Source organism: Oryx dammah, unplaced genomic scaffold (assembly GCF_014754425.2).
Source record: "Oryx dammah isolate SB20612 unplaced genomic scaffold, SCBI_Odam_1.1 HiC_scaffold_10, whole genome shotgun sequence".
In the NCBI taxonomy this organism is placed as follows: Eukaryota; Metazoa; Chordata; class Mammalia; order Artiodactyla; family Bovidae; genus Oryx; species Oryx dammah.
The window spans coordinates 80,941,335-81,941,112 of NW_024070194.1; the positions used below are offsets into that span (position 1 = coordinate 80,941,335).

Below are 999,778 nucleotides of genomic sequence, written 5' to 3' on the forward strand. Positions count from 1 at the left end.
AGCAAAAAAAAAAGAAAGCAAAAAAAAAAAAAAAAGGAATGATTGTAAAAATTGTGATGATATATCTGGCCCTTCTCTGATGTTGTGGGCCGTGTTGGTCACTTCCAAGGCATTTCCCTCTGTTTAACATCTGTTTGCTGGTCTCTTCAGGGTCTGAATTCCATCCTGACACATGGGGGCGGTGGTGGACACTTTTTTTTTTTTTTTAGGCTCACTAGTTCAGTCGCGCTGTGGGGAGGGGGGGATGCTGCAAACAAATAGCACTGTCGTGGGCACACAGCATCTCAACCCCGCTGGACCTGTCTCCCCCCACGACGCACAAACCGCTTCGGCTCCACGGAGCTCAGCCAGGAACCATCCGAGGCCGGCCCCAGGCTTCGCGCACCTCCCCGGTCCAAGCCGCTCGGTTTTGGCGCCCAGGTAACCCTCAGAGGCACAAACTTGTTTGGGACTGCGCTCTGCGCCCCTCCCGGGTCTGAGCAGCTTGGGAGCTTGGCGAGCGCAGTCGCCAGGACTTTTCCCCTTCTCTGTCTCTACAGCTCAGTTTTCTGGGTGTACTGCTGGTGCTCCTTGTGAGGCGGATGGTGACTGTCCTGCATCCCCTGAAGTCTCAGCAAAGAAGTCTGCCTGCCGCTTTTTAGGTAGTCTCTCCGGGGCTGCGATTGCCCCTTTCCAGCCCTTACAGCTCTGGCTGCCTGTCCCCGGCGGGGGATGGTCTGCCGCCGGCTGTTTCCGTTCCGTCCTTTGTTCTGTGCGCGGTCCTGGCGGGGTCTTCTGTTCCAGCTTTTCGCGTGGTAGCTATCCCCCAGTCTGGTTTGCTCGCCCAAGTTTGATCGCTCTGGTTACGCGTGGGGCGTTTCTGCCCGCTTCTTACCGAGCACGGCAGCCCGCGGCTCCTGCGCTTCCCTGCCCTGCCCCCAATTGCTAGCGGCAGCGGCAGGCGTCTGCGCGGCTTTTCCGCTGGGGGAGTTACTGTTGGGCTCGTAATCTGTTGGTTTTAATTATTTATTCATTTTTCCTTCCTGTTATGTTGCCCTCTGTGTTTCCAAGGCTCGCCTTAGACTCGGCAGGTAGAGTGTTTCCTTGTGTTTGGAAACCTCTCTTCTTAGAATTCCCTTCCCGGGACGGGCTTCCCTTCCCGGGACGGAGCTCCCTCCCCACCTCCTTTGTCTCTTTTCTCGTCTTTTATATTTTTTCCTACCTGTTTTTGAAGACAATGATCTGCTTTTCTGGTTGCCTGATGTCCTCTCCCTGCATTCAGAGGTTGTTTTGTGGAGTTTGCTCCACGTTGAAATGATCTTTTGAGGAATTTGTGAGGGAGAAAGTGGTCTTCCCTTCCTATTCCTCCGCCATCTTAGGACCGCCCCCCCAGACTTTCTTTTTTTGGGCTCCAAAATCACTGCAGATGGTGACTGCAGCCATGAAATTAAAAGACGCTTACTCCTTGGAAGGAAAGTTATGACCAACCTAGATAGTATATTCAAAAGCAGAGACATTACTTTGCCGACTAAGGTCCGTCTAGTCAAGGCTATGGTTTTTCCTGTGGTCATGTATGGATGTGAGAGTTGGACTGTGTAGAAGGCTGAGCGCCCAAGAATTGATGCTTTTGAACAGTGGTGTTGGAGAAGACTCTTGAGAGTCCCTTGGACTACAAGGAGATCCAACCAATCCATTCTGAAGGAGATCAGCCCTGGGATTTCTTTGGAAGGAATGATGCTAAAGCTGAAACTCCAGTACTTTGGCCACCTCATGCGAAGAGTTGACTCATTGGAAAACACTCTGATTCTGGAGGGATTGGGGGCAGGAGGAGAAGGGGACAACAGAGAATGAGATGGCTGGATGGCATCACCAACTCGATGGACGTGAGTTTGAGTGAACTCCGGGAGTTGGTGATGGACAAGGAGGCCTGGTCTGCTGCGATTAATGGGTTTGCAAAGAGTTGGACACGACTGAGCGACTGAACTGAACTGAAAGTCTTGATTAACAAGAATGCTTATTTTAATAGATTTTTGTTTAACTTTTACTTTGAGAACAGAATGGCAACATCAAAAGAAAACAAAATTCACAGACAGCTTCCAATAAGGATTTGTTCTAAAAATACTCTTTCTGTGGTGAGAGTGGCTTAGAATAAGACCACATTCAGCTCAGGTTTCTACAATTTCCAACTTGATGCATAAGCGGATTCCTTGGAGGTGATTTAACTCACTATTTAAAAAAAAACAACTTAAAAAAAGTTGTTTTTAAAAAACAACTTTTCTACTATTTTAAAAAAACAACTTTTCTCACTATTTTCTTGCTATTTAGGCAAAATGTAGAGTAAAACATTTTGGGAGATTCCAGACAATAGAACTTAGATTCCAGAACATTAGAACTTAAAGAAACCACAAATCTGAGACTTAGAAAGGGTGAAGTGTTTTACAAGATTAGCAAGCTATGACAGAGACTGAACTGAAACTGAAGACTTCTTATTCTCAGTGTGGTATCCTCTCCTCTAAAACACCTCAGGAAGGTTTGTAACAAAGATTTTGTATCAGTTAGTTACTGCTGTGTAACAAACCACCTAAAATTTTAGCAGCTGAAAACAAATCAAGTATGCAGGTTAGATGAGTGATTCTGCTGCATTGGGCTCTCTCTGCCTCTTTAACTGGGCTAACTAGAGGTCCATGTTCAGTGGTTGGTTGGCTTGGTGGCTTAGCCAGTCTTGGTTGGGCTCTATCACACATTATCTGATATAATGTCACATCTGATGCTTTAGCTGGGAAAATGAGGCCACTTCTGTATTCATGAGGTTCTATTCTCCTGCAGGCTAGACATACCTTTTCTCATGATGATCTCAGGGTTCCAAAAGGTAGAATCTAGTCTGTGAAATGGATTATTGGAATCATCCTTCTCCATTATCCAAAGCTCATCTTAAAGCCTACCCAGATTCATGGTTGAAGATGAGACATCACCCCCTTGAGGGCAGAATCTACTAAGTCACAATACCAAAACATAGAGAAGCTGTAAAAAATTAGTGCCATTTTTTTTTCAATCAATTTGTGTGTGTGTGTTTATCACTCAGTCATGTCAGACTCTTTGAGACCCATGAACTGTAGCCCACTAGGCTCCTCTGTCCATGGAATTCTCCAGGCAATAGTACTGGAGTGGGTTGCATTCGCTTCTCCAGGGGATCTTCCCCACCCAGGGACTGAACCTATGTCTCTTGCACTGCAGGCAGATTCTTTACCATCTGAGCCTCCTGAGAAGCCCTTTAATCAATCTACCGTAACTTAATTAATTCATTCAAATTTTATTGTCTTCTGTCACACTTTATTGATTGTGTCTGGCCTAGTGCTACAATAAGCATTAGGGATATAATAAAGAATAAAGTCAATCTTCTACTTATTTCTTAGTAAAAAATATCATATAACCAAATCATTTGTGGGTTGGTTTTTTTTTTTTAGGTAATTTGGTAACTCAGGATAAGTTGTTTTGTTGTTTTTTTTTTTTTTAATCACTGTCCTGAAAGTCTTTAGTCCTTAAATTTGATATTACACCTTCTATTAAAAGTCATGCAAAAAATTCAAGAGTAAAATAGTGTGCATAAATTAAAATCGACTTTAGTGAGACTAATTGACTTCTCAGAGGTGCAACCAACAGGGAACTGTCAGGCTAGATGAGTTTTTATACATCTCAGGAGAAATTGGAGCCCTAAATGCTAAATTTAGCTTCCAGGGATATCATAGGTACATTTAACAATCTGAAGGTCTTTAGATTATATGGAGAGTTTTTGCCATTTCTATTTGATATTTCACTATGTAGTTGCTATTTCAGGTGAGATGTATGAGGGAGACTGTAGAACAACAAATGAGCCACTTAACTTTTAGACTCCAATTGACAAATAAGGCTATGGTTTTTCCTGTGGTCATGTATGGGTGTGAGAGTTGGACTGTGAAGAAGGCTGAGCGCCAAAGAATTGATGCTTTTGAACTGTGGTGTTGGAGAAGACTCTTGAGAGTCCCTTGGACTGCAAGGAGATCCAACCAGTCCATTCTTAATGAGATCAGCTCTGGGATTTCTTTGGAAGGAATGATGCTAAAGCTGAAACTCCAGTACTTTGGCCACCTCATGCAAAGAGTTGAGTCATTGGAAAAGACTCTGATGCTGGGAGGGATTGGGAGCAGGAGGAGAAGGGGATGACAGAGGATGAGATGGCTGGATGGCATCACTGACTCGATGGACGTGAGTCTGAGTGAACTCCCAGAGTTGGTGATGGACAGGGAGGCCTGATGTGCTGTGATTCATGGGGTTGCAAAGAGTCAGACACGACTGAGCGACTGAACTGAACTGAACTGAACTGGTTATTGGTAACAATATTTTCATGTTATCCAGATGTAGGACCTGGTCTAGGCAGGACTGAGGATGTTCTTTAGGCAAATAGCTTAAGATTTTCAAAATATACCCAATAGAAACTGAGTAACTCTCCTGCAGAGAACAACTAAAATGTTAGATAAAGTAGAAACCAAAATATTTACTTACAGGTAATGAGGAGATTGGTAAATGAAGAAATTTGGAAAGGAGTATGTCAAGGCTGTATATTGTCATCCTGCTTATTTAGCTTATATGCAGAATACATCATGAGAAATGCCAGGCTGGATGAATCACAATCTGGAATCAAGATTGCCAGGAAAAATACAAATAACCTCACATACACAGATGACACCACTCTTATGGCAGAAAGTGAAGAAGAACTAAAGAGCCTCTTGATGAAAGTGAAAGAGGAGAGTGAAAAAGTTGGCTTAAAACTCAACATTCAGAAAACGAAGATCATGGCATCCGGTCCCATCACTTCATGGCAAATGGATGGGTAAACAGTGACAGACTTTACGTTTGGGCTTCAAAATAACTGCAGATGGTGACTGCAGCCATGAAATCAAGACACTTGCTTCTTGGAAGAAAAGCTATGATCAACCTAGACAGCATATTAAAAAGCAGAGACATTACTTTGTGACAAAATCCATCTAGTCAAAGCTATGGTTTTCCAGTAGTCATGTACAGATGTGAGAGTTGGACTATAAAGAAAGCTGAGTGCTGAAGAATTGATGCTTTAAAACTGTGGTGTTGGAGAAGACTCTTAAGAATCCCTTGGATTGTGAGGAGATCAAGCCAGTCAATTCTAAAGGAAATCAGTCCTGAATATTCATTGGATGTGCTGATGCTGAAGCTGAGGCTCCAGTACTTTGGCCACCTGATGGGAAGAACTAACTCATTGGAAAAAACCCTGATGCTGGGAAAGATTGAAGGCAGGAGAAGGGGACGACAGAGGGCGAGATGGTTGGATGGCATTACCGACTTGATGGACATGAGTTTGAGTAAGCTCCAGGAGTTGATGATGTACAGGGAAGCCTGGTTTGCTGCAGTCCATGGGGTTGCAAAGAGTCGGACATGACTGAGCAAATGAACTGAACTGAACTGAACTATGTGGAGCCAAGGGAGGTAACAAGACAAATAGCAAAAAGCATAACCTTATAACCTCAGAATTAGAATCTAGCACATAATAAGAATAATTCAATATACTGAATTTCTTATGAAAAGAATATACTCTTTTATTTCTGTTCACACCTGTTGTCTTAACTTTCAGTAATAAAATTCAATAAATTTGATTCCTTAATCAGAACAAATTGCTTTACACAGTATTTACATTTTGCCAAAGTCTACAGCTATTGGAATAGAAAAGGTAAAGTATAGTATCAAGCATATTCAAAAGAAAATTCAGGTGTGCCCAGGTCTGGGTCTGCCCTTTGCTATAGGTAACTGGGGAACCACTTAGGGAAGCAACTCTTGGAGGATCAAAAGGCATTAAATGCCATTTGATGCTGAAGACCCTCTGTCCCAGTTTGGGTGAGTGTGAGTGCATATGCATATGTGAGGCACTCTCTCAATAAAAGGGAAGTAAACCTTCCCTTTTTATCTGTATTGGGGTACAGCCATACAATATGATTCATTTTTAGGAGATAACCTTAAAGATATACTTTTCTGGGAACGATTATAATCAAGAAAAAAGCTGAACTTCCAATCCAATTGAGTCTGGGGCAGAACTGGTTGCTGGGAACATAGCAGGTGTTTATTAAACTGTGTTAACTGAATGTATGAAAAATGTTGCTACTGAAGTATTTAAAGCCTCTCCCAGTATAAGAATAATTCTATTTTTGCCCACTTCACTTATGAGTCTTTTTGGGGCTGAATTAAGCAAGACTGGAGCATTCAAGAAGGACAGGATGATTTACATTGGAAAGGTTAAAGGATTACTCAGAAGGTTAAAGAAAATAGGATAAATCCAGAGATGAAGGTATGGGGGAAAGAAGGCTTGAAATTTGGAGCGAAATGCTTTTTGTTTTTCAGTTTGAATTTATGTACATATATTTGTATGCATGTAGTTATTAATTTTTAAGCAGTGCCATTTGCCTGCAGGATTTTAGTTCCCTAACCAGAGTTTGAACTCTGGCCATAGCAGTGAAAACACTGAGTCCTAACCACTAGACAATGAAGGAACTTCCAAAAACAGTTTTAAGAGACTTTGTAGCATGTTATGAACCAGATCCTATTTTGGTACGTTTTATAGATGTTTCAGAACAAATTTATTTCCTTTGCAGCTATTTTTTGGATCTTGGACTGTTGCTGCTTTGAATGCAGTTCTCTCAGGAGATCGAGCTTTCTAGCAATTTTAAATAAATGAAATGTACAACTGTAGGTTCTTGTGAAGTAGAAATTTCTTTGGAATAAAGTGAAAGAAAGAAATTATGATATCTTATTGATTCTAGAACACACTTTTACTTTTTAAAAATTGCTAACATTTTTAATTGAAGTCTCATTGATTTACAGTATTATACTGATTTCAGGTATGCAGCACAGTGATCCAGTATTTTTATAGATTGCTGCTGCTGCTAAGTCGCTTCAGTCGTGTCCGAATCTGTGTGACCCCATAGACGGCAGCCCACCAGGCTCCCCCGTCCCTGGGATTCTCCAGGCAAGAACACTGGAGTGGGTTGCCATTTCCTTCTCCAATGCATGAAAGTGAAAAGCGCAAGTGAAGTCTCTCAGTCATGTCGACTCTTAGAGACCCCATGGACTGCAGCCTACCAGGCTCCTCCATCCATGGGATTTTCCAGGCAAGAGTACTGGAGTAGGGTGCCACTGCCTTCAAAAGTTATTACAGAGAACAAGATGGTGGAGGAGTAGGTGGACGTGGAGTACATCTCTCTCCACGGATGCATCAAGAATACACCTTTAGACACAGAAGTGCATGCAGAATAGCAGCTGAGAGTGGACAGGAGTACTTGACTAGCAGAAAAGAATATATAGAACCATGGAAAACTTGGTAGGATGAAGGAACTAGGGGGAAAAACAGAAGGACTGGACCTGCCCTCAGTGGGCGAGTGGGCGGGGAACTGAAGCAAAGGTCCGATCCCCGCATCAAGGCAGTTGTCTAAGTTAGAGGAGAAGTCATTTAAGGCTGAGAGTGAAACAGCTGATTTGTGGCAGCCTAAATGGAATGAGAATCAGACAGTCCTTGCCGCAGCCGTATATACCCCAGACAGGGATGCAGGTCCTGTGCAAAGCACAGCAGCTGGGAGCTGGAACTTGGGGATTGTGGAGCGATCTTAGGGAAATGGCTGCTGTTGACTGTGGAGAGACGGATCAAGGGGATGTGAGGGAGGAGACTGTGGTGGGAAAGGCCTGTGTAGGAAAGCCAGGCAGTCATGGAAGCAAGGGGATACTGCTGAGTCACATGTAGGGGGTGGAGCCATCACCATAGCCTCTCTCTCCCCACACACCAGCATCAAGAGCTGAACAATAGAGAGGCTGGCCCTTCAAACGCCTTATGCACTGAACCACAGAGCAGGACCCCACCCAGGGTGCCCCTTTAAGTGACTGATGCATCGATCTGAAGGGTAGGACCCCACCCAGGGTGCAGGCCTCTATGTTCCTGATGGACTGAACAACAGAGAAGGACCCCAGGCAAGGGAGCCCTCTAAGTCCCCAGACTGGCAGAGCTATGGAGAAAGACTGGCCGAAGAGGCGTTCTGATCCCCAGCTACAAGAGGCTTGGAAAAAGCCTCGGATGGGGCTGTGACTCCTGTGGTGGAGGCAGTCCGTGTCCCTGCGCACTTGGCACGGCCAGGGTCCCTGCAAGCCAGGCAGCTGCACCACCTCCAGACCCAAATCTCACTGGGGCAGAGCGGTCACAGGGAAAAAAAAAAAAAAGTCTGTGTCTATGTGCATAGGGTCGCTTCAGACGTGTCCAGCTCTTTGGGACCCTGTAAACTGTGGCCTGCCTGGCTTCTCTGTCGGGGGACTTCTCCAGGCAAGAGTACTGGAACGTATTGGCCAACACTGGCTGTCATCCTTCTCAATTCAGTTCAGTTCAGTGGCTCAGTTGTGTCCAACTATTTGCGACCCCATGAATTGCAGCACACCAGGCGTCCCTGTCCATCACCAACTCCCAGATTTCACTCAGACTCACGTCCATCGAGTCAGTGATGCCATCCAACCATCTCATCCTCTGTCGTCCCCTTCTCCTCCTGCCCCCAATCCCTCCACGCATGTCTTTTCCAATGAATCAACCCTTCTCATGAGGTGGCCAAAGTACTGGAGTTTCAGCTTTAGCATCATTCCTTTCAAAGAACACCCAGGACTGATCTCTTTTAGGATGGACTGGTTGGATCTCCTTGCAATCCAAGGGACTCTCAGGAGTCTTCTCCAACACCACTGTTCAAAAACATCAATTCTTCAGTACTCAGCTTTCTTCACAGTCCAACTCTCACATCCATACATTACCACTGGAAAAACCATAGCCTTGACTAGATGGACCTTTCTTGGCAATGTCCCTGATTTTTAATACGCTATCTAGGTTCGTCATAACTTTCCTTCCAAGGAGTAAGCATCTTTTAATTTTATGGCTGCAGTCACCATCTGCAGTGATTTTGGAGCCCAAAAAAAGCAAGTCTGACACTGTTTCCACTGTTTCCCCATCTATTTCCCATGAAGTGATGGGACCAGATGCCATGATCTTCGTTTTCTGAATGTTGAGCTTTAAGCTAAATATTTCACTCTCCTCTTTCACTTTCATCAAGAGACTTTTTAGCTCCTCTTCACTATCTGCCATAAGGGTGGTGTCACCTGCATATCTGAGGTTATTGATATTTCTCCCAGCAATCTTGATTCCAGCTTGTGCTTCTTCCAGTCCAGCGTTTCTCATAATGTATTCTGCATAGAAGTTAAATAAGCAGGGTGACGATATACAGCCTTGACATACTCCTTTTCCTATTTGGAACCAGTCTGTTGTTCCATGTCCAGTTCTAACTGTTGCTTCCTGACCTGGATACAGATTTCTCAAGAGGCTGGTCAGGTGGTCTGGTATTCCCATCTCTTTCAGAATTTTCCACAGTTTATTGTGATCCACACAGTCAAAGGCTTTGGCATAGTCAATAAAGCAGAAATAGATGTTTTTCTGGAACTCTCTTGCTTTTTTGATCATCCAGCGGATGTTGGCAAGTTGATCTCTGGTTCCTCTGCCTTTTCTAAAACCAGCTTGATCATCTGGAAGTTCACGGTTCACGTATTGCTGAAGCTTGGTTTGGAGAATTTTGAACATTACTTTACTAGCATGTGAGATGAGTGCAATTGTGCGGTAGTTTGAGCATTCTTTGGCATTGCCTTTCTTTGGGATTGAAATGAAAACTGACCTTTTCCAGTCCTGTGGCGACTGCTGAGTTTTCCAAATGTGCTGGCATATTGAGTGCAGCACTTTCACAGCATCATCTTTCAGGATTTGAAAGAGCTCCACTGGAATTTCATCACCTCCACTAGCTTTGTTCATAGTGATGCTTTCTAAGGCCCACTTGACTTCACATTCCAGGATGTCTGGCTTTAGGTGAGTGATCACACCATCGTGATTATCTGGGTTGTGAAGCTCTTTTTTGTACAGTTCTTCTGTGTATTCCTGCCACCTCTTCTTAATATCTTCTGCTTCTGTTAGGTCCATACCATTTCTGTCCTTTATTGAGCCCATCTTTGCATGAAATGTTCCTTTGGTATCTCTAATTTTCTTGAAGAGATCTCTAGTCTTTCTCATTCCGTTCTTTTCCTCTTTCATTGCACTGATCACTGAGGAAGGCTTTCTTATCTTTTCTTGCTCTTCTTTGGACCTCTGCATTCAGATGCTTATATCTTTCCTTTTCTCCTTTGCTTTTTGCTTCTCTTCTTTTCACAGCTATTTGTAAGGCCTCCCCAGACAGCCATTTTGCTTTTTTGCATTTCTTTTCCATGGGGATGGTCTTGATCCCTGTCTCCTGTACAATGTCACAAACCTCCATCCATAGTTCATCAGGCACTCTATCTATCAGATCTAGTCCCTTAAATCTATTTCTCACTTCCACTGTATAATCATAAGGGATTTGATTTAGGTCATACCTGAATGGGCTAGTGGTTTTCCCTACTTTCTTCAATTTAAGTCTGAATTTGGCAATAAGGAGTTCATGATCTGAGCCACAGTCAGCTCCTAGTCTTGGTTTGCTGACTGTATAGTGCTTCTCCATCTTTGGGTGCAGCAAATATGATCAATCTGATTTTGGTGTTGACCATCTGGTGATGTCCATGTGTAGAATCTTCTCTTGTGTTGTTGGAAGAGGGTGTTTGCTATGACCCATTTTCTTGGCAAAACTCTATTAGCCTTTGCTCTGCTTCATTCCATATTCCAAGGCCAAATTTGCCTGTTACTCCATATGTTTCTTGACTTCCTACTTTTGCATTCCAGTCCCCTAGAATGAAAAGGACATCTTTTTTGGGTGTTAGTTCTAAAAGGTCTTGTAGGTCTTCATAGAACTGTTCAACTTCAGCTTCTTCAGCAATACTTGTTGGGGCATAGACTTGGATTACTGTGATATTGAATGGTTTGCCTTGGAAACGAACAGAGATCATTATGACATTTTTGAGATTGCATCCAAGTACTGCATTTCAGACTCTTTTGTTGACCATGATGGCTACTCCATTTCTTTTGAGGGATTCCTGCCCGCAGTAGTAGATATAATGGTCATCTGAGTTAAATTCACCCATTCCAGTCCACTTTAGTTCGCTCATTCCTAGAATGTTGACATTCACTCTTGCCATCTCCTGTTTGACCACTTCCAATTTGCCTTGATTCATGGACCTGACATTCCAGGTTCCTATGCAATATTGTTCTTTAGAGCATCAGACATTGCTTCTCTCACCAGTCACATCCACAACTGGGTATTGTTTTTGCTTTGGCTCCATCCCTCATTCTTTCTGGAGTTAATTCTCCACTGATCTCCAGTAGCATATTGGGCACCTACCGACCTGTGGAGTTCCTCTTTCAGTATCCTATCATTTTGTCTTGTTATACTGTTCATGGGGTTCTCAAGGCAAGAATACTGAAGTGGTTTGCCATTCCCTTCTCCAGCCGACCACATTGTGTTAGACCTCTCCACCATGACCTGCCCATCTTGGGTTGCCCTGCGGGCATGGCTTAGTTTCATTGAGTTAGACCAGTCTGTGGTCGTGTGATTAGATTGACTAATTTTCTGTGATTATGGTTTCAGTGTGTCTGCCCTCTGATGCCCTCTTGCAACACTTACTGTCTTACTTGGTTTTCTCTTAACTTGGACGTGGGGTGTCCCTTCACGGCTGCTCCAGCAAAGCACAGCTGCTGCTCCTTACCTTGGATGAAGAGTATCTCCTCACTGCCGCCCCTCCTGACCTTGAACGTGGAGTGGCCACTCTCGGGCCTCCTGCACCCACGCAGCCACCACTCCGTAGACGTGGGGTTGCTCCTCTGGGACACCGTCCCTGACCTTGGGCGTGGGGTAGCTCCTCTGGGCCACCACCCCTGACCATGGACATGGGGTACCTCCTCTTGGCCACGCTTCTTTCTGCTAGGTCCGTTGCAGCCACCGCACTTCATATCCTTCTAGAGCACTATATTTCCTGCTGCCCTAGCCGCCAACTCTCTTTAGTACCTGGTGCTGCCAGAACCCCTGTGACCCAAGCAGCTGTACCACCTCCACATCTGGACCTCAGAGGGGCAAACCCAAGTCCTCCAGGGCATCTTCAGGAGCAAACCCCATTGGATGACCCACATGCAGAAGTGGAAATAAAACCACAATTGAAACCCAAGGGCAGTGTGGCTAAGGAAGAAGACCCCAAACCTTCCCACCAGCTATACAGACTGCAGATTAAAACCACATGATCAACTAGGCAGACTCTGTGTCTATGGATTATATAAAAGGGCATTGAAACAAAAGAAAAGTTCAGACAAAAGAAAACACACTAATTCTGATAGCTGTGGACATTGCAGGCCAGAACACACAGGAGTGGGACCAGATTAGAATCTGAGCTGACCCCACAGCAGGTCCAGAGATCAGCACAGTGTTGCAGGGCATCCTATGGAGGTGAACTGGACTGTGACTCCCAGAGAGGGACTCTGACAGCAGTGACTCAAGAAAAACATTTATTATTCTGATGTTTTGACTTGTTCCGTAGATTGTTTTGGATTTTTTTCTTCTCCCCCCTTCCCCGACTCCCCACATTGTAGTTGTTGATTTTATTAGCAGTATGAAATCTAATTAAGCTTTTGAGCTTTTTTCCCCCCAGTCACATTTTTTTAATTGTTGCTATAAACCTTTGCCTCTTTGTTGGGCTTTTGCAGTTCTGTGGAGTTTTCTCTTTTTTTAATCTTAATTTTTTAAATCTATAATTTTTTCCTGCATTTATTCCTTTGTTTGCTTTTACTGCTGTTCTTTTCCCCTTGCAGTTAATCTTTAATATATATAAATCTTCTTTATCTACCTCTATATAACTTTTAATATCTATTCTTTCTTTCTTTCCTTTTCTCTCAACATATATGTTAATTTTATTTTCATTGCTTTATTCCCCACTTGGCACCTTGCTCTAGTTTCTTTTTCCATTTTGTGCTTTAGTGAGTTTTATTTGTAACTGGTAAATATAATTTTTTATTTCCTTTGTTCACTGGGTCAATCTACTGTACTTTATTTTTGTTGGGCTGTTTTAACTTTGCTTATGAGTATATATGTATATGTGTATATTCCATTATTTTAATTATTATTTGCCTGATTTTGTAACTGCAATTTGTCTGGGGTTCATCTTTGGTTTCTCATTTTTGGGTATTTGTTTTAATCTCACTTAATGCCATAACAAACCACCTGTGGAATCTTTGTTCCTGACCAGAGATCAAACCATGAGCCTTTGGAGTGGGAGCACTGACTCCAAGACCCTAGACAGCCAGAGTAGTAAACTTAGGGAGTATTTAATAGTGAGAATTCACACAGAGACAAGACCCAGCATCACCCAATGACAAGTAGTACCCTGTGCAGGACACCTCATCTAAAGAACAAACAAAACAGAAATACAAACCAAATCATCAGGAGACAGCATTACCACCTCACTCAGCCTTGCCCATCAGAGGAAAAACAAACAAACAAATGAACAAATAAAAACTCAGCACAAATCTCACCCTATACAAAGCTTACACAAACCACTGGACCAATCTTAGAAGGGTGGAAATCAAAAGGAAGAAAGAATTCAACCTTGAAGCCTGGGAAAAGGAGACCTCAAATACAATAAGTTAAAGAACAATGAAAAGGCAGAGAAATACTACATAAATGAAGGAACAAACTAGAAACACAGAAGTCCAAACAAATGAAGGGGAAATAGGCAAACTAACTGAAAAAGAATTCAGAATAATCATAGTAAAGATTATCAAAACTCTTGAAAACAGAATGGAGAAAATACAAGAATTAATTAACAAAGACCTAGAAGAATGAAAGAATAAACATACAAGCAACAGAATTACTGAAATTAAAAATACTCTAGAAGGAATCAATAGCAGAATATCTGAAGCAGAAGAATGAATCAGTGAGCTGCAAGATAAAATGAAAATAACTTCTGAAGAGCAGAATAGAGTAAAAAGAATGAGAAGGACTGAGGATAGTCTCAGAGACCTCTGGGACAATATAAAATGCAGCAACATTCAAATTATAGGGGTCCCAGGAAAAGAAGAGAAAAAGAAAGAGTATGAGAAAATTTTTGAAGAGATTATAGTTTAAAATTTCCCTAACATGGAAAAGGAAAGAGTCATTCAAGTCCAAGAGGCACAAAGAGTCCAATACAGGATAAACCCAAGAAGAAACATGCCAAGACACATACTAATCAAACTGACAAAGACTAAACACAAAGAAAGAACATTAAAAGCAGAAAGGTAGAAGCAACAAGTAACATATAAGGGAAACCCCATATGTTTAACAGCTGTTCTTTCAGCAGAAACTGCTGGCCAGAAGGGAATGGCAGGATGTATTTAAAGTACTGATAGGGAAAAATCTACAGCCAAGATTACCTTACTCAGCAAGGATATCATTCAAAATTGATGAAGAAATAGAAAGTTTTCAGACAAGCAAAAGTTAAGAGAATTCAGTACCACCAAACCAGCTTTACAAGAAATGTTAAAGGGACTTATGCAGATAAGAAATACAAGAGAAGAAAAAAGATCTACAAAATCAATCCCAAACAATTAAGAAAATGGCAATAGGAACATGTTTATGAATAATTACTTTAAATGTAAGTGGATTAAATGCTTCAACCAAAAGACACAGACTGGCTGAATGGGTACAAAAACAAGACCCATATATATGCTGTCTACAAGAAACTCACTTTAGACCTAAAGACACATATAGATTGAAAGTGAGAGGATGGAAATATATATTCCATGCAAATGGAAGCAAAAGAAAGCTGGAGTAGCAATCCTTGTATCAATTAAAATAGACCTTAAAATAAAGAATATTAAAAGAGATAAGGAAGGACACTACATAATGATCAAGGGATCAATCCAAGAGGAAGACATAACAATTGTAAATATCTATGCACCCAACATAGGAGCAACTCAATACATAAGAAACACTAACAGACATAAAAGGAGAAACTGACAGTAACACAATAATAGTAGGAGACTATCACCCCACTCACACCAATGGACAGATAATCAAAACAGAAAATTAATAAGGAAACACAAGTCTTAAATGATACATTAGATGGGATGGAAGTAATATCTTCAGGACATTCCATCCTAATGCAGAAGAACACACTTTCTTCTCGCACATGGAACATTCTCCAGGATAGACCACATCTTGGGTCACAAATCAAACTTCAGTAAATTTAAGAAAACTGAAATCATATCAAGCATCTTCTCCAACCACAACACTATGAACTAGATGTCAATTACAAGGCAAAAAACTGTAAGAAACACAAACACATGGAGATTAAACAATACATTTCTAAATAACCAAAAGGTTACTGCAGAAATCAAAAGGGAAATAAAATATTTTCTAGAAACAAACAACAATGAAAACATGACAACTCAAAGCCTATGGGATGCAGCAAAAGCAGTCCTAAGAGGGAAATTTATAGCAAATCAATCTTAACTGAAGAAACAATAAAAACATTTAATAGACAACCTAACTTTACACCTAAAACAACTGGAAAAAGAAGAACAAAAAAGCCCCCAAAATTAGTAGAAGGAAATAAATCAGAGCACAAATAAATGAAAAAGAAATGAAAGAAACAGTAGTAAAGATTAATAAAACTAAAGGCTGGTTCTTTGAAAAGATAAATAAAATTGACAAACTTTAGCCAGACTCATCAAGGAAAAAAGAGAGAAGAGTCAAATCAACAAAATTATAAATGAAAAAGAAGAGGTTACAACAGACAATGCAGAAATATAAAGAATTTTAAGAGACTATTATGAACAACTATATGGCAGTAAAATGTATAACCTGGAAGAGATAGCCAGATTCTTAGAAAAGCTCAATCTTCCAAGACTGAACCAGGAAGAAATAGAAATTATGAACAACCCAATTACAAACACTGAAACTGAAGCTGTGATTTTAAAAATCTCCCAAAAAACAAAAGCCCAGGACAAGATGACCTCACAGGAGAATTCTACCAAACATTTAGAGAAGAGCTAATGTCTATCATTCTAAAACTCTTTCAAAAAAAATTGTAGAGGATGGAACACTTCCAAACTCATTCTACAAGGCCATCATCACCCTTATACCAAAACCAAAGACAACACAAAAAAAGAAAACTACTGGCCAATATCACTGATGAACATAGATTCAAAAATCTTCAACAAAATTTAGCAAACAGAATTCAACAGCACATTAAAACTCTCATACTCCATTATCAAATTGGGTTTATTCCAGAGATGCAAGAATTCTTCAATATACAAAAATCAATCAATGTGATACACCACATTAGCAAATTGAAAGATAAAAACTATATGATAACCTCAAAAGATGCGGAAAAAGCCTTTGACAAAATTCAGCACCCATTTATGATTAAAACTCTTCAAAAAATGGGCATAAAAGGAACCTACCTCAACATCAGTTCAGTTCAGTTCAGTCGCTCAGTCATGTCCGACTCTTTGCGACCCCATGAATCGCAGCATTCCAGGCCGCCCTGTCCATCACCAACGCTCGGAGTTCACTCAGACTCACGTCCATTGAGTCAGTGATGCCATCCAGCCATCTCATCCTCTGTCGTCCCCTTCTCCTCCTGCCCCCAATCCCTCTCAGCATCAACATAGTAAAGGCCATATATGATAAGCCTACACAAACATTATTCTCAGTGGTGAAAAAGTGAAAGCATTCCCTAAGATCAGGAACTAGACAAGGGTGTCCACTTTTACTACTATTATTCAACATAGTTCTGGAAGTCTTAGTTACAGCAATCAGAGAAGAAAAAGAAATAAAAGGAATCCACATCAAAAAAGAAGTAAAGCTCTTATTGTTTGCAGATGACATTATACTGTACATAGAAAACCCTAAAGATAATATCAGAAAATTATTAGATCTAATCATTGAATTTAGCAAAGTTGTAGGATACAAAATCAATACACAGAAATCACTTGCATTTCTATATACTAACAATGAAAAATCAGAAAGAGAAATTAAGGAACCAATCCCATTCATCATTTCAACAAAAAGAATTAAATATCTAGGAATAAACTTACCGAAGGAAGCAAATTGTACACAGAAAATTGTAAGACATTAATGAAAGAAATCAAAGATGACATAAACAGATGGAGAGATGTTCCATGTTCCTTAATAGGAAGAATCAATATTGTGAAAATGACTATACTACCAAATGCAATCTACAGATTCAATGCAATCCCTATCAAATGGCCAATGACATTTTTCACAGAACTAGAACAAAAAATGTCACAATTCATATCGATTCACAAAAGACCCCAAATAGCCAAAGCAATCTTAAGAAGAATGGAGCTAGAGGAAACAACCTTTCTGACTTCAGACTATACTATAAAGCTACAGTTATCAAGACAGTATGGTACTGGCACAAAATCAGAAATATAGACCAATGGAACAAGATAGAAAGCCCAGAAATAAATCCATGCACCCATGGGTACCTTATTTTTGACAAAGGAGGCAAGAATATACAATGGGGCAGACTGCCTCTTTGATAAATGGTGCTGGGAAAACTGGACAACTACATGTAAAAGAATGAAATTAGAACTCTTCCTAACACCATACACAGAGATAAACTCAAAATGGATTAAAGATCTAAATTTAAGACCAAAAACTATAAAATTCTTAGAGGAAAACACAGGCAGAACAGTTGATGACATAAATCAAAACAAGATGCTCTATGACCCACCTCCTAGAGGAACAGAAATAAAAACAAAAGTAAGCAAGTGGGGCCTAATTAAACTTAAAAGCTTTTGCACAGCAAAGGAAACTATTAGCAAGGTGAAAAGACAACCCTCAGAATGGGAGAAAATAATAGCAAATGAAACAACTGACAAAGGATTAATTTCCAAACTATACAGTCAGCTCATACAACTCAATACCAGAAAAACAACCCAATCAAAAAGTGCGGAAAAGACCTAAAAAAACATTTCTCTAAAGAAGAAATACAGATGGCTAACAAACCCATGAAAAGATGTTCAACGCTGCTCATTATTAGAGAAATGCAAATAAAAACTACAGTGAAATATCACCTCACACTGGTCAGAATGGCCATCATCAAAATGTCTACAGACAATAAATGCTGGAGAGGGTGTGGAGAAAAGGGAATGCTCTTGACTGTTGGTGGGAATGTGAATTGATACAGCCACTATAGAAGACAGTATGGAGATCCCTTAAAACACTAGGAATAAAACCACCATATGACATGACAATCCCACTCCTAGGTATAGACCCTGAAGAAACGAAAACTGAAAAAGACATCCGATTGTTCACTGCAGCACTATTTACAATAGCTAAAACATGGAAGCAACCTAGATGTCCATTGACAGATGAATGGATAAAGAAGTTGTATACATAATGGAATATTACTCAGCCATAAAAGGAACACATTTGAGTCAGTTCTAATGAGGTGGATGAACCTAGAATCTATTATACAGAGTGAATTAAGTCAGAAAGAGAAAGATAAATATCATATTCTAACACATATATACGCAATCTAGAAAAATGGTTCTTAAGAATTTATTCACAGGGCAGCAATGGAGAAACAGACATAGAGAATAGACTTATGGGCATGGGGAGAGGGGAGGAGAGGGTGAGATGTATGGAGAGAGTAACATGGACACTTACATTACCATATGTAAAATAGATAGCCAAGGGGAATTCGCTGTATGGCTCAGGAAACTCAAACAGGGGCTCTGAATCAACCTAGAGGGGTGGGATGGGAGGGAGATGGGAGGAAGGTTCAAAAGGGAGGGTTCATATGTATACCTATGACTGATTCATGCTGAGGTTTGACAGAAAATAACAAAATTCTGTAAAGCAACTATCTTTCAATAAAAAATAAATTCTTAAAAAGTTATTACAAAGTAATAGAGATAATTCTCTGTACTGTACAATATAGCCTTGTTGGTTACCTATCTCTATACATGGTATAGAGATATACATACCTCCTTGTCCCATGGCCCTATCTAGCCCCTCCTCCCTTTCCTCTCCCCACTGGTAACCACTAGTTTGGTTTCAATATCTTTGAGTCTGTTTCTTTTATGCTATATGCATTTGTTTGTTTTATTTTTAGATTCTAAGAATAAGTGATATCATAGAATATTTGCCTTCCTCTGTCTGACTTACTTCACTAGGCATAATATTCTCTAGGTCCATCCACACTGTTGCAAACAGGAGAATTTCATTTTTTCTATGATTGAATAATATGCCACATCTTCTTTTCCCATTCATCTGTTGAGAGGACTTAGGTTGCTTCTGTATCTTGGCTATTGTAAATAAGGATGTTATGAACATTGGAGAACATGCATTTTTTTTGAATTAGTGTTTTTTGTTTTGTTCTGGTTATATACCCAGGAGTAAAAGTGCTTGAGCATATGGTAGATCATATGATAGAGATCATATCATAGATCATAAAGTGGAAAAGCTCTATACATTAGCCAAAAACAAGATCTGGAGCTGCCTGTGGCTTAGATCATCAATGCCTTATCTCAAAATTCAGGCTTAAATTGAATAAAGTATGGAAAACCACTAGGCCATTCAGGTGTGATTTAAATCCCTTATATTCATAGGGGATTACACATTATACACTGGAGGTGATGAATAGATTTAAGGGATTAGATCTGGTAGACAGAGTGTTTGAAGAACTTTGGATGGAAGTTTGTAGCATTGTAGAGGAGACAGTAACCAAAACCCTCCAAAAGGAAAAAAAAATCAAGAAGACAAAGTGGTTGTCTAAGGAGGCCTTACAAATAGATGAGAAAAGAAGTGAAGTGACAGGCAAAGGAGAAAGGGAAAGATACACCCAACAGAAAGCAGAGTTCCAGAGACTAGCAAGGAGAGATAAGAAAGCCTTCTTAAGTGAATGATGCAAAGAAATAGAGGAAAACAATAGAATGGGAAAGACTAGAGATTTCAAGAAAACTGGAGATACTGAGGGAAAATTTCATGCAAAGATGGGCACAGTAAAGGACAGAAGTGAAAGCCACTCAGTCGTGTCTGACTCTTGGTGGCCCCATGGACTGTAATTCTCTCGGCCAGAATACTGGAGTGGGTAGCCTTTCCCTTTTCCAGGGGATCTTCCCAACCCAGGGGTCAAACCCAAGTCTTCCACATTGGAGAAGACTCTTGAGAGCCCCTTTCACTGCAAGGAGATCAAACCAGTCCATCCTAAAGGACATCAGTCCTGAATATTCATTGGAAGGACTGATACTGAAGTTGAAACTCCAATATTTTGGCCACCTGATGCGAAGAACTGACTCATTGGAAAAGACCCTGATGCTGGGAAAGATTGAAGGCATGAGGAGAAGGGGACGACAGAGGATGAGATGGTTGGATGGTATCATCGAGTTGATGGACATGAGTTTGCTCTGGGAGTTGGAGATGGACAGGGAAGCCAGGCATGCTGCCACCCATGGGGTCACAAAGAGTTAGACATGACTGAACGACTGAACTGAAAGGGCAGAAATGGCAAGGACCTAATAGAAGCAGAAAAGATTAAGAAGAAGTGTCAAGAATACATAGAAGAACTGTACAAAAAAGGTCTTAATGACCCAGAGAACCATGATGGTGTAGTCACTCACCTAGAGCCAGACAGCCTGGAGTGTGAAATCAAGTGGGCCTTAGGAAGCATGACTGTGAACAAAGCTAGTGGAGGTGATAGAATTCCAGTTGAGCTATATAAAATCTTAAAAGATGATGTTAAAATGCTGCAATATGATAGCAAATTTGGAAACTTTAGCAATGGCCACTGGACTGGAAAAGGTCAGTGTTCATTCTAAACCCAAAGAAAGGCAATGCCAAAATGTTCAAAATGTTTGAACTACTGTACAATTGTGCTCATCTCACATGCTAGCACGGTAATGCTCAAAATCCTTCAAGTCAGGCTTCTGCAGTATGTGAACTGAGAAATTCCAGACGTACAAGCTGGATTTAGAAAAGGCAGAGAAGCCAGAGATCAAATTGCCAACATCCACTGGATCATAGAAAAATCAAGGGGATTCCAGAAAAACATCTACTTCTGCTTCATTGACTACACTAAAGCCTTTGACTGTGTGGATCACAACGAACTGTGGAAAATTTCTTAAAGAGATTTGAATACTAGAAAACCTTACCTGCCTCCTGAGAACCTGTATGTGGCTCAAGAAGCAACAATTACAACCAATGCTCAGTGGGTAAAGAATCTGCCTACAATGCAGGAGACACAGAGATGCAGGTTTGTACCCTGGGTTGGGAAGATTCCCTGGAGGAGGAAATGGCAACCAACTCCAGTATTCTTGCCTGGAAAATCCCATGGACAAAGGAGTCTGGCAAGTTATAGTCCACGTGGTCACAAAAATTGGACATGATGAAACAAAACAATGGAATAATGGACTCGTTCAAAACTGAAAAAGGAGTACATCAAGCCTGTATATTGTCACCCTGCTTATTTAACTTCTATGTAGAGGACGTCGTGTGAAATGCTGGGCTGGATGACTCCCAAGCTGGAATCAAGATTGCCAGAGGAAATAACAACCTCAGAAATGCAGATATGAAAGAGCCTCTTGATGTGGGTGAAAGAAGACAGTGAGAAAGAAGGCTTAAAACTCAACATTCAAAAAACTAAGATGATGATATCTTGTCATCAAGATGTCATGATGGCATCTTGCCATACTTCATGGCAAATAAAAGGGGGAAAAGTGGAAAGAGTGACTGGTTTTATTTTCTTAGGCTCCAAATCACCGCAGATGGTGACTCTGGCCCTGAAATTAAAAGACACTTGCTCTTTGGAAAGAAAGTGAAAGTCGCTCAGTCTTGTCCGATTCTTTGCAGCCCCATGGACTGTATAGTCCATAGAATTCTCCAGGCCAGAGTACCGGAGCCTTTCCCTTCTCCAGGGGATCTTCCCAGCCCAGGGATCAAGCCCAGGTCCCCCACATTGCAGGAAGAGTCTTTACCAGCTGAGCCACAAGGGAAGCCCAAGAATACTGTAGTGGGTAGCCTAGCCCTTCTCTAGCAGATCTTCCTGACCCAGGAATTGAACTGGGGTCTCCTCCATTGCAGGTGGATTCTTTACCAGCTGAGCTATGAGGGAAGCCCAGAAAGCTATGACCAATTTTGCTTGCTGTCGTTCAGTGGCTCAGTTGTGTCTGACTCTGTAACTCCAAGGACTGCAGCCTGCCAGGTTTCCCTGTCCTTCACCGTCTCCCAGAGTTTGCTCAAACTCATGTCCACTGAGTCAGTGATACCATCAACCATCTCATTCTGTCATTCCTTTTTCTTCCTGCTTTCAATCTTTCCCAGAATCAGGGTCTTTTCCAGTAAGTCAGCTCTTCTCAACAGGTGGCCAAAGTATTGAAGCTTCAGCTTCACATCAGTCCTTTCAGTGAATATTCAAGGTTGATTTCCTTTAGGATTGACTGGTTTGATCTCCTTGAAGTCCAAGGAACTCTCAAAAGTCTTATCCAACACCACAGTTGAAAAGCATTAGTTCTTTGGCACACAGCCTTCTTTATGGTCCAACTCTCATATCCATACATGACTACTGGAAAGATCATAGCTTTGACTATATGGACCTTTGTTGCAAAGTACCGTCTCTGCTTTTTAATATGCTGTTAAGGTATGTCACAGCTTTTCTTCCAAGGAGCAGGGTCTTTTAATTTCATAGTTGCAGTCACCATCCACAGTGATTTTGGAGCCCAAGAAAATAAAGTCTGTCACTGTTTCCATTGTTTCCCCATCTTTTGCCATAAAGTGATGGGACCGGATGCCATGATCTTCATTTTTTGAATGTTGAGTTTTAAGCCAGTTTTTTCATCCTCCTCTTTCACTTTCATCAAGAGGCTTTTTTGTTCTCTTCAGTTATACCTCTACTTTCTTATAAATTTCATTTGCTTGAAATATTTTTCCATCTCCTCAGTTTAATTCTGTGTGTGTCTTTAGCTCTGAAATTAGTCTCCTATAGCCAGCATATAGATGGTTTTTTTCATTTAAACCAATAAGCCACCCTTTGTCTTTTAATTGGGATGTTTATTTCATTGACACTTAAAGGACTGATAAATATGCACTTTTGGCATTTTATTGTTTTCTCTTTGTTTTTATAGTTCTCTGTTCATTTCTTCTTCTTTTTATTTTTCCTCTATGGTTTGATGATTTTCTTTAGCAGTATGCTGGGATACACTTTTACTTTTAACTTTGGGGTGTGTTGGGGTGTGCCTATATGTTTGATGAAAAGTCAGTTTTATTGGCAAGATTTTTCTAGATTATTGATATATTTCTTATTGACACATTGAGTTTTTTGATAGCATAAATTTGATAACATAAATTGTTAGCTTCAATTCTCAAAGGTTATGTGGTAAATATTTCCTTAGCAATAGTCAAACTTTCACTTGTCCTTAATAAATTTCCTTCCATAAAAAATTCACTAAATCCCAGTGAATTCAACCCATATTTATGGGACTTAATTTTTAGTTTGTTCTGGAAAGGCAGAGTCAAATCTTGGAAAATAAACAAATACATGAGATTTAGTGAAAAAAAAATAAGCAGACCAATTACTTTTTGGCTTCACATAGAAAATAACCAGGAGCATATTCCAAATTAACTCCAGGTATTCAGTAACCAAGGAAGGAATGATAATTGAGAGAGGCTTCTTAGACAAAACTGGAATAGATAAGCACATGAGGGATTGGAGGACAAAAATCAAGAAAGGGGACCCAGATTTTAAAATATTTACCCAATTAAGAATTCACAAAGGTTTTGAATAGACATTTCTTCAGAAAAGATATGGATATGGTCAAGACACACAACATCATTAGTCATCAGGAAAATGCAAATCAAAACTGCAATGAAATACTTTTCACAAATACTAGAATGGTGATAATCAACATGAGAGAGAACAACATGCATTGGCAAGGATGAGGAGAGGCTGGAATCTTCATACGTTGCTGGGTTCTCAAATGGTGCAGCCACTTTGGAAAACTATCTGGCTGTCCCTCAAAAAGTTAAATGGAGTAAATATACAAATGAGCAATTCTACTTCTAGGTATATACCCAAGAGAACTGAAAACATTTCCATGCAAAAACTTGTACATGACTGTTTATTTCTAACAGTCATTATTTATAATAGTCAAAAGTAGAAATAATTAAAATGTCCATCAAGTGATGAATGAAGGAATGAAATGTCTATAAAATGGTGTATTATTCAACTATTAGGAGGTCAGAACTACTGATTCATGTTGTAAACTGAACATTAACATTTTTGTGTTAAATGGAAAAATCCAGATCCAAAAGCCACAAATTATATAAATCTGATCATTTAAAATGTCCTGAGTAGATAAATCCACAGAGATAGAAGATAGCCTAATGATTTATGGGGGTTAAAGAGAGGAGGCAGGGAAAAGGAAGAGTGGAAAGTGACTGCTGATGAAGATGGCGTTTCCTTTTGGGGAGATGAAAATGTTCTGAAATTAGAGTGGTGATTGATGAATAACTTTTGACTATACTAAAAGCTATTGAAAGGTATACTTTCAAAAGATGAACTTTGTGTATGTGAATAAACTACTAAATAAAACTGTAATTAAAAATATATGCAGAATGCCCAAAGAAACACCTGAACTGTACGTGAATTCCTGGAGACGAAGAATGGCTCCTGAGTTCACAGTTGTGGGCAAAATGGGGCTGTTGGTATATGCACTGGAATGCAAAGTGAGACTAGCTTTCTCCATCTGTGTTCCAGAATCTACTATTTGGTGACATGTACTTTCATCTCTCTCTTGCAGTGTTGTGTTTGGGGTTGGTGCTGCAGGTTCTGTGTGGTCTAGTCCTGTTATCAGAGAGCTGTGAATAAATAATACTGTAGCTCTGAGTTAGTAACTCTTGGACTTCCCTGGTGGCTCAGATGGTAAAGCGTCTGTCTACAATGCAGGAGACCCGGGTTCGATCTCTGGGTCGGGAAGATCCCCTGGAGAAGGAAATGGCAATCCACTCCAGTACTATTGCGAAAATCCCACAGACAGAGGAGCCTGGTAGGCTACAGTCCATGGGGTCGCAAAGAGTCGGACACGACTGAACGACTTCACTTCACTTCATTCTTCATATATAAATTGTTATTTTTTCTACATTAGCACTAATAACTGGATAAGTAAACAAATTTATTCACAATAAATGCAATATTTACTGAGGGATTTAATTATGGTGTGTTTGGGGATGAGATGTGACTTCTGATATCAAAGGTTGTCAATGGAGGATGGGCCAGTACATTGCAGTTAGTACATAGTCTATATGTGAAAGAAATTACATGGTTTTGATGGATTTTTTTGTGTCAGTGGCCATGCTGTGTCCACATCATTTTCTCTATAGCACCATGATATCCTTTTAATCTTAAACAGGACTGGTCTTGTGGCTTATGTTCACCAACAGAATGTGTTGGGAGTAACGGTGTGCTAGTTCTGAGTTTAGACTTCAAGAAGCCTTGAAGGCTTTTGAAAGGCTTTTGCTTGTTCTCTGGTTGCTGTCTTGGACACGTGAAAAACCCATTGCCAGCCTGCTGAAGGGTGAAAAAAATCACATAAAGAAGAGCCAAATCAGTCTAGTTGTTCCAGCCAACATTCCAGACATGTAAAATAGCCCAGCCAGGGTTAACCACCAGGAACTCATAGTTAACTGCAGGTTAACAGATGAGCCCAGATGAGATCAGTCGAGCCCAGGTGAGCAGAACCAGGCACTTATCGGTAGACTCACGATCATTGGAACATTTTTTTTTTAAATATAACACTGAATGTTGGAGGTGTTTGTAATCCAGCAAGAGATAACTGATAAAGCACAGATGAGGGGGGAGCTTGGGCAGATCAACAAAAGCTTCCTAGAAGAAGTGACATTTATTTTATAAATCTGAAGTTCATTTAGAGTTAGGAAAAATAGAGAACTTGAGTGTGTGTATAAGTGTGTTTTTCAGGGGATTCAAGGAAAAGAGAAACAGAAAGTACGAATATAAGTAGTTGAGGGAATACTATTTAAAAAGCCCAGAAGGTGATTGTCCATAAGGCAGGAGTGGAGAGTTACGTACAAACAAAATCATGTAAGATCTTAAACATTTATTATGGGATTTAGACTTTATCCTGAAGACAGCTGGGGTTCTTTAAAGGCTGTTAATCTCAGTTTTGTTTTTGTATAATCAGTCTGGCTCCAACATGTAGAAATGGTTACATGCTTTAGAACTAGAGGCTGCAAACCATTTAGAACCTTGGCAGGTGGGAGGAGATGGAGGCTGAAACTAGCATTAGCAGAGGGGATAGAAAGAGAATGGATCTGCAGGCTATTCCACAGGGTCAGAACTGACCCAGGTTGGAGGATTATTGGAAAGGGGATGAGGGAGAGGGGACTGTCAGGGATGATGTCCACCTTTTGTCTTGGGCAACTGAATTGATAATGATTTTATTCTTTGACGTAGAAAACAAAGGCTATAGAGCAGGTGTAAGTGTAAAGAAATTCGGTTTGGTGCATACAGTATGTGGCATGTTGAATTTTCCACAGATGGCCGTGCATATATTTTCATGTACTTCAATGTGAGTGACATTGCTCCCAAAGTGAAATGGATGTGTGTGTGTGTGCATGCTTGCGCATAGGTGCCCAGTCTTTTTGTGGCCCCTGGACTGTTGTCCACCAGGCTCCTCTGTCCATGGAATTTTCCAGGCAAAATACTGGAGCAAGTTGACCTTTCCTCCTCTAGGGGATCTTTCCAACCCAGGGATTGAATTCATATCTCTTGTGTCTCCTGCACTGGCAGGCAGATTCTTTACCACTGAGCCACCGGGGAAGCATTAGGAGGTCTATGAGACATTCTCATAACTCATATGTATATTCTTTTTCAAAAATCAATGTGGCAGACTCTTTTTTATCTTTTGTATAAGAAAACTTATGTCAAATACCCTGTCAGTGCTTGTCACATCCTTTATTTTTCAAAAATCCTTTGGCAGTTTCGCCTTCCTTACCTTTGGTCGAGGAAGGAAGGGAATAAGGGAGAGTCCTGAGTATAGGAGCAATCAGCAAGTTCAGTGCCTCTCCGGATGGAGGGGATGGACTGACGGAGTACTGACAACTGGGCCCTTGAGTACAGGCATTGCAGCCTCTGGATTTCCTGCACGGGCACTAAGGCGCCCCATGAGGGTGGGTATTATGGCCCTAAAAACGCATCAGAGCTGCTCCCACCTTCCTGCCCATCAAAAGAAGCTTGCTCCCCACACCACCAAATAATAGCTGGGTTGTGTTAAGAAATTTTTATTGTTTCCTTTGGATTTGTGATGAAAGCACATAAAATTACAAGTGGAAGAAACATCATGCCACAAAATTGCATAGAATTATTACAAAAATGTGAATTATGCATTTTAAATAATTTGAGATAGAAGAACCAAAATATGTACATTTTAAGAGCTTCAAATATTTTGTCCTATCTTTTTTTTTTCTTCTGAAAAGGCAAAAGTCACAATGTCCAATCCATCACAAACAATATTTATACAGTGCACAAGCGGAACATTAAATTTAAAGTAATGCAAGCAATGGCCCTTTCTTTTGGAATTATTTAATGACTGCTTATCTATCACAGGAGTATTAATTAATGTATGGTGATACTGAAATGTTATAATGAACTGTTAAAAACCAAAACCACATGGCATGTCATTAGAACTTTGAAAATTGGTTTACACTGCCAAAACCACGCTATTCTCAGTAGTGTAAAGGATCAGAGGGGCACAGTCTAATTTAATACACAGTTCTACTCTCTATTATAGGAAAACCACAGTACAGAATTTCACACATTCAACAAGGAACAAGGCAAATACAGAAAGGCACAAACTGCACACCATATAGACCCTTTTTCTTTATCTTACTCTATTTCAAGTAATATTAATATTATTAAATGATAGTATCACTGTAGTAGTTTCAATGATGCAAGATGGACAGTGCTACACACTACCCCCACAACTGCAAAAAGTGTTACTGTACAGATTTAAAAATGTGATTACAGGAAATGGCCAAATACAAACGTATTGCAAAATGATTACAGTCACTAAGATAATGAAATCCAACTACTAAAACAGTTTTGTGTAAATCAAGATTATTCAACTTCAGTCTATCTCTGGACTAAAATGTGATACGATGTTCTGTAATAATCACCATTGTGTGTTTTGGTTATTAATGCTCTTGTTAGTTCATTCTTCTGCAATTTTATACAGTCTGTAATTTTGTTTATAAAAATGCAGCATTCTATTTTGACCATTCTTGCTTCCTTATGATTATGCCTTTCTTTCAAAGTGCAAAAGTTGAATGATTTACAAAAGTGTTCTCATTCAGTAGAAGTGAAGCTTTATTAAGTGTCTAATTAACACCCCAAATCCTTTAGATCAAAATATAATCATCTCCAAAGGGGATGGGATTTTTTTCCCCTTGTGTCTCCCTAGATGTGTTTTTTTAATCAAATACTCTTTCCTAATGTTTGAACTAAGCCTTCATTTTGATTAAAACTTAATTGTGATCCCTAGTTATTGCTTAAAGTTAAATAGAATAATTTTCATAAAAATATGAAATTCTTAAAACACAATTTTCAGGACACAACTAGCTTTTGTGTTTTAAAATGTTTTGCTAAGCTACAATCAGGCAGGTTTTTTTTTTTTTTTTTTAAAGTAAAATAAAACCGAGCATCTTGCTTCAGGGCTTTAACTTCAATGTTACTTGTGTTACTCTCTTAATTATATTTTCCTCTATATAATTATTCTCTCTTACTTAAGACTTTTCAATAATGTTTTTGATCCATTTTATTATAATATGTTTCTCTTACACCACTTAACATAGGAACTTAATTAAAAAACAGTTAAGTGAATTAAATGTACATACAAAATATATAATGAAAGATTTTTTAATGTGAGAAATAAATTGAAATCTGTCAGACATAAAAGCTATGGAAAATACTAATACATTTCCATATTGCTGTCCTATATATTTTTGTATATTTTTACCATTAAAACAAGCTTAAAATACTTAAAATCCAGTTTTTGATCTTACAAAATACACATCAAAATCTTAAGTTTTCAATCTACCTCAACTTGCCTCAAAATCTCCGTCAACTGTTGCTTAGAATTTTGATATAATTTAATACCATATAATCTATATGTTTGACCATTTTCTTCTCTATGTTGAATTTGGTTTTAAGTCTTGTGGAAGAGATTTGGGTCATTGCCAATTAAGAAACTCATATCCAAACTCATATGAATATGTGTGTGTGTTGTGCATGTGTGTGCACTTATATGGCTGAGTGCATATATATATACATGGAGATTAACTTGTAACATTTATATGTAGGTCTGTGTAGTCTCTAGATAAATATTCAATCTTTATCTCTGTATTAAAATAAAGGAACCATAAAGAAATCAGACAGCAAAATAACTGCTGGAACCTGTTCACTCTGATTGAATCTCTGCTCAACAGACATTGGTTCAATGGGTTTTATTCAATTGAACAGATCTTTGCAGTTTTTTAAATGATTTTAGGCCAAGGACCAATGAATACTCTGAGTGCAGACTCTGTGTGCAATAGTTGACTCAGATAGCACACTGCCTGGAAGTGTGCGGCCACCTTGCTCATGCAGCCAAATGTACAAGCCATGTTGTCAAGTCTGGAGATGGCTTCACTGACCATCAAGGCAGAAAGCCAGCTTATTAAGTCACTGTGGTATCCAATAAAGCCATGTCAACAACAAGTACACTGATGTCTCTATGATAAATAAATCAGCAAACAGCAAGCCACCAGTGCTTGCAAAGCAAAGGATGAAAGAATTTAATATGCATGTTAACCCAAAGATATGGTAGTTGAGGGGCAGTTAGGGAAAAAAAAGCGCTAAGTTGGCTGTGCAATAGTGTTAAATAATGCTATGCATTTCTCAACTATTTCTATTACTTTGACATACTTTACAACAGAGCTTCAAATAAAAACATGAGCTTGCTTTTCTTCAAAGAAGACACTATCCTTCATTACATGTTCCATGGAGCCTGGAAGTTACCTGCTTTGAATGGACTATTAGAAAGAAAACCAGAAGCCCACATACATGCACTCTTTACTAGCAGATCTGCAGTAGTTTCCACATGACACATGGAGCTTGGGCACAGGAAGCTGCATGGATCCTTCTGGAACTCTCCCTCCAGGTGGATTTTATCTAAGAGATGCCTCTCAGGAAGATGCTCCTGGGCAGTGATCTTTGTAAGAAGAGAGAGTTTGATGGAGCTGGAGCGACAATGCGTGTTCTGAAGGCCTGGCAGGAATGATCACAGAGGGGTATCAAACTCTTTTCCTGGGTTTTCTCCTTCCAATTCTTCACTGGAAGGAGGCTTCTGGTTTAGTTTTCCAGAGTCTGAGGTCAGCAGGGGAGGGGCAGAGCTGTGATTGCTGTCTTCACTAATCTTCCCTTTCATGGCTTCCTGCACGAATTCCAAAATCTCCAAGGGCAGCCTTTTGAACTTGTCTTGGTACTCTTGCTCCAGTTCCACCTGTAGCTGGGAGACAGCAAGAGAGAGAGGGTGATTTTATGTCATTTGGGGTCGCACAGAGTGGGACACGACTGAAGTGACTTAGCAGCAGCAGCAGCAGCAGCTTTCTGTGAACACCCATGGAGGAGCTCTTTGAGAGATGGACAAAGGCTGGAGAGGAATCAATTAATTTTAATGTCATCCATTGGTTCCCTACAATGGAAAATTCTTCAAGAGATGGAAATACTGGACCACCTTACCTGTCTCCTGAGAAACCTGTATGCAGGTCAAGAAGCGACAGTTAGAACCAGACATGGAACAATGGTCTGGTTCAAAATTGGGAAAGGAGTATGTCATGGCTTTGTATTGTCACCCCACTTGTCTATTTTCTATGCAGAGTACAGCATGTGAAATGCTGGACTGGATGAATCACAAGCTGGAATCAAGATTTCCAGGGAGAAATAGCAACAACCTCAGATATGTAGATGAAACCACTCTAATGGAAGAAAGTGAAGAGGAACTAAAGAGCTTCTTGATGAGGGCGCAAGGAGAGGGTGAAAAAGCTGGCTTAAAACTCAACATTCAAAAAATGAAGATCATGGCAACCAGTCGCATCACTTCATGGCAGATAGAAGAGGAAAAAGTGAGAAGAGTAACAGATTTTATTTTCTTGGGCTCCAAAATCACTGCAGATGGTGACTGCAGCCATGAAATTAAAAGACGCTTGTTCTTGCAAGAAAAGCTATGACAAACCTAGATAGTGTATTAAAAAGCAGATACATCACATTGCTGACAAAGGTCTATCTAGTCAAAGCTATGGTTTATCCAGTAGTCATATATGGATGTGAAAGGTGGACCATAAAGAAAGCTGAGCGATGAAGAACTGATGCTTTCAAACTGTGGTGTTGGAGAAGACTCTTGAGAGTCCCTTGGACTGCAAGATCAGACCAGTTAATCCTAAAGGACATCATTCCTGAATATTCACTGGAAGGACTGATGCTGAAGCTGAAGCTCCAATACTTAGGCCACTTGATGTGAAGGCTCAACTCATTGGAAAATACCCTGATGCTGGGAAAGACTGATGGCAGGAGAAGTGGGTGACAGAGGGTGAGATAGTTGGATGGCATCACTGACTCAATGGACATGAGTTTGAGCAAACTCTGGGAGATAGTGAAGGACAGGGAAGCCTGGCTTGCTGCAGTCCAGGGGGTTGCAAAGAGTTGGCCATGACTTAGCAATTGAACAACAACAATAACAACTGGTTACCTACAGAGAAGATGTAAAACCGAGGTGAGTTGGACATGTCATTTGTCCTTACCTAAAAGTCAAGTCTGAGTTGCGTGGCAAAATAAAGGTAAAGGCCATTTATTTAATATAAATACATACATGCAGAGATGGATCTGTTGAAAAAGTTTGCAGAAGTAATCTGCCATGATGTGAAGTTCTTAAATTTAGAGACTGGCAACTACTGATAGCTGGGGTTGCAAAGTCAGCCAGAAGTCAGGCTGTGAGAGCCAAGGAGTCAGTTGGAGTCGACAGATGGTCAAGGAGTGGGCTTTATGACATGCAGCCTCACCCAGAGGCTGGGGAGCCAACACTTCTAAATAGGAGCTCAGTGTGTTTCACAAACCTGGCATAGTTAGGCAACCAACTTGAACTTCTATAGTGACTTCTTTTATCATCTCTTTATTCTGATTCCTTTTTTAATTCTAATTTTTATTTGCCCTGTAAACTGTTTCTGTTGCATTTTAAACTGCCTTCAGATTTATCTGTTTAATGTTCTGGAGAACTTTCAGAATTTCCAAATTATAGAACCTTTCTTCAAATGCAGATGTACGGTGGCCTCAGCCATAAAACAGGTAAAAGCCTGGAGTCTGGCTGAAGTGGGGTGAGGGGAGACGGGTGCTGCCTGCTGGGAAGCTCTGCTGAGCAGAGTTCAATTGAAACCCAGAATCTTGAATAAAATTCTCTTTGTTTCTTGAATGGTAAGCAGGGGGCTTAATCTTGGAAGCCGCGTGTGAGACCAAATGCTTTTTCTAAATGCCCCAAATCTTGCATTTCTCAGCAACTCACGGGTAATTGCCATGTGGATGTGACTGATTGATCCCTGATTCAGACACCCTGATGACCTTCCTGTCTTGGTTCTGCTCTGAGCTCCCAGTTTTGCTCTGGTCTTGACTTGGCTGTATGTCTTGCATCTGCCACTTCAGGGCAGTCTGAACCCTGGAACGCCAAGGGTACAGCCAGTCCTCAGGGCACCCACCCCACCATGTCCTGACTCCCTTTTCTCACTCATATTCTGGACAGCGCCAGCAGCTTGAAAAGATCCCCTTTAGCTCACTTGCTTTTTGTTCTTGCTTCTATGCCAGGGAAGTATGGCCAAACTTTGTTATTTAATACTGATCAGTAATCCCTTATCTGCAATTCTAAAATCTCCAAGGTTCTGAAATTAAGAAACTTAAAAATTTGTCACAAAATGGTCTCTGTGACACTAACTGATATATAAGGCTATTTATCAGTTCAGTTCAGTTGCTCAGGCATGTCTGACTCTTTGCAACTCCATGGACTACAGCACACCAGGCTTCCCCGTCCATCACTAACACCCAGAGCTCGCTTAAACTCATGGTCATCAACTTGGTGAGGCTATCCAACCATCTCATCCTCTGTCATTCCCTTCTTCTCCTGCCTTCAATTTTTCCCACCATCAGAGTCTTTTCCAATGAGCTGGCTCTTTGCATCAGGTGGTCAAAGTATTGGAGCTTCAGCTTCAGCATCAGTCCTTCCAAAGAATACTCAGGACTGATTTCCTTTTTATTGAATAGCTTCATCTCCTTGATATCCAAAGGACTCTCAGATAGTCTTCTCCAACTCCACAGTTCAAAAGCATCAGTTCTTCAGTGCACAGTTTTCTTTAAGGTCCACTTCTCACAGCCTTACATTCAGTTGAGTTCAGTTGCTCAGTCATGTCCGACTCACGTGATTCCCCAAAACTGCAACACACCTACACATCCATACATGACCACTGGAAAAACCATAGCCTTGACTAGATGGTCCTTTGTTGGCAAAGTAATGTCTTTGCTTTTTAATATGCTGTCTAGGTTGGTCATAACTTTCCTTCCAAGGAGTAAGCTCCTTTTAATTTCATGGCTGCAGTCACCATCTGCAGGGATTTTGGAGCCCAGGGAAATAAAGTCTGTCACTGTTTCCATTGTTTTGCCATCTATTTGCCATGAAGTGATGGGACCAGATGCCATGATCCTCATTTTTTGAATGTTGAGTTTTAAGCCAGCTTTTTCACTTTTGTCTTTCACTTTCATCAAGAGGCTCTTCAGTTCCTCTTTGCTTTCTGCCATAAGGGTGGTGTCATCTGCATATCTGAGGTTACTGATATTTCTCCTGGCAATTTTGATTCCAGCTTATGCTTTATCCAGCCCAGCATTTTGCATGATGTACTCTGCATATAAGTTAAATAAGCAGGGTGACAGTATACAGCCTTGTTGTACTCCTTTCCCAATTTGGAACCAGTCTGTTGTTCCATGTCCAGTTCTAATTGTTGCTTCTTGGTCTGCATACAGATTTCTCAGGAGGTAGGTAAAGTAGTCTGATATTCACATCTCTTTTAGAATTTTCCATAGTTTTTCCACACAGTCAAAGGCTTTGGCATAGTCAATAAGCAAAAGTAGATATTTTTCTGGAATTCTCTTGCTTTTTTGATGATCCGACGGATGTTGGCAGTTTGATCTCTGCTTCCTCTGCCTTTTCTAAATCCAGCTTGAACATCTGGAAGTTCATGGTTCATGTACTGTTGAAGCCTGGCTTGGAGAATTTTGAGCATTACTTTACCAACGTGTGAAGTATGTGTTAGTCGCTCAGTTGTGTCTGACTCTTTGCGACCCCTAGCTTGTGAGATGAGTGCAACTGTGTTAGTTTGAACACTCTTTGGCATTACCTTTTTTGGGACTGAAATGAAGACTCACCTCTCAAGTCCTATGGCCACTGCTGAGGTTTTCAAATCTGTTGCAATGTTGAGTGCATTCAGGTATGGCCTAAATCAAATCCTTTATGATTTTACAGTGGAAGTGACAAATAGATTCAAGGCATTAGATCTGATAGAGAGAATGCCCGAAGAACTGGTGGAGTTCATGACATTGTACAGGAGGCAGTGAACAAGACCATCCCCAAGAAAAGAAATGCAAAAAAGACAAAATGGCTGTCTGAGGAGGCCTTACAAATAGCTGAGAAGAGAAGAGGAGCTAAAGGCAAAGGAGAAAAGGAAAGATATATCCGTCTGAATTCAGAGTTCCAAAGAATAGCAAGGAGAGATCAGAAAGCCTTCCTCGGTGATAACATAAAAGAAATAAAGGAAAACAATAGAATGGGAAAGACTAGAGATCTCTTCAAGAAAATTAGAGATACCAAGGGAACATTTCATGCAAACATGGGCTCAATAAAGGACAGAACCAGTATGGACCTAACAGAAGCAAAACATATTAAGAAGAGGTGGCAAGCATACACTTGAATTGTACAAAAAAGATCTTCATGACCAGATAATTACGATGGTGTGATCACTCACCTAGAGCCAGAGTTCCTGGAGTCTGAGGTCAAGTGGGCCTTAGGAAGCATCACTATGAACAAAGCTAGTGGGGGTGAAGGAATTCCACTTGAGCTATTTCAAGTCCTAAAAGCTGATACTGTGAAAGTGCTGCACTCAATATGCCAGCAAGTTTAGAAAACTCCGCAGTGGCCACAGGACTGGAAAAGGTCAATTTCATTCCAATCCCATAGAAAGCCAGTGCCAAAGAATGTTCAAACTACTGCACAAATGCACTCATCTCACATGCTAGCAAAATAATGCTCAAAATTCTCCAAGTGTGGCTTCAACAGTACATGAACCAAGAACTTCCAGATGTTCAAGCTGGATTTAGAAAAGGTAGAGGAACCAGAGATCAAATTGCCAACATCCGTTGTATCATAGAAAAAAGCAAGAGAATTCCAGAAAAACATCTACTTCTGCTTTATTGACTATGCCAAAGCCATTGACTGTGTGGATCACAACAAACTACGGAAAATTCTAAAAGAGATGGGACTACCAGACCACCTGACCTGCCTCTTGAGAAATCTGTATGCAGGTCAGGAAGCAACAGTTAGAACCGGACATGGAACAACAGACTGGTTCCAAATCGGGAAAGGAGTACAACAAGGCTGTATATTGTCACCCTGCTTATTTAACTTATATGCAGAGTACATCATGGGAAATGGTGGGCTGGAGGTAGCACAAGCTGGAATCAAGATTGCCAGGAGAAATATCAATAACCTCAGATATGCAGATGATACCACCCTTATGGCAGAAAGTGAAGAGGAACTAAAAAGCCTCTTGATGAAAGTGAAAGAGGAGAGCGAAAAAGCTGGCTTAAAACTCAACATTCAGAAAACTAAGATCATGGCATCTGGTCCCATCACTTCATGGCAAATAGATGGCAAAACAATGGAAACAGTATCAGACTTTATTTTGGGAGGCTCCAAAAGCACTATAGATGGTAACTGCAGCCATGAAATTAAAAGATTCTTGCTGCTTGCAAGAAAAGCTGTGACCAACCTAGATAGCCTATTAAAAAGCAGAGACATTACTTTGCCAACAAAGGTCTATCTAGTTAAAGCTATAGTTTTTCCAGTAATTAGGTATGGATGTGAGAGTTGGACTGTAAATAAAGATGATTGCCAAAGAATTGATGCTTTAACTGTAGTTTTGGAGAAGACTTTTGAGAGTCCCTTGGACTGCAAGGAGATCAAACGAGTCAATCCTAAAGGAAATCAGTCCTGAATATTCATTGAGAAGACTGATGCTGAAGCTGAAGCTCCAATGGTTTGGCCACCTGATGCAAAGAACTGACTCACTGGATAAGATCCTGATGCTGGGAAAGATTGAAGGAAGGAGGAGAAGGGGACAACAGAGGATAAGGTGGTAGGATGGCATCACCAATTCGATGGACATGAGTTTGAGTAATCTCCAGGGATTGGTGATGGACAAGGAAGCCTGGCATGCTGCAGTCCAAGAGGCCACAAAAAGTCAGACACTACTGAGCAACTCAACTGAACTGAACTGAGTGCAGCACTTTCACAGCATCACCTTTTAGGATTTGAAATAGCTCAACCGGAATTCTATCACCTCCAGTATTTTTGTTTGTAGTGATTTTTCCTAAGGCCCACTGACTTCGAACTCCAAGATGTCTGGCTCTACGTAAGTGATCACACCATCATGGTTATCTGGGCCATTAAGATCTTTTTTGGTATAGTTCTTCTGCCACCTCTTCTTAATATCTTCTGCTTCTTTTATGTCCATCCATTTCTGTCCATTATTGTGCCCATCTTTGTATGAAATGTTCTCTTGGTATCTCTAATTTTCTTGAAGAGATCTCTAGTCTTTCCCATTCTATTGTTTCCCTCTATTTCTTTGCACTGATCACTTAGGAAGGCTTTCTTATCTCTCCTTGCTATTCTTTGGAACTCTGCATTCAGATGGATATATCTTTCCTTTTTTCCTTAGCCTTTTGCTTCTCTTCTTTTCTCAGCTATTTGTAAGGCTTCCTCAGACAACCATTTTGCCTTTTTGCATTTCTTTTCTTGGGGATGGTTTTGATTACTGCCTCCTGTTCGATGTCACAAAACACCATCCATAGTTCTTCAGGCACTTTGTCTATCAGATCTAATCCCTTGATTCTATTGGTCACTTCTACTTTATAATCATAAGGGTATTCATAATCATAAGGCTATTTGTAATCATTGTTTAACCCACTTCATGTGAATATCCATACATGGTACTGTAGCTATATTAATTTGCTTGATTATGAGGGTGACCCAGGCCCCCTTGGGGTATATCATGCTTATGATATATGCATCATATTCTCTTTCTAAAATCAGCAAATTTATGAATTTTGAAAAACAAGAGGACCCAAGAGTCTTGAATTGTGGATATGTTTAAATGACTTTTTTTTCTTTTCATATCAAAAAGTGCCTAATAAAGTTGCATGGCCTGAGTATTGAAAGTTCTCTATTCTCCTCAAATATCAAATGTTGGGCATTTATGAATATGTTTTGCTGGCATATGAATTCCAATAAGCCAGGAAGGAAACGTGCTATGACAGTGATACCCACGGGGCCTTGAGAATCACACTGCCATGATGGGTCAAGTCACCTTCACACACAGCTCCACCCTCAGGGTCAGGGGACAAACCGTGGGAGGATCAGACGCAAGAAGACCTTGGCCAGTTCCTCCCCAGGTTGGGGTTTTTACACTGTCACACTCAGGCATAAGTGAAATCTCAGTGTGGAGTCTGATGTTTTCCATTTACCTCCGTCCTGACTTCATCATGGATTTGCCTCAGTTTTAGTTCAGCAACATGGACAATTAAAGTTTTGCTTCCAAGGAATGTAGGGAAAGGGAGAAAAAGCATGGAGCCCTGCATTTAAGAAATAGTAGATTTCATTTAGGTTAGTTTGGGCAGCCTTCAGCTATAAATATATCGTACCTGACCTAGCAACCAATTTCTCTTAGATGACTGGTAGACAAGACCCCATGGTGCCTGGTAGGCTGTTACTTTTTTTAACTTATGAAAAAAAAATGAAATGTGAGAAAATGCCAAATAAACACTTAAACTAACATTTTCTAATAATATTTTAATAATATAATTTTAATAATTATGATTTTCCACCCAGTTCAGATATGTGGTTATTTTTTCCCACACCACCAAGCAGTTCTCTGTGACCAGCTGGGTGTCCTACAATTAAACTCAATTCTGACCTGATTTACCTGGAGATAGCATCAGATTACACAGTTTAGGAGCTCAGTCTGCAAGACTGTGACCTGCCCTCACCCCCACCCAGCTTCAATGCCCATCTTAAGTCCAGGTTGCCACCTGTACTTCTGCCTGACCTGCTCTAGTTTGGAGGCTCCCAGAAGCCCCTCACTGGGATCTGTTTCTTTGAGAACTTAGCGAAACATTTTACTTCCTAGATCATAGGTTTATTATAAAATGATATAACTCAGGAACAGCCAGATGTATAGAACAATGTATGGGAAAAAGCCACAGAACTTGCATGACCTTTCCAGGTGGGCGCCTCTGCCCCGTCTCCACCTGTTCACCAACCTGAAGAGCTCTGAACCCAGTCCTTTGGGTTTGCGGAGGTTTCCTATGTAGTCATGACTGATGTCACTCCCTGCCTTTGGTGATTGAACTCCATCTCCAGACCCTCTTCTCTCTCCACAGGTTGGGAGGAAGTACCTGAAAGTATCAACCCTCCAATCACTAGAATGGTTCCCTTGATAACTAGTCCTATCCTTAGGTGTTTCCCCTAAATTGCTTCACTAACATAACAGAAGGAGAAGGCAATGGCAACCCACTCCAGTGTTCTTGCTTGGAGAATCCCAGGGACGGGGGAGCCTGGTGGGCTGCCGTCTATGGGGTCACACAGAGTCGGACGCGATTGAAGTGACTTAGCAGCAGCAGCAACAGCATAACAGAAGACACATTTATTGCTCTTAATACTTAGGAATTCCAAGGATTTCAGGAGTTCTGTGCCAGGAACTGGGATGAAGACCAAATGCATATTCCTTATTATAAATCACAATATCATGTTAATAATAATAATCTAATTGTAATAATTTTTTAAATTTAAAAATTGATCCAATTGTGGCTAAACTATAATTTTGGTAGATTCCTCCTTTTATCATGGGTTAGTAGTAGATTTTATTATGCTCTAAACTATTGTAATAAGTTAAAATGATTAATTTATAAACTAAATTAAATGTACATTAAATGCCATATATTTCACTTTTTAAAAAGTCTTTTTATTTATTAGTGAATTACAAAAGTGCATTTATTATTGAATTTCAACTTAGAGCATTTCTTTTTTTATTTTTCTTGTAAATGGAACACTTATTCATTGTAAGAAAACATGAAAACTATGCAGTGCAGGATCCGGCTCTGTTTCCTAAAAGCCCCACTGATTAGGAATCTAGAGCTATTCTGGTCCAAGGGTTGCAAAGTCAGGTGTTCAGGGGGAAAAGGCAAGTCAGGAAAATAAGAGAAGTGGGCTGTGTGCAAGGAAGTGGGCATTGGGGAGGACACGCCAGTCTAAAAGGTCTAACAGGGGTGCCAGGCCCTCAGCTCAGACAGAAGCTTGCCAGATTCTAATTTTCAAGAGAAGTCAGCCATGCAAATTTTCATGTAAGATCTCCTGAGTTTTTATTATTGGCAATCAATTCAGTTCACACTCATGAGTCCTATTGTGGAGAGTTTCTAACTTCTCTCCTCAGAGACTTAAATGTGACTGAGATCAGAGGGCCTGAGAGTTTGGGTCCCAGTGCAGAATTTCAGTTTGGATCTCTCTTCATTTTTTCTCCCTACAATCATGAGCTCCACTGATCACCACCATTCGCTCTTGATTACTCCCTGCTCGTGTCCAGGGGGATGTCTCCCATCTAATTGCCACCTCACGGTTCATGTACTCAAATATGCTGAGCTTCAATTCTGTGCAACTCAAGTTTTGTGTTCTGCGTAGATGGACTGTACAAATGAGCAGCAATTCTTCAGCCCTCCTTGTAGTCATAACCTTTGCAGCTCTTCCCACCAAAAGTGGGACATATTTTTCATTTTCCTGAGTCTGGGGAGGCTTTGTGATTTGCTTTGTCCAGTAGAATAAGTCAGAGACACAGTATGCAGTTCTGAGCCTAGACCTCAAAGAGCTTTGTGTGCTTCCACTCTCACTGTTGGAAGCTTATTCAGGTGTTGTGTGAAGAAGCATAAGCTTCCCTGCTGGAGGAGGAGACACATGGCCCAGTTATACTCTTTTCCATCACTTCAAACACCAGACATAAAAATGGAGCTATTATAAACCAACCAGCCCTTAACTGACCCCTCAGCCAAACAAAGACTAGAGCCAGGCTACTGGGATCAGCTGGCCCAGATTAGAACTGCCGTGCCAGTTCACAGACTCATGAGCTCAGGAAGTGCTTGCTTTATACCACTTAAAGTTTCATGGTTATTTGTTAGATCAACAGTATTATGACGATAACATATAGTGGGGGGAATCCATGAATCACACACAATTTTATTCAGTTGGTGCCATCTTTTTATTGCTATGATCTCTAAACACATTGTTGAGGGAAAAATCACCACAGAACAGATTGTCATGAGAAGGTTGATTTTGCAGGATATACCTTGGAGCTTGTCTATATTAGTAAACATGAGCTCCCTTGACCTTAGGTTTGTAAGATCTATTTTTAGAAAATGGGAAAAAAGAGGGAAGAACAGGTCAGATTTAACCTCCAATTTTAAGGCAAATTGTTACCTTATACTCAGATATTAATACATAAAGGCATAGTCAGAGTTTGTTCTATAGACTGAGTTCTCCAATTTGACTAGCTAGACTCAATTTCTAAATTTCTTAGTTAACTTGATTTTTCAAAAGATGTTGCTCACTCATTGCTTCTGTGAACTCTGGAAAGTTAAGCAGGAAAAGGCAACACAGTCAAATTCAAATGTGTTCGGTGCTCCCTGATCATATTGTCCAACATTTTTAAACTCAGAGCTCTTCTGTCTCTGGTATTTTTTTCAGCCGCCTTAAGAAATAGAGATCTGATCTAGTTAAGCAAGGTTTTTAGATACATAAATATAAGTGAAAACCAAGGAGAAAGCAAAGTTACTCTTAAAGATTCGTTTACAAATGAATTCAAACACTCAGTATAGCATAAATGTGTTATAAATAAAAAATAAGCCAGATGACTGAGTTATTAAAGTGATATAATCAAAACCAATTTTTAAGGAAACAAATCAAAATCAGAGAATAATGAGCTACAGTGGGATAATGAAGATAGAAGAACTACTGAAGCTTAAAAAAAATGCTACAAACAACTCACAGATATTAAGAAGATGGTCACAATTTGACCTCATGTCCAATTCAAGTCATTTTACCCAATGAAGTATATCAAAGACCTTAACATAAAACATAAAGCAGTAAGAATTTGCAGAGAAGACTTAGGGAAATAATTGTATAACCATGGGGCTTCAGAGGTGGCTCAGTAGTAAAGAATCTGCCTGCAAATGGGGAGCCACAGGAGATATGGGTTCAGTATCTGGGTCAGGAAAATCCCCTGGAGGAGGGCATGAAAACCCACTCAGTTTCTTGCCTGGAGAATCCCATGGACAGAGGAGCCTGGCAGGCTACAGTCCATAGCGCTGCAAAGAGTCAGACACGACTGAAGCGACTTGGCACTCATGCACACACAGAGACAGTTTAAGCAAGAGAGAAAAATCATAAGCAGCAAGCATTATAGGTATATTTATCTAAATGAAAATAGCCTTTTCTGGAAAATGGGCAAAACCCAAGCGTTCGTAGGAGAAGAAAAGCAAATATTCAATATGTATATGAGAAGATGTTCACTCTCACTAGCAATCAGGGATGTGCAATAGCCCAATGTCTTTTTAAAGGGAACTATACTGGTAAAGTTTTTTTTTTGAGAGAAGCAATAACATCTAGCGGGTAACTGACACTTTCAAACATTAGACAATAATCTGATTATATTTATAAAAAGGAAAAGATACATAGCTCTCGACTCAGCACTCCACGTTTGGGAATCTGGCCCAGAGAAATAAAAATACTAACTCGTAAGGATGGAAACACTAGCATACTTACTGCAGCTGCTGCTGCTGCTGCTAAGTCACTTCAGTCATGTCTGACTCTTTGCAACCCCATAGACAGCAGCCCACCAGGCTCCCCCGTCCCTGGGATTCTCCAGGCAAGAACACTGGAGTGGGTTGCCATTTCCTTCTCCAATGCATGAAGGTGAAAAGAGAAAGTGAAGTCACTCAGTCGTGTCTGACTCTTAGTGACTCCATGGACCGCAGCCTACCAGGCTCCTCTTTCCATGGGATTTTCCAGGCAAGAGTACTGGAGTGGGGTGCCATTGCCTTCTCCTACTTACTGCAGCACTGTAGAGCCAAAAACTGAAAAAGAAAATAACACCTAAAATAACAGCAATGAACACCTAGAAAAAAAACCTCAATTTACTTTACTCTTTTGCCACCTGTGTATTGCCATTGTTTATCATTATATTTTGGAGTGAATCATTCGAAAATAAATTTCAGACATCAAGGCACTTTACCGTTAAAAATAAGGACAATTTTCCTACCTAGTGGCAATATCTTAATCATTTAAAGAAATTAATCATTCGTTAATATTAGCTAACACCTATCCACTTTCAATTTTCCCCATTATTACTCTTCCTAGTTTTTTCTAGTTTTTTTTTTTTTACTAAAATTCAAAGTTCATTTTGCATTTGATTGTTATGTCTTTCTCATTCTTAACGCTTGAATTATTTATTGTTTTACATTTTTTATGACTTTAGATTTCTTTGAAGAACCCTATTCAACTTCCTTGTGGAATTCCCACATTCTGAATTTGTCTGATTATTTCCTTATGGTGTCATTTAAGTTGATCCTAGAAACCCTAAATTCTCTGTAAACTGGAAGTTAAGAATCTAGGCTTGGTTAGACAGAGATTAAACATTTGTTTGGGCAAAAATGGTCAGTAGGAACTCTTTTGGGGGTTGGCCAAAAAGTTCATTCAGGCAGAAAAGCCTAAAAGAACTTATTAAAAAAAATTTTTCTTAACTGGAGGGTAATTGCTTCGCAAATGTGTTGTCCTCTGGGCTAAAACAAAGCAAATCGGTTGTAGCTTCATGGAGCCTCCCTCTTGAGCCCTTCCACTAACCCCCTCCGCGTCCTACCCTGCCAGGTCATCACAGAGGGCCAGGCCAGGCTCCCTGGGTTATACAGCAGGCTCCACTAACTACCTGTTTTATATACAGCTGGGTGAGCTTTTTGGCCAGCCCAACATATCTCGCATTGCCTCAGGGCACCGAGTGCCAGGTGGTTGCATTATCTGGTTCTAAGACTGATCACTTGGCTAAAAGTAGTAACTAACAGACCTCAATTGTGTCTAATGTTTTTTCTTCTGAAATCAACAGTTATTCTGGGGGGGGGAGTAAAATTCTATCCATCTAAAATTTCATTAGAACCCTTTCATGAATGTGATGAGTCTTGCTTATCTCTTTGGAGGTAAACTCTTCCTTATTTAGCTAGCATTTTTCTGTAAGGAAGATATGGAGATGAACTAGAACTCCTCCTCAAAAGGCAGGACAATTTTTTAATGATTTTTCTTTAATTACATATATTGTGGTTAAGGAGTTGGAACAATAATTATTTCAAAAGATGGCAATTGAGTTTCCTTTTTCTTTTCTTCCTTTGAAAATAACAGGAGATGATATTTTAATTTTTAATTTCTGTTGTCCAAGTCAGTTGCAGCCATCACTCTTTCTGAAGCTCAAATTCTGAAACATGTGATCAGGGGGCTCCTTTCAGGCTGCCTCCTGGGTGCTTTTGCCATGCACCCTCCCCTCTTAGTTTTTGAGCACTTGCTTGATTTTTGAGGTTTAACAAGGTAACTCGGACATCGTGTGTATTTTTCCTTGCCTCAGACCTGATATCAGGCCCTTTTTGAAGGAGCCTGTGCAGACAGTAAGCCAAGCTCTGGGTGCTAAAACGTTGACTGCGACTGGATTGTCACTGTGTTTAGGCCATCTCAGGGGACAGAATGTGTATTTTGAAAAAATCATCATTAGTACATATTTCAAATTTAAATGTTACATAATAGAGTTTTTCAACTTTGATTTTTTATTTGTGGTTTTAAAATTTTGTACTTTATTTGTATATTTGGCTTTCTGATAACATTAAGCTATTTACTTATTTGATTTGCATGCAATACACTGAAATAGTTAGAAAATTATGATCTATCAACAAAATGACCATCTTTGCATGAAATGTTTCCTTGGTATCTCAAATTATTTTGAAGAGATCTCTAGTCTTTCCCATTCTGTTGTTTTCCTCTATTTCTTTGCATGGATCACTGAGGAAGGCTTTCTTATCTCTCCTTGCTAATCTTTGGAACTCTCCATTCAGATGCTTATATCTTTCCTTTTCTCCTTTGCTTTTTGCTTCTCTTCTTTCCACAGCTATTTGTAAGGCCTCCCCAGACAGCCATTTTGTTTTTTTGCATTTCTTTTCCATGGGGATGGTCTTGATCCCTGTCTCCTGTACAATGTCACGAACCTCATTCCATAGTTCATCAGGCACTCTATCTATCAGATCTAGTCCCTTAAATCTATTTCTCACTTCCACTGTATAATCATAAGGGATTTGATTTAGGTCATACCTGAATGGGCTAGTGGTTTTCCCTACTTTCTTCAATTTAAGTCTGAATTTGGCAATAAGGAGTTCATGATCTGAGCCACAGTCAGCTCCCAGTCTTGTTTTTGCTGACTGTATAGAGCTTCTCCATCTTTGGCTGCAAAGAATATAATCAATCTGATTTCGGTGCTGACCATCTGCTGATGTCCATGTGTAGAGTCTTCTCTTGTGTTGTTGGAAGAGGGTGTTTCCTATGACCAGTGCGTTTTCTTGGCAAAACTCTATTAGCCTTTGCTCTGCTTCATTTCGTACTCCAAGGCCAAATTTGCCTGTTACTCCAGGTATTTCTTGACTTCCTACTTTTGCATTCCAGTCCCTAGAATGAAAAGGACATCTTTTTGGGGGGGTGTTAGTTCTAAAAGGTCTTGTAGAACCATTCAACGTCAGCTTCTTCAGTGTTACTGGTTGGGGGATAGGCTTGATATTGATATTGAATATTGAATATTGAAACCATGATATTGAATGGTTTGCCTTGGAAACGAACAGAGATCATTCTGTCATTTTTGAATTGCATCCAAGTACTGCATTTTGGACTCTTTTGTTGACCATGATGGCTACTCCATTTCTCCTAAGGGATTCCTGCCCACAGTAGTAGATATAATCATCTGAGTTAAATTCACTCATTCCAGTCCATTTTAGTTCACTGATTCCTAGAATGTCAACGTTCACTCTTGCCATCTCCTGTTTGACCACTTCCAATTTGCCTTGATTCATGGACCTAACTTTCCAGATTCCTATGCAATATTGTTCTTAAGAGCATTGGACCTTGCTTCTCTCACCAGTCACATCCACAACTGGGTATTGTTTTTGCTTTGGCTCCATCCCTTCATTCTTTCTGGAGTTATTTCTCCACTGATCTCCAGTAGCATATTGGGCACTTACTGACCTGGGGAGTTCCTCTTTCAGTGTCCTATCATTTTGCCTTTTCATACTGTTCATGGGGTTCTCAAGGCAAGAAGCCTGAAGTGGTTTGCCATTCCCTTCTCCAGTGGACCACATTCTGTCAGATGGGCTCGATAAAGGACAAAATGATATAGACCTAACAGAAGCAGAAGACATTAAGAAGAGGTGGCAAGAATATACAGAAAAACTATACAAAAAAGATCTTCATGACCAAGATAATCACGATGGTGTGATCACTCACCTAAGAGCCAGACATCCTGGAATGTGAAGTCAAGTGGGCCTTAGAAAGCATCACTACGAACAAAACTAGTGGAGGTGATGGCATTCCAGTTGAGCTCTTTCAAATCCTGAAAGATGATGCTGTGAAAGTGCTGCACTCAATATGCCAGCACATTTGGAAAACTCAGCAGTGGCCACAGGACTGGAAAAGGTCAGTTTTCATTCCAATCCCAAAGAAAGGCAATGCCAAAGAATGCTCAAATTACTGCACAATTACACTCATCTCACACGCTAGTAAATGCTCAAAATTCTGCAAGCCAGGCTTCAGCAATACGTGAACCATGAACTCCCTGATGTTCAAGCTGGTTTTAGAAAAGGCAGAGGAACCAGAGATCAAACAGCCAACATCCTCTGGATCATCAAAAAAGCAAGAGAGTTCCAGAAAAACATCTTTCTGCTTTATTGACTATGCCAAAGCCTTTGACTGTGTGGATCACAATGAACTGTGGAAAATTCTGAAAGAGATGGGAATACCCGACCACCTGACCGGCCTCTTGAGAAACCTGTATGCAGGTCAGGAAGCAACAGTTAGAACTGGACATGGAACAACAGACTGGTTCCAAATAGGAAAAGGAGTATGTCAAGGCTGTATATTGTCACCTGCTTATTTAACTTCTATACAGAGTACATCATGAGAAATGCTGGGCTGGAAGAAGCACAAGCTGGAATCAAGATTGCCGGGAGAAATATCAATCACCTCAGATATGTAGATGACACCACCCTTATGGCAGAAAGTGAAGAAGAACTAAAGAGCCTCTTGATGAAAGTGAAAGAGGAGAGTGAAAAAGTTGGCCTAAAGCTCAACATTCAGAAAATGAAGATCATGGCATCTGGTCCCATCACTTCATGGGAAATAGATGGGGAACAGTAGAAACAGTGTCAGACTTTATCTTGGGGGGCTCCAAAATCACTGCAGATGGTGATTGCAGCCATGAAATTAAAAGACGCTTACTACTTGGTAGAAAAGTTATGACCAACCTAGATAGCATATTAAAAAGCAGAGACATACAGAATTGTAAAGTAAAATAAAAAATAAATAAATTTAAATTAAATATTAAAAAAAAATAAATAAAAAGCAGAGACATTACTTTGCCAACAAAGGTCCACCTAGTCATGGCTATGGTTTTTCCTGTGGTCATTATGGATATGAGAGTTGGATGGTGAAGAAAGCTGAGCACCAAAGAATTGATGCTTCTGAACTGTGGTGTTGCAGAAGACTCTTGAGAGTCCCTTGGACTGCAAGGAAATCCAACCAGTCCATCCTAAAGGAGATCAGCCCTGGGTGTTCATTGGAAGGAATGATGCTAAAGCTGAAACTCCAATTCTTTGGCCACCTCATGTGAAGAGTGACTCATTGGAAAAGACTCTGATGCTGTGGAGGGATTGGGGGCAGGAGGAGAAGGGGATGACAGAGAATGAGATGGCTTGATGGCATCACCGACTCGATGGACATGAGTTTGGGTGAACTCCTGGCATGCTGAGATTCCTGGGGTTGCAAAGGGTTGGACACGACTGAGTGACTGAACTGACTGAATAAAATGACCAAATGAAACTTGTGATTTTTTTGAAGGCTTCCCCCTCTACCCCCACCACAGAATACATTCCATTAAGAATGTAATTACATTACTCCTAAATTCACTTGAAACAATTATATTCTTTGCACAGTTATGTTGCTTTCATACATAGATAAGGTCATTGTTTCAGTTTGTTTTCCATTAGACATTTTAGATTACTTCACTTGTTTCTTTCTTTGAGAGCACCTGCTATATTTTAAACATTATAAGTGCTCAAAGCCTTTTTACCTTTTTAAAATGTCTCTGGCCTTTAGGAAATAGATACAGTAATATGGTACTATAATTATCTTGCTCAGTGTATTTTGAAATATAATGCTAAAAATCAGGAAAATGATAAAACAAGTAAACAAGCAAATAAAAATCAATGAAGCTTAGAATCTGTGTAAAATACAACAGAAGGCTCCCACGTAAAGAAATGTAATTTATCCAATAAATGTAACCAATAAATTTTCCTGAAAAAAAAGGATATATAATTATGTTACTGTGATAAATGAAGAAAGCTGACATACAGGACTATATGTACTGTGGTTATGAGCATATATTCAAAGAATATAGAATGATTTTGAAAAGAAATCCTGATATATAAATTATGGTGGGATTATGAATATTTTTATTTCTTACTTCTCATTTTATGATAATGAGATTATTTATTTTTAGTACAAAAATAACATTATAAAAGAAAAACAAAATTTAATATATACTTAAAAATACAAAATAGAAAAAAACACAAAATGCTGAGTGTGGATGAGTGATCAGGAAAACCTGATGAAAAATTATTACAGAGACTATGATATTTTAACCTTAACATCATCAATTAATTAGCGAAGAGGCTATCAAAAACAAAAGCATAAAAAAGTACATACTCAGAGTGGATGGTTTCAAAATCAGTCTGAACAACCTTGCAAAGTTTTGTCTTATTTTTAGAAAAATCTCATGAATTTATACTTTGACCAAGAATAGAAATAACAGAATCACATCAAAATTGCAGAGTGAGGTCAGTCAGGTTATCAGAGGATAGTCAGAAAATGGGATACGGGCAAATGGGACTACATTATATATCCCAGTCATTCTTGGTTGGGTTTATTTGTTTTCCTCTAAATTTCTGTAGAATAAATTACAATGGGACTTTGAGTAAAAATGGCTGAGCAATCTCTTTTTCTGCTCCAAACACAGGGAAATTCTAAATGAAACAGAGTATATTCATTTATTTAAATTTGTAAATGATTTCTCATATGAGAAAAGGAAACCCCAAAGTCATGGGGATACAGAGGAACTCAAAGCCAAAAGGCCCATGGATTGCAAAGTAGGTTGGCTATTTTGGGTGGTTTCATGTTCTAAAGCAATGGGGAGAAGGCCTAAGAACTTGGGATGTTGAAGTGCTGAAACTGAAGTCCCTGCAGAAAGCTTGGAGTCTCCACACTTGAAATGGAGACTCAGAAAACACAATCTGTAATCTTGGTGGCAAGTTAAAGAAGCTAATGACTCATGGGGCTCAATGGAGGAAAAATATCAGCAACAAGGAATCAATAACACAGACCAGCACAATAGTGAGAGAAATTTCCAAATTCACATTACCCCTGTGCAAGGGTACTCAGTGCCAATACAACAAAGAAATAACTGTTCAAAAGTTGAGATGCCTCTGGGGGTCCATTGGCGAAGACCCTGCGCTCCCAATGCAGGGGGCCTAGATTCCATTCCTGGTCAGGGAACCAGATCTTGCATGTTGCAACTAAGACCCAACACAGCCAAATAAATAAATAAAATATTTTTAAAAAACTATTCAAAAATCAATAAAACCCAAGAGTCTCAGAGCAGAGGCACAGCAAGTTCAGACTATTTGGATTCTCTACAACCCAAGATAGGAATAACCCCTGTAGATAAAGAATTCCCACTGAACTTGAACTCAAAGTTCAAAATTACAAACCACTCAGGTAAAATGCAGCATTTGTTCAACCTTGTGAATCCAGGTTGCTATCAGCAACGGAAATGTAAAGAAAATGAGTAAATGGTGATCCATTTATTTCTAGGCCAAAATGGAAAGTACTCCAGACCAACACAGAAATAAATGGAATAGTTCACGCTAATGTCAAAGAATGCAATTAATTCATAATGGGTGTATATTCCTGATGATTTTAATCAAGTGCTGGACTGTGGTGCATGCTTATATTTTTGGCAGATTTTTTCCTAAATAATTACATCTTCTTGAAAATGATGTTAAAATGAATTTTCATCTTTTGAACAAACACCAACAAACAATAGAGCCTGTTGCAAAGGGCAAGGAAAGCAACAACAAATTAAACTGATGCCATAGATCTACACAAGTGGATTCTTCACTGATGGATAGATAAGATCCTCCGGCCACATTGGGTGGTAGCATTTTACTATTGACCTTGGGCAATTTATTTAATCTCTTGGAATTTAAATAGTCTCATATATAAAATGGGAATAATAATATCAGTTTCCATAGACAAGGCTGTTATGGAAAGTTTAAATAAGATAATGCATGTTAAATAACTAGTGTATTGTGCTTGCTTGTTAATTGATTTTGAGTAACTTTATCTCTGAAGAGAGAGAAAAGAACTCACAGATGAAAACATCTGGTACCCTGTTTACTAAGTGGTCTTTGATGTTTCCATTTATATCATTCGAGTCATTATTTGGTCAATGCAAGATAATTAGGGTACTTGTTAAATCTCTCTTTTTGGACTCTGTTCTGGTTGCTGATGATTTTTGAAGCATCTATCAACAAATAATATTTTTGAGCACCCTGATTGGTGCAAGGTCCTGTGTTTCATGCTGTGAAGAATGAAAACCTTAGAATCTTTCCAGAGAGATAAGCTATGTGGATGGACACATAAGTCAGGCTGAATGGCTGCCATGGTAAGATGTGCTGCTGCTGCTGCTGCTGCTAAGTCACCTCAGTCGTGTCCGACCCTGTGCGACCCCATAGACAGCAGCCCACCCGGCTCCCCCGTCCCTGGGATTCTCTAGGCCAGAATACTAGAGTGGGTTGCCATTTCCTTCTCTAATGCATGAAAGTGAAAAGTCAAAGTGAAGTCGCTCAGTCGTGTCTGACTCTTAGTGACCTCATGGATTGCAGCCTGCCAGGCTCCTCCATCCATGGGATTTTCCAGGCAAGAGTACTGGAGTGGGGTGCCATTGCCTTCTCCATAAGATGTGTTATGGGTGTTAAACATGAAAAGTGGATCAGAGCCTTGAAGTGACACGAGAAATACTTTATGAAGGAAGTGAAAGTCGCTTAGTCGTGTCCGACTCTTTGTGACCCCATAGGCTATACAGTCCATGGAATTCTCCAGGCCAGAATACTGGAGTGAGTAGCCTTTCCCTTCTCCAGGGGATCTTTCCAACTCAGGGATCGAACCCAGGTCTCCTGCATTGCAGGAAGACTCTTTACCAACTGAGCCACAAGGGAAGTGGGGCTTAAATTGTTGGGCTTTGTGGGAGTCTGCTAATATACTTGGTATTATCACTATCCTGGGGCAGAAGCTTTTAAACTTCTCCCCCATGGGAAATTTCCAGGGTAGGGTGCTGGAGCTCTCTAGCTATAACTTCTCTTGTATAAGTACAAGTTTATCTATATATGGATACATCTGTAAGTAGATATAGATCTCTCTCTATATATATATCTATACCTTTGAGTCTGCTCTAATATATAAATTAAATTTTAACCAAATTTCTTTACTGTATGTAATTAGCCACAGATTACAATGGAGGAGCCTCATGGTCTGTGGTTGAGAACACTTTTTAAAAATATGGCTGCCTGTTAGAAGCGACATGATAAGCAAGTTTCAGGTCAGTGCCTCTCAGAAGTTAATGTACATACAAAGCACCTGATGATTTTGTTGAAATGCAGATTCTGATTCAGTAGATCTGGTGTGGAGGTGTTGAGATTCTGCATTTCTAACAAGTTCTGGGGTGGTGCTGATGTTTCTGGTCTAAGGACCATTGTTTGAATAGCACCACTTTAGACAAAGGATGTCCAACAAGTCCTCTTTTTGGGTTTCCCTCCTCAAATATTATTTCAAGATCTGGATTTATATTTTAAAAAACCTCTCTTTGTAAATTTCATACCTCTGAATCTCTGAAGTTGGCTAGTGTTCAGATTTGGATTCAAAATATTTGTTGGTGGCTATTGAGTAAAGGCAGAACGAGGATTTTCCACTGGATAGAAAGGAAAGATGGAGGGATCAAGGACAAAGTAGGCAACAGATCCAAGTGCTGAATCAGGGGCTTCCCTGGTTCACTGAAGGTCCAGTGGTTAAGACTTTGTGCTTCCACTGCCAGAGGCATGGGTTTGATCCCTGGTGAGAGAACCCAGATCTCCCATGCTATGTGGCATGGCCAACCACCTCCCTGCTCCCCCCCCCCCCAAAAAAAAAAACCCACCAACAACAAAACTGAATCAATAAAAGAGGAAAGACAGGAGCTAGAGATCTTGTGGTTTACTAAACATAGTTCTAAACATGTATTTGCATTTGAAATTCTATTTCAAACCAAAAGCCAAATGCATAGCTTTTATGTGTTGCTGTTGTTCAGTCACTGAGTCATGTCCAACAGGGTTCCTTGTCCTTCACTGTCTCCTGGAGTTTGCTCAAACTCGTGTCCATTGAGTTGGTGAAGCTTTTTTGTATAAACTCCTCTATACATACATATACTCCATGAAACTGCCCATTGAGAAAACTGGCTCTTCATACATCAAAGAAAATCAGATACCTTTGACTTTTTTCCTAGCTCCAACCTCATTTCTTCTTCACTGTCCTTTCTGAAATAAATGTCTCTTGAAATGCTACAATTTCCCAACTTAATCTGTAATTTATACCTTTTTTGATTCTTAAAATGTATTTCATAATTTCTTTTGTAAGCAATTTACAGGTGTCTAGAGATTATTGTAGAAACCTTTGAAAGGGACATTAGCAATTATATAGTCAGCTCTTCTAAGATGAGGCAGTATTGGAAAGGAATTTTAGAAATTATATAGTCAAACCTTTTTTCCCCTTAGTACAAACCTGTGACTGAAAGAAGTTAAGTGTTTTCTCAATGACTTAGTTTGCTGATAGCGAAAGCAGGACCAGAACCTAGTTGATTCTCCTCTACAATAGACTGACTGGATTAATGGCCTAATAGTTACCCCCCGCCCCCCATTTCCACCCACAGTCGTTGCCTTATAACTCTAAGTTTCTCTTAGGAAGGAAAGGTCTACCTCTCCACCACTGGAATATGAGGTGATCAAACATCGTTTTTGGCCAATAGAATGTTAGCAGAAACCACCCAAGCAGACACTTGGAAAAGTTTTCTCTCCTGTTATTCTGCCATGGGCATGGGAGCATGCCTGGACTAGTCTAGGAGAGGATGAGGCCTATGGAATAGAGCTTAGTCACCCCAATCATCCCAGTCACACAGCCCAAAGATCAAAGAGCAGCTGACTGGTACCCGGAGATGTGAACAAGTCTGGCTGAGATTAGTAGAGTCACCTACATGACCTACTTAATTAATCATAGATGTTGAACATGCCAAACTAAGATCAGCTATGTTCAGCCCAGATCAGTTGAACTCTGCAAAGTCATGAATTAAATAAATATTGCATGTCAGTGAAGATCTGTGGTTTGTTATGCAGTGGTTATTGTAGCATTTCCCCACGACCCTCATAATTTCTCTCAAAAGTGTTCATGAAACTCTCTGGTGAAGGATACCAAAATCTGAGGATGTTTAAGTTCCTTATATAAAATGGTGCATATAACATATGAGCACTCTCCCATATCCTTTATAGCACCTCTAGATTACTTTGAACACTTAATACAATGTCAATTCTGTGTAAATGCTGTAAACTCAATGTAAATGCTATGTAAATTCTAATAGTTGCTGGCATACAGCAAATTCAAGTGTTGCTCTTTGGAAATTTCTGGAATTTTTTCCCAAAGATTTTCAATTTGAAGTTGATTGACTCCACAGATATGGAATGCATGGATATAGAGGGTTGACTATACAAAAATGTAAGGCAATAATTATGCCATGTCGTAAGCCACTCCATCCCAGCTAACCTGTGTGTTCTAGACCTTGAAATTTTTGTGTTAGAATTGGAGTTGTTTTTGTTGTTCAGTCTCTAAGTCATGTCTGACTCTTATCCACCCCATGGACTGTAGCACACCAGGCTCCTCTGTCCTCCAGCATCTGGAGTTTGCTCAAACTCATGTTCATTGAGTCAGTGATGCTATATAACCATCTCGTCCTCTGTCCCCGACAGCTCGTCCTGCCTTCAGTCTTTCCAAGAATCAGCGTCTTTTCCAATGAAATGGCTCTTCACATCAGGTGGCCAAAGTATTGGAGCTTCAGCTTCAGCATCAGTCCTTCCAATTAATATTCACGGTTGATTTCCTTTAGGATCGGCCAGTTTGGTCTCCTTGCAGTCTAAGGGATTCTCAAGAGTCTTCTCCAGCACCAGCTTGAAAATATCAATTATTCAGTGCTCAGCCTTTTTTATGGTTGAACTCTCATGTCTGTACATGACAACTGGAAAAACCACAGCTTTGATTAGATAGACCTTTGTCAGCCAAGTGATGTCTCTGCTTTTTAATATGCTGTTTAAGTTCATAATAGATTTCCTTCCAAGGAGCAAGCGTCTTTTAATTTCATAGTTGTCACTGTCCACAATGATTTTGGAGCCCAAGAAAATAAACTCTATCACTGCCTCCACTTTTCCCCTGTCTATTTGCCATGAAGTGATGGGACCAGCTGCCATGATCTTAATTTTTTTAATGCTGAGTTTTAAGCCAGCCCATTTACTCTCCTCTTTCACTTTAATCAAAAGGCTCTTTAGTTTCATGTTGCTTTCTGCCATTAGAGTGGTATCATCTGCATATCTGAGGCTGTTGACATTTCTCCCAGCAATCTTGATTCCAGTTTGTGATTCATCCTGCCCAGCATTTCACATGAGATATTCTGCATATAAGTACAACAGGACTCCTTTCCCAATTTTGGACCAGGCCATTGTTCCATGTCCGGTTCTAACTGTCACTTATGGATTGGCATACAGGTTTCTCAGGAGACAAGTATGGTGGTCTGGTACTCCCATCTCTTTTAGAATTTTCCACAGTTTGCTGTGATCCACAGAGTCCAGTGGTTTAGCATAATCAATGATGCAGAAGTAGATGTTTTTCTGGAATTCTGTTTTGCTTTCTCCATGATGTGACAAATGTTGGCGGTTTGATCTCTGGTTCCTCTGCCTCTTTGAAACCCGGCTTGTACATCTGGAAGTTCTTGGTTCATGTACTGCTGAAGCCTAGTTTGAAGGATTTGAACATAACCTTGCTAGCATGTGAAACAACCGCAAGTGTACAGTAGTTTGAACGTTCTTTGGTACTCTTGCCTTATGGAATGCCTGCTGTTAAAGCCTAGTGAAGTTGACTCTTCCTAAACAGAGTTCCCCTGCTGAGTTTATGATTAATATCTCTATTCCAAACTTTATTCCACTTCTTGTCCACCCTGGTTCCCTTTAAGACTGGGGAGTACCAAAGAAAAGGGGAGATTGAAACTGAGCAGGACCCTGCTGGGCTCTCCTGGATATAAAAGCCCCTCTTGGTCCCCTGTTTCTTGTTTGCAGAAAAAGCGATTAGTTTCCTATATCTTCCTGAGTTCTAAAGAGCAGGCACAAGGAGTTACTAATTAGAGAAGTAAAGGAATGCAGAAATGAAGGAAACATTTAAATAAGAAAAGAAATGATCATTTAAACAATAGTCAGTGACAAAACAGAGTCCTAGTTTCTGCTCAAGAGATATACACATGATTTGACACATACCTGTGAGTTGTTCTGTAAAAAAGTAAGATACCCACCCAAGAGGAGGATGGTAATTATATGCTGATCACAAGCACAGAGACTCCGGACTGATTGGAACTAGAAGGCTCATGGTTAAGATTCTTATTAAGATCCCTGTTACCTCACTTAACCTGAAGCCCTCACCTCAAATACTGTCTTAAAAAACCCTTCCTTGAAAGCCATTGGGAAGTTTGGGCCTTTTGAGTTTGAGCTGCACACTCTCCTTGCTTGGTGCCTTGCAAATAAATGCTGTACTTTCCTTCAGTACAACCCAGTGTTAATAGATTGGCTTTGCGGTGCAGCAAGCAAGTGGATCACAGTGTGCTTGGTAACACTAGGAATTTTCTTTTTTCAGTTTGCTGCTTTCTGTAGGAAGACTCAACTGGGGCCTATCACAGCTGGGAATAAAAATGACTGTGAAAGAGAAAAACGATTTTGATTTTAACAAAATGATTAATCATGGTCCAGAGACACTCTGTCAAACTGAAAGATGCTGTTGTACTTAAAATACCAAAAGATGGTCTAAATCTTTGAAGACCTGTGCTCCAGGCTATGGAAGCTTCTGTACATTAAACCAATATTTTTTAAATAAGGAAACTGAAGCCTACCTTCCAAGTGGTCTAGGGCAGATTCAAGGTCTAAACATCAAATTCTTGCCTTCTAACCTAGGCTCCACCCCTACCATTCCAGGCCAACCTCCTCCCTCTGTAAAAACATGGTTTGTGAAGATTTTAGTATTCTGCATGTTGAGAGAAGTATAACAAATAACTTCAGCATATTTTCCTTATGTGCCTAGGATTTTAAAGTTGCTGTCACAAATAACTGGGCAGTGTCTTTTACAGAAAAGTGACGCTGAGGAGGGGTTTCATAGTATAGGGTCTAACTGACATGCTCTTTTAATAATAGAGTACACTGGGGAGAATGGATACTGGTACATGTATGTCTGAGTCCCTTCACCGTTAACCTCAAACTACCGCAACCTTGTTAATTGGCTATACTCCAATAGAAAATAAAAAGTTAAAAAAATAACAGAGTAGGGGCATACTTTGGAGATACTGTGGTTTCAGTCTCTGACCACCACAATAAAGTAAATATTGCAGTAAAGCAGATGGCATGAACTTTTTGTTTCCTAGTATATATAAAAGTTACATTCATGCAGTACTATGGTCTACTAAGTATACAAAAGTACTGTATCTAAACAACAATGTGCATACCCTAATTAAAAATACTTTATTGCTAAAAATGCTAGCAATCATCTGAACCTTCCATGAAGCAGAATCTTTTTGCTGGTGACCTGTTTGAAATATTATGAGAATTACCAAAATGTGACACAAAAACACAAAGTGAGCAAATGCTGTTATAAAAATGGTACTGATAGACTTGCTTGAAACAGGGCTGCCACAAACTCTCAATTTGTAAAAAAAAAAAAAAAAAAAAAAAGAATTAAAAATCGCTATCTGCAAAGAGTGATAAGGTGATGTGCAATAAAACAAGGTATGCCTGTATGGGTTCATGGAAAATAATAACGGCTCCAATCTGGCTGCAATTAGCCTGATTTATTTCTAAACCTTCACTGGGCTTTTCTGTTTGTGTCTGTCATGCTTGGAAGACACTGGCTGTTCACTCCCCCTATGCAATTTTTCAGTTTAGGATCTGTTTATTTGGTCAGCTGGCTATTTTCCTGTTTGCCATTAAGTGCAGTCTAATTTAATCAGACTATTTCTGTAAAGAGTCAGCTACTCCAAGAAAGGATAAACAAATGGAAAATTGGAATAATTAAAAATTCTAGTTTAAAAGAGAAAATAAAGATCTCTTGGGATAGAACCTGTCCAGTATATATAGCTAGTAAATTGCAATGAAATAGGGAACCACAAAAATAATGATGGTAACACAGTGAAAGTAGTAATTGCAATTTTATTGTGTGTTTACTGTTTGTCATGCACAGTTCTTAGGACTTTTCATGTATGAATTGATTTAATACAAGAACGTTAATTTCAAAATCTCTAAATTCAGAAACAACATAATAATAAATAATAACATAATAAATAATAAATAACAAATAAATAAATAAACAAATAATAAATAAATAATAAATAAATAACAACATAAAGCCACATAAAGCAGTTTGGTATATAGCATAAAGCAGTTTGGTATATGGCAATAGAGAAATACCAACACCTGTGGCCAAATGGAATTGTATTTCCTGTGTAAAATACTGAAATTAAAAAATGGCAACATGTACCAAACACCCAATAGAAGGCTCAATTTAGTCTGCAGTTTGTGGCTCCTGACTTAGCTGCTCTATAAAGAACAAGGGCATGACAACAAAGGGTGTTTTCTGTCTACTGGAGGGATGCTAAGACGACAGCACCAGAAGAATCTCATTCTTTCAACCACAGAAACCCTGAAAGAATCAATAAAAAGCCTCTGGTCAATGGAAATATAAGGCCATTCAAGGGCTAATTATTTTTAGATGAAGTGTGTACATTTTCTCCATCAAGTGGAACACCACCAGCAGGGAAGAATTGAACTTGCGTTATGATTTCAATTCCTATGCTGAGTCATACTAGAAAAAAATGTCTATAGTACAGATGGTGCTGTAATCATTTCAGATAAGTGGAAGTCCCAGGGACTTGTCCTCCTGGCAAAGTCTTGGGATAGGAGCCCTTAAAATCTGCCAGAGTGGCCTCCCAAGGCTTTTTCTCAAGGAGGTCCTGCCCTGATGGGCCTCTCTTCGGATCAGTGTCCTCACCTGTACACACTTCTGTCTTAACTTCTTTTAATTCATAATTAGCCCCACTTATCTCCAGCTAAAAATGCTCTCTCTTGACTTAAAGCCTGTGCATTTAAAAAGCAAGAGACAGACTGTGTCGAGCGTCCTTGAATGAACTCAGCCACATCCCTGGAGAATGCTCTTCTCCTGATCACCTAAAATTAGTTTTGGGTTTTTTTTTTTTAATAAATGTGTATTTCACAAGTGGTTAGCTGTACTTGGGTTTTATCAGGATAATTGATTTTGATGTTTAGGGAGTGAGTATTTTCTTGAAAGTCACGCCTTCTAAACATGATGTTTATGTCTTCTGCCTAAAAAGGCTGTGGTTTTAGGTTGACCATTTATAACTCGATCGGAGAAGAAACTAGATGTTTGATCTCTTGCCCTCAGAGGGGTTTGGAGAAGTCTGGTTGTCACTCTTGAATTCTCTACCCAAGGTCAAGTTGGAAACTATGATGAGTTTTCTTAGAGACAGCAAACTGAAACGAGGCCGAGAAGAAAGGTAAATGAGAGGCTGGGGCCAGGCTACGATCACAGACAGTGGTCCTCAGGTCCTTGGTTACAAACAGGAGCTGCCCAATCTTTCCAACTAGACTGCTCCATGTTTACTCAAAGTTGGCACATCTGATTTTTCAAAGAAAGCTAGCAGTCTGGATCGACCTGTTAAATCTTCTGGTTTGTCAGTGTTAGCATCTATGTTAGAAATTTAAAAAAACACCTTGCAGGTCAATTGGCAACTTCTAGACTATCTGGGTAATATATTCTGTGGGTATGTCTTTGGACTTGATAGGTAACTACCCAGAAGTCTACCAAGGCCTCTCCACTCAGGAACTGGCTACCACCCTCTTTGCTGCATGAATGGAGACATAACCATATTATGCTGGTGTCCTGAATCTGTGGCAGGATGCTCATCATTGGGAAAAAGAAGATCCTTATATATGAGATAAGCTTTTGACCCTATTCTAGGCAGCTCCTCCAGAAGGAACTTGTTAAATAATTCGATGTCTATTTTCCTATTTCCTTCTTTATCAAAAGCTGGTGATCTGACTACTAAACCCATGGGGTCTGGAATATGGAATCTGATAAAACTAATTGCAAGGTGTTTTTATAGAAATGCTCTTTTTAAAGTCTTTAAGGCCAGATTCTTTCTCTGATGGATCTCTTTCTTTCTTTCTTTCTTTGTTCATGAAGTCTACAGAGGTGATTTGGAACACAAAGTGTTTACTCTGCTGACTTTACCTTTGGGGTCTTACATGAAAAGCAAAACCTGAAAGTGAGAGTCACTCAGTCATGTCTGGCTCTTTGCGACCCCATGGACTGTATATAGCCAACCAGGCTCCTCTGTCCATGGAACTCTTCAGACAAGAATATGGGAGAAGGTAGCCATTTCCTTCTCCACAGGATCTTCCTGACCCAGGGATTGAATATGCGTCTCCCTTATTACAGGCAAATTCTTTACCGCCTGAGCCACCAGGGAAGCGCTTACATGAGTGGCAGTTAATTCAGAGTGGAGCTTGGTCTACATCACAGAAAATGACCAGCCGTCCCCTGAATTTATAGTCACCCTCCAAAGTGTCTGCTGTGCCTGGATGGCAGCTGCCTCGACAGGGACAGTGCTTACAGGCCCTCTTCACCATCTTCGCCCCTGGGAAGGGGGGAGGCATTTGACCTGCTCTTGCAAATGAAATATCAGGACTGGCTTCTTCCAGGCACATAGGAGCATCTCTACTGTCTCTTTCCCTTTTCCAGCAGAGTCCTAGACAATAACAGATCTACATAATGAAAAGAATATGGTTATCTAAATTACCATATGGAATCATGCTGTCTACTATTGTTGAGAATCATTGATATATTTAATGATTAAGTCTTGCTAGAAAGTAGCATGAGATTTGGAAACTATTTTGTAAACCTAAACACATTTGACTGTTGTCAGGGTACAATGTCAGATATAAAGTACCAGATACAATACCATTGGACACTGGATTATGGAGGCTGCAGCATTATAATCTTCCTTTGGAGTAGATTGCCCCTGACTCTCGGTCGAGTCCAAGCCACCGCTCCTTAGTCCAGTCTAGGGTGGGGGCTAAACTGGCCGGGGCCCCACCTCATCCCCAGTTCTGAGTTCTGCATGACATATTTGGGATTAGGATGGCTCGCTGGCTGGCAAGGTCAACTGAAAACTAGAACTGGATTGGTAGAGCCAAGTAGCTTTCCCTAAATAGCCACTTATTCCTGTGTAAATAAAGATGCCCATGACCCATCAGAAGGGCTTTTAATCCCCTCGACTGGGTGATTTGAAGAAATCACTCAGGTTTTTGAAAGTAGCCTCAGGGTTATACACACCAGGAGATGGTTACCTCATGGGAAGATGAAAACAGAAAGTAAGATTTGGTAAATTAGCTCTGCTTGTTTTCCAATCAGATAAAAAAGGAATAATGTTTTAACATTGGTTTGCAATAATAATACTTAATTGGGAAGTCACTCAGTTCTGTCCTTACAAGCAGAGCTTCATGATAGCCATAGACTCTATGTTCTGTATACATTTTAATACAGTGATAACAATGGAAGAAAATAGAGACTTTTTCACCCCCATAATTTTCTTGTAGAATAGAAATAAAGATTGATGGAAAGTGATAATGCCTTTGGGATTCATAACATCAGCTCTTTCTTTTAGCTGTTAAAGTAGGTAAATAAAGCACTCAAGATTTATTATTAGGATTATCCTCTAATTTTACTTTAAATGCAGAATAACCAAATATTTCCTAAGCAACTTTAAGAGGCTAGCTTTACAGTATAAAATTGCCTAATAAATATGAATCATAAATAGGAGAAACATTTGTCAAATCTACACATATTCCCTTAACTTTAACATAAATCATGCAACACAAATTATGTATGTGAGAATGTATTCGTTAGCATAACACTGGCTGCTGTAACAAACTGCACCAAAATATGGTAGAATTCTATTTCTTTGTCATGTAACAATTCAGTGTGAGTGTTTCTGGTTGGTAGACAGCATGCTTCCGCATGGAAACTTAGAGAACCATATCCTTTCCATTACGCAGTTCCATCGTTGTCTAGGATGTCTAACTTGCTAACAAACACACACCCTATACTGCTACTTTCCTTTCCCTACCTCCCTTCCCTACATTCCACCAGTTTCCTGGAATCACTTCTCAGAATCACTGCATGTACTTAAGTCCATGTCCCAGGGTTTGCCTCTGCGGGGACCCAAACTAAGACATTAGCTTAGCTTTTGAATTATTAGCTGGCATATATTAGGTGGGCTTTCTTGGTGGCTTGGAGGTAAAGAATATGCCTGTCAATGCAGGAGATAAGAGTTAGATCCCTGGATCAGGAAGATCCCCTGGAGAAGGAAATGGCAACTCACTCCAGTTTTGTTGCCTGGGAAATCCCATGGACAGAAGAACCTGATGGGCTACAGTCCATGGGGTTGCAAAGAGTCGGACATGATTCAGTGACTAAACAGCAACAACATATAAAAATTGCAGGGGGCTTATTATAATTTTGAGATTGATGTGTCCCAATGTCTAATGCACATTGATATTATTTGACTTGCTTGTAAACGACTTGAGCTGAAGATCTACCATAAATCATCCAGTGCCTAGATTTAGCCTGAAAAACAGCCATTCCTTTCTGAAACTACAAAGATCTAACTGGTCTTGAAGTACGTTATATTCAAGCAGATGCTTTCCCTGCTTTTTCCACTTGTGTCCCTGTTGAGGTGTATGAATTTTTCCAGTCAATCATTGGATTGCTTTAATGAATATTTATTGAGCACCTACTAATGTAAATGGTTGGCTCGGAGGTAGCTGGCTTGAGGAATCCTGAATAGTGTTTCACAGTTGTCTCTTAAGGGTTAGAAACTTAAAATATAATTGGTGAGCCAAGTCAAAGGTACAAAATAACATGAGCTATTCATACAAGATGAAGTGCCCGTTCAGTATGCTTTACTGATTTGGGAACTGTGAATCACTGTGGGGAGACCTGCCTCTGAGCTAATCCATGAAATTAAAGCTTCTAGTTACCATGAGAATGAACTAATCACCAGTGTCTTAAAAACAGAGAAGATTCCTTCCACTAGGCCTTTAGTGATTTTCCTGTAATATTGTCAAATAAAAGTGACTTACTATGAATATTTATGCAGCTTTTATTATATGCTGGGTACTGGTTAAATGACTAACATGAATTATCTGCATCTATTACTTCTTTGAATTCTTACATTACTCTATGAGGTAAATACTACAATCAATTAGTGGCTATGTCACACAGCTGGTAAATAATGAAGTCAGAATTCAAACTCTGTTATTATTACACTACAGTTTCTCTTATAATAACCGTCTCTTCTATTAAGCATGAGCAAGAAGCCAGTACTTTGGCCACCTCATGTGAAGAGTTGACTCATTGGAAAAGACTCTGATGATGGGAGGGATTGGAGGCAGGAGAAGAAGGGGACGACAGAGGATGAGATGGCTGGATGGCATCACTGACTCAATGGACGTGAGTCTGAATGAACTCCAGGAGTTGGTGATGGACAGGGAGGACTGCTATGCTGCGATTCTTGGGGTCACAAAGAGTCGGACATGACTGAGCAACTGAACTGAACTGAACTGAACTGAAGAAGCCATATATGTGTATTTCCTCAATGATTCACTAAAGCAGAAAGTTGGTAGGAGCTTTTTTATAGAATGGAGGAAGAACAAAGGCAAAATTGATATATGCTATAGCAAGAGAGTTCCAGAAAAACATCTATTTCTGCTTTATTGACTATGCCAAAGCCTTTGACTGTATGGATCTCAATAAACTGTAGAAAATTCTGAAAGAGATGGGAATACCAGACCACCTGACCAGCCTCTTGAGAAATCTGTATACAGGTGAGGAAGCAGCAGTTAGAACTGGACATGGAACAACAGACTGGTTCCAAATAGGAAAAGGAGTACGTCAAGGCTGTATATTGTCACCCTGCTTATTTAACTTATATGTAGAGTACATTATGAGAAACGCTGGGCTGGAAGAAACACAAGCTGGAATCAAGATTGCCGGGAGAAATATCAATAACCTCAGATATGCAGATGACACCACCCTTATGGCAGAAAGTGAAGAGGAGCTAAAAAGCCTCTTGATGAAAGTGAAAGTCGAGAGTGAAAAAGTTGGCTTAAAGCTCAACATTCAGAAAACGAAGATCATGGCATCTGGTCCCATCACTTCATAGGGAATAGATGGGGAAACAGTGGAAACAGTGCCAGACTTTATTTTGGGGGGCTCCAAAATCACTGCAGATGGTGATTGCAGCCATGAAATTAAAAGACGCTTACTCCTTGGAAGAAAAGTTATGATCAACCTAGATAGTATATTCAAAAGCAGAGACATTACTTTGCCGACTAAGGTCTGTCTAGTCAAGGCTATGGTTTTTCCTATGGTCCTCTATGGATGTGAGATTTGGACTGTGAAGAAGGCTGAAGAATTGATGCTTTTGAACTGTGGTGTTGGAGAAGACTCTTGAGAGTTCCTTGGACTGCAAGGAGATCCAACCAGTCCATTCTGAAGGAGATCAACCCTGGGATTTTTTTGGAAGGACAGATGCTAAAGCTGAAGCTCCAGTACTTTGGCCACCTCATGCGAAGAGTTGACTCATTGGAAAACACTCTGATGCTGGGAGGGATTGGGGGCAGGAGGAAAAGGGGACGACAGAGGATGAGATGGCTGGATGGCATCACAGACTCGATGGACGTGAGTCTGAGTGACCTCCGGGAGTTGGTGATGGACAGGGAGGCCTGGCGTGCCGCAATTCATGGGGTTGCAAAGAGTCAGACATGACTGAGCAACTGAAATGAACTGGACTGAACTGATCATGGTAGGTGGGATGGAGACAGGACATTATGTTCTTTTTTCTTCCCTCTCCTGTTCCCACTGTGTTATCCAGGTCTTACCACATTCAAGTAGATATTTATTCTGCTGAACAGTCCATAATCTTTGAAAATATTTTACATGGTCTAATAGACTTCAACTTGGAGTCTACACTGGAAAAAAGACTTCAGTAAGAAATATCTGACCAAGACCTCAGAATTAGAGATTCTGCAAATAACCAGACAGATAAAGAAAAAAAAAGCAGGTTCTTGAATTAATATAGGTCTGAGGTAAAAAATTCAAGAGGTTTCCCAAAGATAGCCAGAATGTCATCTCTAGAAGGAAAAGTTCTCCAACTCAGCTATGTGGGATAAAATCACCTTATAAAGCATTGCTACTCAAAGTACCTTTTTGCTTGTACTCAAAGTACATTGCTACTCAAAGTATCTTAGCAAGCTTACCCCAGACCAAGAGAATAAGAATTTTCATTCTGAACAAGATCTCTAGGTAATTCATATGTACACAAAGGTTTGAGAAACATGGATTTAAATATATGTTATTATTTTAAAAATATGAATATGAAGGGTTAAACTCAAAAAAATGTTTAAGTTGTGCTGTTTTGAAATATTTTCTATTTTTCAACAGATGTTATTTATAAGAAAGTTATAAATACAGGGCTTTTTTGAGATAAATTCAAGGTATTGAGCCAGTTAAGGATGAATCCTTTCTTCTTAAGTGCTGGCCTTAGAAGTAGATGAACCAACTATAAATAGGAAGGGGTATTTTACCAGACACACGGGTGTTATGGAGTTATCGTAACCAAGAGGTTATTGCAGACACACGAATAGACACGTTAACCAATGGAATGGGACAGGTAGCTAAGAAACTGGCCCAGGTATGTACGCAGCTTTGATATATGAACACGGTGACAAGACAGATCATTGGGAAAAAGAGGAACTGATACATAAATACATCTTTTGGAAGACAATATAAATATATATAATTCAGACACTGGGGGTAGTTAAGGATTGCTTAAACAAGCCTCAATAGCTAACACTAAGCATTAAAACAAAAATTTTAACACTTAAAATTAAGAAATCTGTTAATCAAATGACACTGTCAACAAAGTAAGAAACAAGTTATAAATTTGGCAAAGATGTTCACAATAGACACCTGACAAAGATGCAGTACTGAGAATAGATAAAAATTTCTATAAAGCAATAAGATAAGAAAATATAATCAGTTTTTAAAATGAGTATAAGAAAGGCATTTTACTTAAGAAACACATCTAGCCAAAACCAGAGTTACAGCAAAGAGACAGAAATTAGAATACGCTCATTCTCTTTACTCATTAGAGTAAGGCAAACACCTCCAAGAGATGTCACTGTATTCCCATCTTAATGGGAACCCAAGAAATCTGACTTGAATATTGAGTGTTAGCAAGTGTCTGGATCAGGGTTCCTTATATACTGCTTAGGGAAGTGTAAAATGGTAGAGTTAGTTTGGAAGACATTTGGCTTTTTCTTGTAAAACTGAAGGTTGGTATTCCTTATGACATAGCAATTTCACTGTTTGGTATACAATCAAGAAAAACTCTTGGGACTTCCCTGGTGACCCCGGGATTAAGAGTCTGCCTTGCAGTGCAGGGGATGTGGGTTCAATCCCTGTTCCAGGAACTATAATCCCCCATGCTATGGAGCAGCATAGCCCAAGCCCACATGTGGCAGCTAGAGTCTGAGATTTGCAATGATGGATCCCACATACTGCAACTACGATCTGACATGCTCAAATAAATATATATACAAAAAGAAAAACTTACATTAGGGTACATGTGCAGGAACGTTCATAGCAGATCTGTGTATCACAGTAATAAATGAAAAATCCCCAAAGTGCCCCTCAGTAGGAGAGTGGATAAACTGTAATATACTCATGGAGTAAAATGTTAGACTGCAAAACAAACTAGAGCCACGTTCAACAGTATAAACAGACATATGCAGATCTAATTAATTTAATTTAAAATTCTTCTTATTATGTATAGTTGTGGTTCAGTTGCTCAGTTGTGTCCAACTCTTTGTGACCCATGGACTGCAGCACCCCAGGCTTCCCTGTCCTTCTCCATCTCCCAGAATTTTCTCAAACTCATGTCCATTGAGCCAGTGATGGCATAGTGTGCACAGAGAAAAGTGCATATATCCTAAGTGTGATAGATGGATACTTTAAAAGGCCACACTTCTTCCTTCTTCACCTGTGCCTTTTATTTTTTGTCAATAGAAGGTGACAGGAGTGACACTGTAGTAGTTGTATTTCTCAAAAGGCCCCCCGTGCTTCCATTCTTGCTCTTGGAACACCGTCACCAGCATACGAGTAAGCTTGGGCCTGCCTGTTGTCAGACGAGAGGCTAGGTGGGGAGACCCTAAGCTCCCTGAGGCCAACCTAGACCAGCCTAGAGCCAGTTGACTCCCAATCCTAAAAGAGTGTCCAGCCAAGCTCAGCGGAGTTCAGCTGACACACGAGTGACATCGAGAAAGACCAGAAGAGTCCCAACTCCAAAACTTGTGACTAATGCTAAATGCTTATTGCTTAGGCACTGAGTTTTTGACTGGTATTTGTTATGCAACCACAGATAAGTCAATAAGTCAATGGATTTGTGCTTTTTCTTTCATAAAGTAAGCACACTCATTTAACCAGTGCCCAGATCAGGAGAACAAGAACAGCATTTGAGAAGTTTCCCTTTTACCACCTTTCAATTGCTAGTCACCCTGTCCCCCACCGAAAGTAACTATCCTTTTAACTTCATCTAAATGTAATAATATTGTGTATGCTTTTGTATCTGGCTCCTGTCACATAATATATCACTTGTAAAAAGCATTCATTATGTTGTGTGCCAGTGTAGACTATCCGGTCTCATGGCTGTGCAGTAGTCAATGGCGTGACTATATTACACTCTATTTATCCATATAACACTTGATGGACATCAGGCTGATTCCAACTTGGGACAAACAGTACAACTATAAACATTCTTGTATTAGTCTTCTCGTGACTATATGTGCACATTTCTGCATATATTATATTATATTGTATTATATTATAAACAGACCAATGGGGCTTTCCTGGTTGCTCAGTGGTAAAGAATCTGTTTGGCAATGCAGGAGATGTGGTTTGATCCCTGGGTCGAGAAGACCCCCTGGAGAAGGCAACGGCAGCCCACCCCAGTATTCTTGCCTTGGAAATCCCAGGACAGAGGAGCTTGTTGGGCTGCATCTCTATGTGGTCGCAAAAGAGTTGGACATGACTTGGCAACTAAAAACTAAAACAACAAATAGACCAGTATGGTCTTGTATGAGCCACCGAGAAGGGTATGTTGTGAACTAAGGATTATTATCAGGTGTACACAATTCTGTACACCTGATGTAGTATCAGTTTAAAAATGTGTAGAGGTACCTAAATGAAGGATACAGTTTGATCGGAAGGGCTCCCAAAAAGTCACCAATCTATGTGGCAATTTTATATTTGAAAAGATTGAAGACCATGAAGTTTAAATGACTTGGCCAAAGTCATTCAAATATTTTTCATGCCATGAATCCATTGTGAAAAAACATTGTAAAGACAGTTTGGTTTTCTTCCTCTATGGTTTATGCATGGCATGAATTCTGTTTCCTTGCAAATGCCAAGTTCTGATGTTGAAAGTGTTGCCAACATAATCTAGCATCGGGGGTCTCAATTGTTTCTTAAAATAAAATATTCCTGCTTTCTTCCATTTGAAGTGTATTCTTTCTTCAGATAAATTTTCTGAACTTTCTTATCGAACTTGCTGGAATGCAGAATGAGGAAATTATAAAAGTGGGCTTTTTGTTCTGTTTTGCCAGTAATGTCATTAATTGCATCACATTTCTTACATTTCTTAGAAGTTGGAGGCAATCCTGCCTGGGGAAGCACCAATGATTTGGGGTAAGTTCTGTTGCAGCTGGACAAACTTGGCCTTTATAGACTTCCCTCTTCAAGTTTAAATCAAGAGGAAGATTTGACCACAGAGTTTCAATGGAAAACTGGCATCGTTTTCCATTACTTATTGCTTACCTAAGAGCACAATTCAAAGTATACTCTGGCCTTCATTCTCTTATCAGACAATCCCCGAGAATTTGTGGGGGTGGATTTCAGGGAGGACCAGGCCTCTCTTCCCCCCTTTTATGAAATGTCTGAATCTTTCTGTCTTCTAATCACAAGCTCAAGAATGTCAATAGACAAAGATTTCCAGATCAATTTTACACTTCGGTCACATTCCCTTCTTAATCTGATGTTTTTGCTACTTCCAAAGCAGAGAGAAATTCTAAATTTCACCACGCACACATCATTTAAAATCCCCCCTCCCTGTTAGGTTATTTAAACTTTTCCTACATATCAATTAGTTTGAAATAATAAGTCTTTAGGCTATCCACTAATTGCTGCACTGTAGACACGATCTGTATTTAAAATTATGCCAGGAAAATTAAGCTGCAGCACAAAGGAGTCTTGGCTAACAGAGAAGGCGTCTTAGCCCTTCGGAGGAGCAGAGAGAGCTAACGGGGACAGGGAATACACAGGGGACTCCTTTCCCAGTTTGTCATTCACCAGGGTGAAATGTGAAAACAGACTGCTCCAGCTGTAGGCTCCTCTTCCTTGCTTTACCGTTCGCATTTTGAATTCTTACTGTATTTGGTCATGCGAAGGCAGAAGAAAACGGTTGTCAGCCAAATGTCCTTTTCTAGTAGAAATTTATTATAAATAGTCTCAAGGCAACTCGCCTTCATAATGAATTTCCCAACCTCTCCTCCCACTGCTAAAACAATGCATCTTGGGCTGTGATCTTGATTAACTTTGCAGGAGGTAAAGAGGATGGAGAGAGGAGAGGTGTGACAGCCGGCAGCCTTACCCATCAGTGCCTCGATTTTAGTAAACACGGTGGCTATATTGGAAGAAATATCACTTACAAAGAAGAAGAGGTGGCAGGATTTCCTATAGCTGGCTGAAACCCCTGGCGCTTTGGAAGTTTCATAAACTTCCCTCTAACCCTCATCAGGGCTCTAAGTTGAGCTGAAAAATGCCCGCTGAGATCTGTCCGACTCAGTCCCACCCTACTGAGCTGTAGTTTCAACAACTGAGAATCGTGGCATCGAGTTTTAAAAAGGAGGATGGAAGGAAAGACGGAAAGTTAGAAGATGACTCACAGGTGAATTTTTTCATACCCACCCCCCCTCCAAAAAAGTTTCAGTTTATGGGTGTGTATTTTGCCTTCAAGTATTCTTGCCTGGAGACTCCCAGGGACGGGGGAGCCTGGTGGGCTGCCGTCTATGGGGTCGCACAGAGTCGGACACGACTGAAGCGACTTAGCAGCAGCAGCTCTCCTCTTTCCTCTCTGACTTCTTGTTTTCGCCTTGTTTTGCAATAAATCATTTTGACTTCAGGTCTGGCAAAGGGAAGTGCTGCGGAGCTGTTCTCGCCCTCTAGTGGTGAAAGGCTACCGTAGAGTGCAGGTCTCCTGGTTATCCTCAAAGGAGAGCGATCCTATGAGATTTTTGTAAGCAGAAACAGCATACAGCGAAGGAAGAAGCAGTTACTTTAGGACACATCTTGCTAACTGAGGCACAAAATAAACCGAGATAGAGTACAGACATTCACAGACACAGTTCACACCTCTGGCGTTTAGATGCTGTGTAGTTCCGTGAAGTGGCTTGGTGGTACCCCTCTCCTGAGTTGGGTTCTGCTGCAAAACAGATGCTGCTGGACACTATTCTCCCCTTTTTTCAAAGTGAAAATCCTCTTTGGATTTCTTTAGGTTAGCCAAACAGGTCCTAATGTAAGTCTTTCATAAAAGTGTAGTTGCATAAAGTGAACTTTGGAAAAGCGGGGGATCCTGTACTAGAAACAGTTTATGACAAGTAATGTTAGCATTTTCTTTGCAGAAGAATGCTTTGGCTGGACCCACCCAATCATACTATGTCTCAGCACAGCAGATTGCTGAAGGGGCAGAAAACATCCCATTCTGGCTGTCATTGTTTAGCAGATTCACACCAAAGTAAGAGAATTTTTCCAGGGAAATTTCACACCCTTGCTTGTATTGAATTTATAACTTGAGGCAGTTATCCTTAAGTCTTCACATTTTTCCCTGCCGTAAAGTGTTCAGGGCAGCACTACTCATAATAGTCCATCAAGAGTGAAATGGGTAAATAAATTGTGATGTATTCAAACACACCCAACTGTGGCTACATACAACAAATAAATGATGCCAGATGCAAAAGACTACAAACTTCATGGACCTCCCTGGTGGCTCAGATGGTAAGGAATATAACTGCAGTGCAGGAGATCCAGGTTCTATCTCTGGGTCAGGAAGATTCTCTGGAGAAGAGAATGGCTACCTACTCCAGTATTCTTGCCTAGAGAATTCCATGCACAGAGGAGCCTCATGGGCTACAGTCCACGGGGTCATGAAAGAGTCAAACACAACTGAGCGACTATCACTTTCATAGACTGCATGAGTCTACTAATGTAGAGTTTCAAAACTGTAAAAAAAAAATCGCTAAGTTGACTGAAGTTGGAATGGTTACTTCACTATGGAGGTAGTATTGATTGGAGCTGAGAATAAAGGAGACTTCTAGGGCACTGATAATATTCTGATATATATTATAATATCAGAATTATATATTATACCAATATTATATTATTAGATATTATTTATTAATATAATTATATACAATATATTATTACATTATATTATTAATATATGCTGTATATATTATATATCATATATGATATTATATATTATAATATCAATATAATATCTTATATTGGTATAAGTGGCAATTTCATTACTTTTTAAAAAATTTGTCAAGCTGTTCACTTATGGCCTGGACATTTAATGTTTCTTCCCATGTTTATTTCCTATGGAAATAGGTGAAGATGGAAATAATCTATTTTACTTTTAATATGTCCATCATTTATTTGAAATGCTTTTTCCTAGATGAGCTACTTTTCAGAAACTTCAAAGTGCTTACATCTTTTTGTGCCATCTTGAAATGCGTCTGGTTGGTGGGGGTGCTTATGAGGGCTCCTTCCCACTCACCTGCTGAGGGAAGCTCATGTCTCCTCCCTGGCCCTTATCTCCCCACTGGCCTATGGACTGTTGCGCTGTAAACGACTCTGTGACCTCTGGCCCCCACCCAGGGGCCATGCTAAAACCAGAGCGCACTGCCCGGACACTGGGGTGATCCAGGGGCTGCTTGGATGTAGTGCTTGCATATTAAGCATCCTCTGTCTGGGATATCTAGCACTGGGGAGGTAGAAATGACAGGCAAAGAGTATAAGAAAACAACAAACATTACCCAGAGAGGAAAGAGTGGAGGAAATCAGAAAGAAAACAATGCTTCTGCAGGTTCATGAGGACTTCTGGCCCTTTCCCTTCTTAGGCTCTAAAAGTGACCCTTTTCACACTTCCCAGAACAGGGAATGTCTCTTAACTTGGGGTTCGTTATCTGTCTAGGACCGACCCCTTGATGATGTGCTTTCTGAGAGCAAGGGAAAGGTGAGGACCCACAGGCCCACCCTGAGGACGCTGAGATTCAGCCAGCTGCGCCTGCGTGGGTGAGGGTCCCCGCTTCTCGGCCTGATGAGTCTCCAGAGGAAGGGGAAAAGGGCGATAGAACAAGCGGACAGGAGAGCTGGCGTCACTTCGGGGGAGCAGCCCAGGCCGGCCGCAGCAGACTCTTCCCAGGTAGAGGGGGGAGGGTTTCCAGGTTCTGGCCTGAGGATGGCTCTGCTGCCGATGAAGAGGTACAGCCCATGATGGGGCAGTTTGCTCAAGTTCTTCAATTAGCAGTTAGAAAAATAATCAGCCTTTCTTTTGGGAGACCTAACGAGAAGATGCCAACGTCAGTAGTTACTATTTAGAAATGACACTTGGTAATCGCAGGTGTGGCTGAAGTGACAGAATAACTGGGAGGCAGGGAAGAAGCACACAATCAAGAAAAAGTGCAAAGAGCTGATGGCTCTGATAGCACAGCTGTGGTGATCATGGCAGACATTACTAATCAACTGTGGCCGTCTTTCTGGGTGAGTCTGCAGAGCCATGGAATCCTCATCAACATAAAGTGCCAGACGTCTACCGCGATATGTCAGAGGTGGCAAGGAAGAAGAAACATGTCATCAGGATAAGACACTTGGGGACTAAAGGTTGGATGGGCACTTGGGGTTATTTGCCACCCAGTATAGCAGTGGCCAAGCAATGACTATCTTTCAGGCTAGTGTGACCTGTTGAAGCAAGGTTCATATATAAGGAAATACTCATATCATAAATGACAAGGGATCTTGAACAACAGGAAACTTGCAGTTATTAACTATAAATATCTATAGAAGCAGAAGATGTAAAGTCTGGAGTATAAAGCAGTGGTGATGGTGATGGTGGTATGTGTCTGTAAGGCAACAATGAAAGATGGTGATTTGGGCTACAGAGAGTGCATATGTTCATCTAAAGTGGGAGCCCACTGCTCTGGTCCAGCCAATCACTGCCAACTGTTGACGCTGACTCAATGCAGCTGTGACCTCCATTATTTCAAAAGAAGTCAGAAAACATTTTAAAATAAGAAATCTCTTGATTTTTAGAAGTTAGAAACCAGTTCAAAGAGAAAATTACAGTAAAGAAAAAGTACTCTGACAACAGTGAGTCAGCTAAATTGTTTCTGCTGTTTATTTCAGCCTGGTTGTCTGTCTGCAATATCTGGCTCATGGATTTTGCTTGGAATAGGATTTTCAGAGACAAACTTTGACAGCAGGCTGGGTAATTTCTTCAGATACTTAGGATGAGACTCACCAGTCAATTGCCCTGGGGAGTTTAGCCTTTTATCTCTTCCTAACCAAGTAAAGGGAGCCTAGCCTTGTTTCTAAGGAACATTTGCCTCATCCATGATTCATGAGGGCTATTGGTACAAGTATAGCCTCTTAAATGCCAAGCACATTTCGTGGCTCTATAAGCTCAGGGAGAAAATGTGTCTTGTGGGTATTTTTGAGCAACTTGGTCCACCCTGAAGCTACAGGGTCTGCTCTTGCTGTGACAAACATTAACATTCACAGTGTCACTTCCTTTGGTCTCAAGGAACAGAAACTCTGCTGGGAGTCACACAGCTCCCAGTTGAAACTGGCAGCAGATTTACTGCACATGTGAGTTCTAGGAGGTCGCGGAGGGGAATGGTTTGGAGAAGGACTTCCAGGTTCCAGGTGTCTTGATGCACGTCTCACCTCTGCCAGTGAGGAGCTGTAGGAGCTTGGGCCCTGGCCAGTCTCTGAGCCTCAGTCTCAGTTTCCATGCATAACATGAAGATGCTGAATCAGCCCCACAGACAGAGTGGAAGGTCACAGGAGAAGTCGCAGTGCTTAAGCCCCTAGAAAGAACTCATTCAAATAAGCCCTCTTTATTCAAAATCCTGAAGCCAAGGTGGGCTTTACTTTCCAGGGGAACATCCAGATGAAGGCAGTGCCCAGCTGGCTGTTTGGCTTCTCCTGTATTTCTAAGTCACATGTGATAACAGCATTCTAGCAGAAAGAGCTCCCATAAGCTGAGGATGCAGCCAGCCTAAATCTCTAATTTTCTCAAAGCCTGTGGCCACTCTCCTCAAATAAATAGTTTGGAAACTCTAGCTCTTTGGCTACCAAGCCCCCAAAACATGATGCATCTGCAAAAAGCATGATGAATTCCTGGTTTGACATTCCAAGTGTGGCCTCCTCAGGGTTGGGACACTCAGGTGGTGTGTTGGAAGAAATATAGTGGGTCTTTGGTTCTCACACAGTGCTCTTAAAACCCTTGGAATTTCCTAAGTGATTGGAGTGTCTTTATATCTAAGTTAATACTGATGAGGTGACTTAGAGTAGGGCCCCTGGGTAATCTCAGAATGAGACTAATCAAAAGAAGGACCAAGTGATGACAGGGTTGGAAACTTCAGGCCCTAGTACCAACCACCAGGGAAGGAAGGAGTTAGCTTGAGAATGGTTTACAAACATTTTCAAACAACAGTGTTCAGAAAGTTTCTGCACTGGAGAAACCTTGCTAGGAGGAGGGTATACCCTAGCTCCTGGGGACAGAAGGTTCTGCAGTCTGGATGCTTCCAGACCTTGCTCTGTGTGCCTCTTTATCCATTGTTCATCTGTACCCTTTTAAACAAACTGGTTAACGAAAGTGACGTGCCTTCCTGAATTCTATAAGCCATTCTAGCAAATTGTCAAACCTGAAGAGGAAACTCCCAATTTATAGCTCATTGGTCAGAAGTATGGGGAGCTCAAGACTGGTGATGAGCATCTCAAGTTGGAGCAGACTTGCGGACAGAAACCTTAAGCTGTGGAGTCTGTGCTAACTTGGAGAAGTTAGGGTCAGAACTGAATGGGAGGACCCCAGCTGCTCTCAGAAAATTGGCTGGTATCATGACACACATCACTGGGAAACCAGGCATTCCTTCCCAAGTGGCCCTGGGTGCCCTTTCCAGGCCCACACAATCTTCTTCCCTTAGTCAGTCCTCCTGAGGGCAGACCTTGCTGCCATTTTGCATATACCTAAGTCTGGGCTATCACCAAGGGAGGATGCTTGATGGGAGTAAGGATGGATCTTGGACACATGTGCTGGGGTGTCCCCTCTTGTGGACAGAAGATCCTCTGGGATACAAGAAAATGAGTTGAGTGGGTAGTGAGGCATTGGAAGGGAAGGGAGAAGGCCATGGGTTGAGAGTCTCCTTTGGTCTTGGGTCCTGCCAATATTATGAAATGGGTGGTCTTGACCTTCTGAATCACAATCTAAGGATGGTGGCTGAGAACCCTGTTGGAGTGGTTGCTAAATTGATTTAAACAGAAGTACTTAACCTTGGCTGCACATTAGAATCTCCTGGAAGCTTTCAAAATGACCAGGCCTTATCCCACACCAATGACAGGAGGCTCTTAGCGGGTGGGGCCCAGGCATCAGCCCTTCTCAAAGCTCACCTGTGATTGCAGTATTTAGCCAAGTAACTTATATGCAGAGTACCTCATGAGAAACGCTGGACTGGAAGAAACACAAGCTGGAATCAAGATTGCCGGGAGAAATATCAATAACCTCAGATATGCAGATGACACCACCCTTATGGCAGAAAGTGAAGAGGAACTAAAAAGCCTCTTGATGAAAGTGAAAGTCGAGAGTGAAAAAGTTGGCTTAAAGCTCAACATTCAGAAAACGAAGATCATGGCATCTGGTCCCATCACTTCATGGGAAATAGATGGGGAAACAGTGGAAACAGTGTCAGACTATATTTTTGGGGGCTCCAAAATCACTGCAGATGGTGATTGCAGCCATGAAATTAAAAGACGCTTACTCCTTGGAAGAAAAGTTATGACCAACCTAGATAGCATATTCAAAAGCAGAGACATTACTTTGCTAAGGTCCGTCTAGTCAAGGCTATGGTTTTTCCTGTGGTCATGTATGGATGTGAGAGTTGGACTGTGAAGAAGGCTGAGAGCCAAAGAATTGATGCTTTTGAAGTGTGGTGTTGGAGAAGACTCTTGACAGTCCCTTGGACTGCAAGGAGATCCAACCAGTCCATTCTGAAGGAGATCAACCCTGGGATTTCTTTGGAAGGAATGATGCTAAAGCTGAAGCTCCAGTACTTTGGCCACCTCATGTGAAGAGTTGACTCATTGGAAAAGACTCTGATGCTGGGAGGGATTGGGGCAGGAAGAGAAGGGGACGACAGAGGATGAGATGGCTGGATGGCATCGCAGACTCGATGGACGTGAGTCTGGGTGAACTCCGGGAGATGGTGATGGACAGGGAGGCCTGGCGTGCTGCAACTGATGGGGCCGCAAAGTGTCGGACATGACTGAGCGACTGAACTGAACTGAACTGAACTGAACTGAGAGCCCTTGAGGTTAGTAAGATTAGATGGATCGTGGGCTGAGGCTCAGTGTGACAGAGATAGGGATTATTTTAGAGGGTAAATCATAGCATCCCTAAAGTGGCAGCCTCCACCTGGCTCCAGCTGACTGAGGCCAAGCAGGAAGAAGGCTTGCTCTGGCCAGCTCGTCCCAATTTTCAAGGGAAGCTCCAAGTGCTTACATGCGATTTCATACCTTGGATATGTTAGTAGCTAATTCTACACAGCAGTAGTGAAACAGCTACTGTCATGATTTGGTGTTTGGGCATCTGAGTTAGAGTCGTCTTGCTCACAGTGTGGTCCAAACAGTAGCGTCGGTTTCACCTGGGAGCTTGTTATAAAGTCAGACTATAAAGGTAGACTTGTTATAAAGTCTACACAGACTTTGGAGAAGAAAATGGCAACCCACTCCAGCACTCTTGCCTAGAGAATCCCGTGGACAGAGGGGCCTGGTGGGCTGCCGTCTATGGGGTGGCACAGAGTTGGACACGACTGAAGCAACTTAGCATGCATGCATGCCTTGGAGAAGGCAATGGCAGCCCACTCCAGCACTCTTGCCTGGAAAATCCCATGGATGGAGAAGCCTGGTGGGCTGCAGTCCCTGGGGTCGCTAAGAGATGGACCTGACCGAATGACTTCCCTTTCACTTTTCACTTTCATGCGTTGGAGAAGGAAATGGCAACCCACTCCAGTGTTCTTGCCTGGAGAATCCCAGGGACGGGGGAGCCTGGTGGGCTGCCATCTGTGGGGTCACACAGACTCAGACACGACTGCAGCGACTGAGCAGCAGCAGCAGCTACACAGACCTACTAAATGAGAGCCTGCGTTTTAATAGGATTGCCCAGGTGATTGGAATGCACCCTAAAGTTTGAGAAACACTGATTCGCAGCTTAAACAGTATGGTGACAGCAAAGACCAAACCGTAGGAGTGCTTCGTTTATGTGCCACCAGTTTGCCTGAGTCTCCTGGTTGTAGAATCGTCCACCTCCTGCTGCGTTACTTCAGCAACCAGCGCCTGCCCTGGGAGGAGACTGGGCATCAGACGGCACCTACGGCTCTGCTCTGTCTCCGCTGTTAACACCAGTATTCGTGGTCTGGTGCTCGTGTTGCTCTCCTACTTTTCTGAAAGGTGAAATGTAAGAGAAGCTCTTTTTCATCTTTCAAACATTCACATTTAGTTGCGCTTCCTTCCCTGAACTGTCCACTGAGGCCCCTAGGAGGCTTTGTTTTAAATGTCCCGCTCCCTGCGCGCAGCACGTTCACAGTTCACGCTCACTTTCTTTCCCGAGCATTCTTCCTGCTCTCAGCACCTTTGCTATCTGGATCATGCTCTTATCTTATGATTCAACTTAACTGATGAAAAACAGGCTTTCAGAAGCCTGGCATAATGGAAAGAAAATTGACTTGGATGAAAGTTTAGCCAACTACAATTTCAAAGTAAACTTCTTGGTATCTGGGCAACAAATGCAATTAAGTTCATTAGAGAGTTATCAGTGTTGGAGTGGTGTGTTTATCAATTTTATTAAGCATGTTAGAATAATGAACCAACCCTTTAGCTTTGTGGACTTTCTTGACTATTGCTTATTTTCTATTTTGTTGATTCCTAGTTTCATTTTTTGTATTTCCTTCCTTTTACTTTCTCTGGGTTTAAAGTGCTCTTTCCTTTTTACTTTCTTGAGATGGACGCTTAGAGTATTAAGTTTCTTTTTTTCAAATACATATATATGTATGTATATGTATACATATATATATATATACACACACACCTACATGATGGAATATTACTCAGCCATGAGGAAGCTGGTCCTGGTCATTTTATTTAGGCTTTGAGGATGTTGTAAAGTATGGTATTTGCAGTGGTCAAATTTCATTCTATTTTTACACAGATGTCATCATTTCCTTGTTTTGTCCTGATTTTATTGGTGCTTAAAACTACTGACAAAGGGTATTCATTCCAGCTATGAGAAAGGTTGGACAATGCTAATGTCTTATTTACATCTACCCCCTTGTTACTCTAAAACAGAGACCACATCAAATAACTAGCTTTTGGCACCAAGCAAAAGAATCCAGTCAAAGCTGCTCCAAACAAGTTCAACATCCCTATAACATGACTCCAAGATGTTACAACAAGCATGAATCATACATTAAAGGGCATAAGCTCAGTCAGTGGAGAACTTGAATTTGAAACTACAGAACCTGAGAGCCTTTCACATATATATATATATATATATATATACACACACACACCACCAACAGATATCATGACCTGCATAGTTCAGATTTATTTCCTTTAGTGACATTTATCCTGGAATCCTGGTCTTAATATATACTGGCACAGGTGTTAAGAATGGAAATTACAAACCAGGAGTTGCCTGCACACGTTTACCCAGGTACTTGCTGAAAAGCCCTTGCCAACAAAAGAATTTGTCTTATGGAAAAACAGAATTATGAAGGCAGAAAACACTCGGGATCCACCTGAACACAGAATCAACAGAACTGCTGATCCCAGTTACTATGATTGCTCTGATTTTTTAAAAATCAAGATTGGTTTTAGAAGGAAAAAGGTGAGAACATTAGCCTCATGATTCCCACAAGAGGAGAAATAACTTGTCTGTATTTATAACAGTCATGAGAAGAGGTTCCTTTCTTTAAAATACAGCCATAGCTTAAGGTAATTAAGATAACATGATGGAATGTATTGTTTGAGAAATCACTCCATATAGTGACTTAATTGCCATTACTCACTTATTTTAAGGAAACTGCCTCATGAGTTAACAACAGGCTACTTCTGCATATAGACTGCTATCCTAGCAATGCTGATAGAAAGGTTTTTATTAGTTGCTTTCTTTTTTTTTTTCTTTTTTACTTATAATTGTGGATGCTATACCTGCATATAAAATAAAAACTGATTTCCATTTTAAAAAGAAGGGGAAGTCATTCAGTACAATGGGTGGCTCAAGTCACATTATTCTTGATAAGATTCATTCTGAAGAGGTCTCTTACTAAATTAAAAAAGAAAATGAAATCAACTGAGGATTTCATGTTCAATTTGCTCTTACAGCATTTGTAAATTTATTGCCTCCAAAAAAAAAAAAAAGCATACTCACCAAAGTTATTGGGAAGTTTTGAAAGCCTGGAAGTTTTAAAGGCAGAGTCCATGCTTTGCTCTGAGATAATTCACTCAACTTCTTTGAAGACTTCGCACCTTCCCTAGAAGTTTGCAATATCCTCCACCCAGCTTGCAATGCCCTTTCTCCTGTGCAGCATCCATAGACTAATCACTCTTTCTTTTGCTGTTATTAAATTTTTGTCTACCTAAGGTCAGAGTCACACAGCCTTATCTATTCTCATCATTTCACTTTGTTATATCACCATAATGAGATTACCAGCCAACTGAAAGCAGGGACCAGGTCCTTCATCTTTAGATGCTCACACTAGTTTTGGATTGGCTGATTGAGGTGCAGGGCTGTGCATGGGCTCAGACAGGAGAAGGCCTATTAATACTGCTTCAGAATAGTCTGTGAGATACTTTTGCACCCTATGACAGCACCGCAAATGCTGAAGAATTCTCAGCAGTGAAATGAGAACAAAACACGTGGCAAAGTATATAAGAAAAACAACACACACATCAGCCTTGAATGTTTTGGAATTCACAGCTCTAGCAGTTTTTTTTAGAAGTACTTAAAAAAACCCCAAAAACTAATAATGAAAAGATAGTAGGCTTTGGAGCCTGCTATAATCATGTCTGATATCTTGTCCTACTACCTGTGTGTTGTAAGATCAGTCACTTAGCTGGTTTGAGCTCTTTGTTTCTTCATGGTGTGTGTGTGTGTGTGTGTAGTTGTGATAATATCTATTTCCCGGGTTTACTGGGACATGACACGTTAAATCCAGACCCCGCTGGATCATCCATTGAAGGCTGACCCTCCTCCAAGTAAGACAGAATTCTCCTGTCGAATGGTCTTTAAACTGAAGTATCTTCCTGGTTCTACAGCAACTTCTGGCTTTTGAATTTGAACTAGGACACCTACTCTGCAGATTTTGGACTTGCCAGCTTCCATCAGCATGTGAACCAATTCCTTCTAAGAAATTCTCCTATTGGTTCAGTTTCTCTGGAGAGCCACCTCCACCAGGTCACCCTCTTGGTTATGCCTTCCCCAACCATCCTTGTAGTCAGGCTTCCCAGGTGGATCAGCAGTAAAGAATCTGCCTGCCGCTGTAGGAGACACAGGTTCAATCCTTGTTCCAGGAAGATCCCCTGGAGAAGGAAATGGCAGCACACTCCAGTATTCTTGCCTGAAAAACCCCATGGACAGAGGAGCCTGGCAGGCTACAGTCCATGGGGTTGCAGAGCTGGACACAACTTAGAGAATAACAACAACAATAAACCATCCTAGTAAGAACGGAGAACTTCCACTCCCCATCCCGTCTCTCCCTTTAATTTTCTCTGTAGTTTTTGTTTCCACCCTTATTATATATTTTGCTTCATTGTTTTACTTATTACTTGCTTATGAACACTTCAAGGAAACAGACATTTTTGTCCATTTTCTTCCCTGCTGTATCCCCACCACTTAGAACTATGCCTGGCACACAGTAGATGCTCAATAAATGTCTGTTGACTGAATGAGCTTGAGAAAAAAGTGCAAGAGTTGCTTCTTGCCAAATACTGTTTTTTGAGCTCTAGAGATTTCACACATACAATTTATAAGAAATGAGGTTGTATTGGTTTAGACTACTGCCACAGAGAATGTTCCAGATAAGGATGTGCAAGTGCAGGAAGGGAGAAAGACCTTCAAGATATCTCTCCCAGAAAAGCAGACATTAGGAGAGGCTAACTCCTATAGGGCAGAGCGTAGCGTACACTGATAGCATATTAGTTTCTTGTGGGGACTGTAACAAATTATCATACATTAAGTGGGTTATTCTCTTACAGTTCTGGAGGCCAGAAGTCTGAAATCAAGATGTTGTTGGGAAGACCACACCCCTTCCAAAGGCTCTTGTGGAGAACTGGCTCCTTGACTCTTCTGATTTCTTGTGGCTGCCAGCTTTCTTTGACTTGGGCATTCAACACTCCAGTCTCAGCCTCTGTAGTCTCATTGCCTTCTCCTCTTTTCTATGTGTCAAACCTGTCCTTGCCTCACTCTTATAAGGACACGTACTATTGGGTTTAGGTCCCACTTGGGAAATCTAGGATGACCTCTTCATCACAAAATTCTTCACTTAATTACATTTTCCAAGGGTCCTTTTCCCAAATAAGGTGATATTCATAGATCCAGGGAATTAGAATGTGGACATATCTTTTAGAAGACCACCCTTCAGTCCACCATAGTTTTGAAAAGAATTGGAGTTTGCTATGATTACACAACAATTCTTTATTGTTTCCAGCTGCCAATATGGGGTGCTTTCTGAGGGATGTGAGTCTTCGTCCACATCTGCTTGGATTTCCCTAAGGACTCAGATTAATTCATACGGTTAAATGTTAAACAACTACTTACTGAAGATCTTTGCTCAGGAAGCCATGTGTTGAAAGCATTATCAAATGTTTTCCTTAAAACAAGGAGTCAAGTGTGGGTCAGGCTTTCAGTCTGGATTCTTTCCACTCATTTTCCATAATCTTATGATAGGGATTCTTATAATCTGGCTCAAGAGCTATCATGTGCTTCAGTCCATGGAAAAGGAATACACTGCACTTTCCACTCAAGTTTACAAAGTGTCAGTAGTCGTCAAGATCATCTTTCAAGCCATGATACCGTACAAGGACATGCAAAGAAATCCAAGTTCAGAATTTCTGGCTGTATTTCCTGGTGCTAGCCTTTATATCTCCTGACTGCATTTTCACCTTCCCCTGACATTCAGGAGCCCTGAAACTTTTAAATAAAATTTAATTTGTTTAAAATATTATAATGGACACTTTTTAGGAGCAAGTGTTCCACAATTTATTTAAGTATCGTGTATAACTAACTCTCCATTTCTCTGATTAAGTATAAACAACTGTTCTATTTAAATTTTAAGACCACTAAATTTTATTGCAGCCAATAAGAGTTTTTATTTTGCTGTTATAAATGGAACCACCTAAGTCTTAGCCCTCATCATCCCTAGGTCAATAACATGTTTATTACAAGGTCATATGCAAATGGCAAGTAATAGCTACCAAGTGAATTCATTAGTCTGAACTTTGAAAATTACATTTTAACTGGAAGAATGGGGAAGTATTTGTGAAATTTACTTCACAAAATTCATTTATCAAAAAATAAATTCCCACTTAAACTCTTTTATTTCAGGGCTTAGCTTTTCAGAAAAAGAGGCACATTATAATAAAAGGAACTTGTGAGATTTATTCAACATCCCAATATCTAAGATATGTCCTGAGGTCATTAGTGATGGACCCCACTCTTTTATAAGGACCTGACCTTCATACTGATAACCCAAAGGCACTGAAAGCCAAGGTCAAACCATGTAGTGATTTAGATAAACAGCAGGGAGAGTCTAAATAAGTCTTGAGAAGAGGAAAGGTCACCGGTTAGCCTGTGGTCGACATCCGGATGAAACCTGATGGGATGGCTTATCACGTGGCAGACAGGTGTGTGAGCCAGTGACAAAGCCGGGCCGCCCTCTCCCTGCGCAGGCTATCCTGAACTTGAGCAGATGTCATAAACTCTGAGCGCGGAGTGCCCCACCTGCGGAGAACAGCATTGCTTCTAAAGGTTGCATCTGATCTCAGGGTCATCCCTGTGGAATCTGGGCTAGAATATACTGATGCAAGCCTTTGGATACATTTGATTGCAATAACACACGGAGATTCACCTTTAAGAGGTAACCATAAGACTTAAAGATTTTTAAAAAGCAATTATACAGTTTTGTTTCATTTAGAAAGGATGGTTGTTTTGTTACATAAAGGAATATAGAAGTAATGAGTTAGCAGTCCCCTAATGTGTTCTTTGTCTTTCTTCATCATTGGTTGTGGAATAGTCTTATTCTACAAAAGATACATTGGGTGACCCTTACTTCTGCTTTCTTCTCAAGGGCACAGACACGAATAGCCTTCTAACTAGTCTCCTGATTCTCTTTTCTACTAAAATGGAAATTGGACCATGTGTCTTCAATGGTTGCTATTGTCCTCTGAGTAAAGGTCCAAAGCCCTTCTGGCTTCTTACAATGATCTGCCTGTTCTGGCTCCATGTTCCTGCTCAGGCTCATCGCTATCCTAATGGATTTCTTTCATTTCTACCAGCGGTCCCCTCACTTCTGGGCAGCCATACCTGCTCTCCCTCTACCTGAACCTCTCCTCACAACTTCTAGAGTCCTCACTCTTACTCACACCTGTTAGTGCCTCAGCATTCACATCCTCTAGAAATGACACATGGTGAAGCTAAGACTCTCTTTTGTTATTAATATTAACAGGTTATTTCTTGATACAACAGTTATATGTCAAAGACCACTGGTCCAATAAGCATTTAAAAAGAGACTTAGGGTTATAAACATAGACAATTTGAAATAATTATGAAAGACAGTTTGGCTTCATGATATTTTCTGACAAAGCCATCCATCTATCTGGTCTCAGGTACTGTACGTGGTGAAGAAACACCTAGTCCTTCCAAAACTGCCACTCTGTGCTCCAGTTCAGTTCAGTTCAGTTCAGTTGTTCAGTCGTGTCCGACTCTTTGTGATGCTATGGACTGCAGCACGCCAGGATTCCCTGTCCATCACCATCTCCCGGAGCTTGCTCAAACTCATCATGGAGTTTGATGGACACATCAAGTCAGTGATGCCATCCAACCATCTCATCCTCTGTTGTCTCCTTCTCCTCCTGTCCTCAATCTTTCCCAGCATCAGGGTCTTTTCCAATGAGTCACTTCTTTGCATCAGGTGGCCAAAGTATCGGAGTTTTAGCTTCAACATCAGTTCTTCCAATGAATATTCAGGACTAATTTCCTTTAGGATTGACTGGTTGGATCTCCTTGAAGTCCAAGGGACTCTCAAGAGTCTTCTCCAACAGCACAGTTCAAAAGCATCAATTCTTCAGCACTCAGCTTTCTTTATGGTTCAACTCTCACATCCATACATGACTACTGGAAAAACCATAGCTTTGACTAGACAGACCTTTGTTGGCAAAGTAATGTCTCTGCTTTTTAATATGCTGTCTAAGTTGGTCATAATTTTTCTTCCAAGGAGCAAGCATCTTTTAATTTCATGGCTGCAGTCACCATCTGCAGTGATTTTGGAGGCCCCCACCTCCCAAAATAAAGTCTCTCACTGTTTTCATTGTTTCCCCATCTATTTGCCATGAAGTGATGGGACCAAATGCCATGATCTTCGTTTTTCAAATGTTGAGTTTTAAGCCAAGTTTTTTTTAAATATGAAAACAGGTATTTATTATAGAACAATGTCTAAAAAGTAATTAAAGGCTTAAACAACAATGAAAAACATAATTCCACACATTGACAGTGACTTTGTGGCATGAAAATCCTTAGCCTGAAGAGGCAAGTTTGTTCTTGATGAATTAACATATCATAAATTCTCATGACAGGATTCCAAAATATATATATGAACTGACTTGACATGTTTATAAACATAAGGGCAATTTAAACACAGGTATTAGTTTTCATGAGTTCAATTTAAGGTCAGTGACTGGAGAGTTATATTAAAAAAAAAATCTGAGATAAAATATTCTTTAGGAAGGTACCACATACCTATGTACATTTGAAGATCAAGGGTTAAAAGTCCACTCTTGATGAACACCGTTAAGCAAAGGATGTATAACATCCATCACACGTCTGTTCCAAAAGCAGGATGTTTCCAAAAGTATACATTCCTTTACAAATAAACATTATGACATTAATAACTATAGAGGAACCTACAGAGTTGAGTTCCAAAATATGCTGTCATCCCTGAACCATATCTTAAGGCCTCCACTTTAATCTTGGGGCTTTAAGAACATCTTCTTTACTTTAAATGGTTTTATGTCTCCATTTTCATCTTCTTCGTAAATGGCATGGTCTCTTTTCTTGGCAAACTTTTCCCCAATTATCCCCACCAAGGTCTCATATCTTCTAGCCATTTCTTCATCTGACACATCGAGCTCCACTGTTTGCTCTTCAGCTTCTTCTGCTTTGTTCTTGGCGTTCATCTGAAGCATTAATTTCTCAACCTTAGTATTAAATCCTCTGAATGACATTCTTTCATAGAGAAGTTCTTCACACAACAAGAAACTCTGCTCTTCTATAATGAAACTCTCTTTCTCTTTCAGCTCAGGCAAATCCAAGTACCAGTGCTCTTCACTAATGATTTTCTTTTCTTCCTCTTCTAGTTGTTTCTTGGTTTCCAAGTCCCATCCCCTTTGCATGAACTTCATGCGCAGCAGGTTCTTGGACAACTTAGTTTTGTGCTCGGCCACCATACTGACTCCCACTGGCCGCCACTGTCTGCAACTCTTAAGCCAAGTTTTTCACTTTCTTTTTTCATTTTCATCAAGAGTCTCTTTAATTCTTCTTCACTTTCTGCCATAAGGGTGATGTCATCTGCGTATCTGAGGTTATTGGTATTTTTCCCGGCAATCTTGATTCCAGCTTGTGCTTCTCCAGCCCAGCATTTTGCATGAAGTACTCTGCATATAAGTTAAATAAGCAGGGTGATAATATACAGCCTTGATGTACTCCTTTGCCCATCTGGAACCACTCTGTTGTTCCATGTCCAGTTGTAACTGTTGCTTCTTGACCTGCATACAGATTTCTCAGGAGGCAGGTCAGGTGGTCTGGTATTCCCATCTCTTTAAGAATTTTCCACAGTTTATTGTGATCCACACAGTCAAAGGCTTTGGCATAGTCAATAAAGCAGAAGTAGATGTTTTTCTGGAACTCTCTTGCTTTTTTGATGATCCAGCAATGTTGACAATTTGATCTCTGATTCCTCTGCCTTTTCTAAATCTACTTTGAACATCTGGAAGTTCATGGTTCATGTACTGTTGAAGCCTGCCTTGGAAAATTTTGAGCATTATTTTGCTAGTGTGTGAGATGAGTGCAATTGTGTGGTAGTTTGAGGATTCTTTGGCATTGCCTTTCTTTGGGATTGGAATGAAAACTGACCTTTTCCAGTCCTGTAGCCACTGCTGAGTTTTCCAAACTTGCTGGCATATTGAGTGCAGCACTTTGATTTGAAATAGCTTAATTGGAATTCCATCACCACCACTAGCCTTGTTCGTAGTGATGCTTTCTAAAGCCCACTTGACTTCACATTCCAGGATGTCTGGCCATAGGTGAGTGATCACACCATCCTGGTTATCTGGGTCATGAAGATCTTTTTTGTATAGTTCTTCTGTGTATTCTTGCCAGCTCTTCTTAATATCTTCTGCTTCTGTTAGGTCCTGTTATGTCCATACTCTGTGCTCCAGGGATCTCAATAATAATTCCAAAATGCTTTCAGTAATAAAAAGTTTTATGCTAAGGTTTTTGTTTTGTTTTCATTTAAAAATCAAATGGCTAAAATAAAGCCAAATAGCTTATACATATCTAGTTTCTTCTACTCTCCCCATTCTTTAATATTAAATCAAACAAATTAGATGCGTGTCAGTGGGAAATTTAAATGTCAAAATGGATGATATTTACAATTTCCCTTTTACTATGGAAATGTTGGATCAATGATTCCTTCCGAGAGTGCTCCTCTAACATTTTAATGAATCAGGGACACTGGCTATATCTGTTGGCTGGAGGATATAAAGAACGTACAAACTAAGGTAGGTATACAGGAATCAGGCTCTGAAATCTTAGAGACTGAAGTATAAGTGTTCATGTTCTTAGCCTGAATTTCCTCCAGCAGCCAAGGACAGGTTGAGGTCAACTGACATGAGAGGTCAGTGGGCACACATTTCTAAGGGGAGACTTGTACGCATGCCTGAACTTGAGTCATGCCCGGGAAAACCTAGACAGCAATCTTTGGGGTCATGGACTTTTCTTAATGATTTATTCCTGTGAAGTCAGTTAGGCTTAAAGCTAATGCTAAAGAATTAGAGGCTTAAACAAGATATACATTTGCTGAGGACTTCCCCTGCCCCTCAGATACAACCTTGTCCAGCAACATATAAAATGCATAGGCTGGGCTCCCTAGGGTGCTTTGTAACAGACCAGTCAACTCACAGGTATAGAAGACACAATCCTACTCCTACAGAAATTCTTGATAGCCTTGTGGCATTTCTAACAGAGAATGACTTCATTAAGTTCTTGCACGGATTTAAGCCTGGCCTAATAAGAGACTACAAGTTCGTCGTAGTGAACGTATTCTCAAGAGGTGGGAAGAGAGGATAGACTAAGAGCTGAAGGATGCCGAGTTGGCTCAGGTCCCACTGCAAACTCATTTTTCGTTGTCTCAGCCATTAGCCTAAGAGAAGGTTAAAAAGATAATTGGCATTGCTGTCAAGAGGGTAAGTGAATTTCCTTGTTTCATATTGTCAAGCCTTTGAGAGAATATAATTTGCTTTTTGACAATGAGGAGGATAGTGGACCATGGAGAGAAGTGACCTTTAGACAGTATTTTTTTTTTTAATTACAAAAAGACACTGAGAAAGCTGAGGGTTTCATGAAGCCCTTAGGATTCATGTTAAAGGTGACCTCCCAGTATTTCTGGAGGCTTAACACTCCAGTCAAATCCTAAAAGGCAGGGTGGTGTCCTACAGCAATCAAGTCAAGACATGGGTTCTGCACACATGTTCTCTTCCTCTGATGTCCTTTTTCAAACCATACAGGTCAGTCTCTAGTAAAGTGGGTTGTGACACTGTTACGGGGAAGAACAAAATCTGACTACATGTTGGATCTGTTTCTTTTACTTTAACCTTTTCTACTCATTGCCTCTGTTCACTGCAAGGACACTGTCTATACATAATGGCCTGTCTCAGGGAACCCTGCTCTTCTGCCTGAATGTTAAACCAAAATGCCTTTTGTTCAGGGTAACATTCTGACCCCTACTCCTGTGAACGCACACAGGAAGTAAGAAATTAACATGTTTCTTCCCTGAGGCTGGCCATTCCAGGAGAAGTTTGCAAGACTTGTGACCTTTCTACTTTACTGTCCCACTTCCTCCCCCGCTGGGTTCTATAAAAGAACCTGGCATCCAGACCCCAATAAAATGGTGATTTTGAGATGATTAGTCTACCATCTTTTCAGTCAGCCTACTTTCCAAATAAAGTCATTATTCCTTGCCTCAATACCTCCTCTCCAGTGAACTGGCCTGTCATGTGGTGAGCAAAGTGAGTTTGGACTTGGTAACAACACAATTACCCTCCCTCCTTTAACTCAAACGTGAGCAAACTTTTCTGAAGAGCCAGAGTGAATATTTTAGATTTTGTAGGCTTTAAGGTCTCTATCATGGCTACTCAATGGGGCTGCTGCCAGGGCAAAAGTCATAAAGAGAATGAAAAGGACAGGGTTCAGCTGTGTTCAACAAACTTTATTTAATGACACTCAACTTTGAATTTTGAATGACTTTCCCTGTGGTCTAGTGGTTAAGACTCTCTGCTCCCATTGCAGGGGCCCTGGGCTTGATCCCTGGTCAGGGAACTAGATTCCACGTGCCACTACTAACCATTCCCACACCACAACTAAAGATCCCGCCTGCATGCCACACAATGAAGATCAAAGATCCCTGCTGCAACTAAGTGCAACCACAGTAAATAAATATATATTTAAAAAATTAAAACTATCTTCCTTTGATTATTTTTCAATCATTTCAAAATGTAAAATCATTGTTAGTTTGTGGGTTCTGCAAAAACTGGCAGCAGCCTGGATCCCTGGTTCAGAGCTATTTCATAAAACTTTCTGTGATGGTGGAAAAGTTGAATATTGGCACTGTCCAATACTGTAGACACTATTGAATTGTGGCCAGTATGATGGAATAACTTAATTTTTAATTTTAATTAATTTAAAATTAAGTCACTATTTGTGGATTAGTAGCTTCCATGTTGGACATGCAGTTCCATTATATTCTTTTCTACTATCTTGAAAAAATATTATTTCTTCTTACTTATATTAAAATGAACAGCAAAAGAAAAGGAATCCTACCTGCTGCTTAAGTTATACAGTTAGTGCTCTTCTGGGGATATCACAGGTTGGTGTTTTGGTTTTAATTACATAGTAAACATGGGCAAACACACAGAGAACATGTGAATATCCATAGTGCACACATGTACACATGAACACAATGCAGCTTTCTTGGCAGGACATTACTATCATGTTCAGTGAATAATCGTGGAAAGAAAACCATGTTTATCAATAAGGATCTTTCCATCTCATGCACTGCCTACTATGTGAAAACAATATTGGACACTGAAAACCATTGTATAGCATGAACTTAAGCTTTTCTGTTGGTTTCTTCAATTATCTGTCACAAAATTCTATACTTTCTTTAGCTATACTTTGCAATAATGAACTTGCAAAACTGACTGAATGGGTGTCCTCTTCTAAAATATGCAAAATAATGACAGTGAAAACTCCAGGTCATCTCAAATAAAATCTCAGAGTATCTCTGGGCAGCACCTCATGCAGATGTCACAGATAGATCAAGGAGAGAGCAATTGACCCTTAAAAGACAAAAGCATAAAGTCACTAACATTTAAATGGGTTTGATAACAAGCATCACTTAGCAGGCATATAAAGTCCTATTCATGAAACTCTAACCCAATTACAAAATATCCTTTATTTTGATGAAACCCATTTATGGTGAAGCTTCTATCATCCCTGGAAGAGGCAATTCATGGTTAACTAAGGAAATTCTAGAGTGAGAGATAGATGATAGTTGTCTATCCTTGGTAAAACAACACAACACAAAACAAAATAATAGGAAAGAAGTGTAAGTTAGTTTTGGGAAAAAAAGAAAAAGACTTGCCCCTGCAATCTTGTGTTGTTTTTAGAATAACCCCAACCCAAGGAGCATCTTAAAATCTCTTCAAGGCTCCATCTGTGGTCTCTTCTCTCTTTTGATAGTCTTTCTCTTGGAAACTTCGTTTCATGCTCAGGCATTCTTCCATCTTTATATTATATATGATTTTCAAATATTTTTTTTTCTCCAGAAGACTTCTCTCAATTCCAAATGGATATATCTCGCCGTTTCCTTAACTTCTCTACTTAGATTCCAATCATACCATGTCCAGTATTGCCCTCTCCTCATCTCCAGTTTTGCTGTATCCTGCCATTCTCTAGGCCAGTGTTAGATGACAATACTCTCCCAGTTGCACACACTATTAACCCACATCACTCCTTACTTCTTCCTTGTGCTACACTGTATCATCAACCCAGCACTAAGTTCTACCTCTCACATTCTTATACTTCTCTCCATCTCCAAATCCATACTGTGAATGTCTCTTGCTGCATTGAGTCCTAACCAATCTCTTGCATCCTGTTTGATCTTTCCACCCTTCTATTTGTTCTCCACTTCAATCAATAGAAACCATTTCAAAACCTAAATCTGATCATATCACTACCTCTACCCAGGGTTAAGGCTTATTAGAATAAAAACCAACCTTGCTAAGGCAGCAACCAAGGTTGTATGGGTTTCACTTCGGTCAACATTTCTTTTCCCATCATATACCCTCCTCGTTCTCTGTGCCCTACTGGTTCAGTTTCTTGAACACACTATGGTCCCTACAGCTACAATGTCTTTGCATGTACTATTTCTTATTTCTAGAAGGGCTTCCCTTCCTTTTCTTGGGCTCCAAAATCTCTGCAGCTATGAAATCTAAATTAAATTAGATGGTGACTGTAGCCATGGAGAAGGAAATGGCAACCTACTCCAGTGTTCTTGCCTGGAGAATCCCAGGGACGGCGGAGCCTGGTAGGCTGCCATCTATGGGGTCGCACAGAGTCGGACACGACTGAAGTGACTTAGCAGCAGCAGCAGTAGCCATGAAATTAAAAAATGCTTGCTCCTTGGAAGAAAAGCTATGACCAATCTAGAAAGCATATTAAAAAGCAGAGACATTACTTTGCCAACAAAGGTCTGTCTAGGCAATCCTATGGTTTTTCCAGTAGTCATGTATGGATGTGAGAGTTGAACCATAAAGAAATCCGAGCGCTAAAGAAATAACGCTTCTGAATTGTAGTTTTGGAGAAGACTCTTGAGAGTCCATTGGACTGCAAGGAGATCCAACCAGTCAATCCTAAAGGAAATTAATCCTGAATATTCACTGGAAGGACTGATGCTGAAGCCAAAGCTCCCATACTTGATGTGAAGAGCTGACTCATTGGAAAAGACTGTGATGCTGGGAAAGGTTGAAGGCAGGAGGAGCAGGGGACAACAGAGGATGAAATGGGTGGATGGCATCACCGACTCAATGGACATGAGTTTGAGCAAGCTCTGGGAGATGGTGATGGACAGGGAAGCCTGGTGTGCTGCAGTCCATGGGGTCAAAGTGTCGACACGACTGAGTGACTGAAAAACACAACAGCAGCAAGGGCCTCCCTCCATCAATACATGCCCCCTCTCTCCATGGATCCTACAACATTTACTCAGTTATGTTCTACTGAGTGAGCTTCAGCTCTCAGTTTAAACATTATTTGCTTCAAGAAATTCCCCCTAATCTTTCTTTCTATTAGATCATTCTGTATTTTTCTTCTTAGAACCATGTTTCTTTCCTACAGAGGTGTCTCATTCATTTATGTGATTATTTTGTCTCATACATTTTTGTGATTATCTGCTTTTTGTCTATCTCTGTCACTTCTCTGAAGCTCCACTAGGGCAGGGATCATGTCTACTTTTACAAACCATGGTTTTCCAAGAACCTGACATGGTGTTGGCACGTCAATACATTTACAAAATGTTTGAGTGGGTTGAGTGAGTGCAGCAATGAAGACCTGGAGGTAGAGTGATTGAGTACATGGAGGGCTCTGGATATGGGACAGTGTATAATATCAACCTTCTTTGCAAGCCCAAAGTACTTCAAGGGGTTTTCTCCTCTATAGCTAGTTTTGACCTGTGGACTCTGTGGCCCAACACCAATTAATATACAGGTTATTATGGTGTGTGCTTTTGTGTACAGTTTACAAACTCAATCCTGCTTGCCTCTAAATTACCTTTCTTATTTTCCCTTGATCTTATTTCTCTCATTTATTTTCTATTGATTTTTATCTTTCTATTCTGAACACACTATTTTAATCTGTATTCCATCTTATTGGAACCTTTTTATAAAATAACATTTATAATTATACTTATTAATCTCAGTCCTTACTGTACCAGTAAAGCTCTGGAGTTCAAATTGGGAACCAGTTCTGATGGTCAAAGGAAAACCCAGTAGCCAGTTGGATACACAAGCCTCTCTGTCTTAGTATTATTATTATTTTTGTCCTTGACGCTAGTTGTAATTTTTATCACACACTCTTTCTCATCTGCTCCCTGCTGTCCTTGAATGTCCCTGAATTTCTAGGCATGCAACAAAATTAAGGTAAATGTAGCAGAGATAGGACTTACTCAGACTCATAGCATCCAATGAAAGTAATAGTGAAATCATACAGCCAGTATTTAAACCTGTGCCGTGATCTTTGGATTTACCTTCAATGCATTCTTCTGGGAGTGGGTAAATGTCCTAGGGTCTATGCTTGGTATATCAGCACTCTTTCCCAAGGTTCCCTCTCAGAGATATATTTGCATCCATCTGACATTGAGGACAGAGCTGGATCACTTAACACAATGTGTGACCTACTTAGAAGTTGAACAATCTGTGATTTAATGTTAAATAAAAGAATTGAGCTTTTGAGTTAAAAATGCAGATTGGTTTGTTGGTTATCTTATACTCAGCATGAATAGTCTGAATGCTGAATGCATCGGTTTCAATAAGCAAGGAGATAAGATGTAAAACTAATTCCCCAAGGATGGGTGATGGGATGTGTTGGTAGGTGTCATTACCAATCTAGTGTGGTGGTAACAAAAATCAATGAGAACCAAGAGTGCACATTTCAGCACCTAAGGAGCAAAAGGTCACTAGCAGATAACTGTGATAACCTTATGGCATGGTCAGTAGTGTCCTAGAGTAGTTAGAAGGCAAAAATTCCTCAAGGAATTTCTGAACTATCTCACAGAGATTGTACAGGGTAACTGCACCCTTTATATAGAGAGCCCTCTTGCTTTGAGCATGTTCTCTGTTGGAAAGGGTATAAAAAAAAAAAAAAAGAATGGAATCAGAGAATTCCATAAAAACAAAGATACAGTTGGGGCAAGTGTCCCTATATCAACCAGTTATGTTCAAAAATGGCTTTGTTCAAAACTGGACACAAATATGTCTAATCAAATAGTAATATTTTAGCATGATATAAAACTGGGTAGAGTGTATTGACTAGGAAGCTAATATAGCATTGTGTCAGGGATATTGCAGCAACTCCTCTGTTCTCCCTGGGTCATTTCTCATCTTTCTTGCAACAGACCAAAAGTAGAAGCATGATTTCACTAATCAGTCTTGGAATTCAGAAGGGTTTTCTCAGCTGGGTTTTTCAATGACATTTATGAGGAAACGTTTAGAGAGATGTAGGACCATTATTCAGAAACTGATGCAATGACTCATGTTTTGTTGCCTCTTGTTTTTTGCTTTCTGGTGGAAGCTCTGGCATTTGGTGCTATGATGGCCTTTCTATCCTCAAGCTTTCATTACCTCTGATATTCTCATCCTTTAATCTTCATGATGTCTTGAGGTGTCACTATGGAAATACCCCCAAATACACTTAAACAGAAATACCCAGAATCTTGTCCTTAGTTCTTCAGTATCTTGGCCTCTAAATTACTCTGTTCTTGATTTTACACTGACCTCCACAAGCCTTTGCACCTAACAGCTGGAGCCCTGTCCATCCCCAGCATGAGGTTCCTGGTACTACCTGACTGTTCGACCTACATCCTGGCATCTAGTATAATGTCTAACACATTAAAGATGACAAATACTTGTTGAATGAATGAAGGAAGGAAATGGCTCTTTGAAATTTAATGTTTCCCAAATTAAAAAAAAATTATCCAGGGACAGATGAATATCATATGTTATTCGTTATACATAGAATCTGAAAACATGGTACAAATGACCTTATTTACAAGACAGAAACAGAGTCACAGATGTAGAGAAAAAACTTACAGTTACCAAAAGAGGGAAGAAGGGGCCAGGTTAAATTGGGAGATAGGTATTCATATATACACACTGCTATACATAAAACAGATATCTATAAAAACCTACTGTATAGCACAGGAAACTCTACTCAATACTCTATAATGACCTATACGGGAAAAGAATCTAAGAAAGACTGGTATATGTATAACTTAGCTATACAGCAGAAACTAACACAATATTGTAAATCAATATACTCCAATAAAAATAAAAAGTGCTAAGTTTTTTGCCCAAAATATTTAGCGGAAATATTTATTAATGCCATTATTTTTTTGAAGTATTTATTTATCTGGCTGTGCTCTGTCTTAGTCGTGACACTTGGGAATCTTTAGTTGGAGCATGTGGGATCCAGTTCCCTGACCAGGGATCGAATCCAGGTCCCCTGCATTGGGAGCATGGAGTCTTAGCCACTGGACCACCAGGGAAGTCCCCATTATTTTTAATTGACAATCTATATGCCAACCTTAGTGAAAGGGAAAGTTGCTCCGTGGAGTCCGACTCTTTGCAACCCCAGGGACTGCCAGGCTCCTCTGTCCATGGAATTCTCCAAGCAAGAATACTGCCATGCCCTTGTCTGCGGATCTTCCTGACCCAAGTCTCCCGCATTGAATGTAGACTCTTTACCTTTTGAGGTACTCGGGAATCTGCCAAGTACTTAGGGCAAGACTAAAAGAGATGTGGCCCCTGTGCGGAAGTAAGGCCACTAACAAACACGTAACCACATGAACGTGATAGGGGATAGTGCCGCAAATAAAAGGAAACAGACAGAGGCAATAAGAGTCTGAGAAGTTCTCTGCATGAAGTTGCTATTTGCATTGAGGCGTGAAGGAAAAGGAAGCAGCCACAGGGAAGTCTGGAGCTGTGGTGGCTGGCAGCAGAAGGCACAGAGGGGACTGGCGCGCTGGGCCGAGCGCCACAGCAGGAGGGAGGGGGCAGACTGCAGACGGAGTGAGGCCGCGGAGAAGGCCGTGGAGGAGGCGGGCTTCATTCAATACTTTCCGACACGCCCACAGGGCGGTTAGCAAAGGAGCGACTTGATCTGGGTGAGTTTATTTTCCACTTTCTACATGGAATCATGGCAAATCATTTCAATCCCAGGGAAAACACTAAAGATGGCAGCATATGAAGAATCTCACCTGTCAAATTGAATTTAGTGCGCCAAAACATCATGACTACTCTGTTTCTTCCTTTTTATTTAAAACCGGTGTTTCTTAAATATTAAATAAATATAAAAGTGGGTAAAATACTCATAAGATATCAAGAACAGTTTATTACTAATAAATACCCACTGACCAGTTTATAAAACATTGGGCTTCAAGTTCTTATTGCGCCTCTCCACGATCTCATCTCCTGTCTGACGACTCAAAAGGAAAAGCAGTCTAGGGTTTTGTTGTTTGTTTGCTTATCATTCCCACACTTAAAAAGTATTTTACCAAGTTTGCATTCCTAAGCAACATACTAATCTGCTCTGCAGGTTTTTAAACTCATAAAAGTGGAAGCATGTTCTCTGGCCACTTGCTTTCCACTAAATACTGTGGTCCAGGCTGCTGTCTGTGGCTCGAAGTCAAATTCATTTGGTGGTGGTGGTTCAGTTGCTCAGTCCAACTGTTGCTACCCCATGGACTGTATCCCCCCAGGCTCCTGTGTCCATGGGATTTCGCAGGCAAGAACGTTGGAATGAGCTGCCATTTCCTTCTCCAGGGGAATTCCTGACCCAGGGATTGAACCCGTGTCTCTTGCATTGCAGCTGGTCTGCTGCACTGCCAGCTGATTCTTTACTAACTGAGCCATCAGGGGAGTCCTTCATATTTATTTTGTTGCCATGTAATATTCTTGTGTACATACTATTAAAATTTCTTCATTCTCTTCTTGAAGTATAGTTATTTCCAGTGTTTTGTTGGTATAAAGAGTATTATTATGAATTCTTGCCCAGTTCTCCCAATGCATATAAGTGGGAACTTCTCTAGGGAGTTTCTACCTTGGCGAGGAATTTCTGGTCCTGGGGATGTATTATCTTCATTCATTGTGTCAAGTTGTTCCCCTGTGTTTTGGGACCAGTTTTCATTGCTAGTGAGAGCAATCTAGAACTGTCCTAGGTGCACCATTTTCTTGAAAATCACCTGAGATCAGCAGACATAAAACTTTTACCAGTCTGACAGTATACAGTAATATAATGTTATGGCTTAAATTTGCATTTCCTTAAGTACCAAGCAGGGTTTCCCTGGTGGCTCAGATGGTAAAGAATCCACCTGCAATGTGGGAGACCTCGGTGTGATCCTGGGTTGGGAGGATCCCCTAGAGGAGGGCGTGGCAACCCACTCCAGTGTTCTTGCCTGGAGAATCCCATGGACAGAAGAGCCTGGTGGGCTGCAGTCCATGGGGTCACAGAGAGTCAGACACGGCTGAGAGACAGCACAGCACAGTTACCAGTGAAGTTCAGCCTACTTATGTTATTGGCCATTTGTGGCTCTCAACAGAAGCATGGACGTTCTTGCACATTTTCCAATTGTTTGTCTTTTTCGTTTTTTAATAGAAATTAAGTTTATATTTTTATTTTTAAATTTTGAAGTATTACATAATTGTCATGTTTTTCTCAATAGTAATTATAGTTTAATTTTATAATTTATTTCTTTTTGAAGTCTAATTGACGTACTTTTTTTTAACCTATAGAAATCTTATAAATCTTATGGACATTAATTTTTGATGTTATGTGTTGCTGTTACATTTTTCCACTTTCTTTAAAGAGTTTTATATATATATATATATATGTATACATACACATATCCATGATTTTACTTGTTTATTTTTGGCTTTGTTGGGTCTTGGTTGCTGCGTGGGCTTTTCTCTCACTGCAGACAGTCGGGGCTGCTCCCTAGCTGTGGTGCGCGGGCTCCTCACTGCAGAGTCTTCTCTTATGGAGAATGGACTCTAGGCTCCGGGGCTTCAGGAGCTGTGCTGCTGGGCTCAGGATCTGCGGTTCCTGGGCTCTGGAGCACAGGCTCAATAGTTGTGGTGCACAGGCTTGGTTTTGCTCTGTGGCGTGTGAGATCATCACAGACCAGGGATAGCGCCCATGTCTCCTATAATGGCAGGTGGATTTTTCACCAAGTCACCAGGGAAGCCCTCCAGAGTATTTTGATGAACAAATATCTTTTAATTTAGACCAAATTATCAATATTTCCTTTTCTGTCTTGTTCTTTTTTCTTGATATTGTTAGAAAAAGCCTTCCCTTTCCCCAGTTCATAAACATACTCTCTCCATTACCTTCTAAAGATTCATAGTTTTATATTTCATATTTAAGTCTTAAATGCATTTGGACTTGATTTTTGTGTATGATGTGAGGTAAGGATCCAATTTTTTTTTGCATATCAATAACCAATAGCCCTGACAGCATTTCTCAAAAAGCCTTAATTTCTTAGATAAAATTTTGAGTGCCAATTATAGCATAAGTCAAATTTTCACATCTCAGTACATTTGTTTATAGACCACCTATTTGTGTCAATGTTTAACTTGCCAAATTCCACCAATATCTTAATTACTATATTTTCATGATGACTGTGTATGATAAGTCTTTATACTCTGTTCCTTTTAGGAGACTCAGCAACTTCTGGGCTTTTGCTTCTCCATGTAAATTTTGGAATCAGTTTGTCCAATTCTACAAATATTAAGGGACTTTTTTTTTGGCATTGTGTTTAATCTATAGATCAATTTGGAAGAACCCATTATTTATGCTATTGACTCTTCTAATTCATTAGCATATTATAATAGGTCTTCTTTGATGTTTTTCAATAGAGTGTTATATATTTTTTCATAATCTTTATTTAATACATGTTGCTAAAGTTATTATTGGGTACTGTATATCTGCTACAGTATTAGAAATTTTAAAATTATGCTAGCTGCCTATTGCTAACTTACAGATATGCAACTAATTTTTGTATATTGATTTTATACTCAGTAAATTTGCTAAACTCTTATTGACTAAAATAATTTATATGGAAATCATTTTTAATAGAGAGTCATGCTGCTGCTGCTAAGTCGCTTCAGTCGTGTCCAACTCTGTGCGACCCCATAGATGGCAGCCCACCAGGCTCCCCCGTCCCTGGGCTTCTCCAGGCAAGAACACTGGAGTGGGTTGCCATTTCCTTCTCCAATGTATGAAAGTGAAAAGTGAAAGTGAAGTCGCTCGATCGTGTTCGACTCTTAGCGACCCCATGGACTGCAGCCTACCAGCCTCCTCTGCCCATGGGATTTTCCAGGCAAGAGTACTGGAGTGGGGTGCCATTGCCTTCTCTTATAGAGAGTCATAGCAATTGCAAATTATATTTTTTCTTCACATAATGTCTAATTGCTATACTACTTTTTTTTTCTTTTTCTTTGAGGGAATAACAGTGGACATCTTTATCTAAGAGGAATATTTTAAGTATGAAATTTCCCTTGGATTTGAGTTTTGTCTTGTACATGCACATAAAAACATGATTAAAGTTTCCAACTGTGTTGTTTTATCTGAATTTTTATACTTTAATGATATTTTTGGAGGGGCCTGCTTGAAATATTGATTGCTAAAAGGAATATGAATATTTTCTACTAGCGAGGTAGATTCAATATTGCCAATATTTTTGCTTTATCCATTATAAGAGTGCACATTCTTTTGTGCACAGAAGTTTAAAATTGTTATAGTCTGTTAGAGAACTGAAAATTTTACCATGACATAACAGCCCCCTTTCTTTCTGCCTTAAAATTCATTTTATTTGATACAAACATAGCCCAAGCAGGTTGCTTTAGATTAGCCTTTTCCTGGTATATTTTTTCTTTTCCTTTCCTAGCCCTCATTCTTCAGCTATGTTCTTATTAAACAAAATAACTAACTAAAAATAACAACAACAGTAACATAACAAAAAAGCTGAACTGAAAATCTTTTATGTTTATAAATGGAAAAATTTAGCAGACACACTTATTTAATTCCTCTAACTAGGATATAGATTTATGATTTCCTTTAGTGAAGCTACTCTTGTGGCAAACACTCAGCCCTTCCTGCCACACTCTCACCTAAACATCTACAGTCAGCTTGAGTTGGGTTGAAGGTGCGTTTCTTGCTTTCACTCTAAGTGATATTTTTCCTAGATATAAATTGCTAGATTAGCAAATATTTTCCTTCACCACATTGATGATATCATCCCACTGGGTTTTTTTTTTTTTTAATTTCTGCCAAGAAATCAATTGTCTAATTTTCATTTCTGTTTAGTTGTTTTTAAGATATGTCCTTTAAGATTTTAAACTTTTTCCTTTCCCTGCTGAAATATCAATGTGATGTATTTAGATATAGAAATGTTTAAAATGCCTCTTGATTAGGATTCTGAATCTATGAATTTGGGTCTTTCATCAATTCTGTCCACAACATATTTTGAATATTTTACTATCCTCATTTTTGCTCACCTCTTCTTCTCACTCTATTTTTCATGCCTCTTAATCTCTCTATTTTATTTTCTCTTTGACATTCTTCTATATTCCTGAGTAATATTATAGACCTCTTTTTAAATTTTCTACTTTTCTCTTTGTTGCTGGAATGATGCATTAAATTTTAAATGTAATTATCTATTCAATTATAGAAATCCAATTTGTTTTCAAACATACATCATTGTTTTTAGTCGACTGATCTTCACTCATATTGTCAGTCTTAAAAGTACTTGTTTAACATCCTGTTCTCATAATACCAAAATACTAAGTTTTTGTAGGGCTCATTCTACAGTCTTCTGTTTCTGCTGTGGTTCTCACTCATGAACTTTCTCTATATTCACTGTAATTGCTTTGATGGGTTGACATTTCTTGGAACTTTAAAGGTAGTAATAGCTTAAAGCCTGATTTGAAAACAGCCTCTTTTATAGACAAACTGATTAGTTATACCAGGAGACCAGAGGATTTCCAACATGAGACAGTTTACACTAAATTCTGAATTTGTCAGGTGGTGTGAATTGAATTCAGGCTTCAAGTTCACATGAGGGAGAGCTTTTAATCACAAATTCTCAGGAAGGATTTTTTTCTACCTCTGTTTAAAAACCTAGTTGTGCAAGTAACAATTTTCTTGCAGTTCTTTGAGATGATGGCTTTTTTTTTTTTAATTTTTTTAAAAATATAAATTTATTTATTTTAATTGGGGGTTAATTACTTTACAATATTGTACTGGTTTTGCCACACATCAACATGAATCCGCCACAGGTATACACGTGTTCCCCATTCTGAACCTCCCTCCCTCCCCCCTCCCCATACCATGCCTCTGGGTCCTCCCAGTGCACCAGCCCCAAGCATCCAGTATCATGAGATGACTTCTTTATTCCTGCCTTCCCTGAGATTATGTGGCTTCTTGCTGTCCCAGGTTTACGTGGTGAGTCTATTACTAGACTTCTCACTTTGGCTTCATTTCCTGTTTTCCCATTCCTCTTGCATCATGAAAAATCTGAGCTCAGTAACTGGCAGATAACTTCAAGATGAAAGAAAGCTTTACTGCTCTGTGTACCTCTCTGGGTACCTGCTTTCACTAGGAGCTTGTTCTGTGAGCATTCCTTGATTTCTTTTCCATTCACTGACTTATTTAAACATATTTTAAAAGTTATACAGAATCTTTGTTTTCATTGGAAACTCAGGACTCTCCAACTTGCTTTGTGATGTTTTTACATTTTAGATCCTATCAACAGCAGATGTAGGTTTTTATATGGCAGAGGAAAACAGGTGGCTTCAGGATTGCTTCAGAATCACTGTAATTCTACTAAAAACGAATCAAGTTTGAAGGGCTAATTATCAGAAATACAGTGATATCCAGAAACCATAATGGCTCCTTTTAGCCTAAACTGGCTTTTTTAAAGCTAGAAAATGAGACAAAGAGGGCACTACAAAGAAGTGGATCCAGATGAACACTTACAGAAAAGCTTAAAATTTCAAACAGTCTCCTATTTAGAACTAACTTTTACCAGTAATGGAGTCTTTTACAATAAAATTCAAAATGTTTTTGATTACCCACATAATATATAGAGATAGATTATTTTAAGAAATGCATGCAAATACATAATATAGAGAGCATATAGCACCCTGACCACCCTCTCCAATCTCAGCCCCTTCTTCAAGTTAACCACAGTTTAAAAGTTTGCTATGTCAGAAAGTGTTTTGCCTATGTTCTCCTCTAAGAGTTTTATAGTTTCTGGTCTTACATTTAGATCTTTAATCCATTTTGAGTTTATTTTTGTGTATAAATCACAGCAGGATCCTCTATGACCCACCTCCCAGAATATTGGAAATAAAAGGAAAAATAAACAAATGGGACCTAATTAAAATTAAAAGCTTCTGCACAACAAAGGAAACTATAAGCAAGGTGAAAAGACAGCCTTCGGAATGGGAGAAAATAATAGCAAATGAAGCAACTGAAAAATAACTAATCTCAAAAATATACAAGCAACTCCTGCAGCTCAATTCCAGAAAAATAAACGACCCAATCAAAAAATGGGCCAAATAACTAAATAGACATTTCTCCAAAGAAGACATACGGATGGCTAACAAACACATGAAAAGATGTACAACACCACTCATTATCAGAGAAATGCAAATCAAGACCACAATGAGATACCATTTCACACCAGTCAGAATGGCTGTGATCCAAAAGTCTACAAGCAATAAATGCTGAAGAGGGTGTGGAGAAAAGGGAACCCTCTTACACTGTTGGTGGGAATGCGAACTAGTACAGCCATTATGGAGAACACAGTGGAGATTCCTTCAAAAACTGGAAATAGAACTGCCATACAACCCAGCAATCCCACTGCTGGGCGTACACACCGAGGAAACCAGAATTGAAAGAGACATGTGTACCACAGTGTTCATCGCAGCACTGTTTATAATAGCCAGGACATGGAAACAACCTAGATGTCCATCAGCAGATGAATGGATAAGAAAGCTGTGGTACATATACACAATGGAGTATTACTCAGCCATTAAAAAGAACACATTTGAATCAGTTCTAATGAGGTGGATGAAACTGGAGCCGATTATACAGAGTGATGTAAGTCAGAAAGAAAAACACCAATATAGTTAGTATACTAACGCATATATATGGAATTTAGAAAGATGGTAACGATAACCCTGTATGCAAGACAGCAAAAGAGACACAGATATATAGAACAGTCTTTTGGACTCTGGGAGAGGGAGAGAGTGGGATGATTTGGGGGAATGGCATGGAAACATGTATAATACCATATAAGAAGCGAATCGCCAGTCCAGGTTCCATACAGGATCCTTGGGGCTGGTGCACTGGGATGACCCGGAGGGATGGTACGGGGAGAGAGGTGGGAGGGGGTTCAGGATGGGGAACATGTGCATGCCCATGGCGGACTCATGTTGATCTGTGGCAGAACCAATACAATATTGTAAAGTAATTAGCCTCCAATTAAAATAAATAAATTTAAATTAAAAAAAATTTGCTGTGTAAATGTCCAGAACTTCTATATCTATTCTTCATAGTCATATCTATACATATACACAGAAAGAAATACAGAGTTTGTTCTGCTTTTAAAAAATATATAGGTGGTATCTGAACATATTTTAAAATTCTACTCTCTTGCTTAATAGTCCAGATATATAATTCTGCATTAAATCACTTAATGGAGATTTTGCTTTACTCCCTCCAAACTTCCACATTTTCTTAGAAAAGCCTGATCCCATTCTGACCTTCAACTTGTGACCTATAGTTTTCTTTCTGGAAACAGAAATTTCTGTTATTGGTGCCCCAAAACTTCCCAGCTTTGGAACTTACTGTCGACTTTTCCTTTTGTATTGCTGAACCCTTCAATCTGGTAACTAATGTCCTTCAGTTGTGAAAAGTTTTCCTATCGTATTTCTTTGATAATTTGCTTCCCTTGGTTTTCTTCTTGGTTTCCATCTTACAAGGGGGTCCTATGCTCTGGGTGCTTAGTTTTCTCCCTCTTTTTTCCCGCAAAATCAGTCACTTTCCTTCTATTTTCCTTCTACCTTCCAATTGTATATTGATCTTCTAACCACCATTATCTACTCCTTTGTATTCTTCATTTTTTTTTCACTATCATTTTATGAGAAATCACTTAAAACATCATGTCTAGGAATCTGTCCCACAGAAACATACAAGCCTCCTTAAGAATATCTACACATAGTTTACATAAATATGTGTGTAAAACCATATCTTATGGCTGCTGCTGTCTTATATTTTACATGATTATTATATGTATGTGCATATGTGTATGTGATTATTGCTACTACAGAAGAAAGTTGTTGACTTTTAATAATTAAATTGCATCCAGTGCCTGTCTGGATGCAAAAAATAATATTTTTTGTTACATAAGTTTTCAGCTGTCCTCTGATCAACAGATAATTTAATATTCAAAATGTATGGTCTCACTATAACTCACTAAGATGCAACGTGATTGGGAGAAGAAAGGAGTGGGCTCAGGAAGACAAAGTAAGGAAGCAGGAGACTGATTTCTGGCCTGGTCCCTTCACTACCTGTCAGTGGACCCTCTGGGCCTCTTTTTACATCTGCTAAATGAAGGTGTCAGCTCAGCTTATTTCAAAACCCCTTGCACTTCTTGCTGTCTATGTAATTTTCTAAAATTTTCTACCTTAGGATCACCGGAGTTAGCAATAGCTCTGTTATCCCACCTTTGAATGATTATAAATTCAATTTGTCCACAGTCCATCAACACATGTTTCATGAATAATGAGAAGAGCAGAGCATGACACCAGAGTGTGAACACAAGATGTTGTCAGCTTGGTAGAAAACTCCTCTGTTAAGTCAGGGCAGATTAATCAATCAGGGAAAATGCTGCTCCTGGACACTGCAAGCAAGCCTTCAAGGTTATGTAATCAATTTTTCAATTAATATGCTTCTCTGTCCTTTTAATTGTGTATAAATTAATAGCAGCTGAGAATGAATACAGAAAAGAACACAGAAGGAAGAAGAATGGAACAAACAACAAAATAGAGCAGAAATCACAATATCTGACATCTGCGCAACAGAGAAGGGAAACGTGATCTGAAATCAAAGGAAGCTGGATTTCTCAAGTAGTGGGCATTGTACCTGGGTATAATCAGGGTAGATACAGCTGTGTAGCTGTATCATTTTAGAACATGTTTGCTGATGTCATAGTAGAAATATGTGTATAATAACATTTACACATGTTTTAAAAAAGTCAATGGATTAACCAATTTAAGAGACAGGTAATACACATGGTAGAAAACTCAAATTGAGTAAGAGGTTATTTAGGGGCACTCATACCCTCATCGTATTATAATACAATTTCACTGATAATAGGTTACTAAGTTCCAACGCAGGCTTCTTTAGATTAGAGATATGTACCCAAACAATGAGTTAGTCTGCTTCTGCTTATATATATTAATACATGCAATATATGTAGAGAAAATATTTTAAATATATATAACATATTTACATAAATAAATAATTATATGTATAAGTATGCTTCATGGATGGATGGACAAATGGACTGCTTTCAAATCCACTGCCCTCCAGTTTCAAGAGATAAAAAAATATTAAAAAGAAAACCCATTTTCTATTTTACTCCTTGACATATGAGATTAGAAATCTATACGATAAAACAGTTCTCAATAAACAATTCCTAGGTTTTGCAACTAAATTAGCTCTAATCCTTAGAGAGAATGTTCCTGAAAGCCAGAATCTTGGTAATGCAATGATAGAAAGGCGTTGAGGAACCATCCCAAGTGTCTTTATTCTTCATCTTGGGCTCTTATAAAATCTCACATAATAGCTTTTACCCATGTTAGTTTGCCAATAGTATTTAAATATGCAGGAATTGTAAGTATGTAAATGATCATGATAAAACTCTGGCCAACACACTTTGTATATTTAGGTACAAAGCTTAAAAAAAAAAGAAGTGTTTATTTCTGAAAGTTGCAGTTGAGCCACAGTTCTGGGGATTATGTCAGCATGGAGAGGAGACTGACAGGCCAGACCGAAAGCTTTGCTGGCTTTGTGCCCTTGCTGGGATGCACCTTCACCTATGGATGCACCTATAGGATTAACCCCTTGAAATAACAGCAGAGAAGTGGCTGTCAAGAGCCAATCTTATTAATCTATTAGGAATATCTAATTTTAGAGCTGCTCTTAACAGAAGGATATTCTGAGGTCTTACATATGAAATGGGTATTAAAAATAAATTTCTGCAGAATTAAATTCAGCAGAATTGAGCATAATTTTCAGCCCCGAAACAGTAAACATTTCTTCTTCTAAAAATAAGCATTTAAAAGGTTTTGACTAAAAATCTTGCTGAAGCATTTGGTAGAGAAGTTGATGGGCGAGAACAGGGAGAGGCTTGCGCCCCCCAGGCAAGGGTGCCTTTTGTTCCTGTGTGACCTAACCTTCATGAAACTGTCTGTCATTCACCTCACTACAGACATCTCTGTGTCACAGCAAGTGCGCAGTCAGGAGAGGACATGGTGTCCAGGAAACCGGCAAACAGGTTAGAAAACTCCCAGGTGACCCATTCTTTTTCAAATGCCTCTGAGCAGCTGGCACGGCACAGCACAGTACCTGAGCCCCCTGCCTGTGAAGTGGCTGTCATTTAAGTCACAGTGGAGGCACTTCCCCAAACCACTCTCCCTGGAGGTATAGGAGCTGTTCTTCCAATGACGCTGAGCAGAACTGTGCCAGCCTTTCTATTAAAGGAAATGTCAGTTTCCTTAGAGTTGCTTCAAAAATCCAGTTCCCTATAGGGTTAGTCTTGTGTTTCTTGCATGTATCACTCTCTTTAGCTAAAGTGCAGTCTTTCAAGATGTTCTTCCTATTTTCAATTCTGCAAGATGGTGGCTGAATCTCTATAGATCATGGGTCTTCAAAGTAGGGGAAGAGTAGGTGGTGGCTGAGACCCACTAGGCTTCCCTTACATCCCACAGGTCTCTGCTATGAAGGGGCTGCTCTAGGTTTTTCCATGGACTAATGGCTACTGCCCATTTGGGATGACTGATTGGTGGCTGCTGCTTTAGTCCATGGTCTGGACCAGTTGACCTGGGGGAGCCACTTTGTCTTGTTCTTAAGCTTCTACTGGCCACTCCCACCACCACCATTTCCCATCGCTGGGGCATTCAGAGACATCCCAGTCCTTCCAAGGCACACATGATATGGGAGCCAAAGGCTTTGCCCAGAATCTTCCAGGTGCTGGCCCAGAGAGAGGAAATCAGAGAGGTACATACACATCTCACCTCCTGCTCTATCCTCACTGCCCTTTCCTTCTCCACAATTCCTAGGGTTGGAAAAGGCAGGCCCTCCTCTCCCTGTGTCATATCCTGAGTCCTGGGGTGGGTGGTTAGTAAGGCTCTAGCCCTTCAGGCCTGGAGTTAAAAGAAACTAAAGGAATTTGGAGAAATTCCTTTCTGTCTTGAAATCTCTCTTTTCCAAGATTTCTGCCCTGTTAATTAGGGTCTTCTTCCTTGCTGGCATCTGGTCCCATCATTTCATGGCAAATGGATGGGGAAATAATGGAAAGTGAGAGACTTTACTTTGGGGGGCTCCAAAATCACTGCAGATGGTGACTGCAGCCATGAAATTAAAAGACACTTGCTCCTTGGGAGAAAAGCTATGACCAATCTAGACAGCATGTTAAAAAGCAGAGACATTACTTTGCTGACAGAGGTCCGTCTAGTCAAAGCTCTGGTTTTCCAGTAGTCATGTATGGATGTGAGAGTTGAACTATAAAGAAAGCTGAGTGCAGAAGAATTGATACTTTTGAACTGCGGTGTTGGAGAAGACTCTTGAGAGTCCCTTAGACTGCAAGGAGATCCAGCCAGTTCATCCTAAAGGAGATCAGTCCTGAATATTCATCAGAAGGACTGATGTTGAAGATGAAACTCCAATACTTCGGCCACCTGATGCGAAGAACTGACTCAATAGAAAAGACCCTGATGCTGGGAAAGATTGAAGGTGGGAGGAGAAGGGGATGACAGAGGATGGGATGGGATGGCTGGATGGCATCACCAACTTGATGGACATGAGTTTGAGTAAACTCCGGGAGTTGGTGATGGACAGGGAAGCCTGGCCTGCTGCAGTCTATGGGGTCTCAAAGAGTCAGACACGACTGAGTGACTGAACAGAACTGAACTGAATTGATGCTGCACATCATTAAGATATCCTTCTTCTGCTGAATATTGATTCATCAGATGAATACATAACCCTGCCAACCACTTCTCTGGCGGTCATTTATTTCGTAATCTCATGATAAACTAGCCTGGATCATAGGTTACATGTGCTCACTCATCTCTTCTCAAGTGTCTCTTCCCTTGATTCCTGACATCCCTTGTTACTATTCCAGATTTCTGGCTACCTTCAAGTCTGGGCTTTGAGAAGAGGGTTAGACAAGCTGTCTACTGTTCCTTGCCTCTGGTTCATTCCACTCTTGTTTCACTTTGCTTCCACCTTTCCTGTGATCCCTACCTCAAACCCAGGGCACCAATAACCTTCTGGTCACTAAACTCAAGTGACACCTGGTTATTGAAGTAGCATCTACTCAGTTCCGTAAACACTTTGGGTGACTCCCTTCATAGGGAAGCCTTTTATTTCTCTTGGTTTCCTTCCCAAACCACAGGCTGTACCTTTTCTGTCCCTTTCAGGCTTTTTCTCCTCTACCAAATTTCTTAAAATGAAGAGTTGTAAGTCCTAGGATATTTTCTGTTTTCCCTCTCTATGCCAAAGATCTTATCCATCCTATTCTTCAGTTCAACCTAGATTCACAATTCTCAAACATTTGCACATGTAGGTTATCTGGAGAAAGGGTGAAAACTTCAAGTCACTTAATCTTTTCTGCTTGAATGCCTTCTTCTCTCACCACCCTCATGACAGCCTCATACATTATGCTGATGATAAAATAAATTGTAAATGAACAGGGTTGTAGTGAGAAAACAAGATGTACTGGGGTGTCAATTTGGAGTGAAAGACGTGGGAGGAAACGAGTACTGTTCCTCCGTGACTTGGACAAACCACTTTTACCTCCTGGGCTGCAGAATTCAGAGGCCATGGGTGTGACTTATTTTTAGTTTTAATAAAAGATTGAATGAGAACTGTGCCAAGTGACATTTCATTTTCAAAGTCTGAGCTACTTCTTACTGGCTTGGAAGAAGAGGATAACATTGGAGTGAAATGTTTACTACAAAAAATAAAACTTCATCTGAAAGCTGTTATTTACCCCAGTAGTTTTCTATTTTATTTCATTTATTGTTACTTAAAACTGTGAGTAGAGATAAAAATGGCCTCTTTAAAATAAACGAGGCCAGTGTTGGCTTAGTATTCACTATGGCGCAGTATTAGCAGTGGGGGAGATATTATGTTATAGCTGAGGCAGTTTTCCAGTGGAAGACGTTGCTAACTGGGTTAGAAAAATGTTGTCAATGCTTGGCTTAGTTTTGAGCGGACTTTTCTGTCACTCTGCAAATTTTTTATATGTGCAGAGCCTGAGAGTTCACAGGTCAGAAAGCAGCATTAACTCTCGTGAAGGAAATATAGAAAAAAAGGTTTTAAAAGGTAATATATCAATATATATATAGAAGGCTGAGTGGTTTCAAACTGTGGTGTGGAGAAGACGCTTCAGAGTCCTTTAGAGAGCAAGGAGACCAAACTGGTAAATGCTAAAGGAAATCAACCCTGAATATTCATCAGAAGGACTGATGCTAAAGCTGAAGCTCCAATACTTTGGCTACCTGATGTGAAGAGCTGACTCATTAGAAAAGACCCTGATGCGGGGAAAGATTGAGGGCAGGAGGAGAAGGGGACGACAGAGGATGAGATGGTTGGATGGCATCATCAACTCAATGGATATGAGTTTGAGCAAACCTGAAGATGGTGAAGGACAGGGAAACCTAGTGTGCTGCAGTTGAGTTGCAAAGAGTTGGACATGACTGAATAACTGAACAGCAACAATATTAACATTACATTTTAGTAGAAAGTTTAGTTTACAAAAGATGAGTAAGAATGTTTGCAAAAGGAACTCTGCATAACTCTGACAAAAACTTATGCCATAAACAGTTAAGATTTGTGTCAGTGGTATGCTGGTCAATATGAATAGGCCATTCTCCTGGGGGGAAAATAGCCTGATTTGTAGCATTTGTTGGTTTCTGTGGTGTAAGTATACTCCCTGTAGCCTATTTCAAGTTTCCAACGTGATGCTCCTGAACTGAGAGTTAGGAAAAGGTGTGTGGTAGGAATCCTTTGTAGTGATGCTACAGCCACGATAGATGTCACTTATCTCCAGGGCACAAACGACAATGAAATGTCTTACCTAATTAGCAATGGTGACCTTGGGATATTTATTTCTTTTGTTTTTTATCCTTTTCCTTTTTTTCTTTTTTATAAATTGAAGTACAACATTGTGTTAGTTTACAATATTATGTTAGGTGTACAGCAAAGTGATTTATATATATGTATATGTATATTCTTTTTCAGAATCTTTTCCCTTATAGATCCCTTTGTTTTTAGTATGATTTAACTGTAAATTTATATAATTTACTTTTTCCCTGGTGGGTCAGAGGATAAAGCGTCTGCCTGCAAAGTGGGAACCCTGGGTTTGATCCCTGGGTCGGGAAGATCCCCTGGAGAAGGAAATGGCAATCCACTTCAGTATTCTTGCCTGGAGAACCCCACGGATGGAGAAGCCTGGTAGGCTACAGTCCACGGGGTCACAAAGAGTCAGACATGACTAAACGACTTCACTTTCACTTTCTTTTCACTTTTTCATAGTGTTTGCGTTTAACAACCAGCTCATAGAATCCCTGGAAAAATTTCAAATGAGTTCCTGTGAGCTAGTATAACCAACTCTAGCTCACCAATGGTTTTTCCTCAGAGAAAAAGGAAAATTAATGTTAATATTTGCTTAAGCAATATTGCCTAAGCAGTCCATCTTAAAGGAGATCAGTCCTGAGTGTTCATTGCAAAGACTGATGTTGAAACTGAAACTCCAGTACTTTGGCCACCTGATGTGACTAGCTGACTCATTTGAAAAGACCCTGATGCTGGGAAAGACTGAGGGCAGGAGGAGAAGAGGACGACAGAGAATGAGATGTTTGGATGACATCACCGACTCAATGGACATGGGTTTGGGTGGATTCTGAGAATTGGTGATGGACAGGGAGGCTTGGTATGCTGCAGTTCATGGGGTTGCAAAAAGTTGGACATGACTGACAGACTGAACTGAACTGAAGCAATATTTAATTGCATTCAAGTTATGAGAGGTGGACACTTTGCTTTAGATGTTTTTTTCTAGCTTGTTAATTTTCCAGGACCCTATATTATGTTAATAGACCAATAAAATACAGGAATTAAAATCATGGGTTGCTAGATCAGTAGGTGATAGTTTTCTGCATACATGTATTAACTGAGTGTGAGGTATATGTCTCCTCTCAGGGGGAAAAAAAACAGAAAAAAGATATTTGTTTTTTGAATGATGTGTTTTATGAACTGAACTGTGTCCTCTCAAAATTCATATATTGAAGCCTCTAACATTCTGACTGTATTTAGAAATAGAGCCATTGAGGAAGTAAAGTGAAGTGAAGTTGCTCAGTCGAGTCCGATTCTTTGTGACCCAGTGGACTGTAGCCCACCAGGCTCCTCAGTCCATGGAATTTTCAGGTGAGAATACTGGAGTGGGTTACCATTTCCTGCGCCAGGGGATCTTCCCGACCCAGGAATCGAACCTGGGTCTCTCCTGCATTGCAGGCAGACGCTTTACCGTCTGAACCAGAGGGGAACCAGAAAGGTTAAATGGAGTCATAAGGATAGGGCCCTAACCTGACGGAACTGGTGTTCTTATAAAAAGAGGAAGATGTATAGAGTTTCTCTCTCTCTCGAGTGCAGGTCAAAGGCTGGGTAAGGACACAGCAAGAAGCCACCGCCTACAAGGAGACGAGAGGCCAAGAGGCCTCACAGGAGCCATCCCTACTGGTACCTTGATCTTGGACTTCAGACTGCAGAACGGTGAGAAAATTATTTTCTCTTGTTTAGGCCACCCTGTCGGAAATATTTTGTGATGGCAGCTTAAGCTAACTAATACAACATTAAATTATGAAATTATGTGCAACTCCAAAGCAGTTGCACGATCCTTGCACTACAGGCTTTTTCATAATGTTATGATTTCTTTCCCATCTGCTCCTCTGCTGGATAAACTCTGACTTCATCCTGTAGGTCAGGGATTACCAGCTCTGGGAAACTTTCCTAGGTTTCCCCAGGAAGAGTCAGCCCTTCCTCCACTATAAACAGCTCTATTATAATGATGATAATAAGAGTTTGGTCCCAACACAAATCCTTTGTAGAAAAGTAGATTATACATTAGAATCCGGATTCAGCATGTCACCTTTCTGGGCTGTCCATATGTTAGCCACTAGCAGCATGCAGCTGTTTATGATTCAATTTAAATAAAATTAAACATTCAATTCCATAGTTACACAAATCACATTTTAAACATTAATTAACACCTGTGGCTACTGTCCTGAACTCTGGGACATGGAACATTTCCATCACTGCAGACAGATCTATTGGATAGGGTTGCACTAGACTGTAAGCAATTTGTGGTGGGGCCAGTGAGGGTGTGTGTGGTAAGGCTTCAATCTTATTACATCATTTTATTTTCCCAGCATGTAGCCTGGTGCCTGCTATGCAGTAGCGTTCAATAAATAACTGAATTGAAAGAAAAAAATTGATGCTATTTTCATCGTTGTAGCTCCTTAAGTATTCATGGTTCCTAGAGACCAGAGAAATGAACACACATATAAACATTTATTTTTATTACTGACAAGTAAATGAAAACTAAGCAATTTCATTTTCCCTGGGATGAGAACATCCATATACAGCATTAAGATATAATTATAGAATTTCTCTCTCAGGTATTCATATAGCAATCTATAGCTGTTAACTCAGAAGCCCAGTATTGATTCTAATTTCTTTTTTCTAGGTCATCTATGCTCCATTGTTCTATAACTGACCCTATGGACTCATTAAATCTTTCAGCACGATATTTATGCAAACCTATTTAATGAGTCCTCCAACACCTTGAATTACCTATTATTTTAGTGGCGAACTTCTGAGTTTAATTAACTGTATTCTTCATGGACTAAAGGAGACCATAAAAAGTCACACAGTTGCTACACAACTTTCAGACAATCTCTTTGCTGCCACATTTGAAGATCTCCAAAAAGACACGGAATAACCCTTGGGAATCTCTTTGGGCATTTAGATATTCTACCTCTCAGAAACTTTTCTTTCTTGCTTAAATCTTTCATAATTTAGCCCAAAGCAGTTCTCCTCACTCTAACTCCAGGGCAAAAGGAAAACAGAGCCCCCTGTCCTACGCTCTGGAGAAACCCCTTTCTGTGCTTTAACTCAGACATAAACATTGGTCTGATCAAAAAGTTCATTTGGGAACTTTCTGGCCAACCCAAACAATCCGAAAGGAGATATTGCCCTTCCAAGATGTTGCTTTGGATTTCTTAGTAATCTCAGGGTAAATAGTAGGACTGAGTAGAAATATTTGAATAAAAAACTGAAAGCCATAAAAATAATTCTTTAACAAATACAAATAGACCACAGAGCAGAGCCGTGTGTGGACCCCAACTCCTTTCTCTTAATCCAGGATACGACTTTCCAAGTGGGAGAAGTAGATAAGTTAACAAGGACGCTCTTCTGGAGCTGGGCAAAGAGAAGGATTTAAGAGGAGAGAGTGTGAAGAGATGAGAAGAAAGGTATTGTCAAGGGAAGCAAGCCCCCTCAGTCTCTGGTTGGTCTCAGCATCGACACACACAAGCTGGGTGACTGTGAGTGGAGATACGGGGAGGAGGAGGAAAGACAAGATTGGGAGGAGGTAAGGATGCCTGACCTCAGTCCCAGTGCTTTCAGGAGCGAGGTGGAGGGTGCTCAGCAAGCATGGGTCCTTTGAACGCACTCATGCAGGGCCCACCATGTCTGATTCCCTCCCATAAACCCCCGCTACCATTCCCACTGGAGGCATCAGACTCAGAAAACAGCTACCCATACCTCAAGGACAGGTTTCCTGGAGATGAGGCCTGCTTTCACTGGGCTGGAAGTTTTCTAACGTCTAATCCTGGGAGAGGTTCTTCTCCAAGACATTTGTTAATAACAAGTGATTTCGAGAAACTTAATGTCCTGCCAATTCCTCTTGCTGTGACCAGTTTGGGGACTAAACCCCTGGCAACATTTGGTGGTTATTTGTAGAGGCTGGGGTGTGCCACCAGCAAACAAAATAGGCTTTGTTCCATGTAACTGGCGTCTGGCCCTTCTAAACACCGAGAGACATGCTTCTTGCAGCAGAGAGGCTGGGAGTCTCTCCATTTTACAGATGTGTATACTGAGGCACAGATCGTGTGCCCTTATTGCTTGCCTGTCCATGAGATGTTAGAAAGTGATAGCATACCCCGATATCTAGATCACAAAATCATAGTTTCTGATATTCATTGGGGAGGCTGAAAGATTCAAAACATGGAGTCTCCAAGGCTTGACACTTCTTGTATGACTTTAATAAAGTAATTAAACTTTCCAAACTTTACTCAGCTGTATAATGGCAAGAATAAGATGACACGTGATACACTTTGAAGGGGCTGGCAACATCGTAAGTACAGTAAATGCTGGTTGTTCTTGTTTTTATTACTTAAGTGTCAGGAAAAAATGTTAATGTGCTTCTACGGCCTTGAATTGCTCTTTTTTTTTTTTTTTTTTAAGAGTGTGTAAGAACTGTGGTTTTTGTGTTCCCTATTAAAATAGGCATAAGTGAAAGAAAGTGAAGTTGCTCAGTCATGTCCGACTCTTTGCAACCCCATGGACTGTAGCCTACCAGGCTCCTCTGTCCATGGGATTTTCCAGGCAATAGTACTGGAGTGGATTGCCATTTCCTTCTCCAGGGGATCTTCCCGACCCAGGGATCCAACCCGGGTCTCCTGCATTGTAGACAGACGCTTTACTGTCTGAGCCACCGGGGAAGTCCAAAATAGGCATAAAGCAGACACTTAATGCAAATTTATGGTTTTCCAAAGCTTTACTATTGTCATTTTTAGAAATTCATTTTATTTACTTATTTATTTTTGTTTTCATTATTATTATTATTTAAATTGATCATTTTATAACTCTACCTAAAGGTTAATGCATACATACAATGAGAAAACATCCTTTTTTGTTTTTAATCTTGCCCTATTTAGTGATTTATATTCATTAAAAAAATAGTTAACAGGGTTAAAAAAATGATTAACCTGATCAGCTTCAGCTATTAGTCTTTAGCTGATAACAAGAAATATATTTTTTATCCCTGAAGGTTTGCGTTCACAAATTAAAAGATGTGAAATTTCAAGTGTTTATATGATGAATATTCTTGGGATCAATTTCATAGCAAAAAAACTCATTCCTTTCCAGCAAATGTGTGATAGTTTTAGGTACTATTACTTTTCGTTATTCATTTTGTTTTTAACTTTAGTCTATCAATGGAGATACATTTAAGGTGAAGACGGAACATTTAGGGAAATATTAAACTTGGTCCTGAGAGACTTAGGTAGGTTGATAAGAAGTCCAAGGAAAAAGGGGTCTGGGGCTCTCAAGGAAGAGAAAAGGACAAACTTTTTTTCTACATTCACTCACCTTAGTCACATAGACATTTCTTTCTGTTTTTTTTTTTTTCTTCTTCTTTAAGCCAAGAGCTAATGATTACACAACAAAACAACTCATCTTGCTCGAGGGTATGTTTTTCCTTAAACTCTGTACCAATGATTATATAACAATAATATATTCTGCTTGAGGACATGCTTCTCCTTCTTAAGAAAGTGAAGTCGCTCAGTAGTGTCCTACTCTTTGAGACCACAGGGACTGTATGTAGCCTACCAGGCTCCTCTGTCCACGGGATTTTCCAGGCAAGAGTATTGGAATGGGTTGCCATTTTCTTCTCCAGGGGATCTTCCCAACCCAGGGATTGAACCCTGGTCTCCCACCTGGTAGGCTTGTACCATCTGAGCTGCCAGGGAAGTCCTTCTTAAGAACCTTCCGACTAATCCTGTCATCTTAAAATGTAAATTGTAGAAGTAGGTTTAGTAAGACCTTTACAAACTTAAGACATTCTTTTGATTTATTGTTAATAACTAATAGAAAAAAACATAGAACTCCCTTGCTAAGACTAGAGACAGGGCACTCTCTGTCCCCCTCTGATATCTGTGTTGGAAGCTTCCTCTGTCCTCTTTCACTAACAAAACTTCTGCCACACAAAAGCTCTGAGAGGTCAAGCCTGGTCCTTGATCCTGAAGTTAAATCTTCTTCGGAGACCATGAATCTGATATTCTTCACAGTAAGCTATCAGTACAAAATAGACTTTCCATATACTGCTATAAAAGAAGAAAATTTTGCTCTTTTCCAAACAGAAAAAGTGTGGTTGTTTTAAATTTTAGCAATGAGATCTATTTTTCCACAGAAAGTATGAAATTGGCTTATTTTTATGTGGGAAGCTAAAGGTGTCAAACTATGTGATTAGATAATTTTTTAATGTCCAAGTATTGTGGGAATCTCTCTCTCTTTTAAAAATAATTATTGTGGCTAAGCAGGAAGCTCACATTCTGAAGGGAAATCAAATTGTGAACCAGCCGTTACAAGTCTGATGGAGCACAGTGACAAAACTGTAACCTTTAAGTCTCTATTGCATTTGTTTTGAAAGACAAAACCCAAGTCATGTGTCTGTGATTTACTGTCACTCTGAGAGAATTCAATACTCTACCTGGGGTATTAAATGTTTCACAATAACTCAAAAATACCAGGACCAGCAAGTGCAACAAAAAAGCAATCCAATGCTTATAATAAATGACTTTAAAGGCAGCCTAAACATTGAAAACCCAATGAGGAAGACATCTTCAAGGTCTCCCAGACACCTTCCTGGGGAAATCTATTCACCCCTCCTACAGCCCATCTTCCAATGTGACCTTTATCACAAGGTCACTACAGGGACAAAATCATCACTGCTGGGAGGACATGGACAGAATTCATAGCCACGCTATGGTTTGACTCTCAAATAACATTCTCTGCCTCTCTAGTATCACAGTCAATCAGTTCAGTAGCTCAGTCCTGTCTGACTCTTTGCAACCCCATGGACTGCAGCCTGCCAGGCTTCCCTGTCCATCACCAACTCCCAGAGTTTCCTCAAACTCATGTCCATTGAGTCGATGATGCCATCCAATCATCTCATCCCCAGTCATCCCCTTCCCCTCCTGCCTTCAATCTTTCCCAGCATCAGGATCTTTTCAAATGAGTCAGCTCTTCTCATCAGGTGGCCGAAATATTGGAGTTTCAGCTTCAACATCAGTCCTTCAAATGAATATTCAGGACTGATTTCCTTTAGGATGAACTGGTTGGATCTCCTTACAGTCCAACGGACTCTCAAGAATCTTCTCCAACACCACAGTTCAAAAGCATCAATTCTTTGGCGCTCAGCTTTCTTTATAGTCCAACTCTCACACCCATACATGACCACTGGAAAAACCATAGCTTTGACTAGATGGACCTTTGTTGGCAAAGTAATGTCTCTGATTTTTAATATGCTGTCTAGGTTGGTCATAGCTTTTCTTCCAAGGAGCAAGCGTCTTTTAATTTCATGGCTGCAGTCATCATCTGCAGTGATTTTGGAGCCCCCCAAAATAAAGTCTGCCACTGTTTCTCCATCTATTTCCCATGAAGTGATGGGACCAGATGCCATGATCTTCATTTTCTGAATGTTGAGCTTTAAGCCAAGTTTTTCACTCTCCTCTTTCACTTGCATCAAGAGGCCTTTTAGTTCTTCTTCACCTTCTGCCATAAGAGTGGTGTCATCTGCATGTCTGAGGTTATTGATATTTACACAGTCACAGTCAATAGTACAAAATAAAAAGATATCAAAGGGTCAGACTCTTGATTCTGCCAAAAAATTAAAACACAATAAAACATCATGAAGGCAGCTTAAAGCTTTTCCTTCCGGGTGCTTCAGCCAGCAGCATTAGATCCCTGCTATTCAAATGTGGTCCCTGGAGATGCAGCAGCCAGGATACCAATGGGAGTGAGTCAGAAATACAGATCTCAGATCCCATCCAGACCTCTTGAATCAGAACCTGCATTTTTTTTTTTTAGGACCTCCAGGTAATTCATGATGCTCTGAGCTACAGCATCACTGTATGTGGCAATTGATGTAGAGGATGACAAAAACTTATACCTCTTTCTCAGTAAAATAGCTGTTTCTCACTAATTCCTCAACATGTTTCTAAACTGCACTGCTTCACAGATCAACAAGTACTTTAAGACAAAACTATTATAAATCTCACTACAAATATATTTTTAACGCATCAGAATAGAAGTTTGCTTTCTCTGTAACCATAAAAAAGCCTCTTTCATCCCTGAAATGCACACCCATTGCAATGGTATAGTTCATTTTCTTATTAGCAAATAGATATCATTATGTATTTCCTCTAGCAAGTTAAAGTCCTCTTTAATTTTCAAGCTTCAATTTGTTCCAACTAGAAGTTCCTGGCCCAAGCTCCCTATTGGTGAGATAGTTACAAGAGTTCTTGATTCTAAGGAATCAGTAAATCCTGAGATATCCCCTTAAGTCAAAGTACCATGCAGGAATACAACTTTTACTGGAGTTTTAAAAGGAGAGGTGTGATGAATTGAGTGGAGTGAGTCAAGAAGATTTCCTCAGAGTTAATTTAACCCCATTGGATTTTAAGGTCATAAGATTGGAAACCAGTGCTTTGAGAAGGAGGAATTTAAAACATGTTTCAAAAGTGGAAATAATAGTGTGAGCATAGGAAAGATCAAAGGGGGAGTCAGTATTGCAAAGAGAAAAACAAAAAGATGACAGAAGACAGCAATATGGAAGAAGGGAATTTACGACAGAAGAAGAGAGAACAGTGAGGAAGCAGTAAACACCCAAGGAAGACAGGCGAAGATGAGAGACACATCACCCACCCAACCACGCAGGAAAACGGTGAGAGTGTAGAGAGTGCAGAGCAGAGGGCAGGGCCACGCCCAGTGCCTGTAACCCGGACGGCCACACGCCATCCTTCTCTGAAAAGTGCCCCCTCCCGTCGTGTCCTACCTGGCCGGAAGGACACCGGTCTCACTGGTCATCACTTGAGAGCTTGAGGGTTGGGGGGAGTAAAGTTGGGGGAAACAGAGGGATCCTCATGGCAAGTTTCCGACAAGAATGAGGAGGAACCGTCCCCCTGTGTGGAAAAAAAGCGAGGCTGTCATTTTTGTGACACTGAAACTGATTTCTGAGTCATCTGCTGTTTCAAATTCTCTGTCTGGGAGCTCTGTTGGAGTGCCTTCTAGAATGGAGATTTAAAACCTCCAGTGCCTTTATGCTTCAACACTTCTGTCTCAGATGCAATGGAATTGGCAATGGAATTTTCTTTGGTTCTTCCCTCCCTTTGTAGGAATTAGATATTAAATATGATCAAAACTACTGTTTTGGGGAAATTCTCCACGAAAGTCCACTACTGGCAAGAAACCTGAGAAAAGACTGCACTGAGTCACAGAGAGTAGTTGAACAATACAGTCCAGTGGGTCTTCGCTTAACAGCTATACATTTAGGGACTATACTTTCCTCTGGAAAAGACAGAACTAGTTTTTAACATACGAAATTAGTTTCGTTATCCATCAGCATAAGTTGACTTAAAAAATTATGTATTGAGCACCAGCTGTGAGCCAGGCATTGTTCCTGGATGCCTAGAACTCAAGAGCATCAGTGAGTCAAAGCCCTGCCATCATGGAGCTTACTTTCGAATGGAGAGAAACCCATACTGAGTAACAAACTTAAGAAAGAAGTCGGTGACCTAAAGAGAGGTAATAAATGCTATAAAAACCAGAAAGCACAGCAGAATATAGGAGAGAGGTGATGCCAGGGATGAGAGAGTGGACAGGGAGTGTAAACTTAAAGTGGTCACGGAAGGCCTCTTTGAAAAGACAGATTTGAGCCAAGACTTGAAAGACAGGAGACAGTTACCCAAGTAGACATGTGAGAAACGAATATTCTTGGCAGAAAGAACCTGTGCGGTAGTCCAAGGTGGAATTGGCCTGGCTTGTTGGGGCCCAGCAAGGAGCCCAGGATGGCCTGAGCAGAGAGGAGGTCAGTGAGGAGAAGCAGGGCTGCAGCTAAGTGGGGTCAGATCATGTCACACCTTGTTGACTCTGATTCTGAGATATAAAGGGAGCCGTGCAAGGATCCTGAAGACTGGTCTGTTTTATGTTCCCAGAGGGTGACTCTGGCTGCTGTGCTGGGAACTGACTGTGACTGGGCACACAAGGAAGCAGGAAGACCCCTTAGGAGGTTATTAAGAAATCCTGGTGAGAGATGGCAGTGACTTTGCACTGGATGATTGAGCTGCAGTTGGTAGCTTAATGATTATAAACATGTCCTGACTGATTTTATAATATTTTGCAAGTTCTAGGGTTATTTTCATTCCATCAAAAACAGAGACTCCATAAAAATTTAAGACTTGAAGCAGCTTATTATGTATTTCCCCAAACCTAGTGAAATCATTTTCAACCAAAGCTAGAAGACAACATATTTATTTTTTATTTGTCACCAAATATATTACATGCTGTGACTACTATCTTAGATATGATTTTTCCATATATTAGCATGATTAACTAGGTCAAAATCTGTTTTGATGCCCTAATGATTAGGCACACTAAGCTTCTCCTTAAGTGCATCAAGTTGTATATGTGTGTGAGAAATGGCCATAAAAAGTACATAGCGGAAAATCCATCCAAACTATCAGAAACGTGATAAACTATTTAACTATTCTATTGTAGAGTCAGAAAAAGTTAAAACCAATTCTACTGATAAAACTCTTTGAAATATAAAATATTATTCGTCTCAGTTTCAATTACAAAATCAAAGATCTTGTCAAATTCAAAGATTATTCTCAGCAAATGATTATAATAAATGCAGGAGCTTGTTTCAATTGATTTGTGTTGACAGGAAATGTATAAGCAGGACTCTAAGTGGTAGGTAGATTTGTTACATTAATTTGGCCTTAATACGTGGAAAATAGAGTTCTAGTTTCTTGTTCTGAGAAATTGCTTTCCTATGTGAACAGAAACTTTCTTCAGTGTGTGCCCTTTTGCACCAGCCTTTTCTCTAGTTCCACATACCACTTCATCAAAAATTTCAAAGCACTAACACATTTCCTTTTGGAACTTCTACAAGTAAATATTTCTCTTGGATTGAGTTTGGCCATTCTCACCCTGAAAATGTTGAAGGTCATAGAAAGATCAGATATTGGTGTCCTGAGCTCAATTAAATTTTACGTTTAATAGTCTATTTGATTATTTTTTGCTATGCTAGTTATATCAGAGCAGGGCTTTACAAACAAACTAGAGCTAAATTAGGAACAAAACATCTAATGACTGTTGGCAAAATTCAGATAAATCATGCACAGTGATAGGCACACAGTGTAGAAATAAAAGTAAATCCAAAAGGTTCTGTGGGCCATCCACGGTTTTGGACTTCTGGTTTACGGCAGGTGGTAGAAGAAAGCCAGTGGGGTTGAAGTCCATGTCATCCTGTTCCTGACGCTAAACTCAGTGCTGTTGGGAAGACTCAACCCCACCAATATAAATGTTATCTGTTCTAGCAGATGTGGAGTGTTGTCTTTGGACCCACTTTCCCCTGTCCATTATACCCATCACCACACTCCCACACATTTTCTCATCCTTAGGAAAGGAAAATAAGGACAAAGGAAGGGAAAAGAAAGTTAATACGGTGGAGGAAAAGGGGAGTACTCAATGGTGCCCAGGAGAATCTCAGTTTCAAATCTGTTTAAATCTCAAACTCAGTTGTTTTGTAGGGGCCAACAGATAACAGAGATGCATGCAGCAGCCTGGGGAATGCCCTGCAGGTCTGAGGAGAGGCTTCCTTTCAGTTCTAGAAATGTGTTTCCATGTTGGATCCCTGTAATCATATAATACAATCTTTAAAGAAAGAAAAATTGAATAAGAAAAGTGCTGATTTAAAAATAATAGTGAGATGGTTTCATCCTGGCTCCAACCTGGCCAGGCTGGACGTATGCCAGGGTTTCCTTTCTGCATGTTTCCAGTTAGAGTGGGCTGGAGGGCTGATTAGAAGAGCAACGGCCACTTAACACTACACATGCCTTGTTGCTGATCTGTTGACTTGTCCTGGGGTGAAGCAGCAATGGGGCCTGTAACCACTTTCTCTCCTGCTTGGGAAAGTGGTTAGTTAGTTGTTCTGACTCCTAGGCCAGCTAGGGGTGTGTGCATGTGTGTATTCAACCCTGTGACAGAATTTCAGCTTCTGCAGGTTATTCTGGTGGCCAAGCCCCGCCGTGGTCTTCTCTTCCAGACTTCCTGCCAGCCAGGGTCTAACATTAGATTGAGAGATGGCCTTGTGGAGACTGCACAGCCAGCCCCCACAATTCCATGAACCAATCCCCTGTAACACTTACACATAACCTCCTACTGGCTCTGCTTCTCTAGTTAAACCCCAACTGATACAGATGCTCATATGATGTCCAAACTGATACTAAATCTGATGCATTTTAGAAACACTATATGGAAAATTTCTATTTCTGGTAATGGTTAGGTTATTTGGACCATTATTCTCATTGAAAAACAACTAGAAAAGCTGAATTTGATATTAACACTATCTTCTTTATATATTAACACTATATTCTTTAAAGAAACTAAGAATCACAAAAATTTAAGGAAGGCCTAAATTCCAAGGGATGTCAAAACCTATACAGGTAATTAGCAGGGAAGTTGCTTTTTTCCTAAGGGGCTTTTGCTAATGTTGGAAATTTTGAATTCATCTTTTGACAGCCTTCTAGGATAAGGACAAAATTCAAAGAAAGCCTGTGGCTTGCAGGAATGAGGAATCTCACAGGAAACCTTTCCTACAATAAGCCAGACACACAAATCATGATTTGAAAATAAACCAAATAGAATTTCTAGAATTAAATGAAATACAAAAGCTATAATTAATGGAGTGGATGAGTGAAATAGCAGTATAAACAAAGAATTAGGGAATTAGAAAAAGGACCAGAGATAAAATTGTCCACAGCACAAAGGATGGAAAATACTAGAAAGAGTTAAAAAAAAGGAGACAGACTAAGAAGGTCCATTCTATCTCATATGTAAATAATGTGATGGAAGGAATTTTTTAGAATATGTATCAGAAATCATTTTACTGACATGATAGCTGAGCTTTTACAGGACTAGTGAAAGCTATCCACCCAGTCACCTCAAATGCTTATATAAACACATTAAAGGAATGTGCATAAAACAAAGAAAATTACATAAAACATAAAAAAAAATCTAAATGTATGCAAAGGAGGAAAAATAGGCAGGTTATCACCAAAAGAATTACCCTAAGATTTATAGTTAACTTCTCAGTAAGAGGAGCAACTGGAGGAATCTTATTTTCAATGTGCTAAAAGAAAATACATGGAAGAACTGTACAAAAAAGATCTTCACGACCCAGATAATCATGATGATGTATGTGATCACTAATCTAGAGCCAAACATCTTGGAATGTGAAGTCAAGTGGGCCTTAGAAAGCATCACTATGAACAAAGCTAGTGGAGGTGATGGAATTCCAGTTGAGCTGTTTCAAATCCTGAAAGATGATGCTGTGAAAGTGCTGCACTCAATATGCCAGCAAATTTGGAAAACTCAGCAGTGGCCACAGGACTGGAAAAGGTCAGTTTTCATTCCAATCCCAAAGAAAGGCAATGCCAAAGAATGCTCAAACTACCACACAATTGCACTCATCTCACATGCTAGTAAAGTAATGCTCAAAATTCTCCAAGCCAGGCTTCAGCAATACATGAACCGTGAACTCCCTGATGTTCAAGCTGGTTTTAGAAAAGGCAGAGGAACCAGAGATCAAATTGCCAACATCTGCTGGATCATGGAAAAAGCAAGAGAGTTCCAGAAAAAAATCTATTTTTTTATTGACTATGCCAAAGCCTTTGACTGTGTGGATCACAATAAACTGTGGAAAATTCTGAAAGACATGGGAATACCAGACCACCTAACCTGCCTCTTGAGAAATCTGTATGCAGGTCAGGAAGCAACAGTTAGAACTGGACATGGAACAACAGACTGGTTCCAAACAGGAAAAGGAGTATGTCAAGGCTGTATATTATCACCCTGCTTATTTAACTTATACGCAGAGTACATCATGAGAAATGCTGGACTGGAAGAAATACAAGCTGGAATAAAGATTGCCGGGAGAAATATCAATAACCTCAGATATGCAGATGACACCACCCTTATGGCAGAAAGTGAAGAGGAACTAAAAAACCTCTTGATGAAAGTGAAAGAGGAGAGTGAAAAAGTTGGCTTAAAGCTCAACATTCAAAAAACGAAGATCATGGCATCTGGTCCCATCACTTCATGGGAAATAGATGAGGAAACAGTGGAAACAGTGTCAGACTTTATTTTTTTGGGCTCCAAAACCACTGCATATGTTGACGGCAGCCATGAAATTAAAAGACGCTTACTCCTTGGAAGAAAAGTTATGACCAACCTAGATAGTATATTCAAAAGCAGAGACATTACTTTGCCGACTAAGGTCCGTTTAGTCAAGGCTATGGTTTTTCCTGTGGTCATGTATGGATGTGAGAGTTGGACTGTGAAAAAGGCTGAGCACTGAAGAATTGATGCTTTTGAACTGTGGTGTTGGAGAAGACTCTTGAGAGTCCCTTGGGCTGCAAGGAGATCCAACCAGTCCATTCTGAAGGAGATCAATCCTGGGATTTCTTTGGAAGGAATGATGCTAAAGCTGAAGCTCCAGTACTTTGGCCACCTCATGCGAAGAGTTGACTCATTGGAAAAGACTCTGATGCTGGGAGGGATTGGGGGCAGGAGGAGAAAGGGACGACCGAGGATGAGATGGCTGGATGGCATCACGGACTCGATGGATGTGAGTCTGAGTGACCTCCGGGAGATGGTGATGGACAGGGAGGCCTGGTGTGCTGCAATTCATGGGGTCGCAGAAAGTCGGACATGACTGAGCGATTGAACTGAACTGAAAAGAAAATAACTGCCAACCTAAAATTTTATACCCAGTGAAAATTTTATATCCAGTGAAAGCTGAAGAATGAAGGTAAAATAAAGACACTAACACAAAGAAATGAAAACAAACAAACAACAACAACAACAACAAAAAACCAAGGAGTTTACCATGAGTAGACTCTATGAAAGGAACTTCTAAAGGATGTAGAAGATAATGATCCCAAATGGATGATCTGAGACACACGTATCCAGCTAAGAAGTTTGTGAATATAAAGATAAACCTAAATGAATGCTGCCTATACAACACAAAATAATAATGTCTTGTGGGTGTAGAAATCAGTATAATTAAATTTCAAAAATAAATCAAGAGGAGACAAATGGAGTTTAAAAAACTGGTTTAATGTTTGAATATTGCCCAAAGGAAGTAAAGCATGATTAAGCTTTACTTTAAAGAAAATAATGAATAGCTGTATATATTTTTAAAAGTCAATTCTTCACACTGATAAAAATGAAAAGGAAATTTCTTCCAACTAGAAAAATAAAAAACCAAAGCAATGGTTGGATCATCCAGTACTTGACAAAAAGGAAAACTGATAAGCAGCCAGTTTGCACTCTTTGGTCTGGCTTTTATGAGAGGGCCCAATGAATGCTGGCAGAGAGAATGCACATTTCTCCAGAGGATCAGAGAAGGCACAAATGAATCATGTAATATAGGAGCATCTACTTTAAATCCCTAAATTCGTCTCTCTCTGAACACTGGGAAGGCAGACTGAAATAACTGCGTGTAGGGTTCTACCTCAGGGCCCAGTGGTGGGTCTGACAAGACTAACTTCACCCAGAGGGATGAGTCACTTACCCTGTTACAAAGATGTCAGAGGAGAAATGAGGAAAATCAGTCTATATTCCCCTGGTGAAGGGGTGTGTGTCGGGGGTGGGGGTAGGGGTGGGGAAACAACAGTAGCTACATGATGAAATGTTCTTTGGGTAGAAATTAAAATGCCCTAAAGCTTCCTGGAATTCTCTCTTGCTGATGAGCTAAATTAAAACAGAAAACCTGTGTTCTAAGAAGCATCAAAGACAAATTAAGTGTCAGAGAAAAAGTTAATTACACATTTATCGACTTTTATGAGGTTATGGAGATGGTTCATTAAAAAGTCCCCTGAAAAGATGATTTTTCTCATAATGATAGCCCATAGCTGCAAAATGATCAATAGACATTGGAAGAATCACAGCAGATTCAGGGCAACTCCTGATTAATAATGCTTCAACAAGTTAAACTAAATTTCTTTGAAGTGTTCAAGAAAAAGGCAGATATCTTTTTCAGAATGAATCAATTCTGAGTCACACACAACCACAAAAGGTGTTATTTCTTTGCACTGGCAGTTGGGTCCTTGAGTTGTTTCTAACACTGTTTGTACACATAAGCCCTTTCCTGCTGACTTTGGCAAACCCAAGTATGGAAATCCCAAGGAAACCAGTTATGTCACTGAGTTCAAAGACTGGTTAGGGTTTATTGCATTCATCTTAAGAATTCTGAAAGTATAGATTTCAAAAAGAGAACACTTTGAACAAATCTGAAAACAGCAGACATTCAAAGACTGAATCAAATACCTGGCTGCAAATAAACATGCAGTTGAGCATTTCTCCAGCTTCCCTGGTGACTCAGAGGTTAAAGCGTCTGCCTGCAATGTGGGAGACCTGGGTTCGATCCCTGGGTAGGGAAGATCGCCTGTAGAAGGAAATGGCAACCCACTCCAGTATTCTTGCCTGGAGAATCCCATGGACGGAGGAGCCTGGTGGGCTACAGTCCATGGGGTCGCAAAAAGTCAGACATGACTGAGAGACTTCACTTTGAGCATTTCTCCAGAATTTAGAACTCTATTGACAAGGAGCTGAGTATTCTCTCTTAAGAACTTAAATTTCCATGGGATTTACATACAGGAATGTACAATATAATGTTATGCCCAACTGAGGGCCAAAATATTTATCTATTGTATAAGTTGCCTCTAGGGATCATTTACTTCCAGTTTCCTCAACTCTCAAAAATTACACACAAAAGAAACAGACTTATTGAATCTCCTTTCAAATGTGAAAAAATGGATTCTACACATAAGCTTTCACACTGGGCGGGGGCAGAGGAAGCTTGCTAAATTTGGTCCCCTACCAAATACATATCTGCAGGATGAAAGTTCTTGCCCATGAATGGAAATGAAATGGATTTTTAACCATTAACCTGGTTTTGACTGAGCCACCTTATTCTGTTCTGTTGTGCAATGGTAAAAATGTTTGGAACTTGAGTTGATCCTTCAAGATCATAAATACATGGTTGAATAAAAGGCTATATTATCAATTAATCTACATCTGTTAACTAGCTCTAACTCTAGCCAGAATTCCTTGCCTCTGAAGAATGGTTGTCTTTGAGCAACTGGATTTTCAAATTTCTTGGGTTAAAAAAAAAAAATTATACTTGTTAGTTCACTTTTAAAGGAACTATTTGGTTACCAAACACTTGGAAAATCACACAGATCGTGACTGTGGTTCAGGAAAACTGCCAATAGTGGCACTAGGAGAAAAATAAGAATGGAAACAGAGCATCTTCCTTGTTTAAGTGGAGGTTAAGAACAGAAAGTACACAATCACAATCATTAGAATAAGTGGATGAAGAGGAAGAAAATGATTATAATCAACAGTACGGCAAAAGACACTAATGAATGGGAAGAAATATGATGCCATGTAGTGTATGATTTGCTCTAAGTGAAAGATTAGCCTTTCCTGGTTTCTAATTAAAAATTGCTTATCCCACCTGAAAAAAACACTTGAAGGAGGAACTTTATTCTCTTCGGCAACTTCTGGCAAAGTTTGTCATCTTTCCTCTTCATAAAATTCAGTTCAGTTCAGTTCAGTCACTCAGTCGTGTCTGACTCTTTGAGACCCCACGGACTGCAGCAAGCCAGACTTCCCTGGCCATCACCAACTCCTGGAGCTTGCTCAAACTCATGTCCATCGAATTGGATTCATAAAATTGCAGCTATCTTACTATTACCTACTACATTGTCAACTCAATTTCCTTGTCCAGCATTGAGTGATGAAACAGTTTATAAATTTCTACATGTCATAAAATCACCCTGTCTTCTCATCTTTCTGACTGAATGGAACTCACTCAATTAACCTCTCTCTTAGACACTGTTGGTCACTTTCATTTCCTTGAGTTGCCCCTCTTTCTATTTCGTTTCTACTTTTGTTAGTGCCCCTCATATCTATGTCAGGTTTTAAAGGCCACTCCAATACCGGATGTGAAGAGGGATTATTTCAAAGCCAGTGCCATTCTATTTTTGGTCCACATCCAGCAGTTGCATGAGCAAGGAGGACTGCTCTTCTGGCCTGGCCTTTCAGCTGCTCAGTTTGCCATCCTGTGTTTTGGTCCTCCATTTGACAGGCACTTGACCTTATTGCTTTATTCCACTGTTTATTAGTGCTCCTGGTCATGGTCATCTCCCTTTATTAGTCACTGTGTCCTACAATATTAAAATCATGGTTTCTTATTACAGTATGGTTCCAAAGAACATATCATGCTTTCAAAGCACAAAATTTTTAGGCCCTGAAGAACAGTTCTCAATAAACGCCTTAGTTTGCCATAGAACCAATGATCTTCAAGGGCAACCTTCAAATCCAGACACAATAGGATGGTCATTAAGAGCAACCTCATGAGTGAAAAGCAAAGAGAAACCATTATGGTACCTATTTGCAATAAAAAATAAAGACAACAGAATGACTAAAAATTCATAAACACTTCAGATCTCTTTCTCAGGGGCCAATAAAGAAATGGAAGCTTGCTGTACGTGTGGTAGGGCACTCACAGTTAATTACCTACCCAACTGGTGTCTCTCCTCTTAACAAGAAAACATCAGTTTTGTTCAGGAGCCTGGTGAGTGTGGAACTGAGGAGAAAGTGAATTTCCTCTCCCCTTCCGGGTAAGTTCTAATTACTTTAAGCCTATCGTGAAAATTACACTCTCCTGCTTGTAATTAGTTTAGGAATGGGCATATGACACAATTTTAGCCAATGAGGGGAGGCCTATTGAGGAGATTTAGGAAGTTTTTCTCAAACCTATAATCAGTTACAAGATGAAGACTATTTGCCTTTGAATAGTTTTATGTAAGGTTGTAATGCATGGAGCTATGGCAGCTATCTTGTAACTGTGGGTTTGCAGCCTGGGGATGAAAGGCAACAATATAAGATAACACAGTGAAAATTCTGAAAATACTCTGATTCTTGATGAGGTTATTCAACCACTAATTAACTATTCCTGAACTTTCACCACCTTTGAACTTCCAGTAATGTGATTTACTAAACATTATTGCTTAATCCAGTTTTAATTGGGTTTTTTGTAAAGTTGCTGCTGTATGCACACTGACTGATATATTATCCAACAGTTATTTGGTCTAATGTTTGGTTATATTAATGAAGACATTTACTACTGAAGTTGATTTTAATCATGGTGAACCAGAGCAATAACATAAAACCTTTGTAGGGTTATTTATACTGAGATTTATGTAACTTAAACACATTTGTGATTGCATTTTATTTATGAATAAAGTGGGCTTCAGTGGTAAAGAATTTGCCTGCCAATGCAGGAGGCACAAGAGACATGGATTTGATCCCTGGGTCAGAAAGATCCCCTGGAGTATGAAATGGCAACCCACTCCAGTATTCTTGCCTGCAAAATTCCATAGGCAGAGGTATGCAAAGAGTTGGACATGACTGAGCACGCGCGCGCGCACACACACACACACACACACAAGTAGAGTAGTTGACATTTTTGGACAAAAATGAGAGTGAAGCAAAACTATGTGGGAATAACAATGTTTTCCAAGGGAGATTTTTTAGAAATATAAAAATTGGCTAGTGAAATATCAATCTTAAGCTAAGTATATCATACCAGGGTACAAAGCAATGACAAACTGAAATTCAGACAACATGGATTGAAAATGTATACATTTGAATATATCACTGGGGACTCATTATTGTTAAGGCATTTCTGAAATTTCAGTTGAACTTTGATCTCTTGTTCCAAATACTTGCAGTTCATGGGGTTGCAAGGAGTTGAACACACCTTAGCAGCTGAACAAAAACATAAATATTTTTAAATGTAAATTTTTTAACATAAATTTTAAACATAAAACATAAATATTCATAAACCTAAGAATATTAAATATTCTTAGCCATTCTCTCAAGTTGATTATGCATTAGTAAGGTGGAATACATTTTAACATAATTTTAGACATTGCAATGCTCTCTATTTAGGATTGATTTTATTTTTTAAATGCTCAAATGTTTGGAGTAAGAGATCAAGGTTTGACTGAAATTTCAGAAAAACCTGAACAATAATGATTCACAGATATCTATTCAAAGACATACATTTTCAATCCTTGTTGTCTGAAACAGTATTAAATTGTATATTTATATAAAAATATAAAAATTAACAGATGCCTCAAATTATTAATTCTTGGATTTTCCTCACAGTTAGAGAATCTATATTCCCAAGTCAAAAAACTTTGAATTAGCAACATTAAATAAAAGTTCTGTCCAACAAGTATGAAAGGATAAGATCAGAAACAATGACAAAAATGTATTAATATTTTAAATTAGCCACAAGAAACCTTTAAGAAGTAGATATACAACAAAACAAAGTGACACTTGATCTTTGCAGGTACTTAGCAGAGCCTGTTAAAGAAGGTATTTTAAATTGTAGATGGAAGAACAGGAAAACTGAAAAGCACACTTTTCACAAACAGAACAATAGTCAATGACAAATCAAAATTAATAGAATGATCTAAAACTGAGGTTTTGGTAACCTGAGAGTATTTGATTTATACATATTTAGTTCATTTAAAGTTAATATTCATGAAAAAATTGATTTTTACCAAATAAACATAAGGTTATTTTAAAGTGGAGCCCCAATAAACTATTATGGGGAAAAAATTATTTTCTTTCTTTTTCTTTTGTTTTAGTTTAAGAGAATATTTTGTTAGATTAAATACCAGGGTGATTTTGGTACAAGACATCCTCTGCTGGACACAGCCTGACATTACAATATTACATCATCTGTTTAGAGCTAAAGAGGCTTAGCTAACTTCTCTTTTCTTTCCTGGAAGGGAGGTAGGGGGTGAGGGGGTGGAGGGGGAAGGTGTGCTTTAAAAATATCTATGCCTGAGCTACACCCAAGACTAACTGGATCAAACTGTAGGATCTGAGTTTCATGTATTTGCAGTTTTTAAAGCTGACCAGTATTGGGGAAGGAAATGGAAATCCACTCCAGTGTTCTTGCCTGGTGAATCCCAGGGATAGAGGAGCCTAGTGGGCTTCCGTCTATGGGGTTGCACAGAGTCAGACCTGACTGAAGCGACTTAGCAGCAGCAGCAGCAGTGATGATAAATGCTTACTGAGTATTGCTGTCAAGATTTTTTTCCATAATTGAGAAAGTTACATGACTTTCACGTGCAAGAACTGGTCTGAGACTGTGTGAGAGGGATATGAACTAGGGAGGTTTTATTCTAATTAAATGGAAAGAAAATGAAGTTACTGTGTATGATTATTTGGTTCAGTTTACCTTGGGCTTTTCATCCAGGATCTGCTGGCGGATTTCTTTGTGTTTCTCTACGAGTTTTTCTTGCCGTTTACTTTGTGCCTCTTCTAACTGTAAGACATTTACAGAAAAAGTCATTTTCATCTAAACATTCAAGTGAATGTTCTCAGAAAAAAAAAAAAAAAACACAAAACCTTTTCAGATTTATGGTATGCGTTTAACTATTTCACATCCTGGTCAAGAACTGTCCTTATAAGTATAGGAGACATGTAAGTGTTGAAGCTGGGTGAAGGGCACACAGGCGTGGGAGTGATATGACCACTGGATATACCATTCTCACAGCTTTGTTAATGTCTGAAAATGTCCATAATACCAATTAAAATTAATTAAAAACCTTTAGAAGTTGTCATCTGCCATTGGTGACAACTCGAGTTTCTTTGGGGCTTCCCTGCTGGTTCAGTGGTAAAGAATCTGCCTGCCAATGCAGGAGATGCGGGGCTGATCCCTGATAGGGGAAGATGCTCTGGAGAAGGAAACGGCAACCTGTTCCAGTATCTTTGCCTGGGAAATCCCATGGACAGAGGAGCCTGGCAGACTAGCTCATGGGGTCGCAAAAGAGTCAGACGCGACTTAGCAACTTAACGACAGCAGTAACAAAAGGTTCTTTTCAGGGAGGTCCCCTTGACATCATGTTGCTAGGTTCCTGACTCTAGAAAAGATTCTTAACATCTATCTTTAGATGAACCTTTTTATACAGAGGTTTGCAATTAAACTTGCAGAAACACTGATTACACACTGGCTGCTCTGGGCAGTTGCTCGGCTAGGGGCTGGAGATAAAGAATTACCATGAAGTGTGGCATTTCCCTCCAGAGACTCATACAGTACTCATCAAACAGGGTTTGCAAAAGAGAGAGGGATTCATGAGCGTGACATACCCTCTTGATGTACTGCACCACCTCCTGGATGTATGACCGGATCATCTCCGTCTTTTCCCTGAAAATGAATGACACAGAAATCATTACACGAACTCATCCATCTTCGACAAACATGGGAACTGCAGGTTTCCAGATGAAAGTTTATAGAACTCTCAACTTTCTTCTTACTGCTGCAGCAAGGAAGATACAACTTGTCAGCTCTGACAGAGGTCAGGTTCTACCCAAGGCACAAGCTCTATTTTCACTAAATGGCAGGAAGGCTGTCTGACAATATCAGAAGAGAAGATAGAGCTTTTTCCTTAGGGCCTGTGGGCACCTCGTGCTTCACTGAAAACCCTTACAAAGTGGGTCTTTGGCAGGTTAATTTGAGGAGAAATTTCACGGACAGGTCTTTGTACGGTTGAGCCGCTGTTATTCTGTATAATCCCCGGGTAAAGTGTGGGAGAAAAGAGTTTTTTCTACTTACTCCTCCATCTGGCTTTTGTCTTTGGATTTAGCTTCTGTTATCTTCTCCTGCCTCTTCTTATCCATTTTCTTCTTTAATTCCTTCTTCTCTCTGAAGGCAAAATGGAAGCAAAAGGGAAAAATGATCAATCCAATAGCAAGCTGGACTTAATACATTTACATGTACAAATCCATTGTAAGAAAATGGAGGCTTACTTCTCACAGATTTCTTTGAGCTTCTTTAACTGATTATTCTGACATTCTTCAGCAACATCAGTCAATTTTTGAATAAGCTGGGGGGGAAAAAAACAACAAAATGCCAGGTGGCTATTTTACATGATCACAAGCAAAGCACCCTTTTCCTCCCCCGTGCCGCATCAAACAGTATCTGAGGTTAGAAAAATCTGTGATTGATATTTCTGTGCTGTGTATGCTAAGTCGCTTCAGTTGTTTCTGACTCTTTGAGACCCTGTGGACAGTAGCTCACTAAGCTCTTCTGTTGATGGGGTTCTCCAGGCAAGAATATGAGCGGGTTGCCATTTCCTTCTCCAGGTTAGCAAGAGTAAAATCGTCAGACATTTTACAACACATAGGTAATAAGGAAATAATTTTAGACTATACATTATCTAGGTTTTAATATGTAATTCTTACTATCTCTTTCTAATTAAACAGGATTTCTTAGATTATTGGGCTTGCTTTTGCCAAGTGCAATGATAGCTAACAGTGTGGACCCAGGTACCAATTCCCACTCTGTGACTTACTAAAACTATGATTTTGGTCATAGAGCCTACATTTCCTGAACCTACATTTTCTTGGTTATAAATGAGATAATCAATGCCTTTCTATCTTGGAGGTACTATGAAGTTTAAAATAAAAATGAGTGTGATACAAATGTAAGTTATAATCAACTGTGACTTATAATTCTTGGTTTCCAGTTATTATTCATTGCTTAATCACTTCAAGGATGACATGAGTTACCCATATTGGAAACTGATGTTTTGTATCCTGTGTGGGTAACTTCCAAAGAGCACTGGAAATTCTCTTCTATGCTACCGTTTTGAATTTTGGATACATTGCTATGATAGCAAGTATTTTGTCTTGCATTTATTTGCTTACCAGACTAAGTGTCAAGAGGGCAGTGACTATATTTTCAAATCCCCAGCTCTCCACAACTTCTAGCTTTCAGTAGGTGCTCAATAAATGCTTGTCAATTATGGGAGAGTAACTGTGCCTTCCAAGCACTTCTCTTTCTTTATTCTATATGAAGAACCTATGGAACCTTCTGCCATTGCTTAGGCAGCAGTAGCAACTGGACTTAAGCCTTCTTATTGGTGCACCAAATAGATGGTGTGGACTTCCTATTGAACCTTCGCCCTGTTCCCCAGAGATGGAGATTCTCATATACAGCTGCTACTTAGATATATGTGGTAGCTACAACAGTACCAAGGCAATATAATCATAACACTAGCAAACTTTCATTGATAATTTACACATGCCAGGCACAGTTTGATAAGTTTAAATGTACTAACTTATAATATTTAACTTATTCAGTCCTAAGAGTTGTCCTATGAGGTCATATTGACACATGAGAGAAGTACCCAGCAGAACTGGGTATGTGTGTGCATGCATGCTAAGTTGCTTCGGTTGTGTCCAGCTCTTTGAGACCTCATGGACTGTAGCCCATCAGGCTCCTCTGTCCATGGGATTCTCCAGGCAAGAATACTGGAGTGGGTTGCTAGGCCTTCCTTTGGGGAATATTCCAGACCCAGGGATCAAACCTGTGTCTCATTATTTCTCCTAGCAGGTAGGTCCTTTACCACCAGAACAACCACCTGGGAAGACCAGAACTTTGTACAAACCCAGATAAATTAGGCTCCCCACCTTGTGGTTGTTACCACTTTCCCAAGCTGCCTTTTTGTTATGATTTTAGAAATTGTTTTTAATAACCTCTTCTTATCTGAGAGAATAAAAGGAGCTGAGGGAGAAAGTCTTTTACAGAATTGCGATAAAGAATCCACATTAACTTGACATTAACATGAAATACAATGCACTCATCTGTGAGGCAGATTAAATCTGAACAAATATTAACTGGAGCTTGGGGCAGCAGAAAACCTATTTGATCATTCAAAAGACAGTACCTGATCATGACTGTCACAATTAAAGAAATCAAGAAATATTATATCCTGCTAATGCTATTTATCAAATGAGTTAGATGTAAAATTCCACTGTGCAGACTCTTGCCATTTCCTTGAGGATTCTCACAGCACCTCTATTCTAATTGAGAGGTACCCACAGGGCTTTCCCCTCCACAGGTGACCTTCCTCCTCCCCAGTTCAGCTCAAGGAATTACAGAGGGTAATCCAGGGATCCCCAACCTTGGTGGCAACATCAGAATCTCTTGTGAGCAACTGCTTGAAAACACAGATTCCAGGGCCTGTTCCTAGGCCTATGGCCTCTACATGTTTAGGGACAGGGCTGGGGAATCAGTGTTTTCAAAGTCTCCTCCGTTGATTCTGGATTCTTTGCCAGATATAGGGGGTCTCGGTGGTCTCTCATTTTATAGCCCCTGCTAAGTCTCTCAGCAGTGCTTCTGAATTCAGTGATATCCATGCTTCGGTTTCCATGTTCTCATCTCCAACGGTCAGCCTCGTCCAGGATCATTTCTCGATTTTGCCAGCTCCTGCTCACATTTACAGCTCCCTCCCACCCTCTTTCTCAGCAACATCAACATCCAGGCAGTGAAGCCACTGAGCCTGAGATCGCTCACCCTTCAGCTCACTCAGTTCTGAGGTTGACTTCCCCGTGTGTTCAGCACCCCGACAGCTGCCAGCACCAACCTCCCTCACGGTTCCGCAGAAGTTTCCCGTGCGCTGCACACCCTGGCCTTCCTCCTTGCCCCTCCCTTGGGCCATCTGCACTTGCTGCTTATTCTTCTCAGAGCTAGTTCCCACCTCCTGTGCTCCCAGAACACACACACTCATCTAAACTATTCAGATCAGCCACAATTCAGCAAATATTTGTCAAATGCTTACTTAATACCTGGCATTATTCTAGAAACTCTGAGCTATGCGTTGGCTTTATAGATCCTGCTACTTGGAGTGTGGGACAGGATTCATCAGCATTGGCATTGCCAGAGAATGCAACACAAAATACAAGTTCTCAGCCCCTGCCACTTTGGATTAAATAAAGATTTGCATTTTAATAATATTCCCAGGAGAACGATGTGCACGTTATTGAAGAAGATGGAAACAGTGTAGAAACTGTTATGGACTGAATGTTGGGTCCCTCCCAAATATCAATAAATATATTGAAATCCTGACCCTCAATGTAAGAGGTGGGAACTCTGGGTGATTAGGAGCCTTCATGGATGGATTAGTGCCCATAATTAGAAAGCACCCCAAGAGCTCCCATACCCCTTCCACCACATAAGGACACAGAATAAAGCTCTCTATGAACCAGGAACTGGGCTCTCTCCAAACACTAAATCTACTGGCATCTTGATGTTGTACTTCTCAGCCTTCAGAACTGTGAAAAATAAATGTGCGTTGTTTAAGCCACCCAGGCTCTAAGGCACCCTTTCAGAGTCCCTCTTCTCTGTCTCAAAAGAGCTGTGAAACTTTATCTTCATTGTCTTCATTACCCCAAACTCAGCTTCCTCGCCTCTGAGGCAGGGATAATGCTTTCTTCCTTGGGTGGTCGTGAAAGCTGGAGACGGATACGCGATTCCACATGCGCCACATCACAGGTTCTTGGCCTGGTTTCCTTACCCCGCCTACCCTGAAAAAGGGGCTCCCCTCACGTTGCTTCCCTCGCGTTGCTTCCCATCTTCCCCCTCCTGCAGGAGGACCACCATTTCACTTTCTTCTCTCAAACTTTCTTCATATTGGACACATTCTTTCCTTATGCCTAAAAACACATCTCTATTTTCTTATCCTTCAGAGCACTGAATTTTTGTTCCATCTTTGACTTTCCTTTTCCTTCTGTGCCTAAAATGGAAGACCGGTGGCTGCTTCCATAACTGTAATGCCCCACCCTACTCCTTTCAACCCCACCATCTCGCTTCCACTCCAACCACTGGCATTTACCTGATTTCACTTTAAGATTACAAAAACTCTTTTGTTACTGAACTCATTGGCCAAGTCTCAGTAGTGAACTTTTTATTATTCTAGAGATCCACAAGTTTTTTTAGTTCACAGTACCCTTAAGATCTCAATAATTTTTTCATGGCACCCCTAAGCCAAAAGAAAGAAGGAACAGTTCCATTTATCAAAAGATTAGGTTCAAATAACTTAATAGAAGTGCTTTGAACAGATTCCAATAGATGCTGCTTTGTTTCTTTTGAAAATGCAAAACATCTCACAATGCCCTTGTGAGTTCAACACAGTATCTCATGGTGCCACAGCACATGGTTTGGGAATCACAACTTTATCTTCTTGATAGTATGTCAGCTGCCAACCACTCTCATAAGAAACTCTCTTCTCTTCATTTACAGGATCTTCAACATTCCCCACATCAGTCTTCTCTGACTCTTTTAACTGCTTCAGTACATTTTTATGTACAGCCTTTAAGCGTCTCTAGCTGAGGATGGCTCCCCAGCATCTCAACATCTCTCGTAGAAGACGAGTCTTTGTATTTTCCCATTAGGTAGCATCACTCAGTTTAAAAGTGTACATCACATTTGACTGACCCCTTGAGTGATTTCCCCATCTAGTGAGTCATGGGAATTTGTTCATTTATCTCATCATCATGTATCTCTGAGCTTTGTGTCCACAATACTCTGTGCAGATTCTCATTAATTCTATCTGGACTTGGCAAGCATTTCCTCCTTGCCTTCAGTCTCTTCTGAATTTTTCTTCTCCATACCAAATTGCATTTTTCATATGACCCAGAGTCTTAACTGGCTATTTATCCTCAAATATGTTATCTGTTGTTGTTCTTCAGTTGCTTAGTAGCACCTGACTATTTGTGATCCCATGGACTGCAGCAGGCCAGCCTTCCCTGTACTTTACCATCTCCCAGAGCTTGCTCAAACTCATATCCATTTTTTGATGGATGCCATTGAACCACCTCATCCTCTGTAATCCCCTTCTCCTCCTGCTTCAATCTTTCCCACCATCAGGGTCTTTTTAAGGACTCAGCTCTTTGCATCAGGTGGCAGGAGTATTGGAGCTTCAGCTTCAGGATCAGTCTTTCCAATGAATATTCAGGATTGATTTTTTTAGGATTTACAAGTTTCATCTCTTTGCAGTCGAAGGGACTCTCAAGAGTCCTCTCCAATACCACAGTTGAAAGCAACAATTTTTCGGTGTTCAGCTTTATGGTCCAACTCTCACATCCACACATGACTACTGGAAAAACCCTAGCTTTACTAGACCAACCTTTGTCAGCAAAGTAATGTCTCTGCTTTTTAATATGTGGTCCAGGTTTGTCATAGTTTTTCTTCCAAGGAACAAACATTTTTTAATTTTGTGGCTGTAGTCATGTCTGCATTGATTTTGGAGCCCCCCCCGCAAAATTCTATCACTGTTTCCATTGTTTCCACAAGTATTTGTCATGAAGTGATGGGACTGGATGCTGTGATCTGTTTTTTGAATGTTGGGTTTTAAGCCAGCTGTTTCACTCTCCTCTTTCACCTTCATAAGAGGCTCTTTAGTTCCTCTTTGCTTTCTGCCATAAGGGTGGTGTCATCTGTATATCTGGAGTTATTGATATTTCTCCCAGCAATCTTGATTCCATTTTGTGTTTCATATAGCTCGGCATTTCACATGATGTACTCTGCATAGGAAGCATCACTACAAACAAAGGTAGTGGAGGTGATGAGATTCCAGCTGAGCTATTTCAAATCCTAAAAGATGATGCTGTGAAAGTGCTGCACTCAATATTCCAGCAAATTTGGAAAACTCAGCAGTGGCCACAAGACTGGGAAAGGTCAGTTTTCATTCCAATCCCCAAAAAGGGCCATGCCAAAGAATGTTCAAACTACCACACAATTGCACTCATCTCACATGTTGTAAAGTAATGCTCAAAATTCTCCAAGCTAGGCTTCAGCAATACGTGAACTGTGAAGTTCCAGATGTTCAAGCTAGTTTTGGAAAAGGCAGAGGGACCAGAGATCAAATTGCCAACATACGCTGGATTATCAAAAAAGCACGAGAGTTCCAGGAAAACCTCTATTTCTGCTTTATTGACCATGCCAAAGCCTTTGACTGTGTGGATCACAATAAACTGTGGAAAATTCTGAAGGAGATGGGAATACCAGACCACCTGACCTGCCTCTTGAGAAACCTGTATGCAGGTCAGGAAGCAACAGTTAGAACTGGACATGGAACAACAGACTGGTTCCAAACAGGAAAAGGAGTATGTCAAGGCTGTATATTGTCACCATGGTTATTTAATTTATATGCAGAGTACATCATGAGAAATGATGGGCTGGAGGAAACACAAACTGGAATCAAGATTGCCAGGAGAAATATCAAGAACCTCAGATATGCAGATGACACCACCCTTATGGCAGAAAGTGAAGAGGAACTAAAGAGCCTCTTGATGAAAGTGAAAGAAGAGAGTGAAAAAGTTGGCTTAAAGCTCAACATTCAGAAAACGAAGATCATGGTATCCAGTCCCGTCACTTCATGGCAAATAGATGGGGAAACAGTGGCTGACTTTATTTTTTTGAGCTCCAAAATCACTGCAGATGGTGACTGCAGCCATGAAAAGAAAAGACACTAACTCCTTAGAAGGAAACTTATGACCAACATAAACAGCATATTCAAAGGCAGAGACATTATTTTGTCAACAAAGGTCCGTCTAGTCAAAGTTATGGTTTTTCCAGTAGTCATGTATGGATGTGAGAGTTGGATTATAAAGAAAGCTGAGTGCCAAAGAATTGATGCCTTTGAACTGTGGTGTTGGGAGAAGGCTCTTGAGAGTCCCCTGGACTGCAAGGAGACCCAACCAGTCCATCCTAAAGGAGATCGGTCCTGGGTGTTCAGTGGAAGGACTGATGTTGAAGCTGAAACTCCAATACTTTGGCCACCTTATGAGAAGAGCTGACTCATTTGAAAAGATCCTGATGCTGGGAAAGAGGGCAAGAGGAGAAGGAGATGACAGAGGATGAGATGATTGGATGGCATCACCAACTCAATGAACATGGCTTTTGGTTGACTCCGGCAGTTGGTGATGGACAGGGAGGCCTGGCGTGCTGTGGTTCATGGGGTTGCAAAGAGTCGGACACGACTGAGTGACTGAACGGAACTGAACTGAACTGTTCCTAGGGTTCTCAAGGCAAGAATACTGAAGTGGTTTGCCATTCCCTTCTCCAGTGGACCACATTTTGTCAGAACTCTCCACCCTGAGCCATCCATCTTGGGTGGTTCTACATAGCATGGCTCATTGAGTTTTATTGAGTTAGACAAGGCTGTGGTGCATGTGATCAGATTGGTTAGTTTTCTGTGATTGTGGTTTTCAGTCTGTCTTTCACAAAGAAAGGCAATGCCAAAGATTATTCAAACTACTGCACAACTGCACTCATCTCACACACTAGAAAATTAATGCTCAAAATTCTCCAAGCCAGGCTTCAAAAGTATATGAACTTTGAACTTCCAGATGTTCAAGCTGAATTTAGAAAAGGCAGAGGAACCAGAGATCAAATTGCCAACAACCGTTGGATCATTGAAAAAGCAAGTGAGTCCAGAAAAAAACATTTATTTCTGCTTTATTGACTATGCCAAAGATTTTGACTGTGTGGATCACAACAAACTGTGAAAAACTCTTAAAAAGATGGGAACATCAGAACATCTGACCTGCCTGTTGAGAAATCTGTATGTAGGTCAGGAAGCAACAGTTAGAACTGGACATGGAACAACAGACTGGTTCCAAATAGGAAAAGGAGTATGTCAAGGCTGTATATTGTCACTCTGCTTATTTAACTTATATGCAGAATACATCATGAGAAACGCTGGGCTGGATGAAGCACAAGCTGGAATCAAGATTGCTGGGAGAAATATCAATAACCTCAGATATGCTGATGACATCACCCTTATGGCAGAATGTGAAGAAGAACTAAAGAGCATCTTGATGAAAGTCAAAGAGGAGAATGAAAAAGTTGGCCTAAAACTCAACATTCAGAAAATGAAGATCATGGCACCTGGTCCCATCACTTCATGACAAATAGATGGGGAAACAGTGGAAACAATGACAGACTTTATTTTTGAGCTCCAAAATCATCTGAAGATGGTGACTGCAGCCATGAAATTAAAAGATGCTTGGTCCTTGGAAGAAAACTTAGGACCAATCTAGACAGCATAGTAAAAAGCAGAGACATTACTTTGCTAACAAAGCTCTGTCTAGTCAAAGCTATGGTTTTTCCAGTAGTCATGTATAGATGTAAGAGTTGGACTACAAAGAAAGCACTGAAGAACTGATGCTTTTGAACTGTGGTGTTGGAGAAGACTCTTGAGAGTTCCTTGGACTGCAAGAAGATCCAACCAGTCAATACTAGAGGAAATCAGTCCTGCATATTCATTGGAAGGACTGATGCTGAAGCTGAAACTCTAATACTTTGGCCACCTGATGCAAAGAACTGACTCATTTGAAAAGACCCTGATGCTGGGCAAGATTTTAGGCAGGAGGAAAAGGGGATGACAGGGAATGAAATGGTTGGATGGCATCACTGACTCTATGGACATGAGTTTAAGTAAATTCTGGGAGTTGGTAATGGACAGGGAGGCCTGGCATGTTGCAGTCCATGGGATCTCAAAGAGTTGGGCATGACTGAGTGACTGAACTGAACTGGACTGACCCTGACCTTGGTGATAGTTCTGGTGCATCATGTCCAAGCCATGGTCTGTCTTATTGAAAATGCTTTTAAAACTACATAATTTTGATATTTAACAAGCTAAGCTTTGTTCCTTTAGGAACAAATGCCTTATTGTAAAATCTAGGCATGTGGGTTTTTTTTTTAATGTGGCTTTTGTATGCAACTAATGAAAACAGTATTTCCCTAGCATCCCAAAAATGTTTTAAAAAGGATAATATCTGTGTTTAATATGACAAATGTCCTTTCACTCTGCTCAGTTCCCCTGTGTCTCTCCAACACTCCCATACTACAGACCCTTCCCTGTAACATTCTGCCTTTTCCAGCTATTTTTAAAAACTCTTACTATAATTCTGCCCTTATAGCATTTACTGTTTTCATTTAAACTTCTTCTACTTAAATTCCAGGAGGCAGAGTGATTAATATTATAAATTGTTAATAATACTGGTTTTCCAGTAGTCATGTATGGATGTAAGAGTTGGACTATAAAGAAAGCTGAGCACTGAAGAAATGATACTTTTGAACTGTTGTCTTGGAGAAGACTCTTGAGAGTCCCTTGGACTGCAAGGAGAGCAAACCAGTCAGTCCTAAAGGAAATACAACCTGAATATTCATTGGAAGGACTGATGCTCAAGCTGAAACTCCAATACTTTGGTCACCTGATGCAAAGAGCTGACTCATAAGAAAAGGCCCTGATGCTGGGAAAGACTGAAGGTGGGAGGAGAAGGGGACGACAGAGGATGAGATGGGTGGATGGCATCACTGACTCAATGGCCATGAGTTTAAGCAAGCTCCAGGAGTTGGTGAAAGACAGGGAAGCCTGGCGTGCTGCATTCCATGGGGTCACAAAGGTTTAGACATGACTGAGCGACTCAACAAACACAACATTGTCGGACTGACATTCAACTCGCAATGAGATTACATCTATGCATATATTTTCTGGTAAGGGGAAGCCTGTGTGCTTCTTTGGAAAGGAATAATACTAATGTACATGTTTTCCTGGTGGCTCAGCAGTAAAGAATCCACCCATAATGCAGGAGAGACAAGTTAGTTCCCTGGGTCAGGAGGACCCTCTAGAGAGGGCATGGCAACCCACTCCAGTATTCTTGTAGGGAAATCCCATGAAGAGAGGAGCCTGGCAGGCTACAGTCCATGGGGATCACAAAAAACTGGACTCAACTGAGTGACTAAAAACCGCAACAATAATACTAATATACCGAGAAAATCGGGAGAGAGAGAGGTAGATAGGCAGACAGATATAGAAAGAGCTGTGAGTGCTTTCTGGCAAGTGTCTATCCACTCCTTCCCTTCTCCCTTGTGAATGGTCAGTCCTTTCTCGCGTGATCTACTTTGTGTAATTTTATAGTATATACTCATCTTGTCCAAGTCCAATATAGGTTTCCGACACTTGCAACCGAGAGAATCTTGACAAAAATAAATAAATACATAAAAATTTCACCTCTTAAACCCTAAATAAGATGAAGGAATCTCTGAGTATTAGGCCTAGGATTTCTATTGCACGAGGCATGAAAACTGAACCCAGAAGGATTTTTCACACAATAATTGAAGTGCTTTTTAACTAACCTAAGGGTACCCTCATTTCAATGTATTTTTAAGCAGACAGGCTCTACTCAAAGAGCCGTTACATCATATATTAGTCACAAACTCACCAAAGATAGAAAAGAACAAAAGATTAGTTTAGAATTCCTAGGGGAGAAAAATCAGGAGAGTACACAGTAAACTGAAATGCAGTAAATAACATTTAATTTTAACTTTTAATATGATTTTTTTTCTGACCCAAAGGAATAGACACATTTAAATTATTTTGCTTATTTATTTACCACTCATGACAACTCTCCTAGCTAAATATTCCAAACCTTCTAAGGAATGAAAAGGAAAAGCCCTGGGGAATATAATGTCATGCTTATTCTCAGCTCCATGCTGAATTTCATTTGGTTTAGTCATTTGAGAGTGAAAGAATGGTTTCCAAGGAGAATAATAATTCCTTAACTCTAACTTGAAAGGGATTAAAAGAAAAAAGTATGTGGACAGAAATTGCCCTGTTTGGAAACTCTTCTAAGAAGGATAATTTGGGGAAGTGGGCAAAGAGCCAACTATAGAATGTTCATGATTGCGTTCAGTTTTGTCCAACTCTTTGTGGCCCATAGACTGCAGCCCACCAGGTTCCTCTGCCCATGGAATTTAATGCAAGAATACTTGAGCAGCTTTCCTATTCCAGGGGTTTTTTTCCAACTTAGGGATCAAACCCACATCTCTCGTGTCTCTTGCATCACAGGTGGATTCTTTACCACTGAACCATCTGGAAAGCCCAATAGAATGTTCATCCTCAGGCAAACTCATTTCCCTTCTCCTTCCACTCACAGCTGGAAGAGAGAGCACCTACTCTTGCTTTTTTAGAAACTTTTAAATTTTATATTGCGGTATAGCTGACTAACAATGTTGTGATAGCTTCAGGCCATGGCAGACTGACCCAGCCATACATACACACACATGTTATCTATTCTCCCCCAAACTCCCTTCCTGACGAGGCTGCCACATAAGGCTGAGCAGTCCTCCCTGTAGAGCACATTCTTTTGTGTTAGTCAAAGCATCCATTCTGAGCTCTCACCATAATTTTTTTTTCTATGAAGAATTAATTTATGTTGCTTCTAAACTAAATAACAATATATGTATTAAACACGTTATTGATAATTTAAAAACAAGGGGAATGTTTATACTGGGATGTAAACTGGCTTTTCAAATTGAGAAATATTCATTTATTCATTCCACTTGTATTTTCTGAGCACCTCTGATGTGCTGGATACTGTGTGATGCCCCAACTAGGAGCTGGCAGACAAGTCCTGTCCAGGTGGAGCTCATTTCACCCACCAGCTCTCTTCTCTTCTCAAAAGGAGGAGAAAGTCTTGGACTAAATGAACAACCATCTTGATCATTTCTGAGGCAGTCTGTCATACCTATGAAATTACATTTTACATTTCTATAGCTAAACAGAGTTTGGAGCTGCTTATTTGAACCTAAAGATTTAAAGAGTCCTTGAAATTTTCTTTTTTACTTGCTGGTAAAGCAAAAAGTGAAAATGCAAATCTGACTGCAACTCCTAATCAATGTCAATAAGTTGGCCTAATGAATCTATAACATTAAAAATTTTTTTCACTTTTGAAATATACCAAAGTAAATGTCAGTTTCTTAGCTTTCTGGGAAATGTAAATGGGTCAATGTAGCATATTCCCTTGAATGATATTTCTGGTATTCTTTTATAAGGCTATCAGCTGGAAATGTTTCGATGCATGAGACAGGGTGCTCAGGGCTGGTGCACTGGGATGACCCAGAGCGATGGGATGGGGAGTGAGGTGGGAGGGGGGTTCAGGGTGGGGAACACATGTACACACATGGCTGATTCATATCAATGTATGGCAAAAACCACTACAATATTGTAAAGTAATTAGCCTCCAACTAAAATAAATAATTAAAAAAATAAAAGAAAAAGAAAGAAAAAAATCAAGAAATTTGGTAAACAAAACTCTGAACGAAGTTGAGATGTTTTATCACCATAGATGATGCTTACGTTTTGCTATCTTAACTCTTGAGCCTTGTTTCCTCATCAGTAAAATATGGCATCTAAATGATCTCTAAGATTCCTTTCATAAATTATAAAATTATGTTATTCTATCATTATAAATATTTTTTTAGATTTCAATGATGATTTTAAAATGTCCTAAAATAATAAAAGTAGATATTTATGGCCATAAAATATTTATTTTAATGATAAAGGGAATTTATTTTATGATTAAAAGTTTCATTAAAAATAATTCATATATAGTCACTCGGTTGTGTCTGACTCTGTGACTCCATGGACTGTAGCCTGCCAGGCTCCTCTGTCTGTGGAATTTTCCAAGCAAGAATACTGGAGCGGGTTGCCATTTCCTACTCCAGGGCTTCTTCCCGATCCAGGGGTTGAACCCACTTCTCTGGCGTCTTCTGCATTATCAGGAGAATTCTTTAACACTGCACTGCCTGAGAAGCCCTTAATATTTCAGTAGTCCATTTGAAAGCTAGACCCAGAAGATCTGCCCATGAAGATAAACAGCACAGCATGTCAGCTCCTTTTTTCCTTAATGCAAAATACATCATTTCAAACATCTCTCACTTACCAGATGGAGTGCAATGAGTCTTGTAATTCCAGAGGGCACAAACTAAATTATCAGACTTGGGGATTCTATTTTGGAATTATCCTTTCAGCAAAATTTCTTCTGTTCTCTAAGCTCCTTTAAGTTGGTACAAGACAAGGCTATTATTTTCTTTGCCTTGGGGATGGGTTCTGTTTACTGACTCTTTTCCCTTCATCTTACCTAAATAGTTATCAATTAACACAAAAAATACACTAAGACATACTGTGCACACACACACACACAACAACATTTGCTTATTGCTTTAAACTGAAATCCCTAATCATCATTTTAATAGATATGAGAGTTGAATTATCTCTGTAGTCTATAGAAGTCATAGGGAAACTTAACCAGTATTCTTATACAAACTTTTTCTTTTAGAAATAAGGATACAGATACATGAAATGGTGAAATTATTTAGCTCAAGCTGCATAACTGAAAAGGGAAGCCATGTCTTCTCACTGTAAATCTTGCGCAAACTGTCCTTTGATAAAGAATGGTGACTATGTTCTAGGCACAGTGTTAAGTTTTCCGTGGATTATTTTATTGACACTCACATCCAAACTATGAGGGCTATGTGTTGATTTTTGCAAAGAAAAATGGCCCTAATTCTCCACCATTCCCTGCATTCACTCTTTGCAATGACTTGCAGGTCCCGTAAAAGAGATACAGTCTACTTCCCTACCCCTTGTATCTGGGTGAAACTTCTGACTTGCTTGGAGGAAGACATTATAAGACCTGTCAAAAACTTGCCCCCTTCTGCTGCTCTCAATTAGAATCCTTTCCAACTTCCATGCAGACAAGCCCAGGTTAGCCTTGCTGGATGATGAGAGCTGTGTGTCAGTCACCTGCCTAGACCAGCTGACAGTCAGCCAAACTTCAGCAGCAGAGTCTCTAGGTAACTGGCAACTGAATCACAGACATATGGATGAGCTCAGCCAAGAGGAGAAGCTCCTTCCAGAAAAGTCAAGCTCAAATTGCTACACAAAGAAACATGGGCTAAATAAATAGTTGTTGTTTTAAGTTTTGAGGTGTTTATTATGCAACAAAGCTAAAGAATATGGATAGGCATACTACTAGAAGGTTTGTCTGTCTTCACAACTGTGTTCTTAACCATGGTGAGCCCCTGAGGGTAGGGACTACATTTAGGCTGGGGCCTCGGGAATCCCCCCACCAGTATAAGAGCTCTGGTAGGCCTTCAGTAACTATAGCTTATATGATTACATAAGCATACACTCTCTAATTTGCCCAACTTCCCAAAAGAATCAATTAAAAGACATAGCATAGACTCTGTAGGTCAAACGAATAAGACAGTCCAGCAGAAAACTAGGCAATGGATATAAATTGTTTGTAGAAAACAGAAATACAAATGGGCAATACACACATGGAAAGATGTTCATTTTTTTCATAATTAAATCAATAGAAATGACAATAAATATAATGTCTATATATTTATGCATAGCTATCTACCTATCTGAGCTTCGCAGGTGGCACTAGAGTTAAAGAACCTGCTTGCCAATGCAGGAGACTCAGAGACTCAGGTTCAATCCCTGAGTTGGGAAGATCCCTTGGAGGAGGGCACGGCAACACACTCCAGTGTTCTTAGCACACACTCACTCACTCAATCTATCTGTCTAACCTAGAACAACGTCAGTTCAATGAGTTATTCAATGATGATCAAGAAGACTGACAAATAAGAACACATTTTGACAATTATTTCATTCTTTATTTCACTACTAAAGCCTTTTATTTATTTGTCATTTCTTTTTTGGTAGAGAAAGTAAAGTTTTCAGGAAAGCTAGATCATCTATTCCCCCAGAAAAATGACCTACATTAAAGTCAGAATATTGGAAGAAGACAGATCACACCACCACAACCACAGTAGATTAGTTACTTCCTGACACTGAAGTTACTCCTGGCACACAGAGAACCAGAGACAGCAGAAAATTCAAGATTGGCTTCCAGAAAGGCTGCAGCAGCAAATAATGCTGATAGAAATCATCAGAAAAGAAGACGCTGAGCTCCCTCAGTCTCTAACAGGACATCAATATTCTTATCTTCACTGGACAGATGAGAAAACAGAAGCCCTCGGTGGGGGACTGGTGGCCAGAAATGATGACATTTGACCCCACACCCTCACTCATCATCGCTTACATCTTGATGGGCCGTTCCCTTAGCAGCTGGTCAGTATCCACCCAGGGCTTTCACTGTGAAACATAACCCTCATTCCCCAGAGTTGACAGGGAACTGGGGCACTCAGTGAACACTCAGCAGGTGCTACTGTGGGTTTAAGGCCCAAGACTGCTTGCCGATGGGACGGACGGGAGGGTATATGAGAATAATCCCCACCATAAGATCCACGTGAAGGAAGGAGAAATGAACGGCTTGGAACACATGGGACACAGAGTATGAGGAAAGTGCACTAAGCCTCTACAGAGGGTAAAGAGAAGGGTGCTGTGAGAGGGGATGCCCCTGAATGGGAGAAAGAGGATGGAGACAGAACAGTGGACCTAACCTGGTGGCAACTGAGAAGCGACCCCGTGGATGTCACCGTAAAACCTCTTCTCCTTGAGCTGTGTGTACTGTGCCTTGAATGTGATGCTGGGGCTGATTCTGAGAGTAATCAAGAAGCCTCAAAGGGACCCCCTAAGAATTTCTCTTACCAAACTCACATTTAAAGTTAAGACCTTTTCCTAATGGTATCAGGGTCAGCCTATGGCAGCTGATGAAAAACAGGTAGGTTAGAGCAGATTCCCCAAACATAAGAGTTCTTTCCTGAACACAGAGCCTTCACTGGGCTCCACAAACTCCCAAGATAGTCATGAAAATTTTTCAGGGAGTGCAAACACTTGCATGGGGTCAGGGAACTGACACCTTTATTTTCACTTACGCCCAACTGAAAGTGCTTCTATCATGAACACAGGCAGGAAATCACAGAGGGGATTTCCGTAGGACCTGTCCCTTTTATGACTAAGAGATAACCATTCAGCTTGATGGTCAAGGTGTGAGGAGTAGAGACATATTTTCTATCTCAGCCAAGAACGTTATGCTTATTCAAAAACACATTTTGAGCAAAGGCTCTAAAACTTGTTTCTGTAACTTTAATGTATAGCAAGTCATCTGGGCTTCTTATCAAAATGCAAATTGTGATTTAGCAGGCCTGGGGTGGGACCTGAGACTCTGCATGTCTAACAGGCTGGCCTCAGGTGATTTCGGGATCGCATTGTGAGTAATTAGGCAACAGAGCTGTTTGCACATAGGATTTTAAGGCTAATGATTCTTATCTGGACAGTAGAATAAGTCCTTTGAAGCTACAGAGTGTATCAAGCTTGGTGTGCCTCCTATGAAAACACGAACAGTCATCTCAGAATATTCTTTTGGTTTTTATCAATTTTTATGGTTAGGCAAACTGTTCTCACACCTGTGTCTCTGTATCAGTTTGCTGATATCTCTGTGGTTTCATTTCTCACGTGGTGTCATGACTGGAGCACACGTTCCCTGCGTGTGTGCTGATCACGCCTTTCTCATCTGTATCTCCAGTGTCTATCAGAGGGTTTGGCAGATATTAAGTTGTAATGAATATCTAGCAGGGAGTTTATAGATGTGGTTTCTTTCTCAATCCTTGAACTGTGGGCTTCCATTTTCATTTAATTCCCAAAGCAATTTTAGGAGATAAAATATCTTCTGCTTAATTTTCCTCATCACCCAAATACTCCTTTTTACCTGCGGCCTACTTGCTGTTTAATTACACTTCCATTTGTCTCATTTAGCCTAAAAGGACATTTTTAATTCAGAACCATAACCAAAGATAGAATTGACACTTCCAGGTGTCTTTCAATCAAAATACTTCCTGGTAGAACAATTTCTAGTTATTACAAGTGGGGTTAATAGAAAGTTCTAATCCACATGTCAGCTAAAGACTTGTCATATACATTGAGGATGCTCTGAAATGGCTTTAAAATAAATTCTGTGTTGCTCTAAATCCTAGATGTTTGGATCTTAGCCTTCTTAATAAGGGCCCACACAAGTGTGTTCAAAGGCACTGGGGCATTCTCTAACCCCAGATCTACAATCACAGTGGTGAAATAGGCAGCATTTCAAGTAGGTTCCATACATTTGGCCTGAAAGGTCAGACTGGCTTGGACATATGCATTTGCTTTTCTGAAAACCCTTGAAAGCTTTCACTGTGGACTCACTCATTCCTTCCCGGGGAGAAGGAGGCAGAAGCACGTGTTCTGGGATTGTCACCTACACTGGGAGTTTCACCAGCTCTGCTGCTCCAATGGGCCTTCCAGTGGGTTTTCCCACCTACAAGTTCAGCTTGGTCTTCTATAGCTCCTGCCAACCTTCTCCTTCAGGGGAAAGTCTGTCCAGCAGGTCTTTATGCCCCATCTGGTGGTATCTGATGTGGTGTCAACACTCACGTAAAATTACCCCTGGGACTTTGAGCTTGTGTAGCTGTTTCTTGGGATTTCTGCACCTCATTTCTGAAACTCAAGTCTCCTTATCCCCAGAAGGCCTTTCTGGAATGTTTGGGTTTCTGTTTTTACTCACATTCCTAATTTTTATTTTAGGAATCTGCTATGAATCCTGGGATTCCCTCTTATTCCATCATATTTCTTCTGAATAGCCATGTTTCTTTTCTTGGGAAAAGGATCCTGCTGTGGACTGGTGCTCTGAGGAAACTCCAAATGATTACGCCTGCATTGCTTAGTCTTTGTGGTTCAAAAACTAACTACTTTAGTTCATCACAGAAACTTGGGAAAGTCACTACATTTCTCTTAAGTTTTTAAACTGCAAAATGGGCTGACAATAGTACCAACTTGTAGTGTTCTGAAGATTACATTGGATACTTTCTGTAAATGATTTAGCACAGCGTATGGTCCCATGGGGAGTGTTCAATACACAGTTGCTACTTTAATTTTTATGATTGTTATTATTTCTGGAGTCCTAGATATAGGGGACTGAGAGGACCAATGATAGTAGACTGTAGCTCCCAAAGCCATTCTCTCCTGTTAAAATTCACTTGTACTTTCTCAGGTCCAGCAAGGCAATCTCTAGCTTATAGGAAACCTGACCTCTACCCAACTGTCATTTCACTGCTTGATCTTATTTCAATAGTTCAAAAATAAGGCAGCCCCTCAACAGCATGTGGAGCTTTTAAAAATAAATCCTTGAGCCCAATGTTTAGATTTAGAGCGGTGGGTCTCAAAAGGGGGACCTGGGACCAGAAGCGTCAGAATTGCCAGCCCTATACTAGGCTTGCTGAATTTACAGTTCAGCGTAGGGTCCAACAGTCTGTGAGTTAGCCACCTTCCAGGTGACTCTGATGCCTGCTCAGGTTGACACTAACTGACCAAGTGGAATCTGATTTTTGACAAGCTCCTCTTGTGATCTTGACCTGCTCTTTCACATACTATCATTGCAAGCTAGACTAGTAATAGAAAAAGAGCATTACCTTGAATCATCTAAGACACAGTCATGACTAAACCATTCACTGTTTACCACCTACCAGCAGAGAAAGCTTCAGAATTCTTACATGGAGAGGCCTCCAGCAATGAAATGAACAAAACATATAAACACTTCTTAGAATCCACTTACCCTGGTACACTAATTTCCATTACGCTTACTCATTTGTTTTGTTTTTGGCATGAATTTATTTTCAAGGCTACTTTATTGCTTGATTCATTTAATTTATCTGTCACCAAACATTTATCATGTCCCCATTATGTGTCAAGCCATCAACAACAATGAAATGCAAGCTGGTGCAGTCACTATGGAAAACTGTCTGGCGGTCGCTCAAAAAAGTAAAAGGAGACTTGCCATGTGATCCAGCAATACCACTCCTGGGCATATATCTGGACAAAGTCATAATTCAAAAAAATACATGCACCCATGTGTTCACAGCAATAGCTACTGGCTACTGGGCCTTCTCAGATGGCATGGTGGTAAAGAATCTGCCTGCCAATGCAGGAGACACAAGAGACGTGGGTTCAATCCCTGAGTCAGGAAGACCCCATGAAGTAGGAAATCCAATATTCTTGCCTGGAAAATTCCATGGGCAGAGGAGTCTGATGGGCTATACTCCAGGGGGTGGCAAAGGGTTGGACATGACTGAGCACAGCACAGCAGCAGCACATTGGCTACTGACAACAGCCAAGACAGGGAAGCAACCTAAATGCCCACCTGCAGATGAATGGATAAAGAAGATGTGGTACAGATACACAACGAAATGTTACTCAGCCATAACGGAGTGCATTAATGCCATTTGCAGCAAAAGGGATCGACTTAGAGATTATCATACTAAATGAAGCTAAGTCAGAGAGAGACGAATACCATATGATATCACTTATATATGGAATCTAGAATGACACAAATGCACCTATCTAGGAAACAGACTCACAGACACAGAGAACAGACTTGTGTTTGCCAAGAAGAGGTGGGAGAGGGGCAGATTGTGAGTTTAGGATTAGTAGATGCAAAGTATTATGTAGAGGATGGATAAGCAACAAAGTACTACTGTATAGCACAGGAAACTATATTTCTCCAAAGAAGACATACAGATGGCTAACAAACACATGAAAAGATGCTCAACATCACTCATTATCAGAGAAATGCAAATCAAGACCACAGTGAGGTACCATTTCACACCAGTCAGAATGGCTGCTATCAAAAAGTCTACAAGCAATAAATGCTGGAGAGGGTGTGGAGAAAAGGGAACTCTCTTACACTGTTGGTGGGAATGCAAACTAGTACAGCCACTATGGAGAACAGTGTGGAGATTCCTTAAAAAACTGGAAATAGAACTGCCTTATGACCCAGCAATCCCACAGCTGGGCATAGATACCAAGGAAACCAGAACTGAAAGAGACACATGTACCCCAACGTTCATCGCAGCACTGTTTATAATAGCCAGGACATGGAAGCCACCTAGATGTCCATCAGCAGATGAATGGATAAGAAAGCTGTGGTACATATACACAATGGAGTATCACTCAGCCATTAAAATGAATACATTTGAATCAGTTCTAATGAGGTGGATGAAACTGGAGCCGATTATACAGAGTGAAGTAAGCAACAAAGAAAAGCACCAATACAGTATACTAACACATATATATATGGACTTTAGAAAGATGGTAATGATAACCCTGTAGGCAAGACAGCAAAAGAGACACAGATGTATAGAACAGTCTTTTGGACTCTGTGGGAGAGGGAGAGGGTGGGATGATTTGGGAGAATGGCATTGAAACATGTATAATATCTTATAAGAAACAAATCGCCAGTCTAGGTTTGATGCAGGATACAGGATGCTTGGGGCTGGTGCACTGGGATGACCCAGAGAGATGGTATGGGGAGGGAGGTGGGAGGGGGGTTCAGGATTGGGAACATGTGTACACCCGTGGCGGATTCATGTTGATGTATGGCAAAACCAATACAGTATTATAAGGTAAAATAAAGTAAAATTTAAAAAAGATTCACACAAAAAAATAAATAAACCCTCCAATATAGGTAATTATAATAAAAACAAATGTACTAAATACCAAACAAAAAAAAATCCGGTGATAGGCCATAATGGAAAAGAATTTTTAAAACATGTATGTATATATATAATTGATGTTTTTGAACTGTGGTGTTGGAGAAGACTCATGAGAGTCCCTTGGACTGCAAAGAGATCAAACCATTCAATTCTAAAGGAAGTCAGTCCTGAATATTCATTGGAAGGACTGATGCTAAAGCTCCAATACTTCTGCCACCTGATGTGCAGAACTGACTCATTTGAAAAGACCCTGATGCTGGGAAAGATTGGAGGTAGGAGGAGAAGGAGATGACAGAGGATGAGGTGGTTGGATGGCATCACTGACTTGATGGACATGAGTTTGAGCAAGCTCTGGGAGTTGGTGATGGAGAGGGAAGCCTGGCATGCTGCAGTCCATGGGGTCGCAAAGAGTCAAACATGACTGAGCAACTGGAGTGAACTGAACTGATATATAATGGAATCACTTTGCTGTACAGCAGAAATTAACACAACATTGTAAATCAACTATATTTCAATAAAGGGCTTCCCTGGTGGCTCAGATGGTAAAGAATCTGTCCACAACACTGGAGACCCAGGTTCCGTCCCTGGGTTGAGAAGATCCCCTGGAGAAGGGAATGGCAACCCACTCTACTGTTCTTGTCCATTATTCCGTGGACACAGGAGCCCAGCAGGCTACAGTCCTCGGGGTTGCAGAGTCAGACATGACCGAGCAACTAACACTTTCACTTTCATTAAAAAAAAAGAAAAAAATGGAGTGTCACAATTACTGAGAAAATGTTTTGGAGGCCAAAACTGATCATTCACGGAAATGATGGCATTTCCTTTCACAGGGAGCCTCAGAAACTGAGTGGACAACATTCCATACTGGCCACTTAAATATTGTGTTTTAGATTCTAAATCTAGGCAAGTGGATTGTATAAACTTTTCTGCTCTTTTTATACCACTACAAAACTACACTACTGCATAAAAAGTGAACCTTTATTTGCAGTATGTTCTTAATTTTCTTAAATATAAGTGTTTTCCAATTCCTTATAAGATTTTCAAAATATCCCCCGAAATGATTATAGCCAAAAAATGAATTAGTGAAAATAAAAATAAAGCATAGCCTCATTGGAGAATAGAGAGGAGTTCAGAAAAGATGTTAGAATAATGGAATTTACAAAATATTAGTATAGTAGATGCTATTTGCCTCATGTAATTTCCATTTCTAAGAAATGATGACTTTGTTGCTTTTTAAAATCCAGCTCCTAAGTTTTGATTATGCTTTCATGTCAAGCATGTGTTAAATCACATGTCACAATACGGATCTGAGAAATGCAACTTACCTCTCTCCATAACCTGGTAACAAAATAAGATTATTCAATAAGGAAGCAAAATGAAAGTGCCAGCCAAACTTGCTGCTGCCTCCTGTTAACATTATCCAAGAGAATCAAACATGTATTCCTATGGCCAATCCACGTATGGCGAAAACCATCACAATATTGTAAAGTAATTATCCCTTCAATTAAATAAATTAATTTTAACAATATTCTTTATAGAAAAAAAGTTTTGGGTATAGACACATAAATCACATTTTTCAGGCTTACCAGTTTAATGTGTTCTCGCTTCTGGTATTTTTCGCTATAATACTGCTCTTGTCGAAGATTAAGCAGCTGCTGCTGCTGTTTGTCCTTCAGATCTACTAACTTTTGGGTCATTTCGGCATCCAGGGCAGCAAGGTCTTGTTCAATTGTTGATGAGACGTGGTCAGGGCTACTGGGTTCTGATCTGCAGAGACAAAGAGATCTGCTCACAAAATGTACAGTTCAGAGCAAGGTAGCGAGAGGGCTGCTCAGCAAAGTCCTTCCTAGAGAGAGGAATGTGGGAAATAAATAGTCAATAAACCACTTGAGACAGAGGCTGATACCCCAAGGACAAGCTTAGCAAGAGAGGGTCTCCAAACACGGAAAGTAGATGAAATCTGTGTTGTTCTACAAAGAGGTAGGGGCCGAAAAGGAAAGCCAGGTAGCTAGGTTTCCTCATGGTGGTGCCAAAGAGGATAAACCTCTTTGGGAAAAACAATGTCTAATAAGGACTTTTTGAGGCTTTTGTTTTTTTAACATAGAATGTATAACGCAATTCCCAGCTACGTCTCTTCTATGCATTTCCTATACGTTTCTCCCATACAGCATTGATAATGCTGTCGGGGAAGTTAAAAAGGTGCTGAATTTTGCTTTCGAATGATGCAGACTGACAACAGAGAGCATATGCAGACGGCACAGCAACACTCCCACCTGACATGTTCTGTTTCTTGACATCTTTTAACAGCAAAGATTTGTCATTAACACAGTTTTCTCTGGGAGCTGAACCAACTTCATTGATATCTCCACCCAAATGTCACTTTGGTTCCAAGAGAAAGGAGGATGAATTGAGTTCATTATAATATATTTGTCAAGAGCTCACACTCTGTGCAAGGGGAGTTCCTTTGAGTTATTCATAGAGAATTACACAGATATTTAGAAGTTTAGGACTAATGTTGAAACAAAACAAAGCAATTCTCACTAACATATTATTGTGCTAAAGTATATAGTGTGGTTCCTTCCAATTTTGTGCTCTTACTTCTTTAGGTCAAATAGAAAGAGAGGCAGTGTTGGAAACAGTACTAAGAGCAGGTCTGTTCTTTTAATTTACATAGAAACCTCTGCAGGAAAAACCACCCAGAACATCAGATTCTGTCTCTGTGCTTTCACTTGTGACCAAGTGGAAGAGGTTTCTTGGATCAGCTGGTACTGATTCCTCTTGCTTTCTCTTTGAATTAGGCCAACACAATAGTGCCATATGGAGAAGCAGTTGGTAGAAGCTAGTGTTAAGATCCTAATTTGTCAAATAAAGCATTCAGAATTCCCTCAAAGATCTAAACATTGGCTTCGCATGGCAGCACTGAAGTGGCCCTCTATTCTGCACGAATATAAGTCTATTTATCAGCATCAGAGTGTTGGTGGGGTGGCCTCTGTCCTGGCACAAACATGAGATGCATTTGTCATCTTCTGTAGCAGGAAATTGGTGCAGCCAGAACAGAAAGGTGATGCTTGAATGAGTGACAGCCACCACAGCAGAGGCACCAGGGTAACATTTTGTGACCACTCAGCAGGTAACAGAGATGCTCTGCTTGGCTTCTGGTTTTCACAATAAGCCAACTAGAAGGCACAACCTCCTCCAGTTTGCATCTGAGGAAACAGGTTCAGTGAGGCAGTTTTTCTGAGGACACAGTATGAGGGAGCGGCAGTGATCCTTGCCATAGGACAGCCATCTAGAAACTGCAGTCTATGCTCTGGGAACAACACAGTGCCCGATGGAAACTGTCTTTGATGATCTGCTCTTTGCATTAGGTGAAAGCTCAGTTGAGATGACGGGTATTTGAATAAGAAACTAATCTAATATAATATTGTACACATGAAACTTATAAACCAATGTTACCTCAATAAAAAATACATCTGAAATGTATTATTAATTCATTTGAAAAGAATAAGCCCATTACATATTCAGTTCAGTTCAGTTCAGTTCAGTTCAGTCACTCAGTTGTGTTTGACTCTTTGTGACCCCCATGAATTGCAGCACGCCAGGCCTCCCTGTCCATCACCATCTCCCGGAGTTGACTCAAACTCATGTCCATCGAGTCAGTGATGCCATCCAGCCATCTCATCCTCTGTCGTCCCCTTCTCCTCCTGCCCCCAATCCCTCCCAGCATCAGAGTCTTTTCCAATGAGTCAACTCTTTGCATGAGGTGGCCAAAGTATTGGAGTTTCAGCTTTAGCATCATTCCTTCCAAAGAAATCCCAGGGTTGATCTCCTTCAGAATGGACTGGTTGGATCTCCTTGCAGTCCAAGGGACTCTCAAGAGTCTTCTCCAACACCACAGTTTAAAAGCATCAATTCTTCAGCGTTCAGCCTTCTTCACAGTCCAACTGTCACATCCATACCTGACCACTGGAAAAACCATAGCCTTGACTAAATGGACCTTTGTTGGCAAAGTATTGTCTCTGCTTTTCAATATGCTATCTAGGTTGCTCATAACTTTTCTTCCAAGGAGTAAGCGTCTTTTAATTTCATGGCTGCAGTCACCATCTGCAGTGATTTTGGAGCCCAAAAAGATAAAGTCTGACACTGTTTCCACTGTTTCCGCATCTATTTCCCATGAGGTGATAGGACCGGATGCCATGATCTTCGTTTTCTGAATATTGAGCTTTAAGCCAACTTTTTCACTCTCCTCTTTCACTTTTATCAAGAGGCTTTTTAGTTCTTCTTTACTTTCTGCCATAAGGGTGGTGTCATCTGCATATCTGAGGTTATTGATATTTCTCCCAGCAATCTTGATTCCAGCTTGTGCTTCTTCCAGTCCAGCGTTTCTCATGATGTTCTCTGCGTAGAAGTTAAATAAGCAGGGTGACAATATACAGCCTTGACGTACTCCTTTTCCTATTTGCAACCAGTCTGTTGTTCCATGTCCAGTTCTAACTGTTGCTTCCTGACCTGCATACAGATTTCTCAAGAAGCAGGTCAGGTGGTCTGGTATTCCCATCTCTTTCAGAATTTTCCACAGTTTATTGTGATCCACACAGTCAAAGGCTTTGGCATAGTCGATAAAGCAGAAATAGATTTTTTTCTGGAACTCTCTTGCTTTTTCAGTGATCCAATGGATGTTGGCAATTTGATCTCTGGTTCCTCTGCCTTTTTGAAAACCAGCTTGCACATCTGGAAGTTCACGGTTCATGTATTGCTGAAGCCTGGCTTGGAGAATTTTGAACATTACTTTATTGGCATGTGAGATGAGAGCAATTGTACAGTAGTTTGAGCAGCCTTTGGCATTGCCTTTCTTTGGGACTGGAATGAAAACTGACCTTTTCCAGTCCTGTGGCCACTGCTGAGTTTTCCAAATTTGCTGGCATATTGAGCGCAGCACTTTCACAGCATCATCTTTCAGATTTTAAAATAGCTCAACTGGAATGCCATCACCTCCACTAGCTTTGTTCATAGTGATGGTTTCTAAGCCCCACTTGACTTCACATTCCAGAATGTCTGGCTCTAGGTGAACGATCATAATACCACTGTGATTATCTTTGTCGTGAAGATCTTTTTTGTACAGTTCTTCTGTGTATTCTTGCCACCTCTTCTTAATATCTTCTGCTTCTGTGAAGTCCATACCATTTCTGTCCTTTATCGAGCCCATGTTTGCATGAAATGTTCCCTTGGTATCTCTAATTTTCTTGAAGAGATCTCTAGTCTTTCCCATTCTGTTGTTTTCCTCTATTTCTTTCTATTGATCGCTGAGGAAGGCTTTCTTATCTCTTCTTGCTATTCTTTGGAACTCTGCATTCAGATGCTTATATCTTTCCCTGAGCTTCCCTGATGGCTCAGATGGTAAAGAGTTGCCTGCACTGTGGGAGACCTGGGTTCAACCCCTAGGTTGCAGAGATGCCCTGGAGGAGGGCATAGCAACCAACTCCAGTGTTTTTGCCTGGAGAGTCCCCATGGACAGAGGAGCCTGGTGGGATCACAAAGAGTCGGACACGACTGAGTGACTAAGCACAGCACACACACACATTAATATATTTTTTGAAAATAACTATACTTTCTAAACACAAAGGAAGTTAGTGGGATTTTATGGACATTATGTCCATTTATTACTCTGAGGTATTCTCACGATTATTACATGTATCATAGGGAGATGGACAAACATAATCAGATCTCAGTGGCTTTGCCTCTTGGAAAAAGTTTCTTCTGATGTATTTTCTGATGCTAGATGCTTAAGAATTTTTGTTCGTTTGTTGAAAGAAAGTATAGAAAAATAACCAAGGGATGATGTTTCTGCATCATCCTCAAAAACAAGGTTGAAGACATTATTCCCTGTTGCCTAATGTTGCCTGCATATGATCCAAGAGATGCATTGAATCTTTTTCTTTGTAATTTATTAGTGATACAAGGAAAATGTTTCTTCCTCTTAGAAAAGAAAACAAGTTTCCTTTAACCAGATAAGGAGAATTATCTAACCCATATTTCCTTTTCTCAGAAGCTAAGAGCTAACTTCAGGGTTCAAGGACAGAAGTTACATTAAAAGGTTAGTGCTGTCCAGTTGAAATATAATATGGGCCATGTATTTGATTTTTTTGACATAGCTATCTTAAGAAGAAAAAAGAAATGCGTAAAATAAATTTTAATAATGTATTTTGCATAGCTTGATCACTTCAGAATAGAATTAAAGGAAAATCAATATATGTTAATTTAAAAACATGAGTTTTTTAGTGAAGTCTTTGAATTCTGGTGTGTATCTTGTACTTGAAAAACACTTTAATTACAGTGTGTCACTGTTTGTGGCTAGTGACTCACGCGCTAGGCAGCAGGTCTGGCAACTGGTCGACAGGCTGTGTGCATGTGTATGTGTGTACTTTTTGGGTTTTTTTCCTACTTTTATAGGATTTTTTTTTATGTCTTCTATGATAAGTTACTTCAGTATTCTATTGGAAGTTTGCATGATATGACTTATAAGTAAATAAATATAGGAATAAACAAATGACTAAATATATAGCACTAAAATAGAAATTCAGGAGACGTTTTAGGCCAAGCTTTGCCTGAACTGTTTGTAACTGTGGGTAAATGTTAAGCCTTTAGTTTTCAGATTCCTCCTTGAAGAATTGACAGCAGTTCACCTAGATGGCTTCTAAGGCTGCTCCAGGCCTAAAAAAATGATGATTTTGCAGATTTTAAAAGCCCATGTACTAGATCTTGATTGTTTTAAAGTTAACCACGTGTTAAAACATATGTCACAAGATGAATCTGGAAAAGGCCTCTTACCTCTCTCTAACTTGGCATCAGTAAGGAAGTAAAAGGAAGGAATGGTACAGTCTGCCTGACTCAGTTTTTATGCTCTCATATTTTCCCACATTACCATCTTAGGCACACTGGGTATGGAAAACTGAATAGGTCATGTTCATTGCTATGCCCCCATTGGTTGAGTGAATATGTGAGAGATGCTTCTCCCCAGAACTATCTGAGTACCTGGAACTGTGGGGTTTAGGCCCTGAAAAGGCATTATCTGGACAGAGGTTTGTGGGTTTCAGATAGGGCAGCAAAGGGTAGTAGAGATTCTCTTTTCAATAAGACCAGTTGCCTCTTCAGTGAGGTTCTAGTCCACAGCAAAATGCCATATCCCCCAGGTTGCAAGTTGCATGCTCACTTGTTTCAGTCATGTTCAAATCTTAGCAAACCCATGGACCATATGTAACCCATCAGGTTCCTCTGTCCATGGGATTTTCCCAGCAAGAATACTGAAATGGGTTGTCATGCTCTCCTCCAGGGGGTCTTGCCGACCCAGGGATCAAATTTGTGTCTCCTGCATTGTATATCAGCTGCAATATGGCTAGTCAACCAGCTGGTCTTGGGCCTACAGGCTAGAACTCAAGGGTAGAATTCCTGTGTATCTAGTCTCAAAATCTGGTCAAATAAAGAAATTCACAAGCAAAAGTAAACTGAGGGGACAGCAGAGCTGTAGAGAGAGGGAGGGGGTTGGGTGGCTTTCCTTCTTGCAGTGGTATAGATCCAAAACATGGTACAAAACAGTGAAAATCATCAACTATATTTCAATTAAAAAAAAAAAACAAGTAAAGACCACAATATGACAATTTGCAAAGGAAGAAATATAAATCGACAATAAATATGCCAAAAATTCAACTTAACAAAGAAGTGCAGATTAAGATACTAAAAGCATCAACTTTTCCTCGATCAGTTTGCACTTTCATATCTTGCTGATAGCTACAGACTGAAACAGAAAAGTCTTTAAATTGATCTAGGGATCTCATTTCTAGAATTGTAAGAAAATAATTAAGAATATGTGAAAGATTTATCCATACATATTTATCACTACATTTCTTGCAATAGCAAATAATAAAAAACAACCCTTATGTTCAACAATAGAAAATCATTTAGATAAATTGTAGTTTGTCCATTAAAAAAAAACATTGAAAATCCACGCAAATGACTTTCTTCTTTTATACTATAAAACACAGAAAAAATACCCATTCAACTTACTTTTTCTTATTGTCCTTTTTGGCTGTCTTTTCCAGAGCTGCTCTCCTTCTCAAGTAGTCGTTCTGGATTTCATTGTATTTTGTAGTGTGCTCTTTGATGAGGTCGGTGGTTTTCTTGTGGTGTCTCTTAACCAGGTCCTTCATTTCCTTGTAGTGCTTCTTTTGAAGTTTCACAAACGACTTCTGCTGCTTTAGCTCTTCAATCGTCTGCGCTTCTACTTCTGCAACAAATGGGTATGAGACCTGAGAGGGTGGGAGGGCTGGGTGGGCAGAGCCGCGGCTGCTGAGCAGTTATCTGTCTGACCCTGGCCCACCGGCTGGAGGGCAGGGCTTGACGGTGCTCCCGGGTGCTGGCTATTGCTTGCTAACTTTGTGACTATGTTACCAAATTTCTCAGACTCAGCTTCTTTACTGGTAAGTTTTTTAAACGTTAGAGTTCCCCAGAAACAGAGCCCAAGGCTCTGTGTGATCTACCGCGGGGCCCTCAGGAGGGGAGTGAGGGCAGCAGGTACAGAAACAGCAGCAGCTGATGCGGTCTAGGCCGGGGTCTGCTTCTGCCTGACCCCAGGGGGCGCTCTGCAGCTGTGAACTGTACTACAGGGTCAGTTTCACCTTGAAGCAACCTGCTTGGCAATGTCAGTGGGAGAGGCATAAGCTCCCTGGAGAGGGGGCTTCCATTCAGCTGGGGAAAATTTTCTTTTAATGAAAGACCTCCTACACAATCTTCATCTCCCATGTGGTTTGCTGCTGCTGCTGCTGCTAAGTTGCTTCAGTCTTGTCTAACTCTGTGCGACCCCAGAGGCGGCAGCCCATCAGGCTCCCTCGTCCCTGGGATTCTCCAGGTAAGAACACTGGAGTGGGTTGCCATTTCCTTCTTCAATGCATGAAAGTGAAAAGTGAAAGTGAAGTCACTCAGTTGTGTCTGACTCCTAGCGACGCCATGGACTGCAGCCTTCCAGGCTCCTCCATCCATGGGATTTGCCAGGCAAGAGTACTGGAGTGGGTTGCCATTGCCTTCTCCGTGTGGTTTGCTAATGTTTGCAAATAGCACTACACCTGCTTTGATACAAATCTTTGATGCCTAGAACATCAAATGCATCAGGGCATTGTCAGAGACACAACTGTGTAACAAGTAGCTCAAAGAGATATAATGAGACACGCTGCATGGTCCAGTACCCGACCCAACAGCTAGATATTTGTCAGATGAGAAATCCCTCTTCCCAATCAGTGTGCCTTCCATGAAGACAGTTTTCAAAAGCAGAGGAAGTTCTGAGCTTTTAGCAACCATCGTTCACTACAGCTGGGAACTGAGTGCACCAGACCGTAGAAGCAACTTGGGTGGGCCCCAAAAGGATTCACTTTAAGGATCACACAATGTCTATTTCTTAAGGTTGTTATGGTGATGATGAAATGAAAGAATTAATGCAGTTTTTTTAACAGTTTCTGGCTTAACAAATGTTTGCACAGGTTCTTGAACACCATTTCTCAGGGGCACTATTCACAGGATGGACATGGTAGGTTTATGTTTCTCGCAACATTGCTCCAGTATAAATCAGTAAGATGAAGGAAGGTCCTTACTGTGATTTGCCCAAAAGCACCATGAGGTTAGTGGTACATGACTACTAGATAGTGTTTTATTTAATGGTAAGAAAACACTTAGTGTGACAGAGCTCGATCTTAAAACAGTCTGCTTTTTATTGATTTATTTAATCAATTTAGAATATGCACTTAAAAATATGTGAATACTTCTAAAACTAAGATGCATCATTTAGTCAATGGATAGTCACAAATGGTTGGTGCTTTTCCTTTTTGGCACTCCATGAGTAACGGGATACCTGAAAATGGATGGTGCCTTAAATTCAATGAGTTATCATTTATTTAGACCTAGATTAAGTCATAGTTCACATGTTTCCAATCCTTTCATGTGAACTTTCCACTTCCGAGAACAAAAATAAGTTATTATAAATATTTAGCAATGTCAAGAGATTCAGATATAATATATGCCATGAATAACAACAGACCTAAATAGAAAATGGAATGTCTAGTGGATAAACACTGATATCAGAGTAATAATTTATGTTCTTAAATGCTAAGGTCTTTAAGGAATTGAAATATGCTTCTCTGTTAATAATGCATCTATTCTCCTGACATTCAATTCCTTTTGAGAAGGAGGCCAGGGAGAGAAACAGGTCCATTTGTTTAACGGTTTCCCTCAGGCCCGAGTGGACTCATTATGGTTGCATAATGACTTATTATGTTAAAATTTATAATCCTAAGGAATCACTGCTGTTTTGGTGACATATTCAACCCCACTTCTTTAAAAAATGATGTGCAATGTGTCAGCTATGGCAAGTTTAGGAACAAGGTTCCAGGTGTTCTAACTTATGATTAAAAACAATCCCACTGAAATACTATTTTTTAAAAAATCTGTGGATAAAAGGCTACTTTTTGAATATGTCCTTGAACATAAAGAAAATGTCCATTTATATAAGGAAATACATAGCACTCATAAGCAAACCACCCAGATATAATCACTGCTAATATATCAATACAAATACCCACTTTTCATCTATGCATTTGTGTATTTTTAAATAATATTGCAATCATGCTCTGATTTATTTTTTTCTCTTGTTTTATGTGCAAACATTTTATTGTTTCTCATGGAATGAAGTCTATAAACACATGTTTTCTTTTCATACATCCCTAAAATAATTTTTGATGCATATTTTATGTGTTATTTTGGTGAAATCATAAATACACATTCCTTTCAATTTTCACAAAGTGAACAGGCTTCTATAGCCACCACTAGACCCAAATCAGGATATTATCAGACTCCAGAGGCCTCTTTGTGACTCTTGCCCTTGCACCCACCCTCCATGTAGAATCCAAACCCTTGTTTCTAAGGACACAAGTCACTTTTGCCTGTTTTTGAACTTTATGTAGCTGGGATCATAAAGAATGTGCCCTTTTGTGCCTGTCCTCCCTTCTCCAACATTATGCTTATAAATTTTATCCATGTAGTTCTGTGTAATTGTAGTTTACAGCTACAGATGAATCCTATTTTGTTCTGTCACTAAACCACTCTCTTGGTTATGGATATTTGGGTTGTTTACGGTTTGGGCTTCTGACCCGTAATTCTGCTTTTGGAGTACATTTCTGTTGTATATCGGGCCAACATGCTACATACTGCTACACACTGCTCACTTTATTAAAGAAAGCTCATACCAATTTTAGTCCTACTAGTTTAAGAAACTTCCTGACTATAAAGTAGTTCCAAACTGTATCATCATTCTTAAACACTGTGCATTCTATGGTCAAAAATAGTCCATATTCTGCATTTATAAAACATGCTTTACTGTGTGGGTACTTCAGGAAGACTGCATTCCTGTTCACTGGGTCACATTTCCAACATGAAACTATTCCTTGATTCCAAAATACATGAAAGTATGTTATTTTTTATATCAATAAGGTCCTATCTGCCAAGTATGGTTACGTCTCTGTGATTACATTATGTAACATGAGTTGAACCAGGATATATCTGTAGATGGTTTTAGAAAAGAAATACCAATCATGTTATATTTCAAAGATAAAATTTCCTCCCCTCTAAATACTTACACTGTGTAATATTCAGGTGCCTAAATCCATAGAGGGGAAGATGGTATTTACCTGTTAAAACACTCTGAATAAGATCTTCTGTTTTGGCAGGTGCCTTTACAGAACCTAAAATAAAAAGACAAAATAAATAGCCTCCTATAACTTTTAAAATTATCTTCTTCCTGTAAAACAACGTTTGGCTCTGGTCTCTAAGTTTCTTTATTCCAGATTACAAATTCCTGAAGAAAATTATCCTGAAAACATTCTAAGAAATGTCATTTTGTAATTTTGGGTCAAACAAATTAAATGTGAACCTATATGCTCCATTTATAAAGAGAAAGGACATCTCTCCACTTTGAATCAAAACTCTGTCAACAAATTCGGTTTTGACAATGCTACTGCCACCTTCTGGCAAAATCAGGAGTGACAAGTGGTCTTTTACAAAGACCACTGGTAGGTCAGCGGGCAGGGAAAAAGTTGCAGGCAAGATCAATTGGGTGCCAAAGTCACTGGTCAAAAGTTTAAGGAGAAACAGGATAGTCTCATGGTCTTGAAGTCTCTCCCCCAAGATATTTATTAACTATAAAGGGGAAAAGTACAACTCTAAGTGGAGAAATCAGGCAGGTGGCACCTTAATCAAGTGACCCAACATAAGGTACAGCAACATCAGGCGTTCCTGACATGATGCTCTGAGAACAGCATCGCTTCTGTGACGTTCCTGTCACAAACGCACACCTCCAGTCTAACTATGAGAAAACAGCAGGCCAATCCAAATTGAGAGGCCATCTACAAAATAACGGACCAGTACTCTAAAAGTGCACGGGCCATGGAAAAATGAACAGACTGAGGGACTGTTGCAGATTCAAAGAGGCTAAGGACACATGGCAATTAATTTAGTGTGGGATCCTGAGTTGGAACCTGGAAAAATAAAGACAGTAGTGAAAGGCAGGTGAAGTTCAAAGTCTATGGTTTAATTCAAGGCATTATGCCAATGCTAATTTCCTGGTCTGACTCTGACCGATGTTAACACCAGAGAAGAGGGATCCATTTTTGTAATGGATTCTGTGTTATTTTAAAAATGATTCTGTAAGTCAAATGATTCTAAAACACCCAGTTAAAAAAATCAAATGCTAAAATGCTAAGTTTTCTCTTACTCTCAAAAGCACAAGATTATTCGCTATTTAAATGACTTATTCATATTCTAGAAACACACAGAGTGTTTGTATTTGGTACATAAAATCTTCATTTGGAAATATCACATCTTGTTTATACTTAAGTCACTCCTTAATATTATTAATCTCAACAATCTCCTTTCTTAAGTGGCCTCAGTAGGAGCAGAGGAGCTAAAGGGAAGAATTTTAGGATCATGGAGAATGGTGTCAGTTTTGCCTTCACTCTACATTAGCAACGTGGCCTTCAAGAAGTAACTTATTTCTGCAATTTAAAACTGCAGTTTATTCATCTGTACTGTGGGGACGATGGTGGAATCAGCCCTCAGAGGCCTGGTCTGAGTGTAAAATGAGATAATCCATGTGAACGGCTGAGCGTGCTCAGCACGTGGTTGGCACTTAAAATTAGTGAAAAGTGAGTTGGAGAAAGATGGGAAGGAATTCTTGGTAGAGACTTAATTTAGTGAAGCAGAACTAAGAATGTACTTCTAAAGCAGGAAGTATGAGGTGTTTGAAGAACCCCTCACACACCCTGCCAGCAGATGGACCAACACCCATCACTAAATAAAGACATGAGGAATCTGGGTGATATTTTGTTTTGGTTTCACAAGTTACCAGCAGCGCTAGATGAGCACTTACGAGTCTCATAGAAAGGACTTACGAGTCCTTCTTTCTTTCCTCCCTCCCTTCTTTCCTTCTGTTATTCATCCCTCAGCAAACATTTCTGGACTGCCTCCTAAGCCCATGTGTCTCCCTCGCCTGACGATGCTAACTCAGTCATGCTGCCCGCTTTTAGTGTGGACAAACTAGAGGCTGCTGGTTACGTAGTGCAGCTCTTTTCTTGGAATGTTTACCTGGAGCTGGTTGGCTGTGCAGAGCCTGGGAAGGTGGTTTGGGTGTCAGGGACGTCGTGTGATTCACCCCGTTTTCTGCTGGAGTTGGCCTGGCTTCACTTGGAGCTTCTGATGGTGCTTCCCCAGGATCAGCCTAACATAATAGACATATTTTCATTTTCCACACTTCTTACTGTTCTTTTGTTACCTTCTGAAACCCACAAAGTTACATTTGATGCCATTTCCACAACTCATTTGGACTCTGAAATATCACATTTGAAACTGGAAAGCAGGGTAAAAACAGCATGGTATTGAACCATGATTGTGGTAGGTTAATTGTATTAAAGGCCCAATACCTATGCCTTCCTGTGTTCTGGCCCTTGAGTGTGTCCTCCCACACGATAGTGGAATTGAGCATGTGATCTGCTTTGGTCAGATGAAAGAGTAGCAAACTTAATGTAAGCAATGGATTGAAAAGCCATGTGCAAATATTTCTTCTCTTTCTCAGACTCCTGCTATAGCCATGGAGCATGAGAATCCACGTGGAGGTGAGCTGAGTCACATAGGCAAGGACATCCTGGACCAGGCAGCCCCAAGCTGACCATAGAAACTTAAGTGAGTCCAGCTCAGATAAGCTGAGACTAGTCCAGATCAACAGAACTGCGCAGCTAACCAAATGACTCATGAACAATAATAAGCAGTTGATGTTGTAAGTCACTAAATTGGAGGACTATTTGTTATGCAGCAGTAACCAATAAGCATTGATTTTAGAGTCAGACTTATCTGGGCTATAAGGCCCTGCCACTTATTAATGGTGTGATATTGAGCAAGTCACTTAACAGTCTGCCACTCATTTTTCCCATGTTTATTGATGAGGATATGTATTGGACTGGCCAAAAAGTTCATTTGCATTTTTTGAAACACCTTACAAAAAAACTCAAACTTTTTGGCCAACTCAATATGTCCTGGGGATCATAATATTATCTACATTGTAATGTTGTTTAGAGAATCAAATAAGTTACTATTTATAAAGTGCTTAGAATAATTCCTGGCACAGAGTATATATGTGCATGTTAAAGAGACAAAACATTTAAGCTTGTATAACACTACCAATGAATAATAGTAACAAATACATTAACACCTATGAAATCTCGAGACTCCCCTGGTGGCTCAGTCTGTCTAAAATGTAGGAGACCTGGGTTCGATCCCTGGGTGGGGAAGATCTCCTGGAGAAGGCAGTGGCAACTCACTCCAGTACTCTTGCCTGGAAAATCCCATGGACGGAGGAGCCTGGTAGGCTACAGTCCACAGGGTCACAGAGAGTCAGACACAACTGAGCGACTTCACTTTCACTTTCTATGAAATCTCTACTGCATTCCCTGTAGCAGCTAGTCTGCTATGCACTGTGCAGAGCAAACATTTAATGTTTGATGAATAAATGTTGATCTTAATAAAACAGTTGCCTCCATAATTATATACCATCTCAGTGGTGCTTTCTGGGGTTCTACAATTCTTTTCTCAGAATTACCTTCTGAGTTCAGGGCAGATTTTCCTGACAATGAGGCTACCCCAATACTCTACTTTATAGTACCATTAAAAATATAATTAGGAAATGGCCAGAAGTCATTTGGAGTCCAATGTTATGACATTTTGTCATGTAATTACAGAAAGCAGGTTGTCTTACAATAGCATTTTTAGAAAATGTAAGATGAGAATGAAAATAATTACTCTCATTGTAACAAGTGGCTTTTTTGAAATTTATTTTAATTGGAGGCTAATTACTTTACAATATTGTAATGGGTTTTGCCATACAAGTGGCTTTTAATCTGTCCCCCAAAGCATCTTTAAAACATGTTCCAACACTGCTTTTGGTGATGGATGGCGAACTTATTTTAATTCAACGAACAATCCCTGTTTACCTACCAGAGCCTGCTCTGCTCAGAGCTGTGACGCTGAGATGCAAGAGATGAGCTGGGGTCAGTGGTGACAATGGGGCAGGGAGGCAAGAACCTAGGCCTGTGGAACTCATGATACAGAACGCTGGCTTCTGAAAGACAGCTGCTCCGAATGGGGAAGTTCTGGTGTGTTTGTGTTATTCAGTTACATCCATCAGGAAAATTCTCATTAGAATCATGATGCCCAGGAGAGGATTGCATATTTTTTGTTCAGCAAGAGACTGCAACCTGAAGGATTATGGTTCCACTGGAGTGCATAGAAATGCTCACTAAGTGTTGCCAGATTTTAAAATGAAGGAGATTTTACCTTAATAAAATGGATTTCCTACTTCACGTGAAAAATCATATAAGGCATCACTGGACCTGCAATCTCAATCTGGGTGAGAACAGAGGGGTTTCTGCTCCTTTAGCACAACTCCATCTTACTCATTTACCTGCCTTGGTCCTGTAGTCACTGGGTTTGCAGGAGACACTTGAGAAGAATGAACTATCAGAGATGTATGACCACAAAATTCCCAGAGAAAGTGTATTTACATTGCACAGAAGAGGGCTGAAGTAAAGGGAGTGCTGGAAAGAGGACTGGGTCATCAGCAAAGTTACCCCCAGCTTTGTCCTCTGGCTTGAATACTGTGAGGGAAACTCTTCCGCCTCCCAGTTGTAGGGAGTCTCCACAGTCATCAAACTCAGCCACCTGGGAAGTAGGGACAGAAGGTGCTCTGTTCCACGGGCAATCTGGAACTCATTTATATCCGGGCAGGTTTCTGGAACCATGTGGGGAATAAACTAGATTTTTTCCGGTATGACAGCTGGCTGATACCAGCCGTCTGGAGGAAGACAGGGAAGAGGACAGTTTTGATGGAGCAAAGAATGGAGGTGGTGGAAAGTCAGTTTCCATGAAGGCAATCATGTGTGGCTGCTTTTTGGCAATTAGGAGGAATGTCAGGGGCACTCAGGCTGGAGGCATATTCAAAATGAACGCAGAAGGCTATTTCACCTACATCCAGTTTGCAGGTATTCCATGGAGATGTGTGCCCTTGGGAAATCAAGTTCAATCATTAACTCTAGTTGAGATGCAGGAAATTGAAACCTCTGCTTATCAAGGGTGTGTCCAAAGGCCTTACATTCCAGAAATTGAAATAATGTATGAATTCAAAGACATTTTGTAAAAAGCAGATACATGTTGGCTTTCCCTTAAGAATCCACCTTGCAATGGAAGGGACACTGGTTGGATCCCTGATCTAGGAAGATTTCATATTCCTTGGAGCAACTAAGCCTGTGCACCGCAATGACTGAGCTCACGCGCCCAGGAGCCGGTGCTCTGGAGAAGCCACCAAAGTGGGTCCCAGACACAGGACAACGAAACGAAGCCCCCACCCCTTGCAACTAGAGAAAGCCCGTGTGCAACAAGGAAGACCCAGCACAGCTGAAAAATAAACAGATTTTTTTTAAAAAAGCAGATTAACGTTGAGGAAATATAACTGACAAAAATTTTGTAGTTACAACTGAGGATCAAGAGATCGTCAAAGCCTGGAGCTGGATTTGGGGCAAGCTCTGGATAAATGCTTGGTCCGGGAGTCCTGCTCCGGGCAGGTCAGGATGCATCGCATACATAATCCCAGGGTCACGTGGGGCCCCTCGCATGTAACAAGCAGTTGATAGAAATGATGGAAACGAGCAAAGCAGACGAGATGGAATGCCACAGGCCGAAGCGAGGCTGTGCCCAGACCTAGAGAAGGAGCCGCTTAGAGCAGCGACTGCTTTCAGCCCGGGCTTCCAGGAAAGTTGGAAAACTGCATTTTTGTCAGGTGTCTCGCATTTTAAAACCACCGAGAAGCCAAACAAAGCTCATCTTCAGAGTGCCTTTGAATGAGAAGCTGCGCACCTGGGCCCTGCGCTCGGAGGAGAGAGCTCGCCCAGATTTCAGTCGGTCGGAGTCAGCTGTGGGCCCACACGACGGCTGGAAACCGAGTGGGCGGGGCCACCTGCCTGCGGTCCCCGCCCACTTTCCTCATGGGGCCAGCAAAGGGCAGAACACTGAACGCTAAGGACTCGGGGCCCCTTGTGTAGACTTACTCTGGTCAGAGACCTCTTAGGGTTTCCTGGAAACGGATTATAAGCTTAGTGAGAATTTATAGTGGCATAAGCATCAGGCTGATGCGTAAAATATGTTGCGAACGAAGGGCAGTATATACAGATTTGAATTGGCATCTCCCTGACGAAGACTGACCGTAGAAGCGACTGTAGATCAGCGTGTGCCAGACACTGTCACACATGCCAGCTTCATCTCAGCCAGCAGGGAAGGCAGTCACTCAGCTCCATCAGACGGCAGAGATTAGTTGTTCATTCGCTCAGTCATGTCCGACTCTTTGTGATTCCGTGAATCACAGCACGCCAGGCCTCCCTGTCCATCACCATCTCCCAGAGTTCACTCAAACTCACGGCCATCGAGTCGGTGATGCCATCCAGTCATCTCATCCTCTGTCGTCCCCTCTTCCTCCTGCCCCTAATCCCTCCCAACATCAGAGTCTTTTCCAATGAGTCAACTCTTTGCATGAGGTGGCCAAAGTATTGGAGTTTCAGCTTCAGCATCATTCCTTCCAAAGAACACCCAGGACTGATCTCCTATAGAATGGGCTGGTTGGATCTCCTTGCAGTCCAAGGGACTCTCAAGAGTCTTCTCCAACACCACAGTTCAAAAGCCTCAATTCTTTGGCGCTCAGCTTTCTTCACAGTCCAACTCTCGCATCCATACATGACCACTGGGAAAACCATAGCCTTGACTAGATGGACCTTTGTTGGCAAAGTAATGTCTCTGCTTTTGAATATGCTATCTAGGTTGGTCATAGTAAGTGTCTTTATTAAGACTTTGTTAAAAGTCATTAGTAACTTGCTGGAAGCCACACTGTTAACAGGGGCATTAATGTCTGAATATATGTTTCAGTCTAAAGTCTAGGTTTTTCTACTGCATTAGTTCACCCTCTATTCTGATAAGAGCACCTTAAGCAACCATAATAGTAACTTACTCTATTGATGAGATACAGAGATGTATAAATGTAAACGTTATTCTCAAAGAGCTTACTCTGTTGCACTAAAAAATCGTGTGTATTAAAAATGAGTTAAATAAAGCAGCTAAACACAAGAATTGGGGGGGACCCCAATACAATACTATAATTTCTAATATCATTGAAAGGTTTAATAATTCACATGAGATGTAATGCAAAAACCAGATCTCTTGCTCCACTCACAAGCATAAGTGGAAGGCAATACTTGTGGCTTTATTTCTCCCCAGTCCAAATATTCTTTTTCATGAGTTAGAATGAAATAAACCTGCAATCCTTTCTCATTGCACTGGAAATTACAATAGAAACAAAAGAACTAGAAATATTTTCTCAATTTAATGGTAAGACTCTTGGGATCCAATTAAATTTTCGAGGAAAGAAGTTTCAGAAGTTTATTTCAGTTGCATTAAATTTTGCTTAGGTGAGTAGAGAAAAATGAGTTACAGCTCCAGTGGCCAAGTGGAAGCATTACACTATTTTCCTTTCAAAACATGAAATAGTAGATATTTTTAAAGCCAAGATTTTATAAAAAATATTTTTATCCTTCCTATTTCCAATATGAACAGAAAAACCTTAAAATATAACATAAGTGGATCAGGAAAAAATATAACTAGAAAGACCATTTTCACAAGTTTTAGAGAAGGAGGAAAGGCTACGTGGAATGTTAGCTAAAAAGACTTCAGTCCCAGGCATTAAAAATTGGATCTGACGATGAAGCAATAGAGAACTAGGATTTAGGGAATTTAGTGAGGAGGTTCTTATGCTAAAGTAAAAGGTTTTCCAAATACCAGATGTGTGACTGGGCTATTGGTGGTGTTGGGGTTCTGCCTGAGTCATCTAAAAATACAAAATTAATTAGCCTCCAATTAAAATAAATCAATTAATTAAAAAAATTAAAAAAAACACAGTGCCTTCCATGTCATTGTTAGGATAATACTATCTTCATTCGGATGCCAGATGGGTAACGGCAAGGGCAAAGTCATTAGTGTCTCCAGAATATTTAGGTCAAGGCTCATAATTTCACCATGTAGAGATCTAGTCCACTCAGGATTAATTCAGGCAGTGGAAGTGGCTACATCAAAACCAGCCTTTCTCTTAACAAAGAGCTTTCTTAAATACCTGTACAATTGGTATCTTAAGTTTAGAGTACCTGAGTGAAATTAGATTATGTATCTGCCCTACATTTCTAAAACCTGTACCCTAATGTATGTGTTCTAAAGCACTGAGGGATGATGTATGTTAATATTTGCAGCCTACTGTTAAATGCATCAAAAGTCAGATGGAATAGTGAAAGAATAGAGGGGTTATATATGTGATCTATATATCCACATATAGATGGATATATATGTGATAAAGAAAATGCATCAAAATTGGAATTGTGGAATCCAGGTGATTGATATATGGACGCTCTTTGTATAATTCTGTCAATATTAGTGCATGTTTGAAATATCTTTATAATATGTTATGACAAAGACCCTATCTTTTTAAGAGTCCACCAGAGTGAGTCAGAAGCAAAAGACAGCTTTAAGGAGCTGAGTAAATTCATTTGTTGACTTCAGTTTTTGTCATCATATGTGTCATCATCATACAAAGAAATTATCAGCATTCATGAGGTATCTCTTTGTTGAAGCCTTAGTGACAGCTGCAAGTTACATGCATATGTGTGAATTTTAATTAAAGTCAGTTTCTTTCTCCAGACTGTAAGGACTATAAAAGCATCTGATTTTTCTAATAATTATATCTCTATATTGCCCAGTATGGAAACTGACACACGGTGTTAAAAAAAAAACAACTTTTATTAAAATGAATGCATGAAGAAATCCAGTTTGTTTCCTTCTCGTGTATAATCAATAAATGGAGTATTAGTGACAGAGTCCTGAAATTAAAGAACCACTTAAATGTTATGATAAAAAGATATTTTTTGAAAGAATAAATCAATAGGTGAAAAATATGAAGATGCTGCTGTTCCTGTTGTCTGTAGTTAGAGAATCTGCATTTAATTCATAGTTGCAATAATTTATTTAAGAGATTAAATGGTGACAGGACATAGCTCTGCTAAGTATTTTGTGTTGCATATGTTACTATTTTTACCAAATTTAATTTATTAGAAATATTTTGATATAGTCTCCAAAGAAATCAGCAGAAACAAACTCTTCAAGTCAGGCAGAAATCATGGATTTCTCCTTTAAAGAAGTCGTGGACCAACCACCCTTCACATTCATTTTTTTGTGTCTTTCATATTAATTAAGTGAAATCATTTGGCAATGACTATGGCCTATCACTCACAGAACATATTCGGCTCTGTGATGACATAGAGGGTGGGATGGGGTGTGTGGAAGGGAGACATGCGTACGCTTGTGGCTGATTCACATTGTTGTATGGCAGCAGCCAACACAGCATTGTGAAACAAGTATCCTCCAATTACAAAAAAAGAACAGATTCTGGACAATTCCCCAAGAAGAGTTTTTCCTGTCACCCTTCCCAGTTTCCAGACGACACTTGAGAATGCATAGAATTCTTGACTTTGTAATTTCATTTTGATTCCATGTGGGGAGAGCCATGTGCTTGAGAGACAGACGTAGGGCTCCAAGCCAGTGGTTCTCAACATGTGGCCCCTGGACCGGCAGTGTTAGCATCGCTGCAAACTTGTCAGAATGCCAGTTCTTGGTCAATCCCAGATCTGCTGAACCAGAAACTCTGGGGGCAGGCCCAGTAATCTGTGTTTCTAGGAGCCATCCAGGTGATCCTGATTCACAATAACACTAAAGTCTGAGAGCTCTACTACTCAAAGTATGGTCCACAGCGGCACCGGCAAACCTGGAAGCTTCTCAGAACTCAGACCTATTAAATCTGAATTTGCATGATAGCAAGATCTGTATGCAGATTAAAATTTGAGAAGTTTTGCTCTAAGGCAGAATGAAAAACTGTCATTTAAAAAAAAAAAAAATTAGTGCCAAATTCTTAACTAGTGGATAAAGTGTCAAGCTTCCATCTTGGAAAACTTAAATGACATCCAATGCCTTATTGAGTTTAAACATTCTAACTTTTTGAGAGCACCACCTTGGACTTTTTGCTGTTGGATTATTTTACTGCCGAAATTCACACCAGACCATAGGATATTTTTCGTCTTGAATAATTAAACCCATTGAAGATGCCCACTGTGCCACACACAGAACTAAGAACTAAATGGTTTTAGATAAATTTCAGCTCACTTATAAGAGCGTGGGTGAGAAAACTAAAAAAGTAGGCCTCTTGGAATAACTGAAATTTGAGTATTAGCAAATAGCTTTCTCTTTCAACATTAAAAGGACGTGAAGACCACTCACACACTTCACCTGTATCATGCACATACACACGATGGCGGCTAGCAGGCAGTGTACAAATTAACCTAACAGATCGCACATATATAAACCTAACTCTTTGAAGAGTTAAGTGCTAATAATATCCAGTGATTTAAAGGAAGAAATCTTAACATTTGATTCAATAGGAAACTGAATTCAAAGCATTACTATTTAAGGTAAATGTCTTATATTCTGTGCTCAGTCTTCCAGGTGACCTGCTAAAGGGTCCAGAAAGATGAATAAAGGCTAGTCCTTATTAAAGGTTAGTAGAAAACTACAGTTTTGTTATTGAGGTAGTGCGATGTGGTGTAGTGTTGACCTTTGCTACTCAAGGTGTGAGCCATGCAACGATGCTATCCCATCAGCTGGGGCTTGTCAGAGATGCCAAGGCTCACGTCCTAGCCCAGACACACTAAATCAGGGTCAGCATGTTGTCATGATGTCCTGGCCTGCACATAAACTTCCAGCAGTGTTGATGTAGAACATGAGTTCTGGAGCCAGATTGCTTGGATTTCAATCTCAGTTCTGCTCCCTAGTATTTGTGTGGCACTGGGCAAGGAATAGAATTAGTCAGTGCCTCAGTTTCTTCATCTGTTAAATAGGAATAATAATAGTCATTAAGAAATATGAACATTTTAGGAGTTAATGTGTGTTAACAGATGAAAAGGCTCAGAATGGTGCCAAGTTCATGTTCAATAGTGCATTTGGAATATCACATACTATTTTGCAGTCAAGGCACTGGATACTTACTTTATTCTCTTTATTCTATTATTTTGAAAAATAGAAAATAAAGTGCTTATGATATCTCATTAGTGATGTTCCTCAGTCATGTCTGACTCTTTGTGACCCCATGGACTGTAGCCTACCACACTCCTCTGTCCATGGGATTTTCCAGGCAAGAGTACTAGAGTGGGTTGCCATTTCCTTTTCCAGAGGATCTTACCGACCCAGGGATTGAACCCAGGTCTTCTGCATTGTAGGCAGACACTTTACCATCTGAGCTCATTAGTCATCTCTAATAACCACATTAAACTGGTAGAGCTGTGGACAATATATCTTTAATTTAGAACTTTTGTAAAGGAATACTATACATTCATAGAAAACGTGCTAGAATGATGACCACCAAAAATGTTAACCTGATCTGCAAGATTACTGAGAGGCCTTTTTGTTTCTTTATTATGTTTTAAAATTTTTATACACTCATTTTATTTAGAGAAGTAACTAAAAATATTATAAAGCCTTAGTAATGACTCAGATTAGGTAACTTTCTATGACTTTAGTCACCCACGATCCTGATTTATGACTTTAAAAGAGACAAAATAAATTCAGTAACTCAAATCTATTATTCCTTAATTTCCAATTATATACTGGAATTATATATATATGTAACTATATATATATTTTTCACATGATCTGAAACAAATGTCCATTGTTCAAAGCAATGGGGGAATTTTAAAATTTCCTACTTTTTTGGTTTGCCAATTACTTATGAAGATAATTTACTAGACTATTACAATTCTGGGAATATTTTACAGTTCAATAATGTCTTTCATTTTCAAATAGAAATGACCTTTATAACTACCAAGTTAAAAGGATTATACTAAAAAAGTCTTTGCTGCTAAAATAGTGTCTCCAGTGTCTGCCATGTCCTAGATAGAATCTTCTTTTGAGAAAACCATAGTTACTTCTTTTCAGTGGCCTCGTTCAAACAAACTTACATTATTACAAGACAAGATAAAGGGCATGCTGGTGTTCAAAGGTGTGAAATGCCATTTTTCTCCCAGCATTATATGGTAAGGGCAAATAATTTTTCTTCTTGAGCTTTAGAAATGAGGTCAGTTAAGGGTTTAGACATTTCAAAGGAAAAAATAAATGTATTTTCTACAGGACCATGTAAAATTTATGCAATTCAATGTTAAATTTATGTGATTCAATGTTTCTAAAATTATTTCTAAAACTGAAAATGTTCAACTATTATTTGCGTGTAACCAACAGTATACATTTACTGAAAATCCTTATGACCATCATTTTAGACGAGAAACAAAAGTGATGTTGACCTAAAATTCTACTTCTGTATTTTTGTATCCATTACTGTTACATTCTCCACAAATAGCTTTTATTTTTTCAAAAAATCAAAGTATAGTTGATTTGCAATGTTGTGTTAGTTTCAGGTTTACAGTAAAGCATTCAATTATATACATATATATATATATATATATATATATATATATCTAAGATTCTTTTCCACTATAGGCTGTTACAGTTCTGTTTGCTATGTGAGTTGTTTATCTATTTTACATATAGTCATGTGTATCTGTTAATCCTAAACTCCTAATCTGTCCCTCCTCCCTTTCCCTTTGGTAACCATAAGTTTGTTTTCTAAGTCTGTGGGTCTATTTCTGTTTTGTGAATAAGTTCATTTGTATCACTTTTTAGTTAAGTAAGACAGAAAAAAAAATCACATGATATCACATATACATGGAATCCAAATAGCTTTTTTATATGCTTTGAAAGGACAGTGACGTAAAAGATCTGCAGTCTCAAAGGCCTTGGGTCTCCTACTCTGCAAAGTGACATTTTTCTCATTAGAGAAATGGTCTCTAACTGTTTCATTACAAGCTTTTACCTCTATTGCTATATTATGTAAGCTGAAATTGGTGGTGTCTTGAAATCTCTTCAAGTCAGAGCTTACTCCTTGGAGAAGATGGCCAATATCTAGGTACAAGTCGATGGTATAGAAAGTATTGTTTTGAAATAGTAGCAAAACATAATTTTATCTGAAAATGCTTTCTTTAAATACCTATTTTTTTTAGAAAATAAATTGCATCCAGCTGATTAAAGAGATTCCTGTTTTCTAATTAGACAAGGCTTAATAGTAATCTAATTATATCTCCATAAATTATCTTTACTGTGAATTATATTTTATGAAATATGTTATTAAGTGAAAGTCAGTAGAAGAGAAAAGAGTTTCAGAGCTTGGAAACCCATTGATATCTAAGGAGAGCCTTTAATTTCATATTGGGGTTTATATGAGCAAAACAAGAAATTCACTGAAATCTCTAGTCTTAATCTTTTCAAAGGCCATTACAAAGGAAAAAAAAAACACTATTATCTTTGAAGAAACACTGAAATTAAAGATGTAACTATTGTCAAACATTTGAATTCTAGTTCCCCGCCCAAAAAAAATCAGAAAGCATATTCAATCTTTAATTCTAAAACAGCAGCTATTTAGCATTGTGGGATTCCTTATTAGCAGAATTGTACTTGGGATTCTTGTCTGTGTGATAAATTGAGAGGATGTTCTCAGGCGAGAACTGCAGGGAAGTGAGGAAAACAGGCTGAGACAGGGAAACAAGATAAACCCAGAGTGGTTTCAGCTGGCGTCTAGCCTCAGCCCGATCCTATAGCATGTGGGGTGGGGTAGGGCATGGGAGCTTGAACTGCAGCATCGAAGGTGCCCATCCAGTAGCGAGAGACCTGGGCTGTTATTCTGTATCCGACAGTCACAGGACACAGTCACCTCCTTGAAAGAAGAATCTGCTAGACATCCCCAAGCAAGGCAGTTCCTATCAGCCTAGGCTAGGCTTCTGGAGAAATGTGTGGCTGTGAGCTGTTTTTAGCCCACCCTGCAGCAGCCCTGCAAAGGAACTCTGGGCTGGTACCAGCAAAATCTGCTTAGAGCATGGATGACATGCTTGCTCTCTCTGTGCTCTCTGGACCAGCCAAGCAGTGAGTGCTCAGACTAACTGCTCAAATTCAAGCAGTAGGCCTAACTGGTGGTGTCTTTTTTTTTTTTAAGTGGTGTTTTTTTATTCAGTTTTTTTTTTAAATTTATATATTTATTTAATTGCAGGAGAATTACTTTACAATATTGTGATGTTTTTTGCCATACATCAACATGAATTGGGCTTCCCTGGTAGCTCAGCTGGTAAAGAATGTGCCTGCAAAGCAAGAGACCCTGGTTCGATTCCTGGATCATGAAGATCCCTGGAGAAGGGATAGGCAACCCACTCCAGTATTCTTGGGCTTCCCTGGTGGCTCAGACAGTAAAGAATCCATCTGCAATCTGGGAGACCTGGATTTGATCCCTGGGTTGGGAAGATGCCCTGGAGGAGGGCCTAACAAACTACTCCAGTATTCTTGCCTGGGGAATCCCCATGCACAGAGGAGCTTGGCAGGCTACAGTCCATGGGGTTGCAAAAAGTTGGACACAACTGAGCTACTAAGCACAGCACAGCAACAACATGAATTGGCCACAGGTATACAAGGAAAAGCTTTACAGACAAGTAAAAGCTAAGTGGCTTTTAACATGTGAAAAAGAAACATATGCTAAGCATAGGTGTCAAATACACAATGTTGGAAGTAATTCATGTCTACTGTTAGATGTAGTTTTCCAGAAGTGTAAAATTTCCCTATAACTCCATTTTCTGCATACAAAGAAAAATATTATTTATGAAACTTTCCAGGCTAACTTTAAATTTCATCAAACAGGACAATATATTTACTGGTTCTATAGAATATGATGCTTGCAGTGTAAATAAGAGCCTGAAAAATTTTTATTTTGACATTAGATATTTTTCTTTTTTAAAGAATATTTATTTATTTGACATGCAGGATCTTCATTGTGACATGCGAGATCTTTCACTGCAGTGCATGGACTCTCTAGTTGTGGCACACAGGCTTAATTGCTCCTCAGATATGTGGGATCTTAGTTTTCTGACCAGAGATAAAGCCTGTGTCCCCTGCATTGCAAGGCAGATTCTCAACCACTGGACTACCAGGGAAAACCATATTTTTCTTTTTTTCCTTTCATTTTCTCTCATGTTCAATTAACTCAACATCTTAGATCACAAATTTCTAAAATTCTGTACAAAATAAACAAAGAAATAATCATAAATATGCTAAAAAAACATACTTATATGATGTTTACTAAAGATCTATTTAAAATATTAAAGTATTCAAAATATCCAATAATAGAGATTAGAAAGATAATGTGCAGCTATGTAATGGAAGATTACAAAGTTATTAAAAGTCATGTCACAGAATATTTTATGACATGGAACTGTTTGCATTAAGTGAAAATAAAAGGTTAAAACACAGATTGTGAATATTATCCCATTATATGAAAAAGTACTAATTGTGCATATAAAGACTAGCTGCATGTATACCCTATATGTACAGTGTTGGGTGTCCCAGGTGCCACTAGTGGTAAAGAACCCACCTGCCAATGCAAGAGACATACGAGACGTGGGTTCAATCCCTGGGTCGGGAAGATCCCTAAGAGGAGGAAATGGCTACCCACTCCAGTAATCTTGTCTGGAGAATCGCATGGACAGAGGAACAGAGCTACAGTCCATAGGGCTGCAAAGAGTCAGACACGACTGCAGTGATTGAGCACACATGCATGCACGCATGTACAGTGTTGTCTCTGTGTGGCTCGGGTGTTTGGATTAAAGGTGATGTATTTGGGATTTTCATTTCTCATTTCCATTTAAAAATTTTTCTGTGACAAGCCTAGGTTTCTTTATTCTTTTGGAATAAGAAAAAGCTGATTTAGTAATATCAACTTGAGCGGACTTGCTATTAAAGTCACCCGAACAATTTTCAAGGTTTTTTCCTATACTGATAATTCTCCAATTTTCTCATCTGTTTCCCTGAATCTATCCTCTGAATATTCAAATGAAGTATGAAAATAGCTAGTTTTTAATCACTATTTGTAATGTTTATGTCATCCCCAATAATCATGAAATTCTATTTCAGTCGACATGGAAACTTCATATTTTTTTAAAAAAATAAACATGTCAAAAATTTTATTCAACTTGTTGATTAACGACTAAATCAATCAGATGACAAGGCAAATTCACCAGGATTTTGAGGAAGCTTCATATTTTTAAACGTCACTTCTAATATTTCTAGGCCCTTTCTTACTTATTCTTTGCATTGTGACATCTGATTTAGATTAACACACCAATTATTTTGGGGATATGTATTATAATACAGAAATATACAGTAATAATAGTTGCCACTTTGTGGCCTATACTACACAACAGGTACTGTGTTAAGTAACTTTTGTGCTGTAAGAAATCACAAAAGCACTTTGAAAACCCTGTACTTTACAGACAAAAGAAAACAACAAATAACTTGATGATCATATTCTTTTCTACATGTTTTATTCACCTTTAAGCAACATGAAATGATCTAGAAAATTCCCCCTGAAACAGCAAGACGTCTACTGTTTAATGTGGTCACAAAAGACAATGCTGGTGGTGGCCACAGAATGCCAAAAGAGAATGAAATATGAAAAATTCAGGGTATCTTTTAGATGTTTTGGGAGATGAGGCTGAACTCCACCAAAGTGGTTTTCCAGTGTTCTCTTTTCCTTTCCTGAGGGTGAAGTTATGTAGGAAAAGCTAGCAACAAGATTCGGAAATCATGCTTCACGCCATGCAGAAGACTAGAACAACCCTCTCACCTCTTTCTTCACTTCTTCTTCATCTTCCAGTGTCAAAGCAGCCAGTTGTTTAGCCCTCTGCTCCATCAGATTCACATATCGAATTGGATTTGACAAAGCTTCAATCACGTCTAAATAGGAAAGAGACATTTTAGACTGATGGTCCTGGAGATACTGATTATCCACCATGAATCAATCTATCCATCCATCCCTCCATCCATCCATCCAATCACCCATCCATCCATGTATTTGTTCATCATCTCTCTACTTGTCCATCCATTTACTGATTCACCATCCATCTTCCATCTTTCCATCTACCCATATAGCTATCTACTTATCCAGCCAACACTTTGAAAATGGACAAGAGTCCACTGGCTGAACCTCAGGAAGAGAGAACTCAAAGGTCATCTCTGAGTCAAACAGGACAAGCTCCAACTCAGGATGTGTCAGTGCTCCAAATTTTTAAGTTTTATTTGAGCATTTCATCCAGTTCAGAAATGGCCCACAAATTTTTCCTTTTTCCCACACTGGTGATTCACAGGGGAGACATTTCTCATAAAAAGGCTGCTTTACAGACTGTTGAAACAACCCAATGATTTGGCAATATGGGTATCATTTGAACATGATGCTGTCTAGCTGGAATGAGTTATGGCTGTTGTCTTCAGATTGGACACCCGCTCCAAGACTGCCATAGTCTCCACCACTTCCCAGGATCTTCCACTCAGGTACCTTGGCACCACAAGAATTTAAATGTATGATTCCAGGCTGACATCATCATAAGTTAATTTCTATAGTTTACGATTTCACTCATAGAGAGGGTCAGGATTCTAAAACTGGCTGAAGACAAATTCACTGCACAGACCTAGATAGACTGTGAAGTATTAGGTAGCATCGGTTAGAAAGTACTGAACTCATGAGAATAATATTACCAATGGGTAAAAATGCTCAATAATTTATTGAGCAATGGCACCCCACTCCAGTACTCTTGCCTGGAAAATCCCATGGATGGAGGAGCCTGGAAGGCTGCAGTCCATGGGGTCGCTGAGGGTCGGGCATGACTGAGCGACTTCACTTTCACTTTTCATTTTCATGCATTGGAGAAGGAAATGGCAGCCCACTCCAGTGTTCTTGCCTGGAGAATCCCAGGGACGGAGCCTAGTAGGCTGCTGTCTATGGGGTCGCACAGAGTCGGAGATGACTGAAGTGACTTAGCAGCAAACTAAAATTTATTCACAAAGATTTGATGAATTACTTCTAAACATGCATACAAACAGAGGTGATTCTGAGGTCACACTCTCTTGCCTTTGTTTAGTCCAGTTTGCTTTCCACTGAGTCACAAAAATATGGATGACCCCAGATGGAGATAGCTTTCCAGGTTAGGTGGTTTACCTGCATATGTGTCTGGGACATAGTCCTTCACCTCTATGTAGACAAAGAGGGCTGGCAGCATCAGAGGCTGGTTCCTCTCATTCCTCAGACAGATGTAGTGATAGCCTGAGGGGTGATATGATACCGTGCATCACAGTTTCTTATAATGAGAAACATCTACTCGATCGGAGTACTTATTTCAGGTGACTCTGGATGGCCAACAGCTTACTTCTACCTCATCTTAATCATATGCTCTTGAGTAATAGGGTATTATTTTTCTCATCAAACAGGAAAATAATGTTGACTCTGATTTTTTTTCTCCCTTGCCAACCATGTTTTTCCCCACAAGAGAGAATTTGAAACCATGTGTCACAGATTGAATTATCAGTCCAAATTTGTACCCCATATATAATCTCTTGATTTGGGGGTTAGCCTGTTTGGACAATGGGATGTTAGTGATGTGTACAAGCAGAGGCTTCACATGCACAAGCGTGCATCCCACTGGGCTGCCGTGTGATGCCTGGGAGTGCAACTGCTTCTTCACCTGGAGCCCCTGAGTGAGCAGGTGTGGGAAGCCCACAGCCTCAAGCACAGTTGCACAGCCAAGCCTCACCAAGCCCTACTACTCCACAGATCTGTGAGCACGAAGATGAAACACCTTTTATAAGCCTTTTAATTTTCAGGTAGTTTGTTACACATAACATCTGGTAAGAGTTGACTGGCCTAGTAGTCATAGCGTATCACAAAAACATAATATTGCCAGGTTTAAATATATAATCCTATAATCCTTTTTACAGAGTGAAACACTAAAACAACAAATAGCTTCCTACATCGTTCTTTAATAATCTTATAAGGCAGTGATGATTTTCTTTACAACTTTGATAAAAAGTTTCCCACAATGCTATCCATACCTGGCCGAATTGCTTGTACTGGCAAGATTCGGTGACCAATAAATTTACCTCCTTCTTCATAAACTGCTATCCTCAGACAGGCTAGCGAAGGAAGAACCACCTATAGGACATTAAGAATACATGTGGTTACAAGAAGGAGTGACTCTCAGAAAGAATTAGAAAGGTAATATTCAAACAGGCCCTACTTTTCCAAATCCAAGTAGAAGTTTCTGCTGAGCAAATTGATAAAATGTTAAGTTACTGCTCTATAATTTGGATTTTCAAAAAGAGAAGTATTTCCAGAGATATGGCTTCATCTGTGTTTTATCACCTTTCCAAAATGAGGACTCTGTTCAACAAACAGACCATTTTCTTTTGATATGAACATTCTCAAGGCAGAAATGACAAAAGTTCTATGTTTAAATACTGTGAGTTAATGGTTTAATCACAGTTTGAGCATTCACTATTATATTTTCAAAGCAAACTACCTTTGTACTTCAGAGCAAATGCAAAAGTTATAAAGTAGCTTTCAAGGATAGCTTTCAAAAATGAGATTACTTTATTTATTTGTAAATTCCCAAATTAGCCATAAGTAGTACTCTTGCCTACTAGGCTATAGTCCATGTGGTCGCAAAGAGTGGGACAAGACTGAGCAACTTAAAAAAAAAAATGCTTATTTTTTTTCTCTCAGTGTAAAACATCTGGAGTACATATGCAGCTATACTATATCAACATGTCAAGACCATGAGGCCAATTATACCTTAAATATGTATTTCTTTGGAACATAAGAAAACTAACGTTTATTGACTACTTTCAATGGGTTAGATATTTTCTAAATGTTTTCAGTATATTAGAAAATACTTATACAAGAATGCTTATAAGACAATATTACTAAATCCAATTAACATAAGAAAAAAAAGTTGGAGTACAGAGATCTTTACCACAGATAGGATACCCTCTTTGCAGAAGACTGCCTTTGTAGATATTTTGGCCAGATAAAAGCAAAGTGATAAGAGTGTACTCTAATTTCTACTGCACTTAATGTCTTCCTTTTTGTTTAAAAAGGAAGTGAAAAAGATCTGTATTTTTGTGAAAGCAGAGGGAAAGACAAGTCGAATGTAAAAGGTATTAACTATCAGATAGAATCCAGACAACTTACAAAGACCAACGGCGGTGGTTGGAGATTCCAGGGAGTTTAATTGCTATGCTTTTTAAAGGAAGCATGGACTTCCTTTTTCTTGGCTACCATATTACTCCCTATTTACCACTCTACTTCATTCGAATTATAGTGAAGACATATCATTTATCACTTGTATTATGAGAGGCTATGGGTTAAAATTACATATTATTCTGGTTTTCCAAATGAGGTATCCTAGAATTAATTGATTCACAACTATGAAACATCCAAACAAGCATTCACAGAAATTTTGAAGTTTTCAAGACAGTTTTGAAAATGCTATTATATTACTAATGTGTAAATTCCCAAATGAAACAATAAGTAATTCCTCATTTCATATTTTTTCCAGTATAAAGCACCTGAAAGTGACTCTTTGCGACTCCATGGACTGTAGCCTATCAGGCTCCTCTGTCCATGGGATTCTCCAGGCAAGAATACTGGAGTGGGTTGTCATTTCCTTCTCCAGGAGATCTTCCCGACCCAGGGATTGAACCCAGGTCTCCCACACTGTAGGCAGACACTTTACCGTCTGAGTTACCAGGGAAGCCATAAAACACCTAGAAGATGCATTAACATCTGACGTGAAGAACACAAGACCAACCTTTTTGAATACAATGGGTTCTTCTTCCCAGATGGGATTTACAGCGTTTCCTTGGGATGTTTTCGTCTTCAATGCCTTCCTCCTTGTGTCCACAGGCAAACCAAACATATCCACTTCCACGTAAGTCCCGACTTTCTTATCAGAGAGAAACTGACCTGAAATAATCTAGAAAGTTAAAAAAAAAAACTCTTAAAAATGAATAACAATTATACAAGAGAAAACTTCAGGGAGGGACAAATGCTAATGATGAATATTGAGCCATAATCCAAGTAAAACAGAAACAACAGTACAAATATTATTTCCTTTCTGGTTAAAGAATTGTTAGAAGAATAATGATAATGCCAGGGTTAAGGGTTAATTAATAAGACAAAGTTGTATAGGGTGAAATACATGAACAAGCATGAAAGCTTGAGATTATGGCTTTTATATTTGAGAGATACTATCTATTAAAAGTTAAAGGTTGATTTTTACAGCCAACTGAATATAAGGATTTTTCTAATACTTAATAACTTTATAAGAGAAAAAAATTCTCATTTTAGTATGATTGTTCAGTTCAGTTCAGTCATTCAGTCGTGTCTGACTCTTTGTGACCCCATGGACTGCAGTACGCCAGGCCTGCCTGTCCATCAAGAACTCCCAGAGTTTACTCAAACTCATGTCCATTGAGTCGGTGGTGCCATTCAACCATCTCATCCTCTGTCGTCCCCTTCTCCTCCCGCCTTCAATCTTTGCCAGCATCAGGGTCTTTTCAAATGAGTCAGCTCTTCGCATCAGGTGGCCAAAGTTTTGGAGTTTCAGCTTCAACCTCAGTCCTTCAACATCAGACCAGACCACCTAACCTGCCTCTTGAGAAATCTGTATGCAGGTCAGGAAGCAACTGTTAGAACTGGACATGGAACAACAGACTGGTTCCAAATAGGAAAAGGAGTACGTCAAGGCTCTATATTGTCACCCTGCTTATTTAACTTCTATGCAGAGTACATCAAGAGAAATGCTGGGCTGGATGAAGCACAAGCTGGAATCAAGATTGCCGGGAGAAATATCAGTAACCTCAGATATGCAGATGACACCACCCTTATGGCAGAAAGTGAAGAACTAAAAAGCCTCTTGATAAAAGTGAAAGAGGAGAGTGAAAAAGTTGGCTTAAAATTCAGCATTCAGAAAACGAAGATCATGGCATCTGGTCCCATCACTTCATGGCAACTAGATGGGGAACAGTGGAAACAGTGGCTGACTTTATTTTGGGGGGCTCCAAAATGAAAATGAAAATGAAATGAAATTAAAAGATGCTTACTAATTGGAAGGAAAGTTATGACCAACCTAGACAGCATATTAAAAAGCAGAGACATTACTTTGCCAACAAAGGTCCATCTAGTCAAGGCTATGGTTTTTCTAGTGGTCATGTATGGATGTGAGAGTTGGACTATAAAGAAAGCTGAGCACCGAAGAATTGATGCTTTTGAAATATGGTGTTGGAGAAGACCCTTGAGAGTCCCTTGGACTGCAAGGAGATCCAACCAGTCCACCCTAAAAGAAATAAGTCCTGAATATTCATTGGGAGGACTGATGTTGAACCATGGTTGTAGATGAAATTAAAAGGTTGCTTAAGAGTACAAATTTACCACATAGCATAGTAGAAAGTCTAGCATTTAAAAAAAATCTTCTTGTTCATAAAATTCAACTTGACAGAATAGTTATAATACCATGCTACTCCAATTCTCAAAGTTGTTATACTTTAATAAAAAGCCACAATAATGATAAAAGTAAAAACAAATACCAATTTTAAACTATTAAACTCAGTTTATCATCACTCCTGACTGCACTGGTTAACCATCCACATGATTGTGGTATCCTTTGCCTAGATATAAAGCTAATGAATATTATGGAATTAAATGAGATTTTAAAACTACACATTCATAATTTTCAGAATCTGAGGGGTTCGCGAATGTTATAAAAGTTAATGGAGACAGACACAATGTCCTTCTGCTTTAACAACAGAGAGGGAAATGTGGAAATCAGGTATTGGTGGAACAGACTCAGTGATCTGTGTTATCTGATTGACAAAGCTTCACTTTCTGAGCTCCAGTCAGTGAAAGGAGACAGAATCACCAAGATGATGGTGGGCTGGAAACAGACACAATGGCGGCCTGGGGATGGCCAAAGGCAGCTGCATGCTGATGTGGGTAGAGATGCCACACAAGTTAGAAAGTAATGAGGAGGAGGCTGTCCGCATATACCCTGGGAAAATGCGTTTCTCCTGAACGTTCTCTGTGCCTGAGTACATGAGACCCACAAGGAACAATCTCTGTGTTTCCTTTGAGGTTCTACATGAGAACAAGTGAGCAGACATTTTATAGCAGGTTTGAAACTTCCAAGTTAAATGAGTCATGCTGGGAATTCAGATGCATCAAAGATAGTGTGTGCCTAAGATTTTTTTAAAATGAGTTTAAATTTTTTCTTTTCCTTGTTTTTATCTTTATCTGCCCAGCATGTGGATCTTAGTTCCCCCCCCCCCGGTGATTGGACCCGCGCCCCCTGCATTGGCAGTGTGGAATCTTAACCACTGACCCCCCAGGGAAGTGACAATATGCTTAAGATTTTGATTAAAAGAGACTTCTTAACTAAATTAATAATACTGAGCCTCAATGTTCTCATCAGTAAAATAGGATCATGGAACACCCCCAGAGCTCAGAGGTCTACTCTGGCATTACAAAGTCTATGTCAGGGGGTCGAAACAAAGGCAATACTGGGTGGATGTGAGCTGCATTTTGGCTCCAGCCGTCATGGTGAAGGCAGGGTTCTGCTGCAGGGTCTCTGAGGCATTATGGCCTGTCCTTTCAGAGGACACTGACATCTCCAGAACAGTGTCTCCACTCCGGACTTGGGCAGCAGTGTACGCCTGTCTGGGACTCAACTGTTTTCCCCAGTTTCTCTATGTGATTGTTTATAATCACTTACACTGTCATGGTAGAATTTTCCAGAAAGAATAAACAGCAAAGCAAACATATAAAATGAGATGAATCGGCAAACAAGGACAAAAAATTATTTTGATAAAATATTACTATCAGTTTGACCTGACTATAACTATAGTTAACAAAAATTCTAAAACAGCATTTTATCTGTGAGTGATGTTTGAGTTTATCTTAATCAAACTTGACAGGAATTAAACATCCTTTGCTGAAAACAATTTCCTAAACTAAATATAATCTTGAAGCTCTAATTCTGCCAACTCCACTTGGCAGATATATGGGGTGAAATAATTTCAAATGATATCATTGAGAGACACTCCAGTGCAACTTTATTTTTAATCTCTGGTGTAACATAAATTTTAAAGTAAAAAAGGGTTCAACAAGCTTAGAATAGAAAATTAGTGAAACTGTTATTGTTATTGTTCAGTCACTCCCCTCATATCTCTTTGTGACCTCGTGGACTATATAGAGTACTTTTTTAACACAGTTTTTTATATGCTTTTGGTTTAGGGTCAATTGGAAAATTGCATTTATGCTTTATTAAAAAGGTTTCTTAGTGCTGCAATTATCCAGTTGAACAGAAAAGAAATGGAACTTTTAAAAAGTAAATGAAACTTAGCTACAACAACCAATGGCTTATAGGATTCATGTAAAAAGTTTTTTATAAAAATGATTTCCCATTTATAGTATTAAAAATATTTTCTCACAGCTAAAAAAATACCTTGTATCGCCTGTACAATCAATTGCAAAGACTGCAGAAATCATTTGCAATTAATATTTTGAGGGTCAGATGTATGTTTAATGATGTGATTCTTGTATTTAAGCCATGACGGAAGCCCTTAATATCGTTACTCATTATGTGTTATAAATTCCTGAATACTCTGATAGATTTTCAAAAGCCATGCTATGGTAACTGAAGAACTTTTATTCAATATTTAATAATTTATTTAGAGAATACCTTTATTTTTCCTAATTTTTCTCAGTGTGGCTATTTTTCTAAAACTAACAGTGGGAGGGAAGACCAGATTTCTCCAATATGAGTCACTAATTTTTGTGTTTTTGGCCTTCCTGGTGGCTCAGACAGTAAAAAATCCACCTGTAATGCAGGAGATCTGGGTTTGATCCCTGGGTCAGGAAGACCCCCTGGAGAAGGGAATACCCTCTCCATATTCTTCCCTGGAGAAACCCATAGACAGAGGAGTCTGGCAGCTTACAGTCCATGAGTTTGCAAAGAGGTGGACACAACTGAGTAAGTGTGCACGTGTGTGCGTGTGTGCACGCGCGCACACACACACACACACACACACACACACACACTGTTTTCGTGGTACATTTCTCTGTAGGATCTTTGCACCTAAAGAAAGGACTAGCCATGGTGAATCTCAGCAACTTGCTTCACTGATTTTGGATCTACTTTTTAGCCCATTAAAAGTGGGGCATCTTGTGCATATAGCTTTTGAAAACTTTTAATATGAATTCAGTCTTCAAATTAAAAAAAATACAAAGGAAGTAAAGACTTTACTGGGAAGTAAACACTTAATGACTAAACTGCTTTACACAAAATAGGTGTTGTTGAAGACTTTTGCTGGGTACAGTTGTGTGATGGGGTGAATATACCTTAACAGATAAAGTGTTGGCCACTATGCCATCCACGATGCCTTCTGTGAATGGATCAAAGTGCTTGTCAGGTCTCCTCATGAACTCCGGCTTCAGCCTGTAGCCACTCTTCCCATTGTATTCATACATCCCCATGTTTATCTGCATAGCCAGGTCTGTGAATAAAAGACACAAACCTTACTGGGACTGTATTTACATTTGGAGCAAGAACGTAAGATTGTATTACAGTACACTTCTGCTCCCTCTTTAAGAAGAAAGACTTATCATTATAGAAACTTAGGAAACAGATAAGAAAAAAAAAAAACAAGCTGTCATCTCCAAATTCAGAGGTAAACCACTGCAAACAGGTTGGTGTATATTCTGTTTTTCTATTTAAAACATATTCATATATTTGAATATATAAATTATATGCAGTACGTCCATTTCATTAAATATTCATCTGCTTTAATTTTAACAATTGTATAAAATACTTTTGGATAAATATACCCAAATACACAGATTATACCAGGCCCTACTCTGGACATACTTATGTCTCTTCCAAATTTTTATCATTACATATAATGGTTTTTTTTTTTTGAGAATAAAGGTAATATTCTTTTATATACTTATTTTTACTGAAGTACAGTTGATTCACAATTTAGTTTCAGGTTTACAGCATAATGTTTTGATTTTACCACATTGTCGTGGTGAAATCTTTGAAGATATCATTAATGATGCTCTTACGAGTGAATTTTCTAGGTCAGAAAATGTTTATTGGAAAAGCCTTTTGATAATTCTTACTAAGATACCCTTCAGAAAGTTTAAATCTCCAATCCTTGTTTTTGAGGATGGGCTTCTTCATACTTAACCAACAGTAGACACTGTAATCTTTTTTTAATTTATAGGAAAAAGATTTTCTTTTAAATTTTTTTATTTGTTGATTACTTACTACCAATATCTAATCACTCATTGACTTGTTTCTAATGGACAAAGATTCCTGGTCAAAGTTTGCTAAGACTTGATCAATGTAGGAAATAAATGTCTACATTATTTGCAATTGCTAGAGCTAAACAAACAAGCTCTAAAGTCCTAATGAATTTGAGAAGCTATCAATTTGTTCCAGATTGTCTGAGTTACAACTCATGTCTATTTAGATGGACAATAAAGAAGTGACATTAGAACTATTTCAAAGTTTCACATAACAAATCATTTTTAGAGCAGGGAAAAATAAGTGAATTTTTATTTATCATTTTATAAGTTATTATGACTGTGATATCAAAATTGGATAAACTACCAAAATTATGCTTGAAAAAATTAACTTCAAAAGCCTAAAAATTAATTGCCAAGTCATATTTTCTAAAAAACAATACATAAGCAAGTAGAATTTTTCTCAGGAACAAAAGGATACTTACATATTAGGAGATATATTAACAAAATTTATCACATTTCTCACAAAGAAGAAATGAACATATGATCATCCTGATAGATGCCAAAGAGACATTTAATAATATTCAACATAAATTCCTAAAACCAGTGTTGTCATTTAGGCCAAGTATAGATTCCTTTAGTGTGTAAAAGACTGTCTCAAAGTCACAGCCAGCATCTACTCATTGGCATCATGATGTGAAATTCTCATTAGTGTCAAGATGACTCTTAATACTATTAGTTAATATTATTTTAGAACAGTCAGTCCAAGGCAAAGAAACACTGAATGGTAATAGAAAAGGAGAATTTCCTTTTCCACATATTAAACCATATTATTAAACATTATAATAATAACAAGGTTATTGGCTCCAGGAAGGTGAAAAATTTATTAATGGAGAAGACTTTAAATTGAAAAAATGAACCCAAATTAACAATGAAAAAGGCAACCTCTAGTATAAATGACTGATCTCTTACCAAGATTATACATGAAAATTAAATCTGTGTAGATGAAAGGGTTAAATTACATGTGAAAAAGAAACTATGAAAGAAATGGGAGTAAGCATGGATTGATTTTCAGATGTGGAGCTTGTAATTGTGAGAGTAAACTAAGATTTCATAAAATAAAACAGTAATCAATCTGATCTCATCTGTCTCACAAAATAAGACAACATGACTTTTATATTAAAAGTACTGTTATAAATGAAAGAAAAATTGACAGCAGTCCTGAATAAAAGCAGAAATGCAAAAATAAAAATCATATCATTCCATCATAGGGGATTGCAGTGCAGAAGTAGGAAGTCAAGAGATACCTGGAGGCAAGTTTGGCTTTGGAGTACAAAAGGAAAAGGGCAAAGGCTAAAAGAGTTTTGCCAAGAGAATACACTGGTCATAGCAAACACCCTCTTCCAACAACACAAGAGGATTCTACACATGGATGTCACCAGATGGTCAATACAGAAATCAGATTGATGGTATACTTTGCAGCCAAAGATGGAGAAGCTCTAGACAGTCAGCAAAAACAAGACCTGGAACTGACTGTGGCTCAGATCATCAGTTCCTTATTGCAAAATTCAGACTTAAATTGAAAAGTGTAGGGAAAACCATGAGGGCATTCAGGTATGACATAAATCAAATCCCTTATGGTTATACAGTGGAGGGGATGAATAGATTCAAGGGATTAGATCTGGTAGACAGAGTGCTTGAAGAACTAAGGACAGTAGTTCATAACACTATTCAGGAGGCAGTGACTAAAACCATCCCAAAGAAAAAGAAATGCAAGAAGGCAAAGTGGTTGTCTAGCAGGCTTTATAAACAGCTGAGGAAAGAAGAAGCAAAAGACAAAAGAGAAAGGGGAAGGTATACCCAATGAAAGGAGAGTTCCAGACAATGGCAAGGAGAGATAAGAAGGCCTTCTTAAATGAAGTATGCAAAGAAACAGAGGAAAACAACAGAATGGGAAAGACTAGAGATCTCTTCAATAAAACTGGAAATATCAAGGGAATATTTCATGCAAGGATGGGCACAATAAAGGACAGAAATAGTAAGGACCTAAGAGAAGCAGAAGAGATTAAGAAGAGGTAGCAAGAATACACAGAACTGTAGAAAACAGGTCTTAATGACCTGGAAAACCACGATGGTGTGATCACTCACCTAGAGCCAGACATCCTGGAATGCGAAGTGAAGTGGGCCTTAGGAAGCATTACTATGAACAAAGCTAGTGGTCATAATGGCATCCCAGGTAAGCTATTTCAAATCCTAAAAGAGGATGCTGTTTAAGTGCTGCACTCAATATGTCAACAAATATGGAAAACTAAGCAGTGGCCAGAGGACTAGAAAAGGTCAGTTTTCATTGCAATCTCAAAGAAGGGCAATGCCAAAGAATGTTCAAACTACTGTACTACTGTGCTCGTTTCACATGCTAGTCCGTTTATGCTCAAAATCCTTCAAGCTAGGCTTTGGCAGTGTGTGAACTGAGAACTTTCAGATGTACCAGCTGGGTTTAGAAAAGGCAGAGGAACCAGAGATCAAAGTGTCAACATTCATTGGATCATAGAGAAAACAAGAGAATTCCAGAAAAACACCTACGTCTGCTTCAATGACTATGCTGAAGCCTTAGACTGTGTGGATCACAGCAAACTGGAAAATTCTTAAAAAGATGGCAATACCAGACTATCTTATCTCTTGAGAAACCTGTATGTAGGTCAAGAAGCAACAGTTAGAATCAGTCATGGAAACTCACTGGTTCAAATTTGGGAAAGAAGTACGACAAAGCTGTATATTGTCATCCTGCTTATTTAAAGTATATGCAGAGTACATCACGTGGAATGTCAGGCTGGATGAATCACAAGCTGGAGTCAGAATTGCTGGGAGAAATATCAACAGCCTCAGATACGCAAACGATACCACTCTACTGGCAAAGAGTGAAGAGGAGCTAAAGAGCTTCTTTATGAAAGTGAAAGAGAAGACTGAAAAGGCTGGCTTGAAGCTCAACATTCAAAAACTAAGATCATGGCATCCAGTCCCATCACTTCATGGCAAATAGAAGGGGAAAAAGTGGAAGCAGTGACATATTTGCTTTTCTTGGGCTCCAAAATCACTACAGATGGTGACTGCAGCCATGAAATTAAAATATGCTTGCTCCTTGGAAGGAAAACTATGACAAACCTAGACAGCATATTAAAAAGCAGAGACAGTACTTTGCTGACAAATGTCCTATAGTCAAAGCTATGGTTTTTCCAGTAGTCATGTATGGATGTGAGAGTTGGACCATAAAGAAGGCTGAGGGCCAAAGAACTGAGAGTCCTTTGGACTGCAAGGACACCAACCCAGTCAATCCTAAAGGAAATCAGTCCTGAATATTCATTGGAAAGGCTGATGCTGAAGCTAAAGCTCCAATACTTTGGCCACCTAATGGAAGAGCTGACTTATTGCAAAAGACCCTGATGCTGGGGAAGATTGAAGGCAAAAGGAGAAGGGGAGCAGAGGAGGAGACGGTTAGGTAGCATCACTGACTATGATGAATTTGAAATTGAGCAAACTCCAGGACATAGTGTCGGACAAACAGAAATTTGAGCAAATTCCAGGAGATAATGGAGGACAGTGGACAGCGAGGAGAGTGGAGGACAGCCTAGGGTTCTGCAGTCCATGGGGCTGCAAAGAGTTGCAGACTTAGTGACTTAACAACAAAAATAAAAACACAAACTTACAATGTTCAACTTCAATACTCAAAGAAATGAAATGAAAAAGAACAAGGAGATATTTGTCTGAATTATTACTATTATTTAATAATAACACTTAACCAAGAACACAAATGTGAGGGAAATTGAGAAGAAATCTCGTGCCACAGTTTTGATGTACAATTTGACATTGTACAAAGGCTCTTAAAACTTTCACTTAATTCTATTTTAGGAACTTTTCCAAAAGAACATTAGGAGATAAACTTGACAATTTATATTTCAGCCTGTTCTCAGGGCATTATTTATAGCAGAAAAAAAAATGTCCTAAAGTTCAGTGATAGGAAGTGTGCTTTAGTTAATTCTGAGATGTACTTAATATACAGCTATTAAAATTCATGTTCCCATATAATAAATATATATGAAGATATATATGTTAACAAGGTATTAAGTGAAAAAGCATGTATATGCATAGCCAAAACACTTACAGATCAATCTCTGAGTGGTAACATTCCTGGAAGTTTTATTATTTTCTTTATACTTATTTTGAATGTATAATATTTTTTAGAATAAATGTGTATTACTTTTAATGTTTGAAAATAAGTAAAACAAATCTAAATAAAGATATCTATAAACTATCAGAGATAATTCCTCAATATTCAAAATTTGCCTTTTCTGTAATGATAGTTCCTTTATGAAAATGTATTTTTGTTTGTTTCTTCAGTCCAGTCTGGCAGTTTTTCTCCTCCTTGGGATGATTTTCAGGCACTTGGAGATGTGGCTTTTATAGGATGGAAATGAATACTAACTGTGCGACTTACCCACTGTTTGGAAATTAAGGGCAACCATTTGGCAGCCTGCATTCCAGAAGAGCTGAGGCATATAGTTAGATGAATCCACACGTGTTCCCTTTGGATATATCCTGCTAAGCTGCATTTTGTTATATCTGGGCCATCATGTTAAGTAGTGAATACAATTACAAAAAGAATTAGCCAATAATACTAACTGAGAAGCTGCTTCCCATCTTTCTCTGAGGGGGAATGAATTAAAGATGGATGATCTCATTGAACTAGTGAATGAAATATGTAAAAAGCTTTCTGAACAAACAGAATAAATGTGCTTTTATAATACAAATGGAGCATCATCTTTGCAGAGCCTTGTGGGTAAAAACTAATGAAGCAGCAAAAATGGTTGAGTCAATGCAATTTTTTGGAGATTATTAAGGACTGGCTTAGTGATTAAGGACATAAAAGGAAATCCGAATGGAGCAAATCATGGGACAGGATGATATTGTGCTTGGCAGAAGCAGATAACATGAACTGTACAGCTATTTTTGAAATGCTCTCTGCTCATTTTCTTAACCTTCTCAAGGACTGCTCTTTGCCAAAACCATGGTACTCTTTATGATTGATAACAAGGTTAATATAGCACAGAAGATTTTTACTCATATTTTGATTCCTACCATCATCAGTTTTCCATCCTGAGAACCTTTGAACTATTGAATGATGCTATGTTCTTAAAACACAATTAACTATTGCTATTACCAAGCTTTAAAGACTCCTCCTGCCAATGCAGGAAATGCAAGAAACACAAGTTAGGTCCTGGGTTGGGGAGAGCAACCTGGAAATGCAACCTGCTCCAGTGTTCTTGCCTGGAAAAGCCCATGGACAGAGGAGTCTGACAGGCTACAGTCCATGGGATTGCAAAGAGTCAGACACAACTGAGCAACTGAGCATGCACACACACACACACACACACACACACACACACAATTACCAAGTTTGGCAGAGGTTAGCTCAGGTTCTGGGCTTGACAGGGGACTTAGGCCAAAGAGGGTCTGAAATTTAATTCTGAAACTTGTTAGCTGTATGATTCAGGACAAGTTATTTCCCTTTTCTGTGCCTCAGTGTCTTCATCTATAAAAGATATAGGATTCCTACATCATAGGGCTGTTGTGAGGATTACATTAAGACATAACAAAGGGCTATCACGTAGTTAGTACTTATTGATTGCTAATGAGTATGTCTATCGGCACTTTGTTTATGGAGTTTACCTCTGTTTCCTTTCCTATTGTTAATGAACTTTAAAGATGATATTTTTTCTTTTATATAACTAGGACATTTAATATTAATTTTATGAAAAAATTCTAATGTTTATGCCATTTTATTTTAATTCAGGAATAAAATAAAAAATTGTTGTCAGGAGTCTCAACAAAGCCATTATATATTTATTATATATATTATATATTATTAGTAATATGTATTATCATCATCCCAACTATTTTCCAATTGGATGTCTATTACATGTAAGCATGTGAGACACCAGAAAGGTGTCTCTATTATCTATATAATATATACTTTACACACATCATATTTTATGTATGTATAAAGTACACACACACATTTTGTACACACACACATTTTACATATGTGATCCCTAGCCCAAACAGCAAGCAACAAAGCTGGTATCATCATTTTTGTTTACAGGTGAGAAAACGGAATTGCCAAGGGATAAAGAGCGTGATATTGTGAAGGTAACCTTGAAATCGTCCTTTACTCCAAGGCCAGCTCTCTTCCACGGGCCAGACTATCCCTTTCACCACTGCATATGAAACCTGAAACTATTTATCACTCCCAATGACTTTAGCCATTTCATGCACCTTTTCCTTATTAAAGACAAAAATTAAACCAATAGCATAAGACTTCATTAATGTCAATTCAGCACACGTCCGTCAAATCAAGGATACTCTACAAATTCCACCGGAGACTTTGTAAGTTGCTCAAGACCTTTGGTTTCCACAAAGGAAGACATCTCGAAGCTTCTATTTCTTTCTGTGTTAACGACAGCAAAAAAAGTGAGAAATAAAATTCAGTGTTATAAATAATAGCATATAAGAGGTAGGCAAATGTCCCATGAAACTGAGGGCAAAGACCCGCAAATAACTTTTATATTTAATTTTGCTTTAATTTTAATTTTCAGTCTTATTTGTGTCTTCTAATATTTGCTACCTGGTTAGGTGTTGTACAAGTTATGGACACGGTGGCCTCAGTGTTAGAAGATGAATTTTAGATGTGGAGAGTGTGGCTAGGCAAGCTGATCTGTCAAAAGAGGAAGGACCTTTTGTTCTAAATCCATTTAGATTGGTTTCTTGAAGCCATCACTGATAATTAACAATACAGACCACGACCACATGGACATTCCTGCCAGATGTTGATTATCTCCACTTGACTATACCCACATTGTCATCACCTCAAGCTTGTAGGTACCCTTCTGGTTGAAAGAACTAACGTGACCTTAGAATTTTGTTATTTTAAAGCAGAAGTATCCTTGAATATTTTCCAGTTGGATGGCCTCATTTTCAGATTACATGTCAGGGGCCACAGAGGTGAATATCCTAGAAGGTCTCAATATTCTTGGACACGGAGCAACATCTTGAAACCAGAAGTCAAGCTTCCAATTAGAGTGAGAGAAACCAAAAGAAGTTATCTTAGTTTAGAAAGGCAAAGAGCCAAACAGCTTCTCTGACCTCTTTCCAACTAGAAATCACAATGCTACATATAAAGACATGTCACTTGGAGCTCAATGATTTAAACCGAGTTACCGTCAGGCATTGTTCCCTCTTTGATGCCCATTTTCCAGAATTAAAGCCTCATTTTTCTTCCTAGTCATTCCCACATTCCTCCTTTCTCTGCCTCTTCACCTTCCCCAATTTAGTCAGCTCTAAAGGAAACGCTTGCTTCTCTTATTTTGGTCCATCAAAATTCTACTTTCACATGACTATTTTAAGCACAGCTGTTAATTAAAATTAAGTCACTTTAATAGGTTCTTTGTAAACTATGTGCAGTATTCTTTTGAAAAAAGTGAGAAAATGGTGTAAAATACAAGGAGAAAGTACTTGTTTGTAAATCTTTGGCTGCTGCTGTTGTTATGAGGTTCTTAAGGGCCTAAATGTACCAGCTCCTTCCCAGTTTGGCTACTTGTCTGGGAGCTTTTGAATCATGAATTAAGCAAACATTTAACAGCCAAAGACAGTCATAGTAATATAAAAATAACTACTTTATGGGATGTTTCATGGCTTGTGGTAAGAAGACTAGTAATTATAACATCAAACAAACTGTTGAAATTTTTATGTCTAAAACTTATTGAAAGTTAGGCTTCCCTGGTAAGTCAGACAGTAAAGAATCTGCCTGCAATGCAAGAGACCCCAGTTCGATCCCTGGAGAAGGGAATGGCTACCCACTTCACTATTCTTGCCTGGAGAACTCACTGAACAGAGGAGCCCGGTGGACTACAGTCCATGGGGTCGCAAAAAGAGTCAGATATGACTGAGCACTTTGATAAAAGGGCTCCTTTCTCTTGCATCCAATATGGATGGGTTGTCAGATGAAGTAAAACATCAAGTGATGTTAATTATATATTCCCCTAAGTATATAAAACATAGGCTGAACAAATGAAATGTGGGTCAATTGATTTGGTTCCATTTCTATTTCTCAGGATCGATCAAGTCTCTGCTTCCTTTTAAAGGATGGCTAAGTAGTTTATTTCAACACTGTCATTTATATAATTGCCCTGTGTGGTCACGAATGAAAAACAATGTAAAATCCTCAATTAACTGTACTCTGATCAGGTGTCTTTTAGATAATCATGTACAGCCTGTAGGTCTATTAAGAATTTGGGGAAAATATGGAGTATGTTCTCATATGGTTATATAGATATATATAATACATATACTTATGTATATCTGGGGCTTCCCAGGGGGCCCTAGTGGTAAAGAACCTGCCTGCCAATGCAGGAGACTTAAGAGACTCTGGTTTGATCCCTGGGTCAGAAAGATCGCCTGGAGAAGGGCACGGCAACCCATTCCAGTATTCTTGCCTGGAGAATCTCATGGACAAAAGAGCCTGGTGGGCTATAGTCCATAGGGTCTCAAAAAGTTGGACATGATGAAGCTACTTACCATGTATGTTTATTTAGATATATAAAAATCAGATAGTAAAGATACACATATATTAAAAGCTTCATAGAATAGTTCTAATAAGGGTGATTTTTTTTGGTCTAATTATCCTGTGGGTATAATATACTCATTATATACTACACCAGGGGTTTTTCTCCAGGGCAAACTTACTTTTTGAAATTTCAAACGACTCGAACTTGACTGGCTGGATATAGTTCACCAGATTAGACATCTCTTCTGTGGCCATGGCCTCGCTCCCTGCGGTCCCCTGGAAGCAGGAGTAAAAGCAATGTGCCCAGAGTCAGTATTATGTTAGTGAGGGTTGTTTTCCCAGGGCAATGATCAAATGACCCATGAGGGCAGAAAAGGATCACTCCTTTTCTGAAAACAGTTATTGTCCACAGAAAATGGATCAGAGGAGGAAGGAAAAGAAGCACCTCACATTACACGGTGAGGGGTGGGAGGAGGAAGGTCTCTGGGTGGCTCCCCGAGCACCCAGTGCCAGCAGCATCAGGACCACCCGAAAGCTCGCAGGAGAGCAGCCGCCCAACCCTCCTGAACCAGGATCTGTAATGTACTAAGGTGACCCAAACGCACAGCAAAGTCGAAGAAGCCTCGAGCTGTGTCCCATCTGTCAAAGCAGGGAGTCTGCAGGTGATGTCTGAAGTTAGTATATCGAGAATTCATTGGACAAGACATGCCGGGTTGGGGGGGGGTCACTGTGCCCGCGCCCCGCAACTACTGAAGCCTGCTCACTCTGGAGCTCCTGGATTGCAACTAGAAAGTCTGTGTGCTGCCAGGGAACAGTCCCTCTGACACAACCAAGATCCTGCGGGCCACAGCTAAGACCTGACACAGGCAGGTAAATCAGTAAAATAGTTAAAAAAGAAGTCATCATACAACACGAAAATGAGCACGTAGGTGACCACTGGATGAATGGAAAACTGTTATTGAAAAGGGTCGCCAGTGAAAGTGGGTTGGGGTGGACAAACAAATATTGCTTTTCTTTAGAACCTTTCTGCTCGGCCTCCCTTCCTAGCTCCTGGGCGCCGATTAAGCAAGCAGCACAATGCATCTTTCCCGCTGGCTCAGTGGTAAAGAATCCGGCTGCAGTGTGGGAGAAGACAGGTTCGATCCCTGGGTTGGGAAGATCCCTTGGAGAAGGAAATGGCAACCCATTCCAGTATTCTTGCCTGGGAAATCCCATGGACAGAAGAGCCTGGTGGGGCCACAAAGAGTCAGACACGACTTAGAGACTAGACAACAATACATAGAAGGTCAGGAGCTCAGGTTCTAGAGCCAGTCTGGGGCAAGTTACCTAACTGCTCTGTGCCTCAGTTTGCTCACCTATAAAATCAGGAAAAAACGAGTCTCAATAACAAATAGAGTTCTTGTGGTTATTAAGTGTGTTAACTTAAGTGAAAGAGCTCAGAACAGTACCTGGCATATTAAAGCCTCATGTTACTTTAGCTAATATTAGCTATTATATAAATACCACTTTGATGAAGCTTTTTATAAAGAAGAAAGCCTACATGCAGTATGAGATGGGCAGACCTCTGTGGGCTGATTTAACATTTTCTCCCACTTTTAGAAGGCAGAATACAAGGGAGACAAGGTTTCTTTTGAAAACTTCTGTAGCAAGATTAAGATTAAATGTTAATTAGGAAATATCCATTGTAAATGGTTATACAATTAGTAAGATAGTTTTAAAATGATCAAAAGTTACTGATAAAAAGTTTACACAATTGAAATAATCCTCAGGAAAAGCTACTTTGTAATAGTTTTTCTTCTGGGTATTAAGTTGAAATTTAGTGGGGAAAATATAATTAAGAATTTAGACTACATTAAAAGAAATAATTATAAGAGGAAGAACTCCATGTCAGAACAGCTTATTATTTGTTATTTATCTTTATTAATTAAATTGTAAAGATACAATTACTGAGACATACTTTTCAATATATCTGAAAGCAGATTCGGTATACATTTTTTGAACAGGACTCCTGCTAAATGTTTTAAAATGTCAATTGACCTATCCTTGATTTTCTTCTAGAGTCTGTGCAATTAATGTTTCTGAGTTATTTGGGGAATCTTGAACTTCCAAATATTAAATATATATAAATATTCAGTAGAAATCTCTGGTGGTTCAAAAATTATAAGAATGGGGAATTTCATGAAGGTCCAGGGGTTAGACCCCAGGCTTCTCCTGTTGGGGCTTGGATTCAATCCTTGGTCAGGAAACTAAGATCCTACAAGCCAGGCAGCCAAACAAAGGTCAAAATCATCACGAGGAAATTAATGTCAAGTTTACAAACATTTTTCCAAACCTCATGTCTTCTCTGGACTTTGGACCAAGACATCCATTTAACTGCCTCAAAAACTGAAGTGGGAAGATGGAGATCACAAATTTTGAATTCATCCTCAAGATACTACATTTGATGAAAGGCAGCCTCAGCAAAACTGTTCCTTAGAGAGAACTGTGCTTAACACAATACTTGGTTTAGTGATCAATTTTGTATTTTCAGGTTTAAACTATTTTTACCACTAGATGGCAGACGGTGACCGGAACCACATGCAGAGTGAGCAGACTGGAAAGGCAAGTTGGAGAAACATCTCTGACCAGAAGTCGAGCCCTAGAAACCTACCTCATCCATCGAAGACTTTTTACAGTCATCGTCGTCGTCATCGTCGTCACTCTCTGTATCAGCTTCTCCTGTCAAATTTTAATAACAAGTCATGACGTAAACAAGCAATTACAGGTTTGAAGCACATGTGACATGTATATCTACCAAACATTTCCTTGCAAGTTGGCCTTTCACTAAAATTATCCTTTTGCATATTTAAATTTTACTAATTACAAAGCATTATACTGGGTTTGAATTTTTCTTTTCTAAATTTGATGTGTGAAATTTCCAAACTCTATAAAAGATGCTTGTCTTAGCATTTTTATCTATGTTTTGCAAAGCACATGGCATCTTTTACAGTTAGCTCTCTCTAGTACACATATCCTATCCTGATGTATACATCCTCTTTCAGGGTCTCTATGACCTAAAACAGATAAACAATCACTTTTCCATCTTTCCCTTTTCTTCTCAGCCCTAACTCTTCATGTGGTTCCTGGCCAGTGCTCAGTGACCTTGGCCAGAGAGGACCTCCTGGAAGTGGAAGTAGAGGTCAAGAGCTGGGACAGGAACAGGGGCTATAGCAGCAACCTGATTCTCCAGGACTGTAAGGTACTGACTGTATCCTGTGATTTGCCTGCAGGCTTATTTGATGGAGGCACTGTTGTCTAAGGGCTTCCCAGGTGGCATTAGTTGTAAAGAACCTGCCTGCCAATGCAGGAGACGTGAGATGCAGGCTTGATTCCCTCGGGTGGGAAGATCCCTGGAGGAGGGCATGGCAACCGAGTCTAGTATTCTTGCCTGGAGGATCCCGCGGCCAGAGGAACCTGGCGGGCTACAGTCCATGGGGTTGCAAGAAGTCGACATGACAGAATCAACTTAGCAGGCACACAGGCATGAACTGTCGGCTAAACAGTGGATGTACCTTTACAAATGGCATATTCTATTTAAAAGGGCGGACTAAAATGGGTGAATCTTAAATAATTATGCATGGGAATCTCCCTCAATCAGATCTCATGCAGTTTCATATTTAGCCAATATGCTGGCATTTCACTAGACTGTTTTTCTCTCCAAAGTTTAGGTGGATGTTTACATCCTTAATCATGATGACATACTTAAAGAGTCATACTGGGATGCAGCGGTTTGTTCTTCACAGCTCTGGCATTCAGTTAGACCCAGTGATATCAGTTACATAACAAGATTTTCAAGTAAAAAGTAACGAAAAGCATACTTCTAAATTGTTTGATTTGACTTTCAGTGTCCAGACGGTGCAATAGCATAATAAACCCAGTAGATGGCAATCTTGGCTCAACAACGAGGCAGCTTACATGGGCCAGTACCTCCCCTTCCTGCCATCTATAAATTAACTCCCCTGCTCGGGCTCTGTAAACGGCACTGCCACTGCCTCCAAGAAGCTTATTAATGTTTTCATTTGGCTGACAACGAGAGCAGTGGGCAAAATATTCATGAAATAATCTTTAGAGGAAAATGTTGTCTGGGACCAACATGGTTTATTATTTATGGCTTGTTTGTTAAAGAAAGCCACATATAACTGTTTTATGAAGCTAATATTGTGTTAGTTAATAAGGGTGAATCAATTCCACTTTGAATAGAAAACACTGCTTATTCTATAGAGATACATTCTTTTAAGAGGTTGATGCAAAATTTCTTACAGTCAAATAATTGTCTCAAGTTTTGGTAACCACTTTTTTTTTTTTTTAAATTAAAGAGGAGGTTCTTTTTATTGAGTAATTTAAGTGTGCTTCATGGTACAACACACCAGAATTTCAAATAATCATGCCACTCTCTGATTTATGTGGGAAAGAAAGAATTTGTCATCCTTTACTCTATGAGCAGGGACCTGGTTTCTCCCTTAGATTTTGGAGGGAACTTGAAGAACTCCTGTTGCATAATAATAATAAATTATTCTAGTTCTTTAAACAAGTGTACAGGCAAAGGGCTGGATCTCTTGGGGGAAGATCTCACCAATAGGTACTAAGAAAACTAGATTAGCTTTGGCATAAGAAATATTCCATTTTTCAAGTTACTTGATTTCCCAATACTGAGCACATCGACAAGCCAAATGGCAAATTAGTAGCAGTCTTTATTCAGGGGCCTACTTACATATATAAATGTCAAAAAATTTCCATCACGATAAATAAATATTGCACAACAGAGAATGGGGCTAGTTTAGGAAATCCACTGAATTACTAACAGATTGGGGCTCTTTCTCTGAATTAAGCAATAATGTTCATCACCTATAAAAATTGTCATTTTTCTTATGCATCCAGTTAATAAGAGGGAGAGAACTGGCGAAGGCAGATGGTAAAACAACAAGCTCCCACACACAAGGGAAGACTTGGTTTACTTGGTTTACTCAAAGGATAGAATTGTGCTGGGAAATCGGTGGCCTGTCAGTGACTTGCTTTCCAAAACTTCAAAAAGAACATTCTCACTGAGAATAGAAGTTATTTTGAAAAAAGAATCAGAATTGTGCAGTTATGTTTTAAACACACTTTTAAAAACTACCAAAAAAAATCTTTCTAGGAATTACATATCTGTGGACAAGGATTTTAATGTAAACAATAAAAGTAATTGGTAACTATGATGGAAAAATAGAAGAAAAGATAAATCAGGCTCTTGATGAATCTTTTTTTTTCTGATTTACTTAGAGTTTATATTTTAATTTTTAATTTTATTTTTAAATCTTTTAATTGACATATGATAGATATACAGAGAAGTATGCATACCACTTGTGTACAGCAATGGTACCCAGATCAGCAAACAAAATATAACCAGTTTTCAGAAGCCTCCTTGGGTTCCTTCCAGTCACCTCTTCACCAGGAGTAACTCTCTCTTGACCTCTAAAAGTCCTGGTTAGTTCTGGCATTTTTGTACTTAATATAAATGGGATCAGACCGTGGATACTTACTTTTGCATTTGACTTCTTTTCCTCAACATTATATTTCTAAATGAGAGTCATCTATGTTGTTGCGTGCACTGAAGACTGCTACACATTATTCCATGAGGTGAATATTGCACAATGTATTTATCTGTTGATGTGCTATTCTGAATAGTGTTGCTTTAAGCAGTTCTTGCCCATACTTCTTGGTGAACATCTACATGCAATTCTGTTGGCTATATACCTAGGAATAGAATTCTCTGGGGTACAGGGGCTTCATATGCATCTGTTCGGTTTAGCTTCTGTAGATGCTGCCAAATACTTTTCCAAAGCCACTGTCCCAATGTTAGCTAATTTTTTATTGAACTTTCTAGATTCAAGCTTAAAGTTTGCTTCACATATTCAGCCTCCAATCAGGAGATCTTCATAAAGCCATCACTTCAGATCTTTTCAGACTGCCAAGATACTGACTAGAACTGGAAAAGAACTTAGACTAAATGACAAATAATTCAAAGGAAATGGGTGACCGCTTTGAATTCTTTTTTCATCAATCACAAAAGTCTATTTCAACTTAAATCTAATATGAAAATAAATGATACTAAACATCATTTCGGACGCGGGGTAGCTCCTCCCAGCCGCTGACCCTCAGGCATGGGGTCCTCCTGGCTTCTGCCCCTGGCCTCGGATGTGGGGTAGCTCCTCTCAGGCAAGCTAGGTGCGCCGTCCCAGCCACCCACACCCCTCATGTCTGAGGTGGCGGGCGCGGCCGGGAGGAGCTACCCCACGGCTGAGGTCAGGGGCAGCGGTCGAGAGTGCCAGGCTGCGAGAGTGCAGGAGCAGCGGAGAGGAGCTACCCTATGTCCGAGGCCAGGGGCGGTGGCCAGAAGGAGCTACCCGACCCTGAGGCCAGGGGCCGCGGCCAGGAGGAGCAACCCCACATCCAAGAAGCGGTGGCTGCGCAGGCGCAGGAGGGCCCAGGAGCTATTCCACGTTCAACGTCAGAAGGGGCGTCGGTGAGGAGATACCCCTTGTCCAAGGTAAGGAGCTGCGGCTGCGCTTTGCTAGAGCAGCCGTGAAGAGATACCCCACGTCCAAGGTAAGAAAAACCCAAGTAAGACGGTAGGTGTTGCAAGAGGGCATCAGACGGCAGACACACTGAAACCATAATCACAGAAAACTAGTCAATCTAATCACACTAGGACCACAGCCTGGTCTAACTCAAACTAAGCCATGCCTGTGGGGCCACTCAAGATGGGCGGGTCCTGGTGGAGAGGTCTGACACAATGTGGTCCACTGGAGAAGGGAATGGCAAACCACTTCAGTATTCTTGCCTTGAGAACCCCATGAACAGTATGAAAAGGCAAAATGATAGGATACTGAAAGAGGAACTCCCCAGGTCAGTAGGTGCCCAATATGCTACTGGAGATCAGTGAAGAAATAACTCCAGAAAGAATGAAGGGATGGAGCCAAAGCAAAAACAATACCAAGTTGTGGATGTGACTGGTGATAGATGCAAGGTCCAATGGTGTAAAGAGCAATATTGCATAAGAACCTGGAAAGTTATGTCCATGAATCAAGGCAAATTGGAAGTGGTCAAACAGGAGATGGCAAGAGTAAACATCAACATTCTAGGAATCAGTGAACTAAAATGGATTGGAATGGGTGAATTTAACTCAGATGACCATTATATCTACTACTGTGGGCAGGATTCCCTTAGAAGAAATGGAGTAGCCATCATGGTCAACAAAAGAGTCTGAAATGCAGTACTTGGATGCAATCTCAAAAACGACAGAATGATCTCTGTTCGTTTCCAAGGCAAACCATTCAATATCACAGTAATCCAAGTCTATGCCCCAACCAGTAACGCTGAAGAAGCTGAAGTTGAATGGTTCTATGAAGACCTACAAGACCTTTTAGAACTAACACCCAAAAAAGATGTCCTTTTGCATTCCAGGAGACTGGAACAATGCAAAAGTAGGAAGTCAAGAAACACCTGGAGTAACAGGCAAATGTGGCCTTGGAGTACAGAATGAAGCAGGGCAAAGACTAATAGAGTTTTGCCAAGAAAATGCACTGGTGATAGCAAACACCCTCTTACAACAACACAAGAAAAGATTCTACACATGGACATCACCAAATGGTCAACACTGAAATCAGATTGATTATATTCTTTGCAGCCAAAGATGGAGAAGCTCTATACAGTCAACAAAAACAAGACTGATAGCTGACTGTGGCTCAGATCATAGCTCCTTATTGCCAAATTCAGATTCAAATTGAAGAAAGTAGGGAAAACCACTAGACCATTCAGGTATGACCTAAATCAAATCCCTTATGATTATACAGTGGAAGTGAGAAATAGATTTAAGGGACTAGAGCTGTTAGATAGAGTGCCTGATGAACTATGGAATGAGGTTCATGACATTGTACAGGAGACAGGGATCAACACCATCCCCATGGGAAAGAAATGCAAAAAAGCAAAATGGCTGTCTGGGGAGGCCTTACAAATAGCTGTGAAAAGAAGAGAAGCAAAAAGCAAAGGAGAAAAGGAAGGAAAGATATAAGCATCTGAATGCAGAGTTCCAGAGAATAGCAAGAAGAGATAAGAAAGCCTTCCTCAGCGATCAATGCAAAGAAATAGAGGAAAACAACAGGATGGGAAAGACTAGAGATCTCTTCAAGAAAATTAGAGATACAAAGGGAACATTTCATGCAAAGATGGGCACAATAAAGGACAGAAATGGTATGGACCTAACAGAAGCAGAAGATATTAAGAAGAGGTGGCAGGAATACACAGAAGAACTGTACAAAAAAGATCTTCATGACCAAGATAATTATGATAGTGTGATCACTCACCTAGAGCCGGACATTCTGGAATGTGAAGTCAAGTGGCCCTTAGAAAGCATCACTACGAACAAAGCTAGTGGAGGTGATGGCATTCCAGTTGAGCTCTTTCAAATCCTGAAAGATGATGCTGTGAAAGTGCTGCACTCAATATGCCAGCAAATTTGGAAAACTCAGCAGTGGCCACAGGACTGGAAAAGGTCAGTTTTCATTCCAATCCCAAACAAAGGCAATGTCAAAGAATGCTCAAACTATAGCATAATTGCACTCATCTCACATGCTAGTAAAGTAATGCTCAAAATTCTCCAAGCCAGGCTTCAGCAATACGTGAACTATGAACTTCCAGATGTTCAAGCTGGTTTTAGAAAAGGCAGAGGAACCAGAGATCAAATTGCCAACATCTGCTGGATCATTGAAAAAGTTAGAGAGTTCCCGTACAACATCTATTTCTGCTTTATTGAGTATGCCAAAGCCTTTGATTGTGTGGATCACAATAAAATGTGGAAAATTCTGAAAGAGATGGGAATACCAGATCACCTGACCTGCCTCTTGAGAAACCTGGATGCAGGTCAGGAAGCAACAGTTAGAACTGGACATGAAACAACAGACTGGTTCCAAATAGGAAAAGGAGTATGTCAAGGCTGTATATTGTTACCCTGCTTATTTAACTTAGATGCAGAGTACATCATGAGAAACACTGGGATAGAAGACGCACCAGCTAGAATCAAGATTGCCGGGAAAAATATCAATAACCTCAGATATGCAGATGACACCACCCTTATGGCAGAAAGTGAAGAGGAAGGAACTAAAAAGCCTCTTGATGAAAGTGAAAGTGAAGAGTGAAAAAGTTGGCCTAAAGCTCAACATTCAGAAAACGAAGATCACAGCATCTGATCCCATCACTTCATGGGGAATAGATGGGGAAACAGTGGAAACAGTGTCAGACTTTCTTTTTTGGGCTGCAGATGGTGACTGAAGCCATGAAATTAAAAGACGCTTACTCCTTGGAAGAAAATTATGACCAACCTAGATAGCATATTCAAAGGCAGAGACATTACTTTGCCGACTAAGGTCTGTCTAGACAAGGCTATGGTTTTTCTAGTGGTCATGTATGGATGTGAGAGTTGGACTGTGAAGAAGGCTGAGCGCCCAAGAATTGATGCTTTTGAACTGTGGTGTTGGAGAAGACTCTTGAGGGTCCCTTGGACTGCAAGGAGATCCAACCAGTCCATTCTGAAGGAGATCAGCCCTGGGATTTCTCTGGAAGGAATGATGCTAAAGCTGAAACTCCAGTACTTTTGCCACCTCATGCAAAGTGTTGCCTCATTGGAAAAGACTCTGATGCTGGGAGGGATTGGGGGCAGGAAGAGAAGGAAACGACGGAGGATGAGATGGCTGGATGGCATCACTGACTCAATGAACGTGAGTCTAAGTGAACTCCGGGAGTTGGTGATGGACAGGGAGGCCTGGCGTGCTGCGATTCATGGGGTCACAAAGAGTCGGACATGACTGAGTGACTGAACTGAACTGAAACATCCTCTAATAGCTCTGGTAGATAATTCAAGTAACTTACCATTTACATTTTAAAAGAGTTCTGGACAATACGGATGAACTTAATGACTCAGAACTCTTCAACAATGAGAATGCATTTGGTGAACATCTTGGGTCCAGATCTGCTGTTAATGTCAAGGGATCACTGTCCTGAGAAGCTTAAAATCACCTGGCTCCTCCAGAGATTATTTGGCTTCTATGGCGACCTCCCCAAAATGTCCACGTCCTGTGAACATCTCCAGTGTCCTGTGAATACATGGCACAGGAGACTTTGCAGATGAGATTAAGTTAAGGACCTTGAAGTGGGAGAGATTTTTCTGGATTATCTGGATAGGTCCAACGTAATGGTGTGAGTTCTTAAAAGCAGAGGACCTTTTCCAACTGTTGTTGGTGACAGAAGAAGTGAAATGGGACCTTGCTGGCTTTGAACTTGGAGGAAGGGGGCCATGACCCAATGGATGTGGGTTGCCTCTAGGAGCTGAAAGGGCAAGGAATGATTCCCTCAAGCTCCAGAAAGAGAAGCAGCCCTGCGAATGCCTGGAATTTAGCCTGGTGAGGTCACATGGGCCTCTGCCTTGCAGAACTGGGGGCTCATATTTGTGCAGTTTTAAACCACCAGCTTTAAAACAGAAATAGAAAACCAACACAGTTTACTGTGCCCAGGTGGAAATGTTAAAAGTCCTTCTAAGTTCCTTCCAGAGCAGCTGTTCTTAAACCCACACATAACAGAGTAATGAGAGTCTACCATCCCCTCACCGGCTCCTGGGGAAGAGGGCTCAAACACACTGGAGGAGTCACTGTACGTGTTGGAAGCTTGTTCGGAGAGCTTCTTCTTGCCACTTCCTTCTGACGACTTGTGTGATTTCTTCTTATTTTTCACCAAAATTTTGTACATTAAATCCATAGGACTTGGAAGGGGAACTCCAGATTCCAACTAACAGAAAGAAAAACACATTCTTTAAAAACACTGACCTTTCCTTTCAGATTCTATCCCCAAACCCAAGGACTGCATTAGATACCACAAGCTTCTAGACTGTTCTTTACTACCTTCAACACAGCTCATTCAAGTATCTTATGTAGGGGCTGGTTCATAGCTCTTCCTTTTTTCACATGAAAGGTATATTTTAAATACTGTACCCTTTATTTTTCCACCAGAAGTATACATGAATACAGCCATAGACATGTATTGGGTGATTTGGCCTGCTAACCTAAAGTTTCATGAGTTTTTTGTTGGGCCCTATGAATCCAACCATCTTGATTTAGAACAGATTGGAAGGCCTTGGCTTGGATTATCAAAGGATAGAAACCTGTCACAGTGTGATTCCTGCCAGGAAGATGGCAAAGACAGGCAGGAGCTTCTGGGAAAGTCCTCAGAATCGACTTTTCAGATGATGCAATTTAAAAGCAGCAAAGTCCCCATCGTGCCATGAGACTGTAAAGTGGCACATCTTCTTGGCCTCAGCAGAAGTGGACTGGGTGCCCTCAGATTTACCCACTGCCCGGAGATTCAAGCTGTTTGCATGCCTTCTTTCTAGTGTATTCAGCTTGTATGCTGCTGCTGCTGCTAAGTCGCTTCAGTCGTGTCCGACTCTGTGCGACCCCAGAGACGGCAGCCCACCAGGCTCCCCTGTCCCTGGGATTCTCCAGGCAAGAACACTGGAGTGGGTTGCCATTTCCTTCTCCAAATTCAGCTTGTATATCTAATGGGAAAACTCAATTTCCCACGAGAAGGATAGTATATATTATATCAGAGAGCATGTGTGCAAGTCTCAAGACAGGTTATTTTTAGAAAGTCTATGGGCTCCTGTAAGCGAGTCCTCAATTCTTCATTTGCAACCAGTCTGAGGAGTGGTGTGAAAACAGGAGAGACGGGTGGAGACTGGGGCAGGGGCTGAGGAGGGAAGAGGCTGTGAGACCATCTTTCTGCTGCTTTCCTTCCCGAAGCAGGGAGCGACAGCTACAGGGCAGCCTGGATTGTGCTGGGCATACGCAGCAAAGAGAAGCGTGGCCAGCAGGGGCAGGCTGGAATGTTCCCGCACCGCCTTCAACGTCCTGTCTTCCTGGCCCGGGTCTTTCAGAGGTGAGGTTCCTGGACGCGCTCAGAGCCTGTGCCCCGGGGCTCCCTCTGTGGGCGTTTGCTGTGGTGGGGATTTTGCAGCCCCGGCCGGCTCTCGAGGGGCAGGGAGCGGAGGAGGGTGAGGGCAGAGGAGGAATCAGACGGGGATTTACCCCCTCAGGGGCTCCCCGCCAGCCGCCCGAGGGCTCACGGTCAACTGCGTGACTCACACCAAGAGACAGACACACGGAGGGGCTAAGGGAGCCCCGCTAACCCGGTCAAAGGGGAGGCGTGCGCCCCTGCGGGATGGGCTCAGAACACTTACCGGGTACTTGTCCAGCGGCTCCATGAGGAGGGCGTCGCCGAAGATGAGTCTGCAGTACTCTGCCATCTTGGCCTGCTGCTTCGGCCTGAGGGGAGAGATGCGGAAGGGGGCGGGTGATGCAAGAGAGTCTCAGCAGGGCTGCACCGAACCGAACCGGTCACAGACAGACGGCGTTCCTCCCCTCTCGTCTTTCTAAATTCCTGCTTGCAATTCCCACTTGTGTGGATGTGAATGACACAGGCAGGTGGAGAGAGGACACATGGAGGGGACAGCAGGTCCCCTGCCTGTCCCTGGATGCTTGAATGTCCCAGGGTTAGAGGCTCAGTCCCTTTTGGTTAATTTCCCAATTCTAAGTCAAATGCTAGATACTTGGGGGTAGAACTCATTCATGACGCTATGTGAATTTCTGGGTGAGATTTGTCTAACAGAGCTGCACTGCAAAGACCTATTTACAAGGAGGTGAAGAAACAGGAGAGGGAAGAAGGTGGACAGAGAGAAAGAGAGAATCTAAAAATGCAGAAGCGAAAAGGCTGACAGGCAGAAGTGTGTCCACTTGGGAAAAGGCGCTGAAGGAAAGACAAGTGAAGCAGGCATCGTGGGGAAGGGTGTCTGCAGCCCTTTTGTGCACAAGAGGGGTGCAAAGGTGGGGTCAGCCTAATCAGAGGCCAGGGGAACTCGGTCTGATGGGAAAAGGCTGGAGCTGTTGAGTTGGTTGAGCTGAGTTCCAGGCTCTCAACTTCTCAGGATCTATAAAAAGTAGAGGAAAATAATTGTTCTTGGAAAGGGGCAGAGGATGCTGAGGAGATGAAGTGAAGTAATAGATGCAAACATCTTTGAAGTGGAAGATAATCCTAGTGCTGCAAGGAAGCCTCTGCCAGCTAGACAGGAGGAATGAGAGCCTGCTCATGTATAAACAGAGTTGATACGAGGGAACAGCCATAATCTTTCAAAACTGCTTCCCTTGACCTTTTAAAAAGCCATTCTCATTCTGTAGGATGTTAAATATCATTATAAAGGTATCCAATTCCATCAGGTTTTATGGACTGTGATTTTGATCTATAGGCTGTTGGACTCGATTTCCAGTAGTTGTCTCTACGTGCTGCAATGTTAATACATTTTAGCAGAACTGGGGCTGTAGTAAGAATAAGTAAGTGATGAAACTTCTTTACTATAGTTCAAATTGATTAACAAATGTAATTCTAATTTTCATTCCTTTTGCCATGACTATTATACCTGGATCATGGACCATGCTTTTTCCAGAAGGGGGATGTTTTGGAGGTTCAAATCATATTGCAATGGATCCATAGGGAAAGCACTCTTCATATCCCCTTTCTAAAAAACATATACTTAGAGGAGGTGTCAAATGAGTTCTCTGGGCTTCACATTCAAGCCCAAGTTCACTACCTTCTTGAACTGCAAGGGGAGGCAAAGCAGAGCTTCACAGAGCTTGCAAAACTCTACACGACAACTCCCAAATTCTCATGACACCCGTTTCGACCAGTTGGATTTATCCTGTGTGACCCACGCAGGCTTTGGAATATCCTGCAGTTCTCCCAGCAGTATCACTGATGGAGGAAACCCTGCCAACTGAAGAACTGATCCTAAAAGCACTGAGAGTGGTTGTTAAAGGATAACATGTTATAGTTGAGGGACAAGCAGAAGTGGCTGATTTGGCAGAGCGTCCCTGGGCATTCACAGTTCAGACACCTTTGCCCAAAAGACAGCTGGTCCCAGGGTTCCACCAAGCCAGTGGGCTCTGCAGCTGTAGATTAGAAAAGCCCATTGAGCCTGGGCCTACAAGTTCCATTCTGCCCCAGGGTTCTCCAGGCGAGTGGAGTGGGTTGCCATCCTCTCCTTCAGTGAACCAGTTTCTTAGAACTTTTCACTATGACTCGTCCATCTTGGGTGGCCCTTCACTGCGTGGCTCCTAGCTTCACTGAGTTACACAAGCCCCTTCACCATGGCAAGGCTGTGGCCCATGAACAACAACAGCAATGTGAGTAACAACAACAACTACTTTCCAGGTTGCACAAAACAAACTGTCCAACCCTTCCACTTCACTTTCATGGAATGATGCTATTAAATGGAGTTTTTCTGTTCCAAGTGTGGTCCACAGATTAGCAGCATCAACAGGGCTTGGAGCTGGTTAGAAAAGCAGGTTCAAGGCCTCCTGGGAAGACAGACAAGTTCCATGTTGGAATCTCAGGTTCTGAGTCAGAAAGGATGGAAAGAAGGGTGCAGGGCCCAGGGGTCTCAAGAAGCCCCCTCTGGAGGATTCTCATATACACTCAAGTTGGGGAACCACTGTGATGGGTGAACTAACTCACCAGGTTCCTCAAGGATGTTACTTTCCTTGAGGATTCGAACTTGAGAGCCCCAAGTTCCTTTGCTCAGAAGCCTGGAGTGAAAAGGAAGGATTTATTCCCTAACACCCTGCTTTTGGAATTTCTAGTGGAGCTATATTCTCACTCTTAGAGGAACTTCAGGGTGATGTTCCAGGTATCCCTAAACAGGTGGCAGGTAGACTCTGTTCTCTGTCATGCGGTCCCCAAATCAGACCCTGGGGAGGATTTTGCTAAACCAAAATCTTACTCGATTCCACTAAAGAATCACCTGGGCTTTTAATGCTGCAGGTGCCAGAGCTCTGTCCCCAGGCCCCTGATTCACTGAGCTGGTAGTGGAGCCTTGGAACTTGCATTTGTAACAAGCCTGCAGGTAATAAACAGCTGGTTAATGAACCTCAGTGTTTAGCGCAGTGCTCTAACACTTCACCAAATCACCTGGGGTCTTAAGAAAATGAAGATTCCAAGGCAAAGACTGGGGTGGGGCCTGAGAATCTACATTTCTAACAAGCTCCCTGATCATGTAGATGCTGCTGGTCCATGGATCAACCACACTTTGGAGAGCAAGGATCTGTGTCTGACCTAAATTCTAAAACCTGCTTCACCATGAGCCAAGATGGGGAGAACAAGAGGCAGTGTCCATGGATACAGCAAAATGTGTTTGAAGATCAAACACACATGCATATCTAGAGGGGACCTAACTAGAACAGAAAGCAAGCTGAACAGAAGAAGTCAGAGGAGAACAAAGCAACTTTAATTGTGGGTCATAATTGCAGAAACAAGACATTACATTTGCCATGAGAGAGCAAAAAAAAAAAAAAAAAAATCCTAAAGCATTTAGAACATCAGCCCTGGCTACCAAGGAGATACAATGAGAGGAAAATATTCACAAATACATTTTGAGCTTCAGGCCACACCAGACCCATATGGACATGTTAAAACATTGGCAAGGTGATCAGTTTTTTGACCAAGGAGCAAGCCCACATCATCCAAGGTGAACTAAACCAACCTCCTTCTCTATATATGAAATATGTAGGAAGGATTTACAGCTGCTGGCAATTAAGGACTTCATCCAAAATCTCACATTCTCTGTGGCTGAACCAGATGTGGTGGTTTCTTCACTTGAGTGTAGTGGAGAATTCTTTTAGTGAAATGCTAGTTTACAAATTACAAAGTAGGTGGCTCATCAGTTAACTGGGACTTATAAAAAAATATGATTCAAAGTCTCACTATACAAATTCAAATACAGGTACGAAGGTGAAGCTCAGGAATTCTACATTTTATGGGGCTGTGAGGATTAGAAAAGTTGTCAGCTGCTCACTGCAGATTTCTCCTTGTCACTCATTGATAGGTAGTTTCAAATATTAGGAGAGAAAATGAAAAAATTCAGAGGTTTCCTTTTTTTCCAATGTGGGTTTGTTTTCAAGGCATGGCTCAAGTGGGCTGGGACTAGTGTTCTGATTCTGGCATTTTGTATACACAGCATGAAGGAGAAAAAAATAACTGTTGCTAGAGATGGCATATAGGTTTCAGATGTTTGGGGTGTGTGTGTCCTATGTTGAGTAAGATTCTGTATCTAGTGTATCTAGTTTATCGGAGAAGAGTGCTATAACTGATGAATGGTATCCACCACTGGTTTGTTCAGCAATGAGGTGGGATGGCCCATGAGTCAAGCATAATGTTTTACCGGCAAAGGGGAAGCTTGTCAATTTTCTTTGGGTGTGTGACAGTCCTCCCAGGAAAGAACTGTAGTTGAATGATGTTGATATGTGTGTGAGGCTCAAGGACAATGGAAATAGGAAGCAAAAAACTTCCTCCCACAAAGGAATTCAGCATCTCAGGATTTCACTGCCATTCTATCGTCTCAGTGGTTTGGGATCAATATCATAGCATCCTAGGAAGGCCGTTTTCCTGATTTCTTTTGTTATTTATACTTTATTAATGAACTTTTAGCAGCTCAAGTTCTCATTTTTTTTTTCACCCTGAAAGGGCTGTATTAGGGGACAACCTTTTTTATTTTATGTCCACTGTAGATTTAGTTTTCATGCTCAGTTTGGCTCTCTGTATGACTGGGGTTGAAGACTAAAAAAATATGCTGTGGTTAAGGTCATGAGCCACAAAAACATGACCACTTGCAGGCTGTTGCCTTGTGGGATGCTCTGCTTGACTTTATCCATGTTTGGAATGCTCATGATTCTTTGGTTTAGGCTTGGGGGTGGTATTGCTTAAACAGATGAATTTTGAAGCCACATTAGCCAAATTTAAATCCCCACTCTCATGTTTTAGCTACATGACCTTGGGCAAGGTACTCACCCTCTTTGGGATTCAGTTTCATCACTTGTAAAATATGGATAATGATAAAAATATTATTTCTAGGAGCACCTGGGTTTGTGGTGAGGTTACATGAACGAAGGCTTGGAACCTTGCTTGGCACATAATATATAGTCAATGAACATTAGCTGTTGTTTAGTTTGTGGTGCTGGTGGTTGTTGATGCCTCTCTGGCTACATGGTAAAGTCCAATGACACCCGAGGGTGGACACTCAAGGTTATGGCACTCAAGGATGATACTGGAATTTTTCATTTTGTCTAATTTATATAGAAACGTTTCTTGAAGAAAATGAGTGCACTAGAATTGGAGATATTTCTGCCAAAAGAAATGACAGGTCAATCTTTCCAGGAAGTACGGTTCTTGAAAAAAAGGTGCTAAGGCATTGTTAGAGCCCAATTACAAACAGATGAGCCGAGATGAGGAAAGTCACATGCACATCAGAGTTGTCACAGCAAGTGAAGTACTAAATACAGCAACTAAAGAGGTTCTCCTTTCATTAGAAAAGAAATTGCAATAAAACAGAATAAGTGCTTTTTCTCTTCAGTTGCCCCTCAGGAGTGCAGGAGTGCTAGAAAAACTATGTGCCAAATGATTACATTATTCACTGGATGGTTGTTTCCTAATGAAATAGAGTCATGAGCTGGTAAATGTAGTATGGATTTCCCGAGGGCAAACTAGAAATACAAATAATTATAATTTGGTTACTTCTAAATAAGGTCTCTCTCCACGTATATATAAACAAATGATTTAACTATTTTGAAATTGCTCAAGCTGAAATTTGGTCACTACCTAACTGGTTCTTTAAGGTTTAGTGAATTCTTTAAGAATTAGTGAATTGAAGCCTGTGTTGCAAATTAGTTGGACAAAGGGAATCAGTGGCCTGGAAAAGATTTTCTACTGAAAGGAGGGTAGAAAGGGATCTAAGAAATCTGTGGGCCAACTTGGGACAGGTGTTGTTGGCTTTCAGTGGAGAAAACTGGCTTAGGTGGTAGCTTAGATGTTTGAATGAAACAGAGAGCTTCCCGAATGCTCTTGTGAGCAGTGATGGTCAGTACTAGTGACCATAGTGTCTGACTAGTCTTCAGACATTAATGCCAGAGACTAGAATTTTAGTTTCTTGAATTTTGACTCAATGTAGATGAGAATCTTTCATGTTGAAGCTCTTTAGATTGAGTAACTGTATGATAAATTAATATGTACGTATCTGATGTAAATGTGCGTAACTCTGATCCTTTGCCTTAAAATGAATGAAAGAGGTAAGTAAAACTTACCTATTTTTTATGTGGCTCAGCAAACAACTGACGTTGTTTTGAAATGAAATACAAACATTAACAAATGGGAAACCAACAAAAATAGGAAGGAGGAAGAATTTGTGGTCTGAGTTCTGTGTAAGTATAAAGTGGCAAAATATAATTAATATTTTAAACTCACCCTCCATCAGCTCTAGTGTGTACAGAACCGGCCATTTTAGGGTGGCAAAATTGACTATAAATTTGCACACAGTACCACTCCAGTACTCTTGCCTGGAAAATCCCATGGATGGAGGAGCCTGGTAGGCTGTGGTCCATGGGGTCTCGAAGAGTCAGACACGACTGAGCGACTTCCCTTTCACTTTTCACTTTCATGCATTGGAGAAGGAAATGGCAACCCACTCCAGTGTTCTTTCCTGGAGAATCCCAGGGACGGGGGAGCCTGGTGGGCTGCCGTCTATGGGGTCACACAGAGTCGGACACGACTGAAGCAACTTAGCAGCAGCAGCAGCAGCAGAAAGAGCTAATGAAGAAGGGTTATAAGAGCAGCCACTGAAATAGAGACGTGTATTATATAAGGAAATGGGCTTCATTTCACTGTAAAAAGAGGAGTCCTTAAATTAAAACCCTATCATGGCAAGAAAATAGATTCCACAAGTCCAATGGATCATTCTAATATTAATGAAATTTAAACCAATGAATCCCATCATATACAGATGAACATATGCCACTTAATATACAGCTTAATTGAGGAACAGCATAAATAATGTCAAATATCTTAAATCTGATGAACAATGATTAAACATGCTCTATCTGGAGAAAAGACTCCCTACTGAATCTGCTGAATACTTACGAGTCCACATGGTTCTCAAATGAAAGTAGAATTGGAAAAGGTGAAGTCTTAAATGCACATTCAGCAATGGCTTCGATCACTTCCTAAAAATGAGAACATATATATTCAATAAGCCAGAAGTTTAATGTGTCTATTTTTTTTTTGAGTTAACCCCTTTAATAGCATTGTCTTTTTCATTCACAGAATTGTATCAAAGGGCCTAAAATAGCTAGAGGGGGTTTGCAGGCTGCTGGATTGTAAATTTTATTACTCCTATCTTAGCAAGATAAAAGAAAGAAAACTGGATTTGGGTGGAGGGGAGTCATAATTGTGAAGGGGAATGGTTCTCCTCTTTGGTAATTACATTTTTTTAAAAAATAATGAAAGAATTCTAATCTCATTGTAAGAATTTTGGACAAAGAGAAGGCAAAATTTTTCATCCATAAATTCACCTGTTTAATTAAACCACCGCAGACATTTTGTTATATTTATTTCTACGTTTCTCGTGTATTTGCATAACTTGGTAAATATTTTATTTGTATTTTTAATATTGTGTATATTGTTTATTGTTATGTTTATTGTTTATATTGTTTAATATTGTTATGTATTGTTAGTATTTAAATCCAAAGTATACAGCTGAAAAATTTTAATATTCACACTTTGTAATCATCTCCCCAATCTAAGTTAAAACATTTTAATCACCCCCCACAAAGCTATGTCCCCATTAGCAGTCACTCTACATTTTCCCAACCCCATCCCACACACTCAGACATAGGCAACCACTAATCCATGTTCTGTCTCCATAGATTCACCTACTCCTAACATTTCAAATAAATGAATCATACAACATGTGGCCTTTGATGTCTGGCATCTTTCATTGAGCCTACTTTCAGGGTTCATCCATTCTGTAATATGTGTCAGTACTTCATTTTCCAATCTTTTTTTTTTTTTTAATATATAGGTCACAGCTTTAATATCTGTATACAATTTTAGGGAGTGGCAGTATCATAATTTATTTAACCACTATCCAATTATTGGATAGACATATTTTAAGAGCTATCATTCAAATAATTCTCCAAAGAAACTCTTCATTTTCTCCCTTAAATTTTGAATTATTTTTAAAGAATGAATTCTCAGAAGGAGAATTATCAAATTAAAAATAAAAATATTTTTCTAGTCTCCTGTGTTTCTCCAAATTACTTTTCATCTTAGACTGCCTAGAATAATAGAGCAGCTTTCAATGCATATTCACCAACTTTGGACATTAGTTTTTCAAAATGTTTTCCTTATTGAGCTGGTATTAAAGGATGGATCTCATTTATTTTTAATTATATCACTGTCAATACTCTTGTGGCTTCACAGCCTTTTTTTTTTTTTAATTTTGTTTGGATTTATTCTTTACATCTTCTCCTTCCAAGTAAGAATTTTTACTCTGATTCCTTATGCCTGAGGCCTTTCCATTATCTTCTCTACCTTCCTTGAAGAATACATAGCTTGCTTTCTATCCATGCCAGAAAGCTATTTCTCTGGCCGCAGAGTATAAATAAGGCTTTCTAATTCTAGACTGCATTTGCATATACCCTCTAAGAAGGAATTGACTGCATGGAGCAAAAGAATCACTCACTGTTTCTTAACAGTGAATTCACAGATTGCCTTTCATACATTATTTTAGTTGATACCATCAAAAATAAGTGTGCTATAAATAGCAAGAATTGGTCAGATTTTAAACTCTTTATTTGATTTATTTGACTGTGGGCTTTGGATTCAAACAGGCTTGTATTTGAATCCTTCTTCTTAGCCTTACAAGCTGTGTGACCTTGAGAAAAATCACTTAATACCTCTGTACATTTAGCTTGCTGGCCTGCAAAGTGGGAGTAATAAGCCTCATTCCACAAGCTTGTGAGGATGCAGAGAGAGGAGGTAAAGGATGCAGCTTGTGATGGGCAGATGGTCTCAAGGGAACCAAGGTTACTTACCTTGCTGATGCCTCCCTCTCCATTCACCCTAAACCCAACTAATACAAACATAGCTGCCATTAGATGAACATTTACATTCCAGACAAAGATCTTATCTCATGCCATAAACATTCCCTAAGGGAAATACTATATGTCATCTTACAGATTATAAAATGAAGACTCAAGAGATATTAACCAATATGCCCAAGATCACAGAGAAGAGAGTCCAAGAAACCCCAGGAAAGTCTATCTGACTCTAGAGTTTGTGCGCCTAACTATTTTGCTAACTTCCATGCAGCTAATTGGAGAGGGCAATGGCACCCCACTCCAGTACTCTTGCTTGGAAAATCCCATGGATGGAGGAGCCTGGTAGGCTGCAGTCCATGGGGTCACTAAGAGTTGGACATGACTGAGCAACTTCCCTTTCACTTTTTACTTTCATGCATTGGAGAAGGAAATGGAAACCCACTCCAATGTTCTTGTGTGGAGAATCCCAGGGATGGGGGAGCCTGGTGGGCTTCTGTCTATGGAGTTGCAAAGAGTTGTACGACTGAAGGGACTTAGCAGCAGCAGCTTGCAGCTAATGACCTTAGCCACCTAAGATCAAAGGCCTCGAAAGAATCACACAGCAGTAGTCATAGCACCCAAGACATGGAAAAAACCTAAATGTCTGTTGACAGATGAATGGATAAAGAGGATGTGGTATATATATACAATAGAATATTACTCAGCCACAAAAAGAACAAAATAATGCCTTCTGCAGCAACATGGATGCAACTGGAGGTTATTATACTAAGCAAATCAGAAAAAGACAAATACCATATGATATCTCTTATATATGGAGTCTAAAATATGGCACAAATGAACCTATATATGAAACAGAAACAGACTCACTGACATAGAGATGAAACTTGTGGTTGCCAAAGGGGAGAAGAGAGAGAGAAGGGTGGATTGAGAATTTGGGGTTGGTAGGTGCAAACTCGGAGAAGGCAATGGCACCCCACTCCAGTACTCTTGCCTGGGAAATCCCATGGGTGGAGGAGCCTGGTAGGCTGCAGTCCATGGGGTCGTGAAGAGTTGGACACGACTGAGCGACTTCCCTTTCACTTTTCACTTTCATGCATTGGAGAAGGAAATGGCAACCCACTCCAGTGTTCTTGCCTGGAGAATCCCAGGGATGGGGGAGCCTGGTGGGCTACCATCTATGGGGTCGCACAGAGTCGGACATTACTGAAGTGACTTAGCAGCAGCAGGTGCAAACTATTGCTTATAGAATGGATAAACAACAAGATCCTACTGTGTAGCATAGGAACTATATCTAATCTCCTGGGATATGCTATAATGGAAAAGAATATAAAAAAAGAATGTATATATGTATATTACTGAGTCAAATTGTATGGCAGAGTTTGGTAAAATATTGTAAATCAACTATACTTCAATTAAAAAAAAAGAATTGCAAATAGATATCATAAGGGAAGTGAGTAGCATATATGGGGTGAAAGGCGGCTAGATTTTGTTTGTTTTCTAAATTTGGCACTGTTTTATTGGCTACAGGCAAAGCACATGAGAGCCACTCTTGATTCCTCTTTATATCACATCTTTTAATTCACATGTAATCCTGTCCAAATATATATTTGGAATATAACCAAATATTAGCACCTCCACCTCTATCATCCTGGTCAAAAATCCTTGCTAACTGCTGGGATAGATTTTGTCATCATCCCCACATATTCACTCCCCTTCCTGTGATATCTGTTGACAGTGGGCATGGCCTTATGTTTTGTTTTGGTTGCTGAAATGCATGTGAAAATGGCACAGGGTTTTGTTGAACATGGTCTTAAAGAGCCATCTTGGTTTTTGCCATTTTTCTTTTCTGATTGCAATGAGCCTGGTGATATCTCAGATTGGCGCTGCTTTTTCTGTATGGATTACAGATAATATAGCAAGAAGAGATAAGACAGCCTTCCTCAGTGATCAATGCAAAGAAATAGAGGAAAACAACAGAATGGGAAAGACTAGGGAGCTCTTCAAGAAAATTAGAGATACCAAGGGAACATTTCCTGCAAAGATGGGCACAATAAAGGACAGACATGGTATGGACCTAACAGAAGCAGAAGATATTAAGAAGAGGTGGCAAGAATACACAGAACTATACAAAAAAGATTTTCATGGCCCAGATAACCACGATAGTGTGATCACTCACCTAGATCCAGACATCCTGGAGTGCAAAGTCAGGTGGGCCTTAGGAAGCATCACAATGAACAAAGCTAGTGGAGGTGATGGAATTACAGTTGAGCTATTTCAAATCCTAAAAGATGATGCTGTGAAAGTGCTGCACTCAATATGCCAGCAAATTTGGAAAACTCAGCAGTGGCCACAGGACTGGAAAAGGTCAGTTTTCATTCCAATACCAAAGAAAGAGAATGCCAAAGAATGTTCAAACTACTGCACAATTGCACTTATCTCACACACTAGCAAAGTAATGCTCAAAATTCTCTAAGCCATGCTTCAACAGCACATGAACTGTGAACTTCCAGATGTTCAAGGTGGATTTATAAAAGGTAGAGGAACCAGCGATCAAATTGCCAACATCTGTTGGATCATCAAAAAAGCAAGAGAGTTCTAGAAAAACATCTACTTCTGCTTTATTGACTATACCAAAGCCTTTGTGTGGATCACAACAAAGTGTGGAAAATTCTTAAAGAGATGGGAATACCAGACCATCTGACCTGCTGCCTGAGAAATCTGTATGGAGGTCAAGAAGCAACTGTTAGAACTGGACATGGGACAACAGACTGGTTCCAAATCAGGAAAGGGATATGTCAAGGCTGTATATCATCACCTTGCTTATTTAACTTATATTCAGAGTACATCATGAGACATGCTGGGCTGGATGAAGCACAAGCTTTAATCAAGATTGCCGGGAGAAATGTCAATAACCTCAGATGTGCAGATGACACCACCTTTATGGCAGAAAGTGAAGAACTGAAGAAGAACCTCCTGATGAAAGTGAAAGAGGAGAGTGAAAAAGTTGGCTTAAAACTCAGCATTCAGAAAACTAAGATCATGGCATCTGGTCCCATCACTTCATGGCAAATAGATGGGGAAACAATGGAAACAGTGAGAGGCTTTATTTTTTTGGGCTCCAAAATCACTGTAGATGGTGACTGCCAGAATGAAATGAAAGGACGCTTGCTCCTTGGAAGAAAAGCTATGATCAACCTAGATAGCATGTGAAAAAGCAGAGACATTATTACTTTGCCAACAAAGTTCCATCTAGCCAAAGCTGTGGTTTTTCCAGTAGTCATGTATTGATGTGAGAGTTGGATTATAAAGAAATCTGAGCACCAAAGAATTGATGCTTTTGAACTGTGGTGCTGGAGAAGACTCTTGAGAGTCCCTTGGACTGCAACGAGATACAACCCGTCCATCCTATAGGAAATCAGTCCTGAATATTCATTGGAAGGACTGATGCTGAAGCTGAAACTCCAATACTTTGGCCACCTGATGTGAAGAACTGACTCACTAGAAAAGATCCTGATGCTGGGAAAGATTGAAGGTGGGAGGAAAAGGGGACGACAGAGGATTAAATAGTTGGATGGCATCACTGACTCGATGTACATGAGTTTGAGCAAGTTCTGGGAGTTGGTGATGGACAGGAAGCCCTGGTGTGTTGCAGTCCATGAAGTCTCATAGTCAGACACGACTGAGCAACTGAACTGAACTGATTTCCAGACCTGTGTATCACCATTTAGGCCAATGAGAGGCCTGAAGGTGAGTGAAAACCCAAGGGCCTATCTCTCTTTGTTTGACCAATGACATGCCCATGTCTTTTTCTGGGCCTGCTCTCACACACATTTGTAGAGTCCATGTCTCCACCTGTCTTTCTTGTTCTCTGGGTGGTGTTCTCTCTATTCCCACAGTAGAGGTTCTGGTGTGCCCTGAAATGCTGCTGAATTCTAGGTTTCCTAGACCTTCTTGACTCATTTATCCTGAGAAAGTGAAAGTGTTAGTCACTCAGTTGTGTCCAACTCTTCACGACCCCATGACCCATAGCCCACCAGGCTCCTCTGTCCATGGAATTCTCCATGTAGAAATACTGGAATGGGTAGCCATTCCCTTCTCCAAGCGATCTTCCCCATACAGGGATCAAACCCTGCCTTGGGGGTGGATTCTTTACCAACTGATCCGCCAGGGAAGCCCTTTGTGTATCCTGCCTGCCCCTTTCCTGCCCCTGATACTGTACACATTTGGTCTTTGCACTTGACTGAGGGCCCCATGTTCACACTGAAGCCTCCAAACTCACCAGTCACACCCTTCTCAGCTCCCACTGGGCCTCTTACCAAGACTGGGCTGTGTTGCATTTGCCACGTGGTGTGGCCTTCTGGCCTCTTCCTAGAGGTGAAGTGGAGGCCAAACGTTGTGTCTGGGCACTCCTCACATCCTCTATCATGACAGCTTTACAAATGACTTCATTCAACCCCCCACCTTCACCCTGACTTAATAACGCCTTGCATATTTAATACTGCTACTATTTAAAAGTGTGGCTTTAAAAGTTTCAATTATAATCTCAGTAGCTAACATTTATAGAGTACTCACTATGTACCATGTATCATTCTAAGCCATGCTGTATATTAAGTAGGGTCACTGAACTCTTCCCTGATGGCTCAGTAAAGAATCCCCTGGCAGTGTGGGAGACCTGGGTTCAATCCCTGGGTTAGGAAGATACCCTGGAGGAGGGCATGGCAACCCACTCCAGTATTCTGGCCTGGAGAATCCCATGGACAGAGGAGCCTGGCGGGCTACAGTCTATGGTGTCGCAAAGAGTCAGACATGACTGAACGACTAAGCACAGCACTGAACGCTCAGCACACCTCTAGGAGGTAAGCACTGTTATCACCCCCATATTCTCCTGAGAAAGAGGCTGGATCTCTAAGGGAGCTTCCCCTGGTCGTGCAGGCAGTCAGTGCCAGAACCCCGGCCGGCAGCTCCAGAACTGCACTCTGAACCTCAACAATCTCCTTGCTCTCTTCCTCCCAGCCTCGCCCTCCTCCCTCTCCCCATCTCCACCGTAACTCTAGTCTTGGAAACCTTTCTGAACCTTTAAACATTGACCGGATTTCATCTTACAATTTTACTAGTTATTTTTCAGTCATTAACTCATGTCTGACTCCTTGTAACCCCATGGAGTGTAGCCTGACAGGCTCCTCTGTCCATGGGATTTTCCTTCTGGGAGTGGGTTGCTATTTCCTTCTCTAGGGGATCTTCTTGACCCAGGGATCGAACCCGTGTTTCTTGCATGTTAGAAGGATTCTTTATACCTGAGTCAGCTGGGAAACCCTAACAATTTTACTTGAGAGAACTTAAAAGAAAAGTTCCCTTAGAGGGCTTTTGGTTTTTCATACCTTTGGAATACTTTGCATGGAGCACCTGAGGATGAGGATTCTGCTGAGGATGAGACCAGTCATAATTTTTAAGTTTGGTTCTTTCACATAAGCTGTCCTTAGTGGACTATGGGCCTGAAAGTACCTTACTGCTTGATTGCCCCTTATTAAGCCAAAATCATTTTTTTTCATAGATTTCTAAAACTGGATCCAATAATCTATACACTATATGTCTCACTTACTAGCTTCCAGTGGGAAAAACTGCCCTTGAAATCCCTTATCCTTGACAGACAATAGCAGAGTGTATTTGGATATCCATTTTATGTGAGCATTTATGTAGCAGTTAAATTGCATCCTAAATTATTATTACTTCTCTCAGATAATGATGCTTTATTTCCAGAAATGCTCCATTTAACCACATACTCATATTTAATATATTTTTATTATATACTTTATCACTTGACTCTGTTTTCCATCTTATATAATTGCTGGTAGTTACAAAGGAGCTGCCTGGGCGGGGGGAGGGAGGCAGGAGCAGCTTGGGGGTAGAGGAGGCAGGTGGGCGTACAGTGTGGGAGGAAGGAGACTGCATGGGAGCAGAGAGAATGCAGACCAAACGGTGAGTTACTATGTCGTGACCATTGGAGAGACTAAGGCAGTGAGGCAAAGACACCAGCAGGCAGATACATGGGGTGTGTACTAAATAAATCTAGAATGTAAAATAAAAAGTCCTCCATAAAGAGGCTGAATTACAGCATGTCCACTTTCCCAGAACACACCTTTTTATTCTGGCCCAACAATAAATAGGTGGTAAATGCCAATAGGAACTTTTGCTGTGGGTATATATCATAGACCTCACAAAGCTTTCCAGATCACATAGACTTAGAGCAGATAAACTGTGTGACATAAAAATGATGGACTTTTGCACTTGGTTTATTTTGCTGCTGCAATACACACTGTGGCAATAGAATATAGTCTAATTACACCATGCAGATCAGGTCCAAACATACAGGATAGCCCAGATAGGCAAACATTGAGAGAATTTGTTCACCACCTATCAACATATGGAATTTTACAGCAAAAACAGAGAAAGACAAAGTTCATGTACCTGATGAACAGAGACAAGAAAGACTAAAAATGAAGTCTCCACTATAATTTGTCCATTTGCTTGGGGATAGAAATAAAGTAAGAAAGTTTTAGTTGTTCAGTTGTGTCTGATTCTTTGAGACCTCATAGACTGTAGCCCACCAAGCTCCTCAGTCCATGGGATTCTCTAGGCCAGAATACTGGAGTGGGTAGCCTTTCCCTTCTCCAGGGGATCTTTCCAAACCAGGGATCGAACCAGGTCTCCCACATTGAAAGCAGATTCCTTATAGTCTGAGCTACCAGGGATGGAAAAAGTGGCAAAATTCTGTAAAGCAATTATCTTTCAATAAAAATAAATAAATTAAAAAATTTCATTGTTGTTCAATTGCTCAGTAATGTCCAACTCTTTGTGACCCCACCACAGCATGCCAGGCTTCCCTTCACCGGTACCTATTATATGCCAGTTCTTTTTAAAGATTTTTTTTATGGGCCACTTTTAAAGTCTTTATTGAATTTATTACAATATTGCTTCTATTCATGTTTTGGTGTTTTGGCCATGAGCATGTGGTCTCTTAGCTCCCCAGCCAGGGATCAAATCCACACCCCCTGTATTGGATGGTGAAGTCTCAGCCACTGTACTGCCTGGGAAGGCACTTTGCCAGACTCTTTTTAAAGTGCTTGGGAAAGATTAGGAAACAAAACAAATATCCCTATTTTTATAGTGTTCAATGCTATTAGAAGGACACAGCTAATGGCGTTAATGGTAAAAAATCTGCCTGCCCATGCAGGTGATATAAGAGACACAGGTTCAATCCCTGAGTTGGGAAGATCCCCTGGTGAAGGAAATGGCAACATACTCCAATAATCTGGCCTGGAAAATTCCAAGGACAGAGGAGCCTGGTGGGCTACAGTCCATGGGTCACAAAGAGTTGGACATGACTGAGTGAACACACACACACACACACACAGCCAATAAAGAAGGAACTCAATAAATGATTGAGTAAATTAAGCAGAGTGTTAGAAGGTGCCACTTGGTAAATGGAAGAAATAAAGTGATGGGGAGCAGACCAGGAAGGTGGGAGTGGGTGTGATGGCTGGTCACAGTATTAAATAGGTCCCAGGAGGCCTCCTTGAGAAGGTGGCTTTTGAGAAAGACTTCAAGGAGTTCCCTGGGCTCAGATGGTAAAGAATCTGTTTGTAATGCAAGAAACCCAGGTTTGATCCCTGGGCCAGGAAAATCCCCTGGAGGAGGGAATGGCAACCCACTCTAGTATTCTTGCCTGGAGGATTCCAAGGACAGAGGAGCCTGGCAAAGAGTCGGACATGACCGAGCGACTAACACTTTCAAGGAGTTAAGCAGTGAGCCATGCAGATAACTGGGGGAAGACTGTCTCAGGCAGAGGCACAAACTGGCAAAGGCTGTGAGGTATCCCTGCCTAGCTTTGTCAGGAAATGGCACAGAGGCCCGTGGAGCTGCATCCCAGGGAATCACGGGTAGGGGTACTGAGGGTGAGAGAGCACAGGGCCATGGCCCCGTTTCTCTTCTTACCCTTTATGAAAAAGTCACTGTACCCAGTCGGTTCTGGAAAACCAGGCTGCATGCTGACAATCAGGCAGAGCGGGGCTGGGACTTGGGTGAGGCAGATGAGGTGCCTAAGTGCAAAATTTAAAGAGATGCTCAATCTCAGGTGCCACCTCTGCATTCACACACCAGTGGGAATAGACAGCTCTATAAGTTTTGCATGTAAGGCATTTCACTCACCTCCCTCTAGTCCTAATCCTGATGCAGAGAATTCCGCTCTGTTTCTACAAAACAGGCTGGCATTTCTATTGCTCACACTCATCCCCACCCAGCACCACCATCACACACTCACTCACATCTCTGACAGAATTATCTATCCTGCAAACACAATAGCAGGAAGCAGAGCTGTGCCAATCAACCGCCAGGATGACGAGTTTCCTGCTCTTTTTTGGCCGCACCTCACCCTCAACTGCAGTAGGCAGAAAGAGGAAGCAGAATTCTGAGCTAGATTTAGTTTTTTTAGTCTCTAAATCTGTCAACAAGTGTGTGCGTGTGGTTGAATAATTGTGCTTCTGGAGCCCAGGAATAGATGCTCACCAGCCCGTGACTCTGGGGTCACAAATATGATTGAAGGACCACTTGTAAGGTCGAGTGAACAGGGAGAGTCATTCCAAGCTGACTTGATGGCTGAGGCAAGAAGCAAAAGCTTCATATAAAATAAATATGCCTTAGAATGTGCTTGGTGTTTATATTCCCCCTGTAGCCCCCCTTACCCCTAAAGGAACTCAAACAACCTTGAGGATTATAAATGTTTAAGAAAATATAATTGCTCTTCACATGGACTCATGAGGGGGTGGTGGGCAGGGCTGTGAGTGGCCCTCCTGGAGTGGGTATGTGCACAAGTCCATTGGTCCCCTAGCTCGCAGGGGTTCCATCTGGATATGTTGTCTCCCATTGCATGATCCTCTTCATCATTAACATATGGATGAACCCAAATTGCATCCACTCCACACAATGGTTGTGTGTCCCCCAATATTTAAAAAGAGCCCAACAGTTAAGGCTGGTATCTCAGCTGTCAAGGGACCATGGCAGGAGATGGGAAGGTGGGGGACTACAGAAATGGAACCAAAATACATGGATCTTCCATTAAAGAAAAAACCAAAAGACATTGAGTGCTCACCCCATGAATGACCTAGTGAAGGTAATATTGTATCAATTTTACAGATGAAAAGTTAACTTACAGAACAATTAATATAATTTGTCTAAGGACATCCAACTGATAAAAGCAAAGACAAGATTCAAACTTAGCTCTGTTGATGCCCAAATTCATAGCTCCACAGTGAGATAGAATTGAATAGTTTTCTATTGCTTTCCTTTGATTACCAGCTCATTAAAGTATGAGCAGTGAAATACCAAAAAAAAAAAAAAAAAAAGAAAGAAAGAAAAAGAAAAAGAGTGCTCAACTTCAGGAGCAGATAAAACTTCTAAAGATTTTCATCACAATTAAGGTCAACCCCATATTAAACATTGTTGTAAAATTCTGTGAAAGTGAAAGTTGCTCAGTCATGTCTGACTCTTTGCAACCCCATGGAATTCTGCAGGCCAGAATGCTGGAATGGGTAATTACTATATAGTAACCCTGCTTATTTAACTTATATGCAGAGTACATCATGAGAAATGCTGGGCTGGAAGAAGCACAAGCTGGAATCAAGATTGCTGGGAGAAAGATCAATAACCTCAGATATGCAGATGCATTTTATCACATCCCAAGTGTTCCAGGGCTAAAAGCTGGGAATTGGAAACTTTTTGCTCCCAATGCTCCCAATGTGGAGAAGGCAACCCACTTCAATATTCTTGCCTAGAGAATCCCATGGACAGAGAAGCCTGGTGGGCTACAGTCCATGGAGTTGCAAAGAGTCAGATATGGCTGAAGCAACTTAGCACAACACATTCTTTATATATGTTGTATTTCACAATGACAAAATACAATTTAAAAAAGAGAATATGCTAAATAGGCAAATAAATAGATATTTCCTTTTATAAGACAGTTTCCTTAGATTTTGGTGATCAGTTCATCTGATGCAAATCACTCATGTAAAAACTGCTAAATTTTAGCCTCAGAAATTGCAAATATGATTAATAGCCTATGGACTTAACTGTGACCCTTATACTGCGAAACCTGCTGAAGCAGATTTTACCCAAAAAGGGGGTCAGGTCTCTCTAGCTTCTTCTCTTAGTAATATTCATTCTACCTTGAAGGATATTTCTGTGGTCATGGTGAACCCATGGGTGATGACTGGCTCCTCTTCTGCAGTTCGTCCCTTCCAGCAGTCCAGCTCCACACAGCGACAACCAGACAGGAGCACTTGGCGATACATCTCAACTGAGGAGTTTCCAGCCAGCTGGCCAGCTGTAAAATGTCAATAAAATGAATGTCAGACTCATACAAAGCAAGGAACACACTGATGGTTTCCTAGAAGAGATCTTCAACAATGGGAAAACAAAGAGTTCAAGACCTTGAGTATTTCCCAGCCTTTCTTCTGTCTCAACATGCCAGAAGGTAGTAACATAATCCCAAATGGAACTGTGGCCCCCTAGCAGTGGTTTGGAGAAGAGAGACTAGAAGGATATGTAACAATAACAGCAACTCATGTTTATTAACTGCTAACCATGTGCCAGTTATAATTCTTTGAACTTTATATATATCACTACATTCAATCTTCACAAAAATCTGCCCAATATAACTATCTTTATTATTAAATGCTTATTTTCAGATAATAAAAATGGCATAGAACATTTTATTTGTCCAAGTTCCCAAAGCTGGTAAGTGGAAGATCAGGATTATAACTTTAAAACTCAGTCTTGTCATTCTGACCCTCCTTATGAATAAGTATTATTGACAGGCTATTGTAAGTCAAACCTTCTGTCATTTTTGTCCAAGGCACAAATACTTAGCATAACTAAACATTATCTTTGCAAAATGGAAATAACTTTATAGAAATAAATTTAAATTTGACAAATGAAGTGTAAAATTTGTAGTCTATAAGACACTGTTTAACAAAATTAAACAAGACCTAAGTTAATGTGGCAGCCCACTCCAGTGTTCCTGCCTGGAGAATCCCAGGGACGGAAGAGCCTGGTGGGCTGCCGTCTATGGGGTTGCACATGGGGTTACACAGAGTCGGACACGACTGAAGTGACTTAGCAGCAGCAGCAGGTAAATGGAAAGACATCCCGTGTTCATGGAGCAGAAGACTTAAAATTGTTAAGGTGGCACTACGTCTCAAGTTGATTTACAAATTCAATTCCCATAAAAAGCATATCTGTCTTTTTTGTACAAATTGATCCCAAAATTCATATGGAAATTTAAAGAACCCAGAATAGCAAAAATGATTGCAAAAATAAGGACAAAGTTGGAAGACTTCCCAGCTTCAAACTTAACTACAAACTCCAGTGATCAAGGCAGAGTGGTACTGGCATAAAATTAGACACATAGGTCAATGGAATAAAATTGAGACTCCAGAGATAAGCCCTCACAATTATGTTAAACTGACGGACAACTAGGGTTCTAAAACAATTCACTGCAGAAAATCATCTTTTTTAAGAAATGGTGCCAGGACAGCTGGATTGCCATATGGAAAATAGTGAAGTTGGATTCCTATTACATCATACACAGAACACACACACACACACACACACACACACACACACACAACCAATGAAGCTCCTAACTGTATGGACTAAAATTATAAAACTCTAAACAGAGAATGTAGAGGTAAATTTTTGTGACTTAGGTTAGGCAATTGTTTCATAGATATGACACCAAAAGTACAAATAGCAAAGAAAGAAAATAGACAAAATTTACCAAAATTAAAAACCCTTGGAAGCAGAACTGAAATTCTCTAGTAAAGTGATATGAATTGTAGTCAACAAGCACTTGAGAAATCTGTGGGCAAGAGTAGAAGCCCAGCTATTTCTGTTTCACTTAAGAAGTCAATGGAAGGTTGTCATTTCTTGATAAATTATTTATTTATTTATGATTGCACCTTGTAGATTGCAGAATCTTGGTTCCCTGACCAGGTCTTGAACTCGGTTCATGGCAGTTACAGCTCCAGGTCCTAGCCATTGGATTACCAGGAAACTTCTTTGATAAAATTTTTTTAAAGATTAATAATAAATAAGTTTTGAGCAAGCCCACTACCATCAACACACAAATGGAAGTTTTTGGCTTTCCACATTAAAGATTTCCTGTGAGTTATCCTCTATATGCCTCCATTTTTTCAGCAGTAATTTAAAACTGATATATCAATGAAAACTGTCAAAATGATTTTGAAATGGACAAGATCTGCTCAGTGGAGACACACAGGACAGAGAAAATGGGATTAAACCTATTGGCTTAATTTTAGTTTTATATGCATCTCACAACATCCAGTATCAGCATAGCAATAGGGTGACATTTTTCAGTTCTATAGCGCCCTTATGCATGGAAAGGCTGATTAAGTAGGTTTGCAAAATCACTTTTCTTTACTGGAAAAAATAAGGCATTTTAAATACACAAATATTTGCAAAAGCAGAAATGCTGACAAAATAACCTAGAAAGTTTCTGATGCTAGATAATTAATTTGCTATTTATAATAGCTTCAAAGTTTGTTGTAATAAAGGTCTTTCTGCATAAACAAAAAAGGGAGAGTGGGAGTGAAGGAGAACTGATGTTCATTTACATGTTAAACTTAAGGGAGGGCTACTTTAGCTAAAGAAGTGAAGAATTCAAATAATTAATCAGGTTGACTCATTAAAAATGCTAGCTCCTGCAGACAATTGCACAGCTATTCAACAGTAGAGCAGATTTTCTTGTGTACTACCTAGGATATTCTTTAAGTATATTACTGACTATATCCAATACTGTTACATAATGTGCAATTTCATTAATATTTTGTTAAGTGTTACTAACTTCGGTAAGGAAGTTGTTGGTGGGAAACAACCTTTAGAAGAGTGACATAACCCAAGGACATGACATAAACTGATTAGAACCAGTTCATGTCCAAAATGGTAGACAAGTCCACGTCCACTACACCCCAAACCTCAGAATACACTCACTGTAACACATCAGCAAGTTAAATGACACACCCACAGGCACCATGACAGCTCCAAGCAGATGTTCAGTCACTCAGTCATGTCTGACTATTTGTGACCCCATGGACTGCAGCACACCAGGTTTCTCTGTCCTACACCATCTCCTGGAATTTGCTCAAACTCAGGTCCTTTGAGCTGGTGATGCCACCCAACCATCTTGTCCTCTGTGGTCACCTTCTCATCCTGTCTTCAATCTTTCCCAGCATCAGGGTCTTTTCCAATGAGTCAGCTCCTTATATCAGGTGGCCAAAGTATTGGAATTTCAGCATCAGTCCTTCCAGTGAATATCCAAGATTGATTTTCTTTAGGATCTCCTTGCAGTCCAAGGGACTCTCAAGAGTCTTCTCCAACACCATAGTTTGAAAGCATCATTCTTCGGTATTCAGCCTTCTTTATGGTCCAACTCTTACATCCTTACATGACTACTAGAAAAACCATAGCTTGAACTATACAGACCTTTGTCAGCAAAGTTATGTCTCTGCTTTTTTTAAAAAAAATTATTTATTTTTGGCTGCATGGGTCTTTCGTGCTGTGTGTTGTCATTCTTTAGTTGTGGGGTGTGTGTCGGCGGGGGGGGGGGCCTACTCTCTAGTTGTGGCGCACAGCCTTCTCATTGGTTGTCTTGTTGCAGAGCACAGGCTCTAGAGAATGAGTTCAGTGGTTGGGGCTTAGTTGCTCCATAGCATGTGGGATCCTCCTGGACCAAGGATCGAACCCATTTCCCCTGCATTGGCAGGCCAATTCTTAACCATTGGACCACCAGGGAAGTCCATGTCTCTAGGTTTGCCATAGCTTTTCTTCCAAGGAGCAAGTGTCTTTTCATTTCATGGCTGCAGTAACCATCCACAGTAATTTGGAGCCAAAGAAAATAAAGTTTCTCACTATTTCCATTGTTCCCCCATCTATTTGCCATGAAGTTATGGGACCAGATCCATGATCTTCTTTTCTTGAATGTTGATTTTTAAGCCAGCTTTTTCACTATCTTCTTTCACTTTCATTAAGAGGCTCTTTAATTCCTTTTCCCTTTCTGCCATAGGCATGTTGTCATCTGCATATTTGAGGTTGTTGATATTTCTCTCCACAATCTTGATTCCATCTTGTGTTTCATCCAGCCTGGCATTTTGCATGATATAATCCAAGGTTGACCATCAAAAAGCTGGGCAGTGGCTCAATTTCTGGAAATCTCTGCCCTTTCTCCCAAATAATTGGAATAATCTTACCACTCATTAGCCCATGAAATTACCCAGCCCACAAAAATTAACCACACTATATTTTAGGGCTTCTCTTGCCTTCTGAGATGGTCTACACTCTGTCTGTGGAGTGTAATTCTCTCTAAATAAGTCCACTTCTTACCTATCACTTTGACTCTCACTGAATTCTTTCTACAATGAGACATCAAGAACCAGAACTTCATTAAGTCTTGAGACCAAGTGTGTGATCTCAGTTAAAAGACTGTGGGCTCAAATTCCAACCTGAGTTGCATGGTTTCACACTGAAGGTATCTTACTTAACCGACAGCAGAGTGTTTGTCATAAAAGATTCAAAATGTTTCCAAAACAGTTTTTTTTTTTAATTTGCTTGCTGCATATATTTTTTTAAATGGATATTAAACATTTTAATTACCTGAGTTATTATCTCCTTAACAAGAACACTATACTCATTAGATTTTCAATTATTACTTGTGCCTTATCAAGTGCAGTTCATTGATAATTTGAAAAAGTTACCATATCTTAGACATATTCTCTCTCTCTCTTCTTTTTTAGTTTACAATATAGTATTGCTTTGCCATACATCAACATGAATCCGCCACGAGTGTACACGTGTTCCCAATCCTGAACCTCCCTCCCACCTCCCTCCCCATACCACCCCTCTGGGTCATCCCAGTGCACCAGCCCCAAGCATCCTGTATCCTGCATCAAACCTAGACTAGTGATTCGTTTCTTATATGATATTATACATGTTTCAATGCCATTCTCCCAAATCATCTCACCCTCTCCCACAGAGTCCAAAAGACTGTTCTATACATCTGTGTCTCTTTTGCTATCTCGCATACAGGGTTATCATTACCATCTTTTAAAATTCCATATATATGCATTAGTACACTGTATTGGTGTTTTCTTTCTGGCTTACTTCACTCTGTATAATAGGCTCCAGTTTCATCCACCTCATTAGAATGGATTCAAATGTATTCTTTTTAATGTCTGAGGAATACTCCATTGTGTATATGTACCACAGCTTTCTTATTCATTCATCTGCTGATGGACATCTAGGTTGCTTCCATGTCCTGGCTATTATAAACAGTGCTGCGATGAACATTGGGGTACACGTGTCTCTTTCAATTCTGGTTTCCTCAGTGTGTATGCCCAGCAGTGGGATTGCTGGGTCATAAGGCAGTTCTATTTCCAGTTTTTAAAGGAATCTCCACACTGTTCTCCATAGTGGCTGTACTAGTTTGCATTCCCACCAACAGTGTAAGAGGGTTCCCTTTTCTCCACACCCTCTCCAGCATTGATTGCTTGTAGACTTTTTGATAGCAGCCATTCTGACTGGAGTGAGATGGTACCTCATTGTGGTTTTGATTTGCACTTCTCTGATAATGAGTGATGTTGAGCATCTTTTCATGTGTTTGTTAGCCATCTGTATGTCTTCTTTGGAGAAATGTCTGTTTAGCTCTTTGGCCCATTTTTTTGATTGGGTCGTTTATTTTTCTGGAATTGAGCTGCAGGAGTTGCTTGTATATTTTTGAGATTAGTTGTTTGTCAGTTGCTTCATTTGCTATTATTTTCTCCCATTCCGAAGGCTGTCTTTTCACCTTGCTTATAGTTTCTTTTGTTGTGCAGAGCTTTTAATTTTAATTAGGTCTCATTTGTTTATTTTTCCTTTTATTTCCAATATTCTGGGAGGTGGGTCATAGAGGATCCTGCTGTGATTTATGTTGGAGAGTCTTTTGCCTATGTTCTCCTCTAGGAGTTTTATAGTTTCAGGTCTTATGTTTAGATCTTTAATCCATTTTGAGTTTATTTTTATGTATGGTCTTATAAAGTGATCTAGTTTCATTCTTTTACAAGTGGTTGACCAGTTTTCCCAGCACCACTTGTTAAAGAGATTGTCTTTTCTCCATTGTATATTCTTGCCTCCTTTGTCAAAGATAAGGTGTCCATAGGTGCGTGGGTTTATCTCTGGGCTTTCTATTTTGTTCCATTGATTTATATTTCTGTCTTTGTGCCAGTACCATACTGTCTTGATGACTGTGGCTTTGTAGTAGAGCCTGAAGTCAGGCAGGTTGTTTCCTCCAGTTCCATTCTTCTTTCTCAAGATTGCTTTGGCTATTCGAGGTTTTTTGGATTTCCATACAAACTGTGAAATTATATGTTCTAGTTCTCTGAAAAATACCGTTGGTAGCTTCATAGGGATTGGATTGAATCTATAGATTGCTTTGGGTAGTATACTCATTTTCACTATATTGATTCTTCTGATCCCTGAACATGGTATATTTCTCCATCTATTAGTGTCCTCTTTGATTTCTTTCACCAGTGTTTTATAGTTTTCTATATATAGGTCTTTAGTTTCTTTAGGTAGATATATTCCTAAGTATTTTATTCTTTTCATTCAAATGGTGAATGGGATTGTTTCCTTAATTTCTCTTTCTATTTTCTCATTATTAGTGTATAGGAATGCAGGGGATTTCTGTGTGTTGATTTTATATCCTGAAACTTTACTATATTCATTGATTAGCTCTAGTAATTTTCTGGTGGCGTCTTTGGGGTTTTCTATGTAGAGGATCATGTCATCTGCAAACAGTGAGAGTTTTACTTCTTTTCCAATTTGGATTCCTTTTATTTCTTTTTCTGCTCTGATTGCTGTGGCCCAAACTTCCAAAACTATGTTGAATAGTAGTGGTGAAAGTGGGCACCCTTGTCTTGTTCCTGACTTTAGGGGAAATGCTTTCAATTTTTCACCATTGAGGATAATGTTTGCTGTGGGTTTGTCATATATAGTTTTTATTATGTTGAGGTATGTTCCTTCTATTCCTGCTTTCTGGAGAGTTTTTATCATAAATGGATTTTGAATTTTGTCAAAGGCTTTCTCTGCATTTATTGAGATAATCATATGTCTTTTATTGTCAATGTTGTGTATTACATTGATTGATTTGCAGATATTGAATAATCCTTGCATCCCTGGGATAAAGCCCACTTGGTCATGGTGTATGATGTTTTTAATGTGTTGTTGGATTCTGATTGGAGAAGGAAATGGCAACCCACTCCAGTATTCTTGCCTGGAGAATCCTATGGACTGAGGAGCTTGGTGGGCTACTGTCCACGGGTCGCAAAGAGTCAGACACGACTGAGTGACTTCACTGATTGTTAGAATTTTGTTAAGGATTTTTGCATCTATGTTCATCAGTGATATTGGCCTGTAGATTTCTTTTCTTTTTTTTGTGGCATTTTTGTCAGGTTTTGGTATTAGGGTGATGGTGGCCTCATAGAATGAGTTTGGATGTTTACCTTCCTCTGCGATTTTCTGGAAGAGTTTGAGTAGGATAGGTGTTAGCTCTTCTCTAAATTTTTGGTAGAATTCAGCTGTGAAGCCATCTGCACCTGGGCTTTTGTTTGCTGGAAGATTTCTGGTTACAGTTTCAATTTCTGTGTTTGTGATGGGTCTGTTAAGATTTTCTATTTCTTCCTGGTTCAGTTTTGGAAAGTTGTACTTTTCTAAGAATTTGTCCATTTCTTCCACGTTGTCTATTTCATTCGCATATAATTGCTGATAGTAGTCTCTTATGATCCTTTGTATTTCTGTGTTGTCTGTTGTGATCTCTCCATTTTCATGTCTAATTTTATTGATTTGATTTTTCTCCCTTTGTTTCTTGATGAATCTGGCTAATGGTTTGTCAATTTTATTTATCCTTTCAAAGAACCAGCTTTTGGCTTTGTTGATTTTTGCTATGGTCTCTTTTGTTTCTTTTGCATTTATTTCTGCCCTATTTTTTAAGATTTCTTTCCTTCTGCTAACCCTGGGGTTCTTCATTTCTTCCTTTTCTAGTTGCTTTAGGTGTAGAGTTAGGTTATTTATTTGACTTTTTTCCTGTTTCTTGAGGTATGCCTGTATTGCTATGAACTTTCCCCTTAGCACCACTTTTACAGTGTCCCACAGGTTTTAGGTTGTTGTGTTTCCATTTTCACTCATTTCTATGCATATTTTGATTTCTTTTTTGATTTCTTCTGTGATTTGTTGGTTATTCAGCAGCGTGTTGTTCAGCCTCCATAGGTTGGAATTTTTAATAGTTTTTCTCCTGTAATTGAGATCTAATCTTACTGCATTATGGTCAGAAAAGATGCTTGGAATGATTTCAATTTTTTTGAATTTACCAAGGCTAGATTTATGGCCCAGGATGTGATCTATCCTAGAGAAGGTTCCATGTGCACTTGAGCAAAAGGTGAAATTCATTGTTTTGGGGTGAAATGTCCTATATATTTTTTTATCATTCAAATAGAAGGGATTTGATATACTTTTTGAATGTTGATCAGCTAATATTTTGAAAGACATGGTAAGGCATGGAGTTGAGCTTGTGAGACAGAAAGATTCTGAAAAGTAAAACAAATCAAAAGAAAGAAAGGGAAGGGGGAGAGTGTATATGTGTTTGTTTGTGTGTGAGTGTGTGTCTGTGTGGTGTTTACTATTCAATATCTAAGACTCCCAAAATTTCTCTAAGGTAATTTGGTTCATTCTCAAAATGAACAATTTGTATTTGTAATGGAAACCTCTCAAAGGAAGCATTAAAAACCATACATTTATCCATAGTTGTTTTATTGCTTGGAATGCATATTTGGTTCTTCATGTTTTCCTTCATTTATGGAGCTTTTTTCCAAATATATGAATCATTACTGATATTCTCCCCTACTCCATTTCTGCTTAAAGCCTCAAAGCTGGTTTATTGTTCTTCTCTAAAATTTGTAACTCCTCATTATTATATTCCATCCACTCATTATATTTTCATTTGATTAGATCCAATAAATTGACCTTCTGGGGCCAGGGGATGCTGTGGGTTAGGATTAATGATATGTCATGAGTCACTCAACCTTTGTTGTTTCTGAAACTAGTATCTGACATCATCTCTGCCTGGCTGTGAACATATTTTGGAGTACATTCCAAGCCCATGATTGAACTTTGGAGCTGAAACTCTCTCTTAGATTAATTCATAATACCACCCGGAGACATAGCTCTGCAACTTCTCACTTGACTGCATTAATTTTGGGCAGCTGGTTCCATTCACTTGAGCTTTCTCTCAGATTATCCAAGGCATCCATAGATGGAAGAGACCAAAAATTGAAAATAACAATTCCTCCATTAACAGTCTTCTGAGAAATTTCTCATCTTGTGGACTTTGATGATTGATTGCCTGTATTTATATTTACTATTATTTATTGTCTTCTCTTCAACCTCAGGGAAAGAAGGTTATAGAATGTGATGCATTTGTTAATTCATTGGCTTTCTTCAATAAACACTGTCTCCTTCAAAAAATGGAGATGGGACCATTTCTCCTTGCTTTAAATTCTGTGAAACCAACAGCTACACTTGAGGAAAATATTCAAAATACAGAGGAAGTGTTGTTCATCCTGACCATCTCTAGGACTATTTGTTTGATGTGATCTCTCTCTTCCATATTATCTATCTGCCAACTTATACTTAAATTGAAGTATAGTTGATTTATCATGCCATGTTAATGGTACAGCAAAGTGATTCAGTTATACACACACACACATACACACACACACACACACACACACAATGTGTATGTACATACTTTATTACATTATTTTCCATTATGGTTTATCACCATGAAGCTCTTTTGAAATAGATCCAATTGCCATGGGATGGCTTAGGCAAGTGGGAAAACAACTTTAAGCATATTCCTTATTGATTATAGGAGCCTCACCACTAGGGTCTATGCATATTCTCAAACATTCTCCATGGGAGGCAAATACTGGTGGCTTAGGATACAAAAATGACACAGGACATATTCCTTACCCTTACCATTTAGGTAAGGGTAGGTAAGTAAGGGAGGTAAGTATTGTATAAAGAAAGGAGAACATTCTTATGTGTCAGAGAATTTAAACGCTCACCCCACTATCACACTTCTGGTTGCCATTTCTTTCTCTCTTTCCTTGGCATCAGAATAATCTGTTTAGGTTCTGATAAGATTTAGGGTTTCCTTCCTAAGTCTGGGGTAAATCTTAATTCTTCTCAGCCAATCATAGCCATTCTGTGGCCCCTGATAATGCTATTTGTATGTCATTGCTATATGGTGTAACTCTGCTCTACATCCAGTAGGGAATAAAGGACAGTCTACTGGGTGGGGTGTGGGGAACCTCACTCACACAAAAGGCCACAAGACAGAGATGTCTCTGGGCCACACATGGAGCTTATTTCTTAGGAGGTGATGCCCCAGGTGCACAACCGTCTTGAAACTGTAAGAGGAACGAAAAGATGGAAAGCATCTGGGTCTCTTACAACACCAACAATTGCTGATTTAATCAACCCTTAATCACTCTGCTTCTGGATTTCTTGTTGTATGAGGTAATAAATTCCTTAATGTTTAAACCACTGAGTAATAGATTCCTTTTATGTAGTCAGGTGGCACCAGTGGTAAAGAACCCACCCCCCAATGTAGGAGACATCAGAAGCATGGGTTCCATCCCTGGATTAGGAAGATCCCCTGGAGGAGGGCATGGCAACCCACTCCAGTAATGTTGGTTGGAGAATCCCATGGGATGGACAGGTGAGCCTTGGTCCATCAGGTCATGAAGAGTCAGATGTGACTGAAGCGACTTGGCACACATGTACATACTTATCGCCCAAAACATAATGGCTGTTTCAACTTCCTTTCATTTTCTAAATGAAGAAGTTAAAGTTTAGAACAGTTCATTTACTTAAACACAAAATTAAACTTGGTCTGTTTATTTGCTAAGCTCAACTCTTTACATTCTATCATCCAACTTTCATTGGTCTGTGTTCTAACTAAAAATTGGCACTTGCCATCTGCCTCTATTAAGAATTAGGTCACTAGTCACTGTAGACCTTCAATACACACTGAAAGGAGTTCAGGGTGGAGACAACTCTATGCTTTGGGAAAAAACTGGCAGAACTGGTCTTCAGATAGTTAGATATCTTCAGGAGAAGATCTTATGAGCCCAACTGTTGCATCTTCTCATCCCTAGAAAACCATTAAAATGTCTAACAGTGACATGAGCTCCTTGTGACTAGCAGCAAGCCTCTGTCAAAGCCTCCATAAGCCTCTGACCACACATACATCTTCAATAAAGTCATAAATAATACTATCTTCCCTCTCTCTTTGGAGCAATTTCTCAGAGCTGTCTGAAATGTTGTTTCCCAGGCTATTGTCCTGATTTTGCCCCCAATAAAACTTAATTCACAACTTCCATCTTGTGCATTTTTTCAATTGACATATGTGCTCTTTAAAGAAAAAATAAATTATGAAAGGTTGTATATCCAAGGACTAAATGAGTAGAAGAGATAAAGAGAGAGAGTGACAGTAAGCCAGGGTTGATAGTGACTAACAACCAACCGAGGTTGGAATGACTGATTCTGACAAGACTGAAACTACTTTAAAGGGTATACGTATATTTTTAGAGCTTTTCTGCAGTCAAGAACATACATCTCAGGAGTCGAATAATCAGATAGTTTAATTCATTAGACTGATAGCTAAAACCTCCAATGTAATGCTTTATTTCCTAAGTGGAATAAAAAAATGTTAATTATTCAGAGATAACATCACTTTGCTTTTCCTGAGTATATGGAGCCATTTTCTCCCACAAGCTGGAATCAAGATTACTGGGAGAAATATCAATAACCTCAGATGTGCAGAGGATACCACTCTAATGGTAGAAAGTGAAGAGGAATTAAAGAGCCTCTTGATGAGGGTGAAAGAGGACAGTGAAAAAGCTGGCTTGAAATTCAACATTCCAAAAATTAAGATCATGGCATCTGGCCCCATCACGTTATGGCAAATAGATAGGGGTAAAGTGGAAACAGTGACAGATTTTATTTTCTTGGGCTTCAAAATCACTGTGGACAGTGACTGCAGCCATGAAATGAAAAGATGTTTGCTCCTTGGAAGTAAAATTATGATAAATATAGACAGTGTATTAAAAAGCAGAGACATCATGTTGCCGACAAAGGTCCATATAGTCAAAGCTATGGTTCTTCCAGTAGTCCTGTACAGATGTGAGAGCTGGGCCATAAAGAAAGTTGAGCACCAAAAAACTGATGCTATTGAATTGCGGTGCTGGTGAAGACTCAAGGGTCCCTTGGACAGCAAGGAGATCCAACCAGTCAATCCTAAAGGAAATAAACCCTGAATATTAATTGAAAGTACTGATGCTGAAGCTGAAGCTCCAGTACTTTGGACAATTGAGCAAAGAGCTGACTCACTGAAAAGGACTCTGATGCTGGGAAAGATTGAGAGCAGGAGGAGAAGGGGGGTGACAGGATGAGGTGGTTGGATGGCATCACCGATTCAATGGAGATGAGTTTGAGCAAACTCAGGGTGATAGTGAAAGACAAGGAAGTCTTGGGTGCTGCAGCCCATGGGATCTCAAAAAGTCAGATATTACTTAGCAATTGAACAACAACATCTCCCAAACTGTTTGGAGTATGGAAAGATTTACTTAAAGCTGAAAAATTTTAGGTTGAAATGAATGGACACTGTTCAGTCCTGCTGCTGCTGCTGCTAAGTCGCTTCAGTTGTGTCCGACTCTGCGCAACCCAATAGATGGCAGCCCACCAGGCTCCCCCGTCCCCGGGATTCTCCAGGCAAGAACAGTGAAGTGGGTTGCCATTTCCTTCTCCAGTGCATGAAAGTTAAAAGTGAAAGTGAAGTCACTCCATGTCCGTCTCTTAGTGACCCCATGGACTGCAGCCTACCAGGCTCTTCTGTCCATGGGATTTTCCAGGCTAGAGTACTGCAGTAGGTTGCCATTGCCTTCTCCAGTTCAGTCCTGAAACAATCTTGTTTTGAGTCATAAGGGTAGATTCCTCAAGGAAAAATAATAATTTAAACCATAGTCACTACTTGATGTCCTGCCAAGTCTATCCAAAACCCTAGAAAATGACCATTGTAATTAAAAATCTACTTATTTTGTGTGCGTATTTCTCTCAGTGATCCAATTTTATTTTTCCTTCTGGGTGTCTTGATAGTCAACAAAGGGGCAATAATGAGCAGGGAAATAGACATAATAATTAATAATGCACTGCTAAATAGATTGGTTTTTATACTGTATATTTAATTTTTATACTTCCTTTGAATGCTCAAAATAAAATATTTGAAATATTGAAATTCTCCTTTGAATTTAGACTGGCATTTTTCAGGAAATACTCCAAGGAAATAATTTCTTAAAATGTTCCAAGGAAGTAAGTAGTGTGGTCATGACTGGGGGTGGGGGTGGGGGGATTGATCTTAACCTTAGTGAGAGTGTCTCTGTAAGTCTTTTTTCCTATATTTGAAACATACTGCAGTAGGTGCCAACCTTTCTTTGTGCCTAGCATTTTAAAGGCTCATGTGAATAGAAAAGCTTTTCTTTTTCCACCAAATACACCTTGTATGAAATAATGTTTCTATAAAAAATATTTCTACTTGTTCTGGAACTGCTTGTAAAGTATAAAATCTAACTCATTTTCTAGATACTGATTTTAACATTTAGCTGGATTCTATGATGTTATTAAAATTTTATAATATTCATGATTGGCTTTTGGAAGTTTGAATTTCTATATTACAGATGTTCATATTCACCCAAAGATCTCTGAAAGATGAGTTCTACATGAGGTTTATCTATATTTAGAACAAGGACACTAATAATATCATATGAATATCATACAAAGTAAAACCAAGTTTTACCTCAAAAGAGGATTTCAGTCAAAATATCAAGATCCTATATTAGAATTTATATGTTGTTTTTAAAATTAATAATATGGAATTCTCCTTAATTCTGCAGAAGGAAAATAAGAAATTTTGACTGGTAGTGGGACAAAATAATGTTTTAAGCATGGAAATTTACATAATGTAAACTTTAGTTTGACAATATATGGCTCTGAAAAGTGAAGAAGTTTAAAAACAACCTTAAAGATCAGAACACAATCTAACATAGGTTACAGTTTTAAAAATTGAATATTTAAAAATATGTGAATTCTAATACTACTAGAAATTTAAAAATTGGGGAGAGTTGGTATACTTGGTCAGAAATCATGTATATCAGATGGTGGTGATATGAAATCATTGTTCAGAAATTTGGAGATAGCTATTGGAGTTCTTTCTTCAATGAAAAATAGAGTGGACCCTTCAGTTTTTTAGTAGCTGAAAGACCCACTTTCTCAAAACTATTGGCCATTAATATGCTAACATCCCAAACCCAACTGAAACAAAGAAGCCAGGTTCTTTACCTTATATGGCTTAAACAAGTTAATCAGAGGGAGGGCAAATGAAGAAATTAATTGGATTAAAAATACTTAGTAAAAAGCAGTTAAAAAAGCAGAGGTGCTGAGAAAAAGCTAACCGTATTTTGTAGTTTTATTGTTTGCATTGATATCAAACAATTTTCTTACAGTTATTATTGTGTTACCAGTAAAGCAAATGAGTGATTATGCATAATTTGCAAGGAATCAAGACTAATAAAGGAAGCACAGCTATAGAATCAAGAATTTAAATTGGAAGGAATAGAAATGGTTAAGTGAACTCTTGTGCCTTCACAAGAAAACAAAAAGTATCTTTTCTTGCTTTGTTCACTGAAACGGTCCAGAAACAACATTTGAACAACAGCGTTCAAACTGCTGTTGCTGCTGCTGCTGCTGCTAAGTTGCTTCAGTCGTGTCCGAGTCTATGGACCCCATAGACGGCAGCCCACCAGGCTCCCCTGTCCCTGGGATTCTCCAGGCAAGAACACTGGAGTGGGTTGCCATTTCCTTCTCCAATGTGTGAAAGTGAAAAGTGAAAGTGAAAAGTGAAAGTGAAGTCGCTCAGTCATGTCTGACTCTTAGCGACCTCATGTACTGTAGCCCACCAGGCTCCTCCGTCCATGGGATTTTCCAGGCAAGAGTACTGGAGTGGGGAGCCATTACCCATACACATATTTTTCACACTAAAAGCAACAAGGGCTTATTGAGAGAAAAGTCTGATTCCATGCACGGTGCAGGAAGGAACAAGGTGAGTCTGCAAGACCTCTATGTGCCAGAAAACAAGGACATCTTCAAAGACCAATGGGTCATATTAAGAAGAGAGAGCAGCCAACCTAAAAAATGTTCCCACTGACCACAGCTGAGACAATCTGACATTAAAAGGAGAATAGAAGCTATGGTTGAGTGAATCTACATAAACTCTGAAAACTTTAAGTCCATAATGAGATATATATATATATACACACACACACACCACCAGTCAATATTGTAACTCAAATTGTTTTGGTACCATTGCCTCTTTTATTATATGGCAAATAATATAGATACTAATGGACATAAATATATTCAATTTTGGACTTAAAAGGGGCTATTTGTAAAATTACTGCATATTGTGACTTCTAGATGAAACAATGTCTAGAATTCACCTGAACATACATTTTTATGAGTTTTGTGGTCCTAACTAAGTACATGAGGAATGCAAGATTCAATCATGTGTCAAAGTCTTCACAGCTACATTTCTTTGTATCCTATTAAGTCAAAGATCTAGACTCTTAACTTGAGCTTCCATGAAAGTGAAAGTCGGTCAGTCCTGTCTGATTCTTTGTGACCCCATGGACTGTAGAGTCCATGGAATGCTCTAGGCCAGAATACTGGAGTGGGTAGATCCTTTCCCTTCTCCAGGGGATCTTCCCAACCCAGGGATTGAACCAAGGTCTCCCACATTGCAGGCAGATTCTTTACCATCTGAGCCACCAGGGAAGCCCAAGAATACTGAAGTGGGTAGCCTATCCCTTCTTCAGTGGCTCTTCCCAGCCCAGGAATTAACCCGGGGTCTCCTGCATTGCAGGCCAATTCTTGAGCTTCTATAGACCTCCTCAATCTTAGATGAGAAAAATGATTATATCTTCAATGCAAACCACCATGCATAGTTTAACATTCTCTTCAGTTATGACTGTAGGTCACAAATCACTGTAGTATTAGTGGTACTGTGACTTTGTAACTACTAGAAATCACAGACATTTTCATATCATATTTCAACTGTTACAAATATCACATGCATTGTGTATGATTCTTAAAAATTGTGTTAATAAAATACATGTGATTTAATTGTGTTAATAAAATGTACACAACTGTATCACAAATATGTTTTTTAATATTTGATAAAAATATTTCAATGGAATTTATTTCCTCTTTAATTTTACGTACATTATTTTATGCATTTAACATCCTTAGGAGGGTTCATAGGCTTCACCAGAGTGCCATATACATCAATGACACCAAATAAGATTAAGGATCTCTGAGAGGGAAAAAAATCCTTTACAAAGTGTTAACAATTTGAGTGGGAGCTGCAAAACTTTTGTAATAAGCTTAGGAAACTGAATCCAAGAAAGTAGGCTAAGTGGAGACTCTTCTTGAAGCTATGAAACCTGTAGTAATTTTAAAAGAAGACAAAATATTCTAACATTCCTCCCATTGAGGGCTGTGGTCTATGTCCCCTACCTTGAAACTGGGTAGGGTTGTGACTTTTTTGACAAATAAAGCAGTGACAGTATGGAACTTCAGAGGCTAAGGGCACAAAGACAATTAAGTTTCCTCCGTGTTCTTTGGGACACTTGCTTTGGCAGCTATAAGCTGCCATGTAAGATGCCCACCTAACCTGAGGAAGTCCAAGCCACACAGGGAGGCCTTACAGGCAATTAGGTCAGCAGTCCTAACTGAGCCCAGCTATTGTGCTTGTGGAGAAGCTTCCAGATGATTCCCACAACCAAGGTGGGAATCGCCCCAGGCATTGGCTTCCCAGCTGGAGCCCAAGATGACAGAGAACAGAAACAAACCACCTGCTCTGTGCCTTGTCTGAGTTCTTGACCTATAGAATATGGACCAAAATTAAATGGTGGCTCTTTTATGCCCATGAGTTTTTACGTGATTGGTTATACAAGAAGAGATGACCAGAATGGGTTTATGATGAGCCAAACATGAATCTAATTAGTTTTATACCATGAATCTCTCAGTAGGCAATGTGGGTGAAACAAAACAGGCCACACAAATAGTCTGAGAGCCATCCAATTTTCAAGAAAATCATGCCATTGCAGTTCAGTTGATGGCAGAACTCAGTGTATGATTCCAACTAGATGGTCTAGGATCATATGGAACCATCCTGAGAGTACCCATTCCAGCTTTCCAGCAGCCAAATATCTGTCTAAGAGGCATTTTTACTCTAAGCTATTTTCACCAAGTATGGGCTACCAGGCCAATGCTGGATTTGATTCCAGCACAACATACATTTGTGTCTAGAGGAATGAATTCCTTTAAGGAATTTAGAAGAAAGAACTGCTTATTTCTCAGATGCCTGAACCCTGTGAAAACCCCGCACATATTTAGTGCCTGGATCTCACTGCCATTATGTGCATGGCATTGCCGGTCTGTCTTGTTACACAAACCACATGTCCCCAGACAATAAGCCATAAATGCACCAGAACCACCTCTAAGGCATGGCGAGCAGCTACTACTTTACAGATACCAAATGAGACCCCAGACTTTACTTTGTTTGCATTATGGGTCTTAAGGTCTGACTATCTTATATTCATTTGGATAATGGATTGTGTGAAGCAAAAGCATGTAAGGATTTTAAAAGGTTTTTTTTTTTTTTTTTAACTAGTAGGTCTTTTTTTAAAGTCTTTCCAAAGCTAGTAATCAGAGAGTATTCTGCAAGAAATATATTTTGATCATAAAAACATTTTTAGCTTATAGAAATTGGTATTTATTAAACTTTTAATTCTAAACTATGTAGGGGTAATATATATATGTTTTAATATTTTTTCTATTTAACAATCTACTAAAAACTAGACTGTCAATCTACTCAATTGACAATCCTCAATTTAGGGCCAAGTTAGGAAACATAGAGTTGCTTTTTTCCTCCTTTATTATAATATTTACAACAAAGTATAAGTTGTTGCTCACAAGAATTTTGTTTATGTCTAAAACCCTGTACCTTCCCTGGTGGCTCAGTGGTAAAGAATCTGCCTGCCAAGCAGAAGATGCAGGTTTGATCCTGGGTTGGGAAGATCCCCTGGAGAAGGAAATGATAACCCACTAACCCACTCCAGTATTCCTACCTGAGAAATTCCGTGGACAGAAGGCCCTGTTGTGATACAGTCTATGGGGTTAGAAAAGTCAGACACAACTTAGCAGCTAAACAACAGCAATAATAAAGCCCTGTCCACTTTGAGCAAAATTATTAATTTACCTTAAAGCCGAAGTTATTTAGGGTTTTGGAACTTTTCTGTAGATGAAAACAGTCCAGAGAACTAGACAGGATAATAAATGGATTGAAGTCCATTGAAGATGAATTCAGTTACATAAAAATTCCATTGGTCTGAAGATATCAGACATGGATACATCTCAGATGAGTTTAAAACATGGGAAGTGTTACAGTATTAGTTGCTCAGTCGTGTCTAACTCTGCGACCCCATGGACTGTAGCCTGCCAAGCTCCTCTGTCCATGGTGATCTCCAGGCAAGAAGGACATGTGAATAAATAATATTGCTACTTTTGGGAAGAGCCTCTAGTCATGGAGCCCCCAGGTCTCCTTCTGAACAACAGAAAGCAGAGGTTGGTGACATTCGGTGAGACTGGCTACAATAACTGTCAAAGAACTATAACTCATACCTGTGAGGTAGGTGTTGTGTGAGGAATTAATGAAATAGTGAGAAAGGGGCTGAGACATATCTTCATTCAAATCCAGTTTCTCAGGTGAAACGACTCCATTTTCTTCTCCACTCAGATAGCGCATAAATCCATCCACTGATATCTGTCCTAGAGGAAATGAAGAGTTAAGAGGAATGTGAATGTATTATTTTTATGGGTTTCTGATGTCATATTATTATTATTATTTTGCAGAAACCTCTGGTAGCATCCAAGATGGAAAACATTAGCCACAATTGCAATTTGATAGGGATAAACAGTAGTCTAGGGTCATGCTGCTTTACTATATTTATCCCCAAATGCCAGAATAGTCTCACAGACTTTGAGAGAATTTAAATACCTAAACATGGATCAACTGCTTTTAAAATATAAGAATGGTTACAATCCTATGCATGGATACCAAAATGTTTTTAGTGCTTATCTCTGGGTAGTAAAGTTAAGGGTACATTTCCCAATGTTCTCTCATAAAAACATGTTACTTATATGATCAAAAGACTTATTCACACATGGTTTTATTATTTAAAATAAAGTGAAGATGTTTTCAAATAATAATCTTTTTCCTCTGAAAAGGAAAATAAATATGACCATAACTGAGGAATAAAAATCTGAATGTTCATAAAAATGAAGGTCCTTAATGTTTCTTATTTAGAATGACTTTACTTCAAATGAAAGAAATAAGACTCACACTTTAGTTTACTCAGATTCTATTTATAATTTTTCTTTTGTTGTAACATTTCTGAGGTGACTAATACAGAATATTGAGATAATTCTTTATTGTTATTAAAGTAGTTTTTATATAATACATGGAGAGAGCCATCTTCCCAATTGTGGTTCATCATCATAGCTTGTTTCTTCAATATTAACAATCAAAGCCTCAAAACCCAACCAACCAACCAAAGAAACAAAACAAACACAACCACCAGTGCATTTGTGAATAGTGAAGATCTTTCTGGTAAATGTTCAGTTCAGTTCAGTTCAGTCACTCAGTCATATCCGGCTCTTTGCGACCCCATGAATCGCAGCACGCCAGGCCTCCCTGTCCATCACCAATTCCCGGAGTTCACTCAGACTCACGTCCATCGAGTCAGTGATGCCATCCAGCCATCTCATCCTCTGTCGTCCCCTTTTCCTCCTGCCCCCAATCCCTCTCAGCATCAGAGTCTTTTCCAATGAGTCACCTCTTCTCATGAGGTAGCCAAAGTACTGGAGTTTCAGCTTTAGCATCAGTCCTTCCAAAGAAATCCCAGAGTTGATCTCCTTCAGAATGGACTGGTTGGATCTCCTTGCAGTCCAAGGGACTCTCAAGAGTCTTCTCCAACACCACAGTTCAAAAGTATCAATTCTTCAGCTCTCAGCTTTCTTCACAGTCCAACTCTCACATCCGTACATGACCACTGGAAAAACCATAGCCTTGACTAGATGGACCTTTGTTGGCAAAGTAATGTCTCTGCTTTTGAATATGCTATCTAGGTTGGTCATAACTTTTCTTCCAAGGAGTAAGCGTCTTTTAATTTTATGGCTGCAGTCATCATCTGCAGTGATTTTGGAGCCCAGAAAAATAAAGTCTGACACTGTTTCCACTGTTTCCCCATCTATTTCCCATGAAGTGATGGGACCAGATGCCATGATATTCATTTTCTGAATATTGAGCTTTAAGCCAACTTTTTCACTCTCCTCTTTCACTTTCATCAAGAAGCTTTTTAGTTCTTCTTCACGTTCTGCCATAAGGGTGGTGTCATCTGCATATCTGAGGATAGTATTTGTTTTTCCTTGTTGAAAAAGTTTTGTATTAATATAAAAGTAGTATATGTTTATGGAAGAAAAATTAGGAAATGAGATGAGCAGAGAGGGAAGAAAACTGAAACTTTTCTGAACATGCCTAACTCTTCATTCAGAGAGAATTACTATTAAAATCTTAGTATATATACTTCCAGAGGAAAAAATGTGTGTATGCATGTGTATGTATAGTTGTTTTATCAAGATGCAATCATATATATATATACACTGAAAAGTATATTTGAATATCATCATATAATATTAATATTTTGAAAGTGAAGTTGCTTAGTCATGTCCAACTCTTTGAGACCCTGTGGACTGTAGGCCACCAGGCTCCTCCATCCATGGGATTTCCCAAGCAAGAATACTGGAGTGGGTTGCCATTTCCTTCTCCAGGGGATCTTCCCAACCCAGGAATCGAACCTGGGTCTCCCTCATTGTAGGCAGAGGCTTAAATCTCTGTATTATAAAATATATAGAGCTATAACATGACTAACTAATATTCCATTATCTTTGGAGTTCTCATTTTTCACTAGTATAAATAATATTGTATTCAATACTCTGGTAGCTGAATCTTTGTATAAACTTTTTCCTCAGAATGAGTCCTCTGCAATAGAATTGCTGGTTCAAAGACTGCATATTTTTCAGACTTTTAATATACATAATCAATTTGTTTTCTGTTAAAAGTTCTAGCAATTTACTCTTTCACCAATGGTTTGTCTTCTCTTCATCCAGATGTCAAACTCAGAGGTAAAAACATGATAGCAGGGGGGCGGTCCTAAGGTGGCAGAGGAGTAGGACGGGGAGACCACTTTCTCCCCCAGAAGTTCATCAAAAGATCATTTGAATGCTGAGAAACTTCCACAAAACAACTTCTGAATGCTGGCGGAGAACACCAGGCATGCAGAAAGGCAGCTCATTCTCTTTGAAAGGAGGTAGGACAAAATACAAAAGATAAAAAGAGAGACAAAAGAGTTAGGGATGGAGACCTGTCCTGGGGAGGGAAACCTGAAGGAGAAGTTTCCAAACACCAGGAAACCCTCTCACTGGCAGGTCTGTGGGGAGTTTTGGAATCTCAGAGGGCATCATAACTGGGAGGGGAAAGAAAAAAAAAACAAAACCCAGATTTCGTGTCTGACCACAACTCCCAGCAGAGAAGTAGCCCAGACACTTGCGTTCACCACCAGTGAGCAAAGGCTGAACAGGGAGGCACAGTCTGCATGGTTAGGGTAGGGACTGGGCATGAATGCCCTGAGGACAATCTGAGGGAGCTAATGTGAGATAGCAACCCAAACTGTGGGATAGCCAGAGAGAGAGAGAGAGGAAAAAAAAAACAGAGAGAGAGAGAGAGAAGGAGAGAGAGAAAAAAAAAAAAGAGAGAGAGAAAGAGAGAGAGAATTTTCCCGTGAAAAGCTCAAATCTAAGGCACAGCCTGGCCCACTGATAGAACAAAGGACTGAGTGATCACTAGAGGAGAGCCAGCCAACTACAGACCGGCCCACCCCATGCCAGAGGCAGAGAGGCAGGTGGGCAACAGCCAGAGGCAGAAGGCAAGGGGCAATCTTGGCCCCAGAGATGGCATCCTCCACCAAACTGCGAGCAGGCTCCCAGTTGCTAACCACGTCTTCCTGGGATTTTGGATGGTTGACATCCACCAGGAGGGTCGCAGAGATCAGCTTCCCAGAGGAGACACATGGCATACCTGAGACGGTGCTCTCACGGTGCACCCAGGAAACCAAGAGGCTGGAACAGGGGAGGTGTTAAAACGCCCTACCCAGCTGGGAAGACTGTGCTCACCAAGCACCTGGTCGCCTGAGCTGCTAGGACCTGGGAAGGGGACAAATTGCAGGCCCAACCGAGTCTGTGCCTTTGTGGAGTACCCAAAAATCTGAACCTGAGCAGCTTAGACCCGGGAAGTGCACGCAACCCAGGGCCCACTTTAGACAGTTCCCTGCAGAGCAACCTGGAGCCTGAGCAGCGTAGACTGGGAAAGCACATATGCCATGAGCAGGGGAAACCCAGTGTGGCCCAGGCACTGTGAACACTCCCGACACACTCTAGTATATTTGTTTGCAGTGCTCCTCCTTCCCTACAGCACAACTGAACAAGTGAGCCTAAATAAGTGACCACCGTTGCCCCTTGTATCAGGGTGGAAATTAGACACTGAAGAGACTTGCAAACAGAGGAAGCCAAAATAAACAAAGAAGAGGGAACTGCTCTGGAAGTGACAAGTACAACAGATTAAAACCCTGTAGTTAGCATTGACTACATTGGAAGGGGCCTATAGACCTTGAGATGTATAAGCTGGAACAAGGAACTATCTGAAACTGAACTGAACCCACACTGCCCTCAATAGATCCAGAGAAACTCCTAGATATATTTTTAATATTATCATTTTTTAATTTTTAAGTTCTTTATTACTCCTTTAATTTTCATTTTTATAACCTACTATTACCTTGTTAAAAAAAGCCCCATTTTTAAAGCAGATTCATATATATATATTTCTAATTTTTGCAATTTTCTTTTGTTTTTTTATTATTGTATTTTTGAGAGTCTAACCTCTACTCTAGATTTTTAATCTTTGCTTTTTTGCATTTGCTATCAATTATGTACCTTTAAGAATCTAATCTTCAGTACTCATTTTTACTTAGGGGTATGATTACTTGCTTGATTGCTCTCTCCCCTTCTGACTCTCCCTTTTCTCCCCAGGTCACCTATATCTCCTTCCCTCCCCCTTCTCTTTTCTACTTAACTCTGTGAATCTCTCTGGGTGTTCCAGTCTATGTAGAACACTTAGGGAATTTATTACTGGCTAGATCTCTCTCTCTCCTTTTGACCCTCCCTCCTCTCCTCCTGGTCACCTCTATCTCCTTCCTCCCTCTTCTCTTCTCTATGTAACTCCATGAACCTCTCTGAGTGTTCCAGACTGTGGAGAGCAAATAGGGAATTCATCACTGGCTAGATTGCTCTCTCCCCTTTTGATTTACCCTCTTCTCCTCTTGGCCACCTCTATCTCCCTCCTGCCTCTCCTCTTCTCCATGTAACTCTGTGAACATCTCTGGGTGTCCCTCGTTGTGGAGAATCCTTTCTCCATTAACCTAAATATTTTAACATCTGTGATGTATGGATGGAGAAGTCTTGAGGATACTGTAAGAATAAGACTGAGAACCAGAGGCAGTAGGCTTAAATCCCAAACTTGAGAACACCAGAAAACTCCTGACTCCAGGGAACATTAAGCAACAAGAGCTCATCCAAAAGCCTCCATACCTACACTGAAACCAAGCTACACCCAAGAGCCAACAAGTTCCAGAGCAAGACATACCACACTAATTCTCCAGCAGGAACATAGCCCTGAGCATTAAAATACAGGCTGTCCAAAGTCACACCAAACCCATGGACAATTCAAAACTCACTACTGGACACTTCATTACACTCTAGAGAGAAAAGATCTAGCGCCACCCACCAGAACACCAATGCAGGCTTCCCTAACCAGGAAACCTTGACAAGCCACTAGTCCAACCCTGCCCACAGGGAGCAAACTCCACAATAAAGAGGAATCACAAACTTCCAGCATACAGAAACACCACCCCATATAGAAGCAACCTAAACAAAATGAAAAGGCAGAGAAATATTCAGCAGGTAAAGAAACATGATAAATGCCCATCAAACCAAACAAAAGAGGAGGAGATAGGGAGTCTACCTGAAAAAGAATTCAGAATAATGATAGTAAAGATGATTCAAAATCTTGAAAACAAAATGGAATTACAGATAAATAGACTAGAGACAAGGATTGAGAAGATGCAAAAACTGTTTAACAAGGACTTAAAAGAAATAAAAAAGCATTAATCAATAATGAATAATGCAATAACTGAGACCAAAATCACTCTGGAGGGAACCAACAGTAGAATAACTGAGGCAGAAGATAGGATAAGTGAGGTAGAAGATAGAATGGTGGAAATAAATGAAGCAGAGAATAAAAAAATAAAAAAAAAGGATTAAAAGAAATGAGGACAACCTCAGAGACCTCTGGGATAATGTTAAATGCACCAACATTTGAATCATAAGAGTCCCAGAAGAAGAAGACAAAATGAAAGGCCATGAGAAAATACTCGAGGAGATAATAGTGAAAACTTCCCTAAAATGGGGAAGGAAATAGCCACCCAAATTCGAGAAACCCAGAGGGTCCCAAACAGGATAAACCCAAGGCAAAACACCCCAAGACACATATTAATCAAATTAATGAAGATCAAACACAAAGAGCAAATATTAAAAGCAGCAAGGGAAAAGCAACAAATAACACACACGGGGATCTCCATAAGGATAACAGCTGATCTTTCAAAAGAAACTCTTCAGGCCAGAAGGGAACGGCAGGACATACTTAAAGTGATGAAAGAGAAAAACCTACAGCCCAGCAAGGAGCTCATTCAAATATGAAGGAGAAATCAAAAGCTTTACAGACAAGCAAAAGCTGAGAGAATTCAGAACCTGGTCAGGAAAAAACAGCTGTTCAACAAATGCCAAAGGATCTTCTCTAGATAGGAAACACAGAAAAAGGTTTATAAACTCGAGCCAAAAACAACAAAGTAAATGGCAATGGGATCACACTTATCAATAATTACGTTAAATGTAAATGGGTTGAATGCCCCAACCAAAAGACAAAGACTGGCTGAATGGATACAAAAATAAGACCCCTATATATGCTGTCTGCAAGAGACCCACCTCAAAACAAGGGACACATACAGACTGAAAGTAAAGGACTGGAAAAAAATATTTCATGCAAATGGAGATCAAAAGAAAGTAGGAGTGGCAATACTCATATCAGATAATATAGACTTTGAAATAAAGGGCGTGAAAAGAGACAAAGAAGGACAGTACATAGTGATCAAAGGATCAATCCAAGAAGAAGATAAAACCATTACAGATATATATGCAACCAACATAGGAGCACACTGCAAATATGTAAGGCAAATGCTAAGAAGTATGAAAGGGGAAATTCACAGTAACACAATAATAGTGGGAGATTTTAATACCCCACTCACACCTATGGATAAACCAGCTTCCCTGGTGGCTCAGATGGTAAAGCATCTGCCTGCAATGTAGGAGACCTGGGTTCAACCTGGGTCATGAAGATCCCCTGGAGAAGGAAATGGCAACCCACTCCAGTACCCTTGCCTAGAAAATCCCATGGATAGAGGAGCCTGGTAGGCCACAGTCCATGGGGTCACAGAGTTGGACATGACTGAGCGACTTCACTTTCATTTTAACACTTATGGATAGATCAACTAAACAGAAAATTAGCAAGGAAACATAAACTTTAAATGATGCAATGGACCAGTTAGACCTAATTGATATCTATAGGATATTTCACCCCAAAACAATGAATTTCACCTTTTTCTCAAGTGCACATGGAAACTTCTCCAGGATAAATCACATCCTGGGCCATAAATCTAGCCTTGGTAAGTTCAAAAATATTGAAATCATTTCAAGCATCTTTTCTGATCACAATGCAGCAAAATTAGATGTCAACTATAGGAAAAATATCTATTAAAAATACAAACATATGGAGGCTAAACAACACACTACTGAATAGCCAACAAATTACAGAAGTAATAAAAAAAAAGAAATCAAACTATGCATAGAAATGAATGAAAATGAAAACACAACAATCCAAAACCTATGAGATTCAGTAAAAGCAGTGTTAAGGAGAAGGTTCATAACAGTACAAGCTTACCTCAAGAAACAAGAGAAAAATCAAAGAAATAACCTAAATTTACACCTAAAGCAAGTAGAAAAAGAAGAAATGAAGAGCCTCAGTGTTAGTAGAAGGAAATAAATCATAAAAATTAGGGCAGAAATAATTGAAAAAGAAACAAAGGAGATGATAACAAAACCCAACAAAACTGAAAGCTGGTTCTTTGAGAAGATGAACAAAATAGAGAAATCTTTAGCCAGACTCATCAAGAAAAAAAGGGAGAAGGATCAAATCAACAAAATTAGAAATGAAAATGGAGAAATCACAACAGACAACACAGAAATACAAAGGATCATAAGAGACTACATTCAGCAACTATATGCCAGTAAAATGGACAACTTGGAAGTAATGGACAAATTCTTAGAAAAGTAAAACCTTACAAAGCTGAACCAGGAAGAAATAGAAAATCTTAACAGACCCATTACAAGCATGGAATTTGAAACTGTAATCAAAAATATTACAACAAACAAAAGCCCAGGACCTGATGGCTTCACAGGTGAATTCTACCAAAAATTTAGAGAAAAGCTAACACCTATCTTATTCAAACTCTTCCAGAAAATTGCAGAGGAAGGTAAACTGCCAACCTAATTCTATGAGGTCACCATCACCCTAATACCAAAACCAGACAAAGATGCCACAAAAAAAGAAAACTACAAGCCAATATCACTGATGGACATAGATACAAAAATCCTTAACAAAATTCTAGGAAACAGAATCCAACAACAGATTGTACATCATGACCAAGTGGGCTTCATCCCAAGGATGTAAGGATTCTTCAATATTTGTAAATCAATCAATGTGATACATCACATTGACAAAATGAAAGATTAAAAACCATATGATTATCTCAATATATGCAGAGAAAGCCTTTGACAAAATTCAAGATCCATTTATGATAAAAGCCCTCCAGAAAACGAGAATAGAAGGAACATACCACAACATAATAAAAGCCATATATGATAAATCCACAGCAAACATTATCCTCATTGGTGAAAAATTGAAAGCATTTCCCCTAAAGTCAGGAACAAGGCAAGGGTGCCCACTCTCACCACTACTATTCAACATAGTTTTGGAAGTTTAAGCCACAGGTATCAGAGAAGAAAAAGAAATAAAGGGAATCCAGATTGGAAAAGAAGAACTAAAACTCTCACTGTTTGCAGATGTAGGATCCTCTACATAGAAAATCCTAAAGATTCCACCAGAAAATTACTAGAGCAAATCAATGAATATAGTAAAGTTTCAGGATATAAAATTAACACACAGAAATCCCTTGCATTCCTATACACTAACAATGAGAAAACAGAAAGAGAAATTAAGGAAACAATTCCATTCACCATTTGAATGAAAAGAATAAAATACTTAGGAATAAATCTACCTAAGGACACAAAAGACCTATATATAGAAAACTATGAAACACTGATGAAAGAAATCAAAGATGACACAAATAGATGGAGAAATATACCATGTTCATGGATTGGAAGAATCAATATAGTGAAAATGAGTATATTACCCGAAGCTATTTATAGATTCAGTGCAATCCCTATGAAGCTACCAACGGTATTTTTAAGAGAACTAGAACAAATAATTTTACAATTTGTATGGAAATACAAAAAACCTCAAATAGCCAAAGCAATCTTGAGAAAGAAGAATAGAACTGGAGGAATCAACCTTCCTGACTTCAGATTATACTACAAACCTACAGTCATTAAGACAGTAAGGTACTGGAATAAAGACAGAAATATAGATGAATGGAACAAAATAGAAAGCCCAGAGATAAATCCGTGCACCTATAGACACCTTATCTTTGACAAAAGAGGTAAGAATATACAATGGAGAAAAGACAATCTCTTTAACAAGTGGTGCTGGGAAAACTGGTCAACCACTTATAAAAGAATGAAACTAGAACACTTTCTAACACCATACACAAAAATAAACTCAAAATGGATTAAAGATCTAAACATAAGACCAGAAACTATAAAACTCCTAGAGGAAAACATAGGCAAAACACTCTCTGATATAAATCACAGCAGGATCCTCTATGACACACCTCCCAGAGTAATGGGAAAAAAAGCAAAAATTAACTAATGGGATCTAATTAAACTTAAAAGCTTTTGCACAATGAAGGAAACTATAAGCAAGGTAAAAAGACAGCCTTCAGAATGGGAGAAAATAATAGCAAATGAAGGAACTGACGAAGAGTTAACCTCAAAAATATACAAGCAGCTCATGTAGCTCAACTCCAGAAAAATAACCAAGCCAGTCAAAAAATGGGCCAAAGAACTAAACAGATGTTTCTCCAAAGAAGACATACAGATGGCTAACAAACACATGAAAAGATGCTCAACATCACTCATTATCAGAGAAATGCAAATCAAAACCACAATCAGGTACCATTTCACACCAGTCAGAATGGCTGCTACCAAAAAGTCTACAAATAATACATGCTGAGAGGGTGCAGAGAAAAGGGAACCCTCTTACACTGTTGGTGGGAATGCAAACTAGTACAGCCACTATGGAGAACAGTGTGGAGATTCCTTTAAAAACTGGAAATAAAACTGCCATATGACCCAGCAGTCCCACTGCTGGACATACACACCGAGGAAGCCAGAATTGAAAGAGACACATGAACCCCAATGTTCATCGCAACACTGTTCACAATAGCTAGGACATGGAAGCAACCTAGATGTCCACCGGCAGACAAATGGATAAGAAAGCTGTGGTATGTATACACAATGGACTATTACTCAGCTATTAAAAGGAATGCATTTGAATCAGTTCTAATGAGGCTCCAGTTCTGGAGCCTATTTTACAGAGCGAAGTAAGTCAGAAAGAAAAACACCAATACAGTATATTAATGCATATATATGGAATTTAGAAAGATGGTAACGATGACCCTTTACGTGAGACAGCAAAAGAGACACAGATGTAAAGAACAGACTTTTGGACTCTGTGGGAGAAGGGGAAGGTGGAGTGATTTGAGAGAATAGCATTTAAACACGTTTATTACCATATGTGAAATAGATCGCCAGTCCAGGTTTGATGCATGAAACAGTGCACTCAGGGCTGGTGGCCTGGGATGACCCTGAGGGATGGGATGGGGAGGGAGGTGGGAGAGGGGTTCAGGATGGGGGACACATGTACACCCATGGCTGATTCATGTCAGTGTATGGCAAAAATCTCTACAATATTGTAATTAGCCTCCAACTGAAATAAATTAATTAATTAAAACAAACGAGAAGAGGAAATAAGCAGAGGTGAGAATCTAGATTATAAAATATTACAAATTAAAGAGACTAACAAAATTATAAACAAATGCCACTCATTAATTTTTTTTCTTTTGAAAAAAAAAATAGCAAGTAATTCTCATTTTTATTGATTTGAGCATTATCACCCTTATGGCAGAAAGTGAAGAGGAACTAAAAAGCCTCTTGATGAAAGTGAAAGAGGAAAGTGAAAAAGTTGGCTTAAAGCTCAACCTTCAGAAAACTAAGATCATGGCATCCAGTCCCATCACTTCATGGGAAATAGATGGGGAAACACTGGAAACAGTGTCAGACTTTATTTTTTGGGGGCTCCAAAATCACTGCAGATGGTGATTGCAGCCATGAAATTAAAAGACGCTTACTCCTTGGAGGAAAAGTTATGACCAACTTAGAAAGCATATTCAAAAGCAGAGACATTACTTTGCCATCAAAGGTCCATCTAGTCAAGGCTACGGTTTTTCTAGTGGTCATGTATGGATGTGAGAGTTGGACTGTGAAGAAGGCTGAGTGCCGAAGAATTGATGCTTTTGAACTGTGGTGTTGGAGAAGACTCTTGAGAGTCCCTTGAACTGCAAGGAGATCCAACCAGTCCATTCTGAAGGAGATCAGTCCTGGGTGTTCATTGGAAGGAATGATGCTAAAGCTGAAACTCCAATACTTTGGCCACCTCATGCAAAGAGTTGACTCACTGGAAAAGACTCTGATGCTGGGAGGGGTTGGGGGCAGGAAGAGAAGGGGACGACAGAGGATGAGATGGCTGGAGGTATCACTGACTCGATGGACATGAGTTTGAGTGAACTCCAGGAGTTGGTGATGGACAGGGAGGCCTGGCGTGCTGTGATTCATGGGGTTGCAAATAGTTGGACACAACTGAGCAACTGAACTGAACTATCCTTGAATGATAAGAGACACATCACCTGTAAATGGAAAAACTGTTTACTCACAGTGTAAATCTTTTTACATCCAATAAATTTCTCAAAATAATTGATCAGTACATTCCCTAATTCTGGAAACATTATAGTTAAATCATCTTTTATATTTTCCAGGAATTAATAAATAAATGAAAAGAAGAAATCTGGTTATTGGCTTTGAATGAGTGGAGCTACTTAAATGGAAATCTTAAATAGGAACAATTATCTGCACTACAAACTGCTTAAAAATCTACTCTAACATGCACCTTGATTAATATCCATAATTACAAAAGGAAAAAGTGCTAAGACAGTTTCTCTTGCATTAGAAATGAGAAATGTGACACAACATTCCTCACACTGGTATATTTGTGTGACCAATTCCTAACAGAGGCAATAGTTTGTATCTTCAAATAACCGTCACCTACCAGGGTGATCATTTCAATCATGCTGATTGACGAGTACTCTTCAGTTACTACCTTTGAAGCCCTCCTTTGAAATTCATTTACAGTGGAATGCCTATATTCTGTCAGACTGGTTTCAATTTTTGTAAGCAAACCAAAGTCAGTGCCACTTAGGGCCAAAGTTATTTCAGTAGGTGTTTTCCAACAATATTTTGAAACTTAAAACATGTAGAGGTAAAACATTTTTTTAAAAAATTGAATTTCTTCCTAGTTTTCTATTTCATCCCTTTTATTAGTAGGAATAAAGATCATATAGCAGGAGTACAAAAGATAAAGATCTGGGATGCTTAAATTAGGCTTTAGAAGCCAGGGTGAAATAGCCTTGCTAGGATCAGGGCTACTGGGGCGCCAGGTCCTGGGTCTTTCCATGCTCTGCCTCACTGGGACTTTTTAAAATAGAAAAAATGGGTGTTATTTTCACTTATTTTTTTTTGTAAAGTGATTTTCAGTTTGTCATTTGAAGTTTGGGGTGATCCTTCATCTGCATTGTGTGCAATAATCATTTTACTCTGATTAATGCCATTTTGCCAGCTTCTTCTCAAATGAGTTTGCATTCCTCTCTCCCTCATCTCTTCCTTCTCCTCCCTCTGCTTACCTTCGACTCACTTAACATTTATTGAATCTCTGCAATGTAATGAATACAGAGAAATATAAAGCAGAGCAAAGCCTCTGCTTTCAAATAGATCATAATGTAACAGAAAATAAGACCATTCACCCCTTGAACAGCAGGCATACACTACTCCAGAGTAGGACACACATGTCTCTTTGTCATCCTTGGGAACTACCACAATTCTCTGTGCACAGTTGGTACAAAGTCAGGACTTACTTTGATGATTAGTGATTCAAAATAGAAGAGAAATGGTTTTGAATCTGGAAGATCACCAAGGATGGCATAATTTTGATTCTTTTATCTGCTTAGGTCGAATCATACAAAATTGTTAAAATCTGGCATTTTTAACCTACCTAAATGACAGTTTCATACAACTCAATCTCTACTGCTATTCCTCAAAGCACACAGTAAATGCAAGTGTCTTCGGGGAAGGAAAGTAATATGACTCCCAGAATAAAGTGTGCCCCAAGGAAAATTCACAAGTGTACACTTCTAAAGACATGCAAATATTGTGTGGCCAGAAATATCACTTTTTATGGTGCTGCAGTAGACCCTGAGGCTGTGTTTGTGTCTGATATCTTGAGAATAAACATCCTTTGATCTGATCAGCAACTTGTAAAAGGAATTAAACTGTATGCTAATATGGTATGGGTAATAAGTTAATTTTAAAATTTTAGCTCAATTTCTATGTATTGCTCTAGTACCTTATGTTGAGAAAGATTCTGAACCATGCTTGTGATTAATTTTTACGACAGTAATGGGTACAGGATAGAAAAGTTATTCCCAAGTGAGTATATTAAAATTATGGTCAGTTTGTGCTCTGAAACATGCCAAAGAACACGTGTGAAAATTTTATTTAGTTCATTAATGAGGAAATCAGAAACATGACTAATCCATTTCAAAAGAGGCTATGAAATATTGACACATACATATATGTATGGCAGCACCCCCCTCAAACAAATAACACCAAAAACAAACTTATAAAAATATTGCTAAATTCAATATAAACCTGGTTAAAGTTCTATAGGTTAATTAAATGTATCCTTTGGGTTATCTACTCTGCCTTTATTATTTCCTGGAAATTGAAGATTTTAACCTAATTTTTAGTATAGATTGACATCAGTAAAAAACAGAGTTAAGTGAGTCAGTATTTGTAAGGATTATTTACAATTAATTATATCAAATAATTTAAAAATCCCCAGTGAAGGAATTCAGAGAAGGCAATGGCACCCCACTCCAGTACTCTTGCCTGGAAAATCCCATGGATGGAGGAGCCTGGTAGGCTGCAGTCCATGGGGTCGCTAAGAGTCGGACATGACTGAGTGGCTTCACTTTCACTTTCATGCATTGGTGAAGGAAATGGCAACCCACTCCAGTGTTCTTGCCTGGAGAATTCCAGGGATGGGGGAGCCTGGTGGGCTGCCATCAATGAGGTTGCACAGAGTTGGACACGACTGAAGTGACTTAGCAGCAGCAGCAACAGCCACAGTGAAGGAATTTGCCTTCACTGAATAAGGACATGTGAGTTTGGAGGACAGTTCAGAATATGATTGCAGACTGCAAGTAGGCAGACACCTGGGAGTAACTTTTCAACCCGAAAGCTTTGTCTTGCTAACTAAGGGAGCAAATATGCAAGACTTTTAATGTGTCAAATAATTAGACAGGGATATGTTGAAATCAAGAAAAGCCAATGAAAAAGTAAAGATAGGGAGTTGGAGGTTTGTAAGTTACAAGGCATCAGCTAAAGGGGTCAAAAGTTCATTTGCAAAAATGTAGATGTGTTTGGCATAATGAATTCGCCTAAAAATAAAGTTCTGACTAGTAAAGGCTTTCAGAAGAAAACACACCCTTAGAGGATATTCTTTCATTTCATGTAACCAACAGCTGGAATATTGCTGTTGCTGTTGACTTAAATGCACCAGTACTTTTCCACCAGTGTCTTACTGTTTTTGCAAAGCTGCTTACGATTTTTTCTTTCAGGTCCACTGAGGCATGCAGACAAAAGAAAAGCCTTGTGAATTAAGATGGGGAAAACAGTGTTTTTCTAAACAAATTTGTCAAAATTAGTAACAGTACAAGACATGTGGCTTCCTTTCCTGCCAGCGGTAACTGATCAGTGACAAACTCTTCAACTACAGGAGAGAAAATTAGATGGGCTCGTATGTTTCTTTCAGTTCTAAAATTCTATGAATTCAAGTGGTTAAATATATTAGGGATAATTACCAGATAAAATGTCATGTGTTAGAATGAGATTATGAAACATCAAACCAAAATTAAAAGCAATGTGATGATTTTCTGGAATAAAATCAACAGGAAAAGAAGTTCAGAAGGATAATGCCAGCTGGCAAAGGCTAAAAATAAAGCCCTTTACATATTTTCTTAATAAAAGATTGATATGCTTCCAAGTGGACATATTCTTATAATGGCACCTGAAGATCCTTATAAGCATATACATTATTTGAACTTCTTAGAACAAAGTAGGAAAAATATGTCTCTCACAGAATGTAGAAACAATGCTCTACAAAGCTTTTTGGTTCAAAAGAAGTTCTCATGTATATTGACAAAAAAGGCTGGTTATCAAAAGTGAAAAGATATGATTTCAATGGGGAGGAACCATCTTATAAAGGGATATGAAAGTGGAATGACAAAATGATGGTCCCTAATGGCCATTTGTACAACCTGTCATTTCTCAGCAATATCTCTACTTCAAAGAAACTGGCAAATGTCAGGTAGCTTTGGAATGTCAAAATCCATGGCCAGGAACTGGACCTCTGCCTCCTTTGACCTCTCTCTGTCCCCTTGTAGATAGTGACTGATGTCCACTGGTGTCTTCCTGACATGTCAGGAAGATGGAAATTTGAAATTATGTTGTGACAAAAGGAGACCTTCCAGAGATGCTTTAATTTTGTTTTAATTAAAAAAAGTGTTGTTTTTTTTTTTGGCTCTGCTGGGCCTTTGTTGTGGTGCACAGGCTCCTTGTTGCTGCTCTAGGGCTTTCTCTAGTTTCAGCAAGCACTGCTATTCTCTAGCTGCAGGGCTTTTTTTTATGTGAGTGGCTTCTCGTTGTAGAGAGCAGGCTCTAGGGCATGGGCTTCCGTAGGTGTAGTGTGTGGGCTCTGTAGTTGTGACTTGCAGACTCTAAAGTGCTAGCTCAATAGTTGTGGCACATGAACTCAGTTGAGCCATGGTACGTGGGATCCTAGTTTCTGGATCAGGGATTGAACCCATGTCCTCTGCACTGGAGGCAGATTATTACCCACTGGACCACCAGAGAAGCTTCTATCAGTTCAGTTCAGTTCAGTCGCTCAGTGGTGTCCGACTCTTTGCAACCCCATGAATCGCAGCACACCAGGCCTCCCTGTCCATCACCATCTCCCAGAGTTCACTCAGACTCACGTCCATTGAGTCCGTGATGCCATCCAGCCATCTCATCCTCTGTCGTCCCCTTCTCCTCCTGCCCCCTATCCCTCCCAGAATCAGAGTCTTTTCCAATGAGTCAACTCTTCCCATGAGGTGGCCAAAGTACTGGAGTTTCAGCTTTAGCATCATTCCTTCCAAAGAAATCCCAGGGTTCATCTCCTCCAGAATGGACTGGTTGGATCTCCTTGCAGTCCAAGGGACTCTCAAGAGTCTTCTCTAACACCACAGTTCAAAAGCATCAATTCTTCAGCTCTCAGCCTTCTTCACAGTCCAACTCTCACATCCATACATGACCACAGGAAAAACCATAGCCTTGACTAGACAGACCTTAGTCGGCAAAGTAATGTCTCTGCTTTTCAATATACTATCTAGGTTGGTCATAACTTTTCTTCCAAGGAGTAAGCGTCTTTTAATTTCATGGCTGCAATCACCATCTGCAGTGATTTTGGAGCCCCCCAAAATAAAGTCTGACACTGTTTCCAGTGTTTCCCCATCTATTTCGCATGAAGTGATGGGACCGGATGCCATGATCTTCGTTTTCTGAATGTTGAGCTTTAAGCCAACTTTTTCACTCTCCTCTTTGACTTTCATCAAGAGGCCTTTTAGCTCCTCTTCACTTTCTGCCATAAGGGTGGTGTCATCTGCATATCTGAGGTTATTGATATTTCTCCCAGCAATCTTGATTCCAGCTTGTGTTTCTTCCAATCCAGCATTTCTCATGATGTCCTCTGCATATAAGTTAAATAAGCAGGGTGACAATATACAGCCTTGACGTACTCCTTTTCCTATTTGGAACCAGTCCGTTGTTCCATGTCCAGTTCTAACTGTTGCTTCCTGACCTGCATACATATCTTACAGTAAATCTAAGACATTCAGCTGGATGCATTTCATGTTTGTAAGTGCATGCCAAGGCCTTTAAATATATACTGGGGAACAAGCTATTCAATTGCCTTCTTTAAACCTGGAAGCATCCTGTGGACCTTGGGAACAATTAAGAATAGGAAGATCTGTGTCCTGATAAGGGAGCTCTGGAGAACATAATGGAACAATCTAAAGAGCTTTCTGGACTTGTTTTCTTATTTTCTCAAGTCCTGACACTCATTATCTATTAACTTCTAGAAACCTACTTCCCACAGAACTTTCAAGCTTGACTTCCTGTTCCAGGCATCTAAGAAAAGATATTTCAGCTTAAGGCTCTACATCAAGAAGACACAGTTATCTAAACCTCTTTGCAATTTGTTCAAACACAGTAAGTGTTCTCCCAGTTTCATTTTCACTTTTTTCCCACTTCTATTCTTTGTTGAATCTCTTTCATTTTTTCTAGACTATGTCTTCCTCCTTCATAGTTAGTCTTTTCATTTTAGTGTGAGCACATTTGTCAGTAGATTCCTGAGACAGGGTTCCTGGCTTTTAAATTTTTTGAGCCTTGGATGCCTTAAAAATCGCTTCATGACTTTTGCATCCTTTACTGATGGTTTAGTTGGGTATAATATTGTAGGTTGGAGAAAATTTTCTTTTAGATTTTTGACAGAAAATTTGCTTCATTGTCTTTTAACTTCTAATATGGCTATTAAGAGATTTAAAGACTTATTGATCAATCATCCTGAAAACATATATGACCTGTTTTCTTGGGGCTTCCCTGGTGGCTCAGAGGTTAAAATGTTTGCCTGCAATGCGGGATACTTGGGTTCGATCCCTGGGTCGGGAAGATTCCCTGGAGAAGGAAATGGCAACCCACTCCAGTATTCTGGCCTGGAGAATCCCATGGATGGAGGAGCCTGGTGGACTATAGTCCATGGGGCGGCAAAGAGTAGGACATGATGAGTGACTTCATTTTCACTTTCCTGTTTTCTTATTTGTTTATTTTGTCTCTTTGGAAATTTCAAATATCTTATTCAGTCCCAGTTTCTTAAAATTCACATTGATGTGCTTTGTTATCGGTTTATCCCCTGTGCTGGATATTCTTGGAGCCTTTGGAGTTGGAAAGCTATTTCCCTATTTGGAACATTTTTATAAATTATCTCTGTACTTATTTCTGATCTCTCTCTTCTGGAATATTTGATCAAATTTTACATTTTTATACATATCCCTCCAAGTTTTCTTTTTACTTCCTTGCTTTACTCTCTAGGAGCTTTCCACAACTTTATTTCCAATTCTTCTTTGAATGTTTTGTTTCTGTTACCCTCTATTTAATATCCAAAAGTCAGTTTACGTTCTCTGACATTTCCTTTAAAAATAGCATTTTTTCCCAAAGGCTTAATATAGTCTATTATCATTCTAAGGATATTAATGATATATGTATATTTGGAGTTTTCGTCTCACTACATATTCATTGTTTTCCCCAAGGTAGTTTTATTCCTACTTATTTCTACTTTTTAAGGAAGTTTTCCTTATATATCTAGTCATTTTTAATTGTCTATTCATATTTCAAATTGGTGGACTAATAAGTTAATTGGAATTTTTAAATCATCAATATATCTGAAAGTGAATCTTAAAAGTATGAGAGCTAATAAGGCATTATTGTAGAGGGATCATCAGTCTTTGTCTCTTTGGAATAACCCACAATGTCAATACCTTGAGCTGATCAAGTCCTGAGAAATCTGTTTAATTACTTGCAGGGAGAATAAAGCCCTGGAGGCCAGCCTTCCAGAGCCAAATGTGGGAAGAGGTAGCCAGTATGTTTATGATCCTTATATTGCTTTGCTTTCAAATGATAGGTAGCTCTGCTTTCACCTGGGGTTCTTCCCCAGACCCTCTGTTTTCTTGTCTCCAATAAGTGAACCTTTAGTTTCCTTCTGGATGGGAATTCTATGTGTGTATGTGTGTGTGTGTGTGTGTGTGTGTGTGTGTGCGTGCGTGCACATGAACATGCTTTGTCGCTCAGTTTTATTTGACTCTTTGAGGCTCCATGGACCGTAGCCTGCCAGGTTCCTCTGTCCACGGAATTTTTCAGGCAATTTCAGGGAGTTCTGATTATTCCTTAAATAGCTTTCAACAGATACTCCTTATTTTAGACTGTGGCTCTAAACTCAATTCAGAGGAAGTTAACATGATCAATTTCTGAGACTTTTAAGGTTTTCACAGAATAACTTAGGTTGGTCCCCAAAGTCTCACACAGTAACCTATGATCAGTTTTCTCAGATATGATATAGCTAGAAACCTATATGTTGCTGCCAAAATTATGAGGTTATTGTCTCTCATCCTATTATTATTTCCACCCTTGCTCAATTATGCCTTAAAATATCTCTTTAAATGCAATTTTCATGTAGTTTTAAGAGAGAATTTAGTTATATGAATATGTCTGGACCATTCTATTTATCCTGATGTTTCATGATTTTTCTACTACACCAGACTGCAAATTTTTGATAATTAAGTTTAAAAAGTTAGATTTCATATGCTTTGTTCTTTAATCCTACTATTTTTAGGCAAAAGGAAATAAAATGAGAAAAATTGAAGGCTTTCTGTCACAGACCTGCTTTACCTAGCCAGGGGTTCATGATGAACCTCCTTGGTTTTCTTTAATTCATGATACTCTATTGGGTTCCTTGTCCCCAAGTCTAGGGGACATCCCAAGTCCTGAAGAGAGAAGCTGATGGCTCCTTTCCCCAGAGATGCTCCAGAAATTTCCAAGCCCTCATATTCCCCAACAGCTGGAAAAGCAGAAGAGTTGTATTTTATTTTTTGGCCCTTTGGCAAGGTGGTGACCTAGTTCACAGAGCAGAGATTGAACCTGCACCCCCTGTACTGGAAGTATGGAGTCTTAACAATTGGACCACAGGGAAAGTTTTATCTTTATTCTTTCCCTCTGCCTAGCCCCTGAGGGAAGCACTAATCAGTCAGCATTAAATGTCTAAAACCATGAAAATAGAAGCAGGGGACTAAAATTATCCACAAAAGAGTGAGTCAATCTTCTAACAATAAAAGAGTTGATTGTCCTGCCTGACACTGATATAAGTTACCTGCTCTATTAATACTTTATCCGGCTAACATCTCTGATCAGGATTGCTACAATTTCTTTTGAAATTCACAAGTAAGAAGTTTATTTGAAAAAATCTATAGGCCGTTGTCTTCTACCCAGAAGCTTATAAAAGTGACTTTCAGTGATGTTAGATAATAAAAGCTGATTGTCCTCCTTGAACTGATGAGGAGGCTGATGGCAAGTCTGTAGCACCAGACTCACTCATGATACTTTACATGGGTTCTCTGACCAGGAGGGAAAAGGACAGCAGGGGATGGTTCTAAGCTAATCTCTAAACAGAATTCATGATTCATTACTAAGGTGCCCTGTTTTGAAAGTTCCCGGTCAGGCTCTTTCCTGTTCAGTGTATGTGTTTTACTGGGATGGTTACCTTGGAAATGACCTCATCATAGCATCAAGGTAGCAACATGGGACTTCTGCTGAGTTCATCCTGAAAGCAGACATAAGGGAACAGTGGCACAGTGCTAAAGTGAAAAACAATGATAATGCTGTGAAGGGCTAAAAAAAAGACGATATGGCTGTCTATGTTAAAAAAATAAATTAAAAACGCTAAAAAAAAAAAGAATGTATTCTGACTTGAGAGGAAATATACTATGTATGTGCAAGCAAGATGGTAAAGAAAAAGAGAACCAGCTTTGGAAGCGTTTACTGAATTTAGTCTATCTCCTGTATATTACTTAACAAATCTTTATATACTGTTTGTGTGCTTAGTTACTTAGTCATGTCCAGCTCTTTGTGATCCCATGGATTTGTAGCTTGCTAGGCTCCTCTGTCCATGGAATTCTCCAGGCAAGAATACTGGAGTGGATTGCCATTCCCTTCTCCAGGGGATTTTCCTGACCCAGGGACTGAACCCAGGTCTCCTGCATTTCCAGTAGATTCTTTACAGTCTGAGCTACCAGGGAAGCCCATATACTGTTTACTATAAGCAAATATTCATTCCATCCTCACAGTAACTCTATGAAGTGGGTACTGTTTTTATGCTTATTTTATGAATGAGAAACTCCAGGCAAGTAGCTTGCTCAAGGTCACATGGCTTACAAGTGAATAAAATGGGATTTGAATGCAAAGCCAGGTTTTGTGTTCTATGCCATTAACTACTATGCTATCCTGCTGTAGAGCACATACTCTAGTATTGGAAAAAGGCATCAATAAATCATCACCATCATCATCATCCCAACAGGAAGGGCTAGCATTACCCGGGCAGTGATCATGTGCCAGACACAGAAATCCTATAAGAAAGGTACTTTTTAATTCCCATTTTCAGCTGAGCAAACTGAGGCTTCGAGAGCTTAGCAACTTGTCTAAGGTCACAGGGGTACTCAATGTGAGTGCTGGAGGCAGTGCCAAGGTAACAGAAAGGCAGATGGTAGTGAGTGTGACTGACGATGTTTAATCTCCATAACTTTCCCAGCACTGGCCTGGATGAGAAACAAGGATGATGAAAAGGAGAGAACCCTGCCTCTGTAGCAGTTGGCTTCAATCTGGGCACCACAGATTAGTCCTAAAAATAGCTCCAAATGTGACCAAGGAAGCATTTTTTTCCCATGATTTACTTATCTCTCCAAAACGTGTGACTTTAATCTTTCTGTTAAAAGAAGCTGGGCTCAGGCAGGACAAATGACCCATCTGGCAGAGGCATAAGGAAGGATTAGCTCTTTGATTTGGTTTTGTCTATCAAGGTCTAAAATTCTTTTCCAGACTTAATTTACATTCTATTCTCTGCAAGTAATTTAGAGGCACCCGCTAGCATTTTTATTCTTCCACTCATGAGTCTAACTCTTAGAAAGAAAAAACACAACAAAAACATGTTGTACCAAGGTAAGGACAGCAGAAGTGCTAAACAGAGGCTGTGATATTCCTTTGTGGGTTTTGAAAAAAAAATATGCAGGTAACCTTTTAAAAGGAATAGCCAAATGCATGTAAATATTATCTTTCAAGGCTGGAAGCACAGAGAAATCTCTACAAATTATGCTTTGGAAGACAGATGGCCTAAGAATCCTCACAGCATTATCACACAGTTGAGCTGGGCAAACTGGACAATATGTCTGCCAGCTAGCGTGGCCACCAGCCTCACTTTTTGAGTCAAATGCCAATTGGGCAGGATCTGACACTCACATGTTTGGATGTCACTGGGATTAGGCAGTTGAAAATCCATTCATCATCATTCAACCTCTGCTCTTACTGTAATGATGCCAGTTCATTTCAGTTCAGTCACTCAGTCGTGTCCGACTCTTTGTGACCCCATGAATCAAGCACAACAAGACTCCCTGTCCATCACCATCTCCCAGAGTTCACTCAGACTCACGTCCATCGAGTCAGTGATGCCATCCAGCCATCTCATCCTCTGTCATCCCCTTCTCCTCCTGCCCCCAATCCCTCCCAGAATCAGAGTCTTTCCAGTGAGTCAACTCTTCGCATGAGGTGTCCGAAGTACTGGAGTTTCAGCTTTAGCATCATTCCTTCCAAAGAAATCCCAGGGTTCATCTCCTCCAGAATGGACTGGTTGGATCTCCTTGCAGTCCAAGGGACTCTCAAGAGTCTTCTCCAACACCACAGTTCAAAACCATCAATTCTTCGGTGCTCAGCCTTCTTCACAGTCCAACTCTCACATCCATACATGATGACAGGAAAAACCATAGCCTTGACTAGATGGACTTTAGTCGGCAAAGTAATGTCTCTGCTTTTGAATATACTATCTAGGTTGGTCTCAACTTTTCTTCCAAGGAGTAAGCGTCTTTTAATTTCATGGCTGCAGTCACCATCTGCAGTGATTTTGGAGCCCCCCAAAATAAAATCTGACACTGTTTCTACTGTTTCCCCATCTATTTCGCATGAAGTGATGGGACCAGATGCCATGATCTTCGTTTTCTGAATGTTGAGCTTTAAGCCAACTTTTTCACTCTCTTCTTTCACTTTCACCAAGAGGTTTTTTAGCTCCTCTTCACTTTCTGCCATAAGGGTGGTGTCATCTGCATATCTGAGGTTATTGATATTTCTCCCAGCAATCTTGATTCCAGCTTGTGCTTCTTCCAGTCCAGCATTTCTTATGATATACTCTGAATATAAGTTGAATAAGCAGGGTGACAATATAGAGCCTTGACGTACTCCTTTTCCTATTTGGAACCAGCCTGTTGTTCCATGTCCAGTTCTAACTGTTGCTTCCTGACCTGCATACAGATTTCTCAAGAGGCAGGTCGGGTGGTCTGGTATTCCCGTCTCTTTCAGAATTTTCCACAGTTTATTGTGATCCACACAGTCAAAGGCTTTGGCATAATCAATAAAGCAGAAATGTTTTTCTGGAACTCTCTTGCTTTTTCCATGATCCAGCGGATGTTGGCATTACCTCTGCCTTTTCTAAAACCAGCTTGAACATCAGGAAGTTCACTGTTCATGTATTGCTGAAGCCTGGCTTGGAGAATTTTGAGCATTACTTTACTAGCATGTGAGATGAGTGCAATTGTGTGGTAGTTTGAACATTCTTTGGCATTGCTTTTCTTTGGAATTGGAATGAAAACTGACCTTTTCCAGTCCTGTGGCCACTGCTGAGTTTTCCAAATTTGCTGGCATATTGAGTGCAGCACTTTCACAGCATCATCTTTCAGGATTTGAAACAGCTCAACTGGAATGCCATCACCTCCACTCGCTTTGTTCGTAGTGATGCTTTCTAACGCCCACATGACTTCACTTTCCAAGATGTCTGGCTCTATATGAGTGATCATGTCATCATGATTATCTTGGTCATGAAGATCTTTTTTGTACAGTTCTTCCATGTATTCTTGCCACCTCTTCTTAATATCTTCTGCTTCTGTTAGGTCCATACCATTTCTGTCCTTTATCGAGCCCATCTTTGCATGAAATGTTCCCTCGGTATCTCTAATTTTCTTGAAGAGATCTCTAGTCTTTCCCATTCTGTTCTTTTCCTCTATTTCTTTGCATTGATTGCTGAAGAAGGCTTTCTTATCTCTTCTTGCTATTCTTTGGAACTCTGCATTCAGATGCTTATATCTTTCCTTTTCTCCTTTGCTTTTAGCCTCTCTTCTTTTCACAGCTATTTGTAAGGCCTCCCCAGACAGCCATTTTACTTTTTTGCATTTCTTTCCCATGGGGATGGTGTTGATCCCTGTCTCCTGTACAGTGTCACGAACCTCATTCCATAATTCATCAGGCACTCTATCTATCAGATCTAGGCCCTTAAATCTATTTCTCACTTCCACTGTATAATCATAAGGGATTTGATTTAGGTCATACCTGAATGGGCTAGTGGTTTTCCCTACTTTCTTCAATTTAAGTCTGAATTTGGCAATAAGGAGTTCATGATCTGAGCCACAGTCAGCTCCCGGTCTTGTTTTTGTTGACTGTATAGAGCTTCTCCATCTTTGGCTGCAAAGAATATAATCAATCTGATTTCGGTATTGACCATCTGGTGATGTCCATGTGTAGAGTCTTCTCTTGTGTTGTTGGAAGAGGATGTTTGCTATGACCAGTGCATTTTCTTGGCAAAACTCTATTAGTCTTTGCCCTGCTTCATTCTGCATTCCAAGGCTAAATTTGCCTGTTACTCCAGGTGTTTCTTGATTTCCTACCTTTGCATTCCAGTCCGCTATAATGAAAAGGACATCTTTTTTTGGGTGTTAGTTCTATGTTGGAAAGTTACTGGTCCAACAGCTTTAGTACCTCCTAAAACCATTTCCAAGCAGAGCCCTCAGAAGTTATTTCCTTGGCTCATATTGGTTCTCAGCGCTGTGACTGTGATGTGTGTTCTGCTAGACCAGCTAGGAGAAAGTAAGTGCAGATGGTTCAATATCCCAGGGCTCACCAAAATCTATTTGCCTGATTTCAGAAATAATCTATTAAATGCTCTCTTTTTAATTATCTTTTCTCAGGCACAAACTTTTCTGTTTGCCAACTAGCTGTGTTTTTGTGTAGTACGTGAACTTTGCTGGCTTCTTTGTCTATTTTACCCATTTCTTTTCAATCCTGGAGTTACTATACTCTATAAATGTCCTCACACATTATTATTTTATCTTAGGTTGGAAAATGTCATGCATTCTTAATCTATCTTGATGGCAAAAACTGCTCTCTCTCTCTCTTTAGTCACTCAGTCATGTCCGACTCTTCTGACCCAATGGACTGTAGCCCACCAGGCTCCCCCGTCCCTGGGATTCTCCAGGCAAGAATACTGGAGCAGGTTGTTATTTCCTTCTCTCTATAACCATAACTATATAAAAATACAAGCCCAAGATACCAATGATAATATCCATTAAATGGATATGCGTTCTGCAGATCAACCTCATGACCCAGCTGTCATGGCTTCTGTGCCCCTGTATGTAGTTCTACTTGCATTCAGCTGAACTTATTAATGTGGTTTGTATGAAAGTTCTTAATAATAAATAACACCTCACTTTGAATTAGCACTTTCCCTTTTTCAAAGTATTCTCACATCTGCAATTTCTTTTCATCTCACTGTTCTACTTGGTAGGTAAGACAGCATTTTATTATTTAACAGGACAGATAAACTTTGACTGAGTGAGATTAGATAGTTCTTTTAAGTTGACATGATTAGATAAGAACAAAATCCAGATTAAAACTCCACATTCTTAAAGATGGGTTTGCAGTGTTTTTTTTTCACTAAATTTATGTAAGGGCTGATTGATCATTTAAAGCTAGAGGTACACAGAGGGTAGTCTATCACATTTTATTAGTGCACTGTCACATTGCTCTATCAGAGGAGACTCTTCACAATGAATCTCAGCCATGTCCCACTCTTTGCAACCCCATGGACTGTAGCCTGCCATGCTCCTCCATCCACGGGATTCTTCAGGCAAGAATACTGGAGTGGGTAGCTGTTCCCTTCTCCAGGGGATCTTCCTGACTCAGGGGTCGAGCCTGGGTCTCCTGCGTTGCAGGGAAATTCTTTACCATCTGAGGCACCAGGGAAGCCCACTGACAATAACACAAAGGAAACCAAAATGTTCTAGATCCTCCAGCAGGACGTCATGTTCCTTGGTTAAGATGGACATTGGTTTTGCCCAGGACTGAGATGATGATGCAATATTAATGGCTGCCTACTCTCTTCATTCTCACTTCCTATATTACTCTAATTGTGCTATCTGGGATCACATCTCAAATAAACTCATTCGATTCTTTTCCCAGAGTCAGCTTCTGGAAGAATCTAAACAAAGAGAAGTAGCAACATGAATAAGAAGCATTTTAGGGTCCTTTTCTACATTTAAGGTAGAGTGTTAGGTGAGGAGTTTGATTTTTTACAAACATCCTCATTTGTCTTCTTAAAATTGTGCTATCCCTACTCTGCAGGTACTTTTGCTTCTGTAACTGGAGTCCTACAGATGGCACTGGTTCAGAGAGACAGGCCTCCTACCATCTCTACAATGAATGAATGAAATTATTGGTCAGTCTCAGCTTTCTGACATTAATTCACCCTTTGCCATGGCATATATTTCAGCTTTTTTGTGAAGCATTAGGGTAGACAGCACACAGCTCACTTCATCTGGCTTCCTTGTGGTCATCATATATTTCCCATGGAGCTGATTCCCTTTGCATCCAATTTCCTTCCCACTTATCTGGTATAAAATCAACTATTAGCCAAACTCAGCTCTGGCACACTTTGGGGCCAAGTGCCTGTGGCTTCAAGGCCTCTCTACAGCACAGTGCGACTGCTAAGCTGTTTCTTCTAACTGAGTCATTGGCCTCCATCTCTACCCCTGCTGAGAAGGGAAAAGGTGTAATACTGACTGCTAATGCTTTTTTGTGATGGGAGCTCTAGAGATCTAGAGGAAAACAGCCATTATCTGCTTTGTCCCAGTAGTTCTCACACGCAATGGCAACATATCTTGGGAAGGCATAATCTGATGAGGGAAAGAGGTTTTTAAAAAGACTTGGCAGACTGGGGTGGAATACACTACCAATTCCCTTCCCCACCTTTTAAAACTTGCATTTGTTTTTGTCTTTTATCATATAAACAACCAGACTGGTTGTTTTCTGAACAGAGGCCATTTCAGCTGTGAATGAACCCAGTTGTGGCTTTCTGGCTAGAGTTGTGATTCTTAGCAGACACTGAGGTTACTGAGAGAAAAAGACCAGGACTCCTGGACCAGGCATTTGCCTTCCTCAAGCCCACTTCCTGCCTCCTGGGAAAAGAGGAAATGCAATCAGAAAAGGAAATCCAAGGAAGTTACCAAGTGAACTAACAAACAATGGACTCATAATGGCTCTCTAGAAAAAAACATTTTTTTTTCATTTCTGCCAATCTCAAATATTTCAGAGAAGTCTATGAACAGATGAAACACAGAGTTAAGAGGAGCTTGGAATACTCACAGAAGCTAACGTCATTCTTCTATGACCTTCCACAGAGGCTAGAAAGTCAATAGGTGGGATTTAAAGGGGATCATAATCAGTAAAATACTAGAGTGGCTTTTCAGCAGCTTTCTCAGCATAGGAACTTAATTAAGGCATGAAAAGAACTGGCTTTGTCACACAGCTTTTATCTGTCTTTGTCTTTTGGGAAGAAAAACTATCTTATTTGAGTTGACTCTGTTCATTGATTTCTGCTCTTTTATATCTTGTATTGCTGCACAGATCTTCCATATAAAAATATTTAAGTGAATGCCACCTTAATGGGGAGACAGATCATTAGGCCAGTCAATATCTCCTCCAGATGAATGGTTTTAAACTGAGCATCTTGAATCTCCTGGGGTTTGGCAGAAGTGCCTTCCAAGGAAGGTATGGAGCAGAAGAGGAAACGGGAGTAGGGCAGCTGTCTTCAGCAGCGATGCATGGTCCCCAATTCAACCAAATAGTGCTTCTACTGGTTGGAAAAACCTAAAGGCATTTTTACACATTGACCAATGAGTGAGCCCTTATTAGAAGAAACGGACACAAATAAAAGTATGCTGTGTCAACGGCGGTCTGCAGTAGTAGAAAACAGCAGTAGTAGAAAACTACTGCTATGGATGCAAATTGCTAACTTCTAAATAGATGACACTGCCTTTTCTGAGCAAGTCCTAACAGAGGGCTCCACGTGGAGTCCAGGGTAGTGCAGAGAACTCTGCACTGGGACACAGAAAATACAGTTCTACTCTCAACATTGTTCCTTCCTTAGCTGCCTCTTCTACCACCTGTGAGATGGGGCTAAAAGGATAAGTTGCTTGTAGACAAGAGATCCTGTAATTTTGAGGCTTCCAGCCAGGACTTCAGGAGTGATAACAGCTAAGATCTTAGGGACAGGTGAGAAAGGATGAGCCATGAGCACAGCCCTTTATTTATTTTTTTTTCTTCTCAGTGTTCAGCTACACTGACCTTACTCATCTTTCACTTTAGATTCTGTTAAGGCCACTTGGAGAAAAGTGTTTGCCTTAGTTTAGGTTCTTCTAAAAGTAGGCTTTGAGATAAGGATTTGAGTGCAATAGTGGAAGATAACCTAGGAACTAACAGGGGAGTGGAGAAACGAGAAGGGAAGAAAAGGCAGCTAATAAAGGGAATGTTATAAAGTAGGTTACAGTTGTTGGTAAATGGGTTTCAAACCTACTTGAGAGCTTTGGAGGATACGGAGAATACTTATTCAACTGTCCCACACAGTGGGCAAGGAAGGGAGGTACTACTTCCCAAGGGAAATTTACTCCTGGGGACATGAAGTCCTGGACACTTGGAGGCTGGCTGTAGTTGGGCTGAGAGAAAGACCTGGAAAGTTGCAGAAGATGCTGTGGACTAAATTAGAACCGTGAATGCCAAGGGATATGGGATAAGCACTGATGTTTACTAGTGTTGGTATCATCCCATTTTACAGATGAGGAACCTGAAGTTCAACAAGACAAGTCAAAGTCACTTAACTGGCTTAACCATAACACAACACCAGCTTCTTTTTAAAATTATGGCATGTTTCACTTCTTGAGGATAAATAATACACATTTATAAAAATAATCATCATTTTGATAACTTCTACCTAGTAAAGAGAAATGGTGCTGAGAAAATAATGATTTTTAAGATTCTAGCAGGAAAATTAAGTGATAAAGTAAATAGTAAGATTCCAGTATAAATCCTTATACTTTGAAATATAATTATAATTCAACTTTAATAAAAATATAGATAAAATATTTATTGAGTCAGAAATGAACATTTCTGCACAGAAACGACTTGCCATATTTTTTCAGGTTTCATCATCAAATGAGTCTAATTTATTATTAATTGCAGTAAGTTAAATAAGCCTGTTAGCCAAGACACAGCAGCATTCTGGAAAGTCTTGCCCAGTGCACTGAATCTCACTTTCAGACCCATAAATGGATTGAAATTATTTGGCATTAATACTAATTCTTATTTTTCATTAGTTCAGACCAACAAGAGTTCAATGGGCAACAGTTAAGATATGCAACCTTCTTATCATTAGCAACTTATTTAATTCTTCCAGTAAATCTCTCAGAATATTTTCAAAGATGAGCAAACTAGGGGGTGGAAATGGTCAAAGGTTTTAATGGCTTCTTAAGGTATCATAATAGTTGGATAAACATGATGATAAGTTGTTGATTTCTGACCAGTTTTAGTGGGACCAGCTGTTTTATCTGCCTGGTGACTAGTCTTTTCTCCAGGTGGCACACCCAGGCTGAATTTCAGGGAACCACCTCTCTCCCACTCTCAGTCCAAGTAGTTTAGGTATCTGACTCTTTACTGGCTCTGGAGGGAGTCATGTGACCAGTGTTTGTCCAATTGGTATACTCCATCCTCCAGGCCACAGGGGTCCTAGTTCAGGAGTGGTCCTGGGTGGCTGCTAAGCCATGCTCTGGTTTCTGGGATTTTGATGGAACTATGAGTAAGAGGAGTTTCTGCTTACTGAGACTGGCAGGCCTGGAGCTGCTGGTGGCTATCTTGCCAGGGGAGTCTGCCCAAGAATTACAGTCAGTACAGAGAACGTCACTGGGAGATGAAAGACGGGTCTTGAGGACATTATTTGAGTCCCTGGATATAGTTATGCTGCAAGTCTTTAACACACTTGCTTTTTGCCTTTATGCACCAATTATAAGCATATATGTTTATATGCATCAATTTCTTTCTGTGCTTCAGTTTCAGTTAAGTTTGTCATTTTTCAACTAAAGGAGTTCCACCTAATACTGCAGTCAACAAGACTCCCAAACCCAGTGCCCAATCTAGCACACTCTGAGTGCTTCTTGCTGCTGATAATAATGACACAATATAGTTCACTTCGAGGAGTTTCTTAAAATGATATTGAAAATACAATGAGGTTTTTTCTAAGTGTAGGTGGATTTGGAACAAAAATGCTTTCTATATCTGAACTTCTATTTGCTTGGTTTAAAACAAAATAGCTCTGCTATTATTCATTTTGAGTTCACCTATTAAAGTATTAACTCACAGTATATTAATAATTTAATTGCAACAAAGCAGGGAAGCTTTCATATGCCACACCTGGTAAAAATTTAAGGGAAAGAACATGTTAAAAAAGAAAATTACCTTGAAACATTTGCTAATATTATAATCTACTATATTAATTCAATTGCTTAACAAATACTTACGAACAACTGGTTTTCACAGAAGAATAAAAGTATGAACAAATTAAACTGTTTTCTTTTGGTTTGGCAGCTTAAACAGTATTTGGTCTTCTTTCACAGACATAACTGCTGAATCTAGAGGTCTGTAGTCTGTTACCTAAGGTACCAATACAAATATTTCATTTTTCATATGAATTTTACTCACTGCCTTCCTTCTAAAGAATTTAAGTGATAAAAAAATTAACAGTTTAAGAAACATTAGTCTTCAAACTTACATTCATGACCGTTCAGTAGAGGCAGGGTCACTGTGTAGCCCTATGTTAAGCATAGTTAGGCCTCAAGTGCAAGCAACAGGGAAGGAAGAAACATTTGCTGACTTGGGGTCACATGAATTTTTTAGTGTGTAATTTTAAATTGTAGAAATAAATCTAACTCCCTTGAGAACAGTAGCTTCTGCAGCAAGATTCCAACCCTGTGCAACCCAAACACATGAATGTTCGGCCTTAAACAGCACAGAAACCTTCCAATTATTTATAACCAGTGCATATCCACAGAGACCGGAACTCCAGCGTGGAATGTGGGTAACACACTGATGGCAGCAGCACAGAGCATCGCCGATGGTCAGCTCTTCCGGGTTTTCATTTCATGCTTCCAGGTGCTGTGCCATCAGTCAGCTTACCTATGCTCAGTCTTAGCCATTAGGCTTTTAGCTACATTTAAAATTTTTCACTTAAATGAAAATAACCTTCTATGTTGAAATTATATAAAATGCACATAATACTAAACATTAGCATATGTCAAGTTTGTGTGTTGCCTATTTGTTTTACACCTGACTTTAGTATATGTTTCTTGATATCAGAGAGTATAAGTGTATTTTTGTTATTACATATGTATATTCTGGCTTCTCAGTTGGTGCTAGTGGTAAAGAACCAACCTGCCGATACAAGATTCGCAGGAGATGTGGGTTCGATTGCTGGGTGGGAAAAACCCCCTGGAGGAGGGCATGGCAGCCCCCTCCAATACTCTTGCCTAGAGAATCCCATGGACAGAGGAGCCTGATGGGCTGCAGTCCACGGGGTCACAAAGAGTTGGACACGACTGAAGCGACTTAGCATGCATGCTTGTATATTCTGTATGTATCTTATTCCCATCATTTTATATCAAATATAGGCAAATATGGAAGTGTTCTCTTTTTTTTCAGATTAATGAGACTGAGTTTGGGGGTCATTTTAATTAATGCTTGAACACATTTGAAGAACTAGGCAAAATGTGAAGTACAACAGAAAAAATATAATATTAAATTTCACTACTTATTCTCTTAGGTGTTTATTGATTAAAGTGGAAACTTACATTACCATATGTAAAATATACAGCCAATGGGAATTTGCTGTATGGGTCAGGAAACTCAAACAGGGGCTCTGTATTAACCTAGAGGGGTGGGATGAGGCGGGAGATGGGAGGGAGGTTCAAAAGGGAGGAGATATATGTATATCTGTGGCTGATTCATGCTGATGTTTGACAGAAAACAGCAAAATTCTGTGAAGTAATTATCCATCGATAAAAAATAAATTAATTAAAAAAGATATTAGCTCATTGACTGAAAATTAAAAACTGCTTTTTTGAAGAGTATCTTGGTATGAGATCTTAAGTAAGTCATTTGATCTCAAAGACTTGGTTTTCTCCTTTGCAAAATGATAATGTATATTCTGAAAGTCACATAATAAATGAAAGCTAATTTCCTTGCATATCAATCAATGAAGCCATATAATAAATACTTTATTAAAATGTACTTTGTTGGACATATAAAGGAGTTCCTAAAAATACATTATAAGTCAAACATCAAATAACATGAACTGCAAAGTCAAATAAAACTTTGAAAAAATTTGGAAAAAATATCTCAAAGTCTTGGTTACTAAAAAATTGAGGTCTAATCCAACTATTTCTGATTACTACAAACACATATTTCAAAATTGTTATCCTTTTGACAATGTTACAACAGTTGCTAGAAAAACAAAACAATCTTCTCTAATCTTTGTTGTTCATATAAACAGAGCCAAAGCAGCAAACAAAATGACTTGGTGTGAGACATTACAAGTTCATCTTCCTATTGAAGTTTTGGGATTGAGAAATGAATACTGTGGTTATGAAAAATAATTTATCATCTGTATTTTAGACAAGTGTGTTTACTTATCACTCTGTAAAGCATAAATTTTCATTTAGATCAAATGACTCTTCTATTAATATATTAAATTTTACTTTCCTACTTGAAAAAAAAATCACATCAAGGCTGACATGGAGACTTCACAATCAATTACCATATTAAGGTGTAGAAAAAATAAAGTTGTAGAAAAATAAATTAAATTGCTATTTTATTCCCTAAATTTTATTTATTTATTTATTGGTTTTGTTTTGTGAGATCTTAATTCCCTGACCAGAGATTGAACACAAACTCCCTGCAGTGGAAGCATGGAGTCTTAACCATTGGACCACCAGGTAAGTCCCCAGAGTTGCTGTATTAAATATACCTGAATTATATATGTCTGCATGATTATGGAATTTATATCTGGTATGGCTGTAAAATGGGACTAAACACTTTTGCATCTGCAAGAGTCTAATCTTAATTTCCATCAGAATCAAAATTGGTGTCTCCAGGATGACAGAGTTTTACAACAACCTATCAGAATATTTTCCTTTGTATCCTCCACTTTGTCTGAGTCATGTATGGGGTGTCACACATTAGATGAAGTATGGACCATCAGCACTGTGGTGTGAGGGGATGCAAAAGGGCACAGTTCAGATTCTGAAGTGCCTGCACAAAAGCTTTTTGTTTTCGTGGTGTCATGGGCTGTTTTTAGAAGTCTTGTCGGACTTGTTAAAACACTGTTAGTTATTTTTGGCGAAGTTTGGATTTCAGAAGGGAACTGTCAAGCTATCCATGAGAAATTTCCAAGGAGTCTCTGGTTTAACGATAGGGAGAAATCCCAACTCTATGGCATCAGGGAAGAAGGAGCGTCAGATCTGAGGAGGCTGGAGGGCTGGCCTGGCAACACCAGCATGTGCTGTTGGGCCAGTCGTTTCCTTCAATGTCAGCAACGGTAAGAATGACGCTACAACAAAGGCAAAGTGCCTGACAAAGAAACTCAGACTAGAATGACAATATGTAAAGTAATAAAACTAAAAACTAAAGTAAATCATCTCTAAATTCTCAACTAATAACATGTAGAACAGAATTAATGATAAGATATTACTTTGATATTAATAAATACTTCCATTTCTCATTTAGAGGACTAGTTTCAGAAAAAATGCAATACGCTAAAATAACTTTTTAATTTACTTTTATGATAACTATTCTTATTAATGACCATAAGCTTGCCAGAGCTGACTGTTACTTATGAATTACTTGTATATTAACAGGCAATCTATTTCTTCTTAATAATTATTTAATTGCACTTTATTTTCTTTACTCCTTATGGAATATTGTCCAAGTTGGACAATATCTAGGAAATTTACAGTAACATCAGTAATAACATACTAATTTTCTCAGTGAAGGAATTTCAATCCAGATGAGACTTGGTCACTAGTGATAAAGGAAGAACTGATGATCCAGTTCAGAGACAATGATGCCACATATTAATATAATTAGAAACTCCTTGAAACTGAATTTTCATGATCTTATTTTTGCAAATCTTTTCTCCAGAATCAAAGATATAAATATCTCAATAACTTTCAGGCAATTTAGTTCATCTATCTGATACCAGTTTTTTCCCCTTACAAACACTAATTTTTTTAAGCACAGAAGGACAAAGTTTAAAATATTTTTTCAAGTGGAAAAATTCAATAGTGTAAGCTAGAATAAGATAAGGTTCTAATGGATTGAATATTCTCTTCAGTTTTAGTGATTTAGAAATATCTGTGGGTCATGTCACAGAACTAGAAACAGAACGAAAAGGGCAATCTTGAAGATAGTGAGTTTCCTGTCTGAAGAAAGATGCATCCAGTCATGGGGAAAATTTAAAACAAAACAAATCATTGGACATTTAAAAAACAATGTTGCATGCACGCTAAGTCACTTCAGTTGTGTCTGACCCTTTGTGAACCCATGGACTGTTGCCCACCAGGCTCTTTTATCCAGGGGATTCTCCAGGTAAAAATATCGGAGTTGGCTGCCATGCCTTCCTCCAGGGGATCTTCCCAGCCCAGGGATCGAACCCACATCTCTTAAGTCTCCTGCATTGGCAGGTGGGTTCTTCACCATGAGCACCACCTGGGAATTCCCCAAAATAATGTTATACACACATGTATACATAACAACAACACAAACATCACATAGCGATGGTGATGGCTTTGTCGCTCAGTCGTGGCTGACTCTTTGTGAGTCCATGGACTGTAGTCTACGAGGCTCCTCTGTCCATGGGATTTCCCATGCAGGAATACTGGAGCAGGTTGCCATTTCCTTCTCTAGGGGATCTTCCCAAGCCAGGGATCAAACCCAGGTCTCCTGTAGTGCAGGCAGATTCTTTACCAAATGAGCCACCAGATAAACATCACATACCAAACTTAAAAAAAAAAAACCCTAAATGACCCTTGATGTCCGTGACTATGAAGAGTGGCCCACTCACAATTAGAACTCGAGCCTCATTCTGGTGTGGGAAAAAGTGAACTGACCTTTTTTGGCGAGGCTGTTGTTAGGTTCATACTTCTCAATCAACACTTGGACTTGCTCTTGCTTTAAAGGTGGGTAAAGTATTTCATTTAGCCGGGGATCTCGCTGCTTGAGGTTGATAAAATCCATCATCTGATCAACTGTAAGGTATGGTTTGCTTTTGGCACCACTAAAAACAGTTAAACACCAGGAAATTAGCAGGTTTTTCTGTCAAGTCTCATGCATGTATTTGCATTTAGCAGCGCTGTAGAAATAAACGCCTGCCATACCTGGCAAGAGCATGCTATACTGGAATTCCTATCTGCCCTAAACACATTGTGTTGCTCCATCACAACCGCTGTATCTCTGTGGGATGCAAACACTTTGCAATGACTGCCACCAAATCCCAATGCCCTTGAACTATACCAGATACAAAAGAAAACCACAGTAGGGAACATGCGTTCTGTGTGTGAAGGTGCAGCACTCTAAAGTGAACATAGGTTATGGGTTGCTGTTTTGATTATGATGCTAAACTGGTTTAGTCATCAATTTCTCATATTCTGCTTAATCAACCTAAAGATATATTTATTACTCATTACTAAAAAGAACCAATATGATTGGGCACATTTTCCTTTTCATTAAAATTATGCTTCAGCGAGAGTCTAACTCTGCAACGTTGTGTGATTCAAACTTTCCATTTCAATCCTGTTGAAAACCCAAAGACAAGTTCAGTGGTACAGATGTTGCAGATGTTCTATCAATAACTGATGGCAATGAACTCAGCAAAGTACTGTGCTTGATTTCCATATGAAAAAATTCTTTATTTAGCCTATCAATTTTGGATTGGTCTGTCAGCATGTAGATTTCACTATAGCAAGAAGGTTAAATTGCTACTTCCCAATATTTGCCTTGGTGTTTTGATTTGTTTCTTAAAAAGAACTCATTTATAAAAAGTAATGTCTGTATAATTTCTGATATAAAAGCAAATAATTTTCAGCTGGGGAGTGGTTTTAGTGATCTGAAATTCTCATTTCACTGATGCAATGCAGAGAAGTATGATGACAGGTTCCCAGTTCAGCATTCTTTCTTACAACATGAGTCTATCTCTGCAAAGACTCTTGCCTACATGCCACTCAGTTCTAGCTATACTCTTCAAACTATGCAGAGACCCCCCGAGAATATTAAGACAATGACAGCCTGCAATAAGTCACAGCAAATTTCACTCATTACAAGCAGTGATTGAACCTCAGAGGCAGGAATGCGTGATTGTCTCCAACAAATGACGCAGAAACACTGCTGTTACTCATTGTACAAAGAATTTCTGCCATCTCCCTCTACCACTTTGCTACAGCCACACTGAGTACCACCGAGTACCACTGTAAGCAGGAACAAATGGGTTAAAATGTATTCTCTTACAATTCGGAAAAGATGTTATCAATTTCAGGTCGAGGACAAAGGTTGTTCAGGAAAACTCTGTACACTTCAGGAGTGAAATCTTCTTGAGGTATCGAATCATTCTGGGGAATAAAATAAGAGGGTCAGTAAATGGTCTTTTTCCTCATTATCTTTCCTCCCTGTTTTGTCTCTGTTTCCTCCTTCCCTCCTTCTTTTCTTTTAAGAACTCAGGGTAAGCATTCAGAAAGCATCTATGGGGCTAGCTTTATAGGGTCACTAGTTTTTGAGGTATCAAAAGCTCATTTTCTGTTTTCTCATTATATTTTAAGCTTAAGAGTTTTCTCCTTCTGAAGGGATGTTAAGGCAATTTCTAAAGTATGTTAGACCTAGTGAAACATGGTCTGTTCAGCAATTTTTTTCTTTTACGTTGCTTTTCCTGGTGACTTTAACCTCAGTTTTAATTGTTATAAAATATACAGAACTTAAATATGTCATTTTCACCACTTTTAAGTGTACAGATCAGTGGCATGAAGAACATTCACATTGTTTATGTGCTGTTTAGCAGACTTTTGAATGAATGTATTTTTCTTTCAAGAACCTGGAGAAAGATATTTTCAAAATGAAAACATAAGATTCCAATTTTGCATCTTTTTTTTTTCAAACAGTGTTCTTTCTTTTTTAAGTAAACTGATAAGTTGCAACACAGTTTTCATAAGTAGGACACCAGTCATTATTTGTCACTGATTCCTCTCAGTTCTACTGTTTAGAAAGCAAGTCACTGATATAAAAACTGACTTCTGTGACTTAACTTTCTGTTTAGTGCTGCTGCCATGGAAACTGGAAGCATGTATCCCAGCGTTTGTTAACAGGAAGGACACTCTTCATGCTGCTTTTCCTATTTCGGGTATGTGTTTATATGATTATTTTTATTTTTAAGCCCTTAAAGAAAACATCCTTCCTTTTACCATATTCATATTTTTGTAAATATACTTTTATAGAAGTATATAAAAATTATTGTCTGAGACTGCACTGCTTGCTAACAGATAAGAAAACTTAGCTCACCACTTGGCAAACAGCAGGAATCCTATAATTGAGAAATGAACAAATAAAATAACATTTTCTTTACTAAACTGATTTATACAGCAGGAAAAAAAAAATCCATTTTGCAAAATAGCATTTTGAGACAACCAAACAACACATATCATTTATATACAGAAAGAAGCATTAAATGGTTAAGCTCAGTTACCTGGACACTAACTTTGAAATCACGAGTACAAGCAGCCAGTTCCAAGAAGGAAATTCCAACATATTGTTGCAGGGTCTTTTGCCACTCATAAAATGGGGAAAGGTTTAACTTATGAACAGGTTTCCAAAATTCCATTTAATTTACAAAGTGAGAGAAATCCTTTTGACTGGAGAATGTACACTTTTTTAATTGCTACACTCTCTGAGTTAGACACCCATGTCTCTTATAAGTAGCTTTGAAAATAGCCAACAATGAGCATTGCTATTGTATTCTCTGGCTGAGAGATACAGGGAAGAGAGATTTAAAAACAAATCTCAAGGAAATACTCAGTGCCTTGTCTGGCCAACTCAAGCATCAGACTTTATTGGAGTTGATGAACCCCAAATTTGTTCTTATACTCCCCACTGTTTAGTTACTATTTAGAGCTCACTCTACTTCCCTTCCTCCTGATCTCACTAAAAGCATACAAGCAGATTTTGTCTAAGGCATCAATCATTGTCTTCCTTTTCTTACCGACTTCCTTTATTTTTCTCCATTCTTGTCTTAGCTTAAAACCTCTTCCTCCTACATCAGGTTTTAATTTCCAGTCTGTGCTACTATCACACCATGCTTGTCTCCTGATTCAGTTCTTAGTTTTGTGCTTCCAACTGTACAGTTTTCTGTGTTACTTGCTAACCTGCAGACCGACACAAACTAGGACCTGTGTGTTGCTTGTTAACTGCTCAATCTCTGTAACATATAGCAGGTCCACAGTAAATATTTACTAAATGAATGAATGTAATTTCTGAAAAAGGTGGAAGTTGATAGCAAATATGCTTCCCACAAGAGATCAGATTCAATTAAAGCTATTTACAAAAGAGTCCATACATATCATTTCATAAAATGACATGCTTTACTAAAACTCTATTTTTCTATTTACTATCTAAAAATTAGAACTTATTAGAGGGGACACATTGATGAAGTAATCTGAATAAATGCAGTATTACTCTTATTACCAGTCAGATGTTAGCACCTAGAAAATGGAAAATGTTTCAATACAGTTTCATTTTTCTTTTGCCCAACTTGAATGATGAGGATACCCTTTGGGGTCAGTGGGTGAAAATGAGGGAAAAACATTTTGGAGAAATAAGTTGAAATGAGCATGACTGAAAGCTAAAGTGAAAGAATACGGAGGAGATATTGAGGGAAAAGCTATGGTCAGTTAATAACTCCTTACATTTTAAATAAGGCTGGAATGTGCAAAGATCATTCACATTTTTCATTTTCCTGGATCTCATGATTTGGTCAAGTGGATAGAACAGACTCATTGTGCCAAGTTTGAGCAGGACGAAACCCAAGGACAATGCTCAAGAGCGTACCAAAACGTCAAATACTCTTCTGTGAACACTTCTTAACCAACCAAGTAGAGATGATACATTCTTGCTTTGTGTGTCTGCAGTCCACCTTCATATACCTTCTCTATGGAATCCACTACACAGTTTTTCTTTAGTTGTTATATTTCTGATCATCCACTAGACTGTGTGTTTTTGAATAAAGCACACTATCTCTTATTTAATTCCTTTGTGTCTCCAGAATAATGCCTGGCAGATAATATACACCTAATGAATGTTTGTTGAATTCACTCAGGATATGGCACCAGACCTTAGATCTGTCTTGTGGTCCAGGACTTCGTTTATCTCATCATGCCTCCAGGACAAAACAGATTATCAGTGATTATTTGTTGCCATTACTATCAAACTTTATTGGAGAAAGGATTAAGAAGGCCAATACAGTCTGAATCAGGCCCATTTATTCCAGAAACTACAAAGTATTTTCATTAAAAATGAAGTTCCTTCAATGCTATGGTTGAATACAAAGAATCTACCTTCAGTCCAACTTTAAGGTAGTACGGGTGGTGTTTACATTTCCAGATTCCAAAAACAGGTTATGAAATATCTACATGCCAAATTAAAAATAACAAAGTGCAGTAAGCCAGACAAAGACAAATATTATATCATTTATATGTAGAATCTTAACAAATGATACAAATGAACTTACATACAAAACAGAAATAAACCTGGAGGCATAGAAAACAAGCTTATGGTCACCAAAGGAGAAAGGCAAGGAGGGGTAAACTAGGAGCTTGGGATTAATATACACACACTTCTGTATGTAAAATAGATAACCAACAAGGACCTACTGCATAGCACAAGGAACTATACTCAATATTTTATGATGATCTATAAGCGAAAAAAAGAATCCGGAAAAAAATACATGTACATAAAAAAGAGAGAGAAAGTCAATGTATATGCATATAAATAATTCTCAGAGGATAATAAGAATAAATATTTATTGAGCACTTACTATATGCCGAGCATATAGTTCCAGGAGCTTTACTTGAATGCTTTCATTTAACTCCTTGTCAGTTCTATGAGGTTGGAATGGTTAGTGATCCCTTTCACAGATACAGACACTAAGGAGATGGGAGTTTATAAAACTTGTCTATGACATCAAGTTGGTGGGGGCAAGTTTGCTATGTTTTAAATTAAGGTTTCTTGATTCCTCAACTCATGCTGTAATCCAGAAAACTAAATTTCATGCCAATTTTTGAATATTGTTTGTATTTTCTTATTTATACTCTGTAATAAATAGGTATTTAACATGTGTTATTCTAAAACATATTAATTTCAGCGGACTCTAATGAATAAGGAGTCCACATGCACATTTTATCTTGCCTAATAAATGAATCATTTTCCAGTAAATTCAGGATTTCAACCTGCTCTTAATATTTTTGTTCTAAAGAGATAAAGCAAAAGTTATAGCCAGAGAGGACATGAAATAATTACAAGTAAGCTACTGATAATGAACCAAATACTTAATATGGTTCTAAAATGGAATTGTGTATTAGTGATTTTAAGATTCACAGCTGAATAAGTAATTATATTTCTGATTTACAGTCTGTGTATAAGGTATAGGAGAAAGGCAATATATTGCAGTTATTCTGGGAGAAGTTCTTTTGTAAATTTCATTCATACTATTCTTTACTAAAATATATCAAATTCTATAAATCCAAAATAATCACTTTTTTGGGGGTAGTATTACATGTATATTGATAGCTATAGTAAAATTTATTATTTAAAAAAATACATAGATTTATTCCTATTTTCTTCATTAAAAGGCCAGTGCTATGCAAAGATTATAATGTGATTCCAAATGTCACTGAGCTTTTTTTCAAGTTAATAAAAGCATTAAATCAAAGGGAATTTGGTGCAAGTAAATTATTTTCTGTTCTCAGAAAGCTTGTGGGCAAAGTAGCAATTTTATGAATATGGAAAAGTCTGAAAGTTCTCACTGAAATATATATTTGGATTATTAATAGAAGACAGTCATTGTTTTACCTCTCTTTTTACATACAGTACTACTTTTTAACAATTAAGGTAACTTTAACAAGCAATTGAAATAGCTAAAGGAGTACCCATTAAGGAGTGTGTTATTTCAATGGATCATGTTGGTCAGGATACAAGTTCAAGCACATTAATTATCCCTAACAATGTGCACAAAGATAATGTTTAAAAAATCACAACAGGATGTCCAGAGTATTTCTGGTAATGTATCTATTCACAGAACACAATTAAACCTAGTTGAACAGTTCAGTTCAGTTCAGTCACTCAGTCGTGTCTGACTCTTTGTGACCCCATGAACCGCAGCACGCCAGGCCTCCCTGTCCATCACCAACTCCCAGAGTTTACCCAAACTCATATCCATTGAGTCAGTGATGCCATCCAACCAATCTCATCCTCTGTCATCCCCTTCTCCTCCCACCTTCAACCTTTCCCAGCATCAGGGTCCTTTCAAATGAGTTTGCACAACCACTGGCTATATGAGGCTCCCCGATATGTACTGTAATTAATACGATCTACCATTTGTGTAACTTTTTCTTCTGTGAAGTGTTTAAAACAACCCTTGTCAGTATACCTTTGGTAATTAGTGGATATTTTCTAGAGCTACTGTTCTGTAGATATGAAATTACAGCAAAGATTCAAAATATATAGCCAGTTCCAGGAAACATGTGTTTCCTCGCTCTGAAACTGTCTTTGGTTTATAGATCTTTTCACAGCATCTAATTCTACTACTCCTCCAAGTAGAGTATACTTTACCGTGAATAATGAGCTTTAAAAACTTTATGATGGAGGTTGATTTTTTTTTTTAAATCTCCAATTTGTTTTCAGAAAATTGTCATAACATTTAATTTACTAAAGATAAATATTGTTTCAATTTAAACCCAACTCCTGCTATTTGAATCTCATTTTCCTTTAAAAATGTCTCCAGTTGACACTGTTTGAAAGTGCAAACCTATAAATAAAAGACACAGTGGATTATAAAGACTCAATTTTTAATTATTGACTGAATTCTCAGAATCCAATTGTTTAGAAAGTTGTAATTTACAGAGAACTGATTGATGGATTTGATTTTCTATTCAGCTTCTTCTATTCTTTTTTTCCCTTAGCTAGATTTATAGTAACAAGTTAACATTTTTTACCTCCTCCCCCACCACAAGATATTAGGTCAAATCAGGTAAAGGTCAAATTGGGAGCAACTTTAGAGGCAACAAATTCTTTGCACCTCTTTCTAAATTCATGTTTCATGCTTTTTTTTCCATGCTTAAATACAGTGATATTTTTACAGTTACTTAATCTGGTAAACTTTTTCCAGCTTCAGGGTGCTGCACACAGTTTTCTTTTTCTGGAATGAATTTCTCTTATTCTCAACAGCAATGCTCCATTCCATTTGTTCATAGCATTTTCCCCCAATTTACATGTGTCAGTTGAAGTTTTTAACTGGCACCCCCAGAGAATGTATAGTCCTTGAATGCTGGGACTGGAATTTCATTTTTCTCACTACCATATTCTCAGGGATGGAGGGCACACAGTAAGAGCTCAAGAGATACTCCTTGAGTCTGAATGGATAAAGAAGGTGTGGATAAAAATATAGTGGAATATATGTGGTATATATAGTGGAATACCATTCATCCTTAAAAAAGAATGAAATAATGCTATTTGCAGCAACATGGATAGACCAGGAGAGTGTCATGCTAAGTGAAATAAAACAGAGAAAGAATACTATATGATTTTACTTATATATGGAATATAAAATATGGCACAAATGAATCTACCTACGAAATAGAAACAGATTCAGAGACATAGAAAACAAATTTAGGGTTACCAAAGGGAAAAGGTGAGGCGAGGGGGAGATGGGGGGAGGGGTGGATTAGTGGTTTGGGATTAGCAGATGCTAACTATTATATTAATATATAGGATAAATAAATAACAAGGTTCTACTTATAGCATAGGAAAAAAGTATATTCATAGTAGAATCATTTTGCTGTAGAGCACAATCAACACACATAAATCAATGATTTCTCAATTAAAAAATAATAAAAAATACTACAGGTCAAATTTTAAAAAAGAAATATTTGTTGAGCTAAGGACAGGATCTTAACTGTTACATCTTTCTGGCTCCAAAGCATGAAACAAAAGAGCAATAATAACAAGCTTGATCATTTTCTTTTGCTTATTAAAGTGACGCTGAAACATTTGGGGAGCCCTTCCATAGTTCTGTCCAGTGTTTGCAGCATCAGCAACTGTTTCCACAGACAGCAAGAAACTGACAGCAAATAGTCACTCTTTACTTTTCTGTTACCTACAAAAGTCTTTAATATGTTTCATTTTTTTTCAAAAATATTCTCAATAAGAACTGGCCAATGCAACAGCTCTGGACAATTTTCATAACTTATTCACAATTTAAGAATGTTTTCTCAACTTCATTCAGTGCAACTTCAATGTTGCCAGTATGTTTCAAGAGACTCAGAGGTTCTTCCTTGGGTATAAGTGTTATTTTTGCTTACTTGTTGCTTAGATACCAGGATAAAAATAATTTGTAACAGAAAGGAGTGTTCTGCATAGAGGACAATAAAAAGGTTTTATGCAATATACCCAGTTAGCCCAGAAACAACAGTAAATTGTTTTAGAACCAGGTATGTAGAAATTCATTTAAATGAAGGCAAATTACTTTTTTTAGGAGATTAATGTATACTAAGTGCCTCAAATGCACTAGGCGAAAAACCAAAAGCATCTCACATCTTTGTCCTCTCATCTATTTGTTACTTAGGTGCGAGGTAGGCAATATCCATAATGTTTTGATTCTGCACCCTTCCCAGACAAAGCCTTTTGAGCACTGCCCTGCATAGTACATAAATAACATTTATAAAAATGTACTGCCATTCTGTTTATTAACTTGTTAGTCTTAAACCCAGACTTTTAAAAGGGGGATAAAATGAAATTAATATTTTAATATCCTCCTAATCATAATTCTTAATCATCAGTTAATATCTCAAGGAACATCAAGAAAGGATTTGTTATTAATGAGCAGCTTAAATTCTTGATAATGTTAATATATTTTTGACAATACATTTTTGGCATTAGTTGGTTACTTTTTTTAAAATTTACAAAGAACAAGGGGCTTTCTTATTGAAAATACTGGGATTAGAGGATTGAAAAAGATATATAGAGACCCATATATTATAAATATTAACAAATAAGTCATATTCTTAACTTTAAAGATGTTTGGATAATATCAGGGCATGATATATTTTAGTATGATTATCCAGAGCTATTAAGCAGTGGTAATTTTAGGAAGGCGTCATGCTCACCCTTGAAGATGGAAGACTACAAGCCTCTAAAGCTGTCTCGACTCGCTTCCGGTCTGCTGAGAACAGGCGGTATATGCTGTGAAGGGAAAGCAGGCAGGTGAGAGAGCTGCAGATGCCAGCCACAACATCCCACTCACTCAAACCTCGGCATCCCTCATCTATAAAGACTTAAAATATAACACTTGCTCCAGGATCAGCGTCTGTGCTGTGAAAGATATATGTGTGTGCTTTTCAAAATCAAAGTGTCTAATAGAAAATTAATATTTTGAGACAATGATGACCCGATTAAAAAACATTGCATTAAAAATGCTTCTAGTATTAAGCTTTAAAATAAATATCTTAACAATTTTGTTTCATTGCTGCTACCCACTGCTCTGAAAGTGTACATTGCTAATATTATTATTAATAAATAACTTTTTATGAGCAGAAGCTCACTGGTAGCTGTCAAAAGTTGAAGGCTTTTGACTGAATACGGTCTAGAAATGCACTTTTTTTGGTCAGTGATTTTGCTTTAAAATATATAACTTAAATAATAGTTTAATAATTTGGATTTATGGGTTCTATTGAAACATTAGGAAATCTATCACCCGGAAACTACCAGCCCCATGAGGAATCTGGTAGAGCTGAGTTATCCTTGTCTCTTTGAGACAGATTTCATTCTTCAGTTTTCCTTCTTGCCCCTGGCCTGCTTTGTCACGGATGTTCCCTGCCTAACTTCTGTTGACATTTGAGTTTGCAACCCTTTTTTCATGGCTAGTGTCATCTTGGAAGAAAGAGGCATCACGGTTGCCTAATTCCCATTCCTAGACTAGATCTGGGTTTCAGGTGTTCTTTTAGGTTTAACAGCACAGGTCTCCCATCCCCTCCACCCCCTTCCTGCTTTGGTGTTCCTTGAAAGTGATGCCACAGGGAAGGAGGAAGCCCAGGAAGCCTCTGTGAGGAAAGCACCTGCACCGATGCGCACACGGTGCAGGTGGGGCCTGGCAACCACACAGCTCCAGGCTCCCCTGGACCAGAGCGGAGCCATGGCACAGATTCAGGTCTCTGAGGAAACAGAAATAGAAAACAATGGGAATAGCTCGCACAGCTTACTTTTTGAGAGGAATGCGTCCTTCTGGAGTGACTTGCAGCTTAAGTTTAGTATACCTGTTGGAGAAGCAGAGAACAGTGTTTAATTTTTTTTAAAAAAGCTTTTTATTGAAGAATCAAATGCATAGAAAAAGGTGTTTTCATGTGTACAGTTGGCTGAATTTTCACCTACTGTCCAAGTTTCTGCAATTAGCACCCATATCAAGATAGAATCCCAGGAGCCCCTCTCATGTCCCTTCCACAGCTGGTCCCCCAAGAGCAAACCATTATCCTGCCTTTAAACATTCAGATTAATTTTGCACTTTACAAAATAGAATCACACTTTTTTATGGCTTCTTTCACTCAATATTATGTTTTCAAGATCCATCCATGTATTTGCTTTTCACTGTGAATCTTTCACTCTCATTGCTGTATGGTATTCCATTGTGTGAATATAAAACTGCACTTATGTCTTTCACTGCTTCTGGGCATGTAGACAAAGAGAAGGCGCAGGAGAGCTTCAGTTCGGTTCAGTTCGGTTCAGTTCATTTCAGTCACTCAGTCGTGTCCGACTCTTTGCGACCACATGAATTACAGCATGCCAGGCCTCCCTGTCCAACACCAATTCCTGGAGTTTACTCAAACTCATGTCCATCGAGTCGGTGATGCCATCCAGCCATCTCATCCTCTGTCGTCCCCTTCTCCTCCTGCCCTCAATCCCTCCCAGCATCACAGTCTTTTCCAATGAGTCAACTCTTCTCATGAGGTGGCCAAAGTATTGGAGTTTCAGCTTTAGCATCAGTCCTTCCAAAGGACACCCAGGACTGATCTCCTTTAGGATGGACTGGTTGGATCTCCTTGCAGTCCAAGGGACTCTCAAGAGTCTTCTCCAACACCACACTTCAAAAGCATCAATTCTTTGGTGCTCAGCTTTCTTCACAGTCCAACTCTCACATCCATACATGACCACTGGAAAAACCATAGCCTTGACTAGATGGACCTTTGTTGACAAAGTAATGTCTCTGCTTTTTAATATGCTTACAAACTCTACTGATGAATCTATAACTGGGACCACCAACTGCTCATGCACACAGCCATTCCATTCCTAGGTGTAGATGCAACAGAAATGCTTACAGTGTGTTCCCCAAAAGGCATGCTCTAGAATGACCATAGCAGCTATTCATAGGGAGATGCCTGTTGGAAGTGGACATCTCCAATAGGTATGATGAGCCAACTAGCTGTTTTTCTAGCTGTAACGTGCTATATCTATGTGTCACTTTCCACCAACATTCTGTGTGGCACAGCAGATTTTCCAGAAAGTCTGTTAGATGAAGAATGGTAAGAAGACAATTGAAACAGCAACAAAAAAGCGGAATAAAGGGAGGAGGAGAGGGGAAGGCATGTAGGAAGGGTCCTGAAGGTGACAAAGTAATGAGATGAGAGGATGACATGAAAGAGCATTTGAGTAAACCCATGAAGTCCTGGTTAACCGCAAAAGAAATTCATGGAAGAGTATGAAAGAAATGTGGACTGGACTCTTTGGTTTGGAATGATGGGTATGTCTTACAGAAGAGGGAAGACAGAAAGTTATTAAATAAAAATAGAGGACCACCTAGTAATGTTTCCATTTGTGGTTTTGATTTCAAGGCTTTCCAGCCTCTTGGACATCCAGTGTCCAAGCTGATCACAACCAGCTTTCCTACTTGCTCATCTGGCAGAAATCATTATTTTCCTTGGTCAAATAAATTTCAGAAAGACTATGTAATTCAAGAGTGACTAGGTACTCCTGATTTGCTTTTTTTTCTTTTCCTTTTCATTCTGCTTTTTTCTTTACATTCTTTTTCTCCTTTCTTACTAACAGTTGCTATGATTGTCTAGAAGGACAGGAATCAGGACATCAGCTTACTGATTTAAGTTGCATCTATCAGAGATCTTAGACTCTGGAGAATTCAGTCCCATATGTTGTTCATTCTCTTCCTCAGATTAATAATTGATACAATGCAGGCAGATGTAGAGCTGAAGACTCTCTGAGATGAATAATTTTTGATTCTGGGCATAGTTGCCAGGATTTAGAAGTATCTCCTTACTGCGTGTCAAAGGCATTGACATTCAGGCAAGCTCAGTGTAACACAGATGTAGAGCTCAGAGGAAAGAGCAATCTTTACTGGAAGTATTCCAATTCCAAGCAGTGAACCTATCAGTTTTCTAACAAGTCCCAAAGGGAAATTTATGTTTATCAATGTGAGAAGCCAGTGCAGCATAAACAAAAGACTCACAAAGGAGAAAGGAAACTGACTCAGATGAAGCAACACCCTTTGCAATAAAATTAGAGCTACTTACGCCTTTTCCAGAAATGCGTCCCTGGACATGTTTTGGGCCAGCAGGTTTGTTGCCAAACTGAAAACCTCATTTGTCCATTCCTGAAAAATGTGAATCACACTTTCATCAGCTTAAATACTGTGCAGTCATTAGACATATGTTTTTAGCGAGGCTACTAGGAAGACAAATTAGTTCAATTTGTATGCCTAAGGGTTTTTTCCCTTTTTTTCCTCTGTTAAAATGAAATAATTAAATTCAAATCACTGGATGACTACTCTTTTCCTAAGGAAATGTTCTTTACCCATGAACAACATTTTATCTGCTTTTTAAAATACCTACAGATAAGAGAACTGGTATATTGCCTTTAATAACCAAGTATGTCTCACTCTTTTTCTTGCATTATAAACACATAGAGAATTTTAAAATGTAGTCAATTATATTTCCGACACGGCTTCCCAGGTGGCGTTAGTAGTAAACAAGCCACCTGCCTATGCAGGTTTAATCCCTGGGTTGGGAAGATCCCCTGAAGGAGGAAATGGCACCCCACTCCAGTATTCCTGCCTGGAGAATCCCATGGACAGAGGAGCCTGGCAGGCTACAGTCCGTACAGTAGCAAAGAGTCGGATATGAATGAAGCGACTTAGCACATATGCATATTTTCAATACATCTGCAAATAAGATCTTCCTATTTTACTACTCAAGTCAAAACAGCGACATCAGTGAATCTTTAAATGTTAATTACAGTTCTAGAAGTCTCTCAATTAGCTGCAGTCCCAGTGTCACACAATACTCAGTACCGTTTCCTCCCCTTAGCTCTGTCCATTCCTTACTGCTGCCCTAATCCCAATCCCTACCTCACACCATCCACCTCTGATTTCTCTTGGCATCCAAAAAAAAAAGCAAAATAACAAATGATGATTTGGAACAATCAACATTCTGGGCTGGAAAAAAAGTCTCTAAGAGAAGATGAGATAAGAGCTAAGTAATGTAATCATCTGATGTTGTAGTTGACTTGGCTCCCTCTTCAACGTTCAACAGCTTTTCCATCTAATTTTGTTACTTCTACTACAGTTTTTATTGTTATTTTGTGTTTTCCCTCCTGGTTTATGATAATATGCAAATAATATGCCATCATGTAATACAGAAATAATTGAGGTAAAACTTGGGGTACCAAGTGATGGGGGAGGGGAAGGGACACTCTAAGCAGAGTTTTGTGTGTTTGTTTTTATTTTAAAATATTGAGTTTATTTAGAAAAATCAGCACAATATAAAGTGCCACACAAATAGTTATCAATGACAGATGCTTCTATCCATTCAAATATAGATATGTAACTCCTTAGATTAAAGATCTTTCATTTTCTTGAGAGTCCCTTGGACTGCAAGGAGATCCAACCAATCAATCCTAAAGGAAATCAGTCCTGAATATTCATTTGAAGGACTGATGCTGAAGCTGAAACTCCAATACTTGGGCTACATGATGCGAAGAACTGACTCATTGGAAAAGACCCTGATGCTGGGAAAGATTGAAGGTGGGAGGAGAAGGGGATGATAGAGGATGAGATGGTTGGATGACATCACTGAATCAATGGATGTGAGTTTGAGTAAACTCCAGGAGTTGGTGATGGACAGGGAAGCCTGGTGTGCTGCAGTCCATGGGGTCGCAAAAAGTCGGATACAACTGAGCAACTGAACTTAACTGAACTGAGTTTTTCTTGACCATAAGGAAAGCTGAGCACCAAAGAACTGATGCTTTTCAATTGTGGTGTTGGAGAAGACTCTTGAGAGGCCCTTGGACTGTAAGGAGATCCAACCAGTCAGTCCTAAAGGAAATCAGTCCTGAATATTCACTGGAAGGACTGATGCTGAATCTGAAGCTCTGATTCAGATACTTTAGCTCCATGATGTGAAGAACTAACTGACTGGAAAAGAACTGACTGCAGCGTGGTGCGCTGCAGTCCAAGAGTTGGTTATGACTGATCAACTGAACTGAACTGAATTTTCCCTGAAGACTTTTAAATTCTGGGGTTATAAAAAATAAAGCAAAAAACATTCACATTAAGCACAGATCAATTTTGCACAAATAAGTGTAATCAAGCCACTTAAATTATCACCTGAAATAACTTGGACTTCAAAGAAAAATCTCAGATAACAACACTATATGTTCTGTAAAAAGATTCACATTATTCTGTGGGTTATAACTTACTGGCAGAATTTAGTGAGAATAGGGAGTAGCCTAAAATGAATTGGAAAAAAGAAGGGAAGTTGTAACAATAAAAGTAGAGTTGGGGAAAAATAAATTAAAAAAGAAACGAAAAGTAGAGTTTGGGGACTTCTGTGGTGGTCCGCTGGTTAAGACTCCATGTTCAATTACGAAGCTGTCACAGTCCAGGTGAGAAGTATTGACACTCTACAGATTGTTGGTGGAGGGCTTGGGGAAGACAGTACAGAAGAGCTGTCAGTGAAGTAAACTTGATGGACACAGAGGAAAACTTTGGAATAACTATTAATAGCTTTAAAATAAAATGTCCTCAGATTAGATTATTTTAAACTAAGAGTAATAACTACTGGCACTGATTTTCAAAATATGTTTCTGGTATAATACTCAATATTTTTCAGGTTAGGGCTCAAACTGTAGACTTTTCCAACTCCAAGGCAACCTTGAGTTGTGTGTGTGTTTAAGTTGCTCAGTCATGTCTGACTCTTTGCAACCCCATGGACTGTAGCCCGCCAATTCCTCTGTCCATGGAATTATCCAGGCAAGAACACTAAAGTAGGTTGCCATGTCCTTCTCCAGGGGATCTTCCCACACAGGAATCAAACCCAGGTCTCCCACACTGCAGGCAGATTCTTTTTCACCATCTGAACCACCAGGGAAGTCCATGGCAACCTTATGCATTGGTAAAAGTATTTATAATTGAGGGCAGTGTACCATTTTGTATATTTACTGGGGGCCAATTGCACACCAGAAATAGGTACAGTGAAGATATTATGAAGAACTAGGGAGATTTAATTTGGTCTGACATTTAAGGTTGAAAGCTAAGACCTCTATTCCATTCAGTTCAACAGAAATATAATGGGAGGTGCACAAATAATTTAAAATTTCCAGCAGCCACTGTTTTAAAAGGTAGAAGTAAACAGGTGAAATAATTTGAATAATAAATTTTATTTAACCCAATATTTCAAACATATTATTTGCCGTATAATCAACATAAGATTACTGGGCTATTTTCTTTTCTTCTTATGCACTTGATCTTTGAAATGAGGTGTGCATTCTGCACTTACAGCCCATCGTAATTTGCACTGGCAACCTTTCAAGCGTTCAACAGCCACACATAGTTGGGAGTTGTGGCTGCACTATTGGTCAGGACATGTCTTCTAGATCCTTTGCTCTTTCTATGGGTTCTTTATAAAGCCAGTTGAAGGACTACATTATCACCACATTCACTGAACAGCCACAGCTCATTCAGAAAGTAAGGCATAGCTTATTTCATCACATTCTTAGAATGTGAGCATCTAAATTTCCGAGTATGGAATTCCTAGAATCCACTGATTTCCTGTAGCCTTTTGAGGTATGCAGAAGATCTGATCCAGCCTGAATCAAAGACTCAAGGTCTCAAGCAGTGACCAAGACAACTTTAGAAACAACACAATCCTTGGCTATGTACTGGTGTTAGTTCATATTATATGGAGCTAAAAGAGCATGGTATGTTGCAGTCCATGGGGTCACAAAGAGTGGGACATGACTTAACAAATGCACAACAAAAAAAAAAGCATGTGTTTAGTTTGGGCTCCCCAAACCCTGAGACAGGATTTAGGAGAAATGGGTTTATTATGAAGTGGTCTTGGGCAACAATATCAGGAAGTGAGCAGGACTGGGAAGGGAAGAAGCAGAACGGTGAAGTACCAAGCAAACTCTGCAGATGGTAATTTTGGTGTAATTCTTCCCTGGGCAGAACACTATCAAAACTTGAAGCAGAAAGGGAGCTGGAGTTTGAAGATCCCTGTGCCTAATCCTCTTGGAGGACACAAAATTTTGTGCACACCAAGACCCAGGAGAAAGGAGAAGTGACCACACAGAGACTGACCCAGACTTGTCTGTGAATGTCCAAAAGTCTCTGGTGGGGGCATGGGTCAGTGGTGGCCTGCTTGCAGGGTCAGGAGCACTGAGTGCAGCAGTGCCTGAGACCTTTTGAAGGAGGTCACCATTATCTTCATTACCACTACCATAGTTTGGCCTTAGGTCAAATTATAGGGAGTGAACACAGCCCCACCCACCAACAGAAAGTTGGATTACAGATTTACTGAGCATGGCCCCACCCATCAAAACAACACCCAGTTTCACCCTCAGTCAGTCTCTCCCATCAGGAAGATTTCACATGCTTCTTATCCTTCTCCATCAGAGGGCAGAAAGACTGAAAACCACAATCACAGAAAACTAACCAATCTGATCACATGGACCACAGCCCTGTCTAACTCAGTGAAACTATGAGCCATGCCGTGTAGGGCCACCCAAGACAGACAGGCCATGGTGGACAGTTCTGACAAAACGTGGTCCACTGGAGAAGGGGATGGCAAATTACTTAAGTATTCTTGCCTTGAGAACCCTATGAACATCATGAAAAGGAATGCTACTGGAGAAGAATGGAGAAATAACACCAGAAAGAATGAAGAGATGGAGCCAAAGCAAAAACAATACCAAATTGTGGATGTGACCAGTGATGGAAGCAAGGTCCGATGCTGTAAAGAGCAATATTGCATAGGAACCTGGAATGTTAGGTCCATGAATCAAGGCAAATTGGAAGTGGTCAAACAGGAGATGGCAAGAGTGAACATTGACATTTTAGGAATCAGTGAACTAAAATGGACTAGAATGGGTGAATTTAACTTAGATGACATTTATATATACTACTGTGGGCAAAAATCCCTTAGAAGAAATGGTGTAGCCATCACAGTCAACAAGAGTCCAAAATGCAATACTTGGATGCAATCTCAAAAACGACAGAATGATCTCTGTTCATTTCCAAGGCAAACAATTCAGTATCACAGTAATCCAAATCTATACCCTGACCAGTAATACTGAAGAAGCTGAAGCTGAACAGTTCTATGAAGACCTACGAGACCTACTAGACTAATACCCAAAAAAGATGTCCTTTTCATCATAGGGGAATGGATGCAAAGTAGGAAGTCAAGAAATACTAGAGTAACAAGCAAATTTGGCCTTGGAGCACAGAAAGAAGCAGGGCAAAGGCTAATAGAGCTTTGCCAAGAGAACACACTGGTCATAGCAAACACCCTCTTCCAACAACACAACAAAAGACAACCATGGACATCACCACATGGTCACCAAAATCAGATTGATTATATTCTTTGCAGCCAAAGATGGAGAAGCTCTATACAGTCAGCAAAAACAAGACCAGAAGCTGACTGTGGCTCAGATCATGAGCCAAATTTAGACTAAAATTAAGGAAAGTAGGGAAAACTACTAGACCAGTCAGGTATGACCTAAATCAAATCCCTTATGATTATACAGTGGAGCTGACAAATAGATTCAAGGGAATAGATCTGATAGACAGAGTGCCTAAAGAACTATGAATAGAGGTTTGTGGCATTGTACAAGAGGTAGAAATCAAGACCATCCCCAAGAAAAATGCAAAAAGGCAAAATGGTTTTTGAAGAGGCCTTAGAAATAGCTGAAAAAAGAAAAGTGAAAGGCCAAGGAGAAAGGGAAAGATATACCCATTTGAATGCAGAGTTCCAAAGAAGAGCAAGGAGAGATAAGAAAGCCTTCTTCAGTGATCAATGCAAAGAAATAGAAGAAAAAACAGAATGGGAAAGACCAGAGATCTCTTCAAGAAAATTAGAGATACCAAGGGAACATTTCATGCAAAGAGGGGCACAATAAAGGACAGAAATGGTATGGACCTAACAGAAGCAGAAGATGTTAAGAAGAGATGGCAAGAATACACAGAAGAGCTATACAAAAAGATCTTCACAACCCAGATAATCACAATGGTGTGATCACTCACCTAGAGCCAGACATCCTGGAATGTGAAGTCAAGTGGGCTTTAGGAAGAATCACTGTGAACAAAGCTACTGGAGGTGATGGAATTCCCATTGAGCTCTTTCAAATCCTAAAAGATGACACTGTGAAAGTGCTGCACTCAATATGCCAGCAAATTTGGAAAACTCAGCAGTGGCCACAGGACTGGAAAAGGTCAGTTTTCATTCCAATCCCAAAGAAAGGCAATGCTGAAGAATGCTCAAGTTAAGTTCAGTTGCTCAGTTGTGTCCAACTCTTTGCGACCCCAAGAATCGCAGCACACCAGGCCTCCCTGTCCATCACCAACTCCCGGAGTCCACTCAGACTCACATCCATTGAGTCAGTGATGCCATCCAGCCATCTCATCCTCGGTCATCCCCTTCTCCTCCTGCCCTCAGTCCCTCCCAGCATCAGAGTCTTTTCCAATGAGTCAACTCTTCGCATGAGGTGGCCAAAGTATTGGAGTTTCAGCTTTAGCATCATTCCTTCCAAAGAAATCCCAGGGCTGATCTCCTTTAGAATGGACTGGTTGGATCTCCTTGCAGTCCAAGGGACTCTCAAGAGTCTTCTCCAACATCACAGTTCAAAAGCATCAATTCTTCGGTGCTCAGCCTTCTTCACAGTCCAACTCTCACATCCATACATGACCACTGGAAAAACCATAGCCTTGACTAGACAGACCTTAGTCGGCAAAGTAATGTCTCTGCTTTTGAATATGTTACTAGGTTGGTCATAACTTTTCTTCCAAGGAGTAAGCGTCTTTTAATTTCATGGCTGCAGTCACCATCTGCAGTAATTTTGGAGCCCAGAAAAATAAAGTCTGACACTGTTTCCACTGTTTCCCCATCTATTTCCCATGAAGTGATGGGATCAGATGCCATCATCTTCGTTTTCTGAATGTTGAGCTTTAAGCCAACTTTTTCACTCTCCTCTTTCACTTTCATCAAGAGGCTTTTTAGTTCCTCTTCACTTTCTGCCATAAGTGTGGTGTCATCTGCATATCTGAGGTTATTGATATTTCTCCCAGCAATCTTGATTCCAGCTTGTGTTTCTTCTAGTCCAGCGTTTCTCATGATGTACTCTTTTATAAGTTAAATAAGCAGGGTGACAATATAGAGCCTTGACGTACTCCTTTTCCTATTTGGAACCACTCTGTTGTTCCATGTTTAGTTCTAACTGTTGCTTCCTGACCTGCATACAGATTTCCCAAGTAAGATGGTAGGTATTGCAAGAGGGCATCAGAGGGCAGACACACTGAAACCGTACTCACAGAAAACTAGTCAGTCTAATCACACTAGGACCACAGCCTTGTCTAACTCAATGAAACCAAGCCATGCCCGCGGGGCAACCAAGACAGGCAGGTCATGGTGGAGAGGTCTGTCAGAATGTGGTCCACTGGAGAAGGGAATGGCAAACCACTTCAGTATTCTTGCCTTGAGAATCCCATGAACAGTATGAAAAGGCAAAATGATAGGATACTGAAAGAGGAACTCCCCAGGTCAGTAGGTGCCCAATATGCTACTGGAGATCAGTGGAGAAATAACTCCAGAAAGAATGTAGGGATGGAGCCAAAGCAAAAACAATACCCAGCTGTGGATGTGACTGGTGATTGAAGCAAGGTCTGATGCTGTAAAGAGCAATATAGCATAGGAACCTGGAATGTCAGGTCCATGAATCAAGGCAAATTGGAAGTGGTCAAACAAGATATGGCAATGGTGAACGTTGACATTCTAGGAATCAGTGAACTAAAATGGACTGGAATGGGTGAATTTAACTCAGATGACCATTATATCTACTACTGCGGGCAGGAATCCCTCAGAAGAAATGGAGTAGCCATCATGGTCAACAAAAGAGTCCGAAATGCAGTACTTGGATGCAATCTCAAAAATGACAGAATGATCTCTGTTTGTCTCCAAGGCAAACCATTCAATAACACGGTAATCCAAGTCTATGCCCCAACCAGTAATGCTGAAGAAGCTGAAGCTGAATGGTTTTATGAAGACCTACAAGACCTTTTAGAACTAACACCCTGAAAAGATGTCCTTTTCATTCTAGGGGACTGGAATGCAAAAGTAGGAAGTTAAGAAACACCTGGAGTAACAGGCAAATTTGGCCTTGGAATGTGGAAGGAAGCAGGGAGAAGACTAATAGAGTCTTGCCCAGAAAATGCACTGGTCATAGCAAACACTCTCTTCCAACAACACAACAGAAGACTCTACACATGGACATCATCAGATGGTCAACACCGAAATCAGATTGATTATATTCTTTGCAGCCAAAGATGGAGAAGCTCTGTACAGTCAACAAAAACAAGACCGGGAGCTGACTGTGGCTCAGATCATGAACTCCTTATTGCCAAATTCAGACTCAAATTGAAGAAAGTAGGGAAAACCGCTAGACCATTCAGGTATGACCTAAATCAAATCCCTTATGATTATACAGTGGAAGTGAGAAATAGATTTAAGGGTCTAGATCTGATAGATAGAGTGCCTGATGAACTATGGAATGAGGTTCGTGACATTGTACAGGAGACAGGGATCAAGACCATCCCCATGGAAAAGAAATGCAAAAAAACAAAATGGCTGTCTGGGGAGGCCTTACAAATAGCTGTGAAAAGAAGAGAGGCAAAAAGCAAAGGAGAAAAGGAAAGATATAAGCATCTGAATGCAGAGTTCCAAAGAATAGCATGAAGAGATAAGAAAGCCTTCTTCAGCAATCATTGCAAAGAAATAGAGGAAAAGAACAGAATGGGAAAGACTAGAGATCTCTTCAAGAAAATTAGAGATACCGAGGGAACATTTCATGCAAAGATGGGCTCGATAAAGGACAGAAATGGTATAGATCTAACAGAAGCAGAAGATATTAAGAAGAGGTGGCAAGAATACACGGAAGAACTGTACAAAAAAATATCTTCATGACCCAGATAATCATGATGATGTGATCACTAATCTAGAGCCAGACATCTTGGAAAGTGAAGTCAGGTGGGCCTTAGAAAGCATCACTATGAACAAAGCTAGTGGAGGTGATGGCATTCCAGTTGAGCTGTTTCAAATCCTGAAAGATGATGCTGTGAAAGTGCTGCACTCAATATGCCAGCACATTTGGAAAACTCAGCAGTGGCCACAGGACTGGAAAAGGTCAGTTTTCATTCCAATCCCAAAGAAAGGCAATGCCAAAGAATGCTCAAACTCCCGCACAATTGCACTCATCTCACATGCTAGTAAAGTAATGCTCAAAATTCTCCAAGCCAGGCTTCAGCAATACATGAACCGTGAACTTCCTGATGTTCAAGCTGGTTTTATAAAAGGCAGAGGAACCAGAGATCCAATTGCTAACATCCGCTGGATCATGGAAAAAGCAAGAGAGTTCCCGAAAAACATCTATTTCTGCTTTATTGACTATGCCAAAGAATGCTCAGACTACCACACAATTGCACTCATCTCAAGCTAGCAAAGTAATGGTCAAAATTCTCCAAGCCAGGCTTCAAGAGTATGTGACCCATGAGCTTCCAGATGTTCAGGCTGGATGTAGAAAAGGCAGAGGAACCAGCAAATTGTCAACATCAACTGGATCACCAAAAGAGCAAGAGTTCCAGAAAAACATCTAATTCTGCTTTATTGACTATGCCAAAGCCTTTGACTGTGTGGATCACAATAAACTGTGGAGAATTCTTAAAGAGATGGGAATACCAGACCACTTGTCTTGCCTCCTGAGAAATCTATACGCAGGTCAAGAAGCAACAGTTAGAACTGGACATGGAACAACAGACTGGTTCTCAATTGGGAAAGGAGTATGTCAAGGCTGTATATTGTCACCCTGCTTATTTAACTTATATGCAGAGTACATCATGAGAAACTCTGGGCTGAATGAAGCACAAGCTGTAATCAAGATTGCTGCGTGTAATATCAATAACCTCAGATATGCAGATGACACCACCCTTATGGCAGAAAGTGAAGAAGAACTAAAGAGCCTTTTGATGAAAGTGAAAGAGGAGAGTGAAAAAGTTGGCTTAAAGCTCAACATTCAGAAAACTAAGATCATGGCATCTTATCCCATCACTTCATGGCAAATAGATAGGGAGACAATGGAAACAGTGACAGACTTTATTTTTGTGGGGCTCCAAATTACATGCAGATGTTAACTGTAGCCATGAAATTAAAAGAGACTTGCTTCTTGGAAGAAACGCTATGACCAACGTAAACAGCATATTTAAAAATCAGAGATATTACTTTGTAAGCAAAGGTCAATCTAGTTAAAGCTATGGTTTTTCCAGTAGTCATGTATGGATGTGAGTGTTGGACTATAAAGAAAGCTGAGTGCCAAAGAACTGATGCTTTTGAACTGTGGTGTTGGAGAAGACCTTTGAGAGTCCCTTGGACTCTGTGAGGGTGAGTGATCCAACCAGTCCATCCTAAAGGAAATCAATCCTGAATATTCATTCAAAGGACTGATGTTGAAGCTGAAGCTCCAATACTTTGGCCACCTGATGGGAAGAACTGACTCATTGGAAAAGACTGATGCTGGGAAAGATTGAAGGCAGAAGGAGAAGGGGAAGACAGAGGATGAGGTGGTTGGATGGCATCAACGACTTGATGATGGACATGAGTTTGAGCAAGTTCTAGGAGTTGGTGATGGACAGGGAGGCCTGGCATGCTGCAGTCCTTGGGGTCACAAAGTCAGACACAACTGAGCGACTGAACTGAACTGAACTGTGCCTGTCAGTCTTGGGTCAGGGCTGCTGAAGGGGATGGCAATCCCCAGGCCTTTCCTGCTTTCCTTCATAGCAAAGGGGGTTCTGGCATCCAGAGGGCACAGCCAACAAAGAGACATGGTGCAGGCTGTTGAAAGTTAAAGCCAGTCCCCACAGAGGTGTTGTGTGTGAATCGGTGAAACGGTTGGAAGGGATCTGGACAGAGCACTGCTATGGGCAGCAGCAGGATAACAAATTCCAGGCCGTTTGTTTGTGTACCAGAAGTAACTACACGGTGTAAGTGGGAGAGGGGTAACCACAGCATCGGAGAACTGGTTCACACGGGTTCTGGAACCAGCCTTCTCAGACTTCCATGTGCATTCAGATCACTTAAACAATGATTCTTGTTGTTGTGTAGATAGATGCGGATGCGGATGCTGGGGACTGGAGGAAGAGAATCCTTATCCCAGGGGAGGGCCATGCTGGAAGCAGGAGGATTTACAGCCCTGACCGAAAACTTGATAGAAATGTTGGACTTTAAGCTCCACACCAAATCATCTGACTAAAACTCTGCATTTTCCCAAGAAACCTGTATATATTTCAGGCATGTTAAAGTTTAAGCATTCTTCTGGGTCAGGGGCAGCACTTTGAGGAGCAACCTGCTCCAGGACTTGACTTAGGAAGCAGTACTCTAATCTTTGTCTACTTGCTTCCCAAGCAAAGAAGGAAATTATTGTGGCTATTAGCTTTAGAATAACCCAAAAGCCCTTCCAGCTGTATTAAGAACAATGTGGCTAAGAAGTGTGGCCAGTGCAGCTTAGAGCAGCCTTGGCTTATCATGAGATTATGACATAGTCTTTGCTTCAGGGTAGATGGATCCTACACTGGCAGTGTTCTCATAAATCCAGTGCTGGGCCCTAGTTAGTATAGCTTTGGAAGGATGGCTTCTTATTTAATCTGGAGGATTTGTATTTCAACTTTCAAAGGCAAAGTTCTGATGATTACCACTAAGCTGGGTTCAGCCCCTGCTGTCTAAATGCTGAAGCTCTTTAAGTTTTCTGCCTTAGGATCAATCTCTTCCTGATGAGGACTACAGAGGCCTGAACTAGAGAAAACAGATCTAAAAATCACCTGTCATGGAATTTCTTCTGGAGCTTAAATGCATCTATTCTAAGACGACGTCTGCAGTTCCCTCACCCCAGGGTCGTTACTGAGATCCCAGTCTTGACACTATTAAATCTTCCAAACCTGTCCCAAAGTTGTTGTTGTTCAGTTGATCAGTCACGTCCGACTCTTTGCCACATGGACTGCAGTGTACCAGACTCCTCTGTCCTCCTCTGTCTCCCGAAGTTTGCTCAGATTCCTTCCATCGAATCAGTGATGCTATCTGACCATCTCATCCTCTGCTGCCCCTTTCTCCTTTTGCCTTCAATCTTTCTAAGCATCAGGGTCTTTTCCAGTGAGTTGTAGTCATGCTTCCTAAGGCCACTTGACTTTACACTCTGGGATGTCTTGCTCTAGGTGGATGACCACATCATTGTCATCTGGATCATTAAGACCTTTTCTACATCATTCTGTGTATTCTTGCCATCTCTCCTTAATGTCTTCTGCGTCTGTTAGCTCCTTACTGTTTCTACCCTTTATCATGTCCATCATTGCATGAAATATTTCCTTGATATCTCCAGTTTTCTTGAAGGGATTTTTACTCTTTCTCTTTTTATTGTTTCCCTCTCTTTCTTTGCAGTGCTCACTTAAGAAGGCTCTCTTAGCTCTCCTTGCTTTTCTTTGGAACTCTGCGTTCAGTTTGGTACACCTTTCCCTTTTTTCCTTGCCTTTCGCTTCACAAAGTTACTATACTTTTATTTCTAAAGTTATTTCAGTTCTGTCATTCTTGCCACAGGATTTATGTGTTTGCTTAATATTACTAACAATTGTTTCACAATGTTCAGTTACTCTCATTGGTATTGTGTAAGTAGTTACTAGGTACCGAGGCACCTACTATTTACTATTAATAGATACTTTGCATCCAACAACTTAACTCTCACGGTAATTCTCTTGGAGGCAGGTACTGCTATTAGCTTCATTTTACAGATGAAAATTGAAGGTTTAAAAGCTCTTATAAACCTTATTTATATCCTCAGAGCTAATAAAACAAGTTTGGGGTTAGATCACTGGTTTCTTAGGATCCAAATCCTATACTCTTAGATACTATGCTTTTTATCATTTTGTCCTAGATAATTTTAGGGTGGCTGAACATACAGTTGAACAAGATAAAAAAAAGATAAGTCCATTTTACTGTATTTAAAACACTGATTTAGCAGTTGCTGTGGGCTAGGCACTGTTCTAACATTTTTCTAAGTAACTAACTCATTTAATCCTCACAATCACACAGTGAGATATTTAATGTTATTATCAGTCCATTTTTACCAATGAGAGAGCTGAGACACAGAGGCATTCAATTCAAGTGTAAAGTCCCACATCTAGTTACAGGCACGCCTGAGATTTGAAACCAAGAATTATGTTAACAGTGATGAAACAAACTGCAAAGTTTATAAATACCTTACCACTATGTTATAACGACGGTAGAAGGGAAATGATAAGAGGGGTGAGGTTGGAGAGAGATTCAGTCCAAACTTTTAGATCTAGTCACGCCATGTCTACCAGTCATGCTGTTGTTCAACAAGTGTTCACAGTTCAGAGAACAGAGAGACATTTCTCCTATTGGCAATTCACACTTCTTAACTTTTTGGCTCAACTTATGAACACAAGTTGATATTTCTGTTCCCCATTGTTCTGATGCATACTATCTTTAATATTTTATTGTATTTTTAATCTTTCCTTTTTTCAGCATTGCATATCTCTGTTATACCTGAAAATGCAGAGAACAGTGTAACTAACACATATCCAGATTTAACAAATGGTACCATTTTGCGATATTTGCTTTAGTGCTTTTTAACTGTTATATACTTAAGACACTGGTGCAGACATATTCTATGTTGTTCTTCTGCTAAATTCCATTCTTCTTGCTTTCCCAGGAGCAAGCTCTATTTTGAAAAGTAGACATTAAAGCATATCTATTTTCATATGACATTCTGAGGACAATGGTCTTTATCAGTGTTCAACAAACCCCTGAAGGCTAAGTCCAGCCTGCCATCTGATTTTGTAAATAAAGTTTTACTGCAACACAGCCATGCTCATTCATTTACCTATTGTCCATGGCTGCTCTTGTCCCACAGGGGCCAAGCTGAGTAGCTGGCAACAGAGACTCCCAAAGGGCAAAGTATTTACTGACTGGCCCTTAACAGAAAATATTTTGCTAGTCCTGAAATGGCTATATAAAGTGTTACATAAATCATATCAAACTGGATGCATCCTTTGGCCAGCTGCTATTTGCAGTCAACATTATGTCTTTAAAATGTATCCCTACTTTTCATTTAGATCAAAGTTATTACTTTTAACTACTAAACTATTCCACTATAAGAATGTGTGCTCAGTCGCTTCAAATTTGAGGCTACGACCCCATGGACTGTAGCCCACCAGGCTCCTCTGTCCATGGGATTCTCCCGGTAAGAATACTGGACTGGATTGCCATGTCGTGCTCCAGGGATCTTCCCGACCCAGGACTCGAACCCATGTCTCTGACATCTCCTGCAATGCAGGCAGGTTCTTTACCCACTGAGCCACCTGAGAAGTCCCCCAGTTGCTTCTTCTTTTTTTTTTTTTTTTTTATATAGTGAAAACTTTTATATTTGGAATTAGCCAGCTGGACTCAGTTTAGATGATCCCAATTTTGTTGGCAACATCCAAAGCATCATAGTCAGGAGCCAGTCGAACATATGCCTTCTTCTCTCCGTCAGGCCTGATCAGGGTATTGACCTTAGCCACGTCAATGTCATAGAGCTTCTTTACAGCCTGTTTGATTTGGTGTTTGTTGGCCTTGACATCCACAATGAACACCAGTGTGTTTTGTCTTCTATTTTCTTCATGGCTGACTCGGTGGTGAGGGGCAATTTGATGATGGCATAGTGGTCAAGTTTGTTTCTCCTAGGGGCGCTCTTCCGAGGATATTTGGGCTGCCTCCTGAGCCGCAGTGTTTTGGGCCGCCAGAAGGTGGGTGACGTCCGGATCTTCTTTTTCTTGTGGCTATGGACACCTTTCAACACTGCCTTCTTGGCCTTCAAAGCTTTTGCTTTGGCTTCAGCTTTAGGAGGGGCAGGGGCTTCCTTCTTCGCCTTCGGTGCCATCTTCATGAAAAGGGTTTTCTTAAAGACTTTCATTAAAAGCAGAAAAGACTGTCTGAGTAGTAACCGAGTTTATGGGTCTATACTGAGTATTTATAATTTGGGCAAAATTTCTGATACAGTTCCCCTGTTTTAGGTGGCAGCAATGATCTTATATCTTACATTCATAATGTTTACCTGATACAAATAAAACTATCAAAACGAAACAAAACCCAAGGAGCATATAACAACCCAATATTATCAGAGTTGGGACACTAGAAAAATCATATTACTCAAATGACATAATATCAAGGAAAGGTGCATAGTTATTTTCAGACCACGTGATTCAAATATCTTTATAGTTGCCAAAACCACAGCTCAAATTAGCCTAGGAAATGTGAGAATTTGCCAAGGACACTGGATTGTTCCTGTAACTGGAGGAAACATCAGACAAACTGCAGCAAAAAATTGTGTATTTATAAGATCACAAGGAACCAGGGGCCTGAATGGCAGAAAGACTTTCTTCATTGCTTTTTCACTTCTCTCTCTTCCTGATATCATTACTTTCTTCCTGATTGAACAGCTTCTTCCCCATAGTCACCAATTGCACCAAGAATTGTCACATATGGCTCCTCTCATCACTAGAGAGAGTCTGACTGATTTCCTACTTCCAGTATGAAAAATCCTGGGGAAGGTCTCTGACTGGTGGCTCTACCTCTAGAACAATCCATTTGGATGTCCATGAGAATCAGATCATTGGGCCTGGAGGAGAAGCAGCGAGTAGAAGCATGAAGAGTATAGGAAACACTGCATATAGCCATTCACGGGAATTTATGAAAAAGCAGGTGGAAAAAAGGATATGCATTATCCCACAACCTGTGTGGGATCTCATAGCTCTGTAACCATTCTTTTTATATCCCAAGAAATAGATATGCACGTGATGACCTAAGTTGACTGCGTGAGTGAATGAATGTGTAAATGAAAGGGAATTACATCCATGCTATATAATTTATGCTTTGTGAAATTAATTTTTATGTCCCCCTTGTTATAAGTATTAAATCACCATGGTTTGCTCTGGTGTTTTGGATAATAGCTTCACACATTTCCTATTGTAATTTGAACTGTGCTGCTTCTGCTACTGCTAAGTCACTTCAGTCGTGTCTGACTCTGCAACCCCATAGACGGCAGCCCACCAGGCCCCCCTGTCCCTGGGATTCTCCAGGCAAGAACACTGAGTGGGTTGCCATTTCCTTCTCCAATGCATGAAAGTGAAAAGTGAAAGTGAAGTCGCTCAGTCATGTCCGACTCTTAGCGACCCCATGAACTGTGCTAGAATAGGTTATAAGAACTCAGAGTCCTGTGTGTAGTGATTTCTAATTAATAAAGTACAGAAGCTTTAGTTTTAGGGCTTAGAGCATCTGCATTGGCTTCATAGATATGCTTTATGCTTTGTTCTGTTTGGGGCTGCTTTCTGAAGACTTGTTGCTCAATTATTTTTCCCTGGATAAGTGAAGCACGCTGTAATACATGGTACCCTGATGGTCTAAGGAAGAGTTCAGTGTTCAAGTGCAGTGTTCAAGATATGGATACAAGAGTCCACACTTTGAGAGCTAATAGTCTAGTATATCCCTAATCTTGCTCTTACACCTTTTGACATTCTCCTGAGCAATGGGAAAAGCTTAATGTCGTAACAGCAAATTGAAAAAAAATCTTAAGAGAATTCTTCAAAGGGGGGAAAATAACCTCAAAGAGCAACATACTTGGTACAGAGTGGAAAAAGAAAAATGTTTGGTTTGGTTATGTTTTCATGATGAGACGTTTTCAGTTGTATCACTGTGAGTCTCATGTATTTTTGAGCATTAGCTGAGGAGACATCCACCTCTCTCTCCAGCTAGTTCCTCAGTCATTGTTTATTTGTATAACTGAGAAAATGTCCATCAAATGCCTCAGATGAAATTTCCAAAGCTTTGTTTCCATGGCGTTCATGTCACTCCACCATATTCTTGAAGTGGTTCTGTCCAAAACGCTCATCTCACTTTTACAGAAACATTTGCTATTATGAACCCTAAGCCTAGCAGTATCCATGCAAATTACTACTTTGATTGCATTGTCTGAGTGAACTCCGGGAGATGGTGATGGACAGGGAGGCCTGGTGTGCTGCGATTCATGGGGTCGCAAAGAGTCGGACACGACTGAGTGACTGAACTAACCACGTATTGTAGACAATAAAAATGTATGTAACCAGGTTCTGAAATTATAATTGATACTATATTTTTTAAGCAAGTCTATTTGAGGAGACCAAATGAAAAAAATTTAAAAGAAAAAAAACAACAGCTAACTTCTTTAGTAAGATGCATATCATGGCTGAAAAAAGAGGAGCAATCACAATTTCTTGGGAGTTAAAGTGGTGCTGCTTTTCGTTAAATGGAATTTGTTTGACAAAATCAAAACTGCATTCCATGAAACTGATTAGTAACTACACGCAGGTACTTGCTCATTAAAACTTAGTACACATAAGTTTAAAATATAATCAATTGGAAACCAATTTGTTTTAAATAAACTTAATTATGCCCACCTCCACGTTTATTTTAAAACTTTTTTCAAGCCAGATTCTTCTTTTTTTAATGAAGGAGTATTTGGCTCTTGGTAATTGACTCCACCTGTTAGTCCTTTCTCTCTGATAACTAGTCTTCGTCCTTGGTTCGGATGGCCTCACTCACTTTTGGTCAATTCTCACTGCCTATGAAGGCTAAGGCAGGGTGAGTCTTAAACACAATCTGTGCTTGTCTTTTGATTTAAATTTACACTACTGATACCTGTTTATTTAATGCTTCTCATTGACTCATATTGTTTATGCTTTTACTAGTTTACTTAAACATATATCTCATTGGGTTTCAGAACCCTACTCTGCCACTGTCTAGCTGTGGAACCCCCTGCTGAGAGCTACCTAATTTCCATTTTCTCCTTCCGTCCTGAATGAAACCTGACATTATTCAGGCCAGAAAATATAACTGAAAAATCTACTTTTTTCCAACGTCTCCAGCACTGAGAGAAGCAAGGTGACACACGGTGAGTCTCATGCCGTCAGGAGTCTCCTGAGAGGCTCTGGGAAAGTGTGGTTCCTGATGTAGAGGTCCTGTCGTCTTGCTGCTGGGAACACAAATAGCTGGAGTGGCAGAGGCATTCCTCTTCTTAAATTTTGTGGGGTTTCTTTCATATTTATAAACAATATATTTGCAGTGCTTTTTTTTTTTAATTGGTTTTAGAACTTAACTATTGATTTTCACTCTGGTTGATGAGGTTTTCTTAATTTATTTAATTGGAGGGTAATTACTTTACCACGCTGTGATGATTTTTGCCATGCATCAGGATGAATCAGCCGTAGGTATGCGTGTCTCCTCCACCCTGAAGCCTCCTCCCTCCCCACCCATCCCCCCACACTGTCATGGAGCACAGGGTCCCGACGCACTGCTTCACGCATCAGACTCCCACTGGCCATTTATTTCACGTATAGTAATGTATATATTCAGAGAAGGCAATGGTAACCCACTCCAGTCTTCTTGTCTGGAGAATCCCAGGGACAGGGGAGCCTGGTGGGCTGCCGTCTATAGGGTCGTACAGAGTCGGACACGACTGAAGTGACTTAGCAGCGATGTATATATTTCAGTGCTATTCTCGCTCTCTCTCACTGAGTCCAAAAGTCTGTTCTTTACATCTATGTCTCCTTTGCTGCCCTGTATGTAGGATCATCGGTATCACCTTTCTAGATTCCATATATATGTGTTTATATATAGTATTTGTCTTTCTCTCTTTGACTTACACACTCTGCACTGATGAGGTTGATGATGTTTTAAATCTGTTACCATATCTCCCATCTCCCCTTTCTCCTTCCTCCTGACAGAATTCTTATCACTAGTTTTCTTTTTCCCCATCACTATAACTTCAAGCAACATACTCAAACCACTTCGTAATCCACCAATTAAAGACAGTATCATTTGGCTGCTCTGTTTGTGAAAGGAGGACATTTACCTGCAAATCTTTTCACCTCTGATTCTTGTTTAAATTTACTTTCTACCTTGTCAAAGCTGAAATACGTTTGTCTTATCCAGTGTCCATAATTGACTTTAATATTTTGCATATAGATTGATTCTAAAAGTTTAAAACTAATAAAAATAAAAATTTACATGACTGTATAAAAAGCAAATATACTTTTCTGTTGGGCCATATATTAGACTTTGATTATTCTACTTGCTGTAGTTATAACACCATGAACTACATGACTTTCAAAAGAGAACATTCTTAATACCAAGACAATATGGATCTTTTTTGACTGCTCCTTCTATTGTTGAAAATCCTGTATATTTTCAGCATGGCTTGAGTTTAAATAATGCACTTCTGATACATTTATCTCTTTTTCAACCTTAATTTTCTTTTAGGGAGAAGAAACTTAAGCCATTTGCATTTATCTTATATCTTCTAGCTGCTTCTGCTGCTGCTGCTAAGTCGCTTCAGTCGTGTCCGACTCTGTGCGACCCGAGATGGCAGCCTACCAGGCTCCCCCGTCCCTGGGATTCTCCAGGCAAGAACACTGGAGTGGGTTGCCATTTCCTTCTCCAATGCATGAAAGTGAAAAGTGAAAGTGAAGTCGCTCAGTTGTGTCCAACTCTTAGCGACCCCATGGACTGCAGCCCACCAGGCTCCTCTGTCCATGGGCAAGAGTACTGGAGTGGGGTGCCATTGCCTTCTCCAATATCTTCTAGCTTCCTACTCATATTTCCTGAACCTACTCCAATCCTACACTTTCTATGTCAGCTTCAAGACCAGCACCTTCCTTTAGCTCTAACTTATTTTCTTGTATTATGTTTTTCATATTTTCCTCTCTTCTGCTTTCTCTTTTCATTGGCTACCACCCTAGCTGGACTGATTATACCTGTATTTCTTATATTTTCACTTTTCTTATCTTTTTTTTATCTTTCACTTTCTGGTTGTTTGTTTGCTGCCTTCATTGTTGTTGTTTTGCTTGGTTCCACATTCTGAGAGATTTCCTTCACCTCCTCTTTTAGTAGTTCAGGAGAATTTTTATTATTGTTCCATTATCTTATATTTTATTTCTAAGAGAAATTTCTTATTTTTGTTACCCATTTTTCATAGCATCTTGTTCTTTTCTTAAGGGTAAAATATATTCTCTCTGAAGATACTTCCTAGTTTTTTTTTAAACTGTTTACTTAATTATACTAATGGGGCTTTCCTGGTACCTCAGACAGTAAAGCGTCTGCCTACAATGTGGGAGACCTGGGTTTGATCCTTGGGTCAGGAAGATCCCCTGGAGAAGGAAATGGCAACCCACACTAGTATTCTTGCCTGGAAAATCTCATGGACTGAGGAGCCTGGTAGGCTACAGTCCATCGGGTCGCAAAGAGTCGGACACGAGTGAGCAACTTCACTTCAATATTACTTCTATTTTCTGTTCATCTTTGCATCCCTTATCAATCAGTATTGTAGCTTTTTTCAATAGCTTGTGGATAATTTGTTAGTTCCCATCTTAGATGGGGCAACAGAAGTGCTGGCTGGGAGCCCTGAGCCTGGGAGTGGGGTTGACCAGCTAGCAGACTTCTTTTCCAGTGAGCATGTGGGTTCCAGCCACCATGGTGTGGCATCCAAAAATGTTAGAATGAGAAGAACTTTACTCTGGATCCTGAACTTCAGTGCTACCCACAATGATACTTTTCAATCATTTATTCAATATCATAAAAGACACACCACTCAAATTTTTGATGCAGAAAGTAACTGGTTATTGATTATTCTATATGAGGATCAGGAGTAGGGAATGAAAGGCTGATTTTTTCACTCCCACATCTTACTCCATGTTCTGCTGGGCTGGTAAACTCAAGCCTGGAGCATCTCTTGATTGTTTCTGAGCAGGTCAGGGGCTTTCTCATCTGTTACTCTCTCCCCCCAGACTGGTTTTCTCTACTATGACATCTCTTCATTTTTTCCCCCTCTGCAAACTTAGTGAAATATGTCATGTCCTAGTGACCTATCTTATCCTCTTCATCACTGTGTATTTATGTTCCTTTATCATTATTTTCACAGTACCTCAAGAGAGATAAGATGTCACACTTGTGCTTGTTTTGCTGTTTTGGGCTAATACTATATTAAAATTTGTGTCTAAAACCAAATTTCTGATCTTCCCAGATAGGAATATCTGGTTCTTTATTTCAATAAATTAAATTAAAAGAACCTCTGAGGTCATCCTTAGCTCTCTCTCTCATGTCATGTATCTGGTTCATTCAGTAAATCTTTTGACTTCACATTCAAAATGTATCAGGAACCTAACCATTTCTCACCACCTCTATTCCAGGCACTCTGCTCTCCCTATCTCTGTTTCTATACCCTTACTTACAGCTTTTCAACAGAGGAACTAGAACAATCCTGTCAAAATATGTCAGCCCAAATCCATCACTTGCTCAAAACAATGTAATACTTGTGTCATTGAGAGTAAAATCATTCTCACAGTGGCCACCTACTGCTATTTGGGTCACTTGCTGACACACCCAGCCTCTCCCTCTGCTCTCTTCCTGCTCATCACTCCCTCCACCAATGTGCCAGGCCACACACTTAAACCCACTGATTTAAAATTGGAATATGTATTCCTCCAAATGCTTCCTATCTCCATTCTCTGCTTTATTCCTTCCTAGCTCCTATTAACATCTTATTTATTTTGTTTATCATCACCCTTCCCCCACCATTAAGTAAGCTTCATGAAGACAATCATTTTTGTCTGTTTATTTTATCCTCAGCACTCAAAACTGTGGCTGGTACAGAGTAGGCAATGAAGTATCTGTTAGGTGAATGAGTGAATGATTATTATTATATAGCCAATACATTAATATGTAATTAAAAAAATTATTCTTAAGGGCAGCTTATTCCTTGGGAGCATTTTGATGCATTGGAAACATAACAACTGCTATTAAGGCAGTAGATGAAACAGATCAACCTGCCACTTTCAAAGGGTGTCAGGTATTTTTCCATAGTAATTAAGCATGGAAGCCAAATTTTCTTAGATTTCTTCTTCCTTTCCAAAAATTATAGCTTTTTAAAAAGTATTTTTGTGTCTTCTTTAAGGCTAGATACACAGGAAAGAAAATTAGGGCTTTTTCAGCTGCCAGAGAGGCAGAGGAATGAGGAAGCAGCTTATTTCTGTGTTATTGGCTGACTGGAAAGAAAGGGAAGATGCTGCTGCTTAATCAGTTTCTAAATTTTTCCTGGGGAAAAGCAGACTTGCACACAGTAGTCCACAGTCTGAAATCATGATTATTTCTGAGTCTTGGAATATATATCCTCCCTTAAGTTGGGCATTGATTTCTCTTTGTGGCACCGTTGAACACTGCCTGGCTCAAAAGAAGCTCTCCTTTAAGGAATTGGGAAAGCCACTTGGGGAAGGTGGGTAGGTATGATTTCTGCCACAGTCAACAGGATAGCAATTGGTTGTTCTTATCTGGATGTAAGAAGAGATTAATTTCTGAATTGCCTTTTTTTCTCCCTCCTTTTTAAAAATGAATGTTTTTTGGGGGGAGGAGGTGACTTTGAACTTTTAAACCTTTATATGTGTATTCCAAACAGGGGACATTTTCACAATTTAGAAGTTTAAAATATATATCCTTTATCTGCCCCATAATCATCCAAAATTTAAGTGCAGAATGTGGGGTGGATCTCATTTTCCAAAAAAGAACACCCATGACTATCAAATCCTAAGACCAACAGAGCAATATATGGACCTGCTAAGAACCTGGGCCTTATTTATGACTGGATGGAGGAATATCCTGAGATGACATAGGTACGTCTTATTAATATGAGAAGGTGAGAATACCAGTGAATGAAGATCTTATGAAACACAATAACCCAGAGGGCTAACTTTTCACATGTGTAAAAAGCAATATATATTCAATACAGTAATATTTTTGGCATGTATATTCTATCTCCAAGGAGATCAACACAGTTTTCCATTATGTTCCAAAGTACATTGCTGAAAAGACTATATGGTACTTTACTCTCTTTTTCTTCATCATTTTTTGTTTAAAAAGTCAAACTTATAGCCACTGCTCACCCACCATAAGTTGGTGCTAAATTCAAAAAGAAAGTGAGATAAACTTAATTGTGTACAAAAAATCTGTTAGTGTTTGAAAATTCTTATCTCAACAAATATGTCCCCAGAATAAAAAGAAATATATGAAGTTCATGTCTCTTGAGGTTATTTTTAAATATCTATACTATTAATTTGGAGGGAAGTCTAAGAAAAGTGGAAAGTTTTTGAGGAATCAAGTTCTATATTGGGAGTGGTCAGAGGACTGAGGCAGGACATTCACTCGTCCCTCTTTCCCTTTTCTATTTCATTTAGTAGACTATAATTTCTTTTTCTTAAAAACCGCCCCTTTTGTGGCACAATCCCTTATTCCTTTCCTTGAACCATCTCAACATATTTGGCCAGTTGAAGATATTTTTCCTTTTCTTCAGAAAAATGTGGTAACTGACGGGTAGAGGAGGAGGAGGACAATAACAATGACTCTGAGTTGTGCTTGGAAGGACGAAGAAGGTGGAAGCCACTGGGCATCCTGGCAGACCTTGGAAAAGGCCCGTGTTCAGAGCAAGAAATCTGGAACAACTAGTTCAAGGGCCTCAGTATTTTCAACTCAAAAACAAGGAGATTAAAGCACATGATGTTCAAAGTCTCTGGAGCTCTATATTCCATGAGCTATTAACTGTTTTCAAGGACCCATAAGCTTTGTTATTCCTTTCTTGGTCCTTCCATTCCTGCACTCTCCTGTTTTCCTTTCTTCTTTCCTTTTTTAAACATCCTCCTCTGCCCCTGCAGAAGACACATTTATTGGGTACCTATTATCAGGTGAGACTAAGATAGTTCTTGGGAACACAAATGACTAAACTATATTTTCTGACTTTGAGAAGCTCACAAATCCAGGATAGGGTGTCAGACATAGTGACAGATAATTATAGTGTGATAAATGCAATAGAAAATAGGCCTGGGATGATCAAAGAAAAGGAAGAAACTGCCAGTTATTCATGGAAATCATGGGACAGAGCGGAGACAGGTGAGTTGTATATATGGTGATTCCCTAAAGGAGGCTTGGAAATTCTGCTGATGGACAGAGTGGAGAAAGGACACCCAGAAAAGCATGTAAGTCTGAAGGCATCCAGGTTATGAAGGCAGGAGTAATCGCAAGTGGTTAGGAATTGCTGAGGTGGAATGGTGCTGGGGTCCAGGTGATGATTCAGAAGCTCCTAAGGGCACAGGCTATGTTTGTTTTCACCACTGGTAACTCCCTAGTGCTTGGCACTTACTAGGCCTTCAAAGAATATTTACTCACTAAATGAATGACAATTAAATAGACAGAAAACTTCATTTTGTAGGTAATAATGCCACAGAAATGATTTGAAGTCTGATCAGGTTTGAGGCTTTTTAAGGATCATTGCTAGCAGATAGACACACAGAGTTGGAGCAAAAGGAGGGAATTCTAGAAAAGGAGGTAGAAGGTAGTTACAGAGAAGACCTGTCATGGACTTGAACAAGATGAAAGAGGGTAGCAGGATGAGGAAAGAGAGGTGGGAGCTAATTAGGAAATTCAGAGAGCTTGCAACATATTTGGACAGAGGGTAAACAGTGGAAACAGCATCAGACTTTATTTTTTTGGGCTCCAAAATTACTGCAGATGGTGACTGCAGCCATGAAATTAAAAGACACTTACTCCTTGGAAGAAAAGTTATGACCAACCTAGACAGCATATTGAAAAGCAGAGACATTACTTTGCCAACAAAGGTCCATCTAGTCAAGGCTATGGTTTTTCCAGTGGTCATGTACGGATGTGAGAGTTGGACTGTGAAGAAAGCTGAGCACCAAAGAATTGATGCTTTTGAAGTGTGGTGTTGGAGAAGACTCTTGAGAGTCCCTTGGACTGCAAGGAGATCCAAACAGTCCATTCTAAAGGAGATCAGCCCTGGGTGTTCTTTGGAAGGAATGATGCTAAAGCTGAAACTCCAGTACTTTGGCCACCTCATGAGAAGAGGTGACTCATTGGAAAAGACTCTGATGCTGGGAGGGATTGGGGGCAGGAGGAGAAGGGGATGACAGGATGAGATGGCTGGATGGCATCAACGACTCGACGGACATGAGTCTGAGTCTTGTTCACATGATATAGATTTTTGGGTTGATGTAAATGATCTGTCTTTTGCAGTCCATGTTAACCTTATCAGTAAGATCATTCTTTTATGTACTTTTCTTTCAATTATTTATTTTGGCTGCACTGGGTCTTCCTTGCAGCACCTGGCTTCTCTAGTTGCAGCGTGCAGGCTCAGTAGTTGTGACCCGTGGGCTTAGTCACTCTGCAGGATGTGAGATCTTAGTTCTCTGACCGTGGATTTAACCCGGATCCCCTGCACTCGAAGCATGGAGTCTTAACCAGTGGACCACTAGCAAAGTCCTCACCAGCCATCTCTTTAAAGACATTCACCAACTGGTGCAGAAAAAGCCTTGAGGATTTAAAAGTTACTTAGGAAACTTACTTATGCTTAGCTACTGACTTCTATTCCCTTTGTTACCGAGAAAACAGAGGCAACCAGAAAACCTCTATCATTCCCTCTACGACATGGACCACCTACCAGCATCTCTACTGATGGACTCCACTTTTCCTCCTCTTAACAGTTAAGTGTCCTTGCTCCTGTCTGAGCCCAGTCCCTCTGTTTGTGAACTAAGACAGATTCCACATTTTTTTTTTTTAACAAAGGACCAGAGAGTAAATATTTTAGGCTTTGTACTCTATATGGTTTATGTCATAATGACTCAACTATGTCTAGAGAAAGCAGCATAGACAATATGTAAATAAATGGGTTTGTTGTGTTTCAATAAAACTATAAAAACAAGTGATAGGTCAGGCTTGACCTTGGGCTGTACTTTCCTGAATCCTATACTAGATCCCACCACGCTTGCCTACTTAAGGACATGCTCCAGCAGTTCTCCAACTCTCTTATATTCTTTACCCTCCACAGGATCATTGCCACCAGCATACATGCATATTGTGGTTTCTCTCATCTTAAAACTGTCTCTTGATCTTGCTTCCCTCTTCCAGCAATCTTCTCATCTTTCCCCTGCCTTTTACATCAAAACTTCCCACAAGAACAATCTCTTTTGTCTTCTTCATTTCTCTCCACTGATTCCTGAGCTGCTGCTGCTGCTGCTAAGTCGCTTCAGTCGTGTCCGACTCTGTGCAACCCCATACATGGCAGCCCACCAGGCTCCTCCATCCCTGGGATTCTCCAGGCAAGATTACTGGAGTGGGTTGCCATTTCCTTCTCCAAGGCATGCATGCATGCTAAGTCGCTTCAGTCGTTTCCGACTCTGTGCGACCCTATGGACAGCAGCCCACCGGGCTCCTCTGTCCACGGGATTCTCTAGGCAAGAATACTGGAGTGGGTTGCCATTTCCTTCTGCATAGCCCACTCCAATAGACTTTTGATTCCATTATTCCACAAAGTTGCTCTAATCAAGGTCGCCAGTGACCTCCATACCCTTGAATCCAACAGTCAGTTGTCAGACTTCATCTTATTTGACGTGAAAGCAACAGCTGGCTCTGTTGATCACTCTCTTCTTGAAATGCTGTCTTCCCCTGATTTCCAAACTCACAGACTTGCCTCACTGCCAGGCCACTGACCACTCCTTGTTAGACTGCTTCTTCTGATTCTCTCTTATCCCCTCAATCTTTTCAAGTTGGAGTATCAGTGACTCAGGCCTTGAAAATTTTCTCTATCTACAGTTGCTTCCTGGATGATCTCATCCTGGCTCATTAAATACTATCTATAATCTGATGACTTCCAAATTGATGCATTCAACGCCAGGCTCATATATTTAACTGCCTACTCAACATATCTGCTTGGGTATCTAATAATAATCTCAAACCAAACATAATCAAAGCTGAACCCTTGCTGTACACCACCAAATGTGCTCTCCTTTAAATTCTCCCTACGGAGTACATGGTACTTCCATCCTTTCTGTCTGCTGGGTCAAAAGTCTAACATCATTCTTGATTCTTCTCTTTCTCTTACATGCAACATACAGTCACAACAGTTCATGCTCTCGATGATACACTTAAGTAGATGTAGATATAGATAATCAGATTATCTACAAGCTATTATCTTATTATCTATTATCTTATCTCTACAAGCTCCCTTTTCCTTCAAGACACTAACAATCTAATGAAAATATTTCTATGGCTTCTTAACTGATCTTCCTGCTTCCCTTATTGCCTCTTCCCTTGCCGTCAATCACTGACTGAAGAGTTGTCAGATCACGTCTATCACCTGCTCCAAACCCTCCAGTGGCTTCTATATCCGTTAAAATAAAAGCCAAAGTCCTTCAAAAGCCTACACCACAAAATAAGAAATCAACTTCTATTGCCTTTGCTAATTTCCTTTGCTGGTACCTCCAACTTTGCCAGGAGTCCTGTATTAATACCTGTGTGTGGAGTGTGTGGAGGACTATTGGGAGTTAACAGTGGAGGGTAGAGGGAAGGATGATGATACCCTCCATCTCTCTGTAGCTCTGAGGAGGAATCAGGGCATCCCAGAGAGGGGTGCTGAAGTCAGGGACAACAAACACGGATGTGCTCATTGGTCCTCAAGGCAGTAGGAGATGCAGGAAGAAGTGTGAGACTCAGAGGACAGAAGTGCAACAAACCCCCTATTTTCCAGGTCTATTAAAGGGAGGTATCCCTTGAGGGAGCAGAGGGATCCGATCCTTAGGACACACAGGGTTGGCAAATTGTGCTGCATATCAAGAAGAATACTGTTGTTTAACTACAAAAGACACCACTTTTGTAGTCCAACCACAGAGGGAAAAATTGAAAGACACAGTTTTCTCCCCCATCCATCTTTGAAAGGAGTCACTTGTCTAAAAGAATAAATAAAAAATTCAATCTCAAGTGATTTATGTAAGAAAGAAAGCATGAAAATCTGGAAAAATATAGGAAAGTTGAAGTCCTGGTTCTGACAAAAAAAATTAATTAACTGAACGTATTTCTCAGAAATTGATGATCCTGTTGCCACTGAGCAACTTCCTTCGGATTTTTGCCTTCTCTGAGCACTCCATCAAGAAATAGTCCCCTTCCTCCACCATCACACACTCTTCTGCTTTATCCCCCCCCCACAGAGCTGCATCTGGCCCACAGTCAGTGCGCTTCATCAGCATGATTTCTCTGTTTGCTACAGAATGCTGCGTCCCTGACACAGGTACAGAGAAGGCCCCTGACAAACGTGTGTTGAATGAATGAATGAGTCCGAATCCCTTGGTCAACATTTTCTTCTGGAGACATCTGACTTTCAGAGAAGCTCAGGTTCCTGTTGGGCATTCTCCACAATGAGGTAAACTGTCTCCTTCGGTGCAGCCACTACACAAGGCACTATGTATGTTGGCTCCCAAGACTAAATAGAAGGTGTGATGTTATGAGACAGAACTGACAATTAGAAGAGTGGAAATTAAGTTTTCAGGGCACATGGTGTTTGCAAATCTAAACCTTCTGGATGAGCAATTTCAATGGGGGAAAAATACCCTACAGAATATCACAGTCAGGGAAGGCAAAACATATTCTGTAGCTTCATTAATTATATCAGGCAAGTAGCTGCTGGAAAAATGTCTATAGATGCAGTTCTGGCAGGGAATACTACAGGGCTTGCTAATCACAATCTCTAAAGGAAATTAATGAGCAGAAGACCACAGAGAGGAGAAAATTAAAATGTTTAGAACATAAGTGCAAAAAGGTTTATTGTGACATAAAATATGCAGATTGGTTTGTAGTATGATATCTATATTCACTCATAGTAAAAGCCTCCCTGTAAGTTACTGTCATTTAGTAAATCGTTCTGATTGAGAGTTAATGAATATTATAAATTGGTATTTTACTAAGAACTGAATATGATTATATTCTAGCAGTGATATTTTAAAATTATTGTAGAAATATTTAGTACTTATTTATCTATGTTCATTCACTCATCCAATCATACATACATATACTGAGAAGTGAAGCGTATACACTCAACAGATTACCAGCTAGTACTGGAATAAGAATGATTGCAAAGCAAGTACAATGCAGCCACACAGACAGTGTTTCACTGAATTGAAGTGTCTCTAAGCACAAATTATACCATAGAGGTAAACGGGTGACTTAGTTCTTGAAGATATAAAATAGATTGAGTTTTTAAAACAGTCTTAAAAAATAGCTTCTCAAGACTTCAGAGTATCGAAACTAGATAGTATTTTATTCATTCCATTGTAAAAATTGAAGTTGCTATTATGCAACTTTTAGAAATAAACCTCTACCATAATCACTAATTGATGCTTTAGAACTGTGTTGTTGGAAGAGACTCTTGAGAATCCCTTGTACTGCAAGGAGATCAAACCAATCAAACCTAAAGGAAATCAACTCTGAATATTCATTGGAAGGACTGATGTTGAAGCTGAAGCTCCAATACTTTGGCCACCTGATGCGAAGAGCTGACTCATTAGAAAAGACCCTGATGCTGAGAATGATTGAAGGCAGAAAAAAAGAGGATGACAAGGATGAGATGGTTGGGTGGCATCACCGACTCAGTGGACATTAGCCTGAGCAAACTCTGGGAGATGGTGAAGGACAAGGAAGCCTGGCATGCTGCAGTCCACAGGGTTGAGGTTGCAAAGAGTAGGACATGACTGAGTGACTGAACAACAACAAATAATCACTAATAAATTAGAGGTCAGGACATATTATTTGGTATATGTAGCTCAGAAAAATGCCAGAGCACTGAAGGTCAAAAAATTATAGATCGTAATGCTCAGATAATGAACACTGGCCTGACATGACCCCATAGTTGTCATCCATGATGTGAGAAGCTATATAAGGCCATAGATATGACATGCAGACTTCAACTTTTACTTATATTCATATACTTTTTTGCCACTTTATTTATTTTATAATTGAAGGATAATTGCTTTGCAGAGTTTTGTTGTTTTCTGTCAAACATCAACAATAATCAGCCATAGTTACAGCCATGTCCCCTCTTGAAAGAAACTGTATGTAGGGTCAGGATCAACATTGAAAGTGAAAGTCGCTCAGTCATGTCCAACTCTTTGTGACCCCATGGACTATATGGTCCATGGAATTCTCCAGGCCAGAACACTGGAGTGGGTTGCCTTTCCCTTCTCCGGGGGATCTTCCCAACCCAGGGATTGAACCCACGTGTCCCGCATTGCAGGTGGATTCTTTATCAGCTGAGCCACAAAGGAAGCCCAAGAATACTAAAGTGGATAGCCTATGCCTTCCCAGTGGATCTTCCCAACCCAGGAATCAATCTGGGGTCTCCTGTATTGCAGGCAGATTTTTTACCAGCTGAACTACCAGGAAAGCCCCAGGACCATGGTTAGTATCTTACAAACTATAATCATGGAAAAAGAAACTTTTCCTTTCAATATGTTCATTTCAAGCTCTTTTAATGGCAATTGAACAGTTTTAGAGAAAGCATCAAATTACTTGAGTCCAAGTTGCCCAGAAGTTCGTAGCTTCTTGTTTGATATACCCTGCCTTTCTTCTGATTATTTCTGTATTCGTCTAAAAGGCCCACTATCTTAGTAAATTAGCAACTCTTTAATGAAGAATCCTTATCTAGTTCATCTTTCTAGTACATGGCTGAATACATATTTTTTATTATTTAAGATTTTTATTTAAATTTTTAAGAATTTTTCATCTTTCTCATATTAATTGAGCAGTTATTATGTACATAATCATAGATTAGGTGCTGTCCATTGTAAAAGAAATTGAATAGGTATTGAAAATGTCTGCCTTTGAGGAGACAGATGGAAAGAAGATGGTAAGGCTAAGAGAAAATGAGTTGGGATAAGATGTTTAGATGAAATGGAATGTGGTTTCATCTGTATTTTCTTTTGAAAAGAAATGATATCAAATGCCTAATTTCTAAGGAAAAAATCCATAATTTTAAGTTAACACCATTATTTGAAAGCGTTTGAATCACACTTCTAATTGGCAGCAAGTTGATTTTTAGATGGAATTTTAACACAAGATAAATATGATGAAAACTCAAAGTCTTTCAAAGGAATCAGAATAATATACGAATTCAGATTGAGGTGATCAGCTTCAAGGGTTTCAATCCACCATACCTTGGCCACTTCTTCTTGGAAAGCCACGAGGTTCAAATGGGAGATGTTCACTAAGTCAGGCCCATACACCACTGTTATCATGCGATGTTCCAGGCGCCCAATGTTCCCCACATCCAGAAGTTCACGTAATTTAGGGTCCTGGATAATAAACAAAGATTGAAAAAATTAGTCAGCTAGAGATCCCAACATGGCAGCATAATTTCAAAAGAATTAGCGCTAGAATGCCCCAAAACAAAGTTTCCTTTTATTCTTTGATTTTTTTTTAATTTTAAAATTTTTATTGAAGTATAGTTGATTGACAATGTTGTGTTAGTTTCAGGTGTACAGTAACGTGATTTGGTATATATACATATAAAGCTTCCCTGGTGGCTCAGACAGTAAAGAATCTGCCTGCAATGCAGAAGATCCAGGTTCATTCCCCGGGTCAGGAAGACCCCTTGAGGAAGGAAATGGCTACCCACTCCAGTATTCTTGCCTGGAGAATTCCATGGACAGAGGAGCCTGATGGGCTACAGTCCATGGGTTGCAAACAGTCAGATATGACTGAGCGACTAACACTTTCACTTTTCATATGTATATATTCTTTTCCAGGTTTTTTCCCCCTCATAGATTATTACAGAATATTTAGTGTGTATATGTTAATCCCAAGCTCCCAATTTATCCTTCCTCCCTCCATTCTTCTTTGGTTACCAGGTTTGTTTTCTATGACTGTGTTGTAAATAAGTTCATTTGTATCATATTTTTAGATTCCACATATAAGCAATATCATATGACATTTGTCTTTCTCTGTGTGGCTTACTTCACTTAGAATGATAATCTCAGGACAAAGTTGCCTTTTATTCTTAATAGAAATTGGTATGACTTGAAGTCTCTCACCCCAGAAAAGTCCAGAGAGGGGAAATAGCTTGCCCAAAGATTTTGGAGAAAGGACTTCTGGATCAAGATTTATGATCCTCATGGTATCATGGTAAGTGAAAGAAGTCAGAAAGAGAAAGACAAATACCGCATGATATCACTTACCTGTAATCTAAAAGTTCTGAAATCATAGTAACAGAGACTATAGAGTGGTAGTTACCAGGAACTGGAGGATGGGAAAAAATGGGAAGATGTTGGTCAAAGGGTACACATTTCCAGATATAAGGTGTGAACATCTATTGTCCAGCATGCGATTACAGTTAATATTGATAATGTTGTATTACATACTTGAAAAATAGGAGGGGAGTAGATCTTAAATGCTCTTACCAGAAGAAAAGAAGTGATAATTATGTGAGGTGATGGAAGTGTTAGCTAACACTCTGCTGGTAACCATTTTGCAATATATAAGTGTAACAAACCAACATGCTGTGCACCTAAGCTTCCACAAGGTTATGTCAGTTATATCTCAATAGAACTGGAAGAAAGATGTCTGCAGTCAAGATCGTACTGTCATTCAGTAACACATCTATTTCCTCCAATCAATCCATGAATTGAAATGCAAAACTCTCATCCCTCTCCTCATGAACACATTTTACATGAAAAAGGTGGTTCAGGAAGCTAGCTGAGGGCGCAGCGCGTGCTGCCTCCAGCATTCAGCAATGGTGAAAGCGAGGCTGTGAACATAGTTGCTGTTCAGCTGCTCAGTCTTGCCTGACTCTTTGTGATCCCATGGACTGCAGCACGCCAGGCTTCCCTGTCCTTCCCCATCTCCTGGAGCTTGCTCAAACTCATGTCCATTGAGTCAGTGATGCCAGATAACCATCTCGTCCTCTGTTATCTCCTTCTCCTCCTGCCTTCCATCTTTCCCAGCATCAGGGTCTTTTCAAATGAGTCAGTTCTTCACATCAGGTGACCAAAGTATTGCAGCTTCTGCTTCAGCATCTGTCCTTCCAATGAATATTCAGGACTAATTTCCTGTAGGATGGACTGGTTTGATATCCTTACAGTCCAAGGGACTTTCTAGTGTCTTCTCCAACACCACAGTTCAAAAGCATCAATTCTTCGGTTCTCAGGCTACTTTATGGTCCATCTCTCACTTCCATAAACCGTAGCTTTGACTAGATGGACCTTTGTTGGCGAAGTAATGTGTCTGCTTTTTAGTACTCTCTTTAGCTTTGTCACAGCTTTTCTTCCAAGGAGCAAGCGTCTTTTGATTTCATGGCTTCAGTCACCATCTGCAGTGATATTGGAGCCCCCCAAAATGGTCTGTCACTGTTTCCATTGTTTCCCCATCTATTTGCCATGAAGTGATGGGACAGGATGCCATGGTCTTGGTTTTCTGAATGTTGAGTTTTAAGCCAGCTTTTTGACTATTCTCTTTCACTTTCATCAAGAGGCTCTTTAGTTCCTCTTTGCTTTCTGTCATAAGGGTAGTATCATCTGCATATCTGAGATTAGTGATATTTCCCCTGGCAATTTTGATTCCAGCTTGTACATATCCAGCCTGGCATTTTGCATGATGTACTCTGAATATACATTAAATAAGCAGGGTGCCAATATACAGCCTTGACGTACTCCTTTCCTAACTTGGAATCAGTTCATTGTTCCATGTCCAGTTCTAACTGTTGTTTCATGACCTGCATACAGGTTTCTCAGGAGGCAGGTGAGGTGGTCTGGTATTCCCAACTCTTTAAGAATTGTTCACAGCTTGTTGTGATCCATGTAGTCAAAGGCTTTAGTATATAGTCAGTTAAGCAGAAGTAGATGTTTTTTCTGGAATTCTCTTGCTTCTTCGATGATCCAACGGATGTTGGCAATTTGATCTCTGGTTTCTCTGCTTTTTCTAAATCCAGCTCAAACAACTGGACATTCTTGACTCACATACTGTTGAAGCTTAGCTTGGAGAATTTCGAGCATTACTTTGCTAGCATGTGAGATGAATGCAATTGTGTGGCAGTTTGAACATTCTTTGGCATTGCCCTTCTTTGGAGTTGAAATGAAAACTGACATTTTCTAGTCCTGTGGCCCCTGCTGAGTTTTCCATATTTGCTGGGATACTGAGTGCAGCACTTTAATAGTATCATCTTTTAGGATTTGAAATAGCTCAGCTGGAATTTCATCACCTCCACTGGCTTTGTTCTTAGTGATGCTTCCTAAGGTCCACTTGACTTCGCACTCTAGGATGTCTGGCTCTAGGTGAGTGATCAGACCATTGTGGTTATATTGGTCATTAAGATCTTTTCTGTATAGTTCTTCTGTGTATTCTTGCCACCCCTTCTTAATATCTTCTGCTTCTGTTAGGTCCATATCATTTCTGTCCTTTATTGTGCCCATTTTGCATGAAATGTTCCCTTTATCTCTATTCTAGCTTCACAAATACTGGGATTTGGAGATAGAGAAATTCTGCAGTCTTTGCAGAACAGATGTTCTTTAGGACATCAGAAGCATGTATTTTTTGGAGACCTAGACCTGCTGGGAAAAGGATGTTTCCAAAGATTCTGAATTCAAATAAAATCTACCATAGGGCTCTGTTGGTTTGGCTGGATTTATTTTCCTTTCATAAGACAGGTCCTGAAGAAAATGAGAGGGTCATGCAGAAAATTAGCCTCAAATGAATCACTTAGCAAATTTGCAGCCAGCTTCTGAGCAAGGAATAACTTACATTCTTATTTATTTAGCTACATGCTGGCCCAACACAGCTTAATGACTTAGGCTGGTTATTCTGATCTCCCTTCTGAGGTTTTTATACACAGGCCCTTGTAAAGAAATAGAGAACTAGAAAAACAAACAAACAAAAAAGAAGAAAGCGATATCTTTCCAGCTGAGTTATTTTATTTGGTGACATTAATTTTCCCTTTACTTAATAAACTTTCTCCTCTGTTTGGCTGCATGAAGAGGAGCCCTTTTAGGTCAGTTATGAAGAGAGAAAATCCCATTTCAAAGCTGCACTCAGTATAATAGAAACTTCAACTTGACTAACACGTTGGTAATTTTATCAAGAACATCAGGTCTCTGTGAAAGATCAAATGCTATCACAAAAACATAATTTGCATGACCTAGAAAAGGAAAGGAATACCATAAAAAAAAGTACTGAACAATCATAGCAAAAAGGGAAATTTTTTATCATTTTACCATTAATGAAAGATCAAGGAAAAATGTTCAGAAAGAATGAACTTTTTCTGAAGGCTGATTAAAGAATGATACCAGCTGTTTTGTGAAACAATTAACTGCATCCCAGGTTTTGAACACCACTGAGGCAAGGTACAGAGAGAAAGCACATTGATCAGTACTTAAATTTCTTTGTGTGTACTTGAAGAAAATTATAATCCTCAGAAACCACCTGAAACTTGCAATGATAAATCTCCAGTGTTAAATCAGTGATTGTAGAGTTCACTGATATCCTTATTTCTACATTGAACGGGACAATTTGGGGAAATGAAAGGGCTCTGACTTTGTTCCATTGCTTCCTTCCAGTGAGAGCCACGTTATCCATCCTCTGGCTCTTTTCTCTCTCAAGTATTTTCTCTTCCTTCTATACACTTTCCTGCCTGATTCACACATCCATTAAAAATACTTTTGCCCACTTATTAAATCAATAGTTGAATACTGGTTAAATCAATCAATAGTTAATTGATTCATGGATTCATCAGAATTTCCCTTGAGAAATAGGCAAGTAGAAAGCATCCAGAGAATGTGCCCAGAATAGAAAATAATTCTGGAAAAAGACTTCTAGAATTCCCACTCTCCCTAACAATACTCTTAGCTACAGAATTTATAAGAAAGATGACTCTGTGCAATTTCCATAAGTTTTCCCACTAATGACTGTTCACATATATTTTAAAAAGGTATTGGTTTTATGTAACTAAAATTTTATAAATGAAGTATTTAGAAGTGATATCTAGGATTGCGAGGATAATGCAGGCTGGCAAATGACAGTGATGATTGAATATGAGGGGTAGTTATTTGAGGATTTATTATTATATCTCTATGTATCTGAGATGAAAGTGTAAGTCACTCAGTCACGTATGACTTTTTGCAACCCCATGGACTATACAGTCCATGGAATTCTCCAGACCAGAATTCTGGAGTGGGTAGCCATTCCCTTCTCCAGGGGATCTTCCCAACCCAGGGATAGAACTCAGGTCTCCTGTATTGCAGGTGTATTCTTTACCAGCTGAGCCACCAGGGAAGCCAGTTAACAATTATACAATAAATTAAAAAAAGCTTACTGAGCATGACCTGGAGAAGCAAGACATTTTGGGGCTATTTTTTCAAGGGAAACCTCACTAGTTTACAGTTATGTAGTTCTGAAAGTAAACAGAGAAATCATTTAAATATATAAGAAGCAACTTTCTTTCTAATACCCCTTCTTGGTGATGGATCAGAATTTTTAAACTGTATCTTTCTTTTCCATCCTTAATCATTTTATTTCTCTTTAAAATGGACCCTTTTCTTCATCTACTTCATTTTTATCAACACCAAACTTGGTTATATTAGAAATACCTTCCTGAAGACATGACTTCACTTTTCTTTGCCCCTAAACTCTAAGTTTTCTCATTTTGAACACAACAGCCCAATCTGATGTGGTGGCTTCAAGCCTCATTCTTCATTCCTGAGCAGATTGATATGTGAACGGTATTCTCGAAAAATATATTGATCCTTTCAAGTACCAAAAGTTGCCCTCTATTGTTTTCCGCAGAGGAAATCCTAGGAGAATAGGCAAAAGAGGGAAATTACCTAGAAGAATAAAGAGCAAAGGCACCCAGTGTTTGCGGAAAGTTGTAAGTGAAATGTCTAGGGAGTTCCCTGGCAGTCCGGTGGCTAGAAGTGGTGTTTTCACTGCCTGGCCAGTTTCAGTCCCTGGTCTGGGAACAAACATCCTTATAGCACAGCCAACAAACAAACAAAAACAAACAAAAAATAAAATACGCATGTGTTAACTATGGTTGTCTCTGAGGGACTGTTTCTCAGATCTGGGGACATAAGTGGCTGCATTTCAAAAACAAACAAAATAAAACTATGCTGTAACAGTAATAAACATCTACAGACAGTTTGCATAAAACCACCCCCCAAAACCTGTTCTACTAAGGAAATTTATATCTTGCTTCTCATTGATGGAATCTCCTGAACAGTTTTCAGAAAAGGATTTACCTACATGGGTTACTATGAGATTCAAACATATTTCTTAGTTCCTGAAATGATAAACATTCTTTGAAATTTTTACAAAGTGAAAAAAAAAAAACAAGCTATCTCCACAACTCTATAAAAATATTAAATTTCTCTGTTGCAGAGCCTGAAAGAGTATAGCTCAGAAAAAAAATCAGGTGAGGTGAACTTGGAATTTCTAGTTTCAGGAATCTGTCACTCAGGCCTACTCTCCCCAGAGAACAGCCCCCATGTGTCTCCACAGCTGGAATTAGCCAGACCAACAAAGACTCCTGGCAGTTAAGTGTACTTTTAAAGTTAAGTGCTGGATCATCTCTGTTGCCATAAAAGTTATAAAATAGAGACTGTCTGACCAAATAAACTCATTTTCTCTCAATCATCAGGATTCATGATTAAATTACTTCAGTTCTACTGCAAAGAAAGCTAAATTGCTCAGATTAATGATTCCCATTTCCAGGTAAAAGGCAACTGAAAAAGTCAAGACTAGTCTACACCTGAGATACTGTGTGTTACTATAATTATATCATTCAACATGGTTGAAATTAATAAAAGAGAGCATCACAAGCTAAAGGATGATTTTTAAAAGAGTTTCAATGTTCATTCTTTAATTTATATGACTTTTAAAGAAAAACTATTTGTAGTTCAGATATTCACAAAATAAAAAATCTTTTCAATGCCTTTAGATTTCATTTTGACACAGAAAACACTCTTGGTGCAGAAAACATACCTCACTCATTTTTTACTCCCAAAAAATACATCTTGACTGGATGTTAGGCTTATGGAGGCAATTTGCATATTAGGCTAATTTCATTCCTATCACTTAATACAGGGTTTTCAATCTGAATTACAGTTAAATGGATGTAACTTTAATCCATCATTTACATAATAGCCAGGTATGTACAAGTCTATTAAAACTCAGTACAGCAATTGGAAATGAAAGAGATAGATTAGTTTTTAAACTAAAGTGATGTTAGTATGTTTATGCTTTATTTAAATCTGTTGTGAAGGAAAGATATAAACTTATGCCCAGGATGATTTTCCATCAAAGTCATGAATTTAATTTTTGACTTTTGGAAAATAAAAAAATAGATGAATGAATCCCCTTGGAATCAGTACTTATTCTTCACTGTAAGGCTTTGCTCTCTCTTTTACAAATGTCATGAGGAATACCATTCTCTTCTTCAGGATGTACCAGTAGTTTAGGCAGCTCACACAGCCAGCAAGCCTTTTTGGATAAACACTAACCATGTGCGTGGACTGAACACCAAAATGCAGTGCCGTGAACACCCTCCTCCACAGAAGGGAAGACTTGGAGTATGTTCGAGCTGTGCGTGCACGCCAAGTTGCTTCAGTGTGGTTGACCCTGCAACCTTATGTACTGTAGACCCCCAGGCTCCTCTGTCTCTAGGATTCTCCAGGCGAGAATACTGGAGTGGGTTACCATTTCCTTCTCCAGGGGATCTTCCCGACCCGGGGTTGAACCCGGGTCTCCCACATTGGAGGCAGATGCTTTAACCTCTGAGCCACCAGGGAAGGTGGATGTTGTTTATCCATTTTTTCCTGTAAGTGACAATGGGGGAGCCTGAATATTTTCAGCTGTTCTTTTAGAAGGAAGAGTTAGGTGAGAATAGACTGACTATAGCAAAGGCAAGTGACTCTCAGCAAATACTAGAAAGAAAAAGAGCGGATACCGACCTTCTTATCTTACAGAGGCATTATCATAGCAAGAATCCTTATGCTTGTTTGGATATAGTGGTGATGAAGTTGCATACAGTCTCCACTGCACATGGGAGACTTCCATGTACGAGTAAAGAAATCTTTCAGTGGTGAAGAGAAAGTTTAGTTGGCCCGGCTATGCATATCCATCCAAAATAAAGTGCCTTGAAGATGCCAGATATTAGTTTGTTGAGCTAAAAACTAACAAACTGTTGAAATATAAATACAATTTGATGGAGGTGATATAAAAATCGAGCAAATAGTTCAGATGGCAGAACAAACTTAAATAAACTGGCATCCGTTCAAGTCATGTTTCATAGTGATATTTTAGGCAGCTCCTTAAAATACAAAATAATCCAAATGTGAAATTAAAATAGGAAAGAAATATGGTCTAATGGCACCTCTTGCCTTGCTCGGAAAGAATGGAAGCTAAACAGCCAAGTTCAATCATTATTAGCACAATCATCTTTCAGTTCAGTTCAGTTCAGTCGCTCAGTCGTGTCCGACTCCTTGCGACCCCATGAATCGCAGCACGCCAGGCCTCCCTGTCAATCATCTTTATGGAATGTCAAATGCATGAAATATACAGCAGTTGTTTTTTTTTTTTGAAAAGTCAGTGGGAAAAGTAGTCAGTTTCCTCCACCTCATCTAGTCAGTATTTGTCAAACTGAAAAATTCTGAGGTATAGAGAGCTTCTCATTCATTCCTCAAGCTCTCCCCATGGCCTTCTTTGACATATGCAACTACCACCTAACTGTCGGCTAAATTCATATGCACAGTCATTTTCACTCCAATGCGTGAAGAGCCACATGTCCAGAGGGCTAGTGGTCTGTGCAAATCAGGCAATTAGCCATGGTATCTTCCTTCCTGTTTAAAATCTACCATAGAAAGGTGACATGCATTACAGCTTTGTGTGTGTGAGCTGCTTCTGGGTAAGTTTCAATACCACTGTGCCTAAGTTTTAGAATAATGAGGCCTGTTTGTTAAAAGAATGCAGATAACGTTTACTAAGTTGTCTCTAGGCCCTGAGTCCTTTATTGGTGAGACTGTTTTTTTTCCTATTTTGTTGCGGGATCTGCCTCCTTATATGGTATTTGACACAGTTAGAGGGCACCCATGGGGTTTCTGAAACCTCAGAATGTAAGTTTAAATCAAGCATATAAAAACAGAAGGTCCAACAATTCCCTACTAATGACAAACACAAACAACGCTCCCTTTGCCATTTCTGGAAAATCTGGTTAGCATAGATGCTAAGGACTTCGGACAGTTGGAAGGAGACCGTGGAAATTGTGTCCTGTTTCACTGACTGAGTTTTGGGAGAGCCAATTAAAAGTAATGCAACTTCTTGAGTTTTCTTAACCCTTCTGTGATTCAGTTTCTTTGTTACAGGAATAAACGAATAACTATATGTTAAGCGCTCAGGGCAGCACATAATAAGAAGTCAATACTTGAAAAAGAAATCAATAGCCTGAAAATGAAGTACAATATGGGGGTATCTACTGGATAATTTAATTTCTTAAGGGCACCAGAACATGTTACTATATATGGGATATATATATATTTACCTACTTTGTGACTTACCAAGAAAGACATATATTTATATTTACATTTATATATTTACAGCTTCTACCTATATTTAAACACACATACACTTAACTTTTATATTTTCCTTAACTTGCTCTTCCACAGGAAGCATAATTTAAAGAGTGCTAAAAGACACTTCTACAACTATTGCATTTCTGACTCCTATGTATAACCAGCTTTGACTTATTTTTTCTGAGCTTCAGCTTAATTTTTACTCAATAATGATGCCTACTCACCTTAAAGTATTAGTGTGGTGATCAAAATTAAATCTGCTACTGTACTGTGTCACGTGTAAAGAAATAATTTATATATTTCTTGTGATGACTGACATAATAAACTTATTTTAAGTATCACATGAAAAATAGCAGTGAAAAGACTGTAAGCTGCTTATCTCCTTATGTCTCCTTATTAAAATTATAAAGCAATAGGAAGCTTAGCGGCTCTCCAGCTGGCACTGGTGCAGGAGACATAGAGACGCTGGTTCGATCCCTGGGTTGGGAAGCTCCCCTGGAGAAGGGCATGGCAACGCACTCCAGAATTCTTGCCTGGAGAATCTCATGGACAGAGGAGCCTGGAGGCCTGCAGTCCACGGGGTAGCACAGAGTCAGACATAACTGAAGCAACTTAGCATGCATGCATAGAAGTTTATAGGAGAGAAATTTTCCTGTCAATTTGTTATAGGAAACTGAAGGAGTTTGAAGTAAATTGGATAATTTATCTAGAACCCAAATATATTGGGTTGGCCAAAATGTTTATTTAGACTTTTCCATAGCACCTTATAGAAAAACGCAAATGAACTTTTTGGCCAATCCAATAGATGGAATATGTGTTTATTAAAGATTCTAAAAATATTTCGAATTTTCAGATTTATATCCTAGTTTTATTCATATCTCTTTTCTTTTCCATTATTCTAGATAAATTAACTATATTCCATAATGAATAAAGATCAATAATGTATTATTCATTCAGGAATATAGAGCTATAAAGCTCTTTATAATTCAAAGTCTGGAGGAGGTCTGATGCTTACTTTTACAAGAAATAACTAATAGCATCTAAACAAGTCCTGTATTAAGTATGACTTTTTATGTACATGCTTCTCTTTGAAAGTAATAAAATGTTTTCTAAAGCTCTTTGCTATCTATCCTTCAAAATAATCCAACATTTTCCCTTGAAGCCCAAAGTTGTCATCTCTAAGACTGCAACTTTCAATGAGAAAACAATTATCTTGAGAGTTATTTGAATGTTTCTAGTCAGTAATATTAGGCAGATCAATAATATCTCTATGCCATTATGATATCACCAAGATTGTTAGTACATTTCTAAACAGGAATGAAAAGAGAATTCAATGAGTTTGACGCTCTCAAAACTTTACAAAAATTGTACAAAAAAGCAATTAAGTATTCCCAGGATATTATTAGCCAATTCTTTGCACTTTACTTGTCCATGCACTCAGTTTTTAAAAATTAATTAATTCATTTTAATTGGAGGCTAATTACTTTACAATATTGTAGTGGTTTTTGCCATACATTGACATGAATCAGCCATGGGGGTACATGTGTCCCCCATCCTGAACCTCCCCATCACATCCCTCAGGGTCATCCCAGTGCACCAGCCCTGAGTGCCCTGTCTCATGCATTGAACCTGGACTGGTGATCTATTTCACATATGTAATATACATGTTTCAGTGCTATTCTCTCAAATCATCCCACCTTCCCCCAGAGTCCAAAAGTCTGTTCTTTACACCTGTGTCTCTTTTGCTGTCTCGCATATAGCATCATCATTACCATCTTTCTAAAGTCCATATATATGCATTAATATACTGTATTGGTGTTTTGCTTTCTGACTTACTTCACTCTGTACAATAGGCTCCAGTTTCATCCACCTCATTAGAACTGATTCAAATGCAGTCTTTTTAATGGTTGAGTAATAGTCCATCGTGTATATGTACCACAGCTTTCTTACCCATTCATCTGCTGATGGACATCTAGGTTGCTTCCATGTCCTGGCTATTGTAAACAGTGCTACGATGAACATTGGGGTATGGGGGTCTCTTTCAATTCTGGTTTCCTTGGTGTGAACGCCCAGCAGTGGGATTGCTGGGTTGTATGGCAGTTCTATTTCCAGTTTTTAAAGGAATCTCCACTCTGTTCTCCATAGTGGCTGTACTAGTTTGCATTCCCACCAACAGTGTAAGAGGGTTCCCTTTTCTCCACACCCTCTCCAGCATTTATTGTTTGTAGACTTTTTGATAGCAGCCATTCTGACTGACGTGAGATGGTACCTCATTGTGGTTTTGATTTGCATTTCTCTGATAATGAGTGATGTTGAGCATCTTTTCATGTGTTTGTTAGCCATCTGTATGTCTTCCTTGGAGAAATGTCTGTTCAGTTCTTTGGCCCATTTTTTGATTGGGTTATTTATTTTTCTTGTATTGAGCTGTATAAGCTGCCTGTATATTTGTGAGATTAATTCTTTGTTGGTTGTTTCATTTGCTATTATTTTCTCCCACGCTGAAGGCTGTCTTTTCACCTTGTTTATAGTTTCCTTCATTGTGCAAAAGCGTTTAAGTTTAATTAGGTCCCATTTGTTTATTTTTGCTTTTATTTCCATTACTCTGGGAGGTGGGTCATAGAGGATCTTGCTGTGATTTATGTCAGAGAGTGTTTCGCCCATGTTTTCCTCTAGGAGTTTTATAGTTTCTGGTCTTACATTTAGATTTTTAATACATTTTGAGTTTATTTTTGTGTATGGTGTTAGAAAGTGTTTGTTTCATTCTTTTACAGGTGGTTGACCAGTTTTACCAGCCCTGCTTGATCAATTTTAAAGTAATTTACTTTAACTTTGTTCTCAAATATCACTTACCCTCTTTTTCATCTCTTCTGTTCCTTCCCACTCTTTTCAGTCATCTTTTCTCTTCTCTATCAAAGTAGGCCCTGCGGGATTTTTTAAATCCTCTGGAAACTGGCAAACTAAATGTTTTGACATCATCTTAAGAAGATTAACATTTAATGCATGGACTGTTTTAGGATGAATTTTAAAGTAACCCAGTTTCATATCAAGAGAAATCATCCTATTGTCAAGGATTAGCTCAAATTACTCCACTTCTTGAGTTCTCTCATTAATTCATTCAAATATTTGCTTTATGATTAATTCATAAAAAACTGACTTGGGGGCTCAAAAATAGAGCAGTATATAAAATGGAATCAAGAGGACTGATTCATGCACTTTCCTTTTTATTTTTCTTTAATGATTCCCATTCACTACTTTTCGTGCAAAATATGCTTTAGACAATACTGGAAGATTTCCTCAGAGTTTCATTTCAGTATAGTGATTTCCTAGCATTGTTGGAAATTTCAACAATTAAGGACAAAAATGGATTACACTGAACCATGAGTAGGCTGGGCTTCCCAGGTGGTGTTAGTGCTAAAGAACCCCCCTGCCAATGCAGGAGACATAAGAGATGCTTGTTCAATCCCCGGGCTGGGAAGATCCCCTGGAGGAGGGCATGGCAACGCACTCCACTATTCTTGCCTGGAGAATTCCACAGACAGAGGAGCCAGGTAGGCTACAGTCCGTAGGGTTGGAAAGAGTGGACACGATAGCAACAACTTAACACACGCGCGTGCAGAAATCGGTCGCGTCTCACGGCATGCTGGTATGTATTTAAGGGTTTCAAAGGCAAAAAAGAAACAAACACAAGATCAGAGCCCCCACAGCCCTGAGTTGTGGCATTTCCTGCTTTTCACAGTGCAAATACTACCACCACAGCAAATGTGAGCTGCCTGAAAAACATTACTGAAGTCAGATGTGGAAAGAGATGTACAGCAGCACACTATTATATAATATTTCACTGTACAGATATAAGAGCTACAAATAGCCTCGAGATCACAGATAATCATAAAATAAAATAAATAGAAAGCAATGTTTTGAGCATTTATTACCTTTGTTTTTAATATAATTTCTTTGCTTATATATCCACCTTTTTTAATTTATGATAATGGCTATGTTTAATAACCAGTAACAAATTTAGGTCTGGGGGGAGTAGATGGTATGGTCGCGAACTGGGTTTTTAGTATGCGAGTCTGAGGTGCCTTGGAGATCATTCCTCTTTGTGAAGGAATCTGATTGCCAGAGTCCTCTCTACCAGAGAATGGTTACAGAAAGAAAGTCCCTGACTTCAGATTTACTCTGGATTAGATTCTAAATACAGCAAAACAACCTGCAGAGCAAGATGTCAAATGGATTTGTTATACTTTCTCCTCATCCATGGCTTTTAGGTCATTGTTCTTTAACCTGTCAAATAGATTTTTTTTCCCCCTTTGGTTCATATCATTAAAAGCATTTTATATTTATCAAAATGTAGCCTAAGGAAGCCAAATGAAGTATGTACATTTAAAGAACAATTTTTAAATGACTTGAAGAGAGGTGACACATTCTGAATAGGTCTCCACACAAGACAGAGGTTAACAAAGATTTCTGTGCATTGTTAGATTTAGTTAGTGGGAGTGGATGATTGAATTATAAAGCACTTCATCAAACATACTGATTTCTAAGGCCATTATATTTTAAGAGGGTCATTTTGAATAGTGATTTAGAATAAACAAAGCATCTTCAAAGAGTGATATATTAGATATTTATGTAACTATAACAAAAGAACTATGAATTAGTGTCTTTATTATGAATTTGATTTTCCAAAATCCAAGTGATTTGCAAAACTCTTAAGTATTTTAGTGGTATTTCAAGTCAACATATAAAACAAAAATCACTTAAGCACACAGAATGGAATTTTATGCAGCTTTTAGAAGTTATATTTATGATTCAATATTATATGTAAGAGCAAATCAACGAAGTTATACACGTGATGTTAATAATGATCTCTGTTCATTATCAAGGCAAACTATTCAATATCACGGATTTCCACGTCTATGCCCCGACTAGTAACGCTGAAGAAGCTGAAGTTGAACAGTACTATGAAGACCCACAAGACATTCGAGAACTAACACCCAAAAAAAGATGTCCTTTTCATTATAGGGGACTGGAATGCAAAAGTAGGAAGTCAAGAAACACCTGGAGTAACAGGCAAATTTGGCCTTGGAGTACAGAATGAAGCAGGGCAAAGGCTAATAGAGTTCTGCCAAGAGAATGCACTGGTCATAGCAAACACCCTCTTCCAATAATGCAAGAGAAGACTCTACACATGGACATCACCAGATGGTCAACACTGAAATCAGATTGATTATATCCTTTGCAGCCAAAGATGGAGAAGCTCTATACAGTCAGCAAAAACAAGACCAGGAGCTGACTGTGGCTCAGATTATCACTTCTTTATTGAAAAATTCAGACTTAAATTGAAGAAAGTGGAGAAAATCACTAGACCATTCAGGTATGACCTAAATCAAATCTCTTATGACTATACAGTGGAAGTGAGAAATAGATTTAAGGGACTAGAGCTGATAGAGTGCCTGATGAACCATGGACAGAAGTTCGTGACATTGTACAGGAGACAGGGAACAAGACCATCCCCAAGAAAAAGAAAGGCAAAAAAGCAAAATGGCTGTCTGAGGAGGCCTTACAAGTAGCTGTGAAAAGAAGGGAAGAGAAAAGCAAAGGACAAAAGGAAAGATATACCCATTTAAATGCAGAGTTCCAAAGAATAGCAAGGAAAGATAAGAAAGCCTTCTTCAGTGATCAATGCAAAGAAATAGAGGAAAACAATAGAATGGGAAAGACTAGAGATCTCTTCAAGAAAATTAAGAGATACAGGGAACATTTCACACAAAGATGGGCTCAATAAAGGACAGAAATAGTAGGGACCTAACAAAAGAAGAAGATATTAAGAAGAGGTGGCAAGAATACACAGAAGAACTGTACAAAAAAGATTTTCACAGCCCAGATAATTATGATGGTGTGATCACTCACCTAGAGCCAGACATCCTGGAATGTGAAGTGAAGTGGGCCTTAGGAAGCATCACTACAAACAAAGCTAGTGAAGGTAATGGAATTCCCATTGAGCTATTGCAAATCCTGAAACATGATCTTGTGAAAGTGCTGCACTCAATATGCTAGCAAATTTGGAAAACTCAGCAGTGACCACAGGAATGGAAAAGGTCAGTTTTCATTCCAATCCCAAAGAAAGGCAATGCCAAAGAATGCTCAGACTACCACACAATTGCACTCATCTCACACGCTAGTAAAGTGATGCTTAAAATTCTCCAGACAGGCTTCCGCAATATGTGAACCAGAACTTCCAGATGTTCAAGCTGGTTTTAGAAAAGGCAGAGGAACCAGAGATCAAATTGCCAACATCCGCTGGATCATGGAAAAAGCAAGAGAGTTCCAGAAAAACATCTATTTCTGCTTTATTGGCTATGCCAAAGCCTTTGACTGTGTGTATCACAATAAACTGTGTGAAATTCTGAAAGAGATGGGACTACCAGACCACCTGACCTGCCTCTTGAGAAATTTGTATGCAGGTCAGGAAACAACTGTTAGAACTGGACATGGAACAACAGACTGGTTCCAATAGGAAAAGGAGTATGTCAAGGCTGTATATTGTCACCCTACTTATTTAGCTTGTATGCAGAGTACATCATGAGAAATGCTGGGCTGAAGGAAGCACAAGCTGGAATTAAGATTGCCGAGAGAAATATCAATAATCTCAGATATGCAGATGACACCACCCTTATGCCAGAAAGTGAAGAGGCACTAAAAAGCCTCTTGATGAAAGTGAAAGTGGAGAGTGAAGAAGTTGGCTTAAAGTTCAACATTCAGAAAACGAAGATCATGGCATCCAGTCCCATCACTTCATGGCAAATAGATGGGGAAACAGTGGAAACGGTGGCTGACTTTATTTTTCTGGGTTCCAAAATCACTGCAGATGGTGATTGCAGCCACAAAATTAAAAGACACTTACTCCTTGGAAGGAAAGTTATGACCAACCTAGACAGCATGTTAAAAAACAGAGACATTACTTTGCCAGCAACGGTCCATCTAGTCAAGGCTATGGTTTTTCCAGTGGTCATGTATGGATATGAGAGTTGGACTATAAAGAAAGCCGAGTGCAGAAGAATTGATGCTTTTGAACTGTGGTGTTGGAGAAGACTCTTGAGAGTCCCTTGGACTGCAAGGAGATCCAACCAGTCCATTCTAAAGGAGATGAGTCCTGGGTGTTCTTGGAAGGTCTGATGATAAAGCTGAAACTCCAATACTTTGGCCACCTGATGTGAAGAGCTGACTCATTTGAAAAGACCCTGATGCTAAGAAAGATTGATGGCGGGAGGAGAAGGGGACCACAGAGAATGAGATGGTTGGATAGCATTACTGACTCAATGGACATGGGTTTGAGTGAATTCCGGGAGTTGGTGATGGACAGGGAGGCCTGGCGTGCTGCGGTTCATGGGGTTGCAAAGAGTCGGACATGACTGAGCAACTGAAATGAACTGAACTGAACTGATTGGGTTGGCCAAGAAGTTTGTTTGGGCTTTTTCATCAGGTGTTACAGAAAAACTCTAATGACCTTTTTGGCAAAGCCAGTATTAGCAGTGCTCATGCCTACATTGTGAGATGCTATTTTTTTCAGATGAAAATAAGTTTTGAATGTGAAGATGTTGCATACTCATGAAAAGTCAAGTAATTCAGAAAAGGGTAATGAAACTAAATTAACTGTAAATTCCACCAGCCTGAAGTAACCACTAAAAATATGTCAGAAAGCACCTTTCTAGGTCAGTGTTGCCTAATAGAACTTTCTGTGTTGATGGCACTGTTATGTGTCTCTGCTGTCTAGTAGGGTTGCCATTAGCCACAATTAGTATTCAAGCACTGAATACTTGGGGCTTCCCTGGTGGTCAGTAAAGAATCTGCCTGTGATGCAGGAAACCTGGGTTTGATCCCTGGGTTGGGAAGATCCCCAGGAAGAGTGTAGGGGAATCCACTCTAGAATTCTTGCCTGGACATTTCTAGAATTCCTGCATTGCAGGTGGGCTCCTTATCAGTGAGCCACTGAGGAAGTGACCCCACGATATTCCATTATATAAATGTACCATAATTTATTTAGTATATCTTTCATCACTGGACAGGTTTTACTTTTATAAACAATACTTTAACAAACATCTTTGTATCTACATTATCATGTACTTGACTGGAGATCTGCTTGAGGTAGGGTTACGGGTATCTGCAATTCATGATCTGTCCTGGGATGCATATTGCTAGATGCCCTCTAAAGTTTTTACTAGCTTATCACCCTATAAATGCCTGATGAGTCCTCAAACACAGGTTGTTGGCAATTTCATCTTTGATAGTTTACTGGAAAAATATATTGTCATTGTTTTGTTTTTAAAAATTATTTGTGAGGATAAGTATCTATTTATTGGCTATTCAGATATCTTATTTATTTATTTTTTTTATTCAGATATCTTTTATAGTATGAACTGTTTGTCCAGGCTGTTAACGCATTCTAGTAGGATATTTCTCTTTCTGGTTAATTTATAAGAAGATTTTGCTTTTACTGACACTTTGCCTGGTATATATGTTGCAGTATTCTTTTTCCAAATGTGCCATTTGTCATAAATGCTTGTCATGATGCATTTTTCTTTGATAGAAAATTTTCAGATTCTGATATTCATATCTTTCAGTCTTTTCATTTATTTTCTGATATATTATCATGTGTGATATTACAGAAATAACCAGTTTATAAGAATTTGTTTTTTCTCTATCCTTTCTGTAATTTGAAAATGTTTATAAGAATCATGCATTCTTAATATATTACTGTAATAACAAGAAAAATATAATGAGGAAAACACTTTAAAAAAAACTAAAAATCAAGTTTTCTTTTAAATGGGAACTTGTGCTACCATTTTCTTTTCCATTTATAGATGCGATTTTACAAATGTTAGACTTTGTAAGAGAATCTTGCTATTGACTGAAGGTTACATATTATATAGAAGGGAGCAGTCTGTGAACATACATTCTGAGTTTCCCCTTTGAGGTTATTGCAATACTCATAGGGTTGCTTAATGAATACAGCTACTGTCCCTGAAGTCAGTACCCAAATGTCATCATTGTTGAATATATCACTTCTAGAAGTCCTTGAAATGGCTCTGCAATGATCATGCTCTAATACCTGAGTACTTGAAGTACATACCTGTACGCATATACACAGCTTTTAAGCATTAGATGGGATGCTGAAAAAAAATACTTGATAGTGGTCGTTTTACATGACTGCTGTTTCTCCTATGTGTGTGGCACACAGCTTTATAATGTACAGGGGAAATTACAAAGTCAACATAGTACTGGACATACCTTGAAGACCTTTAAACATCTTTTTTCTTTTAGAGAAATAAAGAGACTCATATTTGGACATTAATACATACAGTAGAGCCAATATTCACAGTTTCAAGCTTCATTGCTTTCTGGTTAAAAAGAAAGCAATTAGAATGGCCTTACAGGCATCCACCTCACATCCAGATTCACTTCTACTTGATTTCTCTGTGAAGCCCTAACCTGTCTGGCAGACACACTTGCACCACCCATGTAGGACCCACACATTCTTCCTGGAAGGTCTTTAATGGAAGGTAACTTTCTCCAGATCATCTCAGAAAATGCCCTTTGTTCAGAAGGAAGGGTGGCTTTTTCATTAATTCAGTTGGTAGTTTCATTTTTGCATAATGAAGCTCTGCCAGGAAGGGGCTTAAAGCTCACAGGGCAGGCTATGGGGGTCCACAGATGCTGACCCAGCTGTAACTGGGGCAGAGGAGTCCGTGGTAATCTGCAGAGCTGCAGTATTCAGTGGGTCTGTGATAACCCAGGGCACTCAGGGAACACAGGGTGCTCCATGTAATGCCTCCAGGATCTATAAGCAGAGGGTGATGGGCCTCCTGCAACTCTAGAACTCCGCTCAGTCATGGTAGAGGACAGGGCTCTCGGCTACAGGAAAATAAGGCCACACGAAGACAGGACCTGGAATGAATAGGGTACTGGGTTGAGGAGGGTCAGCTAGCTTTGGCTTACCCATCACCTTTTCTCTACTGTGCCCATCCAATGAGCAACAAAGATGAGGCCTTCTGGTCAGCCTTCTTCAAAACTGCTTTTTGTATCTTTATATCACAGAATCCCAGGAAAACTGTGAATATTTACTTCTGGTGATCTTTAGTAGAAGAGTTGATTCACCTATGTACAAATCAATATTCTGAGAGCTTTAGAATAATCACAACAATGCTTTTTTTGAGGTATTCTTTCAGTTGTACTCCCGCCATTAATTTAACAAACTTTACGCTTCTATATTCCTTCTCTACACTTTTGTCGTTCAGTCACTCAGTCCTGTCCAACTCTTTGCAACCCCAGGGACTGCAGCACTTAGGCTTCCCTTCCTTCACTATCTCCTGGAGTTTGCTCTGTATTAGTGTTCAGAGAAGGCAGTGGCACCCCACTCCAGTACTCTTGCCTGGAAAATCCCATGGCTGGAGGAGCCTGGTAGGCTGCAGTCCATGGGGTCGCTAAGGACTGAGCAACTTCACTTTCACTTTTCACCTCCATGCATTGGAGAAGGAAATGGCAACCCACTCCAGTGTTCTTGCCTGGAGAATCCCAGGGATGGTGGAGCCTGGTGGGCTGCCGTCTATGGGGTCGCACAGAGTCAGACGTGACTGAAGCGACTTAGCAGCAGTGTTATGTTAGTATCACGGCATACTCTTTGCTCTCAAGGTTCTGATAATCAGGTAGAGGAGAAACGTACATAGACCCTTAGCATGTAATGGGAGAAAAGTTTTGGGAGCCCTGAAGAAGGCCACCAACTGTATTTAAGGAAGTTAAAACCAGCTTTAAAACTGGTTGGTTTTTCTTCTTTTTAAATTAATTTTTATTGGAGTACAGTCACTTTACAGTGTTGCATTCATTTATATTCAGCAAAATGAATCAACTGTGTATACACACACCCCTCCCTTTGGACTTCTGGCCTGCTCAGGTCACTACAGCGCATTGAGTAGTGTCCTCGTGCTGTACAGTCGGTTCTCATATCTATATTATCTGCAGTAGTGTATATGTGTCAATCCCAATCCCCCAACTCCTCCCATCCCCCCATTTCTCCCTTGGTATCCATATATTTGTTCTCTACATCAGTGTCTCTAATTGTGCTTTGCAAATCAGATCATGTATGCCATTTTTTTCTAGATTCCACATGTATAAAGCTGGTTGGTTTATCAACAGAAAAAAAGTTGTCTCAAGACTATAGCTCTTAAGAGTTTGCAGACACATAAATAATGCTAAGTAACTGTTCTGAAAACACCAGTAGAAATACTGGGAATGCTGATCAAAGGGTCAGTGCTTTCTGCACACTCAGCCAATAAACCTCCTTAAGCTGTATTTGACCAATAAAATTACTTCCAGTTCATGTTATTAGCTCTCAAGGTAATCCTAGTCCTCATTAAAAAGTTGTTTTTATAGCTCCTACAAGTGAAAAACATAGAAATCATGTTTTTAGGAATTGAGGAACTCATAATTTTATTTATTATTAAAATAAAGCCTTAATAGAGGCTTCTAACATTTTCAGATAGACAACAAGGTAACTTGAGGTGAATGAAATGAGTACATGGAATTCTTTCTTTATTTCATAACTAATAACTCAAGAAGATAGAGCCTGATGAGGCCATCTTGCATACATGTTCTCCTAACCTTTAAAACACAAGGGATTTTATTTTAAAATAAAATTATGCCCTAATACAGACTTCACACACACACACACAAACACACACACACACAAACACACACACACACAAACACACACACACATATGTGTATATATACTTCTCTATTCCACCATCAGTTCAGTTCAGTCACTCAGTCATGTCCGAATCTTTGTGACCCCATGAATTACAGCACGCCAGGCCTCCCTGTCCATCACCAACCCCAGAGTTCACTCAAACTCATGTCCATCGAGTCAGTGATACCTCCAGCCATCTCATCCTCTGTCGTCCCCTTCTCCTCCTGCCCCCAATCCCTCCCAGCATCAGTCTTTTCCAATGAGTCAACACTTCGCATGAGGTGGTCAAAGTATTGGAGTTTCAGCTTTAGCATCATTCCTTCCAAAGAACACCCAGGGCTGATCTCCTTTAGAGTGGACTGGTTGCATCTCCTTGCAGTCCAAAGGACTCTCAAGAGTCTTCTCCAACACCACAGTTCAAAAGCATCAATTCTTTGGTGCTCAGCTTTCTTTACAGTCCAACTCTCACATCCATACATGACTACTGGAAAAACCATAGCCTTGACTAGACAGACCTTAGTCGGCAAGGTAATGTCTCTGTTTTTAATATGCTATCTAGGTTGGTCATAACTTTCCTTCCAAGGAGTAAATGTCTTTTAATTTCATGGCTGCAGTCACCATCTGCAGTGATTTTGGAGCCCAGAAAAATAAAGTCTGACACTGTCTCCACTGTTTCTCCATCTATTTCCCATGAAGTGATGGGACTGGATGCCGTGATGTTAGTTTTCTGAATGTTGAGCTTTAGGCCAACTTTTTTACTCTCCTCTTGTACTTTCATCAAGAGGCTCTTTAGTTCTTCTTCACTTTCTGCCATAAGGGTGGTGTCATCTGCATATCTGAGGTTATTGATATTTCTCCTGGCAATCTTGATTCCAGCTTGTGCTTCTTCCAGCCCAGGGTTTCTCTTGATGTACTCTGCATGTATGTTAAATAAGCAGGGTGCCAATATACAGCCTTGATGTACTCCTTTTCCTATTTGGAACCAGTCTGTTGTTCCATGTCCAGTTCTAACTGTTGCTTCCTGACCTGCATACAGGTTTCTCAAGAATATAGAGTGTTATATTCTGCCATAGCCCTCTATAAATTAAAATTAAAATAAAGTAAAAATTTAAGTATAAATTCCCTCAGTAATATGGAACAAAGATTGATTTTTCTATAAAGCTTAAAAAATATGATATATTTCTTAGATGCTTATAGTTTAGCTTTCATTTAAGGTTTTTTCTTTATTGGTTGTCAAATTTCTTAAAGACAGTATTTTAAAATGAAACTTATTATCATGCTCATAATGAAGTTATACCTAAAACTTACACTATATAAAAAAAATATTAACTCAAAATAACTCAGAGATCTAAATGTAAAATCACTAAATCCAAAATCACTGCAGATGGTGACTGCAGCCATGAATTTAAAAGACATTTGCTTCTTGGAAGAAAAGCTATGATCAACCTAGACAACATACTAAAAAGCAGAGACATTACTTTGCCAACAAACGTTCATCTAGTCCAAGCTATGGTCTTTCCTGTAGTCATGTATGGATGTGAGAGTTGGACTATAAGGAAAGATGAGGGCCAAAGAATTGATGCTTTTGAACTGTGGTGTTGGAGAAGACTCTTGAGAGTCCCTTGGAAAGTCCAAGGGACTCTGTGGTGTTGGAAAAGACTCTTGAGAGTCCCAAAGAGATCCAACCAGTTCACCTTAAAGGAAATCAGTCCTGAATATTCACTGGAAGGATTGATGCTGTAGCTGAAACTCCAATACTTTGGCCACCTAATGTGAAGAACTGACTCACTGGAAAAGACTCAGTGAGTCTGGGAAAGACTGAAGGCAGGAGGAGAAGGGGAGGACAGAGGATGAGATGGTTGGATGGCATCACCGACTCAATGGACATGAGGTTGAGTAAGCTGTAGGAGTTGGTGATGGACAAAGAAGCCTGGTGTGCTGCAGTCCATGGGTTTGCAAAGAGTTGGACATGACTAAGTGAATGAACTGGACTGAAATGTAAAAGATAAAGCTACAAAAATCTTATAAGAAAAATCTATGTGATCCTTGATTCAGCACTGGTTTCTTAGACACTGAGAGCACAAGCAACAAAAGAAAAAAGAGATAATTTGGATTTCATCAGAACTGAAAACTTTGTGCTTCAAAGAACACTGTATAAAAGTAAAAAGATAACTGATAGATGGAGAGGAAATATTTGTAAATGCTATATGATAAGAAATTTAATAGATACACTTCTGGGGGCCATGGAAAATCCTGCAATCACTTTTGAAAACAGCTTTGCAGTTCCTCAAGTTGCTAAACATAACATGATCTTGTGATCCTGCAGTTCCACTCCTATGTACTTATCCAAGTGAAATAAAAACATGTACAAACAAAATCTTGTACATAAAAGCTCATAGTAGCATCATTCAAAACAGCTAAGAAGTAGAAACAAAGTAAATGTCCATCTGCTGGTAAAACGTGGTCTGTCTCCACAGTGAAATAGTATACTGCAATGAACAGCAACAAAGTATTTTACATAGCACAGAATGGGTGAATCTTGAAAATATGCTAAGCTAAAGAATCGAGTCATGAAAGACCATGTATTGTATGATTCCATTTACATTAAATCTCTAGAAGTCAAATCTATAGTGAAAGAAAGTAGATTAATAATTATCAGGGTCTGGTTGGAGGCAGGAAAGGGTGCTATTGTTCATGAGCACAGAATTTCTTTTTATAATGATGAGAATATTCTTGGGGTGAATTAATTGGTGTGAGAATACAAATGTTCACCCAGGTGACTCCTAAAGTATCTGTGTACCTCCATGATGCTGTGAAAAAAATCAGCTCTATGTCTCAGACAGAAGACATGAGTAAATACAGAATTTAGTGTTTTTGGAGAAGGTGTGAAAATATTGTTATTCTTGGTAGGTGAAGAGTTTTCTTGGACTAACAGTGAATTGAAGGGAAAGAAGATGTTTAAAACAATGGAGGCTAACTAGGAAGATGCCTTGGGGTCAGCATTTATAACCACCACAGCTTTTTTTAAAAAATTAATTTATTTTATTTTTTAAAATATAAATTTATTTATTTAAATTGGAGGCTAATTACTTTACAATTTTGATGATGGATACTGTTAGCCTGGCTCAATGACAACTACCTTAGGCTAATCTTCACCATTCCCACTTTTTCCAAATGCTTAGGAAGAATTGATGCTTTTGAACTGTGGTGTTGGAGAAGAGTCTTGAGAGTCCCTTGGACTGCAAGGAGATCCAACCAGTCCATTCTAAAGGAGATCAGTCCTGGGTGTTCATTGGAAGGAATGATGCTAAAGCTGAAACTCCAGTACTTTGGCCACCTCATGCAAAGAGTTGACTCATTGGAAAAGACTGATGCTGGGAGGGATTGGGGGCAGGAGGAGAAGGGGACGACAGAGGATGAGATGGCTGGATGGCATCACTGACTCGATGGACGTGAGTTTGAGTGAACTCCGGGAGTTGGTGATGGACAGGGAGGCCTGGCGTGCTGCAATTCATGGGGTCGCAAAGAGTCAGACACGATTGAGTGACTGAACTGAACTGAACTGAGAAGTTTCTAAACTGTCAATCTCCTCATTCTTAAGCTCTAAGCCACAGATAAAAATGCTCAAACTAGGACTAACTTCTTTGGGAAATATATAGTCACAGCCTATGTCTATCTAGTGGGAATCTAATCCCCAGTAACCAACATTGTTTTTTGTTTTACTGCCCAGTCTGCTCTGTAAATGAATGAAAAAATGCAAAAAAGTTGGAGGAAAAGAACACTTGCCAGCCAATAAAATTTCTCTCATTGGGAAGGGAATCAGAGAAAGGGATTTAACTTTCCCTAAACTTAAAAGTCCTAGGAATGCTGAGGTCAGTTCTTTAAGGTATATTTAAAGATCAGGGTGTCTATTTATGTTTCAAAACATTTTAGGAACAAATATACTAAAGTACACAGTTCACCACTCCTGTACAATTGATCGAAAATTGTGGCAGTCTTCCAATTATGATTAAGTGAAAATTGAATTCATTCAAATATTTGAATCTTTAAATAAAACAAAGTTTTGTTAGGAACCCCAAATAACTACCTCTAGTTTAAAAAATTTTTACCCTCATTTACTTATTCAGAAAATATTTGAGTTTCTACAGTGTGCATTTCCCTATGCCAAATGACTCATAATTATGTTTTTAAAAAATGTGTTTTTGAAACGACATATGAAAAGCATTAGTGTCTCATGCAACAAACCACTCTACTAATCAAAGTATCATTTTCTAAACATCAGAAAAATATTTCACTTGGGTATTTAGCAAATGTCACATGGTAATGTAGAGCTATCTAATTTAAGGTGAGCATGATAAAGTCCTTTTGGGGCTGAAACAAGTGTCCTGTTTGTCCTGTGGGTACATCCTTTTATTTTAAGCTAGAGATGAGCTTCCCTGGTGGCTCAGATGGTAAAGCGTCTGCCTACAATGCAGGAGACCTGGGTTTGATCCTTGGGTCCAGAAGATCCCCTGGAGAAGGAAATGGAAACCCATTCCAGTATTCTTGCCTGGAGAATCCCACAGATGGAGGAGCATGGTAGGCTACAGTCCATGGGGTTGCAAGGAGTCGGACACAACTGAGCGAGCTTCACAGCTTCACAGAGATGATTACATTTTGAGGCCCAATTACTACCTTGAGTAAGGTGAGGAATTTTGCATATCAACCTTATGATAGAACCCCAAATCTTCACAAAATCCACAAGCTTATTCTCAAAGAAATAGTTAATTTGCATGTTCTATCAGGTCTTCAGTACAGTTCAGTCACTCAGTCGTGTCTGACTCTTTGTGACCCCATGGACTGCAGCACGTCAGTCTTCCCAGTCCATCATCAACTCCTGGAGCTTACTCAAACTCATGTCCATTGAGTTGGTGATGCCATGCAACCATCTCATCCTCTGTGGTCCCCTTCTCCTACCACCTTCGATCATTCCCAGAATCAGGGTATCTTCCAATGAGTCATTTCTGCATATCAGGTGGCCAAAGTATTGGAGTTTCAACTTCAGCATCAGTCCTTCCAATGAACGTTCAGAACTGATACCCTTTAGGATTGACTGGTTGGAAATCCTTGCAGTCCAAGGGACTCTCAAGAGTCTTCTTCAACACCACAGTTCAAAAACATCATTTCTGGTACTCAGCTTTCTTTATAGTCCAACTCTCACATCCATACATGACCATTGGAAAAACCATAGCTTTGACTAGATGGACCTTTGTTGGTAAAGCAATGTCTCTGCTTTTTAATATGCTGTCTAGGTTGATCATAGCTTTTCTTCCAAGGAACAAGCGTCTTTTAATTTCATGGATCTGTCACTATCTGCAGTGATTTTGGAGCCCACCCAAATAAAGTCTCTCACTGTTTCTGAAGTTTCCCCATCTATTTGCCATGAAGTGATGGGACCGGATGCCATGATCTAGTTTTCCGAATGTTGAGTTTTAAGCCAACTTTTCCCCTCTCCTCTTTCACTTTCATCAAGAGGCTCTTTGGTTCCTCTTCACTTTCTGCCATAAGGGTGGTGACATCTGCAAATCCAAGGTTATTGATATTACTTACTCCCTGTAGTCTTGATTCCAGCTTGTGCTTTATCCAGCCCGGCATTTCTCATGATGTATTCTGCATATAAGTTAAATAAGCAGGGTGACAATATACAGCCCTGACATACTCCTTTCCCAATTTGGAACCAGTCTGTTGCTCCATGTCTGGTTCTAACTGTTGCTTCCTGACTTGCATACAGATTTCTCAGGATGCAGGTCAGGTGGTTTGGTATTCCCATCTCTTGAAGAATTTTCCACCATTTGTTGTGATCCACACAGTCAAAGGCTTTAGCAGAAGTAGATGTTTTACTGGAACTCTCTTGCTCTTTCAATGATCCAGTGGATATTGTCAATTTGATCTCTGGTTCCTCTGCCTTTTATAAATCTGGATCAATATCTGGAAGTTCACAGTTCATGTACTGTTGAAGCCTGGCATGGAAAATGTTGAGTATTACTTTGCTAGAGTGTGAGATGAGTGCAATTGTGCGGTAGTTTGAGCATTCTTTGGCATTGCCTTTCTTTGCGATTGGAATGAATACTGACCTTTTCAAACCTGTGGCCACAGTTGAGCTTTCCAGATTTGCTGGCATCTTGAGTGTAGCACTTTCACAGCATCATCTTTTAGGATTTGAAATAGCTCAACTGGAATTCCATCACCTCCACTAGCTTTGTTCTTAGCGATGTTTCCTAAGGCCCACTTGACTTTGTATTCCAGGATATCTGACTCTAGGTGAATGACCACATCATCATGATTATCTGGTTCATGAAGATGTTTTTTTGCATAGTTCTTCTGTGTATTCTTGACAGTTCTTCTTAATATCTTCTGCTTCTGTTAGGTCCATACTATTTCTGTCTTTTATTGTGTCCATCTTTGCATGAAATGTTTCCTTGGTATCTCTAATTTTCTTGAAGAGACCTCTAGTCCCTCCCATTCTATTTTTTTCCTCTATTTCTTTGCACTGATCACTGAGGAACATTTTGTATCTCTTCCTGCTATTATTTGGAACTCTGCTTTCAGTTGGGTATATCTTTCCTTTACTCCTTTGCCTTTAGCTTCTCTTCTTTCCTCAGCTATTTGTAATGCCTCATCAGACAACCATTTTGCCCTTTTGCATTTCTTTACCTTGGGGATGGTCTGAAAAATCCAGAGAGAATGAAGAGACAGAGCAAAAGTTAAAAAAACACCCAGTTGTTGATGTGACTGGTGATGGAAATAAAGTCCAAGGCTATAAAGAGCAATGTTGCATAGGAACCTGAAATGTTAGGTCCATGAATCAAGATAAATTGGAAATGGTCAAATAGGAGATGGCAAGAGTGAACATTTGCATTTTAGTAATCAGTGAATTAAAATGGACTGGAATGGGTGAATTTAGCTCAGATGACCATTATATCTACTACTGTGGGCAAGAATCCCTTAGAAGAAACGGAGTAGCCATCATTGTTAACAAAAAAGTCTGAAATGCAGTACTTGGGTGCAATCTCAAAAATGACAAAATGATCTCTGTTCATTTCCAAGGCAAACTATTCAATATCACAGTAATCCAAGTCTATGCCTCTACCAGTAATGCTGAAGAAGCTTAAGTTGAACAGTTCTATGAGGACCTAAAAGACCCTCTAGAAACATTACCCCCAAAAGATGTCCTTTTCATTATAGGGGAATGGAATGCAAATGTAGGAAGTCAAGAGCTACCTGGAATAACAGGCAACTTTGGCCCTGGAGTGCAGAAAGAAGCAAGGCAAAGGCTAATAGAGTTTTGCCAAGAGAACACACTCGTCATAGCAAACACCCTCTTCCAACAACACAAGAAAAGACTCAACCATGGACATCACCAGATGGCCGATACCAAAATCCAATTGATGAAATTCTTTGCAGCCAAAGATGGAGAAGCTCTATACAGTCAGCAAAAACAAGACCAGGAGCTGACTGTGGTTCAGATCATGAACTCCTTATTGCCAAATTCAGGCTTAAATTGAAGAAAGTAGGGAAAACCACCAGACCATTCAGGTATGACCTAAATCAAATCCCTTACAGTGGAAGTGACAAATAGATTCAAGGGATTAGATCTGATAGACAGAGTGACTGAAGAACTACGGAAGGAGATTCATGACCTTGTACAGGAGGATATTAGGTCTTAGAGTATGTGAAAATGGAATCTTCTGAGTTAGGCATGTTACTTACGTTTCGTGCTTTCTCTAACTATTTTAAGGAAATATTCATGAATTTATTTTAAGAGATAACCTACGCACATTAAAGAGTACAGAGTGCATTAATTTTAAGTCTACAGCTTGATATACATATATTCTAGTCACATTTATATCTATTTTAAAAATATTCTCATTCTTTAGTCTCTCAAATTTACTCATGTTTTATCATCTTGACTGCATTCATTCATTCAGTCATTCATTCAAAGCATATTATTGAAGGCAAACATGTTCCAGAGGCATGTAAACAACACATGTAATGTTTACAGATAGACGAGCAATGGACAAACAACTACAATGAATAAGAAAATTCCAGAAAGAGATAACTGTATGAAGAAAATAAAGTGAGACAAGGTGAAACAGCGAGTAGATTGAGGTTACAGGGCCAATTTTAGGTGGAGTGACAAGTGAGGGATCCATAGCAAAGCCCAGACTGCAGAAGAAGGAGCCACACAAAAGTCTGGCAAAGGATGTTCCAGGCAGTGGCGGTGCTCTGAGGTGGGAAAGCATTGGCTTATGCAAGGAACTAAAGGTCAAAAAGGCTGGAATACAGCAGGAGAAGGGCACAGTGACCTATGGTGAGGTTAATTGGGTTGGGCCATCATGTGTGTTCTTGTCAGGATGGAGTTTGGATTTGTATGGAAGTCCGTTTGTATGGAACACAGGAAAGCTGTTAAGCTTAATGCAGGGGGTTGACACGATTTGATTTACAATTTTGGAAATTCACTTTGCCATGTGAAAAGCTGGAAACAGGAGGGCCAATTAGGAAGCTATTTCAGTCTATTTCATGGTGGTTGGATTAACGTGGAATCAATAGGGATGGCAGTGGAGTCATTTTGGATGTGATCTGGACAAGAGGCAACAGGCATTATTGAGGGATATAGTCACAGTGGCAGGTGGTGCTGAAGAAAGGAAGGAATTAGGGAGGTTTCCAGGGAGCCTTCTAATAGGGATGAAGGTGTTGCCATTTATTGAGACTGAGATTACAAAAAAGGGATGAATTTAGGAGACAGGACCAATATCGCCTGAATAGACTGTTAGAAAAACTTCCTTAGTGATGTCTACCTTTGGGCATGTTTCTAGCAACTCATTCTAGACAAAAATCTTACTTACCAAAGCTGATCTAAAAGAAAATAAAATTTTTAACAGATCTCCAAATCAAAGAAAACTCTGAAATGGTTTTCAACTTCTTAAAGAAAGTTTCAGGGCTCATACAAGTTTGAGAGGAATTCTGTCAAATGTAATGTAAAATCAATTTTACATTAATAATTAGAAATAAAAATGAAATTACCAAGTTCCTTATTAAAAGCCTGACAAAGCTAACATAAACAAAAAACAGACCACTGACTTCTGAATATATATATATAAATCTCTTAGAAAGAATAGTAGCATTTTGAGCTGGAGAGGGCAATAATAATTAAATATTACTTCTCATTGCAGTAGTGGTAATCTAATGCTGATCAAGTGTTTATTTTGCATCAGACATATTTTCATATAATATTCAGATAGGAAGACAATATTAAAAAGAATATTGGAAAAAATATTTGACAGATAAAGAGAAAGGTTGCTATTTTTAGTGTAAACATAGACCTTACATATCAATATGGTGGAAAAATAATCAGTAAAAGCACAAAAACTTAGGTACAAGGATGCTATGACAAACCTAGACAGCTAGACACTGGGTTAAAAAGCAGACACATCACTTTGCCTACAAAGGTCCTATAGTCAAAGCTCTGGTTTTTCCAGTAGTCATGTATGGATATGAGAGCTGGACCATAAAGAAGGCCAAATGCCAAAGAACTGATGCTTTCGAACTGTGGTGCTGGAGAAGAATCTTGAGAGTCGGTTGAATGGCAAGGAGATCAAACCAGTCAGTCCTAAAGGAAATCAACCCTGAATAGTCATTGGAAGAACTATTGCTGAAGCTGAAGCTCCAACACTTTGGCCACCTGATGTGAAGAGCTGACTCACTGGAAAAGACCCTGATGCTGGGAAAGACTGAGGGCAGAAGGAGAAAGTTGTGGCAGACAAAGAGATGGTTAGATAACATTACTGACTCAATGCACGTGAATTTGAACAAATTCCGGGAGATAGTGGAGGACATAGGAGATCCGCATGCTGTAGCCTGTGGGGGTCACAAAGAGTTGGCAATGACTTAGCAACTGAACAAGGACAATTAAGGATGTTAGTTCACAGTGGTACAATGATTATATTCATTTGTGGAGAATTAATCAATTCATCTAGTACATTAACTCTGTAGGCTGGAATACTAGGCAGCCTTTAAAGTGGTACTGATAATATGGAAGGGCACTTCCTGTCAAGGGAAATATGATATGCTAAGGGGAAAACAGGGTTCAAACTGGAATATGTTGCGCATTATTAACTGTAGTCTGTTTGTGCACGTGTGCTCTATGCTCACAAGATATAGCGGGTGTTATTTCCTGGTTGTGAAGATTCAGGAAAATTGTTTTCCATTTTTTATATTTCTCTCTATAATATTTCTAGTATATAAATTATAATATTTCTAATATAAAATGTTTTTATATTAGAGATAGATAAATAAATAGTTGGGAGGTTTGTATAATAAAATGTTAATTTAAAACTTAATCTTTGTTTTTCGCTTTAAGTGAATCTTCATAAGATTTTTTTTTTATTTACTGAAAAAAATCTCCTAATGAAACTGATATTGTTCAGTAGCTAACAAATCCTTTACCCACAAAAGACAATACTTCAAGAATTTTGTGATGCATAACTGCAGGGCACACTCTGAGAGCATATCATAAAAGACAACATCTATATTAGAGTCCTTAAAGACAGTAAACAACAAGGTCCTACTCTACAGCACAGTGAGTGAACTATATTCAGCATACTGTGATAAATCACTATAGAAAAGAATATTAAAAATTTAAAAAGTAGATTCCATAAGGAATAAAACTCTACTCACAGAATATATATAAATGTTTATATAATTGCTTTACAGTATCAGAAGGGGGGTCAGATAAATATATTCTAACTCATATATACGGAATCTAGGAAAATGGTACTGAAGAATTTATTCACAGGGCAGCAGTGGAGAAACAGACATAGAGACTAGACTTCTGGGCATGGGGAGAGGGGAGGAGAGGGCGTTATGTATGGAGAGAGTAACATGGACACTTACATTACCATATGTAAACTAGATAGCCAACAGGTATTTGCCATATGGCTCAGGAAACTCAAAGAGGGGCTCTGTATGGGGAGGGAGATGGGAGGAAGGTTCAAAAGGGAGGGGACACTATCATGTAAGAAACGAAGTGCCAGTCTCTGTTCGATACAGGATACAGGATGCTTGGGGCTGGTGCATGGGGATGATCCAGAGAGATGATATGGGGTGGGAGGTGGGAGTGGGATTCAGGATTGGGAGCTTGTATACACCCGTGGTGGATTCATGTCAATGTATGGCAAAACCAATACAGTATTGTAAAGTAAAATAAAGTAAAAATAAAATTAAAATAAATAAATAAATAAATAAAATTTGAAAAAAAAAAAAAGGAGGGGATATATGTATACCTACGGCTGATTCTTGCTGAGGTTTGACAGAAAACAGCAAAATTCTGTAAAGCAACTATCCTTCAATAAAAAACAAATTAAAAAAAATACACACTGGATTTTGAAAACACTATAAAAAAGAATATAAAATACCCACTAATTATTTAAAAAGTAGTTGCATGCTGAAATGATATTTTGGATATGCCAGATTAAATAAAACATTAAAATTAAAGAAAAAGCAAAAGTGAAAGCTGCTAATTGTAAAGATGGAATTACTGGTTAGTATCAAGTTGAAACTCAAGTATCTATTAGTGCAAGAGTGGCTCTCAAACTTATATGTGCATCAGAATCACTTACAGGGTTTGTTAATACACATTGCTGATCTCCATCCCAGGTGTGTGATTCAATAAGGTGAAACCTGAGATCTTGCATTTCTAAGAAGTTCCTAGAGGAGGCTGGTCTTGTGACCAAAATTTGATAACCACTGATCTATGAATTCAGAAACAGTTGAACTGACAAACTTTGACTCTTGTTTCAGTGTTTAAGACTCCCTCCTCTTCGTAGAGAGAGCAAATGGCCCAGTTGGAGCCAGTTGGTGATGCTAAAACCCACCATCAGGGAGAGCTCAAAAAGCTATCTTGGGAGTTCCACTTCAAGGAAAGTGCAAATGTTAACTTGATTTTGGATTAGAGCCACTTTGAAAACCTTAAACATTGGGCTTAATCATAGATTTAGAGGAATGTATACCAGAAAAAGGGCACTTGATTCTTGAAATGTATTTTTAGTGACAAGTTCCTTTCGTACTGAGTTAAGTCAATGAGCAAAAATAATAAAAAATAAACAAAAGCATCTGGAATATTTCAGTTTTCCAAAATAAGTGAAAATCAAAATTTCTTTCTTGCTAGAGCTGCTGCTGCTGCTGCTAAGTTGCTTCAGTCGTGTCTGACTCTGTGCGACCCCATAGACGGCAGGCTCCTCCGTCCCTGGGATTCTCCAGGCAAGAACACTGGAGTGGGTTCTTGCTAGAGCACTTATCCTGTTCTCCATAGACAATAAATCTTTCATTCTTTATGGTTTCAGGGTTCTTAATACAGTTCAAATGATCCTACAATACAAACAATGTAGTGCTTTAACAGTTGAGTTTTATATATCTGGGGTGTTTGAAGCCAAGGTGTGCTATGGACAAAAAACAAAACAAAACTTATATGCTGGACCTCTAACGGGGGATTTAACTGCTTTTGGAGCCCGGTTCTCCAATAGGCAAGCCTTCAGAAAAATTCTATTGCTTGGGAAGAGCAAGGAAAGATCTCAACTGAGATACCAGCTTTAAACTGTTCAGTTCACTTTTAGAAGCCATAGAAATTAAGCTCTTTTTTTAAAAAAGAAAGGCCTACATATTTGACACTACTGTAATTAATGTAGTGTAACTCACAGCACACAGGTTTTCTAAATCATCGAGAACAATAGATCAAGAGAACAATTAAGCATAATTTCTAAGATTCTTTAAAGACTCTCTCTGTTTGCCCTTTCAGCAATGGAAGCTTTTCTGTTCATATTCTTTGACCTGAATGCATTCCTCTATTAGAATTCTAAAAATTTTGATTTGGTTTCAGCTAGAATCCATGACCTCTGATTAATGGTTGTGTATTACACATTTTGTGGATAAAATACTTTTGGACAGGGATAGATACGTCTATTCATGTTAATTCACCATTGACATTCAGTGTTTAATTCAATTTTTAGAAGCGATGATATTCCTGGCATTTCAGTAAACCTATTTTAATTAGTATCTCCAACCCTCTTTAAATGCCATTTTGTAGTTTATATACCAGAAGGCAATGGCACCCCACTCCAGTACTCTTGCCTGGAAAATACCATGGACGGAGGAGCCTGGTAGGCTGCAGTCCATGGGGTTGCTAAGAGTCGGACACAGCTGAGCGACTTCACTTTCACTTTTCACTTTCATGCATCGGAGAAGGAAATGTCAACCCACTCCAGTGTTCTTGCCTGGAGAATCCCAGGGACGGGGGATCATGGTGGGCTGCCGTCTATGGGGTCGCACAGAGTTGGACAGCACTGAAGCGACTTAGCAGCAGCAGCTTTAACTTAAGGCTGTTTAAGGTCTGTTTTAAGAAGCTTTCTTCTGGGATTTGACAGTCAAACTTGCCATTGTCTAATTAAAAAAAAAAAGCCTCAAAACTTGCTGTCAAACACTGTCCTTTATATAGAACATCCATATGGATATTAGAAAACTGTGCTTTGTCTTTTATGATCAGTTTCCAAACCAGTTTCATCAGACAAATTGAATTCTTATCTTCAAAAAGGTGATGCTCCACTTGAAAATGTGTTTACAATTAAAAAAAAATTTTTATGTGGACCGTTTTTAAAATATTCATTGAATTTATTACAATATTGCTTCTATTTTTTCTTGTTATTTGTTCTGGCTGTGAGGCATATGGGATCTTGGTTCCTTGACCAGGGAATGAACACATCCACCTTGCATTAGAAGGGAACGCCTTAACCACTGGACTGGCAGGGAAGTCCCTAAAATGTGTTTTTAAGAATGTGAAATTAGATGAACTTCAGGTCTCCTTAAAGTTGAACTCATACAGTTGTAGGAGAATAAATAGTAGTAGCAATGGTGGTAGATCTGGAAAAAGGGAAGGAAGGTGAGAGACATAAATAGAACCATGAAAGTAACAAGTTTTTCAGAACAAACCTTGTCTCAAAGTAAGGGGAGATCACATCAGTTAACATAAGGAGGTTTAGATGACTTGTCATTTCAAACTTGGCTCTCCATCAACATCTAAAAGCTTTCCAACAAATATGGATGCCTCCACTTTACTCTGATACAAAGGAAACTAGCTCAGAGTCATCTGGTTTAGAAATGACACCTGGGGTGAGTTTGGCTTTGCCCCATTGTTGTTCAGTTGCTCAGTCGTGTCTGACACTTTATGACCCCAGGGAATGTAGCACACCAGGCTTCCCTGTCCTTCACCGTCGCCTGGAGCTTGCTCAAACTCCTGTCCATTGAGTCGGTGATGCCATCCAACCATCTCGACCTCTGTCATCCCCTTTTCCTCCTGCCTTCAATCTTTCCCAGCATCAGGGTCTTTTCCAATGAGTCAGTTCTTCACATCAAATGGCCAAAGTATTGGAGCTTCAGCTTCAGCATCAGTCCTTCTAATGAATATTCAGGATTGAGTTCCTTTAGGATTGACTGGTTGGATCTCCTTGCTGTCCAAGGGAGTCTCAAGAGTCTTCTCCAACACCACAGTTTAAAAGCATCAATTCTTTGGTACTTAGCCTTCATTATGGTCCAACTCTCACACCCATACTTGACTACTGGAAAAACCATAGCTTTGACTAGAAGGAACTTTGTTTAAAAGGACAAGCAAATTTAATTTAGATCTTTTTTTTTTTTTTGAAATTATTTTGGTGGAGATTGAAGTGGTTATGTGAAATCTTACAATTTCAAAAGTGACTTGAAAAGTCACCTGATTCAACGTTTTCTCTTTTACAGTCATGGATTGGAACATTCAGAAATGTTTAATAATTAGTCCATGGCCACTCTGCTCGGGAAAACTAGAACTCGGGACCTCTGACTTCATGTGCAACTTGTTTCTTGGGTTTTAATTATTATGTTACACACACAGATGCCAGTATAAGCAATTCTGTATTACTGCTCCACTAATTTGAAAAACTTACAACCTCAGGTAGGAGTGTTATTAACTGGGACACAGCGGTTGCAAATGTCATTGTTGTTCAGTCGCCCAGTTGTGTTCAACTCTTCCCAACCCCATGGACTGCAGCACGCCATGGGCCACAATGGTGAAAATGTACAACTAGGTTATTTCTCCCCCATGAAGCAGAAAGATTGAAGCAGAAAGAAAAATTAGAAAATAGAAAAACAAGACTCCTGAGGTCTTCAATAACGGGTGTCTCTGCTCTCAGGTTTATTTTGCTACTTCATATTTGGTTTTTTCTAACTCCTTGGAATGCCATGGAGTTCTCCCTTGGATGGGCTGGAATATATATATTTTTTCAGTCACACAGGATCCTATTTCCCCAACCAGGAATCAAATCCGTACCCCCTATATTGGATGTGTGGAGTCTTAATCGTTGGATCTTCAGGGAAATCCCTGGGATATATTCTTGTTGGAATTCCCCCTTACTTGAACCATAATGATATTATTACATAAGAAAGAATAGAATTAAACTACCACACGCCCTCTCGAGAGAGTCCCTGGCAGGGTATACAGTAAGGACAGTGCTGTGCATGGTCAGATAATTGTTTTAGTTTCTACCAATTAATAATAACCCAACTCATTTAGTATAAGCCTTAGGAGAATTCTCTATTGGTAATGCTCAGAGCTAAGTGGATCCTTCATCATTCCCCTTTTGGAGTTCCCAGCAGTTTTTATATTAGCTTTGACATTAGTCTTCTAAAATAGAAAAGAAAGCAGATCACTTTTTGTTCTTAAAATTTTGGCACAGTTTTACAAACTATATAATGCTTTTGCTAAGTAAAAATACTTTCATCTACTAAAAGATATTTTTAGGCCTGCAAATTGAATAAAAATATCATCATTATATAACTTCTGAAAGCTCATCTTCTATGCTTTTATGAACTCCTAAACTAAAACAAACCATGTGATGCTGAAGACATATGTCTCAAAGATTCCACAGTGTGTTTATATAAGGGTCTCTGTTTTTACAGCTCAGACTTTTGAGTTAATATCATGGTTCTGGATTTCTGGACTCACAAATTAAATTTGTGAATGCTATTTGCTTAAAAGGTATAGAGGAAAACTTAAATTGCTCTTAATCTAATTTTCATCAAAACAAATATTGCAACAAGTGTGAAAAGGAGACCTGTTGAACCTGCAAATTTAATATCACAAGCTTTTCCTATTTGAGAGTGATCACTAGGGTCTATGGCACACTGGGATTTGTCATGGTGAGTATTAGACTATACAAGGCCATCAGGGAGTAGGGAGATTAGCAACCCTGGCCTAGCCACGGGCACATCATCTGCTTTTTTCTTTCTAATTTTATTTATTTATTTTTTTTACAATACTGTATTGGTTTTGCCATACCTCAACATGAATCCGCCACGGGTGTACATAAGTTCCCACTCCTGAATCCCCCTCCCACCTCCCTCCCCATACCATCTCTCTGGGTTATCCCAGTGCACCAGCCCCAAGCATCCTGTATCCTGCATCAAACCTAGATTCATTTCTTATATGATATTATACATGTTTCAATGCCATTCTCCCAAATCATCCCGCCCTCTCTCTCCTCTCCCACAGTCAAAAAGTCTGTTCTATACATCTGTGTATCTTTTGCTGTCTCGCATACAGGGTTATCGTTACCATCTTTCTAAATTCCATATATATGTGTTAGTATACTGTACTGGTGTTTTTTCTTTCTGGCTGACTTCACTCTGTATAATCGGCTCCAGTTTCATCCACCTCATTAGAACTGATTCAAATGTATTCTTTTTGATGGCTGAGTAATACTCCATTGTGTATATGTACCACAGCTTTCTTATCCATTCATCTGCTGATGGACATCTAGGTTGCTTCCATGTCCTGGCTATTATAAACAGTGCTGCGATGAACATTGGGGTACTCGTGTCTCTTTCAATTCTAGTTTCCTGCAGCTCAATTCCAGAAAAATAAATGATCCAATCAAAAAATGGGCCAAAGAACTAAATAGACATTTCTCCAAAGAAGACATACAGATGGCTAACAAACACATGAAAAGATGCTCAATACCACTCATTATCAGAGAAATGCAAATCAAGACCACAATGAGGTACCATTTCACACCAGTCAGAATGGCTGCAATCTAAAAGTCTACAAGCAATAAATGCTGGACAGGGTGTGGAGAAAAGGGAACCCTCTTACACTGTGGGTGGGAATGCAAACCAGTACAGCCACTATGGAGAACAGTGTGGTGATTCCTTAAAAAATTGGAAATAGAACTGCCTTATGACCCAGCAATCCCACTGCTGGGCATACACACCAAGAAAACATCATCTGCTTTTAAAGGCAAATTTCCTTTTCTACTCTGTTTCATGTTGACGAGAAATATTCCATCGTTACATTTAGTTGTTTAACATCTTTTCTTTGTGAAAAATGTGCCTAGAATAAAAGTCAAAGACTGAGATTGGTGAAATGATCCAGAAAGTTGACTCTTAAGACACATCTTCTGTGATATCAAGGTCATGGCAATTCTGTAAGTCATACTGCTTTTCTAAACTCAGACAGTGGAAGCAGTATCATAAAATGTCTTTGACCCAGTTTAATTGAGGTGATTAATCAATGAGTCATGTTTATTCACTAGGTCTGCATGCATTCAGGGGGTGTTAATTGAATCTGGGGGTGCTGAGCTGGGTGCTAGAGTGGATTGAAATACAATATTGAATAAGACATGGTTCCTTCTCTCAAGGAGTTTTTACAATTTGGCAGGAAATATAAAATGTGAAAACCATGAAGAGGTATTAACAAACTGTCAAATTTGCATAGAGAGGAAGCAATAAATTTGATTCGATAGGAGCTGGAAATAAGAGGTAGTGTCCAAAATTGAATTTAAAGAACGGAGAATATTGAACACATGGAGCTGTCAAGGAGCAGGGTTGCCTTAAGTTTGGGAAACAGTGGAAGTAATACTTAAAAAAAAAATAGCATGAGGACTCAGAGGATAAAGACTTAACTTGGCATTCTCAGGTCAGTTCAGTCCACTTGCTCACTTGTGTCTGACTTTTTGCGACCCCATAGACTGCAGCACGACAGGCCTCCCTGTCCATCACCAACTCCTGGAGCTTACTCAAACTCATGTCCATCTAGTCAGTGATGCCATCCAACAATCTCATTCTCTGTCGTCCCTTCTCCTCCCCGCTTCAATCTTTCCCAGCATCAGGGTCTCTTTCAATGAGTCAGTTCTTCACATCAGGTGGCCAAAGTATTAGAGTTTCAGCTACAGCATCTGTCCTTCCAATGAATATTCAGGACTGATTTCCTTTAGGAGTGACTGGTTGGATATCTTTGTAGTCCAAGGGACTATAAAAAGTCTTCTCCAACACGAAGTTCAAATGCATCGATTCGTTGGTGCTCAGCTTTATTAATAGTCCAACTCTTACATCCATACATGACTACTGGAAAAATCATAGCTTTGACTAGATGGACCTTTGTTGGTAGAGTAATGTCTCTGCTTTTTAATATGCTGTCTATGTTGGTCATAGCTTTTCTTCCAAGGAGCAAGCGTCTTTTAATTTTACCACTGCAGTCACCATCTGCAGTGATTTTGGAGCCCAAGAAAATAAAGTCTGTCACTGTTACCACTGTTTCACTGTCTATTTGCCATGAAGTGATGGGGCTGGATGCCATGATCTTAGTTTTCTCAATGTTGAGATTTAAGCCAACTTTTTAACTCTCCTCTTTCACTTTCATTAAGAGGCTCTTTAGTTCTTCACTTTCTGCTATAAGGGTGGTGTCTTCTGCATATCTGACGTTATTGATATTTCTCCTGGCAATCCTGATACCAGTTCATGCTTCCTCCAGCCCAGCGTTTCTCATGATGTACTCTGTATATAAGTCAAATAATCACAGTGACAGTATACTACCTTGATGTACTCCTTTCCCGATTTGGAACCAGTTTGTTGTTCCACGTCCAGTTCTAACTGTTGCTTCTTGACTTGCATACAGATTTCTCAAGAGGCATGTCAAATGGTCTGGTATTCCCATCTCTTGAAGAATTTTCCACAGATTGTTGTGATCCACACAGCCAAAGGCTTTGGCATGGTCAATAAAGCAGAAGTAGATATTTTTCTGGAACTCTCTTTCTTTTTTGATGGTCCAATAGATGTTGGCAATTTGATCTCTGGTTCCTCTGCCTTTTCTAATCCAGCTTGGACATCTGGAAGTTCACGGTTCATGTACTGTTGAAGCCTGGCTTGGAGAATTTTGAGCATTTGTTTACTAGTGTGTGAGATGAATGCAATTGTGTGGTAGTATGAATATTCTAGAAGGTTTTGTATATCTTCATAGAACCATTCAGCTTCAGCTTCTCCAGCATTACAGGTTGGAATATAGACTTGGATTAGTGAGATACTGAATGGTTTGCCTTGGAAATGAACAGAGATCATTCTGTCATTTTTGAGATTTCATCCAAGTATTGTGTTTTGGATTCTTTTGTTGACTAGGATGGCTACTCCATTTCTTCTAAGGGATTCCTGCCCACAGTAGAAGATATAATGGTCATCTGAGTTCAATTCACCCATTCCAGTCCATTTTAGTTAGCTGATTCCTAGAATGTCGACGTTCACTCTTGCCATCTCCTTTTGACCATTTCCAATTTGCCTTCATTCATGGACCTAACATTCCAGGTTCCTATGCAGTATTGCTCTTTACAACATCAGACTTTACTTCCATCACCTGTCACATCCACAGCTGGGTGTTTTTTTGCTTCCACTCCTTATTTTCATTCTTTTTGGAGTTATTTCTCCACTCTCCTCCAGTAGTATATTGAGCCCCTACAGGCCAAAGGAGTTCATCTTTCAGTGTCATACCTTTTTACCTTTTCATGCCAAGATGGTGGAGGAATAAGATGGGGAGACTAGTTTCTCCCCCACAAATTCATCAAAAGATCATTTGAATACTGAGCAACTTCCACAAAACAACTTCTGAACACTTACAGAGTATACCAGGCACCTAGAAAGGCAGCCCATTCTCTTCAAAAGTAGGCTGCTGCTGCTGCTGCTGCTGCTAAGTCGCTTCAGTCGTGTCCGACTCTGTGCGACCCCAGAGACGGCAGCCCACCAGGCTCCCCCGTCCCCAGGATTCTCCAGGCAAGAACACTGGCGTGGGGTGCCATTTCCTTCTCCAATGCATGAAAGTGAAAAGTGAAAGTAAAGTTGCTCAGTCGTGTCCGACTCCCAGCGGCTCCATGGACTGCAGCCTACCAGGCTCCTCCATCCATGGGATTTTCCAGGCAAGAGTACTAGAGTGGGGTGCCGTTGCCTTCTCCATTGAAAGGAGGTAGAACAAAATATAAAAGACAGAAAGACAGATAAAAGAGTTAGAGATGGAAACCTGTCCTGGGGAGGGAGTTGTGAAGAAGTTTCCACACAGTAGGAAACCCTCTAACAGGCAGGTCTGTGGGGAGTTTTGGAATCTCAGAAGGCAACATAACTGGAAGAAAAAACAAAAAACCAACATAATACACAGCTAACCACAACTGTAGAAAAGAGAAATTTCCCGTGAAAGACTCTAACCTAACAACCTAATGGGCAGCCTGGCCCACTCACAGAACAAAGGACTGAGTGACTCCCGAAGGAGAGCTTGCCAGCTGGTACTGGCCCCTCCCCGCAGAGATGCAGGCTTATGACAACCAGAGTCAGAAGGCAAGGGACTGCTACAATCTCAGCCCCAGAGATGGCATCTTCCACCAAACTGTGAGCAGGCTCCCGGCTGCTAACCACATATTCCTCAGATCTTGAATGGTTGATATCCTCCAGGAGGATAGCAGCCTGAGATCAGCTCCCCAGAGGAGACATACAGTACACCTGAGATGGTGCTCTCGCAGCCCACCAGGAAACTGAGTGGCCAGGACCAGGGAAGTGATTAAGACACACGGCCCACCAGGAACAGTGCACTCGCCAAGCACCTGGTCGTCTGAGCTGCTCAGAGCTGGGAAGCCACAAAACGCATGCCCAACCCACAGAGACTGAGCCAGAAGTGTGTGCCTCCTGTGGAGGTACGGGTCAGCAGTGGACTGCTGCAGGGGCTCCGGGTGCAACAGACCTGCAAGGGTGTGCTATAAGCTCTCTTGGAGGAGGCTGCTACTGACCCCACCATAGGGCCACCAGAACTTACACAGGACTGGAGAACTAGACTCTTAGAGGGCACAAACAAAACCTTGTGCACAGCAGGACCCAGCAGAAAGGAGCAGGGACCACACAAGAGACTGACCCAGATTTGCCCATGAGTGTCCAGGAGTCTCTGGCTGAGGCGAGGGTTGGAGGTGGCCTGCTGCAGGGTCAGGGGCACTGAGCACAGCAGTGCATGCATGGGACATTTTGAAGGAAGTCGCCATTATCTTCATTACCTCCACCATAGTTTGGCCTCAGGTCAAGCAACAGAGAGGGGACACAGCCCCACCCATCAATAGAAAATTGAATTCAAGATTTACTGAACATGACCCCACCCATCAGAACAACACCCAGTTTCCCTCTCAGTCAGTCTTTCCCATCAGGAAGCTTCCAGAAGCCTCTTATCCTTCTCCATCAGAGGGCAGGCAGACTGAAAACCACAATCATAGGAAACTAACCAATCTGATCACATGGGCCACAGCCTTGTCTAATTCAATGAAACTATGAGCCATGCCATGTAGGGCCACCCAAGACGGAGAGGTCATGGTAGAGAGTTCTGACAAAATGTGGTCCACTGGAGAAGGGAATGGCAAACCACTTCAGTATTCTTGCCTTGAGAACCCCAGGAACAGTATGAAAAGGCAAAAACTTGGCATTCTAGGTTGTGACAATTCACCCAAGACTTGAGGGAAAGGAAAAGCACTGAAGTCAAGAAAGGTAAAAACTTGGTAGTTCTAAAAAGATGTACAATATGATTAAAGGTGTGGAGACATGAACCAACATGGTATACCAGAAATTAGACACTGCTGGGTTGTAACAGAGTAAAATGTGTATACAGCACCATGCAAAGAGAAGAGGTTGTAGTTTTTTCCCACTCCATCTCATCCTGAACAATTCTGCAAGTGGCTGGTCTAAGGATGAGTCAAACAGTGACGTCTTCTGAGGTGTGCATATTTATGTTAGTAAACTTGAGGAGTGGCAATGGAGTCTATCCATTATGGCCCTTGCTCATATGATGGTATGGTAGCACTAGCTTGAGGTGTGACTTACCTCTGGCAGCTAAGAGATCCTGAAAGGATCTAGATTTGGGTCCTACAATTTGCAGATATGCATCCAGAACAGAAGTGCCAAGGATCTGGGATGTGTTTTGCTCCAGAAAGTGGGCAAAATCTCTAAGGATCACCTTATGAATGTGACTACTATCACATGGGTAAGGGTGCCCAGTGGGGATGATGAGAGGGTGAGCTCTTCCACGAAGCAAAAGGCTAATGAGTCTTGAGATAATGGTGGATGAAAGAGATGCTTGAAATAGGCAATGAATGGTTACTATGACTTACTAGTCAGAGTATTAAGGGAAACAATTATTCCACAGATAAATGACAATCTAGGAAAATCTGCAGTGCAAGGTCAGATGGTGGTTACTTTTGGTGGGGAGATAATTAAAGGAGCTTTCTGGAGTACTAGAAATGTTCTATCTCTATATAAGTGATGACTGTGTGTGTGTGTGTATGTGTCTATAAATTTATCAAGACGTACCACTAAGATTTAGTCACTATACTCAATGTAAGTTATACTCTGATAAAATATAAAATTTAAGAAGGTGAAGTTGCTCAGTCGTGCCCAGCTCTTTGCAACCCCATGGACTGTTGCCTACCAGGTTCCTACGCCCAAAATTTAAGAAAGAGGAAACTAAAGATGAGATATTCACAATTACTGGTTCTGAATCCTACTGTTGATATGATTTATGTATTTCCATATTTATAGAATTCCTATTTGGAATGGAGCAAGGCATCCTACCAGTTACTATTCCTTCATATTTTGGATATCATCAAATTTTGCCACTTGTTTATAATCCTTATATGATCTATTCATGTTTTTTAAAATACATGTTATTTTTTAGAAAGTTATTCAAAATGATTCTTATTAATAAGCTAATTCCAGAAGTGTTCTTCCTGCAGTTAATTTACAAATGCAGATGGAAACTAATATTATTTTTCACTGCTCAAGTGCTTCATTTAATTTCTCTAGGGTCTTTGTATTTTGCCCCGGAAACACTCATTTAAATGCAGGTGTGAGGATGCATAAGCTTCTTAGCAGTGACTCAGAGTGCTGACAGGCCCCTTTTTATGATTTTTCCAGACAGAGAGGAATGGTTCAGCATGTTAAGTAGCTACAGATGGTATAATTCAGCCCTTAATGGCTGCTGCACGTGATTGCCTATTGCCACTGAATTGCTCTACCTTAAATGTCATGCGAATACACTGGAGTTTCATTTCTCCTTTCTCAACTTAGTTAAACAAAGGAGGATCCAAAGTTCAAAGTGCAAAACTGAAAATTCCCCTCAAAAACATTTTGAGGTTACTACTAGATATGTACAAAGAAGGAGGGAGAATTACAAATGAGATTCTAGAAAGCTCAAGCATCAAAGGGATGCTCTTTGCTCAAAGGAAGGATGAAGATCAAAAGTTCTTTTGACAATTCATTAGTTAGCACATGAGGTATACCAGGGATCATATGTTCGTTCAATGGAGGTTCTTCTGGACTGGGTATGATAAGTTATGTTCCCTAAAGGCAGAGCCTAAAATGGGGAGTCTCTTATGCTGTTTTTCAGATTCTTTTCCCTTATCGGTTATTATAAAATATTGATTAGAGTTCCCTGTGCTATACAGTAGGTCTTTAATGGTTATCTGTTTTATATATAGGAGTTACATATGTTAATCCCAGACTCCTAGTTTATTCCCTGCCTCTTTCCCCTTGGGTAACCATAAGTTTGTTTTCTATGTCTGTGGCTCTATTTCTGTTTTGTAAATGGGTTCATTTGCATCCTTTTTTAAAGATCTTATATATATATAAGTGATATCATATGATATTTGTCTTTCCCAGTCTGGCTTACTTCACTGAGTATGAAAATCTCCAAGTCAAGATGGGAACTCTTAAGCCAGTGAATTTTTAAAAAGGACTTGGGAAAAAACACATAAGGAAATAAGAGAAGCAAGATGGGCAAGGAGAAGCAGGTGGGCAAGGATGTGATTCCATCTGTGACTGGTCTCAGCATGATCCCAGAGGGAGTACTGGCACACATAGGGTACCACAGCGTTGTCCCAGCTTGTGGCAGGAGGGCTGACCTTGGATGCTACTGCTATGAGTCAGTCTTTGGCTACAGGCCACCACTGGGTGCAGATATTACCATCCATGCATTTCCAGGCAAGGCAGCTCCCGTCAGCTGAGGACAGTTCTCAGATGAAGGGGGTGGCTAAGAGTTGTTGGCAGCCAGGACACACAGCATCTGGAGGACAGATGCAGGGCCTTAGGAAAGGGATGGTGTGGAGCACCAGCTGCACCTCCAATGACTGAGCCCATGATGCAATGACTGCCACACTTTTTCAACTCAGCTTTGGGCAGTGGTGTGCTTGTAAACATTGAAAACCCAGTTCTGGGGTGGCCCTGATTTGTAGTACTATTTGCCAATTTCTAGCATAGGAATTCTACCAGCATAGCCAATGCTGACCTATCAGCCTGACTCCCTAAATATGGAGTTGGGAAGAAATGAGCAGAATTCGCTCTTGTGAGCTGATGTGAGTTGCTACCAGCATGACTGTGGCTTACAGCAGTCACATTTTATTCCTTATCCTGCCAAATCAAGATTCATGGTCTTTGGAACTGAATGGTAGCTGAGATACAGAAGTTTGGAAGAGTCTAGATCTCTCTGATCCAGATTCCTGAACTCAGGTGGTAGAGCAAAGCAGACCTAAGGGTGACCAGCCATCCTTGTTTACCTGGGCTATCTCAGTTTTGGCACAGAAATTTTCTCTTGCATCCCAGGGAAACTCCTCAATCCTGGACAGGCAACCTTGGCTGGTGGGCCACGCTAGCATTCCCCATGAAGTGCTATTTGTTTTAATATTGTTCTTTTTGATTGCCCATAGTGGTTGTCTATATTATGCATTGCAACGTTTAGCTCTATTCTGATGAAAAGTTCATCTCATAGTTATTTGAACTCAAGATATCCAAAAGGGAACCAATTATCTTTATCCCAAACTTATTCCTTATAATCATTTCTGAATGATCCAAGCAAGATTTTGAGAGTCATTCTAGGTTCATCTCTCATCTTCACCTTCCATATCCAAATGGTCACCAAGTCACTTCTGTTAAGAGTCATTGTCCAGAGCTAATGACAAGGCTCCAATTTAACTGAGAGGAAATGCAGAAAGCACGTGGGACATGTAATTAGCACAGTGGTCTCAACTGCATGAATGGATGCTAAGGACCAGGTGCTTCAGTAGGTGCTGGGGAACAGATGTGAAAAAGACAGACAGAATCCCTACCCTAAGTGAGTACAGGATCCTCTATAGTAGAGCCCCCAAAACCTTTAAAAAATGAAGCCTTTTCACATTACTTTTTCTGATTAAAACTCATAAATTGTCCCTTACTGTCGGTGGGGTAAATTCCTTAGTACTGCATTTAAGACCCTCCTTGATCATGAACTTCCTGCTTAGCCTAATTTCTCACCATTTGTCCATAGGCATCCCAGGTTCTGGTCATACAGGAAGTGTTTTTAGCTCCTTATGACTAGCTCATTTCTACTTCTGTGCCTTTGAATATATAGTTTCCACTGCCTGAGATGTTACCCACACCCAAGCGTCAAATTCATCTTTGAAGGTCCATCTTGAAGATCTATCTGAAGCTGTTTGTGACTCATTTCAACAGAGTTGACTTCTAATTGTAGCTCAATCATTTGTTTTCCTATAATTTGTGCTCAGTAAATTGTGAGCCCCTTGAGAGTCTAAGTGCCATTTGATTAAAATCCCACAGCATTTATCATAGTGCCTGGCACATAGCAGGTACTAAATGAATCATCATTAAAGTGTATTTAGCTGACACTGCCTTCTCCTTATCTGAGATAGCTTCCCCTGAAAACACTTTTGTCCATTCAGAGAGTGTGTCATATATTTTTCACACATATTTAGCAGAATGCTAAGATGGTCCTGTGTTAATGTTGAACACTGGAAAAAAAAAAAATCCCAGAAAAAAGACAGGATAGCCAGAAGTCAAATGGGACTGAGAAATCCTTTAAAAATATTTTGAGAATGCTGTGGTCATTGTATCACCAGGGGGCCAGTTTACATGATTTTATGAAATAAAATTGAGACTTCCTGAACTCTCTCAGAACAGTAATGTATTATTGCTTTAGGAATATAATTTTCAAATGGGGGTTGTATTAACCATGCCTTTTTATTTTCTACTTTTCTGATGTTTGACATCTCCTCAGGCCTTGATGGCACTGAAGGGAGCCCCCTTCCAGGGCTAACTTCCCGGCCTAACTTCCTGGCCTCTTCCAGGCCAGTAGAGTTTACCAAGAAGAGTAAACAGTGCATGCTGAAGGTTCATATACAAACCAACCAACTCAGAGCCACCCGCCCCCTCCCCCAAGCCCACCCCACTTCCTCTGTTGGGCCCTTCTACTCCCTGCCCTGACCACCCAGGGCTAACACCCCAGCTCCCACTGAAATTATTCAAACCAGCCAATCCTTGGCCTGCTGACCCCACCTAGCCCATTCCTTCCAGCAGAAGCCACAGTAATGGCTCTTGTCTACATTTTCCCTTTTCTGCTTTCTCCTCCTGAATGACCCTGCTGCTTCTCCATAAGACCCATTGTGCCACGGTGTGTGCCCTCCTTTCAGGCACTATGAGTAGCAAACTGTCTTTCCAGTGGCAGCTGTCTTTTGATCTGTTGGTCTCACCATAACTATGAATAGTAAAACCTACACTGTAAAACAGGGGTGGGATCATCTTCCATGAGCCAGAATGTAGGAAGGACATATAGGCATGTAGGGCATGTAGGGTTCTAGTCCCCCATCAAGAAGATACAGGCGTGATATAAGAAGTAGATTATCTGCAAAATGGCTGTCATGATTCTGCTCTCTGTAACAATGACCTTGCAAGCTTCCCTTTCCTCATGTCTCTCCCACCCCAACGACTAACGCTGGGTTTGGCCAATGGGACAGCTAACAGAGGTTTTAAAACCCTCCCTTGCTGCTGGGAATGCTTCTGCTACCATCTGAACAAACTCAAGGTGGCCCACTGGGAGACAAAAGATTTCTTGGCAAGAGGCCTCATCTATCCTAGCTGAGAGCTCAGACATCTGAGTGAGGTCATTACTGACTGGCAAGATGCTACCTCAGATTAGATCTGCCTAGTCAACCTGTAGAATAGTGAGAAATAATAAGTCTTTATTGTCCCATGCAGCTGAGGAGACTGCCTTCCAGAGCATTACTAAAGTCTACTGTCATACTAGCAAATGGAAAAACTTCATATAATTTTAGAGAATTCAAGAGGCAGGCCAGGTGGATTCCTCTGTAGTTGCTCAATTCTTGTTATGGGAAAAAAATGAAGAGATCATAATCTGAACAGTCTCAGAACTTAAAAATTTATTGCATTTTTTACTTTAATTTGATACCATATCCTTAAAGTAGAATCATGAGCATATCTGAAGAATTTCTGTTCATTGCCCAGGTGCTTTTATACTTATAATTAACAAGTGACAATTAATTATATATTTGCATATTGAGAAATCAAATTGTATCCGGTAGGAATTATCATATTAATGCCATGGAATGAACTGCCGCAAGAAATAACGGCTTAAAACAATAGGCAGCTCTTTGGCTCTTACTTCTGTGGGTGGGTTGTGTGGTTCTGCTGGCCCCGACCCGGCATGCCCACGTGCCTGCAGGTAGAAGTGCTGTCAGCTGACTTAGGCTGGCCTTGGCTGAGACAGCTGTGGGTACCAGCTCTGCTCCACATGTTTCCTCTTCGAGCAGGTTAGCCTGGGCAAGTTCTTCTTATGGCATCCGAGGGCAACTCTAAGAGTAAGCATGACTGCACTATGAATTCATGTCTGAGAATTTCACATTAGCCAGCATTTCACTTGCCACTATGTATCACATTGGTTGAGGTGGAAGTCAGAGCAGAAGGCAGTTATAAAGTTACATGTCTAAGGGCATGGCTGTAGGGGGAGGGAGCGCATGGCAGTGAAGAGCTGGGGCCAGGAAAGCAATCAATCTCCCAACAAAGCAAACAGCAGCAAGAATATCTAAAGGAAAATAGGTGCTCTGAAAACAAACTAGATTAATATTCTGCCATCTGTCATGAATGCTTGGGAATGCAGACATATGTTTATTAAATTAATTCCACTGAACTAATATTTATTCCTATCAAGATGTTGTGACTGCTCCATTTTATTATTGATCTACTCACTTGGGATTATATATGAGAGGCTTAATTAAAGAGAGCTTGAATCATTGCTTAAAGAATGGTTTGAATCAAGAGCTTCATTGCATGAAATTGTGATTTATTTCTCAGGAATCCAGGTCACAGTTAAGTTCTTTTTTTGATGACCCTGACTGGTAATGGACATAGAAGAAAAGTGTACCTAGAGAAAACTGAAGAGTAAGAAAGGGCTATTTTACCTAAGAATTTAATCTCATTTCTACACTCTGGATAGTCCTTTAAACAATACTGGTTGGAACAAATTTGCATACAACTTTGTAATATATTTACTCCTCTTACAAATAACTTAGATATGTTCTCTATCATAACTTCTAATCATGGTCCTTTTGACCAGTCAACACATCCTTTGTTTTCCATTGCTAATTTAGGAGAAGTTATTTCTTGTTAATTAATTTTTATGGGTCAATATCTTTGTTCCCTTCACTCACTGTGCTTCAACAGACTGAAGACTGTTCAGTTCTGATCATATATAACCTTCACCGAAATATAGCTTTAATCATCCTGGAGAGAAAAAGGTATCATATAGAAGTGACTGTCTCAAGTCCATCCAAAGAAATTTGGTTCATTCAGCAAAAATATTAATGGCAGATATAATATAGCCAATATATATACCAAGCACTGGACTGGCCTCTGGAAAACACAGCACATACATGCACAATGTTGGCACTGTCCTTGCCCTGACTAAGCTATTCATCAGTGAAGACAAAGAAATGAGTACACCAAAGTAAATTACAAAGGCTTACAAAGGTTAAGATTATAGTTGTTAGCAAGTTTTATTAGAATAAAGAGATGAAAGAACTCTCTATGGCCTAAAGGACCAGGTTTATTAGTTGCTGGAGCAAATTTTTAAGAAGTGATTACAAAGGCAGAGGCCCCACAGCCCACACTGCATGGACCCAGTTGTAATGAGAATCTGGTATATATAAAAGCACTAGTGGTTTTCACAGGGCAGTTAAATACAGTTAGCAATAATGAGCTCCTTGGCATTTTAACTTTGAAAACAAAATCAAACAAAGACGACACAGGGAAAAAGCCAAAAGTAATTAATAACCTATAAATTAGTTTAGAGAAGAGAATTAGCGTGGTTTTCTGTATATGCACTTACTTTTAGTCTTTTAAATTTATTTTTAAAGCATTTTTTAAATACCAGCTCTCATCATTCTCTTTAAATACTAAACTAGGACACTATATCATAAGATAATTTTAATTGATTTTTTCTTTTGCTAGAAGATCATCAGAGAATATGTGAAACTGTCTTATGCCTTCAAGACTGAAAAATATTTATCTATGATACATCTACATATAATACATGATTTGATTGCTGGTATTTCCTTAACAGAATTTATTTTACCATTCATTCTTTATCCCCATCTCCTCTGTTAGGGTTCTCTACTTTCTTTCCATGACTTGGTCTTATAGAATTAAGATCAATTCTGCAATATTATTTACTTCCTATAGTGACCTCTGTTTGGTCTTCATCTCAACTAGAGGTATCATTCACCATCACACATAGCTTTTAAAATCTCAGAAATTTAGGATGTGTATAGAATATTATGTAGTTCATTGATGACCACCACTTAAAAAATTAAAACAAGAAATGGCAGGAAACAGGATCCCACATTCAATTTTAGTTTGGCTAGATAGTTAAAAATGAGTGACTGCCTAAAAATATTACCAGGAAAAATGAGTAATGAATTCTTTCTGAGCCTTATAGATCCATGTTATACAAATTTTTAAAATGAGTTTCCATTATTTAAGTGTGTATATATATGTATATACATATATGTGTCTATGTATATACACATATACTTATGAAAGTAAATATACATGTACTTACATGAAAAACTGGGAAACCATAAATTTAAATATTGTCCGGAAATACTGGTTGAAGGTAGGTCAGTGTTATGTTGTTGCCAAACCTTTTGCTAAAACTGAGAAAAGATATTCTTAATCTCTGTTTTAAAATTAAGAATATCTAGTCAGAGAGAGTTCTTTTATTCTCCTTCGTATCTTATTTATTGCTTTATATTCTGCTCATCCCAGACTGGAGGAATTGCATCAGTAATGAAGACAGGCTCATAGGAATGCCTTTAACAGTCTGGCACGTCTTTGAACTCCTAAATAGCATTTTTAAAAATTAAGATATGAAATCAGGTTAAGTGCTTCAGAAGGACAAGCTAAGCTACTTGCCTTTCATGAAAATTAGATAGAAATCCCCACCAACCATCAGATGTTTTTCAAATATTACAATTGTGAAGTCATTTATAAAATTAAAGAAATTATATTTCTTAAACAATTTTTTTTTAAAAAGCATTCTGCCCCGAATATATGTGAGCATGTGTGATTTTAACTGGGATGATGTTTTTATTGTATAAATTAGTCTAGTCTGTTAATGACCTAGTTAATATGCATATATTTGAAGTATGGGTATCCCCCAGGAAGCAGGAAGATTTGGTCCCCACTCAATTTGATCAATCAGTTTCAAATGGTGTTTGACGCACATCTCTAAACTTGTTATTGGTGTAAAATAGAGAGATAAAACATAGCACGGACCATTTCTGAAGGTGGGTTGAATATCAACTCTTATACAATGTTGGGGGAAAGGCAAATCAAACCAAGATGATTACAGGTCAGAATTCCACCTGAAATCCAGCCTTACTTTGTAATTTCAAAATTTCAAACTGAAATCCTCATGCGCAGATGAACATGAGCCCCTGTGAGCACTCAGGTGAGCTGAGAAACAGCCAAGAGTTTCCCTACTTATGGTCAATCAGTTTCGTCCACCAAAGTGATGACCGAAACACCAATCCAGGAGAAGTTATTTCCAGATAAAGTGCTAAGATGGGGTCACCACTTGGTCCAGGTCTAGTTCAAAGGACAAAAGGAATGTTAGCCCCACTTCTTATAACTTTTCTTTGCCCAATTTATGTCAGAGTCAAGAACAAAAACATGGCAGTCACAGGAAATCTATCTATCCCCAGACACATGCTGTGGGCACAATAATCAGCTTTCATGGTAAGAGGACAACTGAGAACTCCCCATGGGGTCCTGATGCTGTCTACTCAGGTCTCCGCGTCTGCTTCCGACTCTGGTTAGGACTAAATATAAGTTAAGCAGTTCCCACGTGGAATGCTTCACTTGAAAGTCCAAGACAGCTAATTTCTTCCTCTCTAAATATTTGAAGACGCATAATTCACTGATTTCCGTAAGACTCATATATTAAAAATCAGGATGTCTGAGTTCTCTGTCAAATCTGTGCATCTTGGAGCAAGTCACTGAGTGTCACTATGACCTCAATATGTCGATCAGTGATTTAGACTCAATGGCTGATTTTTTTCCCCTGTACTGGGTTTTTGCAGTGTGTGAACTCTCTCTCGTTGTGGTGCATGGGCTTCCCTAGTTGTAACCTGTGGGCTCAGTAGCTGTGGTATGGGCTCTCCATCTGTAGTGCACAGGCCTGGTTGCCTTGTGGCATGAAGGATCCTGTTCCGTGACCAAGGATTGAACCTGCGTCCCCTACACTGGCAGGTGGAATCTTAGCCACTGCACCACCAAGGAAGTCCCTCAGAGGCTGATTTCCAGTGGGGCCATGGGAGGCCTTATCTGGACTGTTAGCAACAAGCACTGGAGGAACTCTGTTTCAACTTCCACGTGTCTCCTTCCACCAAACCTCTGCTGGCATCCTGATCATTCCCCTGTTACCATTTTATTGTGTGTTTAGACTTGACCTCAACTGCCAGCCTTTGTATCTTTTTGGCTGGAGTGATGTTTCTGTGTCCAGAGACTGCTTAGTTTTCTAGCAGCCTGGGAGTGTCACAGAATTAATATCCCCTAGAAACACCCTCAACCAGTGACTGAAGGAAGTTGGTGGATAAATACTCTAGCTCCCTTGCATCTCAGGTGGGAAACCTGAGCTTTGTACTCAATCCCAGTTCCCAGCTTCCAGTGGGATTGATTCTGGTTGCCCACAGTGGTAACTAGCTCAATAACACATCCTTTATTGACGATATTACTTCCCTATCTCACTTCCCTGTCTCACTTTACCAAACCTCTAGTGCTATTTCTTGAGAATTCCTTCAGAATAAACTGTTTCCTTTCAAATCCTTGGCTTAGCACCTACAACAAACTAAGATACTTTCCACTACAAAGTGTTTTGCAGTGAAAAATAATTCAGAATCATAAATGTTTATTTTTCTATTTTCTATGATCTGAAGATTCCCTAGTCTTAACCTTAGCATTTGCTGTGTACACTGATTGCTATTAATTTCTGAGATCTATTAACATATGCTTCAAACATGAATCAGACTATAAAAACACATTCTTAGAGGAAATTTAAAATATCCACATTTATCTTACTTTTCTTTTGCCCACTAAATGATGATCGTCAACTACAGACAACAAAGTGTAAGTGCTCAATTATCATGAAAAAATAGGCTTAAAAAGGAGTGGAATTCTTGGCCTTTTGCCTTGTCTACCTTTGATCATTCCCTGAAAGTATTGACAGCAAATATTGCTGTAATCACCCACTGATACTCCAGAGTTCCACTCAGACAGAAACAATAAACAAAAATTTAAAAAAAAAAAAAGAAAGAAAAAAAGAACTCATGAGTTTGGGAGCTAGCAGCAAGGCTTGATTAGCAGAGATTGACATGAAGCTCAAAGTGAAACCATTTAAATGTTGATCTTTTTACAGAGGGATCATAAAGATCACGTGGCCAGAGCCTAACACTCATGAATTAGAAGGTGAATAATTGGGAATTCTTTTTGTTACTGATGGAAGTGTAAACTGGTACAACCACTTTGAAAAACAGATGTATATGTAAGCATCCATACATATATTTGTATTAAAATAGAAAAAATTATATTTAGAAATAGTCTAAATGTCCAATGGTTTAGAAAAGATATATAAAATTTGCAGTAGTTTCAAGAGATCTTTTAAAGACATACACAGAGATTTGCTCTTCCCTGCAATTATATTTATATAATCCAGTATGTCTCATTGTTCTTTGCATGAAACTCAGATGAAATTACTATGGTTTCCAAAGTTCTACATAACCTGGTATCTATGAACTGCTCTTCTCAGCCCACACTCTTTTTCATACCCCGTATCTTTGTTTCACAGGACTGTTGTTTCTCCAGAAACTCAGGATCCTTTGCATTAAAAAAATTTTTTTTAATTGGAGGGTAATTACTTTACAATATTGTAATGGTTTTGCCATACATTGACATGAATTAGCCATGGGTGTAAATGTGTTCCCCATCCTGAACCCCCCTCCCATCTCCCTCCCCATCCCATCCCTTTGGGTCATCCCAGTGCACCAGCCCTGAGCACCCTGTCTCATGCATCGAACCTGGACTGGTGATCTATTTCACATATGGTAATACACATGTTTCAGTGCTATTCTCTCAAATCATCCCACCCCACCTTCTCCCACAGAGTCCAAAAGTCTGTTCTTTACATTGTGTTTCTTTTGAACTTTAACATAAGAGATCAGATAAGATATAGTTGCTCAGCTGTGTTCAACACTTTGCATCTCCATGGACTGTAGCTTGCCAGGCTCCTTTCTCCATGGAATTCTCCATGCAAGAATACTGGAAAGAGTAGCCATCCCCTTCTCCAGGGGATCCCTTCCCAACCCAGGGTTTGAACTCAGGGTCTCCTGCATTGCAGATAGATTCTCTACTGCAACCATCTAAGCCACCAGGGAAGGCCTCTTATGCTAATAGACCTTCTTACACTGCTATATTTAAAATGGATAACCAACAAAGTCCCTGTGCACAGGGAACTTGGCAAAATGTTATGTGGCAGCCTGGATGGGTGGGGAGTTTGGGGGAGAATGAATGCATGTATATGTCTGGCTGAGTGGCTTTGCTGTGCACCTGAAACTATCACAACATTGTTAATCGTCTATACTCCAATACAAATAAAAAGATAAAAAAAATACTAATGGACCTTCTTGATCTATACCATGACCTTTGTTTGCCTGGAAAGCTCTTCTCTTCATGTAGATCTCAACTTAAATGTTTTCTCCTCAAGAGTCCTTTAACCAACCTCTCCAAACAGAAGAAATTCATCTTGTTACTCTAACAGGCATCTTTCTTTAATTCCTCCACATTGTGTGTCTTGTTTATACATTTATTTGTTTATTGTTGGTTTTCTCCCATGGAGATATCAGCTCCATGAGATCAGGGACCTTACTTGTCTCATCTAATGCTGCGTATGTAGTATCTAGAATAGTATCTGGAATCAGACTGGTACTTAGTGAATATGTATATACTAAATGTGTATGAACAAATGAATCAGCTTGGTGGCTCAGTTGTGCTTCCTTTGGAGACGGGTGTGTATGTGTGGCTATATCTGTGCATATATGTACCTACATGTATACATGTATATTTGCATACCATAGTAGGTATTGGCATTGTTTCCTCAGCACTTATGCTCACTGTGTAATAGCCACCAATTTAGAATGGAATCAACCCATCTACAGTTATAGAGCAGTGCCCTGATTGCCTTAAAGTCAGTCTTATCATCTGGCCATACTTTTGATTCAGTGATGGCCATGTTGTTGTTCAGTCACTCAGTCCTGTCTGACTCTTTGCGACACCATGGACTGCAGCACGGCAGGCTTCCCTGTCCTTCACCATCTCGCAGAGTTTGCTCAAACTCATGTCCATTTGAGTCGGTAATGCCATCCAACCATCTCATCCTTTGTCGTCCCCTTCTCCTCCTGCACTCAGTCTTTCCTAGCATCAGGGTCTTTTCCAGTGAGTCGACTGTTTGCATCAGGTGGCCAAAGTATTGAAGTTTCAGGTTTAGCATCAGTCCTTCCAATGAATATTCAGGGTTGACTTCCTTTAGGATGGACTGGTTGGATTTCCTTGTAGTCCAAGGGACTCTCAAGAGTATTCTCCAACACCACAGCTTGAAAGCATCAATTCTTTGATGCTCAGCCTTCTTTATAGTCCAACTCTCACATATAACTCAGTGGTGGGCATGTAACTCAGAACTTCAGGATTTTGTTCAATGCTTGAGGAAGAGAAGTCCTATTCTGAGCCTCAGCATGACCAAAGCAGCATCTAGTTCTAGTTTCTGCTGGTAGCAGAGTGACAACCAAGAGAAGGGCCTGCTTGCATGTGAAGCAGACATTCTGGAAGGCAGAGTGAAGAGAAAGTAACCAACTAGATTCAACAAACTTACTGACGTGCTGGATCAAGCCTGAAGCCCAACCATGGGCTTTCCAGTTGCCCAGGACACTGGATTCACTCATCCACTGCTCAGGCCACTACAAACTGGATTTTCTATTACTTGCAAATAAAACACTGTGCTTGACAGTGGCACTAAATTCTAATTACCATTAGTATTTTGGGTATATTTTCTTCCAATAAATTTTAAAGCTGTTAAAAGGTAAGATAGTTGTAACCAGAATGCACATATAGCTTCGTATAATTTTCTTCTAATTATTGTTATAGCATAGGTGTTGACCTTCGTGCTAATTCTTATCTTCACAACCATAATTTTGTTGGTTATATAAATATCCACTGATTGCATTTACTATAACTTAACCATTTGTTCATTTTTCAGACACAAGGGGTATTATCACTTATGCTTTAATTTCTTCTCAAAATTCTCCAAGCCAGGCTTCAACAGTACATGAACCATGAACTTCCAGATGTTCAAGCTGGATTTAGAAAAGGCAGAGGCACCAGAGATCAAATTGCCAACATCTGCTGAATCATCGAAAAAGCAAGAGAGTTCCAGAAAACACATCTACTTTTGCTTTATTGACTATGCCAAAGACTTTGTGTGGATCACAACAAACTGTGAAAAACTCTTAAAGGGAACATCAGACCACCTGAACTGCCTCCTGAGAAATCTGTATGCAGGTCAAGAAGCAATAATTAGAACTGGACATGGAAAAACAAATTGGTTCCAGATCAGGAAAGGGGTATGTCAAGGCTGTATACTGTCACCCTGCTTATTTAATGTCTACGCAGAGTACATCATGTGAAATACTGGGCTGGATGAAGCACAAGCTGGAATCAAGATTGCTGGGAGTAATATCAATAACCTCAGATATGCAGATGACACCACCATTATGGCAGAAAGCAAAGAGGAACAAAAGAGCCTATTGATGAAAGTGAAAGAGGAGAGTGAAAATGTTGGCCTAAAACTCAACATTCCGAAAACTAAGATCACAGCATCAGGTCCTATCACTTCATAGCAAATAGATAAGAAAACAATGGAAACAGTGAGAGACTACTTTTTTTGAGCTCCAAAATCACTGCAGATGGTGACTGCAGCCATGAAATTAAAAGATGCATGCTCCTTGGAAGAAAAGCTATGACCAACCTAGACAGCATATTGAAAAGCAGAGACATTACTTTGCCAACAAAGGTCCGTCTAGTCAAGGCTATGGTTTTTTCTAGCAGTCATGTATGGATGTGAGAGTTGAACTATAAAGAAAGCTTAGTGCTGAAAGATTTGATGCTTTTGAACTGTGATGTTGGAGAAGACTCTTGAGAGTCCCTTGGACTGCAAGGAGATCCAACCAGTCGCTCCTAAAGGAAATCAGTCTTGAATATTCACTGGAAGGACTGATGCTGAAGCTGAAACTCCAATACTTTGGACACCTGATGCGAAGAGTTGACCCATTGGAAAAGACTCTGAAGCTGGGAAAGATTGAAGGTGGGAGGAAAAGGGGATGACAGAGGATGAGATGGTTGGATGGCATCTCTGACTCAATGGACATGGGTTTGAGTAAGCTCTGGAAGTTAGTGATGGACAGGGAAGCCTGGCATGCTGCAGTCCATGGGGTCGCAAAGAGTTGGACATGACTGAGTGACTGAACTAAATTTAATTTCTTAATGCTTTTTTCTCAGAAATTTAATTATTAGGTCATAATGTAAGAAAATTGGTTTTCCTCTTGAAAGACAATGCCAAATTGCTTTTAAAAATGATTTAAATATTTAATACCATCAGCATTCTGCTTGTATTGGACTTTGTCACAATTTTACTTTTTACAAAAATTTAAATGCATTTAATATTTGATTTCTTGTACATTTTAATTTGCATTTTCTCTGATTATTAGTATTTGGATAATTTCTCATATATATTTTATCATTTGATATTTATTCCTTTGGGAAACATTTGTCACTTCATAGCTGGAATTTATAGTCAACTTTTCAGACTCATTGTGGCCAATGCTATCAGTATCCCAGCGATATCTTCTGAGTTCTCATCACTCCCATGTACCCAGATAAATGACTTTCACAGAAAACAACAGAAGCTCTTTGCTTAAGAGATTTGTTGCTGGTGCTCACTTGATCCAAGAATGGGACGAGCATGAAGTGTAAGTGCCCTTACACAAAGCAGAAGCATCCATCATTCAAAATCTGATAGGAGTTGGCGTATAACTACCCAAGCCTCCTCTCCTTCCTGTGGAAAACAGTGAGGCCAAGTGTACCTTCTCGCTCAGAGCAGCCCAGTGGGACTGAGCTCCAGTTGTCTATATTGTTAGTTTCTTGATGACTCACATCACGTTGGCTGCCTTCCCTTTCTTGCGTCATTTCTCACTCCTATATTGGTGCTTATTGACATCACTTTCCAAGTAAATTCTGTGCTCAAAACCTTCTCCCAGTCTGTCTCTCTCTAGGGTATGCAACCTAAGACACACATCAGGTGAGATTTACTGTGGTATAATAACGTTATACTTATAGAGAACATGAAATCTTCCTTACTGTACATTAGAACTCCGCAAGTTCAAAATGAAGCAGTTCACTTTTCTTTAAAATACACAGAAGTACTTGTACAATAAAATTCTTAAAACACATTCAAGAAAAAGAAGTAAAAATAGCTAATGATTTGTTATGATTTTTAATCTAAAAGGAATATTTAGGAGAAGGCAATGGCACCCCACTCCAGTCCTCTTGCCTGGAAAATCCCATGGACGGAGGAGCCTGGTAGGCTGCAGTCCACGGGGTCGCAAACAGTCGGATACGACTGAGCGACTTCACTTTCACCTTTCATTTTCATGCATTGGAGAGGAAATGGCAACCCTCTCCAGTGTCCTTGCCTAGATAATCCCAGGACTGGGGGAGCCTGGTGGGCTACCATCTATGTATGGGGTCGCACAGAGTCAGACACGACTGAAGCGACTTAGCAGCAGTAGCAGCAGCAGCAGCTTTGGGATTTAGTTGTTTGTTTGTATTTCCCCTCTGGGGGAATTCTTAGAGTCTTTGATAAGTACAAATTTCTTTCTCCCTAGGCTTTAATCATCATGCTCTAAGGAAATCTTTTGAAATGAAGGCAGCATCTGTTGCAATAAGTAGGCCCTTTCATTAAATTTATCCCGTAAGAAAAGCCCTCGCAGTAACTGATTTTTGACCTCAGTTCAAATAGAGCTTTGGCTAGGAAATTCTCAGAAGTAAAATAGCAAGAGTAATGGGAACTTTTCATATTTCAAAGTTTTCCAACAACCACAATACACTTTTTTTCCAGAATATATTTGGTTTGTCCTACTTGAAGTTCATCTGGAATTTAGATGGTGTTTTACAGATTTTATGGAGTCTGTTATCCAGGTATATATGACCTACTGTTCTAAGGATTAGTAACATAAAAAGAAATTCTTCTTTCAAAAGATAGTTTCTTGCTAAGACAATATCACAGCTATACATGTGTATCCTTTCCAAATACCGCATTGTAGAACTTCTAACTTCTTTGGATATTTCAGTATGAGATCCATAATTCAACTGATCTTAAATTCCCTTTAAAGTACACATTTACTTCAAAGTCATGTCTTTGATTGCTAAGCCACAACTTCTAAATAATATTTTTATTTTTATTTATTTTTTTACTTTACAATTCTGTATTGGTTTTTTAAAGAAATTTTTACAACTTCAATGGGCATTTCAACACTTGTTGCTTTTGAGGCGAATAGGAGCATGTACCACCTACTAATAATGATTATTGATTAACTTCTTTCAAAGCACAATGAAATTGTTTCTGATGTATACTAGTGAAGTTTCAGGCTTATAGACATCACAGTATACACTCAAAATGTATGAAACCTGTAAGGAAGATTTTGACATAATTTGGAGAGATGTTCCATCCAGATCTTAACATTGTTGTAGAATATTGTACTTATAAACATCATGTATTCAGGGCTCGGGCTTTCTACAAGGCCAAAATGAGGTGTAAAGACTGGGATGTCTGAATAATTTAAGCTAAAAGCTGTTAGTATAATTGAGTGAAAGGCTTCAGGTGAGGGGGGGAGACTGAATGAAATCACCACAGACCTCCACCAGAGCCGCCGTTTTAACAGTCCTTCTCTTGTAACTGCAATACTTGATCCCAGGTTTGCCCCATCCTAATCAGAGCTCAAGATTCAGAACACATCAATCAAGAGGCTTCCTGGAAACCTATAGCAGTTTAGCTGGCTGAAAAGTCTACTCCCTTCCAATGTTCATGAAGCAAATTCCTAGGTCCATATCACATAACGGCTCCAAATACCAATAATACCTTCATTGTGAAAAGTGGACGTAGTCTGATCAAGTTGCCCGATGCAGGGCCAGATTCACAAGTGCTGTTGGCCCTGCTCCAGCTCTCCTGGCAAATCTGAACTGTCTATTGCAGAGTAATCTGAGGAATCCCCGAGTACAAATGACGCTATCAAAACTGGAGTATCAGCATATTCTGACTGGATCACAGAAAGGATCTTCTATATAGATGCTATGTTTCCTGAATGTGTGGTTTTTAAAAATCAAAAGTGAATTATGCTCTCAAGATAGCTCAAGCTAGATACCTGAGGTCCAGAAACTCTAAAACAGGCTCCAGCACCCTTAAGTACTATATAGTCACGTATCATAGCTAATTGTGCACTAAATTTATGTTACATCACTGGGAATAGTCCAAGGAAACTCAACAATGCCTGTTTATTAAATTTCACGCTATGATTATCAAGCAAGCTCAACAAAGCTAAAATACATTCTATGGGAACTTCAACTGCTTAAAAGGTAGCCAACGGAAATGTTCTATTTATTTGGTGATATTTAAATAATGATCATCATCTCACTCATAGTCCCATGATTCTGGAGAAACGTTATGTTTCACATTTTCAAGGATAAACCACACATTATCCCATTATTTCTCAGCCCTGTTTGACTTTGAAGGTACTGGGATATCTGTTGTCCTGTTTATTAGTAAAAAGCAACTTTTAGGTGAAGTATGCACTTGATTCATAGACTAAAAAAACTGTAAGTGTGGGTTCACCCATTCCCTTGGCATATATTTTTTAACTTACTTATTGTAATTGGAGGATAATTTACAATATTGTGATGGTTTTTGCCATACATCCACATGAATTGGCCATAGGTATACATGTGTCCTGAACCTCCCGCCTTCCCACTCTATCCCTCTTGGTCATCCCAGAGCACCAGCTGTATTATGCAGGGAACTCACATTGGTCATCTATTTTATATATGGTAATATATATATTTTAATGTTATTCTCTCAAATCATCCCACCCTTTCCAAATGTTCTTTATATGTAATGATGTCTCCATCTATTAATGAGGTACAGGCTTCATCTCAAAGAAATAAAGCTCATGAGTAGACAGTGGCTATTATAAGGTTGTCAAATTTACTATGTAATATTAGAAACAATTTGGAGGCTGAAAACTAATATAAAAATTTAAAAAGAATTATTTAAAAATATCTATGTCATATTTAAATTATGTGTGTGTGTGCTAAGTCACTTCAATTGTGTCCGACTCTTTTGCAACCCCATGGACCTTAACCTGCCAGGCTCCTCTGTCCATGGGATTTTCCTAGCAAGAATACTAGAATGGGTTGCCGTAACCTTCTCCAGGGGATCTTCCTAACCCAGGGATCAAACGCATGTCTCTGGCGTCTCCTGCCTTGCAGGCTGATTACTTAAGTTATGTAGTTGATAGCAAAAAATGAGGTGAAACTTTGGAAGTGTTGAGTTTGTTTTTGTTTTCTTTTAATATATAAGAATTAATTTTCCTTCTTATGAAGCAAACCCAGAGTTGGGATTCAGGCTGATGTGGTGGCTTCATTCAGTAGGGATGCAAATCCCTTGTAAATTTCAGCTCTACCATCCTTAGCAATGACTTCTGACTGCAAAGTCACTTCATGGTCCAAAATGGCAGTTGGAGCTTCAACCCTTATCTCTGTCCTACGGGCATCAGGAAAAACAAAGGCAGGGAGGACAAAGGGCACAACCTGGCCTTGGTAGACATACCCTCTTGGAAAAAACTTTAAAGTCCCACCTTATGCTTTTGCCTACATCACGTTGATCATAAATGAGTCACACAACCAAACCCAGTCTTTCAGCTGATTACATTGCCACCATGAAGGTTACTGAAAAAAAGGAGGGAAAGGATATTGGTTGAGCAAATACACTGTATATTCGTGTATATATGTGTGCCCATTCAGACCTACTTTCCAGTCTTCCTCATCCTGCTATGGGCTCCAGGAGAAAGACGTCAATGAAGTATACCCACCAGCCTTCAATCTCTGGCTTCCCTTTGAGTTTGGACAATGAGACACCCCAATGGGAGATTGAAAGTTGGGGGAGGGAAGTGAAAGAGCCTTTATTCCTCCTGTTCAAGCTAAGTCCAAACCCTTACAGATGGAAATTTGTTATTCTTCAAATGAGATCTTTTAACTCGATTTGTCTTCTTCCTTTGATAAAGTTATACCACCCCTCCCCATACTATTTTAAGAAAATCAAGTAGTTGCTTTCTAATTCTTAAGCAAAGTTTCAATTCATTGAGTGAATGAAAGTCTTATTTTCCAATTCACTGTTACAACTGAAAATCATTTACAAATTATCTGCTTTCCTATCTTATGGTTTAATATATTATGTACACTCCTTTGTTTTTGGCTGTCAGCCTCAGAGGTCTACATTATACGCCACAAGGAAGGTGCAGTTTCAGGCAAGTGGGAGAGGTAATGTCATTAATGGTCCACAGATTGGTCAGCAATGTGTCTCTCATAAAGGTGAGAGGATGTTTACTTAAACAATCCAGATCTCCATGATGTACTTTTCCTGATTTAGAATTTATTCTAGTAAGTAAAAATAGAGTGCCATCCAAATGTAGTCATTTGAGATTAGAAATATTTTAGAAATTACCCTGAAAGGGGTTTTTAATATTAAGATTACCCCCAATGTTGCCTAATTTAAATCCATGTTACGCTTATTAAAAATGCCACCCATTTCTTTGAAGAGCTACTTCCTGTCCACAGAGGAGTCAGTGTACCATTTGGCTAAAAGACTGCATACCATTCTGTTGGGAGAGTTGGCTTCATACAAATTAATGCAGCCAGAGCAAACGAGATTGCTTTGGCATGGTCTTTACTTAAATATGCACCAAAAGCGAAAACTATTTCAATGAGCAAGGACACTTAGTCTGCTTTTTTGCTCTTACTGAACCAACTGCTTTTCCTTTCCCAAACTCTCAGATATACCCTTGCTTTACCAGGCCACAGATAAAGCACTGCCTTCTGTAAAGTAGAAGTTCTCAAACACGACCATACATTCAGATCACTGAATAACCTCTCAGATTCCTAGTCCCTGGATTTCACTCCATCCCAAGTACATCAAGTTCCTTGAGTGGGGCTGGACATTAAAACTTTTAAGGCACCCAAGCTGATTCCAATGTGCAGCCACGGTTGAGCACCACTGCTATAAAAGGACAAGGTTCAGGCTGTGTGTAGAATGTGGGTTTAATTTATGCATCCTACTCAGGCAGCCCTTCCTTACTTAGCTATGATGGAGTGTGGTTAAACAGGCTAAGAGCTAACTGAGCAAAGATCTCTCCCTCCCCTCCATCTTTCCTCACCCAGGGGAAAATCTGTTAAAAAGAAATCAGAAAGCATGCTGAAGACTTTGTTTTAATCTCGTACCAGGGAGAATTTCTTGCTGCAAGGATACCAAATTGACTTGGCTCTATAATTTCAAGTGATGCAGTATGTGTGGGAGGGTGACATATTAGTTCATGTGTGTTGATTGTAGTGACTGTTCTTCATTTTATACAAAAAATTCCATTAACTGTAGACTGGACTTTCTTTAAGGGATTTCTTATCAATGGCATTGATGATCTTGATGTCAATTTGGTTACAATATAAAGCATGTTTATTCTATAAACTACAGTCTCTAATTGCATCTGTTAATGAAAGTTAATCTTTGTGCAAATTGAGGCACTGAAACAAGTTTATGAACACAAACGATGAAAGGTAATGAGTAGAGGAAAAATGTTAAAAAAAAAAAAGAACATTTTACTTTTATTGACAGAATTAAGCCTTAGCAGTTATTTTAACATGACAGAACAGAAAGTGTTTTTGGACATCTACCTGTAATGTCAAACCTATTAGATTTCTAGTTTCCAGGGTTTTGGGGGCTTGGTGCCAACTTGAGCTAACTAATAGACATATTTTCAAACTGCTTATGTCCCAACTGTCTTAGAAGTACAGACTGAGGGTCCAGAATTATACATCATTCCACTGCTCAATACAAATCTTATTTACATGAGTCATAATTATATTATGTTCTGTGTTAAAGAGACCAAATTTTATAATAGAAAATGTAAATCTAGTTCCATTACTTTAGCCTAGAAGATATAGTCACACACCACAACAAGATGGTAAAGTATACACAGAAGTCTAACTAAAAGATATATGAATAGGCAAATAATTTCTACCCATAGTGTTTAACACTCTACATGAAACCATCCTTGACAAATCCCAGATCATCTCTCCATGGCAATTTCCCCATTACTTGGCCTCTTAGACAGGACTCTGCTCATGTCTTCCATAACTTGATTAATCAGCGCATTCATCTCTTGGACAGCTTAACTCTACTGACCATTAAGCTCTTTTTAGTGCTGCTGCTGCTGCTGCTAAGTCGCTTCAGTTGTGTCTGACTCTGTGAGACCCGATAGACGGCAGCCCACCAGGCTCCCCCGTCCTGGGATTCTCCAGGCAAGGACACTGGAGTGGGTTGCCATTACCTTCTCCAATGCATGAAAGTGAAAAGTGAAAGTGAAGCCGCTCAATCATGTCTGATTCTTAGTGACCCCATGGACTGCAGCCTACCAGGCTCCTCCTCTGCCCATTGAATTTTCCAGGCAAGAGTGCTAGAGTGGGTTGCCATTGCCTTCTCCTTCTTTCTAGTGAAAAACCCTAATTATCCTGCTGTTACAAGAGTTTATTCTTATTGTCATTCCTCAATGAACATAGTGAAAAAAAGACCATCCTGTGGCTTACTTAAAGATATTCTTGAAGAATTTGAAACTGCAACACATATGATCTGGATAAAACATAAGCATATGGCCAAACATTGGATGGGAAAAAGTGTATGATTAGTTAGCTCTTTTTTTTGACCATGGTTGCGTTTATATTTTTGAGCATATTTAAGAGTTGATTTAAAGTCTTTTTCTAATAGGTTCAATATCTGCTCTTCCTTGAGAAGAATTTCAGGTAATTTCTTTTTTTCCTGCGAATGGTCAGATGTTCTCGTTTCTTTGCATGCCTCCCTCATAACTCTTTGTTGAAAACTAAATATTTTTGAATATTATTATGTGATGACTCTGAAAATCAGATTCTTTCCCCTTTTCAGCATTCATTGTTGCTGCCTGTTATGGGTTGGAATTGTTTCTTTGTTTAGTGAATTTCATAAACCATTTGTTTTGTGGCAAAATTTCCCATTTTAACCACTTGAAAGTATATGGTCCAGTGGCATTAAGTGAACTCATATTGTTGTGCTGTGCTATCATCATTATCATCATCTCCAGAACTTTTTTATTTTCGCAAACCAAAACTCTGTCCTCATTAAGCAATAACTCCTCATTCTCCTCAACAGCCCATGGAAACGACCACTTTACTTTTTGCCTTGAGAAATGGAATATTGCCTGCCATATCAGTAAACCAAAGATGGCACAGTTATCAGCAATTGCAGCCATCGCAGATGGTGAGCTGGTGAGCCCTGAGAGAACACCTGCCATCCAGCAGCCGTCAGACTGCAGCCACTCCTTAGGGTGAGCCCCGAGGAAACTCAGGATGTGGAGACACAGAACACTGGCCCCAGCCAGCAGAGGTGCCAATCAAGGGAATGATTCCAGTGAGCCCAGACTCTTGCATCTTCCCATACATAGGAAAGTGCTGAATTCCTTAATTTGGGATATCTGGTTTTCTTTAATTAACAATAACCTTTTGAAGTTCGGACTACCTGTCCTTTGTTGTAAAAGTTCTATAAAATCTGGTTTCCCCCCCCCTTGCCTCCTTGGAGCAGTTCTCTCAGGGTTACTTGAGACGCTGTCTCCTAGGCTTGAAGTCCTAAAAATTCCCACTGAAGAAAATATAATTCCCAGCTTCTGGGTTGTGAATATTTTTTAAGTTCACAGCCTCTATGAATTTGCCTATAGTTGCTTCATATAAGTGGAATTTGTGTCTGGCTAATTTCACATAGCATAACGACCCATATTGTAGCAGGTCAAAATTTCCTTCCTTTTTATGTTGAATAATATTCCATTGTATTTACACACAACATTTTGTTTATCCCTTCATCCATCAGCGGACACTTGGGTTACTTCCACCTTTGACTATCGTGAATAATGATGCTATAAACATAACTGTACAAATGTACATGACTGTACAGAGCTGCAACTGTTATAGTTTCAACTTGCAACACTTTGGAGTATATGCCAGAAGGTGAAATGTTGGATCATATGGTGATTCTGTGTTTATCTTTTTCCAAAACATCTACCTATTTCTATAGTGACTGCAACATTTTACATTCTTACCAGCAATGTGCAAGGGTTTCCATTTCTCTACATCTTTAGCAACACTTGTTAGTTTCTCTTTCTGTTTGACTACAGGAGAAGGCAATGGCACCCCACTCCTGTACTCTTGCCTGGAAAATCCCATGGACGGAGGAGCCTGGAAGGCTGCAGTCCATGGGGTCGCTGAGGGTCGGACATGACTGAGCGACTTCACTTTCACTTTTCACTTTCATGCATTGGAGAAGGAAATGGCAACCCACTCCAGTGTTCTTGCCTGGAGAATCCCACGGACGGGGGAGCCTGGTGGGCTGCCGTCTATGGGGTTGCACAGGGTCGAACACGACTGAAGCGACTTAGCAGCAGCAGTCATTCTTATGGGTGTAAAGTGCTCCCTCACATAAGTGAGGTACCATCGCATAAGTGATGTTGAACATCTTTTTATGTGCTTATGGGCCATTTGTATATTTTCTTCTTGAAAAAGTTCTGTTCAAGTCCTTTGAGACACTTTTTCAATATTTGGATCAGTAAATACAACTCTATCTCAGCTATGAGTTCCTGCTGGCATGGAACCTGAAGATCAGTTAGAGGTGGAAGTTATGGAATCTCCTTGAATCTTTTCTGAGCATGCATCCTACCCTGGGTATCTTCATGGCTTTTTAGCTTTCTTGTTATACTGGGGTATTTTTAAAACGATTATTCCTCAGAGTAACTCTCTCTGCATGGTTTTCTCCCAGGCTTTAGGCATGGCTACTGTTTCCCCAGCTGAATTCCCAACTGCCCCTGGTGGTGGCAGCTTGTCCATTTTCCTTTCAGTATTTTTGAGGAATGTCCCCTGTATATCTTCTTTTCTGTCCTGAGAGAACCCCAAATTAAGCAAAAACAGGCAGACGCCTTGTGTCATTCCTTCAGGAAACTTCCAGACATATCAAAACGGACAAGGATAACTCCCTGATAATAAAATTCACTTTTTCCTTCTAGAACCAGAAACCCATATTGAGAACATGGGCTGCTATTTTTACCACTGCCACCATGCTGAGGAGGGGTCTGGGGCAAGGCTAGGTTAAATGTCACAGAGCTCTCATATAGTGTTTAAGGGGCATTTGCCTTGATTTACTTTTTGCTTGGTTCCTTTAAATCTTTGACCATTTTTCAGATTTGATTATGATAAGTTTTACTAGTTTTATTGGTGTTTCTGTGGAGGAATGGACCCTTGGAGTTCCCAATCTGCTATTTTTGCTGGCTTTACCACTAAACCTCACATTCATAACTTTATACTTTTAATAGGGTTATTCAGTTCAGTTCAGTTCAGTCTCTCGGTCGTGTCCGACTTTGCGACCCCATGGACTGCAGCACGCCAGGCCTTCCTGTCCATCACCAACTCCCAGAATTTACTGAGACTCATGTCCATTGAGTCGGTGATGCCACCCAACCATCTCATTCTCTGTCATCCCCTTCTCCTCCTGCCTTCAATCTTTCCCAGCATCAGGGTCTTTTCATATTTGTCACTTCTTTGCATCAGGTGGCCAAAGTTTTGGAGTTTCAGCTTTAGCACCAGTCTTTCCAATGAACATTCAGGACTGATTTCCTTTAGGATAGACTCGTTGGATCTCCAAGGGAGATTGGTTGCAGTCCAAGGGACTCTCAAGAGCCATCTCCAACACCACAGTTCAAAAGCATCAATGCTTGGTGTTCAGCTTTCTTTATAGTCCAACTCTCAAGTCCACACATGACTACTGGAAAAACCATTGCTTTGACTAGATGGACCTTTGGCAGAGTAATGTCTCTGCTTTTTAATATTCTGTCTAGGTTGGTCATAGCTTTTCTTCCAAGGAGCAAGTGTCTTTTAATTTCATGGCTGCAGTCACTATCTGCAGTGAAGTTGGAGCCCAAGAAAACAAAGTCTGTCATTGTTTCCCCATCTATTTGCCATGAAGTGATGGGACCAGATGCCATGATCTTAGTTTTCTGGTGGTTGAGTTTTAAGCCAACTTTTTTACTCTCCTCTTTTACTTTCATCAAAAGGCTCTTTAGTTCTTCACTTTCTGCCATAGGGGTGGTGTCATCTGCATATCTGAGGTTATTGATATTTCGCCTGGCAATCTTGATTCCAGGTTGTGCTTTATCCAGCCCAGCATTTCTCATGATGTACTCTGCATATAAGTTACATAAGCATGATGTCACTACACAGCTTTGACATACTCCTTTTCCTATTTGGAACCAGTCTGTTGTTCCATGTCCAGTTCTAACTGTTGCCTCCTGACCTGCATACAGATTTCTTAGAGGCAGGTCAGGTGGTCTGGTATTCCCATCTCTTTCAGGATTTTCCACAGTTTATTGTGATCCAGTCAAAGGCTTTGGCATAGTCAATAAAGCAGAAATAGATGTTTTTCTAGAACTCTTGCTTTTTCGATGATCCAACAGATGTTGGCAATTTGATCTCTGGTTCCTTTGTCTTTTCTAAATCCAGCTTGAATATCTGGAAGTTCACAGTTCACATGTTTTTGAAACCTGGCTTGGGGAATTTTGAGCATTACTTTGCTGGCATGTGAGATGAATGCTGTTGTGTGGTAGTCTGAGCATTCTTTGGTATTGCCTTTCTTTGGGATTGAAGTCTTCCCTGGTGGCTCAGAGGGTAAAGCATCTGCCTGCAATGTGGGAGAGCTGGGTTCGGTCCCTGGGTCGGTGAGATCCCCTGGAGAAGGAAATGGCAACCCACTCCAGTATTCTTGCCTGCAGAATCCCATGGATGGAGGAGCCTGGTGGGCAACAGTCCACAGGGTCACAAAGTGTTGGACACGACTGAACGACTTCACTTCACTTTCTTTGGGATTGAAATGAAAACTGACCTTTTCCAGTCAGTTTTAACCTTTTTAACAGGGTTGAATCGGATTCAATGATGCTAAGCCAGTGGTATGAGCTTTGAAGTAAAAGAGGCAGTTCTGATACAATCTGGACACACATCCCCTCCTTTTCCCCCTTCCTCTCAACTTACATCATATAATTCAGAAGCATGAGGTAAACACCAACTCACAGTCTAAGACCATCCACCACCACCTGGAGGGTGGCACCTTACCGAATGTAAGAACTTAGCTTGAGCTGTTTGAGGCAGCTTTTACGATGTAAGTACATCTAAGACATACTTTCTCCCTTCTAGTTGGTCTTAAGACTTTTCTGGCAAGGTCACGCACTTGCATTTTCTATAAATTTCTGGCTGTATTTTAATTCTTAAGTGTTTCTCTTAAATCTGATAAAAAGCAAGTGGAAACAATTTGCTTTAATGGTAAGTTTGGATCCCGTGTGTATATTAGGGTAGGGTATAGCACGTGCTGTCATCATAAATGCTACAGGAGCTATTGGTTGTCAGGGCTTCATTACAAGCATCAGAAAATTGCTTAAGTTGGAGGGGAATAGACTATAATTTCCATGTCTGCCTCAAATAATCAGTTACTGACAACTCAGACAATTCTTACCAATAAAGATAAATCCAACTTTCTCTATTCCATCAAAAATTAGCATATTATTTTCAGAAAGAATTTTTGAGTAATTTCTAGACCCGACTAAAATTACACAAAAGAACAGTGAGTCAGTCATAAGAATGAATTTTAAATAAAGAGAAATTTAATCAGTGACCATGAGTGTCTGTGGATACGCTGAGCACCCCATCTCTGCATGATCAAAGGTCTATCTGATAATAACCAAAACATTTAGGTTAATGTTATGATTGAAAAATTCTTTGAATTAAAGGTCTTTCTGTGATTTATGTCTAAGAGTGTTCTGCCTATGTTTTCCTCTAAGAGTTTTATAGTGTCTGGCCTTACATTTAGGTCTTTGATCTATTTTGAGCTTTTTTGTGTGTGTGGTATTAGGGAGTAAATTTCATTCTTTTACATGTAGCTGTCTAGTTTACCCAGCACCATGTATTGAAGACACTGTTAATGAAAATAAAAATAAAAACAAATGGGACCTAATTAAATGTAAAAGCTTTTGCACAGCAAAGGAAATGATAAAATGAAAAGACAACCTCTGAATGGGAGAAAATATTTGCAAACGAAGCAACCAAAAAGGGATTAATTTCCAATACATATAAATAGCTCATGCAGCTCAATATTAAAAAACAAACAAACCAATCAAAACCGGGCAGAAGACCTAAATAGACATTTATCCCAAGAAGACATACAGATGGCTAAAAAACACATGAAAAGATGCTATTAGAGAAATGCAAATCTAAAGTACGTGAGGTATCACCTCACACTGGTCAGAATGACCATCATCAAAAAATCTACAAACAATAAATGCTGGAAGGGGTGTAGAGAAAAGGTAACCTTCCTACATTGTTGCTTGGAATGTAAACCAGTACAGCCACTACGGAGAACAGTATAGATGTCACTTGAAAAAACAAAAATAGAGCTACCATATGATCCAGCAATCCAATCCTGGGCATGTATCTGGAGAAAAGTATAACTGGAAAAGGTACATGCACCCCAATGTTCATTGCAGCTCTATTTACAATAGCCAGGATATGGAAGGAACCTAAATGTCTACCAGCTGAGGGATGGATGAAGATTTGGCACACATATACTCAGCCATAAAAAAGAACAAAGTAATGCCATTTGTAGTAACATGAATGGTCCTAGAGATTTTCATAGTGAAGTATGTCAGAAAAAGATAAATATCACATAATATTGCTTATATGTGGAATCTAAGAAAAGAGTACAAGTGAACATATCTACAAAACAGAAATAGAGTTACAGATGTAGAAAACAAACTTATGGTTACGGGAGGTAAACAGGAGAGGGAAAACTGGGAAGACTGGGCTTGACTTACACACACTACTGTATATAAGAGATAACTAGTAAGGGTCTGCTGGGCTACCCTGGTGGCTCGAGAATCTGCCTGCAATGCAGGGAGTGCAGGAGACTCAGGTTCGATCCTGAGTCTGGAAAAGTCCTCTGCAGGAGGGCATGGCAACCCGCTCCACTATTCTTGCCTGCAGACTCGCATGGCCAGAGGAGCCTGGTGGGCTACAGACCATAGGGTTACAAAGAGTGGGATTAGCAACTGAAGGAAGTTAGCAGGCACGCATGCAAGGACCTAATTATAGCACAGGGAACTCTACTCAACACTCTGTAATGGCCTATATGGGAGAAGAGTCTAAAAATGAGTGGATATATGTATATAAATAAGTGAATCATTTTGCTGTACACTTGAAATTAACACTACATTATAAATCAAATATACTTCAATAAGGTTTTTTTTTTTAAGAAAAAAAAAAGACAAATTCTTCTAGTAATGTGTCTAATTTTTGGGTATCTGTCAGATTCCTTCAACCTGACCCTGTGATCACATCCATCTCTCTTCTTCCAGTTTAATCATTCTGCTTTTTTCAAATCACAAACAATTCTGCCTATTCATTAATATCAAGCAATAGGACAATAGGACTAGAGAAAGACACAGTAAAGGGAATTGTGGTATATTCCACATATTGACAATCTTTCTGATGTAAGAAATGTCTTAGTGTGTAGAACTTACTCGTCTGGCTACTTTGAAGGATATTAAAATGTGGGAAAATTTTTCTCAATGCAACTTTAGATATTTAATATGAGGCCTTATTTTAAAGGGGAACAAAACAAAAGCAATCATAGATTTTACCAAGAAACTGATTAATTTTTTTTTAAATTTGGCCATTGACAGGGAAAGTTTCAATTTTCTGGAGAGTTTCCTTAAATGGAACAGTACTGATCCCAGTAATTTCACATGAATTAGATCACACCATAGGCTGAACTTGAATTTAGCCTCCAAAAGCTAAACTAGAAAAACAAAAAACAAAACAAAAAACAAACAAACAAACAAAACAAACCAGATAATATCAGTATTGTCGATCAGGAACTCAAAAGCTGGGTAATATCTTTAGTTAATGTTAACATTCCTTTATTGAGATGTGATTGATATACAGATAATGTACTGTGTAGATCACAACAAACTGAAAATTTCTTCAAGAAATGGAAATACCAGACCACCTTACTTGCCTCCTGAGAATTCTGTAGGCAGGTCAAGAAGCAACAGTTAGAACTGGACATGGAATAATTGGGAAAGGAGTATTTCAAGGCTGTATATTGTCACCCTGCTTATTTAACTTCTATGCAGAATACATCATGAGAAACGCTGGGCTGGATGAAGCACAAGCTGGAATCAAGATTGCCGGGAGAAATATCAATAACCTCAGATAGGCAGATGACACCACCCTTATGGCAGAAAGTGAAGAAGTACTAAAGAGCCTCTTGATGAAAGTGAAAGAGGAGAGTGAAAGAACTGGCTTAAAACTCAACATTCAAAAAATGAAGATCATGGCATCTGGTCCCATCACTTCATGGCAAATAGATGGGGAAACAGTGGAAACAGTGGCTGACTTTATTTTTGGGGGATCCAAAATCACTGCAGATGGTGACTGCAGCCATGACATTAAAAGACACTTACTCCCTGGAAGGAAAGTTATGACCAACCTAGAGAGCATATTCAAAAGCAGAGACATTACTTTGTCAACAAAGGTCCGTCTAGGCAAGGCTATGGTTTTTCCAGCAGCCATGTATGGATGTGAGAGTTGGATTATGAAGAAAGCTGAGCACAGAAGAATTGATGCTTTTGAACTGTGGTGTTGGAGAAGACTCTTGAGAGCCCCTTGGACTGCAAGGAGGTCCAACCAGTCCATTCTGAAGGAGATCAGTCCTGAATATTCATTGGAAGGACTGATGTTGAAGTTGAAACTCCAATACTTTGGCCACCTGATTGAAGAGCTGACTCATTTGAAAAGACCCTGATGCTGGGAAAGATTGAGGGCAGGAGGAGAAGGGGACGACCGAGGCTGAGATTGTTGGATGGCATCACCAACTCGATGGACATGGGTTTGGGGAAACTCCGGGACTTGGTGATGGACAGGGAGGCCTGGTGTGCTATGGTTCATGGTGTTGCAGAGTCAGACAGGACTGAGCAACTGAACTGAATCTTATTAGTATCTTTAAAAATTTAAGCCACTTTAGTGAATATATATTTGTAGAATAGTTTTTTTTGAGGAGGTTAATAAATGATTTTATTAAGGATCCTATTTTTCTCTAGATTCATTTGCTTGATGATTTTTTTGTTTTTTTTTGTTTGTTTTTAAAACATTTCCACATTCCCAAATGCTATCAACAGTTGCACACAAGAATAAGAAAAACATTATGCACACAAGATTAGAAAAACAAACATGTCATTGTTTATGTGTACAAATATCAGAAACAGGCACACGGCAGAAAGTATACCTATATATGTATAAGAATCTGGAGTTGTTTTTTTTTTGGGGGGGGAGTTGATTTTTTGTTTTTCTTTTTTGGCTGCACCTCCAGGCATGCAAGATCCTAGTTCCCAGACCAGGGATTGAATCTGCACTGCCTGCAGTGGGAGAGTAGAGTCACTAGGGAAGTTCGGTTGTTTTGTTATTTTAATAAAAAGCATTCAAAGATTGAGAACTCTGTGGATCTTAAAACAAGATTTCTAGGCATCAAATTCTTGTTTTATTTCAGGAAGTTATTTCACTTTGAACTTATAGTTGTGTTGCCCTCATTTTCCAACATTCGCTAACTGAGATTTTTGGCATTCCAGTAAAACTTCAATGGCAAATCTAAACAGTGAGAAACTGTCCACATTCTGCCTTACAGCAAAAACCCAAAGGAACCCTGAAATTGCCTTTTTTGCACTTGTAACGAGTGTACCTTTTGAGTTTTGTGATTACTGTGTGTGTCATGAGAAACTATTGAATGCACACAGGTTATAAAATCACCCTGGTCCTGATATCTGACATAACTACGGCCTATACTTGGGAACTGGGAACAAAGTTCAGCTTTGTATCTATGAGTGTGCAGCTCAGGAAGAGCTTTCTTTAGACACATGCTCCTTGCTTACCAACCCAAGATTATCCTGGATTCTTAGTAACTCCCCAAGGTGATTAACACATAATCACTATGAATTCAGCTTGAAAATGCTTTTCCAGGTATAAAACTTACAACCTGGATGGGGAACTTGGAGTGCTGGGCTGCGTGTGAAATGTCTGTTGCCTGGGGGTGGCGATGTAGGGAGTGGCGTCTGGCTATGCACCTGGAATTTAGTCCACCACACTCACCTGGTCAAAGAGCAAGTATTCACTATGGAACTGTATATGTATGTGTGTGGTGGGGGGAGTTGGCCTTACATTTCTTTCCCCATGAACTTTTTTAATTTAGAAAACAAAGCAGAGGCAGAAATGTAATCCCAGCAAAGTCCAATCTAGTGTATTCTAGTCAGCATCCTATTTTCCGTAAGGGTAGTTCAACCTGAAATGCTGACACCATTTCCCAGAAGTTAATCAGGTATTGATTGTTTTCCCCATCCTTCATTCTCCTATTTATCTCCTCTATCCACATTCCTAAAAATCTAGCAAATATGGTGGAACACCAAGAGCCAAGGATGTCTGTTCAGAGAAGTAATAAATATTGAGTTAGGGAAACAGAACTTCAAAGTCTTCTCTACACAGTAAGCAAAGGAAGAAATCTACTTTTATTTTTTCTAAACCGCATTTACATTTTCAATAGTTATTTTATTGATTATTTACTTATTTTGGTTGCACCAGGTCTCTGGCATGGCACACAGGATCTTCCCTGAAGCATGTGGGATTTTATTTCTGTATTTATTTTTCAGTCGCAGCATGAGGACTCTTAGTTGTGACAGGTGGGGAATGAGTGCCTGGGATCCTGCATTGGCAGCCCGGAGTCTGAGCCACTCACTGCACCACGAGGGAAGTCCTCAGAAGAAATGTACTTCGAATCTGGGTTGGGCAGGTGCCAAATTAATCACAAATAATATTAAAATATTTGGTAACCCACACGACAGGCACACACATCATCTAGAACAGTTGGGGCCGTAACACCAGACGAGGGTCTTGGAATCGCCTGTTGTGGCCTTTGTTGACCCTCATTTGTGGAATCATGGGCAGGAACTGGTACCAGGGCAGTGGCCATGTCCTCTAGAGACTTTGGAGAAGCAGCTCTTTACTAACTGATATAAAAGGACTTCGATATTTTAACAATTAGTTGGACATAATAGTCTGATAAGCCTAACCTTAAGCCTCAAATCTCAATTTAATCGCTGCTTTTCAAGAATACCAAGCCCTCTCTCTCAGTTTGGACTGTTCTTTCAGAAGTAGACCTTCTTACAGAAATCCAAAGTCATTCCCTTTCACAGAAAAATCTAAAGCCCAAGACAAAGATTCTAAGACAAGTAATTTATTCAGAAAATACTGGTGGGCAACGGAAGTGAGAAGGGAAGGGGGCAGCGAGGCGGTGGTGCGCAGCAGCGAGCACTTGGATGATGGGCCTTCGTCACTGGGGCCCTCTGTGGACGCCGTGGCCAGCTGGGGCTGGGAACCGAGTGTTAACCCCTGGACAGCACGGCCTGCAGGCTGCTTCTGGGAGTGCTCACCCCCAGCGCCCAAATGGACTGCCCATCAGAGAAAGCCCTGGGCAAAAACATCCAGTTACGGGGTGGGAGACAGCAGGGAGCGCAGGACACACAGGAAAGGTCACCACCACCCAGAACACCTCCATCAGGCCTTTAGAAGACATGAGGCCCATGAAAGAGGAAAGCTGAGTACACATATTAGTTGGAACCAAGAAAAGTGACCAAGTGTTCAGAAATACAAAAAATGATTCTCATAAATTAGAATAAAAGTCTGAGGATATTTACTCTCTTTAAAGCAGATATTAATTTACTGCTCTGATCTACTCATAAAAAAATATTACAGTAGATCTCTTCTCATATAAAGATTTTTTTTTTTTTGGTAGCATTTGTTAGAGCCAACTTAAAGGTAAAATTTCTACCCTTCAGTAATACAAAACTAAAAAACCCAATTTAGCAAGAAAGGAATTTATGAGTGATTTGTGGTGAAATCCAGTCACTAATATTTTACATTCAAGACAATTTTGATATTACACTCAATTCAAATTATTCCTCTTAATCAGCCCAGATCTTATTTAATGCAAAGTCTAAATGTCTGTTCTTTGTCCACCCTACTTCTCTGTTTTAGAATCTAAATTAGTATAGCTCTTAGTCTGGTCCTGGTAAAAATTTCATCATTCAGAGAAAGAAAGAGAGGGAGAAAGAATGGATAAGCTGTAAGCTGGGATTCTCCAACATCTTAACTGCTCAGGGTCAGTCTTTTAATTCATTACACATCATGAATTTCATGTAAGATGTGCAAGAAACCATAGAAAAAATTTAAAAGCAAAGCATTGGTTTAAAGTTTGACACTTTAAAGTTTAAAGTTATTTAAAGAATAACTCAAGGCACTGTGATGGTCCAGAGAATAAAGGGAGGGTTGGAAAGAGTATGAGCTAGGGCTTACTTTAGTAATCAGAGCTAAATGGTATGTATAATGGAATCACTTTGCTTTACACAGATTACACAATTAACACAACATTGTAAATCAATTATACTTCAATAAAATAAATTTAAAAAGTCAAATGTCACTTTGCCATCTGGACTTCCCAGTGCATCCTGAACTGCTCCTAAACTGTTTTTAATTACTAATTGGCTTTAAAAAATAAGAATATATAAAAGCAACCACTGACAACTGGGCCTAGATTTTTTTCTTTAATTCCACTTTCTCTCAAATATGAGAGTAGCTGAAGGGTTTCATTTTTATGTGCTTAATTTATCTCCTCATATCCCTTTTAATTTCCTTTGATCTTCAAGAAATATGTCTTCCTTTTCCTTTCTGCATCACTGAAGACTATTTGTTGAGAAATGGTAAAATATTTTACTTTCTTGGAATCCAATAATTTTCCAGTGGTTAAGTCTTCTTGATCAACATTCAAAGCATAGCAAAACACTTGAACTTGTTCTACAAATATTCATGAGAACCCACCTGGGCCAGATATTGAATTAGATATTGAATATATAAAGTTAAATAGATACAACCAATGTTCTTATGGAATTTACAGTCTAGTAGTAGAGATTGTGGACACAAATACACATAAATTTACAAATGGAAATAAAGGCTCTGAAGTACAATGAGTCAGTCCATTGAACATGCGCATATAGGATAAATTAGGGGATAGATAAGTAGACAGACACACAGATAAAGACTGATCCTAGAGGCAGAGTCTCGGTGGTTACACAGACTTCTCTGAGGAACTGGCACTTGAGATATAAAGGTGAAGGAAAAGAATGAACCAAGAGAAGAGATGGGAGAGAAAATGCAGGCTTGATGGAGGGGCTCTCCTTCTCTCAGAGGAGAGGAGAATAGTAACAGATTGTTTGGAGAAGTAAGTGGGTTTAGAGCAGGACTTTGGTCTTGGTACTTAGAGCAATGAAAGCTATTGAAGGGGTTTAAATCTGGGGCTCACTTGATATACTAGTTAATCTGAAAATACCACTTTGACTATAATGTGGACACAATGCCAGACAAGAGCAAAAGTGAACGGCGGGTAGACCAGTTAGGAAGTCACTGTGAAACACTAATTGACAAAGCAGGGACGGTTGGAAAAGAGAAAAATGAGTGCATCCAGGACCTGCTAGAATAGATTTCAGAGGTAACATTCAAGAACACTGAACGGTCTGGAAATGCACTGGAAGGACAAAGTATAAAAGATGACACTTAAATCCCCGGCCTACAAAACTGGATGGAAGGAGGGGACACCATATGAGCCAAGGAGGCGGCACTGCTATAATACACTTGACCCATGTCCCCACGCAGGAATAATTTCCTTTGAATCAACCTTAGGGTTCTGCAGGGATGACCCAGAGAGATGTTGTGGGGAGGGGGGGTGGGAGGGGGGTTCAGGTTTGGGAATGCATGTACACCCGTGGTGGATTCATGTCAATGTATGGCAAAACCAATACAGAATTGTAAAGTAAAATAAAAAATAAATAAAAAGCAGAGATAAAAAATTAAAAAAAAAAAAAAACAACAACCTTAGGGTTCATAAGGAATAACTGTCTGGTCCAAATCTGTGATGGGTAATTAGATCCTCTTTTGGGTAAGACCCAAAATTCAAAAGTACTGTCATTATTTTTAAAAAGTGATCCTGAAGTCAGCTATAGAGCTTCAGCAAACAGAATAGTGAGAGTAGACACAGAATGAGCACAGAACATAACCCGCTGGATGCTGACTGAGTAGCCGGAAGAGACAATGGGCTGGCTTTACTACAAGTTTAGGGAAATGAGAAAGTTCTGCGAAGTGACACCCTGCCACTTCCGATTCTTCAGAGAAGAAATGAGTACATTTGTTGTATCAGTGGGGCATTACGGCACTAACTGTTAATTAATGCCAACTCTTGATTTACAACCAGGAGGTGCAATTATACAGCTTCAGATACATATAGCAAAATATGTTCTGTGGAAACAGTGAAGTATACAAAGCCACTGCCAGCAGATAATATTAAGAAAAGCACAGCCAAATTCCAAAGAAGAACTCATTTGCTGCAACGTTAAAAAAATAAAAACCGCTTATTTGCAAAATAGAAATGTGATTTTTGTCAGGAAGCTTTATGGTACTAGTTATTTCCTGCAAACACACCACTTGAACAAGAAGCAGCCAGCCCACAACGATGGTAATGATGTTTATTAAAATATCATCAACTGCTAATTTCAGCCACAGATCTGAGATTTGTCATCCATGTTCTGAATATACTTATTTTTGTAGTAAGGTCTGTTTAGGGGGTGATTGAGCTTTGATACACAGTTTGCATTATATTCTCTTTCTCCCACATCTTAAGTGTATGATATGAGTTTGTGTGTATAATCAGAGTGGCATTCTTGGCATTATAAGAACGTTCTGAATCACAGTGTTCTCTCAAAATCCAGTTTAGGAATTAATTTGTGAATGTATCATATGTTAACAAAATACAGCCGAGAAGTTCACTGGAAGGATCTTTGATATCCATCCAAAGTGATCACTGGACCAGGAAATCATCTCTATGTTCTAGATTGTTCTAGACTATGCAGATCTATTGAATAGATTTTCTAGTGTTCTGTACTGTGTCAGGAAGGAGAAAACTGCATTTTCTCAATACTTTCCAGTAAAGCCACCATGTGGATTCCACATACAGCTGTCTGCTCGACTTTCTGCGATGGTGATGTACAAAGAATGCAACATTTAGATTTCTTTTTTTGATAATTTTGCCACCTTAGGTAGGTTACTTTAACTCTTGAGCTTAATCCCTCTATCTGTAAAACTGACATGACCTTACTCTTCTCACAAAGCCATCTTGAAGATTAAATAGGCTAACAGATGCATATGTATTCAGTATAGAAAAAATACCCAATAATATTAGCTGTTTCACTGGCATAACTAACTTGGTATGTGTTAAAAATAAATATACTATCTTTCATCCAAAGCATTCTTCCAAGGATTTTCATTTCGGCTGGAAATCTGAACATTTTCTTTGATACTTCTTGTTTACCTCCCACCCCCAGGAAGTTTTAAAGTTCAGCCTCTTTTTAATATCAATGTTACTTGTATTTGTGCTTATGAGACAGGAAATGCGCAGGGCACAAACATTAAAAAATATTATACAACCACTAAGAAAAACAGAATACTACAAAACCCAGTTACAACCTACTAGGCCCAAGATGGCAGAAGATTTGATTTCCAGGAGACCTTGGCCTCATTATATACTCACTGTAATACATTCTAATCTAAACGACGTACCCACAGGGGCCATGATTATTCTGAGGCTAATCATAAAGGCCAAAAAAGTGGATGGTGGTCCAACTCCTGGAAATCCTCACCCTTTCCACATAGCAGTTGGAATATTCCTCCCACTCTTTAGCCTGTGAAACAACCCAGCCCATACAATCCAATCACCCTTCACCTCGGGACCATTCTCTCCTGCTGAGATGGCCCCCACTCTGTCTGTGGACTATGTATCTTCCTGAATAAACTTGCTTTCACTTTGTTATGACTCACTCTTGAATTCTTTCCTGCACTAGACCAAGGCCCCTCATGTGGTGGGCCCATCCCAGGGACTCACCTGCGACCTGGGACTTGACCCTCCTCTGGCACCTCAGTTTCCTGGAGCACTTACCTTCCTCTCCCTACCTACTGTACTAGTTCAAAGCTTCACTTTCTCTCCCCTTGATCATTGCATTAGTTTCCTAGTTGGCCTCTCTAGCACTGGTCTCTCCCAACACGAGTGCACACACAGCCAAGTTGCCAAATGCATTTTCCACTGGCACACTTCAAGTCATACTTCTGCTCAGAAATCTCCAGTGGTTTCTCATTTCCAGCCAAGAAAGGCTGGCGCATAAAGCCTTCCAGGGTCCTGTCCTCAATTCCCCTTCTTCAGCCTGGTCTCCTGCACTGGTGCCCTGAACACCATACTAAATTAATGCCCTGTATTTCTTGGACTCCATGACCTATCTCAATCTACTCTTCCACCAGAGCTTCCTTTCCTGTTCTCAGGGGATCCCTACTCACTCTTGAATGCTCACTTCAAATACCACCTCTCTCATGAAGTCTTCCAAGAAACAAGTGTTTATCCCTTTTCCAACTCCATTGTGCTACACTTTTTCTTATGATATTTTCCACATATGGTTTTGCATTCAAATTACTTTTAGACATATATGATCCATCCTTCCAGATGATACTGAATCTGTGTTTTATTTATCTTTTCCTTGACTGTGTTTTATTTATCTTTGCATGTAATTCCAGGCCTTGCTCATGCTAGACTCTCAAAAAATGTCATTGAATACCTGAATGTAAATATCTATTTCAAATCTACTTTGTGACTTTCACATTTGTTACATGTGTCTTTTCTTTACTAAACACATTTTTGCCTTTCACTATTTTTTTCTTTTATTGAGAAGAATCTACCTAAAATGTGTATTAGAAGGGGGTTGGCACATGTACATGAACAGCAATAAAAGCTGACCACATTCTGAAATTGTCACTGTCGCTAGTACCCTGTATTTGGAGTCATTTCCAGCTTCTTCGTCTCACTGACATGAATGTAAACCGGGATGGAAATGTTAGTAACCACTCATGTGTCTGGTCACTTTGAACTTTCAAAGCACTTTCCCAGCTCTGATGCTGTACTTGACCCTTAAGCAGTAAACTGGGAACAGGGGTTCTGATCACTACTTGAGAGAGAAGAAAGTGTCTTCCCAAGGAGAGGTGACTCACCCAAGGTCACAGAGCTGGGAAATAGTAGAAGTGGAAACAGAAATAGAATCTGTCTTCTAGATGCTGACTAGGTGTTTCTCCATTTCAGTATCTCACTGGATCCTCTCTTCTTTTATTCTGCCCGCTCCCAAGCTTTTGGGGATCCAGGAATGACTTTTTGCAGCACACAGTCTTATACATGCCACACGTGCTGTTTCTCCCCAAGTGTGGAGGGAAGTGTGGCTTCAACTGTAACACTTCATAAAAGGTTTTATCTCACTGCTTTATTTTACATTATTTAAATTTATCCTTGGTAGGATGTGCCTGACACTTTTTTATTTTTAACTTTTGGGGATAATTTTCATAGAATGCATTCATTCTACAGATGCATAGATGGATTTTGACAAACGAATATGTGTGTTTCTACCACAGTCAAGATTTAGACTATTTCCATCACCCTTTGTAGCCCATGCCCCATTTCCAGGCCACTACTGATCCGCTCTCTGTCTGCCTAACCTTTGAAGCTGTGCTTTGCATTTGCAACTGTAGGGCAGGTCAATTAGCTTTGGGTCTCAATGTACTGATCTGTACAAAAGACACTGAACATCACCTCTAAGGACTGTTTTGATTTGAAGTATGTTATTATATGAAGTATATGAGAACAATAACTCCCTAGAATTTGAAAAATAATTTTCCAATCAAATCAGAAAGAAAGGCAAGTTTGCTCATGTTACTGAAGTCCTTCTATTCTGTTGTTCTTTCCCCTGCACTCCACCATTTCTGGTCAAAAGCTTCCATCATGTGATTTCAGAACAGGTGTCTGTTGAAGATTATAAAAAGAAAAAGGTCCTAGACCATATTCACAGCCACGAAGATACTTGGGCAAATCTACATAATACTCACTGAGACATTTGACAAAAGTGATCCATTAATGTGGAGAATGTGGGAAGAACACATCTATTGTGTTCAGAACGATCAAAAGTGGCTGCCACTTTCACTAGCTCACTGTCAGTATTCCCACTGATGCTTGCTTTTGTGTTTTACATGCTGGGGTTTAAGAAATATACCCTTTCCATTTAGGCAAACATTAGGTGAATACCTGAGGCACAAATGGATTGTTACATGGTCAAATTCTTGTCTATGAAAGAAAACGTTATGCAGACATAGAAGCCTGGAGACCATTCACTTCTGAAATGTTGACCTGGCCATTCATACGCATGTTCAGCATGGCAGAAAGAAGAGGAAGAAGGGCCATGTGAGACGACTATAGGAGTTAAATAAACGAGGGCCTGCACTGACTGGGCGTCTTGTGTGCAGTGCTCCTACTACAGAACGTGCTTCCAGTCTATTTAAAATTCTACCTCTGATTGGGAGGAAAATTACTCACAGCTGGGTAACAAAGTCACATCTGTGTTCAGTAGCTAGCTGAAACCACCTCATTCCTATTTATCTGATCTGAACTGTACTGCTATTTCAAAATCTTATGCAAATATAAAGGGAGGGAAATTTGAAGGGAAAATCACAGCTCAGAAGTCTTTGTGGCTTCTGGATTTGAGACACTGCTTAAAGGTCAGTGTTTATTCAGTACTGGATTATTAAACCATTACATGAGGCATGGAGCAAATTATGTTTTTACTCAGCTACTTCTCAAAAAATGAATATAAATCATCCAAAAGAACAGTAGATTGCAGGCCTTGTCCTGAATGCTCATCAGTACACACCCCCATTTCATCATCTTTCTTTCTTCACTTGGATTTGTTGATTAATTATTCAATCACCACAATCATTTGTGCACTTTTTATTTGTTTGTTTATAAAATGAGGAGAACAACAGTGCCAGAAATAGAGCTCACTTGTGTGTCCAGAAGAGTGGGGCTTAGTGACCCCTGGCATTGACATCTCCCCTTTGCAAGTCATTGAAGTCTTCACTCTTAGCATGTTACTCTTCTGTCCCATGACCACCAAAGGCTCAGCTCTCAAGAAAGTCTAAACATCTTGGAATGACCTTCAAAACCTCCCTCAAGGTTTGAAGAGAGTTAGCAGTTTGCCAGAAGTCATATTACTACTAAATGATGGCGCCCAGGCACCATCCCTCATGGGGTTGGTTCTCAAGCCTTAACAACTAATTTCTAACCATACAGCTTATCATACAATCTGTGTTTAATCTAAAAGTGCTTAACTGAGATAAGGGATCCATTAAAGTGGCTCAGATGGTAAAGAATCTGTGTGTAATGTGGGAGACGTGGGTTTGATCGCTGGGTCAGGAAGATCCCCTGGAGAAGGGAATGGCAACCCACTCCTACATTCTTGCCTGAAGAATTCCATGGACAGAGACAGACATCCTGGCGGGCCATGGGGTCAGAAAGGGTCAAGCACGACTGAGCGATTACACGACTGAGGCAAGAACCTCATTACTTCAAACAGAAGAGACGGAACAAAAGCAATGTCGGTGTGCTTTCCTTTTCTGTTTGCACGCGGGGTCTGCCATGCCTTTTCTTGTTATGTGTTTGTACATATGACATGCGTGCACTGCCCAGGCCAGGCAGTCCAAGTGATAATAGCACGCCTCACTGCATGAGCAGGAGAATTATTAGAAAAACAAATAAATACAAGGAATCAGGGTTCTAAATCACTGGCTTGTAATAGCCCTGGAAAAAAGTGGTATTTTCATGAGCCAAAAATAAGTACTAACTTCAATAGCTCAATTGAAGGTGTAACAATGCTGCCTTTATTCACTCTCTGTCAACAATGTGGAGAAGGTGGGAATAATTCCAGTCATAGAGTATCTGACACAACCTCCATTCCACTTTTCATCAATGGGGGTTTATGACCAGGTGCGCTCCAGTGGTTTGGAAACATTTTAAAGGAAAACAGGCTTGTGGGGTCATTAAGGCTTGAGGGGGTAACCTGAGAGATGAGAGGGAGGGAGTTGTCTGGAGGTTCCAAATGAATCAGGAGGAAGGTTTGTGTGAAAGGAGCCATTTAGCCTGACAGGTACAAGGCACAGTCTTTGTGAGATACAATGTGCTTCTAATTGCTGGCTGAAAAGTTATTTCCTTTTCTGTCTTCTAAAATACGCAAGACTTTTTCCATGTTGTGATTTACAACTGGGTTAGGTTTCAACCACCTGTGGGCCTCTGCAAACTGTGGCGTGTGTTCCCAGTGAGATAACATGTTTTGACAGAAGCTTCACCACATCAAGAAAGCTAGAGAGATGAAAAATCCCACCCTGCTCTCTGGATGAAATGGTTATTGACGAAGAAAGAGAATATCAAGGAATCGCTCATTCATTGGACCCCGAAGTTAAATAAGGACTTCAATATAAATGAATTTTTCAGATGAATGAAAAAATCTGTAAACCTTTTTCTTTTTTGCCTTGAGTAGAGTGTAAAGAGCACTTAACTGGATTCATGTCAATCTATGCCAAAACCAATACAGAATTGTAAAGTAAAAATTAAAAATAAATAAATAAATTAAAAAAAAAACATTTAAAAAAATAAACTAATATCATTCTATGAGCATCCATGACTATGCTGTCCTAGATGGAAAATATATTGAATCATTCCTTTTACTATCAAATATTAATTGATTACTTCTTTATCAAGGCCCTGGAGTAATGCTGGAGGTTCAGGAGGGAATAAGACTGACATGACCTCGACTCCATCAGGGCTGCTAAGATATGGAAGACCATTTAACCATTTGGTCAACTCTCAGTCTGATAAGCTTGTTACATTCTTATCTCTGTGTATTTCCATTGGTGTTGTGTGTTTAAAATGTCACTCAGTTAAACAACAAAAAGAAAACAAGACAAACAGAAGGAAAGAGAGAAAGATGGTAAGGAAGAGAGAGAGGAAGAAAAGACCATTGTGAGCATCTGCTCTGTGTCAAGTATAACCTCAGGCACTGGCAATATAACAGCAAACAAGCCAGGTGAGTCTTTTCCTGTTCTCCAAGGCAGAGATGGTAATTTATTATCTTTAGTTCTGTTTATCCTCAGCATCAGCATTGTACCTAAATATGTGTTCACTGGGTCCCTGAATAAATGAACATGAACTGGTATGGTACAGGCTGGGAAAACATATTGCACAAGTTTATTTGAAATGCATCAAAAATCAGAGAAATATGATTTCAAATTATTTTTCCAAAAGCATTTCTTTAGAGTCTTCATGACATCAGACCTAGCACTTTACTAAATGGTTTCTTTTGCCATAAAATTGACTAAAGAAATGGTTGTCTGTTCTTTGTAAATGGCACTTCTGCTTTATCTGTGAGAATTAAGAGTATGGTGAAAATATCTGATGAATTCTTTTAGGGTGAGGCAGTTGAGAAGTTAGCCATGAAATGAAGTGGGGGACTGGTAAAGGTAAGATATTTTAAATTTATTCTGTTACAGTCCCAGAATTGAGGCACTGTCCTTTGATATCAAGAAATAGGATTATTAGAGAGCTTTGACAAAATATCAGATGTAGCATGAAACATGATACAAAGAAACGAAAATATAGCTAAGTGCTGGTTTTTTGTGGTGTACTAGCATGCTTCTAATAAGTGGATTGAGTCTGTCCTTCTGTGTTGATACTTGCAAACTGTCTGTTTCACCACATGTACATATTTTAATTGATTGCTCATTAATTACAAGTAAGACTAACTGAATCCATGGAATATCAATCCCCAGTGCAAACAAAATACCATTTACTCATACAATTAGACACATAATGTGAATCTCCAGTGATCCTGCAAAGAGGAACACTAGTAACCAGTCTTGATTGAGTCAGTGCTGATGCAGGTGGCCTTTAGCGAGGTCTGCTTCCTCACCTACTCTCCCAGGCACTCCACAATCATGGAAAGACAGTGTTTTTAAGGTTGAGAATCTTCAGTGGAAAATAATTTGTATCCTCTCTTTCAAAACTTTTCAATCCAAATATTAGTTCGCTAAAATGAAATGAACTGCAGCTCTGGGGTCCCCCTTCACCCCCAACCCACAGATCAACAAAGATTTCACTCTTTATGTGTCAGGAAGAGAATCTAAAGCATGGCTTTTTTGCTCTTTCTGATGCCTGCTGTGAACATCTGTCGCTGACAGAAATCTCTCAAGCCTGACTCCCTTTCTCACATGTTGGAAACATTACCTCCTGCTGCTTTACTCCAGTTTCCCAGTGTTTAAGGAGCAGGGCACGCCTCTCTGAGCTGCCTGCCCCAACAGGCCTGCCTCGCCCTCCACTCCTGCTCAGCTATGATGGCCAAAGCCCTCAGCCACTGGGTAGGTGGAGTTGTCAGGTGAAAAGTTAAGCGGAGATGATGTTGTCATTGATCTAAAATATTCCTACAGGTGAATATTAGGTAAGAGTTCAAGGAATCAGTCTCTGTATTAAAGTAAGGCCGTGCATGCGTGCTAAAACACCAGCTGTGTCTGACTCTGTGTGACCTATGGACTGCAGCCTGCACACAGACGATCTGTTTAAATTTTAAAAGAGTGTGCCATTTACTTTTTAAGATGAAAAGATGACTGTTCATCAAATTTCAGACAAATACTCATAGAAGCAATAGATAGAAGTCATAAATATTAGTTAACATTGTTGAAATAGACATATTCACAGATATCCAAGAAAAGTACAGGTAATCCTTCCCTAAGGGATCACAAAATTAATGTACACTTCCAAATTTGCTTAATAAATAGCCTCTGTTATGTAAACCATAAAATTCACAATTCTCAGATTATTGTATCAGAGGAACAAGAATGATTCTGAATTCCTGTGATCTGAATTTTGATTGAGGATCATACAGTGGATTGTGAAAGACTTTATTTAGACTATATGGGAAATTAATATATGTTTATTCATAAAACTGAATGGCTTTTAATGTGTTTTGAAGAAAGGAATTGACATAGTACAGGCAGACAAGCAGCATAAAAGTCTGCACGTGAGAACGTTCCACGGCAGTCCACGTTCACATACAGGACTGATCAGGGTGGTTTCTCCTTCCATCTCCCCTGCCTTCCTCCCTCATTGCCTTCTTCTTTCCCCAAATATCTCTTTTGTTTTTTTTTCTTCTCTCCCCTTCACTGTCCCGTTTTTTCCTTTCCTTCTGAAGACTTTTTGCTAAATTTCATGAAAATAGAAGTGAAACATAGATTGCCTTTAATTTTTAATATATTCTCATCCATACTCTCAAATTCCACAAATGGCTTTATGGTTTTATTCTATTTCTGTTCACTGTGAGTCTTCATAATCAGTTAATATAAATTTACCATGTAAATTCACCCAGGAATGTCCTTGACAAAAGCTGACACACAAATGGTGTGTCTGTGCCAGGGAAATGACAAACAAAGGAAGGGACATCAGGACCTCGCTAGCGACTCTCTGGCTAGTTTGGGAAGCCTGGTGTGAAGGGCAGGCCTGTGAGCCATGGGTCTGGGAGGACCTGCTTCTCCTACTGATGCCTGGCAACCAAAGCTTGTACCTCACCCACCTTTTAATGGGCGAGATTATACAGTGTCTATATATTTCAGTTCAGTTCAGTTCAGTTCAGTCGCTCAGTTGTGTCTGACCCTTTGCGACCCCATGAATCGCAGCACACCAGGCCTCCCTGTCCATCACCATCTCCCAGAGCTCACTCAGACTCACGTCCATCGAGTTTGTGATGCCATCCAGCCATACTGATAAAACAGCTTTCTTGCTGAAGAATCTAATATTACCAATAGTTCAGAAGAACTCACTAAGTTTCCAGTTTAGATGCTCATTTTGTTTTATTTAAATAGAAATAAATGCAGGCAATGTAAAGTTGGTTCACAAAACATACTAGATTGGCAAATAAGGCACTTTCTAGAGTAAGAAAGGAAACAAAATAATAATGTCTCAGAAAAGGTAATGGGTCTCTCCATACCCCAACTTACAGGTTAAGCAGAGCCCAGTAGATCAGACTTACCATAAAATCCACTATTATTTGAACACTGCTATATATATATAATTTTTAATTTTTAGTTTTAAAAAATAAAGTCAAATAAAATTAAACTAAAACTTTTTTTAAAAAATGACTTATGCTTTAACAGTTTCATGGGTCCTAAAATCTTGGATAAATGGTAATGATTTTGCTTTTGATATAACATCATCACAACATTTTTAAGATATATAGTTTTTAGTCTAGAAAATTTTATAAACTCTTGGTGACCCCTTTTTCTATCCCTTCCCTTCTCTCCAGTCTGCTCGGGTGCTGCGCTAGTTTCAGGTGAGCAATTCAGGGACTTGGCCATACCCAGGGGGTGCTGCACGAGTGCACACAGTCGCTCAGTCCCGTCCGACTCTCTGCGGCCCCAGGGACCATAGCCCACCAGGCTCCTCTGTCCATGGGATTCTCCAGGCAGGAATACTGGAGTGGGATGCCATGACCTCCTCCAGGGACTCTTCCCAGTCCAAGGACTGAACCCAGGCCTCCCGCATTGCAGGTGGATTCTTTACTGACTGAGCCACCAGGGAAGCGCCTACTGGGGTGGTCAGGATGAATTCTTTAATGCATGAGGGGAGAAACAGAGGTTTAAGAAGCATTGATAAAATTGCATAAGTGAGCATTAATTTTACATGAGCTCCACACATCTTAGCTGCTGCTGCTAAGTTGCTTCAGTCGTGTCCGACTCTGTGCGTTCCAATAGACGGCAGCCACCAGGCTCCCCTGTCCCTGGGATTCTCCAGGCAAGAACACTGGAGTGGGTTGCCATTTCCTTCTCCAATGGATGAAAGTCAAAAGTGAAAGGGAAGTCGCTCAGTCATGTCTGACTCTTCGCGACCCCATGGACTGCAGCCCACCAGGCTCCTCCATCCATGGGACTTTCCAGGCAAGAGTACTGGAGTCGGGTGCCATTGCCTTCTTCAACACATCCTAGAGAGTAGATTATAAATTCAAATGTGGAATGTCAGCCTCATTTACTAGGCGGGTGTGTTCTAGGAGTGAGGACTACAGGTACTAACTTCAACATAACATTCTAATTGCAGCTACTATGTCTTGCCATTTTTGTTCATAAAGTAAATTTCTTTAATCTGATTGGTTTAGACTAGAGTCAAAACAGCATAAAACATGCATTAACCATATTCACTGGTTCTCTGGAGACACAAATATGTGCTGCAAGTGTAATTTAGTATGATGCTTATCTCCCTAACATCATGCCTTTTAAAGAGGAAAGCATTGCAGAGTCCTTTTTATACAGTTTAAATAAATTGCTGACAGTGTGTACTTTCCTCTGATGAAACTTGCATTTTCATCCATTCTAGGTTCACTCCTCTTTAGGCAAAAAGATTATGATTCTACCTATCTTTCTAAAGTCTCTACTTCACTTGTCCATCCTTAGCCTTCAGTGTATCATTCCATCAAAGCTCAGTTTTAATTTTTACTGCTGACTGTCATCTAATAAAAAAGATTCATAGTTATATTAATAGATCAGTAGAAAAGAATAGAAATCCATAAGCAAACCAAAAATGCAATTATTTGGTCCATAATAAAGTTGACATAACAAGTAGGTAGTGGAAATGATGAATTATTCCACTACTGCATAAATATATTTTATAAAATAGTATTTATTATATTAGATACATATATTATTTATACATAAATATATTAAATAACTATGTATTTGTATACATTTATATTTTCTATTGTATAAATACATATATTATAAAAGTTACTGTCATTATTAGGATCTGGGAAAAAAGTTGGATCTCAAACTCACACTTTATATCACAATCAACCCAGAACAACCAAATATGTTTGTATACAAAACCTGGAAGTATTAGTTATGCTAATAACAGACAGATAAGACTTTTTAATAATTGATTGGTTTAATAGTAAAGATGTAGAATTGTTTAAAAGTACAATCTTGAATTTCGATTTAGAGGAAAAGATAACATTGTGTTTAAAAAAGTGAACGTGTGAGTCACTCAGTTGACAAGAAGATTAATGCAATACAGAAATAGTAAAAATGTTAATTGGTACAAAAACGTCTACTGATAGAATGGATAAATGAACTGCAGTGTGTTCTTACAATGGAATATCGTATAAGCAAAGATGAAAGTACTACTCTCACACGGATCAATATGAATGATCTCAGAAATATAATGTTCTGAGGAAGAAGCAAATTGCAGAAGAATTTATACTGAATGGTTCCATTTAGGTACCTATATTTTAAAATAATACATTATTTAGGAACCTGTATATGTATGTGTGTGTGTATGTATGTATATATATATATATACCTACTCTACTTATTCTGGAGAAGGGAATGGCAAACCACTCCAGTATTCCTGCCTGGAGAATTCCATGGACAGAGAAGCCTGGTGGGCTACAGTCCATTGGGTCCCAAAGAGTCAGACATGACTGAGTGACTAATACTACACTATGCTACTTATAAATATATGCCGGGAGCCAGCGTGAGGAATCCCGCCCATGACAAGGTCATGCGGAAGGAAGCCTGACAAAACGCAAGGAAGTGATCAGGCTTCAGGGGTTCCGCCTGGAATTTCCTGAGCATCCACCCCCCAAGACCAGAGTCTGCCTGCTTTACTGTGTTATGCTTTCCACCTACTCTTCTGTCATTAACAGGGGGCTGTCCCCCCACCATCCTTTTCTAGAAAAAATTAGAGCTTTTAGATAATAAATCTCCTGGGCATAATATGACTGTTTCAATCCAAAAACCCCTCTGATGGCTTTCTAGCCTGCCTGCAGGACTCATACAGCTGCGCATGTGATTGTTTGAGGCCTCCTGACCGCAGGAGGCACAGGAAGCTTAAAACATCCTAGGAATGTAGGGGCTTCCGAGGAGTCAAAATCATTAGAATAGGACTGATTAAAGGTTTCATTTGTTGAGCCAAACTTGCTGCCAAATTTTCATATCTTTTATTTGTAGAGATAGTTGGTATATAGAAAAACAGGTAGTAGACCTGGTATTAGCAACATTAGATCTTTGAGTTAAGTACTTTCTTTGTTATAACCAACTGCACCTTTGTTCTACAGGAATGTAACTTTATTTAGTACTTTGAGGGTGATGCAGAGTAAAGGAAAAACACTTCTAGGGAAAAGGAGTTTTCTGGTTGATAGACAATTATCCAGGAAGAGAGCCATAAAAATGTTAACAGGCCTCTTGGCCAGAAGATAATGTAAACCACCTGAGACCTTTTGTATATGGGACGGTATGCAAAAAGAAAGCCTTGTCTCAATGAGGGTCAGGACTGCTGCCCCTGCATAACTCTGAATATTCCATTATTTCTTTATGTACAACTTGGGGTATATAAGCTGATTTTGAAAAAAAAAAAAGATTTCTGGAGTCTTGCACCGACACTGGGCTTCCCCAAGTCGTTCTTTTCTCCCCTTTTTCGGCTGAATTCCCATCTGGAGTGGGGAGGCTCACCATGTCTACTTACTTGTCCTGGCTTCTAAGATCCGTAAGAGAGAGAGCCCAAGGTGGGGCACTCTCAGATATTCAAACGGACACCGGTGGCCTAACATAGACGGTGCAAGTTCCTTGTCTGGAATTTTATTGGTTTTCCCCATAAGCCAAGTTATTCAACATCCTTTTCTCTGCCTAAATTTCCTACTGTACTATTTCTTCCTAATCTAATCTTATATCTCTAAATAAGTAAGTTTTTTCTTGCCTATCCGTCTCCTCTTCGAATCACCCTGGATCCACCGGGGCTGGACCCTGGCAAATATATACACATATACAGAAGTGGTAAAAATATAAAGAAAAAACAGGGGATCGTAAATAAACATTCAGGACAGTGCCTCTGTCTCCTGGGGTGGGAGGAGCGTTGGGATGGGTTTGGAGGGGCCCGTGGGGAGTGTCCAGGCGTGAGGGACATTCTCTGATAGCACAGAATCGCCCTACAGTGAGCATGGCACCTGCGTGCGCTCATTCAGTCATGTCCGACCCTTTGTGACCCGCGGACTGGAGGCCACCAGTTTCTTCTGTCCATGGGATTTCTTGGGCAAGAATACTGGAGTGGGTTGCCATTTCCTCCTCCAGGAGATCTTCCCGACCCACAAAGCAAGCTAATATCTACTAAAATCGCCAAAGCACATATTCTTATGAAACTAGGTACCAAAAATAACCCCACACATATGTAGTAACGTGCATCTAAGGTAATTCACTGCAGCACTGTTTGTAACAGTAAAATATTGGAAACATTCTAAGTCGTATCCTAGAGGGCTGGTTGGCTCAGCTGCGGTTCATCCATGCAATGAAATACAAGGGAGCCAAAGAAAAGATCACCCCAGTGCCTTACGACTTAGTGCATGAAGACTTCAGAGGCACTGTTGACAAAAGATTTATGGCATTGTATATAATATGTCAACAGCATATGCATTAAATAGGATGAAAAATATATATACTTGTAAATTTAAAAGTATTTTAAAGTATGTGAAAAATCAAGATAATTGTTTGAAGGCAAAGTAACAGGGTGGATGGGAAACAGCTAAGAGTGGCCTTTTTATTCTGCATCATTTTACACATTTTTCCTTTTGTAAAAAATATTTCACTTTATATTGGAATATAGCCTATTAATAGTGTTCTGATAGCTTCAGGTAGACAACAAAGGGATGTTGAACTATTTGAAGATATTATTTCTGGAGAAGAGGACAGAATGGACTGGAGAAGGGTGTGAGAGAGACTCGTGCTTTTTATCATCCATCATTTATTTGTTCCTTTTGAATTTGGTGACTGCAATACATCACTAATATGACCTACTGATAAAATAAAAGACCATAAAAAAATAAAAATAAAACCATCCAGTTCTCATTCACTAGGACTCTGTTAAGAGACTGGACCAAAAAACCTGTCAATGATTAGCCAAATACCATAGAAATGGCACATCCTTAAAAGACGGAACTTTTCCTGATCTATAAAAAAATATCACAAAGAAGCAACAGGGTTACTGAAAACCCCTACGAATGTTCCCTGGGCATGTGTCAGAAGTTGTGCAGGAAGTGTTGGTGTTCATAGTGTCTTGGAGAAGGAGTAACATATATTTAAAATAACTGGACAGAAAATTGAAATTATCTTTTTCTCAAAGATACAAAAAACTGTTAATAATGCCATAAAGAACACAGAGGTGCACACTTGTGTATATTTTAGTCTTTTGGAAAATGATAAATGGAGATATAATTAAATACAATCATGAAATTACTACAAATTTTCATAAGTTTCTTGATGAGAACACAATTTAAAATTTAACAACACTTCTTAAAATAGAACAAGAACAAAAAGGCAAAACAAATCAGTGAAAAATAAAAACATCAAGTATGTGAGTTTGTTCATGGGATTCTCAAGGCAAGAATACTGAAGTGGTTTGCCATTCCCTTCTCCAGTGGACCACATTTTGTCAGAACTGTCCACCATGGCCCGTCTGTCTTGGGTGGCCCCACATGGCATGGCTCATAGTTTCATTGAGTTAGACAAGGCTGTGGTGCATGTGATCAGATTGGTTAGTTTTCTGTGATTGTGGTTTCCATTCTGTCTACCCTCTGATGGAGAAGGGTAAGAGGCTTATGGAAGCTTCCTCAGGGGAGAGACAGACCTGAACATTCATTGGAAGGACTGATGCTAAAGCTGAAGCTCCAGTAATCTGGCCACCTGATGTGAAGAATCGACTCATCTGAAAAGACCCTGATGCTGGGAAAGATTGAAGGTGGGAGGAGAAGGGGGCGACAGAGGATGAGATGGTTGGGTGGCATCACCGACTCAATAGACATGACTTTGAGTAAGCTCCAAGAGTTGGTGATGGACAGGGAGGCCTGGCGTGCTGCGGTTCATGGGGTCACAAAGAGTCGGACACAACTACGTGACTGAACTGAACTGATGTGTGCTTGAGATACGATAAAAATCTATTATTGAAGAGACTGGACATGCAAATATCCACATGTGGACCTATCTGTGCCTCCACAATGAAAAATCATTAAGAGGTTGGTGTGTGGAGTTCTATTTTCACTGTCAAACCATCACAACTTTAGCAGAATCTCCTCAAATGTTTTTATCTTGTCTGTTGTGATCTTTAAGAGTTATATAGGAAATACCCTTTCAGTTTCTATAGGAATTATCACAGTTTTTAATCTCCTTTTTTTTCTCATTAGGGAGATTGAGAATTGAATACTACACGATCTAATCTTGGCCATATGTGTCCACAAGGAAGACACATAACCTCTCTGGGTTTTAGTGTCATTTTCTGTAAATGATAACGTCCCTTCTATGCCTATCATTCTATAATGCCAGAGTGACCACTAGAGGCTTCTAGAATTCCTGCAACTTTCATTAATAACTCCTTTTCACACTGACACAAATCAAAGCAGCATTTCCTTGAGTCTTCCCTTACAAGATGTTATCAGCTACAATGATTAAACAAATAGGACTTCATCTTCTTTTACATGAGAAGTATGAAGGTATATGGATTCTGTCATTGGTTTATCAGCTTAACAATTGCAGGACTGGCATCTTTACAGTTCTACTGGGCAGACCCTCAAGGTCACAATATGTCTGCTGCAGATCCTGCCAAACAAGATAAAGACTATCTGCATCATCAGGCAATTCCGTGCTCTCCAATTACAGGCAATCACTGTTCTCGTATCTATTACTATAGACTAACTTTGCCTCTTCTGGATCTTATGTAAATGGAATCACATAGTATCTATTCTTTTATATTTGGCTTCTTTAACATTTTTTGGAGATTCATTCACATTACAGTAATTGCAGAATAGTATCACATGCTATGAATATACTATAATTTCTTTATCCATTCTCCTATGGATAGATATTTGGATTGTGTCCAGCTTTGTGCTACTGTTGGAATAAGATTGCTATGAACATTCATGTGCAAGTCTTTGTGTGCACTCATACATCTATTGGGTAAAAATCCAGAAGTGGAATTGTTGGGTCATAGGTCCAATGTATGTTTAGGTTTACAAAATACTGCTTCCTCTAAAATGGCTACAGCACTATTTTGCAGTTATTTTTGATGACTGCATAATTCTGGAATTGATGCATCATCAAATATGTAATTTTTCTATATTGTTGGACATTAATTTATATTGTTTTCAATACTATATTCTTAAAACAAATAGAAAATGTTGCAATTAATGCCTTTGTGCAATTAATTTTTATCTGTGGCTGGAATATTTCTGCTGTTGGGATATTTATTTGAGACAACAGGGGAAGAGTTAGTGTATTATCATGACTTTTTACTTTACAAAAATCTGCAGTAATTTACACTGTCTCAAAATTTTGAGAAATCTATTGTTTTTATTTTTTAACAAGGATAGAACTTAAGTATACAGCTCAATGAATTTTTTACAAATATAAAATTCACTAGCTATGGCCTAGATCAAGAAAGAATATTTTTAGCACCTTAGAAACTACATCTCTCCTAGACTATACCAGGGCTCACAGAAGCGACTGCTACTCTGACACTGATCCTGTAAAATGACTGTGCTTCTGTTTAAACTTCGTATAAGTTAAACCAAACATTTATACATATTTATTCTCATATGCAAGGTTTAAAAGACAAAGTAGAGCTTAATTTTTAATTTGATTGGAATGAGCTACCACCTAGTATTTCATAAAAATAATGGTCACCATTTGTGGAGCTCAGAGCTGCATACGAAGTGCTATCTAAGAAATTTATATTCATAATCTCATTTGATCTTTTCAATAACCCAATAAGAAAGGGACAGTTATGTCCGTTTTCTGATAATAAATCTGAGGCTGAATGGAAACTAGATTGCACATCTCACAAGGGTAGTATGTGACTCAGCAAGAATGCATACCCAGGTGTATTTGACATCATCTAGCTGTTTCTGGACACGACTGAGTGACTTCACTTTCACTTTTCACTTTCATGAGTTGCAGAAGGAAATGGCAACCCACTCCAGTGTTCTTGGCTGGAGAATCCCAGGGACAGGGGAGCCTGATGGGCTGCCGTCCATGGGGTTGCACAGAGTTGGACACGACTGAAGCGACGCAGCAGCAGCAGCAGTTGTTTCTAATATCCCTGTCCATGGCTTAACAATTATCTGAGATCAGTCCTTTAGAACTGCAAACGCTTGAGCACCAGGTAAAAATCTAAACAATTATCAGAGGATGCTAGCACTAGCCCTGCTTTTCTCCAATCTTCAATAAAAGCTAAAGCCAAGATGCCAGAGATGAAGGATCAAAGGCCAATTTAATGACAGATGTAATTACCAGGCATGATTTTCAGAATAAACTGTTTTCTTCAGTCACTACAAGTTTTACTAGAAAACTGAAACTGTGGGTGAATGTTAATACAACTTATCATATTACTGCTAACTGGGGCCATTTTTCATTAAAATGTAATTATTGCCCCCAAGATATCAGTATACAAAATTATACAGAATGTAATGAATTGAGTATCCTGGAAGAGCAGCATGAATTCAAAAGTATACTTTGAGTAAAGACAACTCTCACACAATTTTACCATATTAGAGGATAATAAAGATGTTCATTACCCAGGAATGGATGATACAAAGATAAATCAGAGCTAAGGCTTAGAGGTGACAGTACCTGGAAGCTTGGGGCACCATATAAACCAAGAGATTTTCTACTCCCAACTGGTAAGATGATATTAATATGTATAACATATTAGAAATTGCAAATAGGTTTTACATTACAGAAACAAGGCCCCAGTTTAAAAAAAAAAAACCCGAGAAAATATTAGAATACATTTGATAAAAACGCATGCATCTAGAAACTATGACATCATCAATTAAAACGAAGCAGCCAATACTTACATAAAATTTGAGGTCTGTAAAACTTCATTTATATGAATGAATACAGAAACCCAACTGGTTTTTCTAATAATTCCTTTAGTTGACAGACGAATGGATAAAGAAAATGTGGTACACACACATACACACAATGAAATACTACTAAGAAACAAAAAGGAATGAAATAATGACATTTGCGGCAATATGGACGAACCTAGACATTATCATACTAAATAAAAGGCAAATATTGTGTGCTATCACTTATGTGTGGAACCTAAAAAAAATATACAGGTGAACTTATTTGCAAAACAGACTCACCGTCATAGAAAACAAACATGGTTACCAAAGGGGAGAGGAGGGAGGGATATAAATCAGTAGTCTGAGATTAACCATGATGTGTGATCACTAACCCAGAGCCAGACATCCTGGAGTATAAAGTCAGTAGGCCATAGGAAATATCACTACGAGCAAAATTAGCAGAGGTGATGCAATTCTAGCTGAGCTATTTCAAATCCTAAACAATGATGTTGTGAAAGTGCTGCACTCAATATGCCAGCAAATTTGGAAAACTCAGCCATGGCCACAGGACTGGAAAATGTCACTTTTCATTCCAGTCCCAAGGAAGGTAATGGCAAAGAATATTCAAACTAACACACAATTGCACTCATCTCACATGCTAGCAAAGTAATGCTCAAAATTCTCCAAGCCAGGCTTCAACAGTACTTGAACTGAGAAATTCCAGATGTGCAAGCTATATTTAGGCAAAGCAGAGGAACCAGAGATCATATTGCCAACATCGGCTGGATCATAGACAAAGCAAGAGAATTCCAGAAAAACATCTATTTCTGCTTTATTGACTACGCTAAAGCCTTTGACTGTGTGGATCACAACAAAATTGTGGAGAATTCTTAAAGAGATGGGAATACCAGACCACCTGACCTGCCTCTTGAGAAAGCTGTATGAAGGATAAGAAGTAACAGTTAGAACTGGACATAGAACAACAGACTGGTTCCAAACTGGGAAAGAAGTAGTTCAAAGCTGTATACTGTCACCTGCTTATATAAGTTATAAGCAGAGTACATCATGTCAGATCCCGGGCTGGATAAAGGACAAGGTGGAATCAAGATTGCCGGGAGAAATATCAATAACCTCAGATATGCAGATGACACCACCCTTATGGCAGAAAGCAAAGAGGAACTGAAGAGCTTCTTGATGAAAGTGAAAGAGGAGATTGAAAAAGTTGCCTTAAAACACAACATTCAAAAAATGAAGATCATGGCATCCGGTCCCATCACTTCATGGCAAAATAGAGAAACATTAGAAACAGTGAGACTTTATTTTTCTGGGCTCCAAAATCACTGCAGATGATGACTACAGCCATGAAATTAAAAGATGCTTGCTTCTTGGAAGAAAAGCTATGACTAACCTAGACAACATGTTAAAAAGCAGAGACATGAATTTTCCAACAAAGGTCCATCTAGTCAAAGCTATGGTTTTTCCAGTAGTCACGTATGGATGTGAGAGTTGCCCATAAAGAAAGCTGAAGTGAGAATTGATGCTTTTGAACTGTGGTGTTGGACAAGACTCTTGAGAGTCCCTTGGACTGCAAGGAGTTCCAACCAGTCCATCCGAAAGGATATCAGTCCTGAGTGTTCATTGGAAGGACTGATGCTGAAGTTGAAGCTCCAATACTTCGGCCTCCTGATGCAAAGAGCTGACTCTCTAATAAACCCTGATGCAGGGAAAGATTGAGGGCAGGAGGAGAAGGGGGCGACAGAAGATGAGATGTTTGGATAGCATCTCTGACTCAGTGGGCATGAGTTTGAGCAAACTCTGGGAGACGGTGAAGGGCAGGGATGCCTGGCACACTGCAGTCCATGGGATTGCAAAAAGACACGACATGGTGACTAAACAACAACCATAACTACCTGGCAGGCCTGAAATGTAGCCTAATGTGCGCCTAGAAAGAGGAGGGCAGGATGTGAGTGCTGCTGGAGCTGCTGAAACTATTTCTGCCACACTGGAGTCGCTGGATCCTCTAACTTCACTGCTCTCCATCCTGAACTGGACTAACACCACTCATAGAAAGGTGAATTCTCACTGGTCGTCAGACCCCATGGCTCTGACCGGTGACCCTGTGGTCTCATCACCTTACATTGGTTTCAGTTCCAAATGTAGACAATGCCTCTGAGAGAATCCACCCCTGTTTCAAGTCTTCCCTTGTTCTGGCAACCCTAGGCTCCAGGCTTTTGACACAGGTCCCTTCAGGGTCTGACACCCTTAGGACAAGATGCCAGGGAGAAGGTATCACAGGGGTCCCCAGCCCCCGGTACAGGTCCATGGCCTGTTAGGAACCTGGCCGCACAGCAGGCGGTGAGCGGTGGGCCAGGGAGAGATGCTTTATCTACATTTACAGGCACTTTATCACTCACATGACCGCCTGAGCTCAGCGGGTTCACAAGATCCTCTTAGAAGCCTGAACCCTATGGTGAGTCGAGCATGTGACGGACCTAGGCTGCATTCTCCTTATGAGAATCATGCTGAAACAATCTTCCCACCCCACCCTAGTCCATGGAAAATTCGTCTTCCATGAAACCTGCCCCTGGTGCCAAAAAGACTGGGGACTGTTAGTCCTAACAAAATACTCCTGATCCACTCCTTGCAGTTTCCTGAAAGGAGTGTGATGCTATCTCTCTATGCAAATTGCCTAACTCCTCTAACCTCCTGATGGATTTTTTTCTTCCTTTTCAAGATTTGGATCCAGTCCCCACCCTTCAGTGGTTTAACTCACTCTCTGTGAGAAGTGGCATACGCACAGCATACAGGACCTGTCACCTTTTACTGAATGTGTTCTTCATTCCCGTGTAAGAACTGTGGAGCCTGGAACTGTGTTGAATTCCTCTCTGGCCATAATAAAGGGGATGTGGAAGAGCTTTGAGGAATAGTCTCCTGGTTGAATGAATGACCTGCCACCTTGACTATACCTTGACTATTACATCCATCTTACCTGAGATTTTAGTTACCAGAGTTTTGAAATTTAAAACCCTTATTTGTAATTAGTAGTATAGAAAATTAAACTAAAAAATAATGCATAAATGGATGTTAGGGCCTTAATTTCTTTCTGCCTATACAAACCTGAGATTCTTAAAGAAACAATTCAATCCTAGTGTTCCAAGTTGGCTAAATATAGCTATGGCTATTTGGCATATTATAAAATTAACTGACTCAGAGACTGTAGACATGACTTGTACTCATACATGTAAAAGGAAAACTGCCCCTGGTGGGTTAGATTGTTGTCCTGAAAGGATCACTCATTATCCTTCAAACCCGTGAAAGGATGACATCTCTCTGCTCCATATAATCTGGGCTTGGTCATGTGACTTGGTTTAACCTCATCAGGAGCAGAGGGGTTATACACTGGGCTGAACTGCGAGCCTGGCTTTGACCAATATAATAATACTAGCAGATGTGGAGGAGGCTTGCAGCGTGCCTCTTCTATGCACCAGCCATCGCTAGGGCAAGGCTCAGAGGAGGCGCATGAGGAGCAGATGGCCCCCAGTCTCCCCACCTGACGGAAGTGAGAATAAAGGTTGGTTACACCTCTGCACTTAGGGGTGTTTGTTACACATTAACACTTAATATGTGCATTTTCTATAAAGACATTTCTATATATGGTGCCTCCCTCAAAGCCAAAGACATGCCCAGCTAGACAGCAAATTATTTCTGATTGAGGCCCTAAACACTGACCTGATCCACACTGGGGGAAGTAGAAATTGGGAAGGAAGTTCTAATTAACTACTCTTTAAAGGGGTGATATACGTTTCTGGACAGAGCATGCATCAATTTGCATAAATCTATGGGACACAGGAAAATAGCTACATTTGAAAGCTGGCCAACATTGACACAAATTCAGAGTGTATGACAGGAAAAAAGTTGTGGGAGAGGTAAATGATTCGGGTAACATTTCTAATAATTATATATGACCTGAGTATATTTACTGTCATAATTACAAATACAATTACAGTAATGGTGTCTTCATGCTAACAGTTATTAGTTTAATAAAATCACTGCTCTAATAAAGCAGATGCTCATGCTGAAACAGTTTTTTAATTGAAGGGCTATTATTACAATCACCTTAAGACAGGAACATTAAAGAAGTGGTGGTACTGTTAGAGTGGGGGACTGTTTCTCTAGGGCGGAATATATTTAAACATCTACCATTTTTTACATAGCAATACAGTTCACTCCTGACCAATGTGGGGGTTAGTGGCACCCATTTGTGTTTCTGCATTCACAGATTCAAGGAACCAAGGATGTGGAGCTGTAGTGGCTATTCATTCATTGAAAAACAGTCTGCACATAAGTGGACCCCAAGCAGTTCAAACTCATGTTATTCAAAAGTCAACTGCATTTTCTCTCTTGACTAACATTTGCCTTTGGTCCTTCCTCACCGCCATCCCTGACTTTTATAAGTTAATTCATGTCAGTAAATTGAAATAATCTTTTAACCTAAGACCTAGCTATGTGATCTCTAGGTCTAACCCAGAATTGCAGAACCAGAGTCTCACTACAGCAAGATTCATATGCACATTAAAATATGCAAAACTGCTGTAAAAATGGCTCCTTATCACAAAAATGTATTAAAATCTAATGTCCAAAATTACATGGCAAAATCCTGGGTTTATTTCTATATAATTGAATCACAGTCAATAGTAACAGTGTGGTCTATGAAGCAGTTTTAGCATCACCTCGGAATTGTGAGGAACCCAGCACTTCAGCCCATCCCTGCAGGACTGTAGAACAATCTCAGTTTTAACAAGATATTCAAGTGATTGGTATGAATATTACAGTTTGAGAAGCTGAGCTCTGTGTTTCCTTTCTAAAGAATTTCTTTACATTTGAAACAAAATACAATACTATAGGAATATTCATTTATCCATATTATATGGGCTATATCATGAATAAACTAAAATTTACTGTTTTAATATTTAACCATAGTTTTCTTTGTTAGGGCAGAAACAATATTATGGGGAAATAGGCACAATATTGCTTAGGGACAGGATTTCTTATTTTTATCTTTCTTTTTAATAATGAAATTATCTTTCTTTTTAATAATGAAATTTAAAATGGTTTTGCTTCTTCACCTCTTGTATCCTTTGCATTCATCTGAAACTATTAATTTGGCCCTATCCTCACCCAGTAAGTTTTAGGAAACAGTATGCTATTTAATGACAGCAACTAGCAGTAGAGGGAATAGAATTTTTACAAGACTTTAATGGGGATGTAACTCTTGTTTTCAGCACTTGCTGTAAGTATAGTTCAATTCAAACATTTTGAATTATTCAGGATATTCTAACACACTTGGTGCATTAAAACAAAGATAACTTTATATTTATAAAATGTAATTTGTCTTACTGAAACTTAACATGAAATGCATTCTGTACCCTATTGTCATTTAATAGATTACTTTTCCTGCAGTAAATGAGTGAGTATATGTGTATGCCCTTCATTACTGCCAGAGACTCTAATACTGAGTTCATGGCTTAAGAAATTTGTCCCCATCTATAGCTCATGTGACTTTCTCTTAGATGAAAAAATATCTCTGGTCTCTTCTCTTTGATTAATTTTGCCTGTTCTTGTCCATCACATACATAGAATAACACAGTTCAGTTCATTTCAGACACTCAGTTGGGTTTGGCTCTGGGACCTCGTGCACTGCAGCACGCCAGGCTTCTGTGTCCTTCACCATCTCCTGGAGCTTGCTCAGACTCATGTCCCTTGAGTTAGTGATGCCATCCGACCATGTCATCCTCTGTCATCCCCTTCTCTTCCTGACTTAAACATTTCCCAGCATCAGGGTGCTTTCCAATGATTTGGCTCTTCTCATCAGGTGGCCAAAGTATTCGAGCTTCAGTTTCAGCATCAGTTTTTCCAAGGAATATTTGGGGTCAATTTCCTTTAGGATGGACTGGTTTGATCTCTTTGCAGTCCAAGGGACTCTCAAGAGTCTTCTCCAACACCACAGCTCAAAAGCATCAATTCTTCAGTGCTCAGCCTTCTTTATGGTCCAACTTTCACATCTATACATGACTAATGGAAAAGCCATAGCTGTGACATATGGACTTGTTTATGTCAGATTTAAATATTGAACCCTTTTGTTTCAACATTTAAAGAAAGAAGCCACAAAATAAAAAAGGGGAGAAAAGTTGATATAAATTATTCAAAAATCTAAAACAATTCATTTAAAGAATATTTTGGAGTAGTTGTAGTAGGTTTATATTTACACAGCTTCAATACTTCCCCCAAACACAACCACAGCGAAGAAAACAAATTATTTAGTAATACTAAATTCTATGAAATGATTAAAATAACTTAAAAAGACCCAGATGCTGGAAGATTGAAGGCAGAAGAAGAAGGCGACAGAGGATGAGATCGTTGGCTTACATCACCGATGTAATGGATACGAACTTGGGCATATTCTGAGAGATGGTGAAGGACAGGGAGGCCCGGCTGCAGTCCATGGAGTAGCAAAGAGCTGGACATGACTCGGCAACTGAATAAACAACAAACTGAAACTATATCACTCATGTCTAAATTGTGATTTTTGTTATGAAACAGTAACTTGTTTATAGTTTATTTACATATTTTTCTGTAAATGCTCACACTATCTCAATGAATAAGAAATATTTTAAAAGTGGTGATTGCACACTTTATGGTTTTGTGATTAGAACTTCATCATTCTTTTAATTCCAAAATAATCGCTCACTTAACCACAAATCCAATAAAATTTAAGTCATATGGACTGAAATTTTAGAATACAAAACATTTTTTCTGCTTCTACTTAAAATAATGGTTATTCTATCTAAAAAAATTTAGAGGAAATCATGGTAAAAATCCTCTCCTTTAGAAGTAGTCCAGCTGAGGTTTAATTAACTTCTGCAGAACAGTAATTAAAAATTTATTTGCTTCTTCTCTGAGAAGAGTAAATTTAAAAATTACAGATTAAAAAGATCAGTATTATCCCCTAAAATACAATTCAGACAATTAATTTTGTTATGAATATAGAGGATTCATTTTGGCTAGTGAAAATTTCTCACTTGGAAGCAAAAACTGTCCCAGTTCTGAAGTCATTTGGTTACTAGAACAAACAAGATCCTCATCATACTCGACACTAAACTCCCTCTGATATCACCAAATCTTTAGGGCTCAGACACAGTAGACAAAATGATGACTTCTACATACCGAGAAAATCTTCTCAGGCTCTTTGTCCCCTGTTATCCACAAAATCTGTATTAATCAATTAGTCAAACATTATTCAGTCCTGCACTGTGGGTCATAAAGTTATTGTCACTGCCAGAAATGATGGTGAGTAAGTGTTCCCTGATGTAGTTCCTCAAAAGAAAGCAGAACTAGAAACAAAGAGATGAGCAACAAAGCAGATGGCAATGCTTTTTCATGCCTCCACCAGCCCTTAAGTGGCTTAATGGCACAATGGTGTACCAAGCATTCACCTGAAAATGTACATTTACTCCTGGGTCTTCAGAAGCAAAGCTAGACTGAAGTCACCTCAACAGTCTAAATACTGACAAAGCAACTTTTCTTTTTTCTTTTTTTTTACTGACATCTAATATTTTTAATGGTTTTTCTCATGCCAGTGTCTTTAGTAGAGGGTGCCACTGTCTAAAAACTAAACCAACTTAATGTTAATTAAATCTACAGCTACTGGCATTTTTTCTTCATTATATTTTATAAGCAGAAAGAATAATATAGTTCAATGAATAGCATTAACTAGCTTTCTGTTAGAATATAAGCAAGATGGTAACCATCAACTGCCTTTGATTAGACCTCACTGAAGGATTTTTCATGTGAATTTGTTTATTTACAAAGCACAGGGAAAATGCATTCAATAACCTCCCTGCTTTCAGCTCAAAGTGATGGCTTCATTTCCAGTTGTCTTACAAGGACTAGTACTTGTTCTTGTAATATGTGTTTGGAGGCACTCTGAAGCAAGGTGCCTTGTCGTTGTCTACCCAGACCCAGGCAGAGGATTCATATGATGTTTCTGCTCCAATACAGCATGAAGACCCCAAACGTTAGTAATAACCTGTGAAGTTACGGCACGCTTGGGGCTGGTACACGGGGATGACCCAGAGAGATGTTGTGGGGAGGGGGCTGGAAGGGGGGTTCATGGTTGGGAACGCATGTACACTCGTGGTGGATCATGTCAATGTATGGCAAAACCAATACAGAATTGTAAAGTAAAATAAAAAATAAATTAAATAAATAAATTGCATCATAAAAAAAAAATAAACACTGAATTGCTACTTCTGAAAAAGTGCAAAACTTTGATAGTCAATTAATTGTAATTTTTAATAGACACTAAAAGAAAATACTGAAATATAAATATTTAGGCAGTCATGTAGACAAGGGTGAATTGGAGGAAGTTGTCTTCCCCAGGAGCAGATAACTGAGGAATGGATTATCTGAAAGAATTTCTAAACATGTATAACTACAAGGTTTTTTTATTATTACTGTCATCCTTTCCTGGCAATTCTTAACAAAGTCAGTGATAAAATACTTCCCTCTCACCTCCTCCCTTCTCCCACAAAAGAAAACTCTGTTGGCTCAAACAGCTGCTGAGCTTCCTACTGAATTTTCATAAGACACATATGAAATACAATTCTCTCTATATATATAACTCTATGCATTTGTTTGGGTCTCAACACAGTGACAAAATGATGACGTTTACATTCCTAGATAATCTTCTCAGACTCTTTGCCCCTTGTTGGCCACGAGATCTACATTAATTAGTCAATCAAATAAAGCATTATGCGGTTCTCAACTGTGGGTCAGAATTTATAATCACAGCCACAAATGATGGTGAATAGTGTTCCATAATGTGATAATAATATTTATTTAACGATATATTCTCATTCTACCTTGACTAATAATTGCTTACTATGGATTGCAGCATGTGAGAAAACATACTCCCTAACATTTTCACTATCCCAAAGGGTTTGCAACGTATTACTGTTATTTTCTCAGATCAGCCATGAAGTAACCTCAGATTTACTGAGGTCAACAAATTTCTACCTAGTATGACCATGATCTTATAATTTATGGCTGAAACCATGACACTTGTGAGACTAAAAGGATTTTGACTAAGGAGCAGGATTTATTATATTAATAGTCATATATAACAGCTGTATTGAAGATATTTTAAAGATAAATTTCAATAATAACATCCTATTTAAAATGATGCTGTTAAAGTGCTACACTCACATGTCAGCAAGTTTAGAAAACTCAGCAGTGACCACAGTATTGGAAAAGGTCAGTTTTTATTCCAATACCAAAGAAGGGCAATGGCAAAGAATGTTCAAACTATCTTACTAGCTCATTTCACAGGCTAGTAAGCTTATGCTAAAAATCCTTCAAACTAGGCTTCAGCAGTACATGAACTGGGAACTTCCAGATGTACAAGCTGGACTCAGAAAAGGCAGAGGAACCAGAGATCAAATTGCCAATATTTGTTGGATCATAGAAAAAGCAAGAGGATTCCAGTAATACGTCTGCTTCATTAACTATGTGAAAGCCTTTGACTATGTGAAAGCATCAACTATGTGAAAGCATCACAATAAACTGGAAAATTCTTAGAGATGGGAATACCAGACCACCTTACCTGTCTCCTGGGAAATCGTAAGTGGGTCAAAAAGCAAAGGTTAAAGACCTTCAAGGAACAACTGACTGGTTCAAAATTGGGAAAGGGTTACGACAAAGTTGTATGTTGTTATCCTGTTCTTCTAACTTACATGTAGAGTACATCATGCGAAATGCCAGGCTGGATGAAATACTAACTGGAATCAAGACTGCCAGGGGAAATATCAACAACATCAGATACGCAGATGATATCCATCCACACATCAGAGTTAAAACTTATATCCAGAAAAGCTAGTTAAATTCTCCTGCTGAGTCGAGTTATTCCCTCAAGAAAAATGAAAAACAGTGCTTTCCCAGTTGTCTGTTTTAACAGATTTCTCCAGTAATAATAGCAAGTAATTTGCATGTAATCTAACCCATCTTTAATTAAGTTGTTATCCCATTCACTCCCTTAAAGGCCAACTTGTATCTCCAAACAGATGTGACATAATTACCAGCTCCAAGATTGCTTCGCAACTGAGCCTACTGTATTTCCCCTCCTCTCTTTTTTAGATGCTAAAATTTCCATGGTTTCTTGGAGAAGAGTTAATCTCACTGAGCAATTTGACAGTTTCAGAAAACTGTCTCCATCAAATCCAGCAAAACAGGATATATTTTACAGAGCATTTCACTTGATATCCCAGCAATGAGAAATTTGGCATTGTAAAGACTTTATAGGCTTTTAAATTTATATCTGAAACACACCAGACAGACACCAAGGTTCTATTTCTTTGTTCTTTCTACTTCTTTCTTCCACTAGCTGGAAAAGGACATAAACATTTAATTTCTATTTTATGCACCAACTGCATTAATTCCAAGTGTCTCTGGTGGGATAACTAAAATCAGTATCTATTCCATACATCCCAGCCCATGTTTCCCTCATAGTCACAGAGGGTTGACACAGTGCAAGTTACTGAGTCTCAAGAGTGTCTTCTCCTCACTTAGAGAAGAGGCAACAGACACAAGAAAAAGAAATGACCCCGGAAGAAGGCAGAGGGCAAAAATAATTGCCACCGGTCCTCCTTGAGTAAGGGCTTGTAGTTTCATCTTTGTACCAAGAACTACCCTGTATGCTCCTTCTGGAGAGAAAAGCTATAGAAGAGCAGAGCTGCTCAGGTCTCAATGCTGTTCTGGCAATACTGGACAATTCAGACTTACAGGGGGCCTCCAGATAGTACCATTTTATGTTGTTTTCTGTTTTCCTGGTGACTTATGGGAAAAACTGTTTTCAGGGTGAGGTCAAAGAAAAAGATAAGAGAAACTCAAAAGAAGGAGAACAAGGAGAGAGGCAGAGGAGAAAGTCTGGAGCAGGGGCTGAGGCACAGGCATATTATTTTTTAGTTATGTGAATTTCATATGAAACCCGCAAAATATTGGGGCTCAGGAAACAACCAAATTAAAACTTAAAAGGACTTCTGCTTTTGACTGATATTCCTCAGAAAATATTTATCAGTGTGTTTGCCATCAATTTGATATTTTGGGACACATAGAAGAACTGCAGGTCTCCACCCAGGGTATGTCAACTGGAGTGGCCGCGGTGACTTCTGAGTGGAAACTTTCAAGAACTACGACGTGATTTGTCGCTGGTCCTTTCCTTCTGCTACAGTAACTGACAGAGTGATTGGATGCAACAGATGGGGGCTGCTCCATCCCAGGGTCTCCAGAGTGAACAGGACGCAGAGCACAGCACCTGCCTGTGCACAGGCAGAATCTGATTGCAATGCAGCTCGACTGAGAAATATGCTTTGTATTAAACTCTTCTGCCAAACACGCAATTAAAACTATGCCTTTGAAGTAAAGCCTCATGTCCCTTCTTTCTCTCCTTGTCCCAGCTCCAGCCCTTTAGAGATGTCAGACTGTCATCCTGCGTAATGTAGGAAAAATAGACAAGGGTGTAAACAGGGACAAAACCGGCTACATTGTTTTCTCTCCTACAAACTTACGAGTTTACAGGCTTTTTGATGAATGAGTTTCATATTAGACTTCCCTGGACTTTTAAAATTTTATGTTAAATGTTTGTTATTTAATATTTAAATGAGAAATATACTCCCATGATTCAAAATTTTTAAAATGTAAACAATGAAGTCTTTCTCCAAGCTTTGATTCTATCAGCCCAATCCTAACCCTCAATTCCTTTTTATTTCTTTTTAAAATCTTTACTGAATTTGTTACAATATCGCTTCTGTTTTATGTTTTGGTTTTTTGGTCAAGCAGCATGTGGGATCTTAGTTTCCCAATTAGGGATCAAATCTACGTCTCCTTCCTTGGAAAGTGAAGTCTTAACCACCAGGGAAGTCCTTGTTCATTTGTTTGTTTTAAATATACAAGTTTCCTTCCAGAGACTTTTACTTTTTATGTCTGTGGTAGTATCAGGGTTTCCCTGAGAGCGCAGAAGGTAAAGAATCAGCCTGCAATGCCCACACAATGTCATATTAAATATCTTTTTAAAGAGAGACTATTTGTAAATACGCAATCTAAATCATTGTAATTTATGAGGAAAAAAGGAAAATAAACCAATAGAGTTTGATTAAAAGTTTATGAGATAAGAAATTAAGTAACTTTCTTTTCTCTCCATATTCATCCAAAAAGTTGTCCATTAGGTAAGAAAAGAGAAGGGACAAAAACTGATATTCTTAAGATTTGGTCTGTGGAGTATTTTTCATGTATATTGATGCAGCAGATAGAGTGTCTACTGACCCTTCAGGTAAGAGAGAAATTAACAGAGTTGGAGGGAAGAAGTGATGTCAAGGAGGGGCTGGGATTGAACTACATGTAGGAGTTGGAAGAGAAGCATCTTGCCAGGAATCCCAGGAGAAGGAAGAAGCTATAGTTTTTAGTAAAACTAAAGCTTTACTTCAAACGCATAGATTTAATTGCATGTTTCCCAGGGAAAGGTAGCATCTCTTAGAAGAAATAAAAGAAATAGCTGATATGAGCGGCTACCACCATGGTTAGAGAGTTGGATGTTGTTCTAGGAGTCTTGACACATTGTATTATTGGAGATGTGTTGAAGGAAACATTTCATCAACTGGAGATTGGAAAGATTACTTCTTAGTATTCCTTTACTATTGGTGGGTTTCATGGTTAAGTGTCCAATGTATCCTCTTTTCTATTAACTAATCTGATCTTCATATTAAGCTCTAAGGTGGATCTCATTTTGTCATTGTTTAGATAACGGTCAACTCAGGTTCCAAGATTTCCCAGCACATAGTTGGTCAGTAGAGGGTCACACACTCCTTCCTGTTTAGCCCTGTCCAGGACTGTGGAAGTATAGAGACTGACTGAAATTGAGTTGTAGAGGACATTGAATAGGCCCAACGTTTATGGATTTTCTATAACTTGGAGAAAGGAAATAGGAAAACATGAGACATGGTAATAAAATAAAATTAAATAGTTTTGTGAATGTATTCTAAGATTTACCAACAAAATGGAAAAATATTGTCTGGATTGGGATCTGTACACATTCACCAAGAAATAGTCCAAGAATTTTGCTAAGTGCACACAGAACAAAATATTTTTTCCAAGGTCTGGAGAGTAGCACTTGAAAAACTACTCACCACAAACAATAGAGTTAGTATTAACCAAAACTTTGCAAATTTTATAATCTATGAGAATGCAGTTATTCAAAGAATAACAAGAACTTGAAAATGTTCAATGGATAAATGCACTTAGATATGGAAAAACTAAATTAAATGCAAATCAGTGGGTCAAAAAATAAATAAACATTTTATTTCCTCTAAATAAGGACACATATGCATGTAAAATATGATCTATAACTGTAAATTGAAGATTTTTAAAGTGTAAACATATACATCTGCCTTGTCAATATTAGGAAATTAGAAAATGTTAGAAATATGTTAGGAAATTAATTTTCAGAAAAATGTATGGCTATTAATACTACCTTTGTCATTCACTGTGACAGAGCTGACAGGAGTACGAAAAGATTTAAATGTCAGAACAGTTCATGTCAAGTATTTTTCCTTTTTGGAATACTTTAAATATATACATATATTCATAGTTACACTATCTTTAGCATAAGCATTGTTAATTTTAGTTTATACAGTGGTATTTTTATGCAGTAGTCATTATATATATTAAAAATAGAGAGCAGTCAGTAATAAAGAAGATAAATGTTAAATTCATCAACAAAGGAAGGGAAGTCATTGATTATAAATTTTATATCCTTTTATATTTGATTATTTATTTATCTTTGAATTGTATTCTTCATGCCTTAGAAGTAAGTGCCAACCTTAGAAGAGGTAAAACACAGGCATTATAGAAGTAAGAGAAACCCAAAGGAGATATATATATATATATCTAACTTGTCCTGCAAATAGTAGCATATGATAAACACTGCAGTACTTTTTAATATCTTTTAGAAAGGAGACTGTCTGGAAATACTTGTTAAGACTGTAAGCATGTCCACTACCAAGCAAAAGGCACTCGTGTAGGGGAAGCTCAACTCCACAGAAGACTCATGGAGCAGCCTAGGACCGCAGCAGGGACATGACCACAGACGGGCTCTCCACTCGCCTCAGCCTGAAAATCTCGTGGGGCTGGGATTGATGCCCCACAGTGTAGGAGGGGCTGTGCAGCAGGTGGGCAGGGCCTTCTCTGCAGAGCAAGCCCCGAAGGCGGGCAGCGTCCAGAAGCCCTCGCAGGGGCACAGTGGAGGTGGCTTGGATGAGCACACTGTATCCGACTGCAGAGTCCCCTTTGTCTTGGTTTCTTAGCAGCACACTGAGGGCCTCTGCTAGGCACCTGCTGTGTACAAGGCATGTTCACTGTCTCTCCCAGGCTGTCTGCTGAGAAGGGAGTTCCTGAGCAAATCGATGAAGAAGTGAATTTTGAGTTGGAAATTGTGCCAAGTGATTTGGTTTGGCAGAGGTTGGTCTTTGTGATGGAAAAGGCATTATCTGTCCCACGCCCTGAAGGGAATATGCCCTCTGTCTGGTTGGTCCACGTTACATTTCTCTCAGAGCAGCTGGCAGTGCGAGAGAGAGAGGAGGAGGGCCTGGGATCAGCTCTAGGTATCAATTTGTTGTCTGGACCTGAAGGTTAGGATATCTTGGGATTTTTAAAACTGAGGTATAGTTAATTTACGAAGTTGTGTTAGTTTTAGCTTGTGATGCTCCTGGCCCTGTTGTAAACTATTTCAGGCATGATCTCCTTTAAGCCTCAAAATCACTCTACCAGCAAGTTAGAGTCAACCCTAAGAATTCCATGTTACAGAGGAGAAAGCTAAGTCTTAGGGAGGTTAAGCCACTTGTCCACAGTGGTAATAATAGTAAAAATGACTCCAAAACTTGGATTCAGGCAAAAAAAAAAAAAAAAATCTGATCTGCATATGGGCTTGTAATCACTAATAAGAGATATATGATAAAGGAATAAAGGATTTGATGAAAGTTTACTTTCCTAAATTGACAGAAAAACTAATACTTAAAGACTACGAACTCTTTGTGCACATAGTGAATTCTAACTATGACTTCCATGATCCCTGTCATTTTGTCATTTCTACCATCACTCCTCGGGCTTCCCCGGTGGGGCTAGTGGTAAAGAAACCTCCTGCCAATGCAAGAGACATAAAACATGGGTTCAATCCTTGAGTCCAAAAGATCCCTCTGGAGGAGGGCATGGCAACCCACTCCAGTATTCTTGCCTGGAAAATCCCATGGACAGAGGAGCCTGGCGGACTACAGTGCCTCGGGTCGCAAAGAGTCAGACATGACTGAGTGACTTGGCACACAGCTACCATTACTACTCATGAGACAAGGGGTTGCACAAAGCTCTAGATGTCAGCAAGGACTGGTCTTTCATATACCTTAAATGTCTTTAAATCCTAAAGCCTAGAAGAGTATATAGAACCCATACCCAAACATTGGCTGTATTGCTGGTTAAGATATCTGAATTTTTGAACTCTTGAGAGAACAATCTGTATGACAAGAAAGAACATTGAACAATTTCTAACATGTTCTGTGTAAATGCTTAGACTCTGCTTCTTTTTCCGTAGCTTCTTTATAGCTCATGACCTGATTTTAATAGACATTTCAGATCAAAGTGACCTTTTCCTAAATGAATAAACTACTTTTTAAAAAGCACTGGAATACTTGATCCAGCTCAACTGTCATGCAATTCCCTGGTAAATTTCTTATATGATGATTTTTGTTAAAAAAGTTATCAGTACCTTGTTTTTAAAAAGTAGAAAATCTGAGTCATCCAAGTAATATCCAACTAACGGTAAGCTGTGAATGGATTGGTGATAGACAGAAAGTTTGATGCTGTAAAGAGCAATATTGCATGGACCTGGAATGTTAGGTCCATGAATCAAGGCAAATTTGAAGTGGTCAAACAGGAGATGACAAGAGTGAACATCGACATTCTAGGAATCAGTGAACTAAGATGGACTGGAAGGGGTGAATTTAACTCAGATGACCATTATATATACTACTATGGGCAGGAATCACTTAGACAAAATGGAGTAGCCATCACAGTCAACAAAAAAGTCTGAAATGCACTATTCGGATCTCAAAAACAATAGAATGATCTCTGTTCATTTCCAAGGCAAACTGTTCAATATGACAGCAATCCAAGTCTAAGCCCCAACAAGTAATGCTGAAGAAGTTGAAGTTGAACAGTTCTATGAAGACCTACAAGACATTCTAGAAATAACACCCCCAAAAGATGTCCTTTTCATTATAGGGGACTGGAATGCAAAAGTAGGAAGTCAAGAAACACCTGGAGTAACTGGCGAATTTGGCCTTGGAGTATGGAATGAAGCAGGGCAAAGGCTAATAGAGTTCTGCCAAGGGAATGCACTGGTCATAGCAAACACCCTCTTCCAAAAACACAAGAGGAGACTGTACACATGGACATCACCAGATTATATTTTTTGCAGCCAAAGATGGAGAAGCTCTATACGTCAACAAAAACAAGACCAGGAGCTGACTGTGGCTCAGATCATGAACTCCTTATTGCCAAATTCAGACTGATACTGAAGATAGGGGAGAAAACCACTAGACCATTCAGGTATGACCTAAATCAAATCCCTTATGACTATACAGTGGAAGTGAAAAATAGATTTAAGGGACTAGATCTGATAGACAAGAGTGCCTGATGAACTATGGGTGGAGGTTCGTGACATTGTACAGGAGACAGGAATCAAGACCATCCCCAAGAAAAAGAAATGCAAAAAAGCAAAACAGCTGTCTGAGGAGGCCTTAAAAATAGCTGTGAAAAGAAGGAAAGTGAAAAGCAAAGGAGAAAAGGAAAGATATATCCATTTGAATTCAGAGTTCCAAAGAATAGCAAGGAGAGATAAGAAAGCCTTCCTCAGTGATCAATGCAAAGAAATAGAGGAAAACAGTAGAATGGGAAAGACTAGCAATCTAGTCTTGGAAAATTAGAGATACCAATGGAACATTTCATACAAAGATGGGTTCAATAAATGACAGAAATGGTATGGATCTAACAGAAGCAGAAGATATTAAGAAGAGGTGGCAAGAATACACAGAGCTGTACAAAAAAGATCTTCATGACCCAGATAATCACAATGCTGTGATCACCCATCTAGAGCCAACATCCTGGAATGTGAAGTCAAGTGGGCCTTAGGAAACAACACTATGAACAAAACTAGTGGAGGTGATGGAATGAATTCCAGTTGAGCTATTTCAAATCCTGAAAGATGATGTTGTGAAAGTGCTGCACTCAATATGTCAACAAATTTGGAAAACTCAGCAGTGGCCACAGGACTGGAAAAGGTCAGCTTTCATTCCAATCCCAAAGAAAGGCAATGCCAAAGAATGCTCAAACTACTGCACATTGCACTCATCTCACATGCTAGTAAAGTAATGCTTAAAATTCTCCAAATCAGGCTTCAGTCATATGTTAACTGTGAACTTCCAGATGCTCAAGCTGGTTTTAGAAAGGAAGAGGAAACAGAGATCAAATTGCCAACATCTGCTGGATCATCAAAAAAAAAAAAAAGAGAGAGAGAGAGAGTTGCAGAAAAACATATATTTCTGCTTTATTGACTATGCCAAACCCTTTGAATGTGTGGATCACAATAAACTGTGGAAAATTCTGAAAGAGATGTGGAATACCAGACCACCTTACCTGCCTCTTGAGAAACCTGTATGCAGGTCAGGAAGCAACAGTTAGAACTGGAGATGAACAACAGACTGGTTCCAAATAGGAAAAGGAGTACATCAAGGCTGTATATTGTCACCCTGCTTATTTAACTTATATGCAGAGTACATCATGAGTAACACTGGGCTGGAGGAAGAAAAAGCTGGAATCTAGATTGCTGGGAGAAATATCAATAACCTCAGATATGCAGATGACACCACCCTTATGGCAGAAAGTGAAGAAGAACTAAAGAGCCTCTTGATGAAAGTGAAAGAGGAGAGTGAAAAAGTTGGCTTAAAGCTCAACATTCAGAAAACTAAGATCATGGCATCTGTTCCCATCACCTCATGGCAAATAGATAGGGAAACAGTGAAAACAGTGGCTGACTTTATTTTGGGGGGCTCCAAAATGACTGCAGATGGTGATTGCAGCCATGAAATTAAAAGACGCTTACTCCTTGGAAGGAAAGTTATGACCAATCTAGACAGCATATTAAAACGCAGAGACATTAGTTTGCCAACAAAGGTCCATCTAGTCAAGGCTATGGTTTTTCCAGTGGTCATGTATGGATGTGAGAGTTGGACTATAAAGGAAGGTGAGCAGTGAAGAACTGATGGTTTTGAACTGTGGTGTTGGAGAAGACTCTTGAGAGTCCCTTGGACTGCAAGGAGATCCAACCAGTCCATCCTAAAGATCAGTCCTGGGTGTTCATTGGAGGACTGATGTTGAAGCTGAAACTCCAATACTTTGGCTACCTGATGTGAAGAGCTGACTCATTTGAAAAGACCCTGATGCTGGAAAAGATTGAAGGCAGGAGGAAAAGGGGACGACAGAGGATGAGATCATTGGATGGCAATACCGACTCGATGGACATGGGATTCGGTGGACTCACGGAGTTGTTGATGGAGAGGGAGGCCTGGCGTGCTGCAGTTCATGGGGTTGCAAAGAGTCAGACACAGCTGAGTGGCTGAGCTGAACTAACTGAACTGAACTGTAAGCTCAGGGGAGCAGGAACACTTTCTGCCTGGTTTTTCAAGTGTCTCTATGCTAAGTATATCATAAATATTTACCACATATTTGTTGAGAGAATTAATGAAAAATATCAGTAAAGAGAAAATCTTTGTGAATCACATAAAAATCCCCACAAATGTTTATTTTTATGTGCATTTCTATTTGTTAAAACACAGCAAATTTATATAATTATTCAGTTATTACAAGTATAGGATAGTTGTATACATTCTTTGAAATACTTTAATACAGTAGACTTTAAAGGACAGATGTTGGAACACATACCAAGAATACAAGATTATATGAATTTATTAGGTTTTTTATTAAGCCCTTGATGGTATTTAATAAAAGAAATACATTCAAAGTTTATTTTAGATAGACTTTAGACTTGTACATGAAAGAAAAACTATAAAGCTTTTAGAAGAAAACATAAGAAGAGTATCTGTAACCTACTGGTAGGCAAAGATTTTAGTGCAGAAGACAGAAAGGCAATAACTATAAAAGGACACCCTTCATGGATTATAGCCTTGTCATGGCAAAGGGGCTTGCATAACTCAATGAAATTATGAGACATGCCATGCAGGGCTACCCAAGCTGGATGGGTCATGGTGGAGAGTTCTGACAAAATGTGGTCCTCTGGAGGAGGAAATGGCAAATCACTCTGGTATTCTTGCCTTGAGAACTCCCACCATGAAAGCTGAAGAAGCTGATGTTGACCAGTTCTGTGAAGACCTACAAGACTTTCTAGAACTAACACCTAAAAAAATGTCTTTTTCATCAGAGGGGGTTGGAATGCAAAAGTAGGAAGTCAAGAGATACATGGAGTAACCAGGCAAGTTCAGCTTTGGAGTACAGAATGAAGCAGGGCAAAGGCTAACAGAGTTTTGCCAAGAGAACACACTCGTCATAGCAAATACCCTTTTCCAACAACACAAGAGAAGACTCTACACATGGACATCACCAGATGGTCAACACCAAAATCAGATTGATTATATTCTTTGCAGCCGAAGATGGAGAAGCTCTATACAGTCAGCAAAAACAAGACCAGGAGCTGACTGTGGCTCAGATCATGAACTCCTTATTGCCAAATTCAGACTTAAATTGAAGAAAGTAGGGAAAACCACTAGACCATTCAGGTAGGACCTAAAGCAAAACCTATGATAATACAGTGGAGGTGACAAATAGATTCAAGGGATTACATCTGATAGACTGAGTGCATGAAGAACTATGGCCTAAAGTTTGTAACGCTATACAACAGGCAGTGACCAAAATAAAGCCAAAGAAAAGGAAATGCCAGAAGGCAAAGTGGTTATCTGAAGAGGCTTTACAAACAGCTGCAAAAAGAAGAGCTGTGAAACGCAAGTGAGAAAGGGAAAGATATACTCGACTGAATGCAGTTCCAGAGAACAGCAAGGAGCGATAAGAAGGCCTTTTTAAATGAACAATGGAAAGAAATAGAGAAAAACAGTAGAATGGGAAAGACTAGAGATCTCCTCAGGAAAACTGGAGATATGGAAGGAACAGTTCATGCAAGGATGGGCATGATAAAGGACAGAAATGGTATGGACCTAATAGGAACAGAAGAGATTAAGAAGAGGTGGCAAGAATACACAGAAAAACTGTACAAAATAGGTCTTAATGACCCAGAAAGCCACGATAGTGTGGTCACAGACCAAAAGCCAGATATCCTGGAGTGTGAAGTCAGGTAGGCCTTAGGAAGCATTACAAGAAACAAAGCTAGAGGAGGTGATGGCATCCAAGGTGATCTATCTCAAATCCTAAAAGATGATGCTGTTACAGTGCTGCACTCAATATGCCAGCAAATTCGGAAGACTCAGCAGTGGCCACAGGACTGGAGAAGGTCAGTTATCATTCCAATTTCAAAGAAAGGCAATGGCAAAGAATGTTCAAACTACGGTACAACTGCACTTACTTCACACTGAGCAAGGTAATGGTCAAAATCCTCCAAGCTAGACATCAGTAGTAATGACCCAAGAACTTCCAGATATACAAGCTGGGTTTAGAAAGGCAGAGAAACCATAAATCAAATGGCCAACATTCATCAGTCATAGAAAATGTGAAGGAATCCCAGAAAAAAAAATCTACTTCTGCTTCATTGACTATGCCAAAGCCTTTGACTGTGTGGATCACAACAAAATATGGAAAATTCTTTAAAAGATGTTGATACCAGACCTTACCTGTCTCCTGAGAAACTGTATGCAGCTCAAGAAGCAACAGTTAGAAACAGACAAAGAACAATGGACTGGTTCAAAACTGGGAAAAGAGTACACCAGGCCTGTATATTGTCATCATGCTTATTTAACTTATATGCAGAGTACATCATGCAAAATGCCAGGCTGAATGAATCACAAGCTGGAATCAAGACTGCTGGGAGAATTATCAACAGCCATGGATATACAAATGATACCACTCTAATTGCAGAAAGTGAAGAGGAACTAAAGAGCCTCTTGATGAGCATGAAAGAAGAAAGTGAAAAAGATGGCTTAAAATTCAGCATTCAGAAAACTAAGATCATGGCATCCAGTCCCATCACTTCATGGCAAATAGAAGGGGAAAAAGTGGAAGTAGTGACAAATTTTATCTTCTTGAGTTCCAAAATCATTGTGGTGGTGACTGTAGCCACAAAATTGGCTCCTTGTAAGAAAAGCTATGACAAACCTAGACAGCAAATTAAAAAGCAGAGACATTTTGCTGATAAAGATTCATATAGTCAAAGCCATGGTTTTCCCAGTAGGCATGTATAAATGTGAGTATTAAAATACAAAGAAGTCTGAATGCCAAAGAACTAATGCTTTTGAACTGTGGTGCTGGAGAAGACTCTTGAGAGTTCCTTGGACAGCAAGGATGTCAAACCAGTCAATCTTAAAGGAAATCAACCCTGAATATTCATTGCAGGAGTGATGTTGAAGCTCAAGCTGAAGCTCCAATACTTTGACCACCTTATGTGAAGAGCCAGCTAACTGGAAAAGACTCTGATTCTGGGAAAGATGGAAGGCAAGAGGAGAAGAAGGCAACAGAGTATGAGACAGCTGGATGGTATCACTGGCTCAAGGGACATGAGTTTGAGCAGGCTTCTGGAGATTGTGAAGGACAGGGAAGCCTGGGTGCTGAAGTTCATGGGGTCTCAAAGAGTCAGACATTACTTAGCACCTGAACAACAAATAAAATTTTTAAAAAGTACACTGGACTTCATCATAATTAAGAATTATTAATTCCCCAAACATAAATGTGATAATGAACCATTACATAGAATACAGAAAGAAGTCCTTAAACTCCATCACAAGAAACAGGAATAATCTAATAAAAACAGGGAAAAAATTTGAGCAGACATTTCACAATGGAAGATTTCCAAGTGGCTAATAGGAGAAACCATGATCTGGGTGCTAGGCATGCTGCTGCTGCTGCTGGAATACGATGATTATTCAACAGAACAAAGAAGTAATTCTGTTGTACATGAGTGAATATTGATACTTCTAATTCCAATGTAACGTTATAGTATTTTCTACATTATCGCATTTCCACACAATAAAATATTTTATTTTAAAATACTTTAAAATAAGGACCAAAATAACTCTAAATTTTCTAGAGTGTATATATGATTCTTCCCTATATGATGATCTTCTGTACCTTCTCTTCACTGAACACCTGACATGAAGGGTCTGGCGCTGATTCTGTACAGGTACAGATATAAGGATACTTCCTTGTATTTCAATTTACTGCCTTTTTACACAATGAAAGTTTGTGATGGCCTTCTGTCAAGCAATTTCTATCAGTACTATCTTTCAACAGCATTTTTGAAATTTTGGTTATATTTGTTATGATGATTTGTGATCAGTGATCTCTGATGTTACCATTGCAAAACAATTATGACTCACTGAAAGCTCAGGAAGACAGTTATCATATTTTGGCCTAGAATATTTTAAAATTAAGTTAGGTAGATTGTTTTTTGGATATAATGATATTGCACACTTAATAGACTACAGTGTAGTCTAAGCATAACTTTAACATGCACTGGGAAACCAAAATTTTTATGTGATTCACTTTATTTTGAATTTGCTTTATTGTGGTGGTCTGGAAGCAAATCTGCAGTATCTCTAAGGATACCTGTATATCTTTCTTGCTTCCCTATGATAATAAAAATTGCATAGTTTTTTGACTTCTTCCAATGTAAGTCCTGCTCAATGTTGTGTTTTTAATATTGCATTAGTGTTTGACAGGCCAGGTGGATAGATGAGAAAGCATCTCACTGAGACAAGTGTAAGAGAAATATGTAGGAGAATATTATAAAAAAGCAGTATCTGTGTTTTCCCCCAAATTATTTTTTTTACCCTTACCTGGAATATCACATAAGTCCATGTTATTATAGACTTGACTCATTAGAGTGGTCTTAGTAAAACAGTTTTTCTCTAAATGAGAATCACATAACTGGTTTGAAGTTCAACAAATATACATCTTGGCACAAGGGTAGATTTCAAAAGTTTACTTCTACCACTCCCTCAGCAGAATTTGTTTTTCTTATGGGTTTTCAACCCTGACAAATGAAACAGGAAGATTTGGGGATAATCTGATCACTTTTATTCAGCATACACTCAGAAGAATGAAACTGAGGCAAGAATGTTATTTTCCCCAAGGATCTCTGCTGCAGCTGAAACCCCTTTAACCACCATTATGTGAAAAATCTAACAGGAGAGACCATCAGAAGCACACATGAACCGTTTCAGTTGAAGATACTCTTGGCCAGTCTCCAGCTGATTTGGAAGCTGAGAGCACTTTCAGAAGTTGCTCCAACTGAGATCAACTTAGCCCAGCCTCGATCAGCAGAGCCAGACAGCTAAGCCTAGCCACACTGCAAACAGCTGAAAATGAGCCTAAATGAAGAGTTGTCCTAAGTCACTAAATTTTGAGACAGCTTGTGATGCAGTAAAGCATAACTGCATTGGTCACTATTACATGGTCATATGTCCTAACTATCTTTCTTCTGGATGTTTCTTCCCTTCAGAACGTAATTTCTATAAGGGCAGGGGCCTTTGGCAACCTTATTTTACCACGTGCCCCAAAGTCTCAAAAGAGTTCATAATTATTAGTAGCTCAATAAGCATTTGTGGAGTGAAAGAAATGAATCTGTTTCATACAATTATTTTGAAGCTTAAATGAAATAACCTATAAAATGAACATTTCAATTCTTAGCATTTAGCTTACTATAAGAATATATTTTTGTTATAGACTTCATGATCTTCCTAAAAGATAATTAGTGACCAAGGGGAAACACACACACACACACATACACGGCAGTCACTGTCACATAAAAAGACAAATGCAGACAGAACTTACATGTTTGTGAAAAATATAATGCCCCTGATGAACAAATGAATGTAGTGATTAAAGAGAAACACTTCCTAAGAAATAAGACTAAATGTCTGGAGTTAATGATCTTCTCACCTGTTTACTATTTTTTAACTAATTTTAAAAATTCATAAGGAGCCTAGATATTTTCCATGCCTTATTTATTTAACTTTATTTATTCAAACATAGTTTGTTTACCAGGAAAAATATCTTATTAATCTTACTGGGGTTTTTTTGATCATTCATACAGATAATTGGGCTTCCCAGGTGGCTCAGTGGTAAGGAATTTGCCTGCCAATGCAGGAGACAAGGGTTTGATCCTTCTGTCAGGGAGATCCCCTGGGGAAGGAAACAGCAGCACACTCAAGTATTTTTGCCTGAAAAATCCCACGGACAGAAGAGCCTTGCGGGCTACAGTCCATGGGGTCACAAAGAGTTGGACACAACTTAAGTGACTGAGTAGGCACACACAGATAATCATTGTAATCATCAGGAAATCAAAGTAATGCTTGGATCTTCATAAAATCATCTAAAAGTATAATCCAGCAGTCACAACCAATCCATCTATGGTCGAGTGTATGGCTGAATCTTTTATAATTCATTGGCTTGTTACTGCTGTGAGCAGCCTTCCAAAATGGAAAAAAAAAAAAAAATTGCCTTGCTTTTCAGAAAAGGCCAAGGATAAGATGGCTAATTTGGATAGTAATTTCTCCTCAAAACATATTTAGTAACTGTTGCCAGAACTGTATTCAAAATATTATCTTCTAAATTACTTTCCAAAATTACTTTTGGACAGACAGTATTTACATTAATCTTTACATATCATTTTTAAGTTCAGTAACAAATATATGGGTATTTCAAATATCTGATAATGCATTTAATAAATTAAAATATTTTGCTATTAACATGTGAGCAGAAGGTATATACAAAGTAATATGCAGATTTTATATTTGCTTCCAAAATTAAATGTTTTTTCTACATAAAATGCATGAGCTTAAATAAAAATTTTGTAGACCTTTCCTTTTTCCAAGCAATCACATTAATTAGCACATCTAATGCATAAATGGGTATCAGATTCCTTAGAGACATATATATTACATATATATAATATCCCTGGAAACAGAATGGTCCTTTACAATCTTATGTAAAGCAAGCTTCTAATATCTTCAAAATAGTTCAGACCAAGTACACAGAGATCTCATACAGGCTAGCATTTTTTTTTTTTTTTAAAGAGCTAACATTATGTACCTTTTGTTTTGTGCCTGGCACTACTCTTTTTCCACTTGGGGTATGGTTGCTTTAGAAATGTTGTGTTAGTTTCTGCTGTACAACAAAGTCAATCAGCTATATGTATCCATATATCCCCTCCCTCGTGAGCCTCCTTCCCCAAAACCCCCGATCCCAACCATCCAGGACAGCACAGAGCACTGAGCTGAGCTTCTTGCCCTCTATAGTAGGTTTCCACCAACCATATATTGTTTCACACCTGGCTGAGAACATGCGTCAATCTCAGTCTCTCAGTTCACCCACCCTCTCACCCTGCCGTGTCCACACTTCTGTTCTCTACACTGTGTGTCTAAACTGTTGTTTCGTCTCTAAGTTGTGCCTGGCTCTGTGCAGCCTCATGGACTGCAGTTACACCAGGTTCCTCTGTTCTCCACTATCTCCAGGAGTGTTTTCAAATTCATGTTCATTGAGTCAGTGATTCTATCTAACCGTCTCATCCTCTCATCCTTTTGCCTTCAATCTCTTCAATCTCTAGCCTAATCTTTAGTATTATTCTCAAAAATGAAGGATAATTTTTGAGGCATCCATTTGAGTATGAAGGTTTGGTATGAACAAAAGACTATATGTTGTGGAGTTCATTCTTTTACTTAGGGTCCACTCTACCACAGGCTGTCATTGACCAGTTTCCAAGTTATATCAATGTAGATAGCATTTTAAAATGTCATTAGCCAACTCTGTGCTAAAAATTAACCCTGGAAGAAAATCTACTTCTATCAGTGGCCTTAAGGTATCTGTTGACATTATTCATCAGCTTCTCTTTAAAAGGCCCAGAAGAAAGAACTGAGGACACCTCTAGTTATTAATTATGGCAAAGTTGTGATACATATAAATGACCCCATATTTTTAAGAGTAAATTCTCCTTAAATGCTTTAGTCTAGGACAAATCATCACTGCAGTGTAAAATATAAGCCTCTCAGTTTTTCATTCATAGTAAACATTTATTTGGAGAAGGAAATGGCAACCCACTCCAGTGTTCTTGCCTGGAGAATCCCAGGGACAGAGGAGCCTGGTGGGCTGCCATCTATGGGGTTGCACAGAGTCGGACATGACTTAGCAGCAGCAGCAGACCTTTATTATATGTCAGGGATAATACTTGGCACCGAAAAGAAAACAGGAAGCAAAGAGGCAATGTCCAAACTCTGTAACACCCTCCTTCAGATGGCGGACAGAAGACAGGAAGAAAATCTAGTAAATACAGACGATAATATCTTACTGTGATAAGTATTCTGAATAAAGCAAACCATGGAAGCATAAGAGTGGTTGGTGGGAAGAGACTCTATTACTTTGAAGAGAGTGATCACAGAAGGTTTTTTGGGAAAATAATATTTTGCTGAGCTGCAAAGATCTGGAAAATTTGTGGTGAGAATCAAATACATACAAAAGCTCTGAGGTAGGAAAGAAGTTGGATTTTGAGGCCAGTGCAGGTCAGTGGCATGACTGTCAAGAGAGGCAGGTAAGGCCTGATGAGGAGAGCATGAGCACATTTCGGAGATATCAGTGCTACCCAAGCTCAGCTGTACCGAGACTGGAGGGTCTGAAACCAAAATGCCACATTTGACCACTAATTGCTGGCTTACCCTCTCTAAGATCTGTTTCCTTCAGTATAAAACAGACAATGATAAAATGAATTTATGCAAGTGAAGGGCTTAAAATGGTGTGTCAGTGTTCAATTCTCAGTGGCTGGTGCTATTCTTTTCCTTCTGTTCATGGTTTCATACCTCTTCTTCTCCATAACATTTTTTTAAAGATTTTGAACTAAATCTGAGATGAGAGGAAAAAAATCACAGAGTAGAGTTAAAAAAAAGAGAGAAAGGAAAAGGAAAAATAATATTTATTGAGTACTAGGTACTTAACATCATGGTGGGCTTTCTCACTTGTTGTGGCTCAATCATTATCATAAGAAATTTCTGACATAGAAAAGTATCATCTGCATTTTATAGATCAGGAGGCTGAAAGTGAAAAGTTACTGTTCAAACTCCAAAAGAACCTAGTAGGAGAGCTGGTCTGTAAACCACAGGAGATAGGGAAGGAAGGAAGGAAGGTGTGAAGGAAGGAAAGAGAAAGAATGAAAGAAGTGTTGGAGGGAAGGGAGGAAAGAGAGAGACGGAGGGAGACGGGAGGGAGACAGGAGGGAGACGGGAGGAAGGGAGGGCCAGAAAGCCAAAGGGGTGGAAGCCAATTGTCCTGAGGAGAAAGCATTATTGAACGCTGCCTAATAAAGAAAGAAGTAGAAACTTACGTAAAAAGTCGGCAAGGGGAGCATTGTGACACGTTGAAACAACTCCCAGAATCACAGCCTGAGAACGGTCTATTTTACCTCCTCTCTTAGTTCCTTAAGTACTTCCTTCACTCTGGCAGCTGGCCTTTGTTTTCTGATTTAAGAGCAAGTTAGCGTCTGAGATGAAAGAAAATATTCAAGTACTTAAAATACATTACTAATTTTAAAGTGTTAGGATGGATCCTGGCATTTCCCCACTCCAACAAGACAAGACCTATCCTGTCTTGAATGTATTCTTATATTATTCAATTTCCTGATAATTATCATCTTAGAATTCCTTAAACATACAATAATTCAAACCAAAATACTTCTGAACATATACGAAAAATCTAGAGAAAACAAAATAGAAACATTTAAAAAGTAGATGGAAAAAAGGTTTCTAAAACGCTATTAATTGTCCAGTGTATCAAATGCTCAAAATCATTGTTCATTCATTTTCAGAATCTTCTAAAGTGGAAAGGCAGATCAAGGTAAGGATTACCTGATGTTCACCTTTTAATCATGCCAAAACACGCAGAACTCTGAAAACTGTATGAGAAATGAACTATCAAAAGCTTATTTGCTAGGTCCTGAAAATCATTCAGAGATTTCAGAACTTATCCAGATACCCAGAATAAACCAGAGTCCTTCATCTATCCTAAACTGTGCCACAATTGGAAACTGCCATAAAATCAAAACATTAATTAAACTCTAATGATGCATAATCTTTGGATTAGATAAAAATTAAACTCATTGTACAACTTAAAGAGAAGATTTAATCAATGATATATTTACTTTCATTCTAAATTCAAAACTTGCTTTTGTAATAATCCAAGTTTGTGTTCCTTTTCTGCCACTTTCTCTTCCAAGCAATAGAACATGTACGGCCCTTGATGATCAGAAACATCAAGAAATCAGTGAAAGATGAATGACATATAGAACTGACTGAAACAAAAAATCATAATGCAGGAACAGACTTTTACAAAAGAAGAGAGCTGCCTATGAGAATTCACACCTCAAAGGTAGCAGCTATGGATGAAGAACGGGATTTGGGGACTACCACTGGGAGTCATTCACAGCAAACTCATGACTTCCTGGGAACGAAAGATATTGGAGATAAGAAAATCAATTTATTTTATCTGAATTTTTTGACTTTTTTACAATGAGAATGCTATTATTACTCATGTACATATGTAGTCAAAAATGTAATTCAAGAAATAAACAGAAAAATGAGAGCACATATAAAATAACCTTTATACTATGGAAATTAAGGCAGGAAAACAAAGTCCCAACTTAGACTAAATCATTACATGAAAAAAAATCTACTTCTGGGAATATCTGTGCTTAAATTTAATCCTATTATGTATTCCAAAGCAGATATTCTTAGATCCTGACTTATGTCTACGTTATAATTTGAGCCCAGAGGAAATGCATCATTTTCCTCCTTATTATCACACTGAAATTATACGCTGCTAAAATTATTCCCTAACACTGGTACAGGAGGAAATCTGACTGAAAAAAAAATTTCCTGCTTAAATTATTTACCGTTATGCCATGCTATTTTTTAAAAGGCAAGAAAAGACAGTTAGGCCAAACATGTCCATAAGACTTTCTTTGATGCAAACTTTAAAAAGATTTATTTGAACAGTTTATCAACATCACCAGAATTCCATTTGGAATCACCATTTGGAAGATGCAGTTGACTATCCAAACTGCACAAAAGTGAGTAACTCACACACACAGTCACACAACAGAAAGGCTATTTTCAGAATTCGAAATAAAGGAGCTCTATGTAAGTCAACAGAAAGTGGGCAACAAGTTTTTTTTTTCTTTTTTTTTCAACAGGTTTTTAAAAGAAAAACAAATCGAGAGGTGCTGATTGGATTAAAATGGTTGGCAAAACAATTATTCATTAAAAATGCAAAGGCTTGCTAGTAAATGGTGTGGCTAAGAATAAATAACACAATTTAGACCTATCTTTCATCCACCACACATGTATATGTATGGCTGAGTCCCTTCACTGTTCATCTGAAACTATCACAACATTGTTAATTGACAATACACCAATACAAAATATTTTTGGTGTTAAAAAAATAAAGACTATGTACTGATTTCTAAATCAATTTAGTTATTTCTACTTATAAGCAGAATGGAGTAACAGAGATCAGAATAATCCTCCTCCTTGAAACAACAACAGTCAAAATGCATGAAGCCACTCTTTTTAAGACACAGAAAATCAAATAAAGAACAGTGGTATCTGAGTGATGGTAAACAAATGAGGTGAGTCTTATTATAACCCAGCTATTGTCTAGAGAGAGTTGGCAGTCTGTGGTGCAAGGAGAAGGGACCTACACACATTCTGGGGATTCTCTGAATTGAGGATGCAGAGCTGAGTAAATAGGCAGACTAAGTCAAGAGGACTGGAGAAAGGAGAGCTGCAGAGAGAAGCAAAGCAAAAAGGTTTTTGTCTTGATAATAAGAAATATCTAACAGTAGGTTGGATGAATAATCCTGTGGTCTAAAAAATCTTAAATGCAAGACCCGCAAGGGCTAAATAGTTTCTTAGTAACTTAATTGTGTCTAGAACCAAAGCCATGGCCATTGGAATAGAAAAATTTCTGGCAGCTAACAATGTGAAATTCACAATGTCTGAAATCTAGTTAAACCTTGCCAGATTTTCAAATAAGTAGAAATATAAAATACCCAAAGAGGAGAAGAGTCAAGCAATTGAAACTGACCCAGACCACATACAAATGTTAGAATTTGCATACAATGACATATTAAACAATGTTCATGACTATATTACACATGTGCAAAATGTTAAGTAGAGACATATTGTTGAGTCGCTAAGTTGTGTCCAACTCTTTTGCAACCCCATGAACTGTATCCTGCCAGGTTTCTCTGTCCATGGGATTTCTCAGGCTAAAATAATACTGGAGTGGGTTGCCATTTCCTTCTCCAGGGAATCTTTCTGACCCAGCAATCGAACCTGTGTCTCCTGCTTTGCAGGTAAATTCCTTACCATTGAGCCACTCAAGTAGAGACATGGAAGACATTTAAAAAGACCCATACACAACATCATACACAAAGATAAACCCAAAATGGATTAAAGACATAAACGTAAGACCAGAAAATATAAAACTCTTAGAGGAAAACATAGGCAGAATATTCGATGACATAAATCAAAGCAATATCTTCTGTGACCCACCTCCTAGAGTAAAGGAAATAAAAGTAAAAGTCAACAAGTGGGACCTGATTAAACTTAAAAGCTTTTGCACAGCAAAGGAAACTATAAGCAAGGTGAAAAAAAGACATCCCTCAGAATGGGAGAAAATAATAGCAAATGAAACAACTGACGAAGGATTAATTTCCAAAATATACAAACAGCTCATACAACTCAATAGCAGGAAAAGAAACAACCCAATCAAAAAGTGGGAGAAAGACCTAAACAGACATTTCTTCAAAGAAGACATACAGATGGCTAACAGACACATGAAAAGGTGCTCAACATTGTTTATTATTAGAGAAATGCAAATCAAAACTACAATGAAATATCACCTCACACCGGTCAGAATGGCCATCATCAAAGTCTACAAACAATAAATGCTGGAGAGGGTGTGGAGAAAAGGGAATACTCTTGCACTCTTAGTGGGAATGTAAATTGATACAGTCATTATGGAAGATGGTATGGAGATTCCTTAAAAAAAAACTAGGAATATAATCACTATATGACTCAGCACAATCCCACTCCTAGGCATATACCCTGAGGAAACCAAAACTGGAAAACACGTATGTATCCCATTGTTCATTGTAGCACTATTTATAATAGCTAGAACATGGAAACAACCTAGACATCCATCGACAGATGAATGGATAAAGGAGTTGTGGTACATATACACAATGCAATATTACTCAGCCAGAAAAAATAATGCATTTGAGTCAGTCATAAAGAGGTGCATAAACATAGAACCTATTATACAGACTAAAATAAGCCAGAAAGAGAAAGATAAATATTATATACTAATGCATATACATGGATTTAGAAAGGTAGTACTGAAGAATTTATTAACAGGGCAGCAATGGAGAAACAGACACAGAAAACAGACACAGGGAGAGGGGAGGAGAGGCTGAATGTATGGAGAGAGTAACCTGGAAACTTACATCACCATATGTAAACTAGATAGCCAACAGGAACTTGCTGCATGGCTTAGGAAACTCAAACAGGGCCTCTGTATCAACCTAGAGGGGTGGGATGGGGCGGGAGATGGGAGGGAGGTTCAAAACGGAGGCGATATATGTATACCTATGGCTGATTCATGCTGAGGTTTGACAGAAAACAACAAAATTCTGTAAAGGAATTATCCTTCAATTTAAAAATATATAAATTAGAAAAAAACTTCTAGAAACAAAATTACACTATGTGAGATGAAAAATCTCCTTACAAATGACACTTGAAGCCCAGATGTCCTTACTGGTGAATTCTATCAAGCATTCAAAAAATGAATAATACTGATAATTTACAAACTCTTATAGAACATTAAAATAAAATTGAACATCCCCAACTCATTTCATAGGCCAGCTTTACCTGAGTGCCTAAATCAGACAAAATCATGAGAAAAGAAAATCATAGTTCAATATGCTTTATCAGTACAGATGCCAATTTGGAAGCAAAATATTAGCAAATTTAATCTAATAATATATGCAAAAAACAATACTGAATGATCACATGAGGGCTTTATTCTAGGAGTGCAAATGTGGACTTATTAATCAATGTAATTAATCATAAAAACAAACTAAAAAAATCATATGCTCACCTCATGGATGCAAAAAAAAATTGATAAAATCCAACATACATTCTTGATTTAAAAAAAAACCCTCAGCAAAATAGGGATTTTTATCTCTTAAATAAAGGGCATCTATAGGTAATATCAATATTTAATCATGAAAATCTAAATACTCTCCCTTTAAGATCAAGAACAAGATGAACATCACCATTCTTGCCACTACTATTTAGCATTGTCTTGGACATTCTAGCCAATGAAATAAGGCAAGGCAATTGGATTAGAAAGAAAGAAAGACAAGATTGTAGAAAATTTACTGGAATCTATTAAAAACTATTATAACAAACAAATAAGTTTAGCATAATTGGATTACTCACAATCAATATAAAAATCAATTTTATCTCTATAATTTTTTTTTCTGTATATGAGAACATATAATTGAAATGAAAAAAGCAAAACATAAAAGCAGGGAATTTTCAGCACTAACTTGGGGAAAAAAAGAGTGCAAAAAATATGTATATTGAGAACTAAAAAATCATTGAAAAAAATTAAAGAAAAACGAAATAGGGACTTCCCTAGTGATTCAATGGCAAAGAATCCACCTGCCAATGCAAGAGACCAGCTTTCAATCCCTCATCTGGGAAGATCCCGCATGCCGTGGAGCAACCAACCCAGGGCGCCACAACTACTGAGCCTCTGTCTGGAGCCTGAGCCAACAGGCCACAACTACCAACAGCCCTAGAGTTTCAGTGCCCTCCAGTAAGAAAAGTCACCACAAAGAGAGGCCTGCACACCGCAGCCACAGAGTAGTCCCCGCTTTCCACAACTGGAAAAAAGTTAGTGCAGCAACAAATCCAGCACAGCCAAAAACAAATAGAGAATTTTTTGAAAAAGAATAACTAAATAAATGGAAAGACATACCATGTTCATGGGTCAGGTAACTCAATATTTTTAAAATTGTAAATTTTCTCTAAATTCATCTATATAAAAAAAATAATAATAAATTTTTAAAAATAAATAAATAAATTCATCTATATAGTTAGCACAATTCCAATCAAAATCCATGACCAACGGAACTGCACAGCTGAATCACTAACTGTCTCTTAAAACTTTTGTGAGAAAATGGTTTACATTGCTTCTCCTACATATCAGAGTTCAAAGCAAGACACGTGTCCCAGCCTTACAGCAATGGGGCATGGAGAACAGTCCTTTAGAATGGAGGGACTCAACAGGAAGACAGATGGAAGGAGAAGCAAATATCTGACAATAATTTAACTCACCACAGTACTGGAATCCTCTCTTGCCTGGTTCAAGGCATTTTCCATAGTGTTCTCCCTGGATTCCTTCTATTTTACCTCCAGAGGTGATTGGATCACTGTGAATGAATCCTCAGATGCCAGCAAGGAGGCAAGACTCTTAATCAAATAAGCCAAATATCTACCCCAATGGTAGCAGCACCATTGGGGTAGACTCATTTGAGCTGACTCATTTGACTCAAAAGAGCTGACTCATTTGAAAAGACTCTGATGCTGGGAAAGATTGGGGGCAGGAGGAGAAGGGGATGACAGAGGATGAGATGGTTGGATGGCATCACCGACTCAATGGACATGAGTTTGGGTAAACTCCGGGAGTTGGTGATGGACAGGGAGGCCTGGCATGCTGCGGTTCATGGGGTCGCAAAGAGTCGGACACGACTGAGCTACTGAACTGAACTGAACTGAATTACCCCAGTGGAACTCCTGCAGCCTCATCTGAGAGTCCCAAATCTGCAAAGAAGAAAGGGCTCCTCTTTAGATTCAGATATGGAAGGTTCCAGGGTAAACATGATAAACCTACAAAATTCTCTTCAAACCAGTACTTCCCCAAAGCGAGAGCTTTTTGGAGCTGCCCTGGTGCTGTTAATATGATCCACAGCCTTGCATCTGTGCTCTGGCCAACCTCTGTTCACACAGAACCCCACCAGTCCATGGCTTGGGCCCACCTGATTTCTGCAGGCGGTTATGGTTTTTACCACCTCCCTGATCCAATCCATAACTTGATACAATATAAACATTTTGAAAAACCTACTAAATAAAAGATAGCTCTTGAACTTCAAGAATTTATTGGAGGAAGGGGGTAAATAGAAAAGGTGTGCCAAGTTATGTGTTTTACAAAATGAGCAGCTATATAAAGATATGAAGACATTTTCATTTCCCATGACTATTTATCTTTCTAGGTCATTCGGCTGAAATATTTTAGTTATGTAATACTGATCTTGAGAAAAATAATATTCAGTTCATAGCAGAACTTCCCTCTGAGTTCCTTTTGCACTTTGCTCAGATTCTCTGTTTTGCCATGCTATAGACAGGTCTGATGTACAGATGTTTACTTATAAATTATTTACAGATCTGAGATCACCCTCAACCACCCCCTACCCTCCCACAATAGACTGCGTTTTTTTCTTGGGAGTAAGATCCATATTCTACTTCTTCTGGTTTCCCCCAGACCTTACCAGAGTGTACATACTTTTAAGGTATTCAGTAAATATATGAGCACTAAATTATTTAATGTTGTAAACACTGCTTATCAGAACCATGTAAAATGAGGTATTTTATTTAGGAAAATGTTTCCTAATCTCCATCTGTCTTCTTAACATGCCACTTCTGAGATTAAACAGGACTATGAGTCTTTGTCGTGCTGCATTTTTCATTATATGAGCTATCAATTAAACGTTCATATCAATGACAGCACTATTTAAAACAGAGTCATTAAATCTAGGAAATTTACATATATTCACTGAATTCCTTTATTTGGAGGTTTACTGTGTTTAACACCAAAAATATAGTTGCCAAATGCAGTTCAAGAAATTTTGACACTATGTTATGATGAGAAGACAGAAAAATTGTAAAAATGTTCATTAGTTACTTACAGAACCATGAAGTTTTAAAAGATCTGAGGGGTCTAACTGAGAGCTAGGAGTACCAGCCTAGTGAAAGGGATGTGGGCTGGACACTAACACATTTGCTGCTTTTAAAACATGTCTGTTTATGATAGTGATGTTTTCAATAGTAAGGAACTATCAACAATCTAAATCTCTAATAAACATCCAAACTGAAGTACAGCATAGCTACTCAAAACAAGGCTTTACATTGTTTTATTATAGAAAATATCAAACTTATGCAAGTGTACAGAAAGGTGAAAGTATTAGTTGCTCAGTCTTGTCTGACTCTTTGCAGCCCCATGGACTGTAGCCCACCAGACTCCTCTGTCCATGGGATTCTCTAGGCAAGAGTACTGGAGTGGGTAGCCATTCCCTTCTCCAGGCGAGCTTCCCAACCCATGAGCTGAAACCAGGTAGATTCTTTGCCATCTGAGTCACCAGGGAAGCCCACACGTGTACAGAAGAAGCACATAAAGATCCCATAAGTACTTGCACTCAACAAATATCAAGCAAGTGCTAGTCCAGGACAAGAGTATCTGGAGTCTTTGCTATGTCTTCTGGAAGCACTGATAAAGGTGTAGCTGCATCTTCCACTCCTTTCTTCCAGAAATGCAATCAGATATGGCCAAACCAGTACCCAAAGTGGGGGAAAAATGTCATGCTGGACCTATTTTGCAATTTGGGGGATTTAGTCACAAAACATCTCTAACATGTGCTGCATAAGTATTTCTACTTAAATTTTAAAAATATATATGAATAAAGAAAAAAAAACACCTGAGAATAGCAAAGACTCTATCTTCTGATTCTATTAATATCTTGTAACTGGATAAGATCTGGAATTCACACACACGTGTGCTCATGCAGATGTGTCCACATGCATACAAAGTCACATGGCTCATTCTTTAATATGAAAGAGAAGTGTTAGGAAGGACTTGTGAACATAAAGCATTTGAAATGCTCACATTTCTGTAAAGATGTCTACTGCTGCAAACGCAACAAGATTTCTTTCCATGTAGAGTTTAGATGGCAAGGATTATATGAGATAGCAAACCCAGTGTTGCTTGCATTCAGTCCTGACGAGGATGCAATGATCTATTTCTGCTGTTCCTATCACAATGACAAAAGCGCTCTAGAAGGCACTTTGAAAGAGAATGTTCATAAACAGATACCATTTCTCTTTTATTAACATATACCTTCACAGGTGTCAGCAACTCTGGAGATTTTAGAATAGAAACAATTGAGAGGAAAAAATGAAAAATGAGTTTGCTATATGGCTATTTTATCTTTCTGAATCTCAATTCTTTTTTAACCTTGAAAGTCTAAACTAGGAAAGTAACTATCACATTGAACAAAGGTATAGATTTGGATGCATTAGAATCATAGATATCTGAGATACTTGGGTGGAGTTTGCCTTTTCTCTGCTTTGTCTTTCCGGAAAAGACTAAGATTCTTTTAAATTAGTGGACAAGAACAACTTGATCAACTAAGGTGCTTCCTCATATTGTAGCTAAATTATAAAGTTAGAATAGGAACATCCAGATTTTGCCACTGCTAGGACATTGAGAGTCATTCATCCAACAGATAGTGGGCACTTACATGCTAGGCGTTTGTTTAGGTTCTGGAGATGCCACAGTGGAAACCCACCACTTCCGGCCATCCTGCTTTTCTGGAATGTACGTGCAGTGTCTTGTTCAAAACAGGTTTGACTATTTATTTAATTTCATAACATATTTCTGTGTTCCCAGAAAATATTCAGAAACTCAAAGTAATGGGTATACAGACAACATCAAGCTACTTCTCTTTTATTGATTCCTATGGAAATTAATCTTTTATTAGTTATCAAAAGAAAGATCCTTCTAAATATGCCAGTAATAACAAACTCTAGAACTAAAAGCCTATAGTTCCTTTAGTGTTTTAGAGGGAAGGTCTTAATCATAATCTGATTGACTATTAAGAGCTCATGGTATGGTTTGATCAGCAAATTATATGTGATCTCCATCTGTTACCATCTGGGAAAATAGTACATCTTTCAAGAACATGTTTAGTTTATGCCATAAGGATGAATAATAACTGTTTATTTGGTTATTACAAAGTAACTGATGGGAAATATACGATGCAAAAGATTTTGGATAAAACGGGGAAGCCAGTTAGAGAAAATGAACGTGTTCAGATAATAGCAGTAATTTGAGCTCCTATAGGGAACAATCAAGATCTTACTGTATTTGGCATCTATTATTGCACAGTGAGTCAGTTCACACTGACTCTTCCTAAATCCAAGTCATATGTTCTCATTTAAAAAGCCATCTGTATTACCAAGTAGCATGTCATTTATTTCCAAATGATGAGAATTTGGAAATAGTGTGTAGCCACTTTTAAACAGTACACAGAAACTTCTCATAAAAGTCTACAACTATTGCATTTCCAGTGGAAGCAATGATTGTTTTTGTCTAATTCATATAAATAATCTACTTCAGTGTTTTTTAAATCTCATTCTAATCTCAAAACCACACAGGGAGCCTCTGCCAGTTACAAAACCATCATTATTCTAAACAAAACAAAACAACCATGCACCATAACAGTCACCTACAGTTAAAGACAGGAGAGGTATGAAAGCAGTGAGTCAGGCACTTAATTGGGAATTTAAGGGTGCTCTAAAACATGGTCTTAATGAAAGAGATGAAATATGATCACCAAAAATCAAACCAAAATCTCCCATTATAGATGACTAATCTGATAAGAGATTAAAGTGTGAGAAAGTAGACTAATTTTTAGTTACCTAAAGTGCAATGGCCAGGGAAACCACTCCTACTAAAACATCTTGCTGAGTTAAAAGTATCCTGCAAGTTTAAGACAATAAATGATTATTCATGCCTGTGAAAACTCTGAGGGTATAGGTTTAAGGGACAGGGAGGGGACTGAGTAGAACAGAAAACACAGGCAAGCAACACTAACATTCTCATTGGCCTTGAAATGTTTTGGCATTTTATTTTGAGCATAAAACACTCCAGAGTTTTTATGCCTACACTGAAATTAAATTTTCTAACTCCACCCAGATTATTTTTCCACTTGACACTTATACTATAAACACTGCATGTGTTGACATTTGCATTCAATTTAGTAAAGTTTAATTTTTATATTTTCTTTCCTCATAACAATGTAACAGTTTTGGGGCTTGAACAACGACTGAAAAAAAAAAAAACCCTAAAATAGCTACTTTAACAAAACCTCTATTTCCTAACACAACACTGAAACATTTTATCTATCATTTAAATGGTTCTTTCTGTGTTACCAAGTCAAATAAAAACCTAATCTATAATAAATGAAAACAGGACTAATTATCCTACTAATCCTGTGTTATATACAGTCCAAAAAATTTAACAAACGTTTTAAGTCTAATTTTAACAGTGTCTGCAGTCCCACATATTTTAAGGTTTATGGTGTAAAAGCAATATTTTGTATTGTTAGAAAACTTTTCAGCTCCTGCTCTTGATTCAGTGAGATGGAAAAACAAATGTCCTGTTAAAACTGTGAAGTTGGACTAAGGTTTCCCAAAGTTGTACTGGTTTAAGGTATCTGTGGTAGACTGAAGATCAGGAAATATTTGACCCTGCCCCCAAGGAGCGGAGGTGTTTCTGTTTCTCTCTCCCACCCACAGTTCTCAGTGGCCTCTGCTGTGACCAACAGAATGCAGTGGGAGTGATATCGTGCTAGTTTCTGAGACCGAGCTTCAGGAGACTGACAGCTTCCTCCTCCTGTCTCAGAACACCCTGAGCCAAGGGAAGTCAGACTATCTGAAGTTGCCATGCTGGGAGGGAGTGTCACCTGAGAAACATCTACAGAGGTCTTGCTGCTGCTGCTGCTAAGTCACTTCAGTCATGTCTGGCTCTGTGCGACCCCATGGATGGCAGCCCACCAGGCTCCTCCATCCCTTGGATTCTCCAGGCAAGAACACTGGAGTGGGTTACCATTTCCTTCCCCAATGTATGCATGCATGCTAAGTCGCTTCAGTCATGTCTGACTCTGTGTGACCCCATGGATGGCAGCCCACCAGGCCCCACTGTCCACAGGATTCTCCAGGCAAGAATACTGGAGTGGGTTGCCATTTCTTTCTCCAGGAAAACAGTGACGCTAACCATTCCCAGCTGTTTCCACTCTGGCTCAGTATGGAACAGACACTGTGGAGCTATGACAAGTCTCTACCCACAATACTCTATCCACAGCCATGGCAATAACAATAATAAAACAGTTGTTTCAAGTTTTTAAGTTTTGGAGTAGTTTTTTATGTGCAGTAGCTAATTAGATCCTTCTATCTAAGCTTCTCTACTTTTCCTAGATACTTTATCTATTTTCCTTGAATTGCAGTGTATTCTGCCAAGATCTGGAGAGAATTTAAAGGCTATCTCTGTACATCCTGCATCTGTGAATATGGAGTAGAGTCCAGACATCTACATCTTTAATGCTTTCCTCCAGTAACTTAGATGTACATTAACTTTGGAGAATCACTGGTATTAAGTTTATTAAACAATAATGGTATTAGATTGAAGTGACCTTAATGCCTTTCCAGCAAACCAAAAACCTAAGCCTGTAATGCCTCAAAGTTAGGAAACTGAAACCTCATTACAACCCATGACAAACACCAAATAGACTTTCCCAAAGAAGGCAACCACTCACACTACAGCCAACCAAATAATTTCCTTGCTTTCCTTCCATGTCTTCTCTATAAAAGTCCTTGCCCCAGCCCCTGGTAGTAGAGTACTCCTAACCATTTTCAATTGATGCTGCTGATTCAAATTGATTTTTGCACATAAAATCTTACCTTTTTAAATACGTTCCATGTCGTTTGTTAACACTGGCATAGCAGAATGAGCCTCTGTCAATAACTAGTTGTGCTTGTTCAGGTCCAAATTCATTGGCTGAAGCCCTCTGGCTCTGAAGTTCTGTGCCCAACTCTGGCTCATGTTGTTTCTTAGAACTTGGCTTGAAAAGGTACAGATGATAAAATTCGCTTATGCATATAACGGATTTCTATGTGATTAATGAATGCATATACTAGCTAAAGCAAACCTTGATTCTCAACTAATACTGGTCAAGTATAGGGACTATTTTATGTTCTAGGAATAAGAAGAAATATAAAATATGACATAGTTTCTGCCCTTAATCAGCCTACAATTCATTTGAGGCATTAAAATGAATCATGAATGCAAGAAGAAAAGGAAACTTCAAAAAGTTAAATATTGAATAGCTTTTCTTTTGTTTCAGTTGTTATTGTTTGCTTTTTCTCCAGCTCTTGTCACAACTGCAGAGGTGACGAATGAGATTTATGGATTATTTACTCCTTTAATCCAAGTTCTATGTTCAGACAAAGCCAACTTAGCAGAAAGTTTCAGATGCAGACATGTCAATGTGTCTCCAAGGCAACATTCTATGTGACAGTTATGCCTTTCACATTCCTTTTATTTTTTATTTGAAGACACCTTAAGAAATAGCTGGGAGGCTTCTGTTTCCATGTTTACTGTAGGAATCTAACTGCCTCAGTCAGTCCCCCTTGAATGGGGTCCCACGCAGTAGGAGCTCTGGGAAGCATCCTTCTCTCAGTTTTGACTTCCAGAAAGCTTAGGGCCACATGACAGCTTCATAAGAACATTCCTTCACTGAACATTATTTATAAAGAATCCTCTTGCCCTGGGCACATTTTTCAAAGTTGGAGTGAGCAAGGCCCTTGCTCTCCTAGAACTGGTATTTCAATTGTGGAAGAATGACAACAACACATAAACATATGTGAGCAAGAAATTACTTGATTTTGATGACTGCTCCAAAGAACATAAAGCAAAGAGAGGTGACTGAAAAGCTTATATGGGCAAGGTGGTCAGTGAGACCATCTCTGAAAAACTGATATCTCAGAAAAGACCCACAGCACATAAAGGAGTGATCACAAGATCTGAGAAATTGACTGGTCCCAGAACAGGAAAGAGGAAAGGCTCTGAGAGGTGAGCCAGCGTGGCTGTTAGGTCTGTGTGTCTGGGTTTTGTTTGCCTTGCTTTCGGTTTCCTAATTTATTTTTGGAGGGGCTCTAATTCTTGTTTCATAGTTATTTTATTGCATATACTTTCCCTCAGTTGTCTTTGATCCTTTATAGAATGAAGAAAGATTGCTAAAGGAGTTAAATGGTTTTAGCAAGACACAATTCTTTGTTCAAAGCCCTAGTACTTTCTCTGCAACATTGGTTGACTAGAATATTTTAAATTGAATGTGTGGTTGGCACTGAATTTCTATTGGATAGTATTATTCTCAGTGAAGTTCAGTCGCTCAGTCGTGTCCGACTCTTTGTGACCCCATGAATCGCAGCACACCAGGCCTCCCTGTCCATCACCAACTCCCGGAGTTCACTCAAACTCATGCACATTGAGTGGGTAATACCATCCAGCCATCTCATCCTCTGTCGTCCCTGTCTCCTCCTGCCCCTAATCCCTCCCAGAATCAGAGTCTTTGAGTCAACTCTTCGCATGAGGTGGCCGAAGTATTGGAGTTTCAGCCTCAGCATCAGTCCTTCCAATTAACACCCAGGACTGGTCTCCTTTAGAATGGACTGGTTGGATCTCCTTCAAGTCCAAGGGATTCTCAAGAGTGTTCTCCAACGCCATAGTTCAAAAGCATAAATTCTTCGGCACTCAGCTTGCTTCACAGTCCAACTCTCACATCCATTCATGACCACTGGAAAAACCTTTGTTGGCAAAGTAATATCTCTGCTTTTGAGTATGCTATCTAGGTTGGTCATAAGTTTCCTTCCAAGGAGTAAGCATCTTTTAATTTCATGGCTGCAATCACCATCTGCAGTCATTTTGGAGCCCCCCAAAATAAAGTCTGACACTTTCCACTGTTTCCCCATCTATTTCCCATGAAGTGAAGTATTATTCTAACCTTATTCAAATCAAATGGCCCAAAGTTGCTTATAAATTTAAGGTACTAACTCCATAATTTTAATCAGAAAGACCTCAAAGAACTATTTGTTCAAGTGCTTTGATCAGAAGCAGAGAAGGGTTGATCAGGTGAATCACTTGACAGGAATTTAGAAGGATAATCTTGAACAGTAAATCACTGGAAAAAATGTGTTCCACATTTTTGAGGACCAACTTCATATCACTAATGTTAACTTTAACAATTTGATGAAACAATTTAAGCTGGTATATTAGCATGTGGCATGTAATTAATGAAACTATGAAAATATATGAGTAAGATATCACTCATATGTGGATTCTAAAATATGACATGAGTGAACTTATCTTGGAAACAGAAATAGACTCAGAAATACAGAAAACAAACTTATGGTTACCAAAGGGAAAAGGTTGGAGGAATGGATGGATTGGGAGTTTGGGATTAGCAGATACAAACTATTATATATAGGATGGATAAACAAAGTCCTACTGTATAGCACAGGGAATTATAGTCAATATCCCATTATAATATATAAAGGTAAAGAACATGGGAAAGAATGTGTGTGTGAATATATATATATATATATAAATATATATATATAACTGAATCACTTTGTTAATAAAGCATCAAATAACATAATATTGCTATACAGTAGAAATCAACACAACATTGTAAATTAACTATACTTTGATACAATACAATTTTAAAAAATAAATTATATGTATATTTATATAATGTTTGTGTGAGTACCACATTATGGAGCATGGAAGATGAAACAGCAGGAAAGGATGGAACAAGAATAATCAGGAAACTTTATGCTGAGACAGAGGGTCCATCAGTCATTCATGGAGACCTACTATACACCAGGTACTTTGCACCCATTATCTGCAATGCTAACTGCAGGTGAAATTTATTATCCTCATTGTGCAGTTGAACAGACTGAGGTGGGAGGCTGGTTAAATGCTCAGAGGTACACATTTAGGAAGAGTAAGATCAATAATATTAGCAGAAAGTATTTCTGGAGGATCTTCTGTGGATAAAATATTGTATCAGCTGTTGGTCAAGAGGACAAAGTAGAAGACTTTTTATCTTGAGCTTACAGCAGAATTAGCAAGAGAGCAAACATGCTTTAATGTGTTTGAATTTAATGTATATTAGATGAAAAGAGAGGGCTGGTGCAGAAGATTGTGCTCTCAAGGAATACTGGTCTGGTTAATCAACTAAAGTTATATTTATCCAGTCTCATTTATCTTTGTTTGTGTAGATGAATAGTGTGTTCATTTCCAAGGCAAACCATTCAACATCATGGTAATCCAAGCTTGTGCCCCAAACAGAAGGCTGAAGAAGCTGACGTTGAACGGTTCTATGAAGACCGACAAGACCTTATATAACTAACACCCCCAAAATAGGTCCTTTTCATTATACGGAAATGGAATGCAAAAGTAGGAAGTCAAGAAACTCCTGGAATAACAGACAAATTTGGCCTTGGAATGTGGAATGAAGCAGGGCAAAGGCTAATAGAGTTTTGCCAGGAGAACACACTGATCATAGCAAACACCCTCTTCCAACAACACAAAAGAAGACTCTACATATGGATATCACCAGATGGTCAACACCGAAATCAGGTTGATTATATTTTTTGCAGTGAAAGATGGAGAAGCTCTATACAGTCAACAAAAACAAGCCCGGGAGCTGACTGTGGCTCAAATCATGAACTCCTTATTGCCAAATTCAGACTTAAATTGAAGAAAGTAGGGAAAACCACTAGACCATTCAGGTATGACCTAAAAACTTCCCTTATGATTATACAGTGGAAGTGAGAAATAGATTTAAGGGACTAGATCTGATAGATAGAGTGCCTGATGAACTATGGATGGAGGCTTGTGACATTGTACAGGAGACAGAGATCAAGACCATCCCCATGGAAAAGAAATGCAAAAAAGCAAAATGGCTGTCTGGGGAGGCCTTACAAATAGCTGTGAAAAGAAGAGAAGCAAAAAGTAAAGGAGAAAAGGAAAGATATAAGCATCTGAATGCAGAATTCCAAAGAATAGCAAGAAGAGATAAGAAAGCCTTCCTCAGTGATCAATGCAAAGAAATAGAGGAAAACAACAGAATAGGAAAGACTAGAGATCTCTTACGGAAAATTAGAGATACCAAGGGAACATTTCATGCAAAGATGGGCTCGATAAAGGACAGAAATGGTATAGATCTAACAGAAGCAGAAGATATTAAGAAGAGGTGGCAAGAATATACAGAAGAACTGTACAAAAAAGAGCTTCACAACCAAGATAATCACGAAGGTGTGATCACTGATCTAGAGCAAGACATCCTGGAATGTGAAGTCAAATGGGCCTTAGAAAGCATCACTATGAACAAAGCTAGAATTGATGCTTTTACACTGTGGTGTTGAAAATGGAGAGACCACAACAGACAACACAGAAATACAAAGGATCATAAGAGACTACTATCAGCAATTATATGCCAATAAAATGGACAACCTGGAAGAAATGGATAAATTCTTAGAAAAGTACAACTTTCCAAAACTGAACCAGGAAGAAATAGAAAGGCCCATCACACTCATTTCTAACAGAGCCATCACAAGCACGGAAATTGAAACTGTAATCAGAAATCTTCCAGCAAACAAAAGCCCAGATCCAGATGGCTTCAGAGTTGAATTCTACCAAAAATTTAGAGAAGAGCTAACACCTATCCTACTCAAACTATTCCAGAAAATTGCAGAGAAAGGTAAACTTCCAAAATCATTCTATGAGGCCACCATTACCCTAATACCAAAACTTGACAAAGATGCCACAAAAAAAGAAAACTACAGGTCAATATCACTGATGAACATAGATGCAAAGATCCTTAACAAAATTCTAGCAATCAGAATCCAACAACACATTAAAAAGATCATACACAATGACCAAGTGGGCTTTATCCCAGGGATGCAAGTATTCTTCAATATCCACAAATCAGTCAGTGTAATACACCACATTAACAAATTGAAAAATAAAAGCCATATGATTATCTCAATAGATGCAGAGAAAGCCTTTGACAAAATTCAACATCCATTTATGATAAAAACTCTCCAGAAAGCAGGAATAGAAGGAACATGCCTCAACATAATAAAAGCTATATATGACAAACCCATAGCAAACATTATCCTCAATGGTGAAAAACTGAAAGCATTTCCCCTAAAGTCAGGAACAAGACAAGGGTGCCCACTTTCACTGCTACTATTCAACATAGGTCTGGAAGTTTTGGCCACAGCAATCAGAGCAGAAAAAGAAATAAAAGGAATTCAAATTGGCAAAGAAGTAAAACTCTCACTGTTTGAAGATGACATGATCCTCTACATAGAAAACCCTAAAGACTCCACCAGAAAATTACTAGAGCTAATCAATGAATATAGTAAAGTTACAGGATATAAAATCAACACACAGAAATCCCTTGCATTCCTATACACTAATAATGAGAAAGTAGAAAAAGAAATTAAGGAAACAATTCCATTCACCATTGCAATGAAAAGAATAAAATACTTAGGAATATATCTACCTAAAGAAACTAAAGACCTATATACAGAAAACTATAAAACACTGGTGAAAGAAATCAAAGAGGACACTAATAGATGGAGAAATATACCATGTTCATGGATCAGAAGAATCAATATAGTGTAAATGAGTATACTACCGAAAGCAATCTACAGATTCAATGCAATCCCTGTCAAGCTACCAACGGTATTTTTCACAGAGCTAGACAAATAATTTCACAATTTGTATGGAAATGCAAAAAATCTCAAATAGCCAAAGCAATCTTGAGAAAAAAGAATGGAACTGGAGGAATCAACCTGCCTGACTTCAGGCTCTATTACAAAGCCACAGTCATCAAGACAGTATGGTATTGGTATCTTCGACAAAGGAGGCAAGAATATACAATGGATTAAAGACAATCTCTTTAACAAGTGGTGCTGGGAAAACTGGTCAACCACTTGTAAAAGAATGAAACTAGAACACTTTCTAACACCATACACAAAAATAAACTCAAAATGGATTAAATATCTAAACGTGAGACCAGAAACTATAAAACTCCTAGAGGAGAACATAGGCAAAACACTCTCCCAACATAGATCACAGCAGGATCCTCTATCATCCATCTCCCAGAATACTGGAAATAAAAGCAAAAATAAACAAATGAGACTTAATTAAAATTAAAAGCTTCTGCAAAACAAAGGAAACTATATGCAAGGTGAAAAGACAGCCTTCAGAATGGGAGAAAATAATAGCAAATAAAGCAACTGACAAACAACGAATCTCAAAAATATACAAGCAACTCCTGCAGCTCAATTCCAGAAAAATAAACGACCCAATCAAAAAAATGGGCCAAAGAACTAAATAGACATTTCTCCAAAGAAGACATACAGATGGCTAACAAACACATGAAAAGATGCTCAACATCACTCATTATCAGAGAATTGCAAATCAAGACCACAATGAGATACCATTTCACGCCAGTCAGAATGGCCGCAATCGAAAAATCTACAAGCAATCAATGCTGGAGAGGGTGTGGAGAAAAGGGAACCCTCTTACACTGTTGGTGGGAATGCAAACTAGTACAGCCACTATGGAGAAGAATGTGGAGATTCCTTCAAAAACTGGAAATTGAACTGCCTTATGACCCAGCAATCCCACTGCTGGGCATCCACACCAAGGAAACTAGAATTGAACGAGACACGTGTACCCCAATGTTCATCGCAGCACTGTTTATAATAGCCAGGACATGGAAGCAACCTAGATGTCCATCAGCAGATGAATGGATAAGAAAGCTGTGGTACATATATACAATGGAGTATTACTCAGGGATTAAAAAGAATACATTTGAATCAGTTCTAATGAGATGGATGAAACTGGAGCCGATTATATAGAGTGAAGTAAGCCAGAAAGAAAAACACCAGTACAGTATACTAACACATATATATGGAATTTAGAAAGATGGTAACGATAACCCTGTATGTGAGACAACAAAAGAGACACAAATTTATAGAACAGACTTTTGGACTCTGTGGGAGAGGGAGAGGGTGGAATGATTTGGGAGAATGGCATTGAAACATGTGTAATATCATATAAGGAACGAATCACCAGTATAGGTTCAATGCAGGGTGCGGGATGCTTCGGGCTGGTGTACTGGGATGACCTGGAGGGATGGTGTTGTGGGGGGAGGTGGGAGAGGGAGGTTTTGGGATTGGGAACACGTGTACACCCGTGGCGGATTCATGTTGATGTGTGGCAAAACCAATACAATATTGTAAAGTAAAAATAATAATAATAATAATAAGAAGAAAATAAGTAAATTGTGGTTTTGGAGAAGACTCTTGAGAGTCCTTTGGACTGCATGGAGATCCAACTAGTCCATTCTAAAGGAGATCAGTCATGGGTATTCATTGGAAGGACTGATGCTAAAGCTGAAACTCCAATACTTTGGCCACCTTATGCAAAGAGTTGACTCATGGGAAAAGATTCTGATGCTGGGAGGGATTGGGGGCAGGAGGAGAAGGGGACGACAGAGGATGAGATGGCTGGATGGCATCACTGACTCGATGGGCATGAGTTTGAGTGAACTCCGGGAGTTGGTGTTGTACAGGGAGGCTTGGCATGCTGTGATTCATGGTGTTGCAAAGAGTCAGACACGATTGAGTGACTGAACTGACTGAACTGATAGGCTTCAGACGAGTGGAGAGAAACCTTCTCCCACACTCTTTCCACCACCATTTCCTCAGCCTAGATAACTCACTCAGTTAGTAGAGAACCCTTTATAAAGTGGTAAAAAAGAAAGTTAAACATCCTGCTCTGTTTCCATCGGCAAAATATCTGTTTGCCTTTTATAGCAGTTTCATACTCTGTTACTTTCTGATTATGTTTTGAACATAATTTTTCAAAACCCACTTTATTTTGTACAGTCCCATTTGGCAAGCAGTCACACACACACACACATTTATACACACACACACACACATACACATATATATATATAGAAATATAATATATTCCAATAAATATATATATATCCCAATATATAAAATCAATTCCTTTGTAATTAAATTGCTTTCTGGTTTTCTGAGTATAAATGAGATCTGCAGTCAGTATTTCAAACATTTCTCTATAATCAAGACTACATGTGGGTGACTGGAGAGCTAAATAATTTTGAAAATATTGCTCTTATCACTTTCAATTAGGGGGATTTATAGAATGTTATACAAATATATTGAGAAATCACCTTTTAAAATTCACTGCTATAGGTTAATGGGCATACTGCTTTGTGAAGCTTGACAAAAGACACATAGTTCACCCTAGGCTTACAGAATCACAGTTTTAAAATCATTTCCTTCAAGCACAAAATAAATTGAGCTGCAGAAAAACATAGTTTCTATTGAACTGTGAATAAATGACATACTTAAATAATTTCTTAGCTGTGGCCGTTCATGAAAATTCATATCATTATTAAGCTGTATTTTTTCTTTTATTTCTATGTCAGAAAGATTTCCTGATATTTAATTTTTCCTCTTTCATAAGAGAAGGGTATATAATAGACACCAACTCTTACTTTCTTAAGGTAAAATAATATTCACAAAAGCACTGGCTTTCAACTTCTTTTATTATCTGTGAATTTCAGATCAAGGAACCAATTCAAATTATTTGTTTACTGTCTACTACATTCAAAGTAATATTACCAAACTAAAGGATAAAAAAGGACAGAAACTAAAGGATGAAATAAGGCACAATCTAGTGGGGGCAAAAACAAATAGAATAAAAAATAGTTCCATCCAAAATAGTAAGTAAGGACTATTATATATAAGGTGGGCTTCCCAGTGTTGCTAGTAGTAAAGAATGGGCCTGATAGTGTAGGAGAAGTAAGAGACATGGGTTCAATCCCTGGAGGAGGGCATGACAACCCACTCCAGTATTCTTGCCTGGAGAGTCCCGTGGACAGGGTAGCCTGGAAGGCTACAGTTCACAGTGTTGCAGAGTCAGACACGACTGAAGAGACTTCGCATGCATGCACATATAAAGTAGTCTATGATTCCATTTGAAAAAAATTAACAAAAATGAACTAAATTCATTGCACAGCCAAGAGAGAACAATGTAAAATGCTTACTAAGGATTCAATTTCGTCAGACTAAATGCAATCCCTGTTAGCAGAAACTAATTAGGGCTTCCTAAAGCATTACCTTTTAAATACAAGGCAAACAGCATGCAGTAATCAGCTACAAATGAAAGATATGATGAATATTGAGTGTTAGTATTATTAACACTAACAAAGGAAAGAAAACAAAACTTTCAAAATAAAATATACTTATCAGAAGTCATCCAAAAATCCACAGTATTTAGTATTTTCAAATTAGTTCAATTTCACTAGGAATTTGTTAGCAATTAATGTCAGAAGATGCCACAAGACTCTTTGAAAGCAATATGTGTGAAAATTTTTGTTGTCTGCCTGGTGATAACATGTACAAAACCTTAATACACTATAATTTAATTTTTTAAACTTTTTATTTTATATTGGGATATAGTTGATTATCAATGCTATGTCAGTTTCAGGTATACAGCAAAGTGATTCAGTTATACATACATAAGTATCTAATCTCTTTCAACTTCTTTTCCCATTTAGGTTGTTACATGGTATTGAGCAAAGTTTCCTGGTTTTACTTTATAAAGCCAGCCTTAACATAGTTCCTGTTGTGGCTCTCAGCTATCTTCAGAAGCTTCCCTCCATCCAGACACTGTCCCACTCCAGGTATCATTGTCTGCTTACAATTTGGAGGACTTGATAGGGAACCCCCCCGCCTTGTATAGCAGTTATCAATAGATATGGAACCTTCCCCTTTCCACTTATAACAGAGGTTGTACACAAAGACTGCAATCTGTCCACACCAAAACTACTGTAAAATCGCAGGGAGCCCCCAGAGGACTCCTTTGAGGATAAACATGCCTTTCTCAGTAATCTCCTTAGGAACAGCTCCTCTCCACATCCTTCACCTCCAGTTTCTGGACTAACCTTTTCCCAGTGCTTAAAGTTTGTTCCTTATTACTTGAACTACCAATTGTCAGCTAAACTTATATTGATATTTTTCTGTTCATTTTACACTGCTGAATATGAGCTTGATCTCATTCCTGAGTTTTTATCCTCGGCCCAGCTTGGGCATTGGATAGGGACTCTGACTTGCCACCCACTCAGGCACCAACACACAGCTTGTGGAATCTTCCTGTAGCAAGTGCTTGACTCCAGTGTTTTTCCTTTGTATCACTGAGTACTTAGGAGCCGCAGAGATGGGGAAAGCTGCTGGCCTGGTTGATTTCTCCTCTGTTTCTTGGCTACTGTCTCACTATGCATAAAACCTCTAGAAACCGATATTTGGCTATTTCCCTACCAGCATCACATGCTAGAGCTCAGGTTAGAGGATGCCCGTTCACAGAAATCCCAGAACTATGACAGAATGCAGGTGCTTTTTGGGTACAGACCAGTGTCTGCAGGACCTGTACTATGGTGGGATCCACTACTATTTATTCCACCCACCCAACCACAGCAAAGATGGGGAGCAAAAGAATTGCGAACTCATGATGCTGTTTACATGGGTGTTCAGGCTGTGAGAGGAAGAACCATATAAAGAAGTCTGTTCTAAGCAAGCCTGCAGTCTAGTGAGCCACTGTGTGCATTCTGTAGCATCTTCTGTTAGTGGAGGCAGAGATACAGCACACAACCATTTTTCTCCCACAACTTTCCACTGCCAGTTTATAGTCACAGATTTTTATAAGATCAAAGCTATTTGATCAAAGATCAAACACAGAAATTATTTCATGTAAGCCAGTATTTTACAAGTTCTTGTGTGCTTTACTAATCCTGTATCTCCTGAAATACGTTTCAGCACTCTTATTGTTGAGAATACACTGCATTTGCCTGAGTGCTGTCGTTTGTTGTGTCTGACCCTGTGCAACCCTATGGACTGCAACCCACCAGGCTCCTCTGTCCGTGGGATTCTCCAGGTAAGAATACTGGAGTGAGCTGACATTTCCTTCTCCACATTGCATTTTTCTACAGCCTAAATAAAAGTGTTTGCATATAAATACACAATTTGGTGGCCTACATCTATTCTATAAACAGTATACTTTGTTACTGTTAGCATTCTAAAGTAGATAAGGTAAAAAAAGTACAGTTGATAATAAAAAAGTAAAGATATAAAATAAATATGTGAATTTATTCATCATATCATTCTGCACTATTTTGAATACTATTATTAACACATTATTATCCCAAAATAGAGAACACTTATTTATATTGGAATTATAAATCCCATTCTCTACATGGAAGAGTTGATTCCAAATAGCATTTACTTAAAGAATTAGGCATAACTGCCAGACTGCAAAATTGCCTCTATAAACCACATAGTGAAGATTTTACAAGTATAACAGAATGAAGTTCATGAAATATCAGCCCATAACAACCATGCAATCTTGAGCAATTTTAATTTATATAAAGAACCTACTCAAATTAACATTTACAGTTTTTTTAGATCATTACTAGAGGAAAACTTTTTTTAAAATTTATTATTTCATTGAACCTTTATACTTTCCATTTTGAAGTTAGCAAAAATTACCAGGAAACACCATAATCCATACCCTTGAGGAAAAAATAATGAAAGTGATAACTATTGAAAATATGTTTAATTTCAGAACTAACTCCCTTCCTTAATAAGAATTAGAAAAACAGCTACAATTTTCCCAATATGTGTAAAATTCTGCACCCACAATTAAAAAATGTGAGCGCTAAATTAATGTTACATGTTTAAGAGTAATTTATCATACTATTTGTTCCCTATCATCATGTGCTGCTTAATTCTTTTGCCTTTATTAAAACTGTTCCCTCTAAATGGAATGTCCTCCACCCTGTATCTACTCAAGTCAAGGCCCACCAGCTCAGCTCCAACTGACATTGCCCTGGACTTCCCTGGTGGTCCAATGGTTAAGAATCTGTCTGCCAATACAGGGGGCACAGGTTTGATCCAGGGCCCCTGGAAGATTACACACGCCACGGGCAGTTGAGTCACAACTGCTGAGCCCATGCACCCTGGAGCCTGTACGTGGCAACAAGAGACAAGTCACAGCAATGAACAGACCCAAAGCAGACAAAAAAAATTATTTTTTTTTCTTTATATTTTTTTAAAATGTACTTATTTCTTAATTATTTTACTTTACAATACTGTATTGGTTTTGCCATACATTGACATGAATCCACCACGGGTGTACATGAGTTCCCAATCCTGAACAACCTCCCCCCGCCAACCTCTTTCCCCATATCATCCCTCTGGATCATCCCCGTGCACCAGCCCCAAGCATCCTGTATCCTGTATCGAACATAGACTGGCGATTCATTTCTTACATGATAGTATACATGTTTCAATGTCATTTTCCCAAATCATCCCACCCTCTCCCTCTCCCACAGAGTCCAAAAGTCTGTTCTATACATCTGTGCCTCTTTTGCTGTCTTGCATACAGGGTTATCATTACCATCTCTCTAAATTCCATATACATGTGTTAGTATACTGTATTGTTGTTTTTATTTCTGGCTTACTTAACTCTGTATAATCTGCTCCAGTTTCATCCACCTCATTAGAACTGATTCAAATGTATTCTTTTTAATGGCTGGGTAATACTCCATTGTGTATATGTACCACAGCTTTCTTATCCATTCGTCTGCTGATGGACATCTAGGTTGCTTCCATGTCCTGGCTATTATCAACAGTGCTGCGATGAACATTGGGGTACACATGTCTCTTTCAATTCTGGTTTCCTTGGTGTGGTTGCCCAGCAGAGGGATTGCTGGGTCATAAGGCAGTTCAATTTCCAGTTTTTGAAGGAATCTCCACACTCTTCTCCATAGTGGCTGTACTAGTTTGCATTCCCACCAACAGTGTAAGAGGCTTCCCTTTTCTCCACACCCTCTCCAGCATTTATTGCTTGTATACTTTTGGATAGCAGCCATTCTAACTAGTGTGCAATGGTACCTCATTGTGGTCTTGATTTGCATTTCTCTGATAATGAGTGATGTTGAGCATCTTTTCATGTGTTCGTTAGCCATCTGTATGTCTTCTTTGGAGAAATGTCTATTTAGTTTTTTGGCCCATTTTTTGATTGGGTCATTTATTTTTCTGGAATTGAGCTGTAGGAGTTGCTTGTATATTTTTGAGATTAGTTTTTTGTCAGTTGCTTCATTTGCTATTATTTTCTCCCATTCCAAAGGCTGTCTTTTCACCTTGCTTATGGTTTCCTTTGTTGTGCAGAAGCTTTTAATTTTAATTAGATCCCATTTGTTTATTTTTGCTTTTATTTCCAGTATTCTGGGAGGTGGATGATAGAGGATCCTGCTGAGATTTATGTCAGAGAGTGTTTTGCCTATGTTCTCCTCTAGGAGTTTTATAGTTTCTGGTCTTATGCTTAGATCTTTAATCCGTTTTAAGTTTATTTTTGTGTATGGTATTAGAAAGTGTTCTAGTTTCATTCTTTTACAAGTGGTTGACCAGTTTTCCCAGTACCACTTGTTAAAGAGATTGTCTTTTCTCCATTGTATATTCCTGCCTCCTTTGTCGAAGATAAGGTGTCCATAGGTGGGTGGATTTATCTCTGGGCTTTCTATGTTGTTCCACTGATCTATATTTCTGTCTTTGTGCCAGTACCATACTGTCTTGATGACTGTGGCTTTGTAGTAGAGCCTGACGTCAGGCAAATTGATTCCTCCAGTTCCATTCTTCTTTCTCAAGATTGCTTTGGCTATTTGAGGTTTTTTGTATTTCCATACAAATTGTGAAATTATTTGTTCTAGCTCTGTGAAAAATACTGCTGGTATTTAAAATAAAAACAAAAAAAATGACATTGTCTTTCTCTAATTTATTTTATTTTATTGCTCAGACTATCTATACTCTGCTGTTAAGCCTTTCCTTGATGCTTTTTCACTACTTCAGAACTTAATAATGCACTGTTTACATATTATTTGTTAGTTAAATACTCATGACTTCAACAAGTTTCAAGCAGGCTACTATTTCCATTCATCTCCATCATCTTTAGCATGATGCCAGGCATAAAGTAGTTCCTCAGCAAATGCTCACCAAATTGCTCCTTGCCTCTCCTGGGTTTTAGCCCAGTGACAGGAACTGCCCCCCTGCAAAGCAGCAAGAATATGAGCATAGCTGTCTCTATGGCCAAGAAATTCCAGACTTCAACTGTCTATTCAGTTTCCTTCAGATTACCTTCTACTCAGTAGACTTGAAGCTGAAAGCAAGTGATGAAAATGTTTGTGAAAAAGTTGAGGAAAAATCATGAAAAACAAGAACTAAAAAGAGATGGATTGCTGATATAAAGCACTAGTTACAGTGACCTGGGTGCACTTTCTGTATCTTCTTCCTATTATTTTACACCACCCCAGAAGCTTCAGGTTAGGTCGAAGTATCATTATGTCTGTCTGTCTTCTTTTAGTTTTAGTATCAGGCAGAGGCCCAAACTATCAGACAGGAAAGGAGGCATTTAATACCTTACAATTATGTTGCTGTGGCAACTATCCAGGTTTGCCTCCCACTCAGTAGTGTCTCTGGAAATTGAACATGGGTTAGAATGCTTGGGAGACCGTTTGAACTGTAGATCCATGTTCAGTAGATCTGGATGGGGTGTGAAAGTCTCTATGCGTGATAAGCTTGCAGGTGCTACTGCTGTGGGTCTAGAGATGACTTCTTAGATCCAGGCCCCAAGAATCTGAGTTAGAGGTCTCAGCGGGGCCCTGAGTGTCTATGCTCTTAGAACATGCTGAGTGATCTAAAGAAGATCTTGAACTGAGAAAAACTGGAATGCATTCTCATCTCACTAACAAAAATCTTTCATTGTAACACTGGTATTTGAACAGTCCTTCATGGTAAGAAAATATTGTGATCGTGAAACTTTTGATCACTTCTCTGTGTGATAAGGAGGATGCCTCCCTTCTAACATTTCAAACTATTTGACAGTATATAACTTCCTCACCACTTTGACTACCTCACATATACACATATATAGATACATGAGCCATTTTAATGCAAGACAAGGTCAAGTAAGACCTCTGTACTCATAGTGACCCAAGGATCTATGGTATTAGCCTTACCAAGGAGCTTCTAAGAAATGTAAGATTTCAGTCTCCACCTCAAACCCAATGAATCAAAATTGATATTTTTAATCACATTCTAAGGTGATAGGTTTGCTCATTAAAATTTCAGAAACAGTGCTCAAATGAAGAAATTCTCCTGCATGTTTTCAAATGATTCACATTAATTAATTTCACAAATGGGATGATTTTAATATAGGGACCAAAGCACTTAAGAAAATTAACTTTAGCATCCAGCCAGAATGAGTAATATGAGGGAATGCACTGTTGGCTTCTTCTTGTCTTGCTTCAGCAAAATAAAACTGAGGTGACAGCAAAGAGCAGAATATTCATTCCTCAAGGTTACATACAGCTTTTCTACCTAAGGGTATATGTCTTCAGATGGGCTGTGCTGACTCTCCTAACAAAGGGTAAATGATTGGGGTGTGGTTCCTTCAGGAGTGAGGTCCAGCTTCCTTTTGTACACTTACACCTTTTCTTTTAACCCTTTCCCATTACTTTATACTCTCTTCAAATTTCAGAAGTTGCTCTACTGGACAGTCTGCCCAGTAAACACCCTTGAAAAAGTAACCAGTGGAGGAGATGGGGACCCAGATACCGCTTCTAGTTGGTACCAGAAATGACTGTAACCACCTTAAGCCCAAAGTGTCCAGACCATTGCGTCTGTGTCACCTGGGAGCTTGTTAGAAATTCAGAATCTCAGGCCCCAGCCTAGTCCTGCAAATCAGAATCTGCAGTTTAACAAGATCCCTATGAGAGTCATAAATATCTTAAAATTTGAGAAGCAGTGGTACATGATACAGTGTTAGATACTATCCCGGTAGAGGTGTGGTGAAGCAGCCATATGTACGATTGTGAGTCACAATAGAAGCTATCACAGGGGGATGAAGACTTGTTCTTAAAGAAGAAAATCATGTATGCTTTGCCATATATCCCAGTATTAATTAATTCTGTGTGAGCTGATTCTACTTGTATTGGATTATCCTGTATGTTTTTATATAAACAATGCATATAAACAATGCTCCCAAATGGATGTTAATTATATCTTCTTAGATGTTATACACCCATCCAAATATACACCCATTCCATATGGATAGTGATATTTCACAATGCCAATTATCTCAAAAAATTAAATTAGTGCAATTAGTGCAAGTATCTGAACTTTGTTTTGTTTTTGCTTTTTTTTTTTTTTTTTCCAGAAGAAAACATGTAGAAAATGTGGCATTTGAGTTCCAGCTCTTCATTATTAGCTCTGTGGATTGAGTACAGATTGAAGTCCTCCAAATCTCAGCTTTCTCATTTGTAAATTTGCAATAGTCAAGCCATACTTTGAGGTGTGATACAAGCACCTTGCTTTTGTTCTTTATTTCTTCAGAAACTCAGGTTAAGTTCCACAAAATGGTTTCCTTTTTTACCACTTTGTTTTTTTAATTGAAGAATAATTCCTTTACAGAATTTTGTGGTTTTCAGTCAAACATCAGCAAGAATCAGCTATAGTTACACCCATGTCCCCTCCTTCCTGAACCTCCCTCCCACCTGCCTTCCCGTCCCACCTTCTGGATGGTCACAGAGGCCATGCATGTGTTCCCTGAGCCATATAGTAAGTTCCCTGTCAGCTGTCTATTTCACAAGTGAGATTGCAAGTTTCTATGCTGCTCTCTCCATACATCACACCCTCTCCCTCCTCCCCTCTCCCCATGTCCACAGGTCACAAAATGGTTCTTGAACAAATCAAAATGTAAGGAAAAAGCCTGCCTAGCACATCCTAAGTCCTGAGTAAATATTAGTTTCTGTTAATAATTTCATATTTTCCATGTAAGATCTTTTGATTCCAAATATTTTAAATTTCATTTTAAATTTCTATGTTAATACTTCATGATTTGTCCTTGCTACATATGCTAAAGAATATATATGTATGTGTTTGTGTGTGTATGTGTATGTGTATGTGTATATAGTCTCCTTTTTTTAAACAACTATATATTGTTGTTAGATGTATGGAGGCTTTTGTTTAGTCAATGTTTGATTATGACAGGAATCTTCAGGAGAAAGCAGTGATATACCAAAGGACACGGGGAGATGGCAGTGGTCTTGTGCTGAGGTCCAGACTCAGCAGAGTCCAGGGATACCCTCAGGATGAATGGCATTGCTGAAAGAATGACACAGGGAGACCAAGCTTCAGTGAGTGAGGCCTGTAACTTTATTTTCAAAAAGAGCTTTTATACCCTGACTTGTACATAGAGGAAAATGAAAGATGCAAGGTCACGCAGAGTCAGCTCAAATATTCCAGCAGTTTTGCCCTTAACAAAACCAGGATTTTTTCTGCATACCTTTCCCATAAACAAGGGTCTTATGTTGTGTACATTATCTTCTGGCCTTGGAGGCCTGTTGACATTTTATGACCCATTTTTTAAAATAAAGGTTGTTCAACCAGACAACTTGTTTTCCCTTGAAGTGTTTTTTCTTTATACCTCTAATCTGTGTCAGCCTCAGAAAGTACTAAACAGAGTTACATTCTCATGGAGCAAAGGTGCAGTGGGTTACAACAACAACAAAAGAACTTATTAGCTCAAAGGTCTGATGTGGTTAATACCAAGGCTACTACTTGTTTTTCTTACATTCCAACTATATTAACTAATGCACTCCCGGGCACACAATGGATAAGGGATATAGGAACTTGGCAGCAAGCATTGGCTCAACAATGAAACCCTTCACCAGTATTATTTTAATAAAACCTTTTCACCCCTCGAAGGGCTCTGTATTTTTAGAATACTTAGGCTTCCCGTGTCATGGTTGGGATGTTGTGAATAATCATATGTGTAGTTGCAAGAGTCTGGATAAACCTGCCAAGCAAGCTAGAATTCTAACAAGGGGGTTTGAATTGAAATGCTCCTTTCATGCCCAGGAGACTTATCAACTAGAGCCCTAAAGTTGATTTTCTCCAGAGAAAGATGGTGGGAGATAGCCCCCTATTAATGTCAGAAGAGTTGCTGAAAGGCATAATATAGTAGACAGACAGATTTTGGTTTGGGGTAGATGCTTGAGCAGGTCTAGGGAGTCCCTCGAGTCCTGATCTGCCCTGCCTGTCAGGTCTCCTCCACATGACCTTGTCATGGGTGGGATCTCCCGTGCTGGCTCTCAGCAGTCTGGCAGTGAAGGGAAGAGTATTTTATCCCTGAAATTGTTCAAGCATTATGATAATAAAGAGTAAACCAACTCTAAGACCACTTATAATTGTTTTAAATTCTTCATGGACCATGTATGTCCTTATTGCCTGAACCCAAGCCCTCTCCACCTTCTCCAACCACCTAAGGCCCAGAAATGACAAACTGCAGTCCTCAGCCATGTCAGCACAAAGTATCATCAAAGAGAAGCCTCAGTGGGGTAGCACTGTGGGTCTTTACAGCGCTCAACAGCAGCAGCTCCAGGCTTTTTTTGTGTCCTGCCTCACCCAAGCAGACTCCCGACCCCTCTCCCTCTCCTTCCCTGTTGCTGCTCTATGAACTTGTCAAGCATACTGATAGCCCACAGAGTTGTCTTCCGGCTGTTCCCACCATCTGCAACCTTCCCCCCCTAGATATCCACATAATTTTCTCCTCACTTCCTTGCTTCTCTCTCTGCTTCAATGTCATACACTCAGACCACTTTTTATTCCTGTCATGTACCTCTGACCTGGCATTAGACAACAGCTTTATTTGCTTATTATCCATAAGAAGAGAGATTTTATTTTATTCACTGCTAAATCTCCAGCACTTAGGTTACTATCAGACACATAGCAGGTGGTCAGTATTGCTAAATATGTAACTAAAAACCATCTTTATATTCTGTCCTTCTTTGCCACTTGGGATTGAAATGAGAGGAAGGCTGTCATAATGTGCCTACCTAGTCCTCAATATGTGCTCAGGTGAGACACTGACCAGAGTCAGCATCATAACATAATTTTTCAATCCAACAAATTCTCTTAGAGGCATCAGTGGTGCTCTGGAGCATATTTCCTGTGTTTAAAAATAACCCACCTTGTTTCTGTAATAGGGAGGAACAAAATCTGACTACATGTTGGATCTGTTTCCTTTACTTTAACCTTTGCTTTTCATTGCTTTTGTTAATACAGTCACCAAAAGGATTCTGTCTATAGCTGTAAGCATATAATGGCATGCCTCAGGAACCCTGCCCCTCTGCCTGAATGTTAAGCTAAAGTGCCTTTGTCCAGCTTACAGGGAGACATTCTGACCCTGCTCACCTGTGAATGGCTGCAGAAAAGAAGAACTTAGCATACCCCCTCCCCCAATGCTAGCCAAGCCAGGAGATGTTTTGCAAGATTTATGGCCTTTTTACTTAATAGTCTCACCTCCTCACTCTCTCTGTCTATGAAACAAACTGTCATCCAGAGCCCAGTAAGAGGGTGCCCTAGGCCACGAGTCCATCATCTTCTAGGATATGTGACTTTCCGAATAAAGTTACTATTCCTTGCCTCAACACCTCGTCTGATTATTGGCCAGTCATGTGGTGAGCCAACAAACCGTGGATTTGGTAACATTTCCGTTTGAGAAAAAAGTCACTACATTGTACAAAAGAGATTAAAGTTCTTCACCAGGTTTATGTACTGCTTCTGGCTCTAATAATCAGGCTGCTAAGCGCCCAGTCTCCCTGAGAATCTGCTCTGGGAATAATGACATCATGCCTTAACTCCTCAGAATCACATTTTCAGCCACTGGGCAGTTCAGACAAAACCAATTACATGACGTCATTTTCTATTTCAGAAAGGAGGCCAGGGTGCTTGGGTAGGTCTTTACTTCCATTAGCACACTGGAGATATGGCAGGTGGCGGGATCTTCCTGCTAATGGTAGCTGTTTGAATGATCATAACAAGGCTGGGCTGTCAAAATCCATTCTCTAGCCAGGTGTGATGCTCAGCTACTCAGTTTGATGTTGTAAGGGATTCCAGAGATATAAAAATGAGCTGGTTATTTGTTTGTAAATTGAAACTAGATCCTTTGCTCAATAAAATCTGCCTTACCAGGAATGCAAAAAAAAAAAAAATCTTTGAAGCAATTTGAAAAAAACTTATTTAGGAAATTATTTACAATGGTATATATTAATTATTAGGCTGATTTTAAATGTATAATTAATGTGTATGTTTTATTTCCTTTGTAGATAACTAACTCCTTTTCATGACTCAAATTGATTTCAACACCATGAAAAAATACAATAAAGCAAACATTCAGAGATAGTTGTGGCAAACATAGCTGCATTTCCTCTTTTAGGAATCCCCATGGGGTACATATTCCAGAGGGAAGATGTGGTCAAGTGACGGACCTCTAACTAGTGGAATAAGACCTAAAGTGTGTGCTCACAACCAGCTTCCACTGGTGATCCTCCATGTACCTTTCCCTTTTGGCCTGCTGCAGCTTAGCAGGGTAAACTGGAAGTCTCTATTTGAAGATGATGAGCTATAAAATGTAAGAATCCTGGGTCTGTAAGTCGTGGCCTGAAAAGAACAATCCACCATCTGGGGCATTTTGTAAACAACACATGTAGAGTCAAGTTCCTGAGATTTGGAGGTTTGTGTTTTCTAGCATCTGGCATCAGAGAGGACAATGGACTCCCTCCTTACCCTTCTTCTACCTACACCCTGTCTTTATAATCTAGTGCTTTGATGTCAGCCTTTAATCATCCAGAATAATTGAGTGATCACTATAAGATCTGTAAATGAAAACTGTTGCCTGCCATAACAAAGAATGTCACCACCATCAATTCACTACAGTTTCCCTCAGAGTGAGCCCTGAGGGGACTCAGGATGGAGACAAATGGGCTGCCAGCTGCCAAGCCCTCAGCCAGGGCACCTGCCCCCACTGGTATACCCTGGGGTTTCAGAATGAGAAAGAACGAGATCCTAGCCCCAGACAGCTGAGGGGCAGATCAAAGGAATGATTTCAAGGAGCCCAGACTCTTGCATCTTCCCAGATACAGAAAAGTGCTAAATTCATCAACTTGAGATGTCTGGTTTTCTTTCATCTTAATGTTTTGATGTTCCAACTACCTGGTATTTGTTGCAAAACCCCCTACACATTCTGGTTCCCCTCTTACATCTTTGGAGTGGTCTCTCAGAGCTATTCTAGAAGCTGTCTCCAGGGCTTAAAGTCCTCAGAAAGTCCACCAAATGAAACATGATTCTCAAATTTCAGGTTGTGATTTTTTTTTCAATCAACAAATCCCAATGATTAAGATAACTTTTTATTTCAGAGAGTCATTCTACAAAATGATGGTATTCCTGGCATCAGTGTAGCTGGTTGAGATGGCTTTAACTATTATATCACAGCTTGGTTTCCACAACATCTACCTTCTACCTAATAATAAAACTAATCACCAGAACACCATCACTAGTACCATGGGCACAAAAACAAAATGAATAATACATGAAATAAGCAAAATGTTAAAGTTAAATGAAATAAAAAAACAAAAAGAGAGAGAGAAAAAAAAAACTTTGCTGAGTTATCTGCAGTAATTTATTTTGGCCAAAAATAAATTCTACAAAGAAAGAATGTCACCACCATCAATTCACTACAGTTTCTCCCAGAGTGAGCCCTGAGGGGACTCAGTATGGAGACAAACGGGCTGCCAGCTGCCAAGCCCTCAGCCAGGGCACCTGCCCCCACTGGTATACCCTGGGGGGTTCAGAATGAGAAAGAATGAGATCCTAGAGGTTTGCAAACAATAATATCTTTAGAATCAAGTTATCTATGGTTAATTTGCCTTGAAACAAAAATTCAACTACTTTGCCAAAAATAAAACAAAAATTAAAAGTCAAATTTCCTAAGGAGCACATCACTCGTATCCTTAGGGGAAATCTGTTAAATGATCATTTTTGCATGTATTATGAACATTGGATCATTTAAAAATCTTTTATATCTTCAACCCGAAGCAACAGTAACTGGCAAAAGCTATTTTTTGTGGTTTGGGTGAGGGCAGTAAGAGAGTCAGGAACAAATAAACTCTCAATTCCTATTTCCAGAAATAGCTTTATTCCCTACACATTTATGAGAAAATTTCAGGTTCACCAAAATATTATGTAAATGATATTTCCCAGAATTACACTGGCTTCATTAAAAAGAAGTTTTTGGTCTAATTTAATAGGGACAGAGAAACTTTCCCAGCTAGACTACAGCCCATAAGTGGAAGGCTGGTCAAAGCTCACACCTTGAAAATCAGCATGTGTTGAATTTCAAGCTCTTTGAAATACCTAACAAAGAAGGCCTGCAAATTCCAATTCACTTACCAGGAGGTCAATCACAACTTTAGTGAAAAATCAACATGGCAGCTAACAGAGAGGAATCACAAACTATTTCTCTCAAAAATTCCCGGTTGTTTTCCCTTCTGCTTAATTAATATTAACTTCCATTTGGTAAAATCTCAGGCTCCTTCCAATATTAATTATGGTAATGTAACAGACAACTTATCAATCGCTGCTTCTCCACTTGGCTGTCATCCCTGTCCTATCATCACCATCAGAGCTCCCAATAGCAAGTCCCTTTCTATCATGGAATCTAGTATCTTTAAGGGCTGCCTTGGTGGCTGAGATGGTAAAGAATCTGCCTACAATGCAGGAGACCTAGGTTCTCTCCCTGGGTTGGGATGACCCCCTGGAAAAGGAAATGTCAATCCACTCCTGTATTTTTGCCTGGGAAACCTCATGGACAGAGGAGCCTGGCCAGCTACAGTTTATGGCGGTCACAAAGAGTGGGGACTGAGTGACTAACAGTTTCAGGTTTTAGGAAGATATCTGCTACCTGTGGTATTGTGAACAAGGAAAAACAAATCTTTGCTAATTTTGCTATAACAATGAAAAGTAATAGCCACAGTGCTTGGTCATTGCATAGTTAAAAGAGAAAAGAGATTAAATTTGGACAATGAGATACTTTGTGAGAAAGACCACATTCTCATAACTTTTATTACAATATATTGTTTTACAATATATTGCTTTGTCATATTTTATTATTAGTTATTCTTGTTAGTTTCTTATAATGTATTATTTATAAATTACACCATAGGTATAATGCTTCCTTTACATGCAAAGGTATTAATAAAAATTTCTGACTTCCTAAAGAAAGGGAAAAAATATGTATGGTGACGTTCCTAAGATCTACAGTAGGAAATTATACCTATGGTATAATTTATAAATAAGACATCATAAGAGACTAACAACTATAATGTGTATATATAGGAGAAAAGAATATATATAACTTTCAGGTATCTTTAGGGGTCTTGCAACATATTCCCCAAGATAAGGGGAGACTATTGTAGATGCAAGCCACCACTGAAAACACTTATGATGCTCATTTACATATTAAAGATTTTAGGAAGCTTTTTAGCTAAGACACTACATTCTATTTATTGAATCTAAGGTTCTACAGACTTTCAAGCTACAGAATTGCTATTAACACCTAGGATCATTCATTCAGATATACCCATCTGAATGCAAAGTTCTAAAGAATAGCAAGGAGAGATATGAAAGCCTTCCTAAATGAACAATACAAAGAAATAGAGGAAAACAATAGAATGGGAAAGACTAGAGAACTCTTCAAGAAACTTAGAGATAACAGGGGAATATTTCATGCAAGGATGAGCACAAAAAGGACAGAAAAAGTATGGACCTAACAGAAGCAGATGATTTTAAGAAGAGATGACAAGAATAAACAGAAGAACTGTAAATAAAAGATCTTAATGACCTAGATAACCCTGACGGTATGATCACTCACTTAAGAGCCAGACATCTTCCAGTGTGAAGTCAAGTGGGTCACAGGAATCATCACTACGAGCAAAGCTAGTGGAGGTGATGGAATTCCAGGTGAGCTATTTCAAATCATAAAGATGATGCTATGAAAGTGCTACACTCAATATGCCAGCAAATTTGGAAACTCAGCAGTGGCCATAGGCCTAGAAATGTCAGTTTTTATTCCAGTCCCAAAGAAAGGCAATGCCAAAGAATGTTCAGACTACCACACAATTGCACTAATCTCCACGCTAGTAACGAAATGCTCCAAATTTTCCAGTTCAGGCTTCAGCAGTGTGTGAACCAAGAAATTTCATATGTACAAGCTGTATTTAGAAAAAGTTGAGGAGCCAGAGAACAAAACTCCCAATATCCATGGGATCACAGAAAAAGCAAGAGAATTCCAGAAAAACATATCAGTTCAGTTCAGCCACTCAGTCATGTCCGACTCTTTGCAACTTCATGAACCATAGCACGCCAGGCCTCCCTAACCATCACCAACTCCTTGAGTCCACCCAAACCCATGTCCATTGTGTTGGTGATGCTATCCAACCATCTCACCCTCTGTTGTCCCCTTCTCCTCCTGTCCTCAACCTTTCCCAGCATGACGGTCTTTTCAAATGAGTCAGCTCTTCAATCAGGTGGCCAAAGTATTGGAGTTTCACCTTCAACATCAGTCGTTCCAATGAACTCCCAGGACTGATCTCCTTTAGGATGGACTGGTTGGATCTCCTCGCAGTCCAAGGGACTCTCAAGAGTCTTCTCCAACACCACAGTTCAAAAGCATCAGTTTTTCAGCGCTCACCTTCCTTTATAGTCCAACTCTCACATCCATATATGACCACTGGAAAAACCATAGCCTTGACTAGACGGATCTTAGTTGGCAAAGTAATATCTCTGCTGTTTAATATGCTGTCTAGGTTGGTCATAACATTTCTTCCAAGGAGTAAGTGTCTTTTAATTTCATGGCTGCAATCACCATCTGCAGTGTCCAAGAAAAATAAAGTTAGCCACTGTTTCCACTGTTTCCCCATCGATGCCATGAAGTAATGGGACCAGATGCCATGATCTTAGTTTTCTGAATATTGAGCTTTAAGCCAACATTTGCACTCTCCTCTTTCACTTTCATCAAGAGGATCTTTAGTTCTTCTTCACTTTCTGCCATAATGGTGGTGTCATCTGCATATCTGAGGTTATTGATATTTCTCCCGGCAATCTTGATTCCAGCTTGTTCTTCCTCCAGCCCAGTGTTTCTCATGATGTACTCTGCATATAAGTTAAATAAGTAGGGTGACAATATACAGCCTTGATGGACTCCTTTTCCTATTTGGAACCAGTCTATTGTTCCATGTCCAGTTCTAACTATTGCTTCCTGACCTGCATACAGGTTTCTCAAGAGGCAGGTCAGGTGGTCTGGTATTCCCATCTCTTTCAGAATTTCACATAGTTTATTCTTATCCACACAGTAAAAGGCTTTGGTATAGTCAATAAAGCAAAAATGGATGTTTTTCTGGAACTCTCTTGCTTTTTCAATGATCCAGTAGATGTTGGCAATTTGATCTCTGGTTCCTCTGCCTTTTCTAAACCAGCTTGAACATCTGGAAGTTCACAGTTCATGTATTGCAGAAGCCTGGCTTGGAGAATTTTGAGCATTACTTTACTAGCATGTGAGATGAGTGCAATTGTGCAGTAGTTTGAGCATTTTTTGGCATTGCCTTTCTTTGGGATTGGAATGAAAACTGACTTTTTCCAGTCCTGTGGCCACTGCTAAGTTATCCAAATTTGCTGGCATATTGAGTGCAGCACTTTCACAGCATCATCTTTCAGGATTTGAAATAGCTTAACTGGAATCCCATCATCTCCACTAGCTTTGCTCGTAATGATGCTTCCTAAGGCCCACCTGACTTCACATTTCAGGATGTCCAGGACTAGGTGAGTGGGAGTGATCACATCTTTGTGATTATCTTGGTCATGAAGATCTTTTCTGAACAGTTCTTCTGTGTATTCTTGCCACCTCTTAATATCTTCTGCTTTTGTTAGATCCATACCATTTCTATCCTTTATCGAGCCCATCTTTGCATGAAATGTTCCCTTGGTATCTCTAATTTTCTTTTATTTTTTTATTTTTATTTATTTTTAATTAAAAAAAATTTTTTTATTTTATTTTACTTTACAATACTGTATTCATTTTGCCATACATTAACATGAATCCACCACAGGTGTACATGCGTTCCCAAACATGAACCCCCCTCCCACCTCCCTCCCCATAACATCTCTCTGGGTCCTCCCCATGCACCAGCCCCAAGCATCCTGTATCCTGCATCGGACATAGACTGGCGATTCGTTTCTTACATGATGGTATACATGTTTCAATGCCATTCTCCCAAATCATCCCACAATCTCCCTCTCCCTCTCCCTCTCCCTCTCCCTCATAGTCCAAAAGTCTGTTCTATACATCTGTGTCTCTTTTGCTGTCTCACATATAGGGTCATCATTGCCATCTTTCTAAATTCCATATATATGTGTTAGTATACTGTATTGGTGTTTTTTCTTCTGGCTTACTTCACTCTGTATAATTGGCTCCAGTTTCATCCATCTCATTAGAACTGATTCAAATGTATTATTTTTAATGGCTGAGTAATACTCCATTGTGTATATGTACCACAGCTTTCTTAGCCATTCATCTGCTGATGGACATCTAGGTTGTTTCCATGTCCTGGCTATTATAAACAGTGCTGCAATGAACATTGGGGTACATGTGTCTCTTTCAATTCTGGTTTCCTCAGTGTGTATGCCCAGCAGTGGGATTGCTGGGTCATAAGGTAGTTCTATTTGCAATTTTTTAAGGAATCTCCACACTGTTCTCCATAGTGGCTGTACTAGTTTGCATTCCCACCAACAGTGTAAGAGGGTTCCTTTTTCTCCACACACTCTCCAGCATTTATTGCTTGTAGACTTTTGGATCACAGCCATTCTGACTGGTGTGAAGTGGTACCTCATTGTGGTTTTGATTTGCATTTCTCTAATAATGAGTGATGTTGAGCATCTTTTCATGTGTTTGTTATCCATCCGTATGTCTTCTTTGGAGAAATGTCTATTTAGTTATTTGGCCCATTTTTTGACTGGGTTGTTTATTTTTCTGGAATTGAGCTGCATAAGGTGCTTGTATATTTTTGAGATTAGTTGTTTGTCAGTTGCTTCATTTGCTATTATTTTCTCCCATTCAGAAGGCTGTCTCTTTTCACCTTGCTTACATTTTCCTTTAAAAATATGGAACACTTCATGAATTTGTGTGCCATCCTTGTGCAGGGGCCATGCTAATCTTCTCTGTATCATTTCAATTTTAGTATATGTGCTGCCGAAGCGAGCACGGTATCTCTAATTTTCTTGAAGAGATCTCTAGTCTTTCCCATTCTATTCTTTTCCTCTATTTCTTTGCATTGATGGCTTTCTTATCTTGCATTGATGGCTTTCTTATCTCTCCTTGCTATTCTTTGGAACTCTGCATTCAAATTGTTATAACTTTGCTTTTCTCCTTTGACTTTCGCCTCTCCTTTTAACAGCTATTTGTAAGGCCTCCTCAGACAGCCATTTTACTTTTTTGCATTTCTTTTTCTTGGGGATGGTCTTGTTCCCTGTCTCCTGTACAATGTTACAAATTTCCATCCATAGTTCATCAGGCACTCTATCTATCAGATACAGTTTCTGAAATCTATTTCCCACTTCCACTATATAGTCATAAGGGATTTGATTTAGGTCATACCTGATGGTCTAGTAGTTTTCCCCACTTTCTTCAATTTATAGTCTGAATTTGGCAATAAGGAGTTCATGATCTGAGCCACAGTCAGCTTCTGATCTTGTTTTTGCTGACTGTATAGAGCTTCTCCATCTTTGGCTACAAAGGATATAATTAATCTGATTTCAGTGTTGACCATCTGGTGATGTCCATGTGTAGAGTCTTCCCTTGTGTTGTTGGAAGAGGTTGTTTACTATGACCAGTGTGTTCTCTTGGCAAAACTCTATTAGCCTTTGTCCTGCTTCATTCTGTAATCCAAGGCCAAATTTGCCTGTTACTCTAGATGTTTCTTGACTTCCTACTTTTGCATTCCGGTCACCTATAATGAAAGGACATATTTTTTGGGTCTTAGTTCTAGAAGGTCTTGTACGTCTTCATCAACAGTTCAACTTCAGCTTCTTCAGCATTACTGGTCAGGGCATAGACTTGGATTACCATGTTATTGAATTGAGATTGCATCCAAGTACTGAATTTCAGACTCTTTTGTTGACTATGATGGCTACTCTTTTTCTTCAAAAAAAAAAAAAAAAAGTCTACTTCTGTGTTATTGACTACTGTAAACACTTTGACTGTGTAAATCTCAACAAACTGTGGAAAATTCTTAAAGAGATGGGAATACCAGACCACCTTACCTGCCTTCTGAGAAACCTGTATGCAGATCAGGAAGCAACAGTTAGAACTGGACATGGAAAAATGGAGTGGTACCAATTTGGGAAAGGAGTATTTCAAGGCTGTATATTGTTACCCTGCTTATTTAACTTACATACAGAGTACATCATGCAAATTCAGGCTGGATGAAGCCTAAGCTGGAATCAAGATTGCTGGGAGAAATATTAATAACCTCAGATATGCAGATGATATCATTTGAATCACAGAAATTGAAGAGGAAGTAAAGAGCCTCTTAATGAAAGTGAAAGAGGAGAGTGATAAAGCTGTCTTAAAATACAACATTCAGAAAACTAAGATCTTGCAATCCAGTCCCATCACTTCATGGCACATAGATGGGGAAACAATGAAACAGTGAGAGATTTTATTTTCTTGGGCCCCACAATCACTGCAGTTGTTGCCTGTAGCCATTAAATTAAAAGACGCTTCCTCCTTGGAAGAAAAGCTATGACCAACCTAGACAGCATATTAAAAAGCAGAGACATTACTTTTCCAACAAAAGTCCACTGAGTCAAAGCTATGGTTTTCCAGTAGTCATGTATGGATGTGAAAATTGGAGTATAAATAAATCTGAACACTGAAGAATTAATGCTTTTGAACTGTGGTGTTGGAGAAGACTCTTGAGAGTCCCTTGGATTGCAAGGAGATCCAAACAGCAAATTCTAAAGGAAATCAGTCCTGAGTGTTCATTGGAAGGAATGATGTTGAAGCTGAAATTCCAATACTCTGTCCACCTGATACAAAGACCTGGTTCATTAGACAAGACCCTGATGCTGGGAAAGACTGACAATAGCTATTTCCATACAATCATCAATCTTATAATCGATGCTTTTGAACTATGAATTGGCACTGAAGAATTGATGCTGTTGAGCTCTGGTGTTGGAGAAGACTCTTGAGAGTCCCTTGGACTGCAAGGAGATCCAACCAGTCAATCCTAAAGGAAATCAGTCCTGCATATTCATTAGAATGACTAATGCTGAACCTGAAGCTCCAGTACTTTGGCCACCTGATGAGAAGAACTGACTCACTGGAAAAGACCTTGATACTGGGAAAGACTGAAGGCAGGAGAAGGGGACAACAGAGGATAAGATGGCTGGATGGCTTCACTTACTCAATGGATGTGAGTGTGAGCAAGCTCTGGAAGATGGTTAAGGGCAGGGAAGCCTGGTGTGCTGCAGACCATGGTGTTGCAAGGAGTCCAACACAACTGAGAGACTGAATAACAACAACAATCAATCCCATTGGCTACAGAATCATTATCAAGTGTTTGGGGCATCAATAGAAGTTATCAAAATCTAAACTATTTATATTATGGAAATTTCCTACCTATTTTGTTCCTTTATTTAAAATCTTGCAGAAGTTCTAAAGACTCATGAAGGAAGTTTTGTACAAAAATCACAAGCTTCTTATTTGGGGATGATTAAAAATAAGATCTATGGAATATTTATTTTCCCTTCTAGATAATGACATTAAGTAAAACCTGCTTCTTTGCAACTGATGCTGTGATATTACAGTGGAAGTTTAAACACTGCAAGAGTAACTATACAAAAAGTTCCCAGTTTAAACATTCCAAGACTACAGCTATGAAGATGAAAAAACTCTCATGTGTTAAACAGTAGGTCATATTAATGTTGTCCTGAATATAGCATAGAAGTGAAAAAAACAAAAGGTTGAGGGCAGGAGGAGAAGGGGTTGACAGAGGACAAGATGGTTGGATGGCACCACTGACTCAATGGACATAAGGTTGATCAAGCTCCAGGAGCTGGTGAAGGACAGGGAAGCCTGCTGTGCTGCAGTCCATGGGGTCACAGACCAAAATATGGGAACATGACATTCTAAATATTTTCAATGAAAGGAGTTTGTAAAGTAGTATAAAGAGGATGGTAATTCTGACTTCTCCTCTGCTCTTCTCCATGAAACAGGTTATAGAACCATCCACAGGGAAGTGCCCTCCTCCTGGAGGAAAGGAGCATCCTTATATTCAAAGATAAAGAGATGTCCAGAAGATTCTGAACAAACAGACCTTCCTAAGTTTGCCCCAGTTTATAACACTTACCTGTACTCCTGGATCTATCATATGTTTTTACACCTGTCACTCTTCAGCAAATCTAGCATAAAATACTAATCAGCTATTTCTTTGGGTCTTGTTTTTTTCCTATGCAGGTTCTTGTGTCATGTAAAACTTGCATTAAATAAATTTGTATGCTTTTCTCCTGTTAATCTGTCTCTATCACTTTAATTTTCAGATCTAGCCAGGGACTCTAAGCGGGTCAAAGAAAATGCTTTCCTCCCCTACTCTAGTAAACCAAATATTGACCTGTTGTTACTAACTAGCAAATCTTAGTTACCATGATTAAGATTAAGAAGAAGTGACAAGAATACACAGAAGACTACAAGCCTGACATCCTGGAGTCTGAAGTCAAGTGGGCCTTAGGAAACATTACTATAAATGAAGCTAGTGGAGGTGATAGCATCTCAGGTGAACTATTTAAAATCCTAAAAGATGATGCTATTAAAATGCTGCACTCAGTGTGTCAGAAAATTTGGAAAACTCAGCAGTGGCAAAAAGACTAGCAAAGTCAGTTTTCAGTCCAGTCTCAAAGAAGAGTGATGCCAAAAATGTTCAAACTACCATATAATTGTGCTCATTTCACATGCTAGCAAGGTTATGCTCCAAAATCCTTCAAGCTATGCTCAGCAGTACAGGAACTGAGGACTTCTAAATTTACAAGCTGTGTTTAGAAATGGCAGAGGAACCAAATATCAAATTGCCTACATTGGTTGGATCATGGAAAAAGCAAGGGTACTTCAGAAAAACATCTACTTCTGCTTCATGACTACACTAAAGTCTTTGTGGGAGAAATTCAATAACCTCAGACATGCAGATGACACCACCCTTATGACAAAAAGCGAAGAAGAACCAAAGAGCTTCTTGATGAAAGTGAAAGAGGAGAGTGAAAAAGTTGCTAAAACTCAACATTCAGAAAACTAAGATCATGGCATCTGGTCCCATCACTTAATGGCAAATAGATGGAGAAACAATGGAAACACTGACAGATTTTAGTTTGGGGGCTCCAAAATTCACAGATGGTGACTGCAGCCATGAAATTAAAAGATGCTTGTTCCTTGGAAGAAAAGCTATAACCAACGTAGACAGCATATTAAAAAGCAAAGACATTACTTTGACAACAAAGGTCTGTCTAGTCAAAGCGATGGTTTTTCCAGTAGTCGTGTGTGGGTGTAAGAGTTGGACTATAAAGAAAGATGAGTGCTGAAGAATTGATGCTTTTGAACTGTGGTGTTAGAGAAGACTCTTGAGAGTCTCTTGAACTGCAAGGCGATCAAATCAGCAAATCCTAAAGGAAATCAGTCCTGAATATTCACTGGAAGGACTGATGCTGAAGCTGAAGCTTAATACTTTGGCCACCTGATGTGAAGAAGTGACTCATTGGAAAAGACCCTGATACTAGGAAAGATTGAAGGCAGGAGAAGGGGACGACAGAGGATGAGATGGTTGGATGGCATCACTGACTCAATGGACATGAATTTGAGCAAGCTCCGGGAGTTGGTGATGGACAGGGAGAGCTGGTGTGCTGTAGTCCATGTGGTAGCAAAGGGTAGGACACAACTGAGCAACTGAACTGAACTGAACTGAAAGTCGTTGTGTGGAACACAACAAATGGTGAAAATTCTTAAAGAGACAGGAGTATCAGACTACCCTACCTGTCTCTTGAGAAACCTGTATGTGGGTCATGAAGCAACCGTTAGAACTGGGCATGGAACAGCTTACTGGTTCAAAATCAGGAGAGTAGTACGACAAGCCTGTATAATGTCACCCTACTTATTTAACTTACATGCAGACTATATCAAGTGAACTGCCAGGCTGGATGAATCACAAGCTGGAATCTAGACTGATGGGAGGAATATCAACAACTTCAGGTATGTAGATGATAGCACGCAAATGGTAGAAAATGAGGAGAACCTAAAAAGCCTCTTGATGAAGGTAAAAGAGAAGAGTGAAAAGGCTGGCTTGAACTCAACATTCAAAAAGCTAAGATAATGACACCCAGTTCCATCACTTCATGGCAAACTGAAGGGGAAACAGTAGAAGCAGTGACAGATTTTACGTTCTTGAGCTCCAAAATCATTGTAGACTGTACCCATGAAATTAAAAGATTATGGTCCTTGGAAGGAAAGCTATGACAAGCCTGTGTGTATGCTAAGTCGCTTCAGTCATATCTGACCCTTTGCAACCTTGGACCATAGCCTACCAGACTCCTAGGTCCATGGAATTCTCTAGGCAAGAATACTGGAGTGGGATGCCATGCTCTCTCTCCTACAGGCGATCTTCCTGACCCAGGGATCAAACCTAAGTCTCTTGTGTCGCCTGCATTGGGAAACGGGTTATTTACCACTAGTGACACCTGGGAAGCCCCAAACCTAAACAGCATATTAAAAAGTAGAGATTTCACTTTGCTGACAAAAGTTTGTATAGTCAAAGCTATGGTTTTTCCAGTAGTCACGTATGGATGTGAGTTGGACTATAAAAAGGCTGCGTGTCAAAGAATTGGTCCTTCGAGTTGTGGTGCTGGAGAAGCCTCTGGTGAGTCCCCTGGATTGCAAGGAGCTCAAACCAGTCAATCGTAAAGGAAATCAATCCTAAATATTCATTAGAAGGACTCATGCTGAGGCTAAAGCTTCAGTACTTTGGCCACCTCATGCAAAGAGACAAATCGCTGGAAAAGACCTTGACTCTGGGAAAGACTGAAGGCAAAAGGAGAATGGTGCAGCAGAGGATGAGATGGTTAGATCACATCACTTACCAAATGGACATGAATTTGAGGAAACTCTGGAAGACCGTGGATGACCAAGGAGCCTGATGTGCTGTAGTCCATGTGGTCTCAAAGAGTTGGACATAAGCCAGCAACAGAACAGCAACAAAGTTATCCTGCTTGCCCTTGTTCCACACTGTTTAGTTCTCTCTCCTCTCCCCTTGGTGGTGGTGGTTTAGTTGCTAAGCTGTGTCCAACTCTTGTGACCCCATGGACTGTAGCCCTCCAGGCTCCTCTGTCCCTGGGATTCTCCAGGCAAGAATACTGGAGTGGGTTGCCATTTCCTTCTCCAGGGGATCTTCCCAACCCAGGAATCAAACCTGAGTCTCCTGCCTTGCAGACAGTCTTTACCGGCTGAGCTACAGGGAGAATTCTCCCTTCCCCTTACCTCTTCCTTTATTCTTTCACTGTGGTCATTTCATTAATTACTCACTTTCAAACAAAAGCAAATGGTTAACCAGAGCAAAGTAAACAAACCTACAAAAATCATGACTCAGTTTTTCCAACTCAATTATAAAGATACCTAACCCAGTTCTAAAAAAAAAAAAAAAAATGAGAAAAGGATCTAAATAAATATTCTCCAAAATGAGAAACAGAAATGACCAACAAGCACATGTAAAGATGCTCACCATCTCTAAGACTGGGTAAATGCAAATGAGACATCAACTCATATCTAGTATACAGTTATAAACAAAAAGACAAATAATCACAGGTGTTGCTGAGGATAGGGAGAAACTGGAATTGTAATGCTCTGCTGATGTGTGTGGGTGTTAGTCATTCAGTCATGTCTGACTCTTTGTGACCCCACTGACTGCTGATAAGAAAGTAAAAAATGCAACCCTTTGTGTACACAATCTGGAGCTTCCTTAAAATTTAAACTCAGAGTTACCATATGACACTTTCCTTGGTATATAGCAGAGAGAAATGACATGGGAGAGAGGCAGCAAAGACACCACAGATGTAAATGTCAGAACTGATTGACCCCTCCTCGTTTTAGGAAGGTGAACAAATCCTGAGGGATACCTAAAAGAAAACCCACATCTGGAGACATAACAGTGAAACTGCAGAACAAGCAAGACACTGTAAAAATGTTGTTTTCCAGTCACTAAGTTGTGTCCAGCTCTTTGTGACCCTGTGGACTGCAACACACCAGGCTTCCTTGTCCTTTGCTATCTCCCAGAGCTTGCTCAAACTCATGTCCATTGGATCGATGATTCCATCCAACCATCAAATCCTCTGTCGACCCCTTCTCCTCTTGCCCTCAATCTTTCCCAGGACCAATGTTTTTGCCAATGAGTTGGTTCGCTGCATCAGGTGGCCAAAGCAATGGACCTTCAGCTTCAGCATCAGTTCTTCCAAGGAATATTCAGGATTGATTTCCTTTAGGATTGACTGGTTTGATATCCTTTCTGTCCAAGGGAATCTTCTCAATCAGCACAGTTCAAAAGCATAAATACTTCAGTGGTCAGCCTTCTTTATGGTCCAATTCTCATATCTATTCATGACTACTGGAAAAACCATAGCTTTGACTATACAGACCTTTGTTGGTAAGTGATGTCACTGCTTTTTAATATGTTGCCTAGGTTTGTCATAGCTTTTCTCCTAAGGAGCAACCAGAAGAAAAGGTAACTTCAGGTAGAGCAACTGGACTGACAGCCAACTTGTCAACAGCTTCAGTGGGTCCCAGACTGTGGGAGATCCTTGTCATTGTGCCAAGAGCTAACCAGTGGCAACCCAGAACCAGAGCCCAGTGAACCTTTCAGTATAAAGGATAAAATTAAGTTATTTTCATTAAAAAGAAAAGGTAAATGTTTAACAACAGATCCTAACTAGGGAAATTTGTACAGAATGTTCCAGGCAGAAGGAAAATAATTCCAAATGCCAATGAAAAATCAGAGACACATAGAGAGGCAAACTAAGAAACCAGTAAATATACAAGTGAGTTTAAATAAGCATTGATTATATTAAAATACCTATTTGTGTGGCTAAAGAAGATAAAAATAAATAAATATTGGATAATAGCTGAAATAAGAATATTTAACATTTTTATTATTTCAGACAAATATAAAGATGTGGATTAAATAAGAATTATTAGGTTAAAATTTCCAGGATAACGAAGAGATTAAAGAATATAATATGCAAATTCAAACTAACTCAACAGGGAAAAGAAAAAGGATAAACCTGGAAAAACTGAGACAAATATAGAACAGTCAAATATGAATGACTGTAGCTAATTGCATCAACATAAATAAATTGCAAATAGCGCTACTGAATGAAAAATCAAGTTTCACAGGAATGTATACAATATGATTTCGTTTATATTCATGTGATTTTTTGTCAAAGGCTCCTAAAACATGTAAAATTAAACAACATATTTTTAGAGCTTTTTGGTTTGTAGTACAACTCTAAAGAGAAGGATGGGGAAAATAAGCATGGAATTCATAACAGCGGTTATTGCTGGGAAAGAAAAGCTGGAGATTGGGGTGGGATACACAGACAGCTTCCAAGATAGGGCAAGTTGGTGGTGTTCATGAGTGTGCTTAGTCACACAGTCGTTTCCAACTCTGTGACCCCATGGACTGTAGCCTGCCAGGCTCCCCTGTCCATGGAATTTTCCAGACAAATATACTGGAGTGGATTGCCACTTCCTTCTTCAGGGGATCTTCCTGACCCAGGGATTGAACCCACATCTCCTGCATCCCCTGTACTGCATGTGGATTCTTTACCACTGCACCACTCGGGAAGCCCCATTTTATTATTATTCTTTGAATATTTTATATGTATTATAAACATTTCAGTATATATTCAAAACAAAATTAAAAGCATGTGTGTGCAAGTACAAACACACACAGACAGACACACTAATATGCTGTTCTGTGCCAGGTCAGATTATTCCTGGAGAAAAATGCCTTTATTTGTAGAAACCTTAGTTTAAGGAGACAAATGAACACAATCTGAAAAAATAAAAGTCATCATGTCAGGGAGGTGTCTAGAAATCAGAGGGCATTGGAAATATCATTACATGAACTAATGGAAGTTTTTCCATCAAAGAATGGAGAAGTTAAATGGCTTCAAGATGCTTTTTATAGCATTTAGGTGCTTTTTATAGTCAACTGGTTAGACGGATCCATGGAAAACGTTAGTATTGATCCATGGCAATTTATGAAGTCATATAGATTCGGGTTGATTAAAGAGCAGACATTCTGCTCTCTATCTCAGACACGGTCCAGAGCTGAAATTTGGCAACTCAGGAAGAGTTAAAATATTTGCATAAGGACAGATTCAGCCTTCTTATGGGATTTTTGGTGTTAGATAACTTTTGAAACACCTTATAGTCAGTCTTTGGAGAAGGAAATGGCAATCCACTCCACAATTCTTGCCTGGAGAAATCCATGGAAGAGGAGCCTAGCGGGCTACTATCCATGGGGTTGCAAAGAGTCGGCCACAACTGAGAGACTGAGCACATAACCAACGTTCAGGCTTCCCAGGTGGCCCTAGTGGTAAAGAACCTGCTTGCAAATGCAGGAGATGTAAGAAATGTGGGTTTGATCCCTGGGTCAGGAAGATCTCCTGGAGGCAACATGGCAACCCATTTCAGTATTCTTGCCTGAAGAATGTCATGGACAGAGAAGCCTGGAGGTCTACAGTCCATGGGGTTGCAAAGATTGGAAACGACTGAAGCGACTTAGCATGCATGCATGTATAGCCAATCTTCAGATATGAAAATTTCCCTTTGGGTCACTTTATACTTCATGGAAACATCTCTTGCTTTATAGATATCAGGCTTTCAGAGGCTGTCCAGAACTATGTTTTACATTTTTATGGTCATGTTTTATACCCAAATGGTCATTTTTCACATGATATTTCTACAATAGCCTGCAATTCTCTGGTTTCCTCTTTGATAGTGGAACTCCTAATTATGGATGCTTGATGCAGAAAAAACAGCAAACATATAGGGTTTTCTTTTTCTTACATAACAATGTCTGCAAGTTTGTAGGGCTGTTACAGCTGTTTAGGGTTCTGGGTTTTAGGTTTTTCTGCTCTGATACTTTCACACTGTGGATTTTGTCTCCATGATCACAAGATGGTTACTAGACCTCCATTTTTTCATTTGAATGAGATTGGAATAACATAGACAAGTATTCTCAGAATTCTTTATTTTTTTCATTCATGGAAGGAGGTTCTCCATAGTGTTTTCTGCTTATCGACCAGTGGTAGTTCATGGTCTATCACATTTGAGACATGATTAGGAAAATAAACTATTATTTTTCATTCAAGTCTTACTGTGGAGATAGGTGGTGATGGGACAGTTAGAGTTTGGGTCCTTTTTCCTGCCATAAAAACTCAGACCAAAGACAGTATTGATTCAGTCTTGAGAAATTGTTAACAGTTAACAAACCATGTTGGTTTTTACTTCATCCAGACTGGCTGATTTACTTTAAAATGTAATCTATAGTGAAGGTAAAATGTCTATAAAGAAATGCTGATGAATGCAAAGAGGAAGACGAATTTCACAACATCAAGTTTTAAACAAAACATTTAAATTGTTTAATAAGGTCTATGGGCTTCCCTTGTGGCTCAGCTGAAAGAATCCGCCTGAAATGTGGGAGGCCTGGGTTTGATCCCTGCATTGGGAAGAACCCCTGGAGAAGGGAAGGGCTACCCACTCCAGTATCCTGGCCTAGAAAATTCCATGGACTGTATAGTCCATGGGGTCGCAAAGAGCAACTTTCACTTTCACGTTCATGGAGCTTATTTAAGAATATATAAAATCAGACAGCTGCATTATAAGCTATAAACACTTTAACTGAGAAACATAAAATCAATCCATCCTATTTCAGAAATGCCTTGATTTGTCTCAATCAATCATTCTTAAATCATTCTGCTGAAGCTCTCAGTTCAATGCATTTATAAATCATGATTGTACAAAGGTCACTGGATGGCTGCTCCATGCCACCACCAGTAGTAAGAAAGCCATCAATATTTTCAGAACTCAACACATTTGCAAACAAACAAAAAAAAAAGAGCTTAAAAAGTTTATTCAGTCTCAATGGAAACTCAATGTGTTTATACATGTAAAGTGTTTAAAATAGTCTGTAAACTTGCTAAATGTTAGCTATTGTGATTTTTCTTATGCTCATGAAGCAAACAATGCTTTATCATAGAAGGATGTGGGAAAAATAGGCTATTCTAAAGCCAATCTGCTCAAGAAAATATGTCTGTTGTTCATTTTATCACTATAAACAAGTGGGACATTAGGTTTTTGGCAAATTGGAGTGGGGTATATTTAAGATGAAATGGATTCATACAATTCCAATTACACTTAGCAAGACATTTATGACCCATTTTTATTAGAAAATTTAATCAAAGAGCACACAGTTCCCAAGCAAAAATACTACATCCATTTCCACAAAAAAAGCAATGCAATGCCATACAGTGAGAGAAACTTGTAAAAGCCTTCCTCCTTGACCATCTGACCTGTTTTCTCCACATGAAGAAATATACCAACTGCACATGAGTTTGTGGTATCATTTCACTTCCCAATTAAGACTGCCAGCCTGTCCACATAAGGCATCTTTCTCTATTAGTTCACCAGAAATAAAAATATTTAGGGGAGGGAAAGAACACACGCTAATATAACAACAAAAACTAGCATTTCCAGAACAAATATCACTTGAAAAAGCGATTTGACAAAAATTCTATGTGAATAACACCTGTGAATAGCAACCCTATGTGATAGGTATTACCATAATCATGATTACCATTTTGAGATGAGTAAATTGATGCTAAGAGGGATTAAGTGACTTGTCAGAAATTATCCTATAATTGGTGGAGGCAGAACTACCTACACGCTATGCCATGTAGCTTTAAAGTAAAATAATTTTTTGTTGTATGACAGTTCTATGAACCTGCTTTCATAACTGGAGATAGATCTCTCACTAGGGATGCTGTTTATATGGACACATAATGTTCTTAGCACTTTGCAAGATTCTGGAAGTTCAGAGATCAGTTCAGTTCAGTCGCTCAGTAGTGTCCGACTCTTTGCGACCCCATGAACCACAGCACGCCAGGCCTCTCTATCCATCACCAACTCCGGAGTCAACCCAAACCCATGTCCATTGAGTTGGTGATGCCATCCAAGCATCTTATCTTCTGTCGTCCCCTTCTCCTCCGGCCCTCAATCTTTTCCAGCATGAGGGTCTTTCCAAATGAGTCAGCTCTTTGCATCAGGTGGCCAAATTATTGGAGTTTTGGCTTCAACATCAGTCCTTCCAATGAACACCCAGGACTGATCTCCTTTAGGATGGACTGGTTGGATCTCCTCACAGTCCAAGGGACTCTCAAGAGTCTTTTCCAACACCACAGTTCAAAAGCATCAATTTTTCTGTGCTCAGCTTTCTTTATGGTCCAACTCTCACATCCATACATGACCACTGGAAAAACCATAGCCTTGACTAGATGGACCTTTGTTGGCAAAGTAATGTCTCTGCTTTTTAATATGCTGTCTAGGTAAAAAGCCCTCAATCTTGAGATCACCCTTCTCAAGACTGGGCAAAATCAATGAACTGTAAAGACCTTATTGTAAGTCCTCTGATGTAGTCAAATATTGTGGGCAGCTATTAAAATACAGACTAATTACAATTCAGTAAAATAAAATTTCAGTTTCCCAGTTACACTAGCCACATTTCAAGTGCTCAGTACTCACACGAGGCAGTGGTCACTGCTTTGGACAATGCAGATATGGAATATTTTAACTGCTGCAGAAAGTTCTATGAAAAGGCACTGCTCGAGGGCCTTGGGACTCACGGTTGCTCTGAGCATCGTCTCATCACCTGGGAGCTGGTTTATCATGAAGAATCTCAGGCCCCAAACCAAAGCTACTGAATCAGAACAATTGCAAAAGGCCCCAGCAATTCCTATGAACGTTCAAATCTTAAATGGGATGTTTTATAGAAAAGCTTAAATCTTTCCCCACTCAAACCAAGTAAAATATGTGAGATGGTGAGTGGGTGGAAGAGGGCAACAGTGAGGAATATTTAAAAGACTATAGAGGATTTTATATCCAGAACAAACACTAGAAGGTCAATAATAACAGACTTCCCTGGTGGTCCAGTGGCTGATAATCCATCCGCCAATGCAGGGGACGTGGGTTCAACCCATGGTCCAGGAGGATTCCACATGTTGCAGAGCAACTGGGCCTGTGTGCAAAGATTACTGAGCCTGTGCTCTGGATCCTGTGAGCTGCAACAACTGAGTGCACACACCATAACTACTGAAGCCCATGTGCCTAAAGCCCATGCTCTGCAACAAGAGAGGCCACCACAGTGAGAAGCCTGAGCACCTCAGTTGGCGAGCGGCCCCCTCTCACTGCAACTGGAGAGGCCCGTGCTCAGCAGTGAAGATCCAGCTCAGCTAAATAAATAAATAAATTTTTTAAAAGGTCAATAATGAAAATAATGGTCATCAAATATGGATAACCTACATATCAAGTGGCAAACAGAAACTTTGCTCACGTTAAAAGCAGTCACTTCTTGTGGACAGAATTTTGAACTGTGCTTGGTGCAGATAGTATATCCCCCTTGTGTTCTGATAAATGTTAGAGAAGATGGAATGTTTTCAATGAAACTTGAGCAAGCAGAACAATCTCCAGGAGGCGTTCACAGGGCTCTGAGCAGCGTGTACTGGAGGTAGATACATTGAGGGTCAGCAAGCATGTATCTAAAAATTATGCTCGAAGCCATGAGTAAGAAAAGGATCACTTCCCAGCTCTGAGGGAAGGCCAGGAACATAGTTGTGGGGCCCCTTCTGACTGCTCTTGGGTGATGTCAACATGTGACTATAGCTAAGAAATCTAGAAAATACTGTGACTGCTGTGATTAAGAAGGATGTATGGAAATCAGAACCCACCATGATAGTGTCTCTGCTACTGCCTCATTCTATCGTGAGTATGGAAGAAACTCTCTACCACTTTTCTGTTAACAAAGAAGATCTGCACAGATAAGTTTTCTGTCCGTAGAGACCAAACTGGCTTAGGAACACAATACATTAGTTCACAAACATCTTCTAAACTAAGAATTACCAATGAAATTGGCATAATATGAATGTGATTCAGTTGTCTGATATTTACATTCATTAAACTTGGGGAAGATATTACATAGTACGTTGATTACACGCCTTTCACTAATTCTAGGAAATCCTATTGGTGAATGTACTCTCATTCATCACTCCAAGGTAATCTTTAGAAACCTTGATTAAGAGTTGTACCATTCAAAGTAGTGGTTTGTGAAATAACCTTGAATAGAGTGGGGGCATGTAGAAATGTTGTGACCTCCAGGGAAGACCATGGCATGCAATGGTTTCAATGATCTGAGGTCATCTGAGGTTCCTGGAGCAATCTCAATAGATAATTACCATAGTCACATTTTTCATGAACATCATGGTAGCCACATTAAAAATGTTAAACAATATCACACACCTATTTCATAAAAGCAGACTTAACTATCATTCTCTTAATACTTGAAACCTTATACTATATAAGAGCATTTATTAGTGACCCTAAATCAAGTCTGCACACAAAATTCAAGTGACCAGAACCTGGTAGCACCAATAAAGGCAGCTGCAACACATAACAGACTAGAGTCTTAAGCATCACATTACACAGGACCAAACCACAAAAGTAAATCAGTACTCAATGTCCATAATTTACTATATAACAATTCTCTAGGAACTATATTAATCCCTGTCCAAAGAATATGATTGAAAAGCAAAGGATGACTTCCAGACTGATGCACATTCAGATCCAATACAATTACTATGCAAATACCTTATGATAAAATTAACTTGCTTAGCCAAAACTTTTTCTTGGAGATAAGTAGACAGATTTCCATGATTTAGCTGCATAAGGGGTTTATTGGTTCACATTGTAGCCCATTGTTTTCCTACAAAGATGGATATGAATAAATACCACTGTCACCTCCTTCCCTTCAAACCAATCACATTCTTCAGAGATACCGCTAGACTTAGCTTTGAAGCTGAAGCTGAAGCTCCAATACTTTGGCCACTCGAGGCCAAGAGCTGACTATTGGAAAAGACCCTGATGCTGGAAAAAATTGAGGGCAAGAGGAGAAGGGAGTGACAGATGAGATGGTTGGGTGACATCACTGATTTGATGGACGTGAGTTTAAGCAAACTCATGGAAATAGTGAAGGACTATCTCTATATGGTGTGCTGCAGTTCAGGGAGTCGCAAAGAGACATGACTTAGCGACTGAAAAACAACAACAACAACGTCAATGTAGCCTTATACCTCCATGCAAAATCTTGACAAGCAATTTACATTTTATCCTACATTGACTTTTAATTCTGTTGAAATAGAATCTAAACATTTCATAGAGTAGACACTATGTTATTAGAATATTTGGTAGAGTGTCAAGCTTTATACAAACATTTCATGCAACTGAGTAATCTTTCTGGAGTGGATGGCACATTATTATCACTGTTTTTAAGTAAGAAAAGTTATTTTTGAAGGTCAGATTCTTAATCTGTAAAGGAAGAAGTTACATAAGATTAGAGAACTACAATCTTACACATCTTTCATCTCAGGCAAGTGATGTCAGTGAGGTCATCACTGACCAAAAGGGACAAGCGGCAATAATGGACTGTGGAACTCAAGTTACCATTTCATCTGAGAATGGTGGGGTCGCCTAGTGCTTAAGGGTAAAAGCTTTGTACATTTCTTTGGACAAGGAAATCTCCTTCCCCTTGGAATCAGCATGTCCAGACCTATGTGGAGGTTCCCTTTCTATACATTAAGCAAAGGACTTATAATTGTTGACAGATAAAGAAGCTGGAACACTGGAATTTATCATTAAGTTGGAAGGGGAGGGAATGAACACTTAATGAGCTAAAATGTTCATCTGCTCATTCAGCAGATATTGATTGACCAGAGAAATTGAACATACAAACAGACAACAGCCAGATGATATATGACAAGACAACTCTGACCATGACCTCTGTGGTGACCAGACCATGAAGCAAACCCAAATGCTCTGCAACAACTGGCTACAAGCAATCATTATTTGGCCAATGACTTTCATCTTTCCTACTTACGTCCCCACCATCCTTCCAACTCAGGGCCAACCAGAGGAAGCCAAGTGTGCTTCCTCAAGCACATCAGATGCTCACTTCTAGTCAGCTGAACTCCAGCTTCCCCATGCTCAGATCCTTCCAGAAAACCCTACCTGAAAACTTCTTTGTTTTACTGTAAAGGCTTCCTATTCTTCTGCCTGCCTTGGAGTCTCTGCCAAATACAAGTAATTGTTGCTGACACCCTTGCCAGGTCTAAATGAATAGTTTTGTTAATTCACATCTGCACGGTCTTCATTTATTTCCACAGACACATATTTAAAACAACTTTAAAAAGTGATCCTGAAAGTGAATGAAGAGAGTGATTTTACAAAGAGGGAAGGCACTCAGAGTGACACACAGGATGGCATGCTAAGGACAGTACTGATAGCTGAGTGTATCTGGAGGGTAAAGAGCTGTGTAGGGGTGTGTGTGTGTGTGTGTGTGTGTGTGTGTGTGTGTGTGTGTGCTTGAGAGTATAAGCATGAGATGACTTTGAACAAAGAAGCCAGGAAGATCATGAAGGACTTTAATGATAAACTTGCAAGTCTATATACATTTATCCTCTAATTATAAGAAGAGTGAAAACATTTAAATAGGAACTAATGGGATTTCATTTGAATTTATAAAATGTTACTGTAGCAACAGGATGGAGGATGGATGGATGGTAGGGAATCCATGAGGTGAGTATGCCTAGGAAATCATCACTGTGGTCCAGATGACAGATGCTAAAGACCTAAACATTGGCAGTAGTGATAGAAATGACACTTATGTTACAGACAAACAACTGCCATGGTGCAGAGTGAACCAGAGAAAATCAAGAATTACTCCAGGTTTCTAGGCCACGTGCTCATGGAGAATAAAAACTTACGAAGTAAATCCCAACAATAACTACGAACATCTGCTAAGTGGTAGAGGTGGGGCACAAGGTCAAGATGATGGAAGCCTGGAAAGCTCACATCACCCCTGAACATGCTACATCCCAGGTAGACTTAGATGCTGAATGACAATGGATAGTGCTCTACACTTCAACTCTCTTTCCCTTTGCTGGTGGAGGTGATATATACATAAATACATGTTCTTGTATAAGAGAATAATCGGTTAAGAAATCTAATGACCTCTACCAAGTCCAAGGAAGATAATTCTGGATAAAATGCACCATATATAAAGATAGTAAGATGTTTTTCTTTCCTTTCTATGCATGTTAATTCTTTTCTTTCATATTGGAATTTATTTAATTTTCCCTGTGTGAAGTACATGCTTTTAAAAGCAGAGAAACCTATTCCTTAACTGCTACTTCAAAGGGGGTGATCAGGTAAAAAGAAAATCACAGTGCCTTGTGAAGATAAGGCACTGGGAGCAAACTAACAACACTGTCACTTACCAGAAAGAAGCAAAAAATTCACCTCAAATCTTTTGCTCAAAAAGCACAGCAAAGACAGGAATCTACTTAACACTGTGAATAAGCATATTAGCCATTTTTATCTCATGCCTATATCATTTCACTTGTAAAGAACTTTTTCTGCCCCTGGGGTACAGGTTATTCTGTAAGAAACTAAGTAAAGGCAGATACTAAAAGTTTTTTTGTTTTATGGATTTTTTGGGGGGGGGGTCCCATGTTTCAAAGGAGAAGGATAGTATGGTAAGACATACAGCAAAATCTTTCTTTCTTATAAACAAGTCTTAATAAGCTAAGATTATGAGATAAATTCTTAATACTTTCCTCTTGGCCACTTTTAAACCTAATCTTTCGTTCCTTCTGCATCAATCGTGAAAGCAAGATCAGAGTCATTGATTAAACTATAATATGTATTCCTCTAATTTACCATGCAATTTTGATTTTGATGTAAAAAGCCTTGATTTTGATGTACACATCATTTTGATTACTGTCCTGGCTTGATTACAATCCTTGAACACAGATGAGAATTAATACTCAGCATAAGGATGAGCACTTATGAAGGAAGCAGGCATTCTGCATAAGCATCCATCTGCGTGGCGGTGGTGAGTGGGGGCTGCCCAAGGACAGAGACCATCCACAGCCACTTCCCTCACCGCTTGCTTCCCCACCACATACCACAGAGCCATAGAACCAAGAGTTACAGGTCTGAGATAATTTCAACCAGAGTGCAGTCAGAGGTGGACACTGAGGGCTTAGAAATATTTATTCTCTTTGTTTTTTTCTGCCTCTTCATCTTTGTACAGAAACAAATGCTACTCTTCCAGGGTTCACTGAACTGTATTAACAGAACTTCCCACTGTAGAAGCTGGCTGTGTTCTGGCACATAATCCATTATTTGTTTTAGCTCAGACTCTCTTCTGTAATATTACTGAAATACATCACCTATATGTTAATTCAACTCATATCTTCAGCATGCTAACATGTGCTTAGCACTTTTGAGAAACACCATAAATGTTCGGAAATTGAACTTCAATTTCCAAATGAGAATCTTGATACTTGCCCAAGATAATTAACTAATAGCAGAGCTTGGGTATGAATCTAATTCCTCTCCCTAAAATTTCAATATTTTTCCAATAGGCTATATTGCATCTTTTTAAGTCATTTCAGCATATGTTCTCACAGGGCTAACAAATTCCCAAGAGGGCCCTACTCACGTTTTACCTTGAACTTCCAGCTCTGGCAAAGAAGGTTAAGAGTTGAGTGAAAATCATCTTCAGAAAAGAAAACTGAAAAAGAATAATCTCTTTCTACCAGAGAATATTTATTTCCTAGCAAAGGCATAAGAAAAGAGAGTTAAAGTTAAATGGAATGATGTTTTGCAAATTAATAACCATCTGAAGTACAGTTATTTCATGAATATTACCATTTAAGCAAAAATTCACCATTGAAATGGTTTCAAATTTTCCTAGTAGATTTCATTTTACTTGGTAGAAATTTTAAAAATACGGCAGAAGTCTAAAACTGAGTTGCAAGGAACATTGCAGAGGATATCAATCCCCCCAAACATCGATATCACAGGATTTTTTTTTTTTTTTTAGATGAGGGAAAAAAATAAGGAGAGAAGGAAGGGAAGAAATTGCTCATAAGAAGTATAAGCTTTCTTTAAAGAAAGCAAGCTTTTGCAGGTTTATAGGATGAGTCAGAAATAAGCAAGTCCATTTAAAATTTGTATCTAAATACAAATTGCAATTGTTTCCTGTAACTAACTCTTATATTTATCACAAGGTTAGAGTGCATTATTAAAAGGAAAATAACGTTTGATATGAACACAAAAAGATATAGCTGAATACAGAATCCATGAATGAATACCATGTTTCAAAATTGAAGAGTGTGTTACCACGGATGAGAAGCAAGCTTATGGTTTCTGTATTATTGCAAAGTTTAGTATTCATCCAACTGCTGGGATAGGTCTAGAGCACGGGGGCATGAGGACCTTATCTCACCTTGCCCTTTGGTACACATCTCCCACGGGCATTGCATCCAAATCTGTAAAGGATTTCCTTTAGGTACAAACTCTCTCTTTACAACTTAGCAGCGAAGTGATGAAGTCTAGTGTGGGGACTTCTATTAGCTGGGGTTTATTCTAGTACCACAGTTCCTTCACAAAATGTTTGTCAACTGTCTGAGGGAGCATAGATACCAGGAACCAGTTCTTATTTTTACCCACTCCAGTATTCCTGCCTGGGGAATCCCATGGACAGAGGAGCCTGACAGTTCATGGGGTCGCAAAAAGTAGGACACGGCTAACGACTAACACTTTCACTTTCACTGAGTCATTAGTGGAGGATGGTAGAATTTCTCAAAGAAAATCTTCCAGCTAGATTCATTGTTGGCAAAAAATGTAGAATCTCTGGTGGCTGCTTTACTAAAAACAGAGTCCTTAAAAAGAAGCATGCTTTCTAAAGGTTAAGGGGAAAAGGTATGCATAATCCAGTACTCTTCTTGAAGCATAAAGCAAAGACACCAGATACCAGAGGAGCAGCGGCTAAAGAAAGAGAAGATGAAAATAGTGGTATATTTGTAGAATTCTGATATGACAAATGTGGACAAGCTTTATCACTCCAGAACTGTACTTTTTTCATGTAAGAAAAAAAAAAAAAACATCTAAAAATGGTCCCAATGCAATGGAAGATAACACAGAGCCCAGAAATTTAGAAGAAAATAAATGGTCCCAATGGATGCTTCTACCTGTTCATTAATTTCAGAGATTGACAAGAAATTGAAAGAAAACTATATGTGATGATTTTATTCACTACTTTCAATAAAACTTTTTGTAGCTGTTTTAATCCATTAGATCAAGGCTTGAAGTATGTGGAAAGAGATTTGGCATGCAATTTTTCAAAAGAAACGAGAACACAATCATTTCACCTACAATCTCTGACTCATCTAAGACCACAAAGGAAATAAATAGCAGACAGTTTTGGGAGGGGGCTGGTAGGAAGCCTAGAAAAATGATCTTGAAATATTCCTGCTAAATCATTAGGCTTGTTGAAGATTTCAAAGGGTAAAGATTCTCTTTTATTTTATTGAATAACTGAATTCCAAAGAGCAAAGTTCAATATATTAACTATTATATAATTAGAGATTTGATGCCACAGAAAGAATCCCCCACTAACTTAGGTCTTCTGGAGTCGACACCACGGTGCAATGGACGTTGTACCAAGGATGAATGGTGAATCACTACCATCAGTTATAGAGATGAAGGGTGAAATAGTAGCTGAAATAGTGTTTCTTTAGTGTCAGTTCCATGACACTGTTACAGATTATCTATACTCTGCAGTTTCCTCATCAATAAAATGGTGATAATAATAGGGTCTACAATGCACATAAAATGTCTGATAGGGGACCTAGCATATAGGAAGCAGTCAAGGGAAATGAATTGCTTTCATTTTCCTAAAGAAATATTTCTAAACATCTTTTTTGATCACCAGAAATGCTCACCAAGCCAAGAAAATGTATCCAATTTCTTTTAGTGTTTTTACTTTAATTTTCCCTGAAGTCTATTCTATGTTCCTTTCCCCTTTAGTTGGCATTTGAAATAGCCTATTGATGGGTTATGAAATGTCACACTCCCTGGAAGTTGCTATGCTATGGAATCAGAGAAGATTAGAAAAGAAAGGGAGCTCCAAGACCAGCCCATCCAGAGGCTTGTGCCCTGCCTCTCCACAGATGAAAATTCCTTTCTTAACTACAAGCCTGTTGACCTCAGTAATTGAGACTGATTTGGGTGAGAGCCATTTCTTTACTTTGTTTTCATCACCTCTCATACAAACAGCTAAAATCCAGACAAAGCAGGAAAGCACAGTTTGAAAAGCTAAAAATGTTCTTCTAAAAAGAAGTAGTCAGTAGAAAGGACACTCATTTTTCAAAAATGAATTACCCTTGAGATATTACATTGACATTTTCTCCAGATTTGTTCAGAAATGGTAGGCATGCTATTTCCACCTGGATGATGAAACAAGTTTATATAAGATGGGTTTTCATGGTCTTGGATCCACTGCTTGTCTTCAGTGGTGCCCTAGCACAGCAATTAATCTGCCAGCTCAGATCTCTTCTGCTGCCTCCTAAACACAACACATGTACAGATTTGCTTGAAAGTATATTAGCCACTTTTCCAAAAAAAGCTCTGCTTTCACCAAAAATATGTCGTGTGTTGAGTATCTTTGAAAAGCTTTAATTATCCATTCCTAATGGTACGAACAGAAATAGATGCAAGACTGATGTGTGCCACAGGTTTCCAGAGGCTGCTCCATCAGGGTAAAAATACCAGGTGAGGCCAAAAAGAAAACACAAACACTGTGAGGTGTTTTTCCCACTCAATACATTTTTCATTCTGGTCAAGAAAAGAAATCCCTTTTCAAAGGGGTTTGTTCCAAGTCAGTGAGATATTAGCACCAAATACAGTTTCTTGAAGAAGTCTGCAAAGCTGGTGACACAGAAGCCACTGTGTGCCACCCAAAGGCAAAATCCAGAAGGCAAAATCCTCTTCACAGGGAAATATAACTGGGACTGTTAGGCCTTGTTGGGACAACATGTCTCAGGACAACTGCCAAAGGGCCCATGTGAAGAAGGCAACATAAATACAAACAAAGCTTGCAGCCATTTTCCTGATATTCTGTCCAACACACTAGACTCGTAAATCACAGAGTCCCAAAGGGAAATTAAAGGTCATCTCGTCACCTTTTCCTTCTGTCATGCCGCTCCCCCATGCCAGCCTTTACTACAGGTTCAGTTCAGTTCAGTTCAGTAGCTCAGTCATGTCCAGCTCTTTGCAACCTCATTGACTGCAGCACGCCAGGCCTCCCTGTCCATTACCAACTCCCGGAGTTTACCCAAACTCATGTACATTGAGTCGGTGATGCCATTCAACCATCTCATCCTCTGTCATCCCCTTCTCCACCTGCCTTCAATCTTTCCCAGCATCAGGGTCTTTTCCAATGAGTCAGTTCTTCCCATCAGGTGGCCAAAAGTATTAGAGTTTCAGCTTCAGCATCAGTCCTTCCAATGAATATTCAGGACTGATTTCCTTTAGGATGGACTGGTTGGATCTTCCTGCAGCCTGAGGGACTCTCAAGAGTCTTCTTCAGCACCACAGTTCAAAAGCATCAATGCTTTGGTATTCAGCTTTCTTTATAGTCCAACTCTCACATCCAAACATAACTACTGGAAAGACCACAATTTGACTAGATGGACCTTTGTTGGCAAAGTAATGTCTCTGCTTTTTAATATGCTGTCTAGGTTGGTCGTAGCTTTTCTTCCAAGGAACAAGTGTCTTTTAATTTCATGGCAGCAGGAACCATCTGCACTGATTTTGGAGCCCCCCCCCCAAAAAAAATAAAGTCTGTCACTGTTTGCATTGTTTCCCCATCTATTTGCCATGAGGTGATGGGATCAGATGCCATGATCTTAGTTTTCTGAATGTTGAGTTTTAAGTCAACTTCTTCACTCTCCTCTTTCACTTTCGTCAAGAGGCTCTTTAGTTCTTCTTTGCTTTCTGCCATAAGGGTTGTGTCATCTCCGTATCTGAGATTATTGATATTTCTCCCAGCAATCTTGATTCCAGCTTGTGCTTCATCCAGCCAGTATTTCTCATGATGTACTCTGCATACAAATAAAATAAGCAGGGTGACAATATATAGCCTTGATGTACTTCTTTCCTGATTTGTACTTCTTTCTTGATTTGCTGTTCCATGTCCAGTTCTAACTGTTGCTTCTTGACCTGCATACAGATTTCTCAAGAGGCAGGTAAGGTGGTATGGTAGTCCCATCTCTTGAATTTTCCACAGTTTGTTGTGATCCACACAGCCAAAGACTTTGGCATAATCAATAATGCAGAACTACATGTTTTTCTGTAACTCCCTTGCTTTTTCAATGAACCAATGGATGTTGGCAATTTGATCTCTGGTTCCTCTGCCTTTTCTAAATACAGCGTGAACATCTTGAAGTATTGAAGCCTGGCTTGAAGAATTTTGAGCATTACTTTGCTAGCATGTGAGATGAGTGCAATTCTGTGGTAGTTTGAACATTCTGTGGCATTGCCTTTCATTGGGATTAGAATGAAAACTGACCTTTTCTGGTCCTGTGGCCAATTCTGAGTTTCCCAAATTTGGCGGTATATTGATGCAGCACGTTCACAGCATCACCTTTTAGAATTTGAAATAGCTCTGCTGGAATTCCATCACCTCCACTAGCTTTGTTCCTAGTGATGATTCCTAAGGCCCACTGGACTTCACATTCCAGGATGTTTGGCTCTAGGTGAGTGATCACACCATCGTGGTTTCTGAGTCATGAATTTCTTTTTTGTATAGTTCCTCCGTGCATTCGCAAAGAGTTGGACATGACTGAGCGACTGAATGGAACGGAACTCTGTGTATTCTTGCCACCTCTTCTTAATATCTTCTGCTTCTGTTAGGTCCATAGCATTTCTGTCCATTATTGTGCCCATCTTTTCATAAATGTTCCCTTGGTGTCTCTGATTTTCTTGAAAAGATCTCTAGTGCTTCCCATTCTATTGTTTTCTTCTATTTCTTTGCACTGATCACTGAGGAAGGTTTTCTCATCTCTCCTTGCTATTCTTTGGAACTCTGCATTCACATGAGTATATCTTTCCTTTTCTCCTTTGCCTTTCATGTCTTTTCTTTTCTCAGCTATTTGTAAGGGCTCCTCAGACAACCATTTTGCCTTTTGCATTTTGTTTTCTTGGGGATGGTCTTGATCACTGCCTCCTGTACAATGTCACAAAGCTCTGTCCATAGATCTTCAGGCATCTATCAGATCTACTCCCTTGAATCCAGTTGCCACTTCTACTGTATAACCATAAAGGATTTGATTTAGGTCATACCTGAATGGTCCAGTGGTTTTCCCCACTTTCTTCAATTTAAGTATGAATTTGGCAATAAGGAGTTCATGATCTGTACCACTGTCAGCTCCTAGTCTTGTTTTTGCTGACTGTATAGAGATTTTCCATCTTTGGCTCAAAGAATATAATCAGTGTGATTTCGGTATTGACCATCTAGTGATGTCCATGTGTAGACTCTTCTCTTGTATTGTTGAGAGAGGGTGTTTGCTATGACCAGTGTGTTCTCTTGGTAAAACTCTGTTAGCCTTTGACCTGCTTCATTCTGTACTCCAAGGCTAAATTTGCCTGTTACTCCAGGTAGCTCTTGACTTCCTACTTTTGCATTCCAGTCCCCTATAATGAAAAGGACATCTCTTTTGGGTATTATGTCTAGAAAGTCTTCTAGGTCTTCATAGAACTGTTCAGCTTCTTCAGCATTACTGGTTGGGGCATAGACTTTGATTACTGAGATACTGAATGGTTTGCCTTGGAAACAAACGGAGATCATTCTGTTGTTTTTGAGATTGCACCCAAGTACTGCATTGTGGGCTCTTTTGTTGACCAGGATGGCTAATCCATTTCTTCTAAGGGATTCTTGCCCATAGTAGTAGATATAATGGTCATCTGAGTTAAATTCACCCATTAATCCATTTTAGTTTGCTGATTCTTAAAATATTTATGTTCACTCTTGCCATTTCCTGTTTGACCAGTTCCAATTTGCCTTAATTCATGGACCTATCATTCCAGGTTCCTATGCAATGTTGCTCTTTACAGCATCAGACTTTATTTCCATCACCTGTGACATCCACAACTGGGTATTGTTTTTGTTTGGGGTCCATCTCCTCATTCTTTCTGGAGTTATTTCTCCACTGATCTCAAGTAGCATATTGGGCACTTACCAACCTGGGGTGTTCATCTTTCCATGTCCTATCTTTATTGCAGGATTTCCTGCTAAACTCATATTCCATATAGTGATTATCCAGTTTTACTGACAATGACAAAAAGACTTTCATTAGTCCATTTCTTGTTGGACATCAGGAAGCTAGAAAGGTATTTGTGATGACAGGCAAAATGACATTCCCTGTAATTGCCACTGTGTCTCCTTCTGACTCTCTAGAACATCTTTCCTATTGAACAATCTTTCACATTTTCATAAAGCCAACTTCACTCATCAGTATGTCTTTTCAACCAGAAACAAAACTCTCCCCAATATCCTGGACTGTTTCTCATGTAACTTGGTTTGCAGACCATTCACGCTCTAGTGATTATCAGCAGTTTTCTAGGTATAATTTGCAGAGTATGTGGTCAGCACAGCTTTATGTAACTTTTTTCTCACTGAATAATCATTATGTCTTAGGATCTTCAGAGAAGAGGAATATGAGGTATCCTTCTGTCCCAAATTTCACAGCCAGTAAATGAGGGAGCTGAGAGTAAAATCTAGGCCACTAAAATCCAGCACTCAAATTCTCTGCTTGGAACCATTTGCTATACAGTTTTCTTGTTTGTTTACCTCTTCATGGGAGTGCGCCAAACTAGAAGTATGTCTCCAGCTGTGGTCTGGTTGGTACTGTGTATGGCTGGCTTTTGATTTCTTTTAATGAGGCCTAGAATGTGATTAATACTTCTAAACAGCCTAATCACAGTTGCCTGACACTGGATTTATGATCAAAACAATTCACTCAGTATGTTGTCAGTCATATATGCACATTGTAATTTGTGTCCAATTTCAATGCAACTCCAATTCTACATATCCCGGATTCTATAACATTGAGACCTCTTTGAATCTTCATTGAATTAACTGCATCTCCAAAATTGTGTATCACATAACATTTGAAAATAACATCTTCCATGATGGCTTCATAGACTTTCTTGGTAAAAATAATTGATCAGAAGAAGAAGGTTATACTCCTGAGATATAAGCCATCATAAACACCCATTCATTGGAGATGACTATACAAAGAGATACTAATTTACTTGGCTAAATGACCTACTCTTGCAGTCTCTTAATGATCATCTTGTTCTTGTCTAAGTATTCCCAAACAAGGGACTTAAAAACCCCATATCAGTCAAGATCCCACCCACTCATGCGCCCCTCCCGATTTTAATTAGAATATACATGAAGTAAAGAGACTTTAATGAAGGTATAGAACACAGTGTTCTAGGCAGGTTAGGAAAGCCAATAAGGGAAGCTGGTATAGGCAGGATGAGCCCCTGTGGGGAGCTGGGTAAGAACAGATGGGGTGAAGTGGAAGGAGAGGTATGATGGGAAAAGAGGGACTGTATGTGTTTAGAGCTGCAGCCATAAAAGACGGGCTGCCTTTGGGGAGATACAGTTGAGGAGATATTCCACCAGTGCCAGAAATGTGGTAGGAGAGAGGAGTAGACGATAAACACCCTGCATTTCGCTCCCCCTGCCCTCCAATAGCCTGATGGGTTTCCTCCTGGCCAAACTCAAACTTTCCCCAAGAGTCACCATCCCAGGGCAAGCAGCCGAGAAGACAATGGTGGAGACTTGACCTCAGGGGAGGCGAAATGAGTGGGAGGCAGCAAAGAGTGAAAAATCAGCATCTGTCCCTTCTACCGTTTGGCTAATGGTCAAAAACTTTCTTGCCAATTTCTTTATCACATTGGTAAGTGTGATTTTTAAATTGATATTGAATAACATACTCTTCCATTACCAGGTAAAAATCAGGGGTCTCTCCCCATCAAGATGCAGGAACTGGCCTCTTCCACACCAGCCACCAATTCTAGAGAAAAAGAGAGGCTAAGGCCAGGACCCACCATCAAGTGCCATTTGCATTAAACTTCACAATGCACTTTTAGAACCAAAATGTCAAATACAATTTTTTCCTGTCCTCTGGAAAACAGCTTTATTGAGTAGTTTTGGGTGGTACTAATGTTCAAGAAAATAAAGATGATTCACTAGCTATTTCATAATTAAATAGTATTATCCCAGCATGCTTGTTTTTTTGTGTTTGGCCGTTTTACTAGTTTTTATACAGCATGGCAGAACTACTTGAATCTCCTGGGTTTCATCAATAAAACCAAGAAGAATTGAAAAGATAATATTATATATCTTGATAAATGATATCAAGAAATATCTACTAAATTAGTTGCAAAAGAAGATAATTTTGATTTGGGCTTTCACTAAACTTTTAATATAGCTATTCATTGAACTGAACTTTAATTTTTTTAAAAATCAGGAAATTATTTTTAAAATAAAGAGACAAATTAAGTATTTAAGATACATATAGACTTCTTTAGAAAATTCTCAAAATAAAATTGAATTATACTCAGTGTGTCTTATCTTTTCTTCTACATGAAATCAGAACTAGAACAAAGTGTATTTCTTAAAACCAAATCTTTATGTCTTTCTACTTTCATTTACCTTGATACAGGGCTTCCTTATATTAATTATATAACAGGTAAAGATAAGGTACCTTATTGCTACTGCTCAGCTAATCCTCTTGTACTGATTATTAAATTGGTTTAAGAAAAATTTCCAACACAAAGAGCTTAATAGCTGAGCAAGCCAAGGGGAATGCGCCTTCTTCCTAATCAGAATTTGAAGACGATTGCATACCCCATCTCCCCTTTAGGAATTCTTACTGCCACTGGAAACATGAATATTTTCAGAGCCATCTTCTGTCCTGTTTGGTCATTGCTCATGTTTCATATCTACTTGGTTCATTAATTAGTAAGGAAATTTACTTCCAAGTGTTCATGCATAACCATCTATATTTAGAGAAATGTTAAGTTACTCAGCAAACCTCCAGATTCAGTTCAGTTCAGTTCACTTCAGTCGTTGAGTCGTGTCCGACTCTTTGCGACCCCATGAATCACAGCACGCCAGGCTTCCCTGTCCATCACTAACTCCCGGAGTTCACTCAGACTCACATCCATTGAGTCAGTGATGCCATCCAGCCATCTCATCCTCGGTCATCCCCTTCTCCTCCTGCCCTCAGTCCCTCCCAGCATCAGAGTCTTTTCCAATGAGTCAATTCTTCGCATGAGGTGGTCAAAGTACTGGAGTTTCAGCTTTAGCATCATTCCTTCCAAAGAAATCCCAGGGCTGATCTCCTCCAGAATGGACTGGTTGGATCTCCTTGCAGTCCAAGGGACTCTCAAGAGTCTTCTCCAACACCACACTTCAAAAGCATCAATTCTTTGGTGCTCAGCCTTCTTCACAGTCCAACTCTCACATCCATACATGACCACAGGAAAAACCATAGCCTTGACTAAATGGACCTTAGTCGGCAAAGTAATGTCTCTGCTTTTGAATATGCTATCTAGGTTGGTCATCACTTTTCTTCCAAGGAGTAAGTGTCTTTTAATTTCATGGCTGCAGTCACCATCTGCAGTGATTCCGGAGTCCCAAAAAATAAAGTCTGACACTGTTTCCACTGTTTCCCCATATATTTCCCATGAAGTGATGGGACCAGATGCCATGATCTTCGTTTTCTGAATGTTGAGCTTTAAGCCAACTTCTTCACTCTCCACTTTCACTTTCATCAAGAGGCTTTTTAGTTCCTCTTCACTTTCTGCAATAAGGGTGGTATCCTCTGCATATCTGAGGTTATTGATATTTCTCCTGGCAATCTTGATTCCAGCTTGTGTTTCTTCCAATCCAGTGTTTCTCATGATGTACCCTGTATGTAAGTTAAAGAAGCAGGGTGACAATATACAGCCTTGATGTACTCCTTTTCCTATTTGGAACCAGTCTATTGTTCTTTGTCCAGTTCTAACTGTTGCTTCCTGACCTGCATACAGATTTCTCAAGAGGCAGGTCAGGTGGTCTGGTATTCCCATCTCTTTCAGAATTTTCCACAGTTTATTGTGATCCACACAGTCAAAGTTAAAGCCTTTGGTATAGTCAATAAAGCAGAGCCAGACATCCTGGAATGTGAAGTCAAGTGGGCTTAGAAAGCATCACTACCAACAAAGCTAGTGGAGGTGATGGAATTCCAGTGGAGCTATTTCAAATCCTGAAAGATGATGCTGTGAAAGTGCTGCACTCAGTATGCCAGCAAATTTGGAAAAGTCAGCAGTGGCCACAGGACTGAAAAAGGTCAGTTTTCATTCCAGTCCCAAAGAAAGGCAATGCCAAAGAATGCTCAAACTACCGCACAATTGCACTCATTTCACATGCTAGTAAAGTAATGCTCAAAATTCCCCAAGCCAGGCTTCAGCAATACATGAACCATGAACTTACTGATGCTCAAGCTGGTTTTAGAAAAGGCAGAGGAACCAGAAATCAAATTGCCAACATCCGCTGGAACATGGAAAAAGCAAGAGTTCCAGATTAAGGAGGATTTATTATTTCCTATTGACATGAGTTGGAATTACACTGATTAAACTCCTTACTCTGTGATCAGATTATCTTGCAACCAGTACACTGCAGGATATCAAAAGTGTTGGTTAGAAAATGAACTCAAAGCAATTCTTTCTTATAGTCAATCTCTCTATCCTTTAGAAATTTATGTCATAATCAGGAAGTCTTTGGTTGATGGCCTTTATTATCAGACTCTTCTGTAAGTATCCTACTATGGTCTATAAGCTTGAAATAGATACTTTCCTATAGATTTCAACTACTACAATCTAATTCTGAATTTATTCTTTTTATTAAAGAGAATCACATGGGTAAAATTTTTCACTCAAATTCAGAAGTAACCATGCTCGAAACCAATGAACAAATGGTGATACTGCCTTAACTGCATCATCAACAGTTAGAAACAATGACTTATCTTTGGCTTAAAACTCAACATTCAGAAAACTAAGATCATGGCATCCAGTCCCATCACTTCATGGCAAATAGATGGGGAAACATTTTCTTGTGCTCTACAACCACTGCAGATGGTGAATGCAGCCATGAAATTAAAAGGCACTTCCTCCTTGACACAAAAGCTATGACCAACCTAGACGGCATACTAAAAGGCAGAGACATTACTTTGTCAACAAAAGTCCATCTAGTCAAAGCTATGATTTTTCCAGTGGTCATGTTATGGATGTGAGAGTTGGACTATAAAGAAAGCCAAGTGCCGAAGAATTGATGCTTTTGAACTGTGGTGTTGGAGAAGATTCTTGAGAGTCTCTTGGACTGCAAGGAGATCCAACCAGTCAATCATGAAATCAGTCCTGACTATTCATTTGAAGGACTGATACTGAAACTGAAGCTCCAGTACTTTGGCCACCTGATGCGAAGTACTGACTCACTAGAAAAGACCATGATGCTGGGAAAGACTGAAGGTAGGAGGAGAAGGGGATGACAGGGGATGAGATAGTTGGATGGCATCACGGATTTGTCGGGCATGAGTTTGAGTAAGCTCCAGGAGTTGGTGACTGACAGGGAAGCCTGACATGCTGCAGTCCATGGGGTTGCAAGAGTGGAACACGACTGAGTGATTGAACTGAACTGTGTACAATAATAATAATTGGAACATGGTAATCAAGAGATGTAGCTATTTATTTGCAGGGATACAATCAGATTTCTTGTATCAGATGCTTTTTCTGAAAAGACTATTAAATGACAGCAAAGACTTTTGAATTTGTCCTGTTTAAAGTCTCTCTACTGTAAAATAATGCAACTGTGTTAATTTTTTAGCTGTGTGCTAGCTGTAATACACAGACTTCCCAGATATTTGGCAACACAAGTAAGCCCTGAAGAGACAAGTATTTTACTGATTAAAAGGGTGAGAAGAAACAATAGCAGTCAATTCCTGAGGAAAGTCCAGAAAACAAGTAATCTCTGGGGATGCCTTTGCTCTGAGTTCACCATCTCTTTTCAGTGAACCAGCTATAACTGTTAAACAGTTTTCTTAGACAATAAAATGTGAATAAAATAGTTCAGAAATTTTTTGAAGAAAGAAAACAATGATAAAAATGACAAATTCTTATTTATCATCATCTATAACAATATTAACTATATGATTCTCAAATGTTTAAGGCTTTCTCACCAGCAAAATATTGGTCACCATTAAAATGCATTTCCAGCTTTAGAGATATGTTTTCCAGTCACTGATTGATTGCTGGCTTTCAAGTACAAGGCATTTCTATCCAAATACAGCTAATTTAAATCATCCCATTTCATGGTGACCTTGATGTGATCAGCTTATATTTCAAATGCTCTAATGAAAGCTCTGAATATGTGAAATTCTGCTTTTCAGGATCCCATTGCTTCTTTTGCATAACATGCTTTGAAACTAGCATGATCCTTTATATGAATCAGTCCTGTACACTTAACAAGATAATATATATGTCCCTACAAATAAACTAGCAAATCTCTAAGATACTGTAAAATAAAATAGAAAGTAAAGGTCATGATAGTTTCTAAAGTGAACAAGGGATGATTTAGCCAAAGTAAATTTTTAAAACTTTAAGAACTTCGGTACATGATACATAAAAAAGGAAAGAAAAAAAAATCTAGCCAGTCAAAAGAATTGGGGAAAGATTTAAATCAAATTTAAGGCAGAATTTAGAAAACATAGTAGAAGAGGATAATATCAGAAAAGATTCAAGTTTTATTTACAGATCTCCTATCCACATATCGTCTACCTCAATATCTAAATGTCATACATCTAAATATATGAATGCCAAGTTGTGATTTTAAAGAGTAATAAAGGCCTGCTTGGGATGTGGTCTGAATAGCATGAGCCATATACACCTTTGAAAAAAATTTCTGATGGAAAATCCAGCTTCCTTGGTTAAGTATCTGAGTCTTTATGTAGCACGGTTTTTCTTCTGAAATAGTAAGCTTATGTTGATTGTATTTATGTATTTAGGGAAAAATTACATCCTGCCATCTCTTGAAGGCTATAAGAGAAGAGCTTTCTGTTTTAGGTATTGTTCGGAAAGGGTCAGTAAAAGAATTCCCTGGTCCTAAGGAACATGCCAGTGTGCCAATGTCCGCCTCCAAGCCGGACATCTCTACCACAGCTACTTCAGCCACTGACTCTGAATCCTGTGGATGGAAAAGACAGAGGGAACCAACAATTTGCTCTCTGTTAAAAGTTACATTGTTTGCTCAGTCTTGCCAAAACATTGACTGCATGTTGGCTCTGTTGCCGGGGCTACGCAAAGCACTGGGGACGCTAAGGTAGTTTAAAGGAACCCTACAGGCTCTCAAGAGATGCTCAGAAGTTACTGTTGAGAGGGGGATCTGAGGAACATAGTCTTCTGGGAGTGCGTTCTGACCCTCTTTTCTCCCCGGTTTTCTTTCTGGAGCGAAGTCAACAACCAGACAGCAAACAGCCAGTGTCTGGAGGGTGCACGTAAGGTCAGGAGTGCTGTGCCAAGTTCCTTAGGAAGAGCAGGGGATTTGGTTTCCTTCACCTCAGGGCCAGATGAGACAGCCAGTGATCACGGAGTAAGCAAACAGTCTCCTTGTGGTTTGGGGTGAGGACTGAGAAATTGTGGCTGCTTAAGAAGGTCTGTTTTCATTCCAATCCCAAAGAAAGGCAATGCCAAAGAATGCTCAAACTACCGCACAATTGCACTCATCTCACATGCTAGTAAAGTAATGCTCAAAATTGTCCAAGCCAGGCTTCAGCAATACATGAACCGTGAACTTCCTGATGTTCAAGCTGGTTTTAAAAAAGGCAGAGGAACCAGAGATCAAATTGCCAACATCCGCTGGATCATGGAAAAAAACAAGAGAGTTCCAGAAAAACATTTATTTCTGTTTTATTGACTATGCCAAAGCCTTTCACTGTGTGGTCACAATAAACTGTGGAAAATTCTTCAAGAGATGGGAATACCAGACCACCTGACCTACCTCTTGAGAAATCTGTATGCAGGTCAGGAAGCAACAGTTAGAACTGGACATGGAACAACAGACTGGTTCCAAATAGGAAAAGGAGTACATCAAGGCTGTCTATTGTCACCCTGCTTATTTAACTTCTATGCAGAGTACATCATGAGAAACGCTGGACTGGAAGAAACACAAGCTGGAATCAAGATTGCTGGGAGAAATATCAATAACCTCAGATATGCAGGTGACACCACCCTTATGGCAGAAAGTGAAGAGGAACTAAAAAGCCTCTTGATGAAAGTGAAAGAGGAGAGTGAAATAGTTGGCTTAAAGCTCAACATTCAGAAAACGAAGATCATGGCATCCAGTCCCATCACTTCATGGGAAAAAATGGGGAAACAGTGGAAACAGTGTCATACTATTTTGGGGGGCTCCAAAATCACTGCAGATGGTGACTGCAGCCATGAAATTAAAAGACACTTACTCCTTGGAAGAAAAGTTATGACCAACCTAGATAGCATACTCAAAAGCAGAGACATTACTTTGCCGACTAAGGTCCGTCTAGTCAAGGCTATGGTTTTTCCTGTGGTCATGTATGGATGTGAGAGTTGGACTGTGAAGAAGGCTGAGTGCTGAAGAATTGATGCTTTTGAACTGTGGTGTTGGAGAAGACTCTTGAGAGTCCCTTGGACTGCAAGGAGATCCAACCAGTCCATTCTGAAGGAGATCAACCCTGGGATTTCTTTGGAAGGAATGATGTTAAAGCTGAAGCTCCAGTGCTTTGGCCACCTCATGCGAAGAGTTGACTCATTGGAAAAGACTCTAATGCTGGGAGGGATTGAGGGCAGGAGGAGAAGGGGACGACAGAGGATGAGATGGCTGGATGGCATCACGGACTCGATGGACGTGAATCTGAGTGAACTCCGGGAGTTGGTGATGGACAGGGAGGCCTGGTGTGCTGTGATTCATGGGGTTGCAGAGTTGGACACAACTGAGCAACTGAACTGAAGAAGCAAAGAGATGAGCTGGGTCCCAAGGATCCTCTGGGAAGGATTCCTGTACAGAAGCCATGGAAAGGCAGACCTCAGAGCATCCAGCCAGGGGCAGAAGGAACTGATTGCTGAAAGACCTTGTGGCCAGGAGACAGTGAGGCTTGCACTGGGATGCCCAAGAACCTCCTTTCATGTTGATATGAGCCATATACATCTGTATCTATCTATATATCTCATAAGGTTTTATTTCAATCTATAACTTATCTTTTACCTTTGTCTGCATCTTTGGGTTTCCCAGGAGGCTCAGTGGTAAACAATCTGCCTGTCAATGCAGGAGACAATCTCTGGGTTGGGATGTGGGTTTGATCACTAGGTCAGGAAGATTCCTTGAAATAGGAAATGGCAATCGACTTCTGTATTCTTGCCTATAAAATTCCAGAAGAGTCTGGCAGGCTGCAGTCCACGGGGTCACAAATAGTCGGACACAACTGAGCACACGACTGAGCATGACTGGCCAAACAAAGATTCAACAGTCTTAAACAGACAACCTGCCTGCGTTTTCCTTTCGGATTTCTGAGTTTCATATTATATCTAGAAATGTCTTTTTCCCCTCCACAAATATAAAGCATATTTTCTACATATTCTAGTAATTTTGGACTTCCCTCAAAGTTTTAGAAATTTATTCCTTCTGGAACTTATTTTTTACATAGTGTAAGGCAGGGTGCCAAAATGAATTGCATTGCACATAAATATAACAAAATATAAAGGTTTTGCCCAAAACCCTTACAGAAGATACAATTTCCCAAATAATTGGAAATGTCACTTATGTTGTTGTTGTTCAGTTGCTCACTTATGTCCAACTCTTTGCAACCCCATGGACTAAAGCACACCAGGGTTCCTGTCCTTCACTGTCTCCCAGAGTTTGCTCAAACTTGTGTCCATTGAATCAGTGATGCCATCCAACCATCTCATGCTTAATTACCCAAACTAAACATATATGAAATCATGCATACATATGTTGTGTTAGTCACTCAGTTGTGTCCAACTCTTTGTGACCCCATTCCATGGGGTCACCAGGTTCCTTTATCCACAGGATTTTCTAGGCAAGAATACTGGAGTGGGTTGCCATTTCCCTCTCCATGCATACACATATAAAATACTAATATATACAAAATAAAATGTAACATAGAGGTATAAATACATAAATAAAAGAATTCTATAAATAATAAATAAATATATGAAATAAAAGATATTTATAAATATATAAAGTATATAAAATTATTCATGTAATTTACTTATGTTTGAATGCATGACATTCAAACATTACATAGTTTGTAGTCTATAAAAGATGTGATCTCAGTATCCCTTATGGGTAATTTCTTTTCCCCCAGTTGTCAATCCTCTAGGGTTGGAACAATGTGTATATGACCTACTAAGTTCTCAAAGATTTTTCCCAATACCTAATAACTATATAATTGGTAATTTTACCTAATATTTCCTGATAATCATCTTGAGAGCACCCAAGGGCACAGTAAAAGTGGTATTTAACATCAAATTGGATATTTTTCTTTTCCATTTCTGTGCACATTGCCACAGCTAACATATGCACATTTTATTAGCCATCTTGGCTCAGAAATGTTCATGATAATACAAAAATACTGCTAGAAATAGACACCACATCAGAGAGAATAAATTGATGTGAACTCAATAGGCTTTCACTCTACTAGATGACTGGCTATTTGAGAAATATATATTAAACGCACTAAGGATAACAAGATGTGTGTTCATGTGTCTGTATATAGTTTATTAAAAAAAATTTCTAAAACAATAGCTTTATAATGAATTAGCATTCAATACAGCCATTCTAAATGAGTCATGCCTATCTGAATAGTTTCTAATCTCTTCTACTCCACTATTCTAGTTTTCTCTTTCTATACTAGTGATATTAATATTTTAGTAAATAGGCTCTTTGGAATGTTCTCTCTTCTAACCCTAACTCCCTCAAAACCTTCAGATGATTCTAAATATGTTTTCCAACTTCCACCCCTTGAAAAAACTTTTATTTTTTTGAAGTCTTTTCAGTAAAAAAAAAAAAAAAAAAATTCATTCATTTCCCTTTATTTGCAAATAGAACAGCAGTCCACATGGTTCTGATTAACCAACCTTGCTTCTGGCTACATGGAAGGGATTGGATTTCAAGCCAGGCTACCATATCATCAAAGCCCATGGCCAGAGTGACTAGGTCAAGGGTTGGCCCATGATATAAGATGGTCCAAGGAAAGGAACACCAGGGTTCTTGCTGGAGCAAAAGGAACCAAAGCTCTTTCTTGACTTTGGAGCTAGAAGTATGTAAGTCTAGAACTGGGGAGGACTGCATGGAGGAGAGCTAATAAATATTCAGATCTGAGAGATGATGGGGGAGGGGAGAGAGAAGAAGGAGAGAAGGAACAGAAACATATTAGATGATAGATAACAGATTTTTTTTTTTAAATTACAAACCTCTTCCCATGTAATAACAAAGCAAAAGCATTGCCTTGAAGTGCCTGCATGCTCATTTTTTGGAACACAAAGTGAGGTTTCTAGTGAAGCAGAAATAGGCATTGATCAAAAAAATTAATGCATGTACTCACATATTCAATATTCTTAATGAAGGAGCTTTCAAAAGAAGTAGAGAACACACATCATTATCTTTCTCATATGGAACTGAAATTTAACCCAACTTATCTAGGGATCATCTAGCATTTTTCTAATTTATCCTTAGAGATGCTTGAAATCTTTTTTTTTTTTTAATATATGAATACATTTTATTCACTTATTTGTAAGTTAAGGTTTCTGATGTTTTGTTTTGTTTTGTTTTTCATTTTAGAGTCCCCCTCCCCCTTGAATGATAGTGTCCAAAGTGAGATTGATGAGCACTGAAAAGATCTGGTAACAGTGACTAGTTTTTTTTTTTTTTTTTAAACAATATTGCATTGGCTCCGCCACACATCACCATGAACCCGCCACGGGCGCACACATACCCCCAGTCCTGAACCCCCCTCCCACCTCCCTCCCCACACCATCCTCCCGGGTCATCCCAGTGCACCAGCCCCAAGCATCCCGCATCCCGCATCAAACCTAGACTGGTGACTCACCTCCCACAAGATATTGTACATGTTTCAATGCCAAATCATGCCACCCTCTCCCTCTCCCACAGAGTCCAAAAGACCGTTTGACACATCCGCGTCTCCTCCACTATCCCGCATACAGGGCTATTGTTACCATCTTTCTAAATTCCATATATATGTGTTAGTATACTGTATTGGTGTTTTTCTTTCTGGCTTACTTCACTTTGTAAATTGGCTCCAGTTTCATCCACCTCATTAGAACTGATTCAAATATATTATTTTAATGGCTGCGTAATACTCCATTGTGTATATGTACCACAGCTTTCTTATCCATTCATCTGCTGAGGTTGCTTCCATGTCCTGGCTATTATAAACAGTGCTGCGATGAACACTGGGGTACACATGTCTCTTTCAGTTCTAGTTTCCTCGGTGTGTATGCCCAGTAGTGGGATTGCTCATAGTTCATCTTTTCACCTGGAGTTAGTCAACCACAATAATGGTATTTCAAAATGCATAGCTTCAATCAGAGAAGAAAAAGAAATAAAAAGAATCCAGATTGGAAAAGAAGAAGCAAAACTCTCACTGTTTGCAGATGACATGATCCTCTATAAAGAAACCCTAAAGACACCAACAGAAAATTACTACAGCTAATCAATGAATATAATAAAATTACAGGATATAAAATTTATACACAGAAATCCCTTTCATTCCTATACACTAACAATGAGAAAACAGAAATTAAGGAAACAATCCCATTCACCATTGCAATGAAAAGAATAAAAAGCTTCAGAAAAAATTTAGCTAAAGAAATAAAATACTTTATTTTATATATATATATATATATATATATATATATAAATAACACTGATGAGGGAAATCAAAGATGACACAAATAGATGGAAAAATATACCATGTTCATGGATTAGAAGAATCAATGTACTGAAAATGAGTATATTACTCAAAGCAATCTATAGATTCAATGCAATCCCTATCAAGCTACAACAGTATTTTTCACAAAACTAGAACAAATATTTCACAATTTGTATGAAAACACAACAAACCTCAAATAGCCAAAGCAATCTTGAGAAAGAAGAATGGAACTGGAGGAATCAACCTCCTGACTTCAGACTATACTAAAAAGCTACAGTCATCAAGACAGTATGGTACAGCCACAAAGACAGAAATATAGAGCAATGGAAAAAAATAGAAAGCCCAGAGATAAATCCACATACCTATGGACACTTGACAAAGGAGGCAAAAATAGACAATGGGAAAAAAAAATATCTTTAACAAATGGTTCTGGGAAAACTGGTCAACTACCTGTAAAAGAATGAAATGAGAACACTTTCTAACAACATACACAAAAATAAATTCAAAATGGATTAAAGATCTAAATGTAAGACCAGAAATTATAAAACTCTTAGAGGAAAACATAGGTAGAACACTCTCTGACATAAATCACAGCAAGATTCTCTATGACCCACCTCCTAGAGAAATGGAAATTAAAAAAAAATAAACAAATGGGACTTCAGTTCAGCTCAGTTCAGTTGCTCAGTCATGCCCAACTCTTGCAACCCCATGGACTGCAGCATGCCAGGCTTCATTGTCCATCACCAACTCCCAGAGCTTGTTCAAAGTCATTTCCATCGCGTCAGTGATGCCATCCAACCATCTCATCCTCTGTCCTCCCCTTCTCCTCCTGCTTTCAATCTTTCCGAGCATCAGGGTCTTTCCAATGAGTCAGCTCTTTGTATCAGGTGGCCAAAGTATTAGAGCTTCCGCATCAGTCCTACCAATGAATTTTCAGGACTGATTTCCTTTAGGATTGACTGGCTGGATCTCCTTGCAGTCCAAGGGATTCTCAAGAGTCTTCTCCATCAATTCTTCAGCACTCAGCTTTCTTTATGGGCAAGTCTTACATCCATACATGACTACTGGAAAAACCATAGCTTTGACTATATGGACTTTTGTTGGCAAAGTAATGTCTCTACTTTTTAATATGCTATCTAGGTTGGTCATAGCTTTTCTTCCAAGGAGCAAGCATCCTTTAATTTCATGGCTGCAGTCACCGTTTACAGTGACTTTGGAGCCCAAGAAAATAAGATCTGCCACAAATAGATGCTTCCCCATCTATTTCCCATGAAGTGATGGGACCAGATGCCATGATCTTAGTTTTACGAATGTTGAATTTTAAGCAAGCTTTTCACTCTCCTCTTTCACTTTCATCAAGAGGCTCTTCAGTTGCTCTTCACTTTCTGCCATAAGGGTGGTATCATCTTGCGTATCTGTGGTTATTGATATTTCTCCCTGCAATCTTGATTCCAGTTTATGCTTCATCCAGCCCTCCATTCTGCATAATGTACTCTGCATATAAGCTAAATAAGCAGGGTGACGATATATAGCCTTGACCTACTCCTTTCACAATTTGGAACCAGTCCATTGTTACATGTCTGGTTCTAACTGTTGCTTCTTGACCTGTATACAGGTTTCTTAGAAGGCAGATAAGATGGTCTAGTATTCCCATCTCATTAACAATTTTCCACAGCTTGTTGTGATCCACACAGTCAAAGGCTTTGACATAGTCAATGAAGCAGAAGTAGATGTTTTTCTGGGATCTCTTGCTTTTTCCACTATTCAATGGATGTTGGCAATTTGATCTCTTGTTCTTCTTTCTAAATCCACCTTGAACATCTGGAAGTTCATGGTTCACATACTGTTGAAGCCTGGCTTGGAGAATTTTGAACATTACTTTGCTAACATGTGAGATGAGTCCAATTGTGTGGTAGTTTGAGCATTCTTTGGCATTGCCTTTATTTGGGACTAGAATGAAAACTCACCTTTTCCAGTCATGTGGCCACAGCTCAGTTTTCCAAATTTGCTGGCATATTGCATGGGACCTATGGGAACTAATTAAACTTAAATGTTTTTGCACAACAAAAGAAACTATAAGTAAGGTGAAAAAGTAGCCTTAAGAATGGGAGAAAATAATATCAAATGAAACAACTGGAAAAGATTTCATCTCCAAAACATACAATTATCTCATGTAGCTCAATACCAAAAAATAAATGCCCCAATCAAAAAATGTGCCAAAAAACTAAACAGACATTTGTCCAAAGAAGATATAGAGATGGCTGACAAACACATGAAAAGATGCTCAACATCCTGCATTATCAGCAAAATGCAAATCAAAACCACAATAAGGTACCATCTCACATTGGTCAGAATGGCTGCCATCAAAAAGTCTACAAAATATAAATGCCGCAAAGGATGTGGAGAAAAGGGAACCCTCTTACACTGTTGGTGGGAATGCAAACTAGTACAGCCACTATGGAGAACAGTGTAGAGATTCCTTAAGAAAATAAAATAGAACTGCCATACTACCCAGCAATCCCACTGCTGGGCATACACACCTAGGAAACCAGTATCGAAGAGACACATGTACCTCAATGTTCGTTGCAGCACTGTTTACAATAGCTAGAATATGGAAGCAACCTAGATGTCCATCAGCAGACAAATGCTTAAGGAAGTCATGGTACATATACAGAATGGAATATTACTCAGCTATAAAAAATAACACGTTTGAGTCAGTTCTAATGAGGTGGATGAAACTGGAGCCTATAATACAAAGTGAAGTAAGTCAGAAAGAGAAACACCAATACAGTATATTAACACATATACATGGAATTTAGAAAGATGGTAACGACAACCCTATATGCAAGACAGCAAAAGAGACACAGATGTAAAGGACAGACTTTTGGACTCTGTGGGAGAAGGGGAGGGTGGGATGATTTGAGAGAATAGCATTGAAACATGTATTTTTACCATAAATAAAAAAGATGACCAGTGCAAATTTGATGCATGAAGCAGGGCACTCAAAGCTCGTGCTCTGGGACAACCCAGAGGGATGGGGTGTGGAGGAAGGTGGGAGGGGGGTTCAGGATGGGGGACACATGTACACTCATGGCTGATTCACATCCATGTATGGCAAAAAACACCACAATACAGTAAAGTAATTAGCCTCCAATTAAAATAAATTAATTAATTAAAAAGAAAAACAGCTTATTTGGAAAAAAACCTGTTTGAATTCTAGTCTATCTGACAGGGGGAAATGGACTATTAACTTCTCTGAATCCAAAAGCTTACCTGTGAGAAACAGAACCATAGGAATAAAACCAGTGACATAATGGTGATATTTGCAAACCATAGTGGATTACAACTGATGTGTCACTAAACCACAAGTATTAGCTTTCCATTGCTGTGTAAGAAATTACCACAAATCTTGCAGCTTACAACAACACACATTTTCTCTCTTTCCATGTCTGAGCATGAGCAAAAGCGTTGCTGAATCCTCAGTCAGAGGCTCACAAGGCTGCAACCAAGGTATCAGCCAAGCTAAATTATCAAGAAGAGACTTGACTGTGCAGTAACTCTGTTCTGTGGTCATTCAGGTTGTTGGTCATGTTCAATTCCATGACCTGTGTGCTTAAAGGGCCTGGATTTTTTCTGGCTTCCATAGACCCCAGAGGCTGCCCATGGTTCCTAGAATCTGCCATGTCCTCGCCATGTGGACCCCCTGCAACGTGGCCACAACCTTCATCAAGTCTCTAAGGACAGTCTATGAACTTAGGGATGGCCCAGTCTCTTTCTTAGGGGCTTCCACTTAAGTCAAGCCCACCCACTGTGATCCCCATTTTAAATCACTCTAAGTCAACTGATTTGGGGCTTTAATTATGTCTTCAGAATCCCTTCATCTTTGTCATATTCCACAACCAAGTCCTTCATTCTGCCCACCCTCTGGGGGGCAGGGAAGAATTATGGAAGATTTGGAAACAGAGGGTGGGGGACAGGGGACCATCTAGAATTCCACCTACCACATCTATGTTCTACAGTTTTGTATAAGAATACAAAGTGTCTTACTGTTTAGAGGATAACTACGCAAGAAATAAGCAGAGTAGCAAAGGGTGACCAATTCAAATCAGCAGGTAGCTTGTAAGTTTCATGCCAAATTCCATCCCCAATGGGTTAACTATGTAGCTTAATTCCACAGGTATCCTGCAGACATGTCACATGTCATAGGATCAAGAGCTGTGCCTACACGACAAAGTCCCAGTACAATGCGTACACAGTTTCACTAGAGTGTGTGTGTGTCTACTGTCTATGTGCTTAAGAGGCTAGGTAGATAGAGTGCACATTTGGAGTCCTGACATTGTCAGTGTGAACATCCTTTCCACTAAACAGTCCTGCCTTAGGACGTCTCAGCTGCATTACCCATAAAGGGGAGGGGACAGTCCCTCCACCTCTGTGCTATTAGGGTAAGCCAGTGTGAAAGATGGCAGTACTGGTTAAGGCTACAGACTCTGGAACCAGGAAGTGATATCTGGCTCTTATGAGTTGTATGACCATGCGTGAACTATGCAACTTCTCAAGACCTGGATGCTCACTTCTGCGTTATAACATTAATAATGGCTTCTGATTCACAGTATTGCTGAAATGCCACATATAGTGCATAGTGTATAGATACGAATTGCACAATAAATGTTAGCTCTTATATTTTTAATATATACAAAATGCTTGGTATAGTAATTTCTAAAGAAATATTAATTGAGCATCTAATCTATTCAAGGCACTGTTTTAGGAGTAGAGATAAAGCAGTTAATAAGAAGAAATGCCCACTTTCCTGACCCTACATGTTCATACAGAGAGTATAGATATTATTACTACTATTTTTTTTAACTGTGTCCTCTGCTACATGCTATACCATAAAAGACAGAGGCTTGGTACTTCACTACTGTTCCACCTTAGTGTCTAGTGTTTTGAACACATTCATCCAAATTTCATATGATAGAAAAATTGGAAAAAAAAAACCACAAGATAAAGACCATGCTTTCAAAAATGTTTACATTTCAGAAGGAAGTGCAGACACTAACTAACTGGAATAAATTCAGGAATTAAATAATTGTCAACTAACTTTCTGTCTTTTCCAGGGACACACATTTTAGAATGTGTGTGCTTGTTAGTTTATGAATAGAAAATCAAATTCATAAGAAGGAAAAGAAATAAGCATGTTAATCACATAAACTAATAGTCACTGTGATTGAAGATCATCTTGTAATTTTCTGGTAATAAGGGAAGAACAAAAAACATGATGGGCTGACTAATGCATCTTTTTCAATAGAAGGATGTTTACTATTCTTGCAGAGAATCAGCTTATCCCCTGGTGCCACCCACAGTTATCCTAGACTCATACTGTTAGAATTAAACACTTTTAGCATCTATATACAGGCTTCTTTCACACTATTTCCCGGGACAACGACCAGTGGAACATTATAAGACGGATACAACCATTCTCATCTGATAAAACCCACCTATTATAATAATGCTGATGATACAGAAGATGATGATGGTGGCGGTGGTGTATTCATCATTTACTGAACACTCACTTAGCACCAACTCCTCCTCTAAGTTCTTTGTATATTTTCTCATTTAATCCTTGCAACAATCCTGGGAGACAGATGCTTTTATTACTTGAAGTTAAAAGTTAGGAAACTGAGGCACAGGTGATTAGAAAACTTGCCAAAGTTCACACAGATAGAATACGGCACCAGCAAAGTCACTCCACACCACCTGTGCTTGACTTTGGAATTCATAGTTCCTCTCTTTTTGAGAGACCTTCAGAAAGCATGGGCAAAAATTTCTTCGATGTTGCAAATCAAAATAACCATATTCTCCCCAAATTTAAAACCATCAGCACTTTAACAATTAATTTCCAGGCAATTTTTCTAGAATCCATTCTTGCTCCACAGTTCTTAGAAAGTTAGATTTTCCTTTACAGTTACTAGAAAGTTTATAGTTAAAATTTTACAGTTATTAAAAAGTTAAGTTTCCAGATGTTAACAATTGCACTCCTGATTCTGAAGCCTGAGGTTTTCTCTCTTAATCAACTAACATTGTGTAAAAAAAGGAGAGTATGTTGCAAGGAATTTACTTCCTATTGTAACTGTCCTTCAGAAAGTTAATTGTGTTAATAAACCATTCTGGGTCTAATTAGAAGTTTGGTTAACCTCAGCTGACTGTACCCATGATGCTGAATCCATTCATTCCAGGAAACTGGTTCTAGCCAGGGCTGGTGAATGGATCCCATGTGTGATGAGAAAAGCCTGCAGCTGGCACAGGCAAGGGGAGTCACACTGCACACCCCTGAGGACACTCTAGGGGGAAATCAGTCAGAAATGGTGGGTTCAGTACTAAATTTAACTCAAGACAGGAAGTAGTTTCCATGCCAGCTGAATTTTTGTGCCTCTGTGCTGTGAATTTTGGAGAGGCAATGGCACCCAACTCTAGCACTCTTACCTGGGAAATCCCATGGATGGAGGAGCCTGGTAGGCTACAGTCCATGGGGTCGCTAAGAGTTGGACACGACTGAGTGACTTCACTTTCACTTTTCACTTCCATGCATTGGAGAAGGAAATGGCAGCCCACTCCAGTGTTCTTGCCTGGAGAATCCCAGGGACAGAGGAGCCTGGTGGGCTGCCCTCTATGGAGTTGCACAGTCGGACACGACTGAAGCGACTTAGCAGCAGCAGCAGCAGCAGCAGCTGTGAATTTAGGAGGCCAAGTGATTATCTACCCTCCTTTTTCTACTGAGAGCTAGGCGCCATCCATCACAGGTTTAATGTTGGCAACTTCAAATGACACTTCTGGGTTCCTGTCTCTTTGATCTTGCAGGAAAGAGATTCTTAGAAAAGAAGCAAACATGGAATTGAAAGAAAATAGGATTTTAAAAAGACTACCATTAACCACAGCCCCTAATCATCTGACAAACAGTGAAAGCCACTTCTGAATCTCAGCACACGCTACCGACGCATCTGTGACTCCCCAAAATTACACACTGAAGGCCGAAGCGCCAGCATGATGATAAACAGGGAATTAACGAAAATCAAATGAATATAAGAGTGCAGTATCGGGGCTGTTGGACTAGTGGTCCTACATGAAGAGACACCGGAGAAGGCCCTCCTTCTCTCTGTGTACTCACAAGGCACACACAGGAGATGGCGGCCATCTGCCAGTCAAGGTAAGGAGCCTATAAATGAACCTCACCTTGCTGGCACCTTGAATTTGGATTTCCCAGCCTCCAGAATATGAGAAATGAATCTCTGTTTTTAAATCATCCATCCTCTGGTATTTTGCTATGGCAGCCCAAGCAGACTAATTACAGCATCCAAGCCCTTTCAAATCAAACTGTTAAATTAAACTTCATCTAAGAATGTGTTCTTTGCAAAACCTTCACATGAAAATTTGAACTCCAAAGTAAACTTTACTGACACTGTTATCAGGAGATCTTCATACCATTGTGCAGAATGTGCTGATATGGACAAAAACCCAGAAAGGGGACATCGCAAAGAACACCGAAGCCCTCCCCACACTGCACACTCCAAATACAGGTCTGAAGTCCACCACTTAAAATCTGGGAATTCTAAAATCCCTGGAAACCACAAATATGGCCGTGAGTTTGCAGTAAATTCATTTGGTGGCAAAACTTATCAAGAAAGAATGAAAAACAATTTATGGTACTTAAAAATCACACTTGGATCCATACATCTGTTGCATTTGGTTGGAAATAATTTTTATTTTTTCTCCTCCCTCTCCATCTGCTGTTCCACTGTTTCTTTTTAGAAATGTAAAAAGCAGTGACATTCCCACTCAGGTAAACATTCTTCTAGTATAGCATTCTGACAATGATCATAACCCACTGTTCATGTCTTTCTGACGACAGCGAAAATAGCCTAATGATAAGAATCTTAGAGGTTTTGTTATTTACATCAAAGAACTTAAACATTTGGAAGAATGCTTCAAACTGAGTAGGTTTTTTGATTGGCTTTCTTTTCTACCTCGTTTGGAACACAGCAATCCCACTGCTGGGCATACACACCGAGGAAACCAGAACTGAAAGAGACACGTGTACCCCAACGTTCATCGCAGCACTGTTTATAATAGCCAGGACATGGAAGCAACCTAGATGTCCATCAGCAGATGAATGAATAAGAAAGCTGTGGTACATGTACACAACAGAGTATTATGCAGCCATTAAAAAGAATACATTTGAATCAGTTCTAATGAGATGGATGAAACTGGAACTGATTATACAGAGTCAAGTAAGCCAGAAATAAAAACACCAATACAGCATACTAACGCATATATATGGAATTTAGAAAGATGGTAATGATAACACTGTATGCGAGACAGCAAAAGAGACACAGATGTATAGAACAGTCTTTTGGACTCTGTGGGAGAGGGAGAGGGTGGGATGATTTGGGAGCATGGCATTGAAACATGTATAATATCATATATGAGACGAATCGCCAGTCCAGGTTCAATGCATGATACTGGATGCTTGGGGCTGGTGCACTGAAATGACCCAGAGGGATGGTACAGGGAGGGAGGAGGGAGGGGGGTTCAGGATGGGGAACACATGTATACCTGTGGTGGATTCATGTTGATGTATGGCAAAACCAGTACAATACTGTAAAGTAATTAACCTCCAATTAAAATAAATAAACTTATATATAAAAATATATATATAAGCTTAATGTTGAATAAAACAATACATATCAAATCAATACACAATTACATAAACTGACTTAAAATTCAACATTCAAAAAACTAAGATCATGGCATCCAGTCCCATCACTTCATGACAAATAGATGAGGAAACAATGGAAACAGAGACAGACTATTTTCTTGGGCTCCAAATTCACTGCAGATGGTAACTGAAGCAACGGAATTGAGACACTTGCTTCTTGAAAGAAAAGCTATGACAAACCTAGATAGCACGCTAAAAAGCAGAGACATTACTTTACTGACAAAGGTCTGTCTAGTCAAAGATATAATTTTTCCAGTAGTCATATATGGATGTGAGAGTTGTACCATAAAGAAGGCGGAGCACCAAAAAATTGATACTTTTGAACTGTGGTGTTGGAAGAGATGCATGAGAGTCTCTTGGACTGCAAGGAGATCCAAACAGTTGATCCTAAAGGAAATAAGTCCTGAATATTCATTGGAAGGACTGATGTTGAAGCTGAAGTTCCAATACTTTGGCCACCTGATGCTAACAGCCAACTCATTTTAAAAGAGTCTGATGCTAGAAAAGATTGAGGGCAGGAGGAGAATGGGATGACAGAGGATAAGATGGTTGGATGGCATCACCAAATCACACCAAAGGACGTGAGTTTGAGTAAACTCAGGAAATCGTGACGGGCAGGGAAGCCTGGTGTGCTGCAGTTCATGGTGTTGCAGAGTCGGACACCACTGAGAAACTAAACCACAACAATCAACAAACAATAAGAAATTGTGGGAAACTATTTCCCCCTAATTGCCATTTTCTCATCTTTCTTTTGATGAAAAAGTACAATAGAAATTTCCCTCATCAGCACTGCTATAGTTCTATTAGCTTAGTTTTTGAAAAGTAAATTCTTACATCAGAGTCAGTTTGAGTCCTAACATCCTTGGTGCCCTAATGCTCTCAGTTAGCTTCATCAAACATGTTACCCGCAACTTGCATTCTCAGCCCAGCTCTGTGTCCATTCTGTTCCCTGGCAAGGTGGTCCCGAGGTTACTGTGCACAGGTGCACCAGCTCAGCCTGCTCTAGCCATGCACCCAGTTTTCCTGAGAAGTATAATCTCAGCCTTAAAAGCAATCTGGGAGAACCTCCTATTTCCTTTGTCTCTATGTCTGGTTTTCAAATCAACTTCAGCCTCTCTCCAGTGACCTAAACCTTTGCTGATCACCTCTACCCTCTCTACTTTAGAAATTCTTCCATCCTGAACCCAACTTTGCTCTTTAGCAAATTTAACACATTGCACATTTTTTCTGCTTCTCTCATGGACTTACGTTCTAGTTTAGACCTGTCTTCAGATTCACACTTTTAATTACCCAATCATAAAGTAAATAACCCTTGGCTTTACTCTAGGTTTCAGACTCTCAGCCCTCATCAAATGCTTCCAGTTTCTCAGTCTGATCTGTGCTTCTGTTGCCCAATCTTGAATTCTAACAACCGATTACTGTGGCTAATGCGGATACATGTTCGAATTCAGGCCCTGACAAAAGCAACAAAGAGACTAAAGTTAATTTACTTTTTAAGCCACAGACATTAATTCACCTTTATAAGCCATTAAGGGTTCACACATAAATGTAATAAAACATAATACCTAATCAGTTCAGTTCAGTTCAGTTGCTCAGTCGTGTCTGACTCTTTGTGACCCCATGGACTGCAGCACATCAGGCCTCCCTGTCCATCACCAACTCCCGGAGCTTGCTCAAACCCCCTGTTCGAGTTGCTGATATCATCCAATCATCTCATCCTCTGTCGTCCCCTTCTCCTCCTCCCTTCAATCTTTCTCAGTATCAGGGTCTTTTCCAGAGAGTCAGTTCTTCACATCAGGTGGCCAAAGTATTGGAATTTCAGCTTCAACATCAGTTGTTCCAATGAATAATCAGGACTGATTTCCTTTAAGATGGACTGGTTGGATCCCCTTGATGTCCAAGGGACTCTCAAGAGTCTTCTCCAATACCACAGTTCAAAAGCATCAATTCTTCAGAGCTCAGATTTCTTACAGTCTAAATCTCACATCCATACATGACTACTGGTAAAACCATAGCCTTGACTAGACTGATCTTTGTTGGCAAAGTAATGTCTCTACTTTTTAATATGCTGTCTAGGTTGGTCATAGCTTTTCTTCCAAGGAGAAAGTGACTCTTAATTTCATGGCTGCAGTTACCATCTGCAATGATTTTGAAATCCCCCCAAAAATAAAGTCTGTCACTGTTTCCATGGTTTCCCCATGTATTTGCCATGAGGAGATGGGACCAGATGCCATGATCTTAGTTTTCTGAATGTGAGTTTGAAGCCAACTTTTTCACTCTCCTCTTTCACGTTAATCAAGAGGCTCTTTAGTTCTTCTTCGCTTTCTGCCATAATGGTGGTGGCATCTGCGTATCTGAAGTTATTGATATTTCTCCCAGCAGTCTTGGTCCAGATTCCAGCTTGTGCTTCCTCCAGCCCAGCATTTTTTATGATGTACTCTGCATAGTTAAACAGCAGGGTGACAATATACAGCCTTGATGTACTCCTTTCCCAATTTGGAACCAGTCTGTTGTTCCATGTCCCGTTCTAACTGTTGCTCCTTAACATGAATACAGATTTCTCAGAAGGCAGGGAAGGTGGTCTTGTATTCCCACCACTTTAAGAATTTTCCACAGTTTGTTGTGAACCACACACTCATAGGCTTTGGCGTAGTCAGTAAAGCAGAAGTTGATGCTTTTCTGAAATTCTCTTGCTTTTTTGATGTTGGCAATTTGATCTCTGGTTCCTCTGCCTTTTCTAAATCCAGTTTGAACATCTGGGAAATTCACAGTTCACGTATTGTTGAAACCTGGCATGGAGAATTTTGAGCATTACTTTGTTAACATGTAAGATGAGTGCAATTGTGCAGTAGTTTGAGCATTCTTTGGCATTGCCTTTCTTTGGGAATGGAATGAAAACTGACATTTTCCAGTCCTGTGGCCACTGCTGAGTTTTCCAAATTTGCTGGCATATTGAGTGCAGCACTTTTACAGCATCATCTTTTAGGATTTGAATAGCTTTCCTGGAATTCCATCACCTCCACTAGCTCTTCATAGCAATGATTCCTAAGGCCCATTTGACTTCACATTCCAGGATGTCTGGCTCTAGGTGAGTGATCATACCATCATGGTTATCTGGGTCATAAAGATCTTTTTTTGTATAGTTCTGTGTATTCTTGCCACCTCTTCTTAATATATTCTGCTTCTGTTAGGTCCATACCATTTATGTCTTTTATTGTGCCCATCTTTGCATGAAATATTCCCCTGATATCTCTAATTTTCTTGAACATATCTCTAGTCTTTCCTATTCTACCATTTTCCTCTATTTCTTTGCATTTATCATTGAGGAAGGCTTTCTTATCTCTTCTTGCTGTTCTTTGGAACTCTGCATTCAGATAGGTATATCTTTCCTTTTCTCCTTTGCCGTTAGCTTCTCTTCTTTTCTCAGATGTTTGTAAGGCCTCCTCAGACAAACCTTTGCCTTTTTCCATTTCTTTTCTTGGGGATGGTCTTGATCACTGCCTCCTATACAATGTTGAACCTACATCCATAGTTCTTCAGGTACTCTGTCTATCAGATCTAAACCTTTGAATCTATTTGTCACTTTGACTGTATAGTCTTAGGGGATTTGATTTAGGTCATACCTGAATGGTCTAGTGATTTTCCCTCCTTTCTTCAATTTAAGTCTTAATTTGGCAAAAAGCTGTTCATGATCTGAGCCACAGTCGGCTCCTGGTCTTGTTTTTGTTACTTGCATAGAGCTTCTCTATCTTTGGCTCAAAGAATATAATCAATTTGATTTTGGTGCTGACCATCTGGTGATGTCCATGTGTAGAGTCATTTCTTGTGTTCTAGAGAGAGGGTGTTTGCTATGACCAGTGTGCTCTCTCGGCAAAACTCTGTTAGCCTTTGACCTGCTTCGTTTTGTACTCCAAGGCCAAATTTGCCTATTACTCCAGGTAGCTCTTGAGTTCCTACTTTTACATTCCAGTCCCCTATAATGAAAATGATCTTTTTTTAGGTGTTTGTTCTAGAAGGTCTTGTAAGTCTTCATAGAACCACTGAAGTTCAGGTTCTTCAGCGTTACTGGTTGGGCCATAGACTTGGATTACTGTGATATTGAATGGTTTGCCTTGGAAATGAATAGAGATCTTCTGTTGCTTTTGAGACTGCATACAAGTACTGCATTTAGGATTCTTTTGTTGACCAGGATGGCTATTCCATTTCTTCTAAGGGTTTCTTGTCCACAGTAGTAGATATAATGGCTATCTGAGTTAACTTCACCCATTCCAGTCCATTTAGTGTTTATTAGGTATTATAATACCTAACAATCACAGGTTAAGAGGATTAGAGAGTAGAGGTTAGAAGGACTGTAGAAGAGATCCTCCCATTTTTAGTGTTCCTTCCTTTTACTCTAAAGAACATCATTTAAAAATCTTCCTGAGATACATTGATGTTTGTCAGAGGTTTTACATTTTTCTGATCATCCGTCTCAGTCAAAATGCTCGTCATCACTCAGTACACTGATACGTATAGAAATATATGTACCTGAAACATACACAAACTAGCACTTAACCTTATAAGCTGAGTTACACTGTGTTGTTTTCTACTATATTACACTCCATTGTATTCTATTTCATTTTTAAAAAGACAACCCTCACAATTGAATTTATAACCCACAGATAGGTCAGGATCTGAAAAGCCCTGACAGATAACCTCATTGTATGACCTTAGAGATCGATGGCACTGAAATCTATGATGCTACTTCAGAAAAGCTATAGGAAGTCTTCATACCTCCTCTTCATACCTTGAGCTATTTTGTGTAGTTATTAAAGAGTTTAGAAAGTTAAAAAAATCCAAGACAGTTGTTCCTTCTCTGGAAATTAAAATTGAATGAGTAACTGACTGGGTAGCTACTCGATGTTACTAGCAAACTCCTAAAATGTTGAAGACAAGCAGGAAGGAATATCCAGACATCTCCTATCTGAAGCATGTTCACAGGTCAGAGGAGGAAAGGACAGAAATGAGTAAAGTTGTTTACAACTTTGATCCACAGACAATGCTTGTATAGACACGGAACTCCTCTTTTCTTAGTGGGTGTCACGTCCTGGAGGCTTTTATGAACGTTTCTCTTTTAGAAGCCACCGATGGCTGAATCAAAACTCTAACCCACAGTACACAAATTCATTATTAACTGCCACGGCATAGAATGAAAACTTTTTCCACTTTAATTCTAATATTTTTGAGAACTGCTTGACAAAGATGCCAAGCAAAATTCTAGATGGAAGTCAAAAAAGCTCCTAACTTCTGACACACTCCTATTCTCCATCACTTAAAGACAGTGTGGATTGCCTGAGTCTGCAGTCACCCCTTTCAATAAGATTTCTGAACTCATCTTTAGTATTTAATGTGTCACACTTCCCTCTTCATAACGCTTAGTAAGTCTTTTCAATTTAAGTGTTTTGGGAGGATACAGAATACAAACCAGAGGTGAATAATCCTATTGCACATTCTACTGACACTACACATTTCTTTACTGTGCAATTTCTTTCTTTTTTAAAAAAATTTAAACATAGTCATAAAAACCTTTACCATTGACCTCAGATTTACGTTTTTTTTTTAACTCAGATTTACTTTTTGAGACTCAGGCCATGAAAGCGTCAGCTGAGTATGTCCATCTGGGCCCACCTCTGGTCTTATCTTCCTGCCTCAGTTTTATTTCAAACAGTTTTTTTGGGGGGTGAACCTGTTGCTTTTTTTTTGCCACTAAATTTTTTTTTAATTGAAGGATAATTGCTTTACAGAACTCTGTGATTTATATTAACAAAAATCAACAAGAATTTCTTTGGAGAAATGTCTTTTTTTAGGTCTTTTGATTGGGCTGGGATTTTTTCCTTTTTTTTTGGAACTTGTTGCTTTTTTTTGCCACTATTTTTTTTAATTCAATGATAATTACCTTACAGAATTCTGTGATTTTCTGTAATAAATCAATAAGAATCAGTATGTCTTCTTTGGAGAAATGTCTTTTTTTAGGTCTTTTTCCCACTTTTTGATTGGGCTTTTTTTTTTTTTTTTCCTGGTATTGAGTTGTATGAGCTGTTTGTATATTCTGGAGATTAACTCTTTGTAAGTTGTTTCATTTGCTATTATTTTCTCCCATTCTGAGGGTTGTCTTTTCACCTTGTTTGTAATTTCCTTTGCTGTGCAAAAGCTTTTAAGTTTAATTAGGTCCCACTAGTTTATTTTTGTTTTTGTTTCCATTATTTTAGGAGGTAGGCCATAGAAGATTTTGCTTTATGTTTATTTTGATTTATGTCATCGAGTTTTCTGCCTATTCAAACAGTTTTTAAACACCTCCCTCTCAGACAGCTCTCTGTGAGCCCCTCACTCCCACTCAAGCTCCATCTGACCGCTGTCCCCCTTTATTCTCTAACTCAGTGAAGATCAATTATGATTAGCGAATCAAATTTCAAGGTGCTCAGATGCCAGGTTTCCTTTTAGACCCTTTAGTCGGGGGAACAGACTGGACTTTCATCTTTCATGAGTCTACACCGGGAATCTGGGTGTATCCACGTTCCTGGTCTTTATTATTCTCTTGTGATAATAATCTTTTTTTCCACTTTGGGCACTTTCTCATCCTCATTATTTTCCTCTGTGTTCTGAACATCTCAGCCTATTTGACAGTCTGAAGCTTAGAACTGTAAATGGGCTTACACTTAAATTCCATTCTCCTCATCATTTCTTTTTTGAGCTTCAAATTTGGTGTGTGTATGTGTGTGTGTCTGTATATACATATACAAGCATGTGTGTGTACCAAGGAAACTAGTTAAATTCTTTGGTTTTCATGAATAGAGTGAAAATCAAATTGCATAGATTTCCTCTTTTCTTAAATACCACTGGAAAGAAATAGAACTCTTCCTTCTATTATGATTACTCTTCCTTCTATTATGAATACTCATATTATGATAAAATATGAGTATTACGATTTATTTTAAGCCTTGTCCAGAAACTACTGAAAGTTAAAGTAGCACATACTCATGGCCTTGGTCCCCAGGGAAGAGTGATCTCTGTGCTCTGTTTCATTTTCTCCAATCATCCTTCCACATTTCAGGGAAAGAAAGCACGTTGTCACCAAGCCTCTTGCTTTTCCAGAGAAGAAGCAGTACTTTCCATGGTCTTTTCAACTTTGCATAAAAGCAGGATCTGCTGACAGTCGTGCCAGAAAAGTGTCACCATGAAATTCAAAGTGAAAGAGGGATGAGCTTAAGCAGGTTTCCCCACTGCTTGCTGGAAGATACCAGAAAAATGAGAAGGAAGTTTTAAAAACAGCACAGAAGGGTTCTCTCTTGAAAAACTTGCAAAAACTTTTTTTTTTCTAAACTTGTGTAGTATAGACATAACACACCAGCTCAGTGGAATGGAAAGTCTAGAAATTAAGGGCTCAGCTCTTCTGGACATAGCTGCTGATGGTGTGTAAGACTTTTGCATACATTCCTTAGAAGCTTTATATCCTTCCATTTCAGAGGCAAAGGATATGCAGTGATGTTTCAAGGATGAAGATATAAGATTTCTTTAAAAAAACAAAAAAGAAAAAGGGATCAGTTCCAGATAAGTGACAGATGTATTTCCTTCTAGACCTGGTCCATGGCATCACCTGGGACCTTGTTAGAAATACAGATTCTCAGGTCTAGCCCAGACTTGTGGAAGCAGAAAAGACCTTTTAAAGGGCGCTCCAGGGGATCTGGATGTACTTTGTAGCTTGAGTAGCTGGATACACTTTATAGTTGTTTTAGCTGACTAGATTGGGTCTCTCTGAGTGTTCGTAAGTATAGAGGTGGAAGAGTTCTGCTAAACTAAACCATCTGTGCTTAACTCAGGCTATTAAAAATGATATTGGTGAAGCTGGAAGAGAGCCTAGAGGGTTAATGTATTCTTACCATAAAAATATTCAGAAATTCAGGTCAGAGGAGAGAGTCAAAAGGGAGATTTGGTCTTATATCAAATACTTTTTTTTGTAAAACATTCTACAAATGCTGAAAAGAGCCCCCTGCACCTCCTGTATTAAAATGATGCTGTCAAAGTGAAAATGAGAGAAATTAAGTTCACCTCAACAAAATAATAAATGTGTTATTGAACAAATATCTTGTTGTCTTTCAAACATAAGTGTGTTATCTGAGCTCCGTGGAAATAAATGTTTGAGTTCCTGATCTTTGACTCAAACATAGATCTTCACAACATATTCTGCCGTGTTGTAAAATCTTGCAGTTTATCTTATAACTCATAGCTGTGGAATCAACTCCATGCTCATTACTATGTTTGGTCGGTGTTTTGAGAGTAGGGGGATAAATCGCAGGCCAAGCAGGGTCAATAAGGAAATTGTAAGCTATAAGGAATGTGTCTAATTCCTGGATTGTGGGGTGACCCCTCTGTCCTCCCAGGAGGCAGAATCTTAGTAAAACACTAAACCTTTCTTTGCATATCCTGGGTCTCAAGTTCTTGGGCGTGTGGTCTACATTTTCAAATTCAATTCATATACATTCATTATATATTAATTGTGCTTATGATGTACAAAGTACTTTGGGAAGCTTCTAAAAGGTACACAGAGGAATGACCCTTGGAGTCTGAAGCCAAGTGCAAAGATTAATGAAATATAGTACTTGCCAAATTTGTAGGTCAAAACTTTTCTGTTGTTAGTTTGGCTTTACTGCCAATCATAAATATAAACCACCTAATCTTAGATGATGTATTATCCTAAAGGGAAAAAAGGTAAATCTAGCATAACTAGATGCTATAATAAATGTCTGGGCTAAGCTTGTATATATTCTAAAAAACAGAAGTTTTTGTTTCTCTGGGACAAATAAAATCTTATTCTAAATATTGATAAACACAATTTCTTCAGATTCTGGAATGAGCTACTACCACTGGAGATTCAGGGCTTGACAATGGCATTTCCTTCTACCTGAAACACCCATTTCTTGGCTTTTCAAAATGTCTCTTTCACTGATGCTTTCTTAATCCCATCAAAACAGACTCCTCAGCTTTAGGAGCTATTATCACTAAGTACATGTGATAGGTCCATAATAATTTATTCACTATTGAAGAAAATGAGATTATATCTCAGAATTAACTTAAGAACTGGTTTGGTTTAAACTTTACTCACATATTCATTCATTCAATATGTTATTTAGCGTTTACTATGTATCAGGCATTGTTCTGTGCAGAGTTGTGGTGACAGGGGATGGGGGTGGTAGGTACAGCAAAGAGCAGTACAGATTGGTTCATTACATCTTGAGGCTCATGGAATAGCTGGGTGCATACCTGACAATAAACATGCAAAAAAAAAAATCACAAAAGATCAATTTAAACAGTGCAAAGTGCTAATCCCAGAAAAATAAACGACCCAATCAAAAAATGGGCCAAAGAACTAAATAGACATTTCTCCAAAGAAGACATATGGATGGATAACAAACACATGAAAAGATGCTCAACATCACTCATTATCAGAGAAATGCAAATTAAAACCACAATGAGGTACCACTTCACACCAGTCAGAATGGCTGCTATCCAAAAGTCTGCAAGCAATAAATGCTGGACAGGGTGTGGAGAAAAGGGAACCCTCTTACACTGTTGGTGGGAATGCAAACTAGTACAGCCACTATGGAGAACAGTGTGGAGATTCCTTAAAAAATTGCAAATAGAACTACCTTATGACCCAGCAATCCCACTGCTGGGCATACACACTGAGGAAACCAGAATTGAAAGAGACACATGTACCCCAATGTTCATCACAGCACTGTTTATAATAGCCAGGACATGGAAACAACCTAGATGCCCATCGGCAGATGAATGGATAAGAAAGCTGTGGTACATATACACAATGGAGTATTACTCAGGGATTAAAAAGAATACATTTGAATCAGTTCTAATGAGATGGATGAAACTGGAGCCGATTATACAGAGTGAAGTAAGCCAGAAAGAAAAACACCAATACAGTATACTAACACATGTATATGGAATTTAGAAAGATGGTAACGATGACCCTGTATGTGAGACAGCAAAAGAGACACAGATGTGTAGAGCGGACTTTTGGACTCTGAGGGAGAGGGTGGGATGCTTTGGGAGAATGGCATTGAAACATGTATACTATCATGTAAGAAACGAATTGCCAGTCTATAATGCAGGATACAGGATGCTTGGGGCTGGTGCATGGGGATGATCCAGAGAGATGATATGGGGTGGGAAGTGGGAGGGGGATTCATGTTTGGGAACTCATGTACACCCGTGGCGGATTCATGTCAATGTATGGTAAAACCAATACAGTATTGTAAAGTAAAATAAAGTAAAAATAAAAATTAAAAAGAAAAAAAACAGTGCAAAGTGCTGTTAAGAAAATATAACTGGTGAAGATGAGAGAAATGGTGGTTATAGTAGCTACTTTATTTGAGCCGTTTTACTTACCTAACATATATAACCTTTGCTATGTGCTAGGATTACTCTTGCTCCTTGGAAGAAAAGCTATAACAAACCTAAAGAGTATATTAAAAAGCAGAGATATCACTTTACCAACAAAGGTCTGTATAGTCAAAGCTATAGTTTTTCCAGCAGTCATGTATGGATGTGAGAGTTGGACCATAAGGAAAGCTGAGCACCAAAGAATTGATGCTTGCGAATTGTGGTGCTGAAGAAGATTCCTGAGTGTCCCTTGGGCAACAAGGAGATCAAACCAGTCAATCCTAAAGGAAATCAACCCTGAATTGGAATTCATTGGAAGGACTGATGCTGAAGTGGAAACTCTAATACTTTGGCCACCTGATGCAAAGAGCCAATTCACTGGAAAAGACCCTTATGATGGACGAGATTGACAGCAAGAGGAGACGGGCTGACAGAGGATGAGATGGTTGGATGGCATCACTGATTCACTGGACATGAGTTTGAACAAACTCAGGGAGATAGTGAAGGACAGGGAAGCCTGACATCCTAGAGTTCATGGGATCACAGACAGTGGGACACAACTTGGCCACTGAATAACAACAACATGGACTACTCTAAGTTCTTTAAAAATATTAAATCATTCATTCTTGAAAATATGACTACCAAAAAATACATTTATCACTGCCATTTTATACATGAACTCTAACCCCTAGGCATGGCTTCCTTGGAGATCTGGCACCCCACTTGGCCTGCCTATAACATTAACATAAACCAGCCTACACAACCCATGTGGCTATGCCCTGAAATGAAATACTTTCCCTATACCGAGTAATGGGTATTAGCAAATGCACATTTTCAAGGGAAAAATGCATTGCTGCATCTAATATCAACTGTATTTAAATTTCATAAGACAAAATCCTTTACTTTTTTATTAAAGAGTAATTAAAATATAATAAAATATATAGGTCTTAAGTTAAAAAAATTACCAAATCTGACAAATACATATACGCATGGAACATCTATCAAGATACCATTTCCATCATCCAAGAAAAGTCCATTCTGTCCCGTCTCAAGCAACTGTATCCATTTTAGTTGCTTCTGCTGATGTTTTGCATCCAGTGTTTAGATTTCTCATCAATGTTTCACCTGTCAGTACAAGCCAATAGTCATATTTGAAAGTTACAGTATCCATTGCAATTTTCAAAAGCAAGCTGAAATTCTGTAGTTCTTGCCCTTTTTTGTGTATATCAGTCAGTTCAGTTGCTCAGTTGTGTCCAATTCTTTGCGAGCCCAAGGACAGCAGCACTCCAGGCATCCCTGTCCATCACCACTCCCGGAGCCTACTTAAACTCATGTCCATAGAGTCGGGGAGGCCATCCAACCATCTCATCTGCTGTCGTCTCTTTCTCCTGCCTTCAATCTTTTCCAGCATCAGGGTCCTTTCCAATGAGTCAGTTCTTTGCATCAAGTGGCCAAAGTATTGGAATTTCAGCTTCAGCATCATTCCTTTCAATGAATATTCAGGACTTACTTCCTTTAGGATGGACTGGTTGGATCTCCTTGCTGTCCAAGGGACTCTCAAGAGCTTTCTACAACACCACAGTTCAAAAGCATCAATTCTTTGGCCCTCAGCTTTCTTTTCTTTTTTTTAAATTTATTATTTCTTTTTTTTTTACTTTACAATTCTGTATTGGTTTTGCCATACATTGACATGAATCCACCATGGGTGTACATGCGTTCCCAAACATGAACCCCCCTCCCACCTCCCTCCCCACAACATCTCTCTGGGTCATCCCCGTGTACTAGTAGTTCAACTCTCATACCCACACATAACTCCTGGAAAAACCATAGCTTTGACTAGATGGACCTTTGTTGGCAAAATAATGTCTCTGCTTTTTAATATGCTGTCTAGGTTGGTCATAGCTTTTCTTCCAAGGGGCAAAAGTCTTTTAATTTCATGGCTGCAGTCACCATCTGCAGAGATTTTGGGGCCCCCAAAATAAAGGCTGTCACTGTTTTCATTGTTTCCCCATCTATTTGCCATGAGGTTATGGGACCAGATGCCATTATCTTAGTTTTCTGAATGTTCAGTTTGAAGCCAACATTTTCACTCTCCTTTCACTTTCACCAAAAGACTCTTTAGTTCTTCACTTCCTGCCATAAGGGTGGTGTCATCTGCATATCTGAGGTTATTGATATTTCTCCTGGCAATCTTGATTTTACAGTATGAGCTACATCCAGCCTGGCATTCTGCATGATAATCTGCATATAAGTTAAATTAGCAGGGTGACAATATACAGCCTTGACATACTCCTTTTCCTATTTGGAACCAGTCTGTTGTTCCATGTCCAATTCTAACTGTTTGTGCCTGACCTGCATACAGATTTATCAGAAGGCAGGGAAGGTGGTCTGGTATTCCCATCTCTTCAAGAATTTTCTACAGTTTCTTGTGATTCACACAGTCAAGGGCTTTGGCATAGTCAATAAAACAGAAGTAGATGTTTTACTGGAACACTATTGCTTTTATGATGATCTAACAAATGTTGGCAATTTGATCTCTGGTTCCTCTGCCTTTTTTAATTCAGCTTGAACATCTGGAAGCTCACCATTCACATACTGTTGAAGCCTGGCTTGGAGAATTTTGAGCATTACTTTACTAGCTTATGAGATGAGTGCAATTGTGTGGTAATGTGAACATTCTTTGGCATTGCCTTTCTTTGGGAATGGAACGAAAACTGTCATTTTCTACTCCTGTGGCCATTACTGAGTTTTCCAAATTTGCTGGCATATTGAGTGCAGCATTTTCACAGCCTCTTCTTTCAGGATTTGAAATAGCTCTGCTGGAATTCCATCACCTCCACAAGCTTTGTTCATAGTGATGCTTTCTAAGGCCCATTTGACTTCTCATTCCAGGATGTCTGGCTCTAAGTGAGTGATCATACCATCATGGTTATATAGGTCATGAAGATCTTTTTTTCTATAGTTCTTCTGTGTATTCTTGCCACCTCTTTTTAATATCTTCTACTTCTGTTAGGTCCATACTATTTCTGTCCTTTATTGTGCTCATCTTTGCATGAAATGTTCCATTGGTATCTCTAATTTTCTTGAAGAGATCTCTAGTCTTTCTCATTCTGTTGTTTTCCTCTATTTCTTTGTACTGATCACTGAGGAAGGCTTTCTTATCTCTCCTTGCTGTTCTTCAGAACTCTGTATTCAAATGGGCATATCTTTCCCTTTTTCCTTTGCCTTTCATGTCTTCTTTTCTCAGCTCTTTGTAAGGCCTCCTCAGACAGCCATTTTGCCTTTTTAAATTTCTTTTTCTTGGGGATGGTCTTGTTCGCTGCCTCCTGTACAATGTCACAAACCTCTGTCCATAGTTCTCCAGGCACTCTATCAGATCTAAACCCTTGAATCTATTTGTCACTTTCACTGTATATTCATAGGGATTTAGGTCATACCTGAATGGTCAAGTGATTTTCCCTACTTTCTTCAAGTTAAGTCTGGATTTGGCAAAAAGGTGTTCATGATCTGAGGCACAGTCAGCTCCTGGTCTTGTTTTTGCTGATGTTATGGAGCTTTTCCATCTTTGGGTGCAAAGAATATAATCAGTCTGATTTTGGTATTGACCATCTGGTGATGTCCATGTGAAGAGTCTTCTCCCATGTTGTTGAAAGAGGGTGTTTGCGATGACCAGTGCGTTCTCTTTGCAAAACTCTGTTAGCCTTTGACTTTGAATTTTGTACTCCCAGGTCAAATTTGCCTGTTACTCCAGGTAGCTCTTGACTTCCTACTTTTGCATTCGAGTCCCCTGTAACGAAAAGGACATCTTTTTTGTGTGTTAGTTCTAGAAGGTCTTGTAGGTCTTCATAGAACCATTCAACTTCAGCTTCTTCAGCATTACTGGTTGGGGCATAAACTTGTATTACTGTGATATTGAATTGTTTGCCTTGAAAATGAACAGACATGATTCTGTCATTTTTGAGATTGCACCCAAGTACTGCAGTTTGGAGTATTTTCTTTACTATGATGGCTATTTCATTTCTCTTGAGGGATTCTTGCCCATAGTAGTAGATATAATGGTCATCTGACTTAAATTCACTTGTTCCAGTCCATTTTATTTCACTGATTCCTAAAATATCAATGTTCAGTCTTGCCATCTCCTAAGTTGATTCAGGACCTAACTTTCCTGGTTCCTAGGCAACATTGCTCTTTAAAGCATCGGACTTTACCTCCATCATGAGTCACATCCACAACTGGGCGTTGTTTTCGCTTTGGCTCCATCTCTTCATTCTTTCTGGTGTTATTTCTCTACTCTTCTCCCATAATGTATTGGGGCACCTACTGACCTGGGAAATTCATCTTTCAGTATCATATCTTTTTTCCATTTCATAATATTCATATGCATATCTTCTTTGGAAGTGTTAGTTTTGCTTTGATTTTGGTTCAATACATCTGTTTCCATACACTCCACCTGCTGACATGGTGCTTGGGTAAAGGCTTGGGCTCCATTGTCCACTGTTTGTAATCTAGAGATTCATCATACACAGCCCACTGAAGATGTAAGGCAGATACTATTTGGGTTCCACACCTTCCCTGAAGTTCCCAAACTATTTAAAATCTGCACATGAGGTATTTTCTCAGCAGATCTCTAACTCATGGAAGTTCAGTTCAGTTCAGTCACTCAGTTGTGTCCGACTCTCTGTGACCCCATGAACCGCAGCACACCAGGCCTCCCTGTCCATTACCAACTCCCGGAGTCTACCCAAACTCATGTGCATTGAGTCAGCGATGCCATCCAACCATCTCATCCTCTATCATTCCCTTCTCCTCCTGCCCTCAATCTTTCCCAGCATCAGGGTCTTTTCAAATGAGTCAGCTCTTCGCATCAGGTGGCCAAAGTGTTGGAATTTCAGCTTCAGCATCAGTCCTTCCAATGAACACTCAGGACTGATCTCCTCTAGGATGGACTGGTTGGATCTCCTTGCAGTCCAAGAAACTCTCAAGAGTCTTCTCCAACACCACAGTTCAAAAGCATCAATTCTTCGGTGTTCAGCTTTCTTTATAATCCAACTCTCACATCCATGCATGACTACTGGAAAAACCATAGCCTTGAGTAGATGGACTTTTGTTGACAAAGTAATGTCTCTGCTGTTTAATATGCTGTCTAGGTTGGTCATAACTTTCCTTCCAAGGAGTAAGCAGCTTTTAATTTCATGGCTGCAATCATGATCTACAGTGATTTTGGAGCCCCAAAATATAGTCAGCTACTGTTTTCACTGTTTCCCCATCTATTTGCCATGAAGTGATGGGACTGGACGCCATGCTCATGGAAGTGAAGGTGGTAAATCAGAATGAAATAGGCCTGTGCTTCTCAATCTTGAATGTGCCTATGGACTATCTAAGGATCCTGTTAAAATGCAAAGTATCATGTCAATGTGTGGCTAAACCAATACAATATTGTAAAGTTAAAAAATAATAATAATAATAAATAAATAAATAAATAAGAAAAAAATTTAAAAAAATATAAAATGCAAAGTATCATTCACCAGGTATGGGGCTGGGCCTGTGACTGAATTTCTTTATTTTATTTTATTTTTACTTTATTTTACTTTACAATATTGTATTGGTTTTGCCATACATTGACATGAATCCACCGAGGGTGTATACAAGCTCCAATCCTGAATCCCCCTCCCACCTCCCACCCCATATCATCCCTCTGGATCATCCCCATGCACCAGCCCCAAGCATCCTGTATCCTGTATCGAACATAGACTGGCGATTCGTTTCTTACATGATAGTATACATGTTTCAATGCCATTCTTGTGACTGAATTTCTAAAAAGTTCTGGGTGATGCTGATGCTAGTAGTCCAAAGACCACAAGTTGAGTACTCAGGACAAATTTAAGGTCAGATTAAATAAACATTTACCAATGAGCCAAGTTCTAGGGCAAAAAGGGACTCTGCTAAAATAAATTTAGGGGTTATTGGGTTAAAATTAAAATGGTTTATTTAAGATAGGATTCATAGAACCCATAACATGCTGATGCAAATTGTTACTTATGGTATATTAAGTTTTCCATGTTTATTAGATCAAGGAGCACTGTTTTGGAAGAGCATCTGAGAGGTCCACTGCCTATCCAGTAGGGTGAAGGGACCTTGTAGATCCTTCTGAACCTAAACTTCTATTATTTCTAAGGAAGCTCTCTCAAGGATTTGATTATCTTGACAAAGTAAAAGCAACACAAAACTTCCCATTGTTTCATATTCCTTATTTCTTTTTCTGCCTTTTTGAAATTACAGATTCCACAAACTTTCAGAGCCGGAAGGCTAAGATTCTACATTGTTGGCAACTTAATGCCTAAAAACAAATAAAAGTGGGTACCTAGAAAGCTGTGTAACATATAACCTATGAAAGTAAATTACTGGCATCAATGAGCTTCACAAATAATGGTTAGCTTATAGGATTCATTTTTCCCACATTGTAACAATGCTGTTCATTCCTCTCACTAGCTTACTGGGAAACTGAGTCCTCTGTCATTTCTCTAAATAATGACTTTCCCTCAGTATGCCTCTTACTTGGGACATGACTCAGACGACAGCTGAGTTTTTAAATTTCTTTCAGTGTCAAACTGGTCTATCTTATTCAGGTATTTAAAACACAAACAGACTTTAAAAATATGCACTTCTAGTAAACTTAAGAAATTCAGAATTGTGATGGCAAATTTCTCTTTCTAGCTGGAATCTTTCCATCACTCTCACAGACACACTTGGATTTCTGAAGTACAGCCTTGCATTGTCTTATGATAGTCTTGTTTTAGCTACCTAAGTGCACTGATTTAATGTACAGGCTTTCAAAATTGTATTTACTGGAGATAACATTAAAAACATCACTAAAGCTACTCAGTAAACTCTGGTTACTCTAAGATTTCATATTTATATTTCAAATACTCCCAAACAAACCTGGGGGGGCGGTCACAGAATATTTAAAAATTATAAACTGGAGTCATGTCCTCTGCAAGGATCAGGGGCAGGAACAGGGCATGCAGACCAGTGAAAGTGACCAGCTGACGGCCCCCTACCTGCAGCTTGGCTCTGCTCGCTTGTTCTCATTGAGCTAATTCAGGAACCTCTCTCATTTTCATAATTATCCATAAGGTAGATGTTACTACCCATTCTTTACAGGCAAGGAAATGAAGGGCATTTTCTGTTATGAAAATGTATATTTATAAATGTCTTGGCAGTATCCTCAGAGCTCTCAGGAATCAGCTCCATTAATCAGAATTACTGCTGTGACCTTATTAAATAATGGAACTTCGACAGGCTCATTTCTAATATGCAAATACATTCATAATAATTTCAGATACAAACTGATGCTCACGTAGATACCCAAGGCCTACAAATCAAAGACAATGACAAACCTACCAGAGTGTTAAGAGAATAGTTATCTCAGAATTTTCAAACTTTATAAGCAAACTGGATACATAAATATCTGAGTTACAAATAAACTATACTTTTGAGCAAATAGTCCAATTTTCTACTATTATTTCCCTGTGAAATTACCCTAACAATCACTAAGATTTTTGGATAGTTTTTATAAGGTAAGCATTGTCCCAGGCCTATTTAAGTCACATTTCTGAAAATACAAGCTTACTTAGTAAAAAGATGTTTCCGATGACAAACACAAAAGCTACAGAACGGTGTTACAGAAGCACCAACAGGCTCATGAAAAGGTACTCAAGATCACTATTAGAGAAACACATTTCAAAACTACAATGAGGTATGACCTCACACTGATCAGAATGGCCATCATTGAAAAGTTTACAAACAATAAACGCTGGTGAGGGTGTGAAACGAAGGGAAACGTCTTACCCTGCTGGTGGGAATATAAATTGAGGAAGCTACCACTGGAAACAGTATTGAGATTCCTTAAACAGCTGAAATAGAGTTATCATATGATCCAGGAATCCCACTCCTGGGATATATGTGGAAAAGATGAAAAATCTAATTTGAAAAGATACATGCATCCCAACTTCATAGCAGCATTATTTACAATAGCTAAGACAAGGAAGCCACCTAAATGTGCAACAAGAGAGGAATGGATAAAGAAGATGTAGATATATACAATGAAATACTGTGCTGTGCTGTGCTTAGTTGCTCAGTCATGTCTGACTCTTTGTGACCCCATGGACTACAAGACTCCTCTATCCACGGAGATTCTCCAGGCAAGAATACTAGTATGGGTTACCATGCCCTCCTCCAGGGGATCTTCCCAACCCAGTGATCTAACCCAGGTCTCCTGCACTGCAGGCAGATTCTTTACCACCTGAGCTATCAGGGAAGCCCACAATGGAATATTACTCAGCCATGAAAAGAATGAAATAGTGCCATTTGCAGCTACATGAATGAACCTATGTAACATCATATTTAACTTATATGCAGAGTACCTCATGAGAAATGCTGGACTGGATGAAACACAAGCTGGAATCAAGATTGCTGGGAGAAATATCAATAGTCTCAGATATGTAGATGATACCACCCTTATGGCAGAAAGCGAAGAACTAAAGAGTCTCTTGATGAAAGTGAAAGAGGAGAGTGAAAAAGTTGGCTTAAAATTCAACTTTCAGAAAACTAAGATCATGGCATCTGGTCCCATCATTTCATGGCAAATAGAAGGGGAAACAGTGAAACAGTGACAGACTTTATTTTGGGGGGCTCCAAAATCACTGCAGATCGTGACTGCAGCCATGAAATTAAAAGACACTTGCAACTTGGAAGAAAAGTTATGATCAGCCTAGACAGCTTATTAAAAAGCAGAGACATGACTTTGACAACAAAGTCTAGTCAAAGCTATGGTTTTTCCAGTAGTCATGTATGGATGTGAGAGTTGGACTGTGAAGAAGGCTGAGTGCCAAAGAATTGATGCTTTTGAACTGTGGTGTTGGAGAAAAGTATTGAGAGTCTCTTGGACTGCAAGGAGATCCAACCAGTCCATCCTAAGGGAGATCAGTCCTGAATATTCATTGGAAGGACTGATGCTGAAGCTGAAACTCCAATACTTGGGCCACCTGATGTGAAGAACTGATTCATTGGAAAAGACCTTGATGCTGGGAAAGATTGAAGGAGAGAGGAGAAGGGGATGACAGAGGATGAGATGGCATCACCGACTCAATGGACATGAGTTTGAGTAAACTCCGGGAGTTGGTGATAGATGGGGAGGCTTGGTGCGCTGCAGTCTATGGGGTCGCAAAGTGTGGGACACAACTGAGAGACTGAATTGAACTGAACTGGACTAGATGAACCTAGACATTATCATACTAAGTAATTCAAACAAAGATGAATATTATATTATATCTCGTACATGTGGAATCAAAAAATGATACAAATTAAGTTATTTACAAAACAAAAATGGATTGACAGACATAGAAAGCAATCTTATAGTTATCAAATGGGTGAATAGGGGAGGCATAAATTAGGAGTTTGGGATTAGCAGATACACACTACTATATATAAAATAGATAAACAACAAGGACCTACTGTACAGCACAGGGAACTATTTAATATATTTGATATTTACAATAATCTATAATGAAAAAGAATCTGAAAAAAGTATATATATATATAGTGTATATATGTATATGTACATATACATATGCATATATATGTATGCAACAAAGTTATTCAAATGCATATATATACATATTCATATTCATATACATATATACATGTACACAACTGAATAACTTTGTTGCATACATAAACCAACACAACACTGTAAATCAACTGTAGTTCAACTTTAGAAAAAAGAAAAAAGTATTACAGAAGCTGGTAAACATTGTGTGAAGTTCAGAATAAGTGTTACAAGTTTAATTTTATACATCAAAGACACGTTAACTTTGATTTTAAAAGATTATATGAAAAAGCTTTCAAAACTTAGACATCTTATAAACAACCACTACTTACTATCATCAATGTCAATATTTTAACATCTTTAATTTTCCACATGATCAATGATGCTTACATAAATAATAGTTGCAATAATCATGTGAAAATTACACTAATGAGCTTAACTGCAATTATCATGTGAAAATTATATTAGTGAGCTAATGGAAATATCTTAAAAGTATTTTATACTGATAGGGATTTTAAGGTTCATGGGACCCTTAGAAAGCTCAGTGTTGTTCCCTCCTCTCTGTGTAGGCAAGGTGGCTTTGGGGGTTTTGGGGAAACCCAAAACTATTTCTTCCAGTCTCTCTCCAGGATGGCTAGGTTAAGATAATCAGAATCATCAGTGTGTTTGAATCAACCCAGACATCAAAAATACTTAGTCATTGTATGAAAATTAGACTATAATTAGAGAAAAAGGTCACAAAGTAGTTATCCTTTTTCTAAAATGTAGATTTTTATTTTCTCATTATAGCCTACTTTTTCAAAACCCAAAGATCATCTTTGAAAAAACAAAGAAAAAGAAAGAAGAAAGGTTTCAGAAGGTGTTTCACTAAGAGACTGCCCTTCATCACTCACTACAGATTTCAGCAAAATAAGAACTTACATATTCTCATTTCTAAGTTCTTTTTAGGGCATGTGAACAGAAGCCATGATCTCCATGTTCTGAAGATATTCAATCCCAGAGTTTGTGACTTTGTAAGTGTCCCTGATCACGTGATGCTTTAAGGCTTGGAGGCGGCCTGACGAGTGGGATGGAGGGAACAGATGCTAATGAAGCTGGCACAAGATCCAGGAGGCAGAGCCTCTCAGAGTGACAGGGAAGCAGGGTTACTAGAGCAAGTCCATCTCACAAAACTATGGGAGCTGGTGAAGGGGTCTATGGAAGATTGGTGCTTTTGCATTTACTGGTGGGACCCACACGGCTGTACATCAGGCAACTTGGAAAGACAGATGGGAATGAAGCAGGAGACAGTGAGGGCAACCAGGAATCTATGTCTGACTCCCAGCACCTTCAACCTTACATTCAGCGGACCTGCAGAAGACCCCAGCATCCCTCGCGGGAACACCCATGAGCTACAGGCTTGAACTTGATGAAAAGGATCCACCCCGAGTTCAAGGATGGCAGGTTGCCACCCACTCCAACTGGGCAACTGCAGACTAGTGACACCCATGTATAATGCTCGTGGGCAGCTTGGCTTTCCTAGAGGTAGGTCTGCAGGCTATTTAAGCATGCCTCAGAACATCCTTCTAGAAGAACTATTATGCAAGAATAAAAATGGGCTTTTAGTATCTGATAAACTGGATTTTCTCTCATAAGATTTTCTGCTCAGACATTCTGTCTTGTTACAAAGTATGTGGGATTCCATTGAAAATAGGAATTAAATAACAAATCAATTAGAGAATCTAATTAGGCTGTATACAGTTTCATGGACACTTTTTATTTAGGTTTATTGCATTGAACTGAAATCATTTGTCAACCTGTAGGGTGAGCTCTTCTGTTCAGTGTTGCAGTTCTAGTTCAAGGACTCAACAAAAGTAAAGAAATGGATGAAGTCTTTAATGAATAACCCCCAAACACTGGTCTTATACAGGACCAAAAAAAAAACACAAAGAACTATTGAGACAATAACGTCCTATTGCCACGATCAAGTCCACCTTGCAAAAGCTAAATGTGTAGCGAACCTGGTCCTTTCAGCTGCAGAAGAGGGCCCTAGGATTGTAGCACTCGAGTTCTGCTCCTGGCACTCGTGCTCCCCCTGGCATGTTGAACTTTCCCTTTTCTGCCAAATAGTCTCCTTCAGTCAGGCTATCTACACACAGCCCTCTAAACCCAACATAATCAAACCCAGCTCGGTTTGCATGATCCTCTTGGAAGTCTCTATTATCTACTTCTAATTCTTCAAGCATTGGTTCAAACACTCCCATGTCCAGAAGAGTCCTTACTGAGGATGCTAAAAGACAGCTTTGGTGCTCCCCTGGGCTTTCTCACACACACATTCTCCCAAATATCCACAGAATCTCCTTCTGGTCCTACTCATGTGATTGTGGGTAAAATATATTCACTCAAAGGTTATGTTTCTTCTTCTTTCAATTCAGTTCAGCTCAGTTCAGTCGCTCAGTCGTGTCCGACTCTTTGCGACCCCATGAATCGCAGCACGCCAGGCCTCCCTGTCCATCACCAACTCCCGGAGTTCACTCAGACTCACAGCCATCGAGTCAGTGATGCCATCCAGCCATCTCATCCTTGGTCGTCCCCTTCTCCTCCTGCCCCCAATCCCTCCCAGCATCAGAGTATTTTCCAATAAGTCAACTCTTCACATGAGGTGGCCAAAGTACTGGAGTTTCAGCTTCAGCATCATTCCTTCCAAAGAAATCCCAGGGTTGATCTCCTTCAGAATGAACTGGTTGGATCTCCTTGCAGTCCAAGGGACTCTCAAGAGTCTTCTCCAACACCACAGTTCAAAAGCATTAATTCTTCAGCGCTCAGCCTTCTTCACAGTCCAACTCTCACATCCATACATGACTACTGGAAAAACCATAGCCTTGACTAGACGGACCTTAGTCGGCAAAGTAATGTCTCTGCTTTTGAATATGCTATCTAGGTTGTTCTTCTTATGGATATATTAATATCTTACCTCCCAAAGGGACAATAGGTTACTTAAAGGAAGTGAATGTTATCTTTTCATCCTTTGCAATTAGTATGACTACTTGTCCTGGGTTTTACTGTAGAGCCTTCAGAATTGTGTTTTATGTAGGAAAGTCAACCTGATAATATATAACTAAATCTGATTTTATGCAATATTTTTAAATCTAAAGGACTTTTTTTTTCTACAAATACTTACCCTTATTTTCTACCCATCCAGAACTTATTGTACTAGGAACTTATGCAAATGGCTTTCAGTAATTTTTGAGATAAACATAAATGAAGGCACACAAGGAATAAAGAACTCCTTTACCATACCATGCATGTCCATTCTCTTGATTCTGCAAGTATAATTCAAATACAATATCTTGAACTTAGAAGCAGCTAAACCACACACAGGCCAAATGGAACTTCAACCCAAATCATGCCTATGCTTTTTGACATTCATTAGCATCTAGGTTGTTTTGTGTTCTCTGGAGGCATAGGGAGAGAGATGGAAAGGGTTAGTCTCAGTAAAACAGAGATAATTGATGGTTATCTCAGATAACAGGTAACACAGATATTGATGAGGAAGGGTACAAAAGAATAGTGACATTAGAGCAGGGAATACTGTTGTACTCTGGGGCCCCGAGCAACGTACCTAAGCCAAATAATTAACGACAAGGAGACCTAAGTGAGATTCAACTGTCGTGGTTCTTAGTCCTCACTGCCCAGAAGCTCTCATTATCTTTCTCCAGGGTAACAGCCTATTACAGAAGCAATGTTCACTACGGTCAAGACTCTGCAGGCCCCTCCCATCATCACCACTTAGGAAGTCACCAGAACCTGAGGCAGACCGTTCCCAGATACGCTGGTGTCTTCCTCCCTCGAACACCCACAGCCTCTCAGATGTCCCCCAGAGGGACTGAACCCCAGCTACCCACATCTGTGACCCAGGCGGCAGTGTGCACTGCACTGCCCTCCTTCCCATCCCTGCTTTGCTCCCACCACTGCACTCACAGTGGTTCTCGGGATCACTGGCAAACAGATGTCCCCAAGTTCTTGTCTCAGAATCAGATTTAGGGGAAGTCAAAGTAAGACATATAGTAAGGGCTCAAATACAATAAACTGTTTAACCAACATCATTCTCCAGTTCTAGCTCTTAGGACATTGTCTTACTTTGAATTTTTTAATGATAACTTTAAAATCTCAGTCCCAGGAATGAAACTGGTAACCTGTTTACCCCTCCCCACCTTTCCCTTCACTTCAGAGAAATAAAGAACACGCTCAGATTTAACTGAAGATGCTCAGTAAATATCAGACAGCACCTCCTGTGTAAGGACTTTGTGTTTCTCTCATAAATGGATGAATCAATGGATCATTCATGGGGGCACATTTTATTCACGTTTAAAGTAAGCAGTTCCAGCACTCTAATAGCTCACCCCTACAGCCTCACTCTTCTGTGGGTAAAATGAGCATGTTCCTAATGTGTCTTAGCCCGTGGTAAAATAGAGAATACAGTTTCTTTCTGAATGGGTGATTATAGCAAAGTGAAAATTGCTCCAGGGCAGGGCCTTTCAAGCTTTAATACTACTTGCCTTAGGATGTTGTTAAAATGCATATTTTGGATCAGTAGGACTGACTGGGAGCCAAGATTCTGCACTTCTAATAAGCTCCCAGATGCTGACACTTCTGATGCAAAGACCACACATTGAGCTGTAAAGCTGTAAACCTGTGCCCTCCCCTAAGGCAGCCACTAGCTACATGTGCTTATTTAAATTAGAAATTAAACAAATTAAAAATTCATTTTCCTCAGTCACATTAGTTATGTTTTCTAAATTTATTTATTTAATTGGAAGCTAATTACTTTACAATATTGTAGTGGTTTTTGTCATACATTGCTATGAATCAGCCACGGGTACACATGTGTCCCCCATCCTGAACCCCCCTCCAACCTCTCTCCCCATCCCATCCCTCAGGGTCATCCCAGTGCACTGGTCCTGACCACCCTGTCTCATGCATCAAACCTGGACTGGCGATCTATTTCACATATGGTAATATACATGTTTCAATGCCATTCTCTCAAATCATCCCACAACAATAAGTATGTTTTAAGTGTTCAATAGCCACATGAGGCTAAGTGGCCCTACCATACTAGAGAGCACAAACAGAGAACATTTCCAGCTGTGCAAAAAGTTCACTGAATTCATTACTTTAAACATTGGAGAGATGTTCTCAGATATCTTTTGTTTATCACTCTTTTAATCTTTCTTTCCTACCTTCCCCACTCCCTATTCCCCTCCAGTTCTCTACACTGTGGAGTTTTTGTTCTTGCTTTTTACACTTTCATAAAAATTCTGCAATAGGGGACTCACAGGCATTCTCTGAATATATTTCTTCTCAAAGAATTGGTTGAAACTCCACAGGCCATCTAAAAATTGGACCCTCCATAACTATCCTATTTCTAGCCTGTTTTTTTTTTAAGATTTAGTGAATGACATATTCAGTTAGACAGTTTGGGGCAAACACACTAAATTTGATACGGCTTAAATGTCCTCTTAGAATACTAGCCACAGCAATAATCTTTCTCAGTTTTATTAACCAAAACACAATATTTGTACAAGTCATTCATGTCTTGGTGTCAAGACTGAGAAAATAAAGCACTTCTAATAAAAAAGGAAAGATTTCTGCCTTTGTCCTGATGGTGCTCTCTCAAACTACCTTTCTATAAAAATGATACTTGTAATTGACTCATATTGTAATTTATCTCTCTAAGCTGAAAATGCTTCAGAAATATACTTGTTTGTTTCTTGGTTAATCTGTTAATGTCTCAGAAAGTTAGGATTGGCTGTTGGATAACAGTTTTTTTAGAATATATAGATACACCCAAAGTTCAAATGCAGCATGAATTGCCTGATTATAATGAAAAGCACTTAGGTTTAGAAAACTACAGTAGATGGTAGAATATTCTGTAGGCAACTCTTCTATGGAAGGTGCTCGAAATGGGACCAGTTCAATCTTTCTAGCACTTGAGTTCTAAAATCAATTTGGAGACAGGGAGGGTTTCAAAAAATAATAAAAATTAGAACATAATATTTCTGATCCCGCAAATAGAGAAGGATCTAGAACTGCGCTATCTCCTGGTTGTCCTTAACCTTCACGGTCAAACAGCAGTGATGAGAACCTTCCAAAGTTAGTCCTTTTATATTTAGTTAGAGTACTTTGAAAGAGCCTCTGAAAAGTAGCAAGTAGACATTAACTCAACTCCAAGATCTGGAGCAAATTCAGCAAAACACTCAGCCTGTTTCAAGTGTTTGATAAACTTCCTGCACATTAATTACAAAGACTGGTAGTGGAAGCAGAACCTCATATTTTCAAAGGTCCTAATTTATTTATATTGACAACTTGAAAAAAAGAAAAACCCAGGCTGTTCACTGTTCTATGTTACTGCTGTTAAATTTTAACAATTAAAACAAACTTGAGAGTATCTGCTTATAGTAAAGGTTTACTGTGGCAGTATACCCATCTTTGCCCAAGAGAGGAAAACAAGCAATCCTGTACCATTTTAAACACGAGGGTAAGGCAAGAAAGAAATGGATGATATTACTGGTTACACAGTTGAAAAGATGTAATATAAAATAAACTTTGAATCAATTATTAGAAATCAAATTCACATATATATGTACATAATAGAAGTTTTCTAGAGAATCCAGTGTACGAAAACAAAACAAGCTTCAGTGTTTGCATGATTATCTACATAATTTGGTGAAATTCTTTAGGAAATAAACAATATTGGAGCTGGAATTTCCCCATGTGATTCAATACACTGGGTAAATTATCTGTTAAAATGTATATAGATCACTGTGGAAAATTTTTAAACTACCTAAATTTATATTAAAAAAAAAATCATTATGCCAAAACCCAATATAGGCACTATTAACATGCTAGTGTATTTCTTCTATATTGGTTTTCTTTGAAAAGTTCATAAACATATACATATATTTCATTATTTTAAATTAAGGGTAAACTAATTAGCTAAGTAGACAAGAAAACAGATGCAGAAAAGAACTATAATCTTTGTGTCAGTTGCTGTGAACATTCCTCATAGGTCTAACCACACGAATGTTCTGATGACTTTATAAGACAGGCACTGTGTTATCTCTGCTTTAAAGATGAGGAAGCAGAAGGTGTTAAATAATGGGCCTTTATTCTCCAAGGGAACACTTCAAAGATGGGCAAAATAAAGGCAGAAATGGCAAGGAACTAACAAAAGCAGAAGAGATTAAGAAGAGGTGGCAAGAATACACAGAACTATACAAAAAAGATCTTAATGACCTGGATAACCACGGCGGTGTGGTCACTCACCTAAAGCCAGACATCCTGGGGTGCAAAGTCAGGTGGGCCTTAGGAAGCATTACTACAAATACAGTTAGTTGAGGTGATGGAACTCCAGCAGAGCTATTTCAAATCCTAAAAGATGATGCTGTGAAAGTATTACACTCAATATGCCAGTAAATTTGGAAAACTCAGCAGTGGCCACAGGACGGGAAAAGGTCAGTTTTCATTCCAATCCAAGAGTTAGGCAACGCCAAAGAATGCTCAAACTACCGTACAGTTCACTTCAGTTCAGTCGCTCAGTAATGTCCGATTCTTTGCAACCCCAAGGACTGCCACACACCAGGCTTCCCTGTCCATCACCAACTCCTGGAGCTTGTTCAAACTCATGTCCATCGAGTCAGTTATGCCATCCAATCATCTCATCCTCTGTCATCCCCTTCTCCTCCTGCCTTCAATCTTTTCCAGCATCACGGTCTTTTCCAAACTCAGTTCTTCACATAAGGTGGCCAAAGTATTAGAGTTTCAGCTTCAGCATTAGTCCCTCCGATGATTTCCTTTAGAATGGACTGGTTGGATCTCCTGGCAGTCCAAGGGACTCTCAAGAGTCTTCTCCAACACCACAGCTCAAAAGCATCAATTCTTCGGTGCTCAGCTTTCCTTATGGTCCAACTCTCACATCCAAACATGATTACTAGAAAAATCATACCTTTGACTAGATGGACCTTTGCTGGCAAAGTAATGTCTCTGTTTTTTAATATGCTGTGTAGGTTGGTCATAGCTTTTCTTCCAAGGGGAAAGTGTCTTTTAATTTCATGGCTGCAGTCACCCTCTGCAGTGATTTGGGAGCCCCCCAAAATAAAGTCTGTCACTGTTCCACTGTCTCCTCATCTATTTGCCAGGAAGTGATGGGACCAGATGCCAAGATCTTATTTTTTTGAATGTCGAGTTTTAAGCTCATTTCACATGCTAGTAAGGTAATGCTCAAAGTCCTTTAAGCTAGGCTTTAGCAGTATGTGAACGAGAACTTCCAGATATACAAGATAGATTTAGAAAAGGCAGAGGAACCAGAGATCAAATTGCCAACATCTGTTGGATCATAGAAAAAGCAAGGGAATTCCAAAAATCATCCACCACTGCTTCACAGACTATTATTATTTTCTTGGTCTCCAAAATCACTGCAGATGGTGACTGCAGCCATGAAATTAAGACACTTGCTTGCTTCCTTGGAAGAAAAACTATGACTACATGTGTATAAAAAAGCAGAGCTATCACTTCACTAACAAAGATCCATGTAGTCAAAGCTATGGTTTCTCCAGTAGTCATGTACTTATGTGAGAGTTGGACCATAAAGAAAGCTGAGCCCTGAAGAATTGATGCTTTTGAACTGTGGTGTTGGAGAAGACTATTGAGAGTCCCTTGCACTGCAAGGAGATCCAATCAGTCCATCCTAAAGGAGATCAGTCCTGGGTGTTCATTGGAAGGACTGATGTTAAAGCTGAAACTCCAACACTTTGGCCACCTGATGTGAAGAGCTGACTCATTTGTAAAGACCCTGATGCTGGGAAAGATTGGAGGCAGGAGGAGAAGGGGACGACAGAGGGTGAGATGGTTGGATGGCTTCATCGACTCAATTGTCATGAGTTTGAGGAAACTCCGGGAGTTGGTGAAGAACAGGGAAGCCTGTTGGGCTGTAGTCCACGGGGTCACAAAGAGTTGGACATGACTGAGCAACTGAAAAACAAAAACATGGGCAGAAAAGCTGATGAGTATGAGACTAAGAAATTTGTCTCAGCTGCCATGCTTGGTAGTGGCACAGCTAGAAACGGACTGTAACAAAGCTGTCTTTTTTACAGTGTGATTTCAGCTACTTGGGTTAAAGTGCTAATATGCTTCAAGGTGTAAAGCTTCTCCAAATTAAGCATCATTGTATTGAGGATGTCTTATCATCTACTACCTACAGATTTACACTACACTTAACTTTAAAATTGAACAAGATAATATATCCAAACATCTTCTTTAAAATATAAGAACATTTGGTAATGGAAGCCTAGCATTTCTATCAAGGCAATTTTAAGAAATATTTATTTGTTTACTTTGGTTGAGTCACAGTTGTTGCACGTAGGCTCTCTAAGTTGTGGCACGCAGGCTAGCTGCCCCACGTCATGTGAGATCTTAGTTCCTTGACCATGGATTGAACCTGTGTCCCCTGCACTGCACGGTGGATGCCCAACCACTGAACTACCATGGAAGTCCCATATGTCATTGTAATTTTTTAATAAAATTTCCTCCAGAATTTACAGGTATTTTAAATAATTATGCTATACATCTAAAACTAATAATATGTTATATGTCAATTATACATCAATAAAATAAAAATAATAAATTTCCAATTTGATATATTTTTACAGCAACTATGTTAGTCAATGGACATACAAAAACTATTGCCAAGATGGTTGAGAAAATCTCACTATACCCCACATCAAGTTTTCTCAGTTATTACTATCTTATAAGCGCATGATACATTTGTTACAACTAAAGAACCAATGGGCTTCACTGGTGGCTCAAATGGTAAAGAATCTGCCTGCAGTGTGGGAGATCTGTGTTTGATCCCTGGGTTGGGAAGATCCCTTGCAGAAGGGAATGGCAGCCCACTCCAGTATTCTTGCCTGGATAATTCCATGGACAGAGGAGCTTGGCGAGCTACAGTTCATGGGGTCACAAAGACTTGGACACGAATGAGCAAATGACACACACACAGACACAAAGAACAAATACTGATGCATTTTTTTGAACTAACGTACATACTTCAATGAAATTTTCTTAACTTTTATCTACTTTTTTTTTTTTTTCTGATCCAGGATTCCACCCAGGATACTACATTATCTTCAGCCTATAAGTCTCCATAGTGTACTCTACTGTGACTGTTTCTTAGATTTTCCTTTTTGTTGATGACTTTCACAGTTTAGAGTACTGTTCAGGCATTTTGAAAAACATGTTTTGTTGATGTTTTGCTCATGACTGGACTGAAATAGTCAATTTTAAGGAGAAAGACCACTAGCTAAAGTGTCACCTTTATGACACCACATAAAGGTTACATATGGCAGAAAGTGAAGAGGAACTAAAGAGCCTCTTGATGAAGGTGAAAGAGGAGAGTAAAAAGTTGGCTTAAAACTCAACATTCATAAAACTAAGATCATGGCATCTGTTCCCATCACCTCATGGCAAATAGATGGGGGGAAAATGGCAATAGTGATAAATGTTATTTTCTTGGGCTCCAAAATCAATGCAGACAGTGACTGCAGCCATGAAATTAAAAGCAGACACTTGCTCCTTGGAAGAAAAGCTATGACAAACCTAGACAGCATATTAAAAAGCAGAGACATCACTTCACCAACGAAAGTCTGTATAGTCACAGCTATGGTATTTCCAGTAGCCATGTACAGATGTGAGATTTGGACGATAAAGCAGGCACAGCACTGAAGAATTGATGCTTTCAAACACTGGTGCTGGAGAAGACTCTTGAGAGTCCCTTGGACAGCAAGGAGATCAAACCAGTCTATCCTTAAGGAAATAAATCCTGAGTATTCATTGGAAGGACTTATGCTTCTTTGGCCACCTGATGCGAAGAGCCTTCTCATCAGAAAAGACCGTCATGCTGGGAAAGCTTGAGGGCAGGAGGAGAAAGGGGATAGAGGATAAGACGGTTGGATGGCATCACCGACTCAAAAAGACACGAGTTTGAGCAAACTCCAGGAGACAGTAAAGAATGGGGAAACCTGGCATTCTGCAGTCCAGGGGGGTCTCAAAGAGTCAGACACAGCTGAGTGACTACAGAACAGCAGTCATCAACCTGATTCAGTGCTGATATCCTGACCCTGACTACTTTGAGGCAGTGGTTGGTGGGTTGCCCTAACGTAAAGTTTCTCTTTCTCCCCCTTTCCATGGTTTTTTCTTTGGAATGCAGGCAACATGTGAAGCCCACCCTTAAAGTCTTAATATTCTACCATATTAAGGGATCATTATTAACATCAATTATTTGGACTCTGCTCTATGGGAGAATTTTCTATTATTATCTATTATTCCCCATTTTAAAATTTTATTCAATCATATAGTTATATACTCATGGAAATTTATTTAATACATTGGGTTATAAGCCAATATTACATTATTTATTTTCTTGCTCACATGGTTCCCTTGGGAGCTATTTCAGATTGCTTTGGCGTTCCTTTGATACACCCTCATTGTTTAATTTTTTGACTACTTACTTTATGGACTCAGAAAAGAGCCAAGCTAATCATGTCAATTCTCTGTCACAGCTCCAGGATCAGCCACTTCTCCAAGGAGCCCTGTTCTAGTTATTAGAGAACCGTATTAGAAACCAAGTTCTGGGAACATGATGCTCTTATTGCTTCCGGGGGGTATTATTGCTCCTAAGTTTTGTTAGTGGGGAGAGCTTGAGCATATCTGTGTGTATGTGTACACATATAAATACATATGTTGTTCTGGTGGTTGTTTAGTCACTAAGTTGTGGCTGACTCTTTGCAACCACATGGATTAGAGCCCACCAGGCTCCTCTGTCCATGGAATTTCCCAGGCTGGAATACTGGAGTGGGTTACCATTTCCTTCTCCAGGGGATCTTCCCAACCGTGGCATCAAACCCATGTCTCCTGAAATGGCAGGTGGATTCTTTTAACACACACAAACACACACACACACACACACACACACACACATTTGTGTGAAAATGAAGTCGCTCAGTTGTGTCCAACTCATTACGACCCCATGGACTATAGCCCACGAGGCTCCTCCATCCATGGGATTTTTCAGGCAAGAGAACTGGAGTGGGTTGCCATTTCCTTCTCCAGAGGATCTTCCCAACTTACATATATATAAAACACTTTGTTTATGTACACATATCTATATTATTTACCTATTAGTCATGTGTATCTATATTAAGCTAAACATGGGTTCATACCAATGTCTCATTCTAGCATCACAAGATTCATTCTACCTTTCAGCCGTTGGCTATCTGTAGCAATTAAAATATTAGGAGATTATGGACTGAAAGTTAATGGCTCAATGGTAAAGAATCTGCATGCAATGCAGGGGACACAGGAGATGCAAATTCGATCCCTGGGTCAGGAAGATCCCCTGGAGAAGGAAATGGTAACCCACTCCAGTATTGTTGCCTGGATAATCAATGGACAGAGGAGTCTGGTGGTCTACAGTCCATAGGGCTGCAAAGAGTTGGACACAACTGAGCAAACACATGTGATGCAATGGACTTAAAGTTAAGAAAATGACCTTCTTAAGAGCTATTAGAGGCTAGAAACTGAATCTTGATTCTTTACTTAGTTACCAGTCTATTATTTTCCCACTCTAAAACATTATATCATTTATCCTAAGTTCTCACCATGCAATACCATAGTCCAACAATTCATCAAAGCACTCTTAATAAAAGGATTTTAAAAAGAATCAATAGCCCAGCGAAGTTGATCCTCACACAGAAGTGCTGCAATTCTTGCTTTTTCTGGGAATTCACAATGAAGTTGATACAACCAAACTATAGGATTTGAGTAGCCTTACTTTTTGTATTTTATCTATTTTCTAGTACTTCTGCAGTGAGCTTTCTTTCTGAAAAGGCTTTCTGCTTGACAGGCTTTGTGTAGATGGAATGACCTTTTGCCGTGTAGGAATACTGGAAGGCAAATGTCAACCCATCTGACTTGGGAAAATAAATAAGACCTGGTCTCTATTCACAAGGAGATAAAACATAGTAACTTGCTTTTTGTTGATTCTTAAGGCATAAAACTCCTCCTAAAATAATGTGTTGAAAACACTTCATATAAGGCAATTTTTCCTGCATGTACATGCATACCCTATGCTATGACCGTGGCTATCATGTGAAATAATGCCACCTTACTCCTCCACACAACCTTAATGTTAGGCTTGTACCTTAGTAACTTGAATTAATTTATGTTTTCATTTCTAAACATTAGAGTTCACCACAGAAAGACAAAAGCAGCTTTTCCCACTATGGTCCTCATTGACTTTAAACTGCACATTTAGGAGATTTAGTTTCTGCAATTACTCTGTATTTTTGCTTTCTTAAATTGAAGCAATAGAACATATAAGAATAAATAAGGTGAATTTGTGGCAACATGGGTGAACCTTGAAGGTATTATGCTAAGTAAAGTAAATCAGACAGAGAAAGTCAAGCACTGTATATGATCTCACTTGTATTTGCAATTTAAAACAACAACAACTAAACAAAAGCCCGACTTAGAAAAAGTGATCAGATGTGTGCTTACCAGAGGTGGGTGGTGGTGCTGGGAGGTGGATGACACGAGTAAAGAGGGTCAAATGTACAAACTTCCAGTTATAAAATAACTAAGTCATGGGATTATTGCAGAGGATAGTTAATAGTGTTGTACTGCACATTTGAAAGTTGCTAAGAGATTATCTCTTAAAAGTTCTCATAACAAGAAAAATATTCTGTAGCTACATGTGGCGATGAATGTTAAAAAGACTTATTGCGATGATCATTTCACAATACATACAAATATTAAACTAATATGTTTATATCAATTATATCTCAATTTAAAAAGAGAATAGATAAGGTGAATTTGTAACTCATGCTACAAAGGAAGGACTTGACTTAAGCCTCCAAATCCTCCATCACACTTATAGTCACTGATGTGTTGATAAATGTTAAAAAGCATATATCAAAAAAAAGAGCCCTGATTAGTAGTGTCTGTCAATTCTAGAACTGTAAATACTTCAGTGGCCAATTTCAAGCTATCAACATGATGTTACAGATTTGAGCAGTGATATGCAATAATGATCCATTATATAGCATTTCCACTATCTAGATATTATAATTGTAAATAACATTGAGAGCATAGATAAAAATAAAAATAAGTAGGACATGGAAGGGGTACTTAGTAATTTTACTTTCTTTTATTTAGTAAATTTACCTTCTTTCAAGGTAATGCATTTTCTTTAAAGTTGATATAATTTAATAGCTTGTGAAAACTAAGACTTGCTCTTTAAGAAATACCACTAGTAAATACTAGTATTTCAGGGGAAGGGTAATTAAAAGGATATATATTTCTTAAATTGGAGTATGGTTGCTTTACAATGTTGTGTTAGTTTCTGCTGAACAATGAAGTGAAAGAGCTCTAAGCGTAGCATGCATACATCCCCTCCCTCTCGGGTCTCCCTCCCGCCCCACCCTCCCCGCAGCCGGCCGTCTAGGTTTCCACAGAACACTGAACTGAACGCCCTGTGCTACGCAACGGGCTCCCTCTAGCTGTGTCCCCACACCAATCCCAATCTCCCAATTCATCATGCCCCGTCCCCATAGTCAAATGTCCATTTCCTATGTCTGCATCTCTATTCTTGCCCTACAGAGGTTCATCTCTACCATTTTTCTAGATTCCACATATATGCATTAATATATCATATTTGTTTTTCTCTTTCTGACTTACTTCACTCGTATGACAGAGTCTAGGTACATCCATGTCTGATCCAATTTCATTCCTTTTATGGTTGAGTAACATTCTATTGTGTATGTGTGTGTGTGTGTGTATATATACACACACACACACACATACATATACATATACATATACATATACATACATATATATATATATATATAGTTGCTTCTGTGTCCTGGCTAGGGGCTTCCCAGGTCACTCAGTGGTAAAGAATCTGTCTCCAATGCAGGAGGCACAAGGATGTGGTTTCAATCTTTGGGTCAGGAAGATCCCCTGGAGTAGGAAATGGCAACCCACTCCAGTATTCTTGCCTGGAAAATTCCATGGACAAAGCAGCCTGGTGGGCTACAATCCATGAAGTTGCACAGAGTCAGCCACAACTGAGCAAACGCACTGCACGTGATCTAGCTATTGTAAATAGGGTTGCAGTGAACACTGGGGCGCATGTCTCTTTTTGAATTATGATTTTCTCAGGGTATATATCCGGATATGCAAATGCTGGGTTATATGTTAGTTCAAAATGCACCACTTCCCTCATTAGTAGTACAAATGACATAATAACAAGAAAATGTCTCACCCATTCTTTCTTAATGTGATAAGATTTTTGAACAGTCAGACTTCTAAGATTTTCTTCCTATAATATACATTTTCTTATCATGCAGAGGATTCAAAAGGAAAGGGAAATAAGTAACATGTGATTTTAATTGATCACAAAGATTAGATGTCTTAAGCTTTGAAATAAACAGTGTGATGAGGAATAAATTCAAATATCTAACAGCAAAGTCTTAGAATACTCAAGCTCCCTTCTGTGAATGGATCTTTGCAGATTCTTACGCATTGTCTTGCTAAGACATATTTATGGAAAGGCAAAGTATGTCTTGAACAACACTAAGAGACGCAAATGGATGGTATGGGGGTAGAAGGGAAGTCCAAGAGGAAGGGCATATACATACACAAATAAACTGATTCACCTCATTGTACAACAGAAACTAACACACACTGTAAAGCAACTACACCCCAATTAAAAAAAAAAAAGTACTAAGAGATACAGGTGCTGTGGAGAAGATTGTCATGTGTACGATAAACCGAGGTTTAATAATCTGTCAAAACATTTTAACTTCCCAAATAGCTTAATAACTTGCTTCTGGGAGGAGTAAAGTAAAAAGCAAAGAAGGACGATAACAAAAAATAATCCTGGGAATCGTCCTTTTGTCCTTTGTACAAGGTTCTTTTCAATCTCTTATATTTAGGTCAGCACCAGAACTTCTCTATGCATTTCTCTGCATAGAAAAATACAAACCACTGGATGTACAAGGCAAAATCAGGGTTGGTTAAAATCATTCAGGAGAGACGAGACCTAGGAATGTTATGATTCCATATCTTGATTGAACACAATAGGAACCTAATGGCAACTGGTTTCATGCCCACAGATACTTCCCCGAAATAAAAACTTATGCCAACAAACTCTTAGCACAGAGTATTCTTTCCATAAAATCATAAAACTCACTGCTTTTAATGATGGTAGGCTGGCAATATTCCTTTAACTAAAATTTGTCTGCAAAGAAAACAATTTTACTCGTACAAAATGAATGTTGCCCTTTTCACTTATTAAACACAGGTAAAAAGTAGAAAACTTCTGTTCATACATAAATATCTACAAGACCAAAATCAGCCTGATTTACAAGTCAAAGTTCAGGATGGATTCCGAACAACAAATGAAATTACAGACAATCTCTGGCTCTCAGCTAATGAAAAAGAAATTATTCTAATTTCCAATAGAATGGCCATTAAAATGAAGAAAAATGAGCCAGTAGTGCCTCATCCCCTCAGAGATGCAGTCTCCAAATGATCGTGAATGTGCACTGGCAGACTGTTTCTAGGTGCTGAATACAATTATCCTTCAAAAATGAGTCCTGATTGACCTCTGGACCTAGATTGGCCGCCGGAGCAACGCGCCCCTGTCTCCTTCTCAAACATCTATTGAGATTCCACTTAAATGCTATGTTTGCAGTGCAGCCTTGCCTGCTTTCTCCCACTCCTGCCATCTCAGTTCCCAGCCCCAAAGGACAAAATTAAAATCGTGTTATCCCTGAACGGTTTCTTTGCCTTCCTATTTTTTCATTTTCCACATCTGAACTTGAATTATAGAAATCTGCATACTACCCGCTGCTTTCTTGTTTCAAGTATAAGAACTATGAGAGCAAGGACTTTGTTTCATTTCTCTTTTTATATCATTTGGGACAAATCATAGGGATTTTCCAGTGGGAGGTGTTTAAAATTTTTATTGAATTGTGTATGTGTGTGTTAGTTGCTCAGCCATGTCCTACTCTTTGTGACCCCATAAACTGTAGCTCACCAGGCTCCTCTGTCCATGGAATTCTCCAAGCAAGAATACTAGAGTGGGTAGCCATTCCCTTCTTCTAGAGATCTTCTTGACCAAGAGATCCAACCCAGATCTCTTGCATTGCAGGCGGATTCTTTAACACCTGAGCCGCCTGAGAAGCCCTTTACTGAATTAGACAGTTCTAATTCAAAAAGAGTTTAGAATCTAGTAAAATATTGGGTATAACATTGATTAACTTTGTTCCCAGCAATAAAGGGAGGAGAGCGTTATCAAATCAACAAAATACATACTTAAGTTCAAATATAAAGAAAAATAGATATAAAATTTGAAAATGAGGAGACAACATTATCATTTGTTACATATGGTATGGTTATATACATGTTAAAAAGAAAAACATCAAGTGAAAAAGATTGCAAAGAGTTCTGTGAAGTTCCTGGATATACAACAATATACCCCAAATCAATTTTTCTTCATTAAATATAAGGCACTTAGAAATATGAATGAAAGGCCTACCTAGAACAGCATCAAAGTGATGGACTATCCAAGAAAACAACTTAAATGTGTATGTTCTGTGGGCCCCCAACCTCTGGGATCTAATGCCTGAAGATTTGAGGTGGAATTGATGTAAAAATGACAGAAATAAACTACACAATTAGTGTAATGCACCTGAACCATCCCGTCCCGAAACCACCACCCCACACCTGAGGAAAAACTGTTTTCTACAAAACCAGTCCCTGGTGCCAGAAAGATTGGAGACCACTGAATGAAGCCTTGAGAATATTAAGAAGGCATGCAACAGACAACCTGAATAAAAATACAGACATGCTCTACTTGAATGGAAACACTCAGTATGCTAAATACATAAACTGTTACTATATTAATCTAATGGAGAAGGAAATGGCACCCCACTCCCGTACTCTTGCCTGGAAAATCCCATGGACGGAGGAGCCTGGTAGGCTGCAGTCCATGAAGTCGTGAAGAGTCGGACACGACTGAGTGACTTCACTTTCACTTTTCACTTTCATGCGTTGGAGAAGGCAATGGCAACCCACTCCAGTGTTCTTGCCTGGAGAATCCCAGGGATTGGGGAGCGTGGTGGGCTGCCGTCTATGGGGTCACACAGAGTCGGACACGACTGAAGCGACTTAGCAGCAGTAGCAGCATATTAATCTAAACATTTAAGTAATACCAATAAATAATCTACTGTTGGCTTAAGTGATAAAGAATCTGCCTGGAATACAGGAGACTCAGGTTCATTCTCTGGGTCAGGAAGATCCACTGGAGAAGGAAATGGCAACCCACTCCAGTATGCTTGCCTAAAAAGTTCCATAAACAGAGGAGTCTGGTGGACTACAGTCCATGGGGTCGCAAAAGAGTTGGACATGACTGAGTGCAGATGCAGACTAGATCAGAATAAATAATCAATGGGATTTTTAGGAAAATAATATAAATTGATCTTGAAATTCATATGAAAATAAAAATAAGTGAAAAAAAACTTAATGAAGTAGGACTATCTCCATTAAATAATAATACATATTAGAAAGCTATAAAAATTCAAACACTTCAGTATTAGTCTAAACTATATAGAAAGTTCAAAGATACCGGAATATAGAGAGGCTTTCAGAATATAATCAGGATAGCATTTAAAACCAGTGAGGAAAAGAGAGATTATGCAATAATTAATGTTGGACAAGGTAGCCATGTAGAGTTCAATAATATTGATACTGTAGTAGACATTACGAGGTCAGTAATACAGTAAGTTCCCTGCAGATTATACAAATGAGTTCTGTTTCAGTTTGCTTGTAAGTCCAACAAAGTCAGCTTAGGTACCCAACTAACACAACTGTCTATATAGTTCTGTACTGTAACAGGTTTATAATAACTTTGACACAAATAATACATAAAAAACAAACACAAGAATAAAGAAAACATTTTTAACTTTATAGTACAGTGCCTTGCAAAGCACAACAGCTGGCACACAGGGGCTGACACTGAGTGACAGGCAGGAAGAGTTGCTGCCCAGAGGAGGGGGAGGAGGCGGGAGATGGTGGAGCTGAGAGATCAGCAGCAATAGGATGTGAAGTAAGCTGGGGTTTCACTCTGACCTGACGCTGAGGACACAGGTTCTGCTGGATTCTATTGCATCTGCCCCTTTGAAACAATGATCCAGCGATATCGAGGCAGCAGCTCTTGTTTTCGTCTTGTCATAGATGTCACAGCAGCGGTGGGCCGCATTCTCAATGGCTGCTGCAACCTTTGTGTATTGTTCTAAGTTTGGGTCCTGTGTCACAAAATCTAACAATGCCTTCTCAAATAAAGGAAATCCCCTTGCCATTTCCTGTACCATGAATCTCTTCAGTGCTTCAGTTACTTCTCCCTCTTGTCTCTCTTCTTCCCTTCTCTGGGGTCCAATTCCATCAGGTCTTCATTTGTAAGCTCCTCACGTTGCACAAGGAGTTCAGTGAAGCTGTCCTCTTGGAGGTCTAGCTCCAGCTTCTCACTGGAGGTCACTAAGCTGCTGAAGACTTCTTCGGACTCCTTGTCAATCTTTGCAAATCCATGAAACTCATGAACAAGCTGTGGGCAAAGGTTCTTACAAACTCCAGTCATGGTGATGGCCATAACTTCACTCCAAGCAAAGCCAATGTTTTTTATAGCCTTGTAGATGTTACAGTCCTTCCAAAATTGTTGCAAGGCTATTCCTGATCTGTCACTCACCTTTACTGACTGATGAAAAGTGTGACATAAGTAATATTTATCAAAAGTCACTATAATTTCCTGACCCATAGGTTGGCTGAGCAATGTAGCATTGGGTGTTAGATGTACTACTTTGACATTGGGATGAAAGTCAGCCCTGTGTAGGGAGTGTGGCCCATTTGTCAGGCAGCAAAAGAATGTTGAATAGGATGCTCTATTCCAAGCAATATTTCTCTATCTCTGGGATAAAGTGGTGGAAAAACCAGTCTTGGAAAATGGCCTATGTAACCGAGGCTTTGGGGTTACTCTCCCACACAATAGGAAAATAGCCTGTGGCTATATTTTTAAGGGTTCTTGGGTTCTCTGAATGATAAACTAAGACAGGCTTCAGTTTTACATTGCCAGAAGTGCTGCCACTAAACAGCAGATTGACCCTATCCTTTGCTGCTTCATACCCTCCCATCAACTTTTCCTCCTTACTGATATAGAATAACTTTGGGCTGGCATCCTCTTTCAGTACAGTCTTGTCTCACCACATTAAAAATATGCTTGGATAAATACATGCCTTCATCAAAAATTTCCTGAAGCATTTCAGGAAATTCCCAGGCAGCTACCATATCTGCACCTGCTGCCTTGCCATTTACTTTTACATAAAGAAGTTTGGTTCTAGCCGTGAACTGATGAAACCTGTATGGCTCATATTAAAAGATGCACACTCTGATTCTTCACCGTGCTTCTTCTTCAAGTCTTTGTAAAGGCTTTTAGCTTTCTCTTGAATCAGCATTACGATGAAGACTACTCACCAGTGACGCTGATCCTGCCTCCACACACTGAGAAGCTCCTCCATCTCCTCCATCCTTTTCCATGATTCTTCAGTATTACTACTGACATAATCAGCACGGAAAAGTTCACACGTTCCAGGATTTTGTCCCTGTTCTTTAGAATCATGCCAATGGTTGAAAGATTTATAAGAACAAGGAAAGCCTACCATCTTTTTGCCTCACTTCAGTCTCTCAATTATTTTCACTTTTTAATATTATTTTTATTGAAGGATAATTGTTTTACAGAATTTTGCTGTTTTCTGTCAAACCTCAACATGAATCAGCCAGAGGGACACATATTGCTTAGCAGTACCAGTTCTTAGCAGTACCAGTTACATCACCGCTGTTTTCATGCTTGCTTCTGGACATCCTGGGCTTGAAATAAAGATACTGTACTACTATGTTGTATACAGTACTTCAAAGTAGATGAAAGCACAGCCACTTGTACAGGATGCATGCACGTGATGCTTTGTGTGAGACGCATGAACTAACTTACATGACTGGACATGCAACACAAGGTCGGATCTTTGAAAGTCAGCAACTTGAAGGTGTGTACACAGTGGATTTACTGTATTTGGTCTTCCTTTCTTCTCTGGGCATATTGGAAACTTTACTGCCCAGTCCCCATGCAGTTGAGCTGGACCATGTGACTAGATCTGGCCAATGAAATGCGAGTAGAGGGAATATGGGTCACTTCTGGGCTGACCCACTGAAAAGTCTCTGTTGATTCCACAGCTGCTTCTCATCTCCTTACCCAGCAAAAGCAAAGGCCTTCTGTTGAGATGGCAGAGCTCAAAATAGAAGTAGCCTATATTGCTGAGGGTAGTTTGGAAGGTTTCAGATCTTCAGCAAACAGAGGAAGTAAGAAATTTCCGATGTGCTATCCCATGACATTGAGCAGCTGCTTGTTCTTAGGGCTACCTTAGCCTATCCTGACTAATGAAGAGCCCTTTGTCAGTGTTATAAAATAAGGTCCAGATGGCTTAAAGGTACAATCATAAAAAATTAAAACAAAAAAATGAGAAGAAATCACAAAATTATCTTTATCATTTTAGAATGGATGACTCTTACAAGTAGCACTCCAAATTGGAAACTCATAAAGAACATGATTAACAAATATGACGACCAAAAACATCTGGAAAGCAAAAATTCCACAAAATCAAATTGAAAAGTTGGAAATAACACGACAGACAGCTCTTAACATATCAAAATATAAAGCAATTTAAAAAAAAGTAAATAATCCATTGGAAAATGGGCAAAAGTTCAGTTCAGTTCAGTCACTCAGTCATGTCCAACTATTTGCGACCCCATGGACTGCAGTATGCCAGGCTTCCCTGTCCATCACCAACTCCAGGAGCTTACTCAAACTCATGTCCATAGAGTTGGGCAAAGGTTATAGGAAGAAATACAAATATACTGCCTAGAAGAAAAAGTTCTTCACTCATCATGGGAGAAACACAAATTTAAATAATAAAGAGCTATCAGTGTTTCATCTATCATATTTACAAAAATCAAAAAAGGTTAGTAAAACACTATTAATAATGTAAATAAATAGGTAATTTGAATATTATTGATGGAAGTATAAATTGATTCAAAAGCAAATTGGTAATATGTTTTATAACTTAAAATACAGGTGGATACAAGAATTTCAGTTGTAGGAAATTCAAATGTACCCATATTATATCCCAAAATATATTTAATAAATCCATATTGAAGCATTATTTGGAGCAGCAAAAACTTAGAAATAATAAATACTTATTAAGAAGTAACTCAAAAAATAAATGTTGGTGCATCTATAAAATAAAATAGAGTTTCTAATGAAGTAGATATAAGGCATAATTTCTGAGACATGTTGTTGGAGTTAAATAACATTTGATAGTATGCCTTCATTTATATAGAGATTAACGTTTTTAATTGGGCTGGTAGATGCATAGATTTCCTGGGCAGTGGGGTGTGGGGTGGTGGTGGGGTGGGGGGCTGGTGGGAAGGAAATAAGTATGAACTGTTGCTTCTGGGAAGGGAGCAGAAGAAATAAGGGTAGAATGTATACTTTTTAATGATAACCTTTAACATTGTTAGAATTTATTTTTTTAGTTAGATGCATGTATTGCTTTTTTTCCAAAAATAAAGACAATTTAAATACATTAAGCTAGACCAATTCTACTGTTATGCAAATTTAATATCATTTGAATGCTCACATCTCAAAGGTTATAAATGGTAAGAATGGTTATGTTCCTGGTGATCACTGTTAAGAAAAATCCTGACTCAAACAGACAGGTCACAGACACTTGCTACTCCTATTATTCTTTGAAAAGAAAACTTAGTCAGCCTGGAAGATCATTTTAACAGTTGGAAAGGGAAACTGACAGCTCTCACCTTCCTTAGATGAAAATCCAATCACAAAATGTGACATTTTCACCTACATAATGCAGCTCCAGTACTTTCCTGGGCCACCAGAAGCAAAAGGGCATGGAAAAAAGACTTTACGTAAGATTTGTATTCCATAAAACGGACAGCCTTAAGAGCAGAGGACAGATGCAGCATTAATCTGCCCCCACACGTTTTATGCCTATTTAAAGGGCTCGCCAGCTTGAAGAATGTGCAGGAGTTATTTCTACATAAAACGTGCTCAAAAACCATAGAACGCACAACTCGAGGGTGGCACAGTTTCCTGAAAGTCAAAACTGTAAGGCAGAAAACCACACATGTTCTCTGGTTTTTATTTCTTGGATCTCGTGGTTAAATTTACAAGATGTCAGTATCAATTGCTTCTCTGATAATGATTTTGTTTTTGATTTCTAGGGATTTAAGAAAATAAAATTTAAAAAATTAAACATTTTTAAATTAGCAAAATCATGTCATAACTACATAAAAGACATAAAACAAACAAGAATTGCCTACGGGCAAAATAATTTTTCTATGATAAGTTTAGAGTAAAAGAGAGAATAGTATTGAGTGCAAAATTCAGCAGACATATGAGTTGATAAAAAAAATTATAACTTCCTTTTTTTTGTTGTCATTTTGGACTAATATTTCATTTTTCCCTTGTAGAACCCGAATTTAAAGTACTCTAGTATACATTAATAGTCCAACTGAACAGTGAAATAGTCCAGAAATAGGCTCAGGCACATGTCAAAAGATTACATTAATATATGAAAAGAGTAGAACCTCAGCTCACTAGGACAAAAGTTAGACAGCTAAATAAATTGTGTAAAAAATGGACTTTATAATAAATGGTGTTGGCACAAGTGCACAACAAGTTGAAAAAAGATACAACTGGATTCTTAAATGGTATTGAAACACCTTGACACCAGATTAAGGCAAAAGACGGACTTAAAAAAATAGTGTCGTATGGCAGTTCTATTTCCAGTTTTTTAAGGAATCTCCACACTTTTCTACATAGTGCTGTACCAGTTTGCATTCCCACAAACAGTGTAAGAGGGTTCCGAGAATAGCACTGAAACATGTATATTACCATATGTGAAACAGATCACCAGTGCAAGTTTGATGCATGAAACAGGGCACTCAAAGCTGGTGCACTGGGACAACCCAGAGGGATGGCGTGGGGAGGGAGGGGGGTTCAGGATGGGGACCCATGTGCATCCGTGGCTGATTCATGTCGAAGCATGGCAAAAACCACCACAATATTGTAAAGTAATTAGCCTCCAATTAAAATAAATTACTTAATTTAAAATTTAAAAAATAGTGTTTTAACAAAAGGATATCAAGCTGGAAGAAGATAAAATTGGATACATACCTCAAAAAATACAACATAAAAGATTTCTAGATGATCCAAGATCTAAGTGTAAAAACACAAAACCATACTAGGAGAAAACTACAGGTGAATGTTTTTAGATACAGAAAAAGACTTTCTGTGACTCAAAATCCAAAAGCAATAAAATAAAAATTTAACAAGTTGACTACATAAAAATAACAAGTAAAGACTTACTTGCATGGCAAAAAAATCATAAGCAATTTCAAAAGGCAAAAGACAAAGCAGGAGAACATTTTTGCAGCTTTATGATAGATAGAGGTAACTATCTTAAAGAACTGTAAAAAAAAACTAAGGAGGCTAAAAGATCAGGTAGAAAAATGCAAAATATATGAACAGAAGTTGACAGAAAAAATAAATCTGGTTCTTAAACATATGAAAGAATGCTTAATTTCAAGGAGAATAAGAAAAATGCAAGTTAAAACTGTATTAATAACATATCATATCAAACTGACAAAAATATAAAACTTAACAATATACTTTGTGTTAAGGCTGAGGGTAAGGGGGGGAAGATATCCTTGTACATTACAGGGGGAATAAAAGCAAATGAAACAAAGTAAGAATCCTATGAAGGAGAGCTTAGCAAAATAATCAATCCTAGGAATTTATCCTGAAACTAAACCTCTGCATATGTATGGCAAGACATACATGAAGTTTTGCGGGCTTGTTGGCTTTGGTTTTGAAATTGCAGCTTCATACAGTAAACTACTGGAAACAACCTACATGATCATCCACAGAAGACCAGTTGAATAAACTACAGTACAGCATGCAGTGGAATGAATAATATACTGTTGTATAAAGGAATGAGAAAGATCCCAGGACCAACACAGAATGCCCTCCTTGCTTGTACACCAGAGGGTGTGGGTACCCACAGGGAGCCCTTAGGAAACAGAACTGCCGCTATGAGAAAAAAGACACACGCACATGGAAGGAGAGAAAATAAAGAACCCCATGATAACAGGTGTGATCAGATGTATTTGAACAAGTAAGTCCATTGCTAGGACCACAATTTAAGGAAATAACAATAAAGACACAAAATAATAGATGTTTGTTTCAGAGTTATTTATAACAGAAATAAAATGGAAATTGTGTAATTATTACATAGTGAATTGATGGTCAATATTTTACATTTCAATGGATTATTATTCAGCCATAAAAGTGATAAGTATGAAAAAGTATTTAGCACCATGGCTGTACTTACCGTGTCATGTTAAATAAAAGAACTTTACTATGTCATGTATACAAATGCATAGATGAACAGAGTGTGATCTTTTGAGAGATAAACACATGATTGGGTTTTTCTTTTTACATATTTGGAATTATTCAAGCTTTAGGGTAACTTAAGTTTTGTTTTTTTTTTTTTTTTAATACACTTCTGTAATAGCTTCAGTGTTGCCAAAATTGAAGACAGAATCTCCTTCCATCACTCTCTCTAGCTTGTTCTTAAATTATTCTTTATGCAAGTTCTCATTGTTGGTGACTGAGTCTCTATTAAGGCAATAATTTAGAACTGGCCCCTAAAATAATTGGCTTTCTCTCCTCACTCAGAGCCAAGAGGATTTATTTAGAGTCAAGGCAGCATAATTCTAGTGTTTCAGTGTAGTGCTGGAATTAATGGCGCATGAATTTTTTGCCTCATGCAACTAATAGCAACAAATTCTATTAAAGCAATATGTTTTCTTATGATTAAAGAAAATATTGTGATGGACTTTGATTCACCACAGTCTGCATTCCTGCCCCTGAGTTAACCAGACCACACCTTATTCATTGTGGCAAAGATACCATCAACATAAGTCAAGTATCAGCCCTGAACTTCCTGCACCTCCCTGCCTTCAAGACTGCATGGTTTTGATGCGTTATTTATCATCTAACATCTTGTTGCCAGATAAGCTAGCTCAGTTTACAAAGGCAAGGCCTGGCTCAGCACAACATATTACTTTTCTCTTGCAACTTCATAGTTGCTCAATTCATAATCTCAAGTTGGGCACAGATATTGGTAAATTAAAACCAAAACATTTTAAAATCTAATTAAAAGAAGCTTGATAAATTTCTCAGTTCTTGGAGCATTTCTGAAAATTTACCTAAATAATATAGGGTAATGTAGCAAAGCTAAGTATCAGTCAAAACATTTACAGAGCAGAGAATCAATCTATATGCTTTCTTGTAATTTATGCACTAGAATAATAATTTATTTTGCTTTTTTTTTCATGGAAAAATTAAGAGATCTTTTTGTACATCTCCACTATGCTCTGCAGTATCCTTCAAACAAATTATGTGACTAAGAATTATCAACTAGAAACATGAAATTTTGAGCAGCTAGTCATAAAATTAGATATCCAATCTAGTTTGCTATTATTGACACAATTTATTCTTTAACATACTTTCCAAAATATCTGTCAATCATTAATTCATGAAATGTCTCATGCAATCATCTTTCTTGATGTTTTAAGAACTTTTTCTCTTTCAATATTGGGCACTGATAATTTATTTGAAACCATCACTAACTATTAAAATGTGTAAAGAAGTTTTCTTTCATTGTTCAGCTATTCCACATTCTTAGGTGTATGTGTGAGACAAACTAACATGAGATCTTAATTTTACTTAATTTTTATCTGGTATCCATATTTGTAAGCATAAATATGTAGACAATGACTTCTAAAGAATCTTTAATCTTCAAATAAAATGACATGGGTGGAACTAGATTAATATAGAAGTGTGTTTTCAGTACAGTTCACTTTAGTCACTCAGTTGTGTATGACTATTTGTGACCCCATGGACTGCAGCATGCCAGGCCTCCCTGTCCATCACCAACTACCGGAGCTTACTCAATTCATGTCCATCGGGTCAGTGATGCCATCCAACCATCTCATCCTCTGACATCCCCTTCTCCTCCTGCCTTCAATCTTTCCCAAAATCAAGGTCCTTTCAAATGAGTTATTTCTTCGAATCAGGTGCCAAAGGATTGGAATTTCAGCTTCAGCATCAGTCCTTCCAGTGAATATTCATGACTGATCTCCTTTAGAATGGACTGGTTAGATCTCCTTGCAGTCCAAGGGACTCTCAAGAGTCTTCTTCAACACCACAGTTCAAAAGCATCAATTCTTTGGCACGCAGCTTTCTTTATAGTCCAACTCTCACATCCATAAATGATTACTGGAAAAACCATAGCTTTGACAAGACAGACCTTTGTTGGCAAAGTAATATCTCTATTTTTAATATGTTGTCTAGGTTGGTCATAGCTTTTCTTCCAAGGAGCAAGTGTCTTTTAATTTCATGGCTGCAGGCACCATCTGCACAGATTTTGGGGCCCCCCAAAATAAAGTCTGTCACTGTTTCCATTGTTTCCCCATCTATTTACCATGAAGTGATGGGACCTGATTCCGTGATCTTAGTTTTCTGAATGTTGAGTTTTAAGTCAATTTTTCCATTCTCCTCTTTCACTTTCATCAAGAAGCTTAGCTCTTCTTTGCTTTCTGCCATATGGGTGGTGTGTCTGCATATCTGAGGTTATTGATATTTTTCTCAGTAATCTTAATTCCAGCTTATGATTGATCCAGTCTAGCGTTTCTCATGATGTAAGAGAAACGTTTCTCTGCATATAAGTTAAATAAGCAGGGTGACGATATACAGCTTTGTTGTACTCCTTTCCCAATTTGGAACCAGTCTATTGTTCCATGTTCATTTCTGTTGCTTCCTGACCTGCATACACGTTTCTTAAGAGGCAGGTCAGGTTATTCCCTTCTCTTGAAGAATTTTCCACAGTTTGAGGTAATCCACACCGTCAAAGACATTGGCATAGTCAGTAAAGCAGAAGTAGATGTTTTTCTGTAATTCTCTTGCTTTTTTGATGATCCAGCAGATGGTGGCAATATAATCTCTGGTTCCTCTGCCTTTTCTAAATCTAGCTTGAACATCTGGAAGTTCACAGTTCACGTACTGTTGAAGCCTAGCTTGGGGAATTTTGAGCATTACCTTGCTAGTGTGTGAGATGAGTGCAATCGTGTGGTAGTTTGAACATTATTTGGCATTGCCTTTCTTTGGGATTGGAATGAAATATGACCTTTCCAGTCCTGAGGCCATGGCTGAGCTTTCCAAATTTGTTGGCATATTGAGTGCAGCACTTTCACAGCATCATCTTTTAGGATTTGAAATAGTTCTGCTGGAATTCCATCACCTTCTCTGCTGCTGCTGCTGCTAAGTCGCTTCAGTCGTGTCCGACTCTGTGCGACCTCATAGACGGCAGCCCACCAGGCTCCCCCATCCTGGGATTCTCCAGGCAAGAACACTGGAGTGGGTTGCCATTTCCTCCTCCAATGCATGAGAGTGAAAAGTGAAAGTGAAGTTGTTCAGTCGTGTCCAACTCTTAGGGACCCCATGGACCACAGCCTACCAGGCTCTTCCATCCATGGTATTTTCCAGGCAAGAGTACTGGAGTGGGGTGTCACTGCCTTCTCCAGCACCTTCTCTAGCTTTGTTCATAGTGATGCTCTCTAAGGCCCACTTGACTTCGCATTCCAGGATGTCTGGCTCTAGGTGAGTATTCACACCATCGTGATTATCTGGGTAGTGAAGATCTTTTTTGTACAGTTCTTCTGTGTATTCTAGCCACCTCTTCTTATTATCTTCTGCTTCTGTTAGATCCATACGATTTCTGTCCTTTATTATGCCCATTTTGCATGAAATGTTCCCTTGGTATCTCTAATTTTCTTGAAGAGATCTCTAGTCTTTCCCATTCTATTGTTTTCCTCTATTTCTTTGTACTGATCACTGAGGAAGGCTTTCTTATCTCTCCTTGCTATTCTTTGGAACTCTGTATTCAAATTGGAATATATTTCCTTTTATCCTTTGCTTTTCACTTCTCTTCTTTCCACAGCTATTTGTATTGAACTCCTTATTGCCAAATTCAGACTTATATTGAAGAAAATAGGGACAACCACTAGAACATTCATGTAGGACCTAAATCAAATCCCTTATGATTATACAGTGGAAGTGTTTTCAGAGTCTTCAATAAATATAAACTTCTTTCAATTCCTATTTTAGACAGCAAGGATTTGCCTATGGCAAAGATAATCATTTTAATTGAAGAATAATAATCATAATAATTGAAATTAGGGAAAACCAGACCATTCAAGTTTGATCTATTTCAAATCCCTTATGTTGATACAGTGGAAGTGACAAATGGATTTAAGGGATTTGATCTGATAGAGTGCCTGAAGAACTATGGACAGAGGTTCATGACATTGTATAGGAAAGGCAGTGATCAAGACAATCCCCAAGAAGAAGAAATGCAAAATGGCTGTCTGAGGAGGCCTTACAAATAGCTGAGAACAGAAGAGAAGCAAACATTAAAGGAGAAAAGGAAAGATATACCCACTTAAATGGAGAGTTCCAAAGAATAGCAAGGAGAGATAAGACAGTCTTCCCCCCTGCCGATTAATGCAAAGAAATAGAGGGAAACAATGGAATGGAAAAGACCAGTGATCTCTCAAAGAAAACTACAGATACCAAGGGAATATTTCATGCAAAGATGGGTACAATAGAGGACAGAAACGGTATGGACCTAACAAAAGAAGAAGATATTAAGAAAAGGTGGCAAGAATACATAGACGAACTATACAAAAAAGATCTTCATGACCCAGATAACCACAATGGTGTGATCACTCACCTTGAGCAAGACATCCTGAAATATGAAGTGAAGTGGGTCTTAAGAAGCATCAGTACGAACAAAGCTAGAGGAGGTGATGGATTCCAGTTGAGCTATTTCAAATCCTAAAAGATGATGCTGTGAAAGTGCTGCACTCAATATGCCAACAAATTTGGAAAGCTCAGCCAACTGACTGAAAAAGGTCAGTTTTCATTCCAATCACAAAGAAAGGCAATGCCAAAGAATGCACAAACTACTGCACAATTGTACTTATCTCACATGCTAGCAAAGTAATGCTCAAAATTCTCCAAGCCAGGATTCAACAGTAAGTCATCCGTGAGCTTTCAGATGTTCAAGCTGGATTTAGAAAAGGCAGAGGAACCCGGAGATCAAATTACAACATCCGCTGGATCATCACAAAAGCAAGAGAGGTCTAGAAAATCATCTACTTCTACTTTATTGACTATGCCAAAGCCTTTGTCTGTGTGGATCACAACAAACTGGAAAATTCTTCAAGAGATGGAAATAGGAGACCACCCGACCTGCCTCCTGAGAAATCTGTATGCAGGTCAGGAAGCAACAGTTAAGAACTGGACATGGAACAACAGACTGGCTCCAAGTCGGGAAAGGAGTACATCAAGGCTGTATATTGCCACCCTGCTTATTTAACTTATATGCAGAGTACATCATGTGAAATGCTGAGCTGGATCAATCCCAAGCTGAAATCAAGATTGCTGGGAGAAATATCAATAACCTCAGATTCACAGATGACACCACCTTTATGGAAGAAAGGAAAGAAAAACTAAATAGCCTCTTGATGAAAGTGAAAGAGGAGATTGAAAAAGTTAGCTTAAAACTAAACTTTCAGAAAACTAAGATCATGGCATCCGGGCCGACATTTTTACTCATAACAACTGCTAGTATCCCAGAACTCATGTGGAGAAATATGGTCCTTTTTTTTTTTTTTTAATTTTCTGTCTAAGAAAAAATAAAATACGTCATCTTCCAAAGTTACATCTATCCATTCACAGCCAACGGTGATCAACGAGTTCTTCCAGCTCCACTGGTCTTCTTAAAATCTGTAAAGCTTGCATGCAACACTTACAGTATCAGGAAACACCTGGATGCTGAAACATGAAATGGCACTGAGAAGATGTGCTGGTGTGAGAATAAAAGGTGAATTTCCTGACCTCTTAGGACCAATGGTCCTGTTTCACAGGTAAACAACAAATATTTTGCTTAATTAGTTAGGCTATTCTACCTTCTATAAACCTCTATGGATGTTAATTTCAGTAGCCTCTGGAAACCTCATTTCTGCCATTAACAACGATCTGTTAGGTAGCAAATAGTTTACTATGTTATTTTGTCTTTTAAATGTCACTTTTTACACAAAATCAAGGCTATTTCTTAGGGTACTTGAAATTTTATATTTTAGACAGCAAGAATGGTAATTATGTTCATATTCAGGAACAAGAGAAAACTACAGTGAAAGCATTCTTTCATCCCTGAAAATACCTTAGTGTCAGGTATCTCATTCTCAGGAAGGGGAGGACACATGTATACCCACAGCCGCTTCATGTTGATATATGGTGAAATCCAACCCAGTACTGTAAAATAATTATCCTCCTGTTAAAATAATAAATTAAAAAAAATCTGCAATCTGGGATTTTATGCTATTGTGGTAGACAAAAAGAATTAAGGAATTTTCAGTTATTTTCCAATGAAGGGTAATAAAAATGAATTTCTACTATATATTCTTTTTTATTTGTATTTATTTTCATTGAACTATAGAAGATTTACAATATTGTGTTAATTTCTGCTGTGCAGGAAAGTGATCAGTTATACATTTATATACATTCTTTTTTTAACCTTCAGGATGACTTTCCTAAAAAGTTTTATTTTATACTGCAGTAAAGTTGGTTAACAATGTTGTGTTAGTTTCAGTTGTACAGCTAAGTAATTCAGTTATACATATACATGTATATATTCTTTTTCAAATCATTTACCTATTAGGTTTCTATATAATATTGAGCAAAGTCCCCTATCCTATACACAGGGAGTTCCTTGTTGGTCATCAATTTTAAATATAGCAATTTTCCATTATGATTTACCATAGGATAGTCAATATAATTTTCTGTGCTATACAATAAGACCTTGTTTATCTATCTTGTATATATTTTCAAATTCCTTCCATTATACCAAGCTGCTCATGACTGTGGCTGGCAAAGTCATTTCAGGTATATGCATCATTTAATTCTCACAATGACTCCGTGGTAGTCATAAACATTACTTTCACTCCCCCAACTTTTTCTTCTCTTATATCATGGGTCAAATTACATTCCACTTTTTCACCCTGTTTGTGCACAGGTTAAATTACATGAAAAGCACATTAGAAGCTAATCTCCAACAAGAAGGTAATTCAAGTAATATATGTGCTTAATTACCCATCAGATTCACTGAGAGTTAAGAAAAATAAACCAACATTGAACCCAAGGCAGGTAGGCAATTAAGTCACAAGGAGTGAACTCCTAGAGTGTATCCAACATTAGGATGTGTGTCTTGTTACCAATGATAATTCAGCTCACCAGACAACCTTACATCTAACCGTTATTATTCTCACAGAGAAGCTAAGAAACCTTCTCGGGATCTCTCAGTTAAGATAATGCACTGGGATTTGAATCTGAGTCTCTTTAAATAACTCTGGTCTTCCCTTTCCAAACAGTGCTTCCGATTTTACTTCAGTGGTTTCAAAGTGCAGAAAAAGAGACCAACATGTTCTTAACTGTTCTTAACTGAAAGTAAATTGCTCTAATATCGTGACTGCAGCCATGAAATTAAAAGACGTTTACTCCTTGGAAGGAAGCTTATGACCAACATAGACAGCATATCGAAAAATAGAGACATTACTTTGCCAACAAAGGTCCGTATACTCAAGGCTATGGTTTTTCCAGTAGTCATGTATGGATGTGAGAGTTGGACCATACAGAAAGCTGAGTGCCAAAGAATTGATGCTTTTGAACTGTGGTGTTGGAGACTCTTGAGAGTCCCTTGGACTGCAAGGATATCCAACCAGTCAATCCTAAAGGAAATCAGCCCTGAATATTCATTGGAAGGACTGGTGTTGAAGCTGAAGCTCCAATACTTTGGCCACCTGATGTGAAGAACTGACTCATTTGAAAAGACCTTGATGCTGGGAAAGACTGAAGGCAGAGGAGAAGGGGATGGCAGAGGATGAGATGGTTGGATAGCATCACCGACTCAATGGACATGAGTCTGAGTGAACTCCGGGAGTTGGTGATGGACAGGGAGGCCTGGCGTTCTGCAGTCCATGGGGTTGCAAAGAGTCAGACACGAGTGAGCGACTGAACTGAACTGAATATTATTTTGTTGAGAAAATCTATTTAACTCTTTACAAACCAAGGCAGTTTTCTAAATAAGAATTTTAAGTCTTAGCACAACAAGTTGCTGTGATGGTCCACTACAGACAGGTGTTTGGCTGCAAGGATAAGTATGCTTCAAGTTCATTTTTATACAGTTAATATATAAAACTAGATGTTTACAGATAGGTTTAAGTAGAGCTACAAAGGTATAAATCTCTCATGTGGAGTAAGCCATAGCAGTACCTGAATTCTACTGTAAATAGGTAACTAACTTGCTTTTACCTGCTACAATACATGGCATGAGCATCAATTCTACATTTGACTTACTAAAAGTCATTAAGGGTGAAAGCTAAAATGTATTTAACATACACAATGGACATGAGAGTTGTGTCAACTGCTTTAGATGCATTTTACCATTGAGTCTTTACAGCAACCAAATAAGATAAACATAGGGATTATTTCCATAATTCATAAGGGGCAATTAAATCTCAGAGATGTGGAATCACTTTCTGGGTTATATATAGCTAGTAATTGGATTTGAGGCTTGACCATTTGACTCAAAGTTTGTACAAGTAATGACTACACTTTAGTAGGCACTTAGATGTGCAAACACACATGTTGGGGGCCTGGGGTACAAAAGAACGGGCACAAATGTAATGATACAAAAATAACGTAAGCTGCAATACGGAGCCTCTGTAAAAGCAATAAATAATGTGTATTTCTGAAATAATTCCAATTATACATTTCTATGCACTTTAACAATCAAATTGATTATAAAGAAAGAATCTACTTATTTGTATTAGATCCATTGTGAAATTATCCTTTGCATGTAGTGAGAAAATATTGTTATGGCCTGAATTGTGTCTTTCACCCTTCCCCTGTATTCCTAACCACCCTCACCACAGATATCCATTAATCAGAATGTAGATGGTAAGGAGGCTGACTGCAGGGCAGGAGACCCGGGTTCAATCCCTGGGTCGGGAAGATCCCCTAGAGAAGGAAATGGCAACCCACTCCAGTATCCTTGCCTGGAAAATTCCATGGATGAAGGAGCCTGTACAGTCCATGGGGTCGCAAAGAGTCAGACACAACTGAGCAACTTCACTTCATTAAAGTCCTTAATCCTTCAAGGAAATCGGGATAAAATGAGGTAATTAGGGTGGGTCCTAGTCCAATACACTGAGTCTTTACAAGAAGAGGATCAGGACGCAGGTAAGGACAGGGAGAGGCCCGCGTGAAGAGAGAGGAAACAGCCAGCCATCTACAAGTGGATAAGAGAGGCTTCAGAAGAAACCACGCCTGCCAAAACCTGATCTCAGGCTTCAAACCTCCAGAATAATGAGAATACAAGTTTCCATTGTTTAATTCACCCTATCTTTGGAACTTCGTTGGGCACCTGGAAAACACTTCTACAAGAAGCACACTTCTTGTTATATTAAGTACAGCTGGGAAAGTTGAGGGAAGACTAGACTGAAAACCAGACTTTTGATGAGGGAATATTATAGGAAAGTTCTCAGTACCTTACTGTGTAAAGTCCTTGTTTTAAAAAGAGAAACATCTATTTAAGCCGATTTTTTTTTCTTTTTTTTTAAATGAGAGCAGTGTAGACTTTAACCAAGGAAACTTAAACATGGGAATCTCTGGGGAGCTTTAAAGAAACTATCAGTGCTTGAGCCCCACATAAGATATTCTGATTTAATTTATCTGGATGAGGCCTGGACGTTGAGATTTTTAAAACTCCCCAGTGTTTCTCACATTTCTATATTGGAAACAAAGTTTGAAAACCCTGCTTTAGAGAGAAATTCACTGTGTAGAATTAAAGTATTATCAGCTAAATCCACAAGGTGGCGTATTATGGCATTTGAAAGAATTAAAATTGAGAAATGTTTCCAAAACGCAACTTTATACCATTGCATGTAAAGCAGACTGCATTTAGGTTGCAGTTACACAAGACAGGAGCAATGCTGGAATGAGTCAGAACCTTCTAAAAAGACCTGAAGTTTAGTTAACTCATGATACTAATGCTGTCCCCCTGCTTTCAACAGGAGGTCCACCCTGGCCAGAAGGAGAACGCTCCTAGCTGTCAAGTCTCTCACCCACTATTAGCCTTTGCCAAAACTGTGACCTCTCCCTGGCCCCTCAGGAACTCTTCAGGGGCCTTTTGAACTCTTTGGCAGTAAATACTAAGACAGAGGTTTGCTATTATTTTTTAAAAACAGAATCTTTACTCAGCCATACACATATTTAGTTCACCATGTTTTACAGATGGACACACAGATATGTACACTGAGTAATGGAGGCATCACTCAAATATTCAAATTTAATTGTTGATAGGAGACACACCAATTCCTTTGCAAATTTAGTGATTTATGGCAACATCTCAGAAGAGACTTAGCCTATCTGTGACTGGTTATGAAGAAGTTAAAAACTTGTAACCATTAGAGAAGATATTCTACAATTTAACAGTAGCTTTAAAAGCCTTCACTTATTCATTATAGAATGTCCATGAGGTTGAGGGGCAGGTGGAAGAGACCAAAGAGTTTTAAACAGAAAGATCTACCAAAGGAACCATTCCTTACCCTCCTTAGCATCCTGATATTTCTGCTACTAAATCTCCAACTAGTTACATAAAGGTTTTTGTTTCCAAGGAAACCACTGACATCTATGGAATTTAACGAACATGAAAAAGGAGCTATGCCATATAATTTACATCTGGAGATAAATGTGATTAGCTGTCAAAACGATTACGCACACGTTGATAATTCTGTGAAGTTTTAACCCTTTTTTTCTTCATTTGGTGAAGATGTAAATAAACATTTATGTAAATAAAATGACAGAAGAAAATCCTGTACCCCTCTTACCCCAAATCAGCTGTGGCACCATGTCGGGTAAATTACAAAACAGTTGGAACCAAAATTATGGGCCAAAGGTAAATCTCCTCAGCAACTGAGTGGAAAGAGAGAAACCTTTATCTTGTTGTATAAAGGGTTTTCTTATTCTTTAGTAAACCTCAAATATCTATATCACATTATGACTGTGGTTTCAAATAATGGTGGAATCTTCAAAAATCAGGGAAATAGCCTGTAATCAGCAAAGGGAGACAATAAAGAAAGCACAATTCCAGGCCTCAAGGATGATTAATTAAAACCACTGTTGTATAACATCCAAATAACAGCTCATTATGAGATTTTATATATTGGCATCCAGATTCTATGATGAGCTATTTAAGATTTGACAACCCTTAAATAAATAGCCTATTTTGAATACTAGCAAGGAATGCTAATCATATAGGGAAAATATTAAAAGTGTATATAAAGTTTTATCTTCAATAAAGTTACAAGTATGGAAAACTAAAAAGAAAAAGAGTAGCAGGAAACTACCATTTTATTCAAACGATGACTCCTTCCTCCTTTTAAACACTCTTAGGCTTCCAAGGTATACCTTCTTCTCATTCGGCTTCCTTCTCAGTCTCTATTTTTATTATTGTAGCAAAATACACATACCATAAAATTTATTATTTTAGTGATTGTCAACTGTTGCAGTTTAGCGACATTAAACAAATTTACATTGGTATACACTATCACCACCATTCATCTGCAGAATCTTTCATCTTCTCAAACTGAAACTCTGTCCTCATTAAACAGGAACTCCCCATGCTCCCTCAATCCAGCCCCTGGAAACTGCCGATGCTACCTCTGGACTCCATGAATCCGACTATTCTAGGTACCTCTTCTAAGAGGGATCGCGTGATGTTTGTCATTTTGTGTCTGGCTTATTGCACTTATCATATCTTTTCCTAGGGTTATCCTTACTGTAGCAGTTAAAATTCCATTCCGTGTTAGGGCTGAATCCTATTCCCTTGTGTGTATGTAGGGCATTTTGTATATCCATTCATCTTCTGACGGACATTTGGGTTTTTCCACCTTTTGTAAGTAACGTCACCATGGACACTGGTATATAAGCACCTTTACAGTTCCTACGTTCCATTCCTTGGGGAATATAGCAGTTTCAGTCTCTTTCACTGCTCCTCCTCATCCCCTTGAAGCCTAAATGCTGGAGATAGCATGGTTTAGATATCAGAAGTTTCTTTTATACCTATATTCCTTAAAGGCCTCCCTTGACTTTGAGTTTTGAAGAATCAAAGTTATTAACTCCATGGCCAACATTTCCCCACCTCCAGATTTGTATATTCAAATACGATACCAGGTGGAAGTCTGATAAGCATCTCAAGCTTTAAATATCCAAAAACCAAACTAAAATGTTCTGTTTAAATGAGCTTCTTCCTTCCCATCTGCATGAAAACCCAATTCCCGCACTTTCCGAAGTCAAAACACTAAAAGTTGTTCTTGAATCCCTTCTTTACCCCATCCCTCACACCCACGGCACTGGCAAAACCTTTTGTCCTTAAAACACATTAGATTCTGGCGTTTCTCTACACCTTTTAGTCAGAAATCGTCATCAACACTGCCTGGGCCCTGGCAACAGCCATTTGGTTGGTATCCTTCTCCCTTTGTCCTCTGTGGTCTGTTTTCAAGGCTGTGGCCAGTGATGCTTTGTAAAAGCTAGGTCAGATCTTTGTCACTCCTCTGCTCAGAACATTCAGATCCTTGCTCATGTCTCTCAGAGGAAAAGCCAAAATCATTAGCACGGCCTACGAAGCCCGAAATACGTGGCCCCCAGCCACCTACAGCCACCTATCTGACTTCTGCTTTTCTTTGCTGTACTTTGCTGCAGCCACACTGGGCACAGAGTTGGTTCCTCAAACATGCCAAGCTTGTTCCTACTTCAGGGTCTTTGCTCTTATTGCACCCTCTGCCTGGAATCCTTCCCCTTCCCTCAATTCATGTCTCTGCTCATCTGATCTCTGCAAGAGAGCCTACTCTGCCAGCGCTCAAAAAACCAGCAACCCTCTCTGCCACTCATGATCTGTGGCCCCTTATCCTTGCTTGATTCACTTCAGTGGGACTTATTTGCCATCTGTTTCTCAACCCCGAGGGGTGCTGGAGGGAGCTTGCTCACAGGGCTCTAGGCTGCGTGCACATTGCTTTCGAGCTCTAGGTGATGGCAGGATCTGGTCTGAAACTCCCCAGGTTTGGAATATTCACCCAAAGGAAATGAAGAAACACAGCAGACCAGGGATTTCCTTCTCCCTTCCTCCCTTCTTTCCTTCCTTCCCCTCCCTCCCTCCCTCCTTCTCTCTCTATCTCCCTCCCTGTCTTTCTTTCTTTTCCTTTTTTCCTGGAAAGCCAGTTTACCACCACCACATGTTTCCTGCTCCTAAAAAATGTTATATGAGAACAGAGTTGTTTTTTCCCTAGTGCCCAGAACAGTGCCTGGCAGAAGCATAAAGTCAATGGTCATGTGTCAAAGCAACAGTGAAACTGAAAAGGCATCATTCTGCTATAAGGATTAGAAAAACAAAACCCGATCAGCTTTTTGTATTTAGTTTTACTCTAACCTGCCTTATGCGATTGTGGTGATGTATGCACAGGTTTCCTGTGAAAGTTTCCATAAGCTGAAATAGCATAAAGTGGAGAAGCAGTTGTCTTCAGACACATCTTGCTAAGCCAGGCACAAAATAAATTGAGACAAAGCACTGGTGCTCACAGAAGCAGTGCAAAGCTTGCTGAGTTGCTGAAGACAGTTCCCGGGGAAGGAGCTCGGTGGTGCCCCCTCAAAGTTCACAGTATACTTGCCTCTGTAAGGGCTCCTCTGCTGCAAACAAGTGCTGAGTGTTATTTTCCCACTTTTTGCTTTTATTTTTTTTTTGTAAAAGTGAAAATCCTCTTCAGATGTCTTTCATTGAGCCAAAGCAGGTGCTGATGTAGGTCTTTCATAAAATGAAGTGGTGTAAAGCGAACTTTGGAAAAGCGTGGGGTACCTATACTGCTGTACTCTGCTGTACCGCTGTGCCACCGTGTTGGACCACTTTACTGCTGACTATGTCATATACCACTGCACCCCTGTTCTGTGCTGCTGTGCGCCTGAGCTGCGCCACGGTACCACTGAACGGGGCTACTGCGCTGCAGTGCCGGCACCCCCGTACCACTTAGAATTTAACTGCGACCTGGATATATACAAGGTTCTGCGGTACTGTGCTCAGTCGTCTCCGACTCTTTGCAACCCCATGGACTGTAGTCCGCCAGGCTCCTCTGTCCATGGAATGTTCAGGCAAGAAAATGAGTCGGTTGCCATTTCCTTCTCCAGGGGATCTTTCCCAACCAGGGATCAAACCCACGTCTCTTGCATCTCCTGGGTAATTATCCGTTGAGCAAGAGAAGCAGTTTACTTTGCATAAAACACAGTTTGAAAGTGCAGCCACAGAAATCCTTGTCAGTGATCCTGCTGCACATGTATCATGAGACCTGAATAAACCCGGGAGCGTGTAACTGTGGTGTTGCTCCTTCTGGAGTCCAGGGCAATCTTAGAACTGCTTCCAAGAAGACATGTGCAAAATTTGACATGTCTTTCTTCTTTTTAAGTTCATGATTTGCTATGACCAGGGTAGGAAGTTTTACCTCAGTTTTATAATCTGTAAGATGGAGTGCCTTGGCTTGATTAACTGCCCTTAAATGTTGGAATAAGCAGCGAACAAAACTTACATGCATAAATTCATGTGCTCCCCTGAGACTGATTTCTTCGATGAGAAAGCAGAGGCATGGAACAACCTGAGCTCGTTAATGGCAGGGCAGGCATCCGAGACCACAGCTCCACTTCCCTAGGCCCATCTACTTTTCAACACTCCTAAGGATAAGATACTTCCTAAGAGGTAAAGGAATTACCTTTTTTAGCAGCATTTCTGAAACCTTTCTGGGACAAGTAAAGAATCCCCTAGGAGATGCAGGTTCAATCTCTGGGTTGCAAAGATCCCTGGAGAAGGAAATGGCACCCCACTTCAGCATTCTTACCTGGGAAATCCCAGGGACAGAGGAGCCTGGCGGGCTATAATCCATGGGGTCGCAAAAGTCAAACACTACTGAGCATGCATGCAATCAGGATTTGGGGTAGCCCATACAGAAAATATACTTTTTGTTCTGTTCCAGAGCATACACTCACACACAAAAAAAAGTATCACAAAATTTGCTCTGCACAAGATTGATCTTTTTCATTCTAGTCAAGCCTATTTTATTTAATTAATGCTATACCACTAATAGATCAGAAACCATAGTGATACACACTTCTTTAAAAATCAAAGCTCCTTTTGAAATGAAGATCCAGTGAGTGTGTGTATATGGCATAGATAAGACGCATGTAACGCAGACTCTTTCTCTTACACGCGCTTCATAAACCTGAGGGTGCAGGGGGCAGGAGGGGAGGCGACAGGTAGGGGAGGGAGAGGACAAAAAGGGAAACGTAAACACATTTTATATCTCAAAAAATAGTACTTTTAGTTTAGCTTTTCTATTTGAATAAACATTTCCTAATTTCTCTCCAATCAGAAATTGCAGACCTGCTAACCTGAACAAAAGCTGTATACAGCAAAGCAGATCTGGAATTGAATGCATTGTGTCGGGAGTAGACATTTAAAATTCATTAACACATAGACGCTTTTTCATTTCCTATAAATGTTATTTCAAATCACAGCAGGCATAGGAAATAGTTCATCTTCAACTAGATTGTGAATTTTTCTATAATGAGATGTTGTGAAAAACAAAAATAATAGGAATACATGGATAAATCCTTGCGGGGTTCTTGCGTATTTGATAAACACTATCTGCTCCACACTGTTGTGCCTTTCTCTGATCACAGTGCCCATAGGAAGTCTTCCACTCAGTCTGTCTCCATGTTGCACCACGTTCTTGCCCTAACCTTCCCAACTTTTCTCACTAATCATCATCCTGCTGCATCTAGTCTTGCCAACACAATGGTCCCCTCCTAATGAGGTTTCCTCTTCCGGACCAGACGCCTCCTTCTATGAGGCGGTTATGCTTCAGTCTTTCTGGAATACTCTGTAAGAAGCTAACCGCTCTTTTGGTGCCTGCTACACAGAATTGCTGCAGTGTGGGAAGCCGTGTGCTCCAGGGGTGGTGTGCAGAGATGGCCACCACGAGGACCCTGAGGATAAAAGAGGAATTCCTTCTAGCACCTTAGAAGCCTGTCCGGTGAAAGAAAAAGACATCTATTATTTGGTAACAGTTCTTAAGCAGCTGAATGAGACTCGATGCAAACTCAGAAATTTCATTGAATTGTTCAACACATTCCAATCATTTTTAATAAATTAACTTTTCATTTATTCAGTTCAAAATAAGATTTTCTTTTGCAATTTAAAGATCTTAAATCTGATATTAATAACCTACTTCTTTCTTGCCTGTCCATCCACCAAGTTCCTTTCAGCCAAGCTTCTGTTCCAAACTGTTTTTACAACATAAGCTTTTCTAGTTTGAGTGAAATGAAACTGATTTCTGGAAATCTGAAATTTAAATAATGATAAATAAGAAATAATGATAATAATAGTGATGATAGTGGTTACTATTTAATGAGTGCTTATTATATAGTAGTGATAACTTCAGGCAGTGGTGTTCAAATTTTGTGACAAATTTACTTTTCAAAACCCAGTGTCCACACTACACATATTAACTAGATTCTTGTAGCATCTCTGGGAGTAGAAAACAAGGGTCAGCATTTTTTAAAACTCCCCAGGGCTGACCCTTGAATTCTATAAGCACTTAAATTTGAGAACTTGTCTGCTGCTAGTGGTTTGCTAATGAATTATTTGATTTAACCCTTACAACAATGTATATGAAGTATTCATTTTTATTATTATTATCTAGTGTCTAAGAAACAATGCCCAGTTGTGGATGTGCTGGTGGTGAAGGGAAAGTCCTAGGCTGTAAAGAGCAATATTGCATAGGAACCTGAAATGTTAGGTCCATGAATTAAGGAAAATTGGAAGTGGTCAAACAAGAGAGGACAAGAGTGAACACCGACATTTTAGGAATCAGCAAACTAAAATGGACTAGAATGGGTAATTTAATTAGGTGACCATTATATCTACTACTGTGGGCAAGAATCCATTAGAAGAAATGGAGTAGCCTTCACAGTCAACAAAGAGTCTGAAATGCAGTAGGGTACAATCTCAAAAATGACAGAATGATCTCAGTTCGTTTCCAAGGCAAACCATTCAATATCAGAGTAATCCAAGTCTATGCCCCAACCACTAATGCTGAAGAAGCTAAAGTTGAATGGTTCTATGAAAATGTCCTTTTCATCACAGGGGACTGGAATGCAAAAGTATGAAGTCAAAAGATACCTGGAGTAACAGGCAAGTTTGGCTTTGGAGTACAGAATGAAGCAGGGGAAGGCTAAGAAAGTTTTGCCAAGAGAATGCATTGGTCATAGCAAACACCCTCTTCCAACAATACAAGAGATGACTCTAACATGAACATCATGAGAAGATCAATACTGAAATCACATTAATTATGTTATTTGCAGCCAAAGATGGGGAAGCCCTAAACAGTCAGCAGACACAAGACTGGGAGCTGACTGTGGCTCAAATCATGAACTCCTTATTGTAAAACTCAGACTTAAGTTGAAGAAAGTAGGGAAAACTACTAGACCATTAGGTATGACTTAAATCAAAACCCTTACAATTATATAGTGGAAGTGAGAAATAGATTCAAGGGATTAGATCTGATAGAGTGCCTGAAGAACTGTGGACGGAGATTTGTAACACTGTACAGGAGGTGGTGATCAAAACCATCCCCAGGAGAAAGAAATGCAAAAAGACAAAGTGGTTGTCTGAGGAGGCCTTACAAAGAGCTGAGAAAAGAGGAGAAGTGAAACGCAAAGGAAAAAAGGAAAGATATACCCATTTGAATGCAGAGTTCCAGAGAATAGCGAGAGGTAAGAAAGCCTTCCTCAGTGATCAGTGCAAAGAAATAGAGGAAAACAAAGAATGGGAAAGACTAGAGATCTCTTCAAGAAAATTAGAGATATCAAGGGAACATTTCATGCAAAGATGGGCACAGTAAAGGACAGAAATGGTATGGACCTAACAGAAGCAGAAGCTATTAAAAAGTGGTGGCAAGAATACACAGAAGAATTATTAAAAGATCTTGATGACCCAGATAACCACGATGGTGTGATCACTCACTTAAAGCCCAACATCCTGGAAGGTGAAGTCAAGTGGGCCTTAGGAAGCATCACTACAACAAAGCTAGTGGAGGTGATGGGATTCCAGCTGAGCTACTTACAATCCTAAAAGATAATGCTGATATGTTGCTGCACTCAACATGCCAGCAAATTTGGAAAACTCAGCAATGGCCATAGGACTTGAAAATGTTAGTTTGCATTCCAATCCCAAAGAAAGGCAATGCCAAAGAATGCTCAAATTACTGCACAATTGCATTCATCTCACACACTGGCAAAACACACTAGCAAAATAATGCTCAAAATTCTCCAAGCTAGGCTTTCAACAACAGTATGTGATCCATGAAATTCCAGATGTTCAAACTGGATTTAGAAAAGGCAGAGGAACCAGAGATCAAATTGCCAACATCCATTGTATCATCAAAAAAGCAAGAGAATTTCAGAAAAACATCTACTTTTGCTTCATTGACTATGCTAAAGCTTTTGACTGTGTGGATCACAACAAGCTGTGGAAAATTCTTCAAGAGAATTTGGAATACCAGACCACCTTATCTGCATCCTGAGAAACCTGTATGTAGGTCAAGAAGCAAGTGTTAGAACCAGATATGCAACAATGGACTGTTTCAAAATTGGGAAAGGAGTGTGTCAAGGCTGTATGTTGTCACCCTGCTTAGTTAAGTTATATGCAGAATACATCATGTGAAATGTCGGGTTGGATGAAACACAAGCTTTAATCAAGATTTCTGGGAGAAATATCAATAACCTCAGATATGCAGATGACACCACCCTTACAGCAGAAAGCGAGGAAAAACTAAAGAGCTTCTTGATGAAGGAGAAAGAGGAGAGTGAAAATTTGCCTCAAATTCAACATTCAAAAAATGAAGATTATGGTATCGAGTCCCATCATTTCCTGGTAAATAGATGGAGAAACAATGGAAATAGTGACAGACTTTATTTTCTTGGGCTCCAAAATCACTGCAGATGGTGACTGCAGCCATGACATTAAAAGACACTCGCTCCTTGGAAGAAAAGCTATGACCAAGCTAGACAGTATATTAAAAAGCAGAGATATTACTTTGCCAACAAAAGTCTGACTAGTCAAAGCTATGGTTTTTCCAATATCATATATGGATGTGAGAGTTGGACCATAAAGAAGGCTGAGTGCCTAAGAACTGATGCTTTTGAACTGTGGTGCTGAGAAGACTCTTGAGAGTCCCTTGGACTGCAAGGAGATCCACCCAGTCCATCCTAAAGGAGATCAGTCCTGAATATTCATTGGAAGGACTGATGCTGAAGCTCCAGTCCTTGGACATCTGATGCAAAGAGCCAACTCTCATAGAAAAGGCTCTCATTGTGGGAAAGATTTAAGGCAGGAGGAGAAGGGATGACAGAGGACGACATGGTTGGATGGCATTGTTGTCTCAATGGACATGAATTTGAGCAAGCTTCCGGAGATAGTGAAGGATAGGGAAGCCTGGCATGGTGCAGTCCCTGTGGTCGCAGTCGGACACAATTGAGTGACTGAACAACCACAACAATATGCAAAGAAACTGGCTTTGAAAATGTTAAAGTATATTGAGATGCTTGACTCCAGCAAGGAATGTAAAGTAAAAAAAAAAAAAAAAATCAAGAATGTGGATAATAAAATAGAGAACAGAAACCTAGGTTGAACAAACTTTAAAAGCCAGAGTATTCTGAGGTTGAAATCTGTCCTGAAGGGTAGCATTTTAGGATCAAATAGTGGTTTATCAACCAAGCAGAATACATACCCTAGTGCTGTTCATTTCTCAACATTCAGTAGACATTTATCAAACTGTGTACATATATGAAATATTTAACTTAAGTAGGCTGTGGGCTGCAGTAGAAGAATCAAACCTAAAAGAAGGTCTCCGTGTGCCAGAGGAACTGACTTGAACTCCCAAAGCCTGGAAACAAAAAGGGTCCGATGGAGGGCAGGCAACTGACTTTAGCCAATAATGACTATGAAACTTCAAATTAGGCCAATGAATTTGCATTAAAAGACAACATTTGTAATTGTTATCAATATAGTTCTTGGAACTAATAGGCTTATGTGAAACCTGTCTAAAATCTTGAGAGAAGAATAAAACGTCTACCCTGAAAACTGAATAATTCTGAATCAGCAACAAAACATTAAAAGACAGTAAGCTTGATACAAAAATGAAAGACCAAACTATTGAAACACCACTGTATTTCTAAGTGAGTGAAACACCATTGTATTTCTAAGTGAGCGAGTGAGTGAAAGATGCTCAGTCGTGTCCGACTCTTTGTGACCCCATGGATTATACAGTACATGGAATTCTCCAGGCCAGAATACTGCAGTGGGTGGTAGCCTTTCCCTTCTCCAGAGGATCTTCCCAACCCAGGGATCAAACCCAGGTCTTCTGCATTGCAGGCTTATTTCTAAGTGATTGATGCAAATAATGGATTTCAGGTGAAACACAGAAACCTTTCTGAAAATAATTTTGATTTTTCTTTCTTTTCATTTACCACATTTTCCTGTAGGTATTTTAACATCTTCAGCAATAAAATTTGTATTGTATTTGGCTGTTTGCTCTATGACAAAATTTGCCAGCAACTACCACACTGTTAGGTATCTGAAGACAATCACTCTAGGTGACTTTCCTCGCCACATCTCCACAGCAACAGATAATTTCTGATGTCAAAGTATATGTTTTGACTTTTAAGGAATAAAGCAAAAGTTGTAGGTAGATACTCAAATAGAAAATCGCTGGTTTTATATCAATTATGGAAGGAGGCGAGTCCCTGAATGGCACCTGTACTTCCCTATTTGCCAACAATCTCTCTGTGCTACAGAAGAAGTCCTTAAAGTATTAAAATTTAAATACACTAAAGCATAGTTTCCCAGTTTGATAACAAGTCAGTACATCCTCCTACTATACCTTACTAGATAATCTAAATTTTTTAAATATATGTAATGTTTTATTCAACATTTTTTGGGCCATTCCACATGACCTGTGGAATCTTAGTTCCCTGACTGGGGGTCAAGCCTGCACCCTCCTCAGTAGAAGCATGGCATCTCAACCACTGGATCACCAGGGAAGTCCTATATTCAACATTTTAAAACAACCTTCCAAAACTAAATAAATTGCAAACACTGCTTTAGATGTTTCTTCAGTAAGTTTTTCAAACCCAGGTAAGTCGACATTCCATATAACTGATCCCAATGTCTGTGGGTGTTCATTGGGAACATTTGCAAAAAGATTTGACACTCTGGCTTCAGGGATGAAATGACTCCAACTGCAAAACATTTGAGCTAAAAGATCCTGTTTATCTGTCTAAAAGGTAGGTTCGCCGCGTATGCTTATAAAGCTCAGGGAATTTTTCAAATACTTTAAAGCACATTTTGAATATTTAGAATTATCCAATAACTTTTGCATTATTATTAAAAAAAAAAAGATCCAAGGGCATAAAGCAAGTCCTATGTCCACTGATTCTATATTTGCTCATTGTTTCCATCTTTTATCAAAAATGGTACTGTTTGGACATACTGGCTTCTGGAAGGATCAGCTGTTTTATTGCATTTTACAACATCTACAACAGAGAAACTTTTAACTGGGGCAATTAATTGATACCATGACACAGCTAAATAATCAAGGCAGCATCTGGTGTGTATAGCATGCTCCACTTCCTACCTTGGGTGCCTTGGCATGTTTCCCACATCTGGCGTCTTTGACAAGGCTGAGATCTAACAGTTCCGTCTCCTGGAAGGCAAAAGTGTGAGATCGTTAAGCATCCACAAAGATCTTTTTTCTTTTGTTTCATAGCATTGACATCACTTTAAAAATAATATTATCTTGAGACTTGCCTGAAAATTTCCCTGCGGTTGGGATATTTTTCTCCTCTTACAGGCACTGCCTGTCAATGGAATGGGAGTGGAAACAAAAAGATACCTACCTGCTAGTTCTCAGCTTCATATATCATAATGCATTCTGAAAGTACAATGCTTTGGGTCCCCAGTCTATCCTGTTACCCACTCCTAAGTCATGATGAGTCAGGCCTTCCTGTTCCCTTGCTGAAATATAATCCTGAGAGTCACTCTGAGTGTTTTGAGGATTTGTGAGTGGGGTGAGGGGTTAGAGTGGGGGTTGGAGGAGGTGTCACCCCCAGCTCGCAGTATACCCAGCCCACGTGGCCAAGCTAAAGAGACGGGCATGTTTCCCATACCTGCACCACAAGCCTTTTGCACACACCCCTTGCGCCTATCTTTTCATTTATTCATTATATATTATTGAATGTCTATAATACTCAAGTTACTCCAGGATATAAGACACATAAGATACGGCAGCTTCTCTGAATGAACTTGCAAAGTAAAGAAATATATATATGCATAAGACAAGGGACAGTGTGTTAATGCCAACTTTAAAGTTAACTGCTATGATGGAGGAGGGTTAAAAAGAAAAGATTACTTTTCCCCTAGAGGCTCAGAAAAAAATATTCTGTGGAGGCATCATTGAGACTGGAGAAGAGAAGTGAGGAGATAAAGGTCTCCCCCATCTGGAGGTCCCTCATAGGCAAACATCCAGCGAAGAGGGGACCAGAGGTTTGAGCAGAACCTTGAGGTCTTCGTAACTCTTAGATGCTCAGAGAAGGAGGACAGCGAGTGGGAAGCAGGTGGGAGGCAGAGATGCAAAGGAAGAGAGGGATAAGAGGGAGATCTGTGTACACCTACGGCCGATTCATGTTGAGGTTTGACAGCAAACAGCAAAATTCCATAAGCAATCATCCTTCAATTAAAAAAAATAAATTAATTAATATTAAAAAAAACGAGTGAGTGAGGGAAGGCACAAGGGAAGACACAGTCGCAGAGCAGGAAGGGGTGGGCACAGGCGGCATGCGGAATTCCACTGTGGGCACAGAGCATATGAAGAAAAGGGAGCGAGAAGATCAGAAACGGATTTGGGCAAAAGGATAGAAACCCTAAAAGTCCGGTGAGGGACACTCAACCATGGAGTCTGGGACATGCGCATCACCGAGTTACACAGAGATCTCTGCCACCAGCCAGATGAGACTGGTGCAGTGAGCAGAGACATCCAAGCTGTTTGCTAGACAAGGAGCCACTGGGATGGCTCCTTCGCGCCCCCTCTCCCGGCGGGAGGTGCTGCACCCTCACAGGAGGGGTGGTAATTTCTCCCAGGCCCTGGCTTTTATGAGGACCAGCACACGGGATTCCCAGCCAATTCCTTCAAACAGCCCCCGACCCCAGACGTGTGGTGCAAAATGGTCTGACTATTTTCCTGAACTGAACTGAACTGAAGGTTGATTTCATGATTGCAGGACAATAAGGGTCAAAGATATGATGGAGTCTCTACAATGGGGTGCAAACCCCACAGCAGGTACAACAGAACCCCGGGCCCTTCACAGCTCTCCAGGAGCGGAAGGGAGCACAGCAAACAGTGCCTTTTCTGCTTTCGCTCACACTGGCCTTCTCAATTTGCTTTCCCCCATTTTCGTGAATTCCTTAACCCATTATTGTGCGTGACTCTGTGGAGAACCTCCCAAACCCTGATGTGTGACAGGAAGCAAAACCAGCAAGGATCTTGCAGGACAGAGTAGCGGGAATCATCCTTCCCCCAAGGATGCACCGTCCACAGTATTGAAGGTCACCTGTTGAGAGTTAGGAACCAACAGCTCTCGAATGCGGGACTTAAGACTTCACCCAGGCAAAGGCATGCAGAGGATTCAGGAGATAGGAGGTGGGGCAACTGGCCCAGGTTTCGTCATCTTCATGGCAACAGCAGCCAAAACATTTACTGAAAGAGGAGAAACAGGAAGAGAACCTAGCTCGAAGAAACTTAATCTTTTAGACAAGAACTGAGTGGAGTGTTGAGAGACAGGGACCAGATAAAGGTCAAGGTGTTAGGGATAAAGACGGCAGAGGGTGAGGTGGCTGGGTGGCATCACCGACTCGATGGACCTGAGTTTGAGCAAGCTCTGAGAGTTGGTGATGGACAGGGAAACCTCGCGTACTGCTGTCCATGGGGTCGCAAAGAGTCAGACACGACCAAGGGAATGAACTGAGCCAAACCGAACTGACTAAAGTAAAGAGAGAAGGCATTGACAGCTCCAGGGATTCCAGCTTCCTCACTGGGACTCGGAAGTTTGGGCAACAATGACAGTGCATAGAGGAGATGCTGGTTTGAGGACTTTATCCATTTGGAAATGCCCGTCATTAATTCACGGAAGCATTATTTATTGAATCCTGCAATATGTCAGGTACAGACTAGATACTGAGGAATGACACCTGAAAATATAAGGAGACACTCATGCACATAGCTAATGATTATACTCTGAAGGAGACATTTCAAAGTGCATTGCAGGCGTGGACCAGAAAGGGCTAAGGCATCTTTTCAGCCAACACAAGGCTGAAAAGGAGTTTGCCAGCCTTATAATCCTGCGTTTTGTGGGGAGGGCTCCAGGGAAAGGAAACCACAATTGCAAATGCAAAGAGGGAGGAGTCCTGAGCAGAAAACAAGTCACTCTGGACACACAGCAGAAGTGTGTGGAGAGTCACCAATCACTTCCAAACTTAGCAGTTGTTACCTGCATGTTCTCCTTGTAATTATTCATAAAATACTGACATGTTTTTCAAGCTTTCTTTCCCCATAAATGTAGCATCATGTTTTATATATATGCAGAATAAAAATCACACCCCAATACATGGCACATTCACCTAATTGCACACTAACATCTTCTATTCAAGGAAATTCTTCCTAGTTGAATAAACAATAGACTTAAACTTTACTTATTTGTTTTTCACACAAAGTCCAAATTGAGTTCACAGAGAAACAGGCCTCAGCAGGCAGCACTCTACAGACTTTGCTATTACAGATAACGGCCACTGTTTTCTGCTTTCAGCGCAAGAGGAAACATTCATTTCCCAAGTCACAGAGGGGTAGTTAACATTCATTTTGATACCACAGCAACTAAGAAACTTCTCTGTAGCATGTGTAAAATTGTGCGTGCAGGAAAACCACCACAGGGCACTCTGAGCATGGGTAATGTGGTGTGCGAAAGGCCCTGGTGGAAATCTATCCACAGACTCATTGGGCTAGGAAGACATGATTAAAACAGTCTCCCACTTCTATTAACATGCAACCGCCACCTCTCTGGGATTTAACTACATCCTATTTGCACTCCACTAAAAAGAAAATGAGGAACACAATGGAGGGACTGCAAAATGTTACTTGCATCATTAAAACTCTTTCTAGGTTAATATTCTAGTGTTAATAGTTTTAACAACCCACTTTCATGATGAGAAAGCAAGGAAATGGCCCCTTTCCCAATTCATTTACGAGTGACTGTTTTCCAGGTCTATGGAATTCACTATTTCTTTATTATTATCTTTATTTTATTTAATTCTTTATTTATTTTCTGGGTTTGAGGAAGGGCCCTAAAATGAACTAGCCATTTATTTGTGCAATCATCAGACCACAGTGAGCATCAACTGTATCATCTCTACAATGAGTATGATAATACTTTCTACATCAATGGTTCTCATAGACTCCACTGGAGTCACCTAGAACACGTGTAAAACATAGACGGGTTGAGCACCATTCATCAGCATTTCTAGTTCAGCAGGACTTGGGTACACCTAAAAGTCCACATCTCTAACATGCTCTCCTGTGATGCTGTTCCATGGACCATAATGGAAAACGCTGATGTACTCATTCACAGAATTGCTATTATAAGGCTTTTTAGGTGAACATGAGAGATAAAACTATGCATTATATGTTATATTATGTTGCATGAAAAATTTTAAACGCTTACTTCTTTATATACGGAATGGGCAAATAAAAATGTACATATTAAAAGCAAAAGTGTGACTAATGGTGACTAACTTAGGCTCAGATTTTATTTATTGAAGATAAACTATTGAATGATAAAAGCCACTATCTCCTATTCTAATGTGTCCTTACCATTAGATTTTACTCCATAGAATAAGTGTCCCTGATGTAAATTTAAGCAATTATTGATTTTTGATGAAAATTGCTACCCTATACAACGTTTGTGTTACACTTTGTAACATTAAAGACATTTAGCAAAGTAAAAGAAGAAAATATGTCCTTCTCTCTCACCTCTGCTGCTGCTGCTAAGTCACTTCAGTTGTGTCCGACTCTGTGTGACCCCATAGACGGCAGCCCACCAGGCTGCCCCGTCCCTGGGATTCTCTGGGTAAGAAACTGGAGTGGGTTGCCATTTCCTTCTCCAATGCATGAAAGTGAAAAGTGAAAGGGAAGTCGCTCAGTCGTGTCCGATTCTTAGCAATGCCATGGACCGCAGCCTACCAGGCTCCTCCATCCATGGTATTTTCCAGGCAAGAGTACTGCAGTGGGATGCCATTGCCTTCTCCGCTCTCACCTCTAAGCCCACCAAACAAGGAAAGAGGGTTGGGGTGCCCAAAGGCCTGTGATCTACTTGGAACTGTCAATGAAGAGTGAACTAATAGACTCCCTTTTATTTCCAAGGCACACAATGGCCCCTGAAGAGCTTAGAGACCACATTCCTAGCACCCCTGATACATACAGTGACGTATTGACAAATGTGCCTTCTCTCTAGGTCAGAATGGACAAAAGTCAATTAACAGTAATCAATGATTTATTTTTGATACGTTGAATGAATGAAGAGAAAACTGAGACAGAAAAGCTAGGAGAAGACCAAACTGTCTCTGATGTTTACTATTCAGCAAAAAGACTTCAGTTCGTCAGCCACCAACACACTGTGAGGTAGATGAGTCATGAAATGCACTGCAAACTCAGGAAAGAATGCAATTTAAAACTCAGCCCTCTTCCAGAATACCAATTACTGTGCATTGCCACCAAATTCTATTAGTCATCCAATACATTAATGTGCTTCAGGTTCCCACACTATACAATCAGAGCAGCAATTACAGTCATAAATATTACACAGGGAAGATATTAATGGCTGGGTATGTATACTTCCCCATGTGTTATATTCATTAAGTTGTTCAACCTCGATTTACCAAAAGTAGAAGACATTACTATGTTTTATTGGCTGCCAACCCCCTAAAATGTCCACTGTTTAAATAAAGCAACTTGAGCATCATTTAATGAAGTGTTTAAATTTAAAGACAAGCAGATAAAATAGACTCTGTGTTCTTTAACTTGATTTCACTCCTGAGGGAGTGAAAATCTGTTTAGTATACCTCTCAAAAAAAGACCCCCTGCACCCACCTTCACCTGGTCTCTTGCTTTCTTTGCTCCCCAGCCTCAGATGTCTTCCCCTCCCCAGTCTGCAATGGAGCCTCAGTAGGAAACACACAAGGAAATGAGATGCCCAGGTCGCCAATACCAGCCACAGCAGAGGAAAGAGAAAGATGACATATCTGCATTTCTTTATTTAAAAAATTCTTGGTTTACTATTGTGCAAATTTCACAGAACTAGAAGGCAGAACACTTAAGCTGTCTCTTGGAATTACCTTTTGTAATCTGTGTACTATTAAGTCAGTTACTACAGATGCCTGTTCCTTCAGTCCTTGTGTGTCAAACAGAGATGCCAGTGCTATCAATATCTTTCTCAGTGGGCTATTCTTTAACCTATTGAAATATTAAACTGAGATCTCCACTTGGCTAGCAGGGACTCCTGCACCTACATAAATTCTTATGCTGGCAATAGTTGCCATGCCAAGTGAAAGGGAAAGGGCCCCAGGAGAAAAGCCAGTAAAGCACCTAGAAGAAAAGCACAGAAAGCAAATCAGAAAACAAACAAAAATGAAAATCTAGTACTTGAGATATTTCATTAAATGTTGAGTCAGCTTGGAAAGGAAGTTGGTTTTACTTTCAATGTCACAGGTAAATGCAAAATAAAATTAATATTTGAAATCGAGAACACATGAACTAGCATATCTTATGAATTGTACCTATAAGTATTGACATAATTTTCAGCCAATCAAATAAAACTGAAAAATTATTGAATGAGATAAAAGGAACCAAAATCAAGTAATATAATTAATATGACAACAATAATAATAATTTTAACTAATAATAGAGAACCAACGATGTGCCAAAAATTGTAAGATAATTTGTACATATCTTGTTAGTCTAGACTGCACCGCTGTGACATCAGTACTGTGTTCTTCTACTTTGAAGACAGGAGAACTAACGGAGATCTTAAATGACTACTGCTCATCAGATGAATAACTGAATCACGAATCTCAACTTTTTGCCCACCTGTAGCAAGCCGAATTCCGAGCTGACCACCGGGACTCCTGCCCCTGACTTCTGTGCCTCTTTGGAAACCTCTCCCACTGACTGTGGTCAGGACCTACAACTAGCTTCAAGGCAACAGAATACAGCAAAGGCTATTCTTCCCTCCCACAATTATGTTACCTTATGTGGCAAATGTGAAGGAATCTTACAGGCGTCATGAAATCTCTGAACAGATAACTTAAATTTAACTAAAACAAAGACATCTTGGGTGAGTCCTTCAGGAGCGACCAGCAGTGATAGACTCGAAGCCATAGAGATGCTCACGTGCTGGCTCGGTCCTGGGTTGTCTCTGGAAAGAGAAGGCCTCTAAGAGCTAAGGCCCTCAGTCCTATGGCGACAAAGAGCCACAGACCTTTGTCAGCTGTGGGAACAACTTGAATGAGTTTGCTAAAGGAACTCTAGCTCCAAATGGAAACACAGCCCAGTAGACACTTTCATTGCAGCCTGTGAGACCCTAAGCAGATGAGACTGTGACCCACTTGAAATTTTGAGATAATATTAAAAAATGTGAATTGCTTCAAGCTACTAAGTTTGTGGTCATTTGCTATGCAGCACTGGATAACTAATACACTATACCATTGTTTGCACGTTCTAAGGCATTTAATTAAAATCTAAATAACCTTACATATCTTGGCACTCTCCCCAGCATAAAAATGACTGCAAAGCTGTCATCTTCTTTGACACATCCAACAGGAAACAATGACTATAATGTAACCATAGACTTTTGGTACTGAAGGAGATCATAGTTGAGGAAACTGAGTTTCAGAGAAAAATATATTCACTGCCAAAGATCACTGAGACTGAATACAGGATAGCAAAAGAATTCATGTTCCCCCAGATCTAAATGCAAAAAAGCAAAATGGCTGTCTGGGGAGGCCTTACAAATAGCTGTTGAAAGAAGAGAGGCGAAAAGAAAAGGAGAAAAGGAAATATAAGCATCTGAATTCAGAATTCCAAAGAATAGCAAGAAGAGATAAGAAAGCCTTCTTCAGTGATCAATGCAAAGAAATAGAGGAAAACAACAGAAGGGGAAAGACTAGAGATCTCTTCAAGAAAATTAGAGATACCAAGGGACCATTTCATGCGAAGATGGGCTTGATAAAGGACAGAAATGGTCTGGACCTAACAGAAGCAGAAGATATTAAGAAGAGGTGGCAAGAATACACGGAAGAACTGTACAAAAAAGATCTTCACAACCTAGATAATCATGATGGTGTGATCACTAATCTAGAGCCAGACATCTTGGAAAGTGAAGTCAAGTGGGCCTTACGAAGCATCACTATGAACAAAGCTAGTGGAGGTGATGGAATTCCTGTTGAGCTCTTTCAAATCCTGAAAGATGATGCTGTGAAAGTGCCACACTCAATAGGCAAGCAAATTTGGAAAACTCAGCAGTGTCCACAGGACTGGAAAAGGTCAGTTTGCATTCCAATTCCAAAGAAAGGCAATGCCAAAGAATGCTCAAACTACCGCACAATTGCACTCATCTCACATGCTAGTAAAGTAATGCTCAAAATTCTGCAAGCCAGGCTTCAGCAATACGTGAACGGTGAACTCCCTGATGTTCAAGCTGGTTTTAGAAAAGGCAGAGGAACCAGAGATCAAATTGCCAACATCTGCTGGATCATGGAAAAAGCAAGAGGGTTCCAGAAAAACATCTATTTCTGCTTTATTGACTATGCCAAAGCCTTTCACTGTGTGGATCACAATAAACTGTGGAAAATTCTGAGAGAGATGGGAATACCCGACCACCTGACCTGCCTCTTGAGAAATCTGTATGCAGGTCAGGAAGCAACAGTTAGAACTGGACATGGAACAACAGACTGGTTCCAAATAGGAAAAGGAGTATGTCAAGGCTGTATATTGTCACCCTGCTTATTTAACTTATATGCAGAGTACATCATGAGAAACGCTGGACTGGAAGAAACACAAGCTGGAATCAAGATTGTTGGGAGAAATATCAATAACCTCAGATATGCAGATGACACCACCCTTATGACAGAAAGTGAAGAAGAATTAAAAAGCCTCTTGATGAAAGTGAAAGAGGAGAGCGAAAAAGTTGGCTTAAAGCTTAAATTCAGAAAACGAAGATCATGGCATCCGGTCCCACCACTTCATGGGAAATAGATGGGGAAACAGTGGAAACAGTGTCAGACTTTATTTTTTTGGGCTCCAAAATCACTGCAGATGGTGACTGCAGCCATGAAATTAAAAGACACTTACTCCTTGGAAGAAAAGTTTTGACCAACCTAAATAGCATATTCAAAAGCAGAGACGTTACTTTGCCGACGAAGGTCCGTCTGGTCAAGGCTATGGTTTTCCTGTGGTCATGTATGGATGTGAGAGTTGGACTGTGAAGAAGGCTGAGCGCCGAAGAATTGATGCGTTTGAACTGTGGTGTTGGAGAAGACTCTTGAGAGTCCCTTGGACTGCAAGGAGATCCAACCAGTGCATTCTGAAAGAGATCAACCCTGGGATTTCTTTGGAAGGAATGATGTTAAAGCTGAAGCTCCAGTACTTTGGCCATCTCATGCGAAGAGTTGACTCATTGGAAAAGACTTTGATGCTGGGAGGGATTGGGGGCAGGAGGAGAAGGGGACGACAGAGGATGAGATGGCTGGATGGCATCACGGACTCGATGGACGTTGTCTGAGTGAACTCCAGGAGATGGTGATTTACAGGGAGGCCTGGCGTGTTGCGATTCATGGGGTCGCAAAGAGTCGGACACGACTGAGCGACTGAACTGAACTGAAAGAAATCTTTTTCAGTATTAAAAAATAGCAGGAATATTAACAGAATAATAAAAGTAGAAAACAAACGTGTTTATCATGATTCTCATGATAAATGATTCTTTATCATGAATGTCTTTAATGTAACAGAAGTTTAAAGAGGCAGTGAAACCAGGTCACAATATGTGAAGTATACTGACAAATACCTACTTAACTTTTCCTTTGTACATAACCAGAAAGATAGTTCAGCCCCTTGTTATACAACAGCCACATTTCCTCCTTCTAACTTCCTTCTTCAACTCTCTGAAAAACTTTTATATATTCATCTAATAATAAAAAAGCTGCTTAAGTTGAAAGTTAATGCAACTGAACATAAAATTATATCCATAGCACCAAACCTATATTACACTATAACATTAATAAAACTTAATTCTAACAACATACATGTTTATAATGACACATGTATAACTCCATGCATGTAAGACTATGGGAGAAAAGAGATCTAGAGCTTATAATATCAGAAAATATATTTTGGCAATGTTTCAAAATGATGGCTGAAAACCTGGATAGGCTTAAATGGATAGTAACTGGATTTATTTTTAACTTATTTGTTTATTATTTTAAAAACTGAGAAAAAGACTATAATCAACAAGGAAAATCGATACATATACTAAAGATATATTCAGGAGTATAATGAAAGTTTATGAAAATATATTTTATTTTCCTAGCTCATATCTATTAACAGGATATGAATCCCCAAGGAGGGATTCATGGCATTTTTATGGATAAATAATGACATTGCATTTGCTAAAAAGACTCAGGGTTTTTTAAAAATTGTATTATGGTGATAAATATTGCATTGTCAAATTTTTCTATTATGCTCTTTTTCAGCAAAAGTCCTAATTTCAGGCTAATCGGATGAACTAGAAACAGCATTTAACATTTGGCAAATAGTTTCATAAATGTAGAAAACTATCTTTATGGATATTTAGGTGAGCATAATATCCAATCTCCATAAAATATCTCTTAAAAAGAAATACCGAAATGATATAGATTAATCAGGCAAACAAGCTGTTTCCACTTGAAAAGTCCAGATAATTTAAACATAGTCAGATTTTCTCCTTAAGTCATCTAAAATGTTATCTCTGGTCTACACCTATTTCCCTATGGCTGAACAGCCAGCCAAGTTTTTTTATCTGGTAGTTCAAGCTGCTTCTAGTCTCTTAATCTTACCATACTAGAATATTTGAGCATACCATTTATCTGCTTCCATGAACTAAACTCTTTCATTTCCCTAAACTAGTAGTTCTTAAAATGTGGTTCCTGGACCAGCAGGATCAGGAACAACATCACCTTGGAATATGTGTAAAATGCAAATTCTCAGGCCCTACCCTAGACCTACTGAAACTGAACCTCTGGGGTGGGGCCCAGAAATCTGTATTTTAATTAAGTTTTGGGGTGATTCAGAAGTAATCTTAAGTTTGAGAACCTCTGTCCTAGATATTAAATGGAGACAACAGCTGCCCATAGAGAAGGCTACTTCACCAGGGCTGGAACTTGTAAAACATTCTGTAGAATGCTGGACAAATTGCCTATATCCATGTAATATGAAATAACTGCATCAGAGTCCCAAAAGCAATGAGAGAACTGATAATAAGACTGTTTGAGAAAAGTCTTCAGACTACTGAGCTTATCAATAGCATTAGTATCATTACAGATTAAAGCAGTGATTTCCTTATCATGCCCTAGAGCCTGGACAAAGTCAAGGAGAGGTTCTAAAGATGCTTGGCCTATTGCCAGATGTTGTGATTCAGCCGTGTAGCAAGGTTGGAAACGGATACTTCCTTTTCTTTTCAATCACACAGTCATGGCATGTATAATGACTTTTAAATTTTCTGAAGTATACAAAAACATCATTTGTCCTTGCTTTCCCAAGTAATCACACTGTATTAACAATATCAAATCACAGTCTCATGTTTTCTCCCTCAGCTATTCATTCCAACACATTATCACAGGAACACAAATGTTTCTGTCCAAAAGTTTGCTTTTATCTTGTTATGACTCTCCCAGTGTTCTGGCAACCACACATCTGTTTTTTTAAGATTTAATAAAATTTTTATGGGTTCATGAAGGATATTCTAAAGCCTTTTTAAATCTGTGATTCATGGAAATTGAACAACACACTTTTGCACAACAAAATCAAAGAGAAAATCAAAACTGAAAATAGACAATATCTTAAACAGAAGGAAAACACAACATATCAGCATGTATGGGATGTGGGAAAAGCAACAACCCTAGGGTTTTGGGAATCTTTTAATCTCATGTGACATCCTGAACATGCAAGGAGTTAATGTAGCTTCTAAAATGAGATATTTGAAGTTGACAAGTATACAACAACATGTCATTTTCTTTTCAAAGAAGACTTCCTTCTTAAGATCACTTTTCATTTTCTGGCAAGACAAAAGGAAGCCAACAAAGCTCTTTCCAATGTTCATGTGTAGGGATAAGGACTGGGTATGTCCAATGAGGAGTAACATGCTTAATGAATTGTCCCTAGAAGATGAATAGTCATTGAGTCAGTGAACACATCATTCCTAAGGTCTTGACTGTGTACTCTAAGTTCATCAGAGGTAAACTCCTTTCTATTTGCCTGTTGATCAACCTAATGCACGTACACATAAAGAAGCCAGATATTCATATCGAGAACTGTAAATAACAGAAAAAGCTCACTAAATTCAGGGTCATGTCTGCTTACCAGGAAATTCTAGTAAACTTCCTGGAGGAGACTTGATTGGTGCCCACCCTGATGCTCGCCAGTTCCTTCCTGCTGGACACCATTCCCAGTGCCTGTGTGATTCTCTCTCAAGCACTGACCCTGACTGTCCTTGGCCTCCTGGAGCACTCGGCCCATCTGCATAGAGACCTGGAAGAGCCTGGGGGCAATGCAGCAGAGGGTGAGAGCTCAGGACGGACAGCAGCATCATAGCCCAGCACCCTGTCTCCCATCGAGCACATTCCCAGGCCAAGGCTCCCCTTGGGTTGGCGTCTGCTCTCTCTCGGTCCTGTTTCCCTCTCTCTTCTTGTTGTCTCGGGGAAGCCCTACCTTAATAAATCTCTTGCTCACTACCACTTGTATTTGGGTCTGTTTGGAGAACATGATCCACGATAGCTATTGTTTCCAAATAATCAACTTAGAAATTAATGTTAAAAGCATTCTGAATCACGTGCATACAAATTTTAAAATCACATTTTCACATTTATTATTGTCTTTGACTTTTGATATATTCTGTGTACTTTTGGAATTCTTAAATTTTCTTTGAAAACAGGCTGAACTATTATGATACATCTACTAAAATGAGCATTTTTTGAGACAGTGAGTTCTCGGTCACTGTACATTGTATTTTATCTTGTATCATCCTTAATCCAGTGTTAAAATATTTTGATTATTTCCTGGAAATGGTTATATGAGTATATATCATCTAATCTAATGTGTAAATAGTTTTCTCTTTTTCCTAGTAAGAAAAAGATTATAAAAAACATCAGCTTACCTAATTTCCAAACTAGAGTTCCCTTTTGTCACATTTAGGGCTGAAAAGAAATATATTCATATCCACTATATTTTAGGTCAATTTCTTTTTGGTAAAGATTTATTCTATTTTCAACCACCTACTATGGTTTCCCTTCTTTAAAAAATATATATCCCTAGGGAGAACATACACACTTTACTCCAAAGGTGAATAAAAATAATTCCTTTCATAATTTTATCAAAATTTTAAATGTGAATAAAGATGAATTTTTTAAAAAAACCTTTCTATAAACAACATCACTTTTCTAGGTATTTTCACAAATCCTATTATTTTGGTATTACTACTTCTCTATAAGTGGTGAGGGAGTAAGTGAAAAGCAAGCACAGTAAGACCTAGTGTGGGGCAGATTTGAAAGACGACGTAGGGAAGACTTAAACTGAAAACTTACAGCTCTTGAGGGGAGACCCCTGCAGGAAGAGGGGAAAGAAAACACCTAACTTCCATTAAGGGGTCAGACAAGGACAAAGATCAAGAAAAAGGCAAGTGGCTGCATGAAGTTTATCACAGGAATTTGGGGATAACATGGAGATAGCACAGGTTTAGAAGGGAGATAAAATTGGGATTTACACATTTATAGGAATCAGAGTTTAGCGGCTAACATGGAAAGAGGGAATTCTATTAAACATAAAGTTTAATGAACTCTAAAAGGTCACTAAACATTAAAATGTTTTAAGGAGGAATTATAGAATTTTAAATTACCAGAGTAAGATGTGGACAGCATTGGGAGATGGGAAGTAGGCTACTTGTTCAAACGAAGCTTGAGTAAATGAACTTTCAGCTTGGGGCAACACGCCTCTATCCTCTGCATTTGCACTCCATGACATAAAAAAGGTACCCATACTCTGTAAAATTTCTTTCACAGGCCTAATGTTTACTCCAATTACAGCTTCAGAACAGCAGGTAAAAACAAGACAGAAGGAAAATTAACAGAAGACGCTGTCTTTTTCCAACCCATCTTTGTCTTGACCTTCATATGAAATTCACGTGGCATTTCATCTCAGGAGATCAGATGTGCTGGGGTCAGCTCCCAGGCTGGCCGTTACCGGGCAGAGTCACAGCAGAATGGGCAAACCCAAGACTAAAATCGGGAAGGAGGAAAGAAGCAGGGGGCCCAGGACAACCTCGCTGCGTGATGAAGCTGCGTGATGATAGCAAGCGTGCCAATGTGACTCCCTGAAAACTGACTCCGAGGCACTGAGGGGCACTGGGCCCCGGGTTTCTGTCCATGCCTTGGCATGAGGTTCACCTCCTCAAGGCAGAACACTCTGAATACACAGAGGAAGTGTAGAGTCATGCCAAGAAAAACAACCATAAAAACCCTTCCTGGGATGACTTCCCTGAAATGTTAAATCAGGTGATAAAAGAAGAAGCAAGGGAGAATGGAATAGATCCCAAATAAAATTGGCAAAAGGCAGGGCAGAATTTCTTAGTATCCCTTCCTTCCTTCAAATCAAGATATTTTCCTTGCTAATGCCTCTTTTGTCAATATAATTGAGAAAAATAATTACATAAAAATTTTCATTTTTTTATGAGAAGAAAAAAGTCTGAAGAAATATTCTGACTATCCTTGGCTGCTTGAATGTTACTTTCTGGTGTGTAAATTGCTGTTTTGCTCCAGATCATCTCCTTGAAGAATCACATATTAATCGTCATCACTGGTCACCTTTTGAAGTGAGTCCTATATGCTGACTTTAGGCAGGCTTCATACTTTAAAAAGCAACCCAATGTAATTCTTATTCTTTCATTCCAGTTTTTCACGTTAGGTTAAACTACTCGATTCTCTAGAGTATGCTGCTGCTGCTGCTGCTGCTAAGTCGCTTCAGTCGTGTCCAACTCTGTGCAACCCCATAGACGGCAGCCCACCAGGCTCTGCCATCCCTGGGATTCTCCAGGCAAGAACACTGGAGTGGGTTGCCCTTTCCTTCTCCAACTGAATTTTATAATCTTCTATGCATGCATGCTAAATCACTTCAGTCATATCTAACTCTTTGCAACACCATGGAATATAACCTGCCATGCTCCTCTGTCCATGGGACTCTCCAGACAAGAACACTGGAGTGGGATGCCGTGCCCTCCTCCAGCTGACCTTCCCGACCCAGGGATTCAACCCACCTCATGTCTCCTGCATTGGCAGGCAGGTTCTTTCCCACCAGCACCACCTGGACCAGGTTCAGTGCCCCTGGGTATATGATTTTCCAAATAAATAACTTATGAATCCTTAACAGAACTGTTGAACATCTAGAGAACAGAGCTCTTTTTCTTTTTTCATTATTGTACAACAGATTTCTTCTTGCTTAGGTGAAAGCCTTAAAAATAAATTGTCTTCAGAATTACCTAAGAAAGTAAATGCCTAGGAGAAAATTCTTAAATCTGTATAGCTCAGACCCTGCACTCATGCTTATGGAAAATATTCTAGCTTGCTTGTTCATAAGATTTGCATAATTTTCTGATTATTTTGCTTAATGTCGGAGCAACTTACTCACCTGTAGCTTTGGTCCAATCACTCTTACAATTCTAATAACCAGTTTGTCTCCTTTTAGGCCCCATAATAAAAATGTATTGTGTTTTCCAACATAGCTTATTTGGGTTTTCAATTTTAAGTCAGATGAATCACATTTGTTCTATGTGGGTCAGTCAAAATTAAGTACAGAAATCTCCATGTACCGAATTTGATACTGTTCTACCTTATGATTATGGAATTAAATTAACCTTAGTCTTAAGCACTGAATGCCTTTTGGCATTATTATTATTATTTTTAGTACAAAAGCTGGGACATATCAAATACTCCAACCTTCAAGAAACTGCATAAATTCAGTAGCTTTATCCCTCCCTCTTTGGTATTACTTGATAGAAAGATCATTTTACTCAAAGTACTTGATAGAAAGATCATTTTACTCAAAGTACTATCCCTAGGCCGGCAGCAGCAGCATCACTTGGGAACTTGCTAGAAAAAGAAATCCATGGGTCGCATCCCAGACTCACTGAAGAGGAAACTCTGGCAGTGGGATCCAGAAATCTGTGCTCTAACAAACCTTCCAGATGATCCTGATATACTCTCAAGGTTTAGGAACACTGTGACATGGCCACACATAGATCGGAAACAAATAGCGTGTGGCTTTCTTGCTTGTATTGCTTCACTTATAAAAGCTCATATTCAAATTAAAGCGCACCAATTAAAGAAAAAGTGCCTCATGTTTGTTAAAGAAGATCACTGATGTTAATAGTGATCAGATGCTATTTTAAAATAAAAATATGTGAATAATTGAAAATTGAGATGCCAGGGAAGAGAGGAAGTGAGAGAAAGAGGGAAGAAAATCTACCAGTTCAAGTTCAAAGGGAAGTATGTTACAGACACGGCAGTCCTCATTTATCTCACATTCATTCTGCGTCTGTATTTAAAAAAGAAAAGTACAGCGCAAAGAGGTTCTCTGTTACATAAAATATCATTTGATGCTGAGACTGGAGTGAGTGATTTCCTTAATATTATTTTAGTAATATCAATGCATTCCCAAGAGGTTTAACAACACTTTCTGATAGAATTATTATTAAGTCATTTACAGGGCACAGAACTAAAGGGTTAACTGCACCACGCCACTTGGCAATTCTGAAGGACTGTGTTCTCATAGTGCCAACTTCTCCTTGTGCCCAGGTGGGTGGGCTCCAGAAGATCAGCATTAATGGGCAGCACAGGGTCTAAGGCAGCGTGGATAACTGTGCACTGAAAGTCTGCACTATGCCTTACAAACTGCAGGCTATTGCAGAAAATTCACCACCTAATCATAAATCACATTTCAGAGCACCCTTTTAATTTAAGGAGGGTCACATGAGAAGTTTTCATAAGCAGAACATACATGGAAAGGATGAAGAAGACCATTTCTGAGCCTTTCCTCCCCCTTCTTAGGTTACACAGAGGTCAAAGAGAGCCTAAGAGATACTGGAACCACAAGATTGAACACAGCCTATGTCCCTGGTCATCGGTAGAGAACAGGCATCTTTAGATCAGATACACTGATGCTGAACTCTGAAGTGAATGAGAAATACTAGAATACTTATGTTAATACTTTGACATTCCAGATTTTATCTTTTATAATAGTACCCAAACATTCACCCAAAGATGGAGAAGCTCTATACAGTAAGCAAAAACAAGACCAGGCGCTGACTGTGGCTCAGATCATGAATTCCTCACTGCCAAATTCAGAGTTAAATTGAAGAAAGTAGGGAAAAATACTAGATCATTCAGATATGACCTAAATCAAATCACTTATGACTATACAGTGGAAGTGACAAACAGATTCAAGGGATTAGATCTGATAGACAGAGTGACTGAAAAATTATGGATGGAGGCTCGTGACAATGTACAAGAGGCAGGGATCAAGACCATCCCTAAGAAAAAGAAATGCAAAAAGGCAAAATGGCTGTCTGAGGAGGCCTTACAGATGGCTGACAAAAGAAGAGAAGCAAAAAGCAAAGGAGAAAAAGAAAGATATACCCATTTCAATGCAGAGTTTCAAAGAATAGCAAGAAGAGGTAAAAAAGCCTTCCTCAGTGATCAGTGCAAAGAAATAGAAGATAATACAATGGGAAAGACTAGAGATCTCTTCAAGAAAATTAGAGATATCAAGGGAACTTTTCATGCAAAGATGAGCACAATTGATCTAACAGAAGCAGAAGATATTAAGAAGAGGTGGCAAGAATACACAGAAGAACTATACAAAAAAGATCTTCATGAACCAGATAACCAAGATGGTGTGATGACTCACCTAAAGCCACACATCTTGGAGTGTGAAGTCAAGTGGGCCCTAGGAAGCATCACTACAAACAAAGCTAGTGGAAGTGACAGAATTCCAGTTGAGCTATTTCAAGACCTAAAATATGATGCTGTTAAAGTGCTGCACTCAATACATCTGCAAATTAGGAAAACTCAGCAGTGCCCACAGGACTAGAAAAGGTCAGTTTTCATTCCAATCCCAAAGAAAGGCAATGCCAAAGAATGCTCAAACTACTGCACAATTGCACGCATCTCAAACGCTAGCAAAGTAATGTTCAAAATTCTCCAAGTCAGGCATTTATCTCACACAGTACCAAAGTAATGGTTAAAATTCTCCAAGCCAGGCTTCAACAATACATGAATCGTGAACTTCCAGATATTCAAGCTGGATTTAGAAAAGGCAGAGGCACCAGAGATCAAATTGCCAATATCCGCTGGATCATCAAAAAAGCAAGAGAATTCCAGAAAAACATCTACTTCTGCATTATTGACTACACCAAAGCCTTTGACTGTGTGGATCACAACAAACTGTGGAAAATTCTTCAAGAGATGGGAATACCAGACCACCTGACCTGCCTCCTGAGAAATCTGTATGCAGGTCAAGAAGCAACAGTTAGAACTGGACATGGAACAACAGACTGGATCCAAACTGGGAAAGGAGTACATCAAGGATGTATATCATCACCCTGCTTATTTAACTTATATGCAGAGTACATCATGAGAAACGCTAGGCCAGATGAAGCACAAGCTGGAATCAAGATTGCTGGGAGAAGTATCAATAACCTTAGATACACAGACGACACCACGCTTATGGCAGAAAGAGAAGAACTGAAGAGCCTCCTGATGAAAGTGAAGAGGAGAGTGAAAAAGTTGGCTTAAAACTCAACATTCAGAAAACTAAGATCATGGCATCCGGTCCTATCACCTCACGGCAAATAGATGGGGAAACAGTGGAAACAGTGTCAGACTTTATTTTGGGGGGCTCCAAAATCACTGCAGATGGTGACTGCAGCCATGAAGTTAAAAGACGCTTGCTCCTTGGAAGAAAAGCTATGACCAACCTAGACAGCATATTAAAAAGTAGAACGTTACTTTGCCAACAATGGTCCATCTAGTCAAAGCTATGGTTTTTCCAGTAGTCAAGTATGGATATGAGAGTTGGACTATAATGAAAGCTGAGCACTGAAGAATTGATGCTTTTAAACTGTGGTTTTGGAGAAGACTCTTGAGGGTCCCTTGGACTGCAAGGAGATCCATCCAATCCATCCTAAAGGAAATCAGTCCTTAATATTCACTGGAAGGACTGAGGCTGAAGCTGAAACTCCAATACTTTGGCCACCTGATGCGAAGAACTGACTCATCTGAAAAGACTCTGATGCTGGGAAAGATTGAAGGTGGGAGGAGAAGGAGACGACAGAGGATGAGAGGGTTGGATGGCATCACCGACTGGATGAGCTGAGCAAGCTCTGGGAATTGGTGATGGACAAGGAAACCTAGCATGCTGCTGTCCGTGGGTTGCAACGAGTCAGACATGACGGAACAACTGAACTGAATAGTTAGGATACTCCAGGTAATATAAGGCTCATATGGACTTTTTTATCTAAAAAATGTAAAAGACAAACCCAACCATTTCAGATCATAAAACATCAGAGACACATTGTCATTTTAATCATATGTGCTGTCAACTTGACCAGGCCATGGTGTACCTGGATATTGGCCAAACATCTGGGTGTGTCTGTGAGGGTATTTCTGGAATGACATGAGCATTAGAATCAGTAGGCTGACCTAGTGGCTTAGACAATAAAGAATCTGTCTGCCATGTGGGAGACCCTGGTTTAATTCCTGGGTCAGCAAGATCTCCTGGAAAAGAGAATAGCAACCCACTCCAGTACTCCTGCCTGGCACATCCACGGACAGAGGAGCCTGGTGGCCCCAGTCCATGGTCGCGCAGAGCCGGACACGACTGAGCGACTAACACACACAGGCTGAGAGAAGCAGATTGCCCTCCCCATGTGGCTGGGTATCACTGAATCCTCTAAGGGCCTGGAAACAGTACCAATGATGGCCCAACTGAGGAAGAAGAAAATTGGTGAATTAAAAAAATAAAGAAAGAAAGAACTCAGATTGTCTTTACTTACAAATGACAAGATCTGTAAACAGGAACCCCCAAAGAAGCTATGAAAAAACTACTCTGGATAAGGACTCCAGTAAAATTGTAGCATACACAGTCAATGTATAAGAAGTCTATATCCCAGCAATAAAAATTGAAAGTTTAAATATATATATATATAAAATTTATAGTCACACCAAAAATTGAAACACTTCAGGTTAAGTCTGACAATCTATGTCAAGTATCTTACATGTGAAAAACTACAAAATACTGATGAATGAAGTCAAAGAAGTTGTAAATAAACTGGGAAATATTTCATGCTCATGGATGGGAAAATTCAATATGGTAAAGATGACAGTTTTTCCCAACTAAACTACAAATTTAATGTAGTCCCAACTAAAAATACAGAAACCATTTTTTTAAAGATATCAACACACTTTAAAAAGTTTATGGAAAAGCAAAGAACTGGGAATTAGCCAACATAACACTAAAAGGAAAGAATAAAGTTGGAAAATTCACACTGCCAGATTTCAAGTCTTACTATAAAGCTATAGTAATTAAGACTGGTATCAGAGAATACTTGCCAAAACTTCAATGGTACTTCTTCTATTGACCAGCAACCCCATATTTCTCCTCAGAGTACTGTCTCTCCATTTGGTCCCCTCAAACCAGCTTGTCACATTTCTCCATCTTACTTTGTTCCTCTCATTTGATCATTTTAAATGCCCCAGCTTTCCAGCTTCCATGAGAAATGCCGCCAACCCCCACCAAAGCACCCTGCTTCACTTTGCAGATACAGTCATCCCAGTGCAATCATCCACTCATTTTTTTGACCACAGAATTGCAAGTTGAAATGCAAACAGTAAGGTTTGTTCATAGAAAGAATCCAGACACCAGTTGCAAAGTTTTCCTGAAAATACCACCAGGGGAACTGCATGGTCTATCACGGCAGTGTGACACTCCATCAAAAGCACCCGAAGGAAATAAGCATTAGCAAAAGATCCTTTACCAGGATGTAGGCGGAATACATATCATACTAAGATAAGCATCTAAAATCCCTTCATTCTGTTGACAATGTATTCACTGTATCCCACTTCCTCTTTTTGTCACCTATCTAATCTTTCCTTCTAATCTTCAAAATCTAGTTGTCTGCCCAAACTCCCTGATCTCTTTCAGTCTTTTTCAGCTGTTTCCTCTGAAGGGCTGAGGATTTCATTTCCTGTGCTAATCTTTTGCTCTTTGCTCCACTGGTTCTATTGGATTGAACTGTTACACAATGGGATGCTTTCTATTGCTTTGCGTGTGTGTGTGTGTGTGAGCATGTGTGTGTGAGCGTGTGTGTGTGAGCGTGTGTGTGTGTGTGTGTGTGTGTGTGCATGCACATTTTTCAGTGCTTTTTCACCTTAAAATCTCTTAAAGGCCAAAATTCCATTTCACACTTCTTTTCAGTCCATACACAGATACATTTAATTGATTAATATCTGTTTCTAAGCAAAGATTCTGCCCTAATTTTAGCATGAACTTGGAATATCATGTAAATTTCTGAGTATAAATGTCATTTAATCCTACTTATAATCATAGTGAATGTATGTTCAGCAATAAGTTAAAAAAACTGGTGAAAATAACAGTCTAGCTTAGACAGGCTAGAGACTCACTTCCTTCTCAGGTGAAGAAGTCCTGCAGACAGGAGCACAGTCTGGGAGGGCTGCACCGCAAGGTGGCTGATGTCCCACCTTTTCTGTCTGACAGTGTCTCAGTCCTCAGCGTGTGACATAGACCTCATGGTAGGGATAGCTGCTCAAACACAATTTATATTGGCAACACTTCAGCCAATATGTGATGGAGTTTTCAACCCTCCCACTTCAGCAAAGAGGGAGGGTTAAACAGCATATGCCCCTTTCTTCTAAGAAAATATCCGCGAAGGCTCACAGGCTTCTGCTTACACCTCTGAGCCAGAATTTACTCTCAAGGGCACACACTAGCTGCTAGGGACATCAGGAAGTGTGAAGAGGGAATGTATATAGCTCAAGTTACTAGCTGACTTCCTCTGTCTGGAAGAAGGACATTTCTGCACATGTGTGTATTAACACAACTTGTGTGTTCAACAGTAATGAAATAAGCATTTGCTAAAAGACAATAGAGTCAGTGCATGAACAATCCCCCCTTTTTCTGGGATTGTGCTATGACCTTCTCAAGAACATAATCTCTCAGCGATGACTGCAAACACCTCTTTTCCAATAGAAACTTGCAATGTGCCTACATCTCGCCCCCAGAGTACTCCCAATCTTTTTCTCTTGGGCAAAAAATTTACCATCTTAGTACGTGGCTTCTTAAGGACCTGTGACTTTTCTTTGAACTACTTGAAACTAAAGGAAACTTGAGATTTCATAAGTCTCTCATCAGAGAATTAAGTGGAAATTTAACTTAAAAAAATTCACCATCCTTATGCTTTGTCTTAACTCTAATGTCTAAGTCCGTCCCTTGTAATAGTAACGTTGTCAGTAAACATTGGAAGAAGCTCTAAAAGAAACAGTAAGTGTAACAATATTTTGATGAGCTGTTCTATTTATTTTTCAATCATTCCAACTCCCCTAAAATAGCCACATTCTCAACTAACAGCAAATAAAGAAGTGCCTATATCCATTATGTACCCAGTATCATCCAACTAATGAAAAATTCCATGAAAACCAATCCAAGGCAATAAAAAAGCATGCATGACATGTAGTTTAGCTTCGTCATCTAGCTCCAGTTAGATTCCCTTTAGTCCAGCTCTCCCTGCAGCTTTGGCTTCAGCCTTGCTCCTCAGAGTTCACAACCATGGTTTCTTTCCTGGTCAGCACAGATAATTAAAATAAGACACCTACTCTTTTGCAACAAATTGCATAATAGACATTTCAAGACAATGGACAGTATGCTTTTACCCTGCATACACTAGAATTTTAATTATACAAAAACGCTTGCTTGGACATTCTTGCCTTTTATTTAATAAATAGCAAAATTCAAAGGTAAGACATGTTTGCTTTTCTTAATCAGCATATTCTTAACCCTTTCCTATTTGTAGCTTTACACAGGAACCCATTCAGAGTTGTTTTACTGCTTAACATCAAAGCTAAGACTATCCAGGGAGCATAGGCTATTTATTTTCATAGTTTCTATATTTAGAGTCTTGGCTTTGTTTATAGTTTTCTCTCCTCCACCCCACAAACACTTGAAAATTCCCTTTTCTCTTATAATCCTGTATCTTCCTTCTGTCTCTCTCACTGGCCAGCTTTTTACCAAGCTGTGCATTTCCGTTTTGAATTCTCTTCCAGATGATTCTTGCCTTTCCTCTTTGATTTCTCTCTGGAGAGGACAGAAGTTGCCTTTTGGAACTGAAGAAGTGTTCCAAGGACACAATTCCTACTGTTGTTTGTCTCTTTGGGAGAAGGAACACATTCCAAAGGCAACTTGTCAAGTGCAATTTGAGCTCCCAAGAAAGAATACTTTTCACCCCCCAAATCAGTGGATATGCTTAATGGCTCATTTAAAAAGTGAACATCAGTTTTACTTTAAAGCAGGTTAGGATTTCCAGGCTCCTCCGTCCATGGGATTTTCCAGGCAAGAGTACTGAAGTGGGTTGCCATTGCCTTCTCCAGGATTTGGGGACAAAATTTTGCTTGTTAATGCCTTGATTAATGTAACAACATAATACAAAATGACAGAGGTGCATGCTTAACAGTTCAAACGATAACTAATGATTACCTTGGGAAAAGGCACAATGTGGGCTGTGCAAACCAAAAAGAACAGAACACCAGGAAACAATATAAACTAAAGCTTTATTATGCGGAGGGCCTTGTTCTGATGCGTATCTCTTAGATTTAATTTTCACTACTGAGCAAAGTACAAGGTCAACATCACAGTCTTAAAATGTCAAATTCATAGTAATTAATTATTCAAGCCTTGAAAATCAGATTGGCTTAATTATCTCTACCACGTGTAGGCCTTCCATCAGGATAAATGTGAAGGAGTGAGTTGCAGGGGCAGATAAAAACCAAAGAACATGGAAGGTTGAAATTTATCAGCAGGAAAAGGTTAAGATTAGTTTAGTCAGGCCCATGATTTGGGGGTAACATATTGAATAGTGTGTCTCCGTCTTTATAACATCAGGCAATTATATTCAGTAAGTTCTTTTCTTTCAAAAAATATCGTAGAAGTATGTGAAACTATTAAAGCTCTTTTACAATTTTGTACCCTGCCACAATCTAACATAAAACATGAATATCCTTGGCCTCCCTACTTTATATCAGGACCATTTTTAACCTCTTTATACTCATTAAACTAGAAAGCATCCGTCTTCTCTCTCCAGTCATTTTGAATGTTTGAGGAAATCATCATCGTTAAAGTTTGGTTAAAATTGAAGAGCAGAGAAATTGCAGACTATCTCTTCTGTCCTTTGTTCTCGGAAAAATTCTAGGGAAAGACCTGACTTCTGTCCAGCTCACTTTTCGATTCTCAGTAGACCAGTGCTTCTCCATGGTGGTGGCGGGTTAGTCGCTAAATCATGTCTGACTCTGCTATCCTGCGGACTAGAGCCTCCCAGGCTCCTCTGTCCATGGGATTCTCCAGGCAAGAATACTGGAGTGGTGCCATTTCCTTCTCCAGTGGTTGCCCATAGGGAACAGTTTTACTGCTCACTGCTCCCTCACCTCGAGCTCTGGGCATTTAGCAAAGCCTGGAGACAGTTTGGTTGCCAGCATGATACTGGCATCTCTGGGTAAAGGGCATAGGTATGGCTGCCCTTCCTCAAATGCTCAGACCAGAACCTGTACCAGCAGACGGATGGTGCACTGACCCCAAAGGATCTGGTCAGGAGACTGATGTCATCAGCTGCTCAAGGCTTCCAAATTTATAGTCCTAAAGAGTGAAGATACTACTCATTAATATGGGCATAATTTAAAAAATACTATCTTAAAACCTCAGATGTGAAGATGTTTAGCTCCCTTTTGGGGGTAAGGACATTCTGCTCTTTTCCTTAAAAACATCAAAGTCCTAAGCATGTAGTCTGTTCCCTGACATGAACAATATATAATATTAATCAAGGGTACTGATGCTTTCAAATTGTGGTGCTGGAGAAGACTCTTGAGAGTTCCTTGGACTGCAAGGAGATCAAACCAGTCAATCCTGAAGGAAATCAACCCTGAATATTTATTGGAAGGACTGATGCTGAAGCTGAAGCTGCAATACTTTGACCACCTGATGCGAAGAACTGACTCATTGGAAAAGACCCTGATGCTGGGAATGATTGAAGGCAAAGGAGAAGGGGATGACAGAGGATGAGATGGTTGGATGGCATCACTGACTCAATGGACATGAATCTGAGCAAATTCCGGGAGACAGTGGAAGACTGAGGAGCCTGACGTGCAGCAGTCCATGGGGCTGAAGAGTCAGACACGCCTGAGAGACTGTACGACAAGGGTACCGATGGGCGAAAACGCAGAAGAACGTAAAGAGCAAAAGAAACTCAAATTTCAACCTGCAAGTCATTTCAAATCTTTCTACTGCATCTGTGTCAACGTATAAAAACCCAGAACAAACAGCCCAGCTCTGTCCTTCTTCCTTCTAAGGCCCAGTGAAGAGTAAAGGGAGAGTCAGCTCTTGACAGTTTTCAAGTTTTTACTTTCCAAAAAACTCTACAAAATATGGAGAATGAGTATACAGTGTACCACATGTACTGAAAAATAAACGTCAGTTTGGTTAGAGCAGTTTCCCGCTTTTAATTGCCTTAGGTCTTACAAACAGAACGTGGAGATCATTAAGCAGCAGACGTTCCTCTCGGTGTGCCAAGACTGAGTCAGCTGTGCCCACAGTGAGACCCCGACATCCTACTCCCCTCAGTCTGCTGATGGTCAGACATTGGCCTGCAGCGAATACCTCCTTCCTCCCCCCCACATTCCTAGGAAAACCAGAGCAAAGAAAAACGGGGACACGTCAGAGGCTATTGCCTTCTGGGGCAAACCACGTGACTTCCAATGAGCTTAGAAAGACCAGCGTCTTGTCCGAGGAGGCCTGCACATGTGGGCATCAGCAGGCTGAGGTGGGAACCAGAGCAGAGGCAAGGGAGGTATCAGTCTGTGACATCTCTGGGGTCCTAGGAAGCAGAACCCCAGTGCCAGAGGCTGGGGGAAGACCAGAGCCACCAAGGGCTCAGATGCTCTCAGAAGCCTAGAAGAACTTGGCCGTGAAATGGAAACCTAGGAAAGGAAGTCATTTGACAGACAAAGCCAGAGCATCAGGCCATCGGGAAACCAAATTTTAGTATGGCTCCATAAATAAAGGGACTGTTTCCACCCACAGGAAAGAATAACATGTTCCCTTTTACTTGTGTGCAAAGAAGAAGGTGGACTGAGGACAGGGTGCCCAGTTGGCACAGACTGCAAGACCAAACAAACCCATGAAATCCAGCTCTCCGGTAGGTCAGGAAAGCTGGAAGCCTGCATCTGGCAGTGCGTTCTGGAGGCCAGTCAAGCCTCTTTATGGGCTGCATTTGGAGTATTTACAGATTCACAGAAAAGGAATTAGGACCAAGATCTCCACAACAAAACCGGCAGTAGCAGCAGCAACAAATAAGCCTCACATCTAGCAGTCTGGAAAAGAAATAGCTGGGGTCTCACAGGAGAGAACTGGCAAAACTACTGCAGAGCATAGAACAGCTCAGGTCAGGAGACAGGGAGGAAGTGTCTCTTGCTGACACTTGTCAGTTTCCCAAGACACTGGACTCAGGGTTGACAGTAAAATTCTGATGTATGGTCTGATGAGCCCATCATTGGTCTTATGTTTTTATTACAGATTACTAAAAAGTTTACAGACATCATTCTTCACTGGATGTTTATTCATTCTCAACAAAGGCTTCTGTTGTCTGCAGAATAAGTTCTTTTATTCTGAAATAAAGAATTGCCTGAGGCCCTGATACATACAGGCATGAATGCCCGGCAGACAGTGGCTACCGCTGCCAGTAGAGAGCCCAAAAGGGAGGTTTCTGACAAAATCCCGTCTCAGGATGCTTGTCCCCAGCCATATGTGACATCACGCTGAAGTGTCTAGAAATGCATTCAGTGGCCCACGGAGTTTCATTGGCAGTTGTATAAACAAGGTGAGAAAATCCTGATTTTTAGGATTTTAAGGAGCATTCTGGTGATTTGATGAAGAAGGTAGAGGGGGCAGAGAGACAAGTCAGGGGCTGCTACAATAACGGAGGGCAGTGGTTCTCAATGTGTGGACTCCAGTCAGCGAGATGGTTAGAAATGGGGAATCTCAGGCACTACCCCACACCGGCTGAGTCAGCATCTCTGTCTTATCCAGAGTCCAGGTGCTTGGTTGGTCTGTTAGTTTGAAAACCTGGACCAGGTAGTAAATAAGATCCTAGAAGAAGGAGTCGCTCTGGGTGTGGGGAGCACATGCCGATTGGAAGAATGCCTTGGGAGGTTAGTGAACAGCACTGATATTTCATTTATAATCTAATTCAATACAAAATGTAAAACTACCCCTCAGATACCCATGAGGACTGGGTTTGCTGGTCTGTTGAGACTTGAGGATCCCCAGGGTCTACCACAGCTGAATGACAGCTATTTTTCCTCCTGTGGGATTCCACAATCAGCCTTTCCAATTGTCCTCTTTGCCTCAAATGCAAACATTTTGGGGTTGGGGGAAGTTACATATGAATTCATTAATATAACGCATCTGAGTTTTTTGTCTCTCTTTTGGGAAGCATAGGCAGAAGGTGAGGGTGCCATGTGGAGCCACCGGAGAGGCAGAGATGGGATTTGCTGTGATCAGGTGAGCCCCAGTTTGAGATTTTTGGGTGCCAGCTCAGAGCTCTGAGCCGTGACTCAGAGCTACCTTCGCTTGCCAGCCACAGGTCAACAGTTCACAGGAGCGTGAACAAGCCAGGGGAGTGTGCTGCACATTCGGGTAAAGAAGGCAAAGTCCAGCCTGGGAGACAGAACCTGAAAGGGAAAACACCTGCTCTCTCTCGCCACAGAGAGTCTTACAGCCAGCTGCTCCATGCCGGTAATTCACAGAGAGCATGGGTCTCATGATTAACTAAAGTCAGAGGGAAGAAAACGGAGATTGGCTCATCTTCTCTTTGCTTTAATTCAAAGCTCCTTCCAGTTCATCCTAGATCATTGATTCATTAACAAGTAAACTAATATATGTCTTGTAATTTATAAGCTGCAAGTTTCACAGATGTATATTCTTACTTGAAAACTTATTACAGGATTTATAATGCACTGCCTCATCATGTAATGATTCTTTGCCACACTCAGTGCAAAATGAGATGAATGCCTCTCAGTGTCTGATATACTCCTTTCTGAGTCACTATAAAGCCAAACCTTGAAATTCTCAGCGCTCACTCCCAAGGAAACATAAAATGTTGGTTCTCCCTAGTTGCTGTCACAGAAGATGTTCTGACCCACCAAGTCTTCCCCATCCTCTCAGAAAGCACGTGGAAGCAGCGTGATGCAGGGATTTTCACTGCAGCGACTCTGCTGACAGATCCTGGACTCAGAATGACAAGATGGGAATCTTGGCTCTGGCATCTACAGTTATTGACAAGTACGAGTTACTGAACTTCTCTGTACTTCAGTTTCCACATATATAAAATGAAGATAATAGTTCCTACTTCCCAAGGTCATTGTGAATATGAAACAGATGAAAGTATGCAAAGTGTTAAGAATAGTAACCACCATGCGGCAGGTCATAAATGTCACCTATCAGTATTGCCAGATATGCAATTTGACAGAAAGTATGCCATGAAATGTTAGCATGCATATCAATCAATGAGAGTGCCAAGTACAGATAAATGCTGTTTTTCTATAGGTAGAAAGTGAGGCAAAGGAACAACAGAAGCTGCTTTGGTTAGGACAGTCCAGAACTAAGAAAGCCTCCGCAAGCAGGTTAAATCCACAAGAAGTAACATCGCCATGACGATCTGGGAGAAGAGAATTCAGGAGGAGAAACTGGCAAGGATGGTGCCGCAGAAATGATAAAGAAGAGAGAATTTCATGGAAGAAGTAGGTTCCTGAGCCACATCCCATGTCAAGTGGTGTTAAGGCGTCAAGTGAGAGGAAAACAGATGACAAGGCGTAGGAAAGGGTGACTGTGAAAAGACCTTTTCAGCAGAGTTGGGAGGGAAACAGAAGGGGAGCAAGAAGAAATGGTGAGAGACGGGCACACTGGAGTCCTGAGATGATGGATACGGCAAGTCAGCTGACTCCAAGACGGTGAGCAGGAAGCACTAACCAGAGATGGGGGGAGGCGACCTACGGCAGAGACAAGAATCACAGGGCCGGACTGTGTCCCCAGGGCGGGGGGATCACAGGGAAAGGAGGGAGGTCCACGAGCAGGCTCCGGAGAGCTGAAGTAGGAGGCAGCAGGGAGTGAGCACATGAGCCAGCCTGGGACAGGCCTCTTGCCTGAACGCTGTACGATGAAGAGCTTGGGTAAGTAAGCAGCTGTTAGATGGCAGAGTTTAACATAAAAGCCATGACCTCTCTGTCCCCAGGACTCACCAAGTGCCCTCTGTCATCATCTGTAAGGCAGCCTTGGCATCTGTGTGATCCTAGGATGGTGATAATGTAGGGTAACCGTGTGTATGTGCTCAGCGTGTGCTAACAAGTTTTAAAGGGGAGGTACTCTTTACATGTCAAGAACAGAGTGGACCAATGTATTAAAATCCTAGAAAATGCAAAAGAGAGATCTATATTTAGCCTAAGGTGCTTAAAACTTAATCCTTATCCTGGCAAATAGGGAAGAGGAACTCTGAAGGGCCCCAGATCAAACAGGCAGGGACTTGAAAGTCTGCAGTGGAAATGGTTCCTGTTTTGTCTTATTTTTCAGAGTAAGTTTCTGGCTGAGCCTTGAAAAGGGAAGGGACCTGGATAAGTATTCACAGAGCAGTTCCAAGGAGGGATTTTGACAGGAATGATCATTAAGGAGACCCAGGGGACTGGAGAGGCCACACATAAGAAGCAGAGCAGCAGGGGTCGGGCAGGGACCAACGCCTTCAAGCACTTGCTGAGCAGAGGCTGTGTCACCAGAGCCCATGCAGCACCCCGGACCCACTGTCCATCACTCACAGCATCCTCATCCCTGTCGCACAGGTGAGGCACAGAACCACTGAGACGGTCAGTGACTCACTCAAAGTTACATGCTTCTGTGAACATGTGACTCCAGCGCTTCAGGGTTAAAGGGCCAATGAACTTAATCACCAAAAATAGGACAGGGATTTTGTGAAGCTGAAAGAATGCAATGTGGGTGTGGAGAGAGAACAAGCAGGGATGAGGTCAAGGTGCAAGTGGAATGAAAACCAGTCCCAGAATTAATTCTGTAACACAGCCAGTCTGCCAATGGTGTCATTTTTAATGGAAGGTTGGCAAGCATCACTGGTCTGCAAAGAGATTACGGAAGCAAACGAGCTCGTCCTGCTGATGGGAAAGGGCAGCTACCTCTCCTGGGCACTAAATCTCATTCCATGTCCCCCATCCCCAGCCTTCTCTCTTTCCTACTCTCTCCAGCTCAGGGATACGTAAGGCTGAGGAGCTGCCCACATTGGAGCTGCTGCTGCTGCTAAGTCACTTCAGTCGTGTCTGACTCTGCGACCTCATGGATTGCAGCCCACAAGGCTCCTCCGTCCATGGGATTTTCCAGGCAAGAGTACTGGAGTGGGTAGCCATCACCTTCTCCCACATTAGGAGCAAAGGGGGCTTACCACTGTGATCAGGACCATCCTTGTATGTTCACACACTACTGGTGAGAATACAAGTGACGCAGACTCTTTGGAAAACTAGGAGTTTCTAATAAAGTTAAATAGACATCCACCCTATGACTCAAAAAGTCCCCCACCCAAAAGAAGTGAAACTGTATTTCACAAAAAGTATGTACATATTGTTTATAGCAAATTTCCTCATAATAGTTCAAAACTGGAAACAAACCAAACATCCATCCACTGGAGAATGGACAAACTTTGCATAACAAAGTTACACAAAGGAATATGACACAGCAATAAATATGAGCAACAGAACATGAAGTTACATGGATGAATCTTGAAAACAATGTGTGGAGGGAAAGAAGCCAGGCACATAAAAATATGCTGTGTAATTCCATTCAGAAGAAGGGTTAAGAATTGGTAGAATGAAGCTGGGGGGTTATTAGGAATGCGTGGGAGCAGCGGGAGAGACGCTGCCTGAAAAGGGCAAGATAGAAATTTCTGGGGTCAAGATGGTCTTCTTTCTTGAGCTACTCGATGGTTACACAGGTGTATACGTTTGTCAAAATTCAGTGACATATTTGAGATTTGTGCATTGTACTATATATAAATTATGTCCCAAAGAAGGACCATTAGCATGTAAAATAAAAATATTAAAAACTGTCCTTGTTCAGAGAACTGGGGAAAGAAAACCTCTTCCCTGGTGACTTTTAAGTGACTTCCCTGCTGACTTTATAATCCTTTTTCAGGTCTGCTAATCAAGTTCATAGCATCATCACATATCAGAAAATGCAAGGAAAACGAACGCATCACGGAACCTGCACCAGAACAACAACTAATCTTGCCCAGGATCATTGTATCGGTTTTTCCCTATATGACGGTATTGATTAAAACACATATGTACCATTAACATTAACAATCAAATGATCACGCTGGGACTCCATTGGCAGGTTACCCTCCTACAGAGAAACAGGACGGTACATGAGCTTTCCTGAGAATGTGCCAAGCTCTATGAACAATCAACATGCCTCTCATTGTTAAAATCCTGCCTTAAATGGTTTTGGAATCATGGGAATGTATTATCTGTTATTAAAATTTAATAAACGTCAGCATTTGGAAAATAGAAACAAACAGCCTCCGCTAATTCCTAGAACTATGACTCACTCCTCAAGGAACACCGATGTCCCCATGTCAACAGCACTGCTGGGCATCAGAATCTTCGTCATGGGCACCTTTGGGGCACTGGCCTTATTCCACTTCTCATCTTTCTCTCCAACTTTTAGCAGTGGCCACAGTGTGTTGAAATGGGTATACTTTCTTGCTATGGACACATTTGTGGCTTAAGATATCAGGGGTGTGTGCCTGGTCCCTCAGTCATGTCTGACTCTTTGCAGTCGCAGGGACTGTAGCCCACCAGGCTCCTCTGTCTGTGGAATTTTCCAGGCAAGAATATTGGAATGGGTTGTCATTTCCTACTCCAGGGGATCTTTCCAACCCAGGGATCAAACCTGCGTCTCTTATTTAATTACTCCTTTTCATCTTGCTTACAGGGAAAAAAAAAAAAAAAAACCCTTAAACAGTGAATACTAAATTTTAAGTATAGTTAACTTACTAAGAAAATAAGCCTCTTTGGGAAAAAAAATTGCATATCTGAATTAACTTCTTTCTTAAAGATGATATAGAATACTTCAGCCATTATGTGTAATTTTGAAAAAAAAAATTAAATTACTCAAACCAATGCTGAGATGCAGATATCCTTTAGTTTTAGCAAATGTCATAAAATTATATCTATAAATTTACAAAAGTCTCATAGGCATCCTACCAATGCTATTTTAAGTTTTATTTCATGAACCATTAGTCCAAAAGATCCCATGCATTCAAGACCTTTCACCAATAAATCAGAATTTACAAAACACATCACAGATTTCTCAAAGGCTAAGCAAAGTATATTTAAAAGACTAAGTTATTTCAAAAATATACTCTATTGATAATAAAATGAAAACCTACACTGTGATACATCTTATTTCAGATCATCCTAATGAATTATCCCAATGTGGCTATAATGATTGAGATCACCAGCTGCAGAGCTAGCTTTTCTGGGTTCAAATCCTAATTCTGCCACTTAGAGCTGGGTGACCTTGGGCAAATTATTAGTTTCTCTCTACCTCACTTTATTTTGCTATAAAATGGGATAATAGTGCCTATTTCACAGATCCATACATTAGGTTAAATATATTTTAACCTTATATATATGTGTGTGTGTGTGTGTGTGTGTGTGTGTGTAGAAGGAAATGGCAACCCACCCCAGTGTTCTTGCCTGGAGAATCCCAGGGACGGCGGAGCCCGATGGGCTGCCGTCTGTGGGGTCACATAGAGTCAAACATGACTGAAGCGACTTAGCAGCAGCAGCAGCATAAGTAAATAGATGTAGGTTTAAGTTTAGGTAAAAAAAAAAAAAAAAACACACTTCTAGAAAGATATCACCCAACTGTTGCTGCTAGTAAACAACTTTTAAATATGCTGTTTGAATCTCTGACTGTGACTACATTTTTTTTAACCCTTTACTGTTAGTTCTTATCCATTGGAAAATTCAAGATCAGTTTTCTATTAATTCTTTCTCAGAGAGCTGAAATAACTCCCTGCTTCCCCTTGGACTTCTCTTCAAGCTACAGGTTCCAAATGTTCTCAGTGGCTCTTGCTGTTGCAACATCCTGACCTCCCCATTCTAGATCCCTCCATGCTGAAAACAGGTCTCTTAGAAGCAATGCCAGAATCCAGGTCACGTTGACAAGCACTAGCAATCAGCTGATATCCACGAGTGCTTTCTTCTTAGCTAATAACTTCTTCATTTGGAAATGTCATTTTTAAAAGCCATGATAGAAATTAGTCCTACATAACATAAATGATTTGAGTCATTTTCATTTGAGATGCTCCAAAAGTATTGTCAATACTAGGAAGAGCCCTAGACAGGAAGAGAGCAAGCACTGGGGTGTCATGGGGGAGAGCTGGTCATATACACGCAGAGATGCTCAAGGTTAGCCAGCAAGAACAGTGCAGAACATTTAACTGAGTTCCTACAAATAAGGGGACAATTGATGTAACAGCCTAGAAAATATAAACCAAGGAAAAAACTTTCATAGGAAATAGTTAGGGGGCCAAGGGTTAAAAGTGGGTATGTAGAACTTTGTGTGAAACTGTCTTTTCATAATTCAATGTTGAGGAAATCTAGAACAAGTCAGCACGACACAGATGGGCTGTGACAGGTCTGCCTCTTATAACTGGGTGAGGTCTGGTCAGTTGAAGACCCCAGCTGGTCACCTCTAGCACCAAGAGAATTGCAGAGACCTTGTATTTTTCTTGTGTATGTTGATCCACCTTCCCCCACCCCCCCCAACAAAAATATTTATTCAGAAACCCTGGTATAAAAAGATATTTTTTTTCCTGTCAAATTTCAAGGCTATTTTGAAAACATATATCATAGCAGTGGAGCAAAGAAAATATGCCCCAAGCAACAGAAAGAAACATTTATAGTGCAAGCCTTGACGGGTAGACTCTTGTTCATTAAGGCCTGTGTTAGTCTCTCAGTCGTGTCTGACTCTTTGCAACACCATGGACTGTAGCCCGCCAGCCTCCTCTGCCCATAGGATTCTCCAGGCAAGAATACTGGAGTGGGTTGGCATTTCCTTCTCCAAGGGATCTTCCTGACCCAGGGATCAAACCCGGGTCACCTGCATTACAGACAGATTCTTTACCATCTGAGCCACCAGAGAAGACTCATTAAGGCCTAGTACTGCGTTAATCTGAGCTGACACCACTGGGTTCAGAAATAGCAAGGGCTGTGGGAAACAGATGAGGATTCTAACCCAGTGCCTGAACTTGGAGCCCCTGCAAAGAGCACCTGGGCCCAGTCTGCATGGTCTTACCAACCATGATGTAAGAGCAGGAGCAGCCATACATGGAAAAGCATAGAGCAGAGCGATGCATGGGCACAGACTAGCTTAGGATATGAATGAGAAACGAAAGAGCCAGAGCCCACAAAGAAGAAGGACCACAGGCGAGTGGGCAGGATAGCAACACTTTTCTAAGTCACTGCTGATAGAGGGTTTCCTTCTTCTTGGTCAAGGGCCTAGAGTAAAACCTGGAACCATATGAGTTGCAGCTGAATATTAAGTTTAATTTAGTTTTTCTTTGGAAAGAATTACGCTTCTAAACTGTCTCAGTCTCAGGACTACTGACCTGTGGGCCGCATGATCTCTCTGTTGTAAGGGGCTGTCACATGCACTGTGGGGTGTGGGCAGCATCCTTGGCTCCCATGACATGCCTTCCCTAAAGTTGTGACAACAAAAAATGTCTCCAGACATTGCCAAATGCCTCCTGCAGAGGGAAGGAGAGGGCAAAATTGCTCTGATTGGAGAAACACTGCCCTGAAGACACGAAACAAACATTTTCTTTATTGAAGAGTAACATAAGGGAAAGTGTTGGTCACTCAGCTGTGTCCTATTCTTTGTTTGTGACCCCTTGGACTGTATCCCATCAGGCTCCTCTGTCTGTGGAATTTTCCAGGCAAGAATACTGGAGTGGGTTGCCATTTCCTTCTCTGGGGATCTTCTCGACCCAGGGATCGAACTTGAGTCTTCTGCATTACGGGTAGATTCTTTACCACTGAGCCACCAGGGAAGCCCCTTCTCTACGAAGAGTGGCATAAGGCATTGCTAAATTCAGTGACTTGCTCAGCAATTTAAAGGGGTGGACAATAACATAATCGTTGGTTCTTGACTCTGGACCTAGGTTAAGGCGATAGTGCCCTTGTACTGGGCCTTCATAGAAGATAGACCAAGTGACTCCAGACGCTATAACAGACACAATCTCAGTATCTTATCTCATTGCAAGACTCGTCCTTATAATCCAGTGAGGTGTGCCTGTCAGATGGCGTTCCTCCAGGTGCTCACTCAGGACCCCCATCTTCGGATGTCTTTGGCCCCATCATCTTTAACTCATGACTAGAACCCCCTCCATTCTATCTGGCCAGTGAGAGTGAGCGGGGCACGGTGAGGAGGGCACATCCTCTGTAACGACATCAACCAGGAAGCATCCACAGAGGCCCTCACATCTTTAGGGGAAAAATGGTCAGGCAGTCCTGTACTATTGGAAAACTTTTTCCAACATCGTGAAAAGGCATATGTATTTTTAGTGTTTTCCTAACCATCTGTGCCACAATTCTGTATTTTCCAAAGGCAGCTACATAAATACTCCAGCCTAATAAGAACTCTGTAAGTTAGACAAATATGATTGGACTTGTATATGTCTTATTTCTCCATTTTATATATGGTGGTTTAGACATGGGTAGTTCCTGTGACTTGAGGGTGATATCATAGAGACAGAAGCCCAGAATCTGAGTCTCAGTGGAGAGTTTCCAACTACAGGACAGGTGATGTGTATTAAGAATAACAGAGAGTGACATTAGCTAAAAAGAGGAACGGTGTTACAAGCACTGTCACTGGAGTCTGACGTGTATGTGCCATTAACAGCTACATGTGCCATCAGACAAGTAATTTAGTCCCTCAGACTTCCATCTTCACATCTAGGGATAATCATAGAGGTGGAGATGAAGTTTAAATAAGATGATATATAGAAAGCACTTAATACAATGTCTAAAATTTTGGTTATTGATTTTATACCACAAGAAATAATACATGATGTACATATAAATTTACAGAATTGTCTGGCCAATACACATCACACATTAGTTCTGTATTCTATGAATTTGGAAGACTATTTAGGTTTGCCCACAGGGCTTCTCTACTGTAGCTCAGCTGATAAAGAATCCCCCTGCAATACAGGAGACCCCAATTCAATTTCTGGGTCAGGAAGATCCCAGGGGGAAGGCATAGGCTACCCACTCCAGTATTCTTGGGCTTCCCTGGTGGCTCAGATGGTAGAGAATCCAAGAATCCACCTGCAATGTGGGAGACCTGGGTTTGATCCCTGGTTGGGAAGATCCACTGGAGAAGGGAAAGGCTACCCACTGCAGCCTGGAGAATTCTATGGCCTGGAGAATTCTATGGACTGTATACCCATGGGGTCACAAAGAGTCAGACACGACTGAGCGACTTTCCCTTTCACTTTTCAGGTTCACCCACATTTACAGAGAACAAGTAAAGGCTCATTGACTTTGGCAGATTTGCTAGTTACAGCAGAAACCAGGAGAGGAGGCAACTGGGAAAGAAAGTACAGAAGAATCAGTGCAAATCCACTCCCCCCGCTGGAATGTAGCCCAGAGCGCAAGCCCCACTGATGGCAAGGCAGTAGAATCATGTTCGTTTAAATACCAAGGGCAGCACTCAGCATTAGAAAGATGCAAGCAAGGTCAAATGCTCTGCGTGTCCTTCTGTCAATTCATTGGCCAGAAACTCCAGGGCCGAGAACAGAAACCCCGCACCCAACCTCACTTTCCAGTTCGTGGTTTTGAATTTTCTTATTTTGCAGATGAGGAAACAAAGGCCTAGACAGAATGGTGCTTAAATAAGAGACAAGAATCCCAAACTCACGTTTGCTAATTCTTGGGCCAACTGCCTTCTCTATGCTACTTTCATATCTATGTTACTTTATATTCCACGTTCTACAGAGGGAAGTTATATTAAGCCACGTGAGGCAAATACAGAAGTCTACAGAGTAACTTTGCAGAAGCTGTCAGTTTTTCACATATACAAACACCTCTTCCAATTTAAGAGATATTTCTCCCAAATTGACAGTGAGTCCCCACCTTCTGTGAGCATTTGACCTTATTTCTTTAATAAAAACAAAAAAAAAACAAAACCCAGCAACTTTATCCAATAACAACCTCTTTGTTAAGGATCAAAATACTCCAAAGCCCTCTTTCTATTGGAGGCTTGATAACGAAAGATGAAATGGTTTGGTGGATGTGGATATCACACCTCAGTAACTTCTGTCAAAAAGATGGACATGAAAAACAGCTCTCATCAGTTTGGCAAACACATTCCCCCAACCACAAAACCTCATGAACAGTATCAGCCTGCCAAGAGCAGAGGCTTCATCTTCAGCAGAATAGTGTAAAAAAGAAAAATCTCAAATGTCAGCTCTGGGTAATATGCTTCCACTGATTTTAATAAGAAAAAAATTCACATGGATTGAGTCTCATTCTTTTAGGGTGTAAATCTGGCCTTAAGAATATGATAGCAAGCATAACATTCCAAAAGCAAGTCTCAGATAAAACCCTAAGAATTGGTTCTCAGGGCCAAATCCTAACTTCAGCTATGCAAGATTTTAATATCATCTGGAAGTCAAGCAAAATCCCACTAGGTGTATTTGAGCTTTGTTTATTTATTTTATTGACTGAGTTTACAGGATGAATATCTTTTGATGTGTATGTATATGTGGGTCTGTGTATACGTGTGCATGTGTATGTGAGTGAAATTTCTGCTAGTCTACTGTTTTTGAATTACAAAAATGGCTGTTTCTTAGGGCTCAACCCCACATATTCAAGAAATGCCTAATATATATGAAAAATGCAATGTACACTGAAAACCTACTTCATGCCCTAGAAGAATATGACATCATACTTCCTAATTCTTTCCTTTATAGTTCATTCTATTTTACATCCATCCTTTATGACACAGCAAAGAACTTAGAGGTTTTTATCATAGATCCAGATAATATTCTGCAAACTCAACCAATAACAAATGCCATCAAAATGCCCAGACACAGGTTTTCAGAATCTGTTACATGACAATGAGCTTATCCTTAAAGTAGGCCTACAGAATGCTCCGCTGACTTCAGGAAACTTTGAACACTATTGAGAAAGTAGAAATCCAAACCAGTCTCTTCTACAGAAACAGGAAAGCTCTAAACAATGACATATTCATCAGAATCTCAGAACTTAGAGCTAATCAGTGGATATAAGATATGAGCATTGGTCTGATGCCACTGAACCAACGAAAGGAGGTTGGTTAACCCCATCCAGTCACCAAGAGCAACACTCAAGAGGCTTCTGATGAACCCTCTTTACTAAGGCAGCATGGCTCTCCTATGGCTATAAAATTCATCCTCTTGAATATTTACACGCAACAAGAAAGAACTATGTCCTTGTTAAGCATATAGACTCAGGAATGAGACTGTCTGGATTCAAATATCAGCTTTATAGTTGTAGCTGTGAGACTTGGTGCAAGTTACTTAATCTCTCCTTTCTCCAGTTTCCCATCTAAAACCGAAAATTAGAGTAAGGTATGCCCCCTCTATTTGCTGCAATGATGAAGTGAGTTAATACAGTGTAAAGTTCTAAGAACATAGCCCAGCACAGGATAAGCAATTGATAAATGATAGCTATTATTAATGATTTGATATCACTATTTCCATTCATTCTAAGGCACCAAATTGAATCCGACATTTTTTTTTTCAGCAGGAGTGAGAGAGGGTCTTTAACTAAGTGGGTTTCGCAACCAAGAAAGAATTATTCCTGAAGACCTTGTCACCTACCTATTTTTCTATTTTAAATACAAAAAAAGCATTTAAAGACAAGAAGGAAATCTGAAACAGTTCCTTTACAAACACTGAAGTAATGCTTATTTTAATGCCCATTTCTGCTGTCAGAGGTTTCATGAAATTCACAATGTAGGGTCCTAATGACTTGGCACTATGTTGAGCTAGTCTACAGTTAAAGAGATCTAACTCTAGTGTATACGCTGGGACACAGCTCTGAGTGAGTATTGTTCAGATCAAGTCTGAGGCAAACTCTATGAGTGAACCGCAACACAATCAAATGGTGATTTTCACAAAAGAACGATGCTAAACAGTCTCACTGCAAATCTAGCTTTGGGCTCCACCAGTAGAGAACGACGTCATTGCCACTGGTGGCCTTATTATTGTATATATGACAAAATATGGTAGCTTCAAGAGGAAGCTGGATCACTGAGATTTTTCTTGCAGTTGAAAGAAGGGAATGGTACTGTTGTCTGCATGCAAGGTAGAAAGAAAACAATGGCTGCAAATGTGGCTGATAGAAATGAGTCTTTATTTTAGGCTGGTAGGACAAATTGCTGCCTGACCTCACATCTGGCAGCTCTAGTTGAGAGACTTTCAATCATTTCCAAAAACATCTGGTAGAAAGGCAAGTAAACATTCTAGAAGTCGTCTCTGAAAGACGCTGATATTAACAGGTACACATGTAAAACCAAACTTCTCCCTTTATAGAATACTGGCTATAAGTGCAGGAACACAAAATTAAATGTTATTTAAAACATCCCAAAGCTATCCAGCTGAGCAGTAGTATTGAGTGAGGATATCACTTGAATGTTGCATTCTTATTTGACTCTGGATTTTGAAAATATTGGAGCCATTCAAGGTTGACTGTGTGGATCACAATAAACTGTGGAAAATTCTGAAAGAGATAGGAATACCACACCACCTGACCTGCCTCTTGAGAAATCTGTATGCAGGTCAGGAAGTAACAGCTAGAACTGGACATGGGACAACAGACTGGTTCCAAATAGGGAAAGGAGTATGTCAAGGCTGTATATTGTCACCCTGCTTATTTAACTTATATACAGAGTACATCATGAGAAATGCTGAGCTGGATGAAGCATAAGCTGGAATCAAGATTGCTGGGAGAAATGTCAATAACCTCAGATATTCAGATGACACCATGCTTATGGCAGAAAGTGAAGAGGAACTAAAGAGCTTCTTGATGAAAGTGAAAGAGAAAAGTGAAAAAGTAGGCTTAAAGCTCAACATTCAGAAAACGAAGATCATGACATCCGATTCCATCACTTCATGGCAAATAGATGGGGAAACAATAGAAACAGTGACAGGTTTTATTTTGGGGGGCTCCAAAATCATTGCAGATGGTGACTGCAGCCATGAAATTAAAAGACACTTATTCCTTGGAAGGAAAGCTATGAGCAACCTACACAGCACATTAAAAAGCTGAGACATTACTTTGCTAACAAAGGTCCGTCTAGTCAAGGCTATGGTTTTTCCAGTAGTCATGTATGGATGTGAGAGTTGGACTGTAAAGAAAGATGAGGGCCAAAGAATTGATGCTTTTGAACTGTAGTGTTGGAAAATACTCTTGAGAGTCCCTTGGACTGCAAGGAGATCCAATCAGACCATCTTAAAGGAAATCAGTCCCAAATGTTCATTGGAAGGACTGATGTTGAAGCTGAAACTCCAATATTTTGGCCACCTGATATGAAGAACTGACTCATTTGAAAAGACCCTGATGCTGGGAAAGATTGAAGGCGGGAGGAGAAGGGTGTGACAGAGGATGAGACAGTTGGATGGCATCACCGACTCAATGGACATGAGTTTGACTAAACTCCAGGAGTTGGTGATGGACAGGGAGGCCTGGCGTGTTGCAGTCCATGAGGTTGCAAAGAGTTGGACACGACTGAGAGACTGAACTGAACTGAACTGAAGGTTGAATGCATTTCCTGATTTTGCACTCAAGGCTGAGTTATTTGTATCTAGTTGGTTAGTTCAATGCATGCTGTGTGCTAAGTCATTTCAATCATGACTGACTGACTGCAACCTCATGACTGTAGCCCACCAGGCTGCTCTATTCATGAAGTCATCCAAGCAAGGATACTGGAGGGGGTTTCCATGCCCTCCTCCAGGGCATTTTCCCAACCCAGGGATCAAACCTGCTTCTCTTACATCTCCTGCATTGGTAGGTGTGTTCTTGACCACTACTGCCACCTGGGAAGCCCAATTAGTTGAACAGATGTCCATTATTAGTTCGTGATATCATAATATCATATTATGCTTATGGCTCATTTTTCTTTCTAAGCAATCTCCCTGCTCCTTTCCCTAGGGAGTCTTCTAGGAACCCTAGAGCAGCAAGAACTCTCTTGAGATATTTTATTTTGGGAAGTCTACCTCAGAGCATATTACAACTCAAAATAGCATCAGCTTTAACGTCCCCAAGGTAGCAAAGCAGTGGAATTGTAGTAAGCTATGGTTTTATATGTCTATGTATTTATTTAATTCATAAATTATATAATTCCCATATAATAATGCTTAAATATATACATCTTCCTCGGTGGCACAGTGGGAAAGAACCTGCCTGCCAACGTAGAAGACACAAGAGGTGCACGTTGAATCCCTTGGTCAGGAAGATACCCTGGAAGAGGAAATGGTAACCCGCTCCACTATTCTCGCTTGTGAAATCCCATGGAGAGAGGGGCCTGGTACCCTACAGTCCATGGGGTCATGAACAGTTGAACATGACTGGGCACTGGGCACAAAATATATGTCCTCCTAGAATAAAGACATAATAAGTAAAGCAAACCAAGAGAAATTATGCCGAACAACAATTAAAATGGAATGGCTAAGACCACTACCAAGCAATGCACCAAGAAAAAAAAAGAAAGAAAGAAAGAAACACGAGTCATATGCTTCAAAATTAAGACAAGAAAAGCCAACACAGTGGCAAGAAAGGATGGCTGCAGACACCAGCAATTCCTGCATCTGCCTCCTCTTTCCATTTTGAGCACTCTGCATAAGCAGCAGAATTCAAATTTTAGCTATGACAAAGAAGTTCAGCAAAAGGAATGAGAGGAACAGGGTTTTGGTGAACAATATAAGAAAATTACCCCTAATTATGTTCTCATGTGTGTGTTTATGTGTGCATGCGAGTGTATTACCACATACGCATATATATACCAGTATTTATGTATTATATACAGTATGTATTCAGTTCAGTTCAGTTGCTTGGTTGTGTCCAACTCTTTGCGACCCCATGAATCGCAGCACGCCAGGCCTCCCTGTCCATCACCAACTCCGGGAGTTCACTCAGATTCACGTCTACCGAGTCAGTGATGCCATCCAGCCATCTCATCCTCGGTCGTCCCCTTCTTCTCCTGCCTCCAATCCCTCCCAGCGTCAAAGTCTTTTCCAATGAGTCAACTCTTCGCGTGAGGTGGCCAAAGTACTGGAGTTTCAGCTTTAGCATCATTCCTTCCAAAGAAATCCCAGTTATTATAATACAATATGTATTAGAGAAATGAATTAAAGATAACTGGTTTTCTATGGTGAAACCTAGAACACAATAACCTTTTCAACTATCTATTAAATAATTTGCTGTTGTTTAGCTGCTAAGTCACGTCTGACTCTTTTGCAACCCCATGGACTGTAGCCTGCCTCTCGCCATGAGATTTCCCAGGCAAGAAAACTGGAGTGGGTTGCCATTTCCTTCTCCAGGGGATCTTCCCAACCTAGGGATTGAACCCAAGTCTACTGCATTGGCAGACAGATTCTTTACCACTGAGGCAAGAGGGAAGCCCACAGAAAAGCCTCAGAAAAGCATCTGGAGGCCTAAGTATGCCATAAGAGCATTTCAAAATTGGAATATAGAATTGCGCATGAAGCCGAATTAGGAAAACCCTTTTATCCACCAACCTAAACTATGATGGGAAAGCTTTCTCTGGTGGAGACTGCTAACTGGTCTCCAACACACAGGCTGCTTTTCTTCCATTCGGTAAGTGCAACGTCTAGTGTTGGTTGGACTCTTGGCCATTGAGCTAGAGCCTGCATTTCCCATCTTTCCTTGCAGCTAAGCCTGGTCATTTGACTCTATTCTTGCTGATAGTATGTGAACACCATGATCTAGTAACACTCTAAATCATGCCTCTAAAACACAACCACTTGTCCTCCACTTTCTTCTCCCTTCCCACAGCTAGACCGAGCATATGGTGCTGTGACCCATATTCAGCCACATAACGACTCCAGCACGCATAGGGCAGAATCCAGGTAAAAGTACGCAGCATATCTGTGCTACTTGGGGCAGGGTCACCTTCAACCGCCCATAGGTTCACACATGGGAAAGAACATGGAAAAGAAAGAAACCTTCCATCTTGTTTACATCTTTTGTTTGGGTCCCATGAAAGTATCCATGGCAACATTCAATGTTTGAAAAGTGAAAGTGAAAGTGAAGTCCGTCAGTCGTGTCTGACTCTGCAACCCCATGGACTGTAGCCTACCAGGCTCCTCTGTCCATGGGATTTTCCAGGCAATAGTACTGAAGTGGATTGCCATTTCCTTCTCCAGGGGATCTTCCCAACCGAGGGATCCAACCTGGGTCTCCCGCATTGTAGACAGACCATCTGAGCCACCAACATTCAATGTTTACTCAGTATCAAATATTAACTTTTGCTTCAGTGTATGTTTCAGGCTTGATAATTTGGTATACTTTTGAGAAACTTCTGGAAAGGCACAGAAGCAAATAAAAACAAGATGTTACCTGGTTCTTGATTTCTTTTTAAAATTTGTTTTTAAAAGGAGAAGACATTGAGGGTTACCTAGAGAGAAGATACGTCTAGTAACAGGTACTCTGTGGCTTCAAAATGTCATTGTTTGGTAGCTGAATTAAGTCAGAGTAGAAATTTGAAGTAAACAGCCTATACCAAGAACAATTTTATGAATCATGAGAAAGAAATGTATTTTTAAGGACTGGTTAAATCATAGGCCAAGGAAAACCATAACCTATCACTCCTAGAAAGACTTAGAACACTTGCAAATTACCAGCTCTGGCCATCATTCTGCTCTGCTTCAGGAGCTGGTCTGGAATGCAAATCTTCCAGCCCTCCTGCAGTCTTATTCTTGGTACATGGGTCAACATTTATAAGCTGACAAATGAGCAATAATACAAAATTAAAACCACATAAATTGCTTTGTATTGAAAATCTATTACATAGAGGTCAATATTTACTCTACCATTTCCCAGAGAATTAATTCTTAGTGTCAAGAGTTTTAAGAAAATAGCTTAGGAATCTTTCTGAAGTTAGAGAGGCCCATGTAAACACACGTGGAGATATTTACACTTCCAAGTAGGAACATGTAACAGAGAGCAAAATATTTACTTACACTATCCAAAAAGGTAAATCGCTTTTAAAAGAATTAACTTTTAATTACTCTTAACTAGAGTAGAAAAGCAATTAGAAGTACTTTATAGCTTCATATAAATTTTAAATATATTCTAAAATGATCTGTTCCCTGGAAAAAACAGCCTCTTTAATAAACTGCTCAGTTCAGTCACTCGGCATGCCCGACTCTTTGAGACCCCATGGACTGCAGCACGCCAGGCCTCTAAGAATTAACTTTTATTACTCTTAACTAGAGTAGAAAAGCAAGTAGAAGTACTTTATAGCTTCATACAGATTTTAAATTTATTCTAAAATGATTTGTGCCTTGGAAAAAACAGCCTCTTTAATAAACTGCTCAGTTCAGTCACTCAGTCATGCCCGACTCTTTGAGACCCCATGGACTGCAGCACACCAGGCCTCCCTGTCCATCACCAACTCCCAGAGCTTACTCAAACTCGTGTCCTTGAGTCGGTGATGCCATCCAACCATCTCATGCTGTGTTGTCCCCTTCTCCTCCCACCTTCAATCTTTCCCAGCATCAGGGTCTTTTCAAATCAGTCAGTTCTTCACATCAGGTGGCCAAAGTATTGGAGGTTCAGCCTCAGCATCAGTCCTTCCAATGGATATTCACGACTGATTTCCTTTAGGATGGACTGGTTGGATCTCCTTGCAGTCCAAGGGACTCTCAAGAGTCATCTCCAGCACCACAGTTCAAAAGCATCAATGCTTTGGCACAGCTTTCTTTATAGTCCAACTCTCACATGACTGTTGGAAAAACCATAGCTTTGACTAGACTTTGTTGGCAAAGTAATGTCTCTGCTTTTTAATAAGCTGTCTAGGTTGGTCATAGCTTTTCTTCCAAGGAGCAAATGTCTTTTAATTTCATGGCTACACTCACCATTTGCAGTGATTTTGGAGCCCCCAAAAAATAGTCTGTCACTGTTTCCATTGTTTCTCTGTCTATTTGCCATGAAATGATGGGACTGGACGCTATGATCTTAGTTTTCTGAGTGTTGAGTTTGAAGCCAACGTTTTCACTCTCCTCTTTCACTTTCATCAAGAGGCTCTTTAGTTCTTCTTTGCTTTCTGCCATAAGGGTGGTGTCATCTGCATATCTGAGTTTATTGGTATTTCTCTGCATTCTTGATTCCAGCATGTACTTTATCCAGCCAAGCATTTTGCATGATGTCCTCTGCATATAAGTTAAATAAGCAGGATGACAGTATACAGCCTTGACATACTCCTTTCCCGATTTGAAACCAGTCTGTTGTTCCATGTCCAGTTCTAACTGTTGCTTCCTGACCTGCGTACAGGTTTCTCAGGAGGCAGGTAAGGAGGTCTGGTATTCCCATCTCTTTAAGAATTTTCCATAGTTTATTGCGATTCACACAGTCAAAGGCTTTGGTGTAGTCAATAAAGCAGTAGTTGTTTTTTCTGGAACTGTCTTGCTTTTCCTATGATCCAACACATAGTGTCACTCTGCTTATTTAACTTATATGCATTACTTCCTGGCAAATAGGTGAGGAAACAATGGAAACAGTGACAGACTTTATTTTTGGGGGCTCCAAAATCACTGCAGATGGTGTGTCCTTTGCAAATTCAGGTCAAGGGTACTGTCCTTCCTGGAGCTCACAAATCCCCAGGCAAAGTCAGCCTTCCATCCTCTGCATTTTCAAGCTCTTTCTGAACATTATGCTATACCACTTAATTGTGTGATTATTTGTTTGTCCACCACCAACCCATTTAACTAGGACTTCCTTGAAAACAGCTCTAGATGTTCAAGAGCATGGACTTTTAAGACAACCAGCGTTCAAATCCTAGCTACATCAAGTCATATGCATGTGACTTTAGGCATGTTACCTTACCTTCCAGAGCCTGATCTCTAAAACAGGTGACATTATTAAATTGGCAAGCAAGTCTGTGGTTAAATGAATTAATAATAAATGTCTCAGACAAATTACTAGCACATAGTAAGTGCCATATAAGTGTTTTTTTCAAATCAGTTCCTGATTTCATAAATGCCTAAAAACAACTTAAAGGTAGATTAAGCAAGCTAGCTTCAAGGATAATATGAATCTTACAAGCAAGTATTACTGTTCAAATAAAAAAAAAACTTTTCCAATGGAAACATAACTCCATGAAACACTGGGATGGCCACAACCCAACAAAATTATCTCAAGAGTCGATTCCAGAAGGATGGTCTGAAATGCAAAATCTTAGCTCAGAATGTCTGTCCTTCCTTTGAAGCCCTGTGATTGAAATCTAAAACTCTGCTTTAAAGAATATATCTTTAAAGCATTAATATATCTAACCAAGACATTAAGTTGTAGTAGTTTTAAATCATTTACTTATTACAGAGAGTCTGAAATCTCTCTTCTCTTTCTCCTCTCCTGTTAACTCCCATGACTTCCACCTCTATGAATCGTTAGTGAATAGTGAGTGCCTTCTAACTGCTCATATCATGATTGTTACATGAAAAACTTCTGTTTAAAGGCAAAGTTTCACAAGAAAAGTAACTGAAAGCATGTCTCCTTATTGTGTCAGTGTCTAATATTATTTTTTTAAAAAATGGTACTTTCCCTCTCTGAAAATCATTTAGGAAATTCTTCTTATACAGACAGTCCCTATGAGTGCCTGGCAAATACCTAGCACTCCAGTCATAGCATCGCAGTTTGGGTTTTCTTCTAGAAGCAGTGATTGTGACAAGGATTTGAGCACAGTCATTTTTTCTTGGAATGTGAAGAGAGAGAGGGAGGGAGGGCTGAAAGCCAATAAATGTGTGATATCAAGAAAGACTGGTTTTGCAGACCTTTGGAAAGATCTCATTAGAACTCTCAGAGCCAGAGTAAAACATGTGTCAAATTGTCACGCCCAAGGCTGGAGGGAGCCAGGCACTTGCACATCGATTTACAAAAGTTCCTGTTTGAGGCCTGCTTCAGTGGTTATCAACACTCAATGACACATCCAGCTGCTACACATTCTAGCAGAGCAATTCAGAATTTTGAGAAAAAATAAAAGGAGCAGAATTCAGACACACGTTGTATATCCGAGCAGCTGGAAAGGGACTGAGCATACTGACAGGTTTGAGGGGAACGGGAGCAGGTGCTGATGGCATCCACTATGCCTGGTCAATCCTCTGTCCATTTATAAGCTCCAGAAGGAAAAGAACTTAAATAATTAGGAGAAAGAACCTAAGAAATAAACACAACCTGTGTCTGCTCATTGAGAAAGTGATTCCGGAAATGGATTGGAATACCGATCCTACCCACTCCTGAGACCAAAATAACACTGAAGACCAATGAGAAAATGCCTCTTCACATCAATTACACTTTAATAAAATAAAGTGAGAGGAAATCAGTGCTCTTATTCTGTTTCAACACTTCTTTCTCAAGAGATCTCAGGACTCCTTGATCCCCAGGTAGAAGACCTGTCAATGGCAGCTTTTGTCCAATAATACTAGGCAAAGTTTCACTCATTCAGCAAACATTTGCTTGATATTTGTGATATATAAATTATAATTCACAAGACAGAAAAATATCAGCCAAGTAATTGTTGGCTGATGTGATTAGCCTTTTTCGTACTCTCTGTAATAAAGTCTATTGTTTAGAGTATCCTTTGGGTTGATTATGGATTTGGGAGAATGTTGGAAAGTTTTCCCTGGTGCTTCTACAGGATATTAAGACCCATTTTTCTGTAATATTCTGTTAGTGTGACTTCTGCAGTGATGAGTAAATAATCTTTGTTAATGAGCTGACAAACAACTGTGAGCTCCTGAAAGACCTTGGACTACTTCTACTCATAATTTTATTTTATTTTTATTTGTTCTTTCTGTTTCCTTAGTCCTCACCAGCATTCCTTTGTGTTTAGTTCCTCTATATTATAAATGTTCTTTGAGTTAAAAAATTATTTCAGTATTGAGTGTTAGATAGCTGTCTTCATCACAGCAGCCTGGCACAGTGTTATGCTTGTAGCACCCACTGTAGATGTCAGCTGAATTCAAGGGAGAAAGCAAAAATATGTGTTTCTTCTTGATTTACAAGTCAACATCTTACTTCTGAATCTCCAGTTTTCCTGTTTAACACTGCCCTCTAGATAAATATATTTAAAAGAACAGCTAGACACCACATTCAAATTAGCAAAAGTATTGCTGTATAATAATTTTGATAAATTAGCCTTTTTTTTTTACAATGACCAAGCACAGTGTTAGACCAGAGGCAATGGGACTGCAAAACTGATAAGGCCCTGTAATGATGAAAGAGCACTGCACACAGGGTTTTTGAGAATCTTAAAATTCTTTGATAATCCTTTCCTCGGCATGTGGAGTCTCAGGCTTCCTTGGTGAGTCAGGGGTAAAGAATCTGCCTGCCGATGCAGGGGATGCAGATTCAACCCCTGATCCTGGAAGATTCCACATACCATGGAATAACTAAGCTGTGTGCCACAGCTACTGAGCTTGCTCTGCGGAGCTTGGGAGCTGCCACTATTGAACCTACGTGCCACAAGTGCTGAAGCCGGAGGGCCCCGGGGCCTGTGCCCTGCACAAGAGAAGCCACCGCAGTGAGAAGCCTGCGCAGGGCAACTGCAGAGGAGCCCCCACCCTTGGCAACTAGAGGGAAAGCCGAAGCAGCAACAAAGACCCAGCACCCCCCAAAATAAGTAAATTATTATTAAAAAAAAAAAAGTGGAGTCTCTTCCTTATACATGGGGCTTTAATGATTTGCTTCTAACTGACAAAAGCCGAGGTCATAAATCAGCTGGTTGCCTGATTTTCTCTCTTTTTCTTTCTTGACATTGCCCCTTTGGAACACTGGGGCCCCGGGTGAGAAGCCCGGCTCTCCTGAATCCACACTGCTCAAAGACCACATGGAAAGAACAGACACAGAAGATGCTCACGCCCAGGAGCCCCAGCTGCTCCACACCTCAGCTGCTGGCGTCTTCCCTGCCAGACAACCAGTGTTTGAGCGGAGGGTCTGCTCTGGCATTCCAGTGGTTAAGACTCCCAGCTTCCAACGCAGGGTACATGGGTTCAATACCTAGACAGGGAACTAAGATCCTACATGCTATATGGCACAGACAAAAAGTAAAGACTTTTTAAAGATAAATAAGAACAAGTAAATAAAAATGAGTCATGAAAAATGTATGAGTGGAAAAGGAGGCCTTTAAGGTAATTTGGGCCCCAGGATTTGAGTGAGGATTCCTTAGAGATTTCCTACGATTATTACCTACTTGGACCTGGAATCATAATAAATAATAGTAACAAATGATTGTTGCTGTTTTACAGAACTACATTTGAGATGATGTGTTATATATCCATATACAATACAATTATATACCCATAGATAACTGTTACATTATGTGCTGTTGTTCACTGGCTAAGCTGTTTCCAACTCTTTGTGACCCCATGGACTGTAGCATGCCAGGCTTCTCTGTCTTTCACTACCTCCCAGAATTTGCCCAGGTTCACTTCCAGTGAATCAGTGATGCTATCTAACCACCTCATCCTCTGCTGCTCCCTTCTCTTTTTGCCTTCAACCTTTTCCAGCATCAGAGTCTTTTTCAACCAGTTGGCTCTTCACATCAGGTGGCCAAAGTATTGGAGCTTCAGCATCAGTCCTTCCAGTGACTATTCAGGGTTTATTTCCTTTAAGAGTCACATTGTGTACCTGTAAATAAATTGTCCTACTTTAAAGTACCCATGACTATATTTTAGAAAGGATGCCAAATACCAGAAAGAAAAGAATGGCCAGATTTTTCAAATGTGTGTGTAACAAAGGTAATTCTGGCATTGAGTCTATCTTGGGACTGAGTTTCCAAAGCAACTGGTGATCTGGAGTGCACTGGAAACTCTTTTCACACGGTGGGATAGACATTTGACTGCAGCAAGTTTTTCAGAAAAGCTTCACTTCTCTAATGAACAAAAACTGTTCCTTTCAATTCTGACACATCACAAGGTATATTTTTTCTGTCAGGTCTGCCGGACTTTGACATGCAGTCCGGCCCCAAACAATTCAACATCTGTCTGGTCAGTAGCAGAGACTCCCTCTCCTCTGACAGACCACAGAGGCTGCCCACCCTACTCAGTGTAGGAGAATTCTGAGGAAACCTTCCCGAATGCTCTCCTTCATCTATCATTTTTCATTTAAAACACTGGAAGCAAATTTATGGGCACTTCCACTTTCTGAGAAACACCATGTTTTGATCTTAAGTATAAGTGTTTTTCTACTTTATGTCTGATGGCATAAAAGCTCTTTAAAAGTAATTTAAGAAATGCTTGTAGAATATCTCCTATCTCTTTATTCTATTTTTATAACCATCTTATAATTTAACGAGTTATGTTTTGTCTTAAGGGTATCATCCACAAGAATTATTAAGATTCCAGCGTCACATTCTACATACAGCATTGTATTCTACCTGCCTACTGTCTCAATTTATACATTATCCCTTCACTGGTAGCGCTCTTACACATTATCTCAAAGATCTTTACCTTATAGGATGAGGCCATGTAACCTTAGAATGCAAGGGAAATGGAGAAAAGGAGAAGGGTTGACAGAGGGGAAAAAATGACAGAAAAATTAACTGAAAAATTAGGATGGTTTACTCATTTAATTGTTGGCATCTTATGGTAGAAGTCTTCAGTAGGGCTCCCTATGAAACACGCCTAAGATAAATGCTGACGTGCCAAGAGTTCGTCTAGGAAAGTGGGGCTGTGGGACAGGGAGGTGAAGGAAGCCAGAAGCCGGTACTTATTAAATGGGGACTGTTACTGGTGATGGGTCTCCATCCTGCTATGGAGAAAGCACCACGGGTTTGCCCAGCTCAGAGCCTGGGGACATGAGCTTCTACCAAATCCATCCGTACTGGCAGAGGGCTGCTTCCAGGTGCTTTAACTCTACACTTTCGGCCTGTCCAGCACATGCTGAGAACATTTCGGAGGCCAGAGAGATCTCTTACCTAGGAAGTCACAAGTACCTACAGCAAGAAGCAGCAATACTGCCAACGACCATGGGCGGGAGAACCAACACCTCTGCTGCAGCAACGCTTTTCCTCCCCAACCCCATGTGCAAGGTAGACCAGAGTACGGTGGTGATCGTTAACTAGGAATTTTCACTTCCACGGAGACATCTTGATGACTTGGTTAACACAGCTCTGTTGCTGCCAAAGTCAGTCTAATTTTATTGTTAATCCAGTACCAATGGAGTATATTTTATGTGATATTCTAAGAACCAGGGAGTATTGATAAAAATATTTAAAGGATCCCTTGCCCTTTTGGCTTATTATCAGAAGCCTGCTGTCTCCATCCCAGGACCCATATCACCCCTCCAATTGCTTCAGAGTCTCTCCTAACCTCCAGGGCAGCAAAACTGTTTATTGAAAAAGTTTATTTTTACTAACAAATATGCCAAACACACAGGCAGCAGAACATAAAAGTTTATATGAGGAAAACAGAGGACTGAAAAACAAATTTATGAAGTACTTGGAGAATAACAATAAGGGGTTTGATGAGTAACAACTGGGAGCAGGCAAAGGGCTGCTTGATTTTAAATCTGTTTTAAGTTAAAATTTTTTCACATGTGTTTACATTCTGTTATAAAATGAAACAAATACAGAACCATAAAAACAAAATAAACCAAGGAGAATACTTTTGCAAGTTGCAAGATCGTACACCATCTTCTTCTGAACATGGAAAACCAGTTTACTACCTAAAAAATTTATTGCAATGATGTGTGCTTTTAGAGAAGCTCAGAGTGATGGGTGGATGAACCACAAACTGAGGTCAATAGAAAAATACTGAAATCCACTCTGTTTGCTTTTCTTCTCTTGTCTTTTCCTCTCCCTCCATCTCTTCCTATCCTTCTGTCCTTTTATTTTTATTTTCTTTCTTTTTCCCTTATTTCTTTCTTTTCTTTCTTTTTAATGGAGAATACCAGAAGCTAGGAGGCAGGGAAAAAGAGAAAGTGTGGATCAAAAGATGTAAACTTTCAGTTCCAAGAAAATTAAATTCTTGTGACCTACTGCATGCATGGTGAATCTGGTCAATACTAACATATACTTGAAATTTGTAAAGAAAGTAGATCTCAAATGTTTTCACCATTAAAAAGGCATATGAGGTGATGGATTTATTAATTAGCTTGATAATGGTAATCATTTCTTTGTATATCAAAACATCATGCTGTACACTAAAGTATATTTGATTTTTATTCGTCACTCATAAATCAGTCAAGGTGAAAGAAACTATTTCTCATTAAAATCCTTTTCCATTTCATGATAACATGTGAATGGATGGCAAAGGAAAGTCTTGTTAGTTAGGTACTGAGCAGGTAACAGGGTAGAGGCAGAGCCGGGTGAAGAGTGCCCATGGAGTCAGCTGGCAGTCATGGCTGGGCTTCCCTGAGCGGTGACCTAAAGGAAAGCAGCCCGAACAGTGAGGGGACCACGTGTGGCAGTCCTCCCTGGAGCAAGGGCTTAGGGCTCTGAGCCTGGAACAATCCTGTCTGAGAGTATATCTCGCCACTGCCGTTTATAAGCTGTGTAACTTGGAACAACACGGTGTCTATGAATGTCAATTTCCTTATCTGCAAAAAGGGGACACCCATGATGCCTGATATGTATCTTCTAAAACTCAAATGTGCTAATACAGGGGGTTCCTAGAACAGAGCCTGGCATATAACAGATACTCCATAAGCATTAACTGCTGTTGTATGGACTTTCAGATATTTGTGGTTGGTTCCTACAATCCTCAGTTTTCTATGTATGTGTGTCCATGTTCCTTTGAAAGATCCTAAAGTGAAAACGTATTTACTTTATTAAGTTAACTTAAAGTGAAAACATATTTACTTTATTAATAACAACACAATAATAATATAAAGAGAAGCACATTCATGCATGCATTGCATACTTCTGAGAAAAGTTCCCTGCACTGATCTAAATCCAGGTACACACAGGTAGCCAAAACACCAAGTCATGCATCTCACCCTGTCACTGCAAACCTGGTGCTAATACTTTCAATAAGCTGCTCCTCCCGTCCTCACATCACATGGGCAGTGACCCTGGACATGGGGCTCACTCTGTGCCTTAGTGGTGAGTGAGAGGGTCTTTATTTCATCAAAGTAATGCATTAGCATGATGGAAAAGCACCACTATATGGAAAAGAAAAGCATTAACCATTCCTCCTTACCTAGAAGAGGTGTGAGGACATTGCTCCAACTGGCTCATGAACAGCTTGGAAGACTGCACGCATGGCCCCAGGTCAGCAGCCTCTCTGTACCCACACCTTCAGCCAGCAAGAAACTGGGTCTCTTTCCAACAGTTCTTGAATCTGGCTAGCCTTGTGATGTTCTTTGGTCATAAGAATGCGCCAGAAGTGGCAGCGTGTCATGTGGAGCCTAGACCTGCAATCTTCCTGTGTCTGTCTCTGTCTCTCTCTCAGAGCCCAGCCTAGCTAATGTGTGAACATCCCTGGACCAACCTGCTGAAGGATGAGACCCCGTGACTCACTCACCCCTGCCACTGTAGTCAGCCAACTGGTGACAGACAACAGCCAGACACACAGGTGAGCCACCCCAGAAGGCCAGAGCTGCCCAGCTGGCCTCTGCCCACTCCAACCCACACATACAGAAGCTAAGTAAATGCTTATTGTTTAAAGCAACCAAGGTTTGGAGTAATTTGTCATGCAGCATTAGTTGGCAATAGATAACTGATACAATAGTGAAGGTAAGATTCCGATAGTAGCTTTTATAACTTCAAGACCTATGTCCTTGAAGCTGTACAAAAACAGTCATTGCATAATTCAAATATATGTGTACATGTATGTATATATAAAATACATTACATTACAAAAGTATACACTGAGTAGACACAGGTAACGGCTTCCCCCGAGGCTCGGGGGTAAAGAATCCACGTGCAATGCAGGAGCCATAGGAGACATGGGCTTGATGCCTGGGTAGAGAAGATGCCCTGGAGGAGGGCATGGCAACCCACTGCAGTGCTCTTGCCTGGAGAATCCCCATGGACAGAGGAGCCTGGCTGGCTATAGTCCATGGGGTTGCAGAGACATGGGCATGGACATGACTAAGCAACTTAACACACATGCAGATAAAAATAAACTATCATACAATTAAACAAAACCTACTTTAAGTGGGGTGGGTTAGCTGTGGGAAGGAGAATAAAAATATATCACTTTGGCCAAACAAAAAATAAGTGACAATTTTTTAAAAAATGAGAGAGTATAACTCTTACTTTTAATACTTAACAGATTATAAAGCATTAAATTTAAGGATTTTACTATTTGACTCTCAATATTATTTGAAAATCAGACCACAGAATTATATACAAAGATAAGCATTTTATTGGTTTATCAAAAACATCGTTTTCCTAACTTTTTCTTATCTGCTCTTCAAGGAACATAACACTGTCATGCAAACCCACAAAATACACACATAAGAAAATACAGTGCCCTTGGGTAAAGCAATAACAATGAAACTTTGTTAATGGCACTCGTCAAACATTGACTGGGCATTTGCCACGTGGAAGGCACCGTGCTACCCCAGGAATGAATAAAGCAGCCTTAGTCCTTTCCTGAGTTTTCTGTGTAACTGAGTAGCAATATAGAAGTTACTTTATAAAAAAGAAGGGGGAGTTTCTAAAAAATAACATTTAGCCTAGTACTTTAAAAATATTCCAAAATGAAAGGTTCAGAAGATCTGCTTTTGACTAGTCAAAATGTCTTAATTAAGATGTACTGTATTCAGTAAAAATTTTCTCCAGGAACATCAAAGGAAGAGTTAATAATGAACTTGAGTTACTGTAAAAGACAAATACTTATCTTTGATGTGATTAAAGAATTTTATAAAAACCCTGAAGGTCTTATAAACTGTATAAAAAATTACAAAAAAAAATTTTTATTAAGTCCTGGAATGAATACTAGGATATATTATGATAGAGCTCAGGCTTTAGAGAAATAATGCCTGGTTATAACTGCCATTTTATGTATGAATTCTAAGTTCATTGTTGGCCTGTGTATTCTGATATAGAAGTTGAGATACTAAATTAAAAAAAAAAAAAGAAGAAAACAATAGAAACAACTCTTAATGTAGTCTCCTTGGACTTAAAAAATGCTAATAATGCTTGAGGGGAAATAAGAAATCAGAGTTTCAAATAGACTAAAAGAGAGCAGATGAATGAGTTATTAATAATTATCTTTATAACTATAGTTTAATTTTTACAAGGTAAATACGAACATTTTATACTTTATGTCTTTAATGAACAAAATAACCAAAATTAAACTGAATCAAGATGGGTAAACAATTAACAGTGAAAGCAGGTACCAGAAGAAGCTGAGGATCCTCTCCTGTTGTACAGCTTTAACAATAACCTGGGTTGGTTTTTAGCTGTTATATATCAATTTTGGGATCAAATGGGGTATTGGAACTGTTATTTTAATTTTGTGATACAAAGGATTTGCAATTTCTCTAGTTTCACATACTTGCATGGGTTTAGGGGGAGGGGTGGTAAAACCGCTCATTTAAGCGGTTTACACCAAGCATTCCAGTAGCTACCAGGAGACAGAGTGTGGTAAGCATGACCACCCCCGCCACCATGGAGCTCTTAGTCCATGATGGTGGACTTTTCTTAAAGACATCATTATTGAAATGAGGTCGTGATTACAGAATGCCTATTGCAGTGACTCACAGAAGGTCTATTCTAGTTTGAGAGTCTCAAGAAGGCTTCCCAAGAACTCCCCAAGTGAGCTGAGATCTCAACAGTGGGAAGGCCTCAGAGCCAAAGGAAGATTAGGAGACACAATCTCTGCCAAGTGAGAATGCTGACGAGTCCAAGGAACTGGAAGGAGACCTTAGTGAGCGGAGCAGGGTAAGCACAGCGGACAAGAGCAGAGGGCAAGGCTGGAAACCGTGGGGGAAGCCAGAGGCCAGCTCTCAGCCAGTGTGAACTCAGACCAGCATAGTAACCTCACCTGGAAAGGCATCAGAAATGAAAATCATCAGGCTCCACCCAGACCTCTAGAATCAGACCCTCTGGGGTGGAGCCCAGCAAGCCCTCCAGGGGAATTGGATGCACCTTAAAGTTGAGAAACTGAGGTTGTTTTTAAAGCTCTTCAGTGTCCTCTGCATGTGTGCTGGTTGCTTAGTCGCTCAGTCGTGCGTGGTGCGTGACTCTTGCAACCCCATGGACTGCAGCCCACCAGGCTCCTCTGTTCAAGGGATTCTCCAGGCAAGAATACTGGAGTGGGTTGCCATGCCCTCCTGCAGGGGATCTTCCTGATCAGGGATCGAGCCCACGTCGCTTGTGCCTCCTGTGTTGGTAGCTGGGTTCCTTCACCAGTGCCGCCTGGGAAGCCCTCTGTGTACTGTACTTCCCCCAAATCCTCAGAGACTTTCTGCTTTTTCTCATTTCCATTCTCTTGTGTCATTCAGCCTCTGTGGCCTCTCCCCTATTTTACTTTCACAGTCTCTCACTGCTTCTGTCTTTTTACTCAGTTACTCATTCATTCATTATTTCTCAATACCTACTATGTGTTTCTAACATATTAGCAAACAAAACAAAGATCCTTGTCCAATACCTGAGCAAATTAGATAGGCTGGAAGGTGATAAGTGTTGTAAGGGGCTAAAAGGAGAGTGTTTATAAGCAGAGTGCTTGTTTAGTAAGCAAATGGCCTTTAATCCTCTCAACAAAGCCAATTTATAAATGGGAAAAGAAACTCAACATCCAGGAACCAGGAGTTACTAGGTAGCTTCCATCCTATGTGTCTCTGCCTCCCCAACTATGATGTCTCTCCATGTTACAACAGTTGCAGCTTTGCTTACTTGGAAAGCAGACACTGAGATAGAGATATCTACACAAGCATTTATTATGAGATACCTATGGGATCAGCACCTACAGAAGGGAGGGAAAAGGAGAAAAAGTAGGAAGGGAAGGAAGCAGGTCCAGGAGGGAGAACTTAGTCTGTGATGCAGTCGCTAAAGAAGTCTCAGCCAACCCTACTGGAGCTCTGAACTGAGATGACCCTACAGAGTTGTCCTGAACTGGAGAGGGGCCCCAAAACAGTTCCCTCAGCTTTCCAGGAATCTTCTGCTCCAGAGTATGTGATGATAGCATCTTCCCCCAGAACGCCCCCCCAGTGCGGCTCTGCGGTGGGAGCACTCTGTTGAGTTCATGTCAGAACCTAAGTGAGTGTCTGCATGGAGGGCACCAGCCCTGTGGACGTCAAGAGGTACAAAAGGAGTAAAACTGCCAGGATGATCATTGCTTATAACTAGAGGGAGGCAAATAAATTAATGGAGATGAATACCATGCAGTCCCCTGAGAGCTGGCAAACTGAGTCAAGACTGTTAATCATTAGAAAAACCGGAGTGAAACATCTCAGTCAATATGGTCAATTTCCCCAGAAATCCATGAGTGGTCACGGTTAACGCAGTAAATATTTAATTCCAGCACTGACAATTGCCCTCTGACCCCACCGTTTACCTCAGCGGCTCTGAGAGCTTAGACTAACACACGGGCTCCTTCCTTGTTCTTGCCTGGCCTTCCCTCTGGCTGAGCTTACAGAATTGCAGTAAATGTGGAAGCAAGACTGACAGACACAAGAAACGGAACAAAGGCAGGAAGACAAAAGTATAGACTTAGAACTGGAAGGGGCCTCGAGGGTTGGAAAAGTCACCCCTGCATTCCCTATTACACATGAGAGTATTAAGACCTAAAATGGAGAGAGGTTATGCGGTTGTGCCTAAGGTCACACAGACAGGTCTCCTAAGCTGAAGCTGGTTCTCTTCCTGTTGTAGGACAAGGTGACTAGTGGCCACTCTGTCATGCGTCAGCTTAGCTGAGCTGAACAAAAGGCCCAGTTTCCTTCCCTGCATATCTCTGATGAGGGTGGGTCCCAAGAGATGCTGTGCAGAAGCTGGAAGAAGAAGTGAGCGACAACCATACTGTTCCTCACACTCAGAAGGTCACACACACCATGTTTCTAGTTCAAGTCCATTGCCACTTACTTGATGGATCACTTACTGGACAGGCAATGACTCTGCCTTTTTCTGCTCTTACATTCTATGCCTCCTGGTCAGTCATGTGTCTAGCTCCATGAAGAGGCTTCTCCTGGATACCTGCCTATCAAGGTCAGAGGAAGTGAGAATTGTCACAGGTTCAGTCTGTTTGGTGGCATCTGTCCCATTCCTGGTCATGAGTTCCAGCCGGTACTGTTCTGGCCCATGTTACACTTGTCTCCCCTTCCTTGTAGGTTTCAAGGTCCAGCTTCACATGTGCAAATGACAGACCGATAGACACTGCTTAGTAGCTCCCACAATTGTCCAAGTTACAATTGCTATAAATCCCTGTAACAAATCTGAGTTGGTGGTGCTCCATCTGGAATTAAACTTGACTGAAATTAGGTGCTGATGGAATCATTGCTCAAAGTAGTTAAAGGTATCTTGCAAGTGGTTTACATGTCATTAGACCCAGGTTCAACAATCTTCCATTCTTCTCATCAGTTATCATCATCTAAGACTTCCAACTTAGGAGTTGTATTTATTTTCATTTTAAATGTATATTTTCCTCATTTGAAAATTTTTCTGCTGCTTACTAATAAATTAGTAGCTAGTATTTATTGAGTGCTTACTAGGGACCAAGAGGGCTCTTCCCTGGTGGCTCAGATGGTAAAGCGTCTGCCTACAATGTGGGAGACTTGGATTCAATCCCTGGGTTGGGAAGATCTCCTGGAGAAGGAAATGGCAACCCACTCCAGTACTCTTGCCTGGAAAATCCTATGGACAGAGGAGCCTGGTAGGCTACCGTCCATGGGGTCATGAAGAGTCAGACACAACTGAGTGACTTCACTCACTCACTCAGGGGCCAAGAACAACCCTATTAATCATGTGTGATATAGTGTTATTTCTTAGTACATAAGGAAACTCCAGAAACCTAAGATTACATAGTTTTCCCAAAGACACAGAGTTAAAAACCAGCAAAACCAGAATCTACAGTCAGGTTGGTCAACTGAGGCCCCACCCTTAGCACTTTACTGCCTCTTATGAAGATACTTTGCTTGAATGTTTTGTTGTTTTTTTTTTTTTAGTGATTTTCATCACTACTTTCCTCCAGAGCTTAGAAAATGTAAGGCCACTCAAAGAAGAACTAAGAATTGCTTTGGTACCAAATATGAATGGCTCATCCCCTTCTTGCATCCATAACAGACTTTAGTAAACAGTGATGATGCTCATTCCAGCTCTTTCTGGTTATGACTGTAGTTCACTTCAGTTCAGTCGCTCAGTTGTGTCTGACTCCTTGCAACCCCATGGACTGCAGCACACCAGGCTGCCCTGACTATCACCAACTCCCAGAGCTTGCTCAAACTCATGTCCATTGAGTCAGTGATGCCATCCAACCATCTCATCTTCTGTCGTCCCCTTCTCCTCCTGCCTTTAATCTTTCTCAGCATCACGGGTTTTGCCATTGAGTCAGTTCTTCACATCAGGTGGCCAAAGTATTAGAGCTTCAGCCTCAGCATCAGTCCTTCCAATGAATATTCAGGACTGATTTCCTTAAGGATGGACTGGTTAGATCTCCTTGCAGTCCAAGGGACTCTCAAGAGTCTTCTTCAACACCACATTTTAAAGGCATCAATTCTTTGGTGCTCAGCTTTCTTTGTAGTCCAACTTTCACACCCACACATGACTACCGGAAAAACCATAGCTTTGACTACACAAACCTTTGATGGCAAAGTAATGTCTTTGCTTTTTAATATGCTGTCTAGGTTGGTCATAGCTTTTCTTCCAAGGAGCGAGTGTCTTTTAATTTCATGGCTACAGTCACCATCTGCAGTGATTTTGGAACCCCCCAAAATAAAGTCTGTCACAGTTTCCATTGTTTCCCTGTCTATTTGCCATGAAGTGATGGGACTGGATGCCAGGATCTTAGTTTTCTGAATGTTGAGTTTTAAGCCAACTTTTTCACTCTCCTCTTTCACTTTCATCAAGAGGCTCTTTATTTCTTCTTCGCTTTCTGCCATAAGCATGGTGTCATCTGCGTATCTGAGTTTATTGATATTTCTCCTGGCAACCTTGATTTCAGCTTGTGCTTGCTTCATCCAAACTGGCATTTCACATGATGTACTCTGAGTATAACTGTAGAGTTGTTCTCAATATCATAGCTAAGGCAGCTGATACTGACTGAAGGTGATACTCAAGAGGCTAACTTAGAGAAGGAATATAATGTAGGTAGAGACAAGGAAGAAGAAATCGGCATTGAATGTGGACAACAGACCTCCAGTTAATCAACATACTTACTAAGCTCTTACTGGTGGCTCAGACGGTAGAGCATCTGCCTACAATGCTGGAGACCTGGGTTTGATCCCTGGGTCGGGAAGATCCCCTGGAGAAGGAAATGGCAACGCACTCCAGTACTCTTGCCTGGAGAATCCCATGGATGGAGGAGCCTGGTGGGCTATAGTCCATGGGGTCACAAAGAGTCGGACACGACTGAGCGACTTCACTACTCACTACTATAGTTTGAGCAAGCTCCCAGAGATGGTGAAGGGCAGGGAAGCCTGCTGTGCTTTAGTCCATGGGGTGACAAAAGTCGGATAGGACCGAGTGACTGAACAACAACATAGAATAAACATATTTTGGGGACACAAATAATTATAAGACATGGACACTGAATTTAAGAAACTTACTGGAACTTATATTGAAGTAATAAGACATTTATGCACATAAAAATGATCATTAATATCAGGTAGTATGTCAGTGTTGAGCAATGATACCGACATTTGGTTTCCAGGAAAGTGTGAATTTGAGCTGGGTTTTGAGAAGTACTTGGGGCTTGGATAGATAAACAGAAGATGGGGAAAAGATATTACAAGAAGAGAAATGATTTGTGCAAAATTTCTAATGGTAAATGAAAAAGATCAAAATGACTAGGAGCCAGGTGTCTGGATAGGGAAAAAAAACAGAAAGAAAATATGAAGTTAAAATTGGAGCTTTAAGGTTCCAACTAGGGAGATTTGCGTTTCACTTGATAAAATTCTAGAGTTGTGTAAACCTGATGAATCAATGCCTATAATTATTAGTCCCTCCCAGTATTCACACCTTTGCCCACTCATCTTGCAGGTTTTCCTACAGTAACCCTGGGCCTGATTATGTTACATAGGTTGGCCAGTGGGATCTCATCAAATGTGACCCAGGCGGAGTCATGAAGAGTGGATAACTTGCTTGCTCTCATCCTTGTTTTTCAGGAGAACATGGCTGCTGGAGAATGAGAGAGAGACGGTTCAGCCGTCCCGCTGGCTCCAAACAATAACCAGCGGACCACCAGGCAGGCACACGACTGAGCCCGTCGGGGCCGGAAGAACCGCCGGAAGAGCGTCGCCCCTCCGGGTGAAACGCAGACGCTGCAGTCATCACGCAGCACTGTTCTGTAGCTATTTGAAACAGTCTTTTACTGTTCTTGTTGATTCTCCTTACTTAAAAAGAAACTGCTAGGGTTTCTGCTTTAAACAAAATTCATGCTGCAAGTAGGCTGAGAAGCCCTCCAGGGCACCCCAACTTTTACTCTAGAGACACAGAAATGGATTTCCCTTCCTTTCACATTTCATTAAAATACAAATGAGCATAAACATCATTTTCAATGTAAAGTAAGTATGCAGAGTAAAGTTAAATTTTTTCCATGACTCTATCATCAGTTATTTTGAAGAGAACAGTCACTTTGCAACAAATGGTGGCCGTTTCAGACACAGCAGAGGTGACTGAAGGATGAAGTCATTTTTCCCCAGAGAGAAAACACAGAGGCTCTTGGCTCCCAGGAGTTACAAAGTGTCTGGAATGAATATGCTAATGACTCAAGGATTTATACTTCTGTATGTGTCCCTCCTGTTGAAAGTTCTACAGATGGAATGAGTGTAAATGAAGACTTTTCAGATGGTGTAAGGAAGCAAGACAAGTAAAATGCTGAAAACATGCTTTTCCTGTTTTTCTCTCGCTTATTATTAATAATATGTGGGAGGGTGATTATTCTTGGTGCTGTTTCACACAAGAAAAGTCACTCTCCACAACTATAAGATGCAGCTGGCTTCAGGGCAGGAAAAGATGAAAATGGCCAATACCTAATTACACGGACCTAAGTACCACATGTAAATTCATATTAGAGGCAGTCAGCGCTCCTGCCTTAAGGTGGGTCCCTTGGTCCTGAGACAGGCTGGAACCTGGGACCCTTGGCTGCAGTGCCTGCTCCTGGAAAAACATCTCCTCAAGCAACAAAATACAAAGAAACTACAAGGGACTAAAAATGACTGTGTGTGTGAACATTTGGGACAAATTATGGACAATAAGATATGAAAGGACCCAAAAAGGCCAACTGCCACTTCTGAAGATCTGGGAGCAAAAACAGGGTGCTGGGGGCAAAAGCAGGGTCTGCACACGCACTTTGCACTCAACACCACCACAGACCTGGGCAAACCAGCCAAGTACCCCCTCCCGATCCGACCCCTGGACACACCTCTACCTCACCCCACGTAAGGAGCTCTCCCACGCCTGCCTTGGGTAGCTACGAAAGGAAACAACTTATTTTTACTCCCTCCTGTGGGTGCAGGAGCTCCAGTAAAGCCCTGCCTGAAGTTCCTGACTGGCCTCTGATCAATTTATATTGACTGGAGAAGACCAAGAAGCCTGGTTAGCATCAGTTCCCTTAGAGTTCCTTTGAGGCCCTTCACCATTCTCATGGGAAAGATAAATAGGAAGACAAGTGTCTGAGCACAGCCTTTGCCCTGATCCCCAAGGGAACTCTGGAGCTGGACTACTTGAACAGACCCGTTGGCTGAGGGAAAGGGGGGGGAGGGGGGGAGGGGTGTGTGTGTGTGTGTGTGTGTGTATGTGTGTGTGTTGGGGGTGGATCTATATTTCTCTGACAAGACAGTTCCATCAGACAAGGGTAATTCTCTGCGGAGAGAGGCAGCCTCAGAAAGCATCACAGCTGGGATGGAAACGCACAGCCTTGTGTAGGGAATGTGGGTGAGCTACCCTGTGATTTCTCCAGCAGCGTGGAGTAAGAGGAGAGAGAGGCATCAGCAGAGGAGAAAAAGCCACCAAGGAGATGGAGAGCGAGGAGTCCTTCCCTCTGCACCTAGACATTACTTAAGGTGTGTTCCATTGCTCACTTTCCTAGCCCTCATCTGTGCATTCATGCTTCTATCAACTGTGTAATAAGAACCAACTGTAACTTCAAGGCAAGAATTCAGAGCCAACTTCCATCAGACCCATCTGCCTCATGTCCCACTTCCTCAGGTTCCTTGCCAAGTTCAAGAGGCTTTTTTCAAAGCCAAAGCATTGGTAAAAGCAAAAGATCACTACAGAGTTATAGTAGCATTTTAGAAAGCCAAGATTTTCTGAACCATCAATCAGCTCACTGAGAACTGATGCATTTTACAGAGATTAAAAACTAAGCTTTCCCTGAGAAACAGGGTTAAGGAAGATGGATCAAAACGAAGGCCAAATGGTCCACTTTCCAATCCAATCAAATCATGGTTGAGCACATAAAAATTATAAACCAAGGTAGTGTTTCTGGAAGCAGACACCTTTCTACAGGGATCTAGAGATTCAGGTAAATATCTGAAGTAACAGAATGAACATATCCACACATGATTTCCAAGTACTGTTGACTGAACTGCCACTAATTTTGCTACTTTAGTTCAAAGTCCAGTTTTTGTGTGTTAAGTACTGCATGATAAACAACTGCACCATGGAGCTCTTAGTTTTTCTAAATATCTGATACAATAACCCCAGATTTTGCAATAAAAGATTTTATTAATTCATGGTGGTGGTTTAGTCGCTAAGTCCCGCCTGACTCTTTGTGACCCCATGGACTACAGCCTGCCAGCCTCCTCTGTCCATGGGATTTCCCAGGCAAGAACACTGGAGTGGATTGCCATTTCCTTTTCCAGGGGATCTTCCCAACCCAGGAATTGAATCCAGGTCTCCTGCATTGCAGGCAGATTCCTTACCAGCTGAGCTATGAGGAAAGCATACTTTTGAGATAAAACTGAACTGAATATACATTATATAGTGAAACATACAAATCTTAACTATATCTTCCTGAGTTTTGAATGTATACACATGTAACTCAAACCCCATCAAAATATGAAACATATTTATCACCCCAATCCTTGCCCCCACCACTGAAAAGCAACTACTGTTCCTTTTTTTTTTTAACCACCAATTAGTTTTCCTTGTTCTAGAACTTCACTTAAATGGAATCAAACAGTATATACTCTTTTGTCAAAGGCTTCTTTCACTCAGCACCATGTTTCTGAGATTCATCCATGTGGTTGTATCAGATCTTCAATCTTTTGTGTTGCTAGGTAGTATTCAATAGAGACATTCTAGAACCAAACATTTTCCAGCGATAGTTCTGATGATTAAAGCTGATTAAAAATGCTGATTCAGAGAATTTGGAAAATTTCTAAAAAACATGATGTCTTTTAAGAAAATATTTCAAAGTGAATGGGGCAATATGTCTCCATTAGAGAGACCCACAGCCAGAAAAACAAACAAAATCTTGAAAGTTAACCTTCCAGAAATCCACTCCTGCTCCACAATAAGATCTCTCTCTCTCACACACACACACACACACACAATCTGTTTTAATCATTTGCAAATGGCTTAAAACATACAGTAAGAAAAAACACCACTCCAGATCTCACTGGAGACATTTTATCTGTAAGACTCAGGGCTGGCCTAAGAAAGCCAACCGACCGTGTTTCTGTTCTTGGGCATAACAGCAGTAATATAACTTGAAGAATAATTCCCTGGGTGCTTTATTTCTGGCACACTCTCTTAATTGGCTAGCACGCTAATCCCTTTCTTAGAAGAACACTTAGCACTGGAAATGTGTGAGGCAAACACAAAAATACAAGTCCTGGTTTGGTATGCAAATCAGCACCATGGAAACCAGCCTGGCAATGCTGAGCTCAGGGCTATCTATCTATCTGCAGGGAGCCGATGAGCTCTGAATCAGAGCCTGAAGAAAAGTGCTGTCAACAGGATTAGGGACACAGATTGCTTCTCACCCTGTGGCTCCCTTAATTCTGAACTAGGAAACTTAAACTTGACACTTCAGTGGACTAGATCATTATGAGGCCTCTATTTCTCATTTGTAGCCTCAGCTAACAAAATTCTTAGTCATTTAGAATATAGACATCAAAGTGTGACATTATTTTAGTTACTATTTCCAGATCTAAGGAATATATTTGTACAAATATAATGTTATGCTTTGCATTCAAACAATAAAATAAATGCTTTTCTATGTCAGCTGTTATGTGGGCAACAGGAATTCTCTTGCCCTTGGCTCTACTGGCATGACCCTTGTGGTCTAAGAATGTCTTGGGCATTCTTCTGCGGGCAGACAGAATTTCTCTCTTTTTGCCTCATGAAGGGATATTTCCAAGGACTAATCATTGCTCTCTTAGAAAACCGTATGTGACCCTCTTGTTCACAGAAGTATTTCTCATATCCCTAGTGCCTCCCTGAGTCCACTCACCTAGACTGCATGGGCAACTTACTGCTGTATGAAACCAGAGACCTGAACAGACCTTTTGACTAAAAGCTTCCATTCCACACGTAAGAGAAGTGTTGGTGAAGACAGTTGTCCAGCCGCCAAAGACTGTATTAGAGATTTCAAAAGCCAAAAAGACAGTGACAGGAACAGTGCAGCCAAGACAACCAGCACATGTAACAACCATGAATCACCAGGGTTTACAGCATGCTGTCCTTGGAAGTCAGGGGGCCCATGGTCAGGAAGGAAAACAGTTTTCTTTTAACTAGCCTCTAACAAAGTAATTTCTCTAATTAAAGGTGTAGATAATAAACCACTTTAATATTGGTAATATTTGTTATTTTGCCACCAATAAAACCATGACAGATGTTTTCATATGATATTACAGATATGCCAGATGTCCATCACACATGCTCAGGGCTACTTCACGATTACAGTAGTTACTTGACTATTAGACCCATGGCTAGAGCTTACTATTAATGCATTAATAAAGAGGCATACATACCTAATACATACCAGATGCACTAGGAAAGAGGTATAATTACCAAACATTGCATAATTTTTTCCAAAAATATGCTGCAACTGTATTTCAGAATAGTTTCCTGTTCATGTATAAAATTATATACTTAAAAATCTTATTTAAAAAATCTTATTGAATTATGCCATAATAAAAACAACAAACAGCTATATGCACAATAACATGAAGAAGCCCAAAAACATTATAAGGAGGGAAAAATGCAACACACAAAAGACTGCAGACAGCATGCAGTTCACAACTATCTTTGGTGGGAGAAATCAACAGTGACTGCCTCTCAGGTAGGGTGTGATTATGCACACATTTGTCACAACTGCACATAACATATGTTAATTTTACTATATGAAAATTTACCTTAATAAAATGCTGACAACAACAATATTATTCCAGGGGCTTCATCAAAGGGGCCAACAACTCAGAAGAGGTTAACAATCCCTAATCTCCCAACAGTGTCTTGGAGCTGCAGGGAAGCCACATCAGAATCAAACTGGCCCTTGCATTGCCCAGACCTCATAAGTGACCCAGGGTGAGCACCCACAGACAGCCCTGCTCAGAGAGTCTCTCCAGGCCCCCATCCAGTTAGCCCACTCCACATGAACAATCTTCAGACTCAGTGTTCCACACACCCCCCAGCCCAAGACAGATGGGAGCAGATGCTTGGACATATTGCAAGGCCACGGTGGATTGAGAGAAAATCCCCTCTCCAGCTAAGGCAAGTGACATCCCACGCTGAGCCCTGGTGCAGCGGAGTGCCCAATGCTGTAATGATCTTCCCATCTCTGGAAAATGGTAAGGGACACTGATAATTGTGTTCCACAAAGGGTGTCTTCACTCTGGTTTTTCAAAATCAAGTACCAGTCAGGCTCACTCTAGAAGTTCATCTGACATCATCATTGATAGTTGAGAAAACTGAATTGAACCACCTTAAAAAACTTATCACTACCCTTATTGCAGAAAACAAAGAACTAAAGAGCCTCTCAATGAAAGTGAAACAGGAGAGTTGAAGAGCTAGCTTAAAACTCAACATTCAAAAAACTAAGATCATGGCATCCGGTCCTATTCAGTTCAGTTCAGTTCAGTTCAGTTCAGTTCAGTCCAGTCGCTCAGTCGTGTCCGACTCTTTGCGACCCCATGAATCGCAGCATGCCAGGCCTCCCTGTCCATCACCAACTCCCGGAGTTCACTCAGACTCACATCCATCGAGTCAGTGATGCCATCCAGCCATCTCATCCTCTGTTGTCCCCTTCTCCTCCTGCCCCCAATCCCTCCCAGCATCAGAGTCTTTTCCAGTGAGTTAACTCTTCACATGAGGTGGCCAAAGGATTACTTGATGGCAAATAGATGGGAAACCAATGGAAACAATGGACTGACTTTATTTTCTTGGGCTCCAATATCACTGCAGATGGTGACTGCAGCCATGAAATTAAAAGACGCTTGCTTCTTGGAAGAAAAGCTATGACAAACTGATAGCTTACGGTGAATGGTGTCGGATTCACGATCTCTGAAGAGGATTTAGCTTTGGAACCAGGGATCAGGCTTATCACTCAAGACCTTGTGTGTAGCAGAGTTTTATCAAAGTATAAAATGGGACAGAGAAAGCTTCTGATACAGACACAGAAGGGGGCTAGAGAGCCCCCTCACTAGTCTTATCAAGGCCTTATACACTTTTACCAACCCACTCCCACAACATATATCTTAAGTTAACAAGATTAGAATTGGCAATAGAAAGGTTTTACCAGACCCATTCTCACAACATAGTCTTAAAATAACAAGATTAGTCAGAAGCTTCCTCTAAAGAAGGAGAAACATATCCTTGAGCAAGATACATCGCTATATTGACTAAGACAAAGCAATGTAGCAAAAATATTTGTCCTGTTCTCCTCTCTGAGAGCCACAGACCCCTTTCTCCTCCTCGGGGACCCCAGACTTCTTATCAATCTACCTAAGAATTAACTCTCTCAAAATTTAGATAGCATATTAAAAATGCAGAGACATTACTTTACAGACAAATGTCTGTATAATCAAAGCTATAGTTTTTCCAGTAGTCTTGTATGGATGTGAGTGAAGAAAAAGTCACTCAGTCCTGTCTGACTCTTTGTGACCCCATGGATTATGCAGTCCATGGAATTCTCCAGGGCAGAATACTGGACTGGGTCGCCTTTCCCTTCTCCAGGGGATCTTCCCAACCCAGGAATCAAACCCAGGTCTCCCGCATTGCAGGCAGATTCTTTACCAGCTGAGCCACAAGGGAAGCCCGTGAGAACGGATGTGAGAGTTGGACCATAAAGAAGGCTGAGCACTGAAGAACTGATGCTTTTGAATTGTGGTGAGATCAAATCCTAAAGGAAATCAGTCCTGAATATTCACTGGAAGGACTGATCGTGAAGCTGAAGTTAAAACCAATACTTTGGTCACCTGACTCATTGGAAAAGACCCTGATGCTGGGAAACACTGAAGGAAAGAGGAGAAGGGGATGACAGAGGATGAGATGGTTGGATGGCATCATCGACTGAACAGACATTAGTTTGAGCAAGCTCCAGGAGTTGGTGAAAGACACGGAAGCTGGTGTGCTGCAGTCCACGGGATCACAAACAGTCAGACACAACTGGGTGACTGAAATGAACTGAAAACACTCATCATCCATTAACAGAAGACAAATCCAGGTGATAATCACCAGTTGTTTATCTTTTCAAAAGACAGGTGTCTCCTCCATGCCAAAGAGCCAGACAACCTGTGCCCCTGGCACACATAGTGTTCTAGATTCTATGGAAAAACTGTTAAACTGCTTGGAGAATATGGACAAGACCAAGGGCATCTATCTGTTGGATTCAGCCTTCAGTATGTCTTTGACCTGTCTTCTGGGCTGTGATGTCCGAAGCTAATTCAGGAGAATAGTCCAACAGAAAGGCTGGTTTAGGAGCTGGAAGTCATGTGTCCAGATGGAGCTCTGTCTCTAGTGGGATGTATGACTCTGGTTCAGCCACTCCCCCTTCCCTACCTCGGGTTCTTCATGTCCAAAAATAAAGGGTAAAAACAATACTGAGCCTCCAGCCCCATCAGATGATGACCCCAAGGGCCACACTATCGACCATGTCTCGCTGTATCTCCCTGTTTGTGAACTCTGGGTAGGCAAGGTATGAGCGGGGAAGCTGAAAGAAAACCTACAGAGTCACAGGAACCGCAGACAAGTTTATTCTCTCCAGGCTGGCATAGGAGCTGTAGTAGAGGCAGAGATGCTATATTCTCTCACGGTTGACCCACTGGACACATAGCCATAACACAGCCACAGTGCGGCCATAATGTAGCCACAAGGGCTTTCAGGTGGAGCTTACACATGTTTACAGAGCAAAAGTGGCCCGTGGCCAAGCAGGTACATGGGAGGTGCGTCACAGTGCGATGAGTGATCTCAGCTGTTAATTACCATGTATTTACAAATCGTGGGGCGAGAGAGCCTGACCACGGCCATCTTGGCCAATCTGTTCTTTCCCTACAGATCCAAACATAAAGCTATTCCCAATAACACTCAGTTCTAAGTCTACGATGTTTTTTCCCAATACTACTTGCTTTTAGGTCCACTTTTCTATTTGGATGTTTATTCAAACTCACCAAATTTGATGCTATTTTCATATCAAAAAGAAAGCATGGATGAGAATTTGTATATGGGATTCACAATGAACAGCATTATAAAGGCACAAGAGTGACAATATTTACATTGGCAGGATTTATTACTGTGATTATTATAGCTTTTATTACACTAAATTTAGAGGTATGAACAAAGGTACTCATAGAGTGCTGACTGAGCTCATGAACACTGCCTGGGTTTAAATGCCACTTCTTCCACTTAGTATCTATACAATTTTGGACAAGTTACTCAGCTTCACTCTGTGTTTTTGTTTTCCTATCTGTAAAATGGGAAAATTTACAGTGTTTTATTCATTTAATCATTACGCAAATTAAATGGTATTTGCAAAGAATAGCGATTACTTGAAAGATGGTAAGTGCTATATATACATGCATGGAATAATAAATTAAAAGCAAATGTTTTACTCAGAAAAAAAAATGATATGGCCTTCCTATCTGATATGGCTTTTCATTTTTGGCTGTGAAACACTGTCCCCTTGTTGAAAGAAGGTCTCATGCATAAAGTAGTAATGTATTTTGCTTGTTCAATCAAAGCAAAAGTTTCTGGATTAACCACTTTTATATTTAAAGCTCCCTGTAAAACAGACAATAAAGAGCTCTACTGTATAATTTGTAGAAAAGAATAAAGCACCGTAAGTCGACTACACCTGTTCTTAACAACACAATTAATGATGAACAGGACAGTGAGGGAAGTCTGCTACACACACACACACAACAAAAAACCAAAACCGTATTAACACTGAAATGCTGTCTGAAGGATGAAGGCGAGCAGTCCTGCCTTTGTGATCAGGTCTTCAGTGGACTATTTCAATTGATAATTGGTAGTAAAGCAATGGATTGTTCAATTCTCCCGCTAGATTTACCTCTGCAGATTCAGTCCATAATTCATTTGAAAATGACATTGGAGAAAGAAGAAAGGCCAGTTTTACTTCATTTTATCCAATTAAGGTTGAATCCAGAGACTAAGAACCTTTTACTTGACCCATCGGAGTGCCCCTGCCTGCAAGCACATTCGCCCAGACCCACGGGCACCCACGTCATCCCTGAGGTCTCCAGGCACACTGCATTTACAAGAAACACTATTTTTAACCACTAAATGTGGATGCTTTGTTTATTCTATTTACAGATCATTGCAGGATGCCAACTAAATGTCCCATTTTACATCATCCCTCACCAGACCTGACAGTTGGAAACACTTAGTTCTGCTCTGCTTCCATTGTGTTTCTGAAGTCATTTGAATGATTTAAATCAGAGATAAGTATTTGCAAATGAGGTAAAAGAAAAAAGATGTGTCTGAAAACTCCAAACTTCCTCGCTAAGAAACCACCCAGTTCTAGTTTAATTCTTGAGGATTAGTTAATGCTTGTAAACTGCAGGGGCAGTTCTCTGATGTACCATTTCAAATTAATTTTTAAGGATTCTCTGTTTCCAAATCAAATATTTATTTAAAATGAAAAGGAAACTATGTAAAAGGACAACTCTTCATTCACTTTTCAATAAATACACAATCTAATATCCAAACAGCAATAATTGTAACGGTGTTGTATTTTACTGAGCATCTACCACATGCCAAGCGTTACTCCCTCTCTGACAATGTAAGACATTAGCTCAATTCCCAAGTCCCAGAAAGTCAGTACTGTTAGTTTCACTTTCAGAAGAAAACACTCTGGACTGCAGACACTGAAGAATTTGCTGAAAGTGAGAAACTGATATAGCATTCAATCCAATACTTGGGTAAATGTGATCAAAAGATAATGAGTGTCTTTCTTACACTTGCCTTATGTACAAGATTCTACAGGTTGGCATGACCAAGTGACTAGTGACTTGGACCTAAATGTGTCCAGGAATCCAGGTGGAACCTTCTAGACCCAATGATTTATAATTAAGATGGAGAGGAAAGAGCTGGAGAAAGCCAAGAGAAGACAAGCCTGAGACACTTTCCTTTGATCTTTCCACCCTTTCTGATTCCTCCTTTTCCAACAAATCACTTATTCCCCTGCAGTCTGTCTCTGTAAGCTGTAACCCAATAAAGCAACTTATTCTATGAGATTTATCCACTTGCTTTATATTGTCTAAGAGTGTTTACACCTCAAAAGAAAAATGTGTTAATCTCAACAAACCCTTATCCAACCTGTTGGTGGTAGACATGGAAGAATAGCTCCTCACTTAGACTCCTGGGGTTCACTCCAGGGAGCATCCCTACCCACCACTTCTGGGCCCTCATCATTAGGGGGCCACTTGCGTAGACCCCTATGTAAGTTACTTTAGCAATCCACAAATCAAGATTCCTACATTCAGATTTTCTCTTTGTAAGCAGCTCTATAAAAATCAAAGCTACCCCTTGCACTGGTATAGAAATGAGCATTTCAGTAAATGATTTGGACAGCTTCTAAAGGCAGAATCTACATGGCAGTGCATGTGAGCGGAGGACCTCAGGACTAAGGAAAAGATAAATAGCAAGGCTGAAGGAGGTTCAGGGAACCAGTTTTGAGGGTGATTTTTCTTCTGAATGCCTGAGAACAAACCATAAACCAGAAAGCCCCTTGCCCCATTCTCATACCACTAGCGGTCACTAGCCTGGCTATGCAGCGTAGGAAGGGGCTCCTCATTCATTCACCACAGGTAGTTGGAGCCCAGGGCAAACCTCAGTAGAATGGAACCTCCACGGACGGTTTTGACCCAGAAGTGCCTGATTCAAATCTTTTTTTTTTTTTTCTCTCTCTCTCTCTACTGAATTGTTATTCTTTAACCACTTTGAGTCTATTTCTCAGCAGGACAGACAGGGCTGATAGTGTTTGCTGAGTGTTGAGAGGCTTAATCAGCACAACACATTTCAAGTTGCAAGCACATGTTCATGTGGAACAAATTTAGAAACATGAGTTTCCCACAGGAAAGTGTAAATGGTTTCTGTCTTCTGAAAAGGTATGGTTGAAACAGACAAATAAGAGCACAGGAAATGTTGAAATGTGTGCATTCTGGATTCAAATCCTTGTCTCATTTTTCCTCATCTGTAAAATGGGATAATCCTAGTAATCAGTTCAAAAGATTGCTGTAGGGATTTATATGAGCTCTTAGAACACTACCTGGACCACTGTATGTACTATTTATAATAATAATTATTATCATTTGCACAAGACCAGGTGGACACACACACACACACACCCCCATGCCCCATGAAGCCTGTTTGAAAGATTCAGGGATGTTTTGCCCACAGAAGAGGGAGAACGTGAGATATGCCTTCCCTTTTATTAAAGAGCTATTGGGCATAACAAGGGTTTTGATTCATTGTGTTTGGCCCTCAGGGATAAATCAGCCTCAGTGGATTAAAGCAGCAGGGGATTCATTTTGGCTCCAGTTTAAGGAAAAAAAAAAGTAAATTGGCCTAGCCACTCAGAGATGAAACAGGCTGCTCCTGGAGGGGGAGTTTCAGGTCACAGGAGGATCCAAGCAGCACTGGATATGCCTTTGGCAGAAGTGGTCCCTGCAAGCATCAACAGAGTGATGGGAATAGACAGCTTTCACAAATCCTCCCGAGCCTGAGGTTTATGACGATATAAGAAATAATGAGTCCAGGAACGTAGATGCTCCATAAATACTCCAGCGATTAATGTTGCACACACAAAATGCCTTTGAGCCCGTCAGATTTGTTCCCTTTCCTGCTGGAACCAGAACCTGCTTCTCTGTCTGCTGGTACTTACTGCTCACCCCTCAGAGTTGGGGAGCTGGCGTGGAAGCTTGCTCACCTCTCTGTCTGAGAAAATCTTTCAAGAAAACAGCAAGAAATGCTATTCATTTGAGATGAGCACCTGGCCTTCGGCGCACCATTCCATTTTAATTCATGGCTTATTGGCAATCACTCATCTCCTGCTGGAAATTAATTAAGGCTGGTGTTCCACAGGAGTGGTATTTGCTTTGAATACTAGACCCCACCATTGAAAGTTTGAAATGACAAAAACATGTCTCCAATTTAGGGCTCAAAGAGGTATTTCAAGAGCCCCCTGTCGCTCTCAGCTATTCTGTTCCGAACAATGTGCTATAAATGTTCTCAGAGACAATGCACAGGGTGGATTTTAGCCACCTGGAAGTTCCTGCTGATTTTGCCAGAAAAAAAAAAAAAAAGTCTACCTAAGACTGGACATAAAAGGCCAATTTGGAGGACAAAATATGAGAACATCCCATTTGCAAATTTTAAAATGATCCTCTTAATATTATGCTTCTCTAGTTCTTTTATGAAAGAAGTAATGTACCATGTATAAGAAGGGTAGTAAAAAGTTAATGATTTATCTGCTTTGAATTTCCCTCATTTCTCTCCCAAACCCCTTTTATTTTATTTTTTTTCCAAACCCCTTTTAAAATTTATGTGCATCTGCTCAGGAGGAGAAGCCCAGCCATCCTGGCAGGGTCAGGAAGCAGCAGCTCCTTTGCTGCAAAGAGAAACTGACCAAGAAACAAAACAACCCAAGAAATAAAATCATGATCTTTCCTCTGAAATCCCAGATCTATATAAAGAGTAATGTAACATAAAGGGAACAGGAACCCTTCTTTCTGCCCACTCTTCTATTTTCAGGGGGTGTCTATGGAAGCAGACCTTCCACTTTAGGCATGTACACAGGATACTGAGATGGATCAATCCTGCCTGGTCCAGGAAAGAATATTCTCTATTTGTTCTCCTAATAGAGACCACTGACTCTCTCCACAAGTACCAAGCCATGTGTACCCACCTCACTATATAACGGTGTAATCCAAGTAATCTGCTATAATTTTATATATCTGTTTATCCTTTTCATCTTTTGATACCAGGACTGTCTCCTACCACTTTCAAGCCTCTATCCCTTTGTCCAGATACTATATTAATGACATAATATGGTATTTGATCAATGAAATTGTTGCTTAGTGTCAAAAGAGACCCTAGGTTTTTTACCTGAAAGAGAAGACAGAAATAATTTGTCTTGAAGAGTTCTTATTTGGTTGGCAATAAGTTTGGGGTTTTTTTTTTTTTTTTTTGGATGATGTTCCAAATATTGGTGCCCATATAGCACCAATCCTATATATGAATAAACAAGAGTTTACAAAATGAAATAAAAGTTTAAAATTGAAAGAGTCATTAGAGCATGCAACTATCAACTTCTGCCAGCAGCTGTGCTTTGAATGCTCTTTAATGGAAGGAGGAAAAAAACTCAAAAGCTATATTCTGCACATGCAATAAAAAGATACAATGCATTACTCTTACATTTCTCATGGAAAGCCAAAGTTTCAAAGATATAAAGTACAACACTGACTTCTAATGTTACATACAGTATCAGTAAAAGGCTAATTTTGACTTAACCTAGCCTGTTTAAATTGGACTCATAGCTTATTTAAATTGACCACTTATCTGGGCCTAATTTCAAGTTACCAGGGCCTTGAAAAACTGCCATAAAATCTTCAGATAAAAGGAAAGATGAGATCAGTTCAGTCACATAGTCGTGTTCGACTCTTTCCCACCCCATGGACTGCAGCAACTGAGGCCTCACTGTCCATCACCAACTCCCAGAACTTGTTCAAACTCATGTCCATTGAGTTGGTGATGCCATCCAAACATCTCATCCTCTGTCCTCTCCTTCTCCTCCTGCCCTCAATCTTTCCCAGCATCAGGGTCTTTTCAAATGAGTCAGTTCTTCCCATCAGGTGGCCAAAGGATTGGAGTTTCAGCTTTAGCATCAGTCCTTCCAATGAATATTCAGGACTGATTTCCTTTAGGATACACTGGTTGGATCTCCTTGCTGTCCAAAGGACTCTCAAGAATCTCCTCCAACACCACAGTTCAAAGCATCAATTCTTCGGTACTCAGCTTTCTCTATGGTCCAACTCTCGCATCCATACACAACTATTGGAAAAACCATAGTTTTGACTAGATGGACCTTTGTCAGCAAAGTAATGTTTCTGCTTTTTAATATGCTGTCTAGGTTGGTCATAGCTTTTCTTGCAAGGAGCAAGCGTCTTTTAACTTCATGGCTGCAGTCACCATCTGCAGTGATTTTGTAGCCCAAGAAAATAAAGTCTGTTGCAGTTTCCATTGTTTCCCCACCTATTGGTCATAAGGTATCAGACTTAATGCCATGATCTTCATTTTTTGAATGTTAACTTTTAAGCCAGCTTTTTCACTCTCTTTCACTTTCATCAAGAGGCTCTTTAGTTCTTCTTTGCTTTTTATGATTAGAATGGTATAATCTACATATATGAGGTCATTGATATTTCTCTCTGCAAACGTATTTCCAACTTTTGCTTCGTCCAGTCTGGCGTTTCTCATTATATACTCTGCATATAAGTTAAATAAACAATGTGACAATATACAACTTTGACATACTCCTTTCCCAATTCATAATGAGTTCATTGTTACATATTCTGTTCTAACTGTTGCTTCCTGACCTGCCCACAGATTTCTCAGGAGGCAGGGTCTGGTATTCCCATCTCTTGAAGAATTTTCCACAGTTTGCTGTGATTCACACAGTTAAAGGCTTTGGCATAGTCAATAGAACAGAAGTAGATGTGTTTCTGGAACTCTCTTTCTTATGCTCCAACAGATGTTGGCAGTTTGACCTCTGGTTCCTCGGTCTTTTCTAAATCCAGCTTGAACATCTGGAAGTTCTCAGTTCACTTCCAGCCTAGCTTGGAGAATTTTGAGTATTACATTACTAGCACATGAGATGAGTGCAATTGTGTGGTAGTTTGAACATTCTTTGGCATTGCCTTTCTTTGGGATTGAAATGAAAACTGATTTTTTCCAGTCCTGTCGCCACCACTGAGTTTTCCAAATTTGTTTGTATATTGAGTGCAGCACTTTCACAGCATCATCTTTCAGGATTTGAAAGAGCTCAACTGGAATTTCATCACCTCCACTAGCTTTGTTTGTAGTGATGCTTCCTAAGGCCCACTTGACTTCACATTCCAGGATGTCTGGCTCTAGGTGAGTGATCACACCATCGTGATTATCTGGGTCATTAAGATCTTTTTTTGTATAGTTCTGTGTATTCTTGCCACCTTTTCTTAATATCTTCTGCTTCTGTTAAGTCCATGCCATTTCTGTCCTTTATTGTGCCCATCTTTGCATGAAATGTTCCCTTGGTATCTCTAATTTTCTTAAAGAGATCTCTAGTCTTTCTCATTCTATTGTTTTCCTCTATTTCTTTGCATTGATCCCTTAAGAAGGTTTTCTTATCTCTCCTTGCTATTCTTTGGAACTCTGCATTCAGATGGCTTTTCTCCTTTGCCGTTAGCTTCTCTTCTTCTCTCAGGTATTTGTAAGGCCTCCTCAGACAACCCTTTTGCATTTCTTCCTCTTGGGATTATTTTGATCACTGCCTCCTATACAATGTTACAAACCTCCATCCACAGTTCTTTGGATACTCTAACAGATCTTATCCCTTGAATCTATTTGTCACTTCCACTGTATAATCCTAAGAGATTTGATTTAGGTCACACATGAATGGTTTGTAGGAAATTACCTATTGTCTTCAGAGAAAAAGCACTTTCTTCAATTTAATTCCGAATTTTGCAATAAGAGTTCATGATTTGAGCCACAGTCAGCTCCTGGTCTTGTTTTTGCTGACTGTATAGGGCTTCTCCATCTTCGGCTGCAAAGAAAATAATCAGTCTGATTTGGGTATTGATCATCTTGTGATGTCTATGTGTAGAGTCATCTCTTACGTTGTTGGAAGTGGGTGTTTGCTATGACCAGTGAGTTCTCTTGGCAAAATTCTGTTAGTCATTGCCCTGCTTCATTTTGTACTCCAAGGCCCAACTTGCCTGTTACTCAGGTATCTCTTGACTTCCTACTTTTGCATTCTAGTCCCCTACGATGAAAAGGACATAGTTTTTGGTGTTAGTTCTAGAAGGTCTTGTAGGTCTTCATAGGACCTTTCAAAAAAAAAAAAAGAGAAGTAGTTTCCTCAAATTCGAGAGTTGGCATGCATTCCTCTAAGAGAAATTAGTTTAATTTTAGACCTTCATTATTTTTCTTGACAAATTAAGAATTATTTGTGGAACATCTATACTAGCCAAAGCCCCAGGTAAAATGTTTCAGAGAATACAAACAGTAGGCTGTAATTCTGTTAGTAGTAGTAACTGCAGCAAGAAAAAAAGTAGAAAGATCCACAAATGATGAAAACACATCTGAAAACAATAAGTATTCATATGTGCAAAGTTTCTTATTGTGTGCCAGGCACCATTCAAAGTATATCATGTTTACTGACACATCAAATCTTCCCAACTATTCCTGGGAGGAAGATGCTAATATTAACTTCATTTTAAGTATAAGATATTTGGGGCAAAAAAGTTAAGTGATTTGCCCAAGGTCATACAGCTAGCCAATAGCAGAGCCAGAATTTGAACCCAGGAAGTTCAGTTCAGTTCAGTTCAGTCGCTCAGTCGTGTCCAACTCTTTGCAACCCCATGAACTGCAGCACATCAGGCCTCCCTGTCCATCACCATCTCCCGAAGTTCACTCAAACTCACATCCATCGAGTCGGTGATGCCATCCAGCCATCTCATCCTCTGTCGTCCCCTTCTCCTCCTGCCCCCAATCCCTCCCAGCAACAGAGTCTTTTCCAGTGAGTCAACTCTTCGCATGAGGTGGCCAAAGTACTGGAGTTTCAGCTTTAGCATCATTCCTTCCAAAGAACACCCAGGGCTGATCTCCTTTAGAATGGCTGGTTGGATCTCCTTGCAGTCCAAGGGACTCTCAAGAGTCTCCTCCAACACCAAAGTTCAAAAGCATCAATTCTTCAGCACTCAGCTTTCTTCACAGTCCAACTCTCACATCCATACATGACCACAGGAAAAACCCAGGAAATCTAATGCCAAAGTCACATCCCTGGTTGACAGATTTCCACTCTGGAAATGACAGAAAACTGCTGATGTTCTGGAGTCTTACCATGAAATCTCAAAGCAACAGACTCAATTCTGTCCTTCAAAACAAATCCACTGGCTCAAAGCATATGCACAAAATTTTCATAATATCTGGCGCTTCCTGTTGCATAGACTAGGAAGAGAGGCAGAGGGTATTCCAGATGGCGGAAACAGCATGAGCAGCAGGATAATGGGGCTCGGGATCCAGCAGCAAGAGGAGCTTCATTTGCTCAGTGTACAGAGGGTAGAATGGGATTCTTAGTGGCTGGTTGGCAGAGCAGTGGATGGGGCTCAAGTACCACATTTCTCGATGACTTTTTTCTCAATGATTTAGATTCCTCTTGAATCCATGCAACTGCTCAATTATACTTGTGAAGTTTGCACTGGTTATTTGTTTTAAAAAAAATGAGTATTATGGATCTTTCAAGGGCTTCTTAGTTTTTAATGAATTCTTCTGAAAACCCTTTACAACAGACAGAGGATGACTTAACTATTAAATTGAGAGTTACCAAACTCAGCTGTTGGAAATGGCTTGCTTTTGAACTGCAAGGAAGTTTTACTAACAAAAATGTTGCCCTTTCAGTGGAAGATGATACTGCCTCACTCACCATTAGCAGGGTGTACATTCCTTAGGATACATTCCCTGAAAGGAGAGTTGAATTTCCAGGTAACAGTAGGGTTTCTCCAGCTCCCTTGACTGGTTCCTGTGATTTTAGCCAGGAGTGTAACAGGCAGAAAAAGACAGGGAAGACTCCTCTGAGTTCAGTATTATAGTACTGATTCCTGCCCGCATCTCTGGTCCAGGGAGAAAAGACATCACAGTTACAGCCACAGGAAGTGGGGCATTTCTGAAAGGCTCACGATGAAGGGTCTCATGGGAAATGGGTCACTTCACCATGGGCCTGAAGTCCTTATCTCTAGCTGCGGGTGTGACAGCACCCTACTCTGGGGCACAATGAGACCCACCCCTCACTGTGGATTCTGTCCTGTAACATATTTCACATCAAGTAGCACTAACCATGACCGAGGCATTGTGCTAGACTCTGAGATGGAAGAAACAAGAGGAAGCTCATCTCTGCCCGTTGTCTCAGGGATCATAAACGCAAGTAGTAAACAGGAATTTTAAAATAACCACTTCCAAACATATGGCTGTGATGTAACGGAAAGGGTATACTAGAGAGGGGAGACTCTAATTTGGGGGGAAGGGCATCTCTGACTTTGGTGTGGCAGATTTAATGCATTAATGGGTCCATTTCATTCTCCTCCCGCCATCCATGCTTCTCGCCATGGAATCTGCAGGTTTTTACACAGGAAACAAAGTATGATACCCTGCCCTTTGATCCCAAATTCAAAAATGTGATTTGCTTTAAGGAACAGGATGCAAGGAGATGTGATAACCCAGAGTAACAGATTTGGGGTCTCTACTTGAGCTCTGCTATCCACATGGAGAATATTCTCCAGCTGGGCTGCTGGAGGATGAGACATAGATTAGGACCAAGACAACCCAGCCTTTTAGCTGATGCCATCCTAGATCAGCCAACACATCCCCAGGCACCAGACAGGCGAGCGAGCTCAGCTACGCCTGGCAGAGTGAGCAGGGCAAACACCACCCCCAAAAGACGTGAACAACAAATGCCCACTGTTGTACTGCATGCCAGGGAGGCTTCATGGTTATGAAACAGCGTTAAGTGGCAAGAGATCACTGACATACAAGGTTACATTGGTGCTGAGCTCTAAGGAAGGGGCAGCCAAGAAAATCCACCGGAAGTCCTTGGCCTTGAGAGGAAGTGCACATGGAGGGTCGTGTGTGGATTCAGGATGGATACTGGATACAAAATCAGCAGGACATTGTGACAGATGAGATAGTAGAAGACGAGGGATGACCCTATGTATCCAGGGTAGGCCACTCAGGAGACAGGTATGGAATTTACTAGAAGGGGGATCGAGGAGCAGCCATTTGGGGTGTGTGGAGACTACGGGTTCAGCGTAGACGTGTAGCCAGGGAGTGTGGCAGACAAGGGGCGGCAGAGTCGGAGCCTCGGGATCAGGAGGCCTGAGAATTCTGGAAGGCGCTACGAATGTGGTTGCGAGAGGACAGCAGGCTCATCTCCACCTGTGAGACCGAACGACACGCCTCTGAGCAAGACTGCTGGCTGAAAATAAAGGAACGTCTGGGCCTGAAAGAATTGTATTGTTCATCTGTACATTGAGGTACATTGAGGAATATGTTTTATTGCAACTTCAATCAGAAACAAAACCCAAAAGCTCAAAGACACCATTCTAACGCACAGTTATTGGGTTGCTTGGCTCCTCCTAGCCATTACAGTTGGTCAGCATAATGCAAAGCATAGTCTAAGGAAAGAGTCCAAACAGGTTTCTTTCAGAAAAGTCATGGAGACACTCCTGGAAGAAAACACATCTAGAGAGCCGTGGTGGTGGGAGTGAGTCAGGGGAAGAGCAGCTGCTCCAACACTGGGACTCTGTCTAAGATAACTGAGGAAGTTTTACAGTCTCTCTTTTGCTATTTCTTCACTAAAAAGTTAATGAATAAACGCGGTTTGTCTACCCTCCCCTCACCTTCCCTCCCTCCTTCGCTCTCCCTTTTTATTCTTTCTCTCTCCCTGCGTTTCTCTAACTGTAATGAAGCATGTTTATAGTTAGAGTGGTACTTCAGATATCTCTTTCTTTTAGCAGAACATATGCCCCATGCATCTGCTGGGTCCTTTGGGACGCTCCACTGCATTTAAATTTCCGTGTGTTGTGTAATATCATCTAAGCTTGGAATACAATTAGTACCGAATAAATACTTCTGAAATTAAAGAAGAAATGGTTTTACATGCAATTATTTATTTTTCTGATAGAGTGCCTGAAGAACTATGGACAGAGGTTTGGGACACTGTACAGAAGGCAGGGATCAAGACCATTCCCCAAGAAACAGAAATACAAAAAGGGAAAATGGCTGTCTGAGGAGGCCTTACAAATAGCTGAGAAAAGAAGAGAGGCAAAAGGCAAAGGAGAGAAGGAAAGATATTCCCATTTGAATGCAGAATTCCAAAGAATAGCAAGGAGAGATAAGAAAACCTTCTTAAGGGATCAATGCAAAGAAATAGAGGAAAACAATAGAATGGGAAAGATTAGAGATCTCTTCAAGAAAATTAGAGATACCAAGGGAACATTTCATGCAAAGATGGGCTCGATAAAGGACAGAAATGGTATGGGCTTAACAGAAGCAGAAGATATTAAGAAGAGATGGCAAGAATACACAGAAGAACTGTACAAAAAAGATCTCCATGGCCAAGATAATCACGATGGTGTGATCACTCATCTAGAGCCAGACATCCTGGAATGTAAAGTCAAGTGGGCCTTAGGAAGCATCACTACAACAAAGCTAGTGGAGGTGATGGAATTCCAGTGGAGCTATTTCAAATCCTGAAAGATGATGCTGTGAAAGTGCTGCACTCAATATGCCAGCAAATTTGGAAAACTCAGCAGTGGCTACAGGACTGGAAAAGGTCAGTTTTCATTCCAATCCCAAAGAAAGGCAATACTCAAGAATGTTCAAACCACCTCACAACTGCACTCATCTCACATGCTAGCAAAGTAATGCTCAATATTCTCCAAGCCAGGCTTCAACAGTACATGAACTGTGGAATTCCAGATGTTCAAGCTGGTTTTAGAAAAGGCAGAGGAATCAGAGATCAAATTCCCAACTCATCTTTAGCAAGAGAGTTTCAGAAAAGTATCTACTTCTGCTTTATTGATTACACCAAAGGCTTTGACTGTGTGAATCACAAGAAACTGTGGAAAATTCTTCAAGAGATGGGAACACCAGACCACCTTCCCTGCCTCCTGAGAAACCTGTATGCAGGTCAAGAAGCAACAGTTAGAACTGGACATGGAACAACAGACTGATTCCAAATTGGGAAAGGAGTACATCAAGGCTGTATATTGTCACCCTGCTTATTTAACTTATATGCAGAGCACATCATGGGAAATGTTGGGCAGGATGAAGCACAAGCGGGAATCAAGATTGCTGGGAGAAATATCAATAACCTCAGACACTCAGATGACACCACCCATATGGCAGAAAGTGAAGAGGAACTAAAGAGCCTTTTGATGGATATGAAAGAGAAGAGTGAAAAAGCTGGCTTAAAACTCAACATTCAAAAAACTAAGACATGATGGCACCCTGTCCCATCATTTCATGGCAAATAGATGAGGAAATGGAAACAGTGACAGACTTTATTTTTTGGGCTCCAAAGTCACTGCAGATGGTGACTGCAGCCATGAAATTAAAAGACACTTACTCCTTGGAAGAAAAGCTATGACCAACCTAGACAACATATTAAAAAGCAGAGACATTATTTTGCCAGCAAAGGTCCATCCGTCTAGTCAATGCTATGATTCCAGTAGTCATGTATGGATGTTAGAGTTGGACCATAAAGAAAGCTGAGTGCTGAAGAATTGATGCTTTTCAACTGTGGTGTTGGAGAAGACTCTTGAGAGTCCCTTGGATTGCAAGGAGATTACACTCATCAACCCTAAAGGGAATTAGTCCTGAATATTCATTGGAAGGACTGATGCCGAAATTGAAACTCCAATACTTTGACCATCTGATGCAAAGGACTGACTCATTTAAAAAGACTGTGATGCTGGGAAAGATTGAAGGCAGGAGACGAAGGGAAAGAGATTTCATGCAAAGAGGATGAGATGGTTGGATGGCATCACTGACTCAATGGGCATGAGTTTGAGCAAGCTTCTGGATTTGGTGATGGACAGGGAAGCCTGGTGTGCTGCAATCCTCAGGACTGCAGAGTCAGACATAACTGAGCAACTGAACTGAACTGAATTGATTTATTTTTCTGAGTAAAAAATTATAACACATACAAAGAGTAAAAAGAACAAAATTCAAATACTTAAATAAAGAATCAGTGCTTCCCACTGGTTCATGCCATGGGGAAAAAGAAACCCAGACTTCACACTTCGATATGAAAGTCCCTGTTCAGTCACTGAATAAAGCCTTTTCTCAGTACTTTAAAGTATATCAGTTTAAACAACAAATATTATAACTATGACTGAGTCCTATCTCTTAAAATAATGAATACTTTGAGGAACCGGAAAACCATATGTACTTTTTCCTCAGTACCTGTGAGCTTCAAGGACTGTTGAATGGAAAACAGAAGACTCTTCTGTGTTTTCAGCTTTACAATCTTGATTCAAATTCTTATTTCACCTTCTTAAAGAAAACCAGCGTTTGGTGGGATTGTGTTTCAAAATGACAAATGAAGAGTGGGAAAGCCTGCCAAATCACACAGAGAAGCTTTGGGCAACAAAATGGAAAAGGACACCCCTGGGTAGTGAGACAGCAAATGCACGTGGAGGTTAAAAATCAAAGGTGGCCCCATATGGGGGCTGCTCATATAACACCAGCAGAATGCACTGAAATTAACAGGTCTTTACTGACCAGAGTGCCTCAGACCTTCCAGAACAATGTCAAAACTCTTTCCCCATGGTCATGTACTAATGATACCGACATCCTGAGTCCCAAGAAAGCTTTTTTTGGCCAATCAATAGCATCCTCTCTCAGCCATCCCTCAGTGGTCATCATTATTATGAATTGCCTTTAAATTGCTCTTCCCCATCTTCTCCCATTCCTCTTTGGAATTTCTTATCAATACACAATTAAAGAGAACACGTTATTTAGCATACTTTTTCTTACTACTTTGGTACTGATAATTTCGAACATCAGTAACTCATTTGATCTCTGTATACTGGACATTATTACCACTCGCATGGCTGTTCTCCTTTTTTGAATTTAGCTTCATCTTTCCTTGCAGATAACGAAAAAGGCTGATAGTTTTTAATATAAGAAAAAAATCCTCAAGTGATATAGTTCAACACCAGGGCCATCTAATCCTTGATTTTACATGTAGATAAATAAACTTACTGTTACCCATGTCTGTTCAAAGTATGGGAAAAGTTGGTACACTAATATAACACAGGCTATATCTGAATAAAAATTATTTTGTATCAAAAAGTAAACGTTTCCACAAATGGGAACCAATAAGGTGATAACCATATTAATTAGCTTGATTGTGGTAATCATTTAGTGATGTATACACATATTATATCATCACACAACTAAATATATATAATGAAATATTAAATATACACATTTTTATTAAATATGCACAAATTTTACTTGTCAATTATACCTTAATAAATCTGGGGGTAGGGGAAGTCAACCCAAGAGACAATAATTATAAAATTAAAAGAACAGAACACTTCTAACTGGTTCCCAAATCAACAGACCTGCTATACAAAAAAGGTAAACATTTAAACCCTCTCATTTTCTATATAAATGGCTACTCAAACATATGATACTTTCATCACATGTCTAGGTGAAGCTGTAGCAGGTGCGTTACTACACACTCGCACCACCTCTCTCTGCACCTGCCCCACACTTTATGAAGAGCCCTAACTACTCCAGAGACCTTCCATCTGTGCCATGATTGGTGAAAGAAGAACAGGATAATAAAGGCTGGACACACCTTGGCTGACTTAACAAAATACCCAGAGGAAGGAACACAAACCAAGGAGACTAATTCAGGAGAAAACGACTATTCATGTCTTCCCTCCATCCTCTCCCTTGTTTCCTCAAGTCACCTTTCCTCTTAACCACAAGACTGGTCTTTATAACTCCGAAGTTTAACGGGTAAAAGGACCTAGAAGAACTTTGCTAGGGAAATAAGCTTGTGTTATTGCCTCAGCTGGACAAGATGGAGAGAACTCCTGGTTCTTGGTGAGTATGTATTTGTTTCAATGCCCCACCGTCCTTACTGTATAAAGGTTAAGAGGGCAGGGCACAGAGGAGTGAGGACAGTAATAATCCTTACAAGGCCCGAATAACACTGATGGGCTATGGGGATGACTGCAGATAATTTTGCCAGACAGCTGGACATGATACACATATACACACATTATTTAAAATACAGCATTGCACTAAATAAACCTGTGTATTTCTCATGTCAAGCCTCACCAAGGCTTAGCGGATGCAATTAGATTGACATATTCGATGGCTGGTTACTATAACACATATTTGTTTGTAAAATATGGCATTGTTCTGACAGATGGTCTTACCATGAAAACAACCATAGTAACTATCTTAGCATAGATGTCAATTCCCTGACTTAGTTGGTCAAGGCAAACTTATTCAGTAAACAGTCAAAATCAGTTCAGCAATCTTTCTCCTATTTAAAAAAAAATGTTAAAATTTATTCATCGTCTCAGTAGGTTGAACAACTATTTAAAAGTATTAAACTAAACACAAAGAGACATTCCTTCTTATGTGAGTGCATCTAAAATATAACCCACAGAATATGTACCTGAAATCCTATGTGGGAAAAATAATTGAGGTTTTAATATATATTCTGAATATAGCCAAATGATAGCTAATGTCTTTAGGTCAAAGACATAACTGAAAAATCAGTGAATTTCGCACTTACAGATCAACCCAGAAAAATGTATTAGATTTATTTATTTATGCATTTATGTATTTATGTATACTGTATTAATTATTTTTGGTTACAAACAGATTTGGTGCCTTATATATCCTAAAAATATTTTTTATTTTATGGCAGGATATAAACATGACTAAAACAAGGTCACGTTTTGCCCTGGAAGCTCTGGAAATTATCAGGAAACATGCAGATAAACTCAAATTCACAATACAATGCAAAATAACATGAAATGACTGAACAGTGAGGGACAACCTTAATAAGGAAACTTTTCTTTTTTTACATGTTAATACTATTTTGTTACTATATATATATTTATCTGAAATGACATATTACATGATATAATGGTGGTTTATAGTTGCTAAGTTGAGTCCAACTCTTGCGACCCCATGGACTGTAGCCTGCCAGGCTCCTCTCTCAATGGGATTCTCCAGACAAGAATACTAGAGAGGGTTGCCACTTCCTTCTCCAACATGGATGTAATATTGTGTTACAAATATATATGTATAAAATTTGTATATTTTTTGTTATAAATATATATATTATATATATGCATATACTCTAAATAATTAAAATAAACACCCATTTATCCACCTCCCCAACTGAAAATGTAGACTACCAATACCATTGCACGACCTATATTTGCTTTCCATATCACAACTTTCTGTCTACACAACTGCCAGAAAAAACATTTCCTTAAAATTCTGAGTTGATTGCAGGCCTGTGTTATTTCTTGTACAGTTTTATCAAATAGGTACATACCCATAAATAGCATACCTAAGTTTTGTTTGCTTTGAACTTTATAAAAAATGTTATCTACAGTAGGTAGTTTTCTAGAATTTTCTTTTTTTCAAGTTTGTATTTCTTCGATTTACAGATATTATTGCATTTAGCTGTTCATTCATTTTCTCTGTAGTGCAGTATCCTGGTGTAGGAATATACTGCTAATCTCTAACTGAGGGTCATTTAGATTTTTACCATCTTTTTTCTGTTGCCATCATGAGCACGCTATTATCCATTTTCTTGTAGTTATCTTGGTGAACCTGTGCCAGACTTTTGGTAGTCTATCCCTGGTGGATTTTGTGGATTGTACAGAACATAATGTTCAAATTCACAAAATGTTGTGGAACTGTTTTCCAAATTGCAAGAGTGATCCCCTCACACAACTGGAAGACTAAAAGCAGTCTTGATAATGCACACCATCTTGGGATTGACCACCTTTTACATTTTCACCAATCTATTAAGTAGACAGCATTTCCTGGGATATTTGCATTTCTCTGACTAATGATGAGATTAGAATGACTATATATTGATCTGTTTATTGACAAAGGAGGAAGGAAAAATTTACATCACTGTGGGGAGGTGGGGAGGAGAATGTTGTCTTTGGTAAACTGGGATACCTTGTCATTGCCTTGCACCATGATCAGGTAATATTTTTTTTTTTTTCTAAATACATAATTTAGGTCATCCTCTAAGGAAGCTTACAATCTCACCAAGAAAATGACTCCTGCATGAACAAGGTTCAGAATGAAGTACATTCTTATTGTCCCCAGCACCTGTGGCTGCTCTATCATGAAATCTTTCATGAATGAACACTTGCATAAGATGCCCTAAGATGAGCACCTCAAAACGGATATCTCCCAACCACCTCAGGCTCCAAAGTGGAATGATCTTTTCTACCCCAAGCCTTTGCTTTTCTTCCTCTAGCCTTTGCTTTCTCTGCAGTGCTGTCTGTGCCTACACACATTCTCAGAATGGAACACTAAGTCACCCTTGACTCTGTTATACCTTTCATGCCTTTCTATACCTTTCATATAACCTTGACTCTGCTATACCATTTATTAAAGGTAGAATCCTGACAGTTTTGCCTGCTGACTGTATCTGTAGCTCAGTGAGTCTCAAAGCATGGTCCATACACACTGGCTTATCCTAGGACCCTTTTGGAGCATCCCTGAGGTCAAAAATATTTCATAAGGATCCCAAGAGGTCATTCCTTTTCTTCAATATGTTGACAGATCACACTTTTTATACAAAAGCAACAGTGGATAATACTGCTGGTAACTTCACATGAATCCAGATGATGGCACCAGCTTCTAGGGTACCAGAAGTCAGTGGATTCTTCTTTCTCACACACTGTTAGAAAATACGTCCTTCTTGAAGTAGTAACACTTACCAATTTTATTAAAACTTGACTCTTTCAAGTATGTTTTTAAAAATATTTTGTGTGGCAAACAGAAGTATGCAGAAACATTACTCCTGTAGGATACTGAAGCATAATGGGGTTGACTGAATTGCAAAATAAAGCTGTTCTTCCCATGTGAAATCTTGCTTTTACTTGAAAAAATGCCTGACAGGAAAATCATGGTTATTCAGACTTGAGGACATAGCAGACATTTTCCTGAAAATGAATGGTCTGTCACTTCGAGGTAAATAACTGACAGTATTTGTTGCCAGAGATAAAATGCAAGCTTCTGAACAAAAAGTATTTTGAAAAACTTGTATCCACCACCATGAGCTTTACAGCTTTCAATGTATATGCACTTATCTGATGAGATCAGTGGTAGTAATAATATTAATGAATGGGTTCATATACGAAATCAGTTCATGCTAAGACCAAATAATATATCCTGGGAACTACAGCAACAACCAAAGAATATACTTTAATATGGAAAGTTCATCTCTCCTGTGGCTATTGACCATCCATTCATTATTGAGCACCTACTCTGGGCTAGGTTCTGGTATAGATTAGTAATAACAAAAAGACAAAAATTCCAGACACCTCAGAAAAGTTCTGTAATTATTTAAATATTAATTAAGTTAATGCTTAAAATAATGTTATGAGAAAAGCAGTATTAATGACCTCATTTTACAGTTGGGGAAAATGAGCCATAGGGAGGTTGAGTATCTTGATTAGGTCACAAGCTTTCAAGGAATGGAAACAAGAGCTTATTAAGTCTATTCATCATAGTACTATTATGCAGAACAATATGATACAGTTTAATCTCATTACAAATGCTTTAAATTACCCTGTGACTTTAGAAAAACAATAACACCAAACATTCAGAGCATCCTTAGTAAGTTCTAGGCACCCTTTAAACAACTTAATGGAAGTTAATCCTAGGAAGTTAAATGCAGATTATGTGCCCTTTTTACAAAGAAGTGAAAGTGAAAAGTGAAAGTGAAAGTTGTTCAGTCGTGTCCGACTCTTTGCAACCCCATGGACTATACAGCCCATGAATTCTCCAGGCCAGAACACTGGAGTGGGTAGCCTTTCCCTTCCAAAGGGGATCTTTCTAACCCAGGAATCAAACCCAGGTCTCCTGCTTTGCAGGCGGATTCTTTACCAGCTGAGCCACAAGCGAAGCCCAAGAATACTGGAGTGGGTAGCCCATCCCTTGTCCAGCAGATCTTCCAGACCCAGGAGTCGAACCAGGGTCTCCTGCATTGCAGATGGATTCCTTACCAACTGAGCTATCATGGAAGCCCTGATAGCTCAGATGAAGAAACTGAGGTTTAAAACTTTATGTAATTTGTTGGTGTTAAATACCTAAGAAGAAGATGAGCATTAAATTCAGCCCTTCTGCCCCTTGAGATCCTTTTGTTAATCATTAGGCTATACTTTCAGAGAAGGCAATGGCACCCCACTCCAGTACTCTTGCCTGGAAAATCCCATGGAAGGAGCAGCCTGGAAGGCTGCAGTCCATGGAGTCGCTGAGGGTCGGACATGACTGAGCAACTTCACTTTCACTTTTCACTTTCATGCATTGGAGAAGGAAATGGCAACCCACTCCAGTGGTCTTGTCTGGAGAATCCCAGGGATGGGGGAGCCTGGTGGGCTGCCGTCTATGGGGTCACACAGAGTCAGACACAACTGAAGCGACTTAGCAGCAGCAGCAGGCTATACTTTCTTGTAAAGTCCAATTGTTCTTGGGTTCACATTCTCAGAAATGACAAGCCAATTACCAGTTATTAAGATTTGAGAAGCTTGATGTGAAAATAGAAAGGAATCAACTTGGCAGGCAAGCAAAACTTTTGTTGATTCATTCATCCAACCTTCATTGATACTTAGGGATTTGATGGTGATCTTAAAATTTGCTGATCTGAGAAAGTCAGAAAAAGTCTCTCTAGATTTTCTTTTTGTTCCTTTCTTTAGTCAAGCTCTGTTGTTTCAGAGCTTCAGCATGTCCTAGAATTACTGCAGAGGGTTGTGCACTTAAAATTACGTAGAAATGGCTTGGAGACATTTGGGAGCATGTTCAAGGGCAATTTTGACTATGTGGCATTTTCTCCCCTATGGACTGACTTTACAATCATCCTTCACTGTAACTAAATCAGAGCAACATTTTTCTTACAATAATCCAGAGAGAACACAGAAAAATCCTGTAATATCTATAGCAAAAAAACACTCCTAAAGCCATGTGGGGTGGCAGCAAGGAGGGACAGAGGATTAACCTAGGAGTCAAAATGAGTTAAGGGCTTCCCTGGCAGCTCAGTGGTAAAGAATCTGCTTGCCAGTGCAGGAGACATGGGTTTGATCCCTGGGTCAGGAAAATCCCTGGAGGAGGAAATGGCCAGTCACTCCAGTATTCTTGCCTGGGAAATCCCATGGGCAGAAGAGATTGGTGGGCTACAGTCCACAAAGAGTTGGGTTCGACTTAAAGACTAAACAACAAAAAGAGAATTATTTAAAAAATACATTTCATCAGTCATAATGCTGCTTTCATGAGAATACCAGAGTGCTAACTTCTCAGTGCTTCAATTTCCACGACTGTAAAATGGGGATAAAAACAGCACCTACATCATGGCAAAGTGATGAAGATGAAATGAGGATAATTTGACAAATGCTTGGGATATCTGTCTGGCATATGGTGCACAATTGTGGTTTGTTGAGTAAAATATAAAAATGAAGTTGTGTTACTGAATTACATAATGAAGCACACAAAAATGAACATACATTTCTCATATCTCAGAGTAAATCAGAGAGAGGTCGTGAATCCTTCGGGCCTGTCGGGCCCATCAGGAACGTGTTCTTAGGGGGTGGCTGAGCATACAGGTCAACAACGAGTGCTCCCGGGCCTCTCTGAGTACCTTCACAGTGGGGACAATACAGTCAGAGGGGAAAGACTTTCCCGAACCTTGAGTCTGGTGTCAGACCGCACTGCTTCTGTTTTATTTTCTTCCTGTGGGCAGAACAGAGGCACACAGGTGGGCAAACAGCAGCTGGGTCTGAGAGGTGGCAAGACTGCCCATGTGGTGCCAGTCAGGAGAGTGGGTAATGACACCACAGAGCTGGCAGTCCCTAGGAATGAGCTGAATTTATTTCTCCTTGGCCTGGAATGTACTTTCTTCTTCCTCCTTCTCCTCTGACGGTGCTAAACATAAATGTTGCATTTGCAAGATTAATTTTTAAACCCATTAAAATATTACAACATAGAAGCTTCTATTCAATTTTCAGTTTGGCTGGAAATACTTTGTTTTTTCAAGGGTCCACTTGAAGCCAAGTTGCCATCATTATAGCTTTCTGAATAAACTGTTGAAATAAAAATCCCAAAGCACTTTATAGTCTGTATAATCTCACCCATAGACAGAGTCTAACTCTGTTATTCTAGACTGGGAGACAGAGTTGTATTATAAAATGTAAGATAAGTAATAGCCCTAGTTAAATGTCTCCGAGTCAGTGACACAGTCAGACTCTGGGTACTACACAAGGTTAGGTGCAAGAGACTGGGGACTGGTATTGGAGGCAGGGCATTGCTGGTACACAAAATAAGATCAAAGCCCTTGATACATGGACACTAACAGAGGCTGAAGGTGCCCTGCCCACACCCCCTCGACACTGACCGTCCTCACGTCGGCCCGAGGCCACTGCCCTAAATGCCAAAGCACTTCCATCTCTTCGACTGATGGTTTTCTCTGGCTGCCTCAGCTTGCCAGGCCTATGCCCAGAAGGCCTGGGGGTTCACGCCTTTCCCCCAAGACCTAGCCCTCCACACATGGCTGGTGGGAGCAGTGGATGAATATCCTAGCTGACTTGTTCCTTAGTTGGAATCACTCTAAAGTGGAAGACCTATGCTGTCTCTCAGAGAAGCCCAGAGATGGAGCTCCATAGTGGTAACTAGTTTGACAATGAACCCACCATGAATGAGTGTTACAGAGTCTTCTTTCCCTTTCTTTCCTCCCATTACTTACACGGGTTTCCTGGCACTGCCTTCCAAAAAAACTACACACCCAAAGATCTTTACCTCAGAATGTCCTCCCCCTCCACCCCGCTGGAGAAACTCAAACCAGGATGGGGGTAATCCAGGGTGCGCTGTTGAGGTTTTGGAGTCAATTTTCTTCCTTTCTGTCTGTACCTCAACAGTAAAATCAATTTCTATTTACTTATCAAATAAAAGGCAAGTCTTAATTTTTCATAACTGTTATATAGCTGCCTTCTAACAGCTTTCAGGAAGCCTACTGCACCATTTTAGGACACAGAAAAAGTTAATGAGACACAAGGAAGCCAAGAAATCAATTAGAATGAATCGGGTTATAAATCTCCAGTTGCCTGCTGTTTAACATTACATGTTGAAATATCACAAAAGACAAACCAAATGATCTTGGAGAACTTATTTATAACTGTTATCATTCACCTCTATTAGGCACTGGCACTCACTCATTTGTTACTTTTAAGCAGCTGGGAAACACTATCAGAACCCAGCACCTAATGGGTTCAAGTCATGGAGGCTGGAAGTTACTGTGCTGGAAATTCTTTCTTTGAGTCACACACACTCAGTGAGTCAGAGCTTCCTGGGACCGTATCAAGGCTTCATTCCTCTTGAGATCAGACACATAGGCTTCACTTATTGGCCTGATCAACCGTACTCAGAACTTCATCTTTCAGCAGAGACCTTCCTTTTAATAGCATTTAAGATGGCATATTTAGGAGTTAATATGCCTGGGTTCAAACCCTGGTTCTACCTCTAACCAGCTGTGTAATTTTAAGCAAATTACTTAACCTCTCTGTGCCTCACTTTTCTCATCTATAAAATGGAAATAATAATAGAATCTACATCATGGAGTTATTATAAAGATTAATGAGTTGAGCTAATCCAGCAGCATTGGCAGTAGAGAATTGAATAGAAATACAATTCCTTAAGCCCCACACCAGACCACCTACACCAGAGGCTGCATTTTGCAATCACGAGGGGACTGTGTACACATTAAAGCCTGAGAAGCACTGACTTAATGCGTGTCAAGTGCTTGAAGCAGAGCTCAACAGGCTAAAAGTGCCCAATTTTCATTATTATTATCTCAGCTAATGAGATGCTACCCTAGGAAAGTCTTTAGTGATCTCCAAAAACTATGTAAGTGCTTCTGTGAAACCATTCTTTCATGGCACATGCTATAGTCACCCTTTTACATATTTTCCATAGTTACTTGATTCATGTCTTTCTCATTAATTTACTACCTCATGTCACAGATCCAATTTCCTAACACGAAATCCTTGAGGGGAAGGTACTTAGACATGTGATTTGTTGACTTAAAGGAGAAACAGATAGTGGAGGGGGAGAAATACAGGATAGGGAAGCCAAGTTGAGTCTGCTTCTGCCTGATCCCCTAGCGAGCTCCAGAGTGTAGATTATATCAGTGTTTCTAGCCGTGAGGCGAGGAAGCTGAACATTCATCTTCACACTCCAGTCAATTGCTGGCCAACAACGTCTCCAGGAGGAAACTCCCAGGCACTGCTGGCACCTTTGAAGAGGAGTCAAGGGCTGTCTTCTGAAAAGGGAGCAGGTGTTGGGAGTGAAGCATGTGAAAGGAGGGGGATGGGAACCCAGGACCGAGAAGCAGGGACCCAAGACCATCTGGGCACAAAGCTGGCACGGTCCAATACAGCCAGGCACTACCTAGACGTCGGATGGTCCCAGATGGGCCCCTTTGACACCCTACCTTGCCCCACCCCCAGCCACTCATTCATGTAGTCAACAAATTATGTTCCAATTATGTACTAAGTGCCAGGTACTGTTTTAGAAACTGGTGATAGAGTAGTGATGAAATATGGGGCGTATGAAATCTAGTGGAGAACAGACAATAATAAGCAGTAAACACACAGATGTACAAGATACTCCCCACTACTGATACCTGCTAAGATTGTATATGCAGAGTAATAGACTGACTTCTGGGGCCCAGGGAGGAAGTGAGGCTGGTAACTGCAGTTGAAGCTGCAGCACCCCACACGGAGCCCCTCTGCTGGACAGGAGCCCCAACTCCACAAACGCGGCAGGTTTTTGCTACCAGCCCCACCCACACTCTGCTGGGGAGAATGGTCCCTTTCTGAGGAGTACACCTTGCCAGAAGAGCACCAGTCTGGGAGGAGGCAGCTGGAACCCACCCCTGGGTCAGAAAGGCTGTGGGGAGCCAAGGATGGGCTGCAGTCCATGAGGGACAACTCCTACTCCGGAGCTTGCTGAGGGACCAGGCTGAGGCGGGACCCTTCTCACGCCTTCCTCACTTCCTTCCAGCCCTACTTTGTCTGGATTCCCTCACTCTCTTTCCCCTGAGAGCATCCCCTCAATACACAGCTTATGGGGGAATCCCACTCTGCTTCCAAGGGGCCCAACATAAAACAGCCACTTCTCTTCTCCCCAGAATTCTCTTTCCCTACACAGCCCTGGGCAACAGTCCCAGCCGTAAATAAGCAGCCACTGATTTCACTTGCTTATGGCCTCCAGGCCCTCCAGGAGAGGAATCAGGGTAGCAAAAGGCCCCACTTCACTTGCACTGGCCTCCTGATGGAAAGGCAGGAGTGGAGAAGGGCAGACCTAAAAGACAGACCTCAAGGTCTGCCAAGAATTTTTGACGTCCTGGTTGGAAGGGTGCCCTGCTGTCCAGCTTACTGGCGACCAGACTGAGTCATGGAGAGACACACGACTGACGATTACAGGGTGAACAGAGGAATCCTCTAGCTTACAGTGCGCTTAACACACACAGGTGCCAATTACACATATCAAAACGCCAAAGGCAGCAGGTACCTGTGGCCCTTTTCTCAAAGGATGAGAAGACCTCAACCCTTAATGCTTAAGCTTCACTGGTCACTAACAAGTTTTTAACTGTCCAGAGTACTTTAGGTTTCTGAGGCAGCTGGGAGGCAAAACTCGTGGTCAAGGTCAATGCGATAAATTCCTTGATCAATTACCAGTCTGTATAGGTGATGCTGAGATGACGAAGAGGGTGAGAGGGTACAGGCTGATTTGCTGTACATCCATCAAGCAGATGCTATGATTCTGCTGGCTCCTTACACGTGGTGGAGATACACACAGGGAACACGCTTGCCTTGCCAGCAGCTTCCCAGGGGACCAGTGCTGAGGGATTGCTCTCCACCCTATAAGGATCAGAGGCACAGAACCACAGGTGCCATCTGGCTCCCTGCCCTCCCCACATGCCCAGCAAGCCTCCCAGGACAGATGAAGCATTTTAGGTGACCGCTGCTGCTGCTGCTAAGTCGCTTCAGTCGTGTCCGACTCTGTGCGACCTCATAGACGGCAGCCCACCAGGCTCCCCCGTCCCTGGGATTCTTCAGGCAAGAACACTGGAGTGTGTTGCCATTTCCTTCTCCAATGCATGAAAGTGAAAAGTGAAAGTGAATTTGCTCAATCATGTCTGACTCTTAGCGACCCCATGGACTGCAGCCTACCAGGCTCTTCCATCCACGCCCAGCAAGCCTCCCGGGACAGATGAAGCATTTTGGGTGGCAGTGCTCGTCAATAAGCTGGGGACACCCTATCTCCTTCTTTATTCACATCACAAATTTTATATTATTAAACATTCCTGATACCTGTAACACAATGCTAAATATATATACACAAATTTATAAATTTATGTTCATATTACATCAAATAATATATCATAGATATATATGTTAGTATTATAAATAATATACAAATATATGCACAGTGTATAGTGTTAGTTTCTCAGTTGTGTCCAACTCTACAACTCCATGGACAGTAGCCCGTGAGGCTCCTCTGTCCACGGAATTCTTCGGAAATATATGCATATATAAATATAAATATATAAAATATTGAAGTGTGATCCTTTGGAGTACAGGATAAAGAAAGTCACACAAGAACAGGTTAAAAAAAAAATAGCACAGTAAAAATTGGCTACTGATTTCTGAAGAAAATACATTCATCTGAATCTTACTTATCACAAAAATTTAATAAAGTCCTGTAGAACTTTTTTAAAGGTAACTATTAAAACTTCCTATGACTTAAAGCATTCTGATTTACAGGATTCAGATATTTTACTGATTTTCTAAAGATGGACATTTCTAAAATCACAGAAGAATAACTTTGTGTTAATCCTTGTTTCCTATCAGAAGAGAGCTATTCATGCTGTCTGAGCACAGGGGAATGTGTTAGCCAGGGACAGGTGCACCTCAGAGAACCTGAAGATATTCAGTACAGTTGGTCTTCTTTAAATTCTGGAATTAAGGAATAAATTTGGATTACTTTTTTGGCACAAAAAATAAATAAATAAATAAAACAAAAGACGAAAAATACAGATCTGGATATATATCAGTCTTATAGGTCATTTGAATATTTTTTTTTCATACATAAAACAAATGGAAGAATTATAAAGAAAGCCACGGATAATTTCAACAGGAAAAGATTTTTCAAATTCTTTAGGTTAAACCATCATATGTCTTAAAAAGAAAACAGGAAGTTAGGAAGACATTTCACTACAAATCTAATAGATAAAAGGATTATTATTATTGTGAAGAGATCCTCTCAATATAAAGAGCTCTGGACCTCTGGAGTTGCACTGAAGTAAATCTCTTAGGAATATTCACGATCTCATATAATAGGTACTATATACTTATTTTTTCAATAAATAACACTTAACCAACAAACAAGGAAATGGGTAGAGAGCACACACATACAATTTACAGGGAAGGCAATGTGCAGGATCCACATATGGGGTGCCATGGGTACCCCTGCTGATCCCCATCACCCAGCTCTTGAGTGTTGCCCGCTAACAGCTCCTAGTGGCTCTTTCTGAAAATTGCCTTCAACCAAATGTGAGCTGCCTCACCCAGAACCGACAGAACCTCAGCTATCAGTGACTCTTTTGGGTGAAAGATGTCCAGGCAACAGGAGGAGGTAGAAAAACAATGTATGGTACTTTCATAGACTAGAAAGAAATCATTAAAATAATTTTTGCCAGAATACCAAATAATATAGAAATATGGTCATTATAGGGCTTCCCTACTGACTCAGATGGTAAAGACACTCATATACATATAAAACGAAGACAAGGAATGTATATTTAGGGAAACATTAACAGAGCAAAACAAGTGAAGCACCTGCTTTATGGCATCAATAAAATTCCTTGAAACAAGAAGTGTATAAATAATGAAAAGACAAGGCCAGAGGATGAGATAAAACGGGAGCTAAGACACAGGCAGAAATAATATCAGAGCTGAACAGCCAAAGAAGACAGAAGACAACAGCAACAAAGAAAGAACCGTAGCAAAATTAGTCTTTGCTACAAATAGGGTACCTAATTGTCAGAGCAGAAAAATTAAACCACTGATAGAGAAAAAAAATCTTTTAAACTCAGAGTGTTTTTATTTTAAAAAGATAAAATCAATAAGAAAGAAGATAACACATATGAAAAGTACACCCAAATAGTGCAAACTGATACTCCAGAGGCTAAGGCCAGATAAATCCAGCAGGATTAAGAATTAAGGAAAAAGCAGATGGAAACGTTTCCAAATCTGTCCCTCTAAAATAATGCCTGAGATTCCCAGTGAAAGTTATAAAATATTATCAACGTCAATACATATGATAATGACTTGATTTTTACAAAAATACTTCAAGAGAATAAAAAAAAGCACTTAGAACTTTCAGGAAGATAAAAGCAGCAAGAATTTCTTATAAAGAAATAAAAATCAGGATAGCTACACTTCTTTTATCACATAACAGGTCAACAGAGTTTCAGAGAGAAATGCCTGTAATGAAGGAGTCTATACAATTATCCAAGTACTTGGGTAAAATTAATAGAATGATATTTTGATATGCATGAGAACATCAAGTTTAATATATATGAAATACTTCTCAAAAGTATCACTAAAATGTATATTCTAGTCAACTAGGTACAAATCAAAATTACAGCTTCAGAATGGGGGAATTGTGATAAAAAGATGAAAACTGCTGTACAGCAGAAATTTAACACAACACTGTAAATCAACTATATTGAATAAGATTTTAAAATATAAATGTTCATTTAATGAAAGGCTGAAAGAGTAAGCAATTAGATTTATTACCAGATTTTATATTCACTTCAGTTCAGTTCAGTCACTCAGTCGTGTCCGACTCTTTGCAACCCCATGAATCGCAACATGCCAGGCCTCCCTGTCCATCACCATCTCCCGGAGTTCGCTCAAACTCATGTCCATCGAGTTGGTGATGCCATCCAGTCATCTCATCCTCTGTCGTCCCCTTCTCCTCCTGCCCCCAATCCCTCCCAGCATCAGGGTCTTTTCCAATGAGTCAACTCTTCGCATGAGATGGCCAAAGTACTGGAGTTCCAGCTTCAGCATCAGTCCTTCCAATGAACACCCAGGACTGATCTCCTTTAGAATGGACTGGTTGGATCTCCTTGCAGTCCAAGGGACTCTCAAGAGTCTTCTCCAACACCACACTTCAAAAGCATCAATTCTTTGGTGCTCAGCTTTCTTCACAGTCCAATTCTCACATCTATACATGACCACTGGAAAACCATAGTCTTGACTAGACGGACCTTTGTTGGCAAAGTAATGTCTCTGCTTTTGAATATACTATATAAGTTTGTCATAACTTTCCTTCCAAGGAGTAAGCGTGTTTTAATATCATGGCTGCAGTCACCATCTGCAGTGATTTTGGAGCCCCAAAAAATAAAGTCTGACACTATTTCCACTGTTTCCCCATCTATTTGCCATGAAGTGATGGGACCAGATGCCATGATCTTTGTTTTCTGAATGTTGAGCTTTAAGCCAACTTTTTTACCCTCCTCTTTCACTTTCATCAAGAGGCTGTTTAGTTCCTCTTTCTGCCATAAGGGTGGTGTCATCTGCATATCTGAGGTTATTGATATTTCTCCCAGCAATCTTGATTCCAGCTTGTGCTTCTTCCAGCCCAGTGTTTCTCATGATGTACTCTGCATAGAAGTTAAATAAGCAAGGTGACAACATACAGCCTTCACGTACTCCTTTTCCTATTTGGAACCAATCTGTTGTTCCATGTCCAGTTCTAACTGTTGCTTCCTGACCTGCATACAGATTTCTCAAGAGGCATGTTAGGTGGTCTGGTATTCCCATCTCTTTCCGAATTTTCCACAGTTTATTGTGATCCACACAGTCAAAGGCTTTGGCGTAGTCAATAAAGCAGAAATAGATGTTTTTCTGGAACTCTCTTGCTTTTTCCATGATCCGGCAAATGTTGGCAATTTGATCTCTGATTCCTCTGCCCTTTCTAAAACCAGCTTGAACATCTGGAAATTCATGGTTCACGTACTGCTAAAGCCTGGGTTGGAGAATTTTGAGCATTACTTTATTAGCATGTGAGATGAGTGCAATATACATACACACATATATATATATATATATATATATATATATATATTAGTGTTACTTGCTCAGTCATATCTGACTCTCTTTGCTTCCCCATGGATTATAGCCTGCCAGGCTCCTCTGTCCAGGGGACTCTCCAGGCCAAAATACTTCCCTTCTCCAAGGGATCTACCCAACCCAGGGATCAAATACAGATTTTGTACATTGTAGACAGATTAATCCTGGGTTTGATCCCCTGGAGAAGGGAAGGGCTACCCACTCGTATTTTGGTCTGGAGAATTCCATTGACTATATAGTCCGGGGGTTCCCTGGTGGCTCAGACAGTAAAGCATCTGCCTGCAATGCGGGAGACCTGGGTTCAGTTCCTGGGTCAGGAAGATCCCCTGGAGAAGAAAATGGCAATCCACTACAGCACTCTTGCCTGGAAAATCTCATGGACAGAGGAGCCTGATAGGCTACAGTCCATGGGGTCACAGAGTCGGACACGACTGAGCATACAGTCCATGGGGTCGCAAAGATTCAGATACGACTGAGTAACTTTCACATACTTTTTCATATTCTTCTCCATTGTGGTTTACCATAGGATATTAAATATACTTCCCTGAGCTATAGAGTAGGAACTTGTTTTTATCCCTCCTATACATAATAGTTTACCTCTGCTAATTCCAGTCACCATCTGCAGTGATTTTGGAGCCCAAAAAAAGAAAGTCTGACACTGTTTCCAGTGTTTCCCCATCTATTTCCCATGAAGTGATGGGACCGGATGCCATGATCTTAGTTTTCTGAATGTTGAGCTTTAAGCCAACTTTTTCACTCTCCTCTTTTACTTTCATCAAGAGGCTTTTTAGTTCCTCTTCACTTTCTGCCATAAGGGTGGTGTCATCTGCATATCTGCATATTTTTTTCCATAGATATGGTGATTCGCATTGTATTTTAGATTTCACATATAAGTGATATAGGGTATTTGTCTTTCTCTTTCTGACTTACTTTGCCTAGTATGATCATCTCAGGTCCCCCATGTTTCTGCAAATGGCATTATTTCTAAATAAACATTTATCAGTTGCTTACTAAATGTGAATAAAGACTTGTAAATATGGTGACAAAACACATTTCGAAGAATACTTGACACAAAAGAGCAACTGAAACTGGGAAATTATTCAAACATAATTACAGACATGTTATGGAGCAGGCAGTGGCACCCCACTCCAGTACTCTTGCCTGGTAGTGGGCTGCAGTCCACGGGGGCGCTAGGAGTCGGATACCACTGGGCGACTTCACTTTCACTCTTCACTTTCATGCACTGGAGAAGGAAATGGCAACCCACTCCAGTGTTCTTGCCTGGAGAATCCCAGGGACGGGGAAGCCTGTTGGGCTGCTGTCTATGGGGTTGCACAGAGTCGGACACGACTGAAGCGACTTAGCAGCAGTAGCAGCAGCAGCAAAGACATGTTAATATCTTTATTATACAAAGAACTTTCCTAATTTAATAAGTATAAACAGAAATATGGGCCATAAAGACGAAATTTAAACTACATTCTCAAATTACCATGAAATATTTTATAAAGTTTCAGTGTTGTTCACTATCAAGGCATTTGAAATTAAAACAATAATAAGAGATCACTTATTAACTTTCAATCTTAAAAAATTATACTAGTTAGTAGTAGGAAACACTTGGTATAATATATACTCTTAGATATAACTGTGATAGTCTAACTTTGTATAAGTTGGAAATTATTAATAACTTTAAAATGGTCATTCATCTCTAAGTTAATGATTTTGACATGAAAAGATTTATAAACATGGATGATTTTAAAAATATATAAATATTCAAAAGTATGACTTCATTTAAATATATGATATATATTCATCATACCTGTATGTAAATATCATACAGTCATTAAGGGAATATAGTGAAGTTCATTAATTTGGAGGGAGGTGTTCATAATAAGCTATGAAAAAAAAATGAACACAGCATATTTTAACATGTAGTACAATTCTGTTTGACAATATCGACTCCATTAAAGTAATGAAAAAAAAATGTTTCAAAAGTTAAGGGCAAGATTATCTTTAGGTGGTGAGTTTATGAGAGATGCTTGTTTTCTTCTTTATACTTTTATGTATGGTGGCAAAGATCACCAGCTGTTCCCGTAGTAACAGAACCACTAATTGTACCTAAGTACATGACTATCTGAAATTAAGACTAAATTTTCCAGTTTCTGTTGTGTGACTGAGCATATATTAATGCAATTTACATGGAAGCAATGTATAATACCTCTAAGAATGTCCAGAATATTCTTCTCTCTATTCTACTCCTCGCTGAAAGGTAACTGTGAAGGCTGGAGTGGAAGCAGCCATATTAGATCATGAGGCAAAAGCAATGTTTGATGAGGTCAACATCATACATGAAAGGAGGCCAGGTCCTCAGTACCAAAGGCACCACATCAGCTCTTGACTGTTTATCTCAGAGTAATGTGGGACAGAAATAAACTCTAATCATAAGACACTTGAATCTTTTTTACAGGAACTAGATGATATTCTAACCAATATTCACACTTTTCAAAATTTCTACCATAAAACCTTATTAATTTTATGGGAGAAAAAACAGAATCAAAATAAAGAGAAATGGAGGTTTAATTGAAAGCAGCTTGTCTGACAACTTGGATGCACATAGTCAAAAAATAAAACAAATTATAAACTTGTGATAGATTATTTTCCCTTATTTAACTTGTTTAGTTTTTAAACAAGTAGATTTGAGGTAATAAAATCTATCTACATCCTTCCTCCATATTAGTGATGTCATTTTCTTTGCTGGATATAGCAGAAAATAAATGTTATTTCATTGATAACCAAAAATATGAACAAAGAGCTGACAAAATAGCTTCCTGATGAAGAAAGGAAAAGAGAATATGAGCTATACTTCTTGATTGTCTCTCAATGCAAATTTAAAATATCAGATGACTTTAAAGCTGAGAGCCAAAGAGTTCTCTTACCCAACATGGCTAGCTGACCTAACCTAGGTCAAATAGCCTGGAGATATATATATGTATATATGTGTGTGTGTGTGTATATATATATATATATATATATATATAAAACCTTGTTCCCAAAAGAGGCAATAAAAACCAAGATTAGGATCATAAGGGAGGAAGCATGATTTACACATTTTAGATTGCTTATGTTTCATCTTTATCCTCTTCTCCCTTTTATTATAACTAAAAACAGCAGGAAGCACAACATTAATGCTTGACATACAGCTGATTCCCACAGTAGGTATTATCTATGCTGCCAGAGAAACTGCTGCATAAAAATGATACATTCTGATAGGAGATCACAGCAACCCACATCAAATGCAAACCAATGTACATAACAGTTACAAGGTATTAAATATGAAATGAAAACCTGAGCATTTGAACACAAAATTTTTAAATGGTTTTTTAAAAGTTCCCGGTTAGATTTTACTATGATAGTTTACCTAAAATTTTCTTTTTAATGAAAATAATTAGTGGCTGTACAACAAACATACTAGGAAAACACAAAAATAAAGTGAAAAATCAAACATCTCTAAATTCTGAATTACTAAGTAGACAGCATTTAGAATACTGCCTGTTACAGTAATATATATGCAATACCTTCCACAATTAGAATGGTAAAGGATTAAAGGAAGGGAGTATTCTAAATGGAGATAAGCATATCAGTTATTATTTGTTAACTTAAAAGAAAAATAGGACAAAAGTAAAAGGGAATAATTGAAAACAAACATACCAAAATAAAATAACAGCAGGCAACATCTTCATCCAAATTCTACCTATATTTTTGAGAATTTTTAAGGCCAAAGACACAAAGTCAATTTGGAAATGAATTGAGGGGAAAAAAGAAGGGCTACCTAATTGAAATCTCTGTGTAGATATTTAATTTTGGATGTGTGAAGATTTATTGGTAAAATGAGTCTGACAGTTTAAAGTTATCCAGTAAACAAACATCATCACTTCACATGCACTTTTAAAAATCTGATCTTTGCTGCAGAATTATTTACTGAGGAGAGTTCATGGTGTCTACAACAAAATGATTTTCAAAAATAATTTAATCAAACACCAGCACGGGAGAAAAACAAGAAGAAACTGCTTTTACAAGATTCCTACAGAGAAAACAAACTTATGGTTACCAAAGAGGAAGAAGGGGAGGGGCTAAACTAGGAGTTTGGGGTTAATAGACATGTTCTTCTATATATATATATAATAGATAAACAGCAAGGACCTACTGTATACCACAGGGAACAATATTCAATGTCTTATAATAATCTATAATGGAAAAGAATCCAACAAAGAATATATATATAAAACTTAATCATTTTATCTGAAACACTGTAAATCAACTACACTTAAAAAAGAAAAAAAAAAAAGAGTCCTAGGTTTACTTAGATGACTTTTTAAAAAACATAAATAAAAAGTCCCAGTGATTTTAAGAATGGCTGCCTACATATAACCCTTGAGCTTCCTAAAGTACCGCACCTCTTCTTAAACTGACTGTCCTTGATAAGCTGTTCTGTAGATTTCCAACAGGATGTTGCTTTCAGAGCTAAATGTATATTTTCAAAAGAAAGATGCTAACATTGTTTACCCTGATTTTTTAAATCAACTTTCAATGCCATCTTACTGCAAAATGAGACATTTTCAGTGGGGAAAATGACTTTATTCAGAAATTTAACATGTGATCCAAACAAAGAAGTCAATTTGGCTTGCTCTGAGGCCTGTCTGTGGGGAGAACTGCTACTCTGGTTCAGGCCCTGGCCAAACAGTGTTCAGTCTAAAAAAGAAAGAAAGAAATCCATCTTCCTTCACAGTTTTTTTTATTTGTAATAATTAAATGCCTAGTGTTCAATGACCTAGGTCAGAAAGGGTTTCCAAGGGGAACTTAATACAGAAAGTTGGATTCTGAAGAGAAATAAAATTTAATATTTATAGTTGAGATACATATTTTTTTTTATATTTGCACAAGTGTTTATGTTTTCTGGAAAGTGACAGAGATTGAATATGTAAAATCAAATTTTTTTTTGCAGCTATCTAATTCAGGTTAAAGTGAAAGTGATAGTGAAGTCGCTCAGTCGTGCCGGACTCTTTGCGACCCCATGGCTAGTAGCCTGCACCAAGCTCCTCCGTCCATGGGATTTTCAAGGCAAGAAGTACTGGAGTACATTTCCTTCTCCAGGGAATCTTCCCAACCCGGGGATCGAACCCATGTCTCCCACATTGTAGACAGACGCTTACCGTCTGAGCCACCAGGGAAGTCCCAATAATTATTATCCCAATAAATTATTATCCTAATAATTCAGGTTATTGATAGCTTATTGATATACTATTTAAATTTTTTAAAATTAAACATAATAATCACATTGCTAAAATATTGAATAGAATGGAATAAAATTAAGAAAATCGTACTCACACCATCCAGTTCTTTCACTGCTATCTTTACCACATAACTGCTTTGATTATTAAAAAAAAAATTATTGTGATATATAACACAAACAGAAAACTGGATTCAAAATGTACAATTAAAATTTTATAAAGTGAGTGCCCAGAGAAACGGAGCACTGCCAGCACCTCGAAGGACCCATCATTCGTCCTGACCCTACCCTCTCACAAAAGACAGCCTCCACCCTGCTGCTGCTGAAGCTCCTGCAGAGGCTGCCCTACCCGCGTCACTTCACTTACACCCCTACACTCTACAGTTTAGCTTTGCCCATTTTGTCATTGATATAAATGGGCTTATGTACATTTAATGTTATGCACTATGTCCTGTAGAGTTCCCTGTATGCAACATTGGGTTTGAGAGATTCATCATACTGAGTGCAGCTGTAACACCTTTATTTTCATCTCTGTTCTCTTCTATGAATATATTGTAACGGGTTTTCCTATGGTAAAAACATGCACACTATAACACTGACTATTTTAACCATTTTAAGTATAAAATTCAATATCATTATGAGCATATCATTATGTCATAGATTTGTCTTTTATATCCAGGTTTTTTTTGAGTGATGCGACTTCCCTTATCAAAGAACGTCTAGATACATGGGAACTATAATATTGAACTATAATATGTGAATTTCTCGTGAATCTTGGAAAAATGAAAATTCTGATTCAGAATACCCAGGCTGGGGTGTGAGCTTCTGTATTACTGACACACTCTCAGGAAGTGCTAACACTGCAGATCCAAGTGCCCAGCTGAGTAGCACGGATGGTACAAAACATTCAAAGCAACTTAGAGAAGCAATTCACAGCAAATCAAGTAAAACAGTCATTCATTTAAAATAATCCAGATTTAAGGTGCTGCACCCAAAATTTTGTTGTTTAGTCACTAAATCATGTCTAATTCTTCTGTGACCCCAGCAACTGTAGCTCCCTGCCCCGCCCTGAGGCGCTTCTGTCCTGGGATTTCCCAGGTAAAAATATTAGAGTGTGTTCCCATTTCCTTCTCCAGGGTACCTTCCCAAACCAGGGAAGACAACACTCAAAATACCTTATCATTTTATGTAGCTAAGTATGACGGCATCCTCATAAAAAATGACTCCATATATAATTTCCGTGTGCGCAAAGGGAATAAACCTCTTGGAGAAATGCAACATAATGAACAGTGAGCTATGCTTAAGTGAGGTTGAGATCAAGTCAAGGATGTAGCAATCCAAATGCTCAACTCTAGAGACCTTTCACGGAAGGGCCAAGGGTGTGTGGTCACATAAGGGATTTCCTTACTGCCCTGGGCCTGGACACAGGTTGAGAAAACTAAACCTGTTCCTGGGGACCACTGTATTGATAGAAAGTGCATCTGAGGTCCGTCCCCAACAGAATCCATTGACTTTACTTACATCATGTTTTAACCAGTGAAACCAACATGTTCCAGACAAAAGTTCAAATGGAAAACCTACAGAGTTTACACTTTAAATATTATGCAAAGTCTCATTGAAGGCCAAAACTCCTCAAAGAGAATGTTTTTATTATAACAAAGCCAAATGAGGAAACTACAGTTGCTGCTGTAGATAATACTCATCAAGCACTTACCAAGTGCTTTCTATGTATTTGCTCACTCACTCTCACAGCTGCAGTATGAGGCAGGTTTCTCAAGCAGCGCTCTACACAGAGTAAGAAGAAGAGAAGAAAATCTAACTGTATCCTGTTATTCTCACATGTAAACAAACGGATACTCAAGGGGAAAAAAAAAAATCAATTAGCATTTGAAAGTACAGAAAGTCCTAGCTCTTCACCTGGAGATACTAATCCAATGTCATTCTGCCTTTCAAATCAGTGAGAATTCCTGCAGAATATATTTCAGAAAGAAAAAGATCTTCCAATTTTAGACATACTTTATTTTAGCTACTTCTTTTTTTTTTCTTTGATTGTAATTTTTATTATATATACTCAGCACAGTATTCAATACTCATTTAATATGGCTGTGTCTGTTCATAAGTATAAAGCAATTGAGCAACACTAATTGTGCATTATTAAATTTCAACTGAAAAACCATTACGTGCTGAATCAATATCTTTGAAAATTTCAGATAAAAGAAATAAGAATGGAAAACCTACAGAAGTTTCAACACTCAATATGTGAACAACCCTGTAAAATAGTCTTTGCCATCATGTCTTAATCAAGTACTAGTATAATGAATTAAACAGAATTTTTAGGTTATACCCACTTGTAATATTGTTTATGTCATGTAAGAGTTAAAAACAATCAACTGATAAACCTGAGTACAGTTGGTTAATACTGCTGAATTCTTAATAAGCAATAATAATATCCAGAGACGATGATAGTTTCATCTATAATTTATAATCAAGTGGTACAAAATGAGAGATATTTCCCTTCATCTTATATATTTCCCTCTATTCTTCTTGGGAGAATAGAAACTTAGATTTCCCAACTCTGAGGCTTTTTTAAAATGAGACAAATGCCATGTTTAGGTGAGTACCTTAACTGGCTAAGAAAATGCTTTTAAGTGTACAGGAGGAGCTCCTATAACATATGCAAAACAAAGGCCAGAAAGATTTTTGCTTAGAAAGAGCTTTTTCCTCTTCTGATGAACTAATAATGAGAAGCGAACATAAAGTACTATAGCTAATAAAACAGTACAGATATAAATTACTGCGTCTTTTCTGTAAAACTGTGATTAAGAATTCTACCTCTTATGTGTGGCTGGTCACTGCACTTACTGTACTCTGATTCTTTATCTAACAATGGATTTGTTACAGTATCTACATTTGACTTGGGCCACTGATTTTTTTAAACCTTTGATTCAGTAACTTCCTATTATATAATAATAGCTACTTCTTTTTTAAAGTTTTCCTTTCAAAGCATTAAAGATGCTGGAGTTTTAAACAATCTTGAAAATGTGTCTTATCTGACTGCTTACCATTTCCCTTTAGGGTTATAAATCTCACAGCAAAGAAAAATAAATCAAGAGGAAAAAATAAGAATTTCCAACCACAGAAAAATCAAGGAGGTGTGAATTTTCTTTCTTATCCAGCTTCTTAGAGGTAACAACAATAAAAAAAAAAAAGAGAGAGGAATTGGAAAAGATATGAGACCCTTGACACTGTCAAGAGCTAAGAGTAAAAATATGAAAGAGGCTGTTCAGTTAAATATCCTTCTCAGAAGCTGAGCTCACACAGGAGACTCTACTCCTCCAGACTGCCTCCCCACAGAGACAACACACCACCTTCAAAGGCCGGAGAAGCAGCTTTCTGGGCTTAGGTTAAAATCCTGTACTGATTTTCAGGTTAAGATGAAGGATGAAAGCTGCTTTGGAGAACAAATAATTTTAAAAGAACAAAAACAGATAAACACAAGATACAACCAAAGCAAATAAACAAGATATGAAACTTGACCCAGTGCAACAGCTCATACAGCTAAGAAAATAAGAGAAACTCCTGGTGCAGAGCATTGCTGTGAGTCACTGTTAAGCTTCAAACACCAATCCTTCCCACAAGCCGACGGGGGAGTCCAAACTTACTGGGAATTCGTGTCCATACCCACAAATCAAGAAAGAAATAGGCTGAATAAGTTTTCCTTATAGTTTCCCTTGTCTGAGAAATACAGACATGCCTCTGGGTGAGGAACATGATAGAGAATGATTCTCCCCGAAATAAGGGAGGAATCCATCAAGTGTTGCAGAATGAATTGAGAAAGCTATCTCAAGACTGAGGATGCCTGCCTATAGGAAAGGGAGGCACCCCTTGTCCTTGATACAGGACATTTACCAAAGTGTCAGAAGGGAAAATAAACCCTAGAATACAAAGAAAGAATGTACAGGCCCATCAGTACTTCGTCCAGCCTTCTTTTTGAAGAAAAACAGAAAGAACTCAGAACTCTCAGCTCTCAAACCATAGCCTGTGAAGGGAAAACACTCTGCTCTCAGATAAAGGAAGGAAGTCGAGACATCACCAATACTTTATTAGGAAAAAACCAGAAAGTCTCAAAAGGACCATTCAATCAAGAAAAGAGCAAAGCAACTATGTAAAATATCCCAGAATACAGGTAAATAAAGAAAAGAATGTTTAAAACATCTGGGCATCAAAAACAAACACTGTATCCTTTTGCCAGGGAAAATCAAGTTCTCCTTAGACTTTTTGCCAGGCAACATCTAGTGCTAGAAGATACTGGAATAATGGCTGCAAATGTGACCCAAGAATTTCACATCAAGGTGTAGTTTAACATAAAAGAGAGACACTGGCAAAAATGGAAGCCCTCATGAAACACATCCACTTCTGAACCCTTCTGAAATATATCTTTACATAGACTTTGACCATGAAACAGAGCCAGTTTAGAGAGGACAGTAAACAGTTTAGAAATGCAAAGCCATGGTGAATGGTGGATGGACAATATTGATTTCACTGAAATACAGGATTAAAACTAATCAGACATGGAAATTATAGTTCTAGGACAATGTGATTTTTAAAAAATCTGATTGTTTTAATGTAAAAATGACACAAGTAACAAATACAGAGAGATGGGGCCTGGTGGAAAGGGAGGGACACACTGAGGGTGACGGTTTTCATGCTTCATAGACAGGCATTCAGTACAAGATTGAAATTTTAAGACTCCATATTAAAACAGTTTCTTCAAAATGATCCTATCTTTATACAACTATTTTTAATCCTTCTCGCTATATTTTTATCTATATATAAATGCTTAGATGTATATTTGGAATGACATTAACCTAATGTTAATGATGGCTATTTCTGGGTATTATGATTTCAGGTGGTATTTTAAAATTTCATTTTTGTCTTATTTTATTATCTGACAAACATATATATATATAAATACATAGATGAATGTATCTGTGTGCAATACAAATATAATGCCATGTTTTAAAAAAGGACTGAACGTAAATATCAGTTCAGTCGCTCAGTCATGTCCAACCCTTTGCGACCCCATGGACTACAGCACATCAGGCCTCCCTGTCCATCACCAACTCCTGGAGTTTACTCAAACTCATGTCCATCATGTCGATGATGCCACCCAACCATCTCATCCTCTGTTGTCCCCTCCTCCTCCCACCTTCAATCTTTCCCAGCATCAGGATATTTTTCAGAGTCAGTTCTTCACATCAGGTAGCCAAAGTATTGGAATTTCAGCTTCAGCCTCAGTCCTTCCAAATGAATATTCAGGACTGATTTCCTTTAGGATGGACTGGGTGGATCTCCTTGCTATCCAAGGGACTCTCAAGAGTCTTCTCCAACACCACAATTCAAAAGCATCAATTCTTCGGCACTCAGCTTTCTTTATAGTCCAACTCTCATATCCATACATGACTACCGGAAAAACCATAGCTTTGAGTAGATGGACCTTTGTTGGTAAAGTAATGTCTCTGCTTTATAATATGCTGTCTAGGTTGGTCACAGCTTTTCTTCCAAGGAACAAGTGTCTTTTAGCTTCATGGCTGCAATCACCATCTGCAGTGATTTTGGAGCCCCCAAAATAAAGTCTCTCACTGTTTCTGTTGTTTCCCCATCTATTTGCCATGAAGTGATGGGACCAGATGCCATGATCTTAGTTTTCTGAATGTTGAGTTTGAAGCCAACATTTTTACTCTCCTCTTTCACTTTCATCAAGGGCCTCTTTAGTTTTTCGCTTTCTGCCATAAGGGTGGTGTCATCTGCGTATCTGAGGTTATTGTGGAAAGTTGTTAATGCTGGCTCTTTATCATCTAAAATAAGTTTTTATATTAAAAATCTCAATCAGTGTCTCCTGTCTTCACTCATCACATCTATTAATATAGGATTATTTGTCTTGTATTTCCTTTTCTATCACTTTCAACAGTGTTTATATATGGAGATATATTTACATCTTCTATGTTGTTACCCCTTGAACTGTTGTTATCTGAATGTCACAGATCAGGAAACAGGCCTGTCCAAGTACATCTTATACAGGAGAGGTGACGTCAGAACTCAGATCTGTCTCAACCCATAGTGTTTATATCGTATTATTTTAAAAATAATTTATTATCTTACTCTATTTTTTAAAATGAATCCATGTAGAAAACTAACACCTTTGAAATCTACTGAAAATCAAATTCATGAAATAAGTGGAAAATTTTAATATTCCTAAAATCCAGTATTTTGAAGGAGCTTTGAAAAATTCATATAGAAGGGAGCACATGGGAGGCAATTCTTTGCCTCGGCTCAGCCAAGGGGCAGTTTGCCTGCTTATAAACATTCTTAGGGCTTCCCAGGTGGTTCAGTGGTAAAGAATCCACCAGATAATGCAGGAGATGAGGGCTTGAACCCTGGGTCAGGAAGATCCCCTGGAGAAGGAAATGGCAACCCACTCTAGTATTCTTGCCAAAGAGATCCCATGGACAGAGGAGCCTGACAAGCTACAGTCCATGGGCTCAGAAAAGAGTCGGACATGACTTAGCAACTCAACAACAACAAACATTCTCAGTCTGGATGCTTTGAAGCAGCAAAGTGGGAGCATTTCACTGATGCAGGGCCTCCCTACATTACCACCAAGTTGGTAATTTATTTTCCACTGTGAAAGTTTAAAAGCAAATTACTGTTGCCAAATGGCATATATGGAAAATATAGCCCCCATTTTGAAATGAGTCAAATTAACAATCAGAAATGAGTTTAAAAAGCAATTCATTCTTGCCAGTTTCAATTTCTGAGACATTCAGATTGAAGTCCATTGGAGCCAAAAGTAAGTAGCTGTTCATTAATATTAATGAAATAAAAAGCCAAGTCATAAAATGAGAGATAAATACTATGAAATGATTATATTACCCACCAAACATCTTTAAATATGAATTTGGTTATTTGCCAACCTCCCTTATTAAAATTTAGTTCACCCAACACTAATGATGGTAATTTCTAAAGGGTAGAAATTGAGGCAATTTTTCTTACCTGTTTGATCATCTTTATTTTCTATTTATTACTGCCTCTTTAGCTGGTTTCAGGAACTGTTTTCATGTGTTTATTGTCATTGTTTAACTCTTATTTGTTCTCCTTTGAGTTTCAAAACTCTGTCCCTGAGTGAATAATAATTCCCTTGAAAACAGGGAAGTCACAGATGGATTGTATCTTCATCACCAGATGTTTGGCATTCAGAGGAGCACAAATGTGTAAGGTAGCAAAATGGCTATGTATGAATTACAATGCTGTCAATTTCAGCAATTACATTTAATTCATCAGACACTTTAATTTTTTATTTCTTAAACTAAAAGTTGTCACCCAAAATTTGAGGCAGACAAAAGGCACTAAACTTCTGGTATCTGACAGAAATGGTATCGGGACATATTTCTAAATGGTTCATCACTGTCAACAAACTCTAACTTTGGAGAAAATAGTAGAAAAAAATCTAGAAAGTGGTTCAGATTTTTCCAATTTGAGTGTACTCAAGGACTATTAGGAAAACATATTTTCATCAGGAATGACTGTTGTTTCCAGCTTAATAGCACAGGAGAGAGAAAAGTCTTATTAAGACTGCTATTGAATTGGAGAACTATAAACATGGTAGTTGGAATCATTCTGCTGTACCAATTGCCCCTTAGAACCAGGACCGCTGATTCCTACAATAAAACCGCTTATTGTCATCTTCCTTTTTTCCTCTTTTTTCTATCTTCCCAAGATGCTGTTTAACTAACAAAACATATGCCATCACCTGCATTATTTTTAACTGTGCTAATCATATATTAGTCCAATTTTCTAGCTCACACATGCCAAGGCACAGTAACGTGCTCTCCATATACCTAGCACCTCTCCTTCCCAATACAAAAATCAATCTATCCAAATAAACTATATTCTTAGGTAGAGATTCTTGCTTTTCTTCCATAGACTCAGATCTTAAAGGGCAAGTATTGGGTGTTTCTCAAATCACTGAGCTCTTTTTTTTGTTTGTTTGTTTCAAAGGCTGTCTGACCAAGGACTTTAAAGAATAAAACTGTAGATCACCAGGCAACTGAGTGATATTATGCAGGATACCAAAAAAAAAAAAAAAGTTTGAAAGAAACCAAGGCACATAACAAACTGTTCTTAGTCATCATTCCTTAGAAATTCTCCCCCATCCACCTCCTCCATCTTCAGAGCTTAGGTAGGTGGAATGGCTGCTTGATAAATGTAGACTAATTATATAACTACACTTCTTCTTTTACAAGACGTTACGCCATCGTCACCTCATTTCTCCCCAGTTTTGTAAGCGAGGTGTAGGATATGTAAGCCCGTAGCAGTGGCAGCAGTGTTAAGCCGCTCAGTCGTGTCCGACTCTGTGGGATCCCACAGGCTGCAGCCCGCCAGGCTCCTCTGTCCATGGGATTCTCCAAGCAAGAATACTGCCGTGGATTGCCATTCCCTTCTCCAGAGGGTCACCCTAACCCAGGGATCGCACTCAGGTCTCCTGAACTGCAGGTGGATTCTTTACCATCTGAGCCACCAGGGAAGATCTACTTAAGCCCATACACCTACATTAATATTAGTTTTATTTCTGTCTTTTGATTCCAAGGCTCTCAAGCTCTAATTTTACACTTTTAAGGACAACTTTCTTTGAATACAAGACACTCTGCCCTGCCTCTTTTTCTATCAATCAAACAATTCGTAAGCCAAGCTCTCTTATACCCCAGCTATTTTATATGCTATAGTTCTTAAATAATCTTATGCAGAAATATCTCTACCTTAGATCAAATGAGTCAGAAAGTAACAACAATGTAAGAAACAAGGACAAACCACAGTTTAAGGCAACATGCATTGTTTTCTTTAAAATAATTTAACCTAATTTTCAAGTTTTAATTAATTTTAGAATATGGTTAATTATCTCAAGGGTGGCAATAAAACAATGTGATTTTGTGATTATACTGGGGAGGGATGTAGCAAAATCTTCATGAAAGCTCAAGATATATACAACAGATGACCAGAAATTTCAATCATGTAACCTGCTATTGAATGCCTTAAATGTTAATGTTATACAATTAACAGAAAATGATGAGGAGATTAGACCAAATCCCAGGGGGTAAATGGGAGTTAACCAGAATGTTATTATTTCCATCTCTCTCTCTCTCTTTTTTTTTTTTCCTGACACTTCTTCTAGGCAAACCAAAGCTTCAAAGGGAATGATTCCTACCACCTTCAGTGAAACTTATTGTAAAGAAAAAAATTTAAATAGCAAACAAAACACAATGGTATGGCAAGTAACACATGGTCCTGGCTGAAGAATGTTCAGTGTTCTCATTTTGAGTTTAGGTACAACAATGCATTCTATTGTGTGGCACAGGGGTTGGTGTCCGCTGTGGATAATTTCTTCCATATTTGCGTAGGTTTGTTTTGCTCTATCAGCAGAAGTGGTACAAGATGAGACTGAAGTCAGTTATATAACAGCAGTTCTAAAATTTTAAATGACTGAGGCATTTCATCCAAAAACAGATGACTTATTCCAAACATTATTGACAAAGAAACAAAAATCTTCTACCAGTGTTCACTTTCAAAAAGAAGAAGAACAACATTGGGTTTTAATCATAGACATCAAGATTAGCACACACCAGAGAGCAGATTCAAGGAAAAAGAATTTTAAAATCTTAACCTTAATAATTCTCAATCCAAGGTTTTCTTTGCAAAATTCCATTCTCTCGTTTTCCCCCAGATTAATCAATGTATTGCTTGATCTAAACATATATCTTTCCTTCCTTATATGAAGCTATAGTACTGCATGTGGACAACTGTGTTCAAAGACCCCCCAATATTAGCCACTATCAACAATCTTGGGGATTTTCAAGCCCATTTATGTCATATCCACCATATCCACCATTATGTCATAATCTGTGTCAACTTTTTTTGGAATCTGAGTCTGCTAACACTTTTCCCTTCTCTTGAACTTTTTTCAAATTTCTGAAAAAAATATTTTTGAGCAAAAAAAGTATTTAAGAAAGAACATACAGTGTACATTTCACTAAATAAAAGGGAGGAAAAGAAAGAATGACTAAGTCAATGCAATGTGATTAGAAAAGTGATTTTAAGAGGAGATCTGCTTGCAGACACTGGCACGCTGAGTATGTGAATTTGGTGCACAGTGTTTTGAAAAATCCCCATTAGCATTTGATTTTCATGAAGAAGAAACAATTGTTTTTGGTAAATTGTTTACCAATCATTCTGGCCACAACCCTAAAGATTTTCAATTTAACCCTACTTTGACTCAAAGTACCCATAAATTTTATCACTGATGTGGTACCAAGAAAAGTGTCAGGCTAGGCCCTGTGAATGCCCAGCCAAGTTCAATGACACCACATATTAAGAGCTAACCTACAGCTGACTGCAGACACTGGCATGTACGCTGTTGAAACATGCTCAAATCAGCAGGACCACCTCATTTGGACTGCAAGAAGCAACAAGTAGTTGTTGTTTTAAGCCCTGAGTTTTGGGGTAGCTTGTTACACAGCATTACTGAGGCAATAGCAAACTGATACACAATTCAACTGCCAACACACAAAGCCTCGGCATTAGCATTGACCAAGGAGAATTCAGAAGTTTGTCAGCATGTTAAGACAGCATTCAATAAAGTAAGGAACTTTAAAAGTTAGACAATCTTATTTAAACTGTACATAAACATCCAGGTCAATATGGCTATTTTTACAATTAAAAAATGAATTCTCCACTCTAATCTTAATAACTTATTTTTACCATGACATTCAAATGATTTCCTAATGGTGATTGTGGAAAAAAAATCTTAAAATGGTTCAAAAATCACTAAAACCTGTTACTTCTGTCTTCATATGTGCTCATCCTGTTAAGTCATTGTTATGGTGAAAAGTTTATGATTTTATTAATAATATTGTGATAACATAGCAACACATTTGAAAATTGTATTTATGCTCCACAATTCTCTGTTTTAGAAATTACAAAAGTATACGCAGTACAGAACCAAAGAAGTTTAAGTACAAGATAACATTAAGATGTAAACCTGGGATTTACCAACAATAATAGGTGCTCTGAAAATATTTTTGAAAGCATAGATGAAAGGATGAAAATACTTATGAAAGAGCTAGCTCTACATTCCAGCAAAGATCCCTGGTACTAAAGATTATGGAATGACCTCAACTTCAAATTATCAGTGATATCATTATTGGATATTAAATAGCTCTCCCACCCTTTGGCAAATCTCAAATGATATTTAGTCATTCCCTTTTAAAATGAAAATGTTTTAAATTAGATAATTCCAACAGTAACTACCCTAGTCTCACCATATGCCAGATTCAAGACCAATTGCTCTATATGCATTACTCTTTTAATTTTCACAACTGTCCTATAGGCTAGGCACTGCTATTCCCATTTTATGGATGAGAAAATGACACTGTCCAAAATCACACAGCTAATAACTGGTAGAATTGAACTCAGGTATGTTTGCTTTTAAACATTCAGAATTATACATAAAGTTAGACAAATGATAAGTTTTTGACAATTCTTGACATGATTTTGATATTTTGAATTTTGGTAATTCTTTACATGGACAGGTCCTGGCCCTTATGAAGAGTTTCTGCTCAAGGAGTTGAGAATCTGGATCCACATTTCAAGGTTTCCCTATTAATCATTTCTCATAATGTATCCCAATCATAGATGTTGGTGACTCATGAAGAACTGCTAGATTTTCCTAGGAAAATACAAAGAAAATACCAAAAATCTTTAGCATGAGACTTCAAATCTGACTCCTGTTAAGATGAAACATCCTTTGATGCCAATAAATATTAACCTTCTATATAGTAAACCATGGACTTTCAGATGTTCAAGGTAGATTTAGAAAAGGCAGAGGAACCAGATACCAAATTGCCAACATCCGTTGGATCATTGGAAAAGTTCCAGAGTTCCAGAGAAACATGTGCTTCTGCTTTACTGACCACGCCAAAGCCTTTCACTGTGTGGATCACAACAAACTGTGGGAAATTCTTCAAGAGATGGGAATACTGGACCACTTGACCTGCCTCTAGAGAAATCTGTATGCAGGTCAGGAAGTAACAGCTAGAACTGGACATGGAACAACAGACTGGTTCCAAATCAGGAAAGGAGTATGTCAAGGCTATATCTTGTCACCCTGCTTATTTAACTTATGTGCAGAGAACATCATGAGAAATACTGGGCTGAGTGAAGCACAAGCTGGAATCAAGATTGCCAGGAGAAATATCAATAACCTCAGATATGCAGATGACACCACCCTTATGGCAGAAAGCAAAGAAGAACTAAAGAGCCTCCTGATGAAAGTGAAAGAGAGTGAAAAAAATGGCTTCAAACTCAACATGCAGAAAACTAAGATCATGGCATCTAGTCCCATCACTTCATGGCAAATAGATGGGGAAACAGTAGAAATAGTGATAGAGATAGTGATAGTGATTTTTTCGGACTCCAAAATCACTGCAGATGGAGACTGCAGCCATGAAGTTAAAAGATGCTTATTCCTTAGAAGAAAAATTATGACCAACCTAGACAGCATATTAGAAAGCAGAGACAAATCCACAAATTTTCCAACAAAGGTCCATCTAGTCAAAGCTATGATTTTTCCAGTAGTCATGTATGGATGTGAGAGTTGTACTATAAAGAAAGATGAGCACCAAAGAATTGATGCTTTTGAACTGTGTTGTTGGAGAAGACTCTTGAGAGTCCCTTGGACTGCAAGGAGATCCAACCAGTCCATCCTAAAGGAAATCAGTCCTGAATATTCATTGGAAGGACTGAGGCTGAAGCTGAAACACCAGTATTTTGGCCACATGATGTGAAGAACTGACTCATTGGAAAAGACCCTGATGCTGGGAAAGATTGAAGGTGGGAGGAGAAGGGGACATCAGAGGATGAAATGGTTGGATGGCATCACCGACATGATGGACATGAGTTTGAGTAAACTCCCGGAGTTGGTAATGGACAGGGAGGCCTGGCGTTCTGCAGTCCGTGTGGTGGTCACACAGAGTCAGACATGACTGAGCGACTGAACTGAAGAAATACATACATATATATATATATATACATATTATATATTTATAAATGTAAAGCAAGAATTTAATTATCAACTTTGTGTTACATAGTGTAGGCAGTCAAATTTCTTCTGAATTTATTGAGTCAACTGATGTCGTATTTAAGGAAACAATCTCAGGATATTTAATGTCACAATTTGAAATATTGGATCAACTGAATATTTTGTTGACAATATGATGTCCCGCATTTCGTTATAGATGAAATAATTGTTATTAATATTTCTCAGTTAACTACTCCAAGATTTAATCGAAGGTACCAACAGGACTTCCCCGGTGGCTCAGTGGTAAAGAATTTGCCTGCCAATGCAGGAGCCACTTGAGATGCAGGTTCGATCCCTGGGTCAGAAATATCCCCAGGATAAGGAAATGGCAACCCACTCCAGTATTCTTGCCTGGGAAATCCCATGGACAAAGGAGCCTGGAAGGCTACAGTCCATAGGGTCACAAAAGAGTCAGACACAACTCAGTGACTGACTAAATAACAACAGTAATATTGAATGTTTAGCATGTGTCACACACAATTTTAGTTGCTATGCTGCTGCTGCTGTGTCATTTCAGTCGAGTCCGACTCTGTGCGACCCCATAGACGGCAGCCCACCAGGCTCCCCCGTCCCTGGGATTCTCCAGGCAAGAACACTGGAGTGGGTTGCCATTGCCTTCTCCAATGCATGAAAGTGAAAAGTGAAAGGGAAGTCGCTCAGTCCTGTCTGACTCTTAGGGACCTCATGGACTGCAGCCTGCCAGGCTCCTCCGTCCATGGATTTTCTAGGCAAGAGTACTGGAGTGGGGTGCCATTGCCTTCTCCGTTTAGTTGCTATAGACATTTACTAATTCTTCCCCATTTAACAGAGGATGGAATCAAGTCTTAGAGAGATTAACTTGTTCAAGGTCCTCAGGTAGTCAATTTATGACTGTATAATGTATATGATTGGAATGCTGACTCTATTATTTCTATATTGCATTAGAACCAGAAATACAGGGGAACATAAGAAATTCACAAAATGAAACTGGGCTTCTAGGTATCTAAGTGCCTCAGTCACACCAAAGGTTTTCCAATGATTGAAGGCAACTCTAAATTTGATTTTCTTCTGCTCAGTTCTGTGCTCTAAACTGTCTTCCTGTTTCCTTCACTGAGGTTTTCATAAAGCAAGGACCTCATGGTTATGCATTCCCCACTCTTTCTTTCCTCCAGGTGTCTAGGTATTTCTTCTGATAAGAAAAGAAGGAAAAGATCCAGCTGCTATCAAGAAGAGAGCAACCAAGAGTGCCCTGTCAGTGATTGTAATTAATAAGGCATCATTGTACACTTGGAGGGTGCTGGGTAGATCCCAGGCATTCTCCCCACACCCACAGAGTTCCCTGTCAGAGGTTTTTGGGTCTGCCAGGATGACCAAGGCAAAGAGACTTGTGTGTTTGATAGAATATATCTCACTGATAGTTAACGTTAGTACTAATTAGAATACTCATACCCTCTGCTTAAGAAGGAAAGCGAGTTCTCTGCCTTCATCTGTCAGGGTCCAGCAATTCATTACACTTTGTCCTTTCAATTATTCCAGGGTAACAAGTAACCAAATGGTCAAGATTCACTTTTCCCCACGACCTCCTTAAGTGAACAGAGTGAGTCGGTTATTCTTTCACTCCTAGATGAAAACTTAGGCAGACTCCACAGATTTTCAGTTACATTTTCCAAGGGCACCCAATCAGTACCTCGGATCATAAAAATGTCATGTTGATTTCATGTCAAGGCTTCACCTCCCATAGTAAAAGGCCAGTGACAGAACTGGAATCTTGGAGAAAGGAAAGGTTCGTGATGTTCTCTTTCCTGAGCAGCTTGGTCAGGCACTGCCTTCTTGCCTTTCCATCATGGTTCCTGACAACTGAGAAACAGTGAAGAGTTGGGAGAGGCCACACAGCTCTTCCCCTAACTGCTTTAGTAATAAGCTGAAATTAACTTCTGTAAACTCTGCACATGTTCAAAACACACAATCCACATCTCTGTCTGTCTCTCTCATTCTCACTTTCTCTCTCATGCTTTTGTGGATTCTTCAGAGATTGCTATTGTAGGTTCGGTGCTCTAGATGTAGAGCATGAGACAGGGATTCTTGTGCACCTGATTTTCGAGGGAGAGCTCTCAAAAGAAACCTCTAAACAACTAAGAGTAAGATGAGACAGAAGAAGGAGGTTGGTAAAGAGCTTTTTTCAGCTGAAGTTCGGAAAGCATCTGTCTACAATGTGGGAGACCTGGGTTCGATTCCTAGGTTGGGAAGTTCTCTGGAGAAGGAAATGGCAACCCGCTCCCGTACTCTTGCCTAGAAAATCCCATGGATGGAGGAGCCTGGTGTCCGTGGGGTCTCGAAGAGTTGGACATGACTGAGCGACTTCACTTTTCTTTTCTTTTTCTCTTTTTATTATCAGCCTGGTCCCTGGAGGGCTCTGGAGCACGGCTCTGATGCCTTGAGGGAAAGATGCTGAGTTTTGACACTGTTGTATTTTTCAGTCAATGGCCACGGGCAGCCTCCAGATTGATGGTAGCCATAAAGCACAAGGCACTTGTAGGCAAGGAGGCTCCTGTCAGCCAGGGCGGCCCTTCAGAGCATGAGAGCAACTGTGAACTGCTAGCAGCTGGCACCCGCAGTCGCCTGCTGATGCATGCAACTCCTCAGGCAAAGATGAGGCCAGAGCACCATCATATGCTAACCTCTCTCCCCTGCCTAGAGCTCTGCAGATGGGCAGGAAGTATTATCTAGCAGCTCATTTTCTATTCGCTCCTTGACATTAAGCATAGACATGCTGTGCTATACTTAGTTCTTCAGTCGAGTCTGACTTTTTGTTACCGTATGGACTGTAGCCTGCCAGGCTCCTCTGTCCATGGGGATTCTCCAGCAAGAACACTGGAGTGGGTTGCCATGCCCTCCTCCAGGGGATCTTCCCAACCCAGGAATCAAACCCAGTCTCCTGCATTGCAGGCAGATTCATTACTGTCTGAGCCACCAGGGAAGTCCCTAAGCATAGATAATCCTAGCTCTTTTCTGCTGGGTTCCAACTGCCCCCCCCCCGACAGCCCCCATGGAAAAGATAGAGACTCCATGTTAGCCACAGGTTATTCTGAAAAAAGCCCAACTGAATCCTGTCTCATGACATGAGATATGTATGATTAGAATCAGAGAACATTAAGAGCTCTCACACAAATTTTCTTCCAAGCTCTAGTCTCTACTTTCTCACCCTTTCCAAGCATCTGGGCTATTCCTGATGACCTACATGAAGCAATGTAGCAGCCATTCTTTTTACACCTTGTTTTTTTACATTGTTACATTTTTACATTGGTTTTACACTGGCTTACAAGAAGTCAGTCACTCAGTCATCTATGACTCTTTGCAGATCCCATGGTCTGCAGCACACCAGGCTTCCCTGTCCATCACCAACTCTGGGAAGTTGCTCAAACTCATGTCCATTGAGTCCATGATGCCATCCAACCATCTTATCCTCTTTGCATGAAATCTCTTTCCCTTCACCTCCTGCCTTCAATCTTTCCCAGCATCAGGGTCTTTTCCATTGAGTCAATTCTTCCAATCAAGTAGCCAAATTTTTGGAGTTTCAGCTTCAGCATTGGTCCTTCCAATGAATATTCAGGACTGATCTCCTTTAGGATGGACTGGTTGGATCTCCTTGCAGTCCAAGGGACTCTCAAGAGTCTTCTCCAACATCACAGTTCAAAAGCATCAATTCTTTGGTGCTCAGCTTTGTTTATAGTTTAACTCTCACATCCATACATGACTACTGGAAAAACCGTAGCTTTGACTAGACGGACCTCTGTTGGCAAAGTAATGTCTCGGCTTTTGATACTGTCTGGGTTTGTCATACCGAGAAGGTAATGGCAACCTACTCCAGCACCCTTGCCTGGAAAATCCCATGGACAGAGGAGCCTGGTGGGCTGCAGTCCATGGGGTCACGAAGAGTCAGACACGACAGAGCAACTTCACTTTCACTTTTCACTTTCATGCATTGGAGAAGGAAATGGCAACCCACTCCAGTGTTCTTTCCTGGAGAAGACCAGGGACGGGGGACCCTGGTGGGCTGCCGTCTATGGGGTCGCAGAGTCAGACACGACTGAAGCGACTTAGCAGCAGCAGCAGCAGGTTTGTCATAGCTTTTCTTCCAAAGACCTCCCTGGTGGCTCAGAGGGTAAAGCATCTGCCTACAATGCAGGAGACCTGGGTTCAATTGCTGGGTCAGAAAGATCCCCTGGAGAAGGAAATGGCAACTCACTCAAGTACGCCTGCCTGGAAAATCCCATGGACAGAGAAGCCTAGTAGGCTACAGCCCATGAGGTCGCAGAGTGGGACACGACTGAGTGACTTCACTTTACTATATTTTTCTTCCAATGAGTAAGCGTCTTTTAATTTCATGGCTGAAGTCACCATCTGCAGTAATTTTGGAGCCCCCCAAAATTAAGTCTCTCACTGTTTCGATTGTTTCCCAATCTCTTGCCATGAAGTGATGGGACCGGATGCCATGATCTTAGTTTTCTGAATGTTGAGTTTGAAGCCAACTTGTTCACTCTCCTCTTTCACTTTTGTCAAGAGGCTCTTTAGTTCTTCTTTGCTTTCTGCCATAAGGGTGGTGTCATCTGCATATCTGAGGTTATTGATATTTCTCTTGGCAATCTTGATTCCAGCTTGTGCTTCATCCGGCCCAGGACTTTGCATGATGTACTCTGCATATAAGTTAAATAAGCAGGGTAACAATATACAGCCTTGATGTACCCTTTTCCCAATTTGGAACCAGTCTGTTCCATGCCCAGTTCTAAATGTTGCTTCTTGAGTAGGTCAGGTGATTTGGTATTCCCATCACTTTAAGAATTTTCTACAGTTTGTTGTGATCCACACAGTGAAAGGTTTTGGTGTGGTCAGAAAGCAGAAGTACATGTTTCTCTGGAACTCTCTTGTGTTTCTGATGATCCAGTAGATGTTGGCAATTTGATCTCTAGTTCCTCTGCCTTTTCTAAATCCAGATTGAACATCTGGAAGTTCATAGTTCACAAACTTTGGAAGCCTGGTTTGGAGAATTTTGAGCACTACTTTGCTTGCCTGTGAGATGAGTGCAGTTGTGTGATAGTTTGAACATTCTTTGGCATTGCGTTTCTTTGGGATTAGAATGAAAACTGATCTTTTCCAGTCCTGTGGCCATTGCTGTGTTTTCTGAATTTGCTGGCATATTAAGTGGAGCACTTTCACAGCATCCTCTTTGGAATTCCATCACCTCCACTAGCTTTGTTCGAAGTGATGCTTCTGAAAGGCCCACTTAACTTCACATTCCAGGATGTCTGGCTCTAGGTGAGTGATCACACCATCATGGTTTTCTGGGTCATTAACATTTTTTGTATAGTTCTTCTGTTTATTCTTGCCATCTCTTTTTAATATCTTCTGCTTCTGTTAGGCCCATACCATTTCTGTCCTTTATTGAGCCCATCTTTGCATGAAATGTTCCCTTGGTATCTCTAATTTTCTTGAAGAGATCTCTAGTCTTTCCCATTCTATTATCTTACTCTATTTTTTTTTTGTATTGATCACTGAGGAAGTCTTTCTTATCTCTCCTTGCTATTCTTTAGAACTCTGCATTCCAATGGGTATACCTTTCCTTTTCTCTTTTGCTTTTCGCTTCTCTTCTTTTCACAGCTATTTGTAAGGTCTCCTCAGACAACCATTTTGTCTTTTTGCATTTTTCTTGGGCATGATCTTGATCACTGCCTCCTGTACAATATCAAGAAACTCCATCCATAGTTCTTCTGGAACTTTGTCTATCAGATCTAATCCTTTGAATCTATGTGTCACTTTCACTGTATAATCATAAGGGATTTGATTTAGTTCATACCTGAATGGTCGAGTGATTTTCCCTGCTTTCTTCAATTTAAGTCTGAATTTGTCAATAAAGACTTCCTCATCTGAGCCACAGTCAGCTCCTGGTCTTGTTTTTGCTGACGGTATAGAGCTTCTCCATCTTTGGCTGTATAGAATATAATCATTCTGATTTCAGTATTGACCATCTGTTGATGTCCATGTATAAAGTCTTCATTTGTGTTGTTGGAAGAGGGTGTTTGCTATGACCAGTGGATTCTCTTGGCAAAACTCAGTTAACCTTTGCCCTGCTTCATTCTGTACTCCAAGGCCAAATTTGCAGGTCATTCCAGGTATCGCTTGACTTCCCACTTTTGCATTCCAGTCCCCTGTAATGAAAGGGACATCTTTTTGGGGTGTGAGTTCTTGAAGGTCTTCATAGAACCATTCCACCTCAGTTTCTTCAGCATTACTGGTTGGGGCATTGACTTGGATCACTGTGATATTGAATGGCTTGCCTTGGAAACAAACAGAGATCATTCTGTCATTTTTAAGATTGCATCCAAGCCCTGCATTTGGACTCTTTATTGACTATGAGGCCTACTCCATTTCTTCTAAGGGATTCTTGCTCACAGTAGTAGATACAATGGTTATCTGAGTTAAATTCACCCATTCCAGTCTATTTTAGTTCACTGATTCCTAAAATGTCAATGTTCACTCTTGCCTTCTGTTTGAGCCTTTCCAATTTACCTTGATTCATGGACCTAACATTCCAGGTTCCTATGAAACATTGCTCTTTACAGCATTGGACCAGACCCATCAGACACTGGGTGTTGTTTTTGCTTTGGCTCCATCTCTTCATTCTTTCTGGAGTTATTTCTCCAATGACCTCCTGTAGCATACTGGGCACCAACTGACCTGGGGAGTTCATCTTTCAGTGTCTTATCTTTTTGCCTTTTCATAGTGTTCATGGGGTTCTCGAGGCAAGAATACTGAAGTGGTTTGCCATTCCCTTCTCCAGTGGACCATGCTTTGTCAGAACTCTCCACCATGACCCATTGGTCTTGGGAGGCCCGACACCCAAGGGCATGGCTCATAGGGCAGGGCTCATAGTTACATTGAGTTAGACAAGGCTGGACCACAAGATGGCAGAGTAAAGGATGTGTGCTCATCTCCTGCTAGAACTCCAAAATTACAACTTGCTGCTGAACAACCATTGACAGGAGAATGTTGGATCTCAGCAAAAAAAGATATCCCACACCCAAGGGCAAAGCAGAAGCCCCAGCGAGATGGTTCAGTTCAGTCGCATAGTTGTGTCTGACTCTTTGCGACCCCATGAATCGCAGCAGGCCAGGCCTCTTTGTCCATCAGCAACTCCCGAAGTTCACCCAAACTCATGTCCACCGAGTTGTTGATGCCATCCAGCCATCTCATCCTCTGTTGTCCCCTTCTCCTCCTGCCACCAATTCCTGCCAGCATTAGGGTCTTTTCCAATGAGTCAACTCTTCTCATGAGGTGGCCAAAGTATTGGAGTTTCAGCTTCAGCATCAGTCCTTCTAATGAACACCCAGGACTGGTCTCCTTTAGGATGGACTGCTTGGATCTCCTTACAGTCCAAGAGACTCTCAAGAGTCTTCTCCAACACCACAGTTCAAATTCTAAGGCGCTTAGCTTCCTTCACAGCACTCTCTCACATCCATACATAATCACTGACTAGCCTTGACTAGACAGACCTTTGTTGGCAAAGTAATGTCTCTGCTTTTGAATATGCTCTCTAGGTTGGTCATAACTTTCCTTCCAAGGAGTAAGTGTCTTTTAATTTCATGGCTGCAATCACCATCTGCAGTGATTTTGGAGCCCAAAAAAATAAAGTCTGACACTGTTTCCACTGTTTCCTCATCTATTTGCCATGAAGTGATGGGAACAGATACCATGATCTTAGTTTTCTGAATGTTGAGCTTTAAGCCAACTTTTTCACTCTCCTCTTTCACTTTCATCAAGAGGCTTTTTAGTTCCCCTTCACTTTCTGCTGTAAGAAAGGTGTCTTCTGCGTATCTGAGGTTATTGATATTTCTCCTAGCAACCTTGATTCCAACCTGTGTTTCTTCCAGCCCAGCGTTTCTCATGATGTACTCTGCATCGAAGTAAAACAAGCAGGGTGACAATATACAGACGTACTCCTTTTCCTATTTGGAACCAGTCTGTTGTTCCATGTCCAGTTCTAACTGTTGCTTCCTCACCTGCATACAGATTTCTCAAGAGGCAGGTCAGGTGGTCTGGTATTCCCATCTCTTTCAGAATTTTCCACAGTTTATTGTGATCCACATAGTCAAAGGCTTTGGTATAGTCAATAAAGCAGAAATAGATGTTTTTCTGGAACTCTCTTGCCTTTTTGACTATCGAGCAGATGTTGGCAATTTGATCTCTTGTTCCTCTGCCTTTTCTAAAATCAGCTTGAACATCTGGAAGTTCACAGTTCACATATTGCTGAAGCCTGGCTTGGAGTATTTTGAGCATTACTTTACTAGCGTGTGAGATAAGTGCAATGGTGTGGTAGTTTGAGCATTCTTTAGCATTGCCTTTCTTTGGGATTGGAATGAAAACTGACCTTTCCAGTCCTGTGGCCACTGCTGAGTTTTCCAAATTGATGGCATATTGAGTGCAGGACTTTCACTGCATCATCTTTCAGGATCTGAAATAGCTCAACTGGAATTCTATCACCTCCACTAGCTTTGTTCATAGTGATGCTTTTTATGGCCCAGGAGGGGTGAAATTGCATTTAGAATCAAATCCCATACCCACCAGAGACACTCAGAAGGCTCAAACAAAACCTTGTGTGCACCAGGAGATCCCACAGAGACTGAGCCAGACCAGGCTTTGAGTGTCTCCTGTGGAGGTATGGGTCAGCAGTGGCCTGCCATAAGGGCAGAGGCTCTGGGTGCTTCAAACCTGGGTATGGCACAAGCCCTCTTGGAGGAGGTCACCATTAACCCCACCAGAGAGCTGCCAGAACTTCCACAGGACTGGGGAAACAGACTGTTGGAGGGCACATACAAAACCTTGTGTGCACTAGGACCCAAGAGAAAGGAGCAGTGACCCCACAAGAGACTGAGCCAGACTTGCCCGTGAGTGTCAAGGAGTCTCCGGGGGAGGTGTGGCTCAACGGTGGCCTCTGCAGGGTAGGGGCACTGAGTGTGGCAGGGCGTGCATGGGACCTTTTGAAGGAGGTGCCATTAAGTTCATTACTTCCGCCATAGTTTGGCCGCAGGTCAAATTACAGGGCGGGAACACAGCTGGCCCATCAGAACAAGACCCAGTCTTCCCCACTGTCAGACTCTCCCATCAGGAAGCTTCCATAAGCCTCTTATCCTTCTCCATCAGAGGCCACAAGAAGAGTCCTATTTTAACATCCTGATGAACTAGAATATTTTCCATATGACATCCTCTTGTTGAGGGACAGAGCACCGGGCAGTTAAATGATTATGTGTTATACCCCCAAATTCCTTAATGTAATTGCAGTAAAACCAGTGTAATGCTTTTGTGTCAAACCTGGTATCATTTTATGTTCTGTGAAAGACAAAAGTATTTCACATAGTTCATTAGAGATAAACTTAAGATTTTGAAAATGCAACATTTTAACTACATTGTGAAAATCAGAAAAAGAGAAGCAAGTTTTGAACTTAAGCAACAAAGGAGCAGAGGTGATTTTTGGGCACAGTTTGAGAACTGTTGACGCCTGATTACACCAGCTGGCAACATACACTGTTCTTATAACACCTTTGGACTAACAATTCCTCACCGCAACCCTCACTCCCCACACAAAAAGTATTAGTACTTCTTTTACCATCTTATTTCACTGCTTCCAAAATAAGTAAAAACATCAGAAACAAATAACAAATGTCCCTCAAATGGGAAGATGAATGAACCAACCGAGCTGGATCCATACAATGAAATACTACTCAGCAAGAAAAGGAATGAGTTACTGACAAAAGCAATGATACGGATGCATCTCAAATGCCTTATGCTTTATGAAAGGAGCCAGATTCAAAAGGCTGCATACTGTACGGTTCCACTTATTCTAATTTTGGAAAAGGTAAAATTATGGGGAAGGACAACAGACCGGTTTTTGCCTGGGGCTCGAGGGAAAGGGCTAACTGCAAAAGGGTCCATGGGAATTTGGGGAGAGGGATGACAGAACTGTTCAATATCTTGGTCATGGTGACAGTTACAAGACCTTAACATTTAGTATTTTAAAACATACAGAAATGTAGACTTACAGAGGTAAATCTAACTCTATGCAAATTATACCTAAATTTTAAAAAATAATACACAATTTACCAATAAATTCTTTGTTATATAAGCAAAAAATAACATAATTAAATTAAAAAACATAATTCATTTACTTATTTATAGCCTTAAGAATCTCTGCCCATTTTCAATTTGTGAGCATCAGAATCTTGAATTCTAAGAGACATTCCAAAACACTGGGTCCTCAAAAATTACTTTTAATTTATAATGAATAGTTCTCCATAATTAATTAATCCTAATCCACTGCATATCAGATTGTTGGAGTATTTATTGAAAAAACATTTAAAGTAGCCCTCCTAAAAAATCAATCCCATCTAAATATCTGTTTCACTATGTCCCTTTGACAAGGAAGTTGTTCAGACACTGCTTGCTGTTCTTATGGACCAGGAGCAGATAAAAGCCAAAGTCAATGCATCTTTTGATTTCTCCACAGGCATGGGGTATGGGAGGTCTTTGTCAGCTCTTCGTTTTGGGTACTGATGCAGAGACTGGGCATACGGCAGGAAAAGGCTGACCTCAAGACCCATTTCTTCAAACAGCAAATGAAAGTCATGCTCCACAATTTTTCCTACCACATAGCTCACCACTCTCAAAACAAATCCACAGCAGGGAAGGCGGTGGAACCAAATCAAGAGTAGCAAAGTCAGTAGTAAAAATTTTATGATATTGACATAACCTGTTATCCAGGCCAGCTCCACAACCAACCAATGCATTTTATGGGGTCGAAGGATCTATGAAGAAAATTATAATCACTTCCTTTTCTTTGTGGCAGAGTTCAGTCAATATTAAATTTGGTATGGGGGGGTCATTTTCAGGAGATAATTAGAAACCACCAAATGAAGATTAAAGTCCTTAAACACTGCAAGAGTGAAGAATGAGTCATGTGTCCAAGGCTTAATATACTCTATGTAAAAAGCATGCCTTATATAATATTGGGACATTTCTGTATAATGATTTAAGATACTTAACAATATATTTAATAATATAATAATATACTTTATGTATATTTCTGAGAAATATAGAGGCTGAGTATAAACTTCAGTAAATCCAGCTAATTCAATATACTTTAGCCAACAGCTAAGAGCACACACCTTGGTTCAGAGAACTGTATGTGTGAAATCTTTTTTTTAAGGAAGAAACAAGTTTCATGGACATTCTCAATGACCTTCAAGCTAGCATCCCCTTTATGGGTGACAGCACCATGAGTGCATCTGTGTTAGGGGCGGGGGCACTCATCAGATGCTTCCAGCTCCTATACCTTTGTTTTATGTTTCCGTCTCTCAGACTCCTGATACAGGACAGAACACATGAGTTCAAGCAAGTCTGGAATGAGTCAGTGAAAATGCACGAAGGTTGAAATAAAATGATAGTGAGAACTGACATTTATTGAATGTGTACCACACATGGTCACTGCACTGTTCCTTATTGAATCTTCACAAAACTTATAAATCAGGTACCAGTATAATCCCCGTTCTACTGGGAGGTGCATAAGATAATGTGGGACACACAGGTAACACGTGATAGAATTCAAATTCAAATCCAAGCAGTCTGTCTTTGGAATCAGTCACCTTCCTCTACTTCACAAGACTAATTTGCTAATTATATCAGACTACATACAATAGTCACAGGCAAGAAAAGTATACACAAATGCCATATTTTGCTTAAGTTTTCCTTATAAAATTATTGCCATATAAATAGGCATTTAGCACCACCCTTTCTAATTTCCCTTCTAGTTGCCTCTAATTTCCTTTCTAATTTGTTCAAAATGAAACAAATGATTATGTAAAAATCACTCGAGTACCTAGTTATTTCTAGACTTAGTTGATGAAACTATTCTCAGCAGATTATATTCATTTTATCTGCAAGTTTTAAATGACACATTAGCCTTTCTGGCCCAAGTTTTGGGCTAAATATAGCAATTATGTTCAACAGGTGAAGGTCACTTTGGAGAATGTGTCATTGCAAAAACTAGGACTTCCAGATACATCTGTGGGAAGAGAATATATGTAAAAGGACCTCTTTAAATTTTAGCCTCAATATCAAAATCTGGTTTGACTTACAGTCCTATTTACCCACACCCTTCTAAGAAAGCATTTATTCGGTAAGGCACGCTTTACAATGTTCTGAGAATAAACACAGTCCTTCCGTTAGAAACAGTCAACTTTTAAAGCATAGTATTTATTGCGATCAAACTGAGAGAAAAACTGACCAGTTTAAGTAAATATGCTACTTATTAATGCATCAATTACATTAATTTCCACATTTATCTTCTTTTTACTAGAAGTTCAGACAGAAGCAGGAAAGATGGTCCTTATGGACATTTATCTGAAAATCCGTTTACCTTGCTCTGAAGAAGAGGATAGCAAGAGAAAAATAATGTTAGGTTGGTTGCACTGATGGTTCCAGTTAATGACATTCTGTATGTCTGTCCTTTGCTCTGTGACTACTTTGCCATTTCTCTTATCAGGAGGTAGAGTCTATTTGCTCTTCCCTTAAAACTGGCTGAACTGTGACTTGCTTTAGCCAGCAGGATGTAGTCAAAATAATTGTTCCAGATCCAGCTTAGCCTCAGCATGCTTTCCATTATTTCTCTTCCTCTTTATATTTCTCTCTCATTCACACCCCTGTCTCTGACTTCTGAACAGACTACTCGAGGATGAGAGGCAACTGGGGTGGGTAGGAGCTGAAGCACCCCAGTCAACAGCCAGCCAACCCTTAAAACCAGAGCTTAGCAGGCTCAGGGCTGACCACACACCCAAGGGAGCCAATCAAGACCAGAGCAACCCAGGATAGCCAAGGTTAAAGCACGGCCCTGCTGAGCTGGTACTAAATAAATGGCTGTTGTTTAAGTTGCTTGTTTCGGGATGGTTTGCTACACAGCAATAACTGACACAGGAAAATACATGTAAAAATAATTCAAATGATATTTCAAAATCTGTAACAGCCTTTTAAATATCATCTATTTAAGATATATTTATATCTCACAGAAGAAGCTAAACTATCATTTTACATATAGTATATAGGGGGGGCTTCCCAGCTGGCACTAGTGGTAAAGGAACTGCTTGCCAATAAAGGAGACATAAAAGACGCAGGGTTGATCCCTGGGTTGGGAAGATTCCCTGGATGAGGGCAAGGCAACCCACTCCAATATTCGTGCCTGGAGAATTCTATGGACAGAGACCTTGGCAGGCTACAGTTCATAAGGTCACAAAGAGTCAGACACAACTGAAGTGACTTGGCATGCAAACAATTATATAATCTCAATTTCATTTGCTTGATGTACCTTTTATATATATTTAATTCTCAAAAAATGTGTTGAACTGAATGGGATATCTGGTTGTCAGTCGCTCAATGATTTATGAAAGTGAAGGTGGAGTCACTCAGCCATGTCCGACTCTTTGTGACCCCATGGACTATAGCCTACTAGGCTCCTCTGTCCATGGGATTTTCCAGGTGAGACTACTGGAGTGGACTGCCATTGCCTTCTCCAGGGGATCTTCCAAACCCGGGGATCAAAACTGGGTCTCCTCCACTGCATTCAGGCACTTTAACATCTGAGCCACCAGGGAAGCATGTTGATATATGGCAGAAATCAACAAGATATTACAAAGCAATTACTCTTTAATTAAAAATAAATTTTAAAAAGGTATAAAAAAGAAAGACAATAACCTTTATTCTGGATTCAGAAATAACAGGCTTATGACATACAAATACCTTAACATTTTTTGTCACAATTTACATTTAATAAAATAATTATCTAAAAATAAAAATTTTTAAACAAAGATTATGGCAATTGTATTCATTGTTATTGGGTTTGTTTTGCTTTACTTTTGAGCAATGATTTTCAATAAGGATATTTTAATTTCCACCCAGTGTTTGGGTAAACATATATATATTTACACAATCTACATATATTTATATAAATCTGTCTTTTATGTCTCCTGCATTGGCAGGTGGGTTCTTTACCACTAGTGCCACCTGGGAAGCCCCCCTATATGTAAAATGATAATTTAGTTTCTTCTGTGAGATATAAATAAATATATGTATATAAATATGTATATATTTCTCAAAACAATATCTATACTTAACATCTCTGTTATATATGTATTCTATTCTACTGTTCTTTTTTTTTTTTCCTTTTAATGCTGATCTCTAACCAATAAACTGATTTTACAACCTACTCAAGACCTCTGGTTTGAAAATCACTGTCTCAGGAGTTAGTTTCCCTCTGCTATGAATCATAGTCACTGGAAAACATTTTCATGATAAAGTACTTGCCTAAGGGTTAAGCTGTTCTTTGCTCACAATTAAGACTTTTTCTCTATTCTGAGTGGCCATGGGCAGTTTTTTCAACACAGTAATGACAACGATTAAAACACCAATACAGTATACTAACACATATATATGGAATTTAGAAAGATGGTAACGATAACCCTGTATGCGAGACAGCAAAAGAGACACAGATGTATAGAACAGTCTTTTGGACTCTGTGGGAGAGGGAGAGAGAGAAGGTGGGATGGTTTGGGAGAATGGCATTGAAACATGTATAATATCATATATGAAACAAATCACCAGTCCAGGTTCGATGCATGATACTGGATGCTTGGGGCTGGTGCACTGAGACAACCCAGAGGGATGGTATGGGGAGGGAGGAGGGACGGGGGTTCAGGATGGGGAACATGTGTATACCTGTGGCAGATTCATGTTGATCTATGGCACAACCAATACAATATTGTAAAGTAATTAACCTCCAATTAAAATATAAATTTAATTTAAAAAAAACAACTGTCTAGTGGTTTTGTGATTACAAAGCATTTTCATATATATTACTTCAAACCTCAATTGGGTTAATTGGCAAATGAAACACAATATTCTGCCATTAAGTTTAATTGTGATGGATCCTGTAATTTTATTATTCAAGATAAAGTGAAGCTTCAGCAAGTAAGATACCTCATACCATTTTCACATGTCATAGTAATTTAGATTTGAATGTGTGATGCACAGGGATTTTCTAGAAGAAATACACGGTCTTTGAACCAAAACACCACTCTTCAGTTCAGCTGAGTTGCTCAGGCGTGTCCGACTCTTTGTGACCCCGTGAATCACAGCACACCAGGCCTCCCTGTCATCACCAACTCCTGGAGTCAACCCAAACCCATGTCCATTGAGTCAGTGATGCCATCCCATCATCTCATCCACTGTCGTCCCCTTCTTCTCCTGCCCTCAATCTTTCCCAGCATCAGGGTCTGTTCCAATGAGTCAGCTCGTCACATCAGGTGGCCAAAGTACTGGAGTTTCAGCTTCAACACCAGACCCTCCACTGAACACCCAGGATGGATCTTCTTTAGGATGGACTGGTTGGATCTCCTTGCAGTCCAAGGGACTCTCAAGAGTCTTCTCCAACAACACAGTTCAAAAGCATCAATTCTTCGGCTGTCAGCTTTCTTTACAGTCCAACTCTCACATCCATACATGACCACTGGAAAAACCATAGCTTTGACTAGACAGACAGTTGTTGGCAAAGTAATGTATCTGGTTTTGATATGCTGTCTAGGTTGGTCAGAGCTTTTCTTTCAAGGAGTAAGCATGTTTTAATTTCATGGCAATCACCATCTGCAGTGATTTTGGAGCCCCCCAAAATAAAGTTTTTCACTGTTTCCACTCTTTCCCCATCTATTTGCCATGAAGTAATGGGACCAGATGCCATGATCTTTGTTTTCTGAATGTTGAGTTTAAGCCAACTTTTTCACTTTCCTTTTTCACTTTCATCAAGAGGCTCTTTAGTTCTTCTTCACTTTCTGTTTCTCATAGCCATATAAAATAAGTCAACCATGTTAGACTGCACTTTTCAAATTGTTTAGCAGTAACTACTTTGAGCCATGGTCAAAAGAATTCTCAAAGTCAAAGACCTATAGTCACAGGCTGTGTTTATCAAAGTGGAAGGGGATAAGGGAGGGAAGGATTGGGTTTGAAATTAGCAGATGTGAACTACTACATAAAGGATATATAAACAACAAGATCCTACTGTGTAGCACAGGGACTATATTCAACAATCTGTGATAAACCATAATAGAAAAAATAAGAAAATTAGTTTTCAGTTGACATAACTGAATCACTTTGCTACAAAGCAGAAATTAACACAATACTGTAAATCAACTATATTTCAATAAAGATTTTTTAAAAGATCTGTAATGAACATTGGGAGGGAGGGGGAGGCTCATGAAGGACAGGATATATATATATAATTATGACTAATTCGCATTGTTGTACAGCAGAAACCAATACAACATTGTGAAACAATTATTTTCCAATTAAAAAATAAGTCTGTAGTTAGAAAACAATAAGCCTAGATATAAGTGGCAAATTTGTTCTTGACAAGTGAACCTCAGAAACAAAGGACCTGCGTTATAGTCAAGTCCTAATAAGCTGTGGAAAACTCTGAAAGAGATGGAAAACCAGACCACCTGATCTGCCTCTTGAGAAACCCATATGCAAGTCAGGAAGCAACAGTTAGAACTGGACACAGAACAGACTGGTTCCGAATAGGAAAAGGAGTACGCCAAGGCTGTATATTGTCACCCTGCTTATTTAACTTATATGCAGAGTACCTCATGAGAAACACTGAGCTGGGTGAGGCAGAAACCGGAATCAAGATTCCTGGGAGAAATATCAATAACCTCAGATATGCAGATGACACCACCCTTATGGCAGAAAGCAAAGAAGAACTAAAGAGCCTCTTGACAAAAGTGAAAGAGGAGAGTGAAAAAGTTGGCTTAAAGCTCAACATTCAGAAAACTAAGATCATGGCATCCAGTCCTGTCATTTCATGGCAAATAGATGGGGAAACAGTGGAAATAGTGGCTGACTTTATTTTGGGGGGCTCCAAAATCACTGCAGATGGTGATTGCAGCCATGAAATTAAAAGACACTTACTCCTTGGAAGGAAATTTATGACCAACCTAGACAGCATATTAAAAAGCAGACATTACTTTGCCAACAAAGGTCTGTCTAGTTAAAGCTAGCTGTTTTTCCAGCAGTCATGTATGGATGTGAGAGTTGGACTATAAAGCAAGCCGAGTGCTGGAGAATTGTTGCTTTTGAACTGTGTTGTTGGAGAAGACTCTTGAGAGGCCCTTGGAGTGCGAGGAGGTCCAACCAGTCCATACTAAAGGAGATCAGTCCTGAATGTTCATTGGAAGGACTGATGTTGAAGCTGAAGCTCCAATGCTTTGGCCACCAGATGAAAAGAGCTGACTCATTTGAAAAGATCCTGATGCTGCGGAAGATTAAGGGCAGGAGGGGAAGGGGACGACAGAGGATGAGATAGTTGGATGGCATCACTGACTCAACCGATATGAGTTTGGGTGGACCCCAGGAGTTGGTGATGACAGGGAGGCCTGGTGTGCTGCAGTCCATGGGATCACAAAGTGTCGGACACGACTGAGTGACTGAACTAAACTGAACTGAATAAAGGCACTAATGCTACCATGGTTTCTTAATTACTTTAATTTGAATAATAGTACAATATATGGGAATGATAACTTAGCCTGTAATTTCCTCTTATTAATCCTAATTTTGATACCTTTAGAGGTTTCTGTAAATAGAACTAGTATAACAGAAAGTAAGGGGATTGTTCCTAGGTGGGCATGAGGTGACAATTGCAAATATTGTATACAATTTAAAGGGACCTTTTCAGGATCATTTTTAAAATAAACACATAAAGTAGTTTCACAGATCTCCCCTAATATATGCTGGATTAATGGCCAAAAACATCTATCCTAATTTTTTCAAATGATATTTATGGCTTGGGCTAAAATTTCCAGTGGCTGAATCATTTGAGGTTTCAAAAATTGCTGCATTTCAAATAATATAAAAAGAACTGGATAGATTCACCCTGGAAAACTTGATTGCGTGCGTGTGCGCTCAGCTGCTCAGTGTCTGACTCTCTGCAGCACCGCGACCTCAATCCTCCCGGCTCCTCTCCCCACAGGGTCACCCTCGCAGGAATACTGCAGCGGGCGGCCGTTTCCTCCTCCAAGGGACCTTCCCGACCCAGGGATTGAACCTACATCTCCAGCAGGCTCTGCGTTGACAGGTGGATTCTTACCACTGAACCACCTGGACGCTCAAAACCCAAGTAGAGGACTTCAAAAGATGCTCCTGTGGCTTCAAAAAAAAAAGGGCCATGTTCCAAAAAGTCATGTGACGATTTGGGGGGTGGGGGAGGTCCTATGAAACGAATAAAAGCATTGTACATAAACATTTTTTTCTTAAATACAACCTTTGATTTAAATATATATGCAGCAGTCACTGTTATCTGTCAACTCAATATCCCTACTTGATGAATAAAATCCCAGTTTCAGTTAGATCAGCAATGCATTCTGCCATAGGCAATCAGTCATGACTTGTCTAACTGATGGCATATTATAGTCATGTGGGGATAAATACAGTCATCTTGTATCAGTGTAAAAGACACAGATCAATATAATAGAAGGGAGTGCATAAACTCACACATATAAAGTCATTCAAATGGGACTGTCCCCAATAAATTTAAATATGTGGTCACCTAAATACAAACAAATACAAACAAGTCAAACAAAAACTACAATGGCACCATAGATACGGTTTTATCTCATACCTATTGAATTGATACTAATTTTAGCCTTAAGAGGAAGACAGGATGTAGACAAAGGGCATTCCTTTCATGCACTTTTCCATCAAATACACAGTGTACTGGCTCATGGAATTCAATAGTCAGAGCTTTGTACTGCAGAGTTAAATGAAGGGTGGTGGGAGGGTTAATCAAGTGAGAATTTGATCTGCCTCAGCGTGTCAATGAGGTATGATTAAAGCAATCTCAGGAATAGTGTGGTCCAGCTGCATTGCTTACACATGAAAACAGCTATTGAATAAATCTGAAATGTCTTCAAAACGAAGCTCATATTTACTCTACCGATACATGAGATCACTAGATCAGAATTAGCCATTACAGATCTGTGAGACCCACTTCTCATCCTATTTTCCTCAACACTCTTCAGGCATAATAGAAAGGAGGTACCATATAAGATGGAGGAGGAAACAGTAACCCACTCCAGTATTCTTGCCCGGAGAATCCCATGGACAGAGGAGCCTTGCGGGCTACAGTCCATGGGGTCACAAAGAGTCAGACACAACTGAACGACTAAGCGCAGCATGTGTGCACCATACACGGTGTTCTTGGTGTTAGTAACACTAAAACTTGTGTTGAATTAGACATAGTTTTTCCCAAATGAAGCCAGCCATTTCATGCCATCTGCAAGACCTGGATATCACTCCTTACAAACTGGAAGTACTGTGTTCCCATTGGACATAGGACCACCAAATGCCTGATTCCAAGTATTGCCCCTTGGCAGTTAAGCTTAGCCAAAGATAGCACCTCCATGTTTATTTGAGCAGCTGTATATGGAGGCCCCAAGTTCATCTTAGGTTTCTTTTTTCCCTTTCCAGTCTATGGTGGATGTATCACTCTAGCCTTCTTCTCTCATCATCAATATTTTGTGGACTACCTTCCTCTCTACCATTCATTTATGGCCATTCTCAACTCCAATAATTGCTACTGAAGCAAACAAATGAGCTCAAACTTCATCATCACAAAATCTGTTCAACCTCTACAGGTTTGGGTTTGAGTATAAGTATGTAAGTTCTGCTACTGGCACATTCTCTTTCCTGTCTGAACCATAACAGATGCCTTCCAGAAGGAGACACATCCTTCCAATACCTGCCAGGCAATGAACATAGGAACCACTTTGAACAACATTTATAGCTCTTTATGATCTGAGCTCCACCTATTCTCTACTGCATCTACTCTTTATTTTTTTTTTAGATTTGCTTAACTTTTTTTTTTTTTTTTTTGGAGCTGCTCCTTGACTTACACTTCATTCTCCAATAAAGCAGAGTCACTGGTAGCTATGGTGGCTCTGGAGGGTTTTGTTCTTTCGACCTGGTAGGGAAGGTCTTGCTTCCCGACCTGAAATGCGCCCCCATGCTCTTATCCACCTGGTAAACTCCTCTACATCTACCAAGTCTCAGCTCCAAGCCTATGTTCCTACTCTACCTGACAGATATAACCTTCCCTCATGAGAATTTCACTGTACTTGGCCTAGCCCTTCATCAGAGTATATACCTTAAGTCTACATTGTTTTATTTTTGTCTCTGCTTTAAGTGACTAAAGGGAACTGTGTCTTTCAAGTTCTGAATTCCCAGCACCTAACAAAGTCCCTGGCATATGTTAGGGCTCAATAAATATTTGAAGACTGACAACCTCAAAGTAAGATGAAATGCATCAGTGTCTAGCAATGCCTCCAGTATATGGTTAGGTTCAATGAATATTTGTTGACTGACACAGAGAAAGCAAGATTAAATTGTCAGTTCACTGAAAAAATTTGAATGGAACTTCTGCAACTGTATTTTATTGGTAGTTTTTCCTAGTTTGCATAGACTATAGATTAAGGTTTTTTTTTTAAAAGGATTAAAAAGCCATTTAAGATGACAAAAGCTATAATGCTGCTGCTGCTGCTAAGTTGCTTCAGTCGTGTCCAACTCTGTGCAACCCCACAGATGGCAGCCCACCAGGCTCCCCCATCCCTGGGATTCTCCAGGCAAGAAACTGGAGTAGGTTGCCATTTCCTTTTCCAATGCATGAAAGTGAAAAGAGAAAGTGAAGTCACTCAGTCATGTCTGACTCTCAGCGACCCCAGGGACTGCAGCCCACCAGGCTTCTCTGCCCATGGGATTTTCCAGGCAAAATTACTGGAGTGGGGTGCCACTGCCTTCTCCAAAAGCTACAATGAAGAGTATCTAATTACTAAGTATGCTACAGACGCAAAGGCAGCTGGAGCACGAGGTCACAAAAGCCAACAGACCACAGTCAGTTCAGTTCAGTCGCTCGGTCGTGTCCGACTCTTTGCGACCCCATGGACTGCAGCAACCAGGCTTCCCTGTCCATCACCAACTCCTGGAGCATGTTCGGAAGCATATCCATCGAGTTGGTGATGCCATCCAACCATCTCATCCTCTGTTGTCCCCTTCTCCTCCTGCCTTCTATCTTTTCCAGCATCAGGGTCTTTTCCAATGATTCAGTTCTTTGCATCAGGTGGTCAAAGTATTGGTGTTTCAGCTTCAGCATCAATCCTTCCAATGAATATTCAGGACTGATCTCCTTTAGGATGGACTGGTTGGGTCTCCTTGCAGTCCAAGGGACTCTCAAGAGTTTCCCTCAACACCACAGTCCAAAGGCATCAATTCTTTGGCACTCAGCTTTCTTTATAGTCCAACTCTCACATCCATACATGACTACTGGAGAAACCACAGCTTTGACTAGACGGACCTTTCTTGGTAAAGTAATGTTTCTGCTTTCTAATATGCTGTCTAGGTTGGTCATAACTTTTCTTCCAAGGAGCAAGAGTCTTTAATTTCATGGCTGCAGTCTCCATCTGCAGTGATTTTGGAGCCCAAAAATTAAAGTCTCTCACTGTTTCTGTTGTTTCCCCATTTATTTGCCATGAAGTGATGGTACTGGATGCCATGATCTTAGTTCTCTGAATGCTGAGTTTTAAGCCAACTCTCTTTTCCCCTCTCCTCTTTCACTTGCATCAAGAGGCTCTTTAGTTCTTCTTCACTTTCTGCCATAAGGGTGGTGTCATTTGCATATGTCAGGTTATTGATATTTTTCCTGGCAATCCTGATAAATACAATAATAAAGTAAAATAACTCAGACTGTATCACAGAAGGTGAAGTATTTATAGTGGTGATTTATTCTATATGCTAGACAGCATACTAAAAAGCAGAGACATTACTTTGCTGACAAAGTTCCATCTAGTCAAAGCTATGCTTTTTCCAGTAGTCATGTATGGATGTGAGAGTTGGACCATAAAGAAAGCTGAGCGTCAAAGAATTGATGCTTTTGAACTGTGGTGTTGGAGAAGACTCTTAAGAGTCCCTTGGACTGCAAGGAGATCCAACCAGTCCATCCTAAAGGAAATCAATCCTGAATATTCACTGGGAGGAGTGGTTCTGAAGCTGAAGCTCTAATACTTTGGCCACCTGATGCAAAGAGTCAACTCTTAGAAAAGACCTTGATGCTGCAAAAGATTGAAGACAGGAGGAAAAGGGGACGATAGAGGATAAGGTGGTTGAATGGCATCCCTGGCTCAATGGACATGAGTTTGAGTAAGCTCCAGGAGTTGGTGATGGTAAGGGAAGCCTGGTGTGCTGCAGTCCATGGGGTCACAAAGAGTTGGACACGACTGAGTGACTGAACAGAACGGATGCCATACGATTAGTCAATAATTTTCTTTTTAATCACTAATGAATAATTGCCAAGTATTAAATGGGGAACACAAAGGATTAAGACAGCCTTTGAGACATACCTTGAAACATCTGTCTAAGCTTGCATGTCACATCCCTGGCGTCAGATTCTTACATATACAGGGCAATGCCCATCAGATACAGAATAATAGGCTTAGACCTAAACCCTAGTTTTCAACAATTCCTGATTTGTTTGATTTTCTGGTGTATCAGAGAAAATGCACTCTTTTTTAGATAATTCTACACTAAACGTACCAAGCCAGAAATTGATTTGTCCTGTCTGTTAGTACTCTGCACCGAAAACAATGACGGTAACTCTCTGGCAGCAGACTTAAGCCTCGGTTCCTCAGGCTCCTAATCCACTGTCCTCATTGTCATAAATTTTGAATGGATAACACTGGAAGCATGAATACTTAGGGAGGGCATAGCTAATACACTCAAGCAGTCACATCAGAGAGATGGCACAGACAGCAATCTGCCAATAATAATAAGAAAAAACAACTTGAAGCTTAAGGCCTTCTGAGTATGAGAACTGATGGAGTCAGATACTTAGACAAGCCATCTCATCATTGTTGTTTCAGACTGACATACATGAAGACGTAGCTTCCATGGAGGCTCAGATTTCAGAGTGGGTGAGACCCAAAATCACAGGAAACAAGCGGAAGTGGAAAATGAGCTCTCCATTTGTGATACCTTTTGTCAATCAAAATAGGTTGAAAATGCCACATCATTTCAATAGCCTTCATAATTAATTTTGGAATCTTGCCACCATTCACCATTTAAGATTCTGATTCCAGTTCTCAAGCAGCTTTAGACAAAGCATTTTTTCCAGCTGCTTCCAGTGATAGACAAGTTCTTAATTCAGACAAGAATAATGAATGAGGAATAAAAGCCATGTTGTTGTTTAGTTGCTAAGTCATGTTTGACTCTGCAACCACAACGGACTGCAACATGCCAGTCTTCCCTGTCCTCTCCCGGAGTTTGCTCAAACTCATCGAGTCGGTGATGCTATTTAACCATCTCAGCCTCTGCTGCCCACTTCTGCGTTTGCCTTTCATCTTTCCCAGCATCACAAGGGCTTTTCCAGTGGGTCAGCTCTTCACATCAGCTGGCCAAAGTATTGGAGCTTCGACTTCATTAACAGTCTTTCTAATGAATATTCAGGGTTGATTTCCTTTAGGATAGACTTGTTTGATCTCCTTGTTGTCCAAAACTCTCAAGAGTCTTCTCCAGCACCACAATTGGCAAGCATCAATTCTTTGGTGCCTAGCCTTCTTTGTGGGCCAAAAGCCATGAGTCACAGATAAAGTTACTAACTTATCTCCAAAATTCTCAAAATTGGTTATTGGCAATTTTTATCATGAGAGCCAAAGATAAGGATCATTAGAAATAATTATATCTTAAATAGCTCTTTTTTCACAAATATAAGTGCCTTTTTAAATATGTCGAACACCATGAGCAGCTTTTTGGCAATTTCCTATTTCTAATAATTCTCTTATTTAAATCAAGCCCTCAGATTTTTTTATTATTTAATTTCTCAACTAAAAAACTATAATGGAAAATTTCTGTAACTAGAATATTTCATTTTAACAAATATTCATGAAACTTAGTATTTCATTTTCTAAAAGAGAAATTTTAGAATTCCTTCTCAATCCTAAAACTTTCTTTGCTTTGTAAGCTGCCCATTCCTAAAAGCTCTAGTTAAAAGTTCACTCTTTTAGAAGTAAATCTCTTAGGTTAGCCATTCTTTTAGGAGGAAGAGCCCAATATGACCTGAAAACTAATCACCAGTTATTTCCTTTAAAGGAATAGTAAGAAAGCTGATTCTTGAACACAATCTTCCTTCATCTCTAATCCCCTCATCAAATATTCCTAGCCACACTCAGATCACACCTGCCAGAAGATTAACAGGGGAGACTGAAGCTTGACATTGACTTCCTGGGTGCTTGATATTCAGAGATGGACTTGTTCCTACTGATTGATATTGCTTTAGTTGCTGCTCCCTAGAATATTGCCTGACTTTGACCTAAGCAATAGCCTTGCCTTTGCCACTGGAGGGCCACCATCTAACCAGAGATTTGCCTTCCTGTTCCCTAGAGTGGGTGCAGTGAACACTGCTGTTGCCCACCAAGATCTGCCACCTCCATCCTTTCTGTACCTTCCACGCACTTGCCTCCAGCTTCTATCTGCTCTGTTCCTAAACGCTTGCGCCCACAGCCTTCCTCGGGGGTTTCCCCAGGGCCACTAGGGCTGCCCATGCAGTATGGAGAACTGGAAGGGCCTGGAAGTTACACCAGGATGACTCATGACCAGTAGAGACTGGTGCAGGAGAATGAAGAGGCTCTCTCACCTCAAGGCAGGACACATTCCAAGACACATGTACACTCTAGAGCACCCCACAGACCATGCTGAGGCTCAAACTACCCCTGAAATGAAGCCCTTATTTGGCTTCTTCCCCACCCCTGGCCTGTGGCCACCACACTTTTGCATTGTTTCCTGGGATCCTTCCCTGATATTCCCCTGCACAAAACCCACATCTCGCAGTCTGAATCTGGGGAACCCAAACTAATACAAAAGGCTGATGTAAGGGCTGTTCAGTTGCCAAGAGGAGAGGGAGTAAAAGAAAAAGAAAGTCAGTATTTATAGGCCCTGCACTAGGTGCTTTATGTGCATTATTTCATTGGATCTTACCAAAATATGATACATAGAGTGTCTGGACACTTAAAACAAAACTCTAAACCTAAGACAGAGAAGCACAAGAAAGTCTGCACAAGTGATCCACTGTCCTGAGGCCTCCGTATCTGACATAAGAAGGGCTGACATCTATTCTGCTCCTTGTTTTCAAGAGTAAGACTAATAAAAGATATACAGATGGAAATAGGTACATGAAAAGATGCTCAAAGTCACTAATCATCAAGGAAATGCAAATCAAAACCACAATGAGCGATCATCTCATACCTGTTAGAATGGCTATCATCAAACAGACAACAAATGTTGGTGAGAGTGTGAAGAGAAGAGAACCCTCCTGCCCTATTGGTAAGAATATAAATTGGTTTAGCTACCATGGAAAACAGTATGGAACTTTCACAAAAATTTAAAAATGGAACCACCGTCTGATCTAGTAATGTCACTTCTAAATATTTATCTGAAAGCCAAAAAACCCTACTAGCTCAAATAGCTATATACACCCCAGGTTTACTGCAGCATTATCTGCAATAGACAAGGTATGGGAAACAGCCTAAGTGTGGACTGATGGACGAATAGATAAATAAAATACGGCACTGATATACAATGGAATATTATTCAGCCATAAAAAGGAAATTGTACACTTTGTGAAGCATGGATGGACCTAAGCGAAATAAGTCAGACAATATACTCTAACATATTTTTGAGCTGAAAAACAAAACTACCTCATAAACACAGAGAACAGATTGTTCTTTGCCAGATGCAGTGGGCAGGGAGTGAGAAAAATGGGTGAAGAGAGCCAAAAGGTACAAACTTCCAGTTATAAAAGTCATAGGATGTAATGTGTATCATAGTTAATATAGTAAAAACTGCACTGCACATTTGAAAGTTGCTCAGAGTAAACTGTAAAAGTTTTTACCACAAGAAAAAATTATTAACTATATATGGTGATGGAGGGACTTACTATGGTGATCATTTCTTAGTATACACAAATATTTAATCATTATATCGTATACTGAAACTAATATAATGCTATACATATATATATATAAAACTAACAGTGTTATATATTATGAAAAGTGAAAGTGAAAGTGAAGTTACTCAGTCGTGTCCGACTCTTTGTGACCCTGTGGACTGTAGCCCACCAGGCTCCTCCATCCATAGGATTCTCCAGGCAAGAATACTGGAATGGGTTGCCATTTCCTTCTCCAGGGGATCTTCCTGACCCAGGGATTGAACCCAGGTCTCCTGCATTGCAGGCAGACGCTTTAACCTCTGAGCCACCAGGTAATAACATTAACTATTTCTCAATAAGAAAGAGTAATAATAATAATAAACATTTACTAATTTTTTTTTTTAACCACAGTGTGGCAGACTAATACATGTGTGTGTTGCCTAATGTCACACATCTTATAAGTGGAAAATCTGTAATATGAATCTCAGTCTGGTCAATTCCTGAATCCATACCATCATCTACTATACCATGTGACTAAAACAAAAAAGGAACATTTACTAAAACAACAAATTTTACATGGTTTTCTATGCCTCCATCACTTCACTTCAGCTAGTAGAAATATCATGTTGAAAGGGTGCATTAACAAATATCTCATTTTAAGCTTCCAAAAGAAAAAGAGAGATGGAAACCTAGAGATGGTTCCTCAAACAACGTGAAAATCAAATTAGACAGTGTATATGGCCAACAACCAAGAAGTGAGAAAATCTTGCATCTCAATCAATGAATGAATGAAACTGACATATTTTCCTATGCTTCAGGTTATTTAACTATTAAATGCATGCCCTTTTTTGGAACAGTGGGGCAAGGATGCTGGGAACTGAGAGTATTACGAGAGGACGCTGAAGATGTAGGAAGGGTACCTGTCTTCCAAAGAAAGCATGACAGTGCTCTTTGGGAAATGCACAACTTACATACATTATAAGCCGCATGAATTAGAGAATTTGGTTGTGATTTAATGATTATGTAGCCAAATAGTCACATTCCTTTGAAAAGCCATAAATAATGGCATGTCCTCTGGCTTCCTGAGAAATAGAAATTAAAATCATTCAATACAGAGGGACTTCAATCATGAACATGAGGATGGCTCTAAAGCCTGAGAGATTTGATTCAGCTTAGACATACAGACTGAGCCAAAAGAAAACCAGCTGTTTGCAAGCCAAAGAATACACATCTCATTTTCAGCAGAAACACAAACACAGCACTGATAAGAAATCAGTGCCAAGTTCTATGGGATAAAAGGAATAAAACTTATTTTTTCCTTTTTTTCCCCATTTTGGATGTGAGAAATTTTTCATCTCCCTAGATCTTAGTCTTCCTGCCCTGAGAGTTGTGTGAGTTGGTGGCAATTCCCATCAAGTGGCTGAATCTGGGATAGGCTTGTGATTTGCTCTGATTTAGAGAATTTGGAAGAAACCATGGTGATACAGTTCTAAGTGTAGGCCTCAAGAGTTCTTTTGTGTGTTTCCTTTCTCCCTCTTGAAACTACACTGTAACTGTTTGCATACGCCTGACAAACTCTGACACCCCGTGGGCCAGTGTCCCCACAGTCCCAGGTACAGTCAGGAAATCTCTAGGCTGCACTGCTCAGCGGACCCAGCAGCTAACACAGATTCTTGAGTGAGCCCAGATTAAGCCAGAAGAACCATCCAGCTAAGCCCAGCCCAGATTGCTGACTCACAGAATCATGACCAATATAAATGGCTGTTGTATTAAGCCACTGAATTTTGGACGATTTCCTACACATAAATAGTTATCTGATACAAACCTCTGCTTTTGTTATGAACATTGAGAACTGACAGTGTAATTCCAACATTTTTTTGAGAACCATTCTATTTTTATGTTTTCTGTAGATATTTATGTATAAAATAAAATGTCCAGTGAACATTACATTTGAGAGGCAGTGTTGCATGGCAGCTAAAATCACAGGCTCTCAAAATGGGACATGCACAATTCTAATCTGACATCTCCTGTTGACCTCGTATAAATTACCCCAACTTTTGTCATCTGGAAAATGGGAAAATAATAACATAGAGCACCTCACTTGGTGCTCACATCAAACATGTAAACTCCTATATACCATGGTTTTTATTCTTTTATCTTCCCTGTATTGTTGGGGAGGACAGATATAAATGTTTCCCCCTTTGATGGATGAAGAGACAGGCTCAGACAATGTAAGTGACATAATCCTACTCACTGCTTTTGAATTCAAGACTTTCTCACCACAGTGCACAAAAGACTTTGCCCAACCAAAGCCCAGGCACACAGGATTGTTTGAGTAAATTATGCCATATCCACCCCATGGACAATTAGGCACTATGACATATCACTTGATTTGCTGGCATTTTCGTGGAGTTTTATTGGGAGAATTAAAGCAAGATGTAAGAAAATGTATATGATATTATACTATTTTTGCAGCACAAGGACAAAGAAATTTGTACCTATGGGCATATACATACATATACATATACACATCTAAGTATATATATAAAATAAATGTGCCTTATCATATAAGCATAAGAAAATTAGGTAAGATACACAGTAGATTGTGACACTAAATGAGGAAGTGACATGGAGAGAAGAACCACTTCAAATAAACTGCACTAAAAAAAATCCTACAAGTAAGCATATGATCCTATTTACATGACATAGTGTATAGATACGTATGTATGTATATATGGATACATAGATATAAAATTTTTAAGTAAAAATATACTGAAAATTGAAAGTACTCTTTTATTGAATGTATGTAATATGGTATAAATATAAAAATATTATTACTTATTCTACAGGCCAAAAAAATTATAATATCTCCAAAGCCACATCATTTTGCTACTTTCCCCATAGAACCAATGTACTTCTTTGCAATAAGTTCAAGGAAGTTAAAGCCTCCTGTATTTGTCTCAGTACTTCATTTGCACCCATCTCCTCCTCAATTTAGCCAAGTAGCAATCTTCTGCATTAGAATTAGCTTGTCCATGCTGACCGGAATTGGAAAGAGGAAAATGCATCATGAATTCCATACGTTTGCTGAGGTATAATATGCATGTGGTGAAATTCTCTAAGGCACAGCTGGGTGGATGTCTACATATGTTTACACTCATGGAGACACCATCTGAACTGAGATGTGCAGTATCTCTATCTCACTCCCAGTTGCTCAGGTGCCACTTTCCAACGTTATCTTCCCCAGAAGGAAAGTAAATCACTATTCTGATCTCTGTCACCAGAGATTAGTTTTGCCTCTTCTTGAGCTTCATACAAAAGGATTTTTCTGTATCTTTTGCATCTGGCTTCTTTCATTCAATATGACATTTATGAGATTTCATTCATAATATAGTATGTATTAATAGTTCATTCTAACAATGTGTTTATTCTTTCTCTTGTTGATAGATGATTAGGTATTTGCAGTTTGGGATTATTACAAATAAAAAATTTTATGAACATTCTAATAACTGGCTCCTTAAGAATACATGTTCATTTATCTTAAATTCATATGGTAGACATATGCTTTCCTTTAACAAATACTAATAAAAAGTTTTCCAGTGTCGTCCTAACCAATTTACACTCCCACTAGCAATGCATGAGAGTTCCAATTATCCATATCTTTGCAAAACTTGGTACTGTTGGTCTTTTCAATTTTTTTGTCATTTTGGTGGTCATGCAGCATATCTTTATACTGATTAAAAGTGTATATCATTATTAGTTTGCTATATTAATTTTTACCATACAAAATCCATACAAATCTCAGATACAAAGGATAAATCTGATCTTAATGTGTAAAAGACTACTGTTTTAATTCTTCAAAAATTAGAGAACTAAAGCATTTACCATATTTAATTTTGAGGTAATGCATAAAAATGTTGAAGAAATTGAAATTATATTATACAAATAAATGATTAGCAATACACTGCTCTTTGGAAACTAGATGACATTTGTTTTCAATTCTAAGAGAACGGCTAAAAACAATTATTATAAGCCTTTAGTGTTTGACCTTATTACAAGTTTTGGGGAGGGAAATATTCTTGGTTTTTGATTCCACAGCCAAATTACAAAGCATTCCTCTGTGCAATCATATTCTTAATGAATAAAATTGAGTGGTTTTAGGAATTAAAGTGATTGTAAGTCAGATCTGTAGTTAAATAAGGTAACCACTACAAAGCATATGGCTTGTCTCTGTAAAGGTTCTATTTATACACATTGGATGACAACCATTAAGCAGTACATAGTCCTCTTAGCTTGAGTTATAGAGATCTAAAAATATATTTCCTGGCTTCCACCAGGAACTGGCAGAATCTCAAAAAGGAGTTCGTGTCTTGGCCAAAACACAATCATTTTTTGAGACCAATGTTATCTGTATTAGGGTAAGTCCCACTAGTAGAAGTGGAAGAAATGTTTATCCCTGTATTTGAAATTTAACCATCTCCTATTTGCCTTTGTAGTCTAAGACACAGTTTGGGAACCATTGGCCATCAGCCTTAGCACAGGCATGAAAGCAGATTCCAGTATCAGTCTTCTTTATTGTAATTGGAGGGTGACTGCTTTACCCTGTTACAAACTGTGTTGGTTTCTGTCGTACAACAATATGAATCAGTTATAAGTATACATATACCTCCTCCACCTTGAGCTTGCCTCACATCCCCACCATCTCACCCCCCGGTCTTATTCACAGTAACATTGGATTTGCTTCCAGATTTTTCCCTACTGGAGGGACCTCATTTATCACCACTGTTTCAGTACAATATTAGGTCATGATATTTTTCAGGTGTTTCAAGACTGACCTGTGCACCTGGAAGCTCAGTCAACAAATGCAGAGATAGCACAAAATGATGCAGATTTGGATGGAAGGCAATTGGCCACCGATTCAGTGCCTCATTGTCCGCCAAAACCCATCCCCCATCTCATCTCTTTCACTTCAAACTACCATGGCTTCCCCCCTATCCAATTCCCTTTGCTCACTGCACTTGTAGCCTATGGCCAGTGCTCACCCACCACAGACAGATCTGAGACCACACTCCCCTAAACAGATATGTTCTCCCTCTCCTCAAAATTGCATTCCTTCTCCTTCTTTATCTCCCAAAGGCTCACAACTTTGTCTAATACTTGGACCTGAAAGCTGCCTTTTCTTTATAATAATCCTGCTTGTCCTTTTGAAGTAGCTCTGTCCGCTTTGCCATCCCCGCTCCACTCCTATCTCTCCAAATCTAGTCGCCACGCCCTATTCTGTTATCTCCTAGCTCATCTCTGTGCCAGTCTCTCACCCTTGCAACTTACCCTTCACCAAACTCCTTCACCTTGCACACTTTCTTCTCTCAATTAGCCAAATGCATGTTTTCACTGGCTTTCAAGATACTCCATAAGTCTGACCACACTGACCTCCCATCTCTCACTCCTGTAGTCCAAATGCCTTCTTAGAGAAGCTGCCTGTGCCATGATATACAAGCTCCTGCTCCCAGGCCAAGGGAAGTGAGCACTGGAAGCTGATTGCACTCGAGGTGGACCTCTGGCCCTTGGAATCTGGCACCGATGCCCACCGATGCTAGTGTACCTCTGCTGCAGTGGGGCAGCCATACTCAGGGCAAAGCAAATGAGCTCTCATAGAGAGACAAAGTAGAAAGTAGCAGCAAGGTCAGAAGAAGGAGGGAAGAGACACTAACTTCCCTCGAGAGACACAGGTAGTTATCTGAGCTCTGCATTCCGCATTTCTAGCTGCTATTTCTCATTAGTCCCCACTGGGTTTCTCGCCAAAGTCCTTTATCCTCCAAAATCATGCTGCCCAAAGCCAGGTGCACAGGATTCTGATCCTTGTTAAAGCTGAGTAAGCCAAATTTGACACCACACCTGCTTGCAGCTGTGTGTCTCTGAAAAGACTCCTCCTCTGCCTTAACTGCTACCCACCCCTCTTCATCAGACTCTTAACTGCGCCTTTTCAGATTTAACTCAAGCGCCACTCCACTTCTTCCTAGAGGCACTCTTTGTTCCAGTTTTCACTGATTTCTGTTGAGATGGGAGGCAAGGTGGTAGAAAGAAGGAGAAAAGGCTTAAGAACTTTTATATTTACTTGTTATATAAGCCTTTCTTCTCTCAGACTCTATTTCCTAATACAGAACTTGAATAAAATAAAATTCCCTACATGAGTCTCTTGTGAGCCTACATTAGACAACATACATGAAAATGCCTAGTCACTTCCTGGTTCTATTCAGGGTCTACTGAAAAGTTCATTGTATTTCTTGCATTATTTTGGTTGAACTTTTGCTTCACCATCAAGCTGCCACTAGGCAGCAACAAAGACATATCAGTTCTTCAGAAATATGTATGATGCAGGCCCAATTTTCTTCCAATATTGGAAAGTTCAAGTGATATGTTCTTCCACATCAAGAAGTGAAGAGAACCCAAGTGAGGTTGACTGAATGCCTATCCTGGATCATTAGGTATCTATGACCCATCCTGACCCCAGGATATGAAAGGACTTCTGGAGAGTAAATCCTCACTCCATTAAAATGATTTTTTTTTTCTAGAAGCTAAAGATTTCATTTTTCAAGTATATTACTTGTTTGTATTTTCCCCATCAACTCATTCTGCAGATTTTCTTAAACTTGGAAACATATCAAGTGAAAAAATAAAGATGACTTGGTTGATAAGTATATGAAAATAAAATTTCTAAACCAGAAGAATTTCAATTACATTAGGAAATACTCCAACCATGAACATTTTAGTAGACACAAGATTACAGGATCACACAACCTGAAAACATAAAACCAATAAGAATCTTGTTTGAATAGTTTCCCATAACTCCTATATTGAAAACTAATTATATTATTCTTCAACTTGTTGATTTAAATGACCAATCAGAAATGGTTTTGCAAGTTAGCCAACAAGAAGACAAATATAGAGCAAAGTTTCAAGGAGGCTAGCTTCATACATTGGAGAATAAAATGGCAACCCATTCCAGTATTCTTGCCTAGAGAATCCCATGGACAGAGGGGCCTGGTGGGCTGCTGTCCATAGCATCGCACAGAGTCGGGCACAACTGAAGCGACTTAGCAGCAGCAGCAGCTTAATACATTTTAATAATTTCATATACACATTTCCTACAAGCATTAATAATTTCCTACATACATTCCTATAATAATTTCATACATACATTCCTTCTTTTATAGATGAACTAATGCTTTTGAACTGTGGTGTTAGAGAAGACTCTTGAGAATCCCTTGGACTGCAAGGAGATCCAACCAGTAAATTCTGAAGGAGATCAGTCCTGACTATGCAATGGAAGGACTGATGCTGAAGCTGAAACTCCAGTACTCCGGCCACCTGATGTGAAGAACTGAGTCATTGGAAAAGACTCTGATGCTGGGAATGATTGAAGGCAGGAAGAGAAGGGACGCCAGAGGATGAGATGGTTGGATGGCATCACTGACTCAATGGACATGAGTTTGAGTGAGCTCTGGGAGTTGGTGATGGACAGGGAGGGCTGGCGTGCTGCAGTCCATGGGGTCACAAAGAATAGGACACGACTGAGCAACTGAACTGAACTGAACTGAACATACATTTACATTAATAATTTCCTACATACATTCCTATAATAATTTCATACATACATTTCCTCTTTTATAAATTTGGAGGCAGTTTGGTGCACTTACTTAGTAGTTCAGATCGTAAAGAATCTGCCTACAACGTGGGAGACCAGGTTTGATCCCTGGGTCAGGAAGATCCCCTGGAGAAGGGAATGGCAACCCATTCCAGAATTCTTGCCTGGATAGTTACATGGACAGAGGATCCTGGCAGTCTACCGTCCACAGGGTCGGTCGCAAAGAGCAGGCACAACTCAGTGACTTTCACTTTCACTTTCTTTCTCTAGTGCAGGCATTAAAAATCTATCAGGGAGATAGGACACCTGATTCCTATTCCTTAGAGTTTTATATTTGCCAAGTTATATAATTTTGTGCCTCATTTTCCTCATTCCTAAAATAAAAAGATTGCTGGTGGGAGAGAAAATTAGCAGGTGGATTCTTTACCAGCTAAGCCACGAGGGAAGCCCAAGAATACTGGAGTGGGTAGCCTATGCCTCCTCCAGCGGATCTTCCCAGCCCAGGAATCAAACCGAGGTCTCCTGCATTGCAGATAGATTCTTTACCCACTGAGCGATCAGGGAAGCCCTTTAAAAGATAATTGCTGCTGCTGCTGCTAAGTCGCTTCAGTCGTGTCCAACTCTGTGTGACCCCAGAGATGGCAGCCCAACAGGCTCCCCCGTCCCTGGGATTCTCTAGGCAAGAACACTGGAGTAGGTTGCCATTTCCTTCTCCAATGCATGAAAGTAAAAAGTGAAAGTAAAGTCACTCAGTCGTGTCCGACTCCTAGCAACCCCATGGACTGCAGCCTACGAGACTCCTCCATCCATGGGATTTGCCAGGCAAGAGTAATGGAGTGGGCAATGTCTATTAAAATGTAAAGTGCATATAAACTTCTTACATTTTAATACCAGCATCTCCCTTCTCTTTGGTATCCTAAAAAAAGCCAGTGCAAAGAGGCTTGTGCATTCCAGCACTATGCGTAACAAGGGAAATTCTGAAACAAGCCAAATATCCATCTGACAGAATGACATGGAACAAACTAGGGGGCATTCATATGATGAAATATAATGTTAAAACATGGGGTAACATTTGTCACCACATCTGATGAAACATGTGCAACAGCTCTGTCTGTTAATACGCAGTTAACGTCTCTAAGGCATATCATTAAATATAAAAAGCAAGTTACATAAAACATGGTGCTATTTATTACACACAGACTAAATGGTAACATGTAGTTTCTGTAGATACACATATTCGTATCTCAATGTTCAAGACAAGTTCAGAAGGTTGCAGAGTAGACTGATCACATAGCCAGTGCTTGTTTGGGAAGCTGAGAAGTGCCAAAGTGGACACTGACTTCATTTTGTTGCTTTCGGTTTTTAGATGAAGAAGGCATTCATAGATTCTATGTATAATTACAATTAATTTTTTTTAATTAAAGTCTTAGTCTGGACAATCTCAAAGCCCTTTCTGAGTTCCATGTTTGTTGAGAAAGTATGGATGATTTCTTAGTTGGAAATCTTAACACATCTCACATCTTAACTTACCTAAACTTCCCTTGCTGCTCAGATAGTAAAGACTCTGCCTGCTATGTAAGGACCTGGGTTTGATCCCTGGGTCGGGAGGATCCCCTGGAGAAGCGAACAGCTACCCACTCCAGTATTTTTGCCTGGATGGAGGAGCCTGATGGGCTACAGTCCACAAGGTCATAAAGAGTCAGACACAACTAAGCAACTAACACCAAACTTAACTAGTCTTTAACATCTGTTAGTCTAGTATTTTGTAAAACCATATCTGATTTATAAGCAAATAGTTGCAGATAGTTACTTATCATTTCAAAAGGAAGTGACATAAATGTGAAATAGTTTTATAGATTCGTAACCAAATTCTTAGAGCCTTGGGCAGGATTTTTAACACAGTTTCCAAGTTAGCATCAACAAAGGACCCACTTTATAGCATATTAGTGGCTACAGTGTTGGGCTCTTCTGGACTGAAACAGCTCAAAGTACACTGGTGTTGCTAATTCTATAACAAATTACTAACACAGAGAATGAAATGCTATTTTGTGTTTAATAAAAAGGACTGCTATAAAGCATCATCTCTTTCTAAAGTGTTAACCAATCAACTCAATAAAACAATCAATATTGTTTTCTCAAGATTTATCTCAGAATATACCTAACTTGACTTTATCTTTCTTCCTCAAGTGTTAGAGAGAGGAAACAAAATTACAGAAAACACTGAAGCACTATTTGGTAAAACTAAGTACAATTTACTGGAGGCAAAATGTAAGACTTTTGCAAATTACCTTTGGCACAATCTCCAGTGTCTCCATGCCCATTACCGGCCCATTTGTAAAACTCTCTAAATTGGTCCCCTATGTCTTACACCTGCTGATGGTGACACTATGAAAGAGTATTATTAGTACTGCAAGCAACGGCTTAAAAGTATTTCTGCATCTATCACAGGAAATTTAAGTGTCTGAGAACTTGTGAGAAACTTTGTTCCTGACTTTATTTCACATTCCAACTAGGTTTTAAGTTGCATTCCATGACCTAACTGATTTCTCTTCTGGAAGAAGTTAGCTCCTTGTCCCTCTCAGTCTCATCCTGAGAAAGAGTCTCTTCTTTTTTCTAGGTTCAATACGGAGCTTGACATAATAATCCAATCCCATCCTGATTTCCTCAGGACTTTAATTACGAAACTTCGTTTCCTTCTCTTGCACCTCCAACTTCCCCTTTCCTCTGATTCCTTCTGTTCTACATGGAAACGCTCAGGATTCTCTAAACAGAAATAAGGCCCTTCAATCAAGGACACTCCCCTCTGAATACAGCATCCTTCTGCCTCCTCAGGGACTGGCTTCTGCTCCTGGCTGCCTTGATGGCTTCCTTCCTGTTACTCCGTAGACTCCACTATCTCCAAGATTGTCCATTTCTTTATACTTTTAGGCCCAGTGGCCTGTCTCATCCCTTACTGCCTAAAATCATTTGACACCATGGTCCTAACACTCCCTGAAATTTGCCCCATTTCCTTCTTCCCAGGAGCTCACTGCCTCCTGTCTCCCCCTCTCTCATCTTTCACGTAATGTGAGAGTCCTTACACATCTTCTGTCTTGCTCTGTTTAGAGAACTCATCTAGTACGTGCCACCTTGCCTGATGAAGGCATAAAGGCACACTGATCTTACGATAGCTTATCCGAGTGGCTTGCCCTCGAGCATACCTTCAGAGAACAGAATGAGAAGAGCTGTCCTTGGACTTGGACTTGTGCAATCAGGGGTCTCTGAACCCACGTGGAACCCCTGCTTTCCCAGTGTGTCCACTGTCACTTTTGGCAACGGGTTCCCACATCAGGATCATTGCCCTGTTACTTCTGATTCAAGAGCCAATTCCATAATCCCAAATGCCTGCTGGATATCACCTGGGTAGTCTGCCAGCTCCTCAAGTCAACTTAACTGAAATCCCAATCTTACATCACTTAGTCCCACCTACATACTCCAAGTCACCTTTCTTTCCAATAAATTTCTCAAGAGCACAAATCATCACTTACTCACTTCATTCAACTCAATCCTACCAGGGCCATCCTGAGGGCATAACTCAGAAAGTATTTTGTCAAGTCTTTGGACCATTCACTTTTTTTTTGAGAAAGATTTTATGTCCTCAGAGAAGGAGTAAATTCTGAATTCAAATCTACAATGCTGTCAAATTTAACTTTCTTTTTGTAGATTCTACCTTTTATTGAATAATCTAGTATTAACCAACTGATTTAGTATCTTTATTACATGTTAGTTTTGTTTGTCTATTTGTTTTATAGTTGTTAGGTGTGTTTATGAACTTTCCATTTTGTTTTACTGATGTGCTGATTTCCACTGTCAATAAAATGCTGCATTAGCTGTCTTACACTGTGTTTGAAAATTTAATCACCAACATTCCCTCTTAGTGTTTCTCAAGTAGCTTCTCCAAAAAACTTCATGTTCACTTGAGTTGTTTTCCAAATTTATAAAATAACTTTTTAACTTTGAATTTGCATTCATTTAATTTGGGAATGGTGCCTATCTTTAACATTTTATTATATCTATAAATGTGGTATCTCTATTTAAAACTGTTTTTTATTCCTTTGAAAATGTTTTCATTTTTGTTTCTTTTTTTAATGTATAGAGTCCATCCACTCCATAAGATTTTTTTTTTAATGTAGGTTTTTTATTTTGGGGGTTGGGTTGCTGTTTTGACTATCATCTTCACAAAATTTTCATTACCAAACATAAGGAAGCTTCTCATTTCATAAATTTATTTTGGAAATATTCTCTTTACTGAATTCTTCATTAGCATTAATCTTTTTACTTGTTCATGTATTCTTAGAGTAGATAATCATACTATATGCAAATTATAAAATGGATTTTTTTCTAATATTTATAGTTTTCAATTTCATTTTATTGGCCAATGTTCACTAATATGAATGACAGTTAAAAACTTGGCTCCTTATCAATTTAATGGGAATATATCTCCAGAATGTTACTATCACATATGATGTTGGTTGCTAGTTTGACATAGAATCTTACCATTCTTAATTTGTAAGATCTCTTGAAGATTATCAGGAGTAGATGTTGAATTTTATTCCATCTTTTTGTCACTTTATCAGTATGACTTGGGTTCAATACCTAGGTTGGGAAGATCTCCTCAATGAGGGCAAGGCAACCCACTCCAGTATTCTTGCCTGGAGAATCCCCATGGACAGAGGAGCCTGGCAGGCTACAGTCCATGGGGTCACAGTCAGACACGACTGAGCGACTAAGCACAGCACAGTATGATCTCATCATTTTCCTCCTTTTGTCTGTTGAGGTAGTGCTAATATGGATACTTTTTCCAGTATTAGAATATTCTTACACTTCAGGATCAATCTCTACTTTATTATGTCGTATTTTTCTTATCCTGCTAGATTGTATGTATAGACACATTCAATCTTATTCACCTAATAAACTAACTCTGCATCGGGGTTTACAAATGAAATATATTATATGAATGAATAGGAAGTAACGCAGGTAATATTTTCATTTCCTCAGTGCTCCACATATATTTCAACATTGTTGGAACAAAGGCTTTAAAATTATCATAGGTAATGATTTCCAAGAAAATCATAAATAAAGTACATATTCAGAAATGTCCAATAACTAGTCTCTTAGCCCGAAAAGAAGTTACACAAACTGGACTTGGTGAAACAGCACTAAAGGCATGCTCCCTTTTAGGGGAAATTACTTCTTTTATAAATGACTACCTCAGAAATCATTATTCATCTGACACATTCACTAGGTAGTTTTGAACCTCCCAAAGATAGATTCTAACAGAGAGAAAAATAAGTTCTAACCATAATATCGTAGACAAAAATGGGTTAAGCTATCAGGATTATGTTCCCGATGATTCTTAACAGCGTGGTAAACAGAGACAGACACTCACTCACACTGTCTCTTGAGACACTGAGGATCAGCCAAGAGGTCTATTTTTAGTAAAATACTGCTTTCAACCTAATAAACCACTACTCCATAAAACTTTACCAATTGTTGCCAGATCCACAAAGTCAAAGGAGTAACAACAGAGGCCAAAAAAAAACCCTGGATTTTCAAACAAAAAACTTCACATTCACTAGATCCTTCCATGACAATGAGTACGTGTATGTCTTTGAATGGAGTAGCATTGTGAAACATTATATCAGGCTCCAGGAACAAGATTTAATAGGATGTGGAAATTTTACAGTTGACCTTTAATGTAGTACTATGTTGAGAAGGAAGAAGTTCAAAAAGGGTAAAGTGTTACATTCCATTATGGCTGGAAATTTCAGGCCAGAATAAGCAAGGCGAACTCATGGCAGGATTTCAAATTCATGCAGATGGCTAAACCAGTAACAACCAATTTTGACAATCATACACTGTGCATTGCTGGAAAACTCTTTCTTGTTTCTTTTTTAACCCTATGGCTCTTACTTGCTTCTTGAAACTGAGCACTAGGTAAAACCACTTTGGAAAACTGTTAATATTTACTGAAACTGTACGTATGCACTGTCTATTTATTAGTGGTGTGCAGGCTGGCATCCACCAGCTCATGAGCACACTGTACCCATGCCTCTCCATTCTACGTTTGAGTACATGACTGCTTATAACTCAGTAATTTCATTCTGAGTTACAGACATGCCCAGAAGACATGCTTTCTCCACATGTGCAACACAGATATGCACTAGGAAATCCACTGTAATATTATTAACAACAGCTCCAAACTAGATCTAGCCAAATGCTCGTAACTTTACAATGGACAGATGAATGTTGGATCAATCACACCATGGAATACTTTTCAGCAATGAGAATTACAATTGCATATGACAATATGGATTAGTCTTACAGACAGTATGTTGAGTGAAACAACCCAGAGCAAAAGAGGCCCTGCCTTATGTTTCCATTGATATAAAGCATGAAGCAGACACAGTTAATCTATGCTGTTCAAGGCAGGAGGTGACCCTTGGGCAGAGGGGCAGGAGCATCTGGAAGGAAGCAGGGCAAGGAGGGCGGGGGTACTGAGGGTTAGGTTGCAGAAAGTGAGGACTTCTGGGAGGTTGGGAATGAGATTACATGGACATACTCAGGTTGTAGAAGTTCAAGAACTGTGTATTTTTCTAACTGTATTTTGTATCTCAATAAAATATATACAAGAAAGAAAGATGAATGCTCAGACAGATATCAATTTCTCAAGGGGGTTTCCCCTATCTCAGACACCTGTCCACCTACCAAAAGGTTGTGAGACTTTAAACAGAAGTGTAAATATTGTATAAAATAACTAGTACAGACCCTAGCATAAAGACTGCCCCTCCAAAGTATATTTATTCTTATCATTCTCTAACTCGCACCTTATCTGTGTTACATATCCCTTTGTATAATTACTTGCTACTGTGCTGTAATCATGTTTCTACTTCATTTCCATTCCCACTATTACTGCCTGATCTCACTTACATGTGAAATCATATAAAAAAATAAAGAGTTAAATACAAAGAAATGGAAAGTAGAACGGTGATTTATCAGAAGCTTCATTGACTATGTTAGAGCTTTTCACTTTGTGGATCAAAACAAACTGTGGAAAATTCTTAAAATATGGGAATACCAGACCACCTAATCTGTCTCCTGAGAAACATGTATGCAGGTCAAGAAGCAACAGTTAGAACTGGACATGGAACAACAGACTGGTTCAAAATTGGGAAATGAGTAGATCAAAGCTGTATATTGTCACTCTGCTTATTTAACTTCATGCAAAATGTTGGGCTGGATGAATTGCAAGTTGGAATCAAGACCGCCAGGAGTAATATCAACAACCTCAGATATTCAGATGACACCAATTTAATGGCAGAAAGTGAAGAGGAACTAAAGAGTCTCTTGATGAAGGTGAGAGAAGAGAGTAAAAAAGCTAGCTTGAAACTCAACATTCAAAAAAAAAGATCAGATCACAACATCTGGTCCCATCACTTCATGCAAATAGATGGGAAAAACTGGAAATAGTGGCAAATTTTATTTTCCTGGGCTCCAAAATCACTGCAGATGGGGATTGCAGCCATGAAATTAAGATACTTGCTCCTTGGAAGAAATGCTATGACAATCCTAGACAGCATATTAAAAAGCAGAGACATCACTTTGGTGACAAAAATCCTTATAGTCAAAATTATGGTTTTCCCAGTAGTCATGTTCAGATGTGAGAGTTGGTCCATAAAGAAGGCTGAGAGCCCCAAAATTGATGCTTTCAACTGTGGTGCTGGAGAAGACTCTTGAGAGCCTCTTGGGCATCAAAGAGATCAAACCAGTCAATCCTAAAGGAAATCAACCCTCAAGATTCATTGGAAGGACTGATACTGAAGCTGAAGCTCCAATACTTTGGCCAAGTGATGCAGAGAGCTGACTCTTTAAAAAAGACCCTGATGCTGGGAAAGGCTGAGGGCAGGAGGAGAAGGGGGCACCAGAGGATGAAATGGTTGGATTGCATCATTGACTCAATGGACATGAGTTTGAGCAAACTCTGGGAACTAGGGAAGGACAAGGAAGCTTGGCATGCTGCAGTCCATAGGGTTGCAAAGAGTCAAACAAGGCAGTGACTGACCAACAATACCACTGAACTCAGGATAAAGATAGTAAGTTATACATTATGTGTACTTTACCCACCACACATGAAAAAGAAATGTTGACACATTTCCATTTAGAGCGCTGACCATAGCATCAAGGCAATGTCAGAGCGAGATGCTAATACAAGCTGCTGCAAGGTGATCCCAGAGTCTGCTAGGATCAAATACGATCAACAGGTAGACTGCTAGGATCAAACCTGATAGACAGGCGGTGGCAAGAGTGAGGCTCTAAGATGGGAAGAGGACTTTATCATCTTCCCAGTCCAGAACAAGAGAACAGCAATGTCGTGCCCATCAGAGCCTGGCATAAAGACATGGGAAACCTCTGGGGAGAAACAGTGCCCAGCCTGAAGGGCAGACATTATGAAGCCCAGGTTTCAAAATGGTGAGAAGGGCTGGTTCAGTCTTCTCAGAGGATTCTAGAAAGAAGACCAAAGCAGAAAAGCAGACCCCAGCGATGGTGGAGACTTGGGATATAACTCCTGGGTCCCTTCTGCTTGGCTGGAGCAGTACCAGAGAGCTAAGCTGGGTCACCATCCCACAACCCTTCTCTAGTGCCAGGGACCTTCCTGGAGAGCAGACCAGCAGCTGAATACAATGTTTGGGACTTTCGGATCATGAATTTCACTGTCCTGTAACTTTGTATTAGTTAGCTATAAACGATGGAGCCACAAAACTCTATGTTCATCTAGGATGCTATTGGTGACCAGAGTAGGACCTAACAAAACATCCATACATCCACAGATAAAATGAGGAGACTGGAATGCATGATTTTTGAGGTTCCTCCAAATTCTAAATTCTTTAGCTAATAGCTGCTTAAAAAGCTAACAGATATGCCAACACTCGATCACAGTCAAAACAATAAAACCGAGCATCACAGGGGGACTGGCACTTCTGATTCACTCTCAGGCTATGTCTTCAGTTTAGGAGACTGATCACTGTCCATCCTTCTACTGTGGATCAGCCAACCAAACTAACTGACTTTGGGAGATACATCTGACCAGAGACAATCCTTTCTGTGGGACTCTCCCTCTGGGTTGGTGAGTTCACTCAGGATATCAAATTATAGACCTGAGAATACATTGCTTACTGTGCAAATAATGGAATAAAAGAAAAAGGAAGAAGGGGACAGAGGAAGAAAGTAAAGAAAGACCTGATGATAGATTTTACAGAGAGTCATTCATTCAATATTTGTACCAACATAGCACCAGTCATGTGCAGAAACTGAAGTGTTATGGATTCAAAGTATCACATACACTTTGAGAGACTCCCTTTATAGAGTTTATAAATCTAAGTAGTGCTTCTCAATCACTGGTAATTTTGTCACTCAGGAAACAGACAACAATGTTTGGAGACCTTTTTGGTGGCTGCAACTGGGGGTATTACCCAGCACATGGTGGGTAGAGGTCAAAGACACTGCTAAACATCGCACAATACACAGAGTACCTCCCTACTTTCGGCTCAAAATGTTAAAAGTATCAACACTGAGAAATGCTGATCTAAAGGGAGAGAATAAATCAACCACAATAAAGAATGCAACATACACATACATAGCCTTATATCTAAGAAATGAAAGGGGACAGTCTAAAACTGTGCATGTGTGTGCGGGTGGGGATATATGGGTGTCTTCTAGAAAAGCTTTTTGGAGCAGTTTACCCATGAGATGAACATACAGGTTAATTGAAGAATATGGGGACTTCAGTAGAGAGAAGTAAAGGAAACAATCGTGGTCAAGACAAAGGATCAGCAGGTATGAAGACACATGAGAACTCAACTATTAATACACAATCATTCATGTCAGAGAGAAGGTCAACCTGGGGCACTGCAGGATTTGGAGCTTGAGAGGTAGGCAGGGGATAGATGCTGCTGACCTCTGGATGCTGAACTATAGACTATACTAGCACTGTCCAATCAAAGTTTCCTCCACAGAGTGGTCTACTCCAGTGAGCATTTGCAAATCACTAGCCCTGAGGACAAACATGGGGGAAGGGATACAAACAGAAGTCACAGGGATTTTTAGAAGCCATTCCAGAAATCCAGGGGGACAGTGAGGATAGAGAAGCAAGTGCAGTTCCAAGAGGAATGGAAGGGGCATAATCCCCAAGATTTGGTGACTGAGTACACGAGTGTGGGTGGAGGGCAAGTGCTCGTATGTCCCTGAACCCAGCATCCTCTACAAGGGCAGAATCTGTTTTGTAATAAGAGTAATACCTCATAAGAGATGTGGGGTTTCCCTGCTAGCTCAGCCGGTAAAGAATCCACCTGCAATGCAGGAGACCCAGATCCAATCCCCAAGTGTGGAAGGGAGGGAAATGGCAACCAACTCCAGTATTCCGGTCTGGAAAATCCCATGGACGGAGGATCCTGAAAGGCTATAGTCCATGGGGTCGCAAAGAATTGGACATGTCTTAGTCACTAAACCACCAGATGTAGCTGACTTACTGGAGTGAAAGTAACTCAGTCATATTGAAATGTACTTAATTAGAATTATCACTTTCATATATCATCATATCTTATTTTTAGATAAGATTTAATCCAGTCTCATCCTTCTATTGATAAATCATCTTTTTGAGTGAGTTGTTTGCTAATACCATATATTTTACTTGAATTTCTCTGAATGATAAAGTCAGTGACTATTTTTTTTAATTAAGTTTTAGTAGAGCTTTGTTGCTTTACAATGTTGTGTTAGTTTCTATTGTACAGCAAAGGCAATGGCACCCCACTCCAGTATTCTTGCCTGAAAAATCCTATGGACGAAGGAGCCTGGTGAGCTGCAGTCCATGGGGTCGCAAAGAGTTGGACACGACTGAGTGTCTTCACTTTCACTTTTCACTCTCATGCATTGGAGAAGGAAATGACAACCCACTCCAATGTTCTTGCCTGGAGAATCTCAGGGACAGAGGAGCCTGGTGGGCTGCCATCTATGGGGTCGCACAGAGTCGGACACGACTGAAGTGACTTAGCAGCAGCAGCAGCAGCAGCAGTACAGCAAGATGAAGCCGCCACACATATACGTACAATCCCTCCCTTTTGGTCTTCCTGCCTATTCAGGTCACCACGGTGCACTGGGTAGAGTTTCCTGTGCTGCACAGTAGGTTTTAATTAGTTATCTATTTTATACGTAGTGAAGGGACCGCTTCTGACTTCTAAATCCTTGAGGCACTCTTCATTCAAGCCCTAAAATTTCCACCTTTATTGCACAACTTCAAGTTCTCTATATTAACTCCCAAACGCTGCATAATGAAATCTTCTCCAAGTGTGGCTGTATGAACCTTAAACCAAAAAAAGGAAGGTACAGAATTGGGAATCTAGGGTTAAATAACTAAAATGTACTCATTCAGAAGTCAAGCTAGGCAGTGAAAACAGCACTATTCTAATCGTTTAGTTTACGTATAGTTTGTTCTTCTTTTTTTTTTCTTTTATTTTTTTTTAATTTATTTATTTTTTATTTTACTTTACAATTCTGTATTGGTTTTGCCATATATTGACATGAATCCACCACGGGTGTACATGCGTTCCCAAACCTAAACCCCCCTCCCACCCCCCCTCCCCACAACATAGTTTGTTTTTCTTTTAAATCATCTGGAGATTTTCTAGGGGACCTTGGGTCACCTAAACTGTGGCTGTCTAATATGCTGGCCATGAGTCCTAAATGCTGCTGGTTCAAATTGACATTTGTCATCTGTGTAAAACATACACACCGGAATTCAAACACTCTGTTCAAAGAAATGTAGAATACTTCAATCATATTTTATATTATTTACATGCTGAAATTATAAATACTTTAGGTATGGAGTTGAATCAAAAATATTTTTACATTAGTTTCACTTATTTCCTTTTATTTTTTTCTAATGTGGCAACAAGAATATTTAATATTACCTATGTAACTTGGTGGTGAAGAACCCACCTGCCAATGCGCGAGACACAGGAGATGTGGGTTCAATCCCTGGGTCAGGAAGATTCCCTGGAGAAGGGCATGGAAACCCACTCCAGTATTCTTGCCTGGAGAATCACATGAACAGAGGAGATTGGCAGGCCACAGTCCATAGGGAAGCAGAGTCAGACACAAGTGGAGCGACTTAGCAAGCACATGTAACTTTAAGGAAAGCACCAAATCAATCCTGAAAGACTTAAGTGCACAGTGTTTAACAGTAAGCCCTGAAAAAAGAAGTAGGAGGCTATAATGTAAAGAAGATAAAGAGGAAAAAGCTCAAAGAGTCCTGGGAACTTCTCCAAGTATAACCTAGAAGATGTGAGAGAAGCACTCAATTATGGTTTATTGCTATATATATATATACTCTATATCTATACATACATTATATATATATACACACACTGCTTCTCTATAGTGTAGAATCTAAGTGTATAATCTAAGTAACAATGTGTATAATAATAATAATATAGTGTAATAATAAGTATATAATCTAAGTAATAATGTATGTAATAATAATAATATAGTATAAGTATATAATCTAATAATGTATATAATAATAATAATATAGTATAAGTATATAATCTAAGTAATAATGTATATAATCCACAGTGTATAATCTAAGCTTACTTATCTCCATCTACTTCTGCTTCATTGACTATGCTGAAGCATTTGACACTGTGGTCCACAACAAACTGGAAAATTCTTCAAGAGATGGGAATACCAGGCCACCTTATGTGCCTCTTGAGAAACCTGTATGCAGGTCAAGAAGAAACAGTTAGAACTGGGCATGGAACCATAGACTGGTTCAAAATTGTGAAAGGAGTACATCAAGGCTGTACATTGTCACCTTGTTTATTTAACTTATATGCATCATGTGAAATACCAGGCTGGATGAAGCACCAGCCAGAATCAAGATTGCAAGGAGAAATATCAATAACCTCAGATATGCAGATGACACCACCCTTATGGCAGAAAGCAAAGAGGAACAAAACAGTCTCTTGATGAAAGTGAAAGAGGAGAGGGAAAAAGACAGTTGGCAGACGGTGACTGCAGCCATCAAATTAAAAGACACTTGCTTCTTGGAAGAAAAGCTATGACAAATCTTGTCAACACATTAAAAAGCAGAGCCATTACTTTGCCAACAAAGGTCCATTTAGTCAAAGCTATGATTTATCCAGTAGTCATGTATGGCTGCGAGAGTGGAACCATAAAGAAGGGTGAGCATCAAAGAACTGATGCTTTTAAACTGTGATGTTGGAGAAGACTCTTGAGAGTCCCTTGGACTGCAAGGAGATCAAACCAGTCAATTCTAAAGGAAACAATCCTAAATATTCATTGAAAGGACTGATGCTAAAGCTGAAACTCCAAGACGTTGGCCTCCTGATGCAAAGAACTGACTCATTGGAAAAGACCTTGATGCTGGGAAAGATTGAGGGCAGGAGGAGAAGGAGATGACAGAGGATGAGTGATTGGACAGCATCACCAACTCAATGGACATGAGTTTGGGCAAGCTCGGGGAGTTGTTGATGGACAGGGAAGCCTGGTGTGCTGCAGTCCATGGCATTGCAAAGAGTTGGACACGACTGAGTAACTGAACAACAGCAACAAGCCATCCCCATGACAGTGTTCTCAGCATGACCCAGGCACAATGTAATGCAAAAGTGAGAGATGATTGGGGCAAAGGGTGAGCTCACAGAGCCCAGCATATCACACAGGGAGAGGAGACAGCAGCCAAGAGCACACAAGTTCCAAGGATCAGTGCACAGCTGAAGGACTGGGGTTGGGGAAGACCAGATAAGGAGGGGAGCTTGTGACTAGAGGCAACGGTGAAGGTCATTAACAACGGGGGCGAGGGTGACCTCCCAAAGATACTGAGTTCTCAGTGACCATGGAAGACTTGGCTTCACATCAAACAAGATGAGAGCCCTCCATCAACCTGTGAGTATTGTTAAGGGCAAGATGCCCCCAAGTGTCATCTTGTGATGGGAGGGACAAAAAGCCAAATTCTCACACAAGTGACAGGTGATGAAGTAGAAACATTAAAAGACCAATGAGTGAGCTGAAGTTTAAACTGGAAAAAAACAGAGATATTTACCTGGAAACTTCAAATGTTTTCTGTGTTCAGGAATATTAACAGCTTGATAATAAGATAAAATTTAATCAGGTTTACTTTTAAATTCCAACCCCACTTGGAAAAGTGAGAACTTGAGGTGAGAACACATTGGCTTTCTCTAGAGAGTTCCTTTCAAGGAACCTTCTCAGGGATCAGTAAAGAATCTCTTCAGACAAGCGAAGCTAAAATAGCCCATTGTACTTATCACTTTGTAGGTAAATCAAAGCAGTAAAACAGGAGGGGAAAAAAAGGGACTCTATAATACCAAAGGCAAAAAAGAAAAAAAAAAAAAAAACAGATATGCCTAAAAGCTCACCTCCAAAGCTGAAGAGGTATCTAAAGAGGTATCTTATGCAAAGACATAAGATGTCAGGAAATTAAGGACCTGCTCAATTTTTAGGACTCCAAGCTATTGTAAAGCCCAGTAACTGATCTAATCTGACTAGATTAAGAATTTTTCTCTCTTCATATGTGTCAAAAAGAACCATCAGTTCAGTTCAGTCACTCATTCGTGTCCGACTCTTTGCGACCCCACGAGTGCAGCACGCCAGGCCTCCCTGTCCATCACCAACTCCCAGAGTTCACTCAAACTCATATCCATCGATGCCATCCAGCCATCTCATCCTCTGCCGTCCCCTTCTCCTCCTGCCCCCAATCCCTCCCAGCATCAGAGTCTTTTCCAATGAATCAACTCTTTGCATGAGGTGGCCAAAGTATTGGAGTTTCAGCTTTAGCAGGAGTCCTTCCAAAGAACACCCAGGGCTGATCTCCTTTAGAATGGACTGGTTGGATCTCCTTGCAGTCCAAGGGACTCTCAAGAGTCTTCTCCAACACCACAGTTCAAAAGCATCAATTCTTCGGCACTCAGCTTTCTTCACAGTCCAACTCTCACATCCATACATGACTACTGGAAAAACCATAGCCTTGACTAGATGGGCCTTTGTTGGCAAAGTAATGTCTCTGCTTTTGAATATGCTGTCTAGGTTGGTCATAACTTTCCTTCTAAGGAGTAAGGGTCTTTTATTTCATGGCTGCAATCACCATCTGCAGTGATTTTGGAGCCCCCCAAAATAAAGTCTGACACTGTTTCCACTGTTTCCCTATCTATTTCCCATGAAGTAATGGGACCAGATGACATGATCTTAGTTTCCTGAACGTTGAGCTTTAAGCCAACTTTTTCACTCTCCAAACAGTTCTATGAAGACTTACAAGACCTTTTAGAACTAACACCTAAAAAAGATGTCCTTTTCATTATAGGGGTCTGGAATGCAAAAGTAGGAAGTCAAGAAACACCTGGAATAGCAGGCAAATTTGGCCTTGGAATACAGAATGAAGCAGGGCAAAGGCTAATAGAGTTTTGCCAAGAGAACGCACTTGTCATAGCAAACACCCTCTTCCAACAACACAAGAGAAGACTCTACACATGGACATCACCAGATGGTCAACACTGAAATCAGATTGATTATATGATGGAGAAGCTCTATACAGTCAACAAAAACAAGACCAGGAGCTGACTGTGGCTTAGATCATGAATTCCTTATTGACAAATTCACACTTAAATTGAAGAAAGTAGGGAAAACCACTAGACCATTCAGGTATGACCTAAATCAAATCCTTTATGATGATACAGTGGAAGTGAGAAATAGATTTTAGGGATTAGATCTGATAGAGTGCCTGATGAACTATGGGCGGAAGTTCGTGACATTGTACAGGAGACAGGGATCAAGACCATCCCCATGGAAAAGAAGTGCAAAAAAGCAAAATGGCTGTCTGGGGAGGCCTTACAAATAGCTATGAAAAGAAGAGAAGTGAAAAGCAAAGGAGAAAAGGAAAGATATAAGCATCAGAATTCAGAGTTCCAAAGAATAGCAAGGAGAGATAAGAAAGCCTTCCTCAGTGATCAGGGCAAAGAAATAGAGGAAAACAATAGAATGGGAAAGACTAGATATCTCTTCAAGAAAATTAGAGACACCAAGGGAATATTTCATACAAAGACGGGCTCGATAAAGGACAGAAATGGTATGGACCTAACAGAAGCAAAAAATATTAAGAAGAGGTGGCAAAAAAAAAAAAAAAAAAACACCATACAACCACTCAAATATTCCATGTATATAAATAAAACACAATTCCCAGACTTACACTGGGCATTTTAAAAAACAGGTTTATGCACACTTTATTCAGATCCTGTTGTTAAAAATCCAACTGGGAAAAAAAATCACTTCTGAGACAATGGGGAAATATTTGATTCCTAATAGGATACTGATCTAATGTAATTACTGTTACATTGTTAGGTGTGACAAAAAGAATCCTCTTCTTGTGACTCATATTGAAATATTTATGGATGAAATGATAGGGTAGTTCAATAAAATCATCTAGTGCTTTGAGGCAGCAGAAATTAGGTGGCCGTTCTGATGAAACAAAGTATTTATGACTTAAATTTAAGTTTTAAAAGGTAGTGAACAAATAGATGGGGAAACAGTGGAAACAGTGTCAGACTTTACTTTTGGAGGCTCCAAAATCACTGCAGATGGTGACTGCAGCCATGAAATTAAAAGACGTTTACTCCTTGGAAGGAAAGTTATGGCCAACCTAGACAGAATATTGAAAAGCAGAAACATTACTTTGCCAACAAAGGTCCATCTAGTCAAGGCTATGGTTTTTCCAGTGGTCATGTGTGGATGTGAGAGTTGGACTGTGAAGAAAGCTGAGTGCTGAAGAATTGATGCTTTTGAACTGTGGTATTGGAGAAGACTCTTGAGAGTCCCTTGGGACTGCAAGGAGATCCAACCAGTCCATTCTAAAGGAGATCTTTGGAAGGAATGGGTGTTCTTTGGAAGGAATGATGCTAAAGCTGAAACTCCAGTACTTTGGCCACCTCATGTGAAGAGTTGACTCATTGGAAAGGACTCTGATGCTGGGAGGGATTAGGGGCAGGAGGAGAAGGGGACGGCAGAGGATGAGATGGCTGGATGGCATCACCAACTTGATGGACGTTTGAGTTTGAGTGAACTCCAGGAGATGGTGATGGACAGGGAGGCCTGGCATGCTGCGATTCATGGGGTCACAAAGAGTCGAACATGACTGAGTGACTGAACTGAACTGAACATGTTAGAGTTTTTTTGTGCTTCTCTTTATTTGGGTACATTTAAAACTGTCCATAATAAGTAAGTCTTTAAAAACAAATACCAGAGAATGGATAAACAACAAGATCCTATGGTACAGCACAGGGAACTATATTCAATATTCTGCAATAAACTATAATGAAAAAATATATATATAACTGAATCACTTTGCTATATACCAGAGGTTAATACAACATTGTAAATGAACTATACTTCAGTTAAAAAAAAAAAGTTTTAATAAATAAATATCAGAAACATATGATACCAAGCTAAAGAAGCCAGATATCAGAGAGTACACATGATATGATTCCACACATAGAAAGTTGAAAAACAGGAAAAACCAATCTTATGTAAGAGAAGGCACAATACTCTTGGTGAGGAGAAGATGGAATGGAGGGAGCAGTCAGGGACTCTGGTTGGTGCTGAGAATGTCGATTTCTTGATCTGGACAAGATTTGTTCATTTTGTAAAAATTATCTTGAATTGAGCACTCATTACCCACATACTCTTCTGTACGTAGAACTCCATTAAAATGTTTTAAAATTTCCTCAAAAATCTGAAACACTGAGTATTGGCTACCATTCAATCCATAAACATACATTTATGGTTTATGTGGCCTTGCCCGGTAGCACCAGATGTAAAGAGCCCACCGGCCAATGCAAGAGACATAAGAGATTCAAGTTCGATCCTGGGTTGGGAAGATCCTCTGGAGGAAATGGCAACCCACTCCAGTACACTTGCCTTGAGAGTTCCACAGACAGAGGAGCCTGGAGGGCTACAGTTCCTACGGTCACAGAGTCAAACACCACTGAAGCAACTTAGCAGGCACAAGGTTCACTAAGAGATTTTAATATATAGTCTCAGTTGTTTCAACCTAACATCATAACTATGAAAACCAAATAACTTAAAAAGTATTAGTCATAAACAAAATGCTTTCATGTTCTGGTCTTGTCTATTCCCAATAATGAGAGCATTTATTGGAGACCGATTAGGTGCTGGCTGAATTTCTAATCCCTCAATCCCCCCTAAGATGTGAGCATCATTTTTCATGTATAGAAAAGGAATTTGTGACTCAAAGGAGTTAAGTTACTTGATCAAAGCCACAGAGGTAGTCATCCAGAATTCAAACCCACACTTACCTGGCTCAGAAAGCTATGTGACTATTTCCATTTCACCACAATGATTTCCAAAACAAGCATCCATCAAATGTGAAAATTAAGTTACATGTTTATTTTACATTAGCAGAATGTTTGTTTAAATTTGGGTTTCTGTTTTTAAGCAAAATAACTCAAAAGGAAAACAATTTGAAACTGTAAGCAATAGTTTGGTTTTAAAAATTCCATCAACCTCACACATGCAAATTACGAATTCTGAGTCTCCCAAATTCATGTACTGACTCTATGCCTCTTGTAATTTCTAAAATTTAATTGTCTCTCTCCAAGCAAGTACTTTAGGGTTGATGCTAATTCCCTCACCTTAACTGAACATGCATCTTATTCTGAAGAATGGGAGTTCTTTGAATCAGACTTGGAAAAGTCACTTTCAAAACTATTAACACAATATGCCTCCTTGAAAAGGAAGTTTAATCTACTTGCATGTGTTTGAATTGAGTCACTGTTAAGAATGTATGCTCTTTTCAAATTTTACAAGTATCTGACTGGATATTTATATATCCAGAACTTAATCCTTTCCCATGGAATTTAACCAAGATTTTATACCCTGGGAAATGAAGAGACCTGGACTTAATTCAACAAAAGCAAATGTGCACAGTAAAACAAGTTTAATGCTCAACTGCTGAATTTTAAAAGTTGATACACATTATAATCAATTGTAAGCAGTCATTCGTCTATTTCCTTAAGAAAAGGAAGAAAGACTGAAAGGTCAGTGTTGGGACTTTACCAAGCCTTCAGGCTTGAAAGCTCAACTCGGGTTCCTCCAAATGGCTGGCCTCCAGGGCTGGCCTCCAGGGTATTTGCCAGTGTGACGGTAAGAATGAATCTTTACGTCTTGTTCAGGACAGTCTTATAGCCTCCTTCTAAATAGAGCTGTGAGACAATACAAATGTTCAAAGAAGACATTTTACTTGACTGACAAGTATCCTAAAAGGGTAAGTCTCCTGAGAATTGCCCTGTTTTCTACAGTAGAAATGCAACTATATCTGTATATGGAACAAAAACAAGAAAGGTTAATGAAGATGGAGTCGAAGAGAATGCCACTTAAAAGAAGCACTGCTCAGTGCTTCAGTGAGATTGGAACATTTACCTATTAGTGGAAGCTTGATCACGTAATTGAGTGAAGCTGCTTGAGAAAGTCAATAAATATTGAGTTATATTGCTCATGAGTAAAGTGGTAGTTTAGCTGGTTTATATAAATGACTGGTCACACATACTTGTTGCACAGTTGAACAGTAGTTTTTAAAACAAACAAATAATAACCCAACATGAAAAGAATATAGTGAAAGCATTGAACTTATTTCACCAAGAAGGCCAGAGTAACCAAGGTTGAGAAAGACCATTTTTTTTGTATCTGATTACAATATTGAAGATATAAGTTAAAAAAATACTTAATGTAAGGTGGGGCAATATAAAAAAAAGTCTAACATACATTCAATTGGAGCCCCAGAAGGAAAGGAGCGAGAGAGAAGAAAGAATCAATATCAAAACATTAAAAAAAAAAGGCTAAAATTTGCCAAATTTGGTGAAGTTATGAATTTGCAGTTAGACACTCAATAAAACCTCAGTAGAATTAATACAAAGAAAAATACATCTAGACTCTTCATTTTTAAAAGCTGAAAAGCAGAGATAGAGGGGGAAAAAAAATCTTGAAGCTAAAAGAGTAAAACAAGATACTACCTACAGATGAACAATGATTTGAATTACTATCATGCGGACAAGAGTTGGACAAACATCTTTAAAGTGTTGAAAGGAAAAAAAAAAAGTCACCCTAGAATTCTAAATCCAGGAAAAGTATTATTCAAGAATGAAAGGAAAATAGAGACACTCCAAAGCAAAAACACTAAGATTTTTTTCTTCAGATCTTACTTCAAAAATGTAATGAAAAGACATCTAGAATTGAAATGGAAAGTTAGTCGTCAAATGAGGTTAAGTGACCAGTTCTCGTTATTGTCCATATGGCAAAGGCTAATTCTCATGTTTTGAGGATGAATCCTAAAGGAAGCTCTTCAGAGTGAGGGGATGTGGCACAAAATGTAAAACCTGAATCTTCAGAAATGAATAATGAGCATCGGAAGCAATAAATATGGGGGTAAATTCTTTTAAAGATATATTTTTTAAATTTCTTTAAAATATATAATACTGCTCAAGAAAAATTATAACATTATCCTGTTGGGATCAGAATGTATGTAGATGTAATTAGCACACAACTATTAATACTAGGAAACCAAGAACCACATGAATGGGCCTATCGGGTTGCATGGTAATCTATACAACATGGCACAATATTAAAATAATGAAAAAAATTTAAGCTAAGCCTGAATTTCCAGACATTTGATCTTTTCACTTCAGCCTACCAAAACAAGCAAACAGATGTCTGAGAAGTATTGCTAAATATACTAGCCTGTGGAATATGGAATTTTCAGGTCTCTTTAAATATTGAAACTTCTTGTGAATCTGAACTTTGACTTTAATCTCCTCCATAAGTTTCTCATAATATTTATGTTGTAAATGCATTCAGGTTGCTATTTGACACTTTACTGCTGTTTGAGAACAATTCATTGACAGAGAGAGAGGAGAGCCTGGCCTGACTCACAGAAGGTAGTGAGAGTGCGTGAGGAGGGTCTAGCTTGCTCCTCTCTCAATCAAAAATGCTGGAAAAAATCCATTCCGGGAGCTGACATTTAAAATCTTGCTTTTATTTTGAAACATAAACCAAGACTTCAAAGCAACTGCAAGGTCAAGGACTTTTTCAAATTCCTCCTAACTTTCTATTCCTAGGTTCCTACTCAATAATGGCAAAAAGCTATTGCAATTACTTTAAAAATGTAATGAAAAATACATCCAGAATTGAAATGGAAGTCAATCAAATGAGTTTAATTGACCAGTTTGGGTTATCATACTCACAACAAAGGCATATTCTGATGCTTTGAAGGCAAGGTGTTCAAGAACGCTGAAATCAAAATGGAAAATGTCATTTGTTTAAGTTATTTTTTGATACCTTGATAGAGAAGAAATATATGGAATTGGACTATAGGACTTCCCTCGTAGCTCAGCTGGTAAAGAATCTGCCTGCAATGCAGGAGACCTGGGTTCGATCCCTGGGTTTGGAAGATTCCCTGGAGAAGGGAAAGGCTACCCGCTCCAGTATTCTAGCCTGGAGAATCCCATGGACAGTCCATGGGATCGCAAAGAGTCGGACACGACTGAGTGACTTTTGCTTTCATTTTTTTCTCAAGTTACCTAGTATAGTAAATAACCAGCAATCTTCAAAAAATATTCCAAATGACATGTACACATACCTTCCAAGCCTCATTTAATCTTCAGATCATTTAATAGGATACAGCTATTACCACCTGGATTTTACAGCCAAGAAGTGGAGTATACCCAAGCTCCCACAGCATTGCCAATGGTAGAAGTGAGATCCCATCTATGTCAGTCTCAAATGCTCGTGCTTTTAAATCTTATGCTTACTGCTTCTCTTTCCACGAATGTCTGGTTAATGATAATGGTGCCAAAGACGCTAGGTAAACTTCCAGAAACATGAAGTCACCTCTGGTCCTGCCCTATTCTTCACAGGAGGAAAAAACAACCACACCTTGTTTCAGTTTCCTAGAGCTGCCTTCACAAAGTACTCCACACTGGGTGACTTCACACAGTTCTGGACGCTAGTGGCCCAAAGTCAAGGTGTCAGTAGGGCCATGCTCCTCTGAAGGCTCTAGAGAGGAAATCCTCCTAGCTTCTGGAGGTCAGTGACAACCTTGGTATTCCCTGGCTTGTAGCTGAATCATGCCAATCTCTATAACGTCTTTATATGGGACTCTTCCCTGTTTGCTCTCCCTTCTCTTTATAAGGACACCAGTCATTGGTTTTAGAGCCCATCTTAATCCAGGATAACCTCATCTTAACTAATTAATCTGCAAAAAACAATAATATATAAGGTTTCTATATAAAGTTAGTCTGAGGTTACAGGCATGTGTGAATTTTGTAACTACTAAACCCACTACACCCGTTATGAATGCACCATTTCTCTGTGAATAAACCCAAATTCTATTCCATGTTTTCTGTGGGAATTATTAAACCTTATGCTTAGTTAGACCACCTTACCTGTCTCATGAGAAATCTACATGCAGGTTAAGAAGCAGCAGTTAGAACTGGACATGGAACAACAGATTGGTTCCAAATTGGGAAAGGAGTACGTCAAGCCTATATATTGTCATGCTGCTTATTTAACTTATATGCAGAGTAAATCATGTGAAATGCTGGGCTGGATGAAGCACAAGCTGGAATCAAGATTGCCAGGAGAAATATCAATAACCTCAGATACACCTCAATAACCTCAGCAGACACCACCTTTATGGCAGAAAGCGAGGAGGAACTAAAGAGCTTCTTGATCAAAGTGAAAGAAGAGAGTGAAAAAGCTGGCTTAAAACTCAACATTTAAAAAACTAAGATCATGGCATCCTGTCTCATCTATTTCATGGCAAATAGATGGGGAAACAATGAAAACAGTGAGAGATTATTTGTGGGGGGAGGGGGGAGGGCTCCAAAATCATTGCAGATGGTGACTACAGCCATGAAATTAAAAGACGCTTCCTCTGGAAGACAAGCTATGACCAACCTAGACAGCATATTAAAAACCAGAGACATCACTTTGCTGACAAAGGCCCATCTAATCAAGGCTATGGTTCTTCCAGTAGTCATGTATGGATGTGAGAGTTGGACTATAAAGAAGGCTGAGCACTGAAGAATTGATGACTTTGACCTGTGGTGTTGAAGAAGACTCTTGAGAGTTCCTCGGACTGCAAGGAGAACCAACCAGTCCATTCTAAAGGAAATCAGTACTGAATTTTCACTGGAAGGACTAATGGTGAAGCTAAAGCTCTAATACTTTGACCACCTGATGCTAAGAACTGACTCATTGGAAAAGACTCTGATGCTGAGAAAGATTGAAGGCAGGAGGAGAAGGGGACAACAGAGGATGAGATGGTTGGACGACATCACCGACTCGATGGACGTGAGTTTGAGTAAACTCCAGGAGCTGGTGATGGACAGGGAGCCCTGGCATACTGCAGTCCATGGGGTCACAAAGAGTCAGACATGACTCAGCGACTGAACTGAACTGAATGGTTAGGACTTTATGGTTTTGAAGTTAGGTTAGGACTTTATGGTTTATCTGATTTCTTTTGATTTTAAAAATCTTATACATAAACTGGGCAAGAAATATATTTAAATATATATACCTCAGCTTTTAGATGATGAAAACAAAATTTTAAGTCACTCAAAGTCCAACACTCAGTTCAGTGACATATCTGGAAGTGACACCTATAATATATGGCTCCAACTCATTTTACCTCCCCAAGCCCACCAGTGCCCCATGCGAGCGTTCATCCACTCCCCAAAGATAAATTACATTCTTATTCTACCCCAGGCACTGTTTTAATCACAAGATGCACAATGATATTCAAAACTGACTACTTGTCTGCAGTTTGCAATCTAGACCAAAAAAAAAAAAAATCACTTGTGAAATCCAGATTGTTTAAGCTGACCATACATACCTATTAGAAGTAACAATGTATTACATTTGTGAAAGAGTAAGTTTCTAACATATAACGATTCAAATTCTTACCTGTCTAATGTCACACTCTTAGGCAGAAGGAAAGTATCTAGGGAAACAATCTTGTTTTAGCAACTGAGCTTAAGTACCGAAGGGCATGAGTATGTGAATGGGTTTAGACATAAATTCAAGCCTACTTTAGGTGAAGTGTCTATTCTCCACCAGACACTAACCTCTACCTTTCTTATGAAAGTTCAGAGAGAATTATCAACATCATCCTCAAATAAACAGAGGTTGGCAAGCTAAGACTACATTAAATCCTTCATGGGACAATTTGTGCCCATTTAACAAATACCTTCCTCATGGACAGAGGCCACCGCCCAACCTCCAACAATTGCCCAGGCTCCACACCTCTCACAGACGCTTCCCCTGTACTTGCTTGTACCAGGGGATCGCACCCATATAAGTCCCAGTTCTGCCACCATCTAACAAATATTGGCGATAAAATAAAATTTGCTTAGAATGTAACCAGTATCTAGCCATCCACTTACAAATGGCTTAAGAACAAAGAAATAAAAAGAAAGTGAGTTACTCTGAAAGCACATGTATTTCAATATATCAGTGCTTGGCACAGCTTCACTAGACGACACGGGAAGTCTTTGAATTTTTGTACAAATAAGGAGATTCACACTGAGTGCTTCAGGCTGATGGAGCTGCCTTGCATCGGGATTCATATGCTGGGATTGATGTTGCATTAGTGACATTCTGAAATGGTGAATAATTCTTGGTAATGCTCTGAACCAAATAAAGTATGATCATCCCTCAATCCACAAGGCAGTTGCAGTCCTAGAAAGCTCAGCATATAATAAAACTCTGTAACACCTTACTCTTGCAATTATATGTAAGATGGAGTTATAGGTAACTTCAGAACACTCTAAGCTTTTATTTTTATTTTTTTTACCTACTTGCATGTCTGCTAGGAAACTTGGAAACTGTACAGGATATGTTAGCCCTTTCCCATCATATACCCCAAGCAATAGAACAACCCCCCACCCCAACAAAATCCTGAAACACATTCTAGACCATGGTACTATCTCAGACCCACTAATTCACACTCTGTGTTCTCTGTTATTTTCCAGATTTTGTCTAGCTAACTACCTATTGTTATTTACCAATACTTACATTGTGCTTGCTATGTGCCAAGACATTTTTATAAATAAACACTAATTCATTTACTCTTCAAAACTTTATGAAATAAGTATTATTGTTCTTGCCAGTTCAGGTAAGGGAAAAAAAAGATTTAGAAACCTGACAAAGGCCACACAACTAGTAAGAAGCGGAAGCTGACATTTGAACCCAGAATCAATACTCTGTACCAGTGTTGCCCACATTTCACATTCATTAAATTGCCCATCTTGTACATCCTCCCAGGGAAGCAGAGGCTGCTCATCTGTTCATTAGACTTGGAATAGCAAGGTACCACACCACACTCCCCACTGATGTCAGCAAAGACTACACACACCTGCCTTGTTCACCACGTGAGCCCCTCTGAACCTTGGCCATACAATGAGCAATCTAAATACTGCTGAATGGATGGGCGAGTAAATGGGAAGAAGTTCATCTCTTTCAACAATTAATCCTACTCTTTCCAACCTTCCTCAGAATCTTCAATTTTCTAACTCATGCTCTGGTCGGATGTCTTTATCTCTTACTTTGGTAAGAAGCTTGGGCATTCACATCAAAAGCCCATAAGCCCTTCCCATCACCTCCAGGTTACCCCACCTGTAGGCCCCACTGTGCTGCTATCCACCCAGCCTCTGTCCACCTATTTCCTTCTGGAACCACATCCCTTCAGCCTCCTCTGAACTTTCTTCCCTGTGAACTGATCAGTCAGCTTACTGTTTGTCAACTCTTTCCATCTCTGAACACCATGACCCAGTCTCTTCACCCCCACCTGTGGTGGAGACCATCTGCTAATAACTAATCCTAGCCCCCTTGCATCAGAAGGGGTCTTTACTCAGAATTAAAGAACATACTTTAGCTTCTGGGTCAAGGTCCCAACTACTTTAAAAAGGAGATGTGGATAAGGGATATGGTCTGGGAATAACTGGGAATAATGTCACCTTTAGTAAAGCAGAGTGTATTTAAAACAGTTCTAATGAGATGGATGAAACTGGAGCTGATTATACAGAGTGAAGTAAGCCAGAAAGAAAAACACCAATATGGTATACTAACACATATATATGGAATTTAGAAAGATGGTAATGATGACCCTGTATGCAAGACAGCAAAAGAGACACAGATGTGTAGAACGGACTTTTGGACTCTGAGGGAGAGGGAGAGGGTGGGATGATTTGGGAGAATGGCATTGAAACATGTATACTATCATGTAAGAAACAAATCGCCAGTCTGTGTTCGATGCAGGATGCTTGGGGCTGGTGCACAGGGATGATCTGGAGGGATGATGTGGGTGGGAGGTGGGAGGGGTGTTCATGTGTGGGAGCTCATGGACACCCGTGGCAGATTCATGTCAATGTATGCCAAAACCAATACAGTATTGTAAAATAAAGTAAAAATTAAAAATTAAAAAAAACAAACAAACCAAAAACAAGGTTTAGGAGAGGTAGACCAAGGCTGCACAGCAGTCGCTCACCATCATGTCAACATGATTAGAGAGGTTATGTAGAGAAAGGGAGTGAGGCAAACCGCACTGGAGGCAAGTTGTGTACCAGTGACATGTCATGAAGAATGTCTCTGGGGAGGGAGGAGGAAGCGGAGGTTCCACTCCTAATCATGCCAGGTCAGAGAAACTGGTTGACTTTAACACCATTTCATTTTGTTCTGGCTTCTGAATGTTCCACTAGCAGACAGAACTCCAAGTACGTGCATACTCATCACAGATATTTTTGTGTTCATGTATAACGAGGGGGATCATCTCAATTTCTCTTTTATGCTCTCTTTTGTATGCATGGTTCTATAGTATACATTGACCTTTTTGGTAGCAAGGATCTTCTACTTCCCAGAAATCTATCTTGAGCAGAGTGAACACCATAAATCTTGATCAGATTTCTATTCCTACTTAAATATACCCACTTCATATCTTTTCTCCAAATTTTCTTTTGAAACTTAGATGCATCTCTGAACTCTAACCCAGTTTTAGAAATACCTCTCACACTGTGGAGACCAAAACAGAACACAATAAACTCTGCTTTGGCTCTTTGGAAGACAGTTTCACCATTCCAGGGTAGCCCCAGGCTCCTATCTGTTTCAAGTGTCAAGAAAAAGTCCTACAGCCTGATGCTGAGCTCGAGACACACGACACCCTTAGGTCTGTGCAGTGTTCTCATTCTCTAACCTCAAATTCTATCTTCCCCAATAAATTTTCTATACTCATCCTCTGGCTAGAAGTCTATGTACAAAATATGGACTTAGCTCCATTATAGAGACTCCCTGGGTCAAAAACATACAGTTTACATAACACTTTGCAAGAACTCCCAAATATGGCAGCTCTGTGACTGTGGGAGCCTTCCAGCTTCTCTGAACTTATGTCCCCATGTCCTAGAATTATGCAAAATGTCAAAGGATCTTAAAATATCAGCTAATTTGAACAAACTCTTCAAAATCATGTAAATAGCAGTTTAAATGATAAGAATAAAAGAAAGTCCAACACTGAATTATTGAGTGCTTAGAGTATCATCACATTAACCATACATAAAGTAGATATTTCTCTTATATTCATGCTGTGTGTATTACTCCCTTATATAAGTGTAAATATATCTATGTAAGCATATACTACATATAAAATTTAAACTACGGCAGACTATTCAATATTTTGCCCCATTTAAGTCCTTCTCTAAGATTTTCAAACTTGTTTCCAGGGTTGATCATTTTGTGCAGGTTTTGGATTTGTGCCCAGAGCACTTGGTCTATATAATCAAAACAAGGCTGACAGTTACAAAGCATCCAGCAAATTCAAGTTTATCAAGACAGGCCCAGATCTCTCAGTGTTCACAGGCCTGCCTGAGCCTCAAACTAGGACTGCTGAAGGAGAATGCGAAACAGATTGCACAATCTAGTGCTCCAAGGGGACAGAGGCAGTGAAACGTCAGCTCTTTGAAGGGGAAAAAAACTGGACTTCACCAACTTACCAGAGTATGGCTGTAATTCAAAGGGACCATATGTCCTACTCAGTGACAGGACCCTTTCACCTTTAAGCCCTCAACAAACAACAAAGATGCTCCCCAAACATCCTAGCTTCAAAGTCATCCAGGATTTAGCTTTCCTTTTTCTGTTAGCTGTTGAAGTTTTCAGATTTTTATAGCCTTTTGAGATTCAGAAGATTCATAAATGTAAAAAGCCTATGGGCTGGCTTCTACTCATAATCTGGTGGCAGGAGGTAGGAGGAAAAAAGGGGCATGGGAGCTTTCTGGGAGTCAAGAGATCACAAAAACAAAACAGCCATTTAAGTGGCCTTAAACGCACATGGCAAGCACACAGTTTCTGCACTGAGTGTGTGCTCCATCACTTCAGTCATATATATCTCTTTGCGACCTTGTGGACTGTAGCCTCCCAGGCTCCTCTGTCCATGGGATTTTCCAGGCAAGAATACTGGAGTGGGTTGCCATGCCCTCCTCCAGAGGATGTTCTTGGCCCAGGGACTGAACCCACACCTCCTTCATCATCTGCATCACAGGCGGATTCTTTATGACTTAGCCACCAGGGAAACCCTAGCTGCTGCATTAGGCCTAGTAGATTAGATGTAAATCAGTCCTGAAGAAGTTGAAGTGCAGTTGAATTCACAAAAGACTTTATTAGCTAGTAGCAAACAAATAAATTAGATGGTGAGAGACATATTTCATCCATAACTACACCATTTTCAAATTGGCTTATTTTTTTTGAAGAGGCTTAGCAATCCCACAGACACAATCCTCAACCAAGAAAGAGCAAAGAGTCTCCGAAATAATTCAGAAGCAGTGCTGGGCCCTTTGTATCTGAGAAAATAAAAGACAAGTTAAATAGCACATTATCCCGAAACCACCATCCAAACCCCATAATCACTTAATTGTCAACACAATGGTGGAGAGGTCTGACAGAACGTGGTCCACCGGAGAAGGGAATGGCAAGCCACTTCAGTATTCTTGCCTTGAGAACCCCATGAACAGTATGAAAAGGCAAAATGATAGGATACCAAAAGAGGAATTCCCAAGGTCATTAGGTGCCTAATATGCTACTGGAGATCAGTGGAGAAGTAACTCCAGAAAGAATGAAGGGATGGAGCCAAAACAAAAACAATATCCAGTTGCGCATGTGACTGGTGATAGAAGCAAGATCCGATGCTGTAAAGAGCAATACTGCATAGGAACCTGGAATGTCAGGTCCTTGAATCAAGGCAAATTGGAAGTGGTCAAACAAGAGATAGCAAGGGTGAACATCAACATTCTAGGAATCAGCGAACTAAAATGGACTGGAATGGGTGAATTTAACTCAGATGACCATTATATCTACTACTGCGGGCAGGAATCCCTCAGAAGAAATGGAGTAGCCATTATGGTCAACAAAAGAGTCTGAAATGCAGTACTTGGATGCAATCTCAAAAATGACAGAATGATCTCTGTTCGTCTCCAAGGCAAACCATTCAATATCACAGTTATCCAAGTCTATGCCCCAACCAGTAATGCTGAAGAAGCTGAAGTTGAATGGCTTTATGAAGACCTACAAGACCTTTTAGAACTAACACCCAAAAAAGATGTCCTTTTCATTATAGGGTACTGGAATACAAAAGTAGGAAGTCAAGAAACACCTGGAGTAACAGGCAAATTTGGCCTTGGAATATGGAATGAAGCAGGGCAAAGACTAATAGAGTTTTGCCAAGAAAACACACTGGTCATAGCAAACATCCTCTTCCAACAACACAAGAGAAGACTCTACACATGGACATCACCAGATGGTCAACACCGAAATCAGATTGATTATATTCTTTGCAGCCAAAGATGGAGAAGCTCTATACAGTCAGCAAAAACAAGACGAGGAGCTGACTGTGGCTCAGATCATGAACTCCTTATTACCAAATTCAGACTCAAATTGAAAAAAGTAGGGAAAACCACTAGACCATTCAGGTATGACCTAAATCAAATCCCTTATGATTATAGAGAGGAAGTGAGAAATAGATTTAAGGGCCTAGATCTGATAGATAGAGTGCCTGATGAACTATGGAATGAGGTTCATGACATTGTACAGGAGACAGGGATCAAGACCATCCCCATGGAAAAGAAATGCAAAAAAGCAAAATGGCTGTCTGGGGAGGCCTTACAAATAGCTGTGAAAAGAAGAGAGGCTAAAAGCAAAGGAGAAAAAGAAAGATATAAGCATCTGAATGCAGAGTTCCAAAGAATAGCAAGGAGAGATAAGAAAGCCTTCTTCAGCGATCAATGCAAAGAAATAGAGGAAAACAATAGAATGGGAAAGACTAGAGATCTCTTACGGAAAATTAGAGATACCAAGGGAACATTTCATGCAAAGAGGGGCTCGATAAAGGACAGAAATGGTCTGGACCTAACAGAAGCAGAAGACATTAAGAAGAGGTGGCAATAATACACGGAAGAACTGTACAAAAAAGATCTTCACGACCCAGATAATCACGATGATGTGATCACTAATCTAGAGCCAGACATCTTGGAATGTGAAGTCAAGTAGGCCTTAGAAAGCATCACTAAGAACAAAGCTAGTGGAGGCGATGGAATTTCAGTTGAGCTATTTCAAATCCTGAAAGATGATGCTGTAAAAGTGACGCACTCAATAGGCCAGCAAATTTGGAAAACTCAGCAGTGGCCACAGGACCAGAAAAGGTCAGTTTTCAGTCCAATCCCAAAGAAAGGCAATGCCAAACAATGCTTAAACTACCACACTCATCTCACGTGCTAGTAAAGTAATGCTCAAAATTCTCCAAGCCAGGCTTCAGCAATATGTGAACCATGAACTTCCAGATGATCAAGCTGGTTTTAGAAAAGGCAGAGGAAAAAAAAAAAGAAAACGCAGAGGAACCAGAGATCAAATTGCCAACATCCACTGAATCATCGAAAAAGCAAGAGAGTTCCAGAAAAACATCTATTTCTGCTTTATTGACTATGCCAAAGCCTTTGTGTGGATCACAATAAACTGTGGAAAATTCTAAAAGAGATGGGAATACCAGACCACCTAACGTGTCTCTTGAGAAATCTATATGCAGGTCAGGAAGCAACAGTTAGAACTAGACATGGAACAACAGACTGGTTCCAAATAGGAAAAGGAGTACATCAAGGCTGTCTATTGTCACCCTGCTTATTTAACTTATATGCAGAGTACATCATGAGAAACGCTGGACTGGAAGAAACACAAGCTGGAATAAAGATTGCCGGGAGAAATATCAGTAACCTCAGATATGCAGATGACACCACCCTTATGGCAGAAAGTGAAGAGAAGCTAAAAAGCCTCTTGATGAAAGTGAAAGAGGAGAGCGAAAAAGTTGGCTTAAAGCTCAACATTCAGAAAACGAAGATCATGACCTCCGGTCCCATCACTTCATGGGAAATAGACAGGGAAACAGTGTAAACAGTGTCAGACTTTATTTTTCTGGGCTCCAAAGTCACTGCAAATGGTGATTGCAGCCATGAAATTAAAAGACGCTTACTCCTTGGAAGGAAAGTTATGACCAACCTAGATAGCATATTCAAAAGCAGAGACATTACTTTGCCGACTAAGGTCCATCTAGTCAAGGCTATGGTTTTTCCTGTGGTCATGTATGGATGTGAGAGTTGGACTGTGAAGGCTGAGCACCGAAGAATTGATGCTTTTGAACTGTGGTGTTGGAGAAGACTCTTGAGAGCCCCTTGGACTGCAAGGAGATCCAACCAGTCCATTCTGAAGGAGATCAGCCCTGGGATTTCTCTGGAAGGAATGATGCTAAAGCTGAAATTCCAGTACTTTGGCCACCTCATGAGAAGAATTGACTCAGTGGAAAAGACTCTGATGCTGGGAGGGATTGGGGACAGGAGGAGAAAGGGACAACCGAGGATGAGATGGCTGGATGGCATCACCGACTCAATGGACATGAGTTTGAGGGAACTCTGGGAGTTGGTGATGGACAGGGAGGCCTGGCGTGCTGTGATTCATGGGGTCGCAAACAGTTGGACACGACTGAGCGACTGAACTGAACTGAAATAGGAATGAGGCTACTGTAGTCCTTAAACCAAAAAACATTAGTCCTAAATTGGGGGAAAGCAATACTGCAAAATGAAGTACAAGGTACATTTCAGGAGCCCTTTAATGAATAAAGACACAGCTACTTTCATCAGCAGATATTGGACCTATTTCTACCAATATTATTTGCATATTGTTCACAAAGTTGAAACATTCCATCCAAAATGGTACTTTCCTCCCACCACTTTTGCTTAACTTTTGGTTTCTAACAGCGTTAATGAGGAGGATTTTAAAAACACGGTGACCAATGTCCTGGCTTTGGTCAAGTACTTAAGGATTAAATTACATTGACACTGTTAGTTGTGGAGACTAAATTGGACTGGGACTCTCTGCCCAGGAGGAAATTGCTGTTAGTATTATTTCTTTGCTAACCTCTGGAAAATTATTGCATTGTTGAAAAGAATTGCTTCCAAAAGAATCATGCATTATCAGCTAACGTGGGTAACTGGGATAAGGTGAGCAAGACAGTAACTTTTTAAACTTTAAGCATTATTTTCCTATTTTATTACAATTTATATGTTAATATATATCTAACCATTAGACTCAGGTACGACCTAAATCAAATTCCTTATGATTATACAGTGGAAGTGACAAAGAGATTAAGGGACTAGATCTGACAGACAGAGTGCCTGATGAACTATGGATGGAGATTCGTGACACTGTACAGGAGACACGGATCAAGACCATCCCCGTGGAAAAGAAATGCAAAAAAGCAAAATGGCTGTCTGAGGAAGGCTTACAAATAGTGGTGAAAAGAAGAGAAGCAAAAAGCAAAGGGGAGAAGGAAAGATATTCCCATTTGAATGCAGAGTTCCAAAGAATAGCAAGGAGAGATAAGAAAGCCTTCCTCAGTAATTAACGCAAAGAAACAGAGGAAAACAAAGAATGGGAAAGACTAGAGATCTCTTCAAGAAAAATAGAGATACCAAGGGAATATTTTATGCAAAGATGGGTTTGATAAAGGACAGAAATGGTCTGGACCTAATAGTAGCAAAAGATATTAAGAAGAGGTGGCAAGAATACACGGAAGAACTGTACAAAAAAGATGTTCATAACCCAGATAAACATGATGATGTGATCACTGACCTAGAGCCAGACATTCTGGAATGTGCAGTCAAGTGGGCCTTAGGAAGCATCACTATGAACAAAGCTAGTGGAGGTGATGGAATTCCAGTTGAGCTATTTCAAATCCTGAAAGATGATGCTGTGAAAGTGCTGCACTCAATAGGCCAAAAATTTGGAAAACTCAGCAGTGGCCACAGGACTGGAAAAGGTCAGTTTTCATTCCAATCCCAAAGAAAGGCAGTGCCAAACAATGCTCAAACTACCGCACAATTGCACTCATCTCACATGCTAGTAAAGTAGCACTCAAAATTCTCCAAGCCAGGCTTCAGCAATACGTGAACCGTGAACTCCCTGATGTTCAAGCTGGTTTTAGAAAAGGCAGAGGAACCAGAGATCAAATTGCCAACATCTGCTGGATCATCGAAAAAGCAACAGAGTTCCAGAAAAACATCTATTTCTGCTTTATTGACTATGCCAAAGCCTTTCACTGTGTGGACCACAATAAACTGTGGAAAATTCTGGAAGAGATGGGAATACCAGACCACCTGACCTGCCTCTTGAGAAACCTATATGCAGGTCAGGAAGCAACAGTTACAACTGCACATGGAACAACAGACTGGTTCCAAATAGGATAAGGAGTCCATCAAGGCTGTATATTGTCACCCTGCTTATTTAACTTCTATGCAGAGTACATCATGAGAAACGCTGGACTGGAAGAAGCACAAGCTGGAATCAAGATTGTGGGGAGAAATATCAATAACCTCAGATATGCAGATGACACCATTCTCATGGCAGAAAGTGAAGGGGAACTAAAAAGCCTCTTGATGAAAGTGAAAGAGGAGAGTGAAAAAGTTGGCTTAAAGCTCAACATTCAGAAAACGAAGATCATGGCATCTGATCCCATTACTTCATGGGAAATAGATGGGGAAACAATGGAAACAGTGTTAGATTTTATTCTTTGGGGCTCCAAAATCTCTACAGATGGTGATTGCAGCCATGAAATTAAAAGACACTTACTCCTTGGAAGGAACGTTAAGACCAACCAAGATAGCATATTGAAAAGCAGAGACATTACTTTGCCAACAAAGTTCCATCTAGTCAAGGCTATGGTTTTTCCAGTGGTCATTTATGGATGTGAGAGTTGGACCTGAAGAAAGCTGAGTGCCAAAGAATTGATGCTTTTGAACTGTGGTGTTGGAGAAGGCTCTTGAGAATCCCTTGGACTGCAAGGAGATCCAACCAGTCCATTCTAAATGAGATCAGTTCTGGGTGTTCATTGGAAGGAATGATGATAAAGCTGAAACTCCAATACTGTGGCCACCTCATGCGAAGAGTTGACTCATTGGAAAAGACTCTGATGCTGGGAGGGATTGGGGGCAGGAGGAGAAAGGGACGACAGAGGATGAGATGGCTGACTCAATGGACATGAGTTTGAGTGAACTCCAGGAGTTGGTGATGGACCAAGGAGGCCCGGTGTGCTGTGATTCATGGGGTCACAAAGAGTCGGACATAACTAACGATTGAACTGAACTGAACTGTACTGAATCATGTTACTTGCTTATGAAAACACACACAGATACGCATCAACTCCACATTGACTTCCACCTTTGCTTACATTCTTCACTGGCTTCCTATGCACTGAAGAAATAAACATGGCCAACCAGGCAGTCTTTATTCTAGTCCCTGTTCTGGCTTGACCTTGCACCAACCTTCACCTGGTGTTCTGAGCTCAGTCCCAAACATGCTTTCAGCTCACTTTCAGCTCAGTCCCAAACTCACTTGGCTGCCTCCTACCCTTTGCACATTTAGTCTTCTTTGATTACAGAGCTCTTCCCACACCGCCCACCATGATGGGCAATTCTCTGTTAAGGCATCTTCAGAGGTAGGATCTGTCCCCAATGAGCCCTTCCCCGCCAGCCACCAGCATCAGACTGAGCCAGCTCCTTCTGTACTCCCAGGCCTTTTCTCACAGGTAAGAAATACACATGCCTTCCTACAATTATCTCCATACCATCTGAGTCCCTCACCACCTGGACTGTAAGTTTCATAAAGGAAGCTAAGGAAGATACTGCTTTTGTTCACAGTTGTGGCTTCAGCCTCCAGTGCAATTCTGGACCCAATAAATTCTTGGGTGAATTATTGAATATAATTTTGATCATTACCCAGTTTTGAGATAATCTAGAGGTTTTATGCACAAACCTGGTATCTGAAGGGCAGCTGAAGAGAGTGGGGAAAGGAACACAAGAAGTGACTTGCTTTAAAATTTTCAAATTTGCAAACAATAAAAAGTTCATAATGTTGATTTTTAGAATGGCTTTTGTGGCAGCACAGGTAAAAAATTAAATTCTCACATATTCTGATGAAAAAAATTCACATAAGAACTCCAAACAATATAAAAGAATGTACTTTAGGAATCTCTGTATGTGGGGTGTAACTGAAACTTACAAAAGTGCTCTAAATGTCTTTTCTTAGGTAAATAAGCAATGGTGTATTCATGCAAGGACACATCTATCTGTCATAAGCAACAGTGAACAACCTTTTTTCCAAGGTTAGAAACTGTAGAGATATTTTGCCTTTTGTGTTATTTTGTCTATATGGTTTGTGTTTTCTACTTGATATCAGTTTTATAATCCTAAATATAATCCTATGTATAGATGTGAGAGTTGGACTATAAAGAAAGCTGAGCCTGAAAAATTGATACTTTTGAACTGTGGTGTTGGATAAGACTCTTGAGAGTTCCTTGGACTTCAAGGAGATCCAACCAGTCCATTCTAAAGGAAATTAGTCCTGAATGTTCATTGGAAGGACTGATGCTGAAGCTGAAACTCCAATATTTTGGCCACCTAATGTGAATAACTGACTCATTGCAAAATACCCTGATGCTGGGACAGATTGAATGCAGGAGGAGACAGGGATGACAGAGAATTTGATAGTTGGATGGCATCACTGACTCAATGGTTGTGAGTTTGAGCAAGCTCTGGGAGTTGGTGATGGACAAGGAGGCCTGGTGTGCTGCAGTCCAAGGGGTCACAAAGAGTCGGACATGGCTGAGAGACTGAATTGAACATATAAGCCTAAGACACAATAATAATTAAAATTGCTACTCCATGAGGTCCTAAAATAAAGAACTTGGAATAAGAATAATCAGCATCATTCAATCATTTCATTTTATAAATTGAGACAAAGAGACTCAGCAAACAGACATAAAGATGGATTTGTTGGGCAAAGGCCACAAAACTGAAAGCAAAGCTGGACTCTCACTCCACTGCTCTTTACACCAATCATATCTCCCTGATATAAAGTTTGTTTAGAATAAAACATATTTAAAGTGTATAGATATTCTTTTTGAAGAAACTACATATCAATTAATAGAGTGAGCCAAAAAATCAGATGCCATTCTAAACTTTGTAAGTTGCTTCTCATTTATTTATGCTCAAGGTTTTGATGTTCTTGAACATAAAGTAGGGTAATAAAATTGCAGCTTTTTCTAATGTGCCCATAATTAAGTGTCTCTGTAACAATTCTAAATCTTGCTGTCATGCAAATTATTCAAGAGAGGCACATCCATCATCAGAAGTTAAATGAAAGCATGGTTCAATAAATTAAAAAATGGTTCAATAAACAAAAATCTTGTACCCGTGCATACCAGACTGAAGGCTGCTAACATCAGAGCAAAACTGCTGAAGAGGATTCAAGTCTCAGTTAATGCCCAAAGCAACAACATTCTTCTTTCAGCAGCTTTTAGTTGCTAATAAAGGAAATAAAAGTCTTATAATATGAAAAGGATATTAATAGCTTAATGAAGATTGACCTAGAAAGCAGATTTTTATTTTAACTCAGGATAGAACTATAGATAATGAACTGCTTTGAATAATTTATTTTAGGAAAATTGATATGAGATTCTTCAATGTTTCCCAATAATAATTCATGGAAGAACTGCCACAGATTTCAGTAAGAACTGGAATAAACATATGTACCACTATAAAATACAAACTTAAAAACTTAAAAAATTTCAGCAAGCAAAGACAACTTGGTCAATATTTTCTGAATTCATTTCATCATTAATATTCACAGTTTTGCCTATTTTCCTTTTTTGAAGACTTTTATAGACCAGTCCACACCCTTGACTATTTCATTTGAATATAATTATGTGTAGGGAATCTGAAAGTTCAACTTCAAGAAAATATATTAAGGCTCATCACTGGCATTTTCCTCTTAATAACCAACACTTCTGACATGTAATCTAGCATGTTGTTGCTCAAATGGAGATGTGTGAACAAATCAACATTTTCCAAGAGAAACGCACTGTTTACCAAGCAAACCCTGCCCCTCATCCAGCCAGAATCTTACTAAAAGGTATTATCCCATAGGCACCCAAATAAAGAGATGATAACAGGCTCCTGCATCCAAGACATCATTCATAGGCTTGTAACGGTGCTTTGGACCGTCCGTCAGGAGTACACTCTAAGTTCAGATGTGTTGTCAATCAAGTAAGGCAATTTGAGGGCTACAATATTCATTTAACACACGTGTCTCTCCCATCCCTACCCGAGAGAATCAATGCACCCATCCTGAGGGGCCGTCCCACGAGAACAAATGGAAACAAAGTGGAAATACGTCTAAACAGCAGCATAGGGCCCCTTCACGAAGACAAAAATGCACAGCAAAGCTTTACGCCTCTTCTGTCTCCCACTCAGAATTCAAACATTAGATGCATATCATGGCAGTTTGTATTAACATGTTTATTTGAATCGTAAAATTAAATCAGGCTTTTTCTGACAATGATGGCCAGGTTTCTGAATTAGATTACATGATGAACATTTCCCATAAATTGAATGAGTTAAGACTGTAGTACCAAGCTTTGGATAGAAATAAAATTATGATAAAAGCTTTTCTCAGAAAATATTATATATTCAAAGTGTATTGAGATTATCAACAAGCTGATTTTCCAAAACCTGCAAAGGTTACACTTGCTGCATCTAGGTGAAAGTCTAACTGGTGGAGAGAATTATCTCTTGATGTCTTTCCCTTAAATTCAGAAAGTAAAAGACTTTAAAATTGGCAAATAAATCATTTTACAAGTAAAACTGTTTCCAATAATTTAACAAAATTTAGAGAGAGTCTTATTAAGAGTCTGCCAGTCAAGAGAATAATAAAATGACTTTTAGTGATATACAGTAACTTTTTTTTCATATATATAGCATAGGAGTCCAAAGAATTGAGGGGCATTGCTATAAGAAAAGTATTTTTATTAGTGTCCATCTATGAGCGTACTTATCAGTATGTATGTTAATAAAAGGAATACTCTTGATGCTGAAACATTTCATTTTAGCAATCATAATTTTCACCGCAGAAACATGAATTTTTTAAAGATAGCATTGTTTGTCTCACTAATAGGTATAATTCCAATAAAGTTTTACTTTTTATTTTAGAATTATTATAATATATAATTATAGGTATTAATCATCATTTATCAAGAAATAGCTGTTTGTCAATTATAACTAATAATAATTAAACTATTCCATCCAGTATAATGTTTTCAACACTTGAAGACTATGTTCACAGAATTTTTAAAATTCACATATAAATATCCACATATATATATACCTTTGCTACAGAAAAAAATAATAAAATAATCAATACAAGCATTTCAAGTATAATATCTTAATTAAAATTGTATAGGAGTGGTATAGAAGTTCAAGTTAAAGCAAAAACCAATCATAGATCTCTTATTAGAAGGGGACTTCAATGTTTTCCATTTTTTTAGTATTATTATTTATCTATCTATTTGGCTGGACCAGGTCTTAGTTACAGCACGTGGGATCTTTGATAGTCACTGTAGGCAGATGGGATATTTAGTTGTGGCATGTGGGATATAGTTCCCTGACCAAGGTTTGAACCTGGGCCCTCTGCACTGGGAGCATAGAGTTTTAGCCATTGGACCACCAGAGAAGTGCCAGCTTAAGTGTTTTCTAATTGGATAATGTTGGCATTAAAAAAAAAAAAAAGTTTTTGGATTCCATGGGAGACAGCAGGAGGGTCAACTTTGGGGAGATCAATTTCTTTAGTATTTATAACAAAGGTGGAATTTACATCTTTTGCAGCTACTTAAGCTCAGATTTTAAAATGTAGACATTACTTTAAACACTTGTAAAGAGACAAACAGATTATCAAAGTTCTTTTCAAGAGTGGTGTAGTTGTTCAGTTGCTATTTCACGTCCAACTCTTTACAATCCCATGGACTGCAGCATGCCAGGCTCCTTTGTCCTCCACAATCTCCTGGAGTATGCTCAAATTCATGTCCATTGAGTCTGTGATGCTATCAAACCATCTTATCCCCTGCTGGCTCTTTCTCGTTTTGCCTTCAATTTTTCACACCATCAGGATATTTCCCAATGAGTAGGCTCTTTTGGGGTATTTCCTGGTGATCCAGTGGTTAGGAATCTGCCTTGCAATGCAGGGGGCACAGGTTCAATTCCTGGTATGGGAACTAAGATCCATCTCTGGTCAGGCATGAAACTAGAGAAGATTCTTGAGAGTCCCTTGGAAAGCCAGAACATCAAACCAGTGAATCCTAGAAGATATCAACCCTGAATATTCATTGGAAGGACTGATTCTTTGGAAGCTAAACTCATACTTTGGCCACCTACTGGGAAGAGTTGACTGAAAAAGACCCTGATGCTGGGAAAGACTGAGGGCAGGAGGAGAAGGGGCAACAGAGGATGAAATGGCTAGATGGCATCATCGACTCAATGCAAACTCCGAGAGACAACGAAGGACAGGGAAGTCTGGCATTCTGCAGTCCATGGGGTTGCAAAGAGTCAGACATGACTGAGTGTCTGAACAAGCAGGCTCTTTCAAGGGTATGTTAGCTAAAACACTTGGTCACCTTGGATCTAAAAGATCAGGCAAAGTGGAGCTCAAGTCTCTGCTACCAATGATGGTTGTCTCTAAAGTAGGTCAAAGTTAAGAGACTGAAACATCATTAACTATGGACTGGCTTTCCTGAAAAAATTGCCTGTGTCAGTTTGACTATATTTCTGTCCTGTGTAAATCAGAAGCTTCCAGGCAGAAAGAATCATGTTTTGTTCTTCTTTGACAGTACTCTTGAATGCATGGCATATGAGTCAATTAACTTGTTGAATAAATGATTAAATTTCTCTTGGGTGGTCCTTCCTACTTTATTACAAACTACCCTTTGGTGACAGTGTAAACTGATAAAAGTATTTAGAGTATCTTTCACAAATTTCAAATCACCACAGTTTTATATAATTGATTTATTTGGCTGAGTCAAGTCTTAGCTGCAGCAGGCAGGATCTCTCACTGTGGAACACAGACTCTCTAGTTCTGGTGCATAGGCCTAGTTGTTGTGTGGCATATGGAATCTTGTTCCCCAACTAGGAATCCAACCCACGTCCCTACACTGCAAGGCAGATTCTTAACCATGAAGTCCCTCAACACAGTTTTTGACTCAACAACATTACTTCTAAGAATCAGTACTATAGCAATATCTCCACTTGAGAACCAGTTCAGTCACTTCAATCCCTCAGTTGTGTCCAACTCTTTGTGACCCCATGGACTGCAGCACGCTGGGCTTCCCTGTCCATCTGCAACTCTCAGAGCTTACTCAAACTCAAGTCCATCCATCTCTTCCTCTGTCATCCCCTTCTCCTCCTGCCTTCAATCTTTCCCAGCATCAGGGTCTTTTCCAAGGAGTCAGTTCTTCGTATCAGGTGGCCAAAGTATTGGAGTTTCAGCTTCAGCAGCAGTCCTTCCAATGAATATTTAGGACTGATTTCCTTTAGGATTGACTGGTTTGACCTCCTTACAGTCCAAGGGACTCTCAAGAGTCTTCTCCAACACTACAATTCAAAAGCATAAATTCTTCAATGCTCAGATTCTTTATGGTCCAACTTGAGCACCAGGATGTATATTAAAAAAAAGAGAGCCCATCACTTTTTTAATAGAACTCAAAGAGAAACAATGTAGGTGTCTTAAAGAAAGAGCAGATCTCTAAAACAAATTATAGTGTATACTAACTATGGAACTATTAAAAAGTCATAAAACTTTTAGGAACAATACAAATAGAGCTATATATACAAACATTGGAAAGTTGGGCTTGACTTACTGTAAAATAAAAAAAGGAAGATGCAGCCGATGCACTTAATGACCATTTTTTTTTTTTACAATAACAAATATTATACATCTGGACATACATAGCTATTCAGTTTATTTTTTTAGGGTTCTCTGTCATAGTTAAGCATTTTGACTTGGCATACATACTCCCAGGTTCGGATTCCAATTCAGGCTTTCACCATGTGAATTTGCACAAATTACTTTTAATTTTTCCCTGTCTTGTTTCCCCCTGTATATTATGGAGGTTTATAATAGCACCTATATCATAAAAGGCTGTAAAATTTAAATGATAAATGTTCACAAAAGCATTCAAGTAGAGGCAGGGCTAGGGTAAACACTCATCAATGTTAAATACAATGATTATATGTATTTCTAAGTTTTCCTCTTACTTAAAATAAAATATTCTGTATAGCAACACACCAAACTGACCCCAAACATGACTTCTGGGAAGGTCAGGAAATAAAGACAAACTATACTTTTATATCACATATAGATACATTTGGTTTTTCTTTTCCAGTAGAGATTTTGACTTTGCAGTTTGGCTATCATCAACTACTTTCATTAAGCAAGTACTACATTTGTAATTTTTAAAAAATGACAAAAGCATTTTTAAGCTTATAGAAGTAAAATAATACAACACATCACAGTAAAATTACCATAAAATGACACATCCTTTTTATTTTCCAAAATTACATTTTACATACACCCATTGTTTTAAGACAATAACTAACTCCTCTGAGAGCAAATGCTACATTTGCCAAGGAAAGTTCTTTCTACTTTTATTTACAATGGAAAAGTCATTTGGTTGCTGAACTGAAAAACTGCATACTGGTTCCTGTGAACTGTTCATTTTATTCTACAACTGTTGACAAACCTCAAGGTTAAACACATTGTGTAACCTCAATACTATTTTTTTTAAAGGTTCTTTTCTTCAGCCCTCCAAGTTTAATTAAAATAGCAATCAAAGTTCCTATGGTCAAGGCGGCTGCCCCTCGAAGACCATCTGTACAGTCCATAGAACCAGTTTTTCTTTAATATTATTTCTGCCAGTATTAATCATCCTCTCCAAATATAACCACCAGAAAAGCACTTTTAGAAACAAACACATAAATTCAATCTTGACTACCTGATCATAATCTTCACTGAAAAAGCCAAGAAAAGCTGAGGAAAATGTTCATATCAAGCAGGACCAAAATCTCTTGTGTATGTTACTTAATTAATCTGTGGATTTGATTAAATAAATTAAGTTCATGGACAAAAATGTTTATTTTGTACACTAACTTATCTTAAACAGTATTTTCATTTTTCCTTATTTTCAACAATCTCATAAAATAAATGAAAAACATTGCTTTAGTCCTCACTGCTAATTTGATTTGCAAATTTTTTATATTTGATATCTATACAACAACCATATCAAAAAACATGTATGAAGTCCTTGGGACAGAGACCATATTTTTATACCCAAAGAAGAGTACACCCTAAAAGGGATATAATGATATTAAGTCTATGTTTTATTAAGACTTCTATGTGTGTAAGTGGGCTCACTCAGTTGTGCCTGATTCTTTGAGAACCTGTGGACTGTAGCCCACCAAGCTCCTCTGTCCATGGATTTGTTCAGGCAACAATACTGGAGTAGGTTGCCATTTCCTTCTCCAGGGGATCTTTTTGACCCAGGCATTAAACCAGAGTTTCTTGTGTCTTCTACATTGGCAGATGGATTCTTTACCAGTGGGCCACCTGGGAAGTCCTTCCTGTATATTAGTGAAATAATGCCTGTTAAATCCTTTCATTAACTTTTAAAAATACACTACATAAACAAGATACAGGGAAATATTTGCTTCCTAGCAGCAATATGTGAGTGGTAGAATGAACCAAGCATGTCTGTGTTTGCTAATATAAGGGAAAATGACACCTACTCCCTTCCCCTTCCATTGCCAACCCTTATCACAGGTTCTCAAAGAATCAGACACAACTGAGTGAGCCCACATACATACATAGAAGTCTTAATAAAACATAGACTTAATATCGTTATATCCATTTTAGGGTGTTCTCTTCTTTGGGTATAAAAATATGGTCTCTGTCCCAAGGACTTCATACACGTTTTTTGATATGGTTGTTGTATAGATATCAAATATAAATAATTTTAAATTAATTGTACAGGAAAGATGAATTAGCTAAATGGACATGGGGATCGGGGGGAGAGGCTAAGATGTATGGAGAGAGTAACATGGAAACTTACATACAAAATAGATAGCCAATAGGAATTTGCTGTATGTCTCAGTAACTCAAATAGGGGCTCTGTATCAATCTAGAGGGGTGGGAAGGGAAGGGAAGGGAAGGGAGATGGGAGGGAAGTTCAAAAGGGAGGGGATATATGTATACCTGTGGCTGATTCATGTTGAGGTTTGATAGAAAACAACAAAATTGTGTAAAGCAATTATCTTTCAATTAAAAAATAAACTAATTTTTTAAAAAGGTATTAGCCAAAGAAATGCTCCAAAACATGATCTTGCCTTAAAAATCCTACATTCCAAGAATTTCTTTAAGTCAATGGAACAAGCCACTGGATCCTAGGACAGCACCTACAGCATCTCAGAGGGAAAAAGAAAGACAAAAAGAAAAATAGTTTTCTACAGTTTGGTTCCAATGTCTGCCTATTCTTTGGGATCCTGACAATGGGAAACAAACCACCAAATGTTCTGTAAATGCCAGGAGTACAATGCTGTTGCTGCTGCTGCTAAGTCGCTACAGTCGAGTCCAACTCTGTGCGACCCCACAGACAGCAGCCCACCAGGCTCCACCGACCCTGGGATTCTCCAGGCAAGAACACTGGAGGAGTACAATAACCCCCAACAAAAAGCCAAATCCGTCCCCAACCTCTTCCACCCATCAGCGTTGCAAATACCCCTCAAAACTGTGGGGAGAGGAGGACTCAAAGGCTAGCACTTGAAAATATTATCTACAATTCCAAAGTTGTAACGTAGATGGAGAAAGAAGGCAATTATTGAAAAAGGAATGCAATTTTAAAGAGAAATAAAATGTGACATTGTTGAAGAAAATACTGGTTCTGGGAAGCACTGACTCTGAGATGCAAGGCCTCAAAACCAAGCTTTCAGCCCCTCCACTAGTGTACAAGTGCCCACCTGGGGCCAGATGTTGTACTGGGACACTGCAGAAGCAGAAATGGATCGAGTTTATCTTCATAGTGATTCAGGGGTTCATTCAGAGCACAAAATTTGCAGAGCATTTCCTTTTCTATTTAAGGCCAGAGCCATGTATTACAAGTCCTACACTGTCTCCTATAATACAAACTAGATTTATTTTTTTTAATTAATTTATTTATTTTTTGTTTTACTTTACACTATAAACCCAGCCAGTCCATTGCAATTTATGTATTGTATTTCTTAGTGTTAACTTAAGATTAATCTTCCATTTTCTTCCCTTTAGAACTTTATTTGCAAAACTTAGAGATTTTCATGGCAGAATTTGTTGCTTTATAAACATTTTTTTCACTTCAACTTTTTATCATTATAACAACAGAAGGAAATTTTAAAGAAAAAAAAATCATTCTTAATACCACAACTATAATGCAAAAGCTGGCTTCATTAGCAAATATACCCTCCCAGTCTTTATCTATAAATTAACATATTTCATATATTTATTATCAGGGTGAAAGCACAATATTTCTTCTGCTTGTCTTTCCCCATCATTTCATATCTAAATATTTCCATATTGCCTCATTTTAAAAATATATTTCCCACAGTAGTTCACTAATTAATTTTGCTGAAATACCATGAATTACATTTGCTTTTTGCAACTTTTTACTATTCAACTCATATCTAATTATTTTTGGTCTTGAAAATACTGTAGTGACTATCTTCATGTGTATTTACATTTTTTCTTTTTTGAAATATTTTCTTGGGATACATTTATATGATTCAGCATAGCAATTCTGATAATTTTGCATACTTACCATACTTAGGACTAAAAATAATTTAAAACAGTGTGTTAGTGAAGACATAGTACAATGCATTATTTATTTTGTATCTCATATTTTAGGTAGAAGCAAAATCTAGATGCAGCTCCAAAAATAAATTATATTAATTTCGCCAAATTGCTCTATTACACAAGCGAATATAACAATTTCCAACTCAAGATATGGACATTTCCTTTACAAATGTAACAAAGATTTCTACATTCTATTATTAAACTACCCAACATCCAACATTTCTACCTCATTTTATTGAACTTGGCAATTCTAAAACTAAGCAAATTTAATGGAGGGGCAATATATAAGATTTAAACATCTTAATTCAAAATACTGGCAATATATAGTAATGATTAAAATATAAAGAAAGATAACAGGAAGATGGGAGAGGGATATAATACCTTCGGCCAAAAAAAAAAAAATCGCTAATATCTATACAAGCCATGAGTAGGGGAAAGAACATATACCAATGTGTTCTTTTCATATTCTTTTCTTCTATGAACACAGGTCAAAGCTGGATTTGCAATGAAACATCATAGTATGATCTTAATTGATTCTTGAACTACTAAAAATTATTTCTATCAAACAGAATTTAAAAATCCATGATATTATATGATGACATTTTTCATAGAAACATAACATCAAAGGTAATTTATTCTTATAGAATTAACTTAATTTTCATCTTATAATTTTCAACATACACAAAAGTACACAGAAGAGTATAAGGAACACTCATAGCCATAAACCATCCTCAAATTACCAACCATGGCCCATCTGTACCATACATACAGATCATTCTCTTCCCCCACTGCTCTATTCTAATTATATCCCAAATATCATGTAATTTTATCTGTAAATAATTTAAGATGCATCTCTAAAGGTGTGGACTCTATCTTTTTTTCACAATAATACTTTTATTTACAGCTTCTTTTTTTTCTTTTTAGTTTTCTTAAAATTAATTAACATATTTTAATTGGAGGATACGTTACAATATTGTGGCTTTTCCCATATATCAGCATGAATCAGCCACAGGTGTACATGTGTTCCCCCATCCTGAACACCCCCAACTCCCTCCCCACCCCATCCCTCTGGGTTGTCCCAGAGCACCGGCTTTGTGTGTCCTGATTCATGCATTGAACTTACACTGGTCATCTGTTTTACATATGGTAATATACATGTTTCAATGCTATTCTCTCAAATCATCCCACCCTCACCTTCTCCCACATAGTCCAAAAGTCTATTCTTTACATCTGTATCTCTTTTGCTGTCTTGCATATAGGATTGTCATTATCATCTTTCTGGGTCGTATGGCAGTTCTATTTCCAGTTTTATAAGGAATCTCCACACTGTTCTCCATAGTGGCTGTACCAGTTTGCATTCCCACCAACAGTGTAAGAGGGTTCCCTTTTCTCCACACCCTCTCCAGTATTTATTATTTGTACACTTTTTAAAAAAATATGTATTTATTTATTTTAATTGGAGGCTAATTACTATATAATATTGTGGTGGTTTTTGCCATACATTGACATGAATCAGCCATGGGTGTACAAGTGTCCCCCATCCTGAACCCCCCTCCCACCTCCCTCCCCATCCCATCCCTCAGGGTTGTCCCAGTGCACCAGCTTTGAGTGCCCTGTTTCATGCATTGAATTTCCACTGGTCATCTATTTTACATATGTTAATGTATGTGTTTCAATGCTATTCTCTCAAATCATTCAACCCTCTAGATTGGTTTGGGTAGTATACTCATTTTTACTATATTGATTCTTCCAATTCATGAACATGGTATATTTCTCCACCTATTTGTTTCATTTTTTATTTCTTTCATAGGTGTTTTATAGTTTTCTATGTATAGGTCCTTTGTTTCTTTAGGTAAATTTATTCCTAAGTATTTTTATTCTTTTCATTGTAATGGTGAATGGGATTGTTTCCTTAATTTCTCTATTTTTTCATTGTTCGTGTATAGGAATGTAAGGGATTTCTGTGTATTGATTTTATATGCTGCAACTTTACTATATTTATTGATTAGCTCTAGTGATTTTCTGGTGGACTCTTTAGGGTTTTCTATGTAGAGGATCATGTCATCTGCAAACAGTGAGTGTTTTACTTCTTATTTTCCAATCTGGATTCCTTCTTTTTCCTCTCTGATTGCTATGGCTAGGACTCAAACCAATTTTGAATAGTAGTGGTGAGAGTGGCCACTCTTGTCTTGTTCATGATTTTAGAGGAAATGCTTTCAGTTTTTCACCACTGAGGATAATGTTTGCAATGGACTCTATCTTTTAACATAATAAAACACCATCAAATTAGCAATAATTCCTATATACCATCAAGTACTCAATGTTCAAATTATCTCATAAATGCCATAATTTTCTTTTTAAACTACAATCTAAATAAAGGCTATGCATACAGAGTAGCCTAGTAGGCTACAGTCCACGGGGTCATAAAGAGTTGGACACTACTGAGCAACTTCACTTTCCTTCACTTTCCTTTAAGCACTTTAACCTATAATTTCTCTCTGTCATCTTTCTTCTTGCAATTTATTTGTTCACTAAGCCAGGCTGATTGTCCTGAAGAGTTTCCTATTTTCTGTAGTATGTATTGTGCCTTTATATCCCCCATGGACTAGTCACATGCTTCTCCTCTTAGTATTTCCAAAAAATCAATAGTTGGACCTAGAGGTGTTATAAATGTCAGGTGTGATTTTTTTTTTTTTTTTGGCAAGACTACTTCAAAGGTAGTGTATCAACAAGTATTTTAATTATATAAAGGTAATATGTGTATGCTAATAATGTTAGACGTCAGAGAAGAACCAGATAAGAGAATCAGACAAGAAAAAAATTTATTTTTCTTTATTTTGGCAAATTTTAGAATATTAACGCCTTCAACTTCTTTGGAAGGAATGATGCTAAAGCTGAAACTCCAGTACTTTAGCCACCTCATGTGAAGAGTTGACTCATTGGAAAAGACTCTGATGCTGGAAGGGATTGGGGGCAGGAGAAGGGGACGACCGAGGATGGGATGGCTGGATGGCATCACTGACTCTATGGACGCGAGTCTGAGTGAACTCTGGGAGTTGGTGATGGACAGGGAGGCCTGGCGTGCTGCAATTCATGGGGTCGCAAAGAGTCGGACACGACTGAGTGACTGAACTGTACTGAAGGTGCTGCTATATTTCACAGCAACACTTGTAAATCAATTATTTTAAATAATTTAATTTTTTAGTTTTGTCTTTCCTGATTATTATGATCAATGGATTTTAATACAAAGAATTTACAGGAAATTCCAAGAGGGATATTCAATTTAAATGCAAAAAATATTTCCAAGATAATACTTTATTATCACAGGTGGTAAAAGTAGAGAAAGTTGAACTGAGTTCAGTGTCAGAAAAGTAGAAGCAACCAGTGCTATCAGATAAATGGTAAGGAAAAGAAAAAAGATGGAAAGAGAACCTGTCTCTTAAGCCAGAAAATCACAGTGTGTCACATAGTGTGTGCTTTATAAATAGTATTTGTTGAATGAATAATAATCATACACAAAGGGTGAATAGAGTATCCTGGGGTATGCTCAATAAACAAGTCTGTCTCTTTCTGTAGGAAATAATAGAATAAATGATCAAGAAGACATACAGATGGCTAACAAACATATGAAAAGATGCTCAACATCACTCATTATTCAGTTCAGTTCAGTCACTCAGTCATGTCTGACTCTTTGTGACCCCATGGACTGCAGCACGCCAGGCTTCCCTGTCCATCACCAACTCCTGGAGCCTACTCAAACTCATGTCCATCGAGTCAGTGATACCACCCAACCATCTCATCCTCTGTCATCCCCTTCTCCTCCTGCCTTCAATTTTTTCCAGCATCAGGGTCTTTTCCAGGGTCTTCTTCACATCAGGTGGCCAAAGTATTGGAGTTTCAGCTTCAGCATCAGTCCTTCCAATGAATATTCTTTAGGATTGACTAGTTGGAGCTTCTTACACTCCACGGGACTCTCAAGAGTCTTCTTCAACACCACAGATCAAAAGCATTGCTCATTATTAGAGAAATGCAAATCAAAACCACAAGGAGATATCACCTCACACTAGTCAGAATGGCCATCATCAAAAAGTCTACAAACAATAAATGCTGGAGAGGGTGTGGAGAAAAGGGAATGCTCCTGCACTGCTGGCAGGGATGTATATTGATACAGCCACTATGGAAGACGGCATGGAGATTCTTTAAAAAACTAGGGATAAAACCACCATATGACCCAGCAATCCCACTCCTAGGCATATACCCCGAGGAGACCAAAACTGAAAAAGACACATGTATTCTATTGTTTATTGCAGCACTACTTAACAATAGCTAGAACATGGAAGCAACCTAGATATCCATCAACAGATGAATGGATAAAGAAGTTGTGGTAAATATACACCATGGAATATTACTCAGCTATAAAAAATAATACATTTGAGTCAGGTCTGATGAGGTGAATGAACCTAGAACCTATTATACAGAGTGAAGTAAGTCAGAAAGAGAAAGATAAATATCGTATTCTAACTCATATATACAGAATCTAGAAAAATGGTACTGAAGAATTTATTTACAAGGCAGCAATGGAGAAACAGACATAGAGAACAGACTTATGGACATGGGGAGAGGGGAGGAGAGGGTGAGATGTATGGAAAGAGAAACATGGAAACTTACATTATCATATATAAAATAGATAGCCAACAGGAATTTGCTCTATGTCTCAGGAAACCCAAACAGGGCCTCTGAATCAACCTAGAGGGGTGGGATGGGGAGGGAGATGGGAAGGAGGTTCAAAAGGGAGGGGATATATGTATACCTGTGGCTGATTCATGCTGAGGTTTGATAGAAAACAACAAAATTCTGTAAAGCAATTATCCTTCAATTAAAAAAATAAGTTAATTTAAAAAAAAAGGAGGACCTGTAAAACCCAGTACAGGTAAAACTGAGTTTTTATTCATGCTGTAGGTAAACTGTGTTCCTCATGCATCTGCTCTTTTTTTTTTAAAGTTACACTTTTCAATTTATTCAACATTAATCTAAAATAATGTCATTGGTGTCATCTATTGCAAATCCTTAAAGTAAATTCTGCTGTAGATGTGCAAAACATCACATTTTTTGAGCTATTCACCTTGCTTCTGTATACTTGGGAATTCTAACTGCTTGCAAAGTAAATCTTTAGCTCTACCTGAGTAATAGTTTGTATGCATTAGGAAGATTCCTGAAGCAAATTTTCTTGTCTGTTTTTAATATATTTTGAGATGAAGGCTTACTTCTGTGTTAAGTATGAAATCATATTGTTGAATTAGGTAGACACCTAGATTTATTTTGAGCCTGAAACTATAGCAATTCTCTTGGGCACCCCAGCTGGTGCCATGAAGAATATATTTGAGGCTTCTGCTAAAAATGGCTTTGGACTTTTTCCCTGGTTTTAAAATAAAAATTGCATAACCTCGTCTTGGTCGTTTATATAAAGAAGGAAATTCTATAACAGATAAGAAGCAAAGCTTATTACTTAAAATTTAAAGGTCAACACGCTTCCCTAGTGGCTCAGCTGGTAAAGAATCTGCCTGCAATGCGGGAGACCTGGGTTCAATCCCTGGGCTGGGAAGATCCCCTGGAGAAGGGAAAGGCTACCCACTCCAGTATTCTGGCCTGGAGAATTCCATGGACTGTATAGTCCATAGGGCTACAAAGAGTTGGACACAGCTGAACAACTTTCACTTTCTTTCAAAGGTTAACACAGTAAAATACAGTATCTAAAATATAAGAAAAAGGGAGGTGACTCTTTATCATGTTGGCAAGGGAGCCCTTTCTTAATAACACTCAAACCAGGGGCTAAAAAATAAATAAATGAGAAGATTTGGAAATATTTGAAAAACAATGAATAACGAAACCAATAAAATATTTCAAACATTTTATGAAATATATTATCTTGATATTGGAAAAGGACAGTACAAGAACGAATAATTCTATGTCTGTCTCACTTGTGAATATAGAAGCAAAATATTAGCAAGCAGATTTTAGCAGTGAGCAGTAGAGTTTTTCCTAACATATAATAAAAGTTGATTTTAATATATGCAAAGAACTCTCTGACAAAAATTAACACATATTTATGACTGTTCTAAAGCCCTTAGCAAATCAGATACAAAAGGGAATTTCTTTAACTTGTTAAGGAGTATCTCCTAAAGATCTAAAGAAGACATCATGATTAACAGTAACCATGAGAAGCAGTTCCTTTGAGGCGAAGGAAAACACAGATCCAGGCAGCTCTGCCTATACTCAATATTGTGCCAGAGACCCAAGTCAAGAAGACAAGAAAAAAATATGGTAAAAAGGTTTGGAAAGAAAAATGTCACTATGTATAGATTATATACTTATTACTTTCCTACATAGAAAATCCAAGAAAATATTCAGAAAAAAATTATTAGAACGTAAAAGACAATTGATCATGATTAGTAAAGCAACATTCTAAGACTTTATAGCATTTCCTACACACTAGAATAACCAATTTGGAAAGGTAAAAAACAAAATGAGTTCATTTTCTGTCACAAGAAGACTTTAAAAACACCTAGAAGTAAATAAAATATGAGGTCTAAGACCTTTATAAAGAAATTAGATTAACAAATACTGCTGAAACTATACTTTCTATAACGTAAGTGAAATGATAAAATTCCTGTCTCATACCAAATAAAAAATTAATTCCATGTTGATTAAGGCTCTGAATGTTAAAAAATAAATATTAGAGATTTTCTGAAGAAAGTATTGGAACCTATCCTCATGATACAAGAGCTGGGATGGATTTCTTAAGCATGTCACAAAAAAAGGCATAATCCACAAAGGAAAAGATTCATAAAACTCATCTCATTATTATGATCATATAATGGTTAAAAGATACTTCTTGATGTCAAAAAATAACATAAACAAAATTTTTAAAGAGACTTCCAAATGGGATAAGATATTAACAGTGCAAATGATTCAACAAAAATTAGTATCTATCATAAATGAACATATTTTTAATTAATAATAGAATACAGTGGTAAAATCATGATCTTTAAAAACAATTGTCTGACTTTGAATGAGTTGCCTAAGCTCACATAGCTACTGAATGGAGACATGGAAATTCACTCTCTGTACCTGAGTATATTGATTTGTAAAGTGGATATAAAATCAGGACCTATCTTAAAAAAGTTTTATGAGGATCAAATAAACTAATATGCATAAATTCTTGGAGAAGTACCTGTCACAGTAAGTACAAGTATTGCTTCATTATTATATGTTAAATATGAGTCATAGGTACAAAGATGTCTGTCATTTATGTTTTTAATTTTTCCGTAAGTAATATTTAAGTAATTATGAAGTTAAAATATAAGTTACAAAATAGAAGATTTTTGGCAATATAACTGATATATCATGAAAACATAAATCTATAAACTTTATAAGAATAAGATATACAACCTAGTTAAAAAATTAGTAAACTATAACCAACACTTTATGAAAAATGATAATAGGTATAATATAAACAAGGAAGTTCAACTTCAAAGTAATCAAAGAAATAAAATGAAGCAACGAGTTATTTTCATTTTGTTGAAATTTTCCTATTATGGCAAATGTCCACAGAAGTGGACAGTTTCCTATTGGTGGGAGTTAAAATTGAGAAAATCTTATTGTGGAAGCCAATTTAAATATATGCAACCAAAGATTCAAACATGTATATGTTTACATTAATAATCCAACCCTAGGAAATATATGGGCAGAATACAAAATCAACATACAAGGATGCCAACTGCAACAATGTTGAGAATGGTGACATTTTCAACAATATGAGATCAATTCAAGACAGTATGGAATACAGAATACAGAAGGGAACATTACTGAGCCTTGAAAAATGATCTATTGCTCTGTATTCATAGTCAAGGAAAATATTTCTATTAGTAAAAGCAAATAAATAGTATGGGTATATATAATTATCTCACTTTTGGCAAATATAATTGTATAAACAATTACATAAACACATAGAAAAAAATCTCAAAATATACTGAAAAGTTAACATGTTTCTGTCCAGACAGTGGGTTCTGGTGCATCTGTCTGTCTGTGCCTGTCCATTTGTCCATTACCACTGCTTCCTCCCAGGGGCCACAATCTTGGCAACTCAGGATGGATAAAGGAGTCCTTGAAAAAAGGAAAAAAATGCTCTGACCTACAGCAAGACTACCAGGAATGTCTTGGAGGCTGTTTGCAAAGGGAGGTGCACTTGAGAGGCACCCCCTTCCCCAAGCCCACTTCCGAGCAACTGTCTTTACCCCTCCTCTTACCCTAGCTTATAAGAACACTTTGCAATATTTGGGTATGAAATTTTAACTTCCTATTTCAACATATATAGGAAAAAATACCAGACTAAAATGCTAAATTGTAATTCCATCTTTCCCCCCTTATTCTATGCTTTTGTGAGTAAAATGGAGAGTAGGCAGCTAAAATTACAGGTCACCAAAAGCTTGCAAAATAATGATGCAGAAATTGAATTAGAAGAAAACTGGTCAAACAGCCCCTTGTCAAATGATACTGCAAAAGATCATTTTCTCCCTGATTATGATGAGAAGGGCATGTGATCACTTCTGTGATGTTCTTGTCAAAAACACATAACTTCCATCTAATCATGAGAAAACATCCCAAATCTCCAAAATCAAATGGAGATACAGTCTACAAAATAACTGACCGATACTTTTCAAAAGTGTCAAGGACCTGAAAGACAATGGAAGACAGAGGAGCTGTCACTGATTGCAGGAGGCTAAGGAAACATGATAACCAAATGCAACATAGAATACTGGATTGGATTCTGGAACAAGAACAGCTGAAATACAGTGATGTTCAAATTAGGTCTGCAGATTAGTTAATAGTATTGAATCAATGTTAATTTCCTAGCTTTTAAAATTATACTATGATGATGTGAGATGTAACATGAGAGCAAGTTGTACTACCTTTGCAACTTTAGATCTATGTAGATCTAAAATTATGTGCAAGTAAAAGGTTACAAAATATATAGGGCTGTAGGATAATGAAGGAAGTCTTTAAAGCTCGGTCTCTCTCTCCCTCTTTATCTCATTTGCTTCTTTCTCTTGCTCTCTAAGCTCTAGCCTCATTGGCCTCATAGTGTAAGCTCTACGTGTGGCAAGAGTAAAGCTTCCCTACAAAGCAAAGATCCACAGGACTCATCTGTCTAGAACATGAGGTGCACCCCACCTCGAGCCACATTTTACCTAGACTTCAGCTCCCACCTGCTCACTGCTTTCTGAGCCCACAGACTCAGGTTCCTTTGTCATGCACTCTTATAGTATGGTCTATCATCCCTAACACCTATCTCAGTCTATAATCACCAGTATTTATTGAGAAATTCATTCACTGAATGAATGACTTTATCACTGAATAATAAAGACTCCTTTACATAGCTTTAATGACATCAGAGACCAACTTTGTTGTCTCCAGCTTCAAGGTTCTGGCACAGAGTAGATGATCAGTAAGTATCTTCAGAATAATGAATACAGAAATGAATAAATAAAGAATATACTTGGTATAAAGATCATATCACCTCTATCTGTGTAAGTTATTGTGTTATAATGAGAAGAAGCCTTATCTTCAATGATATAAAGACAAATGACTGCTATATCTTCTAAACTTCTTTCCCAAAAACTATTTTCTTTCTGCATACTTTCTTCTTTACTTTCTTAAAATATTTTTCACTTAATAGCATGTGGGAAAGCCCATCTCCATAATGTAGAATAATTATGTAAAAATGTGTTGTAGAATATTTTTCCTACTTAAAGCAGAGAAAGTGGCTTCTAAATTGTGTGTACAAAATAGAATCAGTATAAGGGCCCCAGAAGAAGTCATTCAAGGTCTATGGAAAATTAGAAATTATGAAATACCAATTGAATTTGTTTACTTCTTCAATCTATTAGATTTCTCTTTAGTGAAGTTATTGCAACACTTTTTAGTGAGCAGAAGTTGATTTAGACAAATGGTTCTGTGCAACCACTGATAGAACTGCCCGTCCCTTCTGATATGAAAAAACCTATGAGTTTTCCAGCAATGAGATAGCAATATACCTTTAAAAAACAGGTTAATGTTTACTTAACAGATAATGTTTACTTAATAGATATTTAGTCTCATTAACAGATGTCTTGGTGAAAATAGATCAGTCCTTCCCACCATCAAACAAATATCCCATGAGTCAAAGAAATAAATTTCATCCATGTCTCCATGTATTTTTCTTTATCATTCACTATACTTTTTGCTTGAATTATAGGTATGCAATAACACAGACATGTCCCTTTCCAAAAATCAATGTATTTCCACATCCTTAAGTGCATGATTGAGAATCTGAACATTTATTCTGACATGGCAAGCATGGTTATTTTAACTGCCATTAAATATTAAAAATGCAGCTGTACATTTATATTTTAAAAAATGACATGATGCACTTATGGGAATCTTTCCAAGACCAGCACTTCAGACTGTAAAACACAATGATAGATAGGAGAGGGTGAGATGTACAGAAAGAGTAACACAGAAACTTATATTACCATATGTAAAATAGATAGTCAACAGGAATTTGCTGTATGTCTCAGGAAACTCAAATAGGGGCTCTGTATCAACCTAGAGGGGTGGGATGGGACAGGAGATGGGAGGGAGGTTCTAAAGGGAGAGGATATATGTATACCTATGTCTGATTCATGTTGAGGTTTGACAGAAAACAACAAAATTCTGTAAAGCAATTATCCTTCAGTAAAAAAAAATTTTTAAAGAGTCACATCTCATTATTCTCTGGAACGATTTATCACAAACCATATTATTTCAACCCAAAGAGGGGCTAAATTTGAAAAAGGAACAAGGGCAGAGACTGAGAGCGCCCCAATGAAGTTCACAAAAGAAAAGATCTTAAGGAAAACATGATTTTCCTACATTGAGGGTGAATACTGGATTAGATTGTTACGTATACTCCACAACATAATGGTCAAAGTAAGAGTGATGCACACAAGATACAAGCTAGTTTTTAGTTTTGATGTTTTTTCTTTTGCATGTAACACAAAACAGGAAGCAGCTCATATGCTGTTGGCCCCACAGCGCCCACAGGGGTTCATGATTCTATCTTTCTGCTCTGCTGGCTTAGCGTATGGTTTCTAATTTCAAGGTCATCTCACTGTCCAAGATATCTGCTGAGGCTCTGGACACCAAACCTATATTTAGGAAGAAAAAGGCAAGGGAGAAAGACCCTCCCTCATGGATGAAGAGATCCATGTAAAAATACTAACATGTACACAGCAACTCTAATGATATCTTACTAATCACAGAACCACATCTAGCTGCAAGGGAAGCTGGGAAAACATTATTTTAACCCTAGAGGACAATGCTCTGATTTAAAATCAAAGCAACCAGAATAGATGTTTGGACAGAAAATCAGCAGTTTCTGCCATTCCTATAAGAATCCAATAGTCCTCTTTTTAATTTTTTCTCAATAACTAATATGTGAACACAGTCAAAAATTTGGAAGTATAAGGTTTACACAGTGGAGACTTTCACACCCACCCCTGGCTCCATCTGCCAGTTTCCACCTACCACACAACACTTTTATTCATTTTTTTATATTTGCTTCCAGTTTCTTCATGCAAGTACATGCAAACGAGATTATCCCTGCCTTCCCTCTAGGAGCTATTTCAAAACATGTACAGTACATAATACATGTCTTAATTCCTTCCCTTTAAAATTTTTCTTTTACAACCTCATAGTATTGCATGACTGAATCTACCAGGGTTGATTTGTTCAGTCCTCATTTTCAAACTTCAATTTAGTTTGAGCTGCTATCTTTTCTGTTACAATGGACTACAGTGCATTTTTTTCTACACTGTGCATAAGTGAATCTGCAAGAAAAATTATAGAAGCTAAACTTCCAGCACAAAGGGCATATTTGTAATTTTGATGGATATAACCAAGGTGTTCTCCATATGTTTCATTATGATTCACTCCCACTAGCAACATGTGAATGTGTCTGTTTTCCCACAGCCTTTTCTACAAAATATGTGTCAAATTAACAGTCCTCTTTATCCTGGATATTTTTTTGTCAGCATCTTACTGTATCCTGTTATTATATCATAAATTCTATACGCAAAGGCAAAAATTCCAAAGGCTGGACATCGCTTTGGTAATGGGCATGCACAAAAATCCTAGCAGAGTTACAGATGTAATATAATGTACATACATAAGGTACTAAAAATAGATATTTGGAAGTCACTCAGCCATTAGGGATAATCTATTATACTTATAGACTTCCCTGGTGGCTCAGATGGTAAAGCTACTGCCTACAATGTGGGAGACCCAGGTTCAATCCCTGGGTTGGGAAGATCCTCTGGAGAAGGAAATGGCAACCCACTCCAGTACTCTTGCCTGGAAAATGCCATGGACGGAGAAGCGTTGTAGGCTATAATTCATGGGGTCACAAAGAGTTGGACACGACTGAGCGACTTCACTATTATAGGATGTTAGGGACCACTTCCTTTTCCACCCTATTTTCACTAGAACTGACAGCAAACTAGAGATCTCCAACATACACATTCATCCCCAGTTCCCATGGTATTTGGCTACACTCAGTAGCTATATCATTTTATTTACACTGCTTCTTAGAAAGTTTTCTTCCCACCTTTGTCCATGTCCAATTCCTCCCAAGTCTTCTCTGTTTGTCTCTAAGACACTCTCTTCATCCCCTGAACCCTTAGTTACTGCATTGGTGCTAGGAAGGTGGCATTTCCACCAGTCCATGATATGAGTTCTGCTTTCATACTTGCCTTGGGACTGATGCATGTCATATCTCCATAGCCCACCTGATCACCCAGGTGATGCTATACTTGTTTTCCGAAAACTCCGAATGCCAACTAAGAGGCTTTCATGTTAATTACTCTGGAGGTACAGCTGATGGTGAGTCCTCCTCCTGCACCTCTAACCCATCCTCACAGGTGGGTAATCTTCCCGGCTGTGCTGTGCTTAGTTGCTCAGTCATGTCCAATTCTCTGTGACCCACTGGGCTCCTCTGTCCATGGGGATTCTCCAGGCAAGAATACTGGAGTGGGTGGCCATGCCCTCCTCCAGAGGATCTTCCCAACCCAGGGATCAAACCAGTCCTCCTGGCTACACCTGCCCTTTATGGGATTCTTCAATGTTCATCTTAACCCCACCACTTACCATCTACACTTAAGTCATATTTGTTTTTAATTACTCTCTAAGGCAAAAGACCTCCACTTCGCATAATACCATTTTTGAAATACAGACTTAAAAAAATGAACATGAGAGAGTCATTAGAAACAGATGATTCTAATGGGCAGGCATCTCCCTAAAGTCATCAGGTAGAAGGATTTAACCTTCTTTATTACTACTAAAATAGAGCTACATTAGAAAGTCTAAATACATTTGTGACATTTAAAAAAATCTGATTTCCTAAAAGTTAGTTTGTATTACTTAATATTGCTACACTGACTCTCCCACAGGTTGTATTGTTAAGTTAGGAATGTTCTTTATTTTAGATGGATTTTGCCAACTTTTTATTGTATCTTAATTGTATTTACACTAAATTCCATACTTAAAATTAGAAATCCAATATGGTGATCAAATTCCAGGACACCGGCAATGAAGTTCACCTGAAAATTCAGCTTCAAAGAGGTACAACAGTTATGGCTGGATATTAAGGTCAAAGTCAACCTTCCTTGATCTTTAATTCAAACCTGCTTTACAAATGCAGTGTAAAAACTGTGCTTGATTACGTGCCAATAGTCATTTCCTTGGCAAATCATTGGGAAAAAAGAGAAAACTTCTAAGTGACTAAGAGAAGCAAAGGAGTTATTGAATAAGTGACTCTCATCTAATCAGCTTTTGGGCCATTTAGCAAGTTTATAACTGAAATTTAGCCTAGTATGTGACCATTAAATAATTAAGTTCACTTTACTTCACAGTTATATAGCATAACAATTTGCCCCAGTGCAACTAATGTCCGAATTGAAGCCATTCACTTGCATTTTCTTGTTTCTCTATATATCATATAATTTATTTTAAAACACAATTGGATATGTATCATTAAATTTCCTCATTTTGAAAATTATACACTCTAGTAATTTAAATATATATATATACACACATATATATGTGTGTGTGTGTGTATATATATGTATATAAATGGAATCATTTAGAGGTCAAGAGGTATTATGTCTTCACCTTACCTCCAAATGGTTCCGAAAAGAAAAATATGTGGATTGGTAACTTGGTAGATAGAATGATGAAACCAGTGGGAAAAATTCTAAAACATCATTGAATATGTATGAAGGATATAGGGCTGTTCCTTGTTTTAGTCTTGCAAATTTTCTGTAAATTTGAAATATATCAGAATTAAAAGTTACCCGAAAAGATATTCAGCTGGAAAGATATTCCTTCAAAAGATATTCAGTTCAAAAATTCTTATGTATGTATATACTCTGATCTAATGAGTTTGCTATATTATACCTTAGATTTATTTCAGCCTCTCTGAGCTTCTATTTCATCCAATGATCAGCTTTTCCTTGCCAAATTATTATAGTCATCAACTTGATTTGCTGACTATGTACTGGCTGGCTACAAATAAGCAATCAACCAGCTTGTCTACCAGACCTGGGTCACTCACTTAGGAAAGAACATTAAATATTTGAAACTGTGGAATGACCTTCAGTGAACTGCACCTTAACAAAACCTGGGTATTTAAAGAACTACATGAACATCTCCAGGTCTCTGGTTACTTATTAAATGGTGGTGTGGTGACCCTGGAGAGTTAATGCTCACCCTTAAATATCCAACTTCTACCAGCCAGGGACTCAGGCACTGAGAACAGAAAGCCATTGGAGTTTCTGTACTTACCAGGCTGTTTGTAGGTAACCCAGTGTCCAGCTTGCTTTGCCTATAAACATAGCGGCCAGCCAGCCCAGAGGCCTTACTGTCAAGATGATTGTCTGAAACCTTCACTTTGCTGTGCCTTCATAAACACAGTGCTATATGTGGGTATTGAGCTCACTGAGCACAGAATTTGTACATGACAGGGAGACCCAGGGTGTTTCAAACTTCAAAATTATAATATTAGTAAGGAACAATTAGTTCAAAAAGAAAGTGTAAAAGTGAACAGTTTCACAGAATCAAGCAAAAACTGCTAACTTTTAAACAGTAAATGCAAAAGAAATATTAAGAAATGACTTATCTGAGAATTTCAAGTAATGTGTACACTCTGATCTATTTAATAATTAACTAGGTTTCACAAAAAGGGGATTAGGAATAGGTGTTATGAACAAAATGGGGAATGCAGACCACACTTCAAGAACACAGCGGTACTAGTGTCAGCTGCCACTCAGAATTTAGTTTTTTAAAAAACTAAACTACATAAGTACTCTGACTTTACTGCTTGGTATGGGGTCTATATTTTTCATATATTTATATATCCATATACGGGGAAAAGAAGATCAGTGAAGCCACTTCTCCATATTAATTCAGGACATGTTACTTGGTTTTCACATCATGACCCTTTCTTAAATATTGGATAAAATTTATATTTTCTTCTATTCCACACCTGTACAATTCTTTTCCTAATAAGACATTCCATGAAAGCACAGTAAACAGTTATGTATTGAGGCTAACGGAAGAGGAGAATGGCAAATACCAAAGAGGTATGCGGTTGTCACTTCTTGAATCCTTCTCATTTAAAAAAAGATGTTTGTTGAATGAATTTCACCATGAATAATATGACTGAAAAAAATCTTAGTGAAAATTAATGACATTATCATATCCATGTTTCATAAGAAGACACAGATGAAAATGTACTGCAATTCTGACAAATTTCATAACTTAATAGAAAATTCTAGCACTTTCAACCACAAGTTCATTGTGTTTCCATGACTGGATAAAAGTATACCTGCCAACACTTCTGGTAGAGAAGGAAGAGACACTTTCTATGCGTAATGTCCTTCCTTCCATATAAAATGCAAATTAAAGTGTCTTTTGCCAACAAAGAAAATTAAAATTCTTCCTAATACTAGTAATAGGAAACTTAAATCATGCTCATTTAGGTAACCTTATTTTTCAATATTACAATGACTCACCTCTTGGGACACATCTCATTTTAATTTCTAAATCATTTGATGTGCAGAGTTTTTCTCTGAAACACTTAAAAATATTTTAATTACCAATCAAATCACAATCACACTAGTCATATACTAACTGTAACAGCTAACCACATAATACTTTAAGAATTATGAGTTCCCCTTCTGAGAATCCATTTCCTGGGAATCAATACCCAATGCTTATGTGTTAATGTTTGACTATTTATCTCATTTTCTGAGACACTAACATAACTGGCTGAGACTAGTGTGAAAAGTGAAAAACATCATATTATCAATCAATTCAACCTCTGAATTGGCCTGGGATCACAAATGTGAATGAAAATGAATGATTCCCAGGAAGTTTCCACAAGAACTGTGAAACTAGTTTGTCATTCGGGGGCTGTTCTTATCAGAGAATTAGCGTGTAATAATGCCATAAATCTATCATATAAAAACCTAAATGACATTCTTTTAGTTTTCAATTTAATTTTCACAGGAAAATGAATCTCTTCTAATGAGATTAAACATATAGCATGAAAGGCATGTACACACACAGAGTCCAGGTTTTTTATAACTGTTTTCTTTTTATGGAAAGCAATAATTATAATCGTGTTAGACTGCATTATGGTTTCCTGTACTTCACCCCTCCCCATTTATTTCCTTTGCAGTTCCTCTCACTGGACCCTCTAGGTTAGGGCTGTCATGTAATGTGCTTTGGCCAAAGGAATGTTCGTGGACATGACATAAGGAGAGACTGCAGATGTACTTGTTTGGTGGGTTGTGCTTTCACTCTGAGAAGAGCCTTCTTTAGATGTCTGTGGGCTTGGCTCCGGAGCTTGGGCTCCACAGTGAAAACATGCAGGCAAGACCAGAGCCTAACCCACAGCCAGAGATGGGAGTGGATTTGAAGTCAAGGCTCGCTGTGAGCGCATGTGAACGTTGCTCAGTCGTGTCCGACTCTACGACCCCATGGACTATCAGTCCCCAGAATTCTCCAGGCCAGAATACTGGAGTGGGTAGCCTTTCCCTTCTCCCGGGGACCTTCCCAGCCCAGGGATTGAACCCAGGTCTCCCACATTACAGGTGGGTTCTTTACCAGCTGAGCCACAAGGGAAGCCCAAGAAGACTGAGTGGGTAGCCTATCCCTTCTACAGCATATCATCCCAACCCAGGAATAGAACCAGGGTCTCCTGCATTGTCGGTGGATTCTTTACCAGCTCAGCTATCAGGGAAGCCCCGGGAGTGGACTTCAAGTAAGGCCTAGCTGAGTCAAGCCTAAATCAGCTAAACTCCAGCAACCAACAGATGAGAGCTAGAAACATTGATTGTAGTTGTCTGCAACAAAGAATCTGTGGTTGTTTGTTACATAAATACCTTATTAATACAGTAATCAATTATTCAATGCTTTATCTTGTCCATATATTTATATACAGGCACAGTACCACGATCACTATAAAATGTGTAACAGTACTATACATTTACTGATTTAATTACCTACTTTTGATATTTTCTGTATTTCTACATATGGATTAGGCAATGTCAGCTCTAGCACCGGGAACTTTCCCATGACACACAAAAATTATCATTCACAACAACATGACAGGTAGAAAATCTGCCACCACTCTGCCTCATTCATCATTGCAGATTTTGGCCTTTACTACAGACATAAGTGCTGAGGAATTGTCAAAAAAGGAGCTGATCAGCTATAGAATTCTAGGAAGAGGAGAGATATACCTGTCAATAACCTACAAACCCCATTACTGGGCATATACCTTAAGAAAACCATAATTCAAAATGGCATATGCACCCCAATGCTCACTGCAGCACTATTTACAATAACCAGGAGATGGAAAAAACCTAAAAGTCCAATAGAGGAATGTATAAAGAATATGCAGTACCTATATATAATGGAATATCACTCAGCCATAAAAAATAACAAAATAAGATCATTATTAGACCTACAGTTTGTTATAGAGAGTGAAGTAGTCAGAAAAACAAATACCAAATATTAACATATATGTGGAAACTAGGAAAATGGTACAGATGAATTTATTTCCAGGGTGAGAATAAAGACACAGATGGAAAGACCAGATATGTGGGCACAGGGGAGGGAAAGGGGATGGTGGAACAAATTGGGAGATTAGGATGGAAATATATACATTAAAGTGCTGCACTCAAGCCAGCAAGTTTGGAAAACTCAGCAGTGGCTACAGGACTGAAAAATGTCTTTTCATTCCAATTCCAAAGAAAGACAATGCCAAAGAATGTTCAAACTACTGCAAAAGTGCACTCATTTCCCATGCTAGCAAGTAATACTCAAAATTCTCCAAGCTAGGCTTCAACAGTACATGAACCAAGAACTAAAACTTCCAGATGTTCAAGCTGGATTTAGAAAAAGCAGAGGAACCAGAGATCAAATTGCCAACTTCCATTTTATCATAGAAAAAGCAAGAGAGGTTCAGGAAAACATCTATTTCTGCTTCATTGACTAAACTAAAGCCTTGGACTGTGTGGATCACAGCAAACTGTGGGAAATTCTTAAAGAGATGGAAATACCAGACCACCTTATCAGCCTCCTGAGAAACCTGTATGCAGGTCAAGAAGCAACAGTTAGAACCAGACATGGAACAATAGACTGGTTCCAATTTAGGAAAGGAATACACCAAGGCTGTATTTAACTTATATGCAAATAACATCATGTGATGGAATCAAGATTGCTGGGAGAAATATCAATAACCTCAGATACACAGATGACTCCAGCTTTGTGGCAGAAAGTGAAGAGAAACTAAAGAGCCTCTTGAAGAAAGTGAAAGAAGAGAGTGAAAAATGTGGCTTAAAACTCAACATTCAAAAACCAAGATCATGGCATCTGCTCCCACCACTTCATGGCAAATAGATGGGGAAACAGTGGAAATTGTGACAGACTTTATTTTTTTGAGCTCCAAAATTACTCCAGATGGTGACTGCAGCCATGAAATTAAAAGACACTTGCTCCTTGGAAGAAAAGCTATGACCAACCTAGACAGCATGTTAAAAAGAAGATACATTACTTTGCTAACAAAGGTCTGTATAGTCAAAGCAATGGTTTTTCCAACAGTCATGTATGCATATGACAGTTTGACCATAAAGAAGGCTGAGAGCCCAAGAATTGATGCTTTTAAACTGTGGTGATGGAGAAGGCTTTTGAGAGTTCCTTGGACTGCAAGGAGATTAAACCTGTCAATCCTAATGGAAATCAGTCCTGAATTTTCATTGGAAGGACTGATGTTGAGGCTGAAGATCCAGTACTTTGTTCACCTGATGCCAAGAGCTGACTCATTAGAGAAGACCCTGATGCTGGGAAAGATTAAAGGCAGGAGAAGAAGGGGACGCCAGTGGCTGAGATGGTTGGATGGCATCCCTGACTTGATGGGCATGAGTTTGAGCAAGCTCTGGGAGAAGGTGAAACACAGTGAAACCTGGTGTGCTGCAGTTCATGGGGTTGCAAAGAGTTGGACAGGGTAAAGCAACTGAACAAAAACAAACATACATTACCATCTGTAAAATGGATAGCTGGCTGGAAGCTGCTGTATAAAACAGAGAGCTCAGCTCAGGATTCTGTGATGACCTAGATGGTGGGATGGGAAGGTGGGAGGGTGAGTCAGGAGGAAGGGGATATATGTATATAGCTGATTCACTTTATTGTACAGCAGAAACTAACACAACATTGTAAAAACAATTGTATTCCAAATAAATAAAAGAAATGGAGTGGCAAGCCCTATCTATTCAATTCTATTCACTTAAGCAGTGTTTTGGGTAATGAAACATTCATAAATCCTCCTTTAAAATTAGCTAGATGACAAAAGTCTAGCTTACCAAAATGTGAATCAAATTACTGAAATTAAATTAAGTTAAATCTTTTTAATCATGAAAAGAAACTTGTAGACTACATCAGCACTGTGACAGAATAAATGGAATGAGGAACCAAATCTAGAATTTTGGTCATGACAAAAAGGCCCAGACAGCTGGCTGGATAGTTGAGATGAAGAGCATGAAAAGGTGAAGATAACTCCAAGGTTTTAACTTGGGAAGGAAAATAAGATAATGCAATAAACTGAAACAGGGATATAGGGACACAGAATTGGGGAGGGGTGAAGAAATATGAGTTCATTGTGAGGGGTTGAGTCTGAAGGGCCTAGAGGGCAGCAAAGTGGACATATACAAAAGGCAATGGGAAAATAAATTTGGCACGTGATCAAAACTACAGACTGAGACTAAATAATGACTGTCCATGTGCTAGGAATGGAAGAGGTCATCCAAGAACAAACACTAAAGGAAGAGACCCTGTGTAAGCCTGGGACAGATGGACTCAGCCTGCTTAGCTCCTCTGAAAGCCATCCATACTTATGCTAAGGCCACAGCCCCAGCTGGTGCTCCCAACCAATGCCTGACCCTAGAGATGGATACAGACCCTTTCCTAGGAGAGGAAACTCCTCTGACAGTTGCCTGTGACTCCTTCCAGTTTGTTGTACCTTCCTTAAAAGCCACACCAGTCTAGGATACTTCCAACCAACCCCTTCTCCCTCTCTCTTTCACTCAGGGTCAAACTTACACCACAGGCTGAAGGGTCTCCCAACCTCCCCAGCTCTCTGCAAGTTTTACTCACAGAAGTGTTTCCCCTATTTAAACCTTTTCAGATTTAATCCCATCTTGGCATCTGCTTCTCAGATCTTCTGGGCCACTGCAGGCACATGGAGGCACCCAGGTGACTTTCCTCCCCTTGTTGTTTCAATCAGTGTTTTAGCATCACACAGGCAAAGAGGTTTGCAAAACATTTTGTACCTTCTGCACACAGAAAGATAAATTATCTATAATGCTTATCTCATAGTCAATAAAGAATAAAATTATTAAGTAACCTACCTCTCTCCTGAAAGAGCATTCATACAATTCTAAACCTAAACAATATGGTAAAGAGTTAAGAATATTAGCATCAGTTTCATGATACATGCAATACAAACAAGTATAAAAACTCAGATTACCCTTGTAGTTCATTCACATACTCATGGAAAATATATATATATATATACACATATATATATATATAATTTCACAAAGAATATATTAATTAAACCACTTGAGAACTAAAATTCCTTCATGAATAAATTTCATATTCAAAAGTTAAAACTAAGATTCACAAAATAAAGAAACAATACCAAACGCCCTAAAAAAAAAAAATCCAAACTTCTGGGTAAAATTAAAGGATATCAGACATTTTTAGTGAATTATTTCATCTTAAAAAAAGTTTCCAAAACTACAGCAACAAAAGAAAAGTAGAAGGTTAAAAGAAAAAAAGTCCAGTTCGGTAAAGACACTACAATCTCATTCCAGAAGAAAGTGAAATGATGCCAAAAACATTTTGAGGTAGAAACAAGTGAGACCAAAGGATTTAAAGTGTTTTCAAGTAAGGATTCACAGACAAAATTATGATAGGTAAATATTCTCATTCATGCAGCAATTTAAGACCTAAAATCCTCATGATTCCTCCTTTTAAATTAGCTGCATGACAAAAATGCAGCTAACCAAAAAGTAAACCGAAAGATAGAAGTCAGGAAAGAAGAGTCTGAGACAAAAGAAGTGATGCTGAGAATTGAATCCATTCAGCTAACGTTTTAACTTTCTTTTTGGAATAACTAACAGTCACTGACTAATAAATCACAATGATTTTGAAGAGCTAGAGTCCACTACAGGACTTCCCTGGTGGCTCAGACAGTAAAGCGTCTGCCTACAATATGGGAGACCTGGGTTCAATCCCTGGGTCGGGAAGATCTTCTGGAGAAGGAAATGGCAACCCACTCCAGTATTCTTGCCTGGAGAATCCCATGGATGGAGGAGCCTGGTAGGCTACTACAGTCCACAGCGTCGCAAAGAGTCAGACATGACTGAGCGAATTCACTTTCAGAGCCCACTAGTGCCTCTCCTGCCCAGCCATTCACACACCAGGCAAATACACTCACTAATGTCATATAACTGTCTACAGGCAAATACAGACAAGGAACACTCTTATCATCTCTGTTTATTGCACACTTTCTGAACATGAACATTTTACTGATCAGCATATCTCAGAGATCTTTCTAAGTAAATACAAAGAGCTCTCCTTGCTCCTTTCCCCTCCTCCTCCCATCTCCTCCTTAGCTGCAAAACATAAAAGAATAAATTATGTCAACTAGTCCCTTATGGTTGAACACTTAGGATGTTTTAAGATAGACTTGATAAGCAACTCTGAGATGAATAACCTTGGACGTATATCATTTTGTACGTGTACAGATATACATGACTTCCCAGGTGGTGCAGTGGTAAAGAATCCACCTGCCAATGCACAAGAATCAAGAGACACAGGTTTGATTCCTGGATCAGGAAGATCTCCTGGAGAAAGAAATGGCAACCCATTCCAGTATTCTTGCCTAGAAAAGCCCATAGACAGAGGAGCCTGGTGGGCTACAGTCCATGGGTCTCAAAGAGGTGGACAAGCCTGAGTGACTGGAACACATACACACCAGAGATATACAAAAAAAGGTAAACACCCAGGAGACAAATTACTAGATTGAAAGATAAATGCACTTTTAGTTCTCATAGATAGTACTGAATTACACTACATAAGAGTGGCACTTAATTGCACTTTTCCCAGCAATACATGATAAGGCCTATGTCAGACTTCACAATTATTGACAATATTGATTATTGACAATTACCATTACTGACAATTGGTAAAAAATGGAAATTCACTGTTGTTACAATTTGCATTTCTACTATTATGAATATGTTTGGGTTTTCTTTGTCATATCTAAGCACTTTTTGCAATTCCCATTTTAATTTGATTGCTAGTCTTTAAATTAACTTTAAATAATTTCAGGAGTAATGACCATGGAGTATCGTGGCATGGTAGAAGCCTTAAAAATATAAGAATTAATATTATAACTAACACAGATAGGGATTGTGAGAGTAAAGTGAAAAAGATGCAACATTTAATTACACATGGTTAAAGGGAAAAAATTTTTGTTACATAAGTACTGATTTGAACTTCAATTTCTTTCATAACATTTTTTCTTTTTTTTAAAATTTATTTATTTTTTATTTTAGTTTACAATTCTGTATTGGTTTTGCCATACAAGACATGAATCCACCACGGGTATATTTAGAGAGATCCTTTAGAAACAACTTACTTTGCAGTGAAATTGTTATCTGGAGTTCAACCCTTTAGGTTATATTCAGATTATTTTTCATGCTAATTTGATGTAAATGAAATCTAACATGTTAATTGAATTATAATTACCATATGGTCCATTTTTTTAAAAGAATTCCTATTTATGTGTTACTTTTCTATAAGTATAAAAAAGTCAGTATCTGAAATATATTCTCCAAAAGTTAATGTGTTTCGGGGTGAAGGTATCTGAAGAGAATTTTATTTCATTGTATTATTTTATTATTATTTTACATTTTATAATGATTCTATAAATTATTCAAAAAAAGATGTTATTTAAAAACTAGAAGTAGTCAGAATTTTCAAGATGATATATGCAAAATATGTAATTTATAGTCAAACCAACAAAACCATCTTCCTTTCTTGGAAAGATAAAGATAAAACAGTAAATTTTTAATTAGAATAAAAATTTATCTTAAAATTTTATTTAATTTTTATTTAAAATAAAGTAAATAAATCAGATACCAAGAGTCACTTTTATCTAGGTGGCTACAAATAAAACAACTGAATATTGTTTAGATTTAATTTGAGAAATTATTTCCTATACTTCAAAATCATAGAGTGATCTGTGGACCATGAAGCAAAAAAACTGAAATGTATTTTTAAAAAGCCAATTTATAATTAATTCTCTCTTTGCACATGCCATTACCTGACTAGAGCATGCAAATTTTCCCCTAATGTACCTGGAGCCTTATAGTCATATTTCACATTCTGAACTAAAAAGTAAATCAAAGCTTATTTTGTTTCATTTTATTTAAAGGCCACCTTCTATAAGCCATATTTACAAAAACTACAAAATTTTTCTTCTCTTGCTAACTTCATATTTGATAACAGTATATCAAAACATACCTGCATTAATTTAAAACTGATTGGCATGGCTTTAAAATACTCTTTATGCTTGTTTGTTTCATTTAGCAGGTGAAAGATCAACTGCACTGGAGAAAATTTAGACATGGTGTACATATAAGTGTAGAGTACAGAATTTCAAGTTAACCTAAATTTGAATTATAATTCATAGCTACTAAATTCTTTGACAAACTCTTCATTTCACAGTAGCAATTTCGTGAGTTAGATAAGTCTTTTTTTCCCATTTTACATATGCCAATCAGAGATATTAAAATATTTCCTGAAAGTTAAATATCTAGTTAAATGGAGAACTAGAACCCCAAAGGCTATACAGTCCATTTCTTTGTCTGTAATGGATAAAGACAGCTGTATCTGTTATCTGCAATAATGCTGCATAAGAAACAACCATAAAACCTCAAGAAGCAACAGTTAGAAGCAAACATGGAACAATGGACTGGTTCCAAATCAGGAAAGGAGTACATCAAGGCGGTATATTGTCACCCTGCTTATTTAACTTATATGCAGAGTACATCATGTGAAATGCCGGTCTGGATGAAGCACAAGCTGGAATCAAGACTGCCGGGAGAAATATCAATGACCTCAGATATGCAGATGACACCACCCTTGCAGCAGAAAGCGAAGAGGAACCAAAGAACCCCTAGATGAAAGTGAAAGAGGACAGTGAAAAAGTTGGCTTAAAACTCAACATTCAGAGGGGCGGTCCTAAGATGGCAGAGGAATAGAACGGGGAGACCACTTTCTCCCCCACAAATTCATCAAAAGAACATTTCAACGCTGAATAAATTCCTCAGAACAACTTCTGAATGCCACCAGAGGACATCAGGCACCCAGCAAAGCAGTTGATTGTCTTCGAAAACAGGTAGGAAAAAATATAAAAGACAAAAAAAAAAAAAAGACAAAAGAGGTAAGGAGGGAGCTCTGTCCTGGGAAGGGAGTCTTAAAAAGAGAGAAGTTTCCAAACACCAGGAAACACTCTCACTGCCGAGTCTGTAGCGAGCCTTGGAAGCACAGAAGGCGACATAACAGGGAGAAAAAATAAATAAATAATTAAAACACACAGATTAGGAGCCCAACAGTAACTCCCCCAGCGGAGAAGCAGCACAGATGCCTGCATCTGCCACTAGCAAGCAGGGGCTGGGCAAGGAGGCGCGGGCTGCAGTGCTTTTTAAGGATCAGGCCTGAATGCCCCGAGGGTAACCACAGCGAACTAACTTGGGCTAGCAAACCAGACTGTGGGATAGCTACCACGCAAAAAGCTCTAACGTAAGACACCACCAGGACCACGCACAGAACAAAGGGCGGAACAGAATTAGCCAGCTGCAGACCATCCCCCTATGGTGACAGGCAGCCAGAGCCAGAAGGGCAGGAAGGGGGCAATAGCAGCCCAAGAGATTCATTAACTACCAAACTGCAAATAGGCTTCTTTGCTAACTAAGACTTCTTAGGGTTCTAGACAGTCACCATCCGCCTGAGAAGGGGTGCCAGTTGTACACCCAGAAAACTGAGTAGCAGGGACGAGAGAGGTGATAAGTCGCAGCGACTGTGCTCGCCAAACACCTGAGCTACTCAGACCTGGGAAGGGCACGAAACACAGGCCCAACCAAGTCTGTGCATCTGAGGACTAACTGAGTGCCTGAGCCTGAGAGGCTTAGACCTGGGAGGCGCATGCAGCCCAGGGCTAGCCTCAGATGGTTCCCAGGGGAGCAACCTAGAGCCTGAGCTGTGTGCGCCATGAGTGGGGGCAGGCCCAGCGTGGCTGAGAAACTGCGAGCACACACCAGTGTTATTTGTTTGCAGCATCCCTCCCTCCCGACAGCGTGACTGAACAAGTGAGCCTAAAAAAAAAGTGTTCGCCACCGCCCCACCGTGTGTCAGGGCAGAAATCAGACACTGAAGTGACCAGCAAACAGAAGAAGCTAAAACAGAGGAAACTGCTTTGGAAGTCAAGGGTGCAATAGATTAAAACCCTGTCGTTAGTACCAACTACATAGAAAGGGGCCTATAGATCTTCAGAAATATAAGCTGGACCAAGGAACTATCTGAAAATGAACTGACCCCACACTGCCCACAACAACATCAGAGAAAGTCCTAGATATATCTTTAATATTTTTACAACCATTCTTTTTTGTTTTTTTCTTTTCTTTTTCTTTTTTTAACATTTTTTTAAATTTTTAAGTCTTCTATTTCTCCTTTAATTTTCATTTTTATAACCTACTATTACTTTTCAAAAAAAAAGACTTTTTAAAGCAAACTTCATATATATATATATTTTAATAATTCTTGTGACTTTTTTTTCTTCTTTTTTCTTTAATATTGTATTTTTGAAAATCCAACCTCTATTCTAGATTTTTAATCTTTGCTTTTTGATATTTGTTATCAATTTTGTACCTTCAAAAACTCAATTTTCAGCACCCATTTTTACTTGAGAGTGAGATTACTGGCTTGAATGCTCTCTCCTGCTTTAAACTCTCCTTTTTCTCCACCAGGTTGCCTCTGTCTCTGCCCTCCCCCTTCTCTTCTCTACCCAACTCTGTGAATCTCTGTGTGTTCCAGACAGTGGAGAACATTTAGGGAATTGATTACTGGCTGGATCTGTCTCTCTCCTTTTCATTTCCCTCTTTTATCCTCCTGGCCACCTCTGTCTACATCCTCCCTCCCTCTCCTCTTTTCTGTATAACTCCACGAACATCTCTGAGCAGTCCAGACTGTGGCGTGCACATAAGGAAGTGATTACTGGCTAGCTTGCTTTCTCCTCTTTTGATTCCACCTCATCTCATTTGGGTCACCTCTAACTCTGCCTTCCCTCTTCTCTTCTCCATGTAACTCAGTGAAACTCTCTAGGTGTCCCTCAATGTAGAGAAACTTTTCATCTTTAACCTAGATGTTTTATCAATGGTGTGGTATAGATGGAGAGGTCTTGAGGCTACTGTAAAAATAAAACTGAAAACCAGAAGCAGGAGGCTTAAGTCCAAATCCTGAGAACATCAGAGACCTTCTGGCTCCAGGGAACATTCATTGATAGGAGCTCATCAAACACCTCCTTACCTACACTGAAACCAAGTACCACTAAAGGACCAACAAGATCCAGAGCAAGACATACCATGCAAATTCTCCAGCAACACAGAAACACAGCCCTGAGCTTCAACATACAGGCAGCTCAAAGTTACTCCCAAACCATTGACATCTCATAACTGACTCCAGAGAGAAGAAATCCAGCTCCACCCACCAGAACACCCACACAAGCTTCCCTAACCAAAAAACCTTCACAAGCCACTGATACAACCCCACCCACAGTGAGGAAACTCCATAATAAGAGAACTCCACAAACTGCCAGAATACAGAAAGGACACTCCAAATGCAGCAATATAAACAAGATGAAGAGACAGCAGAATACCCAGCAGGTAAAGGAACAGGATAAATGCCCACCAAACCAAACAAAAGAGGAAGAGATAGGGAATCTACCTGATAAAGAATTCTGAATAATGATAGTGAAAATGATCCAAAATCTTGAAATCAAAATGGAATCACAGATAAATAGCCTGGAGACAAGGATTGAGAAGATGCAACAAAGGTTTAACAAGGACCTAGAAGAAATAAAACAGAGTCAATATATAACGAATAATGCAATAAATGAGATCAGAAACACTCTGGAGGCAACAAACAGTAGAATAACAGAGGCAGAAGATAGGATTTAGTGAAATAGAAGATAGAATGGTAGAAATAAATGAATCAGAGAGGAAAAAAGAAAAACGAATTAAAAGAAATGAGGACAATCTCAGAAACCTCCAGGACAATATGAAATGCTCCAACATTCGAATTATAGGAGTCCAAGAGGAAGAAGACAAAAAGAAAGACCATGAGAAAATACTTGAGGAGATAATAGTTGAAACTTCTCTAAAATGGGGAAGGAAATAATCACCCAAGAAACCCAGAGAGTCCCAAACAGGATAAACCCAAGGCAAAACACCCCAAGACACATATTAATTAAATTAACAAAGATCAAACACAAAGAGCAAATATTAAAAGGAGCAAGGGAAAAACAACAAATAATATACAAGGGGATTCCCATAAGGATAACAGCTGATCTTTCAATAGAAACTCTTCAGGCCAGGAGGGAATGGCAAGACATACTTAAAGTGATGAAAGAAAATAACCTACAGCCCAGATTACTGTACCCAGCAAGGATCTCATTCAAATATGAAGGAGAAATCAAAAGCTTTACAGACAAGCAAAAACTGAGAGAATTTAGCACCAAACCAGCTCTCCAACAAATGCTAAAGGATATTCTCTAGACAGGAAACACAAAAAGGGTGTATAAACCCGAACCCCAAACAATAAAGTAAATGGCAATGGGATCATACTTATCAATAATTACCTTAAATGTAAATGGGTTGAAAGCCCCAACCAAAAGACAAAGACTGGCTGAATGGATACAAAAACAAGACCCCTATATATGTTGTCTACAAGAGACCTACCTCAAAACAAGGGACACATACAGACTGAAAGTGAAGGGGTGGAAAAAGATATTCCATGCAAATAGAGACCTAAAGAAAGCAGGGGTAGCAATACTCATATCAGATAAAATAGACTTTAAAACAAAGGCTGAGGACATGGAAACAACCTAGATGTCCATCAGTAGATGAATGGATAAGAAAGCTGTGGTACATATACACAATGGAGTATTACTCAGCCATTAAAAAGAATACATTTGAATCAGTTCTGATGAGATGGATGAAACTGGAGCTGATTATACAGAGTGAAGTGAGCCAGAAAGAAAAACACCAATACAGTATACTAACACATATATATGGAATTTAGGAAGATGGCAATGATGACCCTGTATGCAGGACAGCAAAAAAGACACAGATGTGTATAGCGGACTTTTGGACTCAGAGGGAGAGGGAGAGGGTGTGATGATTTGGGAGAATGGCATTGAAGCATGTATAATATCATGTAAGAATCGAAATGCCAGTCTATGTCTGATGCAGGATATGACACGCTTGGGGCTGACGCGCGGGTATGACCCAGAGAGATGTTGTGGGGAGGGGGGTGGGAGGGGGGTTCATGTTTGGGAACGCATGTACACCTGTGGTGGACTCATGTCAATCTATGCCAAAACCAATACAGAATTGTAAAGTAAAAATTAAAAATAAATTAATTAATTAATTAAAAAATAAATAAATAAACCCTAAGAGCAAAATAAATAAATAAATAAAAATAAAACAAAGGCTGTGAAAAGAGATAAAGAAGGTCACTACATAATGATCAAAGGATCAATCCAAGAAGAAGATATAACAATTATAAATATATAAGCACGCAACATAGGAGCACCGCAATATGTAAGACAAATGCTAACAAGTATGAAAGGGGAAATTAACAATAACACAATAATAGTGGGAGACTTTAATACCCCACTCACACCTTAGGATAGATCAACTAAACAGAAAAGTAACAAAGAAATACAAACTTTAAATGATACAATAGACCAGTTAGATCTAATTATATCTATAGGACATTTCACCCCAAAACAATGAATTTCACCTTTTTCTCAAGTGCACACAGAACCTTCTCCAGGATAGATCATATCCTGGGTCATAAATCTAGCCTTGATAAATTCAGAAAAATTGAAATCATTCCAATCATCTTTTCTGACCATAATGCAGTAAGATTAGATCTCAATTACAGGAGAAAAACTATTAAAAATTCCAACATATGGAGGCTGAACAACACGCTGCTGAATAACCAACAAATCACAGAAGAAATCAAAAAAGAAATCAAAATATGCATAGAAACGAATGAAAATTAAAACACAACAACCCAAAACTGGTGGGACACTTTAAAACCATCGCTAAGGGGAAAGTTCATAGCAACACAGGCATACCTCAAGAAACAAGAAAAAGTCAAATAAATAACCTAACTCTACACCTAAAGCAACTAGAAAAGGAAGAAATGGAGAACCCCAGGGTTAGTAGAAGGAAAAAAATCTTAAAAATTAGGGCAGAAATAAATGCAAAAGAAACAAAAGAGACCATAGCAAAAATCAACAAAGCCAAAAGCTGGTTCTTTGAAAGGATGAATAAAATTGACAAACCATTAGCCAGACTCATCAAGAAACAAAGGGAGAAAAATCAAATCAATAAAACTAGAAATAAAAATGGAGAGATCAAAAAAGACAACACAGAAATACAAAGCATCATAAGAGACTACTATCAGCAATTAAATGCCAATAAAATGGACAATGTGGAAGAAATGGACAAATTCTTAGAAAAGTACAACTTTCCAAAACTGAACCAGGAAGAAATAGAAAATCTTAACAGACCCATCACAAGCACAGAAATTGAAACTGTAATTAGAAATCTTCCAGCAAACAAAAGCCCAGGTCCAGACGGCTTCACAGCTGAATTCTACCAAAAATTTAGAGAAGAGCTAACACCTATCCTACTCAAACTATTCCAGAAAATTGCAGAGAAAGGTCAACTTCCAAACTCAATCTATGAGGCCACCGTCACCCTAATACCAAAACTTGACAAAGATGCCACAAAAAAAAGTAAACTACAGGCCAATACCACTGATGAACATAGATGCAAAAGTCCTTAACAAAATTCTAGGAATCCGAATCCAACAACACATTAAAAAGATCATACACCATGACCAAGTGTGCTTTATCCCAGGGATGCAAGGATTCTTCAATATCCGCAAATCAATCAATGTAATTCACCACATTAACAAATTGAAAAAATAGAACCATATGATTATCTCAATAGATGCAGAGAAAGCCTTTGACAAAACTCAACATCCATTTATGATTTAAAAAAAAAAACAAAACCTCTCCAGAAAGCAGGAATAGAAGGAACATACCTCAAAATAATAAAAGCTATATATGACAAACCCACAGCAAACATTATCCTCAATAGTGAAAAATTGAAAGCATTTCCCCTAAAGTCAGGAACAAGACAAGGGTGCCCTTTTACTGCTACTATTCAACATAGTTCTGGAAGTTTGGCCACAGCAATCAGAGCAGAAAAAGAAATAAAAGGAATCCAAACTGGAAAAGAAGTAAAACTCTCACTGTTTGCAGATGACATGATCCTCTACATAGAAAACCCTAAAGACTCCACCAGAAAATTACTAGAGCTAATCAATGAATATAGTAAAGTTGCAGGATATAAAATCAACATACAGAAATTCCTTACATTCCTATACACTAATAATGAGAAAACAGAAAGAGAAATTAAGGAAACAATTCCATTCACCATTGCAACGAAAAGAATAAAATACTTAGGAATATATCTACCTAAAGAAACTAAAGACCTATATATAGAAAACTATAAAACACTGGTGAAAGAAATCAAAGAGGACACTAATAGTTGGAGATATATACCAGGTTCATCGATTGGAAGAATCAATATAGTGAAAATGAGTACACGACCCAAAGCAATCTAAAGATTCAATGCAATCCCTATCAAGCTACCAATGGTATTTTTCACAGAGCTAGAAGAAATAATTTCACAATTTGTATGGAAATGCAAAAAACCTCAAATAGCCAAAGCAATCTTGAAGAATGGAACTGGAGGAATCAACCGGCCTGACTTCAGGCTCTACTACAAATCCACAGTCATCAAGACAGTAAGGTACTGGCACAAAGACAGAAAAATAGATCAATGGAACAAAATAGAAAGCCCAGAGATAAATCCACACACCTATGGACACCTTATCTTCGACAAAGGAGGCAAGAATATACAACGGATTAAAGACAATCTCTTTAACAAGTGGTGCTGGGAAAACTGGCCAACCACTTGGAAAAGAATGAAACTAGAACACTTTCTAACATAATTCACAAAAATAAACTCAAAATGGATTAAAGATCTAAATGTAAGACCAGAAACTATAAAACTTCTAGAGGATAACATAGGCAAACACTTTCCAACATAAATCACAGCAGGATCCTCTATTACCCACCTCCCAGAATACTGGAAATAAAAGCAAAAATAAACAATTGGGATCTAATTAAAATTAAAAGCTTCTGCACAACAAAGGAAACTAGAAGCAAGGTGAAAAGACAGCCTTTGGAATGGGAGAAAATACTAGCAAATGAAGCAACTGACAACTAATCTCAAAAATTTACAAGCAATTCATGCAGCTCAATTCCAGAAAAATAAACAACCCAATCAAAAAACGGGCCAAAGAACTAAACAGACATTCCTCCAAAGAAGACATATAGATGGCTAATAAACACATGAAAAGATGCTCAACATCACTCATTATCAGAGAAATGCAAATCAAGACCACAATGAGGTACCATTTCACACCAGTCAGAATGGCTGCAATCCAAAATTCTATAAGCAATAAATGCTGGAGAGGGTGTGGAGAAAAGGGAACCCTCTTACACTGTTGGTGGGAATACTGGTAGTACAGCCACTATGGAGGACAGTGTGGAGATTCCTTAAAAAACTGGAAATAGAAGTGCCTTATGACCCAGGAATCCCACTGCTGGCATACACACTGAGGAAACCAGAATTGAAAGAGACACGTGTACCCCAATGTTCATTGCAGCACTGTTTATAATAGCCAGGACATGGAAGCAACCTAGATGTCCATCAGCAGATGAACGGATAAGAAAGCTGTGGTACATATACATAATGGAGTATTACTCAGCCATTAAACAGAATACATGTGAATCAGTTATAATGAGGTGGATGAAACTGGAGCCTATTATGCAGAGTGAAGTAAGCCAGAAAGAAAAACACCAATACAGTATACTAACACACATATATGGAATTTAGAAAGATGGTAATGATAACCCTGTATGCGAGACAGCAAAAGAGACACAGATGTATAGAACAGACTTTTGGACTCTGTGGGAGAGTGTGAGGGTGGGATGATTTGGGAGAATGGCATTGAAACATGTATAATATCATGTAAGAAATGAATCGCCAGACCAGGTTCGATGCAGGATACAGGATGCTTGGGGCTGGTGCACTGGGATGACCCAGAGAGATGGTATGGGGAGGGGGGTTCAAGATTGGGAACACATGTACACCCGTGGCGGATTCATGTTGATGTATGGCAAAACCAATAAGTATTGTAAAGTAAAATAAAGTAAAATTAAAAAAAAAAAGAAAGGAAAAATAAATAAATAACCCCCCCCCCCCCCAAAAAAAAAAAACCTCAACATTCAAAAACCAAGATCATGCATCCGGTCCCATCACTTCAAGGCAAATAGATGGGGGAAACAGTGGAAACAGTGACAGACTTTATTTTCTTGGGCTCCAAAATCTCTGCAGATGGTGACAGCAACCATGAAACTAAAAGACACTTGCTCTTTGGAAGAAAAGCTACGAGCAACCTAGACAGCATACTAAAAAGCAGAGACATCACTTTGCCGACAAAGGTCTGTGTAGTTAAAGTTATGGTTTTTGCAGCAGTCATGTATGAATATGAGAGTTGGACCATAAAGCTGAGCACCAAAGAATTGATGCTTTTGAACTGTGGTATTGGAGAAGACTCTTGAGAGTCCCTTGGACTGCAAGGCGATCAAGCCAGTCAATCCTAAAGAAAATCAGTCCTGAATATTCACTGCAAGGACTGATGCTGAAGCTGAAGCTTCAACACTTTGGCCACCTAATGCAAAGAACTGAATCATTAGAAAAGTCCCTGATACTGGGAAAGACTGAAGGCAGGAGGAGAAGGGGACGACAGAGAATTTGATGGTTGGATGGCATCACTGACTTGATGGACATGAGTCTGAGCAAGCTCCAGGAGCTGGTGATGAACAGGGAAGCCTGGAGTGCTGCAGTCCATGGGGTTGCAAAGAGTCGAACATAACTGAAATGAACTGAACTGAATTGAAGCATTGAGCATTTACTCTGTGTGCTATACCAAGCATTTCAGGTGTGTGATCTCATTTAATCCTCACCAGATTCTTATGAAGCAGCTATATTATTTTCCTTGTGGAGAAGAAGAAACGGAAGCTCAGAGTGGTTAAATAGCTTCCTCAGAGACACACACAATGTTGAGATGGGTTTCAAACTCAGGGGGTTGGATTTCAGAGTCCATTATCTTACTCAGGGCATCTTTTCCAAAGAACAGTTTCAAAGATCTTACTCCAAAGAACAATTAGGGAGATTGTGAACTAATTTTATAAAGTACAGATAAAGAGATGGCAATAAAGTGAATGTTTTAACCTCAGTGGCTCCCAGCCCAATATACACTCACTGGATAATGGCCTTCCTTGCCTTTCACTGCAGCCTCTGTTGGCTCAGTTGGATACAAATATGCTGATGCCTGCATCTTCCCAGAGCACACTCAGCTTAAAAAAAGATGAGCTCAGAGTAAGGACTGATCCCTTCTCATGCTTCATTGACAAAACCAACTAACTCGTCCTCAAAACCAATTAACTCGTCCTCAGTCAAACTCATGTGTTTCTCATTCCAGAAAAATGCATTTGCAGCCTAGGACAGAAGAAGTGATCTGGAAAGATTTCCACCTCTCCACTATGGAAATTCCCCCACAATCATTTTCCAGCAGTAAAGAACCCTGAGGTTTAATTTCCACTTCCCCAGTGTTCTTCCAGATTTTGACAACTGTTACTAACAGGGTGCTGCCCAAGTCATCATAGGTTGAAATGTGGCTCCACTGCCCCGTCACCTCACAGGGATCCTATCATCTCCAAACACCAACGGCAGACCCAAAGTCTAGGGTGTGAAGAGAGATTCCCACCTCACAGCAGTATAAGACTCAGTGCTGCATGCATGCAGTCAACACAACAGTCTGGCTAGGGTATTTAGCACTGCCTCAATATCTCAAGAAGCCTTGGAAGCCATTTGTCAGTTCTGCCCCATTGGGACACTTCACTATTACAGAGTCTCCTATCATTTGAGGAAAAGATTCCTTTTCTGTACTTGATTGCAAAAACCATTACAAATCATCCCCTTCTGTGTTCCAAGGCCTCTTTGCAGTATGGCTTTGCAGACCTTGATATCAAGAGCTGGCATCTATTTCCTCACCCTAGGAATGATTTTATTTCACACATAAGTTGGGGCAGAAGTACCTATATAGCAATTTTGACTCTAGGGACCTGCAAGTTCCGTTCTCTCTCAGAACTCTGCCAACCCAACACAAAAACAGGATGAAGGATCAGGGACCATCTGGATCAGATCCAAGTCAGCAGCATCCTAGCTGCAGCCTCAGACATGAGGCAGCCATGATCAACAGTTTCATACCCATCCCCAGCTTCCTGCAGTTGCCAGGGAAGCCTGGGTAAACCAGAAAAGGGGTCTACACCACACTGTCAGCCCACACAGCAGTGGCTGAAAGGAAGGGCAATATATTTTGGAGTGGTTTACTGCACAGCAAAAGCTAACTAATATATTTAATCTGCATATAACTACAAGAAATAATTAAGGGGGGAATGATAAAGGGGAAATCTCTCTGAACAGACAACTTAAAATTGAATAAGAAGATCAAACAGTGCCTTTTCTTTTGTAAAGTAAGTTTATTTATGATATGTTCAACTCCACCACTATATAATAACATGACCTGAATTAAATCACTTGTATGATAAAATTTTACTTCTTTTGGAAGGAATGCGCACTGGTAATTAAGAGATGTGCACTTTAACTTGGGTAACTTTACTAGCTAGTTACATGATGGTGTAACATTCCATTCCCTGACCCTCAATTACAAGAGACAAAAATGATGGGATTCACTGTGATAGCTTAATTAAGGCCAGGTCCAATTCTAAAATGAAAGATTTGATGCCGTTTTGTCTGAAATATTAGCATTTTTACCACTACATTTCTATGATGACATAAAAACACTGCATTTAACCCTCCAATCAAGAGTCACTATCACCAAGGTGCCTAGCACAGCCCCAAAGTCATGAAGACATGCACAGCAGTGAAGAGGATGGCCATATCTGAGTACTATGCTAGAATTTTCTTTTAAGCAACTGAGGCAACTGTGTCCTCTTCCCAAATTTGCATCCAGTGGTGATATAATGGCAGCTTAAAATAAAATACAGTGGAAGAATTTACACCATGGAAATCAGCAAATGCCAACAAATCATTTTTCCCAGCAGGAGATCCAGTTGTTAAAACATTTACCAGGACAACATAGACACCTCTCTCATTGAGTCAACATTCGAACAGGGGTGCTAGACACCGTATAACTTTGTGCAAAATATTTTGTGACAGCTATGAGGAGTATGGCAAAGCAAGGCAGGGAGTGATGCAAACAGCAAGAACACATCCTGCAAGCAGAGGGAAAGTACTGTGATGGCTCCAGGTGGAAGGAAGTGGGAAGGCGTAGACTCACCAGTATGGCTAGTGTGACTGCAACACAGAAAGCAAGAGGCCAAGAGCTTGACTGGAAGGTGGAGAAGGAAGGGGAGAGGAAGCTCTCCAGGCTCCAGATGGTGCAGGTCTAAGGGGGTGGCACCTTCAGTAAAGCAGCAGGACCAGGTCAAGGGTGAAGGGAGGAAGAGATCACTACCCACCTTAGACATGCTGTCTTCTGGGTTTCAAGGGGACAAGATATTGGATGATGACATAAATCTGCAAGTCTTTGTGTCCAGATGGTAAATGAAGCTGCAAGTACAGACGTGACTCTGGGAGCAGAAAAGAATGGCGACCTAGAGCCAACCATGGAAACTGAGTGGGGCAGAGGAAAATATATGAAAGCAAAGAAGTCGAGAAAATCAAATGTTTCATAGAAATGTGGCAATCAACAATACAAATAATATTCTGATGAAACTTCAAGCACAAAGAGCTAAAAATGGCCAATATATGCTCACATATGGTTTTTCCATATGGTCATGTATGGACATGAGAGTTGGACTGTGAAGAAAGCTGAGCACTGAAGAATTGATGTTTTTGAACTGTGGTGTGTTGGAGAAGACTCTTGAGAGTCCCTTGGACTGCAAGGAGATCCAACCAGTCCATTCTAAAGGAGATCAGTCCTGAATGTTCTTTGGAAGGAATGATGCTAAAGCTGAAACTCCAGTACTCTGGCCACCTCATGTGAAGAGTTGACTCACTGGAAAAGACTCTGATGCTGGGAGAGATTAGGGGCAGGAGGAAAAGGGGATGACAGAGGATGAGATGGCTGGATGGCATCACCAACTCGATGGACATGAGTTTGAGTGAACTCCAGGAGTTGGTGGACAGGGAGGCCTGACGTGCTGCAATTCATGGGGTCGTAAAGAGTCGGACACGACTGAGCGACTGAACTGAACTGATGCTGACATAAAGGTCACTGGTAGCTTTAGAAGGAACAGTTTGGAGTGATGGGTGCAGAATCCAGGTGGCTATGGACAGAGGAGGTAGTGAAAGGTAAGCAGAGAATACAGGCAAGTCTTTAAAAATGCTTACGTGAATGACAAGGAGAAAGAAAAGAAAGAAAACAAAGTTGGGGTCAAGAGAGTGCCTAAAGCTTTCTTTAGAGGTGGGACAGGCTTGTCATGCTTAAGACTGATTGTATGGATCTGGTGAAAGAGGGAATATTGATAATACATGAAATAAAAGGGATAAATATTAGTTCAAAATCTTTGGGAAGTCAGGGTCTAGGACAAAGAGGTAGGAACTGCCTGGGAAAGAGGAGGGAAATAGGAGGAGAGAGCAGATGAAGGTGAAGGTGGGTTTCGGGGACTCACGGCAGGAAGGAGCTAGAGAGAGACTCCCCCTCCCACCCCCCACCGCCACACTCCCTCTCTCTTCCAGGAAGCTGGTCACAAAAACTACTGGGGGTGAGGCAGCTGGAAAAGGTGTTAATAAACAAGAAAGAGCCAGGAAAACCACTGGCTTTGGGTCCTGATAGACTTGGCTTCCCACCCGTTGTCATCCTAGGTGAGTGGCACAGCCTTGCTAGACCTTGTTCATTTGATCAACGGTGATTGAGCAATCGTTGTATGCTAGCAGTGGACTTGATATGCCAACCGTACTGGATAAAGTACTTAAATTTAAAGACTTCCTGACGTATTGCTGCTGCTAAGTCACTTCAGTTGTGTCCAACTCTGTGCGATCCCATAGACAGCAGCCTACCAGGCTCCCCCGTCGCTGGGATTCTCCAGGCAAGAACACTGGAGTGGGTTGCCATTTCCTGCTCCAATGCATGAAACTGAAAAGTGAAAGTGAAGTCGCTCAGTCGTGTCCGACTCTTAGCGACCCCATGGACCACAGCCCACCAGACTCCTCCATCCATGGGATTTTCCAGGCAAGAGTACGGGAGTGGGGTGCCATTGCCTTCTCCTGCTGATGTATTAGGCAAGTATAATGAATGAGACACAATCAGCAGAACGTAATGACAGCTAAGCTGAAGGGGAGCACAAGGCACACCAGGGGGGCTGAGGAAGGGCCCCGATCTAGTTTGGCAGCGTGGGATGCCTTCTTGGGGCAGCCATGCTACCACAGCCTAGGCTTCCCAGTGCAAAATGGGGAAAACCAACCAAGTAATTAACAACACAGTCTACAGAAGGCACACAGGCATGATGCGTGCAAAACAGTGGTTTACAATAAGCTCTCCTTTCCTTCCCTAGAAGTCCTTCTGGTACAATTGAAACCAATTACAAAATCCAATTTGTATATTAGACTAATATACGAAGTTCCATTTGCTGCACAAATGTTCACGTTCTCCTTGTTTCTCAATATATATTCTTCTCTAATTATGCACTACAACCATTCCTGAGAGCTACAGCTCCACACAGAAAAATACACAAAACAACATACAATGATGTCTTGCACAGGGGATTGTAGAGAAGATTGCGGAAGTGTTGTCTTCTCTTTCCTCTTTCACATTTATGGGCCAGATGCAGCTGGATCCTAGACATCTGAGTCCCCGCCTTCCTTCAAATACATGAATGTCCTATGATTCAGTTAGCAATCTTGACTGAAAAGGGGCAACGTCCCTTCTGAAACCAGCTTAGACAACGAAGGAGATTCACTCGCTCATGGATTTGAGACGGTCTGATTTATGTCTCAAATGACATCGCTGAGGATCTGGTCCTTCACTGGTTTGTCTTCTGTGGGATCAGCCTACCTGTTAGGCTCCCAAAGTGGTATCTGAAGCACCTGAATGTCTTCATCCAAGGGAACAAAATATGAAAGTCATGTCCACAAAACATCTTTACAGGACATGATTCAACAAAAGAGAAGAAAGGTCTTTCCCCATAAATTCAAGGAAACTTTCACTTTTCACTGGCTTTGATTAGACTATTCCTAACCCAGTCTCTATGCAGTGACACCCAACAGAACTTTCTATTAGTGATGGAAATGTTCTTTAACTTTACCTGCCCACAGGTGGCTATGGAGCACTTGGAATGTGGCCAAGTGTGGCTGAGGAAATGCATTTCATATTTTAATTAATTAAAATTCAAGTTTAAAACTCAACATGCCACTTTATGGGACAGTGCAGATATACAGTGTGGAATGGGTGGGTGTAGCTGACTTAGCTACTCAGTGTCCACTGCCTTGAGCTGGTGATGGAATTAAACCCCATTCATTCCACAAAGGAAAGTCATTCTGCCTGGTGTCCTATAGCCCACCATTTTTATTTCCTATAGATTAATGGCTCGACTCCACATGAAATCTTTTGCCAAGGAGTCATACTGATAAATCTAACACAGCACAATGCCATGTGAAAGTCATTTTAGAATAACAACCTTTTAAAGCTCAGAGTGACCTCAGAGCTCACACACTTCAAATCCATATCTCATAGAGAAGAAATGGGCTTGGGGCATCAATTACTTTGCTCTGGCAGTTATGAGTAAGGCCTGGATTTGCTGACCTTTAGCCATTTTCTACTGCAAAATCAGTCTTTACACCATAGCAATCCAACAAGCCCACTGTAGCAGAACTGACTGCATTCCATAGGAGCCCTCATAATCATTAGCTTATTGAAGCTTCCAGTAAAGGATATTGCCATAGACACCTGATATTGTACACCCAAAAGCCAAAATGAAAGAGGCTGGATCCCACAGGCCCTGTCTGATGCAGGTAGCCACATGTGGCCATGATGGTATGGTGACCAATGTTGCCAAACCTTCTGATTTTCTGAGAAATTCAGATTTGCATATGAACTCTCCAGATTTTTTAACGCTGGCTTTTACATTTTAATATGTTATACAAACAAAGCAAGATCTATCTGTCTGTGAATTAGTTTACTCTTCTGTCTGCACCTGTGGTAGAGATTTTTTAAGTATCACTTAAAATCAAAGCCTTCAGAGCAGTTGCTGCTGCTGGGGGCCATGTGTATCCATGCAAGCCCACTGACAGCTTCCAAAGGCAACTTTGTCTGAGAGCTTTCTCGAAGTCTGGGGACACCAGTCTGAAGGCTCCTTGGCCACAGAGAAGAGCTGGCAGAGGTGCTGAGAACAGAATAGCCCTGGGCAAACCTGACACATAGGTAGATATCAAGCTCTCTTACCTCAGTCGAGATAATTCTGGGGTGTGCTCCATGCCCAGAACTCCCAGTGGGATGGAGATTTAGTTGCCCAGAGTGTTAATGGGTATCTGATAATTCACCCTCTGTCGCTGCCTTCCTTTGCCTGTCTCACTTCCCCATTGCTGGTCCATGCTTCGGGAGCTCACCTTCCAAATAAACTACTTGAACTTGAATCTTTATTTTCAGGTCAGCTTCTGGAAGAACTCACCCTACAAACACCAAAAAGCTGAAACAGTTTTAGAACTTTGTTTAGATTTTTGTTTTGTTTATTGAAGTATAGTTGATTTACAATGTTGTGTTAGTTTCAGGTGTACAGCAAAATGATTAAGTTATATATATATATTTCTACAGATTCTTCTTCTTTATAGGTTTTAGAGAATATTGAATATAGCTCCCTGTGCTATACAGTAGTTCTTGGTTGGTTATCTATTTTATATATAGTAGGGTGTATATGTTAATCTGTTTTGTTTCTAATTTTTCCCCCAGTCATGAAATATGTTAGGGCTAAAATAGAGGGAAATTTCACAACCTAAAGTCCCATCTCCTCGGATCATCTAAGTCTAAATATTCACAATGTGGGGCTGAAACTGCTGGCCTCTTGCATCAGGAAGACAGGCTATAGGAACATATGTTCATCTAAAAATAGAATCCATTATGTATATCAGCACAACACTTAGTTTCTTAGCATAGCAACTGGTTCTGCCCCATAAAACTTTTCACTGAGGCATTCACTTCACCAGGTGCATTGTTCACCATGGACAACACTAAAGAGAAATCTCATGCAAAACCTTTCTCATAACAATGCATATTGAAGACTGAAGTAAAAAACAAATATTCTTATGGGAGAAATATGGATTTTTACCACTTAAATATACTATTTTTAGAACAGATTATATCACAGCTTCCTATCACCCCGTATATGACCTTGTTGTCTCTGGTTTCCCTGCTGGGCTAATGTGTCAATAAAGAAATAATTTCTACAAATTAATAAAAAAATGACATTATGTCATAATTTATCAAGATGATATCTGCTTTGTATCTATAAAACGAGTTTAAGATATAATATAATTATATAAAATCATTTTTGAAACCACATTTGCTCATTCAAAAGTATAGCTAGTTTAATTAAATATGTTCAAACAGCAACTTGGTTTAACAGAAGATCTAGAAAAACATAAAGGTTAATAAACAGGCATGAATGCTGACGACATGTTCAGCAAAAATAAAACGAATACCTAGTACTTAGAACATCCAGGGAATGGAAAATTAAATGAATTTTAATCAACTGAATATAACAAAAGTATCTATTTTGATTCAGTCTTGGATACTAAGGCTCCTTCTAAAAAATGTTAGTAATTTCCTGCCTTTCTAAGTACAGTACAGGGAATATTATTCAATTGTAGCTAAATAATTCAGAGTCTTGTAGGGCCTCTGGGTGCTTAAGCTGAGTCTGATTTTTGATAGAAATGAGGCCACAGAAGGAAGGGCAGAGTGAGCGCAAGCCCTCAGGAACTTCACTGAATTGATTTGCAATGTCAGTTGCTTCCTATCAGTGTTCACCTTGGTTGCACGTTAGAATCAAACAAGGAACGTTTAAAAAAAAAAAAAAAATCCAAGGTCCTGACCACACCCCAGAGCAATTAAATCAGATTCTCTGGGGATGGGACCCAGGCAGCAACAATTTTTGAAGCCCCCCCAGTGATTTTAATGTTTCCCTGTGCAGCCCAAGTTGAGAACCACTTCACACTGTTTGCCTTTTCCTTGCACATGCAATATGCCTACTGAGATTTCTTTTCAGACAGATCTAAGGAGGGAAAAAATCTGAGAAAAACAACTTTACAAATTAAACAAGATCTTGGACACACAGCCAGGCTACCTGGATTCTAGTCCCGTCTCTATTCATGAACTGTGTAACGAGGGTCAGCACTCTGTGTACATGTCAATGTCCTAACCTGGAAATGGGAGTGATAAGAGGCCTGGCCTCATGGGTTCATGGAAATGACTGAATGTGTATGTGTGCGCGCGCGCACACACACACACACACACACACACACACACACACACACACCGGCATGCACATGCACACATATACCACAGCAGTGACTGGTGTGCAGAAAACTCCACATATGTGATTGCTATTTTTGGTGATGATGATAACAGGAATAATAACAATAGATAAAAGGTGTGTGTAAATTGAACTAGTGCACATGAAAAGAAATTTATGTGATAACAAGTTCCCAATAATCAGGTTGTTTAACCTTTTAAAATTATTTAAACAAAGTAAAGATAAAATGTGAAAAATGGAAAATTTTTATTTTGGTCTATTTTTGGTAAATACTTAAATGACAATTTAAGTATTACAATTTTCCACCTTTATTTATTTTACCAGATGGAAAAAAGAGGCTTGTCATGCTGATTAAATATGGAAAGAGTATGACAAGAACTGCATCAGTAGAATCAAACAATTTTGCATTTGCAAGAAAATGAACTAGAGGACAACCAAATATGCTTTTCTATCTACAACATCTATAATTCAAGCAAAGAAGCATGACATTGGGTCAATACCAAGTGTCTGGGAATTCTATTCACAATAAGGGCAAATGGGTTTTCCACATAACAAGGAACAGAATTATGAACAATACAGAAGTATTTCCTCTACACATTCCTTTAATGCAGTGTCTCAAACTAATTTTTTTATCAAAAGGTACAAATAACCCATCATAATAACTTCATAGCATGGAAAGCATCCAATTTAATTGCTACTACAAGACTAGGAAAAGCTAAATATAAGCAACACACAAAACTGAGGCAAAATTTTGTAATTAAATTATATTAAGGGTGATGAAGTTTGAATTAAAGCCAGGATGCTATATATTTCTAAACTCTGGTTACAACATATTCAAATGAGCACTGCTGTTGTTATCAGCCTGATGAAGTGCTGTGATAGAGACATGAAAATCAGACTAATTCACTAACACCCTAAAAACGATTCTAAAGAAAGTACAATGATGCCATTTCATAATAATCAGCTTGATTTTAAAATACATTTACTAAAAGACCATGGATCACAATCTGGTAAAGGCTTCCATTCTAACAACATGTTCTTCTGTTGCATCTACATAGGCTAAGCAATCATAGCATCTGGCTGTCCTACACTAGCTCAAACTCATTGAGGCAAAAACTCTGGGACTTGTGGCAGTGAAAGAAAGGTTGGAAATAAATAAAGCTTAATCTGGAAGCAAAATTGATGAAAAGTGGCTTACTCCTCAGTAATCCAACAGACCACTATCTAAATTATATTCACAAATAACTGTAAGCTTACTCTCTCAGGATGTCATTGGAATGGAGAAGGAGGAGCTGCCTGGTACCAATACAGCAGTGAAAATCCCAAAGTGATTATCTTAGGAAAAAAAGACACAGACAACCATGGTGGAAACTAATTCTACTTGTGAATAATAGCATTTCTCCTACCCACGACTTTTAAATCATCTTTAAGCTCATTCCACAAGATGCTTCCAATTCCTGAGGGTCAAAAACCTTTCACCTATGACGCAGTATTTTTTAGTGGATTACCCTCAGTGGGAAAGTCTTCTCAACGATAAATCCCTTCTTTTGCCTTCTGTAGTTCTGCTCCTGAAATGTTATGAAATACATAAACATCTTGTTTGCTCAAACAGACCTAAGGCTCAATGCTTTAGATCAAAGACCACAACAGAGTCTAAAGAGGAAACAATCACTATTGCCTTGAAGAAGAAGAAAAAATATTTTTAAATATATGTAAACAGACAGTCATTTGGCTTTCAAAACAGAATGTTTGTAATCCCTAAAAATTAGTTAGGGACTAACTGTTTAGTCAGAGACTAAGTGTTAATTATATACCAATAATAGAAACTACTACAATGGACCTTGAGGGCATTATGTCAAGTGAAATAAAGCCAAATAGAGAGAGATGAATATGACATGGCATCACATATATGTGAAACCTTCAAAGGTGGGGAGGTGTCAGACACACAGGAACAGAGAGTAGAAATGTGGGGGCTGAGGCTGGGGCACAGTGGGACCAGGGGGATGGCAGTTCAACCACTGAGCCGTGACCGACTCTGGAACCCCATGGACTGCAGCCTGCCAGGCTCCTCTGTCCACGGGATTTCCCAGGCAAGAACACGGGAGTGGGTTGCCATTTCCTTTTCCAGGAGACCTTCCTGATACGGAATGAATCCGAGTCTTCCTGTTTAGCAGGCAGATTCTTTACCACTGACCACCTGGGAAGCCAGGGGAACTAGGAAGAGGTTGGTAAAAAGCTATGAATTTTCAACTATAAAATGAATAAGGGCCGAGAATCTAATGTGTAATACAGTGAATATAGTTGATAATACTGTATTATATGAATAAAATTTGCAGAAAATAGAACCTACATATTCTCACACATACAAAAAAAGAAGAAAATAAGTGAAGTAGGTGATGGGTGTGCTAATTAACTAGATGCAGGGAATTCTTTCACAATGGATAAATTTCTTTACTTTTATTTTTTTTTAATCACCACAATGCACACTTTAAATATCTTACAAGTTTATTTGTCAACCATACTTCAGGAAAACTTACATTTAAATTCTGATTTAATTTAAGAATTAAATCTTTAAAAAAGCGACCACAAAGACTAAGTCTACAAAGCAGTATACATTTTTCTTGGACAGAGGAGCCTGGTAGGCTACAGTCCATGGGGTCACAAACAGACACGAATTGAGCAACTAAACAACAACAAAGCGTTGTGCTACTCACTTTGTGTATCATATTTAACAGCAACTCTGAGAAAGTTAACACTCAGTCTTACAGATGAGGAAATGGAGGCTCAGATGGGATTCACCAGATATGACTCACTGGATATGAGCTAGAACTAGAACTCCAATCCACATCAGTCAGATTTCAAGTTCTGGCGTCTCAGATGAAGACTCAACTAAAAAATCTCCCTGGCTTAAAACAAAGTATTTACCTAACAGGTTCCAGTTATGGTGCCTCTTAGTAAGAAATCCTTTTAATTCCCTTAATTATGGGGCATCTCCATTAAGTTGTTAGACATTAAGGATCCATGTTAGGCAGTTCCTAAACGAAGATTCTACTAAAATGAGTTTATTTTAGAGGTGTCTCCAGGACACATGTGGAATAGAGATAGGAAAGGAAGGAAGTCTATGAAGGGTGTGTTCTCAAGCCAGTTACCTCTGAGGGTAAAGGGGCCTATTGCCCCGGGAGTGCACTAGGATAAATCAGAAAGCTTGCACCTTCGAGTTATGCCACCCAGAAGTTTGTGGTATTTGCCCATCAAACTTGTTTGCTCAGGTGGGTGTTAGTTAGTTAGTTCAGTCACTCCGTCATGTCTGACTCTTTGCAACACCATGGACTGCAGCATGCCAGGCCTCCCTGTCCATCACCAAATCCCAGAGCTTGTTCAAACTCATGTCCATTGAGTACATAATGCCATACAACCATCTCATCCTCTGTCATCCCCTTCTCCTGCCTTCAATCTTTCCCAGCATCAGGGTCTTTTCTAATGAGTTGACTCTTCACATCAGGTGGCGAAAGTATTGGGAGTTTCAGCTTCAGCATCAGTCCTTCCAATGAATATTCAGGACTGATTTCCTCTAGGATGGACTGGTTTGAACTCCGTGTAGTCCAAGGGACTCTCAAGAATCATCTCCAACATCACAGTGCAAAAACATCATTTCTTCAGCACGCAGCTTTCTTTATGATTCAGCTTTCACATCCATACATGACTACTGGAAAAACCATAGCTTTGACTAGATGGACCTTTGTCAGCAAAGTAATATCTCTGCTTTTTAGTATGCTGTCTAGGTTGGTCATAGCTATTTTTCCAAGGAGCTAGTGTTGTTTAATTTCGTGGCTGCAGCCACTATATGTAGTGATTTGGGAGCCCGAGAAAATAAAGCTTGTCACTGTATCCATTGTTTCCCCATCTATTTGCCATGAAGTAATGGAACTGGATGCCATGATCTTTGTTTTTTGAATATTGAATTTTAAGTCAGGTTTTTCACTCTCCTCTTTCACTTTCATCAAGAGGTTCTTTGGTTCCTCTTCACTTTCTGCCACAATGGTGGTGTCATCTGCATGTCTGAGGTCATTGACATTTCTCCTGGCAATCTTGATTCCAGCTTGAGCTTCAACTGGCCTGGCATTTTGCATGATGTACTCTGCACATAAGTTAAAGAAGCATGGTGACAATATACAGCCTTGATGTACTCCTTTCCTGATTTGGAACCAGTCCATTGTTCCATGTTCGGTTCTAACTGTTGCTTCTTGACCTGCATACAGTTTTCTCAGGAGGAAGATAAGGTGGTTTGGTATTCCCATCTCTTGAAGAATTTCCCACAGTTTGTTGTGATTCACACAGTCAAAGGCTTTGATGTAATTAATAAAGCAGAAGTAGATGTTTTTCTCGGAGAAGGCAATGGCAACCCACTCCAGTACTCCTGCCTGGCAAATCCCATGGATGGAAGAGCCTGGTGGGCTGCAGTCCATGGGGTTGCAAGGAGTTGGACACGACTGAGCGACTTCACTTTCACTTTTCACTTTCAGGCATTGGAGAAGGAAATGGCAACCCACTCCAGTGTTCTTGCCTGGAGAATCCCAGGGACAGGGGAGCCTGGTGGGCTGCCATCTATGGGGTCACACAGAGTCGGATACGACTGAAGTGACTTAGCAGCAGATGTTTTTCTGGAACTCTCTTGCTTTTTGAACCAGAGATCAAACCGCCAACATCCATTGGATAATAGAAAAGGCAAGAAAGGTCCAGAAAAAGAATGCCAAAGAATGTTCAAAATTTTGAGTATTACTTTGCTAGCTTGTGAGATGAGTGCAATTGTGTGCTAGTTTGAACATTCTTTGGCATTGCCTTTCTTTGGGATTGAAATGAAAACTGACCTTTTCCAGTCCTGTGGCCACTGCTGAGTTTTCCAAGTTTGCTGGCATATTGACTGCAGCACTTCAACAGCATCATATTTTAAGATTTGAAATAGCTCAGCTGGAATTCCATCACCTCCACTAGCTTTGATCGTAGTGATGCTTCCTAAGTCCCACTTGACTTCACATTCCAGGATGTCTGGTTCTAGCTGAGTGATCACAGCATTGCAGTTATCACAGTCATGAAGATCTTTTTTGTATAGTTCTTCTGTGTATTCTTGCCACATTTTTCTAATATCTTCTGCTTCTGTTAGGTCCATACCATTTCTGTCCTTTATTGAGCCCATCTTTGCATGAAATGTTCCCTTGGTATCTCTAATTTTCTTGAAGAGATCTCTAGTCTTTCCCATTCTATTGTTTTCCTCTATTTCTTTGCACTGATCACTGAGGAAGGCTTTCTTACCTGTCCTTGCTATTCCTTGGAACTCTGCATTCAAATGGGTATATCTTTCCTTTGCCTTTGGCTTTTCTTTTCTCAGCTATTTGTAAGGCCTCCTCAGACAACCATTTTGCCTTTTTGCATTTCTTTTTCTTGGGGGTGTTCTTGATCACTGCCTTCTGTGCAACATCATGAACCTCCGTCCACAGTTCTTCAGGCAATCTATCAAATCTAATCCCTTGAATCTACTCGTCACTTCCACTGTATCATTGTAAGGGATTTGATTTAGGTCATACCTGAATGGTCCCTGCTTTCTTCTACATAAGTCTGAATTTGGCAATAAGAAGTTCATGATCTGAGCCACAGGTCAGCTCCCGATCCTGTTTTTGCTGACTCTATAGAGCTTCTCCATCTTCAGCTGCAAATATAATCAGTCTGATTTCAGTGTTGACCGTCTGGTGACATCCATGGGTACAGTTGTCTCTTGTATGGGTGTCAGCTCCCAGGCAGTGTCATGAACTCCAGAGGCCAGAAAAAACAAAGGAGTGCAAATGCCACTGGGGTCCAACTCTCAGCCACAGGAGCAGGAAGGACTTGGCTTTAGATTTGGGGCTGTATTGCTTCTGTTAATTTCTTTATGTGAAGGAAATCTGGGGAAGGTGAAGGAAAAGACTGAATCCATAGATGCTGCTGCTTGTTGGCAATGACTGGCATCCTGCTACAGGCCTAGCAAAGATACCAGCCTTCCAGCAGTGATACTCACATGCTCCGCATTGTTTTCTGAGATAGATCAGCTGTTGTTTCAGGGTTCGAGGGAAGCTCCCAAATAAAAGCGTGTAGAGCTGATCTTTTAATTTATAATCACATTGTTGCACACAATGGACAGTTGAGTGTCCTACCTCAATGACCATAGACAAGAAAGTTCAAAACTGATGTTTCTGGTATATTCTAGAGAAGTGTGTGTGAAAGAAGAAGTGCTGTTGATAAATAATGATTAATAAAATCTATGGTGCCTGGTGGTTCTTTATGGAGCCCAGACTATTTTTTAACACGATATTACTAGCTTTTTTTTAATAGAGGTTTATGATACAACAGCTTAAATATTTACAAACTCTTGACTTCTTTGCTGAAAAATATCACCATGTACTATGTAAATATGTAATTTTTGAACTTTGCATTTGAACTCGGTATAGAAATATAAGGTTACTATGAGAAGGCAGTCTATAGTTTTCATTAACAGAAACTTACCACTTTGCAAGGATCCCCAATGACTGTCTCATGCAAAATAATAGGCCAGACCAAGACAACAGATGGAACAGATGGTGGAGTCCTCCTATGTCCTGTTCCCTAGAAATGACTGAATACACAGGTGTAAACGTACATCTATAATCTAGGATCATGGGTAAACAGAAGGGGTTGTACTTCTTGAGTCAGAAAGCATGGAAGGCAGAAGATAAATGGAATAGAAAACAAGTAGGAGGTGACACCCCAGAAACTCACAGGCATTAAAACAGGAATACATCTGGACCACCCAAACTAGGTGGTGGAGGTGTCAGCATTGGGAGTAAAGTGAGAACATCTAATCAGGACACCCTGCCATCATAGTTCGCACTTCCCATACCCTCCACACCCCAGCCAGAAGAAAATTACATGGCAGATAGTGATATCAGGGCCAGTTCCAACCAGAAAAAACAGGGACCACCCAAAGACAGGACTAACCATTTGAAGCAATTAGATTTCTGAGATCATCAGTCCTCAAAATACATGATATCATTGGTCTGAATGATATCTATGGTCTGACTGTTTATGTCCCCACACTCCATGCCAAATCCTTATGTTGAACACCTAATACCCAAGGATGATATTAGGAGACTGGGCCTTTGGGAGGTGATTAGGTCCTGAGGGCAGAGTCATGGGATTAGTACCTTTATAAAAGAAGCTCGAGAGACAGATCCTCAGGCTTCCCTGGTGGCTCAGTGGTAAAGAATCCACCTGCAGTGCAGGAGACTCGGGTTCAACCCCTAGGTGGGGAAGATCCCTTGAAGGAAGAAATAGCAACCCACGCCAGTATTCTTGCCTGGGAAATCCCATGGACACAGGAGCCTGACGGGCTACACTCCATGGGGCTGCAAAGAGTTGGACACGACTGAGCGATTAAGCACCAACACAGAGACCCTTAGCCCCTTCCACCACATGAAGACACAAGAAATCTGCAGCACAGAAGAGGGGTCTCTCGGGGCCATGCTGATACCCTGGTCTTGGACTTCCAGCCTCCTGAACTGTAAGAAATATGTCATTTGTGAACTACACATTCTAAGGTGTTTTGTTATAGCAGCCTAAATGGACTAAGACAATTTTACATGAATTAAAATTCTGAACTAATAATAATGAAGGGTAAGAGTATAATGAATAAGAAAAATCTTGAGTAAAGCAAAAAGCAAAAAAAAAAGTTGGAATGTGAATATGTGAATATATCAAATTTGAAAATGTCAAGTCATCTTTTGTTATGCATAAGTTAAGAAATTCAAAGCCACAGACAGGAAGAAAGTGTTTGAAATATCTTTAACAGCTAAAGGATTAACATCCAGAATAAATGGACAACTCTCAACACAAGGCAAAGAATTTAAGCAGGTTATTGATGTAAGAGGAAACAGAAATTGCCCATAATGTTGGAAAATGTACACAGCTCAGTAGCAAATAAGGCAACAGCAAATTAGAGCAGAGATACAATGGTTGCATCAAATTGACAAAAATTAAAATGTTTCTTAATAGTGTTGGTGGGAATTGAGGAAACAGTTCCTCTCACACAAGACTGGTTAAGCTATAAAATGACACAACCATTAACTAAAATTTAGGATATATATAGCCTTCAATCAGCAACTGTACTTCTCAGAATTTACCTCAGGGATGCCTGACCCATATACTCAGAGAGAGATACATAAGACAAAGTATTACTCCAAAGTACAAGATTGTTTTCGTGTAGCCCCAAACTAGAAACAAATACCAAGAGTCCACCAATGAGAATACTTTATTGTTAAATAAAATTTGGTCATCCATTCCCTGGGCCTCTCAGGTGACACAGTGGGAAAGAATCCACCTGTCAATGCAGGAGACGCAAGATACTAAGGTTCAGTCTTTGGGTCAGGAATATCCCCTGGAGTAGGAAACAGCCACCCACTCCAGTACTGTTGTCTGGAACATTCCCTGGACAGAGGAGCCTGGTGTGCTACCATCTATGGGGTTGCAGAAAGTTGGACATGACTGAGTGACTAAACACACAGCCATTCCATGGGATATTATAGAGGTATAAGAAAAATAAAGCGGATACACATGTACTTACATGAAAAGTTCTGTAAGACATACTGTAAAGTGAAAATCAAGCGTGTGGAAAAGTAAAAATAGAATGATGTTATTTAGGATACAGATGGATATAAACAAAACAAAATATTTCCATAGTTAATACACACAGAAATTCATTAAAGAGAGACCTGGAAATATACCATGAAGCTATTACCAGCAGTTGACTTCACGCTGCACTGCACAGTTGGTGGGATTTTAGTTGCCTCTTCAGGGATCAAACCCAGGTCCTCTGCAGAGTCTTATCCACTGGACCACCAGGCAAGTCCCACCAGCAGTTGACTCTGGACAAGGCCAGGATTGTGGTCAAAGGTGGGGAGGAGTCAAGGACATCAACACTGCTTTACTCTCTTACAAAAAGAACCTATTAATATTTGCGGGTTTGCAACAAAAAGAAAAATAAATATCTGTAACAGAAAAAGATCAAGTAGTAGGAAGTCTTCCTTTAAAACATGTATCTCTCCTCCTCTTCCTCTTTAATTTAATTATGCGATCCTCTTTCCCCTTCCCCAAGCTCCTGTTTCAGGGATACAAGGAAGAGTTTACTAAACTCTACTGAACTTCTTGTATCTGAACTGGTGGTGACTAGTTTTATTTTTACACCAATCTTGGCCCAGGGTCAGGGCCTCAGGTTGCAAGGCAGAGGTCTACTTTGTTTCATATTCTAACAGACGATGTTTGGGTTTGCCTTTTACATGGACCCCCCTTTTCTTCTTTGGCTCCCATACAGATTCCTCTTGTAGTTCACACATTTTTCATGGATAATACTTCCTACTTTGGTTTCTGGTCCTGACATGGCATAGCTCCAAAGAAAAGTCATAATTTAATGTAGGAAACCTCTTCCGTACTCAGCCTGTACAAGAGCCCCTTCTCACTCAGGATCACAAATAAACTGATCCTCTTCACATGACACGCACTGACATAAGAAAAACACCATGCTTAAGATAGTCATATTCAGAATCTCGTTTCTGCTAATTACCGTCAATAAAATTTACAGAGCCAACATTAAAAGGGAAAGAGTGATTAGAATAAGCCCAGAGCTGATACCAAGTATGAACATTTTCCTTAAGATGATGTTCGTATTTATCTGCTCCCCACCAACCCCCAAACATGCCTTCAGTGTTTCATCAGAAGCACATTTCTGCTACCTAAGAGCCAGCTCTGGTTTTTACGTTCTTCAATCTGTTATCTGGGTTATCAATTTTCTTTGCCACCTACCAATTCTGTGGTGGCAAATCAAAGGCTGGGTTATAGGACACGTGTCAAGGTTCACAGAGAGCAAAACCAGTAGCTTCAAATCAGTGGTCCATGGTACAGTGTGGTCAGGACAGGAGAGAGGATCTGGATAAGAACACATCAAATGTGAGGATTCTCCTCCGGGGCTATACAAAGAAAATCCTGTAACAATATTCTTTACTTCTTAAGCCATTCAGCTCACCTCTGAGCAGTCTAGGCTTCAACTGATCACTAATCAAAGAGCTTCATAAAACAGGGAGCTCAGCTGGTACTCGGTGATAACTTAGACAGGGGGATGGGGGAGGTGGGGAGGGGCTCCGGAGGGAAGGGTCTATGTATCCTGAAAGGTGAGTCAGCAAAAACCAATGTTTGTTGTGCAGCAGAAACCAATACAACATTGTAAAGCAATTATCCTCCAATTAAAAATAAATAAAAATTTTAAAAAACAAAGGACTTTGGCACAGACTTCATGGACCAAGGAGAAACATGGACAAAGACGAAAGAAGAAGCTCCAGGGAGAAGAGGTGAATCACACAGATACCAATGAAAGCTTTCAAGCAGAGGCGAGGAGGGAATCAGGGGATAAACTTTAATAAGTATCATATTTTTTCTCTGAGATGTAAACTCTGTAGTACATGTGATACATTCACATTCACACTAACTGTCAATTAAAATATTTTAAAGAAAGTGGGCCTCTAAGCAATATTGTGATTGCAACATTCAGCCCATCCCTTCAAATAATATTATGGAAAAACATGGACTTAAAGCTTGCTTGCCACTGCTCATCTGTGAGCACCGTCTCTGCTCACATGTGTTTAAGCTGCTAATACATCACTCACAGGGGTCCGTCTCCTAAAAGTGGACTCATCACTCTCTCTGGCTCTAGAACTAGGCTTAAAGCCAGAAGAAGATTACAAACTTGGAATCATGTAAAGTTTCATTTTTTTCTTAAACTATGTCATCTTTTAGATATTAATACATGATCATTAAAAAACAAACCTCCAAACTCTGACATATGACTGATGGTTGACTTAGTAAGTGAAAAATGAAACTACCATATCTTGGCTAGAACTGAAAGATTGATGCTCATGAAAAGAAAGTAATAAAAAGACAGAAGTATTGCAACCACAACATCTGCTTCATCTGGTCATAAACTGCATTACAACCAAGAGAAAATGGTCTGCATTCAAAAATTGATATTTTTTCCTACATTTGAAAATAAGCATTAATCAAAATACTGGGTTCATGGAACAAGAGATGTACATCAAAGAGCCTCTGGTCCTAAACACTTTCTCTTTCTCAAGCAAAGAAATATTTATGATTGGTTTTAAAGGGGAGCTTAACTGAGTTGCTATGAATTATTTAAAATCCCCAAAATATCTTCTGCTGCTTTTGTAGAAGCTTGATTTACAAGCTGAAAAATCAAACTGACAGTCCAGTCTCTTGTACAAATACCCAACTTTAAAAATGCTCTAGGCATTATAAATATATCTTTCATGAATATAGCTTCAACAGTTCTAAAAATAGCCTTTAGGAGGAAAAAAAAAAGAAAAAGAACCCTTTCAAGCCATTGTTTTATACATAACAGCAGGAAACCAAACAGAATGTCAAAGCCAAAGTGATTAACACACCCAGTAATAAACATGAACAGTCAGTACGAAATCTTACTCAAACATGGTTTTTGACATTAGCTTGGGGTCTATGTCTGTGGCCCCATGTATGTCGCCAGAGGTGACTATAGGGCACCCATATTCAGAAAGCAACTCCAAGACAACAAAGGTAAAATCTGTCCTTTGGAACATATGTTAAAGAGACACATTCAGGACTGACCCTGGGGGGCCATATATTACTTTCCAGCCACCTAAGAATTTCCCCAGGCTCCAGCCTGACCCCAAACCAGCCACTGTACAGAGCAATCTCTGTACCATTACTCACTGATGAAGTCCAGGTTGCCCCCAAAGGCAGAAAGCTAGGCTGACAACCAACAACCCTGGCTATAGAGGAGTAACACAAGGATGTGAAAAGGTTAATAGTGCCTCACAATTTGGTCCAGATATTTTATCGTTTCAGTATCACTTTGGCAAATCTCAATAAAAGCTGCCCCATCTTTCCAAATATCAGAACTTATAGGACCAAAATATTCTGTGGTCGGTGGCCTTGGAGGTTCAAGTGCAGAACCATAGCATTGTCTATTGAAATCATAACCACTTTCTATGAATATTCTGGTCTAACTGCCTGTTAAACTCCAAATAAATTTTATGATCTGCAGACATTCTACTTTTTAATAATTCAATATGGAATCAGCTCAATTGGTTCCATAATAAATGAGATTCTAAATTTATGATATGGTGAACAGAAAGCTAAAACAGGAAAAAAATTCCTGAAAATGGGAAGAATTTTATTCCTGATTTTCTAATGTGAACCAATTATCAAGGCCAAATTCCTGCCGAGGCTGGGAGACCCTAATAAGCAACAAAGGGCAAAAGGAAGAGAAAGTGAAAGTCACAGTTACAGTCATGGGGTCATAGGGGCTTCCTCATCCCTTTTCTTCATTCCCTATGGATAGAGCTGCCGGGAGACTTATAGCAGTAACACCAACTTCCCTCTACAACAAATGCAATTCACGGTTCCATGCTCTTGTCCTGAAAAGTGCCAAATGTTCTAGGATTTAGCACATCTAATACTTCAGGCTACAGTCCTTGGAAACTCTCCAGACATTTCCATTTTAGGCATTCTTTTTAAGTAGAATCTTTAAATAAATTACTAAGAGTCATCCGTGAAACAAATAAAAACCTGAATACTTTGCAAATCAGCAACTCACTGGAAAATGTAAAAGAGATATATCTCACTTCTTACCTTGTTTTGATCTGTCCAGTAAAAGAAAAATCCCTGAGGGTCAGTCCTCAAAATAATTGGAGTGACAATAGTGGAGTCCTAGAAGTGTAAGAAAACACGTGTGTATCAACATGTGCCAAAGTAGAAAGTCTTACCTGGGATGACTTAACAAGTTAATAATTAAGAATTTCTCCAAGACCATCAGTTATTAGTAAAACTTTCAAAAACCTAAACGTGATATCTTTAACATCAGAGGATTATTAATTACATAACTGGAGATGCTCTCCTCATAATTAGAATACTATTTAAAAAGGAAAAGGTCAGTGATGTGTGTATTTATTGATTGAGGCATGTTTTTAAAGGCATTGGCATGTTTTCTATTAAAAAGCTATATTTAGTATTCCAAATATAACACTAAACATTACATACTTTATATGATTAAAATTAATTAAAATCCATGCTTGAGGATATTATTTTAAACTACATTTGCTCTATAAAGTGATCTTAATTGTACTAAAGAGAGTTAACACAGCATTTAGTATTGCTATTTCCAAGGTAACAGTAAATTAGGCCATCTTCTAAGTATTCAGAAAGCTATAAACAAAATTGTTTCAAATTTAAATTTCACACAATAAAATAAAACATCATAGACAGTCTTCTGAGTTTTAAGCATGCATATTACAAAGCAAAAACTGCCTGCATTGTAATTACAATATTTAACATTTCTAAAATATGTGTTCTTTTCTTTTGGCAATTTTCACAGAGGCATACCATCTGCACCAAAAAACACATGTCACTGGATATGGATTTTTATACTGAAACACTGAGGTCTTTGCAGGGATTGCATTTTTTTTAAAGAGACATAAATAACCAGTTTATTCCAACTTTTTCATATACATTATAACTGTGGTATGTCATATCCTCTTGATCAAAAAGATCTGTAATAAATTTAGAATGTGCAGAGATAATTTTGGAATTTGGGGTTATCTTCCTGATGGGTAGAGTGGATCTAAGGATTAGTGTAAATGGTAAAATTTACTCTAAGAGTCAGGTCAACTCCTAACTGCAGGCCACCCCTTGGGCTCAAATCACTGCCTGTGCCCTCCCTGTACCTCAATTTAAGCAATAACAACTGGGGAAAAAAATAAGATAATAATCATACCTCCCTCAGAGGTTTTTAGTTAGAATTAAATTTCATTCCAATCGCAAAGAAAGGCAATGTCAAAGAATGCACAAACTACCGCACAATTGCATTCATCTCACATGCTAGTAAAGTAATGCTCAAAACTCTCCAAGCCAGGCTTCAGCAATACGTGAACCATGAACTTCCAGATGTTCAAGCTGGTTTTAGAAAAGGCAGAGAAACCAGAGATCAAATTGCCAACATCTGCTGGATCATTGAAAACCAAGAGAGTTCCAGAAAAACATCTATTTCTGCTTTACTGACTATACCAAAGCCTTTCACTGTGTGGATCACAATAAACTGTGGAAAATTCTTCAAGAGATGGGAATACCAGACCACCTAACCTGCCTCTTGAGAAACCTATATGCAGGTGAGGAAGCAACACTTAGAACTGGACATGGAACAACAGACTGGTTCCAAATAGGAAAAGGAGTATGTCAAGGCTGTATATTGTCACCCTGCTTATTTAACTTCTATGCAGAGTACATCATGAGAAATGCTGAGCTGGAAGAAGCACAAGCTGGAGTAAAGATTGCCGAGAGAAATATCAATAACCTCAGATATGCAGATGACACCACCCTTATGGCAGAAAGAGAAGAGGAACTAAAAAGCCTCTTGATGAAAGTGAAAGAGGAGAGTCGAAAAGTTGGCTTAAAGCTCAACATTCAGAAAATGAAGATCATGGTATCTGGTCCCTTCACTTCATGGGAAATAGATGGGGAAACAGTGGAAACAGTGTCAGACTTTATTTTTGGGGGCTACAAAATCACTGCAGATGGTGACTGCAGCCATGAAATTAAAAGACGCTTACTCCTTGGAAGAAAAGTTATGACCAACCTAGACAGCATATTTAAAAGCAGAGACATTACTTTGCCAACAAAGGTCCTTCTAGTCTAGGCTATGGTTTTTCTAGTGGTCATATATGGATGTGAGAGTTGGACTGTGAAGAAAACTTAGTGCCGAAGAATTTATGCTTTTGAACTGTGGTGTTGGAGAAGACTCTTGAGAGTCCCTTGGACTGCAAGGAGATCCAACCAGTCCATTCTGAAGGAGATCAGTCCTAGGTGTTCTTTGGAAGGACTGATGCTAAAGCTGAAACTCCAATACCTTGTCCACCTGATGCGAAGAGTTGATTCATTGGAAAAGACTCTGATGCTGGGAGGGATTGGGGGCAGGAGGAGAAGGGGATGCCAGAGGATGAGATGGCTGGATGGCAATCCTGACTCAATGGGCATGAGTTTGAGTAAACTTCGGGAGTTGGTGATGGACAGGGAGGCCTGGCGTGCTGCAATTCATGGGGTCGCAAAGAGTCGGACAGACTGAGCGACTGAACTGAACTGAAATAGGGTAATTTGGGTAAAGCACCTGGATCAATTCTTGGCACATAAAAATATTTATTATTATTGTAGTAGATTATTGTAGTAACTTTTAAAAGTTGAATTATTAAAATATTAAATGATTATCACAATGATTATTTTTATTGGGGTAAATATATATATATATATATATATACACACACATATACATATATAAAATTCGCCATTTTTAAGTGTAAGGTTCATTAAGTTCATTAAGCAAAGTATTTAATGTTTTCACACTGCTATGCACCCATGACCACCACCCATCGCCAGAACTTTTTCATCTTTCCAAACTCAAACTCCACACTCAATAAACACTAACTCACCATTCCCTCCTTGCCCCAGGCCCTGACAATCACCATTTCTGTGCCTATGATCAGACTGCTCTTTGGTAACTCACATAAGTAGCCTGGTGGGCTACAGTCTATGGGGCTGCAGAGTGTCGGACATGACAAAGCAACTAACACACACACATAAGTAGAATCATACAAGTATTTTTCCTTTTGTATCTGGTCGATTTCATTCAGTATAATGTGCTCAAGCTTCATCCATGTCACAGTAGGTGTCAAAATGCCCTTCTTTTTTAAGACTGAATACTCCTCAATTATATGGATATATCATTTTTATTCACTCATCCATCGATGGACATCTGGGTTGTTTTCAACCTTCTCTTATTGTGAACTATGCTGCTATGAAAAGGGTCTACAAATAACTGTTTGCATCCCTGCTTTTAATTCTTTTCCATATATACTCAGAAGTGGAATAACTGGATCATATGATAGTTCTATATTTAATTTTCTGAGGAACTGCCATTATGTTTTTTCCTGACATTCTTAAGATTCGTACTTAATGTGCAGTCTGAAAATATCCTTTACAAGGCTTGTGCTTCTGCATAGAACTTCAGCTGAAAATTTTAAAATTCCAAAATTATTTCTAAATGTAAAAAAAAAGAAAGACATTTGGAAGCAAATTTGATATTATAATGCAAGAACAATTTTTAAAACATTTTAGGCTTCTCCTATGAGATTACATGCATAAAAGTTCAGAGAAATATTTCCAATAAATCATAGCAATATTTTCAGTTCCATTATATCACCTACTCTTCCAGAGTTGGGCAAAATAAAAATTTCCATCAGACTTCACAGAACACACAACCCCATTCCCAGGTAAATTTGCAATTAACCTGTAGATGTAACTTCTCATTCTCATGTCAGTTCCTTTTCTTATCAGAGTGTCTGACAAGAGTATTAGGTAAGATTCTAATCAAAATCTTGGTGACAGTTCACTGCCAGGATTCCAGACAATCAAATACTTAAAGTTAGCAGAGTAAAACTACTAAAATTTATATGCTGGAACATTGTGTTAGGCTGCCTTGGTGCCCCTGATACTGCTATTTCTAGCTTATTCTTTCTCCTCCTCCAAAATTAAAGTTCCTTTGTTCAATATATTTTTGACCTCACTCTTCCTGCCACAGTTCTTCTGCTAAATGATCATTTATCTCGGCTCTCTGCCTACTTCTTCCATAATCACCTCTAACATTCCAAGATCAGCTGGGACTTGGCATTCTTGTCATGCAAAGCAGGATCTTACCCAGAAATACATGAATATCCACTTTCAGTTCCACTGGTTTTTTTCCCACCTCCCACATAGCAGCAAGTGTCTATTTTCTCCCCCCACTGAAGTAGCCACTCAACCCAGACCTCAAGTATTCCTTTTTTAAATTAACTTTTATTGGCACATAGTTGCTTTACAATGTTGTGTTAGTTTCTACTGTACAGCAAAATGAATCGGCTCTATGTATGTGCTCAGCTACTAGGTCATGTCTGACTCTTTGCAACCCCATGGACTGTAGCCCTCGAGACTCCTCTGCCCGTGGAATTTTCCAGGCAAGAATACTACTGCCATTTTCTCCTGGATCTTCCCGACCCAGGGAGCAAACCCACATCTCCAGCGTCTTCTGCATTGCAGACAGATTCTTTACCACTGGGTCACCTGGGAAGTCAATGTATACATATAACTCCTCCCCTTTGCATTTCCTTCCCATTCAGGTCAACACAGTACATTAAATAGAGTTCCCTCTGCTATGGAGTATGTAGCCATTTCTCCAAAGAAGACATATAGGTGGCCAATGGACACATGAAAAGATGCTCAACATTGCTCATTATTAGAGAAATGGAAACCAAAACTAAAATAAGGTATCACCTCACCCTGGTCAGAATGGCAATCATCAAAATGTCTACAAACATAAGTGCTGGAGAGAGTATGGAGAAATGGAACCCTCCTGCAATGTTGGTGGGAGTAAAAATTGATACAGCCACTGTGGAAAACAGTATGGAAGTTCCTTTAAAAATTAAAAATAGAACTATCATATGACCCAGTGATCCCATTGCTGGGCTTATACCCAGAGAAATGCATAATTCAAAAAGACACACGCATCCCAATGTTCATAATATCACTATTTATAATAGCCAATTTAGGAAGCAACCTAAATGTCTATAAACATTTAGGAAGCAACCTAGACATTTAGGAAGACAACCTAAATGACTCGCAACGGAGGAATGGATAAAGAAGTTGTGGTACATATACACAACAGAATATTACTCAGCCATGAAATGGAATGAAATTGTGCCATTTGTAGAGATGTGGATGAACCAGGAGAGTGTCATACAGAGTGAAGTAAGTCAGAAAGAGAAAAACAAATACTGTATATTAATGCATATATACATTAGAAGAATCTATATGGAATCTAAAAGAAATGGTATAGATGATCTTATTGGCAAAGCAGAAATAGAGACACCAGATGCAGAGATCAAATATCCTTAATTGTCAGAATATCTGCTCTAGTTTGAAATTTGAAATACATGGCCATCCTTCATTTCCAAGGCAACTGCAGCATTTCACTGCAGAATAATGGAGATAACTCTCATATGGTCTAGTTTTTATTCTTTCTCTATCAATATCTATATGTCTATTCCATAGGACAGTGATTTTCAAACTTTTGGTGCATCAGATTTACAGGGGGTCTTGTTAAAACACAGACTCCTGAGCCCTTTCTCTGAAGTTTCTCATTTAGGAGATATTCTCAAACTAGAATAGAGTTTGAGAATCTGCATTTCAACTTAAGTTTTCAGTGATGTCAGGAATACAATGAGGCAAATGCCAAGAAGCACCAGTGAGGTTAAAATGTAGAAGTCCCTGTTTCTTGTAAGTTAATGGCTTATATCTAGGAATTCAACTTTAATTTGCTTATTTAAAGTTATAAGGTATTTTTCCAATAAACTTCCACCTTGAAAAGAGGAAAATTAATAAACACACTGTCTTAAGTTAGTAATTGTGGATAGTGTACAGTAAACTTCTATGTACCTCTCTTTCCTTCTAGAAACCATTTCACTCTCAACCCTATTGCCTCAAAAGTGAAATGTATTATAATGACATAAGAAGCTGCTGTTTTACTATTTACATGAGTTCCCAAAAAAGATTTTAGGTCAAATAAAAGACAGTCAAGGAACAAAGTAAAAGGCCTCCACAAAACTTCCATTTGGAAAAAAAAAAAAAAAAAATGAAAGCTAGTACAGCAAGAAAAAATCACTGGAATCAATATTACAATCAACAAAATCCTGTGATAGCTGTATTTGCTCATGATTTGCTCATCAATGGGCTGATATAAGGGCTTCTCAAGCGGCTTAGTGGTAAAGAATCCACCTGCCAAAGCAGGAGACATGGGTTCAATTCCTGGTTTGGGAAGATCTCCTGGAGAAGGAAATGGCAACCCACTCCAGTACTCTTCCCTGGAAAATAACTATAAAATAAATTACATATCCTGGGGTATGATCTATAAAAATACTGAATCAATATGCTGTACACCTGAAACTAACATAATAAATCAACTATACATTAATAATAAATAAATCAAATGTCTTAAAGAAACTGGTAAGCAGTGACAAAATAGTCCAAACTCCCTCCTGATACCAGAATATTCTTTACAAAACTCCCTGACCAAATAATAACAGACACATCCTAAACATTTTTGTCTGAGCTGCAGTTTAAACTTTAAATGGATTTTCTCTTTTGATATTTATAAAATTTTAAGAGGTAGACACTGTTATTATCCTCATTTTACAGATAAATAGACTCAGATTTAACTTAACTAACTTGTCCAAGGAAATCTAACTAAGCTAGTAAGTGTAGTACTGGATTAAACCTTTAGGACAAAAAAAAAAAAAAAAAACCTTTAGGCCAGACTCTACACCACTGCCACTCACTGCCTTTTCATTATTGACCAGCTGAAGAGCTTTTCTTGACATCTAGTTTTCTAATCATCCTCCATGAAATGTTAATATCACAGATGTTCTGAATATTTATTTAGATGTTGTGTGTATACTGTGCTTTATATAAAATAAAAAGAGTTAAGCTTTTTACCCCTCAAGAACCATTTTTCACTTCTTTGGAGATGATTTGGTCCCAATTGAGAAGGCATGCTCTCTACCTATGCTGCTGAATATGGGCTCACCTGAGACCACAGAGCATTTGAAATGTGACAAGTTTGGCTAAGATGTGTTATTATATTGATTATACATTTAAATCAATGAAAGTGGGAAAGCATTAGTCGCTCAGTCATGTCAGAGTCTTTGTGACCCCACAGACTGTAGCCTGCCAGGCTCCTATGCCCTTGGAATTCTCCAGGCAAGAATACTAGAGTGGGTTGCCATTCTCTTCTCCAGGGGATCTTCCCAAGCCAGGGATCGAACCCAGGTCTCCTGCATTGCAGCCAGATTCTTTACTGTCTGAGCTGCCAGGGAAGCCCATGAAAATAAATATACTGGGTTAAATAAAGTATATTGCTAAAATTAATTTCACCTGTTTCGTTTTACTTGGTTTAATATGGCACTAAATTTTTTTAAATTTCCAGTGTGACTTATTTTATATTTCTACTGGGCAGAGCAGCTCACAGTAAGTATCCTCCTTAATAGGGAAATCTTTTTCACAAGTAAACTTGGTCAGATAATTCTAGCTAGAAAGCTTCAGTACTTTTGATGTATGTATGCAGCTACCATTTCGTTTTAACATCTTAGTCCAAAGTCTAGTTGCTTCCAAGAGTCAATTCTTCAAGTATCTGAATAGAACCAATACGCTGCTGCTCTGAGCTCTCCTTTACCAGGCCAGGTGCATAATGAACTGAATTGCCCCTCTCCAAATTCATATGTTCAAGTGCTATGCAGTGCTTCAGAGTGCAACCTTATCTAGAGACAGTCTTCACAGAGGTGATTCAGTTAAAAGAATTTATTAAAGGTGGGCCCTAATTCAGTAGGATTGGCATCCTTATTAAAAAAAAAAAAGAAATTTGGACCCAGACACATACAGAGGGAAAATGACGCGAAACACAGGGAGAAGTCAGCCACCTACAAGCTGAGAAGAGAGGCAACAAGTCCTTCCCTCAGGGTCCTCATGGGGAGCCAACTCTGTCAACACCTAATCTCAGACGTGCAGCCTCCAAAACAATAAGAAAATGCATTTCTGTAGTTAAAGTCTCTCAGTCCATGCTACTTTATGGACACCTCAGAAAACTGATATAAGCTGTAACCTGAAGGCTGTAACCCATTTCGCCTTTTGTCAAGGGCCAGTCCACAGCCCCACAGCCCCCACTGTCAGAAAGCCCACCCACCGACCGCGGCTGAGCATGGTCCTGACTCCACGGTGAGCCCACGTCCTCATGCTACTGAACAAGAGAACACAAGCAGCAAGAGATGTGTGCTTCTAGACCAATCAATGCTTCAGAGTCAGCAAGCGAAAAGAACCGGCCATGCTCTCCAGGGATCACCCTAGACTTGCCTCAGACAAGCAGCAGAGCCAAAGATGGAAAATACATATATGATGGGGAAGAGTCATGTGAGGGAAAAAGAATTCCTAGGGTCACAGAAAATCAGATGTGATGCCCAACAAATGTCAGCCACGCAGCCCTGACTATGAGATACACATGCACACACACACAGACACACACAGAGACACGCACACACACACACACAGACAGACATGCGCGTGCACCCACACACACAGAGACACACACACAACAAAGGTGTTCTTAGATGTTTGAGTATGAGACTAGGATCGGTGAAGTAAACCTAGGTGCAACAGCATGCATTAGAAGCTTTTCCCTGGGGTCTGTCCAGTCTGAAATTTCCCAAAGAACAGGAAAGCCGAGGAGGGAAGAAAGTCCAGGATGGAGCAGGCAAACAGTGGAGAGAAGCGCCATTAAAATAACTGCCGTTTACTGACAAGTATAAAAATCTCTTTTAAGAAAATACAACAAACCGTTGAGAGCATGCACCTTCAAATACCATACAAGGTACTGCAGGTCTGTACCAGGGATTCAGGTGAACATCCGGATTCCCCCATCACCCAAAGTGCCCATTGTTTAGTGGGGGCATCAGATGAGTAAACCGATCATTTCAGGAAGATACAGATATGGGTCTGGGGGCTGTGAGGCGGCATCTCGCTGGTGGTTTTGTCACATTAATGCACTTCCCTGATGGCAATGACAAGTCACGAGCACCTTCTCACACGGCTGCTAGCCAGGGGCACGCGCATGCACATACGGTGGCCCAACACGTTTTGTATATGGTAATGTCCTCTTTCCCGCTCTCTCTCTGTCTCTCCCTCTCTTTGCCTGTGCCATACAGCATATGGGATCTTGGTTCCCCAACCAGGCATCAAGCCTGACCCTGCAATGGCAGCACAGAGTTTTAACCATTGAAGTATCAGGAAGGTCCTGGCTCAACACTTAATCAGTTAAGATTTAAATCAGTGGTTTACATTTTAATCAAGGATTCTGAACCAGGGCAGTTTTGCTCTCCAGGGAAATGCTGGCCATGCCCAGAAACAATCTTGGTTGTTGCACTGGCAGTTTCTTACTGGCGTCTAGTTGATACATGCCAGGGATGCTGCTGAACATCCTACAGTGCACAGGCCAATCTCTTTAACAAATAATCATCTGGCCTCAAATGGAAATAGTGCTGAGGTTGAGAAACATAACTTAGTGGCTTCACATTGCCTTCATGATAAAATCCTGCAATGGCCTACGCAGCATATATGCAGCCCCTCGCCCTCTCTCCTCATTATCCGAGCCATTGAGCTCCCCATTTGCTTATTCTTCTCTGTCCTTCAAAGTCCCCTGTGCCCTCCTTCCTTGGGATGCTCACCAGTGCTGTTCCTTCGACCTCACACACTTCCCATCCTCTTGTTAGCTGAAGAACTACTTATAACTCAGGTCTTCCCCTACACAGAATCTCTCTAGGGACTCCTTCCAAGCTTCTTACACTCATTTGTATTTTTGCACTTTTTTCTGTAGTACTTAGCACAATTAGAGTGACATCCCTTACCTCTATTTGCTGAGCATCTATCTCCCCTAGCAGAATATCAACTCCCTGAAGATAGGAACCAAATCATTTATCATCATCAATCCACAACACTAGCAAAATGTCCAGCTTATAAGAGGCATCAATACACATTGAAAGTAGGAACTCTGAACAAAAAGGTGGATGGAAGGAACCTGCAGAAAAAGAAGTAAGGTCGATTCTGAAAAATATCAGCTGGCAAAATATCACCTGCCAATAGCATTGGCGAGAGAAACTTCAAAGCAGTGGCAAGGGCAGAACAAGGCTCCGGCGGACAGGTGGGAGGGGAGGAGAGGGTGGGGGCAGCGGCATCTCCCTGCAGAGGAAGGGAGGAGGAGGAGGGCGGCAACTGCAGAGGAAGGTGGGCGGAGGACTCTGCTGGAGTCCACGCCAGCCTTTGTGGGACTACAAGGCGTATTTCCATGTTCTTAGAAGAGCGGCAGCAAAGAATCTTTCAGACACTGTCAAAGGGGAGGATAATTATGAATCCAGGAGCCAGAGAAAACAGCAGGCATGGGCCCCTGGACACGGAGAAGGTACGCTGCTTCCCCAGGAACAGAAGAGAAGGCAGGACCACGGAGGTGATCCAAGTCCCTTGAATTAGGAGTGGGGAAGGGCATACATCAATATTATTGTCCTGGTAACTTCCATTCCCTCTATACAGAAGAAAGTGTAGGTGGAATTTTTAGTATAAATAATATTTTAAAACTATGTCTTTTACTTGATATTTTTCTCATTTTAGCAGTAAAACTCACATATTTGATTTTCTCCTTGTGAATCATTATCCTGATAGAGAGGATGTTTTCACAACCATCAGTCTTTTGTTCATCACTCCCAACACTTCTGAGTTTCTTTAAGGGCAATTTTCCTTGCAAAATCTGGGTAAATGTGTATCTTCCTCAGAAAACAGAAGCCGCTGGTAACATCCAGAATAAGAGATGTAAATACACTAAGCATCGTAATTTTCAACCAATATTAAATCACAATTGAGTGCACACTCAACCTTAAGCCGTATTTCGCCTTCACAGGAAATGTGTGCCTGTGACAGCAATCTACATGCTGACAGTAAACGCTTTGCTTCTGGAACTCACATGGAGAAACAAAAGTTAAGAAGGCCACAGAGGGAGATTTCAGAGGGAATGGAAAGATGGACCCAGCACCATACGCGACATGGCATGAAAGGGTCTTGGGAGCGTGACTGTCCTCCAGGTCTCCCTAAGACCACCTGCCTCCCTTCCCAAGAACCCATTGTGAGGGAGACACACACTAGATGATTCCTTTATTCTACAAACATTCCCTGAGCACCAAGTCAGGGCCAAGCCTCTGCTTTGTCCTAGGGAAAGAAGATGAGTAACACAGAAGCCCTGGTCCAGTTAAGGTATCACCACCTCCCTGGAGGTACGTTCCCGTCCTGGCAGCTTATATCTGACCTCTCAGTTGACACCACCTTGAATTCCAAGTCATCCTGCCCCTTGCCTGGGGTCATGGGGCAACTTCTACACTTCCCTCATGCCCACCTTATCTTCCATCTTCCAAGATCAAGTTTCTTATAGGAAGCCGTGGGATCAGTCTTAGGGGAATCCAACAGAAGACAGCATTTGCAAGTATGTTTGGAAGAGAAAAAGATGGAAAAGCACATGTAATGAGTCTTGTTAGATACAAAGTGTCACTTATTAGGTAATGAAAAAATGACCTTTGCTTTAAACACCATTCTTAAATATCTTTCCACAAGCATGTTTTATACTGACTAAGGTAGAACATTTGAAGACTAGACTCTTTGTGCCTCAGAGCAGCAATGACGTTTTCCTACATTTCCAAGTCCTATATTGTATAATAAAAATGGACTTTGTGTGAACATCATAGAATATTGCAGCTGTTTATGAAGACACTAGCAAAGAGGGATGAATTTGCAAGGATCTCAGCCTCATTTGTATGAATCCTAAAATCAGGGGGATTCTTTGGAAAAGTCAGTGAATCACTTTCAACTTGTATTCATTTGAATTCTATTAAAAGTCTTTTGTTACCCAAAGGTTCCTGTTTCGAACCTGTTTGCCACAGTAGACTGGAAAGTGAAGTTGCTGAGTCGTGTCTGACTCTTTGCAACCCCATGTACTGTAAGCCGCCACACTCCTCTGTCCATGGGATTTTCCAGTTTAGAATACCAGAGTGGGTTGCCATTTCCTTCTCCAAAGACTGGAAGAGGCCCATAATTTAACCTAAAGACCGGACTTTGCCTCTAACTAGTTGTGGGCAACTTGGGCAACTCACCACCCACTAGCCCCAGCTGACATCTACATAAAATAGGAATAGTAACACTTCAATGGCAACCCACTCCAGTACTCTTGCCTGGAAAATCCCATGGATGGAGGAGCCTGGTGGCTGCAGTCCATGGGGTTGCAAAGAGTCAGACACGATTGAGCAACTTCACGTTCACTTTTCACTTTCATGCATTGGAGAAGGAAATGGCAACCCACTTCAATGTTCTTGCCTGGAGAATCCCAGGGACGGGGGAGCCTGGTGAGCTGCCGTCTATGGAGTTGCACAGGGTCGGACACGACTGAAGCGACTTAGCAGCAGCAGCAACACTTGATCTTTCCCTACCACTTGAGGTGGTCTTGATGACTGAATGGGCATGACTATAAATAAACAATGGCCTTCCCAATGGCTCAATGGTAAAGAATCCACCTACCAATGCAGGAGACATAAGAAACAAGGGTTCAAACCCTGGGCCAGGAAGATTCCCTGGAGAAAAAAATGGCTGCCCCCTCTAGTACTCTTGCCTGGAGATTCCCACAGACAGAGGAGCCTGGCGGGCTGCAGTCCATGGGGTCACAAAGAGTTGGACACGACTGAGACAACTTAGCATGCATAAATAAATGATAGTGGTTTGTAAATATCAGGGCCTGTTATTAGGACTCACTCTCAACACTGAACCCAGGGGCAGTATTATAGCAAAACTCATTATACTCAAATGTAATATTGAAGGAGAAAATTACATAGGCTGTGTGGATGATTATTGCATGTCAGGACTGAAAGTCACGGAATCCTAGAACTGTAAAAGGCCATGTTGGGCAGGTATTAATAAAGGAAACAGAAATCTCTCTGGAAGCTTTGTACACAAAGGAGTTCAATCACAGGCACTTGATGGCATCATTAATAGGACCGGAGAAGCAGGCTTCAGGTTGGGCCTCTGTGAATGACCCCAGAATGTGACACGCTGAACCTAGAGTGGAACTGCTGCCTCCACCCCATTCAGAAAGGTGAGAAATCAAGACGAAACTCCTGAAGTCACACACACAGCAGCTTAGCTGAAGACAAAGGAAGAGTAATCCGAGAACAGGGAGCAGCCATGATGGCCGCCAGCTCTCTGCAATCAGACACAGGGAAAGGACACAGAAGACAGCACCTCTTCCTGCAGCAACCCACGTGTCCGCAGAAACAACTCAGAGACGGCAGAGAAGGGGCCTCCTTCACAGATCAGCCTTCCACATCCCATACAAGTGCATCGCATACTAGTGGGGCTGAATTTATAGCCAAAATAGTAGATGCTTCCAGGAAGTCCAGTAAATATGGCTTTAGATTCCCAGACTCTGTATTATAAAAAGTCCCACAAAGAGGATGAGGGGATGGATGCTAAGTGACATTCAACCAAACAGCACACTTAACAGAGAGTCCTGGTCAGCCTCCTTCATCATTTTTTAATCGACTGGGCCACTTGCTGACTTGCTCTGGGGTCTTTCTTTTTCAGCTTATTTGGCCTCTTCTACAAAATGAATCAAATTAACTTTCCTTTACCTATTTTATAAACAAGTTTCAAAGAAAAATTGATTTTTAACAGCAAAAAAGATTTTTTGCTGAAAATAGATTTTCTTAATCTATGTATCAATGTTATATATAAATAGCCACCATGACTAGTTTAGATAAGCACTTTGCTAACTAATTTGTTCTCCTTGAACTTGTTTATAAAACTTCACTGTGATGAAAAGAAAAGAAAAAAAAAAAGAGCAAATATTGTGAACTAAAAAAGTCCTTGCTCAAGAGGGAGGGGATATATGTGTATTTGATTCACGTCATTATATAGCAAAAACACAACATTGTAAAGCACTTATATTCCTATTTAAAAATAAAAGTAAACAAAAGTATACTTAGAATTGGGCTTCTCAGGTGGTGCTAGTGGTAAAGAACCCGCCTGCCAATGCAGGAGACAGGTTCAATCCCAATCAGGAAGATTCCCTGGAGGAGGAAATGGCAATCCACTCTAGCATTCTTGTCTGGAGAATCCCATGGACAGAGGAGCCTGCCAAGCTACAGTCCATAGGATTGCAAAGAGTCAGACACAACTAAAGTGACTTAACACACACACACACACACACATTTGTAATTAAGAAAAAAAAAAGAGTCCTTGAAATGAAAACCATATGTAGGATGCTTTTAATTGCCCTTTAACACTAAATTTTTCAAAATTTTATATAATGATGTTTCTCCATTGATAATAATTTTATTGATAAATGCATATAGATTTAATCAACATCAATTATATTTCAGCATATACCTAAGCATTTTTCAGAAAAAAAAAGAATAAATAAAAATTTCCCCAAATTGAAAATAACATGTGAAGAAAATAATAAAATCAAATCTCAGAGTGCAAAGTGGTCAGAAGGGAACTTGAAGAATTCTCCGAGAGTCTAGCTTTCTTTATATTCTATTTCATTTACTTTATTTTTTTACAGAATCGATGGCATCCTTAGGGTCTCGTGTGTAAATCTCAGAAACACGTCCTAGCTCCTTTCCTTCATGCAATATAGGGGCACTGGCTCTGACTGTGGGGTCTGATAAGGAATAGATGGGGAAAGGGGAGCTTTATGTAATCTCTCTGAGCAGATGGAATTTATGATAGGATCCAGAAAGGCTGAATAGACCTTCTATTAACTCCAGTAACAGGAAAACTAAGGTCTTCAGTTACAAAAGATTTGTCATTTAGGTGGAGACCCAGAGTGTTAGTTAACAATTCACAATCAATCCCATTCCATTTTCTACCGGCACTCCTTGTTCATGATAAAACGAAATGATCCTGATAAGAAACAGGTAACCATAGATAACAAAGCTTGATATAAAAAAAGCAAACTGTTCCTGGCCCATTTAAACAGTTATTGCAGGTAAACATCATTTGAAGGTATTTACTGATAGGATAAAACTTTCCTGGGAAGGATTGGAGATATGCTAATAGCCAGAGTAAATTATCCTAATGTACCACACATAGGAATATCGGGTCAGGAAAGATAAGAGAAAAACTACTAGAGAAAAACACATTCCAGAAACAGCACTCTACTACTATGCTTTGCTATGCCAATAAAAGCCTATAGGCATTAAATTTCCTTGCTCAATTACCAGAGTTTTGTTTAACTGTTTTCTCCTTGGAGGCATTTACCTGCTTCACTTCCCAGGCTTTAGGACAGATAAGGACCTAATCAAGGTCCATCTAAACCCAGGATAAGTCATTTTTGTTATTGCTGAAGAAGGTCCTAAAGCAGTAATAAAAGTGCTTTAGGTTTTTGTTTTCATTGAAAATAAAAAGAAAATAGCTTTCTTAGATCAAAGAGAGGTAACACCAACCTATAGGGCTATAAGTCAGAGGAGTGGGTATGTGGGGCTGGAAGGGAGCGCTCAGGAGCTCGTAGGGGAGGGCTGGCAAGCAGTTTATCTCAATCTGATGCTGATCACAGCATTCATTTGGTGAAAACTGATCCAGCTGGACACAAGATTGACAAGTTTAACTTCATGAATGTTACACTCTGATCAACAGCTTGAAATAGGTTTATTGGCTCACTTTGGAAAAGTGATATTCTTACACTTAAGGCTGCAGTAATCACTGTCAATGAGAAATTCACAAAAGCTCTTTGGAAATGAAAAGTGGACGTATCTGGGCATATTTAAGTGACAGTTTAGAGGGCTTCCCTTGTGGTTCAGCTGGTACAGGATCTGCCCACGATGTGGGAGACCTGGACTTGGCCCCTGGGTTAGGAAGACCCCCTGGAGAAGGGAACGCTCTTCACTCCAACGTTCCACGGACTTTCCGTGGGGTCGCAAAGAGTCGGACGCGACTGAGCGACTTTCCCTGAGAGGGCACCCGCCAGCCCTCTGCGACTAAGCTTGGATCCGCCATCTACCGACCAGCACGGTTTCTCCCCTTTCTCTCACGCAGCTTGCTCCGAGTGAGTGCTGCTGACTGCCCACCTCAGAAACCTTCCCGTCTCCTTCCTCATTAATATCGTCAGCGTCATCTTGTCACCACTTTGGAAACTGCAAACTTCAGATTCTACATAATCTGAAAGTTCTAACTGAGCTTTTGGGTAGGATGTTGGGAAAAGCGCAATATACTACTAAGGTTTTTTTTATTATTGTTACCTCTTTTAGCTGTGGGTTTTCTGGTGCAGAGGGCAGAGTGGTGTAGAAAGGAGAGGGTGTTACTTGTTTCAGTTCTTCAGCCTTTTTCCCAAACAGTGTGCCCAGTCTAGCAATTATGACTTTCCAATGTCAGATTACTCTTGTGACATACAATATACAATGTGAGATTTACATGTATCTATTAATATATAATTTTTTCTTGCTAAATCACAAGAATTTTGTTAACTGTTTCCTCCTCCTTCTGGGCATCAAACCTGTATACTTATTCTGTGTGTGGGCGTGGGAGGGTATATATTAAGGTTTTTAAGTAGAAATAAAAATTTAGAACACTTTGGAAACTGACTTGCTTTAAAGAAAAAGAGTGCTGATTTTTATATAGATTTTCTCTAAAATACTTAATTTTTCAAAAGGGTAAAAAATGGATTTTTTTTTCCATTTCAAATTATAAAGCATGAGAATCAAAATATACATTAAAGGAAATGGAAGAAAGGTCTAGCCCCTCCCACTTGGAGAATAAAACTGTCATCCAACACATACTGACCACCTTGATAAAGTTCGTGGCCCTCTAACTATTGGGAGACCATCCCTTTTCCCAGGTGGCACTAGTGGTAAAGAACTTGCCTGCCAATGCAGCAGACACCAGAGATGTGGGTCTGACCCCTGGGTTAGGAAGATCCCTGAAGAAGGACATGGCAACAATTCCACGGACAGAGAAGCCTGGAGGGCTACAGTCAGGGTCACAAAGTCGGACACAACTGAAGTGACTTAGTATGTAGACATCACTTTAAAAAGATAGTTTAAGAACCTACTATATAGTACAGGGAACTATACTCAAAGCTTTGTGGTGACCTAAATAAGAAGGAAATCAAAAAAGGAGGGGTAATCATTGGAAAAGTCCCTGATGCTGGGAAAGATCGAGGGGAGAAGAAGAGAGTTTCAGAGGATGAGATGGCTGGACGGCGTCACCAATACAATGACCGTGAACTTGGGCAAACTCCAAGAGATGGTGAGGGACAGGGAGGCCTGATGTGCTGCAGTCCATGGGGTCACAGAGTTGGACACAACTGGGTGACTGAACAACAACAACGACATATGTAAACATAAAGCTGATTCACTTTGCCGTACAGCAGTAAAAACACAAAATTGTAAAGCAACTATATTCCAATAAAAATTAATAAAAAATAAAATAAAGATTAAAACATACTTTATTGAGTGTTGTGTGTCAGGCACTACACAGAGCAGGGCATGTACCTTTGCTCTTTTAATGGTACCAGCTACTCTGTGCAGCAGGAGATAGTACAAGCCTCACCTTACACATGAGGAAAATGAGGTTGCAATGCGTTAAGCTATTCATCCACAACTGAGCTCTGAATTTGGAGGGTGAGAGTAGAGAAAAGGAAACAATCAAATGAGCAGGCCTTTGTTTGTGGAACAAAGACACAGATCTTTAAGAGGAAGAATGGGCAAACTTAGAAAACAAATTTTCAATGACCCATTAGAAAGCATAACGGTGCACTTGAAAATGATTAGTCTGGGGCAAATCCAGGACTGGGAAACCTTTGCCTTTCCCTCCACACCCTGTCCAACATGGAGAAATGAGAGGGGTCAAGCTCATAATCTCCCAAATTCCCTAGCTGTGATGGGGAAAGTAACTCATATCTCACAGACCTCTCTCAAATGCCCAGTCCTGTACACACACCTCCTACCACCAAAGTCTGTTCAGATACAAATGCAATTAAAAGCAAGGTACATCCTTTCAAAACACTGATGAGACAAGTCGCCACCGTAGGTTAGTTCCTTATCTACTGGCCAAGCTCTGGACAGCAAGGCCTGGCCTTGATGTTCAACTATATATACCTATACACCATTATTCGTTGTTCAGCTGAGCTACTTAAAATCCTAAAAGGTGATGCTGTTAAAGTGCTGCAGTCAATATGCCAGCAAACTTGGAAAATTCAGCAGTGGTCTCAGGACTGGAATGGGTCAGTTTTCATTCCAATCCCAAAGAAGAGCAATTCCAAAGAATGTTCAAACTACTGCACAATTGCACTTATTTTGCATGCTAGCAAAGTAATGCTCAAAATCCTTCAAGTTAGTCTTTAACAGTCTATGAACTGAGAACTTCCAGATGTACAAGCTGGATTTTTAAAAGGCAGAAGAACCAGAGATCAAATTCCCAACATCCACTGGATTATAAAAAAAGCAAGAGAATTCCAGAAAAACATCTACTTCTGCTTCACTGACTATGCTAAAGCCTTTGACAGTGTAGATCACAAAAAACTGAGGAAAATTCTTTAAGAGATGGGAATCCCAGATCACCTTCCCTGCCTCCTGAGAAACCTGCATGCAGGTTAAGAAGCAACAGTTAGAACCGGACATGGAACAACAAACTGGTTCAAAATTGGGAAAGGAGTACGTCAAGACCATATATTGTCACCCTGCTTATTCACCTTATATGCAGAGTATATCATGTGAAGTGACAGGCTGGATGAATCACAAGTTGGAATAAAGATTGCCAGGAGAAAAATCAACAACCTCAGATATGCAGATGATACCACGCTAATGGCAGAAAGTGAAGAGACACTGAAAAGCCTCTTGATGAAAGTGAAAGAGGGGATTGGAAAAAGGTGGCCTAAAATTCAACATTCAAAAAACTAAGCTCATGGCATCTGGTCCCACCATTTCATGGCAAATAGACAGGGAAAAAAAGGAAACAGTGAAAGACTTTATTTTCTTGGGCTCCAAAATTACTGTGGATGGTGACTGGAGCCATGAAATTAAGATGCTTGCTCTTGGAAGAAAAGTTATGACAAACCTAGACAGTGACATCACTTTGCTGACAAAGGTCCATATATTCAAAGCTATGGTTTTTCCTGTGGTCATGTATGAACGTGAGAGTTGAACTATAAAGAGAGCTGAGCACCGAAGAATTGATGCTTTTGAATTGTGGTGTTGTTGAAGACTCTTAAGAGTCCCTTGGACTGCAAGGAGATCCAACCAGTCCATCCTAAAGAAAATCAGTCCTGAATATTCATCGGAAGGACTGATGCTGAAGCTGAAACTCCAATACTTTGGCCACCTGATGCAAAGAACTGACTCATTTGAAAAGACCCTGATGCTGGCAAAGATTGAAGGCAGTAGGAGAAGGGGACAACAGAGGATGAGATGGTTGGATGGCATCATTGGCTCAATGGATATGAGTCTGAGTAAGCTCTGGAAGTTGGTGGTGGACAGGGAGGCACGGAGTGCTGCAGTCCATGGGTCACAAAGCGTCAGACATGACTGAGCGACTGAACTGAAATGAAACGATTCATTGGAAAGACTGATGCTGAAGCTGAAGCTCTAATACTTTGGCCACCTGATGTGAAGAGCCAACTCTTTAGAAAAGACCTGATTGAAGGTAGGAAGAGAAGGAGATGACAGAGGATGAGATGGCTGGATGGTGTCACCGACTCAATGCACGTGAGTTTTAAGAAGCTCTAGGAGTTGATGACGGACAGGGAAGCCTGGCGTGCTGCAGTCCATGTGGTCGCAAAGAGTCGAACACGGCTTAGAGACTGAACAAGAACAGTTGTTCAAAAATGGAAATATTTCCATTTGCCCCTGGAGACACTGGGGACCCCCAGGCCTTCCCATGATTGGGCAAAAGAAAGGTTAATACCTGGCCCTAATGGAACAGGATATCTCCAGGACCCCGTTCCAGCTCCACCCCCACTTCCTGTCTGCTGTGATTGGTTCACTCCAGTGTCAAAGCTTTTGACTACCACTCTTAAAGTGTCCACAGCCTCACCATGACATTGGTAGGTAGCCAACAGACTATGTGGGCATTGCACCCTCTGAGTGACATCTTCTGTTCTATGTGGGGGTCAGGACAGCAGGACTGGTGACTGTGGTTCTTTAGCCACTCAAGGAACAAGGGAGAATCTCTTCACAATTCTAAATAGCCCCAAATGCATCATTTTCAAATGTACCATTAAACTTTCTAATGGGTTATTGAAAATCTGTTCTGAGTTGCCCATCCTTACTCTTAAAGATCAGAGAAGAGGGTTTACAATCGTTAAGTGAGGTCAGATATTTGAGGTATTTTAAATTATTTCCAGCATTTACATTTCCTTGTTAGCAGATGGGGCACACCCTTGGGGGAAGGGGGCAGCATGTATTTCCCAAAGTCAGAGCCAAAAGGAAAAACACAGCAGCCTCCCCTGCTCAAAGGCAGGAAGTCAGACTAGACAGCCTCTCAAAACGCTTCTCTGCTTCCTTTCCTTTTCTAACACTCCCACTAGAAGCAGATGAAAATGCTGAAAACGTTTCATTGACTATAAGAAATTCAAAAGAAATGCATGAATGTGAGTTAACTCAACCTGGGCATCAGAGACCTTTCCTAAAATATCCCAGAAGATCTAAAAAGATTATCCATGATTATGTTACTGAGGTTGTTCTACCTCCTGCTGCTGCTAAGTCGCTTCAGTCGTGTCCGACACTGTGCGTAGGCACAAAGGTAACAGTTGGAAGAATTCTCAAAATGCAAACACAGAGATAAAATGAAATCAACAAACCAGTGGAAATATATGCAAGCCAACAAGATTATGCTCTCTACCATACTTTCCAAGTTTGTTTGTTTGTTTTTCCCACAAATCTTATCTCAGTGGTTTCAAAGTGTGGTTCCCCAAACCAGTAGCACCAGATCTCAAGATCTGGTGAGAAATGATCCTATTCTCAAAATCCTATGAAAAATGCAGATTCCCAGACTCATTTCAGACCTTCTGAATCAGAAATTGATGCTGGGTCCCAGTGGTCTGAATCTTATAAAGCTCTGCAGATGTTTCTTGAGTATGCTCAAGTGTGAGAAGTACACTATCAGCTACTGCCAACTTTCAGACGAAACAGGTAGGAAAATGTAGCCCTCAGTCTGTGCAAGACCCAGCAAAGATTCAGAGAGGTTAAGTGACTAAGCTAAAGTCACACAGCTGACTGGTAAAAGAATCAGAAGGTACTCACGGACTGAAAAATCTAGTTCTCCATTGTCTTCAACACACAGTCTCACGAATATGCAATATAATTAGCCAGATAATCAAAACTGGTTTTATCCCAGAAGAACAAACATGAACTGGGAAGAGGAGAAGGGTGACATCCAGGGAAGGGAAAAACCATCCTAAGAAAGTCTGGGTTCTCTCACTCCACAGATCACCATGGAGACCAAGAAGGCCAAACAAGGAACTTGAATTGCATTCTAGACAACTTGACTAGACATCATTGCATTCTAGATAACTTGACTCCTGGGTGCAGCCTGGGTTCTCGCCTTTGAAAAATCTGAGATTCCACCGGCCCTCTCCTTAGTCCCCACAGTCCTCCTACAGGGCCGTCCCAGAAACTCACTGTTCATTGCTCAGAGGGAGCCCTTCTTAGCGTCTGCAGGCGGCATTCAACTAGCAGGCTCTCTAACACTCTCCCTGCATCCCTCACTCTCTATATCACTGGTCCTCTCGAAATCATTTTTTTCTCCTTCACCTAGGCTATAAGATCTGCTAAAAGGTCAGCAGAAGGGTTACTGCTTTCTGTATCACACCAGGCTCTAGTCCAGGGCCTGGAATTAGTAGGTAAGAAAGAAATATGTGTGACATAAATGCACATAATAAAAATTATCTACCTGGATGTATCAAAATGCGTTTCTAAGGAAGACCGTCACTTCCAGTGACACTCATATTTTCTTCCAAAGACATTGTGGATCATTACTTAAAAAGCAATTTAAAATCATGGCTGTGAATAAATCCAGAACTTATACTGGAATATCCTTCTCTATCCTGCAAAGTCTCTCTCTCTCTTTTCCTTCTACTTTTCATTCTTTTTCTCACCAAACCCATCATCACATCAGCTCTCTATCTAAGGATCTCCAGAAGGGCAAGATTGTTTTATTTGTTGTTGAACTCCATTGTCTTTGTTTCTCCTTGACACAAATAAAGCCTTTCATCTGTGGCTGAACTTATTGTTTAGATTCTACTATATTCCATTTACACAAAACATCCAGTCATTAGACTAGGACAGAGGAGAAAGGTGTAAAGTCCATAGTAAAAGGTTGCCTACAGCATTTAATAATTGGTATGAGCTTTCAGGAAAGCTGTGGACTCATCCTCTAAGTCCCGTTGGCACTTCCAAAATACAGACACAGACCAGCTCTGCTAAGTAATTGGATTCTCTACCTGGAATATTTAAATTGTTTTCAGACACTGGAAAATGTCTTAAGGAGATTAAAGAAAAATACCCTGGAGAATAACAGACTATAATTTACTAGGTGGAAAATCTTTTCAACTAGAAAAGATTCTCCTATAATTTCTCCTGTTTAAGCGATGCCTTAGTCATTTGGACCTAACTATCCTTTGATCCAGCGGCTCAAGGATCTACGGACTGACACCTTGAATGACACTCGAGGCATAAATCTAGAACTTATTGTTCTCCATCTGAAGATCCCTACGTATACAACAAAATTATTAATTTAAATGTTTGAAAGCAATGGGGGGATTCATTTTAAGTCCTAGGGTCCAGGGTCACTGGAGATCCGGGGCTGGACTTTTGCCCGTCCTGGCAAAAGATGAAGGTAAATCGAAGGAATGTCTCGTGTTCTATGTCTATTTCGAACTGAAGACTCAGCCAGCTCCGTTCTCAGAAACTCGCCTTCCCGTGTAGCCTGCAGGCCCAGCGCGCCCCGCTGACCCCTCAGTGACCCCCTGTGCCCTCCCCCGGTGCGTCCTCCCGACCCTTCTCGGGGCCCTTCCCTGCGGAGCCCAGAGCTGAAGTTTGGCATCACCAGCCACCTGTCGGCTGGGCTGCCGTGTCCTCTTGCCTCTGCCGCGTGGACACCCAGAAGAGCGCTAAGAGGTGAGCCACCACTCAACAGTTCAGCCTCGGGGCAGCTCCTTCTCCAAAGGGGCCAAAGGAGGTGCCGGTCGGGGGCGGGGTGTGCATCTGCCGGCGGAGAAGGGCGCTACTTGTCCACATCCCAGCGACTTCCAGCGGGTGCCAACTTCAGCCTCCCCACTTTCCAAACTCTCAGGACCAGTCACCCGGCAACACCGGCCCCTCCTGCGCTTCTGCTCCACCGGCCCCAAGATCCCAGACCCTCAGGGGGCGCCGGTCATACCCAGCCCGGACGCCCAACTGCCGACCCAGGGGCCCAGGAGCGGGTACCCAGCGCCGCCGTCGCGCGCCCCGAGGCCCGGGCGCCCGTTGCGTAACTCGCCCCCGCCCCGCCCCCGCGAGCCGCCCGCCGCCCGCGCCCCCGCCGGCCGCCCCCACTTACATCCTCCCACTTGACGAATTTGGTGCCCTTCTTGAGGCTGTCGGACACGCACACCGGCTTGAGTTGCAGCGCGTGCACTCCAGGCTGTGCCCCGGCCATCAGGGCTCATCGGGGCTCCGGGCGACCCGGGCGCGCGCGGCAGGGACGGGGCGCGGGGCGCGGGCTCCTGCCCGGCTCCGGGGGCGCTCGCCTCCGCTCCGCGCCGGCCTCGCCGGCCTCCCCGGCCTCCCGGCCTCCGCACCGCCTCCCGCGAGACTCAGCAGCCGGGGCGCGCGGGGGCGAGGCGCCCGACCATGCCCGGGCGGGACGCGGGATGTGGAGCCTCGGAGGGAGGAGAGCCGCCGAGCGGCAGCCCGGGCTGCCAGCCGCCGCCGGGAACGGCTCCTCGGCCCCCGCCGGGTACGGCTCCTCGGCCCCCGCCGCCTGCCGGCGCCGCGCTCAGCACATCCTCCCGACTCGGAGGGAGCGCGCGAGTGACACACGCCCGGCGGCACCCCCCCCCCCACTCCCGGCTCCTTCCCCTGCCGCTTCCCGCCCCCTTTCCCCGCCGCTGCGCTCGCTCCGTCCCTCCTTCCCCCGGCGGCTTCCAGCCCAACTTTGCGCGCTGGGTCAGGCGCCGGGAAGCGGGGATGCAGCGGCACCTCCCGGCGCCTGGGCCCCACTGCAGCCGCCGCCTGCGCCGCCGCCCTCTGAGCATGCCCCGTGCCCGGTGGCGCGGTGCCCGCGCTGCCGGGGGTCAGGGGGCCCGGGTTCCCGGGGGCTGGCTGAGGAGCGGGCGCCAGAGCCCTGGGTGTCTCTGGGTCCAAACGGGGTGGAAAATGGAACCGTGGGGAGGGAGCGGAGAGGCAAGCCACAGCGTTTCTCTCGAGCTGAAGCTCTCCAACGCTGACCACACACCAGCTCTTTGAAAAGACAATTATTATTTATTAGTAGAGAAGGGAGCAGTTGAGAGGCTTGGAGTGAGAGCTCTTTGGGGAAAGCTCGCTGCGCCTGAGAGTTTGCAGCGCCCTAGTCTTGAAGCCCCGGCATCCGGTTGTTGTGCTTCTGAGAAAGCAAGCCCGTTCTACGAGAAACAATGCTTTTATTTCCCAGGATGACAGAAGGCCCCCGAGTGAGTGTGTGTGCAGTGCGTTTGGGGGGGGTGTGTGTGGGGTGTGTGTGTGGTATGTGTGGGTGTGTGTGTGGGTGGGTGTGTGTGTGTGACAGACAGCGGAAGAAAGAAAGGTGTCTTACAGATAGAAACTTGCTCATTTAGGAACACAGGGGTAAAGATGCTTTTTGCACTTATTCAACAAACATGGCTTATTTCTTTTAAAACAAAGAAAGAGATACCCCCTTCAGAACAGATCAGATTTAAAAGACATGTAATACCAGTGGTTGAGAGGGTGAGGAGGAACTGGAGATGTCATCCATTGCTGCAGAGAATATAAAATAGTAAATCCACTTGGAAAAGCAGTTTCTTATGAAGTTAAACATTTACTTATCACAAAACCCAGAAGTTCCACTTCTAGGCATTTGCCCATGATAAATGAAAATGTGTCTTCACATAGACTTGTTCAGTAATGCTCATAGCTAGCTTTCTTCATCATACCCTAGAACTGAAAATCACAAATGTCAGTCAACAAGTAAATGGATAAACAAAATGTGGTATGTCCAACTATGGAATAGTATTCAGTAATTTAAAAAAAAAGGAATGGGCATACCATCACACAGACAAATCACACAGACTCTAAGCCTAGCTGGACACAGTATTCTACATAGAGTACAGTTCTATTTGAGGGATTCCAGAACAGGCACTCAGTCTGTGTTGACACAAGGAAGCTGCCTGTGGCCAGGAGTGGGCAGAGATTGACAGGGAAGGAAACCAGAGGACTTCTGAGAGTGATGGAAATGTTCTATATGATGTGTGTACACAATACAGAATTGTAGAACTGTACAACTAAAATGAGTATGTTTTATTGTAGGTAAATTATATCTCAATAAAGTTAATTTTAAAAATCAAGAAACAGAACATGAACAAAGAAGGAGAGAAACAGTCTTTTCTCTTAAGTGTTTGTTCTTTCTTCCTCTGCCGCTGAGGCTTCCAAGACCCAGTGTTTACAAACTCGGTCAAAATATTACCCAAAATATGATGGGGAAATTTGCTATTAAATACGTCAGTGCATTCAAAAACTATGTATTGATTAGCAGCTGTATGCTAGACGCTATGATAATCACCAAGGATAATCTGGTGAACGAGCGTCCTAACTCCTGCTCTCTTTTGGGTGTTTTGGCTGATCCATCGAAGCCAATTGATGAAAGTGAAAGAGGAGAGTCGAAAAGTTGGCTTAAAGCTCAACATTCAGAAAATGAAGATCATGGCATCTGGTCCCATCACTTCATGGGAAATAGATGGGGAAACAGTGGAAACAGTGTCAGACTTTATTTTTCTGGGCTCCAAAATCACTGCAGATGGTGATTGCAGCCATGAAATTAAAAGACGCTTACTCCTTGGAAGGAAAGTTATGACCAACCTAGACAGCATATTCAAAAGCAGAGACATTACTTTGCCAACAAAGGTCCATCTAGTCAAGGCTATGGTTTTTCCAGTGGTCATGTACGGATGTGAGAGTTGGACTGTGAAGAAGGCTGAGCACCGAAGAATTGATGCTTTTGAACTGTAGTATTGGAGAAGACTCTTGAGAGTCCCTTGGACTGCAAGGAGATCCAACCAGTCCATTCTAAAGGAGATCAATCCTGGGTGTTCATTGGAAGGACTGATCTGATGCTGAAGCTGAAACTCCAGTACTTTGGCCACCTCATGTGAAGAGTTGACTCATTGGAAAAGACTCTGATGCTGGGAGGGATTGGGGGCAGGAGGAGAAGGGGACGCCAGAGGATGAGATGGCTGGATGGCATCACCGACTCGATGGACATGAGTTTGAGTAAACTCCAGGAGTTGGTGGTGGACAGGGAGGCCTGGTGTGCTGTGATTCATAGGGTCGGGAAGAGTCCCACACAACTGAGTTACTGAACTGAACTGAACTGGAAGCCACTTGCTACAAAGAATCTCTTTAAAGACTGACTTGTTTCATTTTGATCATATGTCCCTAAACTGAAACCTGAGTATATTGTCCAAAGACCCTCTATCCGTGGCCTTGGCTTGCTACATGCAGAAAGCCCCATCACATTCTCACATTGCTCGTCTCTGCTCTAGAAAACAGCAATACAACTCCACTGGCAGCATTCTGCCCTTCTCAATTGTGCTTATAATTCGTCCTACCAGGCTTGTTCTTCTCTCTTTTCTGTTATTCCTCCACTGACTGCCACAATCTCACAGTTATCTACTGAAAAGATTAGTGGTCTATCAGGCTTTACACCAGAGTGACATAGGAAGGTAAGACAGATCAGAAATATGCCCTCTAGAAGAGGGGTTTGGAGGATTAGAAATAGACTCTAGGGTAAGTGAGAAGATAGACTCAGCCTCTTCGTGGTGGCCGATTACATCATCTCTCTGTATTCCCTGTCCCTCTCTGTATCCACACATTTTGTCATGTAACCTTATAGTGACCTGTGTATTCATGCCACTGATATTGGCCAATGAGAGGTTAGAAGACGTGACCTAAGAAAAGGTTTGAAATATACTCGTGAGGATGGGTTGAAGTATACTTGCCCTCTGGGATTTCTGATTATTGCCATGAGATAAATGTGTCTCAAGGAGCCATATGGGGCAGATGTAGGCCCGACCCACAGCCTGAAGGCAAATCCAGTAGAACCCATCTTAGGTTTGCCAGAACCTAGCCACTGCAGACTTGTGAGCATGACCGTATATGCTCACTGTTGAGTCTACCGAGCTGGCCAGGGACTGTGGGATCATTTGTTATGCACCGTTACTGTAGAAGTAGCTGGTTGAGTCATCCAGCTAGTATTCCTGATCTTTCCCAGCTATTGCTTGTTGCTGTGAATGTAAGGAGAGTAAAGCTGTAGAATTCTGAACAGTGTTTGGCTTCAAGACAGACATGGACTGTGGGAGCTTCTTCTGCCAGCAGAAGGATGTAGTTTGATCCAGGAGAGCTGTGGGATAACCTTCTTCAACATGTAAGATGAGGCTTGAGGCAACTTGTTTTGACTCCCTCATTTTCCACACCTCTGCTTAAGATACAAGACAGAAGTAGTTCTAAAGGTGGGGATTTTTGCCATGCAAAAGGTTCAGCAAGAACATCCAAAATTGTGTGAGCCAGGCCTATGATCCACCAAGTTCAGTGCTCTGTTCTGTTTTTAAAACAAGAGAAAGGTCTGTTTTATGTGAGAGTACAGAATTGCCCTCAGGAATGTTCGCCTTGGGGAGTTGGCAAAGCTAACCATTATTGAGTAGTCTCCATATGCCAGGGCACTGGGCTAAGCACTTCCCAGATATTCAACAGCATAACACTTCCTGTGCAACAGCAGCCTCCCACCCTCTTTTCCTTGGTAAGCAAACCATGATTTGGTCAGGTAGCAATGTGTTCAGGGAAGGGGGCTCCTCCTCTTCCCAGGAAATGAACTCTTAGGTCTGTTGGTCTAAACCAATTATAGAATCACATTTCTCCTTCTCTATGGTTGGTTTAGAAGGCCATTAGGAGAGCCGGGTATGCCCAGTGGATTAAGGGAGATAGAGTGTGTTCCTCTCCCTGACTCTTGTCTGTCTCCATCACCCTGTTAAAGAGGACAGCCAAGTAGAAACAGGCAAAGCCTGATCAGTCCTTCATGAGACTGTTAACCCTTTCAACATCTCTAGAATTCCTGGTAAATGAGGCACTAAGTGTCTTTATTGCTTAAGTCTGGGGCCGTTTTATTGTTATAAAATTGAGACTTGGAGAAGTGAATTGACCTGCTTAAGGTTACCCAACTTGGAACCAGGTTTGAGACTTATGATCTCTGACTTGAGAACTTAACTCTTAACCACCATGCTAGGCACCTCTAGAACTAACAACTCAGACCTGAGTAGTTTTCCCCTATTGAACTGCAGTGTAATGTAAATAATCCCAATTCTTCTAGAAAACTAGTATGTAGCCCAGTCTCTCAGCAGTTTATCACTCACTCGAGGCATGCCACCGTGGGAAAGAAGGGTGTTTTGATTTGAACAGCTGGCTCTTTCTAAGAGCCAGCTCTACCAATGACTAGCTGTGTGACAATGGGAGAGTATCTTCCCCCTTCTGAAATACAGAAGCCTTACATATTAATAGTAATTAATAATGGTGATGAAGGCCTACTATGTGTCATGCACGCTTCTAAAGTTTTATACTTTTAATGCATTAATCTTCACTTTAACCCCAGGAACTGGGTTATCATTATCATCTCTGTTTTATAGTAGAGAAAATTGAGTCAGAGAAGGGTTGAGTACATGTACAAGATTTTTCCAGGTAGTAAGTGGAAGAACCATAAATAAATCCCAGGTGACTTGGCCCTGGAGGAGATATATAAATGCCACACTATGCTATCTTGAAGAGTTATTGTGAATATCAAATGAAATCATGTATGCTAGTCTATCACACATTGCTAATCAATAATAGTTAATGCACTTATAATTATTCTAAAATTGTACTATATTGCTTTTGTGTGCTCTAGAATAACGTTTTATGAGCATTATTCAAAGACAGCATCCTAATTCTGTGGTCTGTGATTTAGTCAACTTATTTCTTCCTGCACTGATTCTATAAACTATAATCATATCCATTTTCATCTCTAACCTTCTAGAATTCAAAAATTCTTTTCCATTGCCAATAAATGAGTTCTAATTGCAATCAAGCATCAGGGTTCCTCTCAGTTCAGTTCAGTTCATGTCCGACTCTTTGAAACCCCATGGACTGCAGCTTGTCAGGCTTCCCTGTCCATCACCAGCTCCCAGAGCTTGCTCAAACTCATGTCCATCCAGTCAGTGATGCCATCCAACCATCTCATCTTCTGTCATCCCCTTCTCCTCCTGCCTTCAATCTTTCCCAGCATCAAAGTCTTTTCCAATGAGTCAGTTCTTCATTGGGTTCCTCTGTCTTTTTGGAAATAACACAGAGATATGGAGGAAAAGTGGCCAGAACCAGCTTTCTCATAATCACATCTCGGTTACATTAAGTAGTCTTTGGTACATAAAACCTTCCATCTGTGCTGCTCCATGCCCTTCCCCTGCCTGCCTATCTGGAATGAAGATGACCCCCACAGTGACCTTGAGGATCACGTGTTGAAGAGACAGAGCCTCAGTCAGGCTGGTCCCTGAAAGACGCAGGCTGAAGGTCATGCAACCACTTGCACAGTACAATTCTGTAAACAAGAGTTAAATTTTTAGAGCACTCAAGCTAATAAGTAAATGTCATTCCCATCATTATTACCATTATTAAATTTCATATCAATATAAGATTTGAACATCGTAGATGTTAAGTAAGAATGGGCATTGTGATGAAATCGCCAAGTTCTGACTCAGTGAGTTCTGTTATCAAGTAAAACCCTAAGATGGGACAAGGAAAAAAAAAAAAAAGACAGCTTAAAATTATCACCAGTGTCTGGAGAAAAGCTATGCTTTTCCTTCCCCAGGGGCTCTCGCTTGAACCCTTTCTTAATAGCACAATGCATTTTCTCTAAATTCTATTGCATAAAAGAAAAAAAAGCTTTCAGATTGCTTTAGTTATGTTACAAAAATGGTAGTTTTTTTCCTTCTTGAAAAACAAGAAAAATGACCTGATATTCATTTACGCTCTATTTTATCCTTCATTTAAAGTAAAAGCTTTCACTGAAATCTGTCTGATCATCTCATCTTAAAAAGCATTTTGGGGGAAAAAAATTAGAAGCACAGATCCAAAAATGTCTAAAGAGAGACAGTCTAAGAATTCAGTTTCACAGAAGATGCAGGTGTTAGAGTGCATGGCCCTTGGAAGCAATGCCTCAGGACAGGAAGCATCAAAGAAGGACCACTGCACCTCACCTGCTTCTCTCCTGCCGTCTCCAGACCCCCTGATAGAGTAGTGAGACACCCAGGGCTCATGAATCATTTTATCTTCTCTGTTCTATAAAGTAATGTCAGAACCCCCCTAATCCTCTCTTACTTCAAATATCAACATAACCACCAATCTTTAGGTCCCTAGGGATATCTCACCAGAATTTAAAGGAAATGTGTTACTTTTGAGCTTTTGAATATATGAATGAATTAATCAACATTAAAAAAATATTTTGGCCTACTGACTAGTTTCAGATAATAATTCTCCACCTAATTAAACTGAAGTTAAATTTTCTAATTTTGAGCCTCTTCTTATGGAAAGATTTCAATCACCATTTACTGGTACACTGACATACATAAAATATGGATAACCATCTTTTTGTATTTTCCCAGTCTTTTAACAAACAAGAACATGACTTTGGTTCCCATCTGGACTTCTCTTTTCTGGCATTCTCTCATTTCACTATGGTTGCTCCATCTTAGGGGTCTAAGAGCAACCTTTTCCGTTATGATCAATCGTACAATTATGTAAAACATAAAAAAACAGTGGGGAAAGATGCTCCTCATGGAGTCTCTGTTAGAGAGAGTCTGATTGCCTATCCAGTATCCATTCTTCTAGAGATCAAAAGCAAAAGGATTCCTTTGGCTCCAAATTTCAAAAGTTTCCGGTGGCGGGGGTAGGAGGTGGGGGTGGGGTTTAAGATTTGAAACCAGAGGGCAGGAAGAGACCAAAGAAAGAGGCAGACACTCCAGATTGGTAGGTGGCAGGTTAAAAAGCAAGGGAACCTATTGGATTGGCCCAAAAGTTCATTTGATTTTAAGTAATAGACATTTTTTTTCACCAATAACTTTATTGAACAACATACTCACTAACCAAACAAAATTTTTGTCCAATCCAACATATACCTGGTTTGTCTCCGGCACTGGAAGAAGAGTGGATCTCCCCACTGGCCCACCAGAATAGTAAACTTTATACTTAATGGGGTTCAGTCAGATGGCCCATCCAGATGGTCTCAACAACTCAGTCCTTCCGGGGCTGCATTTTTGACAACTGCTCCCACTGTGAAAGTTGGGCAGAATGTACATTTCAGGGACAGGAGATGGGGCAGGTAAAAAGTCTCCTATTGCTCAGATTTGGCTTGTGGGTAAACAGGTCACATCTTCTTGATGACCTCCTGCAACAGACTCCCCTCAAATCAGGGATGGCTGTGTGCTTTGTTCACCTGCCCTCCTTTCTGATTCTTGCTGCATTGAATGCCTACTTGAGGGCTGAACTTGCAGCCATGAGGTAACCTTGAGAATGGAAGTCAGAAAATAGACAGGTAGATCAAAAAGATAGAAGTCCTTGGTTCTTCCAACAACCACATCACCAAGACCACCAAGATATTAACTCAGAAAAAAAAAAATTCTATCTTGTTTAAATCCCTACAATTTGGGGGTGGGGGCATGGGTTTCCACCTCTGCAGCCACAGCCAGCCCTGACTGATACAGAAGCAAACGTGAACACGCTAGTAGCTTCTGGTGCTGTAGTTTTGTTCCTCATCAGTTCTCTAAATGACTTTCAGTGCTCTGTGCCAGCAGGTTATGAAAAATGTCTTTTGTTTTTTCATGTATTTCCTCGGGGTTTCTGTTCCTGAAGAAATTGCTGGTTTTCGGTCATTCCACCAAATTCAGGATGAGGGTAGAAACACTAGTTTTCATGGAAAAGAATTATACTCAAAGTATTTGTGAGGTTAAGTAATAAGAGAGATGGCATAGTGATGCATTTTATTAAAAATAAGTGCCAATGCTACTATAGCAGCTACATAATTAGAGATGGATGTCGCCATGTATGTCAAGCTATGATGATTTACAGAGACTGTGAACTTGTGCTTTTTCTAACTTGCATACCATCTTTTACTTTAATGCTGACATTATAATATGCTAGGGAATTGACAGGGCTTCCTGGGTGGCTCAGCAGTAAAGGATCTACCTGCAAGGTAGGAGACACAGGAAACACGAGTTCAATCCCTGGTTTGGAAAGATCCTCTGGAGAAGGGCATAACAACCCACTCCAGTATTCTTCCCTGGAAAATTCCATGGACAGAGGAGCCTGGCAGACTACAGTCCACAGGGTCGCAAAGAGTTGGATACGACTGAGCACACATACAGGGAATTGACAGAATAAGGGTTTCATTCTTTATCATACTAAATAGCATGACTGAAAAATAAATAAATAAATAAATAAATAAATAGCATGACTGAAAAGAAAGAAATACATTTCAGCTTCCTTTTAATTTTAAAGACATAAATAAATAAATAATCCCACATCTCTGTCAACCCAGCTTTGTAATGCCAAACTGAATCATAGATTAAGAATAATGTTGAGCTGAAATTTTGTATTCACAAAATGAGTACCAAGTTAGCACTTTAAGGCAGGTAAAAAACTGAGTTAAATTGTACATGTATTTATTGGGTAAATACAGATATTTTATGAACATATATGCATTTCCCTAATATAGATTACCTCCACTGGTATGCATTAAATAGCAGATTCCCTTATACAAATGTATACAAAGAGCAGAGAACAGCTAAGCCTAGGAACCGATGGCAGTGACTATGTCACACATTTTAAAAGAAAAATAACTTGGAAAATATTTCACTTAAAATTGTAGTAAAAAAATTCAAATTATAAATTTGAAGATGCAAAACATCCACTTTACTTGACTACAGAGAAAAAAATGAAAATGCCCTAAAAAGAAGTAGTCACCTTTGTTTGGAAAAACAGTTAAAAAGAAAAGTTAACTTGTAAATAGACAATGGAGGGAACTGCTCCTTTTCAAATAAAATGCATATTTTGTTATTTGAGCTATGTTGTTGCCACTGCACCTTCCAAAGGATGAAACAACGTAAGATTTGCAGTCACTCTGTATTCTAATTCTAATCTTACCAACTGAAGATAGTAATATTCTCTCCTGTCACCTGTTCAAATTAATTTATTAAGACTATCTTTAGTTGTATGACAGGATTGATGGGCAAATATTTTAAGGTCAGAGAGTAAATATTTTAAGCTTTGTGGGTCACATGATCTTATCACTATTCAACTCCATCCCTGTAGACTGAAAATAACTATAGACAGTATGTACATAAAAGAGTGTGTCTGTGTTCCAATAAAACTGTGTTTACAAAACAGGTGGAAGGCTGGATTTGGCCCATAGGCTTTAGTCTGCAAACTTCTGTTCTATAGGAAGAAAAATATTCAAGACTTCTTGAACATTTCCCTGAAAGTAATTGAACAATTATTGCATCATAAATGTCCCATTTATCTCTCTGTGGCATGGAATGTGTATCTCCAACAAATTCTACTAGTAAACTATAAAGAAGTAAGCCCACATAAAAGCAGATCAAAACCAAAATATATTCTATACATGAAGACAAGCAACTGTCTGAACTAGGTGAATATAAGTGAATATAAAATGTGGCCCATAACAACCCCTAACAACAAAAACAGACTGGCAATAGCAAAACCTGCAATAATGAAAATCTAAGGAAATCATCTTGCAAAATCGTGTTACCCATAAAATAATTTCCGTATATCTACCTGGTAATTATTCAGATTAACCCTTCTTACAAATATGAGAGAAATTCAGTTGTTAAAATAACACTTCTCAGTGTTATTAAATAAATTTGAATAAATATATGCACCCAGCATATAGAGATACAGAGTTCAATTCTCACTAAATATGGCTAACATATGTTCTCTGGGGTTTCTCTTCAATTCCATACTTACCCAAGGATAGCACAATCTCTTAAAAGATATAAACGAGTTCCTACTGTGTGGTAGGTAATCTATTAAACTCTTAAACTCTATCCTTATTTTTCTCTCTTTTATGGCAGCATAGGAAACTTAGCTATCTAGTCAATGAGAATCTTATGATATCATTTAGCACCTAACTATTCAATTTGTATTCTATAGACCAGCAACAGCCTTGGGGCACTTTTTAGAAATACAGAACCTTGGGCCCCACCTCAGACCACTGTATCACAGTGTGCTTTTATCCAAAGCCCAGGGGATTGGCATGCATGCGGGACATGCACGCATGCAGTCAAGTGCCTCTGTAGTGTATCAGTGTCATAGGCAAGCGATTGCCCAGCATCCTGGAGTCCTGATTCCAACCTCCTAAGTAACCAGTTTCTTCCCAAGGAATATCTTGGCATTGAGGAGAATCTATTTTGTTATACATAAAATATTAAATCATAGTGCCTTCCAGGCATACATCTTTAGCCTCACTTCCTGAGATATGTGTTCTTTACAGAATAGCTGAAGTCAACTTCATATAATGTCACACTTTAAAGTTTGATGGACTGTTAAAGTTGAGCAACATATCCATGTTGACTCCACAGTCCATGGGCAACATACCAACTGGCTAGCTGCAGATGTTAGGATACGTTTAATGGTGCTATTGTGGAAAACTAAGGTTGCACCTCATGAGAAAGCTAACATGCTGCTTAATTTCTATGCTCAGAGAATTATTTGTCTTGATGAAATCTCTCTTTTTTATCCGTGAGCATTGGGAGTATTGATTTTTTCTTTTTTTTTAATTTATTTTTTATTTTACTTTACAATTCTGTATTGGTTGATTTTTTTCTGGTAGTAAAATAACCAGTGCTATTCCAAAAAATGTACTACTTGCTAATAGTTGATATTTGAGTTTTTAAATATTGAGATTTTCTGTTTACATAATGATTTTTCTCCTTTGTATGCATTTCATTTCTGATCCCTCATTTAGGCAAAGATATAAATTTTGGTGAGATCAATTATTATCTTGTTTCATTTTTGGAAGCATTTTTTAAATAATAAAATATGTTCTATATTTGCATAATTGTTTTTTATTCCAGAGAAATGGCAAAAGAAGGTTGGTCACTGCTTCTTGTGGACTAGCCTTAGCTATAAAGTTGCTCGGCAGGTTTGGGTTCTCAAGAGTGTGAGATTAAATCTACAGACAAAAGTTAGACAAAGAACTGTAGTACTCACACATAGGGGGAATATATGTTTCATGACTAGAAAATACTAGTAATTGCTTGGTGATAGTGATGAATATCTCTGGGTGTGTGAGAAAGAGAGAGAATGTTCATGTTTAAAAACTATCAAACACCTGCTTATTTGGGGAAATATTTGTCTTCATTTTCCAATAAAAGCAATGTCACGGATACACTGCTTTTATTTAGATTTTATGTTCATCGAATTATTGAAACTCTGTTTTTAAGTGTCAAATGAATTTATAGAGCTTCTCATAGGTGCAACTTCCTGTCCCAACCCCACCCAATTTCCCTCTCTTCAAATATAAGTACTTTTAATTGTTTCATCTGATTCTTTTGACAGTTAGCTGCGTATCATTGAACAGTACATTTTGATCATGACTAACTGATTCACTCTGTCCCCTATCTGTTGACTTCTCAATATGGAAGATAAGGAATTTGCTTTTTATCATCATCCTTTCCTCATCTTTCCTCTCCCTTCATTATCCCACTATAAATGTAGGTATATCTTAACTTTGGTTAGCTTTATATTTCATATTTATGTTATGAAATATGTTATATTTCATATTTATGCTATGAATACTAATCATACATATGTGTATGTATATGTATATTATAGTCATAGCTGAGTCAAGCAACTGTCATAATTACTGTTCGTTTCCTGCACAATATTATTTTCCCTATACCTTGTTTTATCATTTGGTCAGATTGTTTTTTTACTTATTGCTAACTCCGTATAGTTGCAGCCTCAGCTGACATTTCATGACATGTGGAAACATGTTGACAGTCTCTCAATCTTTTTCATGAAGAGGTCTTCCCTGGCACTTCTGACCCTCTCCAATCTGAATCCTCTGTCCAGATCTTTGTTCCACTATCTTCTCAGGCTTATTCTTCAGAAGGTTGAGAGTGGATTACATTTGCCTTGTTACTGTGCTGGAACTTCCAATTCTTTTCTTCCTCATTTTTGCTTAATCCTTTGGTTTCAAGAATTTTATCTTTATGCACTTCCTGAGAAAGTATGGAAGAGAGATATATTATTTGGGACCTGATATGTATAAACATATTGATGTTTTCATTCCGCCCTTCAAACTTAATTGATATTTTGGCTGAACAGAAAATTCTAATTTAGAAATTATTCCTCTCAGAATTTGGAATGGTTTGTCTTTTAGCTTCCAGCATTAAAAGCTAGTTCTCTTTCTTGATTTTCCTTATGAATAATTTTTTTTTCTTTCTTAAAATTTGTTGGACTTTCTCTCTGTCCTCAATGTTCTGAATTTACAGGAATTTTGGACTTTGGTTTGGGTTATTTTTATTCACTACACGGGGCATCCATTGAGTTCTTTCAATTTAAAAAACGGTGTTGTAATTCTGAAGTTTTTTTATTTATTACTTCCACATCTCAATTTCTCTCCTTCTGAAACACCTCCTATCTGGAATGTTGGACTTTCTGGGTTGTTTGTGTAATTTTCTTATCTTTGCTCTCTGCCTGCTTTATCTTTTTGTTTTACATTCTGTGGTATTTTCTAACTTTACCTTCCTTCTCTCTTCTGTTTCAGTTTCCCTCTTGCTATCATGTTGTGACTTTTAAGGAGCTCTTTTTTTTGTTCTCTGAATAATCATTTTTATAGCATCTTGGCTTTGTTTCCAATTCCCTCCAGGATATTAGCTGACTTTTTATTTTTAAAGCCTTCTGGTGGCTGGTCTTTGTTCCTGCCTGGTTATTTCTCCTGCTTACTTTGTGTCTGTCTTTCATAACAGAAACTTCCCACAAATATCTGGTGATTTCTGGCTGCTGGTCTATTTAAAAGAGAGGAGCAAAAAGTGGAAGCAGTGACAGATTTTATTTTCTTGGGCTCCAAAATCACTGTGGATGGTGACTGCAGCCATGAAGTTAAAAGACGCTTGCTGCTTGGAAAGAAAGCTATGACAAACCTAGACAGTGTACCAAAAACCAGAGACATCACTTTGCCAACAAAGGTCCGTATAGTCAAATCTATGTTTTTTTTTTTCAGTAGTGGTGAATGGATGTGAGAGTTGAACCATTAAAGTAGGCTGAACAACAAAGAATTTATGCTTTTGAATTGTGGTGCTGGAGAAGACTCTTGAAAGTCCTTTGAACTGCAAGGAGATCAGACCAGTCATCCTAAAGAAAGTCAACCCTGAATATTCACTGGAAGGGCTGATGCTGAAACTCCAGTACTTTGGCCACCTGATGCAAAGAGCCGACTGATTGAAAAACACCCTGATGCTGAGAAGGATCGAAGGCAGGAGGAGGAAGGGGGCAACAAAGGGTGAGATGGTTGAATGGCATCACTGACTCAATGAATGTGAGTTTGAGCAAACTCTGGGATATAGTGGAGGATAGAGGAGTGTGGCTTACTGCAGTTCATGGAGTCACAAAGAATCGGACATGACTTAGCAACTGAACAATGGCAGCAGCAGCAAAGAAACATAAAAACTAATTAAGACTTCCAAAGTCACGGGCAAAACTTAGGAGATGTGGGTTGCTCTGTAGGGTGATCAGACTGGAATATTTCCTTGTGTAACTTCAGTATCAATATTTTTAGTCTTTCCCCTATGTTAGTCAGATTTCTAAGCAAAAATTTCTCCACATGTTACTATGTGTATATTTTGAACGAAGCATAAATTCTAGATATCGTCATTTATTGAAAGCTCACTATGACTTACGTATATTACTTCATGTATTATTGTAATAATCATATTAAATAAGTAACATTATTATCCCCAATTTAGACTTGAGAAGATGAGGTTTAGAAGGTGCTATGTTTTCATGCTCAGTCACTTCATGGTGTCTGACTCTCTGTGACCTCGTGGACTGTAGCCAGCCAGGCTCCTTTGTCCATGGGCTTCTCCATGCAAGAATACTGGAGTGGGTTGCCATGCCCTTCTCCAGGGGATCTTCCTGACCCTGGGGTCAAACCCGGGTTTCTTGCATTGCAGGTGGATTCTTTACCAACTGATCGCTGGGAAAGCCCACCCCCTTATCTGTGTTATCCAATTAGCAGCATAGGAGCTAGGACTTAACTCTTAAGCTCAGCTTTCTCCTCTGCATCCTTACAGGTTATTATTATTTTAAAATGTTACAAATATCTCACTCAATACATGAATTCAGTGAATAAAAAGCTACAATAGGCAATCAGTTAATGTTCAGTAAATAAAAGCCAAACAGAACTCTGAAACAGAAGCCTACATAAGATTTTAATCCCCAAACATAGCCTGTAGATTGTCACAGGCCTTTGAGTTCAAAGGCAGTTCAACAAGCTGAAGAGATGGAAAATTTGAGAGAAACAAGAATTCCAGTTAGAATTTTGGACAGTGAAATATTAGAGTAACAGTAGTTTTCTCATATAAGCCACTAAGTGTATGTTATATACACTATCTGACATTTTTAATCCTGACTAGAATGAGTAAAAGCCCTGTAGGTTGCAGAATAACATGAAAGTTTTATTCCTACTTTATGGCTGCTATATTTTATTATAATTTCAAACTTTCTCTTAGGAATGACCACGGCCAGGCTGTATTTTGAAATATCTAAAACCATCAGTGGGGTTATAGTCACTGTTTTCTCAATCATATATTTAAAATTTTCAGCTTTGATTTGTTTTTTTCTTTTTTAATTTCATTGAAGTATAGTTGATTTACAATGTTGTGTTTAATTTCTGCTATAGAGCAAAGAGACTCAGTTTTATATGTATTTTTCATATTCTTTTCCAATTATGGCTTATCACAAGATGTTAGACATAGTTCCCTGTGCAATACAATAGGACTTTGTTGTTTATTCATCCTATATATAATAGCTTATATCTGATTTAGCTGAATTTATTATAATTATCTAGTTTTACTTTCCGGGGTCGCACAGAGTCAGACACGACTGAAGCGACTTAACAGCAGTAGCAGCAATAATATTTTTACCACTTTATTTTTTAATTGAAAGATAATAGCTGTACAGAATTGTGTTGTTTTCTGTCAGACATGAACAAGAATCAGCCATAGGTACACCCACGTCCCTTCCCTCTTGAGCCTCCCTCCCCATCCCCCTCCTCTAGGTTGTCACAGAGCCTCTGTGTGAATTCCCTGAGTCACACAGAAAGTTCTCACTGGATCTGTTCTACAGATGGAATTATAAGTTTCCATGTTACTGTCCCCAGCCATCTCACCCTCTCCTTCCTCCCCTCCTCATGTCCATAGGTCTGTTCTCTCTGTTTCTCCATTGCTGCCCTGAAATAAATTCATCAGTACCATCTTTCTAGATTCCATACATATGCATCAGTATACAATATTTCTATTTTTCTCTCTGACTCACTTCACTCTGTATAATAGGCTCTAGGTTTATCCACCTCATTAGACCTGACTCAAACGCATTCCTTTTAATGGCTGAGTAGTATTCCGTTGTGTACATGTACCACAGCTTCTTTACCCATTCATCTATAGATGAACCCTAATAATATTTTTAATTTTTTCCCATATTTATGAAGATACAGGCAAAAAACTTTGTTATTAACAAAGGCCAAGCAAAAATATATTATTTCCATTGATCTAAATTCCTCTCTGAAGCTCCATATTTAAATGAAGAAAGTGTCTACACTGCAGAAGCAAAGGCTTGCAAATAATCTACCAGCTTACCCGGCTACACACACACCTTTTAGTGTTAAGCTATGAATGATTGCACTATATAACCACCCTTTGTACAAAGGCCTGCATTTCCAAATATGATTAAGTAAAGATAACTTTCCTCCCTCTAAAAAATAAGCAAATGAGATGGACGTTTTCAGAAAATGACATATGTTTATTCTGAAAATTAAATCCAATATATAAAATAAATAGTCTTAAGAATTATCCTGTCATAAAGGTGTCAGAGAAAGGTATTACACCACCAGTTACTGTATCTGATTTGATTGCTTAGGTTGCCCAAGTGAAATATTCCAGATGTTAGAAAATGTAAGTCAGCCAAACTTGTACATCCATAAAAATAGATGACATGTTTTATCCCTCTAAGTACAAATTTGGCTTGCTGTATGCAGATCGCTTGTTGCAGTGGCATGTTGGCATAGCAATGTCCAAATTCTGAAACCTTCCAGATGTTTATAAGCCCTTGCTTATTGCTCACAGGACAATTTAGGTTGAATAGTATGGAAGGCTGAATGCCAAAATGGCTCCAATTCTCTCACTCCCCCTGTGTCTGTACACTGCAATGTGATTTTGGAGCTTCTCCCATCCAGCAGTGGAGTCTTTATCTACCCCTCAAATCTAGCCTGGCATTGTAACTTGCTTTGCCTCCCCCCGACCAAAAAAAAAAAAATATGAGCCCAAGCCTCAACCCTGTCTAGCCATGATGAACATAAGCCCCAGTTAGCCTGCTAAATGCATGAAAGAAACGAATGAAGAAAAGCTTAGTCATTCCAGCTGAACCTATCCAAAACAGCTTAGAGCCACTCCACCTCCAAACATGCATTAGACCCCTGCCAAGGTCAACACTGTTGCCTCCCATCCCATAGCTGACTACAGATATGAGTGTGTCCAGCCAAGCTAGCTGACCCCATACTCAAAAGCAATCGTAAATGTCTGCTTTTTTAAACCACTGGGTTTTGAAGTGGTTTATAACACACAATTGTAGTAGCAATAGATAAATTATGAGTACAGATACCCCTAGCTTATAAACCAAAATTTTGCTAAACTTATTAAAATCTTAAATATATGTATATGTATATGTATATGTATATGTCTTTAGTATTCTTTCTCTTTGCAAATCCAGGTTTCTTCCACTTGACCAAAGTCACTTAGGTCATGAATTTCATATTTTCTTTTTAGAAATGCTGAAAGATTCCATTTTCACAGATTAGAATCCTGACTCTAATATTGATCAAGAGTAACACAACAGTATTTACGCAACATGAAAATAAACTGATGTTTCAAATATTATGACTCATCATCTGCACTAACCTAAAAAGTAACTTTCATTTTTATGACTTCATTTTTTTAAAAGCACTTCTGGTTCTAGAGAAATTTCAGGAAATAAATTCTGATTACCCTAATTTCTCACATAGAAAGAAAGTATAAATCTTAAAAGTAAAGTAATTTTTTCCTTTATCATGCAACTTTCATGACTAGTTAAAATAAAAGCACATTTCCTTTATTTTAGTTAATACATTGCTACTTCATGAACCCCAGGCACTATTCTGGAGAAAACAAAAGGCAAATGTAAACCCTTTCAAATATTTAAAATTTATGTTTAATAACTATAGATTATTTAATAACTATGTATTATGCAGTTATATTATCTTATAATTAGGTAGCACTTCAGAGACTTCCAAACCCTGGGGATCCAGGAAGGGAAAATAAATGTTTCCTATCCATAGATGGAAATACCAAACTTTGCAGAGGTAACAAGTTCACAGGGTCATACAGTGGTGGAACCAGATGTATTTCATCCCAATTTGTAGACATTGTTACCAGAAGCTTGAGTCTGACCCTTTGCTTGAAAGAGATTTATTCAGGCCACTTCCTTAATATTCTGTGTGTACACGTTGCACACCAACACAGCTGAGCTCATCATGGCCCAAGAGGAAAAGTCACGCCAAGTAAGTTAAAGGGGAAACTACTGCTGGATGAGCAGTGTTTAGAATTTTCAAGCTCGGACTCATCTGGACACACCACACAGAAGAATCTATTCATGAAGCAATAGACCAAACTGATTCATTGGCTTCTGTGGGTGTGTGTTGTTTGGAGTTCATAGTCAGAACAGTCTTTGAATAAGTATTTTGTTCTCTCAAAAAAGAGGGGTAAATGCACTGTCATATTCAATTAATGAATATCCTTTCATACTAGCAGTGGCTAGATTGTGCCTGTACTTACTGGGCAAAGAGTATGCCAGTTGTTCTTTGGAAAATCTGCAGTGCAGATTACGGCCTGCAACTCTCCGGAACCCAGGACTGTAGCCGCAACTGACAGCCGCACACCGTGGAAGCGGTGAGTTAAACCGCGGACCCCATCTGTTTATGCTCCTGGCTCCTCGACAGGAACGAGTCACTCTTCCAAAGCGTGGCACCAGCCTCATTAGCACAACACACCCTTCCGAGTACACTGGCTTCCCCACTCTCCAGCAGGCGCAGGCTGAGTACTCACGGCAGCTTCACTCTGTCCGGGAAGGCTGGGGGCGACAGGTGCTCCGCGCTGTCTTCTGTCAACCCCCTCGGACCCCCTCCCCATCCTCCTTCCTGCCCTCCGCCCTGGCCCTCGGGGTGTTAATCTGGACGGATTTATCAACAGAAAGAGGTGGATGAAACTGGAGCCTATTATACAGAGTGAAGTAAGCCAGAAAGAAAAACACCAACACAGTATACTAACGCATATATATGGAATTTAGAAAGATGGTAACGATAACCCTGCATGCGAGACAGCAAAAGAGACACAGATGTATAGAACAGTCTTTTGAACTCTGTGGGAGAGGGAGAGGGTGGGACGATTTGGGGGAATGGCACTGAAACACGTATAATATCATATATGAAACGAATCGCCGGTCCAGGTTCAATCCAGGATACAGGATGCTTGGGGCTGGTGCACTGGGACGACCCGGAGGGATGGTACAGGGAAGGAGGTGGGAGGGGAGTTCAGGATGGGGGACACGTGTACACCCGTGGCGGATTCATGTTGATGTGTGGCAGAACCAATACAATATTGTAAAGTAATTAGCCTCCAATTAAGATAAATAAATTAAAAAAAAAAAAAAAAGAAATACCTTTCTCTTCCTTTTCTGGCTTCTGCCGTGGTATACACCAGGATGCAATGCAAGGAAGAAAGTAAAGTGAAGTCAGGGCGTTTATTCTCCTGTCCCCTGCCTCCTAGATCTCTGTGAGTTAGCTGGCTCCATCTCCTGAAGAGCCCACTCCTGTTTAGTTGCCCTTATGTGATGCTCTCCCCACGGGTTCCAGGAGCTCCTTTTTACCTCTCCAGGTCTAGGAGTGGTAGAAACTCCAAGTTCTGATCACTTGGCCCAGTGTCCTGCACTCACCCTTGTCTTCTTCCTTAACCTTTATAATAATAATGTAATAGTCCTTTTATCAGCCTTCCCCATTTACTCAGTTTGAGTATGTCATCTACTTCCTGCTGGGACCCCTGACTCACTCTTTGTTGGATGGCATCTCTCTAGACCCACTCAAGGTTATTGTGTTCATTTATTTTGAAACATATGTGACACATTGATTGCAATTTAAAGAGCCATTTCCATGCTGTACTGAAAATCACACAAACTTGGTTTTCTTCCCAGTCTTATGTGACTTAGTTTTGTGACCACAGGCAATTAAATTCTACTTTGAAAACTTTTTTCTAGTCATCTGACATATGCCAGGCACTGGCTAGGATCTGGGAATACAAAAATAAATAGTGCAAGATATCCACCCCTGTGAAGCTCATAATCCAAACAAGTGAGGTAGAGACATAAAGATCTTGAATACAATATGAGCAAATACATGATGGTTTATATGTGTTATGTTTACCTACACGACCTTCAGTGTCCTTGTTTGGTAAACGAACACAATGATATCTGTCCTGCTGATTTCATGAGATGAGAAAACAAGTTATTTGGTACTATGAGTGAAAACACTTGGAAAGAATTAAGAATATTCAACAGTAAAGTTGTTAGTAGAAGTATTACTATCATGTTTCCATTATGTCATCTGCTTTACTCCTTAGCCTTTTCTGACTTTTTATGACCTCCTGTACTGTAATCCACCAGGCTCCTCTGTACAGGTTTTCCAGACAAGAATGCTGGAGTGAGTCATCATTTCCTACTTCATCCTGATCTTCCTGACCCAGGGATGAAACTCACACCTCTGCCGTATCTCCTGTATTGCAGGCAGATTTACTGCTGGGAAGCCCTATCCTTTTAAAATGAAATAATTATAGTGTTACTTCCTCCTCATCTTTATCAGAAACTTAGGTATTACTTCTCTCCAGGAAAAAGTTTGACTAGCTTGAATTTAAAGAAGTAAGAACAAACATTTTGAACAGCTAACCTTATGACTTTAGTCTCATTTTCAGTGAGCAATATTTATGATAGATGATAAGAATTAACTCACAAAGTAAATGGAATCCTGTTGAGCCACAAATAAATCTGCCCAGATAGGAGTTGAAGACATTGCTTCAACTAATTTAGAAAGTAATTAATAAAATAGTTTGCTGGTTGTACTCAGGTGGCTTTCCATGAAGATAAATGATCTTCTAGCTGAACTGTTTGACAAAAGAATTAAGAATCAGTTGTTTTCCTCAAAATACACAGATGTTATGTCTGATGCACAACTTTTGTCTTCCCTTTTTTAAAGCAATATTAGTATCTCTTTGAGAGAACTTTATTCACGTAGTTTAGGTTAGGGTGCTCATCTTTTACCTCTTTTCACCTGGGAACACATGATCCAGGTCTAAAAGAGTCAGAGAATCTCAAATACATGGCCACAAAGTTTGGCTTAAGATTTGTCGTGTGACCCGAGGCAAGACAATCAAATCTTCACTGAAATGATTCTGATGCGATTACTTGGAAAAACTCCCATGTACCCCGGGCATCTTGCTCCCGTGAATAGAGAGTGTTCAGAAGATGGAGAGTGAGATAGATGATTCATCCATAAATTAAGCCAGATAAACACATGGACTTTTCAATTATATCAGCAGGAAGAGGAGAAAAATCCTTTCTTTGCCTAAGCTAATTTGATTTACGTATCTGGCAGTGACAATCGAGTCTTGATTATTGCATATCACCATATAACTTAAAATGAAAATAACTGAATTAATTGTAAATTAAGATCCACATTTTTGCTTTAAAAAATTTGAAGAAAAAATAACTTTGAAATATTCTAATTACTATTTTCAAAGCAATATGAGATGATTTTTCAGTTGTAAAACAAACATAGGAAACTATGATCAATGAATAATTTGAGAAAAAGAAAGGATCCATGTAAATTCAAAATAAAACTATTGAATGAAATGTTTCATTGAGGAACTGGAACGAAGAATCATTTAATTTTCTAAGACACATTCAGTCAACGACTATTAATTAAATATCTACTATGTGCCTCGTTCTGATAGTATATATTAGGATCTTCAGTTATAATAGTGGAAGCAGATACAGATCACTGTCCTTCAGAACTGACCTTCTAGCTGCTGGAGAAAGACAATAAATACGAACATAATACATAGATAAACATCAGAGTATTAGGCAACAAATAAGAGCATGGAAGGGCTTCCCTGGTAGCTCAGCTGGTAAAGAATCCACCTGCAATGCAGGAGACTCTGGTTCGATTCCTGGTCAGGAAGATTCACTGGAGAAGGGAATGGCTACCCACTCCAGTATTCAGGCCTGGAGAGTTCATGGCCTATACAGTCCATGGGGTCACAAAAATTTGCAACACAACTGAGTGATTTTCACTTTCAACAGCATGAAAACAAGCTTGGGAATACTGTGGGAGGGGGGAAGTTTTTACATCTTAAACAGGACTGCTGGGGACAGCTCACTGTTTAATTAAGATATAAGCAAAGACTTGACAGAGTGTAGAGAGTGGGGCAAGTGAGTATCTGGGGGATATGGCAGTTCCAGGCAGAGGGACGAGCTTGCACAAAGTCTCTAAGGCAGGAGTGTGCCTTGGAAGGTAGAGACAGAGCAAAGAGGCTATGTAGCTGGATTAGGGTGAACAAGGTGAGAGTAGCAAGATGTGAAGCCAGATACCAGAGGAAGATCATGTAACATTTTATTGGCTATTATTGACTGCATTGATCACCACCTCTTCTAAATGTCACAAACCTCCACGCATAGTTTTTCAGACAGTCTGTCAGTGATTCAGGAGGCAGTGATCAAGACCGTTTCCAAGAAAAATAAATGTAAAAGGCAAAATGGTTGTCTGAGGAGGCCTTACAAATAGCTGTGAATGGAAGAGATGTGAAAGGCAAAGGAGAAAGGGAAAGATATACCCACCTGAATGCAGAGTTCCAAAGAATAGCAAGGAGAGATAAGAAAGCCTTCCTCACTGATCAATGCAAAGAAATAGAGGAAAATAATAAGATGGGAAAGACTAGAGATCTCTTCAAGAAAATTAGAGATACCAAGGGAACATGCTATACAAAGATGGGCACAATAAAGCACAGAAATGGTATAGACTTAACAGAAGCAGAAGCTATTAAGAAGAGGTGGCAAGAATACACAGAACTATACCAAAAAAAAAGGTCTTAATGATCCAGATAACCATGATGATATGATCACTCACCTAGAGCCAGATGCTGGAATGTGAGGTTAAGTGGGCCTTAGGAAGCATTACTACGAACAAAGCTAGTGGAGGTGATGGAATGCCAGTTGAGTTATTTCAAACCCTAAAAAGTGATGTTATAAAAGTGCTGCATTCAATATGCCAGCAAATTTGGAAAATTCGGCAGTGGCCACAGGACTGGAAAAAATCAGTTTTCATTCCAATCCCATAGAAAGGCAATGCCAAATAATGTTCATACTACCATACAATTCCACTCATCTTACATGCTAGCAAAGTAATGCTCAGAATTCTCCAAGCCAGGCTTCAACAGTACATGAACCAGAAATTCCAGATGTTCAAGCCGGATTTGTAAAAGGCAGAGGAACCAGAGATCAAATTGCCAATATCTGCTGGATCATAGAAAAAGCAACCAGAAATATATCTACTTCTGCTTTATTGACTATGCCAAAGCCTTTAGAGAGTGTGGATCACAACAAACTGTGAACAATTCTTCAAGAGATAGGAATACCAGACTACCTGATCTGCCTCCTGAGAAATCTGTATGCAGATCAAGAAGCAACAATTAGATCCAGACATGGAACAACAGACTGGTTCCAAATTGGGAAAGGAGTACGTCAAAGCTGTATATTGTCACCCTGTTTGTTTGACTTATATGTAGTATATCGTGAAAAATGCCAGACTGGATGAAGCACAGCTGGAATCAAGATTGCCAGAAGGAATATCAATAACCTCAGATACGCAGATGACACCACCCTTTTGGCAGAAAGTGAAGAGAACCAAAGAGCCTCTTGAAAAGTGAAAGAGGAGAGTGAAAAAGCTGGCTTAAAACTCACATTCAAAAATTGAAGATCATGGCATCTAGTCCCATCACTTCATGGCAAATAGACAGGAAAACAATAGAAACAATGACATACTATTTTCTTGGACTTCAAAAACACTGCATATGGTGACTGCAATCATGAAATTAAGACACTTGCTCCTTGGAAGAAAAGCTATGACCAACCTAGAGAACATGTTAAAAAGCAGAGACATTATTTTGTCGACAAAGGTCCTTCTAGTCAAAACTCTTCTTTTTCCAGTAGTCATGTATGGATATGAGAGTTGGACCATAAAGAAGAGTGAGCACCAAAGAATTGATGCCTTTGAACTGTGGTGTTGGAGAAGACTCTTGAGAGTCCCTTAGACTGCAAGGAGATCCAACCAGTCCATCCTAAAGGAAATCAGTCCTGAATATTCATTCTAAGGACTGACACTGAAGCTGAAGCTCCAATACTTTGGCCACCTGATGCAAAAAACTGAATCACTGGAAAAGACCCTGATGCTGGGAAACATTGAATGGGACGACAGAGGATGAGATGGTTGGATGGCATCACTGACTGAATGGACATTAGTTTGAGCAAGCTCCAGAAGTTGGTGATGGACAAGGAAGCCTGGCTTGCTGCAGTCCATAAAGTCACAGAGTCGGACATGACCAAGTGACTGAACTGAACTGACTGACTGTGTTTGCTTTCAGAGAAATGGGGACCCACTACACGGTTTGAGTAAGAACATCATGACCTGACTTATGCTAAGCCTAGTTCACTCTGGCTACTGTATTGGTTAAAATGCTAATACTAAAACCATGAATGTAAAGGAGAAAAATTATTTTAAAGCACAGTTAAAAGCATCAAAGTTCAGTGTAGGAAATATAACATCTACATAATAGATGTTCCTCCCAAAAAAGAAAGCAGAAATTGAAGATGAGGAGTTGGAGCCTCAAGGTAAATAAATAATCATAGAAATCATAGCCAAAACTTCTCATTGCCAAATGAAAACACAAGTCTTCTACCTGAAAGCACCCTGGAGATTTGGATAAATTAAAAAGATCAATAGCTGAAATCAAAATTTTTTTTAATTTATTTATTTTTTATTTTACTTTACAATTCTGTATTGGTTTTGCCATACATTGACATGAATGAAATCAAATTTTAAAAAAATTTTAAACACCAAAAATATTTTGCACAGGGTATAGCCAATTAACAATGTTGTGATAGCTTTAGGTGAACAGTGAAGGGACTGAGCCATATACATTCATGTATCCATTCTGCCCCAAGCCCCACTGCCAACCAGGCTGGCACATAACATTGAGCAGAGTTCCATGTGCTAAACAATAGGTGCTTGTTGGTTATCCATTTTAAATAGCGTAGTACGCACATGACCTTCCCGAAGTCCATAACTATCCCTTCCCACACAGCAACTATGAGTTTGTTTTCTAAGTCTGTGAGTCTCTTTCTGTTTTGTAAGTTCATTTGTATCTTTTTAGATTCCACCTATAAAGGATGTCATATGATGTTTCTCCTTCTCTGTCTGACTTACTTCACTCAGTTACTTCATTTACTTCACTAGGTCCATCTATGTTGCTGAAAATAGCTTTATTTCATTCTTTTAATGGCTCAATAATATCCTATTGTGTTTATGTGCCACGTCTTCTTTAGGCATTCCTATGTCGATGGACATTTAGGTTGTTTCTATGTGTTGGCTATTGTAAACAGTGCTGCAATAAACTTTGGGGTGCATGTATCTTTTCGGGCCATGTTTTTCTCTGGATTGGGACTGGGATTGCAGAGTCATATGATACCTCTATTTTTAGTATTTTAAGAAACCTCCATACTGTTCTGCATAGCGAGTGTACCAATTTACATTCCCACCAAAAGTGCAGGAGGGTTCCCTTCTCTCCACACCCTCTCCAGCATTTGTTGTTTGTGGAGTTTTTGATGATGGCCATTCTGGTGAGGTGATGTCTCACTGTAGTTTTGATCTGCATCCTCTGATAACTAGTAACACTGAGAATCTTTTCATGTGCCTCTTGGCCATCTGTATGTCTTCTTTAAAGAAATGTCTGTTCAGGTCTTTTGCCCAGTTTTTGTTTGTTTTGATGCTATTAAGTGTCATAAGCTGTTTGTAAATTTTGGAGACTATCACTTATCAGTCACATCATTTGCAAATATTTTCTCCCAATCTGTGGGTTGTCTTTTTGTTTTTTTTTATTGTTTCCTTTGCTGTGCAAAAGCATCAGAGTTTTAAGGAAGTCCCATTTGTTTATTTTTGCTTTTGTTTCCATTATTCTTGTCAATAATTACTTTTCATTTGCACTGTAACATTGTATTTAAACTTTTGTTTCTATATGTATATGTTATTTTTATAAGAAATAAGCAAAATTTAAATGTTTGGTTTTCTGTTTCTCATTTTCATTGAAACTTAAAGAATAAAGTAGAATATCTTGAAAAGATATCCAAGAAAACTTTCACAGGTGATGTGCAATATCTAATGTATGAACACCAGAAATGTTATCTGTTATAATGCAACACAAATAAAAAAGTCTGTCTATGAAAAAGGCAACTTTTAAACTTTCTCCCAAGTCAAGTTGCAGTATAGGCAATAATAATAGGCAATCAGGGCAGAAATAACTAGTTATTTGAACTAATAACAAAATTTTAATTCTATAATCAGTCTATGAGTTTGCAACTAAAACAACACAGGTTTAAAAGATACACACAATACTCCAACAGATACTTGTCACAGTTAATTGTAGAAGATAATTTCATTGAGAATAACTCTAAACATTACTGAGTACATATAAGATCAGGAATAGAGAAGATAAGGAGTAGATATATAAGAACATATAAGTACAGGAAAAAATCCTTGTTCATAGAGAATTTCTTCATGTTTTCCATTTTTCCAAATACTTTATAGGCATTTTACAGATGAGGAAGACTGGGCTTAGAAATAAATTTACTAAAATAGCAAAAACAAGATATGAATACCACGTGAGTATCTGGAGTGTGAATGTTGTTAAAACACTTTCTAATTTTTCTCACTGAACTCCACCCTAAAATCATGAACAGAGGAACCTGGTAAGCTACAGTCCATGGGGTCACAAAGAAGCAAAGCCCCAACAGCCTGTGTGCACTAGTTAGTGAAGGAACTTTTAACAAGCTATGCTAGTTCAAATGCCCTTGCAAAGTGTCTTCTACCAATGGCATCCTAAAGAACCCCCCTGAAATTTCATGCTTCCTTTGCAACACTTTTCTTATTGGCCGTTCTCTTTGACTGAAAATGACTGCTCTTTCTGTTCTGTGTCTAATTCCTGTCATTTAAGATCAGAAGGGCTTTTGCTGTCCTCATGTGGTTAGCTACAGGGGACTAAAATCTACTCTGTTTTCGCCTTGCCAAGCTAAGTGTCCCAGTGGGTTGCATCATAAGAGGAAAATACTTGTTTTGTTCACACAAAAGCTTTGCACCTGTGAGGCTGAAAGTTTAGCTCTTTTTCCTCCTTTGCTTAATGAGGTGTATAGCGACAAGCTGACAAGCATCATGTCATCCTGATGCTATCATGATCGAATCCAGGCTCAAGTGTCCTGCAGTTCTTCAACTAAGAGTGTCAGTTCCATCTTTATATTTTTTAATTTAACTTTTCATTTTGACACCATTGTAGATTTATATCCAATTTTAAGAATAATATAAAGAAACCCTTTGTACATTTTACCCAATTTCCCCCAAAGGTAATATCTTAGAAAACAATAATGCAGTATCACAACCAGAATATTGACATTGATACAGGGAAGATACAGAGCACTTCTATCACCACAAGAATCCCTCAAATTGTCTTGCTATAGACACACCTGCTTACCGCCTAACTCCACCATTTCCTTAACCTTGGCAACCACTAATTTGTACTCCATTTCTATAATTTTTTTCAAGAATATTATATAGTAGAATCATATCATGTAAAACCTTTGGGGATTGGCTGTTTCCCTTCAGCATAATATCATGGAGATCCACCCAGGTTGATACATGTCACAACATGTATCAATGTGTGCTTACCTGCTCGGTCGTCTCTGACTCTTTGCAACCCCGTGGACTATAGCCTGGGAGGCTTCTCTGTCCACAGGATTTCTCAGGAAAGAATACTGGCGCGGGTTGTCACTCCCTTCTAAAGGGTCTTCCCTAAGCAGGGATCAAACCCACATCTCCTGCATTGCAGGTGGATTCTTTACCACTGAGCCACCTGGGAAGGCTGCATGTATCAACAGTCTAATTGATTTCATAGTCTAATCATTTCATAGTTTGGATATATAACAAAGTATATAGCCATTCACCTGTTGAAAATCTGCCTTGTGTTATGCTATTATGAATAAAGTTGTATATACATTTTTGTACAGGTATTTGTATACACGTAAGTCTTTACTTTTATGGGACAAATACCAAAGAATAAAATTGCAGGATTGTATAGTTTTTGCATGTTTGGCTTTTTTACAAAACTAACAAACTCTTTCCAGGAGTAGATATACTATTTTACATTCCATTTAGCAACAGCTGAGTGATCTAACTTCTTTCCATTATTAACAGCATTTGGTGTTATCAATATTTTTTATTTTAGTCATTATGATAGTCCTCTAATGATAGTCCATTGGATTTTTAATTTGTATTTTCCTAATGGCTAGCAATGTTGAACATCTTTTTATGTGCCTATTTGCCATCTGTATATCTTTTTAATTCAATGCCTGCTGGAGGAGGTCGCTGAGAGGACATGACTGCTAGATCAAACTCATACTGGACCAGGCTGCTTACTCCCTCCTTTATGCTTACAGTGTAGTTTAACCCACCATTTCTGCACTACAAGCCACTTCAAGGTCACAACCTTAAGAAACAAACATGTCATTGAGACCATTTGGGCTGGATACATGATTTAACTCGGTTAAGGCATCTACATAAATTCTTAAGATTCTGGCAGGCAGGTGCAGACCTACTTACCTTGTGATGGCCCAAGAAAAGTTTCATGTGTAAGTTCTTTGGTTATTAAACACAAATACCTACTTGGAGAGAGTGTTGAGGGAAAAGGAACCCTCTTATACTGTTGGTGGGAATGTAAATTAATACAGCAACCACTATGGAAAACAGTATGGAGATTCCTTAGAAATCTAAAAATAGAGCTATCATATGATCACACAATACCACTCCTGGGTGTATATGTGGAAAAGGTAAAAAGTCTAATTCAAAAAGATACATGCACCCCAATGTTCACTGAAACACTATTTACAATATCCAAGATATGAAGCAACCTAAATGTCCATCAACAGATGAGTGTGGTATATGTTTGTGTGTATATATATACACACACACAATGGCATATTACTCAGCCATAAAATGAATGAAACAGTGCCATTTGTAGCAACATGGATGGATCTGGATATTATCATATTATATGAAGTAAGACCGAGAAAGACACATATCATAAAATATCACTTATATGTGGAATCTTAAAAATGATACAAAAGAATGTATTTACAAAATACAAATAAACTCAAAGACAGAAAATAAACTTATGGTTACCAAAGGGAATAGCTGGAGGAGGGAGGGAGAGCTAAATTAGGGGTTTGGGATTAACATATACACACTACTTTATATAAAATAGATAAACAATAAAGACCTACTGTATAGCACCTCAGATACACAGATGACACCACCCTTAGGGCATAAAGCAAAGAAGAACTAAAGAGCCTCTTGATGGAAGTGAAAAAGGAGAGTGAAAAAACTGGCTTAAAACTCAACATTCAGAAAACTAAGACCATGGCATCCAGTCCCATCACATCATGGCAAATAGATGGGGAAACAATGGAAACAGTGAGAGACTTTATTTTGGGGGGCTCCAAAATCACTGCAGATGATGACTGCAGCCATGAAATTAAAAGACACTCCTTGAAAGAAAAAGCTATGACCAACCTAGACAGCATATTAAAAAGCAGAGGCACTACCAACAAAGTCCGTCTAGTTAAGGCTATGGTTTTTCCACTGGTCATGTATGGATGTGAGTTGGACTGTGAAGAAAGCTGAGCACCGAAGAATTGATGCTTTTGAACTGTGGTGTTGGAGAAGACTCTTGAGAGTCCCTTGGACTGCAAGGAGATCCAACCAGTCCATCCTAAAGGAAATCAGTCCTCAATATTCATCGGAAGGACTGATGCTGAAGCTGAAACCCGAATACTCTGGCCACCTGATGTGAAGAACTGACTCATTGGAAAAGACCTTGATGCTGGGAAAGGTTGAAGGCAGGAGGAGAAGGGGATGACAGAGGATGAGATGGTTGGATGGCATCACCAATGCAATGGACATGAGTTTGAGTAGGCTCTGGGAGTTGGTGATGGACAGAGAAGCCTGGCGTGCTAGAGTCCATGGGGTCGCAAAGAGTCAGTCACGACTGAGCAACTGAACTGAACTGTATAGCACACAAAATTATATTGAATATCTTATAGTAGCCTATAATGCAAAAGAATCTGAAAAAGAAAATATATGTGTACCAGCACACACATATGTATGTATACATATATAATTGAATCACTTTGTTGTATACATGAAACTAACATAACACTGTAAATGAATTATGCTTCAACTAAAAAAATGTTTTTTTTTTTAATTTTATTTTTTAATTAATTAATTTATTTATTTTTAATTTTTACTTTACAATTCTGTATTGGTTTTGGCATAGATTGACATGAAAAAAATCCAAACCCTGACACCTACCAGTCTAGAGTAGTCTGTCTCTTCTGTTTGACCTCCTAGAACAGGAGCCAGTTTCAAATTTCACTGAGTAAACTCCCAAGGCTGCAAAGCACCAATGTTTCTTCATATCTTTAGACTATATTCTAACTGGATTGCTGATCTTTTATTTTTCTATTTTTAGTGGTCTTTATATAGTCTAGATACTAACTAGTCCTTTGATATGTGACCTGACTGTACTCTACTGGTACCCTGATCTCAGACTTTCAGCCTCCAAGATTATGAGCAATAAATTTCAGCCATACAATCTGTGTTTTTCTTATTATAGCAGCCTGAATGGACTAAGATGTATGATTTACAAATATTTTCTGCCATCCTATATATAGCTTAACTTTATATCCTCTTAGCACTGTTTTTCAGTGTTTAATGAAGTCAAATTTATGATTTTTTTTTGGTCTAAGAACTCTTTGCTTAGCCCTAGAGCCCAAAGATCCTCTCATAATTTTTTATCTAAAATTTTGTAGATTTACATTTTATGTTTGTCTGTGATTAGTTTTGATACAATTTCATAATAAAATGTGAAGTTTAAATTAAAGTTCTTATATCATTTTATTTTTCTTTTGCTTATGAATGTTTTGCCTATGCCTTTAACAACATTTGTTGAAAAGGATTACCTTCCATTGAACTGCTTTTACAAATTTGTCAAAATCAAATTCATATTGTATCTCTATCCTGTTCCATTGATCTATACATCTATTCTTCTGTCAATACCACAGTCTTGACTACTGTACCTGCATAAAAAATTTTAAAACCAAACAGATCAATTCCAATTCCTCCCACTTTAATATTTTCAAAGGGTTTTTTTGTGGGTTGGGGGCAGGGTATGATGAAAATATTGTGGAATCAAATAGTGATAGCAATTGTACAACTTGTGAATATACATAAAACCACTGAATTTTAATGGGTAAACTTTATGGTGGGTGAACTGTCTTAATAGTTTGAAGGAAATGTGCAGAGTCAGAAGAGAAAGTAACAGGTCTCTTCTGATCAAGAAAATCCTAACTTAGTGCTGACTTTCAGTCCTCACTTCCAGTTTGGTGCATTCGCTACTGACTTCTGCTTCCTCACTGGCCTGATGTTTATTTCTACATTTCTACCCTAACAGACATTCCATGGGAGCTCTTAATGGAACTGAAATTTTCCTCTTGAGGAAATAATTTGAGGTCACCTCAAATTATCTGAAATATTTTGCCTACTTCACCTATGTAATTGCATTTATCTAATCTCTGTGGAGACTTTGATTCTTATGTTTGTCCAGTTTGATTTCTGACCACTTATTTGACCCATTTACTGTATTTTCTCTCTGCTGTTCAGCTCTGTAGTTGGATCAAACTAGACTATCTGGTTATGCAAACTTCTTATCTTTAGTGTCTGTATGCCCATGATCACTATCTAATGTCTAGCTTCAGTAGTCTTCAAATATTTTGGCCTTGCACTCCATCAGTAAAAATTGTTTGTTTGTTTGTTTTCATATACCATCACAACATATCTGTCTATGTACTAATATATTTATACATTTTTATTCAGATCAGTTATTGCATTAAAAACTTTCACAAAATCTAGTAATATAAGACAGCATTTTTTTATGCTCATGTACCCTGTCCATCAGGAACTTGGATGGGGAATGATGGTCTCTCTTTGCTCTGTAATGTCTGGAGTTTCAATTGGGAAATTCAGTTGCCTGTGTCTGGAATCATCAGGAGACTTCTTTAATCACATGCCTGGTGCCTTGTCTGAGCTTAGCTGATACTTTTGAAAGATCAGGGTGTTTTATAATTTGGGCTCCTTCACAGCATAGTGCTTTCCATGGTGGATCAGGTTTGCCAGGGCAAATGTTTCAGCAAACTAGATACATGCTGCACGGCCTTTTGTGACCTAGCCTGGGAGCTGCATAGTCTTCCCTCTGCAACACTCTATTAATGTAAAGTAAATTCAGATCCAGAGGAGGGGACAAGGACTCATCTCTTCATAGGAGAAATGTCAAAGTACTTCTGGTTTTGCTTTAACCTTTCTGCACGTGACATTACATACACTCAAAAAACAAATTTAAAAACCATGAGATAAAAATAAATATCAACATAAGCTGTAATATTTTCTTTTTGCCCCTTGGATCATCTTGCTCATGTCTTTGGGTACGGACCCCACATTGGAGATGCATTGGTCTAAATAAGTGAGAACACTTGCCTGCTGAAGCCTTAATGAGGCTGATGTTCACATAAGGAGCATACTTCATTGGATATACCACTTTTATGCACGCTTCCCAACATACTTGTTGCAGCTCTACCCCTCTCTCTCCCACTCTAGAATTTATTTTACAATGCAAAGAAATAAGAATGATATTTTTTGCAGACTCAATCTTGAATCCATCCTCACTTGATAATAAATATTATTCACAGCACAATAGTAAGAAATTACTTGCTCTCACTTCACAATAGATTGTGACACCTCAATGTAGTGACACAAGGATCAGTTCAGTTCAGTCTCTCAGTCGTGTCCAACTCTTTGCGACCCCATGGACTGCACCACACCAGGCCTCCCTGTCCATCACCAATTCCCGGAGTTTACGCAAACTCATGTCCATTGAGTTGATGATGCCATCCAACCATCTCATTCTCTGTCGTCCCCTTCTCCTCCCACCTTCAATCTTTCCCAGCATCAGGGTCTTTTCAAATGAGTCAGTTCTTTGCATCAGGTGGCCAAAGTATTGGAATTTCAGCTTCAGCATCAGTCCTTCCAATGAGCATTCAGGACTGATTTCCTTTAGGATCTCCTTTCTGTCCAAGGGACTCTAAAGAGTCTTCTCCAACACCACAAAATTTTGAACACCACAGTTCAAAAGCATCAGTCAAAGACACAAGGATCAACAGTTGTTATATCTAGTATTGTCAGGTAGGTCTCATCCTGGCCCCCCCTCATCCTGTAATCCACCTCTGAAAAATTTGCCCAAGATAGTGTTTGTTGGATGGATAATCTTGAGAGAGACTGACATATCATTTTAGTGAAAAGTCAGAGACATCTAAGAGGAAATTCAGCTCTGAATATCTAAGACCTTCAGTCCTTAGATAAGGACTAAGGGAATCTAAAAATAAAATCACATCATGGCAATATTTAATTATAAATATCTGCTCTTCTGTGCTGTGATGTAACACCCTCTTCAGTTGTTACAATTGTGTCCTATGCTAGTCACTTCTGTCCTCCCCTGAGGGGCACAAGGTGAGAGAAGAGAAGCCCTGCTGAGTTACAAGAGTAACTCTAAGACAGAGAATTTCACAAATAAGAAAGTGGCTAACTGTGCTAACTGTGAGGATATAAACCCTCCCTGGAAACTTGTGGAAATCTTAGGGAGGGAAAGAACATTTACACAAGACTTGAAGTGGGAATTCAAGCCAGTTTTGTAAATCTCAAAGGACACGATGTAATGTTTGATTAGAAAAGTATAAAGCCAACAAAAGAGTTGGCTGGTCCTGGGCCAAAAGTCCAGTTTCCTCCAGTTTTTGTTGACAAAGTAAAGGAACCTGATTCAGCTGCCTGTAAAATGAAGTCAGGAGAACCTGCCATGCTGCAGGTATGGCCGATAGAAAGCAATGCTAGTCTCCAGTATCCACTGCCCTGGCTCATGCGTGCTCCACCATGGGGCAAGTTTCAACAAGAAAAGCAACAGGTCTCACACCACACGGAAGGCACACCAAGGAGAGCACAGGATGATCTATTGGAACTTGGCAAGAAAAGACTTGAACTCTTGTCGTGGGAAGAGGAACCCCTTCTAGCGCCTGAGAATGGGCTCTTGTCTAACTCTTGGAAATGAACTGTCTGAGGAGAAGCAGGTGCTGACAGAGCAAGAGACTTTATTGGGAAGGGCACCTGGAAGGAGAGTAGCAGGGTAAGGGAAATCAGGAGGGCTGCTCTGCCATGCGGCTCACCATCTTGGCTGTGATGGTGACAGGATTAGTTTCTAGGCTGTCTCTGTCCAATCATTCTGACTCAGGGCTCTTCCTGGTAGCATATGCAAGCTCAGTTCAGTTCACTTCAGTCACTCAGTCGTGTCCAATTCTTTGTAACCCCATAGGCTACAGCACACCAGGCTTCCCTGTCCATCACCAACTCCCAGAGCTTACTCATACTCATGTCCATTGTGTCGGTGATGCCATCCAACCATCTCATCCTCTGTCACACCCTTCTCCTCCTGCCTTGAATGTTTTCCAGCATCAGGATCTTTTCCAATGAGTCAGTTCTTCACATCAGGTGGCCAAAGTACTGCCCAGCATCAGTCCTTCCAATGAACATTCAGAACCAATTTCCTTTACAATTGACTGGTTGGATCTCCTTGCTGTCCAAGGGTCTCTCAAGAGTCTTCTCCAACACCACAGTTCAAAAGCATCAGTTCTTCAGCACTCAGCCTTCTTTATAGTCCAACTCTCACATCCTTACATGACTACTGGAAAAACTGTAGCTTTGGCTATATGGACCTTTGTTGGTAAAGTATTCTCTGCTTTTTAATATGTTCTCTAGGTTTGTCATAGCTTTCCTTCCAAGGACCAAGTACTGCTCAGTAAAGATGAATTGGTAGAAAATGTGGACTGGCATCTCCTTTTGATCTTTTCCAAATTCTTCTAGTTAGTGGTGGCTTGTCATTCTGTGTTCCTAACCAGGATCTCCTGTTGTAAAATAACACACAAATGGTTACTGTGGCATCTGGCTAGGATGGGTGGTTTCAGTTAGTGTTTCCCCTAACACTTCCACTTTACTTGTTTTTTATCTATACTTTAAAATGTGTGTACTGTGTCAGTATGGAAGAGCATATATGTCATTTATAAATACGTTTATTTTAAAGATAGTATGCACAAACTGTTTTACTGATTTGGGGATCAAAATGTTGGATATTGCAAATTTTGAGGATAGGGTGTGGTTTTAGGGCCTCCTAGAGTTGAATCAGAGCATGCTTCTAGGTAGCCTAGCAAGATTCAAAGGATCTGCTAAGCTCTAGCTCAAGGAACAGATTTTTTTCCCCCCAGTTTTTCTATATGCATCACAGCAGTTAGTTGGTTTCAGGACTGTGATGGGCGAGAAATACTAAGATGAATTATACAAGTTCCTTGGGAAAACATCTACTAAGAGAGGACAGTATTCCTTGTAATACTAAATTGTCCTTTACATCACTTTAAGTCATAAATCTGGGAAGATATGTATTAATACTTCCCTGATTCTTCCACCATTGACAGTTAACATGATTCAAACTCACAGTATGTGCTTTACCATGAAAGCAGAAGGAACTGATATTCATTCTCAGACACTACATGTGTTAATTTATTCATTCTCAGGCACTTTACATGTTCATCTAATCCTCATTGCAGCTCTAGAAAATAGCCAGTTACAGGATAGGAACCAGAGACGATGCAACTTGCCTAATATGTCACAGCTAGGATGGAAAGAACTGAGAGTCAGATCTAGTTTTTCTTGATCTCAAATGCCATGTTCTCAGCGGTTCTTCTCATCTCGACAAAGATATAAGAGTTCTTTGAAGCTCTAGGATCTAAAGCTATCTTTCCTTTGTGTTTTTGGAATAAATGAGAGGCACTGCCCACAGCCCTGATATTTTAAAAAGGAAGTAGGCACATTAAAAGATTATCAAATTCATTTTAAAAAGAGAAAATAAGATCATTAAAACTCTAGTCACGGAGTTTAATTGTTGACCCCTGAATGATTTGTGGTGCTCCCTTTGACACTCAGCAATCAAATGTTGAATTAGAGAAATGATAATTGGAAAAAGTTAATTGTCATCTCGTTCCCATTAAGCCAATTTTGTGAGACAATTCAAGAGAGTAGATGGCTTTGCAATTTCCACGCACCATTTGTTTGCTAAGTCACTCAGCCCTGGATACCATTTATTTTCGAATACAGAGTCAAATACATCTATGATTTCTTTTTTTAAAAAAATGAGTTTAGAAAAAGAGTTGATGTCAGTTTGATGGAAAAAGGTCAGTGGGGGCCCTTTCAGCAATAACCCCATTGGACAGAGAGCCTATCTCCCCTTAAAGTGTATGCACTTCAAAGCATGCTATTAAATGATAAGAAGGAGGAGGAAAATGTAATTTCTCCAGAATAATTTTTGCAACCACAGAAATATCTTGCTAAAGTGGACACTCAGTTCACTCCTAAATGTGCATTGGTTGGGACTGTGATGAAATACTTAGAATATCTAAGGAACTGTGTCTTCTGGGAGTTACAGATAACAAAACCATTGCCTGCAAAAATCATATTTCTATTTCCTGAATAGGTGAAAAAAAAACACAAGGGGACTACAGATGTGAGTTAAAATCCACTCAGTACAGTGGGCTTGCAAACAAAACTAGTAATAAATTCCAAAAGAAAGAGTGAATCTCATCTGAAGAATCATGAGATGTTGATACAAAATATTTGAAAGTAGTACTTTTTTTAAAGAAAAGAAAAAAGTAATAGAAGGTTTATGCTCACTGCATAAAATTGTCTGATAAAATATGTAGATAATCCTTTAACTATTTGGAGTATTTTACATACTCAATTCTTGTTTCAGTGATGTTAAATATGCAAAACATTTTTTGTTTAATTTTGAAGAATTGGTAAGTAAATTAGAAAAAAAACCCCACACATTAGAGTCACATAGAATCACCAAAGATGGGGAAGGCATCTGTTGTCGAAGCCAGACCTATCATTTATCCAGAAATATCTACTTTTAAATATAATTATCTCTCCTTCAGTGCTTCCCTGGTAACTCAGACAGTAAAGAATCTGCCTGCAATATGGGAGACCCGGGTTCAATCCCTGGATCAGGAAGATCCCCTGGAGAAAGGAATGGCAACCCACTCCAGTATTCTTGCCTGGAGAATTCCATGGACAAAGGAATCTGGAGGTCCATGGAATCACAAAGAGCTGGACACGACCAAGTGACTACACTTCCACTGTCATCTCTCCTTCATGCTCCCCGATCCTGTTGAAATCTTCAGCCTTGCATTTCTTTTCTTGATTCAGTATCCTCCAAAGTAGTTTGAAAATAAAGGTTGTCCCATGTGTCAGTTGATATGGTGGCTAACCATGCTTATTAAATATTTCCTTCCATTTAGGGTTTTTGGATAAGTTGTTAACTTGATCCAAATGAAAAACAGATTCCTTATATTCTCCACTGTTTTATCTATACCTTCTGCCTGTTTTCCTGTTTCTGCTGCTGCTGCTGCTGCTGCTTAGTTGCTTCAGTCTCCGACTCTGTGCGACCCCATAGACGGCAGCCCACTAGGCTCCTCTGTCTCTGGGATTCTCTAGGCAAGAATACTGGAGTGGGTTGCCATTTCCTTCTCCAATGCGCGAAAGTGAAGTTGCTCAGTCGTGCCCGGCTCTTAGCAACCCTATGGACTGGAGCCTACCAGGCTCCTCTGTCCATGGGATTTTCCAGGCAAGAGTGCTGGTCCTGTTTCTGAGTGGATGCTAAATTATTCTGAGCCATGGCACACTGTCCTCCCCTTACTCTTTTCCTTTCTTTAAAATTTCACATCATACTCTCCTCCAGTAATATTTTCATCCCCTAAAAGTTCATTTAGAGAAACACAAGGGGCCAAATATTAGGCACCTAGCACCTACTCTGTACCAGGCACTAGGCAAGTTTCTCTAGCTATATGGAGGCAACAAGGGATGAAAAAGAGGAACTATTTCATATACTTTTCTTCTTCAAGGTTTGCAATAAACATCACTTTATCAGCTGCCAAATGCAAAGTATTAGCTGTCAGCTACAGCAAGTCATGAGAAATGGTTAGAATTAATCAGATAGAAGCATAGGGCTAGAAGAGATTTTAAGATGCCACTTCTAGGTTTATCAGCCTCTTGTGGTTTGGGAAATGTATGTACTAATTCAGTACAAACTTTTATATACATGTTTAAGAAACAAAATTATAAAGATGCCCATTTTAAAAAATAAAAAATACGTGACCATAGATTATTGGTGACGTCTACCTTCTTTTCTCGTCTTAACTCTGATATTCACCTGGGCCTCTCACTCACATATTTCGCAAAACTGAACTAATCAGAAATTTTGGCCCATGTCTCATTAATCAGTTCTGATAAGATTAAAAACAGTGACTTTCAGCAGAAAACTCATTGGAGAAATCCATTTTAGATCTCTTTCTATATATATGCATGCATATATATATAGAGAGAGATCCTGGATTCACAACTTTCAGTAACCCAAGAGTTCTTAAATGTTCAAAAATAAAAACTTCTTAAAGTTTAATCTGAATCCATTGTGCTAGGATTTAGATCTATTCCTTCTTGGTCAAACTTAGCTATTTCAAAACAATTTTTTAAAGTCTACACTTGAATTACTTTTTCACAAATTTCATATAATTTGTTTATAAGATCTAGAATCCCTTGCCTGTGTATAACTAATCTGATCCTTAAAATCATATTTATGGTTCCATTAAAATTTTTTACTTCAATGTAATAGTTTTTGTTATTATATTAAAATAAGGACTACTTGTTGAGTGCTAACTAGGTAGTAAGCTCTGGAATACTATTTACATAATTTGTAGGGAGTAGGGGTCAAGAATTAATGCTCTGGAGTCTGAAAATCTATGTTTGAATTCTGGCTTTACCACTTGAGGAAATTATTACCTTTGTTTCAGATTATTCGTTTGCTAAATTATAATGAGAAATTACTTATTCCTTATTCTGCTTCTAGCAAAGACAAAATAAAAGGACTAGATTTACCTTTCCATCAGAAATAATAAAACAACTGGAAAAAATAGACACGTGATGGTTTTCAAGACAGTGGCATCAGAAACCCAACAATGGTAATCCTCAAGAGACATGAAACAACAAAAAAGAGATGAGCCTTGTAATGGGCCCAGTTTACAGCCTTGAGAGAATTTCCATATTCTGGCACAGGGAAGGAGAAACCCAGGAGGGTCCAGCAGATTCTGTGAATTGGTGAGATAGCTGAGTCTAAGGAAAATAAGTTGGTTTCACATCTCTTGACAGAACTTTTGACAGAGCACTGTAAACGGGTGAGCTGAACAGAAAGAGAACCCTGGAGATATGTAGAGGACCTCCCTTGAATATTCAGCCGAGCATCAATCAATATATGCATAAAAAGGAATTACCCAAGGTCAGGAAAAAAATCATACAAAAGGGTTAACATTAACATTGTTTGGCGTTCATTCAGGACTGGTAATAGGACTGTACCAACTACCTCCAGCTTCACAGGACAAGACATTTGGTTCAGTACTTAGAAGGTATTCAGTAGTAGGCCTTCAGTTCAGTTCAGTTCAATTCAGTCACTCAGTCATGTCTGACTCCTTGCGGCCCCATGAATTGCAGCACGACAGGCCTCCCTGTGCATCACCAACTCGCAGAGTTCACTCAGACTCACGTCCATGGAGTCCGTGATGCCATCCAGCCATCTCATCCTCAGTCATCCCCTTCTCCTCCTGCCCCCAATCCCTCCCAGCAACAGTCTTTTCCAATGAGTCAACTCTTTGCATGAGGTGGCCAAAGTACTGGAGTTTCAGCTTTAGCATCATTCCTTCCAAAGAAATCCCAGGGTTGATCTCCTTCAGAATGGACTGGTTGGATCTCCTTGCAGTCCAAGGGACTCTCAAGAGTCTTCTCCAACACCACAGTTCAAAAGCATCAATTCTTCGGTGCTCAGCTTTCTTCACAGTCCAACTCTCACATCCATACATGACCACAGGAAAAACCATAGCCTTGACTAGACGGACCTTAGTCGGCAAAGTAATGTCTCTGCTTTTGAATATACTATCTAGGTTGGTCATAACTTTCCTTCCAAGGAGTAAGCGTCTTATAATTTCATGGTTTCAGTCACCATCTGCAGTGATTTTGGAGCCCCCCAAAATAAAGTCTGACACTGCTTCTACTGTTTCCCCATCTATTTCCCATGAAGTGATGGGACCGGATGCCGTGATCTTCGTTTTCTGAATGTTGAGCTTTAAGCCAACTTTTTCGCTCTCCTCTTTCACTTTCATCAAGAGGCTTTTTAGCTCCTCTTGGTAGTCAGGAATACTTAGCCCTAGACTAAATATCCCATGAATACACCAAATTATAAAAGCAAGACCCTAAAAAAAAAAAAATCCAACTGTTTTCGAGTAACTTTCTTCCAGTATAAAATTCAAATATATTTCAAGTAATATAAAACATTTTAGCATCCCCAGAAAGGTAAAATTGAAATCAGCACGAAGCATCCAATTAAAATTCCTAGGTAGGAAAATAATCAGGAAAGTAATATTCATCATAAGAAGAAAAATTAATCCATTGAAATGGATCTAGAACTGATACAAGTGTTAGAATTAGTAGAGAAGGACATAGACATAGTTCCCACACATTTGAAAAGGTAAGTAGAAAAATAAAAGATTTTAAAAGATTAAATTAAAAGTCCAGGAATAAAAACTATAGTGTCTGAGATGAAAAATACAATGGATGAGATTAACAGCAGAGTGAACATTGCAGAATAAAATATTAGAGATTTAAAGATATAACAATGGAAATTATCCACAATGAAATACCAAGAGAGGAAAGAAAAACAAACTTGAAAATAGCATCAGTGGGCCACGGAACAAAGTCAATTGCCCTACTTGTATGTGTAAACAGAGATTCCAAAGACAGCGAGGCTATTCACAGACAGAAAAGTTGACATTTTTCCCAACTTGAAGAATATTAAACAAAACAAATTCAACAGGTTCAAGAAATATTTTTAAAAGTATACCTAGGTACAGCATAATCAAATTGCTCTAAATCAGTAATAAAGATAAAACCTTAAAAGTAGCAAGAGGGAAAAAACAGAAGAACATGTTCTGTGTAAGGAAACTAAATTAACTTAACATATGTCTTGTCAGAAACAACACAAGAAGGTAGACAATGGAGCAACATCTTGAAAATACTGAAGCCTCCCTACCCACCCCAATCCCCATGTCAGAAAAGGAAAAAAAAAGAAAGAAAGAAAAATCCTATCAACCTAGAGTTTTGTACATAAGGAAAATATCTTTTAATGATGAAGGTAAAATAGTGATATTTTTTCAAATAAACAAAAACTGAAAAAAATCTCTTGCAACTTTTCCACAGTATGGGAAATCCTAATGAAATTCCTTTAGGCAAAAAAAAAAAAAAAAGACTATAGACAGAAATATAAATCTGAGTGAAAAGAATTTGTGTTTCTCTGTCTCCTTATTTCACTTAGCATAAAGAATGAAGCATCCTGGAAATGATAACTACATGTGTAACTATATGGTGATTATCTTTCTTATTTATTTAAACACCTTTTTTCTTTTCTATAAGCAAGAACTTCTGCTGTGTTTTTTTTAAATTTATTTTATTTTTTATTGAATTATAATTGATGCACAAAATTATATGTTACAGTTGTACAATATAGTGGTTCTCTATTTTTAAAGGTTATGCTCCATTCATAGTTGCTGTAAAACACTATACACTGTTGTATAATATATATTTACAGCTTATTTTATACCTAATAGTTTGTGCCTCTTAATCCCTTGCCACTATACTGTGCTTCTTCTTTCCTGTTCCCTACTGGTAACCACTAGCTTGTTCTCTATACTTGTGAGTATGCTTCTTTTTCATTGTATTCATTAGTTAGCTGTGTTTTTTAGAAAACACAAATAAATAATATCATACAATATTTGTGTTTCTCTGTCTCCTTATTTCACTTAGCGTAATACCTTTCAGGTCTATCTACATTGCTGTAAATGGAAATTTTTTCATTCTTTTTATGGCTGAATATTATTCCACCACTTCTTCTCTATCCATTCATTCACTGATGGATATAGATAGGTTGCTTCCATACCTTGACAACTGTAAATAATGCTGCTGTGAACACTGGGGTTCATGTATCTTTCTGAATTAGGTTTGTTTTTGTTTTTTTTCCCCCAGATATATGCACAGGATTAGAAGTGCTAGGCCATATAGTAGTTCTATTTTTGATTTTGAAGAAAATTCCGTACTGTTTTTTACAATGGCTGTACCAATTTACATTCCCACCAATAGTAAATGAAAGTTATTTTTTCACATTCTTCAGAATGGGAGAAAACAATAGCAAATAAAGCAACTTACAAAGAATTAATCTCAAAAATGTACAAGCAGTTTATGCAGCTCAACACCAGAAAAACAAATGACCTTATCAAAAAAATGGGCCAAAGAACTAAACAGACATTTCTCCAAAGAAGACATACAGATGGCTAACAAACACATGAAAAGTTGCTCAACATCACTCATTATCAGAGAAATGAAAATCAAAACTGAATGAGGTACCATCTCACATGGGTCAGAATGGCTGCTATCAAAAATTCTACAAGCAATAAATGCTGGAGAGGGTGAGGAGAAAAGGGAACCCTCTTACACTGTTAGTGGGAATGCAAACTAGTACAGTCGCTATGAAGAACAGTGTGGAGATTCCTTAAAAAACTGGAAATAGAACTGCCACATCACCAGCAATCCCACTGCTGGGCATCCACACCAAGGAAACCAGAATTGAAAGAGACACATGTACGCCGATGTTCATTGCAGCACTGTTTACAATAGCTAGGACATGGAATCAACCTAAATGTCCATCAGCAGATGAATGGATAAGAAAGCTATGGTACCTATACACAATGGAATATTACTCAGCTATTAAAAAGAATGTATTTGAATCAGTTCTAATGTGGTCAATGAAACTGGAGCCTATTATACATAGTGAAGTAAGTCAGAAAGAAAAACACCATTAGAGTGTATTAATGCTTATATATGGAATTTAGAATGATGGTAATGATGACCCCATATTTGAGACAGCAAAAGAGACACAGATATAAAGAACAGACTTTTGGACTAGGTGGGAGAAGGTGAGGGTGGGATGATTGAGAGAATAGCATTGAAACATGTATATTATCATTTGTGAAATAGATCACCAGTGCAAGTTTGATGCATGAAACAAGGAACTCAAAGCTGGTGCACTGGGACAACCCTGAGGGATGGGATGGGGAGGGAGGTAGGAGGGGTTTCCGGGGACACATGGCTGATTCATGTCAATGTATGGGAAAAACCACTACAATATTGTAAAGTAATTAGCCTCCAATTAAACTAAATAAGATTTTAAAAATCTATCAATATTAATAGACTAAAAAAGAAGAGCTCCATTTTCTTCTCCATAGAGGGAGAAAAAGCATTGATAAATTCTGTAAATTTGTACTCAATTCAGCTCAGTTACTCAGTCATGTCCGACTCTTTGGGATCCCATGGACTGCAGCATGCCAGGCCTCCCTGTCCATCATCAACTCTCTGGGTTTACTCAAACTCATGTCCATTGAGTCAGTAATACGATCCAGCCATCTCATCCTCTGTCGTCCCCTTCTCCCCACGCCTTCAATCTTTCCCAGCATCATCCTAGCATCCTGCATCCTGGAATGTGAAGTCAAGTGAGCTTTAGGAAGCATCACTACAAACAAAGGTAGTGGAGGTGATAGAATTCCAGCTGAGCTATTTCAAATCTTAAAAGATGATGTTGTGAAAATGCTGAACTCAATATGCCAGCAAATTTGGAAAATTCAGCAGTGTCTACAGGACTTGAAAAGGTCACTTTTCATTCCAATCCCAAAGAAGGGCAATGCCAAAGAATGTTCAAACTACCACACAATTGCACTCATCTCAAGCTAGCAAAGTAATGCTCAAAGTTCTCCAAGCCAGTTTTCAACAGTACGTGAACTGTGAAATTCCAGATGTTCAAGCTGGATTTATAAAAGGCAGAGGAACCAGAGATCAAATTGCCAACATCCATTGGATCATCAAATAAGCAAGAGAGTTCCAGAAAAACATCTACATCTGCTTTATTGATTATGCCAAAGCCTCTGGCTGTGTGGACCACAATAAATTTGTATTAGATAAAATCTAAATCAGGAAACTAGGAATAAAAGGTAAGTTTCCAAACCCGGTAAAGAACATTCATGACAAAACTATAGCTAACATCATAATTAATGGTGAAAACTTAATTCTTTCTCCCTTAGGAGCAAGACAAGATGTGCACTCTCACCACTTATATTCAACACTGCACTGAAGATTCTATCTACTGAGTAAAGCAAGATAAACAAGTTTAAGTCACTCGAATTGGACAGAATGAAACAAAATTGCCTTCATTCCAGAGATTAGCTAATCTGTATTGAAAATCCAAAGGAATCTATAAAAAAACTTCTCAAACTAAATGAGTTTAACAAAGTTGCAGGATATAAGATCAAGGTAAAAAATTAGTCATATTTCTATATACTAGTAATTGGGGTTTCCCTGGTGGCTGAGAGGGTAAAGCATCTGTTGCAATTCAGGAGACCTGGGTTCAATCCTTAGATTGGGAAGACCCCTGGAAAAGGCAATGACTACCCACTCCAGTATTCTTGCCTGGAGAATTCCATGGACAGAGGAGCCTTTTGGTTGTTGTTTAGTCACTAACTCATGTCCGACTCTTTGTGACCTCATGGACTGCATGCAGCATGCCAGGCTTCCCTATATTTCACTGTCTCCCAGAGTTTGCTCAAACTCATGTCCATCGATCAGTGATGCCATCAAACCATCTCTTGGTCTATTGCTCCCTTCTTCTCCTGCCCTAAATCCTTCCTAGCATGAGTCTTTTCCAATGAGTAAGCTCTTTGTATCAGGTGGCCAAAGTATTGGAGCTTCAGATTCAACATCAGTCCTACCCATTACTATTTAGGGTTGATTTTCCTTAGGACTGATTGGTTTGATCTCCTTGCTGTCCAAGGGATTCTCAAGAATCTTCACCAGCACCAGAGTTCAAAAACATCAATTCTTCAGCGCTCAGCCTTCTTTATGATCCAACTCTCACAACTCCAGTAAGTGACTACTGGAAAAACCATAGTTTTGACTATGGAACATTGTCAGCAAACTGATGTCTCTGCTTTCTAGGACACTGCCTATGTTTGTCATGGCTTTTCTTCCAAGGAGCAAGTGTCTTTTAATTTCATGGCTGTGGTTACTACCCACAGTGTTTTTGGAGCCCAAGCTCCAAAATGATATCTGCCATCATTTCCATTTTTTCCCCAACTATTTGCCATATGCGTTGGGACCAGATGCCATGATCTTAGTTTTCTGAATGTTGAGTTTTAAGCCAATTTTTTTCACTCTCCTGTTTCACTTTCATCAAGAGGCTCTTTGGTTCTTCATTTTCTGCCCTAAAGGTGGTGTCATCTGCATATCTGAGGTTATTGATATTTCTCCCAGCAATCTTGATTCCAGCTTGTGATTCATCCAGCTTGGCATTTTTCATGATGTACTCTGCATACAAGTGAAATAAGCAGGGTGACAATATACAGCCTTAATGCACTCCTTTCCCAAATTTGAACCAGTCTATTGTTCCATGTTCTGTTCTGTTTCTTTGGACCTGCATACAGGTTTCTCAGGAGGCAGGTAAGGTGGTCTGATGTTTCCATCTTTTTCGGAATTTTCCAGTTTGTTGTGATCTACACAGTCAAAGGCTTTGATGTAGTCAATAAAGCAGAAGTAGATGTATTTCTGGAATTACCTTACTTTCGGTATGATCCAGTAGAGTTGGCAATTTGACTTCTGGTTTCTCTGCCTTTTCTAAATCCAGCTTGAATATCTGGAAGTTCTTGGTTCACATACTAGTGAAGCCTACCTTGAGCTAGAGTTTTGAGCATTACCTTGCTAACATGTGAAATGAGTGCAAGTGTACAGTGTTTGAACCTTTTTTGGCATTGCCCTTCTTTGGGATTTGAATGCAAATTGACCTGTTCCAGTCTTGTAACCACTGCTGAGTTTTCCAAATTTGCTGACATATTGAGTTCAGCACTTTCACAGCATCATCTTTTAGAATTTGAATAGCTCAGCTGGAATTCCATCATCTCCACTAGCTTTGTTTGTAGTAATGCTTCTTAAGGCTCAGGTGACCTCACACTCCAGGAACTCTTGCTCTCACACTCCAGGAAGTCTGGCTCTCAGTTCAGTTCAGTCGCTCAGTCATGTTGGACTCTGCGACCCCATGAATTGCAGCATGCTAGGCCTCCCTGTCCATCACCAACTCCCAGAGTTCACCCAAACTCATGTCCAAGTCTGGCTCTAGGTGAGTAATAACAGAGGAGCTTGGCATGCTGCATTCCATTAGGTGGCAAAGAGTCAGACATTACTGAGTGACTAAGACTAACATACTGGTAATTAATAATCAGAAATTGAAATTAAATAATACCATTTAGAATAGGATCAAAATATTAAATTCTTGGCAATAAGACTGACAAAATATGCAGAAATCCTAATCACTGAAAACTACGGGTTTAATTACAATATATTCCTAAGTGAAATTAAAAAGACCTAAATATATGGAAAGACAGACATCCCATGTTAATGGATCAGAAGACTCAATATTGTTAAGATTGTTTTTTTTTTTCTAATTTGATGAATGGATTCAATGCAGTACCAATAAAATATGGCAGGCTTCTTTGGAGAAATTGACAAAGTGACTTTAAAACTCATATGAGAAGGTGCAGAATAGTCAAAATAATGGAGGAACAAGAGCAAAATTAAGGACTAACTCTATTTTAATACTCATAAAGATATAATAGTTGACAGTGTCTTGTGTTAGATCAGCTTCTTCAGTGTTACTAGTTGGGGCATAGACTTGGATTACCGTGATATTGAATGGTTTGCCTTGGAAACGAACAGAGATCGTTCTGTCGTTTTTGAGATTGCATCCAAGTACTGCATTTTGGACTCTTTTGTTGACCATGATGGCTACTCCATTTCTTCTGAGGGATTCCTGCCCACAGTAGTAGATACAATGGTCATCTGAGCTAAATTCACCCATTCCAGTCCATTTTGTTTGCTGATTCCTAGAATGTCGACGTTCACTCTTGCCATCTCTTGTTTGACCACTTCCAATTTGCCTTGATTCATGGACCTAGCATTCCAGGTTCGTATGCAATATTGCCCTTTACAGCATCGGATCTTGCTTCTATCACCAGTCACATGCACAACTGGGTATTGTTTTTGCTTTGGCTCCCTCCCTTCATTCTTTCTGGAGTTATTTCTCCACTGATCTCCAGTAGCATATTGGACACCTACTGACCTGGGGAGTTCCTCTTTCAGTATCCTATCATTTTGCCTTTTCATACTATTCATGGGGTTCTCAAGGCTAGAATACTGAAGTGGTTTGCCATTCCTTTCTCCAGTGGACCATGAAGACTTACAAGACCTTTTAGAACTAACACCCAAAAGAGATGTCTTTTTCATTATAGGGGACTGGAATGCAAAAGTAGGAAGTCAAGAAACACCTGGAGTAACAGGCAAATTTGGCCTTGGAATGTGAAATGAAGCAGGGCAAAGACTAATAGAGTTTTGCCAAGAAAACACACTGGTCATAGCAAACACCCTCTTTCAACAACACGAGAGAAGATGCTACACATGGACATCACCAGATGGTCAACACCAAAATCAGACTGATCATATTCTTTGCAGCCAAAGATAGAGAAGTTCTATGTAGTCAACAAAAACAAGCCCAGGAGCTGATTGTAGCTCAGATCACAAACTGCTTATTGCCAAATTCAGACTGAAATTGAAAAAAGTAGGGAAAACCACTAGACCATTCAGGTATGACCTAAATCAAATCCCTTATGATTATACAGTGGAAATGAAAAATAGATTTAAGGGCCTAGATCTGATAGATTAGAGTGCCTGATGAACTATGGAATGAGGTTCATGACACTGTACAGGAGACAGAGATCAAGATCATCCCCATGGAAAAGAAATGCAAAAAAGCAAAATGGCTGTCTGGGGAGGCCTTATAAATAGCTGTGAAAAGAAGAGAAGCAAAGGCAAAGGAGAAAAGGAAAGATATAAGCATCTGAATGCAGAGTTCCAAAGAATAGCAAGAAGAGATAAGAAAGCCTTCTTCAGTGATCAATGCAAAGAAATAGAGGAAAACAACAGAATGGGAAAGACTAGAGATCTCTTCAAGAAAATTAGAGATACCAAGGGGACATTTCATGCAAAGATGGGCTCATTAAAGGACAGAAATGGTATGGACCTAACAGAAGCGAGGTGGCAAGAATACATGGAAGAACTGTACAAAAAAGATCTTCACGACCCAGATAATCACGGTGGTGTGATCACTCATCTAGAGCCAGACATCCTGGAATGTGAAGTCAAGTGGGCTTTAGAAAGCATCACTACAAAGAAAGCTAGTGGAGGTGATGGAATTCCAGTGGAGCTGTTTCAAATCCTGAAAGATGATGCTGTGAAAGTGCTGCACTCAATATGCCAGCAAATTTGGAAAACTCAGCAGTGGCCACAGGACTGGAAAAGGTCAGTTTGCATTCCAATCCCAAAGAAAGGCAGTGCCAAAGAATGCTCAAACTACCACAGAATTGCACTCATCTCACATGCTAGTAAAGTAATGCTCAAAATTCTCCAAGTCAGGCTTCAGCAATATGTGAACCGTGAACTCCCTGATGTTCAAGCTGGTTTTAGAAAAGGCAGACAAACCAAAGATCAAATTGCCAACAACTGCTGGATCATGGAAAAAGCAAGAGAATTCCAGAAATATATCTATTTCTGCTTTATTGACTATGCCAAAGCCTTTGACTGTGTGGATCACAATAAACTGTGGAAAATTCTGAAAGAGATGGGAATACCTGACCACCTGACCTGCCTCTTGAGAAATCTGTATGCAGGTCAGGAAGCAACAGTTAGAACTGGACATGGACCAACAGACTGGTTCCAAATAGGAAAAGGAGTACGTCAAGGCTGTATATTGTCACCCTACTTATTTAACTTATATGCAGAGGACATCATGAGAAACGCTGGACTGGAAGAAACACAAGCTGGAATCAAGATTGCTGGGAGAAATATCAATAACATCAGATATGCAGATGACACCACCCTTATAGCAGAAAGTGAAGAGGAGCTAAAAAGCCTCTTGATGAAAGTGAAAGAGGAGAGTGAAAAAGTTGGCTTAAAGTTCAACATTCAGAAAACGAAGATCGTGGCATCCGGTCCCATCCCTTCATGGGAAATAGATGGGGAAAAAGTGGAAACGGTGTCAGACTTTATTTAGGGGGGCTCCAAAGTCACTGCAGATGGTGACTGCAGCCATGAAATTAAAAGATGCTTACTCCTTGGAAGGAAAGTTATGACCAACCTAGATAGTATATTCAAAAGCAGAGACATTACTTTGCCAACTAAGGTCCGTCTAGTCAAGGCTATGGTTTTTCCTGTGGTCATGTATGGATGTGAGAGTTGGACTGTGAAGAAGGCTGAGCACCAAAGAATTGATGCTTTTGAACTGTGGTGTTTGAGAAGACTCTTGAGAGTCCCTTGGACTGCAAGGAGATCCAACCAGTCCATTCTGAAGGAGATTAGCCCTGGGATTTCTTTGGAAGGAATGATGCTAAAGCTGATGCTCCAGTACTTTAGTCACCTCATGCGAAGAGTTGACTCATTGGAAAAGACTCTGATGCTGGGAGGGATTGGGGGCAGGAGGAGAAGGGGACGACCGAGGATGAGATGGCTGGATGGCATCATGGACTCGATGGACGTGAGTCTGAGTGAACTCTGGGAGTTGGTGATGGACAGGGAGGCCTGGCGTGCTGCGATTCATGGGGTCGCAAAGAGTCAGACGCGATTGAGCAACTGAACTGAACTGTGTTAGATCAATGCATTGAAATAAAAAGTGCATAAAGACATCCATACACATATTGACATCTGTTTTTAGGAACAAGTGAAAATACAAATCAGTGGAGAAACTTTTTTTTTTTTAAACAAATAGTACTGGCTCAATTAGATATGCAAACACTAAACTTTGATTCATATCTCTTACCACATATAAAAATAAACACAAAATGAACTGCAGACTGCAATGATAAACTTAAAATTTTTAAATTTATAAGAGAAAGTATAGGAGGAAATCTTTATGCCTTTAGGATATGCAATGAGTTCTTAAATAATATACCTAAAGAATAATCTATAAAAAAATTATAAATTGAACTTCATCAAAATTAAAATTTTTTGTCTTCAAAGGACAGTTTTAAGAGAAAAAAAAGATAAACCACAGGCTGTCAGAAAATGTTTGCCAATCATATATCTGATAAAAGATGTGTATCTAGAATAAGTAAATGATCCTGAAACCCAAACTATAAAACACCCAACCAAATTAATGTGGGCAAATTATTTGAACAGGCACCTCTTCACAGAAGATACATAGAAGGTGCATGAAATAAGCATATGGAAAGTTGCTCAACATTATTAGTCATTAGAGAAAGGCAAATTAAAGCTACAATAAGATATCACAGCACACCTGCAAGAATTGCTGGAAATAAAAAGTCTAATTATACCAAGTACTGGTCAGAATGTGAAAAAACTAGAATGCTCATACATTGCTGGTGGAATATAAAACATAAAATGACCTTTTATTAAACTATGACACATTCATTTGTCATACAATACACTTATTCCAATCCTGATTATTTGCCCAAGAGAAATGAAAGCATAAATGCATATAAGATACTGTACATAAAAGTTCATGATGTCTCAGATGATGGCAGAGGAGAAGGACATGCTGTCATCTTCTGTAAAAACACCTAAATCACAACTAGCTGCTGAATAACCATCAACAGGAGAATGAGATTGTTGGATCCCACCAAAGAAAGATACCCCAGGTCCAAGGGCAAAGCAGAAGCCCCAACAAGATGGTAAGAGGAGCACAACTGAATTTAAAATAAAATCTCATACCCTCCAGAGACACTCAGAGGGAGCAAACGAACCCTTGTGTGCACCAGGACCCAGGGAAAAGAGCAGTGACTTCCAAAGAGACTGAGCCAGATCTGTCTTTGAGTATCTGAGTGTCTCCTGCAGAGGCACGGGTCAGCAATAGCCTGCCAGGGGGACAGGGGCTCTGGCTGCAGCAGAGCTGTAGGTGCAGCAGGTGGTCATGAGCTCCGTGATAGAGCCTCTGAGCAGATGACCCACAAACTGGAGAACAGTTATACCAAAGAAGTTCTCACACTATTGAAAAAGTTCTAGGGCCCACAACAGATTTCCCAACCTGGGGGTCTGGCAAAGGGAGTGAGAATCCCCAGGGAATTTGACTTTGAAGGTCAGTGGGATTTGATTACAGAACTAATACAGGACTGGGGAAACAGATATTTGGAGGGCACAAACAAAACCTTGTGCATACCAGGACCCAGGAGAAAGGATCAGTGACCCCACAAGAGCCTGAGCCAGACTTACCTATGAGTGTCCAGGAGTCTCTGGTAGAGGTGTGGATCAACAGTGGCCTGCCACAGAGTCAGAGGCACTGACTACAACAGTCCTGAGAGCCTCAGTGTGCTGGCATAAGTCCTTTTGCAGGAGGTCATCATTACCGCCATTACCCCTACCATAGTTTGGCCTTAACTACAGGCTATGAAGCCTTAGCTAGGGCTTCCCTGGTGGCTCAGAGGGTAAAGCGTCTGCTTACAGTGTAGGAGACCCGGGTTTGATCCCTGGGTCGGGAAGATCCCTGGGAGAAGGAAATGGCAACCCACTCCAGTATGTGTTGCCTGGAAAATCTCATGGACTGAGAAGCCGGGTAGGCTACAGTCCATGTGGTTGCAAAGAGTCGGACACGACTGAGCGACTTAACTTTCACTTTCACAGGCTATGAGGAAACATAGCCCACCCATCAGCAGATAATTGAATTAAAGATCTGCTGTGCATAGCCATGCCCACCAGAGCAAGACCCAGTTTTACCCAAAGCCAGTCCCTCCCATCAGGAAGTTTCCACAAGCCTCTTATTCTCATGAATCAGAGGGCAGACAGAATGAAAACCACAATCACAGCAAATGCACCAAACTGATCACATGGATCACAGTCTTGTCTAACATTAATGAAACCATGAGCTATGCTGTGTAGGGCCACCCAAGATGAATGGATCATGATGGAGAGTTCTGGAAAAATATGGTACACTGGAGAAAGGGATCACAAACCACTTCAGAGTTCTTGCCTCAAGAATCCCATGAACAGTATGAAAAGGCAAAAAGATATGACATTGAAAGATGAACTTCCCAGGGCAGTAGGTGCCCCATATGCTACTGGAGAAGTGTGGAGAAATAACTCCAGAAAGAATGAAGAGGCTGAGTCAAAGCAGAAACAATGCCCAGTTGTGGATATGTCTGGTGGTAAAAGTAAAGTCCACTGTGTAAAGAACAAGACTGCACAGGAACCTGGAATGTCAGATCCATGAATCAAGGTAAATTTGAAGTGATCAAACAGGAGATGTCAAGAGTGAACATCGACATTTTAGGAATCAGTGAAACAAAATGGACCAGAATGGGCATTATAACTACTACTGTGGGCAAGAATCCCATAGGAGAAATGGAGTAGCCCTCATAGTCAACAAAAGAGTCCAAAATGCAGTGCTTGGGTGCAGTCTCAAAAACAACAGAATGATCTTCATTTGCTTCCAAGGCAAACCATTCAACATCACTGTAATCCAAGTCTATGAGCCAACTGCTAATACCGAAGAAGGTGAAGCTGAACAGTTCTATGAAGACACACAAGACCATCTAGAACTAACAACAACATAAAAGGTGTCCTTATTATCATAGGGAACTGGAATGCAAAAGTAGGAAGTCAAGAGATAACCGGAGTAAGAGGCAAGTTTGGCCTTGGAGTACAAAACGAAACAGAGAAAGGCTAACAGAGTTTTGCCAAGAGAATGCCACTAGTCATAGCAAGCACCCTCTTCCAACAACACAAGAAGACTCTACACATGGGCATCACCAGATGATCAATACCGAATTATCATATTCTTTGCAGCTGAAGATGGAGAAGATCTATACAGTTAGCAAAATAAAGACTAGGAGCTGACTGTGGCTTAGATAATGAACTACTTGTGCCAAATTCAGACTTAAATTGAAGAAAGAATGGTAAAACCACAAGGCCACTCAGGTATGACCTAAATCAAAATTATAGTGTGAAAGTGACAAATAGATTCAAGGGATTAGATCTGATAGACAGAGTATCTGAAGAACTATGGATGGAAGTTCACAGCATTGCACAGGGGGCAGTGATCAAAACCATCCACAAGAAAAAGAAAGGTAAAGGGGCAAAATGGTTGTCTGAGGATGTCTTACAAAAGCTGAGAAAAGAAGAAAAGTGAAAGGCAAAAGAGAAAAGGAAAGATATACCCATCTGAGTGCAGAGTTCCAAAGAATAGCAAGGAGAGATAAGAAAGTATTCCTAAGTGAACAGTGCAAAGAAATAGTGGAAAACAATAGAATGGGAAAGATTTCATGTAACGATGGGCACACAAAGGATAGAAATGGTAAGGACCTAACAGAAGCAGAAAGATTAAGAAGAGGCAGCAAGAATACACAGAAGAGCTGTACAAAAAAGGTCCTAATGACCCAGAAAATCACAGTGGTATGGTCACTAACCTAGAGCCAGGCATCCTGGAGTGTGAAGTCATCTGGGCCTTAGGAAGCATCACTACAAACAAAGCTAGTGGAGGTGATGGAATCCAGCTGAGCTATTTCAGATTCTAAAAGATGATGCTATTAAAGTGCTGCACTCAATATGCCAGCAAATTTGGAAAACTCAGCAGTGGCTAATGGATGAGAAAAGGTCAGTTTTCATTCCAATGCTAAAGAAGGACAATGCCAAAGAATGTTCAAACTACTGTACAATTGTGCTCATTTCACATGCTAGCAACTTAATGTTCAGTTTCTTCAACTTAGACTTCAACAGCGTGTGAATCAAGAACTTCCAGATATATAAGCTGGATTTAGCAAAGACAGAGGAAGCAGAGATCATATCGCCAACATCTATTGTATCATAGAAAAGGCAAGGGATTCCAGAGAAACATCTGCTTCATTGACTACACTAAAGCCTTTGACTCTGTGATTGACAGCAAACTGTGGAAAATTCTTAAAGAGATGGGAATGCTAGAACACCTTACCTGCCTCCTGAGAAACCTGTTTTAGGCCAAGAAGCAACAGTTAGAACAGGACATGCAATGATGAACTGGTTCAAAATTGGGAAAGGAGTACATCAAGGTTGTACTTGCTTACTTAACTTATATGCAGAGTACATCATGAGAAATACTGGGCTGAATGAAGCACAAGCTGCAATCAATATTGCCAGGAGAAATAGAAATAAACTCATATATGCAGATGACACGACTCTTATGGCAGAAAGTGAAAGGGAACTAATGAGTTTCTTGATGAAGGTGAAAGCTGAAAGTGGAAAAGCTAGTTTAAAACTCAACATTCAGACAGTAACATCATGGCATTCAATTCCATCACTTCATGGCAAATATGGGAAAACAATGGAAACAGTGACAGGCTTCATTTGCTTGGGTTTCAAAATCACTGCAGATGGTGACTACAACCATGAAATTAAAAGATGCTTGCTTTTTGGAAGAAAAGCTATGGCAAACAAGAAAGCATGTTAAAAAGCAGAGACATTACTTTGCTAACAAAGGTCTCTATAGTTAAAGCTATGGTTTTTCCTGTAGTGATGTATGGGTGTGAGAATTGGACCATAAAGGAGTCTGAGCACTGAAGAATTGATGCTTTTGAACTGTGGTGTTGGAGAAGACTCTTGAGAGTCCTTTGGCCTGCAAGGAGATCCAACCAGTCCATCCTAAAGGAAATCAATCCTGAATATTCACTAGAAGGACTGAAGCTGAGGCTGAAGCTCCAATACCTTGGCCACCTGATTCAAAGGGTTGACTCACTGGAAAAGACCCTAGATTGAAGGCAGTAGGAGAAGGGGACAACAGAGGATGAGACTGTTGGATGGCATCACTGACCCAATGGACATGAGTTTGAGTAAACTCTGGGAGTTCATGATAGACAGGGGAGCACTGGCATGCTGCAGTCCATGGGGTCATAAAGAGTCAGGCACAACTGTGTGACTGAACAACAACATAAATGCTCACATTTGTAATATCTAACAAATGTGCTAACAAAGGTGTGTCTAGTGCAAGTTATAGTTTTTCCAGTAGCCATGTATGGATATGAGAGTTGGACTATAAATAAAGCTGAGCACCAAAGAACTGATGCTTTTGAACAGTGGTGTTGGAGAAGACTCTTGAGAGTCCCTTGGACTGCAAGGAGATCCAACCAGTCCATCCTAAAGGAAATCAGCCCTGAATATTCATTGGAAGGATTGATACTGAGGCTGAATAGAAGCTCCAATACTTTGACCACCTGATAAGCAGAACTGACTCATTTGAAAAGACCCTGATGCTGGGAAAGATTGAGGGCAGGAGGGGAGGGGCATGACAGGATGAGATGGTTGGATGGCATCACCAACTCAATGGACATGAATTTGAGTAAACTCCAGGAGTTGGTGATGGACAGGGAGGCCTGGCATGCTGCAGTCCATAGGGTCATACATGACTGAGGGACTGAACTGAAATTAACTGAATATCTAAAGCTGGAAAGAGCTCAAGTATCTTTCAATAATGAATGGGCAAACATATTGTAGGATGTTCACATAATGGATTAAGCTCAGCAGTGGAAAGGAAAGAATTATAGATATACACAATGATATGAATGCATCCCCAAATAGCCATACGTGAAAGACACCATGTTGTAAAAGAATATATTCTGTATTATTTCATTTATATAAGATTCTATTAAATGCAAACTAATCTATAGTGACTGTTTTCTGAGGAAGAGAAGAGGTAAGGAAGGGAGAAGGAAAAATCCTTATAAAAAAGGATTTTAAAATAATCCTTATAAAAAATCTTGAAGAAACTTCTAGAGGTGTGGGTATTTAGATGGTGGTAATGGTTTCATGGATATATGCAAACTTAAAATACTGCACATTGTAAATATGTGCAGTTTTCATGAAAACAGTGAATTTATATATTAAAAAAAAAAAGTCCAGTAAGAACAGTATCTAGAGTTCAAGACTTATTAGCCATAGAATAGGTTATCATATATAAAGTACTTAGCATATTTCCTGACTCATGTAAGTTTTTAATAAGTTAGATTTTTTGTGGGTTGTGAACCATTTTTTTGTCAATCCACAATTCTCTTGGGTTGAGGAATCATATATTTACCCTCAGTTTCATGCAAGTTTAGAGACCATGCTGGAAGTCTCTGCCAAAGCAAAAAGAGTTTTCCTTCTGGGATCACCTCAAAATTAAAGATAGGAAAGAGAAAATGTACCAGAAATTAATAAATACATCAAGTGACATCAGTTTGGATCAATCGCTCAGTCGTGTCCGACTCTTTGCAACCCCATGAATCGCAGCACGCCAGGCCTCCCTGTCCATCACCAACTCCCAGAGTTCACTCAAACTCATGTCCATCGAGTCAGTGATGCCATCCAGCCATCTCATCCTCTGTCGTCCCCTTCTCCTCCTGCCCCCAATCTCTCCCAGCATCAGAATCTTTTCCAAGGAATCAACTCTTTGCATGAAGTGGCCAAAGTACTGGAGTTTCAGCTTTAGCATCATTCCTTCCAAAGAGAACCCAGGATTGATCATTAGAATGGACTGGTTGGACCTCCTTGCAGTCCAAGGGACTCTCAAGAGTCTTCTCCAACACCACAATTCAAAAGCATCAATTCTTCGACGCTCAGCTTTCTTCACGGTCCAACTCTCACATCCATACATGACCACAGGAAAAACCATAGCCTTGACTAGATGGGCCTTTGTTGGCAAAGTAATGTCGTTGCTTTTGAATATGCTATCTAGGTTGGTCATAACTTTCCTTCCAAGGAGTGAGCGTCTTTTAATTTCATGGCTGCAATCACCATCTGCAGTGGTTTTGGAGCCCCCCAAAATAAATTCTGACACTGTTTCCACTGTTTCCCCATCTATTTGCCATGAAGTGATGGGACCAGATGCCATGATCCTTGTTTTCTGAATATTGAGCTTTAAGCCAACTTTTTCACTCTCCTCTTTCACTTTCATCAAGAGGCTTTTTAGTTCCTCTTCACTTTCTGCCATAAGGGTGGTATCATCTGCATGTCTGAGGTTATTGATATTTCTTCTGGCAATCTTGGTTCCACTTGTGCTTCTTCCAGCCCAGCGTTTCTCTTGATGTATTCTGCATATAATTAAATAAGCAGGGTGACAGTATACAGCCTTGACGTACTCCTTTTCCTATTTGGAACCAGTCTGTTGGTCCATGTCCAGTTCTAACTGTTGCTTCCTGACCTGCATATAGGTTTCTCAAGAGGCAGGTCAGGTGGTCTGGTATTCCCATCTCTTTCAGAATTTTCCACAGTTTATTGTGATCCACACAGTCAAAGGCTTTGGCATAGTCAATAAAGCGGAGATAAATGGTTTTCTGGAACTCTCTTGCTTTTTTGATGATCAAGCGGATGTTGTCAATTTGATCTCTGGTTCATCTGGCTTTTCTAAAACCAGCTTGAACATCAGGAAGTTCGTGGTTCACGTATTGCTGAAGCCTGGCTTGGAGAATTTTGAGCATTACTTTACTAGCGTGTGAGATGAGTGCAATTGTGAATAAGTCAAATCCCTTATGATTATACAGTGGAAGTGAGAAATATATTTAAAGGAATAGATCTGATAGATAGAGTGGTTGATGAACTATGGAATGAGGTTCGTGACATTGTACAGGAGACAGGGATCAAGACCATCCCCATGGAAAAGAAATGCAAAAAAGCAAAATGGCTGTCTGAGGAGGCCTTACAAATAGCTGTGAAAAGAAGAGAAGCAAAAAGCAAAGGAGAAAAGGAAAGATATAAGCATCTGAATGCAGAGTTCCAAAGAATAGCAAGAAGAGATAAGAAAGCCTTCCTCAGCGATCAATGCAAAGAAATAGAGGAAAACAACAGAATGGGAAAGACTAGAGATCTCTTCAGGAAAATTAAAGATACCAAGGAAACATTTCATGCAAAGATGGACTCGATAAAGGACAGAAATGGTATGGACCTAACAGAAGCAGAAGATATTAAGAAGAGGTGGCAAGAATACACAGAAGAACTATACAAAAAAGATCTTCACAACCTGGATAATCATGATCGTGTGATCACTCACCTTGAGCCAGACATCCTGGACTGTGAAGTCAAGTGGGCCTTAGAAGCATCACTACGAACAAAGCTAGTGGAGGTGATGGAATTCCAGTGGAGCTATTTCAAATCTAGAAAGATGATGCTGTGAAAGTGCTGCACTCAATAGGCCAGCAAATTTGGAAAACTCACCAGTGGCCACAGGACTGGAAAAGCTCAGTTTTCATTACAATCCCAAAGAAAGGCAATGCCAAAGAATGCTCAAATTACCACACAATTGCACTCATCTCACATGCTAGTAAAGTAAAGCTCAAGGTGACATACCAAGTCTGAATTTGGCTCCTAAATGAAGAAAACTTACTGCTTTTTGTATGCCCTATTTTAAAACATTTCAGAGTGTTTGAAACTTCCCCAAATTCTTTTATAATGTAGAATCTGATTTAAATGTGCAAAATTGCCAAATAAGGTGTCAAGTCGGGTTCCTGAGACGTGGTTTTAATCCAACCAGCAACTGAACGTGAGACATGGAGTTGAGTCCAGATATGGATGGCCCTGGTAACACTGATTGCTATTAGATGTTATCTCAGGAAACACTGATAGTGGAATAGGGAACTGACACAGAGTGGGAAATCAGGCAATAAAGTTTACATCATCAAATAAGTTACCGTGTGGGTAACTGTTTCTTCAGTGTAGCTGGGGAACTCTTGGAGACAGCGTAGAATATATATTAGAATTATGCCAACACAGCAGCAAGGGAGATTGTGCATCTGTCTTCCAATCTCTGTGCCAACATCAGTTGGACTTTGCATCCAGAACATTATCCTCCCTCTGGCATTTCTGGCTTGCCAAGAGCATGGGCCAGAATGAAAGCTAACAGGCAGAGAGCAGCAAGTGTTTGCACTAAATAGCTTTCCTAGTGAAGAAGAGTCCCATGGGAGAAAAAGCAGGCTCTCAACAGCCTCAGCTACATAAATCAAGCAGGAATGTGGCCTTCCTTCAAGTGTCCTTCCCAGTTAAATTATCTTTAGAGTCTATTTAGGCTACCAATCTTTTCCAGCCACTATTGAATGAATTGCTTCACCACATTTGGGTGGATGACTTCAATTGGTTAGTAATGTAGTTGGAAAAAGCTGTAGGATTCCAAGATGCATTGCAGCTGTCTGAGGCTTGTTATTAACAAGGACAAGTTCATTGAATAGTCTGATCTGGATTATTATTGTATAAATTTTCATCCTAAAGAAGCCAAATCATTGACGTATCTAGGCAAACATCACATATGTTTTATCTGTTTTAAAAAATAGTTTGGGGTATTTATTACCATTCTGTTGAAAATTCATTTTTTACTCTCTATCATGTTTTTCACAGCATGATTATGTTACCGTTTTCCATTTCCATTTTCTGGAAGTGACATGTTTTACACAGGAAACATGACTAAAGAAAAACTTAATAGACCAAATATGCATGACTTTCTCCTAAATAGCATACTTTTTCTATCAGCCTTAATCAATAATATAATTTGCTTTATCCCAATAACAGTTGATCACAAAGATATGAAATTTTATCATTATCAAGCAACTATTACAGGGGAATTTCCAAACCCAACTGAAAATGTTCAGAACAGGGGAGGTATTCAAGTGTGCTTTAGCCATCATTAGCAGAAATTTTATAGAGATTCTCAAACATTTAATGGGGCATGGAGCTAGTTGATTTTAAAGTATCTTCCTATCCCAAGATTCTGGATACATTACAATACCCACAGAATTTTTCATTGTGAGGTGGCCTGTATTGGTTATCTATGCTGCATAACAAATTACTCCCAATTTAGGTAATAAGCCTTTAGGCAATAAACCTTTATTATCTCACAGATTCTGTGGGTCAGGAATCTGTGTGTGTCTTAATTGGTCTTACATCTTAAGGTTTCTCACAGGGCTGCAATCCTGTTATGAGTCAGAGCTCCACTGGGGGAGAATTTGCTTGTATGGTTGCTGATAGGATTCTGTCCCAGGTTGTTGGACAGAGTCCTGCTTGAGTTCTTCTTCACTCAGGCCTCTTTTTAGGACAACTGACAATGTGGCATTTGCTTGCTAATGAGCAAGAGAAAGCCAGAATGGATAAGCAAGTTGAAACTTAATCTTTTGTAGCTTAATCTCAGAAGTGATATCCTGTCACTTTTGCCACACCTAGTTAGTTGCAAGCAAGTCACTGAGCCCAGCCCACACTCAAAAGAAGGATTACATCAGAGGGAGTGGTCATCAGGAGTCATGTTAGAGGCTCCTGTAGGACCTGAAATTCCCCTGTGACAAAAAGCGTCTCTTCTCCCAGGCTGTCCCAGAAGCTGAAATTGGGACATACTTTCTAGGAAAGAGTGTTCTATGTCTTGATCCCCAAATTATGTGAAATGCAGTGTATTTTACAGGAGAGTTACTTTCAGGAGCAGACATGAGAAGCTAGGAGGACTGATCATCTTTAGGTTCATTATACCTGTGACAGAGGCCATTCTGCTTTTCTTTAGGGTTGAGAAGCAGAGAACAGTTAGCATTTCTAGAGGGATCAAAATATGGAAGGCCACTGTGCAGGAGAAAATGTTGGCCCAGTAACATGGAGCACGCTGAGGAGAAGAAAGGATTTCAACTTTCTCAAGCGAAAGATGAGTCTTTTGTCTTGGGCAGTCCTGATTTCAAGATTTCCAGGTATGTCAGTCTATGAAATCACAAGGGGATCAAGTTCTCCTTCTGTAAAAGTTTTCTCTTGGTTTCCTTTGATGTATATAACATATGACTGACTTCTTAGCTATTTATTTATTTAAATTTTTTTAATTTTTATTTTTACTTTATTTTGCTTTACAATACTGTATTGGTTTTGCCATACATTGACATGAATCAGCCATGGGTGTACATGAGTTCCCAATCCTGAGCACCCCTCCCACCTCCCACTCCATATCATCTCTCTGGACCATCCCCGTGCACCAGCCCCAAGCATCCTGTATCCTGTATCGAACATAGACTGGTGATTCGTTTCTTACCTGATAGTATACATGTTTCAATGTCATTCTACCAAATCATCCCACCCTCTCCCTCTCCCACAGAGTCTAAATGTCCATTCTATACATCTGTGTCTCTTTTGCTGTCTCGCATACAGGGTTATCATTACCATCTTTCTAAATTCCATATATATGTGTTAGTATACTGTATTGGTGTTTTTCTTTCTGGCTTACTTCACTCTGTATAATCGGCTCCAGTTTCATCCACCTCATTAGAACTGATTCAAATGTATTTTTTTTAATCGCTGAGTAAAAATCTTTGTTTATTTTTTATTTTTAAAATCTTTTGGCCACACCACATGGCATGTGGAATCTTAGTACCTTAAATAGGGATCAAAACCATGTCCTCTGGATTGGCAACATAGAAGTCTTAATCACTGGACCATCAAGAAAGTCCTTTCTTAGCTGTTTAAAACTGTATCTACATACACTGTTTTTTTCGGTCTTTTCTCTAATAACACATCCTCCATTTATTCTGTTTCAGATAAACTGACTCAAGGGATTGAGGAGCTCCCGTGATCGGGAACTGCATGCCCATTGTGTCCACGTACTTGCCTTTCCAGAGCTACTGTCAGAGTTCAGAGTCTAGCTCAATCTTTCCACAGCACAATAATCTGCTTTCCCAAACAAGCATGGTTTTTATGGTTTATTCTATTTACTTGAAAATTAATGCTGTGCTGTCTTGAAGCTCCTCATTTATTATTACTTTTTTCTATTTATGTCATATCATTTTTATTGTTTATATCTCATTTCTCCAGATAGAGTTTAAGTTGTTTGGGGGGGTCAAGAACTTGCCACGGCTTTTTTTTTTTTTGGTAGTTTTAGAGTTTTGCATATTGATTGTTACTGATGTGAAGTTTATATGTGGGGTCATTAAAACAAACAAACAAGCAAACAAGTACCTTACATAGACTTTGGTGTAGCTAAAATGAATCTATATTGTTAAACACTACCTAAGAGAAGGTCACCACTTTTTAAGCTTGACCTCTTGCAGATCTGCTGTGTCATCAGCCATTGGCTGTGTGGCCTCTTGGGGCACCCTGACCCAAACAGGGCACTGCAGCCAGAGTGCAGGGATTTGGCCTGTTTCAGTCACTGCTTTCTCCCAGGGCTTCGGAGAGGGTGACTGGCAAATAATGGGCACTCAGTAAACTCTGTTAAATGAACGAAGAACATGATTAATTGTTGCCAATCATAACTAAATTCCTAATCCTTCTGTGGGTTTGATCCCTGGAGGAGGGCATGGCAATCCACTCCAGTATTCTTGCCTGGGAAATCCCATGGACAGAGGAGCCTGACGGGCTACAGTCCACGGGGTCACAGAGTTGGATATGACTGAAGTGACTGAGCATGCACACATGCAAACTAGAGAGTCAAGAATACATATACATTTATGAGAATTTCATGTATTAATTAGGTGGTATCTCTCATCAGTGAGGAAATGAGGTAGTCACTAAATGATATTGGGAAATGGATTTTTCATCTGGAAAAAATAAAGCTTGAACCTTACCTTCTACTCACAAAAGTTATTTCCAGATGAGTTAACATCTAAATATATAAACAAAGCATAGCAAAAGTGACAGAATATGTTTAAGACTTTGGCAAAGTGCTGAAAATGCTATGCAGAGAAAGTTTGATGAATTTTAATCATACAATTTTAAAGTTAATTATTAAAATAATTATAAAATATATTATGATTAAAGTTAAAAGAAAAGTCAGAAAATAGGGGAAACAATATATCACACAAATTAAATAGATATTCAGGATATATAAATGATTTTTACAATTAGACAAGAAACTACTTTCGTAAAATACAAAGGAACAGTTAAATAAAACATTTCCAATCTCTTCTCCGAAACAACTATACATGGTGGTTAAAAAAAGATGAACAGTTCTTTATGTTCTGAAAAGCAAGAACTCAGAGGCATTTCTAAGTAACCCAGATAGAGATACAAGTATATTAAATTATTCATATATCAAAAATCCCTATATATTTATATTTCTATAAGGTCTTCCTTTGAATTTCATAAGAAATAGGAAATCCATACATAAGGAAATGTAAATGGCCAGTATGTGGAAAATATACTCAACTACACTTGTTTTCTATTTTTTTTATGTGTCTGAATGTATTCACAAACATCCACACACTCTTATGCGCCCACATACAAACATCACAAAACAGATGAGAGGGTACATATATGGTGGGAATGCTGGTATTGGTGACTACTCAAAGTGCTCTTGAGAGTCCCTTGGACTGCAAAGAGATTAAATCAGTCAATCCTAAAGGAAACCAATCCTGAATATTCATTGGAAGGACTGCTGCTGAAGCCAAAGCTCCAATACTTTGGCCATCTGATGCGAAGAGCTGACTCATTAGAAAAGACCCTGAACCTGGGAAAGATTGAAGTCAGGAGGAGAAGGGGATGACAGAAGGTGAGATGGTTGGATGCCATCACTGACCCAATGGACATGAATTTAAGCACGTTTTGGGAGATGGTGAAGAACTGGGAAGCCTGGCATGCTGCAGTCCATGGGGTCACAAAGAGTCGGACACGGCTGAACTGAACTGAACTGAATGATTTAATTCCCAATTTTCCTATTGCTTGCTAGAACAAATGTATCAAAACAAAACAAAATTTTCATCCTGGAAAATTACCATATTCATTTTTAAATACTTTTAATATGAAATGTCAAACCATGTGTTCAAAAATGCCTCTAAAAATGCAAGCCAGGTCTTCCCTGGTAGCTCAGAGGTAAAGAATCTGCTTGCCAATGCAGGAGACACAGTTCCATCCTTGATCCTGAAAGATCTCACAAGTCTCGGATCAGCTAAATCATCCTGAGCCCATGGTACTGCAAGTACTGAAGCCTGTGTACCCTAAAATCCATGCTCCACAGCAAGAGAAGCCACCACAATGAGAAGGCTGCACACCACAACTAGAGAGTAGGCCCCACTCACCACAACTAGAGAAAAGCCCTCACAGCAGCCAAGACGAAGCTTACCCGAAAGTAAATAAACACATAAAATTACGTATGTATGTTCCTAAGTATTTTATTCTTTTCACTGCAATGGTGAGTGGAATTGTTTCCTTAATTTCTCTTTCTATTTTCTCATTATTAGTGTATAGGAATGCAAGGGATTTCTGTGTGTTGATTTTATATCCTGCAACTTTACTATATTCATTGATTAGCTCTAGTAATTTTCTGGTGGAGTCTTTAGGGTTTTCTATGTAGAGGATCATGTCTTCTGCAAACAGTGAGAGTTTTACTTCTTCTTTTCCAATCTGGATTCCTTTTATTTATTTTCCTGCTCTGATTGCTGTGGTCAAAACTTCGAAAACTATGTTGAATAGTAGTGGTGAGAGTGGGCACCCTTGCCTTGTTCCTGACTTTAGGAAAAATGCTTTCAATTTTTCACCATTGAGGATAATGTTTGCTGTGGGTGTGTCATATATAGCTTTTATTATGTTGAGGTATGTTCCTTCTATTCATGCTTTCTGGAGAGTTTTTATCGTAAATGGATGTTGAATTTTGTCAAAGGCTTTTTCTGCATCTATTGAGATGATCATATGGTTTTTATCTTTCAATTTGTGGTGTATTATGAAATGTGGTGTATTACATTGATTCATTTGCAGATATTAAAGAATCCTTGCATTCCTGGGATAAAGCCCACTTGGTCATGATATATGATCTTTTGAATATGTTCTTGGATTCTGTTTGCTAGATTTTTTTTTAAAAAACACAGGCCTAATTCACTATTAAGCATCCTAAGAGTTACTGCTTTTTCTGATCGTATAAAGTTGCCAATGGTTGGTTGATCTCAGCCGTTTTCTTTTTATTTTTTAAAAATAATTTTTGCCAAGTGTATTATTAATTATTGGGGACAAATTTATACCAGTTCACAATTCTTTACATGTTGAAATCAATTCCCTAAATATTGGGAACTGATTCTGCTTTGAGTTGCATTCTTGTGTAATGTCTCATGTTTTCTAGAAGTATTTGTATATGCTTTTAAAGGACTGACTGCTGCACTTCAGTCTTTTAAAATAATGGTAATGTATTTTTTTTCCGTATATAAAGGGTCACTCAAGAGAGTAGGAAGGAAAAGTTATGTAGGTCCATGGGTTTTCTCCCTAATGGCTGCTTCTAGTTGGCAATTGTAAAATTTACCAAAGTAGAAGACATAAAGCTTACACTTCATGATAAAATGTGTTTCACAGTTCTGTTGGTTATTTATAACTTTGGCAAAATCACAGTCATCTGAATTATATCAAATGTAAAAGCCAGAAGCTGACTAACCTTGGTTATCTCTTCCAAGTATGCAATAAGGCTGCTTCTGATAAATTCTGTCCTGAAACTCTTACTTAAAGAATCCTTGTAGGCCTACAAACCATGTTTGATTTGTGAGTTCCACATAAATTATCCATTTGCTTACTCTCAGTAGGGTTTCCTAGGGTCTTCATCAAAGAGCATCCAACAGCAAGTTTTTCTCCAATATTCTGAGTCTAATGACACCTGGAGAAAATGTTTGAATAAGAACACCAAGCCTCCCATCATGATCTCAATTCAATCTTGAGGAAAATGTAGCTCGGAAGTGTAACCCTACCAATCATGCCTGCTTCAAAATTGGAAGTTGGAACTTCTACTGACAGCCAGCATCCCTCCAACAGGTAAGGCCAAAGTGGATAGGACTGCTTTCTCTCTGTCTGTTTGATATTTATGAACAGTAGATTCCTGGAATTGTGGAGCTGGGTAAACTCACTTCAGAACTTCTATTATTAACAGTGAGGAATAAAATGTAATGGTCCGGGAACTGAATAAAGAATGTTATTTGTACCACAAATAATGTAGAGTCACAAACTGAATAATAATAAAATGGTTTTTGAAGTTGACCAATATAGTAAATTTTCTTATAAGGCTACAAGAAAAACCATGAGTACTTATAAGTATGTATGGTAGATGAGTCTTACTAATATCCTGAAGTTTTCACACTTCCTTGCATCTGTGGTAGTGCTTGCCTCCACTGATTGTGGCTTTGGACAGGTAGTTATTGACCCAAACAGAGCTTTGAAAAAAGCACTTGGGTATTTCACTTTCTTTCTTGGACCCCTGCACAACTTCAAGAACACGTGTGGATTAAGCTTCAGAGGATGAGACATGTGGCTAGACCTGAGCTGTCCCAGTGAAGACATGTTGCATCATCCAGCACTCAGCCAACCCAGAAGTTGACATCAGACACAGGAGTGAGCCCGGCCAAGATCAGCAGACCTACTAAGATGAGTGCTACATCCATGCAAAGTAACAAGTGATTATTGTTTTAAACCACTAAGATTTGGAGTGATTTGTTAACCTGAAATTTGTGATATTACATGTAATCAGATTACAGCAATGAACTAGAAAGCTATGAGTTAAATTTAAAAAGCTGATAGTGAGGATTATATGTCTTTGAGTTTCTTTATTTATATGTGAAGAGAAGTGGAAAGTGTTAGTCATTTAACTGTGTCCAACTCTGCAACAAATAGCCCAACTCATATCAGGTTTCCAGCCTGAGATGTGACGTGTGATAAGATTTCAAAGCAAGGAGTTTTCATCATAGACATTTTTACTGACAGCAGTGAGAAATGTTGTCATATATATTAATTTAGGCAGTTTTCTGAAAATCTCTGTTGCTCTCTTGGAAGAAAGTGAAAGTGTTAGTCACTCAGTCATGTCTGATTCTTTGCAACCCATGGACAGTAGCCCTCCAGGCTCCTCTGCCCATGTAATTCTCTGGGCAAGAATACTGGAGTGGGTTGTCATTCCCTTCTCCAGGGGATCTTCCCGACCCAGGGATCGAATCTGGGTACCCTGAATTGCAGGCAGATTATTTATCAACTGAGCCACTAGGAAGCTCCAGTTACTCTCTTGGGCTAACATTATTCACAGAGAAACAATTGCCACACAGAATCATTTTTATTTTTAATTTTGAAAAATAAATAAAATAGAAGGATAAGAAAAATGTTTATATCATTCACCCCACATTTAAGCATGATTATATTTTATATTAATAATAATGTGTCTAAAGAAATAATAAAAATAGGCCTAAAAATAAAATAATAAAATTTTTATTGGTTTCTCCTGGAATCACTTTCTTCTCTCCTTTCCAAGGTGATGGTTATCATGAATTTGGTGTATATTTGGTCATTTTTCAAATAATAATAATATAGAATTACTATTATATATTTTTATTTATCTCATTATTTTTGATGTTTTAACATATAATTTCAAAGCATAACTATAACATTTGGCTACTGATGGACATTTGGGCTGTTTTCTATTTTCATTATTTCAGAAAAGCCCAAAATATGTATCTTTGTTCATATCTTCTTGAGAATATACCTAGAAATGGCAATCCTGTTTCCTAGCTATGCATATTTTAATTTTTACAAAATAGTGCTAAATTGATTTCCACAGCAGTTGTAATAACTTACACTTTTACCAACAGAGCATATGAATTCTCATTTTCACATACTCAGGACATACTTGACTTTATCAAACTTGTAAAGATTGTGTCAATCAAATAGGTATAAGATATTACTTGTTCTCTAAGTTTCATTTATTTCCCTGAATGTTAGCAAAAATAACCGGTTTCATTTGTTTACTATCAATGCAGGTTTCCGTTCTGTGAAGTGCCTGATCATTTCATTTGCACATTTTGAGTGATTATTTTTATGTTAATTGATATAACTCTCATCTGTATTCTGCTTTCTGAATACTGCACTAAATCTTTGACTCTTATGTGTGTTATAATGTCTTGTCTCACTCTGACTCATGTCTGTTTGTTCATGGTATCTGAATAGTTATCTATTACTGTAAAACAAATGACCACAAACTTAGGTTAAAACTACACATGGGTTTTATCTTACAGTTTTTGTGAGTCAGCAGTCTAGATGTGCCTTAATGCAGAACTGACAAAGCTACAATCAAGACGTCACACAGAGTCAGGGTCTTATTTGAAGGGCCAGCTGAAGAAGACTCTGCCCACTGATACGATTTTTGGCAAAAATATGCAGTTCCCTTTGGGCTGGAGTAAGGGACTAACTTCTTTTCTGGCTGTTGAAAAGGCAACATGGCAACTTGTTTCATCAAAGCAATCAAGGGAGAGAAGGTACCAGCAAGACAGTTGTCAGAACATTTAGTAATCTAATCATAGAAATGAGTTGCCTGTATCTTGCGGGTTACTGTTGGTTAGAAGCAAGCTACTTCAGGGGAGCAGATTACCCAAGATCATGAATACCAGGGTAAATGAATATTGGGGGACCCTGCTAGAAATTACCTACTTCGATGTCTTATTTGTACAGAACCTTTTAATTATGATGTAATTCAACCTGTCAATCTATTACTTTGAATAAAGACTTGTTTACGGTTTTAAATTTTCCTTTAACTCTATAATAAAAAATTCTATATTCTGAGGTAGAAAAGATAATACTGTTATAGGTTCACTTTTTTTCAAAGTTAGTCTTTACCCACTTAGCATATTTTTTATATGAATTTTGGATTACAGTTTCCATATAAGAAACCAGATATGCTAATTCATCCTGCCACTCAGAATTTCAAATGCTTATTTTTTCTCATATCAATGTCCTATGCATGATTTTGTTTTCTTTTGTTTTATTCAGTTTATTTATTTATTTAAGTACCACTGCTACACTTAAAAAAAAATTATCTTAGTTATGGTATCTTTATCATACATCTTGATAATTGGTAGGCAAATCACCTTTTTTCTACTTTTTCAAAATGATCTTAGTTATTCCATTACTTTTCCTCTTCAATACATCTTAAAATAAGTTTGTCAAACTATTTGATAAACTGTTTACTGTTTATTGGAATTGACTATATTCTCTGTTATGGCTAGAAACAAAAAGAATGGAAATCTTTTTATATTGGATTATTTCATCCAGGATTTATTTCGCCATTTCATAAGGTCTTTCTTTGGGTTTTTTAATTTTTTAAAACAATTTTTTTCCAAAAAGGGCTTATACAGCTTTTGTTTAAGATTATTTATTCAAATTTATTTAGACACTTAGTAATTTTTGTTACCATTTTGAATTATATTTTACATAGATTATATATGTATATTTACACACACACACACACACACACACACACACACACACATATATATAATCCAAATCTTCTGTTTGAGTAAATCTGGGTTTTCACAATATTGGCTTACAAAAATGGAAGAAGGACGTTGCCTGTATAAGGTATCTGCTCTCTTCAGTTTGACCCAGTTTTCTGGTATGGGAAGACTGAGTCAGCATAATTTCTTTTATTAACTGGACAGAAACAGATAAGAATTATTCCATGAAAATGTAAGTACAAGGAGTCTTATTTTAATTTATTGCTTAAAATTAAACTAGAATGTGTGCCAGGCCCTCTCTAGTGAAGCTATAGAATCAAATCCTTGTGGCTTCATGAACATTACAGAGCTATGGAGCTCAAACTTCCTCTCCTGTGTGGGTAGGAATAATGGGACCCTAAACTCTAATTTGGTTCTTGCTGGTGTTTGTTCTTGGTGGAAAATGCACCAGTCCACTAAGCCATGCTGTGCTGGGATTCTCCTGGTCCTGCAAAGGCTTATACTATATTCTTCCCATGTTCAGACTGATGCTAGGATCTCTTAAGTTAGGTCTCCAAGGATTCGATCTGCAGCATGTACCTACCTCTTGGGACTTTCCAGGTGGCTCAGTGGTAAAAAATCCATCTGCCAATGCAGATCCCTGCATGCAGACACACACACACACACACACACACACACACACATTCATAAATTGAGTTCTTGCTGGGTCTTCTGTCACAATTTTATTTTTCCCTATTATTGCTAATAAGTAATTTAAACCATTTTATAAAGAGGATCTAAAATAGTCAAAATTAGATGACATTTTAGAGAACCACAGTCCCAAGAAAACATATGCTTGTGGAAGGTGCTTTTTCTTCTACCCAGAGATAACCAGTCTCTGTCTTTTTCTATTTGGAAGACTTTTATAAAATATTTGGGTATCAGTGGCATCATTGATCTCATGTTCCTATTTAAATCTCATAAGACAAAATTTTGGATACCCTTTTTCCAGATGAGGAAACTGAGGCTTTAGAATTGGTAACAAACTAGCATTCTAGGCTGAAATGACAAAATTAGAATGTCTTCTTGACTTTGAAGTCCATGCTTATAAGCATATGGACTTCCCTGGTGGCTCAGAGGTTAAAGCATCTGCCCCCAATGCGGGAGACCTGGGTTCAATCCCTGGGAGGGAAGATCCCCTGGAGAAGGAAATGGCAACCCACTCCACTATTCTTGCCTGGAGAATCCCATAGTCACAAAGAGTCGGACACGACCGAGCGATTTCACCTTATAAGCATTGTATGATTATAGTGTTTCCTTTGCTCATATACTCTGAGTTATAAAGCATAAAAATATTTAAAATGACAGTGTATTATTTTTCTGTATTAAGACCTTGATTACTTAGAAATGGATTAATCACAAACCCTGGTTTGTGACACTCTCATGTACAGTTTACCTTTGTGGCTATATTGTTTACTGAATAAATCAGCCAACTACCAAAAAAAGTGGGGTTTCCCTGGTGGCTCAGATGGTAAAGAATCTGCCTGAAACACAGGAGGCCTGGGTCCAATCCCTGGTCCAGAAGATCCTCTGGAGAATGAAATGACAACCCACTCCATTATTCTTGCCTGGAGAATTCCACAGACAGAGGAGTCTGGTGGGCTACAGTCCATGAGGTCACTAAGAGTCGGACACGACTGAGGAATTAACACACACACCAAAACCAAACCTAAACTTAAAAAAAACAAAATTGCTTACTTGTTTATGATTCTGTTGGGCTTTGTTGCTGTGCACAGACCTTCTCTAGTTTTGCTGAGCAGGGACTATTCTTTAGTTGCAGTGCTCAGGGTTCTCACTGTTGTGGTGAAGAATCTAAGCTACTCCATTCTGTTTACAGAAAAACTCCATTTTGTAAGGTTCCGGGAAAAGAGCCTTTGGAAATCCCCTGACCTCACCCCACCACCCACGAGCCAGTCGGACCCCAGGCCAGAATCTCCTGACTTAACCTTCAGGAACTTGTGGTCTACCTGGGTGATAGGGACCAATCAGAAACCAACACACAACCCTTCGAAAGAAAGTAACCAATCAGACGTCCCCCTACCTAGAAATTCTTTCTTTTCATGAACACTCCTATATAAGCAATGTAATCCAAAACCTGGGGCTCCTCCCTATAGCCGCTGTGTCGGTAATGGTGGGAGCACCAGCTCGAGCTTGGTAATAAAAACTCTCTTGCTTTTGCATCGGATATCAGCTCCCTGGTGGTCATTGGGAGATTTCATGACTTGGGCATAACAGTGGCTTATCTTGTTCCAGGGTGTGGGTTCTGGTGCACACAGGCTTCAGGAGTTGTTGCCCATGGGCTAAGGATTTGCAGCTCGTGGGCTCTAGAGTATGACCTCAGTAGTTATGGCACACAGGCTTATTTGCCCTGCAGTATGTGGAATCTTCTCAGACCAGGGATTGAACTCATCTCCCCTGCATTGGCAGATAGATTCTTAACCACTGGACCACCAAGGAAGTCCAAAAGCTAAACTCTTGATCGTAACCTATCTAAATAGGATCCCTTCCCTTCCCACCTTTACCTCTCATTGCCATAGATAACTATTATCCCAAATCCTATGTTCTTAATTTCCTTTGATTTCCTCTCCCTGACCCAATATTTAAAACATAGTTACTGATGGTTTTCAAACTTTCAACCTTTTTCAAACATTCAAGACTTTAATCCAGCAGGAGTTCATTTTTTTAATATGATATGAGATAGAAATTCAACTTCATTATTTTCCAAATAACCAACCACTTTACCTAGTTCTATTATTGAATGATCCATCCATTTCCCACCTGTTATAGACCAAAGTTCATTGCTTACTAAGGCCTCTGTCTGCATTTTTGTTAAATTTCATCATTTAATATTTCTCTTTCTGTGCCATTACCTCCTTGTTTTAAATTCCATAGCTTCAAAATATATGTGGATTCCTGGTACAGCAAGCTGGCTCTTTCTGCTTCAGAAGGAATTTTCAAACAAGTCCTGAGTATTCCCAGCCTATTATACTTCCCTGTAAATTGAAGTTTTATCTTATCTGTTTCCAGGAAAAGCTCTGTCAAGATCTTAACTGAAATTGCATTAACTCTATAGGTAATTGGGGTGGGGGTGGATTAGAATATTTATAACAACAATTTAATCATAAAAATATCTCCATTTATTTATAACTTCTTTGGTTTCAGTTCAGTTCAATTCAGTTGCTGAGTCGTGTCCGACTCTCTGCGACCCCATGAATCGTAGCACGCCAGGCCTCCCTGTCCATCACCAACTCCCAGAGTCCACCCAAACTCATGTGCATCAAGTCGGTGATGCCATCCAGCCATCTCATCCTCTGTCGTCCCCTTCTCCTCCTGCTCCCAATATCTCCCAGCTTCAGAGTCTTTTCTGATGAGTCAACTCTTTGGTATTGGAGTTTCAGCTTTAGCATCAGTCCTTCCAAAGAACACCCAGGACTGATCTCCTTTAGGATGGATTGGTTGGATCTCCTTGCAGTCCAAGGGACTCTCAAGAGTCCTCTCCAACACCACGGGTTTATCTCAGTGCAGTTTTATAATTTTCTCTGTGGTGGTCATGCGTATCCTCTGTTTGATTTATTCCTAGATCCTTGGTATTCTCTGATATTATTGTATATGGTATCTTTCTCTTTAATTATGTTTCCTAGGTATTTAAGGGCTTCTCTTATAGCTCAGACAGTAAAGAATCAGCCTGCAATGCGAGAGACCTGAAATTGAACTAGGGTCTGTTACATTGCAGGTGGATTCTTTACCAGCCGAGCTGCAACTTTATTTCATCTAATAATATGTTTGTGAATTTTTTGTGGTTTCTGTGACCCATGCAAACAGTGAAACAAACATCCCATGTAAACAGTGAAAAATGCAATTCTTAACTTTCAAATCCTTATGTGTCTCATTTCTTTTTCTTCTCTTACTGCACTAGACAAGACCTCCAATATAATATGTAAAAGTACTGATGCCAGAGATCATTATAATTAATTTTAAGAGGGTATTTTAAATGTCGCTTCATGTAGAATGATGTTTAATCTAGCTTTAGATTTTGTTTTTTAATTTTGGGCAGAACTTAAAATTGTCTTCTACTCCAGTTTTAGTGAATTGTTTTCTTTAAAAATCATGAATGGACATGTATTTTGTAAGTGCTTATTTTCTACAACTTTTAAACTTATTATGTATTTTTTCTCTTCATGTGACATAGTTACAAAGGCACTAAGTCAAGTATCATTACCTAGTTCATTTCTGTCCCAGGGTTCAGTTTTCAGCCCTCTGTCATTTGTTGATACCATAGGCAATTTGAGATATACTCCTGAGTAGAGATGACTAGTCTTCCTGTCACTAGGGGGAAGAAAGTTACCACGAGAGAAAGTGAAAGTGAAAGTGAAGTCGTTCAGTCATGTCTGACTCTGCAACCCCGTGGACTGTAGCCTACCAGGCTTCTCCCTCCATGGGATTCTCCAGGCAAGAATACTGAAGTGGGTTACCATTTCCTTCTCCAGGGGGACTTCCCAACCCAGGGATCGAAGCCGGGTCTCCTGCATTGGAGGCAGACACTTTAAACGCTGAGCCACCAGGGAAGCCCACAAGACCTACATAATTGTTCCTACTTTAAATGATTTTAATATGCTTCTTTCTTTGACACGTGTGTAGCTCCTGCTAGACAGAGTTACCTGAATTTATGAAAATTCTGATACAGCTTAATCAGTAGATTTGGCACAATTTTATTACTTTCTGTTGCTTTACACAAGAACTACATATTATCACTAAAAGATTAAAAATGCATTCATGGGTTGTTCCTTCCCAGTTACTTATATTTCAAAGACATAGCCGAGTAAACAGAAGAAGAATGGGAACTAAATAAAAATATGAGCTATGGTCCCTTTTGATGACTATTTAGATGTCATCACAGTTAATTCATTAGCAGAGAAACTGCCATATGATCAGATGAGATTTTGCTTTCAAGATTGACCTAAGAAATGAAAGGTTGAGAAATAACTGAGCAGAGTTTCTGGAATGAGATTCCCTTCACTTGTTTATGTTTCCCACAAAATATAGGTGATTGGCTCCAGAACAAAGACACAGCAAAGGAAGTAAAAATACTTATATTCTCAAAGTCTAATAACAATGTCTGTTGAATTTTTATTCTTTTTGTAAATTGGATACTAGTACATAAATTATGAATATTCTAATGAATTTAACACTAGTTTCTTCTCTGTTCAAAAATGTTGCAGCTGCTTATGAGGGCAGAACTTCAAGTTCTCAATCTCCAGTTTTTCAAATAAACAGACCTTAGGTCACATTTGTCCTGAGTCCTACTTCTCCTTAGCCATCCCATAATGGTAAAGGGCAGTTTCTAGATCTAGATTTATCAGCTTTGAGATTTTAGGAGAGCTTCTTAATTTCATTTTCTGTAAAAATTGGGCCTCTGACAGACTCAGCTTACTTCTAAAGGTAATTTGTTTAATTAGGTTATGCTATGTAAGAGTCACTAATATTTACAAATTGTTTCTTTACAATTTGATTTGAGGCAGGCATTACATTTTACAGCTAAGGAGGAAATCAATCTAGTTTTTGACAGGAATATGTTCCAGGGATAAAAATGAAGTCATCACCCTTTTTATAGATCATCCTCTCCTCCTTTCTTTTTTTGAGGGCAGAAGTCACATTCTACTTTTTTATCATCTTGGTCATTTGAACGAGTGATTTGTTTGCCAGCACTTGGACTGTTCACTGTATACTGCTTCTGTGTGTGCTAATGTCAAGAGAGCTGCAAAGTGCAGGTAATAACAGTGACTTGAAATGAATATGAGCTTTACTAGGTAAGTAAATATAATTTGGAAATATAATTTGATAAAAGTCCATTTTCTACCTGTTGTGTAATCTATAATCCTTAGGTTATAACTAAGTAAGACCACTGAATATGCCTTCTCAGGTCGGCCCCTGTAATAGCTTCTGTCTTTAATGCTACTTCCTTTCTTCTAATATGAGATGAGAGAATTATTAGAATTTCACCAAAAATATATAAACCTAATAGTGTTACTAAGTGGAATCTGATATCATTCCTATAAAATGAAATTTGTGATTATCTGGAAATCCACTAGCTAAAAGATAAAGACTATGAAACAAATCATACACATGGGAAACGGCCTTCCCTTCATGTTAATGGCTCACTTACACAAAATATTATCACCAATAGTATTATCCTTTTGTCACCATGTTCCACCTTAAGCTTGTAATGTCTGGACCAAAAAAAAAAAAAAAAAAGGCAACACAATGTGAATTGTATGTTTTTTTTCAGATTACATCTTTTTACATTTTAAAATCACTTTTAGTAGGCTTCAATTTTAAGATAATGAGATAAAATGAAATATCCTTCATCCACAAAATATAATATTATTCTAAATTTATTGGTGAAGATAGAGCAGAGCACTTAGCATCTTAAGAGAGAAAGTTAATAAAAGTGATTGCATTTCAGTAAGTTGTTCTTTAGCAATTTATATCGCTTATATGTATATGCATGGCACTACTCAAACATGACTCCATCAGCTAATACTAAATCAATTAAACATAACCCATCCCATCTCTCTTCATCTGGGTTCCTGCATTAGCAGACTCAATTACAAAGAGTTGAATGCAAGAAGTATATTTGGAAGGTGAGCCAGGACGTAACAGGGTAGTGGTGACATCTGCTCCACAATCCAGTTGTGTCTCAGGATGTCCTAGAATAAATACAAATGAGAAATAATGTGATTCACTAAAGATTTAATCCTACAAGACCTCTCTTATCAACGATGCCAAAACTCTTATATATGTACCACTATCACAGAAAATTGTCATAACATATTTTAATTATTTATTTTCTCTTTAGTTTCTGCTTTCTCTCCTGCCCCATAAAACCTTCTCTGACTGCCTACCATCAAGAAATCTGTCTCCTTTAAATCCACATAGTGCTTATTGTCTGTACCAGTTATTAGCGATAGCCATGTTTTCCTTTGTAATATTATTTATACATTAGTGCACCCATTTTCTCACATCTTGATGTATATATCTACAGCCCAGTACCTAACACTTAGTGGACATCCAAAAATAATTTGCTTATCTTGCTTGCCATAAATAAAGGAAATGGATGGTTCCCAAAGTTTAACACCTAAGAATTATAAATTTACTTGTCTTTAATTTTAATAAAAAGAGTTGGGGTCCTTACAAAATAAGAAGGAAGCCAATATAAAATGAACAACAAGTAGTAGCATTATAAACTTTTCTATTAGAAATAATTTTTAAAAATTAAGAATGTAGAAATGTATTTTTGAGCTATGCAATATTTATCAAAAGCTTCTAAAATAATGCATCCATGACCATTCACTGAATTTTACCTATTTGCCATTTAAAAATTGAAAATGTTTCTTTTGCCTTGGTAAAAACCAAGTCTGAGAGTTTCTGTCAATTGTTATACATTTCAGTTTTCTCTGAAAATAAAAGTGACTTTTCCCTGCCACCACCTCCCATGCCCAGCTGAAAGCCTGTTACCTTCTCCAGTGATGCAAACTATGGAAATGAGTAACTGGACTGCTGCTGATCTAGGTCCTGCAGCCTCAGAATATGGTGGTCTTGCAGGAGCCTTGAACTAAGGAGCACCTTCCTGGCAGCTTCGGTCAACCAGTCTGATTGTTTACAAGACGAGGAGAGTTTTAAAAGTGAAAGTGAAGTAGCTCAGTCGTGTCCGACCCTTTGCAACCCCATGGACTGTACAGCCTTCCAGGCTCCTCCATCCATGGAGTTTTCCAGGCAAGAGCATTGGGGTGGTTTGCCATTTCCTTCTCCAAGAGATCTTCCCCACCCAGGGATCGAACCTGGGTCTCCCTCCTTACAGGCAGACAGATGCTTTACTGTCTGAGCCGCCAGGGAAGATTTTAGCTCACTATTAAAATCCCAAGTCATGGCCAAAATATACAATCCTCAATATTTTTCAGCTATTTCGAACAACACTTGAAAGCCACTTGTTTTTGAAGACTATGGAAGCTCTATTCACACGATTGACTTTTGCTCAAAGAAATACCAAAATGTTGCTCATCTCCACTGCACTCTTGGCAGTTAATTTTTAAAAAGATTTGTTTGTATCTTGCAGCCTTCAGTAGAGTGACAAATAAATTCAAAACTTCAGTAAGGTGAGAAATAAACTTTGAACTCCAGTAAAGAGAGAGGAATGGTCTGCGTGCCATTCCTTTACTCAAAACTGTTCAGTATTTTTCATTAAACAATCACATCTAAGCCTCTAAAGATATACTTCAGTTCAGTCGCTCAGTCATGTCCAACTCTTTGCGACCCCATGAATCCCAGCACGCCAGGCCTCCTTGTCCATCACCAACTCCTGGAGTTCACTCAGACTCGCGTCCATCAAGTCAGTGATGCCATCCAGCCATCTCATCCTCGGTCGTCCCCTTCTCCTCCCGCCCCCGATCCCTCCCAGCATCAGAGTCTTTTCCAATGAGTCAACTCTTTGCATGAGGTGGCCAAAGTACTGAAGTTTCAGCTTCAGCATCATTCCTTCCAAAGAAATCCCAGGGTTGATCTCCTTCAGAATGGACTGGTTGGATCTCCTTGCAGTCCAAGGGACTCTCAAGAGTCTTCTCCAACACCACAGTTCAAAAGCATCAGTGTGATGTTAAAAATAAAAATGCAGATAAGTCAACTTAATCATGTGTTTTGAAAAATTAAGCCAATACCCCAAATAAAATCTTGGAGGTATAATGTATAAAAAGATTCAAGATCTAATCTGAAGATTGTGGATTAAATAGTGACAAGGAATAGATTATGTAGTTAATGTATGACTAACACACTATAGAAGAAGCTTTTCATGCAAAATAAATTTAGCAAGCTATCTTATTTATAGTTTTATTTTATGATTTCCCCTGCTGGAATCTTTTCAAGAGAAACTAGTTGGCATTAAGAAAAATAAAAAATCTATTCATCACTTTTATTTATTTTTTTTAACCTCTTCACATAGTTTCTTTTTTTTTACTTGCTTTTTCAAGACTTCTGGTAGATATTTAGCTTTCTTTATATTCTCTCAGAGGAAAAACACATATTTCAAGACATCTGTAAAATCTATAAATACAAGGAACAGAATCTTTTTAGTCTAAAATAGTGCTCATTCAAGGTGAGAATATCCTCTTAAATTCTAGATTTCTTTCAGATGGCTACTTTGAAATGTTTTGTCTTATTTCAGTTACATTTTAGTATTTTAGGCAACTTTTACATCTGTGAGCCTTGAACTGTGTTAATTAAAGCAGCCCCAAATAAGTAGCAATACTAATGAATTTCAAGGCAAGATTTACAACACACAGAGGCCATAGTTAAACTAGGATAAAAGTATGTCTGAATATGATTTTAAAATAAGTATTTACTAACATCCTGTTTGTAAATATTTTGATTTTTAGTGACAATTGAAGAAAGTATATATTTGCTTTCAAATCCTGGGAACTTTTCCGGGACTAAGATAAAGCATCAGCCAGTTTTAATAGTGTGAGTCAATATTTTATATGGGGATTTCTGACAGTGAAGTCTCCACAGTGCCTTGTATTTTATGACTTAACTCTGTAGAATTCCAGAATCAAATTCAAAGGGGAAATAATAGTAAAAAGCAGCAATGCAGTTTATTTAAAGTATAGCATCCTAACCAATCACCTAATGACATCCTTCCAGTAGGAATTTTCTCCATCTTAAGGCTATGAAATTGGCTGTGTGTGTGTGCTCAGTCACTCAGTCAAGTCTGACTCTTTGTGACCCATGGCCCATTGCCTGCTAGGTTCCTCTGTCCGTGGAATTTTCCAGGCAGGAATACTGGAGAAGGTTGCCATTTTATACTCCAGGTATCTTCCTGAACTAGGGATGCGTCTCCTGCATTAGTTAGCAGGTTCTTTACCACTGAAATGGGCTACTAGCCCTCGAAAGGGGTCTGTTTTCCCTTGAGCCGGCCCGCTGTTCTAACAGCAACTCTCAGGCTAATAAATTCTGTTCTCTCAAACAAACAAACAAAATATTCCTTTTATATTTTTGTAAAGGAGACCAGTTAGAATAAGATCCAGACTTAAAAGATGGAAGTAAAGAAGAGAAATGAGCCAAAGCCTATTACTACAATGAGAACATCCAAATTTTCACAATGACAGCAGAGCCAGTTCACTCAGAGGTTAGTTAAATAATTGTTTTAAGGACTCACTGTCCTTTCTGGGAAAATGAACAGTGTAAGGTTAAAGCTCTCACGATGAGAAAAATTGGAGCAATCATGCATGCAGATTAATACATACTCACAAAATACTGACTTCATTTACTGAATCACTGGAGGCACTTTAAATGTTTATTTGCATTTTACAGTTAACATAGTTGTACTGAAATCTCAATACCAATTTATCTCCATTAGATATCACACTGCCCATTGTGATTGCCAAGTCTGTTGCAAGTTGTACATTACATTCGTGGGTGTATTTGGCTGTGGTTACCTTTGATAACGGGAGGAAGGGAATAAACAAACAGATAAGTTAATGTTAATTTTGGGGGGAGGATTACTTTTTGGATAACCAACTGCACAAAGGTTCTTGAGAAAGATTAAGATTTGAGGTCAATTGTATGCATTCCTATATCGAAGTGCTTAGAACAATCCCTGAAACAGTTAAGGAATTTAAAATTATCTTTCAGAGGAATGAACTACAGTGATACAAGCACTAATAAAATAATAAAAAGACAAATGATTTGGAAGATCTCCTTTCTCATATCATTTCAGTTCAGTTCAGTCACTCAGTCAAGTCTGACTCTTAGCGACCCCATGGATACAGCATACCAGGCCCCCCTGTCCATCAGCAACTCCCGGAGTTTACCTAAACTCATGTCCATTGAGCTGGTGATGCCATCCAACCATCTCATCCTCTGTCATTCCCTTCTCCTCCCACTTTTAATCTTTCCCAGCATCAGGGTCTTTTCTAATGAATCAGTTCTTCACATCAGGTGGCCAAAGTATTGGAGCTTCAGCTTCAGCATCAGTCCTTCCAATGAATATTCAGGACTGATCTCCTTTAGGATGGACTGGTTGGATCTCCTTGCTGTCCAAGGGACTCATAGAGTCTTCTCCAACACCACAGTTCTAAACCATCAATTCTTCGGTGCTCAGCTTTCTTGATAGTCCAACTCTCACATCCATACATGACTACTGAAAAAAACCACAGCCTTAACTAGACTGACCTTTGTTGACAAAGTAATGTTTCTGCTTTTTAATATGTTGTCTAGGTTGGTCATAACTTTCCTGCCAAGAAGTAAGCACCTTCTAATTTCATGGCTACAGTCACCATCTGTAGTGATTTTGGAGCCCCAAAAAGACTGCCACGGTTTCCCCATCTATTTGCCATGAAGTGATGGGATTGGAGGCCATGATCTTAGTTTTCTGAATGTTGAGCTTTAAGCCAACTTTTTCACTCTCGTCTTTCACTTTCATCAAGAGGCTCTTTAGTTCTTCACTTTCTGCCATAACGGTGATATCATCTGCATATCTGAGGTTATTGCTATTTCTCCCAGAAATCTTGATTCCAGCTTGTGCTTCCTCCAGCCCAGCACTTCTCATGATGTACTTTGCATATAAGTTAAATAAGCAGGGTGACAATATACAGCCTTGACGTACTCCTTTTCCTATTTGGAACCACTCTGTTGTTCCATGTCCAGTTCTAACTGTTGTTTCCTGACCTGCATATAGGTTTCTCAAGAGGCCAGTCAGGTGTTCTGGTATTCCCATCTCTTTCAGAATTTTCCACAGTTTATTGTGATCCACATAGTCAAAGGCTTTGGCATAGTCAATAAAGCGGAAATAGATGTTTTTCAGGAACTCTCTTGCTTTTTCAATGATCCAGCAGATGTTGGCAGTTTGATCTCTGGTTCCTCTGCCTTTTATAAATCCGGCTTGAACATCTGGAAGTTCGAGGTTCACATATTGCTGAAGCCTGGCTTGGAGAATTTTGAGTGTTACTTTGCTAGTGTGTGAGATGAGTGCAATTGTGCAGTAGTTTGAGCATTCTTTGGCATTGCCTTTGTTTGGGATTGGAAAGAAAACTGACCTTTTCCAGTCCTGTGGCCAGCGCTAAGTTTTCCAAATTTGATGGCCTATTGAGTGCAGCACTTTCACAGCATCATCTTTCAGGATTTGAAAGAGCTCAACTGGAATTCCATCACCTCCACTAGCTTTGTTAGTAGTGATGCTTCCTAAGGCCCACTTGACTTCACATTCCAGGATGTCTGGCTCTAGGTGAGTGATCACACCATCATGATTATCTGGGTCATGAAGATCTTTTTTGTACAGTTCTTCTGTGTACTCTTGCCACTTTTTCTTAATATCTTCTGCTTCTGTAAGGTCCATACCATTTTTGTCCTTTATTGAGCCCATCTTTGCATGAAATGTTCCCTTGCTATCTCTATAATTTTCTTGAAGAGATTTCTAGTCTTTCCAATTGTATTGTTTTCCTCTATTTCTTTGCACTGATCACTGAGGAAGGCTTTCTTATCTCTCCTTGGTATTTTTGGAACACTGCATTCAAATGGGTATATCTTTCCTTTTCTCCTTTGCCTTTCACTTCTCTTCTTTTCAAAGCTATTTGTAAGGCCTCCTCAGACAGTCATTATGCTTTTTTGCATTTCTTTTTCTTGGGGATGGTCTTGATCCCTGTCTCTTTTACAATGTCACGAACCTCCATCCATAGTTTGTCAGGAACTCTGTCGATCAGATCTAGTCCATTAAGTCTATATTTCACTTCCAGTGTACAATCGTTAGGGATTTGATTTTGGTCATACCTGAATGGTCTAGTGGTTTTCCCTTTCTTCAAGTGTGAATTTGGCAATAAGGAGTTCATGATCTGAGCCACAGTCAGCTCCCAGTCTTGTTTTTTGCTGAGTGTATAGAGCTTCTTCATTATGTCTGCAAAAAATATAATCAATCTGATTTCAGTGTTGACCATCTGGTGATGTCCATGTGTAGAGTATTCTCTTGTGTTTTTGGAAGAGTGTGTTTGCTTTGACCAGTGCATCCACTTGGCAAAATTCTGTTAACCTTTGCCCTGCTTCTTTCTGTACTCCAAAGCCGAAATCTGCCTGTTACTCCAGGTGTTTCTTGACTTCCTACTTTTGCATTCCAGTCCCCTATAATGAAAAAAAAAATTTTTTTTTTCTGGGTGCTAGTTCTAGAAGGTCTTGTTCAAGGTTCTTCATAGAACCATTAAAGTTCAGCTTCTTTACCATTACTAGTCGGGGCATAGACTTGGATATTGAATGATTTGCCTTGGAAACAAACAGAGACCATTCTGTCGCTTTTGAGATTGCATCCAAGTACTGCATTTCAGACTCTTTCATTGACTATGGTGGCTACTCCATTTCTTCTAAGGGGTTCTTGCCCACAGTAGTAGATATAATGGTCATCTGAGTTACATTCACCCAGTCTTGTCCATTTTAGTTTGCTGATTCCTAGAATGTCAATGTTCACTCTTGCCATCTCCTGTTTGACCAGTGACAATTTGCCTTGATTCATGGACCTAACATTTCAGGTTCCTGTGCAATATTACTCTTTACAATCATCGGACCTTGCTTCCATCACCAGTTTCATCCACAACTGGGTGTTGTTTTTGATTTGGGTCTGTCTCTCCATTCTTTCTGGAGTTATTTCTCCACTGATCTGTAGTAGCATATGGGCACCTACCGACCTGGGGAGTTCATCTTTCAGTGTCCTATCTTTTTGTCTTTTCATGCTATTCATGGGGTTCTCAAGGCAAGAACACTGAAGTGGTTTGCTGTTCTCTTCTCCAGTGGACCACATTTTGTCAGTACTCTCCACCATGACCCATCTGTACTGGGTGGCCCTACACGGCATGACTCATAGTTTCATTGAGTTAGATAAGGCTGTGGCCCATGTGATTAGATTGGTTAGTTTTCTGTGGTTGTGGTTTTCAGTCCTTCTGCCCTCTGATCAAGAAGGATAAGAGGCTCATGGAAGCTTCCTGATGGAAGAGACTGACTGAGAGGACTGGGTGTTGGTCTCTTGGGAAGGGCCAAGCTCAGTAAATCTTTTATCTAATTTTCTGTTGATGGTTGGAGCTGTGTTCCCTTGCTGCTATTTACCTGAGGCCAAACTATGGTGGGACTTCCCTGGTGGCTCAGACAGTAAAGCGTCTACCTACAATGTGGGAGACCCGGGTTCAATCCCTGGGTCGGGAAGATCTCCTGGAGAAGGGAATGGCAACCCACTCCAGTACTCTTGCCTAGAAAATCCCATGGACAGAGGAGCCTGGTGTTCAGGGGGTTGCAAAGAGTTGGACACGACTGAGCGACTTCACACACGATGGTGGAGGTAATGAAGAAAATGGTGACCTCCTTCAAAGGGTCCCTTGCATGTACTGCTACACTCAGTGGCCCCAACCCTGCAGCAGGCTATCACCAACCCACACCTCCACTGGAGACTCCTGGACACTCACAGGCAACTCTGGATCAGTTTCTTGTGGATCTGCTCCTTTCTCCTGGGTCCTGGTGCACAAGGTTCTGTTTGTGCCCTCCAGTTTCCCATATAAGATCATTCAAAACTATGGAAATTTCTTAATATGATTTCCCTTAATTACTCATTTTTTATGGTGTTGATGACTCCCCATTCAATTGGGATTTTGGAATGAAGGTATCATGAAGGAGAATTTTTGTATTCACAGAGAAATCTAAGTATGTTTTAGATGTCTATCATAAAACATGTCATCAATATAGAATCTCTATTGTTTCAATGTCCAGATTTGTTTCTCTAACGAATTTACCCCATATTTTATGTTTACTTTTCTGTTTCTTCCTATATTTTATTATTTCCCCCATAAATGCTCTGATCTTGGTAATACATTTTTTTAAAAATCAGTATTCTCATTGCATTAATAAATTCAAAGGAATTAAATTATCAGATTAAAAAGTCTCACAGTAAACTCATTGTCTTCTTCCCAAATTTGGACCATCCAGTCCTATTAAGACTTTGTAAAATTAGAAAGTACTAGTTCAGTTCAGTTCAGTTCAGTCGCTCAGTCATGTCTGACTCTTTGCAATCCCATGAATTGCAGCACACCAGGCCTCCCTGTCTATCACCAACTCCTGAAGTTTACTCAAAATCATGCCCATCAAGTCAGTGATGCCATCCAGCCATCTCATCTTCTGTCATCACCTTCTCCTTCTGCCCCCAGTCTCTCCCAGCATCAGGGTCTTTTCCAATGAATCAACTCTTCCCATGAGGTGGACAAAGTACTGGAGTTTCAGCTTCAGCATCAGTCCTTCCAATTAACAAACAAGACTGATCTCTTTTAGAATGGATTGGTTGGATCTCCTTGCAGTCCAAGAGACTCTCGAGTCTTCTCCAACATCACAGTTCAAAAGCATCAATTCTTCAGTGCTCAGTTTTCTTCACAGTCCAATTCTCACATCCATATGTGACTACTGGAAAAAACATAGCCTTGACTAGATGGACCTTTGTTGGCAAAGTAATGTCTCTGTTTTTGAATATGCTGTCTAGGTTGGTCATAACTTTCCTTTCAAAGAGTAAGCGTCTTTTAATTTCATGGCTGCAATCACCATCTGCAGTGATTTTGGAGCCCCCCAAAATAAAGTTTGACACTGTTTCTACGGTTTCCCCATCTATTTGCCATGAAGAGATGGGACCAGATGCCATGAGCTTAGTTTTCTGAATGTCAAGCTTTAGGCCAACTTTTTCACTCTCCTCTTTCACTTTCATCAAGAGGCTCTGTAGTTCCTCTTCACTTTCTGCCATAACGGTGATGTCTTCTGCATATCTGAGGTTATTGCTATTTCTGCCAGAAATCTTGATTCCAGCTTGTGCTTCCTCCAGCCCAGCACTTCTCATGATGTACTCTGCATATAAGTTAAATAGGCAGGGTGACAATATACAGCCTTGATGTACTCCTTTTCCTATTTGGAACCAGTCTGTTGTTCCATGTCCAGTTCTAACTGTTGCTTCCTGACCTGCATATAGGTTTCTCAAGAGGCCAGTCAGGTGTTCTGGTATGCCCATCTCTTTCAGAATTTTCCACAGTTTATTGTGATCCACACAGTCAAAGGCTTTGGCATAGTCAGTAAAGCAGAAATAGATGTTTTTTCTGGAACTCTCTTGCTTTTTTGATGATCCAGCATATGTTGGCAATTTGATCTTTGGTTCCTTTGCCTTTTCTAAAACCAGCTTGAACATCAGGAAGTTCATGGTTCATGTATTGCTGATGCCTGACTTGGAGAATTTTGAGCAATACTTTACTAGCGTGTGAGATGAGTGCAATTGTGCAGTAGTTTGAGCATTCTTTGGCATTGCCTTTCTTAGGGATTTGAAAACTGACCTTTTCCAGTCCTGTGGCCACTGCTGAGTTGTCCAAATTTGCTGGCATATTGAGTGCAGCACTTTCACAGCATCATCTTCCAGGATTTGAAATAGCTCAACTGGAATTCTGTCACCTCACTAGCTTTGTTTGTAGTGATGCTCTAAGGCCCACTTGACTTCATATTCCAGGATGTCTGACTCTAGGTGACTGATCACACCATCGTGGTTATCTGGGTCATGAAGATATTTTTTGCACAGAAGTACTAGCAGTAAACTAAAATCCTCAGTGTAATTTTAGACCACTCTTCCATTCTCTTCATTCAACAGGTCATCAAATTTAATCAAGCTTGTTTCAAGAATATACTTCAAATGAATCAACACTTTCACCTTTTCTCTCTCACCAGCATATTAAAAACTAGAGACATTACTTTGCCAACAAATGTCCGTCTAGTTAAGGCTATGTTTTTTCCAATGGTCATGTATGGATGTGAGAGTTGGACTATAAAGAAAGCTGAGTGCAGAAGAATTGATGCTTTTGAACTGTGGTGTTCGAGAAGACTCTTGAGAGTCCCTTGGACTGCAAGAGGATCCAAACAGTATGTCTTAAAGGAGATCAGTCCTGGGTGTTCATTGGAAGGACTGATGTTGAAGCTGAAGCTCCAATACTTTGGCCACCTGATGTGAAAAGCTGACTCATTTGAAAAAAACCCTGATGCTGGGAAAGATTGGGGGCAGGAGGAGAAGAGGATGACGGAGGATGAGATGGTTGGATAATATCACCGGCTCAATGGACATAAGTTTGGGTAAACTTCGGAAGTTGATGATGGACAGGGAGGCCTGGAGTGCCACGGTTCATGGGGTCTCAAAGAGTCGGACACGACTGAGCTACTGAACTGAACTGAACCTATGGTCAGGCTCACATCATATACTGACTCTTGCAAAAGTCTTTCTGGTTTTCTTGCTACCAAATTTAATGTGATTTCATCAATTTTTTTCAAAGTTTCAACAGTTTCCTTCCCAGATTATATGCACATCTTTTTTTCAATTCAAAATCATTTCCCTAGTCCCTAAAGGCTACAATACAAAATCCAGAAAGACAGTCAAGATCCACCATAATCTTTGCAGCCTGCATCCCTCTACTACCTTTTGTGTACCAGTGTTTCCAGACCTTATGACCCTCTGAACATTACATGTACAATATTTTGTCAGTTTTTTCATTGTTATTTTTTAATGGCTTGATATGTTCTTCTTGCCTTCAGCTCCAATATATCCTACTTATCCTTTAAGGTTTACATCATATGCTAGTTTGGTGTTAAAGTTTCTCCGTGTCAATTTCTGTTTAATCTACCTATGCAGTATATTAGTGCAGGCCAGACTCCACTTAACAGTTCAACTGATATCAAAAGGTGACAATTATGAAAATAAGCCTCAGATTAATTGTGCTGAGTATTATCAGTGTATCTTATAGATATTATTCATTCATAGACCAAAGATAAAAATATCTAGGTCAATGAAATATGTCAAAAATCAAATTACAGTACATATACACTGTCAAAGATAAAACCTTTTAATGTCATTATTTTGGCCCTCACTTTGACATTTAAGATTATATTTATCATTGAAACAAAAATAGTGCAGTGTCTGAAGTGACTTTGATTAATTTATTTCTGTTCCAGTGCCCGTTCATTTTTATTGGCTCCATGAAAGTGATTCATGTTTTTTATTTTTATTTTTCCCCACTGAGCAGTGACTCTGGATTTCATCTTCAAATGGAATATATGGTAGCAAAGATCATTACATTTTTAGGCTATTCTTTGTTTATCAGATAAAATACTGACATTAATCTATAATGTTAATTGTGCTCTTACTCTCTGCCAGGTGTCATATTGACTGTTTGAACATGGATCCTTTCATGCAATTATTGACCACTCTGTGGTATAGATACTATTATTGTCTTCATTTATAATTCCCATAACTACTTGTAGGATGAATTATTAGCAGCCTTTAAAACATAAACATTTAATTGCCAATGGAAATATAAAGTGCTGACTTCATTAATCACCAACGGAATAGAAATGAAAACTACAGTTCTATACTTTGACATAAAATGGCTAAAATGAGGTTTAAGAGGGAGGAGATATATGTATAGCTTATTTACTTCCTTGCACAGCTGAAACTAACACAACATTGTAAAGCAAGTATACTGCAAATCCCCAATTAAAGACAAAGACATTATCAGTTGTCTGATATGAATCAGTAGAAATTCTAACACATTGCTTTAATGAGAAAAAATAATTGTTCCATCACTCTGGAAAACTATATGGCAAAATCTACTAAAGCTAAAAAATAATGCCTTTTCTTTAACCTAGCAATTCAACTCCTAGTTAAATAGACACAGAGATGTGTACCAAAAAGATATAAAGATGTTCATAGCAGCACTATTTGTAGCAGTCCAAACTAAAAACTACAAACGCCCACCAATATCAGAATGGATAAATGAATTATAGTTTGTTCAACTCAAATAATTCACACCCAGCAAACAAAATGAACAAAATATAACTACATACCATGACACAGATGCATCTTACAGAATAATGTTGAACAAAACATATCAGATACTAAAGAATACATATTTTTTTATCCCACTTATAGAGAGTTCAAAAGAAATAAGCAATGGATAATGCTAGAAGTTAGAATAATGGTTACCTTTGGGAAGTTGAGTCACATTTTATTTCTTCAGGTGGCTCAGTCAGTAAAAAGAATCTGCTTGCAATGCAGGAGATTGCCTGCAATGCAAGAGACCTGGGTTCAATCCCTGGGTCAAGAAGATTCCTCAGAGAAGGAAAAGCAAACCACTCCAATATTCTTGCCTGGGAAATCCCATGGACAGAGAAGCCTAGTGTGCTACGGTCGAAGTTGCAGTGAGTAGGACACGACTAAGCAACTAACCACCACCACTGGATGTTTATTGCATGGATGTGTTCAGTTCATGAAAATTCAACTATTTGCAAACATGATCTTTGCACTTTTCAACATGCTTGTCATTTTTCAAATGAAATTTTATGTATAAAAGTAAACATTTGCTGTTTTTCCTAAGTTTGTGGCCTGAGGCTGGAGGAAAGCAGCCATTTTGTGACCATGAAGCAACTTCATCATACATTCATTCCTCAGTTAATTCACAATTGTCAAATTAATTGACTTGAGGTCAAATAAAGATAATTTGAAAATAACAGAGAGTTTCATTCCACACCAGAGGGTCTTTGCTCTATCTCTTGTCACCCAGCATCTCACTCTCCATCCCCTAGACTCAAGTCTTCTGGCAGCTGCTTAAACCTGCCAAGCAGGAGGCATGACTTCTGCACTGAGCCTCATGGCTTCTGCTTGGAGCTGTCCCTAAAAGGTATCTGCAGAGCTCGCTTCCTCATTTCCTCTATGCTTCTGCTCAAATATCTTCTCAGCAGAATGACTTGCCCTCACCCCCACATATAAAACACAACATTTCTCCCTACTCTTTTACATTTATTTTCATCACTGAAATTCTTATCTATGCTGTTTAAAATGTTGCTCATTGAACTGCCTCTGCCCACTCAAACCTAAGCTCTATCAGACCAAGAGTTTTTTGCTGTTGGTTCATGGCAGTAACCTCAGAGCCTAAAACATTTCCTGGAAATATACAATAGGTGTATGATAACTATTTCTTATTTTTTAAAAATATTTATTTATTTTTGGCTATGCTGGGTCTTCATTGCTATAAGCAGGCTTTCTCTAGTTGTGGTGAGTGAGGGCTACTCTCTATTTGCCATGAGTTCGCTTCTCATTGCAGTGGCTTCTCTTGTTGCGGAGCACAGGGTCTAGAGCACATCGCTGTGGTGCACAGGCTTAGTTGCTCCTTGGTGTATGGAATCTTCCTGGACCAGGGATCAAACCTGTGTCTCTTGCATTGATAGGTGGATTCTTAACCACCAGGGAAGTTCATGATAACTATTTTGGAGTGAATGACAGTAACATATGATTTTATTAAAGCCGCTGATAATCTCCAGGTATCTAATTGTCCCTTTTCCTCTCTAAGTTGAAGCAGATAAAGTTTGGTGGAGAAATACCACAGGTTGATGGTGGAGTGGGAAGTTCCTAGGTCCCCTGATCCATGGTCCTCACTCCCTGCCATGTAGCTGGACCTCTCTTACAAGGTGAATGTTCAAACAGCCTCTTCTCTCTCAAAAAAATCCTCCTCTGAAAAATCAAATCAATTTCTCAGACACATTTTAAATATCAACTTAGAATCCCCTAAATTCCCCAGTGTTGTTTCATTTCCTCTGCATGCTTTTGTTTTCTCTTCAATATTTAGGCCCCAGGCAATAAAGAACTTTTTTTATATTGGGAGATAGGCAGGTCCTAGGGTCCATGGCAAAGCCTCTTAATATACAAATCATGTCCTACAGCATAGATGTGCATACAAATGTAATCCCTTATCATTCAACAAATATCTTGAGTGTGAGATGGGGCAGGGTGAGGGGTGTGAACATAATGATAAATAGTTTCAGGTGTTTCCTGCTTTTAGTGAGGTTTACATTCTGCTTTATAGAATGTTTTAGGTTGGATGTCTCAGAAACAGATCTGAAACAAGTACACGGGATGAATGGCCTACGTGAAAGATGTTAGCTGGGAAGGAAAACAGGCAAGAGTATATTGAAGAGCTGTTAGTGCTCTGGGCAACTGGGGCTGAGTGCTGCTCTGTCACAAAGTACAGCTCAAAGTGGTCCCACCCCATGGCCCATCAGCTTTCGGCCATCATTGGTTGAGGGCTGTTCATAGGACATGAACACACGGCACTTGGGCCAGCTCCTTTGTGCATGCTAAGCGTGATTTGTAGCCAGAGGAAGACCCAGACAGAAAAGATTGGATTCTCGGAGTGGGAATCCCACAAAGTGGAAGACATGGGAAGGGGGAGCCATTAGAGGACCCACCCCTGCTGCAGAGGACTGGCAGTACATTTAGCAAGAAAGGAAAATTCAAGAGAAACAAAAAAGAACTAGAATGAATGGGTAGCTCTGTTCAGTTGGCAAAAAAAAGTCGTTCTCAGTGTGTGATGCTCAGCTGAAATATTCAAGACATGAGGGAGTTGGTGCCGCTTGCATCAGAGGAAGAGCTTCCTACAGTGGAGGACATCCAGGACAAAGACCAGAAGGAAGGGATTAGTTGGATATGTTTAAGAAACTAAGAGGCCTGCAGGTCAAACTGAAGTAAGCAAGTGAAAGAAAGGAAGGGACGATGTCAGAGACCTGCAGGTGCCATGAGTCACTGAAGGTTCCATCATGGGAATCTCACAAGCTTACATTCATGTCAAAAGTTATACAGACATTATGCATTATACATACACATATGTATGCCTGTACATCTGTACATTCATTAGATAAACATTTCATAAATATAGATACATATTTATATAATTATTGACAATTGGGCTTCTGTGGTGGCTCAGATGGTAAAGAATCTGCGTGCAGTGCAGGAGACCCAGGTTCGATCCCTTGGTAGGGAAGATCCCTGGAATATAAAATGGCAACCCACGCTAGAATTCTTGCTTAGAAAATACCATGAACAGAGGAGCCTAGCAGCCTACAGTCCATGGAGCACAAAGAGGTGGACAAAATTGAGCGACTAAAACTTTCGCTTTCACTTATACACAATTAGTAGTAGTTGCTGTTCAGTTGCTAAGTCATGTGTGACTCTTTGTGACCCCATTGTTCGACAGGCTCCTCTGCCTTTCACTGTCTCTCAGATTGCTCAGATTCATGTGCATTGAGTCGGTGATGCCATCCAACCATCTCATCCTCTGTCACTCCTTCTCCTCTTGCCCTCAGTCTTTCCCAGCATCAGTGATTTTTCCAATGAGTTGGCTCTTCCCATCAGGTGTTCAAACTTTTAGTTTCAACTTCAGCACGAGTCCTTCCACTGAATATTCAGGGTTGATTTCCTTTAGGATCAACAGTTTGATTTCCTTGTACTTTTTCCATATCTATTTGCCATCAAGTGATGTGACCAGATGTCATGATTTTTGTTTTTTTTTTTAATGTTGAGCATTAAGCCAGCTTTTTCACTCTCCTCTTTCACCCTCATCACTTCTCCTCATTTCACTCTCCTCTTTCACCTCAACTAAAGAGGCCCTTTAGTTCCTCTCTTCTGTCTGCCATTAGAGTGGTATCGTCTGCATATCTGAGACTATTGATATTTCTCCTGGCAATCTTGATTCCAGCCTGTGATTCATTCAGCCTGGCATTATGAATGATGTACTCCTCATAGAAGTTAAATAAACAGATGACAATATGCAGCCTTGTACTCTTTCCCAATCTGGAACCAGTGAGTTGTTCCATGTCCAGTTCTAACTTTTGCTTCTTGACCTTCAGATATGGTGGTTTGGTATTCCCATCTCTTTCAGAATTTTCCACAGTTTTCTGTGATGCACACAGTCAAAGGCTTTAGCATAGGCAATGAAGCAGAAGTTTTTTGGAATTCCCTTGCTTTTGCTATGACCCAACAAATGTTAACAGTTTGATCTTGGATTCCTCTGCCTTTTCTAAGCCCTGCTGGTATATCTGGAAGTTCTCAGTTCATGTACTACTGAAGCCTAGCTTGAAGGATTTTGAGCATAACTTTACTAGCACGTGAAAATAGAACAATTGTATGGTAGTTTGAACATTCTTTGGCATTATACTTCTTTGGGATTGAAATGAAAACTGACCTTTTCTAGTCCTGTAGCTGCTGAGTTTTCCAAATTTGCTGGCATATTGAGTGCAGCATTTTAACAGCATCATCTTTCAGGATTTTAAGTAGCTCAACTGGAATTCCATCACCTCCACTAGCTTTGCTGGTAGTCATGCTTCCTAAGGCCCAGTTGACTTCACATTCTAGTATGTCTGGCTCTTGGTGAGCGACCACACCATCCTGGTTACCCAGGTCATTAAGATCTTTTATGCATAGCTCTTCTGTGTATTCTTGTCACCTCTTCTTAATCTCTTCTGCTTATGTTAAGTCCTTACAATTTCTGTCTTTTATCATGCCCACCCTTGCATGAAATGTTCTCTTGATATCTCTAGTTTTCTTGAAGAGATCTCTAGTCTTTCCCATTCTATTGTTTTCCTCTATTTCTTTGCACTATTTCATTGTTCATTTAAGAAGGCCTTCTTATCTCTCCTTGCTATTCTCTGGAACTCTGCACTCAGTTGTGTATATCTTTCCCTTTCTCCCTTGCCTTTCACTTCAATTTTCTCAGCAAAGCCTCCTCAGACAACCACTTTTCCTTCTTGCGTTTCTTTTTCTTTGAGATGGTTTTGATCACCGCCTCCTGTACAGTGCTATGAACCTCCATCCATAGTTTTCTACCGCACACTATCTACCAGGCCTAATCCTTTGAGTCTCTTCACCACTCCAGTATATAATCATAAAGGCTTTGATTAGGTCATACCTGATTTGCCTACCGGTTTCCCCTACTTTCTTCAGCTTAAGCCTGACTTTTTCAATAAGGAGTTCATTATCTGAGAAACCGTCAACTCTAGGCCTTATTTTTGCTGACTGTATAGAGATTTCCCATCTTTGGCTGCACAGAATATTATCAATCTGATTCTGATATTGACCATCTGGTAATGTCCATGTGTAGTCTTTTCTTGTGTTGAAAAAGAATTTTGTTTTGACCAGTGTGTTCTCTTGACAAAACTGTTAGCCTTTGCCCTTCATTTTGCTACATTTTGTACCCCTAGGCCAAACTTGCCTGTTACTCCATATATCTTTTGATTTCCTACTTTTGAATTCACATTCTCTGTGATTAAAAGGACATCTTTTTAGGTTCTAGTTCTAGCAAGCCTTGTAAATCTTCATAGAAGCAGTCAACATCCGCCTTCAGCATTAGTGGTTGGGGCATAGACTTGGATTACTGTGATGCTGAATGGTTTGCCTTGGAAAGGATCTGAGATCATTCTGTCATTTTTGAGACTGCACCAAAATACTGCACTTTGGAATCTTTTGTTGATGATAATGGCTACTCCATTTTTCCCAAGGGATTCTTGTCCACAGTAGTAGATGTAATGGCCATCTGAATTAAATTTGCCCATTCCTGTCCATTTTAGTTTACTGATTTCTATGATGTTGATGTTCATTCTTGCTATCTCCTGCTTGACTATGCCCAATTTACCTTAATTCATGGACCTAATATTCCAAGTTCCTATCCAATATTGTTCTTTGCAGCATCAAGTTTTACTTTCACCACCAGACACATCAACAACTGAACATCATTTCCACTTTGGCCCGGTTGCTTCATCTTTCTGGAGCTATTTGCAATTGCCCTTTACTCTTCCTCAGTAGCATATTGGACACATTCTAACCTATGGGGGTCATCTTCTGGCATCATATATTTTTGTCTTTTCATACTTTTCATGGAGTTTTGTGTAAAGAATACTGGAGTGGTTTTCCTTCTCCTCCTCCAGTAGACCACGTTTTGTCAGAACTCTTCACTATGACCTGTCTGTCTTAGGTGGCCTTGCACGGCCTGGCTCATATCTTCATTGAGTTATGCAAAACCCTTCACCATGACAAAGCTCTGATTCATGAAGCAATACATTTGGTTAAGTACTTATTTATAAATACCAGTCTAATGGATGATGAAAATAATAAAATCTGCTTTCATTCCCAGTCATTGTGCAAAAATGAACAGTGTACACCATGTGTAAAATAGATAGCCAGTGGGAAGCTGCTATAAAGTACAGGAAGTTCAGCTCAGTGCTGTTTTGACTTAGAGGGATGGCCTGGGGAGGGAGAGGGAAGGTCAAGAGGAAGCGTATGGGTATTCGTATGGCTGATTCATTTTCTTGTACAGCAGAAACTAACACAACATTGTAAAGCAATTATATTCCAATTAAAAAATGAACACTGTAGACAAATTAGTGTATATTTTGTGGTCCCTGGTTGAAGTATCTGTGGATAACTCTGAATGTCTAGTCACATATAACCAGCACACTGCTGATGAGAGTTACTGAGACAGTATCAGTGGGAACTACTTGGGAGAGAAAAACAGAAAACAGATGGATGACAGGTAAATCTAAGTTGAGACTCATTTTAGGTTTTTGATTGAAACTCCTTAAAACAAAGAAGTATTATAAAATGAAAAGGACTGAAAATAAATTTTAAAAAGCCATCTAAATTGAAGCTTCAAGCATGATGGGTAACATTTTTCTTTTCCTATTATTTTTCTTCCTTTTAGAAATATTGGCTGTCACAAAATCAGAGAGCTTGAGTAGTGAGTGACTTACTCCAGGACTCATCTCTAAGTTTTTAGGTCTCGTTTTTTGTTTTTGTTTTTAACCAGATTCAAAGTTAGTGGGAAAGGCACAGGTATGAGTTAACTTAAATTCAGCATGCATTGACATTACTTACAGTGATTTGGAGAGCCTTTGAACACAGGAGAAAAGATTACTTCACTGACAGCGAAAATAGAGAATTGGGCAAGCACATTGTGTGGAGTTGACAGGGAAGTGTTTGTGCTACTCTGTTTTATGCAAATGGTACAGTAGCAGGAGAAAATCAGTGAGGCAGCGTTGTTCTCAGTTGTTTTAAAGGCAAGGGGTCATGGAGACAATATAGATACAGGCTCGTTTTTAATGGATTTAAAATTCATTTCTAACCTATTGAAATCTTGCACACCATGTGCAATGACTCACTGAGTTATTGCTGAGAAGGAGCCGGATAATAGGAAAAGCAGAAATATTCATGTTCTTTCTCCAAGGGGCCTCCCACTGCCCTTGACTGTTCACTATCTGCCTGCAGGAAGCTCATGATAGCCTAATCAACAGCATCATCAAGGATTGAGCCTTAAACATCAGCCAAAGAGGGTGTTGCATCCCCAAATCTGACTTCTGGCCCAATTTTTTACAAATTATACACTTGGATAATCCCTTTGTCATCCAGTTGCTATGAGGCCAGCTGCTCTCCATTGAAATATAATCATTTTTCAATGTTCTCCATAAACACGCTGGTTGGGAAGCAAGAGCAACTACATTAAACCAGAAGGAATTCAATGAGAAAACGATTGACTGTTCCCCGCCAAACTTGCATGGTTTCCATCAGATTGATTATTTCTAACTCTTGTTAGTAAAAAACTCAAAATAACTTGGAAACATGAAGACAGTTGAGAAATTAAAGACTCTATGGCAAGATACATTTTAACTCTTTTCTGCTATTTTTCAAATGCTGTATATTGAAATCAGCCCAAGTTTTCCTCATTGGGTGAATAGATTTTTAAAAATGTGGTATAGTCTGTGGTTCATGGGGTTGCAAAGAGTCAGCCATGACTGAGCAACTGAACTGAACTGAACTGAACTGATAGCCTTACAGTAGAATACTACACAGCAAGAGAAGGTAATGAGCTATGGATAAATACAACCTGGATGAATCTCAAATACATATGGTAAGTGACTCCACATATATGACCTCCTCTGAAAGATTATGCAGAAATGGGATCAGTGGTTGCCAAAGGCTGGAAATGGATGAAAAGAGCTGACTATAAAGGCACAGTAGATTATCATTTGAAGTGATGGGATTATTCAACAACATAATTGTTGTAGTAGTTATCTGACTGGGATCATATATTTTAATTTGTCAAAAATCATAGAATGGCATATCAAGAAAGAGTGAATCTTACTGTATGTAAATTATACATGAATAAACTTATCAATAGGGCTTCCCTGGTCACACGGGGGTGAAGAATTCACCTGCTGATGCAGGAGACACCAGAGATGTGAATTTGATCCATGGGTTGGGGAGATCCCCTAGAGTAGGAAATGGCAACCCATTCCAGTATTCTTGACTGGAAAATTCCATGGACAGAAGAGCTTGATGGGGTCAGTCAATGGGTCTGCAAAGAATCAGACACAACTGAGCACACACAAACCTTATTTTAAAATTGTTCTTGGTTGAAAAGTACATTTTGTTTTCACTTTTTAGAAGAACAGTGTACCACTCTTGCTTTCCATAGCATGCCGCGGTGTGCATGGTGCATACTATGAGGTGGTATGGGTCAATGGTCTTTCTGAGTTTACAGGTGTTATATGTTGCTTCGATTTAGTGATGTGGGTAAGAGGAAATGAAGGTCATACATAGTCTTTTTCTTTCATCAGTAAAAGGCAGTTTTGTTGAAGGCCCTCCTGCTTGGTACCAACACAACCAACTTAGGATTCAATGTAATTAAAAATTTTGAAATATGTCTCTTATTGTTTAACTCTTTTAGAGCTATTTTAACTTAACTAACCAAAACCTGCTCCAAACTAGAATTATAAAAGAAAAGTTGAGAGCTAGTATTAATAGCAAATTTGCAAAAGAATCAATATGTCATGATGTTAGAAATACATTTAAGCAGTTTGGATTCTTCAAAGTGATTAATGATATTCTGTTGGTGTAAATTCTTTGACACTATTCCCATTAAAAGGTAGATAATCTGTGTACCTTCTTTTGTATTGATCAGTACAGTAGATCAGAAGTGACACTATGTGGCTTCTGAGGCAAGATCACTGAGGGCTTTGCAGCTTCTACAATGTAGTACTAGAACACTTGGTGTTAAGTCTGGAGCCTAACTCCTCTGAGGCTGCCATGTTGTAAGGGAGGCTAAGCAACATGGCAAGGCCACATGTAGGTGTGCCAATTGACAACCACAGCTGAGTCCAGTCTTTGAATCATAACAGTTCAAGTAGCAGATGTATGAGTGAAGAAGCCTTCAGATGATCCCAGCATTTAGCCAGATAACTGATGAGACATCAGGCATCACAGAGCAAAGACAAGCCATCCTCACTGTGCTCTGTCCATGACTCTGATCTGCAGTATGTGACCATAATTAAAGGATGGTGGCTGTATACTGGCATTAAACCACTGTGTTGTAGGGTAGCTTGTTGGGCAACAGTAGGTAACTGCGACAAGGCATGGGGCAAAAGGTCAAACAGAACAAAACACCTTAAAAATCAGAGACTATTTTTTGTATTTAAGGAGACTTGAGTAAACTGAATACCAAGGAGAGATAAGACAGCCTTCTTAACTGAACAATGCAAACAAAGAGGGAAACAATAGAATGGGAAATACTAGAGATCTATTCAAGAAAATTAGAGATACCAAGGGAAAATTTCATGTGAAGCTGGGCACAAAAAGAACAGAAACGGTAAGGACCTAACAGAAGCAGATGAGATTAAGAAAAAAATGGGAACCGTGCCAGACTATTTTCTTGGGCTACAAAATCACTGTGGATGGGGACTACAGCCATGAAATTAAAAGATCCTTGCTTCCTGGAAAAAAAGATATGACAAACCCAGCTTGTTTATGCTTGTGCTAAGTTGCTTCAGTCATGTGCGTCTGTTTGTGACCCTAAAGACTGTTGGCTCTTTTGTCCATGGGATTCTCCAGGCAAGAGTACTAGAGTCGGTTGCCACTTCCTCCTCCAGGAGATTGTCCACACCCAGGGGATAATCCTCCATTGGCAGGCAGGTTCTTACAGCTAGCATCACCTAGGAAGACCCTATGACAAGCCTAACAGTGTATTAAAAATCAGAGACATCACTATAGGGACCTTATAGTCAGTTCAGTTCAATTCAATTTAGTCGCTTAGTCGTGTCCAACTCTTTGTGACCCCATGAACCACAGCATGCCAGGCCTCCCTGTCTATCACCAACTCCTGGAGTCCACATAAACCCATGTCCATTGAGTCGGTGATGTCATCCAACCATCTCATCCTCTGTCATCCCCTTCTCTTCCCACCTTCGATTTTTCCCAGCCTCAGGGTCTTCTCCAATGAGTCAGCTCTTTGCATCAGGTGGCCAAAATATTGGAGTTTCAGCTTCAACATCAGTCCTTCCAATGAACACCAAGGACTGATCTCCTTTAGATAGAATGGTTGGATCCTCTTGCAGTCCAAGGGACTCTCAAGAGTCTTCTCCAACACCACAGTTCAAAAGCATCAATTCTTCTGTACTCAGCTTTCTTTATAGTCCAACTCTCACATTCACACATGACTGCTGGAAAAACCATAGCCTTGACTAGACAGACTTGTTGGCAAAGTAATGTCTCTGCTTTTGGATATCCTGTCTAGTTTGGTCACAACTTTGCTTCCAAGGAGTAAGTGTCCTTTAATTTCATGGCTGCAATCACCATCTGCAGTGATTTTGGAGCCCCCAAAGATAAAGTCTGACACTGTTTCCACTGTTTCCCCATTTATTTGCCATGAAGTCATGGGACCAGATGACATGATCTTAGTTTTCTGGATGTTGAGCTTTAAGCCAACTTTCCCACTCTCCTCTTGCACTTTTATCAAGAGGCTCCTTAGTTCTTATTCATTTTCTGCCATAAGGGTGGTGTTATCTGCATATTTGAGGTTATTGATATTTCTCCCGGCAATCTTGATTCCAGCTTGTGCTTCATCCAGCCCAGCGTTTCTCATGATGCACTCTGCATATAAGTTAAATAAACTGGGTGACAATATACAGCCTTGACGTACTCCTTTTCCTATTTGGAACCAGTCTGTTTTTTCACGTCCAGTTCTAACTGTTCCTTCATGACCTGCATACAGGTTTCTCAAGAGGCAGGTCAAGCGGTCTGGTATGCCCATCTTTTTCAGGATTTTCCACAGTTTATTGTGATCCATACAATCAAAGGCTTTGGCATAGTAAAAAAGCAGAAATACATGTTTTTCTGGAAATTTCTTGCTTTTTCAATGATCCAGCGGATGTTGTCAATTTGATCTCTGGTTCCTCTGCCTTTTATAAAACCAGCTTGAACATCTAGAAGTTCATGATTCATGTATTGCTGAAGCCTGGCTTGGAGAATTTTGAGCATTACTTTACTAGCATGTGAGATGAGTGCAATTATGCCATAGTTTGAGCATTCTTTGGCATTGCCTTTGTTTGGGATTGGAATGAAAACTGATTTTCCAGTCCTGTGGCCACTGCTGAGTTTTCCTAATTTTCTGGCATATTGAGTGCAGCACTTTCACAGCATCATGTTTTAGAATTTGAAAGAGCTCAACTGGAATTCCATCACCTTCACTAGCTTTGTTCATAGAGATGCTTCCTAAGGCCCACTTGACCTCACATTCCAGGATGTCTGGTTCTAGGTGAGTGATCACAGTATCGTGATTATCAGGGTCATGAAGATCTTTTTTTTTTGTACAGTTCTTCTGTGTATTCTTGCCACCTCTTCTTAATATCTTCTGCTTCTGTTAGGTCCATACCATTTCTGTCCTTTATTGAGCCCATCCTTGCATAAAATGTTCCCTTGGTATCTCTAATTTTCATGAAGAGATTTCTTGTCTTTCTCTTTCTATTGTTTTCCTCTATTTCTTTGCATTGATCGCTTAGGAAGGCTTTCTTATCTCTCCTTGCTATTCTTTGGAACACTGCATTCAAATATCTTTCCTTTTCTCCTTTGCCTTTCACTTCTCTTCTTTTCACAGCTATTTCTAAGGCCTCCTCAGACAGCCATTTTGCTTTTTTGCATTTCTTTTCCTTGGGGATGGTCTTGATCCCTCTCTCCTGTACAATGTCATGAACCTCCATCCATAATTCATCAGGCACCCTGTCTATCAGATCTAGTCCTTTAAATCTATTTCTCACTTCCAGTGTATAATCATTAGGGATTTGACTTTGGTCATACCTGAATGGTCTAGTAGTTTTCCCTACCTTCTTCAATTTAAGTGTAAATTTGTCAATAAGGAGTTCATGATCTGAGCCACAGTCAGCTCCTGGTCTTGTTTTTTTTTTTTTTTTTTTTTTTGCTGACTGTATAGAGCTTCTCCATCTTTAGCTGCAAAGAATATAATCAGTCTGATTTCAGTGTCGACCTGATGATGTCCATGTGTAGAGTCTTCTCTTGTGTTGTTGGAAGAGGGTGTTTGCTATGACCAGTGCGTTCTTTTGGCAAAACTCTATTAGCCTTTGCCCTGCTTCACTCTGTATTCCAAGGCCAAATTTGCCTTTTACTCCAGGTGTTTCTTGACTTCTTACTTTTGCATTTCAGTCCCCTGTAATGAATAAGACATCTTTTTTGGGTGTTAGTTCTAGAAAGTCTTGTAGGTCCTCATAGAACTGTTCAATTTCAGCTTCTTCAGCATTACTGGCCAGGGCATAGACTTGGATTACCGTGATATTGAATGGTTTGCCTTGGAAATGAACAGAGATCATTCTGTCGTTTTTGAGATTGCATCCAAATACTTGTAGTACAAGCTATGTTTTTTCCAGTAGTTATGCACAGATGTGAGAATCAGACCATAAAGAGGGCTGAATGCCAAAGAATTGATGCTTTCCAACTGTGGTGTTGGAGAAGATTCTTGAGAGTCCTTTGGACAGCAAGGAGATCAAACCAGTCAATCCTAAAGAAAATCATCCCTGAATATTCATTGGAAGGACCTCTGCTGGAGCTGAGACTCAATACTTTTGCCACCTGATAAGAAGAGCCAGTTCATTGAAAAAGACCCTGATGCTGGGAAAGATTGACAGCAGGAGAAAGGGACGACAGAGGATGAGATGGGTGGATGGCATCATCAACACAGTGGATAGGATTTTGAGCAAAATCCAGGAGACAGTGAAGGACAGGGAAACCTGCTGTGCTGCAGTCAATGGAGTCACAAAAAGTCCACATGACTTAGCTACTGAACTAAATTATACTGAAAGTGATCTGACAACTAAATGGAATACATTATCTTCATTACGTCATTGGGGGCAAAAACAACCTAAAGAAAATATTAGCGACAAAGAAGGACTTTTCAAAATAAAAACTTGGGGAAAAGAATAGAGTAAAAAGTTAAAAGAGAGAGAAAGAGAGAGCACATTTAGGCCCTGGAGTCATTCACCTGGGTTAAAATTGTTGCTCTTCTCATTGGGAGCTCTGAGACCATACATAGATAAACTCCTTTTCCATTTGTAAGGTTGCTAAGAGTATTTGGTCATCTTATGTTATGTGAATTGAAAGAGAGAGGACATCATGTGTAAAACAGTTAGAACAACTGCCAGCTCAGTATCACTACAGAAAGTGAAAGTGATAATCGCTCAGTCATGTCCGACTCTTTGAGACCCCATGGACTGTAGCCCACCAGGCTCCTCTGTCCATGGAATTCTCCAGGCGAGAATACTGGGGTGGGTTGCCATTGCCTTCTCCAAGGATCTTCCTGACCCAGGGATTGCACTCAAGCCTCTTGCACCTCCCGCACTGCAGGCAGATTCTTTTCCATCTGAGCCACCAGGAAGTCCAGTGTCACTACTAATCGTGATTATTTCTAACACAAGGAAAATCACTATGAACTCAGGCAACTGTTCTCTCTTTCCCTCTCAGCCTCTCTCTGTGAGTCCACTTTAATCTTACCCCTGTCTTTGCAGAATGGTTTGCCTCCTTCTGAATACTTGTCTTAGTTTGTTTTCTCTCTTGAGCTTCTCTGTCCTCTGTTCAAGCAACTGGTCCAGAATCTCCTGTGTCCCTCAAGCTCACTCATGAAGACATAGTCCGATTATAGATCTTGGGTCATTCAGATTCAATCAACTTTAGAAACAGGTTGAACAGGATCCTGTAGTAAAACATGATTGTGAGGCCCAGGATCTCTTAGAAAACAACTCTAAGAAAGGAGAAATGAGCTCTACAGACCCTTCTCAATTAGAAGATGGTTTTAACATAGATTAGCTGTCCACTTTAGGTCTATAGAAACTATTTTAATTGTGGAATTAGAGTTGTATATGATGTTTATTTTTTAATTGGAGAATAATTGTTTTACAGTGTTTACTGGTTTCTGCTGTACAACAATGAAATCAGTCATAATTATACATTCATCCACTCCTTTTGAGCCTCCCTACTCCCTCCCATCCCACCCTTCTAGGTCATCACAGAGTGCCAGACTGGGCTCCCTCTGTTATATGGCAGCTTCCCATTGGCTATCTATTTCAATATGTGATAGTGTGTATATGTCAATGCTACTTTCTCAATTCATCCTACACTCTCCTCACCCCACTGTGTCCACAAGTCTGTTCTTTGCATCTGTGACTCCATTCCTTCCCTGCAAATACTTTCCTTAGTACTGTTTTTCTAGATTCCATAGATATGAGTTAATATTTGATATTTTTCTCTTTCTGACTTACTTCACTCTGTATTAGAGGCTCTAAGTTAATACACTTCACTAAAATGGACTCAGAGTTATTCTTTTTAATGGCTAAATAATATTCCATTGTATATATGCATCACATCTTCTTTATCCATTCATCTGTTTATGGGAATCCAGGTTGCTTCCACATTCTAGTTATTGTAAATAGTGCTCCAACGAACACTGGGGTACATGTGTCTTTCTCAATTATGGTTTTCTCAAGGTATATATGCAGTAGTGGGATTGCTGGTCATATGGTTGTTTTATTCCTAGTTTTTTAAGGAATCTCCATACAGTTGTCCATATTGGCTATATCAATTTACATTCCCACCACCAGAACAGGAGAGTTCCCTTTTCTCCACAGATTCTCCTACATTTATTATTTGTAGATGTTTTGATGATGATGGCCATTCTGATTGATGTGAGGTGATACCTCATTGTAGTTTTTATTTGCATTTGAATGATACTGAGCATTTTTTTGATGTGTTTATTGGCCACCTGTATCTGGTGTTTATAATCTTAAGGCAATATAGGTAATGGCCAAGTGAAATTGGGAAACCTACTGGGCTTAAAGTAATGTCTTGCTTTTCTAATTCTTCTATTTTAAAAATCATTTGCCTGCAATAAAATGATTGTGAAAAACGTGTTGTTTATCTTCTCTGAAGCCAGTAGCCTGGAATAGAGCAAGAGTGTACTGATAACATCATTTTATGTCTTATGAAATAAATGTTGAATTTGTTGTACTTAAGTTATTGTAAAACAATAATAAACTTTTATAATCTCTTAAAACATTTAAAGTATGTAGTATTACAGGAATACATTCTTATAGAAAGTTCAGTAAAGCATACGCTACAGCTAGAACTTTGATAGTAACAAATTAGATATGTTCAGTTCAGTTCAGTTGCTCAGTCGTGTCCGACTCTTTGCGACCCCATGAATCACAGCACGCCAGGCCTCCCTGTCCATCACCATCTCCCAGAGTTCACTCAGACTCGCGTCCATCGAGTCCGTGATGCCATCCAGCCATCTCATCCTCAGTTGTCCCCTTCTCCTCCTGCCTCCAAGCCCTCCCAGCATCAGAGTCTTTTCCAATGAGTCAACTCTTCGCATGAGGTGGCCGAAGTACTGGAGTTTCAGCTTTAGCATCATTCCTTCCAAAGAAATCCCAGGGCTGATCTCCTTCAGAATGGACTGGTTGGATCTACCCTCAAAAAAATCTCTTTCATGCTCTACATATTTTCCTGATTTCTGATAATCATTTTCACTCATTATTGGGAAAACTTAATACAGTCACTTCTGATATAGTTGCTACATTGAAGGGTATGAGGGCTTAAAATTTAAATAATATAGTCAAATTATACTCCATATTTTAATAATTCTTGTCAAATTGAAAATTCATCACTGGTATAAATGAGTATATTCATTCTCCTACATGTTTGTCCAGCTAGATGCTTTGAATTTCTTTCTTTCTGATAATCCAAGCATTAGTTGGGTTAAATTCTATTCTGGTGATTATCAGTGAGTTTGAGAACCTTTTCTTCCTTTAATTGCCCTTTTATATTTGTCTTCTGTAATTTGGTTGATTTGTAGATGCTCTTTATATGTTCTAGATTTAATCATTTTTCTATTATGTATTGTGAAGGGATGTTTTCAAAGAGAGTCCATTTCGAAACACATACACCCAACCTCATCCACAGGGGTTGAGAAGATGGGCAGAGGTTTGTAAGGGATTTCTTAGGAGAGCCTCTTATGTGAGTTCCATCCCTGCCCAACCCTGACTCTGGGTAAATGGTCCTGTTTCCTCCTTACATCTAAGTGAGCAATGCTGCCTGTAAGGTTGAAGTTGGAAAAAAATCTGACTGCTGTTTGTCTCCTGCTCAAGATGTACAGAAGGTGAGAGATGGAAAAGAGAGAGTATAAAGGGCTGCATTGGAAGAATAACTTCTTCCCACTCACAGGGGTACAGGGAGGTGGGAGTCCACCTGTGTGACCCCTGAGGAGGGGTCTGCCAGTTACTGGAAGTATGGACCAGAGAGTCATAAAAGGTATGGTTGGGGTTGGGGAGGATCATCCTGGTTTCCAAAGACCACACCAAATTTCCCAGGAGGGTCTCCTTCAAACACATCAGACCCAGAGTACGAGACATTAGCTGTGACAGAGGCCACCCCCAGCTAAACAGGAACTTCCCTGCTCTATCCGTTTACCATTCCTTCCTTAATAGTACACTTTACCATCATGCAGGGTCTAAAACCACAACCATATTCCCTTCCCTAAGAGCTGGGGCTCCATAAAGGCAGAGGAGGAGCAGGAGAAATCTTATCTAAGAGAGAAGTTTGAAGTGTTAATATCTTGGACCAAAATGAGAATGTGTTTTTGACCTAACATGAACATAGTACAGAAAAGTCATGATACCCATTAAAGCTTCTCCTATTTAAATCATCTTTAATATGTCCACTGGGAGAGAAAGTAATGTTACTTTTAGTTATATCCCTTACACCATGCATTCATTAAAACACACTGCAGATGTTTTCCCCCAGTCTGTCCTTTGGTTTTCTTTGTGTTATAATACATTTATAGACATTCTCGACTCTAAGTCAGCTAATCAATCTATCATTAGAAAGACCTTCTTACCCTAGGATTATAAATATATTCTACTTTTTAAAAATTCACATTCCATATTTTAGTTTCCTACAGATAGTTTTTAGATACATCTGGAATTCATTTTGTGAATATTGTGGTGTCAGCTCTCCATGAAATACTTGCCCTCAGCTGGGGAGAGCTGCCTTGCTCAGGGTCACACCCCCTTTCCAGAGGCAGCATCCATCCGATGACTGATCCCTGTATAGTACAATTTCTTCCGACCTCAGTGCTGGATACTCAGCTTCAGAGGCTCCACTTAGGGTTGGCCAAAGCCACTGAGACTAAATTGCAGCCCAGTTTCTTCCTTGCCCACTGTTGCTTCTTTCTTATACCCCTCAGGTACTGATCCAGAGAGCAAATCCTCAATAAACTTCCTGCCAACAAATCTGTCTTGGAAATTGCTTCCTAGGGAAACTGATCTCCAATAAATTTGAAAAAATTAACTGAATTTATTTTTCTTCCAAATGCAAAATTAACAATCTCAGTACATTTTACTAAACAATTTATCCTTTTGATTTAAATGTCATATTTATTATATATTAACTTTCCCATTGAAAATAGGTCTGCATTTGGATCATTCAGCCTATTTGATTTTTCTATTTGTATTTTCTGAAATTATTGTCACATTGCTTTTATTCTGTAGATCTAGAATAAACTTTGTTGTCAGGCCAGACAAGTTACTAATTACTTTGTTTAAAGAAAATAATACACTGGCTTTATATCACTTTGTCAACAAAGGTTTATATAGTCAAAGGTATTGTTTTTCTAGTAGTCATGTGCAGTTGTGAAAGTTGGACCATAAAAAGGCTGAATGCTGAAGAAATGATGCTTTTGAATTGTGGAGATAGAGAAGCCTCTTGAGAGTCCATTGGATAGCAAGAAGATGAAACCAGTCAAACCAATGAACCCCAAATGTTCACTGGAAGGACTGATGATAAGCCTGAAGCTCCAATACTATGGCCACCTGATTCAAAGAGCCAGAAGAATACTCTGGTGCTGGGAAATATTGAAGGCAGGAGAAGAGGGCAGCAAAGGATGAGATGGTAAGATAACATCACCGATTCAATAGACATAAACTTGAGCAAACTATGATAGATAGTGGAAGACAGGGAAGCCTGACATGCTGCAGTCCATGGGGTAACAAAGAGTTGGACACAATTTAACAAATGAACAACAACAACAACAACAACATGTATTGGCTAGGACTTCCCTGGTGACTCAGTGATAAAGAATCTGCCTGCTAAGGCAGGACATGTGGGTTCAACTCCTGGATTGGGAAGATACCCTAGAGAAGGAAATGGCAACCCAGTCCAGTATTCTAGGATGGGAAATCCCACAGACAGTGGAGCCTGGTGGGCTACAGTCCATGGAGTAGCAAAAAGTCATACATAATGTAGCAACTAAAAAACAACAAATTATATTGGCTATACTATTTTGTTTGTTTTTTTTCCTCTTCCAGATGAAATTTAAATGTATTTTCTCAAGTTTATATAAAAATTCATATAAAAACATTTATTATTATTTATTATTTATTATTACATAGAATTTAAGGAATAATGTGTAGAGTGGAATATTTACAACATTGAATTGTCTCTTCTAAAATTTGTGCATGTTCTTTTGTATATTCATGCACTTTTCATTTTGGTAGAGTTATCTTTTTATATACTGTATTGTTATCACCTGGCAGATTTATTTCTAGACATTTAAGAATATTTATTACTGTTCATGAATAGTATCTAAGATTTGTATGTTAATCTTACATTTGACCACCTCGACAAATTCTTTTCTCAGTTGTAATGATATTTTGATTTCTACTCAAATTTTGGGGGCAGATGATATCATGTGTTAGTAATGCCAGTTTTGTCATTTCCTTTCTAATCAATGTGATTTAATTCCTTTCTTGTTTTATTATATTGGCTATTATCACCAATATAGTGACCTTGATAATGACCTCTGCTTTGTTTAAGATTTTGATAAGAATCCCTCTTACAGTTCACTGATAAATATGATTTTTGCTGGAAGCTTCTGATAGATACTAAATACATACTTAAAGCTGAGTACTAAAAGTAAGAGATTCATGTCAGTGCACCAGTGAAAGTCGCTCAGTCATATCCAACTCTTTGTGACCCCATGAACTCTACACTCCATGGAATTCTCCAGGCCAGAATACAGGAGTGGGTAGCCTTTCCCTTCTCCTGGGGATCTTCCCAACTCAGGGATCAAACCCAGGTCTCCCACATTGCAGGCAGATTCTTTACCAGCTGAACCACAACGGAAGCCCAAGAATACTGGAGTGGGTAGCCTTCCCCTTCTCCAGGGGATCTTCCCAACCCAGGACTCAAATTTGGGTTTCCTCCATTGCAGGTAGATTCTTTACCAACTGAGCTATCAAGAAAACCCTGATAAGAGATTCATGAGTAAGTGGCAAAATAACAATAAAGTGTGGTAAGCTCAGAAGTCAGAGAGAGAGTGATGGGTCTGATCACCCAAAGTGGTAACTTTAATCAAAAAAGAACTCCTTCAAGGAGCAGATCCTTAACTAACGAACTAAATAAATAAATGGGTGTAAAAGGATTTAATTATAAAACAGAAAGTTCTTTTGAGAACAAAATCAAATGATTTTCTATTTATGTTTCAGGAGAGATATTGAAGGGAGAGTAGGCACAGCTGAGATCAGAAACAACCGGCAGGAAAACCTTGAGTAACAAACATCTCTGCTGCTGCTACTGCTGCTAAGTTGCTTCAGTCGTGTCCGACTCCATGCGACCCCATAGACAGCAGCCCCCCAGGCTCCTCCATCCCTGGGATTCTCTAGGCAAGAATACTGGAGTGGGCTGCCATTTCCTTCTCCAAATCTCTAAACACAAAAATTAATTATAAAGATTTGGAAATCTTGATGAAATCCAAAGCCATTTGAGTACCACCCCAGACGTTTTAGTATGCAATTAATAAGAACCCCAAGTAGAGATAAAGGAAAGGATGGAGAAGAGGTAACAATTCAATAATAGAAGAAATTTTCTGTTAGTGGAGGGAAAAAAAAATTCTTCATAGTTAAAGGGGTGAATAAGTTCCTCAGAGGGCTGATGAGTCTTCACATATCCTGGAAAAGTTGCTGAACTTCAAGCATAAGTAGCAAATTATACCAGATCTGAAAAAGAAAGAAAATAATTCCTTAAAAAAAAAAAGAGAGAGAATTGGCATGGTCGCTCCAAGGTAATAAAAACTAAAAAGAACATAAATTTTGCAATAACAATGTAAAAAAGGAGAATTTAAGATTGAAAGTGCTAACAGGATAAAGGAACATTATGTAAAAGAAAAGGTACAATTACTGATGAAGATAAAAAGTTATAAACAATGAAAATGACGGCTAAATCTGCCAAACAAAACCAGCTGGAGGGCCGTCCTAAGATGGTGGAGGAATAGGATGGGGAGACCACTTTCTCCCTCACAAATTCATCAAAAGAACATTTCAACGCTGAGTAAATTCCACAAAACAACTTCTGAATGCCACCAGAGGACATCAGGCACCCAGAAAAGCAGATCATTGTCTTCAAAAACAGGTAGGAAAAAATATAAAAGACAAAAAAAAAGAGACAAAGGAGGTAGGGAGGGAGCTCTGTCCTGGGAAGGGAGTCCCGTCCTGGGAAGGAAGTCTTAAGAAAAGAGAAGTTTCCAAACAGCAGGAAACACTCTTGCTGCCGAGTCTGTGTCGAGCCTTGGAAGCACAGAGGGCAACATAACAGGGAGGAAAAATAAATAAATAATTAAAACCAACAGATTATGAGCCCAACAGTAACTCCCCCAGTGGAGAAGCAGCACAGACGCCTGCATCCGCCACTAGCAAGTGGGGGCTGGGCAGGGAGGCGTGGGCTGCAGTGCTTTTTAAGAATCGGGCTGGAACTCCCCGATCGTAACCAAAGCGAACTAACTTGGGCTAGCAAACCAGACTGTGGGATAGCTACTACGCGAAAAGCTCTAACATAAGACACTGCCAGGACTGCGCACATAACAAAGGATGGAACAGAAATAGCCAGCTGCTGACCATCCCCATCCGGTGACAGGCAGCCAGAGCCAGAAGGGCTGCAAGGGGGGCAATTGCAGCCCTAGAGAGACATTACCTACCAAACTGCAAACAGGCTTCTTTGCTAACTAAGACTTCCTGGGGTTCTGGACAGTCACCATCTGCCAGAGAAGGGACGCCAGCGGTACACCCAGAAAACTGAGCTGCAGGGACGGGAAAGGTGATAAGTCACAATGACTGCACTTGCCAAACACCTGAGCTACTCGGACCTGGGAAGGGCACAAAACGCAGGCCCAACTGAATCTGCACCTCTGAGGGCTACCTGAGTGCTGAGCCTGAGCAGCTGAGACTGGGGAGGTGCATGCAGCCTAGGGCCAGCCTCAGACGGTTCCCGGCAGAGCAACATAGAGCCTGAGTGGTATGCACCGTGAGCAGGGGCAGGCCCAGCGTGGCTGAGATACTGCGAGCACACGCCAGTGTTATTTGTTTGCAGCATCCCTCCCTCCCCACAGCGCGACTGAACAAGTGAGTCTTAAAAAAAAAAAAAAAAAGTGTCCCCCACTGCCCCCCTTATGTCAGGGTGGAAATCAGACACTGAAGAGACCAGCAAACAGAAGAAGCTAAACAGAGGGACCCACCTTGGAAGTGACCCCACATTGCCCACAACACTAGAGAAAGTCCCAGATATATCTTTATTATTTTTATGATCATTCTTTTTTTGTTGTTGTTGATGTTGTTGTGTGATTGTTTTTTCTTGTTTTCTTTTAAACTTTTAAAAATTTTTAAGTCCTCTATTTCTCCTTTAATTTTTATTTTTATAACGTACTATTACCTTTCAAAAAAAAGACCCTATTTTTAAAGCAAACACCATATATATATATATTTTGTGGTTGTTGTTTTTTAATAATTCCTGTGGCTTTGTTTTTTTTCCTTCTTCTTTTCTTTAATATTGTATTTTTGAAAATCCAACCTCTACTCTATATTTTTAATCTTTGCTTTTTGGTATTTGTTGTCAATTTTGTACATTTAAAAACCCAATCTTCAGTGCCCAATTTTACCTGAGAGTGAGATTACTGGCTTGACCACTCTTTCCTCCTTTGGACTCTCCTTTTTCTCCACCAGGTGGCCTCTGTCTCTTCTCTCCCCCTTCTCTTCTCTGTCCAACTCTGTGAATCTCTGTGTGTTCCAGACAGTGGAGAACACTTAGGGAACTGGTTACTGGCTGAATCTGTCTCTCTCCTTTTCATTTCCCTCTTTTATCCTCCTGACCACCTCTGTCTATTTCCTCCCTCTCCTCTTCCCTGTTTAACTCCATGAACATCTCTGAGTGGTCCAGACTGTGGAGCGCACATAAGGAAGTGATTACTGGCTAGCTTGCTCTCTCCTCTTTTGATCCCAATTCATCTCATTCAGTCACCTCTAACTACCCCCTCCCTCTTCTCTTTTCCATGTAACTCAGTGAACCTCTCTGGGTGTCCCTAATTGTGGAGAAACTTCATCTTTAACCAAGATGTTTTATCATTGGTGCTGTATAGATGGAGAAGACTTGAGGCTATTGTAAAAATAAAACTGAAAACCAGAAGCAGGAGGCTTAAGTCCAAATCCTGAGAACCTCAGAGAACTCCTGAATCCAGGGAACATTAATCAATAGGAACTCATCAAACGCCTCCATACCTACACTGAAACCAAGCACCACTAAAGGGCCAACAAGTTCCAGAGCAAGTCATACCATGCAAATTCTCCAGTAACACAGGAACACACCCCTGAGCTTCAATATACAGGCAGCTCAAAGTTACTCCAAAACCATTGACGTCTCATAACCCATTACTGGACACTTCATTGCACTCCAGAGAGAAGAAATCCAGCTGCACCCACCACAACTCCAACACAAGCCTCCCTAACCAAGAAACCTTGGCAAGCCACTGATACAATCCAACCCACAGTGAGGAAACTCCATAATAAAGAGAATTCCACAAATTCCCAGAATATAGAAAGGCCACCCCAAACGCAGCAATATAACCAAGATGAAGAGGCAGAGGAATACCCAGCAGGTAAAAGAACAGGAGAAATTCCCTCCAAACCAAACAAAAGAGGAAGAGATAGGAAATATACCTGAGAAAGAATTCCAAATACTGATAGTGAAAATGATCCAAAATCTTGAAATCAAAATGGAATCACAGATAAATAGCCTGGAGACAAGGATTGAGAAGATGCAAGAAAGGTTTAACAAGGACCTAGAAGAAATAAAAAAGAGTCAATATATAATGAATAATGCAATAAATGAGATCAGAAACACTCTGGAGGCAACAAGTAGTAGAATAACAGAGGCAGAAGATAGGATTAGTGAAATAGAAGATAGAATGGTAGAAATAAGTGAATCAGAGAGGAAAAAAGAAAAATGAATTAAAGGAAATGAGGACAATCTCAGAGACCTCCAGGACAATATGAAACGCTCCAACATTCAAATTATAGAAGTCCCAGAAGAAGAAGACAAAAAGAAAGACCATGAGAAAATACTTGAGGAGATAATAGTTGAAACTTCCCTAAAATGGGGAAGGAAATAATCATCCAAATCCAAGAAACCCAGAGAGTTCCAAACAGGATAAACCCAAGGCAAAACATCCCAAGACACATATTAATCAAATTAACAAAGATCAAACACAAAGAGCAAATATTAAAAGGAGCAAGGGAAAAACAACAAATAACACACAAGGGAATTCCCATAAGGATAACTGCAGATCTTTCAAAAGAAACTCTTCAGACAAGGAGGGAATGGAAAGACATACTTAAAGTGATGAAAGAAAATAACCTACAGGCCAGATTACTGTACCCAGCAAGGATCTCATTCAAATATGAAGGAGAAATCAAAAGCTTTACAGACAAGCAAAAGCTGAGAGAATTCAACACCACGAAACCAGCTCTCCAACAAATGCTAAAGGATATTCTCTAGACAGGAAACACAAAAAGGGTGTATAAACCCGAACCCAAAACAATAAAGTAAATGGCAACGGGATCATATTTATCAATAATTACCTTAAATGTAAATGGGTTGAATGCCCCAACCAAAAGACAAAGACTGGCTGAATGGATATAAAAACAAGATCCCTATATATGCTGCCTACAAGAGACCCACCTCAAAACAAGGGACACATACAGACTGAAAGTGAAGGGCTGGAAAAAAATATTCCACGCAAATAGAGACCAAAAGAAAGCAGGAGTAGCAATACTCATATCCAGTAAAATAGACTTTAAAACAAAGGCTGTGAAAATATACAAAGAAGGCCACTACATAATGATCAAAGGATTAATCCAAGAAGAAGATATAACAATTATAAATATGTATGCACCCAGCATAGGAACACAACAATATGTAAGACAAATGCTAACAAATATGAAAGGGGAAATTAACAATAACAAAGATAGGAAAAATCAAATCAATAATAGGGGGAGACTTTAATATCCCACTCACACCTATGGACAGATCAGCTAAACAAAAAGTTAACAAAGAAACACAAACTTTAAATGATACAATAGACCAATTAGACCTAATTGATATCTACAGGACATTTCACCCCAAAACAATGAATTTCACCTTTTTCTCAAGTGCTCATGGAACCTTCTCCAGGATAGATCACATCCTGGACCATAAATCTAACCTTGATAAATGTAAAAAAAATCGAAATCATGCCAAGCATCTTTTCTGACCATAATGCATTAAGATTAGATCTCAATTACAGGAGAAAAACTATTAAAAATTCCAACATATGGAGGCTGAACAACACGCTGCTGAATAACCAACAAATCACAGAAGAAATCAAAAAAGAAATCAAAATATGCATAGAAATGAATGAAAATGAAAACACAACAACCCAAAACCTGTGGAACACTATAAAAGCAGTGCTAAGGGGAAAGTTCATAGCAATACAAGCATACCTCAAGAAACAAGAAAAAAGTCAAATAAATAACCTAACTCTACACCTAAAGCAACTAGAAAAGGAAGAAATGAAGAACCCCAGGGTTAGCAGAAGGAAAGAAATCTTAAAAA

At 39.4% G+C, this 999,778-nt stretch overlaps 2 protein-coding genes, 1 long non-coding RNA gene, 1 other non-coding gene and 1 pseudogene across 5 annotated transcripts; 1 reads left to right on the plus strand and 4 right to left on the minus strand.

Annotated features, from left to right (window-relative positions):
* Window positions 1-27,286: 27,286 nt before the first annotated feature.
* On the minus strand, window positions 27,287-885,672 carry PLCB1 (phospholipase C beta 1). Of its 2 annotated transcripts, XM_040248322.1 has the most exons (33): window positions 885,539-885,671; window positions 861,929-862,006; window positions 608,587-608,655; window positions 328,521-328,658; window positions 297,382-297,461; window positions 295,066-295,119; window positions 293,974-294,049; window positions 286,061-286,161; window positions 284,668-284,834; window positions 249,278-249,424; window positions 230,539-230,696; window positions 218,361-218,443; window positions 211,585-211,669; window positions 209,960-210,137; window positions 201,934-202,001; window positions 199,463-199,559; window positions 197,084-197,168; window positions 195,159-195,283; window positions 189,761-189,915; window positions 185,175-185,339; window positions 183,418-183,517; window positions 182,528-182,632; window positions 181,160-181,269; window positions 166,354-166,486; window positions 164,403-164,456; window positions 160,738-160,957; window positions 154,263-154,443; window positions 132,357-132,433; window positions 132,163-132,252; window positions 131,697-131,754; window positions 130,786-130,872; window positions 118,228-118,354; window positions 27,287-30,565 (listed from the first exon to the last, which is right to left on the minus strand). In XM_040248322.1, the coding sequence occupies exons 1-32, from the start codon at window positions 885,635-885,637 to the stop codon at window positions 118,259-118,261; spliced, it is 3,519 nt and encodes a 1,172-aa protein (XP_040104256.1). In that variant the 5' UTR covers window positions 885,638-885,671; the 3' UTR covers window positions 27,287-30,565; window positions 118,228-118,258. The 2 variants fall into 2 exon arrangements, with proteins under 2 accessions (XP_040104256.1, XP_040104255.1); XM_040248321.1 differs by lacking the exon at window positions 118,228-118,354 and having other exon boundaries at window positions 885,539-885,672.
* LOC120869196 (M-phase phosphoprotein 6-like) lies at window positions 84,339-85,489 on the minus strand. The gene has a single exon (XM_040248324.1). It carries the CDS (start codon window positions 85,379-85,381, stop codon window positions 84,899-84,901), a length of 483 nt encoding a protein of 160 aa, XP_040104258.1. The 5' UTR covers window positions 85,382-85,489; the 3' UTR covers window positions 84,339-84,898.
* On the minus strand, window positions 311,801-312,352 carry LOC120869197 (annotated as a pseudogene).
* On the minus strand, window positions 494,411-494,517 carry LOC120869625. Its single transcript, XR_005722593.1, has one exon. It is a non-coding gene; the product is annotated as a U6 spliceosomal RNA (small nuclear RNA).
* Window positions 708,694-717,046, plus strand: LOC120869198. Its single transcript, XR_005722464.1, has 3 exons — window positions 708,694-708,706; window positions 713,818-713,819; window positions 716,275-717,046. It is a non-coding gene; the product is annotated as an uncharacterized LOC120869198 (long non-coding RNA).
* Window positions 885,673-999,778: the final 114,106 nt, after the last annotated feature.

Excerpts from the sequence above, each read along its gene's own strand:
- LOC120869196 (XM_040248324.1), bottom strand. The coding sequence starts at position 85,381 with ATGGTGGCCGAGCACAAAACTAAGTTGTCCAAGAACCTGCTGCGCATG.
- PLCB1 (XM_040248321.1), bottom strand. The coding sequence starts at position 885,637 with ATGGCCGGGGCACAGCCTGGAGTGCACGCGCTGCAACTCAAGCCGGTG. Across the intron at positions 195,284-197,083 it reads TCTCCGGTGGAATTTGTAGA|ATATAACAAAATGCAGCTTA; the intron begins GTATCCTTGATT and ends ATGATGGCCCAG. Across the intron at positions 132,434-154,262 it reads AGCGAGAACACATTAAACTG|CTTATTCAAAAATTGACTGA; the intron begins GTAAGCCTGAAA and ends TTTCCCCCCCAG.